This window comes from Neopsephotus bourkii, unplaced genomic scaffold (assembly GCF_033783945.1).
Source record: "Neopsephotus bourkii isolate Nb327-2 ecotype Australia unplaced genomic scaffold, CSIRO-AGI_Nbou_v1 NB_1792, whole genome shotgun sequence".
Lineage (NCBI taxonomy): Eukaryota > Metazoa > Chordata > Aves > Psittaciformes > Psittacidae > Neopsephotus > Neopsephotus bourkii.
The window spans coordinates 6390117-7330249 of record NW_026902266.1 but is presented as its reverse complement, the minus strand read 5'-3'; the positions used below and the strand labels follow the sequence as shown (position 1 = coordinate 7330249).

General features: G+C 42.4%; 15 protein-coding genes, 4 long non-coding RNA genes and 1 other non-coding gene across 44 annotated transcripts; 13 read left to right on the top strand and 7 right to left on the bottom strand.

The window, feature by feature from the left end:
* Positions 1-1403: 1403 nt before the first annotated feature.
* Positions 1404-12040, top strand: LOC133226487 (tumor necrosis factor receptor superfamily member 16-like). 2 transcript variants are annotated; one of them, XM_061380094.1, is made up of 11 exons: positions 1404-1523; positions 2791-2887; positions 3780-3911; positions 4097-4208; positions 4805-4878; positions 5585-5680; positions 6692-6726; positions 6838-6873; positions 9616-9945; positions 10419-10467; positions 11297-12040. In XM_061380094.1, exons 1-11 carry the CDS (start codon positions 1491-1493, stop codon positions 11590-11592), a joined length of 1290 nt encoding a protein of 429 aa, XP_061236078.1. In that variant the 5' UTR covers positions 1404-1490; the 3' UTR covers positions 11593-12040. The 2 variants fall into 2 exon arrangements, with proteins under 2 accessions (XP_061236078.1, XP_061236079.1); XM_061380095.1 differs by lacking the exon at positions 6838-6873.
* Positions 12041-12220: 180 nt separating this feature from the next.
* Positions 12221-47797, top strand: CARS1 (cysteinyl-tRNA synthetase 1). 5 transcript variants are annotated; one of them, XM_061380379.1, is made up of 23 exons: positions 12221-12349; positions 18050-18295; positions 21127-21218; positions 22171-22259; positions 22566-22662; positions 23123-23230; positions 24192-24341; positions 25524-25664; positions 26414-26502; positions 27718-27839; positions 29669-29781; positions 30310-30438; positions 30647-30776; positions 31073-31176; positions 32182-32279; positions 33726-33915; positions 34430-34498; positions 37250-37331; positions 41801-41881; positions 42258-42325; positions 43673-43732; positions 44967-45050; positions 46243-47797. In XM_061380379.1, the coding sequence occupies exons 1-23, from the start codon at positions 12325-12327 to the stop codon at positions 46375-46377; spliced, it is 2502 nt and encodes an 833-aa protein (XP_061236363.1). In that variant the 5' UTR covers positions 12221-12324; the 3' UTR covers positions 46378-47797. The 5 variants fall into 5 exon arrangements, with proteins under 5 accessions (XP_061236363.1, XP_061236366.1, XP_061236365.1 ...); XM_061380380.1 differs by having other exon boundaries at positions 12310-12349; positions 23123-23221; XM_061380382.1 differs by lacking the exon at positions 18050-18295 and having other exon boundaries at positions 12251-12349; positions 23123-23221.
* A 14354-nt stretch (positions 47798-62151) lies between these two features.
* On the top strand, positions 62152-89966 carry NAP1L4 (nucleosome assembly protein 1 like 4). 5 transcript variants are annotated; one of them, XR_009723769.1, is made up of 15 exons: positions 62152-62183; positions 64031-64092; positions 65566-65665; positions 69851-69992; positions 70100-70186; positions 71744-71863; positions 72607-72678; positions 76481-76620; positions 78125-78270; positions 79637-79659; positions 80286-80405; positions 80688-80717; positions 81857-81934; positions 83055-83092; positions 88703-89966. XR_009723769.1 is itself a non-coding variant. In XM_061342467.1 (15 exons), the coding sequence occupies exons 1-14, from the start codon at positions 62170-62172 to the stop codon at positions 83058-83060; spliced, it is 1119 nt and encodes a 372-aa protein (XP_061198451.1). In that variant the 5' UTR covers positions 62152-62169; the 3' UTR covers positions 83061-83092; positions 88703-89966. The 5 variants fall into 5 exon arrangements, 3 of the variants coding, with proteins under 3 accessions (XP_061198451.1, XP_061198450.1, XP_061198452.1); XM_061342467.1 differs by having other exon boundaries at positions 81878-81934; XR_009723770.1 differs by lacking the exon at positions 83055-83092.
* Positions 70416-70543, top strand: LOC133206508 (small nucleolar RNA SNORA54). The gene has a single exon (XR_009723799.1). It is a non-coding gene; the product is annotated as a small nucleolar RNA SNORA54 (small nucleolar RNA).
* Positions 89967-111733: 21767 nt separating the features above from the next.
* Positions 111734-113211, top strand: PHLDA2 (pleckstrin homology like domain family A member 2). The gene is made up of 2 exons (XM_061342490.1): positions 111734-112318; positions 112780-113211. Exon 1 carries the CDS (start codon positions 111884-111886, stop codon positions 112280-112282), a length of 399 nt encoding a protein of 132 aa, XP_061198474.1. The 5' UTR covers positions 111734-111883; the 3' UTR covers positions 112283-112318; positions 112780-113211.
* Positions 113212-114654: 1443 nt separating this feature from the next.
* On the bottom strand, positions 114655-187275 carry SLC22A18 (solute carrier family 22 member 18). 4 transcript variants are annotated; one of them, XR_009723768.1, is made up of 11 exons: positions 181271-181975; positions 178503-178600; positions 175674-175819; positions 174813-174945; positions 139345-139460; positions 138769-138879; positions 133445-133545; positions 123755-123856; positions 120048-120168; positions 115712-116591; positions 114747-114942 (listed from the first exon to the last, which is right to left on the bottom strand). XR_009723768.1 is itself a non-coding variant. In XM_061342461.1 (10 exons), the coding sequence occupies exons 1-10, from the start codon at positions 187160-187162 to the stop codon at positions 114755-114757; spliced, it is 1185 nt and encodes a 394-aa protein (XP_061198445.1). In that variant the 5' UTR covers positions 187163-187275; the 3' UTR covers positions 114655-114754. The 4 variants fall into 4 exon arrangements, 3 of the variants coding, with proteins under 3 accessions (XP_061198445.1, XP_061198443.1, XP_061198444.1); XM_061342461.1 differs by lacking the exons at positions 115712-116591; positions 181271-181975 and adding an exon at positions 187094-187275 and having other exon boundaries at positions 114655-114942; XM_061342459.1 differs by lacking the exon at positions 115712-116591 and having other exon boundaries at positions 114655-114942; positions 181271-181953.
* Positions 187276-198555: 11280 nt separating this feature from the next.
* CDKN1C (cyclin dependent kinase inhibitor 1C) lies at positions 198556-200110 on the top strand. Its single transcript, XM_061342518.1, has 3 exons — positions 198556-199074; positions 199165-199291; positions 199408-200110. The coding sequence occupies exons 1-2, from the start codon at positions 198603-198605 to the stop codon at positions 199284-199286; spliced, it is 594 nt and encodes a 197-aa protein (XP_061198502.1). The 5' UTR covers positions 198556-198602; the 3' UTR covers positions 199287-199291; positions 199408-200110.
* Positions 200111-207585: 7475 nt separating this feature from the next.
* Positions 207586-208459, bottom strand: LOC133206468 (uncharacterized). The gene is made up of 2 exons (XR_009723785.1): positions 208355-208459; positions 207586-207978 (listed from the first exon to the last, which is right to left on the bottom strand). It is a non-coding gene; the product is annotated as an uncharacterized LOC133206468 (long non-coding RNA).
* Positions 208460-235801: 27342 nt separating this feature from the next.
* On the bottom strand, positions 235802-640126 carry KCNQ1 (potassium voltage-gated channel subfamily Q member 1). 5 transcript variants are annotated; one of them, XM_061342452.1, is made up of 18 exons: positions 638982-640126; positions 556036-556126; positions 508475-508601; positions 507829-507907; positions 506777-506873; positions 506000-506140; positions 497136-497246; positions 493610-493705; positions 491207-491329; positions 489976-490117; positions 488649-488675; positions 486194-486259; positions 482273-482393; positions 352567-352642; positions 344583-344677; positions 343868-343914; positions 342990-343051; positions 235802-236297 (listed from the first exon to the last, which is right to left on the bottom strand). In XM_061342452.1, the coding sequence occupies exons 2-18, from the start codon at positions 556036-556038 to the stop codon at positions 236097-236099; spliced, it is 1614 nt and encodes a 537-aa protein (XP_061198436.1). In that variant the 5' UTR covers positions 556039-556126; positions 638982-640126; the 3' UTR covers positions 235802-236096. The 5 variants fall into 5 exon arrangements, with proteins under 5 accessions (XP_061198436.1, XP_061198432.1, XP_061198434.1 ...); XM_061342448.1 differs by lacking the exon at positions 638982-640126 and adding an exon at positions 598079-598608; XM_061342450.1 differs by lacking the exons at positions 486194-486259; positions 638982-640126 and adding an exon at positions 598079-598608.
* CD81 (CD81 molecule) lies at positions 601522-709939 on the bottom strand. Of its 3 annotated transcripts, XM_061342485.1 has the most exons (9): positions 709795-709939; positions 699367-699481; positions 687237-687334; positions 684262-684336; positions 681698-681805; positions 680685-680783; positions 680249-680338; positions 679519-679584; positions 677346-679054 (listed from the first exon to the last, which is right to left on the bottom strand). In XM_061342485.1, the coding sequence occupies exons 1-8, from the start codon at positions 709858-709860 to the stop codon at positions 679522-679524; spliced, it is 714 nt and encodes a 237-aa protein (XP_061198469.1). In that variant the 5' UTR covers positions 709861-709939; the 3' UTR covers positions 677346-679054; positions 679519-679521. The 3 variants fall into 3 exon arrangements, with proteins under 3 accessions (XP_061198470.1, XP_061198469.1, XP_061198468.1); XM_061342484.1 differs by having other exon boundaries at positions 677346-679584; XM_061342486.1 differs by lacking the exons at positions 677346-679054; positions 679519-679584; positions 680249-680338 and adding an exon at positions 601522-601584.
* On the top strand, positions 622348-662526 carry TRPM5 (transient receptor potential cation channel subfamily M member 5). The gene is made up of 24 exons (XM_061342491.1): positions 622348-622842; positions 623867-624047; positions 625620-625786; positions 628817-628997; positions 630806-630870; positions 633111-633302; positions 634616-634718; positions 635538-635656; positions 636269-636619; positions 638957-639088; positions 640201-640324; positions 642321-642466; positions 643230-643342; positions 644597-644692; positions 648668-648926; positions 650307-650425; positions 650502-650634; positions 652940-653114; positions 655555-655723; positions 656388-656566; positions 658332-658464; positions 660088-660160; positions 661120-661210; positions 662398-662526. The coding sequence occupies exons 1-24, from the start codon at positions 622735-622737 to the stop codon at positions 662496-662498; spliced, it is 3510 nt and encodes a 1169-aa protein (XP_061198475.1). The 5' UTR covers positions 622348-622734; the 3' UTR covers positions 662499-662526.
* LOC133206465 (uncharacterized) lies at positions 653235-661247 on the bottom strand. 2 transcript variants are annotated; one of them, XR_009723781.1, is made up of 3 exons: positions 660293-661247; positions 658654-658762; positions 653235-656622 (listed from the first exon to the last, which is right to left on the bottom strand). It is a non-coding gene; the product is annotated as an uncharacterized LOC133206465 (long non-coding RNA). The 2 variants fall into 2 exon arrangements; XR_009723782.1 differs by having other exon boundaries at positions 658654-661247.
* Positions 665664-898481, top strand: LOC133206467 (uncharacterized). Its single transcript, XR_009723784.1, has 2 exons — positions 665664-665800; positions 898243-898481. It is a non-coding gene; the product is annotated as an uncharacterized LOC133206467 (long non-coding RNA).
* Positions 665813-669504, bottom strand: TSSC4 (tumor suppressing subtransferable candidate 4). 2 transcript variants are annotated; one of them, XM_061342473.1, is made up of 4 exons: positions 669392-669504; positions 668943-669069; positions 668038-668110; positions 665813-666999 (listed from the first exon to the last, which is right to left on the bottom strand). In XM_061342473.1, the coding sequence occupies exon 4, from the start codon at positions 666909-666911 to the stop codon at positions 665868-665870; it is 1044 nt and encodes a 347-aa protein (XP_061198457.1). In that variant the 5' UTR covers positions 666912-666999; positions 668038-668110; positions 668943-669069; positions 669392-669504; the 3' UTR covers positions 665813-665867. The 2 variants fall into 2 exon arrangements, with proteins under 2 accessions (XP_061198457.1, XP_061198459.1); XM_061342475.1 differs by lacking the exon at positions 668038-668110.
* Positions 670570-672080, top strand: LOC133226542 (uncharacterized). The gene is made up of 2 exons (XR_009729542.1): positions 670570-670882; positions 671633-672080. It is a non-coding gene; the product is annotated as an uncharacterized LOC133226542 (long non-coding RNA).
* Positions 712310-752132, bottom strand: TSPAN32 (tetraspanin 32). Of its 5 annotated transcripts, XR_009723789.1 has the most exons (10): positions 751999-752132; positions 749756-749870; positions 748362-748459; positions 741562-741636; positions 726059-726160; positions 724518-724610; positions 722865-722948; positions 720552-720643; positions 716678-716772; positions 712310-713207 (listed from the first exon to the last, which is right to left on the bottom strand). XR_009723789.1 is itself a non-coding variant. In XM_061342524.1 (9 exons), exons 1-9 carry the CDS (start codon positions 752062-752064, stop codon positions 713183-713185), a joined length of 750 nt encoding a protein of 249 aa, XP_061198508.1. In that variant the 5' UTR covers positions 752065-752132; the 3' UTR covers positions 712310-713182. The 5 variants fall into 5 exon arrangements, 4 of the variants coding, with proteins under 4 accessions (XP_061198508.1, XP_061198511.1, XP_061198510.1 ...); XM_061342524.1 differs by lacking the exon at positions 716678-716772; XM_061342526.1 differs by lacking the exon at positions 712310-713207 and having other exon boundaries at positions 715434-716772.
* On the top strand, positions 761570-763047 carry ASCL2 (achaete-scute family bHLH transcription factor 2). The gene is made up of 2 exons (XM_061380179.1): positions 761570-762147; positions 762255-763047. Exon 1 carries the CDS (start codon positions 761606-761608, stop codon positions 762134-762136), a length of 531 nt encoding a protein of 176 aa, XP_061236163.1. The 5' UTR covers positions 761570-761605; the 3' UTR covers positions 762137-762147; positions 762255-763047.
* Positions 821951-840313, top strand: TH (tyrosine hydroxylase). The gene is made up of 13 exons (XM_061380207.1): positions 821951-822096; positions 826632-826835; positions 830280-830454; positions 831240-831328; positions 831531-831598; positions 833324-833374; positions 834229-834374; positions 834790-834925; positions 835060-835129; positions 835469-835525; positions 836112-836207; positions 836373-836506; positions 839370-840313. The coding sequence occupies exons 1-13, from the start codon at positions 822007-822009 to the stop codon at positions 839527-839529; spliced, it is 1476 nt and encodes a 491-aa protein (XP_061236191.1). The 5' UTR covers positions 821951-822006; the 3' UTR covers positions 839530-840313.
* INS (insulin) lies at positions 855682-860952 on the top strand. The gene is made up of 3 exons (XM_061380215.1): positions 855682-855786; positions 856336-856539; positions 860713-860952. Exons 2-3 carry the CDS (start codon positions 856353-856355, stop codon positions 860847-860849), a joined length of 324 nt encoding a protein of 107 aa, XP_061236199.1. The 5' UTR covers positions 855682-855786; positions 856336-856352; the 3' UTR covers positions 860850-860952.
* IGF2 (insulin like growth factor 2) lies at positions 881363-898481 on the top strand. The gene is made up of 4 exons (XM_061342487.1): positions 881363-881660; positions 889320-889482; positions 896385-896551; positions 896993-898481. The coding sequence occupies exons 1-4, from the start codon at positions 881556-881558 to the stop codon at positions 897233-897235; spliced, it is 678 nt and encodes a 225-aa protein (XP_061198471.1). The 5' UTR covers positions 881363-881555; the 3' UTR covers positions 897236-898481.
* Positions 898482-940133: the final 41652 nt, after the last annotated feature.

Here is a 940133-nt window from a genome sequence, read left to right as displayed (position 1 = left end):
AGTCTTGCCTCTACCATAGGGACATTTACCTCTCTTGGGTGCAAATGTATTCTGAGTTTGAGAAAGTTACTAAAAATTAAAATAGATCCCTAAACCCACCTGAACCAAAGAGAAGCAGTGCTTAAGAGGAGGCCTTCAGGAACTTTGCCTTCACTGCAAAGCGAATGCCTGAAATTCTTTGGATCAATTCCATTTTAGCAAGCTACGCACCCATAGGGATTTCACTGCGACTTGTTACTGCAGTTAAATAAAACAAATGCTGTCACCATGAGAGGAGCAGTTCAGTGAAAAACTATTAACCTACATAAACTAATTATGCATCAGTAGAGAAGGAGTTTCCTACATTTACTGCTGCTACCGCAGGGAATTAAAAATAATCCAGAAAGGAACAATCTATAAATCCTTGTGCTATTAATTTTAATCCAATTTCAACATCTGGAGGTGAACGTTCCTACATGCCAGTTACGTGCGCATGGAGGATGAAAGGTATTCTTGAGGAAAATCACGGTCAGAAATGTCATTTCTTGTTGAAAAGCTGAGAACCCCTTTCACAGGGCTTTAGAAACCCGGTTATGTGCCCAGTTTGTGCACGTTTGGAAAAATTCTCCTCCCACTCTTTCACATCCTTTTCACAATCCGTGGGCAGCCAGCCCAGCGGCAGCATGTGAGCTGTGGGCGGGGAGACACCAATTGGACCATTTCCTAATGTGGTTTCCTCCTGCTCTTAATACGTGTAAAACGTGGTACTGGGTTTTGCATCTCCTAAGGCATGACGTGGGGCTCCTTGACCCCTGTGGGTGGGCAGTGTGCTGTTGGGACACATATTTCCATTTGGCTTTAGTCTGAGAACAATGCTGTTCTTGATAATTTTTTACGTGTTTACAGATGTTTTAGTTGTTGCTCAGTACTGCGTACCCTGATCAAGGGCTTTTCAGTCTCTGCTCTGCCAGTGAGGAGGGACACAAGAAGGCAGGAGGAAGCAGAGACAGGACACCTGACCCAAACTGACCAAAGCGATATTCCATATCACAGCAAGTCATGCCCACTATATAAACTGAGGGCAGTTACCCAGAAGGCCCAGATCACTGCTCAAGTCAGGCTGGGTATCAGTCAGCGGGTGGTGAGCAATTGTGTTGTGCATCACTTGTGTTTATCATGTTTTTTTTTCCTTTACCTTTTTAGTTTTATATTCTCTCCCCTTGGTATTTCCCCTATCATTATTGGTGGTAGTAGTTCTATATTATACTTTAGTTACTGGACTGCCCTTATCTGAACCCGTGTGTTTCATTCTTAAGATTCTCTCACCTATCCGGACGGGCTCAACCCACGACATAGCCCCGTTCTGCCCTCACGAGGGCTCTTGCGGAGGGCTCTGAGGCCCGGGGGCGGAGGGCGGGGCCGCGACGGCGGCTATAAAGCGGCGCGGGACGGACTTGTGGTCGTGCTGAGTGCGGGGCGGAGCGCAGCGGTGGAGCCACGCAGGTGCGGCTATGGCAGGCGGAGGGACGGTGGGCCTGCTGCTGGTGAGTGCTGGGGCCGCGCTGCTTCGCGCCGGCCCTGGGATAGGCGGGACAGTCTGTGGTCCTGTTCGCTGTTTGCGAGGAGGGGCTCGTCTTCCACTTGCTCGCCGCCAGTAAAGCTGGTACCTGGCCGCAGCCAGTGGAGTAACGTGGAGGAGCCTCGCGGGGTTTTCTACTCTTCTCTTCCTCAGAGGAACCTAGTAACTTGCTTTAACTTTCTTTTTCCTGTTGCCTGTACTTTCGGCAATCCTGAGTTAATAACCACTTCCCTGAATTAGGGCGAGGAAGCGCAGCTGCTGCGGGTGTAAACCCAGCCCGGACTGCGGGGTGCAGGACCACCTGCGCACCACGGGATAGGGGCAAGTCTCGCCTGTCCCCGCGCTGCCTCTCGGAAAAAAAGAGTTATAAGCCGGGAATGAGCTCTTCAATAGCACTACACGTAGTCTGCTTGGGAAATCGGTGCTTTTCTCAACTCTGCAACTGTGGAAAAGACTTTTCGTGTCCCAGGGGGAGAGTTGAAAGAGCGGGAGTCGGGGAGCAGGGACTCTCGGTTTCAGCTTAGAGATTGGCCGCCGATGGCAATTAGCGGCGGGAGGTTCCGCCGCCGTCCCTTCCCCTCCTCTTGCCCGCTTCGCCCTTTTCCTGAGCGATGTGTACTGGTGGCCCGGAGCCCACGGCACCGGAGCGAGGCCCGCGCTGATCGCCTGGGACCTGGGTGTCGGAGAGGGTCGGGCAGCCGAGGGGCCCTTAGTATCAGAATAAAATTGAAATATAGCGAGTTCCTAATGCTCCTGTGGCCCCAGTGGGTTATTTTTGTTGGTGACTCAACTGCGTGCCTTCTTCTGAAGATTACAGTGCCAGTGAGAAATGTTGGATGAGGTCTGTGGGGCGTTTCCTCCATTTTGCTAGAGAAAGACAAACGCTGATCCTCCTGGATTAACAAGGCGCAAGGAGGGATAAATTAATCCCTAGCGCAAGGTCTCTGCCTCTGAAGTTCAATTGCAGTGAATTGGTCAAAACAGTTTAAAACCAAGGCGGGGATACAGGGCAACGGTTGCCTAAACCCTGCCAGCCACAGCCATAACCCCAGCTTTGTGATTGTAATTACCGCTGAGAGAGGCATATTTAGCAGAAATTAGTTTGGGTTTCCTTTGTGGCTTTCTCATGAGCTTCTGAATATGTTTTCATTGAAGTCTTCACAGGAACCCTGAGATGGTTATCGTGTCCTGGGAGGATGAATCACTCCAGCACTTGCTTGTTTCCACTGTAGGTTTCACTGCTGGTAATGCCTGGAGCCCGAGGAGCAGAGCACTGTGGGGACGGGGAGTACTTAGCCGAAGATCACTGCTGTGTATTTTGTTCAGCAGGTAAGACACCTAGCAGTTGTAGCTGATACTGGGCATGTGTTTTTACCCGATGGAGGTGGCTGTGTCGCTGTTGGTTTTACATTGCATCTGGTGAACATGTAAGCCTCGCCGGAGCTGTGGCAATTTCTTGGTGCTGTTAAGGCAGGGCTCTGTTTTGAAGCGTCTTGTACAATAGGTGATGACTGGGAAATGTGCCTTAGCAGTGAGCCAGGAGACCTCTGCATGCTGCTGCCAAGGATGAAGTGTTCAGAGTCGGGTTTTTCTGTGGCATGTTTTGTTTGTTGGGCTTTGTTCATTTTTGGTGGTGTTGGTTTTTGTGGGGTTTTATATTTTTTTGGGGGGGGGGGGTGGTGATGGTGGGTTTTTTGGCTATTTTTTTGGGGGGGGGGTTGGCCTTTTTTTCTTAAAGAAAGGGTCCTTGTAGAATTCTGATGTTTCTGTATCTGCAGGTAAAACTTTGGTTTGCCTTTCTTCCCCCATCCTTGCTCAATGTGCAGAGTTCACAAGCCCTGTGCCAAGAAGCACACTGCCCTTACTGTACTGGAGAGGCTATCGGGTGTATTTAGACATCTTTCAGGCAAAGGAGAAAAGAGGGTGTTACAGGCAATTCTCCATGTGTTCCGTCAAGGAGGATGACACTGGCTTTGCATCGTTCTAGTCCCTATGTTCTGATGGAGGCCTGGCAGGATGCCTCTTTTGCCACATCTCCCTGTCTGAGTGGCAAATGTGCCTCCTGGTCCTGCTGCGCCATTCGCTTCACATGGCACAATGCTCGCTTGTGAGGAGGAGGTTTAACTTTCGTAAAAAATGGCTTTGTGTTGTAACATCCTGTTGCAGTCCTTTGCCTATGAAATGATCCCTTGAGATCGCTGCTGATTCTCCTCTTCCACAGGTACTTACGTTGCTCAGCATTGCAGAGCTCCGCATTCAAAAGGAATATGTGTCCCTTGCACTGAAGGAGTAGGTTATACCACCCATGAGAACGGCTTGGAAGAATGCTTGTCATGCAGACAGTGCAAAGATGGTACCAAAATCAACTTTGAAACCTTTACCCCTTCCCCCCCTTTTTAACGTGGGAAGCCTGGTCCTATGGCTTTTTGCACTTCCAGCCATTGAGAATATCGAACTTATAAATTGTCTTTATGGCGTGGGTATAATTTTTACACAGTTGTAGAGTCACAACTTTTGTAACTTGTGTTTTATTTTTAGATCAGACAATTTTGAGACCATGTACTTCAACACATGATACTGAATGCCAATGCAAACAAGGGTATTTCTGCCCTGCTGAAGGCTGTGAAATATGTCATAAATGCAGTACAATGTAAGTTTAATGAATAAAAGTGACTGATTTCCTTCTAGGGAATGTTTAGAGTTGCAGCCAAATCTGTGCCAATACTGAAACCATGTTATTAGGCAGTAAATAATTGCTCTGAAGCCAAATAGCATTATTCATGCATTTAAATTTTAGATGTCAAAATATGTGAGGTTGATACCTAGAAAGATAAATATTTTGGTATTGTAGTGCTTGTTGCTTATAGCTGTAATCTTACACTTTTCATGTTTTCAGATTATTGCTGTTACACATACACAATTGAATGAGCTTTGTATCAGCCAGTCAAAAATTTCAGGAGGTAGAGCCACCTGTTGAAGGAAACTAATTGTGCATGAATAATGCATCTACTTTGTGTGCTTTTTCTGTGCCTCTTAGAGGCTAAGACGCATGAGCTTTATCAGTTTTTCTTCTATTTAATCTTGCAATATTATATTGGGTTGTTAGAAGGCACACTTCTAACAGAGTTACCTGTTTATACATGTTCCTTTCATGTCTCTAAGCTCTGCCCAAAAAAGATTTGCTTGGGCAGAGCTGCATATTGCTCTGGAAATACAGATACAACCCTGTGTTGCCATCCACTTCAGGTGTCCGGAAGGAAAAAAAATTGTGCAGACTTGCAATGCTACTATGGACCTAGGATGTGGCTTACCTGATCAAGGTCTGGTACACAAATACCACTTGGCTTGGTTTGCTGGGTTGCTGGATTCAGGCTAATGACACCAGAGCAGCCTGTAAAACAGTGGCTGTATTACTGTGACATATTTAAGAGCTTCTGTATTTTTATTTAGGAATTACTTGCCAAAGACAAGTTCTCAAAGAGGTTGGAGTGGCAAACAGTCTTAAACCTTACTCTATGAAAAGCTACATGTATTGCCAGGGTTTTCAAAGTTGCAGTAGTGACACTGTGGAAAGTTATGGGTAGTGGAAAGATTTCTTTGTTTTCTATATCTGAGAAGCTGCATATGGAGTAGCTTTCCCTCCTGCTGGTGGATAGCTTCTACCAGACTAAAGAAGGAACTGAGAGTATCAACACTACAGCACCCGAAGCTTGCTGTCATCTTTCACGTACATGTTTTCCCCCTTGTCTTAAATGTCTCATCAGAAAGCCTCATAGAAGCTGTATCACAGCTCTGTACAAAGTCCCCTGTTGCGTTTAGAATAATGATGTGTGATGTACTTGAGTGTTCTGGAAGCTCAGGCCCAGTGCTTTTTCCAGTATGAGCTAGCTGAGTTATTTTTCTAGTGCTGAGCTTGGTCTGCTCTTTAGGACAGTAGGGAAGATTTGGGCTTCAGAATATCTGGTTTGGAGACTACTTCAGTATTGATTTTTTTATTTATTTTATTTATTCATTTTTCCATTGCAGGAAGCACAGATCATGTTTGGATTCCTATTGTGATAAGTTTGTTTGCCCTTGGGTTTTTGCTCTTCTGTCTATGCAAACAGCTAAAGTGTAATAAAGGTAACTGCTTGATTACTATCTACAAGCTTTCAAGAACTAGGCAAAGCATGCACTAAGGCTGTCCCAGGTTTTTGTGTTAAATTATATTGGACCAACTTAAGCTCTAGTTCATTTAGTATGCAATTTAATTAACTCTCATATAATGGTGACTAGCTTTGCTCAGTAAATGAAGTACATGAACTTTAACTGTGAGCTTCCTTACTTTGCTGACAGATGCTTTTGCTTCAAAGCCAGATCAGCATAGCATCATTAAAAGGACTTTTCCTATCTACTTACACTGCGTTGGCAAAGAGGAATTAAAATCTGGGCACAAGCTCAGATGTATGGGGCAAAAAGTAGGAACTAATTAGATCATTAACCACTTTGATTCTCTGTGTTTGACTGTGGGGATTTTTTTTTTTCTACAAATTGTTGTCCTTTCATTGTTTGGCTATCTTAACATGAACATTAGGCTGATAAAGTCATGTGTGAATTATTTTTTTTTGTGGAAGTGGAGATGTTTTCCTGAGAAGCTTCTTTTCACTACTGCATATTAAAATGGTTTTCTAACTAGTTTAGTTAGAATAATGTGGAAAATTATTCTGAATTTTGAATGGTAACTTATTCAATTATGTCTCACTGATGGTATTAAAGTACGGACAATTTATGTCTTCTCTGTTGTATTGCAATAGCCCACAAAAATGCTAAGAAGCTTAAGTTGGAGGTGGGAGAAGTGAGGAGGTGCAGGAATGGAAGTCTGGCTTAAAAGCCAAACTGCATCATGTGGTCTGTATTTAGCCAAGTGGGATGCTTTATTCCCTGTATGAAGGCATGGTGTTTGTGCTGTTGATGGAAGCTAAGGGTAGTACTCATGAAGTACATGATAGATGAGAAAAACTAAATGGCTTGTACTGGAGCTTTTTTGTGTTTGTTACAGATGTGTCTAGTGCACAGAAATCTTGTGTGAATTCAGCTATGGTTGAGTTGCTGCAATTCCTAAAAGTTTCTTAGACACTTTTCTTGTTTTTCCAGCTGCTTCACCTCATAAAGATGCAGAGAAGGGTCTGGTAAGTATGTGATGGATCCAAGCATTTCATCTCGGTTTTGTGCAGTCTAACTGTACCTGATCCACAGCCCTCGATTTTTCTTTTTCTTTTTTTTTTTTTGTCTCACTGTAGACCTCTGATAGGATGCATTCCTGGATGCAACAGGCTGTGAGTCATACAGGGCCAGAAGTTAGCAAGGGCCTGATGAGTTCATTAGCTGCATGTGCCCACTGCAGTTCACCTTTCCAGTACTTCCCTTGGAAACATTCCAGAGCCTGTGCCCAGGAAATTTTGAAACTGGAAAAAAAATAGGTTAAGTGCAAGCTTTCACTTTAAACTGTCTCCAGCTGATGCCCTGATCCAATTTAGTTCTTTGCTGCTTCATGTGTATATGCCCCAGGCAACATCAGCTATCACTTGCTTGTGTGGTGTTCTAGCTTCCCTTGCATTTTTGACTACAATGTTGTTTGTTCATAAGGTTGACTTCTCTTGATCCAGGGAAGTGACTGAATCTTTCTGCCTTTGAGCTTATGGTATAAGCTGCAGACCAGGACCTGGCAGTCTGACTTCTTGGTCCTATAGAGTCCCATAAGACAAGGGGCTCAGGGTTCTGAGCATACCAGCTGTTCAGAGTTACATCCCTGGAAAGGGTTTACCAAGCTAAATGCTGGCTGCTGGTTTATGTTTTACTTGAAAGCCAAGTTCACCCTGGACTCCTGCAGGCAAACACTATTTCAGAACCTTAATGTTTCAGACTAAAGATTATTTCTAGTCTAACACTTTGCAAGATAAATACATTACTAGCCTGCGTTTAGCTACTCTTTTCAGAAGCTATGCTCCCAACACTACAGTAAGGCAAAAATGAGCTCAGTCTTCACTAGTATACTTAATGATGTGTAACACCAAGCTGCAAAACAAGCATTTGTCCTGATGAGGATCTATAGAAAAGCATCCAAATTCCTCCGGTAGCATGTGTACAGCACCTTCTCCTGTTGCCTTTCTTGTCCTCCCATACAATGCATGCTCTGTTTACTTCATGTGCGAGCTCTTGTCCAATCTTACTAGTTAGACACTTCAAATAATTAAATGCTGTTTAATTACATAAAAAGTACTTGAAGACTGAGGAAATGGAACTGAAAGATAAGTTAAAAACATCACTTTGAAGTCTTATTTTTTTTTTTAAGGTCCATAAGTGACTCAAATACATGAATCACCAATAGCTTTTTGTTGAGTTGTCTCTTCCCCACAAACAGGCCGGATCTGCAGTACTTCATGTCTTTGTAGAAGCTGATGAAGAAATGTGACAGAAAACCTGGTGAAAATGCTGCAGCATAGGAATAGGCAAATCTAACACCTCTTTAATCTGAATACAAAAAAAAAAATGGTAGTAGAGTAATACAGTCACAGGTTGATGTATGGTGATGCTTAGCTCTGATAACGAGTCGTCACCGCTTGAATTGCAACGCCTGCCCTCTTGGAGTGCTCATGCTACCCTAACCATAAGCTAATTTGTCAAGGAGAGTTAACACTGATGCAATCCTCAGAACAGGTGTGGCACCAACACACTATCCTTCACTAACTATCCTTCCCTAAGTACCATTGAGTTTATACTGTTGTTTAAAAACAAACCAACCAAACCCCAAACCTACTGCTAATACTTCATTTCATTCTAAAATGGAGGAGCAGCTATTAGTCAGCCATGCTGTGTGCCTTCAGTTGCTCACTTACCTATTTAAGAGCTATACTGTAGAAATAGGATCAATTTGTTTTAATGTGTTTGCACCCTTACACAAAGTGAATTCAATCATAATGATGTGCAGCTACATGTGTGATGCATGGGGTGGTTCCCCTCACATCCCTGTTTGTCTGTTGGCCACATGATGGTGTTGCACACAGGTCACTGACCTGCAAACAGAAATCCCACTGGCTTATGCTCCTGTGGAACTGTACCTTAAACACAAGTCAGTTGGAACAACAGCTGCTTGTTATGCTCATTTTCTACATTAAAAAAAAAAAAGATTAAAAAATATAGCTTTCCAGTTTTAGCACTAGATGATGCGATAGATGATGGTCTGCTTTGTACTTGTGCTATTCTTAGTGAGTTGGAGTTATACTCCCTGCCATATGCTTGCTTAATGTATCAACAATGCTGAAAATGATGCAGCTCTCCTCACTTGCATCCCTCTTTGTCCCCTCACAAATGCACTGGTGCTGTCTCCTTTCAAGTGATTCTAGTTTGAGAATATGCAGAAAAACTAATCCAGCCAAAAAAAAAGCCCAAGCTAGTGCACTTACATGAAGCTGATAGGCTGTTACCAGCTTGACAAAAGCTCTGAGAGCATCAGCCTTGATACAATGATAGGCTTGAGGCTCCTGTTGTTGTTAAGTCAGCTCAGGTGTGGCAAGGCAATTTAATTTCTTCTTGCCTCAGGAAGGGTGCATACTTTCCATACCTACAAGAGGAGAAAGCAGCAATAGATGTCAATGAAAGCACTAAGAAAAGTTTCCTGTGTTTGTTGTGGTGGTAGCCTGTGAGCCTTACCCTGCAGTCCAGTGATAGCAGAACAGTCAGCAAAGTGGAGAGTTGAGGCTTGGAAACCATTTGAAGTCCATGTCTGTCAAGGCTGTAACTTTTGCATGTTTGTAACTTTGCCAAATTATCAGTTCTCCTATTATTTCTCTGACATCTGGTGACTTAAGGTATTCTGTTTTCTTCCTACAGACTGTCTTTGAAGGCTTACCTATGAAATATGTAAAGCATCATAGACTCCTGGCATTGTTTGGGTTGGAAGGGATCTTATAGATCATTTAGTTCTAAACCCCTGCCGTGGGCAGGGACACCATCCACTAAAGCATGTTGCTCAAAGCCCCCTCCAGCCTGGCCTTGAAATATGTTCTTATTCTTTGCAGGAGTCTGAGGGCAGTACTGAAAGCCTTATTTTAACAGAAGTGGAGGCACCTGCAAGCAACACAATCAACCCAGAGGATGACAACTCTGAGAGCCTAGAAGGCCAAGTGCAAACCAGTGTTAACCTGGAAGTGAAAAACACATCACTAGAGGAAAATAGTGTTGTACTCTCTGAGAGGGGCACCAGTCTGTGTGGCATGAAGTGCCAGGTAGAAAGTTGCTGGAGGAGGATTGCTGAGCATTCTCTACCAGCAAAAACTGGGCAGAATCCTGCTTTTCATCAGAATGCCGCATCTAAAGGCCCGAGAGTTAGGATGCCAGTAAATCGTATGGTAAGTGTGTGTGTGAAGCTATCATTGTATTTTCTCTGGTAGGTGTAGAATCTTGAGTTCTTGACTATTCCATGAGTCATGGATGTTGTTTACAGACAGAATGATAATGAAGAGAAAGCTTTGCCTTGAGGATGTAATAGAAAGTATGGGAAGTGATACCTTGGGAAAGTAAACTTCAATCCCCCACTTCCCCTGCTCTGCCTCTCTCATCTCCTTGATCAATATTTATACAGAAGGTATTCTTCTGCAATAGCAGCAAATGTGTTGCCTTGTTGCTTCCCTTTGGAGCTAGTAGCATGCCTGTTTCAGGCTTCAATTTTCTTTATTCAAATACTTTCAGCTGTGCTGTGACATCTGCCCCCTTCCCCCTTACTGGTGTGCGTGCTGTGGAAGTAAGCTATCAAATGGCTCAGGAACAGTCCTGAGTGACATGGTCTGATATGTTGGAGTGACGGTCCAACTTTGCATTGCAGGTACGAGAACCACAGTGTCAAATAACTGTTAAAGATCTCTCTCAAAAAGGTGAGTATTCCTTAAACTGGCAGTATTTAGAATTTGTTTGTTTTTTTTTCCTGTTAACTGTAGTCTACTTCAGGACTAGTGTAGGGAGGCCAGTGAATATTGCTTAAAGCTATAAGGCTTTCAGTTTATTGTAAAATATGATGAAACGGGATTATTACTACATTTGAGAGGGGTTGTAATACCTGTGGTGAATTGTTCTACTTTGTAAAGCATGGCTTTTCTACACAGGAGTATAGTGCAGTCATGCTTTTAAAAATAAGAAAGGTACAAAATTTTTGTGTGTTAAACAATTGTGCGTTGCAGCAGTGTACTCTACCTTAATGAGTGAGGTGCAGGTCAGAGCAGGGCATCTTTCTGTCAAATGTCTGCTCACATGGAAGACTACATTGTATCCCCATACATTTACCTCTACCCAGCAAGGTGTGCTGGATGGCCAAGCAATGGCTTTTGCTTGTGCTAGTCTTGGCATGGCAAATCTAACCAGTAACATAGTGAAGGGGTTATAGCCTACTGCTGAGTTAGCCCTATTATGCTTAAATTAAGATGTGCAGGACAATGAAAGCTTCCTCAAAACTATCTCTACTGAATGGTGTCTTAAGAGACTACTTTTGCAGTATGTAGGTTGATACTTTTAGCTTCTTTCAAGACCACTCAGTAGGAAACCTACTTGTCCCACAGCTTCTTAGGTGACAAACCTGGCCTTCCTGCTGCTATTTGGTTTGTGCATGTGTTGGCTGAAAATTAATGGGAAAGCAGGTACATTAGGTATGAAAAAAAAGTCTGTATTTTAAACCCTGAGCTGATGTGTGTTGTGTGTTTTTTCTTTCAGAGCTGAGTGACAGCTTTTTGGTCTTTATAAAAGAAGTACCACAGAAAAAATGGAAGCAGTTTATGAGAAAACATCTGGAGGAAAATTCTATTAATAAAACTGAGCATAACTTTCCAGATGATATAGAAGAGCAATCTTATCAGATGCTTCTCCTCTGGAAAAACTCACTGGGGGAGAAACAGTCTATTATTAAGCTACTGGATGAGTTAAGGCAAGTAGATACCAGGGCTTATCATAATGTATTGAACACTTTAAAAAGTAAGAATATTATAAGTAAGTTAGAAACTAGAGATTAATATTTGCAGCTAACTTGGATAATGTTCTTTTATACATATATATGTCTACAAACTTCCTTTAAATGAGGACATCAGCAAACTACTAGGAAAAGCGGTGGCATGGACTTGATATCCTCCTCACCTTCACACAGGGAGCTGGAAGTGGTTTAACATTGTCGGTGTTCGCACAGGCTCTGGTTGAGATGTTCACTAAGGTCTTTTGAGTTGTATTATGTTAAACTCAGGTGCCAGATGCCAGCTTGGGAGCGAGGAGCTCCCGCTCGTGTTTTTTCCCTTTGTGTGAGACAGAACCATGATTTTCTTGAGACCAGGCAATGGGAGCAAAGAGGCTGCCACTGTTTTTGAGAAGATTGCCATACTCTGTTTCCGGAACAATTGTGTTTTGCTTTTTACGAGCATGTAACTGTTACGTTTGGAGCACAGCAATAAAAGCCTGGCTGAGCCAGAAGCTGAGGTTGTGTTGGACCTTCTCTGCGGGTGGGAGGTGTAGCGGGGGGAGCCCGGCTGCTGTAAACTCCCGCGACGCGACGACAGCCCGATGGCCGCCCGCTTGGGGGGAGGGCGGTGTGAGCGCGGTGGGGGGTGGGAGGGCGGTGCTCCCCCGTTGCCGTGGTGACGCGGTGCGCCCGTCGGAAGTAGCGTAAGGCGGGCGGGGCCGGGCGGGGCGAGGCGAGGCGACGCTTCCGGGCACGCTGTTGCATCAGCTCCCGAGTGAGGGGAGGAGGTAGGAGGATGGCTGCGACCGCCGGCGAGCAGGGTAGGTTGGAGACCGGCGCTGGGGAGGCCTGGCGAGGCGAGGCGAGGGGTCCTCCGGGGTTGTCACGGCTCAGTGCGGGTTGGCGTCGCGGCTCCACTGCTGTCACGGCGTGAGGTGGGCGCCGTGACGTCATGCGGCGGCAGAGGGGGGAGAACTGGCGACCCACAGCCCTGTCACGGCTGCTGAGACGTCGGGGCTGGAAATGGCGGATGGGGGCGATGGGGCGATGCTCTGGTAGCCTCCTTAACCTGTCCCTTGGGGCCCGTCGCGGCAGGCCCCTGAAGCGCAGGGTAGTCAGTCATCACGACATGCTTGGGGCAGAGGCGAAGTGTGAAATCAGTCCCTCATACTCATCATTGGGTGGGTGTCCCTTTGGTGGTGGGTGTCACAAGCAGCTCCTGATGCCACTTCAGGTTGTTGGGAGCGAGGAGTTAGAAGTGTAGTGCATCACTAGGTCTGAATGTTCATGGGGTAGTGGGAAACATGGATCCTTAAGTTCTGGCTGCATCTTAGACTAGTGCATATGGATCGGAGGATCCGGTACCTTGTGAGACCATGGGAGGCAAATCTCATGATGTCTCACCACTAATGTAAAGGTTAGTGATGACATGTAGTGATTTGTGGAGAAAAAACCTTGGAGTTTCTCAGTACTGACGTTTTGAACCAGCTGTTCTGCAGCTTGATGGGTTCTAAGAGGTGTTAGATGGCTGCCAGATCGCTTAGTCAGTTGTGCACTGATCACATCATCTGCTCTCTTTCACCTGCCGCTGTCTCCCTTACTGTCTTTTTTAGTCATCTGTGTTCTCTCTTGTACTCATGCCTGAACTTTTTGACTTTTACGGACTTTTTTTTTTGTGGTCGTGCTTTAATGATGGGTTATACTACCATATGGAAGGAGGACCAGGGTAGTCCTGTAATTTTTGGCATTACTGTAGCAAATGGAAACTTGGAATACCAGTAATACAGGTATGAAATACCATTATAATATGTAAGGGGTTGGAAATTTCTGTCATTCCAGTTAAGGATCTATAGATTCAAAGATTTTGCCCCTTTTTCTTTGTTACTGAATGTTACTGCTCTTTGTTCATCACAAGTAACATTCCTATGTAAGGGAGTCTGGAAACACTTATTCTTGTCAAGGGGCTGGCTTTTTCAGATGTGTTTTCAGTATCTTAAGGTATGTGTCAGAAGAAACCCCACTGGAGGCTCAGTTCAAGTGTGCTTTAAGGTACTTTTTAGTTAAGCTTATTACTGGGCAAATAGTATTTGCTTTTTTACTGAACTTGTAATTGCTACATTTGGTTCAGGAAAAGTGTAATTGAAACTTGCAGGGCTAACGTGAGTAGGGCTGACAAGCGCTTCCTTGGTGGGATGCTTAATTTTAAAAATCCCTGCTCTTCTAAAGCCTCTATATCTTCGTGTGTGAGTCTTGAAAGTCCTGTGTGTCTCTGTCTGTGTGTGTGTATGCTGTGTCTTGGACAGATGGGATAGCTGCGTTGGTTCAATTGTTCTGACATTTTTGTGGAAAAGGATAATAATACGTCTTGACTGAGCAGATAGTTGAACTTCCTTACAAAGTTCCTGGAGTGACCAGCCAGAATGATAAATGGCCAGTTTGGAGCCATATTAATAGTGAGACATATTATGCTTACCTTTTAAGAGTTTTTTCAAATCTGAGAAAGCCAAGTTGGAAGAGAAAAGACATTTTAAAATATTCTGAAATGTCGTAAGATCACTTCTCAGAGAATGCCTCTGCAGAAATCCCAGAACATTTCAGTTGTCATCTAATTATGACTGACAAGGTTAGCAGGTTCAGGGAAGCCCAGGAAATCTGATTTTTCCCTGAAGCAAAGTAACTCCCTGTTTTTGTTTCAGCTAGCTCACTGCCTACTTTATATGGCTTTTCTGTATTTACTTTGCTGTCAACACTTTCAAGAGCAGAGGTTTTCATTTCCAGGTTAATAAAAGTGAAAAATTTCCATCAAATTTGATATTGTATAGGTTACACAGAAGAATATGTGACAATTATATTGCCCAAAGAGATTGAATAGTGACAATTATTGTATAAGAATTGTATTAATTAATGTCTATGGTGGAATTCTTTCAAAACAACTTTTTATTGGGGTGTGTGGTGCATCTTACATTATTAATTTTTACGATTTTTTTAAGGTTATTTTGCTACCTCTCAGTACTCATGCTCAGTGCTTGTTTTCTTAACAGTCATATAATTTGATGTCTATGGATCATTCCATTCACATGAAATAGCATTCAGTGTTATGCAACAGCTCTGTAATACTCCTGTGTTTTGTTTCAGGAAGACAATTCCTAATGCAATTGACTGGTAGCAAGTCTAATTTTTCTGGTTTGGGAGGGGAAAATAGTTGTAGTCAGAGGGAAGGGCTATTTCTTAGTCTGATTTCCTAAAGCAACAGGGGTAAACCAGGTCAGGCCTGTATACATCCATTGGCCCTTCTACCTCAAAACTTTTTGAATCCATTGATTAGTATGAATTACATTTGATGGTGGACTGCCTTTTGCGTAAAGTTGGAAGACTGAGCAAAGATGGGTTGTGCATGAGGGTGGGGGTACTGAAGTGATGGGCAGAGGGCTGAAGCACTTAAGAGGTACCAGGAAATATTTCCATGGAAGTGTGTGATGAATTAAGGCATTGAGAGACACTGAGAGGAGGGAACTGATGCTACAGAATATGAATCACAGGATTAAAAAAAAAAAACAAAACAGGTTCTGTAGATTCACTTTTCTTGGTTTTAGTAGTGATGTAAATGAACTCAGAAGTGACTTTTACGTATGTCACTGATTTCTTTTGCTTGAAAAGAAATGGTCCTCTGGTATACTGCCTTCCAAAAGATCATGTTATATTCATTCTTTCTTCCCAGGAGAGCACCCTGTGCTTCAGAAAAGCTTTTGTTTTGTTAGTTCAGCCCAGTTTGGAGCTACTCACAAGAATGCCAGGAGTGAGAATTATCTTGTTCTGTATTACTGAAATAAGATGCTCAGAGTTATTGCAGAATTACACTGATCACTCAGCACTCTCAAACACAGCAGATTTGCTTTTATCTCTGCATCTGACAGCAGCAGAGAGTAGAACACATCTGTGCTAGCTTTAAGCTAGCTGTCATATTTTTAAAAGTAGCTGTCAGTCTAGAAAGCAAGTTTGGAGCTCAGCACAGCCTGTGAAACCAATATGGGAAACTCGTATTGGTAGTGAGCCTCCCTGGAGCTGGGGAGTGCTATGGCTCAGCTGTTGCTGTGCCCTAAGAAACTTTGTTGACAGCTGCTCAGGTGTGTTCATGCTGTACTGCGCTTCCTGTGGTGTGTCAGTCATGGATGTGAGTTTGGGCTGAATTTGAGTCAGCGATCAGTCTCAACGTAAAGACATCCTCCTGTTAGGTCTCCTGGGCTAACTGGTTTCTTTGATGTATTACACTTTCAAGTCTGCTGTTGCTCTTGCAATTAGACATAACATCAAACTTTAGAATTTTAAGTATTAATGTGTGTGCCAAGATTTCTCAAAGTAATTTTGGTTGGTCTGCTTATCAGGGCTGAGCTGGAGCTGACATTCACAGGCAGTATTTACATCTCTCCTTACCAAAAGTAGCTTGTATGAGTTCTATCATCTTTGTTGTGTTTGTGTATTAGTTTATGCAGCTTCCCTTTTAGATTGGTTTACAGATGTGGTTGGAAAGCACTTACATTGTTTCAGATACAGTGATCTGCTTCCCATTAGCAGCCTGGTGTGTGAATAATGGTCATAATAACCCTAACAATACTTCGCAATTTGAGTGCTGCTTTCCTTGCCATAGATCTTTAAAGATCTTTTCTTTGAGATATAGTTTAATTTCTACATGGATCATTCTTGTAGTACTTTTTCTTCTTTGTCTTCTCTCATGATTCATGGATACAAAATTGACATTCAAGGAAGACTTATGTCTTAGGTTTTTGTAATTAATGAACATGACTATTTCAAACTATTTCATGTGTATAAACGTGAAATTCTGTGATGAGGAACATCAGTAAATATTTAGGAGCCTGAAAAGTTTACAGTAAAACTAACCATGTGAGCCAAAGCTTAATCCCATTCAGCCAGGTAAAGGCAAGCACGTAAGGTCTAGTTATGAAACATTATTTACTGTTATTCCTTATTTATACTGAACAATTGCATGCATAGCCACTGAGGACTGGCACTTTGCATGAATCTGATTTTGGTTTTGTGTATGAATTCTAAATATCTTTTGTGCCCTTAGGCTTTTGGGTTGGGTTTTTTTTAATTATTTTTATAATCACTCGCCTTTTTTATTAGTTCTGCTGGTGTACCACTATATCTTATTTACATTCAAAAGGGTCAAACACAGACATACTTGGTATCCAGCTGCCGTTTCCCTGTCTTCCTGAGTTCCTGTAGAATATTTTAGTAATGTATTTCCTTACAGGAAATGAGCTGCTCATAAAGTCTTAACTGATGATCTTTGGAAAACCTTCAGTTCTGCCGTTCCTCACATCCTCTCCTAGCAATCACTTATCTACCTTCTTCCTTCCCTTTCCAAGAGTGCTGATCCATGGATGCTTGCAGTGCTTTGGGAGCTACTCGTGCAGAAAATGTACTAGTGTAAGGAGCAGTGCCTGTGGCAGTGGTCTCTGTAGGGGTTAGGGAGCAGTGGCAGGTGGTGTGATACTGCCACTTGCTTCACTGTGCTATGACCTTGACTACATCCTAAATTACCTTCTTGGCTCACTACCTAAGCAGGGTATTGGCTTAATGTTTATACAGTACTGTGAACACAAATGGAGTTACAGATGTTGAGTTACTGTAGGGAAGATTAATGCTAGTTTTACTTAGTGTCTGTGCTAGCCCAAACACCGTAGCCTCCAGACCTACTACTTCATGCCCACTGACTTTGAGAGGACTTGCAGTTACTGAGTGCATCCCCACTAACTCACAGAACCCTTCTTCTGCTCTGTGTTCCTATATTTGTAAAGATGGAATCCAGTTGAACCTGTATTGCCTCTGTACCAAATAAATAATGGAATTAAAAAATTGCAAGGGAGGAGCACAATCTAATATCCTTTCTGTTCATTTGTGTAGAACTCTTAAAATATTATTCATATGTCTGAGGAGAGAGAGTGTCATAGGAGAGGTATGTAAATATATAGCAACAGCATAAGTTTTGAGTTGTAGAGCAAGTAGGAGTAACTGAGCATCATTCCGGGAGCTTGCATGCAGGTACTGGTCCTGTAAAGATTTGAGGATGTGTTCAACTTCAGTAGACATATTCACAGCCTATCCACAGTGTATAGAATTAATCATAATTAAGTAATTACAGTATGAGTGTTTTAGCAGTACGGAAAAGGGGGACTGATTAGGTTTGCTGTGTGTGAAGAATTTTCTCCATTTTCATGTAGATAACATTTCTTCATGAAAAGGACCTGTGCTTTTGTCCTTCATACTCTTTGTGTAGATATCTCCAAAAACTTACCACAACATGAAAATAATCCTATTAATAGGAAATATTAATAGGAAATATATGGTTATTCAGTAGCTTATGTTAAATATACTTTCTCAAAGTTTTTGTCAGTTGCCAGAACTAATATAGAGGGGAGATGTATAGTATAAGGATATATTTTGGTCATGGGATCTCCTTCTTTTAATGCTGACCAAATGTCCTGTGCCTCTCTTTACAGCTTCCAGCTACAATTTTATTCTGAGCATTAGTGAAGAGGAAGCCAGGGTGAAGGCTTTGAACAAGTACCTGAGCACTCGTAGTTATATCCAGGGGTTCACATTTTCACATGCAGATGTGGAGGTATTCAGAAAGTTTTCGAGGCCACCTGTGGACCAGTATATCCATGTTGTCCGGTGGTACAGACACATAGAAGCAATCTATGATGGCAGCAGTGAAAAAAATGAGCCTTGTAAACTTCAAACAAGTGAGTAATATGAAACTGATGGGCAGGTTATAGACTAGCTGACATTGTATTGTTTTTATTGCTGAGAATTTCTAGAAGTTCCCTTTCATACTCTCTTGCACACTTTAAAATTTACAGTACCGACTTGTGTTCAAGGTCACGAAATGCTTCTTGCATACAGTTACTGTGTAATGGATATATCCTGGCCTATTTGAATGCTAAATCTCTGTTTCTACATTTCTTTGGCTTTAAAATTCCTCAGTGTACAGAAATTGATTATATGTATTTTATTTAAAAAGCCAGCCACTGGATGGTAAAAGAATGTGTGTGTTTTAGCTAGTTCCCTAAAATATCAGGGTTTGCTCAGTCCACTTTTTTTTTTTTGTTGTTTTGCTTTTTATTCCCCCTGAAATGGTAACTAAATAATTGTTACATAATATTCAAGTTCATTACAAAGTAAACTGAAAACTGCCTCTTAGGGTTGTTATTAACACTGAATTTCAAAAAGAATGTTTGGGGTTTTTTTTTTAACCCTGGCAATTCAGGCATTGCTAATGATTTGAGGAAATACTAAGTGGTTAATCTAGGTCATTGCGTAAGCATGGGTGCTGGCATTTTTGAGAGCTGCATCACTCTTCTGAGTTGTCTTCCAATGAGCTAGCCTAATTTAATTGCTCTATAGCAAGATCCTTGCTTGGGTAGTCATGAAATAATTACACCAACACCACAGAGCTGTTGTATAGTGCTTGCAATACCTACTAACAAATGCATAATGTCTGTCATTTTTGCTGATGATTGTTGACTAATATTACTCCAGTGCCATCCTCTCACGAGGATGTGTCCTCAATTCCTGTCAGACCAGCAGTTAAAATCAGACTGCTTCGAGTAGATTCTGTATATGTTTGTGTACCTGCATGTGCTTGTTCTGGTTACTGATTTCCTTTCAGCAGTTCAGGGATCTCAGCTATACTGCTGGCTATAATAGCAGATTTAATGCTGCTAACCAAAATATTTTGCAGCTTTCATGGATCAGGGTGGAGCAATTAGAGAAAAAGTTTCTGTTTTCCCGTCCATAGAATCTTTAATGTTAAGTCTCTCTTTCTGAAGACTTGTGTCTTGTTATCTTTTAGATCTGTGTGTAGGCATCAGAAGTCCTGAAATGGTGTTCTGCAGTGGTCACTGTGAAAATGACATGTGAATCTGCCATGTCTTAGACCTTGGATATTTTATCAGTGTTTTTTCAGGTGTATCATATCATGGGGTGGTTTAGAGCAAATGAACTTCAGTTCAACCAGGGGAAAGACTGTAGCTGGCAGAAACATATTTGAACAGACTAAACAGTGTGCGTTTTACTTTGCCCTTGGTGTCTATGTAGAGGATATAATGTGTGCCTAACTCACAAGCTGAGAACATTACAGTGCAGTATCTGGGTTTTTTCTTATGTGTAGTGTGGTTTTAAGTAAAGAAAGCTTCACAGATTTATCTTTTATTAGACTAACCCACATAGGCTTCTTTCCCTGAGGGAAACGTTAGCCGCAATTAAGCATGCTAGCGTAATCTTTGTAAATCAAAAAGTAAACATATACCTTGGTATATGATCTGTGCTATGGATAGACTGCTTCTGAACTTGAGATATTCTGTTAAGGAGTACCTCATACAATTAAATATTTAGAATAAACACATTTCTGTGGATTTGTAACATAGAGATTAAATGGAGTTCATTTGTGAGACAGTTCTGCAGTTAATTTTTTTCCCCCGTATTTAGGGAGTTATTCAAGAAAGGAAGATAAAGAAATTAATTTTTTTTATACCATGAAAGTTTGCCTTACTTAGAGGTTTTCAGCCAAAAATTCACACAAAGATATCAAGGGAAACAGTTAATGAAGAGCACCCTAGATGCAGGACAAGAAAGGCATTTTGTTGTCAAAACATAGTATGTATATTTTAATTGCAACTAAAATGGCATACCACAAGAATTCCTAAAGACAATGCTGTGTGTATTAAGCTGGCAACCTTGCTGTATTTTTGAATTTCCTGGTTTGCTTTCATTCCCAGTTAATGTGATAATTAGTTTAACATCATTACAGCTGTAAGCAGCCCTGTGCGGAGCATCTGCAACTCTTTGACAGATGAAATGCTTTGGTTGAAAAATCCTTTAACATCTATGTTGCTTCTTAAAATTTTAAAAGAAAGCAAGAATGTTGCCACTAATACTACCCTCTATTTCTTTAATGGCACAATTTAGCCTTTTGCTGAATTGAATCATACTTGTGATAAATGTTTTGAAAAATGGCTTGTGTGCATAGCAACAATGTATAATAAAAAAGCTGAGGTGCTTTCTAAGCCTTTCTGTCTCCCTTCCCCTCCCTCTCACCCTGAGTACACATACTCTGTCAATATTGACTCTAGAGACAAACTCTGGTCTCTTGTGATTTTTTGCAACTTCTGTGTGAGAAAAAGTCACATGCTGTCACAGTAATATCAGTGGCTTTGCAGAAGGCCCAGGACTGTTGTAACACTGAATTAATAATGCGTTAAATTTCAAAGTTCTTGTTAATGCTTTAACTGAATTGCATGCTCTTACTTTTTTACCTTAGCCTGATACTTGAATCAAAACTTAATAGCAATGGCTAGTCAGAAAGTAGAAATTAAACTAGAGCGAAATAATGTAGTGGCCTTGTAGGAAGCTCTAAACAACTAGTTGGATTACTAGGATTGAAGCTGCTTTGTCTAATTTTATGAGGGTTTTTTTCCTTGTGATATAACTTTACAGTTTGATAAGGAGAAAATGTTATATTTTAAAACTGTGGAAAGTGTCCTTTCAGTTCTCTTTGAACTCTTCTTTCCCCTAGGTAAAGGTAAGCGTGTGCAGCCACCCTGGTCTCCCCCTGAAGGAACAAAACATTCTAGGCTCTGCCTCTACAACAGCCTGACTCGCAATAAGGTGACTAAACAAAGGAAAAATTGAGATTTCCATAGAAACACAAATAAATAGAGAAGTCATCAAATATTAGTTTCTTAAGTGTTTACCCTATCAGTACACAGGCTTTTGGGTTGTATTTTGCAGAATCTTAACAAGCATGTGCCAGAGATGCTGGGTCAGTTGCGTGTGTTTGTTGGGCAAGTGTTTAATATTTTTATATAGATTTGTATATCTTCCTATATTAGATATTATAAATTGGATATTATTGTACTACACAATACAAATATGTATATGATGTATTTTAATATGTAATTTTATATAGCATTTATATATGTTATATATTTATATCTATTCTACACAATAAATATACACTACAAGTGTACGTGTGTTGCATTATATGTATTTCCCAATTGCAAGTTATGATCATGCAAAATAGCCAGGGGTTCAACTGTGATGCACACAAGTATAGGCAGTGTGAATAGAATAAAATCACTGTTTCTTTCTTTAGATGTTGTCTGTGTAATAGAAACTGGTAAACTTCTTGTGGTCTTGTTTGAAGGCCCTTTGGGGAAGAGTGGAAATATTAGTAATACTAATGTTACATGGGACGTAATAACCAAATATGTGTGAAATTATTATACTCTGTAACCTTTTTCAATTCAAAAGAAAGCTTGATCTTCTCTTTTACAAATACAGCTTGAATAATGCCCTGACTAGTCCAAATCTTTGTAATCTGATATCTTGGCTGATAAGAGTACAGATAACTGAAGCAGCCACACCCTGTTCTCTCTTTTACATGATAAAACTAGTACTGATCTTTTCTTACACAAAACTGGGATTGGAATAACTATTCTCTTTTTTTTTTTTTTTTGTATTTATAATCCATGTTTTCATATTCTAATCTCCAAAAGCAGTGTTATTAGCCTGTGATCTTCATTTTCTTCTCATCACTGTATTTTCCCTTTCAATTAAGGAAGTATTTCAGCCTCAGAATGGAAAAAAGGTCCTGTGGTACTGCTGTGGTCCAACAGTTTATGATGCTTCTCACATGGGACATGCCAGGTACTGCAGTTCCTTATTTTGATGTAGTTAATAACAGTGCCTATGGAAGAAAAAGATTAATAGGAAAAGGCACTTTATTTAGATGAGTGTATTACTAGATAATAGCCTTATTAGACTCATTGCTTCAAATTTAAGATTAAAAGCATGTTATAATATTATGTCACTGATTAAAAAATTACAAGTAGATAAGGGAAAATTAAAACTGCTGTAAAATTATTGACTCTGAGATTAAAGTAGTTTGTGCATAGCATAGAAATAGACTTGACGTGATTACTAAAAACACCCCTATATCTTTTATGTTTTTAGGTCATACATCTCATTTGATATCCTGAGAAGAATCTTGAGGGATTATTTTAAATATGATGTTTTCTATTGTATGAATATTACAGATATTGATGATAAGGTAAGGTCTTTTTTAAATTGCAATCTCAAATATTGTACTTTCAGCATGGAAATCATATGTAATTGCCATTTGATAAACCAAGGTAAATCTTACACTCATTAACTTAGACATACATTTTGTATGCAAAGACACTGATTTTTTTGGTGAAGGTTTTTTGTTTGGTTGGTTTTATTTTTCTGTTTTGTAGCATTCCTACTGTAGCAAAGCCTGTATTCTTGTATATAAATGTTATGTTGTCATAAGTAATGAAGACTAAGCATTTTACAAAGATAACTTATTTGCCTGTTGTCAGTTGCCTATTAACTCTCTTGAGGTAGCTGATTAACTACGCATGGTGTGTCTAATTTGTATTACTGCATGCAATTCTTATAGCTTGTCAAATTAGTAGGGATTCTGAAATGCCTTTGGTATGTAAGAGGTATTTGATTCACAAAAATACTTCCATGTTTCTGCTTTGTAGATCATCAAAAGAGCAAGACAAAATTACCTTTTTGAACGGTATAGAGAGAACAAATCAGCACCACATCAGCTACTTGAAGATGTTAAAACTGCCTCAGAGGTTGGCATGGTATTTAGTGTCTGCTAGTATCTTAGGTTCTCAATAATGTAGCAAAGCATCTAAAAAACACCTCTAACTTTGCTACCTCCTCAAACTTTCTGCTTGTGTCAGTTATTCTATTGAAAATTATTCTGTTGAACTGGTACCACACAAATTAGAAATGTTATTGGAACTGCACATTGCTTTGATTTTTCCATTGGTTTAGAATTGACAAGAGCTATTGGTGTGAAAGGCATGCCTGACTTAGGTCCATAGAACTTGTCTGCAAGTGCGTGTATGTTGTTGTTGGGGTATTAGATGTTTGTGTGTTAGAATTCAAACTTCAAAAATAATACTTTAAAGTAGTTTTGAAATGGTGGTATATCCATAATTTTTTAAAGCTTGTAAGATTGGTGGCCTTGGAAAGACCAAAATGTCTCAAAAGCTTTAGGGATTTAATAAATTCTGTATGCTGGACGGAAGGTGAAGGAAGGTGATTGTCTGGTCATTTTTAGAGCAACAGGTCACAAGGAGATGATCAGTCTAGTGAACTGAATACAGGCCTGGGAATGGGAGACTTGGAAATTTTGCCCAACTATCATTGCCTGACATTCTCTCTAAGCATAGTATTTAATCTCTCTATGTTTCACATTAAAGCTTCTCGTTTACAGATTTGTGATAATCAACTGTGTAATTAAAGTGATCAACTGCACAGAAAATGAAAATTAGTAAACAATAATGATGATGCAGTTGTTTACAAAGTCTTTTTGAAAAACTGAATTTGGGTGTGTAGTAAATTCTTTTACTTCACTTTTATTTCTGATGAGGAGTATGTTTCAGTAATTTGATATCGAAGCTTTTTATTTGGCATAATTATTATTCATCACAAGCAAGGTACTGTGTGTTTAGGATAATACATTGTGTATGGAACATAGCGGTACTGTACTGCAAGTTGCTTTCTAAAAATTTATTATTATTTTTTTAATTATAGCTCTTTTCAGTTAAATTAAATGAGACAACAGACCCAGATAAAAAGGAAATGTTGGAAAGAATTCAGAATGCAGTGAAGTCTGCTTTTGGTCCTCTACAAGAAGCTGTGCAAGCTAAACTCCCTGAAGAAGAGATCAACAGCTGCCATGAGGTCAGTTTGAGCTCCTTTTAAATTGCAATTTTAAAATTGTGTTTGACTTACAATTGTTAGGGGGTTTAAAAATAATCTTATCTTATTCCTTGCAACATCATGGACATTTTTATTCATAAAAGGAGGTAATGTGGGATGAAGACTTCGTAATATTTTGTATTCCGTAAAATAAGTTTGATCCTTAAGTTCATCTGTATAGTTTTTGGATGCTGTTTTTACCAATTACTTTCCCCCCTCCCACTGTGACAATTACTCAGTTAATTTTAACTTTCCAATGGGGATTTTTCTCTTACGTGTATTTAGTTTCTTTCTCACTTCTTTTATCCTGATGAATTAATTGCAGTAGAGATTACTGAATGTACATTTAGGACATTTCAGTTACTGGTGGCAGTTTTCTTCACAAGCGTTTCTATCTGTGATCAGAGAAGAAAATACATCCCAAATATATTTACATTTAGGGACAATAATCCTATTGACTTTATTGGGCTTCAGTACTGTCCCAGTAACCAAGTCAGTCAATATAACTACTGTCTTTTAGTAATTGATTTCCACTTTCATCTTTTCTTGCTTTTGGATTATTTGTGGTAGTTGCTGTAGGAAGTATAGGGTATGTGCTCCCTTCTGGAGAAGAGTCTCTCTAAATTATCTTTTTTTCAGCTATTCTAATATGAGGTGGCTTTATGAAGTGTATTCTGACCTAGCAGAATTGTCAAACCAACTAAAATCTAAGCAGTCATGCTTTCTGGGCTACATCCTATTGTAAAAAAAACCAAACCACTTTAGTGTAAGGCTGATGTTCAGATTAGTCTTTCGAACACTTTTTAGCAATGTGCACTTTAAGGCTTCTGTTAGATTATCCCTTAGTGGGGGGGGGGGGGGGAGAGCAGGTGATCTGATACAACTGCAAGTCCCATCCAGTGTTTACAGTGTAAGTTTCACATGCCTGTTTAAGTGATTGATATCAAAACAGATATCACCAGTTTGTCTTCCTTCCTCTGATTGCTTCATCCATGTTTATGAAGGGCAATGTGATAAAAATCTGGTAGAAGCATGGATTACTCTGTATTCTTAGCCAAGTGTCTTTTTCTTCAAACAAGCTTTTCTGTTTGAAGTAAGATCTGTCTGCAGAGTTTAAACAGAGCAAGTGTTTGATCACTTGTACTTACCATTATTGTTTTATAGAGACTGTTGGAAGAAGCCAAAGATTTGCTGTCTGACTGGTTGGATACAAAATTTGGCAGTGAGGTGACAGACAATTCCATATTCTCAAAGCTCCCCAAATTCTGGGAAGGGGAATTTCATAAGGATATGGAAGCACTCAATGTAAGTAAGCAAAGTCTTTTCTGTTATAAAAGTGTGCCATGTCTCATAATACCCAGAACATAATTTAGCTCCTTAATAGCTTTCAAAGACCTCATATTTCAGCCTTATTCAACTATTTCCTTTAATGTGAATAGGTAGTTGTTAAATTAACACCTGTTCTGTTTCCATCCCCACAGTCTTGAATCAATTGTGCATGTTACCAGAGCTAGTTAACTCGTGATCAGGTTTGACATGTGCACTCCATCCCTTCCCTTTGGTGTAACATGGGCTTACGGGCTTATGATCACCAACTGATCCAGAAGTTTGAGAAGTTTGAGTCTGTTAGCTGCACAAGAGAGCGTTGTCAGCCTAAGCATTTAGACTGGTTGTTTACCAGTCTTCAGCCACTAAGAAATTGTGTGACGATAACAGTCAGGGACAAGTTACAGACAAAATGCCATGTGATATGCAATGGTTCAGGTCAGTGAAGGTTTATTTATTTACGTGCAAGTCAGAGGGACTACTTGTCTGTTCTGTCAGAATTGCAATAAATGGAAGAGCTGACATCTCCTGCAGTAGGTTGTTAACATCACCTTAAAGGCTAAGGAAAAAATGTCACAGCACATTGTTTCAGAGCAGAAAGCTTGAAATAGGAATCTTGGCTGTCCCTTACTTTGGAGCCACTTTTTAACCGATGTATAGTGTATATATTTTAGTGCATATTTTATATGTATAATTATACATAGAAATATTCTACTTTTTTTGTGTAGGTTTTACCTCCAGATGTTTTAACGCGGGTTAGTGAATATGTGCCAGAAATTGTGGATTTTGTGAAAAAGATTGTGGATAATGGTTATGGGTAAGTTTGTTACTGCATACTTTTGTTGTGTGCTTAATACTGTATCAGGGCTAGAATGATTGCTTTCAACGCTTACCTGTGAACAGGTTTCTCTGTTCTCATATGCAGTAATAGCCTTTTCCTGGAGTAGAGTTTTATCAAATAAGAAACTTCAGGATTCTTTGCAAAAGACTATTTCTCACTTGATGAAAATGTGCTATTCCATGTTTTTTTGTGATGCCTTACTAAAAGAGAAGTTAGGTTATTACATTTATAGAGAGAAATCCTCATTTATTAAAATAAATAGTCAAAATTCCATTCCCTTGAACCATATTTGACTCCTGGCCTTCTGAAAGGGGTTTCAAAAATGGATGCCTCACCAGATGCCTAGAACTCAGTTGTAAATAACGTAAGTCATTTGTTTTGGGGTTTTCTTAATGTAATCATGAACTTGTTTTGTGCCATTGTCTAATATTTGTGAAAATCAAGCTAATGCTCTAGAAGTTCCTGAGTATCATGTTAGATTCCCCTCTGAAATTCTTGAGTTCTCTCTTTCTTTTCCCTCTGGTATGGGTGTATTTTTAATTGTGAAAAAAGCAAACTGTGGTTCAGACTGCCATGATTGCTCTTGCATGTTCTTCCTTTTAAACCTACATTTTAAAATTTTCTTTAAAAACCCAACCAAAAACCAAAAAGACCAAAACAAACAAACAAACAAAAAATGCACCACAAAACACCAAATAGGGGTGGGCATATTGCATTTTTGCACTGAATTATCACCATTCCTGGTGGTGCTGAAACTTACTTTAGAGTCAGTTTTTATTACAGCTGTTGTGGGACAGAATTAACAGTGAAGGAGGACAACATGGACTGTCAAACATAGAATCATACTATATTATTGCAAAATATAATACATACAAAAAAAGGGTCAGAGGTATGTAAATATTTCTTCTCTTTGGAGTGTAATTTCATGTCTTGGCTCCCAAGAGTTTAACAAGAAAGATGTTAGTTGTTTTTCCTGTGATCAATTTTATTGTGACTTTTGATGATCTGTCTAAAGTCTATATGGTAAGGCCTTAAAACTTAGGCTCACCTAATTTGTCTTTAGAGTACTGAGCAGTACCATACTGTGTGTGGTTTCACTAGGGAACGCAAGTTTAACACAGTGATTTCTGGGATAAAATTCAGTTAAGTATTGGTAGAAAGTTAGCTAAATAATAATCTTTAACTTTTCAGGTATGTGTCGAATGGATCTGTATACTTTGATACTGTGAAGTTTGATTCCAGTGAAAAACACTCCTATGCTAAGTTGGTTCCTGAAGCTGTAGGTGATCAAAAAGCTCTTCAAGAGGGTGAAGGTAAAAAGGAGAAATAACATTTGCTGAACAAACTGATGTTGTGCCGATCTCTTCAATTGATTTCACTGACATTTAGATCAAAGTTACTGTCAGAGTTGGCTTACTAGCTGCACTTCCTTTACCCATAGGTTTCTTTTCTAAAGTTTTGTAGTTTGGGCCAGTGCTTTCATGGAAGTTTTTAATTGGAAAATACCAGAAACATTATTCATTATAGGATGGTTTTGGGTTGATTTTCTTCGTTCTGTTTTTTTTTTTTTTTTTTTTGGTCACAATTGTGAATAACTCAGTCATTTGATGATAGTCCTGTTACTTAGCTATTCATCTGGTTGAATGTACGAGGAGCAGACTTGAAGCTGGGTCTTCCACATACCAAATGAAAGCTCACCACATAAGGCTGTAGTTCTTTCATGACAAATATTTGGGTTCTTCTTTCCTAACAGAACTCTTTTTACTTTGTAAATATTGCTGTGTTGAACTAAATCCAAATACGGAGATTTTTTTAATTGACTTTTTTTTACGTTGAGCTGTAGCAGAGGAGTAGCTTAAAATGCTTAAACCAGACTCATTAGTTATCTGCTTCTAAGGTTGTAAGGTTTTAGTAGCAAATCATCCACAAATTCTACCAGAAAAACATTAAAAGGTTTTAGTATAACACTCATACAAGGGAAAATTAGGGCACTTATGCCAGGTGAAACTAGCAGTATCTGAGAAATGCAGCTTAAAATGGGTAAGGTTTTTTTTTCTTCATAATTCAAACCCATATAGCTGAAATCTTCCATGTGAAACAAAAGGTGCTAGCTTAAACCCACCATCTTTATGGTAGTATGCATGTATCATTCCCACCACATAACTGGTCACTTTTGTTGAATTGTTGTGTCCTTTTGCAAATAGGAACCAGTGCTGAGTGATTAATGTAACTAACCAAGGGTATGCATATGTCAAGTTAGTGCTTGTCATATTGGTTGCTTTGACTCATTTATAATGATTGTCCTTATCCTGACAGATGTCTTTAATGACAACAGAAATGCTAAGCTTTGAAATTGCACTTAAAAGCACAATATTATTAAAGTGCATGATGTTAGATATTCTAAACAATTGAGATGGCAGATATCTCAACTTGTACATCAGAATTAATTTACAGGTGAAAACTCAACAGTCTTGTCTTTAATCTGTCTTTGACTCTTATGCAGTAGGTGGTATTGTTAAGCACTTTTAGTCTTGGTCAGTACTGCAGAAATGGTAAACTCTGTGTTTTACAGATGTTATAATGAGAGTGTCACCTTATGATGATAAAAACTAACAGCAAATAATACCTAACACATCTATGATGGTAACAAAACAGTAAACAAAACCTTTCTGTGCAGCAACTGAGATTAGGGATGCAAAAATATATACTATGATCAAGTTGTGTGTGCATATTTAAGACAATCGTAGTCTTAATTTGGATCCTTCTGACTTTAGAGTGAATTGATTCCATGGTCTTACTTCGCTATGAGTATATGGGGTTTTGTTTATGTATTTCTTTTTCTGTAACTGCAGTATTGGAATTGTGCCTGCAGACAAAATGTAGATGAATCTCATGTCATTACTTAGAACCTCAAGTCAAAACTTAGAAAACAGAGCCTCTGACTTGTCAGATTTCCTGTCAACAAAACAATTAATCAAAACCCCAAAGGAGTATTAAGGGTGATTATGAGGTTTTTTCAGGGCTGATTATTTTTCTTTTCTTTTTTAATTTCTTTCACTTAATGTGAGGTGCAGGAAGACCAAAAATCAGTAGTGCTTTTGTTAAAATAAAATGCATTTATTTACATTTTCTCTTTTGGAAGGTGACCTGAGTATCTCACCTGATAGCTTAAGTGAGAAGCATTCTCCAAATGACTTTGCTTTGTGGAAATCCTCCAAGCCTGGAGAACCCTCGTGGGACTCTCCATGGGGAAAGGTAAGGACATTATAATCAGCATTTAGTTCTTCTGCACCTTACTAAATAGCATGTTACACAAATACCTTGCCTCACCTCATAATGTATAGATTATGGGGATCTTATATTCAATTGTAGATTCTGTTGCTATGTTCATTTAATAATTTAGAATGTGTATCAGTCTGATACTTTTTAAACAGAAGTCTTCATGCAGGCTCATGATGGCTGTTCCTGGTCATTTATCCTGTTTATCTAAAGGCTTTATCTGCAGTAATGTCTATATCCTTTTTTCCTTGTGATCAAATATATTAATGTATTTTTAAAAAGAATGATAAGCAGAATAATCAAAGCATCACAGATGTATATGCCATGTTTGTTCTTTAAATCAAACAGTATACTTTTATGAAGCTGAAACAGAATCTTTTTTTCTTGGTAACATTGTATCTTTTCTTCAGGTATGTCACTGCTTAGGCACAGACCAATGAGAGAATGATAGGCAGGAGAGGAAGATCATTAGCTAATAGCCAAGTAATGTCTTTTTCTTAATAGGGTCGTCCAGGTTGGCACATTGAATGTTCTGCAATGGCTGGATCCATTCTAGGAGAGTCAGTGGATATTCATGGAGGAGGGTTTGATCTCCGATTTCCCCACCATGACAATGAACTGGCACAGTCTGAGGTGAATGAACTGGCCTTCAGTTTCTGCTGTGAAAAAGTGACGTGCTTTGCTCTGACTGCAATTTAGACAAAGCCATCAATTATTTTTTTAAATGTTGTGTGTTTTGTTTAAGCATAACTTTTCTTAGGATTTTATTCTTAAATTCTCTTACTTTGTGGTATATATGTAAACAGTGTTGGGTCTTTGGGCTTTTTGTTTTCTGCTGCAGGCATACTTTGAAAATGATCACTGGGTTCGCTATTTTCTGCATACTGGCCACTTAACAATTGCTGGCTGTAAAATGTCCAAATCTTTGAAGAATTTCATTACCATTAAAGATGCCTTGAAGAAACATACAGGTAAAAATTACTTTGGAGTGTGAATGCTTTTGATGTACTTTGAGTGGTGAATGGTAATTTTGTTATTCAGCCTATTTTCAGGTGTCTGTCTTCTTCACTAACTTTAGAACAGTTGCCTTGTTCTTCTGTTCCTTGTCAGTATTATCATTATGGATTATAGTGTTCTTGCATTTTTGATAGATGTGTTAATAGTAAGAATGTTAAAATCTATGTTCTTAGCTACTGCAGTATTGGAGGCCATAAAAATGATTTAGGTTATGATTATTTTCCTTGTACATTTTTGAAATTCCTAATAGCACGACAGTTACGGTTGGCTTTCCTCATGCACTCTTGGAAGGATACACTGGATTATTCAAATAATACCATGGAGTCAGCTATTCAGTATGAAAAGTTTATGAATGTAAGTTTTCTGTTCTCCCTCCAGCTCTTTAAGCTTTGTGTTTTTATATGTGTGTCATGGGATAAAACCCAAGAATATATAGGACATATCCACAGACTGAGTTTGCCTTCTGCATTCATCAGCCATAGTGTTTGTGTAGCTGTCATTGAACATTTGAGATATGTAAATTCCACAGACAACTACATCTCTCTGTAGCTGGGTGCTCTCTCCAAGTTCTGATAGCTCTGAAAAGCTTGGCACTTACACATAAGATTAGTTTCTCAGTTAAGCTTGCGTATGGGACTGATTCCAACAGACACTCTCATAACATGTCTACCAGATCAGACTTTACACAAAGATATCTAAAGGGGAAGAGGGAGTATCATTCCTACCTTGTCTTCTCACCACATATATCAAGCGTTTGCCTCTGTGCCTTGTGGGCATATGTGAGGGGCCAAGCACAGTTCCTTTTCCTGCTTAGTTTGGAGCCATGATTTAAACCCAAATTTCCCTCAAGGAGGCTGTACAGCATTTTGAGATTGTTAATCTTTGTCTCTCCAGCTGAAGTTGTTCTGCTTTTTACATAAAATGCTTGGTTTGGGCTACAGAATAAGTGAACATGACTTTTCACCAAGCTGGATGACCACATGAAATAGATCCTCACTATAAAGCTATATTTATTCTTCTGCTTCCATTACTAGCAACATACTTAAAAATCTGCCTTAATAATTATTGCCTGAACTTTTTAAAAATGGTATTGTATTTGACAGTGTGGTGTTAAGATTATCATAGTGTATCATGCAGTAGCAGAGCCATGAGACAGAACTGAATTACAGTACAGCTGTGATTTTCAAAGTTATGCAAGATGTGTGGTTACCTTCTTTTGGCAAACATTCGGTAGATCTTGGCTGAAACAGTTTTGAAACCATAAACTTTTGGAGTCTAATTAAGAAATAATGCCTGTTCTTAGTAAATACTGCTTATATCTAATTTAAACCAATTTTTAGCTATATTTTTTTTTTATAGGAGTTCTTTTTAAATGTGAAGGATATTCTTCGAGCTCCCACTGATGTGACAGGCCGATTTCAGAAATGGGAAAATCAGGAAGCAGAGCTGAACAGAAAGTGAGTGGAGCATCCCTACTTCTCTGCAAACAGCCTTCACGTAGCTACATGTTTTGTTGGGTTTTTTCCTTGTAAAATGACTTACTGTGTATATAGTGATGTTTACAAGTCTGTAGCATTTCCATTGAGTACCCCAACTCTATACAAGCTAGTGGTTTTAACCTTGCAACATCTTTATGAAGCACAGCTGAAATTGTTAATCCCCTTTCGTTTGTGTTAGGTACACTGGCATGCCTCATCACTGTTTGTGAAGGGAAAGAGAAGTTTTTTGTTAGATAGCTGTCATTTTTCTCCACTGTTTATAGTGCTGTCCTCTGTGAGAAGTAACTGATAATTCACAGTGTTACAACTGTGAAAATAGTATTACACATTTCAAAGTGCAGTGAGCAATCTGAGACAAATGGAAGCTAAATGACCTGACTAAAAGCACAAAAGATCAGAGTGCCAATGTTTGAAAACATGTTCTTGAGAGAGCTGATTATATCAATACTGCAGTTTTTTACTTTGATAACAAAATTACTATTATTTGTAATATGAACAGCATCCTATATGACTTTTTTATGCGTGAAATTTAATCTTATGATGCAGTATTAAAATTGTTTCTAGTTCAGTTCACTGTAGACAGAGATGTTGACTATTGAAGGACCAAGTGCAGATGCTTCTATTTAGTGATGTCCTCTGAAAATTTCATCTTCAACTTGAGGTTGGTAGAGAGAACCCACTTTTAAAAAAAGGGAGAAGACAGTAAGTAATAGAGAAAGCAAAAGGAAGGAATAAAAAAGTGGGAGGAACAGAAGATATGCTTCATAGATACTTGTTTTTGCCTCTTTACCACTTCTCATTCATTTTATCTGGAAAAAGTGTGGTTTCTGAAACAGTAGTACCCCTTGTGTAATGAAATGGTACCTAACATACCATATTATCTGTTAGGCCTATTCATTAACATTACAAATATTTACATGGATTTATTCCTTGTATCTGCTTGTAACAGCTTCATAACACTTCACTTTGTGGTGAGTTGACTTCCAAATCACTGCTCCTTACTGGAAAGGTACTAAATAGAGTACTTGGCTGGTACATAAGTATAGGAGAGCAATACTATAAAACAAAAAAGGGCACAAGAAGGTACTAAATAGGCAATTTATACTGCTTAAAAAAATGGTATAAAAAGGTCAATTGCTAAAAAAGTGTTTGATATAATTTGTTTGGATAGTTGTTGCCAGTGAGAGTATCCTGCCTGCCTTTGACCATAGCAGCAAAACAGCAGTGTTGTATTAATGCCTTTTTTTTGTCACTCATCTGTTTTTCCTTAAAATGTAAACTATGACCGATGTAAAAGATTATCTCACTTTTTAAGTCCCCTTAACTTTTCTGATAGATTTTCTTCAGAGAAGGTTGTAGATACTTTTGACATTAATAGTAAAAAAAGATTTTTTTTCTTCTTAGCTTTTACAACAAGAAGGCAGCAATTCATGAAGCACTGTGTGACAATATTGACACTCGCTCTGTCTTAGAAGAAATGCGTTCATTAATCAGTCAGAGTAACTCCTATATTGCTGCAAAGAAATCTTCCAGACAAGTGCCAAACAGACTTCTTCTAGAAAACATCAGTTCCTATCTCACTCAAATGCTAAAGGTATGTAATAGCAAGTGGCAACGTTGCTATTGCACTATGCATTTGTAACTGTTATGTTTTCCAAGTATAGAGGGATCTGTACAGTCTTTGTTTAAGCCTTGTAGGAAAATAGAGATATTACACATTCCCTCTACCACCCCCAACCAAAACAACCCAAAATTGCAGTGTGTACTGCAGCCAGAACAATTTGGAGTCCTTTATGCTACATTATAGTTTCAGCTAATGTTTTGTTGAATAGTAGAGAGCCCCTAATATGTGCAAGGAAAATTAGACAGTATAAAAAAATATGAAGTTAAAATGTCAAATCTTACTGCTTTAAAGCTGAATCTGAAAGCCAATGCTTAGTATGGTGTATCAATTAAAACCCAAACCATCATCTTCTTAGAGCAATGAATTGTGGGTTAAATGAGAACTAGGTGGCTTCAAAACCTTAATACATGTGATTTTGCTTAGTTTTCACACACCTGTGACTTGATGTATACAACCTTTTAATATTTTTTTCCTATTTGACCAGATTTTTGGTGCCATAGAAAGTGATGACACAATTGGCTTTCCTGTTGGAGGAAACAGTCAAAACATAAATGTAAGTGAAGTACAAAGTACACTATACAAAATTACTGTGTCCCCTTTGAAAACGAGATTAGATAAGGTGATAACATTACTTATATGTAGCTGAATTGCATTCTTTCTGCTTGTAACATTTGACTCTGAAGTAACTAATTGACTTAGGAAGTAGGATTTTTCTTTTATGAGACTTGAGCTTTTTTATAGGTTTGACTTAATAACAGACAAATTGTATAGCAACCAGAAGAATTATCTTGTCTTCTGAATTATGAGTCTGTTTAAGAAACCACAGCACTCATTACAAGCATTTGTATGTTAAGTAGTTTCAAAAATATAATTACACTGATTAAACTTCCTTGTGGTACACCAAGAACCAGCCTGGAGGCAGCTGGAGTTATATCCACTTTTCAGTCTCTCTGATCTCATTTGTAGCCACAGTTTGCACCTGGCTTCTGAAGGCTATTTTGCTTTGGTCACCCCGCAGTCACCCACAGTTCCACTGATGAAGAATTTTTTTTTAAATACTTGGAATATATCTGATGAAGGTGCTGATGGGCACTGTAATAATAGTAATGTTTTGTGGTGCAGGCAGGAGAAATAACTCCATACGAAAGCTATCAACTTTCTTATCTTTGTTCATATGAAAAGCTTTGACATGATCAGTGCTTTTTCCAGGATTTTTCTGAATACAAATATGTGACCATATCAGTTCCTCTTTAGAAGGAATAATTAAAACATTTGTGGTGCAACAAAAAAGCTCAGCTTTTTATTCATCAAAGGAAGAGGAAAGCTTGCTTGTGGTTGAAGAAAATGAGTAAATACTAAATTGATATTTGCCCATGCAAATGCTTACATTGCTGTGCTGTGGAAATCTCCAATAATGATTGTAACAAGGGTAATAATGAAGATACACAGTATTGCATACCAAACCCCCTCAATAGTGAATTGTAATTTGGCTCCAAATTATTTTGAATTTCAGAAGAAAGGCAGCACCTTAACATTTAACTTTTTAGGGAAAATTAAAAGTAGATTTATATTTAGCACTTCATTCAGGTAGTGTTTACAACAGATTGGCAATGGAATGACTGGCATTAGCTTGGATCAAGAAGCTAAATTCCTTCACTTCTTTAAAATAATGTGGCCAAGGGCAGTAGAGTCAGAAGAATTTTATGCTAACACGTTACACAGAAGAAACTTCTGTTTTTAGCAACTAGGACATTACTGTTTTTGAACATTACAATTTAAAGATGCATAATATCACAAATATTTTGGCTGTGTTATTAAATATTATACCCTCTTTTAATCTTCCATGCAGATACATATTTTTTTATCAAAATTTACCAGGTGATCATTCAAGGTTGAAAAACTTCTCATTAATTACAGAAGTCTGTGGATCAAGCTTATTATTTCTTTGTCTAAATCGGAGATGAAGAAACCAATGCAGCCATTATCTCCAGAAAAAGGCATAATCCTCTTCAAAAGCTCTGAAAGAACAACTAGCTTAATTACCATGGTTCAGTAATTTACTTGAAAGAGGATAGAAAAGATTTGAAGTGAGGAAGCCTTAGGTTCCACAGTCTCATTTTTCAAATGAATTAAGCGTTGCTGTCGAGTTAGTTATTCTGGAAATACAAGCCTTTCATCTTTGAATGGCTGATGAGAGTAGTGACAGTGCATGCTTTCCTGACACCACCTGATAAGCTAGTTTCAGTGCAGAGGATGTAGTGAAGATATGACTGTTGCTCACTTTCCAGAGTCTCCTCCTTCTGCTAAACTTGTCAGCAGTGCTTCCAGTTGTGAAGCTGATTGCATAATACTCACATTTATGAAAAGTTTTCAGAGAGTCCCTCAGCTCTATTTGATATCGGCAGTTTTAGAGCATAATGGATTATCTTGTCTGTTAATTGCACATAAATTTGTTATGGAGATTTAACAGGTAGGAAAGAGTGGAAACTGTAGGGGCAAACAGAAGTGTGCATTTTTTTTTCTCACTCATCCCTTACCCTCCAAAGCAATGCAACTTTAAAATTAAGCAGTTCACTGGGTGCCTGGCTTCTCTTAGGATTCCAGAGAAGTGTTGGCAGACAGTACTGAGCAGTAGTTGTTTTTATAATGGTTTGCTGTTCTTCACCAACTGCTTGTGTTGCTGTTCACTACCATTGAGAGCAGGATTCTCAGGACTTGGTTGTTTGGGTTTTTTTTTTGCTTTTCATGACCAGCATTTGCTTACGCTTGAAATAATTTAACAGTAATTTCTCCCTGCTTTTTGTCAAGGAGAGACAGACAACCACGCTGTATTGGAAATAAATACAATTAGCATAAGCTAAAGTCTGATGAACAGATCTATGTTCTAATGAAAATAAGTCCTAACATCAGTTTCACCTGGTATTATTTCTGATAAGCAGTTGGGCCCAAGAAAGAAACATAGAACATGAAGGGTAAATTTGGGCGCTGGTTTTATCCCTGCACTGCATTATAGTTAGCTACTCTGCAGCATAACCCTGTGGAATGGATGTATCTGTAACTGAAAAGAGAGGAAAAAGGAATGGGGAGAGGCAGAACTTCACAAGTTGATATTATCTGCACAAAATGAAAATTGACAGCTAATGCAAAGTATTGTCTATCCTTTGACATCAATAAAGCAATGACAATTTGTATTGACACAGATCTACCTGAGGGTCAAATTCCATTCAACAGCACATAAAGTGCATAAGAACATGTTTTATATCTAAATGATGATTATCTAACTGTAGAAATAATTATCCTGCAGATTGAAGCTACAGTGATGCCATACCTGCAAGTTCTTTCTGAGTTCAGAGAAGGAGTGCGACAAATTGCCAGAGAGAAAAAAGGTGAAAATTCACTTTTTCCTGTGTTGTTGCACGTGAGACTCAGAAGTTGCAGGAATCAAACTTGGCGGGGGGGGCCCCCCCCCGAGCCAGATGATACAGTCTCTCTTTGCTTAGAGATCTTTAAATCAGAGGTGATTTGAATATTTTCACCTCTGCTGTCTCTTTAATTTGGGAATCTTTTACAGCCTGCAAAACTAATTTTCTTTCAATTTCCTAAAGAATCTGAAAGTTCAGGAATGACAGGACTAGCTGTTGTTTCTTTAGGTTACTCCCTGCTTTCTAGGCATGAAAGTACCAATGATCTCTTACCCCACGGAGCTTGATTTGTCTTGAAAATGTAGATTGCTACACAATGATACTGTGTGTGTTTAAATAGCCTGAGGTGTACCTTCTTATTTGCTAGCATAGTTGGAATTGTAGCTCTCCTGATGGTAACTGAATGCTCTCTTTGGAGTATACATCTGGGAGTTTGCTAGTTGTTTTGGGAGCTTTTTTTCCCCTTTGAAAAGCTTTGATCATGCTGTGTGTGTTGGCAGCAGAACTATATAATGTTAAAGAGGTTGTTCCATTAAGCCTTCTTTGCTTTTACTAGTTGATTAGTTTCTAAAGGAGCTCTTGCTATTTTCTGCTGTTGGCTGTGGAATTTTACATCTCTTCAATGTGTACTGGGTTCTTTTTTTTCTTAAACTCCTTTTACACTGATATTTGTACTTGAAGGCAAAATAGGGCATTTTTAATATATAAACCACCTACAATATTATACAGAAATTAAAATTATTTGTAGTGTCTGCTTGATAACCTGTTCAGCTGGCAGATTCTGAACTCTAATTCTGCTACTGTTTTGAGTTCTTCTGAGGGCAAATAAGTTTACCCTAAAAGCACAAAGCTGTATTTGTTAATGTGACTACTCCAGTATTGCTCTCAAACACTGTAGGCCTAATTGATGCTGAGAAATATGCTCATTAGTTCCAACAGCATATGTTTTCTGTAACTTGAATTAATTCAGAAGTTTATGTATCTTCAGCCAAACATGTGATCTTTGGTCTTTTCAGTATTTAATGTAAATTCTGATTTTATATGAGGCTTTTTTTCCCATTTTCTTTCTGATGGTTGAGCTAAACTGATCCTCACTCTTAACAGTGGTAAGGTTTAAGTATCATGGGGCTTCTTGTAGTTCATTTTTAGAATGTATTCAGTGCTAAACTGCTTACTGGCATTTTACTTTCTTACTTGGAAGGTACTGATTTATTTTTTATTTACCTGAAATAAATTGGGCAGTAAGAATAAAGCTGGATATAGTTGCTATTTGGCTGGGGTAAGGAGAACTCTGCAGTTTGACCAGGGACCATCTTTCATTAAACCAGTTGATACATGGAAGCTGAGTGGTGGTTGGCAGGACTTGCACTGATGTACTACTTTGCTTCCCTGTACCCATTAAATTCTTGCTTGCAGGAAGTATTAAATTACTGTAAAAATTACTGTGATTAATGTCTGGGGATGTTGCCTCTACAAGGTTGTAAGTGAAGGGAGTTTCCCCATCATAGCCCGACACTGGCAGGATGGTGTTTAATATTAATTAACATGATCTATATTGCTTCAAATATTCTTAAAGTTTAAATAAAAAGTATGCTGCTTCTGTAAAACCCACAGAATAATACAAATGCTCCCATCCATATACATATAACTTTTAAACATGTACTTATAAAAGTTGTCACAGAATAGCCATTTGTAAAACTATGGGGGTCTTGTAAAAATCAAAATGTATATACTCTATAAAAATTTTACTAACTATTGGCTAACTTTCAAACATATTAGTAAAAATTAATTCTCTATTTTATAAGCTTATTAGTATTCAAACTGGAGACCTGCACTGATCATTTTGTGGTTGTGTCTTGATTTGTGAACGTATCTAGCAATGATGGTAAACAGAGTAAGGAAAACACTGTGCTAGCTGTACAAGGGAAAGAAATGCAGAAAACTTCTGCAAAAGATGTCAGTAATAGGTTGGCCAGAGCATCTCAATACTGCGCATCTTGCTGTTTTACTTGAATACTTGACCAGTTGTAAAGACCCCACACAGTTGTCTCTGCAAGAATGCACAGTGGAACAGATCTGTGCTCTACTGCAGCCTCAGTCCTTGGCAAGAATTCTCATTAGCAACGGATTGTTATTCAGGTACTCAAACAGGAGCAAGTCTCCACAGTTTTTGGTTACTCACCTCTGGACATCTGATTAAATTGAGCAGCCTGTGCTAAAGGTGTCCTTGAGCTAATTGCCTGCATCTTCATTTCCTGCCATGGGTGTTGGTGCTGCTTCTAGGACACAGTGAGAAACCTGCTGCCCACTTCCTAATATATCATAAGCTGACCAGAACTGGGACAAACTTATAACCATGCCTGCTCTTGCCTTTTTCTGCCAGTCTTAACATGCAGCATTCTCAGATGCTTTTTAAGCTCCTCCTTTTCCTCCCTATCACAGTGTTCCTATTCACAACAACACATCTGTTGCACATCCAAGACTCTTTATCTTGAAATTCACAGAAAATATGAAGAGGTCTGAGAAATAGTCACAGGCTCAAGTCGTGCCTAGCTGCCAGGGTGTTCCTGGGCGCTGGTGGTAAGGCACTACCCAGCTGCTTTCCTGACCACTGTCCTCAGTGAGGATGATGGCTTACACGTTACAGCAGCTCATAAACAACTCCCTGCCTCCAGAGTAAATCCCTAAACATCTTTGCTTTGGAGGTGCCACATGCAAGGAACAGGTACACTTCAGCCCTAAGAAGCACAGTGCTGACTCCTCTGGATGACAGAGGATTGAGCAGAGGATGTGTTCTTTCATAAATAATACATGTTTTGTTATATATTTCTCCTTATTCTCTACTTTGATGAATTTCTTCTTCATAAACTTTAAATTATTCATGATCTCAGATAAGTAAATATTTGTAACTGAGCAGATGCTGTTTTAGTGAATAAGCAGTAGAGGTATCTGATACATTCTTGATATGGTATGCATAATTCCTTTGCCTAGGTTAAAGAAAATGCCTTTTAATGTTAACAGCCAGTGAGGTGATCTTATGCCTTGTTTATCTTAATGGCTTATTTAGAGTTGCATCAAACATGAATATGGGTCACTGCATATAACTGCTCTGGATCAGAAAAATAATGACTTAGTTCACAGCAAACAGAAGATCTATAAACTGCAGTGCTTTCCTATACAAAGGGAGAGCTGCAGAACATGCAACTGCAGTGAAATAGGGTGGCTGTTCCTTCTTCCAGTATTAGGATAGTTGGTGTCTCTTCACTGTTCAGTGCTCTGAGGCTCTGAGAATTGTGAAAGAGACCAAGGCTCAGGGATTGTACTGGCATGTGCAGTGTTTAGTACAGTGTCTGGACGGTAGCCTGTGCTGCCAGAATTATTACCTTTGAGACCCTATTGTGACTTAGGTTTAACCAGGTGAGAGTTGCTGAAAGGGAGAACATTTGCTTATTATAAACACATGGTGTCATCTAATCCAAGTATCTATTTTGTCACACTTGGTGTTTCCTTATTGATACAAGACTGTGTATAAAAAATGCTACTGCATTAAGTTCACTCGGCAATATACTGGGGTCTTCTCAATGTATTTAGTTCCTCTTTAAATATTCTGCTGCTTCCTGGCTGATACAATTTCTGATCCAGTTAAATATCATGTATGAAGATTTATTTTCCTTTTAAGACCTGATAGCATCCATTTCAGCTAAATTTTGAGTTCTTAACTCCTTTCTCTTTGATAAGCTTGCAAAAAAAAAAAAAAAAAAAAAAAAAAAAAAAAAAAAAGATGCCCTTATGACCATCCAGAAAGCCAAAATCTTAAGTTCTCTGTTCTGATGCAACTAGCTTGCTTGACAGAAACAGAACAGCTTGGTCAGACAAGATGGTACAGATAACTGTCTGTAGAAACAGAGGGTGTTTGGATTACAGTTGCTCTGACAAATGTATAGATATCAAACCAACAAAATCATAGCCCTTTGAAGGCACTGTTGGATGCAGCACGGAATATGTTCATTTGTGATTTTTCTAAAATAGGGCTCTTAACCCTTCTTTTTGGAAATCCTACAGCAACCATTAGGATCTTCCTCAGTCGTATACCCTTCTGCTACAGGGTATATGACTCAGGAATATGGCAGAATTGTTGCATCATTTCTGATTTGCCTTGGATTATCTTTCTGTTCCCCTTGAGGAACAATGAGGTCTTTCAGTCTCGAAAGAAATCTATGAATTTCAGTCCCTGCAAAGAAACATGCTGCTTCTCTGTGTAGCTGAAAGAACGCAGAACTTACTTGAAAGGTTTATCACCTTAAAACAGGAGACCTTTCTCTGGCCTGTGTGAGAGTAGCACTTTCTTAATTGTATTTAAGTAACTATGTAGCATGATCGAAGTATACTTTCACCAGATCTGTTTCACTAGAAGTATTTTTCATGCTCTGCAGTAACCGAAGTGCTGCAGTTGTGTGATGCTCTTCGAGATGACATCCTTCCTGAACTTGGTGTTCGATTTGAAGATCATGAAGGTACCCAATTATGTCTCGTAACTTTATAGCTATCTGTAGTCTTTCTGTTTTCATAAGAAGTGGGAAAACAGTCTGTTGAGACTAATCTGAAGTAATCAAACAAACTCAAGGACTGCAAAGCTACAGCATATCATATTTCTGATGTATGAATATGTATTATAGAACTGTATATTAGAATATATGTATAGAATATAAAAATATACATTGCAATCTTTCTGATCTTTTTGTACGGCACCTAATTTCTTAGTCACTTTTGAGTAGTTAGCTGTATTTGCATTCAGCTTGCAAAACCAAAACAGCTATTATAGGGTAAATACACTTATCTTTGACTATTCAAGCATTGGAAACCCATTTACCTGTTTTTTGTCTTCTCTAGGACTTCCAACTGTGGTTAAATTAGCGGATAAAGACACGTTATTGAAAGAACGAGAAGAAAAGAAAAAGGTTATTAGTTTAAGCATTCTGTTTTTTAGATTTAAAGTAATGTGTAAGCTATGGATACTTTAGATTTTGATAACTTGGAAGAGAAATCTTAAGGCTAGCAACAAGGAAAATAATATAATTGATACTAAAATTTGACTATATTCAGGAAAAGAATTTTTAAAACAGTAGGTTCTTGAAAATTTTATATGGGACCTAATAAATACCTCTAAGGTTTTTTATTTGTTTAAGATTTTCATATAATTAAGGGATGTTGAGTATTACAGACATACTGACTTACTTGTCTGGAAGAACAATTACAATGAGAAGCTAATTTGGACTTCTTTTGTCTGTAAAAGTGAAGTTAACATTTTCCATAGAACTAGGCTGTGTTTATCTGATACGCGAGAACAAAATGCACTGGAAAAATCTTTTTTAGTGTAGTATGGATGAGAGATTCATAGTGTGGGGAAAAGAATTTACGTATTGCTATATAAAGATTGTGAATTTTAATTCACATTCACAAAGTCTGTATAGAAACCCTCCTTTTGGCACTGCCTAGCGTTAATACTTGTCTTTGTAACATTTAAAAGTAACGCTTTGTATGTCTGTTTTCAGTTTTAACAAATTATAAAATTCCATCTTGACTAGAAATGTTAGAAGACTCTGTCTATGGAGGTGTTTTCTGGGCAAAGAAGAAATAAAATATAGTTTCAGCCAACTCAGATTTTTTCAGCAAAAAGACATTTGAAAGCAGTTTGTATATATCTGCTGGGTGGAACCTGCAGCTAGAGTACGTTTTCCCTGGAAACAGTATTATATTAAGTACTGGAAGAGCTCTTGGAGAAGCAATAGGTCTCTCCTATCAAGTGCAAGAGGGTTTTTTGTTTTTATTTTTTTTTTTAGTTGTGTAAGTTGGCTAAATTTGGATAGTTGTTTCCGTAGGAACATCAAGGGGTACAACTGCTTCTTGAGAAACGGCAACGTCTTCACAGTTTGAGTCAAAAGATTAAAATATCAGCAAAATATGGTCTTTCTTTAGAGTAAGTTGCGAAACATTTTTCCCTGTGAAATAGCAGGACCATTTCGTTTGCAGGCTTTGTAGATATTCTTTTATATGAATACACTTTGCATGCAAAATGCATTCTGGACAGTTAAAACTCGTTTAACTGTGAATAAAAGCAAATGAAGTCAAGGTTGTTCAGTGGGAAGTATCAGACAATTCTAATTATAAGGCATGGTGGTTTTGCTGCAGGTCATGCTGCCAGTTCTGCCTGTAATTAGATATCCAGGGGAGCTAGCTGGCTGGGATTTGAAGAAAACAACCAAATTAAATAGTTACCTTTTACTCATTAACATTGCCTCTTACAGATTGAAGAAGAGAAAAAAAGGAAGAAAGAAGAAGCGGCCAGGAAGAAACAACAGCAGGAAGTAAGTCTTCAGATCCTTTTAATCTAGTTTTGAAGAAAAGTGTTAGCAGCAAGTCACATGCAGGAAGGATTACATTAGATTACACGCTCCCTGCCTGGCCTTAACTGGGCCCCCATTTATTTTTATTTCTTTTTTCTTCAATTTCCTGCTCGGGATACCTTTGGCTTGCAGTTCAGGTTTGAATTTTCAGCTCCTATGATAGAGATGCCATCTTTGAAAACACAACTGAAGGCTGCAAAAGCTTCTTAGAAGAACATGTAGCACTTATTTCAGTCTACAGACGATATTGCTTAATTGCCAAAGTAGTATCTTGCATGCTTCTTGGAGAATATTTTGCTTGTGTTGTTTATTATTTTCTTCCCTTTCCAGTATTGTAGGTATGTGTGGAAACGTTTTGTTTTCTCTTTAAGAATCCAATTGTTCCATATGATTAAACTCTGAAATGCAGTGTTTTGTAAAAATACGTTTTATCTCTACCATTGGAATTGAGATAGCTCAGAGGTTTTAGGCTTTGAATGAGGAGTACACAGTCAGAGGGGGTGAATTTCTAAGATTATTTGCCATGCTGATGACTCTAACAGCACAGGAAATGTGCTTCTGTGTTAAAAGAGGAAGTAAACTTTTTGAGTACCACCTACAGAGAGAAAACCAGATAAATAGTAGTTATCATCCAAAAATTGCAAGTAGCTTTCAAGGTGATTCACTTGCTTTGGGCATAAATTACTTGAAAAGGCTTTTGGAATGTGCTTGTTTACAGGTAAGTGTAAGTTGAGTTTATTTTCAGGGCTATTACTTTGATCCTAGTTGTACTGTGACTGGAAACCTGTGCTTGTCAGCAGGAAACTTGATAAAGTTTGTTACCTTTGCAGTGAATGAATTGCTGAATATTCTTTACCCATAACAATTACTCACTTTGCATTGGCACTTAAAACACAAAGGAAGTAAATTAGCAAAAATCAAATGCAATTTTTAGAGTATATAAGCAACTTACTTTGAGTTCCTGCAATGCATCTATTTCATGCAGCAGTTCTCTACAGATTTAAAACACACTTTTTCCCCCAGACAAGCACAGCTAAGACTTAGTGAGCTGTTCCTCACTGAAAATCTGAAAGTTTCTTTTCACATGGTTAAAAATTATGAATAAAATGTTTTTTCTATTTGCAAATTGTAGTCTGTAATATGTGACAGTTTGTCAGTAATTAGCTGTGATGTTAATGCATGTTTTATATTACAGGCAGCAAAACTGGAAAAAATGAAGATTCCACCACATGAAATGTTTAAATCAGAACATGACAAATATTCCATGTTTGATGAAAATGTAAGAGACTTTTCTTCAGTTTCCTTCCCCTGTTGTACATACTCCATTGTGTATGTACATAGCTGATCTTGTTCCAGAACTTCCAGGGCAGTACTGTTTAACATAGCAAGAGCAGAGAAGGAGAGAAAGAAAAGGTGACATTATTTTTATTGCACATACCTTGCTTTGGGGAGCAAGGTTAGCCAGCTGTTAGCCAGCCATCATTTCAAGGGTATTCTCACTGTACATTGGTCTCCTTTGGCTTCTCTCATTGCAGAGTAAAACTGTGGTTAGGAACATGTATCAACCCTAACTATTCTATGATTCTATGGATGATACCTATTCACAGATTTGTTACCCTATTGCAAAGCAAGGAATTCACTTGTAAATATAAACTCCCCAGTTCTGCCAGAACTAATGTTTTTCAGAGAGGTTCTGTGCTTCCTTGGCAGGGGAGGTTGGAACTGGATGATCATTAAGGTCCCTTCCAACCTGTTCTACAATCCTACGATTCCTTTTCGGTTCTTCCACTGTTTTGCCCTCTCCTTGCAAAAATCTCTGAAAGGGCTGTATGGTAACTTTGCTCTTGATTGCTCCCCTTGAGGATAAAAGGTGTTAACTTGTAAAACACAGAGCACTGTTTCTTCAGCACTTGACTGGGGACATTGATCCTCTTCACCGTGCAAATTCAGGCGCTGGGGGACAAGTAAGAACGGAGAGTTTAAATACTGGAAAATACCCCTGCAAGCCAGGAGAATGCCTGTAAAAGCTCTGATCATACTTGGTCCATTGAGAACACAAATCTTTTACTGCTTTTGCTTTAAGCCTTGGATTCAATATGCTGGTGTGATTAAAAGTGGTCTCTTAACCATCCATTCAGGGATTATTCATTATTCTTTTAACTATAGCCATCAAGAACTTAGCTCTCTAAGCTTCCCTTACTTAGTACAAGAGAGAAAGAACGAAAATAAATACACCTATTGTCCTTACATTAACTAAGAAGGGAAAACACACAAATAGATGGTTGTCAAGCTTCTAGGTAACTAAAATTAGTCAGGATGCACATCATCCTGACAGCTTATCATTATGACGTTATCCCCCATCTTGTTAAAACATGATTCTATAAGCAGCCCAAGAATTTATCTTAAATATTCTCCTCAGATTTGTTTTTGTTTGTTTGTTGTTGGGTTTTTTTTTACCTTTGATATTTCAGGGATTTCCCACCCATGATACAGAAGGCAAAGAACTCAGCAAAGGACAAATAAAGAAGCTAAAGAAACTTTATGAAACCCAAGAAAAGCTATACAAGGAGTATCTACAAATGGTTCAGAATGGAATTGCAAACTGAAAACGAGGACTTATTTTTAGAAGGCAAGTGCTGGGTCACCATTGAAGAAGTGAGCATATACTGATGCTCCAATTTCTGTTTACACTTTCTATTATGTGCAAAGAGAAAATCTCATTTACGTGGATTAATAATGTCATCTGGAAAGTCAATAAAAATCCATTCTTAAAAAGAAAAAAAAAGCTAAGCTCTAAGAAGTTTCTTTGCAGCAACAGTAGCAGGTTGAATGGTTGCCAGTTCTATCTGGAAAGGTGCTGCTCAGTCAGCAAATCCACATAAGGATTCTTACTTATTATAGCTGCCCTGGTTTTGATTATTTGTCCTGTATACTCATCTTTAAGACCCACTGTAGCTAGCATACTGGGGTATATCACAGTTGGCAAAATTTACTGCTAAATGGGAGTTGAGTAATTTATCCCACAGTAAGAACAGTATTTTCCAGATGACTTTGGTATCTTTACATAAGGAGGAAAAGTGAGTAGTTCCACTATGATACTTACTCTAGCTGCTGTTATTAAAAACTCTCATAAGTATTCCCAGAACACTTTGCATAGTAGAAGATAACAGAGTTAACAGTCCCTTTGTTGTAAAAAGGAACAGATCATCATCTTTGCTCAACCCACAGCAGCAATCAAGTGGGTAAGTACAAGGCAAATGCACCTGCATTGAACAAACAGGTGGGAAAGATATGAAGGGCTAATGGTGGAGGGTGGTGCGTTTTTGGAACTATCCCTCCAAGGAAACAGGACTGCTGCCAAAGTACTGATCACCTAAAGTTCTCAGTACCTAATTACCTATTCAGACCCATGGGGAATTAACAGAGGGTTTCTAACCAAGATACGGTTTGTGGATTGGTTTGCAATTAGGAAATACAGCTATACATTGCTCATTATTCAAGACTGGTGTTTTTAACCTGACAATTTAACCTTGAGTTAATCTTTCTCATGTAGTATGGTGACATTGTGTCTGCAAGGACAGTTTCCTGTTGCCTAACGATGCATTTCACTTGCAGTAGATACTAAATGAACTGAAGTTCATTCATAGAAAACCTAAAAATATGTCACCTACTTCACAACTGCACGTAACAACAAAGTGTCTGATACACAGCACTATATTCAACAAGTATTCTTAAGCCTCAAGGTGACTTGCAGGTCATACTGTGATACCTCTGTTCTCTCAAGTCTTAGATTCGTGCTACAGCCATTAGGTTATGTTCCTTTCCTCAATGAATAGATACACATCCTTACTTTGTATTTTTATATTTGTATTCCTCTGAGGAATAGATGTATTTGGAGTAACAGAAAGGTCTATTAGGTTGTTTTTCTAGTTTGTCGGTATTTGCCTTTGAAAATGTACATAATGTTAAGGTCAGTAAAACATATGCATCTTGAATGCAGAAAATAAAATCTATTGTAAAGTATAAGTTGTATGTGACCTTTGTATAGTGGGAAGAATACAGTTTATCTTTATTCCATAACCATCTTTTTGAAATATGGTTTACAGAGCTTTCCCTTTAGATTATAGCTTACTACTACTAATTTAGTTAATTTTGCATTCAGTATTTGGTTATTCTCCTAATTTCTAATTAATTGTATTAATGAATGTTTAAACTGCATGGTGATTAATGACTTCTTGGCCTCGGTCTTCACTGGCAAGTGCTCTGACCACACCACCCAAGTCTTGGAAGGCAGACCCAGGGACTGTGAGAATGAAGAACCTAGGCCCATTGTAGGACAATATCTGGTTTGAGACCATCTTAAGAACCTGAACATACACAGGTCCATGGGACCTGATGAAATCCATCCGCGGGTCCTGAAGGAGCTGGCCAATGAAGTAGCTAAGCCGCTGGCCATCATATTTGAAAAATCATGGCAGTGAAGTTCCCGACGACTGGAAAAAGGGAAATATAACCCCCATTTTCAAGAGGGGAAAATGGATGACCCAGGGAATTACAGACCAGTCAGTCTCACCTCTGTGCCTGGCAAAATCTTGGAGCAGATTCTCCTGGAAGGCATGCTAAGGCACATGAAAAACAACAAGGTGCTTGGTGACAGCCAGCATGGCTTCACTAAGGGGAAATCCTGCCTGACCAATTTGGTGGCCTTCTATGATGGGGCTACAGAACTGATGGACAGGGTAGAGCAGTTGATGTCATCTACCTGGATTTGTGCAAAGCATTCGACACTGTCCCACACGACATCCTTGTCTCTAAATTGGAGAGACATCAATTTGATGAATGGACCACTCGGTGGATAAAGAACTGGCTGGATGGCCACACACAAAGAGTTGTGGTCAATGGCTCAATGTCTGTCTGGAGACCAGTAACAAGTGGTGTCCCTCAGGGATCGGTGTTGGGACCGGTCTTGTTCAACATCTTTGTGGGTGACATGGACAGTGGGACTGAGTGCGCCCTCAGCAAGTTTGCTGATGACACCAAGCTGTGTGGTTCGGTTGATACGCTGGAGGGAAGGAATGCCATCCAGAGGGACCTTGACACGCTTGTGAGGTGGGCTGATGCCAACCTCATGAAGTTTAACCATGCCAAGTGCAAGGTCCTACACCTGGGTCAGAGCAATCCCAGGCACAGCTACAGGCTGGGCAGAGAAGAGATTCAGAGCAGCCCTGTGGAGAAGGACTTGGGGGTGTTGGTCAATGAGAAACTCAACATGAGCCAGCTTCAGTGTGCGCTTGCAGCCCAGAAAGCCAACCATATCCTGGGCTGCATCAAAAGGAGCATGACCAGCAGGTCGAAGGAGGTGATCCTGCCCCTCTACTCTGCTCTTAGGAGACCTCACTTGGAGTATTGTGTGCAGTTCTGGTGTCCTCAGCATAAGAAGGACATGGAACTGTTCGAAGAAATCCAGAGAAGGGCCACGAGGATGATCAGGGGACTGGAGCACCTCCCGTATGAAGATAGGCTGAGAAAGTTGGGGCTGTTCAGCCTGGAGAAGAGAAGTCTGCGTGGAGACCTCATAGCAGCCTTCCAGTATCTGAAGGCGGCCTATAAGGATGCTGGGGAGGGACTCTTCATTAGGGACTAGTGACAGGACAAGAGGTTAACAGGTTTAAACTTAAACAGGGGAAGTTTAGATTGGATATAAGGAAGAAGTTCTTTACTGTTAGGGTGGTGAGGCACTGGAATAGGTTGCCCAAGGAGGCTGTGAATGCTCCACCCGTGGCAGTGGTCAAGGCCAGGTTGGACGAGGCCTTGGATGACATGTTTTAGAGCAAGGTGTCCCTGCCCATGGCAGGGGAGTTGGAACTAGATGATCTTAAGGTCCCTTCCAACCCTAACTATTCTATGATTCTATATTTCAGCCAGCCACAGCTATGAGGGCAACTTCTCTATCCTTTGATCTGTGAACAGAAGAGGATCAGCTTCATTTTTACATCATTCTAGATTCTAATCCCCTTCAACACTTCCAGCCCTGGGCTGCTTCTGAAGTTGCTACTTAATATCAAATAGTGTCAGTAATTTGCTTACAGAAATTCTATTCTGGTGGTCTGAGTTAGCACTTGCTCAGAGCTAGTTAAGCATATACCTATAGAAAAGACAGTTAATCCATTCCTGCTCTGGATTGTAGTTTGTTATATATGTGTGATAACATCCTGGCTTTTGCCCCTACACAGTGTTTTTCTCTTCCTGCTATAGTTTTAGTAGAACCACATCCTCCAGTTCCATGATTTGTCTACTAGACTAATGTAGAAGAATTTAGGGGGGAGGGAGAAATCCCTTTTCCCTTCCCAATGGCTCATTTTGTTTCTGGGACAGCTCTCCCTGCATTGATCTTACGATTCACATTTTCCAAAGGTTATCTTCCAGTCTTTCTATGTGCTAACCTATCACACCATGTATGAATGCAAGGGAACGGTAACTGGCTACTATATATACATATTCAAACTCAATATGGACGTTGTAAAGAAGGAACTAAAACGGTATGTTTTAATCCAAAAGAACTCCCCTATCAATATTGGATAGAGATAAGAACAAACTCAGCAGAAGGAAGACTAATGGCAACAAGCCAAATAATAACTAATCTAAGCCAACCTGTATGGGTAACCTTTGATGCTTGTGACGCTATTGATGATGACCTATATTCAAATTGTGGAAACTTGAATTGGAGGAGGTATTATAGAGAATGTGAATAATATATTTGTCTCCAACCAAAGGAGAGATCCTATTTACCTACAGGTTGCTATGCAGATTGGGATTATGATAGCCAGTCCAAAAGAAGTAATTTTTGTGGACATACTGGATGGAGTTGTGCCTGTTGGAGTACAACTCCTACCTGGGGATGGCCCCAGGAATGCAAGGGAACCCAATTGAGGGCAGAGATTAAAAAGGGAATAATTTTTCCCAATTGCACAGCGCGTTCTTGTAATCCTGTCAATCTAACTATTTGGAATCCAGGAAAATGGAGACAAGAGGAGGTAAAAATTGGACTATCAATTTATGGAACTGGAGAAGATCCAGGGGTGATTTTACAAGTAATAATTAAAAATCTAGAGAGTCAGTACACCACCACTTATTATTCAATTCCTTCTATCATGAAATGGAAAGAGGAGTCCAATATGAAATTCCCACAGTTGCTAAAAATCTCTTTGTAAATCTTCTGAAAATATAGCTAAAGCATTGAATGTGACTAACTGCTATGTTTGTGGGGGAACTAAACAAGAGGAGAGATGGCCCTGGGAGGCAATGGAGAGTAATATAAGCAACCCTGAAATCTGGAAAAATCGAAAAGGGAAAAATAGGAGACAACAATGGATCTTACAAACGAATATAATTGGGAAAAGTTGTTGGCAGAATTTAGAAAATGGTGGAAAAGGAGTAGGAAACATACTTTGTGAGGGGGGATTATAAATATGGAACAGAACAAAAAAAAAAAAAAAGACTGGGAAAAATGGGGGAAACCTATAGAAATAAATCAGCAATTCAGTAACTGGGCTAATGGAGCTAACATACCAAATGGTTGGCCCACTCCAGATGGACATTATTGGATCTGTGGTAAAATAGCCTTTGCATCTTTACCTCAAAATTGGACAGGATAATGTATATTAGGAACCATCAGACCCAGTTTCCTTTTATTACCTATAAGCCAAGGGGAACGCTTGGGAGTGCAGTTATATACAGAAACACGTGAACTAAGGAGAAAACGATATAGAAGAGAACTACAAATTGGTAATTGGAAAGACAATGAGTGGCCACCTGAACAAATAATTTCTTATTATGATCCGGCAACTTGGGCTGAAGATGGGTCCTGGGGATACAGGACTCCTATATATATGCTGAACAGGATTATAAGATTACAAGCTGTAGTAGAAATAATACTAAACAAAACAGGAAATGCATTAGGACTAGTTGCAAAGCAAAATACTAAAATGAGAACTGCAATATACCAAAATCGTTTGGATTATTTGCTAGTTCAAGAAAGAGGGGTCTGTGGAAAATTCAATCTCAGTAATTGCTGTTCAGAAATAGATGATGAGGGAAAAGCCATAAGTGAGCTTGTGGGAGAAATGAAAAAGATAGCCCATGTTCCAGTACCAACCTGGAATGGAATCAATTTAGGAGGATTAGGATCTTGGGGCAATTTCTAAATGGGGACTGGATCACTAAAATTGGTATAGTGATATTGGAAATATTTGAAGGACTATTAATTATTCCATGTATAATCCCATGTTTCACCAGATTGATACATAGAGTTGTACAAAAAGTGCAATTAACCATCATGCCATTGGAACCAGAAAATAAGGGAGGAACCCACTCGTTAATGATATTAAAAACAAAGATGACCCCATTATTATCCACTGCTCAAAAGGCAGTTATTAAATTGGAGGCCAAGACACGAATCAATAAGTTACACAAAAACAAAGGGGGGAATAGTGAGGTATATAGGAATGATTCGTGTCAGCAAGTTAGGAGTCCTTGTCATCATTGTACTTTGGGTGGAATCGAAAATCATGTGTAGAATGTATACGAATGATCAGATTATGATAGATGTTCCTGTCAATACAATGATGAAAGAGAAAAAGGAGCAAAGGAATAATCCTTCCTAATCAAATGCTTTGTTACTTTAAGGGGTACTTTGTTAAAGTACTTGAATGTCTCAGCGGCTTTGCTAATTACAGGGGTACTTTGTTTAACTGCTTGAATGCCTTCAGGGTGCTAGGTAATCAAGAGATACCTTCTGTTACAGGATGAGGTGAAACTTGTGTATTGAATAAGAAATGGAATTTAGGGGGCTAAGATGGTGGTTAAGCTTGTGACAGACATCCCCCGTTAATGTTTTGCCAGGAATTCAATAACTTTTTACGAAGTTTCTTCACCCAAAGATACGACCCCAGCAACAGGAGGAGAACAATGAAAAGGAACCACATTGATATTCAGGTGAAGGAGACGACAGGACTGGCTGAAACCCAAGACCGAGGAGTATAAGAGACTGTACCCCAGAAATCTCGGTGTGCGTCTTGGGTGGAGCGGAGACCCCCAGCGCTGCTTGCTTATTGCCTCTCGATGTTAATCAATTGTAATAAAAAATTAATTCAATCAGATCATGGCCAAGATGGAATTGTTATAACAGGGGGAACTCCGGGTGCAGCAGCAAAGCATCCCCCAGGGCACCAAGAGACCCCCATGGTAGGAGAGACCTGGCACAGCGCAACATCCAAGGAGGAAAAGAGCAAGAAGAGGAAAATCTGCCAGGTGGAGCTCCTCCGACAAGGAGCACCACACAGGGAGCTGCCAAGGGCGAAGCGCCGCGACTGCTCATGGTTCTTGGGGCGGGCGGGGTATTCACAGGAAGAGTGCGAGAGGGGCTGAGCTCTTTGGTGTTAGTCCCCTCCCAGCTCAGAGCCAACTGGGCCCTGTCCTGCAAATGCAATTAGTGGCAGGGGTGGAGTCAAGCCCCTCGGTGCCTGAGCAGAGGTTTGTGCTGAATGCACCAGGCTGCATTAACCAAATGCCACAGTGCTGGGCCAGTGCCTGTGACAGGCACAGCCTTCACCATAACATGTAAGTGGCAGTGTAAGGTCACACCTGCTCTGTTTGTGTAAGTCCCTTCTCCCCACATGGGGCAAGGGGGACCCCCGAAACCTGCCCCTCTCCCCATCTGGGGGACCCCCACTGCCACTTATACGTTATAGTGAAGGCTGTAAAACCCCCCGAACTGGGTGTCATGGTTTAACCCCAGCCAGACAGCTTTTCACCCACTCCCCCCGTCTTCTTTCCCTCCCCCTACTCCTGGAGGGACAGAGAGGAGAATCAGAAAGAATGCAACTCCCACGGGTTGAGATAAGAACAGTTTAGTAACTAAGGTATAACACAAATCACTACTGCTGCCACCAATAATAGTAATGATAAAGGAAATAACAAGGGAAGAGAATACAACACCTCATCACCAGCCGACTGATAACTTGCCCCCCCAGCCCGACCAAGCACCGACCGATACCTCCTCCAACCCTGCAGTCCACCCAGCCCTTCCGGGTAACTCCCAGTTACCTCCTGGGCATGACGTGCTGTGATATGGAATACTTCTTTGGTCAGTTTGGGTCAGGTGTCCTGTCTCTGCTTCCTCCCAGCTTCCCTCCTCCCTGTCAGAGCATGAGACTCACAAAGCCCTTGGCCAAACCAAAACATCAGTGTTATCAGCTCCGTTCCCAGCCCAAAAGTCAAAACCACAGCACTGCACCAGCTACCAAGAAAGAGAAAAAATGACTGCTACTGCTGAACCCAGGACACTGGGGCAACCACAGCTGAGCCTCTGTGCCACATCTCTGCTGCCCTGCCCTGCCCAGGGAGCAGAGCCCTTTACCCCAACGCAGGGAAGGACTCTCCCTTGCTGGGGCAGGGCCATCATGAACCCTAGGGATGGGGATAGGGATAGGGCTGTGTCCCCAGGCTGGTGGTCTCAGGGCCTGTGGTCTCAGGGCCTCTGGTCTCAGGGCCTCTGGTCTCCGGCTGTGTTGGCTGTGTCCCCAGGCTGGTGGTCTGCACGTCCTGAGACGCTGTCAGCATCATCGCTCTGGTGCTAGCATCCCTCCTCTGATCTGAGGCAACGCCTGCCTGCTGCTTAGGGGCCGTTACAGCTGTCCCTGGATCCTTCAGCCCCACTGAGCTCTCTCTAGATCCCAGCACTAAGCTTGCCCCATGTGGCGTGTCCGTGTCTGTAGTGAGAGACTTGGTGGTGGCAGACTGGTTTCCTTGTTCTCATCTGGGTCTTCATCTCTACCTCGCTCTCCTTTGCCGCCCACCAGGCAATCCTCCAGCATGGCCCAGTGCACCATGTTGTTGACCTCCTCCGGGTTCGGGTACAGGCCCAGTGTTTCCTTCAGCATTTGCTGGGGAAGGAAGGGATCAAGGGTTTACTCCAGAGAAAAAGCATACCTACTTTACAACTTTAACAAGTGGAGTCAATTTGCACATCACTCTGAGATCTTGAACCAGTCTGAAACTTTATTTCTTTACTGTCAAGATAGGAAAATCATATTCCAATTCACATTCAAATAATAACCTATATTTTAAAATGTATCAATTTATTTAATTCCCTTTGATCCTCCAATTTTAAGGGATATTGGGATAACTGGGTTACACAGCATCTGCTGCTTGCAAGTTGCCATACGAACAGCAGCCAAGCTGTTAGGGAAGTTTTGTTGGTTTTCTTTTTTCTTGAAGAGGAAATTCTAGCTGTCTCTAGACGAGGAAATAACACTGGAAAGCCTAACAGCTGCACTTTCACCAAGGAGCTCCATGTGACACAGCAAAAATTGTGGGCTTTTTTTTTGTTGTTGCTTCTGTGCTTGATTTTGTTTGTTTGTTTTTAACAGTAAACACTCAGCTGTGATTCACCTTTTACCTCTGGAAGCGTAAGTCTTAGCCATGCAGATTGTGAGAAACCTGCTCAGCAATCGAAATTTCACAGCCGGGAATTGTGAAGCAAAGAGCTTTTCAATAGCAGCATGCGGTGTGCATCATCCACAGACAGAAGAGCACTCCCGCTCAGCAGGTATTTACCGTTTAGATACCTTTCTAGGTTTGTCTCCTGATTATGCCTGCCTTCTTCCGAGAGACGATTTACATTTTCCACAAACCCAAACCCCTCCCCTCTGGTGGCTCTCGGAGGGTCTCTGGTGGTTGTAGGGAGTAAGGCTCCGAGTCTTCCTCACAAATGAACTTCTGAACTCTGCTTGTGGTGCATGCTTTCAAGCCTTGTAGTTACATAAACTCCTTATCTGTATTGTGTACAGATATTCCTATCACCGACCGCAAGCTTCTTTGGCTGGGGCCCACCACGTGGAACTCCATGCCCTACAGACTTTCCGTTCTGCCTATAGCTTGCTCATAACAAAACCTCCTACATTTTTCTCACATGGATGACATGCAGAGAAACTTTCTTGAAACTGATGCGCGGATTGACTCCACAACTCGTTAAAGTTGTGCGTGCCCGTGGACTCAGGCTGTGTTGGCTGTGCCCCCAGGCTGGTGGTCTCCGTGCCCGTGGACTCAGGCTGTGTTGGCTGTGCCCCCAGGCTGGTGGTCTCCGTGCCCGTGGACTCAGGCTGTGTTGGCTGTGTCCCCAGGCTGGTGGTCTCCGTGCCCGTGGACTCCAGCGGTGTTGGCTGTGTCCCCAGGCTGGTGGTCTGCATGCCCATGGACTCCGGCTGTGTTGGCTGTGTCCCCAGGCTGGTGGTCTCCGTGCCCGTGGACTCCGGCTGTGTTGGCTGTGTCCCCAGGCTGGTGGTCTGCGTGCCCGTGGACTCCAGCGGTGTTGGCTGTGTCCCCAGGCTGGTGGTCTGCGTGCCCCTGGACTCCAGCTGTGTTGGCTGTGTCCCCAGGCTGGTGGTCTGCGTGCCCCTGGACTCCAGCTGTGTTGGCTGTGTCCCCAGGCTGGTGGTCTGCATGTCCTGAGGCGCTGTCAGCGTCATCGCTCTGGTGCTAGCATCCCTCCTCTGATCTGAGGGAACGCCTGCCTGCTGCTTAGGGGCCATTACAGCTGTCCCTGGATCCTCCAGCCCCAGGTAGGTATGCTTTTTATTCAGCGCTGAGACGCACGGGATAATTCCTCAGTCATGCGTGCCTCAGTGTTGTTTCCCTCTTACATTGATAAGGTTGCACCATATGCCTATACATATTCATGTCCTATCCCCGCTTCATATTACAATGAGCTAGAAGGTCCTTTGCGCTTGCGCAGTGCCCCCTCTGGTCATGGGCAGGGGCCTCAAGATGAAGTAAATGAGTCTTCCTCCTGTGGGTAGGGGTCTTCAAGATGAAGTGAATGAGTCTTCCTCTTCTTGAACTTTTCACCTTTTAGTCTTCAGGTATGGCCTTAGGGTTTGGTCCCAGCCATAAACCATCTGCTTCTCCCTCTTAACAGATTCAGGGGTCTGCTTTTCCTTATCAATAGGTGCTTATCAGTAGAATCAGGTGTCTGCTTTTCCTTGTCAATAGTTAGTGCCTTTGTTCTGCTTAGTAGGCATGATAGGAACAGACAATACCTTTGGTTAAGCAAGGGAATTCCTCTAACCCCCTTGTACAACCCCCCTGTACAACCCCCCCTGTACATTGGTCAACTCTCTGCATCAAAACCATGATCACATTATTAATGTAACCAAACTGCACCCGTTTGTTATAAAAATTCCGTCTTGGCCATGATCTGATTGAATTAATTTTTTATTACAATTGATTAATATCGAGAGGCAATAAGCAAGCAGCGCTGGGTGCGCCGGGGAGTCTCCGCTCCACCGAAGATGCACACCGAGATTTCTGGGGTACAGTCTCTTATACTCCTCGGTCTCGGGTTTCAGCCAGTCCTGTCGTCTCCTTCACCTGAATATCGATGTGGTTCCTTCTCATTGTTCTCCTCCTGTTGCTGGGGTCTTATCTTTGGGTGAAGAAACTTAAAAAGTTATTGAATTCCTTGGCAATACATTAACGGGGGATGTCTGTCACAAGCTTAACCACCATCTTAGCCTCCCTAAATTCCATTTATTATATAGTTACTTATTCAATACACAAGTTTCACCTCATCCTGTAACAGGATGTATCTATTGATTACCTAGCACCCTGAAGGCATTCAAGCAGTTAAACAAAGCACCCCTGTAATTAGCAAAGCCTTTGAGACGTTCAAGTAATTAAACAACGTACCCCTTAAAGTAACAAAGGGTTTGATTAGGAAAAATTATTCCTTTGTTTCTTCTCTTTCATCATTGTATTGACAGGAACATCTATCTTAATCTGATCATTCGTATACATTCTACACGATTTTCGATTCCATCCAAAGGACAATGATGACAAGGACTCCTAAGTTGCTGACACGAATCATTCCTGTATACCTCACACGTTCAAACACACGCACGTGTATGTGGTAAGACTGTAAACCTCGCGGTGCACGCAGGCGACCGAGCAGAACGCTAGCACTGCTCAGTCCCTCTTTGGAAAGCGGCACGGCATTTAAGCGCCTCGGAAACTGCATTTCCCAGCCCTCAGCACAGCTTGTCGTCACCACAACCAGAGGGCCTGGCAGAGGCGGCGGGAGATGCCGTGGTTATCGCTCCTCGGCACCCTAACCCGCGTTCAGCCCGCCGCCTCCTCCTCCCAAGCCTCAAAGCGCACCGGACCGCCAGCGCCGGGCCACCCATCCCCGGCCCTCAGCCCGGCCGTAGCCCTCGGCCCGCAGCCGCCCGGGGTGGTTAAAGGACACAGCGGGAGGTCACCCCTCCGACAGCTCTCCCCCTCCCCCACAAGGGGCCTTTCCGGCCCACGGTGTGTAACGGCCGCTAAACCCCGCCCCGCATCACGCGCTCGGCCCGCTCGGCCCGCTCGCCGCCAGCCCCGCGCGCACCCCAGCCCGCTCCCTGATTGGCTGAGGGCCGCGCCGTTGGATAGTCAACATGGCCCGCGTGCGGCGTGGCGGCTGTGGCGTCGCTACTACCAATCGGCGACGCCTTTGCTGGAGGGGTGCTTGCTCTTCGGCCAATGGGAGGTGGCTTTGTTGTCTGCGGCGCAGCCCCTGTGAGCTTGCGAGGAGCCTGGCGGCTGGTGCTGCTGCCTCAGCGGGCGCGGGGGGACGCCGGCAGGTGAGGACGTGGCGGGGTCGCTGCGCTCCCCGCCTCCGGGTGCGGGAGCGCGGTGGGATTGTCGGGCGGCCCGCGACGGCCGCTGTGACCGCAGCGCGGGGACGGGGCAGGCGTGCAACGGCCTTTAGGGCCTGCTCTGGGGTGGAGCTTGGTGCCGGCCGGAGCCGCCTGGCGGGAGGGGCGGGCACGGCCCGGCTCGGCCTGGCAAGGCACCATTTTAAGGTTGGCTTGAGAAGTTTGGACTGAAAGGGGAGTCTGTATTACTCTGGGTCAGACGGAACAGGGACGCATCGGTCCCGGTCACATGTATGGCCGCTATGGCCCGCCCTGTGGAGCCTGGCGGTGAGCCCTCATTTCCCCGCCTTCCCGGGGAAGCGGGGAGGAAGAGGGTGGGAGGGCTGTTTGTTGTTTGTGGTGAGCGATTTGTCTCTCCATGGTGCTCGGGTTGAGTCAGGCCCGTAGCCGGTTAGGTGAGGTGCAGTTCTGTTGTTTCACTTCACACGCGATCATGTGCTATCTCAGCGCAGTGAGGGATTTGGGGGATTCAGTTTTTCATTTCGAGGTCCCCGACGGTTGTTTACCGTATGTAACACCAGCGTTTGTAGGATTTCTCTGACTCCGTTCCTGTAACATGCTTACGAAGCTTCAAAACAAAAAGGTGGAGAGGCCAGTATGTGAGTTATAGGTGGAAGGAGATCCATGAGGCAATTTTTTTATAAAGCTGTCTCTAACCAAAATAGTATTTTCTGAAGAAAACTGCTGAGGTGAGCTTAAGTGTTGCTGACGTTCAGGGTTCGTGGATCTGGTTAATGAATTTCTTTCTCTAGACTTTTTCTGTTTTTCATAATTGCTTCTTAATTTTTCTTTTTATGTTTGTGGCTTCGCACAGGGTTGCTGCATCCCTGTAGCTCTAAATGGGAAGCCATAACTTTCCCTTCTTATTTGTTGTAGTTACAAATAAACAGTAACAGTTGTGGGTGTAAGCCTTCCTGTGAGCTCAGGAGGACGTTAGTTTCCTGCTTCACGTTCTGGTTGTATTTAGGAGGTTTGTAAAACAAGATGTGGGCTTTTTTAGTAGGGAAAGCTTAACTCTGTATGCACTTCTGTTTATGAATATGCCTTGCCACTAAATATACTGACTTCTCCTTTAAAGTGGCATCCTTCAGGATACTGCTTGTGCTTATAATGAACTTTTGCTATCTTAGTTTGGAACTGATGTCATCTAGTTTGCGTCATCTATCTTAGTGAGCATCGAGTTTACATTTTCTTGCTGTTTTAAGTAACTAATTGTGTGCAACATTTGTGCTAGGCAAATTGCAGTGGGCTGCTTTGTGGGGCAAGTGGTTAATGTAGTCCCTTGTTTCCCAAAGCTTCATGTCTGCATTAGGCTTACAAAAACAGTTAACTGTCCAAAAGAAATAAAGATATAAATTTGAGCTTTTATTGGTGGTGGTAGCAATAGTAATAATACCTTACACTATTATATTGTTGGAGTTCTAGTAGTTTTATTGGGGTGTTTTTTTTTTTTTAATGTCTGCAAATTGAGCTCACTTGCTTGGAAAGTAACTAAGGCAGTAAACGTGAAGGCTCAGTGCTTTGCTGCTGTACGTTTTCAACAAGGTGTGCATTTAACTTTGTCTCTTTAAAATCACCCTCCTCTATCCTCCCCTGCCCTCACCAGCCTTTACCCAACAGTCTTCTTAGTGACTGGTGGTGAAGTCATTGGAAGACATCTGTAATGCAACTCCCAAGCTCTTTTGTAAGAAAGCTGCTGATGTATTTATATACTTCTTTTTACTTTTTTAGTTGCTGAAGGAGCAGCTTTAAGGAGCAAAACAAGAATTAAAGTATGTATTTGCACCAGGGAATGTTGGTTTGGGGCCTTTGGGGGTTTGGCTTTTTTTTGGTTTGGATTTTTATTTTTTCTCCCCTCTTGGTATTCAAGTGAGTGGCTTTTGTCAGAAAATGCCCAATTCATGTATGTTCCTGTGGAGAATTAAAAATGAATATATTCAAGTTACAGGAGCTTTATTCCATGTTTTCCAAAGATGGATGAGAATGGCATGAGGATCTTGTCTTCCCTCATAGGGCTGAGAAGTAATTCCCTGTAGGAAATACATCACAAACAACTGAGCAGAATCATTTGTATGAGGAGTAAAACACCTAGTCTACAAGAAGCCTCGTTTGTTTGTTCCTGGAGTTGATCTGTGGTGTGGGCTCATACTTTTTTTGGTAGATGTTAAGCAAATTTACTTACTGTGGAATAATCCAAGGTATAATTTTAGTACTTCTGTAAATTAACAAACCTTTTCAACTCTACTTAGAAAGTGTTGCTTTTCCAGCTTGGAGCAGGAATGGGTATTTCCAGATGGGAGAGTGCATGTGATCTTTGGGCCCCCTGCTCTGGCTGCCACTCAAGGTGTCATTAGCACTTAACTTCTTTGGTAGCCTTGTATTGGAAGCTGGCCTAAAGATCAGCCTGCTTGGCCTTTGTGAAACCTCAGAAATCAGCCCTGTCAGCTCTCATGAATTATGGGAGGTTCTTTTTATTCTAAATTTGACTTGCAGACTAACTAACATCCACTTTCTTGCAAGCTTGATAGAGGAAAGTATCACCTGTGCTTCCTGTGTATGGTGTGTAGTGATTACTTGGATTTGTGGTGAACTGTTTAGAATGGGGGGTGGAAAAATAAACAATACAGAAATTTGTATTACTAAAATAGATGTACAGGCTTGGATTTTCACCCCAGTAAAGAAGAAACAGTGATATAAATTAGGCAGTCTGTCTCCCTCTGGTTTCTTAGGGGAGCTAATTTATGTCCCTGGGGCTGGGGTAGCTCTGCTAAACTTGGTTCCAGTCATTGCTTGTACCAAGACTTCAGCTTCTGTGGTCCCTGTTTGTTTTTTTTTTTTCCACTCCTGATAAATAAATTCAAGGCAAATCTTCATATAGGGGAATATGCCTACGTAGCTGCTGTCAAAAGCCCTTTTTTGGTAAATAGTTTTCTTTCATCCAGTGTTTTGCATCTCTTTATCTAGCACCAGTTTTAGCTTGTTATTCAGTATAGTGCAGCAGAAGCAGCTATTCACAAAAATAGCCCTGATTAGACAGGCAGGTGAGGTGTATTTGTCTGCTCAGGTCACGTAAGTAAAAAGTCATTCTGAAGTTATAATTAATTTGAACTTCCATTGTTTTCAGATTAGGCATAGTAATAGAGCATATGCAGAGATTAAAAATTCATTATTTACTGTGGTACTGTCAAGGAATTACATCTTCCTTCTTGGCTTGTTTTTTATTATTTTAATTTTATATTTATTTTTTTTAGCTAACAGAATGCAGCACTAGTGATAATTGTGTTCAGACTGGTACTTGTCTTCAGACTGAAGACTTATGACCTGGTAGAAGTGGACTAGCATCTGGAATACTTAATCCTTTTAAACTTTTTTTTTTTTTTTTTTTCTGTAAAGTGAAAGCACCTAACAGACTTTTTAAAACTATGAGCAAGTTTCAGTTGGGATCGAGTGCTATGATAGCCATACACTTTCCTGTAAGAGATGATGCATGATGTATTTCTTAGAAAAAAACCAGCAGCTGTTAATTAATATTGAGGTTTTAAATGATGATGTGTTCTATTTTCATCTGCTGTTGAGGTAAACAAATTACCATCAAAGTATTTTTAAACAATGTATTTCAACTTGCAGGTGGATACAGGCAAACAGATGGCAGATAACAGGTATGTTGGGCTGTTTTCTTGAAGTTAATTCAAGGTAGTTGGAGTCAACTATATCTGGTCTTCTGTGGGAGAGTATTTGTTCTACCTATGAAGAATGGATTACCAAACTTGGATAACCATAGAATCATAGAATGGTTCAGGCTGGAAAGGACCTTAAGGTCATCCAGTTCCAACTCCCTGCCATGGGCAGTGGTGCCTCACAGTAGACTGTGTTGCCCAAGACTCTGTCCAGCCTGGCCTTAGACACTGCCGGGGATGGAGCATTTGCCACTTCTTTGGGCAACCTATTCCAGTGCCTCCCCAGCCTCACAGTAAAGAACTTCTTCCTTGTATCTGACCTGAACTTCCCCTGTTAAAGTTTGAACCCATCACCCTTTGGCCTGTCGCTACAATCTCTGATGAAGAGTCCCTCTCCAGCATCTTTGTAGGCCCCCTTCAGATACTGGAAGGCTGCTATGAGGTCTCCAAGCAGCCTTCTCTTCTCCAGGCTGAACAGCCCCAATTTTATCAGCCTGTCTTCATACTGGAGGTGCTCCAGCCCCCTTATCCTTGTGGCACTACTGTGTACTTGCTCTGACAGCTCCATGTCCTTATGTTGAGGACACCAGAACTGTACGTGTTACCCAAGTGGGGTCTCACAAGAGCAGAATAGAGGGGCAGGGTCACTTCCTTTGACCTTCTGGTCATGCTTTTGATGCAGCCCAGAATAACATAGTCTTACTTATAGGAATTAAATGCTAATATTTTTTTTCTAACTAGACTGTGTTTCCTTACAGTAAGGACAAAATGCTTAACTTCATACATACAGGAGAAGTTGAGGTTGTAGTGTATCAAATACAGAATTCCTCTGTTCTTGGATTAACATAATTTGTGTTGTCTTAATTCAGTTCTCAGCATTCATATTCAGTGTCTCTTCAGGCCCTCAGAGAATTTAGTCCTCAGTGTTTCTCTGATCTGTATGATTTAAGCATGCAGAAGAAAGTGTTCTGTTTTCGAGTTTTAAATAACAGTGGTGTTAAACTGGTATAAATGCATATGTATGTGATGCTGGCCTTTCAGGGGTAAGGTAGATAAGTTAGTCTATCTGGTAACTAATAATACCCAAATACCCATTTTGCCTATATTGCATCTTTGCTCTTTTTGTGTTTGAATTAAAGTTAATTTCAGCAATACCCATTCTGTATTTTGTAACCTACAAATTAACAGGGAAAATACGGAAAGCTTGGTGGGAATTGACCCGTTCTAGGCCCTGTCTTTCTTCAGCACAGGAATTTCATGGAAGACATTAAGGCAGAGAGGTGGGGAGGACAGGGTGTTTTCTTAGAGTAGAAGCAAATGTTTTTTATGTTAATCAAAACACTTGCTATAGAAATTTGAAACAGAGCTTTGATTTCTTATTTATCTTCCTTTCTTACCTGAATCCTTTCTCATGTTTTCCTTCATCACTTACACTAAAAGGGTGTCTTGTTTTTTTCATTTGTGAGTAATGACATATTCCTGTTCGGAGTGACCCAGTACAGAAGAATAGTCAGTCAGGCATTCACTTAATTAGATTAATTTATCTGTCAAGTGTGGTTTGGTTTCGGGCCTTTTTTTGTGTGTGTTGTGTTTTGTTTCTTTTTTTTTTTCTCCTTTTGCACCCTGTTCATCTGAGGAGAACTAGTTTTATATCCAAATATCCCAGTTCTGAGAAGCTTGTAGACATAAACACGTCTTCTGTAAACGAGTATGGTACTAATACTTGTCCTGTAGTAAACACTGAAAAAACTGAGAATACTTTTGTTCTTAAATGCTAAAATTCTTATAAAGGGATGCCTTTTTAACATTAATGGTTTTAATTCTTTTAGTAAAACGGAAGATACTGCTTCAGATTCTGTTGAGGCTGCTAAAAATGCAAGCAACAAAAAAGGTAAAAACTACATAGTAGTAGGTGACATTACAAACATATTTTGTACTGTTGCTTTGTATATTGAAGCTTCTTTATCCACAGTTCCAAAATCTTTATAGTCAAAACTACACATATGTTCCTTATTGAAAGCAAAGCAATGGCTTCTAGTGTAACTGTTCACTTTCTGATGTTTTCCATGCTTATTGCAGCCAAGAGCAAAATAGAGGCTATATTTTAGTGAAAGGGAAACTATTTTTGTCTATGTTGTGGCTAGGATGCTTCTCTATGCAAGTGTCTGATAAGTTTTCATGCAAGTAAGGCTGTATAGACTAGCTTTTAACATTTAATCTTTATCAGCATAATTATTAAAATAAGTAGTCCCATATCTGTTCTAGCTCTTTACTATCTTGTATGCAGGAAAACGCATTTTCATAATATGTCTTCCTGAGGTTTTTATTCTTCGTTTGGAAGGTCTGCGATAGCTACTGAATGATGTTTTTGAGATAAACCTGTGTGTGGAAAAGCTACAGTCCCATTGCTATTAACTCTGATGCTCAAATTTACAAGTTATAATGAAATACATTTCACATACGTGGTCATCAGATATTGTTTAGGTCTTTGTGAGTGGCAATTGGAAATAACATGTAAACTGATAGATACCATTGAGTAATTCTTATAGTCAAGTTACATTCAGAAAAAAAACAGCAGCCCCAACAAACAATAAAACAAACAACATACAAACCCACCTATATAAAAGCTTTATCAAGTTAGTGTGCTGTGCTTTTTATTGTTTTTTTAATGTCTGGGAGAAGAACAGTGAGAAAGAATGGAAAGATTTAAAAAGCAAATGTCTTCCCACTGTGCCCATCTGTGTGGCTATTAGTAAGGATTTTTAACTGTTAACCAGAGGCATTTTAGATCTGACCTCCCATAAAAATGGCCTTCTGTGAACTGTTGTGATGATTGAGGGGTCTTGCAGATTTCAGAAGTATCCTGATGTTAAAAAAAAAAAAAAGTAGTTATCAAGAAAACAGTCATAGTGCTATCCTGCTGTGTTGTACAGTGCACAATTTTCATAATTTTTTCAGAAGTTGGTCTAACTGGAAAGCACTTTGGAAGTATAATACTGTAATTCTCTTGCAAATTTATGTGTGGTTGATAAGCTACAGCTAATATAGAGAAGAAACCAGAGAAACTCCTATTTTGCACTTTCTTACATGAAATTTGCTAGTCATCAACGTGCAGCTTGCTTCTGAAAGCAAAGATTTGGCATAGTTGCAAAAAGAAAGGCACGTTTTATATCACTATCTAATTTTATTTTTCTGAAATCTCATCCTGAGTTAATTTTGCTTGAGTTATTAGTTAACGATAGTGGTGCTGTTTTGAGACCTGGAAAATAGTATTTTTACTGTGACTACAGTAAGATGCACATTATGACAAAAGTACTACAAATTTATTTAGATTTGTTTTAAAAGTGGTTTTCTGTCTTCATAGAAAAGCTGTCAGACCAAGTGATGCAAAATCCACAGGTCCTGGCAGCTCTGCAGGACCGTCTTGACAACACAGCGCTTACTCCTTCAAGTTACATTGAAACGTAAGTACAGGGCATAATAAGTCTTGAATGGCTGAAAGCATAGTAGAATATTATTACTGTGTAATTAAGTTAGGAAATTAGACCCAATTATTTACTTAAGAAGAATGGTTGATTTAAATCATAATTCATAGTGGCCTGCTTCTGGAAGGAAGAGTTAAGTTTCAGTTTACTTACACAAAATTGCAAACAATTTTTCTGATTCACTATTTTTCTTGGCTGTCACTGTTGGTTTTTTGTGTCTTTTTTGGGGGCTTGGTTTGCGTTTTGTTTTGTTTTGGGTTCCCCTCCCCCCCTCCTGAAATACGTGTAGTTTTTTCGGTGCTGTGCTCCCCCTTCCCCGCTTGCCTTCTGTGACCTGTATTCTGTCAGGACGTGCACGGCATTGGTTGATAACTTCCATGAGATTTTTCTTCAACATGTAGTGGAGAGTTCTGGACCTGTAAATCCCTAGTTCAAGGCTTAGTTTCCTGTTAACTGTATTATAAAATCTTGCCTTTAGCAGATATTTGTGCTTTTATTTCTTGACTGGGAATAGCTGATCACAGAATCACAGTATCACAGAATCCCAAGGGTTGGAAGGAACCTCAAAAGATCATCTAGTCCAACCCCCCCTGCATGAGCAGGGTAACCTAGAGTACATCTCACAGGAACTTGTCCAGGTGGGCCTTGAATATCTCCAATGTAGGAGACTCCACAACCCCCCTGGGCAACCTGTTCCAGTGCTCTGTCACTCTCACAGTAAAAAAGTTTTTCCTGATGTTTACATGGAACCTCCTATGCTCCAGTTTACACCTATTTCCCCTTGTCCTATCACTGGGCATCACTGAAAAAAAACCCTAGCTCCATCATCCTGACGCTCACCCTTTACATATTTGTAAACATGGTTGAGGTCTCCTCAGTCTCCTCCAAGCTAAAGAGACCCAGCTCCCTCAGCCTCTCCTCATAAGGGAGATGTTCCACTCCCTTAATTATCTTTGTGGCTCTGCGCTGGACTCTTTCAAGCAGTTCCCTGTCCTTCTTGAACTGAGGGGCCCAGAACTGGACACAATATTCCAGATACAGACTCACCAAGGCAGAATAGAGGGGGAGGAGAACCTCTCTTGACCTACTAACCACACCCTTTCTAATGCACCCTAGGATGCCATTGGCTTTCTTGGCCACAAAGGCACATTGCTGGCTTATGGTCATCCTCCTGTCCACCAGGAGCCCCAGGTCCCTTTCCCCTTCACTACTTTCCAGCAGGTCAACCCCCAACCTGTACTGGTACATGGGGTTGTTCTTCCCCAGATGCAAGACTCTACACTTGCCCTTGTTGAATTTCATCAAATTTCTCTCTGCCCAACTCTCCAGCCTGTCCAGGTCTCGCTGAATGGCAGCACAGCCTTCTGGTGCGTCAGCCACTCCTCCCAGTTTAATATCATCGGCAAACTTGCTGAGGGTACACTCAGTTCCCTCATCCAGGTCATTGATGAAAATATTAAACAGCACTGGTCCCAGCACCAACCCCTGAGGTACTCCACTAGTCACAGACCTCCAGCTAGATTCTGCCCCATTGACTACAACTCTCTGACTTCTTCCCTTCAACCAGCTCTTGATCCACTTCACTATCTGATCATCAAGCCCACACTTCCTTAGCTTATCTATGAGGTTGGTGTGGGAGACAGTATCAAATGCCCTACTGAAATCAAGAAAAAACACATCTACTGCTCTACCATCGTCCATCCACCTAGTTACTTCCTCATAGAAGGCTATAAGGTTGGTCAAACATGACTTCCCCTTGGTAAAACCATGTTGGCTGCTCTTAATGACCCCCTCATCCTTGATACGTCTAGAGATGGTGTCAAGAATAAGTTGTTCCATCACCTTTCCAGGGATGGAGGTAAGGCTGACCGGTCTATAGTTACCCGGGTCCTCCTTCTTGCGCTTCTTATAGACTGGTGTGACATTTGCCATCCTCCAGTCCTCAGGCAACTCTCCTGTTTCCCACGACTTACCAAAGATGATGGAGAGCGGCCGAGCAATGACCTCTGCCAGCTCCCTCAGCACCCATGGGTGTATTCCATCTGGACCCATCGATTTATAGATGTCCAGACTGCTTAACTGATTCCTAACCCAATCCTCATCTACCAAAGCAAACTCCTCCTTTGTCCTCACTCCTTCTGGGGCTACAGGAATCTGGGGCCCGTGGGGAGAGTCTGCAGGAGTAAAGACAGAGGCAAAGAAGGCATTCAGCACCTCTGCCTTCTTCAAATCCTCTGTCTCCAGTGCACCCACCTCGTTCAGCAGTGGGCCTATATTGCCTCTTGTGTTAGTTTTATCCACCATGTATTTGAAAAAGCCCATTCCATTGTCCTTAACCTGACTTGCAAGATTAAGTTCCAAAGAGGCCTTAGCTGTCCTAATTGCCTTCCTACATCCTCTAACAACTGTCCTATATTCCTCCCAAGTGGTCAGCCCCTCCTTCCATAATCTATAGATTTCTCTTTTTCCACATGAGTTTGCCCAGCAATTCCTTGTTTAACCATGCTGGTCTCCTAGCTCCCTTACTTGATTTCCTACCCACTGGGACACTGATCCTGAGCTTGGAAGAAGTGGTCCTTAAATGCTGACCAACTATCTTGAGCCCCTTTACCACCTAATACCCTTTCCCATGAAACTTCCCTTAGCAATTGATTGAAAAGGCTGAAGTTGGCCATTTGGAAATCCAGAATTGTGGCCTTGCTAGGTATTCTATTCCTCCCACACAGGATCCTAAACTCCACCATCTCATGGTCACTGCAGCCAAGGCTGCCGTTGACCACCACTTCAACCAGACCCTCCTTGCTGGTGAGTACTAGATCCAGCAGCACTCCTCTCCTAGTTGGTTTGTCCACCATTTGCATTAAGAAGTTATCATCAGTGCACTGGAGGAACCTCCTAGAATGTGAATGATTGGCTGTGTAAGTCTTCCAGCAAATATCGGGGTAGTTAAAATCCCCCATGAGGACCAAGGCATGTAGTCGTGAGGCTACTTTCAGCTGCCTGTAGAAAACCTCATCAACTCCCTCGTCCTGATCAGGAGGTCTGTAATAGAGCCCCACAGCTGTATCACTTGTACCAGCCAGTCCCTTAATTCGTACCCACAGACTTTCCACTTGATCCTCACCTCCCCTGGATAGAACTCAATACATTCTAGTCGCTCTCTCACATAAAGAGCAACTCCACCACCTCGCTTTGCTGACCTGTCTTTCCTAAAAAGGATATAGCCATCCATGACCACACTCTTGTCATGTGAGCTGTCCAACCATGTCTCTATAATTGCCACTGGATCATAACCTTTAGACTGCACACAGATTTCTAACTCCTCCTTTTTGTTCCCCATGCTGCGTGCATTGGTGTACAAGCAGGGAGCGAGCAGAGCACACTAGTGGCACCCTTGGGAGGCGGGAGGCCTTTTGGTCTTCATTAAACTAGAACAATGCCCCAGTATGTTCAAACCCAGCTACAACCCCCTCAGGCTTTGAGTCTAACCTAAAGCTGTGTGAGTGAGCTCTGTTGACTTTCGCCCTGATACCCTTTTTCCCCTGCGGGACAGGGTCTAAACAACTATCCTTTCCCTCAAATGAAGCAATAGATTGAGAGTCCACCCTAGTACGCCATCCTTCAAGCCCTGATAGACCTCTCTTTTTTTTTTGGGGGGGGGGGGGTCCTTAAAAAATGCCCCAAACAAAACCCACACACCAAGAAAAAAAAAAACAACCCAAAAAAATGGTATAAAATTTCTTTTTACCTGACTATATTTATGTATTTAATAACTTAAAATACAGATAGGGAATGTGTACTTTTCTGAGTATGATCCATTAATCAAAACTTTCCCTTGTGGAATCCACAGTTCTTATTTGTCATGGATAGATCAGCACAACTTGGTCTCAAAGCTTAAGTGTAAACCAAGGTATTAATCTCAGATCTGTGAACTACACAGGAAGGGTGGTGGCCACAGGGAATGGAACAGAAAACACCTTTAAGAACAACTTGGATAGGAGAGGATACTTTAAAGTTTTTGAGATAGGGTTTGAAGAAATACTTATGTTTGATACAAGCCTTTTATTTAAAGATTGCACTCAGTTACAAGCTTATTTCACAGTAATTTGTTAAATAATGCTGAGGCAACTGTCTTTTAATCTTAAGAAATTTTTTGCTTTTTAGTTTACCAAAAGCAGTGAAAAGGAGAATTGATGCCTTGAAACAGCTACAGGTGAAATGTGCCCATATAGAAGCTAAATTCTATGAAGAAGTACATGATTTAGAGAGAAAATATGCAGCACTCTATCAACCCCTTTTTGATAAGGTGGGAAGACCGTGTATATAATCCCTGTCTCCTTCTAGCTGAGTCATTTCTGTTTGAATATATGTAATTCCATATTGTTAACTACATTCCTGATTTTTCCAATACAGAGAAGAGAGTTTATTAATGGGGAAGCTGAACCCACAGATGCAGAGTCAGAGTGGCACAGTGAAAATGAGGAAGAAGATAAACTAGCTGTGAGTACAAGTTGAGTAACGAACTACAGATGTATCAGATTGTGAGAATTAATTCCTGTACAGTGTTTTCCAGTTAAAGACTCATCTTTTGGAAATAAAGGTCTTATAATTAATGTGGTCTTGTGATGAATCACTGCTATGTCCAGTGAAAGCTTTTGAAAGGTTAGTTGTGTTTTTTTTTTTTTTTCTCCACATTTGCAACTTGGGTGAATTGAAAGCTTGCCTTTGTTTGCACTGTTCGTAACCTGTTAACAGTATCTTTCTGATAATGGGTTCCATTCCAGTGCTATATGATACCCCAAGGTAATAAAAGGCTGGCTGTTTGTCTGCCTGACCACTTTATTTTGGGAGACATAATTAGCTTGCTTTTCCATAAATACAGATTAAGCACATCACCTAGTCATAAAATTAAATTGATCTAATAAAATGCATTCTGGCTGGTGGATTACTACTTGCCTGTTGAGTAGGAGCTAGATTTAGGAGGGACAATATTTGTAGGCTGCCTTTTACTCTCCTGTCATCTTTTTTTGAGGTGTATATTCATGGGTTCTCTGTCTTGGAGAAACAACCTGCTTACAGTGCTGAGTTTGCCATTCTGTCAGGCTTTCTTTGCATTTTTTTTCCTTGGCATGTTTTCCTTCAGTTTCCTTTGGATACTGTTCTGTATACAAAGCAAATTGTTCTTTGTTTTTTATTGATCTCAAGAGATTTAGCATGACATGGCACTCCGTATGCATAAGCAAAAAAAAGTTTGTTAGGCTTTGTGTAAATACAGCATTGACAAGCCATCTTCCATGCAATTATAGGATCAGAACCATGTCTAGGTAGCAGGTAAAATGCTGCTTCATATTCTAGTCATAACCCAAGTAGCTGCTGCTAAGATGATCTTGTATATTTGCTGCTATCTAGTGGCGTGAAAGGAAAGGTGCAATACAGCTAGTTCAAACTGCCAGTTTCCAGGTTTTGGAGGGATGGAGAAGCGACTTAGTCATTTTTCTTCTCTATAATACTTGATATCAGTTATGTGTGGGGGATCCTGTGTTGCAAATATTACTAATTAAAGGCACTGTAATGATGAAAAATAACCATGAACCCCAATTTTACCAACCATTCTGCAAAATTGGGAAGCCAAAACAGTACTTCAGAGGGCAAAGGTAAAATTTAAGGTTTTAGATGAAACAGTGGCATGTGAAGCTATAGGAATTAGATTAATAGAAAAGTAGGAATGTATTTATATTTTCCTGTTTGTATAACAATAGAAATATTTTTTTATTCTTTCTGTTTGTCGAGTCATTGAAACTGTTACTAGGGCTATTTAGTGTTAGTACAGAACAATTCCAAATAGGTTGAAAGTAAATCTGAATTAAATGTTTGTATATTCAGTTGTGTAAATAAACCTTGTGTCTCTTAATTTATAGAAAAAACAGTGTAAATTTTAAATGTTCCTTAAACACAGCTTCTAATATGGCAAACGTTTTGTACATCTACCTCTGTTTGTTAAATATATTGAGAATTTTAAATTTTAATTTTTAAAATTTTTCTGTATTTGTTTCCCAGGGAGACCTGAAAAATGTAGTGATAATAGAAGAAAAAACAGAGGAGGCAAATGTCAAAGGAATTCCAGACTTCTGGTTTACCATCTTTAGGAATGTAGATATGCTAAGTGAATTAGTACAAGTAAGCTTTTCCTCTGAAATGAGTAATTTTTGTTCTGTCTTTAAACAAACTGATAATTAATAGTGAGTGCTTGTGGAATGTGTGTGAGACCCCAGATCTTTGAGTCTTCAGAATCCCTAATGTTATTCCTAAAGATGCTTGAAAGGTTAATGAGGGACAAGCAAAAGAGCTGACCCAAAGTGCGAAACACTGTGTGGATGTTTAAGATCTTTTAACAACATTTGTTAGATAGTAAAATGCAAGTTTATGTGCTACTTACAACAGCCATTCCCCTGTAGTTCTGTTAATTTAGTCCGTAAAGGATTATTTTGCACAGGTATTGTAAGCATACATATGGATTGGTTGAATTAATGTTAAATAGCCTATGTTGTTTTGCCCTCAGTTACATTAATGCTTTTGGTACTGTTAAGGAAGAATTCCCTGAAGTGAATCTTTCTAAGAATCTCACCAGCCATAAATATCCTGAAGGAATTTTATTTTTAGTTATGTTCCTGCAGCCTAGCATGGTAGCAGCATTATTTATTGAAGATGAGACCTAACAACTGAGAATTTGGCACAGGGTATTTGCAACTGCAATTAAGAAATGTGGATCAAAATCTGAACTTTGTTGAATAATTACAATGTTGGTTTGTTCTTTTCTTAAGAACAGGTTGAACAAGCAAGATAGGTAGCTAGGTTAAAATTTTGTTATTCTGAGTATTGCCTGCTGAATAGGTTTGTTTGTTTGTGTTTTTTTTCCTTAGGAATATGATGAACCTATCTTGAAACATCTGCAGGATATTAAAGTTAAGTTTTCTGAACCTGGACAGCCTATGGTGAGTTTTCTCTAGTTGTTTCTCATTAAGATGGTAGTATTGAAGTGAACAGCATTTCAAAATTCTTATTCCAGTATTTTTGGCTGGTGTGTGTGTGTGGAGTTTCTTTGTAGGCTAATATCTTCATGCTTTCCTGAACCTTTACTCTTTCATTCTTAACTTGGACATCCATGATATCATTGTAGTTTCTAGATCAAAATTATAGCTGAATTCCATCTGGTTTTTATTTTCTTCTTATCTCTTAAATTTCAGATGAGTTACTAATAAAGTTACATGGCTGCTTTTGGTTTGAAAATGAATTGCAGAAAAAATTCTAGGTGCTACTTGCTGTACTGAATATAGTGTAGCTACATGACTTAATCAAAAACGATGATGGATGCTGTGCCTATTGGAAAGGGTAGGAAAATATTAGTCTTTTGAAAGTGTACCTAATGAGTAATTTTAAAAGTACAACCTTGCTTTTTTGTTGTCTGGGTTTTTTTTTTCTCCCAAAATTGTTTTTCTGTTTAATTTCAGTGTACAGAAACAGATACTGTGTTTGAAAAAAGCTGTTCTTTTGCTTATTTAGTTCGTGCAGATTGTACTTGAACTCCTTTGGAGGGGAGGCAGGGAGAAAGGTGGGATTTGAGCTTACGCATCCTTTCTTTAAACTTTATCATTGTGGCTCTCTCCTTATGTTTGGTATTTTTTGTTTTGTCTTGTGGAGTTAGAGTTTTCTGATAGTATAAAAAAGATTTTTTTCTAAATACCTTTAAGTTTTATAAAGGTTGATAACAGCTGAAAGTAAGTGTTTGGGTTTGGGTTTGTTTTTTTTTGTCCTCATTGTTTTTCTGCTGTTAGCACCAAGTAATACACTTTAATAATAGGTAAAGGAAGTAGTATGGACAGAGAAGAGCACAAAGTAAAGTATTCTAAGAATACTGTTTTCTGAGAAGTTGGTCATTTCTCTCTTGAAGGGTATCTGTGGGTGTTTAGGTGGTTTGGGAATAGTTTTTTTGCATACAGCATTTTTGTGTTCTCATTCAGCTTTGTTTTACAGTACCTTAAGTTGAAGAACTGCTCTTAAGACATTAGTGGTTTTATATTGTCTTGCGCTGTTCATAACCTCTGACAGCATGTTGCTGTGAATAGGTTCCATTCTGACAGCATGTTTCTGTGCTATATGAAATCCAGTAGTGGAAGGCTGACAAACTCCATGTCCCTTCTGTATTTGGATACAAAAGGATGCATTCCTGACTGCTTGAATGAAACCTGTTGTTCAGTTTGTATGTGACTGTCTTGCCTGAAATGCTCTGGCTGTTGAAAATTGGTGCAGCAGTGATAGCTCTGTACTGTAAGAAGTTCACATACCAGTGTGCAACAAATACACTAATTCTACTTGGGATTGGGCATTGCCACTAGAATATATACGTGATAGTTAGGAATTCTTTGATTTACTGTTGACCCAAAGTGATGAACTGTAGTTATGGTCCTTCAGAAGTAGATTTACCTGGCTACAGTTATGATGCTTAAAAGTTCTGTCTGCTGTACCTATATGTAAACTTTTATCTGCATGAAATGTAAGTAATTCCCTTGCTATCTTTTGCTGTCTTTTTTATTTATTTGTAATTTTGTGAATAAATGTACATATGTTTGTATAAATGTAATTTCTTGTTGTGTGTATTTGGACATTGGGATTGTTAGCTAGCATGCTCAGACCTGGATGATGCATCTGAGTATAACTTTCTAGCTTGAAGTAAGAAAGTTCTCTGGTTTTTGGGATGTTCCTCTTTTTGGGGTTGTGGGGTTTTTTTTTGTTGTTTTTTTTGTGGGTTTCATTTTTTGGTTTTGTTTAACTTAATGAGTATATCTCATACTACAGGGAAAATAGAGAAAAACATACTACAAAGGTAAGCTGGTATCAAAAGGAAAAATGTCCAAATAAAGACTACTGGAAACGTCTCCTAATTAGCAGGGATAGAATTAAATACTGAAATGCAGTCTCTGCAGACATTTTTGTCCTGCTAGTCCTTGGGATCCTACACGATAGGTAGTGCCACTGGTTACCTGTTTATAACCCCACTGATTATTTGTGGGGTTATTTGGGTACAAGCGCTAGCCATGGTAGCTGTTGAGCTGAGTTTGTAAGTCTTCCCCTGAGCATGTTTGCCAGAGAGATTTGCCTTACCTGAAGACACTTGTCAAACCATACTAGCTAGCTGTCTTGAGTTGCTCTAAAATGGAAGGAGGCTTTGAATGCTCCATCCCTGGCAGTGTTCAAGGCTGGTTTGGACAGAGCCTTGGGTGACATGGTTTAGTGTGAGGTGTCCCTGCCCATGGCAGAGGGGTTGGAACTTTATGATCTTAAGGTCCTTTCCAACCCTAACTATTCTATGATTCTATGAAATAGGCTATGTGAAGCCAACAGATACTCCAGTACACATCTAGTTCCAGCCTCCATCACTCTTTAACTACTGTCTTTTCAGGTTTCAGTCATATGAGTTGATTCACTGGGTTTTAGGCTTAGGGGTCTTAGGGTAGTGAGTGAAGGATAAATATGTTTGAACAGGCTGTTCTCCCTGGATTTAGTTATCCTGTCTGCACATGGTGGGTCTTCAAAAAAAGAGGATGGCAAGACAGACTGGGGTGATAACAGACCGTTTTCTGGCCAGAATCTGAAGAATGCCTGGGAAGTATATTCAAGGCCAGTGTTTTTGGCACTCATCTAATCTGTTGTGTATGCACACTAGGTCTAGTTCCTATGGCATGTTGTTGGAGGAGTAAATAAGATACTTAAAGTAATGTTCTGCATGCTGTGGCTGTGCAGTAGGTATGGTGATGTTGGGGAGGGGGGGGTTGACTTTCAGTTGCTCTCTGTTGTTGAACTTGCCTGGGTTTTTTTCCTCTTTCCAAGAAACTAAAGCAATGCTGCTGAAAAGCTTTGTTTCCCCTGTTCCAAGGCAATTTTTGTTTGTTTTACTTCTGAGTAATTCATAGTTGATCCTGAGTGCAAAGTGGGCATATATAGCATTGTGTAAGCAGTTTTGAAAGCTTTACAGGTTTGAAAGTTTATGCATTGTATATGCTGTAGTTCTCCATAGCTGGAACCTTTTGTTCTCATGTAAGAAACTGAATTTCTGCAGACAATTTTCAGGTACCACAGGAGGCTCAAACATAAGCAGAAACACCTGCTTCAGGCTGTAACCTGTCAAGACATGTATAATCTTAGGCTTCGGTTTAGAAAGTCAGTGTTTGTCTGTGGGATTTTCTATTATCAAATGGAAAAAAAAAAAGTCTGGATCATGGTGAAGTGCACTGTTTACAGACTCCTGCAGTCTAATTTTTTTTTAATTAGAAATAAAGTCTCTTTCAGTTTCTTAAGATCATGACATTGAATGATCAGAGTGCGGAGTAGCAGAATCTGATGGTGTTAAGTCTGATGTCAGAATGACTTCAAAATAAGTACTTCATCACCATAGTCAATGGAGGATGGCTAGGCTTCCATAGAAGGTGATACCAAGACTTTTCTCAAAGTATTTATTTCTAAGATTGCTTTTAAGACAGCAGTTCTGTATGTAAAGATGAATTAAATGGAGCAAGTATTTCATTGTAATTTGAATGTTAATACTAGCCAAGGTTGTTCTAGCTTCCTGCACGTTCAGAATTGTTAACATGTTTCATTTCCTGTTTCTACTGTAGTTCAGAAGGTATGTTTGCCATCAAATTCTTACTTTCTCCTGTATTCAGAGTTTAATGGTAATTCTGCTGATTCACTTTCAAAAATAAATATTAATGGTAACATTATAATGGAACTTTCTTCTAGTCTTTCTCATTAGAGTTCCACTTTGGGCCCAATGACTACTTTTCTAATTCAGTCCTGACAAAAACATACAAGATGAAGTCAGAGCCAGACAAGACGGATCCCTTTTCATTTGAAGGACCTGAAATAGTTGACTGTGAGGGGTAAGGAAAACTTCATATTTAATTCTCATGTCTCTTCTGGAAGTCTAGTGAGTTGGACACCATATGGGTTTTATTTGGGTAAGATACTGTTCTGTCCAGCCTGACCCTTTCTCTTCCCCTTTCTCTGGTCTATAATCAGTGTTCAGTGCTGCAGCAGAGCTGAGACAACTGAAAAATGGTTTTGAACCTTAATTTTCTTAGCTTCCTTGATGTTTTCTCTGGTTTTTGGTGTGGTTTTTTTTTTTAACCCCTTCAAGGATGTGTTTCTGGGTTTTGGTGAGAGGTTTATTTTTGTTGTGTTTAGGATTTTGAGGGGTTTGGGGTGAGGTTAGGAGAGGAGGGTTGTTTTGGGTGTGTGGAGTTTTGGTGGGTTTCTCTCCTGTTTGTTCCTCTCCTGTTTTTTTTTTTTTTTTTATTGTTGTGGGATTCTGGTTTTTGGTGGGTTGTGTGATTTGATTTTGGGGGGGGGGGAGGGGGTGGGGAGGTGTTTTTTTTGTTTGGTTTTTTTTTTGGTGTTGTGTTTTTTTTTTTTTTTTGCTGTTTGGTTGGTTTTTAGTACCAAATGCTTGTTTCCTTGAGGGCATGTTGGCAACCTCAAAAACTTTAGGTTTTAGTGCTACATGTTGGCTTTTGAATTGAATATTCACCCACAGTAAGGCAAGATGCAGCAACCCTTGATGAGGGTTGTAGATACTGAAATAAGTAGAGCAGAAAAACATTTCTATTGATGTTTTTTATACAGGTTAACTTTAAAAACTGTTGTCTTTGACTGTTTGTCTGTAGGACAAGATGTTTTGAGTTGCATGAGAGTTACTGTGACACCATTATTTCCATTAGAAGAGAGCTCTCTATGTTCACAACTCATTCTTCGCCATGTGCAGTTTTGGGTTAAATATAGGTGAATGGAGAGAGACTTAATTGAGATAAAGGTGTCAGTTTGCACAGTAGCAGAAAGGAACTGGAAAGTAAGCTTTTCCTAGCTTGCTGTACGTGACTGCCAAGTCAGTCTGAGCACTGTGTTTTGGAGAGCTGAAATGTGCCTCTCCCTGTCCACTCTGTGTGTTTTATTTCTTAGGGTAACTGGGTGCTGCCTTGGGTCTGTGGTGAGAGGATGTAATGTATTGTTTTCTGCTGGTCCAACTGTTGGAAGAATAATTCTCAACTGATGAAATTTTTCAGGAATAGCCTAAATTATGTCCTTGGTTACAAAACTCCAGTAGTTGAGGCAAAGATGTATTAAAGTGTAGTAGGCTGGGGGCAGTGATTACTATGTGAAGGCAAACTATTTAGCTTTTTCATTTAGGGGAAATGTTTACTATGTCCAACATACACATAGTCTCTAGCACTACATCTTGTCAAGTAGATTCAGTTACGAGTGTGTAAAACAGGCTTTATCTAAAGAATAAGCAGTCTTACAAGTCTTGATACTTGTTTCTGTAATGCTCAGTTCTTTATTTTCACTGATGTCTTTTGTTGAAATGCTGTTTCCATGTGTTGCTTCTAGGTGTACTATTGACTGGAAGAAAGGAAAAAATGTTACAGTTAAAACAATCAAGAAAAAACAGAAACACAAGGGTCGAGGCACAGTTCGAACAATTACTAAACAAGTACCCAATGATTCTTTTTTTAACTTCTTCAGCCCAATAAAGGGTAAGCTTGGAAACTGAGAATTTAGGATCCTTAAAATATGTTGGGTTTTATTTTGATGTATACTTGTTTATCCAACTTAAGCCTATAAATGATTTATGTTGCTGCATTTTATGTTTCCTTCTAACTATGGGAAGGTAGCAAGCTGCAGCCCATCCAAACAGATAATTTTGTTCTGGTGTTATTCTCTAGAATTTGGCCATTAGGTGTGCTGTGTGAACAGGATTCATAGTATAAAAAGAGTCATGTCGAATCTCCTGAAGAAGTTGATTTGTTTTTACCACAGGATGGCTCCATGCATCAATTTGAAATTTTTAACATGCAAAAGAAACCTTACAGTGTTGGTCAAGTTATAACATATCAGTTTCATTTAAACCTCCATGTTAAGTGACAGAACTTCCTGTGATTCCTTCTGTGATTAAGTGATTCCTAGTGCTCCATATGTGCCCTCCTAATTTTCTTAGTTACCTAATGTTAGATGTGTACTCACATACTTAAAATAATTCAGGTGGATTCCAAAAACACTTCTTCATGATACATATCTTTTCCCAAATGTGAATGGAAGAAGCAGTTTACTTTGTGGACTTCAGAGATGTACTGAACAAAATGGCCATTAGTTCTTGATTCAGTTATGGGCTGTTATGAGCTACCTGTCCCTTGTAAATGCTGATGCAAATGGCTTTGCACATGGGGATAAGAAACAAGTGATAAGTATTTCTGATGTTGGAGTTTGCTTGTTACAGAAATACATTTTAACTTAAACAACTTCATTATTTATTTTTGTTACAAGTAGTTGCTGCTTTCAGAAAGGGTTGAAGATTTGCTTGCCCCATGATGGCTTTGTATTTTTTTTTGTTTTTTTTTTTTTTAATACTACACATACTTTGTCAGTAGCTACATAAGAAAGCTATAAGCTATATAAAGATTATGAATTTCTGTCAGCAGTTCATGCTTGCATTTTCAACTTGAGAACAGACTGAGCGAGATTATAACTTTCACAGTAGGATAAGAGTAGATTCTGATATGGCGCCTGAGTAGAGGAGGAAAATATGGTTTTGGTTGTGAGCTATTGGTTTGGGTTTTTTGGCTTGTGGGGTTTTTTTTTTTGTTCATTTGTTTTTAAACAAACAAAAAACTCTACCCTCTTTCCATACTGGCTACAGTACTAGGCATCTTCTCCAACAAGTGCATTTACTGAGGGTTTAAAATAAATTGGAATTGTTTTAGAGATTAAATAGCTTCTGAAGGACTTTATAACTCCAGTGTTTTCTAGTATGAGAGTCTTTATATTATGTTTTGTTGTCTTTAATATTGAGGTGAGGTAGATTATATGAACTATTCTACAATTTACTGTCTTTTCTTTTTACAGTATCTGCTGATGGAGAGGCACTGGTAAGCTTACATTTATGAAATTGCACAATTGCTTTTTGCTGAACCTTTTTTGCTGAATGTCTGTGGTGACACTTTGGATTCTGTTTTTGTTTTTTTTTGGGTTTTGTGTTTTTATTGTCATTTTTGCTTTTGCAAGAGCTGAGCTTTGCCTTGTTAAAGTGAAATATATTGTTGACTTCTCTAATGTGTTGCTATTTTGCTGTTACATGTCTTGCTAATCCAATACATCTATAATAATCACTGCTGGGAAGTACTTATTTTCTCTAGCTACTCAGTACTACTGTGTGGCTAGAATCTGGCTTTAAAAAAAAAAAAACAAAAACAATCTGAAGCATTCTGAATGATTCTGTAATGTCATGTGTCAGAAACAGTGAAGTTTATAGGAGCCTGTTCAATAGAAGGTATTTCGGCAGGTCGGTAGCTTGCATGTAGAAAGTAGGAAAGTGTGTATAGACTTGCCGTATTTCTTTTATTGTTTTGAAGCCCAATATACTGAAAGTACATGAGACCTGAAGGTTTATGTTGTTGACAGTATGATATTTCTCAAATCTGTGACTTTGAAATACTTGTGGTACGCTACAGAGGAGCAAACAGATTTTTAGTAGAAAACTTGTCTTGCTTTACAGGATGAAGATTCAGAGTTTACTTTAGCAGCAGATTTTGAAATTGGACACTTCTTCCGTGAAAGGATAGTCCCTCGTGCTGTGCTTTATTTCACTGGGGAAGCTATAGAGGATGATGATAACGTATGTATGCTATGAGCATTTTGCTTATTAGTCACTGTGTAGCTAGAAACACTATCCTTCTTTTCTGATTAGTGTGTAGTATTAATTACATGAGAATAGCAAAGAATCTGAAGAGATTCCTGTTACTAAGGAACAGGAAAGAGTCATTCAACTTGCTATGAATTATTAATCTTTGCTTCTGGAAGTGGCCAGTTTCAGTTACTGTGTTTGAATATGCTATTACTGCAGAAGATTTTATCCAAGTATTAGCAGGGCTAATAAAACCTTGGATTTGTCTTTCAGTTTGAAGAAGATGAAGAAGGTGAAGAGGAGGTGAGATGCATACTGTATCTTTCATAGATAACTAATTACCTACTATGTTTTTGTTCCATAAATAGTCTTACATGGAACAGAAAATAGTTGTTCATAAATGCTCTTGTGTATGATACTTCTTTCCAAGAGAGTTCATGACTTACAGAATCTATGACTGTTTTGTGCTTTCCACAAGAATATTTATCCAGTTTTTTCTAGTATTTTTAAATGCCTGTTTCTTAGGCAGTAGTGGAATTTTGCTGTCAGCTTTTAGTTGTCATAAACTTGGAAAGACTGGGCCTTGCTAAATGTAAAGTAAAAAAAGGAAAAGCATGCAACTGCTGAGGGTAAAGGCTTAGTTTAGGCTGCAGTTTCTCATATACCTGAAGCTCTGGTCTATTTACAGTAGTGTTCTCTGAATACAAACACTATACTGTTAAAAGTCTTTGCACAAAGCCACTAAATCATACCATGCTTAAATGAGCTAATGCCCCTCATAGGTAATTATATTTTTGGTTTGCTGCTTCTACTGTAGTGTTCTTGCTCATTGGTTAAACTACATCAGAAGTTACCAAGCTGGGGGTCTAATGTAAGCTGGCAGCCTTCAGCATGCAGTCGCTTTTATCTCTTTGCAAGTTGTGGTACAGACTGCTGGGCTTGGGCTCTTGAGTGACGAAACACTTTCTTACTGGGCCTTGATAGAAGTGTATTCTTAATCTGTCTCCCGTATTTAGGTGTATGTACAACAGAGTGGAAAAATCCTGTGCAGGAGTACGTAGCTTGGCTGTAGTAATCCAAATAAACAGGCCCTTTAGAAGGAGGTAAAAAAACAAAGAACAAAATTAGACATATATACTTACTGCCAGAACTGTAAAATTCCAAATAATGTCAGGTAAAAGTTAAAAAAATTGCTTGGAAACTGCAGCAGCTTATGTAGGAAGGTTGCCTGAAGCCATGCTGAATCTTTTAAATCTGTGTTTTAAAACTTCTTTTAAATATTTTGCTTTAAGATTTTAGAGATGCAAAATTCTTTGAAGTCAACCCAAGTAGTTTTAATGTTGACATCCAAAACACTCTGGAATATAGTGGTAATATCATTTACTATTTTGTTTTCTCCATTACAAAAAGTTGCACTTTTAACCTGTTTTAATTTCTGTTAGTTTATTTCTATTTTGTCATAGGAGTTGGAGGGGGAAGAGGAGGGAGAAGAGGAGGAGGATGCAGAGAGTGATCCTAAGGTAAAATTTTTGTGTGCTTAAGTCATAATGCAGACTTTTAATTGTAAGCAGTGTAACTAAGGTTATAATAGTTTGTGAAAATATTAATAAATTAAACCAAAACCCACCCTATCTTCTGACTGCAATGTTTTAATCTTCTTCAGCACTCAAAATTGCTCTTAAATAAAAAGTTAAGTGTTTCCTTGAAGTGAGAAAATGAGGGTTTCATCTTCCAACATGCACCAAGAAAAAGATAATTTCCAAACTATGTGCCTTTACCTCCTAATGGTATCTCTGTATAGTACATATTTTTTATTTAGAAGGTCATATTCAAGTATTTTGTAGCTGGACTTCAACTTAGAATTATACCTGATAAATCTCAACTAGCTTGTTTATTTTTCTTAAATTGTTCTTTTTGGTTGTCATGATGGCTGCAATTTAGATTCCACATGTCTGTAATCACTAGAAACCAAAGAAAGTTAGTCCCTAACTTTGAATTTTAAATTTTGAGACCTGGTTTAGAATTCAGACTTAAGGGTTACTGTTCCTTCTGATAAGTGTTTTTCAGTCCTTCAGTCGTGGTAAAGCTAATGCTGTACATTCAGTGAAGCTGAGACAGTGATGACACTCTTGAATTCATTTAGTTTTTAAAACACCAGCTTTTAATTTTTTTATAAAAGGCACAGATGAAGAAGTGAAAGGCGTGCAAAAGTGCTTGATCTTTGGATGAAAGTCTTAGCAGCAGCTTACCATGTCACTCTTCTGACATTTTATATACCTCATCATGTCACTAGTCAGTGCTTTTGTCACCATCTCAAGAGTTGAACCTGGCTTTCTGTATACTAAAGAAAGCCTTTCTTGTGGAAAGATTGGCTAAAGGGGATTAGAGTAGCAGAAATGAGTATTCTCACTCTGCTCTGCAGGATCAATATGCAGTGTTGGGACAGCTGAAAAAGAGAGTATTATTTCTAAGTCAGAGTATGTTTGTGCTAAGTATCAAGTATCCTTTTAAGGGATTTGATTTTCTGTAGAAAAAAAGCTTAAGATATCTTGGAAGGTTATGGTTGTTGCCTCCTGTATTATTTTGTACATTTCACTTTTCATTTATGCTGACAGTTCCTTTCAATTTTTTCCCATTTAGGTGTAATTTAAGTCTGTTTATCATTCATACATTTATAGGTAAGGTGGAATTCCATTCATACCTAACTTCCAAGAGTCCCATTTTTAGCCATGCAATGTGGTTTGTTTTCTAGGGTCTTCTGGTTTGGGTTTGGTTTTGTTTGTTTTTTCCTTGTATGGGGAAAAAGAAATGGGGTATGGTGACTTCAGACTTCAGGTTTTATTACTAAAAGCTAGAAATAAATGTGTATAGAGATGAATGTCTGTAAGTCAGATAATTAAATTACATTTTTCAGAATGACCTCTCTGGCTTCCTGGCACAACTTCTACTTTGCCTTTGTAGGAGTCAAACTGTGTTTTATATACACACAATAAAAGATACTGGAACTTGTCAGACTTTATTTCTTCATTGTTTCTGATTTGATGTTGCATTTTTTTACTGTTTCTGGTATAGTTGCAAGTTATTTTTTAAACGTGTGTTTTGCTCTTCTTGAACTCTTGTAAGTCATCAGTTTGCTTAGTGTGTCTTTTCTAACATAACTCTTACATATGTGGCCTGCCAAAGCCAGTCAGTCACTCTTGCAGGCCTTCTTCTGAACACTTGCGATTCTGAACAGGTATTGCTTTTCTTATTGCTCATCTGTCTTTTTATTTAAAAGAAGAAAGTTCTTTCTATTGTATACTGTCTTCTTTCACCTTTAATTCCATGTCTCAGAGAACAATGCCTGCAACAGGCTCCATATTCCGCACCCCACCCCCCCGTATTTTATGCTTGTTTCTATTCCCCCCCCCCCCCTTGGTTACTTAGGGAAGCTGTAACTCTTTCCAACTCATTCCCTCTATGCATAGATAGTGTCCTTCTCTGTCTTTGTTAAATTTGAGTGGTGGTTTTGTGTTTTGTAGTGGGGTTTTTTTGTTGTTTTATTTCTGATCTGATACACTTCGAGAAGCCAGACACGCTGCCTCAAGGTGCTCGTACTCTTTATTCATCACAGTAGCAGAACATGTTTGTCGCAACAGCTTAGATGTCATCCAGCTCCAAACTGTTCCACAGCTGTCTTCCCTTCTCACAATTAAACTGAAGCCAGTGGCTGACAGTTGGGCATTTTTGGGGTTTTTTTGGGGTTCTGGTTTTTGGGTTGTTTTTTTTTTGTGGGGTTGTGTTGTTGTTTTTTTTTTTTTAGTCAACTTGGAATTCTGGTTTTTGTCTTCTAAGGCTCATACCGCTAATCCTGTTTTCCATTTCTTCTGTTCATCCCATTTTCTGGTCCTGTTTCTCCCTGTCCCTTGCCCCTCTTTGCCTTTCACTCTTTCCCCTCTCTCCACCTACCTCCCACCCTCATCCTTTTTATATCTAGAATAGATTTCATGTACTCAAAAAGTAATTGTTGTTTGTTCTGTTTTCCTTTCAAACCCAATTTCTTCTCTTTGGTCATTTCCGTATTACCACCTCTTTTATTGTTGCACTGCTTTTCCTACGTACGTGTCAACACTGTTTGCTTTAACTTTTCTTCCTTCCTTTCACTCCTGTCAGTTTTCAATACATTTTACTTATTTCAGTTAGTACCAGATCTTACACTTTATATAAGTTGTGGCTTTGGAAGACTTAAGCAGTAAGATTAAGTAGCTTCCTAAGATGCTACAAAACTAGATAAATGTACTTCATTTAGTATATTTTTGTGTGTTTGCATACCCTGTTCCTTTAGCTGCTTCTGTTTCACATTGCTGATGCTCTGCTTGAATTGAGAAGCAGCTGACATAATACAGAATGCTGTTTAGAATTATGGACTAAAAAGCTGCTGTAGGGAGAGACTGCGTGTGCTTTGAGATGCTTGGCCTATGTTCTAAGTAACAGTGGTAGAAGGGCCTGTTAGCAGCAAATTCCTAGTCAGAACCTTTGAAAACATTCTTTCCAGTTGTGGAGGAGGCAGTTCAGACTGACTTTACTACCTGAGTATATATCTGATATCCTTGCTTTTTCTCATTCAATAACATGGATTAGAAAATGTACAAAAGTAAGGTTTAGCTTTAGGACGCCTGAATTCACCAGCTCATGGCAGGACATTTGAATTATGGAAGGGCTTTCTGTATTAGCTGAAAAGGATGTCAGCTTTAGTGCCTTCTGTCTGCATTGATCCCACTTGCAGCCAACTCTGTATGGGAGTTAGACGAGATCTTGATAGGCTGCCTGTGCCTGCACGGTACTTTAGCAGACGGGAAGCTTCCCAAATAAGGAGGTAAAAGCTCAATTGTTCTTTGAATCACCTAGGAATGTATCCTGCCTCATCTCTTTAAAACCTTGGAGATTAATAGAAGTTCAGTGTCTCTTTCAGCAGTAATGTTACGTGAAAAAAAAATCTTATTTGAAAGGATTAAATTGCTAAGGTAAATGGCATGGATACTTTGGTCTTATGCCTCCATCCTCTAGGATACCGGATCAGTTGGATGAATAGACAGCCTGGGCAGTGTGCATGAAAGTCATGAAAGCAGTATTACTACAGACTTGCTATTAATTCTCTGTCCTAGCCCTATGATCCTCAGAAATTTTAGGTGGTGGAATTCTCTCTTTAAATTGGATGCATGTCCTCTGTCCATGAGCAGGTGATAGTGTAGCTGATGTCTGAGCAAGCAGTTTGTATGTAAGCTAATTAGCTTTAGCGTCTTGTGGTGTTCTTCTGGGTAATCAAATGCCAGAAGAAAAATGTTCATGTCTGTTGTAGGAAGGGTGGGTTGGGTTTGTTTTAATTCTGAGCAAGTAATGCAGTAAGTAAAAGTACATGGCCAAAAAAAAGCTGTATATTGATGCTTGTTAGCAAAAGAAGAAAAGTAGGTGGGAATCTCACTTACTTAGCTTGTGTATTTCCACTGGGACAGTGGAATCAAAGGCTTAGAGTGTTTAAGCTCCTTGCACAGAATAAGTAAATACTATGAAATAACATTAAAGATGTAATAAATAAATAAATCAATCCTACCTCTTTTCCTATGAACTTAAGTTATTGGGCATGAATACTACAGAGAATCCCTTTTGCAACAAGAATTCTTACTTGTCTGTGTTGCTCATAGTGAGCTTCAGAGTGTTTGTTTGTGTCTAAATTTACTTTAAAATAAGATACAATTCTTCTTTACGTTTACCAGTTAAAGTCTTTCTGTTTGGTCTCTATTGCCTGGCCAATGCACTTTACCACCTTTCCAAGATATCTTGGGAAGTTAATTTAGAGAAATACAATGTGAATGGAAGTCTTGCTAGAAAGGGAAGATGAATAGTGCAGGGTGTAGCTAAGGTCAGTGAATGGACTGGTAGTGGTTGGCTGACCAAATGTCACCAAGAGCCTGGGCACCTTGGGAAAATCAGGCTCAATCCTAGTAGCCTTGCCTGAGAAAGTATGGGATGTGGTATCTCAGTCACACTTGCAGCTTGGAGTCTGGTCCCTGATCTTAAGAGGATCCAGTAGAGACCAAAGATGAGTTTCAGCATACATGTACCTGATGAGCAGCAGTAACTGGAAAAATTGTACTTGTCTATCTGTGCTTATATGAGGCTGGTGGGTAGTTGAAGGCAATATAGAGTTCATGTGCTGGCTTGTCAGCAAGAGGAGCCATGCTGTGCTATGAAATTTGAAGAAATTTGATTATGTTGGAATCTGGATCTGAGATACTGCCTTGTTACTTTATGGCCTCCTTTCATACCATGTGCTCAAGATAGATACGCCCTCAACTCAAAGCTAAAAATAAACTAGCAGTATTTCTCTCAGAGTTCTCCAAGAACTTAACTCGTATCTAAGAAACCCTTAAACAGTCTTATTTTTTGTCTGAGAGCAAAAACTGAAAGATCCTTAAAAAGGAACTTTGCAGTCTCAGTTTTTACAGGACAAAGATTTATGTGCAGTAATGTGATGTAAATGTTTATAGAAACAAAGGCAAGTATAAAGAAAATTAAGTTTATCAGAAAATACAACAGTGGTTTTAGTTGATCGTTAAAATTTGTCTGGAGTGGTTGCAGTGGTCAACCTAAGTGTGTGATATAAACATAGCAGGTGAATAGGAAGCAAGAAAGGAGATGGAAAGATTTTTAAGTACTTTCTAAATAACGGGTTTGTTATTATGGATCTTACCCAGAAAGCATGGGGGAGAGGAAGTGGTGTTGTGCACTAGTCTGCAGCCGTGTTCAGATACAAAGCAGTTACAAGAAAAACTGATACTTTTGGAGGGCTTTTTGATAAAAATGTTGTCCTTTCTCTGCCTCTAAGTGAAAAGGAATAGCCTGCAACATATTACCAGTGGCAGTTGCTAATTTTTTTGAGAGAATGGTAATTGTGGTCTATGTAAACATATCCCTTTTATTAAGAGGGAATTTGTGCTATATTTAGTCTCAGATCAGAGAAAATGAATTCACATCAGTGGTATTTGGAACCCCAGGCAGATGAGGGAGTAAGAAGTTGAAGTTATCCAGATGTGCTAGGGGAGGAGAACCACAAGGAAGAAAAGTCTGAAGGGCCTTTGGCATATCTGTGCAGAAGAAACAGTGTTCAGCTTCAATCCAGACTTCCAGTGGGGATAATAATGACCACTGTAAGCTTAAAGCATTTAAGGTGAAGAAAAGAAAAATAGTCTGTGTTTAGTGGAGTATCAACAGCAGAACTTACGATAAGGAATCGCAGTTGCACCTGTTCTTCCTTGCTGCAGGCAAAAAGCTTAAGTTGTCTTAGCTCTTTGGCTACTTTACATGTAATGAACTCTTGCATGTTTACTTGTTTTACAACACATGAAGCTTTTTAGGGTAGTTACTAAGAAGCACTTTATTTTGTGGTGGGTGACATTCAAGGTGTCATTTTTTTGTATGTGTATTTTTCTTTACTAGAATGTAGCAGGTTTCTGTGACTGCTGTCTTTTCATAATAAACTATATTAAGAATAGTAAGAGAAGCAAACCAGAAATACACTGAATAAATTATCCTGCTTTCTAAGAATCCTATTTCACAACCAAGAAAGCAAGAAGTGGAGTGTAAAACCTTAAGTTCTTAGCTGTTGGAGTACTTGTTCTCTTTCCCAAATACACTTCCTTTTGCCAAAAGGGAAGTTGTTTTACTACCTAATGAAGGGGTTTCTACTTTTACATATTCAGCTTAACATATGGACTTCTTGCCTAATGTTACATTGTTGAATAGCTACCTGCTGGTGATGTAGAACCGCAAAGAAATCAACCCATTAATTAAATTGTTATCACTGTAGTTTAAAGGATGTGCTGCAGAATAACCAGGCGCCCTCCCTGCCTTACTTTCTCCTTGGAGTTGGTGAGGAGATGGCATTTTATTGTTCCTGCTCAATAGGAACTGAAAGTCAAACTGAGCCTCTGGCTGGGGGGAGTAGAAGGTGATTTGCTTTCTTGTTTGTCTGAACCTTGGCCTGCTGGGTGGAGCATAAAGAATGCAAATGTAGATTAAAAATATTATGGGGTATCAACCATTTGGGGGCAAGGGGAAATCCAGTATAGATGGTGACTGCACTTCAGATCTCTATGGTGTAGCTCGAGTTTACGTATAGCTTTTTTTATACATGCTGAGGAAAGCTCTAGCTAATTCAAAACTGCATAGACAATTTCTTTTATTTGTTGAAGTGTTTTCTTGTATGCCATCTTGATTTTTAACTGTCTTGTCTTTTTCCCTTTATACAGAAAGATTCCAGCCAGCCTGCTGAGTGCAAACAACAGTAATAAGGAAATACCACTTGGAAGTGATATTTGAACAACTCGTAACAAATATTTGGATACTTGGCCTGCAGTTCAGGATATTCCATCGCTGCAGCACAATCTTATTAACAACGCTTAAAATTAATTTGTTTTAAAATGCATGATTTTCACTAACTTTTCTTTATTGCTTAACATGTACAGTGGCAACTTCAATGCATTTGGGAAATAGGTTTAAATAAAGCACACTCTACAGCCATTGGTACACTCTAGCTATGTATGTCAATAGGCCGTTAGAGCCTTTTGCCCTATGCGTAGGGGAATAGTCCAGATGACCAAGTGCGGATTATTCATTTTCTTGTCAAACGTTGAAAATTGCAGAATAGCAACATGCTGAGAAGCTAAAGTAAATGGATTACATGTCTGGTAGATGAAACAGAGCAATATGACTTTTTTGCTAGTTCCCTCCCCACTTTTTTAATGTTACTTGCAACCTACAAATTGAACTAGTGCTTGAGCAGCTTTAAATGTCATATTTATTATCTCAGTAAAACCAACTGAATTGAAGTAACTTTACTTCATTGAAGGGGGTGTCATATTTGAGACTTAGTTGTTCATCTTACTATTTATTTATTCATGTTTGTAAGTACTTTGACAGAATTAGTGCTTTTTAATAGTTTTTAATATACTTGAAATCTTCATCTTTTGCATACAATATGGTTACTTGTAAAACAGATGATTTTAATTGGTCTCATTGTAGTAGTCTAGACAGAAGAAGTGAACTTACATCAAAATGACAACTCTTCTGGATGAAGATCAGAACACAAAGGCCAAACTGTTGCTGTTGATGGAAGTGGGTTGCAGCCAAAGAAAATTTCCAGTAGTCTTGTTGCTTAGTGTCCAGCATGGAAGGACCTTTCACTATGAACACAGAAATTTATCAAATTTCAGTTCAATAAATCTGAAATCTTGGTGTCTTACTTGCAACACTGAAATTATTCCATTACACAGTTTTTCTTTAAAGCTCTGAAGTCTTCAGAACTACCTTTTGTTGTTGTGTGGCACTTCAGGTATATGTTTCTAGTTTCAGCATCCGTTGCCAACCTCTGGCAGCAGTTGAATAGCACCTGTATCAACACTGTGACCAGGCATGTAGAGTGCTCCAGCCTTACTTTACACATTTGTAACTTAATACAGTGTTTTCAATTTGTACAGAATAGATAGAATATTCTATTAAAGTTGTGAAATATGATTATTGGTGCCTGTCTGATCCATAATACTTCCTAGGTTAAATGAATGTCCCTTTGACTTTAGTAGTGAACATTGCAGTGTTCAACAAAGGGCTGTGCCAGATGTTTGGCCTCTTCCAGCTTTTGTCTGAACATCCTGCTACATCTGTTGGTTGTCAAATGCCTAAGAGAAGGAGCCCTTGTAAATACTGCATTGCGGAGTTCTTGGATGTAAATCAGATAAACTTGCTCCGTTTGCAAGTAAATGGAGTGGAATGTTTTATAGGATTTGGAATTTTTTGAAGGTCATGTCATTATTAGAGATTCCAAGTGAACTCTAGTTTGATCATGGCTTAAATGAGGTGCTGGGTAGTGTAAACTGGTTTATGACACGTTAAGATATCCTTGTATCAGTATCTTGCAGTCAGAAAATGCATAGTGCTACTGGTCAGGTGATGTCGTGGTAAGGCAGGAATGAGGGAAGGGAAAATAGAGCAGGAGTGGTTCTGGACTTGTATACTTAAAAAGTGAGTTTCCGTAACCAGTCACTAGACTGTACTGTGTTACAGCAGGCAAAGAGAACAGCATAAAGGCATGTCTGACAAAGGGAGGGATAATTAGTGGAGTTTGCTCACGTGCAAGCTGGTTAATAACAATGCCAGTGATGCCAGACACATCAAATAGAGGTATCTGACCAGCCTTTTTTCTTTTTTAGATCAAAAGAAATTGAAGTATAGTTCCTCCATCCTAAAGAATACTTTCCACTACATGGTTAAAGAGGAGTGCTGCTACCTGGAGATAAACATCTGCAAACTAGCACACTGAAGTAATTTATGTGCATGAATCCCAAAAGGCTTAACTTTAATTTTGAGAAAACGGGAAATTCCAGAACACAGAGAGCAGATGTGCCAGCATTCTGGGAGCGCAAATGAGATGGGTGGGTAATGAAGCTGCTTTGGAAGCAATGGGAGCTCTGAGCTGGGATTCGTTAGGGCAGAGTTAACACCAGTTTGACACAGCCTAATGGGAAACAGATCTTGTCAAAACCCAGCCATGCTCTTGCCATTACAGATCTAGCTGATAATGGTAAAGATGAGCCTTTCATAAAATTCTCTGTTTTCAGGTAGTTATTTATAGACTTTGTCTACAGGGAAAGTAACTAACAGATACTTGAACAGCTCAGCTTGTTCCTTTAGCAGAAGAGTATGAAGACCTGATGGGTTGGTTGCCAGGACGTCACAGCTGGACAAACCAAGGCTGGATGGTAAATACAGGGAGTGTGGGTGTGCAAAAAGAGATGAGAGTCATTAACTGTTGGAAAAGAGAATTAAAAAAGAATCAACATTGGTGTTCTCTGAAGACTGTGCCTTACAACAAACTGAAGGTGGGAAGTTTTAAAAATGGTGAGGTGATCCTGAAAAAGTGAGTCTGCTTGTACACATGCCTGATTACCAGCAACCTGATAAGGAAAGACCTGAGAAGTTTAGTCTGTGGGAACACGCTCTTTATGCAGTATTTATGGCAGTAGCGTCTCATTTGGGGGGGGGGGCCCCCCCAACCCTCCATTTCTGCGTCTGAAAACTGAAGCAGCTGGAGGTGCTCCAAGCAAGATTAATTTGGCATGTTGCCTGCTTGGCCTGCATTGTGATTAATAGTTTCTCAGTGCCTTCGTTGTCTAGGAAGAAAGCCTTGGAGGTACTGCCCTGCTGCCCTATCTGATACAGAAATGAAAAGCAAATTTCTGCTTTCAGCTGAAAATCAGGGACAGTGTGTGGTTTCTCAGAGGTCTTTTGCACAGCATGAAGGTATCTTCCTGGGAACTTTGTGTTTGGGATAACTGAGAGCTTTTGGTCCAATTTCAGCGTGTTCAGTTATCCGGGGTTTGCTATCTAGTTAGGATTTGTAGTAGCTGGAAAAATAAAAATGGTCTCTGCATGTTTCCATTCTCCTTATTAAACAGGCTTTTCCTGTTTTAAAATAAAGGAGACCTGTAATAAATTCATCCTCAGTTAAATGCTGCCTTGATAGCAGTTCCTCAAGCAAATGAGGTCTCACGGAGGAAGCCAGCTCAGCACAGTGCAGTCTGGAGGAAGCCCATGCTGCTGGAGAGGAGCACCTAAGAAGAGGTCAGACCAGTTACGGCATGAGGAAATTGCTTGCTCCTTGTGAGCTCGGTGATTTGGGAGGTGAGTTTAAGCTGTGAGACGTGCCCCAGCTGCCTGACGTTACACTGAGGCAGCACATAACCTTATGAACTTGGCTTGAAATTTGCAACTTCTGAAGCATCTTAGCTTGAGCATTTTTGGAAACAATTGCAGCTCAGCCAGAAAGCAGAAGAAACATCCTTTCTAGTTGAGCCTGTAAGGACAAGTAGTGGATTATGCAGCCAGGTACAGGACTTACTTCCCCTGCTGATAGAGCATGTATTATGTGCCCCAAAGGCTTGCTATTGCTAAACTTTGCCTGGTCCCACGGCTTCTTTTGTTTCTTTGGAAAAAACATGAACTTTACTTCAGGCTCCTGCAAATCTCCTCTTGATACATTGTTGTAAATGGCAATGTATTATCATAGAATCATATAATAGTTAGGGTTGGAAAGGACCTTAAGATCATCAAGTTCCAACCCCCCTGCCATGGGCAGGGACACCTCGCCCTAAACCATATCACCCAAGGCCTCGTCCAACCTAGCCTTGAACACCGCCAGGGATGGAGCATTCACAACCTCTCTGGACAACCTATTCCAGTGCCTCACCACCCTAACAGGAAAGAACTTCCTCCTTATATCCAATCTAAACTTCCCCTGTTTAAGCTTTAACCTATTACCCCTTGTCCTACCACTACAGTCCCTAATGAAGAGTCCACCCCCAGCATCCCTATAGGCCGCCTTCAGATACTGGAAGGCTGCTATGAGGTCTCCACGCAAACAAATAAAGTGCTGCATTTATGCTTCTTTATCCTCTGTCTCTTCCCACAGATAAATACCATTATTTCCCAAATGAAGTCTGGGAGGAATTGATTTAGTGTCAATATAGTACCTGCTCAGGAATCCTCCCCTGAAGCTGAAGTCAGCACATTTTCTGCCTTTGTTGCTCGTGATTTTCAGTATAATCATTCTGCAAAGAGATCTATCACTGTAGCCTATGCATGGAAGAACCTTCATCCTCCCTTTCCCAAACAGTTTATAGTCATCACCCTAATAGTAGGCAGAGCTATTTTTTCCATACGTTCATACTGCTGTCCTAAATACCTCCAGCCTCTTGCAGGCCAGGAAGCCCAAACAATAAACGCTGTAAGTCACTCTGGTTTGACAAGCGTCCAAGAAAAAAGGAGAGAAAACATGGAAACAATAAAAATCCAAGCCTGTGTGCTGTTAATGAAGCATCATGTGAATGAAGCTGAGCTGCTCGCCAAGTGCCAGCCTTTGTTTCCAGACCGGCTTCCCTCTCTGCTTGTTCACCTCACCATTACACAAGCAAAAACACACGCTCCACCCAGCAGTGCACTCCTCTTGCACAAGCTGCCTTCCCTCCAGTTTTTACCGTGGGAATTCGGACACCCTGTGGGAATGCCAAACCAGGTTAATACAACCCAGCAAGCACCTGCTCCAATTGCCTGCGTAGCTCTGCACAGCTCCCTGGCCTGTACAAACCTTCCTAGTAACAGTCCTGTGCTGCCAAAAGCCCCTTCTTGCAAATTCCCCTTTCCCAAAGAGCCATTGTCAGTGATGCAGTGACCTCTTGTTGCCTTGCCCCTGCCTCACTGCTTGCCCCCGTATCTGCAAGGTAAACATAACCTGTACCAGACTCATCCTAGCTTAAGAAGTGAGCTGAAGAGAAGGGAAATGGTAGTAAGGAAGGGAATGTACCAATTACACAACATGACCCTAAGGGGGGAGTATGATAATTTTCTACTGCTTGGGGCAGAAACTAAACAGCATGGGATGATGCTGGAAAGGAGGGGGCACTGAGTTATCACTGATGGAAATCTTGGCACAGTGCAAATATTCCTTGCGATCTGTTAAACTGATCTTTTCACAAAGCAAATTCACTTTGGCAGTTTTTGAGTCCATGTTCAGCCACCTTTTAGGGGTAAAGGAGGAACTTGTCCCAGTGTTTTAGCATTAATACTACTCGCTCGACAGTGGTAAGGTCACACTTAGGAAGGGTTTGAGACTCCTTGCTTTTCCAGTATTATTTTTTATTTCACCCAATTATCTAATCTTCCTTCTTCCTCTTCATGCTCCTGACTTAGGGCACATTTCAAACTCTTTAATTTACCTGGCCAGAAAGGGAGCGAGAGAAGGAGGGTTGAGCACAAAATTATTATTGGAGCTACTACCAAAGCAAGCTCCTGAAGTTGGCAATGGGATATAACTTGTTAGGGGAGTTACAACACTTGCCACAAAGGTCACGTAGAGCTCTTGCACACAAGTGAATAGTTCAAGGCGTTTTGATGCAGAGAAAAACCAATTAAGATATAACTGCTGCTGACATTCCCCTAAGCTGTTTCATCTCTTACTGCTTCAAAAAAGGCAGGGAAAAACAAATAATGTACTTTCAATCTGAGATTTATATAGGATGAATTGTTGCTTAGACTATAAAAAGATCAAAAAGGAGATCTTTGAAGGCAGAGATCACCTACAAAGAAACTGGACTGTTATTATTAAAAAAAAAATTAAGAAAAAGAGGTTAATAAGCACAACTCAGGTCGAAACATAGGCAAGTGCAGTGTGTGCAACAAAGCCTTCACTAGGGCTGCTTGCTCAGGCGGTTCAAAGCTGAGCAGCAAGAGGGTAAATCAGTGAGCCAGTAACTCCCTGGCGTGCCAGTTGGAACGGTTCCAGGGAGATACCCCCCAAAAGGGGATGGACCCCCTGCCCTCTCAGACAGAGGGGGATGGCCCGAGACAGCCCCTGTCATGTAGCTGTCGTGCGGAGGTAGGGGACCAAAAAGATGATGAGGGTTGGAAGCGAGTTCCGGTTCAGCATCATGGGCAGCCCTCCTCCCTTCCTGCCCCGCTTCCCCAGGTGTCCCTTCGTAATAGGTTTGAGGCCCTGGATCTTGAAGGAGAGGTAGGTGAGGATGTGGTGCAAGGCCCACCTACAAGGCCACATAGGAAAAGGCGGTCGACTTCACACCTCAAGACTGCCTCTGATAAGAAAGAAAGAAGGGTCATTGTAGTAGGTGATTCCATTCTGAAGGGAACAGAGGGCCCGATATGCAGAGTTGACCCTCATCATAGGGAAGTGTGTAGTCTGCCTGGAGCCTGGATCAGGGATATCACCAGGGTGCTCCCCAACCTGGTGCACCCGACAGACTACTACCTGCTGTTGGTCTTCCATACAGGTGAGGGGGAAGCTGCTTCCTGCAGTCTGAGGGGAATGAAGAAAGACTACAGGGCCTTGGGGCAGATGGTGAAAGAGTCTGGGGCTCAAGTGATCTTCTCCTCACTCCTTCCATCTTCCATTGATGATGTGGGACTGAATGGGAAAATTCAGTCCATAAACGATTGGCTTCGAGGCTGGTGCTGCAGGCAGGGCTTTGGATTCTTTGATAACGGCTGGTTTTATAGGGCACCAGTCTGGACAATGGCATGTGGGAAAGGTTTATCGCACAGAGGTAAAAGGATGCTGGGGCACGAATTAGCAAGGCTCATTTGGAGAGCTTTAAACTAGATGCGAAGGGGGATGGGGTTGTAGCTGGGCTTGCCTCAGTGGGGCAGCACTCCAGAATTGATGATGACTGGGAGGCCTCCTATAATCCTAGGGTGAAATCGGTGTGCTCGGCTCGCTCCCTGCAATGTCTGTACGCCAATGCGCGCAGCATGGGAAATAAGCAGGAGGAGCTAGAAACCTGTGATAAGTCAGGAGATTATGACCTGGTGGCAATTACAGAGACGTGGTGGGACAGCTCACATGAGTGGAATATAGTCATGGAGGGCTATGTCCTTTTCAGGAAAGACAGGCCAGCCAGGCGGGGCGGTGGGGTTGCTCTTTACGTGCGAGAGCAGCTACAATGCATTGAGTTCTGTCCGGGGACAGATGAGGAGCGAGTTGAGAGTCTGTGGGTGAGAATTAAGGGGCAGGCTGGCAGGGGCGATACTGTTGTGGGGGTCTGTTACAGGCCACCGGATCAGGGTGAGGAAGTTGACGAGGCCTTCTACAGGCAGCTGACAACGGCCTCACAGTCACAGGCCGTGGTCGTCGTGGGGGATTTTAACTTCCCTGATGTTTGCTGGAAGGACTACTCGGCAACCCAGCCGCAGTCCAGGAGGTTCCTCCAGTGTATGGATGATAACTTCCTCATGCAAATGGTGGATGAGCCAACCAGGAGAGGTGCGCTGCTGGATCTCATCCTCACTAACAAGGAGGGTCCGGTCGAAGCAGTGAAGGTTGAGGGCTGCCTTGGTTGCAGCGACCACGAGATGGTGGAATTCAGGATCTTGTGTGGTAGGACCAGTAGAATAGCAAGTAGAATAGCAACCCTGGACTTTAGCAGGGCAAACTTTGGCCTCTTCAAGCAGTTGCTAGGGGAAATCCCATGGGCAAGGCTGCTTGAAGGTAAAGGGGCCCAAGATAGTTGGTTGGCATTCAAGGACTGCTTTTTCCGAGCTCAAGACCAGAGCATCCCGACACGTAGGAAGTCAAGGAAGAGGGCCAGGAGACCTGCATGGCTAAATAGGGAATTGCTGGGTATGCTCAAGTGGGAGAGGAGAGTTTCCAGGTCATGGAAGGAGGGTCTGGCCACTTGGGAGGGATATAAGGCTGCTGCTAGAGGATGTAGGAAAGCTGCTAGGATGACTAAGGCCTCCTTGGAATTAAAGCTGGCGAGAAGGGTCAGGGACAGCAGAAAAAGCTTTTTCAAACACATGGCAGATAAAACTAACACCAGAAGCAATGTAGGCCCTCTGATGAACGGGACGGGTGCCCTGGTGACAGAAGATACAGAGATGGCAGAGTTACTGAATGCCGCCTTTGTCTCTGTCTACTCTGCCGGAGGCAGTCCTGAAGAGCCCTGTACCTCTGAGACCTCAGATGAAGTCAGGTCAATGGAGCGGTTTGCCTTAGTCGATGAGGAATGGGTTACAGACCAGTTGAGCAATCTGGACATCCATAAATCCATGGGTCCAGATGGGATGCACCCGCGGGTGCTGAGGGAACTGGCGGAGGTCATTGCTAGACCACTCTCCACCATCTTTACCAAGTCTTGGGAAATGGGAGAGGTGCCTGAGGACTGGAGGAAAGCAAATGTCACTCCTGTCTTCAAAAAGGGCAAGAAGGAGGACCCGGGTAACTATAGACCAGTCGGCCTCACCTCCACCCCTGGGAAAGTGATGGAACACCTTATCCTTGGTGCCATCTTAAGGCATATCAAGGATAAGAGGGTTATGAGGGGCAGTCAACATGGCTTCACCAAGGGGAAGTCATACTTGACCAATCTCATAGCCTTTTATGAGGAAATAACACGGTGGATGGATGATGGTAGAGCGGTGGATGTGGTCTACCTTAACTTCAGCAACGCGTTTGACACAGTCTCCCACAGCATCCTCACAGCTAAATTGAGGAAGTGTGGTCTGGATGATCAGGTAGTGAGGTGGACTGTGAACTGGCTGAAGGAGAGAAGCCAGAGAGTTGTAGTCTATGGGGCGGAGTCTAGTTGGAGGCCTGTATCTAGTGGAGTGCCTCAAGGGTCGGTACTGGACCAGTATTATTTAGTATATTCATCAACGATTTAGAAGAGGGAATTGAGTGTACTATCAGCAAGTTTGCTGATGACACTAAGCTGGGAGGAGTGGCCGACATGCCAGAAGGCTGTGCTGCCATCCAGCGAGACCTGGACAGGCTGGAGAGCTGGGCAGGGAATAACTTGATGAAATATAACAAGGGAAAGTGTAGAGTCCTGCATCTGGGCAGGAACAACCCCAGGTTCCAGTATAGGCTGGGGAACGACCTGTTAGAGAGCAGTGTAGGGGAGAGGGACCTGGGGGTCCTGGTGGACGACAGGATGACCATGAGCCGACACTGTGCCCTTGTGGCCAAGAAGGCCAATGGCATCCTGGGGTGTATTAGAAGGGGGTGGTTAGTAGGTCGAGAGAGGTCCTCCTTCCCCTCTACTCTGCCCTGGTGAGACCTCATCTGGAATATAGTGTCCAGTTCTGGGCCCCTCAGGTCAAGAAGGACAGGGACCTGCTGGAGAGAGTCCAGTGCAGGGCAACTAAGATGATTAAGGGAGTGGAGCACCTCCCTTATGAGGAAAGACTGAGGGAGCTGGGTCTCTATAGTTTGGAGAAGAGGAGATTGAGGGGTGACCTTATTAGTGTATATAAATATATAAAGGGGGAGTGTCACGAGGATGGAGCCAGGCTCTTCTCAGTGGCAAACAATGATAGGACAAGGGGTAATGGGTACAAACTGGAACACAAGAGGTTCCACTTGAGGAGAAACTTCTTCTCAGTGAGGGTGACAGAACACTGGAACAGGCTGCCTAGGGAGGTTGTGGAGTCTCCTTCTCTGTAGACATTCAAAACCCACCTGGACACGTTCCTGTGTAACCTTATCTAGGTGTTCCTGCTCCGGCAGGGGGATTGGACTTGATGATCTTTTGAGGTCCCTTCCAATCTCTAGCATACTGTGATACTGTGATACTGTGATCTCATGCAGGAACATTTCATGTGTATTTGACTCTGTGCTTGAGGACTTGGTAGAGCTTCTTTGGCTGGAAGCTCCTGTGGTTATGGAAATGGCTTGGTTTGTGTCGGGATCTCCTGGCCAAGGAGAAGAGGGGATAGAGCCCTCCCTCCTGCCATCCCCAGCTTCATCCTGTGCCTTCCAGGGACCAGGAATTTCAGTCCGTTTCCCACAGTGAGGCCAAAGATGCTGCAAATGCCCTGGTTCATTTGAACCCCTGACCTCTTGTTACTGTTAAGGCTAGAGACGACAAAAGTCAAGCACTCTGAACATGGACCCCCACCTTGCAGATTAAGGTCAGTGTGGTTCCCAGAGCCAAGTAAGGGTGGGGACTGCCTATGTGGGTGCTCTTAGCCCTGGCAAAGAGCAGCCACCAGCTTTGAAGCTTCCCTGAGAGAGGGAGACCAAGAGGCAGAGCTGCAGTAGCTGTCCCAGCTCCAGCCCAGTTAGCCCTGGTGCGAAGCTGCTTTGGCCAGCATGGGGAGTGCTGCCCCCAGTCTTCTTCTCAATCCTTGAACATCTCTCCTCTGCGCTTGGCCCTGTGTTCAGGTGCAGGACAGGAGAAGGAGGAGGAAGAGAAGGCAGCCTGGTCTCCCTTTCCCACCATGGCCTGAGGCAGCCTCTCCAGTACCCAGCCCCATCAGTACGCTGGGCTTTCTGGGCTTGAGGAGCCCGCCAGCGCCGTTTCACCCGGGTCTGATTTCAAAGCCAGCCCTGATGAAGACATTGGATGAAGGCAAAGCAAACAGACACCGTAATTGTGGTGTGTGCTTTCTCATCTCCGTGGCAAGTTGCAAAATGTGCCGCCTCCTCCCTTGTCAGCCGGGCTTTAATTGGCTTTAATGAAGAGGCAATTACATGATTTCAAGTTTTAATTAAAGGGGGTGGCAATGCATGGGAGGGGGGGACCAGCCCCCTTCGAATAACACACTGTGGCACCACAGGAGATCCTTGTGCATGGTGTGCCTTAGGGTTTGGGGGGAGGCTCCCCCATCATCCCACTGGGCTGGCACAGCTTGGTGGGGGGCTCCGGTGAGAGCAGATTGAAGCTGGCTGCCTCCGGCTGTGCTGCTGGCACTTTCAAATCCCGCCCCAGAACCCCCAGGCAAGATACAATCAGCTTTTTTGGTGTTGGAGCCAGCACATCAAAGGGGCAGAGAACAGCTTTAAAAAGAACCAACCCCAAAAGACCTCTGATGCCAAACCAAGCCCTCCCCACACACAGCACCAGCCAGAAATGCCTCCTGGATAAAGTACTGGGTGGTTGTTGGCAGGAGGAGGAGCTGCTGAGGTGGGAGAAGTGTTTGAGAGCTAGAGTGGAACCACAGTTAGGAGATCAAAAAGTCATTTTAACCTGTTCAGTTCTGTTCTAGTCTAACTAATGCCAAGCGATGGGCAGCTGTCCTCTGATAGGAACACCCTCATGGTGAGCACCAGGGTGGGACCAATGCATCCAGCCCATGTGTGCACTTTTCCTCTAGGCACCACATTGCCTGTCTGTCCTAACCTGTGAGCAGGGAGGGAAAACCGGAGGCGTGTGGTAAAAATCTCCCTTGGGAAATGGTGATAATTGCAGGGGATGAACTGCTGGCTTAGTCCCATAGTGCCTCTATGTTTTATTGCCCTCTCTGGCAAGCAGGAGGCCAGAGATTTGGCCCTAGCTCAGTCCTCCGTGCTGGGATGTTCCTCCTCGTGTTTCAATGAAACGTAATCGCTTTATGACTTCCTCCTGACAGAGATACAAGAATTGTTAAGAAAAGCACCCGGTGGCTTTGTGGCTTTGCTGTGCCCACGGCGTTGCCTCCATCCCTGGCCAGCACTGCTGGGCTTCCCTTAGCTGTCAGGGGCAGGTGACCCCTAAGCTGCCCAGCTGGGTGGCCAACGCTTTGCTGCCCCACAGAGCAGGCAGGGAGCCAGGGCTGCCACCTGGCCAGGTGCCACTCGAGGCAGTGCAGTTCCAGGGGCAGGAAGGGGACAAAAAAGGGAAAGAAGTCAAGGTCCAAGGTCTTTCTGTACAATGATTGATTCACCTGCTTGACAAATACGCCTGGGGCTGAATGTGGAGGGCAGGCTGCTGTGTGGGCAGGCTGAGTCACCCTGGCTGTCACATGGAAGAACAAGGTTGCCTTTCACCAAAGGGAAGTGAAACCTGCTTTTTTAAATGCGCACATGGGAGCAACATGCAAGAGCTGGGACGTGTCCATCAGTCAGTGCCAAGCCAGCAGCCTCCTCCCTTTGAAAGTTGGGGCTGGGATCCCAATCCAGGCTCCCTGCCAGCCCCACACAAACACAAGTCTCCTCGCTGCCTTCCCACCCCCTTTGCCCCCAGAGTCCCAGATGCTCCACAAAAGCTCATCAACCTGGACACCTGAAGCAATCGTTGATCACAGCCTGTCTTTGCAGAGGGAACTCTTTTGCAGGGATCCACAACCTGTTGATCTCCTAGAGAAATGCAGTCCGGTGGGTACAACAGTGTCCCCATCCCAGTTCCCAGCTTTCTCACAAGATGAGACCTTTTTCCCTTTCTTTCATTGCTGTTGGATGTGAAATAATTTACAATTCAAGAGGACTCGCAGCAACTTCTTGTGGAGAATGGAAATAAAACCACTCTCCTGCATTCCAGGCTGGGGAGCAGGGTGCTGTGTGTCAGCAGTGCTGAGCATCTGCTCTTCTCTCGGGGCAGCCCCTTCCTTATCCTCATCACCACCAGTGTGCTAGTGTAGCCAAGGGTAAGCAAGGGTGTCCTGGGCTCCTGCCTTGGTACCCCATGTGACAGCGCTGGTCTCTGAGCATCTACAGCCTGTGTGTGCGCAGAAATAAATGGCTTTTGGGAGAACACATGGCTATGAGAAACCTTGGGTGAAATATAGTATCTCACCCTGCTACCCACGGTGGTGACAGTGTGGGCACAGAATCACTGGGAGGGTCTTTCTCCCTTTTCTCTTTTGTGGCAACACAAGACTCCACACCTCCCATTTGGGAGCGTTCCTGAGCATCCACCCACCAGGGGTGCTCCCAATCCATCCCTTCCCAATCGGGGGATCTCCCTTCCCTCATCTGGAAAATGCCCAAAGTCCCCAGAGCTACACAGCTGGGTGGCGTGTCCAGGTGTTCCCCTTCCTGAATTTGGGGCAGTGTGGACACCCAGAGATGCCTTTTGGGGATTGGGAAAGATGCAGTGACTTGGGCCACCCAACACCTTCATCGCCTGGCAATGACCTTTATTATAAATAATAGAGGATCTTCATTTTTAATTAATAATCATGCTAATGCAATCACCATTCAGTTCTGAACAGGGTAAAGCAAACTGTCCCGGGACACTACCACTACAGCCTTTCCTTTATGCTGTGAGAGGAGCAGCAGAGGCAGCAAGTGAGGCACCACAGGGTGGTGAGTGTTTGAATGACTGTGGCTAAAGGGGATTTCTGTATGCAGGTGTGGTTGTGCTCCTCCTGCTCCACCTCAACACTTACGAGCTTTCTCATGGAGGAGGCAACTTGACAGCAAGTGAAGCAGGAGCAGCCATGAGTCAACAAAGGTAAGGGTCAAGCTCCTTCTCTTATCAGCCACAGGGAGAGGCCAAGCTGCAGGCTCGGAGTGCAGCAAAGAAATGTGCTCAGAGGGAGACAATATACCAGTGCCCCGGAGACCTCTGCCCATGGGACTGGCCTGGGGTGTGCCGGGGGCAAACACCCAGCTCTCTTCTTCCCTTGCCCATTTCCCAGCAGTGTATGGTGATGATGATGATGATGATGGGGTTTGGTGGTGCTGAGAGCCAAGTGTCACCAGTATGGCAGTTAAGTAAGTGATGGGTGGTGAAGCACCTGCCTGGCTCCCTGCAGGGTGCTTGGCTGTTGTCAGGCATTGCTGGGAAAGGAAAGGAATGAGTGATCCTGGCAATGGTCAGGCAAACAACAGAGACTGCAGCATCCCTGCTCCATAGCCAGAAGATAAGGAAGAAAGCAGATGGAATCATCAAGATCAAGCATTTCTCTTGCTTTCACATAGCTTTGTACTTCCGGATCTTATAATACAAGTCAAGGATGGAGAGGTGCTGTGTGAGCCCAAAGAGGCCTTAGGAAGACCTTGGCAGAAAACTTGGGCTGACAGTGTGTGTGTTGGAAACTCCAGCGTTATTTCCACTATTTTGGCCAAGTGAGTGATTTGCTATTTCTGTTCATTGGTTTCACATTTACAAAGCACACACACTCACAGATGTGCATCTGCCTTCTGAAGCTGCCCTGCCCATGGCCCATCTGGCCACTCGAAGCCCACCACAGCTTTTGCTGTAATCCCAGATCTTGCAGTTCTGGCCAAGGGTTTCCAATTATGGGAAATGTGTCCAGCTCTGTGACTTTGACTCCTGCCCCGGTAGGGCTGGAAGAATGACTTAGTCATCCCGGCTGCCTGCCAACATTTAACTCATTTTGCTCCATTTGGAGGTTATTTCCTGGCTCCCAAGGCTGTCTGGCCAGCAGGATTCAGTACTTTGAATATCCACTAGTCAATATATAGACTGAGGAAGCAAGGAATTGAGAGTGTTTTATTCCTGCTGTACCAACCCTTCTGGATACAACACTTCTAGAAAAGGTCAGATAAACCCATCCCAGGCTGGTAAATGCCAGTCAGTGCTACCTGTATTTCCTTGCAGAAGGGCTCCCTCTTCAAAAGGACACCAGTTCATAGCTACTCTTTTATGACATTCTCCCCAGCGAGCACTCAGCAATTATGTCACAGTAAGGGGGTTTCTGTATTTTAAGATACTAGCTTAGAAGCTTATACAGCATTAGGAGCATTCCTGTGTTTTCCGCTCCTCCCACAGCCGTACCAGGCACTGGAGTCCCACTGAGCTGGTGGAAGGGGAAAGTGTGGGTGCCAGTTTCTCAGAGAAACCCCCAGGAAGGGGGGACAAAGCTTCCCCCAGTAGAGCTGTGGAATAGCCTCCACCAAGCAGTACATCTCTGTCCCCCTGATCCCATGTGCATGTTCACGGCTGCTTCCTCTCCCTGCTCGTTGCACAGGGATTTTAACCTGTGCTCTGGCCACCCTGGCTCTAGGGAGGTCTATTTTTGGCTTGTCCCTGGGGAGCCTCGCCTCCCCAAGGTTATGTGCCAAGTGCCCTCATTTCCTCCCCTTAACTGCCTCCCTGCTTTATCACAAACTTCCTCACTTCATCTTTCTTTCCATAGGTAAAGGCTGCCATTACCGGTGCCTCCAGCAGCACTGGCTGCCCCTAGGCCATCAGGCCACCAGGCCACTGGGCCACTAGGCTCATGCCCATCTCCAAAGTGTGGGCTTCTGCTCTCTTCACAAAACACACAGAGATTTCTGCAAACCCATTTCTCCCCACCGCCAAACCGTGGCTTCCTTAGTAGAGCAGAAAAAATAAGATCCTCAGCTTCTTATGACTGGGATTTCCCTTTCCCACCCCTGGTTCAGCCAAGCAGCACAGGGACTGTCAGGAGGAGAATAACGGCATCACTGGCACTGGCACTGGCTGCTTGCTCCAGCCCCAGCCCTCAGCCCATCCTGCCTTATAGCAGCACAGCTGGGCTTGGCCCCAAGACCCAGGGCTGGGACATGCCCTGAGCTACTTATTGCAAGTGTTTGCTGAGGTGGGGCTGGGTGATTGAACATGAGACAGGCTGAGTAACCGGCAGGAGAAAAAGAAAGTTTGGCTTTTACATGCTAGTCCCATCAGCAAACATTAACTTGGACACTGCAGAGCAAGCAGGCTGCCGCTATCCCCCGCTGTACGACTCAAAAGGCAAAGGACAGGTACAAATTGGGTGGCACCTAGAGTTTATACACACCAAATTCTACAGCTCATGGCTGTTGAACTCACTCCCTTGATGAGTTCAACTCCACTTTGAAATCATGCCCCTTTATTTGGTCATTGGAGCGGGGAAATAAGTCAGCGACAAGTTAGATGTGGGAAAGTAATGGGAAAATACACACTGCTGATTTCCCTTCTCCTTTGGATCCCATAGTTCTAGGAGGTTTTCTTTTTCTCTTTCATGGTTTTGAGATTTCATTGGAGTACCTGAAGCTGACGGATGGAGGCTAGTTTTATTTTTTAATCCACCTCATCAGACACCTGTTTCCACTCAGCCTTCCAGGCACTGCCTGCAAGGCAATGTGGCATCCTCAGGTCCCACTGGCTGCGGGTGTGGGTTTATAGTGGGGAGCAGCAGGGTAATGGTAGCAGACAAAGGTCACAGCAGTGGAAACACTGACAAGGAGGCGGAAGGCCTCGGGAGAGAACAGCTGGCACCAAAAACTTCTTCCCTCCACACCTGTCACGATGCAGTGTTCCAGCTTCAAAAAGAAAATCTGGTGGCCAAAGGATGGTGATGTGAAATGTGACATCAGTGCTGCCACCTGTCCTGCCATGCATGCCAGATGCCCAGGACGGAAAGGGTGTTCCTCCTCCAGCTCCTCCCCACAGCCTGGCCCTGGCCACTGCTGGGAATGATGCCCTGAAGGGTTTTGTTTGTGACAGCTCTCCAGCTCGCCCAGAGACAGGAAACATCCCAAGTCTGGACAGCACGATGACCTCATCTTCTCCCCCAGCTCCCTCAAGTCTGCTGATGTTGTGGTTAGGTGGTCCTGCGACGCCTTTAGTGTTTACTCATAAAGTTACACACTGTGAGTTCAAAAATAAAGCAAGGCAAAAAGCAGGAGGATGAGCCAAGGAGAGAGCTCAATCATCTGCCTACAGGACAGCCAGAACGGAACACCAGGACACGTACCACGCTGACGCCAGGCAGCACAACCCAGTGATGCACCTGAATGTGATGCAGGACATCCCGCTTTGTATGCGCTGGGTTGTCCACACGTAGAGGAAAGTAGGAAAAAGTTGGTTAAAAGCCACTTCACTGATCTGCACAGATTTAAGAAGGGCAGGTTATCTGGAGCGTTGACCTTCATTTTGATGTGTGGTGTCATCATGTTACTACAAGGTCTGGCCCTTCATAATCTCTGGTAAATGTTATTGCTGTAGCACACCACAGTAATAAAAGGATGGCTGGTAACAGGCAGGCAGGCAGGTGATGTCAGGCTGAATGGCGTGAGTTGTAATCACTGGAGACTTCCCATGCAAAGAGCGCATCAGCGTCAGTCAGGGCTGAGGTCTCAGACATTTATTACTGCTGCTGCAAAATAAAAATCCCAAATATTTATCCCAACAGACTTGGTTTGGGAAATGGAGCACTTTGGAGGGGGAATGTCTAATCATTTAAAAATCATCAGCTGTAGCCTAAGCCGTGTACTGAGGTCATTAGACATGAAAAAATGTTGACGGTGTTCAAAGGAACCAGTAAATAACCACATAATTCAGGGTAGCACTTGGCAAGCTGCTGGTTTTCCCATGCTCTTGGCAGAAATCTTATTGAGCGGGAAGTACTGAGTCACCATGGGTCCCACGGCAGCCACACGATGGGGCTTTCTTCTCCCCACTGACATAAGTCTCAAGGCATTCGTGGTTCCTCCTGTGATGCTCAGCAAGCTGTTTCGTAAAGGTGATCCTGAGAACAGGCTATATGCAGGTCTGCCAGCATTCAGACAGAAACCCTGGATCAAACCCAGTTTGTTGGGTCAATACCCTCCTTGCCCCTGTAAGGATGCATCTGGGTGCCTCCAAGACTTCTGAGCTGGAAACTGTGCCTAACTACACACAGACCTTTTAGCAACTTTCCACCTGTTGTAACCCTGCCATATGGGCTTGAAATTGGGTCAAGAGGCTCAAAAATGCATGTATTAGGTGAGGGACCAGACCAGATTACACAAGTCTTTTGTTTTTGTTGTTATTGGTTTATTTTTTTGGTAACCAGACTAAGCTGCTATGCAGTGTCCAAGAGTGGGGAACATACTACACATGTGGTCATGTCCAGCCTGCTGGGAAGAGACAGAGGACAGGCTCCCTCTCTCCAGTTTTTAATCCCAGCATTGAACTGAAGTGCCTGAAGCCCTCCTAGGCAGGCTTGAGCTGGCACATACCCACCCTTATTTGGCTGTCTCCTTCAGAGCACAACCAAGGACTGGCTTACTGGAAATTACATCTTTTTTTCCCCAGCCCCTCACGCCTGCTCCATGACTGTCTTCATCAGTTTACAACATGTAATGGTAACACACTGAGTCAGTGGGATGAGACATTTCAAGCTGTTTAGGGGAAAAAAAAAGAGTCTTAGTCAGATAAATATTAGTAAATTGAGCAAGCAGTGCTACGTGATATTGCTGATTAATGCATAGCTTACGTATGCTACAAAAAAAATTCTCACAGATTGAGCAAAGATGCTTCCTCTGCTTCCCTTGTTTAAACTAACCCAAAAGCTCCAGCCTTGCTGTGTTTCGCTTGCTGTAATCATTAAACAAACAACCTTGGTGGCCTTCGTCTCCCTGGCTAAGACCGTTCTAAGTGAACTATGCCTATGAGAAGGGCTTGTTCACTTGAACTTGGCCATCTTCGAGTGATTACCTGAGCTTCCTTTGTGCTCATGGAAAGATCAGAGCACCCCCAAAGTGAGACTGAGCACCTCCACAGGGTGGCTCCATCTTGAGCAGCTCCCACTGATGTGGTCCATATCCCTGCAGGAGGTCCTGCCTGCAGGGGGACTGGCACCCACCACTTGACCATAGCTTTTGGGGTCACCCAGTGGCACCAGTTCCTCCCAGGACATTTCTGAAAGAGGACAATAATAGGGAACTATAACCAAAAAGTTCCCAGAGATATTCTGGAATAGTCTAACTAAAAAAAAAAAAGAAGCAACTTTTTAAGGAGTCTGAAAATGCAAAAAAAAAAAAAAAAAAAAAGGGAAAAGTGTGAATAAAATGCTGCTCCTCATAACCTTTCCACAGTAGCAACCCACACACTTATGGCTATTTAGGTGGGTTTTCAGAACGGATTTTCCAGGAGACCCAGTAGTCATTACACTGAGCTCTAGCTATACATGCCTAGGGACACAGCAATACCCTCATATAAACTTAGAGGGCAACAATTTACAATGCAAAAGTATATGTTTCTGTTACTAATCAACTTCAGACGGCAGAATTACAATGCCAATCCTGTAAACCAGATTTTTCTTCACAAGTGTCATATTTAAGTCAGTACAATAAAAGAAGTTCCCTAGCCTTGAGCATCCACTTTTCTCTGCTACCCAACATGCCAGTGTAATGCCAGCGAAATTAGGGGTCCCTCTCCAGGGACAGACCCCTGAGAAAGAAGATGCATGTCTCTGGAATTAGAGAGCAACAATGGGAATAAAAACATGGTGACAGCAGGAATGCTGGTACCCTGCAATGGCTGATACCTGCAGCATGATCTCCCACATCTTTGCAGAGGAAGACGCAATGCTGCAGCCAGCCAGAGACCTGGGCAGGCTAAATGCACTACCAAATCCTGCAGGAAAGCTAGCAGTTCCTGCTGATGGGCACGTGGGGAGAGCTGCAGAGGAGGTGAATTGCCCAAACACCTTTATTTCCCCATGTTTCCTTGGTGTGAGCCCATCCCATCTGCATCCTTGACCTCAGTCAGACCATCGGCTCCTCCTGGCAGCGCCTGTGTGGCTGCTGTGCTGTGTTACCATGACTCAGGTAGCTAAGGCAACCCGATGTTGCCAGCAGCAATCTAGATGATGGCTCAGACTCTGAAATGGTGATCAAATCCTTCTCTGGAGCAGGCACGCATTGAAGGGGCATGTGCCATGGTAGAGCCAGTGACCCAGCCTACAAAAGCTGGCACCACCAGCCCGTGTTATCAAGGTTGTGCGTGGCCACTTCATCCCACACCCATAAAAGAATCCCTGTACACAACACACACAAATACAAGCATCCCCCCACAGTGACCCTAATGTTATTCCCTTCACCCGGGAGAGGGATGAGTCCCTCTAACATGCCAGATTGCCACACATTAAAAATGCCCTTACTTGAACAGAAATTGCTTTGGGGTGAAGCAGAGCGTGGTATCAGCATCCCTGGGGAGTGTGGGAAGGGGGAGACGGCCACATGGGATGAGGCTCCAGTGTATGAACATTAGTGTATTTCCTATATCCTCGCCCTGGTTAACACTCTCCCCACTGTGTCATTTCCCCTCCCCCCCCCCCCCTTTTCTAAGAAGAGAGAAAAATTCCTCAATTTTCAAATTCCTGCAAACCTGTATTTGGTAGGTAATGAAGGGCTGGTGCTGAGTGACCTTTTATAGTGCCACCGCAGGCATAGTGATGTGGGGGTTGCAAGGGAAAAAATCACTTCTCTTGCTCTTGCTGCTAAGCTGGTAACACATGTAAACTGAACTAAAGCTGAACTAAAGGCAGCAACAGGTTTCTCTGAGCCACTAGCCCCTGCAGTCACCCAGAGTCCCTGTTAGCTAAAGCTGGGTCATGGCCCTTAACTGCCATTCACTACCTACACTCAGACCACCCTGCGACACTCGGCCCATATTTGTCCCAAGCTTCCGTGTCAGGATATGGTGCAGGGCTGCACTGCATCTCTTACCCCTCTCCCCAGGTGCACCGGAGATGAAATTAGCACTCTGCTGTGAGCTCCTCACCTAATTTATGAACCCTTAGTATTTAAAAAATAAAGCATCAGCCATATTTTTTCCTTTTTCCAAGCACAGTTATTGCTGTATACTTGTAACATTAGTGACCAGCTACCATGGCATTCGCTAGGATTGGGGCTGTGCTACTTGTAAGTAATTGCCACATGTTTCCCAGCTCATACTGCACGAGCCCCTTGAAGCTCTCCAGTCTTTCCCAAGACATGTTCCTGTAGGAGACTGCCCATGGTACCACTTTGCTGCCCACTTTGGGTTCAGTTAGAGTCACTGTGACTTCCTCTCTGGTCAATAGGCTTTAAAGCCTACTTTATGGAATTTTTGCTTTGTTGGAATGCTAGAGACCTAAAATGATAGTATTTCAATGCACTGGATTTTTCTTTCACGTGGTTTATCCACTTAACAAGCCCATGCTACGTAAAAAAAGTGGAGCTTTCCTACAGGGGGCATGCACTGGAAGCCAGGGCTCCAGTTCTGCAAGAACCTACCTTTTTCTACAGCGTGAGCCATTTTTTCATGGTTTTTTTTTTTCCTAATAAGCTTTTATTTCTCTATCCATTTTGGAGCGGTGCTAAGACAAGGTGACGGCGGTGACAACTGCAGGAGGCTTTGAGTTTTCAAAAATGATGGATAAATGCATAAGAAAAATCACTCAGATGAAAGCAAAATCAGAAAGAGAGAGACCAAAGTGGGATGCTGACCGTGCATCCACAGATGGGAGTTTCATTTAAAAGCAGATTCAGGGTTTTTTACTGGACCTTTTGAAGCAAGGTGTGTGCGAACATGCCAAGTCCTGCAGCCTTTCCACACCGGGAGCCTTCCTCCAGATGTTCCTTCTATGCTCCTGACTTGCTGCCTTGGGTTTTTTTTGCTCTTTTTGAAGTGGTGTCCCATTTCCTGTGCACAAAGACTATTCCTTGTTGCTTTTTGGAGCCCAATTAAAAATATCATACTGATTCCTGCGTACTATCCAGCTCTGCTCTTGGCTGGCTCCAGCTCCCTTATTCTTGTGGACCTTTTGGGCAGGGACTTGTTTTACAAGGCAGATCATAATATTGTCCAGAAAATGGAGATGTGCAGCCTCATTTTAAGTCAATCTGGTTGGTTCCCTTCCCTGAAACAAACTTAAACCACACTAAAAAGTGAACTACAGTGCTGACTTTTAAGGAAAAGCCTGCAGCTCTTCCCATGCTACATGTATGGTCTACAGCCGCTCCCTCACCCCACGAGCAGTGATGGCCAGCATGGTCTTCCCAGAGTGATCCCAGCCCATCCCACCCTGAGAAGCTCAGCCAAACCATTCCCATTTGTCAATCCTGGGAGCATCTCTCAGCTCCCCCTTTGTTCTGGCCCTCCCCACAGATGTGTGCTCTGCTGTGAGTTATCAAAGTGGGGCTGTATGCTCCAGCTGCTGAGTGATTTGCAGCGGAAACAAGTTTGGCTCTAGCTCTGATTTGTCCCCGGGAATGAGTTTCTGACCCTGCTGAAGTCCTCGGGAACACTGCCAAGCTCTTCAAAGGGGCCAGGCCTCACTTTGCAAGCTCACCTCTGGGGTTTGGCTTGCAAACACCTATAGCAGCACTGGTCATTCAAGAAAAATGATGGAGGTGAATAGGGCTCAAAGTCCAAAGGGCGATGCTGCACAAAGCGTGTAGCTGAGCAAATACTGCTTTAGAAACAGCATGAATAAGTTCATTCAGGGCAGCCCTGCCCTCAGCAGCAGCATCAAGGCAGTGGCTCAGAAGCTGGATCAGCCTTGTGTCAACTATTGTAAAAGGGTGACAAAATGAATGGTGTACAAGAGGAAGGGGCTTCAGGCTTGCACATGCTTCTTAAATATTACCTCCTACCATCACAGCCTTTACTGATTTCCCCATGCTACTGGGCACTGGCCAGATTATAACGAACTGTGGTGTCTTTCTGGGAGGAGGGAGTGAGCTGGGGAAAAGAAGATGGGATAAACCCAAGTGATTGCAAGGGAAAACAAAAAAGGTAAGGGGGAACAGTGTTAATGCAAAACTGGAGAAGTGGGGTGCCCCAAGGAAAGGACTCAGGGAAGGCTGATGATGGTGGTGGTGGAAGGTCAGAGCTGGCTGGATGTAGGGCCTCAAATGAAGTTGGTAGGCTTGGCCAGGTCCTGGCTGAGCCTCTTGGCATGACTGGCTTAAGTCAAATGACCATGGGAGGTGACACCAGCCCACCACATGTATGGACCCCTTTGTGCCAGGTAAAGATGGTGCCAGTGCAGGCCCAATGGGGCAGAGATGCCCAGGCCCCAGGACCACAAGTTTGGGGAGCATCATGTACCCCAGCGTGGACCTGAGAAGCGGCAGGGAATGTTAGACGGGCAAGATGGGGGTGCATCAGGTCACACTGGCTCTACCCCTGCTGGGCAGAGGAAATACGGAGGAGGGCAGAGCCAGGGCACTCAGCGCCCCCCCCCTTCGCTCCCGGGGACCCCCGCTGCCCCAGCCCATTGCTGACGGTGGCCGGCAGGCGGGGAGCGCGGCGGGGGGCGGGCGGGAGGCGGGGCGGCGAGGGGGCGGTGAGCCGGGCTCCCCGGGGGAGGCACCGGAAGGCGCCCGGCGCTGATTCATTGCAATAAATTGTTCCCGTCAGGGCTAGGCTTGGTCATCGCCGCTTGAGCCGGAGCCGGGGCTGCAGCAGGAGCCGGAGCGGAGCCTGAACCACCGGAGCGAGAGGATGAAGATGCAAGCCGAGGTGATCCGCGAGGGCGAGCTGGAGAAGCGGAGCGACAGCCTTTTCCAGCTGTGGAAGAAGAAGCTGGTGGTGCTGACCAAGGACAGCCTCAGCCTCTTCCCCGACGGGCACAAGCGGGCCAAGGGCAAGGAGCTGGGCTTCGGCTCCATCCTCAAAGTGGACTGCGTGGAGCGCACGGGCAAGTACATCTACTTCACCATCGTCACTAAGGACCGCAAGGAGATTGACTTTCGGTGCCCGGACCAGAGCTGCTGGAACGCCTCCATCACCATGGCCCTCATCGACTTCCAGAACAAGCGGGCCATCCAGGACTTCAAGAGCCGCCAGGAGATGGAGCAGGCGGCGGGTGCCCAGGAGCGGCGGCTGGCCCGGGCGCCCTGAGACGCAGCCGACCGCCCCGGCCGGCCCGGCCCCGAGGTGAGCCCCAGCGCGGTGCTGCTGCGCTCCTCGTTTATTTGTTAAATTACTTTTAATTGTTGCCCCATCCCCTTCACCCACCCGCTCCAGCCGGGGGGGGCTTCATTCCGCCCACACCGCTCACCTCCTCTTCGAGCCGGAGCTGCCGCCGGCCCGCGGAGGTGCCGGACCGCACCCCGAAACCGGGCCGTGCTGCCAGGCTGCGGGGCTTGCTCACATCCCTCTCCCGATGCATTGCTGGGAATTTCTGGTGGGAGCTGGCCTCATGCGGGGTGCTAAGTACGGCTATGGGGATGGTGGGGAGTAAGAAACGGCACCTGGCAGCGCTTTCCTGGCAGAATTACCTAAAAATACGGTATCTGCAAAAGTTAATGCCGACAACTTACTCTTCCTTTAAAGCCCCTCTTATTTGTTTTTTCTCCTGTCCGTTTAACTAACCTGCTTTCTCTTGTTGCCTTTAGAGCATACCACTGGATGATAAACCAGATCAAGTGTCTTGGACTGAAATGGGACAGGGTACCAATGAAGGAAAGCGAAGAAGAGAGCTGGAAGCAGCTTGGTTTTCTCCAAGCCTGTTGAGGCTGCTGAGCAAAGAGCCCTGAGCTTTGCCTGAGATGCATTTAAAGAAAAACCAAAGACTTTCATAAAGGACTTCTAGCAAAGCGTCCACGTGTTTTAAGTGGCATGGCTTTGCGAACGATTATCTTCTATTTATGAGACGTGAGGAAGATTCAACACTGACTGGTGGTGTTAAGCGCAATTTAAATTATTTGTAGTATCTATATTTGTATTTATTTTGAAGAATGTCTTTCAGCATTTACTGGTCTTAATATTGCTTTTGCATTAATATGTCCATTCCGAATAAATTACTTGAAATGTTCACTTTTTATTACCGTATTCTGGGCTGTAGTAACTTTTGTTGATGTATATTTATCTGTGGAGTGGGCAGTGGTGTGGTGGCTTTAAAAGAGTGGGTAAGCTCAGCTTCTTGGTGCCATGGACTGAGCAGCGGGAGGTGGAGAAAGCCCAGATAACCCATTTGCGTTTGACCTCATCAAACCTTGAGCAGGGACAGAAAGTTTGTTGAGGTCCGATTCTGGTCAGTGGTGGAAATAAGCTTGGGTAAGTGCTCCTTTTGAAGTGCTTTCCCATGTAATTGAGTAATGGTGTCTAGAGAAGGTGTAAGAGCTCCCTGCAACAGTAAAAGGCTGCTCTTTCCTAATGCCCTCTGTCCTTCCCCTGGCCCCTGTAGCTTAGTGCTGTGCTAAAGCAGGAAACTGGATTCTTTATTTTGGAATAACACTGCTGACAATCTATGGGATTCCTCAGCTTTGCAGCAAAGCAAGCTGAATGCCTTGCTCTCTCCTCTTCCTCTACCTCTTCAGTCTTTAGATTGAGTTAAATTTCTACAGGATGACTGGGAAGAATGGAGATGATGGTCTTTTTTTCCTATAGCACCTGGACCAAGAAGCTTGGAGGAAAAAAAAAGCAGCTAATTTTCTGGATAAATGCACTGAATTTTTATCTTGTGAGGCTCAATTATCACTAAGTAACCTGGGCTTCCTTGAGAGCAACGCTGCAGCACATGACTCTGCTCTTGCAGTAAGGATTACAAGCTTAGCAGGCAAAGTACTTGCTGCTAATACTCCAAATTTGGTAATCTCAGTCAGGTAATTTCCCCCTCCCAAGATCAGTGCAATTCTTGCAGGAGACTTTGTACTGGAGGAAGTTGCAAAGTCTGTAATTACGAACAGCCTGTAGTAAGAGCAAGGGAGACTCAGCATAGGGAACAAGGAAAAAAAAACCTAGAAGGAGGGTTGGCTTCCGTTTTCCAAAGCAGCAGAGACTGGTACTGCAGCATGTTCCATCAGGGCTTTGTATCTCCTTGCGTACCCTGCTGGGCTCCTGCAGAGGCAGGGCCGCACATGGCTGAGCTGTGGACATAGCAAATCATTGCCCACAGCATTTGAAAACCTTTGGCCTTGATCCCCTCTAGCACTAGAATGCCAGATGTGCATTTAAGGCAGCAAAATGACACTGAAACGGAGATGTATTTTACTCCCGACTTTCCTTGGTACCATTGCAGGGGTGAAATAAAAGGCTAAACCAGATCAGAGGCACTGGCTCCTAATCCCCTTAGTTTCTGTGAATCCAAGCAGGAATGCTGACTGACAACAGCTGAGGATCTAGAGCAATTGACTGCAATGAAGGCCACTGAGGGAGGAACCTGATAGCTCCAAAAGGTTCCACGGCTGCCAGTTACTCCAGCATGGCTTTAAAGCCTTCTCAAACCCATCTGTCCCTTACTCTAAAAGCAAATGCTGACAAAATGAAGGTATTGTTCACGTGGGTTTATTCCAGGTATGTGGAATCAAAAATAAAACTCAAGACAACTTTATTTCTGTGGAAAAAGGGAGTTACTTTTCTGCAATTGCGTTATTGGTTTTTCATTTCTGCCAGTGGGATATTGCTCTTCAAGAGGTAAACAAATAAACCTGTATTAACAATTAGCTGTAAATAGCCAAAGGAGGAGACACCAAAATGTTTGTATAAAACTCCACCGATGGTTGGGCCCACTGTTCTGGTCAAGGGTTGCACTGAGGCACAAATCCCAAGCATGGTACCTAGGAGAGATGGCAGAGACACGCAGATGTTAGGGTGAGAGCAAGTCTTGGGATGGAAAAGTGGAGAAGAGTGTTAGGGATCCCCTTCATCCCTGATGGTGTTCTCCTGCAGTAGTAGCAAATGCAAATAACTTTAAATAATCTCTTGCATTAATTTATAGAGGTCCAATTGGGGTTTGTTAAGGCTAAGGATTCCGGGAGGCATGGGGACTAGTTTCTACCATGAGCCAGGTCAGCTCTTTACTGAGCATTCCAGACAACTGTAACACTGCCCAAAAAGGAAGCCAGTGCTCACTGCTGCCTTCACCAGGGCCCAGGGATGCCTTTGACCCCCGAAGATACTTTTGAACCTTGCACCCAGCAGGACTGGTAACTACTGAATGGGTTTAGGGATGGACAGGTAATTTCTAGGGTTGTGATTGAGACTTCCAAGCAAATCACACAGATTCTTCCAATAGCCTAATACCCTAGAGGGCCCTGTTCTGCCCAAGCTGCTATTGCCACTTATTCTCTAGTGTAGGACAGAACAGCTCTTGAGGGCTTAGCAGTTGTGAGAAGCTTAGGTCTAACTAGGTATTTAAGAATAAATAAATAAAACCACAGAAAAAGACTGAACCCCCTTGAAATACTCCTTCCCCCCCCCTTTGCAAAAAGAACGGGTATTTCCATTTGGATGGAAATGCGAGCCCTTCGTCTGGCTGGGCCGGTTCCCCCTTCTCGCAGCTCTCCATTTGCATCCTTAACAGGAACCCAGTTGATGGGGAAGCACCTCTAGTTTGCCAAAGGCAGGCTTTTTTCCACACACAGACGGATGGCTAGGTCATCCCATGGAATGCAAAACTGGCCCCCACGCGCTCGGTGTGGTCTTCACCATGCCGTCTTCATGCAGGACACCTATCACAGTCAGGGGAGCAGAAAATACCCAACCAGCCAGAAAATCATTAGTCCTCAGCACCAGGAGGAAGGGCAAGTTGGCAGCGTGTGCAAGAAACTTGTGCCCTGCTCCGAAACTATGTTTGCAATTGTATTATTTTAATATCAGTGCAATTATTTAGGATGTTAGCATCAGTTTTCCACCAAGGCATTCACTGAGGCATCGCTGCCGCACAAGGCCAGCAGCATCTGGGAAGGATGAGGAGGATGCTGTCCTGCGTGTGATAAGATGTGGAGTCAAGTGTGATATTTAATGTGGGTAGCCACAGGGAAATGATCACCAGCTCTACGAGAGAAAAGGCAGCCAGGTGCTCGTGTAGTGCCAGCCAGCAACTGCTGGGCTTTTGTCAGCATGCTTAAAATATTTGTGCAATGAGCCCGAGCCGAGGGCGTAGCTGCACAGAGAGGGAAATCTCTCGGGAAGCGCTGCAGAGCGCTCCTCCCGCGCATGGGAACACAAAGGCAATGGGTGGGACCTCGCCTTGACCCTTTGCCAATGGGAACCATCCCACAACCACCAAACTTTCTGGGCAGGTTTTGCAATTATTTTTTCCCCTTTAGCTATCTGAATTAAACTAATTACTACGTATGATTGCCAAACTGGCTCTTATGATTGAGGAGGCTTTTTTTCCCTTTCCTTTTTTTTTTTTTTTCTGGAGCAGAAATCCATCTTCTTAAAAGGCTGGGCCCTCCCTCTGGACTTCTCCAACATGCTGCTGAGAAAGATAATTTGTGTTTAATGGGCTTAAATTAGATCCCTCGTGTCAGACGCCCTCGAGCTTTGGGACATTGTAAATCTCAGCTCTGCAGAGTGGCCCTAGCTCTGTTGCAAAGCTGCACATGTGATGGATCCCATTTAAGGCAAGACCTTTAACTGGGAAAAGTCACCGCATCAGCAGAAAAGTTCCTGCGCTGTTTTGCACAGCTCTGCCGACGCACATGCTCACCTTCTTTCTCATGGCTATCCCACTTTCTGCAACTTCTGTTCCCCTTTCTCTATCTCCCCAGCTTTTTCCTCCCCTTTTCCCATACCTGGCATGACCCATCCTGGCTGGGAGCCCATCCTCTCCTCCTGCCCCAGTCCTCCTCTCCTCCCAAAGGTTTCAGGGTTGGGTGCTGGCAGCTCCTGAAGCCGGGCGGCTCCGTCCCTCCTCCCACCCTCTGCTGTGCCGGGCGCCCTGGCTCACCCTCCTTTCCAGCTCACATCCTGTTGCCACGCTTAGATGATGGTGCTGGCCCAGATCAGCCACACGCCTGTGGGGCAGTCACAGGGCCTGATTTAAGGATTAGGTCATCTCTACCAGTGGACGCCTTCGAATCAGCAAAGCCCAAGCAAAGCTGGGGGCTTCAGAGTGCTGAGCCCTGCCTGCAAGCTCTCCCCCTAAGGTTTTGCATCTGACGTGCAAATAAATCATGAAACATTGGCCCATCATGCAGGGAGGCTCTGCTGGGCTTCCTCCCTCCCCCGAGGGTGGGGGAGTCTGGACAGAAACAAGACCTCCATTCTTGGGGAGGGACTGGGGTTGACAAGGGGTGCTTGTGCAGACACAAGCCCCCCTGAGTTCAGGGCTGCCATCCCACCAGCTCACATGCCCAGCTGAACAGCACATGCGTGTGGGGCAGAATTTTCCCTTCCTGACTTTGAAGATGAGGAGAGGGGAAAAAAAAATATCAAAGGGAAATGAATGAAATCATTTCCGCTATTTTCCTTTCAATGCAAAGCCCCAGCCATAAGCAAAGAGTAAGTGGCAAACTCATCAGCACTGATAGGAAGTGACCTTGGATCAGACCTGAAAGCAGGATGGTGGAAGCGAGGGATGGTGCCAACCTGCATTCCAGTGTTGCCTTCCTGAGACACCTATTTAAAAGGCCAGGATGGGTGACTCAGTGTCTAGCAAGGACAGACAGGTTATCCTCCTGCAATGCCACATTCGCTCCAGCCTTGTGATGAGGTGGACACTTGAGCTCAGCCCAAACTCCAGATCCTCAGAAAGCCTCACCCTGGCCCAAAGAAAAATCTCCAGAAGCTATACCAGTCCAAGGCTAGCAAAAACATCAGGAAAAGACAGGAGAAAGTCTCAAAAGTGATGTTTCCAAAGGCAAATTCTCAACTTGTATTTCCTTGCTTTAACTAGAAGTTGTTGCAAGCTAGCATTCGGGTTTTTGACGCTGTGACAGTGAGGCTTTTTCATAAAGCCGGATTTCCACGCTGTTAGAGAAGCAGGGATTTCTAACATGCCACCAAAATGCTCACCGTGCAGAGCTGGTCCCGGGCTCACATAGGAAGGAACAGCGTTTCAGCTGCTGCACGGGTGGAGCAGGCATTGCGGGGTGCCACCCACAGCCAGAGAAGGGATAGCAAGCATTTTAATAGCTGCGTTTCACTGTGAGACACCCACAGTGTCACTGCTGCAGCTGCTGCGGAGAGGCAGCTCAAAGCTCTGCTGCGTCAGGCATTCCTGCCTTCACACTGGCCCCTGCCCCGGTGTGTCCAGAGCAAACACCAAACCATCCAATGCCGCTTCCCTCAGAAATGCTGCAAGATGAAAGCACAGTTTGAACGGTGAAGGTCAGGGAGGAGTGTCAGAGACAAGGTTTTCCCCCAGCAGCATCCCTCCTCAGCATGCCCAGTTTCAAGCCAGCTGTAACTCTGGAATTTGTAGTGCCACTTGGCATGGCATCAGCCCAGGAAGGACAGTCAGGAAAAAGCACTGGATAGCTCTTCCAGTGCCCTGCAGTTCCCTCTCAACCATCTGCACCACCCCTTGGGATGCCTCCATTCTGCCCTGCCATCCTGCCCTGCCATCCTGCCATGCAGACACTGTCCATCCCACCAAGATGCAGGCTGACCTGACAACATAAGAAAGCAGGGAGCAGAATGAGACAACTAAGCCCATTTTCCTCTCTGACCAAAGCTTGCCTTCGGGCCTTTGGGCTTTAAAAGCCAAGCAGTGCTTCAGTTTTCCTCACAAAGCCCCTTTGAGAAGAGCCTGGATGAATTCCAGTTTGGCTCTACATCCCAAAGCCATTTGGTGCCCTTCCGCCGGCTGTCCCTCCTCACATGAACGTTGCTTCAACTCATGAAACAGCATATTTTCTTCCTGGCCAAGTGGAAGGCCTGAGATGTCTCCAGTCCACACCTCTCTGGGAACTAAGCGGTCCTCCCAGGTAGAAATATTGCACTTGGAAATCACAGGCTCCCAGCATTTGTAGGAGATGCGGTGGTCAGCTCTACAAATAAACTACTGAAGTGACATTCAGAAAAGCTCTTCATCCAAAAGCATCTCCAAAGTGCTTTATAAACTTTGCACTAATGGGCTGTGCAAACCGTAACTTCCATTCTTGATCGGGTCTGTGAAGAAGCATCTGCTCAGACAGCTGCTGGGGAAGATGAAGGGTGCAGGCCTGGCATCCTAGAAAAGCCCAGCTAAAGCAAAGAGACTTGGGTACCTGGTGAATGCAACTCTGTGAGAAGACACTGAAACAGCCTGAGCAAAAGACACCAAACCAGGATAACCCAGCTCCATCCTGGGACAAACTCAGCAAGGCTCCCATGACAATAACATAGGCATATTTCCTTCACTGTCAGAACTAAAAACACAGGTATGAAGATTTGTGTGTCTACCACTGCATTTCAGCCTGTTTGTACAGGGAAATATAGTAACTCTTTGACTGAAAGATGGCCAAAATGTAGAAGAGGGGGCAATTACTGCATTGAGCAAAGCATGTTTCCAAAGGGCAATCAAGAATACCTTCTGGAGACACCCTAAATTAAAAGGCATGAACAAGCAGCCCTCTCAGGCATCCTCATGGCTTTTTTTGTTTGGTTTTTTTTTCTTTCTAACATACCTTGGCTTCCCATGGAGAGCAGAATTTGGGTGGGAAAGCCTTCCCTTACAACAGCCACCTCTGTGGATGTCAGCAGGCAGCACAGGACCAGGAGCACTGGGGTGTGATGTCGTTCAAGCTCATCCTGTATTAACACCAGTGGTCCCCATTCAGCTGCTCTGCTGACACCCACTGCATGCAACTGCCAAGCCAGATCTGCTGGGGAATTGGGCATTGGTCATGAATGTGCCCTAGCGCTTGATAGTGGTAGTGTGAGCTAGGAAGTATCTAATGGACTTGAAAAACAAGAAAAGACCAGTCTGATTATTTTGGATGAGTCTTACCAGTATCAGAGGAAGGGACAGCCTTGGTGAGGATGCTGTCGGTGATGGTGCCCAGCGTACTGAAGGCAAACACCAGTGGCACCGCAATGATGCAGTAGTGCCACACAGTCCTCATCAGGGCCTAAGGGACAGGACACAATGGAGCACGGATCATTAGAGAGAACAAGTGTTGACTTTGTGGCAAGAAGCAACCTAGACAAACATAAGGAGTCAAACCCATGATTTACTTAGGTAAATTGTGGGAGCCACAAGTGATACATGATGGTGTGGCTTTGGCCATTGCAGGGTCTTTCATAGCCCACCATTTGTCTGCAGTGAAGTATTCCAAGCATGTGGAGCAAGTAGCAGATGATACCCTACAATCTGGCAGCACGTTTCTCTGGCACTGCTGTGGGTATTTTTAGCATCTGGGAATTAGTGACGTCCCTGTGCCCTTCCCCCCATCTTCTGTCTCTTGTCCAATTCCTGAGGAAATGCTGAATAGCAGATGCATGTGGTGTACTTCAGGAAGCCTCCATTACTTACACAAAACAGCCTAGAGAAGGCATTTCAGTTCATTATCATAAATAATTAAAACTAAACTGAGCTTGTCAAAATAAATGAGTGCTGTGCATTATGTAACATCATACCTTTGGGATTTCTAATCCTGTTCTGCTGCTTCCTCGCTAATAAATTCACCAAATTCACTAATCTGGAATGGGTCTCCTGGCCATAAGTGCACATTAGCGAGCATAATTAGGGAGAGTAATGATTTTGTTATTGCACATATTCTTAGTGGAGACATCCCTCCAGCTGTCTAATACTGAAACAAAAGTGGTGAGCCTCCCTGAAGCCGTGGGGCTAGAGCGGCTCATTCACAAGCCCTGCTGGTCAAATGAATGGATTTCTCTGGGGCATGAAAAGGAAATTCCCCCTTTCTTGCAAGTCTCCTGCCCTCACCTGTGTCTCAAGGTGTGTTATTGTGGCTGCAAAACATTTTTGCCACTGGTTTAGCCAGAAGTTTCCTTCTCTGGAGTTCTCTCTCTCAAGATCTGGTCCCTGCCTCTCGGCTATAGAAGATGGAGAAGCCCAGAGACATTGCTCGTTAATGACTTGGAAATACTGAGGTTTATTCCTAGTTCCCCTCTAGACTCACACACAGCCAGATTTCTCTCCTTGGAGGGGCTGTTTGCCTATATTTTGGTTAAGATCTAGGCACCTCTGATTAAGGAACCAGAGAACAAAGACAGAGGAACAGGTATTTGGTACATCAACATTCAGACACAGAGAAAATAACTCCTTGCTAGGGCAAATGTCATTGCAGGACAACATTGCAGAGCTCAGAAAAAAAAAACAGCTTTAACCCCATCCCACTTTGTATGAATTCCCTCATGGGCTGAAGCACGTGGGCAGAAAAGACCAGAGCAAGGTCTGTCCTTCTGTAAAACCAGGGGAAATTGCTCTTTGCTCCCCTGGGACTTGGAAAGATCTGAGCCAGGCAGACCCCAGTCTCTGCTGCTCCTCAGCCGCTGAGTAGGTAGCGCTCTTTTTGCCCTGAGCAGATCTGAAGGCATTTTTCAGGGGAGGGAGGCAGGATCAGCAGTTTCAGCAGACAGACCCAGAAAGCACATGCCTGGGAAATGCAGGCAGCGAGGCAGGATGAGGCACAGCCATGCCTTCACACAAAGAGAAGAACTGTCCTGTCGCAAGAGCCAAGCCCTCCTACACCCCTGCCCACGTGCTCCTGGATTGCATCTGCAGATCAGACACTGGCTCTCCCCTTCTCGCCTTTTCCAGGTGTTACTGTATTGCTGAGCAACCAGCCCACCCCTTCCCTTCTCCAGGTGTAGATTGCTGGGAATATCCTGCAGTCTCTTCCCACCTGGACTGCTGTTTGTCTATTGCCACTGGTGCCAGTATCCCATAAACCCTTTAGCCCACCTTTCAGTGATATGAAGATGGGTTTCAGAGTGTCTTTTATTAACAGCTAGGCCTTCTCCTTACTTCTGTCCTTTGGGGAGAGGATCTGCTTTGTTTGGAGACCATGTACAGCAAAGGCACAGCAGGCTGGATGCTTCTCTACCAGCAGCTGTGTAGGATTAAAAGCTTAACACGTCAGTCTCTGCATTTGGGGCCTGATGCTGTGACGGTACTCATCCCTACAGAGACGGAAAACCACCCTACAAACGGATGTTTTCTTAGCAGCCGCTTGAACAGAGTGCTTTTTAATAAAGCATCCCTGCCAAAGAGAATCACAGCTGCATTTGCCTATGAATAGTTATTGTGGGAAGTCACTGCTGACCCTTGTCCCCAGGCCTGTGATGTCAGGCTGTCCACAGCCCTCTGTGCTTAGCATAATTGCCAACTCTAAAACTATTTCCTTTCCTGGCTCCCCTCCCTTTGCAGCTGATGTCAGCTTCCTCGCACTGGGGCATTAGCCACCCTGTGTGCCACTCCACTGCTATCAAGGCTTACTTTCCTACCTCCGACTAATTCCAGCCTTCCCTTTCAGTGAGACCTCAACACCCTTCCTGCACCATGCTCAGGAGCACCAAGTGCTGTGCAGATGTCCCATGCTAAGGTGACATGTCAATACCAGCCAAAACTGTGTGACACTAGCCAGGAGGGACCCGTTCTGAGCATCCTACCAGCTGGCAGCATCTCTGTGAGCTCTGGAATCCCAGAGAGGTGACTGCACTCCATCTGCAGAGCAACCCCTTCATCTGCATCCATCCTGCTTTCCCAGCCTCAGCTCACACATGCGGTTTAGCCTCAGATTAATTAAGGGACATAGGTGCCTCATCTCATCTATCTAGCTGGGAACCATGAAGTTCAACACCCTCCAGGTCTTGTCCCTGACTTCCCTATAGCTGCGGCACAGTTGTGGGAATGGCATCCATCCTACCCACGCCAGTGGGAGCACCAGTGCCCTAGCAGCAAGGCTCGAGGCCAAATCCTGCAGGGAATGTCTAAAGGCTGACACAGCTCAACCATCTTTTTGACCCATCTCACTGTTGGGAACCAGTGCACACATTTCCTCCATCGCCATGGCTGGGCAGAGCTATCCGGTTCTCTGAATGTGACTTATCTGAGCAAACACAGTTAGTGGCAGAGCTACCTACATAAATTCATTTTTCCAATTACCAGTTGAGACTGGCATCAACTACTGCCTATGCAGACACAACCAGTGACAGGTAACATCGCTTACCTCAAAACAGAGGATCAAAATTATTGCCTTGCTACCTCCTTCCCCAAATACTCTCAGCCTGAGGAAGTTAGGCAAAAATAAGGCCCCAGAAGTACAACACACAACCTCCGTTGTCTCACAGCAGCATACAACCGCAATGATTTCCCTGCCCCCCCCCCCCCCAATCTCAATTTACTTTCTGGGTAGTTCAGGAAATGCAGCTCCTGACAAGACCAAGGGCAGTATCTCTATGCAAAGCAGTGACTCAGGAGGGACTTAACAAGTTTCTGTGTGACATTAATAATTTTTTTAATCCCCATAACCATTACTCAAGTGGCTCTTTATTGTTCTTTCGAGTGGTGCGTATGCTGAGCACGGCTCTGGTTATACAGAGGTCCAGGGGAGCTGGTTTTCCCCCAAGGACCACCCAGCAAAGCCAGTGGTGGCATTTCAAGGGGCAGAACTTGCAGCCAGGTCTCATGGCCCTTGTGCAACTGCATTACTAAAAAAGTATCATGGATGATTTCACACTCAGCCTTACCATGCCAAGGCCCACGCCAGCAAAGACGAAGACACTGAGCTTCAGCAGGGTCATCTCTGTGCAGCGGCTAGTGAGTTTTCCAATGACCAGGCCCTGGACAACCTGGGAAAGAAGTACACGAGCACTATTAAGCCCAACATATAACAATTCAAACAAACTCAAAAGAGAACTGCTACAGTGCTTTAAGCAAATGAAAGCTGGCAAATGGGTTATTCCCAGGGACCTGGCTGTCACAGTAAACGGCTGGAAGACACAGTCCATTATTTCAAGCATTTTGCGTCCTAGGAATAGGTCCATCCCATCAGCTTACAGTCCTTACTCAGGGTGCATGTCTGAGTTTGCCATCACTGCCTGCTCACTAGAGCTGACTGAAACTTTCTAAAGACACTTGCAGATACAAATGAATTTTTCTAACTCACGATATTTTTGTGGAATACAGTTAACACCAAGGTCTTCATCCTTGGCAAGTCCTTCCAAAGAAAAAATGTAAAATTGTATGCAGAGAAGGAAAATGCCTCCTTTCCTGTACCTTCACTTGCCATTATTTTAAACTGTAAGTACACAAATTGGGTGGTTCATAATTTTGTGTCAGGAAACGAGTATGACAGAGATGTTAATACCCAGTCCCAGCAGTATGTTCAGATACAAGGGATGGGGAACTGGTTTTACAGATTTTAAATAAAAAATGGGGCAAAGGGGGAGGGAAGGAGGAGTAAAAATATTTAAACCCCAGGAATTATTTGGCTTTTCCAGCATGTTGCCAAGCAGAGATTCCTTTTTTATTTCTCTGTTCAGCATCTCCCATATTTCAATGATGCTGGCCTCTCACAGCCAAGTAGACTTGAGAGGACAGAGATCACTGTGAAAATGAAGCCTGACTGGCTGCATTTCAGGGGAGGAACAGATAGGAATCTAGCCCTGTCTTGAAAGAGTTTGTCTGATCCAAGCAAAAACGCCTCCGACTTGAAAGAAGAGCCCTAGTTCAAAATGCTTTCATTGGTGGGACGGTTTCACTTCAATGGCAGTCCATCCTGAAGAAAAACCTTGGTGCTCCGCTTGGACCTGAAATGATGCTACACCATGCTCAACCTTACTGTGCCAGTCCTAAGGGTGAAACCCAAATTCAACTGAAAAGAGTGCAAAATAAATAAGAAGTTACTAAAAAGAAAGGAAACATTAATCTATGACAAGCAGTCTAGAAAAAGCAATTACGAAAATTAAAAAAAAAGTAAAAAGTAAATGGAAATAAAGTGAAAATAAAGCCAACATAGAGAACAATAGCTACAAATTCAATATATTTCCAACAGGCTACAATTTAATGGAAAATACCAAAATTCGACCCTTCACTTTGCTTCAGAGAACAACTGATTTTTGATACAAGGGCACACTGAACCAAGCAGACATTGTGGTTTCCAGTAAATGCATTTCCTGCTGCTTTTTTGGCCCCATCCCCACCTTCAGGCAGGGCTTGAGAGCTCAGCTCACGTGTGCTTGGCCACTCTGTGACATTGGCACAGGGCCCACATGTCTCTTCAGAGTTGTGTCACATGCCAACTGGCCTTGGGGACACTGGCAGACCTGCTGTGGTGTGGTGCTTGGGTGATGCATGAGGTGACAAGAGACATCCCTGCTAAAAGCTTTGCCATGAAGACCGGAGAAGGTTGATACCAGCCCCAGCAGCGCCTACTCGGGGGTGGGTGGAGAAGGCACTGAGTAACACTTCATTAAGCTGAGTGCTCCTAAAAAGAGGAATCATCATTAACTTTTTGCAACTTCCCAGTCGCTCCTGCTGCCTTGCCCCAGTCAGGACTGTGCTGAGTCACATGGGATGTGGGCTGAGCCCTGTCACTGGGCATGGCTTGACTCAGTTGTGGCATCACCCGAACCTCAGTTTGACTGCTGAGCCACTGGAGAAAGGAAATGCTTCTCAATTTGCCCAGACTTGAATGGTACATTTAATTGGGATACACCATGAAGGCACAGCCCAGTCCCTGCCCTTCCTTGAGTAACTGGGGTATATCATCAGCAATGTCCCAGAGCAGCCCAGTCTGATGGCCATAGGAGCGGTGTACCCAAAAACATTTCCATCACTACACGTGAACACGTAAGCCCTGGCAACAAGCACCACTGCAGCAAAGCTAGGCTCTGAGCTGTCAGGACCTGGAGACATGTAGACCACCAGGCTGTCCCCAGAGTGAGCAGGGCAGAGGGACAGTCTTTGTGCCAAGGCTGGCTTTCAAGCACAGGCTTCCCCATCACTGCTGAGCAAACCCGCTCAGTGATGGGACTTTTTCCAAGGGCAAGTGTCAGCCCAAGTCACCTGCTTTCCCTTCTGGGGAAACAGCCATCCTTGGGTTATAAAGATTGCAGCCTCCCTTCTAGTTACATGGGCTGCCTGACTCCCTCCCCAGCATGGTCACCGCCAATCCAGCCACGAGCTTGAGTTTGGACACTGCATTTTGACTTTGGCACTGGATAATGTTTCCAGTCACCAGGATGCCTGACCTCACTTCCAGTTTGAATTTAGACCTGAAAACCCACTATTTCCAGCCTGCAATTTTCCCTGGGTGCACAGTCCCTGGGTTTGCATGAGCAGAAGCCACCTGCACTGGTACATTTGGGAAGGAGGAAGCAAAAGGTAGTTCATCCGCATTCTCCCATGTAAGGTTTTCAATCTGCCAGGGATTTTGCCAGGGGGGCATCTGAGATGACTTGTCCATTACTGCTCCCATGGACAAGCCCTGGTTGCACTGATGATGTAGGGATTCATCCTTTTTTTAATTACTGCTTGTGCATTCTAGGCTTTTCCCTTGCTCTTAAGCTCCCCTTGAGATTGACTGTGATGGGCTTTCACCTCCTGCATTTCATTTTGCTTGGATTGTGCTTGCCTTTGTAACCTGAGCTCCTTTGAAGTCGGGGTACAGTGTACCTGGCTGGAATGCCTTCTGTCATCAATAAACAAAAGAGAGAGGAAATTGTTTGCAAGTGAAATAACAGGCACTGCCTGCGGCTGTGTACACATGTCACAGGAAAAACCGACTTGTCTTTTTTTCTTCCCCCCCCCCCCCTCCCCCCCGCCTTCTTTAAAGGCAAATAAGTCTCCCAATAAATGCATAGGAACAGCCAAATCTCCTTGTTGTTATGCTGGATTCACCAACCTGGGAGTTCATTACATTAGTTCAGCTGATCATGTATAAAAATACTCTTTACCTCTATCACCACATTTGATTGCTGTGAAGACAGCAGCTCCAATTTGCCCAGAAGAGCCAATTACCCATTTTATTGTTAACCTCATTAACAAATTTCAGGAATCCCTTGCAGGATGGAAAAGGCTGTTGCTGTTTGAAGACTTAAGGTGCTAGTTTTTGGAAGACTTTTGAACAGTGAAGTCTTGCTGCATGGAGCTGCTGCTGAGCAGGGCTGGCACCCACATGCAGCTAACCTCGTCAGTGGAGGTTAGAGGAGTTAAGCAGATGATCGCATGGTCCTCTGTGCTCAGCAGACACAAGACTGTTTCTACAAATTCTTCCATCAGCGCTGATCAAAAGCTTGACAGAACCCAGCAATAAAATAAATTCCCTTTCACCCAACAGTCTGGAAATGAAAAGACATGCGAAGGCTGGAGAAGCAGGCGCAGATAAGCTGGTACAGCCAAGCAGAGAAGATGCAGGGCCCCATCCCTAGCGCAGATAGCATGATTCACATCAGAGGCAGCCTCCCACACAGCGGACCCGTATCTCTCGCCTTTGAAACTGTGCCCATCTGGCAGTTCCCAGGGTGAGCGCAGTGCCGGCTGGGCTGGGACGCACGGGTGGGCACCAGTGGGGCAGACCACAGTGGGCAACAGAAATCATGAGGCTTTTCCACACAGGTTGAAGATGGTGCAAAACCGTGGGAGGGGAAAGGGAGGTAATTTACTGACACAGCAATGCCAGAAAGCGCTTGAGAAGTAGTTCAGTTCTTGCAGAGGAGCAGAAGGGCAGTGGGACTGGGAGGAAAGCTGATGGTGAGGACCAAACTGCTGAAGGCAGCACTTTGCTGAGCAGGGGGAAGAGGATGGTATGTTTTGCAAACTCCAGACTAATCACTTTCTTTCCCCCTTCAACCCACCCTCTTCCACAGATTTAAATCCTTCAAAGCGAGGAAAGCGGAGAAATTTCTGTTTGTTGTTGCAAGGTCCTTTCACAGAGTGGGTTTTCCCCCTAGGCATACCTGGCTGTAATTAAATCCCCGGCTCTTTAATCATCTCTTTTGCTGTGCAGGGATAAGAAAAAAAGCAAGAGGGACAGACTAGTGATAAGATGATATGCAATGTAAATCTCTCCTCCAGGAATCTCTCTCATCTTTTCAGAATCACTTCGTACCAACTTGTCCCTCCAGAAGCTGCACAGCTAGAGGTGGAGTTTGTATAACAATACAAATTTAAATGCAGTAAATAGAACAGATGTCTTATGATTTCTTGATCCTCAGGGTTATAAATATCTACCCCTTTGTCCCACCCAGAGTTTTTGTTTTGTGCATTTTGCTTTGGTTTTTTTTTTTGGGAGAAAAAGTTCTTAAAGGAAAGCTTTCCCCGCCCCCTCCCGCATCTGAGCATCAGATGTGATTTTAGATACCAACCAGGGACTCCAGGTATTTCACTTGCCTAATCCTCTGGCAGCATTTTCCAAGCCAGATACTACACCTGGAAGTTCTCCACGCTATTGCGCTTGCAACTCCTGAAAAGAAAAGCCAGAGCCTAGCCTGCTTCTGCCCATTATGCAAAGTTAAATTATTTTAAGTTATTATGAAATTAGTTATTCTCTGGAGGGAGACTGAGTGGCATCTCACACTCCCAGCCATTCACTATGAGGGCAATTTCATTCACATGGCTTCTGAGATGAGAGGACTCAGGAAGCCCAGCCCCGGAGGACAGAGGGATTGTGTCCCTGATGGCCTCTTACACTTCTTGCCTGGAGACCCATCAGCAATCAGATAAAGATGCTTCAAACATGTAATGAGCAAGGGAATCTCTGCAGTGCAAGATGCCCAGTGCAGAGATACTCCTTTCACTGTCTGCCTTCCCCACCTTGTTTTGTTATCTCCCACCAGACTCCTCCCCTTGACTTATGCTGACAGAATCCCAGCTCATCAGGCAGCCCTGTGCCAACCAGGGTGCTTCATATTATTGCAGAGCCCCAGATTGTTTGAATTACCCTCTACTTCCTATTTTCACTTCCCCATCAGCCCATTCTAGTCTTAGAAATATTCCGTTTTCTAAGCAACAACTTTGTTTCTTCATCAGACAGCTCTCTGTCACAGTGCTATGATACTGCCTTCCTAAACACCCTTTCTGACCTCATTTGGCTCTGTCCAGATCCAAAACTGAGCCCATTTCCCACCTTCACCGCACTTAAGTCTGCTCCACACTTTTCAATATCCTCTGCTATTAGATGATCCTCTTTGCCTAACCACAAACAGTAAATTGGTGCCAGTTCCTGGGCCAATGCTTCATCCAGAGAGCTGAGAAGCCCTTGTTCTCTATGGACAGGTACTACCACAGAAGCTTTTACAACAATGCATCACCAGGTGTATTACTTTGGGCCACTCAGGTCTCCTTAAGACATACTGGGAGCAGCAGCAAGGCAAACTATGTCCCCCCATGCCAAACAAGTGGCAGTCAGAAGATGTACCAGCAGGGTGAAGGGAGACCATGCTGTGGCAGGCCACCTTGGCAAAGGGAAGAGGGTATCAAGAATGCCCTGTGCCATGAGCAGTGGCCACTGGCAATACACAGCATTATGAGCCAGTAGTAGCACCAGCTGAGCCACTTCACTGCTAACAAGTGCCATGAACCATTCCCATATGGGCAGAGCCAATGCTTAACAAAGGGAGAACCAAGACAGGTGCTTTGGGGGATAACCAGCCAAAACTTATGAGGTTGCCAGGCTCCAAAAGACAGCCTGAATTCACCTTTGAAACCTGTAAGAATCTTCTCAGGCATGGGACACCCCACAAACTTTGGAGTTCTGTGGGTCATAAAGTAACAAGACAGGACTAAGCATGATGAAGTGAGGCTGAGGAGCTTTGGACGGGATCCCTCAAGAAGGCTGCCTGAATTAGCAGGGCAACTAACATCCTCCATCTGCAAATGTGGCAAATGCATTGCCTCCTGCGGGGTTGGTGTTTCTGTGCTAACCTCCCCATGCAAAGAGCTGTTTTTGTTTTGAGTTGCCTATTTAAAATGAGGTAGACTGACCCAGAGCCATTCAAGATCTCCTCTCTAGGTGCTCTGCAGCTGTCTTGAATAAGAGGAGTGGTGAGAAAGAGATGTTTACAGTTCATTGGCCACTTCTCACCACAGTAAGTAAAATGAGGCTGAGAAGCTGAAAAATTAGGCTAAACTATTGTAGGGTAATATCCTCGAGGTAGGAGAGGAAAGTGGGAAGAAACCATTGCTATTGAGTCACCCTGGGACTGATGATCAGGCTGGGAAATGGGGCTACAACTTTACCTCTTGTGCAAGTGGAAGATGTTAGTTTTGAGATTTCATTAAAAAAATAGAAACTACAGTAACATTAAAAAAATAATATTAGTAAAATTTACCAGGAATTGGCAGAGCAGGCAACGCTTTTGTCAGCATGAGACTTCTGGGGAAGAGCAGAGTAATGGGCTCAGCAAAGTCTTGCTTGCTGTGCTGTTCCCTGTGTCTCTCTGAAGCTGGTTATTGTGTGTAAAGTGTGCTGGGAGTGAACGAGACCCTGGGATATGGTACTGGTTGTGCTGTGCAACCTGCCAGGCACTGTGTTTGATGTCTACAAGGAGGTTTAAAGTAAATGGGACAGGGTTCAATTCTTATTTTGCCCTTCATTTCTGTGATGTCAGCTCCCATCTATAAAAGTCCTTAAACTTGACCCATTTTCAGGTGCAGGGAGAGATGCAAATAGGGAAGATAGGTTTCCTCTAACAGTAGGGCTCAGAGCAAGTCCAGGAAGATGAGAAAACCCTGACAATGTTTTAGTGAAAGGCAAACTAATGAATAAGAAATCAAAGCTGAGGATCTGGTTGATGAAATTCATTGAAAAGGACATTATATTTCTTATGAATAAAGCTATAATTTACTTAGTGAAGTGGAGAAGCCAGTCAGCAGATATTAATCAACTTTCACCCATCCAGACTGGTGGAATTTGCTTGCACCTTAATCTGCATTTATATCTCCAGCAGTATCAATTCACTATGGAGCAGAAACAAATGCATCTGAAACGCCCACTTAGGCATGAAAGCGCACAAGCAGTTCTGTGGCTAGGCAGGACAGCGCTAGCACATGTTGCATTCCCTGCATACATCATACACTGGAGGAACCCCAACAGAAAGCAGTCATAAAACATTAGCCTAGTCACAGTTTGCAAGAGATATTTTTGGGTGGTTCTAGCCAGAGACCTGATCTGAAAGTAAAGACATAAATTCTAATGTTTTACAATAATTTAAAAGCCAGATGGTGAGAATATTGTTTGCGCCACTTGAGGATCTGGTCCTGCATAAACCAGAGCAGAGCTTGAACAGCCAGTGATAAAGTGGAAAGAACAGATGACAAAGCAGAAAGCAGTGCTTTGCAAGCTCTCAGGTGAGATGGCTTTACTGCCACCAGGAATTAGCAATTTTCCCCTTTCTTTTTTGGCGTTGCGACTGCAAACCTCAATGCACCATCATGAAGAGGAGAGGTTTGCATCCTATGACCACTTTACTCCTATGTTTCTGATGTCCAGAGTTTTGCACTGTAGAATATTAGTAGCAATATGGACAGAAACTGCACAGACAGATGAAGGAAAACTGCCTGGCTGACAAAAAACTAGTGTCTGTGTTAAATGTCCCGAGGCAGACTCCCCAGCAAAGCAGATGCTGCACCTGAGCCTGTAGGCCGCTTCTGGGTTAGATCGTGCTCATAGGCATGATGGGTCTCTGTGCGATGAAACCTTCTGACTATGGGAAGGGTCGGGTCTCTGGTTAGCACTAACATCTAATTATTTGTTAGGGAGCAGGGTGAATGTTATAATTCCCGTATCTTCAGGGCTGTATCTGTTATGTTGGGTACACTGGCATGGCAGTGCAGGTAACCTTATCTACAGTAGTTTCAACCAAACTAACTTGGGAAACAACAGCTGTGAAGAGAGACAGATATCCTAGACATAACAGCAGTGTCCTAAAGACAGATATCCTGGATCCAATAGCAGTGTCCAAGCTCCATCTAATACTACACCTTCTACTATGAGAAGCCCCTCCTGCTGCAGCTGTACAAGTGCTATTGCTGCCCACGTTACCCAGCTTGAAACAAGGACACCATAGCCATGCAGCAAATCAGACTGGATTGTAAATATATGTAACAGGGATTTAACTGATATGTCTAATTCAAGAGCATAGTTGCTGGGGAGCTCCTCTACATTCAAAGGAGGAAAAATGTAACAGAAGGTGACTCGGCCCCTCTAAAACCTGAGTGATTCCTTGCGTGCTGTCTAGGAGACAGCATGCAAAGACTAACACAGGGAAAGCCTCTGTCAGCAGAGGAGTTTGGATCAGAAGCATACTTTGGAGAGCAGCTACTGATCACCCCAGTTGTCACGCTGTGTTCCATGCTGTGTAACAGCAAACAGGGTTGTTTTCCAATGAGACTGGATGAGAGGGTGTATCCAGCTGGTAGCAGGTGTTGAACTCACAGGACCGAGAGACAGCTAGTCCAAAGCCACCCTCCCAGAATGGACATGGCAAAGACACCAGCTCCTTAGCTCCAGCCAGTTTACTCTGCAGACTACACTTGCTGATGTACAGCCCTATTCAAGTACCCAGATTTGGTGAGACCAAACCAACACCATGCCAAATCCAAATCACATGGAAGTAAAGCTGCCATTTCCCAGATGAGAAGCTCCTCCAGATTGCACAGGAACTCTGCAGCAATGCCCAGGAAATTAAGGCAGATTTAATAAGAAGACCACCCCTCTTCAGGATATTTCTTAACTTGCATTCCTACCTTGAGGCTTGCTTATAACCATCTGCTGTTTTTTCTGTAAAATTATTAGCCTCTTCCTCCAAAAGAAACATTCTGCTATAACACAATATCTTTTGGTTTTGGCCCTGCTACTGCCTAATTCAGCTGACCTTTTCCTTTTACCAGTTTTGGTAGTCTCAATGTTCTGTTGCCTGCCTTTTTGTCTTTTTCAGTAAAGTACAAGCTTGCTGTGCTTGTTTCCATGCAGCAGAAACAAGTCCTTCCTCTACACTGAAGGGATCTGTGAAAATGCCAGTAAGATCATCTACTTACAGAGTAATGCCAGTAAGATCATCTAATTTACAGAGTGCTACTAGGTAAATGTAAATTAGCTAACCTCCACCAGGGAAAACCTTAGTCAAGGCACTTCAGCTTCAATGTAAATTTTGTTACAAAAATCAGGACAATCTGTCACTCCTGTGAAATTTTAGCTCCACAGCTTAAAGATCTGCAAAGAAAGACAGTGGCAAGAAAGCTTTCAGAACTCTCCTTGTCCTTATTTCTTCTCATTACAAGAACAGAATAAATGTGGAGTCGCTTCTGTTTTTGCAGCCAGCTGCAGCACGCAGGATTTGACTGTCAGTATTACACCTGGATTTGGAAGAACATGTGTCAAAAAGGTAGTAATTTAGATAGTGGTGTGGCAAGAGGTGTACTTCCACTTCACTTACCATTTGAAGGACACCGAAGTATGACATCAAGTATCCAGACTCCACTGCTTCCAAGCCAAAAAAATCCATAGAGATGATTGAAAACATAATCAGGAACAAACCTAGAGGAGGGGTTAATGAAAAGCATACATAAATATACTTGCACTGCATACAGTGGTCCAGACCCTGCTCCCAATCACCCCCAGTATGAGTCAGTAGCTCTCCCTGGGATTGCCAGGACTGGATATAAACACAAGCAGAATGCTATTCAAAGTCATTGTAGTAATTTAATCTTTAAATGTTAACTTTTTTATCCCCCTTACTTTCATCTTTAAATAATGTAACTACGTAGGCTGTAGATTCAGCTGTTTATTATAAACTGGTAAATATTTGTATCATCGAAGCCAGGCTAACCATTAAGACAGCAAGAAAACATTTGTTCAGACAAGACTGTAACCATTAAAATAATCTGATTGGATGCCTCACCTCTTTTACCTGGCTTTAGATTTTCACCATGGGGAACAACCCGGTGACATCAGCCTAAATACAGAGATTTCACTGCACACCTCGGCAATGGTGAAATATCTCTTGCTTGGACCGACAGCAGTGTCGACACAAGCAGTCAGGAAAGTACTCACAGAAGCAGCACAGGTTGGGTTTGTTTTTCAATTAAGGCAATTTCTGGAAAGTGTAACAGAAAATGCCCACTTGCTTAATATCACATGAAAATACAGTAGTGTGCATTTCCACCGCCACCAAACATACACAAACATAGACATGCATACACATGCTCCCATCAAGTCACAAATATTATGACAAAATATTGCTCTCAAGGAGTGGTATAGGGTAGGAGGCTACTGCCTCCCCTAGTGTCTTGTGCACCTCAGATGGACCAAAACAGTAGGAAACTGGGGCTCTCTGCATGTGAACAACCACACAATGTGCCCACTGGAGAGCAGTGATTCTGCTGAGGAGAGAAGAGAGCAGGTGGCCTTTAGGGGTCCTACCCTTCTTTGTAGGATCCTCTGAGGTACAATGACTGGGTAAATAGGGAGCTGTGGTCCTCTTGTTCGTGAAGAAAACAGACCCCAGGAGGACTGAGAAGGCAGCTTGTGGCCTGGAAAAATGAATCACTGTGGCATGGGAAGGATTTGCTGGCATTTCCTGGAAGTGTGAGAAGAGCTATCCCAAATTGCTGACTGAAATGCTGTGGAAGACTTGCACCCTAACAAACCAGCACAACTCCACTGCATTTCAGCGCCCCAGAGGCGCTGCTATCAGTGGAGCACCTGCAGCAATGAGGACCTCCCTCCAAGCATCCCAAGCCTTTGCCTGGAGGGGCTACCACCCTCCCACAAAGCCTTCCTGAACCCCACTGGAGACACCTTTTCCTCCCATAAAGGGGATAGCTGAACCCCAGCTGGCCTCAAGTTCTGCCCTATTCTGCCACTCTCCAGATACTTGGAGAAAGTGCTGGGGAGTTGGGGTTCATGAAGATTTATGGCTTCGCCACACCCCTCCGCAAAGAGCACCTCGTCATTATCCAGTTTACTTTGAAATCACTCTCAGCTCAAGCCAGTTTAAGGTAACATGCAAATAACAGTATTTACTCACAACATCCAAACCAGGCAACAGGGTTGCACATGTTTATAAAAGGCACACGTGAAGAAATGAAAGAAAAACCACACTTCGTTTCACTTGCAGGAAGATTAGATAGAAGCGGGCACTCCCCCTTCATCCTGCTAGCGTGCTGCAGGTACCACCTAGGAGACGCTCAACCTTCCTACATACATGATGCTTCCTCCTACTACCACACACCAGCTTCTACAGCTCCTCTATCCTTTCAAGTCACTCACGGAGTTAAGGCAGATTTTGATCTTTCTCCTTCCAATGAGCTGATTTCTTTTGGAGCAAGGGGATAGGCTGTGCTTGCTAATTAGGGTTACACATTGAATCCTCTCCTGGAGATGCAACAATCTCTTCCTTAGATGGGTGTCACGCCCTGTGCTCACATGGTCATTTAAAGCTACCTGGACAAGCAAAACCCCCTTTCCCCTGTCTTCTTTCAGCAAGTAGGGGTGTCTCTCCCACTGGCCACACATTTCTTCGTGAAACCCACAAGGTGAGCACCAGACTGAACTCAAAACATTTCATGCTCATAGGAACAAGCATTTCTTACAAAGATCTCATCTGGGTAGGCTGCAGGTCAGCTGAGTGCAGCCACATGAGTAATGTACCCATCCTGGGTGGGCTTGCTAGGGTAGTGTGTGCCCGGGGTCTTCTGGGAACACCCAAAGCCCATGGAGGAGCTGCCCAGATAGGCCTTAATCCATGCTGCAAGGCTCAGGTTTTCAACTGGAAAAGAGATGGAAATTAGCAAAAGATATCCTCAGAAACTTGGCTTTTTTTTTTGAGGGGGTATAAATAAGGGGTGAACTCCTTAGGAAACTTGGCACCAGTGGGATGAATAACTAGGGTTCTGCAGCAGAAGGCAGATAAATGATTTGTGAGATGTGATAAAGACGAGGAAAAGCACCAAGGAGACACAGGAATGCAAACTGTATTTTCCAAAGGCAGCCCGTGGCTTTGGAAGGCCACTTTAGCAATCGGTACTGAGAGCCAGTGTGAGAAGGCAAGCACGGCCTCTTGGAGCCTGTCTCAGCCCTCTTACACTGAACTGCAAATGTGATGGGATGCAGAGCCCTGCGGCTCACTGCACAATCTGGTTCCACATGTGAAAAAAAATGTCCTTTTAAAAATGGGATGCAGGTGCCAAAGCAATAATGTTAAAATCAGGTTTTCCAAAGGCAGTAGGCGGTCAAAGATTCATATACTCAGCTTTTTATCAGTATTTTCAAGGTCCTGGTGATTTCTGGTCAGAAAGAGGTACGTTAGATATGTCTTTATCCTTGTGTTTTCTGTCTCTTATCTACTGCACTGCAATGAAGTTCTTTTTTCCCAGGTAAGTTGAGAACATAATTTGGCCATGCTGTAGTGTCCATCCCCTGGCAGCTACCCTCCTGCAAGAGGCACAGGGCCCGTGTCTCTGCTTTTATGCAGCACAGGGAGGAGGTTCCCAGCCCTGCAGCCCTCCTGGGGAGGCTCTTTTGGTCTCAAACAAGCTAATTTTAGACAACAATGAGATTCATAAGGAACAGAAGGTTTTCTTCTGTGTATATCACAAACTTGTTTACAAGGTAAATAGAGAACAGTCTGTAATTTGGTTAATCTAATTAATTATACAGTTGCAGCCTGGAGATGAAAGGCAAATGTACTCATGAGGAGCTCAGCCTCCAGTTGTGAGCTGCAGAGAAGTAGGTGGTGGCCGAATCCCCTTTCAGCTGCCATCATGTATGGTCAATCACTTGAAGAGAGACATTCAAAGAGAAGCCTCTAGAATTTTAGCAATTCCTCACTGTAGTGTAAGCACTATACTTGTAGCAGGAGTGCCTCAACTGAACACACACCTATTCTTATGGAAATAATCCCAGACATTTCAGTGACAGACTATTAGCCCTAGTCCTGCCTTACATCTCAGCTTCACTGTCTTCATCCTCTTTGCCTAGAAGTTCCATTGCAATTTTGGGCAGGAGATGCTTATTTTGGTTGTGTATGTTTTTGCTGTGCAAAGGAAAAACGTCTTCTGCAACAGGGAGGAATTTGCATTTCAGCAGGGATGACTAAAACAAAGTGCATGTTGCCTGGCCTTTGGAAAAAAGGAGACTGCACAGGAAATTACGGTGCAGATTCCATATGGATGTGGTCTCAGGAATTTTTAAACAGAGAAATGAATGCTACTTAAAGCTGAGAAATGAGCCAGAATCAGCAGAGAAAACCCTCTTAAAAGATCACTTGATTGTTTCGTTCTGTGAAATGCTGTCATTTTATAAAAACTTTTAAAAATAAAGTTTTAAAAGCTTAGTCTCATAAGAACCAAAAATGTGCACTGTGAGGGCAAGCCAGGCAGTCCATTCAGACTGTATCCTGTCTCCAGTGGTGGGGGAGGACCAACTGCTATTGCTGATCCAGCCAGTGCCAACTACACACAAAAAGAAATAGGAAAAAAAAACTCCAAACAAAACCCAACAACAAACCCAAAAACCCAAACCAGAAATCCTTTACTTCCCTGAGTGTTATTCTACAGCACCAGTCAGACTTGTTCCCCCAGAACCTTAGCAAAGAATAACAGAAGAACCTGACCAAGGCCAGAAATGCCATCCCTTTCTGCTTCAGCCACTCCCCACAACCAAATCTACTTTAATTTGTAAACTGAATTTCCAGTTTACAAATTAGAATTTAATTTGTAAATAATGTTTCACTTTATTTAAACTTCATGGGCTTTTCCAGATGTAGATGAAGTGGAAAAAGATGTAAAGTATAAAAGCTAAGGTGTCTTAAATCCTCTCTTAGGATCCCTGCTTAGAAGGGAAGTTTGTTCAGATGCATGATGTGCACGTGTTTTGATATGCACAAAATTCAATCCTTGAAACCATAATCTAGACAAACTGCATTTTTAAGTTTGACTGGGAAAAAAGCCATGAAAATGTGTGTAAGGGCAGAGAGCACCACCACTAACAAGGCTGACGTGCTGGCTTGTCTTTAAACAAGCAGGGGGAAAGGCAGACAAAATTAACGATTACTAAACTGTGGCCAAGGATATGTATAACCAGGCAAAGTGGGAGACATGGACCATGCCAGGACAGCAACTGACTCAAAGGGAGCAGGGAAACAGGCAGGGCTGGGATGGGGGTTTGAAGTAGCAGCTGGTTCCCACCATGACACAAAACCCCAAGTGGAATATATAAAGAATAGAAGAACAGGCGCCACCATTGACATGCAAGGGAAGAAACATGCTGTGGCTTCCCTTCTTGCAGCTAACAGTTAGAACAGCCATGGCTTCTTGTCCAGCAATAGTTTTTAGTTGCTGGGAAAAAGGTTAGGATACATATACCTCTTAAAATCACCAAGTAAATCAAGAAGGACCTCAGCGTTTCTGGCAGAGGAAAAACTATTTCCTTCTGCTCTGAAGAGGTTACAGCCTAAACAGAAATGGCAGTCAAGAGGAAAAAGTATTTAGAGGGGGACGGAGCAGAGAGATTAAGCGATTTGCCAAAAGTCACAGAAGCAGCCTGTGACAAGTAGTCTGTTTTACATTAAGTCCCAGGGTTTTGACCCATGTACCTTCAGAGCGTTTGAAAGTATCCAGCATCAAGTTAGGAACTGAATTCTCACCGCTCCATGATCTAATGAAATGCGCTTCCAGTAACTTGAGACAAGCCTGGTCTACAGTGTATGTCACCTTATTTTAAATACATCAGCAATTACAAGTAATGAGTTAGATTTACCTATGGGAAGTCCAGCAAAAACTTTGACTATGAAAACTTCTGTTACTCCCGGAAACTTCATCAGGCGTAGTATTTCTCTGATGCTAAACACACTGCCAGACTGTGATGTGCCTACAGAAGATGACATATTGATTAATAATCTATATATATAGGTTGTAGGCAGAAAACAAGAAACTCTGTGACTGTCTGCTGAGGTTCACCACCAGCTTTCTGAAAAGGCATGTCTCTGCAGCACCAGCTTTGTGCCAATGGCAGGAGGTTGGGAGCCGGTACTAGGCCTGCATGCAGAGGACTGCTGTGAGACAGCAGGACTGCCTCCTGTGCCAGGCCAAATTAACCCCCAGCAAGAGGTTCACATTCACCTTCACAAGCACTGGGCTGGAAAGCCTGCAAATCTGCATGGCAGAGTGGTTAACAGGTAGAAAATAATACTCTTTTAAGCATTGAAGTGTCAGCATTTCAAGGTTGGCACCTTTTTGCCTTAAAATAAGTGCCCAAGTCTTTTAGCAGTCCCTACAGCATGTCAATCCCCTGTCCCTATTCACATGCTGTTTATCAGAAACACTAAATACTTACTGTGCTCTGTCAAATGATGATCTGACTTTGGTTTAGCCTGCAAAGGGATCCAAAACATCGCTATCACGGTATTTATGAGATTTCCCACCAGCCCCACATATATAGGAGCAAAAATGCTGCAAACAGAAAAAACACAAGTAAGTGGGTAAATATAAACAAGAAATGTTTACCTCCATTCTGCAAAAGGCTTGGGCATTTGGATGAGGAACAATCCTCTTGAAGTCATAGTACATAAGGCTATAAAAAAGCACACATTCTGTCATGGAGGTTTTGTATATGACCACAGTTTGAAATTTCAGCAAAAATTACTATTGGCATAAAGATCATTTATTGTTTGTATGAATAAAAGGATATAACACAATGCTTTAAAATTGTGTCATGCAAAAAGAGCTCTTCTTGGTTTAATGAACCTTACAAATCTTTCCATTGAAAGCTCAGCATCTGCTTCTTAGGATCCATCTAATCCCCATCTAATCCGCAATTTCATTCATCTAAGTATCATCTCAGTCCTTGAAATTTCTCAGTGCAATCCAATGAATTTAAGGACAGTGAAAAAGTACTCAAGATGATTAAGGATGGTAGAATACAGCCCAACCTACAACCAGAACTGAAAACACCATTTGAAAAGGAGCTGCTAAAAATAACAGTCGTGATTTACAAAACCTTCTGAGGAGGTGAGTAAACAGCACTTCAATTGATGCACCTCCAGAGGTGCCTAAAATCAAATCAACACTGCTTCAACTGTCCTTCACAGCCCCAAAAGCTGGATCTACAGAAGTAGAGCCACATCCTTAGATGCAGACACAGTGAACAGCTATTATTAACAGTAGTTAAACAATGATAAAAAGAAACAATTTCAACTTAACTAAAAAAACCAAACACAAACCACATAAAAGGCATTAGAGTCAATAATAAATCCTCAATTATCACTGTCCTCTTAAAAGAGAAAATTAGGAAATTACTCCTCCTAGTATTTAAGATCATGTGGGAAAATGAATTTCAGACTCTGAAGGGCTTTAACTGTGCCAAACACAGGTGGAATGAAGTCCAGGGCTGTAAGACTGAAACTCAGGAGAGTCAAGCTGAAAACAAAGGGTGAAGCTTGTTTTGTTCTTAACAGTGAGAGCAATTATCCACTAAACCAGTTCACTAAAAGTCTCCCCTATCAGGGGAACCCTGTTAGTTGAAGGGTTTCATAAAGCATTTGCTTAAAACCTACTGCAGGGGACAGGTTTGGGATGGGAATGCCCAGCGGAAACACCAAAGGGGGGTGTCACAGAAGGCACAAGACTAAGTGACCATCATGTTGTTTTGAGGGCATCGACATTTAAACACCCTAGCTTCAGCAAACTAATGCATGTGTTTCAACAGGGAAAGCTTTGTAGCCATGTGGGTCTATTCAGACTCAGAGGTGACCACGCCATCCCCAGCAACCTGTGTTGTAAAAACAAGATGCAAAAGCGAGCTCTGAGCAGCCAACCAATGCTCCCTGTGAGCCTGCTGATACAGAGCAGCTTATTGCCTGACCTTTTACTGATGTTTTCCTTGTCAGACCATTGTATATATTTTTCATGAATAACCAGCAGCAGTAATTGTAGAAGCCTCAAGTTTCCTCCGTGCTAGACAAAGGTCTGAATAATTTATAGAGTATTATTAAAGTCCCAGAACAAGACAGGCAAGGATTGAGATGCTAACAACTGAGAAAAGCATCAAAGAGCAAATACATACATATACACACTTATTTTCACTAGTAGCAACAGCAGAAATCCCAGCTGAATATTTTAATTCTCATTAATTATTCTTAATAACAACAAAGACAGATAATATCTTCCTGCAAATGGACTTAGTGCAGTAATTTAGACCTGCTGCCTTCCATCTGCCAAGCTGTTCTGCTAATTACCCCAGACCACAAAATTAGTCATTTACTAGATCATTAGTTTTTATTTTTAGTGCAGCAGATTGCCACTTTCTGATTTAAAATTATCTGTCAAGCAGTTCCCAAACTACTGAAATTAACTTTGCGGACCCAAATTTTTATCCAAGAAATCTGGAATTTCTACTTTGCATTGCAACATACAGTAAATTTGCTAACAAAAAAAAAAAAAAAGAAGGGATGAAATAATCACAATAAGTAGCTGCAGCTGGTTTAGTGGTTTTTAGGGCTTCTATATTTCAAGCTTTCCTTCTGATATGGAAAAAATGCATCCAAAAATCTTCATTGGACAAAAAAACTTTCTTCACAGTCCTGTTTTTTCCTGAGGTTTTTCAGAATCCCACATGCCAACATAAATATGTTTTATCCTTCAGATCCAAGAAGAATTATAGGAAACAATGAGAAAAGGATCCCCCTATAGAATTAGAAAGCAAAAATTGCACTGCTTCACTACAGGCGTACCACTGATAATTCATTGCTGTGGAATGAGAGAAGAAACTTGACAATATACCTATTTGGGAAAAGCTGGTCTTACTGTAATGGATTTGTGGCATTTTGTATGGCTGGACTCTGAAATCAGAGAAATCCAGTAAAATATCAAGCCCAAAACTGTGTTTCCCAGACAGGCCTGAAGTGTTCAAAATCATCTGAAAACCCCTTTTCTTAACCACAGCTTTCTGTAAGCACTTCATCTTTTTCCACATATTAAACAGTTGCATTCCTACATGGAAAGGTGATGAAGGTGCACTCTCAGATTAGCTTCTCCACTATCTCATCCTTTGGCAGGGATGAACTCTGGAATTGGAGAGGACGCATTTGTGCCCAGGAACCCACTCCTTGCATTTCTCTGTTTGCTCATTTCAGAAATATGAAGTGAAACCAAGGGTTATAAAAATGCCTTATCAACACAGCAGGTCATCAATTTTTTTCCCTGATGGAGCTTAATTTCTTTTTTTCTGATGTTTCCATTACAACCAATGAGTTACTCATGATGACACCTCCCGTGCCACCCCTCTGGTACATAATCAGTGGGACACATCCTCCCACTCCTACAGTAAAGAGCAACTGTTCTACAAAGCAGCAGCGCAGGGCAGCTGTCCTGGGTTCAGCAGTTGCAGTCATTTTTTCTCCTTCTTAGTAGCTGGTGCAGTGCTGTGTTTTTGACTTCTGGCCTGGGAATCGTGCTGATAACACCGGTGTTTTTAGTTACCACTCAAATGTTTTGGTCTGGCCAAGGGCTTTGTGAGCCTCATGCTCTGCCAGGAAGGAGGGGAAGCTGGAAGGAAGCAGAGACAGGACACCTGATCCAAACTGACCAAAGAGGTATTCCATACCACAGCACGTCATGCCCAGGATGTAACTGGGAGTTACCCGGAAGGGCTAGAGTGGACTGCAGGGTTGGAGGAGGTATCGGTTGGTGCTTGGTCGGGCTGGGGGGGGCGAGTTATCGGTCGGCGGGTGGTGAGGTGTTGTATTCTCTTCCCTTGTTATTTCCTTTATTATTATTGGTGGCAGCAGTAGTGATTTGTGTTATACCTTAGTTACTAAACTGTTCTTATCTCAAGCCGTGGGAGTTACATTCTTTTGTATTCTCCTCTCTGTCCTTCTGGGAGCAGGGGGGGAAAGAACGGGGGTGAGTGAGTGAATGAGCTGCCTGACTGGTTTTAAATCATGACAGCAGCTTTCTTGACACATCACCACTTCTGAATCCCCTGTAGGATGCTTTGGGACTTGGGTAGGGGAGGGACTGCACATATTGTCTTTTCCTGTTACACAAAGTCACATAAATATTTACACTGTCATGTAGAAGGACACAAATGCTAAAACCAGTGTGCATGTGCTGAATTATTATTTCTGGCAGCAGCGAAGACAAATGCCAGTGGGTTGAGCTAACAATATTCTTGCAACAATGCTGACAGGAGACTGGAGGCCAGTGCATTTGCTGGGGAAACTGGTTGAAGTTGCAATGATGCTGCTGGATCCTCAGCTGGAGCTGCTCCATGTCACTGCCACTGACAGGGAAAACTACCCACACGTTTGGACGCCACCGGGTGGGGAGCTGCAGCCCTGCAGAGGTGGATGGGACGGAGGTGGTAGTGGTTTGGAGGAGTCCAACAAGTAGCAGGAGGGTAGGGGAGGGTCTGCACCACATAACAGCCCCAGGGAACAGTGCTTTGGCAGGGGAAACAGTCATGCTATTGCCACCGTCAGAGAAAACAGCTGGAGGTTATCACTGATAATCCCTCTGCTTTGCTTGCTGGACCATTTCCTACGTTCTAAGCAAGTGCAGGACCTGGGGCTAAACTGTTGCTCTTATTTCTTACTGGTCTGATGAGGAACAGGTGGCACAAAACAGAACAGCAAAGCTAAAGGTGAGACACTCCAGCCCCTCAGCGGAGCCAAAGGCTAAGGGTAAGAATGATTGCTGTGTTGACAACTCCTGCTGGCTTGTGGGCACACTTTTTTTTTTTCTTCCTTTTTAAAAAGAGTTAAACATGAAATCTCATCTGTGCTGATACCAGTGTGATTCCTTCTGCATTCAGTTTTACCTGCCTGGCTGAGCAGGAGGAAGTTTTGCCAGGAAGGGATGTGGTGTCATTATTAAGAAAAATGAGGCACATTAAGCAGGTTGCTCCCACAGGACCTTTTCCCATCCTCTTTCCCTTCCTGCCCTCCCTCTTGTCCCTCCTGGCTGTCCACAAACCAGCCATGTGAAGCCAGCGCAAGCTGTGCCAAAACCAGCAGCAGATTTCCTGAGCAGAGCAGAACAAAGGATGCGGACAGGACTAATACAATTAAATTAAAGGGAGCAAAAGGACGCAGCAGCTTTGGCAGCTGGAATTATTGTGTGGCCTCTTCCAGCTTCTTGCTGATTAATAGAGGCTGAGAGCCTTTACTGTCCTAGGCTTTATGGTCAAAATAACTTGAATAACTTATCTGCATACTTCAGCACATTACTTGTATTTCCTTTGCTTCTCTTGCATCTAGAGAAAGAGTCCCTTGCTGACTCTTTGTTAGCAGCCTTCCTTGCTGTCCCTTGGGGTTTTCTGGTAGCGAAGCTCCTCTCAGGTTGTCAGTTAAGACCACAGCTGTCTGTTGTTTGTGTGTTTTCTGCCTTGCCCTGAAAGGGAGGAACAAAATGCACTGTCCTGTCCTACATGGGACTGATATGCCCCAAGGTCCTGCTGCCAGGAGGGTATAAAGCAATCAGCTGCAGGGAGCAAACGCTTGAACTCAGAGGAGAACTAGTTTTTGCTAATTTTTGCCAACAGGATCAGCTGCAGCTTGCCCCAACCTAAAGCTTTTAGAAAAATACGAAGAAAACATGAGCAATGGGACCTAGAGGCCAGGAGCACGTAACATCAGCCAAACACTGCTTAATGATGCAACGAAAGCCTCTCCTTTTCATCTTCCTGACACCATGAGGCAAGTGTGGTGGATGCATTAAAAGCATTATTTAGAAGAGTTTTAAAGGGTTTCAAGAAGTGGGATGTCCAGCCCTGGGCACGGTTGCCACAGGACCAAGTAAAAGGCTCACTTGGTAGCCTGTGGCCATGGATAAGGGACAAGTGGCTGACAGCTAGGATCGTCCACCTGGAAACTCCACCTTTAATGCTGCTGGGAAAGAAGAACCGATGATAAAACCTTTAATAGTAATGTCATGGCAAACCAATTAAATCCAAATAAAATATTAGCATTCCAAGCAAGCTGGAGAATGGTTGCGTTTCTTCCAACCAGCCTCAATGTTTACTTGTAAGTAACTGTAAATCCCAATGTGCACCACGCTTTTCAGGTAAGGGGAAACAAGGACACACTCTATGTTGTTCTAGAACCCGCTCCCATCAGGGTCAAATAGTATGAGGCAGATGAGTGCAGGCAGGGTTCAGTTTCTGAATCATGACAACACAGTAACACAAATGACAGCAGGGGCTCCCAAAGGCTCCCCAGCTCCTGGAAATGTCTTTTCTGTGGCTCTGCCCTAAGTGTCACATGCCCCTGAAGTCAGAGGCAGCACATGTGAAGCATCAGAAAAATCTGGCAAAGTTTACAGCAAATGCAGCTCTTGGAAAGCAGAGCCTGGCCAAACAAGTATGTGTGGGTGTACGTACATACAGATATATGTACAAACATATGTGCAGAGCACTTCCCAGTACAGTAGCTTTGAAGTAACGCTTTCTGCAAAACCTCCATGAAAAATTCAATCCCACAGAGGCATGGAGTTGCACCATGCAGAGATCAGGCAGTGGCTGAGGAGCATGAGCAAGCCCACTGACCAGGCATTTTCAGGCAGGTAATATTTTCAACTCACAAATTAAGGCATTTGAACAGATTCCCTGCTGGCACCTGCCAGCTACAGCCTCCAGGCAGTGCCAAGGAGGTGTGGGTACCAGAGCTTCCCACTTCTACCAAGGAAGGCTACAACAAACCAGTATGGGATACAGCACTGGGCTCCAGCCCAGATTTCAGTTCTTGCTCTGACCTTGCTGGGCTGTAATTCTCATCTTTGGTTTCCTACCTGAAAAGGCTGGGACAGACCCTCAAAGGTACCTAGGGGAGGCTGCATTCAGGCTGTATGTACCACGAGATGGTATCAATTGCTTTCTGATTAGCATTCCAGCCATAGAACCCTGCTCTGCAAAGCCCAGGAGAAAAACATGCATGTGTAATTGCACAGTTAAATGCTGCATCAATATAGCAATTCTTTTGAGGAGGAAGCAGTTCCAAACGATTCCCTGAGGATTAAAGGATCAATGTGTATTTCCGCAGTGAATGGGATTGCGTTTGTTTTCTTTCTCTTTTTCTTAATAAAGTCAAAGTTGAACATGGAGAGAGCACAAATTGTTTTTTAGTGACTCACTCCTACTTCAAAACAGTTCAGCATAAAGCAGGCATTCATAGCCGGCCCAGATTCCTTAAAGAGCTCTGAAAGGACTCTCAAAATACTTCTTTGATTGCAGTCTGGCTACACTATCCACTCATCCACTCACACACTTAGAAGGGTGGCTGTGGGTGAGAAATAGTTGGTTAGTTAAAAAGAAAAGAAAAGCAAAAAACTGAGGTGGAAAAATTAAAGTTCAAGTGAAACCATGACACCAAACCATGCTGTCCAGTAAAACAGCTCTAGGTCCATAAGGAGGTGAGCAGAGGTCACTGTGTTGTTCCTGATAACTAACATAAACTTTGTGCATAATTATTGTAAATTAGTGATGGTTTCATTCAATGAACTCTGTTTTACAGCTACAATGCTTGCTGAAAACATTTCATCTTTGACCCACTGTGGTCTGGGCTAGGTTGTTGAGATTCCTCCTAAAGACTAAAGAAGCAAGCGCATTTCCCCAAAGCTTCTTAAAGAAACAAAACCACAAAAACCTCAATCAAAAATAGACTGAGCCTCAAAAAAAATTCACATTTCCTAGAACATTCATGCAAATATACACAGACAGTCCAGCTTCCAGGGCGAAAAACTGTACAGTAACACAAACACAAGTAGCCCAGTGCTCAAAGCAGGCCTGCCAGTAAAGGGCAGCCAGTACTACCCATCACATTATCTGTGTCCTTGAGAGGAAAACAAAAAGAAGCCTCAAACCTTCCTCTCCACTGTTCCTATTCCCTATCCTCATAGAGAAAACTTCACAAGGCATGAATAAGTGTGGCATGAATCTTTCCCTCTGGCTCTCCTGTCCAAGCAAATGCTCATGTGAAAGAAGCAAAGAGTGCAGGTTAATGCCAGCTGAAGGAGTGTTAAATCCCAGGTGGGAACAAATGCCAACTCCAAGGGACATATGCCAGAGAAAGATACCCTTTCTTCCTTGCTTCCTCATGGTCAGGTAGAAGGTACTTCACAGAGGCAGGACAAATCACCTAAGATAAATCACCCATATTTTGCTGTAGCCCCTCAGTGGAACTCCTTTGGTTTCAATTCTCCCATTATTTCACTGTGAGCCTGGGATTTCTCTAGAGACAGAACATAAAACCTAAGCAGATACCCCACACCACCCATATGTTAGCAGGAAAAGGAGGCAGTTCACTGCCGTGATAAAACTGGAAACAATGACCAGGGTGCCCTTTTTGCCACGTGTTTTAGATAAGCAGCAGAAGTCGGTTGCTGCTGCTCTGGGGAGAGCAGAAGGTTCTTATTTCTTATTCAGTCCAATGAATTTGACACCAAAGAGATGGTGATACTTCGTGTCCACACCCTCCACAGAGCCCCAGAGGGTGAGAATGAGTCACCCACAGAGAAATACTCATTCAACTGCTTATTTGTAGTGGCAGCAACATCTGGAAAATTTGGGTGGTGGGAAAACGAAAAAAGATGAAGGGGGAGGTATGGGCATCCTACATCACCCATTTCTGTCAGAACTGGGCGAAGAAGGAATGCTAGTAACTGGAACTGGTGCATTAGCAGCGCAAAAAGCCAGGAGTGCAATTGCAGAGGCATGTTGGAACCGTTGTGTGCTGGCAACACCAGATGTGGAACAGGGCCAGGAGTTTACAGGCATCCCCAAAGTCATCTGAGCTACCTGTGGCTTAACTTTCTCTAAGGGACATTCACTCCTGTGTGCATCACTGACCCAGCACAAGGAGGACTGCTGGTGGGACTTGACACCCAACCTTGCAGAAAAAACACTTTAGGTCAGTGCTGGGCACAGAATAAAAACACTTGGACTTCTTCGCAGGGAAAATCCTCCTTTTGCAGAGCTCCCTATGTAAGCAGTGCTCTGTGTGAATGGATAAGGCTGGTTGTCCATCATGGACTTCACAGCAACAAAGCTGTCTGACCCCATGAGCGCCTGCCGCAGAGAAAATCTCAGCAATGAAAAGCAACTCGAACTAACTGGCCCCTGCCGCAGCCCCAGATCAATTACAGTGGATCCTGCTGCCGGGCTGAGAAGGGGATGGTTGCAGCAGCATGCTAATTCTCAGGCAGCTGGAGCAGGCTGCCTACGCCAGCCCGTCCTGCTGCCTGATCCAATATAGTGCTCTTCCAAGGAACTCGGCTAATTGCCGGAAGAGGCATATCAGTTACGCCTCAATTAGATGTGGGCGGATTTGCATGCTTTGCCCATAATCCACCACTAATTTCAAGTATCATTTATTCTCGTATGCTCTTTTCTGGCAAAACATGCCATTTCAATAATGCTGCACTTTGCTAATTCAAAGCTTGCACTTATTTGTGTGATTGTCGCTTTTCCCTATTGCACAATATAGACAGCCCCACTGGCATCAAACACCTGCACATTTAATGCATTTATAACAAATGGGGGAATAAGATGCACTCCCCAAAAGATTTTAGCCAGCTGGCTGGCTAAGGTGTTGCTTGCCTCATGCTCCATGGTATCATCCTGTATGTCTAGAAATGGAGAAGTCTAGACAAGGACCAGGTATGAGCTGCACACCCTGAACAGGGGGTTGCAACATTTGGCTTTGATCCCAGCAGCACTAATACTGGATGAGCTGTGACAGGTCAAGATAGGTATCAGAAAGTAGGTGTAAGTGGTCAGTTCTCACAACAGAGGCATCCGAAAGGTGAGGCCAGGACATGTGCTGTTCAATCTACCTGTGAACAATCTGAAGCAGCAGTGAGGTAAGAAAGTTTGCTGAGGATACACAACTATAAAGAGTGCTGGGGGAAAGAACAGTCACTGGGGAATTGCATATGGTCCTTACAGGGCTGAGGGATTAGGCAATAATGTGGCAGCTGAAAGTCAGTGAAAATTAAATTTGAAGTGATGCCTGAAGGGAAAACAAGTCTTAAATTCACATATGAAATGATGGTTTATGAGCTGCTTATTATTACTGAGGAGTAAGACCTTTGAACTATCATAGACTATTCCACAAAATCCAAAATCATTGGCTCAGTGCTCAGCTAACTAAACATTGGGGATTACTATGAAAGAAGCAGCAAGTGAACAGAGAACCTCATTAGACTACTGTATAAACTCCTGGTTCAGCAGTACTTTGAAAAGTGCATGCAGTTCTGGTCCCCTTTCCAAAAAAGGTATCTAAGAAATGGGACAGGCTAAGAGGACAGCAATGAGGACAGTTCATGGTGTCTGGTTTTATGCCTGAGAAGGCTGACAGACAAGTGATATCTAAGAAAGGTTCACGTCAGTGAGGGAGTTGGAGCAGGGGGCTAGGAAGTGACTGACATGGTCATTTCCACCACAAGAACTGGAAAGCACCAAACAAAGCTGATAAAGATTGCTTCAAATGAAGAGAAAGGCCTAATTATTCCCACAGCATGTAGAAGGTCAGTGGAGTTTGTAGCTACTGGTATTGTGGAAGCAAAAGGTTTAGAAAGGCACAAGGAGACGCTAGACAAGCACTTGGAAGAATGATCCACTGAGGGTTACCAAGGAGTCATGAACCACATTCATTCATGTCAGGAAATCCCCTGAGCTGAGAACAGTTGGAGGCTGGAAAAGTAATCAGTGAAGTATTGTGCAAGTTTGCCCTACTCTTTCTCTTCCCTAGGCTTCTTACTATGAAGGATACCAGATAATGTTGGAGATGCAAGTGCTATTTCCTTCTTTGCAGCCTGAACCAAAACCATGTCTCTCACCACCATTTCACAAACCAGACAGACCCTTTTTGCTCATTCCCTGGAAAATTATTCTTTTTTTTTCTACAATCCTTAAACATTTCAGATAACAAATAAGAAAAACCACAGCTCTCACTTTGTGCTGGGACACTCAGTTAGGAAAGGGTAGTGCTACGTTTTGGGTCAAGAAATATTCACCTGTCTTATCAGTTGACTGTTTAATGCAACACGAAGATGCAGTCTCCCATCTCTTAAACATGGATTTCCCCAGTCTTTCTTGGACACTCAAAGCACACAAAGTAACAATAGTTTTCTGTGTCTCCCCCTTCTTCTTGATGGAGGTTTGTTCCCTAACGGTGGCAGCGCCTTTAAGTAATTTTTTATTTTTTTTTAAATTAAGCAACAAAACCTGCTCTTCTAAGCTCAGAATGTGGTAAATTATTAAAACGTTCAGTTTGGGTGTGCCGCTGGGTAAGGACTCCCACACAGACTGGTTAGAAGGTGAGCAGTGCTTGCTAGACTACCTGGTGACTCACCACCAAACGCATCGTTAATCATAAGTTACAGCATGTCTGACTTCATAGAGTACTGTAGGTGGTGTGAAATCATCTTTGAATGAGTTCAAGCTTTTTCTAGCTTTTATGAGGTTACAATGTTACAGACTCCAAAAGACTCAGCTGGGCAGGAAACTGTTGAGGATTTGCTGTAGTAATCTGGGCTGCACTCCCAGCATGCCAGGTCTCGACCCACGGTGGTGGTTTTAGAGTATCTGCAAGTTTGGCATCATCTGGAATTGTCTCACCAATTGTGATGCACTACTCACCCAGAGCTCGCTCAAAACAATGCGGGGGCAGAGTTGAAATTTTGCTGCCCAAGGATGAGGGGTGGAGTCTGGATAGTTCCTGCTGGGGAAAGAGGTAGGATTTGGCTGGGAAAGAAAGCACGAAGAGAGTTCTTGGCAAGCCAGGACCACTGCCTTTGCTGATGCTAGGGAGACAGGTGATGACTGCTACTTCCAAGAGGACCTCTTGTGCCTTCCAAAAACAAGACACTGATGCCAGATGCTCTGGCTTTCCTCAATGAGCATGTCATCTTGCCACTTTGGCACAGGCAAGTAGACAATAGGACTGTGGGCAGACAGTCCAATACCGCAGGCAACTACCTATTTTGCCAGTGCTTGGAGGTGTCCCAGCATCAGCCCACCAAAGGACACAAGCTGCCAGTTCCTTTTGCAAGCAGGGCACTGGTGAGGCTACTCCAATCCAATAGCACAATCCCTGTGTCATGCAAAAGGAAAGGCTCCCTCCACAGCCCACACCCAAAGGCTGACAAGCTAGACAGCAAAGTCATTGACTAGCCAAGTCTGACACTTAAATTTCATCTCTTACCAGGACCACATTCATGTTAATAACATTTTTAAGCTACGTAATCCCTGGCAAAACAAGTTACTTTTTTACCTTGAGGTAAGTAACTGTAACAGCATCCTACCAGAGGTAGGGCATGGACTGATCCTTGCCTTGGAACAAGTAGTGGCAGCCAACACCTCCTACCTTGAGGTGTGAAAAATCTTGTCATGCTGCATCAAGGGCTCCAGCACCTTTTGTCTAGTAAGACCTTCTAATGAAATAGGACACATTAGAGCTAATTTTGTAGGGGAAGCAATGTTGAAACACTAATACCAAAAAGTCACAAATAAAACATTTCACACATGAGGGGGAACACTTCCCAGCATCCCACTCCAACCTCTTCGGTTGCACAACAGGCCTCTTGAAAACAACCCTTTCTCTAGCAAAGACAGAGCCTGAGGGCTGTGGTGCAGATGATTTGACTTCATGAAGAGTTGGATCCCAGAAGGAGGCATCTGCATGAGAAGAGTGAGTCATTCCACTTCGATAATTAAAGGTGCACAGTTCGTTTGCTTGGACAGGCTTCATATGCTCAAACCTGGCGCAGTCTCACTGTATTTACTGAACTCCCCCAATTAAGTATTTTGTTTCCCTCAGCCCATAATGACAATGGATTCTGCATGTTAAATATATCCAGAAAAGAGGTTGTTCTGCGTTGCATATTTGCAAACTGTAGTAGTTTTCTCCCTTATACCATTTTGTAGGACAAACGCTAGCCAAGGAACAGATAGGAAACTCTGCACTGAAAGATGTATTTTCAACTGCTTTGTTAAGCACAGTAGAATATCATTTATTTGGGCTAAAAAGTACATTCAATATTAACTGAAGTTGCTTGAACTTTTTGGAGCAATGAATTAAAAACAGATTTAATACACTTCATACCAATTAAATGTAATTGCAGGGCTTTCTATACACCTTTCATATTTCAGTGGCCAAAGCCCTGAATGAGAACAACCAGACTTAGTGAAACGGTTGCACTTTGAGCTCTGCCTAACACACCTTTGCTCTCAGTTACAGGCACTCCCCTTAGGCAGAAACAGCACTTCGTTCCTTGTTCTCACCACGTTTCATCTTGGCCCCAGTGCTGGGACCACCTACAGGGATGCTAGTTAGTATCAGCTGCATTATGCTGAACTGGTATTTACAGGAGTGCTTGGTGGGAACCACATCTTAGGCAGCCTCATGGGCAGCCTCTCCACCCAGCCACATGCTTACAGCATAAGCTTGCTCCATTCACCACCAATGGAGCACAGAAACTGCAAGCTACCTGACAGACTCGCAAGGAGAATTGAAAGCTGAGTGTTTACTCTATTTTCAGTTGCGTTTAATGGCAGATTAGCAGCTGGAAACAAACTGGGGTGAGCAGTGTGTGAGCCACCAGCTGTCTGCAGGCCAGGAGCTGTATCCAAACCAAGAATTTGGAAACCTCAACAATATATTTCTGTAACTCCAATGAGCAAAACTCTGGTCCGTTGCATGCTTGGGGTTTGCTGTACCTAAGAGATTTACATTGCAAGTCATCTGGTATTGCAGGAGCCAGAGGCCACACACTTTGGCAGGGATCTTAGGGAACACCTGTATTTTAGATGCTACAACCAGGTAACTCAAGGCAGCAATGGGCCATGTTCCCTAGTGTCTGACAGTGACAATGGTTTTAGACTAGCACTTGTGATATCCTGGATCCTTGGAGAAGCTGGTTGCTTTCAGCACACCAAAGAGGTCCACATCAACAGACAAACTGGCTCATGAGGAAATTATTTGCTTTTTGAGCTGACTAGCGGTTGGTTGTTTTTTCTCTTTGCAGTGCAATAGTGAAGAAGTGAGATGAAAACACACAATTCTTTACCTTCAACAGGGCAAAACTATGAAAACATGGACTTCAGGATGCTGCCAAGCCTGTTAGAGGTACATCTGTACAGCACCAGGAAAATGTTGGGGTGTCCAAAGTACAAGGATCTCCAGACCTGGGTCCATATCAGTCTTCATAATAGTCTTTATATAATAAAGTTTTCCTTTCTTACATACAGAGACAGACCTAATGAAGTAGCAGCTGAAAGACTCACACCTTAAATCTCATAATCTATAACATACCTGTGGGTGACGGTGGTACAAATACCCCATATGTACTCACACAGAAATGAAGCACAGAAACCTAAGTGTCCCAGTAAGGTTCCATAAAGATCATGGTGGAAGAAGAGCCTTAAAAATCAGGTGCCTCACATACCACGTTTAGTGCTCAGACAAGTGGGCCACACTTTCCCTCTCCTCTTCCTTTTCCATGGATCCCCCAAAAGTCTTTTCTGTTTCCCCAGCCACACCACCAATGCAATGAGAACCCAAAACTTGCTGCATCTTGCAACATCCTGCCAACGCAACACCAATGAATGCATATTACAGCACTATTGATGAGAGAAGCACACACATGTAGGTTTTGAAAGTGTGTGACATCCCTATTACTGTTTCAAGAATTTCTCCTAAGGAGCCTTGCCATTGCATGCTGGTGTTGACTGACCCAGCTCCATAGGAACTAGCTCCCTCAGAAACAGACTTCGCCCCAGGGATGTATACTGGAGCCCTGACTCAATTAAAGCATGAATTTGAGTCAGTGGAAACTTGTCTGAGGAAGGACTGAGTAAAACCCACAGGGTTAGAGTAAAACAAGCCACTCAGATCCTGAGAAATTATCAAGAAATGCTGCAATCCTGGCTGCCCCAGAGGCGTCATGGAAAAGGGATTGGAAAAGATCACCTGGAGACATCATGGAAAAGATGTGAAGTCAGTAAAAGCTAAAAATGGTTTAGAGGATCAGGCCCAACATCAGCAGTGTAGATACGATGGCTGCCAATCCCCATCAAAATAGCATCACCCAGTACAAAGAACTCAGCCATAGAGCAGAGATATGGATTAGCAGCAGGAAAGGATTTACAATTCATTGCTCTTCAGTAAGTTATCAGATAACAGATATTAGTTAAACTGGGCTTAAAGACATTTTTTATTATTAAATGACACAAACTAAGCACAGCTTACTGTATTGACAGATACAGCCAACAAACTCTGTATTTTAACTACAATGACAATGAGATAACCTAAAAGAAAAACACCTAAACCAAGGCTTGAGGGATGTTGTTTTGGAGATTTTTTAAGTCTGCTTAACATTTGCCTTTAATTTATTCCACAGACCTATTTCTTGTAAAATCCGGACATGACTGAGAGAAAAGAGTACCGGAAGATCACTAAACATGTGGAAAAAATTATCCCAGAGGGAATATGAAAAGCCATCTGCTTAAGACTCCCCCAGCACTCATCCCATAGACATAAACAGTGAGAGATTGATGCTTTGGTGGTGAATACAAATAAAGTGGCAAATGCTGGTCTTGGCTGGCATCTAAAGAAATCACCTATCCAATGGTCCAGAGAGCTTGTTTAGCTAAGAGCATATTAGTCCCTAGGCTAGCCAAGACTTTATCAGTTGGAAAATCCCAATCATGAGTGCTAGCTGCAAAAGGGGGGAGAAAAGAAATAGGGAAAGATCAGGCAGGACAAGTCTTAACATGTTCAGTTTGTCCTTCCTACATTACAATTATATCCTCATTCCTCAGAATGAAAGGCAGTTCAAAGAGACAATAAACCCTTTTCTAGTCTCATGCTTTGCAGGAACGTCACTGAAATGGAACTGAAGTGGTTCCCAGAGATAAGGTGACAAAAGAAATTAAACCCTTCCCTACAGCTACCCTTTGGTAAAATATCAGCAAAGAGAGGGAGACACTGCTTAAGATATAACTATGGCATTCATCGGAGGAAATAGAACTTAGTGTTTTCAAACAGAATAATTTAGTATATTGCTCCTCAACTCTGCAGTTGCTTCCTTCCCTTGCATTGCAGGAATATTAGCTGCTGAGGCTCATACTAGCTTAATTTTATGGAATGGATACTACTTTATTGTCAGGAAATGTGATTCCCTTCTGGGGTACAACTTTTACATATATATAAATGTTTCAGTTTAGGTCCCAAGAAATATGGTCTGAAGACCGCAACAGGGGTTTGGAGCAGGCAAATCATGAGGGACCAGCTAAAGCAGACCCCAAACGGGTTTCCACCACTTTCCTTTAACCCTCTCACTTGGGCACAAAAGACATAGGCCAACAGAAGGTCAGTTTAGTGCAACAACAAAAAAAGAAACGTTGCTGAAAGGAATGTGCAGGAAGCACACTTGGGTTGGACCTGGGAGGTCTCCAAGGGTGCACCCACCCCATCCTATCTCCTTCTCAAACAAAAGAAGCATGCTCAAAAGCACAGACATAACAATGCCACGGGGAACAGTTAAGTGGTAAGGGAAAAATAATTGGATTTGCAACTAAACCAACAAGACACTAAACAGCCCTAGACAGTGAAATATTTGACAGCTGCAATCCTAGACATAGATGGGACAGGAAGAAATAAAAAGGCCCATCATGTATTACCAAACCACCCAGAAACCATCAGGGCGTATACTGAAAGGTTACTATAAAGTGAAATAACAGCTTTTTTAAGAGTTCATTTTTAGTATACTTTACTAAGACTTCTACAGTACGGAAATTGCCCTGCTCATCACAAGCCCCCCCCAGCTCTGGGGCTTCATTGCCGATGTACATTCATGTAACGGCAAGAAACTTCAACCTGGCAAAGGACAGACACCGTTTCTAACCATAACCAGGCTTCATGACAGCTTTACCAAACTGGAAAGTCATAAATACTTCTGAGTGACTCAGTTCAGGTACACTGGATTTTTTCCTGCCTTTCACTGCGTCAGGGAATTTCTTTCCACCCTACAGTCCTTAGGAAAGTGGCACATGGCTGAAGGAGTCAGCAGTCACGAATAATCAGGCAGGGACTTTTCCAGAACAAGGCAGTAATGTTAAAAAGTCTTTCTTCTGGGGCAACATTCCCATGACCGAGGGATGACATAATAAAACTGCAAACAAAAAAGGCTTTATACCCCCATGGCAGCTTTCAAAACCTCTCTGCACTGGCTTGGTCCTTCCCTTCTGTGCAGAAGCATCACATTTGGCGGCAGGAATTTAAGCCCCCTCTACACCAGGTCAATTGCTGACTTTGCAGCCATGGCTTTATCTCATTCTTTCTGGCTAATGCAATCCTATGACCCATGTTAACAATGCTGTTTCACAGGGCACAGTGTTTCACTGTAGGACTGAAATGATTTATTTTTGCTCTGGCATGAAGGTATGAAAGCCAAGCAGAGCTCAGGGTGACAAACACGTTTGTGTATGTGATCCATCAACACATAGCTGGAACCCCCTCCAAGAGGCAAGGCAAGGGTTTGGACCCTACCGGCTTGTACTAAAGCAGCAGAAGGAAAAGGTAGAAATGGCACAGCCAGAGAGTCAAAAAGGAGCATGCCAAATTATTCACCCACCAAACCCCTCTTAGACACTTGGGAGCTGCTGAAACAGCCAAATTGAAAAGGAGCCAGGACACATCCTTGCAAAAAGAAAGTCCAAGCACTGCAGGTACCACTGGGGCACGGAACTGGTGCTGAAAACTCAGCCAGGGTGTAAAAACACAGCACAGATGATCAGAATGAGGCAGAACTAATGTTTCACTTCCAGCATGGGCTACTTGCCAGATGTGGACCTCTGCTGGGAGGTAACCAAAATGCATTTGAAACTCTGGACAAACCCCTTTATTTTGCAGGTCATTTGCTTCTAAGGAGAGGGCTGAACAGTGATCTAAGGAGTCAAAATCAGGTAATTCAGACCCCTGCAGAAAAGTGTCCCACGACTTTCAGAGCAGTGAAGCAGGAGCTACAGGAATGATGGATGCTGGACCAAGCTCAGCCTCCCAAGCCTAAGGGGATTTGCTCACACTGCCGGGAGCGAGGAAACTGTTTCTCACCAGTGTAGGAAGTCAAGCGCTTGGCAACAAGGGAGGCAGCTCTCCCACAACTCCGGTTACGCAAACAGCTGCCTTCTGCTGAGTTTCAACATGCTTTGCTGCTCCAAAAATAATTTCCTGCTTGATTTGATACTATTAGCAGGCGCACAGAGTGCAGCATGAATGGTCATGCCGCTTCACGCTGGATCTAGCTAGCCACTGGTTTCTAGCAAAAGCCCTGCTTTCTGATTTTCTGAAGGGGGGCATGATTACGCAGGAGGAAAAGGTAATCGGGGTGATAGCACAAGCCCTCTCCTATTCCTGCACAAAGGGTTTTGACACAAGCCTGGACAAAAGTATCTGCCACCTTCATTCTTCTGGGCCTCTTTCCAGAGCTCAGATTTCCCAGCCCTTACAGCTTGTAACACTTATGGAATATAACCAACACTCAGCAGCCAAGCAGGAATCAACGCCAACATAAAGTTCAACAACAAAGTCATTGCTTGCTGGGTGATTAGGAGCTGTGCCGGTCCCTGGAGCTTCCTACGGCATGAGCGCCCAAAAGCTATTTCATGCTTTCTTTCATTCCCCAGCAGATGACTTTGTGTCCCCTTTAGGGGCTTGTTGGAGTAATCCCAGTCCAGCCCAGTGCTTCGGGAACAGCAGCATTTTCCATTCCTACCTGGATTGGAATTTGGATAGCAAATTTAGCCCTAAGGTGCATCTGATTTCCTGTTTCTTATTCCCAGCCCAGGCATCTGCATGCCCTTTCCCAAGGGCCTACCCGGGGGGACTCTTCCAGGGGCCTTCACCAACAGTGCTTCAGAAACTCAAGAAGCCCACAAAGTTTAAGATACCAAGGCCCAGCACATCAGCATCACATTCCATAGCCTGTGAACAATCAACAGCACAGTACAACCAACTCTCCCAACTCATGGCCTTACAAAGGTTAGCTGGTATCTTCCAGATGAAGTTAAGTAACGGTCTGCAAAGAAATGAAGCAGCAAAGTAAAACTTAATGTCACCCCAGTAAGACAACAGCTGCAAAGTGGGATTCGGAAGCTGATAACATGTCCACAAGATCAGTGTATTATAAGGCAGTAGAGTGCACACTGGTGTGAAGGGTGACTGCCCAGCAGGGTCTGAAGGTCGGTTTTATCATCTGAGGAAGCTCTATAGGTTTTCCAATACTTCCTGGCTCAACAGCAGAAATAGTTGAACTGTCAGCCAAGCAAGTTTGTGTTGCCTTTCTGCTCCTCTTATACCTTGAAATCAAAGTTGTGCAATAGCACTTGTTTATGCTTATACATTTTAAGCCCAAAGAGCTCCACACCAGACAAGCATTACCAATTTTGTATTTCCACAATCATTCTTTGAGCCACACAATGGCATACGAAAGATGCTCCTCAGCCATGTCTAGAAGAGTATAGGGAGTGATGAACTCACCATGCTTTTGGGGAGCTTGGACAGAAACTAACCTTGGAAGGCATGAAAGACAGGAAAGGTCCCATCAGCAGTCTTGCACAGAACATAGCTCCGAAATCATAGAATCATAGAATAGTTAGGGCTGGAAAGGACCTTAAGATCATCAAGTTCCAACCCCCCTGCCATGAGCAGGGACACCTCGCTCTAAACCATATCACCCAAGGCCTCATCCAACCTGGCCTTGAACACTGCCAGGGATGGAGCATTCACAACCTCCTTGGGCAACATATTCCAGTGCCTCACCACCCTAACAGGAAAGAATTTCCTCCTTATATCAAATCTAAACTTCCTGTTTAAGTTTAAACCCATTACCCCTTGTCCTATCACTACCGTCCCTAATGAAGAGTCCATCCCCAGCATCCCGATATGCCCCCTTCAGATACTGGAAGGCTGCTATGAGGTCTCCACGCAGCCTTCTCTTCTCCAGGCTGAACAGCCCCAACTTTCTCAGCCGATCTTCATACGGGAGGTGCTCCAGTCCCCTGATCATCCTCGTGGCCCTCCTCTGGACTTGTTCCAACAGATCCATGTCCTTTTTATGTTGAGGACACCAGAACTGCACACAATACCCAAGTGAGGTCTCATGAGAGCAGAATAAAGGGGCAGGATCATCTTCTTCGACCTGCTGGTCACGCTCCTTTTGATACAGCCGATCCCTGAGGGACACCACTCGTTACAGGTCTCCAGCCGGACATTGAGCCATTGACCACAACTCTTTGTGTGCGGCCCTTCAGCCAGTTCTTTATCCACTGAGTGGTCCATCCATCAAATTGATGTCTCTCCAATTTAGAGACAAGAATGTCGTGTGGGACAGTGTTGAACGCTTTACACAAATCCAGGTAGATGACATCAGCTGCTCTACCGCTGTCCATCAGTTCTGTAGCCCCATCATAAAAGGCTACCAAATTGGTCAGGCAGGAATTCTCCTTAGTGAAGCCATGCTGGCTGTCACCAAGCACCTTGCTGTTTTTCATGTGCCTTAGCATGCCTTCCAGGAGAATCTGCTCCAAGATTTTGCCAGGCACAGAGGTGAGACTGACTGGTCTGTAATTGCCTGGGTCATCCATTTTCTCCTTCTTGAAAATGGGGGTTATATTTCCCTTTTTCCAGTCATCAGGAACTTCACCTGACTGACATGATTTTTCAGATACGATGACCAGCAGTTTAGCAACTTCATTTGCCAGCTCCTCCAGGAGCTGTGGGTGGATTTCATCAGGACCCACAGACTTGTGCATGTTCAGATTTTTAAGACGGTCTCGAACCAATTCCTCTCCTACAGTGGGCCCAAGGTCTTCATTCTCACAGTCCCTGCGTCTGCCTTCCAAGGCTTGGGTGGTGCGGTCAGAGCCTTTGCTAGAGAAGACTGAGGCAAAGAAGTCATTCAGAACCTCAGCCTTCTCCAAATCCTGTGTAGCTAGTTCACCCGAGAGCTTCCTGAGGGGGCCTACATTCTCCCTAATCTGTTTTTTATTTCCTATGTACCTGTAGAATCCCTTCCTGTTACCCTTAACTTCCCTATCCAAGTTTAATTCTAACTGGGCCTTAGCTTTCCTAACCTGGTCCCTAGCTTCCGGACAACATCCTTGTACTCTTCCCAGGCCGCCTGTCCTTGCTTCCACTTTCTATAAAACTCTTTTTTCATTTGAATTTTCCTCAGCAGCTCCTTATCCATCCAAGGAGGTCTCCTGGCCCTCCTGCTGCACTTCCTTCTGGTTGGGATGCAACACTCCTGAGCTTGTAGCAGGTGATCCTTGAAGACCAACCAAGAGTCTTGAGCCCCCCTGCCCTCTAGGGCTATATCCCATGGAACCTTACTAAGCAGGTTCCTGAAGAGGCCAAAGTCTGCTCTTTTGAAGTCTAGGGCAGTGAGCTTGCTGCACGCTCTTCTCACTGTCCTAAGGATCTCAAATTCAACCATCTCGTGGTCGCTGCATCCAAGGCTGCCCTGCAGTGCCACATTTCCAACGAGCCCTTCCCTGTTGGTGAGCACGAGGTCAAGCATGGCACCTCTCCTTGTCGGTTCCTCTATTACTTGCAGAAGGAAGTTGTCTTCCACACAATCGAGGAACCTCCTGGATTGCTTGTGCCGGGCCGTACCGTCATTCCAACAGATGTCAGGGTGGTTGAAGTCACCCATGAGAACGAGGGCCTGTGAGCGTGAGGCTTTTCCTATCTGCCTATAGAATGCTTCATCTGCAGATTCCTCTTGATCAGGCAGTCTATAACAGATCCCCACAGTAATGTCTCTCATCACTGTTTTCCCTTTAACCCTGACCCACAAGCTCTCTGTTAATTGCTCACCAGTCCCCAGACAGAGTTCCATACTCTCCAGCCTATCCCTAACATAAAGGGCAACTCCCCCTCCACGCATGCCAGGCCTGTCTTTTCTAAGGAGTCTGTAACCTTCCATTCCAACACTCCAGTCATAGGAGCCATCCCACCATGTTTCTGTGATGCCTATAATATCATACCCCCATAGACGTGCACACATCTCTAATTCCTCTTGTTTGTTCCCCATGCTACGGGTGTTTGTATAGAGGCATCTGAGCCGAGCTCCAAATGAAGCCGGCTCATTGGCTGGAGCAGCCGGAATATCTCTGCATTGCTCCGAGCATTTATTATGACACACTCAGCTCTCATACATGTGGCAAAATATATATCTGAGCTGACCCAAATGCCATGTGGGGTCTCTGCTGTCACCACCCCAGTGAAAAGGAATAACCTTGCAAAGAAGGTGGCTCCTCAGCTGCTGGAGGACCTGAGCTGGGTGGGAGAACAGGACTTGTGGGAAGAGCGTGCAAGCTGGTTTCCATGCTCAACTGACCCATGTCTGCAGCTGCTGCTCCCACAGCCTGAGGGAGTACAGATAAGAAGTAGTTCAGCTTTTCCAGACATAGCACAATTCCTGTTTACAGCCTCTGGGCTAGACTTTTCAAAAGAAGGAGCTAGGTGTCTATTCTTGCAGGAAACCAGGTGTGTAAACAGTTCAATTAATATACCCAGCAAACTGTGCTCTAGTGCAGCAAAGAGGGCTAGTGGAAACAAGCCAAGAGAACAGGAGCCGAGGAAGGAAAATATTTTTAAAGAACATGCCTAATTAGAGATGGGCCTGGTCCAAGAGTTCGTGCTTGAACACCTGGAATAGCCCTGGGGAGCAGAATTGTAACCTGAACCCAGATCCACATTTTGTAACTCACTCCTCTCCCAAAAGACCTAAAACGCAGCTTGAGACCCAACCATCACACAGCCTGAGCTGCAGGTCTCCAGCACCTAAAACCTGGACTTCTGGCTAAATCGAGTGGGTTTGGGCCAAGCCATTGCGCTTGGCTGCTGGTGCCCTCTGTCCCTCTTACCCCACACTGACCAATGGCCAGGCATGGGCCCACTCTGAGCCACTTGAGTGCTTGCTGCTGCTCCTTGGCAGCGTGCCCCTGAATCACTGACTCAAGGTGGAGATGCCCGTTAGGTGTCAGACAGGATGTCCCCATCTACTCCAGGGGCCAAGGCATCCCCAGCACTGTGACCAAGCTCTACTTGTCACTGCACTGCCTTTTCCCTGCCTTCACAGGCTATACCTGCAGCTCCTAGCCAAAGCAAGAAGCCTGCCTAACACAAAGCCAAGTGGCTCCATTCATGCTTATGAGTCAAATATTGACAGCAACCCCCAGTTTTGTGCCAAAGCCACAGAATCAAGGCTTTTTTTTAAGGGCATAACGTTCATTGCAGGGAAGCCCTCCACCCCATGTTCTTTATGAGCCCTTGCTGAAGTGGCAGACTCCCTTTTCTCCCTGACAACTCATTTCTCTAGGGCAGAAAACCAAACTTCACCCACACCTTACTGTCTTTTGAATGTAAATTCCTGTTACAGCAGAATCACGTTTGGCAAAGAAAGTTCAGCCCCATCCATATAAATCTGCCCTGTCACAGGCACGTCATGCATTTCAGACAGCTTGCAAGGCTGACTAAACATTTACTTTTGGATGGCTCATTTCCAGAGTCCAGAAATAGATCCTCTTTCACAATAAAGAGTGCCTGGGTGTGGCATCAGATGGCTTCTGTGCCCATGTCATTTGCATTCCTGCACTTTCCTCCTCACAGGGTGCTGCTGCTGCCCAGTGCCAAGCTCACTGCTGTGTCCCGCTCTCAGGGTAGACCTGCAGAGAGGTGAGGCCTTACTTCCTAGCTGGATTATTCTTGGTAGGTATTTGGCAGTTATTTTTGCATCATCTAATTTCAAGTCCTATTAGGCCAAGGTAGGTGACTAATGCACATAGCACTTGATTGCTTTACTGGTGGGCACCTGGCTTCTCACCAGTACAGAATGGGATGAATTGGCACAGCTGGAGAAGGGTAAATGACATTTGCTTGCACTGGATGCTTTAACAGTCAAGAGAGCATTTGTGTTTTGGAAACCTTTAGAACAATTTAGCTCTACTGCTATTCAGAGGAGTTTTGTGCCACAGATGTACTTTTCTATCTGTTGCAAATCCTTTCCTGCCACAGCTGAACTTCTATCCCTAAGAAACAAAACAATTAAAAAAATAATAATCAAGCTTTATGCAAAAGCACAGGAAAAGCTTTATGAATCCTTCAAGGGCCAAGAAACTCCCTCTGAAAAGTGCTTGCCACACAGCACCCAGGCAAAAGCAAAATGATGCAACTTTTGGTAAGGTGGACAGATTACAATCAGGCAATTACACATTCCAGACCCTGTAATCACATGCAACGGGAACACATGTGGGTGTAGTGTGAGGCATGAGCCTGGTGTCACCAACCACAGGCTCCTCCGGATACCCTGAAGGAGTTCTTCAGCAAATGGTTTCAAAATTTCTTTTCCCAAAATCAGTAGGTCCGTCTAGAAGTAGGCCTCTTTCTGCCATGAAAAGCAATTCCTGGAGGACTGGGAAACATCCAGGACCCCACTGGAAAATATCAGCCAGAATAACTGATCTGTCATCTGTCTCATATCTAACTGTGTCTGGACAGTCAGAAAGGGGAAGGAAAGAAACCCCATCACACACAATAACAGATAATCTGTTATGCAGCTTTATATCAGGAAAGAGCCTGATACAGCTTCTGTAGGAAGTGATTTTAAACATCTGATATATGAACATCCTCAGCTTTAATAACCATTACTGTCTTTCATCCTCCCAGTTTTTAAAGTCTGAGAACAGTATTTAAGACTCTGGCCTCCTTTAAGCATTGCTCAGATGCTCCCCAGATGGTTTTTCCAAGGGGATTTCTAATTATTTGGGTTTTTAAAAGAAATACCCTGCAGGAATCTTTTGGCTTTCTGGAGGCTTCCTTCCTTCCTCTACAAATTTCTTCATCCAGGTCTTGATTTAAAACCTAACTCAAAGGAAACATTTACAATTACTTTAATATTACATACCCTGGGGTATAAAAGAAACGAACCAAATCCTGTAAAAACAAAAATGGTGCAGATTTCAAAAGGATTCCCAGTGAAGTTCTGTGAAAAAGTAACTAGTCCAAAAGTTTCAGCCTAGAATATCATGGAATAAAGGAGCATTTAGTGAGACTGAGAAAGTTTATACTGCATACAGACTACAAAGGATTATGATCTCCTCTCCACCAATAAAAATAAATGAAAACTGAAGCAACAGTTGCTGTAATAACAAGTAAACAAGAAAGACTCAGGTGCTCAAAAATATTCAAAGTTTTCAGATCCTGAACTACCTTAAACAGACCAGATTTCCAAAAGTGCTAAATTCCTATCCTCTGAAAATCCACGTTAGGCATCTCCAAGTGGGATACTGAAAGAAAACCACAGTCATTTCTGAAAAGCCTGATAGCTGCACTTCTGCTTTAGAGGGCAGTTGGAGATGAGAGCAGAGCCGAGCCCCTTACGCATTTGTAAATGAAGCAAATTATTCTAATGAACAAATAAGGTCTACATCTCTCCCAGGCCCCTAAGCCACCTCCCAAGCAATAGTAAAATACAATGAAATGTGCTACTCATAGAAAGCTGCTGCTCTGTATCCCCCAAAATAGGGCAAACCCCTATATGGCATAGTGCCCTGCCTCCTGCAAATACTGGCTGAGCAAATCGAGAGTGCTTCTGAATGTCCTTTAGTGCAGACCCACTCCTGGCTCAACACACAGTGCTATTCACTGCTGCACCAATGGACCCATACCATGGTGTCCAGTGTCTCAGACCACACCAGTATTATTGCCCTCCTCTTGTATCAGCATCTCTGCTCACCAGTGGTGCTCAAAGGCTGTTGGTGCACCACTTGGCACAGCTCAGGGCTCAACTCGAGGGGTCAGAAGCTGGCAATCTGAATGCTACAAAGAATGTTTCTGATCCTGGAAATACCTTCTCCTGTGGCTGTGATAACCCATCATTTTTCAGGTTAAAAGAATGAGCCTCAGTAAGTGCTGGGGTTAGCCTGGACATGGCCATTTAGAAACTCCCCTTTGCCATGTGGCTGCTTTCATGCTTTAATGCTTCATGTATCTTTAGCTCTGGAAGGCTGGCAGAGTGGTTGTGAATGGTGTTTTATAAAGAGACTGCAAGGAAACAAAACCTCGAGTGGGGCCTCAGAAGCTGATGTAGTTCATGCAAAGGTCATACCCTTTTTATTTCCCTCTGAGCACCCCATTCGAGCAGCTTGGCCTTCACCCAGGCCATGGTTAACTGGCATGGACAACTGGGTGTTGCACCTCCTCCCATCCACCTGGGAGCCTCCTGCTTATCCATTAGTCTGGCAGTAACAGGCAAGAGAAACACCAGCAGGAGTTTAATACGCAACCCCAAGCTCCTCCAAAAGTGCTGCTTTTCCACCCATCCTTTCCAGCAGCAGGAATATTTCAGTCAGGAGGAAAACAGGGGGGAGCAGCAGTGGACGTATTGTCCACTTTCTTTTTTGATGGCAAATCAAAGCCCATTTTGGAAATACTACTTCCCTCCAACCCAAGCCTGCTGATACCCCAACCTTAAAGCCCCAGCTAACCCAATGCATCTAAAGCACTAAGCTTTTCTGCACAGCTTCACTCAATTCCCCAAGTCGTAACTCCTCCCAGACCACCCTTCACATGCCAAATCCACACATTTCCGTTCATCCTAACCTTCCCTCTCTCCCTTGTCTGATAGTCCTTCCCACACAAGCACCACATCCTTCCTGCCCCAACCTCACCACAAGGCTGGGTTTGTTCACCAAAGCAGATCAGAATGAAAAGTAAACACAACCTTTTGAATCTAAATGATTAGGAGATGTAAAGAAGAGAACTGTCCATACTAACATGCACAAACAGAGGAAGATTGTGACACCCCACATTGCCCTCCAGGTCCCTCTGCAAGCTCTTGTTGGGCTCAGCTCTGCAGCCTTCCACTTCAGGCCCCAGCCTCTGGGACTCCCCAGTACTGTGCTCTATGGCTGGCTGAGCTTGTTTTTTTCTTCCACTTTTCTGAAGCAGCCAATGTGTAGCACTTGTGTTTGATAAACAATTTAAAAAAGAAAAAAGCTCAAAAAAAGGCATGGTAGCTGGGGTCACAAAGGCTCTGCCAGCCCAGGTCACCAGGGGATGAAGAAGAGGATACATCCTGGAAAACTGGATGTGTTCCCCCAGTGTAGTAGATATTTGCAGGAGCAGTGATAGAGAGTCTGTGTCTCAAAGGCTGTAGAATCATAGAACGGTTTTAGTCAAAAGGGGCCTTAAAGATCATCATGTTCCAAATTCCTTGCCATGGGCAGGGACACCTTCCACTAGACCAGGTTGCTCAAAGCCCCGTCCAACTTGGCCTTGAACACTTCCAGGGATGAGGTAGCCACAACTTCTTTGGGTACCTGTTCCAGTGTCTCACCACCCTCACAGCAAAGAACTTCTTCTTAATACCTAAACTAAATCTACCCTCTTTCAGTTTAACACCATTATCTCTTGCCATTTCAATCCATGCTGTCATAAAAGATCCCTCTCCAGATTTCTTGTAGGCTTCCTTTATGTACTGGAAGGCTGATCTAAGGTGTCTCTGGAGCCTTTTCTTCTCCAGGCTCAGCAAGCCCCAACTCTCTCAGTTTGTCTTCACAGGTGACGTGCTTCAGCCCTCTGATCATCTTCATGGCCCTCTGGACTCGTTCTAACAGGCCCACATCCTTCTTATGTGGGAAGTCCCAGAGTTGAACACAGTACTCCAGGTGGGATCTCATGAGATCAGAGGGGGAGATTCACCTCCCTTGACCTTCTGGTCATAATTCTTCTGATGCAGCCCAGGATACGGTTGGCTTTCTGGCCTGCAAGCACACACTGCTGGATCATGTTGAGCTTCTCATCAACCAACATTCCCAAGTCCTTCCTCTCAGTGCTGCTCTCAATTCATTCCCTGGCCATCCTGTATTTGTACTTGGGATTGCTCCGACCCAGGTGTAGGGCCTTGCACTCAGCTTTGCTGAAGTTCATGAGGTTGGTACTGGCCCACTTCGCAAGCCTGCCAAGGTCCCTCTGGATGGTATTCCTTCCCTCCAGCGTACCAACTGAACCACATAACTTAGTGTCATCGGCAAACTTACTGAGGGTGCACTCAGTCCCACTGTCTATGTTGAAAGTATTATTCCAAATACTGACCTCTCAGGAACATCACTCGTCCCTGGTCTCCACTTGGACATCAAACCATTTACCTTAACTCTGTGAATGTGACCATCCAGCCAATTCCTTATCCACTGAGTGGTCCACCTATCAAATCCATGCCTCTCCAGTTCAGAGACAAGGATGTTGTACTGGACCGTATCAAATGCTTTTTACAAGTCCAGGCAGATTACATCAGCCACTCTTCCCTTACCCACCACAGCTGTAACTGCATTGTAAAAGGCCATCAAATTTGTCAGGCATGATTTTCCCTCAGTGAAGCCATGTTGGCTGCCACCAATCACCTGTTTTCCATTAGTTTAGCATAGTTTCTAGGAAGAACTGCTCTGTGATCTTGCCTGGCACAGAAGTGAGACTGCTCAGCCTGCAGTTCCCCAAGTCTTCCTTTTTCCCCTTTTAATCTAAATAGCAATATTGTAAATGTATTGGGAAGGAAAAAAAAATCTCATTGCCCCAAATTATGCATGAGCAATACCAGTGCAGAGGGATGAGAAGACTTACTTGCATCACAGGAAAATCATGGCAGAGCCAAGCCCCAAATCCCAATTCAGGAATTAACCACAGCTTCGTCTGAGTTTTCTATTTTCTGTTAATAAAGAAAACACTATTTCCGTAGATTTCAATCCCCAGTGATACTGCTGGATTTGCTGCCCAGTCATGAAATATTCCAGGATTCTGAAGAGCAGATGAAGCTCCAGTGAGTCATGAGCAGACACTGTCTTATTGTGCAACCTGTGCAGCGATGGTCATGTTCAGCTCTCTGACACTGCCTCTGCTAGCAAGGCCAGACTCAAAATACCTTGTGCCTTTCCATAAAATTCCACATTATGGATATTTTTTCTTTATGTTTTACACCTGGGATTTTTAAGCCAGGCTTGACAAGAAAAATCAGCCACCACCTCAATGCAACCTTCACAGAATCACAGCTAACAACCCGTCAGCCAGGGCACGGCGCTGCACAAAAACCCATGGCTTTCCAAGCACCTGCTGAGGGGAGTGGTGTTCAAACATCCGTAACTGTTTAGCAGAGCTCACTTCACAAACACACGCTTTTGATTGTGATCTAGCCACCACGCGCACAAAGCAGGGTTTCGCTCACCTGCCACCCACTCACTTTCTGACTCCAGGCATGAGGCGGTGAGGCAGGGCAGCCTCCCCAGCACCACACGAACGATGGAAGATGGAGAAGGCAGTAGGGAAACTTCCTTGGCTCTCCCACACATATTCCCCTCCTCCCTCCCTTCACTTCCTAACTGTCCATCTGCTGGGGTAACTACTGTCAACCCATGCCACAAATCGCTCTTTCTTCCCATGCTTCTGGTGCAAGCCCCCACACCTCAGCTCTCTGTCTAAGCAGCACAAACCAGTCACATGAGGAAGTTCTCCTTTTCTTCTTCTTTATTATTTCTTTCTCTTTAAATGCCTTTTCATCATGGTTTCCTTGGGAAGATGAAGCAGCTAATCCAAAAGGGCAGAGATGCTTAGGAGGAAGGAGGGTGCTGTGGGAAGAAGGGGCAGGTGGACATTTAAGATCAGGTTGGACAGTGCTCTGAGCAACCTGCTCTAGTTGAAGATGTCCCTGCTTATTGCAGGGAGGTTGGACTAGATGACTTTTAAAGGTCCCTTCCAACCCAAACTGTTCTATGATTCCATGACATGCCCTGTGAGCTGGCATAGCCACACTCACAACCTTCCCACCAAATACCTGAAGAAAACTAAGTGGGCTTTGAAAGAAAATGGGGAGCTCCTGAAAATACTGAGGAATAGGCTGCCAAGCAACAAGTGATCAGCTCAACCCAAGCTCAGTCCTCCTCAGTCATACCCTATACCCTTAAGTGCAGCCACAAGGCATTGTCTCTCCCACTCATGAGCTGCTGGTTCCTACACAGAACCCCTCTTCCTCTCTTGGGAAAGGGCCCCACCTACAGGTGAAGAGGCAAAGAGGAGCTCTTGGCCCTGTCATCATGGCACTGAAGTTCAGACAAGGGATTATAGGAAGAACGTGGAAGAACCAGGTTCCTGAAGGTCTGCAAAGGAGGAATGAGGACACCTTTGCAGTATCACTGTGATCTTCCAATGGGTAAATAGGAGAAAGCTAGTGGACCCAAATCTAAAACTAGTGCCCTAGAAGTGCTAGGTGGTGTAGAGGTTTGCAGGAAGGAAGGGCTGAGGTTGAGCTTCATGCAGTCCTTTCTGTTGTATGAAGGCAGCAGAGACACGGGATACTGTTCAGGACCTGTATCCTGGTGACTACTGGTATGCTCACAAACCAGTATCAAACTCCAGAACTGTGAACACAGGCACAATGTGCTGATGGCCAGAACTAGTGTTTTGGTATTAAGCAGGTAGAAATCTTGTGAAGCAGACTGCTTCCCTGAGTTGTTTCAGGCCTGCTTCACAAGGAAGTAAATGGTGCTGTAGAAGTACCTGTGCCTCTCCATCAACCACATGGAGTCTGAACAGCAAATTTAGGTATAACTGTCTCCACTGTAGATATCTAAGATTAGGTGAACTCAACCCAAAGGCCTTTATGCACTGAGGCATTTCTCAGGTTCAAGAACAGATTAAACAAGTCATCAGAATTAGAAGGCTCTGGTGATGGGAATAGAGGAGAAAGAGAAGCTTTAGGCATGAACCCTCAACCAACAAGACGTGGAGGGATGATGTGCACGATCCTCTATCCAGACCTGGCTAATATAGACCGTACAGATGATTTTTGGGACCATGGATTCCAAAATTAAAATTATAATTGTTTTCTTGCAGCGTAAAGGAAAAAAAAGAATCTCTGGATCCAGAAGGGCACAACTGTGGTCCTCTGTGCCTTCCCCATACCACCAGCTCCTTGACAAACAGCTCATTTGCTATTCTCTCCCAAGGGACCACACAACTCTACCAACAGTAATAGACCACACTGCAGCTTGTGAACAACAGACACCACCTCCCTTTCTCCAATGTCCCTTGATACAAAGGACAAAGCAATGACTGTACAAGCGTCACCAATCCATGCTGCTTGGCTGATCAACATCATGCCAGGCAGATACATACCACAGCTTCTACTGGAAGGCAGCAGGAGCAGCTCCCAGCAGCAGAATGCCCTGCTTTGTCCCGAAATGGAGCACAGCCCTCTCACCCTTTGCCATATTCCAACCCGCCTTCCCGGCTCCTAGCCTTCAGCCCTTTAACACCCACAGTTTTTTCCACTGTTCTGTGAAGCGATGAGAAATCCCCTGCCAGAGGACATTGTTCAAATGGGTTATTGAAAAGAAACGCAACTCCCTACTCCAGGCGAATAAGCTCCTTCTTTCCCCTTGAGGAAGAAGGATAATAGCACAGCCAGGGAAAAAAAAAACTATCCCCAAAGCCTGCTGTAATAATATTAAATAAGAAACTGAAGGGGTTTGAACAGGAAAATCCCAAGTTCAAAAGAATAACTGCTCCAAGAGATTTAAGCCTACAGCTGAGTCACTAAACTGAAGAAACCTTTCCTTGTCCATAGAAAGCAAACAAATCTTTGGTCATGCAGCAAAGCTTCTGTATGTCCTTGTTAGAAAAAAAGAAGAAAGAAGCCAAATGCAATTAATCATAGTCCCAGAAGAAAGGATGAAATCTCTGTAATTAGCTACCTAGGCTCATCTTTCCACTTTTAAAGACTAATCCAGCCGCCTTCTTTCACCTTTCATCCACAGCACTGCCTTGAAAGTCTACTGCAAATACCAAATCAGTTCTCTTCAGGGGTACACACTCACCTGCAGCCTGTGGTCCCCTAACAGCTTTGCAATAAGTGTAGAGGGAGGTGGGAAAATTTGCAGGGAGCAAACAGAGTTCCTTTTCTTAGTCACCTTTTGTGTATGAGCTGGCATGGTGTTTTCAGACTATCCAAGAACCTGGGGACCTTGGCTAGTCTACAGGCATTATTTTCAAGCTAGGTATTTTATATTAACAATCCAATCCAATGACCAGAAAACACTAATTTTTATTTATTTATTTATTTAAAAATCAAACAAGAAACCCAAAACAAAAAACCCAACATAGAAACATGAAAACATTTTCCAAATGGTTAATATCGCAACTGCTTGTGTTAATAAATTGGTTTAAACCTTATCCTCATGTGGTGTAAATTTGCCTGACCATCACTCTACCCGTAACAAGTGTGTACTTCACAACTGTACGCACTGTCTGTACAAGAAGCAAGTGGACAGGGCTATATATTAAGAGCAAGGTCTCCAGCAGTTAAATTCAATAAGTAAAGCAAGCAGCTCCTTTAATTGCAAAGGAAAAGCCATGCTCTATAGACGAAACCTACCCAGGTCTAAAAGTCACAATTCCTTTTCTACACCTTAATTCAAAGTTTTGGAAAACATGGGGGAAAAGTATAGTACTTCAGAGAGAGGAAGGGCTGTAGACAGTGGGTACAGCTTAGGAGTGGAGGTCAGGATCCAACATCCAAAAAAATCCTATGCAAATCAAAACAGCCATTCAACTTTCCTGGGGCTCCCTTAATAAATAACGGTTGACAAATATTATTCCAACAATAAAAACAACAACAGACTGGCTCCTTAGGTCAAATGCATCAATGGTAAATACAGTACAGTGGCATAATACCAAAATGACATCAGCTGAGGAACTGAGACTGGTTTCTGCCCTGTCTCTTGTACACAAACCACTGCTAATGTATGAATAATGCTGTCAACAGACAGGGAAAGCTGGCCAGCTTTGTAGTAAGGGAAAGCGAAGAACACAGACTGGACAGAAGTCTCCAGCTTTGCTCTTCCATGACATAGCAGAAATCCTTATTTTCAGAGGAAGGAGAATGGGAAATTCTTCTGTGAAAAAGATGGAAGTAATTATGCAGCTCCAAGTACAGCTGGAGCCTTCCTGTACAAACGTGGCAAACAGAGAGGGATGATTAACAGCCAGTCTGTGGGATATGGCACCAAGGTCAAGGAGCCCCGGGTATGACCATAATGCAACACCCACTGCTTTCCCTCCAAGTTAGTGCTTCAGACACAGTCAGAGGTGCTGGGGATGCTCTGGAGGCTATTTGGTGGCATGGAGCTGTCTTCACCTGCCCACTCACCAAGAGCATCAGCCAAAAGGCTAAAAATCAGTAGGTTGCTCCTCCTTTTCTTTGCACAGAAATCTGGCAGAGGAGCTAAGCACAGTATCAAAGGGAAGGTGGGATTTGATTGCAGCAAAGGTTGCTACCAAACATCCAGAGCAATCTTCTCAGTCTCAAGCTGCTGTTTATAAAATCCCATCAGCCCTCTGCATGTCAGGGTGGTTCAGAAGGATCTTGCCAGTGCGTTGGGCTTTGTCCCTTTTTAATAGGAATTCCTACCATCCTTCCACGAGGATGCACAGATCCTCATGCAGAAAACGAAATGCCGCCGGCAGACAGGCTGCTTTCCCTAGTACTTCTACAGGACTGAAGAGCCAGCCCCGAAATGTCTGCGATGTCAGGCATGAACTGCGAGCCGACGCTGCCCTCCGCCGGATGCAAGGGAAATAACTCACTGTGATGGGAAAGTCAAAAGCTACGTAGTTCTCCAAGCGCAGGTCCCTTACTTTTCTGTAATTACCACCAATATTCACTTTCCTCAGTGTTATGTTGCAGGCACTGATGTAAAGGCCAGAAGCTTCCAAAATAAGAGTCGTCTGGAAACATTCTGTTGTCTGACAGCATCAAGTCCCAACATCCAAATGCTGGAATGCATTCAAGTATCCCTAAATAGTGAATTGAAACAGGGGATTCTCTACTACTACTGATTTTTCCATAAACCAGCAACTGATGCACACGCTGGAAAGTGAAACCCCATAATTTTTTCCTAAACAACAGTTCTTAAATATGGGCATATAATCAAAGATTAAGGAGGGAACTGAGGTAACCTTTATTTTCAGACAGTTGACATGCAGAAGGGATACAATCACTGTATTTGATTAAAAATAATACTAATTAAAACCCTACCCAAGCATCAACAGCTATAAAAACTTTAAAATCCTGAATTGTTATGTACATCCCCAATTTTCATTTTGTGCCCTATATTCAACTACAAAATGAATCCTTCTAGCCAGCCTTGTGTCAATTCACAAACACAGAACAGGCACCAACCACAAAATAATTAAAGAAAACCTTTCAGGTTTCAAGTGAGATGAAGAAAACTCCTGAGATTGTCTGCAGCAATTAATTTGACCCAATGCTGCCAAGGTACAGCAGCAAACAGAGTTTTCAGGGGCTACTCCCTAAAGCAGCAAGGTTAAAGTATTCTAATCATTAACCTTTGCAAAGATTTGAGACGCAAAGTAGTATTGCTGCAGCACCTGAATGCATGTGGACACACAACAGGGTTCAGAGAGCAATGTGTGACGCCTATCACCATAATGGAGCATGCCCTAAGCACGTATCACCTCATACAGTCCACGGTGCTTATGGCACTAGGACAAAGATCATGATAAAAAAAAAAAAAAAAGAAAAAAAAAATCAATGACATTTAACTTCACTGCCTGGAGTTCATGAAAGTTGTTTTTTAACAAGATAGCATTGCAGTACAAAGGAAGGGAGGTGGGACATAGACTGGTAAGGTGGTCCTGGATCACCATGGTGGTGAGAAGGAGTGTCAGGAACACTGGTGGGCAAGCCCACAGTGATATCTAGTGGACACTGACCCCTGCCAGGGACACTGACCAACCCTTGCCAGTGACAAGGCAGATTCACTAAACCTAGAGCTTCTCCTAGTGATTTTCAACCACTATTCTACACTGTAGCACAGCTCTAATGCTCACAATGTTCGAAAAAAGTTATTTCCATGCTCACCTGATTCTGCAGAAGCAAGTGTCCATAATAAAAGAAGCAGAGTAAAATAAATGCTCAAAAATTCACAAGGGTTTTTGTTTGGTCTTTTTTTGCTCCTACTAGAGAGATGCTGGGTAATCTTCCAGGAAGATCATAGCCACGTGTACTACCCTGCCTGCAAAGTTCTCTGACACACCACACCTTTTGTGCTTCCTCTACTAATAATGAACTGATACTGGTACATTCAGTAAAATCAGGCATTTCTTTCCTGTTGCAGCACATAAGAGAAGGTGTCAGCCTGCTACAATGTGCCAGACTGCACAAAGCAAACAGGGAAATGGCAGGCATGGGCTTCATCTTGCTGGGACAGGGCTAGACCTCCTCACTCTTTTCCCCCACTGTCCCAGGCTTGTCTTCCCATTTCCCAAGCATCCCCCAAGTGCACCAATTTCCCCACAAGCTTCACACTGCTCCTTATTTCCATTTCTCAGTTGTACAACACTGTTTCTTAAAAGCAGGCTATGTAGCACGTGCTGCTTTCCAGCACACTCAGCCCCAAAGAGAACAACCAGGAGACAGACAGACTCCATTTCCCAATCCAACTTGTTTTTAAATCAATTTAAGTAGACACAGATGAGATTTTCGACAAGGTCTCCTTAAAAACCATGGAAATAGTTCTTTGTAGCAGTACCGAAAGCAAAATTTTGAGTTCTGGTATGATCCTCTACTGCCACCAGCAGTAAAATACCATCAAAAGCTGAGAAAGAAGCAAAATACCCCTTAGCAGCTCCTTCAATGGTTGCAACAAGGCCAACACTGAACAAGTGGGGCACTCACCCAAATTTGGTGGAGAGGACACCTCCTAGGACAGAGCCGATGATGATGCCTATTCCAAAGCAAAGACCCAGCTTCCCCAAAGCATCAGCACGTTGGGAAGGAGTAGTCATGTCTGTAATAACCTTCTGAGCACCTGCAGAGAAAAACAAATCCCTAGAAGAAGCTTGCCACAGGGTCTGAGCAGCAAACACACAAATTTTTAGGCCACAGAAACAGCACCTGCCACAGAACTGTCCTTGCACACCACTGGTGTGGAATTGGTTCAGCTTGTCAGTCATAGGAAACAAAATCACTCAAGCCACTTCACAAAAGGCAAGAAGAGTCTTAACATGCTATCAACCTAACTCCTCTTGTGTGAGTTCAGAGACTTCTAGTAGCTAAAGGTTTATGGTTTTTACTAGAAACATCTAGGAAAGATCAATAAAATCAGAACAGCTTAGTGTGTAATTGAAGGTATTTTTTGCAATCATGTTTCATTTTGAACAATACACTCACTTTACCATGAGAAAAGGAAAAGCTGTCCTATAAAATATCATGGTTGCAAGAAGGCAGCTGAGAAGTTTGGGACGGCACTGCTGCCAACAAGTGATTGTCACCTGTGTCTGAATGGTGAAGTCCAAGCAATTTGCACAAGATCATACAGGAGGATGGACCTGGGACTACAGGCTAATAGCCCTGCTTTCCATAAACTAATAAACCTGTTCCTTCATGTTCTTACCATTTCACCCGTGATAACCATCAAATGTTTCTCCTGCCTTCCTTCATGCTGTTGAGCCTGTTGACTTGAGCAATGCGAGCAAGGAGAGAGGACTCTGGCAATAAAAGCAATTTGGAAAACTCCTCAGCCCTGACCTACGTTACCTGGTAGCCCATGCATGAACACTGCTGGCAGCCTGGAGAGGAAGAGGAGGGGGATGCTGGTGGAGATGGACATAAGCAGGAAGAAGGCACTTCCAGATGCACAGGAAAGAATTAAGGCTGCTCGGCCACCAAATTTATCTGCAAACCTAGTACAGAAATGATACAAGGCTGTCAGAAGTGGGACTATGCAGGTCATTGCAAGAGTGATGCACCCAGATGGATGGAGTTGCATGGCCACCTCACTCTCATTCACCATGGGAAGCACTGGTCAGATTCTCAGAAGTGCTCAGTTCCCAAGAGGACTAGATATTCAGAGACGATAACACAAAACAAAACAAGCAAAAAACCCCAACAAATGAAAAACCAAAACAAGCCCCCCACCTTCCCCAGTGTAAGTCTTGCCTGGAGGAGGAGTGCAAGGACCACTACTGAAGCACCAGCTGCCCACCCGGGAATGCAGGGACATACACTTTGAAATAACAGGGGAATACACCAGCAACGGCCATCTCTTAGCCTACTTCCAGACCCTTCATAAGTGCAGGATAACGTGTGCTTGCTTAAGCCTCCTGCTCTGGCATTCCAGTGAATAAACATGGCTGCTAAGCAGCAGCCACAGGCAGAGGCAATTACAACAGCTCAGCAACTCATTCAATATTATATTTTCAGAGCACACAGTGCCCTCAAATTTTACTTTGTGAATCTCAGAGTTGGTTCAGACCAGGGAATCAGGCTAGCTATTTTTTTTTGGTTCAGGTTCAGTGGCAATTGAAGTTATTTCAATTTCTTTCCAGACGATGGCCAGATCAACATTTCTCTTTCAGCATCACTTTAAAAAAAAACAAAACAAAGGGGAAGTTTTCTATTTAGGTTCAATAAAGACTTCACAATAGTGACTCAAAATTTTTTCTGTTTGAGAAAAAAAACCCAAAACAACAAAACAGCTGAATCAGGTTTTGGTTCAAGTTTTATTCAATTCCAAGTTACTTTGAAAAGCTAAGTCAGATGAAGTCTGAGAGTACCACAGAAAGGGTTCTGAGCAACTGGGACTAAAACAGGCCCTAGATAGCTTTTTTTCCACTACAATTCCTCCTTTCTTCATTTTGTTGAAGTTGTATATTACAGTTTGCTATGCAAGGTAATGTTCATCCGCTATTAGTTGTGATTGCACCAAAAGAAAGAACCCCCCAAAATGCTAAGCCTGGTCTACAGAGTTAAGCGTAAGTAATTAAAGGGTTTCACACTGACAAAGACGTGCAGGTCAAAACTTCACGTTTACATGAATGCCAGGGAAGTTTATGTTAGCTGTTTGTAACTTAAAGACCTTGGCTCTCTACATAGTCCAGAGTTTTTTTTTTTGTTTTGTTACTGAAGAGTAAATTCAGTGCTTCATCTTCTCCTGGCTGTTTAGGAGCATCAAGCAAGAAGAAGAAAAACAGACCTAAGCTACACATTTTTCTGTCTCTTATCCCCCTCCTTCCCATTTTCTCTTCATCTACCTTCATACTGAGGTCAAAGCAGCCTCATATCTAGGAAAATCCTTTTTATCTCAGCTACATTGCAAATTTTGGCTTCAATCTGGCAGTCCCACCTACACCAGTGGGAACCTAGACCTGGACGGATTCAGGTTTACCTTTTTCTTCCCTTCAGCATCCTCTCTAGACATTATTGAATGACACGTACAGAGGAAAATCAGATTTCAGATGGCACCAGATCCAGACCAGAAATTCGTATATTAATAGAAATTATTAATAGAATATATAATATTTAATATATAATATAATAATATATAATATGTAGACTATTTAGAATATATAATATTTAATATATAATATAATAATATAATATAACATTTGTATATTAATAGACATATTAATAGATTTGTATATTAATAGAAAAAGCATTCAAATTGGCCCCTTGCACCATACCATCTTCATTCTTAGGAATGCATTTTCTTCCAAACTGCACTGGAGAACTTGATGCTATTAATTTTAAAATGTGTATTATGTTAGCGTTGAAGTGCTTTTAGAGATCAAATCCTTGAAGTGCTACACACCATCTACTAGAGGATCTTGTAGAGCACTGAAGCACACAACAGCTCCATATCCATTTATTACTTTGTTGACCAGTAGCAAGACTGGGAAGAAAAGGTAGATTTTCTCATCCTCACTTTAGTTTTCTGTCTCTGGATTACACTGCTTTTTCAAATTTTTTCTGCTTTTTGGGAATGCATTTCCCCATCTCACAATTTTTTGGGGGCTGCTTACATTTTATTAGGAACAGAAGCATGTGTCCCATGGGGTAGAGAGGCAGAAACCCTGAGTCTCTTCCACTCTTCTTATTTTTATAGATGAACTTATAGATACAGCCATTCTTAAAAATTCATGCAAGTCTAGCTTGCAGTGAGATTCAGCTGTAGAAACAACATGACCTTTAATTATTTTCACTGATGGCTCTACTTAACATCAATAAATACCCTCCTTTTTTTTTGGTTTTCCAGTCACAAGACATTTCTTAGATTATACATAGCTATAAAACATTTTCAGGATTAAGCTGTTAGGAGCTGGGCTCTGAAGACTGATAGTTTAAGCCTGCTCCCAGTGTACTGTTACACTTAAATGTGTGTCATTAAAACATAGCTAAGTTAATAAAAAGGCTGCTGCTATGCTGCAGTATTTCTAACAATAGTATTTATTCTCCACTCACCCATTTATAAAATCTTCAAACATTTCAACAGGACCAAGAACTAGAACAAAATGACTTTTTATTATAGCAAAAAATGTCTGGCCTTTTTCAGCTAGGTAAAAGGTCATGAGAATTGTTCTCTCTTACCTTCCAAAAATGGAACCTCCCACAAGTTGGAGGACACCAAAGGTTGTCTGGAGGTAGCCAAAACCCACTGAATCCAAACCTATGCTCTTGGCCAAGTACTAAAAAAGAAAAAAAAAACCCACAACAAAATCAGTAGGTCAGAGGAAATGAGGTATGCTATATTTCTGAATAAAGACCTTACTGTTTTGGTTGAGAGGACTACAGCTCCAAACAAGCACTTCCTGCAGTTCCCCATACCTACAGATGAAATCTTCCTTGGTCAGACACAGGCTGCTGAATAAAGACCAAAGTCTCCATCTCACACCATCAGCTAATGAAAATCAGGGGGATGTGATCAAAACCATCAATTTTGTACCAGGTAACAAATCTGAATCACCCTTTACCTTTACAGTCCAACATAGCTGAACATATTCAACTACTGCTAAGGGGAATAAGGTAGATTTTAAACAGCTTTCCTGCCTCCAGACTCTGCACCTGGAGCAGCCCAAGCACCTCATGATGACTGTGGTAAGGTCCTGGAACTGTTGTTTAATCAAGCAAGATGGAATCATTGCAAGCACGTGGGCAAAATATTGCCTTTACTTATAATCTGGACAGTACAGCCATAACCTGGTCTTGCAAAAACCCCACAGATGCACACCTTGAAAAGACACAATCTTATGGGGTTTCTAATTTAAAAATGGTATGTTCAAGGGACAGCTAGTTCTGATTCATGGTTTTGTTTTATACCATCTGCTGAGAGCTGTTTAAAACTCTCAGCCAAGTTCAGCTCTCAGAATCTGTGGAGATGCCCCAATCTAGTCTGCTTCCACAGTAGATGCTATGCCCCCAGGTCCCCAAAACTCCCCTAAAAGATTGGTTATAAACTACACATATGTCTCATAAACAAACTCTCAGCCTACAGGCTGAGGGGACCATGGGCTTGTTTAGTCCCAGAAGAAGGGAGCAGCTTCTCTCTGGAGGCAAAAAAACCCAGCAGAGTTCTCCCAGAAAGCATGGGCTCACCAGAGACAGGTGAACAGGCATATCATATATTGCATAGGCATATCCAGGAGCTCACAAGAGCAGGAAAGCTGCCAGGGAGCAGGTAAAAGGATCTGAGGGCGTTAGTCAACAGCCAGCTGAATATGACCCAGCAGTGCAACCAGGTAGCCATTAACATCCTGACTTGCATCAGAAATAGTGTGGCCAGCAGGACCAGGGAAGGGATTGTCCCATTGTACTTGGCACTGGTGCGGCCACACCTTGAATACTGTGTTCAGTTCTGGGCCCCTCACTTCAAGAAAGATATCTGAGGTGCTGGAGCACACCCAAAGAAAAGCAACAAAGCTAGTGAAGCATGTAGAGCATAAGTTATATGAGGAGTGGCTGAGGGAACTGGGGTGGCTCAGGCTAGAGGATAGGAGGCTAAGCAGAGGTCCTATTTCTCTCTACAACTACCAGAAAGGAAGATGAAGTAAGGTGGATGTCAGTCTCTTCTGCCAAGTAACAAGCAATAGGACAAGAGGTAACAGCCTCAAGTTGTGCCAGGGGAGGTTTAGATTGGGTATTAGGAACAATTTCTTCACGAAAAGGGTTGTCAAGCACTGGAACAGGCCACACAGGGAAGTGTTGAGTCACCAGCCCTATAGGTATTTAGAAGATGTATAAATGTGGCACTTAGGAACATAGTTTGGTGGTGGACTTGGCAGCGTGTAGTTTATGGTTCAACTCAGTGATCTTAAGGGTCTTTTCTAATCTAAATGATTCTATGATTCTACAAAACCAGACTGTCCTGGGTTTAGCAGTAGCAGTCATTTTTTTTCTCCTTCTTGGTAGCCGGTGCAGCGCTGTGTTTTTGACTTTCGGCCTGGGAACGGTGCTGATAACACCGATGTTTTTAGTTACTGCTCAAATGTTTGGTCTAGCCAAGGACTTTCTGAGCCTCATGCTCTGCCAGGGAGGAGGGGAAGCTGGGAGGAAGCAGAGACAGGACACCTGACCCAAAGTGACCAAAGAGGTATTCCATACCACAGCACGTCATGCCCAGGATGTAACTGAGAGTTATCCAGAAGGGCTAGGACTGCAGGGTTGGACGAGGTATTGGTCAGTGCTCAGTCGGGTGGGGTGGGACAAGTTATTGGTCAGCGGGTGGTGAGGTGTTGTATTCTCTTCCCTTGTTATTTCCTTTATCATTATTATTATTGGTGGCAGCAGTAGTGATTTGTGTTCTACCTTAGCTACTAAACTGTTCTTATTTCAACCCATGGGAGTTGCATTCTTTCTGATTCTCCTCTCCGTCCCTCCGGGAGCAGGGGGAGGGCAAAAAGGGGGGGGGGGGGTGGGGGTGGGGGGGGTGGCTGTGAGGGAATGACTGTGATTTATGGCTGACTTTGTTTAAACCATGACACAGACAGAAAAGTCCAGTGAAAGCAAATGAATCCCAGTCATGGCTGGCTTATTACACTCTCAAAAAAACCCACCTCTGCTCTGAAACCAATGATTTCTGCTGCCTGCTCGTTGGGTCACCCTCCCACTACAAGCAAGAAGATACAAACCACATTAGTTCCACCCAGAGCCATCAGGCCAGGAAAGGTCTCTATTTGATACTGCAGTACAAATAATAAACTCACTTTTACTGCCTGGGCATATGCTGCACACAGTCACAGCTAGGTAGGAATACACTTTCCTCTCTCTTGCTAGAAAATCTCCAGATAGCTTTCCTGGAAAACTACATAGCCTAGCACTGAAGGCAAGACGCGCTGTGAAACAAGATAACCCATACTCACAGGCATGACTCCTATCTGCATGAAGATGAAGGTCAGCTCTATGGTTACAATCACATAGGCAGCAAGGATCACTTGTCCCTTTTTGATGTCTCCTGGGCGGCTGCTCTCCCCCAGGGTCTTGCTCCTCATTCCCAAGGCTTCTTCCTCACCTCCAGAGCTGACTTTTACATTCATAGTGCTCATGGAACAATTTACTGCAGGCTGATGGGCTGAGAAATGACACAAAGCTGCTTTCTAGCTGGGAACATAAAACATCAGTAAGGTGCAGAAACTGTTGCACGCAGTTCAAAGCTTACAGTTCAAAAGGTAGTGAGTCAGCATGACAGGGATTTATTCTTTCTTTCTGTCTTTGTTTCTTCCCTCCCCTTGCTTTCTTGCCAGGCAGGATTAAAGGTAGCCAGGCATCAGACCACAGATCTCATTCTTCAGCTTTTTCCCAGGTGGGCTCATTGCTTCAAGTACCATCCAAACGAAGACCAGCTTGAGAGTCCCAGCAGAGTGAAAGTGGACATTGACCCAGACAAGAACATGTGACAAAATCTTCAACTCTTTAACTGTTTAACTTCTTTCGCTTTTATTTCCTCTGGTGGCTCAGAAGAGATGACTGTTGTAGTTCTTCACAAAAGGCACTTTGGTTTTATTTTTGGAGGTTGCAAGTGAAGCTTACAACAGAATAGCTATTTCCAAGTCCTCTTGCTTCTTGCGGTAGATTTACACAGATCCTAGAACAAACATAGACCTTACATGCAGTTAGAGGTGCTCTCATCAACATCTCTACTTGAGCCATTTTCCCTCCTTCACCAGGTGCTGCAAATTTATTAGAGACTGAGCTAGCAAATGTTCACATGTGATTTCACTCAGAATACAAATTACCAGCCAATGCCAGAAAAAAAAATAATAAAGCATTAAATCCACACAAATCATGAGGCTGACTGCAAAGTGGGGAATTAAATAAACACAACTCATTTGTCATGTGGGGGTTTTATTTGCTTGCTTGCTTGTTTACTTAGGGTTTTGTTTGTCTGCTTGCTTGTTTACTTGCTTAGGGGTTTCTTTGTTTTCTTACTTGTTGAATCCTGGTTTCTTGCTTGTTGAATTCTGGTTGAGCATTGTCTTTATTTTAAAGAGAAAAAGAAAGCAGAGGTCTCAATGCTCTGATTTTGTAGAATTACAGGACTTTTGGTAGTAAGGGATCTCAGGAGATCTCATCTGCTCTCCTGCTTGAATATATCAGCTGAGCTGTGGCTTTTTCTAGATAAGCTTTGAAAATCTCCAAGAAAAGAGATCTGCCCCTTCATTGAGTATGTGGAAAGAAGGTTTTCTTAATGTGCAATCTGAATTTTTCAAGCTGTGGTTTGTGGCCATTGTCTCTCATGGTATCACCTGCCACTACCAAGAGGAGTCTGTCTGCATCATCTCTGGAGTTGTCCTTCAAGTAGTTGCAGGTGGCTGTTGGGTCACCCCAATCTCCTTTGCCAGACTGAACAAGCCAAATCCCCTCCACCTGTTTCAAAGACTACATACTCTAGATCCCTGACCTTCCTTGTAGCCCTTCAATGGGTCCAACCCAGTTTGTCCGCAGCCCTCTTGAACTGGGAGGCCCAAAACTGGGTCAGCCTCAACAGCACCAAGCAAAGGCAGACTAACAACTCCCCTGTATATTCTGAGCATGCTCTTCCTCAAATGGTCCATTACATACTTTGCCTTATTCCTGATGAGCATGCACTATTGGTTCACACAGCATCACCATCACCCATGGCCTTCATGCTAGGCTTGCTACACGTCCAGTTGGTCCCCAGCTGTCATTGATGCAGGTGGATATTCCACCCCAGGCTTAGGGCAAATTGTCCCTAATTTCAACTTGCTGAATACCCTGAGGTTTTGGTTGATTCAGCTGTGACGCTTCAAGCAGACTCTCCAGTACTGACCATATCAGCCAGTCCCTCTGATTTAGTAACACCTCTGCTCAGAAATGGAGGGCCGACTCACTGTGAAGGCTGACACAGGCACATCAATACAGGGACACAACACAGACATTTGCTGGCTTGGATCCAGCATGGTTGTCAGGGCCTCCACGCTTCTGACCAATCCCTGGGAGAGGGAACTGTAAGATCTCTGGGCACACCTTGTTATTCAACATGTCACCACAGAGACCCAGGATTTGGTGAGGGCTGCCAGGCCCTCCTGGCAAAGGAGGGAGGTGACCAAACGTTTAATGTTTTACCAGGGGTGGGTACCATATCTCTGGAGGCTGAACAGAAAAAACCTTTTGCAATCTCAGCCAGTGCATTAATAAAAAAGCGCCTTTAAAGAATGACTTTCCTACAGGGATACCAGCACTCAAACAGACCCAACAAACAATGCCCTAGAAGTTGTACCTGTTACTGAAGAAGGAAGATTACCCAGTGTGTATCCCAACTTAACAAAGGATCAGTGCTCAACATTTGGTTCATCTCAGGGTGAAACAATGGATTTGCCTGCACTTGAACATCCTGCAGCACAGCACCAACATCATCACTCTCTGGTTTGTGCTGGACAGGCATGCTTTACAAATTACCAACATTGAATAGAAGAGTAAAATTAATGACAGAACTCTGTTTATGAGGGTTTCAAGACAACCAAAAAAGCAACTCATGCAAATGCAATGTAAAACACTGCTTACGGGAAACATTGCTGACTTGGACTTGAAAAGCATCAATGTTTTGACTGGTGAGTTTGTCTCAGAAGCAACTGGAAACAGATCCCAGCAAGGCTACAGAGGGAAACAATGACTTGCAGATGCAGCCACTTGCCACCAGATCGAGCTTCATCCTGCCCAGGGCATGCAGTGCAGACAGCTAACCACTCAGATTTAGCTGTTTTTTACTGGCATTGACAAGGGAAATAGAGTAAAAAAAAACAACCCTGGAGTTCAATTTTCAGCTTCAGGGGTAAGAGCCACAGTTCTGAAAGACAGGGACCTAAGCTCAATGCCTGCTATGGAGGTGACCATGGAGAATGAGCTATGATCACCAGATTTAGGGTATGCACCCACACCTGTGGCAAGTGTGAGAGCTGGCTGGAAATGCCAGAGAAAGAATCACTGCCTCTTGGGTATAGCAGAGCCCTCATTTCCCTTTGCAAAGAGAAACTGCATTTCTATGGGCTGTGTTGTGGCAGTGTTCCAGGAGGATCATGGGGTGCAAGATGAGTAGTTACAAGTATACCTCATCTTCCTGCCCAAGAAGAAGCAATGATAACCCTTCCCTTCCTTGCAAGAGGACCCCACGGCCCCTCTACCATAAGGTGTGCAGATACTCAATGAGAGACATGTAAAGCCTTTATGGATACATAGCCCTTAGGGAGCTATGGTTCTGGTGATGTTTCTTAAGATTTACAATACAAGAGAGGAAATGGAAGAACTATCTCAAAGCAATTCCCCAACAGTGGGAATGCTGAACTGCCACAATGAGGGAAACCGCTTACTTAACACCAACCATGGTTGGTGGGAGCCATCAAATCCACAGGATCCATGCCTAATGCTTCTCTTCCCTTGACCCTGACACTGAGGGAACCAGCCTCATTTGTAGTCTGGTGAAAGATTTATACAGTTAAGCAAATAGAAGCATAGACAGCCTGGTAATACCAAAATTATTTCCCATATTTGTTGACTGATTTATTCCTTTGTCTAATTGTGAAAGCAGCTCACTAATGAATGGAAAAAGACTCCACATGGCCAGCAAGAGCGAGCCATGTTTAGTTTACAAAATAGCACAGTCTTTGGGGGATTTTCATAAAAAACAACAGAGACAGTCCAAATCGGCAATGAAATCAGATTCCCGGTGGCTGCTGAACTCCTGGCTTTTTCTATGTGTGTATTAAATTACAAAAAGCAATTATTTATAATTTGTTTTTATAAAAATGCTGGTGCGCTTATTCTGCCTGGCAAATTATTTTGTGAAATGGAAAAGGCTATTGTTCATTCTTTTGGTAAAGTCTTTGTTATTTAGCATATTAAACTGAAAATGACATTTTATCTGAAATATGGCTGGCTGTTATTAACTTTTTAAATGGTAAAGTCCCAAAGCTCCAGCTAATATCGAGGCCTCTTTTCATGCTCTGTGAACAAAAAAAGAGGTTGAGACTCAGATGAGGAAAAAGAATTACATCCTCTTTGTCTTGCAGATGGGACCCTAACAGAGGGGTTTAATGACCTCCCTGAAATCACAGAGGAAGTCTGCGGAGGAGGCTGGAGTCAGACTCTATCATCCTTTGGATGCCAGTCCCATTGTTTAACCACAGGGCAGTTTCTCCTCTCTAATATTCTGGAAAAATTAAACCAAAAGAGAACATTTCTGAATGCTGGAATTTGACAACAAAATATGCAGATGGGGCAGAGACTGTGTCAATTGTATAAGAGTTTTGGAAAAAACCTGTGGCCCAAATTCAGGAGAGTTACACCAAGAATAACATGCCCAAATAGGAAGAGAAAGCTTAGTTATTTGGGCCCATCCAGTCTCATTGGCTCCAGCAGGATCTTCTCAGGGAAGGAGCCTCTTGTACCTCCTCACACTGAGTGGCACCTTGCTTAGGATGACCTCAGCTCAGCCAGAGGACACACCTCTGGAGTCATAGCCCAGGTACTGCTATGGCTGTGGCCTACCTCTACCCCAAAATCTCTCTTGAGCAAACAGAAGCCCCTCAAGTTTCAGTGAGCAGCTTCCATGCAGTGGAGAAGGGCTGCTGGGCTGGCCTGACCTTCTCCTTCAAGCCAAGACATCAAATGACACCAGCCTCTACTGGTCCACTATGCTAGGACATTAAAGAATCAGCAAGATAAAAATGTCTTCCCTTAGTGAAAGCCCAGGTCTGCTGTGTAAACTCTCTCCTGGGCAATGGATGATCTCCCCTGGACTTGCCATTCTTCCTAATGCTCAAGCCACACTTCTTGTAAGCAAGCATGATACAGCCATATATGTAGGAAACTGATTAAAGGAGTGGTTATATCACTGGCTTCTGGGGAGGGTCCATGCAAAACTGCACAGGCTAATAAGCAATGATGACAGCCCAAAAGCAGTGGATACTTCTGCGGCCTCTGTGGTTGTGTCTTCAGCTTACTGGCATGTTGGCGTGATTGAACTCCAGACGACTCACTGTTGGATAACGGATGAAGCCCTTGTCTCCAAGATACACACAGTGCACTGGAAGTCCAAGGTTTATAGCCAAAGAATATGCTAGATGTGACAAAACCGGATAGACACACACACAAATAAAGCCTCATACTTAGCCTGCAAAATGCAGTATTTCATTCAGTTGGTATTATACAGCCACCTTCTGGAATCACAGCTATGTCTGGAATGTAAAAGCTGTTTATCATTTAAATAACATTTAAGCCATTATAATTTATATGAGAATTGTAACTGCTGGGGCTGTATGGAGCTTCTTGTTGTGGTTTGCCATAGGAATGCTGCAGATTTCCTCTGCACACATTACATTCTGCACACAATGAGAGCCCCAGACATTTTCAGCCAGTCTTGAGCCTCCTGCATTTACCAAAACATTTTCCTGTGTCACAATCAAACAATTGCCTGATTTGTAACTCTCAAGCATTCAAGAGGCCACAGCAACACAATGTTACAAGAATCTCTGTTGTTTAGCCTTCCAGCAAAGCCATACACAGCACAAACGAAGTATGGATGTTAATTCAGTGTTTCTGCTAATGTATGTTTCTGCATAAAGCAATTAGAGAAGGGCAAAGTGTGCATCTGTAAATCCCTGCACATCCCAGATACGGCCTCCCCACACAGAGGAGGGTCTGTGTTACATCCTCAGACAAAATCTTACCTGCTCAGGGCCAGTGGGCACATGCCCCCTCCCAGCCTTGCTCCACTTGGCTGGCCAGTTTCTCCACATGGACTTGGGACCTGCGTGGACCCCAAAAGGGATGTGGAGGAAAGGAGACAGCTGCCACTGTGCCAGCTGGCTCCATCCACTACTTGGTTAAGGGACAACCCTATATTGCAGATAATCACTTCCTGCGGACAGCAGAGGTGGGATGAAGGCATCTGTAGTCACACAGGGCTGCGTTTATCAGCAGCTCAGAACTGGTGAAATGCATAGGTATGGCTAGACCCCTCTTCATGTATCTGGAACTTTAAATGTTTTCCAAAGCCTCACACCAGGTCTTTACTTTTCTCCCTCTAAGCAAACACCTAATTTCTGCTGAAGGCTTGACTAGGACATGTAAAGCCAGAGCAAACCCCCAAAATTTGCACTGTTAAAAGTTGGAGCAGAGCACACACTGTCATTCAACTCACCCAGGAAAAGCAAAGTCTTTAAAGCTCTAGAAGACACTAGCCTGTAGAGGTATCCACTCTGCCAGCCAGATCTGCATCCCCTGTATCAGCAATAAAAGCTGTAGCCAGGTCTACCTGGGGAGAACAATTGCAGTCGTTAGAAATACAAGAGGGAACAAAGAAAAAAATCTGAGACTTGATGGTTTTTTTTTGTTCAAACCACCAGAAGGCTTTGGAGACCTTTCAATGCTTTATCCTAACCTTCTCATCGGCCCTCCACTTAAATTCACCTGAGACAGAAAGAAATCAAACCTGCTTTGCTGGAGGTGGAATTTCCTTAGGGGATCCTTAGCACTGAGGTTGCAGGGGGACCCCACTACGGCTCCCCACTATGGCTCTCAAGCAGGATATCAGGAATCTTCACAGCACTTCAGGGACAATTTTCAAGGTAATTAAGCTGAATACAGCTCTAGCATAGACAGATAGCCAAGAGATGGAAAACCAGAAATTTTTGTAAGAGCAATTTACTAACAGCTACCTTTTTTTAATATATTTTAAAATAATTTTTAAAGCTTGTCCCCACAATGATCACAGAATTGCAACCCCATTACTCTTTGTCACTGAGCAAAGATATTAGCACTTGCCATGGACTTTCCACCAGAAAAGGAGAGAGACCCTCTTCTGAAAGGAGTAGCAAAACCATTTATGCCATGAAAAGAGCACAGAAAGGGATTTAGTGCTTCCAAACATGCCAAAGAATAAGTATTTGCCAGCTCCAGCCAGAGGTAGTTGCTGCTCATGGGAGAGCTGGATAATGAATAAAAATTTTCTGTTGCAATATTTACTTTCTAGGCTTTTTTTCTTTGATATTTCTGTCTAATTCTAACCCATTCCTAAGGCCAAATGTGAGGCTGGCATAAACCAGCAATGCCTGCATAGTTTTGGGCTGGACTTGTCACTGTCAGTCTTTGGCACGTCTTAATCTTTTCACACTCCAGAGAGGGTAGAAATAAACAGACAAGAGCTCATTTTGAGCACTACTACCCATTTCACGTGTTCCATTTCTGGAACACACAACTCCATACATCAAAGTCTTCATGCACTAAAGCCAGGATCCACCACCTGGCTTTTCAAGAAATCCTGCAAATTTTCAGCCCAAACAGTTGAGAATCAGCCCTGCCAAGGTAAGAATGGGACTTGAGCACTTTGCAAATACTTAGGATATTTGAAACAAGGAAAAAATGCTGCTAGAAAAAGGGAGTCTATCCCAGCTAATTTTCCTAATGCCCTACAGACAGCAATATGATTAGCTGCCCCAAGGAAGGCACTGGCTTCCTACAGTAGGTGGATCCTTGAGATACCTATTAAGACTGACACCAATCTACTCAGCAGCTCTGTCCAGATCCCCTCCTTCCTACCTTCAAGTTGAAGCCCAGCACATCCTGGGGCACGGGGGGGTTATATTTGTCCTGAGCCTCAGCAATTAAATCATTTGCCAAATTCAGCTGAGTCTGCACAGGTGACATGATAACCACCTTCAGTTCCACTGGAGGCACCCTTGGAAACTGTGGGACTGCAGAGGGACTGAGGACCTTCTTGGTCAATGGAAAAATGGTTGTGATGCATGAAAAAGAAAGGTTCTAGATTAAATTTGTAGGCTGTCACTTAAAAAAAAGCCATTCTCCCATCTACAAAGCAAGCACATTTGATCTAGAGAACAATGATACTCCATAAACACAGCATCTCCAGATACACTGTTTTCCTTCCAGAGCAAACTCAGTACTACTTGGCCACTGTCAGCTTAAATGATTTCACCTGGTTTATATTTTTCCTTTGAATATTAATGATGACCAGCTGACTCATTTTTACTTTGAGAAGAGCTGCAAGATTTGGGTTAGTTGGCTTGAGGCTGAAACCCTGACCCCAATTCACTAGGAATTTTGCCTCCGATTTCCATGCTGCCAGGATTTAATGTCCAGGTCTTTCATCCAGCTCCTCTTATGCTTTTACTGTTAAGAAAACATTTGTTTCAGACTCCTTTGGTCACAACTATGTTTGAGAATGTGGCTCATGATTCACACTAGAAGACTTTGTACCATGTCATTTTGAAATGCCTTCGTGTGTGACTACATACTTGCCAGGGGACAGCGAGATACCTGCTATCCTGCACAGCATCAGGGTTTGGCTTTAATTGCACTTTTATAAAATCAGAGGTTAATCAAGAGTCAGGTACAAGTGCCTCTATTTGTACCCAATCCTCTTCTCACTCAGTCCAAAACTCAACCTACTTGAAATTGAAGCTTGCTGCCATACAAACTTATTATAGCAATAGCACCTACAAGAAGTGGCAGAGCAGTGGCTAAGGGTAACTTCTAAGGCTACAGAATGACCTGACTGTTTTTCAACCTGGCCGCAGCACAGGAAAAAATGTAGCTCTCACCTGGCCTCCACCATCTACCAAAGGACATTACAACCACATGAAATTTATTTAGCAACATCCCTGACCACGGCCCAAGGTAGCAGGTTCAGCTTCAGTCCAAAACTTGAGAACTGGCTCATTAAGAAATAGCTATGTCAGTGGATATAATGCAAACCATTACAAACCCCTTTAAGCCAGTGTTACCTATGGTCTTCCACCTCTTTCGCTCAGTTAGGGGATATGGCATTTGGTTTCTCTTTGGATCTGAGGGATGCTGAACACTAGTGGGATTTGTGTCAACTGCTGTTGCAGAGAACACATACAAATGATGAAATGCTACGCCATACAAAAACATAGGCTGAGTTCCCAGCAATGAGTCACAGCACTAATTGTTCTACATGACATAAATGTATTTATAGTGTGCTGCTGGATGCAGGTACAATTAACTCCCCACTCTGTAGGAATACATACGTTGCGGGCAGGGTAGCCTTACTATAGTTAAACTACTGTAAAACGAATGTGATGAACACCCAAGAAGCTCACTGAACCTCTCCCTTTGTATGTTCACCACTGGCTGGATTATGTTTGGTCCACATTCAAAGTTCACAGCAAAATTAATACTATGAATTTAGCAGGAAGATTATAAAATTATTGCTTTTCAAGATAGACAGCAAATAAAATTGTAGCGCTGTGTCTTCAGAAAGTTACTAGGCTAAAAGCAAATTTAAAGCTGTAGGCAAGAAGATAAATTAATTAAAGAATACAAACAACAAGCCAGGGGGTGATGAGAGGGGAGAAATTATCTCATCATGCTGCGTCATTGCGTGATATCTAAACACCCCATCATGGGGAAAGGAGGGAGCAAGCCCTGCGGGAGGCAAATAAGCAAAGACAATCCAACTTGGGAAGCAAGAGAAGGAACAGCCAGATCCCACGGCACCATATTACTTTCCTACCTGCTTCTAGGGAGGGAACCAGCCACAGAAAGATGTAGAGGAGACAGAGCTCCTGGGGCTTCCCAGGGCATGCCAGTCCTGCATGAAAACAAGTATGTACCCTGAGGTCTGAATCCCCTACAACTGCATCTCCGTCTCTTGGATTTACAGAGTTTGAGCTATCATTGAGCTAAGCCACTATCCATCATATCTGAGAAGTTGAGGCAAACAGGTGAAGGTCCCCATGACTGGAAAAGGGGAAAAAAAATGCCCATTTTTCAAAAGCACAAAAAAGGAGATACAGGCCAGTGAGTCTCACCTCTGTGCCTGCAACCTCTGTGCCTGGCAAGATCATGGAGCAGTTCATCCTGGAAACTATGCTAAAGCATACGGAAAACAGAGGTGTGATTGGTGGCAGCCAACATGGCTTCACTGAGGGCAAATTGTGCCTGACAAATTTGATGGTCTTCTACAAAGAGGTTACAACATTGATGGATAAGGGAAGAGTGACTGACATCATCTACTTGGACTTGTGCAAAAGATTTGATACTGTCCTGAAAAACGTCTGTCTCTAAAAGGGGGAGACACGGATTTGATGGATGGACCACTCACTTGATAAGAAATTGGCAGGGTAGTCAAACATCTCTATGTCCAGGTGGAGACCAATAATGAGTGTTGTCCCTCTGGGGACCAGTACTATTTAACATCTTTGTCAGGGATCTGGACAGTGGGACTGAGTACAGCCTCAGCAGGTTTACAGGTGATACCAAGCTGAGCAGTGTGGTTGACACGCTGGAAAGAAGGGATGACATCAAGAGGGGCAGGCTTGAGAGGTGGGCCTGCGTGAAACCTCCTGAAGCTCAACAAGGCCAAGTGCAAATTCCCACACTTGGGTTGGGGCAATCCCAAATGTGAACACAGGCTGGGTGATGAGTGGATCTGGGGGTACTGGTGGATGAAAAACTGAGTATGACCTGGCAATGTACACTTGCAGCCCAGAAAATCAACCGTATCCTGGGCTACATCAAAAAGAGCATGGCCAGCAGGTAGAGTGAGGTGATTCCCTCCCTCTACTTTGCTCTTTTGAGACCTCACCTGGAGGTCAGGCTCAGTTGAGACCCCACTGTGTTCAGCTCTAGGGACCCAAAAAAAGACAGACAGGGACCTGTTAGAGTCCAGAGGAGAGCCATGATGATGATCATAGGGCTGGATCACCTCTTCTATAAAGATAGGCTGAGAGCATTGGGGCTGTTGAGCCTGAAAAAGAAAAGGCTCCAGGGAGACCTTAGAACAGCCTTCCAGTACCTAAAGGTACTGGATAAAAAGATGGGGAAGGACCGTTTATCAGGGAGTGCAGTGATAGGAAGAGTGGTAAGTTTTAAACTGAAAGATTTACATTAGATAGTAGGATGAAATTCTTTGGTGTGAGGGTGGTGAGATACTCGGACAGGTTGCCCAGAGAAGTTGTGGATAGCCCATCCATGGAAGTGTTCAAGGCCAGGCTGGACTTGGTTGGGCTTTGAGCAACCTAGTCTAGTGGAAGGTGTCCCACCCATGGCAGGAGGCGTGGAACAACATGATCTTTTAGGACCCTTGCAGCCGAAACCATTCTATGATTCTGTGACTGCCAAGATCCCATGTAACGAAACTTTCACAGAATAAATTGAATGCATTATCCTATTCATAAAGCTTGTCAAAAAATCATATGGACAGCAAAGGGCTGTCTGCAGGCTAGTGGCATGGAGAGCACTGTCCTCTAGCAAACCTTACCCAGAGGTCTCTTGGCAAGTTGCGGGGAAGTGGGAGTATGCTGTCAAGTACATCCCAGCCAAGAGCTCCTGTGGTGCCATCCCAGGGAGCTGGATCACGGTAGAATACACCAAGTCCTGGGAGCTCCAAGATGACAGAGAACAACCGGCAGCGGTGGGGAAGGGGGAAGACGACACTCATCGTGCTGGGAACCCACCGTATGAGGCCGCGCTCCCAGCGTCGAGCGGAAGGAGCAGGGCGAGCTCCCGTGTCTCCCGGAGCAGCCGACATTAGAGGGCACCATTGCCCCGCACACCGGGGACGGCCTGGGGCAGCGCAGCCACCGCGGGGACCAGGGGCTAGGGGCGTGCCGATTGTGTATTTACTAGGTGTGAGCTGGGATCCATCTAAAGGTACTGCTGATGCACTTACCGCTGCTCTTGGGCTTGGTTTTGGAGGAGGAGCCTCCCCTCTGCAACAGCCCAGGATGTGACAACCTCCTCCTTCAGGGCTAGTGCAAGACTATCAGCATTTTAAAACAACCATTTACTTAAGAAATATGAAACCAAAAACAAGACCTGTGTAATGGCCTCTTCACCACTACCCCGTACAGAAAGCAAAAATAACCTATGAAAAGCTACTCCAAACCGAATATTACTAAGGGTCAAAAGGAAAGGCAAGAGGAATGTCAAAACAATAAAAATGCAAACCTGTCATTTAACACAAAAAGTGGCAACAAACAGTAGGTATGAGCATAGAGCATGATTTTCACAGAAACAATACTAACAGAAAAGCAGGGAATATAAATAAGTGGAGTAATTAACTGCTGCTCAAATATAACTACACAGTCAGTCAGTAAAAAAAGAGCCACCCTCCATGGGTACCTACTGAGAGCTCAAAATGCTGTTTGGTACCTGCCATTCTCAGCCTGGTTTCCAAGCTAACAGCACAGTGTAGGTAAGGCTCTCTGCACTGCCGTTCATGGAGAGCATCCCTCAGGCTTCCAGTCAGTCACAAGGGGCCAGATGGTGAGTGGACTTCATCTAGTAAAACAACATGCTGGAAAGAGCAAAAGAAGAGTGTGAAAAGAGAATGCGGTCGCCCTGGGTGCACTGGCAGGTCCATCAATAGATTAGGATAAATTCATTGCTACCTTTGTGCTACCCTAATGATGCGCAGCAGCTGGGCTGCAAGGCTAGCTCTTCTTTTAACAACCAAAGACAGAAAGTGTAACAATTTTTTAAAATAGGAAAATGAATGAAATAAAGCATTTTCCTGAGATGTTAGGTTTTGCATATTTTTTAGAACACATCAAAAAACAATTTCAATTGAATTTAAACTACCAGGTTTTTTTTCAGGGTTCTGTTCAGACCATCTTTTCCCATTTTAACCCCTGAGTTAGTGTGGCTTCGCCTAGCTATCACATCTCATAATTTGTTGGGGTTTTTTTATGACCGTGTCAGGAAATGGAAAATTCTGAAACTACACCGGCTTGAATAATTCAAAGCATCACTTTGCTGGTGAAAAAAGCCTTGATGAGAAATTTGCGCAGTCTGTGCTAACTTGAACTTCAATTGCGATCAATTTATTTAAGCAGGACTCCAAAGTACCAAGCAAAATTGCCACTGGTATAAATGCAAAACTTTATATTGCTTGTGATCACATGCATAGTAAAAGAGAAGTACAGTACATGGGAGATAAAGTACTTATGTTTATTGGTCTGTATCTCAGACAAAGCAATTATGGAATATAGCATGTTCTGAAATGAAGCAGTCACATGCATTTGAAGAATCTTGAGTTAAACATTGTTGAGCATATAAACAGTAATGGTGTATCAAAGGAAATGAGAAGGAAGCAAAACACAAACCTTCAAGCTTCACAGGCCCAACAATAGTTTGCTTGTCTGGCAACATGCTGAGTACAATTCCTGCAGATGTTCACCAGCAGACTCTCCAGAAGATGGAGGAGGGCTCCTCCATGGTGCCATGTCACGGACACCCTGCAACAACCAGCCCCATCAGAATGACAGTGCTAAGGCTCTCTCTTTTGTTACCTTCATGTGTTCTTATAAAATTTCCTTGGTTACTGCTTGCGCAGTTCACAGTGAAAGGACCTCTCTTCCACTATCTGCCAAGCTATCAGGCTCAACACTGGCTCTGATGTTCAACCTGGACTGTTTTCAAACAGGAATAGTTAAACGCAATAAACCTCCTGCAATCACAACCCCTTTGCAATGATGCACAAGCCATAAAGTAGTATTCTTTCCCTCCCCTCCCCCTTTTGAAACAGAGCAGCCATCAGAAATACACACTAGTTAAAGTAATTGTTTTTTCTGACATAAGCAGATATGACTTGGGTATTATGAGCAAAAATGTTTCATTCTTATGGGGCCATTGTTCTAACCATAGTGGAAATTACTCTGCTCAGTATTCTGAAGCAGGAATTGCTAAAGAAGATAATGGGCTTGGTGGTGGCAGTCCTTGGGTAAGATTTTGTGGCTTATGTTAGGCAAACTGCTGGTTTAGAGGATCATAACATACCCCTCTGGCCTTAGAATTCATGGATTCACTAAATTAAAAACATCTCCCTGTGCAGACAGTATTTCCTCCTCAAATGGTCTGGAGATGCTCTGTCTCCACACAGAAGAAGGGCACAGACACTGCTACAATTGGCGACTGTGAGCTGAAAGTCCCCAAGTCTACGACTACCAGCTTAAAACATAAGTGTATAATGGGACAAAAAAAGAATTCAAAGAGATGGGGAACACTGGCAGTGAGGAAGATGAGAAAAAGAAAACCTCAAACATGCGCTGCTCCCAGGTGAGCTGGAAGGTGAAGCAGCCTTGAACACAAGGCAACTCCTGAAAATAACTTCCCTGTTCAAACCATAATTCCTAGCATCCCTCAATTACTGCGTAAATATTGGCTAACCTCTGAAAACAGTTTGGGAGGACCACAATGTGGATTTTGCAGAGGGCACGCCCACATCTTGCAAATAGCAGGGAAGTTTGCTCACTCAGCTTGCGGCGCAGGAATGCATAAAACCAAGGAGGCAGAAAACAGGAAAGGCGGTCGCTGGCCTCTCCCAGCACTGGGGGAGGATGGCAGCAGGTTCACAGGGACTCCTCACAAAGAGCCCCTGTCTGCGGGGACCCAGCACTGCCATTTGGCTCTTGTCTTGAATAGAGAGCACTTTTTCAGCAGGTTTCTCGGGGAACTTGAGGCATTTTCTCTGCATAGCACATCTATTTCTAAAACCACCCCATCCTACATCCTGAGAGGTTTGTCTGATGGCTGCTGAGAAAAGTCCCAGCTGAACGCTGTGCCATGCTCAACATGTTCCACTCCCACCCCAGCTTGGCTCAGGACCCACTCCTCCTCTCCCTGGCCAAACCCTTATCAACTGATGCTCACCTCCTGCTTTTTAAGATTATGCATTTTCAGTGATGAGGAACCATGAGGACAGGCATGACCTGCTCCCTGCATCATACCCTTTGGGCCAGGAGACCTGTTCATGGCTACCCTCAAGAGCCATATTGGGAATATTTATCTAAACTTCCTGTGCTGCCACTATTTGTGAAATGAGAGTAGTCTGTCTGTACCATCCGTCAGCAGTCTTCTGTCAGGCATGACTCTACACCTACCCAGGAGGCAAGCAGCATCTGCACCCTGAAGATATTTGCTGCATCTTCTCGACTCCAAAGTTACAGACCTTTCCAACTGAACAGCCCACCTTCACCCTTAGATGTCAGAAAATGATTTCAGGAGATCAAACCTGCACACAATTTCACTGCTCATCAGTGTGAGCACGAAAAGACCCTTCCTGTGCAGTGAGCCAGGCTGCAAACCCCTCTCTGGCCAACCCCAGGTCCATGGGTTCAAAACCATAGGTGATGCTGGTTTCTCCTCGCATGGCGAATCTTTGGAAGTACCACTGAAAGTGCAGATGACCAGAGGGCCTCTCCTATGATGACAGGCTTAGACAGCTGGGGTTGATGAGCATGGGGAAGAAAAAGCTCCAGGGAGACCTTAGAGCAGCTTCAAGTACCTAAAGGAGGCCTACAAGAAACCTGGAGAGGGACTTTTCATGAGGAAAGTAGGGATAGGACAAGGAGCTTCAAACTGAAAAAATGTAGATTTAGACTAGACATTAGGATGAAGCTCTTTACCTGGAGGGGTGTGAAATACTGGCACGGGTTGTCCAGAGAAGCTGTGGATGCCTCATTCCTGGCAGTGTTCAAGGCCAGCATGGACAGGGCTTTGAGCAATCTGGTCCAGCAGAAGGTGTCCATGGCAGGAAGGTTGGAATGAGATGATCTTTTAAGTCCCTTTCAACCCAAACCACTCTGTGACTCTATGAAAATATCGTACCTCGAAGCCTACAGCAGCTGTCCTGGCTGCCCCGCACTCCTCACCAGTATGGCAAGGGCAGGAGCCAGTGCCCACAGCAGTGTTGGAGGGCTGCTCTGTCACAGACATGGGTTGACTGTGGAAACAGCATGGAGGAAGATTACTTATTTTGGCCCAACTGGGGGATGAGAAAGGGCTTTCCAAGAGTGCAAGGACTGTTACCCCTCTTCTTGAAGCTGACACCTGCCTGCAGTCACCATTGCCCCAAGCAGCCTAAAGCTGTGACCTCTCCAGCCCTGCAGTAAGCTGGCAGCTGAGCAGGCTGTGCACAGCCAGCATCACCCTAAGGATTAATTTTATTCCCTCTAGGGAACAAAACCATCCATGTTGTTTTTGCTCAAGGGCTCAAGTTTTCCAGCAGCAAGAGCTGCACATACAGAGAGAGTCAGAGTGTCCCCAAATGCTCAAAGAGTGATACAGGTCCACCTCTTCCCTTTTTGTTTGCAGATGAAAAGCTCACTGCAGTAACAAGCCTCTGAGGCGCGCATCAAAATTACAATGATGTTCTGGACCCAATTTTAGCACCGTGTCAACTATGGGGGGGGGGCGGCCCCCCCCCCGTCAAACTCCTCCATCCCAAAACAACAAAAGGCAATAATTGCAGTGACCTGCAGAAAATGTAAAGCACAAGCCAGCTGATCCCTGGCAACACAATAGCAAGATTAGTTCATCTGCAGTGAACAAACACGTATTATGTGGGTTTTAAAGTTAGGAGAGGAAAATGCTGTGGGTTTTATGTATTTCTATTCAGTAAGGCTGCAACTTATTACTTCCATGCAGCTGAGAAGCCCCGTTTTTAAAAATAGCCTTCAGCTTGTTTTGAAATCTGCAAACATCTCGCTTTGTTTTGCAGCAGTGTAATAAAAAACCCGAGCCAGAAACGATCCCGTTTTCCTCCACACGCATCACCTCCCCCGCCCCAAACCCCTGCGCCTTGCGGATGCTGAAAAACCTCCTGGCGACAGCTCTCGGCTAAAATAATAACAATAATAAAAATTATAACAGACACACGCACACCGCCTACACGCTGAAAAGGCAACACGGAGGGGGGAAACGCCGAAAGACGCCGGAGAGGAACCTCCGGCGGAGCCTAGGTCGCCAGCAGACAAAGGGAGTGGAGCCGGCGGCAGGCGTGGAGGGCCACAGCCGCCCCCCAGGGCCGGGCCAGGGCTGGGGAACGTCCAACCGGTCCGCGGTGGGGCCGGGCTGGGCCGCGCCAATGCGGCCGGCGGCGGGGAGGCACTGCCCACCGCAGCCAATGGAGGGCGCGAGCAGGAGGGCTGCCGTCGGGGGGCGGGGGGGGACCCGCCAATCGCGGCGGGCGATGGTAGGGAAATACTATTATGCTAATGGCTGTTTTGCTCGTACTCGCGGGGAGTGGGGTTTAAAAGCCAGGCGGCGAGGGGTAGGGGCTCAGAGGCGAGAGGCAGGGCCGACAGGATAGCAGGCGGGACGAGAGGCGAGGAGCGACGGGGGGGGCACCCACCCTGTCCCAGCCCACTGCTCCCCATCCCACCCACCCACCCCGCGTCTTCGCCAGCGGCGATGTCCAACGTGCACCTCTCCGCTGCCGCCGCCGCCCTGGAGCGCCTGTCCGTCCGGCGGGCCCTAGTCGGGCACGGCCGCAGCCCCGTCTGCAGGAGCCTGTTCGGGCCGGTGGACCACGAGGAGCTGGGCCGGGAGCTGCGGAGCCGCCTGCGGGAGATCGGGGAGGATGACCAGCGTCGCTGGGACTACAACTTCCACACCGACAAACCGCTGCCAGGGCCCGGCCGCCTGCGCTGGGAGGAGGTGGAAGGCGGCGCTGTGCCCGCTTTCTACCGGGAGACGCTGCAGGTGGGGCGGTGCCGCGTCCCGCTCTTGAGGGCACCCCCCTCCCCGCCGCCGTCACCGCCGCCCCCCGCAGCAGCCGCCGCCAGCAAGGGGCCCGGAGGGCGCCTGACCCGGGAGAACCGCGCCGCGCCCCGCTGCCGCGGCATACGGCTCTGCCGGAGGGGTCCGACGGCCCGCATCACAGGTGCGTGGAGGCGCTGGGGGGTCTGTGGGCGGTGGGCGCCCCGCCGCAGCGGCTGACGGATCCCCCCGTTCCTCTCCGTCCCCCACCCAGATTTCTTCGCGAGGAGAAAAAGGCCGGCGGAGCCCAAGGCGGCGGCCGAGCGTCCCGCCGTCTGCCCGCAGCCCCCCGCCGCCGCTACGGCTGAGCAGGCTCCCCGCAAGCGGCTCCGGTGAGCCAGGTGAGGAGCGCCCCGGGGGTGGCTGGGCGTCGCTGTTTTATTGCCCTCTTCTCTCTTTTTTGTTTTGTTTTGTTTTGTTCCCCTGATTATTTTTTCTTCTTCTTGTTCCTCCCCAGACTTTTGCACTACGACACCCACGGGAGAGGCGCACCGCCCCCCGGAGGCGCGGGGGGCCGGGGCGGGCGGTGCGGTGAGCAGGAACCCCCGTGCGCCCGCCCCTCACCGGGAATGGGATCGGGAGACGAAGCCGGAGCGCCTGCGCGCCGGCCGCGGCCGGAGCAGTGTTAACGTACAACTGTGCAATGTATTAGTTTTGTATAGAAATGTATTATGCCTAATGTGAGTACACTGGCCAGAAGTGTAAAGCTTTAAAAGTCATTTATATGAAATGCTTAATCTCTGCTGAGCTCTCAGTTAAAAAAAAAAAAAAAAAAAAAGAAAAGAAAAAAAATGCAGGAAAAAAAAAAAGCGAGTGTATATTTGTACAAAACTTTTTTTAAGAGTTATACTAACTTATATTTTCTATTTATGTCAGAAATGTGGATAACTTTGACATCCAATAGCCTTTCGGTTTTTTTTTCCTTTTGGTTAAGCCAAAGGGCACTATATTTGCTTTTGTTATTTACAAAATGTAAATTTATTTTTATAGTGGGAATATTTTTTTTTCTTTTTTTGCATTCACAAGATGTAGCTATGAATCAAAATACTTACTAGACTTGAAGACAAATCGGTTTCAGTGGTTCCTGAGTCGGTCTGTACCACTGCCATTGCAAATAATGCCACAACTTCAAAAACAATAAAAGAAGCCAGGAAACCCCATCAAGGCTACTTGGTGTGTGCTGTGCCGGCGTCCTCGGGTGGAGAGGGGGAAATTAGAGGGGTGGTGGAAGCTGGGGCTGGGGAGGCAAGCCCGGCTCTATGTATTTGAGGCAGGGAAGAGGGGAGAGATGCGGGGTCGGCACGTCCACCTCGGCGCCCTGCGGTGTGGAGCTGGTGTGCAATTCGAGAGGAACGGGTTTGTTTTCCACACTTCCCAGCCCTAAAATTAAGTGTTTTTGAGTAGTTGTGAACTTCAGCAGCACAGGCCCTTCTTCACACCCCAAATTCATTCTTTCAGCACGTTTTCTGAGGTTTTATTTATTTTTAATTGTTTTACCAAAGCTGTATCTGGCCCCTCCTTGAGGACCGAACTCTGCTGAATTCGGCAGCACCCCATCAGGGCTGCGGCTGCTGCTGCCTTTGCTTAGGGACTGCCTGTGGGGGTGGCCACAGCCGCACAGTACCCTTGGTGGGCTCAGCACTGGATGGACACCCCTGCCTTGGGGGTGAGGGGGAGATTGTCCCTGGTGTCCTCCAGCCTTCAGACCCTGACCTGGAGCACTAAGCTGTGGCTATCCAAGGAAACACTTCCTGGTACCTCTTGCCCAAGCTCAGCAATGATTTACAGGGCAAACACACAACAGTACTGGGAAAGGCAGCAATTTCAGCTCCCATTGGGGGGGGGGTGGGGGGAGAAGGGAAACAGCAAACAGGCAAAATACCCAGCATTTTGGTATTAACGCTTGGGGGTGGCAGTGCTGTCACAACCATGCACCAAAGGCAGTTTGTGAGTCACCCTGTTCCCTTGGTCCAGGAGCAGGTTAAAGCAATGGGATCTGCAACGCAGCCTCATGGAGTCAAGGAGACACACCCCTCTCAGGGTCCCAAACCCTGTACTGCCCAAAGAGCGGGGAACAGACCAAATCTGGTCCTTGATGAAAATGGTGCAAGGGTTAGGAAACGAGAGTACAGATGGGGAGCAGGGATGTGGGAGGGGGATGGGGGTCCTAGAGGCAGGAGGACCAGCTGGTCAGACTTGTCCTTTTCAGACCCCACTCCACACTGTATCACCTCTTTGGAGTGTTGCACCACCATGCAGGACCCAGCAGGTGGGGAGGGACAAGGGCATCACTCCCCAGACCTATGAGCTCTGCAACGGTGATCGTTCATGGAGAAGGGAAGGAGCCAGGAGAATAAGCCTCAGGGTTTACCCGCATCATCTTCCCTGAACCCTGCAGGGCTCCTCTCTGCCACCCTGTCACAGCCACCAAACACTCCTGGCTGTAAAAGTAACATTGATTACCTCCAGCTCCATGATCACTTAATCAGAACAGGATTATTTTATGCACCTGCATCAGTGACTGCTGTCTCAATACAATTCCCCCCCCCCCTTTGAAAAGAAAAATAGCTTTTCCCTTTCCTTATGCAAGCCAACAATACCCGGAGTGAGGCAGCTGGATCCTCCAGGATTTATGGGCTTTTCTCTCGCTTTCATGAAAGCAGGTGCCTTTGGGACCTCCATTGTCCCAGCCCCCAACTAATAATAGGACTTTCTGCAATGAAAGATCCCTGCTCTGAGCTCCCAAATACCTCAGCCAGAGGAGCTGCCTCCTGCCCTGAGGTGTGCCCAGCCGGCTCAGGAGGAAAGCCCTAACCCCGGGAAGAGTTTAGGCATAGGATTCTATTAAAGCAGATAATTCCAGCTCTTGAGCATCTCCTGAGAGGAGCCTGCAGGTTTCCATGCTGCTGTGGGGAGGGCTGTGTCCCACTCACCCTGGGCTTCACTCTCCCAGAGGGCCCTGGGGTGCAGGAAGGTGTGCGGCTGCCTGCGCCCTGCCCCACCCAGCCTGGCCGGCCCTCCTCACCCCGGCACAAAGCACACTGCCCCTATTCTTTCGGCCTTTGTAGCCATATGGCAAATCCATGTAGACACAGCCAACATCCATTTATTCAGGCACATAATGTCCCGCAACAGGGAACAATTGGAACTTTGTTTGCTTCTATTATTGATGCGAATGGGCAACAGAGAGAGGGAGAGAAAAAAAATCATTTAACTATAAGAGATATCCAGCTAATTATGAACCATATGTGCCTATAGTTTCAAAGCAATCCACTGAAGTTCATTTTAAATCTAGACTACTTTATTAGTAAGGAAGACAGATGTCTCAACAGTACATGCATCAGAGGAAACCATGTAAAGAAGTTCTTGAAATATTTAACTAGGACTCATTCATTGTCAGAGGGGCTTTAAAGTGCCCTTTATCATGAGAATGTGTAGGCAGAAGCAGAGGGAGGTTACCGGTTGTTACCACTAACCCACTTACCCCTTAGCAGTAAATCCCAAATTCCACTTTAGATTTAAGGACAGGAATATTTTTGGAAGGGATTCAAAATATCAGAGTTCTTGAAGGACTGAGCTCGCAGCTCATTACAGCTACAAAAAGTCAGGTCATTATTTGAGCCACCTTAATCCCAGGCTAAAGCCAGCCATGCAATTAGAGGAATAATCTATGCCAAATCACCACCGCTCAGTCTCCTGAGAAGCAAGAGCTGTGAGTTTGAGGGATGGCTACTGACTGCAGCACCTCCCCTGCCCCGAGAGTGATAGAGACAGGAGCATTAACATTGCCAAACCTACAAAGTTTCGTTTCAAACAAGCATCTTTTGAATCCTGCAGTGAGTTCCTAAAAGGAAAGGGCACTGCAGGAAGACTGTAAGGGAAGCTTGGCGGGAGGAAATCTTCCAGATTTTTTCTCCCTCCCCCCGCCCCCTTCTTTTTTTTTTAGGAAATGCAATTATCAGCAAACAAGTCTTGGCACAACGGTTAGCGCTATCTTTATGAGCATGGCAACATCTACCAGTAATTAAGCCACTTCAGTTAGATGAATGTAACATATGGTTGACACTGGGAATCAATTCTCCTTCCCAGCCTCAACTTTTCTTTCCAGGCCAAAACTTGTTCTGTTATAGCTTAAAATAAACAAAAAGCTGCTTTCCACTTCTTGAGCAAATATTTGTCGCTAATGAGCAGGAGGTGTAGGTAACAGGATGGGGAAAAAAACACATCATTTTTAAGGAATAATTTCTTATGTTTGAGTACTGAAATAAAATACGTTCGCTACATGCCCAATTCATTTGCGAAGAGTTGTGATTGCTTGGTAGGATGGCTACACCTGAAGATCCATGCGAGGGATGCACGCAGGGAGACAGAAATTGAATTGACCATGTTTAAGCAGAGAAACAGATGTGAAGAGGAAGAATGCATCCATATACACAAACCCACACACATATATGCATGAAATAATTAATCAGGGAGTATAAAATAATTAATCAGGGAGCTGGTGGGGGGTTTAGCCACTTCATCATCTACTGCTACAGAGTAAATGGTTTTCCAATGCTTTCCCCTCCACTAGCATGTAGCCTCTCAGAAATGTTCTTGAGAAGCCTTTTTAGAACAAAGCAGGCCTGAACACTAACCAAAAGTCTTTGGAAGATGAAAGGGTAGGATTATACGTGTTATTCTGATTTACAGAGAAAGGAGGGTAGAACCAAGTATCTCCTCTTATATCACACAGCATATAGAGTGGTAAAGACGATGCAGTCTCTTTTGGTGTCAGTGGTGAAATTCTCAACAAAAAGAACTAAATGTTTTTGTTTGTTTGTTTGTTTTTAAATCAAGGGGTATTTTTAGCCCTGTATCTCCAAGAAACTTTTGCTTAGACAGATTTTGGGGGAAGAAAGGAGAAGAAAGATGCTAAACCATTAGGTAAGCTGCACAGAATGTAAACCCCCAGAAGCAGGCCCTGCTATGAGATAAGAAAAAAAATACCTCAATTTTGTTTTTAAACATAGGACAAACTAAATTTTGGAACCACTTTCCCCAGTCTGCACAGACAAGCCTCTGCTGCAGCAAAACCAATGGCCAGTGGTGGTTGTGCAGCCTCACGTCTGCATCTGTGGTGTCACTGGGTCCCAATCTATACAATGGAGACAGGGATGCAGGGAAAGGGAACAGGAGGCAGGGACTGGGAGGCAGCACTACAAAATGCAGAGGATGCGGCTAACAGGGTACAGGTGGAACAGAAGCACATTAGAAGCTAGGATACACTGAGAGAGCCTGGGCAGAGAGCATCACACTGTGTACAAGGGGAGGGACAGAAGGGAACAGGCCATTTATATTCTTCATTATATATTTATTTATATTCTGCACATTCCTTCAGAGGCTGCCTGGCCGCAACACACCTCTCCCACCACCAAACATCCATGAAACTCATCTGAAAACGTCCAGTCCCTCCCTCGACTCACCTATATATGGGTACTAACGATAATCTGTTATGTATTATCCCTGTGGCCCAGGTCAGTGTGGGATCTGAAACACCCCAGCCTTGATGAGGAGTTACTAGGCTTCTCATCACCCCAGGATTACTCACTCTCCTCTACCAGATTTGCAGTACATGATGCTCTCTCCTCCACAGGCACTACACTTGTATTACACACAGAATGAGGGCTGGGAAGGAAACTCTCAAGTTTCAGAAGTGCCTGAGCTGTCTGTACAATTTCAGCCCAGATCCTTTGCTCACAGTGCATTTTCACAGGCATGCTCACAATTTGTTGCCTCAGGGCACACTCTACCCACATCATGCAGGCACTTTCACTTGCAGAATGAATCTGAGCTGTGTGGCAAAGGGGAAATTGCTGGGGGAACTGGCCAGAGAAGCTGAGAAAGTAAAGCAAGAGCCTGCAGGCTGCTTTTGTGCTTAATCCAATGCCAACTGCTGGATGCAGGTTTTTATTCTTTGGAGGTCAACTGACTCCTCCTGACCTGTTCCTGTAACAGAAGCTTTGTGCAGTCCTGGGCAAGGTGCTTGAAGTTTTTGTGTGCAGCTACTAATTGTGCTCATCTTTGTTGGGTATCTAATAGGAGATGCTTGGGTCCAACTCGCAAAGAAGGTACTGAGCATCCACAGCTGCAGTCAGGGTCACTGAGCATCAGGCTCTGCATATGGTTTCAGCCAGACAAAGCCCAGGGCTTGGAACAGGATGGCTAGGGGTACCTTGGACCAGCACTCAGAATTAATTATTAGCTCTCATTGCTTTTTATGTTGGCCACCATCATTAAACAGGAATAATAACGCTCGTCATTTATATTTTAATCCGTTAATGTTTGAAAAGCTTTCAGATACTACTGTGAGCAGCACTGTATAAACCCAGTGGGAAAATTAATAATGTCTTTGAGCAGGGTTTGAATAGTGCATAGTTAATAGGACATAGCCCCGTCTATAGAGCGGTGAGAAAAACAAAATTGAGCAACTGCTCATTAAGCGAGCACCGTTCACTCTGTGCACTCAGTGCGATCATTTAATTAAAAGATTTTATCATCGTGCACAGACACAAGGGGGCAGAGCCGTGGCCCTGACTTCCCTCATCCTCACCTGCTCCTCATCGAACACGCTAGACTACTTGTTGGACATAACCTACAGAAGGAACCTAAAAAACATTCAAAATCAGCTTTTTCAAGCCCCTACACTAACAGAATGCTCACTACTCGAGCTTTGATAAGTCTTTTCACCTCACCACATCTTTTTCCACTGCTTGGCACACATCAGTCCCACCCTCACACTGCCCACTCTCCATGACAGGGGAGACAAGATGACCTCCCAAACCCCTGCATGCACAGCACCTCAACTCCAGACCATGGTCTCCACTGCTTTTGCCATCACAGCAAGCCTAGGAAGTCACCCCTGTGCCTGGCTATGTGGCAGAGGAAAGGAGAAGAATTTTTCACAACTGGAAGATGCTTTGATCAGGGCTATTTCTGAGTGATGCTGGATTCGGGGGACAGGAGCACACAGCTCCGCTTGCACGCCACTCTCTGTGAAGGCTGCTGCCAGTGCATGTGCAAACCAGCCTCCTGAAAAACAAACCGACAAAACCAAACCACCCTTCCCAAGAATACACCACCACTATTGCATCTGTTTTTACACAGCATCAGAGGAAAAGTCCTTGTTTGGGTCACATCAAGAAGCTTGAGACATACTGGGACCCAAGATCTCCACAAATTTAACCAGAAAACAATGGGCATGAATTAAGTTGTTTTCATACATGCAAGGATAATTGGTTCAGCAAAGCTTGCTTTTCCTAAGACCTTCATTCAAGGCATTTTCTAATGTGGCTCTAGATTACGTAACTTCAGTTTTGCTGGTGCTGTACAACATACCATCTGCTGGCTGGTGGTGCCCAAAGCTTTGGATCTTTCTTTTTTTTCCAGGTTTTGCTCTCACCCAGATGAGTAAGCAGGACTGGAAATACCAACACCTGGTTCTCCATTTTCTTCTGCACCACATTAGGTCAAACCTGTTTCTTCATCCCACTAACTGAGTCGGTATGCATATCCCTCCAGAGGAAAAAGTCCACCTTTTCTGCCAAAACCAAAACTTTGCAGCTGCTACAACCAGGCTTTTCTGCATGGAGAGGATGTGGTGGTACCTGAAACCCACTTCAGCACTCCTAGACTCTCATCCCTCCTCTCCTCTGGCTGCCACGCAGGACTGCTGCCACGGAGGACTGCTGTCCTGTGCTGCACCAATGAGGAGCCCAGGGAGAGCAGCAGGTTACTGGATGTTACAGGGGTTGGGAATTGCTGGGGAGCATGTGTTTAATTTGCGCTGGGATGGCAAAAGGCACCACTGAGTACAAGCAGGACAGCAGGACATGGTCAAGGACAGTGAGGACACCCCACAGCTGCTAGCAGGAACCCTTTTTCCCTGTCAGTACAACTGCTGTGCTGGGGTGCTCCTCTGGCCATGCACAGCCTTTCTATAGCATAAATAAAAGGAGCAGTTTGCATTTGCTAGTGTGTGTGCAACACAGGACAGCACAGCTTCAAGCAGCAGCAGGGGCATACAGGAGGAGATTCAGGGATAATTTCCATAATAATCACTGTTACCAAACATCCATAAACCACAGCCTGCAAGGACACCTTATCAGAGGGAATTAGCTGCAAATTACAAGATGTGCTCATTGGTTTTGGGTTTGTGCCTGTCTGCAGGATTTCAAGGAGTTGGTGCAAAAAATCTCTTTAACCATACTAAGTAATAATTTTAAAATTGTAATTTAATTTGAGAGCCATTAAGAAGCAGAGAGCAGATACTGAATTTATATTTGTAGCTTCCTCTGTGTTCACTGAACTGTTCTGGGAGAGGAAGGACAACAGGGGGGAGGAGAAAAAAAAAAAGGAAAGAATAAAACTTTCCTAATTACCATATTTCCCTGAAATTCAGCTATACAGAACCAGGATAATTACAGACTGAGGAGAAATATTGCAAAACATCAGCTCAGAAGGGTTGTTGTGTTTTTTTTTCTTGACCCTGTGGACTATAATGGGAGATAAAGAGATTGACCATTTTGGGAGGAGGATGCCTTCATTTCTCGATGTGACTGTAGATTATTTCAGCTTCAGGAGACAAGAATGTCCCTTTAACATCTGACCTGGCCTTTATTTAAGAGCAGCACTTCACGGTTCAGGAAAGACAGACAATTTTCTAATTCCCAGCTCTGCTGGAGGCTGAGGCAGCAACTTCCAGACAGGACACCTGCTAACACTAGAGAAATGGCATTATTATGTCTACAAGTTTACAAATCTGAGGATCAAAAAGCCTTTGCTTCTGCTGCTACTCCACAGGCCAAGGACGACGACTTTTTCAAAACAGAGTTTCACAGAGGTTTTTCTTCCCCCCTCCAAGAAATGGTTTCTTTTCACTTTCAGTAGATCAGTTTCCACGTGAAAAAGTCAATAGTCAAAGAGTTTCCTAAGTTTCATTGGTGTGTAGCAGAAAGGGATTAGACCTGGGGCCTTTTCACTGGCAAGCCTTTAAGCAAATAAATGTTCTTGAATTCTTAAAGAAACAAACGTAACTTAAACAAAAATCCCGAATAGATGGGATGTGCCCTTCCCCAAATTAAAAATAAAAAGAGCAAGTGAGAGAAAGTTACTGAAGCTTTAAGGCACAGTAGGGTTAAATCTTTGTCTACTGTAATTTTGCCTTTTTTTTGCTACTTATCCAAAAGGGAATGGTTGTTCTACATTAGATTTTATTCAGAATGAGTTATGAAGCCCTAATACCCAGTGCAATGCAGTGGTTCATTCTTTAATAGATCAATTCAATCCAGAACTCTGATTCCCCAAGAAGGAGAGGCGAAAAGCAGACTGCATTCACATACCCATACCCCAGTTCAGAGTCCTACCTGGCAGGCAAAGGCATCACTTGATTCCTTCTCACCCCTAAGTCCCAAAGCTGAAGCTTGCAATTTCTCTCTTAGGGCACAATCAAATCACAATGCATGATGATTTTTTTCATGGTATTTTTGTTATGTTCCAAAAATCACAACATACAGATAATTCAAAACCAAAAGTTTAAAATGTATATGTATATAAAAATACATATATATATATATATATTCTTTTTTACTGCCTGACAAATAACCCTTGCTTGGGAGCAGCTCCCCCAGCCTGCAGACAGGGATCCAGGTGTCTGTGCCAGCAATTTGCCGGCATGCATAACACCTGGGTCACTGTTTGCAGGCTGGTTTTAATTAAGCCAGAAAACTAAGGAGAATTCAGGCAAAGCAGTTGGCTGATATGCTCTAAAATCAGCAAGAAAACATCAGCAGCTTGCTTTAATAAAAGCCATACAGGAAAAAGAAAGTGTAGATTTGCAACTGGACAGAAACTGATATGCTGTCTGATAAGTTTGTCTCTCACTGTTAAATAGTTTTAAAGGTTTTTCTAACACTAATGTACTTTTCCCGCTCTCCCATAATAAGAATAGGACTTTAGCGTTTTTTAAGAGGCCTGTGTACCTCTGTGAGCTCAGACTGCAACTCTTCCCTACCACTGCTTTGTAGAATTGCCACCTCTGATTTCACAAGAGGCCACCTTACAGCTCTGCCTCTGCACCCACCCCAGAGCCCCCAGCCTTAGTCCAGCTGAAGAGCTTGGTGGTGGCTGATCCATGTCCAGCCCCACTGGCAACTGGGGCATATCCTTGGGCCTTTCCTACTGCTGAGAGATTTGCTCTAGAGAGCACTTCTGAACTCAGTGCCAACCAAAATGCAGAAGTATCTTAAAAATACGGCTGAGAGGAAAGGAATTAAGCAGTTTTCTTGTTGCATTAGCAGCACAGCAGTGGGGATGCTTACCTGGCTGACCTGCCTTGAATAACCTCTTTCGAGCTGAAAACCCAGGAGGCAAACCCACACCTCCTACCCCAGGGTCAAAATCATCCTGCCAGTGGGTAAAGAAGAGGAGCACAGCCTCCTCTCCTCCCCTCCCCTCAAATTACAAAGCCTTGAGTGGGGAGAAGGGCAGCCTGAGCTCACAGCTTTGCCCCAAGGTTACCCATGCAGAGCTGAGCTGCAGCACTGGGTTGCCAGCATGCAGTGAGGCACATTAATAATTTGCCCCAATAAAAAGGAGGTGGAAGGAGTCTGAGTTTCATCCCATATAATTGCTGCAAGCACTGTCTGTCTTTAAAGAAGGAAAAAAAAAAACACACATAATTTTTGCTCTTTTTGTCACTTTTTTCCTTGTTGAGATCAAGCATTTCAGTGTGATCCCCTCTGAGCATTTCTAAAACCATAGACCCCATTTCAGGACAAGCTGATCCTACTAAAATCGAGTGAAACCCTGGAGACACTGAGGAGGAAGGCACACCTCAGCATCTTTTCCAAACCCGTTTTGGTGGCTTTCCCTCACTCCCACACCTTCGGAGCTGTCTGGATCCCCCTTGGGGTTTGGCATACTAAAGCTACCCACAGGTGCCGCCTTCTGTACAACCTGGTCTCCCTCTCCACCCTCAGATACTCAGACCTATGGTGGTACCCACTCCCCTCTTCCCATCAATACTAACACTTTCCTTTTCAAAAAGAAGTTTTTAAAAACAGAGAAATCCTTATTTTTATGCCAAATCCAGTTTTATGACCCTATTGATAGCAAGATGCTAGCTAAGGGAAGCTTATTTTCCCACTGCCCCAAGAAGATGAGTTTTCCGTGGAACCCTGTCTGATCCAGGCAAAATCGGCCCTGCCTCCCATCCCAAATCGCTCCCGCCAGCTCAGGAAAAGAAAGATTTGCCTTTTTCCTCGGAGGAAAGCGGCAGGCAAGGCAGGGAAGGAGGAGAGCTTTAAAGGGAGGGAGCGAGAAGGCCGAGCTCATGCACGGATTTTAATCTGATCACTTCCCTGTCAAACTAATCCCTGCCTGACTCAGATCGGACTTTTAGAAACGTGCCTGGAAACCAAAAAGCAAACTTCATTTGAATGAAGCACACACTCCGCAGCCCCCATCTGCAAAGGGCCGCAATTAAATGCGAGGAAAAAAAAAGGGGGGGGGGGGGGGGAAGGCGGGGAAGGAGCGGGGAGAGAGAGAGAGAAAATTAGCATTTTCCGCGGCCATCTGGCATGAGGAGCAGGCGATGGGGAACAAAAGGAGATTTAGGCAAAGGGGAGAGGCGAGTGTGCCATGGCATTGACCTGCAAATGAGCCTTTGTGAGCGAATTAAAGCTTCCCGGACCCCCCGGGACACCCCAAAACAGGCACCATTACAAACCATCCGGACAAAAACCCACTCATCAAAATTGTCTGCGTTTGAAGGGGGGGACGACGACACACCATTTAAATCTGCACCTTCCCCGCCCCCACTCCCTGTAATAGGCGGTTAATAGGGGCTTGGCGGGGGGGCGGCCCCCGTGCACCCCCTGCCCAGCACCCCACTCTGGCGGTATAAGGGGGGCGGACGGGCCGGGGAGACACCGTAGAAACGTGTCTCGTCCATAAAACCCACCCGAAACGTTATTTATAGCCCTAAACAATAGGGAAGGAAAAAAATAAAAGGAGGGGGGCCTTTGGTGATATATTAGCTTCCAGATGCTGTTTATTTAATTCCGGGGTGGGGGACAGGTTTGTTTGAAAGTATATTTCTAAAGCAAATATTAATGACTTTTTTCTCTGGGGAGGTAGAGAGGAAAAGGATAATCAGGGGTGCTATGGCCCAAAAAGAGATGGAAAACCGTGAGGGTTAGAGCTTTTGTCTCCTACCCCCTTCCCCCATGACTCTTGCCTTTAAACTGGGATTTTGAAGTGAAAGCGAAGATTTTAGCCTGGGGTACATACATGAAGGGGGGTGGGGTGGGGGTGGTAGAAGACATCACCCTCCATCCCCTTTCCAGAAAGGGAATAAGGACTAAAGTCGGGGGCCAGCTGGGGGAAACTTATAAATGAAACGTGTTTCTTTTATGGTCCTCCCCCCCGGGGGACAGCCCCATTATAACCCACCAGCTATATAGACTCAGCTGCCGCCTCCCCGGCCTGCGGCAGGTACACCGGGGGGAGGAGGAGAAACAGGGGGGCTGTACGCAGCCGGACATCCCCCCTCCGCCTTGTCTGGGCTGGGGTTTGCAAAGCCGAAGGAGAACTTCGCTCGGGGCGGGGGCAATGAGTGTGCGGGTGCGCGTACGCGGGTGCGGTCCCCCCGCGGGCTGTGGGCTGGGGTGGGGGCCGGCGCTCGCAGCCCCCCAGGTGCCGCTCCCCCGGGGTTTGTTTGCAGTCAATATTCATGTGTTTCTGTCACCGGGGCGGCTCTTTTCACAGTGATCAGTCGGGCAGAAGGCTGAATGACAGGAGACTCGTGGCTCGGCTGCTTTCGAGGACGGGGGAGGGATGGATTCAAGCCGCCCAACCCGCTGCCGTTGCTTCTTTTTTTTGGGGGGGGGCACACACGACCCGGGGTGGGGACGCGGCTGTGGTGCTGGACACAGGGCACCATGCGCCTCCCTCTGCAAGCAAACAAGACCCCTACCCCAAATACACATACACTGCCTTTGGGCTACAAGGGTGCTGGGTCTGGTCCATCACCCCCCATACTGTGTGGCGTGGGTGACCCAGGGATGGGGTTCTCTACAGTGGCCACTGTGAGGTGGCTGGAGGCAGTCCGCGGTGCAGAGGGGAGCCCCAGGATGGCCGTGAGCCAGGCTGGCTGGAGCAGATGGGGTGGCACCAGGGCTGGAGGGGATAGCTACCAAAGCATGTTTGTTTTTTTGCGCTCTGAACACCAGGAACAAGCAGTAGCCTGCACCTTGCACCCCTATTCCTCAGCGCACTGCAGTGCCATATAGAGGGGCAACGGTGTTGTGGGGTGCACAGCTCTCCTTGCCGCACAAGGTTATTTCCCTGGCTGGGAGGGAAAAAAAGTCGGTTCCCAGCTGGTATGGTGGGGCTGTCTGCTGCAGCAGCGGCGTGTGTGAGCCCGGCGATGGAGGAGCCGGGTTTTGTTCCTTCCCTCGCCTCGCAGCCCTGCTCTGTGTGTGCGCGTTTTGTTTGGTTTTGTTGGGGTTTTTTTAAAGTCCACAAACTTGTGATTTTCTGTGCAACTTGCGGGGGGCGAATCAGTCTGAGAGAGAGCCCTTCCCATTGAAACTGGAGGTGAATAAATTATGAACAGACGAAAATTGGAACAATGTCTCCGAGCGAGTGTTTTCTAGAGAGTTACTATTCCAGGCTTTGAAATCAATTGATACATAATTAGATTCCTCAAGAGAGGACAAACAAGGGCTGCCATTCACCCCCTCCTTCTCCCACATGCATCCCAAAGAGAGAACGGAGGCTTTAGCAGAAACCAGACAGCCAGCATTCTCCAGCACTAAAAACATATTCTGGCTTTGGGTGTTCATTTAACAAACAGATCCTTGAACCTTGCTTCTGTTTTCAGTTTATTTCGACCATGTTTCTTTGTGTTCAGTTCATTAAAACATGTCTCTTTTGAGATCTATTTTTACATTTCAAGAATCCAGTATTGTACTTCTGCAGTGGCAGATGGCCCTAGACATCCAAGCGTAAGCTCTTTCCTGCTTTTTTCCCCTCTTTCTTAGGTCCTTTCGTGCTGCGCTTGAAGCTGTTAGCAACAACCATCCTTCGTTGCAATGTCTGGGGCTGGCACACAGTTCAGCACCACGGTACAAATGTGTTACAGTCTCTGCTGTACCCTCAAGGTGTATTTTAAGCAGAGCGGATGCTACTTTCTGTAAAATAAGAATGCACCACAGCTGGATAGATCCTGGTCACGCAGGTGGCATGGAAACTAATTTTGCATCTTTGCCTTATAGTTACCTCATTTTAATGTTCTGTAGTCCCTCAAATGACTTCATTAGCTGCTGAGGTTGAGTTTGATTCTTGAGGGAGAGAAAAGTTAGGTGCATAAGCAAGGGTACACAACAGGATACCTGAAAATAAAGATTTTCTTTCGTGAAAGAGCTTTGAAGGAATGGGAAAAAATACAGTGATTAGAAAATAACATTGTAAAGGTTATTGAATAGAACAGTAGCACCCCTGGCCAAGTGGGCCATCTGATTGAAGGCTGTGGCTTCACTCCTCTGGCTGCCCTAGCAACAACCACTTCAGAACCTGCTATCAAACATGGATCAGAATGCTGCAGCCAGTAACATCATTTATGTCAGATATGAATAGGATTAAAAAAACCTGTACCAGCAACAAGGAAAAAAAAAAACACAAAAACAACCAACCGCCAAACAACAAACCAACCAAAACCAGCTGCCTCAGATGCCATAGACCTGCCATAGACTCATCTCTTAGGTAGGATGCCAGTTCTATAGCCTGCAAGTTGGTTGTACTGAAGACATTAAAAACAAACTGACAAATTTCTATGCCTTACTAAATAGTGGGATCTTTAGGTGGGAGCAAGGTAAATCTGACATATGCATTGTTTGGAAACTTAGGCATGAATAAATCTGTGACCTCTGTAGGAAAAAAAAAAAAAGCTGAAAAGTTCCCTAACAAAGATGCTTGGTTGGATAATAACCAAAGTAGAAGTGCTCGAAATATACAAGAGGAGGCTATTTTGTTTATGTTCAGTGCATAGATAGTATGTATTTATATCTGTATGTGTGTACATGTTTATTTCTGTGTATGATTTTGTGTGGTTCATTGTTCTACCTGGGTTAGGCAACAGGCTAAAGGCAGAACCAGCTGGAAGATCTTGGTCAGTGCAAGCAAGACTCGATTTTGCTGCTCCACAGGTGGTACACAAACCTGCCAACACCTGATGGGAAGCAGGACAAGCTCAGAAGAGGCAGTGCCATCTCTGCAAGGCAATGCTGTTCCCTGATGCCTATTCCTGTATCCCAGCCTTGACCACTGTGCTCTGGCGTAGGCAAAGCAGACTGGAGGCCAGTTTGAGGTCTTGAGCAGTCTACTGCTTTAAGTAATTGCCCACCTTGTGTCCTGAGGCAGCCTTCTCTACTGCAAACTCTAAAGGAGAAGAATATGGATTGGAATTAGCCTCAAAGGTTTTTGTTTCTCCTCCAGTCTTAGCACAGACTAGAAAGGCCAGCATACATCTTTCTGCCTTTCTGATGAAGTAGGAGATTATTATACAGAGCTTGGTGGAATAAATGTCTACTGCCACTGCAATGCCTCTTGTGCTGCTGGCCCCAGCCACAGCACAGAGTGTGGTTGGGACCATCAGCAGCTCCTGGCTGGGTGTATGGAATGCTTCAGCTGCAGCAGGAAAACATTACCCAGGATGGCATAGCAGCAGGACCTGTGCTGGCAATCACAGACTCCTCTGGGACAAGCCTGTTTCATGTTTGCCTTGTGTCAGCCTCCAAAGCATCCCAGGTTTCTGGAAGGGGAAGCAGCAATGAAAGCTGCTTCTTTTCCCCTCCACATGGATTCCCTTAACTTTTTTTCTGACAGGACCACACTTAGAAAGGAGAAGCAGTAGAAGAAATCTCCGTGTTAGAAGCTTTTCCCACCTTTCAAAACACCTTGGACTTCTGCAGTTCAGAAACCATTCCTTTAAACTCGTTTGCATTGCCTCGTACCTCCAAATTCAGAAGGTAGAGGTGGAGGCCATTTGGGAATGAAACAACCTACGAACTTACAGCTTGGATAGAGGGGAACTTTGGCAGCTGCAAGTAAAGTCCTAAAGAGGTCGGAAAAAGACAGTAAGAACACAGAAGTAGTGGGGAGGAAGCACTCATGGGCCAGGGAGTGATTTGGGCTTGTCAGGAGGTGTGCAGGAAGCAGTATGCTCTGCAGATCCAAACTTGTTTACTTGTACTACTCAAAAATATCCAGATCCTTACAACATTTGCATTTTTTTTTCCTTCTCCATCATCCTTGTTATTGTTTCTCTTGGTAATTTACTTGAAAGTGTATTAGACAACTCTGGACCTTTCATTGGTAGAAGCATCAAAATAGATGATAAGTAGTATACAGATCCACTCCTAACTCCCAGTTAGCAGAATCCTCTAGAGAGACCTGTCTGTTAATGGATTTTAAGCAGAGCTTAGAGGCATCTGGAATAGCCATTTTCCCTCATTGTCCATAGAAAATAAATATTAGCTAGGGCAGGAGAATGTGCTTAGAATATAATCAAGGGCAACGAACAAACTGATGTCATATCTCTTTGTTGTTGAGTTCAGGTCTATTCCTGCAAAACGACTTGGGCAGGCTCCCCTGAAGCCAGTGGGTTACTGTGTAGATGGAGGAGTTTCCCACCCAGCATTGGTTTGTGAGTTTGGGGTCTCAGAGCACAGGCTGTTTGGGGTGGATTCTCTCTAAAAAAGCAGCTGGTCCTGGTGGCAGATGCAGAGATCAGTTTTTTCAATGCAAAAGTCTTGTCAAGATACTTTTTTCTTTGTATGACCCTTTTCTTTTAAAATTTGCATAATTTTCATGCCCAAGACTTATTCAGAGCACTCCCGCATCAAGAGCCACTAGCGTTCATGACTGAGAACAGTTATTAGTACTCTCTGGGCCCTGTACCCCATCTGAGCATGATAGCTTCAGTATTTGCAGGCACAGATGTTAACAGTGACTGCAGAGGTGATGATCACCACTTCAAGCAGCAATGCTGTACTGGTGAAGGCATTCACAGAAATAATATCTGCTTCAAAAGGAAGGTGGCTCTCTATGGGTATTGTACTACGGTTAAAGAAGGGATGCTCTGAAGGACCAAGCACAGCCTTACAGTTCTTAGCGTGAGGGCTCATCGCTGCAGCAGGAACTGCTCAAATCACGCAGGAAGGTAAAATGATGGAAACCAACACTCTCGCAGGCTGCAGACGGGATGGGGAAAAGGCAAAACGGGCGGTTTCGGGAATACCTCCGTTTTCCCCAAATGCACTCAGCTCCAGCCGGGAGCGGGGCCAGGGCCCCGCAACAGCACCGCGTCGCGTGTGCTCCCTCTGCTGGCTCCGCCGCGGCACCGCGCCCTTCCGCGCCTCTCCGCGCCCGCGGGGACGGGGGGAAGAGGTATTGCGGTCCCAACGGGCTCCCAGCCGCCCTGCGCGGCGGCTGCGCGGCTGACGGCAAACGCCGCAATAAAAAACACCAAACAAAGGCAAACAAACGAACAAAACCCCATAAGAAGACTAACAAAATAAATAACACCTTGCCCCCAACACACACATTCCCCCTTCCCAGCAAACTTACTCTAGGGAAATGAAATTGTGACTCCAGACTAGCTAAGCTAGGCTGCAAAGACAACCCATGCTGTCTCTAAGCTATGAGAGTAACAGGTGAAAAAGAAGAACAAAGCAAGTCTGTTTTGGGACTGAGACACCCATCCAAAGCCACGCACCAGGAGTTAGAGGGACTTGTTCAATCCGAGTGAGATGCAACTCCAGTGTCAGTGCTGAGCGTGAGCCAGAGATTTTAATAAGAGCTACAAGATGCTAAGGGAAGAGCTATTAGACAGGAGAGTGAAAGTGTAAGTGTTTGCACTGCTCCTGTTCTCACAACAGTTGAATTTTTCAGCCGAGATGTATGGCACTGCAACACTTGATATCCAATATTATCTTTTTTAATGCAGCACTTCAGTATTACCATGTCTCTGAGATAAAGGGATCACATTGCATCAGTATTAACATTACCAGTTAAGATCCTCAGGTTCACTTTCAAAACTTTGACGGTTTTGTCTGTCTTCTCAGACCGATGAAGGCAATAATAAAGATGTTCCAACTCATTTGATATTTAAGATGTTTGCTCGTGTGGTTGGGCTAGTGCTTCAGTTTCTTAAAGTTTTATTTCTGTTTCACTGAAAAGCATTCTTGTCCTTATGTAGGAATAAACATAAATTTTTGCCATTGTTGCCATCCCACTTCCCAGTTGCTCCACTCATCCTAAACCCACACTCTAATCCAACTGCTGCAATTAGAGTGGAAATCAGAGCAGTGAGTTTTAATTGGCCACAGAGTACATGGCACACTTAAATCTCTAGTGATAATACAGAGAACATGATGACTAACTTTGACAATTTTCTGTTTTAAGATGAGCTTAATTCTATTGCACAAACACCTGAAGTGATTTTAAAATTAAGATAATGTTATTTCACAGTAGCTAGGTGAGCGATGGCAAAATGAAAGCATTTAAACATTGATTTTTGGATAGATGCTAAATACTGCAAGCACTGTGTTAGGTAATGTTTCATTAGTAAGAAATGATGTACATGCAATTTGGCCAAAGAAAGGTGGCAGAGTTGTTCCAGGAGCAACCCTACCATTATACAAAATCAAATGCAGTATTTTTAAGAGGAATATTTAGAAAAAGAAAGAGGTAACAAAACATCAGAATTCCAGGCTGGCAAAGGTAGAAAAGAGAGGTGGAAGGAATATTCAAACAGGGAAGATAAAGCTAAAACCCTAACGAAAGCTGTTTGAATAAATGTACTAGGGATCTAAAAAAAAAGTAAGACAGCTAGTGACGCCAGCACTAGGAGTGTTAAGAAAAAAAAGTGTTTAATCAAAGTGGTGAAGAACTAAAGGGCAGGACTGTGACTGTGTTTGGAAAATCTGGGTGCAGCATGGAGGGGATCTCAACCGCTCCTGATTTTCAGATGGCTAGTGCTTTGCTCTGTCCAAAATCCATCTTCAAGAGTGTTCAGAGTGGGTTCATTGAAACACAGGGAATTAACATTGATGATTACATATGCAAAGCTTGCCTTAACTTGTTTTTGTGCCGTTGAATATGGTAAGGGAGGAAAAATAAGCGAATGAAATTGTGTCTGTGGGAGAGGCAGCAGCCCCAGGGTATGTGGGGAGCCTTGATCTGAAGGGGCATGTTGGTTAGAAGTGGATAAATTTGGGATCAAGTCATGGCACTGTGAAGTAAAACTGACCCAAATCTGATCTGCAACATCAGAGATGATGGAGCTTTTTTAACAGCTTAGTGCATGTTTTTTGCTCTTGATCTTTGCCTGATAAACACTGTGAGATAGGTTTCTCAACGAGGGGCAAAGCTACTTAGCTAATGACTCCAAAATACATGACAATGAAAACACTATCCTAAACTTTCCTTACTTGTGTTTAACAGAAAAAGAAACTGATGAGGTGTTTTGTAGACTCTAGGTAAGTAAATACAGAAAGATTAAAGCAATAAACCCACCCCCTAGATAGGTATCCCTCCATCCTCCTTAGAACAGCTCAGTGGTGCTACTCACCTAGAACATGGCCTCATCCAAGGCTCCCTGCAGAGGCAATTAGGTAAGCGGTGTCAGCAAAGGGTCAGTAGGGAGAAAGGGAGCTTTATTCCTGGAGCTATTCCTGCTTCTCAAGTTGCTGACCATCCCACATCTGTGAGCATCCTGGATCTAGCAAAGGGCACAGCAGTGCTCAGAGGCTGCAAGCTGAAGTCAATTATGGTGCATACAAATCAGGTTTTTCTGGCCTTCAGGATGCTTTTGAATCTGATCACACTTCTCAGCCTTCCCTCCCACCCCAATATAGAGCTTAAGCAGCTCCTTTTCGTGACAAAATAACTGAGGCTTTCATGTACTCCTATGAGTTCAGAAGCTGTGACTCTCAGAAAACAAAATCACCAGATGATCATTGGTCACAAGTACGGGCAATGCTGCCATTTTAAGTAGTTATGTCTTCCCTGTTGATAGCGTAAGTACCATTAATTTCAAACTGTAGCATGATATCCAGCAGTGAATTGGTGCGGCAGGCTGTTTCACTGGGATACATCAAACTTCATCCTATCATTTGTGTAACTGGAAGAATGCTAAGCCTGGCTGAGCTCTGACTGCATCCCCTTACAGTATTTTCACCAGTTCCAGCAGCAGGTTCATCAGGCCTGGAGGACAGTGCATTTATACAATCTCAATAAATCCCCATTGCCATGACAGTAGAAAACTCCTTTATATTTTACCTGGAAGCACTGAATTTGTCATAGAGGAGGCACAAGGCAACTGGAGGAGAAATGGTCCTTTTTTGTTTTGTAGACAGCATGTTTTGCAGAAAGCACATTGTCTAACATGTACTACCAACATGTTGGTAGTGTTCTGTCCTAACCTGGCAGGTAACTGAAAGTGCCACCAATTCTCTCAGAACAAGTGCAGAGGAAACTACCATCTGGATAGTATCTTGTATCTGGCCTTTTCTCAGTATGTTTAGTAAAAGACAACATATTTTGCTATAGATAGGACCCAGAGTTTAAAGTAAGCATGTGACAGAAAATTCAACCTTTATATTTGGATTTATAAAATCGATTCAGAAAAGACTTTTCAATTAAAAAATTAATGACAGAAGATGCTGAGAGAAGGTATCAACATCACCCTCACCCTGTGCGGAGGAAAGGAACTAGCACTAGCTAACCCATTGCATCATGTTTTGAAGAAATGCAAATCATAAACCTGCATTTTCTCATGCACAACTGGCTTTGAAGGAATCCTACCCCTACCAGTTGGTTACTCAACAACTTCTCAAGAACCCAAACCAGTCCATAGAACACCTTCTTGTGCTCTTTTTCTGATGACAAGAGCTTAGAAGAGGAGGAACTGGATACTGTTAAGTTGCAGCTCAGTAGGCAGATAATTCTTCTAAACATGTGAAAGGACATTAACCAACACAGAAGCAACAAAATCTTACAGTTACCTTATTCTCCAGTTAGAAACTTTAGGGGTTTGTATGACTTTCTTTCCTAAATATAAGCCATTGTCTCCTGCAGAGATGATAGACAACAGTTTGACCCCTCCTGGTGATTACTGTTTTTCTATAGAGAGGTTTTACATTCTGGAGACTGATCCACTCACCACTGGCTGCTGGATTTTACACTGTATTAAATGTTTTCTTTTTCAGAGCTGTTACTTGCGCAAGCTTTACTGGCACAGTGAAACAGTTGCCCTAAAATTCAGACTAAAAACAGTTTCCAGGAATCATCCCTTCAAGTAATTTTACTGCTAGAATGATCTTGTATAATTCTCTTCCCTTGTGCTCCCCTACAAAATACGGAGCCAAACTCATGTCAATGTAAGTCATCCCAATCCATGTTGTATTTCAGACCTGTCCAGTGAGTTTATCTCTAAATGCACATGATGCGCATCCGTTCGCTTCATAAAACTCCTTTCCATTCCTGGAATTTGAAGCAAACTCCGTTGTTTCCTGGAATACCTGTATTGGTAGGCTTATCCAACAATTTAAATAAATACCTTCATTTGGGTTACTAGGCAACTTACTCCTCCACAACAGAGCACATCTCATTCCTTTTTCAGTTGTTTTTCTTCTTTAAATGTATGAGTTACCTTGTCGTAACTTGTTGGTTATGACAACTAGCCACAACCAGAAAAACCCTGTCATTCTCAGTTTTTGGGTATATTAATTAAAGGCAGGTTTTTGACCAGTATTTTAGACAGAACAAGCACTTTAAGTACAGGCAACTGAGCAGGGACTGTTGGGGCATGTGGAGAAGCCCAGGGCTTGAGTCACAAGTGTGCTAGTTGGATAATCTTGGCATTATGATTGGCCTCAGAATCATTAATGTTGGTATTATCATGCACTCACAATACTACTGGGAGATGCCACATATGAGCACACAGACTGGTATGATGTGGCGACCATGCAGTGTCTAATGAGGAAAATTCAAACCCAAAGGATGCACCAGGCTGTTTACGAATGACATAACCTGAGGTCCTGGCTTTTTCCCTCTAGTTTATAAGGCTGTGTTATACAATGTCAACATCAACAACACCATACTCTGTCAGCAGCAGTGCACATAGTCATAAAGAGTTAGTTACTAGTTATTAAACACTTCCTCCCCCTGACTCTTCCTTCATCCCATTTGCTGCTCATTTTCTTATCCAGACTGGAGAGTACACACCTTGCAAATGGCATCTCATTTGGTGGGACACCCCCTTGGAAGAATACAGATACTTTCACCCAGTCACGCAGATGTCAGACTTTACAAGAGCATCCATAGTGATACAATAACATAATAATTAAATATAATAATGACTACAAACCCAACCCAAGACTCCCTTGATGTGAGGGGAGCTGTATAAAGTCCAACAGCTCTTGCCAATGCCAATAATCTGCATGAGATGATGTGTAATTAAAGAGTAAGAGGATGCTGGTTGCAGCTGTGGAGGTGACAAGGCTGATGCAGTTCAAACTGTTGGTTTGCTTTCCACAAACCTAGAAACAGTACTTTGGAGAAACTTTCAAGCTTTGCATCAATTTCTGATGGTTCTGCAGAAACATCCTTCATTAACTGCCTGGCAAAATCTTGGAGCAGATTCTCCTGGAAGGCATGCACATGAAAAACAACAAGGTGCTTGGTGACAGCCAGCATGGCTTCACTAAGGGCAAATCCTGCCTGAACAATTTGGTGGCCTTCTATGATGGGGCTACAGAACTGATGGACAGGGGTAAAGCAGTTTATGTCATCTACCTGGACTTGTGCAAAGTGTTTGACACTGTCCCACACGACATCCTTGTCTCTAAATTGGAGAGACATTAATTTGATAAATGGACCACTCAAACGATAAAGAACTGGCTGGATGGCCGCACACAAAGAGTTGTGGTCAATGGCTCAATGTCCAGCTGGAGACCAGTAACGAGCGGTGTCCCTCAGGGATCAGTGTTGGGACCGGTCTTGTTCAACATCAACATGGACACTGGGATTGAGTGCACCCTCAGCTAGTTTGCCAATGAACACCAAGCTGTATGGTTTGGTTTATACACTGGAGTGAAGGAATGCCATCCAGAGGGGCCTTGACACGCTTGTGAGGTGGGCTGATGGCAACCTCATGAAGTTTAACCATGCCAAGTGCAAGGTCCTGCACCTGGGTCAGAGCAATCCCAGACACATCTACAGGTAGGGCAGAGAAGAGATTCGGAGCAGCCCTGTGGAGAAGGACTTGGGGGGTGTTGCTCAATGAGAAAATGAACATGAGCCAGCTTCAGTGTGCACTTGCAGCCCAGAAAGCCAACGGTATGCTGGGCTGCATCAAAAGGAGCGTGACCAGCAGGTAGAATGAGGTGATCTTGCCCCTCTACTCTGCTCTTGTGAGACCTCACTTGGAGTATTGTGTGCAGTTCTGGTGTCCTCAACATAAAAAGGACATGGAACTGTTGGAACAAGTCCAGAGGAGGGCCATGAGGATGATCAGGGGACTGGAGCAGCTCCCGTATGAAGATTGGCTGAGAAAGTTGGAGCTGTTCAGCCTGGAGAAGAGAAGGCTGCGTGGAGACCTAATAGCAGCCTTCCAGTATCTGAAGGGGGCCTGTAAGGATGCTGGGGAGGGACTCTTCATTAGGGACTGTCGTGATAGGACAAGGGGTAATGGGTTCAAACTTTAACAAGGGAAATTTAGATTGGATATAAGGAAGAAATTCTTTCCTGTTAGGGTGGTGAGGTTGTTAGGTGGAATAGGTTGCCCAAGGAGGTTGTGAATGCTCCATCCCTGGCAGTGTTCAAGGCCAGGCTGGGCGAAGCTGTGGGTGGCATGGTTTAGTGTGAGGTGTCCCTGACCATGGCAGGGGGGTTGGAACTAGATGATCTTAAGGTCCTTTCCAACCCTAACTATTCTATGATTCTATGATTCTAACTGACACAAAAATGTCACCTACAGCTCCCCTCTTACATATTAGTGTTGCACACAGTTTCTGATAACATCTGTGTGAGCTTTAAAGGATCTGAGTGTGTCGCTGCTGGAGTTGGCCAGAGTGTGACTAAAGATTGGAGATCAGAACCCAGCCTGGAGCGCAGCTGGAAATGGCATCAGTGGCATTTATGTGCAATTTTACAGACTATAGATGCTGTTGTGCTGCAGACACTGAATGCAGTAAACCACACTCAAATTGCATATTACAAATGTTGCTGGATTTAAAATTTTCCTGGAGAAGTAATGCAAGTTTGCAAATCCAGAAAGAATATTGTTGGGACTTGTTGCAGTGCTCAATATAAACTGTAACATGCAAGCTGTTAAAATGAAGATATTTGGCATTCACAGTCACACATATGGGCCTCTCAAAACCATTCTTCTGGGCTGGCAGCTCCTGTGGTCCTTGAATGATGCACAACCTCCTTTTATATGTTCCTGTGAGATTCTTCTGCAAAGTCGGTGTTTTAAAAAAAATTGTGGAGAAGAAATCTGAGTAAGAAATGCAGATCTGGTCTAAGGGAAACTTTGGAAACCCACTTAATTTGCATGATTACTTTTGCAAATTCTAGTTGCTATCCATGCTTTGCGTTCAGTTGTTTGTTTGGCTAGATGCACAAATACGGAAACAGACTCGCTCAAAGCAGCCCTGAGCCAGGCTTTGCGAAGGAAATGTCAGTGCTGTCCGAGGCCAGGAACACTTTCTGCGCTGATAAGCAACTCCGAGTGGCCAAACTGATCCATCTCCTGCTTTGACAGTGCCATTGTCTAACCTGACTGTTGAGTGAGGCTTTAAGGCTAAGCAAATGAGAAAACCCTACAATTGACCATGTCCAATGACTGCCTCCATCATGTGACATTTCCTCCACGTACATAAAGGCATAATTGACACTTTGGACCTTCCAGATGTTTTGCAATTCATTTGGTTCCCACAAAGATACCAGAAAGTAAGTCTTGTGAGCTAGCAATACTATTTTCTTCTGAACACGTTCTTATCTCTAAAACATATTTAGATGTAAATCACATCATGTCTCGTGGTTCCACTTATTTTGTTCTTGCTTTTCCCTCTAAACAGATCAGGCCAGTATTTTTCTTAAGCATAAAAATATTCAGACGTTCCTGAAAAAAACTGAGTATATTTGACTTCCTAGTAAGTGATCTACTTCACATGTGAATAGCAGCGTATTATTCTGCCCTCTGTTCATGGCACTTTGCTTTATGTTTCCTAATTTAATTTGCCTTTCTGACTCTTCAGTAATCCTTTCAAAGAGAAGCCTCTTTGCTAAGAAGTCATTTGCTGTGCTCTCAAAAGAAGCAGATGTTATGAACAACTGGTTGGCTTCATCTAGGTCTCAGAGATCAGGACAAAGGCATAAAGTGTGGTCAAGTGTGGCCCTCATACAGTACAGAGGTGTCTTAGTACAAACCTAGCAAAATGATTGCCTCATCATGAAACTGATCACAGCTTCATCCTCTGTGGCTTGTCCTTCCTTTCTGTAAAACAAGAAAGATGGTCATTACCTCCTGATTCAGTTTTTTCCCATAAACAGCCTTTGCTTTCACAGACGGAGACCTACAATCATGGCTCTTTTCAACCTGATTTGCTCCTAATTAGTTGCCCTGAAATGACAGGGCAGTAAAGACAGGGGTACTGCTAGATGCAGTGCCTGCCTGATATACCTTTTTGCTTTGGCTTTGTCATAGGCAAGAAAATGGTAGCTCCTTTTTTTTCAACAAGAGGAATAAAAATACCTCCTTTGGACTATAAATAGCTCCATTTGTTTTTCTGCAGAAAGTTGTAGGGTTAGCCACCCTCATTCAGTCCAACTCTATGTCTTACTGTCCTGAATTGCTTCTTTTCCTAAGTATTTTGAAAATAATTTCAAACACACTCAGGGCTGTTGTAAGTACAGACTGACAGCCATCGTAACTGAGGTTCTCTGGTCACTGCCTGCAGATAACCTGGGGCAGCTGGCATGTTCAAAGATACTGCAGTATCTCATCCTCTACCTTCCCCTCCCTTTCCACTGCACCCACAATGCATGTGAAGAATATTTAAGGATCCTAAAGCCTTACCACTGGAATGTTCAAACCCCAAAGTCACCAAGGCAAAATCAGGTGATTCTGCTGCAACAAGGCACCAAGGCAATTTTATCACTTTCCTACAAGCTTCTAAATTGCCGAGGTATAGCATCAGAAGGATGTCTAAACATGGAAGGTATAGCACAGAAGATATGGCTAAACTCTTCAACTTTTCCAGGTCAGTTAGTATATTTACCCTAGTCTTCACTCACAGAACAGGCTTATTGTAATCTCTGGAAAGGCAGGATCATTTCCAATGCTAGGAAGCTTTTTAATTTCCCTGTGGAAAGTCTCATAAGAATCATAGATACTGGTGAACACATTCAGACCAAACCAAGAAAATATGTCAATTTTAATAGTGGGGACATTAAGGCTATGAGAAACGTCAGGGAAGGAAGTGAGTCTTGCTGTCTTCATATTAAGACAGAATGACTTTTTGCAAAAGAACTCTTAAGTCAAACAAATTTCTGGGCTCAGCAAAGAGTAACTGGGTGAGATCTATGGCTTGTGTCATATGGAAGTTCAGACCAGATGGTCTAATGGTCTCTTCTGCCTTTAAAACCTGTGAAATACTGGAGCAGCAGGGATGTCCTGAGTCACTTGGACAAGTTTCCTACTTTTGAAGGCAATTGTAGCCTATGATCTCTTTCACAAATTAATCAAGCCATATCTTAAAGCTGGGTGTTTTGACCCCCTCCCCCCATATTTACACTGGAGTGCTGTTGTGGAAAGTTACTTCTCTGATTTTTAGAAACCCACAGGAATGTATTTGTGGACAACTTACATATTTGCTCTTGCGATAACACTGTCCTTTGGGTGAAACAGCATTTCTCCTTCCTGTATGTATTTATGGAGAACAACCTTAGCCTTTTGCTTTGCTAGGTTAGACAGAGAAACTCCCAATACAGGCTCTCAATTCCTCTGACCCTTCTTCTGTTCCATGCTACTTTTCAGAAAAGACTCATCCAGCTCAAGGAACCAGACTACTACACAGCACTCTAGCTGAGGGCTCAGCACTGCATGCAGCTTCTACAATTTCCAAAGAAATACCTCACCTAATACTATTCTGAGATCAAGAGTACATTTTGCAGGGGGAGACTGCCTGCTCTGGTTTAGTTTCAGTTGTTCTCATGCTCTGAAGCTGGAGAGATGCTGAGGGATCTCAGGGCTGCAGCCCCCCATCTCTAAGGCTGGAAGATGGGAGGTAGGGAGGGCTGTGAAACAGGGAGAAGGACTGCATGACTGAGACCCAGTTTCCAGTTTATGATATATCAGTGTATGGACCTTTCTTGTGCTCTCACAAATACCACAAGCCCAGGTGCTTTACCTATACCTTCCCAGCTGGCCTCACTCTGTTGGCCAGGATGGAGGACTTCACACCTACAAAGATAACACAGAGGCTCTTGTGAAGCACATTGCTGATCATTTTCAATAGTTAAATAGAAAAATAGGAACTCTGTCCAAATTTGTAACAAAGTGAGGATATTTCCAGCCCCTCCTTCTCACTACTGGAAGCTGCCAAGCAAAACACAGCTAAGCAAGCCTTGCCCATGATCAGCTCTATCTCCTTTTGCATATGCATTCTATAGTGGTCTCTACTTTTATAATCACATGCCATCTTAAGCATGTGATGAAATAAATACTCTTACTACCATGGCACACCTAATGAACAGGTCAGGGCAAAACATGCTACAACTCAAAACTGAATTTAATTAGAATATTTAAAACCAGTCTTCTCACTCAGGGATACACCTCATTGTCATTTTCTGACAACAGCTCTGAGCTCTAAAAATCAAAGGTTGTTTCATGCTGGGAAAACCCTAAAAGTTTTTTTCTCCTTTCCTCATAGCAGTTCTGAAACATTAGGAAAAATTTTTTTAAAATTGCCTTTAGATCATATACCTGTATTTTAAAAGTGTTACTTTGGAAGCAAAATCTCCAGAAAGTTATAAATGACTGAAAATAATGAATCAGACTTGACATTATAGCAAATGTATCACAATATCAATACAGGTATGTTATTATTATTTGATACATAGATACAGAACCTCTCTTAACTGTTATTACTGGTTCTCTAATACCTGACCTTAACCTGAGACACAATGCAGTGTTTTATAGGTACTTACACCTTGTCTGAGGCTTGCAGTTCAGCACATTTGTGCTTAGCCATCACTGGTATTTCCTTAGTTGTGTTTTTAATACTTAAACCTCATGCTTTTGGGGGGCTTCTGGCTGGCTGTGACAATTACACATATCTGAGGAAGGTAACACTGCTAGTATAATTGTTCTGCAACAGAGTAAATGATTCAATGGGACATATAACTTTTTTTCGGTAGAGAAAATACCTATCTACTATTTTTGTTTGCTGATCAAACTTCCTGACTTAGATTGCTAAAACTGAAATTCATTCGAATATTTAAAACAGTCTTGTGCTTGATCATGGTTATAGCCCAGGCCTTGGCTCTTTAAGCAAATAGAGACCGTCAGCACACAAGTCACTTTTGGAAAAAACCTTAGAAAGCCAAAAGGAAAGCAAAACCCTCTTTTTTTTCTTTGAATAGTTCCCAGCAAGGAAACATTCAGACCCCTAGTCAATGAGCAGACAATGAGCAGACCTGCTTCTTCAAGAGCTGACTTATCTATTGGAGGCTTTAGAATTTTTTGGGTCTGGATTAAAAGATGCAAGCACCTAAAAAGACTGAAGTAGACAAATAAATAAAGTCACCTCACTGCTTCACAGATACCCTGGCTTTTGCAAAGGCTTGTGCAGCCACAGCCTAAATAATTCAAACCATCGTTGTCAGGCAGCAGCCCAGTGCTCCTCAATAGGCACTTGCCTTATCACTCTACAGCAGATGCTTCAGCCAACCATTGGATATTGAAAACATAAATAATGAAACAAAATTTGGAGACAATGGTTTCTGGGCCGGGGACAAAATACTGATGGATATTGTCAGTCTCAGTGTAACCAAGCAGCAAAAGCTCAAGTGACAACAATAGTGAGGAGAAGAATAGGGACAAGTGAGGAGCCCTGAATCTCAATAAGGCCTGGAGCTGCACATGCTGCTGTTACCCTAGAAACTAACCTCTCCCCTGAAGAGGTTTGCTGGGGCATTGTCCGGGGGACACAAGATGTGTCATACACCAGATGGTCGTGTGCTGTATAACTCAGTTATCTGAGTGGCGGAGTGGAGGAATGCACGCCGCAGAGCGCTCCCCAGGGCCGCCCAGGGCACCATCTGTTCTTTCAGACCCAAGGCACTGCTTTGGCTTTTTTTTTTTTTTTTTTTTTTTCTCTCCTTCCAAGAAAGGAGGGGAAAACAAAATTAAAATGATTCACCATTCAGCAGGGAAAAAAAAAAAAGCTTAATACAGTTGCCATATCTAGCTTTCATTTAGCTAATTTTATCCCTGGGTTTTTTGTCAGGTGAATTGCTTTTTTATGCCTGGGAGAGCAGCAATTATTTCTCTCTCAGGAGTCTATCATTTATCAATAAAACCCCTTTGAGACCTCATCGGTCATTTACCATCTGAAAACCCCAAACACTTTTAGCCATATGTTCTCCAAAGTCTCCTCTCCCCTCCACAAAGCTCTCAGCAAAGGTTTCGGCAATATGGGGGGGAAAGAGCATCTTTCTTTTCTAGGAATTGTTCTTCCCTTCAACAGGGAAGGAGGAAAACAGAAAGTCAGAGTCAAAGCGGCAGTCTGAAGGGCTGGCGTAGTAAGGAAATGTTAATCCCAGGCTGCGCGATGCCAAGGAGCAGTGACTAACGTGATTGCAAGGTGAAGGCACCAGGAAAGATCCCAGGAACCTGCCCCAAGCACCACTGGAGCCAACTCAAAGCCTTGCTGGCTTCTGCCAGCTTTGGATTGAGCCCCATATACACTGTGGGAGCAGGAGAACTGGATGGAAATTAAGGTTCAGGACACTTCAGAGTACTTTAAAGGTATATTTAGGCTTAGCACTTGGGTGCAAGAAGATCAAGACAGGATAGTAAAAGCAATGTTTTAGGTTGCAAGAAACAGGGACTGAAATGTGTGTGCGTGTGGCAGTACTTTTTGCTTAATGACAGGACCTGTCTTCTGGTGCACCTTTCTGCTTCCTGCTCCTGATATCTGTCCCATGGCTTCTGAGAATCCCCCCATCTCACAGCAGAGGATAGAAAATAAAATACTTACTTCATTGCCAACTGAAATAACAGAAACATTTGCAACCATCTAAACAAATGCGTTATTTAAAATCCAGCCTACAGTGGCTGCAAGCCAGAACACATTGCACTGGCTGTGAGTCCACAGGTCCTGCAACATGAGCAGAGGAGGGTTTCAGCAGTGTAAGCACAACTTCTGTCGTTCCGGTTTTGATAGACAAACTATGATTAAAAAGATGTGCCTTGCAGAGAACTCCCTAGTGCAGTCGTGATCAGTCCTCATGTGGGTAACTCTTACCTGATGGTTCCCAAAAGTGACCTGAAGGGCATACTCATCAAATCTACATCCAGTGTTTCAGTTAACACTTTAGAAGGAAATCCCTAGGGAAATCAAGGAAGAGGGACAGAGTCAAACCAGAAGATACATATGCAGAATAAGGGCCAAGGATGAAAAATAAGTAAAATCTGAATCACATTTACATTTAGGTTCCATTTATAGACAGCTCAGTTTATAACCCCATTAGGCAATTATTAGAACTAACAAATTGTTAGGCAATGCTTAAACAACAGTTGCAGATGATAGCATCTTATGAGCTGCTTGTAATCCTAGTACTTCATATGTGCTTATCATCCTTACAGCACTAGAAGTGCTTGTAACAACTCTTTGTAACATGGTAATCTTTACAAATTAATGATCAATATACTGAATTAAGAATAAAACATGCAGCAGAACTGAAAACTGATTTTAGTTTCTTCTTTGGCTTCTTTTTTTTTCTCCATTTCCCTTTAAGACTGCCAGCACAGAAAGCAGCAGTGACACACTTCAGCACAGATGGCTCTAAAGGTTATGTGAAATTCACAGGCACTGGGGACTCAGAGCCCGACACTCCCAGACTTGGGAAATTATGGCAAGAAAATCTCTAAAGATTCATCTGCTCACCCCCACCAAGGATTTGACCCTCTTTGATCTGAGAGAGCTCGCTGAAGGCTGCCTAGCCCACTTGCTGCACCTGGCTGAGTGATTGACCAGCAACTCAACGGTGTCGTGGAAGCTTTATTTCCTTTGTTCCATGGGTGTCTGCCATGGAGAGCCAAGCTTGGATTAACCAAGCCTAAATCCCTGGGCAGCTTGCCAGAGCAATGCTAGTTCTGAAGCAAACACAGCTCCAAGATGGTTTCAAGAATGGCTTTATAGATCAGTTCTTAGGTGCAAATCCACGGGCAGAGAGCATAAAGCCTCATGTCAGGCCCCCAGGAAGCCTCTCCCCACAGGGAGCAGTTGCCAGCCCATGAAGGAGCAATCTGAATTTGGACAATGCCATTTCTTTTGGGCCAGCCCTTCCCCGGCAGTGGTCCCTCACCAGTAATGTAGACATCTTTTCATCAAGCACCATGCTGTACTACAATAGTGTGCATGGATGTGTTTCAAAATATGCCTATCTGGCACCTGCCTTTTCTTTGTTGCAGTGCCAAGCATTTTGTCATATTAGCTTCTAGGTGACTGTCATTGGAAGCAATATAAGAAAAATTCTATTTTATAGCTTATTTCAATAGCTGATCCAAAGGCAATGTGCACCAAGCCTTGCAGGAGCCGTCAACTCCCAAGAATATGCTTTCTGCAAGTCTCCTCTTCACTCCAGGAGTTAGAGGTTGTTTTCTGCTCCCAGGTGAGGCGTTACATCTCTTCCAGACCTCTGGGCTTGGGGAGGGAGGGAAGTGAGGACTTTCAACAAAGTTCCTGTGGAAACAAGGTTAATGCACTCACGCTGTGTTTGTTTTGCCTCCCCCTAATAACTTTTGAGCCTGTTGGCCTTGTTCAACTTGACAGAAGGAAAGACATCTACAAAATAATTCAGTTCTTATAAGTTCTGTGAAAATAGGCACCGAGGTGGAAGAGAGAGGGGCCTGGTATCAACTTTCTCGCCAAGGAAAAGCTGAGTGCTCATGCTTATCTCAGTGGGCACAAGGTGAATAACAAAGAAAACAAACCTGCTCTACATCATAGCCACAAAAAACCCCAGAAGCTTCAACTGAAACTTGCACTTCTTAGAAATCAAAGTCTAAGCTCATGGACAAAACAGAAAAAAAGCCAGTATTCACAAAATTACTTGTTTTCCATTTGAACTCAACCACTTTTGGTTATTGCATCCTTCTGAGGACATAGCTAAGCATCACCTCCACATGGCACAGGTGTTAACAGCTCACTTCCTTTCATGCATCTTCATCACAGCTGCTGCTGCTCAGGGAGCCCAGTGTGCAAAATAATACACAGGCTGTTTTAATGAAATTGGAGGGCATTTAGAAAGCCTTTCCTCAGTGTGAAGAAACATTGTGTTGCATGTGTTCAAGTGTGGTAGGTAAAGAAATTTGTATTGCTGAAGTGGAAAGAAATACCTCTGATTGTTGCAGCTTGGAAATGCAACAGGCAGGCAAGAGTATTATTATAAACCAATGATTTGAAAACAGAAATGGGAAACAGAAACTTGTGAATCCACATGGCTCTCTGACCATGAGGAAAGCAATGCTGCATACACAACTGAGCCCAGCTTTCACTGAAGGCCCATGGAACAATGTCTTTACTATACATTTTTAACTTGCAAACCCTCACACTGACCCACACACACAGAGTAGTCCCACCGCAAGCAATAGCCCAACTCCTGCACATAAATAATCACACAAATACATTTTCACAGGAGTACAACCTAAATGGGACTTGCATCGTACTTTAAATCTTTTTCCTTTTCTCTAAATGCCCCTTCTCTTCCCAAACCACCACCCCATCAGTAAAATGAGAACAGTAACATCCATCTCAGCAGGGTGCACAAGGATTATCTTAAAACTGTTTCTACCTTTTCTCCTTTAAACCCCCAGAACAGAAAATCTTCCTGTATTTTCCTTTTTTATATTTCAAAAGGCAGTTTGTTTCTTGCCCAGACCTTTTCAGCTCAGCCCCCTGACCGACTTCACCTTCCTCAGAACTGACGGGTGATAAATCAGTCCAGAAGTGTCTGCTAGTAACAACAGCCCTTAACTTGCTGCAGTAAAATGGCTATTTAATCCACTGATATCCAAAGATTTCTGCCTCAGCTAGTATTTAAGCATAGCTCTGGCCCATTGCATCATTTGAAATCAACCTACTTTAATATACAATGGTGAAAATGAGTGATGGCCAGACTTCTGGTGTTCTGTAACACACTATGTCAAAGGGGATCTAAACCTTTGACATCCTCTAATTGTCTGCTCGGCACCAGGCACTTCCAACTCTGAAACTCCTTGGGCTCAGAATAGTAAAGGTTTTGAATATAGCAGGGGTCCAGGGTAGCTTTTACCTCCTGAGTAATTATTTATATGAGAGTGGTATGAGACTAAAGGTCTGTTTGTGATAGGTACTGAGCTAACATACAGAAAGGGGCCTTCCCCTGTCCCAGGGAATTTGCGGTCTAAATAGACAAGTAGACTGAGTGGAAGAGAGCGGGCAGCAGATGCGGCCAAACAGGTGAAATGACCCTCCATGAGGTCAAACTGTAGCTTAATGCTAATGCCAGGCACTGTGCTTCTGTGTCCTGAATGCTAGCACAGCCCCCTGTCCAGGAGCCCACACTTTTGCTCATCTCCTAAACCTCCCCCCTTGCACACATCTCCCCCTGTCTCCCCATTAATCTTTTGGTTTTTTTTGCAGACTTTCATGGTTGGCTGCCATGGAGTGAGCATCCATCACCACCTTCAGCTGGGCAGCCCATGTTTCTCCTCCTCTCCTATTCACTGGCTTCCTACCTTCCATACCTGGCGTAGCACCCGGAGACTGGGGAAGCTGAGGCTGCTCACAATTTTTTAGATCACTTTTTTTTTCTGACCTTTATTATTTTTAGGCATGGATGGGGATCCAGACCCAGCTCACACCATTCTTGAAATGCAAACTGCTATTCAGCTGCTCTGAGAGTCTCGTTTCTGCAGTGTCAGACACCTTATTTTAACAGTTTACAAAAACAGGGTAGAAAATTATGAAGCCAAGGCTTTGCCTATCCTAAAGTTTCTTTGCTCCCCTTCAAGCTATTTACAAACATTTTCCTTGAAGAAACCCTGCCTGGACCGTTTGGATGAAGAGCAGGCACCAGCAGATAAGGTTTCAGCAGAAACACATATTCATTGCATGCTGCTTACTTCAGGCTGGTCCAGTGTAGGACTGTTCAGCTCATCTTCCCGATGCTGCTGTTCCACAATGCTCTGTGAAAGAAAGATGCTGAGGTACTTCCAGGAGAAGTCATTGAGGTATGAAATCTCATCAGGAAAGATACATCCAGTCCATCCCTCTGGGCAGAGAGGTCAGACCTATCTCTGGTGAGCACTTGGGAATGGGTAGCTCCAGTCAGCTGCATGGCAAAATTGGGTGGCTCATTTTATGACATTCCTCTTCAGATGGGAAAATGGATCATCTTCTTTTTTTTAGGGTGAGGTGGATTGTCAAAGTTGAAGTAGCAGGTCTCAGAGCTAGTGCTCTTCCTGACAGGATCAGCTGGGCCCAGGTGAGGATCACTGACTTCATGATGAGACTTCCAGCCTTGAGAATCTGTAAAATCTGGTTAAACCTGCATATACCAGGATGCTGGTAATAGCCCTTTCCGGATGGGTATAGACCAAGTGACACATCCAGAAAGGGAAATTACTTTTTGCGCGAAACATTTACTCAGCCCGTCTGTTATTACCGAGATTAGCTGCCAAACAGAAAATGTAGGTGTTGTCTTGAGAAGCAGCAGATAGGAATGGATGCATTTTCTGGTTAACACAGCGCCCCTAGAAATGCAAAGACATCAGTTTTTCTGTGTGTATCAAGTGTCTGGATTTTAGAATAACCAAAAGACGTGGCACTCTTGTCCTGTATTTTATTAGGAAATTAACAGGCTGATTGAAAACCTGAAATTACAGTGAATCTCATTTAAAAAAATTTCAAAATCATGAGAATAATTTTGATTTTTATAAAACATAATGCCCAGATACAATTCCTGTTTATGCCTGTAAATTTCTACACCCTTAACATTTACCTGCTATACAGCAGTGAGGCTGGATAATTATAACATAATCTGTAAAGTTAAATGCAGTATACTTTCTTCTGCAGTCCAAGCAAAAGAGATGAAATGTTGAGAAGAAAGCCCAGAATATGAGCAGCAGAATGAGAAGGTTCCCTGCTGTCCCAGTTCATTACACATCAGTATTTCAGACTGCTCAAAGGTACTAAAGACAGGTGATGTTAACTGCTGTGCAAAATTATGAGGCTTTAGAGTGTAATTTTTCCAGGAGAGGGAGAGAGATTGCTGTGGGGTACAGGCTCTGCAGTGAAGGGAATAGGGTGCACTGGATGCATATGATGCTCAAACTGCAAGAGCTGATAAATCTGTCTACCTCTCCCTCTTTCACCAGAAGTATGGGCTACCACCACCATCACATTAGACTAAACATTTTCCTGATACTTTGTCAGCTTTAAGGATGTTCCACATTCAAAGTTGGGCTGACAGGATACTGCTGCTGACTATGTGCAAGGGCTGGATTTCAACCTTTGTAATAAAATCCCAAATCCTGCACATTACATATGTGAAATATCACATTGACCCAAACACTGCTGTCTTTATTTTAACTATCATGTACGGTAATGTGGTTCAGCCCTGTGGGTTGTAGCTGGGGCCCTTGGTCCTCTAAGTTAGAGCTGGCATTCTTCAATACCAAATGACTCTTGTAGGGAGATGAATTTCTCAAGACATTATTCAGGAAACTGTTCAAATTGTCATACATGCTGTCTGGGTGAGAGACGCTTCCCTGAACCGGGGCCTCGATTCCTGAGAGGATTATGGATGTTCAGCAAGTGGCCAGCTCAAGCACTTGACCGGCAAAGTCCAGTCACTTCAGTCTCTTGTACTATTCTTTGTGACTGTAAGCTAAAACCCAGTAGATTTAAGAAGTAGTAGCCTTGTTTTTAAGAAGCTATTTCAGGACAAGTATATTCAGACCACTGTGTTTTCTATTTATATATAAATTCTTTGGCAACAATTTTCTACAGAACAGAAAGATTTTTTTCTATGTAATACTTTATCGTCTCCCCGTGAAAAACTGGTATCTTAAAAAAGCTATAGCTCTTTCCATTATAAATAGTATTGTGCCAGATTAAGGATTAGTTTCTCCCTGAAGAAAATTTTAAAAAATCTGGTCATTATCTGGTAACTGTTTATGTAGCAATGTTAAAATAAAACAGAAAAAGAAAATCATTCAGTATGTGGTTTCTCATTCTCTAGAATGTTAGTGCACGTTTCTACAATAAAAACAATGTAAGTTATCCTAGTTTGTTCAAAAAACCTTAGTAGAAATATATTGCTATTTGCAGATTCATAAACAGAATGCACTTTTTCCATCTAAGTTCAAGTATTATTAGAATATCATTATCACTATTATTATTACTATTAAAGGAACTCTAAATCCTTGTCATTTAGCCTGGGGTTTTTGTTGTTGATTTTTTTTGTGTTTTGTTTTGGTTTTTTTTTTTTTGGTCTTTCTAAGAAATAATGAGTTGTGATCATTTGTTCATGAACAAAATCAGTGTGGAGTTTCAGTAAGTTTTGCCTGGCAGAATACAGGCTGGCAATCCTTTCACTATTACAAGTGGCTTTAGAAGAGAGTATTTGAGATTAGTGGTATAGATACAGTAGTGTGTGTTTTCTGGAATGGCTGACAGACCTAATTCCTTCCAGGTTCTCAACATTCAGTCCCATTTAAAGGAGGAAGGTGGGAAGAACCCAACCCAGACTTATACTGCATCAGGATATATCATCTTCATTTCTCCTCGGTACTGTCAGTTGATCGTAGGTTGGCAGGGTGTTATTAGGGAGGAAAAGATCCGAACTGACATTGTTGCCTCTCTGAGATGTTCTGTTGTTCCCTTGATCCCCTTGCTGACAGGAAATCACATGATGCAGCATATCTGTAATGAGGTTCAGTTTCTGGTCCATTTGTGTAACCTAGGAAGGCAAAGGAAAGATTTGTTTAGTAGCAACAAGTGAGAAAATTGCAACAAACCATGAGATACAAACACAATATTAAAATGACAGTTTTCTTAATGAGGATCCGAACAACCTCTATGAAGACAGCACAGATTCACAGTTCATCAAACAGCATCAGAAATTTAATGCAACAGGTCAGAGTTGGTTGAGGACAGGCCTGTTAATAGTAACCTCTGGTATGTGCTTTGAGACTCATTTTATACCTGGATGAACATATGACAAATGAGCATTTAAAGAGATGTGATGCGATAGAGAACCAAGACCCATAACTGAGTTTCTGTGAGGGTTTTTTTGTTATTATTCGTTATTTTTGTTATTTTGTTATTATTTTTGTTATTATTCTGGACATTTTTTTTTTTTTTGCTTAAACATGATAAACTTCTAACATGCTTATATGCCTTAATAATATCAATATGTTCTAGTATCTGCTGTAGTTGCAGTGATCTAATCCATTCTAAGCTAGGACTTACTGATGCTTTTTTGTTACATTTGGGCCCAATTACCAGCTCAGGCCACAAAATACCCACAGATATTTTTGCTACTGTGAGTGTACAGAAGCTGGGGTCTATGGCAAGGGCTGGAAGTGGGGCATGGTTCAGTTTTACGCTCTCACCTTGTCAGTTAACAGTGTTCACTAGGACTGCCATTTGAATGACATGACTCACAGCAAGACAGAAACTCTTCTGAGTTGAAGCTAATTTTCCAACTGGGGTGCTGCAGGGGAATGTTCAGCCTGAAACCATAATGCTTGTTTTCTTCTGCCTTGAGACAGAATCTCCTTAAACTATTTAATTCCTCTTTTTTTTTTTCCTTTTCCTGCTCTTTCTTTTAATCTTTACAAGAAAATATAATGAAAAATCAGGATATCTAACAGAGGCTAGGTTATGGATTTGTCCAAAATTTAGATTCGGTGTACATTTATGGTATTCAGAAGAAAATCAAGAATGAAATATTTCTAGGAACACCACAGATTCAGTCTCTGGCTTCTTGCAGTTTCCACTCAAGAAGTAATCCGTACCACCCCTCTTATCTGGCATGGGAAGCCTCCTTTCTCTGCTGACTCCAGTATACTGAGAGAGCTGTCTTGAAGGGAAGATGGGTACCTCCAGCTTTGAAGTCCTGCCCACTCTCTGCCCTTGCCATGGCACATACTGAAATTGCACAGTAGGAGTCTGCCCTATGGTCTTCTTCTCCCTTCTACAAGTATAATGAGAAAGCCTCAATTTTGCTGTCATTTTCTATGCCCCATCAATCCACAGGGATCCCAAAACACTAAGCAAATTCTAGGCAAAAAGATGTAATATGTTTTAAAAAGGGAAAACAAGTAAGAGGGCAAAAAACCCCCCCTGATATGAATAAATTGCTGCCTAAATATCTGCTAGAAAGTAGCGAAAGGCACATAAAACTGCCAGAGAGAGCATGAGTGGGAGCGATTTATATGTGCCTGGCTATCATCCAAATATCACACAGGATAGTAAAAGACAGTAAGGCTGAGCAGAACATCAACAAACCTGGAGGATTTCAGCAGAGACTAAAATGTTTTTCCACCACAGAGAAAATGCTGAGTTTTTTTCAAACACTTTATACAACAGGCAGGGAAGCAGATACAGTGATTTAAAAATATGAGGTGCCAGAGATTTATACTTTGCATCTGGTTTTGAAAACATGAGACAAATCACCCTAGATGGTACATGAAACACTAGTAATTTTGGTTGGAAATGGCTGTTGAAAGATGAGATTCTTCAAATGAGGAAGCTGAAGAACATGTAAGTTCAAGATTTCTAGAAGGAAATACATATGGAAAACTGAGCATATCATCAGGTTTTCTTTTCATCACTATTTGTTCACTCCTTTTTAAAAAGGCATGCTTTGCCCAAATCCTGCCCATCACAGATGGCTAACTCATGATCATCCACATGTAACAGTACAAATCAGTGCTAGTGAAGCCTGCAAAAACATCTCATTTCTCCATCCTCCACTGTGCAGGTATCACTTGCTTTATGAGACAGCTGTGCTGGAAGGACTGTATTGGAAGACTGCAGACAAACAGCTCCCTTCAGAGTCCAAAGGGCAACTTTTCCTTAACAAGAAATGTCTTTTTGCTAATTATTCTAAACTAACTGGGGGATTTATACATACATACTTATGAATTTGTGATTCCAGGCAGGGATTACCAGAGGAAACACAGACCGAAGATATATCTGGAAAATGTGCATTCATGAAACTTTTGGAGTGATGAGCTATTGAACATGACAGTAGATTGGACCGAGATCTGGATAGTCCTTCAACAGCTGCTCATCTTGGTGATGAAGTACTGGAGAGAAGTGAGATATGAATATTCTTGCTGGGAAATATATTCCCAGGGATAATTGTCTAATTTTTTCTAGGGAACAAGGTTTGGCTGCTGCAGCTGTGGAGTGCAGGAGGCCCACAGAAGCAGAGGCAGAAGCTGGCTGCTATTTAGTTGGGCCATATGAGATAAAAAGTAAAGATCTTTGTCTTCCATGTTCTTTCCATGTTAGGGTAGGGCTCTAAAGACACAAAGCTTTTGTGGAGGGAGGTCCAGATAGCTGGTTATGTTTGACTGTTGCTTAATCAGTTCTGATTTTCAATAAAGCAAGCCATTTCCCAGGAAGTTCTCTGCCCATGAAGGGCTTGCTCCAAGACACACTGAAGTCAGTGGTAGTTTTGGCAATCACAGACTTCCAGTAACTTCAGCAGAGCTCTGGATGAATATTTGACTGATTTGTCTATCCCAAATAGTAACATATTATTTGGATATTACAAAAGAAGGAGCAGTCTGGATTTCTGTACATTGCTCTGCTTGTGCTAATTGGGGATGGGATCAGAAAAGATGATATTTGCAAATGGCAATGGGACAATGGGTCCCCATCCTCGGTTCTGCCAAACAGGTGTCTGCTCAAAGTATGAGACATTTTAAAGAGAGAAGCAAAAGCCACAAGAACGCAACTTCTACTGTCATTACAGGGCTCTGATGTACAAGAAGGAAGGTGTCACGGTCAAGTGGTGCTTAAACTGTTTCACAGTTCTATTTGTGAAACTGTCCTTTTAAATCTTCAGAACATTTGAGGGAGCTTCAGAGGCAGCTTCCCTGGCTTTTCTTCTTTCTAAGTCCCTACGCAATTTGGTATCTCAGTATTTCTAATAGTTAATGCCTTACTTTTGAGGGCCCTGTAGACAGGAACAAATATGATGTGGCTTTCTAGAGAAGCTCAGGGATGGGTGTGGGAATTTTCATAGAGGATTTAATTTAAACATTTCTCCATAATAGTGGCAGGGGGGGACCAACAATACCAGTATTATTAAGGAAATTTTTTTCAGGTACATGATTCTTCAAAAATCATAAAAAGGTCTTCCTTCCATTTACAGTATCCAAGATCCCAGATTCTTGCAAATCCCCTTATCAGAGCTTCTGGCTTGGATTTGTTTATTTTGTTGCCAGAGATTAGGCAGCAGTCTTGCTGGAGGTCATATACCAGTTGCTGACCTGTTTATAGGCAAATGTAATCTGCATGAAGGAAGATTTGTTCTCCAGACTGTCTGTACTTTCTCTTGAGGGTTGGTCAAAGAAGGGAATATGTGTGTGGTGTCTGGAGGAAAGATAGAGGAAGGGGAGCCAGTGAGAAAACACTCTCCTGTTGAGAAAACAAATGATTACTCATTGTTAGAAAAGTATAAAAGCTGAGTTCCTGAGGCACAAAAATAATGGGCTTTGAGGGTTGCATGTGAAAAGTCACTTTCTAGTCAATGAAAATATATGAACACTGTAACCACTGTCTCAACTGACAAATAAAATGGATAACACTGAGACAAAAAGCATCTTTGGAAAGAAAGGCACTTGCTACTCACTGTGTCCTAAAATCAGCTCTCTTGCATAAAGCTATCAGTGCCAAACCCTTCTTCACTTTGAGATACTAGAAACGGTTTTGTTTTTTTCAGTAAACTGAGACTGTTGGTTGTGTCATCTTCTTTGGTATTTTTATAGTAAATATTTATTCTACAGTTCTCAAAAGTGTAAAAAAACCTCTATTTTTTTGTGGTAGTAACCCTTAAATGGCTGCTGATAATTCACCTTGACTCAGGGTGTGTTGCTTGTTCTTTCAAAAGAGGGCAATGACCTGGGACTGAGAAGAAAATTCTGAGTTGTTGAGTCAGGGTCAGATTTCAGAAAAAAGCCATGATTTTTAAGCTAGTCACTGGCTCCGTTTCTCCAAGAAGTTACATTCATATCAGTGAACTGCTGTTAAAGAGGGCTTGACTTGGCATAGTAAAATCCTAATGCACCATATAGAAACTCAGTTTTGTTACACATATTTTCTAATTATTTTGGGAAGTAAAACAAACTGATAACACCAGCATGTGGCCATTTGATTACTGACTGTAACACTTGTGGCATGTTTAACTAATTTTTGTTTGAAGAATTTTGTCCTGATTGTGCAGTAAAAGCTCTAGGGTACCAGGTACTCCAACTATAGGAAATAGAAAAAATGGTAGGGTTGATTTATGAATTCTTTCTTTTCACTAGAATTGGGAAATAAATTCAGATAAGCAAGTAACTATACCACAGAAAATTGTAGTTCTTTGCAGTGTAGTTATACAAAGGGACATTTCCTTTCCAAATGTCCCGTCCCCCAAAGAAAAACATATTTTTTAAAAAGCTTTCTCAAAGTTTCTGGAAACACGACATCTCTGGTTAGCTATCCACTCAGCTTCACTTCTTTCTTTCATGTGGATTTCCATGATAATTAGAAATTTGTAGATTACAATCATAATGCCATTTTTCAGATTAGACATCTCCCTTGGATTCTATTTGAAAACAATAGTAAGAGACATGTTCTGACAGGTCAGAACATGAAAAACTGATATGAAAGCGCCACTTCAGTAATATGTGATTAAATAAATAATATGAAATACAGCATATATGTTACCAAACACAGAATATTGGCCGCATGTTTTTATAACTGTCACTTTTAGAATACTGCCATTTTTTTCCCCGAATGAAAAAGCAGATAACAGCCTTCAGGAACAGCAGTAGCTGAAGACGTTACACAATAAAACAGAAAGCTTCACAGCTACCTTTGACTATTTCCAGCCACTTACTTACAACCTATAAACATAATCCCTATGCGAGTAAATGCTGCAGATCAGCAGCTGGCAAAACTTTAGTTACAAAAGGAACTATTAAATGAGACCTAGAAAGAAACGAGTGGCAACAACAGATGCTGTGTTTATATAAGAGAGGAATTCCTCGAAGATCTTAAAAATTAAGAGATACATAAATAGAAAAGTTATAAGCACACAAGTTGATTCAGTTTTTACATGTCACCTTCATAAATTTATCTGGCTGTAACTTGCTGCTTGACTAAAGAAAGCAAGATAAGATGAATATATATCTCTCCTTCTAGCAAGAAGGTCAGCAGGATGCTGGCAGATGGAAGAATTAAGTTATGGGAGAGTAAAATACACTTAGCTGCGGATTGTTAAAGAGTATAAGACCTCAAAAAGTGGAAAGATTTTGGGGCAGTGCTTACTTTGGAAGTGGAGACATTTCAGAAAGGCCTGAGGGTAAAAAAAAAAGTTGGAAAGGGATGACCTAAAATGTTGCTAGTCAAGACAGAAATGAGGACCATGATGGATGTGGCTGGAGGAAATGGTATGAAGCAGAGACTGGATATGGCTGCTAGTTTTGAAGAGAGAGCTGAGAATGGTGGCCTCAGTTCAGTGCTTTTGTTGCTGTTATTAGCAATTTCTTGGAAAAAATATTTGGCTTATATAAAACACACAAGCAATTGGAAATCTGCTCTTCCTGAGAATCTTTCTTTAGCTGTAGGTGTAGTTTGGGCCATGAAGCCCCTCTGCTGGCTCATTGCTCCCTAAACTCCTAGGCCTGTCCTGTTGGCCTCGCAGTATGGAATGCATGCCCAGATGTGTGCAACACTCACAGATCTATCTGGCACCCAGAGGGCTATAGCCGAGCAATTAAAATTTGTGGTTGACTCTTTAGATAAATGAGACAAGACTTAAAACACATGGAAATTTTCAAGTTAGGACACTGTCCAAAATCTACAGTCTTTGGCTCAGCAGTGCCTCAGGATACAGCATTTATTTTTATTTTTTTTTCAGTATTACAAAGGTCAGATTTTTTTTTTTTTTCAACCCTTTCCTCTAAACTAACAGAGTATCAGTAGATGAACAAGGGAGCTTGGAATGTTTTTCTCTCCTTGCATGAAGCCAGGAAAGTGAAGTTCAGGGTCTTGTCTCCAAATATAACTTCTATTAGAAGCCACTAAGGAAGATAAAATTCCCCTATCCTATTAACTGAATACTGTGGATTTTTCAAGAATTTGCTTATCTTCATTTACTGTAGCCCCCCCTTCACGAAATAATATCTCTTTGACCAGACACAACTGTCTTCCATCTCCATTTTAAAATAAGACATAAATTGGCAAGAAGAGAGGGATTATTTCCTTACAAGTAAATCAATGATACTAAAAGTATGAGAAGTTTATGTATCCACAAGTATCACTGGACATCCATCTAGCACCATCATCATAAACAGTATCTCAAATTACGCTTAAATTGAAATCCAGCTATATGGAAGATGTCAAACAGGCTTGAGATAACAAGAAATATAAAGGAATTATTGATCACAAAAAGTAGGGGGAAAAAAAGCCCCTTATTTTTATGCAATAGTTTGGTTATGGTTATGGAATAAATGGCAGTCATTAGTGCATCTTATATCCAAAGTACTGTGTGGATCTTTGTGTACTGATAAAGTAGAACACTGCAGTAGATATCTACCCTCATTACTAGCACAAAGTGGGGAAAACTGAGGTAGTAAAGTTAATGGCCTACCTTCAGATATGATAAACAGCTTCAACTTGGAAAGAAGAGCTCTAGCAAAACCTTAAAAATCTTTTCCCTGTCCTGAGCAGATCCTCAGATCTCACAGAAAACTTCAAAGCACTTTTCTGTTTTTTAGTGAGACAGAAAGTTGGAAAACCAATTGCTTTCTCATTTTCAATCACATTCTTTGGTCAGCAAAACATTCCCGTGTTGGGTCCTTCTGGTTGACCACTCTGATACCTATCTGCAGAGGAAAGAAAGACTCTCTGTTTAGCTAACAGGCACTTATATTTCAGATGCTGCAGCTCCACAGATGTGAAGAAAACTCCCCATGGTACTTTCCTCTGGAGGGCTGTTTCTGCTGGTTTCATCACAGCCTCTGAATATCACTCCATATTTTTGTTGCCAAAAGTTTGGCTATCAGACAACAGCTTTCTCCTAGCTGTAGATTCTCATTTCCAGTGTGGAACAGTGACATATTTACAACACTTTAAGGGTTAATAAAAACAGTAAAAGACCCAACTAGCATAAAAACATGGCCCAAACTCTCATTCATAACGAAATAAACCACACGCCTTCCCTACCACCCTCACCAAATAAAGAAAACAAAGGTGGCTAATCTTGACCTCTCTCCAAAGGGGAATGTTTTGCTTCTTGAATCCTTGGCTCTGGCTCTTGTATGATACTGGGACTATGACTAATAAACTCTTGCCAGAGTACTGCTGATAATTTTACCATTGAGTAGCTGTTCTTGTTCTGGATCATCATAGTATGCACTTAAGTTCCAAGACTTTATTTTTTAAAAAACAAAGAATAAGATATACACTCATAATCCTCAGTGTTAGAAATACGTTTTTCAGCTTTAACTGTTAGGTTTTGCCTGACAATTTTCCCTCCTTCCTCCAAACTGTTCTTTTTCAGACGCCTGCTATGAAACGGTTCCCTTTTTCCTCTCTTTCTCTCAAACTCTTTTCCTAATTCAAAACAGATTTGAGGCTGCTGCTCTTTCTAAAGCAAATATGCCATGTATCACATCGAGTTAGGTTAGCATTGCTTATGTTGTGTTTCACACTTCACCCAACTGAGGCATCCATACTGCTTTTCAAAGGGAATAAAGCCAGACTATGTGTACCAGGTTTTCTGGTTGGAATAGGAAGTGAGACACATCCACAAGTTATGGATCTGATTTTATGGCATGGCATGAGTAGGGAAGGGCAACATTATCTGCTTCTTGCTCATAATGCTAAAACCAAGATGACTTCGTATGTTTGTGGTTTTTTCTTTAAATAAATACTTTTGGTCAGTTCCTTTTTTATCATTTATAATCTACTCATTAATTATGATTTGATAGTTACTATATGGGCAAAAAAGGACATAACCTCCTTTGTACCTTAAATGAGCTTAAAAATTAATAACCATATAAATGACTTCTGCAGCAATCAAACATGGAAGGGGAAAAAGAGCAGGGAAGAGAGAGAGAAGCAATTACAAGAACAGTGAGTTTTGAGATTCCCTGAGGGCTTCTGGTAATTAAACCAACGGCAACATGAATCTCTGTTTGATGTGGTCCTGAATTTGTTTTCAGAAGAAAAATCTTTAAAAAGATTCTTTCAAGCGAAATTTTTAGACAACAAGCTCAGCATGAATAATTAGACCAGAAATACTTTGATAAATATTATTATGGAGAAGTCATTTATGGGCCATAGCATTAAGGTTAGAAATCCTGGTGATAAATAAGGTGGCAAGTTTGCACCCATTCTGAATACACAAAACGAGGGCTGTATTCCTGTATGCTTGAGTCTGCTCCTCAGAAAGGAGGCAGCCTCTTGTTTTGCCATTGCATTAAGCTTTACAGAGACACAGATGCAAGACAGAAAATTGCAGTGGGAAAGCTCAGTGGAATGAAAGGAAACCACACACAGTTCCAAAGGCACTTTTCATTCCCAGGGGCTACACAGAGATCAGAGGTGAAATTTATTGGTGATAAAAAGTCTGCGAGCCCACTCAAATCCCCTAGACTTTCCAACTGCCATTTGATTTTTCTGAAATCATATCCTTGAAACACCTCCTTCAGAATGCTCTAAAAATAAAATTGCTTTATAAATAATAAAAAAAAATCCCACTGAAATCCAGAGAAGATGCAGGTGCTCTGCATCCTCTAAAATCAAACTGCCTTAGACACATAAAAAATTCATTTAATTTACTGAAGTTTAATGACTGCTCCAAAAAGTGGAGGCAGATACAATCAATCACAAGCCAGCAAATAACCAACAAGTGAACTAGTAGGTAATATATTTGCCAGTGGAAACCCATGTTGAAAAGGAAAAGAAACTGCTTGTTGGCTGTCATGGTATTATTCATAAAGGAAAACTAGTGGATCTTATGGATACCAGGAGCAAAATTACAACAAAGGCAACCAACTGCTAATGAAGAAGTGTTTTCAGTCAAATTTCATGGGTCATACAAAGTCATTACCATGCCTGCAGGAGTTCAATGGCTTTGCCAGTTGAATTCGGGGGAAATGAAATGATTATTTTGTAATGCATTTTGTAGTTTTAGACTTTTTTCTTTAAATTCCAAGCTCTGATGGCAACCAGCTATGCAAGAATACCAGCTTCAATTTCCAGAGTTAGTCTATAAGCAAAATCATTGCAGAGGCAACCTTCAAAAGAGGTTTTCTGTGTACACCAAGGTCTCAGAAACTAGAGTTTATAGACTCTGGTTTATTTTTGCTTAAATACAACCTTATGGCTTTAAGCAAATTTCCTAACACTTTGGGGACTTGACTTATTTTGAAAAAAGAGGGACAGATCATTTAGTTGCTGCTGGTAACAAGTTCTACATGGCTTAACTTTCCAAGTTGGTTCCATTGCAGGTTTCTCTCTGGTTTTGAGTCAGTTAAAATATCAAGGCTTTTCTCCGTAACATTTTAAGCTATAATGATTCAAAAGTAAACAAATGTTTCAGATAAAATAATGTGTTTGCAAAATCTAATGGATGACAAAGATAACAAAAAATCCTTAATGTTTTTCTTTGTCATTAATTTCTTCTAGGAATATAGCCAAGCTGGGCATTTATTTGGGCTGGTAAATTGTGACTCAGAAAGTGGATCTATTGGCAGTGTAAGCAAATGCTCAGTGGTGGAAGCAAAAGGCTCACAGTCTTTCCTAGCTGATTTATCATCATGACAGGCTTGAAGACTAAATGATCTGCTCAGCTCCAGATGTTAGGTGTGTATCCATCTCTTGTTATTCTGGTTCATAAGCAGCAGCCTGTCTTGTTCATTCTTAAGATAACGATGACCATTACTGTTCAAAACAAAAAAAAAAAGATCTGCGCTTTGTAATCTTATCCTGTGATAAAGGAGGCTTCTAAACAAAATAACACAGTACATATAGTCTAGACATGATGAAATACTGGAAGATCCTTCAGTCAGCAGTGGTGACAGTCTTGCACATAAAGCTTTGTGATGTTTCCCTTCTCCATTCCCACTTCCTACCCGAACTGTTACCAACTGCACAAAGGAGGAGCATAAACATGTAGCTGGATCTTTCCCCTCAAGCCCCTGCCATTAATGGCTGCACTAGCCCCTCTTAAATCTATAACAAAATGTAGCTTCTCTGTGATGGAAGGCAGCATCTGTTTCACATCACACGGTAACACTCCACAGTTTTTACAGATAGGAATGAAAGATGAGGAGAATATCATGGTAGCAGAAAGAAGCCACCCAACCCTGCCAAAGACAGACAGGATGTTCAGTGGCTGCAGGTGATGAGAGATTTGTCATCTAAAGGACTGTCCTCCACAGAGGGATCAAGTACGTCTTGGGTATCAGTAAGGAAGGACCTTATTGACAGTGGCATTCCAGGAAGGAAACACCAAAAAACCAGCACCCTGCTTTCTGAAGCAAACTACAGTTCACTCCTCCTGACTGAGGAAATAGAAAACACAGAAGGTGGAATGACTTGCCTCAAGTCTTGCAGAAGATGATGTCTGAGACCGGAACATCACCCACGCCACCTGAAAACCTCACAATAACCACACTGATCTTTCTAGATGGGATGTGGACTGTCATGACAACACAAGTGTCTGACATTGCTTTTTAGAAGCTGATTTACAGAGAAGACAGAGGAGGTCAGGTTGGACTTATTCCTGTCTGGCTTAGTACTCACAGTGTACATGTGCAAGTGAGAAGACCATGTGTGACCAGCTCTGATATGCATTATTTATATCACAGTTCTACTGACTGAAAAACTAACAAATCCACAGCCTGCAGGTGATGTGTAGACATACAGACACATCATCACAAATATCACTTTATCTTGATTCCTTTTTTTTTGTTTTCTTCCCTGCTGCACTACAGTGTAACATAGCACTTTGTACAATAGTGCAGTGAGCCTCTGGCTAAAGAAGCAGCTTGTTTAAATCACAGCATTTCTTCACATTCAATGGGTGCATAGAAATAAGTGTAATTTTCCAGGGAAACATTTCTATATGAGTATTTCACATAGGTCAAAGTTTGTCAAGCCCATTTGTGATGCAGTAATGCAAGGTGCTCAACTCTTCCCTTACTATCTGAGTGTCCTCGAATCCCAGGGAGCTTTTCAGTGAGGAAGATCATGTATTTGGGAAGAACTGTGAAACACACAGTGTGTAACTTTCTGTAACAGTGACTGCACAATACAAGAGGTTAAAATGAGGTTTCTCTCCTCATGTATTGTAACTATGGCCTATTTATAATTCTACAATTAATTTAGGGCTTGGATATCTGTGCTGGACAAAGGATCTTGCTCTGTGTAGAAAATGACAGGAACTCAATCTTAGGAGACAGTCCCAGAGGCTAAAAATGTTTTGTTAGTACAATGAACACCTGTATTAATTGCACACTTCACTTACTCAGAGGTCATTGCTAATGGCAAAGGTTTTAAATCAGCCACCCCAGGAGACAGACATCATTATATTTCTGGAGCAGGCCTTCTGATGCTGCCAAACTAGGCAACCCTGAAAATATACTCACACTCTGGAGTCCATGAAGGTGAAAGTCTGTAATACCCTGTTGTTGGGCACAAGAAGACAGTCCAGAACATTTGAATGAACATGAAATATTAAGAGAATAATCAAACACTGTTGCTGAAATCTGATGTTCAAGTTTTAGTTTTAAAGTTAAGCAGACATTTTTCTGACTTTCATGTAAATGGCTTTCTCCATCTCTCATTGTATACCAGTACCTGACCCAGCAATACTTTTAAGTATGTGAGAAATGCCAAATAATTTCATCTTATTCACTTTGTGATTAACAGGTGCTATTCGTTATAACTCAACTAACTGGATGTTACCATATGGTATCTGTTAGTTACCATAACTAAATGGTAACTAGAATTATGCTGCAATTTGAATGACAAAGTCAGCATTCATTTTTTTTGCTGATGTAGTTCCTCAGTTGAAGTCATCTGTAGTTCTCCCCACACGGTCCCTGTTCACACTGGTACTAGTCAGTGCTGGTACTTCTTAGCTTCGTATGCAAAATGTGGAGAATTAATGGTATATAACATGAAAAACAGAATCTAACTGGTCAGAGGGGGGAGAGATGCCTGCATTTTACACTCCTCCTAATCTGTCAGACTGCATTTAAAACCCATCAGCAGATTTCTCACTTTGAAATCACAGTCGAGAAAATTAATTTAGGTAGGTGCTTCCTTCCTCCAAGATGTCATGTTGTCCTCAATAGCAAAATAGCACCATTTCTGCCAAAGGCAAGGAGCATGAAGGTGTGGCAGGGTTCTCCATGCAGGTGGTTGCAGCTGCTCTACAACGTAGCACCATACAGAGGGGTAAAGGGACAAGAATTTGTTCAGAAACAGCAAAGAACAGGAGCAAGGAGCAAGAAAAAAAATGGAGCAAAGGCACAGAACAGATCTTTGAAGCATTCAGTGTTTTCACAACTGCCTCCTCTGTGAATGCTAAAAAAGTTTTCAAGAATGCAAATGATCAGATACACAAATTCTTCATAAGGCGCCTAGGAACTCTAACATTCAAGCTAGAGACAATGAATTGATTATTTTTTCCATCAAATTATCTCCAAACTCTTTAATCTGAACTTTATCTTGTAGTTTACAAGCACAGAGTAAAATTTTCATGGACACATAGGTGCAATTTTTTTCTACCAGTCCTGTGACCCTTTTCAGTTAGATTCATTAGCCAACGTGAAAAAAACCCGATAATTCCTTGAGCTTTGTGTACCCCATGAACCTCTCTCCCCCCTCCACTGTGACTCAGGAACAGGGCATGTTTTGCAACAATGTCTCCTAAACATACAATAGTTCCAATTCACTTCTCTTTCAGCCCAGAATAAATGAGGAGTAGACTTACTGATGTCAATGGGATTAAGGCAATATAAATGGCCTGAAAACACAGATCGCTGTTAGCACTCAGAAGAGTACACTCCAAAGGCTTGCCCACTTGCATAAAATATATCCCCTATAGTAAATAGCACATACCACTACAAAGATCTCATACAACTAAATGGTGCATTGTCTAAAGCAGATCTTTCTTCAGTGCAGAGAGACAGAACTTTCTGTTACTTTAAAATAACCCTGTCATGCAAATTCTAGCCACATCTTTATTCTTCTGCTATTAAATTTCCTAAAACTTCATAACTTCATAGGAAATATACTATAAAAGAAAAAACCAAAACAAAACACAGAAAACACCAAACCTGGCAGAGTATATTCAGATAAGCTACAGTTTTGGAAAGAAATTGCAAGGTTTTTAGCATACACTGTAAAAGCAATGATAACCAAAAGGTTATCTGAAGTGTAATTTAAAGAAATGTGTTTTCATTGTTTTCAGATAAAAAATCCCAAGGCTATGCGTGAAAGTCCTGAACTGCAGGACAGTAATGAGTTTGTGAATCAGCACTGTAAATTCCCTGTGCTGTGAGTGTGGGAGCCATCAGGAGCACACACAATTGAGTCAGCAGTTACCAAGACACATACATACAGTACAGGCCACTCAAGTTTCCAAACTGCCATTTATCATTTCCTGAGAGAACAGTTTCTTGGCAAGCTGTCTTTAAAAACATTTTTTTTTTCAAAACAACAACCATTCCAGCAGACTATGAATACCACTATAATTTGGTCTATTTTTCATATCAAGTAGACTATGGGCTCTGGTTTTCAGTTAATTAAAGAAACCTTCTTTTCAGATTTCCAAATGTTGTTTGCAGCAGGGTAGATCCCACAATGAGCCAGCTCTAAACCAGTGCCAGTTGCAGACCAAACCAAATGGAGATGGAGAAAAACCCCAAACATTTATAAAATGACAGTTTGAAGTCTCGAAGTCCAGCTTACATACACCAAATTCAGCTGCCCTGCCAAACTGTTAACTTGCGTCTCTGATGGAAATAGCTGCCTTAGGCTCAACTGTATTCATACTCCCAAATGTGTAATGGCTCAGAGCTGTCTGTCAGAATTTGAACTCCATCTATTATTATTATTATTATTATTATTATTATTATTATTATTATTATTATTATTATTTCTCCTACTACATACTAATAGCGCTTAAGGTCCTTGTCTGAGATCAGAGCTCTGATGGGCTTCCAGTTTTCCATACACAGACAGAAAAAAAAACATTGCCTTAAAAAATAAAAAAGGGGTGGGACAAAGATTGCATTTTGATTCCTGTGTTATACATATGCAACTGAGATATGGAGAGATTAAATGTCTTTCCTGTGCTCACACAAAAAATATCTGGGGTAAAAGCTAGGAATTTAACCAAAGTTTTCAAGTTTAAATCAACTTTGTCTTCCTTCATTAACCCTATGCTTACTAACCACAAGACTGTACTCAAATCTGTATTTATAAGGTGAGACATCAGACCCACATTCAGCTTTGGGATATACAAGGCCTAAGCACATGCCTAGCAGAGGGGAGCAACATGCCTCTAATCTCTTACAAGAATATTTATGTTAACGTAGCAATAGGTACTTGTGGCTTTGCTTCTTGAAGCTTTACAAAAATCAAACTTAGGAAATAAAGTTCCATATTTTTATCTCCTATTTAGTGAAGGAAGTCTGGATTCTGCTATTTCTCTGCAGAGTCCTCTGTGCAAGCAACCACAGAAACAACAAACTGTGCCATGCTTCAGGAAAAAAGTAAATAATCACTTAATGGGTTTCTCTGAACATCTGACCTGCAGTTCACACATTCTTATGAAAAAAAAAAAAAAAAAGGAAAAAAAGAGTAGTTATACATGTTTTAGTAAAGAACTATTGTATTTGTCTTCAGGAGACTTTTGCCTTCCGAAAAAAACCCAAGTAGCTTCCTACTTCAGGAGTACTTTCCTCCTGAAAATCAAGCAGTTTTATTTACTTTTTAAGTTGTTATTTGGAATCACAGGAAGTCTCAATTTAGAAGGGACCCATAAGGATCATTGAGTCCAGCTCTCTGCTCCTTACAGACTACCTAAAACTAAACCACATGACTAAGAGTATTGTCCAGATGCTCCTTGGACTCTTGACAGGTTTGGTGCCATGACCACTTCCCTGGGGAGCTTGCTCCACTGACTGACCAACCTCTCAGTGAAGAACCTTTTCCTAATACCCAACCTGAACTTCCCCTGATGCAGCTTATTTCCATGTTCTTGCATCCTATCGCTGGTCAGCAGAGAGAGGGGATAAGCACCTTCCCTTCTACCCCCACCCCCTGCCCTAAGAATCTGTGATTTTAGAGGTTTGTTTTGTTGTTGGTGGATTTGTTTGATTGTTCAGTTTCTCTTTTTCCCTGAAGATAAAGAATAAATGTACCTGACATTAGGACAACTTCCAGTCAAATTAATCTCATCTCCATTCCAACTTATGGATGTAAGAGAGCATCTCAAAACACTTAGAAGACTTAGAGATAATCACAACAATATGGGCAAAATTATGCATCTCTTCCTCACTTTCTGGGAAAAGCTTTTCAGCTGAAACATTCCCAAAAATTTTGGTCTGAAATACCCACAATGGAAAATTTCAGGTCAGATAGTTAAAGCTGCACATAAGTGAACCAAGACTTACAGCGGGAATTGTCTTACGCTCCGAAGCACTCCCACTGCCCAAGAACAAGCAGGTGAGTACCCATAATAAATCCGAAAATACGTTTACAAGGGAGACAAACTGTGCTTCATTATTTGGCCTCAATACTGCACTTTAATTACTTTTATAGAAAAGGGGACTGCCGTTACTTGCCTTGATCAGTAAATAGAGTTTGTGTTGCATGGAAAATTATGGCATATAACAATTTTATTAACCTCTCAAAATTCTGAGATATTTCAAGGACTGGAAATTGCCAAGTATTTTAATTTGGAAACAAATAAATTGCTTTAACTTAAAAATGAATGTTGATAGCACTGAAAAATCCAATTAAACCAGTAAAAACCTTATCACTATCCCAAAGTGTCTAAAAGGAATAAAAAACCAAAACAGACCAAGAGCAGCATTTCAATATCTTTGGATCACAATGAAAAAGTCTAAGTCAATGATTCCAAGAAGGTTTGACTGAAAATGTTATCCAGGTAGAATTGTTCACATGTGACAACACAAAAGTTTCTAAGGGGACTTCTACTTTTTTCCCAAAAGATTAATTTTTGCCTGCTCTATCTAAAATAAGGCTCTTAGGACTTCTTACTTTTTGAGTAACATCCCCTGACAAAACCTGACCATTTCTCAGTCCTTCTTTGCCGTTAGCATGCCTTCCTGAGATGTTGACACAAGCGCCTGCTCATTGCAGAAGCTCTTTGGAGCAGGCCTCTGAAGAGGCCTGTCATGAGGACTATCAGTTCTAAAATCATTTACAAAACTGAAGAATTTCCTGTTTTGGTAAGTGGCTCTAACTAGCTTTTTCCAGCAGAAATCCCCAGAGAGGCAAATCACTTTTCCCTGTACAGAGTGGCAACTGCTAATGCTGCAAACTAACAGGGCTGTCAAAAAAACTTTGTATGGTCCCCAAATGGCTGAAGTGTACCTTTCCACCTCCAGCTTTGTCCAAGGCGAGCACGTAGCAAGTCCTGCCTGGGAACCTTCCAAAGCAGATTGTGTACTGGGATTACTGTGTAAAAATACGATAGGATGGGTGTCCTCTAAAGCCAGTGGGACCTTTGCCATTGACTTTAAAAGGAGTAGAAGCAGAGCTGAGAATAATTCTTTTTTATCAACTTTTATTTACTTTAGGATTAGTCTCAGGAGTATTCAGGTCAGGGCTGGCCCTGGAGGTGCTTCAGTCTGAAGGGTCAATTAGTGTCAATGCTAGTTTACTTTCTTTAAATTTGATAAAAAGTCTCTCCAAGCCTTTTAGTTGTGGAAATGGATGGAAAATATAAACCCATCCAACCGTTTGAGGTGAAAATTTTCCATTAAAGTCTAGTGTTGTTCAGTTTCAGTGACACAAAAAGCCATCTTGATCCTATAGCCCAATTTGTTAAGCCAGTCTTGTACACATTGATCTGATTACCAGGGAAAATACAGAGAGGAAAGAAAACAGTAAGGGCTGGTCATGTGGTTTTATGAGACACGGGTCAAAAATATTATCCCCAATTGTCTCTTGAGGACTGTATTGACCTTGGGTTTACAAAGAATATCCCTGCTCTGGAGAGGGCCCAGAAAAGGGCCACAAAGATGATCAGATAACTGGGAAGCCTGTCACATGAGGAAAGGCTGAGAGAACTGAGTTTGTTCAGCCTTGAGAAAAGAAGGTTCAGGAGAGATCTTATCACCATGTTCCAGTATCTAAAGGGTAGCTACAGAGAAGATGGAGACTCCTTTTCTACAAGAAGTCACATGGAAAAGATGAAGGGTGATGGGCACAAGTTACTGTTGGATTCCAACTGGACACAAGAGGAAAATTTTTCACAATGAGAACAACCAGCCATTGGAATAATCTCCCCAGGGTAGTGGTTGATTCCCCAACACTGAACACTCTGAAGATTTGGCTGGACAGGGTGCTGGGACATGTAGTTTAGGTCATGCTTTGCCTAGAAAGGTTGGACCAGATGATCCTTGAGGTCCCTTCCAACCTGGTATTCTATGATTCTATGATCTGTAAGCTGCATGGGATAATACTCAGCTCTATGGTGCAACCGGCAATACCAATGGAGACTATCAACCTCACCTGATGAGACTAATGTACCACCAGAAACACTGTGTAAAGGAAATTTAATGTAGAAAAGGAAGATGCTGAGGATCAGTGAATGGAAAATCCAGTTGCAAAGGGCACTTCTGTAAAACTTAATGGGCACTGCTCTTTGAAGGAACCTTGCTCAAGGACTCCAGTATGTTCTGTCCTCTTCCCAGAAATGCTTGTGCCTTGATTTGTATTCAAGGAGTTAATAAGGATAACACCAATTTCCTGGAAATCAGGGTGTGATTGCTGATTGTCTGAAATGCTTCCTTAATGAAACCTTTACCTCTGCTTCTGACAGGACTCTTGTACCAGGCCTCTGACTCAGCTGCAGGAGACCCTTCTCTGCTAATGCTTAGGGATCTCTCTGTTTGGCTATAGAGGTTTCTATATAATTTTTTAAATCCTGTTTTCAAGACAGGCTCTCTACACTGTGTAATTATGACATTGCTTCTGATACGAATGGTTCTCCTTGATCCTCCCTGCCTTTCCCCCAAAATAAAAAATCCTGGTTGAAAACCAAAAAAAATAGTAGACTTTTATCACATAGAATTTGTTAATAAAACTTTCCCTGAAATAGTTCCCAGGCCTTTTTTAATGCTCAAATAAAGGCCCAAACATTTACAGCCAGCACTCTAAGCCAACTAATAATTTATTTGAGCCATACTCAAAAGCTCAAGAGGGATTTTGAATGAAAAATCTAGCGAATAAACTGATAGCCAAATACTGCCTTGGAGTCCTGCCACTGTAATACACAGGATGCCTGGAGCTCTGCTGGTGACCAAGGCATATACTGAAAATCAGTCAATGAGATGGTAGCTAAATCTTGTCAATCTAAAGCAGAAAAGATAATGTCTAAGACTAAACCATGAGTCTTAATATTTCCTAACTTTATTGGTACACAGATGACCGAGTATTAAACTCCTACAACTTTAAAAATAAGATAATATTAATAATAAAAATGTATGTAATCATTTGACAAAATGATAAGAAAGGCAAAACTCTGCTTTCAGAACTTCATGGGAAACTTAATACATGGAGAATGCCTGAAGATTTTACTGAGTGTTACAGAATATGCATGCAGGGTTAAATCTCCTAATAAAACAAAATATATGTCAAGAAGTAAAGAATTTTAGGGTGTGTAAAGAAACAATCTTCTCAACTTTTTACTTTGTTTAAAATTTCTTTAAATTTACTGTATTTGCAGCATCATGAGCTTAAGACCATGAAAAAGGTCATTCTGTAACTCAAAAGATTTTTTCTTCCTCCTTTTGTTTTGTCACAGATATTTTTTACCTTATTTTGTAGCTGAAAGAAAATGAATTCACACAAGAGCAGCAACATGAAAAAATAGATTTCAGAATTTACTGCACAGTAGTTTGTTTCCAATATTGCAATAGATTGGAGTTTCAGGCACACTGTGGCTTTGCTGGACTGACAGGACTGGTTTAGCCTTGATTTGAACCTGCTGTTTACAACACAATGTAAGCCCTTCCCATAAGGCAGACTTTTAGTGAGACCTGTGTGAAAAAAACCTCACTGTTAACCAAAACCAGGAAAAAGAAAAACATTCTGCATGTGTATATTTCTTTTTACAGATACTTCTGAGTGCAGAATGAAAGAATTTATATTCTGAGAAAAGGTACATTTTACTGTCATAAAACAACAGTGCTACTCTTTTGCTTGCTTTTGGCTTGCACATAACACACAAAAATTTTAGTTACAGCCTATGAAGACACTGGATGTCCAAACTGCTGTTGTCTTTGCAGCTTTCCTGAACTAGGCTCCTGGTGCCTTTTAAACATTCTGCCCCATTAACCACTTTGGTGATACTCTGTGTATGCACATGAGTGTATTTAATTGATTATTTCACCTTCTGAACTACTCTGAGATCTGGAAATTACTTTCAATGAGCAAACAAACCATTGGAGTAATCTGGAATTTATCTCAACCTCTGGAGACTCCAGCGGTGAGCTAAATACATCAGGAAGACTGGATTTGTATTTCAGCACTTCTGTTTCTAACTACAACCAGGAATCGGAGATGAAAATTAACAGGAAAAACAATTTATAGCTAGAATCAATTCAAAGATAATATAGAAAGGCTAAATTGTATAGTATTTTATGTGTCCCAACTGTCCCTTTGCTGTGTATGCTTAAGCCCTAACCAAGACTTACGAATGTGAAAACTATGTGCACTGAGAATATTCCTCATCCACTTCGATGGCATTTCTCAGGGTGCAGAGAGATATAAGTGCAAAGGTATGTCTTGGTGATTCCTGGGCTTTAGAGCATGCTTCATCTGAGAGCTGCAAAACAGCCTAAAGAAGAAAGATGCTGTCATAATTAAAAGCATACAGCGTGGGCTCATGAGATTTGGGTTATTAGGATCCTGACTTTTAGAGGATCATGGATTGTTTTAGAGTATGTAAAGAATTTAACTACTAGTTCCATGGTTTCACTTCAGTTTTCCATCCTCGGCTGTGCATGCTTTCCCCTGTTGCCACAGCTCCCAAAGCGTAACATACTTCTTTGGCTCATAAATAAACTGTGGTGGACATAAATGCACCTTGCCTGCTGAGTGTTCACATTAGGCCAATAGATGCCTACCTGCCACAGAGGTGGGAGGAGAACAGATTTACAATTGCAAAGGTGGAGTTGAGACTCCCAAATAAAAATTGACTGGAAGAAAACTTCTGAACTTTGGGAAAGTTTAAATCTGTCTTTTCTCAACTCATAGCACTCTGACTCAATACTCATCTCAACGGCTCACTGCAGTTTGGGGAGACAGGGAATAATATTTTTATTATTCCCATTCTACAGATGGTCGAACTGAAGCACTGCAAGGTTTATTGACTTACTTAGAGTTGCACAGCATGCCTGAATGGAAGCAGAGCCCCAGCTGGCCTGATTCCCACTCCCGGGCTTTTAGCTGTTACACTGTATTTGCTCCTTCTACATCTGATTATTTTACTGCTCTAATCAGCTCTCCATTTTATACTCAAATTATTCCTTTAAGTCACATTAAACCCTTTTGTCTCCATACCGAGGCAAAACTACAGATTTTTTTTTTTCCCCAGCAATATGTGGGCAGAAATTTAGTTCCTTTTGTTTAAATGCAAACATGCATAGGGCCAGTGACACGATCCTGCCACTGAGAAATTAATTATCTACTCATTTTCATGTTCACAACATGAATTGCAGCAAGAGCAGAAATTAGTTGTATTTACTGCAAAACTAATAAAACACGACATTTTATATGCTTGTTACTGCATACTTCTGTTAGCATATCACCTCTCCCAGTACCAGTGACTAAACAACTGACAGAGCTGGACCTTGGCTGAGGCTGTTATGTAACAGCAGGAACACTGGTGAAGCATCTTCCAAAAGTGAGCTATTTATCTGGCCAGGGAGCTTTCGAGCTTTCTCTTCCCCATCTCCCCCCCTTTCCTCCCCCTTTCTCTCCTTCTTTCTGTGTGCGCTCATGAACCTGACCCAACTTGTTTCCAGAAGAGACTCTGTGGTTGTTGCTGCCAGACAATGCCTGCAATAATTTTTCTCCAGCCATACATCCAAACTGGGGGAAGGGAAAGGGAAGAAGGAAGAGAGAAAAGCTCTTTTGTTTGGAAGTGTGAAGGGCTCTGTTGAAACATGTCTCTTCAGGGTAGTTTTAAGTTGCAGAACTGATAAGAAAAAAAACAACATAATGATTTCCTTCTGCTTGCTGTGCCTACCCTGCAAGCACTCTCCCCTGCTCCTGGTGCCCATTAGGAATGAGGTAACTCTTGAAGAAAAGACCTTCCCCTACCTCAGTGGAGAGGAATAAATTCAGTACATATGTATTTTTTTAGGTTTTGATAGAATCATAGAATCATTTATGTTCAAAAAGACCTTTAAGATAATTGAGTCCAACAAAAACCTTGTCCCTGTAATGCTCCCCCAAACTACCAGGTACTTCCCATGTCTCCACATTGAATTGATGGAGTGTGCCAATGTATCTGACAATGTCTGCTGACCATGCTATTGTGTTCAAACCTGATGGTGTTTGTGGCTTTCAGATGGGAGGGCTAGTGCTTATTTGGAGGCTCTGTTCCATCCAGAGTCTGAAACTTATAAGCTAGAGAAACTGCTGCTGGCCAAAAAACAGCCCAGAGAAGGTATAATTGAAAAAATAGATACTTCCTAATGGTTTAGCAATAAAACCATGTGACCTGATGAAGCATTTGAGAGCCAGAGGGAGTTAACTTGCTGCTAATTCAATTTCATTTACAAAATTGAAGGAAAAGCATCACGCAAAAGTGAGAAGGGAGTAGGTTACAAAAGTGATATATAAGAAGTGGTGGAGCATCCAACAGCCAAAAGTTTCTGATTGTAGGAAGAGCGGTAAAACTAGCCAAACAGTTCTTTCTACACCAATTAAATAAATAATATTCCTGCCAAAAAGTTGCCAGCCACTGTAGGGTAACGTGTTCACACTGGATCAGCCCAAGAACGTAGGAATTCCTGTCCATTCCTGCTTACAAATTTCTTTTTCTTTCTTTCTTTTTTTTTTTTTTTTTTTTTTTAATTCAATTAAAAAGCACCTTTGCTTTGGAAAGAATTTTCTGGAGTGTGATTACTGTAATACATAACAAATCAGTCTGCTTAATCTTTTTATGAAAGATGAACAAAACAGATTGGTCTTTGTTCAAGTTTCTTCTAGAAAAGAGCTGTACCTAATCCTTTCATAACAAGCCCTGAGTCTGTTCATACACCACTTTAGCCATTTTTCAGAGAAAAAACATGCACCTAAACTCCAAGGTACCCATGCTGTTCATCTGCATCCTGCTAATCTAGGCTAATTTGTTAGACCAGGTTTCTTTTCTCTTAAGAACATAGCAGAAGAAGCAAACAGGAATGAACAGAGGAAAAATTAGTTAGCTTGCGGAAAGGGTATTTACTACTTTAAATGGATATGCAGCCAATAAGCATAAGATGTTTGTGTGCAATGAGCATCATCATTTCACCAAGCGTCTGCCAGTTTCAACTCTGGCTCACTGTTTAAAATGAAAATTCACTGCATGTGTGTTACTCTGTCTCTCTGGCCTAGGTGAATGATGTCCTTCAGAAAGGCAGGATGGCTTGTTTCATAAAGGCTGTGGAAACCTCTTCACCTTCAGAGTGCTTGTCTGAACCCAGTGCTAGGCAGTATTGACCCAACTGTTCTTCCCTGACAAGCCTTAACACCTACAGGAGTTTGAAGTCTCAGTGCACATTTCCCTTGCTTGGGTGTCAGCAGCAGAGCTTATGTTCAGCTGAACCTTGGACACGTAGTTCTGGACTGATGAACTCTGCTAAAATACATGGAAGAGGCTTGAACTGGCTGGAGTTCATCTCCAGTGCTGTCAAACCTGCCTGTACTAACTTTGAAAAGGAAAATGTTTAGACTTTCCTTCCTTTCTACCTCAAGGATAGAGTTTTGCATTTCTGCATGGTTAAAACCAGGTATGAGGCAGTCTTCAGCTTTACTCACATGGTTGGGAGAAAAATATGCTTACAGGATACTTCTCTCACCTCTCATAATGAAATTAGTCAGTTACTTCTATGAATTAGTAATATATGGAAAAATATGCAAGCTGAGATAGGGGCTCATGTAGACAAAAGTATCTACCACATCATGAAGAAACTAAGTATATTCTTCCTTTAAAAAGCATGCCTCGATAGTCAATAGGGACATATGGAAACTCAATTTCTTCAAACTTATTATAATTTTAGCTTGCTTTTTTTTTTTTTTTTTTTTTTTAAAGGAATAGCCACACATAACTTCAGGACTTTTCTTAGACATCTGATGCACACAGACCTTTCTTCACAAACACACAGAGTGACGGCAACATGAACCTTTGGCATTGATGAAGCCAAAAGAATGCATAAGTTCATAATGCTGCTGATACCAGTTCCCTCTTCAAAACTTCTGTGAAGGACATGGGAGAGGAATAATGTCCCTTTACCTTTACACTGACCCAATAAGCAGATCAGATAGTATGTAGCTGACAAATATTTCTTGAGGGCAGAGGAGATTGCTTCTGTTTCCTCACACAGCCCAGGGTCCTAGCTTCAGACCAGACCTCCCTCTTGTGACGCCTCTTGGGCCAGGAGACTTTTCTCTTACCTAGATGCAATTCGGAGGCCAGCAGAACTCAATTAGAGATAAATATTTTTTATTCTAAAGTTTTCTTGGGCAAATTGTATTAGCTTCTGTCCTTCACATAAGCTTTGTGTTCTGAAAGCCCTACTGTGCTTGACAGGTTCATCAGCTGCTGGAGAGACTGTGAATAAACTGTTCTTTATTTATGATGTGCTGTTCACTTCTCTGGACATTTGTTCTGCTTAGCTTTACAGCTGTAGAAATCCTTCAGTAAAAAGATTCCTGTTAAATCGTGGCATAGGACAAGAGCATAAGAAAATGCTGTTGCTCCAGGAGCAGAGAAGTGACTGATACAGCGTCTGAGTCCTGAGGCTTATGTACTGTATAACAGTCCTAAACAACACTCATGAATTTCACATCAAATATTACCTGCAATGTACTTATATGTGATGAACGACCCCCTTTGTAAGCCAGTGCTTGGAGAGTGCAAATTTTTGCATTAACTAAATACAACAGTGGGAAATAACACTGGAAGTTCCTGGCTTACATAGTTAATGGCTAGACTTTGTGAAGGGAGTTATACAGATAAGCAATAGCCTCCAGCTAATCTTTTCCTGAAACCATACAGAAGGCAAGCCTGAGCCAGCTGTCCCTTCCACTTACATCTTCAACTTGCCTGACAGTAATTTTTTTTCCTTTTATCAAAGAACCCTTAACCGATCATTATAAGGGGTCTGATCCAGCTTCCAATGAAGGCAATGGCAATTCAATTATGTCCTTAAAATACTTAGAGAAGAAAATGAAAATAATCTGAAATTATTCTGTAGGCAGAAAACATTACAGTGAGTACACACATTAAGCAAGGCAACAGGCACATACAACAGTGTATGTAATTTCTAAAGGACACAGAGGCAAGTTCAGAAATCGTTCTGGTTTTACATGACAGCTTAAACCAAAGGTAGGTTTACTTTCATCTGTAGTTAAAAGACAGAGGAAAGTCCCTTCTCAATCATAAGTGAATAATTACAAGTTGCTTGCAGTGACAAACATTTCTGATTTCAAACACTTTCTTAAAAGTTAATTTCACAAGTACGAATAATGTCAGTGTCTAACCTGGCCCTTTGTTGAACCTAGCTGCCTATGAATTCAGTGAACCCCAAACTTACTTGGAAGTTAGCAGGACTGTTCTCAACAACAGTAAACCTGAAGAAGCTGCAGAAGCCACAGAAAAAGTGCAATTTAAAAATGAAGTGTGACTGTACACCAGAGGAGTCTTTTACACACTTATAGCACATACATGAACAATAACAACCACTATGAGAATTTGTATTATGTATTTATTATCATAGTTCCAGGAAAGACTAATCTGACCAGGATTTAAAATGTGCTAGATTTCACATCATAAAAAGAAGGAGAACAAGGGGAAAGCCAGTTCCTGCTTCCTACGTCTTCTAGTACAACTACCAAACAGTGACACAAATAAATGGGGGACAATGATGACATAATAGGCAGCATGATAGGCAGTTTATACCGGCATGAGTTTTACAGGATCTGAAAAAGCAGAATTTAAGGTATTTATGGAGACTGACTCTGAGCAGATATGTGTATATATGTATCTATATGACACAAAATACAAATGGCTCCCATAATGATTTAACAAGTAGGTTGATGCAAGCTGGTGTGAGCAATGAACCAAAGGCAAGGTGACACAGGAAGGAGATAGATTATGAATGGTCTTAAAAATCAATTTAAATGCCATATACCCAGTATGATGGAGAAGAAGTTAGAAAGATGCAAAGAGAAGGATGAAACAGCAAAACTGTGGACCTGGAAACAGCAACAGATGCTTTCATGAATTTAGACAGGATGAAATTATTTCTTTTAACATCAGATAAAATAATACTACAATAACTAAAATTTCAATGGCAACAGCCTAAAGAATTCTTAGTATTAATTAACAACAGTAATTAATATGGTGCAACCCAACTGAAAACAAAACAGTAGACATTTTAGGCTGGACTTTCATCTCGGATAAATTGCTATTTCCACTGAGTAAATGCTACAGCAGTTTATGCCAGCTAAATACCTATGTCCTCACAGTTCAACAAGGAGGTCATAGAATCCTAGAATGGTTTGGGATGGAAGGTACCTAAGGATAATCTAATTCAAACCTCTCTGCCATTGGCAGGGACATCTTTCACTAGATCAGGTTGCTCCAAGCCCTGTCTAACACTGCCAGGGATGAGTTAGCCACAGCTTCCCTGTTCCAGTGTCTCACCACCCTCACAGTGAAGAACTTCCTAATACCTAATCTAAATCTACCCTCTTTCAGCTTAAAGACAAATTCAAACATTTTAAAAAATGTATCAAGTATTTGAAGAAGTTACTCCATCTTGCTTGGAAAAGGATAGGTTGAGAATGCTTTTAACATCACTGAAGATAAGTTATATGAGTTTCTATGCTATTACTCAGTTTTGTAGCATTAAGTTCTCAACTATAAAAACATACTCTTTAAAGATTAGAAATTCTGGCATCCCATGTCCATAACTCATATTACAAATGTTTACAATTACAGCTGTATTTACTTCTCTTCTTTCCCTCCCCCTTACAGTGAAGCTGATTTATGTTAACACTGACAATAAGAAGTAGGAAGAAAAATAAGATTTTCATCATCTGTAGTTTATCCAGTTTGTGATGGCTATTACAAACTCAGATGAAAGCATGAAAGAATAACCCATGGATTCTTCCTAGTGAACTGGATTTTAATAGGACATGGCATAGGTATTCTCTGGCAACTTGGAATCTCAGTTGAAAAACATCTGGAGCTCTGAAGAAGATTTCACCATCATCTTCATAGAACAGAATAGTTACTGTTGGAAAGGACCTTAAATCTCATCTAGTTCCAACCCCCCTGCCATGGTCAGGGACACCTCACACTAAACCATGCCACCCAAGGCTCTGTCCAAGCTGGCCTTGAACACCGCCAGGGATGGAGCATTCACAATTTCTCTCGGCAACCCATTCCACTGCCTCACCACCCTTATAGTAAAGAACTTCTTCCTTATATCCAATCTAAACTTCCCCCATTGAAGTTTGAATCCATTACCCCTTGTCCTATCACTACAGTCCCTAATGAAGAGCTCCTCCCCAGCATCCTTACAGGCCCCCTTCAGATACTGGAAGGCTGCTATGAGGTCTCCATGCAGCTTTCTCTTCTCCAGCCTGAACAACCCCAAATTTCTCAGCCTATCTTCATACGGGAGGTGCTCCAGTCCCCTGATCACCTCATGGCCCTCCTCTGGACTTGTTCCAACAGTTCCATGTCTTTTTTTGAGGACACCAGAACTGCAATACTCCAAGTGAGGTCTCACAAGAGCAGAGTAGAGGGGCAGGATCACCTCCTTCGACCTGCTCATCACGCTCCTTTTGATGCAGCCCAGGATATGGTTGGCTTTCTGCGCTGCAAGCGCACACTGAAGCCGGCTCATGCTCATTTTCTCATCAACCAGCACCCCCAAGTCCTTCTCTGCAGGGCTGCTCTGAATCTCTTCTCTGCCAACCAGTAGCTGTGCCTGGGATTGCTCTGACCCAGGTGTAGGACCTTGCACTTGGCATGGTTAAACTTCATGAGGTTGGCATCAGCCCACCTCACAAGCGTATCAAGGTCTCTCTGGAAATCCATGATTTGTCCTTTGTGTTAGGTTTAGTACAGACTTTGAAACCATCTGTACTCATGTCTCAGTACAGCATATTCCGTAAGAAACACTGGAACTAATGCATGACAGTGAGTTAGTATTAGCTTTCACAGGTATGTTTTAAGAAATGTTTGTGTCAGCATACTAGTATATATTCTAAGAAACATCTATTTATGTTAAAAAAGACAAAATGTATACTTTTCATACTTAGAAAAACCCAGTAATCAAAACCAATTACACGAGACAGCTGCACTGATGGCTACTAAATACCAAAACATGAGGCTTTTGAAATTTAGAACTAACTTCATCCATTCAAACTTTACAAACTAGCAAATATGTTAGGGAGACTTACACATCCCATAAAGCCTTCCTTTTAATTTGTAAGAAACACTAGTTATTCAACATGCTCAAAAGCTTAACAAAATCTTCCGCAGAGATCCTGCGTACCTTCTTTACACGTATTATAAGTATTACATATTTAAAACATATAGTAACAAATCTACATTTTTAAACGCTGCACAGTCCACGCCTCTAGGAAATTATTTTGTCTTAACACTGCTGAGGACACGGAAAGATTCATTCACCAAACAGAAATGTGGTGGCTTCTACTTGGCACAGTATAAATTTGTTCTGAATATAACACAATCCAGCACCTCTGGAGCAACGCTATATTAGTGATCTAGATTACTGGCAAAGGTGTTTAACGAAAAGAGGATGATTCGCCAAGACAAACTGGAGAATAACTTATCTCTCAATGATTCAACTTTAAAGAGCGTAAAGTTCTATAATCCAAGTTAAATAAAAAAAAAAAGTGAATATTATCACTTCTGATAAAAGCTATGCAATTTGTTGCTGGGCGAACCTTGTTTTCAAATGGAGATTACCTTGAAGTAACCTCTATTCCTTTTACAGGATAGCATTTCCATCCATGTCAGCTGCTATTGCTCACATGGAAAATTAGCACCAGAACAGTAGATGAGGCTTTGATACACTGCATGACTACTTACATGGTAAGACCACCAGTGGGAAACACACCATTTTTGAATAAGCTACACTAATTTTACATGCCTTATGTAACAATAGTTGGGCACTCATATGGAAAATTTGCATAATTATATACCATGTCAACTGAGAAATCCAGCCTACAGTTTATGTTTCTATCCTTTTTCCAATGGGAAGAAATTGATTGTTACACATCCTTCAACTTTCTACTGTAAAATTAGGAATTATCACTGTAAAATCTCACAGATTTTTGCACCAGAGACTTAAAAGCAAACTCTGAAACTCAGCAAAACAGGAATTTCTTGAAGTTAGGGCTCTAGAATCAAAGCTAACAGCTCTTAACTACATCATATCTTCACTCTTTCCCAAATTCTGAGAGTTCAAACCCAAGTACTGGCTTATCATCAATTCATACTTTTAAAATAACATTTATTAAAATAATTGAAGATCTCTTCTTTGATTTCAATGAATTTTGAGTCACATCCATAATCCATGAATCTCTGGTCTTCCCCCTAATCACAAAACCACCTGCAGGAATACATTTTTGCAGTACAGATCTCTATTTCACAGAACACTGGCATGACTCCACAAAGCTCACTTCAGAGGCAATACAAGTTCTTACCTCTTTCCATCCTCTTATGTTTGAAGAGAAACACTTGCTGAGTTCACGGCCCTCAGATTAAGAGCTACGACATGCAGAAGCCAGAAACATATTTGGTTTTGGTATTGCAGATCCCTTGAATATTAGAATAAGAGAGAGACTGGGAGGTGGGAGAGGAGAAGGGACACAAAACCCTCCAATGGGGTTCCTAAAATACATAGAATCATAGACTAGTTAGGGTTGGAAAAGACCTTCAGATCATCAAGTTCCAACCCCCCTGCCATGGGCAGGGACACCTCACACTAAACCATACCACCCAAGGCTCTGTACAAACTGGCCTTGAACACCACCAGGGATGGAGCATTCATAGCTTCCTTGGGCAACATGAAGAACTACAATTTTAAGAGTGGGCTCTGAAAGTTAGTGCCTACTTAAAATGGCTTTAAAGTTATATATTCACATTCTATGATTCTATGATTCCATGAGTCTTGAAAACCGGGTTCCTTTTTCATGCTTCATTTTATTTTTGGAATCTACAGAAAGCTGGATTTGGCAATCATTCAATAGGAATGAATTGAGTTTCTGATGTCAAATAGCCCAAGTCAGTACTGCATCATCTTCATGTAACCACTACCCAACCCATCATGTTAGATGTCTCAAACCAAGACCCTGGTTTTGGTTTTGGTTTTTGTTGTTATGTTGTTTTGTTGTTGTTTTTTTTCTAAACTGACTTCCCTTCAGTCTTGTTTTGTGCTAAACTTCTCCGCCTTGCTTGGAATTTCAGTTAAGCCTTATAAACATACCAGGGCAGAAACAGTTGCAATTAATTACTGGAAAACTGAGATCTACATCATTAATTCTTCTATTGGCAAAAGCATAGCAAATGCTTTCCTACACCTCATATGAATATATCACAAGTCAATTACACCACAACAGACAGGCACTGTAACTTATTTTGGAAAATTTCTTTCCTGTTCAGCTGTCTTTCAAGGTTTCTGCTTTGGGGCTGGAGAAACAGTGCTCTGTTAACTTTATATTACTTAACAAGTTACTCTTCATTTCACCTGTTTCTTCCTGGAGTTACAGCTACAGACTCACAAAACTGCCTGACCCTGGAGAGATAAAAACCAAAATGAAAACCATAACAAACAATTCCCCAATCTTTGCCTCATCCTGAAATATCTGAGTTTGATAATAATGCAAATAAAGAGAGATACATCTCTCCCATGAATAATTTTTTTTCTTTTGTCTCCCTGCAGGTTTTATTAACCTGCATCTTGCAAGATTCAGTGGCTAAGGTGACTTGGACACCATTGGAGCTCAAGGGTTCGAGTCTTTTGTCAAACAGTTAATAAGCATGCTTTCCTCTAGGCAAGAAGGAGCAGATGCAAAATCCTCTTCCTTCTGCTTCTGAAGAAATGACAGATCCAAGCTAGGAAATGAGGTCACTTCTGCACTGGCACGCTCCACTTCACTTCAGACACTAAACTCCTTTGCAATTGCAACACCTGAAGTTGAAAAGTTTCATTTCAACCACAGTGGTCATTCCAGTTGTCATAAAATTCAGAGTGCTGACTCATTCAAGCAAGTGATGGTGGTTCCATGTGGCAACATACAGCTCTTCGTTTTGGAAAGGAAATTTTAACGTTATAACCCTCATGAGGGAAATAAGTCTAGCAGTCAAGAGTACCATTTCCTATCATTATGGGGTTAAGGACATACTAAGTGGGTCTCATGATCTATAGAAATCTCATTAAGTGGATGTAGACATAAACATAATAGTAATTAAATAATTTTGGTGGAAATATGACAGCTCCAAGCTACCCTGTGTTTCTGCATTGATTATGATCTTGGAAATAAACACCTGCTTGTCAAGGAAGCTTCTTCCAAGAAAAGTAAAATAAAAACATAGAAATGATTTAGTAATTCAATGGCTTGATTTACACAACAAGTATCACCACCAGTCATTGCTTCATTCAGTACATCAGACAGAAGCTCAAACATGGCTAAAAGTAGACCTCCCATGATCTATATGTCCTTTGGATGACATAATTTCCAACAAATAAAAGGAAATTACTAAAAAGAAGCCAAGAATAATTTGACCTAAAGCAGGGTATATTTTAAAATTTCCAGTGCAAAGAATTAATCAAATTTGTAAGATTTAAGAATTTAATAGTTCATTCTGACAGAGTTGAATCCTGGAGCAGCAGTGCATACTTGCTTGCTGCTTGCATTCCTGGCCAGGCTCAGGATTCCCTTTCTCCAGGACAGTCCAGGGTGGTGGAGAAAGCATTAACTGATTATATCACTACAGGGAAGTGCTGTGTGAAGGAAGCATGACCAAAAGCTAATGATTATTTGTGGAGCAAAAAGCTCCTTTGCTGATGTTGCAGCTGAAGTCAGATGACAACTGCCTGGAGCCTGCTCCATGTAATGCCCAAGCCCTAGGGCACAGACCACCTATTTAGAGCTCCCTTTCCACACTTCTCGCCAGATCAGATGAAGTACCATCCCCAAAGGAGAAGTGATAATGCTGGTTAAACACCACAAAGCATGTTGCAAAAGTTACTTTAAAGCACCAGCGTACTCACTCAGTAAAGGACACAATGACAACAAGAAATCAAGTTCCTCTCACAAGGAGCTGGGTAGAAAATGGCTTCCCTATGTGTTCAACACATAAAATGATTTTTATTTTTCCCTTTCCACTGGGGAAAATATCAAAACCTCATAAATCTGTAAGTGTAAAGACACAGAGACAATCTGAACTCCTTCCTCCCTGGGACAGCAGAGTCTAGTGGTGAGGAAGTTACCGGGAAGGGGCGAAAGCCAGGCCCACGTCCGTGCTTCGTGCAAATCAAACTAAGAACCAGCCTTCTGCACCCCAGGTTATGGCCCCAACCACTATGACATTACCAAGCCCCACAGCTTCATGCAAAACATTCACTGGCGCAGATATTTCAATCACAGCCTCCTCCAGCACATGTGAACACTACTGGCTCCTCTAGAAGAGGCAAAAGGAGGCGGTCACTTGTTTTCTGGTTTTCCAGGAATTCCAACGTGGGCCCCTGAATCATCTTCCCATTATAGCTTTGTTGAAACTGGCATGCTCTTGATTTTTTTTTTCCCCTCCTTATTTTCAGTTTTTACTAATTTGACACTCTCTAAGGAAGAAAAACCAACAGCATGCTGCTGGAAAAGTTTTAAACAGCTCTTGTTACAAACCGCGGTGGTGCCAAACCCAGGAGCAGAACCTAGGGAGTCTAGTGAGTGGTCACAGCTCTAATCACTCAGTTACGTGCTTTCATACTACTAATTTGTCATAGAAAAACAGATGGTGATGGTGGTGAGCTGGGCCAGATACTTACACCTCTTTAACATTTATGACTTGCATTGCAACAGCATCTTTGGGACTTCAGGAAGCCTGGGGCCCAGTTAAGTCAGGCACTGTACAAACAGAGAGTTAGATACAGTCTCTGCTCTTAAGGACTTCCTGAGAGACTAAAGAGACAAGACAGATAAAGGAGGGAGGAAAAGCAGAGAAGTGATTTGCCCAAGGTCACATAGGAAGAGCTTGCAGAGTTAGGAATAGGTCTCAGATCGCAGGTCAGTATATTTCCACTTGTCCAACCCCCCTCTGCAAAAAAACAGCTGTGACCATTAAATCACTCACTAAGCCTCCAAGAACTTTAACGCAACTCACCACTTCATAACTACCCTGTGTATTTTTTCGTACAAAGATAGCAGGGAGAAATTCACCAGCACAACAAAGATGGGTGTCGTCGCTGCTGTACTCCCCAGGGACACGGTCCATCCCAGAACATGGGGTGTGCAGTAGGAAAGTGCTGTGCAAAGAAGGATTTTCACATCAGAGCAGGTTTATGCAGAAAGTTACATTAAAATACACCAGCACCAAGGACTAGAGAAAAAGTTTGCTTCCAGTATATCCCAAATACCATATAAACTCGGGTAGCCAAAGGCTGAAGCACCCTTTGCCCTCCAGTGTTTTGCTCTGATACCAGGTTCACTGGAGAGGCCAAATGCACTTTAACCCCTTTTTTATCATGCATTCCTTAAAATACCCAGCAGATGCAGAAGCTTGTGTGTAAAGTTTCTGTCTTTTAGAGGATAAAGAACTGTCTTACAATGAAGGCATTATTTTTCATTCAAAATAACTGAAATATAATCTGATAGAGGACATAGCCACTGAACTGCAAGGATTCTTGCTGTATTCCACGACATGTGTGTTCTACTCAGGATAGCAGAAACCATGATTTTTTACAAGAATTTTAGTAGAGGCCAATTCACAACTGCTTTCCCAGAACCTCATGAAAAATTACATATACTCTGACAAGTTCAAATGTAGTTCAATTGTTTCACTGTAGGCTTGCTCTGCTCCATGCTGCTCCCCGTCATGGGCAGGACAGTCAGCTAGATGGATTTCCCGTCTGATCAATGCACCTCCTCTCATGTCTCATGAGAAATAGGCACCTGAGGCATGATGGCACCAAGGCCTGGACTCATCCTACCCACAATTACTTTATGTCAGAAGTGGAATTGCTTTAGATTTTCAGTATAGCAAATACAACACACTCTGGAGATCCCTATTTCGATCGGATTTTAGGTGACAGGAAGGTAAACTCATACAGAATGAGTCCAGACTGTACAACTGTACAGCTCTGTTTAAAATAATGCAGGAAAAAATATTAAACCCTGAATTAAGGCCAGCCAAGTCCAAGGGGTTCTAACCACAGAGCTAAGAATAATAACTAAATAAAGCACAATCACAAAATAAGTCACAGATATGCAGTCTCTTCCTCTTATCTTTCAGAATTGTCATTCCCATTTGGTGCGGAATAAAAGATAAGGGGAGAGAGTTTTCTGAGTTTGGGAACCAGCAGCTCTCTGCACCAGCAGGCAAAGCAGGGCAGGTGAGGGGTCCCTGCAGCAGAGCAGCTGGTGTGGTAGATCCTTCAGCACTACCACATGCCCCTGGAGGTGGGTTTGCTCCAGACCACCTCTAGCCTGGACCTGGGGAGGGAATGCCCTTTGGGGTAGGAGCAGGTGCACTCCTGGAGCATATGGAGGGTTTGATTTCATTCATAACTCTCTCATGTTCTGAGAATGCTTTCAACAAAAACAAAACTGTAATAAATGAGGTCGCCAGATGATTGCTTCAGAAGTACATTCCTACTCTGAGCTAAAGCACCAAGGCAGCTGGTGAGATCTAGACTACCATTAATATGTTAAAACCAAACAACATCAATTTATTTAGCACTCAAATTAACATTAGGTTTTGTTAAAAACAAAAAGAAAACAAAATCCAAATTCTTAATATCCTTAGAAATGTTTTCATTGCTCATTTAATTGACTTTTGCCCTAGAGCTTTTGCAATCCCACTGCGCTAAATTGTGAAGCAGGAAAGAGGATCTTCACTATAACAAAGTCTGACAAGCTAAATTCTCCCAAACTGAGCAAGCAGAACATAGTTAAACAAGATTTGGAACAACTGTATTCACGCAGGATATGAGAAGCAAAAAAAGTGCTTAAAAGAAGTCTTGATGGTCATCCTAAAAATCATTGGAGTGATGGATTCTGGTAGCAGCTCTCATTGGGAAGTTTATGTCTCTGTGTCACCATAGACTCAACTGCCCATCCTAATGTCCCAATGAGCGTGACAAAAGCAACAGTAAAAATTTACAGAAGAAACTTTGGCTCTCCCAGTTAATAGTATTTTTTTTTTCTACTCTTTGTTAGTTAGTGTTACATCCTTGCAGCATATTAGGCTACCAGTAGACACTCCTGAAGCAGAAGGATCAAAAAGGACTGTTTCTGGCACTTGGCTAGAAGGCAGTAAGACCCTTCGCTTTGTGTTAGGACATTACCACACATGTAATGCAACTGCTGTCCTTTCAGGCTGGGTATTCACTCTGTGCTTCACTTGGCATACACTTTTTAAGAACCTGGATACCTCTAGTAATGCAGAAAATTACTGGTTGTGCATTGAGCAGTATTTCACAGACAGAACTGTTAAAGATACAGATTTTGATCTATAAATCATTATGCAGCTAAGAGAAAAATGGGAGGAACTACCATATTCCATAACTGCCTGCAGCCCTAAAGGCATCTGGGATCTGAGTCGCAGCAAGAAATGTTGAGCAGATTGTGGGTGCTGGCTTTGGGGAGTGGTTTCTTGCTGGCATGGGAGCTGGATGTTGATCAGTGCTGGCAAAAGCTTTCCTCTGCACCCAGAGAAGTTAAATCCTCTATCACCTCTCAATGAGTACATACGGACGGCAGAAAGATTTTCTTCCCAGCTGATGACAAGGAAGCCTGTGAGGCTCTTTGAGGATCAGAGGAATAAATAAGACAACCTGATAATGCCTTCTGTTTCTCTAAGGTGATCCTCGGCTTCATGTAATCTTGTTTGGGGAGTTAACAAGATACCACGGTGAGCTGGCAGGGAGTTGTGTGGAGCTCCTCTGAGTGGGAGCAGGGAGAGGATGGGTGGGCAGGATGTCAGATGGGAGGTACCACTCACAGTCCATGTCTGAGTGACTTTACTTCCATCCTGTGCCACTGGAACAAGGAAGCTGCCAGTATGGATTTTATATTTTCAGAATTTATGACTTTTAAATTTAAGGAAGCAACAAAGAAACGAGGAATAAGCATCCTTCACGATAAAAGTATGACAAGTGTCTTCAACAGCAGCTACCTTGTGCTGCCTTAGAGAATACCTGAGGGACTGGCTGACCTTTATATTATTGCATATAAAAAGTGACTGCGGGGTTGGATTTGTTAGCATGAACACAGACCACTCTAGGAGCTGTACTTCTGTGTCCACTGCTGGAAACTACTTTCTGCAGTGTGTGGTTATACTCAGTAACCAGAAACACAGACCTTGAACAGGCAGAGCCGGACTCAAGAGAAAGATCAGGTGGCAAAGGAACAAATTAGCCAAGAGAAGATGAGATTAGTTTTAGTTTCTTCTACTACAGTATAACTTTTTTGCCATATGTCTTCAGATGAGGTAAGAGAGAATAACTGTATCTCAGGTGCAAAATTTCAGTATAATTTTCTGACAAGAAATGTAATAATCAGATTTTCATAATTAAACATTGAGGCTTAAAGGGAAAACTCTTGGTGATCTATCAAATACCATGGGATACAGCCTTTGTATAAATCTTTTGCAGGCTGAGGGTTAGGTGTCCCTTGGTTTCAGTTTGAGGTTTTGACTCACGAACCGTGTGGGAACTGGATTTTCCTCGTGCTGCCATGTGAAACCAGCTCCAGTCTGAGTGCAAGAGGGCCCAGTTTTGCTGAGCAGTCTGGAGAACAGTCACAAAATTTTCCACACACCTGGACTGAGCTTTGAGCCTGTAACAAAGCTGAAAGCTGGCCAAGTTTCTCCTGGCTTTGTTACCAGTCTTTTTGCATAGATCCATTACTCACTGCTTTTTTTTTCCTCTTTTTTTTTTTTTTTTCCCCCTTTTCTTTTAAAACTGAAACATGGGGGGAAAAAGGTTTGGTTGGGGATGGGGTTGAGGGCGGAGAATGTAACAGAGAAAAGAGTGCACGTTTGCCTGCGGCAGGGAGATGCAATGCTGCAGCAATCAGTACCACTGCATGCACCAGCAGCTACAAACAGGCCGACAGCTTCAAATATAGGACAGCTGAGGGGAAGGGAAAAAAAAAAGGAAAAAGAAAAAGAGAGAGAGAGAAAAGATAGAAGACAGCGCGAGCACTGTTTGTCTTGGCTGGCTAGCACACAATCCCCACCTGCATTTGATTCTGCTCAGTCTCTGAACTCCTCCCTCACTTTGGAGCCATGGCAATACAGGAAGGCAGGAGGGGAGGGAGATAGAACACTTTGTTCTAACAGCCAGACCACTGTTTAACTTCTTCAGCCAAAACCCAAATATGAATATGGAATGATTTTATGGTAAGATACATCAACAGACTGCAGCAGTTCTGAAAAATCCTTTTGCAGTTGCTTATTCAAGGTTTTCAACCTGTGGACTTTTCTTATGATTAATCCCAGTGTTTGTTTTGTAGTACTAGCACTAAGTATTTACCAAGTGATGTGAACCATCAGTTCTGCCGTACAGAGCTCTGTCTGCTGGGAGTATTTTCTGATCTTCATAATCTGCATTCACATCCAGCCCTTGTTGCTTTTTCAGTTTCACTATGGTTTGAAAATGAAATCCAGAAAATAAACTCTCTGCTTACCAGCAATGAAGCCTGGGTGCAGTGCACTAGAAATACAGCAGCCTTGAGCTTTTGAAAATGCACAGAGAAAGCAAAAATTCTGTTGCAGACTATACTTTTGTAAAAATTAAATCACTCCTTTATTTACTTTAAAAATTTCTTTTATGTCAGTTTGCCTTTGCAAATATTCACCCTCCAAATGCAGAGCAAATTTTAGTAGTACAGTTGCTATGCACAGTCTTTAAGTATGCTAAATTTGGCAATATCCCCCCAAATGATGCCATGCAGAGCAGACAGAAAAATAGGTATCATCCTCCCTCATGCCATAGGAGATCTCAGAATGAAAAGTTTGGTTTTGGTGTGGGGTTTTTTATTTTTATTTTAATGGAGATGCCTCACATAAAGAGACATCAGAAATTAGAGGTAAAACTTGCAGGGCACCTAATGGTGCTTTGACAAGTATGTCTTGTGAAGCAGAACATCTCAAGAAACTGGGGACAGCTAGATAACAACCAAGTGCATCTGCATCCACAGGCAGCAATTCACTGAAATATCTTGATCTCTTCTAAAGCCTTCAGGATGGTAAACTAGTATAAACTTTTCATCTGGCACACAGAAAAAACAGTGTTTCTAAAAAGATGAGCAAACAGAATTAGAAATGTGAAACCCTCTATTTTCATCAGTCATGAGATTTTGTCCGAGTCTGTCACTGTAAAACCATGGCACCTAAAAGCACTTGTTTAAAACTGTCGAAAAGTGAATGTCCAAGTAGATATTCTAGTACACCTTTACAGGTATTCTGCACATTATATATAGATTACTGATTTTTTTTTTTTCATTAATTTGTTTAGAATTGAGAAAGGGAATAACATCCTTTAGTGGAAGCTGCAGTGTTAAATTATAAACATTTGAAAATGGGGAAACACAAAATTAAGGTGTTAAATGAAAACAACTAGAATAAAGGAAGAAGCACAAAGACCAGTTCAACATGCTTTCCTCATTCCCATCTTCTCCCCCTCACAGGCACAGGGGAGCATGCAAATGGTGGGGATAGAAACCACAAACAAACAATCCTGATCCCTGAGTCACTCCTGAGTCTCACATTGAGGAATGCTGCTGAATATCAGTATATGTACTGTATTGTTCTCCATAATGTAACAACACTGATAGGGTGACTTTCCACTTAAATACCATGGTGGGACTTTTTCTATATCATTTTAGTCCTGTCCAGCAAATGATCTTTGTGTAGGTATCAACACAGATTTTTGTTTTGGAACTAGTCGTACTGATATTTTCTATAGTCAGCAGACAGAGACGGGTAGCTAGGTTGTAGTCTACACAATTTATTTTAGATGTCTATTTTAGGGTGAGATGCATCATGCTCTAGATATGCCTTTTTCTTTCCCCTGATCATTTAGTCTAGACTTACAGATCAGAGGTGGACACTTAGAGTGAAATACTCAGAGAGTCAAGATGAATCACCCTCCCTCTGGGTTGAAACCTTTGCCCTGATGCAGTGAATAAGGTTCAGCCACTGACTTAGATGAAACCAGAATCTCACTTATCATTGTTCTGTCTGTGTTTCAGCCACACTGTTGTACCATGCCATATCACAGCCAATAGGCCAAAAGACAACAACCTTTTTAGGCTGTGGGTGTAACAGCCATTTCCGGTTTAGAAGCTAAGCATGTTGTCTAAAGCCTAGTGGGAACAGGGACAACCTGCTAGCAATAATAACTTGCCTTGGCTAAGGCAGTGGTTCCTACAGACCTGGAGCTGCAAGAAAGGCTAGAATAGAGTCAGTGCCCAGGTTAAAGCTGGTTACAGCTCCCAACAGCAATAATCCAAATCTTTACACCTCACCTGGAACTGCACGTGCAGGGAGCTTGCAGTACTCATCCTTCACTATTACAGGAACATTCTCCAACACAACTTTCTATTATCTACAAAAATCTGGATTTTGGTAGTGCTGTAACTGGGACATCTTAAAATCAGCAGTGAAAGAAACAAATGTGAACTTTCAAAGCAGAGCCATTTTTGTAACAGCCTTCCACAAAACTATGAAGACATTTTCTCTTAAATAAAAAATACTATTTCTTATTCTCCCCAAATTTCACTATCAAAGCTTATGTGTATGGGGGTTTAACACAAAAAATTTTTGAAGAGTGGTGTCTAATGAAAAAAAAACTAAAGACAGTGTGAAGGAGAAAAAATGGTTTTCTACTGAAAAAGTTTGTTGTACTATTCAGGAAAGAGAAGCTATGGGATCACAATAACAGACCATTTTCAAACAAAACTGAATTGCTTTTCAGTCTGTTAATTATGCTTCAGATTGCCCTAGATGGTGCCAGAAGCCGTCTTAGAAGAAGAACAAATGATGATAATAACACCAGTTTGGTTTTGTGGAGGCTCTGTATCTGGGTGGCACCTAAATGGAAGCATCTAAAGTGCCAGAAGCCAATTTGTGGCTTGGTTTTGGATTCATTTACAATTTGGTTTGGCTTTCAAACAGATCTAAGTATGATTGGGGTAGGGTACAAAAACACATAACCCTCTTATTTCTGTGGGGTGGGCAACGTTTATATTTCACCGTCACAGATTCATGGTTAGCCTCTTCTTTTGGCTATTAAATTTAATCAAGGTTATAGAACTGTTGCTTGCTCAAAGCACTGCTAGAGTTGATGATGCTCTGCATATGTAAACATCTAGGCTTACGCAACTGTGACTGCAGAATCAGGCCCAGAATTTGAATAGCTTTTAAGTACACAGAGAACACAATACAGTGATGTTTTTTAAAATATAAGACTGGTAGCTTAAGTAAGTGCTGACTGCCTCAACAAGGTTACCCAGGAGGAGTCATGCAAAATACCATTTTAAGTCTTTCACAACATAGTAGTTTCAGTGCACAGCCTTCTATCAAGGCAATGAAATCAGGGGAAAATACTAACAACTGTATGAGCATTTAAGCTGTATGAATTTGTAAGAGGCTTAAATAAGGAAAATTAAAACTAGAATGGCATAACAGAGAGTTTAGTGTTTTTGACAATGTTTAAAATATTAATCAGATCCTTACAATTTATGAAATCCCTTAAGATGACTGGAGTATGAAAAGTGACATGATAACAACATGCCTGGTTCTAGGGTTTATTTATGCTGGAAGCCATACATTTAGGGGTACTTACCAACTTTCTAAAATGTAACTAGGTCAGGTTGCACAATTCTCAGAAGAGAAGGTAATTATTGTTTATTGTACTTAGATCTGTGCTGATTGCCTTTGTGCGGCACCTTCCATCTTGCTACTTAAACTGAGAAAATAGGGACTCCAAGAGGTCTGTCTAGCCCAAGTACAGGCGTAAGAGCTTGGCAAGACCCTGAACTTTGGCACTTTTCTTTCATTTTAAAATACATTTGTAGATATGAGTGCATCATATATGTCTTAACACCTGTACACACACAACATACTGAATATTCATAGTCTCAAGTTTCCCAGATACTCTTTTCCTTAAGGACAATCACAGCATTTTAGAAGAAACCATGTTTCAAAGAGGGATCACAGAGATTACTAAGAGAGAGAGGGTGCATCTTGTGCTAGGAAAACATAAATTAGCATGTTCAGCCTCATAAAGCAAAGGCAGAGAAAAGGTATTGTGGCCCTATATAACTAAGTTCATAGAGCGTAAGATCAAACTGTAATAAACTGGTCATGAATAAAAAAGATTTTAGCTGTCTGAAGAATGAAATTCTGTAAGCTGCTTCCATATGAGGCCTATGGTGATAGGATTCCTTAAAAGGCTTTCAGATGGATTTCAAGGGGATTAGGGAAGGGGCTGATTAATTTATAGCGAAAAATTCCCAGAAAACATGTTTCTGATGCCATCTGTAGGTATCCAATGTACTGGTACAGGCAAAGGAGTTTGAAAGGGAAATGTATCTCTATAGTGTATTTATCCAAATTAACTTAAAGCTTTCATACCTTATGGTAACCATAAAGAATTATTCACCCTCCTGCCCTTGTTTCTGGTATTTTCCTCCATCCACTGAACAACTGGAGACTTGCAGTAAGAGATGCAGACACACTCATGTTTCGTACCCTTCAGTATCTAATTGGCACATCACACTGGCACTCACAAAACACCACAGATTTTTCCTTCAGGTCACACTGGCACGCACCCTACGGGGTTTCCCTTTTTCCTCAGTAGCAAAGGTTATTAGTCATCTTTTTTGTCACTTGGGAGTTGCATTTCACACACAATCTCATTTTGCAATGCCCTTGATCTCTCCTGTATGCTCCAATAGCATGGCTTTTGACCTTCCACTCTAAAACTCTATTTTAAGAGGCTAATTTTAAGTATTTTGTGTTCTATAATTACAGTAACAGAGACTCTGTGCACTCCTGAATGGGACATCTTTCTCATGGTTGCAACTGTGGGGGGTCATCCTCAAAGGCAGTAGGTTGCTTTTTGCAGCCTAATGTTTCTGAATACCATTAAATACTTATAAAAGACCCACATATGCATGAACACAGGGACTGGTAAAAAGACAATGGACAAGTCTTTTTGGCATGGGTGGCATTCAATAATTGCATTTGAGAAAGCAGCTGAAAACAGGTTTAGCGTAGATTCATCTCAAGTAAATAGAATGTCCAGTTCCTTCTTCATTTTGGCCCCTCTGAGGTCAGTTTTCATCCCAGACATTTCAGGGCCTCAGCTCTGAAATGCACATAAAGGGAGATAAAATAGCTATCTGGCAGACAAGAAATACAACAAGTGGAAAAGCGATAGGAAGTAGAAAAAGGGAAGAGAAGTCTGGCTTGGGAAGACAATGAGGTTGGAACTGCAGTCCCTGAGGAATGGAAATCCCAGGAGGACCCTGGCATTTTGTTATGTGCCTCTACTACACAAGAGAGGCGCATCACCTCTGTGGCTTCTGGATCTTCAAAGAACCAGAGAAGCTGCAGCTAGTTTATATTCAGAGATATGCTTTGAAACAGGTATATGCAAATGCACAGTAAATGCTAACTAAATAAACACCTTTTCTTATTTTCTTTTCAGAGACAAGACTCAAAAATGTCTGGTATTCTGAGGAAGTATCACTCCTGAATGATTTCTGCCGCACGTGCATATGCTTCTTTGGCATGAGAACTTGCTGAAGCCCTGGGTAGGCGACACGAGGTTTTTTGTCTCTGTAACAGCATGATGCCATTGCCATCACTAAATCATCCTTGGAGCTGCCATAATATATACAATAGTGCCTTCTCCTTCAAAGCACCACCCTGTCATCCTTGTCTTTAGTTGAGGGATATTGGGTTGGGTGCAGTAGCCAGTCCTTCCTTTGTGCTTCCCTTTTGAACTTAAAAACCAACACGATGTCCACATAACTGCACCATAGAAAGAAACATCTAGAATTTATTAATGGGGAAAGAAAAAGGAAGGCAAAAGCCTGTACCTTCCTCAGGTATTAGGGTGGAAATAGGGTAGATGCTAATTTGGGTACAGCTTTTTAATGACTGAATAAATAGCAGTAATGAGGCAGTTCCAAAGTTTATCAGATGACTATTCATTTGCTCTAAATATCGTATTTAGTGATTTGTGCTGATTCTTCAGTTTGTGGGATTAGTTACAGTTCATTGTAAGTTCTAACTGTATTTCCATGTATTGTGTTAAGACCTGATTCAAGAGTAGTTTTATTTGATAAAAACCAGATGTTCTTAAAAGAGACTTTCTCCTTCACAGTACAAAACATTATTCTTAGCAATTGTATGTACCTTACAAAATTAATAAGCACAGCATCTCCCTGCGTGACATATGACATTATTATATTTTTCCCTGTTGAGGGACTTTTAAGCCACTGGGGTCATGACCTCTGTGCCTTATGAGAAATGGAGAACCACATGGTTCTAATTTTATCTTCAACCCTGCCCTGCTGCTGACATGTATGTTTACAACACGGTTCATCTGTTGACCCTTCACTCACATTTAAAATATTAGCTAACATTTTTCAGTCCCACTCACAACGGTGCATGGTGGTTAACTGTTTTCTTTATTGCCTTTTGACAGGCACATCTTATCCAAAAGCCCTTGACTGGTTTTCTAATTTGAAAACAGCATCAGCCACAGAACCAACTCCAGTTTGTCTAAACACTTCTGCTCCTGTTATGACGCAGGGCACTTCAGATCTTGAAATACATGATATCACCCCACTCGCAGAGGAGACGGGAAACATCCTGCAGTGGTTAGAGATATCCCCAAGGAGCTGCCTGACTCAAACCCTGTTCTTGGCTGCCCTTCAGTCCCAAGCCCAGGCGGGTTAGGGTGAGCTCAGACTGACATGTGTCCTGGGGGACAGTCTGTTCCCCAAGCTCCTGTGCACAAGGCTCCCTGGAGACAGTGGCTGGATCCGACTCAGGAGGAAAACCCTTCCAGAGAAACCAGCACTTTCCCTGGTCCGTGTTGGGTGCTGAAAGAACATACACTCACTTTTCAGTGTGAAGGGAAAGAAAATGCAACTAGATAAGGCTGACTATTTGAAGGGGCGGCCTAGAAAATGAGAAAGCTGTTAATTCTCCACTGTGTTTTCCCTTACATCAGGAAGAAAATGAAGGAAAAAGGATAAAAGAGGTGGGGACAGGTGGGGGAAATCTTCTTTTCTTTTTAAAGAGAAAATTTTTACGAGGAAAAATAACAAGTATTTTAAATCAAAATGACAGAAAAATTAGGAAGTATTTTAAATCTTAATTTACATCAACAACTTATAATGTGCTCTGGTAACACAACTTTGAAAATAACATAGAGCACCCTCACTCATATAAAGCAAAGTTATTTACTTGGTTATTTTCACCATACTGTACTAAATGATACCATATTAAATAAGCTCATGTAAATTTATGCCTTAACTTAAACTGCATAATAGGGCATCACATTCATCATTTGCTCAGTTCAAAATACTTTCATAATTGTGAAGCTCAGCACTCTCAGTTTCCCTGTAATCTGTTGTCCCAGTAGGTATTTCCAATGTGTTTATTGATGTATTTGGCTTCCTATAAAAATTCTGTAAATAATTTCCAGGCCTGAAATGTACCAAGCTTACTATACTGTTAAAGAGACCTTCAGAAGCATTAATGCCTTATTTTTAGGGAGTGAGAACAGGGTCTCTTTTCAGTAGTTTTTAAGGGAAGTAATTTCAATGAAAACTGAGCAGATTCAGGATTACTTGTTTCTTTGACGAAGGGATATAGATATGGTAGCTGTAATAAGGCTCTGAAAGCACACGGTTCCTGCAGGTTTCAACCATCACTTATATGTCCTCAAAAACCTTGAGAAGGGATGAATAACAAGGTAGGGAAAGGGCATAGAGAAAAAAACTTCAGAAAGGCATAGGCTAGAGGCATTGATTTGTACTGTGAAAGAATCAGCAGAGAAAACTGAAGAAAGATGCTATCTTCAGCCTAATGAGCACAGAAGTACACCTAGACACCACACAGACGTTGTGTACAGCTGTAACCTCATGCTAACTGCAGAGAGATTCTTTTTCTATATATTTGGGTTATCCCATGCACTCCATGGTTGTAATTTGCCTATATATATATACAAATATCCACATGTATATTTGTTTAATAGAAACCGATGCACTCCCAAGCTATCTTGTAAGAGTCCAATACATAAATAACCCTGGTGAAGTGTTGAAGTCATTGCTGTTCAGAGTGAGTTGATATTAGCTGGAGAACCAGACCCTAGAATTGTCTTACTTTGTCACTCCGATAATTCCTTTCATCTTTGTTTTTTTTTTTTTTTTGTTTGTTTGTTTGGTTTTTTTGCCTTTTTTGTTTGTTTGTTTTTGTTTTTTTTTCTTTCCCTCTTTCTTGATGGCTTCAGTTGTCAGAACAGCAGATATCGGCCAAGAGGCTCCAATTGCCAGAACAGCAGATATCGGCCAAAAGACTTGGCAAACCTGTGTCTCAGGAGCTGATGCCAATGGCATTTAGGGGAGCAGCACTGGTGTTCAGCATATTTGGCTTTTTTCCTCAGAGTAATGAAGACATCATACTGCTTCTGCTGTCCCATCCCCATAACCTCTGATCCTGGATGTGGAGTCTTTGGGCATGAAACATGGAACCTCTCAGGGCTGCATACAATCAATCAAAGCCAATGTCACCAGGGAGGCTGTTTCTTGCCATGCTGGCAATTCACTAATTGCTTCCATTATCACCCCAGCAAGGAGGACAGATGAACATACCACTCCTTAGTTGGCTGCAAACTGTGAACAGTTTCCACATGCAGCTATTTCAGAAAACTTCTACCATAACCCATCTTTTCTTGTTTTCATCTTTGGCTTGCGTAGAATTTAAAACTGCATTATTAGCATGTTGGATCTGTGCCAGTTAGGCATGTCATAGCCACATTTTTCCCTTCAATAGTTGGGTGCAACTCAGCTTTTGAGGAGAAGAAAACAATCCATAAATTCACCAGCTCGGAATTACACTGTAATTTATTAATCTATCACTGTAGGAGGCTGGATTTCCTGCCTTGATTTCCACCAATATACAGCAATGCAAGTAGAGTACTTGAAGTTTTCTTAATGCCTGCTTGCTCACAATTCCTGTAATCTCATGACAATGACGTGCAGATAGATTTGTTGCATAATACTATTAATAACTGTCAAATAATTAAAATATGAGTATACTTTACATGCTTAAAGAACAGGATCAGTAGCAGTAAGGCACAATGATCACACAGCACTTGCATCAAAGCCTTTCATATTCTACCTTTTGAACAATTTCTGAGCCCACCGTGGAACTACTAATATTCCATGAATAAAGAAAAAGACACAGAATTTTTTCCAGGTGACAACATGACAATGAATGACTTAGTACAAGAAAGAAAATCTAGTACATCTCAGCTATAAGTCCTCTGCTCTTTGTTTTCCATTCTGTCACTGCACTCCCATAGTCGTAACTTAACAGATGTTTTACTCTTCAGGCAACTGTTTACGATGCTGAAGCTACTTCCTAGAGTGGGAATATACAGCTTTAACCTATGGAAAACAGGTAGAAAAACTACACCAACAGCTACTTCTACTAAGGCCTTTCTTTATGTCAGAAGAGGTCTTTGACTGCTCTGGTTCTTTTACAAATCTGTATTTTTGGTAACTGGAAGAAGAATAGGTTCTCAACCTTCTCATGATAACATTAGCATACAAGTCACCACAAAGGACCCTGCAAGCTGATTAAGTGCTTTCATGGATGGCTAAAATACAGAAGGAAAGGCTGATGTACATGAATGCGAACATTTACTTCTCTTCCATGAACAAGGTTACCACTATCAGCAGAGTTCGCAAAATGTCACAAAGACTTGCCTGCATAAACTGAGTAAAAACATAACACACTATAAAATCCAGTACAAACTACTTCCTATAAATAAAAAATTGCCACTCTTGAAATAAATGTTGTTAAGAAAATCCCCATTTTTTGCTTTAAAAGAACCTACCTGCTTATGTCCACCAACTCTTCAGAATATGGAGTGTTTCTAGATTTGTAGTCATGCGAACCAACTCCCAGACAAAAAGGTCTGCATACAGAACATCTCTCCACTCAAACCTTCACTTCTCTGATGCTGAAGAGCATTACTAAGCATCATGTATCGCTGTTGACGCATGAATTAATTTCTGTTCCACTCTACTACATATATTTATGTAATTAGGAAATGTGATTAGTAGAACACATAAGAAACCATGTTTTGCTCACTATTTATGTCAGCCTCACGGCTTCAGGGCTTCCGTGGACAAAGTTTACTGGGAAGACACTGTAAATGGTAGTGCTGTCACAAGCAAAGCAATCTGCAAGAGCATGCTTTGTGGTCACATTGGCTAAGTCCCAGTATATCCAGAAATAAAAACTCAGGTGGGGCTGTTTTATCTTATGTCTTTATGCTGATTGCATTTCCTTGCTGCCTGCCTCTGGTGTACAAATCAACGCTAACTTACAGTTCCTCACACAGATTTCCTTGTACGTAGTATATCCCCAGTTACATCTGATTTGAATTCAACACCATATGCTTCAAGCCTGAGGTTTAATCCATTAAAGCAGTTCTTTTTGATTTCAGGTTGGTAAACCCAAACCAGACCTGCAGGCACTTCTTCGAATAAGCTCTCAAAACAGTCTTTCCAAGGGCAGTAGTGGGAAGTCATATGCAAGGGTGGGTTGCTGGGTGCTACAGGGCGTCCTGCCAGCAGGAGGGGAGATGGGCTTCAGTGGGAACCTCAGTCGTGATGCAAAGTCAGCATCAACACTGCCACAGGCTCTGGCTGGGAAGTGTGCAAATGTCCTCTGTACTCACAGGGAGAGTCTTACTGCAGTAAGACATACAAGATCAGATCTTCAGTGGTGATTTAGGCCGATGTAAAAGGGGTTAAGAGTCATCTCTCTGTTTTTCATATACTCTTGTCAGCTACTCATTGCTAGAAATGTCCTCTCTGCTCTCACTGCCAGTCAAGAAGAGGATGTAAAAAACTCCTACTTAATTGTTTCTTGGCTGTGGCTGAAAAGCCTGAGGTACTGAGCTGAGGTCAATACAAGTACCAGAGGTTCAGGCACACTGCTATAACACATTCAAGGGCATTCAAATTTAACTCTCCAGAACAATCAAACTTGATTATTTCTAATTCCTCTGACACATGTGGCATTGTCACCATCAGTTCAGCTCTTCTGATCTTCTGAAGCTCACTGTTCCTCCTCTCCATGCCTCATTTTCAATTTATCTTTTGTCTGGTACAGGATCCTCTCTTCAGTCTTTTTGTAAAAAGTTAGGATTATGGTTGTACCTCATGAAAGGTCTTGAGATACTACCATAATTCAAATATTATGGTTATTATTAATAGTAACAAAAGCAACAAGAATAGGCATATATGTCACATTAATATTAGAAGTGCTGTGTTGACAATTTCACTTATGCAGAGGTAAATACTACATTTAAAACCATAAAAAGCAAGGGAATGTTAAGTGTATGCTGACTTAAAAGGTGCTTGCTTGAAATGTTACAGCATTATGGAAGACATAACAAATGCTTCAGATACTACATACACACAGATTTATGCACCGATACACTTTACCCATTTTTTGTGTGATGGATTTTCACACAAATTCTTTGGTGAAATTCAGAAAAACAGCAAGATTTCCATTTAGTCAGATAAAACGGTTACAAAACATTAACACTACTGAGGATGGCTTGAGCAGAGAAAGGAACTCAACAAAGTGAAAAAGTACTTTCAAGTTCTAACTGTAACAGATGTTGTTTTGGTCATTTCTAGCTGGCTGTGAAGTTAGAGCCCCAGAACTGTGGTTTCGTACGTGGTTCAAGTGTTGGCTGCATTTATGCTGGGGAAATTAAAATAAAAAAAAAGGATGCTTGCATGGAGGACCTGGCATGCATTGTTTAAAAAATAAACAAGCAAACCAAAACAAAACCCCAAACCATGTCTGTCTTCAATTATTTTCCATTACAGCATTGTCTGCATATAACTGCTCCACGTTTTCCATTAAGGAGTGCCAAATGAATGAGTATGTTAGAGTATAGGATGTACAAATTCCACTGTAATGCTGCCCTGTATCATCAGTAAATAACATGAAACACAATCTCACTTGACCTGTGTGACTCTTTCACACAATTAATCTGCATTTTTCAAGTGTCCAACATTATTTACTGTATCCTCCATCAACAGTTGAGACTGAGGACTCAGAGAAAGTCCAGGCAATGGAGAGTTAGACAGTGATTCCAAAGAGACCTTAACTGGGGCTAAATGGTCAAATGCCTTGTAAATGGGCTGTTACCAGAACATGCAGTCAGGGTTTTGGGGTTTGTTTTTAAAATCTGAGAGAAATACACACTTCATAGGTCTTTTCTGTGTATGAAGGTAAAGGACTTCCACGTGTTTCCACAGATTTGAAGATCAGACCCCACATATCATTTTGGTTGCTCCCCCAAATCAACATTTTTATCATTAGTCTTTCTGTAAAGGTCTTTGTCTGCTTCTATATCCCAGCTACTTGGATCAGACTCATTAGGCTGGGGACAACAGGAGGCCCCCGGAGCTGGTGCTTAGAAATCCCTAGCTCCCCCTTGTCCAAGCAGGGTTTGGGCATCCCTTCTCAAAATCAGAAGGCATATGGCAACAATGCACACCAGGAAGCATATTGTGCCAAATACGATGCAGGGTAATCCTATGATGGAAGAATCCAGAAGACATATTTTCATTTGCCATCTGCTAAAATCCTCCTGCCCAGGCTCAGCTCAGCTACATTGAAGTTTTGCTTTTAATATTTATTTTTTATTTAATGTAATGTTTATCTTATTTTTTGAGTCATATTTTATTTTAAATGTATTTTTATGTTTATCAATTTAATAAATTTTATTTATCTGTATAAATATATTTACACATCTATTTATTTCTATATAATGATTTATTTTATTTTATTTATATATTCTTATTTTTTATTATTTATGTTTAATGGGATTGTCAAGCACTGGAACAGGCTGCCCAGGGAAGTGGTTGAGTCACCATCCCTGGAGGTATTTAAAAGACAAATAGATGTGGCACTTAGGGAGATGGTTTAGTGGTGGACTTGGCAGCTTTGGGCATATAGTTTGACTTAACGATCGTAAAGGTCTTTTCCAACCTAAACAACTCTGTGATTCTAATATCAATACTTATTGCACCTATAAACAGAAAATATAGTACACAGCCCAGAATAATTACAATGTACAGGAGAAGTTAATATACCTGACCTATAACAATACTTGTGTGACTACTTCTGCCTCTGTAAGCAAATTGGTTAAGTCTGGCAGTTCATAAATAAGTTTTAATTACAGACTGGAAATATCACAATCATACCTTAACTACAACACACCAATACCCTTCCCCTATTACTCTGACCAGGCTAAACAAAATAAATCTATGATCCATGATAAAATAAATTATTAAGATTGTATTACTGCATTCCTTCCTTTTCCTCAGCTGTGCACTACCCCCCTCAGCAGCGCTGGTTTTAACTCAAGACTGCACACTCTAGGGTATAGCCAGCTGTGCTCCGAGATGGGAAATTTGAGCGTATGCACACGCTAAAATTAAACTCAACAGCAGAGAAAATGAAACAAAGCTTCTCATGTAAAAGAAAACAGTGTCACAGTATTCTACATTAATGAGGGAACGATGCCCAGATGCAGGCTGATACTCCGTCACAGAAACATCTGCAGAAGTTTTGAGAAGGTGAAGAAGTTATGATTTGCTATGGAAAAATACTCAGCTGCTATCTGAGCTATTCTTAATTGAACTTGACAGAAGACGTGTGCACTGACACTACTAGGACATTCAGAAACTGAAGCTGGATCAGCTTCCTAATGGAGCAAGACAGAAATATATCAGCTGCTAAAGAGGCTGAATTTTCACTGGAATTGTTTTAAAAAACGTGATGTGATGGTGAGCAACAGCAACGACAGCACATGTTGAATAGAATACATTTTAAGTAGAACTTCTAATTCTTATTTTGAGGAGGAAAATACAAAATACAGAGTTTATAACCTAGTGGTATGATTGTAGCTGAACATTTGGTTAAAAAAGTAATTGGTTATTTGTTCGGACTACTTTGAACAAACATGTACTTGCTCTGAAAGCAAAAAGCTATTGTGCTAACAGAACTTTTCCATGTACAACAGCTTTCTGTGTGCTACAGCTTTCTTTGAGCTTCTTCAGGCAGGACAGCTGCCTTCTGTGACTTAAAGTAACTCCTAATATAATGGGGTCCTGATGCTGACTGCATCCTAGAGAAAAAATAACAAACTACCTCTCTTGTCTTCCCCCTGTCCACCTCATCCCTTCTCCTCCCAAAAAAGGGAAAAAAACCCCAAACCAACTATATATATGTGACTATTTTATTACAAGGATCTGCTTCAAAATTACACTGCAATATAGAACCAAGTCCTATTCTCAAGCCCATTTCACATACAGCTTGAATCTAGTTAGCAGCTAAAAACAGATTCCTTAAATATTTTCCTTGCCAGAAAGAAGATACCTGCAGTATCAACTTCCCTAGTATACCATGGTAGAGTATTCTTTACCAGAGCTTTTAATTCAAGCACCTTATACTGTATGCAATTTTACCAACTACAGAGGAAAACTGCCAGTACTGCTCAGCATTATGGGTTGCACATAAGTTACAGTTTTAGACAGCCAACTTTGAAACTGGCCAGCTGGCCATATTTTATTTTTGAGAGGAGAATCATTAGATTCTCTCCTCTGATGCCATACATAAACCCCGAACTTTTCCCATGGAAGGCAACAGTGAGGGCTGGCACATGGGCTCAGCTGGGTGGGGATCAGAAGACCCCTTGCAGGGGGTCTGTCTGCCAAGTGCTCTGTAGCTTTGGATGATCGGTGATAGATGCTAACGCTCACACAATCTTGCCCTAATTCCTACTGAGAAAGGGGCAAGAGTAAAATCCTGGTCTGACTGAAGTTAAAGATTTTTTTTTTCATTAAATTAATTGACTTACATTTGTGCCTTGCAGTTTTCCACAAAATGGGCGTAACAGAAATGAAAGGTGTGAAAGTGAGAGCGGCACATTTTACAAAACATCACCTGGAAACTAACAGAAATGCAGAAGCTGGTTCCACACACAGCATTCCCTGCCACATCTAAGCTCAAACTTGGGCTTAGGATAGCGGATTGGAAAACAAGGAGTTTTGTAATCTATTGTGACCTAAAGAAGTCACTAAAGAACAAGAAAAAAAGCCCCAAGTTTCTCATGGTAGGTAAGAAATGAGGGAAGTAAAACACATTTCCTTTTACCCCTAAGTGTGTACCAGTGCTTTTCCATGTCATTTCTAACGTGTGTAACTGGGAAGCAATCATTTTCTATAGCTTGCTTTTTCAGCAGCTGTTAGGACATCTGGATAGAAATCCATCTGGTGCTTAGTGAAATAAATGCCACCATAAACCTTGGGAGTCCCCTTCCTTTTGCACAGTTACATGAGAAAGCAGCAGGGCTCTGAAGTTCTGCTTCCAGGATGGGAGGTGTGGAACTGTGATGAGAAGGCTGCTTTCAACATGGAGCTTCAGATACTAACAGAGAAAGTCCTGATTCCCTGCAGTCTCAGGGACAAGCTTGACTAGGTACTACCTCCACCTCAGGTCCTCCAAAAAGACAGCAGCATCTCCAAACAACTGTAGAGTTTGATTTCATCTCATCGCATCCTTTCCTGGGTATTTTTCCATTAGGGTTTTGCACAGAGCCCGCAGGATTAGGAAAGAGACAGATCTGAGTCTGTCAAATTGTGGTTCTGTTTTCAATGGTGATACATATTGCGCTCTGTGTTGAATTAAAACTACAATAAAAAGTCCTCTCACTTGTTACTGTATTTGTGTAATGTTCAAATTAGATGGGAACAGTTGAGAGAAACTAGTCCAATGAATATCCAAAGCCACATCAGGTTTTAATATAGAAGCTATCTACTAATACACTGCATGGTCGAGCAGGGAAATTCAGCCAGATCTGTATTACTCAGGGTCAGAGACTGGTAAAACTGGCCCTTCTGACTATCACCTCCCCAGTGTCCAGGAGAACAACAGGAGTTTATAAAAATGGACAACGTGAAAGTCTTCTAGGCAGGATGATAGCTTAATATGGTTTTAGGCTTTAAATGATCAGTCTACTGCCTTCACGTTCATGATGGAAGTCCTGGCACCAGAGAGGTGAAATGTTAGGAAGCGGCTGTGGCTACACAGGAATTACAGATGTGTTTTACTAGAAGAAGAAACATCTGAAATCTGGAAGGAGGATTCCAATTCAGGTTCCTCTGCAGTTTCCTATTAATGGGTACAGGACTGAGTTGAGAAAGAGCCATGGTTGGAAGATATACTGAGGAATTGTCCTGGGTTTAGCAGTAGCGGTCATTTTTCTCCTTGGTAGCTGGTGCAGTGCTGTGTTTTGACTTTTGGGCTGGGAACAGAGCTGATAAAAATGATGTTTTGGTTTGGCCAAGGACTTTGTGAGCCTCATGCTCTGCCAGGGAGGAGGGGAAGCTGGGAGGAAGCAGAGACAGGACACCTGACCCAAAGTGACCAAAGAGGTATTCCATACCACAGCACGTCATGGCCAGGAGGTAACTGGGAGTTACCCAGAAGGGCTGGGTGGACTGCAGGGTTGGAGGAGGTATTGGTCGGTGCTTGGTCGGGCTGGGGGGGCGAGTTATCAGTCGCCTGGTGATGAGGTGTTATATTCTCTTCCCTTGTTATTTCCTTTATCATTACTATTATTGGCGGCAGCAGTAGTGATTTGTGTTATACCTTAGTTACTAAACTGTTCTTATCTCAAATCGTGGGATTTGCATTCTTTCTGATTCTCCTCTCTGTCCCTCCAGGAGTAGGGGGAGGGCAAGAAGAGGGGGGAAGTGGGTGAACAAGCTGTCTGGCTGGGGTTAAACCACGACAGGAATTTACAGGTTCCTTGAAATATTCTGGCTCTTCATTTTCTGTATATGTGTAGCGTAGCCTATATAACCTGTGTGGGGTCCAGAGTCCAAGGTAACTAGTTGCTACAAGGGATGCTAATAAGACAGGATCTGTTAATCAGGTTTTTTAGTTCAGCTGCATTAAATAACTGGACCTATATGCATATGGTGGGTAATGTGGAAGAATAGGGAAGTCTGATGTGTACCTTGAGGGGATTTGATTCTGGGTGAGAATAGCCAATGATTTGAATTGTATGATGTTAATTGCTATGTAATACAGTATGCTATCATCACTATGGTCACTATATGCCATACCAATAGTATTATGGTAAAAATTGCCCAGGTCAATGAAGAATCAATTTTGATGAAACTGGGTAAGGTGTTCAGATGATAGAACTAGAACTGGATTCAGGATGCAACAATCCAACACCACACACCATCTCTCCTGCCCTGAAGGACTACTGTGACAGATGGAACCCAAAGCCACAGACTAAACAGAATCATAGAATAGTTTGGGTAGGAAAAGACCTTAAGATCATCTAGTTCCAACCCCTTGCCATGGGCAGGGATGCCTCAGTCTAGACCATGTCACCCAAGGCCCTGTCCAACCTGGCCTCGAACACTGCCAGGGATGGGGTATTCACAACTTCCTTGGGCAGTCTTTTCCAGTGCCTCACGTCTCTCACAGTAAAAAACTTCTTCCTTATATCTAACCTGAACTTCCCTTTTTTAAGTTTTAAACCATTACTCCTTTGTCCTATCACTACAGTCCCTGATGAAGAGTTTCTTTCCAGCATCCTTGTAGGCCCCCTTCAGATACTGGAAGGCTGCTATTAGGTCTCCACGCAGCCTTCTCTTCTCCAGGCCAAACAGCCCCAATTTTCTCAGGCTGTCTTCATATGGGAGGTGGTCTAGCCCCTCCATGATCCTTGTGCTCCTTCTCTGGACTTGACCCAACAGCTTCAAGTCCTTCTTATATTAAATGAGCGATGGCCTATAGACTAAGGGAATGTGTGTATATATACCAAAAGTCAGGAAAGGATGTGTTGAGAGTGTGGGATCTGGGCATGATGTAAATGGTACAGAATAACGGATGGACATTAGCCTGGTTTCAGCTGGGATAGAGTTAAATTTCTTCCTGGTACAGTGCTGTGTTTTGGATTTAGAGTAAGGATAATGCCGATTGATAACACACTGATGTTTTAGTTGTTGCTAAACAGTGCTTATACTAAGTCAAGGATCTTTCAGCTTCTCACACTGCTCCACCAGCAAGTAGGCTGGTGAGCAGAAGAAGCTGGGAGGAGACACAGCCAGTACAGCTGTCTGAAACTGCACAAAGGGATATTGCATACCACATGACACTATACTCAATATATAAACTGGGGGAAAGCTGGCCAGGGGCCACTATTTGGGACCTGGCTGGGTATCAGTTGGTGGGTGATGAGCAACTGCATTGTGCATCACTTGTTTTGAATATTCTAATTATTTTATCATTACTATTATTATTCCCTACTGTTTCTGTCCCATTAAACTATCTTTAGCTCAACCCACACATTAATTTTCTTTTTTTCCCCAATTCTCTCCCCCATCTCATGGTGGGAGAGGGGGAGAGCTAGTGAGTGGCTATGTGGTGTTCAGCTACCTGCTGGATTAAATCATGACACTGGCCTGTATAATTTGGGAGGGGTCCAGAGTCCCAGGTAACTAGTTGCTACAAGGGATGCTGATAACACAGGATCTGTTAATCAGGTTTTGAGTTCAGCTACATTAAACAACTTCCTATTTTAAGCCAAAAAAAGATTTGATACTCTTTCTCAAGAGCAATATGGATTGCCTTGTGTACACACACTGGAATTGCACTGCACACAGAGAAGGTATGTAGTTTAAAAAAAAAATCCTTTATATTTACATAGTATCTATTGCAACAGTTTTTGATGTTTAAATTGGTACTAAATTATCATCTTTCAATAGTGAGCTGTTCACTGCTAGTGGTAAAGATCAGAAATACTAATTGCAATTGAAAATAAAAGATGACATGGGAAAAGCCCATAAAGTTTAAAACTGGAACTTAACTACAAAAATTAGGAACTTATATGAACTGGAGCTTTGGTTCAACCATACAGAAGATGGACAAAGACTGAGGGATGCTTGTGTTGGCGTTTATGAGGACTTGTGGGGAGTGGTACACTTGCAAAGAGTACAAGATGAGAACTTCAGTATGGATGAGAACTTCAGTATGTTACCAACATATATATATATTCAGCTTAAGCAGTAAGACTCCAAACTGAACAAGCCTTTTGGCAGATCAACACTGGCATGGTTTTGTTTTTAGAAAGAGACAATGAAAACAAGCACTGCCCTGGACTACATTTTGCCCTGAAGCTCTGACTGAGTTAATTTATTATGTTAAGTAGTTTATCAGGACCTTGTCCATAGAATCATTTGCTAAACTAACAGCTGAAACAGAACAGACTGCATTAAAATGTTGTGGGTCAGAGGAAAATTAACTCCAAAGTATTACACTCTCGAGCCCAAATCCCACACTTACATTACTGTGGATTTACGCCAGTGTAAATGAGAGAAGAATTTGGCCCCTGACCTTTTCCAAGCAGGTCATTATAGTTGAAATAGTAACTGATCTTAGAAAAACATTTTTGCTGCAAGGTATTTATTTCTGTATAAAGGTTTACGCAACATCATATTCTTTGCCCTTTAAGACTGATACTCACATATGTAAACATCACTGGGCTTGGTGTGCCATAGCTTAATCCATCCTCTCTAAATCTGGCTAAAACAATGGAAATATCTTCTGAAACCATTGTGGGTTATATCCAATATAGTTAAAAACATCTGACTGCAACCGCAAATATGCTGGTATTTGGTTGTGCTATAAAAACATTTTTATGTCAAATACAACTGGGACTAATACAGTAAACTACAAGTACAGTTAACCCTTGGAATGAACCACAGTTAGATTCTTGAAGGTTAAGGTAGTCTGCATTAGTTGCATTTTCTTATGAATTTATGGTATAAAACCTAATTACTAGTACTAACAGAGTAATTGGTATTTATATAGCACCTTCCATGCTATACTATAAACATGCCAATGATGTTATAAACTCCTGTTTATATGGAGTATGGACCTCATCATGTCCTGTGTGCTTGAAGGAAATCCCCTGGAATGCTCAAAAGCTACTTCCGCTAAGTGAATAAATTGTGGCCCCTCTCCCCTCCAAACCTACATGTACTGACATGCATACACACACAAGGACCATGTCAACTCTCACCAAACCTGGTGTTGTCAGAGCGCTAATTGATGCTTAGAAAAGCAGAAATGAGAGAATGGTGAAAGCAAAGGTAGGTTGAGTTGCAAGGGGAGTGTTTAGTTGGCAGAATGGTATTACACAAAAAAGCAGGTAGGACACAAGGGCTCTTGGTTACAGATACACAATAAAATAGATTTAAATAGAAGCAACTGAAAAACTTTGTTGAGAAAAATGTTTTCCATGTCAGAGGTGTTCCAGCACAAGACAAACTGATATTGCTGAATACACTGCAGGATTGCAGTTTGCTGCTCTGCTGCTCAAGTCCCTGGGCAGCGCTGTGCTGTGCACTGCCTCTGTAAGAGCATTTCTTGTGACAGTTAAGCTCATCATCATCTGCATTCAATACACAATGGAAATGTAGGTGCTGCACATATAAAATGTATTTGTAAAATACTTCAGTATAAACCTGGTGTCTGAAAGTTAAACTTACATAAATGCATAATCTAAAATAATTAAGACATGTTCAGGGGGCCTATAGGGATGCTGGGGATGGACTCTTCATTAGGGACTGTAGTGATAGGACAAGGGGTAATGGGTTAAAACTTAAACAGGGGAAGTTTAGATTGGATATAAGGAGGAAATTCTTTCCTGTTAGGGTGGTGAGGCACTGGAATAGGTTGTCCAAGGAGGTTGTGAATGCTCCATCCCTGGCAGTGTTCAAAGCCAGGTTGGACGAGGCCTTGGGTGACATGATTTAGTGTGAGGTGTCCCTGCCCATGGCAGGGGGGTTGGAACTTGATGATCTTAAGGTCCTTTCCACCCCTAACTATTCTATGATTCTATGACTCAAGCACTGGAAATCCTACATCTCATCAAACCCCTTCTGAACAGAATTTACTGGCAAGTCACTACTCCCATGTGCCCCCTCTAGGTGAAACTGTTTGTGTTACAGCAAAGGCAGAAGGGAGTACCGTGTCACTCCAGGGATATTTCCCTGCCAGTACAGACACTGTGGCTTAAAGGCCTGATCTGCCTTCAGTGCAGATAATCAAACACTTGACAAAGCAGGGCTTGTGTCCTTGCCCCCCATCATTGCTTAAGAAATCGACAACTGTTGTGTATTATAAGATATTTATTTATAAATAAATCATAATATAATGGGTATAAAATGTTTGTTTCATTCCTTGTGCCATTCCTAATTCTTCTCTATGCAGCATTTATGGAGTAAATGGAAGTTTTCATCTGCAGGGACTCCTCATCTCTTCCATGAGTGGTAACAGCTAATTCACAGCAAGCCTTGCAAATAGCAAGGATGCTTCTCTCTGTATACTTTGCTTTTACTTATTTACACTGAATTTCTGCCAGTCAGTGAGTGTCATGTAACTCCACACAATTTGTTTTAAATGCTGTTGGCGTTTAAATCTTACATCACTGGCAAATACTGTCAGCTCACCGTTGTGCAGATCATTTATGAAGACACTGAACAGTGCAAGCTCCAGGCAAGATCCCTGTAGGAATACACCATTACCTCCCTAGCCATTCCTTCCCATCTTTAAAATACATGGGTGATCCATGACACTGCTCTGAGGTGATTTAAGAGTCCTTTAGCAGGGACCTTGTCAAACCCCTCTGGCAATCCATACAGAGCGTTTCAAACAGGTTACTCTTGTCCATGTGAGTGGTGGCTCCTGTATGTGCTCTTACAATATTCCCTGGCTGGGAAGTCATTAAAATACTGTTTCCCACTATAATGTAAATGTCAGGTTTGTGCTTCTAAAATAAACAAATTGGGCTGCTATGGACTTTAGCAGTAGTCATTTTACAGTTATGTGTAGAACCAGTGCAAGTAAAATAACCTTCTCCAGCTGCTAAATAATACAAACCTGCCTAAGTTTCTTTGAACTTCACTATTAAGTCATCAGTAACTTATATCAATTAATTTACAAGTATTATTGCCATCTGTTTTTCTACAAGGAAGCAGCCAGTGTTTTTTATTTGCATATTCACTACAAACTTCTTCATCTTCACAGTCTAACTACTTGTATACTTTTAATAAGACCATATATACAGCTGAAGATGCAAAATATTCCAGTATCTGTTTATCAAATCAGGTACATAAACAGGTTCCTCACTTAGCTGCTAACCCCGTCCAGCTATGCACTGAGTCTCACTGGCCTGCTCATGTACCTCTCTGCCTGTGAAGAACATGAACACCGTCTGAATGTGGACATGATCCTGCTCCATTCAAAGGCAGTTTTTCCAGCTATGCTATAGAAGTACAAATGTTTTGCTACAAAAGCTGTCAGCTGCTCAGCTAAAGCTCTCAGCTCCTTCCACAGTCAAGCCAACATCTCCTTAACAGTTACACAATGAAACTGGATGGCAACTCAAATTGCTGTGTCTGAAAATATTACTACGAAACACAGTTTTCACATAGCTTAACATTCAGCCTTATCCTTCTATAACAACTTTGTAATCAGAAAGTGAGTACTAGGCTCCTGTCTTAGACTGAAGGCCATTATCCAACACAGCAAGAAAACAAGTGACATCCCTCTATGCACTTAGCCATTAGGTATCCTTTTTAAATAAGCTGTAAGCATTGTTAAACTCTCCACCTCTGTGATACCAGATTGGTTTATCCTTACTTTCCATGTGGATAAAGCTGAACAGATCCAAATAACAAAGGTTCTGTTATGAGTTCACATCTTGGTTTATCAATAACTTCAACTGCATTTTGTTAGTCAAGAATGAGCCTCTGATTTAATACCAAATACAGAAAAAAACCAACTTTATCCTCTACAAAATGAACAACCAAGTTTTAGTAGCTTATCACAGTGATGCATTTACTTGCTTCATGATTTGAGTATTTAAACTGACATTTATACATTTCAGTACAGAAAAGCTTTGTGAAGTAGATAAGAAAGCATAACACGTATTTTACTTTTTATATCAATGAAATAGAGAAGCAGGCTTAATTATGTAACTCCTTTGATCTTTATAATTGAGACCATCCCATTTGTACTGGATCTCATACGTAACTGATGAAAGCAAATGAGTGGGAGATAAATTTACTTGATTTTCAGATATGGTCAGCAGGTTCAGTCCCGTTCTCTCTAGTAAAAGCAGCTCATGACCAGTGGGGTTTAGATCTTTTATTAGAAGAGGTCTGGGAGGAAATGCAAATTATTATTAAAAAACAGACAGCTGGAAGGCAGGGAAAGTGGGAAGCAACCATGAACCATTAGTATGTACTTGCTAGTCTAGTTACTCTGCCAATGAGAAAACTGTGGGATATGTTGTGTCTATTACACTCTACCTATATGTACTTTAGTATTTATATATACCGTACTATATTTTAAATTGTTTCTTTTAAGCAAGGGTCAAATTATACCAAACTAAAAATCCTGCCTAGTTGTGCTGAGAAGTCCATCCCCTTCCTTCCTTCAAATGGATACTGCCATCACACTAGTGCTGCGCGACAGCCAAGAGACAAAGAAACACAAAACAATCATAGTGAAACAGCAGTCAAGCACTCAGGTACAGGAGTGCCCCCCCCCCCCCCGCCCCCCCCATCCAAATATCCTTCTGGCTACCATAGAAGGAATTGGAAGGAGAAGTTAGCACAGCTGAGCTCATGTATATGGAGGACAACACCAAGGGTCTCTATAGGAAAAGAAAGAGCATAGCAAATAGCCCTTTCTGCATTCATCTGATTGCGAAATATCTTTGCTGTGGGTAGACACTTTCAGTTTTTCCCCAGCCAGAGGGTGGAAAGCCCATAACCTTCTGCTGGGCCTGAAGAGAACTGAAAAGCGGAATACGATTTTCAAAGCTGAAGATGACTTGTCCTGTATTATCGTCAAGCTGCCTTCTTGGAGAACATAGTCTAGTGTGTGGCTTCTCTGCCCATGGCAGGGGGATTGGAACTAGATGATCTTAAGGTCCTTTCCAACACTATTATATAAGTCTATGTACAGAAAATAAACTGCACAGTACAGGAATACTTCTCAAGCCTTCCATACTGGAGCACACAAAGACTCCAAAGATTTTATTAATTCAGTTCATCCTCACTCTCAAACCTTTAGGCAGTAGGGAGTAAGCTATTTATCTTTTGGTTTCTTGTAAGGAATTCACACTAGACTCACTGCTAAATCATTTTCCCTGTACTACTAGTACAGGAAATTAACTATAAATGAACTATGAAAACAAATCATTGTGCTATAATTTTCCACTGATATTACTTTTCAGTTTTAGTACATTTAGGAAAAGCAATATAGATTCAAAAAAAGGGTTACAACTATTTATATACTGATCCTTAAATTATGTTCTTTCTCTTTTAAGAGGCCTTACTTATACAATGTTTCTTGCTTATTCTGCAGTGCTATACTGAATTCGGTAGCATCCCTATGACTATGGCATCATAGCATGGTTTCCCAGTTAACTCTGAAGATGATTTCACTCTGAGACTATCATTTACTGAAATCTGTCGAGGAAGAGGTAAAAGTCAGTTCCTTCACTATACAGCAAACAGCTTCTGACTGTTTATATAAATGGCAATACTGAGATATACTGTGTTTTTTCAGTAGTTACTGACTTTTTCATAATTTCCTCCCTGCACAAACACTAGTGCATTTTTTCAGAAAGACTGAACACCAGAGATTTATGCCTTTATTAAGGTCTATGTTTTGCACTTGTCTGAAGGAAGAGATGCTGTACTGTAAACACAGAATACGCAATTTTTTTCTGAACATGTTTTTAAAGCAATACATGGGTAATTGTGGAGAAGCTCTACAGTTCTGACGGGATCTACTCCATACTGTCTGAAACTCCCATGAAAAACTCTTACACCAACAGATTGTCAAATTATTTAACATAGAATATCTGCTAAGAGGTACATACTGAAATTTAATGTTAAAATGTATGCTACAAGTTGTATGCTACAAGTTGTATGCTACAAGTTTCAGAATTTTTATACACATATTCACAGGACTTAGAAATGACAGTGCCCTGATCTGAACACAAACAGCAAAACAAATTCTGCCCCACTGTAATGCAGTCATTTTAAGAAATATAAAGTATTTAGCTAATACATTTGTGCATTTGCATCAGATCTCTGTGCTCTGAAGCACTAAGTGCTAGCTGGAGTGAAAGCAGTGGGCAGCAAATTGAGTGCATCTGATTTTTATGGCAAGGGCTTTACAGTAGATGAGCCACGTGGAAATGAGGTTTTCCACTGCTACAGATAGCAAGCTGGGACAGGTGGCTACAGTCATGCCCATCCATTTTAATGTAGTTTACCATTTAGATAGCTAAGGTCAGAGTCTACAGTGAGGATTTGGACTTGAAATCTTTATTGGCGTGAGTAGGAGCAATATGTGCTCCTGGATTTTCTTTTTTGGTAGCATTATGGTGGTACCTGTTAAAAGTGGTGGAAAAATCTGCAAATTGAAATCTGCAGTTCAAAAGTAGTGAGAAATCCTGAAACACCTATTTCTGTATGAAATCCGACTCCAGTGAACTCAGTGGAAAGCCCTCAGTTTCTTTCCTAGAGGCACCATTTCATTTTTTGTTGGAATTTCTTTCAAATTAGCATTTCCCTGCAGAAAATGTTTAAACCACCTTTTCTGTTTTTCTTTTGTTTTTCCTCCCCTGTAGGAATTGCTTTTTTGCCAGAAGCATTTTGGTCGGACCTACAAAGGAGCTGTAGACAGAAGCCACGAACAGATGTCCTCTTCGGGACCCTGCTGTGAACTGGAAGAGGTTACTACTCTCAGCTGCTCAGCACCATTCCCTACTCTCCTCATTAAGGATCACCCCCACTGGTGTGCTCATTGAACAGTTTGTATGAACACTTCCTACAAGGCCCAGACTGAGCCTGTTATCTTGGTGCAGACTGACGACTAACAAAACAAATTGAGTTGATTTTGCTTAAAACAAATGAGGGAGCTACTACAGAACTTGCTGTGTGAGTAGATGGAGAGGGCAGCAGCCTTTGACAGGGGAAGAGCAGTGAGTAGCTGAAAGCAGTAACTTCTTCTGGTGACATGGCTGGCTTTGGAGAAGTCTGTCCATGGCAGTCCCTCCACTAGCATTAGCTTGGCTTCAGGAGAAACCTGGCTCCAAGACATTTAATTAAAACAGCATTTTTCCCAAAAGTCACAATATGACATCAAAATATGCTAAGGAATCACAGAAAACAGCTACCCAACCTGTAAGAGAGTGAGAAGTAAACTAAATTACAGTGCAACTTCCCTCTTGAATGCACATTCTTGTATGTTGTGAAGATCAGCATTTTCCCATTACTTTGCATTTCTGGGGTGTATTTTGGCCTGTGAAATCTGCCTCACTTAAACCCTGTACTGGAACCCCACTGCCCTCACCAGACAAGCAAACCTCCACAGCCATGCATTTCTTTCAGGAATCCAGCAACATTCATGAGTTCTCACATCTTCCTAACCACAACAAACAGTCAAGTTACCTTTGTTAAGCAAACCAATTTTCATTGCTTTCATTCAGATGGCCTTAAAATAGAATTCTTGCCTGCTTTATTTTGTCAGACGTAAAGAAAACTGAGAAACTGTATCCATTGTTCCTTAAAAGAGCTTATTAGTGAAACAAAGACCTTTTTTTTCCAGTGAATGCTGTTTGTGCAGTTACTTCATGACATTTATTTGGATTCAGTCCCAGGGGAAAAAGGCCAAATTCAGTTTCAGCATTTGCCTACTACAGCATAAACACAGTCATTAGTTAACAGATCTTTTTTGGCTGTCTTTATGTAGTCTCTAACTTCAAAGCACGTGATATTCATGAAATAATCAAAGCAACATATGTACACTGAAGCACTGTATGTACATTATTTTTCAGTAGCCTAGCAATCCTCAGAAATTTGAAGAGGTTCTCCTAGGCCTTGAGCCAAAGCCCTTGGAAGTTGACGGATTTTTTTTTTCCTTTGACTTCAATGGATGCCGAGTCTGGCCCTCAGATAATCACTGCCATGTTAATGGCAAACTACTTTCCATTTTTGTATTAATTTCCTGCTTGGGGAAGGAACAGTGCTGAAAGCACTGGAGAATAAAATCATTTGCCCTGTTTCTACACAAGGCAAATGTGTAGAGAAAGAGAAAACCTGGGTAACGGCAGCCTTAGGGCTTCACTGATTCATCCTAACCACGGGATGGAAGAGTGAGTGAAAGCTTCCTTTGCACAGCTCTTCTCCTTACTAGGGGCAGCATTAGCAGTATAAATAACTGCAAACCATTGTGGTGGGGTTTATGCTGTGCCTACTAGAATGGGGAATAAAGCCAATTTCTTTTCACCAACACCAAGCTACTGGCAGTAATTTCTCCTCTAGGTGCATGTTTTCAGAGAGATCCTAGTTATCTTACACCTGACTTTGCCTCCCTGCTTTTTCTGCAACCTGGCATGGCACTGACACTGCCTGTACTTCCGGCTCTTGTGTATCATCACAGCTCCTTTCCATGTCCTTCAAAGAAAAGAAAAAAAATAATCCAACCAAAACCAACAAGTAGTACATTTGCCAATCCTTCCTAACATGAATGAGTGACATCATCTGACATGAGTCAGGTAGCGGAATAACCTTTCCCTGCTGTTAGCATTAGAGGGTGCATCTGTCCCTCCACTCTTGCTCTGCATCTGCTTTTGGACACTGATGATGTCTGGCTTTTCAACAATGCAGAAATCTATCTATATAACCTGGGTATATTTCCCTTTAATGAGATTTTGAACTATCAAATTCCTTTCAAGCATTTAGCCAAAACACAAGTCAACAAGGTTTGTTAAAACTGCTGAAAGGAGGACCTTGAAAGAACAGTTTTACAGAAATTAACTGGGTTGTTTAGGTTCTGCTTTAATAACCATTAACTAATCTTGAGTCCAATAAAATTTCTAAGACAGCAGGAAAACTGCAGATGTGAAAATTAAAGGATAATGGTGGCAGAAGGATTTAGGGGGCACATTTACAAAGGCACCAGTATGACTGACCTCTCTTAATAGCACATGAAGAAAGGCAATTTTTATATTGCTAAGAGTTTAGTTTGGAATACTGAATGCACATGCAATCAGAAAAAACTACATGCTAGCACTGAGAGGAGGTGATAGCAGGCTCTAGATTTTAAAGATTAAATTTAGATTTGAAAGGTTAAAAAGGCTTAAGATTTGAAAGGTTAAATTCAGTTTTGCAATACTAGAAAAGAAAGCCAATGTGTTTGATTTAAAAAAAACCCAAACAACAACCCCAAACAAAACAAAATAAAAAAACCAGAAACAACAAAAACTGCTAAAAACCCCCAAACCAATAAAAAAATGCACCAAAACCCACATACACACTTTAACCTAGAACAGAAAGGTGGACAGGAAAAAATTTTACTTTGAGCTGTTGGCCAGTCACTTCAGCTGTTTGAAAAGGAACTTTGCCTTTACCCTGTCTGTCCTGTCTGGTTTAACACTACAGCAGGGGCTGCTCCTTCCCTTTGTGTCAGTCCAACACAACAAAGCATGGATCTTGGCTGAAGCCCTTCCTGCGCTGCAGTGTTACAACCAATAAATGAGGTGGTGATTAAGGAAGGCGTGGAAGAAAAGACTAATATTTAATAAGGCTCTCATGGTCACTGTCAAAAATGATTGTGAATACATGGCCTGAATTGATTAAATGAAATCTATTTTAATAAAAGAAATTTGCAATGTTTACTGGCAAAGAGGCACAGTATACAAGAGGCACAGTATACAAGTTTTCCTGAAGTTGAAAGAGGTGTTGGAGTTCGCTTGGGAGGAACATACGTCCTTTTGGAGAGTGAAACCTAAAACTAACCCCCCCGTACAGACTGATGATAAGTAGTTTATTGTTAGCTGAGTGAAAACAGAGTTCTGAAAAAGAGTGAGAGAGCAAGAGAGTGAGCACATGGGCAAAAGACTGCAAGGAGGTTTGAATTTTACAAGAAGCAACTGACAGAGTATAAAGACAGTATTAAAAAATACACAAAATCCATGAAGGCCAAACAGCAAATCGTTAATGGATGTTAAAACAAAATAACTCTGAGACGTACTTGAAGGTTGAAAAGAAAATTAATTTAGTGGAACTATTAAAGACAAGATCCAAATCCTAGCGAAGTTGGTGGAAAGACAGTTACCAACTCCTACAGTGTTGGACTGGGACCAAAGAGAACAACAAAGAAATTTCCAGTGACTGAAAATGAATCAAGAAAATCTCAGTGGTTTCTTCACATCTGTGTTTGATAACAAAGCACAGTGGCGATGTTCATGAAGGATGTGTTTGCGGGTACTAATGAGGACAAAGTAAAGGAATCTGTGAAGTAACCAACTACAGGAACAAAATAAAGACAGATAATAAGTAGTAATGGATTACACCAAGAGATGAAGCACAGCATTATGTGAATTTATCTGTACACTATAATACTTGCTATGTTGACGAAAGTCTTAGAAATAGGTACTATTTCTGAGCATGCTGTGCACCTAATAATTGTCAGCTGCTAAAATACAAGGCTAATATTTTTTAATACTTAATGCTTATATATATATATGTCAGATATTAGTAAATGAAATTGACATTCTAAGCTATTAATTTCAGAAACAATTCCTTCACAGAAAATAAGCTGTGATACGATTTGTAATGAGACAGGAAGGATTTGGACTGAAGATCTGGACTCCCTGTGCTATGTGGTCACTTAAAAAAAAAAATCATATAAAATATAAGCAAACTAAAGCATTTCTAAATATGAAATATCACGAGTGATAGAGGCATACAGCACACTCACTAGATTTAAATACATCATTATCAGAAGGTGCTTAGGCATGTATGAACAAAATTCGCTGTAACTCTGTGTATGAATAAGCCCACTGGCAACCCATGTTTCTTCGTCTCAACACATCTTTAGGAACTGCAGTGAGTTGGAGAACTATAATTTCATCTTAGTCATCCTTTCCTGCATGCTACACTTTTCCTCTGTTCCTGCAGGAACAGCTGAATGTCACAGCTGAATGCAAAAGTCTGCACTGGTGAATACTGTGGGTTAACTGCAAATGCTAAAGGTGTTTTGTACCACACTTTGCTGTTAATCACACTTTGCCTGCTACCCTGTTCCAGCTGAAGAAGACGGGAAGAAAGGACGGATCCCACTAAAGCATGCAGGGGGAATGCAGGGGAAGAAATAAAGTATTTGCTAGAGCTGTTTAAGAGAAAACCATCAGGATGTAACCATCAGTTACTCCTTTGGGCAAAACAGAAAAGAACAGACCATTCATAGAATCATAGAACAGTTAGGGCTGGAAAGGACCTTAAGATCATCAAGTTCCAACCCCCCTGCCATGGGCAGGGACACCTCGCTCTAAACCATATCACCCAAGGCCTCATCCAACCTGGCCTTGAACACAGCCAGGGATGGAGCATTCACAACCGCCTTGGGCAACCTATTCCAGTGCCTCACCACCCTAACAGGAAAGAATTTCCTCCTTATATCCAATCTAAACTTCCCCTGTTTAAGTTTTAACCCATTACCCCTTGTCCTATCACTACCGTCCCTAATGAAGAGTCCCTCCCCAGCATCCCTATGTGCCCCCTTCAGGTACTGGAAGGCTGCTATGAGGTCTCCATGCAGCCTTCTCTTCTCCAGGCTGAACAGCCCCAACTTTCTCAGCCGATCTTCATACGGGAGGTGCTCCAGTCCCCTGATCATTCTCGTGGCCCTCCGCTGGACTTGTTCCAACAGTTCCATGTCCTTTTTATGTTGAGTACACAGAACTGCACACAATACTCCAAGTGAGGTCTCACAAGAGCAGAATAAAGGGGCAGGATCACCTCCTTCGACCTGCTGGTCACACTCCTTTTGATGCAGCCCAGGATACGGTTGGCTTTCTGGGCTGCAAGCGCACATTGCCGGCTCATGTTCATTTTCTCAAAGACTAGCACCCCGAAGTCCTTCTCCACAGGGCTGCTCTGAATCTCTTCTCTGCCCAGCCTGCAGCTGTGCCTGGGATTGCTCCGACCCAGGTGTAGGACCTTGCACTTGGCATGGTTAAACTTCATGAGGTTGGCATCAGCCCACCTCACAAGCCCGTCTAGGTCCCTCTGGATGGCATTCCTTCCCTCCAGCGTATCAACCGAACCACACAGCTTGGTGTCATCAGCAAACTTGCTGAGGGCGCACTCAATCCCACTGTCCATGTCAGTGATGAAGATGTTAAACAAGACTGGTCCCAACACCGATCCCTGAGGGACACCACTTGTTACAGGTCTCCAGCTGGACATTGAGCCATTGACCACAACTCTTTGTGTGCGGCCATCCAGCCAGTTCTTTATCCACTGAGTGGTCCAGCCATCAAATTGATGTCTCTCTAATTTAGGGGCAAGAATGTCGTGTGGGACAGTGTCAAACGCTTTACACAAATCCAGGTAGATGACATCAACTGCTTTACCGCTGTCCATCAGTTCTGTAGCCCCTTCATAGAAGGCCACCAAATTGGTCAGGCAGGATTTCCCCTTAGTGAAGCTGTGCTGGCTGTCACCAAGCACCTTGTTGTTTTTCATGTGCCTTAGCATGCCTTCCAGGAGAATCTGCTCCAAGATTTTGCCAGGCACAGAGGTGAGACTGACTGGTCTGTAATTCCCCGGATCATCCATTTTCCCCTTCTTGAAAATGGGGGTTATATTTCCCTTTTTCCAGTTGTCGGGAACTTCACCTGACTGCCATGATTTTTCAAATATGATGGCCAGCGGCTTAGCAGCTTCATTTGCCAGCTCCTTCAGGACCCGCGGGTGGATTTCATCAGGACCCATGGACTTGTGCACGTTCAGATTTTTAAGATGGTCTTGAACCAATTCCTCTCCTACAGTGGGCTTAGGGTCTTCACTCTCACAGTCCCTGCATCTGCCTTCCAAGTCTTGGGTGGTGCGGTCAGAGCCTTTGCTAGAGAAGACTGAGGCAAAGAAGTCATTCAGAACCTCAGCCTTCTCCAAATCCTGTGTAGCTAGTTCACCCGAGAGCTTCCTGAGGGGGCCTACATTCTCCCTAATCTGTTTTTTATTTGCTATGTACCTGTAGAATCCCTTCCTGTTATCCTTAATATCCCTATCCAAGTTTAATTCTAACTGGGCCTTAGCTTTCCTAACCTGGTCCCTAGCTTCCAGACAACATCCCTGTACTCTTCCCAGGCCGCCTTTCCTTGCTTCTGCTTTCTATAAGACTCTGTTTTCATTTGAATTTTCCTCAGCAGCTGCTTATCCATCCAAGGAGGTCTCCTGGCCCTCCTGCTGCACTTCCTTCTGGTTGGGATTCAACAGTCCTGAGCTTGTAGCAGGTGATCCTTGAAGACCAACCAAGAGTCTTGAGCCCCCCTGCCCTCTACAGCTATATCCCATGGAACCTTACTAAGCAGGTTTCTGAAGAGGCCAAAGTCTGCTCTTTTGAAGTCTAGGGCAGTGAGCTTGCTGCACGGTCTTCTCACTGTCCTAAGGATCTCAAATTCAACCATCTCGTGATCGCTGCATCCAAGGCCACCCTGCAGTGCCACATTTTCAACAAGCCCTTCCCTGTTGGTGAGCACGAGGTCAAGCATGGCACCTCTCCTTGTCGGTTCCTCTATCACTTGCAGAAGGAAGTTGTCTTCCACACAATCAAGGAACCTCCTGGATTGCTTGTGCCGGGCCGTACCGTCATTCCAACAGATGTCAGGGTGGTTGAAGTCAGCCATGAGAACGAGGGCCTGTGAGCGTGAGGCTTTTCCTATCTGCCCATAGAGTGATTCATCCGCAGATTCCTCTTGATCAGACAGTCTATAACAGATCCCCACAGTAATGTCTCCCATCACTGTTTTCCCTTTAACCCTGACCCACAAGCTCTCTGTTAACTGCTCACCAGTCCCCAGACAGAGTTCCATACTCTCCAGCCTATCCCTAACATAAAGGGCAACTCCCCCTCTGCGCCTGCCAGGCCTGTCTTTTCTAAAGAGTCTGTAACCTTCCATTCCAACACTCCAGTCATAGGAGCCATCCCACCATGTTTCTGTGATGCCTATAATATCATACCCCCGTAGACGTGCACACATCTCTAATTCCTCTTGTTTCTTCCCCATACTACAGGCATTTGTACAGAGGCATCTGAGCCGAGCTCCAAATGAAGCCGGCTCATTGGCTGGAGCAGCCGGAATATCTCTGCATTGGTCCAAGCATTTATTATAGGTGCTGGCAACTGACTGGGAGTGTTGGGATGGAATGATGCCCCCCTCCCCCAACACATCTAGTTTAAAGCCTCTATGACCAGTCTGGCAAGCCTCCTACCAAAACTGCTCTTCACCAGACCAGCTCCACCAGCCCCCACTAGACCTGGCCTACAAACTTGGGTCCCATGTTCAAGACACCCAAACCCCTGACTGTGACACCACCTTTTTAACAATTTATTAACCTGGCTAATCCTCCTAGCTTTTTTTAGGTCCTCCCCTGTATCTTGGAGAATAGACGAAAAGACTATCTGAAGACAAAAAGACTATCTGAAGACGAAAAGACTATCTGAGATGTAAACATGCAGTGCTACTCTGTGAGTCCAAACTGACTGCAGTTCTTCCATGAGTCGGTCCGTGTGAAACTGTTATAATCTCATGACCCAGCTGTGAACTGTTCTCTTCAAAAGTAATTCTCTGGGCATTGGGCTTCTGATTATCCAAGAGAGCCAGATGCAAACAGAAGACCTACAACACATATTTCAGGTGCTATTGAAATGCAAATACATATAAGGTATATTACTTCTACTTCTCCTGGAGACACATATTTCAAGTCATTTAATTTGCAATGCAAATTTACTATGGGAAAATATTGTGCTCCAAAGTCACAAAGAAGTAGCTTACTCCGAAAGGTCTACAGATATTACCCTGCTTTCTGCCCTTCAAGAACCAGGAAGACTTTAGACCTCTATGACATGGTTGCAAAAATGCCTTGTGCTACAAGCTCCTACACTTCAGTCTGAGCTGTTTTTAAATGTCCAAAAAGATGTAGCCTCTGGCTCTCCATCGTTTCCTGTGGGAGATGAGTTCTACTATGCCAGAGCTTTTCTCGCTGTTCCTTAATACATAGCCCCTACTGATATTTAATGATATAAACCACAACAGATGGCTGGCAGAGCACTGTGGTAAACTAATAGCAACTCTTTAAGGCATTTAGAAGCTTGAAAAATCTTGAAAGAATGCTTGAGTATGGACTGTAACTAACATAAAAGGGAGCCGCCAAGATAACATTATAGATGCATTTGTCCTGCTTGAAATGTAGGACCTGTCACTGTTAAAATAAACAAGGAGGATTTTACTAATCAGCTAAGAGCCAAGGAAAAATGTTCCCTATATGTAAACTGAGTTTTCTGGGTGCACACAGTAATATTTTAGCCTGATTAAAAAAAAAAAAAAAAGCAAACAACCAAAAACCAAAACGAAAAAACCAACCAAACCCAAAACCCCACAACAAAACAATGCAACCAAACAACAAACCAAAGAAACTCCCAAACTTGTATAATACTGCTCCTTCAAGGAAAGGCAAAGTAACAGGTGATGGTGTTTCTTGGTATTACATGTCCTGGCTGAAAATTCCTGACAGAACATCCCAGTTTGGGATCCCAACAGGGAGCACAAGCCCAGTGTCCATTCCTGACTAGCTAGCTGCCGATTTGGCATGTGCCAAGTATAAGTATAGAGCTAGATACCTGAACGAATGTAATGGCACATCACTAAATCTGACCTCAAGACAAAAGCTTCCAACACATTTGCTCTAATAAAGTGAGGTGAAGTTCAATGTCTCTGATACCTTTCTTTTGAATTCTAACCTCCTAAAGTTATTTAAGTGCACCACTCCTACTGACTTCAACAGCATTTAGGCACCTCTCAGTACTTGTCTGACAAGAACAAGCCACTTCTTGAATAATTTAAAACCTGAAGCAAGAGCCATTTTCGCCTCTTTGTCCGCCCAGTCCTTCCATACCCCAGACATTTTACTTTTTTTAGATCACAGCTACCAAAAATCAAGTATAACGTTTTAAAATCCTTTCCCTTTCACTCCTCACATTTCACTGGCTGTGAAAGAGGACAGTGATGTATTATGTGTTTTGGTTAACAATGCTACAGCCCGCACTGCACAGCTCGGCCGGTAACCCGTCACTGCGCCACCCCGCCTCAATCTGTTTTATGAAATGCTACTGTATTTTCTTACATGGAAAACAAGCAATGCCCCCAAGCTGTGCCCCGATCCCCAGCAGTGATGTTGGGGAACTAATAATGCTAAAGCTCAAGCTACAGGACTGTGAGGCTGAGTTTTTGTCATAACTCGCATAGTATAACGGGGTCTGGAGAAAGAGTGTATTAAACAGACTTTTATAACTTGCAGGATGGGGGGGACAATGACTTATGTGAGATTTTAATGAACAGACATTAAGGCTCAAACTATAAATAAATCACTTGGAGGACTGGTATGTACACACAGTCATGTAATTCCAGTTGATTTTATTTCCTGCAATTACAAACCCTGGGTGGAATGACAGCTCCCAGTTGGGGGGCAGGAGCTGACTTGGCCAAGCACCCTCTCCAAGGTGGCAGGCTCTGTGTGCAGAAAGGAATGGGCTGAGCTCAAGCAAAAAGAAGTTTAAATAAATAAACACTTCAGTATTTCAGAACTTTCGCAGCTTCACAAGGTTTGTAAAAGGGAACATGAAATGCTCATCTATATTTAGGTCACTTATGTAGGGCTGCATTTACTTTGTAAGTCCACCACCTCTCGTTCCCCACACACACCCCTATCCATCCAAGCCAGGTGCCTTTTATTTTTCCTTTACAAACTTAAAAGCACTGGTTTGGTGTCCAACAGAGTCTTCTGGTACTCCATCCTACCTTAAAATTTTGGTAGGGGAAGCTGGAAGGATTAGTAGGCAGAGTGAGAAAGGTCTTTTCTACAAAAGTCCCCTTTTAAATTCAAAATTTCGGAAAAGTAACAAAACTTGTTATACAAGGGTTTAGTTCCCAGGTCCACACCAGAGGCTGGAGGACCACAGGGTGTGGGCCTTCTCCTTGGAGCCCTTCATCTCCCAGACTACCAGCTGGGCTGTAAGTACATTCCTGAGTGAGTAAAGCTGGTGTATCGTTATATTTTGACTCGTTTTCACTCCTTTTTAGTGGTTTCTGAACCAGAAAATCCAGTCACTGAGAAATACCCAAAGCAAACTGCACTGGCAAGGGAATCCAGAAATGACCACACGAGGGGAAAAAGGTGCAGCTTTAACACAGTTGTCAGTTAATTTTATGATTTTTCTTGTTCCCAGGGACATTAAAGCATGGAAAAAACAGTAAGGCAGAAATTACAAAGAGAAACAGTGACAGATCAGTAAATACATAGTACTTTTCATAGTGTTTTTTCCAAAGTATTCCTGAATTCTCATGTGTTCAACTCTGAAATCTACTTTTGGTAGTAGAATTAAACATGAATTTTGCCAGTGATGTCCAGTCAACCAGGGCCCAACCATGGCTTTGTCATGTATTACTGAAAGGCTGAGCTCCCTGAGCATTACAACATCTGTGTAGCCTGAAGGGGTTTCCTTGTAGTGCTACTGTATTGCTTTTTGCCACTGATTTTTAACACCTACCTGTTTATCTAAAAGTTTTTGGAGAACACATACAGAGTACCTCTGAATCTTCTTAGAGTTCTGACTGCTGAATCTTCAGAGAAGTCTAAAGCCAGCCTGGACTCCATGAGGGTTACACACCAGCTGGGAAGTTTCTTTTTGGCTTGCTATTGCCAAGTATAGGTGCAGAGCTACAAAATATTTAGTCTCTTTCATTTTTATGTTCTCAGTAAACACTAACAGATGTCAGCACCAATATTCTCTTAATCTAAAAATAAAACTCCTTCACACATTACAAAACCACTCTTCGCTATTACCATGACATAAAACGGCCTTGCCTTCAAAAGCTCTGAACTGTTGATGAATGTAGTGGCATAATTTAAAGCTAGCTTAAAAAAAAAAAGAACAGCAGCAAGTATTTAGGGGTTTTCTTAGTAGTTATTTCAGCTTGCAGATCAAAAAGTGCTTTAAAAAAAGCAAGGAAAGTATTATCTTCATTACACAGACAGGTAAACTGAAAAAAAAAAGGAGGTTATTCTCCTAGACATCCCCTGACAAAGCCAGCACTGGAACAGAATCTCATGGACATTGCTCAGCCTGATCCCCTGCCTGGTTTAAACAAGCCTCAGGGTGGTAAGGGGGCAACTCAGCTGCCTGCTAACAAAACAAACATTTGCCCGGTATTTTGGTGCATCTTCTATGAAAACCTACACTGACTCTTCATGATCCCAAGTTGCCAACAGAAACAACTCCCCTTGTTCCTGCTGATTTCAGTAGAACCAGAAGACCCTTCAAGACATGCTTGGTATGCTGCACAGCGGGGCTTTTCTTTAAAAAGAGAAAACAAGGATGATAAAAGTACAGAATAATGCACCTTTTTTTCCCTTTTAAACAAGAAAGTGTGCTGAGTCAACAGCTAGAATATCAGTGAATAAAAATAACTTTCTTCAGTAACATGCAAGAATTACCCAGGTAAGTTAGAACTCTTGTAGAACCAAAGATTATTCTGGTCTAAGAAGTTGTGAGATGAAGGATCCTCACTGGAGAAAACTCAGCATCATTACCTGAAGCTAGGTTTACTAGAAACACAACCACTCCATGCGGTTGGTAGGGCTAGCCTTGGTTTCTTGAGTGGTTGCTTTGATGTTACTAATTGTGTACTATATTTAAAAATTCAGAATAAAATGGTGGCCAGTTGGCTTTTTGATGAGCTATTATTCATAAGCAAATGGGGGGGTCACTGTGAGGACATGCTGCATAGCTGAGGTTAAACACACCAAAACAACCATTCTGATTTCCAATTTAAGCAACACAGCAATTACTTCTCCCTGACCTACCTGGAAGCCAAACACAAGAGTTCATCCTCTCGTTTTATTGACCAGACAAGTTTAGTCACACATCTTACTTATCCTATCATCACCACATAATTGCTTACAAAGCTTCAGAATTAGCCTAATACTCTGACAGACTTACTATGGAAATGGCAACAAAAATACATTATAGAATAGCTGTCTTCATCTAAACTAATTGAAATGTAACCTCACTTTAAGGTCTTCATTTCTCCTTTAATGTTAATGCAAAGCTGCTTTTCAAATCATTATACTTTCACTCAACTGACTGCTATATCCTTTGAGTGCAGGATGAGCAGGAACTACCCAGGAGGCAAGTGACCCTACACTCAGAATCTGATCTAGGGCTTGGTGACTGTATGTTGCAGACAGATAGGATGCCAAAGAAAATACAGGCTGTCTATTTCACTCATTTGAGAGCCCTGAAAAATCATGTTTTCTAAGGAAAGGTAAGATTGTGAAAATTAGGGACTAGTATTGAGGACAAAGAGGACAGAAATGAAAGAACTAAAGCATACCCTTGAATGAGAAGAGCACAACAACCCCCACCTGTTTACTGGGTCTTGCTCATTCATATAGCAGCATCTGATTTAGTCAATCCATGCTACCTTTGGTCTTTACCCCTGCTATGATGATAAATGCTGAACCCTTTATTGTGGATGGTTTTGCAAATGCATTGCTTACATATATGCCAGCTTTCAGGCACAGGTACAGCCTTTGGCCCACTTTGCAACACTTACTGCTAAATGTGGAAGAGGTGTTGGTTTAACTCAGTTTCTATCATACGTACTACTTGTCTACTCCAAAAGTAAACAATGCTGATGTCCTAAGCCAGGATCTTCATAAAGACCCAGAGATACTGAAGGACTTCTCAAGATACTCTTCCCTCACAAAGCAGGTTGGCATGGTTTCTATTATTCCTACTTACTAGTCACTTCAAGTTCAAGCCCTGCTACAAGCAACATCACTCCAGAAAGCAAGCAGCAGACTGACCTGATGTGCCACACAGGGTCCATGACATGATATTGCCACTGGGACAAATGCAACCCCTTCAAACTGCAGTTATCAATTTGCTGAGGCCCACCTGAAGAAGCAAAGGCTTTTCTCTTCTGCAACCTGCCCAGGTTTGCCCAACATGGACATGTGCCAGAGGCTTTCTGCTGAGTGCTAGGAGAGACTGAATTTTGTGGAGGCCAGTGCTTCATTTTGAACTTAGAGGTGGCACTTCTGTGTGCAAGAGGGATACCCTGTCATGGCTTATAAGGTGGTGCTCAGACCCCTGTCCCTCCTACAGGCTCCCATTCTCAGTGGCCATAAAGAAGCTGAGCCCCTTAGACTTGTTTCGAAATTCAAGCTATAATACAGAGGAACATGTATTCACTATTTCTGACCTGACCTATTTTCTGCCCATTGTATGACTTGCGTCCAGCCTAACAGAACCTGTGGTAAAATCTTGTCCACCCCAAAGTTCACACACTGTGTGTGAATGGGTATTTTCTAAAGATCTTTGCATAAAATACTCTCCACAGCATGTCTCACAGGAAAAACAGTTAGCTGTTTTACCATCTGACCAACTGCTGATGCACATATTTGCTTGTCCTGGCATTAAGTGAATTTAAGCATTCTCAGCACAGAATCAATATTCTGGTAATTTTCTTACACTTTGGCTTTCCCAATGACAAAGGCTGAAGAACATAGATATCGTTCTAGGGGCAGTCACTCCAGATTCGATGCTGCAAGTTCAATTGATATTAATCAAAAAAACCAGGAAACCTTTTCATATTAGTATTACAATACATGCTTTTCTTTTTTTTTGGTAATGTTATTTTCACCCTGTGTCAGATAAAAATTCACTGCAATTCTGAAATACTGAAAATATTTTCAGAGAATGTGATAAAACAGGAAAAAGCCAACCAACCAAACAGAAAATAAAATCCACCCAAAGATAAATAATACAGCATTCCTTATGTCATGAAGTGAAAGCCCCATTTACCTAGGCACGCAGAACTGAAGCCTTACAAACTAAGGGAATGTCTGCATCTTTTTAATTCCTCTCTTATAAACATCATTTTCTAATACTGTCAAAACACAAAACAGATCCCAATCTTTAAATTAACTTGACAGCGTTTGTGAAATGCTAAGCTACAGAGAGAAATACAGAAGCTGTATGTCGCCACATGTACAGATTTTGCATATTCATGATGATTTCTTTTGCTATGTTGATGACCTCAGCCCTTCACTCCCATTAACCACAAGAGGGATGCACCTGTAGTAACTCAGAGCCTTGAAATCAAGCCTTTAAAAATCAACTTCAATTAGCATGCCTCCATGTCACCTGATGTACTTCTGAGGTGAAGAAAGTGCATATGAAAGTGTGTTTGTTTTCCTTTGCCATGCCTTGCAATAAGAAATTTCATTCAATATTTATCTAAGGATTTCAGTAGTAAGTAGAGAGTCTGTGGCAGTTCAGTGAATGTTTTCGCAGTGCTGTTGTTACTACAGTTGTAAAGTTTCACTTATGATTGAATGTTCAGGGCTGGTAAAACCCCGTGTCTCTTTACTGCTCACAGATGTGTCAGAAAAAAATTTACTAAATGCCTGGTTTTTATTACTGCTCCACTGATCCTTTTTCTATGGACATTCCAAAATGCAAGCTAAATCCAATGGTGAATGTATCTTCCAGATACTCACATTAAAGGACGTAATTCATGTAACATAAAACATACTACCATAACAAAGCTGCAAGATTTAAAAACAGATTTTTTGGAAGCAAGATCTAATTTCATCCCTCACAAATGTTCTCAATTCAACTCTTGAAATAAATATATACATGTGTATATATGGTTTAAATATGTCTACTTTATAAAAATATATGCAGATAAATGTAGCTATCTGCAAAAGGTACCCACAGGTTCTGCCAGTCAGATGTAGATGTAACTGCCTCCTTCCAGTGGAGGGTTGTACAGATTTTACAGACATTAAAGTCTACTTTGGCATTTTGTTAATTTACTTCATTTGACTTTGAACCACTTATGCAGTGACTTCTGACATTTCATGGTATCACAGCAGAATCTCAGAGCACATTATACAACCAGTGTAAATAGTCCTTTGGTTGAACAAAGCTGCCAGGAACTTTCTGCAAGTCCAAGGTCAAACACACACCGACTGTTAAAAGTCCTATTTTTATAAGCATCAATAACCAATGAACAGCGTGGATTTCTTTTTGTCTTTTAGGCTGATAACACACCTTTTCAAATAATAAGTTTTAGAAGGATGGCAGCAGCCAGCCATCCCCTCCCAGACTGTATCAGAGTCTATTCTGTCAGTGATACAGGGCTATCATACTGGTTTCCATGAGCTGGGTTTTTTAATCCCATTACAACTTCTGTGACCAACTGTACCTATATAACAACACTTTTTTTCTGGAAACAAATTAGGCAGGAAGAAAAGCACTTTTTCAACTATTAGAGAGAAGAAATCATTGTCATCTTGCAAGACCAATTAATTTAATGTGCTGTATTCACCCCGACGCAGATAGTGGTAGAAAAATGTTTTAAATCTACAGCAGCCCCCCAAAAAACTCTATAGGCTCTTAATCTTTTATGTAATTCAGATGATGTGACTTTGCACAAAAAAATGGTAATGTGTTTCATCTAATAAAGTATGGATAAGACTGAAATGAAAAGCTATCAATACCTCCAAATTCAGACTGGAAAGTATATTATATGTACCACAGGGCAATATTACAATCAGCATCTTTATTTTATAACTCTGCTTTTGTGAACAGTTATTTACATTACTAAAATGGATTTTCCTGTGATATATGTGATAAACACTGATGCTCATGCACCTGCAAAAGAAATGTTGCTGCTTTGTAGTCTCTGCCATGAACATTTCACCTTCTATCATCTGAAATGATAGCAAATTCTTCTCATCAAAGTATATGTTACTGAGGCGAGGACCCTACTTTAGTACATTAAACACATGTTATAACATCCACGCTATTTAATCTTCCTGCCTTTTCTCTCTGAAAAGGATGCTGTCATGTATGAATATACTTTTCCTTTATGCAACTTCTGCCATGAAGAGAACCACATATGGAAATTTTTGCCTTTGTTGTGGTTCACTGTCTTTTAAAATTATCTTTTCAGCTGCATTGGAACTAGTTGTCATCCATCATGCTATGGACCCAAAGAATAGATTTAATGGGAGAAACCTTAATCTAATATATTTTGTTAGATGGAAACAAATCTCTTTTATGCCTGTGCTGTTGCTAGCCAGATGACAATGCATCTAACTGAACATCTACTGAGGTGCCAGAGGGGGAGAGAAGTGGCATCTCCTTCCAGCTCTCAGGGAAATTATGTGTTGGTATTACAGAAAGAAATTCATGTTAGCCATATTGAGGTAAATGCCATTTGTATAATGATAGCATAAAATAGAGTTGTCTTATTTTATTGGGTCTCCATGACCAAGTACCTGCTTTTTTCACTCAGAGAGCACTTACTGTCCTTTAACCAAAACAGCTGTGAAATAGATCAACTATTACGAGATGCGATCCACTATATATTAAAAAACTCACTGCAGGAGCTCAGTATTAACTAGTTTTGACACAAATTACATGTGGCGTGCACCATCAGTCTTCCTCAAAAAAAATAAAAGCAGACAAGGCAAGGAGAAGGCTGGAAGACTCCACCGCCTTCCATGATTGAGTAGGATCAGAGAAAAGCAAGCTCGAGCAGTGAAGATTTGCTGCAGGTAATGGTATCAGGGTATAAAAAATGGCAGCTGTCAGGGGGATCCTGAACTTGTTTCATAAGGCACAGTAACAGATGGACCTTTGCTAATTAAATAATCTATAAAGTACAGGACAAACAATAAATCACACAGCTCCTTAGAAGTCACTGCAATTGGGAAGAAAGAAACAAACCCGGTGATTTTTATGTGAGGAAAAATATTTCAAAGTGAGTATTCTGTGCAAAGCCATATGCAGGAAGTGTTCTGTGTCATGTAATCATGACAGAGTTCTGTTCTCTGCTCTGTGCCTCTGGGACCCAGTCTGGCACTGTTTGACCTCCAATGAGCTTTAATGAAAAGTACATGAAGCCCAAGCAAGGGACTTTTTGATGTTAGCACTGCACATCACTAAAGAAACCAATACTTTTCAAGGGGTTTCGAACCTCCTCTGCTAAAAGCAGCCTGTACTCAAGACAGCAGCATAAAAGTTTGAAAATGCTGCCACTGACTCTTGCAGCTCTCACACTCGCACAGAAATGCCCATGAGCCCACTCATGACAATTCCCACAGGAAAAAGGACTATCTGGGTGTTTATCTTATGGTCAAAGCATACCTCAGTACAAACCACAAAGTGCCACAGTGTTGTACGTGAATACAAAACTAATTTTTGACTGAGTAAAACAAACATAGTCAAAACACTGTTTCTGAGATAGGCAAGACATTACATGATGTCCACCTGGAGCAGCAGAGCTGTCTTGTAGCAAAAGCAGTTCAGAACGTCAACCCACACCATCCTTCCAGGTAGATGGTGCTCTGTAGTTGAAACACATTTTCCTTAACATACCTGACCAACTAGCCCTAAATCACAGAAATGCCTAAGCACAGAACGTTACAGGGGCTTAATCCAGTAGAAAACATGGTGAGATGGGAGAATGAAGATGTGTCTTCCAAACTGCAATTAGATAAAGCAGTTGCTCACCTGCACTTAGGTGACCTCTGGGGATGTTTGAAATAGTGCTTAAGTAGCAGGCAGCATTGCCTGGTTATCAGAATTATAGGCTGTTTCCTCAAACGAAACTTAAGTACTTCAGCCAAAATACACTTCTACGAATATATAATGTACATTGAAAATGGATTTTTACAACAACATTTCTTTGCTGATAAAGCAAAAGTACCGTACTGAAACTTTCTTGTCCCAAATTCTCAAATAGTTTTTGAAAACAAATGTAAAAATAATTTACGTTATCAAAAATATAATGAGACTTCTCACAAGCTTAACAACACATACATACATACATTTATAATCAGTGTTCAGTTCCTCAGAGCAGAATACAGGTCACTGAAATTTACTGGCTTTATAGGTGCTACTGTCCTCAAGTGTAATATTGCCTAACTTGCTACTTGTGATCCTACTTCTGATCTTAGAAGTAAGGTCATGATCCTACATCCTTAAAAGTTAATTGGCAGTTTTTCCACACACTTTGATGTGAAGTGGGGCTCAAAGCAATAATGGATATACTTAAGTTCCTTTAAATCAGAGTGACTGCAGGGAGGGGAAAGACAGAAGCAGCACTGCCCTTGGAGCCACCCTGTAAAAATGGAAATTCTCCCTTCCTGAAGCAACTCCCATTGCCTGCATATCTGAACACTTTTTCAGCAGTTAGTAAATCAGTTATATTTTCTTTCCCATTTTTCTCTTTTGGCTGTTAGAAACACGTAGAAGATCAGGGGTTTCACTAAGAAAACATACATGTAGTAATACCCAGTGGAAAATACTTGGTGTCTTAGCTCCTCCTCCATTTTTATTTAAACAAACTATTTCTGAAGGACAAGTAATTACTCACTTTAGAAAAAAACCAAACCAACCCAACACATTATCCAGAGAACAGATGGGAGAAATGCCAGATTATGTACAAGCACACAGATGAGTGCTTTCATTGGAAAACAATGGAAGGAGATGTCATGTTTGGCTTAGGGCAAAGTGACAGCTATTGATATAATCACATTAAGTGCAGAATTTCCCACTTCATATCAGTAATTATTACTGTTCTTATTTTTTAGTCTTTCAAGGCTTTGTGAATTATTACTTTCAGAAGAAGCCACTGAAGGAACCTAGTATTTTCAGTAAAATAGCAATTTCAGTGTAAAATAATGAGTATTCGTGTTTAAGTGTAAAGTTCACAACAATTTAGCTCATGTGTTTGTTGGGTTTTCTTTGTAATTTCTGTAAAGTTACACCAATTGCACATAATCAAACAACTTAATTGTACAACAGTTCCACAAATTTGATACAGTTGTGACTGCTGGGTGCACCATGATCCAGGTGTCTCTTCAAGTAAGCAGCATTAAATTCAGAGACCAGCTGGCAGCAAGGATGAAGTGAGACAAGGAAACATAAATAAAAATACCTAATGACCCAAATGGGCATATTGTGGAGAATTTGAAACTTTGGTTGGTTACAAGCTGATTAACACGTTTGGGAAAAAAAACAAAACCAACCCAAACCAATACTATTGACACAAAGTCTTTCCTGGACTGTGTGCGCTTCCCTGCAGTGTCAAAACCTTCTCCCATTCCAGCTCCTTCCCCACCATCTCAGTCAGCCTGGGTTCTCGTACTCTCCTTTGGGCACATTCTGTTGCAACCTGTGTTTTGGGGATGCTGCCAAGTCACACTATGCCTTGCACTGTTTTTCAGACCTCTGCACAAGTCTGCCAGCAGATTTAGCTCACTAAATGGGAGGAGTATGGGAACACTTCACTAGATTTTTGGCCTCTCTCTTCCATTTTTATCCATATTACCAGTTACACTGACAGTAGAACAAAGAGCGTTATCAGCCATGACCTCAATGCTGCTGAGCCAGCTGCAATAAACCTTTTGATTTAAAATAAACAAAGCAAGCAATAAGCTGAAGGAAGAAAATATCCCATCACCTATTACATGATTTGACACATGCATATAAAACATGAAGTCTGCAGGTGGACTTGGGCCTTGCCAAACCCAGTGTCTGAACCCCCAGCCTTTACATAGGCAGCCTGTGATTTGAATGTGGTATTCAGGCTACTTATGCAAGGTACAGTGAGAGATGGTTGGCTCAGATTGAGGATGCTGCACACAATGCTTTGAGCTGTTTTAACCAGCCAAGTGTAGCAGAGCTAAGGAGTGCGTGCCACTAGCAGGCTGCTGGGAAACATAATCTCAAGGCTTGCTGCTTGTGACATGTAGGCAGATGCCTATATTTGGCTTGGAATTGATTTACTGTGAAAAATACCATGGGGAAGGAGCTCCTATGCAAGTCTTGCAGGCTTTCCTGATGCCTAAAACTCACCATTCCTGCTTAAGCAACCAAGAAGCAGCAACTTTCTTCTTTTTGAAACTGATGGCTTTCTAAAAAGATTTCAGTTATTTTCACAATGAAGGACCTGTTCCCTATGACTAGAGATGTGATGAGACTTTTTCGTTTCATAAAATAGAAATTACACATAGACCTACCTTGGAGATGCCTCAAAAGCACTTCCAGCTCTAATCATATGCTGTTTCCACTACTCTGTACTTCCATGTGAGATTTATCAGTGACTTCCTAAATACTATACAACAGTGCTGACTGATGAAAAGGAGTAAAGGCTGGAAGGAAATGTCATGAGTTCTGCCTAAATGAGTAGAACACATGGGACTCTGCTGCTTTTCAGCAGTCAACACTATAATATGTGCCTTACTAACACATAAAGCAATCCTCTGAAGTTGTATAGCACTGATTTCACTGCAGTGATCTGAACTTCGGGAATCTGAAGTTTCTGGCCTGGCAAATTGTTTAGTCCTTAACCCCAGAGTTAAGGAAGTTAAAAATATCTAGCCATATGTGTAGTTTAGGGCATGTGGTTAGAGTGCTCTCCTTTCACACACTGAACAGGATTTATACACACAGAGACAAAAGGCCACGACAGTCGTGATTCAACTCTACTAGTAAAAACTGTAAGCTTCTTAAAAACAGTAAAGTCACAGTTATTTTTTAAGTTAGGGAAAAAAGAAAAAAGAAGCCTAACTACAAATGAGGACCTTTACTCAACAAGCTACTTAAGCAGAATATAAAACTGAAGCTTTATCTGAAGTACTTTATCTGAAGAGGACAGTAATCATTTATACTTACACATGGTGTGTACTTAAGTACCTTAATGAATTAAAGCCAAGTGTGTAACATTAAATTCGGGAACAGACTTTTTCAAACAAAATGTTTTTACAATGAGCAAATAACATCAAAATGTGCTACAGCACAAGCTAGCACTTCCAGAGAAAGCAACCTGCTACAGTGAAGGTCAGTGGAGTCCAGTGGGTTAAAGCAGTTGGGTTAAAGCAGTGTCATTAAACCAGTTTGTAATTGTTCACTTGCTATTTGTCCAGACTCACAAGCAAATGCCAAGCAGTTCTGTATTATCCTAATGTCTACTCTCTACCTCTGTTATATTTTGTAATTCACATGCATTTTATTTTTTCATGTTTCAGGGAAGTATGTAAAGATCACCTCAGCATTATATTAAGGCTTAAATACAGCTATTGCTTTAAGTTGCTGGTGCTTTTCAAAGCCAGTCCTAAAAACTTACTGCCCTTTTCTCTAGTGTGCTTGCAGCTCTGTTTACATTAATGTAAGGAAGGTAGAGAGAAACCAGTCTTTGGAGTGGTTGGCTGGTTTTTAAGGATCAGTGTATTGCAACATCATCATTAACACTGAGGAAAGAGTCTGGAAATTTTACTCAGATAAATTGTTGTAAAGGTACCCACAACAGTAGCATGGTGCAAGTTTGCCTTTATCTCTTGGCTCCCCCTTGCTTTTTAATTCCACTTCAGCTCACCCTCCTTCGAAGATGCTATCTGGCTGCTTGTAAGCAGGTACAGGCACCCTGAGTCACTCTATGTATAGTCTGCCATGCTTACTACAGAGGTGGGCTGTCTGACACAAAGAGGACCATGACAAATTTAAGGCACTTGCAACGATATTCATTTATTTATCTATTTTTCTACTGCTAATGTTTCAGAATCTTCTAAAAAACCCAAATTAACAGGTAGACATCTATATGCATGCACATGCACACACACACACACACACACACACACAAACACACTTTTAGTACAGAACTATTTTTTCATTTTGCTAAATCTTCATTTCACCAAATATTTTTTGAGCTTTCCTGGAACCACAGATCTATTTATTTAGTGCAGCAAATTGCTTGGTCACCGATAAATAATACTGGCTCACCAATACTGTTATTTGGGCAGAAGAAACTATTACAGTCTTCAGATGACTGACAAGAAAACTCAGTTTCTACAGTTGTAAAATCAAATCCTTAAGAGGGCATTGCATTTCCCTGTTCAGTTAGCATTTGACACGTGCTCAACTGTAAAAGGTTTCATAATCATCATCAAAATGTATGCTTAGAATTATAAAATGGGTCAGATATTCACTCAGGTTATAAGAATAGTTGTAACTAATACATTAGCAGTTGCATAGTCTATCCCACACTTCTGTTAGACGATAACTTTTCAGTAATTCTGCTAAAGTACAACTCATGAGCATGATTTTTTAAATGTTGAGTATCTGTCTCGAAGTCTTTGGGAAATTTCAGAAAATTAATTGCCTTCTCTAACAGTGATGTCAAGGAGAAATGAATGTATCTATACATACATATAGATATATACATATATACAAGAAAACAAGTTTCTTTACAAAAATTCTGGCCCTCCATGTTCTTAAGCAGAAACCTTAATTCTGATAAGACAACATTCTGGACAAAGGATGTGCTTTCTTGCTGATCATGTGAAAACCACAGTATTACTGTCTTGAAAATGGCAGATTTTACCTTCCCAGTACACAGATGCCAGTAGCAAATATCTCTTAGCAGTCTGTTAGTCCACAGTCCCAAGCAGCAAAACCCAGGACTTTCACCTTGCCTGATACTCAGGGGTCTGGTGTCGGTTACACCAAGACTGAAATTACCACAACTGAGTGCAGGAAACTTTACCAGCACTGCCAATTAATCCTGCCTGAGCCAATCCAATACAGAAAAAATACCTCCACTTCAAATGCAAACAAGAGAAAAAAGACATAAAGGATAGTGTGGGAAGCACCTGGAAAAACGTTATGGCAGAGGTGAGCCTGGGAACAGTGTGGAAATGAGATGATAAACATGAGTAAAGACTGGGAAGAGTAATGGAAATCAACTTCCAGACCTCAAGGCTTCAGAAGAAACAAGAAAAAAGAAAAGCAAAAAAAAACAAACAAAAACACCACCCCCAAAACCAACAACAAACAATCATTGAGGAATACACAGTAGAAGTCATCAAATCTTTCAGAAAACAGAAAGAAAAGTCTGCATCCCTCCAAACACCACTGCCTGTCATAGCCTTGAATGGAAATCACAGTTAACAGCAAGGAACAGCAAACAAGTGTGTTGTGTCTTCCCCTGAGCTGGTCTGTGGAGTGTATAATAAACTAATATGGTTTATTAAGCTGCTTTATTCTGTTTCACTAGCACTCTGACAGCAGTCAGGGAATTAAACAGCAGGGACTAACAAAAAACATGTTCCTTGCCAGATCCTGCTTTCTCCACTGCAAAAATTCTTGGTGCAACTTTAATTTTATTGTCTTTTTTGTTGTTGTTGTTTTCTCTATTGTATTTAAGGATATGCATAGCCATATTACCTTCCAAATATATTGATTCTGTAATGACAGGGTTCAGTTCTTAACACAACCTTTATTGCAGAAATTTTCCTTATTCCCCATAGTCCCTATGGCTTACATCTGCTCCTTCTGTATTCCAAGTGACCTACATCACAGACCTATATAAGAACGTTACTGTGTTCTCAATTACTGAAGCTATTAAGTTGCATTTAATGTATCTGTGACGAAGAATACTTCCACATCATGAGAGAACTCAGTATCTCTTTTTCCAATTGCTACTGGTTCAAGCAACTTATAAAAAATAAACCCCTACCAGGACAAAAAGGTAGAATGACAACCAGTGTATTCAAGGACTTTCCCTATCCAGCAAAATAATTTAATTATTCACTGATATGTTATTAGAATTTATTTAGTTTAGGTTTCTTTTCTCTGATTAGTAAAATTAGAGTTTACTAGGTTTCTTAGAACCTAGTAAAGTTACTATTTTCTTTAGTTACCTAGTATCTTTAGGCTATTAGAATTCTTTAGGAACTCTTTTTTGAAAAAATTCCCTTTGCAATATTAGGAAGGAAATGTTTCTTCAATAGGTAGTATTAAATTATTTCCTTGAAAGGTCTACTGATGTGCTGGACAATATTATAGGAGAAAGTGACAGAAGAAAAGGTCAGATTTGTGTTGCCTGCATGTTTTAGGCTGTGGGACTTGCACTCAAGGGAAGAATATGAACCTAAACATGGTATAGTCTGGGTATTCCCACACATCTCTCTCCACTGAAGGAATGCCTCACCAATGTTTTCCATCTCATTTGTGATCATGTGCATTTATCCCTCCTGTTGGTCGCCCTTTCTCATTAAACTTGTGATTCTGCACCAAATGCTTACAAGAAAAAAATAGAACACAAATATAATAACAATAAAAGAGGGGTTTATGTGTTTTGACTTCTTTTTATCTATGAATTCACAAAGTTGGAAGAAAGGAGTAAAAGCCTGAACTATGTGGCTGTCCAGATCTCAACTGGACCTGAGCAGAGAGCTCATAGTCTGCCTTCTAGAAATTGTTATATTACACTATGTAGCTCAACACTGGCACAATATTTACAGCTCAGGGGCTAGGATTATGTGATGCTACTTCCTCAGAACAGACAAAACTCTACCTTGATCTAGACAAACCAAAGAGTAGAGGAACCTAACAAAATTAGTCAGAAAACAAACCAACCCCCAAAACCTGCAGCTTGAGACCGAACACATAAAACTCATGAGTTATACATTTGTGTAGTTTTTATCTGGAGCTTTGCCCAACGAGACAACAGGAATAAGAAATTGATGAAGCACAAACTATATACAAGTCAAGCAGGGCAGAACTTCTTTAATTCCTCAGGGACAAAGAGAAAGGTACAAAGAAGGTATCAAGAATGATACTACAGATACAGACATTTTAATGCAAATTCTGCTACATGTAGATGAAAGGCTTTTTAAATTATTATTATTAATTTGGAAAATACATCTTTCTAACATAGCAGAAACACTGGTCTGATGACAAATTATATTTTAAACTGTAGTATAATTACTGCATATATAAATTCAGAGCTGATTCTCTGATAACATTTTATGTGCTTTAGTAAGACAAGTTGGATCATCCCAGAAACCAAGTTACTTGCCTCTTTCCCTCCCAGGGAATTCCTCACAGCAAGGCACTTGAACACAAGATCAATGTAACTAATTTTCCAGGGCTGTTCCGACTAGCACAGTTTTCTAGTTGGTACAGACACCAGACTTGCAATCAGAGATGTAGATAGATACATTAATGCTGAATAAACATCACTTAAGTGCAAAGAAAAAGAGGATGAATACTAGAATATACTCTGCTATAAATACATAAACTAAGAGAGCGTGTGTATGCATATTTAAGAAACTGCTGACACAGCACTGTGGAAAGCACTTCTAGAGAGCTTTTGGTTGCTGCCAGCAATGTCATCATAAATCAGAAAGAGTCTCAGGAACAACTCTGTGGTTGACCTGTGCGAGGATACTGAACAACAGCCCACTGTTGCCAGAAGAGGACTATTTGACACCATTTGGCATCACCTCCCCCACTTAGTGATCTAGATTTCATACCTCTTTCTTGCTTAGCTTAAGCAGATAGTAAGTATTCTATAAAAAAAACCCCAAAAAACAAACCAGGCACCAATCAGTATCAGGAAAAATACAGCACGCCCTCCCCAATGGTTAGGGCTTCAGCTCATTTGTTCAAAGACATTCAAACATCTTTGTCTCAGACGTACTTTTAGAAAACCAGGAATTGAGAGAAAAAAAGCACAAGAAATGCTTAGTTCTGGAAAGGTTTCATTGCAAGACCAACCATCTATACATATCCCTGCAAAAATTCAGCTCAGAATTGACCAGCCTGTAATATGACCAAAACCAAGAGATTGCTAGGACCTCATGAGGATGCTTGGTGATTGCAGCTCAGCAACACACGTTGCAGCAACCTTGAGTTAGTGCTACAGTTTCACATGTCTAAAATGACACAAAATTAATTCTGGTATCAGCCTCATGGTTTTACCAAACACAGGGTTCCACAGATAGTCCAAAAAATACTGGGGCTTTCATGAGTTTGTAAAATAAACCATCATTAATTTGGTGATGTTTTCTAAGGAGCAATTGATAGTGGAAGAGATGTATGGTAACCAGGAACAGTGAAACACAAAGTTTAGACAACTGTGCTAATCAAGTTGATTTGCTGATATTCAAGGATGAGCTTACACAAATCGAGACAATTTGCAAACTTCTCCAAACCATGTGGAAAGATGGCCAAAACCAGATTCCTAGCATTTTATTTTCTTCACAATGGATTTTTTTTAACAGATTACTGCAAAGAAACAATCAAATAGCATGCAACTGGAAATTTGCTGAAAGGCTACAATACTCCAACAGATAAATGAGCAAACAAAACAGGAGATGCATTTCCTCACTAATTTGATGTAATCAGGAAAAGGAGATTACAAAACCACAGAGCTTCACTACTGCATTTCTCCCAATGCAGCTGTAAGTTGTTTAATTGTTGAATGCAAAGTTTGTAAGAGCCTGTTTTTTTTCTTCCTGTCTTTTATTCTGCCTGAGGCAAAGCTTCTGTACCCTGGAGTAACATACGAATGTGATTTAGCAATTGTAGAGCTACACCTTCAGTTTCAGGAAAATGGAAGCATGTTGAATCCTCTGCAGGAATAATAACTCTTTCAGATACTTAATCTTCAGATTCAAGGTGCATTAGTGCATTCGCTCCCAGAACAATGGTGCATCATGAGATTTTGCACGAGATACCATTCTCCATGTGTATGCGTGTGACAATCAAAGCACACAGGATTTACTGGGAAGGAAAGGAAGATTTGAGTAGACCACCCCTCTTCTATTCACTGAGAGCCAAGGAACTTCATAAGGCTCATCAGATTTGCAGGGAGTTTTTTCCAGTTAAGTATTTTCTAAGTATTATTTTGTTTTGTTCTTTTTTTTTTTTTTTTTTTCTCCCAAGGATGGTTATTTTGCCCTCCTGAAGTTTTTAGGAATTTTGCCGACTCAACACAGTCTTGAAACAAGGCACGGCTGGGATCTTAAAGACCCCAGGCTGATTTCATTGTTGAAAGAACCATTCACCCTTGCCTGCAGCCTTCATGTACCTTGCCTGGTTACCTTCTGACCGAATACAGATCTCTCTTTATACAGGAAACCTGAGACTCCATGGCACTGTTCCAGACGCTAAACAAAAAGAGGTTGTAAAGTTTAACCAATCTGCCTCCTTACAACTAGCTAGAGAGACTAATTTTCTGAAATCAAATCCTCTTGTCTGGAAATAGAACACACTTTTGGAAGAGCTTTAAGTCTACAGACTACCATGAACTGAAACCACTCTCTGGTAAACAAGGATACCATCATAAAGTCTTTGACTGAAGCAGTTACGGAAAGCACCATTACCAGCAATCATAGGGAATGGACAAATCCAAGGTAAAAAGGAAGATGAAGAAAAAAGATGCAATGTACTGTTCTCTATTATGAGGAAAAGGCCTTTCCTTAGAGTGGAGAAAAAGAAAATAAAATCACTGAGACAATAGTGGAAGCTTGTGATCACAGCAATCTCATTCAATATTGCAGTTTAGAGTAGTTCAATGCATAGGAAGTAGCTAGGAATGATCAAAAACCACGTGCACAAAATATTCTCATTTGTAATACTACAGTGATTGATCTGTAGCAAAAAATATGCAATTAAAACCTCATTAGTCAACTCTCCCTCACTCACTTTTTTCTTTAAATTCAGACTTGGGTATTTTCCTGTTGTACCTATATAGGAAAAGCAGGAGATACTCTTCCTTCAACCTTATCTCTAATAGCATAGGCAGAATTTACCTATTTTATACACTGAATAGAAGACAGTAACAGAAATACCCCTCTTAGCTACTTGCAGTTGAAGTTGGGTCTCCTGTTTGTACCTGAATGGAGCCTGATACAGCTATCCATTTCATGCTATTATCATAAGGTTAATTACATCATTACCCCACATTACAGATAGTTTGAGAACTTTGTTGAACTCTTTTTGTTTTCACAGAGATTAGCAAGATTGGATTTAGCTCTTCTAATGTGTGAAAAGCAGCTGTCTCTCCAACTATGTGCAGTACAGCATTACATTCCTTTCCAGAGGAGAGGTAGGGGCTGGTTTTTGAAGTGATGTTGAGCACCTACAGTGTCTGCCACAACCTCTAAAACCAGGCTACTGGGAGATGAAACAGGGAGCAACAGAACTAGATCCTCCTATCAGGATCTTACTTCTTTAAGCAGCGTGAACAATGGAAATCAACACAAAATAAACCGCGCCCAGTAGACAATTGTAGCATAAGTCAGTTCAGCTGATAACTACTGCAGCACATGCATGGCTTTTCAGGTTTTTCATGAAAGATTATCACTTATTTCTAGCTGTCCTCAGTAACCCATTTGCTGTAGGCATACTAGGAGTGCACCAAAATCATGGTAAAAAAATTCACTATCAAAACACCAGGAGAATCTTGCCAAAACTGCCTCAAAACATCCCCCACAATCGTAATGTTTCTTTTTCCTTTTTCCCCCAGTAGATTTCTTTGTTCTTAAACATCTGTAGCTGTTAAAGGAATATTATCAATCTAAAAGCCAAGAATGTGTTTGTTGTTGTATTTTTCTTGGGAAAAAAACCCCACCTTGTATATTCGGTGAAGCTTTTTGATTCTATGCCTAGATACCCACTTTTCAAAATGTTAAGACAAAATTATAGGTACACAGTGTGCCAAGAAAATCAGCTCAGCTTGGCTTGCCCAGGCTTTCTGAAAGAAAGCATGCATACTGTGTCACTATTATGATTTAAAATAGCTGGGCCTTCAAAGTCATAACACTACTGTACTATAGTACAAGGTGCCTGCAGATAGATGCCTATAGCAGCAAGCCAACCAATTAGCTTCAGGACTGTGATGAAAGCATGACTTTGATTTCTGTTCAATGCATGCTTTGCAGCTTCATTGAGGTACAAAATAAACTGATTATGAAATGAAAGAAAGCTTAGGAGAAGGGCATAAATAACCTGAGTCTTTCACAATAATCCTCATTATTATTTACTATGGACCACAAACTTCTCCGTTTCAATGGAGAAGGGGATTTTCTAAAGTAAAGTAGAAAAGAATGGGGGTTTGCAATGTAAAACAACTTCTCTGGGGTTTAACAGGGGTCAGGAAAGCTTACAATTCCCTGAGCTCAAGGCTTGTTAGAGGTAATCAGGAGTTTGTACATACATGTACACACATCGTCCAGCCAGAGAGTCCTCTCAGCTCTCTCACATGCTTCCAACGTTACCTTCTACCTTCTGCATCACTGAGAATTCAGACGACACCCAAGGAGAGTTTGGACATGCTCTGACACTTTTCCAGACATTTTTTCTTGAAACTGGAAAGGTATTTTTATTTGTTGGCAATGCTTGGTTTCAGTATTTTTTTATTTATTTATTCTTTACAATGCCCTCCAGCTGCTCTGGGATACGGGTAACAAGCAAGGTTCAAGCTGCAGCAAGCTCACAGATGTCATGGGATTCAACACAAGTACTCAGTAGCACAGTGAGGAGACATGCTCTGGCCCCAGCTCCCACAGCTTCCTGCAAAGGAGAGTTATTCAGCAGTGAAAGGAGGATATTGAAATGATGGAGGAAGCAGAGGAGATCCCTATTCCATGAGTTATTGCCCAATAATTGATAGCTGAGCTTAGCTAGTACAATTACATATTTAATTAAAGCTCTAATTAAATCATACCACCTTAAATTTCTGTCAGCTTTCCTAGATCATTTTGAAAAGACATGTAGCTGTCTCTTAAACCAATGTGTACCATATTCTTCCAAGGGCATCCTGGATGCTTTGCTGACTAAAATATCATTACTTTTCCCACATTATTCCACCTATGGTCTAGAAAAAAAAGATTTCTGAGTGTGACCAGTATGTACCCTATTCTGCAGACATCAAATACTCGGAAGAAGTATCTCATTAAGGAGGTAATCTAAATACTCAAAACACTCACTTTTATTGTGAATTAATAATAGACTTGTAAGAATTTTGTACCAGAAGGAATCATAATTTAAAATGATCCTGCCTGCCTTTTCCAAGGCCAGCATTAACTTCCTCCAGAAGAAACAGTCATAAAATAACATCACCAAAACTTTTGTAATAGTACTATATATGTAATCAAATGCATTTTTCTGGACTTACATTTAACCCAATTTACATCTAATAATTTATCTTGGTAACTGGCTTACTTTTTTTTTCCTTGTCCTCACATACTACAAAAATGGGTGAATCCATAAATTTCTATGACAATTTCTTAAGTTCTTTACTGGATTTTTTTTTAGAGTACTACTAGCTATCTAGTAGTTACCTATCTAGCAAAGAAAATACCTATGCTTTGTTACTGCTGTATTTACATTAGGGTTTTTTTTATGTTTAAAAGCCGAGGCACCTATAATACACAAATCTTCTGGTCTACAAAAGTGTTCTATTGTTGCCATTAATAATATCCAAATTCCAGCACAACTGGAATTCAGAAAAGTCCCATCTAAACACATGCCAGGGCTGGAGCTTAGAGAACTTACAGCTTACATGAGTACCACAGGCTTTACTCAGGAGAAGAAGCCAAGTGGGGTGAAGATGCCTCTTCAAGGTTACAATACAGGTCAAAGCTGTGGAGAAATACAGTGGAGCTGGAGAGTAAAATGAATTTAAATGGTTATCATGTGGGGGCAGGACTAATTCCATTACATTATCACGTTTCTGCACTGCAAAAAGGCCGTAGGTCCCGAGCACTTCAACTCCCTGAGTGCACCTCTGTTCCTCTGAAGACAGAAAAATTCATTTTTCTCTCAAGTCTTCTGTTGCACTTATCAGTTTAACACTTATTTGCTTCATGTTATTATTTAGCACAAGCCTCTTTCAGGAAGGTTGTGGGAAGCGCAGGGATGGGGAACTTCAGTGCAGAAAAATTAACATCAGTTGTTCTTAGGGCTTTGTTTTACAGTATGAGTCACATTCCTCTAACATGTAGCTCTTTGAATAATAATATAAATGTAGCAGTCACTGATGTATCTAATGAATTTGCTTGAGTGCTAATCTAATTATACTTTCAGATATGCTATACAATAAGAAGTTGTAAAGGCTGCTGCTTTCCTCATCTCATCTCCCAGACCTTCCACCATCATTGGAAAAAAAACATGCCAATCCTGTAGTTATCAAAATCAGTGAAACATTCGTAAACAATCGCTATGCATGTGCACTGTGCTTGGTCAGGTTCTTATCAGAGCAGCCATCTAAGGACTGAATGACAGCTGGCCTGTATTGTTCACTGATAATAAATATCCAAGGGCAGAAGAAAAAAAGGAAACTGTTTGGACTTGGCACAAGAGAATATACATCAAGTTGGGCTCTCCGGATTTACAGGTACTCATCTTAAACCAAAAAATCCACTCCAAACCAACAACGAAGTTCTCATCCTGTTTCAGGTCTGGTATGATGATCTGTAATTGATTTTTTACTGAAATTGTACAGCCAGTGCACAGAAAACAAAAGTGACGGAATCACTGCTATTTTCATTCTCAAGTGGATCCTCCTCCTCCTCCCCTTTCTCCGTGCAAAGGAAATTACTTTCCACTGTCCACTTTAGTTTTTGGGTTTTTTTTTCCTTTCGCTAGCTGCTGTGAGATTCAGAAATTTCTCCACACAGAGATTCAGAGGGCTCAGATTCAAAACCAGCTTAGTCAACCACTACCTTGAAGCAGCCTATGAATGATGCATTCATTGTGAGTATTGTGTCAAATCAGCTACAATTAAAAGTGTGCTGCAAAGACAGCTGAACCAGTGCTGCCCATGCTAAAACCAGAAACATCCAGACCTTTACAAAGTATCATGCCCAAGCTAGTATGTCAGGGGTGGATGCAGTGCTGCAAATGCTGCTGAATGGACCTCTGGGCCCCCGGCCAGCGTGCCTGCAACATGCATGCTAGATGGAAGAGTCTGAGGATGGTGCTATAGCAGAAACCACTGCATCAGTGAAAAGCCACTGTGTTCCTCCCTAGTCACTTCTGCTACCAACATTCTGCTGAGAGTTTATGGCAACATCACTGTGGGACTGATTATATGACCTCAAATCTTGACCAAAACTCCATTATGTAACATGAAGCAGAGAGATAGAAGAGCCGTGATTATCACAGAATGGTTAGAGTTGGAAGTAACCTTAAAGATCATCTTGTTCCAACCCAACTGCCATGGGCAGGGATACCTTCCACTAGAATAGGTTGCTCAAAGCCCCATCCAACCTGGCCTTAAACACTTCCAGGGATGAGGCAGCCACAGCTTCTCTGGGGAACCTGTTCCAGTGTCTCACCACTCTCATAGTAAAGAATATAATCCTAATGTCTAATTTTGAGAAATAGCAAAAATCATCCTTGCCCATTTCCTTTCTAATGTCTTCTCCTTTAAAACTTCTTTGGATAAAAATTTCTAGAAACTTGGAGTAGCTGAATAAAGGCTTCCTTCAGTACCCTGATGACCACAGCATGCAATCACAGACACTGCTGGCACAACTGGGAAGCTTCCAGAAAACTTCAGCTATGATGAAGCAAGGACCTCATCTCTCATCTCCATTCTAGTTGGCATTTTGACTATATTTTACTGCTGAGGGGTTTGTTTTGACTGCCTCATTTGGCAGGATTATCATACATGATAATCAAGCCAAGTCAGATGTCTTTGTTGCCAAGATTAACTAGAGCGTCACAACTAATACCCAAATATCCAACTGCCCTGGGACAGAGAAGCTATGAAAACCAGAGACAAAGAACCATCAAAGAATCTGTGCAAAGCTCAAGTGAACAGGAGAAAAACCACACATGAATGGTGGCTCCATCATGAAATGATAAAACAGAAAAAGGGCAGTCCAGGGAGGGCAAAGCGCCAACCCACCCTTGGATTGGTAGGCATATACAAATACGGACATATATGCAGATGTAACTTCTACTGTCAACACGTATTTTTTTATAGGGATAATTTTAGACTATATATAAATCTGTACACATTTGCAGTTTGGAAACACCCTGTATTTATTCACTCTTTTCCGATGGTTGGACGAAGGCCAGTATTTATTAGGTGAAATGTCTGACAAAGCCTTTTCTGCTGTTAACCACACCAGCTTCCTTGATATGTTAAGGCTATTAGGACTTAACTAGATAAAGATGCACATGTTACTAAGTGAATCACCTTCTATCTGTCTAATTGAAACTAAATGTTGATTCAAGTGGAGTCATCTATTTAAAAAAGAGAAAGAAATTGAAATAAACCCAAGGTTAACAGATGTCACAGAAGGGTCAATGGTGAGCAGTGTGGGATCCAAGACTTTTAAAATAGAAACTTAAATGTATATTTAAACTCACTTGAATATTTCTCTCTGCTTGACTGTGCAAATATAGCATTTGATTTTTTTTTTTAGCTTTAAATGTTACATGCATAATTATCTAAAAGTAGGACAGTTTCTGTGTCATGTAAATATGTTCAATCCTCTCCACCCCTATGCTCCTGGGCTACAAAATCATGCTAGTAGATTAATTTCTAGATGATTTAAAATCTACTGTCTAAAATAGTATCAGTATATTTATATTGGCTGGGTTGGTATAGTTTATGTGTTTATATACTTGACTGTTTTAGTATTAATGGGCTATGATTACGTTGAACACTGCACTGGCAAATATAACTATTCAAAACTAGAGGGACTTTTAAACACAATAACAAAACGGAATGCTGATTTGTGGTTAAGTCTCAGACATGGCTTAAGTTAAATTCCTGACTGTGCCACAGATGCCACTGTGATCCCTCACTTTCTGCACCTTAGCTGTAAAAGAGGTAAATATTATTTTCTTTTTCCCTTTCTCTATATTGTGTGCTTAATCTGTCAGAGAAGGAGCTCTCATGCTATGATGAACATAATGAAGCTACCACAGAGAAGGTCCATCCTAAAGGGGGGCAGCTCATCAGACTATCATGCCCATGGTATACAAGCACAGTCCCACTCTGCCAGGTTGGGCTGCTGGCTGATCACCGGGGCCTACCAGGTGTAGCATCAGTTACTTTGGGATAGAAAGAGAACCTGTGACACAGGTTCACAGTCCTGTGCTAACTGCTGAAACAGTGGAATACTTCAATGATGTGTAAAAAGTTATCATAATCGTATTTCTTCTAGGTATTTACAAAAGTAATGCAAAGCTTGATTTTCTTATGGAAAGATGAATTGTGGTTTTGTCACAACCCCAGTGAGTAGGATGCAGGAACAGAGAAGGATTTGAGGAAACTATATTTGCCACCTTGGTTTCCTGAGTTCTAGGAAGGCTAGGTATATTTGGAACCAGGTGTTCATGGTCTACTTTTGTTTACTGCCTCTTTTCATTCTTATCTTCCTTCTGACTTCCATAGCTCTAAGAAGGAGTTGGACAGCAGCAGCACCTTTCTCCTATTACTCTTCCTGTAATCTAAGCAGCACTGGGTCACTTCTGGTTTGCAATTTTTATTTGGGGGGGGGTAGCAGATAAGGTGACAGAAGGTATGGACATTGCATAAGAAATGGAGTGTACTTTCCTTTACCCTGAATCTTGTCCAAGAGTTGAACAGATTCCAACCTGAAAAGATTGCAGCCTGAATAGAGTCCTTTCAACTCCATGCACTTTTATTCCTTGATACTGAACTGCAAATGAAAATAAAACATTTTAATTCAAGCAAGATCACTCTAAAACCAGATCTTTGACAAGGAACAATTTCAACTTTGATGCATCTGACTTCAGCAAAGGCTCATCCTAGCGTTATCAAAATTTGACTTTTCCATTAGAATGTGTTTCAGTTGCTCATCTGCAACACACAAAAACCCCATAAAATGCAGAGATGATCTTACAGCCATTTCTTTTCGTTTAACCTAAAAGAAAGACAAATAAAAGTCTTGTGTAGCATGCTGTGCACACATGTTATTCACTTAGATCCTTTTTCTCTGATCCACTCTTCAGGGTATTTAGTCCATACAACTGTTCCACATTCTCTCTCGGCATATTCACCATGCATTTCCATTCCACATCAAATGTAAACAGTCTATGCACAAGAATGATGGATGCTACATTTCAAATCTTGCTTTGGTTTATCCTTGAGTGCCAGACAAAACAGGCTGTATGTGGTTTAATAAAAGACTGAGTCATCTCAATTTGCAGATCTTACACACATCCACTCACATACCTACCCAATTATAAACACAAACAGCTGATAAACACAAACCAGCAACTAATCTGAAGGTTGTCTATAAGATTATCACCTGGTAACACATTATTTCTCCATTTCTCTCCCAAATTCCTAGATTTTCTAGTATATATTCCATGTTACCTAAAATTTTTCTGGCATTTCTGCTCTTAAGCAAGTACACAGTTACGCAGATCACAAGTACGCAGCCATTGCCGGTGTTAAGAATTCCAAAGTCATTAGTCATATCCCAAATAGGGAAGAAATCAATGAGATTTTAAAAATAATAATTATATATATATAAACCCCCCACTTTGCATTTGCACAGGTTTACACTCTGCCTTCATCATCGTGCTTCCCAACTACTGTCCACATTTGGGGTAAAATCTACAGCAACTTACTTAAACAGGAAGTCTTCTCTTTAGAAATATTTTTGCCTTTTTACTTTTCATAAAATATGTAGAGGAGTATCATAGTTGACTGCATGTGACTGAATAACCAGAGGTTAATTATTCATTGCTTTTGAATACTAGCACATTGTGTGCTAGTTGGAACTACCTTCAGTCACTTTTCCCTAGAATAAAGATAATATTTTGTCTTGATTAACTTTGAGAGCATTGAGGAACTATATACCCTCATTACCTGCAAGTAAGCTAACGAGCTGCAGTATACTTTCCATTTGTGGCTATTTATATTCAATGTTAAATCTGCAGTTTTAATACAATCACATTTCCTCTGATCCAAGAGCTGACACTTCAGAAACAGACAAGACATCACAATAGCTTGTAATATTGCTTTGTAGATTAGGTCTGTAACTATATCTAATATATATAATATCCTACAGGTTACAGGTAGTCCTTAACACTGTGTATATTAAATAATTTCAAAAATTAATGCCAAAATTGATTGTTTTTCATTTCTGCTGCGATAGGAGCTATCTGCAAACAGACAAAATTAGTGTTAACAAATGGATGAAAGTGAAGGCTCTGGTTCCAAAGACCTTACAGTCTTCAGGGTATGGTCCTGCAAAAACTCACATGAATGCCCTCTAGACAGGCACAGAGGTCTGCTTCCACAGCCTTCCTAAACAGGTCAGGTCTAAGACACTGTACAGCAGTGTTCAGGTGTATGGGGCTGTATGAATGACCAAACCCAACAGCAAGCAGCTGTGCATAAAATCCTAGAATAAAAAGGGCTATGTTGAACAAGACCAAAGTTTATCTGCCACAGTTACCTTGTTTCTGGTGCAAGGCTTGTAGCAGTGTCATAAAAAAAAAAAAAAAAGAATGTAAGAAAGTACTTATAGATAAAATCATGCTTTTCCTTTTTTTAACCATTTCATCGCTGACTACTGTTTAAAATACTTGCTAAACTGCAGTTTACATACACACATCCTCCTTAACAATCCTCAACAAGCCCTTCTTCATGACTTTACCAACCTCTCTCTCTCTGTTCCTATTCTGGCTACCAAAGCTTCTGGCAGCAGAGAATCCTACAAGTAGTTATTTTTTGTTTTCATTTTTACCATGTATACCCAATACACGGATACACAGAATACTGGAGATGGAAATGTGCAGTTTTTTGTTGTTTACCCACTGAAATATAATCAGATTGGTGAGAGATTAAGTATTAAAATTGTAAGGCTGTCTAATGACCTAGACTGATGAAAGATGATCTTAGTTGTAGTACCATTTATAGAAAATGGGCCTCCTCCATCACAAAGTTCAGCACCAGAATTGCTTCCAGATGCTTGTACTTCAGCATCTGGAAAAGGACTAAAGATTAAATTAATAGGGATTCTTAATCTTTCCTATGCCTCTCAATATTCCTCCACATCCCCCAGCTTATTGCAAGAACTACTTAGAAGATGAGTAACTGCTTGGCAGTTGTTCTTTTGATTTTTATTGGTTTCACATATCTAAAATTTCCATCTGAACACACAGTTTTTAGTTCTGTTTTTAGGTATCAGGAAGGCAAATCCTCACACACCTATTGCAGAAGCTACCAATATTAAATACCTGAACTGCCTAGTGCATGTTTAGCCTCCAAAGTGCTGAAGATTTCCATGCCAGGCACTTTGCGAAGCCATCTCTTCCAACTGATAATTCATGGCGTTAGCCATGCTTTCTAGCACTGACCAGAACTTCAGACAGCTGTTTGTCAGTCTTTTACCATCAGTTTTTCAGCATCGTTATTCAATTAAAAATAAAGCAAAAAATGTTTCTGCCCATTGCATACTGATGTGCAAGAAGGCCATCATCAGTCAAGGCCTTTTTGAAGTTTGAACTAATTGGTATGTTATGCCAAAAAGCACAGTAATTGTCCCCACAGGCAACAGAATGCTATTAACATGGACAAAAAATCACCCCAAACAACCCAAAACCACCAAGGTTTGATCCTATGTTAGATGCTGCAGATAATCACATAAGATTGGAAGACTGGCCACACACAAACGAGTCCTTTTAGGTGAACAAGCTGTCAACATGAAGCCTTGCATTTGAGAACCCAGCAAGAAGTAGATGAGATAATACTTTCCTAAGTAAATGCTGAACTACCTAATGTAGGCTCTTAGGATTGTAATGATAGAGTGTCCAATAATGAGACATGTATACGTACAGATCCATACTTCCATTTATGACAGAAATGTCATGTAACACATCTGTGTTACAGAGCAAAATTGTATCTTAAAAACTAAAAGAAAAAGTCTTCTCAAAAGCATAAAATTTTGATAAAGTTTAATTCTTCTATGTACCCTGAAGTGAAGCTGAAATGTTTGCTCATCAGGGCTACCTTATGTTTTGATTAAAAGGCCTGCTTCACAGCTTGCCATGTCATAGGCTTTTAATGGGCTCTGGAGCATATCATAAACCTTTCTGTGTTGGATGGGCTGGGAGTTCATTATTAGAAATGGCATGATTACAATTTACCCTGTGTTACAATAAAACAGCAAACTTATTAACACTACAGTGAAATTACTCTGCAATATATAACTCAAGTTCATATATTTCTGAGCAAATCAACAAAAGAAGTAAGTTAGACATGAAACCTTTTGCAGGGGGGAACTATTAGTTGATTAGAAAGCAAGAGCAGAAAAGAGCAAGAATAAAATCAGAAACTGGACCTAGACTTATCAATGGTCATTCTGCTCATCTGGACTGTGTTTAAATGAGTTCCAGGCAAAGTGATTTCTAATATATGTATGGATAGAATCAGTGCTCTGGTGAAAGAATTACAAAAAATTATTTAGCCAGAAAAAAATGTCATACCACATATAGATAAATGTTGTAACACACCAGTCTTCACCACTTTTTGAAAGCCATCTCAAATAAAGCCTCTTAAAGTTCCATACTCAGCAGTCACAGTGAAAAATGTATCAGTTTTGCTGAACATTTGATCTATACATTTAACAGCCAAGAACACTGGAGACACAAGATAGAAAAGCAAATCACCACAACCAGAACTCGAAAAGAACTGTGCAAAAAGACAACTGCTTTTGGTTTTGCTTTCCAAGATCAGTTCAAATTTCCAGTAGGCAACTCAAACACTACACTAGCATCTATTTTAGGGTAAATGCTTTCACATGATTGTTTTTTAATTGGTTTTAAAAGTGGTGCTATCTGCTTTTAAAGTAAACCTGAAAAAGTGAAATGATTCTCTGTTCAGTGCTGTGCTGCATATTTGAAGTTCTGAACGTTGCTCTTTATGTTAGTACTCATCAGAGTACAAGGGTACATGTTTTCAGCTAATAAGCATGCAAAGGGTGCACATGCTTGGAAAGTATACTGTCTTGCAAAATTGTTGGATTCTCATTAAAAGGTGTCACATGTCTCACTACTACATACCTTCTCAATTTCAGTCTCTACAACTTAAAATTTAGCAGTAGACAGCATTACTTCTAATGTTCTATATAACTGGAAAAGACCATGATAAGATTTTAGTTGTGACCTTGGCAATACTGATCTTAATACTATACTGTCACATAAAGGAATAGTTCTGAGAATATAGAAGGGACACCCAGAAAATTCATTTGGATTGCTATAACTGTTCTTAAAAGGTAAGTTTTAAAATGTCCAAATCACTGAGGAAGATTAAGTCCTATTTTTAAGATGATGTAACAGATGTAATGTCTACTGCTCAGAATGCTTTTCAAAATTTATTTTGTAAGTCCAGGTTCTGTTATTCTACTCTGGGAGATCCACAGCCAGGACCTACTGACATCTGGGGCAGTCTGGTATGTAGGCACCAAAGCCTGTTCAGGGACTGCCAAATTCAGCCCCTCCTGTATATTCTGGATGATTTTGTGTGGTGGCCATATGTAAGACTTAATTACCTTAGAGCAGCCAAGCAATAAGCCCAGATGATTACCTGAAAAGTGCAAGCTGAGCCTGTTATATCTAAATGAATGGTCAGCAAAAGGTCAAAAAAAGAACAGATTAATTTACTCTAAAAAGTTAGAATTACAGTCATTTATAGCTAAGCTAAAATTAAAGCAGTGCAAAGAAAAGAGATGTACCACAAAGAAGTTCTTGAGTGTTCTATGGGCTTGTTCCCGGATCAAGCTGCTGGGCATACCCAGAATTAAACCATTGGCATGCAGTGCTCCCTGCGTGAGGATTAACAGTGCTGTGCACACACAGCTGTGCCTATCTGGGAAAACTGATTTTGACCTTGGCCAGAGGCCAGCAGTGGCCAGGCTTCTTGAGGGTAGGCTGAACACTTCAGGACAAAAAGAGAAAAGGCTGGTCATCACAAATAAATTGATTTGCCACTGTAATCCTGCTCAATAACATTCTCTGAGGGACTGGATTGGCATATCTACATGCACGTACTTGGACCACTGCTACTTAGCGGGGTTTATGAGTTCAGCCTGGGCACTGTATTACGGCAGTTACATGCCTCCTGGACCAAAGTTGGCTGGTGTCCCGACAGAGTGGGGTGTGGGCACAGTGTGTGCTGCAACTGTCTGCACTCAGCCATGGCAATATGGCTCAGTTTAGAAGAACTAAGCATTTGCTACCGTCAGCTTTATACGCAATGCAGAACAAGGGCAAAGTCAAAATACACTGTGATTACACGTTGGATTGCGATTTCTTTTAACAAAGGACTATTAGGTTGTGCAGTTTCTAGTTACATGTACAAAACCACCTTTTCATCTGCTTGCCCAAATTAAAAAATTCCATGGGAAGGACTCTGCAGGAATGTTCCTGCAAGTGTGATTCATCCCCCTGGCTTTTGCATATTAGGAAACAATCTTTAGTTACATTATCACAAACTGTGTAAGTCACAAGGTCAAAGTTTCACACAGTACGCAAGATGAACAGACTCTACAGGACTCTCTCCCTCAAATGAACATGCTCTTAAATTTAAAAGAAGAAAATGTTTTTTGCTTTGTTTTTGCTGATTTTAATACTTGGAAAATCAGATTTGTGCCATAAACTGTCATAGCTCCTGCCAATACTGCCATACTGCTCTAAGCATTGTAATTTTAAATGTTCCTTTGACGTGCCAGTTCCCTCTGTACTGCCAGCCATACATACGCCTTTAGAACATCTACTTGTGCCACAAGTACAAGCTTTGCAAGAGTGACATGATGTCCCAGAAAACAGAACTAAATACTCTTGAACACAGAATTATCTTTGTAAATGCTTCTCAAGTTAAAATCCACCTCCACAAAAGCCTGTAAGAATATACATAAATTGGATTTTGCTTCAGTGATCTACAAGTAGCAGAACAAGTGGTGACAGCAGACATCCACAGGAAGAGGAACCCAAAAGTTCTAAAAACCTGAAAGTTCAGGGGTTTTTCTCTTTCTGCTTTAATCCAAACTTTCTGACAACTGTACACCAGCCTCCTGCTGCAAGGAGCATACTAATGATCACTGAGAAAGATATACTGGAATAAAACTTATTCCTATAGCATGGGAAGTACTGTCTAATTTCTTGCATATTAGGAGTTTCCAAATAATTTCAGGCTATGGCTCATTTTAAAATGACTTAAAGGAGATTTTTCATATGCACAAAAGGTGGTTAGGTACTAACACTAGTCTGCTGCACTGAAAATCTCTCCTTCAGAAGATTCAAAATGAATTCACAAACCTAACTGGATGTAACTGAAATATGCAGTCACCTTAAAAACCAGCTGATATAGCTATCCTTTATACAGTGCTCAGTTCAGGAAGGATTTAATTGTATGATGAAAGCATACTGTGTACCATGCACTTTACAAGAAAGAAAAGGCCAGTCTGAGGGCAAAAAATACCAAAAAACTGTGCTTGGCCACCTTCTGCAGCTGCAGCAAAAACATGATTTCAGCATTGCCAGTGTGTTGTCATGTATACCACTGTTTGCCGAGTCCAACTGAAATTCTCTATTTTTAGCCTTTCAGCCACTTTCAGATAAAATTCCTGCAGATAGGACTAGTTGCATAGGGCAGATAACATACAACTCTGAAACCACAGATGACCTCATGCAACTCCAAAGAAAGAAGGATCTGTTTCTTAAAACACAGTTAAAATTTAACCCAGCTATACTAAAATTAAACAGAGAGTGTTTTACAGTCCCATTACAAGACATAAAATAACAGTCACTATAAATTCATGGTGTACTTATTTGTAAGGATGTAAAAAGAGTAATTAATAACCCCAAACCAGCTTATCTCTGAGCCAGTACAACACCAAAGCTTTCCCAGGCTCGTTAGACATTTTGCAAATAGCGCTGAGAAGCTGGTTTAGCTGTCATTTGAGAATTATTTGTCCAAACTGAAAAGTCATTGCTCTTTGTCACAAGACATTTTCTAGTGTTCCACACTTTTAGCTGACATCACACAGAGAAAATAAATAAATGTAATCCAAACTTTCTTGAAAAGGCTTCCATGTGTAAGAACACTTACCAGCCGCATATCTGAGAGCACTGCACAGTGATCCTTGCAAAATGCATTGTACCTCCGTATCTTCTACATCACCCTATACACCAGGAAGCCCCTGTTCCTTTTGAAATGCCATTTATTTCCAAGAGACTAAAGTACAGTTCTGAGTATTATAATTCAAATTTCTCTTAAGTATTTAAGGAGAAAAATGTAAGGAACTGATATGTCACAAGTGAATCAATACAGCCCAGGGTGCTCAGTTTGCATTCTTTGGAATGTGCTGCTCACACCTCTTTTGGTTTGCAGAATATTTGCTGGATATTTCTTCAGAACAAATGCTTTATGAGGTTATCACATACTTCCAGTTGAGGAAGAAACACTCTGAAAGCTCGTTTCCTCAAGAAAAATTTTCACTTCTTAATACTGAATGAACAGTTTGGATTCACGTGAAACAATCCTAAGCTAAGGAAATTCTTTCACCCCCTCACCAAATCACTGAAAGAGATCAGTAAAGGATTCAAACCAATTATCTTAACTTTCTTTCCCTAATACCAACACAGGCAAACCTATTTTTTTTTAACAGTGACATAGATTCTGCCTGTGATCTAATTTTTCAAGCACAGCCAGCATTGAAGTAAAGGGTTACAAGACATTTAACTGTTAATTTGAGATTATAGAACAAGTCTGATTTTTTTTTCTGGCTTCACATCACTTGAAAGGAGAAACTTCATTTGTCATAAGGAATGAAAATCAAGATAGAACAAGGTTTGCTATCGCTCCCTCTAAGGAGTTGTAGGTGGACTTGTATAAACAACAGTGAAACGATCAAAGGGAAATCTTAGGGACCATAATATACTGAGGTATTAAAGGAACAGAGCCTTTTATCTATTGTGGATGAAGGAAGCAGAGCAATGAGACATGTGTAATATATACAATTAAAAGACTCCAGCAAGTCCCAAAAGACACCAAAATCAATTGAAGTATGTGGGTTTTTCTTTTTTTCTTATTCTGTTAAAATTACAAGAGAGAACCAAAAATACAATCTGCCATAAAAATACACTCCGTCACCTGGAAAAGCCAGACATTCAACTCTATTTTAAGCTGAATTTTTCCCCACATCCTATGAAACAAGCACTGCTCAATCACATACCATGCCCTCATTCACTGCCAGTCTAACTGAGGTTTACCTTGTCCTCCACTCTGTTCAGCCTGGCACCAATCGTGTTATTCCCTCGATCCTTGCTTTTTTCTGTGGAACAAGAAACATTTTCAAATTAATATATGCTGGTATAAAAATACAGCACCAAGCCACAACAGGGTGTGTTTAACTAGCCCACCAACACAGTGTAACTGAACACTTTTACCACGCTGATAACTCTATTCCTTAAGAGCAGTTATATTCCTTAAAGGCAGCTTTTTGTTTCTTTGTATAGCATTTGCTCAAGCCATGGCTTTTAATAGCCCTTCAGTTTCAGGCACTTTCAACCTTAGTTTTAGGCTCTAACCTAGGAGAACAAAACTGTTCCCAATTTAGTTAATGTTTTAATTGCCATTTAAAAACAATCTGCCACTATGCAAAACACTCAAGTTAAACAATGCATTTGGTAACATTTTGTCTTTTTCCCCCTGTAAACTACGTAGAAACATGAGTTTGAAAATGACATTTAACCGAGTGTTTTCATTAGCCAGACTTGTTGCAGACAAACTTAGTTATTTGTGCTTCCCTCAAAGCTATCAAGGCACTTTGTGAATATTACTGATTTCATAGTAACTCTGTAGTCATAACATACCATTTAACTGAAAATATGGTAAGCCTTACAGAGATCAGAGCAAACATTCTGAAAAGTGCAGTGAAAGCAGAAAGTGCACTTTTGGGAGTTTCTAAATAAGAACAAGCCTATTTTAAAGGTGACTAAATACTGTTGTGGTTGCTTATGCTTCAGAGCACAACTGGTTGGCAATTTTTAAAAATCTGGCAACAAAATAAAAAGTATTTTAACAATTATTGTCTATTGATGACATCTTAATCAGATTAACTTTAGACACATCCTTCATATTAACGTACCTGACACAGATATAAAAAGAGATGGTTTCCCTATGGATTGGTCCAACCTATAAAACAAAAAGAATCATTTTAGTTTTTATCAGCCTGAACCAGCATCTTCGCTTTCTCTAGCTCTTCACAAGCAAGCAAAGTGAAGTTCAAGGAGTTCTGGTTTGTTCTGTAAGTGAAGGAGTTGCTTTGAGCTAATTATTGAAATTATAAAAATAATAACAAAATGGGGTTATACTTAGACTGGTCTTCAGCGTCTTTAATGACCGCAAATTTGCAGCACATCATTGTTTTTCCACACAAGCATCACTGCTTCCTCTTTTCCTTGTTCTTCTGCAGCTTACTTGTTGCATTTGTCATCTCTTAGTTTGCTCGTAAGTGCAATTCTACTTGAGCATGTGACAGTATCTCATTCTGTACATACAGTACAGCCCCTGAGATATAGGGATTGCAGTGTGCAGTCAAAGCTAGCAGGGACTGAGGCAATACATGTAAGTATAATGAAAACTGGAAGTCCCAATAATCAGATGTTTAAGGTCTTTTCTTTTCTGTGTGAAAAGAAAACTTTAGTTGAACACCATTATGTATTCTGTAACTTTGCAGAGTCCTAACAATATGGCGCCTTGAACCCTGTCAGTTTTTGATCCCCAGCCCCAATCACTGACCTATTTACAAACATCCTTTTGCTGGTCTTTATGGGTACTGACACTGAACTTCATGGACATACCTCCTCTGTAATTCCTTGATTCGCACCATCAGGTTGAGGTGACCCTGAGAATACTGCTCAATGACATCTCGGACATCATAGGGCTTTCTAGCTTGCTGTAAAATAAAAACCAAAAAACATGCCCTTAAGCCACAGGGATGTAGGAACAGTCTACGGTAACATAGATTTTTTTTTTTTCCAAGAGTAAACAGTAAGTTCTTTTAACCCCTTTTAACACTGTGTAAACATCCAAGATGTCTTTATTGTTGCCATGATCATACATTTTTGTGATCTACCTTTTTGTAACTGCAGGTCTATGTGCCTTTCAGAGATCAGAAGTTTGTGGTGACTCTAGTTTCTTCTGAAATACAGTTCATATTCCTTGCCCACCAAATAGTAAAGAGGCCTTTCACAAATGCAAGCCCTTATTCCCAGTCAGCAGCAAGAAAGTAGGAGTTCTCAGTTCAGCTCTTCCCATGCGAAGGTTAAATGCAGAGTCCTGCACCTGGCTGAAGGTACAAGACTGTGGCTTCCTCTTCCAGAAAGATTGACGGGGCTTTCAGATCTAGTGGGAAATACTGTGAAAATATTGGTGCAAGGAATGATCAGGGAGAAAGCCCTGTGTCTGTAATCTGCATTTCACACATGGGAAAGCCTTAATCTGAAATAAAATCACTTTTGTGTAGTATTAAAGAGAGAGACTGTAATTTTAACTAATAAACACCAAAGCTAACTGCAAAGCAAGTGAAGTGCAGTGACAAATTAAAAACATCTTAATCTTACATCTAGAAACTAGAGTCCAGTTAATGCCAGTGCTACATATAAGAAGCTGCAATGAGGCTCTAACACTACACGAGAGAGGAATGGGATGTAAAATTCACACATAAGACTAAACAGTAACACTTGAACCTATGACTTGGTAGAAACCTTTTTCTCAAATATCCTAATCAAATCAGTCAAACAATACAGAAACAATAAATGACATGCCAGCTGGTTGAGAGAAGTGATTTCCCTTTCCTAATCTGCTCTGGTGAGACCCCACCTGAAGTATTGTGATCAGCTCTGGGGTTCTCAACACAGGAAAGACAAGGACCTGCCAGAGTGGGTCCAGAGGAGGGCCAAAAAAAAATTATCAGAGGACTGGAGCACCTTTCCTTTAAGGAAAGGTTGAGAACTGGGGTTGTTCAGCCTGGAGAAAACTCCAGGGAGACCATATTGTGGCCTTTCAGTAAGGGAGGCTTATAAGAAAGATGGGGAGAGACATTTTAGTAGAGCCTGTTGTAATAGGCCAAGGGATAATGGTTTTAAACTAAAAGAGGGGAGATTCAGACCTCATGTAAGGAAGACTTTTTTTAATGATGAGGATGGTGAAACATTCGAACAGGTTGTTCAAAGAAGCAACAGATGCTCCATACCTGGAAACATTCAAGGTTAGATTGGGCAGAGCTCTGAGCAACCTGCTCTAGTTGAAGATGTCCCTGCTCATTGCTGGAGGGTTGGACCAGATGGCCTTTAAAGGTCCCTTCCAACACAAACCATTCTATAATTCTATATTTCTGACTCATTCATTATGCTGTCTATAGATGCCTTGTATATAATTTTCAAGGTTTAGTAGAAGCCTTGGTAGCACTGAGTTACAATTTTTCCTTCCTTTCACCCTTGCAGAACAAGGAAAAGAGTTTACGGTGGTAGGTTCTAACATACCCTCTCTGAGGACTCAAATATTTTGACACCTCTACATCAAAAGCAGATGTCTCTGCACTGCTTAACCTTATTTCACATGCTCCAGGTTTTCCTTAAGTCCATGCCACAAATACCTTATTTTTTGGCAAAAGGAAAGAGGCATACAATATAAAAACAAGTCTGCAGTTCCTCCATGCAGTCCCCTGCACCTGCCTGGGAGGTAGCTCCCACATTTTAGGAATTATTACTTTAACAATATTGCTTCATCAAACAAATTTCAGCCTGCCAGATTCCCCAAAGCTGGCAGCAAGCCTTGGGTGATTGTGAAGTACTCTCTAGTGGAAGGCTAAACAGGACTGGGAATTGCTTTAATTTAACCAAAGTGCACAAATAATTCCCAAGAATCCAGGCTGCTTACACAGATATGAATCATAACTAACATCCACAAAGAAAGAAATACAGTTCAACGATGGCATAAGCCTGTAAGTCTTTCCATGGACTAGTACTGTAAACATGACCTTAAAAAAAGAAAAAAAATATTCTTGGATTATTTTTGTATTAAAATAGGCAAGAGAGAAATCTGCAAGATCAACTTGAAAACTGCAGGTTCAGAAAAGCTATTCAGTAAGAATAAAGACTCAGAATTTTCTCCTGCTGTACTTGTACTCCAGTGCAGGTGTCTGACAGTAGGAAGAGAAGGGATGTGCCTTCCTGTTTTTCATTTACTGAACTGCTTTTTTCCCTTTAAAATGAAAACTAAAAAACTGGGATAAACAGAATTTATGAATGAAGCTTCATTTCTGAGTAGGATAGGGTATTTAAGAGGCAGTACTAATTATTCTGTAATTACTTCATATTGAAATCTGATCCTTCAAGAGAAAATACTCCTGATGTTGACAACATGTTAATTTTTTGTAAAAGGAAAAGAAGAAAAACCTGCAGCACAGAGGTATCAATGAGTACTGAAGAAAAAAAATAGAAGCCAGTCCCACAGCTTTCCTTAACATCTTCTTTATTTCTGTCCCTCTGCTAATTAACCAATATTCATGTAAAAAATCCTCTTAAATGAGTTAAAATCTCGCCCATCATATACAAAAGTTTGCAAAAAGCACAAAAGCCAGCACCAAATATTAAATGTGCACCACTGGCCGTTCCTGTTCCCTAGCATCTGCATGTGCAGGGAGGCAGATTCAAGAAACGGAGACGAGAATCCATGCAAGGGGAATTTCTGGGAAATGTAACCAAGTAATAGTCAAATAAAATGGGTAGAACATCCTTTGAGGCACAGGACACTGAACTACATTGTTTGGTACAGCCCAGTGTGGAGATTAGAAAAAATTACACATACAATTCATGATTCATACCATGACAAATGAATTACATCAGATGATGAATTTTAAGACCTAGATGCAAGATTTTCCAGTGAAATTGTAGCAAAACAGGCAACAGTTACCCATGGCATCAGTGGAACTGCAGCCTATATTTTTAGTTTGTGTTATGTATAGAATATTTGCCATGGTGAAAAACATACCACAAGTTTAAAACATATTTTAGGAGAAAACTGGTTTAGTCAACAGGAAGAATTTATATGGAAAGAATGAAAAAAGATTTCTAAATGACAATGGGAAATCAGATCAAATTCCCAGTCTCTGGAACTGTGATGGATACCACAGTTGTATCCATGTGCATAAGTCTTAAGACATTTAAAACACTTTCCTAATTGGAAGACAAAGATTATTTACTCATGAATCCAGCCAGTGGAATTAACTGAGTATGGTGATTTTCCTTCTGAAATTCAGTTTTAAGGTTAGACTATGCCAAAGACATCTGATTTACAACTGGTATATGAAATTCATTTATGGTAGGTGGGGTAAACAAAGCCTGGAAAACCATTAGTTTCTGAGTACTGTTTTCCCTATAATCTGCAGAACCCTTCCTGAACTGTGAGCCATTCACCTTAACTGATGCACAGTACTTGTGCTAACTACTAGTAGAACATCTTCTTTTGTACACAATTTGAAACAGTCCAACAGACTTTACAAGAGCATAAACACATCCATAAGAAAGGAATTAAGCCTTTACATTATGCCTGGTTATTATGTGGGCACCATCATATGGACTATGTTCAAGCCTGGACTTAAAAATAGAGCATAAATTTCTCCTTTTAAAGAGGAAAAGATGCCCAAGTTTGATGCTTCACAAAGAACTGCTTTTCATGTCCTGTGAAATTTCTCTGTATTCGTGTTTAGCTTTATTTATTTTATTTTATTGTTTTCTAACTGACTTTTGTCCTTGTGGTGCCATCATCCCCTGTTATTAATTGAGCTCTTAAGTGTACGTAGGCAAATTTAGGCATACAGGTGTATCCTGCAAATAGCTGGTACAGTTTAAGAACTACGCTGGGTTCATGCTGGGATCTATTTGGCAAAATTTTCCTCTTCCTCCCCTTCTTCCTATGCTTCCCCTCCCCCAAAGCTTCAGAGGCATCTCTAAAAATTACTCCTTTGAATTGCTGGCCTTGCTTAGTGTTCCAGCTAATTTTAAGCATGAGTAGTCCAATGGAATTCAGCTGAATTTCCCTCCTGCTCCTTCCCCCACAGTAGTTGTAGAAAAGAAAAAAAAAAAAAAAACAAACCTGAATTTTCTTTTAGGAAGATACATTTGACATAAACACAAAAATCTTAGAAAGCAAACATCTAGGAGAAAACAGCAATGCGGACGTCTTCAGTGCTAAAAGATACATTTTAAAAATGCATTTTCTGCTTTATCTTAATTTCAGATAGTGCATTGGACTGGTTATTAGAAACTGTAGAGTCATTACTTGGCACAGGTTTAAACATATTAATTTCTTATGACTACTTTATATGAATAGAATAGAACAAAGCAGATTTACAACATACTTTTGAGGAAAGAATAATGAGAGTGGTTATTTCTTAATTACAGGAGAAGCTTTCAAAAGCACCTTGTGGCTTAAATTTTAAGGTGACTTTGTGCATTAAGTTACTTACATGCTTTTGAAAAATGTGACTTTGGTGTTCTCCAGACTTTTTAAACTTGGTCATAACCTTGTATTCAGAAATTATGGAGAAGTATCACATATCCCCCATATGTTCCCATTGGGAGATTCTGCTTCTGACAGAAACAGCAGCGTATCACTTGTGTGCAGGAGTGATGCAAGATACATTCCATTTCAACCTATCTGGCATTTTTAGTTCTTTACTAATTGCCAATATTGATAGCACAGGAAGAAGAAAGACTACTAAAGAAGGATGAGAGACAACCTTGTTGGATTTTGCAGATGGCCAGGACCAGGTCTTTTGCAGATGTGAAAGTGAGAGTACAACTGAGAAGCCAGATTAGCAACTGGGATACCAAGTGCAAACAAGTTTAAAGTATGAACTGATAGTCCCATTCTATTCAGTCAAATGCTTTTTCAGCTTCTATCAAATCATCTGCCTCAGGGGAGTTCCACTTATTTGCCAGGTGGATAATGTTGCACACAGTATTCAGGCATTTTCCGAATCTGTTTTTGACAAATACGACTTGGGAGGTAGATATATAACGTGTAGATTTCTTGTTTCTAAGCAGTTTAGTTAATACCATGGCAAATATTTTATGATCTAAATTTATGAGAGGAATGATTCAGTAATTACCATGGAGCAAAGGATCACAGTCAGGTCTTAGAATGAGAATAAATTAAAATTTAATGGAACTGGCCACATTTAGGCAGTTTTACACTGAACAGCAGTGGACACATGACTGGAACTGGCCATGTCCCTTGCCAAGTTACAAGCACTGGCCAGCAATTGTTAAGGAGCTTCTCAACAAAATAAGTATAAAAATTATTTTCAAGTAGTCCAGATATTGTGCCTTTCTTAATTTTACTTTAATAAAAATTACAAGTTAAATGGGCTAGCAGAAACCTTCTGAAAGCTCTGTTTCCAAGAAAAGCCTGGACATGGGAGATTCCAGCCTCAATGGTGATAGTCTGAACATACTCGACTGAAACAAATTCTGAAAAGCTCAGACAATCTTAGCTGTTATTTAGCGCATGAATTTTAGTAAAAATAAAAAGATTCAAATTAGAAAATTGCTAAAGAATTCAGGCAGCCCTTCTAAATTTCAGTGAGGAAGTCAGAATCATGGTTTTGAAGTAGCAGCAAGCATACCCTTAAGAGAAACAATGATGTTTTTGACTGTTAGGCATCATCATCTGTTTTATTCTAAAACTTTGCACCCTTCAAACTGGTAGGAAAAAGGACACCCTCCCTTTTTGGGGGTCTAGATTAAGGGTAGAAAGCTTTTTAGTCTATTGTAAGCAGTAGTGGTGAGGTCATATATGAAAATGGATGTGTGCAGTTAAGCCTCTATCTTTCTTTGCATTTTTTAGCTGTGAAGCTCTTCAGAGATTGCCCCTTATTAATTAATGTCTCTAAATTGGAGAGACATCAATTTGATGAATGGACCACTCGGTGGATAAAGAACTGGCTGGATGGCCGCACACAAAGAGTTGCGGTAAATGGCTCAATGTCTGTCTGGAGACCAGTAACGAGTGGTGTCCCTCAGGGATCGGTGTTGGGACTGGTCTTGTTTAACATCTTCGTCACTGACATGGACAGTGGGATTGAGTGCACCCTCAGCAGGTTTGCCGATGACACCAAGCTGTGTGGTTCGGTTGATACGCTGGAGGGAAGGAATGCCATCCAGAGGGACCTTGACACGCTTGTGAGGTGGGCTGATGCCAACCTCATGAAGTTTAACCATGCCAAGTGCAAGGTCCTACACCTGGGTCAGAGCAATCCCAGACACAGCTACAGGCTGGGCAGAGAAGAGATTCAGAGCAGCCCTGCGGAGAAGGATTTGGGGGTGCTAGTCTTTGAGAAAATGAACATGAGCTGGCAGTGTGCGCTTGCAGCCCAGAAAGCCAACCGTATCCTGGGCTGCATCAAAAGGAGCATGACCAGCAGGTTGAAGGAGGTGATCCTGCCCCTTTATTCTGCTCACGTGAGACCTCACTTGGAGTATTGTGTGCAGTTCTGGTGTCCTCAACATAAAAAGGACATGGAACTGTTGGAACAAGTTCAGAGGAGGGCCACGAGAATGATCAGGGGACTGGAGCACCTCCCATATGAAGATCGGCTGAGAAAGTTGGGGCTGTTCAGCCTGGAGAAGAGAAGGCTGCGTGGAGACCTCATAGCAGCCTTCCAGTATCTGAAGGGGGCATATAGGGATGCTGGCGATGGACTCTTTATTAGGGACGGTAGTGATAGGACAAGGGGTAATGGGTTAAAACTTAAACAGGAAGTTTAGATTTGATATAAGGAGGAAATTCTTTCCTGTTAGGGTGCTGAGGCACTGGAATAGGTTGCCCAAGGAGGCTGTGAATGCTCCATCCCTGACAGTGTTCAAGGCCAGGTTGGACGAGGCCTTGGGTAATATGGTTTAGAGGGAGGTGTCCCTGCCCATGGCAGGGGGGTTGGAACTAGGTAATCTTAAGGTCCTTTCCAACCCTAACTGTTCTATGATTCTATGATTCTAATTTTACGTAAAGTGATATATGTCTTCCATATATATATAGTCACCTGGCTTAAATCAAGCTGAAGGCTGTTGACATGTTTTCTGACTGGATTAATGAAACCAATTTAGAAACCACATTCTTAGAAAGTTTGCAGCCAGAATTTTTCATTGAGACCAGGCAACAAGGTTAATTAACTACTGTTAAATGCTTACGGTATTGCAGTGTTACAGGAAGTGGGGTGGCACACAGGACATGTCTGATAGTGAGGGCTAGAGGAGTAAGGAAAGCCAATATCTCACAAACTGGGAAGGAGCTCTCCTACCTATGCAGAGGGGGGAAGGGAAAAGGAAGGAGAAATCTTCTAATACGCTAACAAATTTCCATGCTGGTTTCTTATCAGGACTTCATTATCATTGAGTAAGAGACAAAAACAAGGCTGAGGCAGTATTTTAATCTCTAATCCCACTGACTCGGCATGACAGTAACACACAGCTCAGAATTAATGGATACATATGAGAATGTTTGCACTGAGACAGTGATAACAGAGGGTTAAGGGTCAAGTCCATTAGCAGAAAATAACATTTTAATTCAGACTGCATTTCAGTTTAGCCTACTTCCAGTGTATCCACAGTTGACTAACCTGCTGCTAAACAACTACCCTATTGAACGAGGGAGAGAATGGTGGGTGTAGTTCACCATTACTGAAATGAATTGTGTTAGTCTCTCTTAAGTTTCTGAAAGAAGCAATGAATCAGGAGAATAAAAGGTTTTATTTAGAAAAGGAGCTTTCTATTCACAACTCACCTGAAACTTTTTCTTTGCCACAAAATACTGCATCCTGCGAATCACCTTAATTGCAGCACGGTGGTGTTCTCGCAGCCTGTGGGAAAAACGAGGCAGGTGAGTGGGGTGAAAAAGCATCTCCATTCAGACAATAACAGTCTGCAGGAAGTGCTTCAGTAACACGTGAATGTGTAATGTAAGTAGTTGCAATTCAGCCTAGGAGCCCAACACACTATTATGTTGACTTTCCCCAGCTTTCAAGAAGGCTATAAAAATCCAGGATTTTATCTGACCTATGCTAGTTTTGCATACATTTCACAGTAAAAAGAGGTGTCCACATAACCTCCACCTATGTCTAAGCAAACCTCCACCCATCTTTCCCAGTTTCATTTCTACAAGAGAACACCAAACCCAAAGCTATCAATTTTCTCCATATTCAGCCATGTACAGATTTATATGCAGTCACTTTAGAAATCCAGTTTTGGGGGGTTTTATGGGTGTTTCCCCTCTATTCCCCCCCCCCCCCCCCAAGTACTGTGCAATATATTTTTTCACTTACATGAATTTGTTTTTTAAAACTGTTTTAAAAGAACATTTTAAAGATTTTTGAGTCATTCACTGCTAAGCAATGCAAATGATGTTGTGGTAGCTGGATGCAACATCTACATACACATGTATCCCAAAACTGAACTCTAAGTGTATATAAAGACAAAATAATCTGAAAGGTCTTTGAACAAACATATTTCTCTTTCGTACACATGCATATGAACTGAAAACACAATTAAAAATTAATAATTTGTTCTTTGTACTTTAAAAGATTTTCATAGTATCTGACATTTTTAAAACATTAAGAGCAACAAATATGATTTTTTTCAAAGCTTGCAAAATTATGTATTTTCCTTAACATTAAAATAGCAAATCAAAAGTTTAAGCTGTGCCATTGACTTATTCTACTCGCTCTTTTTATCACTCTTATCAAAACATGACATTATTGCACAATCTTTATTTCCTTTTTAAATGCATAGACATCTGTCATCCCAAATTTCTAGTGATGGCTTTGGGGAAGCAGCAGTAGAAGCAGAGTTAGATATTCCAGATGTTTTATCTTTATCAAATTCTTATTCGTAATAGTAATAGATCAGCAACTTGAGTTGTCACTAGGTAGTGCTTTCTGTCTGTACTGAACCTGACAACTGTCATACTCATTATGGGATAGAAAAGACATATTTAAGTTCTGTACAGGCCTGTGCCTTTGGTATACTTGGTGAGTATTTGTGAATTTCCTCAGGACAAATCTCCCCCAGCCAACAGAAGTTCTGCCTGTGCAAATGGTGGATGTCTGTCCTCTGAACAGCGTGACAAATGTAGCTGGGGCATTAGATTTTTTTTTTAAACTCACACTTTTTACTGGGAAAATAGCTTTCTGCAAAGCCAAAAACAGGACCAAAAAAAGCCCTCATTTTCTACTTGCAGATATTGTCTCTCAGGTGGTTTCTTTCTGTTACAGAAATTATTCAGATTTAGCAATGACACAAAAGATTACTTTGTCTGAATACAGCATAAAATATGGTTGCTGTTCAAACTAATAACACACAGCTTTTCATCACAGGTCTACAGATCACTAAGACTGTGAGTGCATTTATATGTGACTTTACCTCAATAATTATGTACCGATCCCTGAATCTGCAGTTGGATCTGTTTAGGGAGGCCCTTCCCTCTTAATGCCTTACTGAGGTTTCTCAGAGAGACAACCTCTAGATCCCTGCTTATGCAGATCTGACTGCAACATCATGGTTCATGTTATAAAAATGGAAATCCACTCCTGGGATCACTGCCTGTTTGGACTGAGTTGTGGTGAACAGAGTTAGCTAATGCTAATTCATAGTGTCTCTGTTCCGTGAGCCCTTGCTGCATCACTCTGCTGCTAGGGATGAGGATGACTTACCCAAAATACAAAGGAAATAAAGTGTCTGGGATTTCAAAGTTCTGCTTCACAGAGTTGGGAGCCAAAAAAGTTAAAACACTTTATTTGCTATTAAATATCTAAAGTGTGAGATTTTAACTGCCATGAAGCTATATATCCTATACCTCAACACACAAGAACATCTTATAACAAATAGAAATAAATTTCAGTTGCAACACAACTGCTTGTAGTATTTTTGTTTGGGCCTTATTCCTCTAGGGTGTTCTTCACAGTCCATTATTTCTAAGTAAAATATTTCGTTTTGGGGCAGCTAGTAAAGTACACCAAATCCCTCATTCTCTATCTAGATGAGAAGTCTCATCTATAAGCAAGACAGCTGGATAATGAAAGTAATATTCACCATTCAGTGAAATAACAGAAGTATACCACCAAAATGATTTTCCAGTGCAGCTATTTTACATCAGTCATTGGTCAGTGCTAACATGAATTTCCATGCCAGAAGGGAAAGTTAATATTCTCATTTTATTCCTTCCCGTTTCTAGCTCCAGTACGAAACCTGACAGTAAGCTTGTTTCTGCTTATGCTGTAAAATCTACTTCTGCACAACAGGCTGTCCTGATTCCCCAAGATTAAATGCTTCTGCGATGAGGGAAGGGAATAAAGGATTTAATTAGTAGCCAAGGTTATGATTCATGGTTGTTTGATCTCTTTTGCAAACTGGTAACAAATGCTTTAGTAAATTGAGAGCTTAACCATTAACCGGTGATACTTGTTTGTTCAGCCACTTGTGACATCTCTGAATTCTGGTTACAGAATGGCAGTCTGCAACCTCTGGGGACATATGGCATGCTTAAATGCCAGATAGCCACTCAATACATCACCATCCACACAGAAAGAGTTTCACAAATACTTTTTTTTTTAGGAGTGTGGTGGGAAATGAGATCATCTGAGAGTGCTTACAGACCGCAGCAGCACACCTTGGCTCTGCATGCAGTCCCACAGCGAGCGGGAGACGTCCTTTGGAGAAGTACTGCTCTGCAGAGCGAGTCTCTGATAACAGTTGCCTCCCTCAGCCCCTGTGTAAGGGGTTTTTGGGGACTACGTGGGGGCTCTGGAAAGCTGCCCTCTTCAGTGTGGCTGTGGGAGCTATGCTCTCTGCAATTGAAGTCCCTCATTTTTACGCATTCGGTTTTGCCTAACTTCGGGAGAAATCTTGTTTGAGAAGTTCATTAGCAACAGGGGCAGCAGAAGACAGTTTTGCCCTTTTGTTATCAAAGCTGTTTTCCTCCCTTGAGTGTTCATGGGGATTTGAGCCTCATTCTCACAGTACCGATTAATGTCATGGCAACTTACGTCTAAAGAAACTTGCCAATCATCATTTGAGTGATTCCAATAACCATCAGCATATTACTTTCAAAAATAAACTGAAGTAATTCGTATACCTGTAAAATCGAGCTAAAAGTTACTACTTCCAATACTAGACAACATATCAGCCTGCATTTCTCCAAAGAAAAATTGCCTTCACTGGCTACCAGCAATTGTCTTTTTCAATATAAACAAACATAAAGATCATCTTGAACACAGCACATACCATGTGACACTTTCTGTGGTCTTAAACTCACAGAATTAGGTAGTGAAGCCACCAGTGAAGCCACGACATTGCCATAAATCATAGGAATGATCCAGAAGGATATAACAACTCATCGAGAACAGAAAACCATCCCAGTGGTAATAGGGTCAGTAGATTTATACAAACCTACATTATTTTTAATATGAACTAGGTTTGCTTTACTTGTGCAGTGAAAAAGTAACCTGTTGTGGATGCAGGCACTCCTCAAAGCATAAGAAATGAGAATCAAAAAAAAAAAACCCTGGCTACAAAATACAATGGATTGAGCACCCACATTACAAAATAAAGCCTGACAGAATAAAATTACTAGTAGTCATTCCTTTTTTCTGCCTCCTTTTGTTACTACGATACTTAACCTACAACAAGTCATTTGGAGGAAATCCAATCTCTTCATTAGTCCATCATGAATCTGGACTGGAATTTCATACAATTTGGAAAACAAGCATGCTGAAGAACTTTAGGCAATTTTACACATTCTCATTTGGTTGGGAAGTTTTTAAACATTTGTAAATGTCCCACACTATTTTAACAGGGCCATTTGTACATTTATTTGCAATATCATTCATTTTTCACAACACAGTTAGGGAAAACCTCAATACATTTCCCAAGGTGTGACTCATTCCCCAGTCCTGCACTCACTGACAAACACAATGAATGTCACCAGTTTCAGCCAGCACCCACTTGCCTCCTTCCTGCAAGGGGACTTGCAGGGACACACCAGAAGAGAGCTTTCTGGGATGAAGGCTAAGATTTTTGATTACAAAAACCATGTGGCTTTACAAAAAAGGAAGTAAGCAGCTGCATGCTTTATTTTATCTTGTTTCAAGAAAAATAAAAACTTTTTTTTTTCTCCAATGAAGTTTTATTAAATTATTCCCTATTCTGAAATACACAGTTCTTTCATTCAAAAACAAGAAAGGAAACCCAGTTACTAATTAGAGATCTTTACTATCCTCATATCAAATCCCTAGAAATGCCATTAGAAGTTTGTTCCCCTTTTCATCTCAGGAAGGTGTTCTTCATATTGGTTTAGTGTTAACAGAAATATTAAAGCAACAAGACAGAAGAAAGGTGGTGCTCATTTCCTATTTATAACACTTTTTTGATCATTTGTAGAACATTTTATTATCAGGACCATAATGTCTGGCACAGACTTCCCAGCATACATGGACACTGATATTATCTAAGTTAAAAGGTCTGTCTATTCAGAATGAGTTCAACAAGAATGAAAACTTAGTAGAACAGAGACACAGTTTTATATAGTCTTTTACAAAATGCCCATTTCTCAGTAAACTTTACACTGATTTGAAGTCAAGCTCAGTTTCCAAACGTATTTTAATTTTCTGCAGTCATCTTAAATTTCTGACTTAGGAGAGAGCTAAGTATTAAGAAAGAAGGCTGATGTTGGTTGGCATGAAGTTTTTGGCACTAATCGTTATTTAGACTTGAACTTTAACACATCACATTTTAATACTGTGTTGTGCATGTTAACTGAAGTATTTTTTCCATTTAGGCACTGAAAAGCATTCCTTGTCACAGGATCTCATGGACAAGACTCAGAATAACTACATTAAGCCCTTTCATTAGTGACCTTAACTCTAATGAAATCTTTCATCGTTAATCCTCCAGGCACTTTTGGTATAGAATTTGCTGTGGCTCAAGGTTATTCTGTCATTCCCTGTCCATTAGATTTGATGGGATTCTCTCCATACTGGGCAACGTTTTAGATGTGGTAAATTGGAAAGGATTTGGTTGTATTGCTGTGTATTCTGTAATAGAAAATCATAGAATCAACTAGGTTAAAAAAGATCTTTAAGATCAGCAAACCCAACCATTGCCCTAGGACTGCCAGGACCACCACTAAATCATGTCACTGAGGGCCACACGGTTTTTGAACTCTTCCAGGGACGGTGATTCCACCACTGCCCTGGGCAGCCTGTGCCAATGCCTGAGCACCCACTCAGTGAAGAAATTTTTCCTAATAGCCAATCTAAACCTCCCCTGGCACAACTTGAGGCCGTTTCCTCTTGTCCTTTCGCTTGTAACTTGGGAGAAGAGACTGACCCCCACCTCACTGCAACCACCTTTCAGGTAGTTATAGAGAGGCGTAAGGTCCCCTCTGAGCCTCCTCCAGAGTAAACACCCCAAGTTCCCTCAGCTGCTCATAAGATTTATTCTCCAGACCCTTCACCAGCTTTGTTGCCCTTTTCTGGACCCGCTCCAGCACCTCAGTGTCTCTCTTGCAGTGAAGGACCCAGAACTGAACACAGGATTTGAGGTGTGACCTCACCAGTGCTGAGTACAAGGGACGGTCACTGTCCTGGCCCTGCTGGCTATGCTGTTTCTAATACAGGCCAGGATGCTGTTGTCCTTCTTGGCTGCCTGGGCACAAGCTGGCTCATGTTCAGCAGCCGTCAGTCAGCACCCCCAGGTCCTTTTCCACCAAGAAGCTTTCCAGCCACTCTTCCCAAGCCTGCAGTGTTGCATGGGGTTGTTTTGGCCCAAATGGCCAAACACCTGGTACTTTGCCTCCTCGAACCTTCACTTTGCAAATGCTTGCTCACTATACCCAGGAATAAAATCAGTATCATTGATTATTGCAAATAATGAGGGCTACCCAGCTTTTCCTTTCAACTGTTGCTAGAGCTTGGCAACTGCTGTTTGCCATCATTATGGTACATTCATGTGGGGGCTCTTAAAATATACCTGGCCTGTAAACGATTCACAAAAACCAGTTTAAGGACAAACCAGTAAAAGCTGCCCAGAAGTGTTAAAAAAGCATGATGACACTTGAAGAGCAAACCTGTTACTTCATAAAACTGAAATTTTATTCACTGGGCTTCAGCCAAGCTTAGTGTTCACACAAATGCTCCCATAACATTTTTAAGGTATGAATGTGGTTTTTTTTTTTACTGATCAAACACTGTTTACTAGACCATGCCCTCTGGACTCTCCATCCATTCATGAAAGTTAGAAACTAGTGACAAGACAAATGAAGTGAATTCAGGCATCCCTCACAGTCCTCACCTCTGGGGTCTTCACAGGTTTAAATGCAATAGGAATGCAAAACGAATAGATACATGTAGGACAAGAAGAATCTCAAATAGCAGGTAAGCTAGATTTTTAAAACTTCTTTAGTCTTGGCAGTCAAAGGCGTTATTGTAATTATTAGTAAACAATTAACCTGATTATGAAATATTCTTGTCTACCAGACTCTTACTCATGCTTGCAACCTGGTCATGAACAGGTAAGTGTTTATCAAATGCATTTGTTCATTTAAGTGCTGGATAATTCAATATCATCAGCAATGATTTCTATGAACACATTTAAGTCATAATTTCTACAGAATAGTATGCCTTGAATGTTTATTTTTAAAAATACAAGCTTCTTTGACTTAAATGCATGTGTCTCATAATGTAATTTCTGTTTCCTACCTAGAGGGATGCAGGGCATGACTTTCTATCAGAGTACTAGTGACTGTAAATTAAAAATCTGCTCTGTGGGAATACTCTGTCACAGTAACGTCAAATTCACTCTTTTGGTGAACCCTTTAGCCAGTAAACATCTTGGTTATTATTTACTGAATGGGAACATAGTCCCAGGGAAATTAACTTAAACTGAATTAATATTTCAGAGCTCTTTCCCCCACTATGTATTCTCCCAACTACCTGTGGTTGGCCTTTTTTCATTTTAAAATATGTAATTTTAAATCCACAGTCACCTTTCAACAGATTTATATATTATTTATACAGCAGCTTGCATATCTCCCTTCTCAAAAGTCACAGGCTTAACTCAGAAATCCTTTTATGTCCTTGCAGCAATCCTCTTCTCCCTACAGGTAGTCGCGTTTAGCTTAGTTTGTGGATTTTTAAGAGTCATGCAAAGAAGAATAAGTTTAAAAACTAACATTGCCTTTGGAGGATTTTGATGTTTTTGTATCTTCAGTTAATTAAAAAAAAATAGCCTATTATTATAAGAAATGCTTTAAAAAAGAAAAAAAAATCACATAGGTTTTTCAGTCATGCCATTGGAGCATGGTGTATAAATGGGGGAAGCAGTTGGAAAGGTGCAGCCTCCCCATGGGGCGGGCAGCTCAGCAACCACAGCTCAGAGTGTGATGTGATCTCCCAAGCTCTCAGCTGCATCTCAGCAGAGATGTAACACTGGTGTACAGCTTAAGAAAGGCACGCATGACATCTTCAGCACGGCACTGGGGCTTTTCTCCTGCTTTGGGAGCCTTCACGCAGTGACTGCAGCTGGTGGGAAACCTGATCAGCCACCGTTGGCAGGTCAGAAAGAATCCCAAGCTTTGCACTGGTGGCCTGGGAGAGGTGGAGAGGTGTCCAAGGGGTGATGGGGAAGCAGGAGGTGGGGATTCATATGGAAAGGGAAAAACAAGCTCATGTGATTTGATTTGTTTCAGGCAATAAGAGCAATATGAGACTCAGAAAAATAGAGCATATGAGCCTAGCCCTCTAAAACATATTCCTATCAAGGCAATCTGAAACAAGTATTTAAATGCAAGCCTGAGAAAGGAAAGAACCATTGCTCTTCTGACTTTTAGCTAGCACAGATAAAAATAATAACTGTCATGTGGATCAGCAAATGATGGGATGAAGTGTGTAAGTTTTTAGAAGCTGTTTTTCTGATAGGGAACACAAGTCTCACAAGGGGCTTTGGCTTTGTAACTCACCCAAGTACAAACTCTATGATATCTATACTGCTGCAAAACAACTACATTGCTGTAACTCAAAGTGGATCATTTTACAAGTATTTATGTGATGCTGGGAGACTTTAAAAACAAAGTTTTCAAGCATGCTGCCTACTCCATTCCCAGTTTTCACTCTATTCCTCAGCATGTCCTGACAAACAAAACAAAAATTGGTTTCCAAACTAAGAGGATCCAGAATAGCTAAACAGCAGAGGATTTTGGAGTGCAGTGCTCAGATTTGTCCAGCATATGTCTAGAATCATGACAAATTGCTGTAGCTAGAATAAAGATCATGCATGCATTTTCAGAAGTAATGGTATGGTGGGGCAAACACATGTAGTGTCAAGAGATTTCCTTTGTGATCTGCCCACAGTGGTGCAAGCAAGGAACATAACCCTTATTATAAAAATTTGTATTGAAATCTGGAAAGAGCATGAGATTTCCTGTATATCCTAAATTGCCTTTGCTGCTTACTTTCACAATTCTGTTTTTCTTATGTCTATTACAAATGTATGAAGGGCTGCACAAAAGACCTGGGGAAAAAAATAGGAAGACAAAATTGGCTTTGAAAGGGACTGAAAGACCATGTAGAGTAAGCAGGAAAAATATATATATACGCCAGTTCCCATTTTGTCAGAATTGGCTATTGTTCCCCAACTTTGGTGATATCATTAACAAATACCAACTGATATGGAGACCAGTTAGGAGTGGTGTCCCTCAGGGATCAGTGTTGGGACCGGTCTTGTTTAACATCTTCGTCACTGACATGGACAGTGGGATTGAGCGCACCCTCAGCAGGTTTGCCGATGACACCAAGCTGTGTGGTTCGGTTGATACGCTGGAGGGAAGGAATGCCATCCAGAGGGACCTTGACACGCTTGTGAGGTGGGCTGATGCCAACCTCATGAAGTTTAACCATGCCAAGTGCAAGGTCCTACACCTGGGTTGGAGCAATCCCAGGCACAGCTGCAGGCTGGGCAGAGAAGAGACTAAGAGCAGCCCTGTGGGGAAGGACTTGGGAGTGCTGGTCGATGAGAAAATGAACATGAGCCAGCTTCAGTGTGAGCTTGCAGCCCAGAAAGCCAACCGTATCCTGGCCTGCATCAAAAGGAGCGTGACCAGCAGGTCAAAGGAGGTGATCCTGCCCCTCTACTCTGCTCTTGTGAGACCTCACCTGGAGTACTGTGTGCAGTTCTGGTGTCCTCAACATAAAAAGGACATGGAACTGTTGGAACAAGTTCAGAGGAGGGCCACGAGAATGATCAGGGGACTGGAGCACCTCCTATATGAAGATCGGCTGAGAAAGTTGGGGCTGTTCAGCCTGGAGAAGAGAAGGCTGCGTGAAGACCTCATAGCAGCCTTCCAGTATCTGAAGGGGGCCTATAGGGATGCTGGGGATGGAGTCTTCATTAGGGACTGTAGTGGTAGGACAAGGGGTAATGGGTTAAAACTTAAACAGGGGAAGTCTAGATTGGATATAAGGAGGAAATTCTTTCCTGTTAGGGTGGTGAGGCACTGGAATGGGTTGTCCAGGGAGGATGTGAATGCTCCACCCCTGGCAGTGTCCAAGGCCAGGTTGGATGAGGCCTTGGGTAATATGGTTTAGAGCGAGGTGTCCCTGCCCATGGCAGGGGGGTTGGAACTTGATGATCTTAAGGTCCTTTCCAACCCTAACTGTTCTATGATTCTATGATTCTATATTGGTACCCATATCAAATCACAGTGAACCTTTATTCAGCTCTTCACTCTCCACATCTTGTTGAGTCAGAAGGCAGTTGCTTTTCTACATGGTTTCAAGGCCAGGCAATTTAAAAGTAACTAGACACAAATGAGATCACAGATAAGTATATAATAATGCATGGCACTCTCTTACAGACATAGTCTGACATGTTAAACTCCTTTTCTAAAGAAGTTGAAGACAGAACACAACAGCGCTGCAGTTCAGTGCACACGGAAAGCCATGCACGTTGTTATTTTGCAACATCTGATTAAGAGCAATCTCTTCAGATTAAACAATTATTTTTTTTTGCAGAGCTTGTAATTTATGGTTCCAAATTATACATAGAAATGAGGGCTACAATCAGTGACACTAGGAAGAAATAACCTATTGTCTATGGTTACTTGCCTCTATTGTTGGCCTATTAAAATTGTAATAACTTTTGAATATTAAATTGGTTGATGTTACACTACTTTGTTATGCTCAAGAAGATACTAACACTACACAGTAGCTCTTTGTTGTATTCATTGTAGGGAGTTAAAAGACTACTGCAAACACAAGGCTGAGTATGGCTTTTCTCTTTGGTTTAAATTGCATTGTCCAGAATACATTTCAGATACAACTTGTACACAAAATATCAAATGCTAAATATGTGATGAAAAAGTATCTTGAGCATATGAAAAACATTATGATCAACTCATTAAGAATTCTTAATTACTTGTTTCCACTCTACATAATACTTTAACCATGTTAATTTAACATGCTGTATCCTACATCTTAATTAAGACTTGTCACATAATAGTACTAATAACATCCCATTTAACCTTTTGTTTTGAGAAAACAGAAATCATCTTTTATTAGGTCAACTGCTGATGCAGTTCATAAGGGATCCATGGAAGATCAAAACAATATTGCATTGCTACTTATTTAAACTCACAAAATGACTTCAGCCAGAACCTCCTTCATTTTTTCCCCAAATCTCAGTAATATGTGTATTTGTTAATAATTAATATGTGTATTTTTTAATAATGGTGAATAGAGACAGAAAAAAAAGTAATTTTTATTTGTGATAATACTATTTCAAAAATCCTAACATTTTCTATGTTGTTTTCTACTACAGAGATGATCGACAAATTCTCCTGCCAGTTGAGAATGAGAAAGAAATGATGAAAGTTGCTGCTGTGAAGCTGTTTCCAAGTACTATATGCTGAAATCATACCATATCAACACTCCTTCCACACCCTCCCCACTCTCCCCCCTCTCCCCCCCCCGCCCCCCCAGTCAAATGAAAAACATGAGGCCAAATTCTGTGCTGATTTACACCATGAGACACTAGGAAGGACTGGAAGTTGACGGACCGTTAGGTCACCATGGCTTCTGGCCTGCCATCTCTGTAGTGGCTCTGGATGTAACTTATACAGAATGATACAAACGTCTGCTCACAGCTGCACTTTTTAGGGGGGGTTATCTTCCAAAACTAAAATGATAAAAGACTATAAACATAAGGGCATTGCCACAGTTTGTGTAAACTGCAATGAAAAGCATGGCAAACCTTGAAGAGATAGCATTAGGACATGGGGATTTCACTTCCCACACTGATGCTGTCACTTCAGAAGAAAAAATCAGTTACAAATATAGTTCAAAACTGCAATTTTTTCAACTGGAAGCATTCTCAAGGATTTGTTATTTTACAATGGTGGAGAAACACATGGGATTTCTGCTTGTGGAGAACAGCCTTTTTCTATAAATCACAGAGTGTAAACTGAAACCTAGAAACAGCACAGGGGCTCACATTTATGGATTTAAAACAGATGAGAGCAAGCATGCTCTTAACCCTTTCCCCATAATTTCTTTCCAGTACAAAATGAAAATGAATATGCAAGTACTGAACAGAAATTAGCTTGGTAAAAATCAAGATGAATACAACTCCTTAAACACCAAAACCTTCATCTCTTCAACTGACTTCCCTAAGGACACAAGCATAGAACTCTCTCAAAGCAAAGCACCATAAAACTGCTAAAGCATAATCCACTACTTGGACTGTTCTTTCATCAACTTTTATTTAAGCAGTTTATCTTTTTGAGATTAGGATCTCTCTTAGAGAGCAAGACCTGGCAAACACAGACATCTGATTTTGAATATCAGGCTATATTTCACTGGGAAAGAAGTAATGAGCAGCCTGTTGTCTCACCATATGGTCATAAATGCCTTAATCAAGTAATAGGAGAACTAATACTAAGACATTAATGATACTTTCTCTTTAGAAATATATGAGCATTAAGATGATATAAAGAACACTTACTTATTATCTTTTAAGATCCCCAACCTTTTCTCTATCATTTTAGCCTCTCTCATGAATCATTGGACAGAAAACCCCGAAAACCCAGCATAACCCAGCATAGTTCAAACCTGAACCCTCAGATGCAGCTTTTTTTTTTTCTTTTTTAATAAAAAAACCCCACCAACCCACAGTGTAAAAGAATGGATTGGAATATCAGCATTGCCAAGAAGCATTAGTCTGTACTAGTCAGGGTCAGAGTTGTAGTACTTCCAGAAATTCTCTCAGATATGTGACACAATGGTATGATTAAAACCAGAAATGGCTTGGATTGAAATAAACTATGATGGTACATGTTAAATTTCTACACCAACATAATATTTTAGAGCAAACCCTAAAGCAACCAAATCAGGACAGTTGAAAGTAGAAGAGGAAAGATAATTTTTAGCTTACAGCAAGATCATTCACCTGCACACACAGTATTTGCTTGTGGTAATCCAGCCTCTGTCCCTTTAATAGCTGCAGTTCAGTGAATCACAGAATCATAGACTGATCTGGGTTGGAAGGGGCCTTAGAGCTCATCTAGTTCCAACCCTCATGCATGGGCAGGTGCATCTTCCATTTGACCAGGCTGCTCAAAGCCCCATCCAACCCAGCTTTGAACACTGCGAGGGACAGAGCAGCCATAGCTTCTCTGGGCAACATGTTCCAGTGCCTCACCACCCTCACAGGAAAGAACTTCTTCCTACTATCCAATATAAATCTACCCTCTTTCATCTTAAAGCCATTATCCCTTGCCCTGTCACTACGCTCCTTTGTTAAATGTCCCTCTCCAGCTTTCTTGTAGGTTCCCTTTAGGTACTGGAAGGCTTCTATAAGCTCTCCCCTGAGCCTTCCTCCCTTCTCCAGACTGAAAAAACCCATCTCTCTCAGCCTGTCTTCACAGGAGAGCTACTCCAGTCCTCTGATTATCTTCATGGCCCTCCTCTGGACTCACTTCAACAGATCCACATCCTTTTTATACTGGGGGCCCCAGAGCTGAATACTCCATGTGGAGCCTCAGAAGAGCAGAAGAGAGGGAGAGAATTACCTCTCTCAACCTGCTGGCAATGCTCTTTTTGATGCAGCCCAGGATGTGGTTGGCTTTCTGGGCTGCCAAGTCCACATTGCCTGGTGATGTTGAGCTTCTCATCAACCAACAGCCCTAAGTGCTTAAGTGGCACTTTTGTCCATGTCTCCTGATGAAAAGCAAGGATGTTTCTTTACTTCATTGAGAAGGTTGCAATTCATAGGAAAAATGTCTCCAAAGTGGCAATGATGGGCACCTGAATCTTTTTCAAGTGAAAAAGTAGCTACTTGAGAACATCAGAAAATGCAGCATAAAAATGAACTCAATCTTAGCTACCGTGCAAGTTGTGGGAGCATCCAGGAAATGCAGTCATGGCAAAAATGGTTACAACAATGAGAGGGGACAACCTGAAAAGATCTCAGCCCTTTTGAAATAACTTGTTAAAACTCTTTTATGTGATTTTACCTGCAAAGAAAGATTTGGGGAAAACAGAGAGTGTAACAGAGAATTTATATTATTAGCACTATTCTCTCTTACAACCAACATCTGATGCATCAAATCATATGCTAGCAAATCTCAATAACCATAATAGTCATATGCTTTTATGTATGTTATTACTATTGCAAAAAGGTGAAATTTTATGAGCTGATATGCTGGAGAAGAAACTGGCTGGGACTAACTACTCTGGTATGTGAACTCTCTTTCTGTGGCTTCAAAGTACAAGAACAGCTCAACCACATATTTTTTGGCCTAGAATTATTCTCTAGTAAGTTAGATATGGAAAACAGCATGTGTTTTAATTACTTTCTCTTTCTCTTCAGAAACAGTTAACAAGCCAGTTGTACCTTTCAACCTAAGTTCTGTTACACAGAAAAAAGTATTGTGCTTAATATTCCTGTCTCATTGTGTGAATACGTGGCAATGTTTGCACAATGATCTACAGTTGAGAACTTCGTTATCAGCTAGCATTTGTGTTATACCTCTCTGAGAAGCAGGGGATTCCCAACTCAAGATTATCATCCATCATCCCAGAAAACACATAGCAAATGTTGCGTAAGAAAGTGAAGAAATTTTTTGCTTGGCATTAAAACTACTGTGATAATTTCCTTTTTGGGGGTGAGATTAGACACATCTCTTATTTTTATATTTTTGTACACACACAGAGAACTCTCACTTTCAAGTGTCCTACCTGCAAAAGAGGTAAAATCAGCAGCAGTTAACCAAACCTCAGCTGATTCATATCAAAGCTCCACTGATTTAATTAGATAGGCAAACCTGAAATTCTTAATTAAAAGAGCACTGCATCAGGCTCTTTTTTCTCCATGCCACTGTGAGCCAGCTTTCCTCTCTGGGCACTTTCTGTCACATTAGCTCCTGGCCTCCCTCTTCTCCTCTGACTTTGAAAATACCTTTTTCTCCACTTTGTTTTCTGCAGTTGTCCTATGGTTTCTCCTTTCTGTTGCATCAGTCAGAAGTTACCTATCCGCGTTTTTACAGACCTTCATAGCATACTGTGACTCTATCAAATCTAACAGTGTCTTCATTCTGCCTGCCATTTCTTAATATTCATGAAAACAAGTTTCCACATTTCCTTCCTTGCCATCTTTGTAACAACCAAGACTGCTATATAACTTCTTTATATTTCTCCTTATTCTCTGTCCGCACAACATCTCTTCAAAATTGGACAAAATTCAGAGAACATACTCCTCGAAATATAGGGAGCACAGACGCTAAATAGGAACATCATGGAACTGGGCTTTCAATGCATGTATTAATTTTGAAACAGAACCTTTTGTTTTAAACTAATGTACAATGCCACTCTCAGATGAAAAGCAGAGGGCTGACCTGACAATTTAGATTATTCAGATCTTTAATTTCAGATTTCATTATTACCACCTTGCTCACTTTGGAGACTGAAAACTAATCAGGACTTTTGAAATGATACCGAAGAGCATGGGAGTAGGCATGGCCTTACTGAGTCCACTGTATGGCCTTCCGTGTAGGTTTAACACTGCCTGCCTTCCTCCTTAGCTTGGATGGAAAGAGAAAGCAAGCCAGTTGTATTCCACCTGTGAATGGTGCAGTCTCACCTAAGTCAGGCTCTGAGGCTGTATTTGCTCTTCCCCCTCATATTCCCTCTTTATTCATATTATTTTCTTTTTTTTCCTGTTTATAAAAGCATACTCTCAGTGAACCAACCTACCAAGACCTTAATGAGAGCCTGAAAAACACCCACCGGTATTTGTGCAAACAGGTAATTATGAGGATAGAGGCCTTTCTACATTCAGAAGTAAAATGGAATATTTCCCCCCTTTCTTTTCCCCTACATATTTTTATTACTCAAGTTTTGCAAGGCTTTTAGGATACAGAAGGAAGAACAACCACTTGAAGAAAATCCAAGTTGCCTTTTCTCACAGAACTGCTGAGTTTGTACTGATTTTCCTGGAGATTTGCTGACAAACAATTCATGTGTGCTGAATTCCACTTAAAAATATTAATATTATTAAATAATTCTACAGCAAGCAACTACCTGGTTATCCTATTCATTAATGTCACATCATTAATGCTGTTTCAAATGTGAACCAACAGCGTGGTCAGAATGCATGGAAAAACAAGCTCATAACTTGTTTAAAATTCAACCAAAACCAAAGAAATCACAAACAAGTTTGGGTAATGAAGTAGGTGACTACAGGCAGAGAGACTCCACCCTGGAGTGCCATAATGGGAAGCTGTTAAAATTGATGTTTGCTGACTTAAGCAAAAAGGCAGAGCCAGGAACAGGCAGCTAAAGGCCTGATGACAGCATGCATGACATGGTGACTCTGTTGTGCATTTCAGAGGTCAGGGACTCAGTGCTGAATTTTTTTCTGAGCTAGGCCTGTTGTCTTCTGGCAAGCAGCTCTGTGGAGCTATAAATGCTGCTCATCACACAGGCAATTTATCCCTGTAGCAACGCCAGTGTGAGACCTACAAAAAGTTATATCTCTTTAAGAATAGCAGGGCTTAACGTGCAAGGCAAACGTGCTTTTTGCAAGTAACTGAGAATTTCATCCTCTAACACTTGTACATTGGATTTTTTTAAACATACTAAAATTCCTATAGTTGCAGACAGACGACTAACTACAAAATACTTAAGTAAATCCTTTCAATTACCCATCTGTCTCAAAGTTGCCTTATACCTATAAAAGTCTGGTCTTTAATTGAGCCAGAAATCATTTCACTTAATCTCAGGCCAAACCAGAAACAAATGGTTTGGCTTTTGGAAAACTGGTGAACTTTTCACATTTGAAAAGGCTTAAATACCTTTTGTTCATACTTTTTTTTTTTTTTTTGCAAGCCAAAACCGAAAGCATCAATGAGGAAATGCCACAATAAAGAACGTTTTCACAGAATTTCCAGTCTGAATTGGAAGCAGGAAAAAACAAACCAACAAAAAAATCAGCTCAAATTCTTTTCCCACAAGACTTTCATGACCCGGTTTGAAAACTCATGAGATTTGGATGAGTCTGAGAGACTCCATATGAGGCAATCTTTACTGAAATCTCTGAGTGTTTATCCACTGCTAATTTTATTGAGAAGACCAAGGTGACACTGCTCTTTAGAATGGATTATGAAGTTGTTGTGTTACCAGATGGCCTCTGCCTAGTCTAAATATAATAAGTCTAATACAATAAATACAATAAGTCTAAATATTCTTACCTATACTTTCTATTTTCTGATTTTAAATATTGTGCTTTTTTGAACAATATTTACATGTGTTGTCTATGTGTACATATAGATAAACAGAGCAACAACAAACAAATTACTATTTGTATAATTAGGTGACTAACACCAAATTTGGGCTGGGATGGGTTGGTCTGGGGGTTTGTTTTTTTTTTGGTTGGTTGGTTGGTTTGGTTTTTTTTTGGTTTGTTTTTTTTTTTTTTGGTTGCTTTTTTTTTATTTAATGTAATTCCATTTTTCTCCAGTGGTATGGAATGTCCTGAAGTGTTTTCTCCTACACAGTAGCCTGTACTAACTGCTGCTTCCCAATTAATACCAAGCTATTAGGACAATTGTTTGATTGGAGTCAGTCCTAAAATAAAGGCCAAATACAATAAATAATCTTCCAATCTTCCATACCAGAGTGTTTTCCCAATCTGGGCTGAAGTGAATGCTGTTATGATGCTTATTACTGAACAGCAACTGCAAGGTCCTTGAACAATACTTGCAACTTAGGATACACATTCAGATAAAAATAAAGTGCTAATGGGCTAAAGGCAATTTTTATAGTACAAAGAGTTGTCCCAAAGTTTGCTTTTAGTTTAATACTTGAAATTATTAAAGCAAAGCACTATACGTTTACCTTCAGTTGCAGTGATGGGCATTTCTTAAATATAGTTAATCACAAATCAAATTATGTCCAAACTATAACTGGACAGTCCTTTACTACATAGACTTCTTACAAAATAAGTGTGTATCTAATAAGGCTAACTAGTTTTCAAAAGATAGTATTCTATTATTGTAAATTTTGAATTTCATAAACATGGACTTCTAGATAAAAAACAGAATCTCACTTCCTTTCACGTTAAACAGTACATCACAAAATTATTTATCAGTAGCAGTAGCACAGTCCTCTCAGTTTTAACAGAAAAAATTAGCTTTATTTTCTTCCCTTCTATGTGTGTGTATGTATATATATATATATTTGTTTGATTATTGTTGGAGTGTTTCAGCTGAACTACAGGTTTAGTTTACCTTTTCAGGTAAGGAGAACATTAAAGCTGTTGGTTTGAAGGAAAAAGAAGAGGAATACAAAATGGAGGAAACACTGTATCCTGTAAATGAGGTCAAGCCCTCTCAAATTTGTTGATTCTTGCATGAATTTTATATACAGGACCAATGTGTAAGCTTCAAGGTGCTTTTCCACTTAAAATCAAAGCAGATATGCATCTAACTCACAGGCCTGAAATACAAAAGTGCAAGTAACCTCTTTAGTTAGTGGCAATTTAAGTGAAATAGCTAAAATAACTAGTGAATGAATCCACTGGAATAAAAAATCTGCCCAATTACGTGTTGCTCATATACGCTACTCAGTTACTAAGACAGGCTTAAATAAAAGCATGTGGATTATATAATAACATACAATTGTTTAGTTTTTGTAATGTACTCTCGCCTAAGTAGATAATTGGCGATAAAAGGTCTGAACATGAGAACTTTTGACCTGAAAGCACATAGTTTTTTTCTTAATTCAACAGGAACATAGTCTCTCTTTTCTGAAGACTCCACACAACTTACAATGCCAATGAATTTTTTATTTAAAAAATGTGCTTAGAGAAGACTGAATAGTTCTTGGAAGCACAGGAAAGGTACCCAGCATGGTAGTATCTACTTTTAAAACGGAGAAATTATAATGCTGTCATTACCAGTGCTCAAAACAGTGTTCAGGAAGTATCAGATGTATAATCAAATGATAATATCAAATATTAAAGAACCAAGGGAATGTCAGAAAGAGCGTTTGTGCTTTGTTTTTCTCACACATCCTAAAGTTAAGTGTTCAACTATGCATTCACACCAGTTTTTGCAGAGAACATAAAAGACAGAGAGATGTAGTCTAAAATGAGCTTTCATCTTCATCCATTTGCAGAGAGCTGTTCTTTCACAAGCGTTAGCCCAGATCTGTGTTGGAGTAAAATCTGGGCCTGGTGAAGTCAATGGAAGTTTTGCTACTGATGTCAGTGGGTTGGAATTCTTTCTATTATCTTCAGACACCTGGACAGCTGCCTGAACATCTGCTGAGGTTGTCTCTAAAGAGTCAAAGTGCTGTTTCTTAGAAATACTCAGATCTGCTGGTGAGGATAATTTCAACCCCTTAAAAATTAAGGGTTCATTCGAAATTGCTGTGCCTGTGTTGCCTGGTAGATTTATCATGGAGATCTCTCATTTGAAAAAATCCCCAACCCATAATCATAGAATCATAGAATCACAGAATCACGGAATCACAGAATCACAGAATCATAGAACCATAGAACCACAGAACCACAGAATCATAGAATAGTTAGGGTTGGAAAGGACCTTAAGATCATGAAGTTCCAACCCCCCTGACATGTTTCACATAAACACTTTTTTCCAGATGCCTGTCAAAATGTGGTATATTAAGCAAGTTGTCCAAGGGAACCCTGTGGCAAAGCCAAAAATCCTGAGTCCCATGAAATTATTTGTACACCTTTCTCTTTTTTTTAAAATACCAATCAAGAACAAGAACATGAAGAAAACAGAGGGAGGTATAACCTGGTGAACTAACATTTTTCTAGCCCAACATTTCCTACTAGCAAAATTAATTAAAATGCAAAGAAAACATTGTTCATCAGTGCATGCACAAATGTAGGATAGGTAATTTCCCAATTTATGAAAAATATAGTCAGCCATAACATATTCAGGCATCTCTGTTTATAAAGGCATAAAGAAGGAGTGGTCTGCATAGGAAGAAAGTCCTGGTTTATGGTTAGAGCCAAAGCGCAAAAGCCAAGTGCACCACTACATTAACACCTCTATTTACATTTCGCTTCCATTGCTCACTTTTTTTAATTAGTCATTTCTTTAACTAAGCTTTGCAAGTATACAGATTTCCATTTAATTTTGCTGTTCCATGCAAGAATTCAATGCACCTTCTAAAAATGACTGTTTTTATAAAAACAGGGTCGTTGGCAAGAACACAGTTTTACTATGCTTGCTGATGTTAAAAATAAATTAATGGTATAGTCTGTTAGTCCAAAGTAGCATTGACTGATACGTAGGTGACATTGTACACTGTTCAGTCACATGCTCTTGCTATGTTGATATTCATGCAGACTTAACAGTACCTGCCTGTCTCAAGCTGTGTGTCCTGAAGAATGTTCTCATTCTTTTTTCACTTTACCTGCAGCCATTTCAAGCAACTTGCGTAAATCTGAGCTAATACACAATGAGTAATTTGACAGAACATTTTAAGAAATATACTAAGAAACATCCAGCCCGGCTACAAGACTGTTCAATGCTTCAGTAGAGCACAAAGCCTCTCCTCCTCCCTCCACACCCCTAAAATCTCCTCTTCTCCAAACTGTATAATGCACTTGCTTGAAGAATCATATGGCATCACAATGGCAACAAAACACACAGTAGTGTTTGACATGAACCTCAACCAAGTATGCTTAGAACTCCAGAAAGATCTTGCATGAGAGGAAAAGAAAAATTGGTGCGAAAACTGAGGAACACAAAACTAAAAACTCTTTTGTAAATGACCACACTAGGGCTCCATACTATGGGATTTACTTCCTTTTACAGAAAACAAACAAACAAACAAGTGTTTCCAGCATTTAAAGCATTAGGGCAAACTCAATGTTTTTTTTTTAACTGCTTCTTCATGGGAAATTACAAATCAGTTGTCTTGAGGAGCTGGAATTTGCACTGACAAAATGACCCAAAACTGACATGATAACACTGGTCATAAAAGTCATGAGAGCTGACCCACACTAAAGATAGAAAGACAGGTCCCAAACTATCTTTCAGCTACGCATTTAGCACTAGCTGAGGAAATGCAGGATTAAAGCTGGGGGGCTGCACACAGGTGACTTCCTTGTTCTCTCCATTAGAACACAGCTTTCAGTATGAAGAGCAAGATGTTCTTACTCATGCTGCACTATGTTGTACATGTGCGCTGAATTTTTAACTTCAACTCATTTGGACTGCTTTGTCACCTAAATATCAACAGTCACTGGAATTTTCCATGGAGTCTGAGCACACAAAAACTTGATGAGTTTATATGAGACAGAGTCTCTCCAGGAGTCAGAAACAAAAGACATTCTGATTTAAATAAAAAGATCTTGCGGTTGCAATTCCATGTTGCTATGAGGATATGAACACTTCCACTGAATGCATCACATGCAAGGTAAAGCACCCTTGTAAGACATCATAGGGATGAGGCCTAAGGGTTTTCTCTCTCTTGCAGCCCAGAAACTGTTCACCAAAGACTGTTTTAGGTAAACCCAGATTAAACAGAGGACTAACATGATAAATTTTCAGAACTTGATGTTAATCAGAAGACTGTGGACTCTGCTGAGGTACAAATATTCAGCCTGATAATACTTATACAGTGAAGTTAACACTTACAAATATAGTGACAAAATAGAAAATATACAAAGCTAATGCCAGCACACCCTCCAGAAAAAGAGGCAGTGTGAGGTGGCGTATTTCTACTTGAGGCACTTTGTCACCTACTTTCAAATTTAAGACTTCTTCAATATAGCTTCTACCTTAAGTACCGAGGTCTTGTAATGCTCAAAGCACTTCAAGTAAAATTTTATGGCTCCTGGGGAAATGATGGTACGAGTGAAAACTTCACAGCAGAAGCGTTAGTACAGTGAAGGGAAATACTCCTGGCAATTTTAAATTCAGATCAATCCTTTGTTACATGCTCAGAGTGCAGTATGTCACTGACAATTTTCTATTACAATGCCATGGTGTTAAATTTAAAGTAGTTTTTCAGATTTACATAAACCTGATGTACTAAAAAAAAACAGACAAGAACCCATTATTTTTACATTGAGTAATAATTGTGTTTTTTCAGCTTTGCCTTTGGCATATCACTGTCACTAGTAGGAAGACAGAATTCAAGCAAGAGAAAGAAAACTTTTACTTTTGTCCTGGTTAATTTGCCAAGCTATTCCATTTCGTGTGAGTTTAGCAACATACTACAGCCTTCAGTGAACAGTAATCATTGGAAGTATTAGGAAACAGAAGCTAAGGATTAACCTTGCATTAAAACTACTGTTGACCTTATAAGAGCCATTATTTATTAGTCTGTGAAAATCATGACATAACCTCACAGCTCATATAACTATTCAGGTATATTATAAAAATAAATAAATACCATCCTTCTCTCACCATTTGCACTTAAATTACTTGCTGTTTTAATACTGATGTTTAACACGTCAATGCAAATACAGCGTTCAGATGATTGTTAAGATTAAAAAGTAGGTTAATCAGTAAATTTAATAATTGCTGCATGATTAAAAAACTGCCCACAAAAAAAAAAAAGAAAGATTCAAGCCTGCTTTTGATTTAAGATGTGTAAGGAATTTTGGTTAGAATATATAGAGTTAAAAAGCAACTACTGTGTTGTACTCAGTTGTTTGTGCAGCACCAAATTTAAATCCAAGAGAGATTATGAGAAATTTTGCTGCAGGCTGTCAGACCTCATTAACTTAACGGAACTGGTAAATTGGCACATTTCCAGCACATTGTAGAAAGAAAAGCACTTTCAGCTCAAGAGTGAGGGAGATCTAGTTTCGGTTTGGCAGCTAAAGGAGATTATTAGCTATAAATAATGGCTGCACTGAGATGACTTATATGGGATTGCTTGAACAAAATGAAGGCAAAGAGACAAAAACATTAACATTTTGAAATGAGCGATACAGTCTCTTTGTTGGATGGAATCTAAAACTGTAGACATTTTCCTTTTAAAGCCTTACTGTTTACAAAATCATTTAAAAGTCTTCGTAACAAGCTTAGCTACCACTGAACTCATTAATGAAGAGAAAATTCTTTTCTTTGTTGGGTCTTTGAAGTTCTTTAAAAGATGTTCTGAAGCCAGTGGTTTCAGTGTGAGGTGATGTGCTGTATTGTACTCACTAATATAAAAGTATTATATTATTTTGGTCTGAAATACCATGGAGTGTTTCCAGAGCCAGGATAGCAAAAGGGCAGTGAGCAAAATTCAATAGATTCAGGAGATGCTAGAAGAAGAGAAAACTCAGAAGAATGTGACAGAGAGAAATTTCCCTTCAGACAATAAGGTGTGCACGGTAGGACATTTTTCTAACCTCAGATTTCTAGATGGCAAACAGGCTTTCAAGTAAAGACAAGATTATCCTCTAAATTTATACTAATAACCCCCAAATTATATATGCAAAAATTAACAGTAGAACATGTGTCTGGATTGCAAACATTTCAAAATTCTGGGACTTAGTGATATCTGCAAAGTTCAAGTAGAGAGTTCAGTTATCCCTATGGCCAGGAACTGGTTCTACTTATTTATTTGCAGTTACATTCACTTCTGCTTTTAAGTCAACTGGGTATTCCATTCTTCAGTGGTTAAGTTTTTTGAAACAGGTGTTGATTCAGAGCACTAAAGAAGCAGCAGAAGCCATGTTTCTTCCGCATGAGAACAGGAATTCTACCGTTTACTTAATTCATTCTTTGTTTGTTCTGTGTCTCTCAGGAACACATTTTAAAGGAAAATCAGGCCAGTTTCTGTGTATTTGGCCTCAGAATCTCTGCCAAGCAGCTGGTGCAACGGTGCATATGCGTCCATGAGCTAGTTAGGCAAGAGCACCTGTCACCTTGCAAACTGGATTAACATCACATAGATCTCTTGTCAGCATTGCATGGGAGTTACTCTTACTTATGAGCAACTCAGTCCAAACTGAAACCAACTACCTTCACACGTGATATGACCAATTTCCCCAAGCACCCAGTCACAGTGGGTATAGGAGGCACTTCAGTATTGGTATGCGTCTGGTGAGTGACTGGTGAATTCTGCCACAAAAAGGAAACATCAGGTTCCCTCCTTATGAATGAAAGCTTTATTATGCTCTTAAATCTGTACAGAAAAAGCTGCCTCCAACAACCAGCTGAGCTAAATGTGAAAAAACAAACCAAACAAATACATTAATGCAGCAACATGCACTGCTTTCACCAGGGATCTGGGGGAGGAATATATCGGACCGTAGGAAGCAGTCATGTTCTGATGCTGTGGTGCCAATTTGAAGACTTAGGCATACTAAAAAGAACCCTAACTCAACCCTAATTCACTGCATCCCTCACACACAGGGTGGAAATTCTGCTTCTAACACTATTATTTACATACCCCCCTAAACCCAACCTGAAACCACTAAATCACTTTTTATTTTTAATACTATTCAAGAACAGCTTAGCTCCTGTAGACAACAAAATGCAGTGAGTGAATGTTTCTGGAAGAATACTCACTAGGAAAATTTAGTGCTTAGCTGCTCTGAAACATGATACCAATTTACTTACGCTAAGAACAGCATTCTTGCATAAAGTCCTCTCTACCCTTTAGGAAAGGATACATGAAGATCATACTAAATAGTTTATTCAAGTGTTCAGTTTGAATAGGAAACAAAATTGATTGTTTCTTTTCTAAGTGTCCTACATGACAGAAACCAGAGAGGAGGCATATGGAATTGACAGTTACCATCACGAAGACTAATGATCAAACATCCAAAAAAACCTACTCCAGCTCTGAAACAGTTTTAGTCTTTTTTTCTTTCCCCACACAAAAGAGTGAAGAAAGACTGATCACAGTTTCAATTTAATGCTAGATGTCAACCCCAAGCAAATACAAGCAGTTTCTCCCACTCATCAAATAATTCAAGAAAACAATTATTTCCCTTGTAACTTTTCAAGTACATAAACACTTAATTCTCTCCCATTACAAAATTATACACTTGATCTACTTCAGATTTATAACAACTTATCTCATTAATATATCCAAGAAATGCAGACAGGATCCAGGTCAGAAAAAACACCCTAAGAGACCTGAAGCACTAAGTACCTCCTGAAATTTTCTCTAAGCATCTAAAGTAAATGAAGTAAAACATATATGACAAGTTTCTCCAGATGTAGTAACATTAGAGATTTTTGCAGTCTAGTCTATCTCACCTTTTAACTGAACATTTTTGAAAAATTATGGATTATGCATTACACTTAGGCAAATCTTCTAACGAGCTGAATGTTATAAACACTGACAGGAGTGAGGAACATTCATGTTTCTCATCATAAAGTTACGTCACTGTTTTATATGGCTTCTGTAAGCCAGACAAAGTAAATTGATACCTGAAAGGAGCCTCCTAATGTAGGTAAATGGTTAGTGAAACCACTTCCTCAAAGGAAAGAGGGAAGGAGATGATACAGTCTCATCTGAGCCCAATGCCTAACCACAAGGAACAAAAGGTCGGAAACAAGATGAGAAAGGAAGAAGTAGGGAAAGACAATTCTTCACTATGAGAATGGTGAGACACTGGAGCAGGTTGCCCAGAGAAGCTGTGGCTGCCCCATCCCTGCAAGCATTCAAGGCCAGGTTGGATGGAGCTTTGAGCAACCTGGTCTAGTGGAAAGTGTCCCTGCCCATGGCAGGGGGTTTAGAACTACATGATTCTATAAGGTCCCTTCCAACCCAAACCATTCTTATGATTCTATGACAGCTGAAAGCTGCTTGAAGAAAAACAATTTAGGAAAATATTTGAGCACATATAGACTTACTTGATAGAGACTTGGCTTGTTCATTATTACAATGACAAAGAAACAAGATTCTTATGATAAACTTTCTAAAACAAACAAACAAAAGGTCTTCAGTCACAAATTCCTAATCAATATCCAGATAAGCAACAGGAAAACAATAGGATATTATGGTAATCACACCCTGGTGGCTCAGAAATATCCATCTGGCATGTAAGCTATGGATATGTGGTACCCGTATGTCAGCTTCCATGAAACACCTCTGGAGTACAAGGCTGATACAATGCATCTATATATAAATAGCTGAAAATTAAGCTGAAACAGCTTGTTCAACTCTTTCTCAAACACAGAAATGTCCTGAAAATCTTTCACCTGCTAAAAATTTCCCAGAAGAAAAAATTAAATAAATTGATTTTGCACATAACCTTAATGTATACCAGTTACTTCCATACATCCCTTAGTGATATTTAATTTTCTGCCTCCATATAACTAAAGTTAGCTATTCATAAATAGTATACAATAAAAATAATTTATAAACAATATATTTTATATATTATGATATAATAAATATATATATATTTATATATATAAATAATATATATGAGCTAAGTAACAAAGATTCAAACTTTCGAAAAAAAAGGAATATAACAAAAAAAAAACAAATTACAATCAAATACATGTGTTTTCAAAGTTCTCCATGTACTGCCTTCTACAAATCTGAAGATGTGGAGGGGAGTCTTTATAAAATGCATAAATGAGGAACTTTCAGGAATGGATTATTAGGAGTATGTACTTAGAGATATTTGAAATTAAACTGAGAATAGAAAAGCATACCAATACATCTTATTATAGCCACTTTTAAAAAAAGAAATAAAAATATCTGACGCCGACTGAAAACCAATGCCTGCATACACAGATCTAGGACACAGAGAATGTACAGATATCCTCCACTCCACATATAGTTAGATATGTTTGAAGCAATGTATCACTTAGATATGTTTGAAGCAATGTATCATTTAGATTCAAGGTATGATAGAGGAGAACAAATAGGCCCCTCATTCCTTTGCAGAACTTAATTTTCATCATTGAAATTAATTTTTTAGAAGTATTCAGGATAAAAGAGAGGTCAATAAAGCAATTACTTTGGGCAACAGCGCAAAATAAGTGCTGGTAAAGTAATTAATGCCCTTTTCATTGTTTCCACATCATGGAGTGTTAATAAATTGGGCTTTTGTCACTATCCAGTATTTTCTTTACAACAAATTTCTTCATTTTTTATGGCTCCCTGTTAATACTTTAAAATGTCAGACTAATTAGATTTGCATTTCCACTGTTAAGTCGCAAGCTCCATTTTCATCTCTGTTCAGACTGTTTTTTTGATATTCCTAATGAGGCAATACTTTTATTTAAAGGGTGCAATCCTTTAAAGAATTTCTAGTGCCTTACTAGTTATGTGAAGAGGATCTTTCAGGAGTTCCCACGTATATCGTTTAAGCACAACACAGCAGCACACACATTAGTGATGAAGACCATTAAATCCAAGACTTCCTATGACCTGGAGTTCATCTTTTTACAGGATCAGCCTGTTTGTAACTGCAGGATCTTAATTACCCCCTTCCCTCATATGATATTTTGATTCATCTCATGCATTTGAAATGTGTTCATTTGACCATGGTACTATCTAAACATCATAGTCAGTTCCAGGAACGGTGAAGAGAAAAAGCAGGACAGGGCAGTGTCATTACCTATGAATACTGCTGAGCAGAAAAGAATGCTTTCCTGTATTTCACCTGAGCTCAGTATCTTCCAAGGGAGCCATCAGTAACCACCTCCAACTCAGTAAGGAGGCCAGTGTCACAGACAGCAATCTACCCAGGCATTTTACAGAGCCACCCACATAAAAAAGGCTCCTTTTCTGTAAAATACAACTTACCTCTTTCCTATCAAGAACAAGAAAATGGGAGAAGACACTGATTTCTCTTCTGCGACATGAACTGATGTGAATTTTTACTTTGAAAGGGACAAAGGTAAACATCTTGAGCATCTGGCCTTTGAAAGGGAAACCACAACAGTAGGAGGAGCCCTTCTGCTGAAAACATTCTGTAAAACAAAAATCTTTACAGAAATTTTCATGGGGGGAGGGGGGGAAATATGAGAAAAGCTAGACTCTCCCACCTAATCGCTACTGATGTTTACAAAGAGAAAACAAGGTCACCCAGTGCTGGTTTTGGCTGGTGTAGAGTTAATTTTCTTCATAATAGCTAGTACACGGCTGTGTTTTGGGTCTCTGTGAAAACAGTGTTGATAATACAGAGATGTTTTAGTTAATGCTCAGCAGTGCTTACACAGAGTCAAGGTCTTTTCTGCTCCTCACTCCCTGCCCAGCGGGAGCCTGGGAGTGCCCAAGAAGCTGGGAGAGGACACAGCCACGACAACTGACCCTAACAGACCACAGAGATATTCCAGACTGGATGGCATCATGCTCAGCATATAAAGCTGAGGGAAGGAGGAGAAAGGGGTGATGTTTGGAGTGATGGCGTTTGTCTTCCCAAATAAGAGTTACACATGATGGAGCCCTGATTTCCTGGAGATGGTTGGACACCTTGCTGATGGGAAGTGGTGAATGAATTCCTTATTCTACTTTGCTTGTGCATACAGCTTTTCCTTTACCTGTTAAACTGTCTTTATCTCAAACAGTGAGTTTTCTCACTTTTACTTCTCTGATTCTCTCTCCCATCCCACTGTAGGAGGAGTGAGCAAGCAGCTGTGTGGTGCGTAGTTGCTGACTGGGGTTAAACTACAATACACACAATAGTAAGGCTTGGATCTCATCATATATATGGAAGAATGAGAAACCTCGCTCCATGCAGACAAACCAAGCAAACTGTAGAGCAACTGGGCTTCCTCCAGTCTTTGAAGGAAGCTCAAGATTCTCTACAATCTTTACAATAGTAAAATACTCTGGATGGCAGCAATGTGAGTTAAATCAACAGTCAGTATTTTGCCCCAAATGCTTTTGATGCCTTTGGAACATGTTTGGAATTAGCCCTCAACCAACAGCTGCTGACATCCTACATGTTGACATAAACAGTACAATATCCAGGCAGCACTGAGACATAAGCACGTACATCAAGCCTTTCTGAAGCCAACAAGAATTATGCCTGTATCTTAAATGTAATTTTGGCCCATGTGTGTCTCTGGTCCTTCTCCTGTTTCTGAGCAGCTTGCAGTGAAGGGAAGGAAGGGGTAAGAGCCAAGTATGCCAAATGCAGCCTACATCACCACCTCTGTTTCACTCAGTGGTGAATGAAGTCATTAGCTTGAAAATCTGGATCTGGAAAAGACTTTGAAACCACTTACAGTCTCCAGAATTCCACCTGGGAGATAATTTGCCAAGGTGCTAAGTGGAGACAGGCCAAAGTTACTGATTCCGCCAACCCAGCTGTATGGCAAGAGCCTACTGCCAAGAACGCGAAGGTACAGAACTGCAAAGTCAGATGAAAGACTGCGCAATACCCACTATCATACACCCAATTTAAATCTCTGCACTGGTGTTTGTAAAAGGCCTTAAAGATGAAAAGTACTATTCACAATAAGCCCTAAGTAAAATTATTAAAACCAACAATTCATGAAAAGAGATTAATTATGCTATTACTGTTTGCACATGTGAGTTTTCCATAAAAATAGAAATCTGGGCCTCAGTTCAACCAAGCGTTTTAACATATGTTGAACTTACAAGTACATGAGTAGTCCCATTTAAGTTAATGAGACCACTCCTGCTTAAAAGTTAGGCATACGCTTCACTCCTTGTGCCTTCAGATTAGAGACACAGGCAAAAAGAGACAGGTACTCAACACCTTTTTGAGCCTCTTGATCCCAAATAATGCCAAGTTTTTCTTACCTCAGAGATACCTCTACCTAGATAACAAAGTTTCTGCCCCTAAATGTCATCTGGACACCCAAAAACCTTCCATGGAATGTGCCAGCATGTCCTGATGCTGTCCCACAGGCAGGCTCTACAAATTCTTGGATAGACCTCTTGAAACATATCTAGTATTAAGGACATGACTACGGCATGAAACCTTCCCCAGACTTTGGCTTTGAAAAGGTACCACTGACTCCTATCACTTGTCAAGTATTTAAAGCACTCACATGGGAACAGCAAAACCAAATTTCTCTCTTCCTTTCCCCAACTTTGCTCAGCAGAACTGTATGGAGACAACTCCAGTTCTACAACTGCCCATAAAGCTTTTAATCCCTATATTGAGTTTAAAGGGCACAGATCTACCTTTGAGGGATATGTCTGAATACCATTAAAATTCAGGAGAAAAATAAAAAAAAAAGGTGAAAAATTATTGTCAAGCTCATCAAATAAAAAGTATTAGCATATCCAGTTCTCAGTGAATAATGCCCTTTAAAGAAACTGAAGGAAACACAAAATTCTCTGGACAACATATTTCAGTTGTTCTCATTGTGAATACTGTTCTTGCAGTTCTTGTACCTACTTTTTACTGACTTGAAAGCACAGTTAATGCTACTTGCACTGTTTAGTTTGAGGATGAAATATAACAGCAACCAGAACTTTATGGTCCATCCTATAGTTTATGTTTCTGAAGATATTTATTAACTTTATGCTCTTCATTCTTTAAAGGGTTGCTTGGCCTCCTCTTGAACTCTTTTCTTTAAAAGTTAATTCCAGTTGGAAAAAAATAACAAAGCAAAAAAGGTTCAAGACTTTTCATTTTTTTTAAACTCTGAACAATGCACAATAACTACCCTTTCCTGTAGCTACAATCACTGCAGAGAGACCCGCAGGAGGTTCTTTTTGCTGATTTATATGCAATTGCTATCCTGACAAAGAGACCCTGCAACTGAATTTTTCTTCCTGTAATGGCCTATAGATTATGTACTGGCATATGGAGTCATTAAAATATAATTAAAAGAAATTTCTCAGAAAAAGAAATTCCTCTCTTCCTTGTTTTTATGACACATATTATTTCATGACACAAAATCTGTCAAGACACTTATTAGTCCTTCTACTGAAATAAGTACTCTACTCCCAGAGATCAAATACTTCCTGTATTTTCAGATAAACACAGCAGCAATTTTTTCAGTGCCAAACAACCTGCAAATCAAACCTACACAACTGTTGACATTTGGCCACCAGAGCTTTCTTTAGGGGTTGAGGAATATCTGTTTTGCTTTGCGAACATCCTTCAAGTGAAGCAACTAGAGCCCCAGAAAGCCTTCAGGAAATAATAACGGAGAAATAAGTCAATTCTGTCAGATAGAGCATATCATTTTAGGTAAAGAAACTTTGCACCTGATACCCTCTTTATGAAAAAAAAAAAAAACAAACCAAAAACCAAAAAAACACCCCTAATTTAACTGGAAGTAAATCCCACTTCGAAAGAAAAATCTTGATAAAATGAATATGAGAGAGAAAGTAAATCACTTATCTTTTTGGAATAGAACAATAGAGCTTTTTAATTACAGATTTTTATACAGAATTAATTCAAATGCTATGTAACGAAAACAAGTGAAGTACAAAAACTAGCAGGAAACTTGTGAATGGTGCATTTAACAGCCATCTAAAATATGTTTATTACTTTTCATCCTCATGTGTAAAAGCAAAGTTTTTCTTCCTACATTTAATAATATCCACTTACTATTTTACTTTGATTCAACATTCTCTTACACACACAGACACACGCACGTGTAGATACACTCCTTATAGCCAGCTCTGTGAGAACTCTCCATCTGGTCTGCAAACTGTAGAATTTCCTTTCCCATCTATCTCAGAAATATAGTCCCATGACCCACAGGTCACCATCTGCTCAGTTACACTGGCACAATGCCTAGTATGCTTGAGGTAATGCCACCATCCTTTCCTCCAATTGTAAACTCTCAACAAGGCAGACATCTACCAGAGTGTTTGCACACAATGAGGCAGCTCCCAGTGAGATTATAGTTAAGACACCACAGAAATTCCCTTCATCTACAGTAGCCTAGGATGTGGGAATGACCAAAGACACATGCAGTCTCTCTTGATCAAAGGTCATTCTAAGGAACAAAGCAGTCAGTGCTGATGTGTCCAAGATAGCATAATATAACACACACACATAATTGTGTCCAGCATGTGTGGTTCCCCCCCAGTTCCTCTCTTAATGATCTTTGCTTCACTCAGTATTCATTTGCGTACAATCTCCTATTCTCAGGATGCCCTAGAGCAGAACAAATTATACTAAACATAAGTGAAATCAAACAAAGTTTTCATTGAGTACCATTCATAACATTTACAAACAAGTCTCTTGTGTTAAGTTTGTCAGAAATAATTGTCAGGTTCAGTTGTACACAACTGGGTTTGCTTTTATTTATTTTTTTTTTAAAAGGTGTACCTATGCAGTACAGCAACAAAAAAATGTCCCATGACTTATTTAGAATAAAGGAAGTGAAAATTGAAACAATTTTTACATCATAAAAAAGTAGATAGGAATAAAAGAAAATTTCACCAAATTAGACAATGTGTGAAGATTTTTTTTTTTTTTCAAACGTTATTAGATACAAAATCCCTTGTGAATGAATGTTCACCAGTTTCTGCAGCAGACATTATACTTAAAAGTTTTATTTTAAAGTGCTCCTGAATTTTGAAATCCAGAGGAACACCAGTGACTTGAGTGGAATTGCTGCAGGCCGATATACTTACTCAGTGATAAAAGCCCTCACAAAAACTAGAATTCATGCTCTGAACTTGAGATAAACACCATTTTTCTGGTTTTGCATCAGCCTCAGCTTTTAGCTTCAATTAATGCCTTTCTGCTTTTTCTTTTTTACGTACTTGTGCTACAGAGATATGTCTGTTAATGAGCAGAGAAGTACATTTACAATTCACCTCTCTATTGTACTTTCCTTTTCTTTCGCACTACTCAGAAACACCCCATGCAGTTTTTGGTAAGCATTTACCTGTGGCTCATTCGCTAGCAAGTTTTCTGAAATAGCAAGTCAAAAGCCCACTGGCAGAACAAAACTGAAATAGGCCTTTTTCATTGCGAAATTTGTAGTATGTATTTCTCCCTAAACTATCATTTCAGCTTCGTTGCTAAACTACGTCATACTTTATTCAGGTAACATCACACTGGGAGAGAAATTTCGGCAACATCATGCTTATTAATCTTCAAGAATGCTTGAGTTAAAAATAAACTCCAAACAGTGAGAATCTAGGCAGGGTTACGACAGCATTTCTCAAGGGATAAAAATGTCATTGCATTTACTCCTTTGAGGGAATTTTCTTCTCAGCCCTTAAATCTTGTAAGAGGAGAGGTCAGACCTATAACTGGCTGTGCGTGCATGTACACATATGCCAACATAGGTGTTATCATCTGAATAGCTAAGCACATCATGCTTGGCTTCAAGGACTGTAGCCTGAATTCAACCTGCACAGCTGAAGTCAGTTTGGATAAAAAGTAACACCAAGGAGATCGCCAGCAACTCTCCCTTTTTAACTGTAGGAAAATGATCTTGTCATCAAAATAACACAGGAACTCAGGCCCTTCTTGGAGCACCCCTTGACAGCACTAAATAGTAGCATCAGTGATTTAACCCAACACCCATCTATGTTTTTTCATGGGAAAGCTTCTTTCTAACTGGGATTTATCCATAGCAAACACTGTTAAACAACACTCCTACGATTCATGGCATGTTGGTCTCCAGGAGGTAGATTCCAGGTTGTGTGGGTAGGGGACAAAGCTGCCCAGTGACCTGTTTCTAAGTGAGATAATTACCTAAACAGACTGAGTATTTTTGTTAATCCTACTAAATATGCGCTTACTTTGGCATCTTAATACCTTTGAAATTGTCTACATTCAGAAAAAGCAGAAGCACAGATTATCAGAGTGAGAAGGAGAGCTAGAGTTGGTAGGGGTAGAGATGTGTGTGTCATTTCTGCATACACATAATGTATGAGAACCATCAAACATCAAGGAATAAGGAACAACTTTCTTAGCTGGAAAACAGCTATAAGCACTTGTATCCTAGAACCTTCTCCTTGTTATATATTTAACTATTGATTTTGCTCATTAAGATCGGTGTTACTTCTCAACCTCTACTAGTATTTTGGTATGTGACTAGACTACATTTTCTTCTTGTTCTGCTATTTTGCTAAATCACCTTACTAAATGTTAAATTAAAGGACAGTTACGGCAAGTGACTGGCTACAATCTTCCTAATTATTTGCGGCATTGTTACTTGATCTTCAACGTCCAGGTGCCAAAGAACATAACAGGAAAACAGTCTGAGTAGATACAACCAAGGGCCTCACATGGACTATAAAACATTATAGGATAAACTTCTGTGTCTCAGTTAAAAGCAGACTGTAAGTATATTAACATTAAGCAGGTATTTGCAGCAATTACTATAGGGAATTAACTCTGAAAAAAAATCATATTTCATGGGAAGGTTACAACAAACTCTCTGAGCAGAATTTGGAAGGAACCAGACTTTTACTTCAGAGCATCCATGGATCCTCATTCTCACATATATGCTGGTCACATATCATGCTCCCTGCCCAGGGGACATCATGAGTTGTCCTCTCTGTGCATTTCTCTGGAATAAATCTGTTACAGAATTAACTGATTAAAAGAAAGGCAACCATACAGAGAAGAAAGGTGGTTGAAAGATTAGATTTATTTTTCCATGCCTCAGAGTGTTTATTTTTGGGTCTTGCTTAGACCATTCCAGCAACGTTGTTGGAATATAAATGTAATCCACAAGTATAAGACTAGACTGAATGCTGATTAATATAAATGTCTTAGATCACAGCTTTGTCTATGAGCTAAGCTTGGGTCAGAAATGCCAAGTTAAATAGTGGCACAACTCTTAAGAAATAGCTTGTGACTTGGACAGTCCATAAGGAATCAATAACAAATTGAAACCAGTCAGTAGCAGAGAAGTGAATAAATGAATCATTCTCCCCAAAACAAACCTAATAGTAAAGTTCATTTGTATATCAGGAAATTAGTGCTGTATTTTTGAAAGGTGCCAAAGTACTTTTTAAAGATATCATAAAGCTGATACTGAAAACCAGAACAGTTAAAAGGCAGCTTTCCAAATTGTTTCACTCTTACTTGAAAGGTAAAAGTACCATGCTTATGCTTAGCTTTTCATTCTTCAGAAATGGGTACAAAATTTTTTTGCATCACTTCTGAAATGTTTACACAGCACAGCTTTCCCAAAAAGCCTTCTGGAAAAGTTGCCAAAGGATTTGAGAATCATGATAAAACAATGTAATCGTGGATTAGCTCTCAAGCAGTAACTAAAACCAGAACACTGCTGGAAAATGGGCAAAAAGTAAGATCTCAATACATGATGGTAGCTGAAAATCTAGTTTGATAAGAATCAGAGCTAACAATTTTGAGATTTTTAAAGAATTACATGAATTGTGACTAAGTATGAAATTTTTGTTCAGATTTTAAAAAGTACAATACTGGGTTATTCCACATCAAAATAACATTTAACTACAAATGCATGTGCATTCAAAATGTTGGTAGAAGAAAAAAGGAGAGACTGGTATTAAAGCACAAATTTTAATAGCAAATTTGTGCTAATAATTGAGATTAATTGTATTCTCTCTTTTCAAAAAATTCTGAATGATACAACTGAAATAATATTTAGCAATTAAACAACTCTGTTTTGCTGACAGCGAGGTCACCAGAATCTTTCAATGAGCTCTGAATCAGTTCCTAACTCCTAATTACATTTCAAGTATGATAATGGATTGAGCAAAACGTTTTCCTATTCTGTCAAAACACCAACTTCATATATAACTGACCAAGAACTTCTTTTCTTTTGGATATTTAGGTATTTCTTTATATCCTTTAGCATTATTACACCTAGAGAGCAACTTCTGTGCTGAGGTAGCTCTGCCACAACTTACACAAACTGTTAGTGCTAGGCTGATCTGTTCAACCAAAGATCTGACCCCCATGCTCAAACCACAGCATTCAAATGCAGTGCTATTCAGCAACAACCACTATGACATATACTGCAAAGTGTACCATTATGCAACTTCTGGCTCTTTCCTCCAATACCACAGTCAATTTTTTCATACTGCTGTGGGGAAAATTCTAAATATGTTTAGACAAAAGAATTTACTCACAGAAAATTCTGGCTTTTCAATGCTATTTTTCTCTCCCAATACTCCATTGAAATCTTTCTATAAATAATTTTTTTCCTCCAATTAACGTGTTATAAAAGCAGCAGAAAGATCATAAATTATTGTAGCTGAAGGCTTTTCAGTGTAATTTATTACCAAAAAGTCACACCACGGCTTTGGAAATGCCAGCCTGTGAATCTGTAAACCTAGGAAATTACGAACTAAGCGGGTCTCTTTTGCCTGAGGTCAATTAGAAATGACACCACCAGACTTCTCAGTGACCTGGGGAGATTTATAGCTCACCATGTTAGGCCTATGGTTCAGCTAGAAGATTAAGATCAGAACAGCACCTGGAAGACTGTCGTCAGTTAATACAGGCTGGACCAATAGCCCCAGGCTAAAATGTGCACAGGAAAAGAGGTCATGTCACATAGCCTTTGTTTTTACCAGGGCTAAGGCACATGTGGGAAGGTACCCGTCTGAGAGAGAGCTGGGCTAACAAAGGTCTAATATATGGGCATTGGACTGTCCTGTAATGGGAACAAAGGCAAGAGGTTGTCAAGGCACTCTGACATCTCTCATTACTAAAAGTCGCTTGCAAAGATATTTGCTACTTGATGAGGCCTCATGTGATTTGCAAATCTTGTTCTTTACTGCTTTTCATTTGTTATTTTTACAAGTGCAACCATTACCTACAGAACGCTTCAAGTCATAAACCCTCACGATTTAGGATAAAAATTTGATCACTTCACTCTACTGTGAGAATCTTACAAGAAAACAAAAAAGGCTGTGTCTTGTAGCCACTCATAAATATTTTATAATTTGGTAAGAACAATAGCCTACAAGGTTAAAGTTCATGTCTGTAGTAGTCAACCAGATCCATGAAAGACAATAAAAGGGAAAGCTACCCTTTGCTTTATAACAACATAAGAAACAACTTCAGAAACAACTTCATCGAAGTGATGGAAGCTTACAGACTTGCCATTGTATTCAAGTCATCTGTGCAAGTTGCCCTTATTACAGCTTTGATAAATGATGTTTGCAGCGGAAAAGCTGTTCAGCGTTTCTGAGCATTGTGAATATTTAGATCCATGTCAGGTACTCAACAGGGTCATACAGAATAGCGCACTGCTTAAAAAGCAAATGTAATTTTCTCACGTGTTCAGGTTCAAAGAAATATTTGTCTAATTTCTTCCACTGTACACAGGCCCAGATAAGAGGACAATTAGAGAAGAAAAACAGATCATAATGCTTGGTTTCTTAGTGTCTCACTATCTTTAAAATAGGGGTAAAAGGCAACATCTGACTCTGCTGAAAGACTTAACTAATGCTCAGAATGTTACCTATAAGATGGATAAGTGAAAGCCCTGGATAAGTAATTAGCAAATTTGTTACTTTTGACAAGTCAGTGCAACAGGGAAATTGGGTTTTGGTTGGTGTTTTTTTGTTTTGTTTTGTTTTGTTTTCTTTCACTGTATAAAATTAACCCCTCTAAAAAAAAACAACAAAAACTGGAAATGTCCCACTGTGTATTTACTAACTTAAGCCACAGTGTTCCCCATTTTGTGAGTTTCTTTAGGTTTATAAAGTCATAGGCAATAATTCTAGATGTTAATCTGAACACTAAGCTGTATTACTTATCAACCACACTAAAACACCTTGCAACATGCCATGTGCCCAAAAAAGATGAAACCAAACTTCTGTTTCCAGCTTCAGGGATGTCACTTCATAACCTACCAATTTTGTGCAGATAATTTCTCCTTTCTGAATCAAAAACCATGGCTCTCACAATGCCTAGACAGTTAGATTTATTCTTGTAGTTAAATGTGGACAAACACTGATTTGACCTTGTTTGTATTCCAAGCTCCTCCTAGAATTCTTTGGCCCGTATGAGCATTATCACAGTCTTAGATGGAACAGAAAATTATGCTTTTTAACAGTGCTTTAAATTATTAAAAAAGAAAATTACCAAAGCTTAGCAAGTTTTGATACATTTTAAATTGTTTTTTTTCTAAGTTTGTTTGATGTCCTTAGAAACAAAGGATAGTTTGCTCAATAAAAGAACTCCTACTACTTCCTAGAAAGAAGAGCCAGTGCATGGCACAATATACTTGACATCAATCCATTAAGCACTAGAGTTTTGAATATCTACCAAGTACATAAGAAGTCTCTCAAAAAGTTCTATATGCAAACACATGTACTATCTGTAGAAATAATACTAAATACCCACCTGCTTCATAGAGCTAACCAAGAGGAAAAAAAGCTACTACAGTGAAGATTTAGGCAAAGCCTAAATAACTAAGCAGTGCCTTTCCCAGCTGTTTGATTAGACACCTGATAATAATCCCAGAATACGAGACACAGGCATAGTGTAGTGCTTTTTATATATATCAGTTATGAACATCACAAGTCTCTGCATCCTACCCTTACAATGATCTGTTCAATATGGACTTAAAACTACACTTAGAATATTACTTTTCTCTCAAAATTCAGTGGTCCTCATGCTATATTAAATCTCTTCACAGTATCCGCAGCCAGTATAAAATTTAAATGTTTTTAAACATTTCAAGCTGTCACGTTTATGTCCTCCACAAGATCGGAGAGGCATAAAGTCAAATAGCTCTTCTCCTGAGGCAACTCTTTCCAAGTGATATAGTCCAGAGACTAGCTTGTTGGCATTTGTTATTATAATCAACTTTCTACAGCTTTTACTAAGGCATAATCCTTAGTATATGTTTAATCAACTCAGATGGATTTTTAAGTCATACAACATAAAACAAGTGCACAGGGTGTTATGCATCATCAAGAACACAGTGGATAATGTTCAGTTATCCACTTTTCTACTCCAATTCCATCCCCTTGGATGCTCTCAACTCTTATTTGAATGACCCCAGTGTTTTAGTCTTAATAACCTTCACAGCAGTCCATTCCAAACATTTATTACTCCTGAGTTTAAAAGTATTGCTCAGCTACATCTGTTCTTAATTTGCTTTTGTAAAGGTTGTTTTTGTGGTTTTTTTGTTTGTTTGTTTTTGTCTTTTTTTTTTTTAATGCACGATTTTCAATGGAAGAAACACACCTAAAAGCTCTGCTTAGGCCAATGCATGTAAAAGGGTGTGGCAAGCATGTCTTTTGCCAGAAATCTTAGTTAATGGCCACTGGCTAATATTAAGAGGTTGTGGGCTTTCTTGCCAAATAAATGTCTATCTGTCCTTCACTCAGAAGTTGAAATATATACACACAAAGGAAAATGTTCATGCTGGGAAACCTACTGTTGCTCTTATTTAAGTATGTGATGAACAAGATATCTTGGACATACTCAGTCTTTTTCCTTGCATACATACCACAGACAGTATGTGGCAAACAGGTCTGTTAACTGCAAAGATACCAGGTAGGGGAGGGATCCTGCAGCTCTGAACATAGTGGTAGCTATATGAACAATAAGTAGTGCTGAGGAATCTGATGAAAATGAAATTCTCTGAAGCTGTATTAATAAAGCTATCCTGCACTGTGATAGCCCAGAGTGTGATTTATATACAGTTAGCTTTGGTCACCCTGTTTTAATGCCTAAGCCATGCTCATTGCTAAATCAGGTACTGGGTAAGTCTCTAATCAGCTCAAGAGGGCTGTGATCTCTTGCTCATGGTCTATCTGTAATCAGTTGTTTTCAGCATCAGCAGGGCTCTCTCAAAGCTAATATGTGTGCATTGCCACACACTGACAGATGCTGGAAGTTAACTGAATTGTTCCTAGCATGGGCTGCCATGGATAAGCTTCAATAAAGAAAAACCAAACAAAATCAAATACAAAGTTCCTGCTAAGCTACCAAGCAAAACCAAGAAGAGTCACACAAACACTTTTTCTCATTGATTTCACATATGATTAGTAACGGCTTCTGCTTTCCTCTGAGTCACTCTTTGAAAGAGCACTTTTTAATGCTTGATAGAGCAAAAAGGACTCTCTGCCCACCAAGAGGGAACTTTATGAAAGTTCACATCAATTTCCAGCAGCAGCAGCAAAGAAAACCATGCTCCATCTTGCTTCAGTGCCCTTCTGGCACTGCTCTGATTGCAGTACAGACAGTAAACAGTAGTGTGTTTGTGTGCAAATAGCATTCTCCTGAATGAAGTCTGCACCTGTGTAAACTGACATCAGGATCTTTTTTTAAAATTCGGTTTATTTAAGGAGTCCACAAGAGACACCTGTTCCATGCACAACCACAAATGACATTCAATGAGCTGAAAAAAGTATGTCAGGGGGGAGGAGAGGGGAGGCAAAAACAACTTGCAGGACTCTATGCAGGCATGTTTATATCTCCTTGTCCTACAACAGGCAGCTGCTGTTTCTTTAATTTCTGGCCTTCCTGATCTAAGCTGGTATTTGCAAAATAAAGTAGAACTACACTGAGTTTTAAATATCAGCATGCCCAAGTGAATAGCTAGATAAATACTGGGGAGGAATGGAAGAGAAGGGCTAGAGAAGGCAGAAAACAGGCTGGCCCTTGTCATCACCTCAGAATAGCAGCCTCCCCGTGGCCCAGACACTAAAGCCAGTGAAAGCCTCAGCCTGATGGTTATACAGGAGCTGCTACGCCAGGTCTTCCTGCTTCACTTTCAGTGACCATGCTCTGTTCTTTCCTATGTCATTTAGAAATGGCACAATACCTGGTTTTGGGGTGTTTTGGTGTTGGGTTTTGGGGTTTTTTTTAGCGGTGGTGTATGTGCGTGTGTGTGTGTGTGTGTGTGTGTGTGTGTGTGTGTGTGTGTGTTTTTGAGAAAGGACGCAGTAAGCTCTAAAAGAGCGGTCACACTGTTCTGCGAAGACAACGCTCCCACTCGAAACACCTGCTTCAGATAAAGTAAAGCAGGAAAAGACTATTTCTGCTCTGGAGGGAATGGAGAGCCAGAAGCTGCTCACATCCCATTTGACTGAAAGCGTTTCAAAGAAAGTAACTTTTATATTCACAATTGTTGGCCAACTGGTTGGCTCTCTTTTACCAAAGTAATAAGAAATGTCTATTTCAAACTCACTGTTAAGATCTCAGTTTTTCAAATGCAATAGACTGAAAATGACTGGAATAAGGAGGGATGTTTATCTCTGGCATATTAGGTTCAACGAAGAGAAAATTTTCACATTCATTAACACGTGGCAGACCCTATCAGGTGCATATTCTCTGCATGCTATTCCCCACTCTGCCCAGAGGAAGCAGTATGCATCAGGCTTGCACCCCAGTATGTAATTTTAATAAATGATCAATGGGACGAGATGATTTACAGAAACGGAAAACATTAGTAGTTAACACAAGTGGAGAAAACTGGAAAGACAAGGATTAAGTGTAAAGAAGGCTATTTTGAGGAAAATCAGGTGGCAAGGACAAAGACTTCCAGATGGCTCTGGTGGGCAGTGAGAAACTAATTACCATCTCCTACTATCTCTGTGGGATAAGAGACAAAGACCACTGCTGCAGGAGTACAGTCAATACACAGTGGAGAAACTGAAACAGATACTCAGAAGCTCTATGACAGGAAAATTAGGTAAAACTGAAACATAACAAGGTGGAACAAGACAACAGAATGTGTTTAAAAACAGGACATCTATGATTTTGAAACATAATTATTTTGAAATGAATGTAACACTCACAAAGTAGTAGAGGTTCAGTTACTGTGTACAGACTCTGTAACACACCTGCCGAACAGTCAAATTTGGAGGAAAACATGGATTTGTGCCTTTAGACAGAAGCAGCTTTCCTGCATGAAAGTACAGCCTTGTTCATTTCAATGAAACAATGATGGCAGTCAGGTTTGGACCATATCAGGACTATGCATCCCTAAAACACCGAAACCTTTTGCCTCCTTCTTCTATCAACAACTAGCACATCCTACGTCAACACTTTAGACTTGTCAAAAATTAATGGAAAGCATGTCATCACCTGAAGGAGGGCAAACACAACAAAAGATAGCCAGAAGCTTATTTTAAAGGCTATCAAATGTACCCATTTTTATCAGAATAGCACACAAGATCTCACACCTCATTCACTCTATACTATGTCCCTCCTTTGCTGATAAAAAGCATTTTCCTGAGAAAAATGTCACCGATGTTTGAACACTGAATGGGATTTGGAATTCAATGGAATTTGAATGCTTTCATTTTACAAGTAATTTTGGCCATAGTACTGGATTAACAACTCACATCCTCATGATGTTTCAGTGCCATTCCAGTGTCACACTGCAGTCCTTCACAGACTGTGCCCTTCTCTTAAATCCTAGTGTCTTTCCAAATCCCAATAAAACAGTCTTCTGGGTCCATGACAGTAATGGTAGGAGGCAGACATATACTCCTCAATCCCTAGAGAGACCACATTTGTTTAATAGTGAAGATCCTCAACCAACTTCACAGGATATAGAAGTGCTAAAAGAAAGTACTTCAGAAATTAAGTCTGAAGTACACTTTTCACAGAATCACAGAATAGCTGAGTTTGGAAGGGACCTTTAGAGATTTTCTAGTCCAACCCTGCTGCTCAAAGCAGGGCCAACTAGAGCAGGTTGCTCAGGGTTCTGCCTACTCAGGTTTGGAGTATCTCCAAGGAAGAAGACTCCACAACCAGCCTGGGCAACCTCTGCCAGTGTTTGAGCATCCTAACAAGTTTTCTTACGTTTTAATGGAATTTTCTTTCTTGACAATTATTTATGGCCATAAAAATACAACAAAATACAGCAAACTGGGGCAATTGTTCTTGTGAAAAATAACCCCTTGTAATTTGTCTATAGGTATGTGCACTGATATCACGTAACTACAATACCATTGTGCTACCCAAGTGAGACACCAAGACCAACAATCCATTTACAACTTGCAAGACAGCAGCCAGTTTATAGCACAGAAGACCAAGCAGATTAACTGCTTGTTGATCTAGGCCTACATTTAAAATGACATATCTCCCTGCATGAATTCAGCATGCCATATTCCACATGCTGTAGATGCTCATGGAAACTGAAGACAAAGTTTCTTTCCCTTATGCCAAAATCAAAGCTTTGACATTTCTGCAGTGATTTTTTTATTTTTTTAAACACGCAGAATTGCCAAAGTCAAGTCCAGTTCTACAGAAAGAGCCCATCTCCCTCTTGAGGATATTTTAATTCTTTGAGATGACATTCTGCAGATCATCATGGCTCTTAGAGCTCTCCTCTCAGCATTTCACATACAAACCCTTTTGTGCCCTGTCAATTTTAACACAGTTTATTGGGAAGTTCAATCTAACCCAGATGTTTGCTGACAGAAATTTTACAGGTGACGACAAGATCCCATTAACTCAATGTGTATCATGTTAGTTAATGTGAGTTTCTGAGAAATCTCATTCTATGCTCCTGGCTCTGTATCCTCATCTACTGCTGTGCTAAGCCTTTCTACTGAAGCAAAAGACAAAAAAAATGTTTGCATGAGTTAGAGATTTACTTACCCATATATTTCTTCTTAACATGATAAACAGACATGTTTGTGATTCACAATATGATTGTGAAATAAATTGGTAGTCTGACAGCCAGATTAAAAATAAGACTAACTGCATGCTTAGAGATGCAGAATTAGTAGGATAGGATTTACAAAACCATTTAAGCAAGACAGATTCCTGATTTTTTTCTGGTGCTTCCCTGATGCAGTCAGGTTTAGCGTGACTCTGCATGATGGTTTGGTGCTCCATTTTATTTTCCATCTGTAATAGTCAAGGCTAAAGAAGGTACAGACTTGTCAGGATGGGAATATATTACCTGGGGCTGGACCAGCCTCCCAATACCTGTTCTGCCCAAAGGTTTAGTCTGTGAGGGGCACACAGCACTTACGAAAACAAAAGCCTCCTTTCTTGATTATCTCGACTCAGCTTGATAAATTACAAGTTTATATCTTTAAACTTTCTGAACTATTACAGACTATTTTTTGTCCAATGTGAGGAATATATGCCTAAATTCCAAAAGCAATAGTTACTTTCCTTCCAGGGCACATCTCCCTTACTGTATATTCCTATTCCTGATCTTTCCTCAGCCTCTGAAATTTCTTTATAGCTGCAATGAGATATGGCAACTTACATATTACTGTCGAGTAATGACACATTGATTGCTCATGGCAGAAGGCCAGACAGCTCCTAAGGCAAGTCATTATTAGACTGCAATATACACCAAGTCAAGTTTCACCACTGAAATGGACGATGGAAAGGAACACAGTAAAATGAAAGCAGAGGCACTAATTGAAAACTGTCATTTAAAGCAGCCAGAAATCCTGCACTGCACAAGATAACATGCTTCTCACTGTATCTTAGAATCCTTAGACACAGGGATGGCGGAGCAGAACAGATATTGAGAAACTACAAAGTATATCTGAAATGCAAATGTTCCTCAATCACAGTACAAGGAATGCACCATTTTGAAGAGTACTGATTTGCAGGGTAATGACGCCCTGCAAAAAAACACCAACAAAAATAAAGCACTAAATGCAGATTCTGATGAATGACAGTCTGATATTTAAAACAATCACTACAGCACACCAGAATAATGGTTTAGGTTTAACTGAGAATTTCCTTGATTTAAAATTATTTCAGTGTCATTTATTTTAAATATCACTATATGATCTCAAGGGTGCAAGAATGTAAGTTTCATTTCTTGACTATTATGCTTTCATATAGACAGAAGTTCTTCAGCATACACTATGTCAGAGAAACGGATTATCTCACAATTCTGTCGTCCACAGTCCCATAAAATACATGGCAGTTACAGAAATAAATAAAAAAGGCAAAATAAAGCTTTACATGCATGGAGAAGGTCAAACAAATAGTTTGCTCTTACACCAAGCTCTTATCTCCAGCCACTGCAAATTGAGCACGTCAAATATGAGGGAAAGCTCTCAGAAAAAGAAATCCATTTTTATCCTTTACCTAAGTGTGACAACACTTGCAGGGTTTTTTTAAGCCTCAGTTTTTTATATTGATGTGACAGGGGAAACCTGGCAACTTGCACGTATTTTCTGACCTACATCCAAGCTATCTGTAATGAAAAGGTTATTTAAGAAACAAACACTAAAATATTCCTAGTGGCTGCTGGTTTCAAAATTAGGTCTTTAGGGAGAAAAACAAACCAACCAACCAACCCCAAAACCCCAAACAGAACCCCAACACACACATCTCCCCCCCCCCCAAAAAAAAAAAAAACACCAAAAAAACAACAAAACAACTGAAACTCAAAAGAACCAAATGTGAACATTTTCAAGAAAATCATAAACTGGAAGGCCTGAGCAGAAGCTAAGCTTTAATTTTCTGCCCCAGGCACATTACAGAAATTAAAGGCTCTGAAACCTGTGGATACGCTAACAGAGCTGGTCAATAACAGAAGCCTTCAGTATTTTTTGTGGTGAGACCATTGTTTGCCAAACTTAAACTTTCTATGTGGAGTGTAAAGACACCTTAACAGTACAGACACAGAGTGGGAGGAAAAAGAAAAGGAAGCAACAAGTGACAGATGACTGCGGAGCAACATGAAGAAGAGATCTCCAGCCTTTCACGATCTTGAAAATTTGTTTGTAATTCTTCCCCTTCTTCTAATTCCATTATTCAAAGAGAGGCAAGGAGGTGAAGAAGGGAAACAGAAATTTGAGGAACTTTAAGAAGTGGTTTTACTGTCACATTTTACCTTAAGCCAAATAAGACATTAGTTTTTAATGATGGGTGAATTTGAGCCTTTTAAATGGAAAAACCTGCCTTAGTTTCTTCTTAAAAGGCTGAAAAAAGTTTTCAGGTGCTGATGTTTAAAAGTTCCTAAACACGTGCAGAACTTTTGGGTCTGTTGAAAATACAGATATGCAACATGCGAGAATTTACTTCTTAAGGGAGACTTCATGTATCAATTAACAATTTTGCACCTCTTAAGCAGTAAACATAGTGGTCATTTCACAATTCATAACTCACTGTGGCTGCCCCATTTAAATTAAATATATCCCCAGATCCTGCCTCAGGAAATAGGTTGTGAGTTCAGTTCATTTCTGAACAGCTTAAGTATATCATTAGTATGAAAATGATCCCCTTTTATGAGGTGCCGTTATTTAGTAGGATATACCTAATGTTTAGGAATGTGTACATCATATACTGAAATAATGTACAGCATATAATGAAACACATATAAAACTGCAGTAGTACTAGGAGCACCTCTGCAGTTCAGACTGACAGACTCTCCTTTATAAACGTGTATTTTAATAAAATAGAATTCCATGATGAAATATGAAAAAAACAAAGCAACCCCACCAAATGTAAAACATTCGGAGGATATGGGCAACAATTTGTGTTTCTTCACACAGAAGCGAAGAAATGCAAACAAATTTTTTGTCTGTGTCCTGTGGTACATTATCCTGTTAGAAGGCCAAAAAACTGCTTTGCAGATTACAAGGTTTCCAGTTCCTGGATACGAAAATATATGGGGTTTTTTTATTTTATTTAGTATATTCCCCCTGTCACCCCCCCTTTTTTTTCCCCAGTAAAACTCAACAAATTTACTGTTGCTGTGCTTCCTTTAGAGAAGACCTTGTAGATAAGTGTGACTATAATTCCCTATAATTCCAACAGCAAAGATTTCCACTTTCCACTAGATTAGTGGAGAGAACCAATTTAATGAACAAAAAGAATGCCTGTGAATACGTTGAAGTTGTAACATTGGTGGTGTGTGTGAGTGTAAAAAAAATAATCATAGCACATATACACTTAAATACTGAATAGTTTGAATACCTATTTGATTAATTATACTCATTTCTAAACGCATATTTATATGACCAAAAGCAGGATGCTAAATATGTAATCTAAGGTGGTGAAGGGCAAAGAATGTTTAGAAGCTGTCTGCATGCTTATAGGTATTTCTCATTTCATGGGATCATTGAACACACACCTGTTACTTTCAAAGAGCCGCCTTAACCAAATCATACACAAGTTGCATCCTCTAGTGCCCAAACAAAAATTAATTCAGAAAATAAGCAGCTACCTTGTAATTATACCTATCTTCAGATACACAATCTCCTTGGAAAAGGTTAGTGAAGAATATCTATAAAGCAGATTTTTATGCAATGATTTTATTAAGTACATTTGCTTCAGAAACATGTAACCTGAAAAAAAAAACAACCCTCTTGCATGTCTGATGTCAAACCCAAGACTGTTTATGCCTTAGTACGTTGGAGAAATCATTCATGCCTACGTAAAGATTGCCCCATGGTGTTTCCAAGGTCAGTAATTTGCATGGAATTTCATCAGAACTCAATAATGCTAGTTGAAAAGAGAGACCACTTTCTTTGTATATTATGATGAAGTTCAATACTCAAAATATATTTCCAAGTTTTATTTTTAAGTATAGATCACCTCTGCCGTGTTCTACATAATGCTCTATTAATGTTATAGAAAACTGTTTATGTACCACTGAAGTAGCCATCAACAAACTCCAAGGTTTTATGTCATCCATCGCTAAGATGTTAGGCAGCAGAATCACGTTCCACCTATTCATATCTGTGTCAAGATCCACTTTTTCTGTCCTTTATTCAACCAGAAATCAGCTATCAAGGACAAAGGCCCTCAATTAAGCCACCTTTTAAGTCCAACCATGTATACAAAAGCAAGCGCACACTGAATCCTTTTGCTGAATCAGCTGTGTGAAGCATGCTACACTGCATTTACACAGTGAAAACTTTCTTAAAAGCAAAGCCTATATTATCCATTTTCTCCAGAAGTTTCCTAAAATATATCTACCCATACGAGCTATGAAGTTAAATACTTCACACACTTTCTAATTAAAAATAGTACACAGTAGTGATCTGTAAATCTCTTCAAATTCATGGGGGTGGGGGTTTAGCCTTGTACATTGTAAATGATTTGAATATTTTCAGAAAAGGAGTATTTTTCAGAATTAGACATGTTATTTCTCTTCCTCAGTAACAGTCCTAATTTTAATAATTTCTCACAAAATGTTCTATAATAGAATCTTCAAATTTCCAATTTCCACTTGTTTTGCCTATTTATAAGCAAAATTTCAGAGAGTTGAAATGGAAACTGCTAGGTAAATAATTATATACCATATAGAAAAGTATTTCAAGTGTTACACTAACTTATACTCAAATGTAAAGTTGCCTTACAAGACTCAGAAGATTTCCAAAATCTAATACTGGAAGTTCATGTTTTGTTTCAACTGTTTCTCTTTTGATTATAATACTTACACAGCACTCACCAGTAGGCAAAAATAAACTGTTTAACACTCTCAGATTTTGGAGCAAGGGAAAAGCATGTTTCTCCATGTCATAAAAGGATAAAAACAGCCTACATCAAAGCAGTTTCTAAGTTTTCAGCTAACTGAAAGGGAGACCCTGGACACTTTTAGTCCTGTGCAATTGTACACTCGATAGCATTACCTCCAGTCAGGTCAGCCAGGCTCCCTGTGTTACTTATAGGTGAGGAAGGAGCAGCCACACTCCCCAGCTAACCTAGTGAAACAGCCCAAATGTCTGCTGGACAGAACGGGCATGTTTTCCTACAATCCACAAAGAGAAATAGTCATGCTCCTGCTCTGTGTTCACAATAAAAGCAGAAAATAAACACTGGTCTATTGATTTAAACAACAGAAAGCCTTAGATTTTCTAATGTCCCAAAATATTATTGCATGACAAATTCTGCCAAGTTTCAAACAGAATAAGAAACTGAAGAGCCCAGCAGGTAATTCTATAGCTCTTAATATTAGATACTCTTGCAAGTTACATCACTGGTGAATTTCAGCCCTTAAATGCACACTCAAGCTGTATTTCACAAGAAGAAGACCAGACCCTATGCCAGAATATGAAACAAAGAATTCTGAAAAAGTAATTGTGAACAAGCTGAAAATACACCCAAAAAAGGTCAGAGAGAGAAGAAAAAAAAACAACACCAAACAACAAAACCCTGCAAAAAACCCCACCACACCAACAAACAACAAATCAAAACATGTCTTAGATACTAGGCAGGTCAACAATGCCTCAGGTATCATACAAAAAATATGATATTACCATACAAATCTAAAAACAGGTCTAGTATTTTGCAGTGAAGATTAATGCAATGGGTTGTATGCTATACAGTTTTAAGACAGATTTGCTTTACATTTTCTGGCTACTGGACAAGCTATTTCTATATCCAAACATAAAATCCAATAGTCTATCACAAAATTTTCCCTATTCCTTTTCTTTGCGGTCTACAAAGCACCCTGGAAGAGCCCCAAAAGCAATGTTTTCCCTTATTTCTGAACTTTGTTATGTTGTGCACTCTGCAATTATTTAGATGGCTTAAAAATGAGAAGAAAAACAACTGTGAAACACATTGTGCAACCGCAGATGACTTCATGTTAACCCCTGTTACAGCGTTCCACCCTCGGGTCAAATGCCTATGACTCAGTGTCTAGCACAGATGAATGATGTCATCCTCACACCACCTCTTCAGCAAGAAAATGTGGTGGAGCCTTTCATTGTCTGATCTTAAGAGACCCTGAGTTACTAAATGAAGTTCCAAAGATAAAAAAGAATGTGTCTGAACTTAAAAAGACAGGAAATGAGCACATCAGTCCAGCACTTCTGAAATATGTTCTAAGAAAAAAAGACAGTGATGGATCATGTACAGCAAAAATGACCAACAGGAAGCATGTGTTAAAAGTCACAAAAAGATTTGCATACACCACCTCCAAAAGCCAACGTACAAGGGCTGCATCTCAGCTGTCCATTCTAATACAGATAAATGACCTAAAGTAAAATAAAATAGGGCAATGGACGTGATCTCTCTTTCAGGTACCCAAGTAATGACAGATCAGATATGCAAAGAACAATTTGAGTTCAGTGAAACCTGAATATAGTAGACTTGTGTGGCTTTAAGAAGATAGCTCCATATTGTTTTAATATAGTGCAATGTGCAAATAATTGGTTTGATTGCAGTGCAGTTCTTTGGCCAAAAAAGTCTTTGAGAAGACTTTCAAAAAGCAGAATTACAACATCTGAAACCATCAACTAATCAATCTCTTTTTTTTAAATATAGGAAAGTATAGAGGAGAGAAAGAAGTGGAAGGAGTAAGGATACAATAAAATGTACTCCTGGATGAAGAATACATAAAATGACTCAGAAAATATGTAAGGTGCTCTGAGGTGGAACTCAGAGTGACTTTAAACATGTTCCACAATGCCTTCCTGGTTGCAAAAGAGCCTCTGTATGAATGCTAGTATGACAAGTCTTTGCAGGAATTCAGATCTGCAAGGACATCCAAATCTCCTGAAGTGGATTTTCACAGGGGAGTGCACTTGTAAAGCCATGAAAGGGAGCCTTCATATCATGACTTTTGAAAGCCTGACTGAGCCTTCAGAAATATGGATTTATCAGAGTTCTTATTAAACAGATGCAAGGTGATTCAGCTGTACATGGAAATAAACAGCAGTAAATAGTGCTTTCTGAAAAGTTGTTAGTGTAACAGGATTATTTTTTTTTTCTAAATGGAAAAATCTCTGTTATTTCCAAAATGTAGTTTTAAATAACGTGACAGTTTGTAAGGGCACTGACAGACTGGTGTCTCCATGAGACTCTAGCAATCATTCACGTTACATTGGTTGGGGATACTGTTAGGATGCTTGCCCTATCTGCTAGAGGAAATGTCTTGTTTTACTCTAGACTCTGCTTTCTGAAAGCAAACAAACATTAAACCAGACCAACATTCAAACAAACCATCTTCCAGAGGAATTATAGTAGGAGTGAAATACATATAACTAGGAATATAAAATGTCAAATTCCATTTCTGTTTGACAATGTTGGTGGCTAATAAATTCAAATATATACATACATAAAGGTCCGCCCTTATTTACATTTTCTTTTCTTTTTTGTTCAGCTGACATTTTTTGGCATATCGAAAACAATCCTCTTCTTTTGCGTTAGATTCCAGTATAACAATGGCCTTTCTTGGCAGTCCTCCCTCTCACCCTACACCCACAAATCATGATACAAAGCTACTCAAAAATCAATCTATACTTGAGCAAACACAAGGCTGTTGTTTTTGTTTTTTTTCACTCTTATCTCTATTCATACTATTTCAGTATTCCCTCAAAAACCCAATCAGTTTCTTCAAATAAGAAAATCCATGCAATTTGCCTAGATTTGTAGATTTCCCTTCCCATTGTCAGAACAATTCCTGTCCCTTGTATACCTGTACACCCTTCAGTAGATCTGTGATTATATGGTCTTCACTTCTGCAGCTCCTGCAGTTGGCTACAGCCTGCCAATTCTGATCCTAGGTCTGAATTTCAGTCTTTCATGCTATCTTTATGCTTCAAATAGGTTAGTATTTACACTGTATGCTAATTTTTACATTCCTTGAGCTCACTGTCCTCCATAAGCCTTGATAGCAACCAAAATCATAGGCCTTGACAGCTATCAGAATCTCTCATGCATCTTGTCCCAGCTGAAGGCTTTTTCCAATACATAATGATAATTTCCTTCCTTCTCCCTGCAGAGTCTGTTTTAAAAGATAAGCTGTACTAATGAACAGAGAAAGGCTATTTAGAACCAAGGTTTACTTTAAAAATAGGTGGGCCTAGCTCAAGCTCCACAATACATGAAGTGGTCCTGTCCCTGATGAACCCTCTAGAGCTTGGTATGTGGGTTGTCTGTAACGAAAAAGATGACTGTTGTGGTCGCTGCACCACATTATAATTTTAAAGCAACTAATATCAGATGAAATACCACTGATACTGCATAATGCAAATCATTAGTCTAAATCACTCAGACCATTTCAGTTTGATGTGCATGTTTTACGTGGCATGAGGAATCATCTTTCTTCCCTCTAATGGTGTACGTCTGCGCAAAGATGAGATCAACACAGGACTAAGTGCCTGAGCTACTTAAAGACACAATTGTGTACTCACGTCTAATTTTAATGCAATGCCAGGTGGTCTGAGTATGCAAAATTTCATTACTAATGAATATTTCTTTTGTAGATATATCAGCTGACAAAAATTTGTTAATAATGCAAAATGTGATAGTTATGGATTTGGCTTAAAAATATTATTAATAATTTATTATGCATAAGCAAGTAACACCAATTTAGTTTAAATAGAAAAGTTCTCTGTTTCCAGAACTAAATGCCAGGTTCTGAGGTAGCAGAATTTCGGGTGAAGGTTCTGTGGTAATTTCATCTTTCTCACTAGCTGTATGGTGAGAAACACTTCCATCTCTTGAAAATCAGTTTTGCTGAACTATAATCATTGACACGCTGGCTGGGGAAGGAAGGGTTTCAGCCTTGCTTCTTTGTTCTTAAATTGAAGCATGAAAACAGTAAGAGAAAACTATGCTCTGCTCAGTTCATACATTTAGTGCCTAAATATTCTCATAACCTGCAAGCTCTTCAGTGCTCAGCTCAACTTCAACAACTTAAAATAGTGTAACAACAATATTACAAACTCACTATACCAAACATCTGACTTTTAGGCTTTTGGGACCAAATATGTGAGAAGAGCAGTTATTTTGAGGTCTAATGAACTTGATCGTCTTGGGTGATTTTGGTATTGGCAATAAATCTGGTGCACCAAGTGCTCTTACCCTGGACAACAGTATAAAAAGAGGGCTTGTGCAGCCTGGCTGAAAAAGAAGACTCAGAAAGAAGGAGGGTTTAGCCTGTTACATCTCACATCTTGGTATACCTGTCAAATTATTTTCAAAATACAGCTATCAGTTCTATTGCACATCTTTTTGTACCGTAAGCTTCAGGTGACAGTCAGGCTGAAAATTCCACTTGCTTATTTCTGCATATTGGTATAGCACTGAATTCTTAAAACACTGAAAATGTTAATGGGCACTTTCAACCTAATAGGAAGCCAGAAACTGTAACGCTGGTTTAGAGGCAGAGATGTATAAATTAAGACTGCTGTTTCTATGGAGTAAAGCTTCAATATTGTTATATGGTAGTTAAAGTAGAATATAATACTCTATTGTTTCTATGAAAAGGTTCTCCCAAGCACCAATCAACATCTTATCGCCAACATTAATCACTGGGATATCTTCTCCAAGATAAACAAACACTTCTGAGGGTTCAAGCCTTGACTTCAGAAAAGTTTCAGTGTAATAACAGATTAGATTTGAATATCAGCAACCATATCCTTATTCAATGAATCTTATTTTAGTGATTAAATGTTACATAAAGCTATTTGAAAAAGTTCAGGGAGATTGCAAGCAAATGTGAAAAAAAAAAAAAAAAAAAGAAAAAAAGAAAAAGAAAAAAGAAAATTCCAGGAACCAAAAGTATACATTAGTAAAAGTATCTTCAGTTCTGCTCTTAACATCTGGTATATGGAACCATAATTCCATTTCTATAGGGTAAGATTTTTAGAATTATGTTGATTAACAGTATCAGCAGCTAACAATATTATTTTACCAGTATACCAAGTTATTTCATGTTACTATATTCATAAATATATTTTAATCTTCTCTTGTTAGCAGTGAACAGGCTTTTACTTTTAGAAAGAGAGATATGATTCTGGATCAAACTAGTCTGCAGGGTAGCCATGGCCTGATACTTCAAAGAAAGAAATCTGATTTCCAGTCAGTTTTGACAAAATATTTCCCGAGATCTCATATATTCCAAGCTCAACAGGTATATGCAAGTTGGTATTCCTTAAAGCATGACTGATTATATTCCTAAGGTTTTTGAAAAATATCGATTCTGTCATTCCAAGGGCTTCTTTATAGATACATATTTCCAGTTCAGCTCAATACTCTTTTTAGATGCAACAGTCTTATAGTGTTCTAAAAGTACAAGTCAACCTCTTCTACGTAACACAGAATTTGATAATAGCTCACACACTGCATATAATTTACAGTTCCTGTAACCTCCACTCAAAAATTCTCTACTTGCTTTTTCTTACTTATTTACATTGTAAATGTTGCTGCCCTTTGACTGTTCACTTAAAGGTAACATTGGTGCAATACTGCTTCCATCTACATTTTTTTCTGTAGACCTGAGTAGGATCACATGAAGGTTGATTCCAAGTACTTCCAAAGAGTTGTTTTCTTAAGTAGTAATTTTGTTCCTCTGTCTTTTTAGTATTGTGTATCAAGAAGCTTTTTTGTTTTACATTTACTGCGATACAAAATTGGTAGGAAGAAAGAGCTCTATATTAGTAAGGGTTGCATCAGTACTTACTTCCAAACTAGTTAATTCTCCTAGTACTGTTATTCATCTAACCCAGACAAACTGATGTGTTTTCCAACAGGTGAAGAGATATTTCCTATTAATGTTTGCTTCAGTACTGTCCTTTAGGCTACAAGCAGCTGACATATATTAAAGAGCAGCCCAACTCTGCCCCCCACTGTGTTAAAAGCGTCTCACTTGCCCTGGCTGGTCATCAGTGCACTTTGAAGAATAAGGTCACAGCAGGACAGGGCATAAAAAGGCCGCCTTCCAACAGCCCTGCTTAGCTCCTGGGCATAAGCATGGAGCTAACCAAAAGAGATCACCAGCACAGCTTCCACCTCTTAAGCCAACTTTTGCAAAAGTCAAAGAGTACGTGCTTTAGCGCTCCAATCCGGCATGAAAAAGGCAGTATATAATTAATTATTCCTTAACATCATTCCAAGAATGTACTTCAAACTTATGAAGACAGCTCCAAGCTTTATTTTATCACATACATCTTGATTTCACAGAGTTTTCTTCTCAAAAAGTTTCTGTACATCAGTAACTCTCAGTAACAGCCCCCTACAACTTCATGTTATTTTTTTGTGCTTGGGGGTACCTGGAGGCCAACTGCACAAAAGATCGGTTAGCCTTCCTTCGGAAATATCTTTTCTTGAGATAACAGCAGCAAAATCCCTTCGATAAATATTTAGTCCATCCACCTGTAGCAATGGAATGTGAAATTGTTTGCAGTTCTCCAAACCTTCCCACAGAAAAGAAATAATATGAGACACAGCCTTGAGCAACCTGTCTAGTGGGAGATGTCCCTTCCCATGGCAGGGGGGCTGTAACTAGATGATCTTAAGGTCCTTTCCAACATAAACTATTCTATGAATCCATGAAATTCTTGAAGACTACAGTTATATCAAGGCTTAAGCCAGGGAAGAACAAATTTTCTATTAGGAAACAGTTCATATCATACTCCATTTCTGCCATATGTCCTTTATGCTTGGGAATTAACATTTTTAGGTAAGTGAAAGATAAGCTTACTTAATGGTTCTGTGCCACTACTCAAACTAGCAACCAAATCCTTATCTTGTGGTGCTTCAGCTGACTCTGCAGAGGGTGGGCTGAGTAGGATTGCACTCCTCCCAGTTAGTTTTCTTTCCAAAGTGTGGTTTGGGGATTCAGCTTTTTTCATTTTATCATGACCATATACACTGTGGGCATGAAGAATGAGTGGCATTTTCTAATCTCCTGTACATAGTATACTGATCAAAATGCAAAGACAGAAAGAAGGGAGTTGCTTAGAAAAAAAATGACATAAGCATCGAATAGACAGTGCAGGGAAACAACAAAAGACACAAAGCTGATAGTGACAAACAATAATTCTGTTTTGCTGACACTGGTTTTCACTGATAAAAATAATATAAAGTGATGGCCTGTAAACAATAGGAGGTAAGTTCTGTTAGACAAACCTTAAAGACAAGTTGTTGCTATGGTAAGGAAAAATAAGGCTTCTAAATGGAGTATTTTGTAAAAGAAAGGAACCTGTCAAGGGCAAACCATCACACTTCTGGTATAGACAGTTTCCACATTTGATTTTGGCTAATAGAAGGAACAGCTCTACAGGACACAATTAGTTTTTTTGGAAGTTGTCTTAAACTTTTAAAGCTCTCTAAGTTAAAACAACAACAACAACAAATAATAATCTCCTTCTCACATTCACAGCTCACAAGAGAGTCTCCAGCCCCAACTCCATCAGTTTCTTGCTAAATTTTCTTTTGTGCCTTAGAAAATTACATGAGATGATAGCAGCTTTACAGCTAAAAGTAGGCCAGGATCCTTTCAAGAATCCACCAAACAAGACATGGTGCTCCCTACTTCATGGAAAGGACTATAATACTAACCCAGTTTCCTATGATGAAGTAAGTCTTGGTTTTCTCCTCCTCCTGAAGAAGGAGGATGGAAATGAGTGGTGTTCAATCTAAAAGGCTCTTGTGTAGGATGGGAGACCCATTCCATACAGCATATTTTAAGTTTCCTGACAGAAACCCCCTTAATGTTACCACAATCTCACATAAAGTTTTGCTTTTGCTGAGACTGCATTCTCCACTGACGGAAATTTAGCTGGAAAAGATCATTTTTGGGATGTATGCCAGAGCAATTTGATGTCCATGATGTCATTTAGGTTGATTAGTCCAAATGTGTGAAACAAAATAGAAAATCAGTCCAGTCTTTGGGAAGAAGTATCAGTTGACTCCTGTAGCTAACCCAAATCAATATTCATAAGAAAAACATCACCACCATTTGCCCCATGTAGTTGAGACAGCAAATAAGGGCACTTTGAGCTCTGAAGCTTTTTCACTGGCTTTTTCATACCCTTACACATACACATTACGCTGCCCTGCCAAGAATTTAGTACACTTTTTTCTTTTCTGAGCCCTCATTCTCCAACTTTAGAAACTGTTTTCTTGTATACTACCTGTTATCTACCTAAAACTGAGCATAAAAAAAATTACCAATTCCACTCCCTCAGAGACTTGACTGTGAATCCTTGGATTTTTACCAGCATGTTTGTATGGAAATACTTGCCTCAGTCAGCCACTAAATCCAGCAGGATATTAAGTAAAGAACCTCATTCAAAGACATCATATTATCTAGCTCCCATGATGGCAGTGAGGTCTTTACGTTTACTTTCATTCTTCCACAACAGCTGAGAAGAAATATTTTGCTCTGAAAAGTGACAGAAACTAACATACCTTGCTGTTAGAGAAATTCAAAATGGCATGATGGTGAATCCATCATGAGGCACCTTGCATGCAAACATGCTTGACACTCTTTGCCATGAACAAACATGATTTGAGGTAATCAGCTACTTTCCCCTCATTTTCACCAAGCTTCCTGAAATTGTGAGAAACATGCTACTAGAGGCATGGGTCTCTAGATCATTGAATGAGTTTCTATTTTTGGAATTGCTAAGTGAGCAGACGTAACTCAGAAAAAAAACAAAACAAAAAACCCACATAAAAGAAACAATGACAACAGTTTTGGGATCAATTCACATCAAGGTGGCCACAGTCACGTAGAGTGGCAACAATTTAATTGTTGTCTTATTATCTGAACTTCCAGCAAAAGGTAGTTTCTGAGTTCCAGCCATGCACCAGATGCTAAAGGCAACCCATGGTTGGTGGGTGCATCAAGCAGTGGTACAGACTGCAGCTTCTCACAGCAAGGATAATTTTTGTTGCTACCAAATCACCATTACAAGGTGTTTTATAAACCCTAACTGCATTTATATATGTATATGAAGAATATTATACATGCGTATGTCTGAATATTTGAGAATGCTTGCTAATTTACGTAGTACCTGCAGCTGAAACAAGGAAGGCTAACAGATTAAAACCTGACAAAAGGAACATGTTCACCAAAGGAATGATTTAATGCGATACTTTCAAGCATTTAGCTCTGTCTCTGTTGAAAACCACCTGTCATTTATGAAGCCTGTAAGCTGTTAAAATTTCACTTAAGGCTTCACCCAGAAATGAGACATGAAGTAGCATAGTGCTTTTTTCCTGCACATCAGAGGAAGAACTTAAGACAGTATGGGATTTAGATGCAAGCAGAGAGGCACACAGCGCTCTTTTAGGCACTTCTGTAGTATCCAAGGCACCTGCATGGGTTGGCAGATGTGGCACCAGACCCATGCCCTTCTTGAGAAGTAGCTGTAGATCAGGCAAGATAAGTGAGGTCACCTGAAATTGCACTAGATGTTGACACCTGAATCTCTCCCAGCAAAGTCACCTTCTACAAAGCCACTGAGACTGCTAGTAAATTCTCTAATGTGTAAATCCTGATTTGAGTTTTCTTTCAAATTCTGAAGAGATTTTCATGAGGATGATTGTTGCTGCTCAGAAAAAACTTGCTATTTGTTGGTTAAAATGAGATACCAGTTTTGGAAGTATTTTGCTAGTGCCTAAAAGTTTAATCCCTGCACATGAAGGCACATCTGCCTGCTGTACCTGTTCTCTATAACTTTAAATTCCTTGCTATTTTCTGCAGGGGCTTTGTTAAATATATTTCTTCTTAAAGTGCGGAGTCCTGAGTTTATAAAAGCAGATGGGCTTTCCACCTGTCTAAATTGGGAGGCATTACTGTTGTGTGCAAATGGACTGTCACACAGTCCTCTCCTTATGTAGCAGTGGGAGAGAAGGGGAGACAGGGGCTGAAGCAGATAATTCATTGAAACGGGCCTGACCCCAGAAGGCAGCTGAAATATGCTGGCAGCCAGCAGCAGTGGGAGTGACATGGCTTCCTTCATTTTGAAGGAATTAAAGTAGCAGTGTATGAAAAATATGAAACAACTTTTATTCCTAAAGGGAAACAGCACACATGCTTCATTCGCAAACCATACATGCTTTATGCACGATTCTAACTCACTCATTAGCATCAATATAGTCACATGAAAGGGTCAAAGCCCACACATTTTAGTGTGACAGAATGCTGCTCAGTTTCTCCTCTTTGGCAAATGATTACAGGACACTAGCTGCCAAGAAAGGGGGATCTCCTAAAAGAGTGGGCAATTGGATATTCTAGGTAAGGAATGACTGTATCGGAGAGTGGTGTGAGCTACACTGAGGGAAAGTCGTCAGGTTTAAGTGAAAGGGTATAGCAGCGCAGAAAACTACAAAAGGAGCCTGCTGACAGCATGTGTCCTATATAGACCTGCCCTTACACAGGCTGTTGGCAGAGTATGTTTACCTTTTATCTTGCAAAGCTCTAGCTGAGGATGTGCCCTTGCTTCCTCGTTATGCACTGCCCTCCCTTTGGTTTAGTGAAGAAACCAAGCAATTTTTCTGAAGGTGTTCTGCAATTCTTCTCCTGCATGACTGTTTATTTCATGCAGCACATAAATTTCCATCCATTCCAGGAGCTTTGTTGAGGTGTGACTAGACTATCCAAGATCTCTGATCAGAAAAGTAGGTTTGTATTTAGAACTCCGAAGGTAAGAGCCTGTGTCACCTTGCAGGGTTACTGCAGGCTCCTACAACTTTAAACCACATTGGAATGATTGCATGATCCTGTCAAAACATAATTTATCGACCCTACCAAAACTTTCTGCTGCTCTCTGGTCAGGGATTGGGTTTTTTACTCAGTTTTTTCCTTTCCCTGTGAGGACTGTTTTGAAGGCATAAACAATTACACCAGTTTTAAAACTACTGTTATTCTTGGGTCAAAACAATTTCAGAGCAAACAATTATTGTCAGAAATACTACACCAGGAACAGAGCCACACATCAGATAGACATGTATTTAAGTAATGTCACTTGCATCTAATGGAATGCTAATCTCTGGAAGAAAAATACAAGTTCTCTTAATAACAACAGACTGTAAGTGCTTTTAAATGTGTTGATTCCTCCCCATTTTGCGTGAATAAACTGAAACTTGGAAAACTGCTTTTCTGATATTTGACAGTGTCTCTTATTGAATGCAACTTAAAAAAGGAGACAGATATGGACTGTATGACAGTCTGTTTGTACACAATACTAATCACAGTTGATGTGTTTGTTTAGAGATCTACTTTTAATGCTTCAGACCTCAGATATATATACATTTTTAACAGTCTTAAGAATAATTATTTATCCATGGTACTACAGCTATACGTGTGAAGTAGTATTCTGACCTGGTAAAATACAGATATTTTTTGTCCTTCTGTAGTTGTCCTAAGCCAGGCTACTCTGCTACAATGCTTCAAATGAGGACATACCCTTTCATATCCTTTTAGTTACACAAGCAGGAGTTTCTATTTCCTTGTTTATCCTCAATGAAAGGGTGAGCAGTCAAGTCAAGCATTGGGCAATGCAGCAGATGTGCACAAAGCACCCATCTGACAATGGCCAGGGTTCCCACTGAGACTTTTGAGTCGAGAATAATTGTACTTTCTTTTGGCATGAACCAAGGGTACAAAATCACATTTACGTGTGCAAGCCTTTACCCTCTCAACATGTATTCTCAGTTGCATTTGAGTAGCTGGCGAAGGTCAGCTCAATTTTCAGTCCTGAAATCAAAGGGTGGCAGAGAATGGCATTTTAAAATATAGTATTTCCTCTCCCTCCAACTACACTTTGGTTTTGTTAGTTGGGTTTTGCAGGAAACTTTTTTTAGAAATATCTCTCAATCATAAACAAGCTCAGGTTTTTCAAAAGTGAGAAAGAAAAAAAATAATCTGATATTGCACAGAATTAAGTTTTTTACACAACTGTTTAGAAAAATCTCCCAAATTGACATAAAGGTTCAGTATTTAGTTCCAGGCTATGTGCTGTTTTCATATAATGACTCCTCCTGTGTTTGGTTTTATTTTTATTTTATGTTATTTCCCTTTTAGCATCTCAATTCTTTCAAAGCATAAAGAACTCTCAATCTAATCTTCCATCTGTTACATAGTCTGCCCTGTTTTTTTTCCTTTCCTTCCCTCTCTTGAGCTGCATTTTTCATCATATCTCCTTTTTCCCTTGCACCCCTTCCCATATGGGCCTCCAGTTCTTGGAGTACTTAGCTTTATTCCATCCATTAGCAGCAAAATAAATTTTACCAGATTTCACCTCCTGAAATGTAAGTGAATTTGGTTTGCTACATTTTGGACAAAAATTAAGCTGCAAACCAAGAACCAAAAAAACCCACCCAGTCCATTCTTCAGACAATCATACACACAACATACTGCAAATAATATTTCTTAACATATTTCTGACGCAGCATGTTCATCCTTTGAGGTACATATATGTGCTAGTCCCACATCTGAGTATAGATTCAAAAGCAGCACTCAGAAACAAAGTGAAATGTGTGACTAAGTTCTCCAATACCTACTGTAAGACTAATTCACTTCCCTTAAAGTTAATAGCAAGAAATAATTAGCTTTTCGTACCTTTATAAGGACACAGAACTGACTTCCAACTGTATGCTTAATTTTCATGCTGTTTTGATTTGTCATAGATTTAGTTTCAAGAAGACAATAGCAGATATCCGCCAGACTCCAAACTTTTTTACCTGGCAAGACCTAATCACATATGATCTTATCAAAACGCGAAACCCATAGAGTGCTTATAGGCTTATATAACTCACCAAACCCAAGACAGAAAATGTGTCTCTTGAAAAGTAGATGAGAAGACCAATTATAGTGTAAACCCTTGACTATCCAGTTTCTCTGCTCTCCCTGCAAACTTGAAAGGTCACAAACTGGATTATTTGAGACCAATCTACTAGTTTTCTGTACTTTTACTGAAGAATGCCCAAGCCTTTAGTAACAGGATTTTGCCTCAGCTCACTACTAAACTGATAGTACTTCATACCTCATCCAGCCTTTCGCCTGCATGAGACCTTTTCCTTGTTATCTAAGTAATAGCCTACCCTATAGTACCCTCACCTACATTCATGTGTTGTTACCACTGGGAAATGTGCCTGCACAAATGCAGCTAATTCTCAGTGTGATATGCAGCACCATTAATTTCAAATGACATCTAACAGAAACTGCAACTACTTTAAGCTCACTTGAAAAGGATGTGATTGCAGGGGCATTTAAATGAATTAGGCAAGTAAAACCCCAAACAAAGGAAATTTTGTGGTACTTTTGCTTTGTGATTTCAAATTTTATTTTAGGAGCTCCCTCTGGCTCTAGACATGATCACGCCAACATTTGTCAGGATGGCCCTTCTGAAGTCAAGATGTGCTGGCTGTGCATATCCACTGGTCCAGATCACTCAGTGCTGGCCGTCCTTCAAGAATGGCAGTTTAAGGGTTAAGCATCAGAGGGCACAGAACATCACCACCTCGAATAAAGAGCCCTGAAACAGAGATGGCCACACTGACAAAGCCTGGAGGGCAGGGCTGCCTGCCAAGCCCCAGCCACCGTCACAAGCATGACTGTTTCCTACCAGAAGGCAGAGATCACTCTTATTCCCATCATTCTCTAAGCTCTTTCTAGGTACAAAGGCAGTAAACAGTACCTTGCTGGGCTGACAGGGCTTGAACGGGCCTATTCCAGATGCTCCCACAGCAGCAGACATTGTGAATCACAAAATTAACTGAATATCACCCCAAACCATTCCTTACCAAAGTTGTAAATTTGCCATCTGCAAATTACTTGGCATTTACAAGCCCAGGTACTATATTTTGGTCTCCTCTGGAAAAACACAGGGGCAGGAACAATAGGCAGAGAAGTATGTTACTAAATGATTGGTCACATAACTGAGGGTGGGGAGGAGGGGAGAGGAGAAAGGAGTTGGATCAGCCAAACCCCAACTGCATGGAACAATGTGTCCTCACGAACAGTCCACAAGATCTGACTCAGATTCACATATGTAAATGTATCCTCGCATCTGTAACACACTTTAAAAGGGGAAAAAAAAGTGCCCTAAGACAAACAGAAATGCAGCAATAACTATCAAAACTCCCACCTACTGAAATGCTTCTGGCAATTCCTATGTTTTGACAAAAATTGCCAAGCACAGTGTTACGAAGCTGGTACATTTATAAACTCAGGAAATGAATGAAAAAGCTCAAATGTGAGTTAGATACACCATGTATTTAAGAAAAAAACCAACTCACAAAGACAGGGAAACCAAAGCTGATGGAAGCTGAACTGAAGCTGAATTAAGAGTGAACTCAAAGCTTCACAGCATGGGATGGTTTATTAGCAGCCTGAAGACAAAGGCCACAAAGCAGTTTTACTCCCTTAGAGAGAGGAGCCCTATTATGGAGCTTTTCAACTCCCCAAGAATTGCCTTTTAACTCTCCCTCCACAGTAGGACAAACAGGGGAAAGAAATTAGTCTTGGATGATGTTAGCTGTTTTGTAACTTGTATTGCTAGTCCCACTGGAGCTCTTCTGACTCCTGTCAAATTTATCCTCTTGACATTGAAAATGGATTAACCTAAGGCATCTTTTTATAAATACAAAAACCACAAACCAAACAAAAACCCACTGCATTTTCTTCGTCTGCCTTCAAAAATATGGGGATTAATTAGATGGCCAAATGATATTTCCTGGACTTAGTCATAAGCTCTCCTTGACTGTAGAGCTACTATTAAGGGAAATGCTGTATGCTAACACAGAATCTGCCTAATCAACTATGTCATGCTGTCACCTACCTACAGTGTAAAAATATAAAAATATCCCCAAACACCTTGTGCTTTCAGCGATCTCTAAGTCATTGAGCCTGAAACACTATCTGCAGCAAAATGCATTCAATACACCAGTATAGCCCACCTGGCTTAAATTAGTGCGTTCTTACCAAGAAGAGAGAAAACTGTTATTTTTCAAGCAATTTAAGGAGAACTCATATTACTTATTCTGGCTAACTGGTGCTGCTTACTGAAGAGAATTTTCTTTAGATGTGCCCAATTCTGTCTTTCTAAAAACATCTCATCCTTAGGTCTTTTGCTCTAATGACTAAGTCATTATAGTAAGTCTATGACCTGTCATCTTACCTGATTTTGTTTCAGTAGGAAAGAAATATAAGTATGTGCTAACCTGAGCATCAGTTCAGATCAAAAGTTTGCTCCTAAAAGAAACTGATATGTCTTATAAAGTGGTGTAACTTGGGAGTGAATTTTCTTCATCTGGGCAGGTACAGCTCAAAGGAAAAATTGGGCCACACCATATGAAGAAATACATCTACTGCTTTGGAAAATAAAGCTAGGGGAATGCTAGAGGAAAAAGAAAATCCCCATGACTTGTAGTGGACTCTGCTGCAATAGGGCAATCACATAAAGAACTTGAATCTTGTCTCACAAGATGAGTTTAGTGACTTTATGTCGGTGGTCACAGGCTGTAATGCCCCATGTGAGGAGCTGCATTGCTTTAGGAATATTTGCCATAAATGCATCTAATAGTATAACACATTTTTCACCTGTAGGGCACTGATTAAACATCTCAAAACAACTGGCTTTTTTGCATTGTCGCAACAGACTCTCATGGGGCTGACATACTGACAAAAATAATCTGAAACCATGAAAAGCCTTCAGAGGCAGGCCAGATCAACTTTACAACTTCTAGCATGGTCTTGGTTTTATACCATGCCCAGCTATAAAACATGGTACCTGCAAATGATAACTGTGAAAATGGTGAACGTGGATTTTAACATGTGATTAGCAACTACTAGATTCTTGTAACTAAACCACTGCACAATGCCTTAAATATCTAAGGTGTAAGATAAATTCTAGCAAGACAATAGTATGTTTCTTATTCAAAAGAGGAGCATAAACGTTTAATAGCTGAGCAAATATACACTGGATTTATATTTTAATAAGAAATGCCCAGTATTTCAACTATCCAAATGTGAGGTGCCTGTTGAAAGAGGTCCTAAGTCACTGTACTTTCAGCTATAATATGGTGGTCTAGTCCAAGAGTCTTATCAGTAGTCTTTGAGGAAGGACTGGTGGAGAACAGAAACTGAAACAGCACAGAAAAATGTGAATGAGGGGACAAAAAAAACAAACAAACAAGCTTCCACTGGCAAAAATGGTTTCATATTTAAGCAGTGTCATGCTTAAGGAAGAGCTAATATGAACTTGTCATCACAACTATTCATACAAAAGGGAGTATAAGCAAAAAGCAAACTAACTAAATAAATGAATTATTACACGCTCAGTGTAAATAAAAACTTACTATGTCTTTTACACAAACGCACATGCATTCCTATATACACATCCATAAACAGAGAGGACAGGTAGTCTGTGACTTGGGCAAAATTTCTTTAAAGATAAAACCTTTCTGAACCTTCAAAGCACATGTTGCAATTGTGTTGAACCTGTGAGGATTTAGGTCAAGAATACACACTAGCAAGGTCTCCTCAAGGGTTATAGTATGGTAAGATGAACAAGTCTTATGCAGTAGTCCATTGGTGTGTTTTGGGCTCCACAGATGCTCCCACACCTTTCTTTTTTTTTTGCTAGCAGGACATGAAGTTTGTTTTCCAACAGCACCTCCTCTCACTGTCCGATTTGCTGTCCCTGACAATACACCTGTTCACACAGTTACATCCCAGCAACCCCACAAAATTACAAGCATCAGTTTCGCTGATTTGAAGCCCTACTTACACTAACCCCAAGATTCACATTAAAAATTACTGTTCAAGTCTCACACTCAGAGGTCACAGCAGCATTTATGCATTACTTTGCTGAAACTTTTACACATGCATCCATACCGCTATTTCAGAACATACAGAATAATCTTTTTAACAGTCTCTGCTAAACAGCTAAACACATGCTTCATATTTTGATCAGGATTCACTTTATACAATGTGTAGCAAACACTGAAGAGTGTGCTATTCATTTCATCATGTACAAAACCACACTTCAAATCATCTGTCTGAGAAGTGGAGAGTTTTTAAACTAGATTTCATTTCTTAAAATGTGGGGTCTTCAATTTTTATGACTTACTATAATTGCTTCTCTCCTCAAACTGGTGATTTTGTCTAGTAATGCAGCAGTGGAACTGATCAGTTAAATGAAGCATGAAATGCAGCCTGCAGAGAGCTGGATTAAAAACTGCTGAGTTTTCAACATGATCCTTAATCAGAAAGGGTTTCTTTTAAAGCAAAGAAAATGTAAAACATAGGGGGCAGGGAGAAAAGGGGTAGGCATGAACTAATAGTGTTCATTTTAAAATAGCAACGTGTTTTAATTTTTATATAGTAAGTAAACCCACAGCACCACAATTATAAACATGTACCTCCATCAAGAATTCTTAAAGACTAAAGTCACGGCTGAATTCTGGCTTTTTACATGTTTGTGCTGCAGCTTGTCATACAGGCTGTGTAGAAGACTTACTTAGGCAAGAAAAATCATTTAGCAGCAGTAGCAGCCTTAACCCGTTTTCATCCACACAATGTGTATTTTAGTTTTGCATTGCCCTGGAATGAATAACCTTAAAGGATCAGGAGGGATCTGCAAACTGTGCCTTTTGTGCATATGAATAAAGTCAATTTCTCAAATAGCTGGCAGACTGAAAAGAATGGGACAAGGAATAAAATGAAGCAAAAAAAAAAAAAAAAAAAGAGACAGGAAATGTCACCTTGCTTGCCTGAAAGTGCTGCCAAATGGACATACTTGGAGAGCAACCCATTTCCCCAGCTAATGTTGAGGCCATTATCACTACTCCTGAGCTCCTCTTTGTTAATCCCGTGCCTTGCAAGGTTCATTAACCCTGTGTACACAGAAAGGTTGGGTCAGTCTGACACACTAACAAAATGCATGTCTATTTGCACATAAACGCATATACTTCAGGGGGTTTTTATCAAGCTTTCCAACTGGAAAAAAAAAAAAAAACACACAAAAAATCCAATCAAAAAACAAACCTGGAATGTATTTGGGTTTTTCCCCACTTCATGTTAAAAAAAAAAAAAAAACAAACCCCAAACAAACCCAAAACCTACAAAACGCAGCACTTTTACAGAGCAAACTAAGCAAGAAGCGTGAATCCACAAGAAACTTTTCATTGATAGTTGGTTCCTTGCTTCTCTAATGCTTTAGAGAAGCAACACGCTACTCCAACAGAACACAGCTACAGATGGAGCAGAACACTCCCTCATCTAAAGGGGCTGTGGAGGACAGTATAAAATCCAAAGACCAGTGCAACCCCAAAGCAAACACTAAACTGCAATTTGCTAGTTTACCCAGAGCAGAAAAGGCATACTGCAGCAATTTTCAAGTTGAATGCCTCTAAATCAGTACTGGTGTCTGGGCTAAAGCAAAAAAATGTTTTGAACATCTCCAATTTAATATAAGTCTATTAAAGCCTGAGACTTCAAACAAAATCCTGACATGAGGCTTAACAGAGATTTTTCCCTCATGGGCTACACTAAACCACATGTAACTGTCTATTTTAAGGGTACTTCATAGGTGCCTTCCATGGGTCTAGTAGAGCTGTGTGGACATTATACAAGAACTGTGCACAAATAGAAAGGGATGCAGCCCACATCTAAACAGCCTTTAAATTGCAAATCTTAACACTTGGCCTGAGAGAGGGTGAGAGATTAGAGGTCTGCCTCTCAGAAGTACCATGACAAAAAGAAGGGATAAGAACCAGTTTCCCAAACAGAGACTCATCTCTCCCTAGAAGGTAGAAAGCTAGCACTGACTTCTTCACTTTAAAACCAGACCTTTTATTTTTCTTTCATTTTCCTAATAGAATTGTCCTGTTTTTTTCAAAAAGACTGAAAGCAAACTGATCAATAGATCTATCAGTGTGGCTGTGGCATTCTAGGAGCATATCTGTCAACACCCAAAAAAACCAGCTTGTATAGGACTGCTGTGGTCAATGTGCATTTGACAGAGATATGTAAGAGAGACACCTAACACAAGCCTGTTGGTTTGGTTAACTATATAGAACTATGCCTAATTATTAGCATAGCAACAACCTTACTATTTATTCATTCATCAAGTCTCCTATGCTGAAGAACCACAGCCCAGTAAGGAGTCTATTGCAAAACGGTAATGGAGAATCTACAGAAATCACATTTATGGCTTTGCAATAATACTGTCTGTATGTCTTCGTCTTGCCAAAGTTCTCTTTGTTTATGGGAGCAAAACTGCAGTCAAATTTTTGTTAGCCAATTCCATCATGATAAAGAGAGAAAAGAATAGGATACCAAGAAGCAAATAAGGTACAATTCTGCTCCACATTAGCCTTGTTTTAATTAAGTCAGCTATGATCTCATGGCAGGATTATTTTTTAACGTTGGTGTTTAGGAGAAAGGCTTACATTGAAGGCTAGCTTGGCTGCCTTCAGTTAAGAATGTAATTCATGTGAGTGGGAGAAAACAGCGCTGCAAAATCCAAGTTTTTGTGTGCACACAGAAAAGAGGAGATTTGCATACCAGAGAAAGAAACCAAAAAAATATGCTATACATATTTCTTTACTTACACTGTAAGGAAATTTGCTACAGGAAGTGATAGCTTGTTCCAACAGCACCCTCACTATTAATACAATACTAAGTCCATACTAAGTATTCACATGCCACAGACTTTCGATGCTTGTTCAAATATTTCTGTCATCTGAATTGTGCATGTTTTACTGTTCTGAATTAACAATAGTATACCATGCTGCGTATTTACACTTGTGAATACAAAAAATCCTCTGACCCAGAACATGTTTTTTTTAGCAAACACAACTACGAACTTCTTACCAATTACTTTCATGCACCATTCTTTACAGAAAGCCTTTTTATAAAGAAATTCTGAATATTTTGTTACTGAGGGTCATTCATTTATAATAAGAACAGACAAAAATTATAGTCTATCTAGAAACTGTTTTTTTCAAAAGGTGTTCTGTTTTCAGAGAGGGCAAGAAATTAGGATTCACATTTCTCGCAATTTAAAGATTTCTTCAAATTGTATTTATAATTTCATGCATATTGTTCTTAGGGAAAAAAATAGCATTTCAAACCAAAATATTTTTTTTTAATTTTTGATATGAACTTTCCAAAATGAATGGAAATAATTTATTTTTTTTCTACTATAAAGTTAAGTTGTGTATCCATGTACCTCCCTGGTATTTCATAACATCTACTGAGCCTCTGTGTGCCACGCTCAATCCAAGTAGGCTTCCAAATATATGTAATAGCCAGTTTCCTGTCCTCACATAGACCAAGGAAAAGTCTAGCTGGCACCATTATATATATATATATATATATATATATATATATACACACTTCAGCCAATGCGAAGTCAAACAATACTTTCTAAAAGTGCTATGGTTGATCAATGAAAAATCAGGTATGTGGCTGTACCTGAAATTTTTCTTCAACCTACAAAACATTCTGTTGACTTTTCTAATAGAAAAGTTTTACGTGTCATGCTTTCTTTGGTACCTGATTCCCTGTCCCCAGAAGCTGATGGGAAAATTCAAGCTAAGAAATGGGATGAGGGGCAGCACTGAAAGCAGGACAAGTAGGGAGGGAAGCTTCTGGTTACCAGAGACATCTATTGCTGTGCATGGTTAAACTGGTAACCTGGATCCTTGCAGAGACTTGCCCCTGCAGTGTGTTTAGGCGTGCATGCCCAAGCAGGGCCTGGGCAAACAACAGCATCAGCTGGGTTTCTTGGAACGAAGTAGAAGAAAAGCTTTTTAGCAGGGCCTGCTGTGATAGAATAAAGGGTTGTGATTTTAAACTAGAAGAGAGTAGATTTAGACATAGTAGATATAAGGAAGACATTTTTACAGCGAGGGTGGTGAAACAAGGAACAGGTTGCCGAGAGGGTTAGTAGGTGCCTCATCTCTGGAAACTTTCAAGGTCAGGTTGGAGAGAGCCAGGGCTGATCTAGTAGAAGGTGTCCCTGCTCATTAAAGGGGGGCTGGACAGGATATCTTTAAAGGTCCTTTACAACCCAAACTATTCTATAATTCTACAATTCTATAACCTGATGGTTTCTCAAAACATGTGTTTTAAATTCTGAATCTCATTATGTAATCCATTTTCAAGGCAGTAATGCACCTCTTCAAATAGCCAAGCTGAACACAGATTGAACTATGCAGATTTCCACTTGTAACTTATACAAGTGAATTGGATAAATGTATTAAGACACTGTAGTGAAGATGAATGTAAGTGCTGAACACCACTGGCCTGAAGCTCCTGACTGTAACATATTTCCATGTACCTACTTAATACAGGAAAAAAAAAAAATCCCCTTATTATAAAAAACAAATTTTCACTATAAGGCAAACAGCATTATTTACAATATTATTCTGTCACTAATGAAACTTAGAATTTCTTGTCTTAATTTTAACATACAACCAGATGCAAAACTGATAGGCAAAAAACCTTAAAGCAATAATCATCTCTCTCAAGCCATTTTTTTAGTAAAGAGACTCTAGATCTGTTCAGACTGGTCTGTCTGAGTCACTGCATTGAAAACTGCTCTTACGCTGTACATTTTTCTTATTTTGCACCATATTAACTAAAAACAACAGCAACAACAACAACAAAAAATATATATAAAATTATGTTCCTTATCAAGTCTACAACTTCCAAGATCAGCTGGGACTGAACTGCTTTTATCAAAACAATACTTTTGATAAAAATATTTAGATTGTCCCTTAATAACACAGGAAACTAAATCATGTTTTCAGAAATGACTTAAGAATTTGCTAGATTAAAGGACTGCCTACACATGAAATTATTTAGTAACAACTGCTCAAGAACAGCTATTCCCAAATAACACCATGTGTAGACACACTTATTCCAGAATAAGGTTGCCTTATTTCTGTTTAATTTAGCCCATCAAAGTGTGTTAAGCTAAACAGAAACAACAGTGTCAACACGTGGAGTTATTTAAGAAGTGCTGTTCCTAAATAATTCCATGTGTAGACAATTGCTTGCAAATACTGAGGATCAGCTCTGTTATCCCCAACCACATTATTGCTGGTATCACAATTAACACAAGGCACTTTCTGGTATATCTATATATATCTATATATATCTTTTCATTCATTCATGGCTTGACTTCACGAACGAAGATTCGGGAAGGGCTTTAAATATCTATATATATCTATATATATCTATATCTATATCTATATCTATATCTATATCTATATCTATATCTATATCTAATATATATATCTGGTATGCGTATTGCTGCTTATTCTCTTGCTTTCATTATTTCAGTTCAAGGAAAATATAAACTATCTAAATTCAATGTTCATTGTTAAATGTGAACTGAATACAATCATATAGTCACTCAAATACAATCCCTGTAGAGATTAAAGTGAACACTTTGCCATATTTTGTTTTCTGAACAAACAAATCTTTAAAGATGGCATTTATTCTTGGAAACTGGTCCTGCACAAAAAAAGCCAGCTCTTTATGAGGTACTAGGGATAACTGAAAACAACTGGGATTTGGTTTTCCTGAGATGGAACATATATGGCCAATTGATGAATTAACATCCAGATAGATGTTCTGGTTTTTTTTTAGGTAACAAAATAAAGAATTTGTTCATCTCGTTAGAGAGGCTTACTACCAGGTAATGAAAGCACATGCTAAAAATCACGTTTGCAGTTAAGGCTCAAATCTGCCGAAGTGTGTAATTATTAGTGAAAATTTTTCACAAATACCTATAATTATTTGACTTATTAGTAACATACCAGGCCTGGCTGGAATATGGTGCTAGTGACCTCTAGGCTTTTACCTCTGGAGACCAAAGTGCAAATCCAAAGTGGCAAGAAGTAAAACATATTTTGGTAGTTCTACAGCACCCAGTAGACCAAAATCACAACCCACTTGGGTGTTACTAGAAACCTATGGTGAGGAAAGACCCCTTGCTGGAATATCAGAGGTAAAGCAGACACACTTCAGTGCACCCATGAAGCTCCCACAAAATATGGTTGACTGTAGCCATCATTTTTAGAGACATTTTCTGTGACAATCTGAAGATGTGAACTACAAAATCGTATATTTTATATTCACCTTCGCTAGGGTCTGTAGTAATAGGACAAGGGGTAATGGGTTAAAACTTAAACAGGGGAAGTTTAGATTGGATATAAGGAAGAAGTTCTTTACTGTAAGGGTGGTGAGGCACTGTAATGGGTTCTCCAGGGAAGCTGTGAATGCTCCATCCCTGGCGGTGTTCAAGGCCAGGTTGGACGAGGCCTTAGGTGACATGGTTTAGTGTGAGGTGTCCCTGCCCATGGCAGGGGGGTTGGAACTTGATGATCTTAAGGTCCTTTCCAACCCTAACTATTCTATGATTCTGTGATAATGCCAGTGTTTTGTCTAACTAGGTAATAATTTTGTGATAGGTAAAACAAATGTACATTCCTAAAAATAATTCATTAAATAGAAATTAATAACATTTCTTTTAGGAATGACCTAAAAGATCACACAGTTCCAACCCTCCTGCTACAGGCAGGGACACCTTCCACTAGACCAGGTTGTTCAAAGCCCTGTCCAACCTGGCCTTGAACACTGCCAGGGATGGGGCAGCCACAACTTCTCTGGGCAACCTGTGCCAGCGCCTCACCACCCTCACAGTAATTTTTTCCTAATGTCTAATCTTAATCTCCCTTCTGTCAGCTTAAAGCCATTCTCCCTTGTCCTATCATTACATGCTCTTGTAAAACTTCCTATCACATGCCCTAAACATACTTTAATAAAAGAGAGACTCTCATAAGGAAATGAATAGTTAACAGAAGATAAAAAAATATCTCTAAGATTGTCACCATTACAATAATTTTATATAAAATTAAAATTACCTACTATTTTTAATGAGAAAGTTTACAGCAAGTACACAGTCGAAACTGCCAAGAAAGTATATGCACAGAGATTTATTACATATGATATTTTATTGCTGAGACATGCACTCAGAAGCTGGAAAGCATGTAAGTTCTCTTTCCTTTATTGTTATTACTGAGACTTCCACTAAAAGCTTACTCACAGCTTTTGTGCAACAGCTCTGAAACCTGAGTTCACAGAGGGGACCACTCATTCTATAAGCATGTTATTTTCTCCTACTCATGAATTGTGAGACTCCTTTATTTGCCTCACATTCTCCAACCCTTATGATGAATACAGAATGATTAATCACTTCAGGGTCCTTTCCATGAGTGAATATAAATACTTGAGAAATATCATTACATTTAGCTTCAAAACCCTGCTGGCAGCTAACTGGTATGACAACTTGCTTTGCAGATCAAACTAGAAAAGCGGTGTGATTATGGCCAGAAACATCAACTGACTTTACATGTGTAAAAGGTGGATTTTTCAAAACGAACGTACCTCTTGGTTTCCGTGATCTGACTGACCTGAGGTCAACTGTAGATACTCAAGAGAATTTCACTGTAGTCCTCAGCAGGACCCACTGAACATCTAAGCTGAGCCCCTTGCACACCTTTGCAGCACTTTTTTCAGTATCTCCTTTACAGTATATCAGCATTTTTTGTTGTGAAAATGAAGAATTAATTGAAGTTATCATCATGTGACAGTGGACAGATTCAAGTTCAGCTTCCATTGATTCCAGCTGCAACTGTCAATATCAACCTTTCTCAAACTCAGAACTTTAGATCTCACATTCCAACTCCAGAAAATGTGAGTTTCTTATATTTGAAAGAGTTCAGCTAACAAAAGAATTCAGTCACAGAAATGAGATAAAAACCAGTGAACACTCTTCTTGGAAAACCAGAATATCAGTGTTTCACTTTTTACCCTAGCATTATCTAATATTAAAAAATGAGTGTAAAAATATTATAGAAGCCACATGTGCAACGTTTTGTTACAAAATCTGAAAACGGTGTTTCCAAAAGGTTAACTAAGCTTACACAAGAAGATACTGGGGACAACACGATGTTAGCGTAAGTGCCATTTAGGAAGAATTGCATAATGAAAGTGTCAAATAACAAGTATAGAACTAACTTTTTTTAGTTAGCATTGTGAACTAATACACACTTTGAAAGCTGAGCAAACAGAAGATAAAGGACTAACTGAGGGTATTTCCACAAACTGCAAGCCTGTATTTACTTATTCAATCTAGACATTCATTTAAAACAGATTTCTGCAGTGCAAAGAGCCATTAATATGCTACTAATTTCAGAACACTGCTAGATCTATGCTTAGTATAAAACACTTTCTATACCAGATCTTCTTCTCAGTCATTACTGTCACTGAAAAAAAAAGAATGCACCTTAATGATTTACAAGGCTTTTCTTAATTTTAAAATGAAGCAAAATCTTTTGCAGTTTAATGAAATCTATTCACCCCAGAGATATTTAACTTGTTTTTTAGTAGAACTGCCATTTCTGTGTTTTAAAAAGCACATTTATAGCTCTCCACTTCTGAGATCTGGGTCTGGATTTTACATTTATGATTTGCTGGTTCTTATTTCCAGTCCAGAGTGCTTACTCTGAATGAATGCCTATGAAAACAGAGACGAATTTAGATTATCTGCTTCGTAATTATAAATCAGAACTACCTCCTCAACTTAGGCTTTGAGCAGATTCCAAGAGATAATATCTGTGTAAACTGCCAAGATTTTCTTATGGCAGCATTCAGAAAATAAGTCAGTGTTAGGTAATTTTGACTTAAAAGCTTTCATAGGCCACTGTGGCATGGCAGTACCTAAGCCAAAGGATGCTTTGCTAAGCCTAAGAAAAAATAAAAATGAGTCTTCCTACTTTGGTATCTTGAGTGAAGCCAGGATTAAAGATAAAACCTCAAAAAGACCACACACAAAAAAACAGAGATCCCTTTGTATTTTATATGCCCATTCTATTTGTGAAAGCTTGTCTATCGCAGAAGCCTCGCTTGTCATGAAATAAAACATGCTAGTTGTACAAAGGGAATATAACCAAAAGATTTAACACCTATTGTCCTAAAAAGAAAAGCAAAAAAAAAAATCTCAATATCCATTTATTTCAGGATCTCATACCTGGGTACTTATAGTCAAATTCCCATGTTCATAGATTGCTCTTAAAGAAGCCCAATTAACTCCACTTAAGAGCCAACAAGATATGAATCCTAATGGTGTTAGGAAAACAATTACTTTCAGCAGTCAGATTATTTTTATTCAGTATCTGCAGAGATGTTTAATTACCTGACTCTACCCTCCAGCTTAGAAATCACTGACCCTCTCATTTATTTCCTGAGCAGCTCTAGTACTATTTCCAAATTCTAACCTTTGAACACCCAAACATGTCATCCCACTGCAATAACCAGCAATGCCAGATGTTTCTTATATTGTATCCTCTGATCTTTTATGGTTCTTCTCCATTACTTTTAAGAGCAGCTTACTACCCCAACTCTCACATTACTACACCACCTCTCATGCTACTACACCCAAGAAAAAGACCCTTCCCGTTCTGACTTCATTGCTTCAAAAAGTTGATGGCACAGCTTGTTATCAGCACTCCATCCCACCAAAACCTGTCCCTTTTTCTCGTTCCACTTCCAACTTACTCCACAGTTTCCAGGGAGGAAAGCTCTGCGCAACATGACCTTCTATAAATGTATTCCACTCACCTTTATAATGGATAAACTTTTTTATATTGTCCTCAGACAATACTTTTACAAAGCTTGAAATCTTCTACTGTCAGTAGAAAAGTGCAAAACCAGAAAGGAACAGGATTTTGTTGAATTACAGGACTTCCAAAATTCAAGTTAAATGTGCAGAAAAGCCAGATCTGTAAAAATTCTTTTTAAAAGTTAATACTATCATGTTGATACCACTTATCTTCCTTTTTTAAAGCCCCTGCCTTTTTTCCTAGTAAGCAGGCATACCTTTCTTATGTATGTTACAGGTCTTGCTCGTACAGTAAATTGAAATTAGCAGGGCAAGGACATTCTGTCCTATTGACATGTTCATCCCTCTAAGAATTAGGCGTAAATTAAATTTCAGATGTCAGCAGAAGTCTGATGAATTTATCCCTCAATTTAATCTACTCAACTAAGTTCAACACTGATTTTTAGGCCAAATTAGAGAGAGCAAGCAAAAGAAACAGCAGGTAAATGCTTCTATCAAACTGTCACAAGTGGGAACTCCTCTGCTCTGTATTTAAATTAGGAAAAAAAACATTTATCTCAAGAACAGGTTTCTTCTATCAGTTTGGAAGCAGACAATGTAAATTATTTATAAAGAAATCAAAAGAAAAGGAATTCCAGAGTGAAATATATACATGAAATATTGTATCTAACTTTAAATCTAATTCATTGTCAAAATTTTACATTTTTTCTCAAACATACAAGTCTATGCCTATCATTCACTGCAGTTACCTCCCAATATATAATAAAATCAAATTTCCACCTCAGCTGCTACCCTTCATTCTCCTCCTCAGTATCCAAAGAAATACGAAAATGAAAGCACACGACTCACTCCCACTACTAACAAAACTGCTTAACATTAATATATTAAATCAGTCTTCTGCATTACCTCTTCTGTCAGACATGCTTTGGGTTTGCTAGGGTTGAGTTTCTTGGCATATAAAATATGCCATAAATTCTTACTCAATCTACTAGAGTATATCTATGATTTGCTAGTAAATCAAACAAAAAAAAACTAACGTAAGGATGAATTTAAAGTGCAACTACTTTAACTATTTTTCCTCTAAGGATAACCACTGGCTTTAGAAGCAGTTAGCTGAAGTATCACTTGAATTCTACTGCCAAAACTAAAGGCATTATCTTTGGAGTCAATGAAGTCTGCAGCTGCTGGAATCTGGAATGGAATGCATCTTTTCACTAGGCTGGTGCCAAATTAGAAATGCCTGCTCATCCAAATGAACCATGAATGCAGTACTTTAGAAATATCTGCTCTTCACATGTAACTCAGCATGCTAGAGAATGTGACAAGCCTAGTAACACTCCATCTTTGGCACTTGATAGGGAATGAAAAATGTCACTGCCAGGGTCCTTGGCTGAGCACTCACACTGCTGCCCTGTCCTTGAGGAGCAAAACTAGGCTGAAACTCAGCCTCCAGTTGCAGCTCCATGCTGCACTCAAACCAGAAAATTTTACTGCTAGTTACATACATGGAGAGCAGATCATAAAGCCCCAGATAACTAAAAAAAGAGCTAGAAACCACAGTAAGAACCAACACAGTGTTAACCCTGCTTAATTAAAGAGCATGGAAATAAGACTGATTATACATCACAGGACAAACAAATCTCCCTGAGCTAACACACTGGTGCTTGCTTGCTGCCCTATCAGTGTAAGTCTCTATCTGCTCTTTCTCTCTTTCCCTCTGAGATATTAGTCCAGAATCACAGGTTGCAGAAGATTCAAGGTACCTAATTATGCCTTTTTTTCTCCTCCCCCCCTCCCCCCCCCAGCCCCAGACCTTGGTGTCTTGTTCATCACATTTCATTCTAGCTGAGATTTCTCAAGCAGTCAAGGATTCAGTGGATCCAGATACATTTACATAGGCACAGACAGAAACTGACAACAACTTTCTGAAAAATATAATGGTGAGGGAAATCAATTTAATTGTGCTTTTTTGTCTGTCTCTCAGCGAATGCTCAATGTGTATTACCCATTTACACTTCATAGTGTTCAACCTTAAAAGCCTCCAAGCACAGTGATTTCCAAGACTGATCTGGGAAGATCATTCATAGGTTAAGTGCCTGTATGAAAACGTTTTTTGGAACTTCTGAATAACAAAAAAAAAAAAAAAAATCCTTTAATTTTTATCATGTACATATCCATAGATCAAAACTTGGAGTTTGAGTGCCCTGGACCATACCCATGCAATTATCATAAATTAAAAAGGGTTATTTAACCCAAACTCGCCTGCATGCAATTCTGCTGATATTTTACTGATTGTATCTAAACCTATTATTAAGTATTACTCACAGAGTACAGCTAAATTTCTCTGACACTTGCACATATAAAACACTCTTAATAGCTGATGCAAAAAACCTGTAAGGGCCAGAGCATGAAATATCTACTACGCAGAGTCCTAGTGTTTATTATCACAAGCAGTCACACTCAATGTCACAATTTATAATATTCATTAAAAAAGAAAGTCCTGCAGTAGAGAACATTACAGCCACTTTGACAACACTCACAACAAAAAGTTGTTAGAGAAAGTCTGGTCTTGGAACAACTAAATCTTTAGTAATCTTTTGTTACTGTATGACAACTTATATTATGAGATGAACCTCAATATTTGTTCAGTTGTTCTGAGAATAACTGAGAACTGATTGTACATGGTGCACCAAACTGCTTATGGAAGAAAACACAACAAAATAAAGGCAAGGATCTTGCCAGCATTTTCAACAAAAGAAAAGGTCAAATATTTCATAGAGTGGTTTGGGTTGGAAGAGACCTTAAAGATCATCTAGTTCCACCATCCCTGCCACAGGCAGGGACCAGCAGTTTGCCAGGCTCCCTGCCACAGGCAGGGACACCTTCCACTAGACCAGACTGCTCAAAGGCCCATCCAACCTGGCCTTGAACACTTCCAGGGATGGGGCAGTCACAACTGCTCTGGGCAACCTGTGCCAGTGCCTCAGCACCCTCACAGTGAAGAACTTCTTCCTAATATCTAATCTAAATCTACCCTCTTCTAGTTTAAAGCCATTACCCCTTGTCCTATTACTACATGCCCTTGCAAAAAGTCCCTCTCCAGATTTCTTGAAGGATCCATTTAGGTACTGGAAGACTGTTATAAGGTCTCCCTGGAGGCTTTTTTCCAGGGTAAACAACCCTAGCTCTCTCAGCCTGTCTTCAAATGAGAGGTGCTTCAGTCCTTTGATCATCTTCATGGCCCTCCTCTGGACTTGCTTCAACAGGTCTGTGTCCTTCTTATGCTGGGTGCCTCAGAACTGAACACACTATTCCAGGTGTGGAGATTCACCTCCCCCAGCCTGCTGGTCCCACTCCTTTTGATGCAGCGCAGCCTACAGTTGACTTTCCGAGCTGCAGGTGCACACTGCTATGTCACATTGAGTTTCTGGTCAACCAGCGTTTCCTTTTCCTACATCCATAATCTGCCCAACCTGTAGTTATGCTTGGGATTGCCCTGACCCAGGGGCAGGACCTTGCACTTGACCTTGTTAAACTGTGGTTGACAAAACCAAGACACAGCATGAGCTTCTCTCAAGAAAGACCAGAACACCAATGCTGAGAGTTGTCCATGTGTTTCAGGCCACAGCCGACCCTATTGATGCTACTTTCCCAATATTTTAAAGGATTATTGTAATGAGAAATTGAAGGAGAATTCAGTGTTCCCCTTTCTCTGATTTTACACACACTTATACACTGAGATATACATATTAAGCAAACAATTAATCAAAGACCTATGTTCCTAATGCCACCTTTGAAGAAAACACACTAATAGAGGAATGTAAAATACCAAGTGGTTGCTGCCTGCCGTTAGTTTGTCAGGCTTATGACAGCTAACAGTAAACAGCTATTTCTTACCTCTAATTCAGTAGGTCAAAAGAACTTCCCAGAAATTATGCATCACTTCCACTTATTCAAAAAGACAAATGGAAGTTGCCCACCACTATTTCTTAATGGTAATAACACATAAAACTAGTATTACAACTGAAAAGTCCTATCCTAACTGGAACAAATAAAAAAAATGGATATTTGGATATTGCCAGAAAAAGAATATAACAAGGCATGCGACTGCTCAATCTGAAAGGGGAAAGAGAAAATCTAAGAAAAATATGAACAAATAAAAAGATCAAACCCAAATCACTGACTTCTTGCAGACACTGAATTAAGTGTCAGTACACCTGCACTCCGCAGTGCCAGAGATGAGGGTACTTCCATCATGCTCACAAGCTGTCCACAGAATGTGGAAGTTGCCTCCCTCCTGTACCACAACACAGAGGAATCTCTCCCTCTCATGAGTCATGACTTATTTTGGCCATGCAATGAAACCCAGAAACTATCCAGAAAGGCGTGTAACAAAATTTCTGTTCTTAATATGAAGCCAGGTGCTTCAGAAAGGGCCACAGGGTATCTACAGCATGAGACAAATGTAATTAATTTTCAATTCCACTATCCATGAACCTTCAGACTTTGTTAGTTAATTATCACATAACATTATATCATGGTAGTTATACCATGTAACTATGATTACCAATAAAAGACCACATATTCCTATTTAAATTTTAAAAGATTAAGCAATTAACTACTTGAGTTAGGTATGTGATTTAGCAGGTGACAAAACTTAGCTTTTTTTATTGCTGCAAGATCAACCAGAATCCAAGAGATGTTAGTTCATTTATGTCCAATAAGTTTTACCCTTAGGTATAAAATTATTATAATAGACATTATTCTAATCAGTTATGAGATATAAAGACATTACAAAAAAGAAGTTATAGTCTATACAAATATGTAACAGCTCCACTAGGCATAAAGATTAGATCCACATGCGACTTCACTAAATGCTTCAAATGTTACATCACTAATTATGTGATACTGTCACTTCTGGTAAACCATAGATGTAACATGAAAAATATTCAGCTTGGTCTAATGTAGATCTTATCTCAATGTGCAGGTTCCAAAAAAAAACTGAACCAACCCTTTTGATCTTTGCATTATATTAGCTGTTAGCTTCAGAGTGAGCTTGCTGAGCTGAGGAATTTTTGCAAGACTTGCTTCAAATCTCCACACGATAGAGGCAAAAGGTTGCACTTAAAATATGAAATGCTAACTTTCATTTAAATTACATATTGTAGGCATTTATGTAAATGAGCAAGTTTAGCTAATGTTTTTGATATTAGATACAATGTCCCTTAAAGAAGTCCTTGTTGCTCCTTCCTCTGGATTTTGTGTAAACAAAACCAAAGTTCAGTTCAACATAAAACTACCTTAAAATTAAAATTCTCCGAAGGTTTCAAAATTCAGAAGCCACAAAAGCACCACGATGAAATATTTCATTGGGAAACCCTGCAGGTACAGGTGATACGGAATTAGCTTACCACCTTTAAATAGTGAAGGTCAAAACTTCATCTAGCTTACTATTTTATTCTTTTGTATACCAGTGCCACTGGTCCTCAAAGCTTCATTTGCAGTGCACATGAATAAGGTTTCAATGGACAATGACATTTCACTTGGATACAGCAGGTCCCACAGCAGACACTAATCCAGCATGTGGAGTGTGGCTGCTGGGTTGCGAAAGGGACAGACCAAGAAAGAAAAAAATGTGACAATATGGGTGCAGTAAAGGGAGCAAATGCTCATCAGGGGAAGAAAACGTCGAATGTGCAGAGCTGGGAAAGAGAAATAGAAAGGGGAAGCAAACATCAAATCGAACGTTACGACAGGAAGACAAACCAAAGTTCTCAAGTTTTATGTACAGCAATTAAGGAGCCCATTTCTAACGACTACAGAGCCTCTATTCCTTGGAGCACTGCCTTTTTGATAAATCAGAGCAGCTTACACAGACACTACTTGGTATACCAGCTTTATTACTCCGTCAGGTTCTATATATTTCCTGTGCAGGCCCCTTGGTAGCCAGGAGGCTTCAAGGGACACCGTGAAAGCTGTTTGCAATCTCTGCCCCTCCCCATGCAGGGGCTTCCTGCCTCATGAGACAAGACCTCTCACTGGCCCCTGACCCCTTCTGCTTATTGGACATAAACACATCTGAACCACTGATGGACATGGCTTGGCAGAAAGAAAACTTGCTTCTGGCACTCAAATAATGCCAACATCCCACAGCCGTAAGCAAGACCTGGAAAGGCGATGTTTTGTTGTTTTTTTCTTCTCTTATCTTCCTCCATCTTACCAAATTTATTTTAACCTACAATTGATGACGACAGAAATGTTCACAGATCTCTACAGCAGCTGGTATCATGCCACCCACCCTCTAAGACAGGACATTCTAGCCTGTAGATCACTAATTTGGATCAAATACGGTGACAGACTACTTGTACTACATGAACCTTCCTGAACCTTCCTGAAAGAAAGATGATGGGGGAAAACAGAGTTCTGACTTTCTTACGTTTAATAACTACAGAGTGAAAATTCAGTCTTCCTCACAGCCAGCAGGTATTTCCCCATGAGTTCAACAGTGCCAGAGTGGCATAAACAGGTTTTCATCTCCTTAGCGATAAACACGTACAGGGGAAGAACAATACAAAGAACCTATAAAGCAGGGTGCTAATATTTTTTTCTACAGCAGAAAATAAACAAAATTCAACAGTAACTCTACTGGGGTCTTCAACCTTTCTGTAAAACTAAGTAGAGAGGAATAGTGGCAAGGTGTTGGTCAGGCAGTGCAGAAATTCTCCTGAGAACAGTAATCTGTAGAAGAAACAACCATGGGCAGCTTTGCAAGGCCAAGCTAATTTTTACCAGGGGTTTAATAATTGCACTATGTCTGCTGCAACAAGAGGAATGAGGAGAAGGGAAGAATAATCTCAAAAAAGGAGGAATAAAAAGCTGCATACCAGGCAAAGCAGCAAAGAAGTTTCCGCTCTTCCTCTTTTGCTGCTATATAGATTTATCAGGGCTCTTGTCTCTTTCTGGGACCCTGATGAAGATGAGGTGAAACCAAATATGTTTAATGACATCTGAAATGAGGCATGAAATTGAACCATTGTTTGATTTTGTGTTGCTTTTGCTTTCATAAGCAAGGCAGTTCTTTAAGCCTGGATGGTACATCAGCATTCATGGGGAGACTGCTGAAGAGAAATATATTTTGCTTTCATATATTGTTCATTTTCCTTTTTAAAGCTTAAACTGATCAACTAGTTTATAGACATCACATGAAACTGTTAAATAGATGACAAAACATAATATTTAGGACAAGTAGCTAAGGACAAAGAAAAGTCACAAATTCATGACCTGGTATGAAAATTGGAGAAAATAAAGAATATAAACAAAGAAAGGCTACCAAGGAAGAACTCATCATGAGGTGATCTAAAATAGAAACATTATAAATGCACTGGAAAATTCTGGAATTAAGTTTTTTCCAAAAAAAAAAAAAAAAAGAGTTTTGATGCCTTTAAAATAGTATTCTGATGTAAAATCTTAAATCGGGGGATTTAACACCGAAACAACTAAGTTTGTATCTATTTTTTCCATACTTGACTTATACTGATGTGATAGGCCTGGAGCTTCTCTGTAAATCATTTGTTACTAGTTTATGTCAACCTCAGTGCTCGGATTAATAGCAATTGGATGGGATTAACAGCAAGAATCAGATACGGCTCTGGATTTGGTATACTTTGCACTGGAAAAGAAAGCAACAGTTGCCATTTTAAAAAGACCTGTGGGGTGAGGGAGGTGAGGACAGTGCAGTGTGCTGAGAGGATGGGAGCAGTGGTGGCTGTGGTAGCCAGCGTTAAACCTCCTGTTCTGTGAAGGGTATGGTAAGCCTTATAGAATAAGGGTCCACACATTTAAAAGGAGTGAAAATTATTCCTTGAAACATTGTGTTCCTATCTTTGTTACTTTAAGAAATGCTAATCCCACCACAGGCTACCAACAGGAAGGTTCATCTTGATTTCTACTTCAAGTTGAACATTTTTGGGATGCATAGGGGATACATAGGGCGCAGTGTCTGGTAAAGCACACACCAGAGGTAAGGACCGTCTGCATTGCCATGATTGCAGCAACTATATCACAGAATTCCTCAGTCAGATGACTCAAGAGCTATGCAAGGACCAGTTTGGCTCCTGCTGTTCAAATCCCTGTTCGAGGGAAGCTCCAAAACTTTACTTTTTAGTAGTCAGCTTTTTTTCTCTCCCTTTTCCAGCCTCAACTCATTCATGGCTAGCTGATACCCACTTGTGCTTTTTATTAGCTGTTTACTCTAAAAGTCTATTCACTTTTGGTTGCTTTTCCTAGCTATTACTATCAAAACATAGCTACTGGTTTATTTTCTCCATATATTCTGCAGGTTTGAGTCCTAACAGCTACAAGCCCAGTTCTCCTATTTCTGCTTGACAAACAGGCAAGAGGTGAGTACAGTTCAGTTCACTGTATAAACCACATGGGACTGATTACTGCCCTGTTAGAAAAACAGCCCCAGAAAACAAACGTGGTAGAGTTTTGGATAAAAATAGCAGCAGCGATGTCAACTGTTCAAGAATGTTTTCAAGGAAGCTTTCTAACCCTGTCTCTAACCCTGTTTGGCCACACCGCACACACATCAGGGATAAGAATCAGATATCTAAGAGATGCATTATACATTCACCCTGGCTTTTCTGGCTTTTAATGTACATATTTATGTTAACTGAGTAGATACAGATGTACACACACACATATTTTAATATGAATTTTTTCCTCTTAGAAATTTCCTGAATATTTATGCATGCAAATGCAGCAAATTTTCCCATGGATCACAGCAGTGAAATTTGTAGAACTGAAGTACTGCATGTTTGCATGCATATGAAAGAAAAACAGAGAAACACAGCAGGAACTGGCATCATCCATACAAATAAAGCGTTGTGTGTATTAACAAATGAACAGCACACTCCTAAGGGAGCTGAAGTGCACGGACCAGAAGTTCGTTTGCCAATTTATTTCAAGTACTTCACTAGTTGTTATGCTGCAAAAAGCACACAAACACATCTGATGTCCAATCAAATCTCTTCAGTTTTTAAACTGTATTTTGTGTTTAGGGAAAAAAATGTACTAGAGAAATATACATAACATTAAAAAATTAAATATTCAGTGTTCTATGACAGCATAACATGCATGCAGCTTTGATTAGCTGATGTATGTAAAGTTAAATGTATCAAAAGGCTATATTATGGTTGTAATTAATTCATAACAATGGATTTGAATAGTTACCCAAAGCAACAGCAGTCACAACTGAATATAATAAAGCAATTCCAAAAGTAATTTGCATGCGTATTTTAAAGATCCTAGAACTCTTTTAAACATATTTCTTTGATTATGAACAGCTGACATACAACAGTATATTCAATTTTTCCAGCTATTCTTCCAAAAAAAATATTACATCCATAGCATAAGGTGAACTAAGTCATACTATAAACACAGGCTTTGTGCATGATTTTAACAAATCACAGTCCATCTGACTTTGAGAATCCAAAATATATCAATGCATAAACCCCTCAATATCCAAAAAGTTATCATAAAATTTCCCTAGCAAGCTCAGTTATACCAGCTTTCCTTAAATGACAGGCCTGATGGATTTTAGCAAGGTTTTGTGAGTCAATGGCATGTAAAATATACACAAATCTACCAGTGTTAAGCCTCCACTTTGCCTACTGTCCTCTCTGTGGAAGAGGACTATTCCCTCAAGGACCAGTCCTCAGTAAAAGCACAACTAAAAAGAGATACGCTGCAACTCAGAAGTTTTTTGAAAACAACCTCCAAGGTGTCAGAATACACGTGTTTGCCATTGAAGCCAAAAAAACGATAAGCTCCTATTTGCGATATGATTTAAAAGTCAATAAAATGTTAAATTCCAAATAAACTAGACCTTTCAAATGCAAGGTATGTTCTCTATCCAAAGTAACAAGATTGGGAGAAAAAAAAAAGTATGTGCGGCTGAGCAGAAAGTGGAGAGAAAGATTACATTTTCTTACAGCTTCTGATCCATAAAATAAAACAGCATAATATCAGCAATTTCTTCTGCATTTTGTCCAAATGTCTGGTAAGCATCACGTGTATGTAAGGATTTTTAAAGTTTTGGTTACTTTTATACTGAAGACTTTATTCCATGAATAGTTCCTGTGAAATCAGTGTGGCTTCTGGGCAGCACAAGGCACTACTGCAGTGTGAGCATGCACATCAGAATGTGACCCTACATTGCCACCTCCTCTGAAAGTGATATGGCTAACCCACACTTCAGCAAAATATCAGGTTAACACATCAAGGGGCTCATAGAAGTGTACAGGCAGATTCTTAGCTAGTGAACAGATTCAAGAGCTGATTGAAAGTCTTTTTGTTCTATGAAAACATATATTATTTCAGAAATGTTTCTCATCCTAGAAGACTGGGGGAAGAAAAAACAGAATCAAAAGAGCATTTTCAAATAAAAATGTAACAATGCTCCAGTTTTGGTCAATCAAAGCACTTTGAAAGTTGGTTTTCAAATTCCAAGATAGGTTAGCTTGTACTTCATTACAAAGTGTTGCCTGAACATGAAAGATCTTTTTATTAAATAAAAAAAAAAAAAAAGGGAAGAAAAAGTCAACAGGGACATTTTAACTATCTCAGATCTTTTCTTTTTTTTTCCCCACTTTTTTCTTTTATAAGTAGAAGCACAGATCAAAACAGACTGAGTTGTAAAAGCTTTTCTGAAGATGAGCCAAATTTCTTTTTTGACAGCTCTCCCCTCAGAAATTCAAAATAAATTGCTGACTATTTCTACTGATTGAACTTTCCTGTGAAATTTTTCCCGAATCTATAGCTGAAGCCAATCTTCATCAAGAGTCATCCATGAGCATGCCAAAAGCTTCATAGTAATTTAAATGACATTCTGTGAACAGGAGGGGATTATCATCATTGCCAGGAGGAAAAGTGATATTCTTTCATGGAAAGTCCTGACCAAGTTTCTAGAGAGACCTTCATACTGAGAAGACTTCAGACTAAGTCAATGGGATTATCTTCTTCAGAGCTTTATCAACACGAAATTGTACAGTACTGCCTACTGTGAAATTACCAGAATCTTTCAGCTCATATTATCCCACATATTAGGGGTTCAACAGTTAACAGCTATGCTGGTTCACCCTACAAAATACTTGTAGCAGGAAAGACATAGGGATGGACAATCCCTGACCATGCACGAACTCACCAGATTTGTTCAGCATTATCAACTGAATGAGGCAGGGAATTACAGTGGAAAGGAAAGCCTTATGCTTGAGGCACAGGTATATTTTCACCCAAGAAAACTCAATTTCCTCTTCATCTTCACATCACTGAGCACAACATTTCAATACAATTTTTGGTTTACAGCCCCTTATTGCAGATGCACAAATTGAGACACCTGGGATCTATCATGACCTCCAGTGGAAGTCAACAGGACTTGTACACTGCAACATTTGCAGTAAGGAAGTGTTATCTGGGGAGACTCCTAAATGGACTTTAAGAGAGCTTGAATTTTAAGTCTGGATTTGTTATTAATACACTTTGCGATTTTTGAAAGAAGTCTTCATGCTAGGGTGATAATATTAATGAAGATAAGCAGATAATATATGGATGGTGCTCACTGATGAGGCCTGAAAAACAGAACAAGAGTACATGCACTGGTTTCAGTATACAGTGAATGTTGATGATAAACACCATGAAACAGCTGTCCTACTAATTAAGTCCTGATTGTCAAAAGTACTGAAATCTATGGATCAAACAAACTGCTAATCACCAATACTCAGCCCTAAAGGAGCTTTTGCACTCAAGCTCAGCCCTTCTAATTCCCCCTACATAGCCACTGAAACAACAGCCTACGCTGTATCACAAAAACCACTAGCCCCTTAAGCTTCAACTCATGAGACCAGAGACTTCTTCAACAGTGTGCCCCACCAGTTAGCACCATTTCTCACAACTATTTTGAAAAGACAACTGGAAAGAAAATAATGGTCATTGACACTATGCTACTGTTAGGAAGCGTATATCTTCTCAGACAAGCCATCTGAGCAAGAAACAAAGCTCTCAAGCTGGAATGCCAAAGGAAAGCCTGTTACACTAGACAGCCTCCTTGCAGATTCTCTGCTAAAATCCATGAAGCATTTGTGAAGTATACTGTCTTTGAATACTTAGTCTTGTTCAACTTGTCTGTTTCTCTTTTTGCTTGCTTATTTTTTTCCCTTTTCCTGTTTCATGACACAGGTTTTAGTTGCCCAATCTCCAAAAATTGCAGAGAAGGGAGGAACCGAGTGAAGCTAAGCCTTTAACAGCCCATTCAAGTGCTGTAATGATCTCCAACACAAGTTATGCCAGGATACGATATGTTTTTAGCAGAGCATCTGGTACAGATGCACATGCTTAGAGATGGTCCCTGTGCCCAAATGAAACTCAGAACAGAACAAGTCACCATTCACTGTAATGATGATCTACACAGTTGTGCTCCTGGCTGGCATTCACAGGATTCTCCTATAAACATTTTTGACATGCTGTGGTATATTCAAGCTAAATTCCAAGGGTGATGGAAAAGAACTGTGGTCTGGAATTCTTGATTCGCATGTGCTGAAGGAGAAAGGCAGATACTTTTTGATCTAAACAAATTGTCATAAAAAAGGCGTGCCATGATTACTGTTGCCTTTTGCTGAATTAACTATTTGGTTGAAATGACTTCTGCTTCACCATAGAAGTGAAATGATGTTTAATGGGACACTCACTTGAGTAAAAAACATTTGATGCTTTCTCCTCCTAGACCCACTTCCTTAAAACAAAAATATGCAAAAATGTGTAACCCACCCCACCTTCCCATGAAATAACCAAAACCCCAAATGAACCTGAAATACTGAAAAAAAAATTTAAAAAGGACCTACTGAAGTCAAGATGGGATAAAGCATATTACTGAGCTTAGCAGTGACTTAAAAGCTGTAGTTCAAATGTCTACTCTAGAGATGCTTGTTACTGCTGTCAACCCAATTACTGAAACCTACTTGAAGATGAATTATGCTAAATATTTTATTATTCCATAAAGCACAGATGAGCAAATTTCTATACTCTAGACTAGGAAAAACTGTACTAGACCAATTCTGAAAAATGACATGATATAATGAAAGAAAGTGTTGATGTTTCCCTGTACAGGTAAAGCCTTTTGCAACACTGCAAAGTTGTATTTCAGTAGAGAAGTACAAGACTGGCATGTTACAGAGGTCTGTTTGATACACTCTTTATATGAAAATTAATAGAGAAACAATCTCTGTGCTGAGCTCACAGATTTTGATTACTTTCCAGAAAGATTTTTAAGTGTAAAATTTTATCAAACAAAATGAATGTTGAAAGCAAAAAAGCCCTTCTCATGTTACACACTGTAGCCTACTCTTGCTGTTAGCAAATACAGATTTTGGGTCCTGTGGCAGATGATCTGTGATGCCCCTTCTATGCTTTATTATGAAGCTGATAAATGACTCGCTAGAAACATGGTGAAAGCTTTTTGAATTCATCGTGCTATGGAAAACAAATTAGAAACGTAACTTGTTGCATGAGGGATTACCCTTCACAGCATGGCCTTTACAATGTGAAACTAATTATTGCAGTGAAGATTTATGGTGTTTACAGTCAAGAATTCAGGGTCAGTTTGACCAAATTCATGTAACTTTAGACCTCAGGCTTGTCTGACTCTAAATAGAATGATGACTTCAACAAACTGAAAGATAAAAATAACACTTTTTTTCCATTGAATTGCTTAGCAAGAAGCTGAGAATAGGAGATAAACAAATGTAGGTTTAAGTATTTACTCTGAAAATTTTTGTTTCTTAATAGGCAGATAATACAGTGTGTCAGAAAAACACGTTTTAATTTCTGTAGCTAATTTCATAAGAATACGCCAGTGTTAAACCCTGAAATCCTTCAAGTGTTTTCATACAATCATTCAGTGATCAAAACACGAGTTACTGATCTCAAAACATGGCTGGCTTCATAATGAAAAAGTCAAGCTGTTTCTCTTAAGTGGATCATTAAAGTGACTTAAATTTTAGAACAACTAAAAAAAAATTCCAACATTTAATACATAATATCTAACAGCAAAATTGCCTTATCCTATATTAGAAAGTGAAAAAAAAACACTTAAGAGACTAGTAAGTGATTTGTATGGGAAATAATTATTTCTGCTAGATAAATATTCATTTGTATTTAAGCATAGGACTTAGTGCATTAGATTTTGTCCTTAAGGTACATCAACTTTTTCTACCAATTTACTGTCCCTTGAAAATTATTTATTGTTTTGCTAATAGCAGAACTCCTAGCTTCTGAGCACAACTTGAATGTGCTTGAAACAAGTGTCTTGTACTTAAGAGCATCCACCCTGTAACATTCTACTGTGGCTGACCTACTATACATTTTTTCTATACCCTCACACATTCAGAAAAGTATTTAAGCTTGCACTTAATTTCAGTGATACAGTCACTGAAATTAAGTGCTCCTTAAGCTTTGTTGAACTAGGGCTGCTACATCCAGTGGAGTATCTTCAACTTCTGCAAACACACATGCGAGTTAAGCAACTGTGAGTCTCATGCTAATAGCAACAGCTAACTGTGATTTCAGTTATGCTTCCAGTTGTGTGAAAAACTTAACAACTGCTGGTGAAAGCAGATAACCTCCAAAGTAAAATGCAGGTAAGCATACCAAAACCAGCACTTCCATTTTCCAATACAGTACCTTACCTCCCTACTGTTGATACCAAGATACACCACTGTTAATGAAAGACTGAATGCAGTCAAACCACTGGTTTATCTCTATCCAGAAGAAATGCAGGAAAGTGAATCTTTCAGACTGAAGAGCTAATCCAATTTAATTAACTGTGTGTCTAATAACATTTCCCTTCTAAAATACAATTTACAATGTTTTTATTGGAAAACAGTAGCTCATAGATTTGGCAACGACCTAAGCATGACCCGAGCTTTTCCTGTAGCCTTACAGGAAGCGATACCCATTAACTAAAGCATTTTGGAGTAAGCTGGTCAAAACCCGGAACAAAATACTGACTCCAAAACTAATATACAGAGGAGTGGTACAATGGGCCCATACTCCTTAGAGTAATGATTAAGACCTTCTGCTGATTCTATAACTTAACAAATATTACAATCTTGTAGTAATAATTACTACTGTGATAGGTTTTATTTATCAAAACCTACATACTTGTTATTGCAGGGTCTCTGAAACTGTATTTTGCTGCATCGAAATAAGGTCCTCATTATAATTTCTTTTTTTATCACCAGCAATAACACCGGAACAAAGAAACAGCTTTTGACTCTCAGATTCCTGGATGAGTTTGCAATATTTCAGTATACATATTTATTTAGAGATCAAACAATTCAACAGGTAGTTAAGTGATGTTCTTTGTATAATATTCATTATACAGTGACTTTAGAAATCAGCTTTCCAAAAAAAAAGAAATTACCCATATATATTGTTACACATATTAGCAGCTAAGAAAAAACAGAGAAATTAAGGGAAATTGTTGCTTGGTTGGTTTGGTTTTTGTTGTTGTGTTTTTTTTGCTGTTGTTGGGGTTTTTGTTGTTGTTTTTGTTTGTTGTTTTGTTTTTTTTTAAAGGTTCACACAGCGGTAAAAGATGTTCTGGTTTCCCTGAAGGATCCCACCTACTCCCAAGCCAGTTCCTCCACCTCTGTCAGGAATAGTGCTACTGTATGTCTACAGATTTCAGTAAAGACATCTCCTTTCTGGGCTTCTGGAAGCCTGGTCAGAAGCACGAGCAAGATGTGGTAAGAGTGATAAAAGGAAAGGGCACAGTTTTGAGCTTGTAAATATTTTAGGACAAGACACAGGACAGGAGCTCTACAGCGGAAGGAGGTCTAGACAAAAAAGTTGGCAGCCATGCAGTGGCTTGGAAACTCGGGCATGTAGCTACTTGCTCAAATAAAAGTGCTGCCTCTCCCCAAGCACATATATTCTGTAAACTCCTCTTGATATTATGGAGTATGTTAGTCTGATCCAGCAGTATCCTAGGTCTCTAAACTAATAACTGCACCTTGACCACAAAATCTTCAATGGCCCCATGAACTGAAAGTTGAAACAGCTCTTATTATTGTCCCTGTTACTTGTGTTGAATTCCACATTGATGTGTATAAGATTTAGTTACTATAGAAACATTTTTATTTATGGAATTTAACCTGGCTATTGTAATGAATAGAAATAATTTGTTTTTACCAAAGCTATTACCATGCTTTAAGAACACTTATCAGCTATGTTGCAGGTAGATCCTAGCACGTATAAAAAATATCCCAAATTGGTTTATTTTTAGTTTGTTTTGAGAAGCTCATAAGTGATGTATTCAAATCCAACATATAATTTATCCAGACAGTACTTCACAGACCTGAAGTGGAATCACTTATTAGACTTTAAATGCTTTCACAAGGCAATAGTGTTATCAAATTATTCGTGTTTCTCTCCAGAATACTCAGAGTTAAAATAGAACTGCATTTTAAATGAAACCACAGACACAGGGTAATGCATTCAAGTCATTTGTTATATATATATATAATCTAATTAAAATTGGAAAGCATGTAAGAAAAAAACCAACCTGCAAACTGATTTTTTTCTGCTGTACAAACTCCTTTGAAGAAACGCTATTTTTAGCTTGCCAATTGAAACAAATACATCTTAGAAACCCCTAAAATGGAGAAACATTTCAAACATTCTGCATGTTTAGGGATTCAAGACCCTCTCCCAGTATATACAAATATTTCTCATTTATTCAGTCTCAGAAACAAAGACAGCAGAGCAACAGATGCTGCAACTTTGTTTAATCAAAAAGCTATAAATCAAAGCCTCGGTCTCATTTAGTTTTTACCTAATTACTTGTAAAGCTTATTAGGCAACACAAACTTAGCATTTCAAAGATCTGACTCCTATTTAAAATAATCAGCCCTTCCCCCCTTCCAATGTACACAATTAAAATTATACTTGCAAATATAATGTCAGCAAACCTGACAGGCCACATACTGGCTACTCCTTCTTTGCATGGCATCACGCGTTTGGGTTATGAATCACCAAAGTCAAGTTGATGAACAAGCAACGTGCTATTCATCCAAGAACCAGACACTTCGTAGCAAATTTCCTATCTGAATGGAAGGAACAATGCTGGCAGAAGTCCCAGAACTGCTCACACTATGAAAGGAAAAATGTGACAACAGCATGGCAGGTTTATGATAAATATTTCAGAAATGTGTCTTTTAGCAAGAAAGGGCTAATATAGACCTTGGGGTTAAAAATATTCCCAGTAGTGTTTAGTTGGCATCTCTTTTATGCAAAATAAAAAACACAGAGCAGAGGGTAATATCTGTTTGTTTTAATGCAAAATCATGATCATTAGGACCAAAATAAATTGGAATTAATTTTATGGTCTTTCACTGGGAAAATCTGAAGACAATTGTGTAATTCAATTTATTCTGAAAAGTTCATTTGTGCCTTCTTTTCCAGGATTTTTAATGTGTATACAGTGCCAATGAGCAGGAAGGAAAATCACCTTGATAGGACACAGATGAAGAGTTCACCATCACCATTTCCACCATTTCATTTCTATACATGATTTAGCAGTTTTCACCTAATGTGGAACAGATGTTATAACACAAGACATTAAAACATAGACAAATCTTGCAACATACCCAAAAGGCACTCAATTCAAGTCTGGTTTGCTAGTCACTATCATGAACTTGCGTCCCAAGAATGTAACAAATAAACCCCTCAATAAAACAACAGATAAAAGAATATTTACAAAAGTCAGGTACAGTAAAACAAGCTACTGCCAAAACTGTAAATGCTTCTGCATGTATGGAGTGAATATCCCTTAATGTAAGCCCCCTCTCTGTCAAACTGGTAATGAACATGGGATTATACTATTTGGCTGTACATCAAGAACAGCTGTGCAAAAAGTAAAACCACCACGAACCAGATCTAGTTACAATCTGGAGAAGGCATACTGAATATACAATACAGATTATTTTTTCTTTTATATGAAATGAAAGCCCTGTACTGCTAACTCAGGCTCACAGTGGCTTTAAAATTCACTAACATCTCTTGTCATCCTTTCAGAGTAACGGCGTGAAAAAGCACAGCAAAAGAAGCAGCTGTCCTTTCCAGTGAAGTTGCACTTGAAACAAGGTCACACATCCCCAGTGGGTTTTTTTGCTTTACTCTGTATTTCAAGTCAACAGTCACTGAATGTTAAGGCAATGTAAAAAACATACTATACAGGGAGAGCTAGTAATATTTATTTATAATGTTACAATTACTAAAATTTAGTCTCTAAATATTTATTTCAGTACACATTGTTTTAAGGCACAATCACTAGTAATGTATTTGTGTTGCTGGGGGGGAAGAAACAAAGGTCTTTAAAGGGGGGGTGGAAAAGGGGGCAAGGGTAAATATATTAACATAAGCTATCCCATGAGGTTCAAGCACAGTTAGCTGATAAAACACCAAAATCTATCTACACACTGCTCTCTGTTGTTCAGGTAAATAAAATACTGTAACGTGATTTGTGTATTTAGGGCTATTTTATGCACCAAAGCTCCAGGTGCCTCTTTTTTGGGTAACTCTACATATAGTTTTAGGCTTTTGGACTGCCTCTACAAATACAAAAATGCTGATATTTTCTGCACAGGAAGACTGAACTAAATTAATAAATATGTATGTAATAAGGCATACAAAAGTCCAATGGCACTTGATATTACATTTTGAAACTAGAGTGAAAAATATATGCTATTATAGTCAGGGTAGCAAAAAATACATAAATAAAAGAGCAACATGCATTCTGTAAAAGATGACTGACAAGAACAAGTAACAGAAAACAACCCTTAATATTAGCCCACTATTACAAATTCAAGACCAGTCATCTTTGATCACATGGACACTGTTTGCAATTATTTAGTATATACAGTTTGATTCAACTTTCATCTTTACAGAAATGTATAGTGTTCCAAAATATATGCACTTTATGCAGTGTGGTGGTATTACAAACATGCTAAAACTAGCACTTGTTACGAAGCCTGGGCAAAGCTCTTCATCACTATCACGTTTAATTTGTCATATGGATAGTTCTTGGTGAGCAGTGGAAGTATTTTCTCACCTGCCATCTTCCTCAAAAAATGCTGCAATTCCTTTGTGTGCCAGTAACACATGAAATATCAGTTGAAGTTCACGCTTTTTCTAAACTAGCTATTTCTTCTTTTAGTTACTTGGTTTTCTACAGGTGATGTTTTCTTGTTTTGTTTTGGTTTGTTTTTTTAACTAGATGATTAGACATTCAATAGGAATTCCACCCACTGCCCTACAAGAGCATACAATATGCAGTGAAGAAGTCGCAGTTTGACTGGAAAGCTAGCGATCCAGATCTTTACCTAAATTTACTCAGATATTGACTGAAAGAGAGCTATGCCTATTACACTGATAAGCCTCATCTGTGTTCAAAACAGTAGCTGTACACTAAAAAGATGTTAGCTACGAGCTCTGACTTCAGTACCAAGTGAAATAAAGTACTTTTTAACCCAAGCAGAGTGTTCAAAATGAAGTTGACAGGGTACAGCCCTGAACTGTACCAAGGTAACAGTACCAATGTAACAGGAGCCAACGTAACCGTTGACAAACCTTTCTTGCTCTTTTGTCAATCAATATCACTTGTCTGTAGATCACAGTTTAAGACCTTCCATAATCTCACCTCGTGGGATCTCACCTTCCATAATCTCACCTCCACACCTGGTAGGTCAGTGGAGATATGTGCAAACTCGAACCAATGAACAAACTGGTGGTTGGTTTTGTACATCTCTCAGCTATTGACATCCAAAATGTCAAGGAAACAACGTGATTTATAGCCACAGCAGAAAAGCTGTTTGCAATGTTCATGAAAATACATATTAGTTAGGGACATGAGTAGAGTACAGCACTGTGCAAACAAAATGTCATTAGCCTTCTTGATCATATCATTGAAGTAAAAGTTAGAACACTAAGCCATTAACCACTTTAATCTACCTTACATTAAAAAAATAACATATTTTACAACTGATCATTTTAAGTTACAAGCGTGTGTTGCAAGCACAGTATTACTGAGTTTGCTAACCTGTGCCTATACACTTAGAGCCAAAACCATTTATTTCCCACATTGACTTAAATCTGGACTGTTTCCCCAGCTTTGAATGAATTGCCCTGGATTTTGTCAGCGTGATATATCGAGGGTTGAGTTTCTCCTAGTATAAAGATCATATGTCTTCTGATAATTTTCTAATTAGCACCTGAAAGTAAGTTTAAACAATGCTTTGATCGACCCACTTGACAGCTGGATGACACATGATATTGAAGAGACACACAAATGATGGGACAGAATCTCTGCAGCTCTGTAGGTGGCACTAAACTACATTGACGTTTTCAAAGAGATGCATCTTCCTGACCCTGAAATTATCATGTGATCAAAAATCCCATAATACATTACACACTTTGGAGAGTCAATACGAAACAGAGCTTAAAGAAAGGTTCACATACAGGGAACAACTGCAACTCCATTATTATGATGCCATCCTGCACAGTCTCAGCAGTCCCTCTGGTTTGGTCCTGCTTTTGTGGGTAATGGGGGGTATTCCCAGTATAAGAGCCACATGCATCTCAAGCCTTTTCTCATGTCATGTGCTGGTCACCCTGATATATTTAGTATGAACGGACCAAGTATGTATTAGAGAAGAACATAAGACAAGAAACCCTGTGTTTGTGCTATGCATGAGTAAACAGGTTTGGAATGTGACTTTGAGGGCAACCACCCATATCAAAGTGATCACTTAATTTTGCAAAGCTAATCTTAAAAGCCTTCAAAAATAAACAGGTAACACAAATCCAAAACATTTAGGACACTTGGCTCGATATGCACTTGTAAACTTTTTTTCTTTAACATGAATCATGGTGGGAAAGCAGTCTCTCACTTTCTTCAAATTTCTCCATTCTAAAGTCTTTGGCCACACCAAAAAAACCACAATTGTATGACATCCCAGTCACATAACCACAGCAGCCAACTGACATGACCTAAAAGCAGGGCTGGACATTTACAGAAGACTCCCCTTTATACAGCAATTAAGCAATTATACAGTAATTAAAGATGTAAGATCTATTCAGTACACAGGATATTAGTAATTTTTTATCTGCCTTTCTTTTGCACTAAGTCCTATCAGTATTTGCACTACAAGAAACAAACTCAGGAACTCAGACCTTATCACCAGGATATCTAGGTGAGAATTTCTTTCTTTAAATTACCTCCAGTTCCAAATTAATCTGGAATAAGGATGGAGACTTAGTGCGCAGAGGGAAGAATCTATAAAATGAAGACATTTTGTGAATACGTAATTGGAAAATCATAGGATGAGAAGTCAGTTTGAGTTTAGCAAATAACTGCAGATTTATGCCAGATTTAACCACTATTACCAGCCTCCTGACCATATTTCAAGGATAAAGCACTTCTAGAATGACTTAGTATGTAAAAGAAATTCCTCTCTGGTTCCAACTGCAATTATTAATCTTCTAATACTAAACCAGCTAGACTCAGTGTAGACAATGCACTGGGAAGGCAGGATAATGGGACAACAAATGCATTGGTGAAAGGTGAGCATGGCTGAACTCCAGACTACAGCCAGTTAAGCAAGTGTAATGACCCTTGATGGAAGCAGTAGCTAAAGTGCTACACTATATGGAGTACTTTGCCACTGCCTAAGACAGTGTTTTGAATATTTCAATAATTGAAAGTCCTAAAATAAAACAAGACTCTTTTCAGATGATTCACTGCTTAACTAAATGTGTTATATGTGAAAAGTAATACTGCAATTGCCCATTCAATTTTTTTTAATCTCAATTGTTTTAAAAAATATTTTTATACCAAAAAATACTCCTTTTATGTTTTCTGAAATACTTCAAATACCTAAAAACATAAAGCCAAAACAAAGTACCTAGCAATAGCACATCACAGAATGACAAGACAGCTAGTCCAGATGCAAGCAGCTGTCCATCACACATTATCAGCAAGCATCTCTGTCCCCAAGCTGACATTCAGAGAGCTGTTTTAAAGAATTATAAGAAAGAGGAGATATGGACAAACATGCAATTCTTTCTATCAAGAAGATGGAGATTCAAAGCAAAGACATAAAGAAGATGCATATGTTCTGCTGAGGACACCTGAAGAGGTGAGGCATTAGAAGATAAAATATTTATACTCGCTTTTAAAGTAGCAAATGTTATGCATCCCATTGGAGCTGGCTGCCTGAAAAAAATACAAAGCTGTCCAAACTTTTCAAAAGCCCAGAAATGAATTTTCTTTTCGAGGGTTAAATGGTTAAAAACAAGTCATGTTAAATTCAAAGATAAAAAAAAAAAACCAAACAAACAACTCTTATTCTTACCCTGATCTTTCTCACAGGTAAGGAAGTTTGAAAGGACTGTTAGAGATACTTCTGAAGCTTTCTAATGCTTCACAATCCCTGTATAGAACACTTAAATAGACTGATACTTGAAAACTTCTGTACTCAGAAGTCTGAAGATTGAAACCATCACAAGTTTATTAAATGCATTGACTGAGAGTGGAAGGAGAGGCAAACACCTTTCAACAAATACTGGAAAAGTGTAGGCACTGTTTCTTTACTAGTTCTGTACATCCACATGTAGAAAATACAGCTGAGAACCAGTGATGGTGACAAAAGTCAGCACTGGCTTGGACAGCGTGAATGAGGATTTACCATTTGTGATTTGGGAGCAGATGCATTCTGACCATTATCTTTCACTCCCTCATTAAAAACATGAGTATATGCTTAGCTAAATGGTTATGCACCTTCACATACACTGGTGCTAGCACGTAGACAAAGTTTGGATTATGCTATAATTAAAAAGGAGGCAGATTTGTGTCTGCTTACAAATTTGGTATGATTTCATCAAAGCCTTTTTGTATTTCAACACTCAAATCAGTTGCTACCATTAATGTGGCTTTGAGCATTTATTCTGTAACATGAATTCAGGAATGCCTGGAAAGCTGGGGAAGAGCAGCCTCAGCATGCTGATGGCTCCAACTCAGAATTGCAATGCGATTGCTATTAACAGTGCTACTACCTTGGAGTAATTCTTTGGCCAGAAGCTAAAAGAGGTTTCAGCCTGGAAATACCATGCATAAACACAGGGACAAAATGCAGAGACTTAGATGAATGTCCTCTTAAGGCAAGCATGTCATTTCACCACTGCAAGACATCAGGCCCAAGGAGGTGCGAAAAGCTTGTTTTGCTTTAAAAAAATTATCACACACCCAAGATTCTTGCAGGATTGCTCTAAAGTGCTCAGCGGTTTTCAGATACCTAATTCATCCAGATTTTATCCTGGTTTTGTAAGAAGGAAGCATGGGCCTGCACATGCTAAACTTGCATTTCCCTGCTTTACTGACATACCTCATCTGAAAGATTTAAGTAGAAATCAGAAATGTCTTCTCCCTGCATATAAAATCATGGTTCTGTAATCTTACTGCAAAGTCTAACCTTGCTTTCACAAAAGGAGTGTGACCAGCAGGTCAAAGGAGGTGATCCTGCCCCTTTATTCTCCTCTCATGAGACCTCACTTGGAGTACTGTGTGCAGTTCTGGTGTCCTCAACATAAAAAGGACATGGAACTGTTGGAACAAGTCCAGAGGAGGGCCATGATGATGATCAGGGGACTGGAGCACCTCCCATATGAAGATCGGCTGAGAAAGTTGGGGCTGTTCAGCCTGGAGAAGAGAAGGCTGCGTGGAGATCTCATAGCAGCCTTCCAGTATCTGAAGGGGGCCTACAGGGATGCTGGGGAGGGACTCTTCATTAGGGACTGTAGTGATAGGACAAGGGGTAATGGGTTAAAACTTAAACAGGGGAAGTTTAGTTTGGATATAAGGAGGAAATTCTTTCCTGTTAGGGTGCTGAGGCACTGGAATAGGTTGCCCAGGGAGGCTGTGAATGCTCCATCCCTGGGGGTGTTCAAGGCCAGGTTGGACAAGGCCTTGGGTGATATGATTTAGAGCGAGGTGCCCCTGCCCATTGCAGGGGGGTTGGAACTTGATGATCTTAAGGTCCCTTCCAACCCTAACTGTTCTATGATTCTATGAAAAAATACCAGAGCAAAAAGCTATTATCCAGACCCAGGAGTTAGGAAGCTATTAAGATGATCAGTACAGGCTGTTTTTCCAGGAAGCCAAACAGGTTGCAACATCAGCCTTCCAACTCTTCATTCTTTTCCAAACAGAGCAAAACCTAGAAGCCATTTTCTTTTTCCAAAATACAATACCAAAATACCCCCCAAAAATAACAACCCCCCAAAAAAACAACCCAAACCATCAAGTATTTATGAAGACATCATTGTAAAGAGAAGAAAGGACACTGGTGACGAAAATTTTGTTCTTTGAAAGAAAACAATAAAAGGATCTGATACTACTGCACTACCTAGCTATTGCCAGCTGATTTAAAACAAAAGGTTTGCCCAAAAAGTAAGCATCAAGTCTATACATTCTCTAAACCTGGGGGATGAGTCTAAGATTTGGATCTGAATTCTGCAGCACAAGCCCATCGCTAATTAAAATTAATTAGATTTAAGATGATGATATTAAATATATAGACTCCTGTGTTAACATCAGTCTGTGTGCCAAGTTCTTGCCAGGGGCAAATATCTATGGTCAAGCTATAAGGCTATAAAAATAAGGGTTACTTACAGATGCTTAACTACAGCAGTGCTTTGGGAGACTACAATAACAAACGCCATCTTGTAAAGACAAGGTCCACAGTTTTCTCACTGTATGGACTACATTTAATTGCAGTGATGATTCAACCTTCCTCTTCCCAAAGAAACAACAGAGCATCACAATTAGCTCTGGCACCTCACATGTAGTACATTCTAGCAATTCTGTAATGTTTTTCTACTTTTCAATCAGTTGCAAGAAGCTTTCTGAACTGAGGTTTTTTCCATTTAAAGATAATTAATGCAAACACAGGTATAAATCAGCTCTTGCAAAGTCAAATACCCAAATCAAGCACAATTCCACAAGTACTGGATAAAGGAAAGCAAAAGGTTCAGCCAAAGACATTTCAGAATATGGAGCATAAACTTCGTATAAGTCTAATTTTGGAAGACAAAGCTTTTCATTTTGTAACAAGACCTATTGTTTATAACACACTAGAGTGCCAAAGGTAATAAAAATGAGGCACTACAACCTTGAAGGTTATCTACAGCTGCCAGGAAGCTTCTAATTAAGATGAGCCATTTCAACCAGTAATCAGAGGGGAGGCAGTCAGGTCACACTACCACATTGGGTATCCATCCCCAGGGCTCTTATTAGGCCCTAATTCTCTCTTCCTGAGTGCATAATAATCACCTCTCCCTTCTCTACCAGAGAAACACAATGCTGGGTTTGTATTAGACATAGAGGTATATATTTAAAAAAGACCATCCACAGCCAAAGTAAGCCAGAGATATGGTTTCAAGAGTATTCAAGCTTTGGAGGAGTTTTCCTAGAAAGCAGCTATGAAATATAACTGCAGACACCTTTATCTACTCACAGTCATGACACATTGCAAAAGTATACCTACGAAATCTGAGCTGCCACTCCAGTGCCAGTCCATGCAACTTGCACAGACAAATGAGTCTTGTTCAGGTGCATGCATTGTAAACCCTACCCTTGTGTCTTATCATTTTACATATGTGTCTTAGTGATCTGTCAGACACCACATAGTCATTTCCCACTTTGCATTCTCCTGCAGCTAGGGGCTGAACTTAACACAGGCAGGGAACTGCTCTTTTGCCTCTTTGTCCATGTATCCCTGTGTCCTTGGCAGGGCTGACAGCTCAAGGATATCTGCTGGATTCCCACTGTGTTGGCAGCAATATCAACAACTCTTTGTTTTGCTCCTTTTTTCTACACTTCTCTCCATACAGGGCAGGGATGCTGCAGAGTCTATGTACACATATCTAAACTGGGAATGGGCCAAACAGTCAGTTTTATGGCTCTTTTAAGTTTCACAGGCTGTTGTAAAGGGGGTGTAATTCCTTTTAACATCTGGATCAAAACTAAGCAGTTCAATATGGCTAAAAAAAAAAACCAAACAAAAAAAAAAAACCACCAAAAAAACCAAAAACACAGAAAGAGAAAACCCCAAAACACTGAAAGAAAAAAAACCATCAAACCCCAAATACCAAAAAATCCCTACACAAATCAAGCCTGTGCATGCAACTTCATGTCTTTTATATTTCTGTCTCTGTGTACACTGTCACCTTTAAGCCAAATATACATCACAGGCTACATAGCTGAGCCACAAGTGCTGTTATAAACACGGGGCTGAATTTCACCACAAACTTTACATAGTTATACATAGTTACAGTGGACAAACTTCAGGTTGATGAACACTTAAATGGTATCTAGGGGTTTGCTTTGTTGTTTTTTTCCAGTGGAAAAAAAAAATACATAATAGCATTGTTTCTTTAATAGCAGAATTATTAGACATAAAGGTGCCTGAATGGTGTAAGCTGCCATGGTCAGAGACGGGAATTACTTAGCTTAAGTTCCTGGAGATTCGTCTCACACTAACGGTCTGAATTTAAACAAAGTTAAAGTCAGTTTACAGAGCAACAGAAACTTCCTAACAGAAAGTTCTACTAGACTGTGAAACAGTCTCTTAGGAATCACATTATCACTTGAGATAAAAATGGTCAGTCTAACACCAGAGGAAAATACAGTAGGACACAATCCTGCACTAGAAAAAGTTTTAGCCGAGATGATCTAAATGGTTTTCTTCCTTTGATTTCTGTGAAGTGTGAATTGTTCATAATCTGACTGCAGCAGAATATGTTAAAGTATTTGGGACCCCACACACACATCGGCTACCAGTTGTTCCTTTCCAACTTTCCAGTCTTCTTCCTACCAAATATAACAGTATCTTTTAGCCAGTCCAAAAGGAACAGAACCTTTCTGCAAAGCTGCAACATCACCCTTTCAAAGCCCATGCACCCTGGAGTCACTGCATCCTACCGAGTATGCACACTTTGAACTTTTCAATAATTCTTAACACCTACTGTGTCTCTGCTTCGTCTCTTGTAGTAGGATTAACACAAGTATGTATGACAAGCAGCTTTGATTTGCTTGTCTTTAACAGTCAGCACACTATTTCTGAACTACTCAGACTGCAAACTACCAGTGCATTAGTTCACAGTAACTATTGGAAGTTAATAATTTCACAAGCATCGTGGACTTTTTTTGTTGATTTTGAGTCAGCATTTGAATTAAACATAAATTTTTATCTTTTCAAAACAAAAAAAAAAAAAAAAAACCAAAATGACAAAAAAAAAAAAAAAAGAGAAAACCTAACAAACGTCGTTTCTCCTCTACAATAAAAACATTCTTAAACTCTGCTAAACCAGGTACACACTGTTCATCAATCTCCTTCATGCAGAAGGGTTTACCATGGTTACGAGACATTTACAGCAACAACTTGTTTATTCCATTCTGCTTACAAAACTGACAAAAATACTAATCGAAAGGAGTAAATTCTCAGTTCAGAAAAATATTCAAGGATTTGCTTAATTCTAATAATAACAACAATCCTATTAACTTTAATTAGTCTTAAGGAGATGTATAAGTTGTTTGCTCAGTAACGATGTCATCTGCAAAGTGCTCAACCTTAAGCGTATACCTATACGTCCTACGAAATGCATGTACCACTTCAGAAATTTAGTCAGAAAGCAAGATGGTGGTAAACACCTGCAAAAGTATGTAAAGATGCCACAGAATAAACCTTTTCATAGAAATATGATTTTCAAAATAAAGTCCATTCCTACTTTACTTGAGGCTACTGCTTATAAGGCTCCTGCAGATGTAGAAAAAGTTCAGGCACTGGGGGAGGCACAGGTGACTCAACAATTCTTTTATACTCAAAAGAAAGAGAGAGAAACAGTACAGTAGTTCAGGTACAGTTCTCTGCCTGAGGCCACAAAATATAATTATATTACAAAATAAATGGTAAACTTCAAACATTGGTCATCAAAGCACACAGTAAAACAGTCCAGGATAAGTTTTCAGCTTTGCTGTCAGCTCCTTCTCAGGGTTTAACATACTTCAGTAACCTGTACAATATTTTTCACTAGCTGAACATAAAAGGATAGTAAAAGAGGGTACTCACCTTAAAAATCAGCCCAGGGCATCAGTCACAATTTCCTACTAAACCACAACACTATCCCAAGGCTTTCATTCTATAGTTTCTAAGGGAAATTTCAGTTAAATGTCTCTTAAAAGCTTATTCTAACATTGCTAAATTAAGATTTTAACCAAAAAGCTAAAACTAATTTCTTTTTCATCATTATCCTGATTACCTTTTGCACATGTTCCAGATAGATGGTTATATTAAATTTCTTCAATTAAGAGTTTAATTTTACATCTTCATTCTTAAGTGCTAGAAAGCTCTGCATTGCCTAGCAACTGGAATGATCACTCTTATGTATGGTCAGTACTGCAGTGCAAACTTTTCATACAACTTTGTGTTTAGCAGGCATATATCATTTACCAAGTCTCTCCTATAAAGAAGCATTTTTTCTTTTTCTTTCTTTTTTTTTTTTTTCAATTTAAATCTATTGTTAGCTTTGGATACTGTTTAGTTATGACAACCAATGAAACTATGACTGCTGCAAATTGCAAATAAGTTGTGGCAAACCAGTACTGTCAGAATTACTAAGAATAAAACTTGTACCTTGTTTCTTAGTTCATATATGTTCCTAGTTCAGCATGAAGTGCTTACTTTATTGGTACTTTGTTGAATAGACAACATCTTTATGTAAAGATACATCCGTATCTTTAAACTGCTCTGTTCTGATGCTTCTATGCACTCAAGCATGTGTCTGCCCTGCACGGAATCACATTGTGCCAAGTACTGATTCAGAAAACTGGATGTGTTAGAAGCTTCTAACATCCCTGAGGAGAGCACAGAAAGTTTTTTACTTTGGTCTGTATCTTTATATCCAGCTTTCTGCAGGCTGGGTTCTAAGAAGCCCATCCATCATGCTTACCTGCACTTCTACCTGCACTACTAATCAGCCCCTTCCATTCCCGCAGCACCATTCATCATCTTGTGACAGCTTTTGGGTTGTTTTCTGGTACATTCAACTTCAAGTCCAGCTTCATTACTAAACAGTTCAACTTCAGTCCAGCTTCAGTATATGGCTTTTAGGTCAGTTTAAAAAACATAATCACAAGCACACAGATCCTACTTATATTAACACCAGCAGTGTCCAAGACCCTCAGATAAGCACTGAGTATTTCAATCATGCCATCCACACAGTGTACAAAGTGGCTCCTAAAGACAGCCCTGGCACATAAGGTTATAGTTTGGGACAAATCCTGGAAACAAAACAACACTGAAAACTATGGATAGAGTCTAAGGCCTGCTCAAATTTCTGGCAAAACCCTTTGTGACTTCCATGAAGCCAGGAACCACCTACCTCTTATCTCACAACAAAGAAATGATATCACTGAATATGAATTTGAATGCTGCCTGCACTGCCGTGGCCATTTTAGTGCAGCACGCAAAACACACATTACTGCTTTGTGACACCAAGCTACCAACTCCTAGGGCTGCTCAATCTGCTGAGGCCACTGATTCTGTTGAACAAAACCCAAGGTAAACAACTGTCAGCCAAACTTTTCTTTTCTCCTTCCCTTCCCAGAGTACTCTATTCAAAACACTGGGGAAGGAAAGGGGGAGGAGGCACAGATTATGTTTCAAATGAAAATAAATGCAGTTGTTCTCAAACCTGTCTCCAGCTGCCACCTGTCATCTTCTCAGAGCCACAATACAGATTGTTACTACTTGGAGCCACTGACTGCCAGCTAGAAGAGTTCAAGGACAGAAATACACAGGTTACGCTACCGAGATACAGAAAAGCTGAGTGTGGGAAGCTCATACCAGCCACCCGCACCACACTTGGAATTTCCTGAACATCTTTCAATTACATTAAATTAATGAACCAAAATAAGAAAAGCTGAGGAGAGTAGGGAGAAAACCAAGAAAAGACAGTCAAAAACATATCCACTAATAGGGAATAAACAAGGAATTATAATTTTCACACATTTTTTTTAGAATAAATTAGTAAAATGCTTAAAAAGCTCTTCAAGCTCTTTTTATAGGCAGTCAGCGTTAAAGACAGTATTTCTCAATTGAATGACTTCTACTATATTTTGCTCTAGTATGTAATGTTGATCATCTCATTCCTGGTCCAAGACTTCTGACTTCCCATCACTGTTCACCACCAGGATTATCATCTTTAGGAACTACAAAAATAATTGTATAATAAATAACGCTCAATAAATCAGGCATGACTTCACTACTAAATCATGTGGCTTCCCTGATGGTTGCTGTACGCGCAGAATCTTAAAGATTAGAAGACTTAGCAAAGGAGTTTAGAAGTGTCATTGGTAATGGAAAACACACTTGTGAAATTAAAAAGCTTTCAAACTACTTGAGTTTGTTTCAAATGCCTGACAAAGGAATGGAAAAGGTGACAACTTTTCCCTCTGAAAAGAAAATTAAAAGATTCTTACATTTTTTTACTAAACTCCCAAATGGAGTTGCACTATTTATAGTCAAATTGCTTTCAAGGCCACAACATGTTCATGAAATGCAATGAAAACTGACAGCATTGTGGATCTGCACTTTGTAAAAGAGGCTCTGTGGTTACATCCTTAATAATTCTTGTGACAGAAGGAAAAAAACGAAGTAATTTGGTGAAAATGTTGATATGCAATTCCACATAGGTGTGATTCCCCACAAAGTGTTGCCCTTGTTGAGCTAGCGCTTCAGCCAAAGCTTATGGCACAAGGCACAGCTACACATGCATACAAACAAAACCATAAACACACCAGTTAATTATTGTGAATTCTTTAAAGAACCATCGCTGTTAGCAGTGCCAATATACAAATGCACTATCCGAAACGCACATTGCAAAGTGACTTTGCTTTCATCATAGCTTCGTATTAAAGAGGAAACAACATTACTTCAAAATGGACAATAATTTATTAAGTGTTTTACACTACTGTTTTGCTCTTTTATGAACTTCAGTTTGGCTTGTTTGCAGTGGTAGGGAGTAAGTGGAAACTAGCTGAACATAAACTGTTTGATTAGAAAGTTTGCTTCTGTAAACTTCTTGAGAGAGCCTGAGGGAGGTGGTGATAATTCAGTATCTTATAATAGCAGGCAGCATAATGATCAAAGAGGAGTAAGACTTGGCTGAAATCAACTACGACTGCTTGACTGTGTGAGGTACTAGTAAAAATAAGATTATTTTTGATGCCTAAGGAAGACTGCCTGAAGTGCAGCCCTGTACACCTTCCAGTTCTTGTGTTATTTTGGGTTTTGTTTGCAGCCACACTGCAGAAAGAGCATGCTACTGACATAAGTGTCTTTGATAAAAATTTGGACTTGATATAGAAGCTGACATTGCTACGCTTGCACAGTCTTTTATTGAAAATACAGTTTTGTGCACAATTAAAAGTTGTCGGTTTTTTTCTAGCATACAAAGACAGAAGTTAGGAATGACGGAAACTCAAGCTCCTTGTGATACAGGGTAGCGACTGTTTCACTGTGTAACACAGCGATGCACCACCTCAGCATATGGACTACAGTCCCAGTACTGAACACCGACTTCTTAGGAAAAGTCAAAGCAAACTATTTCACAAATCCTGTGTGCCATTTGGGTGGGTTTTCTGCTGATGTTTGTTAATTATGCTAGACTGCAAGTCTCAGATGTGATTTTGTATGTCTCTGGGAAGACTACACAGGCTGGCTGACCTATACACAAACACACTATTTTCTGTAAGCCTAAGACAACAGCATGTCTAGTACTGGACATGGTCATCCAAAGGCTTCTTAAAACTCCGCTCTGCATTTTTTTCTGGGCATTCAATTGCCAAAGAGTGGCTAGACTACTTGACTTCAGCTTTCCATCTAAATCCTATCACAAAGATGAAACAGTGAGTGATCCAACTCAAAGGTAGACATTTCTTGATATCACAGAAACATATTCAGGTATAATACACAGGGTTCAGGAAGGATGCCCATTCAATTTCATACACGCATTAGGCTGTTCCTTTTTATTCACAAAGTATCCAAAAATGTTAGGGCCTGATTGCCTTGAGGCACTCTCTTCTTTCACACCTTGCTGCACTGCACAGTGGTGCTGTTAGGACAGGCAGATCTTGGAATGATCCAGGGGTGTCACACAGATGTGAAAATGGCTTTTGACATAATTCATATCCAACATGTTATAGGTGTGAGCTGGGGGGGAATTAAAATAGCATATGCTTATCCATAAGGTACAGATCACTTGATGCTCCAAAAAGCAGTTAAGCCAGTGCTTAAATCCTACTCTAAATCTACTAGGGTTAGTCAGCCAATAGCTGACTAACTATTGCTGACTCCTGACTAATGACAAGCCTGTCAAAGCACTTTGCTGAACTGTGGTTTTGGAAAACAATGCAAGGCCCACTGAATTCCACCGGGGTGACCTCAGCAAGTGAAAAATAAAACAAGAAAAAACTTTCTCCCCCAAAAATAAATAGAAGTATGACAGAGGCATGAATGACATCATCATACACTTGTGCCAGTTATGGCCTATGTGCTAAAATCATGAGTCCTCTAAAAATAGCTATGAAGAAGTGATAATGCATTACACTGAGATGCTGGAAAAAATAGTGCAAAAAAATGGTTTTCTTCCTACATCAAGACATCCGTCATTGTTATTACCAGTTAATCGCTGGCAATTCAGATTACAACCCCACCTCAGGGCTCCATGCAAATAAAGAAAAAAACTTACATATGAAAAAGAATTTATTAATTAATGTGCTGATAAATAGGTTCTCAAAAAAAGCATTTATTCTTCCCCAGATTTTTCAATATGTATGCTGAAGCAAGATTGTATGTTTCACATCAGTAAGTCTTTTCTCTGCCCCCTTTTCTGTTTGTTTCAAAGATGCTGATTAAACTAAATTACTACATATCAGACTTTCAGATTGCAAATGCTTTCAAGCCAGTATCTGCCTTACATCTGCATTTCCATTTAATATATAAATATTACCACAGAAAATACTTTGTATATAAAGCACTGAAAAACACATCACAGAGAAGAATAGCCTGTGTTGTATATATACAGCAGACAAACAAAATTCCATGGAAAAACACACACTGTAAACATCAATGCCTTCCCATTGAGGACAGCTGCTGAAACACAATCCAGGGTGCCTGCTGCCAGGATTTTCCACATGAGTGCATCTTCTTTTTACTGCTGCTCAAACACTGGCTGAAAGAGGAGCTGCTAGACTGAACATGTGTCTGCACTCGGACAACAAATACACAGCACAGCAGTGGAATGCAGAGAAAACCTCAGGATTTGGCGGGAAATGAGCTCCCCACTGCCCACCTTTGGGTTGAGTTCACAAATACTTTTGCTCTGATTTCAGAAACGCATCTTACACTTCCTGATGAGACCCAAGCAAGCATGTTTGTGAGAATGCATGCAGGTGCAAAGATTTTAAGTAGAGGTTGTTGATAAATTAATCACAATTCACAACAACAGTACAGAATATACATCTCCTATTGCTTGTATTGACAGCTGAGTAGAAAAGAAGGATAACCCTACTGGAGAAATGTGTTAATTTTCTTAATGTGGATACTGGCAGAAAACTTCAGAGATATAAAATGCTGGGGGGAAGAGGCAAGAATAGCAGAGAATTTGTTCATAATATTAACAAAATGCAAAACAAGTCATAGATTAGATAGAAAACTGAATCAGGTTTCCCTGCACAAAAGGCACCTCAGCTGCCAAAAGTACAAGAGCAATTAAGTAGCACAAATCAGCTTAAAGGCAGAGAGGAATAAATGGTGTAGAAAAAGGGAAGTGCTCACTTGAATTAATGAGTTTGTAAATGAACATACACACACATTTATACACACACACACACACACAGGCTTCCACAACATCAGCCTAAAGCATCCTCACTGGACATAGTTCAGGCTGACGTGTTTTGTCAACACTTAGCTCAGATGTTCTCTAGTTTTCCCCAGCTCAAAGGGCCAAGGTGCTGGGGTTTTCCTTGCCTTCTGCTGCATACTTACTGCTACACTGTTGCAAAAATAGAAGCCTTTTACTCAGCTATCCTAGGCAGTAAAAAACCCACTGTTGATTCTGGACGTATTTCTCACAGGTCAAGCTCAGAAACATTCTAGATTTAAAATTCTAGCTATGTACTAGCCAAAGCAGACACAAAATCATAGTAAAAGTTGTTTTAACTAGTGAAATAATAGAGATTTACTTTTCCCTGTCCCTCAGTTTCTTTACCACCTTTAGGCTGTTTTCTTCATAGATGAGAATCTTCCAGGACACCATAACCTCCCTCTCAAAAGCCATCAACTTATCTGGTGTCCCCACTCTGGGTGAGAAAAGTAAATAAAGACGTAGGATGTATGTGTGTGAGAAAGATGATGTACAGATCAAGAAAAAGAATTCAAGAAAAAAAATTGAATTCCTGAAGGATTTAAGCCTGAAGGATTTAAACTTCGTGGATTTATGGGAATGTTCCATTTTTTAAGTGCATTTCTAGCTTTACACAAGAGCTTGTAACTATGTGTGGCAGAAGTGTTAAGAAAACCAAAGGTTAAAAACAGATGCCACTAACTCCTTAAGTCTTGCGATTCAGCAGGGCCTAACTCACAATCTATGATCTTTTCAAGGCTGGCAGTGTTATGATTACTCAACCTGGCTCATAGCTGGCAGACACAGTCCAAACAAGAGAAATGGAGAATCACAGTTCTAATCCCTGATCTCTTACAGGAATTCAGCTGGATCTGATTCAGCAACACATGCAGGCACATGCTGTATATTAAACAAAACATTACCTCCATTGACGCTATGAAGATTCAGAAAGCAGTCAAAGTGCAGGCTTAACCAATTACCTAAATCAGAGTCTACATGTTTGGAAGACAACACACAGAAGCGTTTATTTTTCCTTTGGCTTCATTACCAACTCAGCTGAGTGTGTTTGGTGCTTTGCGGGAAGCATGGAATGGTCAATATCAGAGTTACCATGCAATAAAATGCATGCTGCAGTATTTAGTTGCAGCAATAAACAAAGTTATCAGCGCAGCTACTAGGGCAGAAGCAGCAGAAAGCACAGCCTGACAACTTTCTGCAACCTTAGAAGAACCCTTTTAGTTCCACTATACCTTGTCTAAGAAATATTTTTCCCAAAACTTTCAGTTATAGCATATTTTCTGGTTATTCACTAACCCTGCCAAGGCTTCAGTCATGGCATAATTTAGTCCTGCCACATCTTGGTTTCAACAAGTGGGGTAAAAAAACATAAGAACACAAACTGCTCATAATCTTAACAGAAGCCAGAAGGAATCCTACATTGAGCTTAAGATTCTTTTGGCTATAAACGTGGTAGCATTATCACATAGGTAGAGCTAAGAAATACATGAGCTGTGAGATCTTTCAGAAATCTTGATGAAATTTCATTAAAGAAGAAAACTAAATAGAATTACAATGTTGAAAATTTTAAAATGTGAATACAGGAGATAAAGTGATAGAACAGAAGGAGCTCAAGATGTAAGGTCACAAATTCCAAATACACAAGTTGTTGAGCACCCGTTTCCTTTAATGTTAGAATTGCTCATTGATCCCCTCATTGATATGGTGGGGTGTGTAGCAGGGCAGTAAACACCAGTATTTTCAAGAAGAGAATCAGGTCCAGTTGGACTCTAAAAAGCCCCCACCTAAGAAAATGGAAGTGCTTCAAACAATTAAATAGAAAAGTAGTAAGAAGCAAGTATGAGTCTAAGTACAGGAAGCACTTATACAGCAAGTATAAGCACAGGACCTCATTCATTCTTCTGTGAAGCCACGCCAGTCACAGACCAAATTTCTTTTGCAAGTCACAAAAATGTGAATCCCTGCCTATAAAGTTAAAGGGATGACGGCATTCTTTACTATGAGGAGGACCACTGAAGTCTGCATCCCTGTAAATGAATACCCACACTATCAACCAGAGACGAAAAGGTAGCCAGTGGGGGAAAAGCTCAGCATGAGCACCAAGGGTCAGACATGGCTATGCACAATCAGACATTTAATGAATTTCTGCAGACAGCTGCTTACATAACTGTCAAGCTGTCCTACCAGCTCTTCAACAGCACTGAGGTATTTCCCCCTCTTTAAGGAGGGAAGGGAGAGGGAAAAACAATCCCACTCTGAAAGACAAAACAGCAAAACTCGTAAGTCGCAATTACTTATAATAGCTTATGACTACATGGATTAAGCTTTAATTATTACAGTTAGTATTTGTCGACTATTGGATGTGCAGAGAGAGAAACCAGTTCTAACCTGTCAGATATGATGGACTCATGTTTTTTAATGTTTAAGGAGTTATAGTTTGCCCTTTCCTTTTGCCAACAGTACATTTCCACAATTAAAGGAAGTTATTTTATACTATTTTAAACAAAGGTTAAAGAAATTTGCCGTAGGAACAAACTTCCTGAGTTTCATTATCCAAAGCTTTAAAATGACTGGCAAGCTTCACTTTTGAGTCATAGAAGTTAATTGATGACACCATAATCATGAGGAGCAATGCTAGTCTAGTCAGGTATTCTTTCTTCCTGGTAAATACAATCCAGGATACCCTGAGGGATTCTGCTAAGCACAGATGTAGAGAAAAGCACACAGAAAAAGAGGACAGGAACACATTTTTCAACATGTTTTTTCCCCTTATTCAACTGCCGAAGAGAAAAAACGCATTGTCCAACGGGGATTATAAATGAGTCTCTGCCTGAAGTTAAAACTGAACTTTCAAAAAATATATATGCTACCACTTTGAATTTCACACTTCATATACTGACGACTTTTATCCTATGGCAAAGATTTACAAGAGAAAAAGGTATTTTTTTAAATCATTTAACTCCACCAGACAGATAATGAAATTATGTACTTTGTCTTTTAAGTGGAAAGAAGGGACAAAAGGACAAAGGAATCCAGCTACCAACTTATCCATGGATTTGCCAACTCCCATGACAAGCTGATATACGAATCTGTAATATTTTCTACATTTGATAAAAAACTGTAGTTTAACAATCTTATAGGATGGACCATAAGAATATATTCACCTACTTTTAATTAACCAAGAGTAACTAGTACACTCTATAGCTTACTTCCCTGCCCATAATACATCAGCACTTTCCATCTCATGAATGCATCAAAACCAGGGTTAAGGTGTAAGAACTTAGTGGAACAAGTACTGGAGAAGAGGCAGTGATGGATCCTACACAATCCTTGAGATGTAACCTTAAGAAAAAGAAAATTATTAAAGCCCTATCACAGAATATGGATATACACCAGCTTTTTGTCCTTTCATGGAGATAAGTAAAACATACTGATACATTTTACTTAAATAAAAAATTAATTGCTTTGACTGGTACACTAAGTCTTACATTGTCAAAGAACTACTGCAGCATCCTTTTTGTTGGTTCCAGAGCTCTTATACCTAGTTTTTCCTCTACAATGTGGAGTAGAATATACATAATTTCATATGGGGAGCAGACAAATGCTTGCAGTAAAACTACTTAGTTCAAGGTTAGTGTAATCTCAGTAGTTAGGCCCTGAGTGAGAGTGAAATACTTTTTCACTGAATCGAAACATCCATCAGTGTCATATCAATCTGAATTGACTTGTCAAGAACAGAAAATTAGAAGGGTGGGGAGGGGGAACTGGGGTTGTCCCCAGGTGTCAGCTATTTAACAGCTGTTACGACACTGGCTTTCTACAAGAAGTGTAAACATAGTTGAGAAAACAGCATATTGCTGCAATCTTCCCTAATAATTCGTTGCTTATGTGGTATACACATGTACTTACTGTAGGGATTCACTTCATTAAATTTTAGGCATTTCTCAACTTTAAAGGTTTAACATTGGTCTTGCATCCTTGAGGAAAAAAACACAATATAGGATTCTTGCATGTCTGCATATTTGTGTCTTGTTAATATTACCTGGCTAAGAAGGTTAAAATGAGGGATACCATGAAGGAGGAATAATCTGAATCTTTTCTTTCTTTCATGACAGCAAATATATGATGAAGCTGATACTCAACCCCACCAAATATATATAACAAAATGCTGTCAGCCACAATAAAGAAACCATTTAAAAAATACAACTTTCCAACTACCATAGTTCTTCGAGTAAAAGCCCACATGCTATAATAATGAGCTCACACAAAACATGCTAGGAGATGGCAATATAAACCTTAGGATTATCATCCAAGTCACTTTTACCCTATTTATATCTAGTTGAAGGTTCAATGGTTCCAGCATTATCTATAATATTTTGTCTCATCTTTCAAGGTTTTTCCCTACTTCTGTCAATAGTTTCCAAAATCCAGGGAGATTTCTGACATACTAAAGTGACATAATGCTACAAGTAGACTTGTTCAGCAACAAAAACCTACAGCAACTAATGATCAGGTCTATCGGCTTTTAAATATATGATATCTAATAGGAAACAGGTTCCAAACTTAGAGTTAGATAGCATGCTAAGCTGCTAACTGTTTTCCCTACATGCATTTTCCTTTGAGATCTATTCTCACCACAGACCTATGTCTGAAACTTGTGTGCAAGGCTATGTTTGAGACCTCTGCTGCAAGACTTACTCATGATGTGCCATATTAGGATTAAAATCATTTTACTTTAAAACAACAGTTCTAGAACTCTGTGTTCATGCAACCTGACTTACAAGACAAATCAAGCATATTCACTTTAATGTTGAGTGTATTTGGATCTTTCAACAAAAAACAGAGGAGGACCATAACCCAGGTAAAACACTATCACTACCTGCCAACTTTAAATTTTAATGCTTCCCAAAAAGGACTGAACCAAGTAATTGCACTGACTCTTCACTAATTGTATTGAACATCACCCAACTGGTCTTTCCAGGAACGTAATTAGCAGTGATGCAAAAGAGAGAAATGAGGCTTCTCGGGCTCTAGCCTATCTCCTGTCCAAAACAAGTTGGGAGGGATTTCCTACTTAATTCTTCTTAAAGAATCAACAATCTTTAAGTGAAATCCACTTTCCAATGAAAATCCTTTTTACCCAGAGTTTTAAGAGATATATTATGTTTAGATTTCCTCTTATTCCCCAGCGCTGAGACAATATTAGCATTTGAGTGAGGTGCCTGTAGGTGACAAGTATGGAAAGTACTGCAGTCATCTCATCTAACACTTCCCATTATCATATACATGCATTTGTGTATATATATATATATTTAACCTTTAAGAAAAAACAGTTAATCATATACACATAGACTTTCTTCAAAAAAAGATTTCAAATAAATCTTTTCTAAAATTCTGGCAGCCATTCTACTTGGAGCATCAGTGAATCCTGCTGAAATATAAGACTGCACTCATGCCACCCGACAACACTAATTTTGCTATCCAGTTGACTATTAAGCCATGGTCGAGTAACTCAAAAGCAAGCATAATTTCATATATAACACGACTGCCCCCTTGTGTCAAACTAGATCCCCTTTCTTTAGCAAGGGGATTTCTCACACCATCTTTAAGTTATTTTTATTTTCTTAATATGAAAAAAAAGAATATCAAACTGGCTTCTTGAGTATGAAACTAGGGCTCTACAGTTCTTGAAACTATAACAAAACAAAATGTAAGGTATGGATGATCAGAAGCAATGTGGAAAATCACAACACATATTTCCAAATTTATACAATCCTAGATGTTCAACAGGTTTATTAATAACAAAAAAAAAAAGAGGAAAAATCTTTTTCCCTCTCAAAGGCTGTTTTATTTACATAATCCCTGTCTTCTTATAAGTCAGTTATAAAATTAATTATATGAAATCATCTAGCAAGATTGTTAACTAGCTGCAACAATTCAGACATACAGTGTAACTCACTAGTAGCTCTGAATACAGACGCCACTGCCAACTTGTGCAATGTACTATATTGAAAAGGGAAATTTCACAAAAGCCATCAGAGGCCAAATTGGGTACATAGACATACACAGTCTATATGCTTACATTTATAACTATTTGCTCAAACAAAACACCACCTTTGTTGAACACATTCAGTTCGCAAGTTCTGTGGGATTCATAAAGGCTGTTATACTTTTCTAATGAGAATTTGGTCCACGCATAATTTACATATATTAACACACTATGCACGTGTTTGGAAACTTAGAAATTATTTCAAATGTGTTACAAAATGTTACAATCTATCCTTCAGTATAGGGGTCAAAATAGGTATGTAGAGTTTATGGAGGCATCAGTAACCCATGTGGCACGGTTAATAAGGTTCTGGACTCAGGCCAGATAGGAGAGCAAGCAAACATGGACAGATTTATATGCCTTTTTCTGCCTCTCAGGGGTCATCTTTTTTTTTAAGCCAATAGGGTAGATGGCAGTGAGAGGCTGTTGATGATGCTGGCAGATGGCAGGCAGTCCAATGTTTGCCATCAAGAATCAAGTGAAGAACAGGGTGCCTTTCTTCATGACTACAGTAAAGGAAATTTAAATAAACAGATAAGAGAAGCCTTCTGGCCAAGGAAGACAGTCTTTGCAAAACAGCATGAAGAGTCAGAAGACTTAACTAGAACTTTGCCATTTCACCCACCTATCTGTCTTTGGCAAAGCTAAAACAGAAAGCACTGTTACATGAATTGTTATCCAAACTACTAGACTGCTTTCCCTTTGGCCTTCAGCACTGACGTCAGCTCTTCAATTTTCCCTCAGTGCTCTCTAAAGTTTGTGGAGCCATCAGGGACTAAACTCCTTTCTCCTAAGGACGCAGCCATCTCTCTGTCTTACTGTCACATGCCCTGTGTGAGCACACACACTAGGTTAGGAGTCACGGCAGGCAAGATAAACAGGGAAGAAACAAATAATTTCCTGTCTGCAGAACTATAATGTCTTCCCTACGTAGAAGTCTGGGGGCAGGACGAAGCAGTGGTGGAGACAGATATGCTGGGTTAAGGTGTTCCACTGAACCTTGAAAATGGGAACACTGAGGGGGAAAAGTGAAGAACTGAAATTAAGTAGATAAGAAATGAGTTGGAACTGATGGAAACAAGTAACATATTCCATCTAAAGGGACCCTGACATGCTTCTGAGGTGGGCTGATGCCAACCTCATGAAGTTTTAACCATGACAAGTGCAAGGTCCTACACCTGGGTCAGAGCAATCCCAGGCACAGCTACAGGTTGGGCAAAGAAGAGATTCAGAGGAGCCCTGTGGAGAAGGACTTGGGGGTGTTGGTTGATGAGAAAACAAACATGAGCCAGCAATGTGCGCTTGCAGCCCAGAAAGCCAACCATATCCTGGGCTGCATCAAAAGGAGCGTGACCAGCAGGTCGAAGGAGGTGATCCTGCCCCTCTACTTTGCTCTGCTCTCACGAGACCTCACTTGGAGTACTGTGTACAGTTCTGGTGTCCTCAACATAAAAAGGACACGGAACTGTTGGAACAAGTCCAGAGGAGGGCCATGAGGATGACCAAGAGACTGGAGCACCTCCCATATGATGATCGGCTGAGAAAGTTGGGGCTGTTCAGCCTGGAGAAGAGAAGGCTGCGTGGAGACCTCATAGCAGCCTTCCAGTATCTGAAGGGGGCCTATAGGGATGCTGGGGATGGACTCTTCATTAGGGACTGTAGTGATAGGACAAGGGGTAATGGGTTAAAACTTAAACAGGGGAAGTTTAGTTTGGATATAAGGAGGAAATTCTTTCTTGTTAGGGTGGTGAGGCACTGGAATGGGTTGCCCAGGGAGGTTGTGAATGCTCCATCCCTGGCAGTGTTCAAGGCCAGGTTAGACGAAGCCTTGGGTGACATGGTTTAGTGTGAGGCGTCCCTGCCCACAGTAGGGGGGTTGGAACTTGATGATCTTAAGGTCCTTTCCAACCGTAACTGTTCTATGATCCTATGATTCTAGAAAATCACAGTATTGTTTAGAGCAGATCTCTCAGTTCCATCCATATCAGGAAACTGGAAGGTTCTGAATAGAAACACAGGAGGAAAATATGACAAAATTAATTTCCTAGAAGTTGCATCTGCTGAACAACCACAGTTCCTACAGGAGTACCAAGTATCAAGGTGTCTAGAATACAGTGTCACAAAATCAATATCTGAAAAAATACAAAGTCATCAAGTCAACTATAATAACCTGAATCTGAAATATACCAATGTTAACAGAATTGGAGGCATCACATTCCAAGCATGGATGTGTTTGATGGTATCATCAAGATCAGCCAGCTTTTCTCCCATGTCCTCAGTTCATTTCCTCCTTCTGTTGCTGCTGATACGACTATCCTTGCTGTTCACTGAAGCTTACATCCTTCAATTACTCTCTTTCTTCCCCTCTCCTTCTGAAACACATCTACTTCATCACAGCCTCTCTAAGACTTGCCCCTTCCTCTCCAACCCTCACACAAAAATTTTATTTAGGTATTTGTAATGCTCTAGCATTTCATTGAGCTGACTAGAGGAAGTACAGATGGGACAAGGGTAGCCAGTAATTAAGGTACTACTTTCAAACCTATTTTGCTTTTCTACTATCACGATTATTTTTCTCTTTTGTCAGTCTCTGTGCAAGATCTGTCACTACTACCACATGCACTTTGAATTCAGTTTTCTCCATCACATGTAACTCTACATAGCTATCACTCTCATTTCTCTACTGCGTGTTTTATATGTTCTGTATTCTACACAAATGCCCTGCTGAATCAGCGAGGAACTGAACTCAATAGCTTGAAATTCAGTTGTGAATATTGCTAGACTTTAGACTCCTGGCTTGCTTTTATCCTTACACTCCACCTTCCTCCCCAGCTTTTTTCAGTTCTTTCTGACACAGGGACATCTTGCATGCATAAAATAAGTCATTAATAAATGACAGATTCCAGTCATCCAAATATTCCTAATAATTCATTCTTCTCTCAGGGGATCTACAAACTGTAGTGTCTACAGCTTCATTAGGTATGATTTATATTCGATTTGCTTTTTGAGCAGTTCATCCTTTTAAACTGTACTTCCCTCAGAAGAGTTCCTAGATGTACTGTGTCTGAAATATGCCATTGGTGGTAATGCTGCAAGGCCTATAGTATACATTATTTGCCAATACATAATTTACAGTAAAAGACCAAAAGCCTTCAAACAAAAAGACATAAACAATTAGGAGCTCTAACAATCCAATTCTGTTGTTTGCGGCACACTGTGATTTAAAATTATTCACGTGTTTCAATATGGGAGTGATTTAACATAATTTAGCAAACCTGAGCCCTACATTAAGATGTAATAAGGATGAATGGAGGAGACTCAGTGCGCGCGCTTACAGAAAACCTTGGAGTCCTGCAGAGTAAAGGAAGTACCCCCAAAGACCTGGCAAGTGCCCCCATGTGGGTGGCCTAAAACAAAACATATTTTTTAATAGACCCAAAATATAAAAGATCAAGATTACAGAGTGGAACAGAGGGTGTGGATAAGAATGCATTCCAAATTAGTATCTGAAAATTTTATAGACAGGACTGGATTAGGTTTCTAAAATAAAAAGCAGATGGACTAAGAACACTTAACAAATTCACTAAAGAACAAATACAGTGTGGCTGCATCCCTCCATTATTTATTATCCTAGCAGCCACTTTAGGACTCAAACACAGCTATTTCTCTTACAGTACTTTTCACATACACGAATCTCAGCACAGGCTCTATATAGTCCAGCAAGCACAGTGCAAACCCTTTCAGATAAAATATATACTCAAATCTTTACCTTTCCTTCTACTAAAGGCACTTCTCACAAAGCCTAAACATTTTGAGGTACTAAGTAATTAAACAGCAAGAAGAATAATAACTGTCATTTCAACTCTTTAATGTATTTATCACAGTTAGAACATGGACAAAGTTTTACAAAATATTTTTAATTATACACTTTGTATTTCCCCTGACTTACTTTATGTAGCAGGTAATAACAAGAACCATTACACGTTGCACAGTGTGCAAATAGCTATGAGTATAGGTGGAAAGAGAAGAAAGCAGAATTTATATTTGTGCTGCTGAACCAGCATTTCATAATATCAGAATATGTTTTCTTTTTTAAAAACAGATGAGCATAGCACAACAGCAAATACAGTCTATTAATCCCAGTTGGCCAAATTTTCCTCAGTAGTGTATAAGTCAGAACAGTACTTTCAAACAGAGCTTTCTGTCTCAGTCCCATTTCAGGAGGAAAAGGTACAGCATAACATCTCCAGACAGGACTTATTTTTGTTGCTTGTATGCATACTGCCAACCACAGCATACTCTAGATTTAGATTAGCGTTTCTGGAAAACAATACAAAAAAACCCCACAGAAATGTGGCAGCTCAGCATCACAGACTTTAGGTAGGACGGGAAAAGGATGCATTTCACCTCTGTGACCTCCCTACGCCCCTAACGCAAAGCTCTTGAATATTTCACATTCAACAACGGAGGAAATTGACCCTGACTTGCACGTCTAGGTGAGTAATCATACGAAGCTTGTTTCTTCAGTTTTTCAAACCAAATTGTGCTCATCTAAACACTGCTATGAACTCGTGTAACTCGCAAAAGGAAAACTGACATCAGCTCTGCTCTGCTCTGGTGCTGTCCTGTATGTCCCACCATCTGTGGGACAGACCAAGACAAACTTCCATTTTGTGCTAAAACAACTATAAAATAATGGCTTGTGAAGATTTTCAAACCAATCACCACTGCCTAACACCTGTGGAGTCCACCATACCAAACCTACAACTTCAGAATGGTTTTAAACAAGCAACATAGGGCTCACCACTCTGAACAGAGGCTAACTTGCATGCAGAAAACCTGTATAGCAAACGTGAGTATAAACTGGTTGCCCTGGGACTCAATTAGTACTTTTTTTTACACAATTTTAAGGAATGTTGTGATAGCTGCACTATAGGAAAAAAAATAATAGTGGGAATAATTTGAATCAATTTCACTGCCTGTATATTAAAGGTTTTGTCGAAAGGAACTTACTGTCAGATACAAACAAGAGATTTCCAAATGTGAGATCCAACTACATACAGTTCTGTTCGCTGTCCTTCACATTCCTGCATGTAAACTAAACTTCTGGCATCCCCTTTCATTTTCTTTCCACACGTTCTCATACGTATTATGGATCTAGACTGCCAAAAGTAACATCCTTCAAAACCCCACTGCACCTACAAAATTCAACACGACAACCTCTTGTAAACCAAGAATCATGTAATGAGTGTTATTTTCTGCTGTGCTCTGCTCGCTTCATTTGCTCTTTGTCAGACATTGCATCTCCCGCATTTATTTTCAAGGCTGTAATTCATATGGACCCCAAATTCCTAAAAGATCAAGTCCCCACCACTCCCAATAACTCCCTTTTCAGGAACAGTGACATTTGTGTACCAATGACACTTGACTGCACAGGAGATGGGACATGGTTGTGGGACAGGCCCCTGACCAAAGGGATATGAAGACAGACCAGTAACAACACCAGTTACCGCTTTCTGATCCATTTCCCTTTTGACATTATATTTACACATTTTACATGCAGAGAAAAAGGAGAAAACCTGAACACAGACATCAGTTTTCCTTGGGAAAGGGATATAGAGCAGTAACCAGACATACAGACGACTAGCTTCTGTATTTACTTTTATTCCAAGAGGCACTCAGTAACCACAGAAATGGGTGTGATACAGGAACCTGAGAAAAACAGACTAAAACACAACCACGAGCAACAGGTCAGGTGCTTAGCTTTTGTTTTGTAACAGGCTGACAACTACTGTAAGGTATTTAAGATATTTTGTCTACAGTACAATAAAAATGCTTTAACTTTTCCCAGTTTAACTTCCTGCAGTGAGTAGAACAAAACATGCAGTTCTACACATGGGAATGACAGAAAGTCCCTGAGACCCTGAGACACAGCTATTTTCAGTCTTTGCAGTCACATGAAGAAAGTAAATTTCAGTCAACAGCTCCATGACCATTCACAGGCTCTCTATCCAGGGCAAAAACCTAAGACCAGGCCTGCCGTGCTTCACACATCCAGCATATGAGATGATGTGTAGAGATCCCTACTTTACAGCTTTGTTTTGTATTTGGCAAACATTTCAAACAAAACTTTCCAACATAGCCATCTTTGCTCTATTAGTGGGATGTTAAACATAGCTGACTATGTGTTTAACTTTAGAAAAAGAAATCATCAATAGTGATCAGAAACAGCAGCTGCAGAAGAAAGCCGTCAATGTGTCAGTGCTTTAAAAGGATTTCCAGAAAAGTACAGCAAGAGGAAAATGCTACATTAATTCTGAACTGGGTCCTGGTCATACTGGGGGCAGCATTAATTTTGTGAAAAAAAAAAAAAAAATAAATCTGCAACTGCAATATTTATCTTAGTAAAACACTGTTGAATGAAGTTAATAGGAAAAATCAACTTGCACTCATAAGATGTTCAAACAATTTTCAGATCACTTTTACCCACAGAATGTACAGCATGCAGCTTCCTGAACAATTACTGCATTATTACAGCGGGTAAACTAACCATTTACACCTCTTGGAATTATTTCCCTGTGTGTTAGTACTGTTACAAAAAGGTATTTTCCTTCAGCATTGCTGTCCTGTTGCACTATTCAGCAATATTTAAACCAGCCGCTGATTTCAATTTTTCCAGCATAATGCACTTTACTTGCAAAAGATGCTCTCACAAGCCCTTACTAGAAATAGTTATCCAAGTATGAAAACACAGAGATCCCTTGGGTCACACCTGCTATTAGTTTTTAATATTGTTCCATGCCTAGATTTGACAATTCAGCCTGGAACTGATAGCTGAGCCTGGAATTAGGTGAATAGGTAAAAAGCATGAGACAATTATTTCCTTGTTATGCTCTGTTGGTTTCCAGCCTTTTCTGCCCCAAATACAGACACCTGTAACTACACTCATATCCACAGCCATCATTTCACTAACTAAAAAAAAAAAAATGTTGACAAATGCCAACATTTTGACTGATATTAGAATTATAATATTGCTATAAATGCTCATTTTTTGTACCTGCACATGGACTAAATCTCAGTGGCCAGCTATGCCTCTTGATTGGCACATACCAATCTTGAGAGGCATTCCTATATTAATACCAGACTGGCTCCTGCTAGGGAGCAGCAATGCCAAATCCAGGTATGTTTGCTACACTGATTTAGTATAGTATGTGCAGCATGTGTGGGGATAATGCTGCCTGTAGATTTTGAAGTATGATAATTTAACTGCTATTTGAAAATGTTAAATTTTACATATTGAATATGAATTCATAATGAATATTTTGTTACCACATCAGTTTAAAACTATTATTTGTCATAATATTAGTAAATCACAAAAAAAAATAATCTATCCTATTTCATATAATAACTCCCAACAAAAGAAGCATGAACATCACAAACTACTCAAGTTTTAACTTCCTCTGGCATATCCATCACACCCAAACAAAAAGTAAAGCCATCCTTCATCCTCATAACAAAGAAAATACTTATGCTTTGAATTTTAAGTCTGAAGTTAACTCAAAATCCTCATAAATTTAACTTCGTAAACTGCTAGACAAGTAGGACATTTTTATTGTCTCCCCCCTCTGAAAAAAAAAACAAAACAAAAGAAAAAAAAGTTTTTGCACTTATTATTCTGCAAGGTGCCCAAAGTAAACAATGTTTAAAGTTAGTAAGTGGGGAGTTGCTTGTTGTTTTTACAGCATAGGAGCCCTGTACTTCTGAATCACTAAGCAGCTGGAGTCTGGTTTAATCACTTAACATCAATCAAGATATAAACCAGCAGTTGGAGACCAAGGAATGCAACATTCATCTGCAACACAAAAGAAATAGCTAAGCTATCTTAGCTTCTGCCTAGACAGTTTGTACACTAGGAAAGGTCAATACATTACTTTTATACTGTGTCAGTAACATAAAATAACCAAATAGTAAGTTCACACCATGCTTGAATTCGTAACTGACAATTTGTAGTAAATGACAAAAGATCATAAAAATATTATTTTATAAAGGCTTGTGACCGTTAACACAAAACATACTCATCTGGTACTGCCTTCTGGCAAACAGCAGCAGCAGTATATTGTAGCACTCCTCTCTTCAATAAATAGTTAAAAGAAAAATGAGAGATTAAATTGCACACTCTAGGTTCCTGCCTGACTTTTTCACCTGTTCATTCTCCAAGCCTGTGAAATACAATTCTTTTATTGTGTGTTTGCTGATATTCAAAACACAGCAATGCTGTATCCAACTCAATTGAGCACTACTGCCAGTCGTTTACGAGATCAAAGGAGATGGTCTAATTATCCCTTCTGGTCTTCAGATCTATAGATGTAAACTACACACTGTATCTAATCTATGAAAAAAAGCAAACACCCACCACAGTACACAAGAACTTCTCCCTAAAGATAAAAGAAATGAGTAACCACATGGGACAGATGTCAGCCACATTACTTACTGCACTGTCGGAAGCAGCTCAGTTGCTATAGTGTTGAGGGGGAAATAAGACCCTGTGAAGATCTGCCCAAGTCTTCAAGCACATCTTAGGTAATCCTCTATAAAAAACAAGATTATAAATAACTGCCTCTATTATGGAAGACACAATCAGTCAACCTTAGCTGACTCTTTAACAAACATCGGACACAGAACACAAACAGTTTGTGTGCTGGGATCTCACCTATTAGATATGTAAACACAGAACAACAATCCCCAACTCAAAGATCTTCCAGTCTAGGCATAGGATGACATTAAATATATAAAAAACAGATAGAAGCAATAGCACTTGGAAAGAAGGTATCGCATTTGTGTCACCACAGTGTCTACAGCATTCTTCAGGTGCAGGGAAGGCTTTACAGTGATTTTGTGTGTGTGTGTGTGTGTGTGTGTGTGTGTGTGTGTATGCAGCTGCCCACAGAAATGCACAACACTGGTATTAATTGCTCAGCTAAAGTGGTAATGCCATACCTGTTTTGGCAGCGCCTCTAGCTGGTATCAATACTCGTAAGCCAGGAATAAATTTCCTATAAAGTATGACAAATGTGCTAAGATACCCATTCGCCTTTCAACATTGAAGAGACAAGTTTGCTTATGTCCTGCTCTACTACAACCACCTAGTTGTTGCAGACAAGCTTTGTAGCCCCCTAAAACTGGGACTACCTAGCGAACTACTGAATCCTTATCTTAAATTACTTTGAGTTCTTTTAGGTGACGATACTGTGTTGATTGTTGGTTTACTTAAGGGATTAGATATATGTAAGATTGGATTGTCACAGCTCTTTTCCCCTCCCATGTGTTCTGCAACGAGAAACCAGAGTGGGATGATGATTTACCACCACTCTGGATGTTCTTCTGACAACAGGAACTTTCCTGATTGCTTGTCAAACCAGCTTCAGGGTCACTTCCTATCCTCAAGTGGCTCAAAGCAGCTAAATAGATGAGAAAAATCAGATGCCTGATATGTCCAAAGTTCTAGGGTTGATTTCTATGGCCAATTTTACAGTCAATTTATAATGAAAGTACAGGATATAACAATGCTTTTTGATACCAAAAAGAGTAACTCTGGGAACCAGTCCTCCTCCTGTTAGCAAACCATTAAACCAGCAGAAATTGTAAGCAACATTCCTAAGTGAGTTTGATGACATACTGAAACATGCAGAATGAAATAGGATGCTGCCCAGCATATAGCAAGCACTTAAGATTTTTCTGTTGCAAGTCAAGTAAATGACTGGAATAACAGCACATAAGAGTAACCAGTGATGTCTGAATATTAAGCTCTGCTCTTAACCTTTTCTTACATACAGTTACTATCACTTCTGTTCTTCTAACATACCGTATCATTACTGCTAAAATGGACCCCATGCAAGTCCCAGTTTAAATATTGTTAGCAGCATTTCAGAGAGAATTCTTGTGGTGGCAGAAGTCAGGCATTACATTTGGCCACTCAAGAGTGAAAAAGAAATATTTGCTCAGGCTTCAGAGGGTCATTTTGGTATCGAAGAGGAAGATAAAAGCAGGAATCTTTTACAATATGAATTAGCAAATCAAAGCAAATAGCGATTCCATTCACTGATAACCCAACAGAAAAGAGACAATTATAAAACACATTCAGCACTATTTATTCTAGGCCACGTGATTATATCTTATGCCAACAGATTATATGATAGTAATTAAAACATGGAACACTCAATATAAATCTTAAAGAAAACAAAAATAAAAAATTATTTCCAAGAAAAAACAGTGGTAACTGCAGCACCATGGACACTGCACTTAGTGTTTACCCGCACACTTTATTTTGATTATTTTAGTTATAAGTCAAAGTGTTAGAAAGGCATTCATTTCAATCACTCAGAAAGATCCATCTGTTATCATTTCCTCTTAATCTGAAAACTATTAAAATGCACTAAATCTCTCTGCTTAATTATTCCATCTATTGTGCTGTTTAGCAAAGAAGGGGGGTTATCTATTAAAAGTTTTAAAAAAGTATTTAAGTACAGTATTTATATTTCAATTTCTGCAGTAAACTTAAAATACATTTACATATATATTTGCCTAAAAAATTACTCTTACTAAGAAGCATATAGAAATACCAAACACTTATACATCAGAACTGATTAAAGAAATTGCTGTCTAATAAGCTGAACCCCAAGAATGGAAATGTATAGAAATAGCACACATGAACTTGGTTTTGACTCAGTAGCATTTCTGAAACATTCACAGGATGCAGAGCTCTTTTTAAACTTCTTTAAAGAGATAAGAAATATTTATATAAAAATGTAGTAGACTGAGAGTTCATTATTTTCTTCTCTCCTTTTTCAGCTCAATTTCACCCACTTCTTCTCCCTCCCATCTATATGCTTAGAAACTTGAAATTAAACAATTATAAGAACACAGGGAAAGAACCTATTGGTAGCTGAGGCTTAGCTACAAGCAGCAAGAATTTTCCAGAGCTTCAAAACGCAAACAGAAAAGAATACCAAAAAAAGTGAAACAGGGAAGGGGTGGCAATACCAAGTACACTGATTAGAGAAAAAGAAACCAGTGGAAAGTCTAAAGGAAAGGTGTGTCTAAAGGAAACAGCCCAGTTCCCCATTTCACTTTTACAGCAGAACAGACCATAACAATCATTTAAACAAGCCACTGAAAAGCCAAGTCTTATCTCAAACAACATAGTGTACTGCATTCTTCAGACTCTTACAGTTAATTTTATAGGTGAGATTCATAATAACTAATTACACTGCTCTGCTTGAATCTTCATCTTCTGCTTATTAGACTTCTCAAATAGAAGGAAAAACACAGTTACTCTTCCATGCACTGCTATCTTACTCTGTATTTCTGCTTGCACCTGTTGCAATCTGGTTTGTTCTATGATATTTTACTGACTTTCCTGCTTCAACATCAGGTCTGAAAGTGCTTCTATTATTACTTTTGTTTCCTCAAAGTGGTAGTGACAAATGATTGACTGGTACAGTAACCTTTTCTATGTGAAAGATTTCCTAATTCCACAGAAATAGGGCTACCTTTAGTACAATATTCATTCCAAAACCAATTTCAAATACAGCTGGAAGTATGTCCTGCAAAAAAAAAACAACAAAACAACAGACAACAAAAACAACCACACCTGCATTTTTATAATTAGACACAAAACTGGTCCTATTGCATTCAGTGGGAATATGCACCTACATTTACAAAAAGAGAACAGTTTTTTCATAAACAAGTTGGGCACTGACATTCAATTTAATAGGGACTTTAAAGCCTACAGCTCATTGTCAAAAAGGCTGAAAGATGACATTCTTTCTGTGGCCTAAGGCAAATTTAGCTTCATTCTTTTTAAGCATCAATGATGCCAAGTGTTTGCTGTCAGTAACACAGTAGGTAACCTACACTCTTACCAGATTTAAACTGCCTGTCAAAGGAAATATTTTTCATACTGTCAACTAAAAGTCACTTTCCAGTTACATGTCTCGATTAGCTGTGTAATATTTACCCAGATATTTAGGACTTTCAAAACTTCATGTTTATTCTGGAATTAGCTTAACATTAAACCACAGAAAAGTAATTCATATATTGCAATAAATATATAATAGTTCTATGAATCCCAAATCCAAACATCTTGGATTGAGTGCTTTACATTATGCTTCCACTTCTGAAACTGTTTTCATGCTTCTCTTCCTTTGATAGAGTATGAATTACTTTTAAGACCTGAAATTAGAGATATTTGTGCTTAATTTGACTTCTCCATACTATTTTGTTTTCATAGCCGGTCCTGTATTTTTGTTAACTATTTGGGTTTAGACTTGCATAGGTTGCTTATTACCTTACCAACAAATCTGGAGCAATCATACTATATATATGATGTCTTTCAGGAAATAAAATGTTTTGCAACTGGGGCCATCAGAACAAAATAATTCATCCTAGATTCTTTCAGGCACAGCATGACTTTCAAGCCTGAATTAAACATATACAGAGACATGGATCTGAAATGACTAACCACTTTTACTACACAGAAAATTAGTATGTGGCTTTGCACAGCGATCTACGTAATGGACAATTCTAAATTCGATCCTTAATTCTATGCTCACATGTTTAGCATGCAGGTCCTACTAACATGTGTAACCAGATCATAAATGTTTTTCCCTAGGACTTTGAAATGAAGAATGAAAAAACATTTGTCTAAATAATTCAGGAAAACTGACTGGTCTTCACCATCCAGCAACCTGGCTATCCAGTGAAACACGCAACAGGAACTTGCTTTTCAACTGCCTGAAATGCAAGCAGAATGCACAGTCTAGTAGGAAAACAACCTCAATGCCAATACTATAACTGACATCACAAAATGTAGGGTTTTCTCTAACTTTTTGCCAAACCCTTATATCCATGACCTGGCATTGTTTCAGGCCTTTTAATAAACTGAATACAAAGAAAATGCACTGCTTTCAAAGAGACATTTCAATTAGTATTTTATCCAGTTTAACATCTAATCCAATTTATCCAGGTTTGAATTTAAAACCAAAGTCTTAAAAGAAACACAACTTTCATTTTCTTCCACCCTAGCAGAGACTCAATTCAAGCCATATATGGGGCCACAATTTGTACCACCCCATCACTCATGACCTAGAGCAATCTAGGGAGATTTCAACAAAGGTTACAACTAAAAATTCAGGAAATAAAAGAGAAACATACAAGTTACTAAAAGACTAGGATGTTAATATGGTAAGGTTCTTCAACTGATGCACATTACCTATATCCTAAGGTCTTCCACAAGTAGTTCATAGGAAAAAAAATCTCAGCAGCTACACAAGTTGGACTTTAAAGTGATAGAGCACCTTGTTATTTGAAGTGCATCAATGGAAGTGATAATGAGAAATAACTAAATTGTTCCCAAATCCAGAAAGGATACTAAAAACTCCTAGCACCAAAGCTTCTTTCTCTTAAGGAAAGCCTGAAATGTTACGGTAAATTAAAGTTTTAAAAAAAACAACTATGCAAAACAAACTTCTAAATCTGGTTTTGCAGCTCTGCTGTTCTTGTCTCAGGCTTAAGGAAATTTATTACTTCCTCCTCCTCCTGCTTGCACCACTAAGAAATCTTCCAGAATACAAGTCTCTAAATCCTCTGCCTACAACTGTATTACGTTTAGGTGATTCAGCTGAAAATGCAAGTCCTTTTGCCTGGGGGCAGGGAAGACTCCCCCTAAACCTATAATTTAAAAAAAAAAAAAAAAAAAAAGGTCCTTTTAAAGCGGTTATAAAACTACATTTATGGTTCTCTGCTATTTATACTGGAGAGAAAGAAGGCCTGAAAATTAGCAGCAGGCATTTCTGCATGTTTTGCATCTCAGAAATACAAGTATACCAAGAATTTTCTTTTGTGGTTTCACTGAAGAGATCTTCAGATTTCTAAGACTAGGAGGTGAAAGAATTGTCTCATTCCTCTGCCAGAGGATGTGCTGTCACATATCTACTATGGTAAATAATAAGCAATTGTCGGGAGTCTGAATTAAGCAATGCCATAAATTATGTTTTTTAAAGCCATTTGAATAAAAATCATTTGCAATTCTCTATTTTTTTAGAATAATTTGAGAAACTGATAACATTTTAGCATAAAAGATGTGGAAAGCAACAAAGAATAAAATATATAGGCTTATTTCAAATAAGTTTTGTATGCCCCAGAGCAGTAATAAAGACGAAAATAGATCGTATTTTCCAACGCAGATCCTCACTTAACCATTAGAGAAGGTGCTGTTGAAATAAAAGTCTTATTTCACACAAGTAGTATTTTAAAATTTGCACTTTACAGCTGTTCCACTGGAAAATGGTGGAGGGAGTAATACAATTTTCAACAGACAAGTACTCCCACACATTGCCTCCATGTGAAAATCTTGAGGCTGTCAGCCACTAGCTGCCATTAGCTAAAACTGAAAGCCTTGTCTCACAGCCAAGTGAACTTTTCTTTAGGGCAACACGAAGATTTACTGGCACTCAGAACAGTGTACACCAACTCTGAGGTAAAAAGTTTGACACAAATATCTGAGATAGCCCTACCAACTCCACATTTCAGCTCCTCCCACCTGAATTGGCTTCTCTTGTCTAAGTCAACTAATGCACAGTTCAATAGCCTTGACTTACTGTGAGATGTGAGTTATTGGGGTCAACAGTGTCTCACCCTCCAGGTCAAGCTCATCGGCAAAACTGCTGGTCCTGATGAAGGGTCCTGTGTTCACATCTAAAAAAGTCGGGCTTTTTTTCACTGTGAGGAAACATGTAGATAACAGTTAAAGCAATAGCATTAGTTTGTTCAAGAAAGGTCTACGCATCATTTGGATCTCTTCAATACTGTATGTTTTAACACAATATTGAAAACAGAAGATGCTACCAAAAAATGTTTATACTGCAGAGCTCATGAAAAGTAAAACTTTAACTCTTCCACCCAAATAATTTCAACTTCTGCTGAAGGCTTAAAATGAGTATTTGTTTCTTTTTTGTTGTTGTTGTTCATACTCCTTATACACTACAATGTAGAGTATCTATACCACAGGCAGCTTCATGCATTAAAACTTACTGTACAATACTCAGCCATACCATGAACCACCGCACTACAGCAATACTGCGTAAGTGCCAGACAATGACAGGACCAGTTCCTGTTTACGTCAACTCTACTTCATGTTTTAGTTTATAATACCAGTTCTGGGTGTAAATATTATGGCTCAGATGAAGAAATCAGACCTACATCAACAAAGGAGCTAAGGCATTTTCACAGTGAGCAGTCAGCTCCTGTCACACACTAAGTTGGTCTACTGGTTCCCAATCCCTCTCACACTTTAGCACAAGGATGCCTCATCTTTGAGCGCAGACATGAAGCAGGTGTCAAGATACTCAGGTCACCAATAGGAGGTATTAAGGCCATTTAAAAAAACTTCAGATATTGCAAGTTTTTAGGGGCAAAGTTACTTGTATACCAACACTTAATATGCATCCAGGAAAACAGAGTATTACAGATTTCATTTTTAAATACAGGCTCTAGGATTCCTCCAGACTCTAACATTAAGAACCCTAAGTGCTATTTTCCAGCATGGTTCTAACTTTTCTTACAGTGTCCTGGGTTTAGCAGCAGCAGTCATTTTTTCTCCTTCTTGGTAGCTGGTGCAGTGCTGTGTTTTGACTTTCGGGCTCGGAACAAAGCTGATAAAAATGGTGTTTTGGTTTGGCCAAGGACTTTGTGAGTCTCATGCTCTGCCAGGGAGGAGGGGAGGCCGGGAGGAAGCAGAGACAGGACACCTGACCCAAACTGACCAAAGAGGTATTCCATACCACAGCACGTCATGCCGAGGGGGGAACTGGGGGGGAACCCGGAAGGAGAGGGGGTCGGCGGGGTCGGACTGGCGGTTCGGCGCGTGGTATTGTACTCCTTTCCTTTGCTGTTTTCTCTTATCATTGTTGTCGTTGGTGGTAGCAGTGGTGATTCGTATTGTACCTTAGTTACTAAACTGTTCTTATCTCAAGCCGTGGGAGTTGCATTTCTTTTTGATTCTCCTCTCCGTTCCCCCAGGAGTAGGGGGAGGGCAAGAAGGGGGGGGAGTGGGTAACAAGCTGTCTGGCTGTGGGTTAAACCACGACATACAGAAACTACAAAATTTAACTATAAATAAATCAGTATGGTATTTATACATGTCTATATGTATTCATTCTCTATATGAAGTCGTACTCTATATGAATTCTATAGAGGATAAGAAAAACCAAGGAAAATTCTGTAGAAATCACTGGTAAATTGTGACACCTCCACAGAAATCTTTAACTGGTTGGCTCATTCACTGACACTGTAACAGTGCTGTAATTTATGAATTTACTGTATTAAACAAAATACTTTATATTATAACAGTAAGGAATGCCCTGCCCAAATGCAACATGAAAACTAAAAGGAATGCCACAGAAATAGTTAACTTAAAGGCAGCTGAATCTAGTAAGAATAGAAGTGGGGATATCAGGAAAAAAATTTCTTTTTAAAGGCAACCATTTTACTCAAGTAAGTAGATATCTTCATGTAGCAGAAATGGTTTTGAACGTTTACACATAATCAGAAGAGAAAATGTTATATCATCACACACATGGCCATTTAAAATTACAATACTAAAGTCTGCTCCCAAGAAATTGTAATAGGAAAGGAAACCCTCTGAAATCACACTAAAAAATGAGACACAAGACACAAGAGATAAAATTCTTAAAAACATGAGCCACTTGCAGCACTTAAAAATGAGAATTATATAGTAAGTTTTAGCAAATGTTAGCTTTCTTGTTTTCAGTTTTAATACCATATTATTTAACCACTTTGATGTAGCTTTCATCCAAGACAGTGGCTGTGAAACAACCAAAACAGTTCCTGGTTCAGATATGCAGCAAAATGTCTTGTCAAACAGACTCATCTTGGCTTTCAATAAAGTAATTTTCTGTTTTTATTTTTACAAGATAAAAATGAAACTTTCCTAGTTTCTGGGCAAGAAGAACTCACAGCTTTTTCAGTTTTGCTGATGACAAGTCAGAAAACTGCTGAACTTAAAACCACATGAAGTGTTTGCTGAACACTCACTAAACGGCTTATGAGAGATGCAATACACACAGTACACATGTGGATTTGTAGAAATGGCTATTCTTGGATCATTCAAGACTCCTCTTTTCAGCTTCATGGGAGGGGAGAGGAGGTGTGGCACTATGAAAAAGGAACAAGAAACCAACCCTGTACCTCAGACTATCTGAAAGTGCTGTTACCTGAGAATAGAGTTGAAGGGCTGCTTTATATGAGGCAAACATGGTATCTCCCTCCCTCTTTTTATTTCTAACAAGAATGTAACTATGATCAGTCTGTTTTGCTGACCAGTACAGCACTCTGCTCTTTATGCTGTCATTCTTAAATCTATGTTGCTGCTTCCAACACGAAGGAGGAACCACTCCAAATCACAACCATGCCACCTGCTTAGACAAACGAGGGACCAAGGAAAGACCATGGCATAAATCAGAGCCCCCTGTCACAAAGTGCCTCGAGACAAGGCTGAAGCAGAGCACCAGGGAGCACATGCTGTCACAGCATATTTTTTTAATTTATAAAAATTAATTCATAGATACTGGAATTTGGAGGTGTCTCTCACAGAACAGTGTTTAAAAAAAAAAAAGACATGACACTAGATTTCTAAATAAGCAGGCTAAAGGAACAAAAAAATGAAGCTTTAGGAACTAATTTTCAATGCGTAATAATCAGTGAATATAAAACAGGAAACAGCTGTCGCAAGGGATATTTACTATAATTCAGGGGTCTCCAAGCTTTATTTTTCAATTTCTGATGGATAGCAGCAGCAGCAATGGTAACAGGCACAACTATCCATGTGATAATGTTGAGCCAAGTCCTACTTTGAAATGGCAGAAAATACACTCCCCACAGTAAGAACCCCTGCTTTAGAACAGAAATTCTGAACCTTCAGAAACATTCAAGGTGAGATCAGACAGGGCTCTGAGAAACCTGAGTTGTCCCTGCTGATTGCAGGAGGGTTGGACTAGATGACCTTTAAAAGGTCCCTTCCAACCCAAACTATTCGATGATTCTATGAACCTTGACTGAAAGATTATAAACACAATAACAAGAAATTACTGATGGGTTTTCTATACTACCAACACAACAATTTTATATACAATATGACATGTATGCATATGCTTTTCTAGTAGTGGCATATTTGGCTGGTAGGACAGAAAATATTTTACACTTCTTTTTTTGCAAGCACAGACAATAAATTTAAACACTTTACAGCACTTTTCATGGAAAATCTGAGTTTCAATTAGTGCATTTAGAAAATACTTCTGTTCTACAGAAGACTTATTTCATTTAAACATTTCCACTTTACAACCTGAGCAACTTTCCAAACTCAAGATACTACTGACAGGCCTTGTTTCTTTAAAAATCATCTATATAATTTTCTGTGCCACATCAGACAACTCCAGACAAAGAATTGCAAGGATTTAGTAATTAACAAAGGTGACAGAGCAATGAAATATTATGAGCTTTACCTGGAGAGGAAGGAGCACTGGAAGACTGCTGGTCTGCGGAAAAGGATGGCCAGGAACGCTGACAATCTAAGTTAGAGTAAAGACGCACATAAAATAGAGGTGGAGGGGTGGGGGGACAAAAAAGCTCCAGGCAGGCAGCTGAGGAGATGCAGACATGACTAAAATATAGTATGCTTACCTGACATCTTTAAACACAAAATAAAAAAATACTATGGAAAAGAGTTTGTATGAAACTCTTTTAGTGTGCATTACACCTTAGCAGAACACGAAATCGCCACCAGGGGAGTCAACCCATTCTTCATGACAGTGTCACCTGCTGCAGGATATTTCTCCCTACATGCAAGTTGCATTTTCAGAAAGGTAATCTATATGTTTGTCCCTTCCTTCTTGACTTTAGTGTTTCCTCTAGCATCTCCCTTTCCAAAGTGTACAACCTTCTACAGGTCACAGTATCACAGTATCACAGTATGTTAGAGATTGGAAGGGACCTCAAAAGATCATCTAGTCCAATCCCCCTGCCGGAGCAGGAACACCTAGATAAGGTTACACAGGAACATGTCCAGGCGGGTTTTGAATGTCTCCAGAGAAGGAGACTCCACAACCTCCCTGGGCAGCCTGTTCCAGTGTTCTGTCACCCTCACTGAGAAGAAGTTTCTTCTCAAGTTTAAGTGGAACCTCTTGTGTTCCAGTTTGTACCCATTTCCCCTTGTCCTATCATTGTTTGCCACTGAGAAGAGCCTGGCTCCATCCTCGTGACACTCCCCCTTTATATATTTATATACACTAAGAAGGTCACCCCTCAGTCTCCTCTTCTCTGAACTATAGAGACCCAGCTCCCTCAGTCTTTCCTCATAAGGGAGATGCTCCACTCCCTTAATCATCTTAGTTGCCCTGCGCTGGACTCTCTCCAGCAGGTCCCTGTCCTTCTTAAACTGAGGGGCCCAGAACTGGACACAATATTCCAGATGAGGTCTCACCAGGGCTGAGTAGAGGGGAAGGAGGTCATACCCCTCTTGCTCTGGTTCATACCATTCATCGTGTAGCCAGCTTCTAGTCGGATTTCGGTGCTACCAGGTGGCAAGACCAGTACTGCCACTCCATGTTTTGAGCTGCCTGATGCATCCCATAGAGACCATTTGAAGCTGCCCACTTGAACCATCTAAGCCAAGTGACTGCCTCAAGCTGAATTTCTTGGGGAAAGGTTTCAGGCAAGAAAGAGGAGTCAATGATGAGAAAGAGACTCAGCAAAACGTAACATTCATGCTATGCTTAGTTCTTTTGAATAGCATTATCCTTTTAATAACTATTCCATTAAGAAATGTCTTCGGACTCACACACTGGGCAATATTTCTTGAAGTCACTGTGAGAACAGTGTTAGGTAACCCTCTCAGGTCCACTATGCTCATGCTGCCTGGCTAGGGAATCGAAGCTGAACCTATGGTGGCTGGCAAAGATCCTCTGATATTTCCCTCAGATGAAATAATTTCTTATTCATATAAAACAGGTGGCTTCAGCAGCTCTTGCTGCTCTTCTGAGCTTGATCCCCAATGGAGATGCACCACTTAAAATACAGGAGGAAAGTGGAACAGGAAAATTGACAAATCAAGATTTGGTCAGGGGTAGTCAAGGAGATTCAGTTAGTTTTCTGCTGTTTTACCACCCTGATTGCGTCTGAGGACAAAAACTGAACCTTGTATTTTCAGATGATTTAATCCAAGACTGAGCATCCTTGCATTCTATTGCTGAAAAGAAGCCTCCATTGTCTTTAATGGATGACAACTAAGACAACTTACAGGTGGCTCACAGCACTCTCACTAAATCAGAGGGGTTTTGCCCAGACCTAGCTCTAATCCTAGAGTCTTTGGGGAACACTCAATTGTTAAGAAAGTGCCTAAGCAAGCACATTAGAAACGTCACAGGACTATATGGCTGCTTAAATGATCCCAGAACCCAGACAAACAGTAAAATAAATTATTTAATTTATGGGTCCCCATCTGTTCACAAATAGCTACAGCACATTTTTATAGGAACAGATGTGTGCACTCCAGAATGCACAATATTGGAGGTTAAATCTGGAAATTTTTCCATCCCAATCTATTTGCTTAGAAATTTATTCTCAGCTATATTCTCAGATAATTTAACTACTGGGTGAATTATAATTTATTTATATGTAGATTATCTTTTTCTATTGGTTATAAGCAACTTTTCTTAATAAAAAAAGGAAAGAAACAGATCATCTACTTATGTAAATGAGTGTTCACTTTTCTCTTTGTAATGGAACTGTGGGTGCAATTGTAATAACAAATGTGAGAATGTACATTTTTGGCTGTCTAGATCTCCTTGGCTGCAGAAGATTTCTGCAACTCTATGACACTAGACACACATGAAAAGCACAGCAAACATGACATTGTTATAAGCTGGCATGCCACAGATAAAATTATTTTCCTCAACTTACCAAGCAATTTTAACATTCCTGTTTGTCCTGTATACTTGTAAACATTTAGAGAGAGCAGAATACAGATGAAAAAGAAAAAAGATAAGTGTCAGAAGAAATTAGAGAAAATCCTTTAATTGAAAGTTATATAGCTGATTTTTGAAGTGAAAATAGTAGGCCGCCTGCAAATCATATTGTCCTTTAATCAACTTAGAAACTTAGTGATAAAAGGTGGAACTCTACAAACCTAAGCAGTTGTACAATTCATTGATTGGATTGTTTTGAAGGAAGATATCTGTAGTGAAAGTCTGAGAAACAGACTAAACTTAGTACTTGTCCACCTTTTAACACCTATGTCATTTCTACCAATAGATGCAATTAACAATCATTCCTAAACAGAGGCCGAGAAAGAGTGGAGAAGCATTGGTGTTACAAAACATGACAAGACAGAAGCATATGGAAAAAGAATATTGAAGATGAGACTTTCTGGTTGAATTAAAATATGCCTGGTGCCAGCCCCCATTGCTATCTTATTTTAAAGGCCATTAAGCTTAATCAGGTCAGCTAAAATTTTGAGGAGAAAAAAATAAGTACTTAAGGTACCAATAAAACACACCCTAAAAATTAAAGCTCATTCTTGTTGCCAACATTTAAGCAATACATAGTAGAACTTCTAATAAAGGTACGTTTGTAAAAAAGCCACATTGCAAATTCAGTTATTTTGGAAGTTCATCACAGCTAAATTAACTATAACTAAGCCATTAACTGAAAGGTGACTATCAGAGCTCTTTCTTCGTTTCCCTAATACTATACCATTTTGTACAGTTGTCAGTTAATATAGGTGGATCCACATTTATCCTAAGTACATCTAACTTCAAAATTTGATTCACAGCCTACTCCACTGAGCAGGTGGCAGGAGCACATGATGGTTTCATGTAGCAGACTGTTCAGTGCAGCCAAGACATGTCAATCCTTTCTGGTTGAAGTACAAGCACAACAGTAACACATCTCAGTAAATTTCATGTGGAAAAGCTGTCAGCTAATCCCTGTAGTTTCAGACAACTGCAGAATTGGTGAATGTATGCACCAGCCTTAGAGACAGGAGCTCTTCTAGCAAGTAAAAATGACAATCTTAGTTTGTCTGCAGTCGAGTATGCTCATTAAAGGAATGGCTGAATCTTATCCAGACAAGATAGCAACCAAAGTCCAAAATAAAAGTGCTTGTGCTTTAGAATTATGAGTGTATTCTGTCCTCATTCTTTCTCCTCCAGAAATTAAAGAGAACCTCTGTGTAAATCACTAATAAAAGGCATTACAGGTACTGACATTTTATAATGGACATTCTTACCAGAATTTTCATATGCTTCAAAACTGAAATCAGGTTTCCTGTCCTCCGTCACGTGGTCATAAGTTATGTGTGGAACAGTTAGTGTCCTATCTGGAGAAGAAGGCCCATTGTCTTTGTCTAATTTAAATTTCTTCCTTTTAACCTAAAAACACACATAAACTAGATTACCCAAGCCAAGACAAATTTAGATGTCTCTTCAGCAATATCTTCAATAATATCGCAGTCCCCAGTGAACTGTAACCAGACAAAAGAGTGCCTGATGAATTGCATTTTCATGATGGTATACCACACACTTCTCAGCAAGATTGACCCCATCCCACCAAAACTGGCTAATCATCAGAGTTCTGCACATTATCATTAGCAAATCCCTTGCCTGCAGAAAAAAAAATCTGCTACCTCTGTGACAGTTTATCTGAATCAAATTATTCTAGTATACCTTTACCATTTTATGGGTGCAATAAATCATACTTTCAACAAAAAGCAAAGGGATATATTGCTACTGAGCTTAGACGAGCCTGGGTTTCTAGGGAAGATTTTTGCACACCATCCTCTCCTTCAAACCTGAGACTACTCTGCAGTAATCTTACAATAGTGAGGATGAAGTATTACATAATCTAAAGATTCTGAAAAATGCATTTTGTTGCTGTTCTTTAAACAAAAATAAAAAATAGGTCTTGAATTATGGAATCAGTTTATACAAAAATATTATCTTACATAGGCACAAGAAGTCTTTACCATAAAAGCTTAGAAAGCCACAAAATCAATAATCAAGAGAAGCAGCAGTTGGGGTTTTTTTGTTGTTCTGTGGTTTTGGGGTTGGAATTTTTTCGTTGTTGGTTTGGGGTTTTTTGTTGGTGGTTTTGTTGTTTTGGGGTTTGTTTGTTTTACTGTTTGTTTTGTTTCGTTTTGTTTTTCTTTTAACCAATTGAGAGTTACTGTTTTGGAAACAGTAGCAACAATAAGTTACTGATTGATGTGCTTGAGTTAGGTCATTATTGCTCTTTTCCAAACCGCAGATCCATTAAAAAAGTCAACCTTGAGAACTGAAGGAAATTAAGTTACAGTTTAAAATGCTTGTATACTGAAAATCTCAAAACTGAAAAGAAAATAAAACTTTGAAATCAACTAATAATCTGTAACACAAACACAACATATCCTCTAGAAAGTAAATAAATTCAAGCTAATTAAGAAGTTTTAAAATACTATAATAGGAAATGTTAGTTACTGGTACCATCACTGATTTCTTCGGTTTTGGACTGGGTGACAGCAAATGATAGTTTCTGGCTGGTTTTCTAATATATATTTTCCATGTAGAAGAGTCTGGGTTTTCTGCTGCGTAGCATCGCCATGCAGTCTAGAACAAATATTTTAAGCAACAAAACAATGAATACAATCAGATTTGTAGCTATCTGACTACAAAGTAACTTCCAAGTAGCATGTTAGTCATTTTTATTTAATAGTATTCTTGAATTTCCCCACTGGAAACATGAGCTCAGTGTAGTTTAGAATCTTTATTTAGTAAACAGAAACCACATAGTTTGAACTGGGCAAACCAGAAGGGAACATCAGTCTTTTCAAGTGCAACTTTTGCTCACATTAGCAACAAGTAACAAGAGAGAATTCCAGACTGCACCCAAAAGATTGGGGTTGAATTTCTTGCACAGCCCAAGTTTCCCTGTCTGACTTTGAGCATTTTGCCTATAGCATCCTATATTTCAGGCTTCTACTCAGAAAACAAAAATTACTCTTCCCTGACTCACAGAACACTGTCAGAAAAAAGCCATCGTGACATGGTCAGTAGGGCTATATTCATACAAAGAAATAAGATTGAAAGCATGAGGGAAGATCAGTAATGGTTAACCAGGAGCTAAAACCCCAAATCAATTGTCCCTTCTGTCAACCACTAATGATTAAAGTACTATGTTCTAAGACAAAAAGGAAGAAAAACAGCACAGGGAAACAAGACCAATCAGGGACAAAACATGACTGCATTCTCTCTTAAATGTGTAAGCATATCGGAGTTGGTTAATAATCACACACTATATGAAAAAAAGGACATATAACCATACACAAATTTAAAGGGGCACAAATTTAAAGTGGCAAAGTCCAGAAAACCCAAGATGAAAAAAAACAGAGCAAGGCAGAATGACAGAGGAAAACAGAAGCAGTTGGAAAGTAAAGGATCAGATAGTCACCATGTAATTCCCATCATGGTTAATAATATACTAAAGAAACAACTGTCCTCCAGAAGAAAAACAGAAGGAATACAGGGAAAAAAAATAAAAATGTATCACTCATTTCAGCTGCTTACTTCATGTACTTACTTCATAAAACTTTTGGCTTAAAAATAATCTTTTTGTAAGTTATTTGTAGAGCACTTATTAAATTGGGTCTTTAGAAGTCTGAGACTATTAGTAAATCATAATTACCACTGTTGAGAACAGGTAGTCAGCAACTCACTGTCTATCCTCCACTCCTTCTCAACTTTTCTGATGGAGCCAAGTACAACACTCTGGATATGAAGTCTCTGGCTTCCCATAATTTGGGGTTCATTTCCCAAAAGAATCAGTGGGAACACTAAAAAATTACTATTTGCAAACCCATACCTTTTTCTGATCATGCAATCCAAACGAAACACACTGTGTCTGAAAATTCCTGGCTAATTTCTGCCTACAACCAGAACCCTAAATTTAAACCTTTTTCACATTAACTCGGGGACTGTTTAGTTTCAGGCATAAACTTTACAGTTAGCTACTGTTTCCATAAAGAGCCTGACCTAGAAATCCACATTCACTCATGAAGCTAGAGAAATAGGAAGCAAAAATGATGTGGCTTAGATGCACATCTAAATTTCTTCTAAATTTGATCCCTGTGCTTCTAAAGCTACAGGCAGATACTGAGTAAGGGAGGAAAATCTGAGAAAACATAGAATGAAACAATATTAATACTTCCCCAGGGTGAATTGCTGGCTCCACTGAAGTAAAGGATAAAATCTCATTGACCTTTCTGATGCAACTGTATTTTCAACAGAGGGGATCAAAATTTTTCTGCTTGTATCCTACAAGAAAAGACTGATTTTGCTGAACTCCAGTTGTTCCCAGCCACATACCCTGGAGCTGAAAAGTTCAGACAAGATCTTCTCATTTAACATTCTGACTTAATTGTCCTAAATTTGATATTTTTAAGAATTTATTTGTCCCATGGAAAATGAAGATTATCTGACTTTTTATACAGAATGACGTATTTTTTAAAAGTACAAATTCATGTGAAGCCTCCTCTGTTTTTCACTACTGCAAGCATAGTATTTCCATAACATTTTCTCCAGGTAAATTGTGGAATAACTACAAGATAGGCTTCAGTTTAGATTTTAAACACCTGAATTAAACAGTTTGCACCGATTTGGGAGTGAATTTTTCTGCTCTATAGTTCACATTAAAGGTGGGATTTCCAAAACCGTTTAAAAGACTTGCATCTGTAACTCCTGTTCAATTTCTAGTGGGAATCAGGCATGAAAATACTGCCAAAAGTTTAGGAAAAAAACAAAAAAAAAAAAAAAAAAAAACCACAAAAAAAACCACCCAAACAACTATAAATGGAAATAAATTATACTAATCAAAATGCAAGAAGTCAGTACCTGTATGAGAGAGGCAGCAGCTGGAATTTGACGGTTGAAATGCTTCTGTCTTTGTTTCTGTTGTACCTTTAGGGCAAAGCCTGAACCAAGAATTCCCTGTGGGAAGAAAGAAAACACAGATCTAATTTTTTTTCAAGGGAAGGGGAGAATAAGAAAATCTTACCAAATTATGTTGCATTAATAAACTTCTATTCAGCATCATAAAACCCAAATCATTATTTAAAGGAAATGACTTAATGCTGTTAAATTTTTAGACTGAGTTAGTATTACTTGTTGAAACAAACTATGAATGCTGTCATGCCCTGATCCAAAGCCTATTTAAGTCAACTGGACTCAAATACTAAAGAGTGAGCAGAAATGATACTTCATACCCTCTAAAAGCCTTACAAATGATTGTCCAGGGGAATGAAAGAATAAGAAGAAATATTAACTGATGTGCCTAACTTCATTTTTATGAAAAATAAAGCTTTGGCATGGCATGGTTCAGGTCACAAGAAAGACCTTTTAACTGTAGTGTGGTAATTTCTATTTCCGTGCTAAGCTGTGCTGAGAGAAGAGGACAAAGATGAGGGAAAGAAATATAAAATAATGGTCAGGACTTCAGTGAGTTCAACACAAGGCTATCTAATTCACTCTCAGGACAAGGGACATGGACTAATGGCACTGGATAGTGTACAACCCAAAATACCCTCCAAACACAGTACAAATATTAAGTCCAAAATTGAGTGTAGTGCAAGTCATTTATATAGTCGTTTGCATAGCTATAGACATAGTTAACAGAGGTTTAATAAAACAGATAAAAATAAGATCTTCTATAAATCAGCTTACATGACTACACCTACCTAACAAAAGCATAATTCATTCTTTACATATGGTAGTCAAGGTGTCAGAGCAGACAGTGATCTTGGCTCAACCTCTAAGAACTGTATTACTCAAGTGTTTTGAAAGGAACAGGAAAGGCCCTTCCTATTATGTTTATTTAGTAAAGATCAAAGAGCTAATGTTTCTCTAAGATCACTTGTTTGGGAAATGAAGGATCTTTGCTAAATCAAGAACCCATGCTAGTTGTGTTTGGCCACAACAATTACTTCAGCCAGCTCCTTGTATTTAAAAGGGCAATAAGGCAGCGTGCAATAATTACCCCCTATCAACTATTTACTGCTAGAGCTTCAAACCCTGTATTTCCCTTTGGGCCTACTCACAAGAACAATTTAATTCAGTAACAATATCACATTGATAAAAGGGTGTCTGTTGTAGTTTCACTTCTATAAATGATTAGGAAAATCTGATGGGTAAACATAAAAGCATCGCTGTGAAGGTGGGGCTGCTACACCTTATTTATAAAACATCTTTACTGGCGCTCAAGTCTGAGGGGAAAAAAATAAAAATCAAACAAAACAAACTAAACCAACCAACCAAACAAAACCAAACACAAATAAACCCCACAACTCTTTGGTCAAAATGGGATCTTTAAGCATTTTTCTTACATATCATTTCATTTACCAGATCTCTCTTCTAGACAAGGAATAAATGTGATAGAGATTATAATGAGGAGGGGGAAAGAATATGCTTTAAAGGCAAACTTATGCTGAGAAGTCTAAAAATTTACACTTAATTACACTCCTCTGCAAAAGGTTGTGTGCCTCTAAAGTAACTGACCAATTTTAAAAAGCCAACAAAGTTTAAATCGCTATCAGTTCATGTTGCAAAGAATTTTTGTGACCACATTGGCATAAAAATATTCTTCTCATCCATCCAGTATTTAATCCCACCACTTCCCTACCACAACAACACAAGCTCTGCAAATACAATTGTTCATGACACTGAAGTGAAACGCTTGTTGAAAAATGAACATTTTAACCATTCAGATTGCGCAAAAAATTTAACAGCACAATTCAGGGGTATTGCTAAATTGGAGGGTGGAGTGGCAGAAGCGGAGAAACCAAGAACACAAAAAACACCACAGAGAAACCCCACTCCCAAACCCTTAACTAGCCTTGGCACTGAACATTTCAGTTTTTAAACCACAGTCCAGGTTTCAACGGTTTTGAATTTACCCTTGATATTCAAATGCCTCATTTCTTGTTAGAAACTACTTTGGAAATTGTTCTCAGTGCAAAGTGCTATTACAACTTTAAAATCTCAGCCCTAGGTCACTTTTGAAAATAGGACTTTGGCCGTGGACAGATGCTAATCTGACAAACAGCTGCATCAGTGTCCCTGGTTATTTATTGTTGTCTCTCTGACAGCGACACCTCTCCAGCAGCTTTGCTAGAAGAAGGATGTGAATGAGAACTCTGCAGTTCACCCTGAACTTAATCAGTTGAATAAACTATGACTGAATGCCTTAAAAAGCCAAAACACCACTAAGTCGCTGAGTCCAGAAATAATTAGAATCATAGAATAGTTAGGGTTGGAAAGGACCTTAAGAATACCTAGTTCCAACCCCCCCTGCTGTGGGCAGGGACACCTCACACTAAACCATGTCACCCAAGGCTTCGTCCAACCTGGCCTTGAATACTGCCAGGGATGGAGCATTACCAACCTTCCTGGGGAACCTATTCCAGTGCCTCACCACCCTCACAGGAAAGAATTTCCTCCTTATATCCAATCTAAAATTCCCCTGTTTAAGTTTTAACCCATTACCCCTTGTCCTGTCACTACAGTCCCTAATGAAGAGTCCCTCCCCAGCATCCCTATATGCCCCCTTCAGATACTGGAAGGCTGCTATGAGGTCTCCATGCAGCCTTCTCTTCTCCAGACTGAACAGCCCCAACTTTCTCAGCCTATCTTCATACAGGAGGTGCTCCAGTCCCCAGATCATCCTCGTGGCCTTCCTCTGGACTTGTTCCAACAGTTCCATGTTCCATTTTATCTTGACACCAGAACTGCACACAATACTCTAGGTGAAGTCTCACAAGAGCAGAGTACAGGGGCAGGATCACCTCCTTCGACCTGCTGGTCACACTCCTTTGATGCAGCCCAGGATACGGTTGGCTTTCTGGGCTGCAAGCGCATACTGCTGCTCATGTGCATTTTCTCATCGACCAGCACCCCCAAGTTCTTCTCCACAGGGCTGCTCTGAATCTCCTCTCTGCCCAGCCTGTAGCTGTGCCTGGGATTGCTCCGACACAGGTGTAGGACCTTGCACTTGGCATGGTTAAACTTCATGAGGTTGGCATCAGCCCACCTCACAAGCACATCGAGGTCCCTCTAGATGGCATTCCTTTCCTCCAGCATATCAACCAATCCACACAGCTTGGTGTCATCAGCAAACTTGCTGAGGGCACACTCAATCCCACTGTAGGGCCCACTCAATCCCAATTTCTCATTAGCATGAGAAATAATTTCCACATCTTTCACTTCTGGGATGGGCAGAAAAAGTAATTTGAATTAAGCATCTCTTTCTCAAGTATATACCAAATCTAGTGATGCATAAAATAAACACTATATAACAGTAACGAAATTTCCTCTGACAACTAATAAATCAACACCAAATTGCCAGCAAAAGCACAAGATAACCTACCGCAGGTAGTGCAAAAAATGAAATTGCAAATACTGAAAAACAAGATGCAATGGTCTTTCCTATCCAAGTCTGAGGCACTTTATCTCCATAGCCAATAGTTGTAACAGTCACCTGTAAAGACAAATACATAAAGCATTACAGTAAGTACTAATGTGGCAAGTTTGTGGTGTTGTACTTTCTTCCTTTTTTATTTATTTTAAAGAAACGTTAATTGCATTCCCGACTCTTCTAATGACAGGCTGTGTGACATTAATGAATGTAATTCTCCCCTTCAGGTTTACGATCCCACCTACAATAGATGGAAAAAGGTACAGGAAATGGAATTACAATAAAATACATTTTTAAAATCTTGTAAAGTAAACCCATTAATTTAAGTCTTCATGGCTGAGGCACCTTTACAGCATATGAAGTTACTAGGATATGGGTTGCCTGCCCGTGTCATACACTTTCCTTAGGGGGACACTGCCAACAGTTCTGAATTACTGATTTTCTTTAAGGGCAGGAGATATTTACTGAGAGCATTCCAGGGATTTGCACAGAAAAAGCATATAAATACTCTAACCACGGACTGGGGTCAGACATGAAGTACTCCAGAGAATAATATTGGTATAAATAGCAAGAGAAGCTGAAAAATTTCCATGCAGTAAAGATCCAGAAAACATAAGTCTAATGAATCATTAATTCATATAATACATAGAGAGTAAGAACAGATAATTTAATGCACACATGCAGGAAACATCTGTTGAGTTTGGGTTTCAAAACACTGAAGCAAAGATTACCACCACAGTGATGTAGCATAACAAGGCTTAATAAGTCATTATTTGCATGAGCTCCAGGAAAGAATGGATTTGTTTGAAGTAGAAGGATACATCTGGCATCTGCAAGCAATTTAAATTCACCTATGACACAAGTTATTTCCGAATTTGGAAATTATAGAGATTTTATCTGTAACTTTGAACAGTCTAACCAGATCAGAGCATGTGAAACCACATGAAGTCCTCAAGCAGTTGAAGCACACCTCAATTGCTGGCAGTCCAGATTTTTTTCTGAAAGCATGGTCTTCAGGTGCCCAGGACACAGAGGATGTTAGTCCCAGACGGTAATAGACACGGGCTATCCCCACCTTGTCCTGCAGTTGCTCCTAGTTCACCTGTCTGCTGTAATGCATACAACCCAGCAACTGCAGAAGTGCAGGCAATGCCCAGGGCAGCATCTCTAGGGGAGGAGAGAAGGGAGGGGCAGAGTTATAGAGGCAAGATGTATGTTAAGGGGGTGAAGGGACAGAGAACCTGGGTTTGGGGATAGAAAAGATTATGACGAGTGCTTCAGTGAAAGTGTGGTTGTTGACCACTTTAATAACTGTCCAGTCCTAGTACAACATGAGATACCAAACAGAAATCATATGGATATAATTTCTGATCTGAGCTGTAGCTCAGAAACACACAAAGTAAACTATCCATACCCAAACTGTCCACCTTCTAAACGTCATTACATGCCTGTTAAAACACACAAGAAAGCACTAGCTGCTTGAGGTGGCAATGTGAAAAGTTTATTGCTAGCAGCTGATATGAAAAATATTCAAGTATTAGCATTTAATTTTTTAGCACAAGTTTTCAAGGTATGCCTTATTTCCAGAACTGTTTCACATCATACAAAAGTAATTTAAGAATTAGTAAGGCAAGTTAAGTACCCAAGTACCTTTTTGCCTGTATTCCTGAAATTGTTGTTGAAATACCATCCTAATTCAGGGCCTGATAAGGAACTGAAGGGGTAACATTACCTCCTACCTACATAAGAGGATCAATTAAAAAAAAAAAATAAATCCTACATTCAAATTAAAATTTCCTGTTAAAAAAATGTGGTATAAAACAGGAAATACAACCATAGGAAAAGTAATGGCCTCTGATATCTTCTTAAGAAAAATATTATGAGAGAAGATAGTGGTTTATGCCTCAGTTTTTGAAAATATTTACAAATGCTTGTCACTGACAACCTTTATCAACTATCCTGTGTTAAAATCTTAACATCATGTCAAAATATATACATTCAATAGAAACACGAAAAGAAATAGATGCTTTTGAGCTGGCTGAATTATAACAGAAGAAAAACTCATACGCAACTAAGAAGTATTTGTCTCCCCTTTCCCATCACCCCCCTACCCACCATTTCTCAATTGGTCTAGATGAAGCACCAGTGACACAAGAAAAGTATTCTCTGTTCTGTTTGTTTAGAATTTTCTTAATAAAATATTTTGGAAATTGGGTTCTAAATGAAAGCATGCATTTAAGTTAACATTATTCTCTGCCCTCATAACTCTAATCCATCAACAAATACATTGTATCCTAAAATTACATTTTCTTTTTTCCCCAAGATGTATGCTGTTGAAACCTTACATGCCAAGTTTCTGCCCTAAATGAATTTTTATAGTCAGATGATTATAACTCCCTAAAGAGTACAAAACTAATTTTACAGTTGCAAAATATGATCTTATAATGGAAATACTGACTCAACTTCTACTCTAGCATAGTAAATATGTTAGCATAATGAAATCAAATTCATACAAGAGCTCACACATTAAATTTTCATTGAAAAGTCACATGTAGAACTAATTGTTTTAATTAGGAACAAAATCATACTCATCCATTCACTATTTCAGAACTTTGATCTGATATACTTCACCACAGGCTTTTGTATTAAGACTAATCTTGTTCCTATTAAATATGCATCAGTAGTCTGAAGGAGGAAATATGAAGCAAAAATCTACACAGCAAGGAAGAAACACTAATGTTTGTCAGCACTGAATAAGGAGGAACTTTGATTCAAGGCTAAAGCAAGACAGCAATCTAATCAGGTGAGTAACAATGATCTGTTAACAAAATCCTTGCTGTGTGCCTTGCAAAAATTCAGATAAACATGTACAAAATGGAAGAATGCATGACTCAGAGGCATTAAAAAGGCAGGACTCGGGGAGCAAACACAAGATGAAAAGCCAAGCATATAAACCAAGATTATAGAAAATACCTTAGCTACTTTGTTTCTAAATTTGCAGCACTGCAATGTCAACATCAATTGCACTTTGTATTGTTTTGCATATCAAATAACATTCAGAATTTTCTGACCCACTCACAATACCCATCCTGATTAAATCAAGTAACATAAGAATATCAGCAACATCAACCTGTTCCTTGACTTCTTGTAACTGAGGTATAGTAAATTGCCAGACGGTTGGAATACTCTCCTGTACACCTACACGTAATGAACCCATTAGAAGCCTTACTGCTCGAAATCTTACTCAGTAGCTGCATTTATGCAAGCTGAATACAAAGTGAATTTTTTCCAAGTTGCTGAAATTCATGTAGCACAAGTGCGAACAGAACAGACACTCGTAATTTTATTTTACTATGAAGTACGCAACCTGCATAAAGCCAAAAAAACACCCCACCAAAAAACCCCACAAAAAAACCCTAGTGTGATCTTTTGCTATTCATTTCCAAAATGACAGTATTTTTCTTGTGCATATAAAGATGTTAGCAATAAGAACTGATTCACACAACAGAAATTCTGCTTTCTGCTCCCAATCACCTCTCTGTACATTGCAGCACTCTGAAAAGAATGAAGTTACATCCTTCAGATGAACAGCTTAAGAAACTGCATTATACAGAACACAAATGTTTCGAAACACTGAAATTAAAATCGTAATCCAAAGTCGAAGAAAGGACTTCCTGGTCACTACTATTACAAACATTTAAAGGGGATATTTGGATTCTTTTTCTACTTAAAAATTCAGTCACTTCATCCAGCTGTCATTGCAGGCTCAAACCACCATTCTCAATGCAACTGAGTACATAACTAAAACACAATTACATCTGAAGGACACTGAAACACTTCTAATAACTTAGGATGCAAAATGAAATGGAAGTACACCATTGCAAAACCAACGAACAGAGTATGTTTTCAGTGTCATGTCTTATAAATGATAGATCCTTCTAATGCTACTTAGCCATAACTCTCAAATCTTAGTTTAATACCCCCTCAAGGTGTAATTTTCAGCCATCAATCAGTTCTGACCAAATTACTGGCCACCCTAAATCATCTGAAAATGAACTGGCTTTCCCCTTACTGTTCCTGTTGGGATGTTCTGCCAGAACCTCATGCTTCTGATGGTACCAGACATTCTTGTAAGCTCCCGTCTTCATTTCAGAAAGATGGGTTTCCAGCCTCGTTTACTTGTTCATCGTTTCATGGCTCAGTTTATCCCTCTCCCCTCTTCTGTTGCCTCACTCCTGCAGTAAGCACACCTTCAACACAGCACACTCCAAAGGCTGCTGAATCCCTCTTTCAGGATGTTTCGCCTCACAAATAAAAGGTGTTTTCGCTTGCTCTTTTAAAATACCTTATTCATCCCCTGAATCATTCTGGCAGTAGTAATCAAGAAGGACAAGGTACAGAACTTGCACTAAAATAGGGAGAATTGCTCATTATTAGTGAAGGTATAGGCAGCACTGGGGTTCATCTGAGCTTCCCTCCCCAACCCAAGCACCCCTACCAAAATAAAATAATTAGGAAAACACAGTCCAGTAAAAAGACTTAAAACCTCCCAGAAAGACAGTTATTTCAGCATTGTTTTCATTTCATCCTTATGATGATCATTTTTACTTGGAGTGAACAGACAATTTTAGATCTGAACTCAGTAGCAAACATATACATGAACACAAGATGGAAGAACATCTACATCTGTGATTTGTAAGTAAGAATTTTAAAGGGTATCTCTACATCCATCCCACAGATTTTCATTAAATGAGGACAAAATGTAGTTGGAATTGCTCATGGAGCTGAAGCTCAGAGATGAGAAGGCACTTGCAAAACGCAGAGATTGCATGTAAAACATTCATAAATAATAACCCTCATATCTTCTGACTAAAACTTAAAAAATTTGTAAAATAAACAACTCTCCCCCCAAAATCCAAAACACATCCTCCCAAAAAACTAGAAAAATAAAAATAAACATTAAAAAGGATATGACAGCTCTATAGTTGGAATTCTTGACATGTGAACCACAGAAAGAGTGTCACCTTCCATCTAACACTGAAGTCAGTGTACATTCCTCAGCAGCTTTTTTATTTAGAAGGGGGGAAAAAAGGGTTCTGAATAACACAAGATTCCTTTCATGTAGCATTTTTTCAATATTTATGTTCGACTATTTATAAATTAGATCAGATCTGTTCTAATTTAGCAAAAGTTCTATGCATGCTTAAAGTGTAATTTCCTGCAAGTTTTCAGCAAAGCCTTCCCACAGTTTTGATATTCTATTTACATGAAGCACTTCCCACAGTTTTGATATTCTATTTACATGAAGCACGTACTGATAAATAGGAACATAGCTTTCTGTATGCTTAGAAGCAAGCAAACTTATCAATGTTTTGTTGAATTCAGTCCTCAGTGAGAAATCATATATTGATGAAATAAATGAACAAGAAACTCTTGGCTAAAGCTGGTACTTGCAGACAGACAGTTGCTTGATGCAATTCAAAGGAACAGGAACAGCATAATATCCATGCATGGCTATATTTAATCATTGCTTGTGGCAAACAGCGTTCATGATCAAAGAGACTGTTAGCACAATCCACATAACAGTTTTCTCGAAGGACGTTTTTTCAGATGTGAAGGTTAGAAATTGTGTATTATTCAGTGGATATCAAAACAACAGCTTCCCTCAGCCTGCCTGAGGCAATAACAGTGCCTGACAGTGGTCATGTTTGGCAGATTTGGGAAGACCATGAAGTATACTGTTTTTAATTTCTTAGCAACTGTTATTTACTTATTGTGGGGGTTTTGTCCAGACTCTATCCTAAGTGTTTAAGACTGTTAGTCTGGACATGAGGGTCAACATAAGCACAATAATTTTGAATACTGATACTGGGGAGCTGAAAGATGCATCAGTTACTTGTGTTTTACTTGCAAATGCTCAACTTGTCTTTTGAAAGACATTCAGATATGCAGGCATTGGCAGGATTATTTATAGAACATGTGCTGCATTCAAATCCAGCAATAACAACAGACAAGTCTTTATGCCATAAGGTAACCCTGGGTTTCTTCAAGAAGCTCATAAACTGGAACACTGAATAGGCTACATCCCAGGGTTCTCAAGGAAATTCAAATAAAGCCCAGGAGGCCAATTTACATATGGAAATAGAAAAGCAATATAGATTTATAAATAACAACAATGAAGAACATGTAATTAAAAGTTATGCACCCTATGAGTATGTCTGCAGTCAGCAAAGCACAGTAATATAAAAGTACCCGATTCCAGATTGAATTGTGGTAACACAGACCTTTAATATGGTTTACTTTATGCTGTGCTACATATCCTATTGTTGCTACCCAAGCAACTTGTTTAGCATTGCAGACATTCTGATACAACAAAAAAAGTGCAATGTTGTAGAGTGAGAAAGGGGATGTAAAAACATTATCAAGTACTTTACTTCTAGAAGCATTCTCTATGTAAGGTAAATGCGCTTTCAGAGAAGTGAGATCAGGTACACTGCCACACAGGTCAACTATCAATGACAGTGTTTGAGACAGGAGCTGTGAAATACCCTCTTCTTTGTGTCCAGTTCAAAACAGACTGAGACACGTCTTCAGTGACCAGAATTTGTGGTATTTAAGCCATTCTGAAAATTTGGGCTAAAGCAAAGCTGAAACTTTTGAGACCTAACACTTTGAGGTTTTTGAGTTTGAGAAGCATCCTGATACACCTCCAAGTTATTCTCCTAATCTTACAGGGCTTTTTCCTAGCAGAAAACATGAAGAATATTGTAATATCAAAATATGAAAAATGGATGGACCTGAATCCAGTTCAGTTCTGTTTTGCTAAGTCCTTTTAGCATAAGTATAGCATCTATGTTTAGAGCAGAACAAGAACACCAAATTCTACTTCTAATATTACAGAAATTACAGGACCGTGTTCATTGAATGCAGTCTCACACTTCAAGTGGCCTGCTGCAACATAACAAAAGTTATAACGGAGAAAGAATATTATCACAAATAAACTTATTGATTAAATAAGCTCATTGTAATTAGACAAAATAACTGGCATGCCTATTAACTGAGTAATAATTCCCTGAAAGGAGAATATTTCAATATCCTGACAGATCATACTGCTTCTAAGGAAGGCTTTACTGTATTTTCAGTAAGTCAATCTGTCACATACTTAATTTTTAATGAAAACACCAATGACAGCATTTTTTTTTAAATGCAGCTACATCTGCCACTGTTACTGAGTCATCTGATCACTGTATTGGAAAATCAAAGTGCTGTGATGACATTAAGGCATTGAAAAAGCTACTTGCCAGAAGGCCACTTCCTTGCCCTACATAGCAAATTTTCTGATCCTAAGAGAGGCTGTATTTAACTGTGGCAGGCAACAAGAGGAAACAATTCTGCAGCAAATCTTAGTAGTAACCTAAACAAAACCCACTGTATTCAAAAATGGCTACATACGTATTTTAGCAGCAGGAGACCTGCAGTAGACTTGCTTATCAATACATCTTTCCTTCCTGAAACAGCAAGTGGTACTGTTTGTAGGCAGGAGACTATAAAAGCACATGCACATGAAGAGGTTTATTTAAAAAACTTCTTTTAAAAAAATGTTTTATTTGTGAAAGAGGTGTTAGTCCTGTCTTTCTTGCACATATACTTACTAGTAGTCTCGTTTCTAACAAAAAAAGGAACAGTGCCTTTTGATTTAAAGCATAAATGAGAAGACGCCAGAAGATCAGCACATTTTGAAAATGTAAGCATGGAATCATTAGTTGATTCCACTCGATGGATGACTGTTTTATTAAGCTACCTATATCTAAAGCAGATAAAACCAGGTCACTGCTTGAATGGCAATAATACAAAAAAACAGCTTCCAAAAAGTATCTTTTTTTGAATTGTAATAGGGAAAGGAAAGCGAAAACAATTGCAGAACAGAGCAGCCAACCTAATGTTTGCATATCACGTGAGAAAAGAAAGAGGGAATTGTTACTAGCAAAAGCAACAAAATTAAAATGTTTACTCAAATATAGTTCCAGAATACAGCAACCAAACTAGTAAGTACCTATAGTAAACAAAAACAGAGACAACTGTCACTAGCAACAGCAAGAAAGCAGAAATTTATTAGCAGAATTAAAGACACATCCACAACAAACTATGACAGCACCCTAAAGAAACCTGAGAAATCTCTGAGCAAGATTATACATTGACATAGCACAGACAAATGCCATGTAAGGATACTAAGTGGATTCCAAAGCAATATAATCACTTTAAAACAGCCCTGTCCCTGGATTCCTTAAGTATCTCAGATGTTCCTTGTTCTGGACTTAGTCTGTTCTGATAAATAGGGAATCCCTGTCCCAGACCAAACTGCAAGCCATAGATATTGGGTTACAAAAAAAAAAAAAAAAAAAAGAAAAAAGGAAAAACAAGAAACTTCCCCCCCCCAAAACACACTCAAAATTACCCCAAAACACTAGCCCTGATTCAGCAAGACTCTTATCGCCTTAGAAGGCTGATCCCTACAGTGAGAAAGGAAGAAATAATCACTATAACAGAAGGGAAGACTATAAAGAAATAAGACTACATGTTTCTACACCTCGTATACATATTCTGTTCACTTTTGATTACATAAGACTATAACTACCAAATAAAACTACTGATCATCAATAGTATTTTCTTATTTTCATGAATTACAAAACCAGAAAGTGTACTAAAGTACAGAATAGGCCACTTCAAGTGCTGCTCTTACTCCATGCTTACTTGAACTTTACTCCCCATTTGAAGGTGTCAGCTATGTTTAAGACATTTGAAATTGTCATACTTACTACTCCCCACCACAGCGCATCTGCATAGCTGCCAAACTCTGTTTCTCCAGAATCATTTACAGCATCTTTTTCAGCCAGGTATACAAAATAAGAGGAAAAAATCAGGCCCAGAAATCCAATGTAGAGTGTAGTTATCAGTTCCTGCAAGAGAATCAAAATAACAGCACTATGGCAGGGGGGTTGGAACTTGATGATCCTAAGGTCCTTTCCAATCCTAACTATTCTATCGGTTTATAATATTATTGAGACATTTATATTACCTATCACTGATGGTTTCTAAAAGATAATGGAACAGAAGAACGCCATTTCAGCACTTAACAAACACTGACAGCAATTGTTGGCTGCGCCAATTAACAAAAATCCACTGAGCTAACACAGTCAAAACAATCTTCTCACCTGCAAGCATGACTCATTACACTTTTGTTCAACAAAAAGTAGTTGGGTAATTTTTTCAGGCAGTGCCACATGGAAAACAACTCTGGAATTCAGATAGGTATTTTTAGAAATACTCAGACTACCTTTCAGAAGTCTCATTTCCTGTGGTTATGCTCAACTACAAGTCAAAAGTTTGCCAAAGTGGAGGTAAATATTTTTAATCTTTAAGGAACTTTCTGTCCCTTGAACAAGGCAGAACCACCATAATTGGTTAAAATAAATGACTGCCTGCCTCCACAATGAATATATTTGACGTCATCAGCATGTCTGCATACATGTTGTTCTTAATGTAAGGACTTTTGCATTAATTATTATGGCATTCCTCATAGTGCCCCAACTTACTTGTCTGTGTATGAACACTACTGATCCCAGCAGTCTCCATGTACCACCCTGACGGTCAACATGCAGCATTCGCAAAATCTGCAGAAAGCGGATGCCCCTGGAACACAATTCTTAAATGAATGAAGAGACCAAAGAGACAAGAGAAGAAATGGAGGCAGAGACAGGAAGGCTGCCTCTTCCAAAGGACTGTTTAGAGAGAGACATAGTACTTTATTTTAAACTTAGCAGCCTTTTTTCGCTCCATTCACCCATCTTTCATCTTGTTTGTTACAAAGACAGCATGGGGAGATTGTATGAGAGGGACAGACCTTTGTACACATGGCTGGTAAGGATAACTCAAGGATTCAAGAACTTTGGACACAAACTGTGAATGCCTCTAGAAATCATTCAACTCGTATTTCACCTGTTTGCCAGGATGGGCAACAACATACAGAAACAGCTAACTAAAGAGCTGATTTCCTCACCTCTGAGGAATTTCATAGGCATTTTGAAGTAGACAGTCAAGTAATATTTTAAAATCCTCTTTTTATGAGAGTCACTGCAATCCTAAAGCACCACTGCAGCTAGTGTGCAGAACACAGTACACTGCCATGTACTGTAATAACATTCAAGAAAAAGAAGTGGTGTGACTTTCCTGAGCATAAGGCAAATTCAGTCCACCAGGAAGTCAGAACCACCAGGCATTTTATGAAGAAGCAGCTTGAAGACAGAGACATGAAGCACAAAAGAGTTGTTACAAAACTTAGCCAAGAAACTAAACAAGGATTTGGGTAGCGCCCACTTTGCTGGGGAAATGGAGAAGGGGTTCTTTCCCCACCTGACATAAATGCATTATGACCAGACAACATGTGAAAAATTGCATTTCCTTTACACTTAATGGGATCACTGTTTTCACACCTTTATATGATTGGTGATCTGTTACATGACTGAGCAGTGACTCATTTTCTCCCACAAGATTCAGAACAAGAGGTTAAAAAAAAAAAAAAAAGATAAAAAAGGAGACCCCCCCCCCACCTTACTCAGCACTATTTTCATTTATTGCATATAATTACCTGATAGCTGAGGTTGCAAAGACTTGACCTTTAGAGCCCACACAAAGAACTATCATAGAAGCAACAACTACAATTAAATCTGGAAAATAGAAGTCAATTAAAAAAATGAGTTAGCAGCATCTTACAATACTTCTGCAAGACTAGAACCACTGTCAGTGTTACTGTAACAATTTGAACAGTCACCCCAAATGAAGATGTTATATATCTTAAAAGATCTCTGCTGTAACATATAAAATAAACTCATAATAAACTATTTAATTGGCTGCTGGGGGAGGGTGGGGGGGTGGAAAGGGGACAGAAAAAAATAAAAGCTGTTCAGCATAATAATGCAATTGTAGCTATTGTACAGTGCCTGGGATCCTGAGGTCACAGGGGACAGGACTATGGCCAACTTATTTCTGGCACAACTTCAGATCACTTGTGAAAATAAAACACTGCTCTTCCGGAAAAACAAACCAAGCTACATTTGCTCTCAAATGACAGCGCCACAGATTCCTGAAAGGAAATTCGCATCTACACTAACGCTAATGACAAGAGCTCTTACTTTAACTTGGCTTCAAGTACTGTAGGAATTCCACTCCTCAAAACTTTCAAGAACAAGTTTTACTCATTGTTTACATCAACTTTGCAAGCTGTGCATACTCACCAATGATTGAAATAGGCTTCCTAGCAAACCGAAGCCTTCCCCATATTCCAACATATTTACTGCGGCATCCTGCTGACCATAACCGAACCACATATTCTGTTCCGAAGAATACTACTAATACAATTTCCTAAAAGAAACAGAAAGAGAACTAGGTGAATTCTCTACTTTACAACTTTCATCTTTTTTCAGAGTGTACTAACAAACACTAAAATACAATTTGCAAGGTGACAAAAATGTCAAATATATTGAAATGATCTAAAGTAACACAGAAAAACCTGTAAGAGTAAAGAAAGAAAAGACTAAAAGCAAGTTTAAATATTTCATTACATGCTGTTTGGCTTGTCTACATGTATTAAAACTGGAATGCGTTCTGTGTGATTCACTTGGTCTAATTCAAACAAAAGGTTCCCTGACTGAGCCAAAGAAAACAAGTAGAATCTATATGCAAAAAATTGAGTCTTTTTAGTAGCATATTTAACTTTTGGAAGAGATGTGCTTCACATTCCATTCATTGTATCAGCTTAACCTCCCACTTATTTATACTTTTTCAGTCTTCATTCATTTCACATGGACTGAAGGCAGATTTCTCGTACCCATTACCAATATGTCAGCCTCCAGGTGCACTGAAAACATAGCATGCCTTTCCCACCCTCCTGTCAACAAATAGAGACTTCAGCAGAAACAGGGGTCTAGTCCTGAAACACTGCTGGTATCAAGCGATGTGTTAGCCACAGACCCATGCTAAGGTATGACTTTGGAAATGCATGCAAAGTGATAGGTGATAGACATCTGGCATTCTTGTTGATTAGACAGAGGAACAATTGTGACATATTTGGAACTTACTAAAGTGCAGATAAACCTTGCTTTTCTACAGGCTGGTTGTGCACAGCATACACAGCATGGTTTCCTTGAGTATCAGGGAGCTGCAATAAGTCTTTACTGGACAACTTGATTAATGACTGGTCACATTCTCTATCAGACCCTACAGCAGAATCTACTAATTGGAACAGTAACAGTGGCTTGTAATTGAAAGCACATGACACATGGCATATGGAAAGTGTAAAGCAGAAAAAACAATCATAAAATATCACACTTATATAGGATAATGCAGATTATAAAACCAAGATGCTTATTTCATGAAGTCATTTAATATAAAGAGCAAGTGCAGAGAAGGTGACATGGTGCTGAACTTCTTATCCAGCCTTCTGACATTTCCACATGGTTCATCACTGTTTTTCATAGCAGACTGGCAAATGGGAATCAAGATGGCACCTATGATTGTTTTCTATAATGTCCTGGGTTTAGCAGTAGCAGTCGTTTTTCTCCTTCTTGGTAGCTGGTGCAGTGCTGTGTTTTGACTTTCGGGCTGGGAGCAGAGCTGATAAAAATGATGTATTGGTTTGGCCAAGGACTTTGTGAGCCCCATGCTCTGCCAGGGAGGAGGGGAAGCCGGGAAGAAGCAGAGACAGGACACCTGACCCAAACTGAGCAAAGATGTATTCCACACCACAGCACGTCATGCCCAGGATGTAACTCAGAGTTACCCGGAAGGGCTGAGTGGACTGCAGGGTTGGAGGAGGTATCAGTTGGTGCTTGGTCGGGCTGGGGGGGCGAGTTATCGGTCGCCTGGTGATGAGGTGTTGTATTCTCTCCCCTTGTTATGTCCTTTATCATTAGTATTATTGGTGGTAGCAGTAGTGATTTGTGTTATACCTTAGTTACTAAACTGTTCTTATCTCAACCCGTGGGAGTTGAATTCTTTTCGGTTCTCCTCTCCATCACTCCAGGAGTAGGGGGAGGGCAAGAGGGGGGGGGAGTGAGTGACAGCTGTCTGGCTGGGTTTAAACCACGCCATAAATTAACTAAAATAACCAAGATACAATCCTAGTCTAGTCAAGATGAATGGGAGTCATATTATTATTAGCTTCAAAAATCCATGGGATATTGCCCTGTATACTGAGTAAAATCATAGATCTGTGTACAACAAAAAGAGGGGGAAAAAACGTTATGCATCAGTCTAATTCATTATTACCTTTTTGTGGCTTTAAAAAGCCAGTCTCCTGATGGCAAAATAAACTGTTAATCTCAGGGCACTACAGTGTTGAAGTCCAGCTCTGTGACACTTCCAGAAAAGCTAGGTGAACATTAGCCAGGACTCTTTCGTTTAGTTTTGGCAATCTCATAGCCTGTGTGAGATGTCAGATGCAGCAGAACAATCATCACAATTGCTTATAGTCATTTGTACTCCAGATAGATTTCCAAGATATAATGAAACTGTCCAGATTGTTGGCTGAAATAAACATGAAGCTCAGACCTTTCAACCCATCCAAGAATCTCTTCTACAGTTTCATTTTAAAATGATCCACCAGAACATTTTTTTAGTAGGATTATTATTAAATATTTGTAATAAAATAAAGTCATAATGAAGTTCATAAATCTAAGCAAATGGCATTTGCAGCAGACATTTTAAGGAAAGCCTGTGTCTTATGATAGAAACTTCAAAAACAATGAAACTCTTCCTTTGTCCAATTTTACCTAATGTCATTTATAAACCTATAGTGAATGGCAAAATTATGAGCCCAGCTTTACATGAGGTGTTGTAGATTTGTCACAGCAAAATAAAGATTGAGAGGCTGCCTTTTTGGATCAGGTGATTGCATTCGTTTCACAGATATGGTCAATAAAGTCTTAACATCCACATAGACTTCTGTATGCAGAAGGCTAGCATGTCTCCTTTTATCACTACCATAGAGGAAACTCCCATAACAAGAGACAATAGCAACCATACAGGGAGCAAAAACTGTCCTTCACTCAAAATAACTAATTTGAGGAAGGGATGTATGGCCTCACATAGTCTGTGATAGCACAGATAATATTGTTCAGATATCCCCAAAAGCAATTACCAAAAGTAGAAGAACAAGAAAAATTTCTTGGTAGGCAAAGAAAAACCCAGAGGAAAGTTCATGTTTTAGAACTGTGAAACCACAAGTAGTACTCGGACCATGCACCGTAGCCTTGTCAGGATCACAGCTTCAGTTTTATAGCAAGAAGGCAGAAAGTGAAAGCCTGGATTGTGCTTTAAAGAAGCATGTATTCTCTGCGTAGGAAATCTGCGTTGGAGTTGTGCACCTATGTTTTTTAAAGGCCCTCCATGGTTCATTGGATAACAGGCACACTGGCAAGTATGCAAATGGGGGCTGGCCCAAAGACAATGCGACAGACACGCAGTCAATGGTTACTGTCATCCAGCCCTTTGCGTGACATGCAGACAAGCTTAGAGAACATTGATTGTCCTATAGACCCCGGTGACTGGAGGGAACGACCAGTCGGCTTACACCAAGACACATTTTTCACTCCTGACATTTTGATAAAGGCTTATTGACCTAAATGAGACCCAAGTTATTCAGTGAACATCAGGGGTGAAAGTGCACAAGCTGTTCTTCATGGTCATACACAAAACGTCCAGGTATCCATTAGCAACTGGCAAATTCCCCTCCCCTGCCCGTGGCTGTGTGACAGACAAAAGTGTTTTTAATATCTTGTGTTGCATAAATCTAATAAGTAATCTCCCAGGGGTGGGAAAGGATGATGAATTTCTAAGTAATAAATAATTACACACTTATGTTAGTGGCCAGACACCTGCAGACAAGAAAAAAACATATTAGAAAACTATGCTTTCCTGAGCTACTAAAATATTGCCTATATTTTCCTGATTAAAAGCTTAACAGGAAACTTTACACTAACTAGAAGCATGCTGACCTGATGGCCATAGATCATTTATGCTAATCAGGGCTAATTCCAGTTAATAAGAAAAAATGGAAAAAATACAGAGAAAAATAACTGCCTGCAAAACACTAGTGGGGGTGGGGATTAAATTGCAGTAGAAGAGTTTTCTTGGTTAAAATTACAGACACAAAAGAACTGCGCTGTGCAAGGTACCATTCAATCCTAATCAATTTAATAGCAATCTCCTTTCTACAAGGAGAAAACAAAAGTACACCACCAAGACAAAAAGCATACACTTGCATGGTAAAGAGATCCTTCTAAGATGTGACAGTTGAGTACCTTCCTGCTTACGAGCTTTCTTGCTTAAGAGAATTTTTTTCCTTTAAATTATTGTTTTGTACATGGTACCCTCACTTCTATCGTCCCTCCTGCTCACCCCAGGCATATGCTTAATGCCATCTTTATGCTTTCTCAGCCACACAATCCAACACAGCCAAGTATCAGATTAACTCTGGATGAAAAGGTAGAGAAGATGGACATGAGATACACGTATGGATTGCTTTTCTTGAGGAATCCCATGTCAGTAAGTCTCCAGCTGCAAATAACTTCTAACATGTAAACTCAAAACATTTTCAATTAAAAGGAACATGTAATTCTAGTATAACAAGCCTTGAGCATTTCTACTGTGGTACAGTGCTTGGTAAAGTATAACAGATCTCCAGGTAGCCATTTAGCACATGCCAGAGAATGAAATATTTCTCATAAAAATCAGTAAAGAAGCTTCAGTGCTCACTGATGCATTGGTGCAAGAGTGTGATCAGCATGAGGGATCCATTTCGGAGTCTCAGAAGAAGAAAACAAGAGATTTTTCAGTGCATCTCACTACTCACTTAAAATTCTGACATGGAAACAGAAGTTCCTTTGAGTTGATCCAGTACTATGTGATTGGCTTTCGGAATTGCTTCAAGTATAATAAAACAGCCACCAAAACATAAAAATTATCCTCAGCCTGAGACAGATTTGTCATAACTTAACCACTTGGCTAAAGTACAGCTGTCATCACCTGATGAAGGAACTTAGGCAGGATCCAGAAAACCACAGTCCCCTGACAAGCATATCCATGCTATTTGTCATTACAGACCACATCTCCACAGTTCCCATGGATTAATCACAATTTCATAATAAGCCCACATATGGAAGACACAGAGAAGGCCTCAAAGAACTGCTGTGATGAAAAGCCCATGTATTAGGTTTGACTTACACAGAAGAACTGGACCTGCTATGGGTAAGGACACTTTATCACCTTGACAAACTTCCAGATGCCACTAGGCAAAAGAACAAGAAAGCCCCTTCCACCAGAGGACAACAGGGAAAAGTTACTTATGAAAAGGACTGCGCCTGAAGTGAAGGAGGAACCAGAGCCATCAGCTGTGTGACTGGAGAGTCAGACCTATGAAAATTGCATACAATTATATTAGCAAAGCAACTATCTGGTTTACTTTGCTACTTAAATGCATTTTGAAAAGCCCTTCCATTACTACTCCACCCCCACTGGATTGTAAGAGCTGCAATCCAATATTGGGAGGCATCCAACATCCACACTGTGAAATAATATAAAGTAGCAACTCCAAAACAAAGGACAGAGTCCCTAAATTTAGCTGAAGATGTTTTTAAGCAAATAGATTAATAGCTTAGGTTAAAACCCTGACATAGAATGGATCATGACACCATAAAACCAACTACGTAACAGATAAAGAAATTGTCTCTGGATGCTGAGAAAGCTTCTGCATAGAGAATATACTGAGTGAGGCTCTGCCTGTAGATCTCAAAGCTGTAACTGCTCATGGAGCACCAAAGAAGTTCATGCAATCATTTGATGTGGGAGGACTATATGAGGTCTTATGAAACCTGTTATGAACAGGAATGCCTTTACTCTGAATATAGACTTTTTTCAATGAGCTCCATAAACACAGCATGTTTTAGGAGCAAGGAGGCAATGCGTACCACCATATTACTCCAACTGGCTACTGACAACAACAACAAAAAAAAATCAAAGATAACATACAGCTTATTTTATCTGCCATAGAGGTGGGTACCCTAAAAGGAAAAGGAGGTAACAAGCACAACAAGAGACACTGATGAAGGGGATGACTTCCAAGCCTCAGAAGTACATACTTCTTGGACTGTAAGAATTTCCTCCCACCCTAACTTTCCACTGAGAATATGACTCCTACCCATCTCTGTCATATCATAAGATATGTAAGCTCTAACACATTACCCTCATTGGAGGTATCAACATTATTCCCGCAATTCTTTCAAATTTGGCTTCTTAGATTCAAGGATGATAAAGTTCCTATTAACTCCTTTAAACAGGAAATAAGCTCTCCCATAGCTTTTACAGTGACAGCATTCCAAGCAGCATTACCTCATCTATAAGATGCCTGTGGCACTACTTGCACTGATACCTATTTGTAAGGCAAGGCAAAAGAAGAGATCTGCTACAGAGCTTGTGTGCCAACAGTACAGTGGACCAGTAACCTCCTTGCAATCTCAGGCATCAGTAATGGAGGCAGGACACTGCCAAAAGTTTTGTTCAGAAGTTGTGGCAAGGACTCTGAAGGAGCCAAGAGAGGGGACAATAGATCTGCTGATGCTAATGCAAAATGAAGAATGGCACACTTGCGTCAGCCAAGGGCTGTAGAGCTGCATGGAGCAACAGAGAAACAGGCTCAGCATCTTCACAAGCAGGATGCAGCATACCCTCTACAGCCACCAAAAGGTTAAAAAAAAAGCAGGAATGTGTCTCTTATGTAGACCAATAAGTTACATATACAGTCAGATGAAGGCAGCATGCAAAAAACAAACACTGCAGGCTACAGGTTAGCTCAGAGAGAGCTAGAGTACACAGCACGCTGTTCACCTGACACATCAGGGCTTTCAAAATGCTTCAGACAGCACTTGCATATAGCCCAAGCAGGGTATGCAAATTAACAGCAGCATATGCAACTGTTTCTTCTAATCTCACTCACTTTGTATAGAGAGGCCCCTCTTTGTTCTGTTGAAAAAGGCAGGATTTTTTCCTGAAAGCTGTACTGTGTTTTTTAAGATACACAGAACAGCAAAATTAGATGGCCCAGGCAAACAGACAAATACCAAGCTCAATAAAGTAAAAATCCCAATTTGATGAAGCACTGATGAAAAATAAAAAGATACATGGTTCTTCATATATATATTAAGATTTACTGAACATCAGCAAGTGCCAAAAGCACTATTTAGGACTGGGGATTTTTCTCCCCTTACTTTATCTCCAGACTTCCAAAGATTTTGTAAATTGCATCTTCAAGTGAAAAATAATAATACTAAGTTTAAACAAAATGTTTAGAGCCAAAACACTTGGTATTCCTTCTTTTCAAAAAGCCTAGCATCACTTGCTAAAATTCTTTATCTAGCATATTCGGCACCAAATGATTTAACAGACAACAGAAAACAAAAACACAGAATCAGTATCACTTTCTGTCTTCAGAGGTCCGTAAGTAATCCCAAGAAGTTACTGGAGACCATTACAGAATCCTTATTTAATGTCTTCAATTAAGATGAAATAATATTTAGGTGAGTGTGCATGCTCTGAGGAAAAAAAAACATGCTTACTATGAGACAGAGTTAGAAGAGTTGATTGTGCTGAATCTTTTCTATTTTCCCTTTACCAGTGCCGAGAGCACAGAACAATAAGACTGCGACCAATAAAGAATACTTCAGGCCTGTAATTTTAGGTTGAGGTTTTCCAAAGCCTCCATGCAACTAAATCCGATTGAATTTCAATAGGAGTTGGGCACCTAACTCCCTTAGGTGCATTTAAAAAGCCTTTCATTGACTTCCTTAGCTCTCTTCTCACTTTGGCTTCAGCCAAATCCAAACACAGACACTTGAATTTTTTCCACCAACTACAAAAGGCCTCAGATGTCAGTGGTGTAACTCTGCACGTGAAGGCATGGTCTCAGAGCACGGCTGCATTAGAACAACTTTCCACACCGTCACCCTACACAAGTCTCATCATAATGCTTCATCTTTAGCTTTTGAATTTAGCTGCTGATGATAATCACCAGGAAATTTACAGAAGTAAATTAAGCTGGGCTTGCACATTTGGTTTACGGTATTACTTTTAGAATGGAGTTCTCCCCCACTACAAAGTATGCTCAAGAATTAGACTTCAAACTTCAAACCCAATGTATATATATGCTATATGGCAAGAGTCATATGGAAGTGTCAACATGCTAACACTGGTGCAAAAATGATTAAAAGAACCCACTCCTTTCTGTTTATTTCATGAACCTTTTATTCAGGCCTTCATCAAAGTCTCTAAAAGGAATTCATACAGGACCCTCTCCTTCAAAGCGAAAAATGCTCTGGCTTCTGCCCAGTGCAGCATATGCTTTATTTTATAACTCACTGAGTTCAAAAGAACTGTTCACCTACTTCAGATTAAGCGCATATACACACAGTTCACAAAGATGCATACTCGTTCACTAGTAAATACAATATGCTAATAAGGGTAGAAAGAAACTGTTACAGAATATTAAAAAAAACAATCTAAGCCAAGTGCTCTACATTTTTATGTTACAGACAACTTTTCATATTAACAATATTTACACAGTGGCTACTTTACTTGATGTGGTTATTTTTATCCTATCAAGTATGTTGTTGAATGCTTTTTATTGAATAACCTTTCTTATTTTTAGAAAAGCTACCTTGTATCCACCATGTCCTACACTGAGCAGTTCATAAGTCTTTCCTTTGCTCCACAGCTAACACCGAACTTACTGGGGCACCTCATGAAGGTACTTCATGCCTGTTTTTCTCCAGCTACAAATGACAGGGCACTGTGTCTTCCAGCAAGCCATATTTCTCTTACAGCCTCAGACTATCACAGCTACAACGCTATTCCTTTCTGAGAGAAAAGGACAATATCTCTTATCTGAAAGCAGAGCCACAAAAAAAAAGGAGAATCCAGCCATTATCAGCCCAGCTTAAGCTGCAAAAGCTTCACTTTATGTACTTATAAGGGGACGTAATGGTAATGGTTATCTGCTATAGAATTTGGTAACATCAACACTTGAAATCCAGTGGTATCTGACATACTGATGCACGTTTTTTGTTTGTTTGATGCCATATTGTGATAGCAGCCAGGCAGCAACAATACATTTTAAAACAAAGTAGAAAGATTATTGATGAAAAAACTATTTGTGTTCCACTAAGAAGTGGAAAATAATATTAAGCTTTCTATGAATATTCATTTTTTCTCCTTTCTCATCTCTCCATTCTATTAGAAAAGGAAGGAAGAGGAAAAACACTGGTATGGATGAGAAGTTAGAACTAGTTTTCAATTATCTTTTACATTAAAACAATGTTTGCTCTTGAAAAAATTGTGGTTTACAACAGTCATATTTCAGACAAACCAGGCTTCATTTCATATTTACATTTCAGTGGTTTTTTTTCTTAAATGTATGGAGGTTTTAAAGACAAGATGTACTTCTGCAGAATCATCTGTATATTTAAGGCATGAAAGGGAATACTTTTTCATTATGAAATAACACATTTCAGAGCAACATTTTTCTCTCTAGAAACTTGCAAAACAAAAACTGTAAGAAAATAAGCTTTAATGACATTAATTTCACTCTTTTGTTGTTTCTCTCTCCCCTCTAAGTCACCAATTGACCAAGGATATCTACATATACTCTCTGTGGTAAACCTGATCTCCAAAGTTCTACTAGTTCTTTGAGTGTGTCATTCCCCCTAAGTTGACAGTACTGCATGTGCACCATCTCACCCTTACCCACAGCCCAGACATTCTCACATTATCACAGTTTCTCAATTCAAGGGCACTGTCTAAAGCCCAAAGATAAAACACACCCACAAGCTGTACAATGCCCCTCTTCATTCGCATGGTAAGCAGGAGCCTGGGAGGCCTAGAAGACAGGAGCTCAGAGCTGGACTTGCTATTCAGCTACAGGTTTCTCATACAGCTTTGAGCAAAAAATGCACAGTCTTTAACTCTGTTCCAAATCAGAGAAACCCACTTTTCTGACCATCCTCTCCCACACACATGCTCCAAAATGAGATAGTAGCACTGTGGATGGAAGTACACCTGGATATGAGGAGTAACATCATGAAGCCCTCATGTCTAAACCCCATGAGTTACTATAAGCTATTTCAACAACTTGCTCCAGCAAAAGCTGGTATAGAGTACATCAATTAGGAACCCTTTTAGATTAAGTTCTTCCTACCTCTCCTGTGTAGACAAGACGTTCCCTCCTAGCCCTGCTCTCCCCCTGAGAAGGGAGGTACAAAATGGTACTGACTGCTACACAGCCTTGCTTCAGGATTTCAGCTCTACCCTTCCACCTCCTCTACATGGTTTTCAGCTTTATGGAACCCTCTCTGGGATGCGATATATGTTCCACAAGTAAGACATTTCCAGACGAGTGAAAGGTCACAAAAAGCAGGACATTACCCCTATCTCTACATATACTCATGACATCCTCTTTTTCTAGAAGCAGTATTTTCAAAATTTATCCTCCAAAACCAAGATTTCTGGCCTGAGCAATGACCATGCTCTTCAGAAACAGTTTAACAAGAACTAAATTTTAAATGGACTAACACTGGTTTCAACCACCTCCAGATAACAAAGGAAAAAGAAAATTTTTTGCAGACTGGGAGGACAGAGTTGTAGGATAAAGCTGTCAAGTTCTGAAACAAAACACTGCATGGCTAGAAGCAGGGCATTCATTTCACACACCTGACAGCTGCTCAGTTACTGGTATCAGGCTCAGCGTTGATAAGAGTTCAAGTGCCATATTTCTGTTTGACATTCCCATAAAGACAACCTGATTTTGCCTCAACATACTTGAGCTCTCTCTCAGGCCTGCTCCAGGGAATACGCATCATGCTCTTCCACACAGCTGCAAAAACAGTCACACACTAAACCTGTAGTCCAGGCACTTAATACTCCTCACAGGAAAACACATGTGCTAGTTTCAGCTAATAAAAACCTCTCAGATGCCGTATGTACACAGCCCATTCAGTCAGCATTTTACAGTTGCCTCTAAAATTTGTGAAGGAGGAGAGAAGAACTATTCCACATGCAAAATAAACTTAACTGAAAGCAACAAAGTCAGCATTTTCAGCTAAGTGGCAAATACATTTCACATACTGAAGGCAAGCAGATTCCTTCTCATGCCAATTTCCTGAGCTCATTGCAATCAGCAAGCTTTAAACAGTTGTGGCTATCATTCAGCACATCAGGATTATAGCATACTAAAACGGGAAGTTAATTTATACCAACCAAAGCACATGATTAACTCGGTGCAAATTCTCTCTAGAGCTTTGATAATGTTCCAAATGGACCAAACTAAACTTACATTTGCAAAATGAAGATATAAACCAGATCTCTCTGAAGTTGCATACCCCATTAACCAAGCTACCGTTCTGTGCACAGACTTATACTTTTACTTGGATTCATGTTTCTGTCAGTGTTGGGTCCAACATAAATAAATGGTGCAGAGGCAGCTCTTTGCAGAATTCAAAGTTACGAAGGGAGAACTCCAGCTTTGTGAAACACCCTTCGCTCACTATTACCCTTCCCCTGCTCCCTTTACAAATAAAGAACAAGTGCACTATTCATTGCTGGAATAAAAAAAAATAATAAAATAAATCTTAAAGCCATGGCCTTCTTAGTGGCAGCTGGTCTGAGCTTCGAGACTTCAAATACCTCAGGAAACTGATAAGCATTATATGGAATGAATTTGACTGGTATTTGGCAGAATTCAGCAACACTGTACTCCAATACATTTTGGAAAAGGAGAGGCCTTATACAAACAATGCCTAGGACATGTCAAGAACAAACTAAACACTATGCAACAGTAAATAGGTTAGCAGGCACCCAATCAGAAGAATCCTCTCTGTGGAGCAGTATTAGAAAAGGAAAAAGCAATTGCAACTTAAAGGAATGGACACAAGAGGCGTGGTTTAGAGACAGAGTATCCTTTTCTATGCTGAAACATTGGGCAACGCAGGACAGATTTTGAGCCCCCTTTAAAATATACATTATTAGAACAGCCAAAGCACTGGTTATGCATTTTAAATGCATTAACATACCAGAATATCCAGCTCGTAGCAGTGGAGCAGGAGTTTGTATTATCTCATTCCTACTGCACTCATTTTTCTAAGGCTTGAGGCATATCTGCTCTTGATGCAAGCTGTAGTTGCAGGTGATTCATGATACAATTTTTTCTAGAAATAGCTGAATTTTCTAGGTCTTTCTCTTTGATGTGTGATTTACCATTGCTCAAATTAGGAATTAAATTAAACACATCTTTGGAAATGCCTACTTTCCAAACATATTTTCCAATACCTTATGTGATTAAGCAAATGGCAGTCTGACTCCACAGCTAGACAACTTCTGGCAGTAATTATAAAAACTGTTTTGTTTTGGGTTTTTTTAAATGTCAAAAGATCATTTCATTTTTTAGCCTTCCCTTTATACCTTTCTCTGCAGTTCTCAGTATTCACTGTTTCAGGAAGTTGATTTTAGTGTGCCTGTCCTGCTTAAGCCTGATCTGGCTGTGCTAGATATGATATTATAAAAATCTGTAAGTCTAGGCTAGACAGCAAAGGTCTTGGTGCCAAACCAGAGAGCTATAATTACCTATTGGAATCAAAAATGCTCAGCCCACCCAAAAAGATACTTGTTCAGCAATGGAGGAACTCGTAAGAACCAGCACTTGTACAAATTGTCTTAACAGAAATGAAGCAAGAGGTTACCATACGGAAAGCTAACTCCTTGCTTTAAAGCTACTCAACCTTAGTATTTACTAATCCAATATTCGAGCCACCACTCTATGTGACAAACAACTGAAACATGACTTTTTTCACGTCATGTCACTACTGAGAGTAGTACTGAATTCCTGACATTTCCCGATTCCTGAAGCCCCAGCAGTCCTTGCGAGAGAGCGGCTGACGTGGTGGGGGGCGTTCCCACGGTGACGGCGACCACCCCCCTGCCCCTTGACTTGAAAGAGCCTTTGAGAGGGCAGCGACTGCTAGAGAGCTAGCAGTAAGAAGACTGTAGCAACTCAGACAGAGACCCCGTCCCAAACTGTGGCTGTTCAGGTCTCTGGATGCAGGGAATGCCAGAGCCTGCTACTGCCGGGGGAGGGAGGACAGCATTCCACCTGTGTGAGGTGTGAGCAGGTAGAAGATCTGCTTAGTTTGGTGGCTAAACTTAAGGAGGAGGTTGAGACGCTGAGGAGCATCAGGGAGTGTGAAAGGGAGATCGAATGGTGGAGTAACTCCCTGGCAGGCCGGTTGGTACGGCTCCAGGGAGATACCCCCCAAAAGGGGATGGACCCCCTGCCCTCTCAGACAGAGAGGGATGGCCCAAGACAGCCCCTGCCCTGTAGCTGTCGCGCAGAGGTAGGGGACCAAAAAGATGATGACGGTTGGAAGTGAGTTCCGGTTCAGCATCATGGGCAGCCCTCCTCCCTTCCTGCCCTGCTTCCCGAGGTGTCCCTCCGTAATAGGTTTGAGGCCCTGGATCTTGAAGGAGAGGTAGGTGAGGATGTGGTGCAAGGCCTGCCTACAAGGCCACATAGGAAAAGGCAGTCGACTTCACACCTCAAGACTGCCTCTGATAAGAAAGTAAGAAGGGTCATTGTAGTAGGTGATTCCCTTCTGAGAGGAACAGAGGGTCCGATATGCAGAGTTGACCCTCATCATAGGGGGCAGTGTGTAGTCTGCCTGGAGCCTGGATCAGGGATATCACCAGGGTGCTCCCCAACCTGGTGCACCCGACAGACTACTACCTGCTGTTGGTCTTCCATACAGGTGAGGGGGAAGCTGCTTCCTGCAGTCTGAGGGGGATGAAGAAAGACTACGGGGCCTTGGGGCGGATGGTGAAAGAGTCTGGGGCTCAAGTGACCTTCCCCTCACTCCTTCCATCTTCCATTGATGATGTGGGACTGAATGGGAAAATTCAGCCCATAAACGATTGGCTTCGAGGCTGGTGCTGCAGGCAGGGCTTTGGATTCTTTGATAACGACTGGTTTTATAGGGCACCAGTCTGGACAATGGCATGTGGGAAAGGTTTATCGCACAGAGGCAAAAGGAAGCTGGGGCACGAATTAGCAGGGCTCATTTGGAGAGCTTTAAACTAGATTCGAAGGGGGATGGGTCTGTAGCTGGCCTTGCCTCTGTGGGGCAGCACTCCAGAATTGATGAAGCCTGGGAGGCTTCCTATAATCCTAGGGTGAAATCGGTGTGCTCGGCTCGCTCCCTGAAATGTCTGTACGCCAATGCGCGCAGCATGGGAAATAAGCAGGAGGAGCTAGAAACCTGTGATAAGTCAGGAGATTATGATCTGGTGGCAATTACAGAGACGTGGTGGGACAGTTCACATGACTGGAATATAGCCATGGAGGGCTATGTCCTTTTCAGAAAGACAGGCCAGCCAGGTGGGGTGGTGGGGTTGCTCTTTATGTGCGAGAGCAGCTACAATGCACTGAGTTCTGTCCAGGGACAGATGACGAGCGAGTTGAGAGTCTGTGGGTGAGAATTAAGGGGCAGGCTGGCAGGGGCGATACTGTTGTGGGGGTCTGTTACAGGCCACCGGATCAGGGTGAGGAAGTTGACGAGGCCTTCTACAGGCAGCTGGGAGCGGCCTCACAGTCACAGGCCGTGGTTGTCGTGGGGGATTTTAACTTCCCTGATGTTTGCTGGAAGGACTACTCAGCAACCCAGCCGCAGTCCAGGAGGTTCCTCCAGTGTATGGATGATAACTTCCTCATGCAAATGGTGGATGAGCCAACCAGGAGAGATGCGCTGCTGGATCTCATCCTCACTAACAAGGAGGGTCTGGTCGAAGCAGTGAAGGTTGAAGGCTGCCTTGGTTGCGGCGACTATGAGATGGTGGAATTCAGGATCTTGTGTGGTAGGGTCAGTAGAATAGCAAGTAGAATTGCAACCCTGGACTTTAGCAGGGCAAACTTTGGCCTTTTGAAGCAATTGCTAGGGGAAATCCCATGGGCAAGGCTGCTTGAAGGTAAAGGAGCCCAAGATAGTTGGTTGACGTTCAAGGACTGCTTTTTCCGAGCTCAAGATCAGAGCATCCCAACACGTAGGAAGTCAAGGAAGAGGGCCAGGAGACCTGCGTGGCTAAATAGGGAATTGCTAGGTATGCTCAAGTGGAAGAGAATGGTTTCCAGGTCATGGAAGGAGGGGCTGGCCACTTGGGAGGAATATAAGGCTGCTGCTAGAGGGTGTAGGAAGGCAGCTAGGATGACTGAGGCCTCCTTGGAATTAAAGCTGGCGAGAGGGGTCAAGGACAGCAGAAAGAGCTTTTTCAAATACATGGCAGATAAAACTAACACCAGAGGCAATGTAGGCCCACTGATGAACGGGACGGGTGCCCTGGTGACAGAAGATACAGAGATGGCAGAGTTACTGAATGCCTTCTTTGTCTCTGTCTACTCTGCCAGAGGCAGTCCTGAAGAGTCCTGTACCTCTGAGACCTCAGATGAAGTCAGGTCAATGGAGTGGTTTGCCTTAGTCAATGAGGAATGGGTTAGAGACCAGTTGAGCAATCTGGACATCCATAAATCCATGGGTCCAGATGGGATGCACCCGCGGGTGCTGAGGGAACTGGCTGAGGTCATTGCTAGACCGCTCTCCATCATCTTTACCAAGTCTTGGGAAATGGGAGAGGTGCCTGAGGACTGGAGGAAAGCAAATGTCACTCCTGTCTTCAAAAAGGGCAAGAAGGAGGACCCGGGTAACTATAGACCGGTCGGCCTCACCTCCACCCCGGGAAAGTGATGGAACACCTTATCCTCGGTGCCATCTTAAGGCATATCAAGGATAAGAGGGTTATGAGGGGCAGTCAACATGGCTTCACCAAGGGGAAGTCATGCTTGACCAATCTCATAGCCTTTTATGAGGAAATAACACGGTGGATGGATGATGGCAGAGCGGTAGATGTGGTCTACCTCGACTTCAGCAAAGCATTTGAAACAGTCTCCCACAGCATCCTCACAGCTAAATTGAGGAAGTGTGGTCTGGATGATCAGGTAGTGAGGTGGACTGTGAACTGGCTGAAGGAGAGAAGCCGGAGAGTTGTAGTCGATGGGGCGGAGTCTAGTTGGAGGCCTGTATCTAGTGGAGTGCCTCAAGGGTCAGTACTGGGACCAGTATTATTTAATATATTCATCAATGATTTAGATGAGGGAATTGAGTGTACTATCAGCAAGTTTGCTGATGACACTAAGCTGGGAGGGGTGGCTGACACGCCAGAAGGCTGTGCTGCCATCCAGCGAGACCTGGACAGGCTGGAGAGTTGGGCAGGGAATAACTTGATGAAATATAACAAGGGAAAGTGTAGAGTCCTGCATCTGGGCAGGAACAACCCCAGGTTCCAGTATAGATTGGGGAACGACCTGTTAGAGAGCAGTGTAGGGGAGAGGGACCTGTGGGTCCTAGTGGACGACAGGATGACCATGAGCCGACACTGTGCCCTTGTGGCCAAGAAGGCCAATGGCATCCTGGGGTGTATTAGAAGGGGGTGGTTAGTAGGTCGAGAGAGGTCCTCCTTCTCCTCTACTCTGCCCTGCTGAGACCTCATCTGGAATATTCTGGGCCCCTCAGTTCAAGAAGGACAGGGACCTGCTGGAGAGAGTCCAGTGAAGGGCAACTAAGATGATTAAGGGAGTAGAGCATCTCCCTTATGAGGAAAGACTGAGGGAGCTGGGTCTCTATAGTTTGGAGAAGAGGAGATTGAGGGGTGACCTTATTAGTGTATATAAATATATAAAGGGGGAGTGTCACGAGGATGGAGCCAGGCTCTTCTCAGTGGCAAACAATGAAAGGACAAGGGGCAATGGGTACAAACTGGAACACAAGAGGTTCCACTTAAATTTGAGAAGAAACTTCTTCTCAGTGAGGGTGACAGAACATTGGAACAGGCTGCCCAGGGAGGTTGTGGAGTCTCCTTCTCTGGAGACATTCAAAACCCGCCTGGACACGTTCCTCTGTAAACTTATCTAGGTGTTCCTGCTCCAGCAGGGGGACTGGACTAGACGATCTTTTGAGGTCCCTTCCAATCTCTAGCATACTGTGATACTGTGAGAGAGAATAATGTTATTTCCACTGTAAATCACTCTTTTAAAGCAGTATTTTCTCGGTATGCATAATACATCATTACCAGGCTAAGTTCTTTTCTAGGGCTGAGGGGAAGGAAAAAAGGGAGTCTTGATACACAACAACCAAATACTGGCACTTAAATAGTGCATGTGAAGAGTTTGGGTTATATCCTTTTTTAATGGTTGTACAAAAGTAGCAATGCCTCAAGTGGCCAAGACTTCTAGATGTGACAGAACGTCAAAGGTTTGGGTCAACCTTACAGAACTTAGAGGAATAAGAGACTACTTGAACTGCAATTCAGTTTGGATAATTTTCCAGTTATCTTAAAGTATCAGTAAATGTGGCTAAAGTAAGGAAACCAGGGTCATGGGCCTGTCCTCCTCTGCTGAAGGGAGCAAGGCAGCAAAACCAAACTCATCCATTTGAAAAGTGCCTTCTTAGTAGATGAAATAAGTGGCCTGCCATGCTTAGATCTGCATCCTATTTCTAGCTCTACTAAAAATGGCTTTAATGACAACCTCGTGTTTTCCCCTTTCCCAAACACACAACACATTGCACATTTAGATTTGAAGAGAAGTGTCAATTGTTAGTAGTGTTCAGGGTATAATTAATAACAATTACATTACACTACAAAAGCACATAAGGGACTGCTTTGTGTACAATATGCATTTCCTCATCATCTGGGTGGCCAAAGGAAACCTTCCAGACATAAAAGTATGGTAAGGCTGTGTCCCGTAACTGGGTATTTGAATATTTATAAGCTATTACACTTGGGATACCAAAGCTGATGACATGAACGTGTGTTTTAGTAAGTCCAGCAATAAAGCTTTCCTCATCAGAAATCTGCCCCTAGCATGTTACATCAGAAAATTCTGTTATCATGAACCAGATTACTTGTCCCAAATGGCAAACTGCTAAAGCCAAAAACACGTGTCTATTTAAACAGCATGTTTTACGGTACTCAAAATGTGGTAGAAACTCTTTGGTAATGCTATCTGTGGTTTCACACCTTTTGAGTAACAGTAATGAATATTTCACGCTATAAAGACATGAAATATGTTCATCTCAGGTGCTAAATCACTCTGAAAAACACCATGAAAGCTCTCTTTTAAACACTTCGTGAATTATTTGAAGGCTGTGAGAATTATCTGAAATTACTTTGAGTATTTTCTGTTTAAAAAGATAGCAAACAATAGTGGTTATAGAATAAGCAATCACTTCTTAGTGCAACACCAAGTAGTTTCCACCATGTGACTCTTAAGACTTACGAAAAGTCATGTTTGTTTCGATCTGAAACGTAGTGTTAAGCATGGATAATTTTATTATTTTTTTTACATGGAGAACAAGGTGAACAAGCTTTGAGGAGCATGGGGGGACCTACTGCAAACTGGAGGTATCTTTATACTAACTGGCTATTGTACTCATGTTTTCCATGGAAATTCTAGCTGCATTGTTTTGGCTGTAATTAAAACCTACTTTTGGGATCATTAACAACATTCAAGAAGTTCCTTTTAACTTTACTTCATGTTCTGTACTTCTTTCTACTCTTCAAAGCAGGAAAAGTAGGGCTTTTTCAATCTTCAACTTGTTTTACTATTAAAATAAATAAAATAAATTATGAATTCTGACTGAGTGAAATAGTCAGAATTCAGGCTCAAAGGAACCCCACTGAAGTATCTATTCCTCTTTAAGAGCCAAGAAGCTCCTCTTTTGCTCAGGTTGTACCTCTTAGCGCTGCTCAGTCCATTGTGCAATTCTGCCTGTGAGCCAACACGATCATAGGACTCAATAATAAATGAAGCTATTCAGAGTTTTGGCAGGAAGAATAATTCTGACATTTTGTTTCATCTGGATCACAGTATTAGACTTCTGTTAGGGACTTTTAACACTAAACTGCCTGTACATCACAGACAGCTGACTTCTAGCACCTCTTCCACTGTATATTCCCATCTAAGTCAATGGGATGACCCTTGAAATGAGCTGCAATCTGCAACAAGCATAGCTGAACCTATCTGTTGAAAAGGGAAGATAACACCCTTACACTACATATATCTGAGTACTGAGGCACATAATGATTTATGCTTCTTGAAAGGAAAACACAAATAAAAGCCAGCACGTATTCAAGCATCAGAAATGTAACTGTACCATACTACAAATATCAGCTAAACTTAAAAAACTCAAGCATGTCTTTAACTACAAAACAATTGTACAAACAATATTGATACTGATTAAGTTAGTATGAACTTCCTGGCTAGAAAGTGACTTCATGGAGAATGAAAACTCTAAGTATTTGCATAAGATAAACATGCATAGCTTTTTCTATAATTAATAGAGAGAAATAGGCACATACAAGGGGAAATTAATGTCAAGTGTCCCAAGTACCTTAAGATGTAATAAACGATGCCTTCTGGAGTGCCTCTTTCCATGAAGTGAAAGCCTATGCGATTGGCTTATACTACCTAACGTAACTTTTAGACAGCTAAAAGCTACAGAAAAAAAAATAAAAATAAAATTAATCAGAGTCAGCCTAGAAGAACTGATTTAAATTATCCAGTGAAGTATTCCCAGATTGGAGCAATGGTATAAACAGCAGAGGATGTTTACCATCAGTTCTCACTTGAATGAGAGGTTTATGAAGGCTTTCAGTTTTGGGCTTGTCTCCCTAGAGAGGTCCATGTGATTACCTTGTCTATCTCCAGCTTCCCTCTCAAAACTCCCAAATTCACAGTTTCATCTGGACAGATCAAAAGGTCAGGCATGTCAGAGGAGATTTAAATTTCCTGTAAGCGTTGCCAAAATAAGGAGCCCAGCAGAAAAGAAATACCATTTCTACACTCCGAGAAAAAAAAGAGTTCATGCTAATAATCACAGTCATTGGGATTCTCTAATTTTTGTCAAGGTCCAGCTTCAGGAAGACAGTTTCAACCAAAGCCATTCAGCTTCACAGAAATAAACAAACAACCCCAATAGAAAAACAACCATCCACCTCAAGATGCCCAAAGCTCCTTAGCATCATAATTTTTTCTGTAATAACATCAGTTTTCTATGATTAAGTATAATTTTTCCTATTGATTCTTGTAACCTACGTTAACAAAAAAAAAAAGACTAAATGCAAATCACTTTCAGAAAGAACTTTTTTAAACTACAAAACCAAGAGGTTTATTTTTCAGTTTCAAGGGCAGTTCACTTGGCATGAAACTCAGTGTGAAGTTAAGAGTGAAACAGGAAAGACATCCTTACCACCACCCACCCATGTACTTCTTCACATCGTTACATGACTGTTTCCAAGTCGAAAAGAGAAGCATTCTGGGGGAAAAAAAAATCTGACACCTAGTTTGAATGGTTTAACTCCACAGAGAGATGTAACTCGATTCATCAGAGCATGAGCTCAGCAGAGAAAGCAAACCAATGAATTGTCATTCAACAAGGAATATGTATCCATCATGTAGTCACCTCTTGAATCAACTCGGATTGATTAAATTTCTTTCATTAACTGATTTCAGCTCATCTGGTTTATTAACATCTATACAACCCATCTGGGGCCCTCAAACATCTGCTGCACTTGTCTCATTTGTCTTAGGAAGCTCAGGCCCCTTTGTTTATTATAAGCATTTCTCAGATTTCTGTCAAGATCTTTAGGTTACCCCTATCCTTCTTAAGAATTACAGCAGCTAACAGCTCTTACTCTGAATATAATCATTTATTGCTGTTACCCAGCAGAGCTGAATAAACTTCTCATTCAAACACACATGCTCAAACAGAAATCATGGGTAGGGCTTCTCAAAGACTGACAGCTCTTCTATCAAATAAATACAAAGGAGATACACAGTCCAGGCTTAGGCCTGTCCATGCATTTTCGTTTTTCAGCTCACCATGGTCACAACAACCCACTGAGGTCAAGTATATACAATCAGAAGTAGGTGTCAATAGTGGGTGGGAGATGGTGCCCTACACAATTAGAATGCTGCTCTTGGGCTTCTTGTAGGACACTTTTCTGGAAGCATTATATATATAGAAGAGCTGTTGTCTACTACATTCTTTTATTGGCACATTAAAAAACCATAATGATGTCCTCACGTGCAAATGGAAAAAAGTTTGCACTCTTTTTAATTTCCTCCAAAATGCTAAATGTTACACAGAATAGTATGAGCTGGTAAAATTTTCTGGTTAATTAAAAAACACAACAGCATACATAACCACCACCTCAGTATGATCTCTGCATACTGGATGCAGAATTTGTTCTGCAAAATCAATTAGAAATTTTCCTATATTGTACACAAAAATATGATCTGTAATTTATTTCATTGATCTTAAACAGCTCAAGACGTTTACATATATTCACCAGTTATTCTGAAATTTATTTGTAGCCGTGTAAGCTGTTAGAGTATTTCTTTTGAAAATAGTTAAGAGTTAATTGACTCAAGATTTTGGGTGTGGGGAGTGAACTTTCTAGAGGATGTTAACACAGACAGCATCTCAGACTATACAGAGCTCCACTAAGATGAAAGGCTTAGAGACTTCACTGCATAATAAGAGTTTGTGTAAGCAAAAGAAATAAATATTTACAAAGAGAAAACTGCCTTTAAATTCCTAAAGCCAACCACTTTTAAATTCCTAAAACCTACCCCATACTGAAGAATGGCCATCATACTACACAGAAACATTACCATGGGGAAGAAGGGGGGGGGTGGGAATGAGCACAAGAAATAGCCTTCCTTAAAAAAATATTTATCTGAAAGTAGTTACATAATCTTTGATTTTTTAAACTGCTAAACCAGTCAGTTCTATCTTGTGTTTAGCATCATACTATTAAACTAAGTCAAAAGTTTCTGGGGTTACTATCAGATGAAATGAGCTAATTTCCCCTGAGAATTAGCTACACTGACCAGATGTCTTTAGCCAGCTATTCCCCAGACTGAGCTGGAGCAGCACATGCAATGCCTTCTCTGTTACTATGGAGATAGGTTTTCCCATCCACTATGCAGCCGGGTGTATAGTAGCTACCAGCTGTCGTCTCGACCCATACTGCATCAGGAGAGACTGAGGAAAAAAAGGTGTGAGATATAGGGCTGAGCTTCTCCTCCCTCCCACCCCAGACCTCATAAACTTTAACCACAGTGTTCAATCCTCAATATTCTTAGCTGTCGCTTGAGCTTGTTGCTATTGTTTAAAGCTGCCTTACAGTGCTTTCTCTGCTGGTTTTACAGACTTGTAATAGGTCAGTGGCAGCAACAACCACTTGGTATAACATGTTCAATTGCTGGGCTGGAAACTTAAGGCTTCCCTAACTCATGGTTCTATAGCCCAACATTCCCATCTAAATGGTTTTATGAGCTTAAATCTAAATCTCCAGCAGTAACCCATTTCAGGTTCCTGACATTATTCTCGCTCCACACTTTCAAAGAAAAATTTTGTGGATTAATGGCTCCCTATCCTTCCTGCAAGGCTACCTTCAATTCCCATTGGCTTTTAAGTCCTGTGGAACTTTAATCCTTCTCTAACCATACTGATGAGCTGCAGAGAAACAACACTGGTTAGGATTTTCATTCTTGTGTTTTCTTTTTGAATGCAGCCAAGTTCAAATGTCTAATTATAACATTGCAGAGTTAATGATCAATTTAACAAAGGCTTTGGAGTATCTTTGAAGTCGTAACAACAAGCCAAAGAGGGGTTTAAAACATTAACTGCACAGGGAGCCTGTGTAGAGGGCTTTCTTAGGATTATCTCTCTCACTTAACAACGAAGTTGACTCATTTCAGAATATTTCCAGCAACCCCATGGCTTGATCTGGTTGCCACATAGCACAGAGCTGTAGCTAGTGTTTATTTTATAGCTCTGAGCAGCACCAATCATTACCCTATTAATTCAAGCATGTTTAATTCAATGTCCTTCAACTACTCAGTCATGCCTATTTCTAACTTTTAAGCAACTACAGAAAGGTACAGCTTGTCACCACATTTATACCTAATAGGCGCTAATCGCTAAGGTTAGATATACAATGTAAGTAGAGTATATATTAAGACAGCTATAAGTGATGTTCACTTAAATGTATGATATGCAGCCTCTGCTCCTTTTGCTTAATGCATACTTTTTTCCCCACTTATCACACAGGCTGAATTTGCCTTAAGATGTATGTAGCTCCTGCTGATGTCAATGAGCTATAAATACACAGAGGATGCACTCTGACCTGTTTACTTTTTAACCTGACATATGTAGCCACTCATATTTTGCATATATTACACACCATTACAATGCTGAATCATCACATCCAGAAATAATAAGGGCATGTTTGGCCTAGGAAAGCACATAGACACACAGAGTGAGCATCTGGGCTCCTCCTCACTTTCACTTACAGCAATCCTGGCAGTCAGAATCACTGGACATATTTTGCAAAGGGCTTTTTGGGTCTCCCCTTAGGTATCAGACAAGGATGAAAGTAAAAGGCATTGACCTGCTGATAAAGGTTAAGCAAGGAGTCAGGACAGTCATGGTTTCTGTGAAAATGAACATGAGCTGGCAGTGTGCACTTGCAGCCCAGAAAGCCAACCGTATCCTGGGCTGCATCAAAAGGAGTGTGACCAGCAGGTCAAAGGAGGTGATCCACCCCATCTACTCTGCTCTTGTGAGACCTCACTTGGAGTACTGTGTGCAGTTCTGGTGTCCTCAACATAAAAAGGACATGGAACTGTTGGAACAAGTCCAGAGGAGGGCCACGAGAATGATCAGGGGACTGGAGCACCTCCCATATGAAGATCGGCTGAGAAAGTTGGGGCTGTTCAGCCTGGAGAAGAAAAGTCTGTGTGGAGACCTCATAGCAGCCTTCCAGTATCTGAAGGGGGCCCATAGGGATGCTGGGGATGGACTCTTCATTAGGGAGTGTAGTGATAAGAGAAGGGGTAATGGGTTAAAACTTAAACAGGGGAAGTTTAGATTGGATGTAAGGAGGAAACTCTTTACTGTATGAGTGATGAGACACTGGAATGGGCTGCTCAGGGAAGCTGTGAATTCTCCATCCCTGGTGTTTAAGGCCAGGCTGGACAGAGACTTGGGTGGCATGGTTTAATGGGAGGTGTCCCTGCCCATGGTTTACTTCAAAGCAGTGAAGAAGTGAGAGCAGTCAGTCTGTATCATGCAAGAAAAGGCTTTCAATTAATATCTCAATACAACACTGCTGCAACGAGACCATGGACCTTTCCCATTCATTTTAAATCCAAATAATACTAGTTGTTCCAGAAATGTTCAGGACAATTTTATTCCGGAAGTAAAAAAATGCTTTCTTGTTCTATTTTAAAACCAATTTTGCTAGAAAAATCACACAATGAAATGGTACTTGAACATTGTATGACAAGAATTCCTACCATTCCTTCAAAGCATACAACACACATTGTACTGCAACAGCAGTATAGAACTGTGTATTTTTGATAAAATACAACTGCATCCAAAAAAAGAAAATTAGGTATAAAGTTTTTTTGCTTCTCCATGCTTTTAAACAAAGTCCTTATGCTTTCAGTCAGAAAACCAAACAAGCTCATTAGCTCTCCTGTGAATATACAGGACCCTGAAACCAGGGGTGCATCACAAGGCACATTTTTGGTTGACAGAGCTACACAACAACTACAAATTTACATCCTGAGACAAAGTCTTCACAAGTGTTTCAGTGGTTTATTAACCTTTATCATACCTTCCAAAGAGATGTAAGCACTAGGGACAAGATTTGCACACCTGTAACAAAAGCTGGATTCTTTAAGCATAAACTGTGCCAGAGAGAGGACGCCTGTCAACTTCACCATCAGGAAAATTCACCCATGCTTTTTAGAGACTTTAGAAGCTTATATTTCCTTTCATAAATGCAATTAGGCCTGGATTCCTCCCACCTCACTTTCTGCTCTTAGCTGGAAAACCGATAGGCTCACCAATGAATTTGTGCAGAAGGGCACCTACAGAAACATGGTGAGGCTCTAACTTGAGTTTACACCTCAAGTGTGGAGGTGCAACCTCAGCTGCCTACGATTAGATGGCAAGTGCTGGTACTTGAGCCTCAAGCAAAAGCAGCACTCAGGTTCCTGAGAGCTATGAAGTGCAAGCAAAAAAAGCACCCAAATAATAAAAAGAAGCTTTGACATGCTACAGAGAGGTGAATGCAATGATTTTCTGCTAGATTCGACAGCAGGGATAAAAAGTGAATGCATGTCACTTCTTCAGTAGGCCATAAAACTCTCTATTCTATTGCATTAATTTAATCTGAGGCCAACAAAAGTTTAAACCAATGACCCAGACTGAACTACTGAAACAGCAAAAGAGCAAGCCACTGCAGATGTCACTGTCTCCCATCTCTTATGGGAACGACTCCCACCCAGGGGAATGGGCAGATTAATTCTTTTTATCCTTTGATATTAAACTCTACTGAAACTGTTGCATAGATACTGGGTCAAAGCTTTTTCAGGCAGAACCACCTCCATGCAACACAGCATCTTACAGTTCCTTCTTATTTATGCAGCTCAGATCCTCAACGCCTAAAAAAGCCCAGGAAGACAGACCTCAATTTTAGACATTATGTTTTTGTTGAGCAATGTATATTGAAAAAGCTGCCACTACTAGCTTGTGCCAATTTATCAAGCAGTTTGTATCTAGTAGATCATAGCTTTAAGTTTTTGGCACAAGAAAGATCCTTAGCATAAAAATACAATAGGCAAAGTTTTCTTTAAAAAAACAACAGCTAATGTCTCTACCAAAAAAGAGACAGTTTTGAATCATAATTGCTGTAGACCCTACAAGTGTTAAAGAAGTGATAAGCAACATGACAGAATCTCACAAATACTATGGGAACATCACACAGTACAAGGCTCTTGTAACTGCCATCTTTCCCTCCAGAAAGTTGCAAAGCATAGGTGCTCGAGGTAGTATAAACACTATCAAAAGCTGAAATCTCTGTCCAAACAGGAAGAAGTACCTAGGTTCAATATACAAATGAAAGGTTAGACAACATCATCATTTCTTTTCACCTTTTTTGTTAATCATTTGGTTACATAACTAAATTACGTATCTACTGCCAGATGTGTTTTTAAGTACATTTAAAGACATGTGTATTGCACTATTATAATTCTTAATTAACCATATAAATTTCTAAAACAGATAGATACGTAACTTCTAGAGTCCACCTGTTTTGATTCATCTAATGCAAGACAGAAATAAAACACGTTATTTAAAGCTTCCCATAACAGTACATTCATCGAGGATACTGGATCAAAGCATTTGCTTTGACTGTGCCGTATTTGTTTAACTACTACTACTGCTTACTCTAACCCATATTACAGTTCTGAAGAACATAACCCGGGCAGATGCCAGAAGAATGTAGCTTTTAAACGTAACCTTATATTCGAGGACGGAAATCAAGTTCTAACAACATAAGCAAGCAAAATTCTGTCACATACACAAACCTTTCCTGTGTAGTTTTTTTCTTTTTCAAAATATTTATTGGCAAAAACAGGATTTAGGTTGCTTTCCTTATAAATATTTCAGAAGACAGTAGAGAAATTCATGCATGGCTGTTGCTATTACAAGAGCTATTTGAACAAACTCAGGAGTTTTCCTTTAGTATTTTGGTAACCAGAAAATTAAGCATTTCACTGACTTCTTTGTGGCTTGCTTTCTTTAGGTCAAGTCTTTAGGGAGGGTTTGGTTTGTCTTTTAGTCTGGTGTGTTTATCTGTTTACCAGAATCACATTCTCACACTTGGTATTTTCTCACTTCGTGACATAACCAGTGTGGTGGGTGGTTGCCAGAAGCCCACTAAAGCCGCCTTACCACTCTGCTCCTCAGCCAGACTGGGGAGAAAAACATATAACCAAAGGCTCCTGGACCGAGATAAGGACAGGGAGATCATTCCCCAGTTGCCATCACAGGCAAAACAGACTTGGGGAAATTAGTTTTATTTATGATGAAACAAATTGGAATAGGGTAATAAGAAACAAACCAAGGTCTTAAAAACCAAGGTCTCTTGCACTTTCCCCCTCCCCCCTTCCCAGGCTCAACTTTAATCCTGAATTCTCTACCTCCTCCCTGCAGCAGCACAGTGGGACAAGGAATGAGGGTTGCAGTCATTTCACCACATGTCTCTGCTGTTCCTTCCTCCTCAGAGGAAGGACTCCATACTTTTCCCCTCCTCCAGCATGGGGTGCCTCCCACAGGAGACAGTCCTCCACAAACTTTTCCAACGTCAGTCTTTCCCCACAGGCTACAGTTCTTCATGAACTGCTCCAGCGTGGGTCCCTTCCATGGGATGCAGTCCTGCAGGAACAAACTGCTCCAACGTGGGACACCTGTGGGGTCACAAGTCCTGCCAGAACACCTGCTCCAGCCTGGGCTCCTCTATCCAGATCCTGCCAGGACCCTGCTTCAGCGTGGGCTTCCCATGAAGTCACAGCCTCCTGTGGGAATCCCCCTGCTCTGGTGTGGGGTCCTCCACAGGCTACAGGTGGAGATCCACTCCACAATGGACTGACATGTGCTGCGAAGGGACAGCCTGCCTCACCCTGATCTGCACCATGAGCTGCAGGGTTATCTTTGCTCCAGCACATGGAGCGCCTCCTGCCTTCCTTGTGCACTGACCTTGATGTCTGCAAGGCTACTTCTCTCCCATGTTCTCACTCCTCCCTCCAGCTGCAGTTGCACAGGTTTGGGTTCTTTTTTCTCCTTAAATATGTTATCCTACAAGTGCTACCTCTGTCACAGATGGATTCAGGCTTGGCCGGCGGCAGCTCCTTCTTGGAGCTGGCTGGCCTTGGCCCTAGTTGACACAGGAGAAGCTGCTAGAAGCTTCCCAGAAATGCCATTCCCATATCCCCCCCACTATCAAAACCTTGCCACCCAAACCCAATACACCAATAATTAATTGCCATAATTCAATTTTATAATGGTCATTGATTCAGACACATTGGTTAAAATATAATATCTTTCTACACTCCATGATCTCAATTGCTCTTAGCTGTTCTTTCTAGACTGTAGGGTACACTAACACAAACAACTGCAGAATAAGAATCACATGTGATTTAACAAAGCATATTCATAAATAGACTGTTCTGTGCACATAAACTGAAGGGCAAAGATTAACATTTACAGCAAATTACTAGGTTATAGGACAGTCTTTTTACACACTTGTTGTGTGGAAAAACGTAAACATTTATTTACTCTGAATTGGCAGTAATGCCACTCTGAATCAAATAATGGTGATTCTTCTCTGAAATCCAAAACTCTGCAAAAGGCCAAAACTTGATTTCAAGTGCACTGAAAAATGTAAAAGGTAGGCACCAAACTTGAATCTAAAATCCCACTCATGTATGAAGAGGGGTTAAGCATCTGCAGCTCACCATTTTAAATTACAAGTGCAATCTCTGTATCTAATAGAGCTTAACAGCAGCACTGCAGGCATTAATATTTTGGGCTTAAAAAACTGTTTCCAGGTTTGGTCCATATATATTCATGGTGCAGTTGGCAGGGAGGATCAAAGCAAAATGTAGCTGAAAATACCACTTCTTATGTGAAGGCTTGTCATGTTTCACAGGGTTTCCATTTTCCATTGCTAATAATAAATCTGTCCCTGCCAGCTGAATCAAGTTACACTGGTGAAGGTGGATTTTACAGTGCAGGACCACTGACCATTTCGAAACTTGGAAAGGTGACCCAAATTTCAGGTAGTACCAAACATGCAGGAGGCTGTCAGGCACAGTTCTCAACCGACAGCAATAGTTACCTCTTCAGGCTCCTGAGGGTAACCTCTCTAAACAGTACCTACATCAGGACTGCTGTAAATGCCAACCCTAACAGCAGCACTTCAGGGAAGGAAACTGAAACAAGTACAAACCATGATTCTTGAAAGAAGCCACTGAAAGAAAGATTTTAATGCAGGTGATCTAGGTCACTGCACCAGCAATGTCTCTCTCCTTTGCACTCATACTAAAATGATGTTTTGTACAATTCCACTTCACACAGAAGAGGGCTCCTGGCAATGAGGAGTCAAAACCAAGCTTACAAATATTTTTCTTTCTTCTAGACAAAAAATAAATCTCCTCAAACCAGTCTGCAAAGAGCAAAGGTCTTTGTGAACACAGTAAATGCCTTCAGCTACTTAAAATACAATGTTTATTTTACTTCAAAGATTTTTAGACTAAATTACCTTAAAGCAAAAAGTGCAAGCACTTTCTTTACCAAATTCTTAAAACATGCCAGTTGGTCTAGACCTGCACATCACAGGCTAGCATAAATAAGTGCATCTTTCATAAAATTTATTCCATAAACAGGAGCTAGACCACTGGACAGATGCAGCAGCTGTATTTTAAACGTCTTGGCATCTGTTTTTTCAGCCCTGTTTCTGTTTTCCTGCACCTTCCTTTTGGTCTGGCCCCACTCTTGGAGTCAGGCATCTTCCCTTGGGGGTGAATATACTGGCACAGCTCAGGCAGATGTTTTGAGGGAAGCTTCATTCCCTTACTGATGCTTGCTCAAGAGACAGAAGAGGTACTGCTCCACACCAAATTCCCCCCTCATCAGCTCTAGTCAAACTTTCCAACTTGTTTATTAATACCTAAAATAAGAAGCCAGCTCACAGAAGAAAACAGAGGGACAGTATATGACAAAAGATACCCTATTTACTTGATGGTTGAGACCTCTGTAGTTAGTACTAACAGGTAATTTGCTACCTACAAAACCAGCACAGGTCTGGGGAAGTGTCCTTCAGTCCAGCCTACCTGCTGCTTTTATTCTTCAATGCTTAAGTCCCAATATTACACTTGGGCCCAAAGCACAAAGGGGCCCTCACTGACAGCCAACTCCCAGGCACCACAAGTAGCACACAAAATCGCAGCAGCAATCACAGCAACACATTCTTGGAAGCTCACAGGAAGCCAAGGGTACAGATCGCTAAATTTTGCTCTTGCCCAAGGACAGGCTTGCCTGCTCTTCTCCAAGGTCTTCATCAGCTAGGAAGGCATAGAATATTCCCAGGAAAGCCTGACAGCAATAAAGGTACTAGAAGAGCTGGAATGTAGATCACAAATTTTAACAGCATTTAGTACATTAGCTATTACAGATTTTTCTTTCAATAATTGATTTCCTCAGGGAGGATGAGTACCCAGCTGTAGATTCTAACAGTTTTTCTTAGTCTTCCCTGCGATCACATCTTATCATTCCATGGAAATATTAGCCTTCATTTTGTAATATGTTAACGGAGAATGAAGAACCATTTTTTTTAGATTTGGACCACGAAATAAAAAGCTATAAATTAATCTGAGAGACATACTTAAGCGTAATCCCACACCTTTCTCCTTTATTATGAATTTTCTGGCTTTTGTGGTGAAGACAATGACTCTATGAATCTATTCCAGTTTATAAGTGATACAGTTAAAAAAAAGTTTCTCTTGGGAAAAAGCTTGTCTGGTGACACTGCCAACACTGGTCAGTGACCCCTATGTAAGTGGGACAATCACACACAGATGGGAAATAGCTAGGAAAGAACTACATGCAAGCACTGAAACATTAGACCCTACCTAGTGGCTGAAAACTCAAGTGTGAGCTCCAGATGCTGAAGTCCAAATGTGTTAGCATCATTGCTTGGGAACTGACACTAAGTGACAGATAGATTATATTACATAAAGTTCAATTTCTGGCTTCCCACAATGGCTCCTAACTTAAACAAAGGCCTGATAAACTACTGACAATAAATAAATCAAAGTAAAAAGCACACTGCTTTGAAACTATAACCTTAGAGGCGGGAACATTACAGTAAACTCATTTGTTAAAAAGACTGATTTTGACCTAATACTACTTTACCAAACTGACTGAAAATTACTGATTTCCCATGTTGGGAATTGAGAGTAATAAAAACCTAAGAGATTACATATAAAAAGCCTTCTTTGTTCTGTATATCACTTCCACTATGCTGGTCTGTCTGATGCCATTGTTTTTTCTCTTGATCCCATAGCACATGAAAGTTACTTTACTGGGAAATAAAACAATATTAAAAGAGAGAAACACAAATCTTTGGAAAATATTTTTACTGTTTGTTTTCAGCCTTCCACCCAAGAGTAAGCATAAGCAAGAAAAAGAGTAGCAGTTTTAATGGATGCACCATACCAGTTAAATTTTCATTTTTGTTTTAAAATGTTCACTATTCTTTTGGTCCTGAAGCCTCTCAGGGTAGAGGTAGGGATTAATATTTATATGAAAGTGATTAAAAGATATTTTAATTTGAAAAAGCTGACATGCAAGCAGAGTGATACCCATGCATGAAAGCCTAAATGCACATTCAGAAAGGCAATGTGAGTCAGTCGCAACTCTAAAAGGGCACAAGCATTACACACACAAATTTTAATCGACACTGGCTTTCTGTATTTGAATTCTCCATGCCTGGTAGACTTCTTCAGTCAGTAACAATTTTTAGTTCAAGCTAGGGAAGGAATGACAGAAGATACAATTCCAAATGTCACAGATGAGTAACATTTGTAATTCATTCAGGAGTTACAATACTCTAGAAGTCCGTGTTTCAAGAAGTGACAGAAAAACAGAAACGGCAAGAAGTATCTGATCGTGAGCTTCATCCCTCATCCAAGCCACTTAGGCATTCCTCCCCCACCTTTTATATGTTCACACAAAAGGGTTCACTGACAGTCTCCATCATCTTACTCCAACTCTCTAAAGCAACTAGTCTTTGTAAGTGAAAAAGGTCTAGCTCAACATCTACTTTAAATATTATGAAAAAAAGAAAGACCTATTAGCAACTTTTTCAATGCCACACCAAATTTAAAAGCAAGGAGAAGGAGGCGGCTGTTTCAAGGAAGAGGCAACTCAGAGAGAGGTAATGGTCACTGGAAATAAGAGATGTTTCTCCTGCTTGTCTCCTTGTTCTCTCCATAACAAATGGATATGTAAGACTAAAGCTAGTCATGAGGGTGCCCTGCATTTTTATGCCATTCTGTGTTCAAAGTGCCATAGCAGCAGAATCTCTCACTTCTCATCTGCTATTTTCCAGATGATCACCCTACCGGATGCAAGTAGCAATAACCTACATGTTTGTGGGAAATCTACAGGAAGCATAGCACTGAGGAGTTCTTATATTAAAAAGACTTTAAAATCTGTTACCTGACTCTGTTTAGTGTCGATCTAAAGTGCAAGAGACTATTTGCCTGGATTAGCATTGATTCCCTCTCCCTAGCAAAGAGCACAAGCAAGACTCCTGTGAGAAAAGGACCAAAAGAAAACGCCTTAGCCCATGCACTTACAAACACTAGTCTCTTCTTTCTAAATAAAAGCTAATTGCAGATACAAAATCAGAAGAAATCAGAATTTAGATACAGGTCACAGAGGTCATTAAATATCTATGAAGATAGAATTTGGTTTTAAAGAGAGAAACATCCCTTCACATAAATTATGAAACAAAAAGAAGCTTCCCGAGATGTGAAACAACGGTCCCTTGTGTCCATACATTTAGAAACCAAAGTTCAGATGCTTTCCAAAAGTAGAATCAACTCCTGAAAGAGCTTTCTCTTAATGGCTTCACTAGCATTTCAGAACCAGGGTTGGTTGACCTTGAGAAAGCAAAGATTGACAGGCTGCCTGTTTGGTTTGGGATTTGTCATTTGACAGAATGGCTACAGAGTGCATTTTTGTGCCACCTGATGCATGGCTGAGCTTCTCACCTTTGCCTCTCATTGGCCATTACCCTGACAAAGTCAATTAAGAAAAGAAAATTTCATGTTATCGCTATACCACTTGAAAGCATTTTTCCAACTTTTTAACATGGAGTACCCTTGTTTTGTTACCAAAACATAAAAATAGGTCTTTGTTTAGAAAGTTACCCACTTTGATTACTGCTGCAAACTTTGTTCTGATTTCAAGGTCTACAACATAGATCCTATTCCCTCCACCTTACTCACTGTATCACAAATGTATGTACATGCTAGTGGACAGTTTGACTTCAATATAATCAGTCGACGGTTCCTAATTTTCTTGGGGTATTTTTTCCTTGCAGATGAGATAGCAACTCACTAAGCTTCCATTTCACAACTGAGAGTAAGGGAAGAATTTTTTTCTTTACATCCTTTTTAACTGCTTTTGCTTTAAAAAGATGCATGACTCATAGTGGCTAAATATTTAACTATTTTACTAATGAGCTGAATCCTAACATGCAAGTATAGAAACACATGTCATTATGTCTGAAAAATCCTACTCATATCCAAGCAGGTTTTTTTTTTTATTTCTACATACACACACAAGTAATCTGTAAGGCAAGTTGCTATGTCAGCACTAGTCTACACACACATTTAGTACTGGCATTGTGTAGAAAGATGTGGGAGTAGGGGCTTGGCTATGGTTTTATTTTTTCTTTTTCCTTTTTATCAAAATAGTTGCAGTAATTCAAACCCAAATATGCCTGTTATTGTATTAGTAATAATGATGACATAATAGTACAATTATACCCTATGGGACTAGGCTACACTGAGGCGTTCAACCACCTGTTCATTCATGATCACTTCAAAGGCAGCAAGAGATTGAAGATATTACCACACCCAATTCCTCCTTACAGCACCTCTCATCTTTGAGATTACCACACACAAAGCTGAACAACAGTAACCCATTGTGGAAGTGCTCAGCCCTATTCGATTCAACCAAATTACCACCAAAGGTGGTTAAAACCAAAGAAAGCTTTCTGGGGCAGTTAGGCACTGCAACAGACTATGAAAGCAAATGCGGTACAATCCGATTCTGGGCAGAGTAAAAATCTGTTGAGGGGCAGCAGCAAAGATGACTAATCTATCAGATGATGCTTCTTAAGCTTTTCCAGAGAGACATGCTTCTGCAATCCTATCTATACTCTTCCTGTCCTAGCAGAATTTGAACAAAACAGCTTTTGTTTGTAGAGACTACTTAGCTGCCAATTTGAATTCAATAACTGGCTCTGAATTATAGTAAGTATGCCTAGACCTGTAGGATAAAACTAATTTCAGTCAAGTTGGTCTCAATCAGCTGTCAGGCTGATATCCTGCTGTCCTGCAGCAAAACAGTTGTAAAGCAAATGTAAAATACTACTTAAAATACTTAATACATTATTCAGCTACATCAATACAAGAGAGGCAGTATGTAGAATAAGGTCCAGAATATTGGCTTTCATAGATAAAAAAAAAAAAACTTTCCAAATTTTTAATTAAAAGAATGATACAAGAAATTAGATATATTTCTCTTTTCAGTGTTAAGATCACTAAGGCCCATCATCAAACACAAAGGCATGCAGCAGGCGAAAACTGGGACTTCTGTTAAGTCATGTTCTCTCTCTGCTTCTGTGCCTGGCTGCGCAAGAGGCTCCTCGCACTTCCTTCTGCTCACCTTTACACCACCTTATCTCTTTAGACTGCAAGGTCTACAAGGGTAGGAACTTCGGAATCTTAGAACACGTGGGTCCTCAATCTACTAGGTGTTGTACTTCATTTTACAGGCAGAGCCCTTTGAATGGGCTGTAAACAAGAATAACAAACACACAAACTAGCTTGTAAATTGCATTGCAGATAAAGTTTCCATCACACTTTTAACTATCAAAAGCTAACAAATCTTAACACTACAGTTCCACAAACACTTTAAGCCCACACTGCTGTCAAAAGAAAAAATCTCATCTGACAAAAAAAAAAAAAAAAAAAAAAAAAAAGTTTGTTTGAACTCACCTGGGTTCTCCTAGGCAATTTACACCATAGCTGCACAAATGCTTGTGTTGGCACAAAGAATGGGGTAGCAGGACCATTTCTTCAGGTGGCAGTGCCAATTTATGGAGGCAAAATTCTTGAAAGCGCAGCCCAGGTTCTCTGAAGGATTTATTTCACAAAGCCAAGGGTGGAAGAGCTACAGGTCACCCAATTTTACTCATAAAACTGCTAATACTCACCTCCCAAGAATGCTGCAAGTCGAGTACCTTTGTGTTTGTAAGGCATTACAGAAGACAGATCAGTAAATATTTAATTTTCTCTCCTCCCATTTCCCCTGCCCTGGACACTCATTCCAAATTTCACAGACTAAATCAATGACTCTGGGGAGCTTCTAGAAGGTAGCTGTCAAGCTCCCTGCCTATAGGCCAGATGAAAGTTAGTCATCATATGCATGTATTCTGATTTAAAACAGTTCACAACGTTGCAGCCAAAAGACCACTGAAATATGTTGTATCCACCCTGCTGCAGGGAACATGGAATAGTCAATTTACCTCTACAGCAAACCTCCTTTCTCACCTTGATCTGGGCAAGAGGCAGAGGGATAAAGTACAAGTAAATCAGCTGCTTTTGCATTCATTCCCATGTAAACACATCCTGTCAAGATGACAAAATCAACAGTGAAAAGGAGTGTTTCTGAAAGGTACCTTAATAAGAATGTTAACAGCATACTGGAGGCAAAAAAAGGTCAGCCTTGGTGTCACTAGCGTAAGGGAAAACATCAAAGTGAGGTAGTACATAGCTTGCGTTCAGAGACTGGGTATGAAAACAGGCATTTTGGTTATTTTGTTATTCCTTCAAAGACCTGCTGTTCCTGAGTCTTGATTCTCCATCATCTTGAAAATACGCTCATGTTCTATGGCTTAGATAGAAATACCTGATGTAGAGAACACACAAAGGTACAGGTCCCCAAAATCTATGAACAATTGGGATAGCTGAGCAGTGAAGAAGTTCTAGAGCATCTGTTTCATAGAATCATAGAATAGTTAGGGTTGGAAAGGACCTTAAGATCATCAAGTTCCAACCCCCCTGCCATGGGCAGGGACACCTTGCACTAAACCATACCACCCAAGGCCTCCTCCAACCTGGCCTTGAACACTGCCAGGGATGGAGCTTTCACAACCTTCCCTGGGCAACCTATTCCAGTGCCTCACCACCCTCACAGGAAAAAATCTTCTCCTTATATCCAATCTAAACTTCCCCTGTTTAAGTTTTAACCCATTACCCCTTGTCCTATCATTACAGTGCCTAATGAAGAGTCCATCCCCAGCATCCCTATAGGCCCCCTTCAGATACTGGAAGGCTGCTATGAGATCTCCATGCAGCCTTCTCTTCTCCAGGCTGAACAGCCCCAACTTTCTCAGCCTGTCTTCATACAGGAGGTGCTCCAGTCCCCTGATAATCCTCGTGGCCCTCCTCTGGACTTGTTCCAACAATTCCATGTCCTTTTTATGTCGAGGACACCAGAACTGCACACAATACTCCAAGTGAGGTCTCACAAGAGCAGAGTAGAGGGGCAGGATCACCTCTTTGACCTGCTGGTCACACTCCTTTTGATGCAGCCCAGCATACGGTTGGCTTTCTGAGCTGCAAGCGCACACTGAAGCTGGCTCATGTTCATTTTCTCACTGACCAACACCCCCAAGTCCTTCTTCACAGGGGTCCTCTGAATCTCCTCTCTGCCCAACCTGTAGCTGTGCCTGGGATTGCTCCCACCCAGGTGTAGGACCTTGCACTTGGCATGGTTAAACTTCATGAGGTTGGCATCAGCCCACCTCACAAACGTGTGAAGGTCCCTCTGGATGCCATTCCTTCACTCCAGCCTATCAACCGAACCACACAGCTTGGTGTCATCAGCAAACTTCGTGAGGATGCACTCAATTCCACTGTCCATGTCACCAATAAAAATGTTAAACAAGACCGGTCCCAGCCCCGATCCCTGAGGGACACCACTTGTTACTGGTCTCCAGCCGGACATTGAGCCATTGACCACAACTCTTTTTGTGAGGCCATCCAGCCAGTTCTTTATCCACCGAGTGGTCCATTCACCAAATTGATGTCTCTCCAATTCAGAGACAAGGATGTCGTGTGGGACAGTGTTGAACACTTTGTGCAAGTCCAGGTAGATGACATCAACTGCTCTATCGCTGTCCATCAGTTCTGTAACCCTATCATAGAAGGCCACCAAATTGGTCAGGCAGGATTTCCCCTTAGTGAAGCCATGCTGGCTGTCACCAAGCACCTTGTTGATTTTTATGTGCCTTAGCATGCCTTCCAGGAGAATCTGCTCCAAGATTTTGCCAGGCACAGAGGTGAGACTGACTGCTCTGTAATTCCCTGGGTCATCCATTTTCCCCTTCTTGAAAATGGGGGTTATATTTCCCTTTTTCCAGTCATTGGGCACTTCACCTGACTGCCATGATTTTTCAAATATGATGGCCAGTGGCTTAGCAACTTTATTCGCCAGCTTTCAATGTTAGGTCCCTAAAGGCAACTCAGAGAAACCAACAGAACTTGCTCTGTTGCACAGCCTCTGATGCTGTTACTAGCAGGGCAACTGGGCCACTGTCCTTGTTTGTAGACAATACACAAGACGTACCAGAAATGTCGCAGCTCTCTGGGTTATCAAGACTTCTCCAACAGCTCTGTACATACACCAATTTCTAAGTTCTACAACAGGTTTAATTTATTTTATAAACTGAGATAACAAGCAAATGCCATTCTATTTATTACTAGCCACTCAATAGATAGCTCTAATAACCTCTTTCATATAACCTTTCCAAATACTGAGATACAATAGGATTGGGCCCCATATTACAACAGGAACAATCCCAGAAACCCTTTGTGCAAGACAAGTTTAACAGAACCGAAGCTTCAGTTATGCTGACGTTTTTCATAGTACAAAATAGCTTTGCTAAAAAGAAATTTAAAACACTAAATGTGAGATAAATACAGCTTGCAGTTACATAAATCAAACTCTCATGCTTCCTATGCTATACCTAAGTACAATCAGACACTGTTCAAAAAACCCTTCCTATTACACCCCAATCCTGTTAGTATTTATGCACACAGGAAGCTTGCTGAAGTCATGATGACTACTCATATGCACAGTTAAATATACTGTACAAATGCAAGTCTTATGCCATAAAAACTTCACTTATAAATGTAGACCCCAATTTGGGCGCCTATACCACAGACATAAAAAAACAGCATATAAACTCTTTACTTTTTTTCCCCCCTCTCTCCTAAAACCATGGAATAAACTCTCAGTAGGGTGGAGTTAACAGAGACTCTGCCCAATACAAATGAAATCCAGCTAGCAGTATTTTTTCTAATCATTGCTAAAACCAGAAATATGTTCTATATATAGAATTATATATATATGTAAACAATCATATACTTAAATACATATGAAGAAAAATACAGGGTGAGCTCTATACCATCTTTTCCCTCCTCTATGCACAGGCAGGTATTTGATACATTTTTTGCAGTGTGGCAAATTTCTAAGAGGATTCATTTACTCATTCCCTTTCCAAGAGCAGCTAGTGCTCAGTGCTGAGATACGCTTTCCTACCATCAAATGCAGAAGTCAAAAAATGAAATAATGAAGCTTTCAGAAAGTGAGTTCATAGACACTTTAGAAACTGCCAAGAAAAAGAAAGCCACCAAGAAGTCCAGTTGCTTTTAAATTTTTTTTTAGCCAGTTAATTGAACCCACTTAATCCAACATAGGAAAGTAAAATTCTTAATGCATTCAATTTAAGTTATTTTCTCTCTACTAACTCTTGAAACTTCCTTTCTTCTAAGGCACTGGCACTCACTGCTCTGCTGCACTACAATTACACCACACCTGCAGAGTTTATTCCAGTTTTGCCTACCAAGGGCCACTTAAAGCCATTCAAGATCCACCAGCTAGTGACAGCTGGCAAACTCAAACCTGTCTCAGTAGTCTATCATATGTAATCAATTGCAAATAGAACTTCAACAGACTCATCCCATTATTTCCTAGCTAATTCCCCCTGGGAAAACAAGCCAGCAAGTTTCCACTTTGAATCATGAAGCTAGTTTTGCCCTGTCTCTCCTCCCCAACTCCTCCCTTTCCCTTCTCTTTGCATCAGTTCACTGCACTGTTTCAGTTTTTCAGCTTGATATCCGTTATGTTATGTCAGCTGTTACATTACGCTTAAAACAATAGACTCCAGCTGGCTGAGGTCAGATGTGAAAACAAGGACCTAACAAAGCCAGAGACCCTCCAGTTATACTGAAATTGAGATACACACTGAATGTAGCACTTAATGACAAACTACTTTCCAGACATTTGGGCAAAGCATAAAGAAAACACCTGTCACTGCAAACATTACACACTAATCCAGATAAACCCTAAATTTAAAAATCTTTCTTTTCACTGCTTGGCTCTATACTATGCACCAGTACTTCACAAGTTTAATGTTCTAAATTTGTTTTTCCAAGATGGAATTTATAGTACCTTGCTTGTTTATTAAAATATTAAATAGTGAAAAATGTGCATCATCTCAAAGAAAATATGCTTACCATGTTTATTCTAGAGTTCACCCAGCAAAGGTTCTGAGTTTTACATGGATTTACACCCTAGAGATGATAGTCAAAATTTAACCCGTAAGTAGAAAGCTTGGCAAAAGTGAACAACAGATGTGACAGTGAATGAAATACACTTTCTTCAGTGGTGACATTTTCTTAGACACACCTTTGAACAGATTTTATTAAATGCAGCTATACTAAACAAACAGAACACCAGTATGCTATGTGATCCATGAGAGCAAACACAAGCTCTTTAGAACAAGTGAACTACTAACAACTCTGCTGCACATATTCCCTTATTTTTCAAAACACTACATGCAATATAGATTGTAATTACTGTAAGAATTGTATTGATAATATTTGTAATAATTTCTGAAAACTGTCATGCTACTGTAGTTAACATATGAAAAGCTCTGAAGCTTGCTTAGTGTAAAAAGACAAGTGGACACTGTGCTCATTTAAGTCACACTGCCAGTGAGGGTGATCACCATGTCAGATCATGCAGGCCACCAAGCAGCCAGCAAAAGGCACCAATCTATCACCAGTGATCTGTGCTGGCCTGCAATCTGTCACCAGCTCCACCCTGAGCTTCAGGAAGACTCTTCCCAGAGTCTGTCTTAATCTTCAGAGTTTGAGCCTCAAAAAATGCTTAGTGCTTCACAGCCATCTCATCCCAATGTACCATGGGGATAAATACTAAATTCCAATTCCTTTACTTACAGGGATGTATTTGCAGACTTCATTTTCAGGTATGCCATCACAGAACTTCAGGTACAGAAATCCAAGAAGAGGATGTTTGTGGTTCCACACCCCCCCCCCCCCATAGTTCTTAGAAAAGGCAGAAACGGAAATAACCAATTTTCTGCATCTAAGTTTATCTTCTTTTTATCTTTTTTAACTCCCCCCCCCCCCAAGGAAGCACCTAAGCCAATAGCAAGAGCATACCTGGGAGGACGTAACATACTGGAAATTTTTCAGTGTGTTAACATGTTTAGTATCTATATTTTTTTCCCCTCCATGCAAATACCTGCCAGTTCACTTCACTGAAAGCCTTAGTTGTTCTCACGTTTTTTCTAAAAGCCATCTACATGATGAGAAATCAGGTAAGACCAAACAGCATGAATTTTGTGGCTACAACCACAAAACTGCAAGAGCTGTCCCTGGCAGCAACATTTACACAGCCCTTTTCTTCCACCTCCTTCTCCCAGAGTTATTTTTGTTGATTACTCATATAAAATACACCAAGCCCATGTTAAAAAAACATCTCTTTATTAATAGTTCTTCCAAAATATATTTTTAATCTACTTCAGGACACCATCCAAGGTCTGAACCCAGCCACCCTCGATGGGACACAGTGTGGTCCAATGCTACCCTCTACAGACTTAAAAGGGAAACAAGAGCTCCCTTCTACAAGTGTTGCGTTTTCAGCACATGTGAAAACAAAAACCAGCTCATCTTTCACTTACAGTCCTAGCATAGTTTTCCTCCATATCTCCTCTTCATTCCTTCCTGGCATTCTTTTTCAGGTCTGGCTTCATCTGCACCAAACAACTACAGGCTTTGCTTGGCTTTTCCTTTGCGTTGGTTGATTAGGGGGGGAGGGAGGGGGCAGATTATTTGTTTGAGGGGGTGGGGGGTGTTGGTTTCTGGGGTAGGTTTTTGTTTGTTTCTGGGTTTGTTTTTCTTGTTTGGTTTCAGTTTTTTCAAACCCACTTCATTACATTGGTTGAGCTGTCCCTAGCAGACCATCCAATATTATTTCCACTTCAGAAGCATTTGATTTGGTTCCTCAAACCTCTCCAAGAATGGACATAAAGCACAATTTAAGCTGGACTAAAAAGCATGCTCACACAACCTTCTGAACCAAATTAATTAGCCTTTTGTAATATCCTGTCACTTTTGGCCACTTCTAGAATGACATTATTTTTGCCCTGCAAACTGTATTGCTCTGGAACTGGTCATTTGAATCAGCCTCTAAGTCATATCTGATGAACTTCTGTTTCTGTTGCAACTCCTCTTGATTGGATAATGAAACAACTGAATAAGTACATTCATGCTATATAGACATTTTACGTGAGTGACTTATTCACATTTATCAGTGGTGCTTAGTGACAGGATGAGAACCAATAGCCATGAACCAGAACAGAAGCAGATTCACCTCAACCTCAGGAAGACCTTCTTTACATTGAGGGTGGCAGAGCAATGGAACAGGCTGCCCAGGGTGTCATGGAGTCTCTCTCTGGAAACATTCAAAACCAGCCTGGATGTATTCCTGTGCAATCTGCTCTTGGTGGCCCTGCGCTGGCAGGGGAGGTTGGACTAGATGACCTCCAGAAGTCCCTTCCAATCCTAATGATTCTGTGATTATATCCCTTTAACATCACATTTACATTAAACACATAATTCTCCTATACAGAACAGGGGAGTTGACAAGGGTTTGCTTTGCAAACAGCTGGAACAAGTTAAGATGCTACTACCAGCAGCATGTAAAACCATCACAGAAGATTTTGCAAAGCAGCAGATTAGAAGCACTCATATTATGTGCCAGCCCAGCTACAAACTTCAGAACCACAGACTGATGGATTCAAGCACCTGGATTCAGATAGAGAGGAAGCTCCTTGTTTCAGCTACTAACTACTATCCCCTAATTAAAACGGAGAAGGGAGATTTTAATTTCTATTCATATTTCCTGAACCTTCGAATCACATTTTGCCTGTTTGCTACAAACTAAAATGTAGAGAAGCTGATGCTAAATGAAAGCTGCGATTCTCAGCTTCAGCCATCAATGGCGCAACCCCCTGACAGATCTATCTGCAGGTCCAGCAAATGAAAAGGATTAAAGTCCACCACATGTCTTCTACATCAGCTGACCTCACTCTGGGTTAGACTGAGGCTGCAAAGACAACTTTTCACTTTCTCAGTTACAGCTGTTCTTTAGACAGAGCCTGTAGACTAGATCTGTCTGTAAAGCTATCACTGGGCATACTTTACAGATATTAATCCCATTTAATTTTTTAAAATCATGAAAAAACACCAGTGTCCAGATCGTAGGTCTCTGCCTTGGCCTTCTCAAAGAAGACAATCAGGACAAAAAAGAATAAAATGCTAGAGCCACTTTTAAACTATTTGAACCATTTTTTCCTCTGTGAAGACCATCTTTAGGATCAAAAACCATAGGTATTTTTCTCTTTCTTTCTCACAAGACCCCCAAGACACTCCAGCAAACAAAACTGAATGATTATACTCAGAACTAAAGATTATATTAAAAAAAAGAAATAAAATCTAGATTTCTTGTAGGCCTAGACTTCATGCCACTTTCTCTTAACAGCAGGAATAATTTCAATGCCAATAATGTAAATTTTGATCACCCAAAACTATTACCATTTATCTTAACTGATAGTCTTTTTAATGTTTAAAAATTGTTTTAATACCTTCAGTAAGTAGTATGCTAAAGTAGAAAAGGAAACAGAAAGCTGGAAAGAGCTTATATTTTCATTATGAAAACATAACCTTCCGTTTTTTTTTCTTTGTTGAAATCAATATTGAAATGAGATTCCTACCAGAAAATAGCTTTTTCAGACACACTAAATATCCCTTGGTTCAGCAGAATATTTAATCCCCTTGGATCAGGCACTTGGATTTTCTTAAATCATGCTGAGATAACAGCATTCTGCTGTGTTCTGGCACCATAAAATCCTTGCTTATGAAAATAAAAGAAAAATATGGCCTCTCTGGGAGCATACATCTCTGAATTACTTTTTTTCCATAGTTTAAATATAGGCTCAGAATCAATTTTTACACAGATATACCACATTCTCTTTATGAGTCATGGCAAAAGCTCTCCCGCACCAGTATTTTAAACAGGCCAAGTGTACATATACCCTTCAAAATGATAATATTTTCTCCGTCTTGGCTCAGACTCCAGCTCACACTGGGCAAGTGCCAACGAGTAACTGGAGTCAAACCCCTCCAACAGCACCATCTAGTGAAAAAAAAGATAAAATAAACACATGCAAATTTAAAAAATTTTCCCTGTTTTCTGGAAACTAACAAAAGGCCAGTTCTCTTCTAGTCTCCCTTTACAACTGCATTTAGGTATAGCTTTCATCAAGGCTCTTTGCCTTGTGAAGTGAGGGGACAAGTTGAGAAAGATTCAGTGGCTAATTGTAAGTTTTTTGTCTAAAGCTGGAACACCATTTGCAACACACATAAACTCTCCCTTGTTTATTTTTCCAATGTTAAATTTGCATTTTTCTTGTTATGAAAAATAGAAGCATTTTAAAATGCTGTAAAATTATTGATAACATCTATTTTCTCCTCTAGTAGTGGGAGGCACTATTATAAAACAAGCAAAATAAAAAATAATATAATCTCAACAGATTTTTTAGCTCTTATTTTCATATAATTGTAATATCTTATATGACTATATTATTGAAGCATAAAATTCTTGTTCATGAAAATGGGCACACAGCTTCCATCTTTAATGTGACCAGTATACTTGGTTTCAAAAAGACTTTGTGTAGGTGCTTAGATCTTTCACAGGATCAGAGCAAAATACTTAGGCGACATGCAGGATATAACGCAGTATAGCTCTTAATTGTGTTTTCAAGGGTCTTGTCTGAATGTTTTTTTCAGTCAGGGGAACAGATTGTGTTCTTTTCCCAACATGCATTTTAATGCTATGCAACTCACAAGTGAGCTGTAGAACAGGTTTTGTAACAACAGCAGTTTGCTTATAACATACACATGCTTTTACAGTAATTCCACTTCATTTTCAAGATGAATCAGATTTCCAGTGCCCATGCAGTAAGCGCATCTAATCAGATTTGCTCTGTGGGGCTATTTAGCTCAGCATATCCACATGCTAATTCTGAGCACTCATATCCAGACATTCAGCATGATAGTCACTTCTTGCATTCCTAAACCTATGGCTACCTGGTCAAAGTCTCCCTCCCACCAAATTACAAGAAATCCACAAACCTGAAATAGGCAAAATTTCAAAGCATGACAATGCACATTTGATACCACTAACTACTTCGGCCTTACATTTGATGCACTACAAAGTATAACTCATTTAGAGAATTCCACTCTACATAAGAAATTATGTCAAAAATAAAAGGCAGTCTCTTCTTGAGAAAGCTTCAGTAATTTTCCCTTTGGAATCCATGTAAGGAAAGGTTCTTGATTTTATAATGTTCAAAATAAATTGCTAAATTTCTAAGTCGCTGTTACTTTAATTATTTTAATCTCACAGAGCATATAGTCAGGCAGCATAAATCAAGTTTCATGGAATGATTTGTGGTCTTAGAAACTTAAAATTCTACATAGCCAAATGTTCCCTCCTTCACACTGTCCCAGTTAAACCCAAGCAGAAAAGCCTTCCTCAAGCTTCCCATACTCCTCCTGGTAGGTATGTTTTCTACACTGCTGCTCCTTTGAGATCTCTCTCAATATTTGTTTGCCCTTCTTAGCTCACCTACAATGTCAGTTACCTACTTTCATTGTCTGGCTCCAAATTAAAACTATCATTGTGGTATAACTAAAAGGCCCTCTACAAACAAAAAAGAGAAATTAATTCCTACTGTGAAGCAGTAGAAAGAGTGCTCTCCTAAGCTTTAATAAGTCTCCTTACATCACTATTTGGGTTAGAAGCTTCAGCTGTGTTTTTTCCTATTTTGCTTTTTAACTTCTGTATGCTGTTACACTTTCTTTGCATCTTACAGTTTCTCTTCAACCAGTCATCTGTGATTAACTCCGCCCTTCAACAATTCAGTTACATCTCATTTTTACTGCTTGTAAAGATACATTAGAAGTGAAAGTAAAATCTTAAGAATAAAACAGGAAATTTTACTAGGTAGACACTAACAAGAACCAGATTCTGACATTTATATTTGTGTTGCAAGGTGCCACAACTCCTTTGAAAGTCCACCAAAACTGGACAGAGCAGAGAACACATTGGCCCATCTACTACTGTGGACAGATGGGTCACCATAAGCCTCTTAATTGAAAATAACCACAGTTAATCCTTTAAGAAAACAATACCAGGATATGCCATTCCTAAACAAACAAATAACTGCTGAATTCCCAAGGAACCATTATAGTAGAACTTCAACGTTAAAAGGTGACCATAGTTTTTCTCATGATATACAATAGGAACACTGATTCACACTACTGAGAAAGATAAAACAGACACCCAATACATAATGGATATTACAAATAGAATCATAGAATAGAACCATAGAATAGTTAGGGTTGGAAAGGACCTTAAGATCATCAAGTTCCAACCCCCCTGCAGTGGGCAGGGACACCTCACTCTAAACCATATCACCCAAGGCCTCATCCAGCTTGGTTTTGAACACTGCCAGGGATGGAGCATTCACAACCTCCCTGGGCAACCTATTCCAGTGCCTCACCACCCTCACAGTAAAAAACTTCCTCCTTATATCCAATCTAAACTTCCCCTGTTTAAGTTTTAACCCATTACCCCTTGTCCTATCACTACAGTCCCTAATGAAGAGTCCCTCCCCAGCATCCCTATAGGCCCCCTTCAGATACTGGAAGGCTACTATGAGGTTTCCATGCAGCCTTCTCTTCTCCAGGCTGAACAGCCCCAACTTTCTCAGCTGATATTCATACAGGAGGTGCTCCAGTCCCCTGATCATCCTTGTGGCCCTCCTCTGGACTTGTTCCAACAGTTCCATGTCCTTTTTATGTTGAGGACACCAGAACTGCACACAATACTCCAAGTGAGGTCTCACAAGAGCAGAGTAGAGGGGCAGGATCACCTCCTTTGACCTGCTGGTCAGACTCCCTTTGATGCAGCCCAGGATATGGTTGGCTTTCTGGGCTGCAAGTGCACACTGCCAGCTCATGTTCATTTTCTCATCAACCACCACCCCCAAGTCCTTCTGTTGCATGTAATCCTGAATGCACTTCATACATATATTACACTGAATGTATTACACACATGCAGACAGTATATACTGCGTACAGTATGAACATACAGAACTGATTGCATGATTTCAAGGAAAAAAGAAAACATCACTGGTGATGCTCTCACTGGAATTTATTTCACTGAAAAAAACCCACACATGTAAAACATTATGATATATTGCAAAGATAAATGAGATACCGTCACAAGTGAAATCCATCACAGAAATTGGTAGAAGTACCCATAGCTAATAGTTATGGATAAAAAAAATTAAAAAAAAAGCCAAACAAACAAAACAGCAAAACAAAAGAAACACTTGTACAGACTCTCTTAGCTGGCATTATTTATAAAGTTACTCTTATGAGTTCAAATAGCTTCCAAGTCAGTTAAAAATAATATACCAGGCATAAAGGTACCTTAAATAGAAATAGTATGACTGACAAATTAATATGTATTATATATTCTTATTCTTACATTATTCATATCAAATATAAAACCTTAGTATACTGAATAGATAAAATGACAAATAATATAATAATTTATGTGGCTTTAAAGTTATTTTTTCTTGCTAATAATGATATCATACCTAATAATATTACATAATTATATCATACATAATAATATTACTGGTGCACTGCTAAAAGACTGTTGAACAAACATTTAAATTGCTAGTCAGCATTTTCTCAATACAGTCACTGTTTTCACAAGTAAAATAATGGTCACTTACTTACAAATGCAGGGAAATCAATGATTTAGCAGGGAGTACCCTACCACAGACATACACTGAGAACAAATATATAAGTTTTCTGTATGTATAAAACCATGCTTCTCAAAATTCCAAACTAAAATTCTTCAATGAAATCTAAGATGGCAGAACAGTAATACTCTCAGAACATTTCTTGCCACGTATCTGTTGCAGCACTAGTGTACTATAAACAAAGGGTAACTATGCTTTCTCTAATAAAGGCAAAGTGAGTATGACAGGTGGAGCAAGTTGTCTTAACCCTAAAGTCAATGAAAATACATGAGTTTTCCACTTGTGAAAAAAAGACAAATCTGACATTAGCTAAAAAACAGGACTTCCACTTAGTTTTTTCCCACTCTGTGGTGAGGTGTCTGGCCTTCAGTATGGCTAAAAAAATGGATTAACCTGAGCAATATAAGGGATTAAAGTTTAATTAGAACAGCCATGTGAGTTAGACACCACACAGATCCCTTCCATATATGCCATACAAGAGTTTTGTGCTACCATAACTTCTGGTATTTCTTTGACTTCACAGACTTGTTAGGGAAAAGCAGGAAAGTGTCTTGTCAATTCAACCATAAGGAGCATTCTGCTAGATACAGTACTAACTCATGAGATCAGAATCTGCACATTAAGATCAAACGTACATCAATGGCTTTAACGCCTACATACATACCATCCAAAATAACGTCCCTGTAGCAAGAGCTGCATACTGTTCAATTGTAGAAAGCACACTGAAGATAAGGCATATCAGCACAATGAGGAAGCTGCAAATAAAAAAAAAATAAATAAAATAAAAAAAAAAAATACACACTTATGTAACAGTCTAATAAGAACACAGAGGGATGTCAGATAATTACACCATTACAAATTATCTGTACACACACAGAAGTCATTTGTATTGGATTATCTTAAAACACAGCTGGTAAGTTTGAGTGATCCTGCTTCATGTTGACGACTTTCTCTTCAGACACTAAATTTTTGGGTTGGACATTAACAAATAAAGCCACACATTATTAGCTTTAGCCTACTTCTAAACCTTGCTATTTCCTAGCCCCTCCAGAAAACAGCATTTCTTGCTCTTTCCCATTGCAGGGACTACTACAGCTGAACCACCACCTCACCCCCAACATTTCAAATACTTGCATTTTTGCTGCTCCAAATTCTAATAAACTGCAAAAGAAAAAACAACTAAGCCAGTATTTAACAGCCTCTGCCCACACTGTCTTTTATAACCAATCCCCAAAAGGCCCCAGATAAATAAAATCTAACATTTGGTATCTGAAATACAACCTAGGTGTGATTCCATTTTTTTAAATAAACAAAACTTCAGACCAACTATCAGAGAGAGCTAGAGACTAAACATATGAGTTTGTTCCCTGGTCCCCCCTGCCCAGGTGAGTCCTTAAAGAGAGGGTTCTGGTTCTCTGGAGAGTGTCCAGTGGAAGACCACAGAGATGATCAGTAGTTTGACCCTCTCATGAGGAGGGATTGCAGGAGCTCGGCCTGTTTAGTCTAGAGAAGAGGAGACTGAGGGGGATCTCATTAGTGCATATAAATATCTCAAAGGTGGTTGCCAGGAGGATGGTGCCAGGCTCTTCTCAGTGGTGCCCAGTGACAGGACAAGGAGCAATGGCCATAAACTAAAACACAATAAGTTTCACCTCAACATGAGAAAGAACTACTTTAGGTTGAGGGTGGCAGAGCACTGAAAGAAACTCTGGAAACATTCAAAACCCTCCTGGACACATTCCTGAGTAACCTGCTGTAGGTGGCCCTGCTTTGGCAGTGGGGTCAAACTAGATGATCTCCGGAGGTCCCACCAAACCTATAATGGTTCTGTGATTCTGTAAGATTCTGGACTGGTGGGGAGTTGCAGCAAACACAGCCCAACTGCCTGTAGCCCCCAGAAAGCCTCTTCCCCCAGATGGAAAGCAAGGCTGCTCAGCCCCACAGCCTCTGCCTTCAAACCCCTTCCCTGAGCAGCTTCAGCTGTACCCATCACCCCAAAGGACTGCTGCTTGCACTAAAGGAACATAAGGCATTTGGGAAGCAAAACATTTAACACTTGAACTGGATGCTATCCACTATACACTGGCATAGGCAGCTTCCAGTTCCCAAACAACTGCGTGCTTCTTTTTAAAACATGACAAGAGCAGTGAACAAGACTTAAAACATTCACTTATTAAACACAGAGCTAATTATTAAGGATATTTTTCACAATTCTGTTGAGACAAGCAATACCAGTCCCTTGGACTTGACAGAAACCTGCTGCAAAATCCAGCAACTACATCATTGTGTGTTCCCTGTTACAGATCTCCAAAATGGTTAATCAGGGTGGGTTTTTTTCCCCTTAGAAAAAACAGCAACAACAAAAAAAAAAAAAGATGCAATAAATAAAACTGAGCTCAAGAGGAGAAATATTAAAATCAACCATCAGTGGCTGCAAACTGGCGGAGCCTTTATCTTTTTCACATAAGTGAGAACTTGATTGGGTGAATCTTTTGAAAGGCCGTGTGAGTCCAGTGCACACACAGACAGTTGATACTGTAAATATTACAAAATTGTGGAGAGGAGGTTTGAAGGTAATTAGGCACAAAAATCAAATTAGTAAGTGATAATGAACTGAAGTTAGGGAAGAGATTATCATATATCAACACAAACACACATGTGATAATATACTTCTACCTAGGCAAAGTATGAATATGTGCTTTCAATTTATCTCTAAAATCCTCTCATTTTACCTTCTATCTCTTAACTTCAGCTATTCTTAAATAGAAGGGAGGTGTGCAGACAGGGGTATGCAAAGATGAGCCAGTCATATGAACCATAACATAAATATTACCCAAGTGTCCAGCCCTTCTATCTGCAATATTCCCACAATTGCTTAAGACCAATACACATGACAACATGAACATAATATGGGTTCAGTTACATAGAGGCAGCTAATGGTCTCTGTACAAAAGGTCCAACATAGATGGAAGTATGCATGGAAGTGTGCAGGGATGCTGGGGAGGGACAATTCATTACGGACTGTAGTGACAGGACAAGGGGTAACAGGTTAAAATTTAAACAGGGGAAGTTTAGATTGAATATAAGGAAGAAATTCTTTACTGTTAGGGTGGTGACACACCAGAATGGTTTGCCCAGGGAGGTTGTGAATGCTCCATCACTGGCAGTGTTCAAGGCCAGGTTGGACGAAGCCTTGGGTGATATGTTTTAGAGCGAGGTGTCCCTGCCCATGGCAGGGGAGTTGGAACTTGATGATCTTAAGGTCCTTTCCAACCCTAACTATTCTGTGATTCTAAGTATCAGTTCAAAGCAAAGAACAAGTTGCATGGGATGGTGCAAGCTTTCTGAACACACCTTGAACAGTAACAGTTAATATTTGTTCTATCCTTTAATAATAGTAAAATTGTTAGAAGTGTAATTTGGCCAGTATATCCAATATATGAACCCACAAGAGGGCACCAAAGCAAAGACTATCCCATTTCTATACTTCTCCTAAACAAACACAACTGAAGAGAACCTAATAAGGATTGAAGGTGTGTGAGAGAACCTAGTAAGGATTGAAGTCTGTGTGCCTAAGTGACAGGTAAATAAACTTAGGGTAAATTGTTTGCCAAACCTCTTTGCTTGTTACTATTAGTGAAACTGAAGGCTGACACAGGAACTGCATCAAGTACCAGTAACTGCACTACTTACTTTTATGGGTTTTCATTCACATGGACGTGTTTCAGGCTTACTAATTTTACTATTTTTTTTTCCCACCCCCAGAAAAACCTCTTGAAATTTATTGTTGTGCTCTTTCAGGTTGAAGCACAAGACACCTTCATACCCAAAAATACACATTATCCCCAGCAAAATGAAGGTGTTTAGTCAGATATTGCTTAGTCAGATAGGCTGAGTCTCTTGGAAACCAACAATCTTTTATCTTCTGAAACTCGTTGATTGTTTATCCTCCATGTGCAAATGAGACCATCTTCAAGAAAGGAAGCAAAGTGGTGAGTTCAGGCGGTTATCAGCTCTAATCTAACTCCTACATTGTGGGGCCAAGTAAGCACTAGAGATGAGGTGATATAATGTGAAGTCTTTCATATTGCATGTCCCAGGTTACAAAGTAGCATCTGCCTGCTTATAGATAAGTCATAGATACTGCATCACTAGATTCACTCAAACGCACTTAGCTTTGTAGTTAACTCATGTCTAACAGTTCTATGTTTCTTTCAAAAGCAAGAATGTTGCACACCATTTTTTCCTTGTCCAAGGTCAGGTAAGAGCTTGCTCAAGTCTGCTCTTTACTTTCAAACACCTTTTATTCATTGCAGCTATTAATCTTGTAGGTATCCAACTATTAGTGCCCTTGCATACATGGAATACTATTTTAGCTTATACCTTCTGGATCTGTGCTCTTTTATTTCTGGCCTGAGGTCAGTGCCTAGTTGCAGTTCATCCTCTCTGTCTACTGGAGAAAATGACAGAAACTTAAAAAAGAAAAAAATCTGAAAATTAAAAAAAAAATAAATAAAAAAAATTCATTTCTTCTATGTCTCTGGTACCACTCTGCCTAAGCCTCCTTCTTGAATCTCTGTCTGCACCTTACTTTTGGGCAACAGGATTGCCTCTCTTTGAAAGCACAGCTTTGTTCAGTCACACACTTGATTAGTCACCAACTGTGCAACTTCTTCACCAAACCTGTAATTCATGGGGTGGGTTGGTTGTATTTTTGTGGGATTTTGTTTGTTTTTTACAGAGTAAATGACTTTTTTTGCTATTTAGCTTTCAACTGTGATGGGTTTCATAGGTAAAGACAGTTGTACACACACACACACACACACACACACACACACACACACAGAAAATAGCCTCCTCTAAGCATACAGCTTTGAGGATCTGGAAGGATGACACTGAAAATGAACAACATGAGTGTGCAGATTAAATATGGGCAGATTCTTATCTCAATCATCACAGTTTTCAAACTATAATGCTGCAACATATCCAGTTCATGTTAGTTCATTAAAACATATAACAGCACCATTATTTCATATTTCATCTCCACAGCTAACACATACTGACACTTCCTTCTCAGGTGGTGAACACAAAGGTCAATGGTATCATAAAAGGACATTTTTATGCAGCTTTCCAGGCAACAAAAATAATTATTGAAGTGAGCACTTATACTGACAACTTCAGGTAAGACACACAATGAAGACAGGAGATCACTTTTTCACTTTGTCATATATTCTGTTCCATTCTAGGCCAGAGAAATTATTCTTACTTAATTTTCATCAGGAAAATCCTGATGAAAAACCCAACAGGTTTAATACTACTACAACTCAACATAAATCCCTAACCACCTCACACAGTACTACACAGTCACTTCCACGGTGCAGCTAGGTAAACATTCATACTAATCCATATCAAGTAATTTCATAGTGCAGCTAGGCTCCAGTTCTTTCTTGTTCTTTCATTCAAAGCATTTGGGGATTGCTGGGGGTGGGGTGGGAATAAAAAATGGTAGAAGTTAGAATTGGAATAGGTAGAACTTGTGGAGGAGGACAGGTGAGAGAGGACAGGACTCTAGATGATAAACAGCATTGCCAGGAAGGTAACACAGGAGAGGAATTTGGCTTATGGGATCATCATGAAGGTGTACTGTCAAGTAAAAATGCGTTTTAAAAGTGAGAAACTCAGATAGGGTTGTTTTTTTTAAAAAAAAGGAAATGGGGTTTCACCATGAAGAGAAAACTTTTACCCTTAATGAAATTCACACATATAAATAACCTGTATGCATAAGTCTTATGCAGAACTCTTTATCAAGTCTGAACTGAACACTGGAAACACACTTATTCTGTCATGAGTACAGACTATCGGAGCACAGTGCCAGTCTACTAATACAAGACTAAATGAGCATTCAATTATACAAGTGGTGGACATCAGAGTCCTCTGTCACTCCCTCCATTAAAAAAAAAAAAGCGTTTGTTTTTAAGAGAATGTTCTGGTGAAGGTCCCTGATTAGAATGAGGGAGTCCCTGATTAGAATGAAGGAGCTCTGTACTTCAGGTCATCTTTGCCCATACCTTGGTCCAACTTTGAAACTTCTTGAAACTCATGTATTTTTCTTCCGCAATGTCTGTGAGCTCTCTAATGCTTGAATGAAAACTGTTTAACAACTGCATTAGTTGTGTTGCCTAACCAGCTCAGCTAACGTGCTTAGGAGAGAATCATTTAACTTCTGAAAATATATAAACTTTAATTTGGGTCTAGATCCATTAAACAGGCCAAAGTATGAAAGAAAAAAATATACATAAATATATACAATAATTACTGTACCATGGAGTTAGAGGAGATCGGCAACCTATAAATAATTTAGTCCTGATAACAAAAAAAAAAAGAAAAGTGGTGGTTTCAATCTCTAGCCATGCATCTCAGGCTTTTTGCATGGCTTTCCTCTAAGGATCTGTCTTATCTTTTTCTGCTTTGTTTTTAAGGCAGAGGAAGGAAGGAAGAGTACAGCCCCTTCCCATCTTCCAGCCTGCCTGTGCCATGAAGATGCCCAGCAGAAGGGGAAGTATATTTGCATTCATGCAGAGAAGCATGATTCCCTCCAGGAGCTGTCTACAAGAGTTTCCTGTACAATACATGCTTTCTCTCTGCTATGTCCTACACAGGTCAAGCTAGTAGACAGTTGTCACTTGCCATCAAAAAACTATAACAAAGTGTGAATGCTCTGTCTGCGTTAGTTCTAGGTCTATCAGATCGAGCTTCCTGTTAATATGTATTTGTTCCAACTGCGAGGCAAAGTATAGTTGGTGCTTCCTGAAGGAAACAATGGCATAATTTTTAACCAGCTCCTTCACTCCTTGTCAAAGAAATCCTGCCTTCTAGCTCTCATCTGAGAAAGCAGTTTTATTGTACAAGAAAGATCATACATAATACAGGGCAGTCTGACACCAAGAAAAACAAGTTAGCTATACAGTTAAATAAGCAAGGCTTCTGTCACACTTATGTGGCTCTTCTGGAAGATTAGAGTCTGTTAAAATAATTTAAATTATGGGCAGTGTACCAAAACACAAAACACACAATGAATCAAAAATCATTTAGGATACAGCATTAGAATTATTGCAGGAAAGGCATTTAAGGTCTTGGCAAAGGGCATGATTGCAGAAGAAATGCAAACCAGACGTCAAGATGCTTCAAGAGGAAAGGTTAACTGCTTACAAAAAGCAATGTTATTGCATCCTGCAACGACGTATTAGTTCCTTTGAGAATAGGCATGGTTGAACAAGAAAAAGATGATAGGTACTGTGTCAGAAACTGGAAAAAGTATATGCTACATTTGAAACAAGTGCATGACCCAAGAGATATGAAACACTGGACTGCAGAAAATTCATCAGGGCTCCTCAAATCATTCATAATGAGCTTTCAATGTGTCTGATCATTAACATGAAATCCCAACACAGCAACATGGCAGCCATGGAAGGAATAAGTGCACATGCACAGTGGGGAAAGGAATAGGGAATTCACCCAAAGGAATAGGGAATTCACCCAGTGCTACAAACCAAAAGAACTTTTGCACTTCTTTTCACACGCACTTCAGGCTTAGCAAGTGAAAATTCATTAGTGCTCTTACTTTAGAAAAACGCAGTGATTATACTATAAAAGAAGTGAAAGATTTTCTCTTACTATTGGTGGTTTGATGAAACACGACAAACGAGGAGATGTAATTTTTAGAGCTTGTTTCATTTGCAACATCTGATCTTCACTTTTTATGACTCTAAAAAATTTCCTTTAGGAAACCAGTACAATCCTGTGTGCTGTCCTCATTCTCTCAATTCCACATTCAGGTTTGCTCCAATCCTGCAGCACCCCGTCATGCAAAGCGAAGTGCATCATCCAGCAGCATATTCCAAAAGACTTCACCTACTGTGCACTCATTGCCTGCAGCTCTAACACACCACAGGATGCATCTCAAGGTGTGCATCAGTGCCAGATACAGCCTACACTTGGTTTAATCCTACATACAAGCAATAAGCAGAACTGAACCACAGCTTTTCAGCTGCCAAGGAAAGTCACTTGGTGGTTGCAGTACCAGCAAAAGAACAGGTAACATCCCTCAAAAGGCCCCCTAAGGATCCGAGGCTAAACTATCCTCACGCTGTGCTATTGCCACAGCGAGGGTGGACATCTGCCTTATTTTACACAATAGACAGATTTAGGCAAAACCAAAGTTGCAAACAGGGGCTTAGGACAATTCATCAGTTGCATATCACAACTGAAAGCAAATGGTTTGTTCTTATCGTAATGGAGGATTTTCTTTATTACATAAATTTTCATTTTAATGAGAGGGAAAAAATATAGGAGATAGGTATGTTCTAGAAACTGAGTGCCACAACAGAAGCAGAAGTTATTTTCTAGATGGAATTTTATACAGCTCATCTGAGGGCTCACTACATCACTATTCCACTTTTCTTGTAAAAGCAGATTCAAGGCAGCAGAGTTCAAAATAATTAAGTATCCAAATATTAAAAGAAAAATACTAAAAGTTTTGAGACTTTGTAAAACCCAGTGTTTGAAAATTTGCCAAGCTTAGATTATTGCACTGCTTTGCTGTTATCAAACTTAAATTAAATAAATTTTTCTAAATGAAATCTGTACCTTTTTTCTTTAAATGAAATTACTTTCCTTAAATACACAATATTTCTCTAAACAAACAACACGGCTTCTTATGACTTCTCTTGTTTGGGCTGGATAGACTTTATTTTGATAGTTGCATCTGGCAGAGCATTTGCAAGAGCTGTATCTATTACTCCTTTTTTTTGTTTGTTTTCCTATTTGCTTTCATCACAGCAGGACCATTAAAAAATCACTTTCCCTCCCCAATTAAAGACCAAAGGACATTGTATTATGCTTCCTAAAGTATATGCATCCCATATACTGAAAAAAAACTAGACTCAGACAGCTTTTCAGCTCACAGAATGCTTGCTTAGTAACCAGCTTCTGAATATGGCACATAGCCAAGTGTGTTACTTAGTTGCTGGCTGGGGTTAAAACATTACACCAACTAAGAACCCTATCCTACACCAAAGAAGTAAACCAAGGCAGAATAAAGGAAATGTTGTCTTCACACCCAAGGAGAGTGGCACTACCCCACAATGTTGTACAACTTATTTAATAGTGCACACAAACTCATATACTAATTTTATTGCAGTACAAATCAGGACTTACTCTTCTGTATGTTCTATAAAGACAAACCATACCACCAGCTCACTAAAAATCCACAGAAGAGGAAGATAATACTGACATTCTTGGCAGCATCCTTTATATTTACCTGTGAAGAGAGTGAAACAGTGATGGGGACTAAAAAGCCACAGATACATAAGCATATACATGGGGAAGAAGTAATCACAACTTGAGCTTTTGACCTGAATAGATGCTTAATTTGGTTTATTCTAGATACTACTGAAGTGACACCAGACCCGAAAAACTCTGGCCTGCTCCCTCATCTGATCCCCCAAATGCCTTTTTGTATTCCTTTCTTTTGAAACAACTCTGTCTGAAAGGTACATTCATCAGTGCTGGCAAGTAAGATGAAGACCGTGAGAAAGATCTGAAGCTGGGATAAGTACTCTCACCACCGTTTCCATTACAATCCTCTGCCTTAATTACCTAATGGTATCTAAAGTTGACAGATGCTTTCATAGAAATCAATATTGCCACCTTATTTTGAGCTTTTCCACATTCAGTTCTCTCCTGCACCTTTCTAGGGGAGAAACATGGCATGCTTAATGCAAAACAGCTTTGAAGAAAGGAAGAGAAGCTATATGACGCGTTAACGTTCCTAGGGTGAAAGCAGAATAATTCAGCAGATAGACATATTTCCATTTCCAGAGGGGAGAAAGTGTTTGATGGAGGAGAGACATACTGATTGGAAGCTATGGCAACTTGACCGTATCAGTTTGCTTTAAGCATGATGGAAATTTTCAAGTGCCCCTGGAGGAAGAGAATTAAAAGAGTCTAGAAAGTGACAGGCAGTTTTTACATTCACAGCAACAGAATTTTTCTGTAAATACAAGAGTCTCTATAAATAAATGCCAAAAAAATACAGAAATGCTCAATACTCATTTTATAAGAAAGTTAATACTTCAGTGTATCAGTAGCATTCCTCCAACAGCAATCTATTTACCAGTCTACAGCAGCAGCCGTAGGTGGTGTGACCATAGATAGCAGAGGATATGAGTGAACCCAGATTCACAGGGAAAATTAGCATCTTTTAAAATTAACTAATAAAGGTGGAAGGAAATTAGGCAAATTCTGAAGCATTAAATTGAAGACTCGCTTGACTAAACTTACTTGTCTTTTCCAGCCATACCTGTCAGCCAATGTACCAAACAGAAAAAAAATGGATTAAATCCTAATAGGATACTAAAGGAAAGCAATACAATTAAGAAAGAAAAAAAGTAAAGTCCTCTGCCGCAAAGAAAACAAAGTAGCATTGAAAGAAAAGTGTTCAAGAATATCATAGTCAGTTCTGAGGCCTCCACATTACATTATACAATGATTTACTGTCCAAAATAACTTCAAATAGGACTTCAAACATGTACACTCAACTACCAAAGAACTTCCTTGCAAGAAAAGTTAAGATGAAGTAATCAAAGGTGTAAGATGCTTCATGCACTAACTTTACAGGAAGGGCTTTAATTCAGCAATACAATGGCTCTACATAAGTAACAAAAATTCAGCTATTAACTGGACACACAACCTTCCTGTAGGCACAGTAATGGTCTCACTGCTGAAGCTGCCAGACATGCCCTTTATTTTTCCTCTCCACGATTTTTTCTGTAGTTAGAATTTTAAAAGACTTGCCCACTTATAATGAGCACAACATTTAGCTATAAAAATAGTAGTTTATATTATAAACATTAGTATATTGATTTACAGTATTATCCCCAACCAGCACTAAATAAAAGCATACTTAGTATAACATTATACAAGAAAAAAAAATGCATTAGCATGTGAGTACCTATTGCCATTGTCAACTTCAGCTACTCAAACAGCATGCTTCCACTCAAAAAAACATGCAACATCTGAACATTTCTGAGAGCTCTTCTGATGCTCCAGAATAAAGAAACCCTATTTATTTTGTAGAATAATCTTAAATTCTCATTCATGTAACTTCAGGAGCAAGGATTTCTCAAAGTTCATTTATGAGAATGAGACCTGAGAGATGGCAGTGTTTTGTGGCCCACAGCCTTAGGAAGGGAAAGCTAGTACCAGTCCCTTTAAAGTCAGGTGTACAACACCAACTTATCTCCATAAGGAGCTGGCAAATATTTTGATATATGTGTAAATGTTATTTTCCACTTGTGAATGAGATCTCAGGTTAAGTATTCCAATTGATAGATTTTATGTATTTTCTTAAGATTTCCAACTCTGAAGGTCTCAGGACTAGCAGCAACTGTGGTGGGAAAGGTCAGTGTACTCGTGTAGACCAGCTGCTTAGGCTGTCCATCACACTACCTTTGAAGCAATCAAAAAAGAACAGAGCAAAGAAAGCCTTGGATGAAAACTCCCTCTGAACATTGTTATGCTTGTCTATCTCCCTGAACGTAAAAAGAATTGTTCCTAATCTTCATCATTTAAGGCTGTAATTTGACACTATCCTTTAACATGTAGTTAATCTCATTTGAATTCAACTGGACATTAAGCACTTGAATAAATGCTTGCTGAAATTGGGTTTCGCTCAGGGCAGATTCCAGCTCAAAAGTGCAATTTCATTGGAAACAGCAGAGAAAGCTTAGCTATGAAATTTAGTTTAGGATTATTAAGATCTTCCAATATTTTTCATACTTCCAATATATCATTGCAAGGCAGTATAAAGAAGCAATGGTGCAGTGCATGGGAGACAGCACACTTCCCAGTTTACTATTCCTGTGTTAACACAGACATAAGCCACAGATTTCTGTCTAAGCTCTTACTAAGGCTTTCAAACTATGCCTAACAAGTGCTTGCTAACAGCATGTAATACATTTCTGAAAACAGTGATACAAGCCAGAAAAAGGCAAAAAAAAAGTTTAAATTCTATGGCACTTTAATTGACTTGAATAATAAATGGAATTTCAGTTAAATGTTATCATTTCAAGGCCTGACATTATAAATAAATGTTTAAATATGAACTTCTTCAAATTGCATGGAGGCAAGCATGCAGTACATCTCCAACTTTAAGATGTCAAAAATACTAAATTACTTACATTTAAGACTCAAAAGAATTCCACCTCATTTAAGCTTTATAAATATCAGAAGCATTAGGGCATTAAACCATAGTAAGTATTATTTCATACTGCATATTTCTTTTTAAAGTGCCAATATTTCTAAGTATGTACTTAGGTTTTTTACATGGAACCTACAACGAATAGTCATCATAAACATAAATTCAAATACACAAAACTAAGTACAAGATTGCAAGCCCTTATTAGAGGCAGACCTTGAAAAGCTCTCTCTGGGAAGTCACTGTTTCATGGCTAAACTGCCAGGAAATATAAAATGATGATTTTTTGTCAAAGTTCAGTGCCCTTGATATTAAGCTGCCATTTCAAGTGTATGTTTAGAAAGTGTCAGTAAAATGTATTGATATGATCTGCCAACATATTAAGACCATCCATTTGAGTAATGTATGACCTCATGGCAAAATTATGCTTTATACTATTCTTGGCCCTAAACTGGTAGACATTTCAAACAAGTATTAACAACATTGAAACAGCATACAAAAGAAAACTGCAGAGTCAAGTTTACCCACCTATGTGACTGCAGTAAATGCAGATCTTTCCATGTGCATAACTGGATGCCAGTCACAATATTCAGTAAGGTACTCTCTACAAGCCATTCATTTCATGGTATCTATTAATTCTACTTGTTCAGTTTTCAATCAGGGGACTTTATTGTTTAGAACTACATCCTGCAGATTCTGGCAGCAATGCACTGAGAGTTAAAAAAGCAGAGATGAAAGCTGAAGAGCAAAAAACGGTACCACAGAATAGACTGTCAAGAACATGAAAGCTTTTGCTTTGCTTTTTAACAAACAAGGATTTGTGTGGTTATAATGAAAGCTATTAAAAGCAGTCTAATATTTTGAAGGCACAAGTCTAATATTTGAAGGCACTTATCCGGAAGTGCATCATAATTAAACCATTACACTTCACGTGCCTCAGGTAACCCATAAAATTTTTCTACATAAGGACCAGATTTCCATGCAGGAGCTCAGCCGTTATTCTTTTGATTAGATTTTCAACTTAAAACACCTTTTGAACACATAGCTCTAGTTACAGATGCTAATTGCTTTTGACCACTCAATCTTTATTGAATTTAATAAACCACAGTCAGGTGGAAGATTCATGATCTTGTTTCTGTGCTAGTCGATAAATTTTACAATAACTAAGAGGAGGTAAAAATTATGATATCCAGGACATTACTCACCTTGCAAGTCACAAGACAAAGAAAATTACAGAGGACAAAAATTGTTCATCTTCCTATTTAAACTGTAAGTTTAATGAAGTATTTCTTATTTCCAAATTATTTTAGCAACAGGCTTGCCCAACTTAATTTTTAATGCTGGTGTTTTTTTCAGAATGGGCTAAGAAGGTCCAATAGAGTTCAGAATTTCAGAGCAGACGATGCAGGAGTTCATCAATCTCAAAACCCAACCTGCAATAATTAACATTGTTTTTAAAGACACAAAGCACTTCAAAATCTGCAGAAGGCTGAGGAACACCAGTAACACCAAACAACATTAAAAGAGAAGCCAGGAGTACAGGGTAAGCCTGAAGGACATGGTTTGATTACGGACATTATTGAAATGGCACCTGTGCCATTGGAGAATACTTTCCTATGTAGTTTCACATTCATCAGTACAAACAAAAGCATTGTTCTACTTGGAAAGACTTTGGCAGCAGATTTGGGAAAATAACAAAGTATCTCTAATGTGCGTAGCACATAACATTTGTTTCATAATCTGATGGAACAGAATTAATTTCTTGACCAGCCGACAGGATATGCTTAATTAAAACAACAACAAAAAAAAAAGTAGAAGGGAACTTTCTTAGTCTATGTACTCCCTTTTTTCTTCTCCAAGCAACTGCCTGGTTAGATTCCTGCTCTAGGCCGTCTGTGTGTAACTACCACATGAAGCAACACTGAGTGCCAGAAGCTGGATACCAGTGCAAACCTCTGGCTTTTACATTTCTTACATATTATTTAAATTTTCCTTAATTTTTATTCAATAAGTACTGTAGATGGTAGTACAGATATTGACTATCTGCTGCCCAAATGGCCACAACCAGTAAAAATTATAGGTGAATAAATAAATACCAAGCTCCTATGCCCAAGGTATCTTCCCCATAAAATAATCACTTTTAGAAAAGAGGGTATTACAAACGGTCTCAAAAAAAGAACTTAAAGACAACTTATTTGTAAAACTTCACATTTCCAGATTTCCTTTTCATACAGTTTCTAATTACTCAGTACATACCAAGTGAGACCATCATAAGAAAGTCATGCTACTGTGAGGTAACCTAACAAAATCCATTGATGTGAATTCTTAACTGGGAATAAGAGTCAATTTCATATCATCCACCTCTGACACAGATTCATGGAAGAACTGTATCTTGTAATGGAAATATATTCTTTTCAGTGGAATTCTGGCTCCAGACCTACATTTCAGCTCAGAAAATCCTAGCACTGCAGATAAAGAAATGTAGGGCACATTAGCAAACAAAACATTTAATTTTTGAGCCATGAAGTCATGAACTCCCTCAGCAATAGACTTTAATAAAAAGCCCAATTATACTTTACAGTGAGAAGCTCCTTTAGCCAGAACAACAATCCCTGAACTTTCAAATGTGATTCATGACATTTTTGTGCCTTACCCACACCGGCACAGAGACACGTGCCCACTTAAGCATAACTTAAAATAATATCACTCCCACAGTAAAGAAGAAACAGGCTTCTCCTTAACCAACAAAAATCCCATGTTCAGAAGATTTTTTTTCAGACACTGACTCCTTTAGATAAGGGTAAATAGTCAGACAAATTGTTGCTGTTCCCTTTCATGAGTAAGAGAGAAGCACAGGAACAGTTTGGGGGATAGAAACCACCAGAAGTAGAGCACTCTTGAGAGTCAGGGTCAAAAGGGCTCAGTGAAGAAACAAATGAAGACAGTCTGGAGTAACACAGGCATGGGAGGAAGAAGGAGGCTCCTGAGGGAAGACTCCAGCAGATGGCCCCAAAGCAGCACCAAGTCTTCTCAGAACATGTCATTGAAAATAAGCGCCACTTCCAGCACTTTTTGGCAAAGGCAAGCTGAAGTCCCAGCTCTAGTCCTGTCTGCTGGCACTGATGAACTAGAGAGACACTCTTGTTTCACTAAAATGAGTGAAAGCTTTGCTTTATTTATGTATTTATTTTCTCAGAACATAAATTAATATACAAAACTAAATCTGGTCAAAAGCCATCAGCACTTGAATAGACATTCATCTTTAAATTCAAGTTTTCTAAGCACATGTTGTCTATTTTTATCCTTCCTTCTCTCTGGCTTAGACAATAAAAGACAAGACACTAATTGTCTTAGAAAAGCAAAAAGAAATAAAAAAAGCCTTTTCCCCTTCCCTTTTTCCCATAAAAATGGAAATTTTACATTTCAGAGAAAAATTAGAATTGTCTATAGTAAGTTTCCTTTTGAGACAAGTCCTTTTATATTGAAATTTTTTTCAATGGATATCCTGATCCTGCCCTTCATAAGTCATTAAATATCATTTCAATATAACAAAAATCACAAGGTTAGTGTTGCACAGCTTTTTAAAAGCGTCTTCTAGTGAGATTTAAAAACTTCAATTCATTGTAGAAAGCATTTTAAGCAGACATTTTCCAGTAATGACAGGTCAGAAAGAGGGTACTGCACATATCTCATTATATGTCATTAGTCACACACTTCCAAGGTTACTTGCGTCAAAGCTCTTTTAAGAAACTTAGGAATGGTTTCTCCTACAAGAACATCTAAAAGGCACACACTCAAAAGCAATGCATTCTGGTTAAAAATTACGGCATTCTGAAATGGGACTTTCAAGTGTCTCATGAAAATGTCCTACTTAAGACTATTCCTTCAGAAAGTTTTTTTCATTAATCACAGCTGAAAACCAAACTGGCCTTCTTCTGTGTTCAGGAAGACATGCTTGGCCCCAGTGCAGCCGTGCTGATTGATTAACTTGCTGTCTTAGAAAATAAAAGGTTTAAAAAGAAAGAAGTTTCCAATTTTTGTATTTTATTTATCTAATGTGACAATGGGATAAAGAGCAGCAGATGCTAGCACATTTAGGCAGGCGAGTCTGTCACAGGGTAAACAATAACCCTGTACAGGGACAACTGCACCAGTTAAAACACTGTCCATAAAAAGTGTTTAGAAGTCTTGGAAAGCTGAGTTTTGGGGTGGGGATGAGAAGGATTTGTTTTATTATTGCTGCACCATGAGAAATGAGAAGGCTTGGAAGAGAATTTTGTTTTCATTATTAACAATCAGCCTGTATGTAGCTCATTAGAAGTGAAGAAACCTATTCATAAAGACATATTTACAGATTACCTCTCTATCCATGGTAAACCTCCACATACAATAATACACATACATAATGACTATAGAGAACCTCAGAGCTACCAAAGCAATTGACAAATTAAGGATGGCCATCTTTTCCATGCTTTGCAATATACACTGTGACAAGATAAGTCTACTTCTAGATCTCTTAATTTGCATTGAGATCTCCCATTCCATGGTCTTCTCCACTTAGTACTTTAAAGTATCCTGTACTCTTACTATATTTTTTCCTAAATTCCACGACCTTCTTATTTGCCAACTATCAACTAGTCATGCATTAAAACCAGATACTCCAGAAATATCTTATAAAACAAGAAATTGAAGTTCTGCGTAACTTCTACCCCAATATACTTCCTGATTTCAGGTAGTTCCCTTGTTCTTACAGACTGACATTTACTAAAAGCATATTGCATACTATATATCGCAGGTTTGCAGGCACAGAGCACTTCTTTGATCAGATTAAGCCTAAAAAAAATATCGAAAATGGATACTAGCTGCTTTCTAAGTACATGCAAACTTCCACTTCTGTGACCTATGTAGCGAGTATTGTCTTCCTTTGCTATCAAAGAAAAAATGAAGACCAGAAAGGTTAAGTAACTTATACAAGGTCATAAAGCAAGTCTAATGCAGAGCTGAAGACTGATCCCCAAGGCCCTGGCTCCTAACAGTGAGTCTCTTGCAGTTAGATTTCCACAAGCTGGCTTGGCCAGCTTTTCTCATCAAAGAAGCCAGCAGGCAGGGAGAGAGAATCCTCCAGCCATTCACTGATTCAAGCGCAGGCACCACCACCAAGCCTGGGTGCAGACATCACAGGAAATGTTTCTTGCCAGCTCAGGAGAGACAAAGGCAGCTGTATCACAGCAAGTCCAGCACACCCACCAGCTTGCTAGCCATCTACCCTGGTGGCCAATGCTAAGCATGCTGGTGATCAGTACTGTCAAGTGGGAAACCCTGAAAAACCAGGACAACACTCAAGAAAGATCCTGATCCATTCCTTATACACCCCTGGTACCCTCTCCTCCCTGTCTTCTAAAGAAGGAGTCCATATAGGGAGGGCAACCCCTGCATTCACCCTCAGCATAAGTGAGACATCCTGCCTGACAGTACGGAGGGTGTAGGAACATAAGGACTAAAGGTTCCCACCCTCATTTTTAACATCCATCTCTGTATTTTCTGTTCCTACAATACACACCACTGACACCCCCACAATGCAACACTGATTATAGGCTGTTGTCTCCCATCAGAAACTGCTTAACTACGTCATTATGACAACTAGGAAGAAATTTGATAAACTATGTGTTTAAATAGTAAGATATTTACACCTTTTTGAAAAGGCTTTCAGAAAGTTGCTCATAAGCATGGTAGAAAGTATTTGCTTGATAACTTGACTCAAAGGAAAGAAAGCAGAACATAAGAGTTGATAAAAGTCCCTAAATTTACCTTATGACACTGAGAAAATGATACAGAGTGGATAAGCTGAAGGCCTTCAAAAAACCAAAGTCAAGCCACAGAGTTTATACCTGATACAAATTAAAAGGGAGACACCACTGGTAATGCTAGCAGAACAGTGAAAGGACAAAATCATCCAATTTAGTGGAAATTAAATAATCCAATGAATAGAAATTGCTGACAGCAATAAAGCCATATCTAATCCAAAGTAACAGGAATACAGATATACTGGTATTTGTGCACATCATACATCAAGAGAGGGGCTGACTTGCAGTCATATCAGTGTATCATAATACAGCATTCTACAATATCATGCAGTACCAATACAGGATGATCAGCCACTGTCTTGTCTTCGCTCAGAATGTAGTTTAAGGCTTAGATTTGTTTTGTGTTTAAGGACAGAAGGACAGCAGGATTAAAGACTTTAGCCATACCATTTTTTCCATCGAAGATTAAGCTTTATAGGAAATTACTGTATAACTCTAAAATCATAGTTCAAATTATGTTAAAGTCAACTTGTCTCAGTTCCATAAACCAGTGTTTAGGGTTAGGTGATCAGTCAAAATTTATCTGTCCTCAGCTACATGCCTCCAGGCTTGGAAGGTAAAAGACAGTTTGGTTGCTAGAATCGCATAGAGCCTAAAAGGGAAACCACAGCATAACCATATGCAGGCACATACTAACATTTTATATCACATTTCCTTTAGAAGCTGAGAGATCATCTTACTCTCTGAAATTGCAGATTGTTCTAAAAGTTTTATCTCTTGTGGTCTATTATCACATCATCCTGAACACATTTTACATTACCCATCAAACTAGACAGGGTCAGGCCCTGTTACTGCTTCAGCAGGAGACAGCATGTGAATACCAGGTGCCACAGATTCCCAAAGCTTGGCTGGAGGTACTACTTGATGCACTTGAAACTGGATGCAATGTCAAGGGCATCTAGAAGAGCTACTACTGCTATATGCTTACTGCTGAATGGAGTGGGTGACTTAGTGGCAACAGAGGCAGAGGCATTCAATGCCCTCTTTGCCTCAGTCTCACTGACCCCTCTGCTAAGATGCAAGGCTCAAGGAGGAGATTGACTACCAGGATCGATCAACTAACTGGGATTGAGTTAATGGTGATTTGTGAGAACTCATCCTATAAAAGGTCATGGGACCAGACATGTTACATCTGAAAGTGCTGAGAGAAGTGGACTATGTCACCATGATTTGTCATTCTGAGGGCAACAAAGGTGGGGTAAAGGGTCCCCTGACAAGTGGAGAAAGGTTAATCTTCCACACATCTTCAAAACAGCCAAAAAAAAAAAGCTAACAGCAGAGACTTTTCTCTATGCAACAGAGCTGAGAAAGTTAAAGCCTACACAGCCATTTTCAGTGTCCTGCTGTGGCTAAGACTGCCACAAACCATAAGCACTCTTATTCAGTTCTACTGGAATTTCACCCTCAAAAGTGATATCTCCACTGAGCCACAGACACAGGGGCATGAAGCCAAGAATGGAGCAATCAGGAAAAAGGAAATCCCTTGCATCACAAGATTCATCTGTCTGAAACCATCTGGAAACTGACTCTTCAGGATATAAAGTTCACAGCACACTTTCTAAAGGAATTCAAGCAAAAAAGATTCACAAGTTTCCTGGGCTTTGACCCAGAATAGACTTGAACATCCTTCTCTGGTTCGATGTAGTTCAGAGGAAGATTTAAGTGAGAGGTAAAAATTTTCCACGTTAAGACAGAAAGCCCCTTCCTCATCAAGACAGAAGTCCCTTCATCATCCTTATCCAACCAGTCCCAGTCAATCCACTTATTCCCAAAAGGATTAAATCCTGCCGTTTCATATCTTGGGGGTGATAAGATGAACAGAACTCCAAGAACCCTAAAATCGGGGAGAAAAATGCAACAGCCACTCCCTTCAAATCAGAATTTTGGGGGAGTACTATGAGCAACTTATTAGCCAGCATGGAATCAGGAAGCCTTCTGGCATTTGCAAGTTTCAACCCTTTTTAACATGAAGACACAGAGAAATCATGGTGCGAGACTCACGATGCTAGTAAAAGTTGCACTAAGTCCTAACAATTTTCTCCCATAAGTTTTTTGAGTTGGAAAAGTGACTTTTGTTTCCACCAGCAGAATGACTTTCCACCTTGCATGAATGAGTCCATTAGATTCAGTATAAGAATAAAGCCATTGGTGCTTTTACCTTTGTCCATGAGCCCAACACAAATATAGCAGGAAATGATAGTCACTCCCCTGATCTTCCTGTGTGAAACAGTATTTTTCAGCCCTCACAGGAATGAGAAAAGAAAAATATGCATTTTTTTTTTTTTTTTTTAGGAAATGGTTTTATATTTTTCTTTTAATAAGTTTCATTTGTTGATTGCAACCCACCACAACAGCAGCTACACTGAAGCTTCAGAGGGGAGAGAAAAAAAAAAAAAAAAAAGGAAAAATATAAGATTCAACATAATGTGCTTTAAGCAGCAGCCCTCACAAAGTGCCTTAAGGGTAGAGGATAGACTTGTCAGGTAGCATGCAGAGGTTAAAAATTTGCATGAAGAATTTCCTAACTACCAGTTATTCTTCCTGAGAAGATCAGCTTGGTGACCTGTCAGGTCATAAACATTCAAACACACACTCTTTTAGCAGCAGAAGTTACCAAAAGATCTTAAATGGTAGGCTTCTAAGGACTATTGCTATCATGTTTTGAGCTGCCCACCATACACCGACCAAATCCTACCAAAGAGATTTCAGACATTTCCTAACAAGCTGTGGGATATAAAATCTGTCTCTGTCATGACTTTAGGTGGAAACAGTTGATGATAATTTTCTTTTCTCCCCATTTTCCAGTCTTCTAAACTCACGTTTTTTGCTTTTTTTTCTCCTCCTTTGTCACTGCAGCAAAGGGAACAAGCAAGAAAATATTCTTCGTGGCCCACTTTCAGTAATTTAAAAGTAAACAGAGAAGCAGAAATTTTCAGAAAGAAAATGCTCAACATGTGGATATCTGGAGGTTTGCAATATGTTTTGAATATTAATTAGCTTCCTAATTGGTATTTTTTAGAGTTAGGAAGTCTTCAAGCCAGGTTAAAAAAAGTGCAGATATAGTCCAAAGGAGTGCCCTCAAATGATCATTGCTTGGTATTTCTGGAGACAATATCCAGTATTTCTGTGAAATTAATGAAACTTTCAGGCAAACAAGAAATCAATTCATTTACAATGACAGAATCTTAGAATAGTTTGGGTTGGAAGCAACCTTCAAAGGTCATCTAGTTCAAACCCACAACAATGAGCAGGGACATCTTCAACTAGATCAGGTTGCCCAGAACCACATCCATCCAATTTATTTTTGGTTCTTTCACTGCTGTTGTTTATTCAGTCTCTCAAAGTAAATTTATTTCTTTGCGCTTTTGATACTACTTGAAATAGATAACCAAATACTCAAGTGAATTCGTCATTTCAAAGAGAGCTCCACTTTTACACTATCAGTTGCAAAGACACCACACACACAGTGGCTCAGAGAAGAACAAGCTGAAGTACACACAGATACATTATTTGTGTCACATGGGGAAAGACAGCAGCCATGGATTACTCCACTGAATACTGGCAGCTGCAGTAGACTTCTAGGTTTGCAGATGCAAATGACAAATAGCTATGGGCATGCTGTACTTACAGAGGTCAAAGGGAGGGGGGGGGAAACCCTTCCAAGCCCACAATGCAAGAGCATATCCATCTGCAGAATGCCACATACATTTACTTCTCCCAGGTATGTTGACAGCACTCAGTAACAATCCGGTTCATATAAGTACACACCAGATGAACAACCCATCCTATCATCATGTGCTATTGTTCACACACGAGTTCTTCCTAATGCCATTTAAATAATCAACATGGAAACTCTTGACGCAAACAGCCTTTGTTTCTTCTGCAAAAGTTTTGTAACATTAACTCATTAACCATAAATATTTAAAGTGTAGCTCCTAACACTGTTTCCCCTAGACCACTATGCTGCTGTTACGAAGGTGCCGCTTTCAAACTTGTGTTTTATCTGAATGGCTTTTTACCAGCGGTTCCCAAATAAGGCAGGGAAGCAAGTCCAACACGTCCAAGGTCACAGTTTGCATGTCAGATTGCACTGATGCTTTTAACTGTTGCAGTTTCCCACCTTGAGAGGACAGGAAACTAAAGGTCTTCTGGGTAATCAAATGCACATGTAGAAACAATAAAATACACCCATAAAAAGATGAGTGCCAAGCTTATTAACACAGTCCACTTTGCCAGAAATGGCAGCTAGCTCTAACTGTTCTTAGACACCTTTTGCCCATTTTTTTTTTTAAGTACAACTGGGGTGCAAACAATCAATGGCCCTAGAAGCCATCACAAAAAAAATAATTCAAAACAAAGAGAAAAAGGACATCTGAAACTTCCAATGTGTCTGTTATCTGCATGCTGCATTTTTCCATATTCCTGGAATATCATGTTTAGCACAAGATGGATAATGAAGGCTATGCTTCGTTGTCATTTCTGTATAACATCTGTTAAACTAAAAATGTTATGAACAGGTTATCCTGAACAACAGATATGCCAAGCCAAGCAGAAGAAAGCAAAATCTTTCTGAAGGATAGTTTATCAATTGCTCATGCAGCTGCTTTTCCAATACACCATTTCATTGTTGCTTTCACTTGAAAAGATACTTAGAAAACTATTTGCAGTCACAGGGGTCAATAAGGAAGCACAGGGACTCCACTGAACTAGACACCCTACAGGCACACCCAGAATATAAAGATACTCTCTCCTCTGAGGAACTCTGAAGTCTAAGAAAATAAATAAAACTGCAAAAAAAGAGGCAAGTAGGGGGCTGAAAAGCAACACCACCATATTTGCTAGGGAATGGAGGTATTTCTATGTGTCAATCAAGTACTCTTCTAAGCATCACAAGACAAAAGACATAACAAGGGACTTGAATAACAAGGTAGCCTTGGGAAAAATACATCTAACTTCCCACTTCTTCAGAGAAGCTATGAGAATTGATTATCTGTTCTTCCCCCTCAAAAATGTTGCAAATATATTTAAAAAACAAGCAAATAAAACCTAGAAAGTATTTCTATAGTTTTTAGCCTTTCTTGATGATTGGGGTTTAGGGAGTTTTTTGTTCATTACCTGAAAGACACAAGAGTTTAACTTGAACGCATACTCAAAGTTCTTCAAAGAGAGGAACACAAGTGTGTATAGCTTACCTAAGGATATTTTCACTTTATTCACGCTGTTGAATTTTTTCCTTTGAATTGTCAATCATTAGCATGAATTTATTTTGAAGGTAAATTGACAGTTCTGACGAAAAAAGTTTCTCATTCCAAATTAGGGGTTTAATTAATCCTTAAATACTAATTAATTTCTCATTTGCCTCATTTGAGGAGTCTTTAATATATACTTCTATTATCTGTTATTATTCTTGACTTTTTTTCAATCCTCCTTTTAAAAGTGTCACTTGTTTCATTAATACAGGGAAAAGTTTACAATTGCTTGAACTAAGCATTACAATATGCTTGGAGGTCTGATAACGAGACACAGGTTACTAGCATTTCTACTTGCTTTCCCTTTTCTCTTCCAAAGTATCCTCCCACTAAAAGAAAAATGAAGAGAACAAAATGTAGGGCAAGCATAATTTAGTTTCACTGGCCCTGATTTTATGTTACTTTAGAGAAAAAGAAAAAAAAAAAACTTTTCAAAAATGTTGAGTCAATTTTCACTATCAGAAGACTGTCTTTACAAGAGGCTCAAAAAGGTGTGTTAGTTCTGGAGTACCTGAAATATACATAACCATACCTATTCAGACTAGATTATTTCAATGTAAGTTTTCTTCCTTTTTCAACTATTGTTACCCCAGCTATTGTAGACCTGGAAACTAGATTTAAACATAACTGTTTCCTATCACCCCAAACGAATAGGAAAAATAAAAAGAACTCTGTTGTCTAAGCAGCAATAAAAATGGCACCCACACTTCATTAAGAAATCATTTTTAAAACTGTCCATTAAACACAATGTATTACTTATACTCTAAATACAAAAGTACAGCTTCCTGTAGCAAATTAAATTACTTAAAAGTTCATTTTCTATCACTGCCTGAAGCTTTGCTGGTACAAAAGCATACCAGAAAATGAACCATTGGCCACCTGAGTTCCCTGGTCCCTGTTTGCATCAGGCACTTCAAAGGATACAGCCTTGAGAAGGACAGATTTCTCAACCTTATCTTTGCCTCAGTTAATACATCCTGAAGTGAAATATTTGGAAAATATCACTGAGTTAACAGCACAACAAAACCATTTTTAGTTTGACACAAAAGGAAGCACATTATTTTCATTTGTTTCTGGGCACTTTCAAACAAAGCAAAGGATAGGTTCACACAGGGACTCAAACACTGTTTACATGCAGGAGGAAACTGATGATAGTACTACCAGTGTTTAGGAGGTTCATACACTGAGAGGTGATGTAGTCTGAGGCTCTGCAACTGTAGTATAGCACTGCAATAATCCATGAGTGAGATCAAGTACTTCAAGAATTTCAAATAAAGATGCCTTTGGATTTTAAGATGCAGTGATGCAGACAGCAAAGTATATTTCAGCTTGTATGATTCCAAATGTGTGTAACAGGAGAGAAGGGAATATGATTAACCTCAGAGTTTCACAGCAATTAGTTGAAAGTTGCACGCGTATGGGAATCTAGTTGCCAGGCAGCACAGAAATTTACAGCACTAAATTCAGGTTGAGTTGAGGAAACTATGCCTGTCAGCAAGAATTTAGCCATACGCCTACCCATGCCGGCTTCTCCATTCACAATACGAACACTGCAGCAGAGCATATACAATACCCAATCACCACCAAGTAAATAAACAGCTATTACATTATAGGAACTCACGTGTTTTAAAGAGATCCCAGAGAATGTATAAGCAAAAATTAATGATGGGTTCTGGCCTTCTTTAACCCTGGAGGAATATTTTTCTTGGAGGAGGGGTCAGTTTGATATTGCGGCCTCTTAATTTACTGAACTTTAGAATTACTAGAGAAATGGCTCCTGCCAGCTGCCTGAAAACCACACAGTAATGGTGGATTCATAAAAGCCTTTGCCACACACCTGCATTTGCAGCTTTTAAACAGCTTGAGAGCTAGAGGATTATAAAAGAATGCTGACAGCAGTCTTCAGGTGTGGTAGTTCCATTCAGCAAACACTAAAGAGGCTTTCCAAACTTTTATGCCCCTGCCTCAGCCTCTAGCCACATACTAGAACAGAATTTCTGTGCTGTGGAAACACATAACAAGATGGTAAAGGAAGAGCGATAAACAAGTACCCTCAGGGTGTTACTGCACTTCTCTGGCCAACAGTATTTAAGGAAGTTTGAAATGCTCTTCAGATAAGGATATCTAGACTTAATAACCTTCCTGTTGGGTTAACTATGCCACCACACCGAAAACTTACCTGTTTAATTTTGCTGCTTTAGCTGGTATTACATGAACTTCTGCCCCTTCTTCACTCTGCATTTCTCCTTGGCTTTCTATTTTCTTTTGTTTTTCCTAAGATATATATCATACAATCATAGCAAACATGCCTTTAGCAGGCCCATACAGAAGACCCACAGATTAAGATGACTGAAAACAAATGAGAGTGCACATCATCAGAGGATAAAGTATGTTTGAGTACTTTCTGAATGAACACTTAAGCAGTGCCTTTTGATTACTTTTTTTTAAACTCAACATTTCAAATATTCTACCACACTGAAATAAGCAATAGTCTGACCTACAGGGAAGAACTAAAACTGAAATAGAAGTTTCCACAAAAAACAAAAACAAAAACAAACCCTAAAACCACTGAAAGAAGAACAGATTGTTACGCATAACTCCATGGCAGAACTCAGACTGATTTGTTCAGTAGCCCTGGAAGGCAGGCTTCAGCTCACTGGGCTGGCCCAGGCAAGGTCCCTTTCATAAACATCTGCCACTAATCTTCTGGTTGCTTACAGCACCTTTCATTCCATGCACTACACTCTGCTTTCAACAGGATGTGTCCCAGCCTTAGAGAAGATAGCTGTGCTTGAGGCTAGCAAAAAAGGAAAACTGTTGTGGAGGCCATCCCATGATACACTTCACCAGAAGACTCCAGCATGATCGTTGCACCTAGTAACCTCTACCATGAAGCAATGTGGTTTGGTGGTAAACATCGTGCACACACACACACACAAAAATTAAAAAATTAAATAAAATTTGAAAAGATAGCAGCCTGACTGCATTTTTAAAGAGCAGCTGTGCTCAAACCAGATTACAGAACATCTAATATCAGCAGAGGCCTGAGAAAGTAAAGACTTTGTACCTTTCAAAAAATGCCTACACTCGCCCAGTAAGTCTTCAGAATTTACACTCTGTTATTAACAGCTACATGTATGATACCTTCTGCAGAACTCATATTCCTTGAACTCCCAAGAAGTCTCCTGGCTAACAAGATTGGGTATCTAGATGCATTTGTATTATATACTGGGTTAGGGAGAGGTTGACCAATCTAGAAACAATGCATTCATTAAGCATTAAAGTTTGTTTTTCAGAGTTTATTTCAACACCAGAGCTTACAAGCAGTTCAGAAATCATTTGGTTGTGAATCTGCTGTCATTACGGAACTGCTGTACTGGGTATGTTATGGTAACTACATAGCAGAGATCCGTCACCTCTATAAAAAGCCACTCCTGTTTCATGAGTAACGGGAGATGCTTACTCCAAACAAAAATGCAAATCAATCCCCTGACTAGATTTGTGAATGCTTAGAAAGATTTTGCTCAAAAGGTAAACATTTTCTATTTCATGTCAGAAAAATAAAAGCTAACAAATACAAGGAAACAGTGAAAGAAAAATTAAATGAGCAGTGAAAAAATACACACCTATCCATTTAAACAAAGGCAACAACATAGTAATGCTGCCAGGGTACTCTGAACTAACAGACTTGAACTGATAACCACTTGAAAACTGATTCCACCTCCTGCTTCTGTTTAGCCATGTACACGTAGCCAGCCAGTAACAGCTTGGCTATGTATTATTCCAGTAGGAGCAACAAAAACAAAAAAAACAAACAAAAAAAGAAAAACCCAACATTAAAATCCTGGCAACTGGCAGACACAAGGAAAAGCAGTTTCCTTCCACTTCAAGCATGGACAGAGTTTCACACAGCAAGTAAGCAACTGCTGTCACTTCTCATTGCTGCTTTTTCTAACCTAACACACAACTTCTCTCCCACCAGTCCGAAGAAGTTTAGAAACATATACACACAAAAAAGAGGAAAAAAAAAAAAAAAAGCTGAAGGAAGAATAATTTCAAATTAAAAAGGTATACATAAAAGGAAGGAAACAGAGAAATGATGTGTGCTACTTTAAATAACAGACATCAAAACAGCACATTAACAGACATACACATTTGTAGAAAGGGTAATGGCATCTATTCCCTAGATGTACATGTGTGGCACCAAAATACAATGCCCTTGTTTTCACCTTTTAGATGTCAGCAGGAACGTTTATTTTCCTCCCTTTCTCCAATTCACCTACATGTCTTTTGGCAACAGTCAGCTGTAAAAAAATTGCCCATCAAAACAGACCATCTTGACAAAAAGGATGAAGCATTAAACACAAACAACCACACCCACACTCCTGGTCAAGTCTCATTTAAAGACTTTCAAAGTTGCTAGAAAGTGAGTGAACACAGCTCTCATTTGAAGTCAGTGAGGAACATTCCAACATATCTTCTGTAGCCACGTATGAAAATCCCACCTACATACCACACTGATTACCCTGGGACACAGCTGCTATTTAAGGGGTAAAGCTGACATCAGAGAAGTGGCTTCCATTGCAGCTACTCCTCACTAACTGCTGTCAATCTGCTCCTTAGCAGCTGCAATGAAGTACACAGCTTTTTCATATCAGCTTCTTGCATGAAAGTTTCTGTTCCAGAGTAATTTTCAAACTAAAATCCAAGGGGAGGTCTTATTACTCTTGTTTAAAAGTAGCTCAGATGCACTTTTAATTGCATTGAAAACGCTTGGTATTTCAAAAACCTGCACATCTATCAGTTGCTACTGATCCAGTTGCAGATCCATGTGGAATTTGACGCCTGCTCAAATCCAGCAAGCTAACTTCAAAACAGCGTAAAGACACCTCTCATGACCAAAACCACCTATGAACATTGATGCAGCTGTGACTTTATTATCTCTGGCCCAGCTCCCTAAAGGTGAGATGAATTTTGGTTTTAAGTGTGTGGCATAAATATAGGATCATTTGGTGGTCACTAACTTTGAAATTTCTGTTTTTACATAAATGAATAAGCATGAACACGTGTTTAAAAATGCAATCTAAAAAGATTATGTAATACAGAACTTAGTTTAAGCAGCAATGCAAAATAATTGCAATATAGCAGCATCTGCAGTTCAGAAAAAAAAAAAAACAAACCTACTGTCTAAAATCCAAACTCCTAACATTGCACTAAACATCTCCAGTTATTCTTAAGACTCCATTTAGCATTTCTCCACCTGTTGAATTCAGTTGTTCAACCCAAGTTTTTCCTGAAAACAAAGTATTTGCACTGAATTTAAGTTTACATTGAGCAGAATATTGCTTGCTAGGAACATCTCTCTAACACACAGTGTAAAACAGAGTTGATAATACCAGATGACATTAAACAAATGGCAACTCTCCACTGCCTAGCAATTAAAACTGATAAGAAGCCTGTGTTCTTCGGGACTTCTTTTCAAGTCTAACAGTAAGCTCTGGAATTGCCAGCCACTGAAGGTTTTTATGACTTTGCTTTTTATGAATGCCTGGCCTAACAGGAGATAAGCACTTTTGTACACTTGGCTGGTGTTTGCCCATGATCAGGACTGTTGACTGGGGGTTTATTGCTGTGAAAGATGCCAACAGCACCCCAAGGACAGACTGGAACATTCCAGCACTTGTCAGAGAGGTGCCAATTTCCCCTTAAACACCACTGAGATTTCACAGAGCCACAGCAGTGCTGATAACAGCTTTAGACTTGGATGCCAGGGGAGAGAGTAGTTGATTGTTCAGCTAGAACAAACAGCCTACAACTTCACTTTAACTTGTGGGTCAGGGAGGAAGAATAGAAACTTACCTATAATACAGTTGTCAGTCAGTCCATAATGCTATTGCATTAACAGATATCCTGGGGTACTGAAAGCAAAGTGCTGTATATATTGTATATAGTGCAGTATTAGGGCAGGGTAAACTCGTAAGTACGGACTGGCTACCTCTTTGTATCATCACTTTACCTCAGAGCCATGAATATTACCACAGTAGTAGATGCTGTAAACACTTACAAGGCATTAAGATCCCTGCCCTAGAAGATTATAATACATAGTGGCAATGCCTACCCAGTTAGGTGTACTGACTACCTCTGTCAGGCTCAGTACTAACTTTGGTCTTCAACACCAGCTAGAACTGCTAGTGCTTACCTCCGCTGAGAAGCCCTGCTCAGACACTTTGCTAGCGCAGGCACAACCCTACACTGTGCAGCTAGCTTTTGGGCCAGAATCAACTCATGTCCTGCCAGTTGGCATAAGTACAGAGTTTGCATGCATGTTCCCTGTACCTTCATGCTTAACACAGTTTTATCCAGCCTGATCTAGTAGTCACAGCTCAATTATAATTGACTTTTAGGTCTAGGAGAGCAGTGGAGACAACTTCTAGAACTATCTGGACTAGTATCAAATTTCTTGGAGATATGAAGTGGAGAGAAAGCTACAGCCAGTAAATCTCATTGTTTCATTCAGGTCCATGGGGTGTTACAGCTAGTCTCTTCCTCTCCTCTTCTTGTAAACAAAGTGACACAAAGCAGCTAATAAAGCTGACTCAGAGGAGTTATGAGGAAGAAGTAAATTCACAGTCAGTCCTTCTTCCTTAGTGTCTAGGCTATTTTTCTCTATTTCATTTCACATGTTCAAGCATTTCAGCACTTTAATATAAAGCAGTCATGTTTACACATTGAGAATGAAAGCATAACATTGTCTGACTTTCCCATGTCTGTTTTCCTTGAATTGCAATAGCAACACTTTCCCTACAAGTATCCTGACAAAAAAAAAAAAAGGCAAAAAAAGAAAAAAGACAGCCAACTTTATTCTTCTCTGTATTTCTCACAAGATACATAAAAGATGGAAAAGCGAAGAACCTTTCCACCACCATGGCCTCTCTTAACTATAGAGGAAACCTACTTATTCAAAGGAGAGCTCAATTACTAAACACCTTTTAAAAGAAATCATGCCCTGTAATACCAGGATTTTTTTTACAAGGTAAAAGGTAAGGTAAGGGCTAATCTCAGTGATCATATGAGATCCAAATTTTACTCTGGTTAATCACTTGCTGTCTATGAGGCACTTTACTCCAATTGATTTAATTTCTGCCTTCAGTTCCTGTCCTAAACTTGCAAGTTTCCTATGGTTGTGGTATTCCACAGCCACTGGTCACTAAAATTCAGAAGAAGACAAAGTATCTTCTACATACCATATGGCTTGAATATTTGGGAGGGGTGGGCGGATGCAAGAAGCAGTACCATATAAAAGGGACAATGACATCTGCTTAACAAATAGATGTGGTGTTCAGGAGAGAGACCACAATTCTAATGAATGCACAGAGCATTTTAGCAAGAAGCATCATCAGATTGCATTTGTTATGGGGCCGGATGAAACCAAAGATACACGTCTGTTATTTTTCTAACACTGCAAGACTGCTTTTCTCCTTTCCTTCTGAAATGGCATTCATCCTGAATCCAGGTGCAACCAGTACATCCAGTGCTAGCGGCAACTGATGGATTGGATCAAGCTCCCTATTACTTGAGTTTTGGATCATTAAATAAACAATTTTAAATGAAGCTGAATCGATTTTTTTTTCTTCCTCTAAACAGGTGGCAATTGAAATATGAGGAGCTCATAAAAACATCCCTTTTAATAGAGGACATATATTTGATCTATGACTCTGATTTAAATAAACAGGAGGCATGACTAATCAATTCTTCTAAAACGTAAGATCACTTAAGGGCAAAACTTGAGTTTAATCTCATGCCTTGAGTTCCTATTTGTAAAAAAGAACACAATGATGGCCTCAATCTCCATTAGAATGACTTTTGAAAACTGCTTGGTAACACTCAGAGTTGTGTACATATATACATGCACACCTAGGCAGACATATTAGCACACAGTCTGGAACATCATGTAGCTTAATTGCACATCAGAGATTTACCTGACAAAGAGCTAGAACAAAAAATCCATTATTATTTCTTTATTCAGTGGCAGTGACAGGAAGTCTGTATTTATTAAATATCTTGATGACATTTTTGCCTTTGCCTCCCTAGGCTTTCATTGGTAAAACTATCAATTCAACATAGGCAAGCACTAGTTAAAAAAAAATAATAAATAAAGCTTCAGCGGGGAGAAGGAGAATGACAAAGTTAAAATCAAACTAATGCTCTTACTTTTCATATTTTTTCTTTACATCAGAAAAAGAAAATAGAACATACATATGTGGATTGCTTTCCCCGAAAAAAAAATACACAGAAAAGAGGTTACTAAGCAGTAATCAGAGCTCTTAGAAACAGAAATTACACATACAATCCAACCACTGTACATACACAAGCACCCCACCATAAGCTGTGTAACGCTGCAGCTTTGTCATATTTGGCAAGTGAACCCATGTGGTGTTACCTCTACTCAAGACACAAGTATATCTGATGAAAGGTTTATCTTTCCTTTCAACTCCTTATCAAAGACAGAATTCAGTGCAAACAAATTCTTGTGGGAAAGTAGGCAAGAGAGTGAAACTTGATGTATAATGTTTTATATTAAAGCCACAAAAAAAAAAACTGCCACAAAGTCATCAAGTAATAACCTCACTGTTTGACAATCAGAGTGCAACAAGCAATTCACATGCGCAAGAAGAGCAAGCATTAACACAGTACAGCTACAACCTTGCACTGCTGCAAAACCTGCAGAATCTGAAAGCCTTGTTTCCTCCCTCATTCTTACAGCATTTTTCTCATTTTTGTGGTTCAAATACATAGTTGTCCAAATAAGACCATGTCATTATAGTAAATAAAAGCTATGAAAATGTGTCTTGAATGACCAGAATTATGAAGGCATACAACTAACATAACTGTTGAAGAGCCAAATGTCTGTGCCTGTCATGCTTTACATACTGTTGAAACTGGGAGCTCAAACTGTTTAGTGCCTGGATGCTGAGTGACCTGCTGACATAGAAAACATCAAGTAAGCAGGTTTATTTTGTGTGAAGTGCTGAGATAGTCCATTATCAATACTTTCTGGGTCACAGATAAGATAACAGCATACATGTTTACTCACACTATGGATATAACAGTACACATTTATTTATTTACTCATTGCCAGGTTTGACTGCATTTCAGCGTCTTCTAAGACAGGAGTGAAAACGAAACAAATCAAATATCCTCAACTAGATGTACTCAGGAATAACATTGTGGGGAAAAATAATTAAGGACTATTTGCTAAAGTTTGTAAAGGACTGATAAAAGCTTCATGCTATAAAATACGAACACCACAGATTCTTAACATGATCAGCACAGGGCATTCTCTTTTTTTGAAGCCATAGGATGAAAGATATTTTCTCCTGTCTGTCTCCTATCTGCTTTGCCTTGTACAGATAATTGGACAGAGGCACTTGAAGGGTGTAAAAATGAGATTAGCTGCAGCAACTATTTCCCACATCTCTTTCAGCTCTTAGTGGGACTGTGGTGCCCTCAAGGGTTATTTTGAAAGAGTCTAGCCAATTCCAGCCCATCAGACAATGCAGTTTTTCTGGGAAGGGTATAGCTGCTGCAGGAACAAACATTCTTTGAAGGTAATCCCTTACTTTGCAGGAGGAAGATAGTTTCACTACAAAGGCTGCAGCCCTTGTTGGACTAGGGATGAGCAAGGGTTCTGTAATCTTTGCAAGCAGTACCATGAACTCTGCTATTAAACCTAGTGTCTGGAGAGAGTCCAGGGAAGTAATGTGATGATTTACATTCTGTTCTCAAACTGTGAGCCAGTTTTTCTTCCCTATCCAACCCATATAAAATTATGTAATATTAACATTTCAATGAAAAAAAAATTAAAAAGTGAAAAAAGTTTATTGTATCCCCAAGACTTGAGGAAGTACATTTGCAGAGGGAACTAGTAACTTCTGACCACTAGAGAGACACATATCCAAGCTAGGGGAAATATTCCTGTGCTAGTTGAAGACTGCTGCCTGGCAGTGAGCAGCCTATTGCAAGCGTTACCCCTCTATGGTCTAAACAGAGGGGATGAGCCTATGTTCTTGCCCAGCCTAGAACACATGCAAGTAAGGAAAGACATACCATTTATTTTTAGAAATCTATAACAAAACTGTTGTTGATAAGGTGAAATATCTGGGTAAATATGTTATGTAACTTCATACATTTACTACAGGAAAGATACAACAGCCATACAGACAAAGCAAACGTTCATCTGGCAAGAAAATTTTAATTGTCCTAATATGGAGCTATGTATACAAGGTTTTGTCTTTACTAGTTGGTCCTTACCTTTCATCTTTAATAGTTCCTCCAACTGGAAAGTAAATACTATTCATACAGTGAAATCAAACATACGGAGATCACTTCCTGCAGAATTACAGATATTCAACAAATGTATTATACTTTTCTATTATTGCAAAAGAAAATGCATGTTCTACTTTTTTCAGGGTGTGTTATAGAAAAGCTGATAGATGATAAACAAGAGCCCAATCTGTTAGGACAAACAAAGAAAGATTTTCTACCATTTCAAGATCTTAGCTCACTAAGAATGGTAGCTTTCTCACCTGAAGTAAGCACTAGTAAAGTAATACAACAAAGCATTTACTTGTTAAATATCCCCAGCAGAAAAAATTACACAAAAGGGATTTTATAGTAAGGAGTAAAACCTTTCAGTTTTCTATTACAAATATGACAGAACTGGACTGTCAAATGACATATCTGTCCATTGACATTAGCAAAACGTGTGACATTTATGTTCCTATTGAAAACTTTAATATGAGATTCAAAGAATCAGGTTCAACATTAGCAGAAGCAGAAGAAACTTTAAAGGATGCAGAAATCCTGTCCTAGATTTATTTTGGTTTTAATTAACATTCTTCATAAAATACTAAAACATCACGTTGATTGTGAAGAATATACGAGAAAAACTATGCAGACCTTCTCTAGGCACAGTGCTAGAGAGACATAAATGGCATCTAACAATTTGCGGTATAGTTTCTTATTTTCAGTAGTTTATAGGTTTCAAAATGATAAAAATGACAAAATTCCAAGGCTGCAGTTTAAGTGCTTGACGCATTCCCTGCATGAACTCCCACACAAAGACACATTCTTTTTTTAAACTCAAAAGAGAATTCAGCTAGTTTTGAGAAAATGTGTTAATTACACCACTGGCAGTTCTGACACTAAGCAGTTCAAAATAAAAACCTGCTTTTGTCATAATGCTTTTCCTAAGCTTTAAGAAATTATTGACTTCCCCTATGCTTGCCTAGTTTTTACTGTAATTTTTCCAGGTTCCAAGTTTTCTGCTGTAAAGTGAGGGTGTTATGGGAGGAAACTGCCATTTAAGAAGTGTGCCTTCGGGGTTTTATAGGTTTTTTCATGGTTGTTCTTGGCTTTTTTTTTTTCCTTTTCTTTTTTTGTTCACCATTTTTGGGGTTGGATTGTTTTTTTGAAGCTCATACACAATACCTACACACTATAATGTGCTTTGCATTCTGTGCAAGTTCTTACAGCTCTCTGAACATAGAAAACAGCCGTTACTTTACTATTCTGTACCATTAGGTAGGGGAAAATTGAAGATGAAAATCCGTGTGTCCTCAAAAACTGATCATGCCAGACAAGGGAAAAGTTCACACCAAGCACCTACCTAGTCCTCTAGATGTGCACTAACTGATGGCCAAAGAAAATTACTTGATTTAGAGAAGCTTTAGAATTTCCTATTTATTTGAAAAGAAAAAAAAGAAAAAAAAAAATCACACTATCTAAAGAGTTAACATTAAGTTTGGCTACTAAAACATTTAACACTTCCTCTGTTATGAAAAAAAAATATTATGTACACAATCACACATATAACTTTCTTGTAGGAGGTAAAATACAGTAGCTGCTATCACAGTAGAAGCTTGCAAATACATGTGCTCTCCCATTATCATTACTGGTGTTACAATGGTTCTCATAGGCTATTATGTCACAATGCATGACTGTATGAGGAGACCAAGCACCTTACCTAAAAACTCACTGATCTACACATTCATCTCCTGTAACTCAGCCTACCCATCAGGTTTATTTGCAACTGGCAATTTTCCAAGGCATTTGAAACTTGTGCTGGACCTCCTGGTGGCAGGCAGAAAACACCTTGCCCCCAACAAGACACTATTTTCCATTCGGAATCAAATGAGCAAGTGTTCACAGCTTTTGTGTTCAGCAACTAATGCACATTAAACTATTAACACACAAAATTAATGAGGTACTGCCAAGCTTAAAGTCAGCAAAGTACTGTGCCTGTGCATAGTTCCCTACAGCATATGTTGGCATCATTGTTTGTAATACGTCCAGTGCTCAGGCATTTGGAGCTCAGCCTAATTAGTTCACTGCAATTGAATCTCAACTCTAGCCTTGATTCAGCAGCAATTAAAGTTTTGAAAGAGGCCTATCTACACAGCTTTGCATGTTTTTTCCCCGGCACTTGAAGAGCCAGAGCAAGGAAGTGTGCCAGAATTGCCCAACCAACCATTTGACAGACACACGGAGACGTGAATACTGCACTTACTGGTTTTCTTAAGTTTATTCATGTGCAACTTTTAAAGGTAGAATAATTATTTTCCTGGAGGAAAGCAAACACCAGAGAAGGATTTGAAATATTATACTGGAAGGATGATAGGAAAAGAGAAAAGGCCTACCCCTCAGGAAAGACTGCCCAAATTTAATACATTTGTAACTTTTACGTGTGCATTCCATTGAGTTGTTTCTCCACTGTACACAACCTGTCTCCACTAACCATTAGTGTCCAGGAGTTTACAGCCTTCTACTTCCATCAGTCATTTGGAAACCTAAACATCAGTATAATCACGAAGTCTCTTTGCCCCCACAGAATTTCCTCCCTTTATGGAGCTTTTGTGCCTACCTGCAGACCATAGGTCAAGATGACACTCAAGTTTTTTCCAAGTATCCAACCATATCGTGCTATGAATTTCAGAACAGAAATCAAATTTTTGTAATTACTGCTAGAAATGTTGTGTGCCTTCAAAAGGCATTTTAACTAGAAGATACCCAGCTTTTCACCTTCCTTCCCTTTCAACAATAAAAACACATTTCCACAATCATTGTCATGCAGCAATCATTTCATGGGATGAATGATGTAAAGATGACTGTTTAGTCAAAGTGACTTCCAGGCATTATCTACTGCCTACACTCAGAGAGAGAAATGGGTACTCCTCCTGATCTGTAACTATGCTGTCACTCCTGAAATCTTGGCACAGATTTGAATAGGTCTCAGCCACAGAACAGCTAGACAGTCCTCAACAAAAATGACACTTCTGTCAAGTTACAGGTAGAGAAACGTGGCAGAAGGCAAGAGCGAAAAGCTGTATACTGGCCAACCCAAATACTATCTCAATCACACAAGTCCCAAATATGCACCTTCATGCAATATTGTAGCTAAGGGGCTGCACTGTGGCATGCAGCAGGGAAGGATGAAGCAGCAAGACCTTTAAATCACTTCTCCATCTTACCTGCATCCCAAATTTGACAAGACTCAAAACTCCTATGTCTGGCTGATCAGCAAACAGGGCTGATCCTGAAACAGCAACTTCTAAACATTAGCACGCTATCTTACATGTACAACTAGCTACAATAATGGGACAGGAAAAAGGTCTTCCCTCCTCCCTGGGCATATGTAAAGTTTGCTTTCTAATCAGTTTTTATCTCAGATAAAATTCTTACCAAACCCAGTAATCCATACACAGTGCTAGGTTGCAAAGATGTCCACTTTACTGCAAATCAAAATGCTAGACTAGGGAGTAGGGCTGGGGGTGAGAGGGAAGCTACAAATACCATCTTATTTCCACTTCATTTTTCCCAGTTGTAGTTCTTAAGCGTGTGTGCAACCTCAAAGATCTATATAAATTTTATATACAGCACTGCACAGCTGTAACACACCACGCTCTTGAACATGTGAAGGGACAAAGTGGCAGATTCCTAGTATTGCAATTGTATCTAACACAAAGAGATGAGAACATTGGAATAAAATAATACCAAAAAAAACCTCACTAAATGCTGGTTGCAAGCAATAGGAGCTCAGAGACAAAAGTCATACAGAAATAAAACAAACATTTGTTTATATCAGCCTCTGCATGACAATAAGCAAAATCTCTCTCTCTAACATGCCAAAACAAGGGGGCCAATTCAACCTCAACTAAACTACCTCTGTCTTGACAGGCCAAAGATAAACCTGGATCATCCTGCAATTGACTACAGCAGAAAGAATATGACTGTATCAAATTATTTTTCTTTCCTTCCACTTAGGAAATCCATGCTTATTTTGGAAGATTTAAATATCATTTTTAAAACAGAAGTAATAATCCAAAAGCCTAGCTCCAAGCCACAAAGATCTCTCAATACCCTAATGTTTGTATCCAAAACATAGTACTTTGTATGCTTTGCCTCTTTTTTTTTTTTTCCCCACTCCGTTTACTCAAATTGAAAGAAAACTTCGTCACATGTGAGTACAAGCACACAGTAATTATTTTATGGATCTTTTTTCTTCCCCAACACTTTATACACCAAGTACTTACCAGCAGGTTTGGAAGCATGTTTGCAGTACATTTGAAAACGTGACAAAAATGGGATTTTAAATTTGAGTTATGCACCTTCCTCGTAGTATTGCATGTAGTTACATACATGTATTGCATGTAAACACCACGTTGCCTTTAATAATTGATTACTCTAAGTCCTGATACACAAGCAACTAGAATGTTCTATCTACCCTTGCTTCTTATCTTTGCATGTGTACACACACAGCCACACTTCTGAGAGTTTGCCTGCTTCTAGAGACCAGTCTCCCAAATCTGAATCACTAGCCACTTCAAGCTTATGTAAACATCTTGGGGTTCAAACAAACTTGGTGACAATCACTGCTGATTAAACCAAAAGTACACAAAGGCAAAGTAAATTGAACCAGGTACACGCATGCAAGATAAGATAGAAGCTGATTATCCTGCATGGCAACAAAAGAAAGCTGCCATATCGGAACAGACCAATGCTCCGTCAGTTTCCAAATTGTTCCTTCCAGTAATGGCCAACACTTCAAAGAACATGCAGCGTATACTGCCAGAAATCATTATTTGCCATACTGAGAACAAGAGAAATCACCAGAAAGCTCATAACTTCAGTTTCTTCAGGCACATTTTAAGATGTTTTATTTTAAACTCCTTAAAGAGGGTGGTAAGAAGCTCTTCCCTCATGCACTTAAATCTAATTATTTATTTTTTTTAATATCTGAAGACTTCACTTATTCTTTACAGCCATTTCCCACACTGGGACAGAGCCTCAGGATTTCAGCAGACCACTATGAGTTAAAAATTAAAGCTTCTTTTTTCCCTCCACCTCTCTTCACACAGCCTGAAAACTTGACTCGTTAAGGCCACAGAACATTTCACCTCTCAAAGCCACTATGCCAAGGTGCACTACCATGGTGTGATAAGATGCCCTAGCTCTGAAGGTCGTTGAGAACAGTGGCACTCAGTCATTTCCTCACCTCTGACAGCGAAGGGGGGTTTGGTGGCTCTCACAGTACATTACCATACATGCAGCCATACCACAGGGCAATCTCTTGCATAAAAAATATAAGTTTCCAAGCAACCACCAGTTGTGTTTGCAGAAGCCACACATGTAAATCTTCAGCTATCTAGCATAACTCACTTGCACTGGTAGTGAATTAGGTGTACATATACTATATACGTCATATAATGAAGTTTAATACAAGACTGTTTTTTGAGTAGTGAATTAATAACCAATTCCTCATTCCTTCTCACCACAGAGACTATTCTCACAGCCTATAAATATCTAATATAATGAGGTACAATTCATTTCTTATTCTACTCACTTGAGATGTTTCTGCTCTGGGTCTGAGCAAATAAGACAAATGTCAGAAAAGACCTATACAGAGTTCAATTGATTTAATCAGCAACTGTGATATACAATTATCCTGGAAGATTAAAAACATCAACAAGAGTGAAAGCATATACATTTTTATACTGCTGTACAAGATAACCAGATCCATCCTTTAGCTCAAACAATCCACAAGGAGCTTTGTAGAAGACCAAAACACACAGCAATCTAAACAATATGAAACAAAGATAACAGTGTAGAATCTGTGGATTAAAGCTAGGTATTCAAATTCCCTTTTCTAAGCATTACAATACAAAACTAAGGAAAATCAGTTCTTAATGCAAGTTCTTAGCTGTTAGTATTCCAGATACCACTGGCTAAGATTCCTGAGCAGGAAAAGGGTGTGACAGGTAATCAGTAGATGTAGCTCTTATCGCTCAATAAACAGTGTTTCAACAACCAGCCAGAGATACAGGTCCAGAATAAGTAACACTGATTATACCAAGAGTTGTTCCTAAACTTAATCATTTCAGAGTATAATTAAGAACATAGCCACACACTCCACACAACCGAGAACAGTGAAACAGATAGAATATGAAGAAGCCAGTAGTGCTTGTTGCTCCCATCTTTGGACTAGATCTTGGCCAGGACCCTCTACTCAGCTTTAGTCTTTATACCCTGATTTAGCACCACTCCTGTTCCCTTTCCTTCCCCTCAGCATCTAAAACAGTGAGTGCGACCTCCCAGGCAGCTGAAAGCCCCCGAGGTAGCCAGCAGAGGGAGTCATGAACAGGCAACAGGCAAACGATACCAATCTCTTCAGCTCATTTTGGCAGGAGAGAGCCATCAAGGTCCTTGCACGTGACAAGGTAAAACCCAGCTTAGTTCTCTATGAATGTGTTTGTATATTGACAAAAGAATCAAGTTACTTCCTCCAGTGGGTGAGAAGTGCGTGTATAACAGTGTGCGTGTGGGGGGGAGTGGGTGGGGGGTGTGTCTTAACAACTCCCGAGTCTTTTTAGCTCTGCAGCTGGTCACCTGTAACCAATTCCTTGCAAAAAGCTAGCAAACCACAGACAAAAATCAGGTCCCATGCCTCCTCCAGAGTAGAAACTAAGATACAGCAGCTTCTCTGAATCAGACAAACTGTCTGGCTTGTCAGTTCATTTTCATAACGAACTTCTGCTTTGTAACAACTATTTATCTACCAGTACTCGGTGTCTGGCTAGCAGGGGCTGGACTCAAAGACAGTATTCTTTGGTGCAGCACAAACTAAGGATCCTATGAAGTTGCTTTGGGAGCTCAGAAACAAAACAGTTGGAAAGGTATAGACCAAAGATCAGAAACCTAAAATATTGAACAGGCAAAAATGTGCAGGCTTATCTAGAACAGAAATAAGAAGTTGGGATGGCCAAGAACAATATAGACTCCCTCTGCTGGTAGAAATCAGAGTGGGGCTGCCTAAAAACACACACAGGGTACTTCTGTCTCTTCAGAGTCCTAAGAGAAGGAATTTGCACAATGCTTAGTGAGAGGCTTGAGAATATTTAGTGCCACTGTCATTCACCATTGCATCACAACAGCTCTTCTGGAAAGAGGGGAAATGCTGGGGCTAATACTTACACCATACATAAGTGTTTGTACTGGGGGGAGAGACAGGCTATGACTTCCTGTACAATCTCCTTCCTAAAGCAGAAGTACAAAACCTTAATTCGTGCACTGCTAATATCTGGGGAGGGAAGAAGTTAAAATTCAGGCTAGACTCTTAGCTAAATAAAGAGACCTAGCAGCTCTTTTTCTAGGATTTTCCTAAGCACAGTGTTAAGATACTGAATGAAATTTACTTTCTCTTTTATATGTAATTTGAGACACCTGAAAGAGGTCAGAAATCATAAAAGATGGCTGCCGAAAACACCTTTTTGGAGGGAAAAAAGAAAAAAAAACCCAACAAAAAAACACCACCACCAACAAAAACCTCCTATTCCTAAAAGTGGTTTACATTGTTCAACCACAACTATTAGACACTTTATCATTATGGCCATTAGCTGTTTTGTCATCTAATAGCATTCTCATAGCACTAAAGAGAACGGAGCCCACAATTATCTCAGCAGCTGCACACAGTCATCTCACAATTAAAATATATTCAGATGTTTTCCCTCTACTAAAATTATGTTGGCACCACTTACCTGACTACATACAGACTCCAGAATCCTTAAATGTGGAATATAAGCATACAATCCTGAATTAACTTAAAATAATACTTAGAATTTAAAATCAGACTACAATAATTAGATCATGAAAACTGTTTTTTTATCAAAGTCTTTTGTCTTAGGATTTTAACCATAGTGTCTTTACCTCCAGCTGTTGTAATCAACATGTATATGTAGTGTATAAATATACAAATTTGTGCATAAATATTCACATATTTGTGCATGCACACAATAAAGAGACATCACCACCCTCCCTGACCTTATTACCTACTTTAACATATGTAAATTGCTCAAAGGTCATGCAAGCCTTCCACAACATCCTGATTAAAAAGTACGGATTTCTCTCAAAGACACACGTGGAGATCCTTGTGCAACAGAGATCTCTCACATGCTGGCTCAGGGTGTCCACAGCCCTCCATAGAGAATATTATACCCAAAGTAGTTTTTAATTTCAAAGTTAGTTTCATTGCCCGCAGCTAATGTGGCTTTAACATCCTCCAAATGTTGTCATCCTCCTTCCTGTTTAAAAATAACAGTGATGGCATTCATACCCAATAGGACAAGGAGTTTGAACAAGGCGCAATAAAAAAGCCAAGGAAAAGGAGCTTCACCTGTCTCTTGAGCTCTTCCAACAGGGCTGCAACACTGTAAACACTACACCTATTCAGTCAGAAACAGATGCTGTGCAGTAAGCTGAGAAACTGGGAGTCACTGCAGTAAAAATTACTAAAGAACAGAAACAGTTATCCACTTCATTTCCACACTCAGGATTAACAATTTATTTCAATTCCCAGGCTAACATTCCTGACGCCAGCTCCTGCTTTACCTGATATACCCAAGAGCTCCTGAACTGAAATACAGAATTTCTGTTTAAAATAAGAGAAACTTTCCCTCAGAGCATAACCGTCTGTTGTTGTGCTTCACTCCTGTGAAAAAAAACAAACCACCTCAGAGAACTGTATCTGCCAAACGTTCAGAGCCTTCAGCACCGGGTTGCTCCTCTGCGGCTGAGGGGACCACCGGGGCTACCGACCCCAAGGGGGTTGGAGGGAAGGGGAACGGCGGCAGCGGCCAGCTCACACCCCGGGAGCCTCTCGCACCAATGGCCCTGCCAGGACGCGGATTCCCCGCTCCGGGCAGCCGCGGCTGACAGCACTAGCCGCTGTAACGGGAGCGCGGCGTGGAGCAGGTGGGCCGGGCGGGGAGCGGGGCGAGTACTCACACGGTGAAGTGGTACACGAAGCACTTCCAGCCAGTGGGCCGCTCCAAGAAGTTGTAGACCCTGCCTTGGATACTGCTGCGGCTCAGCAGCGGCTTGCGGAGACTGTAGATGGAGACGCGGGGGTCGAGGCTGACAGGGGGCCGCGGGCAGTCGGCGCTCACCACCACCACCTCGCTCCTCAGGCGCAGCGGTCGCTCCCGCTCCGGCTCTGAGCTGCAGCCCGCCGGCGGCTGCCCGCCCTGGGCGGCGGAGAGCGGGGCGTAGTGGGCGTTAGAGGTGCTCTCGGTCAGCTCCAGTGCCGAGGACTTCTTGCTGAGTGTCATGCTGCCTTTCCTGGTCAGCGACAGCCGGCCCAGGCTCCGGCTTTTCTGCTCGCCCGGGGGAGAGCTGGAGGACATAGCTGGGGCAGCTCAGGGAAACCGGGCGTGCACGGCGACTTCAGTGCTGAGCTGCGCTGCCCCAAGGAGCTGCGGACCGGCTCTGGGAACCCTCACCCGCCGCCGCCGCTAGCCCGCCCCCTCCGGGGCGGCTCCTGGCCTGGAAAGGTGAGGGGAAGCCGCTGAGCGGGCAGACCGACCAGGCCTGCAGTCCTGATGCTGCCCGCCGGGAGGCGCTGCGGGCGCGGCGCTATCTCAGTAGGAGAGCTGCGCGTCCCCTCAGTTTCGGGCTCTGTATAGAGCTTTTGGGGACACTCCTGCCCCAGCCCTGGAGAGCGCGGGCCGGACAGCAAGCCCTGATAAAGGCTAGACACCCTCTGCATGTCAGGCGTCTCTCCTCATTGCTGGCTGCGACGTGTTTCGTCTATCCCCCTGTCACCAGCATAGCTAAGTGGAGGTTGCCTGAGCTGCAGGAGGTGATAGAGCAGGGACCAGGGGGAAGCACACCAGCTCTCCAGAAGCCCATCAAGGTTTCCCGCATTCTCAGTCCACTTGGAAGCTGTGGGAAGCAAATGCTCCAGTTAAGTGTTGCCTGGGCCTGTGTCCTGTCAAGCTCTTGAGCCCCTAGGGTACAACCCCTTCTCTCAGTTTTAGGACCTCCACAGCTTTCAGGGCTGGTTGCTTTGTCGCTTTTTGCAGAATTTCAGCATTTGGGACTTGGGATCCTCCAGGAGGCTCTTTTTAACATGAGTAACAGTAAGGGCCTTGGCCAACAGGCGCTGCAGTCCCTGGTGTTACTGTAACATAAGGCAGCAGAGAGCTGAGTAATTGGACAAACTAGAACACAGTAAATATAGTTCTTCAAACTTGCATCTTCTAGAAGCCTGGTCTCACCAAGACCAAAAACATTCTGGTTTTGTGGAAGGGTATGTGTGCTTGACGGTTATTTTATATAACAAATAAAATAACACAATAACATATATATAATATATATAAAATAGCATATATATAATATATATAAAATAACAAAATAGCACAAATAAAATAACAAGTTATTTTGAGGGCTTTGAATCACTTTCCTGTGTAGTGGAGTATCTCATGACTGACTTAACTGTGGTGTGAATCGATTTGTCATGGGGTTTTGCACCAATTAGTTAACAGTTTCTATTCCCAGAGAAAAAAGAGGAGGGTGCTCTTTGATCTGGAGTGCTGGTTTGTTGTTGGTTTGTCGTTTTTTTCTTCTAGCCCAAAATAGAAAAGAACTAGTGAGAGCTATGTTGAGTTCATGGTTGATACTGGTACTTGAACAAGAATGCTGTGGGAAGATAAGGTGCTAAATAAAGTTAAACAAAAACAACCCTGCTAATTGCAGTTCCATTCAAATGTCAGGCTGCACATACATTTGGGGAACTGGGCAAGATCCTTCAGTAGTGTAAACAAGCAAGCCTGTGGGCTCTTGTAAACTACTTAGTTACACTTGCGAAAGACCTGGCTCCTTTATTAGGAATACAAAATCAGAACTGTTAAAAAGAGAATTTGCAAAACTTGTTTCTAAACCAGCAACATAAAAACTAGGCTTTCCCCCCCCCCTCCACCAGAGCAAGAATAAGCTAGCTTAATAAAACCAGCATTTGTAAGGGAACTTTTCCTGCATCTGTTCAAAATAGAGTCAGGATTCTCTATTTCGAGAAATTGTTATTTCTTGCAATAAGCCTGCAAGAAAAACGGCTAATAGAAGAATGTTATTGCTACCCTTGAAGGCTCCCTGTTTTGAGGACTAGTCTGATAAAGTCTTGAGATCAAAATTAACAAATGTATCTCTTTATATAAGCGTTCCACTTTGTTTTAAAGACCAACATGTTGTTTGGATTATATAGGACCATATTCTGCAGCTAGTTGCAAAACATAATTTACAGACTTCAGCAAAACAAGAGGCTGGATGTTCTTATGCACATTATGTTGTTCTTCAAAAACTGTTTTCAGAGTCTTTAAAAAAATAATATTGTGGCATTATGTTGTTGTGTATCCATTGATTAGCAGAGATCAGAAACCCCAATATATCTGAACCTAAGAAAATTAAAATTTTGCAGTACTTACGCAATTTCCTTCCAAACAAAAGTTTAAAAGGTGTTAGGTACTTAAATAGCTAACCAGGGAAGAAAATTGTTAAGTATTAAATTTGTTTCTCAGTGTTTAATGAGAAACTGTTCCAAGAAACCCAAGTTTCTTTCAATAATTTTCTCACTGCAAATAAATTCTCAAATCTATTCCATAGTCCAATATATTGAACTGTTATTCAGGTCATAAATATTTTCATAATTTTTTGCTTTAGACTTCTAACGTTGGCTAAATCTTTCAAAGAATCATCACAAATACAGGAATTTAAAAATTCCTTTTTTAGTTTGTTCCTGATGAATAATGACATTTATTTTATGTAAGGAAAATAATTTTGTTAGAGGATTCCCAGCTAGCTCATGTTAATGAATACTAAAACATCTGTGTGGCACAGGTGAAGGCAAGAGCATACCTAAGTGTCAAATACATAGTACTTAGTGATGAGAATCCAGGGAATAATTATCTTTAATATATACTAAGTTACCAAAACTGTATAACAATTTGCAACATTTTCAAGGTGAATACAGCATAGTAATGGCAATTTCTGGTTTTTCCCTTCAGAAGTAGCCATGTCTTCATATCAATCATGCTCATTTTACAAACAACAGGATTATTTAAGTCAAAGAATAGAAAAAAAAAAACCCCAGAGATTACAATGTATACATGAAAGAGCTAAAAATGGGAAAAGGAGGCAGATGAGTGTTAAAATATGTTTATGGAGCCATGTAGCCAGGCTTTGACAGTGAAGGGAGTAGGAAAATATGTTGGATAAAGAGTATATAGGTTTAAAATATTAAGATGGAACTACTACACTGAATTGTTTCTTAGAACAATAATAATTTGGTCTATTTTGAGTATATACAGAACTGTAGCAAAATTGATAATGATATTTGTTATCTCACAGTTTAAAAGTACTGTTTTAAATTTTTATGTCTTTAAGAGGATTTGGATTCTAGAAATGAGATGTCATAAGTCACTAAAGTATAATGATAACATGCCAGCAAAGCTGACGGTAAAGCTTCCAATTCTAGTAATTTAATCGGAGCTGGACTAGTAAACCATTTCTGCCATTGGGCTCCAGTAGATCAGAAATGTTTGTACCAGTTTGGAGTTGTGTTTCTCTTATCTGGTACCAAATTATGACCAGTATTATGCATGCATTGTCAGATATGCTCATTATGTGCTGTATTTTATGTGCCTGCTATAGTATCATGTAAGATCGTGCTGCTAAACCACCTCTGAATGTTTACAAGCTGGAATTGCTGCAGATAGTTATAAAGAGACACCTTGATCTTACATGTGATTTACTTCCCTGAGGAAACTAAGACTCAAACAAACAGTAAGTATCTGAGTGTTCTCTGTCTTCTGAAGGCCTTTAACACGTACATTACAATTACAGGTAGCAGGAGTTCTTCACTGGCATGGAAATCAACTTGTTTGCTGTTTCCTTTGGGGGGATGGTTTTTGTTTGTTTTTTAAATGCCACTATCCACTTCTGCCCAGCTATAGTAGGCAACATGTTGAAGAACTTTTTTCAAGGAGGGGTTAGAAAGAGTTGTTTTGTCTTGATTTTTTTATTATTTTTCTTGAATTAGAGCAAATATTTTGTTGCATTCCGTTTACTGGAGAGTCCACAGTTTAATCAAGTCAGTTGTTCATTTTAAAAATACAGCCAGTGCTGAAAGTAAATGCAGTTCAGTCCTGAACTGAGAATAAAGTCCTAGATTTTTTATACGTATTCATATAGCAGTAACTGTATGACAATAATTTTTTTAAATAGTCACAATCAATTAAAAAGTCCTATTCACAGAGGCATGTTGTTACATTAAAAATATTCCTGTTAAAAACTGCAGATCAATAAGCTGCAAAGCAACTGAGTAAATCCACCTCATACACAATGAAAAGCTTGAAAACACAGTAACATGTTGAACAAATAAACCTCAGCCTTATGGTTCAAAGCAGAGACAAGGAAAGTGGAAAGAGATTATTTTTTTTTTGCTTCATTTTTCAATCCTGGGAAGAACATGGCGTAGCCATTTCAGTGGCAAGGCAGGGAGATATGTATCATCAAATTGCAGTTAAGAACAGTTTTCTGAGTACCTACACATATTTTCACTGAACACCTTGGTAATCTTATTTTCCATTCTTTAGCTGATCACAATCTGTTAATAAACAATGGTTATGCTTTTATGCTAGCATAACTTTAGGTTTTAAATTTAAGCAAAATCTTTGTTCCTGGCTTTTGAATACATTTATACTTCTTTGGTATAAATCCAGCAGATTTACCCTGATAACAGACCTTGCTAGTCAAAAGTTAGAACACCAGTAGAAACTCCAGATATGGAGAGTGAAATGTACTTGAAATTGCAGTATGCCCCCAAAGCCTGACCATTAAGATAGAGTACTTATAATGTGCAGTAATAACTTTGTCCTTCTCCATTAGTGCTTTGTGGTCTTATAGCTGTATGGCCAGGGAGAATCCTCAGGTTAGTTTTGCTCACCTTTTCCTTCAAGTGAATTTATTCCCATTTCCTTGATCAGGAAGATCCACAGTTACTGTGTCATTGCTCTACCTGCAATTTAGGCATCTATTAACCACTGCTGTTTAGACTTTCTCTGAGTCAACAAAAGCAGTAGCACCATCAAGAATTTCCAGGGTAAGAAAGTCTAAAGAAAGCAACACCTTTGACACACATTCAAAAAGCACAACAGTACAGTGCTGCTAACTGGAACAACTGCTGCATAGAAAGGCACAGGAGATGTTCATCCTTCAGAATTAAAGATTACAGCAGCCTAGCTGACAGGCAAAACACGACCCAGACCTTACACTCAAATTATTTCCTGAAAACTGGACAATATAGCTGTATCCCTTCTGAAATGCTGTCTTCAGTGGCATCTGTAGTGTCTGTCTACAGATAGAACAGGACAAACAAAACTTGCACAAACAAGAAGAAACACATGTGCCTCCTCCTCTTGAAATATATTAACACTGCAGGAGCAACCTAACAATTCAGAAGTTGATCAGTTGTGAAGTCAGAGAACACATTAATGAAATTAGTTCACAAAAAAGAGTAATCACTGCCAAAAAAAAATAAACTTTTAAAAGGTGTTTATGCAATCTGCTCTTCTATCAGTCTCTTTCAAGACAAATGGGACAGACAGAAACAGCAGATAACTTTCTATTCAGAAAGTTTAAACTGGCTTTTAATTTTCACCTCTTTCTGTTGGTTGGATTATTTTTAACTGTGGATGTAGTAAGTTTAGGAATCTAGTTAGCAGAGAGAAGCAACATTGCACAAGATAGTGGTACACACCAGATATCTGGAGTTTGGAGGTTACCCAGTACAGCAGCTGACAATCCTGATTAACACTGTCTGTTTGAATGTTGTCTTACTGCATGGCTATATCTACATTTATAATCATTTTTTACATTGTTTCATAGGTTTTTAAACAATATTGGTGCTGTTCTGAGTGAATGCTATGCTCTATCAATGCTCAGGTTTTAAGTCCTGAAGTTTCAAGAAAGGTTCTGAGCATATATCTGGAGTTTTGGCACACAAACTATTTTTTATTGTTTTGTTTGCATGTGATTCGTGGTCCAGAATGAAGTCCATAGGATTAGACCTGCTATTTAGAACAGTATTTCTATTCTTTGTTTTCTACAGTAACAACAAAAAAAAAATGGCTCAAAAAATAAAAGAACTCCTCCAGGTAAGACTGAGCAAGCATATATCTACAACAATACTTGGTAGACTCAGTTTTTCCTGTTAGTGAACATTCATTTATATGAAATGCCAGTACCAGCCAATTGGAATTTTGGTTTATGTCAATAAATACAATTTTTTTTTCCCACAATCAGTGTTAGCCTGTTCTATTTGCTTTTGTTGCTGCTTGACAAAAAGCTTCCAAGTGTAAGTGACTCTGAAGGATTCAGGTCCTAAAAGTTGACTTCTTTATGAGCAGGACTTCAAGACAGAGTCCTTGAAGGGCTCACTAGCAGTTAGGATGAAAAAAACAGAGCTAGAAGCTAACTGCTTTGGTGATTCACATGTTGTAAACATCCCTCTTAATACTTTTCTGCTGCTCGAAAACTACTTGCAAATCTTGAATAAATTGTCAGTAGGAAAAATAAAAATCTGAAACTTTTTAAAGCATGGTAAAACTAAGAGGGGATACCTTTTTGAAATCTTGGCCAGACACACTAGTACACACATACATATGTATTCTCTCCAGTTTGTTTCAGCAGCTGCTTGTAGTGTCCTATCCTCCCCAGTTCTTTGATGTGGTTAATCATTCAGCAATTTTCATAATTGAAAAAGCATTCTTTTCTAAGTATCACTCCAAAATAGACAACTAAAGAGGCTGACAAAACACTGCAACATTCATTTTCATCATTAAGGCAGATGTGGTATATTTTAATCTCAGAAGCATTTGATTACTCATGTAATGCCATACAGGATACAGTATGCACATTCTTGCACATGCAGAGGTATTCAAGGTCAGAGTGACTAATGGCATTCTTCAAATGGAAATACTGTTCCATCATCTTCTCACAAGAAAAGAAAATTCTCCTCCTTGCATTAGTCACAAACCCTGTCTTGGTTAGACTAAAATCAGTATCAAACAACACGGCTGAATAAGCTCCAAATAAATTAACTGAACCTGTGAAATGCCCCCCAAATGTTTGCTCCATACTTACAGAAGTGACTGTGCTTAATAAAAGGATGTTGTGGTATTTCAGGGAGGGTTTCACTCTTAGCAGCTGAGAAAGAAGTCACTAGTTATCACTAAATCTCTTCCTGGTCAAGGAACACTTCCTGTCTGTGACCGTGTTAATCTGTAACATACAACATCCTACTTCACACATATGGAATGACATGGATAGGTAATCATTATTCAGTAGGATCCACTTGGCAATCCACTTTTGATGTCAGGAATCATCAGTCTACCAGTTAAGCTTAATTGTATTTCAGTGTGTCTTTTAATTACAGGTAGTTTACTACAAAACCAGTGGGAGCTTATACACATGTAATGCAAGAAATAGAATGCTAACTCTGGCAGAAATGAAACTTTGTCAAACAATAATTCAGCAAAGAGCTTTCTAATGCCCCAAGCCCTCAAAAAAAAAAAAAAAAAAAAACCAGTAAAGAATAGTAGAAAAGGTACTAGCAATGTATCTCCCACTGCCACTACACTTTTTCTCAGAATTAACCTCTGAATGTAAACAAATGGGAAACTATGAAATGCAGTGGATAGACCACAACAGTCAGTTCTGAGAAACTGGACTTTCAGGTTGTTTCATTTCACTAGTACCATTATAACAGGTAAAGCTAAACAATGCAACATAACTTAGTCTTGCAAAAAATCTTTAAACCTGTTCCGTAACTGGGATTTAATGCCAAATTGTAGTCTCATCCCTGACGTTTTGCTAATTGGGTTAATTGCAGTTCTTTTCTTTGTGTCCTCATCTTCAGTCTCAGAAGCCCAGTCAGTTATATTAGCAGGATTTCATGTTTTACAGTAGCTACACTAAAGCTAAAACTTGCTGATTTTTGCTCTGCAGAGCCCCAAAATCTTGTGTGTGAAGAACACCAATGCTTCTTCTATAGTATAGTATTGCAGAAATGTAAAACATTAGAGTACCTTTGGCATCTCTGTAATTGCTAATTACAAATCCAGTGACCCAAGTGCTAGTGTAACTACTCTTTGGAAAGCACTTGCATGCATGGTGAGGCACTAACATTTTTTAATGGGGCTATTAAACTTCTATTAAAATTTTAAGTAACTTCAGGGCTCTGCTAAAGTACCATTCAGTGAGAAAATAAGCTTACTGATTTCAGACCTCTGCACCACATCCAAATCCTATTTTTAGACACTCTGAAAAGATAATAACTTTATTTACTTTGTGCTTGTCAGAAGAGCAACACAACATAAACTTACTGCTAAATTACAAGTCTCTTGAAAGCAAATGTACTAACCACACTAATTCAATGAATAGGAAACAATCCTCCAAAGTCATACCCCACCAGGTGAAAAATAATTGCTTTTTCTTGACAAAGTCTATGAGGTAGTTAGTTAATTCATATTTCCCATTGTTTCAGACTCATTATGAGTATAAATATATAACTTATAAATATATAACTCCTTATAAAAAAAAAAAAAAAAAAAGCAGTTCGTTTGACCTGCAAAGCTTTTTCACTTTTCTTTAAAAGACACCTAGTTCTTCAAAATAACCTTTGCAAATGTTTTTGTATATTCTATTCCTGGAGGTCCCTCTAGTGGCTAAAGTATCAAGTTTGTAGGCTACAGGTGTTTTGCATTTTGCTTTGGGTTCAGATTTTTTTCTTCAGATGTTTTTCATAATAGACATAAATAATTTCTTAACATTTATAATCCCTCCTTCTAAATAAACTGAGAAATAAAAATATTTTTAACATTAAGAAAAAGTAATTGTCACTTTAAGAACAAGGAAACTATTTCATACAGTTAGAAAATTATGTTACTGCTTACAAGCCTGCTCAACTTTGCCATTCAACCACATTCACAGCTGATCTTGGGTATTTTGCCTTTTACAGGTCTGTTTTAAAACAAGAAGTAATACCTTATTATCAGAATGTTCTCTGACACAATAAGTCTTTTACTTGAGAGGCCTGTCTTGCTCAGGTATGAAGATTGAATATTCTGGTGTGTAAACATTTTTAGGGTACATACATTTTTAAAGAGAACTCTCTAAGAAATCTGTTCCAATGCCTCAAAACGCTCTCACAGTAAAGAACTTCTCCCTTATAGCTAATCTAAATCTACCCTTTCAGTTTAAAGCCATTCCCCCTTGTCCTATCACTACATGCCCTTGTAAAAAGCCCCTCACTAGTTTTTTTGTAGGCCCCTTTTAGGTTTTGGAAGACTATTACAAGCTCTCTCCGGAGCCTTCTCTTCTCTAGGCTGGATAAACCTAGCTCTCTCTGCCTGTCTTCATAGGAGAGGTGCTCTAGCCCTCTGATTATCTTTGTGGCTCTCCTCTGGACTTGCTCCAACAATAATATAAGAAAATATTTGAAAGAGAACAGAAGAGTATTTGACTTTTACCGTTACAAGGGATGATAAATGAAATTAAACCCTAACAAATTTAGTATTTTGATGGGTATCTGTCAATGAGGAAAAAAACCAAACGAAACACAACCAAAAAAACCCAAACCAAAACAACAAACAAAAAAACCAACAAAGAAATAGACTGGGCTTTTACTTGATCCATTATCCAGATTTGCAAAATAAATAAGAAGAAATTATCAGTCAGCCCCAAATTCCTGTAAGCATATTGAATTCAAGAAAGTATTTTCAGTCCTACATCAAAGAGGAAAGTTCCAGTCTTTAACCTCAGACTTGAATGACCAGAGCTCAGCTCTCAGTTCTCCCACAGACTTCCTGTACAACCTCTGGTGTGTCATTGTTCTTATTTGTGCCTCAGGTTCTTTATTTGTAAATGGGATAATAGCCCTGTCCTCCTTTGTGGCTCTAATACTAAATGTGGTTGCATGTTAAGTATCCAGATTTGCTGCGGAAGAAAAGAAACCGGATTAGTCAGTGTAAAGGTAGGGATGCCATGGAACATCTTACAAAATTAGGGTGTGCAGACAGATCTAATAACACTGGGATTTTAAATCAAGACACTGTATTTTGAATGGAAACACAAACTTCAATGAATGCTTTAACTGCTGCTGATACTATAGAGATTCTTACTTTTTATTGCATTTGCCATTGCTGTGAAAATTCACCATGTGAACAAACACAGAAATAGACTTATCAGACACATAGTAACAGACTTGTCACCAATAACACTGATCTTGTAAGTTACAGGCTAACCACTGTACAAAGGCAAAACAAATGCAGCCCATTAGCACATCAGGGGTTCCAGTTAATAACTGAAGGGGGAGCAATGGGAATCTGTTGAGGATTGAGCAGCTTAGGTCCCCAACATAAGAAGGACATGGATCTGTTAGAACAAATTCAGAGGAGGGCCGCAAAGATGATCAGAGGGCTGGAGAACCTCTTCTATGAAGACAGGTTGAGAGATCTGTGCTTGTTCAGCCTGGAGAAGGGTCTGGGGAGACCTTATAGCAGCCTTCCAGTACCTAAAGGGGGGCCCTGTAGGAAGTCTGGAGAGGGGCATTTTACAAGGGCATGTAGTGAAAGAACAAGGGGTTATGACTTTAAACTGAAAGAAGGCAGTTTTAGATTAGATATTAAGAAGCAGTTCTTTACTGTGAGGATGATGAGGCACTGGAACAGGTTACTGAGAGAAGCTGTGGCTGCTCCATTCCTGGAAGTGTTCAAGGCCAGGCTGGATGGGGCTGTGAGAAAACTGGTCTAGTAGAAGGTGTCCTTGCCCATGACAGGCAGGTAGAACTTGATGATCTTTAGGTCCAACCTGAACCATTCTATTGATTCTATGAAATGTTATAAGACACGGTTCAACTCAATGAACATTCAAATGAAAAGTTCACCTTATGAGGCCAAGGCATGTAAGTAATAAGTCATTGCACGTACACAGCCTGAACAAGGCAGTGGGAAGACCAGAATAAAGTGTTACGAATTTGCAGTATAGCAGGTGCATTCAGTATCTTACAAAACTTTTAATCTCAGGCACCTGTAAGATAGTAATCAATTATGAATCTTCATACTCAAGCATTATTTCCCTCTTAGCAGATTGACATGAAACCTGGAGATCTGCCTGGAAGGGAGACAGATGCACAAATGTGAATAATGGTCAGAACGCCCAGCAAGCCGTATCAGAACTCCCCAGAAAAGGTAATGAAACTGTCCAGGAAATTGGTTCATAATAAACACAACTGCTTCTGAGCAGAGAGCGAGCATGAAAGAAAACGGGGTGGGGGGTGGGGGGGTGTGGAAGTTTGCCTGACAGAATACTGCAGTTTAAATAGATAGATTAAAAAATATTACAGGATTTCAACAGAGAAGACAGAAGTATAGTCTAGGAGGGACTGAGTCTCACTCAGGATCTGGTAAATGAAGAGTTTGGTTTCAGAGCCGGTACTACTCTTTAATTATAGATTAAAATAGCAAACCACTCAGTTCTACTTTAGAGAAGAACTTCTGCTTGGGCTACGACTTTCACAGTCTCAGCACCTAATGCTTTCTGTCAAATCAGTAGTCAAACCTGGGCAAAAATAGCCAGTGCCTTCAAGACCATATGTTACAATCTGGTTCAGCTTTCAGAGATCATTCTTGATTAAGGTTCTGCTTAGTTTCAGTGGTTTACACTTCAAGCAAGTATCACTGTTGTAAAAAAGATGGAAGATAAAGCACTTTTTATTACTCATATGTAATGGAATTTAACACAATTGTACTCCTAATAAAATAATAAAAGCATTAATAGAAACACGGATAGTTAAAAAAAATGTGGCATATTAATATACAAAGGAAATTTTAAAGCAATCCAGAATAATTACATGGGTCATCATAAGAGAAACAAAATCTGCTGTTCTTTTGAACATACAGAATTTAGATATCAGACTGTTTTATGTCGGTTTATATTGTAATCAAAGTGATGCTTCAGAGATACATTTTTCTAAAGGTTTTACAATAAAAAGGATAGAGGAATCCAGACTTGCAGAAGAAAGGAGAATTTAAAGCCTATAAAAATAGCAAAATCTGTCTTGAGGACACTGAATACTTATGACATATATCAACTTATGCCAAAAAAAACAAAGCCCCAGTACAAGGAATCATGCCACTTATTTTGATAGCGAAGGACAAAAAATGTTTGAAGAAACACATTAATATGATCATAAGAAAGTTGAAAAGCTTGGGCATATATCTGGCTTCTTCAAAGTAGCTTTGATTCAGAGCAGACAACTGAGCTGCAATAATTCATGCCAAATTAGGTCTGTTATGTATCAAGAAAGCCCCATAGGCAAGTTACCTAAGGAAGCATGATAATGCAACATTTGTTTTCTGAATACAGAATAAACCCTTTAAATGGATTCACTGTCAAGGTTCACATGCTATGCACCAAAATTTTAAGTTATCAGTAAAGACAACTAGACAGTGTTTGTTTGGAAACCTTAATCATTAAGAGAGAGCTTAGACTGAGCACACATGTGCTCTTGGAAATTTGTTGAAGATTTCTGTAGCTGGGGAAAGCATGTGACTCTTCTCAAAGGGAATGCAGGATTAGTTACCAATGCAGTTACTCAACTACCAAGTTATTGCAATAATTTGAAAAGTTAATTTAAAAAATACATTCACAGCTAAAGTACATTCCTGGTTGATGTCTGTTTCTGATAACTCCATGCTCCACTACTGCTACAGAGAAGTATTTCTTATTTGCATCTTCATCTGTTGCACAGGGCTTATTTTCATCCCAGGGAAGAGCTATCAGTATCATTATACACTAGCAATGTTTACTTTTATTGTCATGGGACTGGTGTGCCAGGTAATCTGGTAACACCTTCCTCTTCCCAACTAGAAAAAGGGAGCGGCAGCAAACAGTGTTGGTAACAATAGCCACCTTCAGCACTGCAGATGGATGTGCACGCCTGTTGCAAAAGACAGCCAGCAGGTAGGATCACTAACTGTACTATGTATATTAGAATATGCTTGTGATTCAACCAAGGAGAGATCATTACTTCAATTCCCCCCCCCCCCCCCATCATCTGTGAGTAATCAGCAGTGGTATAAAACAGTCATTGGTATTCTTTCTTCCTTTTGAATAATAAAGCGTATGTAAAATTTCCAGATTTTCCATATCAGGAATTTCACAAGCTACTTGTTGCTGTCCTTTGTCTATATTCTTGATTGCTTTCTGTAGTTTTTTTCTGTTCAGTACTTTGGTTTTCTTACCAAAGTAAGTAGTACCTTACTAAAGTAGTAAAGTACCTTAGAAAGTGGTACCAAATAGCAGGCAGCTATGTTACTGCATTTGTCCCATTCTGCAATCAACAGCATCAGCAGCATTCTGCATCGACAATGTTCCACTGTTGAGCTCTCCACTGTTAAGACAACCTTTTAGCTTGCACTAGGAATAACAAGCTTCACAGATTCTTGTATCTAGAGTCTATGGCTATATATATGTCTATGGTTTTGGCCTAATGTAAGCAAACTGCATAAGTGTTACAGTAAAGCAGTTGTCTACTATACAGCTGTTTCTGAGACAGCAATGTACAGAGATAGATCCATGACTTCTACACTCCTGCATTGTAAGGGTTCTACGCTATCGGATTCTTCTGCCAGCCCCATGAGTTTAAGACATGAGCATGAACAAATATAACTATACACTGCTACTCTGCTTTAGTTTTTCATGTGTTTACTGTCCACTCATCCTTAGCCCTTGAAGACAATTCCCAACAGTATCTCGAGGCACAGATGATGTCTTCAACTCTGTTTTGATTTTAATATTTGTTTTTCTAAACTTCTAATGTAATTTTTATTTTACAAGATTGCATTGAGAGTTAAGGCAGAAAAAGCCCATTTTATTTGAAGTTTTCTGATTAAAGGCAGTTTACCTCTAAAGACTACATTCAGACAGCACCACAGAGGACACAGACAGAAATGCTGTCAAGTCAGAGTCTGGCTAATTTTATTAACTCTTCATCTGGGAAAGCATCTTCTCCTAGTGAGTTAAAAAACTAAAATCAAGACATGTGAAAGTCGTCCTTGTCTCTGGTATGTAATGCTCTTTATTCTAATGGATAGCTCAAGAGAACTGCTCATGTAAATAAAACTAGGTACACACATTCTCAAGGCACTAGGTCTATTACCTTCAAAATAGGCTTTTTAAGACCATAGAAGTAAACTGAATGTCTGCTAATTATTTCACCTAGTATTAATATGTACCCTGCTTCAGTTTCACATTTAATATTATTTGTCATTTTATACTACCTATGCTTGACTGTAACAAGTGTTATTGACTGCTTGCAAGTGTAACACTAAGTCATCCCGGTACCCCACAGCACTACATAACTTGTCCCATCACATATTTGATACATGTAGCTACATTGCTACTACAGTAAAGCAGGACCTTGCGCTTATGGAAGCAATGGGATCTGTTTGGGGTTTTTTTTTCCTCTTATTACAGCACTTTAGATCTATAAGTATTGTACCCCACACCACCCCCAATATTGTGTTACACACTGTAGAAAAGGGGGGGGGGGGGGGGAGGCAGGGTTTGTTCTGTAATTGCTCTTTTCAGGACAAAATTATACTGCGTGAGGCAGAAGACAGTTTAACACAGCTCAGAGAGGCTTTCAATGTCTATAAACATCAAGTGAAGGAAAACATCTGTTACTCTACTTGTCTCCTACAGCATGTTAACCTCTGCCAAGCACAGAATTGACCACCTTTGAAGATTTAACTCCTGTTTATAACTGCTTATTGCCATGAGTACACCTGCTAACAGAACTGTTAAGACATTAAGGGAAAGCATGTGCATAGGGGGAAGCAACAAATGCTTTTAGTACAGTGAATTTGACATGCTTGGAATTGCTATGCCAGCACATGCCTCTTGTCTGTCTACAAGCAGAGATGATCTTGAGTATCTCAAACATATATGTGAGGTACCTCTTTCTCTTATACAGTAAAGCAGTCCTTAACAACCTTAGGTCAACCATTTTCATCTATATGTCACATTCAGACACTTTCTTCTGTGCCCTGCATTTTTATAATATCCTTATTCATTTGGACCTGATCTGAACCTATCTGATATGTAACCTAAGGAAGAGTGCCAAAGGGCAAACTGGCTATGATTTGCTGCAAATGTGGGTTAAAAATCAATACTATACAGAAGAAAAAAAGAAAAGCTAGGCTTCCTAGCAGTGGGCGACAAGCATTTATTTAAAATCTAGGGTTGGCAAGCCTTGCTATATGTAAGATGCTACATCCATATTTATGAAAAAGAATTAAAATACACATTATAGTGCATTCAGTGGGTTCAATTTCTAAATGTGCAACACAGCCCAGTGACCTCAGGGGTGCTTGAGCATGAGACTTCTTGAAATTCACCACCACATCCAAATGCAACACAAATTTTATAGGTATTTGAAAAAGGTAGATTCATGTCTTATCAAGGGAAAAAAACCATAGAACCATTGATGAACAATTTTGCCATTACCATTTTTGCACAACGCAATAAGTTCAAAGTTGTCTCCGCAGCTTTATTATATTTAAGAACCAAAACAGACTGCAATATTTTCCTAAGGTTTGGAATTCTCCAAGTACACTGTGTATATGGTTTATGCAAGAGAGTCTTGATTTTGAATACACTTCCTTTTTCAGCTCTCAAAATTTGCCTAAAGCACCGAACAAGCTCTTATAAACAGGAGATGATGAAAGCAGTCCCACAAGGAAACACAGTGAAGGTTTCACCTCCAACCCCCATAAAAATTGCTGTGTTCCATAAAAAATGTGTGGCTACAGGCATGAAATTGAAAGAAAAAAAAATACTGTACACATGACAAGCTTGAATATAGGTAAAGATTATTTTAGCACAACTTGTGTAATTTGTAAAGATTGGTACTTAATGCTAGGGGCTAAATTTGTGAAGTCAGCTGTTGGCATCAAGGGAAACATTTGTGAACTTTTTCAGGTTCTACAAGTATGGTATATTATATTCTTCACAAATGAAAAATACTAGCTGATCTCAGCAAAACCACATTGAATTATTTCAAGCCTTTCCAGTTCCCAAGCATTGGTCCTTTTTATTTTCTAATACTTCTGCTTGCAGTAGTGTTTGTTGTGCCCTTTGTTTTCAATAGTACTCATTCACCAGTGTCCACATAGAGTCCATAGTCAACTAAAACGTTGAGGTATGGTTTTGTCTGCCTTACCTGAACATTGTCCTTCCTGAAGCACTTGTTTAGAATTGGAACTACTTCCACATTCTTCTTCTTTCAGCATGAACTACAGTTGTGGTTTCGCAATACATTATTTTCAGGAGTTTGTGTGTCACACTGTATACCACATTAGTAAACCGATCCTGATGAAAAATGACCTGCTAAAAATGAGTTCAAGTGAACTCAGTCTGATTCAGTGTGAGGGCACAAAAAAACATTTGTTGGCACAGCTTCAAAGTGGCATGCCATGCTGTGGGAACAGAGCAGTAAAGGTCCAGGATTATTTGAAGCTAGTGTCAGCCTCCCCACACACCCTATACACAACATGCTATGTAAGCACAGCCAATTCCTTTATTTTAATCAAGCAGTGTTGCTATGTGTTTTCTCTCGTCCGTTCCATCTGCACCTTCCATTGTTTATTTCTGTTTTATCAGCTCTCTACTTTCTCAGGTTTTCTCCCCAGAATAAATTCTCTTCTATGAAATTCACTGTCTGACATCCATATGCAGATTTCTGCAAACTCACTAAAAGCACATTATTCAAATACCCTCTGATGTTCTTTACTGTGTAAACCAAATGAAGATGGAAACAAAAAAGACAAAGTACCTATATTTGCATTAGCATTTTGCACATTCATTTGTTAAAGGCTCGGTGCTAACCCCAGCCAAACCAAAGCACAACCCACTCTCCTAGAAAATAGTAGGAAGACTCCTGTAAATACTTGATCTGCCTTGCACCCTTGTGTCCTTCCTAGCAATTACAAGAAGGATCAGGCTCAAGAGGCATACCCTAGAAAGCCTACACTAGTTCAGTAACAAGGCTCTCCTCCCACACATCTTTTCACAGCTTGCTGTTGTTGAGGTTTCAAAATTTCTTCCTCCTCTGACATTTTGTTCTGATTATTGACTGCACAGATACAGTAAAGAGGAATTACTTGAAATAACATGCTATAACAACTGCTGTGCTATCAAGGAAACTGATAACACTGATGTTTCTGAAATCTTCTGATGGGACCAATTCACATAAATATATCTGGAAACTTAACTCAAACTTCTATTTTACTAAGTCACTTCTATGCTTAATTTCTTTGCATGATTTTGCTTCAAGTTCCTGTCTAGCCCTGTGTCTGCAAACTCAAAGTCTCCAGTTAGGAAACACATTCCTAAGGTTGCTGTCAATCTCAACTAGCCTGCCTCTCTCTGTCCTAGTCAAAGTATGGAGAAACCATCCCATAAGTTATTTGCTGTGTACTTGCTGCATCCCTCCAGCTTCCATCTTTGACAGTAACGGCTCTTCTTATCCCTCTTGTCTGAACATGAGGGATGCGTAGTGTACTATAGTTTCAGTTGCACTTGTTTCCTTCTTTCTATTTCTTCAGCTCTCAAAGAAGTATTTGCTACAGGCATGACAAAGCCTTGTGCAGGGCAGCTGGCCATGATTTCTGCTGGTGTATTTCACCATGCCTAGGTGAAACAACAAGCTTTATTTAGCAATTCCTTAGCAATCATGGCAGATGGTTCTGCTTTGTCATTAGGCTGTGGAGCAGAAGCATTTCATCCATCATCATGAGAATTTGAATGTACTAATTCCCGACAAACGTTTTCCAAACCTGCTGCATAAATATAAGCAAGATAATGTACATAACTGCACAGAGGTACATACATCAGTGTTTCATACAGATACACGTACATTTATTTTCCATAACAAATATTTCCTTTTGTCTCATGTCATATGAACATATTTCCGTGGCAGGTTCCTTTCCTGGATTCTAGTTAATGCCTTCTTATATCTCCTCTTTTCTGTTGCATCCATTGTGATTGAAATACTGTTTCTTCACACTTAAAGGTACTCATGAGTTAGAGTCCATCCACTTCATTCTTGGAGCACATGCTGAAATTGAACATGAGTTTTGCAGTCCTTACTCTGCCCTTCACTTCTCTGGTTTTCTTTATCCTCATCCCCTGCACCTGCTTTGTTCTTCATATTTATTATATTTTAATTCAAAACAGGAAAGAAAACATGGCAACTATTGAAAGCAAATAATTCCATTACACTGTTGCTGGCAATGGACCAGTAAACTGATGGATTTTTCCTTGAGTGAGTACTTGCACTAAAGTCTGTAGGAGCATTCCATTAGTGAAGTTACATAACCATATGTGTATCTTGAGGATCAGAGCTATGGATGCATATACAGCTCTCAGGGTTGCAATAACATGTAAGTTAAGGTCAAGATCTTTGGGTCACAATTTACAGACTACACAATATACAGAATACACAGCTGGGGATTTTGTACTGGTTGTTTTGCTTGCTCCCTAACCAGTGATATAAGGGTTTAATTCTCTCCAAGGAAGTATTTCTCTGAGTGTCGTTACTGTTGTATCTCTGGGAAGCCTTGTTACTGTTTTTCTCTTGAACCCATTACTTGTTGTGCTAGCCACAAGTATAAATGATCTTTCTCATCATATTTTTGCAGTGGTAGGCTATTACACTCTCCTTTTCCCTTCCTGCAACCTTCTCTGCTTTTGGTTACACAATTCTGATTTGCTCAAGCTTTTCTTATCTTTTAGTGCAAGGTTTCTGTCCTTGCTACTTCTCTTGCTCAAACCTTCTCCGACTGGTCCATAATTTCCTTGAAATCTCGCACCCAAAACCAGACAGAATAATGCAGCTAATGCTGAGTGACTTCATGAAGGCTATCCTGTTTATACTGTTCTAGCAGCATTTTTCTTTTGTAACAACAGCATAATATCGCTCACTTACATTTGCTCTTCCTGTAACCCTTAGCTTCTTTCAACAGGACTGCAGTTTAGCCAGTGGTATCTCATTACGTGTCTTAATAGCTAATTTTCGCTGCTCAAGTGAAGTCTGTTGTATGCTGCTGTTGCAGTTTCCCCCTTACTATTTACCTGCATCATTATTGTGAGCCCTCTCTTTTTCTGACTAACAGTTAAGGTTCTCTTTTCATTAGGATTGGTAGCTTATCCTATCCTGCACCAGCAAGGGCACAGTAACTGGCACTGTCTTCTTTTGCTCCACATGAAAGCTTCCTTCAATGTTTATAAACCAATGGATTTGCTCCATCGGCCACTGTAGCTAAGGGTAGGCTTTGTGACTGGTTTAACATCAGCAATACTGGGACTACTTTATTACTGCATTTAATCATTTCACCTACATATTCCAATGTACTCCTTGAGTGGGTGGAGGAATCTGCTAGTAATTAAAAGCCAGGGTGTGTCCTTGATCGGCATACTAATATGAAGGAGATTTCTTACTGGTGCCAAGTCCTGAGAACTAATGATTACCATACGCCTACTGTCTTCATCGAACCATTACCCTTGAAGATAACAATTGAGGTCAAGCCATCCCTTGACTGCGCCCGTTTTCACAATGTATGTTTGAAAGGCTTAGATTTGACCTCTCTTCCTTCCATTGGCACAGACTGATCCTGGTTAAAATCTAAAAGAAGGCTGAAATGAACCCATGCCCTTATCACCCATCTGGAGGTGCAGCATACGTTATTTCTTACCGCACATGGAAGAGCTACACACTCACAGTGGGCTAAGTGGCAGCAACAATAGCTAGAAAGAACCCATGGAAAGATGGAGGAAACATGGAGAGAAGTAAGGTAAAAGGAGGCTGGGGAGAGAAGGAATGGCAGAGAAGTGAGGAAGAAGAGACAGGAGGGAAAACAGTCCTAAAAGAGATGTACATAGCTCTCAAAATGTTTCTTTGCAATTCTGATATCATTTTTCCTCGATAAATCCCTCAGGAAAGCATCCCTGCAGAAATCCACTTTGGAGTTTCTCTACAGCCATTACAACTGTTGCCCTGAAGTTATACCTCCCTGACAGTTTTCTACATCACAGAAATCTAGGATGTCCAAATAAGAAGTTAGGACCATCCAAATAAAGGACTAAACAGTATTAGGACCTGCGAGCTCCAGTGCCACAAGTGGTGCTTGTATGGTGGTACAATCCTAACAGCTCCCTATTTATGAGGTTAAAGAAATAATGATTCATTAGACTGGTTGACACCTGGAATGATTTAATCAGGCCATCCCTAACACAAATGACATTGACTCACATTTCCAGAGGTAGGTGAAACTGGCAATTGTCTTTTCCTCATAATTATCTTGACTTGCTTTGCTAGTTAGGAATGGATTTCTAGATTATACTTCAAATCTGGTAATCATTAGAGGTACATTCTTTGCATAGATGTTTGTAGTCAATGGGAACATCCAGGACAGAATTTGACCTACAAATGTAAATAAGCACCAGCAGCCTAGATAGAAAAATCTGTACTGAAGTCTGAACCGGAACTAAAATCAGATTGTTCAATAAGTATATGTGTGTGTATGTACACAAAATTTAAAATATGAATGCACATATTACAGCAGGCAAGATTTTTGTAGCTTCCCCCTCCCCCTTAAGTATTTCTGATTGCTTGTCCAAGTAATCTTTTTATCAGATTTAAAACAATGGAATTCTTACAGATAATGGAGAGGAAAAAAATTTAAATATTGGGATTAAAAATAGGTTGCATTTTTTAAAAGTAGTTTAACAGAAAGTAGTGTCTGGAAAGGGAGAAAACTGTGAAGTACTGGTCATTGGTTTTTCATCCAGCTGTATTTATAGCCTTTGTCTCTCCTTTGCTTTCCTCCCTACCTTTCCTCTCATCCAAAAAGTGTTTAGATCATGTTCCTCTTTCTGGCTATCTGCTTATTCTTTTCCCAAGGCATGGACTTATTCCAGACCCTTGTAATTAAAATATACTCTGTTATGTTGCAGTGATGAAACTGACCACAGCTAAGCTGACTGCAGCAGAATGTCATGTCTTTGACCACAATGAGTTGACCCAATTACTGTGACCTGACACCTTTGCAATCTAGTGCAGCCTGAAGTCTCAAAGCAGTAGCTCCTGAAACCAACAGAAACTTATGTGAAAGCTGGAACCAAGCAGAACAAGACTGAATTAAACCTGGGAAAAAGGCACTCCAAAAACCTGTGATTATATTACATAGTTTGTTACTACCTGCTTACTTTGCTTGTTAGAGGACACTAGGTGAGATGCCCACATGCTTTTTAAAAAATGGAAGTTTTAACAATCCAGGAGGAAATTACAGAGCCAACTATATCCTATTTTGAATATATATTCAGATATTAGGGACATAATGCAGTCTATGTGCTGACTGATCAATACGTAGCAAAGCTCCACTGCAGCGCAAACTAGTAGTAAGGTGGTGTGCGGTACTTGAACAGATCCATTCAGTGTTCCGCAATTCTACACATGAGAGCAAGGAGTTACACTGCAATAGCTGATACAGCTATAAAGGAAAGTGAGGAAACACTTAATATGGTCATCCTTTGTGCTTAGAACCACATCTTCAAATCTTATCCCACAGGTTTTTTTTTCCTCAATGTTGCAACATTCATAGTATAAGCAACTTCCGGCTTTGTTTGAGGGCTTTGGGGGGTTGGTTGTTGTTTTTTTTCCCTGCCTGCACATTATCTATAAAGCAACCTTTAAAATCTTCTTCCCCACCCCTTTAAATACCAATGCAATATTTCCTTGCTCTGTTACCACCATTGGGTGGAACATAGCACTGACGTGGAAGATCTCACCTGTGTGTTACTGCAATCATACTGTAAGACACCATATTTATTCCTTGGAAGTCAAACAAGAGGTAGAAGATAAAGCAAGAAAAACTGTCAGTGTCAAATCTTACTAAAACTGAAGCCAAACCAAAGCAAGCAAGCTACTTGGCATTGCTCACTGCCTTTGTCTGTAAAAGCTCCTGTAAGCTGCATGCAGAAACTTGGAAAATATCATTCCATAATAGTCCACAATCTCTTCTAGTGTAGATTCTCAGCTCCATATAGGGATACATTATATTCTTACATGGGTACAATTCAGAATCTTGCACAATTTTGGGGTTTGTTTTGCCATTCTGTCAGTATCTGTTTTCTACTCTTGATGCTGAAAGATGTTTTGGCTTGGAATATGAACACAAGACCAGCAGTAGAAGTTCATAACAAATTCCATTTAGCTCTGTATCCCATCATAGACAGCAGCTTGCAGGGATGCAAAAGGGGTATAAGAACGGGATGGAAAGATGAAATAATACTTCCCCAAAATAAGCTCACAGTCTCTACTGTCATGGTTCACTCCTTGATTAAAAGAAAAAAGTAGTGCCCTTTGCAGTGCCAGTTACCAGCTGCCTTCTTCACTTTCCAGTCTTATAAAAAACTTGCGAACAAAGCTTCTGTTTCTGCATTGCGCCTGTTTCTGTCTCTTTCACTTCATATTGATTCTCAATGGTAGTGAACAACAGAAATCCTAAACTAAAAATCAAGTAACATGTTATTACGGGAGGGGAGGGGGAAATATCCAAATGCAAGAATATTCCTTACAAATCTCAGCAGCTCAGTGTCTTTATTCCAAAATAGAAGTCATGGATCACCACATGATGAAATTTTGCAAGCTTAGGTCTAGAGCTAGACTTAAAATGAACAACTTGGGGCCTACCTATGAGGTCAAATTAACCATCAGATTACTTTGTAAATGGCTTCCTATTCCAAGCTTGTTGCTTGTGTGTAGATATAAATAAATGTGCACTATCTAGGGCAGTGATGAATCATGACTAAATGGAGTAAATGTACTCCGAAAATTCAGAACTGAATTTTTTTTCTGATCTAATCCTTTGTTCTGTCAGCGAGTCCCAGGAAGTGATCTGTGTGCTTCAGAATAGTCAAAATATGTTGTTATAATTCTGGATTAACTCTTTTTTCCTCAGAATACCATCTCTGTGCTCTTAGGAGATAAAGCTGTATCCTCAGTGGCAAAGAGGACTCAAAAAAGAGGTGGGCTTTGCTGTGACCACTGTTGTTGAAAATCCAGAAGAAGCTCTTTTAGGTAAGACTCTTAACTGAGTTAGTCTCAGTGTTCAGAATAAACACTCAGCTGTCTCCAGAAGTGGCTAGCATGACTGAAGTTTGGGGATGGATACAGAGGGTGGGAAAGCTGTAGAGGAAACAAATTATGAGTGAGAGTCCATAACCACTTTTCACAGGTGGATCAGAGAAAAAAGGCAAAAAAGCAACTCCAAACAACTTTTTCACAGAAGACAAAGAAAAAAAAACAAAAACAAAAAACAAACAAAAAAAAAAAAAAAAAAAAGAAAGAAAAAAAGAGATAAGATCATAGAGGCAGCAGGTGCTGAAGCAGCAGGATACAGGCTTCCAAGAGAGGGTTTGCTCCCTCTGCTGGAGCATCCTGATAGACCCACAAAAAGACTTGCTAGCTCGACTCACTTTAAATCCACATTAAATCTCTTGGATTAGGAAATAAAGATTAATGCAGTATTGATAACCATTGATGGCTTACTATCACAAGGAATTGTTAAAGAACTAAGTACTTGAATATGCCGATGAAGACAGAAGGCAGAGCTATTTCATTGCATTTGTTTTGAAAAGAAACTAAATAAAGCATACAAGTTGAAACCTCTATTTTCCAAATCATATCAGTTCAGTTAAACTGGAATATAGGAGAAGAAAAAAGAGCTTTTCCCTGTCTTATGTAATGCAGAAGTACAGCTCTTGCTATATGACCTTTGCTCTGGGACAGATTACTCACCATCATTCCTAAACCACATATAGAGAAAACCACCTGCCTTCTTGAACTGTATGTTCTTGTTGAGTACAGCTTGGCCTTAGATACTTTGGCTTATGAACAAATAGACTATTCCTACAGCAGATGCTTGTAAAGTATTTTCAGAGAAATACAATCTCACTACTTAGTTATTTAGTGTCGATGTTGGATAATGTAAGTCATAGTAGCATGATGCATAAACACACTAAGAAACCATGACTCAGACTCTAGCACAGACCTATTCTTGTTTGCCTAGCTTGTGGCTAAGGCTTCTCTTTCTTTCTTTCTTGTAGAATTAAGATCACCTTTGGGCTCTGAGACACCCCACATAACTTTAGAGGGATTGAAGGATCTTTCAACTCAGCTTTCTGTCTGCTAAATGAGAGTTGTCTTACCCCTTCATGCCTTTTCATAACTTATTTTACATAGCTTTGGTGTGGAATCTGCTTCCTACTTTATGTAAAGTTCAACATTTGGTACAAACACCACCAATTTCAGCTGAGCCTTATAAGCATAATAGTAGAAGAATGAAATATTTGTCTGAAAACAACTAGATGTAATGGATTTTGTGGCCTCTCAGGTTTAAACAGCTCTTCATTTTCCAGTTGTCTGTCATCTCAGTGAATGTCTTGGTCTACTGGTAACCACCTTACTAGTTCAGTGGAGGAAAATGGAAACCAAGCTCTGCAGCAGTGACAAAGAGGAAGCTTTCAAAAGAGAACCACCATACTCCATGGGAGAAATAGACTTCACAGCTTCTGGGAAAAAACGTGGAAAGGTACAGCACTGAGAAGTTTTAGCCCTTTACACTATTGCTATTGTTCAGCTGTTACTTCTTGGCATTAAATGAAGAAAGTGTAACAGTGAGGGTCAATGTGCCACCGTGTGAGGCACAACATCATATTCAAAGTAGGGACCATAACTTCCTGAACATGAATGTTATTTAAAATAAGGCTTATTAATATACAGAAACCAATCACTTGACTTGCACCGACATGCTACAAGTGCAGTCGATCACTTCCTTCTTTAACAAAACCTAAACAAATCAATTATGTGCTCATCTTCCTTCATTTTGCATTATTTCCTTGTTTTAATCTCTTTCTGCCAGATTAATCCCTATGGATTTCAATATTTTAAGCATACTTTTGAGCTCTTTAAAGACTCTCCTTAAAGGTCTCCCTCTCTGTTCTGCTAGTATGCAAAAAGGAATTTACATGGACAGACCCACCTCCTCACTGGTTCGTTGTATACTAATGTAGTAGATGTAGTAGTTCCTTGTATACTAATGTAGATGCTAGAGCAGAAGAATTTTGTAGGATTAGAAATCTACCTAAAGATCTTTTTCATTATAAAGTCTTAAGCACAAAGCTGAAATATTTACAGAACAGGTAGAAGCAACAGATTCACGTAACATGTCCTTGGAAAACAGACATGAAATCAGGCAAATATTTCAGCTAGTGCAGCAACAAGAAACACCTAATAAATTTTTTGGCTTTGCTAGACTTCCATGGAACTGAAAGCAGTTCAAGAGGAATAGCAGCATTAAAGGAGAGTGCAATTTGTCAGTGTGCAACAGAGAATGACCCCATCAATCCAAATTTAGTGGATTTATACAGAAGCCTGCTAAATTCATCCTAGTATTTATTTCTCTGTCAGGTTATATCCAAATAAATTACTCAAATTTTCCTTAAATAACCAAGTTGATTTTAAATTTCCCTATGCATTCAGTATGAACAATACCTCTACTGTTTCCCACTCTCTGTCCCATTGTTACTCAGTGTTTTTTGTTTTGTTCATTGAAGTTTATTAAGGTCCCAAATACCATTCATCCTGGAATTATATTCGAAGTTATGCTCAACAAATGGAAACTACCTGCTCCCAATTTGGTCGTCTCTTTAGCAGGGGAAGAAGAAAATTTCCAGGTGAAGCCTTGGCTATGGGACACCTTAAAAAAAGGACTTATAAAGGCAGCTCAAAGCACAGGTTAGTGGTTTAGACTTTAAAGAAGCAATTTATATTCCTATTGGAGTCTCATACCCAGCATCTGGTGATCTTTTAATGTCAGTCAGACTTCTTACATGATTATTTTTAGGAGTTTGAGGCTTTGTTGAATTCAACCTTCAACCTATATTAGAATAGCTTTAAAAATGAAAATTATTGTATTAGAAATAGCAAAAGCAAGTTATTTCAAACCAAATTACTTTAAGCAACCATTTCTGAGGTGTAGAATTACTGAACAGTATTTTCCTTCAGATATGACACTAGAAAGACAACATGAGATGGGACCAAATATGTTGTCCCTCTTTGGTGTCATAGCAAAATAATTCTTAAGAACACATAGCAATTTGACTTCAACAAGAGTGAATTTAGGTCAATAATAATTCTTCTTTTCCCCATTCTCACTTTTTAGGTACCAGTCAAAATCATGTTACAATAGTTTTTTGTTTTTTTTTGAAAATTGTTTTCTTAAAAATCTAAGAGTTGAACGAACTGCATTAGTAAAATAGTGTAAGATTAGACTCAAGATTAAACAAAAAGACTTTGGTAATATATAACATAAAACAAACCAGCTCACTTTCTCCCTGGCCATTCACAAAATTATAAGAGTAGTGAAAAACACTTAAAACCCAAATGAAGACAATTAATATCTGGGCACATGCACAGAAGTGGCTTTCATTTAAGATTACATCTCTTTTTCCCTGTAAAATGAGAAGGAAAAAAAAAAAAGAAAAAAGAAATTACCTGCAAAATTAAGTAAAAATATCTGTAATAATTTTACAACAAGCTCTTGGTTCAGCTTCACTGGTCCAGATAAGACTGTTTCTCTTTTTGTAATGAAACAGTCTAGAACTAAAGCCCTTTTTGGTAATTCTGTACCATACAGATATTCTCTATCCGTCTTCAAGACTTAAGACTAGACAACATCAAGATCTCCAGTTCCTTACACATCTGAAAGAGGTTGGTTCGCTATTTACACAGGGTTCTCCAAAATTCTTTGTCACCATAACAATACTGCTGTAAATTCTGCAGAAGAATTCTGTTGAATTCACTGTCCAACACACAAAAACAAGAAAATGAGAACACCATTTTAGACAGGTTATAGACAAGCTCTTCTGCTACCAGTTCTACTACTGGGGCTGAGTCCTCAGTTCAAGCCAACAACTTCCTCTATCCTGTCCCTTTGATGTTCCTTATGCAACAAGCAGACCTGCTTTGTGTAGTGATATTTCTCTTCAAATTTAGACACTAAGTAACACTAGACCAGACACAACATTCTTGGTGGCACACTGACATCAGAGTAAAGATGGCAATATTGTATCACATGATATGTGAAGCATGTTTGCTTGGGCATATAATTTCTTTTTACTTTCCTTTTTAAAGTCTTACATACTTTTTAGGTATTTAATTCCAGAAGTTACAGTCCATCAAGACCTGTCTACAGTTTATCCACCTGGGAAAAAACCTTAAATCCCTTACTCCAATTAATATTACTTTACACACAAACATGTTGAATTTTAAAGACAGTATCTAACCATTTTAAAAAATTGATTTCAGGTGCCTGGATTTTTACCAGTGCCTTACGGGTAGGAATAACAAGACACCTAGTGCAAGCAGTCCGAGATCATGCACTGGCCAGTACTTCATCCAAAGCCAGAGTGATCGCCATAGGAATAACTTCACTGAGAAAAACTCAGCACAGAGAAATTCTGGACAACACAAAGGTATTTTTTGCTTATTCTACTCATGAGACAGGACAGCCCAGAAGTAAGCAGCACCTTCACAAAATGTGGACGTAATAGGCAGAACAACATTGATCTAACTTAGAAACAAAAGTGGAGGTTTAGAGTGTGCTTGGCGGGAAAAGAAAAATAAAGAGCAAGAAGAGCAGTTAAAGGATTCTGTGCGCTCTCCACTCAGTATACTTGGCAGCAATTCTGCAAGTATCCAGTAGGTGGCAGCATTAGATATAAACTCAGCTACCAGAGCACGGATGAATGACAGGAAAAAAAATCATGCATCACAGGGCACCGTTAATATTTTTTCCCGTGTCCACTTACCACAGAAGCACTTGCTCCAAGCTTCATAAATACTGTAAAAAGTATATTTTCTGCTACAGAATACGAGCCATAAATATTACAAGACCAAATTTTCTTAACTAGTCATTGAAGTGGTATCTAATATGCAAAAACTTGTTCAACACACCAGGCCAGAAATGCTAGCCATGGAGGATTTCATCTAATTATTGGGAATTCTAGGGACTTCACAATTCAGGTGAAAGCAATCTAAGTTCAGGGTGACAACAAAGCTAAGAACAAACTCACAAATAAAAAACCTCACCCAATAGCACATTTGCTGAAAATGTCGAGACAAGTTGATGCTGAATTGACCTGCAGGTGGAGAAATCAAAATTATGGCATGACCTTCTTGTCACTGCTTATACAGTCTGTCCTAGGCAGAATATTATAACAATGAAGTAGGTGTGTAACAACAATTAATGACAGTTTCTCTGTGCTGTTTTACTTCCCTGTGAAGCTAAGAAACAAATTATACACACAGCCCTTTAAACTCACACCTAGTTCTTCTCTCAGACAGGCTAGCAAGTACCAGCTAGCAGCTGGGAGACTGCCAGATCCTATCAGCAATTTATTAATAGTCACTTAGTTTCCCCTTTCTCCATTCTTTTTGCCGAGGACAGCTCCTGTGCTGTAGCAGGTGGGACTCTGTAGCTGGAAGACTTTAACCTATTTGTGAGGCTGGACTAGTCCAAAAGGATGACAAATGAAAGGTTTTGGACATTATATGCATGAATTTTGTTCAGTTGCTTTGGAAGTGCAAACTATTTCACCTGCTTCCCAGGCTAAGTGGTCAAAATGTACCTGGATATTTCCAAATCAGCAGCTACAAAGCAAATGCACCAATCTTTATATTGCATTTTCACCCCTCTAGCTAAAGGCCAAATTCTTTGTCGAGGAATATTTCATGTAGGACACTGTTACTTCTGGCACTGATTCCACCCGAAGAAATTCTGATTTTAGTCAGTAACTTTCTGACAAAGGAACTATAGACAGGGATGTTGACCTAAACCAGTTGTCTTCATACTTGGCAGTAACACAAGCAGATTGTTTTATAAAACAGAGCTAACAATCCACACTACCAAGGAGAAGAACAAGTCAGCATATCCTTCACATCTCTTCTGTGTTAATGGTACACTTTAAACATTATTGAAAGATCACTTCCACATTTTCAGAGAATAAACATGAAAATCCCCGAGGGCCTTTGCTAAACAGCTGTTATACCTCCAGGTCCTAATCAAAGGCCAGATCTTTGTCAAGTAGGCTTAATTTTACAAGGCAGCAACATATATGCACACCCTCTGTCAAAACAAAACCTGAAGACAAATTAATAGCCAAGAAGCTTGCCCCAGCAAATGAGAAACAGAGAAAGAAGGTAAAAAAAAAATCTGTGGCACTTGCTGTTTGTAAAGTACATGAAATTTACTGCTTCATTCCTGGGACAGCTTCTGATGGCCCCACTTTTCCCAGAGCTGCTCACAAGGAAAGAAGCCATAAAGAGCATGCCTGATTATAGCCTTTTTCATGTTGCTTTGAAGGATACTTCCCTTCTCCAGCATGATTATATGCAGCTTCATTTCAGAAAGACACTTAGGAGCATGTTATCCAGTGTGCTCAACTCTTCTATCCACAGCATGAAGGAACTTGTCCCGCTGGGTTACTTTATGGTTTTGTGCATTATTAGTGCTGCTATGAGCTCTTGATGATTATTTCCTCTCCAACATCAGCTTTAGCCTTGGCTGTGGAGAAGAACCTGGATAACCCAAAGGCTGCAGAAGTCGGAAAAGAAGCATAATAGAAGGAAATGCAGATTTTAAAAAATTGCTTTAATTTGGCTTACTTGCAACAGGACATGAAGATGAAAAAGAATAACAACAAGGCATTTACAGCCTAGCTTGCTGTTAAGAATGGTATATCAAAATGTACATGCAACAGTGGAACAGGAAGATTTATCATAGAAGTAAGAGGAGCTTGAAAATGGTTTGTGTAGCACAATCCTAAAATCATATGTAGCATAATCTTTAGAATACTACAACAGAGGTTCTGTTTTACCCAGACAGTGGTGTTATGCAAAAATTAATGAATAAATTATTTCAAGATGTAACACCCCTCACCCAAAATAAAAAAAATAGTAAGACTGCACTTTCCTAATGTCTTCCTGTCACTCACTTTTTTAGGATGCAATTTCCAAAGTGTAACTGTTAGATCTCATGTAACCCTGTCAATTAAATAAAGCTGCATTTAAATTCATACGGACATACAGCAGGCTGACTTACCTACTGGGCTACTGAAATGAGTAGGTCTGCCCTGTTTATACCAGCTGAGACTTTAGCCCTCAGAGACATTACAGCTTCATCCACAGTTGTTGGGTCACATGCCCCTTTCCATTTGTCCAACAAACATTTCCAAACCCTCTGGATGAACGCCTGTGTTCCAGAGATGATGACCAATATCACTGTATATTGCAGAGCCCAAAAGGCAAACTTCAAGGAATTCAGCTTTCAGTCCTGTCACCTTTCAGAAGGAATACATTCTCCTTTCTTACCCTTTTCAAGAGCCAAGTGTCTCAAAGATGATGTGCTGTCTCATGACACACACAACACAAAAATGGAGATAAAGCACATAAAACTATGGACTATATTTTGCAGGGAACACTAACATCTCTCCTCCTCTCTCTAGAATGAAAGTCTTGTATGCTACCAATCAGATGATAACATCCAAGGCCCATTGTATTCCCTGGACCACAACCATTCCCATTTTATTTTGGTGGATCACGTAATACCAGATGAGCCAGATGCAACTACTAAGCTACGTCTCACCTTGGAAAAGCATATTTCAGAGCAGCGTACCGGGTATGGTGGTAAGTAGACTCCATATAGTCATGCTAACGAATAATACCGATGTTACCGTTATACCTGTGGGCCTCAACCTTAACAAAGGCAAAACCAATTCTGAAATTGGACAATCATCTACATAGATAAGATCAAGTAAACACATTTGTCATTACTTAAGAGGCAGAACTAAAGTGACTTCTGAAGCTGAGAAAGCTACTCTTTCAACCCCAAATCCTGAGAATTAGAAAGTAGCCTCACTGTGCTTGCAAACCAAATCTGACTGAACAAGTCTCAGTGGAACAATTTTCTGTCAGAAAATGCTGATTCATTTGACAAATATTCCACTGGAACATACTAAATTCAGTGATATCTTATATACACAAAAGTCGTTGATGTAAGCTCATTTATATTCAAGCTCAGCAAAGCTATGTGACTTTGCTGAAGTAAAACACTTTAATAAGCTCAAGTAGAATTTCCCTATTTCAAAGAATACCAAGAGGTTATTCAGAGGAAATATTTGGTGTGCTGAATATTCTTTGCAACTAAGGACTTCCCACCATAAAGTCAGAATCCACACCCCTCCTCCAGCTAAATTTTATCTAACTTTGTGATAAATGAAGAATATCTGAAGCCATAAACATCTGGAGAAACCTATAGTCATAGAGGTCACTCTTCAAACTAGAGCATCACCTTATTGAGAAATGGCACTGCTATGCCATTCACTAAAACAATTAATTTACTTGCCAATCATGTGCTGGCTATAGCTCAATTCTACCTTATCTCTGTAGTCATCCCACAACAGATACAAATAGTAAGTGGCAATCTGTACAATGCTCTACAAAGGGACCAACAAAGGGAAACAGAAAAATTATTTGAACTAAATGCCTTTTATTTTCCAACTGAAAGCAGCATTCATCTCATAATGCTGCCATTTTGATTAAGCTCTTTTAGGCCAATCTATAGTCACCTTTGGGTTACAGAGTTCAGCATTTACAGTATAAACCATCTAGAAACCAGTGGGTTCCTGTGTGTGGCTAAGCACTGGAATGCTTACGTTGTTTCTTCCCCTGCTGCCATGCCATGTTAAATATTTCATTAGCATTTCTTTTAAATGTATAAGATTGTTATTAATAATCACCACATTAGACTGTGCTGAATGAAATTACAAACTGTTTAAGCAGAGTAATAAGAGTTGATAGGAAACACGCACACTGTATCTGACTCATCTCACCCTAGCATAGTCAGCCTCTTCAATTTCTTAAATCCTCCTTTTATCAGGCTTTTCTCCCAGATTTCACTACACCTTGCTGCACATGCAAGGCACATGCATTACATCTGGGACAAACTGACAGCTTTTTGCTTCTAAATATATCTTAATATTAATAATGGTAGCTGCCTTTCTGAAGACTTAACAATCTTACCTTGCACCCTAATGCAGCTCCATTATTCCACTATTAATCACCTTGCGATAAATAAACAAAGAATTCAACAGTGCTATGACACACAAAAGTGCCAGTATCTCTATTTTGCAGCTGAAGTGTACCGAGCTGAGAACCAAACAGACCCCTTGCCAGGAATCTTGTGGGACATCCAAGGTAAACAAGGTGCCTTTGTCCTGGATCTTAGACTAGGACTTGATCTGCTAAGTCGCAGTGTTATTTATTCTCTTCATTTGCTACTTGCTTCTGCAGTTGCTTGCCTTCTGCAGGTTCATGTTCTGGTAGGTGCCAGAACAGCAAATAACAAGAGAAATACTTTCAAAGGGTCAGCAAAACCAGAATAGTTTTGTGAAAGTTGTTAACCTTTTAAAAATTAAAAACTCTCTGGTTTACAGGAACAGGTAGTATTGAGATTCCTGTGCTTTGCTTACTGGTAAACGGAGGACCAGGCACACTTGAGGTAAGTAGCTGATTGTAATTTGGAAAAATAAATTAACTTGTGCTGACTAATTAATAGGAAATTTTGCTGGATGACAAACACCTGTACTGGCACCTTCCATAAAGTCAAAATTCAAATCTATACGCCATTGAGAACTGAGTTCTGTTAATTTTAAATTTGCCAGCGTTTGTTTAGGAGAAATACTTCTTTTCAAATAGGCACCAGCTGACCATTAAAGCTTCCATAGCCAGCTTATACAGTGAAAATAAGAAATCTGAAAACAAAACCCACAGAAGCCATCTCCAGATTTAGCGAGAGAGAAACACTGTGCTACTGCTCAAGATCACCTACAGAATTTTATATATTTATATATAAATTTAATATATATAATGTTTTTATATATAAAATTTTATATATTTATACTTTATATATTAGTGTATATAAATATATAAAGGAGGAGTGTCACGAGGATGGAGCCAGGCTCTACTCAGTGATAGGACAAGTGGCAATGGGTACAAACTGGAACACAAGAGGTTCCACTTAAACTTGAGAAGAAACTTCTTCTCAGTGAGGGTGACAGAACACTGGAACAGGCTGCCCAGGGAGGTTGTGGAGTCTCCTTCTCTGGAGACATTCAAAACCCGCCTGGACACGTTCCTGTGTAACCTTATCTAGGTGTTCCTGCTCCGGCAGGGGGATTGGACTAGATGATCTTTTGAGGTCCCTTCCAATCTCTAGCATACTGTGAAAAAAAGATTAATCATTCACTGATGTCCAGAAATAGTGAGACCACTGTCACAGAGCACAGACGAAGTACAAGACCACATTTGCCAGATATGCCATTTAAAACTATAGTATCCTAGTTCCACTGAGCAAAAGTACATTGCAGGATAGAAGACTCAAGTGATACCTGTTAACAACTCCGTATCTTCTCCAGTGAAGGATCAGTTTTGATTTTTTTTTCCTGAGTAGTTCTACAACATAAGGAACCTATTAACTAGGAAATAGTCTTTGATTTCTATTTCATTCTTACTGGTATTTTATTTTACTCCTTTTGTAGCAGCTTGTATGTCCACATAGCTTTTTTTGGATGATACTCTCAGATAAAAAGGAATACAGTACCTTCAGAGAGATGTTTAACCATAATTTAAACTTTCCAAATGACGAGACTCTGCCACACAAGCTGGTAATCTCTTTCAGAATGACTGATTTCTGCTGTTTCCTGGTTTCAGTTTCCAGTCCTGTATCTTGTCAGATCTTTGTCAGCTTGACTAAAACATACACTGGTATTGGAAACCTCACTGCTTACACGGAGATTATGTTACCTCTTGAGCTTCTAAGAAGCTAAATACAGCAGTGTTTTCTGTATCTTGGGTGTTGAAAAATCACATATTACAAGCTATAATCTTCTTTTCAAAGTTGTAAAGAACAATGAAAGTGACTTGGAAACCAAAGGTGACTGGCTAGAGCTGCCCAGAATTTACACGTGTTGGGAATGGATAGCCGATTGTACTTTTTTAGGATATCAATTTCTTAAATAGAAATTGGATAATACACATCAAGGACTACAACAGTTGTTAAAAACAAAACACTAGAAAAACAAACCCTATACAACATGAAAGTCAATAATTAGATTCTTAAACTCTCATTAGCTTCTTGCATAATTCTGGAGTAAAAAGTACTCCAGAGTTATAAAATAGGCAGCAATACTCGTTGCAATTATGATACCATGGCCTCTGCTTCCCTCCCTGCAACCTGCCTGACTCCTTCTAATTGCAGAAGCAATAGAGTTATCAGCCTTTAACTCTTGTAGCTGCTGTGCTTCCGTGCTTTTTTTCCTGTGGCCCAGTGTTGTATTCACACAGGCAAATCCCTAATTTTTAGAATGTATTACCAGGTTAAGCAGTCAGAAGAGCCTGATGGAGAATTTCTGTATAGTGCTCCTCTTGTACTTAACTATGCTGAAACACAAACTGTAGGGGAGAGGGAGGAAGAGAAGAAAGCAGGGATAAAGAAGTTTTATGTACTGTTTGTCCAAGTCAGGTTGTTTAGCTACTCAGCAGATGTGTCACAAAAGCAGTATAGCCATGGGCGACCTGCTACAGAGTCAGAAAACTCCTGATAGCTTAGAGGAGTCTGGAGTGATGCCATAGTGAACCTGGTTTAGGTATGCATTTATTCTTAGTGTGCAAGAAATCCTTATTTTTAATAGCATTTTCTTTCCATATATGAATTCTAAAAGTATACTTTTTGAACTACAGAGAATGTGCAGCAGTCTGGAAAATTCTGCTCCCTGGCTTATCTTAACTGGGTCTGGAGGTACAGCTGACATCTTAGCTGCATTCATGAATGACCCACAGCTTGTCATGCCAAAAGCTGTTGAAAAGCAATTTAAGGAGAAGTTCCCTTCAAAAAGCTTCCTGTGGAAGGACATTCTCCAGTGGACAGCAACAGTGAGCTCATATGTTTGATAATTATGTACATCATGTTCTCAAGTTCCCCTTAAACATTTCTAGGTTCACAAGTCCATTCAGTGCAGGTTTGACAATTAGCTGCCCAGAAGTTTGGAGGACTCCAGTGCTTTTACACTAGTGTCATAGAATACCTCTCTAACATTAAAAGCAAGTGCTCAGTTGATTGTACAAACTACTTTGTCCTAATGATTCAGCTGAACACTTAGAGCTCTGTCCTTCCTTAGTCATTTCCTCAAGTCATAGCCAGCACCAAGGAACCCCACAGTCCTGGAGGACATGAAGCATTACTTATACTCCACAGCTGTGGAGTTTGTGCAGCTGTAACAAAAGAGACCTAATTCATGATTTACAGCTGTTAAATGGAAACTTAATTGTGGATAAGAACCAATAGATTAAAATGAATGAAGGGTGTTTAGAAATTATCCCATCTATTGGCAGTTATGCATGTTCTTAAAAAAAAAAAAAGAAAGAACACTCAGATTCACAGATTTTTCCCAACTCTGTCTTGAGGCACACTTGCTAGACTTGAACCAGCAAGTGTTTAGGAAACAAAAAAGCCCAACACTACTACCACTTTGAGATTGTCTGTATGTGAAAATTAAAGAGCTCTCTGTGTCTCTGAGATAAACCAAGTCCACTTCACCTGATCCACTACTTATTCTTTGCAATTCCTGACATAAACCTGAACTCTAAAAGCTGCACATATTAATTCCATTAGGGAGCACTTTCCCAAATTACTAACACAAGAGGATGGAAGGGCATCTAGAAGCAATATTGCCAGATGCTCACAAAGTCTCAGTGCAGCTGCACTGCAAGAAAGAAAACTCAATAGAGAAGCAGAAGAAAAGAGTACTGCGTATATCAATATTTGATGACTTTTACTCAAAGAAGATTTGGAGACTATGCTTTTAAATAAACAACTCTGAAAGCAAAACTTAAATGTCAAAGCAGGAAAAGGTAAAACAAAAGTAGTGGTAGGCTGGCCACAGGATGACTATGAGTCAAATAAGAATGTGAGTTAAGGAAGGATCTTTTAATTATAGAACTGCTCTGGTTCTCAGTATATCCAAGTTTGGTTCCTCCTGTCCTGCTAGGTGATTTTGAAAAAATCAATAACTTCCTCCTTGCCCTGGGAATTATTTATAAATGGGAAACCAATATTGCTTGTCTTCTTGCCAAACCTCAGCATTACAATTAGAATATATGTTTTTGTGAAATACTGTATGGGCTCTTAGGCATTAATATACAGCAGTAGGACAACACATAAAAGTACTTTTTTCATCTCCCAATAGATTCAGAACATTATTTCACACCAACATCTTTTAACTTTGCACAACTTTGAGCAAGATGGTTCAGAAGAACTAGACACAGTAATTTTAAAAGCTTTAGTAAAAGGTAAGAACAACAGACACAGCAGAGTGTAATACTTGTCTTTTTCTATACCATAAATGTTTTTCATGTCTAGAGCAAGTTCAGTTGGCTGTTGGATCAGAATTAATTTCTGATGCAGAGTTGTTCTGTTTGCTTATTGACAGATTAATTGGGATGGTTACCATAGCTCTTTGTAAGCTTGCTTTAAAACAATGCTCACATTTTAATCTCATGCTATTGTATAGTGCTATTTTAATTGGTCTTTTATTTCACTACTTGCTTCTCTTAGTAGTAGAGGTTCTAGAAGAGCTGAACCACTGAGACACACCCCCACCAAAGAAAAAGCCCACCAAAACCCCAGTCCCTCCCCAACCTCCCCCTCAAAAAAACACCCCAAAACCTACAACCTCCCCTACCCCACCCCCCCCCCAAAAAAAAAGCAAATATACCTCAGTGACCTTAGTTCCAGAAACAATCCATTTCCCCTAAATTTAAGTGGGGGAGGGGCAGGAACCAATGGTGACATTCTATTCCAAACGTGCTAATTGAAACAAGACCAAACCAATAGCCAGTCCTGTTCCCACACTTTCTGCAGGTTCTGCAGGCCTGGATTGCTCTTAAAATCCTAAAAAATTTAGTGTTTTAATAGAAAATTAATCTAGCAAAAATTAATATTTTTATATTAATATTTCTTAAATTGGGGGGGAATGCTGTGAAGAGTTCCTGTTAGGCAACTGTAGCTGAAGGAGAGCTTGTATTGCTAATCAAATTACCAATGCTATATTAAATTAAACAGAACTGCTGTAAAGTACTGAGTTTATTTGCATTTTCTATTTTTGCCAGCCTGTAAAAGTCACAGTCAGGAGCCTCAGGAGTACCTGGATGAATTGAAGCTGGCAGTGGCCTGGAATAGAGTGGACATAGCTAAAAGTGAAATATTCAATGGTGATGTGGAGTGGAAGGTACCAGGTTTTATTGTCTTAGAGGACAGTGTATAATAGAAGGTGTACAGGACACAAACATCCTGAAAGCTTCAGTTTTTAACACTACCTGCATTCTCCACGAGAAGATTCAGCAGTGGCAGTATGCTTTCTTAGGCTGTTTGTCTTTCTGGTCCTTTATATGAAAATGGCTAAAGACAGAGAAATAATTTAGTGGACATGGTCCCTTTCTTGAACACTTTGGGCGCAAGAATCTCCCCTCCCCCTCTTCTGTACAAATGCTTAAATCAAACAAACCTGAGTTTGCAAAGTAAAAGCAACATGCAGATATTACTGTTAGAAGATGGTAGGAAGAACATGACTGTTTCCAATTGCTGTATAAATACCCAGAGCAGTTAATACCTAAGATCACCACAACTCTCACAGCATGCTGTTTGTGTTCAAGTTTTAACATTAATGCTTACACAGACATTTTGTCACAGAGAAATGAAGATAGTTTTACCACTTCTACCCACTGCTGACCTGCTGGAAGACAACATGTACATGTCCTCATGTTGAATCTTACCTCTCTCCTCATCCATCCATGATTATCCAAAAAAAAACCTTTTTTATTTTTCCCCTTCCTCAATATAGTCCTGTGACCTGGAAGAAGTGATGATGGATGCTCTGGTCAATGACAAACCAGAATTTGTAAAATTATTTATTGAGAATGGGGCTAACATATCCGAATTCCTGACATATAGTCGTCTGCAGAGGCTCTACTGTTCCATTTCTCAGAAATGTCTCCTCTATGAACTTCTCCTGAAGAAACATGAAGAAAGCAAGCTGACCTTGACAGGCCTCAGTGGCCAACATCATAAGGAGCAGAGGGAGAGCTGCCCACTCTTCACTCTCAGTGAGGTCTCTAGAGTTCTCAAGGATTTTCTCCATGATGCATGCAAAGGTTTCTATCAAGACCCCAAATATGGAAGCAAGAAGAAATCAGTAAGTTACAACTTTCTATCATAGGCCTGATCCTCTGCAATTAGAACTTGAAAGTTTAGCTGGGTCAGGCCTTTGTGGGTAGGGAAGGAAAGGGAAGATGAGACAAGCAGGCACTTCAGTTTCTCATTCCTTTTTCAGCTCATTATTATTACAACTAAAATGGTATGATATTTTTGTGTTCAAAATTTAAAGGGAAAGTAATCTATTAAGACTGTGACTCCTCTTTCTCCCCCTTTGCAAGTGGGATTTTACGCAAGGTTTTTCTGTACCTCGAACTAATGCTGAGGTACAGCCTCTGTTTCAGGATCTGCAGAGGCACCTGTATCTCACACTCTTCTAGTGCAACTTCCACAGGCTGTTCATCATTCTAACACGTTGCATGTGGAGAATTTTGTTGATCTTACAACTCCCACGTACATAAGAACAGTTTCAATGCAAGATACATGGGGAATACAAAAAGACAGTTACGTTTACTAAGAATTAATTGGACATTAAAATGGCAGTCTGCATTTCTCATACAGAACCTCAATCAGACATATTTGAAAGATAGCATTTTCTAGGAAAAAGACAAGCACGCATAGACTATGCAGTACGTGATATTTGCCTTTAGATTATTACAGCTTCATTATTGAGTAACATAACACATAGCCAAAAATAAGAACAATTGGGTGAAATGACCCTGGCCAGCACCCTGATCAGCACCCTGGCCAACGCATGACAAGGATAACATGTGGTGGATACCACTGTTGAAAGAGATGGTACACTGTCCACAACTGTGAAACAGTCTTACTGGTTTTGCATTTTGACAGTGTACTTAACATTGAAACTCTTAAGCACCAAAGTTTTTGCAAGGTCATTGGAAATCAGTTTGGGCAAATGATTTAAAAACAGAAACATGTAAAGAAATCTCATTAAGACCAGAGTTCTAAACAAACTAAACAATTAAACCTTTGGGTATTTGCCTAATTCTAGTTTAATCTTAAAACTGGTTAAATTAAAAAGTAAGTTTAAAAAAAATTCTCATACAACAGCTTCACTCACTTTTGCTTTGATAAAGCCTAGGTAAATCAACAAGAAAAGCTAACTTTGAATCTAGTCAGAATTTCTTTGTTGAGAATTTGGGGCAATACCTTTGAAGTCATTAAGCAGACTCACAGATTTTACAGGAATAAAAGTTTGCTCCCGAAATCTCACTGACCTGTGTGGCTTGGGCAGTAAGCGAGCTAAATCCAAGTGCTATAAATAAGGCCCAATTCAGATACTAGATCACCCAGCCTACTAGCTGTTTTAGTTTTGAAGCTTCTTCCAATGGTTGCCACCAGTGGCTCAATCCTGTTACCACTGACAGCAGAAAGGAACTAGTGGTTACAAAGACTCATGTGACTTTTGGGATATCTTTGACTCCTGCAAGGATTTCAATACAGTTTATTTGATTAAATAGCCCACTACAAACTGAAGGGCTTTTTAAAAACAAACAAACAAACAAACAAACAAAACAATAAAACACAACCCAACAAAACAAACAAAAACCACCAACAAAACCAAAAAACACCAAACGAAGCCATCAACACCCCTCCAAAAATGCCATTAAAATAAACTATGTGATTGTGTTAAAATTTAAGCAATGAAGAAATATATCCTCACAAAAACTTTCTATTTAAAAAAAACCCAAAAACTACTCCAGCTGCTTCTAATTTACACAATAGATGTAAAGGCAGGTTTTAAACACACTTAATTCTCAGAACTTGACCTCAGCTGCCACACTTCCTCTGGAGAGTTTTTTCATCAAAAGCTAAAGGAATAAGCAGTGCTCTACTTAAAATATTCCCCACATGGGGGAGAGGTTTCTCAAAGGAAGGACTAAAAAGAGGGTATTGATGTACTCTATTCTTGTCCTGTATAGGACCTTGGCGAGGTTTATTTCTGTTGAAATAAAATGCCTTTCGTTCCCTTTTCTCTGAAACCATGTCCTCTGTGGCAGCTGAGCAGAATCCAACAGACCTGAAGGCAATCTCAGATTGGTTAATCACAGGTTTGTTTTGTATGATATTACACACCAGCAGTGAAACCCTGGCCTTAATAAAGTCAACGAGCTATACCATCAACTTCAATAGGGTCGTGGTTTCATCCAGAATGTTCTCACACATATTGAGTTATACTGGGGACACAAGGGTCCTTTGATTCAGTACAGAATGAACTAATTACCTCTCAGTCCTACAGAAAAGAAAAATGAAAAGCATATGAAGTAGCTGGCAACGCTAAGAGCAACTTAGATCATGTCATTTGCATGGAATGAGACTGAAAAGCAGGTTTTAATTTCTGTAAACCATATTTCAGGATAAAATGAATACAAAGCCATTACCTGGGCACTTGGATATGAACCAGAAGACCGAAAATCCTTGGAGGGATTTATTTGTCTGGGCAGTATTTCAAAACCGGCACAAGATGGCGAACTATTTCTGGGCTATGGTAAGCTTCGGGCTGTAGCTGCTTCAGGTAAAATGTCGGTATATTTCTAGTATATGAGAAGTTTTCTGCTCAGCCTTACAGCTCACACAACAGACAGGCTTGTTTCTAAAATATGAAATGATGTGGCATTTATAGGGCTTTTCATCTCCATGTGGTTCAGCAGAGGCCAGAGGGCCTGACAACGAAGGCAGAGCAACAGCAGGTGTGAGTAAGTACAGCCTGAAACACTGCTAATTTACTTCAGCTGCAGAGCTGACCCTCCTCTTCCTTGCAGCAGATGACTCACCACTTTCTGTCTCAGGTTTTGTTTCTTCTACAATAGATCAGTTGTTTGGGTCCTTGTGATCCAGAGGGAAGACTGTGCAATCCAGCATCTTTAGCTTACGTGCTGTACGCGTAGGGAACAACAGCATCACACTCTCAAAGGCTGAGTTTCAGGCTGGCATAATTGGCTCCTATTTTACAATCCTCCACAACCAAGGCCCTGTCTCATGCATCTGGAGTGCATCCCCACAGAGTCAAACACAGTTATCAAGACTCCATCCCTGAGCTTCCAGACAGCTGCAGCTGGCACAGGGCCCGAGGTCATGGGGAAGGACAAACTGCATACAGCTCTTCAGCCACTGAGTGTGTGTGCACACAGACACATCTGCACCTTGCAGGGCTTTGTACTTGTGGAGCTCTATTACCAGAAGTCACGTATTTCTGCTGTGTGCTGCTGCCAGCCTTTCCCATATATCCTTATGGAGCTTCTCAGCAAGGTAGCTGTGAGACTGTTTTGCTCTATTTCCACAATGCCAGTCTTTGAACTGAAAGGAGAAGAATGCCCAAATCAGACTCTTCCAAGATCAATTAACCCCTGAAGTCTCCAGCTTTATGGGCACAAGAACTACCAATACATGGTTTACAATTCTAAAATGCCACTGAAACTGTTGTGTTGATCAACATTTTGGACTTTCAAGTCTGTATTTGAGGGAAGATTCTTCAAAGGGAGACCTGCATGATTTTTTTGTTGTTGTTATTAGGTGTGTTCCATAGAGAAGTCTTCTTCTCCCCAGTTCAGAAATGCCCTCCTGTGGACGGTAACAGCAGTACCCCTTTCAATTCTACAGGGTCAGGAAGGTGTAGCTTCAGCTTTGGCAGCCTGCAAGATCCTTAAAGAGATGTCCCGCCTGGAGACAGAGACCGAAGTAGAACATACAATGAAAGAGGCCAAGTATGAGCAGCTCGCTGTTGGTAAGTAACAGTCCCTTTGTAACTGCATAAAAAATTTAAGAAGTAAATACCATTGAAAGACAAGGAAATGAAAAAGATACTCTCAGTTGTAAAAGGTCAACTGTCATGAAAAATTTAAGACCCTTGTAGCACAGGCAGTCCCAAACATTCAAATACCACATAAGAAGGACTTAAAAACCAATCATTTTGGGAAAATCAGCAATCCAAGACTGTTTCCTGGGATGCATGGAAGAAATTACTCTTCTGCTGCATGTTGGTTTTAAGTGTCTGAATTTACAAGACGCATTACAGCGATGGGCAAGACAATAACCAGAACACTTCCAGCCTCGCAGCAGCCTGGTTTTCCTGCAATATCAAGCTTGCTCTCTAAGGGCCACTAGATCAACAAGTTTTAAGGTCTTTGTTGCTAAAAATAATTCAACATTACTTCATCCAGAAGAGGTCTAACTGCACAGCAAAACTGCAGCGAGGCTCAGACTGGTTTCTCAGCAGGCAAGCCTCCCCTCCCGACAAAAGTAAGCATTCAGGCATTGCAGGTGCCTGATATCAAGCCCTCTCACCTTTGCCTGGTTTTATAACAGATGCCTGCACACAAGCTTCTCTGCTGGCCTGACTTCAATCCAGTCCGTACCTGAAGGTAGCACTGTTGTGAACAGAGGGTTTTAAAGTACGCCACGCATGTAAACACAGAGGCTTTTTTCCCCCTTAGAGCTAGTACATCAAGCAGCTGAAGGCTAATGCAGATATTGCTACATTATTTATACACAGATCACATTTTCTCCTCTTCTCACAGGGCTTTTATTATTTACAAAAAAATAAAAGGCAGATTCTCATATAATCACAAGTCTCAAGTAATTTAGTCATAGAATTACAGGGCCTAATCCAATACACAGAAGTTGCTCCTTGGCTTTGGTAAGTGTTAGATCAGATGATCAGTTAATTTCCTGCCTGGATGACACGTCAATATTACATAAAATAAGCATTCTTTAAAAATTATAAATACCACATCAACTGTAACAGAAGTCTGTATATCAGCTTATTTTACATGCACTTGATCCTTCCCCAGCCCTCACAGTGTGTGAGGCCTAGGTGTAGGCTACCCTAGGTAAGGTACTGAGAGAATCAAGTGAATCAGCAGAATGAAACCAACGCAAGAAGTCAGATCTTCTCCAATAAGGAACCATGACTTTCTGGACTGTTTATCTTAATTTCTGAGCTCCAAGACCACCTTCTCTGGAAACAACTATAACACAACATTCTACCAAGTCTAGTATTATTTCATGTCAGATAGCTATGTCTTAAACCCAAGGATTTTTTGGCTACTAGCCAAAGATGAGTTGTTCCTTTCATTTAGTCTATTCAGGAGACTGGGGAAACCGCGGCAACTCATCCTTCAGTCTAAGAGGATCACCCAAGAGATACATTTTTGTTTGATATTGCCGAAAGCTAGGTGTGAGGCAGCTACAGATGAGAAACTGTAACAAATGCTGTCATGCTGCCAAGAATTTCTTGTGAAAGAAAAATTTCTTCTCATCTCAAACAACAATAGGGAAAAAAAAATAACACATCAATCCCCCCCCTCCCACCCCCTTCCCCAACACACACAAAACCCAAACCTGTTAGATCCAGAGGGCTGAGAAGGAAGCAGATAAAAAGAGGTGATAGATTTACTCCATACCTTTCTGCAAATAGTGGGAATTTCAAAATTAGTGATTTTTTTCCCACCAAGGCAATTCTATTTCATCTGTACACACATGCATAAAGCCATAGGGACTTATTCTTGTGTCCAGCATCATTCCTCTCTCCCTCACACCTCCTCTTATCTCTCTCAGGCTCTTTTCAACTATTTCAGCCTGGCAGAAGTCTCTGGTGCAGCAAGAACATGTGGTGGTGCCCAGGCTTTGCTGCCACCATGCTTCACACACATCACTATCTTGCCTTACTTTTTTTTTTTTAATTACAAGATCTGGTTGTTTATGTTTCCTTCATTTGACAGAACTGTTTAGTGAATGCTATCACAACAGTGAGGAGAGAGCATTTGCTCTGTTGGTGAGAAAAAATCATTACTGGAACAGAATCACCTGCCTTCAGCTGGCTACAGAAGCAGATGCAAAGTCTTTCTTTGCACATGATGGTGTCCAGGTAAGTTTTACAGCTCCTCCCCTCCCCACGTTTACCCCAGGGCTTTTAAACATGATGTTAGCTACATAAAAGGGTAGAACAGCAACTGAACAACCCCATGAAATGCATTCCCTGAAGAGATATTCTTCAGAAAGGGGGCTCTTCCCTCTCCCTGGCATTATACGAAGAGTATGTTATAATGCACCCTTGACAAAGCAACACAGTTCCTCCTTTCCCCTCCCTTTCATCCGAATGGCCCACAGACCAGTGCACTGAGAAGGTTTAGCCTTTATTCCATCCTGTGGTTTTTATTCCTTGCTCATAGAGAAACATCAGGAAAGCACTTTAAATATGCCTGAGGCATAATGAAGCTGCTCCAAGATGTGAGGTAAATCCTTGTTCAGATTCAAGGAAGAACTCACTGATAAAAGCTAAATTAAATTACTGTTTAGCTTTGCCCTCACAACCCAACTTCTCTCCACAAAGCTAAATTAAGACTGATGGTAATTTTAGCTCCCAGTGTCTGACTTGCACTTTTTTACTGCTACAGATTTTGCTTAATTCCACTTGACTTTCTGTTCTTTCCACTATCCTCTTCATAACTCTCTGCATGCTTAACAACATCTGCAGAAGGACGTACAGAGCACCTGTTTGCTCTGAAGGTCTGCCTGCTCTTAAGGTATCCAGAGCATTCACTGTCTTAGGAGCCACAGAACACAGGTGCACTTCACCTGCATGTGTGTTTTGTTATGTTAAAGCCATCTCTTGTTTTGTTGACTTTCAGGCCTTCCTGACAAAAATATGGTGGGGAGACATGTCTACAAAGACACAAATCCTGAAGTTAATCTGTGGATTCTATTGTCCTTTCCTAATCTTCACAAACTTAATAGCATTCAGGTACAAATGTAACTATTTGGATGCAAGAGAGAAGGGATGAAAAATAAGGCATAAAAAACCATCCAGACGCAACATCTCTCACCTAGTGATAAAAACAGTAAGATCACTCCATACCGTCAACTGGAGGACTGCACCGTTATTGACCTAATCAGTTTTCTGTTGGGTTGAGTGATTTGTATTAGTGCCTATTCTAATACCTAAAAGATCAGTGAAATGGTTTCACATAGATCACTTCTGTTTTGCACAATCCACGGACAAGCCTGTTGGAATTCTTTCAGCTCCAGATTCTACAAAGTAATGTGTAAACTCTCTCAAGCTATAGCATCGTCTCTAGATTTGGAGATACCCGCTTTAAACCTCAGTACCTTACCTATTTAAACAGCGATCCTAAAGCAGCATTATCAGCCACAAGCCTTGATAACTCAAGCTTAACAAAACCCACAGAACTGACATGAAATCAATACAGATTTTCAAATTCAATGACTTATGAGATCTCTTTGTTAATCTCTGGCAGGCATAGCTTTGGAATTCATAGTTTTCAGCTTTTTGTCAGAGTGAAGATGCTGAAAACTTAATATTGTGAGAATCATATATACATCATCAGAATCAGCATGTGGATATGAAATGCATGTTTCTTAACTGTTAAACTACTAGAAAAGCAAGAGGAAAACTTGTTTGGTGCTGCTTACTTAAGACTTTGTTTCTGTCAGTATCACTAAAGATGACCACCTTGTCATAGTGGCTGCCAGACTCACAAAATCAAGTAATTTAATGTGAAATTTTGGCAGAGTTTTCACAGAAATGTTTAAATTATAATTCATAATCAAAGTAAGTCTTTCCAAATTTGATCTGTTGAGGATACTTTTTGCCTCCTTTCCCTGGAAATGCAAATGCTGACACCATGTTCCCTGCTGTTTCTGGCATTTACTGTCTTAATTGCTGCTAAGAGTAACTAGGAATGGAGCATTGGGGTATTGCCTTCTAGGACTGAGGGGTTTATTTCTGCTAAATCCTAAGTAATTTGAGGAAACTCAGTGTCCTGCTTCATTTTTTGAAGCGTGCCAGTTATCACTTCTCTGAGCCTTGTGAGTGACTTCAGCCTTCTCCTTACAAATAAACAGAGACTTTGCAGAGGTAAAGATTATGCATTATTTGATAGCTTCTCAGTGGAGTAAGTCCAAGCTAAGTACATGCTAACAGTTCTGTATGAATGCCTATTACTAACCACCTTCTAATGAGTTTATTTTCTTACAGTGAGGAAAAACAATTCAAGAACGAGCCAGAGCCCTTTAAAGAGCTGGACACTTTAGATACAGAGAGGACACTGCTTTTTTCCAGGGGAGAAGATAAGTAAGTTGAAAACCATTAGTTAATATAACTTTTGTTTCAACAATCAGAGAACAGGACACTTCTCATGGATTAATGACCAGTTACTAATTAGAACAGCTGAAGGACCAAGCAATTCATTACTACTCAGAAAGTGCTGTGCCTTTGATTACTGCTGTTGTTCTCTCTAAAAGCAATATAGAAAATATTCCTGGAGACACGACTTTCCTTGTTCCAAGAAGGTAATTTCTACAGAATGAGGAGTCTACTTAATACCTAGGGAATCAGAAAACGTTTCCTGAGATTCCCTCCAGCTCATGATGGCTGATATACATTGGATTTAGGAACTGAACCCCTGTCAGATTATGGAGCTGAACAGAAAGAAGGTTCCCAGCAAAACCTCACATTATTTGAATGCATCACTATGTACTTTCCTACAAAGGAATCAAAAGAAGTATTTGCAAACAACAGTACCTGGAAATTTTATATAAAGTCAGTTTCCCACCATACTAGTGCTCTTCATTTGTGTCTTGAAAGATGGGCCCTAAGGAATCTGAAGTACAACAAATTTACGAATTAGAGGGAGCATTACACAAATGGGTAACTGGACACAAAGATTTTTGTCGGTTGCTTTTGGTCACAGATCTGCGATTCAGAACTTATGAATCACACCTGCCTGTGCCACTCACTCACTGAGACCAGGAGGACCTAAGTCAGGATAGGCAATCTTTTGATTAGCACAAAGTCCTCTTAATGGCTAAATAGCCACTTGTGTTAAGCATGTTTTTCAACAACTTAAAAGAGAACTTCAGAAATACATGAACAAGTGTAGTGAGGAAGTATCATCCACAACATGAAGTGCTGGATCAAGTGAGGGTTACTGAGTTCTATTTTGAGCTCTGGCATTGAACTGCCAGTATGTTGGAGAAAATCATTAGTTCTTCTCTGTCCTCCCTAACCTACAAAATAGGCGTAAAAGCATCTGCCACTTGGGAGCTATTTGTAAGCAATGTCAAAGCACTTCCATATCCTGCGTGAAGTGTGGTTTGGTCATTACATTGTGCATTCCAATTGCTATTATCTTCGCAATTTATTTTAACAAAGAGGCTGTCCCCCTCCCAGATCTATTTCAATATCTATTCCAACAGTAAAGCTGCGGTTATGTTTATATTATCCTGTTACCATGGAGATGTGTCTTAAGATGCCATAAATTGAGAGGTAGTACAGAATCAGACACATAGAAAAGACTGGCTGTGAGGAGAAACTTGTAACAAATGTACTTAATAATTACCAAGAATGTCAGGGGAGATGAAAAACCAGTGAAGAGTCGTTGTGTATTTTTTGTGAGGTGAAACTGAAGGCATACCCTAGCATGCACATCCTTTGTTAGAAATCACACCTCTCAGAGTCAGAATCACAAAATTAAAGATCCAATAACATCCTTAGCTTACATAGGAGAGCAATTTCTGCGGAAACAAAACCTCACACTAAGACCAGATTGCTATCAAATACAGGGAACTTGTGTTTTCTCCACAGGATAATTTCCATTGCCAATAGCACTTCATGTTCCAAAACAGAGCGAAACCAGGTATACAGGTCAAGTTTCCATTCAGTTGCCAAAATACTTGCATAATTGCAAGTATTGCAAGGTTCCATTGAGACTGGGTTATGAAAAAGGAATTGTTTAGTCAGAGCAACAACAAGAATTTCTGCATACAAGCACTCCAAGAAATATTTAGAGCTAAAATAATTAACTGACTTACAAACTCCATTGGCCATTTTCTTTTCCTCCTTATTATATAGGATCACCCAGTTAGAATTAAATTTGGCTAGGGATGTGAAAGATAACAGGAAGGGATTCTATAGGTATGTTGTGAATAACAGACAGACTAGGGACAAGGTGGGCCATCTCTGGAAGCTGTCAATCAGGAGAGCTGGCTATGCTGGATTTGGAGAAGGCTGAGGTTCTTAATGACTTCTTTGCCTCAGTCTTCACTGGCAAATGCTCTGATCACACCACCCAAGTCTTGGAAGGCAGATGCAGGGACTGTGAGAATGAAGACCCTAAGCCCACTGTAGGAGAGGATCCTGTTCAAGACCATCTTAAGAACCTGAACATGCACAAATCCATGGGACCTGATGAAATCCACCCACAGCTCCTGGAGGAGCTGGCAAATGAAGTTGCTAAGCCACTGGCCATCATATTTGAAAAATCATGGCAGTCAGTTGAAGTTCTTGACGACTGGAAAAAGGGAAATATAACCCCCATTTTCAAGAAGGGGAAAATGGATGACCCGGGGAATTACAGACCAGTCAGTCTCACCTCTGTGCCTGGCAAAATCTTGGAGCAGATTCTCCTGGAAGGCATACTAAGGCACATGAAAAACAACAAGGTGCTTGGTGACAGCCAGCATGGCTTCACTAAGGGGAAATCTTGCCTGACCAATCTGGTGGCCTTCTATGATGGGGCTACAGAACTGATGGACAGGGGTAGAGCAGCTGACGTCATCTACCTGAACTTGTGCAAAGTGTTCAACATTGTTCCATACAACATCCTTGTCTCTAAATTGGAGAGACATCAATTTGATGAATGGACCACTCGGTGGATAAAGAACTGGCTGGATGGCCGCACACAGAGTTGTGGTCAATGGCTCAATGTCCAGCTGGAGACCAGTAATGAGTGGTGTCCCTCAGGGATTGGTGTTGGGACTGGTCTTGTTTAACATCTTTGTCGCTGACATGGACAGTGGGATTGAGTGCACCCTCAGCAAATTTGCTGATGACACCAAGCTGTGTGGTTCGGTTGATACGCTGGAGGGAAGGAATGCCATCCAGAGGGACCTTGACATGCTTGTGAGGTGGGCTAATGCCAACCTCATGAAGTTTAACCATGACAAGTGCAAGGTCCTACACCTGGGTTGGAGCAATCCCAGGCACAGCTACAGGCTGGGCAGAGAAGAGATTCAGAGCAGCCCTGCAGAGAAGGACTTGGGGGTGTTGGTTGATGAGAAAATGAGCACGAGCCAGCAGTGTGCAGCAGAAAGCCAACCGTATCATGGGCTGCTTCAAAAGGATTGTGACCAGCAGGTCGAAGGAGGTGATCCTGCCCCTCTACTCTGCTATCATGAGACCTCACTTGGTGTATTATGCACAGTTCTGGTGTTCTCAGCACAAAAAGGACATGGATCTGTTGGAACAAGTCCAGAGGAGGGCCACAAGGATGATCAGGGGACTGGAGCATCTCCCATATGAAGATAGTCTGAGAAAGTTGGGACTGTTCAGCCTGGATAAGAGAAGGCTGCGTGGAGACCTCATAGCAGCCTTCCAGTATCTGAAGGGGGCCTATAGGGATGCTGGGGATGGACTCTTCATTAGGGACTGTAGTGACAGGACAGGGGGTAATGGGTTAAAACTTAAACAGGGGAAGTTTAGATTAGATATAAGGAGGAAGTTTTTTACTGTTAGGCTGGTGAGGCACTGGAATAGGTTGCCCAAGGAAGCTGTGAATGCTCCATCCCTGGCCGTGTTCAAGGCCAGGTTGCACAAAGCCTTGGGTGACATGGTTTAGTGTGAGATGTCTCTGTCCATGGCAGGGGGTCTGGAACTTGATGATCTTAAGGTCCTTTACAACCCAAAGCCTTCTATTATTCTATGGTGAAAAGAAACCAGCTCAGTTCCCTCTCCTTGTGCATTTGCACAGCATTTGTACTACATGCAGGAACACAATGAAGTTACAAATAAAATTAACACAGAAGAACTGAAATAACAAGAATATGCATTTAAGTTTAATGTGACTTTGTTTTTCAAAATCTTCCAACTTTAAATATTTCTGCTATTGTTAACGTGATTCTTCTGACTTCCGCAGCCTTCCTCCTTGCCACCCCCAGCATCTGCCTGTTACTATCTTACAAGAATCCTGATACAGAATAACACTGAGCTTACTCCAGTGAACTAATTTCAAGAAATCATCACCAACCCTGTATTCTTCTTGTTTTGCAGAGGAAGTGGTAAATTGGAGAAGCAGAATCCTTCCGAAAACACAGCGTGGGTGACATTCATGTCTACTCGATGGAGAAAATTCTGGACAGCCCCTGTAACTGTATTTATGGGGAATGTTATAATGTACTTTGCTTTTCTGTTTCTATTTACTTATGTCCTTTTACTGGACTTTAAACCACCTCCACCTGAGGGTCCATCTGCTACAGAAATAATACTTTACTTCTGGGTTTTTACCTTGGTCTTGGAAGAAATCCGACAGGTCAGTAACATATCTTAGTTAATAATAGTGAAACTTGAAGCAATAGTTTGCATAGATTTGCAATCCGCATAACTGTTACAAGCTTGAAGACTTCAAGTATCAGGTGTACTTTCGTACAGAAGAGCCATACAAAAATTACCTTATCCAAAATACTTCACCTCTCTCAATCAGAGTACGCTCTTCCTCCACCATATAAATCTGTAGCTTCACCTCTGCTCTTCCATTTTGCTCCACCCACAGCCACAGCCAACTGGGCTGCTACGGTTCAGGTGTCCTTCATTTTGCAAAGTATCTGTGATTTCACTCCCTAGAACTAGGTTTTCCCACCAGAAATAATGCAAGTTGGAAGTTATATTCTGCACCTGGAAACACAGCAGCCAACCTGCATCCTTTTAAGAGATTCTTCCCCACTGGGGACTGTTTAAAAAACGTAAGCAAATAAATTCAGATTATTTGTGTTTTTCCCAAAATGCTTCTCAACTCGAAAGATTAGCAGATAACTTCTGGTTTGCTTTTCTTAACTTAAAATAAACAAAAACCTTAAAAAAAACCCACAAAAACCTAAAAAAAACCAACCCAACAAACACCCCCCCCCCCCCCCCCCAAAAAAAAAAAAACACAAAAAAACAAACAAAAACTTCTCAATTACTCTCCCAGTAACTGGCTTTGGAATGTCCTCAGCTCAACAACTGAAATAATGTGTTAACAATGGTGCTAGCGTGTTGCCAACTATGGGTGCATAAAGCTGTGCTTTAGACACGAAAAAGTAGTTATAAACATTTACTCTGAAATAACAAATAAGTATTCATTATTTAAGTGATAGAGACAGTGAAGGGGATCCCAGTTTGTTATAATTTATTTGACATTATGACACAATGCTATAACCAGAGGAAGACATGGAAAATATATGGATCAAAGAACATTTCATTATAAACCTGTAAAACATGAAGAGTGCCAGGCTAAAACACAGCTAAGAAACCCACCTCTTTGCCTAGATACTCAAACGTGCACTCACTGACAATTCCAGCATACAAATGTCAAATCTGTTCATGCTGTTTACATAGCAGTGTCTAGAAACTATATTTTGACTGGAAGTTGTATTATTTAACAGCCTGAATTCTGACAATATCTTAAATCAGGCCTCAAAAATTCTTAACGCTAATGTCCCAATAAAAAAAAAAATTTTCTTTTTCATCCCACTTTTGTGTTTTAAGATGGTAAACCAAGCTTATGTTTACAAGCTTTTTTCTTATTACAGTAGGAATTTAGTTTTGTTCTTTGTAATGAAAGAGAAAAAGGAAACAGGTATTATGTTAAAACTCACAATGAAATAGTGAAACTGGAAACAGATCAATACCAATGGTTATTTCTCTTTTTCAGAGTTTCTATACAGATGAAGACAGAAACTTAATTAAAAAATGTAAACTGTATGTGGAGGATAACTGGAATAAATGTGATATGGTGACCATCTTCCTCTTCATAATTGGAGTAATCTGCAGGTATATAACTGTTCCATGTGATGTGATCAGCATCAGTAGTACTTGCTGAGATCTGATTATTTCATGTGCTCTGCAGGATGCTGAACTCTACTTTTCAAGCTGGACGTACAATACTTGCCATTGATTTTATGGTGTTTACACTTAGACTTATACATATTTTTGCAATTCACAAACAACTTGGACCAAAAATCATAATTGTGGAAAGGATGGTAAGTGTGCAGTCTGCCCCAGATAAATACTCGTGCTTTCTAAATAATGGAGAGTAGAAAATCTTTTTCCAAAGGAAATCAGTTTACAATCTGCCTTTATTTTTTATTTTTAGGGCTTGTCATTTTGTGTATGTTCCCTTATTTATCATGAGTATTAGATGCTGTAAATTCGAAATAGATCTTTCCAAAAAGCTCTGTAGTGTAACACATTGGTTCCAATTTACTAATTCTTGTACCTTACCTATCATTTAACCTCAGATCTGGCAAATGAAGAGTAAGAGTGTCTTTAACTTACTGCTATTCCTCCTACTTCATAAGCTATGTGCATTCAGAGCAAAGATCTCAGACAGAAAACAGGCCTTGTATGGAAGGGCAGAGTATTTACTGAATGACTCTCCTCTGCTTGGGGAAACAGACTGTTACTTGCAAGAACTGTGAAAAAACTCTATGAAAAAAGGATAGTTGCAAGTTTCCCACAGGAGTTGTTATTGCATGTACTTTGTAGCTCCAAATTACAATGAAAATATGTTAGTACTTTGTTAGCATATGTTGCAAAATGTTGATAAAAGATTTTTATTTATTACAACTCTCCTGCAGGAAGTGAGACATTAGGAGCAGAGTTACTTGCTTGGATATGCATTGGTATGTTGAAGTAGCTTTTTATTTAGGTATGTTAATCTTCTCAGCCAATTAACTCATGCTGCACTGACTAATAGGAGTTCATCTAATTGTAAGTGCTATTATAGAATCTACAAATATTTGATTTGTGACTCACAGCAGAGCTCAGTAAAAGCCCTACAGTCTAAACAAACCTGTACATTGAATAAACGTAACTACCAAGCTATTTGGATTTGTCTACAAATGCAATAACTGGCACTCTAACATGACATTTGCTTGGAGTAGCAAAAGGGTAAATGGCAAATAAATATTTATTCTTGAACATTATCTAGCTTATAGCATTAGCAGACTTTTATTGTAAGAGAATAAGTCAGATCTACAGCTCCTGACCCCTCCTTGCTGCATATGAAGCTAAACCTAGTCTCTGAACAAACATTGTAGTATGTCTGCTGTGTTAGCATCTGATGTCTTATAAGGTAACACACAGATTAAGATGAAAATAAGAACATAAACAGCAGCCTAGACAAAACCATAATGGGACCTTTCATCTTCCCCCCATCCAAGCCATCACGATACCTTAGCTTTGGTAGTTCAGTGTTGAACCTTCCATCAAATGAAGTAACACTGAAAGTTACCTCAGTAAATGATACCTTCTTGAGAGGTTCATCAAGTGGGTTCAAGCAAAATCATTTCCTTTACTTAAACAGAGAAGCAATCCAAGATTGTCTCTCATTGTCTTTCTCCTTTATCAACCTTGCTACAGAATGGCTGAAACAAGTCTGGTAGCTGCTAAAACAGCTATTCAACACCAGAACAAGGCCTGTTCACAGAGAGACTGCAGATTGGAAAAAACATATTTCCAGACTTGCCACTGCTCTCTCTTAGATACTGTGTTCCTTAATAGAACTCCAAGTAACATCCTGGAGCTCTCAAATGCCTATGCTTTTGAGTGACCACACAATCCAATAATCTAATTGAAATTAATCTACAGACCCTAATGAACTCTGTCAGATTAGATGGGAAGAGGATGAAGTATTCCTCTTCCACCAGGGAAAAATTATTGCACTTGAAATGCGTATTAGATTATTATTTTTTTTTAAGTAAGTGTTTTAAGATTCAATTACACAATGTTTAAAAGCAGGAAGTCTTGAAAACAATCCCTCAGATGCATTACTTACTTAGCTTGAGAACACAAGACAGAAGCTACCCGATCCTTGCAGCCTTCAGTGTCTGCTGTGTCAATAGTTCAGTGTTTGTCACTGAGTACTGAGTGTAACCACGATTCACTGCTGCAGCAGAACTCCAGTAATCCACAGTGAAGCAGTCAATGGTACTGTGAGATCTGACAGAAAATCTGCATCTAAAAGGTACAATGAGATTCACCTAAAAGATGTGTTTCAATATTAAATTCTAGATGATTCAAAAGCAAGGTTGAAATTTAAAACATGTCTTTAGATAATAAGCTATCAAAGTAAAATGCTGCTACAGGCCAAGAACAATATGACATTAAGACCAAAAAAGGAATTCTCTGCACGCAAATGTATCCTATTCCACCTCAATTTAACCTAAACAAGGTTGTCAAGAAACAGAATTATGAGCCATTTCCATATAGAAAGACTACTGTTCTTCGACATTGCTATTACAGTCACCTCTCCTTCTTTTTTTCCCTTCCCCTCTCCTTTTTCAGATGAAAGATGTTTTCTTCTTTCTGTTTTTCCTGAGTGTGTGGCTCATTGCCTATGGTGTGACGACTCAAGCTCTACTCCATCCTGATGACAGACAAGCAGAATGGATATTCAGAAGGGTGCTTTATCGTCCCTACCTTCAGATATTTGGCCAGATTCCACTGGATGAAATAGACAGTGAGGATTTCTTTCTACCCTAACTTGTCCATTTTTGACTCCACACTTCTGATTAGAGCATGGAATTCCTTCCCAGTGTTCAAGTCATTGTCCTGCAGGCCAAGGTTTTCACACTACCACGATATGAATAGTGTATTTGCAAAGAGACAACCAGCATTGTGGAATTACATTACAGCACAGTTAGACAAGCTGCCTGGAATATTCACACAAGGATTTGCAGTTTTAAATGCTGGCATACATTCTGAAACAATAGTGCCCTCCATAAATTTTGGCAGTAGCTTAACATGACAGTATTAAATCAGTACAGGTCTGACCATAAGCAAACACTTATGTTTTAGAATAAATATTATTCTAAAGCTTTTATTGACTCTGGAGGTAAAGCTGCCCAGATCAAATAAAGCTAGTAATGGCGTATGTGCAATATTTCAAACAAAAAAAACATAAAAATAATCACAAGACACAGAAATACTTGGACATAAAAGTTCAAAGTCAACATTTCTGATAGGTAAGCAGGTAAAATACAGAATAGGTCATCTCCCAAAAAAGTCTGAAGTAATGCCACAGCATTATGCCGGAATAACAGTGCTAAATGTCAGTGGCAATATTGAAGCAGGATTCAAACTTGAGGTAACATAGAAGGAACAAAAAAAATATCCCACACACATAGGAAAACCAGTAAGCATTCTTTTATGTTCGCTCTGCTTAATAAGAAAAAGCATGTCTTACAAAACTCAAAAATGTCTAAGTGAGACAAGAGCAGAGGTGTGATCCATCTCACTTAACTTTAAATGCCTACAGCGCGAGCATGCACAGCACAACCAGTCACTCTTATTCCCATTAAAGTAATTGGAGAGAAACAAATATATTTGGAATTGGATTAATCTTATTTGGACATAGGTCAGAGGTAGGATTCCCTAGAAACATGTGTTTCTCTCCATTGAGACTCCAAAGGGGTGTCTTCACCTGGATAAATAAATGGTTAAAAGACAATGAAAAAAATATAATTAGTTACACGGGCAACTTCAGAAGGGAGTCGTTTGTCCTAGGGCCCTCTAAAGCTTATTCTGTTTAGCATCTTTATGAAACAGAAAAGGAGATAGGTAATGAGGGGGACAAAATTTGCTGGCAAAACTGAATTACTGGGTAGTAAAAACTAAAACTGTCACCTTAGAGCTGCAGAGGAGCCTCACAAGTGCTAAATCATCAAATGAAATGCATTGTAGATAAATACAAGGTAATGTACTTGGTGAAAGCAGTCCCAGTTGTTGTGAGCTTTGATATAACTGCCTGCTCTAAGGAATATGATTGTGAGGTTATCCATGGCAGTAAGGAAAAAAATTATTAGGGAAAAAATGGAGAACAAAAAAGTAAATATCATTATGCCGCTCTAAATTTGTGGATTTAATTCATAGCTGGAGACAGGATACAGGACTAGACCTGTAGTCTGATGCAGTAGAATCTTTCTTACTAACCTCGACTGCAAGCCCAGACATACTTGACTGCAAGCCCAGACATAAAAAGTAGTTTACATTTAGAACGAAGAATCCCATCCCAGCTTTTACTGTGTTTTCTCTTCTAACCTTCATACTAGCATAAGGACTGAGAAGACACAAGTGTGTGTGGGAACACAGCTGTTTGATACTCAAAGGTGGTTTGACTTTGGGAACTCAAAACTAGTCTAAAAGGATGCAGCCTTTTCAATACAATCCTCCTTTGACGAATGTTACTAAAAAGACAGTTACAGCCTTGTCAATACAATCCCCCTCTGCTGAATGTTACTAAAAAAGCAGCTGTGACAACCCATCTTGCCACTGACGAGCAGCCAAGTTCTGGTGCAAATCTCTTGCACATTAAAACAATGTCTCTTCATGTACATGACATAACATTTTCACAGGTTTAAGACACTGGATATTAGTTCACATAAATGATCTTTCAACTGCAGAATTAGTTCAGTAGCTCAAGCAGTCAAAGAACTGTCCTTTTAGGGTTTAAGAGTCTCATATTTAGAGTCCTGTTGTCAACAAAGGCAGTACAAAAATACTACCACAATATTGGCTTTAAGATTTTAATGACTGTAAAATATTCCAAACAAAATTATGCTGCTGTTTATATGTAGCCAAGATTAAATCTCATTTTAGTAATCATTATTATCACTGTCCTTGATTTGTATCTTAACAGTAAAGGTACTAAATACATGCATCTACTCACGTTGCTGGTTCTTAAAAAAAGACATGTTTAGAGTTATTAATTCAGTCTTTATTTGCATTGAAAAAGCTATGAAGTACATCACTTCAAACCTCAGGAACAATTTGTGATTCTTGCCATTCTTTGTTGAAAGTCGGATTATTATTTTTTCCCAAAATGCAAAGCTTTTGTCTCTACTCACACGTCAATAGGATTTGTCAAAACTATTCTTTTGTTTCTCTATCATCCTTTGCAGCAGCACGAATGTATCCCAGGAACTGTACATCTAATCCACTGGAGATTCTGCACAAGAACTTGCCATCATGTCCTAATAGCTATGCCAACTGGCTGGTCATACTTCTGTTGGTCATCTTTCTACTCGTCACGAATGTTCTCCTTATGAATCTTCTGATTGCTATGTTCAGGTAAGAGTGAGTTCAGTAAGTATCAGGACAGAGGCTGTAAAGGTTTAACTGAATGCCCACGTTTACTACATTGCTGTTGGCTATTCATTTTGGAGTACACTAGTAATTTTCCTAATTAATGTTATTTGGGGATTGATAGGTAGACTTCTGTGATCATATAGTTCTTAAGTTATCGTCCTCATTCAAGCCACAGCAAAGATGACAAGAAGCCTCTTTTACTTCTAAACATTCAATTAAACATGCATAGAAGGTCCTGGATCCCTGGCTGTGCTGCAGCACCAGTCTGCAGGTGCAAAGCAGCTCTAAACTTGGCAGATTTAACAGTGAGTGATCTGCACATAGAGGAAATGCTTGACGTCAACATGGCTAATAATGATTCATTGGGTTGAAGAACTGACACAGTGTTTGAGGTGGAACTGCATTTCTTTTAAAAAGCCCCACAAAACTGATGTATTTGTTAATATTTGAAGACTGCAACTGCAGTTATTTTAATATCTAAGCATTTGCACAAACTTTAGATTAAATTAACACTACTTGCTGAGCTTTATGTTCCTTTTTTAAAGTAAATGAGTGACTAAATTTTGTAATAATAAGCTTTAGCATGTTGCAGTAAAAAACAGTTATATACCTTTCCCTTCCTCCCCCCCCCCCTCCCAAATTACAGTTACACTTTTCAAGTTGTTCAGGGCAATACAGACATCTTCTGGAAAATTCAGCGCTACAACCTGATTGTTGAGTATCATGGCCGGCCTGCCTTAGCACCACCATTTATCATTATTAACCACATAACTCTGGTTCTCAGAAGAATCTTCAACAAAATGGAACATAAAAAGGAACATCTGGGTAAGTTGATAACAACCATCTAGCAACTGGAGACCCTGACACTCTTCTAGGACATACTGCATAGACAGATGAGAAGAGCAGTTAAGATTCCGTAAGACAAGAGTCACAATTTATTTTTAAGAGTGCCACAAGACTACAAATGAAAAAATAAGTCTTATATTGTATATTATAGAGTTTCCCACAACACATTTCTCTATGCACCACAGTTATTACAGCAAAAGTGTTGATATACAACAGTTAAAGAGCTGTAGTGTGCCCAAAGAAGAGCAACAAAGCTGGTGAAGGGTCTAGAGCACAAGTCCCATGAGGAGTGGCTGAGAGAACTGTCTTGTTTATTCTGGAGATAAAGAAGGCTGAGGGGATGCACTGTCACTCTCTACAACTACCTGAAAGGAAGGTGTAGAGTATCAAAGTGGGTCAGTCTCTTTTCCCAGGTAACAAGTAATAGAATAATAAGAAATGGTCTTAAGTTGCACCAGGGGTGGTTTAGATTGGGTATTAGGAAACATTTCTTCACCAAAAGGGCTATCAAGCACTGAAACAGGCTGTCCAAGAAAGTGGTTGAGTCACCACCCCTGGATGTATTTAAAAGACATGCAAGTGTGGCACTCAGGGACACGAGTTAGTTGTAGACTTGGCAGTGTTGGGTTTATGATTGGACTCAATGATCTTAAGGGTCTTTTCCAGCTTAAATGATTTTATTATTTGATTTCTGAAGATATAACAATGGATAGGTTTAAAAAATAGTTATTTCATATGCTCCTGAGTTTTGGTAATTATTAAGTATGAACAAAACAAAAACAAAAACCAAATACCAAGTCTAAAAATCTACTAGGATCAGTGGAATTTCCTAATACAGACACAAATTGAGAGAGAGAACATGCTTAGAGGAATCATGGTTCCTTAAAAGTTATAATTCAAAAGGCACATGAAGTTCACCTAATTATAGAAGGCATTTGGGGGCTTTCTATAGTCGTGGCAAACTTGGCCCAGCTAGCTTAATAGCATTTGATAACAATTTACTCCTCATGTACAGGCTGATTAATGGGCTTTGTAGCCCAACTGTAAGTCAGACTGGACCAATTCACAGTCCTTTGACTAAGCTCCCTTTCCGACTCCCTTTCCCTTCTAGCTATCAAAACATACTGCTGAAGATTCTTAATAAAAAATATTGGTTTTCCCCAGAAGAAAGGAAGTACCTGGCTGCTCAGATTATAGATGCAGTAATGTTTGCAGCACGCAGCAAGTATACCCTTTTACCAGTCTTTAGGAAGATACAAAACTAGTATGTTACATTCAAACTATGCCGGTGAAATTGCGGTCTATTGTTTGCTTGGATACTTGACAACAGGCTTTATATTTCAAGGTGGAGGGATTTATTCAGTTTATCTTTCCTATTTATAACTGTTCTAATAAAGATGTTTACATGATGAAGTGCATCTGAACATAAAGCTTTGCTCATTTAATACTTAGAGGCTAAAATACGTCAAAAGTCCAATAAGGTGGTAAATGAGTTTAAATGGAACCACAGAAATTGGTCCATGCTGTTCTTCAGAAAACTCAGGAGTCATATCCAACTGCAAAAAAGTCTATTGCCTTCCATCAGAAGAGAAAAAAAGGGTAGAAAATACTTATTTTACACTGTATTTTCATAACATGACACTCCTGCAATGGCAAAGAGCCTTTTTCTTTAGCATAGCAGCCTTCCATTAGCAGTGTAAGAGAAAGACAGTACAATATTTTGGGGTTTTTTTTCTTCCTACAGAAAGAGATCTTCCAGTTGGCCTAGATCAAAAAATCGTAACATGGGAGCTGGTGCAAAAAGAAAACTATCTTGTAAACCTTGAACAAGAAAGGAAAGAAAGCAATGAAGGAAGGCTGAAGGCCACATCTAATAAGTATGTTATTCTGACTCTCAATAAATGTACATTGCAAGTCTTCAGCTTTGCATGAGATAAGCATTCAGATGCTTGAACTAAAATGCAGTTAGGAAATATTCAGTCCATGAAAAAATGTGTGAAGCCAGCATCACTACAACATCAGAAGATTTTTTGGCATGGTATTTTTTGATATGTACAATTACAGACCTGTAAGCTCCAGCCAAATCTGCAGTTGAGCTCAGTGAACATCATATTCATGAAGAAATGGTGGAAAAATACTTCCTTTGCTATACCGTAGTGCACGTACTTCCATTCCCTGTAGGAATACAACATAAATTTTTGAATTAGACTTTTGAACGGAAATTTGAAATATCATGAATTATCCCCCAGCCCAGAGATGCAGAAGAACAGCTGTTTATAGCTTTATGGCATGAGACTAGTTTTCCACAAGAAATTAATGGTATTGGCTTTAAAACTGTACTTAATTGAGTCTCTATTTAAATACTTCTCTAAAATATCTCCTCACTAAGAATATCACTTAAATTGGCTTAGTATTCTAAAGAAAATTCCTAAATTATTATTCAGAGGTTTGCTCCTTTAAGTGAGACACTACATAGTTACCTGCAAGGAAAACAGAAACATCTAAGGCAATACTGAAAATCAGATAGCAAAGCATTATTTAAAGCAGCTTTTAATACCTGTTTCAGCTTTTCCCTCTGATGATAAAACTGACTTCAAATACAGACACAATGGGTGTGAAAGCTGTCCTAAGTTCCATAGAAACATTCTTGTGCTGCCTGTTTTCTTTCCATGCTGTCTTTCAAAACAAACACCATCTGTCTAACTCATCTAATAGCTGGTGACCAGAACAATGTAGAGTACATTCTGGGAAAATACTCTTCTCCCTCTTATCTACACAGACTCCTACTTCTTTGTAATTTAGAACTATTTTGCTGGTTTAAATTTTATTCTCATAAGTAGATCACTGACAAACCCTAGGAAGGAGAGCTCAGTTGTTGAGGTCAAGTAATAAATGTGTAGTTGCTTCCAAAGGGGACAATTACATTCTTTCTAGCTTTAAAACTAGGATACTTTATAGATAGTACATTCTAGATTAAGCTACTGCTTGGAGGGGAAAAGAAAAGAGTCTGGCTTCACAATATTTCAGAGCCAGAAAGAGATAGGAAAAGGTTCAGATGAACACTGCTAAACCCGTGACTTTTCATCTTTGCTCTTGGTGGCAGCAGTGTCGGTCTGAGATATTATGAAACTCTCAGAAAGTGATTCTTTGAACTTTGCAATGCACTCATCCCAAAATGCATTAGACCCATCCAGTGGTAGCTTTTTCACACAGACCTGAACAGAACATAATCTGTTAGAAGGAAGTTTTGAAATAGCTGTTAGGACAAAGCAGAGAGTGATTGGAGCACCCTATAGATTATCAGCTGCTAATAAGGAACTGATGGGAGAGGTGAAGTATGCAGAAAGCCTGTGGACAGTATAACAATCTGGAGGCACTATATAGTTCTCTACACAGTCCAGCGAGAGCCCATGGCTCTAGTAAGTCACATGGGTTTTGCGTTTTAGGATTTCTTCTGAGGCCTTTCCATTTTGCTCAGCATGTCTGCTTTGTTTCCACAGAGTGGATAATTTGTCTAAATATTTTAGCGGATTGAAAGAACAAGAAAAGCGGTTTAAAGCTATGGAAGTCCAGGTAAGCAACAGTTTTATGGGTATTTATATTAGCTTTAGGATTTCACCATGTTTCTCATTTAACAGTGGTTTGGCAGACCCTATTTTGGAATAATGGGAAGGAGGAATGGATCTGTATTATGGTTTCACTTACCTTATAGTTTTCTCTCTGTAAAGAAACATTTCCAATCTCTGGTAGAAAGAAGAAAGGGGCATTTCTTGCTTTTTGCGAGCCTACTTCAGGAGAGTTTATTTCCTTTGTTAAGGATGCTTCTGGAATGAAATGCTCCAATTTCCCCCCCTCCATTCTCCTCCTTCTCACAACCTTTTCTGTCTCTAAAATTGTCAACTTGGAAAATACACATATTCAGTATGATCTGACCTAGACTGATCTTGGACATCAGTTTTTCTAATTTTTGTAGATATCAGCATCTTAAAGGAAAGTGTCTAAGATACAAATGTGAAGCACAAACAATAGAAGGAAACTTTGATGACAAACCCTTGAAATATAAACAAACATTTTTTTTAAACACCATTACCATGTGCTAAGTAGCACAAATGTTATTGTTTTCTTTGTCCCTACAACTCTCCAGTGTAACTGTGGCCTTGCTGGAAGTTCCTTATCTTAATATTCCCATCGCTGCTTCCCTGCCCTTTTTTATCCATTTTATGGCTTTCTGAAAAAAAGCCTGCTATTCAATGAACAATGTTGACACCAAATACTGGTCCAACAGAAACACAAAAGAAATGTTTGAGTAAGTTTGTGCCAGCTCAAGATAATGCAATATACTCACAAAAAAAGGGAACGCATTTAATACAAATCTTCCTTCAGGACAGTTCAACTGTTTCTTAAATGTATATATACATAATGTGGTCTCTCTGAAGCTGCTTCAATGTGCTGCCTGGATTGTCATTCTTACAAATTTAAGAATAATGTTCCACAAAAATGAGCTGATGTAGAAACCACTACCTATTTTGTAGATTTGCCACTGTACAGCTGTTATCTCCTCAATGGTAGAGGCTTTAATCAAAACGAACCTCTTGTGCAACCAACCAGTTCCAAACTATACATGTAAGTATTGAAAACAACTATGGAGAAGCTAATGACCACTGAACAATTTAGTTAAAAATGAAAGGGCCTTGAGAACTTTGAACTAACATATGGCAAAGGTTTTCAAAATTCCTATGTAAATGAAAGTTAAACTAAACCTAGTCTGGAACTAAAGATGGTTTTAAAGCGTTTCTGAACTGAGGAAGCAGCTGAGACTTGCTTAAGGCAATTTGGGTGAACATATACAAAAGGTTAGGCTGTTTCCAAGCTGTGCTTCATCTGGCTTTGTTGATAACAGACCTAACAAGGAACAGAATATTCATAAATCAGAATGAAAAAAAAAAATACCATTTGCAAAATATATTTAAAAGCTTTTGGCCAAGTGCTTAGTGTGAGTTAGAATGATGTCACCCAACTTTGAGCATGTTAGGTAAGTATCTGTTTGCCACATGATTTCTGAGAGGATTGTCCTGGGCTTTTCTTGAGCTAATGAAATAGTCTGAAGTATTACCAAAACTTTTAATATAGAGATAATCATTAAAATCAAGGAAGTCATGTACTTTATTGTAATTAATACAGCTCATTTGCCTTCAGAGCTGCAACTGTTCCTGTTAGTTAAGAATCTCACCTGCTGACCAAGGGCTCCACTGTCTGGAGTTTAAAATACTAGAGACAGACTTTTTCTCAGCACCACAGGATATCCAACACAATAAAGACTTTGGATATTCTTCTTAACGATCTATTTCAGTATCTACCTATTACTGTCTATTATACAGAAAGACCTCCAAAAAACATAAAGTGAACATGTACATACTTCATGAGAAAAAGAAGTAGCTGGAAACTCTGTTGTGACATGACAAGACCTCACTTCACTCAGACTCAAACTAAACCTCAAACTTGACTTTTCTTAGAAGCTTATAAAACATATGTAAATTTCTTCACTATCAATATCCAGTAAGAAAAAACATCCTACAGCATGTTCCACAGACATGTTAATACCATAGCTACATAAATACGAGAAACTTCAACAGCTGAAAAATAAAGAAACCTATGTTCATCATTTACTGAGCAAGTACAAATCAATAGAACCTACAGGATCTTTTTATTGTGGATTATCTTCAACATTTTGAAGATTCTTAAGCAATTACTATTATGTGCCCCTTTCTTAAGGCTTTTAAACAAGCATATGACTTTTACAATCCTGCTAGGTGTGATGACTGCCGATACAGAAGTGCATTTGCCAGAAAGAAGTGAAAGAGAAGAGTGTGCAGATCAGTCTGAGGCTGACATCACATACATTGATAATTAGATTTTATTCTCATCTCTTCAGATTAAGCCTTTTGTCCTACTCTGTTTAGCAGTAAAATCCTAATCTCATGAAAGCCTAAGGCTCGGCTTTCAAAGCCTTTACAGCAATCAACTCTCAGAGGGCTTCTTGGTCTTCCCTCTCCAGTTTCTTGAGCTTTCTTCCCTCCTGCTTCTATATTGCTCAGTCCAGAACTCCATTCCACAGATCACACAAAAAACTTTCTCCTCCAGCATGACTCTACCATCTTATTTTCTATATATGATCAGCCTTCTATTCTCCAACACCTCACCCTCAATCCATCGTCATAATTGCTCATTTCCGCATTTCTCTGTTCAAGGAAACCTCCCTTTGGAAGGCTGATCATTTACACACTAAAAAGCATGCAATTCCTTGGCCAAGAAAGCAAGCTTGTATTTGAGCTGCTTAGAAAGGAAATCAAGTAATAGTTTCCACAGGAAAGGGCTTGCAACATTGAACCATTATGATCCATGCAGTTCCTGGAGTTCTTACAACCCTTGAACGGTTGCAATCACCGCCTTCTCTTCCCATGCTGGCTTCTGCAAGATACTCCTTTGCTAGTATTTCTTACTGAGGGCTCCTGCCTCATCTCCAGAAACTGGAATCTCATCACACAGTCCTCAAGTGCGTCGTGGCTTGCAATCACTTCCCAAAAACAAAGCAGATGACCCTCCCGCAGGCTGACCCCAGCCTCTTATGCTTGCTGTTCTGTTCCAGTGCCAGATCCTAGCTGTTGTCAGCTTGGTGCTGCTAAAGGACTTTCCCTTTATGTGTCATACCACATGGAACACTGCATCTGCAGCTAAGCCGTTTTCTGATTTCACTTTTCTCTCTCAAAAATCAGGGTGGGGAAAAAAAAAATTACTTGGAGTCTTTAAAGCAGCAATATGTAGCAAGAATTTTCCTACAGACTATGAATTTGGGCTGCGTCATTTTTTTCATTACTTAAACTGGCATGTACAGCTTCAGCATAAAAAAAAAAGACAGCTGGCTTTAATAGAATTTTGTATGAAAAGATACATCAATAAAATGAATGTCATAACCGTCCTTTAAAGGGAAATTTCTTTGCAATAATATCAACAACATCAGAAGTGGGAAGCATTGGGTTGTGGTTTTTCTTACATTGGTAAGCTTCAACTGAACTTCATTTCATCATGCATGTAACACTGCTTCTATGCAACATGAATGTAGCTTGTGCAAAAGCTTTCTCTATTACCAGAGGTGGGGGAAGATCTCAGATCTAATAAAAATACCTTTCCAGCATGAGTTCTTTATTAATAATTCCAATTATATTATTATGTCTTCATAAAACAGGCATTTGTCTGGTTTATTCAGCTGTGACCCAGACCTCAGTGACCCCATTAACAGTGACAAAATCTTGGTATTGTCCTACCTGTTCTTCACCCCAGGCAAGCATTAGTCATAAACCCAGTAAGTTTGTACTGAGCTGCTTTTTGTGTTAGGAAATAACACCTATCTTGCAACCAGCATGCCCTGCTCTTGGCAGCAGCTTCCATTCTGAAACAGCTACTATTTTAATTGTGATCAGCCACATTAATTATCCACTTGAAATCAAAAATCTATCCGTTTGGAATTGCTGCTATGCACATGCACTGTAACAACTTGACGTATTTAGCTACGATCCATTAATGAACATGCATCAAACTGTATACTCATGAGAAAATACATTCTGCTTTTAAAATTAAAAGGCAGATTTCAAAAGATGGAACAATATTACTCATTTTGCACTATTTTCTGCTTGTGCTGGCAAACGATGCATCTGTTCAAACATAAAGATGCAAAATCACTTGGGCCTATCGGTCAACTATGATAAGATGCTGACACCACCCCCCCACCCCCCCAAAGAATTAACTTCTTCAAAGATCCTTCAGAGTTTAAGCAAGCGCAGTTTAACAAGGAGATCACAAATTCTAAAGAAGTACTCTTTCACTACACAGCTTTGCGTTTGGTTAATTCAGAACACTGGCAAAAAAAATGTCAGTCCAAACTGACCTGAACTAATTTGAGTTTCAAATCATACAGCCTTTGGGGGAGTTTAATCTTTTGACCTTATTTATAAAATTTCTTAACATTCTGTTTGAAAAACTACTATATTTGACATTCATTACAATGTGACTCATTGTATAAGGTGACTCATCCTATGAGATGATTCACTATATATTGTCAAATGATTGAAAATATTAAAAATGTCAATTTTGGAATTTAAACTAAGACTTGAGGGAGAAGTTACAAGATGTTACATTACTGTAACATTCTAGGAGATTTTCAAGAGAATTCTCAAATCAAATAAACTGAGTATTTGTTAAAACTCCTACAGCTGTGTTAATCAGCATGGCTCAAAGAGATGACAAAATCCAGTTACCACTCAAAATTTACTGAATCCCAAAGAACAAAAGAGTATTCCGTTCTGGTATAAATACCTCATTCCCATCAAATGAACACACATTATCAGTTTGGAAGCAGTGCCATCTGGAAAGGACATACAAACCTGCAGGCTAAGAATCACCGCATCATATCATGATCATCATCAAGGGGAAAAACTGCTGCCCAACTTCACAACTGAAGCTACTGCAAATTCTGACCTACACTCAACACAGGGAGACTTTGCTGAAGCCATCCTGAGCATGTCTTCAGCAGGATGTATCCAGCTGTACTTCTCCAAAGGAAACATTGTGGTTTTTTAAATGTTTAACACTAAATAAGGTAAATATTAAACCCCCCAAAATACTGGGTTTGCCAGTTCCCACCAGTTCCTCCAAACTCATAATTGGGTGCTACTGTGCTTTCACTCTCAATGGCAATGAGAGAATGATGTATTGAGGGGGGAGAAAAACAAATAACAGAAACAAAGGCTAAAAGGTTGTAAAGGTGTTCCTCCCTGGGACAGGGCCACAATAAAGCACATCCAGTGGAAGACTAGGTTTTTATTTTCATTGTTTAAAAATCTCTGTATCACGAACTCATTGTCATTGTTCCAGGATCTGGGAACCGCTCTGAACGTGGGCGTTAGTAGGAAGCCTTTCAGCTAACACACCTTTCTTTGGCTACTTCAGTTCCAGCACAAGCCCCAGGGAGCTGCTCAAGCAAGCAAAGCACACCTTATTCTTTCCTGCAACTATCCTGTGCCCACAGACTTCTCGTGAACATGAAGTCTGAAGTGTTTTAGGGAGCTTAATTTCTAACAGCGTTAAAATGTTCTTGGTAGCTACAATGCAAACCGTTGGACAAAAAGCTATCATGTGGTTTCCAGATCAGAAAAAAAAGTCAAGAGAAAAAAAACCAGGCATATCTGAAGACAAGTCCTTGGATGTTTCCAGTTAACTCCATTCTTCAGGACTCTTCCTCCTCCCCTTCATCATCTGCTTTAGGTCGGAAATTTTTCCTATTCTTTTTCTTACTGCAGTGGAATCCAACTGTTCCCACCAATGGCTCTTCACCTGCGCCACTAAACTTTGCACTAAGATTACCTTCTGCATTCAGGTCCCCTGCCGTCATGCACTCCTCGTCCTCTGTTGCCTTACCACTTCCACTATCTAGGTGTCCCAGCTCTACCTTATCTTCCTCCCTCAAATCATCAGTCTTCCTAAGAGATTTTCCTTTCATATCCATTTTCACATGTTTCTTATAATCTTCCCCTGCTGCTGCTGTTTTCTTTTCCAGTCCATCCACACCCCTTTTTGCTGGTTTGGAGAAGACAATCCTCCCAGCTCCACAGCTGGAAGGGTCCTGGTTGAAGTATGGGGTGTAGCTATCTTGGGTAGCTGAGCTTTGTTCCTTCCCTCTTTTCTTCAGACCCTCTAGAAATTCCATGGCCACTGCCCTGTTAGTCTTGTCACTAGACTCTGAAACTCCATCTAGGCTGTATCTGGTCCAGCGCTCTGGGTGTGCCACATAGTCAGGCACTGCAGGAGAGGTTTTGGGAGCCTGCACTGCTTTGACTTGCTTTCCCAGGCTCTCTAGAACCATGCTACCTGCAGCTGCGGTTGGAGGCAATGGACGTTTAAACCTCCCATCAACAACATTATCTTCAGGCATTGAGGGCACAGACAACTTGGCTGCCTCCTCCAGGCAATCAAAAATGCTCTGGCTACGGCGGGAGAACGTAGAACTCATGCCCCTCAGATGGAATGGCTGGACAGGAGATCTGTGACTGCTGTTTGAAGAGTCAGGGGTCTCCGCTGATCTGCAATCCCCATCATCTACAGACGGCTCCTCAAGAGATATTGTATCAACTTCTGCTTCATCTGCCAACCCCAAATCATCAGAATCAGAATCGCTGAGGGACACTGTGTCTGAGGGTACAGCTCCTTCGTGGTCTTTGGCCTCACCAGCCACTATCCCCAGAAAGGGTTCACCTGCATCCTGATCTCCCATCTTCAAGCTGCCACTCCACTGAGGTCTTTGATGTAGGCCCAGGAACAGCTGCAAATATGGGTTTCAAAATGACCAGCGAGTTTAGTGCCTAGAATACAAAGAAGCATAAGAATTCAACTGTGAAATGAGAACCAAGTATGAGACTATCAATTTGTGCTGTGCAAAACTATTACTACTGCAATATAACAGGCAGCTGCACTTCAGGGACTCCTACGCAATTTCCTTCAAATGAAAACATTATTTAAGGAATGAATGCACATTAAGAGTTACACAACACTCAATACAAGAATTTGAAGTAATTAAAGATAGCGCTGCCCACCAAATTTCATTAAAGGTCCAATTACTAAAAGATGAGCATAAAGACAAGCAAATCCAAATACCCCATAACTGTCTTACATATCTTCCAAGAGACAGGAATGACCTCTACAAATGAAAACCCTGTTTTAATCATACTGTATAAATCCACAAAACATATCCTAATCTCTCACATTTTTTGGCCATTGTGATCCTTTACTGCATTAGCCACTGCACCTCCTGTTCCCAGTAATCATCACATTCTGCCTGTTATAAAGGACACTATCACTTGTCAAGGTCAGTGGTACAAAAGCCACAATATACCAGGGCTAAAGTTTCAAGATTGCTTTAAAGTGATATAAAGTACAAGCTGCACTTCTTCCTTAGGTCTAATCTCTCATGTTATTATGAGATTCCTGGAATCAGAAAATGAGCCAGCTCCAGAAATCAATCCCACTAGATTAAGAAGAATCATCACACATGCCATGCTTGGTAATGGACACAAGGGGAAAGTGCGACCAAAGGTTTGCAAAAGCTGGCCCTTCAGTCAGCAAAAATACAGTGTGATTTAAATCCTGACTCAGTGGTTGGAATACTGATTCATTCTGCCACCTGCTTGAAAGGAAGCTTGCAGAACAGAGGCGTTGATAATCACACTACCACTGGCCAGGCAATCAAACAGTGTTGGCAAACATACACTTCAGCTCAATTCACAAAAACGTGAGTTACAGAAACAGACCTAATATATTATTAGAATAAGCTCAACTACCTAATTATAGGTTCTTCTGAAAAGATGCAGTAAACAGACATGGCAAGTCTGTTAGTCACTCACTTTCTCTTGAGACTGAGTCAGGTTCCCCTCCTGAGGGTCAGTTAAAGCCACCAAAGATCTCAGCACTTCCACCCTAGAAAACAAACATTTCCATCAAGATACTGGAAATGTAGTTTTAAAATGAGTTTTAAAAATAATTCCTTCCCCCTGAGTCATCGAAAGCTGCAGAACTCAGTTCTAAATCTGACACAAACTCATGCTGGTATAAAAGTCTGTAGATATACTTGGATTTTTGGCAAAACAACAACACACAGCCTAATAAGGCAGTACCACTATATTTACTCAACCTCCGCATTCACACTGCCAACCTTATTCTGCAGAACAGAAGAGAGGTTTTAAAAACTAAAAATTGTAATTTGCATGTGCAGTAAACCACTACAAAATGTACAGTATTAAATGCAGCTAAGAAAATATATAAATAATAGTGATGCATCGCATGTATTAAGTACTTTTAAGTACTAACACTGTGGCTACCGCAGAGTTCTGTTTTCAAAGAAAGGTTGTATTCACAGTTAGGGTCAGATCTTCATGAGGCATTAAACATAGAGAAAATTCTGAAGAATTCAACAGACCAAATGCTGTGTTCCATGACAAAAGGGATCTGATGACTGCTTTGGAAAACCCTGCCTTCAGTGTCACGCCTAAATAGGATCTAACAATCTGATTAGTTCCTTTGTTTAGTTTTATAACACATGAAAAGTAACGATTAGTATGCAAAAGAGACATCGAAGCACAAAATTGGCTAAAATAGCTATTGCCGATGCCAATAGAAGCGTTCATCACACACTCATGGTATTTCTTGTCTGAAGACAGAAACAACGAAAGTGCTCCCAAGGAGGCCTTTGAGCCTTAAAAGTGTTTGCAGCCAAACATACTGGCTCTTACAGCACACCAGGCAGACTCACAGGTTTGTTATGCTGAAGTGATCACAGCACAACTCAGGCAGGACGGCATCTCTCTGGATGAGAAGGTCCCCACCAAACTCTTCCATCCTGGTCTTAGTCAAACAGTCTCTGGGTGTCTTTGTGCAATCTGCGAGGAAGAGACCCTTGTCACTCCCAAGTCACGGCCACGAGTCTGCTCTGACTGCAGAGGCAGCCCTGCTTCGGGACGGTGCTGGCACAGGCCACTGCAACGGGGAAGGAGGCAGCAGTCCCAGGCCCTGGCTCACACCTCCAGCAAGCAAGGGAAAACGACAGAGCCCGGGACTTAACCTAGCGCCACAGGTACAGCCCACAGCCCGGCTCCCTTCAAAGGGCCAGGATCCTATTGTATACGAACACACACACACACACACACATACACACACCCGCGCAGTCCTCTCTGCACGCCAGGGCTGACAGAGCCCCCACACCTTTCTCCTCACGACACCGGGGCGCCTGCAACCCCGCGCTCCCGCTCAGCGCCGCGCAAGGAGGCCGCCAACCCGCCGCCACCCTCAAGCACACACCCGGAACCGGTGCCGAAATGCCCCATACCCGGACACAACACGGCCCGAAGCTTCCAGCGCAGCCCGCCTTTCCCGTCGCTCCCCACGAGTCCGCCCAGAGGAGTGGGGCACGCTGGAACACCGAGTCCCTACCGGCCGCCACAAGACAGAGATGAGCGGCGAGAAGACTACAACTCCCAGCATGCAAAGCGTCCCGGAAGGGAGGGGGACAGGAGGCAGCGGCCACTACCCGCACCGCCTCTCTCCTTTGCATCCTGGGAGTGGTAGTCGCCCGCCTCTACCCCAGCGAGGGACATTTTGAGAGCCGGGCGTGGGGAAATCACCATGAAAACGGGGCTGAGCGCTCCGCTCCGCCACCGTGGTAGTGGACTACAGCTCCCAAGGCGTACCGCGCCGGCGGCCATTTTGTAGCCTGTGAGAAGAGGGGGCGCTGCCGCTTGAGCAGGGGTGCGGTTGGGGCCTCACCAGTGCACTCCGGAGAGCCTGGGGTGCTGGGTTCGCTGCTGCGGTGGCTGAGGCACGACGATCGCGGGGTGGGCTCGGTAGCGCCTCCCTGAGCGGTCTGGAAAGAAACATGTCAAGCAGAGCATTTTTCTCATCAGAAAAGCAGGGTTTGGCCACAAGGGAAACTTCAGAGGAAGTGTCTGGTTTTGTTGTTGGATCGGTTTTATTTTTTTCATTTTTAATGTATTTATTTTCTAACCAGGAAACCACGAGTCACTTGGGGCATAAAACCATAAAATCCATCTTTTTTTTTTTTTTTTAACTTTCCATTTTCTATCCCACAAGCACATTTTTTGTGCATGTGTCAAGAAGTGGAATCATGGCTGAAAATGTTTTATTGGTGTTGGCCAATGATGCCTGATGCTGATTTTTTTTTCTTGTTTCACAAAAAGTTCACATTTTCAGTGGAAATACATTTCCCAAGTGGCTGCAATACTTAGCATGTGTTAAAAAGATCAGGTTTGCAGTGCCTGTGAGCTGTGTCAGGACGTGGCCCTGCACCTTGCAGGACTCATCTCCACCCTCTCCCTTGCTGCTGCTCTTAACTGCCTTGCCTGACTCTGTTAAGTTCATTAAGTTAATTTCTGTAAAGGCCATGAGCCTGTAAATGTCACACCTTCAGGTCACTCTATTCTGAGGGATTTGCTATAGGCCATTTGCAAAGCTCATCTATGCTGTCATTCTGCAACAAAAGAAATTACCTTGTAGTCTCGCTTTGATTCTAGTGGCACTAATTTCTCCTCATGGTATCCCAGCCCTGCAACACTGGTTGCTTTGCTGGAGGGTGTACTAGAGGTAATGCTGTGGCCAAGGAGACTTCAGTAGATCCCTTCAAGGGGGGCCTCACTGTGACTCACCCATAATATAAACCGTAGCCACTTCACTTGCATTGTAAGTCTTTAAATACATACTTTCGCCTGCTGGACTGTTGTTAACTACCGTAATTTATGAGGGCTGTGTTTGGAATACATTTGGCAGCAATGATGAAGTTAGCATACAGTGTCTTCCATCTAGCTGGAGTCATGCTCTGGTTTTAAAACAACAGCTCGAGAGGTGTTTCCCCATTTGGTGATCCTATTTTTTTTAATGTATACACATACGGTAGTACGGTTACAGGCATACAAGTGGGTTCCCAGCTGGAGGGAGGAAGAAGGGAAAACACAAGTCTTCTGGTAGGCGAGCAGGAATGGATAGGAGGAGGGTGGTAAACAGAAAAAGGGAGCCAAGAGTAAACTATGGGTGAAGACTGCTGGTGCTGCATAACACTGTCTGGGGTGTCAGTGACACACAGGAGTGAGCCTCTGAGCAAGCAAGAAAAGGATGTGAACTGTGGCATGTCACTGTTTTTGTGAGGCTGGAGTAAAAACAGGGTACACCATAGACTGGTGCAAACAATGGTGCTCTTCTGTTCCAAACCCTGGTTCAGTGCTAGATTAGGGGCTAAGAGGGGCAGAATTGGGCAACATCACCTCCACTGTCTCCATCACCTGTGGATGTGGGTGCTTTCAGAGACAAGCCCCATTCCTCTTATTTCCAGAGGCTACAAGTTCCTGTCTTTTGCCCGGATGCTGCGTATGTTGATGATTAAGGTTGCCTTTGGAAGCTGACTGTACTCTTTTCCTCTTTCCTGTCTTTTTGCAGACAATTTACTATCACACACTGCAGAGAACTGGGGATGAGCTGCTTTTTCTCTGGTGGCTGAGGACAAGACAGTCTGCAGCAGTGGATATGCTTGTGTGTTGGGATTTTTGCTATTGCTTGGCGACAGCTGAAATAAAAATAATGAGTCAGACTGAAGACAAACAGATGGTGAAGTGTTTTCCCCTCGCCGGCATGAACTAAGTTGGCTTGACAAGGGATAGGGGCTGGATCTGAGCTGCAGCACAGGACATGATCCAAGCGAGCGTGCTGCATCTGGTGCGTGGACTCTGAGGGGACAGCTCCTTCATAGAGATGGCCCCATGTGTCTGAAGGAAGCCAGTGCGTCCCTGCATGCAGGGGCAGTGTGTGCAGATACATAACAGTGTCAGCCCTGGTACTGGGAACCTCATGCTCTGTCCTTGCAAATAAATCTGTCATTTTTCCCCCATCTGGTATTTCCGCTGCTCTTTGCTCAGAGCCTGGGGTAGGCGCCTGGCAGGAACAGCTGGCTCCTCTTCTCCCAGCCATAGGGAAAGAGGCAGGCCAATCCTAGCAGTCGCCCAGATCCTACAAGACAGAGAGAGTGCTTAGATGCATTTTCACCGTCTCCTATGTCCACAGGGACTGTGGAAGTTAATCTGGTATTGCCACATGCAGCTGGTGCTGGGACTCCTGAGGAGAAGTGGGGAGGGGAAGGAGTATTTTCCTGCAGGCAAAAAGCAAAAGGCACAGTAGTACCCACCACATCCTTCTCTGCTGGGAAATCATTTACAGGAAGGAAAGCCTACAGATGGCCTTGAAATCCCCCATAGGGTGCGTTTCCAGGATTGAGTGCTTGACAGTGCCTCTTCTGCACCAAGCTTTGCTTACCCTTGTGCTTGCATTTGCTTCTGGCTTACCTGCAAGCAGGTTTGATTTATTCCAGTGCTGTTCATGTTGGTGCATTCTCCCACTAAGGTATCTACATAAAATTGGTTCCTGTGGAGCAAGTTTTAATGCGGGCAGGCTATAAAGGTTTTTATCAGCTTGTCACAATAACAATGTTGTGGCTGGTATGGAGAAGATCTGCAGGGAGAACCCACAACCCCTTTTCTGCCAGACAATTTGTGTGGGAGGGAACTGAAGCCAGTCAAGAGCAAAATTAATACTCTCTGCAATTACTGAAATTTTACAAAGAGACAAAACCAGCTGGGGGTCTCTGTTCATTTTGATTTAGCTACAGAATATTTATACTAAAAAAAACCCCCAACCTTCCCCTAATTCTGGTTTACTTTTTTTTCTCTTCCTACCACTGGCCCCAGCATGCCTCATTCTAGTAACAGTAGTGAAGGTCTCAAAGAGGTCCTTAGAACCAGCTGAGGGCCTTGAAGTTAACATGAAGCAAAAACACAAAAACCACAAAACCCTAGAACTCCATAGTCCTCTTGTTAGAGCATGATCTGTAGGAGTTTGTTAACCAACACAACTTTGTAGCCAACACAGGGCTTTGCATTTACCACCACTAACCCTTGCTCCCAGAAATCTTAGCAGTTTCCTCACAGCTGGCAGGGAGGGAATTGTGTTCGCTCCGTCTCCCCTGGCCTAACACCAACACCTCCTTGGTACTCAGCAAAGCTGTGTTCCAACATGATGGAATGCCCTAGCAGAGCAGGGCCAAGAAACATGTTTTATTTATTTATTTTTAAGAAAAGGTGTGATTAATTAGAAATGTTACTTGCAACCACTGGCACTGGGTCATTAAAACCCAGGGAGAAATGCCAGGTGGTCCACACTAGCATGCCTGGCTGCAAAGTTTGTGTACCCTGTAGTGTATCTGCAAGTGTGAAAACACCATGGGTTTCAGTTATGCAGCAGTCTTAGTGCTGGGAGGTGTTTTCTGTTTACTCCAAGTCCCTAAGCCCTGAAACAAAAGCATCAAGCTGCCCGCGCTTCAGACAAGCTGCCAGAAGCTGGTTCAAGAGCTCGCCCTAGAACAGCACTTCTGTGCCCTCCTGCTTTGGTTATGCCCAGTGCAAGGTAACCTGATGCTACCAGGCTGAAACTGGGAGTCAAGCAATACACAGCCTCTAGTTCAACTGCACAGCATGATACAGATGGGATTTGGGGGCGCTAGCCTGTGGTTTTATCACTTAATCATGACTTGGTCAGGTAGTTTATTAGTTCACTCTCTGCTCTGGCACCCACTGATGGCAGATGTTGTTTCACTGGGACATATTTCTACTTTTGCCTCCTGAATCATCTCCGGTGCAGCCACAGCTTCAGCCCTGCTAGCAAATGAGGTTGTTAAAACACTCACCTTTTTTTCTTTTTCTTTTTTTTCTTTTTTTCAGAACAGTCTCCTCTGTTGTCAGTAGCTTGCTCTGGAGCTGAAACTCCCTCCTCTCCCCTGACAGGAAGGGCCACGCTGCCATGCCCAGCAAGGGAAACAGCAGGTAAGAGCGCGTCCTTCATCACTGAGCCAGGCAAGTGTAGCTGGCAGGCACAGGGAAGCTGCTTTCCTCTACAGAAACCTCCACCATAGTAAGTGCTTGCTGAGAGCTGGCTGGTTTTTTTTCCCCTCCTGTGGGAATACTGCAAATCTTGGTTACAGCATAGACAGCCTCTTACTAGGGAAGGGACATAACCAGTCGATACATATTGGTCACAGTTGTCTTCCTAGGAAACAATCAGGCACATTGCTACTTACAACACAAACAGCCCAAAAGCAGCGTAAGAAACAGAGCTCACAAATGCAAAAAATAACCTCCAAAACTTCTAATTAGAAACAGTCTAGAGGTTGTTTTTTTCCAAGAAACAGTTTGGGAGTGGGGAGGAAAATAATTCCATTGGAAAAAAATCCCAACTTAGTCTAGTTTACAAAAATTCATGCTTGGTTTTTGGTTTTTGTTTGTTTTTTTTTTGTTGTTGTTGTTTTTTTTTCTTTGTGAAAATCCTTGTTTCACACACACACAAAAACGTATTCCTAGGAATCAGAAGTCCACAGTAAGGTCTCCAGTGAGTTTCCACATCTTTCAGACCTTTGGAGAAGAATATTTAAGGGAAGTGTCAGCCGGTGTTGTCAGTGCAATATGAGAATAAGTGGGCTGCAAGCATTCCACCCACCCCTTCCCCTCACAGTGGTTTATCCATGTGGCCTCACATGCTCCTACACAGCAGGACTGCTGTTTTCCAAGAATAACCCATGTCTTCACTTAACACTCTCTTAAAGGGGCCTGGTTTGCCCAGTCCTCTCCCAGGATCTCAGCTCAAGCATTATGTACAACTCATCTGTTCCTAGTACGCCACTGTTAATATTCAGACCTGAAGTACAAACAGAGGAGACTGCATTCAGCCAGGGCAGCTTAAGATCCCAACTATGCTTCCAGACAGAGGTTCCAAGGTACACGCCTTGGATGCCAAATACAGGCTGTGCTTTGCCTGTTTCCACTATTGTTTCTCCCCGTGTTGAACACCATCCCAAGCCTGACAGTGACTCATATCAGCTTAATTCTAGCTCCAGAGGCAGGAATAATTTTATCCCCATCTGGAGCAACAACAGAGCACCACAATCCAAATGTTTTAAGGCATGAAGCAAAGAGAATCACATTCACAGGAAATCACCTAGAAGGGTCACCTAAGGACTGCATTGCCTGCAGCCCAAATTTTGCACGAATACAAGAATGAGACATGCCTGTTCCTTTGGGAGGCGTGACACAAATCTGTGTGTGATGGAAAGAAACAAGATCTGACAAGACATCATTAAAAGTCCAGTAACAAGGGGTTTACTTTGTTTCTTTTTTTTTATTGGTTTTAAATATCACTTTTTTTCTTTCCAGAAGTCATTATGTCTGACTCCATTAACATTCAGGTAAACAAGTGAAAGAACAACAGATGGGCATGATCTTGTAGCACATGTACAGCCACTGGGAGCAGGTCTTGCTTTTCTCTGCAGCAGCTGAACATTGCTCTCCCTCCCTCTCTGTACCACCATGGGCAATGGCTGGCAGCCGCTGTGGGACATTCCTGCTTCAAACACAGCAGTAAGTCCAAGCCAGGGCAGAGAAAGGCAGGCAGCTGTGGGATCACAGCACTCAGCCTCCCTCCTGGCTCTCAGCTGGGCTTTCTCATAGTGGTTCAGAGGGGTGGGTGGTGGCAGCAATGGTGGCATTACCAAACCATCCATGAAAATCAGACCAGCCCCCAACTGGCTGGCAGCAGAGAGGATTTTGGGCCATTTGGGGTCACTTCAGGAGACCTGGAGTGCAGTACTGCCACTGCAGCCCTCTTTCACCACAGTCACCCTATTTTTGCAATCCACAGTAACTCCTCCACAGCTGTGCCCTCCCTTCCCTTAAGGGAAGGCACAATTGCAGCAGCCACCGCTGCCAGCAAGCAACCTTTTTGCCTTCCCTCCGCACCATTCTGGATGCATCCCCAGCCTCCTTGCATGCTCCCCTCACAGAGGCTGGAATAACCCATGCTGTTGAAGCCTGGTTCACAAAGCATCCTGGTATTAAGGTTAACTGGTTGTAAAACCACAGCGGTTCATCACACAATGCACACTATGAGAAATGTTTATTAAATTGATTTTTGTTTCATTTCTTAAAAAAAAAAAAAAAAAGGCAGAAAGAAGTTAAACACACTGCTTTGTGGCATGCTCCACAGTATGAAAAAATCCCAAGCATTCAGTTAAGCTGTCAGCAGCTCTGTTTGACTTTTCGATGTGGTCTTTCAATTCAGACCTGGACAGTTGACTCTCCCCCATCAGTCTCTCTCCTCCTCCCTGCCTCAGCTCACAGCCATTTTCTCAGCAGTCACTAGGTCCAGGAGGATGCTTCCCTGGAGAGGGAGGAGGGGTTTGCACTTACAGCCCACAATTTCATCCATAGTTTGTTTTTTAGGAGTGTAGGGGAGCAGAACGACACCCCATGTTGCACACACAAATGTGCAGGTATGCAGGAGAGGGTCTGAAGCCAGGCAGGGGTCCTACCTACTGTTCTTTCCTCCTTCATCTCAGCCAGCTTTGGGACTGACCAACTGGCAGGAGAGCCTTGTCTCTTTTGGATCCTGAGCGCTTCCAACAGGGGGAGTCCCCTCAGCCCTTCACAGTTCCCTCTCTAGCTTGTTTCAACTCGAGTCCAGCTTCACAGGAGGCCACACTAGTGGAGACCCAAGTCAGTAGTGTTTTTCTGTGAGGGCTTCTCAGCTACTTCAGTTCTTAAGCATAATAGGGCCTCTCTGTCCCTCTTCTCCGAGGGCTGACCCTCCTGCTACAGCTGATGACCACTCTATGGAAAGCATTACCCTCTCTCTGCAAAACTCCTCTGCCCTCTCCCACGACATTCCCTGCCACTGGCTGCTCCCCTCCCACAGCACCTTTCCTGGAGCAGCCATAGAGACAGGAGGTGGCCAAGGGAACTGCCTCTAGAGCTCCCCACAGTGACAAATCACCTCTGAAATAAGCCAGCAAGCAAACTAAAGTCCAGGTGGAACACTGAGCTAACTTCCTGCTCTTCTTCCTCCCACAGCTCTCAGATTCCCTCTCTCCAACTGCCGCTTTCTCCCTACTGCTCCTGCTTGGAACAACCCAGACTCCTAAAGCTACATTTCCAAGGACACACCGAGCCTGCATCGAGACCCAGTCTGTCTTCAAACAGAGTTCCAGCTACATGTGCAGCATCAACTGAATACTGAACAATATAAAAAAAAAAACGGTATAAGGAAAGAAAACAAATTGAAATGCTTAATGGCATATTTATATACATTTATCAACACTCAACAAAAAAGGCGGCAAGTTACACATCCATTCTGTATGCTAACAATCCCAATGCACATATATGTAAACACCCATGCTTGGTTGATGCATATACATATAGCCACAGAACAGAGTACATAACCCGAAGGAGCTACACTGGGGAACTGGGAAGGTGTCACCTACTGCAAAACTCGTCTCATTCTTGATGTGCACAGTGTGGACATTCAGGGCAGTGTTGCTTTAAGGCTATTTCTAAGGCTGAATCTTTTTATGTCCAACCCCTCAATCTGAAGTAATGCTAAAGCACTTCCTCCTCTTATCCAGCACGACTTGAGATATATATATATATATATTTTTTTTTTTTTACCTATATGCTTTTTAAAGGCCCTGTATACTAAAAGGTAGGAAGAGGAAGGGGGGGGGGGGGGGAAGGGGAGGGAAGCCTCCGAATGGATCAGTTTACCCCAGTGCGGGAATTTCATATCCTGTAGTGGCAAAGGCCATGGCAGCCATGTGCAGTGGATAAGATACTCATTTAAAATAACCACAGGTCTCGCTCCCTATCCTATCTAAAGCTCTTTGTTGCAATGAAGGGGGAGAGTGAAATACTTTCAGAAAACAGAAATATTCCTGAAGTGGGGATGGTGATCACTGGTTTCATTTCCTCTGCTCATCTGCTTCGAGGTGGCAGAGAGCTAAGAGATACTATAATTTCCAGCTCAAGTGCTTGTATGGCTAAGGAAAAGGCTTTGCTTAAAAATATATATCTATAGAACTATACATATAGATCATCTTTTTAGAGATACTCTGATTTTATTACATAGCTCCTGGGTTATTCTCCCCCTCTATCTACATGGTAGTGGAGTGGCATACAACAGAAGCCACGTACATTGAATTAGCAATCAAAGCTTACCAGGCTACAAGAAAGTGTTTCACCTGGTACAATCCAAAATCCTCAATTCCCTTGCTCTGATAAGCTTATCTCCTGCCATTGATGTAAATGGAAGGTCTTAAAAATAAACTGTTTTATTTTCTCCCCAGATCAGGTTATGACAATTTCCCAGCAATATTACAGTGTGCAACAATATAAGCAAGGAAAACTACACAAGAGAGTGATGCAAAGATGATATTTTAAACACATATGCATATGGCTGGGAACCCCCAAGCATCATCCTGCAATACGTAAATGCAGGATTTCTAAGGTTGAGGACTTCTTTTTTAAAAAAAAAGGTTTCCTCTTTTATCCAATATCATTCGTATGCAAGAATTAGCTTAACAGCAGAAACTTAGTACACAACCAGACTCCCCCCAAAACACGTTTATAAAATAACACTGAAGAAGGTTAAAAGTGACCCAATTTTTTTTTTTTATATTTGAAAAACTGGAACTAAAATTCACCCCTAGACACTGACCCTTCAATATAGTGAATCAATGAAAATGAGCCAATTTATAAAGTTATAGCTGAACCCAAAAAAACCAAACAACCAAAATCCAATAAAAAAATCCCAAAAGCCAAAGACATTCCCACTCATCAGAGAGTAAAATTTAAGAATGACTTCTGTTACGAATTGGCATATTAATACAAACAGGTTGGAGAGGAACAATACATCTGCGTTTACCCTGGAACACATTGCGTGGAGGCGACAGGGGCTATTTGTTCTCCACTCTCCCAGGGAGGTGGGGCAATGCTAGGAAAAGATGAGTACAAATGAACAAAAATGCTAAATTCTGCTTCAGCATCCAATTATGTATATAAAAAAAAGTTGGGATTGAAAAAGAGAGTAAAAATCAAGGCAAAGTTTTCTGGTAACAGGCTGCAGCTTTTTCCTCTGTACATCTTCCGCCAGTATTATTTCTGAATTACAAAGGGTGGGGAAGAGGGAGGAAGGACTCATCTCCTGCTACAGCTGTTTTCCCCATCACACAAAACTGATGTGTAACTAATTCAGCCACAAGGATATGGGAGAGTTTCATTTATTAAAAAAAAAGTACTTCAAAATAAAAACGGTGAGTACTGTACGGTAATATGGAAGTATTTATATACATAGTTTTCTTTGTCTTTTGTTGAAATGTCTCATGGTCACTTGGTGGCACTTGGAGTCCCCTCTAGCGCCATCTGCCCTGCTCCCCCCTTCCCCTCCCCGTCTCTCACGGCTCAGTAGACGGAGCTGTTCCTTATGCCGCAGCATAGCACCATGCTCAGGATCATTTCAAAGATCTGTTGGGAGACATAGCAGCACCAGTGAGGCAGCAACCAGAACAATGCAGGAGCTTCCTCATGCCATATGAGCACTCTCATGCCAAAGACAAGGGCAGAGGTCCTGTGTCTTCAAGTCAGTTTTCATTAGTAGTTGGTCATTCAAGATTAAGAGGATGTTCTCCCCTCCAGCTGGCAGCACTTTGCAAGCATGGAAGCTATGCAGCAAATGCTTCAAGGTCCCCCCAGGTATTACAACCCAGCCTCTGCACACAAACTGGGTTACCAGCCCATGCCACCCACTGCTCACTGGGGAGCAATCCCACCATGTCAAAGAATGCAAATCCCCTCCCATTGCAGACTGCAGTGACAAAGCATGGCAGCCTGAGAAACATGGGGTTTTGGAGGCAGAGAAGACCCTCAGTGGTGCTCTGCCCTTCTGGACGGGGTTGTTGCAGGTGCTCACCAGGAGCCTGTTCTAACATCCCAACCCCGCAGAGGGGTGACAAAGCCTTGTCTTGCCACATCCCAGAGCAGATGACGTGCAAAGGGCTGCCACTGCTGTTGAGCCTCAGGGGCATGTGGAGGAGAGGGACGGATCCAGCCTAGCTGGAACAGGATGAGGGCATCCTGAGGTGGCTTTTTCCCATCTTGCAACAGCAGGGCACCACACAGTCACACTTACCATGATCACGGCGACTACGATGGCAACAATACCGATCACATACAGCTTCCCGGAGAACAGCTCATCAATTTTTTTGTGGCAGTTGACAGTCTGAAGCAGAAAAGCATGCTGGTCAGAGAGCCTGCTCTCCCCTTGCCTGCCTGCCCCTTGCCTGCCCCTGGTACCCAGAGAGGCAGGTCTACCTCCTCCAGTCCCACTTATGTTCCTGGGTCATGACTCTAGGACTTCCCACCAGACTTCACCCCTCTGTGCCTGTCAGCCCCTCAAGCAGGAACAGCAAAGGAAGAACTGACAGGAACCTCCAACATCCCTCTACACCATCACCAAACAAATTAAATCTCTACCCTTGAACCTAATTCCCAATAAATCCCCAAATTTCCCTGGCAGCCAAGTTTCCTCACATGAGCTGCACTGACCAAAAAGCAACCATGCCCACCTCAAAGGTTTTCAGGATGGAGTCCTTTCTTGAGCAGAGGTCTTCTCTCCACAGGGGAGCGGTAGCTCCTATTACATTATCAGGACCACAGCAGTCCAGCTATATACAGAGAGGGGGAAAAAAACCCCAAACAACCCAACAAAAAAACATCATTAGGAGACAGCAAACACTCATGCAGTGCTCTCCCCACCATTAAATATCCTTGAAGCTACCCACAATTGAGGAAGTATCTTGGAGGGGAAAACAAGGGAGGGGGAATAACTCTCCAAATTAATTTTTTCTTCCCATGAAATACAGCTGCTTCCTGCCATAGTGGCAGACAGAGCTGATGTTGGTATCCTGGAGGAGAGTGAACCCAACTCTCTCCAGAGATTTTGCTTCCTGCTGAGCAGAGGAAGTATTGGGAATAGTTCCTTAGAGCAATATTTTTCTTCCATTTAATTTTACTTAAATCAGGGGTGCTGAGGTAAATGAAAAGCCACTTAATTGGAGCTTGAGCCAGACTTCCCAGCACAGTGTGAAGGGCAGAATACTGAAGAGGGCACAACTCTGCTTCTTGACATGTGAGAACAGCAAACTTGACAGGCATGTAGGACCATCTGCTTTCGACCCTGCTTTTCCCATTCATTTTCCTGACCCCTATTTTTAATCCTCCTTCCTCCCACATTCTCATTTCCTCTGGCTGCAAGAAACTGCTATGGAGGGGAGATTTCTACTTGGTAAGCAGGCAGCAAAACCCCAGTGATGAGAACACAAACACATTTGATCCACTTCCTAAGCATCAAAAAATCCAGTGTTGCCTTCACTTCCCGCCTGAGGACTGCTTACTGCTTCTGCCTCAGTGGGGAGGATCAGCCTGTGCACAGAGACAGCCATTGCTTACCACTGACAAACCACATGCAGAAGTTAACTGGGTGTCATTCACAGCATGCAGGATCCTATCTATCAGCAGGTGTTTTGGCCAACTGCATGTGGCCTGAGCAGAGCATGCAACTAGACCAGTGACATCTTACCGTTTCATGAAAGGTCTTCACCACAGCTTTGCCATTGTTTGCGTCTGACTCTGCCATGAGCGCTTGTTGAAATGCTTGATCGTAGAACTGCTTCACATCTTTGGCTATCTAGGAAAGATGAGAGAAAAACTCCCTTTCAGGCAGAGGAGAAGGAAACCTATCCAGTGGATGGGTTTAGTGTCTGAAGGGGAAAGGTTCCCTCCAATGGCACGCACAAGTAGAAGAGCAGTTTTTAAATAGATTTGCACCCCATTTATTTGCACAGGTGTGTGAAAATAGGCCTGTCTTTCACAGGACCTAAGTCCCTCCAGCCGCAGGATGTTAAGAGCAGCAGATGTTAAGAACCTCATCCACCACTCAGGAGGTTCCAGAAAGCGCCATCCAAGTGCTCCATGAGCATTCTCTATCAGGCAAAGACAGACAAGGCTCAGAGGGTGAGCCACAAGATCTGAGACAGCCTTCAGCCCAAGTGGATTTGCTGTTTGGCTCAGAAACAGCTTGTTCTGAAACACCCGACACATGGAGACAAAGGAAGCAGGTAACACATGTCTCACTGAGGCTGCAGAAGCAGGCAGGACATGCTGGGGAAGTCAGGAGGAGGTGGGGTGTGCAAGCAAAGCTGCAGTAGGTATGGGCACCTAGGCTTACTGTCTGCAGGAATTTGGGGGGTATTGGACACTGAAGCCTCATTTGGGTGGTTCATTTTCAGGGAAATTGGCCTTGTGGCTTCTCTTCTAACACCCTCCAATAATTTGAGAGAGAAAGATGAAAAGAGGACATGCAAGAGAAGCAAAACAAAAAAAAAATAGGAGCAAGTACAGAAGGGAAAATGCTTTCAAGAACATCTGCTGTTAGCAGTGCAGGCTGGATTAGCACACAACAAAAGAAACAGCAGCAAGAAGGAGCATGATTTCAATCAATTATCCCAGCATTTCTTTGTCACTGCTCAAAAAAGTTTGCTTTGGAGGGCAATGTTCTCCACTCAAAGCATTTGATTCTGGTATATGAAAAATATAAACTAATAATCCTATTTCTTGCCTCCCCATCCTTTACATAAAGCATCTGTGGAAGAGCAATCCTGTCCCCCCAGGGGCTGCAAACCCAGGTGGAATGAAGCCCCTGCTGGGAGCAGCTCTTGGTGGCCAGTGTTGCTCCCCAGACATCTCCGGCCACAGTGGGGTGAAGCAAGCTGCCTGCCTTGTGAGCAGGGACTTCTAACCAGCCCCATTCATCATGCAGGCTGTGAAAGCAGCTGACACCAACAGACTGCCACTGTTCATTTCAAACTGCAAAATTAATTTTAGGGAATGCAGTCACCACTCTTGTATTGGCAAATCCTAAATTCCTCAGCTTTACGCTCTGATGGTCAGGCACCTTCTCCCCAGGATGGAAAGCAACATGCATGGAGGGGGGTGTTGCCTCCTTACTCAGGCTCTGCCTTTTTTGCTGTTGCACATCTTGGACTCTTCAGGATTCACAGACTAACACCTCCACGAAACGCAGCCCCTCTGCAAAGGTTAATTAGGTCACCAAAGCTGCTAGGAAACATACCCTGCCTGCATAATATGTTTAGCCACGGAAGAGTTTATTCTGGTGAAGTCATGCACTCTCTCGTGAGTGACTACAAGGGTGTTCCCACTCATGGCTGAGCTGGTCATCTGCAGCCTACATGCATGTGAAAGCTGAGCAGGCCACCACCTACTTACATGTCTAGTTTACACCTCCTGGTAAACACATTTCCTGCTCTAACCTCTGTTCTGTGCAAAGCCTTAATGGCTGAGGGATCAACACCCAGCCCGCAACATGGCCACAGCTCTCATACACTGATTGTTTTGCTCTTCAAGACCAAACTCAGTATGTGTGAGCACATGAGACTGTAGCGAAGAGAAGGTGTAAAGCTGCCATTTAAGTACTACCCTTTAGTTACCCCCCTTCTGGCCAGAGGACCTCATCTGAGCAGTCCCTTGGAGGGTGCCTGGGACAGAAACTTCCGCCCCTCATGCATGCACTTATCAGCATTACTAACCAGAAGCAATCTCAGTCCTGGCTGGCCAACAGCCAGAAGTGGGTTATGTGATACTGGCAAAGAGCAGGAAGCACCAAGCAACCCTGTTAACACAGACGCAGGCTCCCTCCACACAGCATTCCCTCCCTTCAGGGCCAGGTGGCTGGGTTTGCTCTTTGCTCTCTGACACTTAGGATGTGCAGATGGCTTTCCTTCATGACTTCATACGTGAATCAACTCACTCTCTGACTGACAGTGTGGCAGCAAGGAGGAGACCCAAGGGAGAAAGGGCTATTTTTACTCCAAACATTGCACTACATGCTGTAAGGGGCAGCTGCTACCATCAAGTGCTCACATTTAAAGTTCATCAGCCTGGCCATGAGGAGTTAGGTGACCTGCCCAGGTCTTGCAGCTAATCTAAGTCCCTGTGAGCAGGGACTAGCATCAGACTAATCTACGTCTGGGAGCAGCTCATGAGCAAAACAGCTTGTGCTGGGATCTGCTGTGGTTCTGCCCCAGCCTCCCAGTCCCACAAATGCAGGCTCTGGAGGTGTCTTACTTGGTCTTTGTTGACGAATCCCCAGATTCCAGCTGCAACTTCGCAGGCAAACAGGATCACCAGGCAAGTGAAGAACTGCAAAGACAAATCAAGAGAGGTACATTTAACATAACTGGCTACAGGCAAAAACAACCATTAGGTGGACAGAGGTGTGGAGTGGCACTTCTACTGACAGACAGGAACAAGGTGTCGCCTGACTTCAAACCTTTTTATCACTCATAAACATGCTTAGCCCACACGTATTTTCCTGTAACAAACCAGATGCCACCCCACACCCAGACTTCCCACTGGGGTGCCTGAGCAGGGATTAGCAGAGCCCTTCCCACATAGGGACTGGCATGGATGAGGATGCTCTGCGCACCACAAGAAACATCTCTCCTCTTCATGAACCTGCAGGACCATCCAGAGAAGCTTCTTGCACTGCTACAGATGCCCCAAGCATGCGAATTGCCAGTGCAGGTTTAAAAGCAACATTTCAGCTGCTGAGGAGCTGCATGGTGTCAGGGTGTGATTTATGGCCAGCTCTCTTGGCATCTGCTACCCTGCAAGGCTACTGCAGTTTTTTGCATAAATACTAACACTGATGTTTTCCCACAGTCCCACCCTGTTTGTGCAATTCCAGCACTCCTCCCTGCCATTCCCCCAAAGCCTCCCACCATCATTTCGTTCAGATCTCAGGAACACGTTGTGACGCTCAGTCTGTTAGACTGGGAATGGGAAGCCATAAAGGTCATACATCAGAGTCAAGTGAGAAGGCGCTGAGAGGCACGCTCCACATGCAGCTAACATTACCTCCATGATAACATCACCCTCGGTGACTTTTCCTGGGAAAAGCCCCATAGTGGGAGAACTGCCATGGAAGTAAAAAGGCAAAAGAGATGAATGCAGTTAGGGGAAGACAAAATCACATTATGGGGTGGGACAACAGCCCCTGACTGCTGGGAAGTCTCTGTTGCACACACATTTTCTTCACAAACAGAATAAATGGGAGTTTCCAGAATGACGCAATGACCTGGCTCTCACATGCAAGAGCAAAGGGTTATCAGCAAAATGGAAACAGGACTATTGACCTGACAGTAGGAAAAAACTTAAAACGTCCACATCCAGTCCCCAGATAAACAACTATTTAAATACCTATATATCCCTGAATCTTCTGGACCATCTTTGAGGGACTGGATCCCACATTCCCCCAAGAAGCCACATCACCCTAAATTGTGGGCACAATGCCACTGTAATTCTCTGGTAAAGCACTAGGGCTTGTGAAGGATGCCTCCAGTGAAGGATGTCTCCTTTATCCCAGATCTGGAGGTACAACTTCCTGCAGAAGTTCTGTAAGCTGGCTGCAAAGCACCAGAGATGCAGCTTGCTACCATGTGAATACAGCTGTGTTTCTGGCCAAGCGGTCATATATGCCCTCCAAGTTGAGTGGCTCCCTCCTGCCTTCCTTGGGTCTTGCTGCTCAGCTTTCATGCTGCCTTTGGCACTTCTTGGTACTTTTCCCTTTTGCAGCAAGGCTACAGTCACTTCATCGGCTGGCTGCAGGAGAGGGGAAGCGGCTGTTTCCTGCAACACCCTGAGGACACTGCCTGGAAATGTCCTTGGAGTGTGGTGGGAGCCTTGGCCAGTGGAAAGTGTCACCATGAGGTGTCTCCAGCCTTCTCTTGTCAGGCCAAGGTGTGCGCGAACATAGGCGAGCACACAGAGCTGCTAATTTCAGCCAAAGCAGCCAGTTTCCCTGTAAGACCTGGGCTATGTTGTACCATCTGCCCTTCTAATCCTCTTTCCAACTTCAGGAGGGAGTGAGGGGTAATTCAGGTTCTGTAATCACTTGTGCTAACAAAAACAATAATCCAAAGCCGCCAGACCTTACTACAACCACCCCTGTCGGATTTGTGCATGGGCTCCTCCTCTTCTCAGCTCAGTGATAATGCCTGCAAACTCCTAATGCAACTCCCATCCACCAGTGTTCAGAAGTGCTTTATAAAAGCTGGGGAGAAGCACTCCCTTCTTATTGGGAAACAAGCAATCGGAGGTGAAGCCAGCTGCGAAAGCCAGGCAAAGTAGCTCCGTTTCCCTTTGTCCCAGCTGTCCCCACACCCATGGGTCACTACACCACCACCAAGAATCTTCCAGCCCAACAAAGCCAAGTGCTGGAAAATCCTTCCCATTTGGTGTTGTTGTTTGTGGGCTTTTTTTGTTTGCTTTACCCCCTTTTCTTATTTTTTTTCTTTTTTTAATTGAGTTTAAAGCTGAACTACACGTCAGAACTTGCTTTAAATAAATAGGTCTCCCTTACCTACCCCCAAGGCAAAGGCTTTTGGTGTGGCTACAGTTTATACAATTAAGCTCATCCCATGCCAGGAATCCTGAGCTGCTGCCTCACATCAAGGACGCCTGCAGCACTTCAGTAATGGATTTTCTGGGACATCCTCACTAAGATATTGTGGGAAATCTTTGCTGTGTTCTCATCCAAACAGATAAAAATAGTGAATAACACCTTAAAAGAACTGGAATTGTCACAGGCAGCCTTAAAACAGAGTGAAAGGAGAAGCTGTAGGGGACAGCAGGTAAGAGAAAAGGGTTGGTAGGTGCTTGGTTGGACAGCCAGACTATGGGGGGGGGAAATAAAAGCAGGGGGGGCAGTTCACACATAACAGAAAATTAATCCCATAGGCTCTTCCTGTTTGCACCTCTTCTGCTATGCTGCTGGTTTCAGCCTCTGTACTGCAGCCAGGCACAAGCAGGAGCTTGCAGCATGCCTGCCAGCTGAGCCAGAGCTCAGTGGGCTGGGCAGAGATGCCCTCAGCCAAGCAGCACTACCATGCTCCTTGCAGAGACCAGCTATTTCCATCTCTGTGCTCATACATCTTCCCAGCCCCGTGTGTTGGAAGATTCTCCAGCAAGGGAAGCATGGCCACATACTGCCTGGCAGGACACCAAGCTGCCAAGCAGCATCCCAAGCTTTGCCCTCTTACCGTTCCCAGAAGGCACTGAGACTCCTGAATAGCGCCGTAGCATCCCAGGAACCCCACAAACATCATCACAGCTCCAACCGCAATGAGGATGTAGATTCCTGCAAGTGAGAGTGAGAGGCAGAAGCGTTACTGTAAAGCTTTGTACAGCAGCATCCCAGCTCCTGGGTGACCATTCTGGCTCATGGGAAGCCTAATTACATGTGTGCAGAATTAAAGCCTGGGAGACAGGAGCAGAGGTGGCAGCAGACATAGTAGAACAATACAACATAACACAACACAGATCGGGTCTGAAACCGTATGAGGCTGCTAACAACAAAGCTTTAAAAAGCCCATCATACCATCAGGAAACAGAGGACTCAAGTAGTAATAGGCAGAGGATGCAGCAGGCAAGACAAGGCTTTCCTCAAGCCTGTAGTATGTGAGTTCCCATAGCATACTGTTTTAAATATTTTAAGCAGAGGAGATGAAAATGATTAGTTAGCATATCTTTAAAATAAACAATAAGGCATATGGTTTATTTCTGTTAAACATCATGCAAATTTATCCAGCTAACATTTTAAAGACAGATGAGCCACAAAACTAAGAGAAAAGCACTGCTTAAGCATCTCTGCTTCATTTAATATAATCTGGCTTTTGTTTGTTGTAAGTTCTTCTATAGAGAAGATGACATTCCACTTCAACTTATTAAATCTGTACAGCCATCTTACTCCACAACTGCTTCAAAGCTTGGAAACAAGGCACTGGGTGTGGGAGCTCAAAAAACATAGGAATGAAAGTTTATTGATTCAGGAAACAAGAGCTCAGCTCAAGGCTCAGTTCCGATGTAGCAAGTAATCACCATGGTCTCACCAATCATGAGACTGGCGAGGCCATGGTGACTACTCCCAGCTCAGTTAGATTTGTTTGCTTTCCCAAAACCACAGCTTTCTCCTGGTGTACCCCATACATTTAGTGCATTTTTTGGTTAATTAATACTCTCAAGTATTGCGGTTCCACTCCTCTGTAAGTGAATCCTACTTTCCATCCAAAAGCTATTTGACACATGCAAAAAAATAAAGAAATAATTACAAATGAGGCAAGACTGCAGTCACCATTTTTAACTGACAGTGAGGGAAAAAAGAGAAGTCATGATGGGAATAAACATAGACGGGGCATCCAGAGGTAACAGCAACAACACTGAATCTCGCTGGTGCTTGGGAGACACGTCCCTCCAATGAAATGTTTTCTTCTGCTATGAGTCAAAATGCTTTCAGAATTACTAATCAGTCTGTCAACTCCCCCTTAGGAACAACACTGAAGTATAAACAGAGGTCAGGATTACAGGCAGTTGCCTGTACATGCCCTTCATGTTTAAGGTTTTTCTTATCTTTCTACCTTTTAAACAATCTCTGATAATTGAAGCGCAAAGTCTAAAGAGCACGTGCTGAGAGCAGAGTTAAGCCAAGTTAAATCCTTCTCTAAAAAAAAAACAAACAGATACATAACAACAGCCTTGACTTGTTTAAAATCCCCTCATGGATATGTCAAACTTGGGAAAGGATGAATTTTGACTCCCGTTTCTTCCCTCTTTAAAACAAAAGTCGCCAGCATCGAAACAATGCAATTGCCAATGGAAGGAGCAATACGGTGAGAGGTGGTGATGGAACCACCACCCCAGCAGCTCTGGCTGGGACCCTCCTGATGGCCTTTCTCACCAGCACCATGCTTGCACAACGTCTTGCGCTATATTTAGGTGCCACAGGAGGGAGGAAGCCATCTGCAGGGGAAGCGCCAGCACAATGGAACGTGCTGACCCTGCAGGAAGCCCCTCTTCACAAAACCTGACAGCATCTGTGGCCGGTGACACCAACATCCTCACAGAAACACTGCTGGCAGAAGGGCAGGGATGTCTACTCAACGGGCTTCAGCAGCACCCAGCAGCCCCAAAAACCCAACAGGTACTTGTGCTGCTGAAGAGCCTCAAGGGGGGGATGAGACACCTCCTTACCTGAAGGTGTGAAGAAAAGGAAAACACAAGCAGAAGATGCCTCCCAGGAGAGTTTCTTGGAAAGGACAGGCCAGCAGTTGAAGTTCTGTGGGCCTGCCTGAAGAACTGGGTGATTTTATCCCAGTGGCTGGACATGATGTGAGGTGGAGCGGTGGTGGCAGCCAGGCAGAGAGCCAGAGTGGTGAGCAGTGCGGCAGAGGGCCCCAAAGGGGCTGGGGGTGATGGGAAGACATGAACGCATCCTGTGAAATGAAGGCTGTATGTTGGATGCCTGCCAAATCCCAGAGAGACCAATAGAGATTTTCAGATGCTACATAACTGCTATTTCAAGAACACCCTATTGGTAGTGGTCTCTAAAAAAGAGAGGTTTGCTTGTCACCAGAACCTGATAATGCCCAAGAACCAGCCTTCACCACGCCAGCTTGTACCAGGGATGCTGCTGGTCTGGGTTTTCAACCCCAACTGCTTCAGGTTTCTCCATCTTACAGCACTGGGTGGCTCCACAGGAGAGTCTTCATACCAAGTTGCTCTGGGAAAATCAACTTTTCTCATCCCTGAGTGCAGCAGCTTCTGACTTCTTCTCGTTAGGCCAACAGAGAAGAGACAAAGCTGAGCTGGGGGCAAGTAATTTCAACATCTGAGAAGTCAGTATTTATGCTAACCACAGATGTAGCACATCTGGAGACCAAGCAGCATGATGCCACAGGGACCCCAACAACCAGGTCACTGCCGCAGAGAAGATTTTATTCTCAGATTCAGCACAATAAACAAAGGCAACTTCCAGGCTGAACAAATATAGGCAGGAGATCACAGAGTCATAGAGCTACCTTGGCTGGAAGGCACCTTGAAAGATCACCTGGTCAAACCTTTTGTGAGAAAAGGAGCTTAAATGAGACTATCCAGCTCCCTGACCAATTATACCCCCAAAGCCTCCAGTGATGGACTCTACCATGGCCCTGCAGAGGTTGTTCCATTGAATGACTGTTGGGTCAAAAATGTTTGTCTTATATAGAGATCATCAGGAAAATGCAGGAGCCACTGGTGGCTGGGAAAATTTTGCTCTGAAAAGTAGGCGATAAAAGCCCAGCAAGAACCTCAACTGATGGAAGAGACCAAGAGGGAACAGAGACATTTGCTATTCTATAGAAGTCTTCTGAAGGCCTCTGCACTTCCTTCTTGCTGGTTTTTGTGCAGCTTCAATAGCACAAAACCAAACCCAACCTGCTGAACTCTCACCCCAGACAGGCCATGCAGACCTCAGGCAGACAAGTGACACACATCCTGGCTTCCTGCTCCCCTCCCAGCTCATGCTTCGTCAACTCCTCACCAGAGCCAGCACTGCTGTCTAGCAAGCAAACAACAAGAAGTAAAGGAGGGAAGGGAAGAAGACGTGCACCATGTGCAGCTTCCTGAGCAGAGGCCAGCGGATGCGACTGGAGGGGTGGGAGCAGCAGGAATGTGCATCCAGGCAGGGGAGCAGGCAGCAATGACTGGCCTGCACTCAGAAAACCACAAAAAAACCCTGGAAGGCTTTTGGGATAAAGACCAGCTTCATTCCCAGGCACAAACAAGTGGCTGTTATGGAGTTGCCTTTTGCCCATGAGCACCACCAGAGCACGACAGCCTCCTGGGAGGCAATGGAGCAGGACTCTGCTCCGGAGTTTATTTAAAAACAAACACAAAATATTTAATGCAACAATAGCATCTTGTACAATGAAAGCTAGCAGTGTTTCTCCACAGAAATGCCACGCTGAAGACTGAAAAGCAAACGAAAGCAACCAAAGCACCCAACCACAGACTTTGGATGGTGTTTGTTTTCCCACACCCCTCTTTCTCCTCAAGGGATGGGACTGAGGGGGTGTCTCTGCCTCCAGACTGGGTGCCAGGCAGCTGGGGGCTATTTCACAGCAATCGCAGCCCAGATGGGAACGACCAAGCCCTCTTCCCAGAAATAAGCCTGACACATCTTAGCTTTCATTCCTGGCAGGCAGCAAGCGTGACGGACAGTGTGGTTTTGGGCTCCAAGTCTGTGAGCAAAGCACCTGTCATCCCCACCCTGAATGGCACATTATCCTCCTTAAAGTCAGAGCAGCCTCACCCCAGCACAAGCCTCCCCACTATATAAGATTAACTGCTGCTAGCCTGTCCTGGGTGAGAAACTCTTCACCAAAGCCATATTCATCCCTTCAGGGCTCTACCCAAACTGGCACAATTTTGCATGAGCAAGGCTTCATCTGCCTTTCACACGCCACTTCTCAGCTCATTTGTACTGCAGCTTTCTCAGGGGTTTTCAAACAAGAAATACTGCTGGCCATAAACAAACAGAATTAGAGAGGTATAAAATGCAAACTGCAGTGCCTGCAGTCGTGCAGCTCCCTCCAAAGCAGCAACAGGTAATCCTGGGAATAGCCAGAGCTGCAGCAACAGGCACAGTAAGCAAATGATTTCTAGGTTCACAGTACCAACGTGCCTCCAAATTCTTGAACAACACTACAGTGTGATTTCTGCCCTGCGGCACATTTCTCCAATAAGGCAGCAGTAAGCAAGACTACTAAAGCTGCCACACGCAACCAGCCACCACCGAAGCACACCGTGAGGCACAGGACCTGTACATTGGGGCTGGGAAGTCAGAAGGATTTGCATAGACAAGCAGTGCCTGGAGTCCCCTTACCTCCTTTTGAGATGGAGCCTTAAAACAGAAAGCTTTAGGAAAAGGGCCAACCAGTCTTTGCTTCACCTCCTCTATTACAGAGAGACTTGGGATCCTGTCTGAATTCAAAGCAGTAGCACAGCAACCGTCTCTTCACTCAAGAGCATCAGGACATGATGCATCAGAATAAGCAGCAGCAATGGACCAAACATCATCCCCCCCACCTTCACTGATACAACCAGGGCATGTGATGTTTTGGGCTGCAGGGACCTCCTAAAGTGTTAGTCATGCAGAAAGCCCCCGAACGTGAGACCCAGGACTGACAGTAAAGTAACTGAGCACTTCTCTCTGGATGGGGCTAGGGTGAAAAGAAAAACAAAGCAGTCAAGAGGCCAGCTTAGTTCCCAGCTCACACAGATGGTATTCCCCTGGAAGGCCCTTCGCCGCTAGACCAGGTAGGAACTGGGATGCTCAGTTCAGGGACAAGGGAAGAGACAGTATGGCAGTACTTGCTTTGGCATTAAAGCAACATAACTGGTGCCTAGAGGGCTATAAAACCCATGTCCTGTCCCTGCTGAGAAGTAGAAAGAAAAAAAACAAGCAGAAAAAAAAACAGACTGTAAAAAAGGACATGATAAGAAAACAAATAAAAGGAAGAATGAGCACAGCAGAGTCCCTCTAAAATAAGCAGGGACTAGGCCAGCCCCACCCAGCCCTCCTTCTGTGCCCCACCATCCTCCCATCAGAGATGCTGTGCAGCTCCAGGCATGGGCTTTCCCAGGCAGCACCCTACCTCTCCCTCCATTTTGACCCTCTCCCAGCAGCTTTAACTCATTAAGCTAATGGAAGCCAGTCTCTTCCCCAGGTCACCATGACAATGTTTGCAAAAGACAGAAAACAAAACAAAACAAAGACGATCCCCCCAGCATCACACCAAGCCCGGGCAGCTCTCCAAGCCATGCCTGCCCTCCTCATGGGATGTGCTTTAAAAAGGGGCTGAGAGCAAAGGAAAGAAAGATTTTCATGTTTATTTCCCCAATAGTTAGGCTCCCAGGGAGGACACTGCACATGCCAGACTTTTGCAAGCCTCAGAAGGACGGAGGGAGGACAGGCTGCGGTGCCTACCCTGCCATGGCTCCTGGCCTGGAGACACAGAACATCACAGGGCTCACTCACATCACCCCTGCTGCAGGGAAGGGTGGGACCATCAGATGGTGGTGGGAAGGAGACTTCATCCTACCCCACACCACCAATCCTGGAAGAACAGACTCTCCATAGCTTAAGAAAACCACCATGACGTGCTTCCTTGGAACCTGGGGGCAAGACAGAAGCAGGGAGCGGAAAGTGCCTCCAAGATGGGGTAGGGGTGGCTGCACCACCAGCTAGTGAGAGAGGGTATCCCAGCCACTTTGTCCAGACGCCCAGTGAAACTGGCCCAGCAGAGCCAACAGCGCTGTCTTAGAAGTGGGGCAAGAGAGAGGGGGTGGAAAAAGAGAAGGTTTTCTGGATGATGACAACAGGGAAGCCCCTCTGTTCCCATCCACCCTCTTTCCCAAGAAAAACATTGCTGCTCTGTGGCTGCTAATGACTTCCAGATGGAGCAACGGGGTCACAAAGCATGGAGAACTCTTCTGGGGCGGTGTGGCTCACACAGAGAGATGAAAGACTTCACATGCTGCCCTTGTCTGCAAGAAGACAAGAAGGAAGCAAAGGACACACCACCACCAGAAAAGCAAGGGGGACGTGGGGAAAGCCTTAGACAATGTCCTCTCATACCCAAAATGAGTCAGATTTCGTCAGCCTACCCAGGAAACACTGAAGGGAGACTTGAATTTTGAAACAACAGCATGCTTGTGAGAGCTAGGAGGATGTCTACTGTGCATCTCCAGGACTCGGATGGATGATGGTGGTGCAGCACAGGAGATCCAGACTGGAACATACTCGTCCATCTTCTGCTGCCTCAGCCTATAACACTTCTGGACATCTCTATGTGTCCTGAGGTCTCAACCGCTGACAGAGCCCAAGTCCTGCTGGACGATTTTTTGTGGGCTTTGCATGCCTAAACATATGGCAGGTTTTCAAAGGAAAACTGTCAAAGCTACAGCTTTAAACAGCTCTGAAGAGCAAGAAGCCACCTTTGGCACAATGGGCCAATGGGAGGGGACAAAGAAGGAGGACAGCTACATTATTTGTAGTTGGATGGATCTGAGCCCAAAATAACCCAGTGGTATCAATTTATGACCTTAATCTTAACCAATTTTAGTCTGCAGAGTAAATAAACCACAGGAGCCAGTCACAAGAAAGGTAGACCAACATGCAATTAAATACAAGTTGTTTTCTGTAATAGAAACTGAATTCTGCAATAAGAATACACACAAAAAAAAGATTGTCACGTATAAGGGGTAAGCCAGATACTTAAGAAGGAAGGCCTGACAAAGTGTTCTGCCTCAAAACTATCTTAAAAAGAACTCCAGTATTATTGAAGCAGGTCAGAAAACATCCAGTTGATCCGACAGTGATTAGAGAAAAAATCCAGAGCCACTAAATCTCAGTTGTTTTTAATTCTTTATGCGACTAAATAATTAAATTTCCCTTAATGGTAAAAAAGTCTATTTCCAACTAGAAAAAAGGCAAGTACCTGTTTAAAAAAAAAATCCATATATGTATTATTTTTTAAGTAATCCATTTTGCTCACTGTGGTTCAAGGATGTGGTTTCCATTGCCGAGCACATAAGCCGCAGTTCGTGTCTCTACTGGCAAGCCAGTGACACACAGGGCCTTGGAGAAGCTGAGCAGAAAAGGGTGATAGAAGAACTAGTGCTGATCCAGCTGCGTGCATCCACAGGGATCACTGCAGCACCTCAAAACTGGTGTTATTTTGCTAGTGGTTATTATGGGAGCTAGAGACCAAGACTGTTGGGCTCTTTTCTACCCCCTTCACAACAATTTTAGCAGAAGATTTGCTGTTTCACCTAACCTCACAATATACAGAAGCTGGCACCACCTTTAAAAGATACTTAATATTTTAAAGAGGGATGGGAACAAGGACAGGAGCATGAAGAGAAACAAAGAACTTCCCATTGCTCGCATCAGGTCCACACTCACTGTAGAACTGCTGGCTTCCAGAGTGTTAGCAACACATCAGAGCTGAAGTGCAACTCTCTCTGCAATGAAAAACCTCTTTGAAACCCTGGAAATCACTGGGTTTTGACTGAGGCAATTAAGGCTAATTAAGGGGAAAAAAGCTATTATGGATAGAAGAGACAGCTCCTTCATAACCATTTAGCCCACACAAGTCTGTTTAGATGACTGATGGGATGCTCTGCACCCATGGCCACATCTGGGACCCGCAGCAAGAGTGACCAGAGCACCCTCCCAAGCTGTTAAGAGCAGCAGGCAAGGCCTGGGGAAGCTTAGGCAGGCATTCTGACCCCTATCCATGTGTGCACTGCTGCTCAGCAGTCCCTCCTCTCTGCAAGGGTCAGACCCCCCTGAGGCCAGCAAAGCCTCAGGACAGCAATTCCAAAAACCCTGAGGACACCCACAAATGCTTGTCAGCAATGGATGTTGTGCTGACTTCAAGGACAAGTGTGTAAATGCAACTGTGGTTCAACTCACATGTGTACTAATGCACGAGAAAGACTTCAAAGCATCCCTGTGCCTTCTGGCCCATTTCTTCAAGCTCACTCTACACGAAAAGCAGCTCAAACTCATTTCCAGGACAGAAATCATTATCCTAGACTGTATTTGTACAAACCAAGACAGTGAAGGGAGTCTGTGATTCACCTTGCTAGAGCCTGCATTCCTGTTAGCCAGTCTCCCCTCCAGTGCTACCGCAGCACACCGATTTGTGGGCATACTCGCTGCCTTCAAATCAGCCCAAAGCCATTGCTGTCTCCCACATGCTTTGCTGCTGCCTGACCTGCTTGGCAGCGGGATCCACAATCATCAGTCTGGTTGCTAGGGAAAAGACCCAAAAACAAAAAAATAAACCCCTGTTGCCTTTCTGTTGAGGCAGCAATACCCAGCAGGATGGTAAGCAAAGGGGAGTGGTGGCAGCAGCCAAGCTTAACCCACCACTGCACACCTCCCAAGGACTGCCAGTGCTGCCATGCTCTGGGATACCGCTCACGAGAGGATTTACGAGTAAAACACAAAAAAAGCTAAACAGAACCAAACCCAGTGCCCCTCCTCACCCCCAGAGCTACACGGAAAACCACACCCCAGCTCTGGGTGCCTTTGCACTCTTCCTCACGTCTGGCCCTACTCCCAGGACCGAGCTAATTGGAGCCATGGGTTGTGTCACCCTGTCACTTGTTGGGAGCAGCTGGAGGCAGATTTCCTATTTTGGATCTGGCAGGAGAGAGCAAAGCTGAGGCCATCCAGCTGCCATGCTCCACTCCTTGTCAGGCAGCACCAGGGAAAGCACAGGAAGGGCAGACAGCAGGGATGAGCACCCAGTGATGCTCCCAGCACACAGGCACTCCAGAAAGGGGCAAGTGTGAAACCCAGTGCTGAGGCAGACAAGAGCCAGGGCTTTTGTCCCTATCTTCCTGAAAGCATTTTGCCTGCAGTGACCATCTCTGGGCATGACATAACCAAATCCTTGAAGGGCAGAAAACCTGGCTTTCCCCTGTCACATTATCTTCACTATTATCCCACTGAGATAGGGAAAAAAGCAGGAAGGTGAGTGTCACTTCCCTCTTCAAGATCCCCAAGGGCTCTTAAAACCAGTGACACCACAGCACCAACTTGCTGCGGAGAGATCAGACTGCTTCAGCTTGTACAGGTATCTGCAGAGATCAGCCTTTTCCCACGGGCTCTCATAACCAATTGAATCACTGTTTTGTTTTGTTTTTAAATGTTACTTCAAGTGTACAGTCGATAAACACCTAAGAAGTGGTTCACCAGTTGTCAGCATCCAACTTAGTAATGCCTCTAGCTCACTTGAAGAATGTTTTCTGACCTGCTATCAACACCTTGCCCAGAGCACTTCAGGAGCAGTGGTACACAAGGGCAAGAAGGATTTTAGGTTTTCATCTACAAATAAAGCAAATAAATGCATATTAGATCATAAGCCTAGCTCAGATGAAGAGCAAGTATTTCCCTTTATCACAAAAGCATGAAAAGTGTGGTGCTCCAGCTATCCCCATCCATGGTAGCACTTAAGTCTTGACAGCGCTGAAGCAGTTAACTTGCCATCTGTTGGAGCATTGGGTCCACAGCCAGAATGGAAGTGCCAAAAGCCAAGGCTGCAACAAGTGGTTAGGGATCAGAGGATTCACGAGCCGTGCTGAGGAAAAGCCCATGAACAAGAGCTCATTTAATAACCTCCCAAGCCAGCACACAAAACAACTCATTGGATGCAGTGCCAAGGTGCTGAGGGGAAGAGTGTGAATGGAGGGGAAATACTGCTTGTGGGCAACCCCAGCCCCAGGAGCTCCCTCCTTGTGGATGGATAAGTGAGAGGGGAACAGTTGCCTGTGCCCATGAGGCTGCAAGAGCAGCTGCCACAGTGGTCCAGTCTGGCTGCAAGGGAAGCTGACAGGAGGGACCCCTCCTCTCCTCCTGCTCCCACAGCAGGCTGAAGGCAGATAAGCATCACGTGTAGTACCCTAGTAGCTGCCCTGCTCCCCACATCCTCCTTCTTCCAGTTCCCCATTGCCGTTAATTCCCATGCACTGACCAGCTGTGTTAATTATCTGTCTTCTCCTGCAGACAACCTGAGAAAACAGCTTTTAACAAAACAGCTCCAAGTTCGGGGCAGGGGAAAGAACACAGAGAAATTAGAAGACACCAAAGCACTGCTTTCCCGCTCCCCCTCCTCACTAAGTACAAACCCTGTGGTAGAAGTTTTCCTCCTCTGACAGTTTTTATTGCTTCCCCCTGTCCTGCAGCAAAGCCTGGCTGGCTTTTAAAAGCCTCCTGACAGATCCCAGGACTAGGGCCCTGTGCCAGACACCAAAAAGGGGTTTGCAAGAAGAAAAAGGAAGAAAAAATAAAACCCCAAAAAAGCCCCAGCTCTGGAAGCCAACCACAGAGAGGATTCCACTCCCAAAGCTGAAATATCATGTGCATGTGTACGCTGGATGCCAAAGGAAAGACAGAGGAGTATCAGTTGAGGGGGGGAAGAGAGGGAAGGGGTAAAAAAAGAAAAGGCAAAAAGAAATCCCAGCTTTCAGACTCCAGAGGGCTGGCTGGGAGAGGCAGCAGCTGAAAGAAATGCTCTGCTGTTATTACTGCATGGAAATTACAGCCGCCAGAAGGAATCCAGGCCAATCTGTTGCTGAATATAACTTTAAAAAGACATCCAGCCTCAAAACATGGGCCATTCCTGGGCATCACAAGGCCAGCACAGTGGTGGGACCCGTAGTCTGCTCCCCACTGCCTTCTCAATAGCAAAAGCCGAGAACAAAGACAAACCAGAAAGAGGCAGAAGAGCAACAGATGTACAACAGGTGGGACAGAAGGACTTGGCTCCTGCATTCCAGATCCCCCAGGTTTTGGGAGAAATGTGTTAACTAGGGAGCCATCAGTTGCTGGCCTCCGGAAGGAAGGAGATGTTTGGGCTGGTTCCTGGAAAGGAGCTTAACTTCTCAAGAGTTCCCTTTTTATTTTTTTTTTCATTGAAATCTACAAAGGGGAAATGCTGCAAATACAGCTCTGGGTGTGCAGCAGGAGGGGGGACACAACAAGAGAGGGAAACCCACTGCTATTTACAGCAGGCCTGTAACCAGGCACAGTCAGGGAGAGGGCTCAGGCATGCAGCTTCGTAGGCAAGCAGGGAAAACCAAAGGAGAATCCTTTCCAGAAGGTAATTTCAGCTCTAGGTGAGAACAGGACATTGGATCAGACGGGTCCTGTCCCCAGCCCCAGCAGTCTGCACTCCAAGCCAGCTCCAGCCTGGCAGCCAGCCCCTCCTGCAAGCGTCTCCCCCTCGTCTGTGACGGATCATTGGAACACAGGGCAAAAATAGGGGGTTTCATCTCCCAGCAAGCCAGCATGCTGTCAGATTAATAAAAATCATGCTAAGTTTAACCATAACACACAGAGGCTCCACCTGCCCCTCCTGGAGAACATGAGTCACGAGCTCACCGAGCTTCACATCCCATTGCCAGGGCCTCCATCAGCTACTTTTATATCCCTTTGGATAGGAAACGAGATATGCTTCCAAGAAGTCCCCCTTCTTCCCAAACGTGCTCTGGGGACAGCAGCAGAGAACAGTGGGAGAACCTGCTATGCTGCAATTCATCTTTTGTGCTTTTAGCCGTCGTGACTTCGGGTTCTGTGCTTGGGCCACAGCCAACATTCAACAAACGCTTTGACTGCCATGGCAGGAGATGTTTTGGGCAGTACAGGGGCAGCGGGAGGCAATTTTAGTCTGACCTTCTTGCTGCTCACCTGGAGCTTTCCGCCCTACTTTTGGGCACACTGCAGTTCCCCCTGGGGCACGATACCCACGCAGCAATGCCAGCATGCTCACACCTACTTACCGACATAGAAGGTGTTAGGGGCCTGCTTCTCGCCCAGATGCAGGTAGAGGATATTCGTCGTCTGTGAGTCATGCCGAAGCCACAGGGCCACTCCCAGGATGATGCCCCCTGCCAGCTGGGGAGAAAGCAGAGGGAAGCGGATGTTACCCACTGCTCCAGCAGCACCAGACCCCAGGCAGCAGTTTTCAGGTGGGAGCAGAAGGCTTGCTTTTCATCTTTCTGCAAAGTCTTATTTATTCTTTCACGTACGAGAGCATCCTTCTCAACCATTGTCCTACCCCTGCAACGTGCTTTGTGCCCCATACCACATGAGCCGCACAATCTTCCCTGCTTTGTGAAAAGATCCCTCATTCTGGCGATGTGCAAAGCCCCTTCCAGTTCCTGCAGATGATTTCTTTCCTAAAAGCACTTTTGTTACTCAATTAAAATGGAAGGCTCAGCCTTACCCAAGAAGCACGACACGTGCAACTCAGGCTTTCAGGAGAGCTTTTTAACAGAACTTAGGATCAGCCCTAACTAGACCCTTTTCCCAACAGGCTGTCATCACCCCATTTCATTTCTCTGTGATGTACAAAGAGAGTTTTGTTTGATCTATGGAGACCTTGGTAGGAAGGATGAGGAGACTGTGGCTTAGAAAGCGGGAGCTTTTTCCCCTCAGCCTCCAGTCTCATGTGCCCATTACTTTCCATTACTTTCCATTCATGGTCAGGCTTCCACTCTGAGCAGACCTAGCGCTCCTCTGGCAGGAAAGGCTTTCCTTAACATCCTAATACAGGGATTGAAGCAGAGCAAAGCCTCAGCACAGGCCAAGGTACAACCATACCGCTTTTGGAGGCTACCATGAAGATGCTCAACAGAGCTGAGCAGCTCTGCAAGTCAACAAGGCTGAAACATCGCTGCCTCGCCTGCTGCTGCCTGCTCCAGCAGAAGAGCAGAGCACTCACACACACGTGGAAGCCCCCAGGGCAAGGGCAAAAACACATCCAACACAGGAGATGTTCTGCGCATGGAGCATGGACCCAGCTTACCGCTGGAATACTTATGTCCAAGTTATGTGAAGTCTGATGACTGACTTCCTCACTGTTTTCTCTTTCAGGGCGGGGCTGGGAATGGCAGGGGAGCATGGGAGCAGAGTGGGGGCACTGCAGCAGGGAGGGCGTCACTGAGAGGAAGTCCAGCCAGAGTTCCAGCAGGACTCGCTGTGCTCCCCATGCCACCCATCCCCTCTTCCATTTAAAACCACGAGGGGAGGGGATTATAAACACATGCAAAAAACCCCAAACAACAAACCCTTAAGAATGTAATATCACTTCTACGAAAGGCTGGAAGCCCCTGTTCAAAGGACGATGTAATCTTGAGAGTCCTAAACCCTCGAAGCCACTCATCTTAATAAAGGGAAGTTAAGTACCAAAGACTGGAGAAGTGCAAACATGGTTTCTTTCAACAGGGTAAGAGCCAGGTCAGCGATGGGCATGAGAGGCCCCATGACAGTCACACTGAAAAAAAAAGTTTGTTCAGTGGAAGTGCAAAGTCTTCAGTTGTGAGGCACAACAGAGCCTCGGTGAACACACAGGGACAGGGATGTGCAAGACAGGCTGTCAGGAGGTCAGCTGGTGATTCTTCTCCTTGATCATTTCTGCAGGTCCCAGCCAAGGGATTTTTAGAGGGGTGCCATAGAAGCCAGGCAGAACCACACAACTGATGCAAAACCCACAGGGCAAGCTGACCCTGGGGATTTTCTATGTATCAGAGGGAGAAAATCCCTGCTGAGCTCCCTGGAGCAGGAGGGAAGATTTTACAAGTCTTTCCCCAATTAGCCTGCAAAATAATCAGCTTTTAACACTTCTTCCACAGCAACCAATGCAACTTCCCCACTCGCACTGTCCATCACCCCTCTTGCACTTGGGAGAGCCCAAGGTTCTCCAAACACTGGCTATGGAGAAAAGTCATGAAAGCCGGCATATGCTCAAATCCAACTCCAAATAAGGCAGCTTGTGGCTTTGCAGAAAGTTACCCAAATCCAGCCTGGCATGGCTCATTCATTGTCTGAGGGCATAACGAAGTCAGTGTTTATCCTCTCGGGAGAAGAAGAATGTCCCCAAATTAATCAGTGCCACTCTTAAAGAAAAGGTCTCTCAGGGGCTCCCAGGGGAGAAGAGATCCCAAGGAAGTTTTGGGGGTTTGTGCTGGTTGGGAGAGATGAAGAAAAGGCAGCAGCTCTTCTTGGTTTGTTTTTCCCTGTGCAAGGAAACACTGCTCTGCCCTGCCATGCTGTCCTCTGCACCCAGCAGTACCCACCTCAGCACCCCCTGCCACCTATGGACAGGTTGGGGCAACACCAACACAAGCAGTAGCAGCTGCTTTCTGGTCAAATTTGTCCTAAAGCATCTGACACAGAATGGAAAGCAGGCTGCAAGCTATCCTCAAGATACTTCTCAGTCATTCGGGAGCATCAGCTGAAGGGATAGAGCCTCTTCAGACTCATCAAACCCACCCCAGTGGTGAGGTCCGCTGATGGCAGCCAGCTGAACCATCTCCAGATGTTCCCAGTTTCAGCCTGAATGCGCCCCAGGAACATCCCACGTCTCTCCCGCTCTGCCCGACTCCATTTGCTTTTTTAACAGAGCACGGAAGACCTCTGAATGGAGGTTTTAATCCAACAGCAGCTGGATTTCTTAAGAGAAAATGACATTCACTTACTAATGAAAACAGGGTTTAAGCTATGGTGAATAACTTTTTCCATGAAATCCATACAACCTTCCACCACCAAGAAGCACAGGGAGTAATTAAGGCATTTTTCTTCCCAAAGGAAAGCAGACAGGAGGGAGAAAACCTTATCAGCTCACTACAGTAACCCTGCCTTCCACTGCACCTTGCTTGGGATAGTCTCATTTTAATACAACTTGTTCCAGATATAAGCTTGGTATATTCTTCCCTTCCCATCTGACAACCACTGCTGTTTGACCATAGGAGCAGCTCCAATGGCAGCATCATGCTCATCTCTAGGCTGCATACCCTCATACATTAAATATTCCTGGGATTTATTTCTGCTGTAGGTATCTGTGATCTCATGCAGGCTACCACTGTTTTTCGTGTGCCCAGCTTGTCAGATGGCAGTGTCAGAGGACGGGGCCATCACTTGTCACAGGTGTACCCTAAGATTTCCAGTCACATTTCTGGGGACTGCTTTAATAAAAGCAACACTCTAAAACGTGCAACTTCAGTAGCACCAGCGCTTTTAGACCTGTTTGCCACAAGCCAACCTCCCTAGCTGGCCATTCCTCTGCCAACACAAAAGCACTGTCAGAGGTGCATCCCCAGTGCTTCCCAGGATGCGGCCGGCCATGGAGATGGCGCCCCAGCAACCCTCCAGCACAGCAGAGGTGGCGCAGCAGGCTCCAGCCTTTCCTCTTTACTGCTATTTTCCAGCTTCCAGAGATTTATTGCTTCTTCCACAGACAGCCAGACTTTTCCAGCTGGATCCTGCCTGCCCAAGGCTTGCTTTTTGCACGGACACTGTTTCCATTTGTCACGGCAGGGAAAAGCCCCCATGGGATGCTGTGTAGGGGAGGGGAAAAGCAGACCCCTAAGGGGTTAGAGTACCACTGGGTGTCATGACGATGGCGGGTGCGCAGCCCTAGTTTGCTGCCCCATCCACCATGCACATAGCAGGACTCCCTACTGGATTAAGCCTCATTGACCGATATGCTTACCCTAAAATCTCCTATATCCAGCTGCAGGGCAAGGGAACAAGCCCATCTTTCAGGGTTGTCACTCCTTCCCTACACAAGAAATTCCCATGATTTAGTGGTGCATGGAATAGAACTGTTTCCCCCTTTAATGTGAGGCACCCCATGTCCAAACTGCTCCCACCTTGGCCTGTTACTGCCCAGACACTCATGCCAGGATGTGTATCACCCCCTTGTCCCTTCCGCTACCCCCAGCCCTTTTCCTCCTGCTCCCTTTCCAAAATAGGTTTCCTGGCAGGGGGGGAGGAGGAGGAAGAGGTAGTCCTGGCTATAGGGTGGCTTGCTGGAAGTGTCAAAGAGACACAGACATCCTGCAGCTCGAGCCGTGGAGGAGGGAAGTGGAGGTGCCAGCAGTTTCACAATGCTGTATTTTTAGCAGTGCCGCTTCCCGCAGCCACAGCCAGTCCTGCCGCTGAAACGCTGCTGCTTCCCAAACCGCTGCTTCCCAAACCGCGCGAGCCACAGGGCCGGAAGAGCCTCCTGCCCTCCTGCAAAAACGGCACTGGCGGAGCCCACACCATGATAACTGTGAAATCATAGAGTGGTTTGGGTGGGAAAGGAGCTTAAGATCATTTGGTTCCAATCCCCTGCCATGGGCAGGGACACCTTCCACTAGACCCGATTGCTCAAAGCCCTATCCAAGCTGGCCTTGAACACTGCCAGGGATGGGGCAACACAGTTACTACCAAGAAACCAGATACTGCCAATAAAACTCATCAGATTTAGGCTGGTTTATGATTTGGGTAGATGATCAGAGATTTTCAACAAGTTTTGACACACGCAGACTTGCAGCTTCCCTTACACTGCCTCAAAGCTGAGCCCTTTGGTGGGCAGCAGCAGCACCTGGATCCTTCTCAAGGCTCCCCATAGCTCCTCTCCAGCACAAACTGCAAAGCAACTGAGATGTAGTATAACTGAATTCTCCTCCATTTAAGTGTGGGGAAGTGGGACACAGAAGGACAAAATGGCTTGCCAAGGCTGAAGTATCTTGCCATGCAGAAGCCACTTGCACAGCCAGGAATGAACTGCTAATTTGGGTTTGAATGCTTCGCTTCCAGGTTATCCGTGAGTGTCTAGAGCAGCAGATACCATATTCTCCAGTATGTGCAGCGTGAATAATGAAAAATCATTCTGTCACCTCACCTAGTGTGAGTGGGGAAAAAAACGCAAGAAGCTAGAAACTTATAACTTGATGGAAATTGTCTTTGGAAGAGCGATATGCGCTCTTGCAAGACGCATGCTAGCGCCTTACGTGTTCTGCACTACCGCCTCGAGGAGCAAGGCAGGCAGGAGAGGAACACACAGCTACCGGTGGCAGGCACACAAATGCAGGCAGCACTAAGCCTGCCAACACCCTTCCTAGAAAACACAAGTTGAACTCCTTTTCTGTTGCACATAGAGGTACCCTGAGGAAGCACTGAAAAGGCTCGGGGTGCACCTGAAACCTGAATGGCAGCCCACAAACCTGAGAACTTCGGCTTGATGCTGCGATGGTCTTCACGTTACAACAGCAGGACTTCACACCAAAAATTCACTTACAATTTTAAGGTGAGAAGCGCTACAGATGGTCCCTGCTGCTTGTCAGGGTGGACTGTGGGATACCCTGGAACACCAACATGTCTGGATCCCCAGCAAGACTTCTTGCAGTTGTACTTTGACAGCCACATGAGGTAAAGCCTTTTCCACCGAGCTCAGCACAAGCACTCTCCATCTGCACCAACAGACAGGGCCCTTCGTGGGAAGGGCAGGCGCGTCATTTCTGCTGCCTTCCCTCAGCAACTGTGCTGGATGGCCACAAAAAGGCAGGCTGGAAGTTTGCAGGCAAGGCCTGGCCAGGAACCGCAGGATGGGCATTTGGGAAAAAACCCGTGGTCTGCAGGCAGGAGGAGGAGGGTTCCGCTCCCAGCAGCACAGCACAGCCCAGCCACCACCACCTCCCACCAGTGGCTATTAATAGAGCTGCTGGCTGGGGGGAAATTCTCTGCTGGTGCCTAAGTTACCAGCCCCACAACACTGCGGGGCTTTTCAAAACAAGCTCCAGAGGAACACTCCCCGAGGAGCAGCACACCAAAGGCCAAGTACAGCTTGATGGATGGGAGGAGAGCAGGAATCTGGAACCAAAATCCAGGAGTGGGGTCCTCCAGTGGGAAGCACTGAGCCTGTAGGCTGCTCCCTGCCTGCCACAGCCCGATTCCTTCTGTGAGCAAGGGTATCACTATACGCTGACATCTACCAGCAGGTTTTAATTGCTCTCAGCAGAGAGGAAAACAGTTTCAGGTGTTGCTTTAAAATTAATTTGGCCCAATACCTATGCATTTAACTACAGCGGTAATACAACTGCTTTCTCTTTTTAACAATACACTGAAAGGCAGTTGCTCAGTACAGGATCAAAGTGTTTCTCAAGGCATTGAACATGGGTTAACACTCTTGCAGGAGATAAGCACTAGGGTGGTTGACAGAAGAATAACCTCAGGAAAACAGAGCAATCTCCCCCCACCAGCCACCAATGATCTTCCCTCCTCCCAGTGGCAGCCCAGCCCATTAACTGAAATAGGGTATCCCCCCAGTGCAGGGCACCAGTTCCTTCAAAAGACCTGCTTAAATCCCAGAGAGCCATCAGCTCTCTCAACTTGCATCCAGATAGACAGCCTGCCAAGAAAACCTCTCCTTTGCCCTTCAAAGACAGACATTAAATAGCTGCCAGGTGAAGCACATGTGGAAATACTCTTGTCTGTACATCATCCCAGGATGCTGAACCCAAAGTTGGTGGAAGAAGATGCTGGGCTGGCATCGCACCTTTGCTGCTCACCAAGCTCTGCGATTCCCAGGGAGACCAATAAGCAAAAGAAACCCCATACTCTGCAGAGGAGCCTCCTGGTAGCCACTATCACTATCAGCAGTGCTCAGCACAAGCCTGCACCCAGAACAAAACACAGGCTAATTTGCTTCAGAGCTGCATGCCACATGAACCACCATTCCCTGTTTAAACCCGTGTACAGCAGGACGCAGCTGCCCTCCTCATCACACTGGAACAGTCAAGAGCCACTCAGCAGCTTTGTCACCATGGGACCACCACCAGAGAGCCACCACCTCCCTCCACCCTCACCTCTCATCACTAAGGCCAGGTTTCTTTTAGCACGCTTTGTGGACTCCAAAGGACAGCCAAGAGATTTTCTAGTGTTGCACCAGAAAGTATTCAAGTCTGCCATCCCTTCCCTTCCAACCACCACTGTCCAGACAGACTTTCACTCCCACCTTGCCTTTGCTCTTGCCCTTCCTCCCCTTTGCATCCCAACTGCACCACATCCCCTCAATACAAGCAAGAGAAAAGAGTTAGGTGGTGCCTGGAAAATGGCATTAGGAGCAAGCTCTTCCTTTTAATTAGGCACCTCTCTAGAAGGGCAGTCAGCAGTGCTCTAGAGCTGGAAGGCTGCCATAGGCTGTATTAGCCGATAAGTTGGGTGATCCTTCTCCGAGCAAGCCAATTTCTCCTTGGTTATGCTTAATTAAATTTTAAAATAGCTCTCTGGCTTCCTTCGTCCTCCCCAGGGACTCTTTGCAGCAGTGGTCAGTCCAGCCCCATGCACTGAGTTCTGCCATCACATCTGGATAATTCAGGAAAGCAGTAAAAGTCCATCTGTCTACCAAGTGTGGGATGGAGAAGCAGCTCCACTTGCCACATTCCCAGCCCAGCCCTGCTTTGGCCACGTCCACTCCTGGGATGCGCACCCATCTGTATGTGTGGTCTGTACAGCTCCCTCCTCGAGAGCCACTATGGACCAAGCACATGGCATCTTCTACTCAAAAAATGCATGCACAAAGGAAAAACAACCCCAAAGAATAAAGTAAACCCAAATCATCCCAGGCAGAAGGGCTGTCAAGGTGCCCTGGGGAGCTGGCAGCAGGGCTGCCTTTTCCTCTTGCCTTTCAACACAGCAGTTTTGTGAAACCCCCTGTGCTGACAGAGGAAAAACTGGGAGGAAACCAGAGGGGTGTCAGTTTATTTACAGTCCAGCAGGAGAGCAGGGCTACTTTAAAAAGTTATTAGAGCTTCTGCCTTATTTGTTAACACTCTTGAGGCTAGGAATTGCTTCCTTTCTTCCTCTTGGATGCTGCAGCAAGGTCCCATGCAGCACAGTTGCGATGCCTGCCAAACTTTGGGCTCTGCCTCCCACTTGTTTTCATCAACAGTGCCCGACCTCGACTGGACACAAGGCATGAGATAAGCTCATGCTTGTGAGGTGCCCAGCAGCCCCTGCATGCTAGCCAGCTGGCAGGGCCACACGGCTGTGAGTGCCCAGTCTTGCACCTCGCTGCAGTCCTGCCAGAGCCACCCTGCATCAAGGGTGCTCAGGACCATGTCCAGCCTGTAAATCCCATCCCATGAAAAGGACATTCACACTTGGGTGGCAACCAAGACATCCCTCCAGACCTGGGCACACAAAGTTGGCTGCTAACTGTGTGCCCTTCGTGGTAAACCTAAAACTCCCCTCAACCACTGGCTTAGGAAACACCATAGAAGGGCTTGAAAACCCTAAGACTCAGTGTTCAACCACCCTTCAGATGGCCAGCCTTGCAGAAAGCACTGTTAATGCAAATGAAGCCCAGGTTTCTTATTGAACAGGAGGTGGTCCAAGGGGACTGGCCATGAGGGAGCCCAGCACTGGGAATGGTTTGAAGAGCTGGTGGACCTCGGCTCACAAGCACCCCTCCTTGGGAGGAGCTGGAGCATCTTTCCGCAGGCATCAGGCTCCCTTCAAGGGGTATGGGAAGGCACCAGAAGTCCCAACAGGGAAATTAAACAGCTCAGCTGTTCCTCTTGGAAGCAAAATGCCCATTTATGAAAGATAAGGTGTTTTGTCAACACAGACTGTGGTGAGCAAGTGAGCTTGCCCAGAAACAGCAGCTTTGCAGAGCCCCCAGCATCCTTCCTGCCACCCAGGAGACCCTTCCTCCCTCGCATACCCACCCAGCAGCTTCAGCAACAAGAATGGCAGGAAACTGGGTCCAGAAGAGAAGAATCCCCAGGATAAGCATGGTAACTCAGAAGGAACAACACTTCAGAGAAAAGCCTACCCGCCTCCATCCTGCCATTTTAAAGGTGGAGGAAAAGATTAAAATAAACTCCCAGGTCTGTCCCACATTCATCTTGCAGCTGGCAATGCATCAGGTATCAATTAACACCACTGTCGTCAGAGCTCGTCATCTCCCGACTGGTCAGCACTATACCCAGAAACAAGGCAAGGAGGCCTGAAATCAGGCCAGATTTGGCAGTACTCGCTCCCATGCAGTAGTTAAGCCCTGCACCTCCCAGAGGTGGGAACCACCCAACAGCTTCACCGGGGAGAAGGCAACAGGCAGAGGCTCCCGTTGGGCACAGTACTCCCCATGCTAAGGGAAGGCTTGCTCTGGAAGGCACTAATCCTATCCCCACCTCTCCAGCCCTCCTCTCTGTCTTCACTGCTGCGAGCAAAGATTAAGAAAACATCCAAATGCCCTCTCAACAAAGCAGGGTGTTGACACGGGCCACATCCTGACCACGCAGCCAGCGCTCAGCAAGCTGTGCCTTGCCGCCGTGGGGTGGGGCTGGGCTTGCTTGCAAGAAAAACAGCATTTTGGGGAATGGAAAACAGCCTATCCAGGAAAAAAAAACCAAACAAAAAGAACCGAACCCAGAAACAAAAGCAAAGCAGCCTGCTTGGGCACACTGCGCTGCTGCGGGCGCTGGAGCCGGCACGGAACGTCTCTTGCCATGCCAGCCCCGGCTGCCGGAGGGTTTTTCTAACCAGGAAAAACCTGGTTTGCGAGAAACCGGGCATACGCTGCTTTTTGCTAAATCACCCGCATGTCTGGATGGATTATTTCATGAGAAACTTTCTCAGCGACGGAGAGCTCTCCAGCCTGGGCAAAATCTGCATCCTAAAATAACTTCCCAGGCGGCAGGGGCAGCAGTGCCCAGCTTGGGCACCATCCACACGCGGGTGTCAAAGCCGGCTCCCAACACGGTGCCAGCACCACTGAGCCCGATACGCTCCCTGACAGTTCTCGGGGTGGGGAGAGTAAAACCAGCCCCGTGGTTTTGGAACACCTTCTCCCCTCCGGCTCCTCTGCAGGCACGGCTGGGCCAGCGTCTTCCCTCCCTCCGCCTGGCAGCATCCACCCTGCCCATCTCTGCCTCTCGTATCGGCTGGCGTTCCCACCGGCCGCTCCCAGCCACAGGAGCCTCGAGCAGCAGAACTGGGGGGATGTCGGCCCGCTGCAGCCCCCCGCTCCGCTCCGCCCCACCCCAGCTCGGTCCCCGCGCAGCACCCCCCGCCCTTCCGCTCCGAACGGATGCGTACAAACACATTTAACGGTTGGACCCGAGTACCTTAAAGGTCTTTACCAGCCTAAACGATTCTATGCCTCTATACCTATATATGCATCTATATAGAAAAAACCACATAGATAAACGTGCAAATATATATATATATGTGCATTAAAAAAAAGCAAAGAATAAACAGCCCCCCGCTCCCCGAAAAAACAACCCTTAAGATATATCGCAGGCAGCAAGCCTTAATGCTGGGGGAGCGGGAGAGAGGGTAAAACCAGGCGCAGGCACAAGAGCCATATTGGAGCCCCGCTATTGCAAGCTCTGGGGTAGCTCAAATCCCCCCCCCGCCACCGCCCCGGCGCTCACCCAGAAGATGAAGTTGAAAACGAAGAGGAGGTATTTGATGCACTTGGTGCAACCTTCCACCCCCATGGCGGCCGCTCTCAATCTCTACAGCCAGACTCAGGCGGCTGCGGCGCGGGAGAAGAGAATCCCCCACCCCCGGGCACGCCCCCCGAACGCCCCGCCTCCCGCCCCTCCGGGGTGAAGGCTCTGCGCACACTGGCAGCACTCTCCCGAAACGGGGGCTCTGTTCCTGCACGCGCGCAGTTTTTGTTTGTTTCGGTTTCCTCCCCCTTTTCTCCTTCCCTTTTCCACCTTTTTCCCTTTTTCTCTTTTCCTTCCCATCTTTTCCCTTTTCTTGTTTTTCCCTTTTCTTGTTTTTCTATTCACAGAATCACAGAATCACAGAAGCATTTGGGTTGGAAGGGACCTTAAAGATCATCTCGTTCCAACCCCCCTGCCATGGGCAGGGACACCTTTCACTAGACCAGGTTGTTCAAAGCTCTCTGAACACTGCCAGGGATGGGGCAGCCACAGCTTCTTTGGGCAACCTGTTCCAGTGCCTCAACACCCTAACAGTAAAGAATTTCTTCCTAATGTCTGATCTAAATCTAACCTCTTCCATCTTGAAGGCATTCCCCCTTATCCTATCACTATGTGCCCATTTTAAAAAGCCCCTCTCCAGATTTCTTGTCAGCCCCTTTAGGCACTGGAAGCTGCTCTAAGTTCTCCCTGGACTCTTCCCTTGTCCAAGCTGAACAAGCCCAGATTCTCAGCCTGTCTTCCCACACTCCCTTTTTTTCTTTTTTGCCTTTTTTCTTCCATTTTTTTTTCCCCATTTTCTGTTGGGCAGCTCTATCACCACCGTCTCCTAAACCTGGCCACTTAAAGGTCAGTGTCATCCCCTAACCTCACCAGGCAGCCCAGGGTAAAGCCTAGGGTACCATGAATGGGTGCAGGGTGCAGCAGGATTTGTATTTCTGTATACAGAAGTTTTGGTATGCAACCATGAGGAGACCTCCTTGCAAAAAAAAAAAAAAAGCAACCAAACAAACAAAACAGAAATGGAAAGAGATTTTTACATTACTTTTTAACCTTCATCCCCCCCCACCTATTTTATCCTAAGCTCTGATCTGCCAAACACTTTTTGCCTGAGCTTTTGGATATATTACTGTAAGCTATTGCTTCAGGTTCAGTAGAGCCACTCAGGATGCTATCTATTGATTACTGGGTCACACCAGCATCTCTGGGACTTCAGGGCTGCCCAGCAAAGAGGTCACACATGTCAATAGTGCAAGTAAGCCTCACATTATGGCTTAGAAATCTTGGTTAGATTTCAGTTAAAGTTGTGCAACAGCAACATGTTGAAATTTCCCAAGGTTTTGGCCAAAACCTACCTTGACCCACTTGCTCATCCCTAGAAATATAAACTGCTCTCATCCCAGCAAGCACATTCACTTCTTCCAGGGAGGGGCAGGCTAGTTAAGTCACGTAATCAGAGTGTAAGAGGAATTCTGGTAAAGGCAGCAGCTCACACCTCCATCAAAGCTCAGGATCTTACCACACTAAATACAAACTCGGTGCCTGTCTGCAGTGTTGTATGTGGAAACTTGCCCTCTTTCTGCCTGGGCACTTGCCTCTAGCGAAAGCTTCTGAGCCAAACATTTTCACACACGATGGAGTCTTCCCTGCCATGCATCCCATAGGCAGGAATGTGCTGTTAGCTAAGCACACATTTCCTACACATGTATGCTGAAAATGAGTCAACTTGTTCCGAAATCTTCCCATTGCCCTTAAGGATGCGCTGGTCCAGAGCTCTGTCATACACCCTTCTTTGCCCCTGCAGTAACAGCCCACAATGCTCCATGGTGGCAGGGACCAGGAATGAATAGAAGTGGCCCCATTCTCCAATTACTTATGCCGAGTGCATCCTGGATTGCGGGCTTGCCATGGATGCATAAACCCTTTGTCTCTAAGCCACATTCACTCATCCAGCCTTACCAAAGAAGTTGGAGGCTCATGAGGCTATTTACGCACGTAACTGCTACTCCAAATTATCAGTATGACCCATCTGGTTATGGCAATAGCCACAATCCTGTGTGGCTCCTGCTCATTGATCCAAAGGGTAACAGCAGGATACTGAAGTTGCTCACTTGCTACATCATAGCATCCCACAACATTTTCTTTTCTGCATCTTCGTCCTTCCCAGCTGTAAATATCAAAATGAAAATACCCCGCAACCTTACACAGACCCTGAAGATAGGTGGCTGCATGAATCACAGAGCCTCTTGTGCATTAGTTTCCAGAAAAAACTCTCAGGGGCTCTGCTTGGAGAGTGTGTGAGGGAGAGGAAGGAACCAGCTGCAAACTGATAAGACCTTCAGCAGCAGCAGCCCCATGGTGATGAAGGAATATGACTCTCAAATCAACTTCTGTGCACTGGAGAGCAGGCAACCCCAGCTGCAATCACTGCCACGAATTTGGCATTGAATCTGCTTCTGGGGAGCTTGGGATTGCTTCTTTATTTTTTATTTTTTATTTTTTTTTGGTCACTGTTGCTTCTGTTTTCCTGCTTTCTGCCTTTTTTTCTCTTATGCTGGGAAATGAAGGAAAATGGAAACCAAAAAATAAACCTTTTCATACCCTCCAAAAACTGTAGTAGCAAACAATCTGGTTTGTAGCTAACACAGACCTGTTTCAGGGACTTTCCTTTGGGGTGTGTTGGAGCCCATCCTGCACAGAGCTGAGGCACAGATGTGGCTCTGACAGGAGGAGCAGGGGCACAACCCCACCATCTCCTGCATCAAGAAGCTCCCAGTTACAGGCTAAAACTTACTGGGTATAAACTGGGTTCACCCATCTGGCTGTACAAAGGAAGTCCTCTCCAAAACTTGGAAGTGGAAAAGGATTTCAAGATTTGTCCAAACATCTTCTTGTTTGCTTTGTTTAGGGTTGTTTTTATTATTATTTACTTATTTTAGGAGCTCATCTGGGTACCTTTGAAAACTTTGACCTCGATGTACTGGAAGAAAATAACCACCACTGTGATAACAGTGTCAAGATAATACATACTGTTTCCCCAGATGATGTGTGGATTTCAGGTGTTGGATTTTCATTTGTCATGCTGTACTACTTGCTGTACAGTCCATAAAGTACCAAAACTGCATTTCAGAGACTCTCAGCGGCTTTATCAGCTCTTTATAAAATGCTGCTGTATAAATAAGTAAAACTAATTTGCACACATTCGGTTCAGGTATCGATGTCTCATGCGGGTATCAAGTGTAAGCGCTATGAATAGGGCTGATGACTTCCATCTTTGGGAGGATGGGCTTGGTTCAAGTGCTCATCGGTGCACCATGCTAATGCACAGTTCTTTGCAGAGCAGGTAGCTGCAGGCAGGCCTGTGAAAAAGCTACCTACCTGCCAAGACTTGTGTGCTGAAAGAGAAAAATAAACACTAAAAAAGTAAAAAAAGAAAACACCCCAAATCCCATACCCCAAATAGAATTCCTCTGCCCATTTGAATCTGCTTTTGCAATTGGGTTTGCAGATAGTGAAGCAGCAGAGAATGGAGGTGCTTGCAGTGGTTTTCCTCTGTTTGTTAGGCTTGTGTTGTTGGTGTTTTTGTGAACTTGTTTATAGGTCTGTTGTGATGCCTGTGGGTTTGGGGATAGCTGACCCTATGGGCAGGAGTCAGCAGGGTCTGTTAAAGCAGGTGGCTTGAGCCTCCTCCCAGCCCTGGATTTAGCAGGCTGCCCCTTACCAGCAGGATTCTGCAAACTCAGTCCCTGGGATTTTGATCCTGCTCCTCCCAGGAAGATGCCTGCAGCCTTCGAGCAGCTCCACTCCACAAAAGAACTTTGTGTTTTATAAAAGTGATGGAGGGGGATGAGGGGAGAGGACAGACCCACATCCTCCCCACCTCGTATGAGTGCCTGGGGAGCTGGTAACCAGCATGTGGAAGGATTAGCATGGAGACAGGCTCTAAACACCTAACACCCAGGGTCTCCAGGAGATTTTGGAAAGTAGATGGGAGTCCCTCATCCACGGGGGACTGTGCGGTGGCTGCTGATGTGGTGGTAGTCTGGTTGTATGGCTTGAGCTTGCATGGCAAACCCCCTGCCCTCCTCACAGCCAGCACAAAAATGATGGACAAACCATGAGAATAAAACACATGTAATTTTGTGGGTGAGGTCCTAGTTAGCTTTAAACCACTGCATCTTATTTTCTGTGGCAAATAAAACAGAAATAGCCTAGATTTACAATTTACCTGTGCTGGTAAAAAAAAACCCTGAACAACAGAAGCATCACCAAAAATCTTTAAATATGACATTTGGAGGTGTGTGAAAGAACCTCAGAAATTCATCCTGCAGGAGGGTAACAGTCCCAGAGCACATAAGAGTAACTTCCTAGGCAGCTGCCACCCTGCCATACCGATTTTCAAAGCAGGGACCTGAACAAGGGCATGGCAGTGGGAAGGTGGATCTCCAACACCCCAGAAGAGGCTTGCCTTCACCCTTGAGCAGCCAGCCAATGGCCTCATTTTGAGTAGGAAAAATCATGTCAAGAATCTCATCTGTGTATCTAGGGGGACATCTCCAGAAGACCTTTTCTGTGCCCCAGCAGGAGCAGCTGGCACCTGCTCATCCAAAATTCCCTGTGCCCTGCTCTGCACATTCAGCTGAAGCAGGGTGATAGCCCGGGGAGGTTGTATCTGCCTGGCAGCCTTTGGGAGGCAAGCAGAAACCTGTAGCAGTGCCTGAAGTTTCTGCTTCTAATAAACTCAACAAATGGTTCTTGTCTGCACGGTCTGTCTCTCTGCCATCTTTAAATATTTATGTTAACGTATCTATGGTGATGGGTTAGGTTATATAAGGAGGACAAGGAAGGGGAGGGTGGTGAGGAAGGACAGCATTGACTCCCACTGGAGTTACGGCAGAGGAAGAGCAAACGCAAACGAGTTTATCCTGTGCAGACACACTCCTCTCAGCTCATGAGCCCGCACAGTGGACATTCATTTTTCTCAGGGCATCAGAGAGGCCAGACCTGCAGCTGGGCTCAGCTGCGCTTTGCAAGATGCCATGCGAGAGAACAAGAGCCCAGCCTATCGATGTAGAGAGCTTCTATTGTATAATCAATGTATAATTCATTAGTAGGTGAATAAAGACTGGAATAGCTTATTGCTGATCCAACAGGGCTAAAAAGAAAGTGAGCCCATCCATGAGCATGCTGGTGCACATGGGGGGTAAACAATAGCACTGGGTGATGCTGAAGGGAGAAAGGGGGGATTTTGCCTTGGGATAACATAAACAACCCAGCCAGCTGGCTGCCAGTGACTCCAGGGAGAGTGACACAGGGATATGTATCTTCCTGGAAAGAATGTTGGGAAGGACCTTTCCTTTTCACTTGCTGGAACCTAAGGGAATGGCATCTGCTTAGACAGGAGGGTATTAGCTGTGGGTAGGCACCTCTTGGCTCATGTGAAAGTATTTTGTCCAAGATGTCCTGATGATTCCTTACAAGCTGAGCAACAGCCCTGTATGTCTTCCACATAAAGAGGTGGGTTTCTTTTTCCTCACTACCCTCCTAGAAGGGGTAGATAATGCAGATTGCCCCGGGCACTAATGTATTTGATGGACCCCAAAACGCCACGTGACTAAAGATAGCACTGGGTTTGTGGTGGGGGTGAGATGTTCGGCATGGAGTGCAGTGGAGCAGCCTCACCACCGTCAGGCTTGCAGCCAGTCACGGGTTTGGCAGCCGAGGCTGAAAGCTGCAAAACACACACTGCCTGTGTTCTAGCAAACCAGCCTCCGAGGCTGCCCTGGGGTTCCCCCCTCCTCGCTCCTGCAGTCTCCCCCTTCATCCCACCCACTGCTACGTTTCTCAGTGGACAAGGCTGATGCTCACTGTCGGTTGCTCACTCCCTCAGAAGACGAACTACACAGTTAAGAAAAATCGCTTTTCACCCTACTACAGCATTTTACTCAAAGAGAGAATTGCAATGACATGTCACGTGTGATGCCACCGTGTATTCAAAGCAGCTTCTGACCTTACCTGCCTTCAGCTGTGCTGGTGGAGTTCTCCTGTGTGGAGCATCTACCACTGCTGGCTGTCATTTTGGAGCAGAATTATAGCCAGCTGCTTTTGCAAACTAATTGCTTCTGCACCTGTTGAAAATACATATCTAGCAACTCTTTTTTTTCAGAAAATATCCTGTATGTCTGCACCTCGGAAATGCAGCTTTACCTTAGCTGGAGATGGCTTCCTCACCACCACAGAGCAGCAAAGATCCACGCAAGTTTGCTAACCTACAATGCTTGCTTATACACAGCTTGCTCAGTGGCATCTCCTTTCGGAGCTTGCTGCAGACATGAGAGTTGTGCAGCAAAGGGGCTATTGCATGAGAAAGTTGTATCTCGATGGCAGTGGAACTGGCAGTTGACGCACAGCCAGTATGGCAGGAAATAGCAAAACATTTCGGAGCCAAGCCAGCACACTGTGAGGCCGAACGATTCCCACTCTCCTTACCATCGAATCCCTCTAGAGAGTCAGTAAACTGCTTGAATCCATGCTTTGCACAAGTGCTCTGGGATCCTCAGGTTTTGTCAGGTACTGAAACATCTGCTTTGCAGAAGTACTGAGCATCCTTTGCTGCTGCGTAAAGCTGCACCCTGCTCACCTGCAATTCTGCATGAGCAGTACCTTGGAAAACAGCATCTGCTGCTCTCAGAGCAGGCTCTGAGAGAGGTCCCCTGACTCATAAGCAAGCTGTGGTCAGGCCACCCATGGGCATGCAGTAAGCCCTATGTAAAGCCTCAGGGGAAGTTAATGCTCACGCTGGCAGAGCAGGACTGGAGTGGTGCATGGGCATCAAAGCTGGAAAGCAGCACAAAAGGCTTCTTACCACTGCCGTGTCTGATGTTCCCCAGCCCTGTAGGTAATTGCCTGCCCTTAGTCTGCTTCCTCTTCCCAAGTCCTCAGCTACAGCTGGGGGTTTATCTAAAACAAGAGAATAACTCATGAGCACAAGGTAATGCCTACCCATACAGAGGCCAAACTGCAACTGCTCAGGTAAACTCGGTGGAACTAATTGGTGATTGTTGGGGCTTAACTGACAATTAATTGGAGCCAATTCACAATTAAATATTTAACTTAAATATTAACCTTTGGTCTCTAAGTTGTTGTTTTTTTTTTCTCTTCCTGCATATGCCTACATAAATAGGGATTCTTTTCCTACCAGAGTTTGAGCGTTGACATACTTGTAACAACCAGCTTCTGCTTTTGCAAGCCCCAGTAAGGCTCACTGGCTCTGCAGGTGTTACCTAGCCTGGCTGCTGGCTTTGCATCCCCTCTGCTCACTTCCAAGCTCTTATCCCAGTAAAACCTCTCTCGCTCTTCTCAACACTGGGGAGATCTTGGCAGTACTTACCAATAGGTTCCTGGAGTTTTGCTCCGGCAGCACAAGAGCTGTAATTTGCCCATAGCAAGAATCAAATTAGGGACTAATGAGTGCAAGCACATTGACTGCAGGACAGAGATTTTTTTGTTGGCAGAGGTGTAAAGAAACCTGTTCAACTCCCCCTCCCCCTGCCCCAGCTTCGCAGCACCCCTCCAGCCATCCCCTGGGTGCTGCCATTTCTACAACTGCAAACAAAAGGGTCACTGCACTCTTCTGCACCAGGCTTCTAAAAACGAAGAAGTTGAAGGTATCCACATTCCTGCTCCTTAAAACGACAGCAGGATGCCATTTTCTGTGCTACACGCAGCACGAGCTCTGGTAGGAGAGTGTGTCTGGCCAGGTGGCTGTTCATTAAAGTGCTGCTCCTCGCTAGGGAACTCCAGTGGTGGGTGAAACGGCAATACAGATCATGAGATGGCCAGCTAGTTGGGTATCAGAGGAAGAAAGGGAACTTCCAGCTCTCTGGGACAAAAAATGCATGCTTCCAGTCTGCTGGTGCTTGGGAAGAAGAAACAACAACTCTTCAGGTGCATTATTCCCTTTGCGAGATGGTTTGGTGCAGGTTGTGTACTCATCCCTGTTGCAAGCAGCAGAAATCATCACAGAGGTGTAAAAACAGCAGCTATGCACACACACCCTTACATGGTCACTGCTAGAGAGGTGTCTGTCTGCTGCTTCTGGTGACATTTCACTGATCATAAACGATTCAAGGGAAAAGAGAGCTGAGGGAGAGGGATACAATAGCCTTTCAGGTTTACTTTATCATATGCATGCTATTCCTGTCTACAGTAATTTCAACACCTAAAGCATTAAGCAGACCTGGTGGTGAAGCTTTAACAAAGATTTCTCCCCCTTGTTGATAAGGCTTAAGCAGGTAACCCACACCAGTAACACAGACTCCACTGACTTGCTTGATTTCCAGTGTAGAGTATCATCAGGTGTCCAGCCCACACAGAGTGATGGGCAAGAGCTGACTACATAGTGTTTAAAAAAGTGAAATTGTAGAGATATCTTTCATATAAATACTCCAGTCTCAATTGCTTGTGTCCTTAAGCTTTTTTTCCTGCCTCTGCTTGCATTAATCCTCACAAAGCACTTGCCTGCTGTGCCAGCAGCTAGCCAAGGGCAGGATCAGGCTGATGAGCAGCTCCTTTTCCTCCAAAGGACCAATGCCATCCTCTCGCTCTTGGGTGCTAAGGCATGCTGCTGGGGCAGGTGAGCACCAGCTGCCTGGGGAATATCTCTTCCCAGCACTGAAAGAATTACTGAGGGCTCTGCATGACGCAAACCCTGAGCAATGCAGGCAGCCTCGTGCACAGCAGAAAAAGAGAAGGAATGATGGCCTTCTGCAAGAAATTCATCTTTACTGAAGCAACCATGAGTCACACAAGCTGCCAGCTGGGCTAAGGAATAACAATAGTGGTGGCCTGAACAATAGCAGCTGGAGCTCACAAGGGAGATTGTCTGTCACTGGAGAGAAATAAACTAGAATGTGGGTATGTTGGCAAGTGTGTATCACCTCTAAATCCCTGCTAGACCGAGGCATGTTGGTGACTGCTACAAGGTAGCTTGAGTAACATTCTGGAGCAGTTTGAACTTGATGCCGTTTACAGTGAAATCAACGGTGAAGCTCCATTCCAGAGGAGCAGAACGAGGAGTGATAGCCTACCCCCCAGCACAATTCCTTCCAACACAAGGTAATTGCAGCCATGTTAAAATACTAACCAGGTGCTGTAGGCTGTACTGCTATTCTTGTGTGTGTAGCAGCCCCTGCCTGAGGGCCAGGACCTGTCCTGAACTTCAGCATGGGGATTTCCACATTTATCTCAATAAACAATTGCTACTTACTGTTTCTCATGGCTAAAAGCCACAACAAATGAGAGGCGTGAAAGCTGTTGTTGGTTCAAGACATTGCACATAGCCATATAGTTTACAGCAGGTTTTCCAGCAGGTACTAAGTCTATTGCAATGATGAGTTTCAGCTCAGAGGCGGCTCTGCCTCCTTGCAATGAGGGCAAAGCACACCAGGGAGCCATCATTTGACCTAGACTGAGAGCTGATGGAGGCTTTTAAAATTTCTGTTTATTATTGATAAGGTGATGATGTAAAGAGAGGACATGGAATTGGACATTGTATTGTTTGACCTGGCTGAAGATCAGTCCTGTTCCTTTATAGATTTAAACTTCAGACCTGCATGTATGTGTAATATCAAAGTCCTTTTGTATTGCACAGCAGTGCTGTGGGCTAGTGAAGCTAGATAAACACAGAGCTAAGGATAGAAGTTGAACAAGCCCCTGTGAAACCAGTGTGGCATCAAGCTCTAGGAGGTTGACTACATGCTAGGAATTAAAAAATCATGGTGTATTGCATTAATAAAGAGGAATAACAGAAGTATGTGTCCGTTTGCTGGCTATTTGTTTCAAAGCTCATGCACTGTTTTTCTGATTTTTTTCCTGATCTCTACCAAAAGCTGGTAGCTGGTGTAAACCTGGCAATATTTGAACACAGGGGAAAAACAGTTGTCAGTCATTGGCTGCCTACATACTTGAGCATGATCAGAAACATGCCCAATGTCATGAGCGTCCAAGCTACAAGAACACATTTCCCATCACCGGTGACACATCTTGTGTCCATATATTTGCCAATAGTCCAAGATTATTCTGGGCTGTGATCCAAAGCCATCTTCCTAGAAATATTACATCTTCGGGGGTCACAGGGAATGCTCAGATGACAACACAAGAGAAGTTTGGTTTAATGGTGTGATTTTTGCTGGGCTTTTCTCTCCATTTTTGTCTTAAGGGGCTCTTTGTGTCCTGTTTGTGGAGCTACAGCCCCTCTGTCTCCTGGTGAGCTGATCTGCATCTCCAGGCCTAGGTGCATCATAGAATCACAGAATGGTTTGGGTTGGAAGTGACCTTAAAGTTCATCTCGTTCTAACCGCCCTGCCACAGGCAGGGACACCTTCCACTAGATCAGGTTGCTCCAAGCCCCATCCAACCTGGCCTTGAACACTGCCAGGGATGGGGCAGCCACAGCTTCTCTGGGCAACCTGCTCCAGTTTCTCAGTCCTCCAGTGTGTCTCAGGCCTTGTTTTTTTTTGGCAAAGGTGTGGAACTGCTCCTCCTTAGAGCACCGTCTGCTCTGACCAGCTCAGAAATGCACAACAGCTAGTAGTGCAGGAAGGGGAAATGCATGACACACACCCCACTGGCTGAACCCGTGTAAGGCCTTCCCAGGGGATTCTCTGTGTGACTTCAGACATCTTCCTGTGCAAAAGCTGGCTCTGCCTGGTAAGGATGCCCAGGTGATGGGTTTCTACCTCTCTCGCAGAATGTATTTTCCTTTCCTATCCAGGTTGCTGCTGAAGTGGATGGAGAACCAGAGGAATGAAGTCAAGATCATTCCATAAACCTAAAAGGAAATACATGAGATGGGCACACAATTAAATGCTGAACTGATTATGATGTTCTATTTGTGCAAATAAGTGATCATAAGTGCTGCCTATTAGTCCACTTGGCACTTCTGAATTTATGTATTGGGATGTAACATTTTTCTTGAGAGCTGTTTTCTGGTAGAATGGTGAGCAGCAGTTGGAAGGGAAGAGGAAGAATAAAGATACAAAGAAAGAACAACATGTGGCTAAAAGGCATCTGATAAGAATTAGCACAGTACAGCTCAAACCTGGCCCTGAAAATACCAAGAAATGAGATGAAACCAGGAAATTCAGATTTCAAATTCTGACCACAAAACATTTCTCTATGCAAACAAACAGATCACTCTCTTAATAACATCCTTTTGTAAGGAGAACATAGGGAGAAACAACCAAACCAAAACATAACAAAAAACCCAAACAATCCTCATGTATTGTTTGGAGTAAAAAACCCCCAACAAAACAGAACAAAAAAACCCCTTACAGTCCAACCCCCACCCCATGCACGTGCACACTTGAGAATGCAGAGGACAGTGCATTTCCTCTGTATTTTAACATTCTCCCTGATATATCACATACCAGGATTACACAGGCAACATATCAAAGGTAAGGCTGCTGTGGGAAGGATAAACAAGGGCTGTTTCCCCAAAAGCCTCTGCCTTAATGTGCAAGTGCCTTTGCTTGTGGATTGATATGGGGCCATGTATGTATTGTTGGCTGAGGAACAGTGACATCAGAGGAGCTACAGTCCTTGTCGCATGCCTCCCTTGCATCCTGCCATCACAATAGTGAACTGTGAAGTGAGACTTCCTCTAGGACACACTTTAAAGAGAGCTGCCTTATCTGGCTATGGCATCAAGCTGTGAAAAAGAGATATATATATAATAAAACCCGCTCCCACTTTTGTCTGAATATAGCTGCAGTGAAATTCCTCCTATACCTGAGAAAAATTAGAAAGTGACACCACGTATTCACACATGACTTTACATTTATAGAGCCATAGCAATGCCTGATGGTTCTCCTAATTTACTACTAGCAGTATAAAACACAAAAGTGTTTGTTCCTCTGGGTTTTATTTAGATGAAGAAAAGTTTTCTAACTCATAATTGTGCCAAGGCAGACAGAAGGAATTAAATCAGTCAGGAAAGGTTGCCCCAGCTGGAGAGCAGCATGGAGATATCACAGCAGCCCAAACCTCCCTTCTTAGTGAAGAAACAGATCTCTTGGTGTGTACTTTTTTCTGGTGTGCTTCAACACACATGCAGGGCCCCTGTGTAGAGGTAATTACAGCAATACACCTCTGCCAGGCATGCAAGCAGGCTTGTTTTAATTAGCACTCTCCAGCTCTGAAGGGACATCCCCCATGCGGCCATTGACCTCCCTCACCACCTAAGGACATGTTCCTCTTGCAGTATTTCATTTTTCCTTTCATCTTCCCCCAAATAAGATTCACAGATTCAGTACAGACCCTTTCTACCCAAATCATCCTACCCCTCCTCTGCAAAATCCTACTTCAAAGACGGTGCCTGGGAGCCCAGGCAACATGCTACTTTCCTCTGCTGCTTACAAGCCTGTGCTTTACCCACCCACTGCCCAAGATGCAGCTTCCTGGGCTTATTAGTGGTCATTAAGAGGATGAGACCTTCCCTTCCCACACAGCTCTCCACCTCCACTATTGGTGCTCAGTAGCTTTCAAGACCTTCCAGCTCTGGTCAAACAATGTGACTTCCCGAGCTGAGCTGGGAAGCAGCCAGTGAGTGCTGGGCAAGGAGAGGTAGCAAGTTTCCTAATACAGAGCTTTTACTGCATCTCCTTTTCCACAGCTACTGCCGGCTTCCAACCTCATCTGCAAGCCCTGCGCCAGGTGACACAGCATCTCACTTACAGGAGAGGATGCACAGGCAAACCTGGGTGGGTGGAATGCCAACTCCCACTGCTCCCCACTCCCATCTGTCATGCCTGGTTTGGTCAGAAAAACCAGGCAGCAAGGCTATTCCTGCAGGAGAAAACCTCCATCCATCAGCCTGAATAAGACAGGTCCTGGCCCTTTCGTAATTTCCACAGTGCAGTCCACCACTGCTTGTTTCTCTACCCCAGCCTCCAAAATGACCCAAAATTCTAGCTTCTGGGGGCTAATTTAGGATACGTTTCCATGCTGGAGCCTGCCTCTTGGGGCCAAAGTGAGAAGGAACAAACAGATACCGTGAAGCCAATGGTGATGCCCAGGAGTGTGGTGACAAAGTCCATGTGCTTCTTCAGGAAGAACTGGATCTCTCGGAGACAGTCCTAGGGAGAGAGAGACCCTTTGCAGTGCAGCAGCAGCTCAGCTGTGGGGCTTTGACCCTGCAAAGAGCACTTGCCACAACCCCAGATAGAAAAGGAAACGAGAGGAGGATGCAGCATTGCACAACTGGGCTGCTGTGTGATCAGCTCTCCTTTATCCTGCTGCTGGCTGCAGCATGGGAAGACAATCACCTGCAGTGTATTTCCTATTGCTACAATACACCTATGATTTCCTTGGTATGATGTGTTTCGCACTGTGGGGGATTTGTGCATGTACAGGTAAGTGTGGTCATGCAAACTTCCTTTTGTTTCCAATCACTGGAAAATAGAAAGATGGAACAGACAAGACAGAAAAGCAGAGCACACTGTAATGCTAATACGTTCCTCAAAGACGCTAATGAACTGCTCAATTTTGGAAGGTCTCACAAGCATTAATATACATTAGCTTTAAGCATGCCAGCAGCCCCACGGAAATCCAGGAGGTGTTAGCTAAGAGAGCCATTTAAAAAATGCAAGAGCCTGCCCTTGATTAAGTGATTTGCAGAGTGAAGTAAGAGCACGCAAAGCCAGGAGTGAATGCAGTGCAACTACCAAACACTGCGGTTCTCTGGGTTGCAAAATGCATCCCCCCTAGGCCACCTCCCGTGGCTCACTACCGGAGGGAACACAAAACTTTGAGGGGGGGGGAAGGAGGGGAACAGTCACCCACCTAGTGCCTGGTTTAACTCTTCCCTCCCTTCCTCTCTTTGGTCTATTCTGCCCCTGCTTCCTAGAGGCAGTGCTTTGAAAGGCTGCCCCACTGGCTGATGCGTGACTGTGCATCATGGTGTCCTCTTAGTGTGTGACATCTTTGCCTAACAACAATGTTTTTGTATAACTGTAGCAACACGGTTTTGTTTTCCATCAACACACATATTGATGCTGGAAGCTTCAGCTACTTCAGCTGATTTGGCTACTCCTGTGGAAGAAAAATCATCATGTGATAGCTTTGCTCAGAGAGTATGAAGTCTACGTTACGGCTTCAGCACAGAGGCAGTCTAATACTGGTGGCTTCTCCATCAACCTCACTGAACTACTGAAAAGGGGAAGAATGAAGTATACTTGATGAAGCTACTGCTGGGCATCATCACTCTGCTTCATGAGGTGCTCATTTTAGTACTTATTTAATGTCCTGGGAAAAAGCAGTTACAGAAAATTCCACGTTTATTGTTAGTGTGACACTTCTGAAGCCTCAGAAAGCAGTGTCAAGTGGAAAAGTCCAACATGTGAGCTCAAACACATGCCATGATACCTCACACTCTGCATATGCAGGAAATGAAGAGGAAACTGGAGGGAAGTGACAGGCTGCAAACACAGGCATTTTGAAGGGTTTCTAGAGCTGCACAAGAAACCACATCTGCGAGTCTGACACCTGTGATCCACTGGGGTTCCTCCTTACTGAAACAACAAAACCCCACCACAACTAACCCCCAACCAAAGTAACCCCAAACTGTGGAAACGCCACAGTTGTCATTAACAGTTACTGAGTAGCAGCACAGCCCCACTGTGTGGACGAGGAAACCTTTCCCTTACCTGTCCAGCATTGTTTGCCTGGCCGGGTGGGCATGTCTTGCTCTCAACGCTGGTTGTGTCCCCAAATGGAGAATGCTTCCCACAGCACAGGAACTGGAAAAAGATGGAGAGATCTGCCAGCCACACATGGGAGCTCTCTCCTTGCCACCAGCTGACACAGCAGAAGGTGTCAGTGATGGGCCACACTTTCCCCCTGCTGCCACAGGCAGGGCTATACAAGCAGTGCTGCAAGGAGCGAAGCATGTAGGTATGCAATCAACAACTACAGCAATGGAAGTTAAATTCAGAGGACATACATGGATCTGGCCCCAAATTTGCCTGTGCTTTTCCAGGCCTACTGCCGGAGGCTGGGGCCAAGCCCTCCCTCCATGGTCACACCAGCTCTCGCAGTGTCTAGTCTGGAAAACCCAGGGATGCGAGGAGCCCAGTGTTTGTTATGGGCTGGGAGGATCCCCAGCAACACCCACTATGGAAATGGCTTCCTATAGCTGGAGTGAACTGGCCAGTTTGGAGCTCTAGCAAGGGGATGCCCATGGGAGTAGAGGGACTGTTTCTCCATCACTTAAAGTAGCTAAAATAAGCAATTGATGAACTGATAAAGCTCGGTATTGTGCCTGGTTCTCCTTGACAAGCAGGACTCTGGGTGTATTGCTCCAAAAGTCTGCAGAGCAAGCACCACTCTGGCTGGTCATTGCTGAGGGCCACCACCATCATCAAATTGAGAAACATTTGCCCTTTTCTGTGTTTTAAGAAGCATGGATGAAAACAGCTTCAGAAAGTACTTGTTACAATGATTTAATAAAACACAGGACGATAAAGGGAGTTGAGTGGGAGGTGGATGGAACAGCATCTCCTTTACTCAGTGGGAACTCAGGAGTTTCTCACCATGGGGGACACCCTCACTTATTTCCTGTGGCTTTGAGGGCAAACATCCTCCCTGTGCTCTGGGCCACCTACCAAGCTAAAACCCTTGCCCACCTACCAAGCTAAAGAGAAGTCCCCTGCCCCAACAGTATCCTGGGTGGTAGGTTTTGGGAGCTTGCTAGCAGTCTCCAGCATTGCAAGAGGCCTGGTAGCCTCCAGTACTCCTCAGTCACAGGCTCAAGGATAAACAGAAATAACCAAGTCCAAATACTTCTGCTACACAATGTGGAATTATCTCCCTCTCTCTGCCTGTTCAGGGACACAAGAGGTGCATGTCCACTTTCTCATACTACAGATAGGGAACATGGCAGAGGGCCTGCTTAGACAGACAATACGTGTAACAGCTACTGTGCAGCAGCACTGATGATCTCGCATATGAATGATGCTCAGGGAGGTGGGCCTCTCCTCCTGTTGGTAATCTGGTTGGTCAGACCTGGGAGAGGAAGAGTAGGAAGGGAGGTGCAGATTTCTTAGCAGGCTGGAGTACTCTATTCCTGAGGAAAAATGAGACTGCAGCATCCATGAGGCAGAGCACAGACATCAGACCCAGCCTGCTGAAACCTTGGGAAGATAGCCTAGGGCAAGGTTTTCTGCTAAGGCTGAGAAAGACAACTTACTGCTTTGTGAATGGCAGTCAGCTCATGCCTCCTGAAGCTGGAGGCATTCCTCCTCACCTCCTCATACACAAAATCGTACACATCCATCATGCTCTCTTCCACCTGCAATGAAAGAAGAGATCTGTACACACAAAACACTGGCACCGTTGCCTCTGGAGGGAAAAATACTCTTGCATCCCCCCAGAAGCTCTTCCAGGTATAGCAAGACAAGCAGTGCAGCTATTGTATGACTACCATGTAGCAGCAGGAGCTTGTTATGACCTCCATTCACCAAGGGGCACCTAAAACATGGCAAATCCCATGAGAGAGGCTGTGATACTGCATGTGTACCACCGTATGCTATGCATGGACACTTTAGCATCACACCGAGGTCTCACCAGCTGACAGCTGGAGCTTTTCACCAGTTTTGGGTTTAGTGTCAGAGAAACCTCAGGTGCCTGTGACCAGTGTGCCTCTGATTTCCTCTGCCAGGAAGAGACGACACCATCTCCCCATCCTGATGTCACTGTGAGGACAGGCACACATGACAATGAGGTGCTAAAATATGAAGGTGAGAGCGCCTCAGAGAGCTGGTGTTATCCCAGTGACAAAGCAGTTTCCCTGAACAGGGCCAAAGAAATAACGGAGTGATTCAGTGGTGAATCAGACCATAAATATTTACCCAGTGTGTGAGAACTTGCAGCTTGACAGATCCCAGCCAACTCCCACTCGGGTGTTGAAGAAAAAATTATGACAATTGCCTTCAGTGCCTGGAGTCAAACCTCTATTTCTTGCTTTCATTTTCCCTCATTCGCACAGCGGCATCGATCTGAGGGGCCCTGCAGGCAGCATTTGGCTTCCAGGAGGGAAAATATATTGGTGAGACAGATGGAATGAGTGGCCACACAGAGAGGGACAGGCACCCCAGGAGCAGAGCCATCTCTCCTGAAAGTGAGGCTTTTCAGCTCAGTCTTAAGGGGCTGAACTTGGAAATTGCTCTAAGGGGGGAAAAAACCGCAACACTGTCTCCCCAGGGGTGAAACCAGGGTCATTCAAGGTGATTACAACCATCACTGCAATAGTGCTCTACCCTGCTCGGCTGCCCAAAATGCAATCAACTGACAGAGGCTGATAACCAGGGAGAGGAGAGAGATGGGTTGAGATTACTTGTATCCAACTCATCTCTCTGCCACCAGGTATGGAGTTTAAAAGCTTACATCAGAAAATGTTCCACAGCTATCATGGCTTAGAAATTGAGTGGCTTGGGAGTTTCTCAGCATTTATCTGCAGCAAAACTGCCACTGCTCCAGGATGCTCCATCACTTGTCACAGTGCAATTTGTAGGTGAAGCAGAAGCAATCCAGCTTAAACAAGAGGTCCAGTGATGGAGGTACCACAGATATTCTGAGCCAAGGAAAAAAATCCTTCCCAGCAAGATGCACTATGCTGAGCTTTCCTATGCAGGTAAGGATGGAGGATGCTCATTTTGTCACCTCCGTGTATCAAAGTACATCGAGTGGAGTGTGCAGCAGTAAGAGAGGATCTCTAGCAGACTTGTGCACCATCCTTCCCCTGAGCAAGCCTTAAATCCCAATAAAAAGGAGAACATCCAAAGTTCTCTAACTCTTTGTGGGACACAAATGAGCTTTCCATCAGCAGCAATGAAATAAATGGATTCAGTGAAAAGAGTGTCTATTTCCACTGAAGAATTGAATAAAGAATAATGAAAAAAGAATAATCTTTTGACCTCCTCCTGTGGCCTCATGTTGCTAAGGAAGGAAGAACAGAGCAGCTGACTCCCTAACCCAAGAAATTATTATACTTCAAATATCCCAACCCCAGTTTAAGATGCAGGAATAAAGACTATGTTATGTCGTGACAACATACAAATAGGTCTCAGTAAGGTAGCGGTGTTGCATATGCAATTTTCTCATTTTTATATGTATCATTAGGCTCAGGATGCTGAGCTTACCTACAAAAGGCCTACATGTAGATGACTTAAAAAATTAAAAATTAAGAAAGGCTTCAGTCAACTTGCTAGACTCAGGCAAGGGTTCAAGTGCTGAAGGCAATCCAGAAGTTTAACCGCTTCTGCAGATCTACTAAACTCTGGGCCAGGAAATGTTGGGATAGGTAGTTTTAAGCCTTCTGCCTTGGCTGGACTCATTCCCCAAAACCTCATGAAAACGGGTAAAAATGCTCAATTGCAGTGAGTTTTTGGCTGGATCTGGCTGATTACCTTACAATCATATTCAACTTAAACCAAGGGAAGATGAGACTTTGTCCAGTGATGTTTCATCTACAATGGTAGTCACAGGCTCCCTAGCAGCAAAGCAGGCTCTGACAGTGCCACCAGAACCAATTCACTATGCAGGGAGGTCAATGCTCATTACGTGTTTTGCACTGATAGTAAAACTCAGGGCCCACCTGAGGCTTATGTCCTCCTCAGCAGCTTCTCTGGTGGTTGTGCTGCACAAAGCAATCTGGGAGGAAGGCAGGTGAGCTGCCCAGCTGCCAGACTGGTGAGCTCCTACCAACTGCATAAAACCATGAGAGTATTGATTTGATCGTGAGAGGTCCCGCCTGAAGCAGTGGTGCATGCTTGAACCTTCCTCCTTGTACTGTGCAAGGACATAAAACACCGAGACTGAAGCTGTTTGAAGGATAAGAGTGAATAGGAAAGAACTGAAAGAACAATTCACCCATAACAAAGCTATGGCACAAAATTGCTCCAGCTGTTGGAAACAATAAGGGAAGAAACCACGACCAGTCACCAGCTCTACTACAGTGATGGTGATGATGGTGGGATGCAATCTGGGAGGCCAGGTCTACTGGAGGCTGGTGGAGCTGGTTTTGGTAGCAGGCTTGGTAGAAGTTTTGGTAGCAGGCTTGCCAGGCTTGTCAAAAAAGCTTTAAACTAGATGTGTTAGGGGAGGGGGTCATCATTCCATCCCAACACACCCAGTCAGTTGCCAGCACCTATAATAAATACTCGGAGCAATGTAGAGATATTTCAGCCACTCCAGCCAATGAGCCAGCTTCATTTGGAGCTCGGCTCAGATGGCTCTATACAAATGCCCGTAGTATAGAGAACAAACAAGAGGAGTTAGAGATGTGCGCACATCTATGGGGATATGATATAGTTGGTATCACAGAAACATGGTGGGATGGATCCTATGACTAGAGTGTTGGAATGGAAGGTTACAGACTCTATAGAGAAGGCAGGCCCAGCAGACGAGGAGGAGGAGTTGCTATTTATGTCAGTGATAGGCTGAAGACTATGGAAAGACAACTTCCTTTTGCAAGTAGTAGAGACAAGGAGAGGTGCCATGCTTGACCTCATGATCACCAACAGGGAGGGGTGGCTGGAAATGTGATGCTCCAGGGCAGGGGGGGCCAAGACCGTTGGCTGATATTCAAGGATCACCTGCTACAAGCTCAGGACTGTTGTGTCCCAAATAAAAGGAAGTGCAGCAGGAGGGCCAGGAGACCTCCTTGGATAGACAAGGAATTGCTGAGGAAACTTAGAGGGAAAAAAGAGGCTTATAAAAGGTGGAAGCAAGGACAGGCGGCCTGGGAAGAATACAGGGATGTTGTCCGGGAAGCTAGGGACCAGGCTAGGAAAGCTAAGGCCCAGTTAGAATTAAACTTGGCTAGGGATGTGAAAGATAACAGGAAGGGATTCTATAGGTACATTGTGAATAAAAGACAGACTAAGGACAACGTGGGCCTTCTCAGGAAGCTATCAGGAGAACTAGCTACACAGGGTTTGGAGAAGGCTGAGGTTCTCAATGACTTCTTTGCCTCAGTCTTCACTGGCAAAGGCTCTGGCCCGCACCACCCAAGTCTTGGAAGGAAGGTGCAGGGACTGTGAGAATGAAGACCTTGGACCTACTGTAGGAGAGGAACTGGTTCGAGACCATCTTAAGAATCTGAACATGCACAAGTCCATGGGGCCTAATGAAATCCACCCACAGGTCCTGGAGGAGCTGGCAAATGAAGTTGGTAAGCCACTTGCCATCATATTTGAAAAATCATGGCAGTCAGGTGAAGTTCCTGACGACTGGAAAAAGGGAAATATAACCCCCATTTTCAAGAGGGGGAAAATGGATGATGCAGGGAATCACAGACCAGTCAGTCTCACCTCTGTGCCTGGCAAAATCTTGGAGCAGATTCTCCTGGAAGGCATGCTAAGGCACATGAAAAACAACAAGGTGCTTGGTGACAGCCAGCATGGCTTCACTAAGGGCAAATCCTGCCTGACCAATTTGGTGGCCTTCTATGATGGGGCTACAGTACTGATGGACAGGGGTAGAGCAGTTGATGTCATCTACCTGGACTTCTGCAAAGCATTTGGCACTGTCCCACATGACATCCTTGTCTCTAAATTGGAGAGACATCAATTTGATAGGTGGACCACTTGGTGGATAAAGAACTGGCTGGATGGCTGCACACAGTTGTGGTCAATGGCTCAATGTCCAGTTGGAGACCAGTAGCAAGTGGTGCCCCTCGGGGATCTTGTGTTGGGTCTGGTCTTGTTCAAGATCTTTGTTGGTGACATGGACGCTTGGGATTGAGCTCACCCTCAGCAAGTTTGCCAATGACACCAAGCTGCGTGGTTTGATTGATATGCTGGATAGAAGGAATGCCACCCAGAGGGACCCTGACAAGCTTGTGAGGTGGGCTGATGCCAACCTCATGAAGTTTAACCATGACAAGTGCAAGGTTCTACACCTGGGTCAGAGCAATCCCAGACACAGCTACAGGCTGGGCAGAGAAGAGATTCAGAGCAGCCCTGCGGAGAAGGAGTTGGGGATTTCGATGAGAAAATGAACATGAGCCGGCAGTGTGCGCCTGCAGCCCAGAAAGCCAACCGTATCCTGGGCTGCATCAAAAGGAGCGTGACCAGCAGGTAGAATGATGTGATCCTGCCCCTCTACTCTGCTCTTGTGAGAACTCACTTGAAGTATTGTGTACAGTTCTGGTGTCCTCAGCATAAGAAGGACATGGAACTGTTGGAACAAGTCCAGAGGAGGGCCACGAGGATGATCAGGGAGCTGGAGGTAGGGATCAGGGATCCGGTATAAGGACAGACTAAGAAAGTTGGGGCTGTTCAGCCTGGAGAAGAGAAGGCTGCGTGAAGACCTCATAGCAGCCTTCCAGTATTTGAAGGGGCCCTATAGGGATGCTGGGGAGGGACTCTTCATTAGAGACTGTAGTGATAGGACAAGCGGTAATGGGTTCAAACTCAAATAGGGGAAGTTTAGATTGGATATAAGGAAAAAGTTCTTTCCTGTTAGGGTGGTGAGGCACTGGAATGGGTTGCCCAAGGAAGCTGTGAATGCTCCATCCCTGGCGGTGTTCAAGGCCAGGCTGGATGAAGCCTTGGGTGACATGGTTTAGTGTGAGGTGTCCCTGCCCACAGCAGGGGGGTTGGAACTGTATGATCTTAAGGTCATTTCCAACCCTAACTATTCTGTGATGATGATGGTTATCTCCAGGTACATAATGACTGCTAAAGACTTCACCTGCACCCTGTTTCTGAGCTTGATTGTGAGTTGGCTTCTCAGTTATTTACTGGTCTTTTTCTCCATTTTGTAAAACAGCCTAAAAGAACTGATAGCGCAAAGGGTTAAATGGACAATCTTTGTGGCAGCAATTTTCTCTGAGAATGTGTGTCTGGGCAAGCCTAAAAGTACAATTTGCTGATTAGTTGTTCTCAGCATTTCTATCTAGAAATTATATCTAGTGTTTACATCCAACCGTTATCTGAATGCACTATTCCGATACTAGTAAGGGAATACCAAACTACAAAGCCATTTTTTAAAGGAGTGAATTGACTGTAGTTCCTCTACATCATCTTTCTGATTTTTGGTAGATCACTTGATTTTGAAGGAAAAAAATTGCTGTCTTCATACAACACAGCAGTCTGTTTTCAAAGAGTACTACAGATATCTTTCTCATTTAAATGTTTCAGATGTAGGTATAAAGTACTAAATCTCAGTGTTTATCACTGGCTGTTTCCTTCTATGCAGGAGACTGTGCCACAGAACATACAAGAGGTCTGCTTTAATGAGAAGAGACATACAAGAGCAAAAGACTGCACTAATGAACCATCACCTTAGCAACTTTTCTGCCTGGGATGCATATACTCAGAGCTGTAGCTGAGATCTGAAGCACTGGTCACACATGGCAGCATCTATCCAGGCCAAAATGCCCTGCTAACTCATGCATGCCTTACAAGATAAATAAAACCTGAAAGCATAAGACAGTCACCAGATGGTTTCACAACCTACCCTTATCTGCAACATTGTTTTGTCCAGCAGATGTAAGCTCATCCCTGTATTTCCCTTTGCTCTGGGACACAACACAGTGAAGAGCTAGCCTGTAGCACTCCTTTGTACTTAGTTACTACCCGCAACAGATTCCCATTGCACACTCAACTGATGGGCTACTTTGAGTCCATTCCCTCAAAATTATTTTCTTTTTTTTTGTTTCTTATGTCAGGTATTGAAGAGAAAAAAATAATATTCAGGGTGCTTTCTTCATGGGTAGGCAGCAGGATACTTTTTCAGTTTCAGTGGTTATGCCAATTCTGTTAATAGCATGCTTTAAGAAAAGCACAGCTGTACCCCATCCCGTAACTCAGACCTTGGTTAGCACATAATGGACCAACACAGCTGGAGAAGAGAAAGACTGAGCTTCTTTCTAAAAGGTCTTACACTCCATACACACATAAAGGTCATTATGGTTAAGTGGATTTTCCTGTTCCTAGTGACATGTTGTGACCCACTGCTGGAGGAGTATTACTGGACAAAGCTCTCCCTTGGAAGATGCTCGTCAGTGAAAAATACCAATAGCTGAAGAAGAAGCATCAGCTGGATTCTAGTTTAAGAAAAAACTCCAGGTGAAGCAGTATGGAGGTCACACCTGAGAACAATTCTTTTCCTGGAAAAAGATGGGTGAAATGTTCCAGCCCTAAGTTAGTAAAATAAGTGCTGCCTCCCATTTCTGCCTGTGTTCCTTAATGAAACACTCATTTGGGATTATATCGATGGGTTGCTGCATACAACAAATGGAAAATCACCACCAAGATTGATGAGACTGACTCAATGCAGTTGTTTTTTTCACTTAAAGTAAAAAAAAAAAAAAAAAAAAAGAAGGATTTTTGAGATTGTTTATCATCCTCTAAATCCTTTATCCCCCAAGAAGCAGAATTTATGCCTGCAGGAAGGCATTTACTCTAAACCATTAGTGTTCTTACCCTTGGCTATTACAAGCTAAAGCAAATTTCATTCTTACCTCCTTCAGGAGGAAAACTGACATTCTTGACTCAGGTTATTTATCAAGGATAATTTTTACCTGTAACTGGATTTGGAACAGAAACATCAGACAAGGAGGTCAGCCTTCAGCTCCTGATCCCTTTGCAAACCAGAGTATCAATGAATCCTGCTGCCAGCAAATGACTGTGCCTAGGCAACCTGAGCTAGTCACTTAGATGTACATTAGAAAACTAGCAGACTGGTGTCAAGAACAATGGACTGAGACTTACTCAGTGAACCATCTTTGCAACAGTCAGCAGCCAAAACTCCCTCTGCAAAGCTGGAGCTCAAGGACAATATAGTGAAAGGAAATGTCAGGATTATCTCAAAGACAAGCCTGTCTGCTTAACAGGAACACCCTCGGCAAAGCAGAGCCGGAAGAGCAGCACAGTAAGTGTAGTGGTTTAACCCCAGCCAGACAACTTGTTCACTCAGTCCCCCCCTTCTTGCCCTCCCCCTACTCCTGGAGAGATGGAGAGGAGAATCGAAAAGAATGCAACTCCCATGGGTTGAGAGAAGAACAGTTTAGTAACTAAGGTATAACACAAATCACTACTGCTGCCACCAATAATAGTAATGATAAAGGAAATAACAAGGGAAGAGAGAATACAACACCTCACCACCAGCCAACCAATAACTCGCCCCCCACAGCCCAACCAAGCACCAACCGATACCTCGTCCAACCCTGCAGTCCCAGCCCTTCCAGGTAACTCCCAGTTACCGCCTGGGCATGACGTGCTGTGGTATGGAATAACTCTTTGGTCAGTTTGGGTCAGGTGTCCTGTCTCTGCTTCTTCCCGGCTTCCCCTCCTCCCTGGCAGAGCATGAGGCTCACAAAGTCCTTGGCCAAACCAAAACATCATTTTTATCAGCTCTGCTCCCAGCCCGAAAGTCAAAACACAGCACTGCACCAGCTACCAAGAAGGAGAAAAATGACTGCTACTGCTGAACCCAGGACAGTAAGCAAGAAGGGGATCCTCCTCTCCTGTTGCTCTTCATGCCTTTGAGGTACCAAACCAAGCATATGTGCTGCAGCCTCAGAAAAAAATGGCAACCTCAGCGCTTCATGTTCTTTCAGGGTCACCAAGAAGGATATACTGACTAGCATCACTCAGGAATATCCCTTCAGCAGTGGCTACCGCAGACTCCCTTGCTTAGCTATAAACAGCAAGTTAGTCAGTTAAGATGGGAAACTGGAATAAAGTGGTTAAGTCACTCAAAATCCTTCCTTGCTGAAGTAAAAAAAAAAAAAGCCACCACATGTCTAAATTCTGCTACCTCTGTCTTCCCTTTCCTCCCTGGCATGCAGAAATGCACACCTTCACAGCATGTCAGAAATGGGGTTAAAGGAGGAAGATGCAACTGCTTGGGTTTCAATAAAGCAATGGTGCAACTGCAGTGAAATAGAGGAGGTAAAATTACTCTGGGCACTTTAGCCAAGTAGTAGAGCAACTCCCACCGCTTGGACTGAGCACGTGGTAAGACGGGCTCCTCCTCACCCCCTGCTCAACCAGGACATCATTGCCTTATCCAACACAGTCATTACAGCTTGCTGCAGCTGTGTACTTCCTTCACAGCTCCCTCCTCTCCAGCCTTCCTCAACAATCCCAGTGGCAGAAATACATCCAGTGCTGCAAACCAGAGCGGCCCTTGAGGCCCTCCATGGAAAACTGCCCAAGATAAGAAGGTGCTGCTCCCCCCGACTGGTGGTGGTCATTGAACAGTTCAAGTGAGAAGATTCAGATGAGGCTTTTAGCAAAATGGTTTTCACTTTTTCAGTATCTATCTAAACATAAAGATTATATATCTATATATAGATATGTAAACATTTATATAGATATAGATATGTAAATATATATATATATATGGACTTCCCCTCACTGTCTGGTTTTGAAAGAGAACCAGGCAAACCATGACCATCTTATGGTTTATCACTGAGGGAATACACGGAAGGAGAAATACCATCATAGAACAAAAAAATCAGGAAAAGAAAAGCTTTACAAATCTGTTTACTTCTGATCCTAGCGCTTCCATCAGGTCCTTGCACAAAATATTTAAAACAAGGAAAGTGCTGAGCTGTTACACTCTCACCTCCTCCTCACTTCCCATCTCCAGGTCTCAAAAAGAACAGCAAAATTCTAGCTGCATGGGTGCTATACGTCCCACTCAGACAGTGGGCAGGGGTGCACCACAGCCATCTCTGTGATGCTTGGATTCAGCCAGGAGCATCACTTGGTGATTTTGGCAGAGCACCAAAAACTTTACAGGGAAGTATAGAAAGGCCAGGCAAGAAGTTAATCAACCCCCATGGGTTTTTCTCACTAAATCCTCCAGCTCTGTGGCTGCACCCCTTGCAAGTGACACCAGCCTCAGTGTATCAAGGTCCTCCTGGTTTTTTGGTTTGGGCGTGAGGGGAGGAATTGTTTGCCTTTTTGTTGTTGGAGTTCTGTTTTGTTTGGTTTTTTTTTTAACAAACTAAATATTTTACAGAAATCATAGAATAGTTAGGGTTGGAAAGTACCTGCTGATCATCTAGCTCCAACCCCCCAGCCATAGGCAGGGACATCACACACTAGACCATGTTGCCCAAGGCTCTGTCTAGCCTGGCCTTGAACACTGCCAAGGATAGAGCATTTACCACTTCTTTGGGGAGCCTGTTCCAGTGCCTCACCATTCTCACAGTAAAGAACTTCTTTATATCCAACCTGAACTTCCCCTGTTTAAGTCTGAACCAAGTACCCCTTGTCCTACCACTATAATCCCTGATGAAGAGTCCCTCTCCACCACCCTTGTAGGCCCCCTTCAAATACTGGAAGGCTGCTATGAGGTCTACACACAGCCTTCTCCAGGATGAATAGCTCCGATTTTCTTAGCCTGTCTTCATATGGAAGGTGTCCATTTTATAACAGAACTGCAAAACCAACAGGCTGCAAAGGGCCCACACTGATCCTTTATGCTATTGTCATTCAAGATGAACAACATAGCAATTTATGAACCTCCCTATATCGTGGAAAATTATCCCGGTAATCCTTATTCTCTCACCCACAGTACTTGAAACCAGTGCCACTTTAGACTGCTTCCCAACAGGAAGTACTGAAAAACATTGAAAATAGTTTCAGCTTAAAAAAAATACAGTTTTATCAGCAACAGAGCTAGCCCTGGGGGAGCACTGTCACCTTCGAGCTGGTGCTGGCTGCTCTGCTGTGATAAGCATCCTAACAGCAGCATGAAGGTTGGACAGTGCCATGGTGATGGTGACCATCCAAGTGGTCTCATGTACTGTGGGCTGACACTGCTGCAGACAGAACCTCCACCTAACACTGTGCCACAGAAAGCAGCAGAAATGGGGCCATGCGGGTTCAGCGTCAGGGCAGTGATAAATTATAAACCCTTGAGTACAAATGCCTGAGTGGCGCCTCAGACAAAAGCGAGCAGTGTCTCACTGGGGGGAGCGGGCTGTTACTGTGTGATGAGAACATAAACACCAGGAAAGACTCACAATATTTAAAAACCCTACGGAAGGGGGAGGGGTTCCCCCCTCTCTTTTTCTTTCCCATGGACTTCAGAGGCTGGGCAAAGCTTTCTGCTTCCCTTAAAGTGATTGTGCCTGGCAGAATAACAGCAAGAGCAAGGAGGATATCGGATTATTCACAGTGTTAGCACAGCCAAATCACAGCTTTTTGAAAATAAGACCCCCATTAGTGGCCACAATCCTGATCCAGCACCACTGAATCGCAAACCAGAGGAAAACTATCTGTATGCTTTGGATCTGCTTTCAGGAAACACCTGAATGCACCTTCAGTTTCTATTCAAGTCCCATTAAAGTCTTTATGACTTAAGCCTGCTTTTAAGCATTGACTTCAGATGAGACAGACTGGACTCTGCACAAGTTTGCTCCTACACACAGCAGTGGCAGCAGTTACAGACACAAACACGCCCTGAAGAAACCACAGGCTTGGTTTGCCACTAGAATGATCTCTAGAATCCCGCTTAAGAAATTACTGGGAAGTGCTGGCTCACTCCTTTCATATCTGCAGGAACAAGAGATGCACGTCTGCTTTTGTGCGTGGCAAAGATAGGATTTGCCTCCTGGAGACCCAGGCAATGCTGCTCCTGGCTTTGCAAAGGTGCTCGTTAGAAGGAAGATCCTGAGACAAGAGAAGTGTGTTGATCCCATATGCAGGGAAGGGAGCAGGAAAGCTGCTCTTTTCAAGAACAAGCCCCAAGTGTAGCAGTGTTTGTTATTTGATAGCTGCAACTGCTGATTCCAGCTTTGCACCCCAGGCCCTGTTGGAAAATCATCATCTCAAAAGATATCCCCTCGCTCACTAACAAAGCATAAAAGATTAATTTCCTCTTCCAGTAGGAGAAGAGAAGAGCAAACAGGCTCCTCTAAAGAAAGTTTCAAGCAGAGCAAGACTGCAGGAGAACCAGGGTGTGCATGAGCAACTTGTGTGCCTTGCCCATAAAAGCTAAATCCTCATCTTTATGCTGTGAGTACAAGCAGTGCAATGCAAAGAGGCTAATGCCCTTCCATACATGCAGAACCGAAAGGCACTGGTGCAACCTCCTCTTGAAATCACCCAGTAACCTGAGAAACCGTTTGATAATTCAGAGATTGCCATATCATTGCAGCTAGTGCAAATCCATGAGACCTCTTCATCCAAAAGACGTGGGAAATTGGGTCTTTATGCCAGAAGTATAGCACCTATTTTCACTGTTTTCAAGTTTTCCCATGAGTTGGGAAATCATAATTTAATTGGTTTTAAGAGATTGTTTACCTCTGAATGTCCGTAATTAAAAATGGTATAAAACTTATACTGCAGCTGCAAGGCTACCCTCTCCTCCAGCTTCTGCAGGCAGGTTTTTAAAGCAGCAAATAATGGGTAAGGAGAGAAGAGAAGCTGAGGAGGAGGCAGCAAAAGCCTGCCCCATCAGCTGTCAGATGTGGCATAAGTATCTTCTACGTGCTTCTCCTCATCCCAGGTCCCACCTGCATTGAGCCATGCTGGGAATGCAAAGAGACATCATCTAAACAGGCAGTGGTTTGTGGGAAAGATGCTGCCATAAAAATAAATATGGAAAACAAAGATAGCTCTTTGGCTTCAGGAGCCAGCAATTCCTAATGTGGCTGAAAACCATGCAAAAACCTCATAATTTCCATGGCTACCACAGCTGTCCCATCAACGGTGCTCAGGTAGAGGTCATCCTTCCTGCCCTCCCTTGTACTTTGGTCTCTTGTTCACTTTGATTGCACCACCATTGTCATTTCTCAGACCGGTTTGTGACACTTTCCTACGAAGACTGACCATGAAGACCACATTTTGGCCAGATAGGAAGGGAAACCGAATGTCTTACTTCACTCCTGGGGAGGAGATCCTTGTCTCTGCTATGTCAAGACATGGAAAGGGATCAACTCTCTCAAGTGATTTGGGCCAGGCAGAAAAGTACATGAGAGTTTCACAGGGGCTTGGAAGCTGGCATGGTGTGTTTGTGAAGCTGTGGGCTTGACAGCGTGGTGGGACAGAGTTGAAGCAGGAATGTTATGTGCAGCAGGTGAGCATGGGACTCAGGAACAAGCCAAGCTAGAAAATACTGAAACATGAACAGCTCAGGCCTACGGCTTGCAGGAAAAAGGTATTTAACAACCTCCAGATTACAACTATTTTAATTTCAGATTTTCTTCCAAGCAGCCAACCTGCTCAGAGAAGTTCTGACACCTTTGTAAGTGACTCAGCACTTATTCTGTTGGTGACACTGGCTAAGAGGCAAAGATGTAAACTGGGGGTAGACCCTAATAGAAAGGCTGCATTATACATGCTGGCAAAAGAGGCAGAGGATCTGGGATGTTACTACGACATATTTGTTCTTCCCCATTTTGTACACCACTTCCTTTGCACCTACCAGGCAAACATATTTTGGGAATGGGTAGGTTATTAGTTCCTCATTAAAAGTACTTTAATGCAGACAAATGGATGCAAAGCAGCCTGAGAAAACAGTACAGAGGAGACATAGACCTCACAAAACCCATTCACTGGCCACATTTATAGGTTGACAGAGGAGGAATAATTACAATACTGAACAGAGAACATTTTAGGATAAAGCATGATAAATGTCAGATTTGTTACTTATTGCTGCATGTCTGGTATATGTTATTTTAAGAATAAAGACCATGTGACACCAAGTCTATCTGAATGCAGGTAACTTGAGATTTAAACAAGTGTCATCTATCTGAGAGAATTCTGAAGGAGCTACAGAAGGCCACAAAAGCAGAAAAGAATGGGGAATGAGGAGATTCACATTTTGTTTACAGTGCCAGGTCTGAGAATATCAAATGTTTTAAAATAACTCTTTTTTTTTTTTGTCCTTTTTCCCTGTCCTGCGCAGCTGCTCTGTAAGAAGTGCTCTGAAACAGCCACAGATCAAAAATGGCATCTTTCTTTCATCATGTTCAGATAATATTTCTATCTACTGCCTCTTGAAAATAACCATCAAAACAAATTTTCAAATGGCTTTTCCATTTCGGGTGATTTTCTGTAAGAGGGGTCTGCTTTTGAAGGAAGTGGAAAATGTAAATACTTTTATAATTTTGCTTATCAAGAGGAGTAAACCATTGAGAGTATCTGTGGCGGCTTGGTGCAGGAGGGACCTCCCATATCCCATCTTCCTGCTTGCAGAAGGAGGGGAAGGCTCTGCTTTCAGCACTACCTAAATTCATCTCCTCACCCATGTGCAGGGAGACGAAGGGATCTACTGATGCCAGCTCTGAGCTGGCATCTCCAAACTGAACAGTCTGATTTTCTTTTCACTGGAAAGTCTATGTGTTTTGCATGGGAAAAATGCAAATTTGTTTTAGCTAGGAACATGGGGACAGTAGCTCCTTGTTGCTTTCACAGACACTTATTCAGGCACGTGAAATAGGCATATTCATCCACATTCAATTTTACATCCCCACATTCTCTTCCTTTCTTGGTAGCTGCATGAATCCCATCAGGCTTTCAAGACAACTGTCAATTTGGCCAGGTTTGATTTTTTTTCCCTTGTACTACCACAAGTAACTATTTCTGGCAGTACTGTCAGAAGGAGGGGGCTGCTGAGAGCACCTGCTTTAAGTTTGCTCTTTACTTTGAGAAAGCCAGACAAATAAACAGCTCTATAAGGAGACTTCAGGAGTCTTCCCCCTCCTCCTGTCAGTTCTGTGGGGCACTGTACTACCTGTCTTTGTCCTGGAGGGACAGTCACATCTGCATTTATCTCTCACATCTGCATTTCTATCACTGGCGAGACAGGTTACCTTTCAAGCAAAACCGAATTTCCGTATGTTTTGTCAGTGACATGCCTAACTAAATCTTTCCTCATTTATATTCCCTGTTTCTCTCTGGATTTAGGAAACAGATAATTTTGGCTACTAAATATTAAGATCAATTTCTGCTCTCCGCAGCAGCCTGCCACCGTGGCCCCAGGGATATCCCAGCCCCTGGATATGGATACCCACTGCAATGCTCAGGGCTGTCCCTTAGCAACTCTGTGTGCCTCAACTCAGCTTCCTCAGAACCTTCATCTCCTACACCACCCATCTACCACAGCACCAGCAAGCTCAGGGTTAACAATTCAAACCCCAACTTTCTTGCATATTTGGCCTCATACAATCTTATCTTTCTGGTCCAGCATGACAGCAGCGCAAACACGATTTTTCACACTAGAGTTTTTACTGTACCACTGCTGCCAGTTAATAAACACATCTCCTGGATATTGCCAGAGACAACCTGAACCGTCACAACCCACCACGACCTTTGAATAGAGGCTCCCAAGTGGCATTATCAGGAATTAGAGCTGGCTGGAAATGACTTTTCAAAACTCAAGCATTTCATTTGAAACAAAACAAAACATCCCTTGGAAAAAAAATCCCAAAGCTATTTAAAACAAGACTTGCATTTTTTTTTTGCCTTCAGGAGAAAGCGTTTGCCCTCTGTGAGGGTTTCCATGGCTTCTCCCTTCAGTGACCCCATTGGAGAGGCAGCTGATAAAGGCAGCCCTGTTCTTGTAAGAGATGGGTGGAACACAGCACACATCTGATAGGTCTTGGCTTGGATGTCTTAATTAACACCAGATGTCCCTTTTACGGGAGAAAGAGTTGCTACAAAAAAACCAAATCCCTATCTGATGAGATGCTGGTGGTATTTCCTAGCAGCCAATGCTTACCTCCGTGCTGTGCATGTATCTCCAGCAGGCAGCTGGGACCAATCCGCAGAAGGCCAGAGCAAAACAGAAAAATCCCTGAGGATGAAGAGGGAAAATACCATCAGTTAAAGGATGGGGAAAAAAAAATACCCATCTGAAAACACCATCGGGATGCATTTAATACACTTGTTTGAAGAAGTTTAGTTAGAAATTAGAGCTAAACATCACTTTCTTTTAATATTCCTCATAATGCTGGTTACTTAAAGGAAATTAGACGGACAATAATGTGATTCTCCATCAGGAGCCTTCTAATTAACCTGTGGTCATTTGAAGAGGTTGACTAAAAAAGTACCCATCTTCCTGCAGAGCGGTTAACCTATTATGCCCAAATTCCCCTTGGAAAGATTAAAAGAAAAGGAGAGACAAATACTATAGTTACAGTATGTTCCTCTTCTGCAGAAGGACCGTACTCCAGAATAGCATCTTCTTACTCACAGGATTGAATCCCCAGTGTTTAAAACCTGGCTACCCATTTCAAAGGAGGAAAACCTACACAGATAGTCCATGAAGAAACAAGTACTCTTCCTTAAACCAGCACCGTCCTAGTCAGACAAAAGAATGACAGAAATATAATCAAGGCTAGCAACTGACCTTGAAGAGTCGAAACAACAACGGAAATGATAGAGGAGGTGGCCTGGCTTTTGTCTTCTTCCCTAGGCTTGCAGAGCTGGAAGTTATGTGCATTGTCTCTTTATCTGAAAAAATGTGGTCCAAAAACACCCCCACCCTGATGTAAACAGCCCTTGCCTGTTGTGACAGCTGCACCAGAGGATCTCATTCACATTTAAAAATAATGGAGAAAAAGAGTGCTTGTAAAGCATTTGAAGGCCAAATGGGCTCATCAAATATGAATCCAGAGCTTAGTCTTGGAATGGCAAAAGATGACGAATAAGCACCAGTCAAAATTATTGTCCTTACAAGTTTTTCCATGAAACTGTCCCTCTTCCAACACAAAGTTATGAAGTTATGTAGCAGGGAAAAATTACCCAGCTGACTACAGATTATTTTAGTTTCTATTTTTTTTCCTATGAGTTTTTTAATAGTATGATTTCAAAAAGATTAAATCTTTCATGAAAGTTTACCAAATTCAAGCTTAAGGAGAGGAAGAAGAACATTGCTGCTGCCAATCCTGTTTCAACAAAAACCTTTTGCTTAAAAAGTGTGGTTAAAAAAACCCAAACAAACTCCAATAACTCTCAAAACTCCCAAATTCCTCCATATGCAGCACAAAAGGAAAATGTATTAGATCAAATCCTGGAAATGAATAAGAACATGCCAGTAAATTGCCTTTTGCTGGTTCTTGTCCATGAGCTGCCTGCTGCATTTCTCTGCTTGGGAGGACAATGCCCTGCCCAGGGACTTTGCTCCAGCAACAAGACTGCCATTGGCATTACTCCACTTCTTTGTGGCTGCCTTGTTTCAGGCTCTGCATCAAACGCCGGGGGAAACCCTGGAACTGCTCTTAAGAAAAGCTTAAATTATGTATGTCCAGTCTCTCCTTTTAATTTTTGGCAGCTGCCTGGCCATATAGGTGGTGAGATCACTCGCTGCCTTGCCAGGAGCTGAGATGGGATAACACAAGACTCCAAAGGAGATGAAAGTCTGATCGAACACTGACATGACAAGGGGGATACAAGTAGTGAAGATGGGGAAGAGCATGCAGGGTGAGATGGCATGGACCAAAGCACGTCACAACCAAGCCCAAACCCAGCCAAGGTAGGTGGTTTAACCTCTGAAGGTACAGCACAAACGGAATGGAGGAGGTGAGATTACATGAGCATTTCAGGTTTGCTCCTCACTAGGACCAGACTCTGCATTTTGCACCTCTTCCTGCAATCTCACCCCAAACAAAAGGCATAACAAAGTCAATGTTTTCACCAAAATCAAGCTCAAAACCAAACCAAACCAAACCAAACCAAAAAAAAAAAAAAGAGAGAAAACAATAGCAGAAAAAAAGGAGCACTGACAGCAATATGAAAGCTGTTACACACATCATTCCAGTAAGGGTTTAATTGAGGGGACCCACCATGAACCTCGAGACTGAGAACAGTGTGTCAGTGGCACCACCCAGTTTTCTGCCCATGCTTTCCCTTCCTTCCCCCATCAGCACTTACAACTCTCTGGGGCCAGAAACCCCAGCAGATTAAAATCTCTCTTCTCATCTTCCCTTCCTCAGCTCCACCCCACACCTCAGCCCTTCACCTCCAGCATCAGCTCTCCCTTTATTTCTGTTTAGCTTCTCTGGGAATACCAAGAGGCGGCCCCTTGGGAAGCTCCTGCTCCAACCAGCCAGTGCAGAACAATTACATGTCTCCAAGAACATCTCATAAATGAATTATAGGCTGCTTTTTCTCCTCCCAGCATAAAGGCTTTCGTAAAAGCAACTTTCTAATTACATTAGAAGACATTCAAAAGAAAAAAGAAAAAGGCATCGCAATGTTTGCATACAAAATGTGGAAGGTTCAAGGCTGGTTCACCATCTCCCTGACCCTTGGAGCTCCTTGGAGCTGGCTGCAGACTGCTGCTTGTTCCCTTTGCAGGAGGCAGCCACATCAGCCCTGTGGAGGGCTGTCGCCAGCCAGACATCAATTACTCTTTTATGAATGACCTTGTTTCCATCCTTGCTACAAGGAACAATTTGTCTTTGAGAGACTTGACAGAATGCACAGCCTGCTCTGTTGGCTGGTGTATCTTTTAATTCACCTTTCTGGTGCTGCCCCGACACTTAAGGGGGTCCCTTAGCTCAGACTGGGTTCAGCAGCTCTACCAAACCCCTGCACTCCCAGGGAAGGAGCCGACCTGTGTTCTGTTCAGCTCCAGCTGCTGTGGCCACTGCAAGGGCCAGCTCCCTGCCAGACTTCACAGCCCAGGGTCAAGGAAGATGGAAGCTAATTTCAGATTGCACCCATCCAGTTGTATCCCTCTCTTCCTGACCCAGTTCACCTAAGAACACACACTGGTTTTGCCTTTCCATGCAGCAAACATGAGACAGTGATCCCAGTCCAAAAGAGGAATCTGTTTTTGGCTCCAGCTAGACACATTGGCTCTGCCTATGCCTGTTTCCACTGGATCACGGGATGCCTTGCTTGGGAGTGCTGAACCAAGAGGGGGTGCACAGGAGACATATTCATTGTGCAAGCAAGATGCTGAAGTGAGCTGCCGTGTTGTTAAGGACTCAGCACACTTGTCTGCAATGATACACCTGGGCACATTAAAGCAAACAGCCTGTGCTCTGTGCTGGCCCTACTGACATCATTCTGGGTGAAAAATTCAGCTATATCAGGCATTCATTAAGGCCTTTTTGCCACAGAAATTATTTGGACCTGGTACTTGGAATAGCTACTCCATCCTGAACATAAATTTTGCTGTACAGAGGGGGTTTTAGGCTGGAAAGTTGAGGTATAAGAATTTTACCTGGGACGTTCTAGTTGCTCCCTGTTTGTTTTTGTTTTTTTTTATCTCCCCTATTTCCATCTGACCAGGCAACAGCACACTGTGCCTTAAACCCCACTGGAGCCAGAGTCTTTTTCTTTGTACAAGCAGTACTAGCAAAACTGCAGTTTTCCTTCCTTCTCCTCCCCTTCAATAGCGACATGGCCTTCAGGGGCCCTGAGAGCTGCAGGATGTTTACATTCAGGACTGACTGCATGATGGACCATGGATCACCAAACAGCAGGGTTTGCCAGAACTTGAGGACAGTCAATAAGCCTGTCACCACTCTCCCTAAGAGGAGCTTTAGCGATAATATGCAGGTTTTAGAATATCATTTTTACCCTTAAGTTCTCAGTTACTCTCTAGAAACCTCACAAGCATCAGTGAATGCGCAGTACCGTCTGTCTGGTCTGTTGGTGCTGCTAATGCAGCAGCAAGACAAGCTCCTAAAATATGAGTGCTTTACTCAGTTTGACCTGTTCTGGTTTCCAACCACTGCGCACCCACTGTTGTTATTAGGACAGCACCATTAAGGCCTGCAAAGACTGAGGCCCCTCCTTTGCATATACACAAGCCTTCAGATAGCCAGGCAGGGGGAGCATTTATAATTTAAACAGAAGGAAAATAAAAAAAGGCCAGTAGGGAAATCGAGACACGAGGAGGTGGGATCAACCCAACAGGTCAGTGACCAGGGCAATGCTCCTCTAAGCCCATTTGCGTCCTTGCTGGTGTCTCCCCAGGGTAGCTGGTTTACCAAGTGGCATTGTGGTGGATTACCCACAGCTATGCAGACTTCTCCAGAGCACAGCTTGGTTTCCTATACAGCCACAGATGTCAAGTACCCATACACTGGTGTCTCCCCTCTTTGATTAAAGACTGAATTAAATGGTCTTCTGTACAAGATACACACAGGAGAGGGAAAATCCTTTACAACCAATAGTGGGGGAAGGTTAAAAATCCTATTAACAAGCGGGAAAAAAGCTACAAGCTGGGGGTGGCGATCACTTCTGTGAGCTACAGCCCAGCGGGGATCAGCAGGGCAGGCTGTGACACCAGCAGCAAGTTTCAGAGCCCCACAAGGCTGAACCCCAATCCTACCTGCGATTACATCTCACCACAGCCATCGTGCTGGCTCTCCCTGCCTGCCTGCCTTGCTCCCAGATCAGAGATTAAACACGAGCCTTGGGAGGGGGTAGGATCTTGTGGGAAAACGAGCAATGGGCTGGCCCTTGCTGTAAGACAATGGCAGTACACGGCTTGCAAATGAAAGGAATAAGCAAAGTTCCCCTATTTACGATGCTGATGAGCTGTTTGAACAGAGGAGCACAGAATAACGTTGCTGGTGACATGGTATTTCCCAGGTCCCCAGCTAACTTCTGGAGAGCTGGGGACATTCTGCCACCGCCGCACTGGCTGCAGCAACCCTTCCCCCTGCGTTTCCCCGCCACCTTCAGGTGCCAAGCGCGGGGCAGGGACAGCGGAGCTCAGCGGGGCCACGGCCCCCTCCAGCGGCGGAGCCGGAGCTGCAGCCGCAGCCGGGCCAGCAGCTCCCGGGAAACGCGGCGGTGGAGAAGCCTCTGGCACCGCTGCCCTGGCACCGGGCCTTGCATCTTCACACGCAGTGGGGACCCTCACGCTGTCGGAGACGGCTGAAACGGAGCTTAAAAGCAACCAAGGGGCACCCCATTATCCCCTGCTGAGGGCAGAGTGGGATGCTTCATTGCCACGGCCGCGGGAAAGCACTTTGCACTTTCCTCCTCTTCCCACAAGGCAATGATGTCGTGTCCTCACTGCAATGGTATCATCATCAGACATCCAAAATGAAGACAGCCAACTCTCCTAAAGGATGCAAAATGTGCACGCTAAAGCAAAGTGAACAGGATATGCCAGGAAGTACAAAAGTAAATGGCTAGGTTGGCGGTTCTGCCAGCCGGAGGTTTCTTGGCTGTGTTACACCAAACCAGCCAGTCTGGGGGATTTGGTGGGTGTCTGGAGCAAAGGACGTTTGGGTCCTCGTCCCCATGGCAGGGGGAAGGGAAAGCAGCATCAGGTGCCCCCAAGAGGACAGCAACTGTGAAGTTTGCTGCCATGTTTTAATTTAACTGTTCAGGAAACAGCTATAACTTTAACAGCATGTTTTACCTAGTGGCATGTCCCAAACCATACCACGCAGAGAGTAAGGCAAGCAAATAAACATTATAGAGAAGTTCAACTGTATTTTCTGGCAGCTGTGACAATCTTCACTGGCCCTTGCATACTCATCTGTTGTTTTAGATGTGGTAATTGCAGGCAGACGTTAAAGTATGAGTCAGCAAAACAGAGGGAAATTATATATACTCTGCTAGCCATATTCATGGGAACTGTGTCACTCAGGCCCCTCTGAACACCTCAAACAGAGAAAGGAAGACTGCATATTGAGAAGGTGAGAACATTAACTTCAGTAGCTGCCTTGCACCAAGTTTTAAGGTGTCAACTTTTCATTTCTTCCATCAGTATAATTTTTCCCAATTACATAAAGTAAATCTCTCCAAAGCTAGTTTATGTATGACAGCAGTGCAATTATATTAAGTATGGCTTCACGCACAGCAACCTACCTGTTAACTCCTGCCCTTCACACAGCATGGGCAAACATGCAGTGATCAGTGCTTTTCTGCTCATCCCTCCAGCCCCGAAGCTGGAAGCTGCTCCATTCAGACCAAGCCCTGTGTGCAAGCTGTGTTTTTAAATGGAGCTGAGCTCACTAATCCTGGCATGGTCCAGGCCCAAACGGGCACTCTGTGGATGATGGGGAAGAGAAAGGTGCCATTTCAGTTCTTTTGGTACCCCTCCACCTTCTCCTTTGAGGCTGAAACTGAGGGTCCAGCCCAAAGCCCCTGTGCCTGCTGCCATGCCTTGTATGCCTCGCACCACTCACTGGTGGAGGGAGGAAGGAAGGGAAGCTGACTTTGATGTCACAAGTCAGAGGAACAACTTGGTACTCAAAATGACATTGTTAAGGTTTCCCCACACAAGCCATGTGTTGACTTGTTGAGAAAGAAAATACAGTGGGAATCATCATCACTACAATTGCTTTGGCAGAGAAGCACCTGCCTGTGACCCTGCTCTGAAAGCCACATACAGGCATCTTGGCAAAAGAAATAAGGAGCAGAAGGATGCAATCCTCAGCTGGAAGAGGTCATGCCTTTTACAAAAAAGTGCCCTTGCAGCACAGGGTGGAGCAATAGGATGTCCTTCCCCAGGCGTGCACGCTCCCTGGCAGAGCCCCATTTTAAACCCCTACATTTTAACAGTACCACCCAAGGTTACAAAAGGACCCACTTGATACGCACCATGGCAGTGAGGCTCTGCGATTCCCGCACCATGGCGACAGAGCCCAGCAGGGCTGCGAGGATCAGGGTCATGCTGATGCAGATCCCAAAGTAGAAAGCTGGAAGGAAGTCAGACATGGGAGCTGTGGTCAGACACAAAGACTTCAGGGCTAACAGAGACCTGGTCTGATGCTTTCACCCAAGGAGGGAGCAGAAAGTGAATGTTGGGGAGCTGGTCCAAGGGGACCAGGCTGCAGAACTGGAATGTTTTCTGATTTATTCAGTGCCCCCCATCTGTGTGTGCTGTAGTTGCCTAGCAGGGCTGCAAACCCCTGAGCAGTTCCCACAGCTTCAGCAGAGGGAAGCACCCTAAAAGGGTGTTGGTCCACCCAACAGACCACGAGCTGTCAATTATTTCAGAACCCTGATAAGGATCCCCTGAATGCGGGGTGCTGCTGCGCAGCAGCTGTCCCATGAACTCTATCAGGACTTTGTGTGCTGCTAATCTGGTGCAACACTTGCCCTCCAGTTTCCTCCCTGCTAAGGCAGGGTCACAGCTGGTACCCCAGGGGCCACAGCACGGAAAAGGGCTTTGCAACCCTTACTCAGAGCTAACTGCAAAGAGTTAGTGCTTGCAAGTAAAACAAGTGGAAGCATTGCTGCAGAGGGGTAGCTGGGAAGGGAGAACCTTCGAGGCTGCGTTAAGTGCCAGTCTATATAATCTGCTATGTGTAGGAAAGGGGGAAGGCTATACCTAAGCTTTGGGCTAACATTGTTTTTATCCCTGCTGTGTTAAACTGAAATTGAAAACCACGGTCTAGAGAGGGTATATGCCCATATATGTTTAAGCCCACAGTACAGCTTGGGAAAAGAAGCAGATGCAAGTGCAGCAGAGATGAGCAGGGTATTGTAGCATCTGAGCTGTTCTCATTTCTTTGCTCTAGCCTTGTATCCGAGACTCAATTCATATTTCTCCCTTCTGTAGGGAAAAGCCCCAACATTTCCTCAAAGAAACAGGTTTTCCCATGTGTTTCGGCTCCCAGCTTCAATTTTCAGCGCTACTTCAACTCCTGTAAGAGTTCCCCTCCCCATGTCCCCAGGGCCCTTCCAGCCCCACAGTACCTTTAGGTCCATCTGTGGCTGAGCTCCCCCTGAGCTTTCACTGCAGCACAGGGGAAAGCTGGGGAGACAGCTAATAGAGGGACAGGAGCAAATGCAGCAGCACCTTTGGTGCCGGGCGTACAGAACTGATAAAGAAAAAAAGTGCTTGTGGGACTGTGTCAGCCCTGATGCATCCTCCAGAAGGCAGCCTCTGCCTCCTCCTGTGATACCTCTGCATTTCCTTAATCTGCCTTAGGGGATTTTTCAGCTCCCACGTTTACCAAAGGTCCTACTGGGATGTGACCGTGACATACCTGTGTGGTGGATGACTCTGTAAGAGTTGCTCTCCAGGGAGATGTCTCTGATGAGGGTGAAATGTGGCCCATAGTGGGTGACTGTGCTCAGCGTGGCAATGGACAACCCCAGCAGCTGGAAAAGAAGGTTTTTAGGAAAGGATTTACAAGGCATCAGTTCCTGCTGTGAGGTGTATCTGGATACTCCTGGGCTTCATGCAGATTCAGGAAGCCTGATCATCCAAATACCACTGCATGTACCCCAAAATACACACAATAGGACAAGCCTCAGACACTTAAACATACTAAAGCACATTTTATCTGTTGCATAATGAGTGCATGTGACACTGCACAGCCCACAGTCTCTTGGCCAGTGTCAATGACTGAAATTCCCACTATGTGAAGAAAACCCAGAGGATTGATGCTCTTGCAGCACACTTGTGCAGTCTCACCTGCTCTGCAGAGTATGCACGTGCAGTTATGAGGGCTGCCAGCTTCAATAGTGCTTTTGGGCAGGAGTGATGTTCTCTGCATTGCTCTTTGCAATGCTAGTCCCACTGCCTGCTGTTAGCTCTTATTTCCTATTGTAAAATATACAATATTTTGTATATACATATTTGTGTATTTGTAAAACATACCATATACTCAGCAAAAAGCTGAGTCTTGTAGTATTCTTAGGTAATCTGTGCTGGCTTTTGTCTCCACAATGTGGTGGTGGGCCACTCATGTTTCTGTCCCATCCCTGAAAGCACTGGCATGACTAAGGCACAGGGTAACCACCAGCATGTTACCCTTCGTGTTGCCTAGAGCCAGTCCAGGCAACAGAGAGGGAACATTTCTGATGCACCTGCCTTCTGATGGCACATGTGCCTTGCACCACAACTAGTGCAAGGAGGAGGAGGCACCAACAGCAGCATAGTTAAAAACACCTTCAACTTTATTGTAATGAATGTGGAAAATGCAAGATGTGAGGCCACTCCTAGCTCCTAAGATAAGCTTTCATTATTTTTTGCTTTTACAACATGAAAACACAAGGCAGCTATCCCTGTGTCAGATATGACAGTCCAGTGTCAACATAATCCCTTCTGTATGACATTTTCTAATAGCTTTTGCTGGAGACTTAGAGCTTTGGAGACTAAATAAATCCAAAATTTAGCATCTTCTCCTTATAAATACCTTAATTTTTGGCACCTAGTCATCCTCCATGCTGCGCATTACTGCATATCTCAGCCCACACCCAGCAAAATGCTAAGTGCAACACCGGTTAGCTTAGATATCCGAGAAACAGCACTCTAAAATCCTCCCAACAGCAACAATGTGATCCTAGCTATCCAGAGCAGCTGTGCCTTAATATCTCCTCTAAACATGCTTGGTAGCAATCCTCCTTTGATTTCCTCCAAATGACATATTTTTTATTTGGAAGAGAGAACAACGTATAGTCACTACAGCCAACAGATTTGAAACGTTGAAATTTGGACAAACTATACATTTCACGTATGGCCCAAAATAAACTATTACCTTTAAATTACACTCTTTCCAAGCCACCAACCCTCTTTGAACTAAATACAGATTATTTTTCTTCTTTAAGGTTTGTTATTATTTTTAAGCTTATTTTTTTTTTAAGCTTTTTGATGAAGTGAAAAGGCAACAAACACACACAACTCAACATCCAGGAGAAGCATTTCTCAGTTTCCACTATCTCACATCAGCTCTAACAGCAGATGTTGAGAAGCTCCCCTTGAACTTGCTTCAAAAGCTGATAAAAAGGATCCCTAGAATTGCTTTCACTTTGTGGTACAGACCCACAGACCTCTCACATATATATACCTCCATTGAAGCCTTGTGGTTTCATATCCCGGCCAATTCCACCTGCAGCTGACCATCCTCCCAGCAACAAGTGTGACTGCAGCAGGTCCATCCTCCCTCTTTTGCCCCAAGGAGACAGGAGCAAATACCTTTTTGCTGAAAACCACCCATTCTGCCAGCAGCAACCTTTGCTTTCTCCTTCAAGGTGGCCACAAGCTTGTGAAAGAGCTGCAGCAGCACGACAGTCCTGAGAAACCAGAAGTCTATCAGCAGGGGGGGGGCGATACTGGCGGCCAGTGATAACCGTGCAGGGCGCAACGATAACTCAGGCAGTTAGCTTTGCTTGCCCTCCACCCGTGAAAAACAGCATGGGAAAGCCTGACTCTCCCTGAGCAGGGACAGGAAAGGCAATGGTTCACCTCAGTTCTGCAGAGACCACCCCAAACCTGCCTGCTCACCATGACACAAAGGCTCGTCACCAGCAGCTGGCACTTGGTGATCTTCATCCCGCACCTCAGTCCCATGGCTGCTTGTCCCCAGAGAGAGCTGACAGTTGTCCCTCCAGCTCTTGATAAAGCCTGGGTTTCCCCAAAGGGAGGCATGGCCACAGCAGGGCCTCTCGGGAAGTGTAGTCCCCACCACGTGCTGCTGCACCTCCTCCTGCCCGACTATTAAATCCTGATTAGAGCAGCTGCCTTCTGCCTGGGCTTTTGGTGGGCTGCCATCAGCTCTGACATGTAGCCAGCTGGGGAAGGAGGAAAAGCATAAGAAAAATCAGCCTTTCATGGAGTTTGGGGCAATGTTTCTTGAAACAATTTCTGAAACTGTTGAGCTGTGAATCAGTATCGAAATGCTCCTTTTGCCACTGTCGCTTTTTTTTTTTTTAGTCTTCTTAAATACTATCTTGGGAAAAAGCTTAGGAAAACATTAGGGAAAAAAACCTCAACCCCAACCTGTTGTTTGAAAAAGAGATCAAAGCCCCCAAACAGGATCTGCATGAAAGTCTTCCCTCCATTTAGAAATCACCACATGGCAATAACCTTTGGCTGAGACCCTACTAAGATTTTTATTTGCAGATAATGGATAAAAATCCCCTTGGTAGCATTTTATTCGGGAAAATGGCTACACATAAATATAACCCCCTGCTCAGGAGACCTTCACTGTCCACAGACATTTTGACTCTGTTCTTTCCCCTCTTGTAGCACTGAAGAGCCCATTGAGCCACAGCTACAGCAGACTCAGGTGACTTCTGCTGTTCAAAACCAGCTACCTGCTGCATGCATATTTCCTGAAAGTAAACTGCAGAAAAGCCTCAAGAACAATCTGCCCAAAGGGAGGATTGATGACTGAATGTCTTAATCATCCTTACTTTCAGAGCTAGACAAGTGGAAAATAGTGGCACCCTCCCTACGTGGCAAAGAAAGGGGGAGAAAAAGTAAAACCATCCCACATCAGTAACTGTACCTACAGGAAAATGATATAGAAGGTGGTGGAGGGGAGTGAAAAAAGGAAGAAGATGCATTTTGAAGAGCAAATGGGAGCAAGAGAAAGTGTGTTGCACAAAACCATGTAAACAGGAAAAAGCATGTAATGATTTTCTGACTACATCGCTAGTTTTCCTGTAAGCTTTCTTGCAAAACATCTTGGTTACAACCTTCCGAGACAGCAATGAGAGCTGCCACAGATCTTTCCAAAATCAGGCGTCCCCCATGGCTCATGGGTCTCTACCCTGGTGGGGATCTCTGATGTGCAGCAGGAGATGCTGATGTACCCATGTACACATGGAGACCTTCCTCCTCCAGCCACCAGCTGGAAATCACCTGAGAAAGACCACCGGATGAACAGTGGGGAAGGAGAGCATTAGAGGGAGGACTACAGAGAGAGGGTAACAGGCTGGTGATGCAGCTGATGCCCATACACCCATGTCCAGAAGCAGGTCCCCTGGGGACAGACAAGGTGGGAAAGCGCCTTATAAAACATTGTGGTGGAGTCAGGACTGCGTCTGAACACAGAGCTGTTAGCACCCATCACTTCTTCTGGCACTATGGAATAGATGGTTGCCTTGTTACTTACCTGCATTTTCACGGGAAATAACCAGTGGTACAAAAGCAGCAGGGCTGGTCCACAGGTAGAGTTACAGGTTAAATCTGGAAGGGTTGCAAGAAGGTACAAAGCACAGCTCTGTGTGTAAACTCAGCTAGGGAAGCCCAGCCAAGAGCATGGTCAGCTAGAAGCGAGGGACAGCCTTGCCACCTACCGTGAATACACCTGGAGCCTGTTTCACAGCGAGTGACAAGAGAAAAACCTTACAGCCCATCTTCATTTCCCCCTACAACCCAGTTTTCCTAACCAGCCCTAAACGCATGCCACCGGGGAGGCCTGTGCAAAGCCGAATCCCACACTAGAGGTCCCCACAGGCCAGCAGAAACCCTTCCTGAAGGCCTGGGTGATGTAAGTGGACTTCTGAAGGAAAGAGGTGGGAGGTTCCCTTCCCAGTTTCACAAAGGCCTCATCTGTCCCTGCAGAAGCCTCGCACCTCACCTGCGAGGTCACAGAATCATCATCTATATCCCTTGGAAGGGCTCCTAGTCTCTTCACGACAGATGCTCTACCTCTTTTTCTCCAGCCGTAAAATCAGGCACCTTCCCTGAAGCTTCACCAAGCTCTCAGAGCAGATTGTAACATTAAACACCTGGGCTTAAATTGATGTTTCTCTGGTATGGTTGTCTGGTATGGTTGCTTATTCCTGAGTAGTTGGCCCATGTCCTCTGATGCTTCTCACATCTCCAGTGTGAATATGGTGTTCCCCCAGCCCCATCCCAGCAGGAAGAGCAGCAGGGCTGCCAGCATGCCAGCGAACCGTCCTTGCAGCCAGTGCATGGGTGGGATGGCAGTGTGGTTTTTCTGGCAAGACTCGGGCTTCTGCCCGCCCTGCTGGGTTTTATCAGTTGGTTCCCTTTGCAAGAGCACAACTTATCACCCTCAAACCCAGTGCAAAAACTGCAGGTGACTGCAGCTCCTGGCTGTGGCTTCCCCCTTTATCTCTGGTTATCAGCCAGAGCACAGAAAGACAGTAGTGAGGCTAAAAATACCCGGGGGAGCCCAGGTGCCCTCTTCCTGCAGTCTTGTGGCTGTTTGCAGCCTTCTGTTAGGCTGTGAAAATACACACCGGCATCCGCAGCTGCATGGGTGTCAGAAGTACATGCCACCTCATCCAGGAGGAAAGGATTGATTTAAAAAGAGGAACAAAGCCACACCTATTTTTTTTTTGCAGAGCTAACACATCCAGCCTTCTTCTGAGCTGGAGGGAATTGTTGCGCACACTATCAGATGGATGTCCTAAAAGAGCCAAGGGATTTAACGTGTTAATACTGCATGGGGTCAACCTGGAAGATTGAGCACAAATGGAGGAGAAGAGGCTATATTCATGCTTGTGCTTTCTCGCCATCCACTTTTCTGGCTCTCGCTCTGTCAACGCAGACACCAGTGATGTAACAGCAGCATCCCAGCCCCAGCTGCTTGAACCCCAGCAAGGCAGCAGGTAAGAGAAACCTCTCCCTTGGCTTTGGGGTATTTCTACTCATGCTTCTGTAGGGGAGGATGGTCTGGAGGCAGGGGAGGGGAAGCTGCCCCAGGAAGCAAAGCTACACCCATTGTCCAGGCAGGACACATCCATGCCAGGCCCCTCCTGCCTCTCAGGAGCCTCCTCCTTTGCCAGCCCACACTTGTGTTAGGGAAAGTAGCTTTCCTCCACAGCAGAAAATAGCTCCAGCTGTGGCAGATTTACAAGTGTCATGGCTCAGGCCATTCAGTCCCTCAGCTACTGCCCGTAAGATGCCTATATTCACCCTAGAGCTCACTCATAAATAAAACACGTCCATATCAAACTGCACTGAAGCTATATGAATGATGGGAAGCCAGGGAGACCTCACAGCCTGTGTCTGCCTTTCCAAGTGCATCACAGGGATGCATTGTAAAGGCTGCTTATCATTCATATAGCACATATGCACAATCAAAGCTAAAAATCAACTTTTAAACCCGGGCGATCCCTTTTCAAGAAGGGAAGGAGAGGAGAAAAGGGGGAGGTGCTGGGCTTTGCTAAGTTTCAGATGCACCATACAACTCTGCTGTGAATGGAAACAAGGCTGGCTGGAGGCTTCCTTGGAAGAAACAAAACCAGAGAGAAACCATAACATCTCCAAATGATGGTTTTATTTATTTCCAGAAATCCTCCAGTGATTCCCAGGCAATTTGAAATTAATTATAGGTGAAAAAAAAATTGTCAGAAGAGTTATTAAATAAAGTTCAGCAAGCCCAGGAAAGTTTACATTTGAAAAGAGCATACACTGAAGACAGGGAGTTCCCTGACAAAAATAAACTCAAGTAAGCTTCTTCCCCCCTCCTCAAAAGTGAAACAACTGTACTCATAGCTCTAAAGCACACCTTCTTAATTAGAATTAATTCTTCTTTTTTTTTCCACACAGTATCTAATTGTAAACCATAACTTAAACGGGGGAATTTAGGGTAGATATTAGGAAGAAGTTCTTTACTGTGAGGGTGGTGAGGCACTGGCACAGGTTGCCCAAAGAAGCTGTGGCTGCCCCATCCCTGGCAGTGTTCAAGGCCAAGTGGGATGTGACTTTGAGCAACCTGGTCTAGTGGAAGGTGTCCCTGCCCACGACAGGAGGGTTGGAACGAGATGATCTTTAAGGTCCCTTCCAACCCAAACCATCCTATGATTTTGTGTTTCTAATTGCCCAGAAGCCAGCTGTGCAAGTGGCGGGCCTGATAACACAGCTCTAGCCCTGCTCTGCTCCCAGCAAAACCAATGTGAGCAGAGCCCAGCCTGGCAAAAAGGGACTTGCCTGCTCACCAAGAACAGGGCTTCTCAACTGCCCATTGCCATTTATTTCTGGCATTCATTCTCTCAAGCCTTACTGCAACAGGACCACTATCACTTTCCACTGAGGTCCAGAAAGTTTTGGTAAAAGAGTATTTAAAATCTCCCCTCAGCTGCCTGTAACATGTATGTCACAGTGGCGCTGACCCAGCATCTGTCTGCTGTGTTCCTGATGACACCCATGCAAATGTGCCATGACATCCGAAATCAGTTGTATTTTACTCTCACTTTTGTCAGGGTGAAATCGGTGTGCTCAGCTCGCTCCCTGCAATGTCTGTACACCAATGCGCGCAGCATGGGAAATAAGCAGGAGGAGTTAGAAACTTGTGTTAAGTCAGGAGCTTATGACCTGGTGGCAATTACAGAGACGTGGTGGGACAGCTCACATGAGTGGAATATAGTCATGGAGGGCTATGTCCTTTTCAGGAAAGACAGGCCAGCCAGGCGGGGTGGTGGGGTTGCTCTTTATGTGCGAGAGCAGCTACAATGCGTTGAGTTCTGTCCGGGGACAGATGAGGAGCGAGTCGAGAGTCTGTGGGTGAGAATTAAGGGGCAGGCTGGCAGGGGCGATACTGTTGTGGGGGTCTGTTACAGGCCACCGGATCAGGGTGAGGAAGTTGACGAGGCCTTCTACAGGCAGCTGACAGCGGCCTCACGGTCACAGGCCGTGGTCGTCGTGGGGGATTTTAACTTCCCTGATGTTTGCTGGAAGGACTACTCAGCAACCCAGCCGCAGTCCAGGAGGTTCCTCCAGTGCATGGATGATAACTTCCTCATGCAAATGGTGGATGAGCCAACCAGGAGGGGAGCGCTGCTGGATCTCATCCTCACTAACAAGGAGGGTCTGGTCGAAGCAGTGAAGGTTGAAGGCTGCCTTGGTTGCAGCAACGATGAGATGGTGGAATTCAGGATCTTGTGTGGTAGGACCAGTAGAATAGCAAGTAGAATTGCAACCCTGGACTTTAACAGGGCAAACTTTGGCCTCTTCAAGCAGTTGCTAGGGGAAATCCCATGGGCAAGGCTGCTTGAAGGTAAAGGGGCCCAAGATAGTTGGTTGACGTTCAAGGACTGCTTTTTCCTAGCTCACGGTCAGAGCATCCCGACACGTAGGAAGTCAAGGAAGAGGGTCAGGAGACCTGCGTGGCTAAATAGGGAATTGCTGGGTATGGTCAAGTGGAAGAGGAGAGTTTACAGGTCATGGAAGGAGGGGCTGGCCACTTGGGAAGAATATAAGGCTGCTGCTACAGGGTGTAGGAAGGCAGGTAGGATGAGTAAGGCCTCCTTGGAATTAAAGCTGGCGAGAGGGGTAAAGGACAGCAGAAAGAGCTTTTTCAAATACATGGTAGATAAAACTAACACCAGAGGCAATGTAGGCCCACTGATGAACGGGATGGGTGCCCTGGTGACAGAAGATACAGAGATGGCAGAGTTACTGAATGCCTTCTTTGTCTCTGTCTACTCTGCCGGAGGCAGTCCTGAAGAGCCCTGTACCTCTGAGACACCAGATGAAGTCAGGTCAACGGAGCGGTTTGCCTTAGTCAATGAGGAGTGGGTTAGAGACCAGTTGAGCAGTCTGGACATCCATAAATCCATGGGTCCAGATGGGATGCACCTGTGGGTGCTGAGGGAACTGGCAGAGGTCATTGCTAGACCGCTCTCCATCATCTTTACCAAGTCTTGGGAAATGGGAGAGGTGCCTGAGGACTGGAGGAGAGCAAATGTCACTCCTGTCTTCAAAAAGGGCAAGAAGGAGGACCCGGGTAACTATAGACCGGTCAGACTCACCTCCATTCCTGGGAAAGTGATGGAACACCTTATCCTTGGTGCCATCTTAAGGCATATCAAGGACAAGAGGGTTATGAGGGGCAGTCAACATGGCTTCACCAAGGGGAAGTCATGCTTGACCAATCTCATAGCCTTTTATGAGGAAATAACACGGTGGATGGATGATGGCAGAGCGGTGGATGTGGTCTACCTTGACTTCAGCAAAGCATTTGACACAGTCTCCCACAGCATCCTCACAGCTAAATTGAGGAAGTGTGGTCTGGATGATCAGGTAGTGAGGTGGACTGTGAACTGGCTGAAGGAGAGAAGCCAGAGAGTTGTAGTCTATGGGGCGGAGTCTAGTTGGAGACCTGTATCTAGTGGAGTGCCTCAAGGGTCGGTACTGGGACCAGTATTATTTAATATATTCATCAATGATTTAGATGAGGGAATTGAGTGTACTATCAGCAAGTTTCCTGATGACACTAAGCTGGGAGGGGTGGCCGACACGCCAGAAGGCTGTGCTGCCATCCAGCAAGACCTGGACAGGCTGGAGAGTTGGGCGGGGAATAACTTGATGAAATATAACAAGGGAAAGTGTAGAGTCCTGCATCTGGGCAGGAACAACCCCAGGTTCCAGTATAGGTTGGGGAACGACCTGTTAGAGAGCAGTGTAGGGGAGAGGGACCTGGGGGTCCTAGTGGATGACAGGGTGACCATGAGCCAACACTGTGCCCTTGTGGCCAAGAAGGCCAATGGCATCCTGGGGTGTATTAGAAGGGGGTGGTTAGTAGGTCAAGAGAGGTTCTCCTTCCCCTCTACTCTGCCCTGGTGAGACTGCATCTGGAATATTGTGTCCAGTTCTGGGCCCCTCAGTTCAAGAAGGACAGGGACCTGCTGGAGAGAGTCCAGTGCAGGGCAACTAAGATGATTAAGGGAGTGGAGCATCTCCCTTACGAGGAAAGACTGGGGGAGCTGGGTTTCTATAGTTTGGAGGAGACTGAGGGGTGACCTTCTTAGTGTATATAAATATATAAAGGGGGAGTGTCACGAGGATGGAGCCAGGCTCTACTCAGTGGCAAACAATGATAGGACAAGTGGTAATGGGTACAAACTGGAGCACAAGAGGTTCCACTTAAACTTGAGAAGAAACTTCTTCTCAGTGAGGGTGACAGAATACTGGAACAGGCTGCCCAGGGAGGTTGTGGAGTCTCCTTCTCTGGAGACATTCAAAACCCGCCTGGACACGTTCCTGTGTAACCTTATCTAGGTGTTCCTGCTCTGGCAGGGGGATTGGACTAGATGATCTTTTGAGGTCCCTTCCAATCTCTAGCATACTGTGATACTGTGTGTGGTGCTGCGATGGGCACAAGGGAAGCCCCTGTGCCAGCCAGAACAGCTTTGCAGGTGCTGAAGCCGAACACCATGGCTTGAGCTGGGCAGATGATCACACACACAACCATGTTTAGACTGTGCTTCCCAGGAACCCACCAGGCAAAAAGCTCCCACCTGCACCAAACCCTTCAGAGGAGTCATGCAGCTGCTTACAGTTTTCCCTTCCAGGTCTATGGCAAGGCCAAAAATGCCTCAAAAGCCACTGAATTTGGGTACTAAGCCTGGTGTATGCTTGAGTGGAATTGTCGAAAATGCAAAGCACTTGCAGGCTCCTTCATGTCATTTCCAGGAATTTCAGCCCAGTTGCCTCTGATGCTGCAGCAGGGCTGACTCCATCAACCTGTTGACACTGCAACCGACCCCCAAGAAAAATATCCCTCTTCCAATGCAGTGGAGCCATACTGCTCTCTGAATACCCATGCAGGTAGAAAAGAAGTCCCCTCTATGTCACATCAAGAAATCAAGGATTACTATTTTCAGCTCGGATACACCCTAGGAGCATCACCAGAGTGGGTCAGGGTAGCCACGGGGGTACAGATCCTTACTTTGATACCTGAATCATGCTGCAGAGCCTCATTGTCAGAGAGGGTCTGTTGGGGATGTTTTAGCATCACACTGGTTTTGGTTGGTGTTGTCTTAAGGCTGGGCAGGAGCAAAGACCCAGCGGTAGAACATCTGACAAGCTGTGCTGAAGCCGAGAGTGGTCTGTAACCGCTGGGCAGCAGGTGTGCATAGCGTCCCCTTCACCCACCCTGTTTAATTAGCAAAACACCCTACAAGTTATTTCTCACCATAAGCTCCCACGATATGAAGAAGCAGCACCTTTGTCCTCCCCATTAAATTCATCTCTCCACAAGCACTGCACCCTATTGCTGTTCCCCCCAGAGATGGGAGCATGGCTGGCTTGGGGGACAGCGGGAGGGACTGCTGGCCACGGCAGAGGAGCCCGGCTGCAGACCCCGAGCCACAGGAGCTTTGCATTTTATTTCTCCTCTCCGCACCTTTATCCTTGAAACTCTTGTTTAAGCTTTAGAAGTCGTCTTGCAGAGAACGGCTTTGGCGAGGTGACTCACGCAACTGCTGTACGTCTGTATTCAGTTTGTTTGGTACAAAGCCGAGCCCCGGTGTATCCCTCGCTTTGCAAAGCAAACCAGCCCGTGTCCGACGGCAGAGCTGCTCACTCCGCCGCTCCGCGTGCAGAGCCCCGCGGCCAGCAGCACTCCAGCGGCCGCTCCCCTCCTGCCCCGGCGCTGCCGCCCTTCCGGGTGCGCGGTTTGGTTTGGGGGGGGTAACGGCGCATTGGACGGGTCTGGACCCAGAGCTGGCACCGCACCGGGGCAGGGGGAACACCTCCAGGGAGCCCCTCCCTCCGTAAATAATGGAAATTACAACAAAATGTTAAAAACGCAAAAAAAAAACAACAGTCGGGGCGAGAGAAGGGGAACGTTCCAAAGTGTGAGTGTGCGTGTGAGCGTGTGCGTGTGCGTGCGGGTGTGAGCGTGAGTGTGTGCGTGCGGGTGTGTGCGTGTGCGGGTGGGTGAGAGCGCACCCCCGGGCCCCGGGCACGGGGGGCGAGAAGCGGCGGGAGGGAGGGAGGGAGGGAAGGAGGGCAGCGCTGGGGTTTGCCGGGGCTGGCGGCGCCACGCGCCGGGCGCGCGCGGGGGCGGGGGCGCGCGCGGGGGAGGGCGGGAGGGGGTGGCGCGGCCGCAGCGGGCGCGCGTGGCGCGGCGTGCGCGGCGCGTGCGGCCGGCTGGGGCTCGCGAGCGGCGGCGCGTTGATAAGGGCCGTCCCGGCAGCGGCGGCCACCGCAGAGGAGCGGGAGCGGCGTTGGGAGCGGACGGGACGGGACGGGGGGGGAGCTGTTGTGTGTAGGAATAAACAAACTCCGGTGCCAGGCCCCCCTCTCCCCCTTAAATTTCAGGGGTTTAAAACTATATATATATATTTTATTTTATTTTTTTTTTCACTCCGCGCTCTCCGCCAGCCGCCGCCGTGGCCGCCCGGCGATGAACGGCGGGGCCTTGCCGCTGCCGCCCCTGCCCCCAGCCGCCCCCCGCGGCCGCCGGCGGCCCCCGTCCCCCGAGCTGCTGCGCTGCAAGCGCCGCCTGGCCTTTGCCGCCCTGCCGGGTACCGGGGCGGCGGCGGCGGCCGCCGTGGCCCGTCGGAATGAGCGGGAGCGCAACCGCGTGCGGCTCGTCAACCTGGGTTTCGCCGCCCTCCGGCAGCACGTCCCGCACGGCGCCGCCAGCAAGAAGATGAGCAAAGTGGAGACCCTCCGCTCCGCCGTCGAATACATCCGCGCTTTGCAGCGGCTCCTCGATGAGCACGACGCCGCCTCAGCCGCCTTCCCCGACGGCCGCGGGAGGGCGGCCGTCGGGGAAGGCGGCTGCGGCGGCGGCTACTCCTCCGCCTCGCCCTCCTTCGCCTCCTCCGTGCCCGGCTCGCCTTGCTCCTCCGACGAGAGCGGCTACGACGCGGCGCTGAGCCCCGAGGAGCAGGAGCTGCTGGACTTCACCAGCTGGCTCGGGAGCTACTGAGCCGGCTCCAGGTGAGGGGGTTCCGGTGGGCGGCGGGACGGGGGCCGCTTCTACCGTTCCCTGCGCACGGGGCAGCGAGGCACGCACCCATCGGAGTTCTCTGTACATCTCTCCGCAGCCGCTCTCAGCCAGCAGTAACTCGGCGCCCTCGCGCTCAGCAGCAGTCAGCATCCTCTTCAAAATACTCGCTCCCTGCTGGCTGCTTTTCTCGCCGGGTTCACCCGTCGTCTTCGGGCTGTGGAAAGTGCAATGGTGTAAATGACTGCGGAACTCCGCCACCGGCTCCCGGCAGCTGCTCTGTCCGCCCGCCGAGAGCGGCCGACGGAGCGGAGGCCTGGGCGACCCCGCTCCCCCCCACGGCTGATCTCTGGTGATGCTTTGGAGGGGTGGAAAAAAATTAAAACCACTTGATGCTTCCTTGTTTCTGGAGGGGGAGGGAATTTTTTATCATGTCAGATTCTATTTTACATGTAACTTGAGCTGTCTATGGGAACACTGGTGTATGAAGACTTATTTTTGTACAAAAAACTTTAGAGAAAAGGGGTGAGGAGATGGTTCTATTTTTTAGCAAGTCCTATTCCCTTGTTCTTGAACACTGCCAGCTAGAATGTTTTGGAAACATACACGGTTTAGATAAAAAGGTGTTGTGTTTTTGTTGGTTTGTTTTTTCTCTCTCAACACTTTAGTAAAAGACTGTAAATGATGTTGTGTCTTAACGTGGTGTCTGAGTTTGCCTGGTGTGAAGGTACACTTCTCTGAAAACTGAAGTTTGGGGTTTTTTTAAAAAATGTGTTGAAGGCATTTTTGTATGCACTTGCTATGATTTCTTAAGTTGTATATATGCAGTTTTTAAGAGAGTATCGTATTTTATGTAAATTGACTTTATAAATAAAAATCTATTTATAAATGGCGTTGGGGCTGTAAGATGCATGTATTGGACAGAAATGTCCAAGGTAATTTCGGGCTCAGATGGTGGGAGAGGGGAGTAGTGAGTGACAGAGTTCTGCTGGACCATGTTTTATGTGCAGAAGGGAATAAGAAGCAGCACAGCATAACCTCCAGGCCTGCTTCCCTCCCCTCTTCAAGTTTTATGAACTTGGTATTGGATGCAAGTACCACAGAGATGATGTATGGGGAGATGTACATGTGTATAGGAGGCAAGGCAACTTCAGGAGTGGAAACTTGTCTCCTGGACATGCAGAATGTGCTGCAGGCTGTGCTGCCCTGGCCTACAGCAGTGGGAAAGTCATGGGAAGGTTGAGGGGGAGTGGGTATATGAAATCTGTTCGTCCTGCCAGCCTCTCAAGCATTAGGTTAGGGTGCCTTTATTCAGGGGAGCAGCATCTTTGAGGAGAGCATTGTCATTCAAAAAACCACATGTAGCCAATAGCATCCCACTACTTCAGCTGACTGTACATATACTTTGTCTAAAGGCAATAAGCAAACATGAATTGCTCCTTAGAAACTACTGTCAGAGACTCCTAAGCTCTGTCCCTTACTTTGGGCTCATGCTGAAGTGAGATAGCTGTAAAACAAGACAGTGACAGTGGCATGAAAAACTACAGCAGATGCTGTTACTTCCCTTAAATAGCTCTAGTGAATGTTAATAGCTGAATGGAGCAAAATGGGCTGGCCCATAGAATATTATGAATGAACACATAGGAGAAAGGGTTATTAAAATTGACCTACTTTACAGAGACTGTGTATAATCTACGTTCCCAGTACTAACACAGCAAAGAGAAGTTTCCAGGAGTTTTATCACTCAGAAGTCCAAAATTCAGTAGTAGTAGTGGGTGCTTTGTAATCCAGATTTGCAAGAGTATTCCACATACATGATTCCATTTGAAGAGCAAAAATTCCCCACGGGAAAATGCAGGCTCTGACAGCAAATAATGTTCAGCAGCCTGTAAAAAAGGGCAATACTTGTGGTGCTTCAAGTTCACTCCCTAATCAAAGTTGCTTCAATAAATGGTCTGTTTGAAAAGCCCTGGGAATTCAAATGCTTAATAAATTGCTTCAGAGGTGGTGCCCTGTATGTCTCTTCAACAGCCCCACAAGAGCTGTGAGCTGACCTGGGTGTTAAGTGATCTGCTATGCTTGGCAGCAGCAGAAGCTGGTGAGGTAGGTGACATGATACCTTTCCCAGTGAGGGCTTAGGGGCCTCATCCTCACAGATGACCTCCAAAAATTCATTCAGGCATAAACCCATGCAGATTCCCTCATACTTATTCTCAGCCTAAAGCAACAACATGCAATCCTTTCCAAGCAATTTAGAAATCAAGACTGCTGCATTTATCTGCACAAGCATCCCATTACGGCAGAATGGATTTGTTTAGAACGTTTTACTACTGCTTGGCAGAGTGTTTGTTTTCCTTCTGTAGCAACACCAATCATTTTCGTATTTCCAAAAGCAATATTTGTCTCTCAGTCAAGTAACTCCCAGCATCGTTGCCACATTCATCAGATCATGTTGCAGCAACATTAAAGCAGCATCAACTGTATCTGGATTGGCAAGGAATTACCTGTGAACAGTTTTCACTTCAACAATATTAGGAAAAAAAAAGCAGCTTAGTCAGCATCACAAGTTACCTTAATGCTGTCAGGCAGTGTTTCAATAAAAAATAAATAGAGGAAAATCAAGAATGTACAATTTACTTTGGAAAAAAATACAGGTGATCATGGGTGTTCAAAGCACTGGAAGGGAAAAAGGGTGCAGAGAGAAGGATGTGTGCCTGTTTTAGAAACATGAGATGGACAATGCGACTTCTTTCCTTCCCCAGCCGTGGTAACCACAAGTCACTAGCAGGTTAGGAGATCAAGCTGCTGAAGAGGCTAAACCAGAGAGGGTATTGAATCATTCTGCCCTTTAAAGAAAGCACTAAGGAGGATGCAAGGTAGGGTCTTTGGTTGCAGAGACAGCAGATACCTTCAGCCTGTCCATCTCACTCCTGCTCTGTTCAGCAGCTGCCTGAAGACTGCTTGATCCATGTTGGGAAGACTGTCCAACTCTAAAAGCTCACCCCTGGATCTCTCTAATTCATTTATGCAAAATAGTGCCAGAGCAAAGACTGGGAGAGGAAAGCCCTCTGACCATAAGAGTCACCTCTAAGCAGCAAGCATAACACTAGATCTGCCTTCTCAGCTTGGAGCAGTCACCTTCATGTGACCTTCAGGTCTATGTCAGCTGTTAGCAACCAAGGACTGGTGTGAGGGCTTCCAGGAAACCTGGGTGCCTGCCTAAACTGCTACCCAAAACACCAGCAGCAGGGACGGTGAACATCTCTGATGAGCACATCATTTTTCTTTACATGTATAGCTAGAAATTCATGTAAAAAACGTAAACTCCAGCTCCCCAGGAAGACACAAACCCAGCCATAAGGTACAGGGCTGCAGGAGAGTCAGATTCAGGCAGAAGAAATACGCTGAGGAATTCTGAGAATTAAGGGGGAAGGGGAGGCAGAGGAAGGCAGCAGCAGCAAGCCAGGAGGCACAGGCTTGTCAATGGGCAGCTACAAAACACACTTCTGCAAACCAGTCATATCTGCATCCACTGATGAGTCTTCAGCAGCATTCCACAGGTCACAGATACGTCTAATGAAGCAGAAATGAGTTTCAGGATGGTGTCAGGATTAGCTGCCCCCCTCCCTGGGCTGAAAGAACTCTCCAGTTTTCAACCATGGTCCCTTCCTTTGGCATTTTGAGTTGACCAGGCTGAAGCTTTTCTTGTTACCCAAAGAACATAAAGCCCAGCACATAGTTCCTTGCAATGAACCATGCATTGTTGCACTGTAGTGTTTAAATGATGCTGTTACTCCTCATGGGCAACCTCAAGTTCAGCTCCATGTCTACACTCCTTCCAAATTCCTTCATGTGATATTAAAAAGAGTAGTTTTGTAGGAAACAGCTATGCAACCTGCTTGGAGGCTTGTGCACCACAAAAAGTGCTAGGAAGCAGGCACGAGGGTGCCCAGCAGCATCTCCATGGCAGGATGGAGAGCATTGCTGGTCCTCCTTGCAGGGCAAGTGACTGCAGCAGAGTTCCAGAACCACAGGGATCTCCAGGAGGGCACTGCCTCTGAGCCCATTGAGAGAGAAAAGTCCAAGGAAAGAGGGCTTTCTCCTCTTCCTACCACCACATAATACCACCAGTGAATACCAGCTTTACCACAGATCCTTCTGCAGAGTACGGTCAACATTTGGTTTTGGTTCACAACCACTCACTTTTACATTAACACTTTGTAATGATCTAGTTACAGACCAAGCACAGCAGACAGTGAAGTGAGCTTCTGCATATGAGCTTGCTCCTGCCTCCCCTCCAGTCGGTGTGGATCAGCCACCAGCCTTTGGTTTGCATACCAAGGCTCTTCGCCTGCCATGGTTTGTGGGCAGATGGCTGTGTGCTAAGACTAGTCCCAGGTCATTTCACTCTTTTCATGTAGGTCACAATATATCTGGCTAACAGTCCTTTCCTACCTGGATGGGATGTGGGCCAGGAGCCTGGGGGTGTGAGGAGTTAAGAGAGAAAGGCAGCCCAGTCAATGGCAGGCAGAGCTGGCCTGGCTTTGGCCACTTTGGGCATCAGCCAACAAGGGTTTGGTTTTCTTCCCAGAAACTACCATCAATGAAGCAGTAGCCAAAAGTATACCTGGGAATAATGGGACTATCAATATTAAAGCAACACCAGCTGTAATCACAATTAATGTTGCACCCTTTAGAGGCTATTTAACAGTATAACAAATGACTTAAAACTCCCAGCACCTTTTGAGATCTGGGCACACCCTGGCACACGTGAACAGAGGAGCTGTGTCAGGTTCTTTCAGAACATACCTTGGGACCTCACCACAGGTCTTCTCAAGCTGATCTCTGGGGGTTGCTCTTTGGAGAAGCAAGTAGACTCCTGTGTCTGAGTCTGAGGGCATGGAGAGGTTTCACAATTACCAGTGCTCAGTCTTTTTATTATATCCAAATAATTTCTTCCATCCATTATTTTCCCATAATAAAAACCTAGTGAAGGAGAGGCTAAAGCTAGTATAAGAATGGGAGAAGTGACATAGCTAGGGCACTTCCCTGTAAGAAGGGCTGCTTTGCGTCTCTGCTGTCACTCATCAAGAGTGGAAAATTGAAGGGGGAATCAGCATCCTTAGCTTAGGGAAAGTGTGTCAAAAACATTGAAGATTGAGATTTCCACTGCATTTTAAATGGAGATTCTCCCCTGTTCTTGAGAAACTACAGTAACAGATCGGTGTTCAGATCAGGATGAATAAATCCTCAGTTTCAGCAGAGTGCTGCCTGCCCCCTTACTCCCGTTGCTACACCTCTTTTGTCCCGGGGCACAACAAGGTGGCAAAAGAATAAGTGAAGTGACCCACACTAGTCCTAACCTGGCTGTGCTACACACAGGTGAGCCAGGAGGGAGATCCTTAGAGAAACCCCAACTGCATGGTAGGCTCCAATACTACCATCCACACACAATGATCAGGGAAAAGGCAAGACAAGACAGACATTTAATATCTGCCCAAGTTATTAGTGTTGTTTTACAATAGAGGGGGAATAAGCAGTCATGTAGAGGAACATAAAAATGAAAAGTAGAAACAATCTCAAGAAAACGGTCAGGAGTGGAAGGTATAGCACAGTAAATCAGAGCAAGAATCACAGTGAAATGACTTCAAGTACTAGGCTGTGAGCCCTTCCCCCCAACTCTATAAATGCTTCTGTTTATGGTTAGATGTTAGGAAGATCAGAGCTATAAACACTAGAAAAGGAGAAACTTCTGGTAAGGCAGTTGTTTGGCTGCAGAGACTGGGGCAGTACTTCAAGCTTTGACCTTTGAGCATCCACCTTACTGCTGAAGAAGCCTCAGGTCTCTCCCTCCCATCTTGATCTCCTTTCATCTCCTGCTCTCAGTCCCACCACTTGAAGCCTGCAGTACAGTAGTTACCCAGTCACCAGACTGAGTAAATTGTGCTTGCTTTTTAAGTTGTTTGTTTTGGTGTTTTTTCTTAAAAGGGGAAGAAAAACCAACAGAGAGGCACGATAGCCCAAGGGGAATTTTCTGTTAAAGTCACTGCCAAAAGAATGACCAATTTGTAAATGAAATGTTGACACTTTTACAACACAGTAAATATCTTTCCCTTGAGTAAAGCACTTCGAGATTAGTTTTTTTTTCAATTGTGAATTTTGTCAGGATATTAAATACTAGTAGGAAGTGTTGCAATACTGCAACACATTTCCCCTTTCTCTCTGTATCCCACACACAGTCCCTTCAAGGCTTCACAAATGAGCCACAGTCCCTTTAGCAGAACCATAAACCTGCAGAAAGAGCAGGTGAAACCCACTGTGTAAATAAAAATCTATTGTAGAAGTATTAGTAAATACCAACATCCTCTTACCAGCACAGGACCTCCAAAACCCTCCTCACAGGCTCCCAGCTCCCACATCCCTAACACCAGTCTACTTGCAGCATGGATTTAATCCTAATGAAGGGAAGCCATTTGGTGTCAGCGGACGCATGACCATCATTGCTTCTCCTTACCTAGGACAGCTGACATCAGAGCAAACTGGCCAGCAGAGTGAAAGAGTGAAACCTGCTTCAAGAAGCTTGAAGTTTGCAGTGCACAATGTGTTACAGTCTGATTCGAATAGAGGCAAGGATGGGGATCAGGTCTTGGTGCTCCCTGGCAGCACAGCTCTGCACCATCTCCTCACCTGACTCTCCCCAGACCCCTGTCCAGCAGCCCACGACTGTCCTGCAGGTTGTATCCCCTGCATGCTGCAGGGACCTGGGATGCTGCTGAGGTAGTTCATAACCCTTTTGTCTTTGGTCTTGCTAGCGGACAGCCAGTAAAGAGGGGTGAGAGCAGAGACGCTTTTGAAGTGGGGAGACCACAAAGCTCATTTAGGATGCATACACCACCAAAAAAACCCCAGCCACCAGACAGTAATAACTTCAAACCAGTGCTGACTGGAGTTGAAAACAGTGATGTACTGGCAGAAAAACTGGTGTTTAAGCCAAGTTCAGACCTGGTGTAAGCTGAACTTGACTCTGTTTATGATGCTGAAGAGAGCTAATGGTTGCTGGCAGGCAAGACTTGCCATTAAACAGAAGCACACAATGTATTAAAGGGACCTCTGAGCACTCTGTTGGGCCCAGCAGAAATCATAACTAATCCCCTCTGTGCAGTAAAACTTGCTGGAGAAAGCAAAAGCAGTGTCCATGTCTTGCACATTCCATAGCCATTTGGGCCTGACCTACATGGACAGGACCCTTGGTGGGATCTGGGGTATAGGACAAGGACTGCACTTGATGTGTTCATAGCAGGAGTAAGTCAGAGAAAGAGCAGAGAGCTGGGTAGGGAGCAGAGGAAGAGACCTTTTGGGGCTGCTGGGGACACAGGCTGGGGCAGGAGGCAAGACAAGCTGCCTGCAAATTGTTTACTTCTGCTGCATTTAGAGGGACAGGACTGGGGCTGTTCCTTGTAAGTGAACCAAACAGCCGCCTGCATTGTGCTGCTTCCTTCCCATCCCAGCTTCTCATCACTGTCAGCCTTGACCCAATGAAGTAGCATCATCACTGTATCCTTGTACAAGTTACAATAACCAGGTCTTGCGGCTGCTCTCTTCAGCCACTGAGGAGGGCACTTGGTACAGAGATGACAAGGAACGGTTTACACAACACTGAAAGAGCTCAGCGTACGCTACTTCATTCTGCTACGAGGCCACACTGCACAGCTGGATTAGCCGTGGCCCTCTTTCAAAGAAAGCAAATGGGAAAAATGGAGTAAAACAGGATGCTGAGGAGGGAGGGAAGCAGGGAAGGCTTGAAAGAGTTTGTGGGGAACAGGGGCAGGGTGACCCCCGGCCACCCTGCATTGATCCCAGCTCTATCCATCTAAATAAAGGGACTGTCCTATCTTGCATCCCAGCTGTTGCCTTTTGGGTTTTGGTGTTGTCCCCTCCCCCTGTTTGCTCCCCCTTCTCTCTCCCTTCACCTCTCCCGGCTTTCATCCAGACTGCATCAAAGTGCTCCCGGCTCCTCGGGACTTTCCGCCCCCTCCCTAGAGGCACAATGTCCCCTTTTGTGGCCACCACCCAGGCGACCTTTTCTACCCCCTTATCCCCATTTATCCTTGTACCCTCGGGTAAATAAACCCCTGGGCGAGGGAAGGGTGGAAGCTAGGAGGGCAAATGCTCTGTTTTACATCCCCACTAGCCCCTTCAAGGCAGGTATAGCACCAGAAGCATGAGCATGGGGAAGTTATTACAGGGTGGGTCAATCTGCTCAGCATCCTTCAGCAAGGTGGAGTTTCAGAGAAGTTTTACAGATTTCTTCCACCCTATATAAATGCCAATAGCTGCCAGCCCTGTGGGAGGGGAAAGAGCCAGGTTTGGGTTGAGGTGGTTGAAGGCACTCAGGCATGGGCATAGGGGCCTTTCAGGGGCAAATATCAAGCCACAGCCTGCACAAGGGATGTTGGCTAGGGGAGGAAACAAACATATGCTGGTCTGGGTGCAGCAAAAGCCTACCCACAGCTTGTCCTGTTGTGCCTGTGGGATGCTTTTCTCCTGTCCGCATTTGTTTCCCTTCAGTTCCTGCTGATTAATCAATCTTTATTAGTCTGTGCTTGCTTTGACAGAGCTAAGTCACCTGCTGGAGCTGTTCTCCTGTATGGGGGCTTCTGCTCATGGGAACCCACCGCTGGGACCAGTGGCACAGTGTTGGGTGTGATGAGGAAGGTGGTCGTGTTCACAAGTGTTTCCCATGGGGTCATTTTATTCATTGAAAGCAAGCACCTATTGTGTTGGGCTCTCATCACATATAATCTGTACAGCCAGTAAAGGTATTTAGAAATGATACCCTGAGACTGGCGTGGCTGCACTGGAGGAGCAAGAGGCACATGTCTCTCTCTCACATCATTCAGTGACAGGGCCATGCCCCCCACTGCTGAGGCTGCATATCTAGGGCTAAAGCTCTGTGTTAAATGGAGTCAGCCTTTTTCTGCGGGGTACTTGAAAATCATCAAGACCTCTAAGAGCTGGATACACCTGTGCCCTGAAGTTTTTAACGTGGCTATTTTCTTTTAGAAAACCATGAGCAGCTCTCTGCCATAAACCCCGTATTTCCCAGCTTCCCTTCCTTCACCACCTCCCCCCAGCCTGGCATGTGTTCCTGAGCAATCATAAATGCACGGAGGCATGATACAGCACTCCAGCTATGAAATCCCAATGAAATCCCTTATTCTGCATGTTTGATGCTTTCAGGCCTTGACGTTCAAGCAGCCGCACCTCTGTCGAGCTCTGCTCCAGCTGTGCACTCTGGCTGCCTTGGAAAGGCAGGGCTGGGGTGGGAGCATGAACACCCCTCATCCCCTGAGGCAGATGGGGAAATCAGAGTGGGCTTGAGTGGCTCATACTGGCTGAGCATCTGTCCCATGTTACTTCACTGTCTTTATATGTACAGGGAGAGCTCAGATCTATGTGGTGCCCCAGGTTGTCCAAAACAGAGAGCTCTCCACCCCAAAGTCCTTGTCTCCACGTGTTTCAGATCCTATTTTGGCTGCCCAAGGTGATACAGTCAGATGCTAAATTAGTCTTTTATAATCCAAATTGAATTTAGACCCAGAAAATCCCCAACTTTCAGATGTGTCTGGTTACACAATAACCCTGGCTCTCCTTCTCAGAGGAGTGAAATGGCAAGATTTTGAAACTCCTTGTTGGTTCATGTTTGCATATAAATGCTGATTTTATCTTTTCAGTACACAAGGTAAACACAAAGCTGTTTTACAATAATGTTGCCGTTGAAACATGCACCCAGGATGGCAAAACACCCATGACTTAAGAGATGTTTCCAGGCCTAAGGACCATGCCTCCCTTCGTGCAAAGAAGCTGCACGCTACAAGATGCCCAGCCCACCCTCATCCCTGTTGATGCAGTTCAACAGGCAGATTTTGTAAGGCAGGGGTAAAATAGTGATACTGTGATGGTAGAACATGTCAGTTCACCCAGGCTGCCAAAGCTGGTGAGCAAGTGCAGGCTCTCAATGGAGCTGAATTTTTCCCTAGACACCCAAAGAGCCATGGACCATGCTGGAAATGCCCAGACACACTGCGACTGGGCAATGATGACACCCACTTTTACACAGATTTATATATATATATATTAATGCTGGTCTACACAGGGAATGTAATTCAGATTAAAATAGGGGCTTAAGGTAAGGTAGCTGTTGATTATTAGCTCTCTGGGGAGAAATTTTCATGCTAAAGGATGGTCTTTGTGAAAGAACTAAATGTAGTCATGGCCAGGAGCAAAAAGAAAGGAAGAAGTGCTTCTGGGAGGAGATAAGTGAGTGATGTAGAGTAAGTTAATTCATCATAACTCCTGAATTACAGAGTCCTACCTGGGGATCCGAGATAGCTATACTTAAAATAGTGACTGTGTCTGCAAACCTCACAGCTTTAGTTATAGAAAGAAAAAAATCAAAGAAAACAACATTTTATGATGATTTCTTCTCTGCCAGGGGATGTTGCAGAAACTCTATTTGAAAGTGGACAGCCTGTGGTGAAAGAGGCATCCTTGGGTGCAGTGGGAGAGGATAAAAATCCAACCCAAATATCTCCCTTCGGCCATCTAGGACTGTGGTGTCTGCCTTAAGTTAGTCATTTGACTAGTCACCTGTGTTAATAGCCCACGAAGACAGAAGCATTTTCTGAAAGTAATTCATTCTACTTGCTGTAGGATGACTATTTGACATGCAATCAGCCGCCCCTGCGTGATGCCTGTTCCTTCTGATGGCTGTAGGTTGGTCTGTGGTTGAGTAGATGCATCAGTCATAACCAAATTTAAGTGATCACAGATAGATGAGTTGTCTCCTGCCCTATATACTTGAGTGCTCATGGAGGCTGAAGCACTTCCACCCATCTAAGAACTCATCGCCAAAGTAGCACCTATTTATCCCAAATGAATTCATCATTGCAGTCCAGGTTGCTGTAGCTTTCAGTGGCCTTTGCATCATGTCTATACTATCTGAGGCAGTATCAGAAATGTATCCTGCTTTAGTGCTGGTGGTAAGCATACCTGGTCTTATACATAGATAAGACTGAAAAAGCCCACAGCCTCATCCACTGGCCATCAAGTCTTCATTTTGTAAGTGGCACTAAATGCGTCCTGCAAAAGCTGGATAATACGCTTTTCCTGTCCTAGCAGTTGTATGGAATTCAAAAGACTCTGCCTTTGATATTGCAAGAACTAAACTTGAAAATGTCACACAGCTGTTTAATGAAAAAAGTTTAAAAAGTGAGCTTGCAGGATATTTCTATTATAAACCACACTACTTGTTGCTTTGAGCAAGAGGCTCGGGAACGAGTGGTGTGTGCACATGTTCTTGAGGCACTAACTACTGTGGCCAGCACAAGGAACAGCAGGAGGTGGGATGAAGAAGACAACTGAGAAATGTCAGATCAACATGAGTTGTTCTTCAGTCTATGTCAGAAGCAACAGCAGTGGGACAAGCAAATCACCACAAGCCTCCTGGCACAGCTGCCCGGGCATGGCTCATACCTCTGCAGTGGAAAGCATGCCATGCTTTGGTAACACAGCAGGTTCCACTGCAGTGTGTCAAGCCCTGTTGCAAGCCCTTGCTATCACTTACAGCCAGGTAGTTAACACTAACTTAGTATAGGCAGAGCCTCAGCCTGTCTTGAAATGCGAGCATCAGGAAGACTAGTGTGAAAGAAAAAGTGTGTTAAATTATCAGGATTGGTACAAAATGGACATGCTGGTATCCTCTCTCTAAATGTAGTCACTCGCCTACACAAGCTCCTTATCTGACCCCACTTGGGTGGCTTTACTGCCTTCACTGTTCCTGTAAAACTTAGGCAGATTTCAGTCCATAAAGAAAAGGGAAACTATTAATTGCCTTGCAGCTGTGAGACAAGTCCACCCCTACCTTGTCCTGAGCTCTCCTCTTTGCTAGAATCCCAAATCCTACCCCCCATTGAAAGCCACAGGCAGTTTCAAAGAGATGCAGAGACCTTCTCTTTGCCTCTGCTTCTGCCCTTTGCACTGCGGGAGGGCATGTATATACTACACTGAGTGAAGGGACATACATTTCTCTGACTTTAAAGAAGCCCTATCATACATATTTTCCATAGACAAGCAGATATGGAGCTGCATGTCTCCCAGTCTGCACTGGTGGGGTGTCAGTCCTCCCATCCTGGCACCCTTTCCCTGTCCCCCCCCCCCCCCCCCCCCAGTGCTCCTGCCTTACCTCCAGCCTCTCTGGGCAGTGATTAATGGTGTCCATCAATCAGGCACTGCTGTGATGAATGGGGCAGGCAGTTTGCGATTAACCTTGGAGAACCTTGTCCCCCTGCTCCTGCCAGCCATCCCCCTCCGGAGCCCCCTGCTGAGATTATCGGGTGAAATGAGGCGGGATGTGTATGTATGGGGGGCCCTGGAGAACAGGTCTCCTGGTCTTTTTATATTGAAATGGCAAGGTCTCAATCGCTGCTTTGAAGTTTGTTCTGCAGGGGTAAAAAAAATCCCCAAACCCCAGTGTTTTCCTTCAATAATGCAGGAGGGAACTAGGACTGGGACAGTCAGGGTTAGTGGCAATGACCGTGCTGAAAGGAGCTGTCTTTTGCCGGAAGAGAAAGTGTAAAACTGTGGGGCAGTTGTCATGCAGACAGAGTTTCATTTGACCTTTCCCCATTTTGCCTCCTATCTGGGTAGGATCAGGCAACTCTGGTTCTGCTAGCTCTGTACCAACACAGATGAAATATAGTCCTTGCTTTCAAGAAGTGATGGCAATGATTTCTTAGTGTATTATAATATTATTCATTTGCTTCTGCTGGGATTGTTCATCCCTGCCACTGAAGCGGGGAAGGTGCTCCCATTTGTGCCTATGCCAAATGCTTGTATTCAGGGTTGCTCAGCTAAACCTAGACTGACATCCTTGCAAGTGTGGCTTGCCCTGATGCGGCACTGAGCACCTCACGTGCCTTCGCTACAGAAGTACTGTACTGATATGAAAACAAGTCTCCTGTGATTTTTTCCAGGTTTCTGGTTAAGATGAAGCTGCTGCCTTGAGCTGGGATCAGCTTTAGCAGGGTGCATGGGGCTCCCAGGCACTGTGGTTTGGCACGCTGCAGCAGGCTGAGGAGGAAAAGCCGACAAGACTGTTTGAACTACACCTGCACTTAACACCCGGCGTTTCGCTGCCATGCTGCACGGTAATGCAGGGTATTTTCTACTTGAAGGTGTTCAAGGCCAAAGTTTACTCCTCTGGGTGAGAGTGTTTGCTGGCCTGCCTGCCTGTGTGCTGGTGGCTCATTGTTGGGGTTGGCATTTCTCAGGCAGACAAGGCCATTGGGTTGGGGTGAGCATCCAATGGGTCATGCACTGGCTGCTGCAGCAGGGGAGTATGTGAAACAGCCAGCACCTTCCATAGAGACCAACCCAGTAATCCCAGTAGGGAAGCTCTGGTGGGAGAGACTGTGTTCCAGCAGGTGGGATGCACTTCTCCTTTCCCTTCTTCAACAGCCCTTAGTGATCCCTCATTTGCTTAGAGTCACCAAGAGGCTTTGTTGGTAAGAAATAAAACTGTGTGTGCTCCCATGAAAGGCCCATGGGGCACTTTCTGGTCTTGCCCCTTGCTGATAAGTATGCAAATTAACAAACGAACTGCAATCAATAGCCAAATCCCTTTCAAGAAACAGCCTCAAGCTCAAGCATTTCTGAGTGGGATTTTATCCGACATTTGTCTCTTATTTGAATGGTCATTACGAACATTTCAAAATGCGTTGTTCATATATATATATAAACAAACCACACTTGCAGACCTGCATGCATGCAAATGTTTGTGTGTCCAGTTGGTGTTTTCAAGTTCAGGAGGAGGAAAGCTCTCTTTGCCTGTGGATTTTTGTGGGAGCAACTTGAGCTAGCATCAGTTCAGGGGTCAGCCTCCAGCACTGGTCTGTTTCATCTTCCACCCATCCCTCCTCACCCTGGATCACGGGCACTTGAAGAGTGTCCCAGAGCTGCTCCTTGCAGGTGAGTGCTAGGGGAGGAGTGGGCTGACTCTGGGCCCAAGGAGCCTGCTGAAGAGGCTGGGAGAGTGAGGCAGAGCTTCTTGACGGCACCCGGGGAGGTGGGGCAAGGTGGGGAGGGTGCTCAGCTATTAAGATGTACCTTCAAATGTTATTAAATAGTATTTTGCTGCTGCAGCATGACAGGTGTGGAGGCGCAGGCAGGTAAACACAGCCTGGAGTGGGGCAGTCTGCCAAGTCTGTTTCCTTACATAAATCTCTCCACTTCAAGGTATGCAATTAATCCCGGCTCCAGCCTCCGTTCACCACAGACCTTCTTTGTACACATGATGTATTAATCACCAGAAAGGACTTTTGCACCTCTGCTATCATTCCGACTTTGCAGGCTGCTGCAAAGAACTTTTTAGGACCTGCAGAGACCCAAGGACATGGTGACAGAGGTGGGTTGTGATGGCATCCTGTACGAGATAGCCAGAGGATGAACGTGTGCGTGTGTGTGTGGGTACATGCGCATGCAGTGTGCACAACTCTCTGCCATACTATACCATGCTGCAGCTCATCTGACTCTGATTTTGCCGGCAGATCCCTGGAGTTCCACTTTCCCTGGAGACAGTGGACATTAATAAGTAACTGCTCCCCACCCTGAATTTTACAGGGTTGAATACAAGATGTTCTCATTAAAAAAAACCAGGAGGACAGCAGATCCCCATCAAGAAGCCTGAGCCTGCAAGAGCCTGCATGTATGTCTGCATCCCCAGTGTACCCAGGCAGCTGGGTGAGCTACAGCCCTATCTCCTGCATCTCAACAGAGGGGCATGGCCAGTGGACCAACAGAGCTTGCCTGTGCCACGCCGGTCCACAGTATCCCCGGCTCAGCCCTGTTTTGTCAAGCCCAAACTCTTCAGGCTGCCCAGAATGAGCTCTGCTCAGAAATGCTCTGGGGCCACAACAGTGTCTGGCTCGGAAGAAGAGCCCAACGTGGCCAGGCAGCTCAGGAATCAAGAGCTACTTTTCCTTATGTTACCTACTTTGCCCTCCACAATGCATGCTGTGAACATTTTATATCCCTTTTTGAACAGACAACAAGAGGACCCTGGGAATTAGATGCTCTCCTGGACCCTGGCACTAGCTCTGATGACCTCCCTGGTCCATACTTCCCCAGTAAGCCCCACTGCCGAGCAGGGCATATCTTGGAGATGCAAAGCATAGGGTGATGGCAGCAGCCTTGCTTGTCTGTCCTTCCACCCTTTCAGCTTGGATGCTGCTTGGACTCCTGGCACAGCCATTCTTCCATTACCTCCTTCCCAACTGCCTTAGAAAGGAGCCCAGGACCATGAATTTACCTGGTTCACTGTTGGCAGGTACAGGCCTACAAATCTTCACTGTGATGGCAATAGCTGTGGCTCAGATTGGGTCAGCGGGGAAAGATATGGGGGGAAGGCAGAGGGAGAGTGGAGCAGATGGCTGGTGTGGTTTAGCATGTAGCCAGAGTGCTCCTATCTCCAAGGCCTCGTAAAGATTACAGATGTGCTTCTTCAAAGCGTCAGAGACTGAAGTGTGGGGCACAGGACGCTCACTCTACTCCCACCCAGGCTGCACGAGCCCTCAGGGATGCCTTTCTGCCCCATCTGCTTGCGAGGGGTCAAGGGCTGAGCCTTTAGCCCCTCCAATAAGTGGGGTGGGAGGGAGTCACGAGCAAGGCTGGAGCTCGCTGCCTGCTTCCAGCTGCCTTCCTGCTTGGTGTTCAGTGCAGCCAGCTCCATGTCTCCAGACAGGAATACATTTGCATGGGGTGGCTGGTGGCAGGTCTCGTGCTCCAGAGACTTCACCCAAAGTGCTGCTCAGTGCTCCTCAGAGACCTGGCTGTCACCTCAGGGTGAGAACCCGATACCCAATGCTTGTAGCTCCCCAGCTGTATCTGAAGGTTTTTTGGATGTCACCTGCCAGTGCTTGGTTTGTGCTAAGGAGGCTCTGCAGCCCCCAGGTAATCCCTCTGCTCCTGAACCTGCAATGCCTCCTGGCAGCACTGTGCTCCTTAAGGGAATCATGTACGGTCTACAAACATGTGTCCCTTGCTCCAGGGGACTGCCATTTTCTCACTTCAAGCCATACATGAGCCTCTTTCTAAGCCTGCTCACCCAAAAGCTTTCCACTTATTTTCCTTTGGTTCTTAATGCTTGCCCCTGAATGGGTTCAGTCTCTTTTCCCATCAAGGTGAAGATAGCTACTGGGCTTGTACAGCTGCAATTACTCTTGCTGTAGCCTTTGTCTCAGGTGAGAGGCAGTCCACAAGGTGATGGTTCAAAGTCGTTCAGTAGGAGCTTGAGTGAAAAAGAGACCTTCCCATTTCTACAGCAAAGACTTGCCTGCCCCAGCCACGGAGGGCAAGGCACGGTGTGAAGGCAAAGCACCAACCAAGTAGCCACTCACCTCAAGATAAAGCTGCTGGAGTCCGATGCTAATTAAACAAGGAGAATAGCTTTGTTTCAGCATGTTTATTAATTATTATTATGACTATTTGCAATTTATATTGCAGTAATGCCTACAGGTCTGAATTAGCAGTGTGGAGTCACTGTACTCTCTGGTGAGCAAGCATCCATGTGGGCAGAGTCCCTGCCCTGAGAAGATCATCCACAAGCTCATCCCAGCTTTTCAGCCCAAGTCCCAGTGCAACAATTCTTTGCACCTTGGGGTGCATCCTACTGCCCTGTTTTAGGTAGCAAGGAACAGAGGTGTGTCAGTGGACTTTGTCCCAAGGACCATGCAGGACCACTTCTGCCATGGGGACCCAGGGTGGGGAGACCTGCAGAGCTCATAAAGCAGCTTGGAATCAAGTCCAGAAAGGACAGTGAATTACCCATCACCTATTTTTGTCGGAGTCATTAGTAGCAAACGGTTTGTCTCCTCAATGCAATGTTTCTCCCTCCTGGCTATTTTTTACTGGGTTGTGATGTAGAGGCCACAGAGAGGGAGAAGCAGGGAAAAAGAAAAAAACCCACAAACAAACAAAAAGAAAAAAGAAAAATGCAAAACCAAAGGCATGGCCCTCTAGGTCCTGCAAGCATTGCAGTTAGGAGCCATTTCTCTCCCAAGAAGGGAGCCTTTTCTCTTTCCAAACAGGACTGAGACAGGAGCAGGAAGTGGAAGTGGATGCAAGGACATAACGGCTCTCTAATTTCCTGGGTATCACTACTTAAACAGGGATGTTTCCTCCAGCTGCTGTCTACCACTGCTGCGAAGTAAGGCAAGCCCTTGCCTGGCACCTTTGAGCAGTGGTGGAGAACTGCTGTTGAATTCCAAAGTTTCTGCATTTCTGACCACCACCCCCCTTGTCATCCCACTTCCCAGTGAGCTGACACTATTTAAAAAGCAGGCGACAGCCTTCGTGGCTTGCCCAGGATGGCAGAGGGATGCAGAGAGCACTGGCCGCTCTCAGTACTTGGGCTCTGCAAGCACCTGCAAGTCCTGCTGCCACTGCCCTCCTCACCTTCCCCTATCTTCCAGGGCAAGCCCTCATGCTCTAGGACCTCTCTGTCCCACAGGGTCCCTCCACCCTCTTTGGCTGCCTCTTCAAATCAGAGTTGGGACAAAAAATGTTATCAGCCTGTATCTTCAGTCCCTCCAGAATGAGTATCTGGCAAACCTCAGGCAGCTGTCTAGTGAGCTTGTCTTGAAAAAAAAGCCTGAAAATGAGAATTTCCTAGGGTTTTGGTGGTTTTTAATTTAGTTTAATACTTCAAAGGAGAATACAGCTGTCCCCATTCTCTTGCTTATGGATGACATCCTTGCAGCTGGGGCACTGCTGGCAAAGGAAGGGATGTGGATTTTGCAGGTAGTGTTGGCTGGGATCTGTGAAGGATGAGGCCTGGGAGGAGTCCCCAGATTCCCAGCCCACTGGAATGCTGAGTGGCTCTCTGCTCATTCACCACACATCTATGCATCCCCAGGTACCTGGTGGGACAGAGCTCATCCTAGCAAAAGGGCGCCCACTAAGTCATAGAATCATAGAATAGTTAAGGCTCGAAAGGACCTTAAGATCATACAGTTCCAACCCCCCTGCCATGGGCAGGGACACCTCACACTAAACCATGTCACCAAGGCTTTGTGCAACCTGGTCTTGAACACCGCCAGGGATGGAGCATTCACAACTTCCCTGGACAGCCCATTCCAGTCCCTCACCACCCTAACAGGAAAGAATTTCCTCCTTATATCCAATCTAAACTTCCCCTGTTTAAGTTTGAACCTATTACCCCTTGTCCTATCATTACAGTCCCTAATGAAGAGTTCCTCCCCAGCATCCCTATAGGCCCTGTTCATATACTGGAAGGCTGCTATGAGGTCTTCACACAGCCTTCTCTTCTGCAGGCTGAACAGCCCCAATTCTCTCAGCCGATCCTCATATGGGGAGGTGCTCCAGTCCCCTGATCATCTTCGTGGCCCTCCTCTGGACTTGTTCCAACAGTTCCATGTCCTTTTTATGTTGAGGACACCAGAACTGCACACAGTACTCCAAGTGAGGTCTCATGAGAGCAGAGCAAAGTAGAGGGGCAGGATCACCTCCTTCAACCTGCTGATCATGCTCCTTTTGATGCAGCCCAGGATACGGTTGGCTTTCTTGGCTGCAAGTACACACTGAAGCTGGCTCATGTTCATTTTCTCATCGACCAGCACCCCCAAGTCCTCCTCCGCAGGGCTGCTCTGAATCTCTTCTCTGCCCAGCCTGTAGCTGTGCCTGGGATCCATTTGACCCAGGTGTAGGACCTTGCACTTGTCAGGGTCAAACTTCATGAGGTTGGCATCAGCCCACCTCACAAGCGTGTCAAGGTCCCTCTGGATGGCATTCCTTCCCTCCAGCATATCAACTAAACCACACAGCTTGGTGTCATCGGCAAATTTGCTGAGGGCGCACTCAATCCCAGCATCCACATCACCGACAAAGATGTTGAACAAGACCGGTCCCAACACTGATCCCTGAGTAACCACTTGTTACTGGTCTCCAGCTGGACATTGAGCCATTGACCACAACTGTTTGTGTGCAGCCATCCAGCCAGTTCTTTATCCACCGAGTGGTCCATTCATCAAATTGATGTCTCTCCAATTTAGAGACAAGGATGTTGTGTGGGACAGTGTCGAACGCTCTGCACAAGTCCAGGTAGATGACATCAGCTGCTCTACCGCTGTCCATCAGTTCTGTAGCCCCATCATAGAAGGCCACTAAATTGGTCAGGCAAGATTTCCCCTTAGTGAAGCCATGCTGGCTGTCATCAAACACCTTGTTGTTTTTCATGTGCCTTAGCATGCCTTCCAGGAGAATGTGCTCCAAGATTTTGCCAGGCACAGAGGTGAGACTGACTGGTCTGTAATTGCCTGGGTCATCCATTTTCCCCTTCTTGAGAATGGGGGTTATATTTCCCTTTTTCCAGTCTTGAGCAATAGCTAGGTATGTCAGGAGGAAGCAGAGTAAGAGCATGCCTGCCCTGTCTCTCATTTGCCTCCCTTTGTCATGTTAATGAATAATTTGTTTTTTCTTTTGAAGTCTCCTTCCTCTAGCCCCAAATAAATGGGATCCTCACCTTGTCCCCCCTCTCCCACCACCTCAGCTTCAAAAGCTTGGCTTCTTGAACAATGCCCAACTCTGCAACATCAGCCAGGAGCTGGAAGATCCCTCCTGCTGCCTCCTTTGCACTGCTATCAGGTTCAACCTGTTCAATTAGTGGTGCCCCAGGCGCTGCGGATTCCAGCTTTCTCTTTCTGCTTCATTTAATTTGAACACACACACCTCTCCCTCCCTCCTCCTCCCTGCTCAGTTCGAGGCCTCAGGCTCTGTGCTGTGAAAGGCGCAAGGCAGGGCATCACTTACACACCTGGAATATGTTGCAACAAGCCCAACAACCTTTTACAAGGAAGTCTTGGGCCAGACGATGAGTTAGAAAGTCCTTTGCAAAGCCGCTTTTCTTGGGTAAAAACAATGCACAGCTAAAACCCATCCACTGATTTCTATCGCTTCTTGGGGGACTGGTTTTCTGCCTTGCTTTCTTCTTTTTTGGCGGGGGGTTAACATTCCCCTGCGCATACATGGAGAGCCAGCCAGCCGCGCATGTACACAAACAACATACGCGCTGGGGGAAGGATTAGCTGAAAATGCTTGCTGGCTTTTATTCTGGTTTCAAAAGGAAGCCGCTATTGAAACACTTCAGTTGCTTTCCTGGTTGTGGACAGCCTTGTAATGGGAATCTCTCTTGCCCTGTCCTGATGCTGGCATGGAGATGCCTGAAGAAGGAAAATGCAGGATGGCTACTTGAAAGCATAGATCCAACTTGCCCAACTGTCTGTCCCAGGACAGGGTTAAAACCTGTGGGGTGCAGCCTAGATGAGCACTATGGTCCTGCTGAAGGTGGAGGGAGCTCCCTGGAAAACCCTGCAACATGAACAGCTTCTCTTCCCAGAAGATCTTTATGCCTGAGACCCATTCAAATGTGCAAACACATGGATGCATGCACTATGTATATGTAGAGCAATGCACTTTCCCTGGCACTGACAGGCGAAGAAGACCCTGTGTTGTGGGCACGGTCCCTGTCCCCACTGCACTGTTACACAAGGGCTATGGACAAGGCTGAGTCTTGTTTCCCTTGGTTTGTTTGCATGGGCAGCACTATCAGGGCTGGCATGGCTGCTCCTCTCCCCTGCTGTGACCAGCTGAGGAGGTGGGAGCTGTGACATGATAGCTGCATGCCTTGTTGGCCTCTCTTTAAGGTGTTATCTCAATGAAGACCAACATCTTGGTCTGATCCTATCTACTCAGCAAGAAATATTTCTGCATTGCCACCAGCATGTATCAAAATTCAGCTCTCTGCAAAAAGAGGGCGAGGATTTCAAGAGCAATGGTACAGAAATGATGGACAGGCACCACTGGCTCTGGTCTGAGGAGAGATGCTGTGGCTGTGCAGTGTGGTAGAGCAGTGCTGCTTTTGCCGGGGTAAAAGTGCTGGTGGTGAGGGGAAGCACTGTGTGCTTTGTGTGAGCAATGCAACCTGACAAGCAGCATGCTGCTACCAGGGTTTCATGCTACCCTGAACGAGTGACTTTGATCATCTAAACTGAGTAGTAATACCCCACAAAGGCAGAGCCCATGGTACTCCAGGACAAGTAACAAAAGAAACTTGAAGCTAAAAATAAAGGAAACAATCTGACCCCTGGAACTGTGGGTTCAGGTGCTGCCTGGTGTTAGCAATGGAAAACCATGGCTGCAGGAGCTGCTGGTGGCTTCAGGGCTCTTTCCCTGCCTGCAAGGCCAGCTAAGAGCCTCGGCCAAGTGGAGGAGCCACTTCCAGGTTGCTGGGCTGCTCTTTGCTGGCTGCCTTAGCTGCTGTGTGGCTGTCCAGGCCTTGTCGGGCATTTGTCCTCACTGCCCAGCTGGTTGGACTATTTCTGCTATGATAAACCTGCCAGAGATGTTGACCCCAGTTTGGCACTGTAAATGGGACAAAGCACTACCAAAACCAACATAGCTGGACTTATTTTCACCAGAAGAAGCGCTTGCTGCAGGGCTATGACCAACAGCAGTAACAGAGACAGCAACATGACCATACAGAAGTGACAGCAAGTAATTGGGCTTGTCATTTGAGATGAAGATTTAAACACCTCTCTTGTTAAAGACCCAGCTGGAAATAGCACATCAGTCTGTGTAAATCTCTTCTCCACTGCCACTACACCCAGATGTCCCGCTAACTTGGTGGCTATACATTGCAAAGCGTAAAAACTTCCATGCCTCATTTTGTGCTGGGCAGTTCCTCTGTGTGGTTTCTTAATGCCTGGGGATTTTATTCTGCAATGTGCCATTTTTTTCCTACCAATCAACTTAAATTGTAGTTTGTTTGCTTATTTTACAGGCAGAGAAATACTTGGATGAGCTATGCTACTGCAACAGTTTACCCAGAGCATCCTTCATTGTTTACCAGAACTCAGTGACTGGGTGGAACAGAGTTCAACCCAGGGACTCCTGCTTGGGAGCCTGAAGGAGGAGCTGAGTGGATGCAGATGCCACTCAAGGTCACCTTCTCCCTCTGAGCGGGTAATAAGGGATGCTCCTGCTGCATTTTGCAATGGGCTCTTTCAGGCAGTGAGCTGCTGGACCCCCCCCTCTGTACTGCAGGGAGGAGCACGGGCTGCTGCTGAGCAGAGCCATCCCCAGCATGTGGGGCAAAATTTTGGTGGGGGTGAAGTCAATGTGAATTTTTACGACAGATTCCAGTGCTGCCAACTTCGTCTTTCCTTGTTGAAACAAAAATGAGTGCACTGTTTCCTTTTGTCTCTATCTTTTGCAAACTTCAAACACTGCCTCAAACTTGTTTTGGATGCTTTCTGCTTTGAAATGGTGAGAAGATGACCATAATGCTCTCTATAATCTGTCTGTCTCACCTGGGTGACTCACTCCAACGTGCCACAAGCCTGTGACAGTGGCTCTGCGGTCCCCGAGCAGGACTCCAAACAAGGATGAGGCAGTGGCAGATAGGAATGAGGGGTGTTCCCAAAGCTTCTCGCCCATCCACCTGGCATGTGGTGGGAGTGATGGGTAAAAATGTGCACCTAAGTGAATGGATTTGAAAGACAATAAAGGCTTTTAATGCAGGAACTTGGGTGATTATTGTCTTTCTAATCCCTGTGTTTGCTATACATACCTCTCAGGAAGATGATACAGCCAGCTCCCTAATTTTTCATGCATTTTACCATTAAAAAGGCATGGTTTTTCAGAGGGTTGAAGAAAGGAGGCTGTGCTTATTCCATTGACCGCGTGCTATCCCTTTATAAACATTGCTGAAAGATTTTTATGGCTCAGATGGGTAACAAAGGCAAGTGAAAGACTATGCAGAACCACAGCTGGGATTTTTCATGCTCCAGGGCAAGACGAGCATTTCGCATAACCCCTGGGGCTTTGGATGGAGCTGCCCTACTTGCTCTTACCTCCTTGTCTTCTTCACTGGGGACAAGCTGTGCTGGTCCCCCTTGAGCTGGAGGAAGAGGGGGAGAGGAGGAGGATGCTGGTTCAGAGTGAGGCTAGAGGAAGAGGAGAGGACAGGCAGGAGGGATGAGGAAGGTGCAGGCTCTCTGAATGCACAGTGAGGCAGAGGAGGGTGGAAGGGGTCCAGTGGGTAAAGAGGGGGTCTGCAATGAAGCAGAGGGGGTGGCGAGGATGTGAAGCTGCCCCTTTCACAAGAGGCTTTTCAGATGGAAATAGTGGGGTCAGCAGCAGCCCTTGGACAATGGCCCCTTTGCTCCGCTCCCGGCAGCCACAAAGAAATGGGAGGACGCTGCCGGGACACCCTCTCCGCTTTCCCCCAGGCTGGGGCAGAGCGAGGGGGCTGAGCCCTGCCAGGGCTCCCCACCGCTTTGCAGGCTGCAGCAGGGCTTGTCGCCCAGGGCCCGCGGGGCACGAAAACTGGCTGGGAGAATGTTAACAAGGCAGGGGGAGGGAAACAGGAGGGGAAAAAGAAGAGGGAGAGAAAAAAAGCTGAAAGATTTCAACACAAATAATCTTCAAGGAGTGTTCTGTAAACAAAACGGAGGGCATCGCGCCAGGAGCACCTGCCTCTCCGCATTGACATTAATTGTTTGGGGAAGGAGAAGAACTCTTGCCGCGTGTGCAGCCGTGTGCCTGCGCCCCAAGCAGCCAGGGAGCGGAGACGGCTGAGGCTGTGTCGTGGTGGGTGCTGCGTGCCTGCGGAGGCAGGAGGGGATGCAGTCCTGGGTGCAGGGTATGGAGCGAGCCCATGGGAGCTGTGGCAAAGCCAGCTCTTGCACCCAAACCCTCTGGGAGCCAGCCCTACATCTGCTCCACCTTCCCCCTACTGCTTCATTCCTGAGTGATGCATGAGGAAGGACCTGCATGCTTTCTAAAGCTTTTGGTGGTTTAAACCTCCGAGTGTCTTGTATCGCTCGGTTCCTGCTATTGTTTTCTCTCTGTGTACCGTGTGTAATCCCTTGCTGGGTGATGCCAGGCTTCTGACCTCGCCGCTCTCCTGCATCGCAGAGCCTCTCAGGCACAAGTTTTGTCCTGTTCTGGGGGTGGGTATTAAGGACCTGGAAGGTTCCTGCACCCACACAAGCAGTGGTGAAGGATTAGGCTGTGCATGAACAAGTCCCTAATCATACGGTTTGGCAATCCACCTCACCACTCCTGGCGGGGAGTTTCTCTCTGGGTCTCAAGTGAATGGCATCTCCAGTGAGCAGCACCAGTGACTGCAGGGGCGCAGGGGCAGATGATGCTGTGGCAACTCTCGTGTCATTTCACTTCCCCCTTTCCAGCCTGAAACCTGTGCCAGCCTCGGCTGAAAAATTCTCTGCCTCTCATGTGTGTGGCTGCAAGGACCTTCGGTACTGATGCACCAGTGCATGCATGTAGGTTGAGACACTAAGGGCACCAGTTATACACAGCATCTCTGAGCAACAATAGCCTCGGAGCTGCTTCTTCCCTCTTAGCCAGGAAAGACTTCAAGGCACACAGGGTTAGGTGACAGCAGCGGGGCTGCGGGTGGGCTGGAAAGGATGCAGATGGGACAGAGGCTGAATCGTTGTCCAGTGCTTGGTGTGTAGCTAGGGCTGCCAGAGGTGCCTCCAGGGCACCTCCTGTCTTCCTGCTTAAACAAATAATGCTTGCCTGAGGCACAAAACAGGCCCAAGCAAAGCAATCAAGAAATCATCTGCTGGTGCTGATGGATTTGTTAGCTGGTGTAAAGGGTATATTGGTTTCATGTAAATACCATGGGGCTGATTACAACTTGCTAAAGAGCTTTCCTGGTTGTTACATTCAAAGATCTTCCTACAGATACAGCTAATACCAGCAAGGTCTGGTGGCTAATGCTTGTTTGGTGCTCTACCTTGGAGATGGACTGCAAGACCAAATTTTGTCTTGCATGTCTTACATGAAACAGCACATCAAAACTGCTGCATTTGTTCATTTGCATGTAGAAAGTCTGGGTAGTTGGTTGGCTAACTGTCCAAAAAGACTGCTTTGGTAGCACAAGCTGAAAAATGACCAGCCAAGGCACTGTGATGAGGAGCACTTCTTGTGGTACATCCTCAGGGGAGCAAAGTCTGCAGCAAAATTGTATTCATGGTGGTATCACCCACCTTGATCTTGGATTATGCTGGTGCAGCAGAGCACCGGGAGCAAAGCAGTGCTCTGTTTAGTTGGAGGTTTCAGCACTGATTATGTCTACAAAGAGCTGCTGAAGGAAAGTGCTGCTGGACAGAAGCATTGCTAAAGTCAAACGCATCCTGTCCCTTGCTTCAAAGCTAGGTTTTGTTATTTTATGCTCAAGCTTTCAGCTTCCTGTGTCCAACTTTCTCCTCTTGACAATCACCCATCCTTACTTGGTACACTCTTAGACCTCATTTTCTTGGTCTGGTCCTCAGCCTGACATAAACTTTTGTCTCCTGCCTAATGTCCCCCTCTGCACAGCCTAAAGCATCTCTCCCTGCCCCATCACTCCTTTTTCAGGGATGGCCATCCTACCCCACAGTGTGGCACTAGGTGCTCCCAATGAATTGCACGTCCCCAGGCAGTTAGAGACCACACTTAGGACCACCAGCTGGCAGCAGGGACTCATGCAGAGCTATGAGCCCCAGTAAAGGATAGGGAAACCTGCAGATTTGAGGGTGGGGAATTAAGAAAAATCCTGCCTGTGGCCAATGCCTCTTTCCCCTCATCCTGGCGGCTCCCAGTTTAACTATTAACAGGGTGGCTGGCCCTGGTGAGACAATGGTCTGTTTATTCAGTGCCAAGGGAGCTCATATCGGGGGCCTGGCAGATTTATCAAAGGGGAGTGATTAGCTCTATTAGGGAAGGGATTTGTGTAAACAAAAAGACAGGTGCAAAGAGACGATTCCAGCTGGCAAAGGTTTCACAGAACGTGAAGCATTTCAGTGGCAATAAAACTTCTTCCAGGAAACACGAGTCAGGCTGTGGAGAGCATGCGTGTTTTTAAAGTATTTGGCTGGCCCGCCTCACCAGTGGCCCTCCTGACCACTCATCCTTCCTGGCCCAGGTGAGGGGATGTGGTCCTTGGTGTCCCTACATTCCTCACCACTCCCTTGAGTTTGCAGGTGTCTCCAGGCTTCATAGGTCCCCTCCATCCTGGGCAGGAGGAGGATGGGTTGCAATGTTGGTACATGGTACTGTAAGCTCTCCCTCAGGGACACGCTGCTTGTCACCCCTGAGCCACACGATGCACTCCACTCTTCAAGGGGAAGGCTAAGCCCTGTCTTGCTGTCTCAGAGGTCTTTCTTTCTTCAGCCATGTCCTGCTGGAGTGGTGTTGGACCACTGTGGTCCCATCAATTGTCGGTGAAGATGTTCATAATTTGCTTCACCTGTATAACATGTCTTGTTACAAGCCTGGTGCCAACCTCTGTGAGAAAGAATGAAGGCTGAACCCCCAAATGCCCAGACCTTAACCAATCTTGAGAGCTTTCTTTGGAAACAGAAAGGGAAAGCCCTATTGAGAGCATGAATACCATAAGCCACTCATTCAAAACATCTTCATCCACTGCATTTACAAATCTACCATAATAACTGGTCTGTGAAATTAGTATTCAGTTTAGACTACACCGAGACCAGAATAATCATACTTTTCATCCCCACTGCCTAAATAGATAAAGCTTACTCACAAGAAACACTTCAAAGTTCTGCTCTTCCAGGCCAGCATTTCAGAGCATTGCTGACCAGAAGCTGAAGTTTTGATTGTGAAAGGTTGTATGAGTAAAGCAAAATCAAAGAAACGGGAGGAATGTCACCATGGGGAGTTTCTGCTTCTCTGATTTGGGATCTCAGCAAACCTGACCCATGACTGATTCAGAGAAGAAATATCTGTCACCCCCAGCTGTAGTTCATTGTCACAGCAGAGGACAAGAGCTTGTCCTTTTTAGCTTCTGCAATAACATGTATGTTTTCTGCTTCCATGCTGCTTGTGTGCTTAAAGGATCTCTTCAAAGGAGCTATACTGATGCTGTAAAATTTTACTGAGTATAACATGGAGAAAATGTTTCTTCAGACATGTTATATTGGCTAAGTGCATATTAGCAATGCTGACCAAGGGCTGGGTTTGCTAACCGATTCAGGCCCATATTGCAGCTGAGCACCTACTGAGCTTTTCAGAAGCCTACTAGATTATAATCTACATTTTTAGGTACTGACTTGTTTGTGTCTTTAGGCACCTGGGTCAATACTTCAGCCCTTAAACCTCTTCTGAATCCTCCAAAGACTTCTAAAGCTTTGCTGTATGTGTGCATATACAAAGTTTACCATACGACTCAGTTTTATAATTTTAAGAAGCCCTTTAAAACATCCTATTAATCCCAAACCCAGGCAATTTCCCATTGCATACATGTCCTGATGGGCTAAAGCGGCATCAGAAGTATCCCAGGGCAGGGGGCTGGAGGGCAGCGGTGCTGCTTGCCTTGGTGCAGCAACAGTTCTGCTCCCTCTTTCAGAGAATTAAGTCGCTTAAAGAAAGGGCCCAGCAGCTTGGTTAGGCTGGTGCAATTTAGTGGATGAAACCTCATCTACAGGGGTGCTGAGGAACTGTATTATAAACACACTCAAGCCTTCCTAATGGGATAGTTTTGGAAAGATCCCTGTGCTTGCTCTGCTGCTATGCTGGTTTTGGCTGGGGTAGAGTTAATTTTTTTCACACTAGTTGGTATGGGACTGTGTTTTGGATTTATGTCGGAAACTACTGATAATACAGGAATATTTTAGTTATTGTTGAGCAGTGTTCACACAGAGTCAAGGTATTTTCTGCTCCTCATATCACCATAACAGTAATCCTGCTGGGGGTGCACACGGAGTTTATCCCAGCTGACCAAAGGGATATTCCAGACCATATGATGTCATGCTCAGCAATAACAGTAGGGGGAAAGTTGGTGGTGGGGCTGCTGCTTGGGGACTGCCTAGGCATCTGCTGGTTGGTGGTGAGAAATAGTTTTCATTTACGTCACTTGTCTTTCTTGGGTTTTATTTCTCTCTTTGTTATTTTCCTTTTCATTACAATTCATCATTATCATAATCATTATAATTGGTTTTCATTCCAGTTATTAAACTGTTCTTATCTCAACCCACAAGTTTTCTCACCTTTACTCTTCCAATTCTCTTCCCCCCATCCCACTGAGGGGGGAGTGAACAGCTATGTGGTGCTTATTTGCCAGCTGGGGTTTAAACCACAATGTGAAGTATCTAGCCCTATGGGTAGCTCCTGAGATCTTTCCTGTAAACTCATCAGTGGTGTACCAAATGCCTGCAACCAAGGTGCCACACTACACCGGTTTGTTGCACAACCTCTGGGACTCCACCTTGCCTTGGCTTTTTCTTATACCAACAGAGATGATGGGGTTGATATCTTTTTGCAAGGTACAAAAGACTTCATGAGCTATTGCTGTGCTTGCAGCTGGCCATGCTTGTAGCTGCATTCTTCAGCTGGTCGAAGGTAGTGTTTATCATTGAAGGCAGCTATAAAATAAAGCCCCGGGGCTATGTTTTCAAAAACAAGTGCCTCAAATATGATCACAAAACATGCACATCCTAAAAGAGAGCTGAGCAGCAAGCACTGGGCCCCATGCACACACTGCCCACATTGCTTGAACAGTACATATTTTGACTGCCCAAAGTGTGGTACCGCTTAAGTTACCTTTTGAAATTCAGCTTCATACAATTTGACTGAATATTGCTTAAATAAGCGATCAAATGGCTCACTCACTGTGTCTCTGTTGCACTCGCTGTATGGATGACTTGCCTGTTTGTGTCCCTAGATGAGGATGATTGCCATTTGTCCTGATGTGTTTGCCCCCGCAATGGTGACCTGCTAACATCTTGCTCCACATTATTTCTCTGTTTATGGGGCATGTGGGACTAATAATGGCACCGATGCTAAAAAACAACTCTCTAAGCCTAAACAGGTCCCAGCATATGATTTCCCTCTACCAGGTCTGCAGTGGTGCTTTTTGCACTCCCCTTCATGCTAATACTGTTTCACTACCCATGAGTGTGCATGTCATCTCTCTTTCTCCCCTCCCATCTTGCTTGTTTATGACCATTTGCTGTTGTTCATCTCAGCTGAAAACAAAACAGAGAGATAAGATGTGAATGTGGGAAGTCAGAGGTTCAGACAGAAAAAGCAGAGGTGGCATCAAACCAAAGCAAGACTTGAGTATATACATGGTGCTTAAGCACTGCACCCGATTTCTCATATGCATGCTTTCCACCCAGCAAGCAAGCCTCTCTCCTACTTACAACAAAAATCTTGCTTGTAGAAGTGTTTTTGTTTTCCCAGTATCACATAATTTGCACTGAGGGTCAGTTACGCTTTATCTTGGCATTGTGTAGCTGTTGAAAGCAGAAAGCTCAGAGGCTTTGCTCTTGAATCAATCCTCAAAGAACAGAGCATATTTCACCCCGTTAATGTGAAAACGCCATTTTTTCCGCATTCAAATGGCAAAATAGAATCCATCAGCATGACAGACCTATCTAAGGGATCTTCATTTATGCCTCTTCCCCAAGGCACAGTGGAGATAGGCAAAATGGAAAGAAAATGTGGCTCATGAAAATTCATGCAATTATTTCTTGGGAAGTCATCACTACTATTTTGCTTTTGGGTCAGGATAATGCAGAAATGTTGGTGGCTGAGCACGGACCCTGCAAACCTGGACTGCCAGCTGCCTTGCCCACCTAGGAGTCTGTGCACAACATGACATGGTGAGGAAATGTCATGAATGGCAACCCTGTGATCTCCCCTTGTCTGCCCTCTTTCTGAGCTACACTTTGCCAAGGGGGTCTTTCATTGCACCATCAGTCAAAACCTTTGTTTGCACAGAGGCAGGAAGTGAACAGGAGAAGGCAAATGAGATGTCCTCTGTATGGCTTCTCAACAGAAAGGCTTTAGCCTACTCCTCCATGTAATCAAATCCATGCAAATGCTGGGTGTCAGCTATGTCTTTATAGATGTTTCAGAGAAGGACAAAGTGCTGTTTGCTGAAACATGCAAAGGCACCTGTAGATTATAACCTGTGGATGACCTGCTGGCAACCCCAAGGATTGCAATGCATGTGCAAAAGGTACATACATAGCTATGTTTTTTTCAGTGATGTCCAGTGATAGGACAAGGGGCAATGGGTGTAAACTGGAGCATAAGAGGTTCCATGTGAACATCAGGAAAAACTTCTTTACTGTGAGAGTGACAGAGCACTGGAACAGGTTGCCCAGGTGGGTTGCGGAGTCTCCTACGTTGGAGATATTCAAGGGCCGCCTGGACAAGTTCCTGTGTGATGTACTCTAGGTTACCCTGCTCTTGCAGGGGAGTTGGACTAGATGATCTTTTGAGGTCCCTTCCAACCCTTGGGATTCTGTGATTTTGCATGCCTGGACATCACAGATCACAGTGCTTTGATGAAAGAACAGTGGCAAGTCTGTTTGCAGTCCCAGGTGTTACTCCTGGCTGACATTCTGGGTGGAGCTGGGCTAGCTGAGAAGATGCCAGAGGCCCCACAGAGCCTGTGCTTAACATCCAGTAATGTAGCACAAAGTTGGTCATGTCTTATTCTGAGCACAATTCACACTGTTACATCCATCTTCCTGTTTCCCCAGGAGATACGGTTTTGGTAGCATTTGAATGCAAGTGAGTTGGTGGTAGTCTGTACTCCCGCAGGGTGAGAGATGGGACTAGGGACCACACTGGTATCTCACCACTGTCAGGGAGCTTCCAGCCTGGGCAGCCCTGCTCAGTGCGTTATGCATGTCACCCTTCCCATGCCAGGCACCAGCAAAGTAGTGATCTACACTGTTTCTAGGAATGGAGCAGTACAAACCTGCAGATTCCTCATTTCTGGGTGCCCTAATTGTATTTTAGCCCTCCTTAAGAGAGGGACAACAACAAAGCAGAGTCTGAGCCTGATGCATTCGTTCCCTCTCCCTGAAAGCCATCCCAGTGCTTCCCAGCAGCACAAAAAAGCAGCGAGTCTCCTAGAGCCCCCTTGTCAGGAGTATATACTTGTGTGGAGAGGTACAAGTGCTTCCTATTTGGTAAGTGCTTTTAAGAGCTGATTAGAGCTTGCAGACACCCTGCAGAATTCCCAGGAAAGATGGAGAATGAGCTGCTACTCAAACCTCTGCTACTTGGGATTAATTTGTACTTTGTGGCATGTTTCCGTGATCAGCAGCAGTGGTCCTGGGGGTTCATCCTACGCTCACTAAACCACCGGCTGGCCCCATCCTCACTCCTCCTGCAGGCAGGGCTGCTGCCCAGCAGAAATCTTCCCCTGGTTGCTCCATGGCCCCCAGTCCTGGATTTCTATCAGAAAGTATCAGCAGTGATGTGTGGGCTGTGGGCAAGCAACACAGCAAATTAATACCCTTCTCTTCACTGGCTTGGAGTGGTGAGTTTTTCCTAGCATCCTAATGGTGTCATTGGGATTTGCTATAAGAAAACAAACCTAACAATGCCAACAGCAACAAGAAAAAGTGCTGTCCTAAGGAAGAACTGAGGATGTGACTTATGTGCCACTGCAGTCTGTGAGAGCCCTTCAAGGGTACCCCTAGACCTAAGCTACACCGGGGGACATTCGTGGTCCTCCTTCTGGGAGGACAGCCTGGGTCCTAAAGGGTACCAACACTGCATCTCTGTGGTAGAGAGGTGTTGGTCTGCTCTGACATCTTCCTCCCAGGTGTTTGGCAAATTTAGGTGCTATGTGAAGACCTGCTCAAGACATGATGATCAGGAAGAAAGACTTTGAAAAGAACATTTGAGTATGCGGGAAGACACAGAAGTTATGAAGGCAAGAAAGGGTTCCCTCACTACCTTTTATGCGCTGGCTTGTGAGTCTGGTTTGGCCGCTTAGGTGATTTGTAGGTGGTAAGCATCAGGAGTTGCAATGGCCTGTCCCGGTTTTCATAAAATCCTGACTTTAGATCATGATTCTCTAGCCTTCCCTTCCTTTCCCTTCCCCGCCCTTTCCTTTGCTTTTTCTCACTTATTAGGGATATTCAAGCAGTTTTGTTTTATTTCTACATATCAGCAGCCAACCTACAGAGAAAGGTATGTAACAGGGGTGCTGCAGCCTGGTGAGCCAAGCTGCACTGGCAGGATAATACTCCTTATACCAGAGCGCAGCACTGAGCCTGCTGGTGCAGCAGAGCACAGCTTCTACTTAGAGAGGGCATGCTCCTGAGCTCCTCTTCTATGCCATAAAAATCACAGTTATACTCATTGCTTGGTGCAGATGGTGGACTGGAGAGCCAAATCTAATACGTGGAGACAGCAACTCTACAGCTGAAGGCCACCACAGAGGAGGATGACAGGGTCCTGCTGTGCAACAGTAATGGGGACAGTTGTGGGTGTAAAGGTGTCTGGGTGAAGCAGTGGCCCTAGCTGAGGCAGCAGCTAGCCTCTCCTTGATGCAGTGTGACTCCTTGGCCAGCTCCCTCATCCTTAGCAACCCAGAAATCCCTGTGAACCCTTCTACCTCCATCCCTCCACGAGTGGCTGTGAAGCGATGATATCCTTCTCATATACACCTGCTGTTGGCTAAACAGCTTTTTTTTTTAATTTTATTTAATTTTATTAAATAGTATTGTATTGTATTTTTTATTTATTTATATATATATATATATATATATATTTTTTTTTTTACTCTAGGCAGCTCCCCTTATGTTTTGGCAGCATCTGCAATGAACCCTTGCCTGGGGTGGAGGGATCCTGTCTGGTGAGGGCTTTACTGGGGACCAGCTCCACGCTGCCAGTGGAGCATTCCTCATCCACCCTTTCCATAGAGGTGTGCATGCCTTTTGTTACCTGCCAGGGAAGAGGAGGAACAGGACTGCCCAATTAACATATATGTACCTTGGCAGGGCACCAGCCCAAGTCACCGGCTCCTCCCTGCCTTCTCATCCCCATAGCCGTATCGCTTCCCCCCTCCTTCTTTGACATACCATTCCTCCTCCCTATCTAGGCTAATCTTCGTCAGTCATTGCCCTGATGCTCTCCTGCTCTGACACGCTCTGAGTTTCAGTACAATTCCTGCGGCAGGTTGTGTCACGTCCTCTCATGCCGTCTGCTTTACATGGATCCCCGCCGAGGCACCGCACAGCCTTGAGCAAGACTTCTTCTGCTCGCAGTAATTTAGGGCGTCTTTATTGCTGGCTGTTCAGCTCCCTGGGAGGAGGAGCCATGGCTTTCGGTTTGCTTTGAGAGCTGGCTAAAACGCAGCGCAGGGCAGAAAACAGCCAGCATGTTCCAGCTTGAGCTTCTGCCTGTGTGATTTAGACACTGAGGGATGCAGATTTGTTATTTCTGGAATGTCAGAGAGTTTCACTCGGGGTGATTTTTTTGTTTGTTTTCTAGAAGTGACCAAATGATGCCCTGCTTATGGCTAGCACACCGTGCTCTTTTGAGCAAAAGAGGTCTGCTTCTGCAGTGCTCTCTGCCACATCTCCGCTGCCGCGGGATGTACATCACTTACCCCACCAGCCGACATATGTGGAGGCAGCAATCAAGTCTCTAGCAAGGGAAGAAGCCAGTCTGTGCCATTCATTCCTCCGTGCACGTCCTGTCCTGTCTTGCCTTGTGCTCCCTGACCAATTTCATCTGGTCCTTCATCCCTGCAAGCCACACCAACTCCTTTTCTCATCCTTCACTTGCACTCTCTGTTTCCATACATCCTTCCCTGTTTGCTTCACATCTTTGCAGGATTGTGCTTAAATATGATAGATGGCAACTTGCCTTGTCACCTGCAACACAATTATGCAACCCTCAGCATGACATATAAAGAGGTGCCACTCTTTTTTCGGTAAGGGGTCCATGAAGGTCTCCTCCCTGTCCACTCAAGCCATGTCTTGCTAGTGGAGGTGAGTTTTACCATGCATTTCACCAAGAAATTGGTGATGGGGAAAATCTTGGTAGTTTTGATTGTGCGGGTGAAGGAGAAGAAGTACCTGAGCCACTATGAGGATAAGCCTCCCAGGTCTGGAGGACACAGAGATGAAACATCTCCAAGTACAGGCCATGGGATCAAATCAGGAAGCTGACTGAAGCTGAGCCGGCATGCCATGTCCATGGTTGCACTGGCTGCTCGGTTAACATGCAAAAGAGATTGTGGTGCCTTGTGTTTACATCTGGTGTTGCTTCCCCGGGCAAGTCACAGGGCTGGGCAATGCCCAGTGTCACGGGCTGTAATCTGTGGTCTTTGTGTTTTGTTATATAGTGGTTACACGAGCTGATATTGCAGGGTGCTTTGAATACTAACAACGTGTTTGCATTTGCCCTAGGTAATTGCAATGGTCCTGCCAGATGAGACGAGGCAAGAGAAGGCTTCCCTGGAAAGAGGACATGCTGCATGCAGGTGAGTGCAGCCATGGAGACTGAGACCTATCCTCACCCTTCATTAAGTTCCCAAAGGAAGTTTGGAGCCAAGCTGAGAAATATAACCAACCTAAATTATAGAGATACCAAGTTATAGCAGTCCCACTTTACATTTCCAGATGTCTCTCTCCTGGTGGTGTTACTGCTGCTAGATAGTGAACAAACTCTTATAGACACCAGAAATCCTTTCATGAAGGACTTTGAGTTTCCTAAATCTGTGCCCTCTCTCACCTGGAGATGTTCTTCCCGCCATCCTTTAGCTCAGCTGAAACCTTCCCCATTTATGCTCTTTATGGCTATATATCACCAATGCAATGTAAAACTCCAACCCCAAACTGAAAAAGGTAAAGGAGCCCTGGAGCCCTGGTGTACCTGGCTATCCCACCTGCTCCACCAGAGGACACCCCTTCCCTCATTCTGAGCCTCTCCCCCCTTTTTTCCACCCCAACAACTGGCAGTTACTATTATTTTAATTAAAAATAAATAAGGAAGAAGGAAATTCTGAAGCCAGACACATAAAAATGTTTGGCCCAAAAGTGGAAAACAGAAAAGAGTCTGAGGAACTGGTTTCCTTTCACAGTGGCAGTTTTATCCCCTCCTGAAAAGAAAAAAAGCAAGAGCAAAACTTGTCTAATGCAACCACTAAACCACTAAAAAGGCCAACAAAAGTTGGTTGACTAACCACTGGTCTTCAAATAAAGGTGGAACAGAGCCGTGCTTGTTGCATGCCTGTTCCCCTATCTTTGCTCCTGATGACGAAGACTTTTATCATGCACTACCCCCAGAGCAAGTTATTGCTCTCCATGAGCAATAACAATGATCCTAAATCTGGAAGTACTCTGCAGTAGTCTCTTTAGATCCACAGTCCCAAAGCCAGCCTAATGTAGGTGCTCACCAGACAGCCCTGAAGACCTTTTGGGGCCTGCATCCAGCCCGGGCTGCAATCCCGATGACAAGGAACCAGTTGAATCCTGCTCCCCTTGTGCCTGCTTGAGTTTTGGCCAAGCCTGACTCTGCCCCCAGCTCCTCTGCTTCCCTCCCTGTGTGACTGGCCACTGCCTGGCCCCTGAGACAACTGGGAGGGGAAGGAGGAGGAGGAGGGCATTAGGCAAATATCAGCAACTTCTTAAGATTCCTGCTTAATGAGCACATTTGCTCAGTACAGCATTGCCCTTGTATCAATAATCTTATCAGGCTGAGCCTGCCTCTGCCACCTGCAAAAAGAGATATCAGAGAGTGTGTGTGTGGGGGGGCATAAACCAGTTTGTTTTAAATTCCTAGCCGCTAAAGTCAAGAATGAGTTTCAAAGTGAACTTATCATTTTATTTTTGTCATAAAAAATAAATAATAAAAGAAAAAAGGAAAGAAAGGGAATAAAACACAACCGGCTTGCTTTATGATTCAGTGATTGCAGATGTTTCCTGTTAGGTGATAAGGGTGCTTGGCTTTCTGTTTGCCACTACCAAAAGGCGATGGCACTTGGCACTGTTTTGGGCACGTGTTAAGCCACCAGGCCTTGCATGCTGCCTACCCAGGCGTGCAAGTCCTAGAGCTTCACCTCTCTACGTGCCTGTGTGCGTGCAGGGGGACTTTTGTATCTGTACTTGGGCTAAAACCACATTTCCAAGAGGAGCCGCACGGACTCACAGAAGAAAACAAGGTGTGGTAACATGTAACTGCCCACTGCCGCTTCAAGTGGGTTTTTAAGTATTTTCTGGCCAACTGCTCAGACATCTTACTCATATCAGGAAGGGGCTGGATCCTGACCAGCAAACAGGGATTATGCTTGACCTTACCTGTGGTCTTACCAACTTCTGCAGCCTGGACCCCTGCTGTATGCATTTGTGTCTGAGTATGGCACAGATTTTATCACATTGAGGTACAAACCAATACATTGGCACTATCTTCATCGTTAAAGAACATAACAAAACATAAATCTCTCATTTCTACAAATATATTACAAATACGTAGGATCCTGAGTATTTAAAGGCAATCTTGACAATTCTGCCATGCCTTAAACAGATGCAAATTTTGGGGTCTTTTTCTAAGAAAGGCTTGAAGCCCTATCCTTTTTTCAAGTGTTAAGTTGCATCAAACATCTCAGAGACCCGAAGTGGTAGAAGTCCCAGAGAAGACATGTGCTGGATACAGTGCTGTTGACATGTAAAATGTGATTTATCTCCCTTTCAACTGCTTATCTTGTGGATACCAACAGCGTCACATCCATGTACTGCTTACCTCCCTCATTAATGCCATGCCTGCATCAAAGGAGTATAGATACATGGCATATGGAAAGAGCACATGCTTCCAGGTGTATGTTTGGCTAACCAGCAAAGCTCCACATCCCCCCAGCAAAGCAAAAGAGCATGTGTATGTGTCTGGTGCATTGCCATTGAGGGCATTGCAGTCTGCATGAGCACAAAAACTGACATGCTTTAGGCTCTTCAGTGGGGTCTGCCTGGGGATGAGCAGTGGCAGGGGCATGCAAAGCCAGATGAGGAAGCAAGGAAGGGATTTTCGGTATCCAGCCCTAACCACTGGCCTGTGCCTCTGCCCAGGCAGGCATGCTGGTCTGAGCAGCTGGTCTGCAGGTATGCCTGAGCACTTGCAGCCCCATGGCTTTGCCTGCAGAAGTTGCCAGTGTCGGTCAGGATGAGAGATGCCAGCCTGATTTTGGAGATAGGGAAGGAACGTTTTTGTTTTAGGGATTGCTGTCAGCAGCCTTCACACATGGGCTTGTGTCTGGCAGCAAACCTTTCAGGTGAACACGCTGCTCAACATACCACTGAATTTCCATCTCAGAGCTCAGACCTGCACCCAAACGCCAGCTTACTTCTATTTCTGAAGGGAAAAAAAAACAACCCAACCCTGGGACAGAAAAATGTGAGTCTCTAAGGGTTGTTTTTCCCCCTCCCTCTCCCTTGCTGAGCCATGTGGACACAGGGTAGCTGGAGGCATAGCTTGCTCAGGATCTGTCAGCTCCTCAGCCCTACCCTATGCTTTAAACAGGACAAACAGGTTATGACATTCAAGTTTCAAAACCTGGGGGGGTTCCTTGCATGGGAGAGGTTAATGCAAGGGCACTCCAGGCCCCTGGAGAAGGGGTGGGGATGCTTTCAGGTTTGAAATGGAGATACAACTTTTCCAAAATCAGAGCTGGCTCAGAAGAAACCCAAACCTGCTCTCTCCAACCACCTCTCTCCTCTGGTAGCTCTTGCAAGCACTGTACCTTGGCAGGCAGAGGTTTGAAAACACATCACCCTGAGTGAGGCTGTATCTCACCTGGATCCCAGCAGCCCTGGCTGGCGCAGCACCCTCCAGCCCTGGGCCAGGCTTCATGCACCCAACTGGGGAATGACTGAGCATCCAGCTGCCAGCCAGCTGTGAGGAGAAACTGCACCACCCTCCCTGAGCATCATCTGAAACAGCACAAACATATCCAAAGATGGATAGCCTTAAACCCAGGGCCTGTGGAGATGCTGCTGGTCAGGTGTCTGCTGTTCCCATCACCACTGTGGAAGTGATGCTGTAAGCTAATGGGTACAAGTGGGTCTTGGTTTTATTACTCCAACCAGCATATTGGTGTGGGAGGGCTGTGGGCAACCCATGGGGCTGAGAGATAAGGGGGTTTGACTGACTCAAGGACAAAGCACATGCCCTGGGAGGCAGGGAAGAAAGCTCTTGCCCCTGAGCATAAGATCTCTTCCCTGCCATGCTCCAAGATCCTTGCACAACCAGCAGTTTACACATGGTGAGAGGAAAACTGCTTTTTGGCTGCCCCCTGGCCTGAGGAGCCCCTCAGCTTGTGTCTTTGACTCCTTGCTGTGGTGGCTGGAGCACAGGGGTGCGCTTACAAAATCAGTCTGCCCCATGACCCCAGAGCAGCACCCACCACTATCGTACAGAGCTGCCCTGGCAAGGCAAGCAAGCAGGCCCTGGGTACCAATGCACCCGTCTTTCTGCATGGTACATCACTGCGCCTGCTCCAGCAACCCCAGAGCAATCTGAAAAAGAAGCACGCTCTTGCTAGAAGATAAGAAGGGCTCTAAAACTTGGAAAAGTTGCTTGTGAGATATAAACTGAACCACAGATTGGGCAACATACCTAAAAGTTACTGTAATGGGAAGGACCTCTTTGGGGTCCAGAACACCCTCTAGAAGATGCTCTGGTAATAGCAGCCAGCTGCTGATGGCACACAGACAGTGGCTCGGAACTGACTGTGCTGCCTGCAAGCAAGGGAGAGGGAAGGAAGCATGTTTTAGGGACAAGGGTAACCGCACAGCATACATGTTTTGCAGGCCGCAAGGGGGACTTGTTGCACTCTTAGCAGCACTGGTGCTGTACTTTGTTTCCTTAAAAATGTCAGGAGGTTTCCTGTGGGACTTAATATACAATTTTAGGAGAGAACATGATGTTTCTACCGGTTTATGGTACAAAGGTGGGTGGCATCAGGAAAGCAACTGGTGTGCCTGGCCTGAGCTATTTGGTGCTCAGAGCACAGGGTGTAGAGAAGGAAAGCCCTAGGGACTTCTAAGGGGAGCCCCAGAGGCTGGCCTTGGGCCTAGCCTTCCTCCCAGCTCTGACACAACTCCAGGAGGTCTCCTGTGCTGGGCTGCAAAACAGCATTTCTTAGCCAAGAGTTGGTGTGGTGGGAGGGGAGTGCTGTGCATGCTATCCCTTGGCTCAGCTTGGCCATCCCTGAGCATGGGATGCTTTGTGTGTACCAGCTGAGCATCCTGAGCAGCTGCAGCTCCGCTTGCACTGTGGCAGGGGAAAGGGCAAGCAGAGAGAAAGCTGTCACCCTGCTTAAGCTCCCTCCACTGCCCGTGTTCCCTGGCTGACAGATTCCCAAATCCCAGGAGGGTGACATCCTGTCATTTTTCCTTCTCCTTCTGTCTCCAAGTGTCACTTCTCAGCACAGCCAAGGAGCCCCAAGGCTCCCTGTCCCTTATGGTGCTTTGAAGGGCACCACCACAGCCATGGCACCTGGGGGAGAGAAACAGGCACAGGGCAGAGGGGGCAGGATGGAGACGACAGTGGCTGGGAACCCCCACATCTGCGAGCAGATCAGGCTTTCACTCCCAGCCATTGTGGGAACTTCCTCATAGACCTTGATTTTGTTTTTTGTTCATTTCTTCTAGCTCCTGAAAGCCTCCAGTGCCAAGCTGCCGCTTTGCTCTTTTAATCGTATTTTGTGTCTGTGCTGCTCTCTAGGCGAGTCTGCAAGCTGCTTCCAAGCTCTCTCAACATTTAACTATTTACAGCCTGAAAGACATGCTGAGATGTTTTTCTCCTTTCTGGAGGATGCATCCATTCCCACTTTCGCCTCCCTTTTAGAGGCTGCTGGAGCTGCTGCTACAGTTGCCATTTATTTGCATCAAGATCCCCATGAAGTAGCAGGGAGGGCATTTGGAGAAGAAAGGAAAGGCAGTCCTCAAGGAAACCTCTTTGTGACTGCTGGTTTAGCTCAGATCCAGGGCCAAGGGAAGTAAAATCTAAATATTCTCAAGTCTTTACTGTTCTCAGCAGCTCTCCAAAGGGGGACAAAGAGGTGGAATGGTGGTGTTTAGCTTTAGAAAGCTAAAACAGTTTCAGTAACACAGATTTTACATTTGGCAGGCAGCAGTTACCGGAAGCCCCAAGAGGTACCCAGCTCCTGGCACCCCTGTGCTCTTTTCAGATGGGTTTGCTCTGGTGCAAGCTGTACATTACCAGCAGAAATTCTTGAACCCTGAAGGTCTGCCGGATTACCTGGAAGTATGAGCCCTTCCCAACAAGCCTAGGGCAAGGAGGCAGGATGCTGTTTTAACCCAGAACATGATTTTTACACACAGCGTCTGCTTGAGCAATACCTGAGCTGCGCTGGCAAATTTGCAAGTGCCAAGTACATTCTAGCAGGGAGATATTTTTAAATGCTGGAAGAACTGCCTCTTCCCAGATGGAAAACAGGTATGGAGGTGGTCCTGGTGCCCTAACCTTTTGTGTAAGCAAGTGGCTGGTAGGACCTCCCACCTCCCCTTTGTGTATCCGTAAGGACCCTTGTCGTTGGGTGTTAAGGAAGCAGGGAAAGCACATCTGGAGCTCCTGGGAAGTGGAGAATCCCACACCAGCAGTGCTCACATCAATCCATTTGTATACTGCAGAAAGAGGGCTTACAGGGACTTCAAGGGAGCTGCTACAGTGTCTTAGAGGGATCTGGTGGGATTTGTACCTCCCTCACCTTCCTCCTGCTCTCACCTGCCCCTTCTTGCAGCTATAGGTCTCCTCTGCAGAGTGGTCTCTGCAAAGGGGCGCCTCTGAAACAAGTGGTCTTGCTACATCTGCCAGTCAAAGTGCCGTCCACTAGCTGGAGCAAGCAGTGATGTTTAATCATTTTGTTGCTCCCCAACACCTTTGGGTTTCAACCCATTGCATGGATCAGTCAGTGGGCTTACATTACCATAAGCAGGGGCAGATGGTGAGGATGAGCGTGTTGCTCTGGTATAAACAATGGCCGGAGGTGATGAAAAAGGTGGTGTATCCGTGCTGCGGGATACCTGCTACTGGCAATTGCCTGTAAAACACTCCTGTGAGATCCAGGATGAGTTTACTGGGTTAGTAGTTACATTAATAATGTTCTCCCTCACAGGACAGGAATTCACCCTGTGGCAGATCCCATCCTCCAGCTCTGCAAGATGCACATGTGTCTGGCTTTGTAAAATGTAGCTGGATTGCATCCTTACTCAGAGCAGCGTCAGGGCTGGGACGTAAGACAGGACCCCCAAAGTGCCACATATGCAGCATCACTGCAGGTCTGCTGCATTCCCACTTCTTTTAGTTGTGTCCCACATGCTTCCCTGTGAACCTGAAAACTTTGTCTGCTCCTCTGACTCTGAAGTGAATAGGTCCTGTTTACTCTTCATTATAATAATTAATGCTATTACTTTTATTACAGGGCTACCTAAAATCTGCCTTTGAGGGATGTATTAGAGGAGGTGATGGCTAAACACACAAGATAGGACAGGCTCTGCCCTGCAGACTTGATAGCCAGTGGTGTGTATCTTCCTTGACTTGGAAATGTGACAGTCATGCTTCTGATTGATTACAGGTGCCAATTTGGTAAAAAACACTGTTGGTGAACACAGCTTTATGAACATGTTCCTCTTTTCAGATTCTGTTTCCCACTTCCGTGAATGAGTCACAGATAAGAAGACCTTGTCAATGCTTGCTTGAGAGTTTCCAAACCTGTTTATTCTGGTCTTGTTCTGGTCATCCAAAGAAAGCACTGCTGGCATGGAAGCACGCTATGCGCAAACACATACAACATGAGCAGAGTGAGGGCAATAGCTCTCTTTGGACCCAGCCTTTTCTATTTCAGCACCTGAGCTATTTGCACTCCTGTAGAGCAGGTAAAAGGATAGAGCTCATGCTGGGGACAGGGAGGCGGTAGGGGGTGGATGGGGGGAGTGGTGTGTGTGGTGGGGACCCCCAGCCACACCTTCCCAAGAAGATGCACATTCATCAGCCAGAGCCAGTGCTGCAGGTGACCATTTGTCCCTTCTCGTGGGCATGTGATGAAGGACCCACAAGCTTCCCAGCAGGCCTTCTGCTTGGCAGAAAGAGACAACCATCACATTCATGACAAACTTGGTGCAGTTTTCCCTTTCTTGATTCCCCAGCTTCCTTCCCCTTTTCCTGAACATCACATCTCACAAACGGGCTGTGGTCCCCCCATTAGCATCAGCAGAAGAAATGCAGTAAGACATAGAAAAGCAGCCTTTGCCTGCCACAGCTTGGTAAGCCTGTCTGTCTGCCAGAAATGATGGTGAAGTTTCTTATAATCCTTCAAGCACTTAGACTGATCCTGCAAAATGCTGTAACCAGCACAGAACAGGGCTGCATGACGCTGTACCAGGGGCTGAGAAATATATTAGTGAATGAGGAGGGCTCAGATCCTGCAGTGGTGACAATGGTGTGGAACAGACTAGGCAGAGTTAGAGCTGACTGCTGGAATTGAAATCCAAACCTATGACAGCCTTGAAAACTTTGAAGCACCTTTAAGAAGCACCCGAAACTTTGAAGCTGATACTAGCCCTGGTGCTCTGCCAGCATCCTGGCAGAAAACGTGCCCTCTTGGGTGGGTGCGTCTGCCCAGCATGTTTACAAAGCACCAGCCAGTCCTGCTGGGTTGGCAGAGGGAGCTGCTGATGCCATGCAGCCCCAAGGAGAGCACAAACAGGGAATATCCATGTTCCAAGCAAAGGCTGCTCTTTCTTGTGTTTTATAGAAAAGTGGGTTGTGAAGGGGGAACATCAAGAGAGGAAATGTAGCACTAGGCATGGCTTACAGTTGTCACTAAATTGCCTTTTGGTTGGGACTGCTCTCCTGTGGCCAGTCAAGGGTAATGTAGATGGCCTTATCAAGGCTGTGTTAAAGCCAGTATCAAAACAGTAGTGACAGCCTTACTCAGGGGACTTTGCTGTAACAGCTAACAGGAAGGGATTAAGGGGTATCTGAGATGTAGACAAGGGTCCCACCTCCTAAGAGCCTGAACTGCTGACTGTCATATCTTAGTCCCCCAAAGCCGTGTGCCCCAAGGGAAGGGAGGGAGCCAAGATGCTGTGATGGGATTCGTTCAGTGCCAAAAAGCCTATTTGCTATTTCAGGGCTAGTGGAGGGGTCACTGGGCACTGGGGGAAGGACTGCCGTAAATCATTACCCAACCTCCTTTCTGAACAACTTGTCACCTGTGTACCACCCATCTGTCTGCAGGTCCCCATTGGTCAGAAACAATGTGAGCCCAGCAATGGCATGCAATATGGGGAAAGCAGAACAAGAACCATCTGAATTTTGATTAAACTGGATTCAGATCAAAATTTGTCAGAGACTATAAAGCAGATTGTCACAAACTGGAGATCACCGCCAACCTCAGGAGACTGCCATAGGATTAGCGATACTTTCTATTATATTTTAGAAGTCTGTCACTCTTCAAGTGAGAAACTCACTCCATAGGTTATTTTCCATGCAGAAATAATCCTGCAAGCGCAAGCTGTGCCCCAGGGCATTTGCAGCATGTAAATTCAAGCAAAAAAGAAAAAAAACCCCAAACCACTACACAAAAACGAGCCAAACCAACCCACTGACTTTATATCTTGTAGTAAACCATGAAATACTTTGGATGTAGTCTGTTGTGGGCCTGGAGAGGGGCTTTGCAGCTGGACACTTACTGCAACAGCAGTAACAGCTGTAGTCTCCAAATAGGGAGACCCAGATGTTGTCACCGGGCCTGTCCCTAGCTCTAGCATGATGTATTGCACAGGGAGGCTCCTCGTGTGTTTGCCATTCGCAAGGCTGGGTGCCCGGGGGCAGCTGTGCTCTCCCTCCCTGGGCCGACCCGCGGCTCCTGAAGCACGGGGGAGCTGCAGAAGGGATGTGAGGGAGCAGGGCTCCGGTCCTCCAGCGTGTCCGCAGCGCCGCCCGGTGCGCTATGGCCGTACTGCTGCCGGCCCGCTCCCCGCTGGGCCCGGGAAGCTCGGGAAGCCTCGGGGGACCTCACGTCCTCTCACTCCGTCCCCGCCTTCGCCTTCCCCGGGCCCTTTGTCGGAGCAGAACAGGAGGATCGTCCCTGCTGTGGGGATACTGAGGCACACAGGACACAGTTCACCCGTCCTGAGAGATGGGATGACACCACAAGATGATGACTTCTCTCCTTTGTGCCCCAACATGGTCCTCCTACCCGTGCGCCCTCTGTCACAAGCCCTCCCCTGCTCCCAGCTCTACCTGGGCAAAGGGTGTCAGGCCCAGTGCTGGTGGTGGAGCCCTGAAGCAGAGCACAGACCGCTTTGTGCATAGCAACCCTGGCTTTGCAACAGGCTGGGGATACCTGCCAAGGGAAGTGGCCCATAGAAGCAGAAGGATTATAGTAAAGGTCTCCTCACTGATGGGATGGCACCTTCCAACCTTTGCTCCTTGCCCTGCACCTCGCAGCTCCTCATGGTGCACCCTGCTAGGAAGTCACTCCATCACAGGCAATGCCCTCCGGATAGACTCAGACATGCAGAGATCGTTCCTATCTTGCAAGGGTCATCTGTTTAATCAGTTTTTCATCTTAAAACACACAACAAAGAAAACTACAGATGTCCTGGTATTCACAGCACCACCAGTTCATTCCCTGTCGCCAAAGATTACCAGCAGCCCTATTTTTCTTTCAGACCACTGGTTAAGATACCATACAGTTTTGGCCAGAGAGGAAGACATCCTCCTATTTACCATGTAAATAGTAAATATTTTGCCAAGTAAAAGGGACCTAGTTCTCCATGGGTTTTTCTTTGCATTTTAACTCCTCATCTCACTAAAGAGAAAAGCTTTCAGCCTGTCATTTGCGGTACCTTAAATTAAGCCTACATTGAGCAATCTGGTCTAGTGGAAGGTGTCCCTGGCCGTGACAGAGGGGGTTAGAACTAGATGATCTTTAATATCCCTTCCAACCCAAACCATTCTATGATTCTATGATTATTTGAAAGGGATTTTCCTTGTCCCAGACCAGATCAGATGCACAGCCCCCTACAAGCTGATGGTGCCATGAAGGCCTGCCCATGCACTAGGGCAACCCTGCCTTTTCCCATAAGGAGATCATGTCTTCCTATTTTTCTGCACCTCCCAATTCCAACTGCCTCCAGTGTCACTGCAACGTGCAACCAAAAATCTGTATTTCTTCAATATCCCATGCATTGCCCAGGAAAGCGCTAATAGGAGAGGCAGACCACTTGAGATGCCGATCAATAGACCTGCCTGATTTTGATGGTAGGTGTCTCACAAAGTGCAGCACTGTCTAAACCCTCAATTACTCTTCCTCGCTTCTCCCTGCCTCCTGACAACCACGGTGGTTAAGACCTCTTCAGGATCTGTAAGTGGACCACTGCCTAATAAAAGGTTGCAAAATGCCAGCACATCTCTGAGCCACTTCAGGAGGTAACTATTAAATGCTGAAAAGAAATGCGGTGAAGAAAAACTGCCCCATGGCTCCAGTCATAAGGAAAATAGGGACAACAGGGAAGAGAGGAAAAAGCAGGTTTTAAAAAGTACATTAAGAGGAAAAGGGGGTTTAAGACTTTCCAAAAACAGTTTCAGGTGAAGCCTGTGGTCCCATTATTCACAACAGACAGACAACTCTTCAGAAGTTACCTAAGCATCCATCTTTTCCCAAAATCAGGCCCACAGCAGTCACTTCAATACAGGTGTCTAAACTGAAGTGTTTTTGGCTGGCCTGGGTTTTGGCCATGGAGAAAGGGAGTAGAGAGGCTTCAAGCCATGAGGCAGCACTAGTCTTTGGAGTTGTTTTCTGCCTGATGCTGTGACATATCCCAGGGCTGTAGGTGGGGCTGATGGGGAGAGAAAGGCAGATGCCCATCCGAAGATATTATCTACAGTCACCCTGAAGTGAAGCAGGATCCAAACAAGGGGGTAAAAACAAGAAGGAAAGAGGGCAAGTGAACAGGAGCAGATGAGAGGCAGGAGGTTTCTGCAGGCTGGGGCTGTGTGTCCAGCTGGAGTCAGCAGGCTTAGCTTCCTGCAGAATCAGCAGGGGAATAAGATTTCAGGCTCCTTCATGCCCTTCTCCACCCATTAAACAAATGAGTGTTTACTGAAAGTAAGAGAGCTTTTCCAAACCCCTCTTTTCAGAAAACTGCTTCTTCCTTACGGACATCTCCCAGTAGAAGTGGCTGTCAAGCAGACAGGAGAAACCCTGAGAGCTGCTGAGGTTTTGCAATCCTCCTTTGATGTGCCCACAGAGAGCAGAGCTTGACTAGCACGAGGACCCATGAGAGCAACTCCAGTTTTCTGCCTTCTGGTTCAACCCCTGGCTGATCACCAGCAGCCTGTGATCAGGTAGAGGGAAGGCTCCAGAGGAAGGATAAGGAGAGACTTGCAACATCAGACACATTTATGGCCAATTTTCTTTCAGCCATGCTCGTGTGGATGTGTCTTGCACAGTTGCAGACTCTAGAAGGGGATCTCCTTTTCAGGTGCTGCTAGCAAGAACAGAAGCCCAGAGACTGACCTACCTATGGTCAGTTCTACCACCTACAGCAAGATGGGAGAATAACGGAAAGATGGTGAGAGCTGGTGAGGCACCTGTGGGTAACACAGCCTGTTTTGCTTATTGCATGTTGGAGGCCTGGTCGGGTAACCATTATGGGAGACAGGGAGGGAAGCAGCACATGCTGTCATAATTACAGAAGATCCTTAAAAGGTCATGAATATGACTTTTCATGCCACAATTGCACAGAAATGCAGCATCTTCCTGTTCTAGGACCTCCAAAGCACCTTGCAGAGATGGACAAATATGCCCCATCTTCTGGGGGCTCTGGAAGGAGAGGGGGAGCCTTCTTCTATGATAGCATCAGGCACATGAGCCACCAGTTTTCCTGATGCGCCTCTGCCAGCAATGGCTGGAGGATGGGGTTGGGAGGAGGCTCCTGGGCCATGACTCAATGTGGAGCACAGCCTGGAGCACTGAGTCACTCCATGCCACCTCCAATGGAGGTGACAGGTCACCAGGCACGTCACAAGCAGGAGTCTATCATCTGTTTCCTTGCTCGCTTGGCCCGGCCATTGCTCTGTCCTTACGGCTCTTGGCTGCCCTGCAGGCACTGGGGACCCGAGAGCATCAAGCAATGAGTCCTGTGGCTGATCCAGTAGCAACCGGATATGTCATGTCAATTACATGGCAGCGAAGTGTCATGTTATTAACAGGAGCATAAAGTGGTCCTTACATAAAAATTCTCTCAGCAAACTGCAAAGTGCATTGAATAGCTAACAGCTGGAGGGAGATTTATTTTTTTTTACTTTTTTTCGCTCTTATTTATTTATTTATTTTGGGTTTTTATCAGGGGGGATTTTCACGAGGACCAAGATCTGCTGTTTTATTTATTTTCCTTTTCTTTTCTTTCCATTGATGACCCCAGAACGGCAGAGTGGCTGAGGTGAGAGGGGATCTCCAGGTTGCCTGGTCCAGCCCCCTGTTCAGGCAGGGCAGCTGTATGGCGCTAGGTCTAACCAGGTCCACCAGGACCTAAACCTAACCCCTAACTATAGGGCCTTCCAGGCAAAGCTGCTTTCCAGCCAGTTGGCCTCCAGTATGTGCTGGTGTGTGGGATTATTCCCCTTCAGGGGCAGGACTTTGCATTGTCACTTGCTGAGTTTCCCATCTCACTACTTCTTTAGCCTGCCAAGGTCCCTCCAAAGGGTACCATGGCCATCTGGCCATCCAGTGCGTCACAGACCATCTGGGGAATGGAGACTAACCTCCGGTCAAATTTAACTTTTAAGCTTTTCCTGAGCATGCAGAGAACCCTTAGTCTTTTCTGGGGCCATGACTAAAGCCCAAAAGGAAACCTGTGGAAACTACATGCAAGGTGTTTTCCATATTGGGGCATGGACTTCCCTGATAGAGCAGTCAAAACACATTCTCACCTGCCTAGCCCCAAACATACTGTAAGAGCTTCTTGCACAGAAGGCCTTTCAAATAGATCTGGACCAAGGTGGGAGATGTTAATTTGGAAAAAGAAGAAGCTAGGAAAGATACTCTAAGTATAACTGGTCTCACCCTCGCACCCAAGCCACTATTATCACTGTGCCCAAGCTGCACTGCTTTGACCATGCTTTGGTGGCTGCTTGATGCAATCTAGGAGACAGAATAGTGTCAGGAGGGGAGGTTCTGCATACAGCCAGTGTCATATGCCACTTTCAGCTGCCTGAGTTGTGCTGGAAGAGAAACACATGCTCTTTCTCTGGAGCTTTCTTCTCCAGTAGCAAAACAGTGAGCAGCACTGCAGTTCAGCCTCAGATTTTCACTGCCTGGCAGCTGCAATTGCCATAGGGACATGCCAGAAGTGCAAACACATGCCCCAAGTTGGAGAGCATCACAAGATGAAGACCAGGTTATCTGCCCAACCGAGGTCTGGTGTAACCTGTATTGCCTCTGCACTGGATGATATTCCTGAGACCATGGGCTGCCACTTGAGGAAGGTCTGGCACTGGGAACAGGGATGTGAAGGGTGGGATGGTGACCCAAAACAGACAGTAGGGATACACCAGCTGTGCATCATTTGCTCATTTAAGGTGTCCAAAGGTGCTGGCCTCCCCCAGCAGTGATGCAGTCCAGGCAGCGATGGCTCTGATCAAACAGGGGCTTGATGGAGACCTTCTCCAGCCACTGCTGGGGCTGAAAAGCAGACCTGTATCACAGGACATAGGGAACAACAGGCAGCTGACTCTGCACCTGCCCTGTGCTGCTTATCGGCAGGGCAGCGGGAGTATCTCTATTTAGGGATGTGTTTGGCTTGCCTGACTGTAGCAGTGTGATAGGGGCTGCGGTGAGACATGGGGCCCCCTGCCACTCCTCCATGGACACCCATGCACACAGGCAGACCCTCGTTCCTATCCCAGACTTTCACTGGATCCAGCCCATGGCAGTGTGCCTGGCTTCTTCGTGCTTTCAAATGTGTTTGCACTGCTTAAATTTGTCTAGTCTACCACACTCTAACATCCTCCATGGGGTATGGGAAAGTACCCTTACCACATCCTAACCTCTCCATCTCTCTGAAAAGCAGAGAGAAATAGTCATATTTTGTTCAGTCACTAGCAAAACCCCAGTGCCAGGGTAAGAAACTGGTCCCTCATGCAGTGCTTGGGTTGTACCCCAGCCTCTGCCCCCTCGGTTTCCCCCTTGTCTCTCCCTTGTCCCATCCTCAGCAATTTCTTGGCCAATTTCAGGAATAAATGGCTGGTTAATGGAAGGGGACTGGAAGAACTGACCTGGCTCAGCATGTGCCATAATGACAGGTTATTAGGCACATTGATCCTGCTCCCATTTCTGAGAGCTAGGAAGGAGGCTGCAGCATCCCACAGCCCCAGAGACTGAGCTAGGTGGTAGCTTCCCAGAGCCTGTGGGTCCCAGGGCTGTCCTGTTTTGGGGCATGGAGGCCTTTCTTGGTATGACCTACGGCTTGGGGCTGGATGTCGCTTTTGTGTTGTCATGAGGGGGACTGACTTTATGCATTTTGGATGCCCTTTTGAAGCACTGAAATGGGGTGTCTGGAAACAACACTAACTGTGTTGTTTCTTCCCTGCCAGGTAGTTTCTGAATTGATGGAGAGCTTTGATTAGTGTATGTTCTCCCTGAGTGCTACTGAGGGGTAAGTTGAATGTGGTTGTGCTGGAGCCAATGGGATAGCCTTTTACACCCAAAGAAGTAAGTTTCCTTGTATACTAAAGCTCATGCTGAAGAAAAATTTAGAAACCATGACAATCCAGGGGAAGATCCTTGGTTTTTTATCATGGGAGCTGTTATTTATCCCAGCCATGCCAAATGAGTGACTTGAGGAGTGTAGATATGGTTACAGTCCTGAAGAGCACTGGATCTGTTGCAGCCAAACAAACCATAGGAAAGTGTTAAACTAACCTTCTGCCATCCCATTATCAAAAAAGAAAAGAATAAAAAAGGAGATAATCCTTGTTTAAATATCACAAGCAGCAGCTGAGTCAGTGGGAGCTTTAGACTGGAAATGTCAGCGAGGAATTTAGATTTTCAGAGCAGTTGCTGCTCTGAAATTATCATAAGGCACTTACAAGGACCCCTTGTCTCTCATTGCCCTCAACCACGCATCTGCAGGGAGGGGGAGTAGAGACAAAACACATGGCCCTACCAGGGACAGATAAGGGAAACCGAACTAAAGGCACAAGACAAATCCCTTTAGGCTATGGCCGGGTTCCTGTCACTGCGCTGGTGAGACATAGGCAGGAAGGAAGGGTCAGGGAGCTGGGGGAAGCCAAACCCACAGGAGAGGCAAGGAAGCAATATAAGCAAAAGGAGATTGATGGAGAAAAGCACATATTGGCTCCCCCCAGAAAAGGCATTTGTTTGCTTCTGGTGATGTTTTTTTTCGGGTAGGAATGAAAAGGGAGACAGAACAATGAAGATCTGGGGAGCTTTTAACCTCTTCTTCTCTGTGGTACTTTTCCTCCTGTACCAGCACACCTCGTTGCCATCTAGCACGTCCCTGATGTAAATTAAATAAGTGAAAGTATTATTAACTCTCCTGAGGCAGGCAGTGCCTGCACCAACAGGCTAAGGGGGAAGGATGAGCACTAGAAACACATCATTTCCACCTCATAAAGTGATGCAGAAACATGCATTTTCCCAACTGGTACATGTGGAAAGACTAAAGATTTCCTCTGCAGGGATGGTGTATTCTTACCTGCCTTTTCTCACTAAAAAAATGAGGTTTCCAAGACCAGTCTTGGCACAGTGCAAGGCAGAAGCACCTCTGTCATGTTGTGCTGGCAGGAGTTGGTAGGGGTCTGCCCTGTCTTCTTAGCTGGGGAGAGTAGGTACCCCTGCTCCCAGATTTGTGCTTTCAGTGATGGATCATGACAGCTGTATCTCCTCCTGCACAACACATGGGTTGTGCCATCCCCTTTAGTCTTACCTTGTCCTGTCTCTTTGTCTGATGAACACAATCTTCAGGCGAAGTACTTGTTCTAGTTACGACACTTCAAGTTGAGGGGAACATGGCTTTCCCAATGCCCATCAGGCTTGCTTACCATTACTATTAAAAGTGTATACCTTCCTACTGACTTGAACTTTTCTTCTTTAACTTTCAGTTACTGATCTTTACGTTCTCTTCTCCACTAAAGGATTTGTATGTGAAGAGGACAGTCCTATGATTGAGATGATAGGAAATGTAATCTTGCTTACCCTGCTTTTCCATCATGTCATCCCAGTAGCTTAATAGCAGAATTACTGAAGTTCTGCATATTGTACCAGTATGGATCTCAGACTCTTTCCTTTCTTTACTTTCCATGACAGTGGATCAATAAAACATTGTTGATACACCTTGAAAATCCCGAAGAGAAGCACAGGGCTTTGATGAGTCATCCTCTTAAGCCTGCTAGGTAGAATGAACCTTGCCATGGGTGATACATTTACGTTCATCCTCTAAAAAGGAAAGAAAAATATTTTCTCATGCTCTTTCCTATATATTAACTTGATGACTACCTGTTAGGAATAACAGATGAGATCCTGAGCAGATGTGAATCAGTAGGAAAGCACTGATTTCACTGTGAAATGCTGGTGACAATTTCTAATTCAGAACTGGTTGTGTCTCCATAATAGATCTCAACCCCTCGATGCTGAATGCAAAATGCCTTTCTGCCTATAAACAGATGATGAATAAACGTTTGTATGAAGTCAGTATGGTGACATTTTCATAGGTCTGAGACCCCTTGTGTGACTCCTAATGCTAAAAAACACATCAGACCTTTTGTTTGACAGGTGGATGGTTTTTATCTTCCAGTGCCCGAGGAGAGAGGGAACCAAATGGGTAAGAAGTCAGCAATTCTGTTTATGTGGAAGCACTGAGCTGCATTTCTCTGGTTTACCTTGCTGACCTGGAGCCACTGTTATGGAAGATGGGAAGGGGGGAAGGAGATGTGTCTACGTCAAAGAAGTGACATGTTCATGTAAAAGGAGAGTGTTGGGCAAACACTGACAAACCACTGATGGAAACTCCTTAGCTGCTTCTAGAATAATTTGCTTCCATGGCTAGAGCAGTGAGGGTGGGTGACCTGAAAACTGAGAGGAAAACAACACTCAGGGGAATGGGCCAAGAACAGATGTAGGGGCCAGACCCATCGCAGCCATGCTCTGCAGCCTCGCAGTGCAGGTCCTAACAGTCACAGGGGGCTGGTGACTGGTGGCAGTGGGTCAAAGTCCCTTTTGGTCCCATGCTGTCAGCTTTGGCCATGCTAAGACCACACTAACGTACAGTATCGTGAGGTATTTCCAGTCCTTCTGAGAGGGCAACAGGAACTTGGTTTGGGTCCTTTGTCACAACTTGTCTCTCTGTTCTGATACCGCCATGTGTTACATAAATTATGTTTTACTCCATGGTGTGGGGATGAGCAAGAGGGTTAAACACACTAGGCCAGACACCACGGTCATTAGCCATGAAGAGGTTAAGCACCCAAAGACCCCTTTCAAGAGTTACTTAATGGAGTAGGATGGGGACTTAATGAACTTTTAAGTAAAATGGAGACACACCCTCAACTTTCTCTCTTTGTCTAGAGAAAGAGTTGGAGGATCCAGGTTGCTGCAAAATTCATAGAGCTGAGACTTCCAAGGTTCTGGATCAAAAATAAGCAGTAGCATGAGTCCCTTTTCCTCATGTATTCAGCAATGCAAAGGCCTGATGGGCAACCAGACTGCAGGTAAGAGGACTGAAAAGAGGCAAGAGCCAAATATTTTAATTGATTTCTGCATCTATTTTCCACTATTAACTGTTTTTTCACAGCTGAAGGTTACAGCAATCACAAGCCTTGAGGCAGAAGGCAGGAAACTAAGGCAATGAGTTAAATGACTTGCCCACAGCCATGCAGGGAGCAGTCAGAAAGGCAGTTCTATGCTTTTGGCAATAGAATTAGTGCTGGACATTTGATTTGTCTTGTCAGAATGTTTCTGATACTTTCAGGAAATTGTTTACCTGCTCAGCTTTTTTTTGTTTTGTTTTGTTTTGTTTTTCCCAGAAGAGCAAATTTATCAAGCTCGATGTTGAAAAATTCTGTGCCAGATCTCCATATAATTACTTTTTCTGGAGGGTTTTCTACCTCTCTGGTAGCTCCTAGGCTCCTCTTTAACCTTTCCTCCCTTCTCAAAGGGTCTGCATTTTATTTGCGAGTAAAGAAAGCTGACTTCAGGAACTGGGAGTAAGTTACTTGATATCACAAACATAAATTAAAATCATAAGGACTGGTAGTGCAGGAGGAGATCTGTTGCAATGCACATAGGCTGCCTTTCTGCATAAAGGTGACATTCTGTGATGACTTTGTTAAAGTAGTTGTCTATCAGTTCAAATACTGTTAGAGGTGTCAGCAATTAATTTTATAACCCCACAAAATGAATGCTCCAAGAGATACTGTATTTTTTACCGCCAGCTGCTCTGCTTGCTGCCTGCTTCTGTCTGCTTGCTGCCCACATTTCCAAGGGCAAATTGCTCCTAAGTGCTTCCCCATTGATCCGAGACAAGATGGTTGTTTTGGATTCTGCAGCAGTGGGTGAATCATCAGTACAATGTTTCTGAATTTTCACTCTCCTCTTCCAGGTCCATCTCCTGAAATACAGAGAGATTGCTGCTGCTTTTGTTTCTGAAAACTCCAGGCTAAATTCTCTGTTTCTGGGTAAATGTTAAGTGTTTTCTTTCATCTAAGCAGCCTCCCTTCCCTCTTTCCACAAGCCGTTTACTATTTTTATGGAAATGAGGTTAATTTCCTCTGAAATGTTGATTGCTGTAAGAACTTCCCAGAATTGCACTTTCATTGTTGACCAACAAAAGGAGATTCAATGAGTTTTGTGCAAAATTTGAGCAAAATTAAGGCAAAATTTGAGGAAAAATCATATCTGTATGTGGAGATGAAAACAGAGTTTTGAGACCAGGCAGCCCCATGCTTCAGAACTGCAGGTGGAAGGGTATTTTTTAGGGTAATAGGAATAGTCTCAGATTTAGCTGAAGACTAATCTAGCCTTCTGTAATGTGAGGCCTTGGACACATTTAGCCGCTGAAGGTACTGGTCATGATTTGTAAATCATTGGTTTGTGTCTGTGGGGCATATCTATCCTGTACACTACGCTGTGAAAATGTACTGACAGATACTGAGGCAGAAAGGCACTGGAGGAGGTTGAACACCCCTACTCCATCTTCTCATCTTCAGGAAAAGTGTATCTTCTGCCATTTTTTCTGTAATGTAGTTGGCTTTTTTATTTTGCCTTGGGATTTACCCATTGGCTGGAAGAAAGACCCCTTCATCAGGCCTCTTCTTGTCCCAGTGGTCAACTCTACAAAGAGGAATGGAAGGCCAGGACTGTGTGATCTGGCTGAGCTTTTCTCCGAGGGTCGCAGAAGACATCTCACTGCCCTTACTAAAAGGCTAGGTCACCTCTGCTGCTTGCAGCCTTTTGTCCCCCGGGCTCATCAGTTGTGATAGAATGTGAGCACTGAAGTCAGTGTTTTCTAGTTAATAGGAGGCTGCAAACTTAAGAGGGAGATGAGGATTTTAATTATCTTTTTTTACCTCCTGCTGCTGCCCCAGTCCTAGGGAGGCTGAAATGATGTGAAGGTCTGAGGTGTCATTATGGGCTATTAAACTCCTTTGTAGCACGAGGGGATGTTGAATGGAGCTGTGAAAGGAGAAGAGAAAAAACCATCTCTTGATGGAACTGTCTAACTCTCCCTGTAATTGCTTCGTGTGGCAGACTGTAATTATTCATGCTGTGGTGGGGAAGAGGAAGAAAAAGCAACAAGGGAGTCTGGGCACCCCACAAAGACATCAGGGTTGCATTGACTGTGATGGGAAATGGCAGCTTGTTCTCTCATCAGCATACACTGTCCCTTTCTTTGACTCATGGTAGGGCACTCTCACAGCACAAATCCTGTCCCTGCAGCTCCTTGGGGCACAGGACAGACCCCACCCTTGACAGGACAGACTGTAAGTGCCTTTGCCACTGATTCACCCTCGGACTTGTACCAAGACCACAAGCTGCTGCATGAAGATGTCTCCAACTTGGATTATGAGGAACAGTAACTTGGCAGATAGGGTTTTTCCTCTTGATCCCCATACCCCAGGTACTCAGGAATAGTGACTATTGCAAACAATGCTTGAGAATGCAAAAAATGACCACATGGATGCAAAGTAGATAATATCTTGCTTTTCTCTCTGCACTGCCAATCCTGCATCCAGTGGAAAGTGAAATGAGCCTCCCAAGGATTAGCAGCACTCTGTACCTTAATGCCATTTCTGGATTCTTTCTGGGTCTGCATTACTCTTTGAGGGAGGCACAATTTATGGTCTTTTCTGTCAGGGGACCGGTGCAGCAAAGTAGTGTCCAACAGTGTTTGCTGTTTCTGCTTTATGTCAGATTAATTCCTTAAAACACACAGCTGAATACACATGACACCCACACATATTCAAGGGTGGTTGTGTAGTTGGAGTGTGAGAAACAAAGCATGATGAAAATCCATACATCTGTTGTATTTCCTTCATAAGGCGTCCTAAAGGCTCCTCTTCCTCATTAGCAAATCTAGTAGCTAGTCAAACATGACAGAATCTGAGACAAGAGTGGCTTCATTTAACCAAACAGGCTCACACCTCCTCCCCAGCCCCTTGCGGAAGTCCTGCCTGATAGCAGCAGAACTTAAACACCGACCAAAACAGGTGATTTATAAAGAAGCAGGCACACAAAGATCTGGAAATGTCCAAGCTGTGGATGCTCTCCAAAAGTTGGGACTTTGCCTGGGAAGGACACAGGTGGAAAATGTGTTAAGGAGCTTCGCACTGGACTAGCTGGTAAAAAGCAATGCTTATCCTTTTGGAGCTTTGCTGATAACACTGCAGTGAATGATGTCCACTCGCTGCACACCTTTCTGCTCAAAGCAGAACTTGCTGCCACATGGTTCTCCCAGCTCACCTCCTCTGTCAGCTCCTCTAGGACAGGAGAACCAATCTGATTTTTCCACTCTTATCAGAGGGATAAAGTCTTACTGTCACTCACAGCAACCTGTAAGTTATGTCCTTGATTGCATGGAAAGCAGGACTTCACTGGCTACATAGAGCCTCCATGCTGGGAAGTGTTCCTGTACAATGCGGGACTCTCATCACCACACAAGGATGGCAGGGGACAGATTAGCAGGGTTTAAAGAATAAAAGAGTTGTATGCCTAATTCATCTTATACATAAAGAAGAGGGATTAAAAATCAGGGACTTCGGGATAAGATAACTAAGTAGAAGAACTGATAATCTTAAAGTGCTGGATTTCACAAGGAGAGAGACAATATGTAATGAGATGAAGGGAAAAGAGAAAATATATTCAAAGAAATTCCATCTACTCATACAATAATCTTGAAAACTTTTCTGATGTTATCAGCACTTTTTAAAGATACTGTTTGTCGAAGAGCCTTCATATGTGATCTCTGAATATGTTACACCCTCCAGGGGGGCTGAGTGACTCTGTGTTCCCATATTTATTAAAGTACTTTACCAATTTCTCAATTCTTTACATGAACTGACATTTTAAGGCTATCTTTTCAGCAAACTGATTACAAATTTGGATAACTAGAACTTGCTTTGATGGCTGATTTTAGGTTTATAATCCTTTGCACATGCTGTTCTAAAGAGACCTTTAAAATAAGTCAGTTATCGAGACAAAAAGAGCTAGCAAAAAGTTTTATCTTTTTGATTTTAAGGTAAGAAAGCAGTATGCAGAAAAAGAGATCAGATTCATTAAGTAATTTGAAATGTTTCTTTGTCCTAAAATCAAACTGAAAAGCTCAAACAAAAAATGCCAAAATCTCATATTCATATTGATTCATACGGTGCTTTAAAGGCACTTCAATCCAGAAGGGTTCATCCAGAATTACAAGTTTCTTTGTTTCTCATTGACAATGTTCAAGGACAACTTCTTAGGCAAAGCAAACAGGAGATGGCTGCAAGAGACATCTTCTTTACTTTCTTTATATGATTACCTTATTGGCATTAATGGACTTACAGAACGCCCAGTGAGGGCTTTGTTGATCTATTAAGCTTGATACACAAGCTTAGTTTTGTGGCCTCTTTTGGAGTTGGTTCTTCTTCCTGCCACTCTTCATAGATTATCTTCAGATGACCAACATGGTCTTAGTTTGCTTTTAACTCATATGAGAGTTTCGTATGAGTTTCCATATGAGATCTACTTCCTGCTTACTAAGAAGCCCTGACAGCAGAGTGTATTCAGTCTATCTAAGGCAAGACACTGGTGCAACCTACGATAGATACCTGTTGTTTGAGGCAGCTGTTTCTGGCGGTCTGCTTGACTTTAGTTCCTCTATACCAGAAAAGGTACTGAAGATGAACTTAAAACCACACAAAAGAAAAAAAAATTGGTATCTGGATAGGACAAGATCTCTTGTGGGGTAAAAACCAGGGTAAATTGCTATGATTGACTTCTGCAGGATTGCCTGGGGTGGCATCCTTCTTCACACTCTGGATGTGATTGGGGTAAAATAGCATGAAAATGAGCATCATGCCGCTTGAAAATCCTGTCTGTGAGGTCCCTGAGAAAAGCCTTCTTCTAAAAAGTCAGGACATAACATGGAAACCTAAGAGAGCATGGGTGGCAATCTGTGTGAGATCCTAATCTTTTTAAGTGTCCTGGAAAGATTAACTCTGGCAGGAGCTGAGCAGTGTTTCATGTTAATGCTGTCCCACAGTCATCCCCAAAAGCCTTCGTTCCCTTAGCCAGGAGGCAATGAATTCCTGAGCAGGGCATTGAACCAGGCTGTCAATGACAGCCATCACTCCTTAGGTGACAATGGTCACCCTAATGCTGAAGATCTGTTCTGTGCACCTGTTAGAAATATCAGGCTCAAAAAAGGTTGTGAAAAAGTGCAGCCTACACTGAGCACAGACAGGACAAGGATGTCTGGCTAGAGCAGCAGCTTGGAATTGAGTGCTGGTATCTCAGTGCGGTGTTGCCAGCACCCCAGCTTGTCTAGCTACCATGGTCCACCTCAGGCAGTGGCAGAAAAAAGATCAACCATAGGATTGTGTTAATTCATACCCCCCAGTAAGGCGGCCCTCAAAGCCACCCTAGCAGCTAGGAGGTGACTGGGCCTGCAATGCTTCTCCTTCGTCTGGAGCTGGGTGATTCAGGACCTTCCCCAAAATATCTTCTGAGAAGATACTGAAACACCAGGCAGCATTACCCTCCATCAGTTTGGTGGGTTTTTATCTTGTGTTTTGAGCATTCAGGGTTTAGCAGAGGACAAACAGAAGGTTTAGGAGACTTGGAGGGGATTAGAGATGAAATTAAAACAAAAGCAAGGATGTTTCTTAGTGTGCGAGGTGTTACCACATGGGAGGATGCAGAAGCTGGGGAGAGAGGAGCCTTGATGTCTGCTTAACTCCTTCTGGTTTCCACTGCACCAAACAGCAGGGTGTCCTCAGCACCCATAATAAGAGAAGCTGCTCCACTTAAAGTTATTTTTGGCTCACTACTGGACCAAATCTTTGGCTTCTGCTTGCTGCTTACTTCAACCTCAGCTTCCACCAACCACTAGCCAGCAGGAGCTTCCCAAGATAACCCTCACCCTAACCCTAACCCAAGCTGCCTTAGTATTGATCACACTATCTGATCCTGGTGTTTGCAGATGGCAAATGTCAGGAGATTTGCAGCCCTGAGGAGGTCAATGGGATCTTCCAAGAGTTTTGTCACTGCAAAAATCATCAGCACGCTGTCACAAACTCGGCTGTCCCACATAGGAAGAATGAGCCACCCACCCTAACCAGGTGTCTTCAGCAGAGATCTTCTAAAGCAATGTCATGATCAGCAAGGTTGTGGGTGAGCTCTCTGGCAGCCAGCTGGTGAAAGGCCACCAGCTTCCCTGCTTGCAGGGGTTTGTGCCAGCCCGTGTCCTGTCCCCAGTGTGGCAGCAGCTCACACAAAGCAGGACCATGGGTTCCCACAGCACTTGTTTGGGATAGGAGAGCTGCTGCAAATCTCCAGGGAGGAAAAGGACACTTTTACTCACAGCAAAGCAGAGTCCTGGCATGGGTCCTGAGCTGCCATGCACTGTCACAGCCCCAGCTGTCTGCAGGCGTTTTTTGCTTATGAGTTTCTTCAAGAGCAGCAAAGCCCTTGGGAGGGCAGGACTGAAAGGGTTTTTCCAGGTTATTTTCTCTATAGCCTTTTTCATCTCTGAAGGCTCAATGGGCCCGATTCTGCCATCCTGCTATTAGTGCTATGTGGCCAAACCAAGACATGAGGTGGTGGGAGAACACTGAAATACACAGTTTTCAGGAGCCAGGCATCAGGAGGTGCATACATGAGAGCAGCATCCAGTCCCACAGCTGCCTTGGGGGAATCAGTGTTATTTTCTTATTTCTTTACTGCCTCGGTGACAAGGCAAATAAGTGAAAAAAAAAAAGGGCTAGAGAGGGTTGAATCTTTTCCTGCCTTCTGTTTTGTCCTTTCGCAGATCAAAATCCTTTCATGCAACTTTCAAGTTGGGAAAGCAAATGTGGACTGAAACACAGCACAAGAATTAACTCCATCAAGAAAGGGGGAAAAAAAACGGAGTGGAAATCTTTTGGGCACAGGCAAACAGGTGGGGGGAGTGTCTGGTGTCCAAAGGCAGGGTGTCTGCAATCTTTGTAGCGATTAGATTTAATGGGACAGAAACGTTTCTCTCCTTCATGTCCCCTCCTCCTCTCAGCCTGAGGGGGAGAAAGGAGGGAGGTGGTGATGGGGAGGTGGCGGAGGGAGAAAAGGTTTGAAAGAGTCTTTGACGTCAGCCCTGCCCTATAAAGAGCTGGCAAGGAGCTGGAAAGCAGAGAGCAGAGCTCACGGAAGAGCAAAGATGCCAACCCCGAACATCTCCACCTCTGCAGCCAAAGGCTTCCGCAGGGCAGTGTCAGAACTGGACTCCAAGCAAGCTGAGGCCATCATGGTAAGACAACCCTACCCCACTTCTTTCCCTCCCCCTCTGAAAACCGCAGCATCTCGTGTAGCTATAGGAAGAAGCAAGCAGGGACAGATGGACCAACACTGCCTTTGTGGGAGTTCCCCCACATGTGCACCTCTGGGCTTCAGGCTGGCAAAGGGAAATTACTTGAACAGTTTTCTCTACATACAGGTACATGTGAAATGCAAACATTTAGGGGGATGAAATCTTGAACTAATGCAACCTCCACCTTCTCCCCACCAAAAGCAGGTAAATAACCCATAGAATTAAGGCAGGAATAACACAGAATCCACAGCGTGAAAGGCAATTTGAAAATCTTAATGTTTTCCTGGTTTCAAGGCAATAAACAGCAGTGATTTCACTTGTTCTAGCATAATGTAAAACTGTGGCTGTTATTTCAGACAACATATGAGGTGCAGGCAGTTTAATCAGTTTGTTCACTGCTGCTGCATCCACAGTTAAGCTCTCTCCCAGCACATCCTTCCCCCGTTTCTGTTCCCAGCCCTCCCTGACAGGGACCCAGCTCTGGGTTTAGCTGGTGGAATGCTTCTGCACACACCAGATCTGTTTGTGTCAGGGAAAGGAGATGAAAACCTCCTGCTGATCTGTGCCTTTAGAAAACCAAGTCTGGCCAAACCACTGGACTGTCTATAGGGACAGGGACATTTCACCTCCTAACCCAAATGTCAGGGTAGGCAGGAGGAGCCTGAGGCTCCCAGCACAGGACAGTCCTCTGTCACAGATACGAGCAGGCTACGGGCAACACTGGAGGAGACAGAACAGACCGTAGCAGTGGGTGCACCAGGAAGGGACCCCCTCAGGATGCTTTGCAGGAGGAAATGCAGGAACGGAGACAGGTTAGGGAACAGATGTGTTTGGCAGAAGTCTTCAGGGTGACTCCAGCAGGTTGGTTATAGAGCTCCTCATTTCCTTCCCCTATGACCGCTGTCTTTTTCACCCACTCTCCTTACCTTGTATGGTGCTCTGACTTGGTAAAATAAGCCATTGCATAGGCAGCAAGAGGTGTTTTGGAGAGTGGAGCATGCTGGAAAACAAGGGAAATATTTAGGAAACAAGGAGGTAAGCTTGCTTTCTATAACAAATGGAAATAAGGGAAGGCTGCCCTCTCACACAACTGTTTTCATTCTGTCAGAGTAATGAACACTTAAGTGGTTCTTGAAAGCCTGGTATTTTCCAGGCTGCTCATCAAATAAGTATTTGAGATGCTCATTGCTCTCTGGAGAAGGGGAGAGTGTCATGTTATTACACACTCTAGGGGTGCTGCTTCATGTTTGATGGGAAACAGGCCACTGAACAAAGGGGCCAGAGGAATTTGAGTTCACCAGGTATACTGGCTGGGGTATAGCAACCTGCTTGGGATGAGTAGCTCCTCCTCTGTCCTCCAGGGAGAACCTCAGCCCATCTTTATATCCCTTCTTTGAATGGAATTTCTCAGAAAAATAAAAAACCCCAACTTAATCTTGTAAGGATCACAGAGCAGGCTGCATGAAAGGCTTTGCCCTTTGCTCTCACCTAGCACAGATCTTGAAAACCACGTCACTTCTTTTACTGGCTTCTACCAGGTAAGAGGTTTGACTGCATCTGTATGTCAGAGACGTTTTGTGCGTCTGTGTGGCCATGTGTGGCGATTGGCCACCCAGTGTCTGTGTGTGTGTGGTGTCTGTGTGGTCATGGGTGATCGGCAGGCCAGCCCCTGCCCACCACTGCACCAGCTCCAGCAGGTCTGAGGTGTTTCCTTGCCATAAAACCCCAGGGACTAGCAGCCAGCTGGGAAAATGGCCTTTACGATCCCAGAACTCATTTACACAGGCAGGTATTTTACATGTCACCTGGGCCAGCCAAACATCAGACTCACACCATGGAAAAATCTCTTTTCATGTATTTAGTTTTTCTGCTGCTAGTAGTTTTTACAAGACACCCTGGGAGTGTATCTGGGGCAGGATTTCGTTACAGAGCACACAAGTGGGGCCAGACACAACACAGCAGTTGGAGGCAAACCAGCAGGAAGGAGCGCCCAGGAAAGCAAGGGTATGACATTAATGTCCCCATGCTGCTGGGTGGGAAATAGCCTCTGCAATCCTTCCTGCTTCCTGCAAATAATGTTCCAGGAATAAAAAGCCACAGTACTTTAACTCCTAACACAGTATTTTTAATGAGACTACTCAGGTAGGGGACTCTGATTTGCAGCAAATTCAAGGAAGGAAAAAATGAACTAATCCTTCAGAAGAAGTGCAAACTAACCCTTCATAAGAGGTGTGTGAGCATATCAGACTCCAGCCTCAGTGAGGCAAATAAATGCTCTGCAAAACTGTAGCTAAATATGCACTCAGAGAGGTAGTCTGCAAGGCAATTTGGAAATACCATGTAAGGGTGCCTTCTGAAGAAAGGCAGGCATTTATCATGAGATAGCAGTTAGTTTATATGCCAAATTCCTAATTTCCAGCAAAAGGAATGTAAATGGTGAGGGGCAGAGAAGAGAATGATGAGATGGGAGGCATCCAGCCAGGCAGCCTCTACCTGGCAGAGGGGGCAGCAGGAGGGCTGAACCCTCCCAGACCTCTTCTTCCCCAGAAATGTCTTTTTTTTTTTTTCTTAATTTTAAAATTTATCCACCCCAAATATGCCACCATAGAGCTAAGAAGCTTCCAGGACCCCTCATTCCTGACTGCCAGGGGCCACCCAGTCACAGCACACGGATCTGACTAGTCAAAGCTACCTCTCCCATGTGCCTTTCCAGTCAAACAAGTCTTCTTGCTATTTAAACTCTTCAGAGACAGATTTTAACCTAACTTACAGCGTAAACATGGGGGCCTGTTTTCCCTTTTCTCCCCCGCTCCACCCCACAAGTAAAATCTTGCTGCATCTCTGCTCCTCTGGGCACAGTGTGATAAAACATCCATAGCTAATGCGCTGCCTGGCTTGGGACTGCTGCACAGCCCCGTTACGGTGGTTAGCAAAAGATTGTTTGCCCTGCTTATTGCAGGCACCTTAAAGTAAACACCAGCTTAGCTTTAAACACAGTAGTGATATAAAACACATGCTTAAAGCTGAATGCTTTCATGAGACTGTAAGAGTTACAGATGAGGATATTTATTAGACATCTTCTCTCTTTGGGCATGAGTACCATCAGTTTAGACAAGTAGCAGTATGTGCTTATTTGTTAGAAGGTGTTTTTCTGTGCCAGAAGGAATAAAAGGGTTGAGGATCAACAAATATCATTTCAGAGGGGTATCTTTATTAAAGAAAGGACCAGATAGAAGTACGTAGGCTGGCATCTAGATGTGCTGCATTTCTCAGGCTGAATTTTAAATGTCAGTGTTACACCACTGAAGCATCCACGAGGATTTTCTCAGGAAGCGTTAGCTGCTAGTGGTGGGCTTTGAAAATCAGAGAGAAAAAGGGCTTAGTAGTTGAGTGGACTGTCTTTTTGAGAGGAAAACATTCTCCAATTTGTCACAAGGAAGGGAAGGTGCTCCTTGATTAGCATCTATCTCTTTTTCCAGTTATTTTCAATGTAATCAGAGGGAAAACTGCAGCCAATCCTGCTCTATATGCAGGTGTTGGGTGTCTTTACGTCCTTTTTTAGTGCTGCCCAGGTTTCTTTTTAGGAAGTTCTGGGGGTTTGTCAGCTGGCTTGGGTTTTGAACACAGAAAATTGGAACCAGCTGAGCTGGCTTTAAAAGAAAAACTGGTTGTAAAGTACCATGAACAAATAAGTCAGTATATGAGCTATTTGTATAACAAAAGAAACAGCAGTGACTGAAATAGTTTGTAGCTCACTATAAATATAAATGAGTGACCTAACATGACTCCAGGCACAGAGTTACGGCATTTTAGGTGCAATTCCAAGTAACAGAAATCTGCAGGAGTTTGTTGGGACAAACCAAATCTGTAGATCAGTGGGAGGAATTTATTTTCTAGAGTACATGGATGTGGTTCCAATTACATTTCAATGCACAAGCATCCACTTGATGCCAAATGAAAATGTTATGTTGGATCTTGGGAGCAGTTTAGCTAAGCTGCCCTTTCAATACACCTGCAAACAGTTAATTTTTCCTGGCCAGGCCATGCCACAGCTGTGGGCTACAGCTGTCTCTCACAGTTATCTTTTCTCAGATGACTTCAAGTTTACCTAACATCTCTCCATTTGAGTTTATCAGACACCTGAGATCTGCATAAGATTGTTTCTGATTCTTATTTTTTTGAAGGATGTTGGAAATTGTTGCTAGGGAAGGTGAGGAGGGAAGCCCACTGTCCAGTCATGCTACAGCGGTATTTTACACAGATTTTTCCTAAAGCTCCACTTTTCCAAAAGTTCAATTCTAAGACCTCAGTCCTTATCACTATATTTTCCTCTACAAAGTCAGGCAAGTCAGTCCAACCTTCCCCTTCTACATTCTCTGAGACACACATGTCATATCTCACCCAGCTACCAGCGAAGCCTCTGATCTCCCATACAGCTCTATCAGAAGTGTTAATTATATCTGTTCTGCCTTCAGTCTCCACGGTTCATTGGTAGGCGTCAAAGTCTCATTGAAGATGCCAGGAAGGAAAGAGAGGCTGCAGCTGCAGCCACTGATGCTGCAGAGTCTACGGAGACCATTGTCTTTGAGGAGAAGGATGGAAGAGCAATGCTGAACCTCTTCTTCATGCTCAAGGCAGCCAAGACTTCACCACTGTCCCGTGCACTTAAGGTATTTGAGGTGAGTACCTAACCGGTTGTATGGGACTCAAGGAACACACTACAGGTTTCATGGCTGTTCTGTGAGACATATCATTTGAGTCTACTAAATAAGACTCAGACTATGCCTTCCTACTACAAATTATAAGTTAATTTTCTGATATCCCCACAGTCATGCTTTGCTCATGCCCATCATGCCCTCATTTTTCATCACTCAGAATGAGCCATACCTTTATCTGGTAGCGCTGCTAAGCTCTTTATCCATTTCTGGATAAAACCACACAGTTTCACACCTACAATCCACACCCATGTGTGTTGTAGCATTCCCTGACAGCCCCCTCCACTGCTCATCACTTCAACTTCATGCACAAGGCTCTGATCCCCCATTCAAAGCAAGATCTGTGCCCTGCATGGCTATAGACCAAACCTACCTAACCTGTGGGTCAAGGATTTGTCAGCCTCTGAGTGCTGTTGGCATATTGTCCCTTGGTCAAATAATTACAGGAAAAACTTCACCCTGAATATAAAACTGGCATATTGATTTCAAAAATAACTTCCTACTTCAGGGATGAATTTGAATCATATGTTAAGGGTTCTGTTTGCTCCCTGGAGATGTGCCCTGTAGATGGTTTTAATACCAAGGGAAAATGGTAACTAATTGAGATTTCCCCCCCTAGCTAGCCATATAATGTTGCATTATCTAGGATCTCAGTACCATGAATGGAAAGACTGAGATAAGTGCTGCCTATTTAAACAGTAATCAAAACATGACAACTCGCATTATGCAGTATGTTTTCACCCAGAAGGATTCAAAAGTGTTTTGCAAACTGAGGCTCTGAGGTATGTTTTACCTACAATAGTTTAATTTCATTTACTTCAGCAGTGAGAGGAAAGAACAATTTGTTCCTATTAATCGGTCACGTGGGTTGTAAGTGGCTTCTGGAGGTCTCTAGTCCAACCTCCTGCTCAGAGCAGATTCAGTCACAGCAGGTTGATCAGGACTGTTCTTGTCGCATTTTGAATATCACCAAGGTAGAGGAGCCACAGTCTCCTTGGGCCCCTTGGCAGTGTTTGAGTGCCTTCATGGTAAAAAGGTTTTTCTCTTTTCTTTTCCTTTATAATGTTCTTGCTTCCAGCTCTAGTCCTCCCTCTGTGTACTTTTCCGATAAGCCTGACTCTGTCTGCTTTACAGGTACTAGGCAGTGAACCAATCTCCGCTGCTCCTTCACTTCTTAAGGCTGAAAAAAAACAGTTCTCTTGATCTTTCTTCATATAACATTTTGCTTCAGCCCACTGAGCTGCTTGGCAGCTCTCCACTATGCTACAGTGCATAGCATAAAGTACATTAATGCCTTCCATCTTATGGGACCAGGTGCTCCAGATGTAGTCTCACTCATCCCAAACAGAGGAGAAATCACTTCCTTCGATTTTGTTGTCTACACTCTTGCTTCTATAATTCAGCATGGTTGGCCTTATCACAAGGGCATGCTACCAGCTCATGTGTTAATACATATAATTACATAGCCCCTTCTTTTGCATGAAATCAACCTCTTCTGGTGTAAAACAAGATCACTAGCAACACTAAACAGCAAAAAAACTACCTAAAAGCTGTAAATATACAAAAGGTGTATGTGGGGGATAAGGATTTCCCTGAAATTGTAGGTCAATCTTACTGTTCAGTGCCCATGTAGTACTATCTCTGATAATCATACAGAAAGTGATAAGATCTTGAGCAATTATAAAACCTCTTGCATTTCTTCTAAAAGGATTGTTGCAAGAAAATTTGTTTTCTTGTCTCAAGACTGAAAGAATCTTTAAGACAAGCTTGTCAGACAAGTCTTGGTATTGCCATGGATGAAGTCTCCTTCCTAGAAGTGCACAGTTGCCAGATAAGGCATGAAAAATCCATCAGTGTAACATTTCAAATGCAACAGACTGCTTAGAAGGTATGAAACATAGAAGTGCAGCCTCTGGTACTTGGCAGGTTTTATGTTACAACTTATTTAAAGTCTATAATTTAAACAATTTTTAAAACATCAAACAAGAAGCTAGGGCAGCTTATGGTCAAATATTATTTGTTTCTTCCTGGAGCAATTTACTTGCTGCATCAAAAGATTTCCTAGTAAAAAGCTCTTTGAGCTTGTCACAGAGAAAGCTTTAAATATAATAAAAAGACAAGCATGTCAAGCCACAACAGAGGAAGATTCATTTCCCAGATCCCTTTGGCAATGCAGGTACAAGATACGAAAGCAGATGGGCATAATGACATTTGCCTCATCATGAATCAGGCTTCAGGGAAACTGGTTTCACTCTTCTGTATGTGTTACATGAAGCCAAGCATAGGTAATGCAATCACAGCTGTCAGATTAATGCAAAGGTATTGATTGTTGAGGGGACAATGTAATAGTGAATTTGGTAGGTACATTAAAAAACACGCTCCTTATTTAATTTACCTGTGGTATTGCATCTGTTCCTTCTCGTCATTCTGCCTCTGATTAATAAAGGAAATCATGTCTCTTCCTCTACCAAAGATCTTGCAGAGAGTTTGGGAAGATTGGGTCATTGCCCAGGGACTTGGGTTTGTACTACCAGCTATCACTGACTAAAGAAAATATTTAAAATTTACCAGAGCAGAATCCTTTTTTTCCCCCTCTGTTCTTTGGGGGAGGCCAGTTGTGATAATGAGTCCAAATTATATCAGTTCTGCTAGGTAGTCCCAAATTAACTCTACTGAGGGTTGGGTACGGCTAAGCTGCGCCGTTTCAGCACCACGGCCAACGCCGCGGCGCTGCCGCAGCCAGCCCCTGCTACACAATCGCCAACCTCTTCCTTATCCCCCACCAGCAAAAAAGCACCTCTGCCTTCAGTAGCAGTTTGAAGGAGAGGAAGCCATAGGCGAAGTTACTTCACGGCATCAGTTTCCACTGTTGATATGATCTTCTTTACCAGTACCCATAGGGGCCTACAGGAAAACCAGGGAAGGACTTTTATAAGAGTGAGTAGTGATAGGACAAGAGGTAATGACTTTAAACTGAAAGGGGGTAAATTTAGATTAGACATTAGGAAGAAATTCTTTACTGTGATGACGGGCACTGGAGTAGGTTGCCCTGAGAAACTTTGGATGACCCATCCCTAGGCTAGGCTGGGTGGGGGTTTGAGCAGCCTGGTCTAGTGGGAGGTGTCCCTGCCTGCGGCAGGAGGGTTGAAACTGGATAGTCTTCAAGGTCCCTTCCAACCCAACCCATTCTATGTTTCTGATTCTACAATAGTTATTGACCAGCCCTACTGGTCAGAAGGAATACTGGAATTGATGGATAAATATGTTTATCCCAGTAAGGGGAAAAAAGGAAGAAAAAGACAAGGGGACTCCCTCCCAGATGCATTCATATAGACATCTTTGGGAAGTACCAGCAGGTATTTCAAGTGCTGTTTAATGTTTTTGTTTTCCTTTTCCATGTCCCAAAAGACATTTGAAGCTAAAATTCACCACCTGGAGACCAGGCTTAGCCGAAAGCCCCGAGAAGGGACTGCTGAACTGGAATACTTTGTGCGCTGTGAAGTCCATAGCTCTGACCTCAATACTTTCATTAGCTCCATCAAGAGGGTAACAGAAGACGTGAGGACCACTAAGGAAGACAAATGTAAGGAACTTACAAACTGTTTCACTTTTGCAGAGGGCCTGGGCTGTAGAAACAGGGTTGTTCCCAGAAAAGATGATGGGCTATTGTATCCTGAATTTGAGCACAACTGAAAAGACTGCCTCTGGCACACCTGAATCCTGAAAGCCCTTTCCCCCCTTGTCCATTTCTCAATAGACTCCAGAGTCCATAGCCCGTTCTTGTGGTGTAGACTGGAAAAACAGAAATAGAAGATGAAATTTCATCCTTTGTTCACACCTCTCCTATAGAGTTCTCCATTCCTACTCCAGTGTAGGAAACATTTATATTATAAATGTGAAGTAGTTTCCTACCTGTGTGTCAAGAACTGTGTATAGATCCAGCACTAAATTACAAGACACTCCTCTGCCATTCTGTTCTGAAGACAGGGTTATACTTATTGTAAAAGATCTGCAGTGATTGCCCTACAACCAATTGGATCTCTGGATTTGTTTTTTAATGTGAAGTCTAGAATCTTTAAGTGAAATCCAATTTTTATCTTCTTGTTTACTTTTGTCATAAAATATTCCACTGAGAGATGGGCAGGGAAGTAATGAGGTACAGATCATGACATTAGACCTGAGTGTAGAACAAGAGCATTGGGAGTATGGATCTACTGCCCAGAAGGCACAACTGTCATGTGTCTGTTGTGTGTCTGCATTTGGTACATCATGTCAGATGTATCTTCTTGAACCTCACAACCCCTTCTCAGCAGGGGATGCTCCATCTTCGCTTCCACAACCAGTTTTTCTCTTTCTCTCTACCCACAGTTCACTGGTTTCCCAGAAAAATCTGTGAACTGGACAAGTGCCACCATTTGGTCACCAAGTTTGACCCTGACTTGGATCTGGATCACCCAGTAAGTTAATCTGCGTGGGCACATTCTCATGTCCTGAGCCTTCCCTCAGAAGCAGCAAGCTGGACAACACTGCTTAGTGCAGCTGATCAGGGAGCGGTAGTGCGTTCACCACCATGAGAGAAGTTTCTTCAGTCAGTGCTGAACTTGGGTGAGAAATTTTAGTAATTAAAAATCCTGTCTCTGTTCCTATTTATCATCACAGGGCTACTCTGACCAAGTATATCGCCGGAGAAGGAAATCAATAGCGGAAATTGCTTTTCATTATAAGCAGTAAGTCCCTTTGCTAACATGCATACAAGTATAATACCATGTCAATGCAACCTGTTGGGAAGTCATTGTACTATCTTTTTTTCTTTTATGTTTTGTATCCCCATTCAGCCTTACCAGCTCTTTTTGTGTCTGTCTTTTCTCTATGTATTCCAGTCTCTTCTTAATTAGAAAATGTCTATACTGACTAATTCCTAAATTAATAAGAATGAATCTTGTGCATGACAAAAGCCATATATAATTCCTTCAGACCTCAAACTTCATTTTGAAATATAGTGTCTCTTTTAGAATGACATCTAGTTTTGAGTTCAGTGTTTCAAGTACCTAAAAAGCTGCCACATGCCTGGAAAACTTGTTCCGATGGTTCATTATCCTGGCTGTGAAAAAATGTGGGGTTTATTTCTAAACTGAACTTCACTAGCTTTAGTTTTCATCCAATGGATCATACATGCTTTTCATCTGTTAGACTGAATTCTGCTATCAGATTTTATTTTTCTTTTTGCTATTAAGGTATTTATAGACTAAATGGTTCACCTCTTATCTCTCTGCAATAAATTAAATAGATTCCGGTAATGGTCTCGTCATTGTCATATATAGATTTAAGACTATCTCTTCTACTCCTACTTCATAATTCTGTTCTGATAAATGCAGTGATAGCACTCAACATCTTCGCTACAGCATCAAACACAGCTCTAATATTCAGATGGGTTTGTAAAATATTTCGTAGGTCCTATTTGGTAACACTGTCTTTCACTGTAGCATCTCCCTCTCTGAGCATGACTTTAAATGTAGATTTCTGTAGCAAGCTGTGCTGAAGGCAGGCTATAGAAATGGTATGGGTCACCTTCTTGAGCTACCCCTGCAACCAGTGTGATCCCAGCACTGTTTTCTGCTCTGTTAGGTTTCGTGTTCTTTGCAGATTTGAAGCCCAGAATACAGACATTGATGTTTTTATCCTTTACTAATACTAAATGCACAGAAAGTCACTGTGCCAGCAGGAGAGTCCTGAGGGACACAAGAATAAATACTGTCCTAAGATGATGCACCCACTTCAGGTGTCTTCTCTCACATCTCATCTGCATGTTAGCATTTATGAGCCTCTGCGTAGCGTTCCTTTAGGCTGTTAATGAAAAAGGAACTATGCTTTATGACAGTAATATGTGATTATCTCATTTGTTCAAATACACAGAAGGATTTAGAAAAAGCAATTGGTAATTATGATGGAGGAAAGGCAAAAGTGTCAGTCTTCTTTAATTCCTACTTACATGAATGTTACTGACAATCAAACTTAGTGACAATACATTTTGCTGCAGTTCAAATGAGTTTAGTATTTCTCATTAGCTGCTTTTATTTCTCAGGTACTGATTCATTGTTGGAGTCATCAGCCTCATGAAGTTCAGGGACATGAAATTAATTCATTTTCAGACAAAATTTCTCTCTTTTTTTTTTTCCTAGTGAAAACCATTCCCCCCCTCCCCCGCTTTTGCTTATCTCTCATTCATTTACATCCTCTGGCTAGACGAACACTTTTCTCTTTGCCTGTGTATTTGTTGCATGTGTACAAATGACCCAGTACTAAGGCTTTGTCTTTCCTGTTGCCTTCTTGTTTGGTTTAAAGAAGATCGTTGAATTTCAGACCAGAGCTTCTCTGAAGTGCTTCCTTCTCAAAGGGAAGAGGAGCCTGGCTTGTGCTCTGCTGCTGTCAGTAATGGTGCATTTGCTTTGCAGTGGGGATCCGATCCCTCACGTGGAGTACACGGCAGAGGAGATTGCTACTTGGTGAGCACTGCTTTAATCTGTGACCTTTATTGGCTTCACTACTAGAAGCTGGGGATAAAAACCTAAATGGTTAGGGAGTGACCTCTTGAAAAATGCATCAGCAGTGCAAGCACCCTACTTAATGGCTTGTTATAAAACTCAGTACTTATTGTACAGCATTTTATGTTAGGCACTGCATCCAGGAAAGCAAGCTACCTCCACAACAGTCTCTTCCTCCCTTGGTGGTGCACAGAGAGCACTTTCATGTTGCAGTCCCCAGGAATTTCCTCCAAAGAAGCCTGTCCCAAAGGAGAGGAAGGTAGATAATTTGGAGTCCCACTTCTCTAAGTGGACCTGGCTTAGTAGCGCAGCACTCCAAAGGGTGCTTATCATAGCTGCAGAAAGAAGTATGAGTCCTGGAGTGAGTATCTGCATTGTACCTCACTTAGGAAAATGCTTCCTTTGAACATGACTATTCCCAGGAATGTCACTGAAAAGAAGGGCAGCTCATACCAGCAGCTCATACACAGGCTCCTAAACAAGGCAATCTCCTGGTTATATTGACTGTCTTCATAGTGCAACTGTAGTAGCTAACCTACAGGGAATATTTTTATTCCAGTTAATGTCTTTTATACAGTCTTCTGAACTTCAAGGTAAGAAACAAGTTTGTGCAGATACAATTACTCAGGCTCATTTGAATGTGCATCTGTATGTTTACATACCCCTATCAGTGTGCACAAACATAGACTTAGTGGAGGAGAAAAGTGTAAGGACAAGAAAGGTAGAGGTTTAAGTTTTTGATAGCATATAACCAGAAGACAGGAGGGGACTAGACATATCAAGCCACTAAATGTCTGCCACCTCTCCTCCTGAAGGAAGGAGGTGTACAGCACCCTGAAGAGCTTGTATCCCACCCATGCCTGCAAGGAATACCTCGAAGCTTTTAACCTACTGGAGAAATACTGTGGCTACAATGAGAATAACATCCCTCAGCTGGAGGAGGTCTCCCGCTTCTTGAAAGGTAGGTATGAGTCTGGGGGACCCAGGTAAAGGGTCTGCCAGGGCTCCAGCACAGTGGTGGCAGCTACAGCTGGGAAACGCAAACTTAAAGGAGAAACATGTGAGCTAAGATTTGGGAGGAGAGATGGTGACAGCTTGTATGTTGCACACAGGGAACAGCAGGAGATCCCAGGCAGTGGGGACTGTAGTCAAACACAGTGAGCTGCAACTGAAGGTTAAGCCTGTAGTCAAATGGTCCCAATGAGCACCTAAAGAGCAGATGTTACTCCCTAGTAGGAGCAAAAAGGTTATTCTTGGCACATCAGAAGCCCTTTAGTTTCCAACACTGATCTTTTTGCTGTCTGTGCTGGGAATGTGGGACACCAGGACAGCACATGGACCACGTGCTTCCCCAGAGACAGTATGTGTTGTTTCAGAGAGGACCGGCTTTCAGTTACGGCCAGTGGCTGGCTTGCTGTCGGCGCGGGACTTCCTCGCCAGTCTGGCCTTCCGTGTCTTCCAGTGCACACAGTACATCCGCCACGCGTCCTCTCCCATGCACTCCCCTGAGCCGTGAGTATCGCCCAGCCCCAGTGACCTCCCCTGCCCAGACATGCCACCTGGCCAACAGTTAACTTTTCCCCCTAATGGACAAACTCTGTCTGCTGCTGACTGTGTTTTCCTCCTTTCCCCCTGGGCACTGACAGGGACTGCTGTCATGAGCTGCTGGGGCATGTCCCGATGCTGGCTGACAAGACGTTTGCCCAGTTCTCTCAGGTAAGGTGGTCATCTGTTCCCTTGTCCCTGAGAGGACAAGGCATGATGTGGGAACCCAGACCAAACCCAGTCTCACCACTTAAGTGCTTCTTGTACTAGGATTTATTTATACTAAAAATATTCAGGAGCCCTAGTGAAGGACTGAGAACCCTAACACAGAGTGAAAATACCAGGCTCTGCTGTAAAGTGTTTTTAGTCTGAGCATGATGAAGCCCCAGCAGATACATGGCAGTGGAGGGCAACAATATCTTTTGTCTCAAGGTAGTAACAACAGCATCCAAGCATAAGGCTGTAGGACTGAATCTGTCCTGATGCTGGCCCCTTTCCTTCTCTTCCCAGGACATTGGGCTGGCATCTCTGGGAGCAACTGATGAAGAAATTGAGAAACTTTCAACAGTAAGCTTTCTTCTTTGCTGGATGGGGCCCCCAACCCCTTCAGCAGTACTTCTGTGGTATCAGGGGGGTGGTCCAGCCTGGCCTTCCCAGATTTGCAGGCTCAGAGCCTATACCTGAGCTGCCCCAGAGCTGCTCTTTCACAATGACAATGAGTGGAGATAAGTTAAACACCAGAGCTAGCCTCCACATTAACCCAATTTTCTTGGGCAGCAAAGTATCACCAAGCATCATATTTCTAATGACAGCACTGCTGGGACTCTTTGGGATGGGATTAAATGACATCCACTTCCTTTGCCTCTCCCTCAGCAAGGTGACCTGTCTTGCTCTAAGGGCACTAAACAGCAGCTGGGTACTCGGGGGACCAGCCCAGGGACACATTTTCCACCTGTCTCAGTGTGGCAGCAGCTCAGTTTAGCACTTTGCTCTGGCAGTGATGGGTGCAAGGTAAGGAGAGAGGACAAAGTGACAGGCTCCTTTTCATTTTAAACAACCCCAGATCCTGGCCATGATGCAAGGGCTCTGAAGTGGCAGGGAGATGAAGTACATGAGCTGCGTCCCCTATGCATTCTTCTTTCTCCTTTCACAGCTTTACTGGTTTACGGTGGAGTTTGGGCTCTGCAGACAGAATGGGATAGTCAAAGCTTACGGAGCTGGGCTCCTGTCTTCCTATGGGGAGCTCATAGTAAGTCCTAGCATAACTTGCCTCTCTGCCCTAGACCCTGTAAGCAAAACACCTTCTTTTGCATAATACAAACGACTAAACCAAATCTGTTCTCCATCTCTGTTTATCACGTGTGCTCTCAGATCCCTTTAATTTCATGACAGCATTTTTCTGCTGTGTCCATAGCATTCCTTGTCAGATGAGCCAGAGGTGCGGGACTTTGACCCTGATGCTGCTGCTGTTCAACCCTACCAGGACCAGAACTACCAGTCCGTATATTTTGTGTCTGAGAGCTTCAGCGATGCCAAAAGTAAACTGAGGTAGGACTGGGCAGTGAAAGAGACCCAAACAGAGGGCAGTTAAGCTATAAAATACTGAAACAGGGCTTGAAACCATGTCTGCTTTCAGTTCCAGGTCTCAGAAGTACTCTGGAAACTGATATCAGGTCTTTTAAAGTGAAGTGATTTTCCAGTTTGCACAGACTCTAACTTCAGTCCCTTAGATTTGCCCAAGAGCCCCCCAAAAATATGCTGGACTCAACAGCATGGGTGTGAAGGAGTGTGATGGAGTGGGAGGAATTCTTGGAAGCAGAACAGAGAGTGCAAGAGAAGGGAAAAAAATCTAGCTTTTATGCTTAGTTCCCATAGGAAGAAGTTACAGACTATCTCCAGTTCCTAAGGGAGTCCAAGCAACATAAAAGGTGGTCCAGAAATTGGAGACCCAAACCACACACCAAGATCCCCTCTGCTTTCTTGCTGTAGAAGGGCCAAGTGATAGAGGTCAGGTACTGTCTGCAAGCATCTTGCCAGTATGTGTCCTTCTGAAAACAGACTTCTGCATCATGTTAAAATTTGCTCCGTGGGTACAAGTTTCAGGAGAGGGGTGAAGAACTGCTCAAAATTGTGTCATTCTCTGAATTAAGGATGCAGGAAAATGTCTTTCTGAGCAGCTGCTGGGCAACTTGCTCATTTATCTGTCGACCAGCAAAAAACCTCCAGGCATAATTAGTAGTTCATATACAAACAAGAAAGATTTGCTTTATGCAGATAGATTTATGCATGGATAAAAAGGAACTTTTGTCTCCTAGGCTGATTAGCATGGGTTAGCAGATCCCAGACAGCATCCCAGCAGCATAACTGGGTTTCCCTGTTCCCTGGGGCTGCAAACAGGATGGAGAGTGGCAGCTCTACACATGGTTATTTGTTCAGAAAAGCATTTTCTTGGTTATATCCTGAATCGCCCAAGGAGGAAAGCTCAATCCCTTAAAATTTGACTGACAGAGGAAAACTTTGCCTATACCATTTTGTCTTAGCTTAGGAAAGGATGAGACAAAGTATTGCACAATATACATGACTTTGCAGTTCTTGCAAGTGGGGTGTATCACATAAATGATGTGGTGAGGACTGCTGTTTTTCAGCTTCTGCTTTTATTACCCTGACTTGTACTGTTCATACAGTGTGGAGTCCAGCTGCTCAAAAGCAAGCACCTGGGGAAGCCTGTCCTCTCGCACATGCGAGGCTGCTTTAAAACAACAAAAAAATCCTCAACTGTTGCCTTATGAGTCATTTTCTTGCATCTGAAAAGGAAAAATGGAACCCATACACAGCCAAGATTAGACTAGAGGGGTTTGATAGTGACAAGCACTGTAAATAATCCTCTTGAAAGAGCTCGGAGACCACACAGATGTTGCTCTGGGGCAAAAAAAAAAAAAAAAAAAATCTATATTTTTTGTATTACTGACCACTGCCACCGTAGACCTGATTTTCAGTGTTATTCCTCAAGAAAAGCCTCTTTTCCCCAAAAGAAAACTTCCCAGCAGTTTTCTACTATAGACACACATCCTCAGTATCCTTCCAAACACCCATGTCATACTTGCATGTTTGAAAAAGGCATTAAGTGAACACACCCGTGTTGGAGGGCAAGCTTGTAACCATTAGCAGCTGTGCTACAGTCATCGTTGCAGCTGATAGCATTAGTAAGGGAGGTGAACCAGATCTCACCTGGTAGAACTGAGATAACCCACACCTTTAGGAGGTGGTCAATGTGAGCATGCAGAAATTCCCTTCATTTACACTTGTTTTGGTTTCCCTGCAAGCACCAGCCTGCCGCTTTGACCATGTTGCCCTTTGGCCTTGTCTGGCGTTTTCCCCCAAACCCCGACAATTCAGGAGCAGGCTTCCCCGCAGTACCAGCCAGAGCACCCAAGAAACGGATACGCTTCCCAGAGTCCACCGCCAGTAGCACACCCACGGTAGCCACAAGAGGGTACCCTAAGCTAAGCAATTCAGAAGCGAAAGGGTGAAGCCTCAGTAGAGGCGAGGAGCATGCCTGTTGCTCGTGTTCGTCCCCTCATCTTCCCAGGCCTTCCCAGCGTGATACTGTAGCCTAAATATAGATCCCCAGCTCCATATTTACACATCCACGAAAGAAAAAAAAAACACCCTACCTTGTCAAGTGTACAAATCTGAGGTGAACATGAGCAATTTTGGAGATAACTTACCCTTGATTTGTTTTCACCTGGGCATGTACTTCTTCATTAGAAAGGCAGCAGCAAGGTCTTGTTCTTGAGAGGTATCAAGTAAAGTCATGCTCATCACTGAGATCTAAACTCCAGTTGGCTTTGGGTACAGTAGTACCACTTTGCTCAAGTGTATGGCTCTGGTGATGCTATGCCCATACTCTCACCCAGGCCTGAGCCACTGCCTGTCAGATCCATTCTTAACACAGCTTGCAGCTAGTTCCTCCCTCCGCTAGCAGAGATTAGTCAATAAATGAATGTCAGAAAGGATTTAGGAATATAATACTATAATGCTATGGTCTTTTCTTGCATTTAGCTTCTAAATCTCCTTGGCATTTTTGAAACAGAAATAAAATAAATTGCATTAGAGGATGCCTGGCAATGGCCACAGAGTTCACCAGTGCAGTGTACTCTCCAGTTTGATGCAAGCCCTTGTGTTCAGCCCACTGAAACCTGCAGTCAAACTTATGGTCTTCCTTGCTTAACAGGAGGGATCTCAACTACTGCAGTAGCCCTGTGGAGCTGGAGAGGTAGGAAACCAGAGCTTTTGTCTAGAGACTGTCTAAAGGAGGCACTAACCTGTTTCAATCCGAGTGAATGTTAATGGCTAGGGGGAGACTCGGGACCCATCTCTTGTACCAACCATCTGCACCCTTTCTTTACAGGAGCTACGCAGCACACATCAAGCGGCCCTTCTCAGTGAAATATGAGCCCTACACCCACAGCATTGAGCTCCTGGATAGCCCTCAGACGATCTGTCACTCCCTGGAGAGCGTAAGGGATGAACTCCACTCGCTGATTAATGCGCTCAATGTTATCAGTTAATATGAGAACTGGGCTCTTTCCTTCTCTTCTTCCCTTGCAACCCCAAAACCTCCTGCTCTGCCCTTGCCTAGTTCCCAACTGACAACTCTTACCTGTCTTCTCCAAGCATTTGCACCGCTGCCTGTCACCACGCAACCCCAAGAGCTTTCCACTTTTGTATGTAGGGCCAGCTCAGAGGAGTGTAGGCAGACAGACCCAAGGGCTGCTGGCTTTTTGGTGTAGCCGTTCTATTGACTGCTGAAAGAGGCTTAGCACAGACCAAAGGCATGGCCAAGCTACAAAGCTGAGGTCAAGAACTGTGTGCTAGGCTCCTGGGTGCAAGGAAGAGGAGAAAAGCTTCTTTATCAGAGAGAGAGAGAGAGAGAGAGAATCTATTTTTTATTTTTTTTTTTGCAGTTTGAGGGAATAAATTAATCTGCTTTTCCACTTTTTTAGCCCCAAAGCAAATCCTATAGCAACTTCAGGAGGGACCTTCAGTCCCCACCGTGTCCTGCCTCTTACAGCCTCGCACAGTCAGGAAATGCAGAGCTGCTTGAGAAGCTTTACTGCCTGAACCAACCCGATGTTTAAAATTCCAGCTCCCAGCCTGTCGGCTTCTCACACAGGGGAATGCTTAGGGAAGAAACCCTGAGCTGTACCACCCCTCCAGGCTGCGATAAGCTGCTCCGTACCTCTAAACTGACCTAAGCTAAGAGTTGCCTGTCTGGCATAAAGCAGTCCTTATCTACCTGCATCCTCCCCAGCACAAACACCACAGGGCAAGTCCTGGCCAGACCAGAGCATGGGCACCGCTACTACAGAGAGTATTCAAGAACCCAGCTGCAATCCATAGCAGATAGCAGTCACAGCTATTGGTGTAGTGGTATGCTGGTGGCCCTGAGTAGCCTCATCAGCCTTTTGGTGGCCCTGAGTTTATTGGTTATTGCAGACTGAGTGAGGCCATTGGTGTCCCAAGTTTTCCAGTCCTTGGGAGGATTTCACATGCTTTAACTTTTCAAGTCTATTACACAAACAGGTACAGCATTACCTTGTTCTTAGCTATTCCAGTATCACTGTCACCTGTTGTAGCTCAGGTGTATGACTAATGCTATTGCTAGCCATTTCTGAGGAAGGTAACGTGGTTAGGATGCTCAAACCCAGTTTCATTCAGCTTTCACTGTAGATATTAATGGCTTGATCTGCCCCAAAGCTCTCAGTTTTCCTCCCCCTGCTTTTCCCTTTCTTATCTTCTTTCAGGCTGTCTCATAACTTAGCAGTTTGCTCAGAAGTTTGGCCCAAGGTTATGCAGCTGTGCAGTATCAGAGCTGGGCTTGGGATGCATAGAGGCAGCTGAACAGCTGTGGGGGACAGTGAAGGGGAGAATTACACTTAGTTGTTTTCATGATCAGTTATAACATTTCTATAGAGACTTTTACCATCCTTATCCACTATATATGATTTTTATAGTTTCCTCTTTAAGAAAATGCAAGGTTTAACAGTTAAGTTTTGACTATGAAGTATCCTCCAATACTTAAATATACTGTTTCTTTCCAGTGTTATTTCTACTGTGATTCAGTCATAATAGTTTACAATCCATTACATTTTATCCTCTTTCAGACCTTCACATACACATGCTTAACCCCCAGTTCTCTCAAATTTTAACTACTTAGCTACTGACAGCACTTAGTCTCCCATCTGCTTCAATACCTCCTTTCTGTTTCCTTTCTTATTTGAACCCCCACCTAAATTCCTCCTAAATTGCTTAAAAGGCCATTACTGAAATCAGCAGTTCAACACTAGGGCTAGCTGCTCTCCTCAAGTTGCTCCTCCTCAGAGGATTGTCCTGTAAATGAATAAAACTACAGAGTTCATTCAGTTATTGAAATTTTAGAGCACTTTTTTCCAAAGCTTCAGCTATGATTTCTCAATCTGGGTGGATCCAGATCTTGAGCTGTAACTCTCAATGCTCCCTTAAGAGCTGTAACAATTTTTAATTTGGGGTCTTAAGTTATTACTATTAGATTAAGTAGCTGGAAAAAGCTATGCAAGACTAAGGCAGTTAGGTCATAGGTTACCTATCTAGGCATGAAAATCTTATAGGTGACTCCAGTAAAACAGACTAAAATAAAGAAAACAAACCTTCAAATAGGCAAGATGTAACAATGAAGCCTGTCTAGATAATGTACAGCTTATGATTTTGTTAACAATAGCAATACCATGTTACTGGCCTGCAGGTCGCTGTTTCTTCTCTCCAGCTCCTGGATTACTACCCATGAGTGCAGCAAGAACGCTGCAAACCCTGCAGTGATACCAGACCCCTGGACAGGACTGAGTAGGGAGCCTCCATGGAGGTTTTTGCTTTCTGATCTGGCCATAAAGGTCTGATGGTAGTTGCCTCTAGTTCTCCAAAGCACTTCACAGTCATTATCTGCCTTGTTAAATGTCTAAAATTAATGCAATTTATAAAAAGACCAAAGCTATTAATATGGAATGAAAAACCCAGTTAAAAATCCTTGCAACTGCAGGAGCCCTCAGCTCCTCCGCTTTGCCTCAGAGTTTGCATAGCTGCTCCATCACTCTGTCAGCTGTTGCTTGTTCAAGGAGCTGTAGTAAAATCTGTTGCCCTACGAAAATAGAAAATAAGCAAAACTCAAAGCATAAGCCAGCCCCGTTAGTATGCAAGCACATAAACAGATCTGCTGTCACCACACAGGAGGTAAACACCACACAGGCTGCGCTCCCTTGCTTCCGAGAGATGAGGTTGCGCTGGGGCATGCTGTAAGTGCGGGGGCTTAGGCTGAACAGGCGCCGGAGGTTCCTATTTGGGGCATTTTCTGTGTCTGTGTTCTTGACAAATTAATGACAGATTCCAGAATTTTTTGGCCCCTTAGGGGGACATCTGAGAAACATGAACCCATTTGTCTTTACTGTTGCCCTCATCTATTTAATATCTTAGAGGACTTATCCTATTAGTAACATAATAGGTCCCTTTCCATTTTGTCTCTAAGGCTTGTTTCTTTTTATCTGATTTCAAATACATTTCTTGGCCCCTTATTTCATAAGCCATATATAAATTGAATTTGTCCTGTCTCATTTTACCTATTTTTCTCATATTACTTCTTCTACTTGAGCCTTGTTTTTTTCTTTATCCTACCATAGTATTCTGGGGTCTGGGACAAACAAAATATGGTAGGATCATACGCCAGTCCATAATCTGTCACTGCTTCTTAAAGCTGCTAATATTGAGCTTGACTTTTCACCCTATAATTCTTTCATATTGTCATACAATTTTCTTTAGTCTATTTTTAATAGTCTGACTCATTTCTTTCTACCAGTTGGGAGGATTGCAAGTGGTAGGATATATGCAGTCCTCGCTTAATTCCCATGTTACTCATTAAGGCTTGAGTTACTTCACTTACAGCTCTTCTTGTCATCCTATCTCAGCTGTTGTTCCATACCTATGGGCAATTTTCTTTAACAGCTTTAACAGTTCCAGCCACTGTACTCCTTTCAAGAAGAATGCATCAACCCATCCTGAAAAGATATTCATAGGAACAGATACTGATACCCTTCTTTAGTTTTTGACAATTTATCTGGATGATCCCTTTGCAGTATTTGCCAAGGTCCTTGGTTCAGCAAATGCAGTTGGCACCTTTCTTTTGTTAGTCCACTTTTGCATCATTGCACAGCTCATGCAGGGGTTTTTCTGTCTTCTTTCTTGCTGCATTTGGAACCAAATACAATTTTTTTCCAGTCTTTCCAGAGTACCCTGTACTTCTTTATGTAACTTATTACAACAGTCTAAGGGAACTTGCTCTTGTTGAGCCAGCCACGTTATCCATCCCATCTTCTCTTTTAGCTGATTCCTGGTTGGGGCTGCAGTAAACAAACTCTGAATCAATTTATCTGTTTGTTCACAAAATTGTTTCTCAGTATTGTGTTCAGTCTTTCCATGTACTTTAACTTCCTTTACCTATATTTTATTACCACTGTCCCTCTAAGCTTGTAAAATAAACCTCCTGTTTTATTCATGGATGTCCCATTAAGTGCTTGCCGTTGCCTTTCTCCTTATCAGTCACCCAGTATTTTATTCTATTATCAGCATAGTAGCTTTCTGTAGAGATATTGTGTAGAGGGGTTTGTCTGTTATTGACAGTCTTCAAGCTCCTTGGCATGATCCTTTCTCTAGTTTCCCCACTATTTGTTTCCTCATTCCACTAATAGCAGTATCTTGGATTATTTTCCTCCTTGTTCAAATTTAGCACTCCCATGAGTGCACATGGTTTATTACTGGCTTCCTTTAAAAGGATATCCCCATTAAGACCCATTTCTTTTCTTTGTGCTTAAGAACAGAGTATGAGCAGACTAGGGTACAACTGGACTATTGAAGGGAAAGCCTCAAAGACCATCACAGCGCAGACTGTCTCTAAGCAGGTTTTCTCATAACCAGAGAAATTTTGGTCCGGCCCTGGGAGAGGGGAGGACTCATATACTACGGGTATCCATTTTCCTTCACTATTTTTTGTAACAGTACTGCTCCCACAGAATCAGCTTACGTTGAAATTCTTACTACAAATAACTTTCCTTTGACTGGGAATTTTAATGCAGGACCTTTTCAAGCAGCTTCTTTCATGTTAGATAAAACTTTGTCTTGCTCTTTGCTCCAGCTCCCTTCCTGATTTTTTTCTGTCATTTCCATAATGCTCTGCTAGTGCTAGCAAAGATGAATATACTACCACAAGATACTAACACAGTTATAGATATGTTGCCACAAGAAATTGAATCTTCCCAACACTCTTCAGTGTTGGGGCTGATTAATGTGTCTGTTTCACAGAGGGTTTAACCTTTGTAGCGTCTATCCATCCTCTTGTTTCACCAGTTCCAATTCCCAAACAGTTAACCTGGGGTTGCATTAATTGTGCGGTGTTCAAATTGATTTTAAATCCCATTTGGTCTATTAATTTTAAAACTCAGCTACTTCCTTCTTGCACCTCTTTATTCTGTAGCTGTAGTCCCCCAAATATCACCTACATAAGACAATTTCTTTTCTTTGTCCTCAGGATATCATCATTCCAACACTTTCCTAACACAAGCATGTGCAGCAGGGCAGGTGCTTGGCCCTGTGGGATATGTGTAAAAGTATTTTGTTTGTCTCTGAATGTGAAAGCAACTCTGTAAACTGCTTCTTCCCCTGCATTTTGCCATATGGGCATTTGCTGTGAATTGTGGGTGTGCTTTTGTGCCACTAGCTCTCCTAATTCATCTGGTGTCCAAGGAGTCTTACTCAGCCCTGGGGTTGCCAAGGGACAATGGAGATACCTGTGCTCAATTGGAGTGGGTGGCTGGTAAATGGTATAATGTCCTGCTGACATGTGAGCAGCTCCCCATCAGTTCATTAAAGACAGTCCTTCTTCCTTGAGCTTATAGAGTGATGCTAATGCTGCCAGATGCATCCTTGTCTTACTACTCTGCGGGGCAATTTGATTAAATGCCCATGATGGCATAATTAAATATTCATCAAGGAAGTGCCCAATGTGCAATGAAGCTGGTGGAGCACATGCTTTAAACAATTTACAACTGAATCTTCATTTAATCCAAAATCTGTAGCAGTTTCTCTTAAGTCCTACACTCTACTGTTGTACTTTCTGTCAGTGGCTTTATATTTGCACCTACCTGGCCAACATCTTTTTTTCATTTTGGAAGCTACAGCAGTTGGATCTGCCATACCTGTCTGCCCTGGGGCAGCACTTGTAGTCTTGGTGGGATATGCTGCTATTCTCAACTTCTCTTTCTTCTCCCATTTTTCCATATCATCCTTGAAATAATCTTCCTCTGATGGCTCCCGATCCAGTTATCTTCACCACTTCCTTCAGCTACAGCAGTTATTTTTAATTTTTGCATCCCAATCTGCTTTTGCAAGTGTCTAATTTTAGTTTTGCTTTTACTACGATCAGGTCCCTTTTGAGCTCTCCCTTGCTCCAGGGTGAATCACTGCACTATATATGTTAATCCCTCTCCTTACTTCATCTGTTTTTTCCTTCTCATTTTCTAAATTAATCCGATTCTTTAATTGCCATTGCACTTCCTTATTGCCTTTTTGGGCCACTAGATGGTATTCCTTTTCTAAAGACAAACTTATTTCAAGTCACTTGATAGACTCTTTTAAAACACAATTTTCCCTTGAAACAGCTGATATTCTGGTGTTGCCCTGGCTCAGTCGACACAGATTATTGCTGCTTCCCATACCAGTCTCACTACTAGAGGCACCATATCCTCAAGTTTCCCTTCATTCACTCTCCCGTATCAGGGAACATTTGGTCTCTATCACCCATCAGCTTCCTGTGGGCTGGAGAGGCGCCCACAGCCCCTGCTGTAATCTCTGATATTGTTGGGATTTCCTGTAGCCCTCCAGTATTCCTGTTTTTAGGTTTTTTCCTCAGTCGTCTTAGATTTTTCCCATGCTTTCCATTTCATCTTAAGGTATCCCCTAAGTATTGTGCACAAAGCTGGTCAGATTCGTAGAGTTGCCCTGAATGAGATTGCTCAGAGGAAAAGACTGAGGATCTATCCAGTCACACCCTCCACCAAAAGATGCTATAAATTCCCTTTACCTGACAGTGGAGCAGATTTGTAGGATTATGTGCCTGCTTAGAGCTAAGCACGAGTTCACGTCCTTTGGGTGGGTCATGGGAGCCTTTATGCCATTTCCCTAGACTTCACCAAATGTGGCTGCAAGCTCTATAAAAAATGACCTGGAGAAAGCTAAGGTGATGGGTCAGCCCAGGTTAAACCCTCTCATAGATGGAACATGGGCCGATGAGGGAGGAAGAAAGGAGAAAAGCCTTCCTTTGAGCCAGTCCCCACTGTACCCTCTGGTATCTGCATGTCCCAGTGCCTCGCTGAGCAGTCTCTTGCTGTTGTCGCTGCTGCTGCTGTGGGTGGATCTGTCTGTCTGTCTCTCTGTGTAAAGAAATACGAAACAGAATTATTTTTCAGTTTGGAATTGTGCTGCTGCTGACATGATATTAAGAATAAAAAAGATATATTTCTGGTCTAGCATCCCGAGTTTGGCTTGTTGCATCTTTCTGCTGTCCAGAATCAAGTTGGCCGTCTTGCCTGCAGGCAGTACACAAAAATCCAACCTGCGGCCTGTTACAGCAGGAGAGCCCCAACTTGCACTCATGCAAAATGTTAACTTTTGGATGTGGAAAATGGTCCCTTGTTTGCAGATGAGCTGATCTAAGCCTTTCTTTGCCAAGATATTACCAATTGCACAATTATGCTTGGAACAGTAGTTGGGAGGTCTCTTTTAAATAGTAACACACCAGGGGGTTTGCCTTTGCTACGTGCTTCGTCTCCCAGCATTTCTCACTATTTCTGTCCAGTTCCAGTAATGCTGGCCATGTAGGAACACCGGTGTGTGCACTGTGCCTGGTAACATGGTCTGGTTTGCATGTAACCAGGCTATGCAACCCCAATCCTAAATGTGTCGAACACCCTTCTTGGAGTAACCCTGCTTGCTTAATCATACGGGCTGTTTTAGATGACCCAAGGCATCTGCTACATCCATGTGGGAGTGGTGGATGGCATACTGGATGCCCAGGAAGTGGAATGCACCCCCGGAGACCAGAAGAGATGCCCAAGGCCACATAAGTATTTGCTACTCCAGAGTTATCATTATGTTTCAGGAAACTAATTCCAGTCACTGCTGCTAACTTGGCTTTGACATGAAAGCCGTGCTCTTTCTCTGGTTAAATCCCTTCCAAAATCATGGACAGAAGTAGGTTAATGCATCGTCTGCACAGGTCTGGACCAGGCATGCAGGCACCCCAACACCCTCTGAGAGGGAGTTTCCTAATTTAGGGCTTGTACCGATACCCTGTATCTTCACAGTGTTGTTAAAGTGTTACAGCTGTAATGAATTCATCTTCATTACATACTTGGGAAGTAGAGGAGTACTCTTGTCCCTGTAAAAGGCTGACAGATAAAAGAAGGCAGAGAATCAGAGAGACTCAGACCAGGCACAGAGCCTGAAGAGTAATTACATGCCTAAACAGCTTTGGGAAGAAGCGTCTAAGTGGCAGATCTGGGGCTTGAACCTCTGTCAGCCCCCTCAGGACCAAATCTTTCTTCTTGTGTGTGATGGTAAGGATCAGAAGAACTCAATTATTTACAAATCCTGTAGCCCCAGGTATGCGCACACACACGCACTTCCCCCCGGAAACAGGAACTGATTTGGATAAGGCTGTGGCTGACCTGAGCTGTCATTTGTACTTCTAATCCAGCTCGAATCAGACTTGTTTTTTTCCCCCAGGGACCAGACAAGGTACTGCTCTTTCCACTGCAAAAAATTTGTTTTCAGTTCTCCTACACTTTTTCATTAAGGTGTTTTTGGAAAATACAGGTTTTCTAGGGAAAAGAGGACCTCTGACATTTTTTCTGGCATGGCTGAAAGCAGAAAATATCTGAAATGCCTTGAAAACTGATCAGGAGGAGGGGAGGTGTTGCCTTTTTTTTTTTTTTTTTTTTTTTTTTTAACTGAATAGAGACATTTGCAGAAATTAGGTAAGGGATTTAAAACCCTATGTGGCTGCACCCCAGAGGAGCTACCTTATCCTTGCAGCACTCTCATTGTTGGTTGGTGGTGGCAGGTCAGTAAAATGAGTGTTTGGAGATCAGACATTTTTCAGAGTTCCAAGTGTGTCTTTCAAATGAATGAGGGTTTCTTGATGTCTCTGTTAATTAATTCACTTAAACCATCTTGTACATGGTGTATATCACCCTGGAGCAGCTTGAGCACATGCACATGCTGATCTCTATACTGCAAGCCTCCCTGAACCCTGTATGTCCCAAAGTGGTGGGGCCCACCCAGACTCTTTGCTCATATTCTGTATCCTCTCCTCCAGAACTGTAAAGGGTTTGGTCCTGATCTAAATTTCCCCAAACCCAAAATACTCCCTCCAGCACAAAACAGCCACTATCATGTGTTTCTGTACGCGATGTTCAGAGGTTTTGCTTGGGATGGAGCAACTGGTTTTGAAGCTCATGTGAAACGTAGGTTTGAATTAGACCTGAACCACAGTGATGCAAGACAGGCTCAGTGGTGAGCTCCAGCATTTGATAGCGTCAAGGCCCATCCTCACTGATTTTCCTGGAGAGCCAATGATGCAAGCATCTGTTTTTTCACTCCTAATAGTTCTACTTGGTCTCTTTGCCATTATTTTCTCTAGGCACAGCAGGGTAAATTGATCTACAAAATATTTGCAGGGATGGTGGAGGATTAAGTCTCTCACACAGATAACTCAATGCAACAGTTATTATGGAGAGAAAAACAGGGTGGGGTAAGGGAGTTGTTCATTTTCCTTCCACTAAGGTCAGCCTTAAATAACTCTCCCACCTCCCCTGGAGTCTGAGACAAGATAATAAAGACAAAAATGTCAGAGCAAAGCACGGGGCCCCTCTATTTACAGCAAAGGCCAAATCGCTAACCAACAGATTGGAGTTCACATTCTAAACACCGATAAGCGGCAACTTTGAATTAACAGCCCCGGCTCTTCCACTGCTGTAAATCAGCCTGACCCCGACTGCCCGCAGCACCCCAGTGCCTACCCCCAGCCAGGGGCTCCCCAGCAGGAGAAGGAGGCTGCAGTGGTGGGCTCACCCCTCCCAGCCCCTGGAGATCCCTGTGCCTGGCTCCAAACACCCCCAGCCTTCCCCTCCAAAGCCCCCTAATACTAACAAGCCTTATCAGTAGGATTTACACCTCCTTGTCTAGGAACCCATAGGCAAGCCTTACAGACCAGTTAGGGGTGTGCATCCAAATCCTTAAAGTAGCTCTAAGTGCTCAAAACAATCCACTTACCCGGTGATAATTAATGATATCGGACTTGGGAGTCCCCATGCTTTGGCAGGGGAGATCACAGCACTCTACTGTGGGGTCCAGCCAACCATGAGCAGGGAGGGTGTCAACCCTTCTGCAAGTCCTCAGCACCTCCCAGCCCTGGAGGAGCATCCTAGGAGTGAGGAATCACCAGTGTAGCTAGTGATAACACCAGGAAGATGGATACCTGAGTGCAGCCACTGCTCACATGAGCAGCGGTGGGTTGGGTTTATTTGTTGCTGGATGCTATGTTCAGAAAGGCCCTTTGGCACAGAGCTGTGCTGATCAGCAAACACCAGTTCCCATGTGGGTGATGCTGTGGGACTGAGGGGGAAGGAGGAAGAAATTACAACTCCTGTCTCAGGTCCCAACCCAGCTGGAGGCATCCAGAGTGCTGAAGCTCAGACCACCCTGTGAAAGAGAAGGAGTGAAAGACACCTCCAAGCTACATGTCCTGGAGAAAAGTGACACCTGGGGACAGTGGCATCAGGGCAGTGTTAGCCAAAATCTCCAAATACATCTTCATAGCAAAACAAAGGCTTTTAAAGTTAAGTTTATTCCAGAAAACAGGGTCTCATGTTTAAACTAGACATGAAGCATGGTGCAAGAACGCATACATTATTCCACAATGTCCTGTTACAGTATCACTTCCAGATCCCAATTTTATCATTGGGAAACTGTGTCAGATGTCCACAGCACATCCACAGCTGTGGAGATGAGCAGGGGCAGAAAACACAGAAGCAACATGACCATTTATTTTCAATTCCTGAGACCACTTTACAGCAGGGAACAAATCCAGTCTGAGCCACCGAAAACCATTCCTTCATTTTCTGGCATTTCTCTCTTTACCACTTTGCTGCCTCAGCTGGTTTTAGCACCCATCACTTCCTGCTATGTCTGCTGCTCTCTGGTGGCCTGCCCATGCTTTCCAGCATCATGACCGAAGACCAGGTCTCCTTCCCTATTTTACCAAAGGCTTATCCAAGTCATACATGACTTTGTTTTCCAAGTGGTGCCTGTGATGCCACCTGCTGTGGAAGCCATGGTGGTGACACCATGAGATTTTAGTGCCTACAGTTACGGACGCTGGAAAAAGCACCCTGAGGGACTAATGGCCCCTCTCATGGTTGCTCCTGAGGGCCAGGTCAAGAGCCTATTTGATTGCTCTTGTGGACTTCTGCGATGTGAAGAAGGACAGATATGGTATCAGTGCTGAAAATGTGTATTTTTTAATTGGTGCTGACCAAGTTACTTTTCCAGCACTCCTCCACTCCAAAAGTTATTTGTTACTTTTGTTGTTCATTACTTGTCCTCTAGCAGTGTGTCATCACCTCTTCTAATGTTTCTCTATCTATGCCAAGGATTACTTTTGGGCCATTAATAGCCACAGATTTCATCTTCTCCTCATTGATAAACAAACTGATTTGTTCTGCTGAGTCTGCTAATAGCTGTGTCTAGGAACTATTAGCAGCTCTTAGGTGCTATTTTCTCCTCTACCTTCTCAAAAAATATGCAGCCAGTAATATTTTAACAGTGTTAAAAGAAGCATACGTGTTTTTTCCATCTATATTTATAACCTTGCGTATGCTTTTCCTGAGATGGATGGGAAAGATTTTGGGGAGCTTTACTGTAGAGGTCATTAAATTTGGTGTATTTTGCTTGGGTAGCTGTACTTGTATAGAGATTTGAGCCTGCAGAAGCCAGGGAGGCCTGAGCAAGGTGCAGTCAAACCGATTTGCATGTTCCAGGGTCCCCAGTGATCTGGACTAGAGAAGGTCAGCATTTACCTGCCAAGAGGTGTGATGTGCTCAGGAGGGGTGCCCAGAGGGCTTGGGTCACAGCAGGCTATTCTCAGAGCCACAGCACACCTGAGAAACTCCCTTGTCTTCTAATGAAAGCTACTGAGTCCTTGGAGCTGCGCCCTGGAGCACCTTTTACCAGTCAGCTGCATCTCCAGAGATGTGGATGTACTCCGGACCCTCTGCTGTTAGCAGCTAATTCAAAGTGGGTCAGACCTGGTTGGTTACACTGGGCTTTGGATTACACCCTCCATTTTATGAATCAATCCTTTGTGCTCTAAGTGACAAGATAATGTCCCTGGCCTGGAAGAACCTGGAAAATTGTGAAATCCACGGTCAGGCAGGAGCATCTCCCTTGTGCCTGATGTCTGGCAATGTGACATGCCACATGCCCTGCACGCAGGAGGCCACCAGGATTAGTTTGTAGAAGAAGCTGAGATTACTTGTATCCCAGTGAGTGGCTCCCTTCTCTGCTTGCACAATGCCCCTTTTAACCAAGGGCATCTCTCATTGTGTGTCTCCAGATAAACCACGGAGCCTCACCCTTTGCAATAGCAGCCACCTCTCCCTCTGGAGGCCATGGCAGCTGCCCCACCTGCCGCATATCTTTGCAAGCATCACAGGATTTGGTTGTGATTATGGACCCTCTTTGGTTCACATTCTTGCCCTTCAAACTCACAACGCTGCCACTCCATGGGTGCTTGGACAGGCCAAGGGGAGCAGAGCTGCTGGAAACCACACAGAGACAAGGAGTACCAAGGATGCCAACTTCCCCACTCCATGCCATGCTGCCAGCTATGAGCAGAGCAAAGCCTGGAGGCAACAAGTGCTGGGTCCCCAGTTACCTGTGCCATGTGAAAAGCTACATTTCTGTAGCTCAGACAGCCCATATGCTTGAATACACTGTCCCAGCTACACATCCCCAGCTATCGGTGTCACCTCCCAGGTGCTGTAACTCCCAAAAGCTGCTCTTGGGCATGCAGACTCCTCTGGGTGCCTCAGGCTGCTGGTGCAGCACAGGGGTGCATTGGCAGGAAGTGCCTCCTTGGTGTGTCCTGTGAGAATGTTTGTTTCACAAGTCACCAAATTTGCCCTGTGGAGAAAAGGAGGCAGGTGGTCGCTGCCATGTTGCTCTCTGCTCTGCTTTCCCGGCAACACACATCTGGGGATGGGCAGAGCAGCCTCAGTGGTGGCTGCGGAGTGTGAGAGCAGTGGCATGGGGTGCCAGTGGAGTTTTGGAGTTCCTGGGTCCTTCCAAGAACTTCCTTGCCTCCAGACCTGACCTTTGCTGTCAGTAAAACTTGCACAAACTTGTAATTGTTAACTAGTTCCCCTGTAGTGGGCTTGTTATTTTTTCAGGATAGGGTTCGAAAATGCTAGACATCTACAGTAGTAAAGATTTTATTGTGCTGGCAACGGACTGTAAAACTTGATTACATGACACTGGGGATTGCCTAAACCTTGTTCCCACTGACGCAACCACTCGGGACTGGGGGGATGCGAGTGAAGGAGGTGGCTTCAAGTCACGTCTGGAGGTGGTTTAGCACAAAGGGCAGGAGTCAGGAGCAGCCCATTCCTACCCAGCCGCTCCCACCCTTTGGCCAAGTGAGCCCATCAGGAACCATCTGAGGGGGGTCACGGGAGGCATGCATAGCTGAAACAATGCATGAGTGTTTAGGTGGTCACTGCCTAATCACATGAAACACATAAGGAAACCCACCCTGGAAGGAGTGAGCTGAGATTTTTCTGTAGGAAAAGCTTTTCCATCAAGAAACAGGCTCCCTTGTTGGCCTTCTCTCTCAGTTCACTGCTGACATGGGAGGTTTCCCCTCTAAGAAAAACTTTTCCACAGTTTATATCTGTTTTATATCCATTTATATCACTGACAGCATTTTTCGTATTCCAAAGGACCATTTATGGTAGGAAAATACAGTTTCCAATAAATAATCAAAGTGATCGTATTTTTGAAGGGGGAAAAAAATCATAGTAGGAAACTTCTTTTAAAAAAAACCCAAAATGGTTCTTGCTAAACTTAGAGCCAGTGTGATATCTTTTTTCCTTACAGTAAATCTTCTGGCTTATTTCTGCACCCAAACTACAGCGAGCCAAGAGGAATTCCTGAGCGCTTGGGTACAGTCAGTCCTTCCCCTGCTGGGCCATGCTGCAGAAATGCCATGAGCTTTTCAAAGCTACCTCCAGTATTTAGTTAGCCAAAAGTAAGAGAAGCAATAGACTTGGCACTTCTAACACAAAATAAAATAGCCATTTTTGTTATAAGAGTGGGGTAAGCCCCCAGGGAATGGGGAAGACTAGCAGTGAAGCTGCCCAGAAGGGAGAAGATAGTGGGTAGAAGAGTCTCCTTACAGAGTCCTACTGTTAATGAAACATGAGTTCAGGTGAGCTCAGGTAATGTTCAAAAGTCCAAGAAGGGAAACCTTGAAGGACATATCTCAGCATGTCAGGGAACATCCTGCTCTGGAGCCTTTCCAAGTTCACCGCTGGACAGAGGTCTATTGAACCTCACGCAGTGTGGTGACCACAAGAAAATGACTGCTACGGGGATCTGTGGGGTGATTCTCTAAGTTGTTCCCGTCATGTGAGATGGGTGGGGGCTCTTTGACCTGGAGTAAATGTGAGTAGCACAAGGCTTTTTCCTGGCTGTGACAACCTACTTCAATTGGGGTAAAATGCCAGGCTTTATCTTGTGTGGCTGCTAATTCCCCATCTTCTTCTGGTAGAAAGAAGGTCTGAGTAGGTGAATTCCCTGTACTCATATCTTGCTGAAACCCAAGACCCTCTTCATGGGTATACCACTAGGTCATTCAAGTACATTCAATATCTTTTTTGAGGGGGAGACAGAGATAATATTACACATAGTGCAGAAATGCTATTAACTCCAGTTGGGCATCACAACCTGGATTTATTAGCAGGAAGCCGAAAGACCTACATGCCAGGGGATGTAACTGATAACCTTGTCTCACATTTGAGCAAATGAATCCCCTCCCTGTATGCTCATCAGAGATTTAGCACTTTTCATGAGCCTTTTTGCAATCACAGTCATTTAGCAACCATATGATACTTCACACTTAAAGCCACGACAGGGACATATGGGACTTCTTGCCTCCTAGATGCTGATGGATGGAATTGCTTTGGCTACTCGAGAAATCAAGGCTCTGGTTTAAGTCCCAAGGCATTCCGCTGATTTCAGTGAACTTCCTTCTAATTTATACTGTGTATGAGGAATCAGGCTTATACTAAGTTAAACAAGCAGCAGAGATGAAGCAGATGAAAATGTCTACTTTTCAGGGGAGCTGAGCACTTGTCGTCTCAAAATCTAGAGGGGAAGTTTGAAGATCATCTCATCCCCAGCACTTAAAATGGCCCTTTTCAGGCTGGGAAAAACAAAACCAAACCCAACCCAAAACAACCCACAAACAAACATACTTTAAGCAGAAAAATGAACAAGCATATTGGTGACAGAAAAGTCAGGCACGGAGATATAAAAAAAAAATATATGGGGTAATGTTGTGAAAGAGACAGAGAAACCTAGATCTGTTGCCAGAATCAGACCTGTAAAAGCAGTGGACCACCCTGGTTCATTGAGTCCTCTTAAAAGTGAACTTACCAGCCAGAATGGAGATAATCAGCTATCTCCTGGCTTTCACTGGGATTTACCAGAAATATTTCTTGGTGTTAAAGATACAATTTCAGGCATAGCCCCAGAAAGAAAAGCCGAGCTCTCACTTGCAAATGGCAGAGACTCAATCTCTACTCTGTTTAATCCCAAACAGGAATTTGCAAGGGCACCTGGCAGATGAAGGGGGGGGACCTGTCTTTCAGTGGGTGGAGGGAGAAAGACACATTTTTTCACATACAAAACTTAAAATGCTCTAGCTATGGCACCATGCTGAGCTAAAATGACCACCCAAACGTCTCCTGCTAAATGCAGATGTTATTTCTTCCCCAGACCAAGCTGTGGATGCGTGTCTCTCACTGTGCACCACATGGCCAGTGAGTGGGGCTGCAGATAGCCTCAGCACAATAATGTGTTTTCCCTTCTTCTAACACCTGACAGTGGCATGGTCTCACAACAACTTGGTCCCATCGTTGCATACTTTCCAAGGTGATATAAATCAAACAGATTAACATGTTTGCCTTTGATTTTACATTTTAGAAACAGCTGTTGAGCTACCTCAATGCCAGCAGTGCCTATTGCCAGCATTAGTGTCATTAGCAATCATTGTGGCTGTAACAGCACCATTATCTCCCGCTAAAAGGGTCAGTGATGGCTCAGGACAGAGCTTCGGGGAAGCAAAAACAGGTCAGATGAAATGAGATGGAAACTGCAAACTGTTGCTTCTATCTTAACTTGCATGAGGATCTGTGGATGCTACCTAGAGGGAAATTAATGTGCACAACCAGCAGAAAATTTGGATAGAGTGTCATGGAGGAGGTGGGGCTCGCACTAGCTCTTGTGTTATTTGGGCTAATGTAAAGCATATAAATATGGGAAAGAGACAATAGGCATATTACTACCAACCAACCACTCTTCACCTCTCAGAGCAAACTTCTCTCCATCTCTTGCGGCCACTTCTTTGGGTAAGTCTGATTGCCACCCTTTTAGCTTCTACCTGTTTCTTAGAGCTGTTTTCTTAAGCTGGTGTAGCTGTGGTGGTGACAAGTGCTAGTTTGTTAGATCAAGTCTCCTCAGGTCTTTGAACACATTGGGCTGGTTTTGGGCCATCATCATAAGTAACAGGCCTTTATGACTTGTCAGAGAGGGGTGTTCCTCTGAAGGTCTCTGTTGATCTCGGCTCTCCTGGGCACGTGTGCTACAGGACTTGGTGGGATGGCTTTTCCAGTCCAGTTTGCCTTTTTGGAGAAAAACAGCAGGGAGGACAAGACTGACGTACATGAGCATGTGGATAGAGGTGGGCTTCTGGTTACGATCATTAGTCACTTACTGTGACTTGTAAAGCCTGATGCAGAAAGCTTTCCTTTCCCCTCAAACTAGGGCATCTTTATAAGGTCCATCTGATACTTTGGTCTCATTTTCCTGCCCAAGGAGTTGAAGGACATAATTTGCTTGATGACAACCAATTTCTTCCTCCTAGACCTCCCTGTGTCTCTTCTGCTTCTTAACCTTAGGCCTCACCCTGCTAGCCATGGCTCTCTGGATCCTATCACTGCCTCTCCTGGCCCTTCTTGCTCTTTCTGGCCTGGGGACCAGCCACGCAGCTGCCACCCAGCACCTCTGCGGCTCCCACTTGGTGGAGGCTCTCTACCTCGTGTGTGGAGAGAGGGGTTTCTTCTACTCCCCTAAAGCCCGACGGGATGTTGAGCAGCCTCTAGGTAAGTGAAAGCAGTTGTATTTTATGTTATGCAAAATATAACAACCGCCTATCTTTGACAGTGACACCAGGAATGTCCTTGATGGGGAATTCCAGGAATACCTTTAGCATACCAACAGCATCACACTGCCAATGAAAAGCTCTTCAGGTTAAAAAGGCAGATGGGAGGGCAGGCAGGGAAAGAAGATTTATGAGGCAAAAGGAATTGTGCCTGAAAGCTCAAGCTCATCTATTTCTTTGTGTAGCCATTACACCGGCCTGGGAGCATTCATAGAAAATGAAGGTGGAAGGAACTCAGGGAGCCTCTATCTGCACCAAGACAGGATCAGTTGTCCCTATCCTATTCCTGATCCGTGCTTGTCTGGTGTGTTCCTAAAAACCTTCAGTGAGAAAGTTTATTCTGCCTCCTGAAACCACCTGTTCCCATGTTTAACTGACCTTCTTCTTGAGTGTTTCTTCCCAGTATCAAGCTGATCATCCCTTACCGTAAATTGTTTCTTGTCCTCTCCATAGTGGACATGCAGAAGACTCTAATCATTTCTTCTTTATGACTGCTTTTCAAAATATTTGAAGATGTTCCCATGTCTTGCTTTAACCTGCTTTCAGCTAAATCCCATCTACACACTCCCACTACCTTCTGAGGTCATATTTTCTAGATTTCTGTCCATGCGAATTGTTCTGCACTTGATCCACATCCTTACTGAGTGGTGATGATGCTTAGAGTAGCACACAGGATTCCAGCCGAGGCCTTGCTATTGCCAAGTAGAGTGAGAAAGCTGGAAGAACAATATTGCATGTTTTTCACACCATGTTACTGTCTACACAGACAGCTTGCTTTTTTCAAAGCAGCACTGCACTGTTGATTGACAGTGAACATTGCCTCCCTTGGATGCCCTAGCCTGCCTTCAGGTGGATCAGCAGTCCTTGAAGGACAGCTACCACAGTCAAACCTTCATCTTGAATGCGCAAGAATCTTCCTGCCTACCTTTAGTAAATTTCCCACTTCTTACTGAACAGCATCCCGTCTTTTCAGTGCTTTTACATTTTTTAAGGTAATTTTTAGTACTAATCTTGTTCTTCAAGAGGCTTGCAGTGCTCACAGCTTTATATCATCTCTTATTTTCTGATGGTGAAATGCTGGTGGAGGTGTTTTGGTTCCCCTTTTCAGGAGTCCTGGACCACTGACAAGTGTGAGCTAGGAGGTAGGAGGAGATGACAGACATGCCTGCACACCCTGTGGTACTAGGTCTCTGCCTCTGGTTCAGCACTTTGTGTCTGTGCAGCAACACAGGTAGGATGAGGCAGCCCAGAGAGCTCCCCTTCAATAAAGTGTTTGTATCTAAGTGGGGCCAGGACCTGTAATGCTCCAGCTGTAAAGCAAGGATAATGTCTATCCTAGAGATGGACACTACAGCTCCTTTAAGCTTTGGCTCCTGTAAGAACCCAGCAAGCACAAGGGTTTTTCATTATTTGTTTTGAATAGCCAGCTGGGCTGTTAGTTGCTCCTTTCCCTGATTGTTTGCTTCTGAAGACCACCAGGAGTGGGTTGGAAATTTTGTTATCCAAATTCTCTGAATACTGTATGGAGAATTTAATTAAGACCAACCAGTTTGGAAGTGTTTGAGGACTCTCTGGGTTTGTTTCCAGGACTTTTGACTGAGCCACCAGTTCTTTGTCACAGAAGCTGGTTGTGTTTAGTCTGCTCACAACCAGCTTGAAGGATGAAGACAAGTAAATCACAAAACATTACACAGTTTCACAGTATGCTAGAGATTGGAAGGGACCTCAAAAGATCATCTAGTCCAATCCCCCTGCCGGAGCAGGAACACCTAGATAAGGTTACACAGGAACGTGTCCAGGCGGGTTTTGAATGTCTCCAGAGAAGGAGACTCCATAACCTCCCTGGGCAGCCTGTTCCAGTGTTCTGTCACCCTCACTGAGAAGAAGTTTCTTCTCAAGTTTAAGTGGAACCTCTTGTGTTCCAGTTTGTACCCATTGCCCCTTGTCCTATCATTGTTTGCCACTGAGAAGAGCCTGGCTCCATCCTCGTGACACTCCCCCTTTATATATTTATATACACTAATAAGGTCACCCCTCAATCTCCTCTTCTCCAAACTACAGAGATCCAGCTCCCTCAGTCTTTCCTCATAAGGGAGATGCTCCACTCCCTTAATCATCTTAGTTGCCCTGCACTGGACTCTCTCCAGAAGGTCCCTGTCCTTCTTGAACTGAGGGGCCCAGAACTGGACACAATATTCCAGATGAGGTCTCACCAGGGCAGAGTAGAGGGGAAGGAGGACTTCTCTCGACCTACTAACCACCCCCCTTCTAATACACCCCAGGATGCCATTGACCTTCTTGGCCACAAGGGCACAGTGTTGGCACTTGGTCACTCTGTTGTCCACTAGGACCCCCAGGTCCCTCTCCCCTACACTGCTCTCTAACAGGTTGTTCCCCAACCTATACTGGAACCTGGGGTTGTTACTGCCCAGATGCAGGACTCTACACTTTCCCTTGTTATATTTCATCAAGTTATTCCCCGCCCAGCTCTCCAGCCTGTCCAGGTCTCGCTGGATGGCAGCACAGCCTTCTGGCGTGTCAGCCACTCCTCCCAGCTTAGTGTCAGCAGCAAACTTGCTGATAGTACACTCAATTCCCTCTTCTAAATCATTGATGAATATATTAAATAATACTGGTCCCAGTACCGACCCTTGAGGCACTCCACTAGATACAGGCCTCCAACTAGACTCCGCCCCATAGACTACAACTCTCTGGCTTCTCTCCTTCAGCCAGTTCACAGTCCACCTCACTACCTGATCATCCAGACCACACTTCTTCAATTTAGCTGTGCGGATGCTGTGGGAGACTGTGTCAAACGCTTTGCTGAAGTCAAGGTAGATCACATCCACCGCTCTGCCATCATCCATCCACAGTGTTATTTCCTCATGAAAGGCTATGAGATTGGTCAAGCATGACTTCCCCTTGGTGAAGCCATGTTGACTGCCCCTCATAACCCTCTTGTCCTTGATATGCCTTAAGATGGCACCAAGGATAAGGTGTTCCATCACTTTCCCAGGGGTGGAGGTGAGGCTGACTGGTCTATAGTTACCCGGGTCCTCCTTCTTGCCCTTTTTGAAGACTGGAGTGACATTTGCTTTCCTCCAGTCCTCAGGCACCTCTCCCATTTCCCAAGACTTGGTACATTGACTAGCTATTTCCTCTTCTACTTAATGTTGGACTAAATCTTTCCTAAATTTTTCCCCTAGCACACTAGCACAATGATTTCTTGTTACTCTTGTGCCTCATTCCTTGCGTCACGTTCTGGGGGCTTGGGGATTTTGCATCTTGTGCTGTATTTTCATATTGCCCTAGAAACCACATCTCATTCTTGCTTTCCATGCATGTTCTTTTTTTTTTTGTTATGGTGTCTTCTCTCCCTACAGGAAAAATCACTGGTTTATTTGCCATTTTCTGTATTTTCGTTGGACAACTAAAACCTGAACAGTTCTGTTCACAAGTTTTCCAGGTCCCACCAGCAAACGAGGCATTTTGTTGAGTTTTGTCTATATCCAGATACCCCAATTCACCATTCCTTCTAAAACTTCGTCCCCAGCTGTTAAAATGGACATACACATTTTTTTTGCCATCAGCTCAAAGCTACATCCAGACAGCCAAGAGGAACAGCCTGTTCAGGGAAATGCATCCAGCCCCAGGACTGGCCTGTCCTTGCAATCCCAGGGACATCCCAGTTGTTTGCCTTGGCTCCCTGAAGAGAGGGTAACTGCCTGAGATGGGGATGCAGTCCCAAGCAACTCATCTCTCTGGAGCAGAATGGCCCATTTTATCATCCTACTTACTTGCTTCTCACCTCAGGGAGGGTGTAGGGTTTCTCTTCTCTACACAGATTGCTCAGTAAAGCTCCTGTATCCCTTTGTACCTCTTGCTGCTACCCACTCCATAGGAATCTGGGCACCATAGGATTACCTTGGGAGAGGAAACACAGAGCCTGAAGGTGCTACATCAGCATCAACACAAGGAAACTTTTGCAAATCACTTTTCTAGCTAACTCTGGCTTAAAAATCTGGTGTCTTCAAAAGGGGGTGTCTGCAGGACTCAGCATCCAGAGGTGATGTTTTGTGATGTCCCATGGCTTACCCTTTTTTTTGCCCGGCAGTGAGCGGTCCTTTGCATGGTGAAGTAGGAGACCTGCCCTTCCAGCCAGAGGAATTTCAGAAAGTGAAGCGAGGGATTGTTGAGCAATGCTGCCACAACACCTGCTCCCTCTACCAACTGGAAAACTACTGCAACTAGCAGCAAGGCCAGTGGCAGGGAGCTTGCAGGCCACAGGTAGAAACATGCACTTACGCTACTGCACCTTCAAAGCAATTGAATAAATGTTGTGGATCTATTTTAAGGACTGTGCCAATTCATGTGTCTGGGTCTTGGGGTGGGGAAACTGATGTTTAATTTAGGGTGTTGTCCTCTGTGTTTGGATAAGGCAGTTTTAAAAGGTACTGGAGCCACCCATCATTTCACACTATCCTTCCGCCATCCAAATGAACTCCCTGGGAGGGAGGAAAGGAGGAGGATTACACAGCACTAGAGTGGGTACACATTGCACCCAGAACCTCTAATGCTGGGGAGACAAGGAGGAGAGGGCAAAGAGGTTTGAATGAGGTTTCTCTTTCCAGGGAAATGTTACAGGGAAATATCTGTGGCAATATCATGCTGATCAACTTCCTGCAGTTCGCAGCCCAAATATAGCCAGGCAGCTGGGAGACCAAACTTCCTCAGCTGCGTAATGGAAACAGTTCAGATTAAGCAAAGAATGAAGTCACCTATTAATTGTACCCAGAAAAATCATGGATGACCGCCATGACCAATTTAGAAAGTGTGTCCAGTTCCCCCTTCTGCTTGTGGCAGGCCCAGGCAGACTCCCTGCTGTGGGATGTGCTTGTCATTCACAATTACTTGACAAGTCACATACAGAAAGCCAGTTTAACCCAAAAGGAGTTTTGAGTGTATTGGTCAAGAGCTGGGCACCTCAGGGCAGCATCCCTGTTTCTGTTGATGCAAACTTCTTTCAAGTAACTGCCCCCAGAATCTCTGCCTTCTGAGAGAGAAAGCTGCCATGGAATGCCACCTGCCTGGGAGGGGGGGGGCCAGAGAGTGTGGGGAAGGGTCATGTCCCCTCTGCTGAGGGACTCCTGGGCCAGTGTAGTGGAAGGTCCGTGCAGGAGGTCCCTGTGGGATGGGTGCAGTCTGGCAGAGGTGGCAGCAGTGACCAGGGCTGCGTTTTGCTGGTGGCAGATTTTAAAAGCTGACCTGAGAGGAAGCTGTGATTTTGACAGCCTCTATTCCCCGGCTAGACCTGACTGTTTCAATTGGAGCCGTGCAAATGGAAGCTGCCATCTCACCCCTCCCAGGATGCGTTGCTTCTGCTCCTGTTATGAGCACAAAACTGACAAAAGCACTGCAAAGAGGAAGAGCAGCTGGAAGAGCTGTTGAGGAAACATACCCATAAAATAGGTAGGAAATCAAAAAGCACCAACAGTGGTGACCCTCCATATGGGTTCCCTTAGTGCATCCAACAGTCTGTGACAAGGACCCCCTCCTGCAGCTGCCACACCAGTGTTGCTCTGCCAGTGCTCCTCCCTCTTGACCACCCTTCCACCTCTCTCCGTTGTCCCTTCTTCTGGGCCCTGCCAAATATTCCCAGTAGCACAGCTTGCAACTATGACAGGCAGCCTTTGGCCAAAATCTTGTGGTTATGAAAGATGGCAAGATGCTTGCTGTTTCTGAAGTACTTGGCTCCCACCGAGTAAGTCTCACAGCATGCAGTTCTGGCAGTTTCTAAAGGGGGCTCCCTAGAAACAATTCTCCTACCTGTCCTGGTGCCCCATGAGATCAATGTGTTACTGGTGTGTTTCTGCAGTGAGAATAGCAGAGACAATGCTCATGGTAAGATCACCATCATATTCAACGTGTAGCAGAGTTCCAGCAATCCCATACGTCTGTCCACTGCAAGGAGATGCCACTCTGATCCCAAGGGCAGAACGTCAGGTTCACTTACATGGCCTGAAGGGAAAGGGCATCCAAGAGAAACGCTCCCCTCCACAGCTGAAAACCCAAGACTTGTTGGAGTCACCCACACTTGTCCTGCCTCACCTCGGACCAAGAACCTGCACTCAGCATTAGGGGTCCATGGAAAGCAAGGGAGCAGAGAAACTATTCTGAGACAAGACTGAGAGTCTCTAGTGCAAATCTGAGATTTCCATCCATACATAGCTAACAAAAATTGTACAGGTCTGCTGATGCGAAACGTTGGGAGTATGAATACTGCTCCTACACCAGGAGCAGCCTTACATGCCTGACTGCCAGACTGCTACTAGCACTTCTCCAAGTGCTGCATAGTGGTGATGGAAAAAGCTACAAGAGGATGGATCTAGCCAAATCTGTGGAGATACCTCTGGCTTCTCCAGGAATGGGGAACATGGGTCATGCCAAGGACAGGTGCAATGTGGAGCTGTCTAGAGCCCTAATTCATAGTATCAGAGCTGAATTTTGCATTACAGAGATGGTCTACCTGTGTTCAGCACCAGAGAGACCAGCACACACTTGCAGCGAGGCCAAGCTCCCACAGCAGAGCATGCCAGAGCTGTTTATCTATTAGCACTCCTGCCCTGGCAGTGATGCTTCAGCAAGGAAAGTGCTTCACAGATGCCCAGTGCATTTCCTGCCCTGTGTCATTGTCTGGTTTGCTCGTTTGTTTGCTTTTTCTGAATGCTCTCAATTAGGACTGGTTGGGAAATCATAAATGCCACGTTTGGTTTTTTTTTTTTTTCTGGAAAATGTTGATTCATCAAAATCAGGACTTCCCACAGGACTGGACTGGTTTCAGCAAGGCAGGATTTGAAGGGATGAAGGGACATGGGAATTCAGGTGCCTGCTCTGCAGGCATCAGAGCAGGGATTTCATCCTTTGTGCCAGATTGCCCAAGACCACATACTAACCACCAGGCTTTGGTCTGCCCTGGGGTGGACTCTTCTGCTGAAAAATTCCAGTAGGTTTTAGCAAATGCAGAGTGGGAATTGTTTTGAAAACTCAAGATTGAGCAGGACCATCCTCTCCTACCCAGATCAAGAAGTAGTCCAATATTTTCTTGGCAGATTTGGATGGTAGGTGAGATGGAGGTGTCTGGACACATTAGAAGCCCAGCTGGTGATTACCTGGGGCTGGAGCAGAAGAGAGGAGCAGAAAGAGGCTCTAATGAACATTCCCAACCTGTCTTTGTGCCTCCTGGGAAAAGCAGCCAGCAGGTCCCTTGATAGAGAAGGGAAGAGGACGGAGTGATGACCACCTAGGGTCAGGGAGGGAGGCATGGCCACACATCCACTCTGGGGGGACACACAGTCTGACTCTGCAAAGCACATGCGGATGCCATTGCTCCCTTCCTCCCCAAAGCAAGAGCTCTCCAGGAAGCATAGGGTGAGCTACACCACTCTCTGGGAGCCCCAGGAGAAAACACTGTACCAGTTTAAAAGCTGTAGGAAACCTAGAAATAATAATAATACAAAAGTCCTTACAAATACACTTCACTTTCCAGAACTGAAAACAACATAAAGGGACAGCTCTTCACTTTCTAAAAGGTGCAGCAAGGTGAAGGCCAAGGGAGAACAAAGGTACTTTTTTCTCTTTTTATTGAGACTCCAGGGAAGGAAGCCTGAAGGCAACCCTGCACCTTGTCCACACTGGAGCACACGGCTCCTCAGTTTGCAAACACGATGCTACCAGCTCCCTGGCCCTGAGCTGCAGCTGGGAGGTCAGCCTTAGTCCCCTTGCCCCCGAACCTGAGGATGAGCAACAGCTCAGGATGTCCTTAATGGTAGTCCAGGATGGGATTTCGTTATAACCCCCCTGCCTCAGACCCCTGTGCCCTTGCCCAGGCCATTATCTGGTCTCAGATATGCCTGGGAGATGCCAGATCTTATGAATTCCTGCAAAAGTGACTCAGGGACAGGGAATGCTGCATCCATTGACCTCCCTCCCCACTCCTCCTCCTGCCGGGCTTTGCATTGTGATCTTTGGGAAGCAAATGCATCCAGCCCCTTTATTCTGACTCAGCAGTTGCTTTGAAGTGATCTTTGCGGTAGTGGTGGGGCATCATGCCCAGCTAAAATATCTTGGCTCTGCTACTCTTGCAACAAACTTCCAAAGGTCTCATGCTAGTGGTAGAGGGCAATTTGAAGAGAATGCAAACAAAGGTTTCAGTTCATTCATGCTGCTTGAACAGAGAGTAGAAAGCTGGGCCACAGAGGAGTTTGCAAGACAAATTCTTTGGACTGATGAGTTGTTAACACCGCCTAGAAAAGAAAGGACCAAAGTTGCCCATTTCCTGTGTGCGTGAACACTTACCCAAAAGGTCTCCACTTCAGTTTTGAGGAAAGGGGAGTGACAAGCACAGAAATGGGCACGGAGGGGAGACACTGTGGAGCACCAAAGCAGGGTCACTGGTGGGTGAGTGACAGATCATGTCCTCCAGGTTGCTGGATGGGCTGTGCTGCTCCAGCTTATCTGGAGAGGAGGGGAAGTCTTCCACTTTCCCAGAGCTAATCTGACTGTATTATTTCCTTTTTCTGGAGGCCACAGATAGAAGAATGCTGTCTATTACCTTGGGAACACACAGATTCACTCTATGTAAGAAATAGCCAGACTGTACTCTGGGTTGGTTTTTGTTTGTTTGTTTAGTTGTTTTTATTATTTTAACCATCTTATGAGCTTTTTAGGAAATTTTAAACCTGCTTACAGCCCCTCTCCTTATCTGCAGTGTGATTCCTTAATAACTGGCTTGCAGTAATGACTTGACTTGGAAAGCATGCACTGAGCGCATTCAGTGTTAACAACCCAAATTCCCTCTGATTTAGACTGGCCTCACCAAAAACACCTATTTTGAACAAAAAATAGCCTTTCCTCCTGTTTCTTTCACCCTGGGAAGGAAGAAAGCTTTAAGTCAGGCTATAAATTGATCTGGAAAGTCACCACCAGCACATTGTCTCTGGGTAAATTATTCCTGCGTGCCGCAGGGAGGAAAGAGGCCGTTTTTTTTCCGAGCCCAGTGCCAGGCTGGCTCTAGCTTTCCCCCCGGTCCTGTTGGGCAGAGAGGGTGGGAGCAGGTCCGGGACAATAACGGGAAGCAAAGTAAGCCCGTAGGAGCACACAAGGAAATGATCTGAGCCTCAGTCCTTTCCCTCCATCCTCAGCCAACTTCAGGAGCAGCAGTGGGAGGTGAACAAACCATTTGGGCTCCTCCAACCTCTTTTCTGTTGCAGAAGGAATTAGCCAAAATACGGCCTTTTTTTTTTTTTCTGCTTGGTAAATGCCAGGATTTCCGGGATGTCCATAGTTGTTCACACTGAAATTTCCTACTACATGTTTTCAGATTTTGGAAGAAAATGAATAACATACATATATTTGGCTTTTGATTTTCAGGTTGTTGTCATTTGGGCTTTGTAACGCTGGATTTTAGGGATGTACAGAACTGCCAACTTCTGAAATGCAACTTTTCATCAGAAAATAACACAGCTTCCTCTTTTCTAAACATAAAATGGAAAATCAAATACAAATGACACCACCAGACCTGCACTGATGATAAACCGTTCTGTGGATGTTTCTATTCTTTTTTTTTCCACTTATCAGAAGCCTCCAGATTGAAGGCTGGGACCCGGCTGGGTCCTGGCTCTGCAGACATGCTTGTCAGCAGACTCAAGTTTCCATCTTTTCCTACCTGGTATGGGAACATTTGGGGGATTTTTAAGACTTATCCTTAATAAACTCTCTCTTGGCCCCTAGGCTTCTGCTGATTCCAGTGGCAAGGGAGAAATCATGGTGAAACAGCTCAAGATCTGACCAAGGATGTAAACTGCAGCCTGCTCCTCTCCAGCCTTTGAAATTGCTTTTTCAGTAACTTTTTAAATGTCTGCAACCTAAAACTGGCCACATTTTAACAAATGCTGGCATCCTGTCCTGAAATAATGAATTTCCACCTCAAATGAGGAAAAAAACTGACCTCACAAAATTCGGAGGAAATGTAGAGAGTTATTTTTCAGTCTTAGCCCCAGGACAGGTATTACAAGGCAGGTGTCCAAAGTGCATCAGTGTGCACCCAGGTGCATTTTGGCTGACGGAAGCATGGGTCTTTGTCAGCGGTGAGGAACGGGTGGCATGCAGCCGGGGTGGGGAGGGGGCACCTGGCTCAGCCAGGCTTATGCCAAGGAGGTGGGAACTCCACCAAAGGCTGAAGTGCCTCTCAGATAGCATTCCTGCAGTCACTTGCTCTTGCAAGATTGCTGACCTCACCATGGGGACATTGAGCTGCACCGAGCACCGACATCTTGCCCGGTTTTCCTGTATGGTTTTGACTACAGAGCCTCAATGTCATTCTCAAGATGCTTGACCTTAATCTTCACCCCATGGAGCTGTTGCTTTGACTACCCCCATTTCTCTGTGCATCCCATTTAAGAACATAGGACTGGGAGTGACTTTCAAGCCATTTACCTTGGCCCTCGCTAACCTTGCATCGCTGTGACTTCTTCATCTCCAAAAGGGCTTTTTACATCCTGATTTCTTCCTTTAGCCTGTCTGCAGTTTTAGTTTCTGGAACCTTTCCTGGGGAATTCATCCTCTCCTGTTGGGCTTCACAGTCCTCACAACCTGGAAAAAAATCCTGAGGTTTGACATATCTGTTCAGAGCAAAGTGATTATCCATGGCTCTGCCACCGAAATAGGGCACCACAGAAATGCTGGGAATCTGTAAAAGCCAGATTCCTATGACGGCTTTTCCTTCTCCTGCAGTCCCAGATGCTGCCAGGGGATGGAGTGCAGGGTGGCCCACAGCTGGATCCGGCACCCCTGCCTGTAGCTGCCTCCACTGCCTAGGGCAAGGCAAGGTGGCATGGCACCTGGGACCCCAAATAATAGGCGGGGAAGATTAATAAATACAAACCATGCAGTGTGTTGGAGGAAAACTCACGGGAGATGGGATGCCAGAGTAAGACTTTGCACCAATGCTGTGGGACTAACTGATCTGGGGCAGCAAGGTGATAGCTGGAGCAATGCAAACTGCCTGCCCATTGACTCACGTGTGGCTCCTGACAATGATACCAGCCCATACTGGCATGGCCAGTGACTTGGAGCAAAGATGACTTGGGTTGCTGTTCCTCTTGCTCTGGTCTTTGTTTAAGATTCCAAGGATTTTGGAACAAGGATTTGGCTGCATTTCTGAACCTCTGGGCTCTTGAAGCTGAGACTGTGAGTGTGGGTCTCACATCCCAGGGTACCCTCACCCCTGTTCACTTGCCAGCCTGCAGTGCACCTCTCTGCCATGTACCCTGGGGAAGCTTTACCTGCCCTGCATTTCCCCTGATGCAGCATGTACCTATGGAGGGTCTGGGCTGGATGAGCATCTGTTTTCATGTCAGAAATCCCCTTTTGAGTAGACTTAGGTTTAGGTCTACAATAATCTCCTGCTCCAAAGAGCTTGTGTTGTGCAACAAACCCCTGAGCTCTTCTGCCTTTCCCTGGCACTGGAGGACTGCCAAAGCATAAATATATCTCCTGAATAAAAATATTAATATTTCAAAGAAATCTGGAATGTCCCTCCACCCAGCATTACCACTGGTGCTCAGATCCTTACTTCTCCCAGCTCACAGGGCATTTCATGGGATCATGGTCCTCCTCCTCCTCGGCCGTGACACAGCTCTGATCTGCTATTCTGCTAGTTGGAATAGGCATTACCCCTGCCAGCACCTCTCCACAGTGGGGATGAGGCCCTAACGAGGGGTTATGAATTATGAACTGATGCTGTAACCAGCAGAGGGAGCGCTCAGAGTTTCAGCCGAGCACTGGGACGGCTTGAATAGCGCTGGGACAATGCGTTAAACCCTGGCTGGAGTAACAGAGAGCTGGGAAAAAAAGGTTTACCCTAGCTCAGCTACCTGCCTGGTGATGCTCAGTTGTGAGGGGATGAGGGGATGGATCTGCCACAAATTCCCCTGGAGACTCCGGGTAGCAGGTGACCCAGAGATAAGGATCCCCAGTGAGGGATATGCTCGAGACTCAGACTTCATTTTGCAGTCCTGCTCCAAACTGTCAAGTGAAATTCCCCCATTAATTCAGTTCTGGCTTTGGGTTCTCACAATTGCTTTCCAACAGAAGGTGTTGCTGTAAATCAGTTATCAAGGAATTATTCCTATTGCATTGTATTTCCAAAGGAATCATACCTCCATCCCAACACCAGCTCAGTCCTTGTGCCTCATGTTCGTGTCACAGCCAGAAGGGCTGCGTTGGGCTGGCAGTTGCAGGAAGCTTGGGCTCAGCTCTACCCACCACCTGAGTGATTTAGGTAGAGCTTCGTTTGAATTTAGGCCAAATAGAGCAAGACACGGATGATTTGTATTACTTTGCTAAATTAAATACTTCACACCTGGCAGTCTCTGTAACAGCCCCTTATCTTAGGAAAATCGTCCAAATTATTCTTCATGAAATGCCTCAGTGGTGGTGGGGCCTCTCCATATTACATACAGTAATAGAAATACAATTAGCTACCCAAGTGCACATTGCAAAGCCTTGTGCCCCAGTCCCCTTCTAACTGTGGGGATCCCCCGGGTTTTCAATTGAAGACTCTTCAAGAACCAATGGGCAATTTTTCCACTTGTCTGTAAGCAGATCAGTAATGTAACTAAGTCAGGTGTCTCTAGGATTGAGTCAGGACAAGCCCGGGAGGGAATCCTGATGTGGATGAGATAAACATGTCAGTAAATCGCTTGCAGAGTGAGGTTACCTAGGAAAAGCAGAGTGCTGAGTGTTGGGAAGATGTTGTGTAGAGTGAGCACAACCATGGGATGATTAACACCCCTTTCGAAGCTTATTGCAAGCCTGATAAAAGACAATGCGCCACATTTTCACTGCTAAATACATCAGGGATGAAAGGAAGCTGGGGAAAAGCAGAAAAAAGCAGCGGGAATGACCTGACCCGCCTAAAACCTCCCTTTCTTCTGGAGAGCAAAGCAGCTCACCCTACTTACCAAAAAAAGGTTGAGAGAGACTTTGCCACAACCGAGATGATGGGTTTGAGAAGAGTCCTCATGATGCACAGTGGCCAAATGCCTTGCAACATTAAATGTCTGGAAGGTGAAGTTAAGCCCATTTTTATTGGAATAGTGTTTGGTGGGCAAGAGGCAACTACTCAGTGGTATAATTCAGCTGTAAACGTGAAAGATTTGTACTCCTTGACTCAATGGAAGATGAAGCTTGTTCTGTGGAAACTGGTTGCTCACCCCAGCATCAGGTCCTTGCTCTGGGAGCAGCTGGGTACAATCTTCTGGCCATGGCATGTGGAAAATCCCCCTTTCTCCACTCAAAACCTGATGTTACTATTGTTTGCTTTCCTTAGCCAGGATCAAATGAGGAGAATAAACCCCAGGGAAGAAAAAGTGCCCGTCTCCCTTCACTTGCTTTCTAATTAATCTTCCTCCTGGTTCAGGAGAAATTTCATGCAGCTCTGCAGCAGAAGACACTCTCTGCCTTACCAACTATATCGTGTGCTGGTCCCAGCTTTTAGGTGGTGATGCTTTGACCCAGGACAGCCTGATATTTCCAGTCTATAGCTACTCATAAAATCTGAGAGGAGAGCCAGCACTTGCTTGCGATATAGGTGACTTCTTCAAAACTTGAGCCTGTCTCACTCACAGCGAACAGGGACTGGGAGGCCTTCAGAAACAAGGGGTAGCAAAAGGTGCAATGGGTTCAGTAAAGAAACAGAGAAAAAAAAATCAGTGCAACAAGACTCAAATTGTGATTTGTTTGGACTTTTGTTACAGTTGGCTTCAGCTCAGCAAGCACAAACAGATTGTTAGCAAATCCATTTTAGATATGAGCACTCCTCCAAAATCAGTCCTGCTCTATAGTATCCTCCATATGTGCTAATACACATTCCTTTTTTGACAACACCCAGTGCCTGGTGCAGAAGTACGAGAAGACTTCATCTCCCAGGGCTGTGGGAGCAGGATGATGTCTTTCCCCTTGGCTACCACATAGTGCCCCTGTAACAAAACCTGTGCTGCAAAACACTCTATCCAACTATTTCTGATCACCAAATTGTGTACCCTCTGGGCAGCCCAGTGGAGATATGGGCACCCTGCCTGGGCACTCACCAAGGCACAGTGAGGTTCAGCACGCCAGCAGAGGTTCTGCAGGAAACCTCTTGCCAGGCTGCAGGTCCCTGTCTTTGTCTCGGAGATGGGGATGTAGGGATGCTGCTGTCTGCAAGGGAGCTCCAGGCTCCCTCTGGGCTAAAGAGGTCACAATGCTCTCCCTATAGCACATGGTCTTTTGAAAGCATCACGGGATCAATCCTGGTGCTGGAAACTGGTGGGCAGAGCAAGGTAGGTCACAGGGGATGGCATATTTGGTACCCAGTGGCCATGTGTCAGTGGCAGGGGGAAGCCTAGAAGGTGGGAAAAACCACCAGAAACCCTCCAAACATGGTGGAAGTCACTTCTTTTGTCCCAGGCTTCTGCAGTGGCCTTGTGCAAAGCCTGCTTTCAAACTGTTCATGTTCCCTGGCTTCCCATGGTTTCCCATTTTATTGTGGGAATCTGGGGCTATTTTGACTCCCAAGATGAGAACCTGTCTCCAGCTGTTGCTATCCTGGCAGAATTGTGCCCAGAAAAGCATGCTTAATTTAAAAGCCAAGTGCCAACATCCCAAGCTGGTTGTTTGGACTAAATGAAAGGTTTTCATAAAAAAAAATCAGTCTGACTTAAATTCCAGCCCGCTTCTCCAGGAGATTGCTCCCTATCTGGTTGCCTCCCGAAGGTGGGAGCAAAGGCTTCACAGTGAGTCATCTTTTACTTTGTATACCCTGACAGTGCTATTACTGCTTTCATGTGGGTCTCCAGGAACGGTGAGGGTGGTTGTGGGTGGGAAAAGAGGCTGTGGAAAAGACATCAGCCACGTGGAGGGGTTTTATGCCCTGACTGTGTTGTTGGGAGTGGGGGATGACACACCAGTGAGGCATCTCCAGATATATTGCCCTCTCCAAGATGGCTCTGGCTTGGGGCACAACCTGCACAAGTGGGGTCTCCACCAGGGATTAGGATGGGATCTCTCGAAGCACCCCAGTGACTCAGACAAATAGGAGATGATGCCCAGGCAAGCCCAATTAGGGAGCAAGGGCAGTACTCAGCCTGCCCAATTGAGCCTGAAGCCCCTGGGCTGACTCCCTGGAAACTGAGGTTCACCCAGAAAGGGACAGTGAAACGGTTTTAAGACACAGCAGTTGCAGGCACTCATCACCTCTGATGACAGGAGGCCTGGAGTGGGACCCATCAGGTCTGGCCTGAAATAATTCCCTAGCTCTGACACTAAGGTTTCTTGGAAGAAAAGCAGCTTTCCTCTAAGCATCCCTTTTAGGGATATCTGCTGTTCATTGTTAGATTTTTCTCTCTCCTTATATCAGACACAGAAACAGAGGAATTCACTCTATCTATGGAAATCATCTTTTTCATTTTTCCCCCCTTTGGATTAGGTTAGTGGAGAAGAGGTTGTTCCAGTCTGGCACCTCTTGTGGTTACTGTGCTTGTTTTGACTAAAAAACACCCGTGTGATCTGTACATATTTGAAATGGTTGCCTTTAATGCAAATAAAAATAAAAGAAATCTAAATAAAAATCTACTCACTGTGCTTCCAAGCAAAAAAAAAAAAAAGAAAAATCAACAAAAAAAACCTTCTTCTGCCTGAAGAAGATCTACCTGGTGGACTGAAATGTCTCAGCAAGAGACCCACCTGGAAAAATAAAAGGAGGACTGTCAGGCACATTAGAAGCAGGGATTCAATTTCCATTGCTGTAATTACCCTTACTAATCATCAGTCATGTCCAGATATTTGTGTAGCTACAGAGGCTTACTGCAGCCACCTCTCATAACTAGGGATGCCCTAAACTGGGGCCCACCAGGTCAAGAGCATTGTTTCCACTCATTTTTGTGTTGTCTCATCAAACGTTTGCTCATTCAGGTGTTTTAACTACTCTCTGGCTACCGTGGCATAAGCAGCATGTCCTTGCACTCAGCCCAGATACAGGCAGAGGGTCTGTTCCAAGGTGAGGAAGGGCCATGCACTGCACACACGCAATGTCACAGGGATGGAGGAGCCACCTTCAGCTTGTATGGGTCAAGGCATTAGGGGGTTGACTGTAGGGGCTGCATCCCATGAGCTTTACCAGGGGTTAGAAGCCTAGCGCCATGGGAGGTGGCTGACGATGTGTATATCCAAGTATGGATTATGCAGGGAAACGTTCGTGGGGGGTCTCCCTTCACTGTAGTGATATCTTGCTTTGCAGATTTCTTTAAACTGTGGGGAAGTTGAATTAGGTGAGGAATTCCACAATTTCTTAGCTTTTGAAATAACATGTCCGCGATATCACCCAGTCTGACTCGTGCTCCCACCTGCCTTGGGAATTCAGTTAACCCTTTACCTCTTGACTCTGGGGCTTGCACGGAGGCTTCATGGAGGTCCTGTTTGGAGCTTGTTATCTTCAGCTGATGAGCAGGCAGGGACTCAAGTGGCACCACCAAAGTGGTGCCAGAAATAGGGGGTAGCATCTGAATCACCTGCCATTTGGCTCTACCTACTTAGCCAAGCACTCTTCCCCCTCAGCACAAAAATACATGTGTGCACACACACGCCTGCACATGCTATGCAGGCATACCACCTGCTGTTTTGAAGAGATACATGCATTTCTTTTGGTGGGGGTTACCCTCCTAGTAATTAGTCATTAGCTCAGCAGTCCAAAGGATCCTATCCTGTCAGGTCTCCTGCTCCAGGAGCACTGAGATCTCTACAAAACCTTTGCTTCTCCTACCAGACCCTTTCTAGAGCACAACCACAAAACACCTTCTCTCTCTCCACCCTACCCCAAATTGCACTATACCTGTTTGCCCTGCAGCACTACTTGGAGATGCCAACCCCATCTATACACCTGTCCTTGGAGGTTAAATAGCTCCCATGGCTGACAGGAGATATAGAGATGAGGCTTTCAAGGGTGTGTGATCTGAGGTGGAACCACAGGCAAGAAGCAGGAAGCCCAAAGCAGTCCCCATGCACTTTCCCCCAACCCTCCACCCGCTGTCTCCATGTGAGAGACCCTGGAAGCCTTCTGCCAGGATGTGCTGGTGACATCCCCAAGACCACTCTGGCTGGGGCCTGGTTTGGGGCGCAATCCCCAGCTCGGCTGCCTGTGCTCTGCCAGCACCATGCCACACTATCACCGCACTTGGTGGATTTTTCAGCAGTGCAGTATAAACATTTCTAGTGAAGTGCACTTAATGTAAGTTGCTTTGCCAAGTGCTGTTGCCTCCCTTCCTTCGTTATGATTACAAGAGAGTGTTTTGTTTAAGCAAGAAAACAAATTGCCCACACATCCTACATCCCCGTGGGCATTCATCACCCATGGCAAGAACGTGGTCTGGAGGGGATGCTGGCAGCACTGGTGGGCACAGTGTGTCCGTGTGTCACCTGTTTCAGGAATGGGAAAGAGCGGAGGGCGCAATCAGTGGGGACATTATTGCAGACTCCTATACACCCACTGCCAGCCATAGGTATTGAAAGTCCCAGCCCGTAAGGGAATAAAGCAACAGTGGGACAGATTTATTCCTGTCCTGAGCTGATGATGGGGATGCAAACCAGAGGGAAATTAAGATGACATATGGATGCAGTGGCAGAGGAAGGCTACACCTGGGGTACCGGAGCCCTGTGTGAGTCCACACTGTCCCTTCTCTGCACATCCACAGCCACCTTCCCGTGGGACCCCAGACCCTTTGAGGTCTTCACTGCTCAGCTCAGACTGCTGAGCACCAGTGGCTGGGCCTTGTAGCCCATTTATCCTGCCCAAAAAGCTCCTGGCCTGAAGGAATGACGGGGTGACCCCCATCACAGTGGGCAATCAGAGGTGAAGACAGAGGTCCTGATAAGGGGTGAAGCCCTGGCCTGGGGTAGATGCTGCCACCTAACCTTCTGCCGAAAGACAATGAGAGCTGTGAACAAAGACCTGCACTGAAGCACAGCAGCAATGCAAAAAGAAAAAAAAAAAAGAAAAAGAAAGAAAACCGAAAAAAAAACAGAGGAAGAAACGCCTGAAAGATACATAGCTGGGATTCCTGAACCCCTCAGAGGTATTTGGGCTTAGCCAACAGGCTCAGGGTTTTTTTCAAAGCCATTAATTACACAACAGAGACGTATCTACACCATTCCACCTCTCCACAGCAAATAAGGGCCCCGTGTATGTTCCCTAAAATGCATCACTCTTCTGCTCGGTGCCATTGCCTCTCCCAGGCTTTTGGAAAAGCAGCCCATCAGAAGGTGGTATTTCCAGCTGGCTCTTCCATCCGATTTTCTGCAGAGTCTTGAATAGGTGCACCTAAAATTTGTGAGCTGCATCAGTAGCAAATGCCAGAAGACACAGTAGAGGGTTGGAAATACCATCCTGCTCACCTGGGCAACTTTGGTGAGCGAGCGGACTGCACGATGAGGCAGTCATAAGGGGAAGATCTCCAAGAAACTTTACCAAGTTAAAATCAGTGTAAGGACTTCATCCTTCTCCAGCATGGCCTTCCACAGGCATTTCCATTGGCCACTCAGCGATGGCTGCTCTGTTGAAGCTGCTGGAGAGGACCTCAGAAACAACTGCTGTATCTCCTTTTTTTGAGGAACGAGAATTTATTAAGAGCTCACCTGCTTTTGCTTTTGAATCCAGCAACACACAGCCAGACTGACTGGTTCATACTGATACTCCTGGGAGCAGGATGAAACAGTTTTAAGAGTGAGCCCTGTGTTTTGTGAGTGAGGGCAGAGCAAAGCAGTATGTGAGGGTGGTGGTGGGAGTGAGTGGCTGAGTGGTACTTAGTTGCCAGCTGGGATTAAACTACAACAAGGGGCCATGCTACCGTGCTACCAGCTGGCACGGTGTGCTCCCACTCAGAGGCGGGTGGCATCCCTGCAGCCCACCTTTCCACTGCTCAGCTCCAACCTGTGGGGCATGATGATGCCTGCTAACGCTGCCATACTAGAGCATACTCATTAGGCTGTCCTTGCAAGGGGACAGCTATGCAGCACAGCCTTCACCCCAAATTGATTCTGCTCAGAAAGGTTTCCCACTGCCTCCTACAATGCATTTCATTCACAAGCTGTTTTGGCGCAGAGCTTGCTCTGTAGGCAGACATATTTGTACAATGCTATAAAGAGCTAACTTCATCTCCTGGTGCTTGGAAGAACTAATTGTACCTGCTGGAGATTTTCTTGGTCCTTACACAGGCTTGGACCTTTTCTTCCCCGTGACATTCCAATAAGTATTTTCATGGAAATGCTTTTAAAAAAATAACAAAAAACAGGAAATGGTGATGTACTTAGCTGTTAATATAGGCACCGACCCATCTTCCTTCTTTGCTACTGTATTTGTTGCACATTTTTGACACAAAAAATCAGACAAAACTTGGATCCTTCCAGGTTCCCTCTGCAATGAGAAGAAGGAGGGAGGAGGGCGGGCATTCCTCACCTACCCTATTCCACCTTTCTCCAAAAACCCTTCTGGGAAGCTGTTAGCTGAGACGGAGTAAACTTTGGCAACCAGGGATGACCCAGAGTTGTTCGCTGTCGCACAGGTCGTGGAGAGAAAGGTGACACTTCTCTCGCTTTCTGGGATCATCTGACCCTGGGACCCCTTGGCCTCCTTCTTTTGGGCCATGCTGCAAACAGCATCCCGACAAGCAGACCCACCACATTTCACTTGCTGAATGTAATTCTTGCTTGTGCAATTCTTACCTCACACTTGGACAGCATGACACCACCCTACCTCTTGAGCCTCTTGAGCCAAGCGAGGCTGCTCAGGCTGGAGCTTTCCTCTGATTGTTGGAGAGGTTGAATTTTAAAAGGTGCTACAAGAACACCAAGTCTGTCTAGCCCACAAAAATGCATAGTTTGTCTTCCACATAAACAGGGGTGAAACCACTTGTGCCTTTTACTGCTGTCACAAATTCCTCTGGCATGGTATAATAACTTACCTTGGAATAACTTCATTTGTGCTATGCTCAGCACCTGCCAGGTCCTCAGGATGCATCTGCCAACACCCCTCCTGAACACCTAAGTAAGTGCTCCAAGGAATTGTTAGACCTGGGCAAGAGTTGCAACAAGAATCCCTCTTTCACTCTGAACATGTCAAAGAAACATCCTCTGCTGATGCGTAAGGGCATCCTGCTTTTCCCCTGCCCATATAACAGTACTTCAGCAGAGACCCTCTGTGTTACAAGCGTGGCCCCAAAATGCTCTCCCCACCCAGGGGTGGCAGAAGCCCCGAGCAAACCTGCCCAGACTCTATTCTTGTTTGCTCCTTGTTGACCAGGGTCCCAGGTGAATTATTTCTCCCACACTTAGTTCTTTGACTTCAATTTCACAAAGGGACCTTCTATATATCACATCCCCTTTTGCCAATGAATCTCTCCTGTTCCAACAGTTTAGTGTGCCCAGAATCAATATATTTTAGCAGCATGCAAGGACACGGTGTTATTGCCAGGTTCCTGAGTTGTACAAAACAAAAGGTATCACTTTCTTAATGCCACTAAAAAATCCTCTGGGCCAAGTACGATTGTTCCTCTGCCATTAAACATCTGTATATAGGACTCTGGCTAATCACTCTCCTTTCTCACTAGGGGTGACTTTTTCTCCTAGTCTTCAGTGACAGGAGACCCAAACCCAAGGGACCACCCTCACACTCCTTTTGTCTTGTCTTTGACATCTCAACCTGCAGTGCCCAGATCTGTTGGGCACGTCAGCAAAGCAGTCCAATTTTTCCTGATTATCCTCACTCTTATGAGAATATAAGGTGCTTTACAAACTGGGGTACCTTTGTAATACTGTAAGTACCTGAGCCATGTACTTCAAATCTCCATTCAGCTCACCCTGACATCTGTGGTATAATTGTGAAATAAGCCAAATGACCATCACAGGGTGTCTTGGGCTGGGATTAGGTGACCTCTTCCCTCTTTGGATTATAGGTGGAGAAAAAATAAAAAGTCATGTAAATGTCCCCATCCCTGAAGGCATCTGCCTGGCTCAGCTCCCCGGCAGCATTGCTAACATCCACCCTGGCCCACAACCACTGCAGTTCTGCAGCTATTTACATTCCTCTGCCTTTGCTGAAGCTCGCATCCCTGCCTGCAAGGTCCAGGCTGGCCCAAGCCTTCCTGTTCTGCCCCCTTTCCCTGGGAAGCTTTCCGGCTCACTGCTGTGTGTTGGTGGCCACCCACGATCTGCTTTGATCAGCTCAGATGGGCAGTGCCATCAGGGACCTTTGCAGTCTGTCTGGACACTTCCACAACCGCTGCAGCAGCAAAGGCTTTCTCTCCAAGTCCCAGGCACCCCCTGGTTGTTTTAGGGCACCTTTCATATGTCGCTTTTATTCCAGCTCCTGCTTAAATTCCATTTAGTTTCAGCTTGCTTTGGCTGACTTTGCTTTGTGAATGCTGTCCTTACTCCTTGTGAATTTAATGGGAACCCACAACCATGGTTTCTCTACAATTTCTCTCCCAGACTGTGCTGATGACCGTGGAGGTCTGACAACTGCAAGACATGGTGGGCTATTTTTACTGCATTTCCAATGTTTTCAGGTGATGCTTTGCTACAGCCCATCTACTTTCAAACCAAAATGCTTCCTGGGGTGCTGTGTTTTGGCAAGCCCCTGGTGATCAGTGCTGTGATCCAGAGGCCTTGCTCTCCCACTTTCTGCCTTTCTGTCCTTAGGTTAGCCATGTCCTTGGCTTTACTGGTAACTCCTTCTTTTCTTCACAAGTCTTCCTTGCAGGCAGTGCCAGGGGCTGGAGTTCGGGGTGGAGGCAGCTATTGTTCCAGCTATCTGCAGTGTAATGTTCCTTATGACTGTATTAAATGAAGGGCGGAGGTCACACATCCCTAGCTTAAATTAGGTTTAGGCTGACCTTTAGCAATATTACACTCGTGGATCCTCTCATAACTCACCGAATAAACTCCCAGAGGGTTTTATCACCTCCGTCTTCCTACTGTAAGGATGCTTGAGGCTTAATGCGCTTCTCTCCAATTTTGCTTTGATTTCTAATCCTATCCCCTTCTCCCCCTTCTCCCCGCCAAATACAGATATATTCACTCCTTTAAAGGCGGGGGGGAAGAACCTGTTCCTTTTCTCTTCTGGGCCACAGCTCTTTCTTTTGTGCCTCTTTCTTCCCTTCCCCGCCCCCCTCCTCTTTCTTGACACAATGCACTATTTATTTGCACTGAAGGATAACTAAGAAGCAATTAAAAGATCAAAAGGCACAAACACAAGTAGATCCAGTGGCAACTTGTGGGGTTTATTTTGCTGCTGCTGTTGCTGCAGCAGCTTCACCAAACTGCTGCCTTGTTTTTCACCCAGCCGAAGAGACACCTCTCTTGTCGGGTCGCCTCTTCCTCCAAGGCGACTTTTTTATGATCGCTATTTTTCACCCCCATTGTTTGCTATTGCAGTTGTTTACTGGAAAATCAGTTGTTTTTCTCAGGGAGATTAACCCTCCAAGCTTTCTTTTGTCTACTCTCAGGAGGTCCTTGTGGTGAGCTGGGGGAAGGGAAAGGAGCTGGGCTCCTTAGCTATTAACAGTAGCTTACAGCCCTGCTTACCCCCCTGCCAAGGTTGGGTCCTTCCCTTTGATGGGGTTTTGCTTTTGCACTGAGGAAAGGTGGTTAATCTTTGTTAAGGAGACCAGCTCTGCTGAGCGGTTTGAGGACCCACCATCAGGATTTACTAAGTGCTGGGCATCTAGAAGAAACTCCTAAAGCCCAAGGTAAGCATTGATGGAGATGCCTCTTTTCAGGAAAAGTACAGAGCCCTGACACATGCCAGCAGATGCTCAGTCTCCTTGATGGCCAGGCCACTTCTTTACATGCTTAAATATCAGTGTAGGAACTGAGACTCGATGCTTGTTTGAGTGTGATGTGCACAGAATCACTTCCTCAGCATCACCTCTCTGTCCCAGGTGTGCCGATGTTTCGGTCAAAGCCAGCAGCCATGACACCAGGTCTGCTGGGTACGATACCCAGCGACACAGCCTGGAGAAGCACAGCCCAGAGAACAGAAGGATGCTGGGGAAGGAAGGATGTCCAAAGCCTAGCGAGAAAGGACATGTCCTGCACACATTTTCTTGGGCATGTTTAGGGCAATTCATGTTTGGACATGTTCAGAGATGCACCAAGCCCCCATCCTTGACAGAAAAAAAAGTGCAAACTTGAAAAAAAGAGAAAAGTATTTTCTTTATTGCACTGTCTGCTGTACCCTTGCCCTTTCACGCCACTAACTATGGCAAGTGCTGCCCGAGATGGACCAACCTGCTGCTCAATTTCAGGCAGCTCCGCTCCTCTTCACATCAAGGATAGTATGTGCCCCTGCAGAGGAGAACCCACCAAGCAGTGGTGAGGCTGTGGGCACTTGGGTGCTGGCCAGGGCTTGGAACTGCTGCTTACCCAGTGGGGTAGACTTGGAGGGCAGGTCTGGGAGAAGGTGAGTTTTGCTTAACGCAGCACAATGTGACTGCCATGCAGCACGGGCAGAGCAGCGGGAGCGCGTTCAGCCCGCGCGCTGCTGTACACGCACGGTGAAGCCTGGGAAAAGTCCCTTTGCCTTAAAGGCAACTGTTCTCTCTTGCAGAAGCCCGCGGAAAGCAGAGGTGACCAAGTGAACAGGAACCTCTCCCGCTAAGGTGCTCTGAGGGGTGCAAACCCGAGTGCTGCTGCCCTATGGAGGGGCAGTGTCCATGCTGTCCGCACGGACACACACGGGTGGATGCAGGGGCTCGCTACTGCCACTGCCTCCTGCACTGGGACACTTAGTGCGGGACAGGCGTGCAAGCCCAGGGGAACCCTGCGGCCGGCACCCCTGAATGGCTGTGCGTTCACCGGGGAGCCCTTCCGAGCAGCTCGGGGCCAGTACGGGGCAGGACGGAGGGTGCGGACACCTGTGCCCTGTGCGCACCTAGAGAGAGCTCCGGGAGCGGGACGGGCAGAGCAGTCCCCCGCTGTACCCTGTCATCTCCCCTCCCCAGGGCTTGGGTCTCGCTGCTCGGCAGCGAGAGGCGCTCAGATGGTGCCCCCCAGCATCTGGGGCATGGGCTCGGAGTGCAGCCCCCCACCTCCTCCCCTCACCTGCGGGGATGGCGGGGGATGCTCTCAGCCTCGCCCCCCCCCTCCGCCCTCCGGGACCAGCAGGGGTGGGTCGAAGCCCCCACCCGGGAGGAACCGCGGACCAGCCGTGCGGCAGAAACTTTCAGTCCCCTCTTCCCTCCCCGAGCTGGACTCCGGAGGGTTACGAGGGAGAAGGAGGGAAGAAAGGAAGGGAGGGAGGGAAGAGAGGGGGTTAGACCGCTCTGCAACATTATTGGCTGCGTGGCCGGGCTGGTGCTCGCTGGGGACGATAGAGCATGCCCATTGGGGGGGTATAAAAAGGGGGCAGACGGAGCGCCCTGCCTGTCTCCTCGCTCGTGGGGCAGCCAGCCGGGAGTAGCGGTCAGTCAGGCAGCCAGCCCCTCCGCCCCAGCCAGGGGGACGTAGTCAGTAAACACAAAAGTGAGAGCCACCCAAGGGGCAGCCAAAGCAGGAAGAGAGAAAGGGAAGGAAAAAAAAAAAAAAAAAAGGAAAAAAAAAAAAAAAAGGAGGGTGAAAATAGGAGAAAAAAAAAAAAGAAAAAAAAAGGAGGAAAAAAAAGGAAAACAACCGGAAAGGAAAGAAAAGGAAAGCGCTCTCTCGCTCGCTTGCTCTCTAGAATAACAAGATACCTGATCGTAACAAAATAACATCCTTCAGACAAAATCAAGCAGGGACTTGACATACCAAAAGGCAAGGCGAGGAGAGCGAGCCAGGGCGCGGGAAGGCGAGCCAAAGCCGCGATCGCTGCCAGGGCAGGAGAGCAGCAGCATGTCAAGCGCCGGGGCACACACGGATGAGCGCTGCCGGCAGCCTGCCTTCCTCCCCGGCCCGCCGCCGCCGCCAGAAGTTGAGAGTAGCAGCGGCAGCTCCAAGGTAAGCGCCGCTCCGCTCCGCTCCGCGCGGCTCCGCGCAGCTTCTCCGCGGGCAGGGGCAGGAGGGCGCCCCTGCGTTGCGCCATGCCGGGCAGACCCGTGCCGTGCTGTGCCGTGCCGTGCCATGCCATGTCGCGCCGTGCCATGCCGAGCTGCGCCGTCCCCGCTGCCCGCCGTCCCCACGCGTGTCACTAGAGGGACCCCGAGAGCCGGCCGAGGCGCGGGCTGGCGGGGCGGCCCGCTGCGGTGGGTGCGCGGGGCATCCCCAGGGGGCAGCCGGCGGCGGCGGGGACAGCCTTTATCTCGGCTCCGCACCCGGCGCTGGTTGCGGAGGAGGGAGGCACTAACAGCCGACCGCTTGCGCACCGTTTGCGCGCCCGAGCAGCGGCGGTGTGCCAGCGCGGGGCGGCCCCGCGTAGGGAGGCCCGGAGGGGCGTGCGGGGCCGGGGCTACGCGAGGTCATGCGGGGCTGCGCGGTGCCGGGCGCCCGTGGCGGTCCCGCCGCTCTCCGGGCGGTGTGGGGAGCGGGAGGCGGTTGTAGCGGCGCGGTCCCGAACAGGGACAGACAGTTCTCCGGGCTGGGAGAGCGGGGAGATTGTTAAACTCTCTTCTGCAAAACACTGCGGTGTGTTGGGTCTCGGAGGGATAAAAATACAGAGAGGAAAAACAAGAAAGCGAAGCCAAAATGGAGTGAGAGTTAATGGTTGGCATGCAGCCTTCGACTTTGTGTGATTTTTATTTTTTTCTTCTTCTTCTTCCTGCCCAATTGCTTTTCCCTACAGTAATTGTTTTAAGAGCACAACTTGGAAAGGTTTTAGCACTCTGTTGAGCAGTAGGGAATTGGGGCACATGAGGAAACTCGGATTTAGCGTAACCATACCAGCAGATGTGGCTGCCTTGCCTTGAGCCAGTGGTACTTTAGCAGTGTTTCTGGTGCCCCAGGGCTCACTCCGGCAATGTGGAGCAATCAAGTGTAAAAACAAGGGTTGTGGGGGTGGTTTTAAATAGACACCTCGAGAGAACCGCTGCTCTCAACCCTTGAACCGAGGCTTCCTATACAAAGTGTCGTTCTCTTCCATATGCTGGGATATGCTTGAGAGGCTGAGGCCTGGTTTTCTTTGGGTTTGTTTGTTGTCAGGTTGTGTGTGAGCGTGTGTGTGTGTGGTTTTCCCTTTCACTTCGCAGGGCTCAGCGTGTTGTTTTTTTTATTCCTCCTCTTGCCTTGATGTAGAGGAGAGTTGAGGATCCTGGGTCGCGTGGTTTTGTGAGGATGACTTTGTGCTAAGGACATCTGGAGGAATAAAACTGACTGACACTCCTGATTTGAGCTTCACTGAGCTGTTCTGGACCCAACTTGACAATTTTGGTGGGGGTGAATGGGTCAGAGCTGTAAATCTTGTTCCGTGTTGTCGACACCCACACAAGTTCACTCAGCCTTTCAAAGGGGCTATCCCGGCTCCTGTGAAAATTCATTACGGGATAAAAGATTTGACACCGTTGGTCCCCTCCCACCGCCGCATGAAATTTGAGAGCCAAAATGTGTCTGCGTGTGTGTCCCAGCGTTTTTTCTGACAGGTGATCCTTTCTGCAGTCCGGCTGGAGGGCTGCTGCTTTGACCAGGCAACCCGGAGGTGTCAGTGCGTGTCTTCCCATTGATTCCTATGGGCTTCAGCGCGAGCCTGGCTTGCCTCACAGAGCACCAGAGAAAAGCGTTTCTGTACTTTTCTTTTTTTAAATAAAGCAAACACAGCAGGTGAGGTCTTATTTTTAGAGGGACCGAGGAGCTGGTGTGTTTCCAGCAGTGCATAGGAGCACTGTAAGTGGCCTACCCTCTCCCTGCTCGTGTCCTGGGACTGACCTTTCCGATCCTTCTTTGGATTGCCTTTGCTTTTAGAGGCTGCTGTGTGTCTTAATGGGGCAAAGAGATACTGGCCTCCCTCGAAGCATTTGAGTAAGGGGTCAGGAGAGGTGGGGGCACCAGGGGAAGAAATCTGCCTTGGGGTTGCAGCCCAGCTCTGAAAGGGTTAAAGCTGCTCTGCCAAGACATAAAGTATGTTCAACGTGTTGTGGGAATATCACTTGCCAGTAGACTCCAATCACCACAACTTCTGATTTAACAGCTTAACTTGCTGTTAACTTTCCCTGATATACTCCAGGTTTTAGATGGGAATGCAGAAAGGAGAGAGGAACAATAAAGAAAGGAGTTAAGTGAGGCTACCAAAATGGACTTAAATCCCTTCACTGGATCCTGCCAGCTGCCTTTAGAAGAGTTAAGCAAGATTGTATTTCCTTTTTTTTTTATGCAGTAAATCAAATGTTTCTGGGCTGCATACCAAAATTTGTGCAATACAGCCTTACTCCCCTGTGGGGTGAGTAAATGGTACTGAATACCCCATTCACCTTTTTCAGCTTGATTTTTCCATAGCTGTGGGAGTTCTTGCTGTGGCACGTATAGACACGGAGTGTGGGCAGCGCTCCCCTGTCCCCAGGCAGAGGAGGCAGGTGCCTCTCCCCACTTGCCTGGAGAGAGGCTTGGGAGGTGGTAAGGTGACCCCTGATGTGGGGTGGGCTGCTGATGGGGATGAGCAGTGAAGACAAAAAGGTGAGGGCTAAAAATAGTGGCAGCATTGCCAACCTCAGCCATATGAATGTCATGCGAGCCAGGTGCCAAGGATCGTGAGGTTTTTATTTTTTTCAAGCCTGAGCTAAACAGCAAAACCTCTGGTGCTGGGTTGGTTTTGTTTGCCTGACAGCTCCATGGTTGAAAGTTCTGTGTTTTGAAGGTTGCGTTTTCCAAGTTGCGGGTTGGAAATGTCCTCCTTTCTCTTTTAGATGGAAAGGAAGGCTCTTCTGCAGCACAGCACGCAGTGGCTTCTGTCCCTCTGGGTGCCTCCTCCTTGTGCCTCTGCCCAAGATGCATCCCCTGGGTGTTTTTCAGCTGCCAGGACACCTGCCTCTCCCCGCTGGCCTCCAACAGCTGTTTGCTACTTGGCACCTTGGGGTGTTGTGGCCCGGTGCCATGCGTGAGGTTGTCTGTGGGCAGGGGTGGCATTCATTCCGCACGTGTGAGGTTGGCATGTACCCCTGTTCAGCCCCTCCAGGAGACCTGCACTCAGAACTGCATCAGCTGCCTGCTCTGCTGAAGCTGCCCACCAAGAGGGGTAGCACAGAGAGATAGATGCTCAGTGTCTCTCACAGGCAGTCCTCAGAAGAGCACAACCTCAGTCTGCCTGCTTTGTCTTAGAGGGGTGGAGGCTGATGGAGGCTGGGATGTGCAACCTCGAGTCTTCCCCTCCTGCACACACCACTGGGTTCGGGCTAATGACTTTTAGCTGTGCTCCCTTATAAACACTGCACTGCTCCACAGAGAAGTGAGATTTTTTTTGCTTTTTACTGTCCAAATCCAAATTTTGCAGACTGGGCCATCTGTCAATTCCCTCCTACGTTGTTCTGTTCATATTAAATTGTAATGAAGGCCAGACTGAAGAAGGAATTAGGTCAGACAGGAGGTTTAGTCTCCGTTTTTGGGGAGATGTTTGTTGCCCAAGAGAGGCATTGTGGTTTGGTTGGCTCAGGACAAGCCTGGATGCAAGGGATGCCTGAGCTGTCCTCTGAGATTTGGCAACTGGGCCTTTTAGCACATTGTGGCCTCTTGGCCCCTACTCCCCAGCAGCTGGACAGAAATCACAGATCCAGCTGATTCTGCAGCAAATCCTGAAAAAATCCTTTAACAGCCTCAGGTGGAAGGGTGGCTCTGCTGCAGACCTGCCCATTGGGCTCGCTTCAGGCATGCCACAGCCACTCCAAGATGACCCTCTCTGTTGGAGTGTTCCTGCTGGCTGGACGGCTGCTGAGAGGTGTTTGGGGGTCCCCAGCCATGGGTGCAGCAGTGTGTGCTGCAAGGAGGGAAATACACAGGAGTCAAGGCAGCAGCATCATCCCGGGTATGGCAGCTCAGCTCTGAGCTGGCTCAGGTGGCAGCCTGGGGTCATGTGGGGACTTGGGGAGATGGGAGATGGTGGGAGAGGGACACAAAGGATGAAGAGCAAAGCAAATCCTCTCCAGGCAAGGAGAGGTGAGTGATGCGCTCCAATGGCTTGTCTTAACCTCTTTGGCACCAAGATGGCTACTCTCAGACACGTGTTGTTCAGAGGAGCTTTAAGTGTAATTCCCAGGATAGTAAAGGACACCTGTGCAACCAAGAAATTCCTCTTGCATCACCCTCCGGCACACTGCATGGGGTTTGAGCCTTCGTTAGGAGGAATTTGGCACTCAGGTTGTTGGGGATCTGGCATATCTTGCACTGCCATTCCCACCGCCCATGGTTAAAACTGGATCCTGACGTGTTTGAGCTCTCCACACGCACGTGAGGTGGAATGGCAGCTGGCCCTGCTGATTCAACCCATTCTGGCAAGGATGAAACTTTGGTGGGTGTAGCCTCTCTTCCAGCAGATACGGGACCTTATTCTTTTGGAAAGCACCCTGCTGCCTTATTCCTGTTATGTCTCACATGTGAGAGGCATTCTGATAAAAATTGAAGGCTTTTCCAGCCATTGGTGTGAATTTACCCTGTCCCACAGCTGAGGGGGCTGTCCCTGAGCGAATGCTTGGACTAGAATCCAAAAGCAGTGCTGTCTCCCATTTCCAGTGGAGAATGAAAGCTTGAATGGTTTCACAGGGCTTTGATTCATGATGCTGAACAGGATTTGGCCATGACAACAGAAGCTGCATGCATCCTGTGCAGCTGGCATGGTGCTTGCACCAGGTCACAGGCTGCAGGTACCCAGCTGTGCCGTGCCACCTTGTTTTGGGGAGCAGCGCCTGCTCCAGCAGCCATGGCAGGGTGGGTGCAAGCTTTTGTGAGTGGGATGCTGCTCATGCTTGCTAAGGAGGAGCAGGAGTGGGAAAAGATCAATTGAAAGGTCATCAGGATTCACTGAGCTGGTGATGGCACTGTGGGAGACCGTCTAGCCTTTTTGGGTGAACCCTGGGGCCTTTTCTTCTGTAGGTCCAAAGCAAGAGGGAAGTGCTTATGGGGTTGGGTTGCAGCTCCATCAAGCTGGAGAGAAATTGCAACACTGGGTAGTAAATAAAGACGCTTTTTGATTTGCTGCCCAGTTTCTTGTTACACAGCTGCTGGAGGGAGCGAGGAGACGCCAAGGTGACAGCGGTGAAAAGGACTGGAAGTTGATGCATGGGCAAAGGGGGACATCAGTGCATCACACACCTCCACATTGGCCTGGCTCTGGATGACAGTGTTGGGGCCGTACCTGTCCTCATGGCTTTGGGGGAACTTTCTGGCCAGGGTTACAGGGTGCATGGTCACCTTAAAAGAGCTAGCAGTGGAGGCAGAGAAGGCTGCCAGGGGCCACCTTGTGCTTGTGGTGAAGGTTGTGCAGGAGCGGTTATTTTCCAAGGAGCACAAGATTTTTTCCAGAGAAGGTATCAGGTCTCCCCAGCATCAGATATCACCCTGCTGACAAAAACCTGCTCTCCCCTTGCTTCAGAGCATCTTACCCCTTTCTTTACACTGAACGTGGAGGAAAAAATACCTTTGTCACCCGCGCCACAAAGCAAGCCCCTTCTGGGGGGCCGTGTCTGGCCTGGGGAAGGCCGGCAGGCAGACTGCTCGTTAGCCACGGTGCTCGCAGCCAGCATGAGCCTAATTGGGGATGAGGGATTATTTGGGTGTCCTGAAGTCCCATGTCAGCAGCTTCAACAGCGGCACTGGCTGGCACACATCTGCTGCCCCAGCAGTGAGCTGCCAGTGCTTCCTGCACCCTGAGGACACCAGCAATTAGGAGCTGTATATAAAAAAAAGGGGGAAGAGAAAAACATCACTGGGCTCTTGTCAGCTGGATCTGCCTGCCAATTCTGCCGCATCAGGGGCATGACTCAAGCAGTGAAGGTGATGCTGTGGTCATGCTGGCGAGGCCCAATATACACCTGTTGGTCGGCCACTTGATATAAAAATCAAGGCAAAAAAGTGTTGGTGGCAAAACACTGCCGTTAGGAAGTGTGATGCAACCACAGCCTAGTGCTATACCTCTGCTCCTGTATAATATAGATCAAAGCCCCCCCAGTGTGCTCTGGGGACTGGTGCTACTGGAAGAGCTGGTTCAGGTCCCATCACTTGCTGGTTTGAGCCCAGTTTGTTCCTAGGGCTGCTACCTCTCTTGTCCAGAGCCCTGGAGGGGTTTTGCCAGCCTTGCAGGTCTCTGCCAGCACAGGCTGAGCAATACGATGGGCATCGAAGCATGTGCAGGGGGGATGCCCCCCTCGGCCCACCCGGACAAAACCTCTGTTTTGGCTTTTCTCACTGCTGATTCCTGTCCTTTCACTGCTCAGAAGAGTTTGCGACTTGTAAGCACAGCACATTTCTATCAGTGACGGTTTGAGCTATGTGCTAGTAAAAAATTGGTAACAAGGGTGGCTTTATTGCTGGCAGGACTGTAGTGGTGCCCCGGGGGAGCTGGGCTAATTTCCTGGCTGCACTGCAGACTTCCCTTGTGACCTTGGGCAAGTCATTTAATCTATCCTGGGCTTCGGCTCCATCTCTGAGCATCCCGGGGGTGTGAGGTAATATTCATTAACTGATATTATTCTCAAGTTGCTCAGATGCTATGGTGATGAAGGCTGGATGTGAAACCCAGCATCTTGTCTGAGTGTTAGCAGGGAGTGGGGATGCTCTGCTTGAGATTGAGCGTTACCCCATGCCAGCTGCTATCTTGCCATGCTTCCCCTTTTAATTTTGTGTTCACCTGTCTGGCCACAGTCATCATTTGGCTGTATATATACAGTAATGGTCATCACTGAGGGACTGTAATACCTTGAAGCATCCAGGGGGTTTGCCTCATCCAGTGATGCAACAGTACCCTCTCTTTACACCTGCAGAAGCTGACATGGAGGTAAAACTGTTTGCTGGAGCTGAGTCAGGGGAAATCTTTGGGTTAGTTAGGAAATATCCAGGGAATTTCTTTTTTAATCCTTCACACCAGCTAATACCCCCTTGGCCTTCCTTGGTGATGCCTCAGGCAACTTTCCCGTGGGACTGCTTTGCTTCTGAGGGATGTCTTCTTGGTCCCAGCTCTCATCAGCAAACACAGCTTGTGCAATCAGCCCCTCGATTGCCTGAGCCTCGGCTGTACAAGTCTCTCACATGCTCGGGGCAAAGGCCGCTCCCTGGCAAAACCCAGCTTTCCTCAAAAGCAGCTCTAGGACAGGTTGAAACTTATTTGATTCTGCTTTGAGTGAACGTGTGTTCATGTGGGTCATGGAAACCTATAATCAGAAATGAAAACAAAAATACCTTCCAATAATCATTTGGATGATCTCTCATGCAAAAGGGGTGAAAAATGAAAAATCATGCTGTTGAAAGAGAAGGGGGAATAAAAGCCTTTCAGAGGTAGGCTGAAGTGGGATTTTACAATGGAAAAACTGCTTCAATCCAAACCTTGTCTGATCGGAGCAGCTGGCTGGTGGGGCGAGCAGGGAGACAGCCTTTTACCAGTGGCCAGCTCAGCGCTGCAGGTCCTGCCCTGCAGCATCCTGACATGTCTGGGCATCAAACCCCAGGCATGCTGTGGCAGGGGGCTTTGCCTAGGGTAGGTGGCAGAGAGGGGCGTCTCGTGCCACGTTAACTCTGTGCCTTTGTCCCTAGGTGCAGAGGATGTGTGCAGCGAGGAGGATGCTGCTGCTTCTGCTGGCTTTCCTGGCCTATGCGCTGGATTCAGCTGCAGCGTATGGCACGGCGGAGACCCTGTGTGGCGGGGAGCTGGTGGACACGCTGCAGTTCGTCTGCGGGGACAGGGGCTTCTACTTCAGTAAGTGCTGGGCAGCTGCTGGCAGTGGGCAGGGTGCTGCTCCCACCCCATGTCTTGCTTCAGTGGAGCTGGGACGGGAGGGAAAGGAGGGGCTTCTCAGTCTGGCTGGGAAGGCTTTTTGTGGTTTCCTTTGCATGGTGGTAGGCCTGGAAATGAGTGAGAAAAGCAATATGCTCAGGGTGACATGCACCCATCTTGCACTGATTTTGAGGACTCTCTAATCCCATGAGGAAAGTGGGTCCAGCATCTGATGCTTGGGAAAGTCAAATATCGCTGGGGTGGTTGGCTCACTGAGGATGTTAAAATAATGAGGATGTCTGCAGCCAGCTCTCTGCTGAGCTTGGGCCCTGGCTTATTTTTAAACCTTGCTGCCTATGTGCTGCACCTGAGAGCAGGCAGGGATCTGGGCACTCCACCTTTCTGTGCAGGCTTTTTTTGGGAATGACAGCAGTTTCTAAGCTGCTCCCAAAACACGCTTTGTGGCCTGCTGGGTACCCAGTGGTGAACCTGTTGCTGAAAAGTGATGTCTTACCGTTTTTGCAGCACAGCTTCTGCAAAAAAATGCAGTGTTTCAGTCATCCAGAGTGCAGGTGGCTTCAGGACAGTTGGCTGGAATGGGCTTTCCACCGGGATGCTTGGAGTTTGGACTGTTAGCATTAGCAATACAATGGCTTAGCTGGCAAACAGGGAGTAAGAGAAAATCACTAGCAATGGACACTCAGTAATCTGTTGGCAAAGGTGTCTTGAGTTTCATGCCTTGTTCTGGTATTTTGGTCCTCTGCTCATCTTGGTAGAGGGAAGACCCTGTGTCTTGCCACCCGCTGTGAACTGAGCCGCAGAGTGACTGACTACAGGAAAGATGAAAATGAAGGAGGGGGAAGAGGAAGGTGATACTAGCTGTACATGGTTCTGTGCACTTGGCAGTCTTACCTCTTCCTTGGGAAAATGAAATGAAAAGTCGTTTTCACGTAACCAGGTGGTTTTGGAGTAGTAGAGTTGAGAGTCAGCCTCCCTCTTGTCCCAGTGTGCCTGTGCAGATAACAGGGTGCTGCAGGAGACTACCCTCGGTGTCCCTTCCCAACTTAGGTTCTCAGCCAGACTTGGCTGAGGTTGGGCAGGGAGAAGTGCAGGAATCCTCCATCCAGCAGCAGCTGTGTAGCTTTGGGCAGGTGGTTGGGCTGCAGGTGGCTTTGCAGCTCACTGGGGTGATCACCCTGCCATAGCCCAGCTGAGCAGCAGATGTTTGCACCATGCTCAGGGTGTTGTGGGCAGGTGGCGCTTTTGGGGACACCCTGGGGACACTTCCTTCCTCTTGCTGAGTGTCAAGTGTTTGCATGTCAGCTCCCCTTCCTCTTCTCATCTCTCCCTTCCACTTTTCCTCTGCCAACGAGCCCTGTGCCGTAGCTTAGACAAGGCAGTGAGTCCAGGACTGGCCTTACTGGTGCATCGAGGAGGCAACCTGCTGGCCTGCTGTCACACCTCTTCCTCTCCCTCCGATATATAGAGGAGAACCCGTCTCCCTCCCATGGTTTCTCTTCCCTCTTCCCCCTCTCTGGGGATGAAAGGGAATGGTGCTTTTGTATTATGGACAAACTGACCTCCTTTCACCTCAAGTAACCCAGCAGTCCAGGCCAAAATAAAAACACTTTTGAAGGCAGAGAAGTTGCTTGGTGCCAAGTGGCCAATCTGATGCTTGTAAGGGAATTCTTGCTTTGTTTTTTTTTCTTTTTTTTCCCTCCCTCTCCTGTCCCCCCTTTTTCTTTCTGAGTATTTCTGCAGAGCTCAGGTGCTGGGGGATGAAACAAAGTCCCATTTTAACCACTTCAGCATCTGACCAGCATGTGCTGTGCAGGGCTAAGACATTTGGGTGATGGCTCTCTTTGACAAAGGGTTTGGACATCCCCGGCTTGCTTCACTTTTTCCCCTCTACTTCCATCCGTTGTCCTTATAAAGTGATTCATTCTCCTGACCATACTCATCTTTGCTCCTAAACCCTCATGGCTGCACTATTGTCACCATGTAGGCTCAGTAGGGCATTGGTTATATTACACGATCATGGGTTTACATCTTAAAACTGGACCTGGGTTTGTCATGAGTACTTCCCAGCATGGGACATGTGACCTTGTGTTAGCACAGGCTGCTCATAGACATTTGTATAGGAGGTAAATTACTTGGGCAGCCTTGTCCTGCAAGTACAGGTGGGCCCTGCTGGATGGGGCTTGTTGCAAGTATCCAACTGGTAATTTTGGAAATAAACCCAAAAAATTATACAAAAATGCATTATTGGTTTTCTGCTGCAGCAGTGATTTAAGATCTTAGACGATGCTCTACATTCTTACAAGAGAACACTTAGCTAGCAAAGCTACCTCTGAAATGCAGCACTGTTTGCACCCATGCAGGGGGATGCAACATGCTGACAGTGTGCCATTCTCCTGGCATCTGGCGACGGGGTAGTATGCAGCCCAGACTGAGGAGGGTGCACCCCCTAATAACGGGGGTGCCCATCTGTCTGCTGGCTTGGGGAGCAAATCCATTGGAGGTACCATGGCTGGCTAGCTCTCAGGGCTGAAGATGTTGAAGCTGACTCTGAGAGCTGGGGCTGCAAAAGAGCTACACCAGAAGGGGAAGGAGCCGGCAGCACCAGTGTTTCTTGCCATGGGACGCAGGGTGGGCATGGCAGTGTGCACCACTACAGCCCTGTGCTGCATCCCAGGGGTGCCTGGGCAAGCTGCAGTTGGAGCTATGCATGCGTTGTTCTCTGCCCCAAGCTGTGATTCATCCCCTCCGTGACTTTTAAGGCTTTTGGGCACCTGATCTGCAGGTGCCAGCAAGGTGGTGATATCCCACTGTGGCTCTGCTCTGTTGGGACCCCCTGTCTGTGCTCACTAGTACCCATCCCGGCGATGGCAGCATGGAACATTGAGGGATGCTGAGTGCAGCTCCAAGTGAAGAAAGCGGGGCAGATCGAGAGGAAGCCCTGGTCGCGGAGTTGCTGTCATGCAGTGCTGGCAGGGAGGGGAGAAGGGGCTGCAGGGGGAGAGGCATCGAACTTCTCTGTAAACAACAGCTCCCGTTTCCTCCTTTCCAACAGCTGATAAGAATTTAGCTCTTTGCAGCCGCTTGTGCTGACAGGGCACATTCTTGCGCACCCGCCGCTCCTCCGAATAATACTAGGAAAAAGCAGGGGGGAAAGTGTGGTGCTGGGGTGGGGGAGGGACAGGCCAGGGGCACTGGGATGGGGCCTGGTGCAGCACAAAGGCCCCCTTGTTGCTCCCAGCATTCCTGTGACAGGGGCGCAGGGGCTGTTTACACCCAAAGTCCCCTTCCACTCGGCTTGACGCCTGATTGACCGGACAAGAGGGGACCCGGCCAGGGTGGCACTGGCACCGTGCACCCTTCCCTGCAGCCCTGATGAGAGTGGGGAACTTGGAGCAGCAGGGTGGTGATGCCAGGGAAGGGACTCTCCTGTCCCACTCCAGTGCAGAGGAATAGCTGTGCTGCAGGTATACGGCCACTGGGTTCTCCCAGGAATGGGTTTGGCTTTGTACTCCCACTGGGATGCTCAGCTCTCTGTCAGAATAGCCTGCTGCTAGATGGGAATAAACCTGGGCAGCCAGAGGGCTTTGAACCATTGGACTTTGCATCACTGGGCTTTGCATTGCAGGGCTTGGCCCCTCGGCAGAGCTGTGGGTGGTTGTGGTGAAGCATGACTTGGAGAAAAGAGAGCATAGCCATTCATTGAAGGCCGAGAGGAAGCACACTTCCTCAGGAGGAGGTGGTCATTGCTGCAGTGGGAAGTGGCTGATGTGGCGATGCAGACCGTTGTCCACACAGCTCTCCCATGTGGGCAGGGGACAAAGGAGCAAATCCTTCCCTGGGTTTGGCAGTGGCAGTAAAGCAAGATGCCACCCATGGGCAGAAGCCAGGCAATTCAACCTTTAGTCTGTGCGTAAATTGTGTTATGGAACAAGCATTTTTCCCGGTCCAGGTCAGCAGCGATATCGCTGTTAACCACCAATGTCCTGGCATCCCTTCCTAGGGTTGTTGTCTCCAGGTACTTTCAGGGACTAAATCCTGTTTGTTTTGTTTGCCTGTTTTGTTGTTTTTTTTCCTAAAGTAACTCTCCCACAGAGGATTGTATTGGCATTTGGCGAGATCTGTACAAACAATTATGTAATGGAAAATGTGCCCTATCGGACCATCGCGGTGGAGCTGGCAGCAGTGCCAGCAAGGGGAGCAGCATGCAGTGTCTTCATGCAAGAGAAGGGGCAGCACATGGGGCTAGTGGCCGTGCGTGTGCCCACAGATCTGGCAGGGGCAGTGACTGGGGAGAAAAGAGCCATGCCACCATGGTTGTCCCTGCCGGTAGCTCAGCCTGGTGGTGCCACACCAGGGTGTTTGCAAGCGTGCTGCTGTGATCTCCCCACGTGCTCCCATGCCACAAAGTGCCCGTGTTGGCAAGGTGGTGAAATGGTCCCGATTTCCTTGAGTTTTTTTTCCACACTCTTCTTTCCAAACAAACACATTGCTGCAAGCGGGCAACTTCTGTTTTTGAGAGGAGACGTGTAACCTTTCAAAACCTCAAATTCTCCCCAAACTGTGCGTGTTGTCACTTGTGCAACCTTCTGTTCAGCGGGAGTGTGAATGCAGCCCTGTGGGGATGTGCTAGCAAGAAGGGGTGACTTGAATTTTTTCTCTTTTCCTTCCAACCTCTCCTTCTGCCCATGCTCAGGATGCCTTTCTGGAGCAACCTAATGCTTCAGCAACCTGCCACACATGCAGGTTTGGGCAGTGGGGTCGGTAGGTGATGACTGGGGGCCATATGTGTTGTGGGATGCAACAGCAGCTGCGCAGGTCTCCCATACATCTTGTTGGGCATTGCATGCATATAGAAGAATACATGTACCTGCCCCTAATCTGATTCCTCTCCCCCATCTTCCTTGGGCATTGCAACCTGGATTGCCTTCACTGGTATCATTCATACGGCTGTAGGCACCCAATTCACCTGCTCTGCCTTTAAAGGGAGGGACTAATTCAGTGGGCTTGTTGGCCACAAGCATTTACAGAGAGAAAGTTAAACTCCTCAGAGTGCTCCCTTTCCTGAGCCTGTACCAAGAGGGAGCTGTTCTTTTCACCTTCCCGTAGGGCTGGCTAAAGGTCATGTCTGATTTTTTTTCCTAAGAAAAAAGAAAAGGAGGGTGGTGGCTCAGGGGAGATGAATGTGAAAAGCAAAGCACTGGACATGACTGCCGAAGATGCGCTGCATGTATGGGCCAGCTGCCCCATCACCCTGCGCCCTGGTGCTGCACTTGCTCTCATGACCTATGAATGCAGTGGCAATGTATGGGCATGGAGCAGAGGGCTCCCTGCGGATGGGGGCACAGCTGATTGTAACAGAGAGCAGGTGTCCTGCTGCCAGGGGCTTTGCTCTTGCAGAGTCCACGGTGAAGTATGGTCATGGGGTTTTGCATGCCAGAATTGCACACATGGGGTGCATTGTACATGCAGGACTGCACTGAACATGCAGGTCTGCATTGCACATGCATGTATATTGCACATACAGAGCTGCTTTTCACATGTAGGGTTGCACTGCACACACAGAAAACTCCTGTTCACTTTGGGTGGCTACCCAGATGGAAATTTCCCCCAGGGAAATTGGTCAGTGCCTTGCAAGCTAGGGCCCCAAAATGTTCAACCAGGCCAAATACTTGAGTACCTCCTTCATCCATGGTGCAGGAGTGGATTACAGGTTGTGCACGGGGCCAGTATGGACCGTTTTGTTTGTTCCTGTAGGGAGGTGGGGGCTCAGCATGGCATGGTAAGCAGCATTAGACATTGTATTTCCACAACTCGCTCTCAATTTTTCCCGTGCCCAGATTCTTCTGGATGTGGTACAGGATCCTGTTTGCAAGCCCCGCTGATGCCAGCTCTGCTCCCCTCCCTTGGAGCACCTTGTGCTGGGAAAAGGTGCTGATGGCAGTGTGCGGAGCCCTGGCTGCAAACCCCAGAACAGCACAAGCACATAACACATTGTGCACAGAAGTGCAGAGAAAATCCCTTTGTTTTGGGCCAGTTTGTATTTTGGAAGTCTCAACTCCCAAGTAAATTTTTTTTGCATGAGAAATTCGAATTTGCCTATGTCTTTTATTTTGAGCGTGGAAGGAAGACCAGTAAAACTGATGTAAGGTTTTCCTCTGGAGTGCTTTGGCCATCATTAAGCGGTGATATGAAATGCGTACGGTTGTTGCTGCACTGGACATGGGCTTTCTCATCCTTCCGCAGGCAGAAATGGGAGAGGAACCCTTATTAAACGATTAAGTTTAATAGCTATTCTTGGCAGGTGCGGGAGCCTGTATTCTTTCTGCAGCTGTCTCAGAGCTGTCCCATCTGGTAAAATTTAGCCACCTTGGTTCGCTTCACCTGCCTGAGTGTGGACCCGGCGGAGGGAGGTTGGCAGCTGCAACGCCGTGCTGCCTCTTTCTAATAAAACTCACTTGCCAGGATCAACATCGGAGACGGTCACAGTAATTGGCGCAGTGCTGGCAGCGGGGCTGGGCTTGGGCTTCCTTGCTTTAGCTGCGCCCAGAAAGGCTGCCTGCGCTGAAGGTATATGAGGGGAATAAATCACCACCATAGAAAGTGCCTTTGATTAGTACTGCACGCAAGTGGGGAGCCCTGTTGGCATTAACAGCATTAGTCTGGGACAGTCTTAATGTGAAACTCGTCTGGTTTGCGGGCACGTGTCGGCTGGTTTGGGAGAAGCGCTACTGGTTTTGAAGTGTGGACCCACCAGTCTCTGATTGCTGGTGGAGGGACGCCCGCAGGGGGATGTTTTTGCTGTTGAGGTGGGAAGAGGGTCCAGTCCAGGTTGGCAGCTAACACTGGGCTCTCTGCTGTTGCAGGTAGACCGGTGGGACGAAATAACCGGCGGATCAACCGTGGGATCGTGGAGGAGTGCTGCTTTCGGAGCTGCGACCTGGCTCTGCTGGAAACCTACTGCGCCAAGTCTGTCAAGTCCGAGCGTGACCTCTCCGCCACCTCCCTGGTGGGCCTGCCGGCACTCAGCAAGGTAGGAGGTCTGTGCCGGGATGGCAATGCTTCTCTGAAATAGATAGCAAGAGAAAAGATGTGAAGGCCATGGATGGGAGAGGACAAACCCCAGAGGCAAAGTCTTGCTCCTGCAGAGCCTTTGAGATGGTCACCATTGGCAACTCATGCTAAAAACCCTGTGGAAAGTCAGCTTTAATGAGGTGGGGGGCCAGAGGTGGGACAAATCATAGAATAGTTTGGGTTGGAAAGAACATTTTAATGTCATCTTGTCCAAACCCCCTGCAATGAGCAGGGACATTTTCAGCTAGACCAGGTTGCTCAAAGCCCTGTCCAGCCTGACCTTGAATATTTCCGGGAATGGGACAGTGTTTCCATGGGAGGGATGGATGGAGTTCAAAGAGGGGAAGCCCACCTGGAGGGCTTGCGGAGAGCCTAACACTGCTATCTCATCCCCTTGCAGGAGAGCTTCCAGAAGCCCTCGCATGCCAAGTACTCCAAGTACGACGTGTGGCAGAAGAAGAGCTCCCAGCGGCTGCAGCGGGAGGTGCCCGGCATCCTGCGGGCTCGCCAGTACCGGTGGCAGGCGGAGGGCCTGCAAGCGGCGGAGGAAGCCAAGGCCCTGCACCGTCCCCTCATCTCCCTGCCCAGCCAGAGGCCCCCCGCGGCGCGAGCCTCCCCTGAGACGGCCGGCCCCCAGAAATGAACCCTGACCAGCCGTCTCGAGTTTTGATCTCCCGGGGAAGGGCGGGAGGACTGGCGAGACCCGGCCCCCGAGCCCCTCCGTCCCCGGGGCCGCCGAGCCGAGGAGCGGGGTGGCGGAGCACCCTCACGCCGCTCCGGCCCCAACCAAACAACTGACACAGCAAGGAGGGGATGGCGGCGGCGGCAGCGGCGGCGAGCAGCTCCCGCGGCATCGTCCTTTCGGGGTGGGGGGGAGGGTTGTTTCATTTCCCAGGCCTGTTTCGTTCCCCCGCGCCCCCAGTATTTCCAAGCCTGTACTTGCAAAGGGACAGTTTGGCACTTGAACTTTTTGCTGCCGGGCGCTGCGTGACATCCCCGGTGCCAATGCCAGAAGACAAAAGAAAGAGCAAGAGGGAAAAAGGATTTGAAGTTAAAAAATCTTTTTAAATCTTTTTTGTTTTCTTTTTTTTTTTTTTTTCTTGAGAAGAAGAATCCATTCCATGTCTTTCTTGACAATAAAGTGAAAAAAATAAAGTAAAATGGGGAGAAATACTGAGGGATAGAATTTTTTTTGCCTCATTCCCACCCCACGTTTTTCTTCTTCTTCTTTTTTTTTTTTTTTAATTTGGTTTTCTTATTTTTGTAACTTTCTTTTGCACCTTTAAAAGAAAAACATACCTGAGAAGATGTTCCAAGGAGCCCCCATCTGCATTTTTGTGTGTGTGCTTCATTACAAGATTCCAAATCGACTTGCACCTTTTTGAAATCATGGTGAGAAGGAGAGGAAGAGGAGAGAGCGAGAAAGATAGAAGAAAAAGGAAAGGAGAAAGAAGAAAAAAAAGTGAGCTGTTGCTCACTTTAAATGGAGGAGGCGTCTGCATTGCACATTTGCCACGGATTTAGTTGATTTATATATATAATATATTATATAACTTTTTTGGCAAAAAAAGCACTATTTTTATGGGACATTTTGTGTAGTATCTGAAGAAGGATTGTAATGTTTAAAATGTGTTATGGTGCTAAAGTAAGTTGGAAGAGAAAAAACCCAGAAATAGCAAGGGAGGGTGGGGAGGGAAGGACAAGATAGCGAATACTGAACTTGAAATTTTAGCTTTTCGTTTTAGGAAAAGTGTGATAAATGTGTTTCTTTTCTCTTCTGAAATATAGCTTGGTCATGACCATATGAGCTAGTTGGCTGTTACTCATGTACACAGATGCACGCACACACAGAAATACATCGACACGCATCCTTTAAAAAAAAAAAATAACCCCCCCCCCCCAAACCAACCAAAACCACCACAATTTAGACTAAAAGGGAACTGTTCTAGAGACAAACTATTTTGAATGGTGAAGGTATCGCCAGTTACTACTCAAGGCCCTGCTTCTGCATGGACCCCCGGCAGAGCTTGGCTTCCAGAGCCACATGGGACCTACCACTTTCCTCCCCACCCTGCAGTGCTCCGGCGAGCGGGTGGGACACCGGCCACCACCGCCAGGCCCCGCAGAACCACCAGCTCCATGCCCCACCATCTTCTTTTCCTTCTCTTGCCCCTTGCATCCTTCTCTCTGGACACACCCTCCCTGCTCCATGTCCCCCACTCTTCTCCTTGTGCCCCCTCCCAGGGCTGCAAAAGAGGAGGGCTGCACCGGGTGGCTGCAGGCTGGGACTGCTGCATGGGACGGGGGGGAAAGGCAAGTCTCTGGCTTGAGGCCTGGGACTCAGTAAGTGGATGGGTTTGAGAGGTGGTCGAGGGCTGTAAAATAGGTTGGCTTTAAAATAATATATATTATCTGTCTAGGAACCATAAAAAGGGGGGAATCAATTACATCTCCCTAATATATTCTCACTTGCTAATAAAATGGGGACACTCTGTTAACCAGTTCTGTACTTGCTTTGTCTTATATATCTATACATTTAAAACATAAAAAAAAAAAGACTACTTGAATTGTATTCTATTTCGTGGTTTGGAGGGGAGGGCTAGGGGGAGTCTTGAGAGGGGGAGGATTTTAATGTATAATCCTTTTGTTTGTTATTACCTTGCAATGTTGAGCCATGAAGCCTTTGTTTAAAAAAATATGGCACTGCAATACACGACAAAGAATATCCTTTATTTATTTTATTAAATATATATGGAAAGAATGAAAATCGGTCCAAATTAAAGGGAGGGGGGGAAGGGGAATGGGCGGGGAAGGCAGAAAAAGCAGAGCAATTGCAAATGATTGACATTTTTTTTTTCTTTTAATACGTCTTTTTTTTTTAAAAAAGAAACCTAGTTTTTATTTTTTAAAAAGAGAAGTAAAAGCTTTCCTGGATGCTTTGTACCAAAAAAGAAAAAAAAAAAAAAAAAAGAAAATCTGTTTAAGCAAATAAATATCCATCCAGAATATGAAGCCTGACTTTTTCTTTTGCTTTTCATTTATTTTTGCTCCTGGGGTGAGAGTTGGGTGGGAAGAAGGGCACACTGAGTGCCGCTCTTTGGAGGATCAGAGTGTGTGGCAACTTCTCTTTTTCAGGGCTCAAACCTGCAACAGAGGGTGATATGCCCTTAAAAACACCCATGAAACCTCAATCCCATAGCAGATGTCCCTCTGAACCCACCGAGATAAATAAGCACTCGGTGATTCTTGGTGAGATTTAGGGGGTGTTTCCCAGTGGTTGTTGGTATTTGCTTAGCTTTTATTGGTTTGGGCTGTTCCCAGATACCCTAAAGCTGGACAGGAGCTGAAGATGTGCCAAAGACAAAAGAAAGAGAATGTTGTATCTAGTTGGGTTTCATAGTAGACAGTGCTTCTCTGGTTTCTTGGGGTCAATATAAGCCTTTCTTAAGTTTTCAGGGATCCTCGCGCTGCTTTTTATCACATGTAACCATCATGCACAAATAGGAGGTAAAATACTATAGTTCCAGGCTGGTAGTAGAAAAACTGATGGGCAAAACAGTGCCCAAGCATCCCTAATCCTCCAAATCGGGACAGTCCATCTGGCGTGGCCAAGACCTCAAGTGTCACTGTGGGGTAAGGGACGTGAGTAGGGACTTCACCAAGCCCAACCTCCTGCCTCAGATGACTTTTCCAGCTTGAAAGTGGAGTTGCTGATTTAGGCATTTAAAAATAAATGGTTTATACCAGTTTCCTTTAAAAATATCCCAGTAAGCAAAACAATCCTTTTTCTCAGAATTTGGAATTTGTGGCTGGTCAGGAGGGTTTTTTGCACAGATGCAGGGCTGGCTTCTTCCTTTGGATATGTGTTTCATTGCAGGTGGAGGAAGGACGGCCTTCCTGTCCCTGTCCTGTCACCTACTGCAGACCTTTGGTTTTCTTTGCACTGGAAGGTATCTCTGTGAAGGGTGAGGACTGAATTCATCACAGCTTCTGGTAGCCGCTGCTGGAAAATTTGCCTTTGGAAGCTTTCTTTGCTGTGTAAACCGCTATCATGGGGGACATTTAGGGAGCAGCAATGCTGGAAGCACCATAAGGGTGATGATGCTGTTTCCAAGCACAGCTCATCTTTAACACTGCTTTCTGTCTTATCCTGTTGTGGGTCACCATGGGGCCAGATCAGCTCAGCTCATTTCTTTTTTGATAGCAGGAGACTGTTCGAAATATGTCATCCTGCCTTTTGGCTTGGCAGGGACTGCCTTCACTTGCAAGGAAAGACTCAAGCAGCCACAGGGACCTCTGAGCCTGATCCTGGCCAGTGGGTGGAAAATGGGTTGAAACTGGACCTTGGCTTCAGCTCAAGTTTATCCTGTTGCCTGCAAAACCTCTTTGCAGCTTGGCAGATAAATCATGGACTTAGCTTGAAAATCTCAGACTGCAGGCTTGAGAACAAACCCAAGATACCATGTTTGCTCAGATGGCTGGGCAGAATTAACTCTGATCTTTGTTATGGTGCCTCTACACACAGATACATCTCCAACTGCTTAGCTGCTGGGTCGCAGAAGCACGGGAGGCTGCAGCAGTGGCCAGCAGTGATGCCTGGGGATGGACACCCGGAAGGTCTGAACACTCAACACACTTCCACATTCAGCCCAGCTGGTCCAAGGACTTCCACATGATGCTCTGCTCAAGAAGGTGGGGAGGCAAAGGATAATTTCAGCAGAGAAGTCCTAAAATGACACGTAAGAGTCCCAGAAAAGACTGAAAGTCAGCCCCTTGTCCTAGCCCGGCCCTAGATCTGGATCTCAGTATTGTCATGTAGCTCTGCAGGGAGCAAAGGCCAAATTTTTTGTCATAAAGCATCTATTCAGAGGGCATTTTCCCAGTATGATACACATAGGGATACTGGGAAAGAGGGAAAGTGCAACTTGCTGTAATGAAGTGGACAGAGTCTTTTCAAGATCTGTAAATCAGTGTCTCTAGATAGGGGCAGATAAAGAGGGAAAAACTCCGCTAACCAATACACACTTTTCCCTTTTTTCGCCTTCTACAGTATTTGTCAGCATTATTTTATTTTATTTTATTTATTTTATTTTTTATTCCAGAAATCAGCTGAGCTGTTTCCCAGCTTTCAGTGAGTTAAACTAGTGCCATCAGGATGGACTGAGCCTCCATATTGGTTCCCCTATCTCAGTATCTCATAGCAGCTTCATCCCTTTCATTCCGCCTTCTCTCAAAACATTGGTTCGTCAATGATGTACCTGCACTAAATGAAGGGAAGAACCATATTTGTTGTTTTTTTAAATATACCTGATTTCCTTGTTGAATGCACTATTGTCCACTGATGTTTACCTGGCTGTGGGGAGGCCTGGGAAAGGTATTAATGTATTGGGGGTTATTTCACTTGCGTACACTCAACAGTAGACAAGACTCAGATGGTTTTTGCATGTATTGCACTTCTCATTTGTAATGCTGTATCTATCAATAAAGCAAAGCAGCTATAACAACCTTCTGACATCTGGTATCTTCCCCCCCCCCTTTAAGAGCAAGAGAGCTGTAAAACACCTTGAGGCTGGGATAGCACAGCAATTCCACAGCTCCCAGTGCAGGCAACGGGGGAGCCCCAGTTTGCGAAGACAAACAGACCCTGTGTCCTATCTGTCATTGTCACTGAGGGGCTGGGAGTGGCTCTCACCCCTTCAGGGCACCCAGGATTCTCTGGCTGCCAATGGGCAGTGTGCTGTGGGAGGCACAATTTCAACCTTGCGGAAAGGCACAAGTCCTTGCAGGAATCTTGGCCCTCCTCACTGATACATGCCCAGCTGTGCATGTCCCAAGGAATGTTCATTCAAATCATGTCAGCATTTGCAGAGAGCCCAGCCAGAGCCTCTTTCCTTGTCTTTTTCTTCTATCTGCCAACAGTGGACTGAAAGCTGAGGTTTCCAACCTGCCAGGCTCTGGCTCAGCAGCAAGCAATAGCTTGGAGGCAGGAAATTTCCGAACTAGAGTAGTTTTTTGCTTGGGCAGCATGGGAGGTCAAACCTGACACTCAAAATGGGCTGTTCTTGTCTTAATCTGGCTGTTTTCAGCCCTGGGTTTGGGTTTCCAGGACAGGCAGAGCGTGCAGCAGTGATTGGAGGTGAGCAATCCACTGTAGAGCATCCATTCCCATGTGTGTTCTCCCAAGAGCAACATGGCAAGCAGCATTGGCTGGAAAGAATTAAGTATAACACAGTTTCAGATGGAAAAAAGACACTAAAGTATCTGAGTAATTGACAGATAGCAGCAAGAGGCACGTGCTGAACTTATACCCTGGCACCGCAATAGATCACCTCTTTCACTTTACAGAATTACTAGAGATAAATTTGGCTTGTTTTGGTTTTCAGAGCTCTCACATCTATTTCATGAACATGTTCGTGCTTCTTTGCTGGCCAGATTTAGGAAGAGCAGAGCTCACAATTTGGGACAGTGAGATGAAATAATAAAGCAAAGTATTTTCATGCTTTTCCGTGGGAGAAGTGCTGGGACGATCTCTGTGCCTCCCTATCCTCCTAGCAGTTTGTTTAGATGAAGGCCATGCTGTAAAAGACCACAAGCTTCAGCTGTGTCAGACTTGAAAGGAACTGATTTAGGAAGGCAGTCAAGACCTGGGGATCTTGCTATAGAGCTTGTTATTGGAAACAAATATTATTAAAGATATTAATAATGTAATAATATAAATCTTCCCCAAAGCACCCAGGTTTCTTGGCTCATTGCCTCTACTGGCAGACCAATGGTGTCTTATGACATTTGGTGGATAGAAACCATCGCCTGATGACCAGATGAAGCCATCCTGATGATATCTGTTCTAATGTCAGCCCTGTCTTTTATCTTCTCCATAGGTGAAGGAACCATTTCCTTCATTTCATCAAGGTGCTTTTCCAAGCTCGGACAGCATTTTGGATACAATTTTCTTCAGCTCCACATGAGAAGAACAGGGACCTCTGACAGCGCCCTTCCAACTTCTAGGACAAAGTATCTCCCCATCATCCCCCCTCACAAAAAAAGAAAAAAAAGAAAAAATTTAAAAAATTAAAAAAATCACCAGGACCAGGAATATTGGATACTTGGTTTTTCCATCTCAAGCCAGAAGGGCATACTGATAATGGTAATCTTTGTTTTCTTCACAGCTGGGGCATAGCTGCAAAGGAAGGGAGGCAATTAAGAGAATATTAAGACTTCATCTTCCAAGACTTTGTTGCTTCTGTTCCTCCTCCTGCTCCCCTCTGTTCCCCATGCTTAGCAAAGAAAGCGGCAGGAGTATTATTTCTCAAGGCCTACACTGACGTCAATACGCAGGGTATTTATTTATGAAATCGAATCTAACAGTGGGGGAGAGAGGAGCGGAGGAAGATGGACACGCAGAGCTAGCAGCTGCCAAGTTACAATAGAGCAGCAACCTCCCAATATTTTTCTACCCTCTTTCTGGGGGAGGGATGCAGTGCCCAGAGCTTCGGAGGCCCAGGGAAAGTGAGACAGAGAAGAAGAACAGAAAAGGCAGGCTTAGCATTGAGAGCAAAGCTGTGGTAAGGAGAAGACCTGAACAAGATAAATAGCCTGTTTCTGGTTCTAGGATATTTAGGTTCAGTGCTTGTACAAAGAGGTTAGCACTGCAGACACTTGCCTTCAGGTGGACTCTGACCAGGCTCTAGAAGCTCTTTCCTCTCAACCTCATTGATATTTACAAATCAGTATTTAAAAACCACTGGGAAATTCCAGCCAAACAAATCATTTCGCCTTTTGTTGACCCGTTCTTGCTCCCTGTTTCACACTCAGGCAGCAACGCAGCTGTCTGGGAAGCCCTGTGCCGAAGTTAACATGAAGATTAAATTATCCCTTGCAGTCATTGAGAAACAGTTTGTCCACTGATGTTACCATATGCAGAAGCATAGAAAGATGAAGCTCAGAAGAGTAGTTTCTTTTCTTTCCCAAGAAGATTACAAGCCCCAGTGAGAACACCCAGACTGGGAAGGAAATCTTGAGGAGCTTGAGAAGCACAGATGACCATGACAACATAATGCCTTCACCTTCAGTACTTGCAGGTGTTGGGAAAAAGTGCCTTTGGACATCCCTCACTAGCCTGGAAGTCAAGCATGCATATGTACTCCTTCAGGGATGGAAGTTGAGGAGGACAACTTTTGCCTTTGCCTCACCAGCTAGTAAACATAGGTAGGTCTGGGCAGCTGCAGGAGGCAAAGTGATGGACAAGAAAATGAACATGAGCCGGCTTCAGTGTACGCTTGCACCCCAGAAAGCCAACCTGCATCAAAAGGAGTGTGACCAGCAGATCGAATGAGGTGATCCTGCCACTTTACTCTGTTCTTGTGAGACCTGACTTGGAGTATTGTGTGCAGTTCTGGTGTCCTCAACATGAAAAGGACATGGAACTGTTGGAACAAGTCCAGAGAAGGGCCATGAGGATGATCAGGGGACTGGAGCACCTCCCATGTGAAGATAAGCTGAGAAAGTTGGGGCTGTTCAGCCTGCAGAAGGCTGCGTGGAGACCTGATAGCAGCCTTCCGGTATCTGAAGGGGGCCTATAGGGATGCTGGGGAGGGACTCTTCATTAGGGACTGTAGTGATAGGACAAGGGGTAATGGGTTAAAACTTAAACAGGGGAAGTTTAGATTGGATATAAAGAGGAAATTCTTTCCTGTTAAGGTGGTGAGGCACTGGAATAGGTTGCCCAGGGAGGTTGTGAATGCTCCATCCCTGGCAGTGCTCAAGGCTAGGTTGGACGAGGCCTTGGGTGACATGGTTTAGTGTGAGGTTTCCCTGCCCATGGCAGGGGGGTTGGAACTTGATGATCTTAAGGTCCTTTCCAACCCTAACTGTTCTATGATTCTATGAAAGTGAACATGGAAATCAAATTCCCTCTCTTTAACGCCCTGGGCTTCTCCATGCTTACTGCTGGAAAACCTTCTCTGTACAGCTCTTCTCCCAGCTGGAGAAAAGCCTGTTACACAGCATGATGTGCAGCTGAAGGAGCCCAAGTTTGTTGCCTTTCCTGGGATTCCCTTGCTGACTTCCCATTAGCATACACAAAGAGGAGGTGATGCCCTGGGTGAATTCCTCCCTGTAAAGGCTCTGTTCATACCCTTGCAAACAGCGTCAAGGTGTCAGCCAGCTCTAAGCTTATTGTTTCTTCAAAATAAGTGAAGAGAGACATGTTCTGGAGATCGTTTAACAAGTCGGACTATCTCCAGTTATATAATGGCACAAGACCCACTGCCAGCAAATTGTTGCTCTGAGCCAGAGAAGACAATCAGATTGCCTTTCAGGGCAGCCAGCGTGCACAATGCAGGCTTTGTGCCACCCTGCCACCAGCCCCAGCATGTGCAAGCGAGCCTGGCTCATCCGTCGTCTTTGGAGGAAAAGGTGCGGAGGGAAAGGAAAAGCCCCTGGCTGCAGAGAGGCAGCACTCTCACCTCAGTGGGTACCCCTGCACCCAGGCGGGAATCTCGGCAGAGGGCTGGGGGCGCTAGCGATGGAGCCTGTTTGCAAGCACTTTCCTGTCCCAACAGTGAAGGGATGACGGTAAACTGGTCGTTGTGCTGCAGGGCAGAGACAGCGCTGACCCCTCTGCTGAAAATGGGATGGGAAGTTTCAGTGTCTGGCTTCCTGCGCTTCCTGGTGCGCTGACAGATTTAGGCTCTCGCTGAAAGTCCTGGCACTGCCTGCAGAGTCAGTGGAAAAAATGTGGTATCTAGAGATGGGAAATACCAAACCCGCTCAGAAATGCGTGGGTGGAAAGGGAAAGGTGGTTTCCGGGTGAACTTGCATTCCTCCCCTCAATGGATGTGGATGGGAGCAGGGCTTTGCAGAATTCAGAGTCTGGGCTGCTGCAACACAACCATTGATGAATGATAGCTGGGTCCTGCTCAGAAGCACACCCCAGCCACGATATGCTTCTAGTAGGGCTATGCTACCAAAACTACATGTCTGGCTAAGGGGGAAGGACCTGCCACTGCTGTTCCATTGGCATCGTGGGGCTGGGACATGCCACGGAGATGCATATGGAAGGCATACCTCAGCTCTCCTACATGCAACAGCGGCCCTAGTTTCAGCAGGCAATAACACATGGAGAGAAAAGATGGTCTGAAATAAAATATCCGATGTCGTCAACAGACACAGATTAATTCAGTGAAATTGCTAGTTGCTGCAAGGAGTTAGCGAAAGAAAAACACTGGGAAAAGAATTGCTATCTCTCTGATGAATAAGGGTACACATAGCTGCATTTCACAGGAGAAGTGTTGATAAACATCACTAAACCCTCGTGCTTCAGAGGAGATGAGTGCTGATAGCCCTGGGGCAGAGGAGACTTCTGCTGGCAGCTTGCTAGGGCACTGCAGCCCACACTGAGCACTTTTACCTTGTCCTCTGCAGTGTTGCCACTGGTTTTCTGGGAAGTGGAGTGTTTAATTAAATGCACCACTGCTCTCAACCAGTCAAGAGGTTCCTACTTGCCTGGACAAAGGTGCCCATAGGCTTTTTTCTGTCAAGAGCATGGCAAGCATCCTTATGGTAGTGACACTGGTTGCAAAAGCTATGTATAAGTATCCACACTGCAGAAATACAGGTGTATCCTCTGCTTGAAAAGTTCCTTCAGTGTTCATGAAGCACACCCGCTCTGAATGCCCAACATACTGTTTACTGGATGTTCAACCCATCCACACATATGTCAGTAAAACACTAATGGCAATCATGTACTTGCCTAACACACAATACCACCCTCAGCCCAGTCCAGCAAAAACAGTTCCCTCTGGAAGTGAGTCATATTCCTTCATCTTTAGAACCACTTCAAGCAATTTATCTTGCAGACTTTCTGACTACATTTACATAAAATGCATCCTTCCTCCCTTTCTATTCCTGGTTCCATGCATGGGGTTATTTTAGATGGCGTGCTCAGAGATTACTGTGACACACAGACACACACAGAGCAGAGAGCATGCTATGCTTTTGGTACGTACTCAGCAACGTTTATGCAGGTAGCAGGCTCTTGGTTTCCTTGGGCACTTAGAATAGATTTACATGCCAACACAATGAGAGAAAAGGCTAAGATGCTGATCACTGCCAGAAACTTTGTAAATTTGTCTACAAACGCAGCTTGTATGTGTGAATAACGTCACAAGACCCCTGGAAGTAAATCTGGGAACATGGGTTACTGGCAAATTTGGGGGTTGGGACAGTGAAGATGCTTCTAGTAATGGCTCATGCACCCATACAGAACAGTTAGGAACTGTTCCTCCCTGGAATTTAGTGCAGGCTATTAATTATATCCCCATAGCTCTGCCCAACACATGACACAGCATTAGAGCTGGAACTCAGGCTCTGAGCAAGCTGGAGGTTTTCAGTCACAACTGCAAAATGCAACAAGACCCTTTGGAGTCTGAGGACAAGTGAGTCTACATATAAAAATAGCCCAAGTCCTTTGCAAATTCCACCTTATGGATTACTTTTCTTATCAACTCAAACAGATATCTTCAGGCAGAAAAAGAAATGACTGGAAGGTGTATGAGAGAGGTTTCTGAGCTTGTGAGTAACATGGGAGCTGGAATGGGGTAGGCTTTGCTGTCTTCCTGTACAAGAGCAGGCAGATTTACATGAAGTTAGTAAGAGGCAGGATGAAAAACAGAGGGAGATGGCTCTTCATGCAACAGGTAGAACATCTGTGGATCTTCTCACCAAAGGGTGCTGTGGATATAAGAAGTTTATATGAATTCAAGGAGAGTTCACGGAAGAGAAATCCCAGGAGAGTTACTAAATACATAGAAACTGTATCTGGCTCAGGAAGTTCCTGAGCTGAAAATAGTTGGAGGCTGGGAGAGCACTGAGGGGAAGTATTGTATACGTTTGCCCTTGTTCTCACTTCTCTCTAGGCTTCCACTTGTGGGCTCTGTCGGGGTCTAGATGTTAGGTTAGACAGACCTCTGGTCTGACCTGGTGGAGCCGTTTTTCTGTCCTTATGTACCTACATATTCATGAGGGATGGCTTTATCATGTTGCATGGTTACTTCCCAAAGGTCACCATCTTCAAGCATCCTCATCTACTCTACATTCACTGCAGTTCAGGCACCACACACACCTTTTTCCAGGTCACAGTTGATAGAGCAGCTTATAAGATTGTGCCTCCTGGTAGACAAATCTGTTGAACAGCTGAAGGTCTGTGATGCCTGCCGTATGCATCATCCCCAAGAAGGCCATCACTCTGGGGTCTGATGTTATCAAGTGACAATAATATTTATGTTGGATGCTGCTACCCCTCTTTCCTCCTTGTTGTCCCATTTGTCCCTATCTCAGCAAACAATGTCAAAACTTTTGTGAACTCAACAGTGTGCAATAAATTATAATTTCACTCTGGTCACCAGTTTGCCCACTTTATTCCTAGTTTGGCTATGGAAATTAAGTCCTTTTTTGGCGTCTGTGTTGAAACATGCTGAAGCTGCCGACACAGTGAATGTCTCAGATGAACTGCTTTGGGACTTTATTAATCCTACATGGGATATGTTTTGAAGGCTTTATTTGTAGCTACAACAGTCAGAGCCTTTTTCACCCCTCTCTTCCCTGAAAAACAGTATTTGAAAGATAAGTCTTTGAATAAAAACTGAGCAGCCTTGTTAGCCTTCCCTTCACATCTTCCCAGTTGCTCCTTTGAGGTCTTCTATTCTAGGTCTCTTTGAGAAACTGCTGCAAACCAGGAGCAATCAGGATGGCAGGGACCCCTGACAGGGAATTAGGAAAAAATGGTTTTGGAAAACAAAAAAAAAAAAAACAAAAGGAGAAAAGATGTATACCTGGAGCCCATAGATCCTGTCCTTTCTTCCAAAGAACTAGAAGGCAAAGCAAGCTACACTGAAAGCTATCTTCTGAGATAAATACATCAGTTCAAGATTTTGGGGGCTTCATAGCAAGCCATCTGTTGTGGAAACAGAAAATGTAGCTCTATCACAGTTCAAAACTCACCAGGGTTGATGATGTCTGATTGTCAGCATGTTTGCAGTACTGCAGGGATTACATGATGCACATCAATTGCCCTAACTTTGCTACCCCTTTTGTCACACCAACTGTGGATCCCACTTGAGGGAGCTTCAAAATTAGCCAAGTGCCACCCAGAGATCTCTAGTAGTGGATTGCTGTTGTGACGGGTGGAGTGGGATTTCTGCCTCCGGTAGCATTCGCATTGTTCATAGATTTTTACTTTTTGCTGCTGCTCACATAATAGCAGGAGCTATTCTTAGCCATGGGGAACCTAATCTTTAAGAAAAGAAAAATCCAAACAACCTAAACAACCCTCTGTGAGCCATTTCCACAACAATAACTTGTAGCAGGGAGGAAAGAGGGTAGGCCAAAATATGTGGCCCTCTTCACCAAATAAGGACCCTTGTAAAGGCAGCCCTGAGTGCTGCAGGGCTTAGAAAGGACAGGGAGGGCTTTGGAGTGGAAGAGTGAATCAGCATGGCCATCAGGTCACACCCACATGAATAATACCTCTCACTTCCCTTGAATTGTACATTGTGATAAAAAAACTAGCTGCCTTTTTTGGTATTCCAGCTTCTGCCTGAGAGGAGCCCGAGTGAAATTAGGTTTCCTGTACCTTAATAGATTAATTTAGTTTGAACTAAAAATGAGGACACAAGTACTGTTGGGAGCCAAGGGGCCTCAAATGACATGTTTCCCTTTTAATCATTTTTTCTGTGTGTACCTGGTGAATCTAAACATTGAATAAAACGTGTTTTCTCCAACATTTTTAAAGTTTACCCTTACAAGCAACCCCACTGATTGCATGCAAGTGCATGCATCCCCAAGGTGATGTCCATGCTGCCATCTACTCAGCTTCTTGGGACCCCATCAAGGCATTTCTGTACCACTGGAGAAATATTAACTCTTTCATTTGTCATTCTTGAAGTTTTCTGCCTTAATAGCTGTGCTGGCCCCATCAGCTCTCCTGACTTCCTTCTGAGCATCTGAAGGAGAATAACCTAGCTCGTGTTACCCTTTCATTGTGCCTTATGGCAGGAAAGATGCAGACCCTACATCTTATCTACTAATGGATATTACAGCAGAGATCCTGGGTGAGAACAGGAAAATGAAGCCAGGACGAAACTGTACTTCCAGTAGGGAATCACAAAACCCTCATGTTGAAATGTTATGTTTTTCTTCAGAGATCCGTAACAAGTTTCCCTCTCACAGGGGCCATGTGGGTGGGGATTTCCATGGTGCCTATGAAGACACCATCTTTATCTGAAGGTAACTCAAGATAAACTTGAGTTTTGGAAAAGTTTTCCATGCCACCTGGTGAAGGCTGCAAAGCATTTTGGACAATCTGACTGAGCTTCCTTACACTTTTAAGCTGTGTCCTGCTAAAAGAAGTGTTTGCAGTTTCACCACAAGTTTTAGTTTTACAGATATAGGACTGTAAGGAGACTAAAGTGCCCAGTTAAAAATGAACATGTATTATTTCTTGCTTCATTCAGAGGTTACCAATTTGAACTTGTAGCACACAATATCATGAGAAAAAGACGGAAGAAATGTATAGATAATAGGTTTGTCAGAGTAAAGGGACAGTGTCAAAACCATCTTCAGGTCCACCTTAAGATTGACTTCACATCTTAAAAGCAACCGGTTTTAGAAAGTTTTCAGACAAAATCGGTGCCAACTCTGATATATAGACAAGACTACTGCATGAGATGTTTCTGTAGTTTCTGCACCTCAAAGGATATAGAAACTGGTAGTCTGACAATATCTTCAAATACCAGGAGGAGTCATAAGGCTTTTCACCATTTTTTTTTCTGCCATCTCCTCTTTCACCTGTAAACCCCTGCCATATTCAGCAACTTGGTAATATGTCTGGGAGTGGATAGAAGGCTCTTTTCCTGCCAAACAGAGTTTTGAAATCTTGTAAATAAACCTCAGTTTTGGGGGGTGGGATAAACCTCAGTTATCCCACCAGCTCTGTATTTTGGGAGGTGGCACTGATTAACCTACTGGTTTTATGGCATAGGTTTTTCTGCGTTGGTTCTCTGGTTGCAGGTATAAAAAAATCCATTAAGCCACTCCTGTTATGATTAGTGCCACCAGTCACCCAGTACCACTTGTGAATGACAGAGCACCAACTAAAGGTGCACCCCAAGTCTTCTCTCAGGACCATGTTGTACAGTTATGTATTGACATTGTCTTCTGAGATTAACAAACTCAAACTTTATTCTTAATAAAGTATTATCTTGTGCTGTTAAGAAATGCACCTTCCCCAGTGCACTGCTATGCTGCATCAACTTACTGCTTCATCCTGTCATAATAAAAGATAAAAACTCCTAGCTCTTGTGATGCCCGACTAGTTTCCTTGCCTATGACCAATATGTTTTTGTGGCCACCCACAGGCTCAGCTGGTAAAGCTGAAAAAGCTCCCTCTGAAAGCCTTAAGCCCTGGGTCTGCATCAGGACCCCCTTTGTGGTACCATAATCATTGCCACCACCTCCTCCTCCCAGTCGGCTGGAAGGAGTCCAGAGTTTCCAACTCTCCTTTCCTTCCTTTTTAAAGTGGAATTTCAAGGAACTGTGTCAAGCCAACAGTCTAGGCCAAAAAAAAATTAATCCACACACACACAAAAAAATCCCAATAAAACCACACACACACCAAAAAAAAAAAAAACCCAACAAAACAGCCCCACAGAAAAAAACAACCATCAGGAACGTCCTGGAATTTCCTAGTGATTGCTGATAGCAGATGAAAGCCAATGAAGAGCAGCATCAATGATTACGATGATTAATGTCTCTTTCCATATGAAAATTACCAAAGGAGGATTGTGTGCCTTGAGAGAGCAGCATTCCTTTGTCTTGCTCATCTGCCCCTCACACAGACCTTACTCTGTGTTTTTAATCTCAAAAATGGCTCATAAGAAGGTAAGTCCTCCTAGCCTGGCAGGTTGTGTTGCTATTCTAAGCCTGTCTTCTGCAGGCTGGTCAAAATTAACTAGTCAATATTCTGGGTCCTTTCTCTCCCCTTTATTCCCCTCTCTGCTTAGGGGACCCATTTTAATTATTATTTAGAAAAAGACAGATGCTTCCTGTTTGTATCATTAATTTATTTTGTTTCCTGAAAGGAAGCTTTGGTGAAAAGAATCTATGGATAGCTGGAACGTCTCACAAGATATCACTGGCTGCATGGGCCAAGGTTAAATACAATAGCTAGGTTTATTTTTAAATGATTATTATTTTTCTAAGTCCATGCCAAAACAGAGACTAAAATTCTAGCACACATAACTAAGCTTTTACAGTAAATTCTGCCTTTCCTACATAACTCCTCAGAAGGGAGACAGGCATTCTTAGTTACGACAAAAGCTAAAACACCAGTTTCCCTCCAACTATTATGAAAACCAAGGCTGGAGGGAGAAGAGGTGCGGTTCCCTTTCTCCAGTTTCTCAAAACCTCACACTCTGGTGAATATGATATGCTGAAATCATGCCTGGCCATTGTGATAACCTTCTACAATAAGATGAGTGGCACTGTGGATGAGGGGTGTGCAGTGGGTGTTGTTTATGCCAGTTTTAATGAGGCTCCTGAAATGTCCTTATAGACAAACTGATGAAATATGGATGACATAAATGGACAGTGAGGTGGCTTGAAAGCTGGCTGAACTGTCAGGGCTGTGATCAGTAGCATGATGCCCCTCTGGAGACCAGTCACTAGTGGTGCACCCAAGGGCCAGCACTGTGTAACATCTTCATCAGTGACCTGGGTGATGGGACAGAGGACACCCTTGACAAGCAGGTGATACAGAAATAGGAGGAATGATTGACAGAGCAGATGATTGTGGTGCCATTCAGAGGGACTTCAAGGGGCTGGAGGTAGGGGTCATCAGGAATATCACACTGTTTATAGGGAAATGGGTAGGGGAATAATGTTACAGACTGATATGAACAGGCTGACTAGCTAGCTGGAAAGCAGCTCTGCAGAAAATGACCTTAAGGTCCTGATGTGCAATAAGCTGACCATGGCAAAGCTGACCATGGTCGATATGGTCTCATGGCAAAGATGTTGACAGCATCCTGGGCTGCATTAGGAAGAACACTGCCAGCAAGTCGAGGTAGATGTTTCAGCGTTTGTAAGCTGGATTCAGTTCTGGGTGCACCAAAACAAACCATGGATGTACTGGAACAAATCCAACAAAGAGCCCCAAAGATGATCACAGCGTCTGTTATACAAGGAGGGGCAGAGAGAGCTGGGACTGCTAAGCTTGGAAAAGAGAAGACTCAAGGGGGATCTTATCACCATGTATAAATATTTCATGGGGGGAAAGAAAGATGGAGAGAGACTCCTCCCAGTGATGCTCAGTGGCAGGAAGAAACACCACGAACACAAGCTGAAAGAAAGGAAATCCCATTTGAACATGAAATTTATTTTTTTCTTTAGCTGTGAGGGTGGTTGTACACTGGCACGTGTTGTCCAGACGTGTTGCGGAGTCTCCATTCTTGGAGATACTCAAACCACAACTGATCAGGGTTTTGGGCCTGCTCTAGATGACCTGCTTGAGCTGGACACTTGGAGTATATGACCTCATGAGATACCTTCCAACCTCAGCTACTCTGTGATTATGTGAACCCAAGACAGGACTAGGAGCAAATGAGGTGCTAGACCTCTTCCAGACCGGTGGTGAGACACGAGTCATACCCCTGATGCCATCACTGGGCAGAGCTCCACCTTGCCCCTAGTCCGTTCTGTTACAGCATTTTTGAAGGCTATTAACACCATCCATTTCCAAGCCCTCCACTCAGCCCCTGTTCAATGTCTCATTGTTTCCTCAGTCTCATCCTTTCCATTCATTTCAGCTCGGAGGTGCCCATTGGCCCCAGCAACCTCACTGCTGCCCAGTCTTCCTGCTGCGAGGAGTTATTTGGCATGAGTACTATTGACCTTTTCACAAGACCAAGGATTATGGGAGGTTTTATTTATTGCACATGAAGTAACCCCTTGCCCCCTGCCCTGTTTTTCCTGGTTTCCTTTCTTATGGTTTGTTCTCTCCTTCACTAGGAGCTTTCACGTGCCAAGTGGCTTTGATTGAAACCATTAAACTTGAGAAAGAAAAATTGTACAAGTCTTCTACTCACTCTTCTTATACTAAGTATAGTTTAAAATTGAATAATAAGCATTTGTTTCCTTAGAAGAGTATTTTCACTACAAATTCAGCCGTGAGAGGTAGGATATGCTAAGACATACTCCAAAGAACAGGGTTGTAATGGCTTAACAACAAACTGGGCAAGTTTTTATATATAGGGAAAGCTACACATTATTCCTTGCACATCCAATGACTGAAATGACTGATGGTTCGCTGCATCATTCTCTTGGAAAATAACTTCATCTTGAAGTGAACACTTAATTTGGCAAAGTTAGAAACTACTAAAAAGCAGCCTTTTAACAAAAGTACCAGATAACTTCTGGTCTAAGCTAACATCGCTGACAGCAAACTGCTGCAGGATTTTCAGCAGAAAGTGATTCCTGCACATCATGGGGCTTGTGTAGAGAGAGAAAGGTAGGGTGAGCAACGTGCTTGAGAAGGCATGTCCTCCTACACCACAGAAACGTGGCACCCTTCAGCTGCACATGATCAGCAGAATGAATGAATGAGCACTGCAACCACACACAGGATTAATTTCTGTCACATCCCAGGAAATGGTTCTTTCCCCGGGAAAGAAATAATATTACAATGTGCGTTAATGAGCACTCAATGAAGGCAGGCAAGAACCGTTGTTTAAAGTTGTGACTGAATTTGAGGTTTGCCCCTCCCGAGGCTAACTGCAACCAGTTGAGATGGTTTCCAGCTTTGTCTGCAGCCTGCACTGGGTCACAGCTTGTGCCCCACCAGTTAACACATGCAGTGCTGCTAAGCCATTTCCCAGCAGTGCCTGTGTCAGAGGCTGGGCTCCCACTTCACTTCCGCAGCTGGGTGAGGTAGAGCCCTGGAATTGTAAGAAACTTCCTTTTTATCTGGAAGATGGGAGGGAGTCTTTTGATGGTACTATTTCCTGCTGGAGGGACAGAATTAAGAAGAAAAATAGAACTTTTAACCTCTTCACTCAGCTATGGAGCAGACAGTCTCACCATTGGGCAAGGTTTATTCTGCTGGGAATCTCAGACTATTCCCATCCTGGGTATACACAAGGTCAACAGCAGCAGTCTCCAGGAATATTAATCTTTCACCCCTCAGACCGTGCCATGGGTAATTAATCACTTGATTGCATAACTTCTTGTAAGACAGGAAAAATAAGTTGCCTTTGCCAGCTTTTTGGACAAGTTATTTCACATACATTTGAACTTTCTTCCAGTACTTGTTGGGTTTTGATTGCAATGAATGAATCGCGTCCAAACCCCTTCCCAGCCACGGAGGAGCCAGACAGCACGGAGGCGTGTGACGTCCCAGTGCAACACTGGGGAGTGGGTCACTGCACAGTTTTGAGGGGATCCCTCTGGCCTCCCAATGGGTGGGGGAAGGTACAGCGTCCAGTGGAGTAGCTCAGCCCAAGGGGGAAAGCAGAGCACTGCATTACCCTATGTTTTACATCTGTATGTAATTGAAAGCAGGATCTGGCCAAGTTGCTGTTGACTCCAGAGAGCTGAAGCTTGCTTAAGAGCAAGGAAATCCTGGAGTTTAATCCTAGAAAGTGAGGTTTTGTTTTGCTACAATCACCTGGGATGTACCGCTGAGATGGGCCCAGCTGCAGGAGACCCTAAGGCCCCAGAGATCACGTAAAGCTGTGAGGGGTGTTGAGCCAAGTGCATTGCTGGAGTGGCTATCAGCTAACCCCATCTCCCCAACATGCTGCTGGACTCGCTCTTCTTTTCTACAGCTTTATTAAATGGCAGTGAAATACACAAGGTTTTCTTTAAAAACATTTTCTGTCATATGGTAATGAAATGGGAAACAATGCCCAGAGGCTACCTCATGCCTCATGCTCCCATGGACACCAACCAGCATGCTTTCAACCCTGCCTCCAACTTTGGAAGAGAAGGCATCCCTTTGTGCCTTAACACTGGGGCACCCCTAAGCAACCCCAAGCATCTCACCACTCAACTGCTGCCTCCCAAAGCAGGTGGTGGCTGTTCTTTGGCTCTTTGGATTGCCATAGCTAAATATTTAGTGAAGCTTAACCCTCGCTTCTGAGTGGTTCAGACCTCTTCCTGCTCAGCCCGAGGATAATGATGACACAAAGGGGTTAAACCATGGAAGAAATGATGGAGTTAAGTGTCCCCCTAAGTCCTAAAGTGGAGAACCCTCAATGATGCATTGAGAGGGAAGCTGAAAAGATTTTATTGGCCACAAGAATCAGAACTAAATCCAACTGATGGATGAAAGTGCTATTCTTTAACAGCTCCTGGAAAAGCATTCAGGAAGCTTGGTTTGAAAGCATTCCTGTGAAGGTCACTTTATCCTTTGGCTCTAGGTACCCTTTTGGTAAAGACTGAGAGAAATATTTCACTGTATTAAGTATTTTGAGATCCTTGCAGGAAAGATGCTAACAAAGTGTATGGCTTAGCAATTAAGGCTTACTGTATGCTACAAGAGTTACGGGTGATGTGCGGAACTGGCACAGTGAAAAGCAATTTTTCAAAGCCACAATGAGTGGGATATCCCATGTAGGCATGCTGAACCCACTGCTGTAAAGGGTTGTTCTTCACATCATCTGCTTAACCCAAGGCTTCTTGGTGCTTTCCACACCCACCCCACTGTCCCTAAATGTCTCTGGAAGGATGGCAGAGAAAAGGTGTTCACCTATCCTGGACACTGGAGACCTCCAAGAAACACCCTATACGTTTTTATCTGGTTGTTCTGGCTTATGTTTTGTGGAGTAAAACCATCTATCAAATGAGCTGCAATGAGAGCTTTGACGTCTTCCCAGCAGTGCACACTAACATGCTCTCCTCACCATGCAATGTGTGGCCACAAGCAGCTCATGCTCCATCTGGCCATAGTTAAAGGGCTATCAAGAATAGGTCATCTGCATGAAGTCCTTCCAAATCTGGTATTGCACCAATGTAATGACATGATGCTGCTGAAATACAGACAAATTAAAACCAAGGCCAGGCACAGCTATTCCCCAGGTACCATTCATATGAATAAACAAGATAAAGCCTGGGAAGAAGAGAACAGGAAATGGTTCTATTTACAGCTTGATCACACATCTTCCAAAAGCAACTGAGCCAGCTGGACAACTTACTATCTTCAACCACTCTCCTGCTGCAGGATACTGTCCCTCCAGATTGGTTGGCAGCACACTGAAAGTAGCTTAGAAAGCAACCGCCCAGGCAGTTCAGACAGCATATCAAAAAAGATAATAACTTCCAACAGATGATGGTGAGATGCAGGTAAGGACAGAATAGAGGGGCTGATGCCTTTAGCCAGAAAGTGAGTAACACAACAGGCAACTAGATGATTTTGAGGCAGCAGCAGAAGAACCAGTAGGAAACAGTTCACCCAAATATCTCACAGCTCATGGACCATGAAGCATTCCGGTTTCCATCTGTGGAAACCCTGCTGCTTGCTCAGTTTCCTGAAAGGAGAACCTGCTTAAACCAAGGTTTAGCTACTCCCAAGACAGACACTGCAGAACCAGCTTAGGTCAGAACTTGGGAGGCTCAAAGCAGCTGTAAAAGTTCTTGAAAAATAATTTTTCATGTTTGCTTGGTCAGTGCAAGAAAACTTTACCCATCCTCTTCCACACTTTCTCTACAATTCCTAGAGAAGGAAAGAACTGCATAGTCTAGTCAGTTGGGGGTTTGCCTTATCATGATCAGCTACAGAGGCTTTGGGAGAACAGTGTGCCATAGATGGGTACACACCAGTTAAGCTATATTAAAAATGATTTTCAGCAGAGTGAATGAGGAAACACCCATTTCAGCTCACACAGTTGCAGCAGTTACGCTGGGAGCATTCAAGCTGAGTAAGCCAACGATTGTTTTCTTGAGCAGAATTCAAATAGACAGCTGAATGCATGATCACTGGTCACTGCTGAGTGGCACCCTTACCTCAACTCTTGTCCAATGGTGGACAAAGGTGGCTTTCAGCAAGGTGTCCAGTAGCACCAGGTCCCTGTTCCTCTTCTCCAAGATGCCGAATGTCAAAGTCCTATGATCTGGATTTGAAGGAATTGCGTTGCTAAGGTCAGGAACTACTGTTTTTTTTTTTTTTCTTGGCTGATTGCAAATCAAATGTTTAGTTTTAATAAAGTAAAGGTTGAATCACTCTGGATTTTGCACATGTTTGTATGAGTGTGGGGATGTGTGAGTATAGGCTGGACTTGTTGAGGATAGCATAATTAGGAAAGCTTCAGGTTGCACAATGTCTGAAGTCTGCAAGTTAATATGGGACTGTTGCTTCTTCGTGCATTGCAAGTTTTCCTGAGCAACTTTGAAAAGCATTGATGGGGTAGGGGAAGATTTTGCTTTTCTTACTTACAGAACAGTTTAGTGAATAAGGCAAGTGAATCAGTGGCTTTGGTGGGACACCCGCTGCCCATAGTGGTGCCCCAGAAATAAAAATATCTCTGGGGTCCATTTTGGAAGTGCGAAGAGGGAGCTGTGAGTGCACTGTAATGCTTGTGGCTGAAGATGATGATACAATACTGACTTTACTGATTGTTTTATCTTCTCCCCCCCTCTTCCCTCCAAGTTGGTTGCAAAGACATTCCAAACTCCTTAGGTTATTAATGTCTAAATACCTGCCAAACATTTTCATTGCTACCTGTTTACTAGGAACTGGAGAAAAAACAATTCAAGCTTATTTCCAACTCAGACAACATGAAGTTGAGTATCCCCTACGGAGGATATTGATTAGTTGGGTCTGCAGATTATCTTCTACTCTTGCTTATTTGCTTTGTTTGAGCTTCTAACAAGATTTTCTCCCTCCTCCTAGAATTTTTCTGGTTACTTGAAGGTTTTGACACAGAAACCAGGAAGTATGTGAAGACTTATCAATCTTCTAGTACTAGACTGTATGGCATTATAAGGGTTTTCCCGTCCCATGGTTTGCACAAGTGAAGAAAGGCCTTATGTGGCTGGACAATGAAGACTTTAAGAACGTGAATGTCCCCATCAAACCAACACGCACATAATTTAAAATAGCAAAATAAAAAGTTACTTGAACAAGACTATACTAGCAAAAGAGTGTGTGGGTCATGAATTGTCATGCTAGCTTTCTTTCTTCAGACAAAATTTGCTGCTAGCAACGGAATTCATGAAGGTAAAAGAGGATTTCCAGGAACATATGTATATTTCCAGGGATACCTATTAATTATCTTACCTCCTATATATTCTAGGCCAGACAGTTGAAAATAATAAAACAAACCCTCAAGGAACTTTGCTCAAAATGAGCCAGTTGCTTCAAAGACATCCATGCGCTGGGCTGGATGGGTGATCTGTGAATTTGGCTGTAGAAGTTCAGTAACCAAGAAGAAACAATATTTTGGTTGGGAAATATTCAAGTCTCTGGTTTGGTTGGAAACACTAGACATCCAGTTTTTCTGTGAGGTGCCATTAACCCTCTCACCCTCCACACCCCAATCTATGCTCATTTGAACTGGAGGACCAGTCTGTAGGTTGGATGAGACACAGATGTGCAACAGCATGATGGGTTGGCCAGGGTGGAAAGCCCCCTGCTAGATTGGCTGTGTGGTCGCTGTTTGGGTGTCTCAAGGTCTTTAAGTAACTCCACTGTCTTTGGTGACATGGTGTTCTGCAAAAGAAAAGGTATTTAGCCCACCAATCTGATCTTTACGGAGCAGCTGCTTCCTGTCTCCACAGCTGGCTGCTCACTAATGGGCTCCAAACTGCAAAAAAACAGCCTACCTGTCTCTTAGCCCAGAGCTTTGGGTAGTCATAAGACAGTCATAAAACTGTTGTGATGCCAACTGAGGGGAGCCTAGGATTTAACCATAATCTTGGCACCACGATCCCGCTGTAATATCCCCCACCACTCCAGGGTGCAGTGCCTTTGCTTCCAGCCCTTCGTGTGCCAGGAAAAATGGAGGCAAGAAGGGTAAATAGGACAGTTGCCATTGCATGATAGCAATCTCGCCTTCCTGCTGCTTTGGAGATGGGCATGGAGGAGACTTGGGCTGTCCCACAGCCGTTCTTGGATCAGTTTGTAGATGGAGTGATACACATGCTTTTTCAAGGACAGTTTTTATTTGCCAAAATGCTTTTGGAGCCTGTGCAAATCTTCCTGTCAACCTAAGCCTCACATACATACTCATATTGCTATTCATACCACCTTGCAGTCAACACAGCACCAAGGAGAGCTTGGTATGACAGGCTTTCAACCATGAAACTCATCATGAGTGGTCTGCCAGCCGTTCATCTTTGACACAAACAACCATGGCTTGTCTTAATTCAGACAGTCATCCTGTCATCCTCTGGCCATCAGAGCACCATCAATATAGTTGCAACCATACATGAAAAGAAGACGCTCTTAATTCTTTTAGGCACCCACAAAGATCTGAAAAGTGACCAGTGAAAGACAAAAACTCCACTTGGTGGGTATTTTCTTGTTTTTTCTTTTTTTTTTTTTTTTATTTTTTTTTCAAACCATGTGTTAAAAATGCTTTCCTGCCTAAGGAGACTTCATGAGAGGGAAGAGTAAAGCTAAGTTACAACTTCTTAAAAATAGGAATAGCATTTTATAATTCTTTCCTTCCCCCCCCATTACTGTGCAAAGCCACCCCACCCACATGAAACTGCTGTCTGACTCACTTTTGTGTCTCACTTGGAGAGAACGGCTTTCCCCCAACAGGGGCACCTGGTCAAGAACATGACATTCAGGGTGGTGGTGCCTCTTTGCACTTTGAATCTTTTCAAATAGCTTTATATCTATGACTACGGGGACCTTCACACAGACATAAGCATTACCAGTGGAAGAGACATGTTGTCATATCCTTGCAGTAAGTAAAGAGATCAGATCTTCTGGAAAATTAGTCTCCTTGGGCCAAGCTGACTCAATGGCTTGGACAATAAGACATCTCTTCTGTATCGGCTCATTTTCAGTGTTATGCTCCTCAAGCAGCGAGTTCTCTCTACTATTCTGGGAATACACATTTGACCTCTGTTACAGGGGTTTATTGTCAACATGTGTCTACTGGGAGCCTCAGCAACTTCTCCCATTGTCTATTGTCTTATAAACAGGCTTATAAAAGCACCACAGGAAAGCCAATAATTCACCAAAGTGGAAATCGCTCGTAACTCAAAAGTTTAACTTTCAACTTCTACATCTTGCAGTGGCAGGAGGAGTGAGGCAAGGGAGAGGAACTTGCAGCTTGCTTTCCCTGGTGTTCCTATGCTCTCACATGTAGTTAAGTTGGGATGCAGAGATGCCATGCCGCTGTAAGCTTGCTCTATGCATGTCAAGGAGGAGACCACTGACTCCAAAAGTACAGTGTGAAGTGGGGTTACTGGTCTCTAACGACTTCAAGGGGATAAAACTGAAAGAAGGGAGAAAAGCTGGTGGCAAAGTAACTTTGCTGGCTGATTCTAACACAAAGTGTAATTTCTTCTTTACCAAAACTCCCAGTTTGTGGTCGGGCTATTGTAGTAAGCACAGAAAAACTGGGGTTTTTTTTACAATTGAAAATACTTAAGTCATTCAGATTAATGCATGAATGAAGTAAACCCTGGAGATCATGCTCACACAAGGGAAGGCAGCATCCTTAGGAAATGTCCCAGTGAGATCAGTTTAGTCATCTTCAGTTTCATAACATTCAACCTCCAAACTATGATGTGCAGAGGCAGAATCTCCTCTGAGTTTTTAGGTGGTCTCACCACTTCTAATTTACTCTGTGGCCAGCCAAACAAAGGACATTTGCAGGCATTTTCAAGAAAGAGAGCAAAGTTTCTGCCCATGCAGAACAGCACCCAGCACTCAAGCAACAAATAGGGATGTGCAAGCAGCTAAGTGCTTTTGCTGGGCTAACAGACCTGACAGAGGGGCCAGGAAAGGAGAAAATGGGAAAACTAAAGACTTATATTAGCATTGTTATCAGAGGCATCCTATCCCTTCTAGAGGCAAGGAAGGGATCACTGCATCGTTCCACAGCCATCAGTAGGTTCCAGGGCTAACCAGGTGCCAGCTGTTGGGATATGCTGTAATGCTCAGCCAGGGTAAAGGGAAGCACTCAAAAGAGCTACAGAAGCATGAAAAGAACAGAATTAAAAAATATATAAAAATAAAATAAAAATAATCGCTTAACAAAGAGGGAAACAGATGGGAAACATCAAAGAGACAGACAAGCTGCTGCTGTAGATTCCACTGCCCACCCCTGCCACATCTCTTCCTACATGCCACCAGTGATGGTGAGGTCAAGGAAGAGTTTTGAGCCTCTCTTTGTATTTTTAATGCACCTGATGCTCTCCTGCCCGTTGTGAAACCTTTGCCTTCCTTTGAGTGCTGTCAATTTCAACACCATCTGATGCTGCAGTTGCACTCTCATTGGGTATGCTCCTGAATCAGGCTTGGTGATGCCATGGTTTGCAGAGTAGGACAGCAGTGCAGCCCTGGGCAGCCCTCCCACCTGCACTGTGCCCTCATCACTGTCTCTGAGCTGTTTACAGCCCATGGTCATGCCTCTTTCTCCAGGGAAGCAAAGGCTTCCACCCCAAGAGGGACCATTTAAAAGTTGCTCAAGAGTTTGCAAAGGTTACATTTCCTTGCTTCCTGAAGGCAAAGCAGTTTTATCTGGAAAAAAAAGAAAACCACCCAACAGCAGCAGCAACAACAAAAAAACCCCATGGTGTTTGTTTACAAGAGCACATTCATTAGTATCTGGAGGGTTGACTCAGTCTAAAATGAAAAGGGGTGGCACCAGGCAAGCTGTGCTGATAAACAACTCCACCTCCCACTGTGGGGTGGTCTGAGACCTGGCTTTCTTCACGTCACCAGGCAGCCCCAGCCTCCTCTTTCAATGGACCCTTCCCACTGTGAACCCCTGGGGAATCATGGCTTTGAGATATTGATGGGCAAGCAACTGCCACCCTTCACTGGGCATCCCTCCACAGAGTGCAGAAGGGTCTTGGCATGAGGGGCTGGGCTTGGTGTCTGCTTGGGCATCCCCATGGAGGAAACAGGGAGCCTCACACCCCCATCCACTTTGCTCTGCAGGGCTGTGCTCCTCCTTGGTGCCTCGCATGCCTTATTGCATGAAGGAGACCTAAGCTAAGCTTACTTGGCACGGAGCAGAGCAGAAACTCCCACGAACATGCCAGATCTCATCCAACTCAGTCTTCAGCCATTTCACCACCTGCAACTGTACAGGCAAGACAGAAAGGTTGTGTTTTGCCTGCTCCTGGTGTGTAAGGCATCATCACATCATGCAACCTGGTTCAGTGACCAAAGGGGCATGGAAATACCACTACGACATGTGCCATGATGAGTACAGCATCTGTATAAGGAAGGCTAAATAAATGCATGTGGGCGCTCTAGAAGTCTTGATGTCTCAGAAGTCTTGAAGTCTCAGAAATAGCATCTGTGATTGACTGTCCATTCCAATATACAGTTGTACTCAAGTACAACTCACACAGCTGATGTACAATTACTTCTACATTGAAAACACCTCCAAAAGAGTAACAACCAGTTATCAACCAGGCACTTTCTAAAGTGCCTCTTTTAGCTGCAATTAATATGTGAATTTTGCTAATGACTTCTTCTTTACCTGTCAAAATACTATGTTGCTCCTCAAAAGCAGAGTCAGCTTCTTTAATTGCAGATTGGACCTCAGCAGGGAAAAGAAACACTTTTGGAGTCACAGAGTTATAATGTTGAAAAAAAAAAAAAAGGATTGACTCTTTAGAGCCATTAGTATGTTCATACCTCACTGTACCTACAGAGAGAAAGGAGAGTTCATTTTCACCCTAAGGCCAGGCAGTGATATGTCTTCATCTAGAAAAGTATCTTCTTCACACCCAATAGAAACTGTGTCAATACCATAACACAGGTGAGGACAAGCGCTGTAGACTTTTGGAGGGGAGATATTGCCTGGCTGCAGGAATATCCCCATCTTTATGACAACAGTATCACCCTCTAGAAAGCAGGTATACAGCTTTCATCCTACAGCTGCGTTATTCAGCTGATCCTCTCAGCTCTGGTTTCATTTCTCCTTAAAACTGCTTTGCTATTAAACTATGAAAGCAAAGCAGCTGTTCGGACCTTAAGACTTAAAACCTTAAGTCACAAATCTTCCATTTATGCTTTTCTTATGTGGTCCAGACACATTTTCCAGGCTTGTAGCATTGCCTGAACCCTATTTTCCTTTATTTTGCCTCTGAAATTGGCACTGAAGTCTGTTTGCACTATGTAATCAGAAGGTATATTTGTCGCTGCAGCACTACATCTTGCATGGAAAATGGTTTCTCTCATTTCTTCCCCCTGTAATTCTCAGAGTAGCTTGGCACTGTCAGGGACAGGTGCTTAAGAAATGCTCATATATGGCAATTTTATATTATTGCATGAACCTGAAACTTATTTCCAGTACTGATATAACAGAAGACCACTACTGTGCTTCAACTAAACATTGGACTTATTAACAGCACACGGGCTGGGAACATGAATGGTTGGCAAACCTGTATCCTCCAGCATCTGTAGAAAGACATTATGAATTAGAAACTCCTTATTCCACTAAGAAATGATTTCAGAAATCCATAACACAAGTGGCTATCGCTGGTTGGCTATTGGCGATGTCAGACGCATGTCAGTAGTATTACTTAATGGGTTTTCCTTTATTCATAAGTTCCATTTCATGCAGCCATTGCCCTGAAAGGTAATTATTACACTTTTTGGGTGGTTTTGCTCTTTTGGCCTTTGGCCTCATGCCTCAGAAAACCACCCAGGGTACTCGATCTCATAGGAAGACTTTGTGGCCAGTTGTGCTTTTTGGAGTAAGAACTTCCCTCCTCCCTCCCCCAGGTTAAATAAGCCATGTAAACCCTTCAAAATATCTTTGGTTGCCATCAGTCCTACGACGTCATTGCTCACCCCAATGAAGAGCTACACCCTGTGTCTCTGGCCAGCTGAGGAAAACAGCTCCAGTAGGATGCTCATTTTTCTTGAAGGAGAATAACAGATACAAGAACATGTTTTATGCAAAAGGACGTTTTACAGCAACTGTTTTACTTAGCGTTGTATATTTACACAATTCTAGTGTCTTCAAACATATGACGCAGTTAGGAGCCTCAGAGTTGGTATTTACCTGTCTTAATACATCTCAGTATATACTTGGGAATTTACTTTGAAGTTGAGTGACAAGACTCTTCACCCATGCACTTTCAGTTTGCTTCAGATTTGAAGTTGATTTTTATACCATATTATAACCATATTTATTTAAGTTCCCACATTCTGTCAAAGTCTGTTTACACAAAGAACATTTGTTTTCACTACTGCTTGCGAGGAATGAATATAATAAGTGCCAAGGGATTTTAAGAAGTTGAGAGAATTAGTATTTGGAAACAATACATTCGACTATTTGTAAGGGGAAGATTCATGGAGCACAGACACATTCTCCACTAAATCTATCAGGATGTAGTTCTCATGGAGACAAAGCATATCCAGTCTCTTCTCAAGTTTCAAACATTTTATAAAATCAAGAGAGCTTCTGGAAAAAGCAAAGTGGTGGGGTTTTGGGTTTTCTTTTCGGGGGGGGGGTGTCTTTTTGTTTGTTTGTTTTTTCAGAGAAAAATGGATAAAGTAGGTTTGCATAGTTTTCCATGTTGAAATCAAACTTAGTCTGACACTAAAAACTAGCATCCATTGCTGCCCAACAGCACCCCTTTCCAATTGCACTGTTTTGCCATGACGTGTGCTAAACCAGGAGTTATGACCAAATTATTTGTCAGAGGTTGTTTGTCATAGCTTTAACGCACCACGGTAGATTTCAGCATGTACTAGAATGGGTAATTCAGATTTTTAGACTGTCATAAAGAATATTTTATCTCACTGAATACTGCTTGCAGCTCTGAACATGTGGGGATTTGCTTCAACATTTCTGTGTCTCAGAGGCTGATGTTACAAAATATCAGGGGTAATCTTGAAGCTTTGGTTTGCAAATAAGTAAAGGTAAAAAAGAGGGGTCTATGCTTTACTTTGTGGTATTATTTATAAAATGAGCAGAGCACCTGCTTTGTAAGGCAATACTCATCACATGTGCTGTTGAGGTGCAAACTGAATAATGGCTCCTCAAAAATCAGCATTAGCATTACCAGTTGCAAATTCTGACACATCATCAAAATTCATGTCACTTGATTTTAGATATTATAATACCCTTTAGATTTCAAATATTCCTAGGAGATTTCCGCTGCTATCTGGAAAATAATGAAGTATGTAATGGGTTATTCCTTCCATGACTGTGCCCTAACAAGCTAGGAACATGGGGATATTGCCATTGAAATATTACAACAAATAGAAAAAAAGAAAAAAGAAAGACTGGTCTTTTTACCAAGCCTTCAATTATAGATTTATTCTGATGCAAATATACAGCTGAACTGAGGTACTGTATTTAAGCTATGTGTGAATGCTGGATAATATGCCTGTATTCTGTATTTTATATTAATTTATTTCAACACGATTGTGTTGTACTTTGACCCATTCACGTGCCTTCTGTAGAGCAGATCCTGTTTATTTTTCCTTTTAAAATCCCTAAGCACCAACCAACCAAAAGCTCTTTCTGGAGGTTTGTTGTTGGAGGCTAAGCTAGAACATATTTACAATCCATTTTGTTTCCCTGTTGCCTTAAACCTGGCCGCCCATCATGACCCGACAACATTTTCCTGCAGAAAAAGCAGGTTTTCTTTACTGCTCAGTAACAAATGTTTCATGTATTTACCCCAAGCCCCACAGCTCTCTCCTGATTCTTACCACCCCATCCAGTGCCAAGTTCCCTACTAAAAACACTTTTAGCTTGAACTGCATTGATTGTAAAGTACAAGAGGTTGCAGGAGACAGGCAATGCCTCCCAGTGAAAGCACCTGCAGAAGGTTAAATGATTATATTTTATCCACAGCCTTTCTTGGTCGAAGAAGCAACATGACTCATCTCCCGCTTTTCCCAGAGCAGCCCACAAACACCTGTAATTACTGTCAGTCTTTACCCACATTAAAATGAAAGACATCCCCACTGTGTAGCCTGCAGGAACACACAGGCATCGCAAAGGATACTTGCAATATAGGATGGCAACAAGAGAGCTCAGTGGTCCAGACAAAGTCACCACAGGGAGAGCCAAGTCTCTAAATCTTCCTATTTGAGGTGTGCTATGATGCTTGACATCATATTAAATATTCAGCGATCATTTCTATTGCTGGAGGACAGTTTCTTTCTGCACTCCCTGCACTCAAGACTTGGCTTCTCTCCTAATCAAATTTGCTCAGGCAATAAATTAGTGACAGTGTATGTGTCTTATATTTTTAATATATAAAGAACATAGAAAATCAAAGTGTTTCCTCCTTGAGTTGCAGAGGAGGACTAGCATGCAGGACTAGCATGATGATCTCCCTGGCAAATGCTGGGGAGCAGGGGACCTTCCCTAACAGCCCTGGACGGTTCAGCACATGTCCTGAGCATCTTGGAGCCACTCTCATGGGATGAAATGCGGCACATATAGAGTACAAACCAAACCATAAGCTTCATTAGAGATTTTATGGTAGCAGGGTTTTGCTCTCTTCAGGCCTAAGAGGGGTGCTACCCACTTACTGGCCATTGACAGGGGAACTTGCAGAGGCAGACTGCAAAGCTCTTCAATGCCAAGTGTTTGAAGGATGTTCATGGGCCACCATGTAAGACAGTAGCCTCACCAGTGGCCAAAAAGCCTCATGCAGTTTGATTGCTCAGGAACCATACTTTGCTACTTGGGAGGGGAGTCAGCCTATTTCCTGACAACAAGAAGAATAATGTAGAATAATTCCTAGCAAATGCAATTAAAAAAAAAAAAAAGCCAAAAAAGAAAAAAAAAACCCATAATGTCCTGTTGAGCTTTGTCCTTTGCGAAATGAAAAATATGGTTGTTTTGCTCCACAGGAGGAACAGCGGAATCAGTTTTAAAACCGACAGCAGATTTGGCCAGATGCCACAGCCCTTTTGGCTTCAGCTTCCTTCCAATAGTCATCTCCCTGCCAATTTGGAGTGCACAGGACACGGCTACACACCTGATGATACGCTGAGTAATAGCCTTGGCTTGCAGCTATCTGGTCCATGCAGCAGGGAAGTGGAAGGGTGGCCATTTATCAAAGGCATTCATCTAAGCTGTTATGGCTTCCCCCTGACCACAGCTCCCTGGTGTGGGGCACGGCACTGCAACACACTGGCAGGGATGTAACTGTTGGTACACAAAGGATGTGTCCCTTGGGTTCAGCAGGTGACTGGTTGCAAAGGCAAGCTCACATATCATTGATGCTCTTCCATCATCTTACAACTCCAAAGAAAAGCAAATTAGACATCCTGGCATTTAAAAGTTAGGTGAATTTGTACTGTAGGGATGGTGTTTGGAGAGCATTCAGGAGTTCATCCTTCTGGACCTGTTCATGCTGCAGATGCTTGCATCACTACGAGCTCCTGGGCTGCTTGGTGCGTTATGCCGACATCCTGCTATTAATAGGTTTCTTCCCCTACTACATTAGGGATCCTGCTGCAATATTGGGTAGTCTAGGGTTTCCCCTCACAAACTGCATGCAGCATGGGGGTCACTTCAGCCCAAGTGCCACATGGTGCTTGTGCTCCCTCCCAGAACCCAGCCTACCTCTCACTGGTGCTTTACAAACCCTTGTCTTCTCATATCTGCCTCTCATTCTGTGGTCGCCAACCACAGCACCATTGCAAAGCAATGCCCTCAGTGCCATTTTCTGGTCCACAGGGGAAGTATTTGCTTGGGAGAGACAAAGGAAAGTCAAGAGCACTGCACCAACACAGCAGCTGAGAGGCAGAAGGGCTCTTGCGCAATGACAGAAACTTTAGGAGCATGTCCTGGTATCTATATGGTTATTTGTATCAGAGCACTGACAAGAAGGTGCTTTCAGCATCACAGTTTGAGTGACAATATTTCTTTCCTCATTATCCCTGCCTTGACATCAGCAAGAGAGTCAGGGCTCCACAAGGGCATCATAAGACAGAAAAGACAATTATAAGAAGTTGGAAATGGAAAAGGACATGTCATAAAAGTCATTATTAAGCCTTCTCTTTATTGCCTCCACATTCTTCATGGGGAAAAATGTTCCCTCTGCAAAAAGAAATTTGGAAAATTTCCACCTATTCTACTGGCTGCATCCATGAGAGTATTTCTGCCTCTGGCAATAGCTTCTGCTGAAGCCTCGCTGTGCCGATGAGACATACGGCTCCGACGTATGGCTCCAGTATCTTTCTTGAGCAAGGGCTGGTGTGAGCAATACAGCAAGAGGTGCTACAAATAGGCAGAAAGTTTTGCAAAAACACAGAGTGGGAAGAGTGTGCTGTTGCAGCTGAAACCTGTGCTTGCTACATCTAACGCAAACAATGCTCTGCTTCCAAAGTTGCAGAAAGCTGGCAGCTAAGTAATTGCTTTCTGACCTTTTTATCTTCTCCAATCTCTCTGAACCTTGCTGTTCTCCTCTTGCCTGCCCCAGCCACCTGCCTTTGTCATTAGCAATAATCAGCAGCAATAAATAGGCGGCATTTCATTCCTGCGGAAGGAGCCTGAGATATTTTGGGCCTAGACAGCCAGGCTGGAGCTAGCAGAGCCTGCTGGCCAGCAAGAAAAGACACCACTAAAGTCACCTTGCCACCCATTCTGGTCTGCTGAGAGCAACATGCCTGTGCACAGCAGCTGGGAGGGTTGGGGATGTCCCGCTGGAGTCTGGCTGTGCTGGGGAGGAGTTACTACCCAGAAGAGACTTCTGGATCAGCAAAGAAAAGGAGGAGGGAAAACCAGTGGCAGCATGGCTGGGAGCAAAAATCAAGTATGAAGCAGCTCTGGTGGAACTGGTGAAAGGGTAGAGAGGGGATGTCTGCTGGGGGAATAGATATTTGACAGCGGTCTATGCAGGTCCCTGCTGGACTTGTGGAAGAGGCAACCTGTTTGGTATCCGGCAGAACTGACATGACTGAGAGCAGAGGGGACCCCAGGCTAGCAGGGAGGATGGGTCACCAGGGCAGTGGGATGGAGGTGCTCAGCTCTTCTAGGTGCCCAGCTCTAGAGGATCTATTTGCAGAGGTACCTTTAAGGCCCTGAGCCTCACGTGCTCCAGTCATATTTTAAAAGCAGGACAGGAGGCTTCTACATCACTAAGGTATTTTGGAAAATTTTATTCAGCCTTTCTGCAGCTCCTGTCAATCCTTCTCAACACGGTGCTCAGACGCATGCATGTCACGTACACAAATAGCACACTTCCCTAGTTTCCTCAGCCATGGCTGGAGACATTTCAAAGGACTTCCCCAGTACTCCTCCACACCTCAGCAAGAAGGACTGGGAGGGACAATACCACTGTCTCTCCTGGCAGCAGTGCCTCCATGTCCCCATGGTGTCAAATGGGACAGCAAAAAGTCCACACCACTGCAGCACCAGGACAAAGGGCATCTCAGCAAGGAGATGCTTTTACTTTCAGGGTGAAGGTGATGCTCAGGTGAAACTTCCTCCAGGCTTCCAGGGACATTCCCACCATGGCAGGCACTGAGCCAGCACAGAGCCTCCAAGGTCTTTACTGCAACCCAGCATAAAGATGACAGCACATGACGTGGTGTGGGTCCTTTCACCTGCCCTGCGGTCACTGCTGGACAAGAACATCAATGTGTGATCACAAAGAAGCAGAACAGGGCAAGTATACTGCCCCGTATACTCAGTATACGTACCCCACGGGATACTGCCAACCACAGGGAGTTACCAGTGGCAAAGAATGTTTCCTATTTCAGCTTTACAGACCAGAAAACTGTGTGAAGCTCAGCTCAGACAGTCCTACCCAGATTGTAGGGACTGTTTGTTCCCAGTTTTGGCAGGGTCATGAATGATGCATGAATAACAGCATCCCTTAATTAGTGTAATATGCTGTACCAGGTTAGAAAGCATTCTCTGCTTTTGTTTTTCCTCTACACATGTGTGTGTATATTTCTCTTTAAAGGAGAAGGGAATGAACAGAAAACATTGTAGCTGTGTTTTTGCTGGTTGGGGCACCGATGAACCCTGTTCTGATTGGGCTGGCTATGAATCACTGGAGAGCTATATCCACACGAAACAGAGCTGCAGCCATCCTAATGTCTGCTTGGCAGTTGTACTGAGCAAAAGCTTCTTAATTATTGGTTTTGCTGCCTGAATCTTGGTGGAATAAAGAGGAAAAAATATCCAGTCACCTTTAAATTGATGAGACTGTGCACCTAGGAGGGTGTGTGTCTTTGTGCACCTGCATGCATACACATGTAGTTTGCTTTGATGCTTGGGAGAAAGCAAAAAAACTCCATCACGGTTTTACGGTTTTTGTTTTCCTTTGTCTATCTGACTCCCTTTCTTCCCTCCCCTGGCTGTTTTTGTTTGAGGCGTTTGCAATGTGCCCATCACATCCCAAACATCAGGAATGATGTTTTCATTACTGTGACCACAAAGGACATCGCCTGCCCTCTCACCCTTCCTCCTGCAGTGCATTCCCTCAGCGCAGCTGTACCCAGGAGCAGCTCTGCCAGCCCCCAGCCACTGTGTCTGCCCACTCTCTGGAGAGGGACCCTTCACCCACATGCCACCGGTGCCTGTCTCCACCCCGAGCATCTCTCCTGCTCCCAAGACAGGAGGTGGGCTGCCACCCACCCCAAAATTCCGGGCTTAGCCCCTTGTCCTCTGACTCATGCTTCTTCCAGGAAGGGATGCCTTGAAATCTCCCTCCTTTTTCTCCTTTTCTCCAGGATGTGCCAGAGCCACCGGAAAGGTGCCACTGGATGATGCCGAGCCTCAGCTTAGGTTGCACCACAGCTGCTTCTTCCCTCAGGACCCCCTCTGCCTTGCACAGGGAATGGGGCGGCAGGGGAAAACCACAGGCACCAAGGGCTGTAGAGCAGAGCAGCATCGGGACCTCGTACCGGTGCAGAAAGAGAAAGCTCTCTCCCACTGGGTAACCCGGCAGCAACTGCTATTTCAGTAAACATATCATTTTGTGCTCAGTAAACACACATTCCAGAGGAATGCTCTCATTGTTTTTTTGCTCTGTAATGCATTAATGAAGAAATAAAGTTTAGGTTGTGTAATGGTGACAGCTTGAAGTCATTTTGCCTAGTGTTATTTCTCAGCAAAGGCTCAGCTCTCCCTGGAACGGGAGGAAGAAAAGACCAGATTTTGCTTCAAACTCACTAACATGTGCAAAAAAAATCAAAACACAACAGCAATTAACTCCCCTCCACATGCCCCAATAAAACTACCTCTCTCGCTCACTCCGAGCTTTGTCACGTATGGGGCTGTTTATGGAGGAGACAATACAAAGTGGGTTTATACAAGGCTCTTGTTTTAATTTTTGTTTTATATCCACTGGAACCCTCAAGTAGTGAATTCATTTCCTGATATAGTAAACATTTCTGATGGCCAGGATTCTTTCTCTTTTCCCAAATGAACACAAACCCCTGGTCTAACTCACCATCGGTGCCGTCCATACAAACAGACCCATCAGCTACATTTTCAAAGAATGCATCTTAAGCACGCAGCTAGGAAAATAAACAAACAGCAGTGCCTTCACTAGAGCCCAGCAGACCCCACCGCAAGAAGGAAGCTTTTTTTCCCCAAAATTTACTCTAGCCCTCAGTTGCATGTGGAAAAACTATCAGCTTTTCCCCATGTTCCAGAAAACAATCTTGTCCTTGCAGTTGCACACTGATGGCTGCCGGCTTGCTGCGAAATGATCTATGCAGTCCCTCTGATTTGTGACCCTATTTGCACTATGCAAATGTCTTCTGACAGCTCTCTTTTCCTGTCATTAAAACAAACAATGGCCCCTGAAACCAAAAAGGAAATCAGTAACAGGCGAAAGCTGTTCTCTCTTTTTCTTTGCTTTTTTTTTGTTTGTGTTTTTATTTTTTTTTTAATTTTTTTTTCTTCTGGTTCTGGAACTAACTGCTAGTAATTACCCTGAAATATTCACAAACCTTTTCCTCTCCCAAACTGTTTTACTCATCCCAGTGGCCAACCCAACATGTCTAATATAATTGCTCTTCCAAAAGACCTAAAAATGAACGCGCACACACACACCCCCTCACCTGCAGTGATCAACCAGGTAAAAACCACCTCCCGTCTTTTTTTTGGATATACACATCTCTCTATCCATACACATATAGACAAGAACAAAAAATTACACTGGCTGGTTTGAGAAGCTTTTAAAATAGTTCCTACTCTGCCAGGAATAATTGAAATATTGTTCTAAAAATGGAGAAACATAAAGTAATCACAAATAAGAAGGTATTTGTGGTTGGGAGAAAATGCCTTCTCTCCATTCTCTAGAGCATCCATCCTGTCACATCAAGCCCAAAAAAGCACAGTGTTGGTGGCCATGCCTTCCAAGTGGCAGTTAAGGGACACCTGATTCTAGCCCCTCCCAGTACACAGATGGTCTGGCTTTGATTTCAGTGGGAAAATGGCTGAGTTCAGAAACTTCAGGGTACTTGCACACTCTTGGGACTTGCTTCTTTGTCTTTTAAATAATATGGTATACATAATGCTAAACTGGGACAGTTTTCCAACCCATCACACAAGCTTTGTGCCTGTAGGGCTCAGCTGAACTCAATGGTGTTAATGTTGACATAAGATTGTGATGATCATGTGGGAAATTAGTCCCTTAACACTTGATTGTCTTTTGCAAAGATTTTCTAAATGGTCTTAATGGTTTTGTTTGTGGTATGTGTTGCTCACTCCTGATTGTACATCTGCCAAGTTGTACTTTTAACAGTAAACACTGGCCTCTCAGAAAATCTGAAGTAAAGCAAACCAAAAAAGATATTCAAAATAATGTTACAACCTAATTTAATTTATCCCTTGGTAATTGCATTTGTAGGAAATGAACAACACAAACAAGACAGAACCCAAGCCTTTCCAGCCATCGCAATTGCTTTCACATGCAGACACATCAGTTACAGCCAGCATACAGTTAAGTCTCCAACAGCATCAGGAGACATGTTTGTGAGAGTGACACCTGCCTTGGGTCCCTGCTCTAAGGGGACTGAACATCAGCCCCCTCTGTCCATCTCTGCTAGCCAGCTCAGTCAGCTCTCCCATTGCTCTTTTCCTGCAATTCCCATACTTAATTCTTCCAGTACCAATCAATCTGCTCCATGCGTTGGTCCCGGAGGAGATATAGCTGGACGACTACTCACCAAACTCAATTAACCACGTAACTGTAGTCCTGTCTTCTGGTCCTGTTCCAGTAAGATATTTACACGCTTGCCTAATTTTACTTGTATGACCTGTTCCAAGTAAATCCTGTTGAACTCAGGCCTCTGTTTGCAAAGGCTGCAGGAACTTTACAGATGTGTTTGACATGCAGTTCTTAACGTGAATGGTTTCTCTAGCCATTTCTCAGTCTCTGGGTTGCTTGTAAACTCCGCAGCTTGACTGCAGTTCAACTATTTGTTATATGCCCTATTTTATTTCATCTGTGCTCTCTCCTCGGTGAGTTTATGCATGTGTCCCTGTTTACCTCCGTCACATTGCGGAGCTTCTCCTCTTTGACTCCAGGAGTCCCAAACCCACAAGCATCTCTCAAAACCAGTTATGCAAACCCCTCTCTGTACAGACCCGTGTGAACACAGATTTGCACAAGTGTTTGCTCAATGATCCATATTTACACAAGTAGCTGCAACATGCCCCGATCCTCTGAATATTTCAGCAAGTGTTGTTGTACCTGCCTGGTCACTTGCCAGAAGCCATCACTAGGAAAATCACAGTTAGTGCCAAAATAAACACATGGTTTTTATTTGAGGGAGGACTTGTAAATAGTATTTTTCTAGCATTCATCCAGTTCTCAGTGAAACTCCCTCTGTGATGAATGCTGTTTACAGCGCAGCTCTGTTTGTTGTGAAACAGGGAAAAAAAGCAGTTTCTTGCACTTGCAGGCAGCGTGCCAATGCGGTGGAGGAAGGTACATCCCCTCCTGCTGTCACTCTTGCACGAAAAGCCGATGCCCCAATTCTTGCTCTGCTTCACACTAAAAGCCCACACGGATACACATGATTTTCATGCTCTCAGAGTGGCATATTGTCAGAAAGATGAATGGGAAAGTCCTAAACTGGATAGAGAATTTTTGACATTTTCTCTACAAATCTTGCCATGTCTTTACCGCTCAAAAAGCCATAAATGGAAAGACATTTTGCACTCTGTAAGGAATTATGTGTCACATAAATTAGTAGATTTAAAGGCAAGGAAAGCTCATCACCAAGTAGGGGAAATGAAGGTAGCAGGTAAATTTCTGTAAAGCAGCTCTTCCTGGACCAGCATAAAGCTGTGGGACATGAGAGGATCAGGAGTGAGGCAGGACCTGGTGCAGCACAGCAGGAAGGTGGACCAGAGAGCCAGAAATCCCATCTCCACCGCTTTGTCTTTCCAGGTAATTGTAGCTTCTCCTGTGCACCCAAGAAACCCACACTTCACAATGATGAAATCACACTTTTCTCCCACAAGGGAAAAGGGAGTATTTTTCTTTTTGCCTTTTCCTATTTTCACTGTGTTCAGAGTGAAAGGGAACTCTCTTTACAGATGGAGCGTAGGAATGGGAGTGCTGCAGTGTCTTTGCAAATGCCACACAGTCCTGAAAGCCTGCATTTCAACCATTCAAGAACTGCCATTTTCCTCTCCATACTAGCCGTAGGGAGGAGAAACATCTGGAAGTTATTGGTGGCTCCAGGGTGCTTTGGAAAGCTACATGGAGGATCAGGCAGGAACACCAGATCAGTTAAGGCAAACACTGTTAGAAATTGAGTGTGACTCTGATGGTGTGAATGGCTTCACTTCCGATTTCTGAGATCTGAAACTGGTTTTAGTCCTGTTTTTGGCACAGCCTCAAGGTCTGATCACTTCTCCCTCAGTGCTCATGTCTCAAATCAGAGCTGGGTGCAAGCTTCTACTGCTCCAGGGACTCCTTTGGTCCCCAGGCTGGAAAGTAGTTGCCACCTTTAGAGACTTTTTAACCTTCTTTTCCCATTTGTCATGTTCTCTCTTCACCTTCATTTTTTTGCCTTTGCTTATTACTTTGCCTGCTGCATTAGACATTCACCTGTTCCTGTGACTGAGGAATGCCTTAAACACTCTTTTGAGACACTCCCTTGAAAATGGGTTGCTCTGCTGCGGTCAGTGAACATAGCGTGGGAAAAATGCATTAATACTTTCACTGGTAACACTGAGGGTGGCTATATATAAACCCTTCATTACAGTATTTATATATTATTACATCATATAGCCACTTAAACCAGAGAGCAATTGGAAGTGTTGAATAATGTAAGGATAATCGCTTCCACATTAGTTCCACTGTCATTGGCATTATGTACTTCTTGGTGATATTGCCATCCTCGTTGCTTCACCCAGTGTTGCGTGACATTGGTGGTGACTTTAGAGTATCAACGGGCCCTCTGAAAATCACATACAGTACTTTGCACGACACATGTAGTCTGGTATTATATAATAAGGGTGCTTCACGAGAGAATTTTGGCAGCACATGCTTTTTCTCTGAGAGTTTCCTTTAAGTGAGATCTTCATTTCTTGAAGGTTTTCTTTAAAGCAGCCATCTAAACGTGCCCATCCTCATGTATGAAGAAGGGAGATTTGCATCACAGTCGCCAACCATCCATCTTAGGAATCACCCCACGTTGTGCTGATGAGGCACATTAGGTCCCAGCTGGCTTCCACCTGCTCCTATCTCTTCTCCAGCCAAAGACGTAGCTGAGAGAGATGGTAAAGGACAGGAAACTGAGATGCTCAGAGCTTGGCAAGAAGGTATTTCAGTGCTGAGACTCAAACTTCGGTCACCTCAGTCCAGTTATGGGGCATATATAAGATTTCCTCCCCAAACAGATGAGATTAAAAAGTGCTATTAAAACATTCAAAGTATCACAATTATTTTGTTTGGTGGTTTAGTTGTTGGTTTTTTAATGTTATTGTTGTTGTTGTTGATGCTCTTCTTTTTTCAGAGGAGGGAAGTGGGTGGATATGTGCTTGGTGTGATTGTGCTTCAACCATGGCTGAGTAGCTCTCTTGCTGACTATGCCTTTCAATTTACTAAGTTTTGACAAGCTTCCCTTTAAGGAAGCCCAAGAAAACAAATGCCCTTTCTCTGGACTTGAATGTCTCACTGCTGGTTTTCATGGCAGGGATGCCCACCTCAATTACACTGTGGTCAACAGTGTTCAGTGCCACATTGATCATCATTTGTCAGACGAGCTCCTGTATGGCATCGAGGTCCAAGTCCAGAGGAGGATCTCCACCACAGTGTTTGGAAGGGGCTGCTCCAAAAAGCAATCATTTCAGATGTTGAGAAATAGCTTCTCTGAACCTTGTCCTCATATGACATATGACCAATTTCTGCACAAAGATCTGCAGTTGACTTTTATTACAGCTCCAATTTAGCTGCTTCTTTGATTTATCGCAACAATGCACATTCAATATCTTTCTTCTGATCTGGAGGCCAGAAATATAACTCTACTCATATGTTTGTATTCTTAGGACTTGGGATTTCACAGATTCAGAAACTCATTCATAGATTCACAGGGTCTAAGGCCAGAAGGAACCATGAGAACATCTGGTATGACTTCCTATATTTCAAAGCCATTCAGTCGCAGCCAATTAGCCCAGTACTGAGCCCAGTAACTTTACTGCATCTTCCAGAAAAGCATCCAGCTCCGGACACACCAAGATATGAGAATGTGAACACATCAGAAGTTGGAGATTCACCACCTTGATTTTGAAGCTCACATGAATTAAAAAATGTGCTTTGTTTCTAGTGTGCATTTGTTTGGCTTCACATCTAGTTGTCTGTTTTGCACCTTTCTCTGCTTTGTAACTAAGCAGCATTGCCTGGCAAGCTACATTTTTCAAACTTTGGAGTTTGTTTTTATTTGCCTGACATCTGGATGAAATGCTGATGTATCATAAGTATTTGTGACTCAACTTTACTGCAGTTTTGGCTATTAAAAAAAAACCATTTTGCACTGTTGTTAGCAGTATTATTTGTTCTTAATACAGAGAATACTAATTTGGAATATTTTAAAAATATTTTTCAAAATGCCTTCATTTAGAAAAATGAACAGAAATTGAACTTGCCGATGCAAAAAAAATGAACTAATGTTTTTTGCTGAAACGATAGCCATGTCTAGCCTTGCCAAAGGGCTTCTGAACATCTCACCCATCTCCCTGAATAGATGTGTTGTACGTTATTACTCTCTCTCATCCCCTTTTGACATGGAGATGGAGATAAACCTGTCTCTCATACCACCAGGTCATATTCGCCAGCTTTGAAATTAGTTGTGCAATCTTACTCTGCACCCTTTCTGTTTTCAGTAGGTATACCATTCACCAGGACTCCTGATCCCAAAGGGCTTGATCATTCCTGCAGTTTGTCAAGTGCATACTTTTCTCACCAGTGCCAGTTTACACCAGAAGCTTTAAAGTTGGTGGGTTTTTTTTTCAGTATTATCCTTCCTTCTATTTTCTGAGTGGGCAGAAATTTCAATGCTACATGAACAGCCTTCTGAGAAAGGCTCATTTCAAGTTCAGTTTCATTTTCTGAACTCTAGGACTTTCTGCCCTCCATCCAAATGTCATTGGCTTTCATTATTTTTAGTATACTTAATAAATAGCAGTGGAAGTGCTTGGAAGAATCAGATTATTATTGTCTCACATTGATATTTCTCTATCTTTTGTAGAACATGATGTTCAAGAAAAAGCCTTCTTCACACTGGTAGGCAGAAATACTAGTGACGCTAGTGGCAGGAATGTGTGTATCACCTAGCTGTCGTGTTTCTGCTCCTAGATTTTACCTCTGGGCCTGAAGAACCATGTCATCCATTTAACTGGGAGTCATGCTTTGTACTTGTTTTGGAGAGCAGATGCGTGATTGTAGCTAAGGAATGTGTCATAAAAGCATCCAGTCTGGCACAGGAGGGACCGCTGGCTTCCCAAGAACTAGAATGTGCAAGGAGAAGAAAATCATTAATATTAATAGCACCAGCCTTGAAGGATCACCCTAGGGCTCCATCTGTGAGCATGACCCCAGCACAGTAGGTGTGGAGAAAGCAGCGCTGTCCTTTTGCTCAAGGACAATCATGAGACAGATGTACCTGAATACTGCAGGCACAGCCAGTTATGGCATGTTCATAGGCTTATGGAAACGAACTATCAACAGGCCCTTCTGCAGGTTAATTTCATCAACTGGGGCGTCCAAATACAAGGCTATGAAAACTCAGTCTTTGCTGGTAGGAGGAAAGCATTCAGACAGAGGCAGCCTGCGTGCTTGTGAAAAAAATAAAAAGGCATGTAAAGTCTGTGGCAAAGCCTGTAATTTCTGGAAAATTA

What these genes read in the sequence shown, in the direction of transcription:
- LOC133226487 (XM_061380094.1), top strand. Translation starts at nt 1,491, where the DNA reads ATGGCAGGCGGAGGGACGGTGGGCCTGCTGCTG. An exon ending in ATGCAGACAGTGCAAAGATG is followed by an intron (nt 3,912 to 4,096) that starts GTACCAAAATCA and finishes TTTTATTTTTAG; the next exon opens with ATCAGACAATTTTGAGACCA. An exon ending in GGATGCCAGTAAATCGTATG is followed by an intron (nt 9,946 to 10,418) that starts GTAAGTGTGTGT and finishes TTTGCATTGCAG; the next exon opens with GTACGAGAACCACAGTGTCA.
- CARS1 (XM_061380379.1), top strand. Translation starts at nt 12,325, where the DNA reads ATGGCTGCGACCGCCGGCGAGCAGG. An exon ending in ACAGCCTGACTCGCAATAAG is followed by an intron (nt 21,219 to 22,170) that starts GTGACTAAACAA and finishes CTTTCAATTAAG; the next exon opens with GAAGTATTTCAGCCTCAGAA. An exon ending in ATTCCATGTTTGATGAAAAT is followed by an intron (nt 45,051 to 46,242) that starts GTAAGAGACTTT and finishes TTGATATTTCAG; the next exon opens with GGATTTCCCACCCATGATAC.
- NAP1L4 (XM_061342466.1), top strand. An exon ending in AAATGCAAGCAACAAAAAAG is followed by an intron (nt 64,093 to 65,565) that starts GTAAAAACTACA and finishes CTGTCTTCATAG; the next exon opens with AAAAGCTGTCAGACCAAGTG. An exon ending in CTGAACCTGGACAGCCTATG is followed by an intron (nt 72,679 to 76,480) that starts GTGAGTTTTCTC and finishes ACTTTCTTCTAG; the next exon opens with TCTTTCTCATTAGAGTTCCA.
- PHLDA2 (XM_061342490.1), top strand. Translation starts at nt 111,884, where the DNA reads ATGAAGATGCAAGCCGAGGTGATCCGCGAGGGCGAGCTGGAGAAGCGG.
- SLC22A18 (XM_061342459.1), bottom strand. Translation starts at nt 181,453, where the DNA reads ATGAGCACTATGAATGTAAAAGTCAGCTCTGGAGGTGAGGAAGAAGCC. An exon ending in TTTTGCTGGACTTCCCATAG is followed by an intron (nt 133,546 to 138,768) that starts GTAAATCTAACT and finishes CCCCTCCTCTAG; the next exon opens with GTTTGTTCCTGATTATGTTT. An exon ending in TGTCCCTTCCTCTGATACTG is followed by an intron (nt 114,943 to 120,047) that starts GTAAGACTCATC and finishes CATCTCTCCTAG; the next exon opens with GTACCATGCTTGGGATTTGT.
- CDKN1C (XM_061342518.1), top strand. Translation starts at nt 198,603, where the DNA reads ATGTCCAACGTGCACCTCTCCGCTGCCGCCGCCGCCCTGGAGCGCCTG. An exon ending in TCCGACGGCCCGCATCACAG is followed by an intron (nt 199,075 to 199,164) that starts GTGCGTGGAGGC and finishes TCCCCCACCCAG; the next exon opens with ATTTCTTCGCGAGGAGAAAA.
- KCNQ1 (XM_061342448.1), bottom strand. Translation starts at nt 598,476, where the DNA reads ATGTCCTCCAGCTCTCCCCCGGGCGAGCAGAAAAGCCGGAGCCTGGGC. An exon ending in CATTTTTTGCACTACCTGCG is followed by an intron (nt 493,706 to 497,135) that starts GTAGGTTATCTT and finishes TTCTTCCCACAG; the next exon opens with GGAATTCTTGGTTCAGGCTT. An exon ending in ATCAAGGAATTACAGAGGAG is followed by an intron (nt 343,915 to 344,582) that starts GTATGTCCATGA and finishes TTTGTTTTATAG; the next exon opens with GTTGGACCAATCCATAGGGA.
- TRPM5 (XM_061342491.1), top strand. Translation starts at nt 622,735, where the DNA reads ATGGAAACCAAGCTCTGCAGCAGTGACAAAGAGGAAGCTTTCAAAAGA. An exon ending in TTGCACATGATGGTGTCCAG is followed by an intron (nt 642,467 to 643,229) that starts GTAAGTTTTACA and finishes GTTGACTTTCAG; the next exon opens with GCCTTCCTGACAAAAATATG. An exon ending in ATAATTGGAGTAATCTGCAG is followed by an intron (nt 650,426 to 650,501) that starts GTATATAACTGT and finishes TGTGCTCTGCAG; the next exon opens with GATGCTGAACTCTACTTTTC.
- TSSC4 (XM_061342473.1), bottom strand. Translation starts at nt 666,911, where the DNA reads ATGGGAGATCAGGATGCAGGTGAACCCTTTCTGGGGATAGTGGCTGGT.
- CD81 (XM_061342484.1), bottom strand. Translation starts at nt 709,860, where the DNA reads ATGGGGGTGGAAGGTTGCACCAAGTGCATCAAATACCTCCTCTTCGTT. An exon ending in CCCTAACACCTTCTATGTCG is followed by an intron (nt 687,335 to 699,366) that starts GTAAGTAGGTGT and finishes TCTCACTTGCAG; the next exon opens with GAATCTACATCCTCATTGCG. An exon ending in TCGTAGTCGCCGTGATCATG is followed by an intron (nt 679,585 to 680,248) that starts GTAAGTGTGACT and finishes GTCTCCCAACAG; the next exon opens with ATCTTTGAAATGATCCTGAG.
- TSPAN32 (XM_061342524.1), bottom strand. Translation starts at nt 752,064, where the DNA reads ATGGGACTGAGGTGCGGGATGAAGATCACCAAGTGCCAGCTGCTGGTG. An exon ending in CGCAGAGCCTCACTGCCATG is followed by an intron (nt 741,637 to 748,361) that starts GTGCGTATCAAG and finishes CTTCATCCTCAG; the next exon opens with GGATTTTTCTGTTTTGCTCT. An exon ending in GCATCACCATTGGCTTCACG is followed by an intron (nt 720,644 to 722,864) that starts GTATCTGTTTGT and finishes ATTTCCTTTTAG; the next exon opens with GTTTATGGAATGATCTTGAC.
- ASCL2 (XM_061380179.1), top strand. Translation starts at nt 761,606, where the DNA reads ATGAACGGCGGGGCCTTGCCGCTGCCGCCCCTGCCCCCAGCCGCCCCC.
- TH (XM_061380207.1), top strand. Translation starts at nt 822,007, where the DNA reads ATGCCAACCCCGAACATCTCCACCTCTGCAGCCAAAGGCTTCCGCAGG. An exon ending in ACTTGGATCTGGATCACCCA is followed by an intron (nt 831,329 to 831,530) that starts GTAAGTTAATCT and finishes TTATCATCACAG; the next exon opens with GGCTACTCTGACCAAGTATA. An exon ending in GGTCTCCCGCTTCTTGAAAG is followed by an intron (nt 834,375 to 834,789) that starts GTAGGTATGAGT and finishes GTGTTGTTTCAG; the next exon opens with AGAGGACCGGCTTTCAGTTA.
- INS (XM_061380215.1), top strand. Translation starts at nt 856,353, where the DNA reads ATGGCTCTCTGGATCCTATCACTGCCTCTCCTGGCCCTTCTTGCTCTT. An exon ending in GGATGTTGAGCAGCCTCTAG is followed by an intron (nt 856,540 to 860,712) that starts GTAAGTGAAAGC and finishes TTTGCCCGGCAG; the next exon opens with TGAGCGGTCCTTTGCATGGT.
- IGF2 (XM_061342487.1), top strand. Translation starts at nt 881,556, where the DNA reads ATGTCAAGCGCCGGGGCACACACGGATGAGCGCTGCCGGCAGCCTGCC. An exon ending in GTAGCAGCGGCAGCTCCAAG is followed by an intron (nt 881,661 to 889,319) that starts GTAAGCGCCGCT and finishes CTTTGTCCCTAG; the next exon opens with GTGCAGAGGATGTGTGCAGC. An exon ending in GGACAGGGGCTTCTACTTCA is followed by an intron (nt 889,483 to 896,384) that starts GTAAGTGCTGGG and finishes CTGCTGTTGCAG; the next exon opens with GTAGACCGGTGGGACGAAAT.